Source organism: Spodoptera frugiperda, chromosome 24 (genome assembly GCF_023101765.2).
Source record: "Spodoptera frugiperda isolate SF20-4 chromosome 24, AGI-APGP_CSIRO_Sfru_2.0, whole genome shotgun sequence".
NCBI classification, from domain to species: domain Eukaryota; kingdom Metazoa; phylum Arthropoda; class Insecta; order Lepidoptera; family Noctuidae; genus Spodoptera; species Spodoptera frugiperda.
The window spans coordinates 3,914,461-5,002,297 of NC_064235.1; the positions used below are offsets into that span (position 1 = coordinate 3,914,461).

At 38.7% G+C, this 1,087,837-nt stretch overlaps 72 protein-coding genes, 4 long non-coding RNA genes and 1 pseudogene across 165 annotated transcripts; 37 read left to right on the top strand and 40 right to left on the bottom strand.

The window, feature by feature from the left end:
* The first annotated feature begins 2,335 nt into the window (after positions 1-2,335).
* LOC118278953 (hemolin) lies at positions 2,336-8,930 on the top strand. The gene is made up of 6 exons (XM_035598428.2): positions 2,336-2,447; positions 2,889-2,937; positions 3,503-3,641; positions 5,542-6,144; positions 7,960-8,162; positions 8,569-8,930. The coding sequence occupies exons 2-6, from the start codon at positions 2,892-2,894 to the stop codon at positions 8,832-8,834; spliced, it is 1,257 nt and encodes a 418-aa protein (XP_035454321.2). The 5' UTR covers positions 2,336-2,447; positions 2,889-2,891; the 3' UTR covers positions 8,835-8,930.
* A 128-nt stretch (positions 8,931-9,058) lies between these two features.
* On the top strand, positions 9,059-14,554 carry LOC118278976 (protein TEX261). The gene is made up of 5 exons (XM_050703842.1): positions 9,059-9,218; positions 10,620-10,703; positions 11,817-12,034; positions 12,792-12,906; positions 14,171-14,554. The coding sequence occupies exons 1-5, from the start codon at positions 9,149-9,151 to the stop codon at positions 14,287-14,289; spliced, it is 606 nt and encodes a 201-aa protein (XP_050559799.1). The 5' UTR covers positions 9,059-9,148; the 3' UTR covers positions 14,290-14,554.
* A 5,275-nt stretch (positions 14,555-19,829) lies between these two features.
* LOC118278408 (gastrula zinc finger protein XlCGF57.1-like) lies at positions 19,830-28,950 on the bottom strand. The gene is given in 4 exon segments (XM_050703372.1): positions 19,830-21,710; positions 27,573-27,732; positions 28,000-28,053; positions 28,903-28,950. Coding segments are annotated over 4 exon segments (1,362 nt in total). The 3' UTR covers positions 19,830-20,610.
* On the bottom strand, positions 28,753-52,571 carry LOC118278466 (zinc finger protein 62 homolog). Of its 5 annotated transcripts, none has more exons than XM_050703481.1 (5): positions 52,278-52,567; positions 51,270-51,426; positions 50,648-50,749; positions 49,997-50,176; positions 28,753-30,395 (listed from the first exon to the last, which is right to left on the bottom strand). In XM_050703481.1, the coding sequence occupies exons 1-5, from the start codon at positions 52,428-52,430 to the stop codon at positions 29,287-29,289; spliced, it is 1,701 nt and encodes a 566-aa protein (XP_050559438.1). In that variant the 5' UTR covers positions 52,431-52,567; the 3' UTR covers positions 28,753-29,286. The 5 variants fall into 5 exon arrangements, with proteins under 5 accessions (XP_050559438.1, XP_050559439.1, XP_035453545.2 ...); XM_050703482.1 differs by lacking the exon at positions 28,753-30,395 and adding an exon at positions 31,394-32,543; XM_035597652.2 differs by lacking the exon at positions 28,753-30,395 and adding an exon at positions 33,289-35,837 and having other exon boundaries at positions 52,278-52,565.
* A 195-nt stretch (positions 52,572-52,766) lies between these two features.
* LOC118278937 (zinc finger imprinted 3-like) lies at positions 52,767-56,893 on the top strand. Its single transcript, XM_050703554.1, has 5 exons — positions 52,767-53,052; positions 53,950-54,103; positions 54,406-54,486; positions 54,911-55,087; positions 55,651-56,893. Exons 1-5 carry the CDS (start codon positions 52,924-52,926, stop codon positions 56,844-56,846), a joined length of 1,737 nt encoding a protein of 578 aa, XP_050559511.1. The 5' UTR covers positions 52,767-52,923; the 3' UTR covers positions 56,847-56,893.
* An 8,569-nt stretch (positions 56,894-65,462) lies between these two features.
* LOC118278827 (zinc finger imprinted 3-like) lies at positions 65,463-71,233 on the bottom strand. Its single transcript, XM_050703567.1, has 6 exons — positions 70,981-71,233; positions 70,162-70,303; positions 69,012-69,080; positions 68,388-68,546; positions 67,296-67,475; positions 65,463-66,522 (listed from the first exon to the last, which is right to left on the bottom strand). Exons 1-6 carry the CDS (start codon positions 71,107-71,109, stop codon positions 65,516-65,518), a joined length of 1,686 nt encoding a protein of 561 aa, XP_050559524.1. The 5' UTR covers positions 71,110-71,233; the 3' UTR covers positions 65,463-65,515.
* Positions 71,234-71,454: 221 nt separating this feature from the next.
* Positions 71,455-105,067, top strand: LOC118278826 (zinc finger protein 723). 8 transcript variants are annotated; one of them, XM_050703559.1, is made up of 6 exons: positions 71,628-71,896; positions 73,220-73,364; positions 73,887-73,976; positions 74,558-74,680; positions 88,476-88,950; positions 91,309-92,244. In XM_050703559.1, the coding sequence occupies exons 1-6, from the start codon at positions 71,759-71,761 to the stop codon at positions 91,982-91,984; spliced, it is 1,647 nt and encodes a 548-aa protein (XP_050559516.1). In that variant the 5' UTR covers positions 71,628-71,758; the 3' UTR covers positions 91,985-92,244. The 8 variants fall into 8 exon arrangements, with proteins under 8 accessions (XP_050559517.1, XP_050559515.1, XP_050559513.1 ...); XM_050703560.1 differs by lacking the exons at positions 88,476-88,950; positions 91,309-92,244 and adding an exon at positions 100,880-103,382 and having other exon boundaries at positions 71,455-71,896; XM_050703558.1 differs by lacking the exons at positions 88,476-88,950; positions 91,309-92,244 and adding an exon at positions 103,859-105,067 and having other exon boundaries at positions 71,621-71,896.
* A 1,617-nt stretch (positions 105,068-106,684) lies between these two features.
* On the top strand, positions 106,685-107,781 carry LOC126912251 (zinc finger protein 564-like). The gene has a single exon (XM_050703759.1). The coding sequence runs from the start codon at positions 106,859-106,861 to the stop codon at positions 107,720-107,722; it is 864 nt and encodes a 287-aa protein (XP_050559716.1). The 5' UTR covers positions 106,685-106,858; the 3' UTR covers positions 107,723-107,781.
* A 2,031-nt stretch (positions 107,782-109,812) lies between these two features.
* Positions 109,813-111,111, top strand: LOC126912233 (zinc finger protein 366-like). Its single transcript, XM_050703374.1, has 2 exons — positions 109,813-109,837; positions 110,408-111,111. The coding sequence occupies exons 1-2, from the start codon at positions 109,813-109,815 to the stop codon at positions 111,109-111,111; spliced, it is 729 nt and encodes a 242-aa protein (XP_050559331.1).
* A 6,878-nt stretch (positions 111,112-117,989) lies between these two features.
* On the bottom strand, positions 117,990-129,965 carry LOC118278824 (zinc finger protein 595-like). 2 transcript variants are annotated; one of them, XM_050703685.1, is made up of 6 exons: positions 129,647-129,965; positions 128,875-129,025; positions 128,448-128,507; positions 128,028-128,120; positions 127,279-127,425; positions 117,990-118,659 (listed from the first exon to the last, which is right to left on the bottom strand). In XM_050703685.1, the coding sequence occupies exons 1-6, from the start codon at positions 129,791-129,793 to the stop codon at positions 118,070-118,072; spliced, it is 1,188 nt and encodes a 395-aa protein (XP_050559642.1). In that variant the 5' UTR covers positions 129,794-129,965; the 3' UTR covers positions 117,990-118,069. The 2 variants fall into 2 exon arrangements, with proteins under 2 accessions (XP_050559642.1, XP_050559643.1); XM_050703686.1 differs by lacking the exon at positions 117,990-118,659 and adding an exon at positions 125,307-125,933.
* A 1,905-nt stretch (positions 129,966-131,870) lies between these two features.
* On the bottom strand, positions 131,871-136,525 carry LOC118278949 (zinc finger protein OZF-like). Its single transcript, XM_050703617.1, has 6 exons — positions 136,339-136,525; positions 135,650-135,776; positions 134,894-135,017; positions 134,463-134,528; positions 133,881-133,967; positions 131,871-133,037 (listed from the first exon to the last, which is right to left on the bottom strand). Coding segments are annotated over exons 1-6 (1,566 nt in total). The 5' UTR covers positions 136,341-136,525; the 3' UTR covers positions 131,871-131,877.
* A 2,390-nt stretch (positions 136,526-138,915) lies between these two features.
* On the bottom strand, positions 138,916-150,230 carry LOC118278823 (uncharacterized). Of its 2 annotated transcripts, XM_050703678.1 has the most exons (9): positions 148,727-149,450; positions 148,431-148,625; positions 148,137-148,233; positions 143,887-144,119; positions 142,739-142,977; positions 142,182-142,277; positions 140,573-140,668; positions 139,712-139,777; positions 138,916-139,095 (listed from the first exon to the last, which is right to left on the bottom strand). In XM_050703678.1, the coding sequence occupies exons 1-9, from the start codon at positions 148,841-148,843 to the stop codon at positions 139,038-139,040; spliced, it is 1,197 nt and encodes a 398-aa protein (XP_050559635.1). In that variant the 5' UTR covers positions 148,844-149,450; the 3' UTR covers positions 138,916-139,037. The 2 variants fall into 2 exon arrangements, with proteins under 2 accessions (XP_050559635.1, XP_050559634.1); XM_050703677.1 differs by lacking the exons at positions 148,137-148,233; positions 148,431-148,625; positions 148,727-149,450 and adding exons at positions 149,541-149,781; positions 149,907-150,230.
* Positions 150,231-150,827: 597 nt separating this feature from the next.
* On the bottom strand, positions 150,828-173,165 carry LOC118278959 (trichohyalin). 12 transcript variants are annotated; one of them, XM_050703702.1, is made up of 11 exons: positions 173,008-173,165; positions 168,975-169,097; positions 168,210-168,272; positions 167,994-168,089; positions 167,329-167,508; positions 167,079-167,235; positions 155,699-155,785; positions 154,650-154,855; positions 154,126-154,200; positions 152,775-152,852; positions 150,828-151,530 (listed from the first exon to the last, which is right to left on the bottom strand). In XM_050703702.1, exons 2-11 carry the CDS (start codon positions 169,052-169,054, stop codon positions 151,464-151,466), a joined length of 1,089 nt encoding a protein of 362 aa, XP_050559659.1. In that variant the 5' UTR covers positions 169,055-169,097; positions 173,008-173,165; the 3' UTR covers positions 150,828-151,463. The 12 variants fall into 12 exon arrangements, with proteins under 12 accessions (XP_050559659.1, XP_050559655.1, XP_050559657.1 ...); XM_050703698.1 differs by lacking the exons at positions 167,079-167,235; positions 167,329-167,508; positions 167,994-168,089; ... (1 more) ...; positions 168,975-169,097; positions 173,008-173,165 and adding exons at positions 159,551-159,922; positions 162,629-162,718; positions 163,152-163,248; ... (1 more) ...; positions 163,748-163,935; positions 171,999-172,624; XM_050703700.1 differs by lacking the exon at positions 173,008-173,165 and adding an exon at positions 171,999-172,144.
* On the top strand, positions 172,777-185,749 carry LOC118278965 (uncharacterized). 3 transcript variants are annotated; one of them, XM_050703745.1, is made up of 5 exons: positions 172,777-172,925; positions 182,483-182,618; positions 182,890-182,967; positions 183,845-184,029; positions 184,791-185,749. In XM_050703745.1, the coding sequence occupies exons 2-5, from the start codon at positions 182,509-182,511 to the stop codon at positions 185,363-185,365; spliced, it is 948 nt and encodes a 315-aa protein (XP_050559702.1). In that variant the 5' UTR covers positions 172,777-172,925; positions 182,483-182,508; the 3' UTR covers positions 185,366-185,749. The 3 variants fall into 3 exon arrangements, with proteins under 3 accessions (XP_050559702.1, XP_050559701.1, XP_050559703.1); XM_050703744.1 differs by lacking the exon at positions 172,777-172,925 and adding an exon at positions 181,898-182,033; XM_050703746.1 differs by lacking the exon at positions 172,777-172,925 and adding an exon at positions 181,931-182,089.
* Positions 176,441-177,469, bottom strand: LOC118278983 (uncharacterized). Its single transcript, XR_007706915.1, has 2 exons — positions 177,323-177,469; positions 176,441-176,579 (listed from the first exon to the last, which is right to left on the bottom strand). It is a non-coding gene; the product is annotated as an uncharacterized LOC118278983 (long non-coding RNA).
* A 2,569-nt stretch (positions 185,750-188,318) lies between the features above and the next one.
* On the bottom strand, positions 188,319-203,191 carry LOC118278963 (uncharacterized). Of its 6 annotated transcripts, none has more exons than XM_050703737.1 (7): positions 202,921-203,191; positions 198,726-199,006; positions 191,349-191,569; positions 190,540-190,710; positions 189,884-189,952; positions 188,934-189,014; positions 188,319-188,674 (listed from the first exon to the last, which is right to left on the bottom strand). In XM_050703737.1, exons 1-7 carry the CDS (start codon positions 203,045-203,047, stop codon positions 188,602-188,604), a joined length of 1,023 nt encoding a protein of 340 aa, XP_050559694.1. In that variant the 5' UTR covers positions 203,048-203,191; the 3' UTR covers positions 188,319-188,601. The 6 variants fall into 6 exon arrangements, with proteins under 6 accessions (XP_050559694.1, XP_050559693.1, XP_050559690.1 ...); XM_050703736.1 differs by lacking the exon at positions 202,921-203,191 and adding an exon at positions 201,131-201,548 and having other exon boundaries at positions 188,320-188,674; XM_050703733.1 differs by lacking the exon at positions 202,921-203,191 and adding an exon at positions 200,937-201,548 and having other exon boundaries at positions 188,321-188,674; positions 198,726-198,815.
* LOC118278943 (uncharacterized) lies at positions 201,728-273,625 on the top strand. Of its 18 annotated transcripts, none has more exons than XM_050703571.1 (12): positions 201,728-202,030; positions 204,775-204,958; positions 206,248-206,334; positions 233,337-233,423; positions 252,667-252,894; positions 254,552-254,635; positions 262,648-262,845; positions 263,046-263,201; positions 271,594-271,823; positions 272,253-272,324; positions 272,979-273,041; positions 273,514-273,625. In XM_050703571.1, exons 1-12 carry the CDS (start codon positions 201,954-201,956, stop codon positions 273,608-273,610), a joined length of 1,563 nt encoding a protein of 520 aa, XP_050559528.1. In that variant the 5' UTR covers positions 201,728-201,953; the 3' UTR covers positions 273,611-273,625. The 18 variants fall into 18 exon arrangements, with proteins under 18 accessions (XP_050559528.1, XP_050559538.1, XP_050559529.1 ...); XM_050703572.1 differs by lacking the exons at positions 201,728-202,030; positions 204,775-204,958; positions 206,248-206,334 and adding exons at positions 213,926-214,074; positions 214,361-214,541; positions 214,660-214,734; XM_050703568.1 differs by lacking the exons at positions 201,728-202,030; positions 204,775-204,958; positions 206,248-206,334 and adding exons at positions 224,384-225,011; positions 225,098-225,292; positions 225,490-225,645.
* Positions 207,321-239,196, bottom strand: LOC118278970 (uncharacterized). Of its 3 annotated transcripts, XM_035598474.2 has the most exons (8): positions 238,972-239,196; positions 237,265-237,435; positions 236,453-236,518; positions 236,140-236,229; positions 235,489-235,745; positions 234,790-234,867; positions 234,311-234,359; positions 207,321-207,484 (listed from the first exon to the last, which is right to left on the bottom strand). In XM_035598474.2, exons 1-8 carry the CDS (start codon positions 239,068-239,070, stop codon positions 207,467-207,469), a joined length of 828 nt encoding a protein of 275 aa, XP_035454367.1. In that variant the 5' UTR covers positions 239,071-239,196; the 3' UTR covers positions 207,321-207,466. The 3 variants fall into 3 exon arrangements, with proteins under 3 accessions (XP_035454367.1, XP_050559728.1, XP_050559727.1); XM_050703771.1 differs by lacking the exons at positions 234,311-234,359; positions 234,790-234,867; positions 235,489-235,745; ... (1 more) ...; positions 236,453-236,518; positions 237,265-237,435 and adding exons at positions 208,379-208,456; positions 209,976-210,232; positions 210,520-210,609; positions 211,297-211,362; positions 212,102-212,272 and having other exon boundaries at positions 207,321-207,533; positions 238,972-239,192; XM_050703770.1 differs by lacking the exons at positions 234,311-234,359; positions 234,790-234,867; positions 235,489-235,745; ... (2 more) ...; positions 237,265-237,435; positions 238,972-239,196 and adding exons at positions 208,379-208,456; positions 209,976-210,232; positions 210,520-210,609; ... (1 more) ...; positions 212,102-212,272; positions 213,484-213,703 and having other exon boundaries at positions 207,321-207,533.
* Positions 219,145-425,593, bottom strand: LOC118278870 (gastrula zinc finger protein XlCGF26.1-like). 9 transcript variants are annotated; one of them, XM_050703592.1, is made up of 9 exons: positions 425,270-425,592; positions 422,498-422,645; positions 421,986-422,105; positions 421,349-421,525; positions 420,403-420,897; positions 419,811-420,019; positions 416,776-416,885; positions 414,916-415,212; positions 219,145-219,385 (listed from the first exon to the last, which is right to left on the bottom strand). In XM_050703592.1, the coding sequence occupies exons 1-8, from the start codon at positions 425,423-425,425 to the stop codon at positions 414,951-414,953; spliced, it is 1,677 nt and encodes a 558-aa protein (XP_050559549.1). In that variant the 5' UTR covers positions 425,426-425,592; the 3' UTR covers positions 219,145-219,385; positions 414,916-414,950. The 9 variants fall into 9 exon arrangements, with proteins under 9 accessions (XP_050559549.1, XP_050559548.1, XP_050559550.1 ...); XM_050703591.1 differs by lacking the exon at positions 219,145-219,385 and adding an exon at positions 414,371-414,443 and having other exon boundaries at positions 414,937-415,212; XM_050703593.1 differs by lacking the exon at positions 219,145-219,385 and adding an exon at positions 414,379-414,457 and having other exon boundaries at positions 414,951-415,212.
* Positions 243,265-245,476, top strand: LOC118278968 (uncharacterized). The gene is made up of 4 exons (XM_035598471.2): positions 243,265-243,455; positions 243,763-244,130; positions 244,432-244,653; positions 245,024-245,476. The coding sequence occupies exons 1-4, from the start codon at positions 243,415-243,417 to the stop codon at positions 245,248-245,250; spliced, it is 858 nt and encodes a 285-aa protein (XP_035454364.2). The 5' UTR covers positions 243,265-243,414; the 3' UTR covers positions 245,251-245,476.
* On the bottom strand, positions 276,557-281,649 carry LOC118278948 (zinc finger protein 627-like). The gene is made up of 5 exons (XM_050703742.1): positions 281,486-281,649; positions 280,735-280,873; positions 280,250-280,339; positions 279,335-279,571; positions 276,557-277,707 (listed from the first exon to the last, which is right to left on the bottom strand). The coding sequence occupies exons 1-5, from the start codon at positions 281,642-281,644 to the stop codon at positions 276,728-276,730; spliced, it is 1,605 nt and encodes a 534-aa protein (XP_050559699.1). The 5' UTR covers positions 281,645-281,649; the 3' UTR covers positions 276,557-276,727.
* On the top strand, positions 282,270-283,676 carry LOC118278980 (uncharacterized). Its single transcript, XM_035598484.2, has 2 exons — positions 282,270-282,718; positions 283,226-283,676. Exons 1-2 carry the CDS (start codon positions 282,399-282,401, stop codon positions 283,428-283,430), a joined length of 525 nt encoding a protein of 174 aa, XP_035454377.2. The 5' UTR covers positions 282,270-282,398; the 3' UTR covers positions 283,431-283,676.
* Positions 285,039-290,460, top strand: LOC118278936 (zinc finger protein 557-like). The gene is made up of 5 exons (XM_050703551.1): positions 285,039-285,285; positions 286,516-286,669; positions 287,034-287,177; positions 288,113-288,283; positions 289,120-290,460. The coding sequence occupies exons 1-5, from the start codon at positions 285,139-285,141 to the stop codon at positions 290,256-290,258; spliced, it is 1,755 nt and encodes a 584-aa protein (XP_050559508.1). The 5' UTR covers positions 285,039-285,138; the 3' UTR covers positions 290,259-290,460.
* On the bottom strand, positions 292,019-307,920 carry LOC118278924 (zinc finger protein 69 homolog). Of its 4 annotated transcripts, none has more exons than XM_035598350.2 (5): positions 307,684-307,916; positions 306,622-306,754; positions 305,875-306,138; positions 305,179-305,460; positions 292,019-294,944 (listed from the first exon to the last, which is right to left on the bottom strand). In XM_035598350.2, the coding sequence occupies exons 1-5, from the start codon at positions 307,834-307,836 to the stop codon at positions 293,935-293,937; spliced, it is 1,842 nt and encodes a 613-aa protein (XP_035454243.2). In that variant the 5' UTR covers positions 307,837-307,916; the 3' UTR covers positions 292,019-293,934. The 4 variants fall into 4 exon arrangements, with proteins under 4 accessions (XP_035454243.2, XP_035454242.2, XP_035454240.2 ...); XM_035598349.2 differs by lacking the exon at positions 292,019-294,944 and adding an exon at positions 295,541-298,639 and having other exon boundaries at positions 307,684-307,917; XM_035598347.2 differs by lacking the exon at positions 292,019-294,944 and adding an exon at positions 299,350-301,514 and having other exon boundaries at positions 307,684-307,919.
* On the top strand, positions 308,169-316,798 carry LOC118278933 (zinc finger protein 37 homolog). Its single transcript, XM_050703547.1, has 5 exons — positions 308,169-308,503; positions 309,720-309,879; positions 312,575-312,703; positions 313,242-313,457; positions 314,637-316,798. Exons 1-5 carry the CDS (start codon positions 308,348-308,350, stop codon positions 315,749-315,751), a joined length of 1,776 nt encoding a protein of 591 aa, XP_050559504.1. The 5' UTR covers positions 308,169-308,347; the 3' UTR covers positions 315,752-316,798.
* LOC118278941 (transcription factor Ouib) lies at positions 321,290-326,453 on the top strand. The gene is made up of 5 exons (XM_050703565.1): positions 321,290-321,550; positions 322,676-322,817; positions 323,600-323,710; positions 324,551-324,721; positions 325,125-326,453. The coding sequence occupies exons 1-5, from the start codon at positions 321,383-321,385 to the stop codon at positions 326,228-326,230; spliced, it is 1,698 nt and encodes a 565-aa protein (XP_050559522.1). The 5' UTR covers positions 321,290-321,382; the 3' UTR covers positions 326,231-326,453.
* Positions 329,559-335,149, bottom strand: LOC118278922 (zinc finger protein 543-like). Its single transcript, XM_050703566.1, has 5 exons — positions 334,903-335,149; positions 333,807-333,948; positions 333,188-333,340; positions 331,964-332,119; positions 329,559-331,023 (listed from the first exon to the last, which is right to left on the bottom strand). Exons 1-5 carry the CDS (start codon positions 335,056-335,058, stop codon positions 329,939-329,941), a joined length of 1,692 nt encoding a protein of 563 aa, XP_050559523.1. The 5' UTR covers positions 335,059-335,149; the 3' UTR covers positions 329,559-329,938.
* LOC118278956 (venom protease-like) lies at positions 340,076-351,589 on the top strand (annotated as a pseudogene).
* Positions 353,023-401,562, bottom strand: LOC118278916 (zinc finger protein ZFP2). 16 transcript variants are annotated; one of them, XM_050703496.1, is made up of 5 exons: positions 401,245-401,560; positions 399,066-399,237; positions 398,037-398,168; positions 397,158-397,370; positions 353,023-354,294 (listed from the first exon to the last, which is right to left on the bottom strand). In XM_050703496.1, the coding sequence occupies exons 1-5, from the start codon at positions 401,395-401,397 to the stop codon at positions 353,192-353,194; spliced, it is 1,773 nt and encodes a 590-aa protein (XP_050559453.1). In that variant the 5' UTR covers positions 401,398-401,560; the 3' UTR covers positions 353,023-353,191. The 16 variants fall into 16 exon arrangements, with proteins under 16 accessions (XP_050559453.1, XP_050559451.1, XP_050559450.1 ...); XM_050703494.1 differs by lacking the exon at positions 353,023-354,294 and adding an exon at positions 354,827-356,973; XM_050703493.1 differs by lacking the exon at positions 353,023-354,294 and adding an exon at positions 358,692-359,859.
* LOC118278934 (zinc finger protein 77-like) lies at positions 405,647-410,092 on the top strand. The gene is made up of 5 exons (XM_050703550.1): positions 405,647-405,916; positions 406,615-406,756; positions 407,477-407,701; positions 408,294-408,455; positions 408,971-410,092. Exons 1-5 carry the CDS (start codon positions 405,761-405,763, stop codon positions 410,053-410,055), a joined length of 1,770 nt encoding a protein of 589 aa, XP_050559507.1. The 5' UTR covers positions 405,647-405,760; the 3' UTR covers positions 410,056-410,092.
* A 975-nt stretch (positions 425,594-426,568) lies between the features above and the next one.
* Positions 426,569-429,157, bottom strand: LOC118278931 (zinc finger protein 93-like; the record flags this gene model as incomplete). Its single annotated transcript, XM_050703375.1, has 1 exon — positions 426,569-429,157. A coding segment is annotated over one exon (1,038 nt), but the record flags the coding sequence as incomplete, so codon positions are not given.
* A 4,329-nt stretch (positions 429,158-433,486) lies between these two features.
* On the bottom strand, positions 433,487-435,667 carry LOC118278793 (uncharacterized). Its single transcript, XM_035598148.2, has 3 exons — positions 435,421-435,667; positions 434,574-434,760; positions 433,487-433,844 (listed from the first exon to the last, which is right to left on the bottom strand). The coding sequence occupies exons 1-3, from the start codon at positions 435,500-435,502 to the stop codon at positions 433,631-433,633; spliced, it is 483 nt and encodes a 160-aa protein (XP_035454041.2). The 5' UTR covers positions 435,503-435,667; the 3' UTR covers positions 433,487-433,630.
* Positions 435,668-437,657: 1,990 nt separating this feature from the next.
* Positions 437,658-439,512, top strand: LOC118278711 (uncharacterized). Its single transcript, XM_035598036.2, has 3 exons — positions 437,658-437,801; positions 438,082-438,265; positions 439,203-439,512. Exons 1-3 carry the CDS (start codon positions 437,732-437,734, stop codon positions 439,435-439,437), a joined length of 489 nt encoding a protein of 162 aa, XP_035453929.2. The 5' UTR covers positions 437,658-437,731; the 3' UTR covers positions 439,438-439,512.
* Positions 439,513-440,450: 938 nt separating this feature from the next.
* LOC118278729 (zinc finger protein 846-like) lies at positions 440,451-449,601 on the top strand. 2 transcript variants are annotated; one of them, XM_035598057.2, is made up of 4 exons: positions 440,451-440,794; positions 442,216-442,351; positions 443,396-443,500; positions 445,313-449,601. In XM_035598057.2, exons 1-4 carry the CDS (start codon positions 440,639-440,641, stop codon positions 446,473-446,475), a joined length of 1,560 nt encoding a protein of 519 aa, XP_035453950.2. In that variant the 5' UTR covers positions 440,451-440,638; the 3' UTR covers positions 446,476-449,601. The 2 variants fall into 2 exon arrangements, with proteins under 2 accessions (XP_035453950.2, XP_035453949.2); XM_035598056.2 differs by having other exon boundaries at positions 440,452-440,794; positions 443,393-443,500.
* An 847-nt stretch (positions 449,602-450,448) lies between these two features.
* Positions 450,449-455,622, bottom strand: LOC118278402 (zinc finger protein 468-like). The gene is made up of 5 exons (XM_035597588.2): positions 455,343-455,622; positions 454,464-454,614; positions 453,737-453,826; positions 451,941-452,045; positions 450,449-451,452 (listed from the first exon to the last, which is right to left on the bottom strand). The coding sequence occupies exons 1-5, from the start codon at positions 455,502-455,504 to the stop codon at positions 450,464-450,466; spliced, it is 1,497 nt and encodes a 498-aa protein (XP_035453481.2). The 5' UTR covers positions 455,505-455,622; the 3' UTR covers positions 450,449-450,463.
* Positions 455,623-456,455: 833 nt separating this feature from the next.
* LOC118278736 (uncharacterized) lies at positions 456,456-458,648 on the top strand. The gene is made up of 3 exons (XM_035598068.2): positions 456,456-456,578; positions 457,252-457,435; positions 458,388-458,648. Exons 1-3 carry the CDS (start codon positions 456,509-456,511, stop codon positions 458,620-458,622), a joined length of 489 nt encoding a protein of 162 aa, XP_035453961.2. The 5' UTR covers positions 456,456-456,508; the 3' UTR covers positions 458,623-458,648.
* A 1,470-nt stretch (positions 458,649-460,118) lies between these two features.
* On the bottom strand, positions 460,119-476,365 carry LOC118278734 (ferritin subunit). Its single transcript, XM_035598065.2, has 5 exons — positions 476,035-476,365; positions 463,056-463,198; positions 462,094-462,228; positions 461,368-461,502; positions 460,119-460,826 (listed from the first exon to the last, which is right to left on the bottom strand). Exons 1-5 carry the CDS (start codon positions 476,099-476,101, stop codon positions 460,671-460,673), a joined length of 636 nt encoding a protein of 211 aa, XP_035453958.1. The 5' UTR covers positions 476,102-476,365; the 3' UTR covers positions 460,119-460,670.
* A 596-nt stretch (positions 476,366-476,961) lies between these two features.
* Positions 476,962-492,229, top strand: LOC118278733 (ferritin, lower subunit). Of its 2 annotated transcripts, XM_035598061.2 has the most exons (6): positions 476,964-477,161; positions 483,354-483,472; positions 484,082-484,096; positions 489,907-490,140; positions 490,589-490,770; positions 491,544-492,229. In XM_035598061.2, exons 2-6 carry the CDS (start codon positions 483,358-483,360, stop codon positions 491,706-491,708), a joined length of 711 nt encoding a protein of 236 aa, XP_035453954.1. In that variant the 5' UTR covers positions 476,964-477,161; positions 483,354-483,357; the 3' UTR covers positions 491,709-492,229. The 2 variants fall into 2 exon arrangements, with proteins under 2 accessions (XP_035453956.1, XP_035453954.1); XM_035598063.2 differs by lacking the exon at positions 484,082-484,096 and having other exon boundaries at positions 476,962-477,161.
* Positions 492,230-502,787: 10,558 nt separating this feature from the next.
* On the bottom strand, positions 502,788-514,836 carry LOC118278730 (phospholipid phosphatase 5). Of its 2 annotated transcripts, none has more exons than XM_035598058.2 (6): positions 511,543-511,730; positions 508,412-508,598; positions 507,735-507,804; positions 505,702-505,830; positions 503,888-504,055; positions 502,788-503,324 (listed from the first exon to the last, which is right to left on the bottom strand). In XM_035598058.2, exons 1-6 carry the CDS (start codon positions 511,617-511,619, stop codon positions 503,107-503,109), a joined length of 849 nt encoding a protein of 282 aa, XP_035453951.1. In that variant the 5' UTR covers positions 511,620-511,730; the 3' UTR covers positions 502,788-503,106. The 2 variants fall into 2 exon arrangements, with proteins under 2 accessions (XP_035453951.1, XP_035453952.1); XM_035598059.2 differs by lacking the exon at positions 511,543-511,730 and adding an exon at positions 514,556-514,836 and having other exon boundaries at positions 502,995-503,324.
* A 2,690-nt stretch (positions 514,837-517,526) lies between these two features.
* Positions 517,527-531,286, bottom strand: LOC118278732 (pyrimidodiazepine synthase-like). The gene is made up of 6 exons (XM_035598060.2): positions 531,120-531,286; positions 523,545-523,715; positions 522,895-523,061; positions 521,944-522,046; positions 520,191-520,324; positions 517,527-518,959 (listed from the first exon to the last, which is right to left on the bottom strand). Exons 1-6 carry the CDS (start codon positions 531,145-531,147, stop codon positions 518,840-518,842), a joined length of 723 nt encoding a protein of 240 aa, XP_035453953.1. The 5' UTR covers positions 531,148-531,286; the 3' UTR covers positions 517,527-518,839.
* A 1,543-nt stretch (positions 531,287-532,829) lies between these two features.
* On the top strand, positions 532,830-570,813 carry LOC118278735 (zinc finger protein 248-like). Of its 2 annotated transcripts, XM_035598066.2 has the most exons (4): positions 532,830-533,068; positions 534,286-534,379; positions 536,224-537,838; positions 570,701-570,813. In XM_035598066.2, exons 1-3 carry the CDS (start codon positions 533,056-533,058, stop codon positions 536,717-536,719), a joined length of 603 nt encoding a protein of 200 aa, XP_035453959.2. In that variant the 5' UTR covers positions 532,830-533,055; the 3' UTR covers positions 536,720-537,838; positions 570,701-570,813. The 2 variants fall into 2 exon arrangements, with proteins under 2 accessions (XP_035453959.2, XP_035453960.2); XM_035598067.2 differs by lacking the exon at positions 570,701-570,813 and having other exon boundaries at positions 532,856-533,068; positions 534,289-534,379; positions 536,224-536,742.
* Positions 543,773-548,530, top strand: LOC118278782 (uncharacterized). Of its 2 annotated transcripts, XM_035598131.2 has the most exons (4): positions 543,842-543,914; positions 544,895-544,963; positions 546,902-547,035; positions 547,549-548,415. In XM_035598131.2, the coding sequence occupies exons 1-4, from the start codon at positions 543,875-543,877 to the stop codon at positions 547,720-547,722; spliced, it is 417 nt and encodes a 138-aa protein (XP_035454024.1). In that variant the 5' UTR covers positions 543,842-543,874; the 3' UTR covers positions 547,723-548,415. The 2 variants fall into 2 exon arrangements, with proteins under 2 accessions (XP_035454025.1, XP_035454024.1); XM_035598132.2 differs by lacking the exon at positions 544,895-544,963 and having other exon boundaries at positions 543,773-543,914; positions 547,549-548,530.
* LOC118278852 (uncharacterized) lies at positions 551,855-553,745 on the bottom strand. Its single transcript, XM_035598245.2, has 3 exons — positions 553,675-553,745; positions 552,607-552,731; positions 551,855-552,143 (listed from the first exon to the last, which is right to left on the bottom strand). The coding sequence occupies exons 1-3, from the start codon at positions 553,712-553,714 to the stop codon at positions 551,982-551,984; spliced, it is 327 nt and encodes a 108-aa protein (XP_035454138.2). The 5' UTR covers positions 553,715-553,745; the 3' UTR covers positions 551,855-551,981.
* On the top strand, positions 556,630-559,379 carry LOC118278848 (uncharacterized). The gene is made up of 3 exons (XM_035598239.2): positions 556,630-556,705; positions 558,581-558,705; positions 559,124-559,379. Exons 1-3 carry the CDS (start codon positions 556,666-556,668, stop codon positions 559,286-559,288), a joined length of 330 nt encoding a protein of 109 aa, XP_035454132.2. The 5' UTR covers positions 556,630-556,665; the 3' UTR covers positions 559,289-559,379.
* On the bottom strand, positions 560,483-573,066 carry LOC118278699 (cardioactive peptide). Its single transcript, XM_035598019.2, has 6 exons — positions 573,016-573,066; positions 572,444-572,552; positions 564,787-564,894; positions 563,868-563,949; positions 563,148-563,215; positions 560,483-561,616 (listed from the first exon to the last, which is right to left on the bottom strand). The coding sequence occupies exons 3-6, from the start codon at positions 564,856-564,858 to the stop codon at positions 561,464-561,466; spliced, it is 375 nt and encodes a 124-aa protein (XP_035453912.2). The 5' UTR covers positions 564,859-564,894; positions 572,444-572,552; positions 573,016-573,066; the 3' UTR covers positions 560,483-561,463.
* On the bottom strand, positions 560,483-624,037 carry LOC118278737 (insulin-degrading enzyme). Its single transcript, XM_050703839.1, has 27 exons — positions 623,850-624,037; positions 622,167-622,358; positions 620,793-620,881; positions 620,160-620,245; positions 618,957-619,078; positions 617,520-617,689; positions 616,256-616,378; positions 615,716-615,918; positions 614,327-614,412; positions 613,634-613,748; positions 612,682-612,819; positions 611,413-611,534; positions 610,822-610,906; positions 609,717-609,845; positions 604,986-605,063; positions 604,115-604,258; positions 601,179-601,334; positions 600,736-600,811; positions 600,333-600,459; positions 599,693-599,763; positions 598,743-598,900; positions 597,873-598,007; positions 597,404-597,532; positions 596,746-596,826; positions 594,870-595,025; positions 593,542-594,084; positions 560,483-560,941 (listed from the first exon to the last, which is right to left on the bottom strand). Exons 2-26 carry the CDS (start codon positions 622,325-622,327, stop codon positions 593,977-593,979), a joined length of 3,048 nt encoding a protein of 1,015 aa, XP_050559796.1. The 5' UTR covers positions 622,328-622,358; positions 623,850-624,037; the 3' UTR covers positions 560,483-560,941; positions 593,542-593,976.
* LOC118278725 (uncharacterized) lies at positions 584,102-588,239 on the bottom strand. Its single transcript, XM_035598049.2, has 5 exons — positions 588,086-588,239; positions 587,429-587,540; positions 586,688-586,955; positions 585,755-585,934; positions 584,102-585,055 (listed from the first exon to the last, which is right to left on the bottom strand). Exons 3-5 carry the CDS (start codon positions 586,923-586,925, stop codon positions 584,853-584,855), a joined length of 621 nt encoding a protein of 206 aa, XP_035453942.2. The 5' UTR covers positions 586,926-586,955; positions 587,429-587,540; positions 588,086-588,239; the 3' UTR covers positions 584,102-584,852.
* A 4,027-nt stretch (positions 624,038-628,064) lies between the features above and the next one.
* LOC118279006 (uncharacterized) lies at positions 628,065-671,790 on the top strand. Its single transcript, XM_050703376.1, has 38 exons — positions 628,065-628,254; positions 630,004-630,134; positions 630,969-631,147; positions 634,179-634,344; positions 635,685-635,773; positions 636,512-636,671; positions 637,311-637,477; positions 638,755-638,940; positions 639,540-639,683; positions 640,278-640,460; positions 641,454-641,627; positions 642,275-642,382; positions 642,988-643,101; positions 644,464-644,554; positions 645,122-645,237; positions 645,864-645,951; positions 646,430-646,584; positions 647,944-648,094; positions 649,088-649,665; positions 650,376-651,008; positions 651,432-651,628; positions 652,783-652,937; positions 654,350-654,503; positions 654,903-655,068; positions 656,192-656,358; positions 657,842-658,004; positions 659,258-659,401; positions 660,295-660,480; positions 662,363-662,500; positions 663,111-663,318; positions 663,715-664,027; positions 664,566-664,864; positions 667,271-667,487; positions 668,279-668,443; positions 669,527-669,621; positions 670,315-670,388; positions 670,799-670,989; positions 671,664-671,790. The coding sequence occupies exons 1-38, from the start codon at positions 628,157-628,159 to the stop codon at positions 671,788-671,790; spliced, it is 6,870 nt and encodes a 2,289-aa protein (XP_050559333.1). The 5' UTR covers positions 628,065-628,156.
* A 1,234-nt stretch (positions 671,791-673,024) lies between these two features.
* LOC118278910 (histone H3) lies at positions 673,025-675,145 on the top strand. The gene is made up of 2 exons (XM_050703841.1): positions 673,025-673,451; positions 674,688-675,145. The coding sequence occupies exons 1-2, from the start codon at positions 673,114-673,116 to the stop codon at positions 675,004-675,006; spliced, it is 657 nt and encodes a 218-aa protein (XP_050559798.1). The 5' UTR covers positions 673,025-673,113; the 3' UTR covers positions 675,007-675,145.
* An 886-nt stretch (positions 675,146-676,031) lies between these two features.
* Positions 676,032-681,937, bottom strand: LOC118278914 (uncharacterized). The gene is made up of 2 exons (XR_007706927.1): positions 681,848-681,937; positions 676,032-676,524 (listed from the first exon to the last, which is right to left on the bottom strand). It is a non-coding gene; the product is annotated as an uncharacterized LOC118278914 (long non-coding RNA).
* Positions 676,856-677,921, top strand: LOC118278896 (late histone H1-like). Its single transcript, XM_035598303.2, has one exon. The coding sequence runs from the start codon at positions 676,948-676,950 to the stop codon at positions 677,701-677,703; it is 756 nt and encodes a 251-aa protein (XP_035454196.1). The 5' UTR covers positions 676,856-676,947; the 3' UTR covers positions 677,704-677,921.
* On the top strand, positions 679,266-679,856 carry LOC118278901 (histone H2A). Its single transcript, XM_035598308.2, has one exon. The coding sequence runs from the start codon at positions 679,364-679,366 to the stop codon at positions 679,736-679,738; it is 375 nt and encodes a 124-aa protein (XP_035454201.1). The 5' UTR covers positions 679,266-679,363; the 3' UTR covers positions 679,739-679,856.
* On the top strand, positions 680,781-681,466 carry LOC126912260 (histone H2B). The gene has a single exon (XM_050703819.1). It carries the CDS (start codon positions 680,858-680,860, stop codon positions 681,230-681,232), a length of 375 nt encoding a protein of 124 aa, XP_050559776.1. The 5' UTR covers positions 680,781-680,857; the 3' UTR covers positions 681,233-681,466.
* Positions 681,938-713,686: 31,749 nt separating the features above from the next.
* LOC126912254 (uncharacterized) lies at positions 713,687-735,550 on the bottom strand. 2 transcript variants are annotated; one of them, XM_050703786.1, is made up of 2 exons: positions 734,350-735,550; positions 713,687-714,521 (listed from the first exon to the last, which is right to left on the bottom strand). In XM_050703786.1, exon 1 carries the CDS (start codon positions 735,424-735,426, stop codon positions 734,821-734,823), a length of 606 nt encoding a protein of 201 aa, XP_050559743.1. In that variant the 5' UTR covers positions 735,427-735,550; the 3' UTR covers positions 713,687-714,521; positions 734,350-734,820. The 2 variants fall into 2 exon arrangements, with proteins under 2 accessions (XP_050559743.1, XP_050559744.1); XM_050703787.1 differs by lacking the exon at positions 713,687-714,521 and adding an exon at positions 727,131-727,314.
* LOC126912255 (histone H1.3-like) lies at positions 714,979-717,460 on the bottom strand. The gene is made up of 2 exons (XM_050703788.1): positions 717,158-717,460; positions 714,979-715,342 (listed from the first exon to the last, which is right to left on the bottom strand). The coding sequence occupies exons 1-2, from the start codon at positions 717,415-717,417 to the stop codon at positions 714,997-714,999; spliced, it is 606 nt and encodes a 201-aa protein (XP_050559745.1). The 5' UTR covers positions 717,418-717,460; the 3' UTR covers positions 714,979-714,996.
* On the bottom strand, positions 731,335-732,282 carry LOC126912234 (histone H2B-like). Its single transcript, XM_050703377.1, has one exon. It carries the CDS (start codon positions 731,896-731,898, stop codon positions 731,335-731,337), a length of 564 nt encoding a protein of 187 aa, XP_050559334.1. The 5' UTR covers positions 731,899-732,282.
* Positions 733,000-733,605, bottom strand: LOC118278434 (uncharacterized). The gene has a single exon (XM_035597618.2). The coding sequence runs from the start codon at positions 733,603-733,605 to the stop codon at positions 733,000-733,002; it is 606 nt and encodes a 201-aa protein (XP_035453511.2).
* Positions 735,551-738,512: 2,962 nt separating the features above from the next.
* Positions 738,513-745,315, top strand: LOC126912256 (histone H2B, gonadal-like). Its single transcript, XM_050703798.1, has 2 exons — positions 738,513-739,911; positions 744,853-745,315. Exons 1-2 carry the CDS (start codon positions 739,648-739,650, stop codon positions 745,111-745,113), a joined length of 525 nt encoding a protein of 174 aa, XP_050559755.1. The 5' UTR covers positions 738,513-739,647; the 3' UTR covers positions 745,114-745,315.
* Positions 745,316-751,836: 6,521 nt separating this feature from the next.
* LOC118278579 (protein mahjong) lies at positions 751,837-797,658 on the bottom strand. The gene is made up of 33 exons (XM_050703831.1): positions 797,317-797,658; positions 793,857-794,007; positions 792,953-793,090; positions 791,895-792,019; positions 790,325-790,388; positions 789,249-789,360; positions 788,264-788,362; positions 787,716-787,844; positions 786,642-786,727; positions 785,671-785,838; positions 784,663-784,796; positions 782,968-783,079; positions 781,323-781,459; positions 780,902-780,986; positions 779,579-779,739; positions 778,696-778,826; positions 777,384-777,487; positions 776,169-776,291; positions 774,424-774,577; positions 773,067-773,212; positions 771,731-771,928; positions 771,037-771,161; positions 766,827-767,036; positions 764,869-765,076; positions 764,156-764,275; positions 762,396-762,699; positions 761,201-761,298; positions 760,485-760,562; positions 759,816-759,936; positions 758,850-759,007; positions 757,476-757,557; positions 755,203-755,339; positions 751,837-751,942 (listed from the first exon to the last, which is right to left on the bottom strand). The coding sequence occupies exons 1-33, from the start codon at positions 797,412-797,414 to the stop codon at positions 751,862-751,864; spliced, it is 4,377 nt and encodes a 1,458-aa protein (XP_050559788.1). The 5' UTR covers positions 797,415-797,658; the 3' UTR covers positions 751,837-751,861.
* Positions 756,480-886,047, top strand: LOC126912285 (uncharacterized). Its single transcript, XR_007706912.1, has 2 exons — positions 756,480-756,662; positions 885,847-886,047. It is a non-coding gene; the product is annotated as an uncharacterized LOC126912285 (long non-coding RNA).
* LOC118278580 (non-structural maintenance of chromosomes element 4 homolog A) lies at positions 798,517-804,846 on the top strand. The gene is made up of 7 exons (XM_035597853.2): positions 798,517-798,742; positions 799,290-799,400; positions 800,512-800,630; positions 801,252-801,421; positions 802,177-802,370; positions 803,475-803,584; positions 804,596-804,846. Exons 1-7 carry the CDS (start codon positions 798,652-798,654, stop codon positions 804,647-804,649), a joined length of 849 nt encoding a protein of 282 aa, XP_035453746.2. The 5' UTR covers positions 798,517-798,651; the 3' UTR covers positions 804,650-804,846.
* LOC118278485 (coiled-coil domain-containing protein 186) lies at positions 812,170-843,583 on the bottom strand. Of its 2 annotated transcripts, XM_050703457.1 has the most exons (15): positions 842,253-843,583; positions 838,586-838,798; positions 837,843-837,962; positions 834,453-834,561; positions 833,133-833,287; positions 831,545-831,654; positions 830,764-830,923; positions 821,654-821,791; positions 820,685-820,786; positions 819,859-819,949; positions 819,254-819,342; positions 817,109-817,315; positions 816,108-816,128; positions 814,068-814,214; positions 812,170-813,520 (listed from the first exon to the last, which is right to left on the bottom strand). In XM_050703457.1, the coding sequence occupies exons 1-15, from the start codon at positions 843,429-843,431 to the stop codon at positions 813,449-813,451; spliced, it is 2,913 nt and encodes a 970-aa protein (XP_050559414.1). In that variant the 5' UTR covers positions 843,432-843,583; the 3' UTR covers positions 812,170-813,448. The 2 variants fall into 2 exon arrangements, with proteins under 2 accessions (XP_050559414.1, XP_050559415.1); XM_050703458.1 differs by lacking the exon at positions 816,108-816,128.
* LOC118278486 (kinesin-like protein KIF3A) lies at positions 844,337-886,047 on the top strand. Of its 2 annotated transcripts, none has more exons than XM_050703529.1 (14): positions 844,337-844,516; positions 849,481-849,693; positions 871,289-871,494; positions 874,035-874,165; positions 875,193-875,392; positions 876,020-876,217; positions 877,611-877,741; positions 878,308-878,360; positions 879,200-879,339; positions 879,884-879,960; positions 880,525-880,705; positions 881,924-882,160; positions 883,321-883,446; positions 884,932-886,047. In XM_050703529.1, exons 1-14 carry the CDS (start codon positions 844,511-844,513, stop codon positions 885,061-885,063), a joined length of 2,031 nt encoding a protein of 676 aa, XP_050559486.1. In that variant the 5' UTR covers positions 844,337-844,510; the 3' UTR covers positions 885,064-886,047. The 2 variants fall into 2 exon arrangements, with proteins under 2 accessions (XP_050559486.1, XP_050559487.1); XM_050703530.1 differs by having other exon boundaries at positions 879,203-879,339.
* A 2,745-nt stretch (positions 886,048-888,792) lies between these two features.
* LOC118278437 (uncharacterized) lies at positions 888,793-897,819 on the top strand. 2 transcript variants are annotated; one of them, XM_050703693.1, is made up of 8 exons: positions 888,793-889,002; positions 889,578-889,733; positions 890,125-890,250; positions 891,019-891,182; positions 892,094-892,249; positions 895,259-895,386; positions 896,478-896,584; positions 897,609-897,819. In XM_050703693.1, exons 1-8 carry the CDS (start codon positions 888,865-888,867, stop codon positions 897,789-897,791), a joined length of 1,158 nt encoding a protein of 385 aa, XP_050559650.1. In that variant the 5' UTR covers positions 888,793-888,864; the 3' UTR covers positions 897,792-897,819. The 2 variants fall into 2 exon arrangements, with proteins under 2 accessions (XP_050559650.1, XP_050559651.1); XM_050703694.1 differs by lacking the exons at positions 888,793-889,002; positions 889,578-889,733; positions 890,125-890,250; positions 891,019-891,182; positions 892,094-892,249 and adding an exon at positions 893,033-894,371 and having other exon boundaries at positions 897,609-897,806.
* Positions 897,820-898,726: 907 nt separating this feature from the next.
* LOC126912288 (uncharacterized) lies at positions 898,727-961,550 on the bottom strand. Its single transcript, XR_007706917.1, has 2 exons — positions 961,196-961,550; positions 898,727-900,020 (listed from the first exon to the last, which is right to left on the bottom strand). It is a non-coding gene; the product is annotated as an uncharacterized LOC126912288 (long non-coding RNA).
* On the bottom strand, positions 902,740-914,843 carry LOC118278488 (uncharacterized). Of its 4 annotated transcripts, none has more exons than XM_050703397.1 (8): positions 914,640-914,843; positions 912,736-912,873; positions 908,932-912,175; positions 906,200-908,826; positions 905,381-905,553; positions 904,665-904,894; positions 903,257-903,462; positions 902,740-902,890 (listed from the first exon to the last, which is right to left on the bottom strand). In XM_050703397.1, the coding sequence occupies exons 1-8, from the start codon at positions 914,747-914,749 to the stop codon at positions 902,833-902,835; spliced, it is 6,786 nt and encodes a 2,261-aa protein (XP_050559354.1). In that variant the 5' UTR covers positions 914,750-914,843; the 3' UTR covers positions 902,740-902,832. The 4 variants fall into 4 exon arrangements, with proteins under 4 accessions (XP_050559354.1, XP_050559353.1, XP_050559351.1 ...); XM_050703396.1 differs by having other exon boundaries at positions 908,911-912,175; XM_050703394.1 differs by having other exon boundaries at positions 906,200-912,175.
* LOC118278767 (septin and tuftelin-interacting protein 1 homolog) lies at positions 916,891-918,049 on the bottom strand. Its single transcript, XM_035598110.2, has 3 exons — positions 917,813-918,049; positions 917,424-917,668; positions 916,891-917,029 (listed from the first exon to the last, which is right to left on the bottom strand). Exons 1-3 carry the CDS (start codon positions 917,972-917,974, stop codon positions 916,927-916,929), a joined length of 510 nt encoding a protein of 169 aa, XP_035454003.2. The 5' UTR covers positions 917,975-918,049; the 3' UTR covers positions 916,891-916,926.
* Positions 918,422-926,069, top strand: LOC118279038 (V-type proton ATPase subunit e 2). The gene is made up of 4 exons (XM_035598563.2): positions 918,422-918,623; positions 918,703-918,750; positions 919,889-919,976; positions 925,682-926,069. The coding sequence occupies exons 1-4, from the start codon at positions 918,526-918,528 to the stop codon at positions 925,700-925,702; spliced, it is 255 nt and encodes an 84-aa protein (XP_035454456.1). The 5' UTR covers positions 918,422-918,525; the 3' UTR covers positions 925,703-926,069.
* Positions 951,959-953,967, bottom strand: LOC118279039 (ADP,ATP carrier protein). The gene has a single exon (XM_035598564.2). The coding sequence runs from the start codon at positions 953,714-953,716 to the stop codon at positions 952,814-952,816; it is 903 nt and encodes a 300-aa protein (XP_035454457.1). The 5' UTR covers positions 953,717-953,967; the 3' UTR covers positions 951,959-952,813.
* Positions 954,555-960,945, top strand: LOC118279040 (transcription initiation factor TFIID subunit 10). The gene is made up of 3 exons (XM_035598566.2): positions 954,555-954,651; positions 954,737-954,910; positions 956,357-960,945. Exons 2-3 carry the CDS (start codon positions 954,741-954,743, stop codon positions 956,574-956,576), a joined length of 390 nt encoding a protein of 129 aa, XP_035454459.1. The 5' UTR covers positions 954,555-954,651; positions 954,737-954,740; the 3' UTR covers positions 956,577-960,945.
* An 866-nt stretch (positions 961,551-962,416) lies between the features above and the next one.
* On the bottom strand, positions 962,417-965,315 carry LOC118279041 (peroxynitrite isomerase THAP4-like). The gene is made up of 2 exons (XM_035598567.2): positions 965,104-965,315; positions 962,417-963,817 (listed from the first exon to the last, which is right to left on the bottom strand). The coding sequence occupies exons 1-2, from the start codon at positions 965,234-965,236 to the stop codon at positions 963,456-963,458; spliced, it is 495 nt and encodes a 164-aa protein (XP_035454460.2). The 5' UTR covers positions 965,237-965,315; the 3' UTR covers positions 962,417-963,455.
* An 856-nt stretch (positions 965,316-966,171) lies between these two features.
* LOC118279042 (peroxynitrite isomerase THAP4-like) lies at positions 966,172-968,540 on the bottom strand. The gene is made up of 2 exons (XM_035598568.2): positions 968,245-968,540; positions 966,172-967,524 (listed from the first exon to the last, which is right to left on the bottom strand). Exons 1-2 carry the CDS (start codon positions 968,396-968,398, stop codon positions 967,172-967,174), a joined length of 507 nt encoding a protein of 168 aa, XP_035454461.2. The 5' UTR covers positions 968,399-968,540; the 3' UTR covers positions 966,172-967,171.
* Positions 968,541-969,226: 686 nt separating this feature from the next.
* Positions 969,227-971,265, top strand: LOC118279043 (uncharacterized). 2 transcript variants are annotated; one of them, XM_050703822.1, is made up of 3 exons: positions 969,227-969,483; positions 970,547-970,624; positions 971,061-971,265. In XM_050703822.1, the coding sequence occupies exons 1-3, from the start codon at positions 969,330-969,332 to the stop codon at positions 971,186-971,188; spliced, it is 360 nt and encodes a 119-aa protein (XP_050559779.1). In that variant the 5' UTR covers positions 969,227-969,329; the 3' UTR covers positions 971,189-971,265. The 2 variants fall into 2 exon arrangements, with proteins under 2 accessions (XP_050559779.1, XP_050559780.1); XM_050703823.1 differs by lacking the exon at positions 969,227-969,483 and adding an exon at positions 969,803-969,888.
* A 2,017-nt stretch (positions 971,266-973,282) lies between these two features.
* LOC118278439 (uncharacterized) lies at positions 973,283-975,766 on the bottom strand. The gene is made up of 2 exons (XM_035597623.2): positions 975,634-975,766; positions 973,283-974,814 (listed from the first exon to the last, which is right to left on the bottom strand). Exons 1-2 carry the CDS (start codon positions 975,764-975,766, stop codon positions 973,283-973,285), a joined length of 1,665 nt encoding a protein of 554 aa, XP_035453516.2.
* A 761-nt stretch (positions 975,767-976,527) lies between these two features.
* Positions 976,528-996,460, top strand: LOC118278624 (phosphate carrier protein, mitochondrial-like). The gene is made up of 9 exons (XM_050703724.1): positions 976,528-976,692; positions 979,849-979,954; positions 983,856-983,958; positions 990,727-990,896; positions 991,692-991,853; positions 993,542-993,721; positions 994,269-994,406; positions 994,901-995,032; positions 995,632-996,460. Exons 2-9 carry the CDS (start codon positions 979,853-979,855, stop codon positions 995,722-995,724), a joined length of 1,080 nt encoding a protein of 359 aa, XP_050559681.1. The 5' UTR covers positions 976,528-976,692; positions 979,849-979,852; the 3' UTR covers positions 995,725-996,460.
* A 22,449-nt stretch (positions 996,461-1,018,909) lies between these two features.
* LOC118278635 (single-minded homolog 1) lies at positions 1,018,910-1,053,696 on the top strand. The gene is given in 10 exon segments (XM_050703588.1): positions 1,018,910-1,019,197; positions 1,039,357-1,039,575; positions 1,040,266-1,040,441; positions 1,040,942-1,041,063; positions 1,041,695-1,041,815; positions 1,043,296-1,043,474; positions 1,051,081-1,051,187; positions 1,051,993-1,052,140; positions 1,052,690-1,053,121; positions 1,053,123-1,053,696. Coding segments are annotated over 10 exon segments (1,680 nt in total). The 5' UTR covers positions 1,018,910-1,019,190; the 3' UTR covers positions 1,053,292-1,053,696.
* An 11,297-nt stretch (positions 1,053,697-1,064,993) lies between these two features.
* LOC118278440 (modular serine protease-like) lies at positions 1,064,994-1,085,866 on the bottom strand. Its single transcript, XM_050703527.1, has 15 exons — positions 1,085,684-1,085,866; positions 1,080,197-1,080,254; positions 1,079,251-1,079,367; positions 1,078,191-1,078,244; positions 1,077,300-1,077,416; positions 1,075,120-1,075,254; positions 1,074,515-1,074,695; positions 1,073,264-1,073,379; positions 1,072,593-1,072,768; positions 1,071,423-1,071,629; positions 1,069,593-1,069,760; positions 1,068,964-1,069,088; positions 1,067,846-1,068,022; positions 1,066,745-1,066,904; positions 1,064,994-1,066,114 (listed from the first exon to the last, which is right to left on the bottom strand). The coding sequence occupies exons 1-15, from the start codon at positions 1,085,715-1,085,717 to the stop codon at positions 1,065,894-1,065,896; spliced, it is 2,046 nt and encodes a 681-aa protein (XP_050559484.1). The 5' UTR covers positions 1,085,718-1,085,866; the 3' UTR covers positions 1,064,994-1,065,893.
* Between the last annotated feature and the right edge of the window lie 1,971 nt (positions 1,085,867-1,087,837).

Below are 1,087,837 nucleotides of genomic sequence, written 5' to 3' on the forward strand. Positions count from 1 at the left end.
ATTAAATCATTTGTTACTAGCGACCCGCCCCAGCTTCACACGGGTGCAATGATGATATATTACGCATGTATTATACATATAAACCTTCCTCTTGAATCACTCTTATCTAACAATAAAAAAACCGCATCAAAATCCGTTGCGTAGTTTTAAAGATTTAAGCATACAAAGGGACATAGGGACTGAGAAAGCGACTTTGTTTTATACTATGTAGTGATTTCACTAGCATTTGCCCGCGACTTCCTTCGCGGGGAATAATGGTATCTGGCAGAATTTGGAGATGCCACTTATTGCTTTGTCCAAGATCCAAGATCCAGCTCTTTATCAAATTTCATAAGGATAGTACCCATCCTCGGTCAAAAATAAATTATTACAACTTTTCAATACAATTAAATATAAAAAAAAATCACACACTCATTCATCAATTTGATGGACTATTTAATTTTCGATTTTTTCTAGCTAAATTTCTAGAAATAAGTCTGCTATTTGACGTCAAAAACTTATGACGTCATAACGCACTATTTCATACAAAGTTCATAGATAATATCGTTTTTGACGTTTCGAAAAAAGTATTGAATTTGACTAGTAGGAAAATAGCCTATTGATCCAGCCTTGGGCGATCCTATTTTGAGTGTCAGACTCTTTCTGACTAAAAACTAACCCGTTCCTACTCCTGCTTTTCGGGCTGGAGTCCCGGTAACCCGCTAGGCAGTCCGCAGCTATGGATTCAGTAGTTACTGCGGGACGCGTGACGGAACGAACCTCCTCAAATCACGTGGATGATTTTCCCACTTTAAAAAAAAAGTCTATAACGGTTTTTTTATGAGACAAGCCGGTAATCGAGCAGACGTGTTACCTGATGGTAAGCAATCGCCGCCGCCCATAGACACTTGAAACACCAGAGGTGTTACAAGTGCGTTGCCGGCTTTTTGGGAGTTAGGAATTTAAGGGTTGTTGTTCGGGAATCGGGGATGGGGAAGATTGGGAAGGGGGTAATTGGGCCTCCGGTAACCTCACTCACACAACGAAACACAACGCAAGCGTTGTTTCACGTCGGTTTTCTGTGAGGCCGTGGTATCACTCCGGTCGAGCCGGCCAATTCGTGCCGAAGCATGGCTCTTCCACACTTAAGACTTGCATTGCACTTAAGGTTTGAATTGACTCGAGCGAAGCGATTGCAAAATTATGCAGAACAAAACCCTCAAGCCGAACCATGCCAAAGATGATATTTTTGTAAAGCGTTTTTATTTATAAGAAGTTTATTAAGTCCCAGGCAAATTACTTTCCGGAGCTGCGAACTACCTAGCGGGCTTACCGTGGCTCCGGCTTGAAAAGCAGGAGTAGGAACGGGGTGGTGTTTAGTCAGTAAGAGTCTGATACCTCTCGCCTCGCCCAAGGCGGGAGAAGTCATTGAAAAGCAGGAGTAGGAACGGGGTGGTGTTTAGTCAGTAAGAGTCTGACACTTCCTCTCGGCTCGCCCAAGGCGGGAGAAGTCATTGGATGATTTTACCCTCTCAAAAAGGTACATACTAGTTTAGACTGTTGCGACCTTAATAAATAAATATGTTTGCCTCGTAGTAACAATTCTGCCGGTACCTCTGTAAAGTCCCTGCGGTGTAGGTATTTATGACAGGTTACCTACGTGCACTGCACTTTGTTGTAAACAGTCACAACGTGGGTTAGATCGGAAGGTTCACTCTTTTTTACTTATTTTTATTCTTAATTATTATGCTATCGGCTTACTCACGTAACTGTTTGATGAGGAACTCGACTAGTTTCTAGCCATGCTAGAGGCTCGTATTCATGAGCAGCATTCCGCGACACATGACGCGGCGATTGTCGCGCTGCTACTGTTTTATTACTGCTATTTCATTCTTACAAGACATCGATTTATTTTAATTATTCCTAAATTAGGCATTTTTGAAACGTCAAATTGAATTGTCCGACAGCGAAGCTAGTTGCTCTTTCCAAAGTGTAGCTACGAATGGAAATGGAATAGGGGTATCTAAAATAGATAGTAGCCGATTCTCAGACCTCAGTAGGTCTTTTCAGGACCAATGACTTTCTCAGGACCGTTTTACAGATTTTTACCAAATTTTATATGCGTATTCAGTGAATACGCATAAAATCTGTAAAGCGGTAACTAACATTGTGATATGGAAATTTAATACATTATAAAGCGTAGTAAGCGGAAAAAAAATGATAATTAACGACATCACATTAGAAACCTAACATCTCACCACATATCACCAAGGGGGAGGGGGGGTGGATCAAAAAATCGTTAAAAAGTCTTCACACGATTAATGGGCGGCCCATAACGTTATCGATCCAAGTGGGCCTTCTGCCATCAACACTTTTCCTTAAAAAACTGAATCATTTCTCAGATCGTATATAAGCTGTGGCAGCAGGCGCCATTGTCGTAGTGTTCCCGCCATCTCACAGCGACAGAGGTCGGTACCAAAAAGTTTTATTTATTTTAATATTTCTTTACAATTAGTTTATTTACAAAATATTATATTTCTCAAATAAAATGTCTTAATATCAGAAATATATAAAAATTCCAAAAATAAAATAAGAATCTGATAGTTATTTACACCTATCAGATTTTTCTTATTATAATTCAGTCAATTTCATTTATTCATATTTGAATCCTTTTTCATGAACTTCGTTTAATTTTTTTTTTAAATAAATGGTAGGTATTTTTTATTTTTCTTATGAATTTAAGTTTCGCTTCGGTAAAAATTGTATTGAAATTCATTCTGTAGATATAATATGTATACGTAATTATTACCTGCAGAACATTGCATAAACTAGAAATGATAAACAAAACTTAGGTATCTAACTTCACCTATATTAATATTTCGTGAACAAGAATTTTCTTAATTTTTCAGAACATGTCAGCAATGAAGAGCGTAATTTTGGCCGCGTGCATAGTTTTATGTAAGTACACATCACACCTTTTAATTCTCGAAGAGGTAGGTGGCCCGACTTAAACCTCCGGGCCACCACATTATCAAAAAAACTAGCTGACCCGGCAAACTTCGTACCGCCTCAAAATTTGTTTCTCACCTTTAAACCTTCCCTAGACTTCTACAAATAATTTAAGAGCAAAATTTGCCAAATCGGTCCAGCCGTTCTCTAGTTTTAGCGAGAATAACGAACAGCAATTTACTTACTTATAGATAATATGTTTTCCTTCTAACCTTACCTACCTAAAATAAAAAAACGGTATAACAATTTTTGCCCCATCTATAGGCACGGCCCAACCCATACGTTTGTCAGAGTCTAAATAATCTTGGAAAGTACATATAACTCGAAAAAAGTCACATTGGTACTTGCCATTGGTAGGTTTCGAACCCCCTTATGTATTAAACCTCTGGGCCACCACGACATTAAAAAACTATAAGAGTTCCGTTTTTTGGTCATTTGGCTACGGACCCTAAAAATATGGTTTCCTTCTAACCTTTCCTACCTAAAATTGTAACAATTCTTGCCCCATTTATAGGCACGGCTCAACCCATAGAGAAATCGGAGGCGAAGCTCCCTGTCTTGAAGGCGCAACCTGCTGAAGTGCTGTTCAAAGCCGACAATTACTCCACCGTACTCCTGGAGTGCACCACTGAAGGAAAGGAGAAAGATGTCAAGTTAGTAAACACAAAGAATATATATTTTTAATAGTATAAGCTGGTAAACGAGCAGACGGATCACCTGATGGTAAGCAATCGCCACTGCCCATGGGCACTTGAAACACCGGAGGCGTTACAAGTACGATGCCAGCGTTTTAGGGTGTTAGGAATTTAAGAGTTGTTGGGGAATCGGGGATTGGGAAGATTGGGAACGGGGGTATTTGGGCCTCCGGTAATGTCACTCACACAACGCAAGCGTTGTTTCACACCGGTTTTCGGTGAGGCCGTGGTATAACACCGGTAAATCCGGCCCATTCGTGCCGAAGCATGGCTCTCCTACACTCAAACATTTTTTTCTATCGTTATACATAATCAACAGCTCGTGGAAGTTCACTGTTGGACTGTGGCCTTTCTCTACACTACATAGGTACTACAGAACGTCCACAACTCCGAGTTGTTCTTGTTTCTATTCCCTATGTTCATCATCGAAATCAGCATAAAAATCGCTACGGTACTTATCATAATAGTTTTTATCCTTGTCATAAACTAGTATGACGACGATTACAGTGTATTAATAAAAAAAACTACCTACGAATAAAATATAGGTACCTACGGTCAAGCGAAAGAGATAGGTAAATGGTAGGTAAAAAAAAGATATAAACCCATTCATACAAGGAAATTGCATAAGTTATCCTTATTAATAAATAAATAAAATGTCTTATATACATATAAAAAACCGCAATTACTTAAGTTCACTTAACAATCATTCATTTTAAGGAAAACCGACAACTTACTCACTTGTTTACAAAACAATAAAATATGTACCTATTTAATATTCATTCATAAACTGCAGCATACATTTTTTTATGGTAATAAGCTGGTAAACAATCGCCGCCGTCCATAGATACCTGAATCACCAGAGGCGTTACAAGTGCGTTGCCGGCCATTTGGGGGTTAGGAATTTAAGGGTTGTTGGGGAATCGGGGATAGGGAAGGGAGTAATTGGATTTCCGGTAATCTCACTCACACAACGCAAGCGTTGTTTCACGTCGGTTTTCTGTGGGGCCGTGGTATCACTCCGGTCGAGCCGGCCCATTCGTGCCAAAGCATGGCTTTCCCACACTTACATATATGTATAGTTTGTCAATCTGCGTCAGTAGTGACAGAAATGTCCTTGAAATTACGTTTATGATATAACTAGCGTTTGCCAGCGGCTTCATCCGCGTTCTCGTGGGATAAAAAGTGGCATAATATGTATTAGTATAGGTAGACCTTTAATATACCCCTGTTCCAAATATTATCTGGATTTCTTCAGCTGTTTTGACGTGAAGGTGTAACAAACAAACAAACATTGTTTAGAAGCATACAAACTTTCGCATTTATAAAATTAGTAGGATACAATCGTAGAGCAACGCGGGCCTCCTCCGTACGAGGCCCGCGTTGCTCTATGGAAACAATACATCATCATCACTAGCCTAGGTACATTGTTTACCAAGACGCGGTCTCCAGTCTCCACTCCCGAAAACGTCTACGCATTCCATCTATAATATTATAGTACTCTATGGCTTAATGTTCGTCGGTCCCTCAACAAATATTAGTGGCCCACTGTCACTTTAGCTTGCTAATTCAAAGTAGACTAATAAATAAAATTGGAGTGTCTGTTTGTAATACTGACATAACCGTCCGTAATTAACGCGAGCGAAGCAAGTAATCAGCAAGTAATTTGTATTATTGGTCCCATTTTAAAAAGAAGGCAAGACAAAATTAGGATCAATTGAACACATAATGAGTCAATTATTATGACTTCTCTGATAACATAATAATTAATTTAGTATGTCTCACAAAAGTTATAATAAAACATAATGAGTCTTTTATAATTAAATCTACATCACAATTCACAACTAACACGACATTCCAGATACACCTGGCTGAAGAACGGCAAACCTTTCGACTGGGAGAAGGCTGGACACATCGCCCAACGGCCAGGAGAAGGCAGCATCATGTTCTTCAACCCTAAACCAGAAGACGAAGGGAAATACCAATGCCTGGTCGAAACACCAGCCGGAACTGCCAGTACACGCCAGATCCAACTAAAGCGCGCTTTCATCAACACCCCACAAATAAAAACCCAGGAACACACTCCAGTTGAAGGAAAACCGTTCAAATTGGACTGCCCTATTCCAGAATCTTACCCAAAACCGAAAATAGTCTGGAAGACCCAACTTCGCTCGGATCCAAGTATCGTCGAAGAGTTTTTGAGCCGCAGAATCACTTTATCTCCTGATGGCACGCTTTGGTTTTCGAATGTAACCGAATCTGACATCAGTCCCAGCTTCAAATATGTCTGCTTCGCCCAAACTCCTGCTTCTGGTGAGGATGTGGTATTGGCTGAACATTTCTTGAAGGCTTTGGTGCAAGATAAGGGTCCTAAGGATGGCGAGCTGACTCCTCAGTATGTTAGCAACGATATGGTAGCTAAGACTGGTGACGTCACTATGTTCTACTGCATCTATGGTGGAACGTGAGTATTTTGTTTCATTTTTATTCCTTTTGAGTCTTGAATTTTATGGCCCCATTAAGTAAAATACATACAAGTGCATATTACGGCACGTAATGGCGCTATACAATGTACACCCATTTTTCACCATTTGTGTTATAAGTCCCAAGTAATAGGGGGTGAGCCTATTGCCATATACTGAGTACAATTCCAGACTTCGCGCTACTACTGAAAAATCTTCGAAAAACCGAAAAAAGCCCGGTTATACTTAGGTCAACCCGGGAATCGAACCCGAGACCTCTTGTCCAGGAGTCGCACTTATGACGACTCAACCAACGAGACAATCGAGTTCTTTTTTATTTTTTTTAACGTTGGTAAATCTGCGTTTTGCTACCAACCCGCTTACTGCCAGGACGGCGAAGCGAAGATGTTGCACACAGACTTAGTACCTGTTCACTCTGACCTTGAAAAGACCCGGGTTGTATTAGAGTGTAGGAGGTATTGTTGGAGTAAATAAAACACAATTATTTAAGTATTACGATGATATGCCTTCAACGTCTTCGTTAAGTAAACTTACTATAATGTTTAGAATAACAATCAGAAGTACTGTTAAAGTAATTGTTACACAGACGTGTAGAACATTTGCAACTACCCAGTGAATACAGAAAGAGAAAAATGATCCGATAGAGTCTATGATAAAAACCATTGTTGGCTGTATGCAGTATCGTCTTCGTCTATTCAGGAATCTGACAGTTGTTTATGGTAATGTTGAAATGGCTTTTGGCGCGAATATTGACATTTTGCAGTCCATAGATGTGGTGGATTGTAGTTATTTTAAAGCTAAAAATAAGGAGAGACAAAATATTAATTTCAAATATATCTTTATTAAATAACTAGCGACCCGCCCCAGCTTCGCATGGGTGCAATGGTTATATATTACGCATGTATTACACATATAAACCTTCCCCTTAAATCACTATATCTATTGAAAAACCGCATTAAAATCCGTTGCGTAGGTTTACAGATTTAAGCAAACAAAGGGACTTAGGGACAGAGAAAGCGACTTTGTTTTATACTATGTAGTGATATGGCATGTAGATTGAGCGCTGCTGAGCCTAAATTACTCACTTATTTTTGAAGAATTCTCATAATACTTTTCTGTGAATGATCTTGGATTCGAGTTCGCTACCACTTGCTCGGTAGTCGTGCTTATGATGACCAGTTAAGCAATTACTTTTATTACGTCATTTTATTCCAAGTATATGGCAATAAAGTTCCATGTCAATCAGTATTCCGGCACTTAAGTATTTATAGCTAAATTAATGCTTTGTTTCTACATATTGAGTGTTTATTATCTTTTTAATAGAAAAAACACATAAAAATGCTCAATATTTCTATGTAAATAACTCGAGTTTTCAATGATAAAAACGTTATTTTTTACGTTGACATCTGTTAATTTTGAATGCCATTGCGGTTTTTTGTAGATTAAATAGAAAATGTTTAAAAAAAAGGTATGATTTTCTCTTTGACTATTGGGTGTAAAATCTGCTTTCTTACATAGTAAATTCGCGTTTCAGATTTTAAATCATTTTAGATTAAGTTTTACAAAAAAATGTTTATAATGCTCAAATGTCATCATTCTTTATTAGTTCAGACTGCATTTTGATCCAGTGTCATTCATTTCACTACAGGAAATTTCTATCCGTGATTTATCGTACATGCATTATTAATAGAGAAAAGCTACTAGTTTCGAGTCACAGAGAGACTCTTCATCATCCCGCAGCCTTTTTCCTTATGGGTGACGACAAACAGTCATAACTTTTGTATTCTCTATTCCAGTCCTCTAGGCTTCGTAACCTGGTACAAGGATGGAAAGGAAATTGATGCCAAGCCAGGAGACAGAGTAACAGACCACAACCGCACCAGTGGCAAGAGGCTGCTCATCAAGGAGACTCTACTGGAAGACCAGGGAGAGTACAAGTGCGTGGTTGGCAATGGAGTTGGCAAGAAACAAACTCACACCATGAAGTTGACTGTTGTCAGTAAGTATTTATTTTTTGTATGGAATAGGAGGCAAATGAGCAGATGGGGCATCTGATGGTAAGCGATCAGCGCCGCCCATGGACACTTGCAACACCAGATGAGTCACAGGTGTGTTGTCGACCATTTAAAAGGGTTCGTAAATACCGGTTTAAAAAAAATATCTTGGACAGTACTAGTGCAACCTGGAATCCAGGTAATGATGTGAATATTAGTAGATTTTCAACTTTACCTTTTTGTAATAAAAGTGTTTTGGCCTTTTTACTTCAACTGCTTCAGCTTGAAAGAAAACGGGATTTCTGTCCAAAATGCCGAAAAATATTATATTACGCCAGTTTGGCAAATTACAGCAGAGCATTTAATAAAGGTCTTTAATTTATAATTCACAAAATATTTAATAATTTACAGGTGCTCCAAAACTCTCAAAGTCAGCGGAAAAGCAGATCAACGTGAAAGAAGGTCAAGATGTCGCCATTCCCTGCCAAGTTACCGGTTTGCCGGAGCCTAAGGTGTCTTGGACATACAACGCCAAGTCTCTAGGCGAGAGGGCAATTTACAAAGATGGTGTTTTGACCATCAAGAACGCCAAAAAAGGCGATACTGGCTATTACGGATGCAAAGCCGAAAATGAACACGGAGATTTGTACTCCGAAACTTTAGTCCATGTCGCTTAGACTGTTATAAAGACTAAAAGTACTAATACCTAGTTATAAGACCAAAGTTATGTGATTCAATTTACTTAATTCATAAAATAAAAGTTGTAAGCATAATTTCATGTATTTTATTTCCATCTATACTCGTTTAAATTAAAATCATCGCAGAAAATAATAATTCCATAAAGACTTAGTGTCAAAACCTAAATATTTGACATTGACTTTGACAATGAATCGAATCTGACATGACTGACAATGACATTCAAATGACAACGCGTATAACCTCAGTTTTTGAATAGAAAATTTCAAAACAATAGGAAAATATAATTAAAAACATGTTTTTCTTCTATTTATTAAGTTTGTTGTCGCTAGCCGTGCAGGCTACATTCATTACTTTATCAATTGGTAAGTCCCGCCTTTATTTTTAATTGGAAAACCCAATTTAATTTATAATTTGCGAAAAATCTAATTTTGTGCGATAATTTTCAGAATGCACAGGATTAATTGATTATTTTCTCTATAATATTAACTTTTGCACTACAACCGACAATTCTTTTAACAAATCCTTTGAAAATTGGACTTAAATCGATAATGAAAGAAATTAAAAAATATATATTTAAAAAAAACGCAGAATCATTGGTCATTATGTATTCTGAATTTAAATAGAGGTAAAGACCCAATTTAAATTTGTTTATCAATGTGCCGTATGTATTAAAAGAAACAATTGCTTAGAATTTTTTTACTAAAAAATTATTTAGCCAAACAATCTTTGGCAAGATTCCAATAAAATATTGGCATTAAATATAATTAAATATGTTAATTGCACATTCATATTATCGTATGTTTATGCATTCTAATTATAAGTATGTAAACAAAAGAGCATGCATGAAAAGATTGATGATTGTTGATGAAGCGAAAGATGTATGTAAGATTCATAGCAATTGACTCATTCTTCTCCATAGGAATCTACACTATGAAACAAGCAAATAGCTTCACTAGAAGACTTATTGTTATATTTGCTTTGAAGTTCAAACATGCCTTCCCGGTCTATTTGAAATAAATATTTGACTACCTAGTCTCTGCCTACCCCCATGTGAGACAACTCTGATGTTCGAGCTGTTTGCCCATACACTGAGATGTGTTTATTATATGTAGTAAGTTGTTAACGAAGATGGAATGTTCACAGAAATTAAAATACTGTTTTAATATTCATTCTTGAAGAGATTATTTATTGTACAAAATTTAATAATAAATGTTGCTGATTGGCTGCTCGAAGTCAAAGTCAAAGTCAAATCATTTATTCCAATTAATCCATATACTTAGGTACTTTTGAAATGTCAACAAAGAAAGAAATAAACAATAGTCTGTCAGTCTGTCTGTCAGTGAAGCTAGGTGCTCGTTCCAAAGTGTAGCTTCGAATGGAGAAGAATGAGCAAGAAACTCCATTTGATTAAACCAACCAAGCAGAGCGCTAAATACTCTCCTACTAAGAGCAAACTCGTACTAAGAGTTCTGGAGGGCTATTCTAATTCAACGAAAAACGAAGTTTCGTCCGAAACTTCGTAGATTTCATACTACAATTCCATTTATTGCGAACTTTCGGGACCAAAAGTTAACGAATGAAATGAAAATAAATAAATAGGTTTTGATTTGAAATTAAAAATAATACATTATTTTAAGTAATTCGATTAGTAAATCAATAAAACTTACGGCCAAAGATAAAACGAAACTTTGCATTCGAGAACCGGAGTAGCCCTACTGTTTTAAAGAAACCTTTCAGGAAAAACGAATGTGTTTTGTTTTCAGCGGCGGGCCTGTACTATTTAGCTGAATTAGTAGAGGAGTACACTGTGATGGCTAAATATATAATCACATGGACTGTTATAGTGAGTATCATACATTATGAAAACCTTTCTATTTTTAAGGTTTTCCCACCTTTATTTAAGTAGAAGTACCTACAGTGTGGTAGAGCCATGTTTCGGTACAAATGAGCTAACCGGAATGAAACCACGGCCTTACAGAAAACTGACGTGAAATAACAACTTTCAACGCGTTGTATTGCGTCGAGTGAGACCCATCCTTTTTTTTAAATAGCTTAGCTTACTCCGTTTCTACCAGGGCTATGCTATGTGTACCAATGAATATGATTGGTGCAAGGCAACCGCATCCACAGCAACATAAATATCATAGCACATCTCTGGTGGAAAAGCACCCTAACTAAGTGTGTGCGATAAAAATAACTTATTTCTTACTTTCCACGTTTTTAATGGTCCAACTAAACCTAATATTATATATTACATACATACATATCGTCACGCCTTTAATCCCCGAAAGGAAAGGCAGAGGTGCACATTTGTGCTCATTACACCCATTTTTTACAATTTATGTTGTAAGTTCCATGTAATAGGTGGTGAGCCTATTGCCACATACCGGGCACATTTCCAAACTCCGTGCTACTACTAAGAAATTTTCGAAAATCCGAAAATAGCCCAGCAATAATTTGCCCGACCCGGGAATCGAACCGGAGACCCCTTGTCCGGCAGTCGCACTTGCGACCACTCGACCAAAGAGGCAGTGTTATATAGTATGTATTATGTAATGAAATCTTTATATAATAATTCTTCTGTAAGTGTGTATGTCACTGAACTTCTCTTAAACGAGTGGACCGATTTTGATGAAATTTTTTGTACCTGTTCAAGGGGATCTGAGAATGGTTTAGATTCACAATTTTTCAGCTGGACATGATTTTTTGATTAATTTTTAATTTATCAGTACCGTAGTTGTTGATTTTGGAAGTTTTACATTGGATCGACAGACGGCGCTACCATCGCAGTGTCAAATATTAATGACGTTAGATATTGTCATAACATTTGAATAACAATTTTTATCAAACTTTTCCAGAAAGTTTTAGCTTATTAAAAAAATTAAAAATTCAAATTAAAGACGTGTAGACAGGACAACGTCTGTCGGGTCCGCTAGTTAATAATAAACCATTTACTCCAGGGCACAGGATCCATATAGGGCTGCTGATCTTCGAGGATATCCCTCTATACCTGAACGCCCTAGGTCTCGTCCAGCAAGTGTTCCACATGCTGCTACTGAAAGACTTCCCAGTGGTCCGGATAACCAGTGTCACGTTTGTCGCCGCCGTCCTCACGCTGGTATTGCATCATTATCTGGCGTTCAAGTTCTTTGGTACCGTGTTTTACACTTTTTCAGAGGTACGTATATTTTTACTAGCTTCTGCCCGCGACTCCGTCAGCGGAAAATTAAAAAAATAGAGTTGTACTACCCCTAACATCTAGGAGGATGAAAAATAGATGTTGGCCGATTCTCATAGATACCGGATAAGCACAAAAAATTTCATCAAAATCAGTCAAGCCGTTTCGGAGGAGTATGGCAACGAAAACTGTGACACGAGAATTTTATATATTAGATAATATTGATTAAGTATTCCATGTTTAAGTTCACGACTACGACTGCATGGTTGGTGCGGTGGCGGGGCAACTGACTGCCGCGTAACGTGTCGCGGTTTCGATTCCCGCACGGAGCAACTGTTTGTGTGCTCCACAAATTGTTGTTTCGGGTCTGGGTGTAAAGTGTATATGAATTTGTATGTTTGTAGACGCATCCACGACACATGAGAAAATCCTAACGTGGGCAACATAAAAAGATTAGATTTAGATTTGGATTTCAGCCATGATCGTCCCACTGCAGGGAAAAGGCCTCCCTACCTTCCTTCCACTCCTCTCTGTTTAAAGCTTCTTCTTTCCTTTTAACGTGGGCAACGTAAAAAAAATAAACAAAAACCAAATTAGATAATGACTTAATGAAAGAGGTTGATTAATGTAGATTTTTTTTGTGGTATAAGCCGGTAAACGATCGGTCGGATCACGTGCCATAAATTGCACCTCTACCTCTTCGGGGATTAAAGGCGTGATGATTTGAATGTATGTATGTATTATTGATACATTGCAGGTGCTATCATACTTCACGCTGTGTCTGTGGGTGGTGCCGTTCGCGCTGTTTGTCTCGCTGTCCGCCAACGACTACGTGCTACCCACCACCGGGGAGAAACAACCTTTATTGTTGGGTAAGTTATATACGATACTAGCCACTTCAGCGTGCGTCATAGCGTGATGTTTTATAGCCTATACCCTTCCTCGATAAATGCACTATTCAACACAAAAAGAATTATTCAAATCGGACCAGTAGTTCCGGAGATTAGCTCGTTCAAACAAACAAACTCTTCAGCTTTATAATATTATTCAGCTTTATAATATTATATTACTAGATACTTCCGCGCGGTTTCACCCGCTCTGCTTGGCTCCTATTGGCTACAGCGTGATGTTTTATAGCCTATAGCCTTCCTCGATAAATGCACTATTCAACGCAAAAATAATTATTCAAATCGGACCAGTAGTTCCGGAGATTAGCGCGTTCAAACAAACAATCAAACAAACTCTTCAGCTTTATAATATTAAGTATAGTAAATATTAAGTATAGTATAGATACTTACATATATACCGTATGGGGAAACCTCTTATGACTTAATTTAAACCACATATTTGTTATCATCTTGGCTGAAAATATACGAAAAATTAGCGAAATAGGCCCAGTAGTTAAGCCAAAAAGTGCATTATTCTCTTTGAGCTAATTTGAACACTCTTTACAAATACGGCATTGCAACAGCCGCGCCACATGTCCGTAACATTCCTAGACAACCTATAACATTACAGCTCTTCTGTGATCAAGGAACATGGAGCTGTTCATACAGAATTTAATACTTGATTTTTTTTGCCAAAAATGCTGTTATTTATTTGAAGTAAATTATTACGAAAAGAAAAAAAATCTATACTATCTATACTATACTAATATTATAAAGCTGAAGAGTTTGTTTGTTTGATTGTTTGTTTGAACACGCTAATCTCCAGAACTACTGGTCCGATTTAAATAATTCTTTTTGTGTTGAATAGTGCATTTATCGAGCAAGGCTATAAAACATCACGCTATAACCAATAGGAGCCCAGCAGAGCGGGTGAAACCGCGCGGAAGTAGCTATCACTACATAGTATAAAACAAAGTCGCTTTTTCTGTCATGTTGTATGTCCCTATGAACGCTTAAATCTTTAAAACTACGCAACGGATTTTGATGCGGTTTTTTTTAATAGATAGAGTAACTCATGAGGAAGGTTTTTATGTATAATACAGGTATGTATAATATATCACCATTGCACCCATGCGAAGCTGGGGCGGGTCGCTAGTAATATATAAAATACTTAATTAATTTAATTATTTATTCCATTCGTGCCGAAGCATGGCCTTATTAAAATTAAATTTGTATTTTTTGTTCACAGGTGACAATAACGTTTTGACAGATTATTTGGCGCGAAAGTCGAAGAAGTATAGTCTGCTGTCATTCTTCAGTTTCGCTAAGGACTCCATATTGCCGCAGCGTAGTAAGAAGGCATTTTAATACAAATAGTAATTATTTATTCAATATCTATACATATTTAGCTAAAATTAATGTCCTATATGCCGTTTTCAACAACCTAAACTATCTCTTAACTTAAGAGTTACTTAATGTGACGTAGCACCTAAACTAACACCTTACTTATAGTGTTACGTGTCACTTATAGGTTGATGAAAAATGTCGGTAAATGTCACTTATAGGGTGACTGGTAATTAGTGAACGATATTTAAACACGTGATTGTACTCATGATTACAAACAACTTTCCCATAGACATACTTTTTTGTATACTCATATTAGTTTTATTTTTGTTAAAATAACAAAATTTCATTAGTATGCGCGCAGCTGATCATGCGTAAGCACGCGCGCGCGAATATTTGTTGTTTTGTTATTGTGATAAAAATAAAACCAATGAGTATACAAAAATAGTTTCTATGGGAAAGTTGTTTGTAATCATGAGAACAATCACGTGTTTAAATATCGTTCACTAATTACCTATCATTCTATATAACGCGACGTCTTGTGTGAGCGAACTAGACGTGAAGGCGATGCGGTGCAGCGTGGCGCGATCAATTGGCTTAAAGTTTTCTAGCGAACTATACGTTGTGCCGTCACGTTTTTGTTTATAATGTCGAAAACAGAAACAAAACGAAACGATTCACATGCACGTAGGACATAGCCGCCGCGTCACACCGCACCGCTTCGCGTTCGCTTCTAGATCGCTCACGCAAGACGTCGCGTTAGCTTAGGGGTTACTTAAAATTTAGGAGAGGTTGGTGGGAACGGACATCGTCATGTTTGAAATTCTCTGTTCTTAATAAGAGGGATGATGACGCCGTTGTTTTTAACTGACTTCCCGAAAGGAGGTTCCCAATTCGGTCGTTCTATCGGTCAGTTCTCTAGTTGTTCTATTTGCTCGTTCCAAACTGTAGATTCCTATGGAGAAGAACGAGCAAGAAACTCCTATAGTAATGTATGAAACTAGAGTTTGCAACATGCATATGTTGCTAACTCTAGTTTCATAGGAGTTTATACGATACTTAGACCAAAATCGATGTGAAATGTATATATAGGGTGACTGGTAATTAGTGAACGATATTTAAACACGTAATTGTACTCATGATTACAAACGACTTTCCCAAAATTTTATTAGCATTTCACATCGGTCTTGTTGAAAATGTAGTATATCTACGTACATCTTTGTCTACCCCTTCTAGATACTAGATAGCGTGATGTTATGTCAAAGTAAAATACGTAATTTATTTTTAATTAAGTTATATTATTTATTTTAATTTTATTTAAGTCGATTCTACATTTTGACGCGCGTGCGGCTTTCGCATGATCAGTTGTTAGCAGCGACACGTCCCCCCAATTATTGTAAGACTAGTAGGTATTTTAGAACTTTACGCGTGCGTGCTTTCTTCGGGAAAGTTGTTTGTAATCATGAGTACAATCACGTGTTTAAATATCGTTCACTAATTACCTGTCACCCTATAGAGTTGCCATTTTCGGACACCTTTCGTTGGCCAGACTCTATACACAGATCATGCATTGGACTCGCCTTCTATTACATGGGACTCATAACATAACTGGTGAGAAGTGGGTGTTACATTGTATATGTGCGGCTCTGTACACCTTTTCTGAATAAAAGGCGTGATGTTTTTATAACTCATACTAATATTGTAAATGTGAAAGTTTGTGAGGACGTCAGAGGTGGATTAAATCTAGAGAGCGCCCTAAGCAAGCAACACAGGCGTCACCAATAGGTATGATGACGAGGTATGATAATTAAAAATCTATTCAGTCCGTCAGTTACGTAATGAACAAATATTAGACATGTGTCTTTTTATTTTGTCTTATAAAATAACAATACTTATGAAAGTTTAAGAGTAAGAGCAAATACGTCATTTCTAATTATAAAATGTACCTAGAAGTAACGTCACGCGATATTTCAAATCGATATATCTTCGATAATTTGTTTTACAAATAAAATAAAAAATACGTGTGTAATATTTTTAAATAATCTACTAGGCGGACATTTAAATTTAAATTAGTCATCTACCCTATTTTATTTGACAGCCATCTCTCTCTGTTCACAAGCGCGTCTCGCAGCGCCCCTCTGTAACCTGGCGCCCCAGGCATTTGTCTAGTTTGTATTAGGTATAATACGGCTCTGGACAATGTATGGATATTACTGTTTCACTCAAATACTGCAGAATGAATCTGGAATACTCGTAAACCTGTTTAATATCTGTCACAATTCACAACTATACGAGATTATTACCTATTATCAATTTTAATTACCTACATCTACATAATATAAAATAACATAGCAAAAGAACTTAGTTTCTTTCTCCCAATCATATTATTGATTTTTTTTACATATGACAGTTTTACCAGCTGCCCTTAAACCATCTCTTAAACTAAGAGTTACTTAATGTGAAGAAGAACTAAACGATAGTTGGGCCATTACAAACGTGTGAGAAATCGGATCTCATCTCATCAGGTGCAACTGAACATTAACTTAGAAGTGGTTAGGCGCATGCGACCACCACTGTACTTAGAGAAACGAGGCTAAATGGAGATGGAGAATGAAAGGCGTGATTGTATATATTATAATGTTTTTTATACTGTTTTTTAAAATAGTTGAAGTTATTTAAAATGCACATTCAGTCAAGTTATCTGGGGGCACGGTAGTGGCCCCGCCAAGTCGAGTAAAAGCGGCACGGCCGTACCATTTAGTATACCGTTCAGCTGTATACTGAATAAATTGACTGATTGGATACATGTTTTGACTCAATTATACCAAAACGCATGGACAGATTTGAATGTAACTTTACACAGAGATGAATTATAGTCTGGAATATTACATGGACTTACCTTTATTATCGAGCAAGCCAAGCCACTGGCTAAAGCCAGTATTGTGTCATGTACTTTTGAAAGATCTTCAGATTTTAAGTAACTTTTTTTACTATTAGGATAAATTCTCTTTTATAAAATTTTTAAATTGTGACTTAAATTGAATATCAAAATTTTTTGTTAGTGAAATTTTAAATTATAATAAGTACTTTGGTCAAATAGTCTTAAATAAATGTTACTGCCAAACTTTAAGACTCATGGCCGCACTCAGAGACATTTAATGATTACTTAAACTATTCCTTAGTAACGATTTTGTTCCGAAAACAATTGCTGAGGACTGGGTTAAGTAACCATTAAATGACTCTGAGTACGGCAGTCAGATTCACTTCTCAAGTGAGTCGAAGGTATAATTAAGGTTTCCTATATTTTAATGGTGAGAAATTGTCGTTTCTTTTAATATATGGTCCTCTGGGGCCCAGTAGGGCTGATGCCTGATCCGGAGCTGCGGACTACCTAGCGGGTTTACCGAGGCTCCGGCTCGAAAAACAGGAGTAGGAACGGGGTGGTTTTTAGTCAGTAACGCCCGAATACTCAAACGCAACTCAATTTTAAGTTGTACTTAAATATCGTGCTATCTCTGTCATTTTATAAAGAATTGATAGTGACAGAACTACATTTGAGAGCGTCTTAAAATTGAGTAGCGTTTGAGTATTCGGGCATAAGAGTCTGATATTCCCTCTCGCCTCGCCCAAGGCGGGAGAAGTCATTGTATGATTTTGTCCTCTTAAAAAATATGGTCTTCTGCCTTTTGAGGTTATGTATTGCAATTGTAATTCAGGTTAATAGAAAAAGACGTAATTAGCATTAATAAACTTATAAACTAATTTAATTTAAATGTTTTTTAATAGTTTGTGTAGCTGAATCGACCTCTGTGAAATAACTATTGTCAGAAATAGTAAAATATACGTCTTATTGCCGTAACTGATCGAGGTTGCTCGACTAATTTCAACTTCGCTTCCGAAAGTCGGTTTTATAAGCCCCAGTCACAGTTCGAAAGTAATCGAGCACTCTCGAACAGTTACGTGAGTCATATTTTTATTTAGTTAACTCTATTTTAATGTTATGTTGTACAAAATATAATAATTTGTATATAATTGGTGTAAATAGCAATGTATAAAGATTTGTGTTCGTGTTGAGTGATAATAAATGTACCCAATGTGAGTGTGAAACTTGTTTTATTTTAATAGACTGCTTTCTTACTTACTCTTTAGTCTCGGGTTCGATTCCCAGGTCGGGCAAAGTATTGCTGGGCTTTTTTCGGTGTTTCGAAAATTCCTCAGTAGTAGCACGGAGTCTGGAATTGTGTCCAGTATATGGCAAAAGGCTCATCCCCTATTACATGGGACTTATAACACAAATGGTGAAAAGTGGGTGTACATTGTATAGCGGCATTACGTGTCGTAATGTGCACATCTGCATATCACGTCGGGGGTAAAAAAGGCGTGATGTTGAGATCAAATGAAACAAACAAACAAACTCAGCAATAACTATATTTACATAATAATAATTGTATAAGGCAAATCTAATTCAACAGGAAACATTTTTTCTAGTATTATAATTATATCAATATTTTATAATAACTTTCGTGAGACATACTAAATTAATTATTATGTTATCGGCTTACTCAGCAGTACAGGCTCACCAGTAGCAGCGCGACATTCGCTGCGTCGTGTGTCGCGAATATGAGCCTCTAGTATGGCTTGAAACTAGTCGAGTTCCTCGTCAAACAGTTACGTAAGTAAGCTGATAACATAATAATTAATATCAATATTCATCTGAAATGTTAAAAACTTAACACGTTAAGACAAAAATGAGCATAAATCTAGACGATTTCGGAACTAAAGTAGCTATACTTATAGCGCATAAAATATTATAGTCCAGAGTTTCAAAAGACCTAGCGAATTACCGGGGCTCCGACTCAAAGCAGGAGTAGGAACGGGGTGGTTTTTAGTCAGTAAGAGTTCACACTTCCTCTCTCCTCACTCAGAGGGCTTGATACGAGTTTGATTTACGTTTATCGAGATCGAAACGAGAGTTTATTCAGTGCTCTGATTGGTTAGTTCATTCAGGTCGACCAATCTGCTTTCATCCATCCTTTCTACATGCCCAAACCATCGTCCATATTCGCTTTTCAATGCTTGTGACTGGGTAATTATTCAATAAAAACACAAAAGGTTACCGGTGTCATTATCCTCAATCAAAAGTTAACAAATTCTGCTGAATAAAACACAAATTTTGGTTTCAATGTATTAAACTGTGACACTGCTCTCAAATAATCCAATAAAAATAAGGATGATAATAAGCTACCACGATGCTGCGACACGGGAGGATAATGATTTGTAAAATAAAGTCATTCGAAGAAACACCCCACTGCATCGTCTTTCAAGCCACACCTTTCTCTAATAACACTATTTTTCACTCGATCACATGAAAATTTTCCTAGCTTATTAATGTGTAACTACCACAGTAAAAAGCAGGATGCAAATCCTGGTCCCACCTTCAATAGCTATGTGTGTTACATCATTGGATAGGTAATTTTGAGCTGAATAAAAGTTACTATGGCGCCAAGTTCCAAATCTTAGTCAGTTCAGAGTTATTCTTTATAAAAAAATTGTAATTTTATCAATAGCCAAGCAATGCTATTTTTACGTCCTAATTGTATGTGTAGGTGCAAGGAAAACGCTTTATTAACACATTGAACGCCGTGGTGGTCACCGGTGACCGACGTTAGCGGAGGATTTGCCTTCAATAGTTTCCTATTGGCAGCAAGAAATATTGCGCTAGACACAAAATAGAGAGACTACAGAAGTAAAGTGTAATAGTAGCGCACTCGAGCAACTCAAGATTAAAAAATAGATAAAAGAGACGCAAGATTTTCGTTTCCTAGTTTAAGTTTTAGTGTATTAGGTTAGTTTTAGGTTAGTATCAACACTACCTGTGAAAGCACAAATGCAATTATGACGCAAAAATAGCATTACTTGGCTACTAATAAAACTACCATGTTTAATAAAGAATAACTCTGAACGGACTAAGATTTGGAACTTGGCGCCATAGTAACTTTTATTCAGCTTAAAATTACCTATCCAATGATGTAACACATATAGCTATTGGAAGGTGGGACCAGATTTCATAGAAACTCTCGCATCCTTTTTTGTAATATTCCTAGATTTCTTTTCTATATCCGGAGCTGCGGACTACCTAGCGGGTTTACCGGGGCTCCGACTCGTAAAGCAGGAGTAGGAACGGGGTGGTTTTTAGTCAGTAAGAGTCTGACACTACCTCCCGCCTCGCCCAAGGCGGGAGAAGCCATTGGATGATTTTCCCCCATCAAAGGAAAAACTTAAACTGTTCTATAGGAACATGAGCTAAAAGCAGTCTTATACCCTTTACTTATCATAAAATTAACGTCAATGCCAAGAGGCCCCTTCGATCCCTCCATGATGCACTCTCATGTGTAGTTTCCAACTAGTCACCTGCACAAACGCCCTCCCGCACTCCTTACACATATACCTCCGATCATTAGTATGTATCCTCTTATGTACCTCCAAAGTCTTTTTCCTCTGAAAAGTCTTTTTACAAAACTCGCACTCAAAAGGCCTTGTGTCATTATGACGGACCATATGTCGTCTCAAAAGATCATTATTAAAAACTTTAAAACCACAGATCTCACAAGCAACAGTTTTCTGTTTCAAATGCGTTCGTAATTTGTGTTGGACTAACCGACTTTTCATTGTGAACACTCTATTACACTCATCACACTTAAATTGGAGTTTCTTATCATCATGTTCTAAAGCTAAATGCCTTTTCTTTAAGTATTTGGAGGCTAATATCTCTGGACATTTTGGGCATTTTAACATCTCAGTTTTATGTGTTTTCTCGAAATGTATTTGCAAAGCGTAATTATTACGGAATACCTTATCACATTTTGTACATTGCCCGCTAGAAAACGAGTGTACATTTCTTATGTGACTATCTACATTTGCCTTAGCTACGAATCCTTGTCCGCAGATCTCACATAGGTAAGTTTTATACCTATTATGATATTTATGAGCATGCTTTAAAAGAGGGCCAAAGAACCTGAATTCTTGCCCGCAATCATGACAGGACATACCATCATCAGAGAGGTTGAAAGTAAATAAACAATCAGTTAATTCTCTTTTAAATTTCAGCTCGTGTAACAGGGATAGATGGTCAAGGAACTCGTCAAAAGAAAGAAACTGTCGATTGCATCGCTTGCAGATTATTTCTGATGTGTCCAATTTGACGCGACTTCTACTGACTAAAGTTCTTAAAAGGTTGCGTAATTTTGCGTCTCTGTGTTCTTCGATCGTGTGTTGTTTTAGTTTAGAGCTGTCGATGAAGGAACAACAGCAGTAGTAGCACATGTATTTGTTCGCTGACCACCTGAAGGGTAGAATGGTAGAGTTTTCTAGTATCACTGTAATCAGTCGCGTGAGGTCGTCCTTGCGTTGTTTTTCTACTAGTTTCTCTTCGCTGTCTTGATTTTCTGTAACAATCGGTTTTTTGTTATTTAGGTATGATTACTTTTTAATCTATTTAATTTTAAAGACTTTTACGGTAAGCGTCCATAGGCTCTCGGTGGACGCAGTTGTATGAGTTTCTACACAAGACAAACTAAAATCCGTTGCGTGGCATGCGTACAATGCGGGCCTGTGGACGATTACCTTTAACTATAACATCATCCAAATTAACTAAAAATCACATAAATTAATGGAGAAAAGCTCTGCTAGTTTCGGTTTGCACACGCTGCTCATGATAAAGACTCTGTGACTCAAAACTAGTAGAGCTTTTCTCCATTAATAATACGTGAGTAAATCGTGATTTTTTAGTTAATTATTATCCAACTTACTACACCCAGGTAGACTTTTATTGAGCTGTTTAGTAAGTTTCAAGCGATTATTGGTTTTTAATTTCGGGATAGGCTAAAATACTTACGTTTTAAGTAAACTTACCTATTTGATTTTGCTAATGTGACCAGTCCCAGACTGGAACCTACGATAGGGACTTATGATTGCCTATTATGTATGGTGTCTAGTAATTAGTGAACGATATTTAAATACGTGATTGTACTCCTGATAACAAATTTCCAAAATGAACTATTTTTGTATACTCATTAGTTTTATTTTTATCACACAATTTAGCAATTTATTTATTTAAAACAATATTTTGCGCGCGCGTGCTTTCCCATGATTTTCAGCGAGGCGCTCGCGACCGCGTTATCGGCAGACTAGTAGAACTTTACACGCGCGTGTTAATGAAATTTTGTTGTTTTGTTATTGTAATAAAAATAAAACTAATGAGTAAAGTGAAAAGTTTCTTCGGGAAAGTTGTTTGTAATCATGAGTACAATCACGAGTTTAGGTATCGTTTAAGTACTAATTACAAGTCACCCTACATCATTGAACGTTTTAACTCAAAATAAAACCTTCAGAAATACATAATATTTAATGACTTCAATGTTTTGTTTACTAAGAAATAATAAAACCAATATCAATTGTGACGTTTCTTTATTTCGATCCTTATTCTATATTCCTTAAGATCTAAATTACAATACTGAGATAAATATGATACATCGAATGAAAACACATATCATTTTGACATCATTTCTACAATTTTTAAAATTGTTTAATTGTACTTAAATAATGTGATATGATATTTGTTATGTATACATAATAACTTTCGTGAGACATACTAAATTAATTAATATGTTATCGGCTTACTCACGTAACTGTTTGACGAGGAACTCGACTAGTTTCAGCAGCGCGACAATCGCCGCGTCGTGGGTCGCGGAATGCTGCTCATGAATATCAGCCTCTAGCATGGCTTGAAACTAGTCGAGTTCCTCGTCAAACAGTTACGTGAGTAAATCGATAACATAAAAATTATGAACTGTTATTTTACAAAGAATTTGAGAGACAGTAATATTTTTGAGATCGTCTTAATATTGAGTGTCATTGGAAAAGCGGGTCATCGCAGGGGCGGCAGTGTCCACCAGAGATGTGCTATGCTACGTTGCTGTAGATGCCTGTGAATTCCACTAATCATATTCATGGGTACTAGTGGAAACGGTCACATAGTTTCATAAGCTTTGAAAAAGCTACATAACACATCTCTGGTGGAAAAACACCCTTAGTATTGACAGTGAAACCACAGGGTAACCAGGAGTAGTGGATTTTCGGATAGGTACCTAAGTTCAAAAATCTAAGATCTTTGTACGGAATGCACTGGTAATCTTAAACACTAAATCCAGAATTTATAATTATGTGAATACCTATGACATTGAAGTATGACAACACTTATAACTTTTTTTAAACTGACAACATTGATATTGAGATTCTTAATTAAGTAGGTATCTACTTCTGATATTGCTGTACCTACAGAAAGATTGTGTTATACAAGTCACTATTTTAAAATATTATAATGAGTTTTTATAATAACTATTGTGAGACATACTAAATTAACTAAAAAATCACGGTTTACTCACGTAGGTACATTAATGGAGATAAGCGAGCCTACTGAGAGAGAGTAGGCTGCGCGATGTCGCCGCGTCTACACACGCTGCTCATGATGAAGAGTCCCTCTGTGACTCGAAACTAGAAGAGCTTTTCTCTATTAATGTACGTGAGTAAACCGTGATTTTTTAGTTAATTTAAATGAGTTAAAATAATTGATTTTCCAAAAGATTTTTTCTCTACTCCAACCATTGGGTTGCCAATATATTTTACACTTGTATCTTAGGCATTTAGTGCCTGTATCGCAAATATACTCTATGAACATATATTTCTCCTATTATTTCTCATGGGTGGGGGTTTGTCCACTATCTCGTCTGGTGGTATTTTTTTATGGGACAAGCCCACAACGACCTCCCAAACCGCTGCAACTCCTGTGCACCAGGATCTACAGTAGATATAACCATGAGAACACCGGAACATTGAAGTCCGGCAGACATGCATAACTATCTTGGATCCCGCAGCGAAATAAATCAGAAGATATTATTAGAGGAAAAGAAGATGAATTCGTCTGGTGGTAAGTATGCGGCCTACAATGAAGCACGCCTACTCATAAGCAAGTTGAGCGTCCACAGGCCCGCATCGTACGCATTCCGTATGACGTGCGATGCGTACCATCGTATGTAGGCATTGCTGATGATGCGACCCGTACGATGGAGATCAATGGACGCAGTTGTATGAGTTTCTATACAAGACTAACTAAAATCCGTTGCGTGCGGTGCGTGCGATGCGGGCCTGTGGACGCTTAGGTACCTTTATTCAGTCGCAACTTAATTCCTAACCGCCTTTTGTTTATCCCAAGGAATAACATTGATTTTGCCCTTACTATGTTTATCCATATGAGCTTCATAATTCTTATTTTTATGAAACTTTCGATAGCAAATATTACATTGATATATTTCACGATCATGCGTAGCAAGATGACGTCTTAAAGCATTCAAATCATAACCTTTGAATCCACAAATGTGGCATGTTGTAAATTTTTCCTTCAAATGTGTTCCTGAAACGTGTTTCATCAAAATACTTCTAGTTGTGAAGATTTTTGAGCATATATGGCAAGGATACTGCATACTTTTGACATTGTGCACGATAGCTATATGAGTCTTCCTAGCATACCTACTTTCGAAGGTCTCCGAGCAAAAATCACAAGCGAATTTCCCAGTCCTATGCTCCTGCCTAACGTGAACAGTCAAATTGATCTTCGTTTCAAAATTTTCGCCACAAATCTTGCAAGAAGTAGGCAAAGAAGAATGTTTATTTCTCAAATGATGTTTGATCGTCCCTTTTAACGCGAAAGCTAGCCCGCAATGATCACAAATGTACTTTTTAGACTTATTATGATATTTGTTCACATGCCTTAGTAATGGGGCAAAAAACTTGAACTTTTCGTCGCATTCCAAACAAGACATGGTATCGTCGGATAGATTGAAAAAGTAACTGATTTTGTAGAATATTTCTGTGTCCACATCGACATCGTGGCACCTATTTATATGTTTAATGTAATCATTATGATTAGATATCTCTTTTGGGCACAATTTGCACGATATTTCGGAAACGTCCCATTTTATACGAGTTGTTGTACCTATTTTTAGGAGATTTAATTTAATATCGATATGATTTTTACTGTGTTGTTTTAATTCTGAGCTGTGAATGAACGTGTGGTCACAATAGAAACAGCGGTAGCGGTTTAGATACCACTTGAAGGGCATAATAGTGGAATATTCCAGAATATAGGAGATTAATCTTCGAAGGTTTGATAGCGGGGATGGCCCGAAAGCGTCTGAAACGAAAAGAGAAAAAATTCAATTCAGACTTTGCTTTCGCATTAAATTGGCTTTTATCTATACTAATATTATAAAGCTGAAAAGTTTGTTTTTTTGTTTGAGCGCGTTAATCTACGGAATTACTGGGGGGTTTAATTCAACGAAAAATGAAGTTTTGTACGAAACTTCGCAGATTGCATATTACATTTATTATATTTATTGCGAACTTTCGTGAACATAAATGAACGAATTAAATGAAGATAAATAAATAAATAAATAGGTTTTGATATAAAAATAAAACGTTATTTCAAGTAATTCTATTCTAGTAAGTAATTAGTAAATCAATAAAACCTACGGCCCAAGATTAAACGTAACTTCGGATTCGAGAACCGGAGTAGGCCCCCTGGTTCGATTTGAATAATTCTTATTGTGTTGGATAGCTCATTTATCGAGAAACTTTATAGGCTATAAAACATCACGCTACAATCAATAGGAACCGAGCAGAGCTAGTAAAACCGCACGGAAGCAGCTAGTATTTTACTATTTCTGAAAATGTTTATATTGCCTTTACAAAATCATGTCCTTGTTAAAAAAAATACAGTTTTTAAATATCCATCATGTAAATAAAGAGTCATTACACGTTCTATTTGCGGATTTGTAGAACTTACGCGACGTCCTGCGTGAGCGATCTAGAAGCGAACGCGAAGCGGTGCGGTGACTAGCTAATTAAACACAAAGCGGCTATGTCCTACGTGCGTGTGAATCGTTTCGTTTTGTTTCTGTTTCCGACATTATAAACAAAAACGTGACGACACCGCGTCCAGTTCGCGCGACAATATCAAACCAATAGACATGTTTCCTACTAAGTAGTCAAATTCAATACTTTTTTCGAAACGTCAAAAACGATATATTCTATGAACTTTGTATGAAATACTCTATTATGACGCCATAAGTTTTTTACGACAATAGCAGACATCAAATTTATGAATGAAAGTGTGATTATTTTTGAATATTTTATTTTATTGAAAAGTTGCAATAATTTATTTTTGACCCAGTCATCATCCCTATTGATTGCGTTTGCACCGCGCCTCACCGCAACCCATGTAGGCCACGTCAATAAATTTTCACAGTCTGTTGTTTTCGCGCCGCGGCGTACTGCTTCGCGTTAGCTTCTAGATCGCTCACACAAGACGTTGTGTTAGCAAGCGTCTGTCTTTTCTATGGTATCTAATCCTACTACAGACGACATATAATAATACAGAATACATACAGACGAGATAAAATAATACATTTATTCAGACATTTCCGCATTTACAGAATCATCATCAACATTATCAGCTTTATGCGACCGCTTATGACTCAAAAGGTTCTTTTTCCTTCGAAAACTCTTCTCACAAACATCACAGGTGAACGGGCGAGCGTCGTCATGGCGTACCATGTGTCGCTTCAACATGTCAAGGTTAAACGCCTCGTATCCACACACTTCACAAGTGCAGTTCTTTTCTTTGAAATGGACCCTTTGTTTGTGCTGAAGAAACTTACTATTTCGCGTGAAAATCTTCGAACAATACTCACAGATGAACTGTTCGTCCTTGCAGTCATGTTCGAGGGCCATGTGCCGTTTCTTTAGATGTGTATTAACAAATATTTGCGGGCACAAATCACATTTTAACTTATCTATCTGGTGTAAATTTTCTACGTGTTTCTTTAACGCGTATTGCGTTTTAAACATTTCGTTGCATATACAGCAACACTTGATACCGTGTACTTTTTTAACGTGGTCCTGAATGTTAAGTTTTCCTACGAATCCTAGTCCGCAGATGTCGCATAAGAAATGTTCAATATGGTTTTTATAAGTGTGTAAAAGAAGAGACCCGAATAATTGGAAATGTCGTCCGCATTCAAGACAAAACATTCCTTTATCATCAAGTTGGAAACAGCTGAAGGAATGGGCAGCCTCTTTATCGAACTCTAGCCCATGAACCTCAGAGATATGGCTTAAATATTGTTGGAAATTGCGGAAATTACATTCGCACGGAACGCACCACAGATCCGTGACATCCAACTTTGTCCTACCGCCTCTACAAATGGTCCTAGTGATGATTTCATTTATTCTAATTTCTGTGTGAACGTTGTTACTATGGTCTTTTAATTTGGAGCTCTCTCCGAAGAGGGCGCGGCAGTAGAAGCACATGTATTGGCCGTTGTGCCACCTAAAAGGTACTATGGTAGAGTTCTGAATGATGCTCGTTAGAATAGTTGTGAGCTGATCTTTGCGTCTCTCCTCCACAGACAATTCTGAAACCAAAGAATAATCCCGTTAGATCGTCTTTGGTTAAGTTTCTGATAACTATTTTAGTATCTAGTTTTTGTTTTTCCTTAGATTATTTGCCCTTATTTAACTATTTGCTTTATTGCTGACTTTGCGTGTATAATACAAATGCAAGTATGACGTAAAAATAGCATTACTTGGCTACTGATAAAACTACCATGTTTAATAAAGAATAACTCTGAACTAACTTGGCGCCATAGTAACTTTGATTCAGCTCAAAATGACCTATCCAATGATGTAACACACATAGCTATTGGAAGGTGGGACCAGATTTCATAGAAACGCTGGTATCATCCTTTTTCGAGTTTCTTAAGCGTTAACTGCCGAAAAAAAAACTGTTGAAGGCAAATCATTCGCTAAGTGTCTGTCAGCAGTGTCCTTCGTGGCGGTTAACGTGGGAATAGGAATAAGTCCTAAGATGGCTACCTATTAGTAATTAGTACCTACACAAAGTTTTCATTGGTTCTGAGTATCCGATCTATCAGAAATAGTTGCCAAACATGTAAATATCTATTTATTTGCACTATCAAAATAACGTGTCTTCATAGGGAAATAAGTATGAAAAATAAAATCCAGTTTTGTTGTTTCATAGCCTGTTTAACTAATGTTTATAATAATAATACTTGAGTATTTAAGGGTTTTTTACAATAATAATAAGCTTGACAATATGGTGAATATGACAAGTTATAATAAATCAGTGACTAATTTAGGTATCAGTAATCTTAGTATTGCTGAGTTTGCTTTACGATTAAAGTAATCGAAACGAGAGCGCGTTTGGAACTCTGATTGGCCGGCTCGAATAAACCAACAAACGCGCTTTGATTACTTTTAGTGTAAAGTAACTCATTACTAAGGGTACTGATGGCAAAACAGCCTATTTCTCATTTACCGTACACAGTTATAGCAAATTATTAGGTTAAATACTAATCTAAAAGGCGCTGTCTCCACAAGCGTGAGAATCGCGACGAGTCTACGCTTTTATCGTCGGGTAATCACCACGAACAAGCGTATCGTCACTACTCGTGACGGAATCGCAGCGTGTTCGCGACGACTCGTGTGGGAAACGCAACTTGCCGTACTTTGCTTTAATTTCTCTGATCTGATACTCGGGCAACTAAACATTGTGCCCCTTACAATTTCTCTCTCATTTTAAATACCTATAAACTTTTCAATGTTAAACATGCTACTTAAATTGTTTAAAAAGCGAGAAACCACACTGAAATGAACTGCGTTTTCCAGTACGCTCGTCACGTGATCGCTGCGAAAGCGCCACGTTCACGACGTTACGCGCACTTTGCCACTTATCGCATCATCATGCGTAGTGCTCATCAATAGTGAGTATTTAGAAATACGTGGCACGACAATAATATAGCCACGATTCTCTCGCTCATGGAGTCAGCACTTAAATGCCACAACCGAAATCTACCGTGTCATTTAAACACACACTTAAATTATAAACTAAACTTGTCCATAAGGATTCTCATACTGCAACATAGGCTGAGGATTTTTATGCATCCTTGCGAAATGAGCTCTCATAATCTTCTTCGTAGTAAACGCTTTATCACAAGCGTCGCATTTGAAATTCTTCTCCCCACTATGTTTGTACATATGATTCTTCAGTCGATTGCTGTTAAAGGCTTTCCATCCGCAGACTCCACAAACATGGTTCCTGAACTTCAAATGAGAGTCTCTCAGATGTGTCATCATCATACTCCGAAACACGAAAGTTTTAGGGCAATGTGGGCATTTGATCTGCGGCCGATTTTTGTGTTCAGATGCCATATGCTGAGACCTCTTATACATGCTATGAAACACTTCGGAACAGTCAGCGCATTTATATTTCTTCTCCACATCATGACTGTTTTTCTGATGTGTCCTAAGTTTCGATTTTGAGTCAAACTTTTCTCCGCACTCCGTGCATAGGTAGATCGCATTCTCGTGTACAGATTTCACGTGCAAACGGAGTAACGACGCATCTTTGAAATTCTGCCCGCAAATGTCACATAAAATGGCAGATGTCCCTTTATGATCCTTGTTTGTGTGATGTAATAGAGGCCCAAAAGTGTAGAAATTTGCTCCACAAGCGAGACAACTGACGTTAAAATTATCTAGCTTAAACGCCACCATGCAAACACCAGAGTCTTTGTTATAATCCACATTATGCCTAGTTATTAAATGGTCAATCAAATTGTTGAGGTCCGTCACGATTTCGGGACATAATGCGCAAGATAGATTAGACACATCGACATAAACGACCGATTCCCAATAATTTTTCATCGCCTGTATTTTTATTTCATCACCAACGTGAGTTTCCTGGTGACGTTTCAACTCTGAAGGCTCTTGGAATATGTCGTAGCAATAAAAGCATCTATAGGAACTTTTGAGCCATCGGAATGGCATCACTGTGGATTTTGTAAGGACCTGAATGACGTTATTTCTCATTATGTTTCTTTTATCCTTAGCTGTCGGCTGCTTTGTGTCGACAGATGATGTGGTGATTGCTTGGTCGTAGTCCTCGCTACTTAGGTCGTTTGCAGTCGTACCCTGGCGACCTTTCTTTTGTTCTCCTGCAAGGAAAACATCAGTTTAGAGGTAGCCAGAATACGACATGCAATATTTTTATAAGAATTTATGTCACACAAGGTTAGGTAGCTTGTGCAGAAATATAAAAGGATGTTTGGGAAGAAAAAGAACAAGATTTTTTTGTGTGGTGTACTTTATTTATTGTAATAATAGTGAACAGTAACAATCTACCCAAAATTGTATAGTGTAATGATACTGGTTTAGAGCGTGAGTCAATTGCAAAACACCTGTACCCTTAGTATGAGTTTGCTTTACGTTGAACGAAATCGAAACGAGAGCGCGTTCGGCGCTCTGTACCTTTAGTACAAGTTTGCTTTACGTTGAACGAAAACGAAACGAGAGCGCGTTCGGCGGTTTGATTAGCCGGCGCGAATAAACCAACTAATCAGAGTGCCGAACGTGCTCACGTTAAACGTAAAACAAACTCGTACTAAGCCTTCTGAATGGCCGACACGAACGAACTAACCGATCAGATTGCCAAACATGCTCGCGTTTCGATTTCATTCAACGTAAAGCAAACTTATACTAAAGATACAAGTTATTACTGAACATTTTAAAATGAACAAGCCTAGCTGTGCAACTTGAAGAGGTTCAACCTCCCGAGTGCAGTTATATACATTTGCAAAAGAAATGCATACAAATTGTATGAAATAACATATCTAAGCTATACAATATCGGTCTTTTCTATGCATAGATTTAAAGTAGAAATATTAACAAAATAAACCTTTGTTTAAAATAAAAACACAAAATAATCAGCACCCTTAGTATGAGTTTGCTTTACGTTTAAAGTAATCGAAACGAGAGCCAGTTCGGCGCTCTGATTGGTTGGTTTATTCGAGCCGGCAAACTCATACTAAGTTTACTGACTACAGTCAATAACTGAGCAATAAGGTGTGACCTTGAACAAAATTACGTACTACGAATATTTTATATCTATTATTGCTTTCTTAAGCCTGACTGCCGACAGAAAACTGTTGAAGGCAAATCCTCCGCTGATGTCGGTCACCGGTGATCTCCGTGGCAGTAAGCTTTTTAAACTACATATACGTAGTTTTCTCAGCACTAAGCATCTTCTAGGTAATGACATTCACTTTTATGTGCATTTAAAGTGTCCAAATCAACGAAGCCTCTTCTACAGAGCCTGCAAACACGGCCAGAAGTTCCAGAATGCACTTTCATATGACTCCGTAGATTACTCGATCTTCTAAACATCTTTTCGCAAATGCTACAGGCATAATCTCTATCGCCAAAATGCTTCTTCTTATGCAAGGTAATCAGCCATTTTATGCCTGTCTTATAATTGCACAAATCACACTCAAATTTCGACTCTGAATGCTGGGACTGAACGTGTAAAATCATTGCCCCTTTCGTCGAACACACTTTGGGACAGTATTCGCACTTAATCCTATACTTTTCTACATTGTGCATCTTTCCTAAATGGACTTTTAGGAGATATTGGCTCTCAAATGTAGCGCTGCAGAGGTTACACTCCCTAGTATTCGCTTGTCCGTGAATTTTTTCTTTATGCTTTATCAATCTATGAGCCGCGTTAAACATTTTGCCGCAAACTGAACATCGGAAACCGACATGACTGTTGTTAATGTGTCTCTTAAGACGGATTTTAGTTATGAAGCTGTATCCGCAAATTTGGCAGATGAAAGAGTGATTGATATGGTCCTTGTACATATGTCCAACCATGCAGGTGAAGTTATCATACATGTTTTTGCAGAGCACACATTGCATAATATCCTTGGTTAAGACGAAAGGGAATGCGCATACTCCTAAAGTCCTATCATACTCTTCTTCATGAACTTCTACGATATGAGTGATGAGTTCTTCTAGATTTTGTATAGATGTCCCAATACATAGTTTGCAGCTTAAATTACTGACATCAAGTTTTACGGGAATGTCTTTGGATATAATGCTCTTTGCTATGAATGAGGGGAGATCTACAATGTGTTTGGTGGTATGTTCTTTGAGTGTTTCACAATCCCTCATTGGTTTTGAGCAGTAGAAACACCGGAACCCTTTGGTATGCCAGTTGAATGGTATCACGTTTCCGTAGTGTAGAATTTGGAGCACATTCCTTCGCTTTCTGCAAAGTCTATCGATATAGTTGTCTTGTGTCCGTTCTGAAAAAGAAGTTAATATGTTATGGTTGGAGTTTCTTGCTCGTTCTTCTCCATAGGAATCTACACTTTGGAACTAGCAAATAGCTTCACTAGATATAGGACCGACAGACAGACATTAGTTTTTTTTATATTGTAATATTTGCTTTGACGTTCAAAAGTGTCTTCCCGGTCTATTTGAAATAAATAATTTTGACTTTGACTTTGATCCTTTTTGCGTTTGTCTCGAATGTGTGCGTTTACGTACTATTATAATATGTTTATTTTTTTAATAATAATTATTATTATTTATTGACAGAAAGTTTACACAGATAATATAGGAATCCCCTGACCCATGAACTAGTTTACACTGTATTACAGGGGCCAGTGTCTTCACTCCAAAGTTAGACATGTCAATAAGATTTTGAAACTGACGATGACGTAGTCACTAACATTAGAACGTTTGATGATATTTACCATGTTTATTTATGTCGATGAGTTTCCGATATTTCGGCACTATTGCAAGCGCCATGATCACGGATGAAAGTGCCGAAATATAGTAAATATCCCGTATATAAACATGGTAAATATTCCGTCGTAAGTTCAAAAATTTAAATAATTTGGTCAAATTAAACAGATTAAAGTTATTTCAATTAGAAGCACTTTCAAATATGATAAACGTGAAAGTTTGAGAGAATGGCTAATGTATTTTTTTACTGGTTTGTGTATACGAGTAAGTTGGGCTAAATAAAGAAAAAATAATCTGTTATATGAGTACATAATTACTTTATTTACAAATATTTATTACATACAATTTTAAGGAATTAATCAATATTTTTATATAGCATACAGTCTGCATTAAGATACATATTAAATATTTTAGGTACGTAATGTACCAGTAGATAGGTAGATAGGTTATAAAAGTGCTCATAACTATATGTTACAATTTTGACTATTTATGATCAGGGAGCTTATTCTTGAAACCAATCTCAATTTCAATCCAATAAAATCTCAATAATTATTCAATGTCAAAACTATACAACCAAAATAGTAGCTGTTAAAACAGCATTCAGAGTACGGAATATAAAGCCAAACTCAATACCATTTAGTTCATTCAATATCCACGCAATACGGATGCAATTGGCGTTAGTGTTGCAACTCAAGAGTAAGAAATTTCACAATATCAATGTCGATCGATCGGAATTGTATTCAAGAGTAAGCGTCCAGGCCTTGTTGGTCGATTATTGAAACCAATGAAACTATACAACCCCAATCGTAGCTGTTACAATTGTACGACTATTGGGCACGGGGTTTTATTATATTTCCGTGTCGGGCAAAGTATGATTGAGTTTCAGTGGTAGCATTTTTTTAGGTGGAAAATGATCGAATGACTTCTCCCGTCTTGGGCGAGAGGGAGTGTCAGACTCTTACTGGTGCCGTGAACACGTCGGTGACGCATAAGAGCTCTGTTTTACGAATAATATCATACGTTTATAAGTATGTTATACACAGACATAATAATATTCTACATTCATATTATACAGGGTGACCGGTAATTAGTGAACGAAATTTAAACACGTGATTATACTCATGATTACAAACAACGTTCCCAAAGAAAAAACTTTTGTATACTTAATGAGTACACAAAAAATGTTTAATATTTATAGTTTCAATCATGAGTACAATCACGTTTTTAAATATTGTTTACTAATTAATATGTCACCCTATATAGGCAATAACAGTCCTATTTACTTTTCATTTATGTACAAAATCAGTCAATTTACCATCAAACTTTTATATAAAAACTGCCTACCCATATTCTTTCATTTATATCAAAGGCTACATTCCAGCGCAGTCTTTCTTCGTCTTTATATCACTTGGTATAAGACTCAAAGTCGCATAGCACTTAAAGTTTAGACAAAGTCCAGCTGTCCATTCCATCAATGTAATATGCAATGAAAAACGCACCATAATTCTATTATTTACAGTCCAATTTAGTTTGAATCACATCACAATTCACTCTCACATTCCTATCATTGCAAAACGCGCCCAAACTCCTTCAAAACAGAGTCTACAATTAGTTTTAATTGTGGATTCACTCCACAATATAGTAATATCATTGAATATATTGTTCGGGCACGTCCCCCTCAAACTCTTCTTGTATCACTTCCATTTGGACCATATCCGAGTCATCAATGACTTCAGATTGCTCATACTGGCTATGCCTATTCCTGATATGCATCCGCAAATTCGTCTGATGAGCGAACGCCTTATTGCAGACCATGCAAATATGATCCTTTTCCCTTGTGTGAAGAACTGCATGAGAGTTCAAATTGCTGCGTTTGGAAAATTTCTTTCCACAAACCGAACAGACGAATCTCTTTTCGCCATTGTGCTTTACCATGTGAAGTTTAACATCGTATGGACCGAAGAACTTATCGCCACATACTTCGCATTCCACATTCTTCTCTCTTAAATGCACTCTTCGCATATGACGGGACATAATAGACTCTTGCGGGTAAACTTTGGGGCAATACGGACACTTAATTTTTAACTCTTCCACCCCATGGACATTAGCCAAATGCAGTTTCTTTAGATACGGGCTTTTAAACGTCTCTGGGCAATGCGGACAGGTGGACAAATTGACTAGATGCACGTTCTTCTCATGCAAAATCTTCTTTGAAAGCGTTGCTAAACTGATACCGCAGTATTCACACGTATACCCCCCTTCTCGATGATAGTATCTATAGTGCATTTTTAGGTGATTCTCCCCTTGGAAACTTGTGCCGCACACGTCACAAATATAGTGATGAGATAAATGATTTTTGTTTGCATGCCGAAGTAAATACTCGAAGAAGACAAACTTCATATCACAGGTAGGACATGTAGGTTGATCTTTGTCTAATTTGAAAGGCAAAAGGCAGTTTGGCACGCTAACATCGTACTCAGCGTCATGAGCAATGATCAAATGGTGGATTAACTCTTCCAAGCTAGTTACAGCTTGAGGGCAAAGCTTACAAGAGATCCCAGTCACATCAATTTTGACCGCAGCATCCTTATTCCTATTATTTTTTGTTCGATCAAAGACAACGAGTTCTAAATTCGCGAATTGGTGTACTTCTGCTGTGTGTTGTCTGAGAATTTCTGGATCTTTCGTAGTTTCGTTGCAGTAGAAGCACTTGTATTTGCCCTTATGCCACATGAAGGGGGTAACGTTACTGTACTGTAAAACGTATTCTACGTTACGTCTTTTTATTAACAGTTTACGGGCGGCTTCCATTTTCTTATATTTGTCCTCCACAGTATTGAATTTTGTACCTGGAAACAAATTCAGCCGTTACTTTGCTGGCTTTCTTACATTGCTGTGGTTATGTTCAGGTTTCTTTATTTTGCGGTTAGAGGGGTCCTTTGGCTGTGTATTGTCGCCACAGTTGTGAATATATCGGTCTTTTAGAACAATTAATGTTAGGTTTTTTTTTCTAATCGGTCAATAGATTCGTATCACTTATAGTCAAACCGATAAATGAGTTTTGTAATAAATATTTTTTTAAGATATATTTCATTTGATTGAAATAGATAGTTAGGATTTGACTGTGAAAATGTTCAATTGGTTGAAGTTCTTTTGAAATTTTATGAAGAGTATTAACGATAGGATAGGAGTGTTGTCTATTTCAGTATCCTGAAAATTATAATTTTGTCTCACGACTTCCAAACCTAGTTTAAAGATGAGATGTGCTAGTGCACCAGCGATGTGCTATGTAGCTATGCTGCAAAAATATAATAGCTAAGCTGTGAGACTATGTGACCGTTTCCACTGATACTAAGCTATGTAGCTGTGCGAGGAAGATACGCATCTTTCCATATAAAAAAAAAACATATCTTAGTTGAATCCGTTTCCACCAGTGCTAAGCTATGTGTACCAATGAATATGATTGGTGGAAGCCAAACGCAACCACAGCAACGTAGCATAGCATATTTCTGGTGGAAAAGCATCTTAAAGGCGATCAGTTTTTTAAAGGTTGGGCAAAGTAGTATAGAACACATCGTTCATACTTAACCACTCACTTTTCTTTCATCTTATAAAGTCTATTTTTACTTAAATGTCTCTTCAAATAATATACAAGGCCGATACGAATGGGCCCGTCGGTAGAGGACGCCCTAGACAGACATATAGAGACCAGATTGGCGATATATTAAACAAGGGCCAAATTAAAAGTTACCTTTAACCGATAAGTATGCATAAAAATACTGAAGATTGTTAATGAATCGAAAGAGGTATGTAAGATTCGTGGCAACTGGCGTTCCATTGTGTCTGTAACCCCATGGGAGATAGGCGTGAGGTTATGTATGTACGTGCTCTCCTATTAACTCATTAACACATTGAACGCCGTGGTGGTCACCGGTGACCGACGTTAGCGGAGGATTTACCTTCAACAGTTTTCTATTGGCAGTCAAAGACTTAAGGACGGAATAATCGGGTGTTTAACAAAAACACAATAAATATGTCTTAAAGATTATAATTTGGAAATAAAATATCGCACATTTTTACACAGCTCATGCACGTGAATATCACATATCCGAAAGTCTTACGATACAATAGCTAAAATTGATATTTTGGTGACAATTCTTTTTTATAATAACTATTAACTTTTTGATAATAACTATAACTTTTTTTTCTGTTCTCAATCTATAAACAAACCTTCATTCTGAACGAACTATTTTTTATGGAACAAGCCAGTAAGCGAGCAGACGGATCTCCTGATAGTAAGCAATCGCCGTCGCCCATGACCAACGGAAACACCAGAAGCGTTACAAGTGCGTTTCCGACCTTTTGGGGGTTAGGAATTCAATGGTTATTGATAAAGCGGGGATTAGGCAGATTGGGAAGGGGGAATTGGGCCTCAAACCTCTTGAAACGAAACACAACGCAAGCACGTTGTTTCACGTCGATTTTCTATAAGGCCGTGGTATCACTCCGATCGAGCCGACCCGTTCGTGCCGAAGCATAGCTCTCCCATACTTGAACTTCATACTACTTGACTATGAATCCCGGTGAGACTCAGAACTAGTAGAGCTTTTCTCCATTAATGTACGTGAGTAAACCGTGATTTTTATTTAATTTAGTATGTCTCACGATAGTAATTATAAAAATAATAGTTAATATATAAAAGAATTGTCACCATTAGGTACTATTCATACCTATTACATAATTATTCATTTCATTTAAGTTGACGTATTATTATATTACTAAAAGAACATTACATTTTTCAAATATTTACATACAAAAATGTCCTAATTTGATTCTAGTGTTACATTTTGACTTAGATTTAAAATAATGATACTATATTCTGTACAACTGGATTTAAAATGAAGGTATTTTTTAAAACATTTATAGTTTATTGAGTATTAGATTAAGAGTGATTAATTACCTTTAAATGCTACTATTAATCAGAAATGGATTGGAAAGAGCTTATTTTGCATTGCGTAAAAAGAGTATTTGATCAATATTTGACTTTAAAACCTTAAATAAAAGATTCAAATATTATCTAAAGTAATAAAAACATGATTTATTTTATGATATATTTTATTTTATATATGTAGCTGCTATTTTGTTTTATACAACAACACAATAATAATATAACTAGCTTTAAATGTATGTGTCACGACTTTAATGGGAGGTGGTGTTGTGTTGGAAGATTACAACAGTAAATATAAATTGTTGATTATGAGTAAGTAATTTTTTCCCCGTAAAATATAAAATGTGAATGAGTTGCATAAATGACAATAAAATTTCGTATATCTCGCTACAATAAATAGGAATTATAAAAAAACTATAAGATAATATTATCTTAGGTGTATTATCCGATTAAATAATCGAAAATTGGCGTATACGTAATTTTGGCTTTATTTATTTCAAAATTGAATAAGGTTTAAACGTATTTAGTAGTTACTTATTATTTAAGAGCAGCCTCTACAAGTCTATCTGCCGTACTTAGTCATTTAATGGTTACTTAACCCAGTCCTTAGCAACAGGGTAGATGACTATTTTTATTTTAATGTCCGTCTTGTTGATTATTTTAAAACATTAGACTTTTTTTTAATTTTCTTACGGTAACAAATACTTTCAAAAATATATCGATTTTAAATATCGCGTAACATCACTTTTGGGTGCGTTTTATACGCAGAAATGATGGAATAAATATTTTTTAATTTCATCATACTCTGTCATCATCCCTATTGTTTTCGGAGCAAAATCGTTACTAAGGAATACTTTAAGTAATCATTAAATGTCACTAAGTACGCCAATACGTATTGCATTTTTTTATAGCGAGATCATAATATAAATGCTAGGGTTTAAGAGCCAGTACAACTATTTGCAGTAATATTAATTTGAGTATAGGTTAGTGAACGTTTTTTACAATTAATTCAGATATGAGAGCTTTAAAATAGTACAAACTATACCTTAAAACGTGTAGAATAAAATCTAATTTACAATGCTTTTAGGATTCATTGATTTACCAAAGAAAAATATTCTTATTGTATTTTAAAATCTGTACCTTTACAATGTCACCTATCATCCTATTTCTCGGTAAATGTACTATCCAACCAGTAGTTCCGGAGATTAGACATACCAACAAACTCATCAACATTAGTGTAGATGGGTAAAAGAAGATTTTTACGAAACAAAAGTTCGTAAATTAGTATCAATATGATATTTACGAGAAAAAAATATGAGAACAAGCACTATATCTGCAGCGGTATATGTCCATACTTCTTATGCATTTCGAGATGGGAGCTCAAATTACTTTTCCTTAAGAAGGCTTTACCGCAAACTGTACAATTGAACTTTCTCTCGCCTTCATGCTTCACCATATGCATCCTTAAAAGATAATTATCAAAAAACTTCTCATTACAAATGGAACATGGAATATTTTTCTCTTTCAAATGCGTCCGTCTCACATGATCCTTCATAAACGAGTTTCTAGTGAACATCTTTTCACAATAACTGCATTTATGACCCACATTGTGGATTTTTATCAAATGTTTCTGCTTATGGTATTCAGATTGAAACTTTTCCGGACATTTTGGGCATTTATAGTCTTTCGCGTCGTGCGTCTTAGCTCTGTGGCGACTCAAACACCATTGGTTTCTGTATTTGATCCCGCAAATATCGCATTCGCAGGATCCTGTGTGCGCATACGTTATATGGACCTTTAAATTCGCGGCGTTTCGGAAACTGCGACCGCAGAAGTCGCATATCCGATTATTATTGCTATGTTCTGAATTCATATGTCTTAGGAGTATGCCGAAATATCGGAATACCGTGTTCGGGCATATTGGGCAAGGCATATTATCCTTTATAACTCTGAAAGGTTCTAAACACCCCTTTATGGAAGTGTCATAATTCGCTTTGTGTTCTTCTATTAAATGGGTGATTAGGTCATCCAAATTGGGTATTGAAACACAACATAGCTTGCAAGCTAAAGCCGAAATGTCAATCTTGACCGTGGTCCGTTCACCTTTAAAGTTTTTCATGCTCTTGGACTTCAAATCGCACACAGGATGTTCCAAATTGGTATGAGTCTTTAAATCGTCAAACTCCACAAACTTTTTCGAACAGTAAAAGCAGAAATACTTGGCGAAGAATTTAAAAGGCACCGCTGTCGACATGTTTAGTACACAGTGTATGTTTTGTCTGATTTGTAGAACGTTTTGCTTTTTAGTCGGTTCCGCTTGCTGTGTTTCGTTCAAAGACACTTGAGGCTCAACTTTAGACAAGATTTTCACTTTGCACTTGCTCAAATGTTGTTTCAAGCCTAGAGTAGTGTGAAATTCTTTGGAACAGTAGGAGCATTTTAGGTTACTTTGAGAATGATCGAGTTGTATATGTTTTTGCAAGAGAGAAAGGGACGCAAAAGATGATCCACAGCTCTTGCACTGTCTAAAATGGGTATTATTCTTATGTTTTCTCAATTGGATGCAATTTTCAAAGTTTTTCAGGCACAAATCGCATGGGTAACCTCCTTGCCGATGATAATTTCTGATATGAAAATCTAAATCCCTCTTTTTGTTGAAATTGGCTCTACAATGATCACAGATGAAGCAGTTTTGTGGATGAACTGTATTCACGTGCTTAACCAAGTATCCGAAATAGGAGAATTGTTCTTCACAATGTAAGCACCGAAAATCGACTAATCGATACTCTTGGAACGGTATATCGATCTTTTTGTTGTAATCGAATTCATGTTTAACGATTAAATGATCGATTATGTCATCGAGTCGATTGAACGGTTCATTGCATATCTCGCAACCGATTTCCGAGACGTCAATCTTAATTTCTACATGATTCCCTTTGATAATTTTCAGGGAATAATCTTTTGTGGTACAAAGCCCATGAGATTTTGTATGTTTACGGAATTCTGGGTATTCTGTATAGTTTTGACCGCAGTAAAAGCAAAGATATTTGCCTCTCCATTTGAATGGCATTATACTTGTGTGGTTGAAGAGTATTTTCAAGTTTTGTCGTCGACGCTCAGAGGTACAGCCTTCGTACCGTCCTGGGAGGCAATCTGAAAAGAAATGTTTCTTCTCTATAAATCTGCTGTTAAATTCAATCTCCCATTTCGGACACTTGGTTAGTTGACGTCGACAAGCACATGCCATTTGTTATGTTATCTCGAACGTATAAACGTCTGTATCATTCATCTTTTCTATATAGTTATTGTCATTTAAAGGTATAGAAGGGAAGAAACGTATAGGAGAAACAAGAGAAAGAGTTTTGAATAAGTTAAAATCGTAACGATTGATAAACTGTCCAAACATAACGAGGAAAATGTAACAAAAAATCATCAGGAAATGCTAGGTGATGCTGCGGGCGTTAACTGTGCGAATGTGGGAGGTCATGTGTCCTCTTAGGTTGCGTTTCCAGAGGAACTTTTTGCCGCAAATATCACAATGAAAGTTCCTTTCCCCGACATGCTTGACCATGTGCATTTTCAGCCTCGCGCCGTCGAAGAACTTCTCAAAGCAAACAGAACATTCAACGTTCTTCTCTTTCAAATGCGATCTTCTTACATGGTTGACCATAAAAGAATTCTTAGTGAAGAGTTTATCACAGTAAGTGCACTTGTGTCCTGTGCTATGACTATTTATCAAATGTCGTTGCATAGCGTATTGGGAAATGAATTTCTCTGAGCATTTAATGCATTTAATATCTTTAGTTCCGTGTACAGTGGCTTGGTGTTTCTTTAGAGCAGGTTTACTATTGAAAAGGAGTTCACAATTATCACAATCGAATTTTTCGGACTTATTATGGCGCCGAGTAATATGTCCGCGGAGATTAGGATCAGTACGGAAAGATTTGCCGCAGTACATGCAGATGTGCTTATTATTATTATGATTGGCGCTCACATGCTTGAGTAAAACGCCGAAATATCGGAAACTTTCTTCGCAAATCGGACAGGAATAGTCATCTTTTATTAGTTTAAAGGGCTGCATGTTGTTCTCTACGGAAGCATGGCAGTTAGCCTTATGTTCTCTGCTTAAATGCGCGATCAGTTCAGGCAAATCTTTTAGAGGGACAAGGCAGAGCTTACAGGTCAGCTTAGATATATCAATTTTGATCAAAACCCCATCGTATTTATTCTTCAATTTCATAGCTTTGAAGTTGATATCGCAAACAGGATGTTCCATTATTGTGTGGTGTTTCAAATCGTCGCTAAAAGTGAAGTCTTTTGGGCAATAGAAGCATCTGAACCTATTCATGTAGTATTTAAACGGTAAAGCCGTAGTCATGTTAAAGATGCAAGCTAAACTAATCCTTATTACTTTGACAGAGATCTTATTGTCCTCATCTTCGACTACTATTGATTCTTCGCTTGGATTCAGCTTGCATTTAGACGCATGTCTGAAAAACGCTTGTTTGGTAGTTAGGACTTTATCGCAAAATCCGCATTTGTTCTGATCCATATCATGCTCCGATTTGAGGTGAGCCAACCTCTTGCTTTCAGACGAAAATGTTTTAAAACATATATTACAAGTGCATGAGTGGGAATTAGATAAATGGTTCTTCAGGGCCGCACTTGAAGGGAACTTGTCATCGCATTTATGACAGTCGTAAGACTCCTTATGGTAAGATCGCATATGGGAGCCCAAATCCCTCTTTTTATTAAATTTTTGATCACACCGCGGACAAGGAAAGCAATTATCAGGATGTTGGTTGTTCATATGAATGATCAATTTGCGGAAATAGTTGAAACTCTTATCGCAAACAAGGCATTGAAGATTGACCAATCTATAGGCGGATATGAATATTTCAACATCTTTGTTATAAGGCAGATCATGTTTTTTGATCAAATGGTTAATAATTTCCTCCAAAACGGGGAAGGTTTCGTTGCAAATCTCGCACGTGATGTCGGATACATCGATTTTTATTTCTATATCTGAGGATTTGACTAGACGTATAGCTCTGTCCTTGTCGTTACAAGGTCCGTGATCTTTCGTGTGTTTCCGTAAGCTGTCGTGCGAGTACATATCGTCGCCGCAATAAAAGCAGAGGTATTTGCCCCGCCATTTAAACGGTACCAACGTGGTATGGTTGAGCAATATTACCAGATTTCTCCTCCTTAGAAAATTATCACTGTGCTTTTTCTCCGTATGTTTTGAATCTGAAAAGAAATTATTATTGTTTGTATTTTTTTTTTATACAGCAATTGTTTATGACGACGAGATGCGTGAAAATGAGAATTCTTTTTATACCACTGAATTTGTTATATGAGTTTACGGTCCGCCTGATGGAAAGCAGTTACCGTATCCTATGAATGCAACACCAGATGTGTCGTGTCGATAGAGCGACGCCGATTAGATATATTTCAAATGAATAAGTATTTGGTGATGAGACGCATGCCCAGAACTTTAAAGGTTTCATTTTGTGTGAATACCATCGTTCAAAAACGAACAAATTCTATTTAAGTTAAGCAAATGATCAATATCCATTCCAATTGTGTATCTTATAAAGAAAAAGTAGTAAAATAAGAACCTCCTTTTTGGGAAGTCGGTTAAAACTGTGTATGTTTAAAATACTATAATTATTACTACTAAAGTAAATCTTAACTAATCCTAATATTAATTTAATAAATATGGCACTTAAAAATAAGATCTTTATACAAAGATTTTGTCAGTCAAATATAACTTTAATTGGCTATCAAAGCCATAAAAGAAAACGCATTCCTTCCTAAAATAATATGAAAGAAAATCATTCAAATCTTTGCAAATTCGGATAATCAAGTATTGCATTACATTTGAGTAGGATTCAAATGCTTAGTATGCCTAGCCATGTGAGTCCTAAGACTTTTCCTCCAGAAAAATCTCTCGCCGCAAACATCACAATGAAAATTCTTCTCCCCACTATGTTTCACCATATGCCGCCTCAAGAGAATATTGTTAAAGAACTTCATATTACAGATGGAACACTCCACATTTTTCTCCTTCAAATGTGTCCTTCTCACATGATCCCTCATAAAAGAGTTACGTGTGAAAAGCTTTCCGCAGTAAGAGCATTTATGCCCCGAATTATGGGCTTCTATCAAATGTTTCTGCCTTAAATATTGAGTTGTAAAAGTTTCGGAGCATTTCGGACATTTAGCCGCCTTTACGCCATGTGCACGAGCCATATGCATGTATAACCGCGATGGTATATTGCACTCAGCGCCACAAATATTACACTTGAACCTCCCATCCCTATGGTGCCTCCAGATATGGACGCGCAAATTCTGATCCCTACGGAAAGTCTGACCGCAGTAAACGCAGATTATATTATTGTTTGTGTGTTTATTATTCATGTGTTTCAGAAGAGTACCGAAGAACCGGAACACTTCCGATGGACAGTTAGGGCATGCCATGTGGTCTTTGATCAGCCTGTAAGGTTGCAAACACGTAGTAATCGATTTATCGTAATTCGCTTCGTGTTTAGCTATCAAATGATCGATTAAGTGATCTAAATCCGTCATAGATTCGAAGCAAACTTTACAAGCGAGTGACGAAATGTCTATTTTGACGCACGCGACCGATTCTCGACATTTTCGGATGCATTTTTGTTTGACATCGCAAACAGGGTGCTCCAAAACTGTGTGTTCCCTCATCAGATCTGAATCAGGAAAATCTTTAGAGCAGTAGAAACAATTAAACTTATTTTTGTAAAAATTAAAAGGTATAGCCGTAGACATATTAAGTATTATAACTATATTTTCCCTAATTTGTTTCACGCTAGGTCTTTTGACCTGATCTTCATAGTTCTGGTCGAGATCCATAGCAACGTATTCTTCTTTCTTGATAGCGATTTCGAAGATATCTTCTCCTTTGCATTTTCTGTTGTGCATTCTTAAACCTTGCTTTGTATGAAATTCTTTGAGACAATTATCGCATTGTAAAGAGCCGTCGTCTGGGTGTTCTAAGTCCATATGTTTTTGTTTTAAAGCAGCGGATGGTAGCTTTAAATGGCAGATATTACATCGAGTCAAATGTCTGTTATTTCTGTGTTTACGTAAAATGTTTAAGGAGCTAAAAGTCTGAGGGCAGAGTTCGCACTGGTATCCACCTTCACGATGATAATTCTTCATGTGGGAGAACAAATCCCTCTTTTTATTGAATTTCTGGTTGCACTTATCACAGATGAGGCAGTTTTTCGGATGATTGGTGTTAACGTGAGACACCAAATAACCGAAGTATGTGAATTTCTCTTCACACCCAATACAACTGAGATCAACCAACTTATATTCCTCAATAGCCATTTCGACATTTTTATCGTATTCTAACTTGTGTTTAACAAACAAATGAGTTACAACTTCGTCAAAAGAAGGGAACGGTTCGGAACAAACTTCGCATGAAATGTTTGAGATGTCGACTTTAATCTCCATATTTTGCCCACCTTTCAAGACCTTTAAAGAATGGTCTTTTATGGAGCATTCACCATGTTCCTTAGTATGTTTTCTTAGCTCTGTATATTCAGCTATATCTTTACTACAATAAAAGCACAAGTACTTCCCTCTCCACTTAAAAGGTATAATAGACGTATTGTTGAAAATTATCTGAAGGTTCCGTCGTCTCCTCATGGACGAGGATTCGGTGCCAAATTTCTTCGTCTTAATACCTGGAAAGAAATGTTTCTACTATAAATGTACCCTTGATACGAATACAATTAGGTCAATACAAATTACATTTGTTATAAAAAAATCAATGGAAATTTTGAGCAGGGTACATTTAAAGTGTGGGTAGTTTCATCTTGATGTGAGCTTGGTATAGATTAAACACGTTTTTTGAACTTATCTCACTTTCATCACACTGTTTGGAGGTAAAAAAATATAACCCTCAATTCTGGTTTGCCGTTGTCACGTCAAAAGAAGCAGTTTATCCGAAAACATACGTTATAAACAATGGGTGAGTCAATTTGGTAGAACTTGGGTTAGGGAGAATCACGACCATTGTAATGGCACCCAACGTGGGACCACTATGCTAGTCGGGATTCCGTCGACGGTCTGGATCAACTCATTGATCATTATAAATGTCACCATCAGACCGAAGTACTTAATACCGAATGCACGTTACCACAAAAAACTTACAGCCGGCGCTGTAGCAATGCATTTAAAAATTCAATATTCGAATTACTAACAACAAATGCGAACTTATCACTAAAGTAAATTAAATCAGACTAGTAGATTAAACCACCAATTGATTAAATTTACTTTAATTTAAACTGATAATGTTTCCGGCACTAAGTACAACTAGTGAGCAACTATGTATGTGCATGAAGCTTTAATGAATGAATTCATTAAATATCTAATACCTCATCAGGTACTACCATCTACCATCGTAGAGAAATCTAATCCTATATTTTGGTAATTGAAAAATACAGAAATTTTGGTTAGTTGGTTTTTCGTTATAGGCTCAGTTACCCTTGATCTGTTTTGTATAAGTTTATATATTACGCATTACATTTTTTTGGTTGTTACCGCAAGTCAAAGTGCAGTATTAATAACTGATGTATGAGTTTCCCAATGAAATAAAACTTATGAAAATACATAAATCGAATGAGTACATTCAATTTTAATGTCCGTCTTTAAAAAAATCACAACATACGACGATAAATTAAGCAAGAACACTTACGATTTAGATAATTTTAATTCAATTTCTAATCAGTATAGCCTAATACATATAAAATTATAATATATCACATAATTTAGTAATACTTAAGCATTAATTTATCTTAAAACAAATAAAAAGTAAAAATTGTCGTCTGGACTCAAAAATAAACATAACATAAATAAAGCCTCGTATTATTTGAATTTGTTTTAATATAAAAAATAATATATGCAAATTACGTATAGGATGACTGGTACTTAGTGAACGATATTTAAACACGTGATTCGTTGTCTGCCAATAGAGCCACTGTTTTTTCGCTACTTATGTTAATTTTATAATAGCATTGTGTTAAAGAAATATATCGTGTTTAATAAGAATTCTAACAAGCGTTTTTATTGAAATAGTACCTAATCCCTATAATTATCTTACACCAAATTACTTTTCAATTCAACAGCATCAGTGTGTTGCATCTTCATATGCAACTTCAAACTGCAATTATGAGCAAAACTTTTACTGCAAATACTGCAAACAATCTTCTTATTAGAGCTATGAATCCTCATATGTTCCTTTAGAGTCCGCTGTCGAGCGTAAGACTTCTGGCAAACCTCACACTGGTAGACTCTATCCCCGAAATGTTTGATCATATGATTGCGAACATGACTTTTCGAAAAGAACTTCTGTTCGCAAATAGAGCAAGAGTAATTCTTCTCCCGTATATGTACTTCTTTCAAATGGACTTGCATTTTGCTTTGTATGTGGAATATTTTCCCGCACACTGGGCACGGAAACTCTGGTGCTTTGACATCGTGTTTGACCATATGATGCTTCTTCCGTTGAACGTAATTTTGAAAGTTTCTTCGCAATAGAAGCATTTTAGAAGCTTATCCTTATTATGGACTTTCGATTCGTGGTTATTTCTCTGCGTTATCGAATCGAAAGTCTCTGGACAGATATTACAGCGAAATTTCTGGCCATGCGTCAAAGAATGGCATCGCAACCGATCTTGACTCAAGAAAGACTTGCCGCAGGCTTCGCAAATATAGTTCCCGTAATGCTCATTCATGTGCTGGTTCAATTTGGAGAAATACTGAAACTCCTCCTTACAAACAGCGCAATTATAGACCTCATTGTGTAGAAAATAAGGTATAAGACCGTATCCATACTCCTCGTTGAAATGCACACTATGTTTATCCTTCAAATGTCCTATAAGAAGATCTAAATTGTCAAATTTTTCGTTACAAAGTCGACATTCGACTGAAGAGACGTCGATTTTGACCTTTTCATCTCTCCTTAGGTATGACACAGCAGATTTGATGTTAGATTTCGTGTGAGCGGCTATGGTATGACCCTTGAGTAAACCGGTGTCGTTAAAAGAGAGATGGCAGAAGAAACAGAGATAGCTATGCCTCTGCCATTTAAAAGGGATTACTGTGGAAGATTCTAGAATAGAAATGGCGTTTCTCTTCATTAGTTTGTTGCGCAGTGTTGATGAGATCGAGGACTTAATCGGTGCCTCTGTCGTGCACCGTTTGCCACCTAAAAAGTGAAATTTTTCGTATGAGATCTCCTTGTTCTTCCCTCTCTCTCTATTTGCGCTCTTGGGGAGGCTTCGTCGGATTTCTGACTAATGTTTTTGGGATTTCTTTATATTTAATTTCTTTAGCAGTTTGACTCTTCAATTCGATTTTTTTTTTCTTGTTTTATGAGCACTTTCATGATTTATGCTTCTTCAGAAAACAAAGCGAGTAAGCGACCAAACGTCGAACCATGAAATGTCAACCAAAGTCATGTCGCGAAAAACAAAGATTAAATATGGATTGCACGTTTATTACAACCAAACCTGGAGGTTAGCTGACCACTTCCTAATCAGTACTTATTCGGAGGCAAGGCGAGGCAAAACAATGTTAACAATTCACCAGACGCAATTATAGAAATGAGTAGTCAAATCACTCCACATTTGTGCAAAGATTATGGTTTTAATTTAAGCAAAGTTAAAGTAGTCTAATTGATCGCGATCGCGCCGTGCCGCGTCGCACCTCACCGCATCACACGTGCGGTTGGTGACGTAGGCCACGTCAATACATTTTCACATTTTGTGTTTCGCGCCGCACCGCATCGCCTTGGCGTCTTATCATTCAGGTAATGAACCATATTACTTAGACGCGCATAACACCCGAACGACTGTACCAGATACCGGATAAGTTATTGTATAGCATTTGAAAATTAAATCAACGTAAAATAGCCAATAGGAAACCAATTTAGCTAGTGCTGAAAATCAGCGCCGATGCTCGACCCGTTTCGCGTCGCCGCTGCTCGGGCTACGGCATTTTAGCTGAGCATTGGCCTTTTTGCGCCGTGTGGATTATTATATATTTTTTTAAATTAAATATTATGTTTTGCCTGAAATATCTTTCAACGGTGTAAATAAACTGTTTTTCTTTCTTTTTCGAGCAAAAGATATCGGAAACAATAGCTCGCCTTTTTGAAAAAAAATCTGGTATCGATATACCTTAAAACGCGGTTAACCGTTGACGCAAGTAGAGTCGTATTTACATAATTTAAATTGTTTAGAGAACGTCACGTTTTGATTAGAAGAAAAAATAATTTGGTTTTAATGTCATCAAGTTATTTTCAAATAAGCACAAATAAATTCAAATGTTCAAGGAAATAATTACATTATAATATTAGATATGGGACAATATTTCCGATACAAATCTTATGTCACATGATACGAAACCAAGTCTTATTAGGTCTACTACTTCTCGCGAATGGCTTGACCAATCTTCGTAAAAATAATACTGATGTGTACGATGCGATTTATATTAGAAATATTGTCAGATTGAAGTAGTGATATGCTGTGATTTTCTAAATTAAAACTGTTAACGACTATTGGGCACGGGCTTTTATTATATTCCCGGATTGAGCAAAGTCTTTTTGAGCGTTTCGATAGTAACTATAGATTTTTTTAGTAAGGAAATGATCTATTGTATTCTCTCGCCTTGGGTGAGACCAGAGGGAATGTCAGACTCTCAGACTCTTACTGGCTAAACACCACCCCGTTTCTACAAAAGTTAGCCCCAGATCGGTTCCAAATTCAAAATTATGCAATGTCACGCCTTTTATGTACATTATGGCATGTAATGCTGCTTTACAATGTACACCCACTTTTCACTATTTGTATTATAAATCCCATGTAATAGGGGGTGAGCCCATACATACATCGGAATTGATTCAAAATTACTCCAAAAAGACTAGAAAACCATTACATATCATAGTTATCCAACAAAAAATTTAAAAAACCACAGCACTCCTCTATCTATTTACACAAAACAGCGACCTACCTTTAGCAACGGCTTTTGAAGTCTTCGGTTTGTCCTCAATCTTGGCAACTTTGGCCCGTTTCTCCGGTTTGACTGGTGTGGCCTTACGAGGCCGGCCTCGCTTGCCTTTGATGGGGAGGGCGGATACTGTGATATCCGACACTGAAGCCTCCACTGAGTCAGAGTCTTTTAGAAGGTCATCTGGAAGAGGATTACAATTGAATTACTGTGGGGGAGAGTCATACTTCGGCACGAATGCCGGCTCGACCGGAGTGATACTACGGCCTCACAGAAAACTGACGTGAAACAAGACTTGCGCTGTGTTTATATCATCGCAAACTCGAGCTGCGCATCTTACTCGCACAGCTACATAGCTTAATAGCAGTGGAAGCGGTCCCATAGTTTCACAGCTTAGCTATTAGGTACATCTTCGTAGCATGGCTACATAGCACATCTTTGGTGGAAAAGCACCCTTATGTACCCTTATGTATGTGATACTTTAGGTGCAGGTGTTGCTTTGCTTACTATCGCTTGTCAAAAGACTTGCAATCTATTATAACGAGACATTTGAACCCCTCTACCTATCTACAAGGTGTTCTAAAATTATCTAACTACCACAGCCAAAACTAGAGCTCCTATATATAGGAAATACAAACAAAACATGCAACTCACCGTCGCCAAACTCGATCTCATCCTCCAGATACTCCACATTAGCATTCTCAATCTGTTCTACAGCAGCATCCTCACACTTCATCTGAGTTTGGTAGATCAACACTGGAATTTAGAATAATGTTTTAATTTAACTTCTGTAAATAAAAACTTATTTACAGTGATGCTCGACCGGAGTGATACCACGTCTTCACAGTATACCGACGTCAAACAAAGCTTGCGTTGTGTGAGTCAGATTACCGGAGTTTCAATTACCACCCTTCCCAATCCCGGATTCCCCAACAACCATTAAATTCATAACCCCAAAAGGCTGGCATCCCACTTGTAACGCCTTTGGTATATTATGTGATCCGCTTGCTTATAACATATATCTATAATAAAATTAATTTACATAGGATTGATGTTTATTTTAACCAATCAAAATTGCGACCAACTGTATCCTTGGCGCTCTGATTTGTTGGTCTATTCGACCTGGCCAATCAGAACGCCGAATGCGCTCTTGTTTTGATTACTTTAAACGTAAAGCAAACTCGTACTAAGAGTATTGAATACAGGAAGCTAGCTTCTCCCTGGCATTTCCGAAAAACACATTCATTATATCAGTATCCTATACTAAAATACTCACTTTTAGGCCTAAACTCCCCTCTGCCCATCATATCAATGAACTTCTTCTCCGAATCCATGACCTGTTTCTTGAAGTTACATGCATCCCGCAGCCGAGTGATGCAGACTTCGCAGATGAGGCGATTCGGACCATTGGGGCCTTCATTGTGTTGCGTGATCTGAATAAGTCAGTTATTTATTTATTTAAAACTTTTATACAGTTATTTTTAGGGGAATAGTTATCCAATCACTTCTTGCCGCCTTGGGTGAGGTAAGAGTGTTACTCTTTTTGACTAAATTCTACTCTGTTTCTTGTACTTTGAGCTGAAGTCCCGAAGGTGAGATTATACACACATTAATAACCTATTCCATGGGGTAGGCAGAGATGATGGAATGCCAATTGCCAAGAATCTTATGATGTGATTATAGTTATATTAACAATTTTAGAAAACAGGGTGAATAGAAATCAATGGGTGGAAAGATACAGAAAGAGGATGAATAAATGTTGGGAAAATTTCCCACTTCCATTTAACCTAGTACTTTTAACTAAACATTTTTCCTGTGTAGTGAGTGTTTATAAACACATCATTTTTAAGTAATTTATGTGTTTGTGTTTTAGCATGAAATAGAAACTATTTATTTTCTAATAAGTCAGGTGTTTTCATACAAACATTGGTGCATACAACAATCTGTTATAAAAAGTTTTAGTAATCTGCTGTTCACCATGTAGGTTTTATAAATTATTATACATTTTTAGATCGGTATGTTTTTTTAAGATTTCCAATTTGGTAACTATTGTATTGATTGAATTAATACAGTATCAATACCGTGAATTTAGGCTCGCATTGCCTTATAAGCTCTATAATTCAAATAATATTCCATATAACATGAAATCAATAGTTTATAAGACAAAACATTACAAAAAAGAAATCAATGAATTTTCCAATACTTTTTGATTACAGAAGAAATGTCAATGACAGGGTTTGAACGTAAGTTATACATATTTCTTCTTATTATATTATTAACTTACACTGATATCGAAGCATTCAAGAAGCATATCAGCGTAGACCTCAGTTTCGTTCATCCAAGTGTATTCAGTGCCCAAGTCTTTGTAGCATCCTTCGGAGAGACAGCACCGGCATAGCCCGGGGCTCTCCTTCACCACAATCTCGTTAAACTCCATCTTAACCACACTATATTAGCATTTCCACAAGAAAAATCACTGAATTCTCACGTTTTCAGTGAAAAATTACATAGCGTCAATAGCGGTAACAAAAATCGATAAAGACCAGCCGGCAGCCATTTTGATTTTAGTAGTTTTTTAATTTTCTTTTCTTTTCCATATTTTCTTTTTTGTATGGGTTCGTTTTATTAGTTGTTCTGTAATATTTCAGTAATATTGTTTAGTGTAATCGAATATATTATTCATTAAATAAAAAGACAAATAAAACGTTTACCAAGAAAACTTTCTACCAAAATCGTAATTTCCATTCAAAACAACATCAAACCTGGTAACCCCAATTGATAAAAAAAGAAAAGATAATAAAAAAAACAAGAATTTTTCCCGTCCGTCAGGCCGTCAGTCAAGAAATTCTAATTTACGATACATTTTCTAATAATTTCCTAAACAAATATTAATAGAAACTGTTTATGCGGATGTAAGATACACAAACACAATGGAAGTGGTCGGTGTTTGCCGCTGCTGCCTTGCCCAGGGCTCGAATAAAGACTTGCATTCCATTTACCATTGGCTCGACAAAAAAGAAATCTACGCAGAAATGTTGATGGAATGCTTTAATATAGTTGTAAGTTAATAATTTAAGTTCTCTATATAGCGTAGACTTTATTTAACCTCACGTTAGCGTGTTAAAAAACAGATAACATGACAAAAATCGTGATGAAACCGGGTCACTAGTGTTATTGATAAGGAGTAAGTGGAGCAAGCAATCTGCTTGACCTGTTATGCGACCGGCCGTAGTCGTAATGATATTCTGTACTTATTATCTTGAAGAATATTAAATTTGTAATAGATTTTATTTAATATAATATTCATATAAGTTTCTTATTAGCAAAAATCTTGATGTTAAAAAACTAGTTAGAATCGATTCAGATAATGTAAACATTTTATGAGTTCAAGGTTATTTTGAGTGTAGTAGCTTTTCGGCCGCGGCTTTACTCGCGTTTTCAAAGAAAAATCTTAGCTTATAGCTCTTCAGCTTCATTTCTGTATTCTGATACAAAAATATTGCAAATAGATTCTTATAAGATGTTGTTTATTCAAAAAATAAGTGAGACTGTGCTACTATGTAGCTATGCTATGAAGATGTGTTAGTTGTGAGACTATGCAACCGTTTCCACTGATACTAAGCTATGTAGCTGAGCGAGGAGATGTGCAGCTTGAGTATGTGATGTATCAATAGTAGGGAAGTCATCTATAGCACGCATCCCTAACATACATCTATATCATGCATCTTTCCATATAAGAAAACATAGTTTAGCTGAATCTGTTTTCACCAGTGCTAAGCTATGTGTACCAATGAATATGATTGGTGGAAGCCGAACACATCCACAGCAACATAGCACAACACACATTAATACTTTACCTGAACTGTAAATATTTTATAATACTTCCTATAATGCAGTTTTGCATAGTTATAACAAATTACTGTCAGTAAATAATTTCCATAATCTTGATTTTACAGCTAACACCTTCTAATATAAAGCCGGCTGGTATTTGTGACGAGTGCATCAAAAGTCTCCGCAGCTGTGTGGACTTCAAGCAGCAGGTCCTGCAAGCTGATGAGGAGTTCTCCAAGAAGTTGCAATCTATGGAAATTGAGGAGGAGGATAAAACAAGTGAGTGTGTATTTCCTATCTATGAACTTGGTAACATTCTTCTGGTAATAATATTTTGAGTATGCGAGAGCCATGCATCGGTACAAATGGCTCAGAGAGGATTTAACAGTTAGAACAAAATTTTAAGATTTATTTTGTTTAAACCAAACTTTTCAAGCAAGCGTGGTGATTATCCTTCCGTGCACCTTCCGTGAACCTTCTCCGTGTAAGAAGAGATCTTTGGTCAGCAGTAACCACTAATAGGCTGTTGATGTGTGAGTGCTTATTATTATTATAATACAATATTGTGTTTCTTATTTCAGGAGCAAAAATAATTGAAGTAAAAGTTGAGCCGAAGGTGGAGAGTGACGTTGATTCTGATGATTACTATCTGGCAGATGCTGGTGAGTTATATTTTTCATTTATCATCATGCCTTTTATCCCACTACCTCAATGTACACCCACTTTTCACCATTTGAGTTATAATTCCCATGTAATAGGGGATGACCATATTGCCACATACCGGTCACAATTTCAGACTCCTTGCTACTACTGAGAAATGTTTGCCCGACCCCGAGACCTGCCTCTTGCCTGGCAGTCGCACTTGCGACCATTCAACCAACGAGGCAGTTAGATTTCCATGCTTCTTTAAATTGTCTGTTCCATATGCCATGTCGTGATAGCAACAATTTTGTCACTGTATCTGTTCCGTGGGTATCACAAGAGTCAACTAAAGTTACTACACATATGTGCGATGTAGGATTTATGACGTCATTCCTTGATGTGTCGCCATAACAGTGTATTAAGTAAATTGTAATATCTTTTCAGTACGAAATTCACCACCGAACAAGATAAAAAGTGAGAGTGCACCTGTGAAAAAGAAGGCGGAGACTAAACGGGCTAAACCCAAGTCCGGCACCGCCAAGAAGACACCAGCACCACCTGACAGCCCGTGGAAGAATGAGAAGATTAAATCGCTCGTGTCCAGGCTTGCTACTTCTATCAGTAAGTTTTGTGTCTTTTAAATCTTTTGTGGATGGATGATGGTAAGCGATTAATTTCTCTCATGGACATTTTTTGATGACGGGGGAAACATTCAAATGGTGGGATTTCTACCTCAGTAAAACCACCTTCAGCACCGATAAGGGGCTACGAGACCTCTAACTAGACCTGCTCTGAAGCCCCTATGGTGCAACGCCTGTTACTAGGCCTACTACGCCTAGGGAGACGTGTACCTCCCATAAGCCTCGCTGTGCAAGTTACACGGCAGCACGTGACCACTGTGCTACCGTCTTCTTCACCGTGCTAGAGTTCCCACTCTACGCACTCGCTTTCATGGACTCCTGCAACACCAGAGGAGTTACAGTTGCGTTAGTCTGGAACTCTGTACAATAAATAGTTATATAGGATAACATAACAGCACAAATGTAGCAAGCAGAGGGACCTAATATGTCAGCTGGGAACCAAACCTGATTATGATTGCTTAACATTCACTCTAGCGACTCAACTAATAACTCAGTATTTACCGTTTCAAGCACAGAAGTTTGAATTTTTACGTACTTTTCCAGAATCCTGCGAAATGCCAGACATAAAACCGAGAAAGAAGTTAGAAATCAAAACCAAACAGCGACTAGAACTCACCATACCAAGGGAAAGTAAAATCAATCTACTATGGACCGGACAGCCGCACCACGACAAGCATAAACATAGGCAGAACCTTCAAACTATACTGAAGTACTCTAACGCTACACCGTTTACCAACAAAACCCTTTTGGGATACTCCTGTGGGTATTGTGAGCTCTCCTTTCCAGACCCAGCTGACTTAAGACTACATACAGATACAGCTCATTCAAAAGAACGCCTAGACTTCAAGTCCAACTTCGATATGAGAGAATACAACGTCAAAATCGACGTCACAAACTTAACTTGCACCGTATGCCATGAAAAAATGGACAACCTCACCGTTTTTAAGGACCATCTCACTAAGGAACACGGTATCATCATACATACGGATATCAAAGACCATATATTGCAGTTTAAATTGAAGAAAGGGGAAGTCTATGATTGTGTGTTGTGTTCCTCTACTTATGAGACATTTAAAATGCTAAAACAACACATGAATAAGCATTACAGTAATTATAATTGCTCACTTTGTGATGCTACGTTTGCTACGAAGAGGTCCTTGAACGCTCACCGGACTACCCATCAAGAAGGCAGCTTTAAATGCGATCACTGTGAAAAGGTATTCGCTAGCCGCACTAAGAAGCATTATCATGAGAAAATGAAGCATCTAGGTGCAAGGAATATTTCAAACTGTCCATATTGCAACGTGCCCTTCCGAAGTTACTATCAACGGAATCAACATTTAGTGAAAGTGCATAACAACGAAGCTCAGTACAAGTGTAATGTGTGTAGTAAATCGTATATTTTAAAGAGTTTGTTAATGTATCATATTAAAAAGAGTCATTTGATGGAACGGAACTGTCAGTGTACGGAATGTGGTTATCGGTTCTTCAGTAAAAAGGCTTTGAAGGCTCATATGGTGAAGCATACCGGTGAACGGATATACTCTTGTGAAGTCTGCCACAAGTCCTACGCTAGAAAGTATACGTTAAGAGAGCATATGAGGATACACAATAATGATAGGAGATTCAAATGTGAGGTATGTAGCATGACTTTTGTACAGAAATGTAGTTTGAAAAGCCATTTGTTGTCTAACCATGGCATCAGTTTGGCTGCTAGCGAGATTGTCCAGAAGAGTTAGTTCGTTATTGCTATTGTAAAGTGACTTTAATAGAGTAGATTACTAATTTTTATTTTAATGTCCGTCTTGTAGATTATTTTAAAATATTAGACACGTTTTTTTTTTAATATGTTACGGAAACAAATACTTTCGATGATAATATGTCGCGTGACGTCACTTGTATGTACATTTATACGTAGAAATGACGCATATACTCCCATTCCTAAGCTTTGATTCGTTTTATCTAAGTATTGTTATCTTATAACTATGGCAAAATAAAAAAATACGTGACTAATATTTTTTTATTAGATAACGGACGGACTAAATAGATTTTTAATTTTCGTACCCCGTCATTATCCCTATTTCTATGTCTCCAAGATGGGACAGAAAGCGTCAAAAGAGGTAGACTTAGTACTAGTTTACTGTACGTTTAAAGTAATCGAAAAGAGAACGCGTTCGGGTTTCTGATTGGCCGGCTTGAATGAACCAACCAATCAGAGCGCCGAACGCATTCTCATTTTGATTACTTTAAACGTAAAGCAAACTCGTACTAAGGGTACTGATTGGCTGGCGCGAATGAACCAACCAATCAGAGCGCCGAACGCGCTCTCGTTTCGTTTGATTTGTCAATGGTTTCTCCAATAATACGTATAAATTACTGTGTCAATTATATTATTTCATCGAAGTACGTTTGTATATGTCTCTTTAAGCCAGCAATATGTAGGTTAATAGATTATGTTATTTATTTAGTTAACTGTCTCGATATATAGGCAAGCTTCCTATATTTTTAACTGTTTATTGTATGTTTTAAAGCCGAAAATATACTATGTATTTTGTCAAGGGTTCAGCTAAATTATGTAGGTTGTTATCATAAGCCAAGTGTGCAAGAGCTATGCGGCCAGCTATTCATCATCTAGTTATTTAAGAGATTGACAAGTAAAAGAGAGAGTTACACTGTAACCTATTTGCAAAAATAAATATCATTTATCATGCTTCACATGCCTCACAGTAGGTACACCGACCTGAAACAACGCTTGCGTTGTGTGAGTTTAGTTATGTTTTCTGCTCGGCCGTGGTATCACTCCGGTCGAGCCGGCTCATTCGTGCCGAAGCATGGCTCTCCCACATTTACTTGCGGCAGTTTTCGCCACGTTAGCAGCCCTTGGAGGCTGTTTCCCTGCTTCTAGTGATGCAGAACACTCGACTAATCAACATATGTATTGCATTTTAATAGTATATTTTTGGCTTCAAACCTATTTTTTATTATTAAGTCTGTGATAATTATATACTTACTTTTCTTATATACACATATTATATTGGTTATGTTAAGCTATGTTCCTCGTATTAGCGTAGATTATTAAATAACAGCTGAACTAATTATTATGTTATGCGCTTACACCCGAATACTGAAACGCTATCATATCAATTTTAAGTTGTACTTAATTAAATATCGTACTATCTCTATCATTTTATAAAGAATTGATAGTGACAGAACTACATTTGAGAACGTCTTAAAATTGAGTAGCGTTTGAGTAACTATTCGGGCATTACACACGTAATTGTATACTGCTACTGAGTAGCAGCGCGACAATCGCCGCGTCGTGTGTCGCGGAATGCTGCTCATGTATATGAGTCTCTAGCATGGCTTGAAACTAGTCGAGTTCCTCGTCAAACAGTTACGTGAGTAAGCCGATAATATAATTATTAATTTAGTATGTCTCACGAAAGTTGTAATATAACTGATGAACTAATTTTATATGTTGTCTTTTAATCTTATGTAAGTAAATTGCTTTTATTGTTATATTTAGTAAAAATATAAGAGAATATTTTGTACATATGTAGTTGTAAAAATGATGCTCGACTAGTTTCGGGCTAAACTGGGACTCATAATCTTGTCTCTGAATCTGATCGAGCGTCCTCGAACAGTACTCTTAGTACGAATTTACTTTACGTTGAACAAGAGCGCATTTGGCGGTCTGATTGGCCGGCGTGATAGAACCAACCAATCAGAGCGCCGAACGCGCTCTCGTTTCGATCTCGTTAAACATAAAACAAACTCGTACTAAGCCCTCAGTTTGGGAGTAAATATTATTTATATTAGAGTAGGTATGTCTTATAATAATAACTGTACAAAACTTAAATAATAATTTATATAAGTTGTAACTAAACTAAACATTGTATACCTCTGTCTACCCCTAATTGAGGTGTAATCTAAATGTCAAAACCATTGCAATGAAGTCTTCCGTCTTACCTATATTTTGATTCTTACCGCCATACTTAGGGTAATTTAATGGTTACTTAACCCAGTCCTTAACAATTGTGTCTATACATATACATATAATAAATCTGTAGAAGGGTCAATTCTGTACATTGAAAATATTGAAAAAATAAATAGCAGAGGGTGTTACTGGAGTGAAACCAAACACAAATATGTGATTTTTTTTTTTGTCTGTCTGTCTGTCGGTATGAACCGCGAACACACGTTGCGTTACCCGCAGTGGATTCAGCGCCGTAATGGCGAAATAAAACATCCACACGAAGACCGACATCCGCGCGGATGGAGTCGGGGGCGGAAGCTAGTTCAGAATAAAATCGTTAGTAAGGAATAGTTAGTTTAAGTAATCGTTAAATGTCTCTGAGTACGGCAGTATAGACAGTTTCTTTTTATCTTTAAAATAAGTGCCAATAGCAAAATGAAATGTGTAAGTTTCTGTGTCTTATTATATTAGGGGCTACTGAAGTTTTACTCGCCAGGTGGCGCTAGTATGCACCTCTCGTTTTTGTCCAATAGGGAATTAGCTAGTGTTACACGTTCAATATTTGGACGAAATTTTGCTGTTTTGTTATTGTGATAAAAATAAAACTAATGAGTATACAAAAGAAGTTTCTTTGGAAAAGTTGTTTGTAATCATGAGTACAATCACGTGTTTAAATATCGTTCACTAATTATCAGTCACCCTATTATACAGTCAGAGTCTTCCTATTTGCGCCACCTGGTGAACAAATAAACGTTAGCCCCATTGTAATAAGACTCATTACCCTATTACATGGGACTCAAAATATAACTGGAAAAGAGTTACATGGTATAATGTACACCTCTGTTTAGAAGGCATGGTGGTATCCAAATAAAGTAACATGAACTCTAAACGAACGGAAATAAGATTCAAAATAACTTGGTTAGTAATAAAATCCTTTATCATGCCGTGTTGGCAGTGACCGCCAGCTCTAAGTCGTGACATACGTTATACCACTAATATTATAAATGTGAAATTTTTAAACTGACATGGTCACTAACATTATCATTAGAACTCGAGACGGGATATTTACCATGTTTATTTATGTCTATGAGTTCATCCGTGATCATGGCGCTTGCAACAGTGCCGAAATATCGGAAACTCGTCGACATAAATAAACATGGTAAATATCCCGTCTCAAGTTCTAAAGTTAATGTGAAAGTTTGTTTGTTTGTTTGTTACTCCACATCAAAACGGCTGAAGGGATCGGGATAAAATTTGGAACAGGGGTAGATTATGGTCTGAATAAACACATGGGTCTGTTAATACCACGGGAACGCGAACGAAACAGCTGGCAGAAGCTAGATTTACTGCAATTGTTAATATTTAAGTTGAAATATTGTACATACATACATAAATAGGTTTTAAATTGATGTTTATACGAGATTTTGTAAGTATTTATTGTTTTTATACAAAGCGGCCGCAGCTTCATAGTTGTGTATATTCTATATGTAATATGTTGTAAATGTATTAAATAAATGTTTTATGTATTTATTCTTGACTTTTATTATGTGGTATATAAGGTAATAGGCGCCCTTCCATACATGGTACCTATTTTTGAAGGGGGAAATCATCCAATGACTTGTCCCGCCTTGGGCGAGGCGAGAGGGAGTTTCAAGACTCTTTCTCTCCGGCTCGTCCCAGGGACATGAATGACTGTCTTGGATCCCACAAAGAAATAAATCAAACGCTGGACCGCTTGCCTGGCAAATTACGCCGGCATGGGTGAAAGATTAAATATCGTAAGTGACCCGGTTGTGGCCACTTTAAGAATTTTGTCGACTTTGAGGCTTTCTTAACTTATAGTGTTTGTTATCACGAACATATTTCTTGTAAAAAGTCATTTAACATGTATTAATCTTGCCTAAGAAAACCCTTTTTTTAAAGAACGTCCAATAGAAAAATAACTGTATAAAAAAGAAAAAAAAAGGGAGTTTGTGCCATTTTTGGCCAGATTCGTGCCATTTCTGGCCACGGTCGTGTGCCAGTTCTGGCCATCAAAAAATACAATAAAAGTAATCAAAATTTATGAATTAAATTTAACATTTTAGAAACAATGGTTTTCATTTAGTATGGAAAATATTAAATATTATTACTTCACTTGAATTTAACTTACAAATAAAGAGATCAACATTTATATGAAGTTGGTAAAAGCTGCAAAGTAAACTAACCTCCCTTTGTGTGAAGGCAATTTATTGCATCTCTGAAAATGAAAAATATGTATTTGTTGATATGTAAAGCCAAGGAAAAATAATAAATAAATTACGATAAATGACTAGAAGTGGGACGTTTATGTTACAAAAGTTTTGGCCAGCCGTGTGGCCAAAGATGGAGAAATTCATAATTTTGTCTCCATTAGTGGCCACCTTCTAATAATCTCACTTCAGAAACATATGGCGTCAAAATAACTTTAGTTCCACTTAGACAATATATTCTTCATGTAGTACTAACATAAACATCCAAACAATAAGCAAAGATTAAAAAAATAAAAACCAAATCCTCACCCGCTCGCCTTAGCCTTTTTGTTAAGATCTTAACAATTTCACCCTCAACTAAAAAGAATGACTTGTTGCATCGAAGTGAAGTTTGACACATCAAAGCTGCCAACGGTATCAGTGTCTCCAATATTCAATATTTTAAATACTGTACACCACAGAGTAATTTATTCATGGTCCACGCCTTAGGTATAACTAGCAGAAGGCCCACGTGGCCACAAAGGGGTCGATGGTAAGCAACCGGGTCACTTGCCCTACATAACGATACACTGCGTCTACCGGCTACTAGTACGTCTGAAAAGACCCTTCTTGTAGCATAAACTGTTAACGACATGACTCCTTTTTAGGGGAATCGGGGATTGTGAAGGGAATTGGGCCTCCGGTAACCTCACTCACACAACGCAAGCGTTGTTTCACGTCGGTTTTTGGTGAGGCCGTGGTATCACTCCGGTGGAGCCGGTGCCTTCGTGCTGAAGCATGGCTCTCCCACACTAAAGTATGAGAAATAAAACTAAAAATAAATAAATGTAGGTAAATAAAACGTTTTTAATTTAACTAACAAAATAAATTATGCAACCTGTACAAATATAAGCTAACAAGCTATAGCTGGAAGAACGAATACTTACAATAATATCGCTTATTAACTAAAATTTAACTATATATTATATAATATAATAATAACTAACATTTTATTCATAACATAACTTGTGACAATTGGTGTTTTTACATTTTAAGGAAATTATTATGTTATCGGCTTACTCACATAACTGTTTGACGAGGAACTCGACTAGTTTCAAGCCATGCTAGAGGCTCATATTTATGAGCAGCATTCCGCGACACACGACGCGGCTATTGTCGCGCTGCTATCGAGTAGTCAATATGAATATGAGCCTCTAGCACGGCTTGAAACTAGTCAAGTTCCTTGTCAAACAGTTACGTGATTAAGCCGATAACATAATAATATAAGGAAATTATATTTTTTTCTAAGCTTTTGGAAGACTAATATTAACATTGGTGTTTAATATTTAGGGAACAGAGAGGAAGGATCTATTCATACAGACCGGCCCGGAGAGCTCGGTTCTTGATAATGAAAAAAAAAAATTTTTTTTACATTTGATGGGTCGACGTTTGTCCGCTATCTCGCCTGATGGTAAGTGATGATGCGGCCTACGATGGAGCACGTCTGCCCATAAGCAACCTATTCACTCGGGCTTTGAAGACACCTAGGTTATACCCATCAGGAAACACAGACTCCGGCAAGGAGTTCCACTCCCTAGCAGTTCGCACATAGTGGTTCCGTATCTTTACACCGAAATGTAATTTGCTACATATTATAATTAGCTGCTTAAAATATTCACAGAATATTTATATTTAGCTATATATTCACTATTAAACTAAAATATACAACATGACTTAAATATAAAACTATGAAACATGAAACTATAATAACACTAAAAAATAACAGATAAAATATTAGCCAATCAACAAAACATATTTGTGACAAAAATAATATACATATTTTTAAATTATAACAGCATAAGGTCAAAAACACATTAAAGATAAGCGTCCACAGGCCCGCGGCCCGCATCGCACGCATCGTATGCATTCCGTATGACGTCATCAGTACGCATCGCATGTAGGCATTGCCGATCTCCGGAGCAGGTCTATTAAGAGGACACGGTGCCCCTTACAGGTGCTGAGGGTGGCCACCGGGGTGGTTTTAGTGAGGTAAAAATCCCACACTCCCTAGTCTTTTATCCCCCAAAAAGCTAGGCGCCTTTTGAAGGTTTCCCGTCAGCAAAAAAAAAGGTATTGCTGAAGACGTCATACGGAATGCGTACGATGCGGCGATGCGATAGTTCAGATAAGGCATAGTATCGAATTGTGGCTACTGCTAGCTGCCAGCGTGCTTACAGCGCGCCGACTGCGAGCTGCAAGCGCGCGATGCGACTATGTTTCACTTGCGCCTGGCGGCTCGCTGTCGGCTATGTAGCAATAGTAGGGAAGCCATTCATAGTACATATTCTTAGCACGCATCTTTCCATATAAAAAATCTTAAGCTCTTAAGCTCAAAAAATCTTAGTTGAATCCGTTTCCACCAGTGGTAAGCTATGTGTACCAATGATTATGATTGGTGGAAGCCAAACGCGTCCACAGCAACGTAGCATAGTACATCTCTGGTGGAAAAGCACCGTAATACATTAACATATACCATAAATAAATGTTATATAATAGTCAATATATCCAATCACAGTATTGCAAATAGCATATTTCAATAAAAAAAAAACATTTAAATAATTATTAACATTTGTAGATAAAATTATAATATAATTGTAATGATAATTAGGACTAAGATTGATTTAAAAATTCTAACTATGATTATTGAATGCAATCAGACTAATTATTCAGTATATAGGTAAAAAAATAAAGATAGATTCAGTACAGAGACAGTAGCTATAGTTATACTAAATTGTACGCTTTGTAACGAAGCCATATCTTTTGTAACCATTGGTCGGCGCTAGACAACCAATGGTTGCTGTCTCTGTACTTTTTTTTTTGAGGGGGAAAATCATCTAATGACTTCTCCCGCCTTGGGTGAGGCGAGAGGGAGTGTCAGACTCTTACTCTGACTAAATACCACCCGTTCCTTCTCCTGTTTTGAGGCGGAGCCCCGGTAACCTGTTACGTTACGTTGTCTGTAGCTCCGGTTCGGAACTGTCTTCGTACTGTATCTATACGGGGCGTAGAGCCGTATCTGCGTATCAATTATACGAGGCCCCCATTTTTTCCGTGTAAAGCAGGCATTCAAAAGTTGACATAAAAAATGACATTTAGGAAAAATAACGTTAACATAAGGGCCCCCAAACATGGGCTCGTTGTTATAGCATCGGTTATAGCTTTGAGGCTTGATCAACAGCGCGGGAAAAGTCATTAGATGATTCCCCCTCCCCCAAAGAAAAATGGGAGCAAACAAATTTTTATACAGGGCCAAGGCACGGTATGCCACTGATTGGTCGGCTCTAGACAACCAATGATTGCTGTCTCAGTACTGAATCTATCTTTGTTTTCTTATCTATACACTGAACAAATTGGTTGACTGTACTTTGTGACCTGAATGTCAAACGCATTGATATTATCGCTTCATTACATTATAATTTAAATATTATTTTAATGATAACTAACGTTTTTGTGCTTACCAGATATAGCTAAGTAATATTATTCAGTTTGTTTAACACATTAAACGCCGTGGTGGTCACCGGTGACCGACGTTAGTGGAGGATTTGCCTTCAACAGTTTTCTATTGGCAGTCAAAGACTTAATAGAGAATTTTCTAGTATTCAACTATTGAATAGTGGAATATTTGCAGCTATAAATATTTGGTCAAAAATAAGACTACACAAAGTGAAGGGTGCTTTTCCACCAGAGATGTGCTATGTAGATATTCTACGAAGATGTAATAGCTAAGTTTCGAAACTGTGTGACTGTTTTCATTGATACTAAGCTATGTAGCTGTGTGAGGAAGATGCGCAGCTCGAATATGCGATGTATCGATAGTAGGGAAGCCATCCATAGCATACATCCATAGCACGCATCCACAACACGCATCTTTCCATACAAAAAGCATATCTTAACTGAGCCCGCCCGTTTCCAGCAGTGCTAAACTATGTGTACCAATGAATATGATTCGTGGAAACCAAATGCATCTACAGCAACGTAGCATAGCACATCTTTGTTTGAAAAGCACCCTTTAGTTCGACGGGTCGTTATTTGGCAGTCACCTCTCAATTCTGGCAGTATAGGCAGTATCAAAAAGAAGAAAATAAATAAGGTACATTTATAAGGTCTCATCTGATGAGCCAAAAAACGTTAACACAAAGTTTCTAGCTTAAAATAAGCTAAGCTAAGGACTTAAAGCATCATTCTTATTACTCTCATACACAGCTAAAGTAATCCCATGGTTTGATAGCATATGGCTTTTCAAACTACACTTTTGTACGAAGGCCAAATTACAAATACCACATTTGAACCTTCTATCATTATTATGAATCCTCATATGTTCTCTTAAGGTCTTTTTTCGAGCGTACGCTTTCGTGCAAACTAAGCATTTGAAGACCCTTTCCCCATTATGTTTGATCATATGTTCATCTAACGACTGTTTTATAAAGAACCCTTGGCCGCATTCCGAGCAAATGTGGTTGCGTTCCATCAAATGCACTTTTTTAATATGAGACGTTAATTTAGATTTTAAAATGAACGATTTCTCGCATATATTGCATTTATATGTAGCTGCCGATATGTTATGTTCATCTGCCATATGTCTGTTTCTCCTATAATAACTAGTAAACTGCTGATTGCAATGTGGACAGTTGGTAGTGTACCTAGCACTAGCATTATGAGTATATTTCTCATGGCAAAGCTTTCTGACTTTAGTGCTGAAAACTTTCTCACAAAAACTGCAATTAAATGTCCCAATTTCATGTGTACGCTGATGATTTCTCAACTTATGCTTGTTTATAAACCCTAAATCACATATTTCACATATATAGTTCCTGTAGTGCCCATTCATATGTTGAAGTAGCATTTTAAACGTCTCATATGTAGAGTTACATAAAGCGCAGTTGAGAATATCCCCGTCTGATAGTTTGAATTCAAGTATATAATCTTTAACTTCTTGATAGAAGTTGATGTCGTGATCCTTAGTCAGATGTTTCTTCAAATTGCTTATTGTGTCCATGTTTGTCTGACAAATGTTACATTTTAAGTCTGTAATGTCCATTTTAATGGACATATTGTTCTTGTCCATTCGTTTGGTTTCAATTAAGTTGTCATGTTTATGTTCCTCGTGTATGTGTGTCCGTAAGTGCGGTAGGTCTCTGTATGTTGTCTTGCAGTAGGCGCAGAGGATTCCTGGAATTGAAATATTTATTTTTAGGTTAGGGACGAACTCGACTGTAATAAGGATTGGCCGCAGAAAGATCTGCACAGAGAGAAGTGGAAGGAGGGTAGGGAGGCCTTTGCCCTGCAGTGGGAAAACCACGGTTCTAAATTGAGTGCTTTGAAGGACGTGTGCTTAGTATGAGTTTTGTTTACATGTTAAAAATAAAACTAACGAGTATACATATGCAGTTTCTTTGCGAAACTTATTTGTAATCATGAGCACAATCACGTGTTTAAATATCGTTCACTAATTACCTGTCACCCTATACACGGTGTAACAAAAGGGGGTATACATATCAAGTGCACGGTTTTTAGATAACGTAACAAACGATACGGGAATGGAATTTTAGTGTGTTTAGCGCTTCTTGATATATACATATGGGTATTTTGTTACACGTTGTATATTATACATACCTGCAATAGTTTTGTTAGCAAACGGGGTGCAGTTGGAGTATTTGAGTAGCGTGTCGATATTCGTTATCATGAATACAATCACGTGTTTAAATATCGTTCACTAATTACCAGTCACCCTACACATCTATACTAATATTATAAAGCTGAAGAGTTTGTTTGTTTGAACGCGCTAATCTCGGGAACTACTGGTCCGATTTAAATAATTCTTTTTGTGTTGGATAGTGCATTTATCGAGGAAGGCTATAGGCTGTAAAACATCACGCTATGACCAATAGGAGCCGAGCAGAGCGGGTGAAACCGCGCGGAAGTAGCTAGTATATTATACATACCTGCAATAGTTTTGTTAGCAAACGGGGTGCAGTTGGAGTATTTGAGTAGTGTGTCGATGTTCGTTCTATGCTTGGTGCTGTCCGTGACGATCTGCGCGGAGGACACCTTCATCTTCATCACCACTTCCTGCTGAAACGCGCGGAGTGAGAGCTTCATCGCACGGGCCTTTGTTTTCATTTCTGTGGAGGTAAATATCCAGCGTGTAACAAATTACCCATATACATCAAGAAGCACTAAAGAATAAAGATTGAATATAACCTCTACAGAAAGCTTCAGCTTAAAATATGTATAAAAAATTGGTACCAAATACTTGGTGTTGCATGCCTCTTGCTTTTATAAATCATACAAACGTGTCACAACACTACAGGGGTCACTCGCTAATTACGAAACGTTTCTTCTGTAAATCTAATCTGCCTACTAGGCGATCAGATTTGCCTAATTTTAATTCGCATTAAATAAAAAAAAAATTGGAAAAATTCATAACTTCGTTCTATGAAAACATGAGTTTAAAAAAAACTTCCCGTATCGTTTGTTATGTTATCTAGAAACCGTGCACTTGATATGTATACCACCTTTTTGTTACACCGTGTATAATAAGTATTTTAGTGTAATAGATATATGTATATGCAACGTCAGCTTTTATCCTCAAAGGGGTAACCAGAGATGCACATTACGGCACGTAATGAGATGTGTTAAATTAATAAGGATACTAAGTTTACCCATGTTACGAGGATGCTCGACTAATTTCAAGCTCTAGCCGGGGCTCATAATTATGAAAAACACGCGCGGTGACGGACGCTTTTTGCTTGTAATTAATGGAGCACCTCAGTAAAATTTTATGAGTAATGGTCGAAATAATTAACTGACATTCGTTTTTAATAATTAACCAACATTAATTTTTTGACAGGAACTCTATAGAACTCTCCTCTTAAGGATTAAGATCATAGGGCGTTGTGATTGGCCGGCTCGAATCAACCAATCAATCAGAGCGCCGATCGCGCTATCGTTTCGATCTCGACAAACGTAAAGCAAACTCGTACTAAGCCCTCAGTTATTACTTTCAGCTGTACAGTAAAAAATCCCTTACTAACCATCTCTAGAGCTATCAAGAAGCAATCTCTTCTTACTCCTTCTCTTGTCGGATCTCTTCTTAATAGTGACATCGTTGAACCCCAGCATCTCTACTAGCTTCTTGTTGTCATCCGCATCTTTGAAGTCATCGAAATCATCTGACATTTCTTCTTTTAATTCTGAAAGTAATTATTATTATTTAATATATGATTAGTACAGTGTGGGAGATCCATGCTTCGGCACGAATGGGCCGGCTCGACCTCGACCGGAGTGATACCGCGGCCAAGCAGAAAACCGGCTTTACTTTGAACAACTGTGTGAGGCGAAAGAGAGTGTCAGACTATAACTAACTTTTTTCTTTGAGACCTTGCCCTACACTAGGATTATCTCCTGTGTCAATTTCACATGTATATCACACCCAAACCCGAAACAACAATAGCTCCGGCGGGGAATCGAACCCGCTACACAGTGCCCGTTACACCCTATCCCTTCTCCTGCTTTGAACTGGGTCTGCAATATATGGTTAAAAAGCCCGTGCGACGGCACGACATTAGATAGGTCTGAAGTTTCTTTGAGACGCGCGCGGAACTCGACGTGCCGACGGACATCAACAGAATAAATGACCAGGATGTTACGTTACTTACCTAGAAAATATATCCCGTTCTCATCATCCAAGTCTAGTAATTCCTCTTTCACTTTAGGACTTGTTTCATCTGAAATGATAGGAGACAAAATAAATATTTTTTTTTTATACTGAAAAGAAGCAATTATTTGTTAAAATTTTTATAAAAAAAAATTCGATGTTCAAATTGGGTAGAAGTTTTGTAGGTTTCAAAAAATTTTCGTTAATTCAGGCTGAGTCGCTGTTTATTGGTGTTGAGTTCGATTCCTGGGTAGTTATGTAGGGGTTCTATTGGTTTTAAGTTCGATTCTTGGGTAAGTAAGGGTTACATTTTTATTTATATCTCAGCATGTCATGGCATGATCTAGAAACTCTAGAAGAGTAATCCAGTCTCATTAGTGTCGCTAAAGCTCTAGAACAGCTGGACTGATTCGACATATTTTGGTCTTGAATTACAGTAGAAGCTCCTTATTCGCGGGGTATGCGTTCCGTAAATATGTCGCGAATACAGAAACCGTGCATATGGAATGGTAATTTGTATGGGGTTATAGGGGATACGTTCCTAGATGACGAAATTAAGAAGCAAATAGTAGATAAAAAAAATGTTTAATTGAACTTTCTGATCATACAGATTGCCTGATGATAATATTATTATCATCAGGTTTAGGTCACACTAGGTTTAGGCAGAAGTCACAATCTAGACGTAGCTGTAATAAGGTCTATTTTATTTTTTTATCCTTCTACTGACGCGTTGACAAAGGATAGCGAATGTATTTTTTTAGGTTACGCACCGATATTTCGATTCGATCCGCGAATAAAGAAATTTAGACCGCGAATATGGGAATTGGGTCGCAATTTTTCAATCCGCGAATAGTGAAACCGCGAATGAAGGAAGCGCGAATAAGGAGCTTCTACTGTATTGGAGAAAGTCCAGGGAAGGTTTAAAAGGTGAGAATAATATGTTTGAGGCGATACAAAGTTTGCCGGGTCAGCTAGTTTTATCATTACGCCTTTTATCCCCAGAGGGCTAGGCAGAGGAGCACATTATGACATGTAATGCCACTGTACAATGTACACCCATTTTTCACAATTTATGTTGTAAGTCCCATATAATAGCCAGGTCAGCTAGTTATAAATATTAATGATATTCAGACAGATATTTAAGTTCATACCTTTAACAGTAAGAGCATTGTATTTAGCCAGTATCTCCTTCTGGCACTCCTGTACTTGGAGCTTGAAGTCGCTGGCATCTCGCAGCCTTGTGATGCAGACCTCACATATACCACAGTTCTCATCTTCCGGATTGAGTTGGACCTGAAACATTAAGTGTGTAGATTGTGAGTAGGTAGGTAGTAGACATTAAGTCCATTATTTGCTGTTATTTGGGTGAAGAGAAATTAATAAATAACATAACAAATATTAAAAGAATATGGTATAAGCCAGTAATTGTGTAGTCACTATCCATAATTGATTAATAAAATTATAACATGCTGAGTCTACATTTAGCATGAAATAAATTATAAGCACTTTGCATAAAATGAATAATATGCACTATTCATAAAATAAATATTTTATTATATTATTCAATTATGGACAGTGGCTACCCATTTCATATTTTTAATGACACTGTTAGACTCCAAATAGAAACTTAATGATAACAAAATAATCCCTGTTACTTATGACTGGATCCAGTATGAACTAGTATTTTTAATTTGATTATAAACAAACTAATTTCTTCTAAATTACTTTATTATATTGACGATATTTTATTGGGTACTAGACAAGCCTTCTAGATACATCGTTAAACAATTAAATATGCATTATAAAAACGATTTGCCTCCCTAATTTGGGTCAAAAATACTGATAAAAATAACAACAGATTAGATTGCTTATAAAACTTGAATTTTACAGAAAATTAAGCGAAGATCAATAGGAACTTGTATGCTACAGTCTTCTCTACTAAAAGGAGGTTTTATATGTTGTATATTTACCTGAATTTCGAAGCATTCTTTTAACATATCCGCGTAAATTTCCGATTTGCCCAATATAGTGTATTGGGTTTTTAAATCCTTATCGGGAGTCCGCACAAGGCAGCAGCGGCAAACTATGCCGTAGGACATTGTTTTAATTACACTGCACACGACTTTTGCACAAATTAATTCTGTAATTTCCACAATAATTCTATTTAGATATATTAGGTATAAACCCCAGGGCTATTATTTTTGATGACATTCATTGAGTCCGACTGAAAGACCTTTTTACTTTACATTTTAAAGCATTTCTTCTAATGCTATCTCTTTTACTCAAATAATATTACTGCTTTGATCTCTTTCTAATGCAGAAATAACGATAACAGCAAAAATAAATTATGTTCTGGAACTCACACAGCTAATGACAGTAGCTGTCACTTCGCGCCACTCATTTTCGGGAAACGGAATGGTTTTTGGTTTTTGATACTACCAATCTTTATTTATTTACTTTTGTTTCACAAAATACGGTTGCTTATTTTAAATAAAACTGTAAATATTAATTAATTTAATTTTATTATAATGACTCAATCATAATAACTTTTTGTTTTGTAAACAATATGTGTTACTTTGGCTGTCTAATAAGTCACCTTTGCCTTCACCAAATTTCTACTAAAAATGAAACAACCAAAAAAAAAGTTACAGAAAATGGCGTAGCTTCGAAGTTGTAGCGTCCTATGACTTTTTCAATTAGATTTTAAGATTTTTATGTGCGAGTGATATAAAATTGTGATTAAACACGATGGAGACTGCAGGGCACAGCAATATGTGTCGGTGTTGTGCTTCCGAAGGTGCGTTCAAAGACATTAAAAGCACATATCATTGGATGGGAGAAGAGGAGATTTACGCCGACATGTTGAAGGATTGTTTCGACATAAACGTAAGTATTTATCCCATACAAACACTTAATACTATGACAAAGCTATCTCAAAAAACGCAGAACATCCATCATTACTTATTTATCATATAAAAAGTGCATTAGAGCAAGTTAACTGGTTTTTTCTTACTAATTTTCGGTCGGCTATTATACCTATCTTTATGTGGTTTATACAGCCAATTCGATTAGCAACTCAAGCGTGTCTCGTTAAATTTGCCGTTTACAATAGCTCTATATCTTTCAACGGCTGTTAAAACAACAATTTTATTCAGTAAATAAGTAAAATCCTTTTGCCCTACGATTGAAACGGTTGCCCTTCCGCGCCCTATCGATTTTCTTCTCAAAGGAGTTTCACTAAAAAGAACGCATGTTGACTTATTAGCTAATTGTTTTATACTCTGTTTAGGAATTACTAAAATAGTACCTAGAAAAAAATAAATAGAATCTAATACAAAAATGTCATACATGTTATGTTTTGTCTTGTATGAGAATTTTGTTTGTAAACATAGTTGTGTATGGGAAACTATTTATGCAAGGTTGCAATATTTTAACATCTATTTTCTTATGACAAAAATATTTAAAGATATTTTCATGTGGCTATCTCATAAGTAATTTCCTAAATTTCTTTGTGTTCAAATGAAATATTATTCTTGACATATAAGTCTATTCATCGATCTCTTTGTATGTCTTTTTACTTGTTCCAAAGTAAAAGTTCCAATGCACAAGAAAGGAACTCCTTGGTTATTCAATTTTAAATAGATTTACACAACACTAATTCGGCCAACAGAGATAAAGAATAAGAATTTTCTTATATGCTAAGGAATAGACACAGAGATGATGACGGAATATGAAAATTAAAAATCTATTTAGTCCGTCAGTTAGCTAATGGAAAATATAACACACATATTTTTTTATCATAATATATAAGAGATAAAACAAATCAAAGTTTAGTTTCTCTGGTAGTCTTTAGTTCCCTAAAAAAGTTAAAAATATGTGCCTAATGTTTTAAAATATATAATCTACAAGATGGACATTAAAATAAAAATTAGTCATCTATCCTATTCTTCCAATACCAAAACAATATATTCAAACATACAACACTGTACCCAGTTATTGTAACCAATTATTGGTTTATTCAAGCTGACCAATCAGAGCACCGAACACACTCTTTTAACCCATTCTTGGTCAAACGTTGATTTCTATAGTATAACGTTTCGACCCTATATTATTAGGTGCTCCCAAACCGGCACAGCGACCAAGAATGGGTTAATCACTTTAAACGTAAAGCAAATTCACACTAAGGCTACTGATAATATTTGTCAACAGCTAAATGTATCGGAGCACGGAGAAGATGGCGGCATATGCGAGGTCTGCATCACGCAGCTGCGCAACGCGATCAACTTCAAGAAGCAAGTGCAACACACGGAGGAACAGTTTAAGAAACATTTGCAGAATAAGACATTGTTTAGACGTGAGTTCTTTAATAAAGCATTTATTTACAACTAAACTATACCAAAAAAGCTTTAAACAGAGAGGAGTGGAAGGAGCGTATGGAAGCCTGTACCCTACAATGGGACGATCATAGCTGAAATCTAAATATAAATCACCTAACAACAAATTATTAGGCAAATAGGGACATGCTACATTAACGCAAAAACTTTGACGCTTTAATATTGAGTTATTTGACCTAAGATATTTGTTATAAAGTATAAGTCGGTAAATGATCAGACGGATCACCTGATGGTAAGCAATCGCCGCCGCCCATGGACACCCGAAACACTAAAGGCGTTACAAGTGCATTGCCGGCTTTTGGGGGTTAGGAATTTAAGGGTTGTTGGGAAATCGGGGATTGGGAAGGGGGGTAATTGGGCCTCCAGTAACCTGAAGCACACACGTTGTTTCACGTCGGTTTTCTGTGATGCTGTGGTATTATTCCGGTCAAGCATGAAGCATGGCTCTCCCAATCTTAATATTGTGTTTTCTATTTGTGCAGCGCATATAGTGAAGGTGGAAGTTGCAGCTGAAGAAGACTCAGAAGAGGGTGACATCATGGGCTCCGGGGATGATGCATTCTCTGGTGCTGGTGAGTTCAAATCACTTATTTACTCATTGTACTGTTATACTTTGTTCACGGTTTTACCAGCGTCAAAAAGGGTCAATTTATCTGAACCAAGAATTAAAATAACTTCGGACGTGCGGAGTAACTAGTGGGTTTACCGGGCCTCCGGCTCGAAGAGAAGGTGTAGGAATGGGGTCGTTTTTAGTCCCGCCAATGAGCACACGTCTTTTTAAATCACATACATTTTTGACAGATACGAATTATAATTAAAAAAATCTCGCTAAATTCTCCCTATGTTTAATCACAAAAAAAAATAGGACCTTATGCATTGCTTGTGCTGAACGCTAAGTTCTCAATAGAGACGATTAGGATATTAGGATACTGCTAGGGAGTGGAATTCTTGGCCCGAGTCTGTTTCCTGATGGGTATAACCTGGCTGTCTTTGAAGCCCGAGTGAATATGTTGCTTATGGACAGACATGCTCCATCGTATGCCGCATCATCACTTACCACCAGGCGAAATAGCGGTCAAACTTGGACCCATTAAACGTAAAAAATATTTTACCTGTTTCTTATTTAACTTATCTTCAATAATATTCCTTCTAGAATTCGAAGTACCAATAAAAACGGAGGACGATGAGCCCAAACCCAAGAAGCGGTCTAAGGCGCCAGCTACATCGACCCGATCTAAGAAGTCCAAATCGGATGATGGCGAACCGTCGACCAAACGTAAGTTTTTATTTATAAGTTTCATTCGTGACTTTGGTCGAGTGTGCACACGCCTTTAGGGATATTTTGATGTTTATATTTATGTTGTTACTTGTGTGTATTTTTTTCGTGTTTCTCATTCATACAGGTTCGGTTTTTTAAGGTTTGAAGATGTGTTCAGTGTTAATGGTTTATATTAAAAAAAGAAACGAAATACTGGGATTTCCTCCTGTATCGTGGGTGCGTTTACAAACATACAAGTTGGTATATACATGATACCCAGACCTGGAACAACACTTTATGGATCACACAAAGAGTGTATATGCAGCCACCTGCTCTATCTACGACATCAACCGTGCATTTAAAATAATGGGTTTAACTTAGTTCTGCAATTTTAAGGCTTTAATAATATTGAAAGAAAGAAATAAAAATAATAAGCCTTAATGTGCATCTCTGCCTACCCCTTCTGGGATAAAAGGCGTGACGATACGATACGAGAAGAAAAATAATTTATTCGTTACCGGCCACGATGCACCAAAATACATACAAACAAAAGTAATAATTATTACCTACAGTATAAATAAACATGAAATAAATTATATTATGCTAAGGTTGAATAACAGAAGCTCAAGATTAAAATTGATTACTACTTGGCATGCTCCTTGCACCCGCTGCTTATTTTCTCTGCACCACCCACAAAGTAAGGAGATGGCGGGACAAACTCGACATCAAAATACAAAGAAAAACATCGATACGACCTTCAAACCTTCAAGAAAAGAGCATACTCCTTTTTAAAAGGACCGGCAACGCTGTGACTCCTCTGGTGTTACGGGTGTCCATGGGCGGCCTGATCGCTTACCATCAGGTGACCCGCCAGCTCGTTTGCCCTCCTATTCCATAAAAAAATCTATGACAAGTATTGGCCGCAAAAAGCTTTAAATAGAGAGAAGTGGAAGGAGGGAGGCCTTTGCCCTGCAGTGGGACGATCATGGCTGAAATCTAAATCTAAATCACCCAATAAGGGTCAGGCAGGCAGAAAACGCCAACGGCATTATGTCCGCCCATGTATTTATGTGCATAAAGCTTTAAATAAATAAAATTAAAGAATTTCAAATGGAAGACTTAAATTCAGATTGACGAAGAATTAAACTAACTACTATTACATTTGATGACGCTAAGAAGGATTATGAAATCTTTTAGAATATTGTTATCAGTGAATTGAGAGTTATATTTGAAGAACAACAGAGAAGGGAAGAAAGAAAGTACATAATATTTATTATGACTACATAGTATAAAACAAAGTCGCCTTCTCTGTCCCTTTGTATGCTTAAATCTTTAAAACTACGCAACGGTTTTTTTTAATAGATAGAATGATTCAAGAGGAAGATTTATATGTATAATACATGCATAATATATCACCATTGCACCCATGTAAAGCTGGGGCGGGTCGCTAGTGGAAATATAAAATAGTTCGTCTGAGCAGATGGCGGTAGTGTCGTTTTAGGACACGTTCAATATGAAATTAATGCTATTTTGCTTTTGAGATATACATATTGTATTTGAAATCTTTATAATGTTGTTTGCACATTCGACCAAATGTTTCACTATTTTAATATGTGTTTAAATAGCTGTTTATACATGAAGCTCTCTCTCTCTGTTTTCTGTCTGAAAATCAAAGCGAGAGAGAGCTACTTAACTTAAATACTAGCGTAGTGCGAACAGGGTATAAGTTCGGTTGTGCGTCGTCTGTCAGTCAGTAACAGAAGAGTTATTATTATTATACTTTAAAAATCATAAGTACTTACTGATACTACAACTGTGCACTTCTCGCACAACTTTCTGCCTCGCACAGCAAAACTGTGGAATGAGCTGTCGTCGGCGGTATTTCCGAACCGATACGACTTTCAAACCTTCAAGAAAAGAGCGTATTCCTTTTTAAAAGGCCGGCAACGCACCTGTGCCTCCTCTGGTGTTGCGGGTGTCCATGGGCGGCGCTGATCGCTTACCATCAGGTGACACGACTGCTCGTTTGAATCCTATTCCATAAAAAAATACTGATTAGGGTATAGTCACTTAGTCACTAGCTCCACTAAATGGACTGACGAATGATTTTTTGATGATATAAAAGTAATAAGTGAATTTAAATTATCATTGTATATTCCTTAATATTATCGGTGTTAAAGATACATTGTTCTTTTTTTATAATAAACAGCTATTTAAACGACATTATTGTCTATTTACTTTTTTAGTATATTATGTAGCGGTATTGCAAAGTTGAGAAGTGTTATAAATCGTATCCAAGGTTGCTAGTAGGGTTTTTATATTTCAGCTTATTGTTTTGTGGGTTCGATTCTCACTTGTTGCTTCTTTAGTGAAGGAAAACACCGTGACGAAAACCTGGACTTATAATTACAAATATATTAGCTTCAAATCGCCAACCCGTCTTGTGCAAGCGTGGTGATTATTGCTCATTTACTCTCCGTGTGAGAGGTATTGGTTTCAAAAGTGCGTGCGTGTGATCCAGCAATTTTTTTTTCAATTAGTTCGAACTGTTTAAAAAATTAGCAGTTTTTCTCAAACAATGATCGACATCAAATTCAAAATTTATTTATTCAATGTTGCATTGTACATCACAAGTAGATACATATTCGGTTGTTATCATAATTTAGTTGACTTCAGTACCCTTAATGCGAGTTTGTTTTATTTTCAATCAAAATTTTAAACGTAAAGCAAACTCATAGTCTGCCTGCAGGGCTGCCGCAGGGCAGGGCCAAATACGTTATTATATTTTAATTACAAGTATCTTAAATACTGTCCAACCCTGTCTGCAAATTTCAACGTTAGGCGTACAATATTTGTGGAATCACTCGAAAGTGGAAGAAAGAAAGGGGTACCTAATTAGGAAGTATTAAGCGATGCAATTTTTAGAAGTGAAATGGTACAAATAAGGTAAGTAACATACATCAACGATAGCAAAATATTGTTTTTTAAACGAATAATCTACTTGGATATCGATGTCAGCGAGTTTTATGCAATTGTCGACCTTCTCAACTATGCAATACTGTATATGTTCGCATGTGTGTTAGTTGTAAGACATTTTGACTACCTACCACTTCTAAACTAAACCTTACGCGATATAAGTTTTTAAACTGACATGATCACTAGTAATATCCTTAAAACTTAAAACCGGATATTTACCATGTTTAATAGTTTTTGTGAGTGTCCGATATTTCGGCACTGTTGCACTCAGTTCATTCATGATCATGGCGCTTGCAACACTGCCGAAATATCGGAAACTCACAAAAACTAATGAACATAGTAAATATCCGGTTTTAAGTTCTAATGATAAAACTTTCGCGAAATATATTTTCTAAACCCTATGCAGATTACTTGAGGATTTAATGTGAATTTTGTCTTATTTTGTATAGAGGGCCTAGTCTTAGTTCCTTTTTACTTGCTCTCTAATTGGTTTGTTAATTTGGAGCAGCCAATCAGTACTTCTACCATCAGTTTGAACCAATAGTATTTGTCCATACTCCGACGACGAGCGACGACGTAAATTTGGCAGTTAGTTAACATTAAATTTGTGTGTCAAATTTTACAACGCCTCTGCCGGTCACGTGTGGAGCTAAAATTATCCACACAAAAAATAAACGTCGTCGCCAGTGACTATCGACAAATATTATTGCCTATGGTAGGGGTAGGGGGTTCAGAGCGCCGAACGTCATATAACTGTCGGTCGGGTTAACGCGAAACAAACTCGCACTTAGGCCCTTAGTCGTCCAGCATAACAACTGACAAACATCTTTAATAGATTTTCGACGTTATTGTTTTTGGAATAAGGTTGAAACACTTTATTAAAGATATTTGCTAGTTCAGTCAACTAGACTACAAAATTTGAACTATTCATGTTAATTCTCTAGTATCTGTGCACTTTAAATTGCCTTCATGGACTAAATTATGATTGCCACCAGTACCCTTAGTTTGAGTTTGCTTTAAGTTTAAAGTAATTGACACGAGAGCGTGTTCGGCGCTCTGATTGGTTGGTCTATTCGAGGCGGCCAATCAGAACGCCGAACGCGGTCACGATTTGATTACTTTAAACGTAAAGCAAACTCGTTAACTAACTAAAATTTATGACTTAAATATATACTTCGACGATTAAAAGGAAATAGGGTATAAATGCCAAAAATGACATCGTAGAGCCATGAGAGTAAGCGCATTCGAAAGAGCGGAAAATTTTACGTAGGATAGCATAATAAACTAATTTTTGACCAAAATGTCGCTTATACCCTATTTCCTTTTAACCGTCGAAATGTACTACATCATCATTGTGATTTCTACTGATATATTTAGGATTCTTTTATATTTTTATAATAATTATCGTGAGACATACTAAATTAACTAAAAACAACGGTTTCCTCACGTCCACGTTTAAAAACGACGTTACGTACGTTGCCGCGTCCGCGCACGCTGCTCATGATGATGAGTCCCTCTGTGACTCGAAACTAGTAGAGCTTTTTTCAATATTTTTAGTTAAGATTATTCTATTCTTAAGGTTATACTTACTGGAGCTCAAAAAGCCGCCCATTTGTACCATGCCCGTTTAAAATACACAATTTTTCTTTTAATAATTACGATAAATATCGTCTTGTTTCGATTTTTCGTTCGATTATTTTAGCCTATAACGAATAATAATTTTACTTTAGCTAATTCGATTCTCTGACTCTTCCTCTGTCATTTAGGTATTTTTATTTTGTATTTAGTGCTCATTTAAATGTGCTTCAGTAGAATTTATGTAAAATACGTATTCTTTAAACATGTTGTGTGACATCATAATTCGTCATTATAATGCAAACGTTAAAGAGATAGGCAATTAATCCACTCGTACTCCGTCATTACGTCTATTACTGTCTTTCTTAAAAATATTATTTGTGCAGATAAATCATGTATAAACTATCACATAAACCCTTCTTTTCTCTCGATCTACGTAGTCACCAAAATAAAACTACTCCGAAAATAAACCAATATAAAATAACTTAAAACAGAACACTTCTAAAAACCACTGACATAACAGAAAACGAGACGAATACTTTTCGTCAAGTGACCCAATCTCGTGAGCAATGCACGCCCGTACCGTCCAGAAGATTTACCTATTGTAAGAAGACATAGAATGGCCGAAGATAATTAGATGTGCTCGTTTGTTGTAGGAATGGACGAGGACGGGCCCAAACGCAGGAAAAGGAAAAAGAATTCCGACGAAAGTGCTACCCCAGAGCGCGTAGAACACAGAGTCAACCTAACCGCCATTCTACAATACTCCAACGCTAGCCCCTTCCGCGACAAAACCATTCGCGGCTTCTCCTGCCTTTACTGCGCCAAAGCATTCCCCGACATCCAATCACTCCGCGAACACACCGCCCAACAATCCGAGAAAGACAAAATCAACACCATTATCGACTATAAACTCAGTTACAACCCCATCAAGGTCGATATTACAAACCTCCACTGCACAGTCTGCAATCTAGAAATGAGAGACCTCAACGATCTGAAGGATCATCTGGTAGCTGTACATAATAAGACTATTTACAAACACATTAAGGATATTATACTCCCGTTCCGATTAGAAGATGGACATAATTTTACCTGTGTTATTTGTTCTGTGGTCCACATATCGTTTAAAAACCTCTACCATCACATGAGTAGCCATTATAGGAATTACTGCTGTAAGAAATGCGGGGCTGGCTACATTACGATAGCAGCGTTAAGGAAACACGGAAAGACTCACGCACAGGGCATATTTCCCTGCGATTTCTGCGATAAGTCCTATACGTCGATGACGAAGAAACGAAACCACGAGAAGGGTGTTCACACGGGCGGCTGGCTCCGGAACAAATGTCCGCATTGTCCAGAAGTTTTCGTCAGTTACTACGACAGAAGTGAACATTTGGTCAAAGTTCACAATCAAACGCCTATAATATACCCCTGTAACGCATGCAATAAGACTTATAAGAAGAAATTTGAATTGAACAGGCATATAAAGCATCACCATTTGCAGCAGAGGAGTTACCTATGCGACAAGTGTAATGCCAAGTTCTTTTCTAAGAGAGGCCTTTCGGATCACCTGTCTAGGCATTCGGGAGGTGTGGTCTGCTCATGTGACGTGTGTGGCAAAACGTTTTCGAGGACCCGTACTCTAAAAGAACATCTGAAAATACACGAAGACGACAAACGGTTTCAATGTGAGATTTGTCATAAGACCTTCATGCAGAAGTGTAGTTTGAAGAGTCATGTGAGACTGCATCAGGATGACTTGGATATATTTAAGGAGTTTGATGATGTTAAGCATCTGATAGACAATAGGGAGCTGACGCTGAAGCAGATAGCCGCTGAGAGTAAGATTAAGGCTCAAGCGGAGAAGGCGAAAGAAGAAAGAGAGTTTGAATAGTGTTTAGCTAACGTTGGCCCTATGACCGCTACGTCACTCAGACTTGTCTTTAGCCCCAAATTCCGAATTTATATGAAGGTTATATATAATTTCTTTAAAGAAAATGTGAGGAAAGCAGTTTACTTCATATAATTTAGTATCTATAGTCACAAAATTCACAATGATGACTATCGTTTTTGCGCCCACTAGATGGCGTTGATGTAGCTTTTGATCCTCTTTGTCCAATCACCTGAATGTTCAATAGTTTAATACTAGCAAATTCTCTATTGGGCTAGAGACCTTATTACGCAATAGGTGATGCACGTCGAGAATTCATACTCATTAAAACAAAATAATGCAACTTTGTGCAAATGCAGCATTGATCGTATACCCCTATGGTAGACAGATGACCTGACATATATCGCAGACAGACGCTGAATGCAGGTCGCTTCTACCGACCGATCTGGAAGGGGGAATCATTAGGGGAGGCCTATGTGAGGCAATGGACATTTTGTATCTGAAAACTATAATTAAATTAAACTTAAAATCATAATCTCGAAAAGGCCGGCAACGCACTCGTAACGCCTCTGGCGTTTCGGGTGTCCATTGCCGGCGCCAACTGCTTACCATCAGGTGATCCGTCTGCTCGTTTACCGGCTTATACCATAAAAAACTGCAACATTGTTCTCCTGGGTACATTTTAATCTCGTTTATAAGTGACTGTGGCGGTCATAAGGCAAAGGACTTTCTAGAAATAAAGACATTACCGACGTTACTGTTCTAACATCGTATTGTATATAAACAAATTGTGAGTGCATATTTTATAGAACAATTCTCTTGGTGGAATTGTGTTTGAGAATGGTTATAATAACTATACATGTGTACTGGGTTATTGAAGATTTTAAATACGTCTTCTGGGTGTGAAAGTTTTGGGTGATTGTAGACTTTTTGTTAGACTTTGATTGAGTGCTCTTCTGTGTTACTGTAAAGCAAGAGCTTCTGGCCTCAATTCCTAGGTCAGTTACATTAGTATGAGTTTGCTTTACGTTTAAAGTGATCAAGACGAGCGCGCGTTCGCTCTGATTGGTTTGTTTATTCGATCAGGCCAGGCAATCAGAGCGCCGAACGCGCTCTCGTTTAGTTTTCGTTCAAAGTAAAGCAAACTCGTACTAAGAGTACTGATTGGTTGGTTTATTCCAGCCGGCCAATCAGAGCGCCGAACGCACTCTCGTTTTGATTGCTTTAAACGTAAAGAAAACTCATACAAGGCTTGTGATACTTAATGTTTTTATTGGATTGAATAAATATTCTGTTTCGAAATCTTTACTAAATCCCCAATCTCATGTATAAACTCGAAACTTTTAGAGCGAAATTTTAGAATTAAATAAGTGAATTAAATGATTTTTGAACTTATAAAGCTTTGAGTACTGGTTGGAAACCAAGATAAATAAATGCTTTTAAGCTTATCCTGTAATAAATTGTCGACTCTACAGCATACTTTCACACCCTGAAAGCTACTTAAATTTTTCAATAACCCTGTATGTGGTCCGAACATTTATATCCTAAAGACCTGTTTCACGATATCTAATAGAGTTGCTCTTAGCGTAACTGACTCATTTAGTATGGGAAATACGTCAAAATATTCGTCAATTAGAATACTAGAGACTGCCTCACTCAAAGACATTTAATGATTACTTAAACTATTCCTTAGTAACTATTTTGTTCCGAAAACAATAGGGATGATGACGGGGTATGAACATTTAAAAATCTATAAAATATTGGACACGTATTTTTTTATTTTGTCATATAAGATAACAATACTTAGATAAAACGAATCGAAACTTTCAAAGTGGGAGCAAATACGTAATTTCTACGTATAAAACGTACCTAAAAGTGACGTCGCACAATATTTCAAATTAATATGTCTTCGAAAGTATTTGTTTCCGTAGGAAAATAAGAAATAATTGTCTAACATTTTAAAATAATAAATTTAAAATACATAAAGAAGGACATTAAAATGAAAATTAGTCATCTACCCTATTGCTAAGGACTTGGTTAAGTAATCATTAAATGTCTCTGAGTACGGCGGTTAAACAGATATTGTGAAACGGGTCCTAAAGCGAAACCATGTATCATGTGAACTAATGAAAGGCATATAAAGACAAATGCATTATATTTTTAGTTGTTAATAAATATTATATTATGTATACCTAATGATATTTCTGTCGTTTTATTTTACACTATACCTACGTATAAATAAGGTCTCTTTTTGAGTACCTGTGAGGTTCTGAACCTGTAGAAATAACTCTTATATCAGATACCTTACCAAATTAAGTATTTATTTTGAACTAACTAAATTAATCGATGGTATTCTGAATGAACGGGATAATCTAGTGCCCCTGCCAAGTCAAGCTAAAAAATGGCACGGCCGTACGCCATCCTTTTCTCGAAGCCTCTATTATAACAGATCTTTTTACGTAACATAGCGTAGTTACGTATTTAGCTAGACAAATATAAAATAATCAAAGCACCTGTATCGTTTGGAGCTGCAGACGAATTAATTAACGAGTTGTCTAGCTTCCAAGCAGAAGTAGGAACGCAGTTGTTAGTCAGTACGAGTCTGACACTCCCTCTCACCTCGCCCAATGCGGGAAAAGTCATTAGGATCATTTTCTATAGTAAGTGAATGCATGTCGCTGCCAACCGACCCAATTGGTTAATTAATATGATGAAATTGATTATCTCAAATTATATTGTAAACGGAATCTCTTCTCTTGAATCCAATATAATCTTATTGCCTACCCTCGTACGCTGTGCCTCTATCTTACAGCTGTTTGAACTAGATTTAATCAAAACGCGTGTAAAAGAATTATTTTTCTTTTATAGGCGTTACCGGAGCAACAAAAAATCTACGAAAACGTGCTGTTAAGGAAGAGGCAGACGATGAGGCATTAAGTCGTTTACTGTACCGCGAAAAACACGTGCCGGAAATGAAGAAACAGTGGCATAACCTCACTACCTTACTCATGTACTCGAATGCAACGCCTTTCAAAGATAGGAACGATGCAGGTTTCGTCTGCGCGTACTGCTTCAAAACTTACCCCACTTGCGAGATACTCAGAGCTCACACACACGCTGAACATGACAAAGAAAAGGTATCCTACAAAGCAGGCTCCTGCAAAGCCAGTTTTGTCGCCTTCCTAGACATTGTCGACCTCAAATGCACGCTATGCAACCAACAAATGGACTCGCTACAAACTCTAACCGAACATCTAGTCACAATACACGAGAAAAAGTACTACTTAGGCATCACAGACTACTTCCAACCGTTCAAATTGACGAATGAACAGCAAATCAACTGTTGTCTCTGCGATGAAGTCTTCCACAACATGAAACTGCTGATGCAACACATGAATGTTCACTACAGAAACTTTATCTGCACCACCTGTGGCGCTGGCTTCGTCAACTCGTTCCGTTTGAACCGACACGAGACTACGCATTTAAAGAAAAAAGCCAGTTTCCCATGCCGACATTGTGACCAAGTATTTGCAGCTGAATCCAAAAAGAAAGCTCATGTGAACACTGAACATAAAGGCATAGCTGGAGACAGTGTCTGCCAAATTTGTAAAGCTCGGTTCAAAAACTATTACCAAAAAACTAGGCATATGATGCAGGTTCATAACGTAGAAGGAATCAAATGCGATCAGTGTGAGAAGAAGTTTAACCTAAAATCTAATTTGATGCTTCATATGAGGAGTGTGCATCTCAAAGAAAGACCTTATGAATGCTCTGTTTGTAGTATGGGCTTCTTTATCAAAAGACATATGTTAGGCCATTATATGGCGACGCATACTAATGAGAGGAAATTCAAATGCGAGGTTTGCGGTAAAGCGTATGCCACGCAGAATAGTAAGCGGAAACATATGAAGAGGAACCATGGGATTTCTAAGAATATGATGGTAGCTAATATTGAGAAGTAATGCCATGGAAATGTAGACGGTTGTAATAGACGTTGTGTTTTTTTTTTACGAAAAAGAGGGTTCAGGATAACCGAACTGATATACCAGTCGCAGATTTGAAGAAACAGTCCGCAAATACGAAGACGAATAGGTGGTCAAAATAGGATTATCAGTTTAGAAGCTAGATTCTCGTTCCAATGTCTCGCGCGCGCCTCAAACCACCACAGATAAGGCCCAGTAGGGCTGATGCCTGATCCGGAGCTGTTAACTACCTAGCGGGTCTACCGGGGCTCTGGCTCCGTTAGGAACGGGGTGATTTTAGTCAGTAAGGGTCTGCACTCCCTCTCGTCTTACCCAAGGTGGGAGAAGGCATTGATAATTTACCCCGTCATCAAAAAAAAACAACGTACGTAAAACGTTATTGGAAACGTTATGAAATATCCTATAACTTTGCTCAAAGGATCATTGAGGATGTCATCTTTTAATTACACGCATCATCACAGCCGCATTATCCCTAAGGAGATGGTTCAGGGATTATTGGTGAAAATAGCCATCAGGCCCTTTATTTAAATGTAAATGTTACTTGTGTAAAAAGTAATGCTTTCAGTATTGTATTTAATAGCATTTTAACAGTGATACATGTATGTACTTGTGATCTATGTATATTAGGTTTAATTTATTAAGTATATTTATTTCAATCGTACCTGGTATTTTTTATTTTACCTTTAATTTTAGTCCTTTAACTTGAAAGTAGACATTAATCGTTTTGATAGGTTTTGTCGCAAAACTCAAACGTGTTGACGACATTAACACGCGACGTACGTCGTCGGAAATACTGTTTATGATTATGGGCCCCGTTTATAACTCGAAACTAGACGAACCACCTATATCAATGACTTTTTTAAAGACTACCATTGTCTTACAGTGTAAAATAATGTCTTTTTAATTTCCCTTAAAGTGGAAATGCAACAAATTGGACGCTTTTAAACTTGATGTGAAAAACAAAAGATCATTGAAATACAAATTGATATAAACTGGAAGATTTCTCTTGTAACTCAAGAAAAATACAACGCAATATTTTATTTTTAGGTAAAAGGAGGATCGAAACCGAATTAGCCATCAAATTGCTTTCCAAAGCGAAGAAACAGCAGGACACTGAGGAAACAGATAAGGAAGAAACCGAAGAAGGAGACGAGACAGTCTCTGAGAAGACGAACCTAAAGATATACCAAGTAGAACTGTTCAAACAACGATTTAACGTACATGAAATACTTTTGAGTAGCAATGCGACGCCCATTCGCAAGTACGACATCGGGTTCGTCTGCTGTTTCTGTGACGAACAATTCATAGAAGCACAAGAACTAAAGACCCACACTATCAGTAGCCACGGTGACAAAGAAATACTGGATTACACAAAGGGTTTTGGACTCAGGGGCTTTTTGGTCAAACTGGATGTTACCGGTCTCCAATGCAACCTATGCAACACAGAAATGGACTCAGTAGAAGATTTAATGCACCATTTAAAAGATGACCACGAAAAACCAATGTTCACTGACATTAAAAGCTACATTATACCTTTCATATTCGAAGATTCTTCTTTCAAATGCACATTTTGCGAGCTCCAATTCAACAAATTCAAAGTTTTACAGGAACATATGTATACGCACTACGACAATTTCGTTTGCGATATTTGCGGTTCTGGATTCGTTAACGAGAAAATGTTTAATTCACACAGCGATAGTCATAAAGTGGGTATCTTCAAATGTGGCCATTGTCCAGAAGAATTCGAAACTCCTTTAAAGAAGAAATATCACGAGAAGACCGCGCATTTCGTGTCGATGAACAAGTGTAATTATTGTGGGGAGAAGTTTATGTGGTACAGCCAGAAATGTCTGCATATTAAAAAAGTACATGGTATTAAAGTTAATGAGCCGAAAGAATGCAAAGCCTGTGATAAAGTCTTTTCGTCAGATTGGCGGTTGCAAATCCATATCCGAAGAGACCATCTCCTTGAGCGGAGTTTCAAATGTACGGAATGTGATATGGCATTTTTCGCCAAAGACACTTTAACTCAACATATGGTGAGGCATTCTGGGGTTAAAAGTTTCTCTTGCAACGTCTGCTCAAAAGCGTATACGTTGAAGAAAGGGTTAAGGGAACATATGAGGATACATGACAATGATAGGCGGTTTAAATGTGAGATTTGTGATCAGGCGTTCGTTCAAAAGGTTAGCTGGAAAGGGCATTTGAAGTCTAAGCATGGAATTAGTGTTTAAAATATACAGTAAGAGAAAATACGTTCAAATCTTGATCATTCAGAAGTTGACCTAACCAATAGATTTATTTTTTCATTGATGTCTATAGCCTCACTATCCTCATGTGCATTTTCTTCCATTACATTCCTTATTATTTTATTTTATACCAAAGTAATAGGGTAGATGACTAACTAATTTTAATTTAATGTTCGTCTTTTAATTATTTCAAAATATTACCAAAGTATTTTTATTTTCTCACGGTAACAAATACTTTCACTCGTCACTTTTAGGTACATTATATACGTAGAAATGACGTATTTGCTCCTACTCCCAAACTTTGATTCGTTTTATCTTGGTATTGTCGTATACGAGAAAATAAAAAATACGTGTCTAATATTTTTTCATTACCTATCTTACGGACTAAATAGATTTTTAATGGTCATACCGCGTCATCATCCCTATTAAACACATTATCTAAAAACCGTCAATAATTCTTAAATGCCGCATTAATGATGATTTATTTCTTATTTTATAATGTGTAAGTTAAAACAAGAAACTTTTAACCAAAAACTGTACAACGTACGTACTACTTTTAACGGTGTACGTATTTTAAATATTGTTCCTATTAATCAATGCTTTCAAGAGTCTTGTGATTATGTTAATTAAAGCTGTGTGCTTATTTAAACCTCTTTCATTTGACCAGCTACTATAATTAACTTACTGATAAACCCATATTATATAAACAAATTATGTTACATAAACATATAGAGAGCACCCTAAGCAAGCACCTTAAAGGCGGCCCTAATTTCTCGCGGCGTGGCGGTGCCCCTCTGTAACCTGGCGCCCTAGGCACTTGCCTTTGCCCTAATACGCCTCTGCTTATTCATGATTGTTTGACATTGAAATAATCTACACAATTACCTTATTAATAAAGTTGTATTTAAACCTGTTCTGAATTATTGCTTCATGCAGTTCTTTAAATAATAATTATACGCGTACAAGTACATATTTACATTCCGACAATATGCTCTTAATTAACTAACGCTCAATAATGGACGAGAAGAAAATGCAAAGCTTTGACCACAAAATTGGCTGTCGAGACAGAACTGATAATAGAAATAAAGAAGAGCAAAATAAAAAGGAAACTATAAATAATCCATTCCTTTTCTTTGTAGGGGTTCCACGTAACGTGAACGCCAAGATTGAAAAGGATTGTGACCAAAAACCGAAACGAAATACCAGAAATAAAAGCGAACAGCTCGAGGATTCAAAGCCCAATGAGCTAATTAAACATAGGAACAATATAAGACTTATCTTGCAATGTTCCAACGCGACCCCCATTCGATGCAGAGGGGGCATTGGGTACGCCTGCTGCTTCTGTGGAGACCAATACCCCGACCCGGCAGACCTAAAAAAACACACACTCGAAGGCCACGATGTTAAAACTAAACTCAAATTCGCGGAAGGCAAAATGATGGCCACTTTTGTCGTGAAACTAGACATTACCAATCTCAAATGCAATATTTGTGAAGGTAAATTCGATAAACTAGAACCATTTGTGGATCATTTAATCAAAGAACATGATAAAAAGATTTTTACAGACATCAAAAGCCATGTGCTGCCGTTCAAATTCGATGACGATGTACTCAGGTGCCTGTATTGCGAGAATGTCTTTAATAATTTTAAGAATTTGCTCCAGCACATGAATGTGCACTGTAGGAATTTTATTTGCGATTGTTGTGATGCTGGGTTTGTTAACAAAAGCATGTTAAATGTCCACAGAAAAGGTCATGAGAAAGGGACGTTTAAGTGCAATCTATGCTCCAAAGTCTTTGATACCCTTCAAAAGAAATATAGCCATGAGAAAAATGTCCATAAACACGCTCATCTGGTGTACAAATGCGGCTTCTGTAATCAGAAATTTTCCAATTATGATGTGAGGAAAAAACATTTGATCAAAGTTCATGGTGTGCAGTCCAAAATAAAATGCCAAGCTTGTGATAAAAGTTATGACACTGTGAATGCTTTGGCTATCCATACGAGAAGAGATCACTTGATGGAAAGACCTCACAAATGTATGCAGTGTGATATGAAGTTTTTTAGCTCAAGAGAGTTGAGTCACCATATGGTAAAGCATACCGGTGTTAAAGAATTCCAATGTGCAATCTGCTGCAAGTCTTATGGGAGAAAGAAGACTCTAGCGGAACATATGAAGATTCATAACGATGATAGGCGTTTCAAATGTGAACATTGTGGACAAGCATTTGTCCAGAAATGCAGCTGGAAAGGCCACATGAGAAACCGACATGGGGAACTGGTTTAAGTTCTATTTTCGTTTCACCATCGTACTACCAAATGAACGGCAAGGCACCACCCTTATGTGGTAGATATTCCACCCATTCGCACGAAGTGGTTCGCTTCGAGTTGCTTTGTGCAAACCGCTAAGAATTTCCATCCGTTGCCGGAGTCGTGTCTTCAGGGGTCTCGGTTGGTTGCTCATAGGTAGGCGTGCTCCATCGTCGGCCAAATCATCGCTTACCACTAGGCGAAATCGTAGCGTCGGAGAAGAATTTCGTTTTCCACACTCTCGTACCCACGTGTGAGACAGGATACCGGGGTGGGTTTCAGTCAGTAAAGCCGGGTCCAGACGAGTGTAACGTGTAATGTAAGATTACGTGTAATTTAGCATCAACAGTGTGGACGGCACACGAACTCAAAGCGAATTGTGAACGCGAAAATATTTCAAAAGCTGTTTCCACTCAGTTGCTACGAACATGCCGAATAGGAAGGTCGTGATAACTGGTGCGGCTTTTATTTTCATGTATTTACTAACTGAAGAGAGTCTGACGCTCCCTTTCGTCTTTCCTAGACGACGGGGCTGGAGTGGCAAGACATATATCTATTTGAAATAGTTTTACCAATCATGTTTAAATGAAATATCTGAATTTTTAAATAAATTGTGTGTTCTTATAAAACCTCTTTTATTTGACCAGCTACTTTCATAAACATTTTGATTAACCCATATTGATGACTAAATAATTTTTCTAAACTACATCAGACAGTATTTATACATTGTTACAATAGGAGCAAATCGTTGTTTGAGTGAGGTTACCGGAGGCCCAATTACCACCTTCACAATCTTCCTGATACCCGATTCCTCAACAACCCTTAAATTCCTAACTCCCAAAAGGGCGAAAACGCATTTGTAACGCCTCTGGTGTCCATGGGCGGCGGCGATTGCTTACCAATCCAATTTGATGCAGTCCTTCAAATACTTATTCGTGTACAAAAACATACCTATATTCTGTCAATATTCTCTTAATTAATTAACTAATTAATAATATAATTTAATATTTGGTTATGGTGGACCATGTTCGAACCAGAGCGATGTTTTAATGACAAATGAAAACGATGAATTTGACTAATTACACCCCAGTCACCTCTCTGTGTGAACCGCAATTTGCTTGTCAAAACGGAGCTAATAATAGAAATGAAGAAGAACGAGAAAACAATAAATAATCCATTCCTTTTCTTTGTAGGGGTTCCACGTAACGTGAACGCCAAGATTGAAAAGGATTGTGACAAGGAACAAATTACCAAAGCCCAAAGCGAACAGCTCGAGGATACAATACCCAATGAGCTATTTAAACATAGGAGCAATATAAGGCTTATCTTGCAATGTTCCAACGCGACCCCCATTCGATGCAGAGGGGGCATTGGGTACGCCTGCTGCTTCTGCGGAGACCAGTACCCCGACCCGGCAGACCTAAAAAAACATACGCTCGAAGGCCACAATAATAAAACTAAACTCCGATTCATGGAAGGCAAAATGATGTTCTCGTTCCTCGTGAAACTAGACATTACTGATCTCAAATGCAAAATTTGTGGAGGTAAATTCGAAAAACTAGAACCATTTGTGGAACATTTAATCAAAGAACATGATAAAAAGATTTTCACAGACATCAAAAGCCATGTGCTGCCGTTCAAATTCGATGACGATGTACTCAGGTGCCTGTATTGCGAAAACGTCTTCAATAGATTCAAGAATTTGCAACAGCATATGAATGTGCATTGTAGGAATTTTATTTGCAAATACTGCGATGCTGGGTTTGTGAACAAACACGTTTTAGCTTGCCACACAGAGGGTCACAAGATAGGAACGTTTAAATGCGATCTTTGCTCAAAAGTATTTGATACAATGCGAAAGAAAAAGAGCCATGAGAAATCTGTTCATATACACGCGAATTTGCTAAGCAAATGCGGGTACTGCTTTCAAAAATTTACGACTTATAGGCAGAGAGACGTTCACCTAGCAAAAGTTCACGGCGTGCAGTTAAAAGAGGTTAAATGCCATGCTTGTGATAAAACGTTTGATAATAAGAGTTCTTTGACCATCCACACTAAAAGAGATCACTTAATGGAAAGGCCTTACAAATGTACCCAATGCGAAATGAAATTTTTTGGCTCAAATGAGTTGAAACTCCACATGGTTAAGCATACTGGTGTTAGAGAATTCAAATGTGCAATCTGCTTCAAGTCCTATGGTAGAAAGAAGACCCTAACGGAACATATGAGGATTCATAACGATGATAGGCGGTTTAAATGTGAACATTGTGGACAAGCATTTGTCCAAAAATGTAGCTGGAAAGGCCACATGAGGAACAGACATGGGGAACTGGTTTAACCCTTTTACTGGTGCAGGCAATAGTCATGCTACAGACTTTTAAACTTTTTCTCTCATACGTCATTTTATATATTTCTCATTTTATTTCTTTGACATAAAAAATGCACCAGTAAAAGGGTTAAGTTCTATTTTCGTGCAATACAATTTCAAATAGAGTAATATACATTATTATATTTATGTTAACGTTGATATTAGTTGAAGAATTTGTCCTTTAGTTTATGAATTTATTTGTTGTTAATATAGAAAGTTTTGTATTGAAATGTTTGTTTTTATCTTTCCCTGTATTGTAGAAGATAAACGTTTTAACCGACTTCAGTCTTCAATAGCTTTCTTGTCGACAGAAGCCTTCAAAATGAATTCCTCAGAAAACTTTTTCTATTAGGAGCATGCAGGATTTAATTTGCATGTCTGCATCCCGTTTTGATTTATGATTAACCAGTACCTCGTCATCGTCAACAGCCCTTGACAATCCGCTTCTATACCCTTTTTGTATAAGCCGGTAAACGAGCAGACGGATCACCTGATGCTAAGCAATCGGACACTCGAAACACCTGAGGCATTGCAAATACTATGCCGGTTTTCGGCAGCTATTGGCGGTTAGGTATTTAAGGGTTGTTGGGGAATCGAGGATTGATGGTGGAGTGACGGATGGGAGGTAATTGAACCTCCGGTAACCTCACTGACACATTGTTTCGTACACTTCATAATCGTTGTTTCACGTCGGTTTTCTACTCGGCCGTGGTATCATTCCGGTCGAGCCGGTTCGTTCGTGCCGAAGCATGGCTCTCCAACACTTAGCTGTACTGTCAACTATGGCTTTCTACAAGATAGAGAGAGAGGGAGAGGATTTGCCGTAATCTCCACATTTGGTCCGCCTACCTACCGGTTGAGATCACAGTATAAAGGGTCAGGTTTATTTGTCAGAATTAATTTATCATTTAATACTTTGTAATAAATCAACTAACAGTCAGTTGCAGGAACGATCATTAAATTTTTAAAGTGACTTTAAATATTAATGAAGCTTTAAAGTGTTGCACAAAGAAGTATTTCTATCTCATTTTAATGCCGGATTAACTTTAATTAAAGAAACGTCAAATCGGGACTTTAGCCTATTTTTTACGTTGCACAAAACGTCATTAGCGCTAAAGGAGCATTAAATTGACAGTTTGGGGTTATAATTTTTAATGCCTAGTCAAACATCCATTAAACTTGTTATTAAACTCTGAATTCTTTTGTAAATAGTGCTAGTAATATTTTTTTACTTTATTACAGTATTATTTTGTCCCTTTCATCTTTATCCGCTCCTTCCACGACGACGTCGTGTAATTCCAGATAGGATAAATTTATTTGAAAAACATGACGGAGAAGAGTTTCGTGTGAGATACAGGATTTCTAAAGCTTTACACATTTGCGAGATACTCAATTTACAAACAAACTCGAAGAAATAGAGCCATTGATGGCCTCACATAGTTATTGATATGTTTGAGATTCTTCGCTACTGGATCTGCCGAAGATCAGCTTCCTGCCAAACATAGGCCTTCCTTAGTGTTAACAACCACTAGCAACACCAGACAGATATAATGTAGGATGTAATTATAATATTATTATAATTAGGAATAAATATATTAAACCTTTTTCGTCATTTCATATTAAACCTTTTTCGTCATTTCATAGACTACATAAACTGTTTAAAATAAATGTTAGCTGAAATGGAACGTCAAATGATATATTTAAAAACCGGCCAAGTGCGAGTCGGACTCGCCCATGAAGGGTTCCGTAACAGCAAGTAGATGACATATTATAAAAGTTACAAAATAACTTGGTTTTACATAGTGTTTGTATGAATGACAAAGTTATATTTACGGTTTTTGATATCTCGTTCAAACCAATTTTCGTTGTTAGTTTCTATTGAAATCTACACCATATATATATTTTTTTGTTTTTTCACTCTCTTATTTTAAAAGTTAGAGGGGGGGGGGCACTCATTTTTCCTCTTTGGAAGCGTCTAACTTTCAAACGGTTGATTTTGACGAAAAATGGTTTTGGGAACCTTTGTCTTTTTTAAAGACATATCCATAGACACCCAACGGGTATGTTCCTGAAAAAAAATTTTTTTGAATAGTTCATGTTAGTAAAAACCCTTTAATTTTTAAATTTAACATTTTATTCAAAATTCGAATAGCGGTTTCGAAATACATCAACCTACAGAGTTTCAACTATGTAGGCCCAAAGTTTCGGAAGATAAATGGCTGTGATTACGGACGGACAGACAGACAGACAAACATGACGAATCTATAAGGGTTCCGTTTTTGCCCTTGGCTACGGAACCTTAAAAATGGCGGAAAATAATTAATTCGAATATTGGTCGATGAGAGGGATTGTTGGTTTATAATAGTTCTGTAAAAATAAATTGTAATTCCTGAAATGTTATGAATTTCATTTAATCTTCTCGCATCTTGAAATAACATTCGGTATTTCCATATCATGCTAGGGGAATAGGTGTATTAATAGATGTATTCTTGTATATTTTTAAGAATAAATAAAACGACATCTTGTTTTAAATTAAATTTTATTAGATATCTATTTTACTAAAAGGCATACCGTCATTACATGGGGGCAATTCGTACTTCCTCTGTGGGTTTTATACCATTCTTTGGTTAATTCTTTGCAGTTGTACAAGGGCGATGCATACTGCCTGAACCAGCCTGTATTGCACCAGATACCATGGTTAATGACTTGCTGAAAATTCTTTCTACAAAATTAACTCGAGACGAGTCCATTCTCAATTAATCACAACAATAACTTCACCTGGAAGCTACGTTAAATCTTCTCTCTTACGCTGTTGATACCAATGAAAGTTCCAATTGATAATATTTTTATCGTAAAAAATTGGATTTTTCTAAATACAGAGATGACAGAAATTTCAATGTTTGAGGGCTGGCGATCTGAATTTCTTCCCGCGAACCAAAAAGGTTGTACCTATTTTAAATCGGAACACATAATTGAATCGGTCAGTGAATTAGAATAAGTGATATTTATATGTATTCCACTATTAAGACACTACAAAATACATTTAATAGTAGCTAATTAAATTAACACATATGCTTAATCTGTCAAATATAGAGATATTTAATCAAATACAAAATATAGATATAGGTATTACGTAAATAATGTAATTAGCTCTGAAAAAACTCATAACTGAGTCTTAATTTACAAGTAACTAAGTAGTAACAAATGGTATTGTATTGATTTTTATAGTGTCCTTTAACTACATGAAATAAATCCAACACAATCGATAAATCGTCATTTTAAAAAATCGGTTTCTTTCGAAGCGGGATTCGCTTCCTTCCATCCTTAATGACAATTTACATTCAATCAGTTCCAGAGAGTATACAAATACTACGTAATCAGTTCATTCAAAATATGTGTTTTAACTTGCAACACTTTTTAATGTCGTCTTTAGTTAAAGTCCCATTAAAGGGACCCGCAACAGTTTTGTGCAACGTCTTTAAATTTAATGGAATATTAGCGATAATGACGGATTAACTAATGTCGAATTTAAAGACAGTTTTCTGCAACTGACTGTAAGCATGCTATTATGAAAAAGTGTACAGAATTTCAATAACGACTTCAGTATTATTTTCTGTAGTTAAATGTCATTAAAATATCTAAATAGTAGATTTTTCTTTCAATTTTAACTGTTGATATTGAATAAATTAATAACATTTATGAAATATTTTCTTTTAGGTACGAACGAAAGAGTCGACCAAAGAGAAAGTACCATATACCAAGTTAGTGAAGTCAAATCAGAAATAATCATGATAGAGGGCGCGGAAGATATTGGGCAAATACAAATAGACCAGAGAAAATACAATGTTACAACACTTCTAAGAAACTCGAATGCAACTCCAATTATCTTAGGAAAGACCCATAGCTTCTGTCCGTACTGTAATTCAGAATTTTCGCTAATCAAGGACCTAAAAATCCACATTTTGACTGAGCATAAACCGTTACAAACAATCCCAGATTGCTGGATGCTTCTGGACGTCACAGATTTAACTTGCATGCAATGCTTTTTCGAAATCACTTGTCTTGGTAACCTACTTGTTCATCTCAATAAGGAGCATAATATATTCCTGTATACAGATGTTCCGAATCGGATTCTTCCGTTCAAATTTGACCCGGATGGTCTTAAATGTGGCGTGTGTCTGTATCCTGATAGATATTTCTCTAGTCTCTTTAGGCATGTTCAAAGTCATTTTACTCGGGTTAATTTACCAGAATAAGTGCAAAGAATATTTTGGGCTAAAGTTTCCCAAGAAAAGGAGGATTCTCCGACCAGGCGAGGTGATCGTGCCTGGTGATTCTGCCCAACTATTGTTCGTTGGAATTTTCTATCCATATTTATTTGCATGTAAACTTCATAGTTCTATGTAGGATTTATGACGTCATCCGTTGATCGTCGATCATCTACGTGCGACTTCTGTCATCTGTAGACAAGACAAAGACAATAAGACGAATAGTATTCCCTTATTTCGCGTATGTTTGATCTAATCTGCGACTAAATCGGACAATATTAACTAATATAATCTTGTGTGCGCAAAATGACAATCGAATATAAAATAGGTTTAGTAAAAATGTTCTTTCCCATAGCCGTTTATGATTATACTATGACATAAGTGAATTATACCTAGAGGGCGCCCTAGGCAAGTACCTCACAGGCGCCCCTATTTTTTTTACACCGCTGTCACTTTATGGGCAGTTGGGCACGCGCGTCTCGCGGCACCTATAACCTGGCGCCCCAGGGACTTACCTAGTTTGCCTTAATACGGTTCTGCCTACCGATGCGTATTAGCCTCTAATAACATCCTATTTATATCGTTGCTGGATTCAATACAGTCATTCATGTCCCTGGTACGCTCCGAACTTCAGTGTCACGGTGTTTTCATGGTTGTATCTGCTGTAGATCCTGGCTTATAGGAATTGCAGGGATATAGGAGGTTGTGGCGGGCTTGTCCTCTTAAAAAAAGAATGCTTATTAGCATCCCCCTTTGTGCCATTTTTCTCTAGTCATGTAGAGTAAGCCTGAAAAATCCAAATCATGTATAGTTCTTATGCTAAGTGTCTATGTAGTTTAGTAGACTGAATTATCTCTAAAATGTGATTAAAGTTATTTCTAGTCTTTGCGTTTGTCAAGACTGATATTGTTATTTAGATTACCTAACCTATGATATGTGTTATAATCTTATATATTTCTTGTCTAGTCAATATTTAAGTTCAATAAGACTTTCTGATTGTTGAAGACTGTCTTTATGTATTACCATTATTACATATATGTATGTATTAAATCTCTTTTTGTGATATTAAATGTAAGTAGTTGTTAAGGTAACCTTAAGTGTGCTTTTCCACAAGAGATGTGCTGTGCTACATTGCTGTGGATGCGTTTTGCTTCCACCAATCATATATTTACTTATACACGTTGCTTAGCACTGGTTGAAACGGACTCAGCTACACATCTCTGGTGGAAAAGCACCCCTATAAGTATAAACATTCTGAAATAAATGTATTCAATATTCAATTCCTTTTATCTTTTATTTCTGCGCCATTTTTGATGAACTTCATCACCCTTCTGGACCCGATAGAAGTAAAAAAGCCTTCGATTTTATATCATCCGACAGCAATGCTGCCCAATGCATTCGCTTAACAAATTCTCATAACGAAGAAATTTAGAAAAAACAAGTTATTTTAAGGTAATACTGAATGTGACACAAACGAGTGTACGTACATACTGTTAGACGACGAAAATCAACTAAATGAACGTCATTAGTGTAATCTGTGTTACCGACAGCCCTAGCTGTCATGTGTCACGCTGTCAGCTGTCAAATGTGACGGATGAATACATTTTCCCGCGCTAAGAGTTGTAACGGCATACCTTTTTCATAGTTCTGTCTTGAATAAAGTTGTAAAACTGTTTAAGTGTTGAGTTTTTACTTAAAAATACTTAAGTGTTAAGTGTAAGAGTTCGTGAGTACAGTAAATACGTAAATAACTTAATGATTTTCTTTATAGATACAATAAAGAAGGAACAAGACAATCAACAAACCACAACGGATTACGAAAAGAAGGTTGAAATTGAAATTGTGGCACCAAAAGCAGAAGTTTCGGAAGTTATTGTTAAGAAAACTCCTAAACAACGCATTAAACGCCTTCTGCAAAAGTATTTGGACAATCTCAAGATTATTCTGGAATGTTCCAACGCCACAATGATCCTGCGGCATGGAGACAAAGGGTACTTCTGCTGTTATTGTCCAGAAACATTCGAAAAGCCAAGCGTCTTAAAAGAACACACTTTAACACAGCATAGAAATGCAGAAACATTCTATGGGAATATTACAGCAAACGGACCATCAAGATTCTTAGTCAAACTTGACATCACGGACCTCAAATGTTTGCTATGCCACGCAAGCATAGATTCCCTTGAAAATCTCTTCAGCCACCTCAAAGACACACATCAGAAAATCTTCCACACGGACATTAAAGATCAAATATTCCCTTTCAAGTTTAATTCTGATCAACTAACATGTTGTATGTGTACCAACAACGTGGTTTTTGTCACATTCAGAGCGTTGCACGAGCATATGCATAAGCACTACAGGAATTTTATTTGCCAAGTGTGTGATGCGGGCTTCATCAATAACATCACGCTTTCCCGACATAGCGTCACTCACACGAAAGGCTCCTACAAATGCCGACACTGCGACTCAATATTCAACAACGTCTTTAAAAGACGGAACCACGAAATGAGAACACATACAAATTCTGGAAACGTTTGCCATTTCTGTAACCAAAGCTTCAAAGAGTATATAGCAAAAGAAATGCATTTGTCCAAAGTTCATAATGTGACTAGGAAGTACAACTGCACCGCGTGTGATAGGTCATTTGTTACACACAGTCTTCTTAAAGTCCATGTAAGGAGATTCCATCTCATGGAGAAGAGTTGTAAGTGTACTCAGTGTGATCTCGCGTTCTTTAGAGAAGGAGATCTCAAGAACCATATGCTCACACACACAGGAGTCAAGAATTTTAAATGCGAAGTCTGTTTCAAGTTTTACGCTAAAAGGTCCACTTTAAATGAACATATGCGGATTCATAATAATGATAGGAGATTTAAATGTAACTTGTGTGGGCAGGCGTTTGTCCAGAAATCTAGTTTGACGTGGCATATGAAGTCTAAACATTCTAAAGCTTCTTCGGAATAAGGATTAAAATTCAATTGTTTTAGGTAAGAATCCACTAGCAGTTTTACTGTTCAGCGGACTTCTTTTTAAGTATTGAGATAATACATAATGCGCGATATTACTCATTATCCATCATCATTATCATCTACTACAACAGCCTATAAAGTCGCCATTGCTGACCAAAGGTGGTCTCTTTTTGCACGGAGAAGGTTTGAGCATTAATCACCACCACGCTTGCTCAATGCGAGTGATTCATGCATTTACTCCCATTCAAACAAAATATTGGCATGATTTGTGCTGGGTATTGCACAATGAATATAATTAAGACAAACGTATATTCTGTTCATTTTTCCTTTACCAGACTACTATTTTACATTACATGAGTTAGTTATAGTTACGTTATGAAGTTTCTTGCTCGTTCTTCTCCATTCGAAGCTACATTTTGGAACGAGCACCTAGTTTCACTGACAGATGATTATTATTTATTTCTTTATTTGTTGATATTTCAAAAGTATCTATTTATGGTTTAATTGGAAAAGATGATTTGACTTTGATTGATTATGTTTTTGTTAGTTTAACTAACAGATAATGTGACCATTTTTCATATAATGTTGTGGTAAAATATATGCCTAAATTCTAAACATGGAATTATTAGTTCTCAATAACTTTATCTTATTTAATATTTTGTTATAGTTCTATAGTGATTGATTAACTGCCGATTTCAATAACCGATCTCAATCCAAAATCTTAAGTTTTTTAAGAGCTCTCACCATGGGCGAGGCGAGAAGGAGTGTCAGACTCTTACTGACTTAAAACCATCCCGTTCCTACTCCTACTTTTTGAGCCGGAGCCCCGGTAAACCCGCTAGGTAGTCCGAAGCTCCGGATCAGGCATCAGCCCTACTGGGCCCAAAATCCTTAGATTAAGATCGATTTTTGACATTAGTTCTACAGAGTTCCTGTCAAAATTAAGATCGATCCTAAGATTTTGAATATATATCGGTTATTGAAATTGGCAGCAATACTATTGATGATTGTTGTAAAATCTAAATTATTATTACTAAGTTAATTATAATTGAACAATTTATTTGTATACGTTATTATTTGGAAAATATAATGATTATTATCTTAAAGTGGCAAATATTTTTATTTACTAACCCTGAATTAACATGGCTCTGCAAATTATTGTTATCGCGATATTTTCGGTAAACTAACCTGTTTTTGCTGAACTATAAGCCTCCTCTCTCCTCTACATAAGATGCTGTAATATCCATGCTTGGCAGGTGGGTTGTTGTAAATAAATATTGTCGAATAAATGCTTTTTCTTTCTTTATTCAAATAGCAGTTAGTTCAGTACCATTAGTACGAGTTTGCTTTACGTTTAACGAAATCGAAACGAGAGCGCGTTCAGCGCTGTGATTGGATAGTTCATTCGAGCCGGCCAATCAGAGAATCACGGAACGCGCTCTTTCGTTAAACGTAAAGCAAACTCGTACTAAGGGTACAGAGCGCCACTGCCAAGTCGATCAGCTCTTGCTACACCCACAGAAACACAGACAATTGTATTATATTTTGACGCTACTGTAACCTGTAGTTATCGATGTTTAGTAAAACTATACCAAATGTACCATTTGAATGACCATTCCTTTTCTTTATAGGTGGGCGACTATATACGCTACTGGAACTGGAAAGTAAAAAAAATACTGATGAAACAGATTTGAAATCAAACGTTAAAGAACGCAAGAAAAAGCCAAGCGTAGAATTAGTTGAACACAGAAAGGCTATAAGAGAGATACTCCTAAACTGTAATGCTACGCCTATCAGAACGCATGTAGGTATCGGGTACACCTGCTCTTACTGCAGAGCTCAATTTCCGAAACCAGCGGAACTTAAAGCACATACTCTAGACAACCACAAAGACATTGATAAAGCCGACTTTATGACCACCATGATCATGGCTAATTACGTCGTCAAATTGGACATTACAGGGCTCAAATGTAACGTTTGCAATGAGGACATCAATACACTGGAGGACTTTGTGGATCATTGCCAAAAAGTACACCACAGTTACATCTCCAAAACCCATTTAAGCCACATTCTTCCATTCAAATTCGACGATGAAGGACTCAGATGCATGGTCTGCCTAGGCCCTTTCGATAGTTTTCGGACTCTCATCAAACACATGCATGTCCACTACAGAAATTTTATTTGTCCCATATGCGACGCTGGGTTCGTGAACAAATATGCGCTCTTTTATCACACAGAAACTCACGAAGGCGCATCGTTTGTTTGTGATTATTGCCCCAAAGTTTTACCTACACATCTGAAAAAACGTATGCACGAGAAAACGGAACATAGTGATGAGGATAAAATAAACAAATGTTCCATGTGTGAGGAAACATTCTCTGATTATGTCAAGAAGAGAGTTCACCTTGCTTCTGTCCATGGCATCGTGGCATCAGCGACAGCTTGCCAAGCTTGCGACAAAGTTGTTGCTTCGAAGAAGGCTTTGTTGGCCCACATGAAGAGGGTTCACTTGATGGAGAAGCCCCATAAATGTGACATCTGCGATAAAAAGTTCCATTCGACGACTTGTCTCAAAAATCATATGGTGAAACATACCGGGGCCAAAAAGTTCCAATGTAATATTTGCCAGAAGGCGTATGGGAGGAAAAAGACGTTGAATTCACATATGAAGACTCACGATGAAGACAACCATGTGAAATGCGAATATTGTGGCCAGAAGTTTACTCAGAGATATTCTTTGAAATGTCATATTAAGTCAAAACATGCGAACTTCGTTTAGACATGAGGATTTCAGTTTTTATTGATGCTGATCCTAGACATGATTTGCTTAAATGGTGTAAGGTTAGGAGTAGGTTAGAGTACGGCCCTTCTACAGTTAGACGTTTCTAATTATCCGTGACCAAGTTTATTTTGACTTAAAATAATTATTGACGCGCGTGCTTTCGCATGATCAGCTGTTAGCAGCGAGGCGCCCGCGCTCGCGTTATCAGAAGACTAGTAGGTATTTTGGAACTTAACGCGCGCGTGCTAATGAAATTTTGTTGTTTTGTTATTGTGATAAAAATAAAACTAATGAGTATACAAAAATAGTTTCTTTGGGAAAGTTGTTTGTAATCATGAGTACAATCACGTGTTTAAATATCGTTCACTAATTACCAATCACCCTATATAGAAATAGTCACGGTAATTAGAATCGTCAAATTGAAGAATGGCGGAGTAGTACGAGTAGGTACTTTTAAAATAGTAAAGTTGTATGAGAATACATCCATTAATTCATTAATATATTTATACTAATACAATGTTAAATAATAATAAGGTATTGTATAATGGTGGCCGTACACGTTAGGTTTTGTATAACGAGTTTACCCTTACATGTGAAACTGTATAGTTGTAACACCTTTTTTTGAGAGTAAATCATTCAATAACTTTTCTCGCCTTGGGCGAGGCGAGAAGGAGTGTCAGACTCTTACTGACTAAAAACCACCCCGTTCCTACTCCTGTTTTTCGAAACGGAGCCCCGGTAACCCGCTAGGTAGTCCGCAGCTCCGGATAGTTGTAACACCTAGCGTGTACGGGGGAAAACCGTACAATATAAGTCAGTTATGCCTGTAGCCTTAGTATGAGTTTGCTTTACGTTTAAAGTATTCAAAACGAGAGCGCGTTCGGCGCTCTGATTGGCCGGCTCGAATAAACAAACCAATCCGAGCGCCGAATGCGTTCTCGTTTCGTTTTCTTTCAGGGTAAAGCCAACTCATACTAAGGGCACTGTACAGTTTTGCATGTAGGAGCAAAACTGTCATGCAAAACCTAACGTGTATGGCCACCACTAAAGATTAGCATTAGGGCTAGAATTTTTATAGGTTAGGATCGCATACTCTTACTGCCACACTCAGAGACATTTAATGATAACTTAAACTATTCCTTAGTAACGATTTTATACCGAAAACAATTGCTAAGGACTGGGTTAAGTAACCATTAAATGACTCTGATTATGGCGGTTATAAAATAAGATTAAATGTATACATTTCAGTATATAATGTAGCTATTTATTTCTTAATCGATGTCTACGTAAAACTTAAACATATCTAATTATAATCTGATTCTTTTATGGTAATAAAGTATCTGTTAACTGAATCATTTCATTGTTTATTTATTAAAACTATATTAAGTATCAGTGGCGTAGCGTGCCTCCTTTTTTGAGGGATGATATTCATCTAATGACTTTTCCACTCCTGTCTTTCAAGCCTCAAAGACGGGACTTACCGATACCGATGCTATAACAGCGAGCCCATGTTTGGGGGCCCTTTTTTTTAAGAGTGGAAAATCATCCAATGACTTCTCCCGCCTTGAGCGAGGCGAGAGAGAGTGTCAGACTCTTATTGACTAAAAACCACCCCGTTCCTTCTCCTGCTTTTTGAGCCGGAGCCCCGGTAAACCCGCTAGGTAGTCCGCAGCTCCGGATGTTTGGGCCCTTATGACGTTAATTGTCCTAAAGATTTTAAATATTTTTTACCGTACCGTTACTGTAATTTAATGAAACTTTTGCTGCCAACTATACCTAACAGTGAATGAGTAATTAACCTACAATATAATCATCCTTCTCTTTATAGGTGAACCCAAACAACTGCAACAAGCAACAATCAGAATAATCAATGTTAAATCAGAAAAAAAGAACGAGGACTTACCTAGGAAAATTGCTACCATGATCACATTACCAAAGAAAATTACTAAAACGATCATCGGAACTCCTGAAATCGATAAACATAAGACTAATGCCATTGAAGTAATGCGCTGTTCTAACGCCACGCCAATAAGAACCCATGGCGATACGGGATACACGTGTTGTTTTTGCTCAAAACCGTATCCAGAACCGTCCGATCTCAAGAAACATACTTTGGAAACACACAAAGATGTCACAGAAGCCTACTTCATACGAGACTTAAGCATGTATCGATACATCGTCAAAATGGACATCACAGACCTAAAATGCACGATATGCGAACTCCAAATAGAGACAACAGAAGAATTACTACAGCACTTAAAAGACAAACACGACAAAACTGTTTACTTCGACATCAAAAACCATATAATCCCGTTCAAATTCAACCCTAAAGCCCTTGACTGTTTCATTTGCAAAAACGTCTTTTATAAGTTCAAACAGTTACTGATACACATGAATATTCATTACAGGAATTTCATTTGTAAAGTATGTGATGCCGGTTTTGTGAACCATGTGAGTCACAAGTTTCACATTCGGACTCATGAAAAAGGAAAATTTCAATGTAAACTTTGTCAGACGGAATTTGAAACGGTTACGAAGCTAAGGATACATGATCAACGGAAACATGGCACCAAGATAGTCCATAAATGTGGTTATTGTTCGAAGACTTTTTCGGATTATAGGCAAAAGGAAGCACATTTAGTTACGCATGGAAAGACTCAGAAGCTTAAATGTTCGGCCTGTGATAAGGTTTTCAAAGCGAGCAAGCATTTAAATACACACGTGAGAAGGGACCATCTGTTGGAGAGGCGACACCCCTGCAAAATGTGTGATATGAAGTTCTTTTCTAACTCGGAATTAAAGATGCACGTGGTGAAACATTCTACCGAGAAGACCCATAAATGTGAAGTATGCTCCAAGTCTTTTACGAGAGCGAGAGTTTTGAAGGAACATATGAGGATACATAACAACGATAGGCGATTCAAATGTGAGATTTGTAGTCAGGGATTTGTGCAAAAATGCAGTTGGAGATATCACATGAAGGCTAAACATGGGGAAATTGTTTGAAGTTAAGTCTTTGACTGCCAATAGAAAACTGTTGAAGGCAAATCCTCCGCTAACGTTGGTCACCGGTGACCACCACGGCGTTCAATGTGTTAATTATATGATTGTTTTTAACAAATACTAAGGTCTTGTTGTATTATTTTTATAATAACTTTCGTGAGAGATACTAAATTAACGAAAAATCACGGTTTACTCTAATAAAAAGTTCCTCTGTGACTCAAAACTGGTTGAGCTTTTCTCTATTAATGTACGTGGGTGATTTTTAGTTAATTATGTTGATTTCTATAATTCTAATGTAACTTAATTTGTAATTACTCCTTGACTACTTATAGAGCCCTATTCGATGAGTGATTAAGGATACCATATTGACCAAGTTACAGAACTAAAAACATGGCACACTTGCATGAACATAACATAAACTAGACAAATAACATTAATTTAATCGCTATGTGCTAACCGAACGAATGAATGCAATGAGCTTGATATAAGCACTAAGCAGTGCTACTCTGAAAATGGTAAATTCATCTCGAAAGTTTTCTTGCGAATCACCTGGCAAGTCACATAAAATAAAAAGAAGCATTAAAAATGTCATAGTACTAATTCGCAAGTAACTTATTTAGATTTAATGCTGGTGCCACCTGGTGGAGTGTCAAACTAGCTTGTTTTCAGTACCCTTAGTACGAGTTTGCTTTACGTTTAAAATAATCGAAACGAGAGCGCGTCTGGCGCTCTGATTGGCCGGCTCGAATAAACCAACCAATCAGAGCGCCGAACGCGCTCTCGTTTCGTTTTCGTTCAACGTAATTCAAACTCGTACTAAGGACACTGCTACCTAGCTCTAGGCCAAATGAACATTAATTTACTTAGTATTAAGATCCAAATTGTTTTACTACGAAATAAAACGATTTATGTTTAATTTTGGATTTTTATTTACTAACAGCCTTACTTATAAAAATCCACTAATCAACAGCTAAGCAACTAATTAACTAATAACTCATTAACTCCTTAATTATCAATTAACTATTTCTTACTTATAAACACTGCTTACACGTCACTTAACTAAGCAATGGTTAATTAACGTTTCAGTCTCTTCTCTTAAATTTGAAGGCATTTTAATATAAATGGAACTTTTCGAAGCCAATGCAATAGCAACTCTTTTAGCAGTTCTTGATAAAGTCTGTTGGCTCATGCCATGAATTTCCGCACAGTCTTCTTGAATCTCATGGCGGCCCCAGTATCTTATAGCTGCCATTACTTGCAACTCCACAGGTATACTGCCGCCCCGGCTATCCATGGACAAGTCGTTTCTTAAGATATTTATAATTTTTACCATATTTCCTTTACTGAATCTGTAGCGATGCTTGAAGTCGCTTTCACTCAATTCCTCCATTGGGTTTGATTTTGAATTATATATTTTCACTCTCCTTCTTGAACCAATATTCCAGAAATTTCTTATTTCTTCTATCTCGTCACGGTATGTGCGTAATTCATTATCGTCGTAAAACATATCTCATTTGTTGCAATATTTATCTACTAGACTTTCCTAAGTAGCGGAACAAAGCCCACAAACCAACGGTTGAACTCAATTCAATGCGAAGTTAGAATTGGTGTTATTGTTGAGATATTGAGATATTATACCACAGCTGAAACGTTGAAGAACAAAGTCAATGTGGAAAATATACTGCTCAATTCTAACGCTAACCCGATCCGATGTAAAGATAGCCACGGGTACGGATGTGCCTTTTGCCCAAAACAGTTTCAAGACACGACTGTACTAAAGAGACATTTCCTACAAGAACATAACAATGACAAACTCATAAAATACATGAGTGCCAAACTCTTTAAACAAGTTATAAAGCTTGACATCACCTACTTAAACTGCGCTCTTTGTGACAAGGACATCACACATCTCGATGATCTTATAACACACTTGAAGAATGTACATAATAAGCCTATGTACCTCGATGTCAAAAGCCAAATCCTTCCCTTTAGATTCGACAGCCCACAACTCAAGTGCGCGATTTGCTCAACAGAATTCGTTGCGTTCAAACTCTTACAAGAACACATGAATATGCATTTCGGTAATTATATCTGTGAAATATGTGGCGCTGGATTTGTTACTGATAGACTAAGGATGAACCATGTTAGAAGGCATGCTAGTGGAGAATACAAATGCAAACAATGCGACAAAACGTTCACAAACGACACGAGAAGGCGAGAACATGAGAAAAGAACTCATTTAGGCATTAGCAAAAGGAACAAATGTAACTATTGCACGGAAAAATTCGTAGATTATTGGAAGAAAGTCAATCATATGGTGAAGGAACACGGGATGCCGCCTGTCGTGTTGAAATGTTCGGCTTGTGACAGGACGTTTAGTAACCAGAGGGCGCTGTCGACGCATACGAGGAAGGACCATTTAATGGAGAGGAGGCACAAATGTACCGATTGCGATATGAGGTTCTTTTCAAAGAGCAGTTTGCAAAAGCATATGGCAAAACATACGGGGCTTAGGCAGTTCAAATGCGATGTCTGTTTAAAGGCTTATGGAAGGAAGAATACTTTGAGAGAACATATGAGGATTCACGCCAATGATAGGAGGTTTGCGTGTACCCATTGTGGGCAGGCGTTCGTACAGAAGTGTAGCTGGAGAAACCATATGCGCGCTGTTCATAAAGAACATGCTTAACAAAACATTTAAGGGTGCTTTTCCGACAGAGATGTGCTATGCTACGTTGCTGTGGATGCGTTTGGACAAGGACATCACCAATCATGATTCATTATAACATAGCTTGAAGAATGTACATAATAGCGGACCCATGCTAACCTATGTTTGTTAAAAGCCAAGATCCGTCCCTTTAGATTCGACTTACCCCACTATCAAGTGCGCGATATTGCATACTCGATCTGCGCACTTTCGCACAGCTACAGTCCGGTCAATATACGATATTGAAATATCAAAAATGGCGCGACAGACTGAATTGGTACAGACCACTATAAAGATTAAAATATTAAAAGTCCCCATCGACATATGTGCTTCAAAAGTTATTCGAGAAGTCGAGAACATGAGAAAAGAACTCATTTAGGTTTTTTGAGTTTTTCTCAAAAGGAACAAATGTAAGTTTTTCAAAAAAATACCTCAGTCCAAATTTTAGATCTCAATCATATGGTGAAGGAAACGGGATGCCGTCCTTATCGTGTTGAAATGTTCGGCTTGTGACAGGACGTTAGTAACCGAGTGTCGCTCTCGACGCATACGAGGAAGGACCATCTATTGGAGAGGCGGCACAAATTACCGATTGCGAATGAGGTTCTTGACGAAAGAGCAGTTTGCAAAAGCCATGTCGAAACACCTGGGCTTAGGCAGTTCAAACGCGATGTATGTAAGCTTATGGAAGGAAGAAACTTTGAGAGAACATATGAGGATTCACGTTCCATGATATGGAGGTTTACGTGTACACATTGTAGGCGTTTTTACAGAATTCGAATAGCTGGTTACCGAAATCACCATGCGTGCTGTTCAACTAAAGCCCAACATGCTTCGGAATACAACATAGTCTGTAAGTCCGTCCGATTTTCCGTCCAGAGATGTCACAGCCTGTTGGGCTACGAAACTGTTGGATGCCTTTGGTTTTCACCAATCATTTTGATAAATGATATACATTTCTGTAGGTTAGTTATAAAATAACACTTTTACACGTCAATACTCAAATATTCATTGGTACACATAGCTTAGCACTGGTGTAAACGGACTCAGCTAAGCTATGTTTTTTATATAGAAAGATGCGTGTTATGGATGGCTTCCCTACTATCGATACATTGCATATTTGAGCTGCGCATCTTCCTCGCACAGCTACATAACTTAGTATCAGTGGAAACGGTCACATAGTTTTACAGCATAGCTATTACATCTACATAGCACATCTCTTGTGGAAAAGCACCCATAGAGCCGTCCTTTAGAGTTCTAATTCTTTATTTGTTGAAGATATCTTTATTATAAAAAGGTATCAAAAACTCTTTGTCGTTTGTAATTGCCTAAAGACTTGTCTTGATGGTGCTGGTGTGTGTCATCAGTCCCAGACTATTACTTCTTTTTACTGTTCTTAAGGTTATTGTGTTTTTCGATCTCTTTGACTGAATATTGGTGTTACATTGTTCTCACATAATTGAACCAACGAAACAATGTAACCAAGACTTGTATTGCGAATCTGATGAAAAAGAGTAACCTATAGAGTTTCTTCTCCATACGAATCTACTTTGAAACGAGCAAATAGCTTCTAACTAGAGGACTGGACAGATATTTTTTTTTTAATATTATAATATTTGTTTGACGTTTAAAAGCACCATCCTGGTTATCTGAGACATTGATATTTAACCGCTCGTTTATGTAATACTGAACATTAATTAATTTAGAGTACCCAGTCAATATTTAGGTAGCTATTTTAATTATTTCATCTCTTCTTATTCCATTAAAGTACATTATTTAGGAAATTATTATATCTACCTACCTAGTTACCTACATGTTTATATTTATTAACTGTAGAAAAATAAATTACCTACTTATAATAGGTAAGTACTTTTGTTTTGTAATTATTAAAATAATATTAAACGATTATGTTATGGAACTTTGTGTTTTTTTTTACATTGTTTAACTTACCTAATGCTTAAAAGCGATATTACGGGTACTGTGTTCACGAAACACTGAAGCCCTATTAATATTCAATACTGTATTGCATTCCATATAATATATATGAGATGAAAATAATACAAAAGATTAATATGGGTCCTGTCGGGCCCAGCAAAAGTTAGGAGCGAGGAGTTATAATATTGTTGTCAACAATTTATGTAATATATTTTTATTGCAACTATTACTAAACTATTTAAATCTATTAATTAAAGAAAAGACAACAATAACACAGATTTATAAGCTAATGGCATTAAAAACCATTTGTTTGAAGAATTTTCTAAAAATAACCTTAAAAAATATGTTTTGTGCCATGAAGACAAATGCATGAGAATAAATATTAGGACAAGACAAAACTGTGGAATGAGCTATCGTCGGCGGTATTTCCGAACCGATACGACGTTCAAACCTTCAAGAAAAGAGCATACTCCTTTTTAAAAGGCCGGCAACGCACCTGTGACTCCTCTGGTGTTGCGGGTGTCCATGGGCAACGCTGATCGCTTGCCATCAGGTGACTCGTTTGCTCGTTTGCCACCTATTCCATAAAAATATATAAAAAAACACACATTCTGTTTATTTCAAAATAACGATGACAATATCAAAAAAAAAAAAAAATAGCATGAAATGGACATAAAAAATAACATTAAAATTTTATTTTCTTTTATTTTAAAAACAAAATTACTCTTGCAGGTCTACGTTCAAGAACAATCCGTGATTCATCACCAATTATATGCGAAGACGAAGATAAAACGATATCTTTGGACAGGAAACTGAACTTCGCATCATTCGTCTCAATAAGACCAGTTGGGAAGAAGGCGATCCCTTGGGTCAGGCAACAGCAACAGAAAATAGCTGAAGAGCGCCGCTTAACCGAACTCGACTGGCAATTCGACAATATAAAAACTATTTTGAGATGTTCCAACGCAACTCCTGTTCGCTGTCGTGTCGGCACCCGATTCGCTTGCAGTTACTGCCTTGACCAGTTCCAAAACCCAACGGAATTGAGAAACCATTCAACGCAGGATCACATCAACGATAAACCAGAGTTCTTCAACGCTAGATCTCTCTCTAGACACATTGTGTACCTAGATATAACCGGTTTGCAGTGCAAAATTTGTGACCAATCCATTGAAAGTTTGGAGCAACTCATGGATCATTTGAAAGCAGTACATGATGAATTGGTTTACAAACAGATTAAGAATCAAATTGTTCCGTTTAAGTATGATGGGAGGAAGGTCCTGTGTGGTGTCTGTGGGATTGATATTGGGGAGTACAATGACTTTCAGGATCACATGTCGGACCATTATAGGAACTATGTTTGTGGATTCTGTGATTCCGGGTTCGTTATTCGCAGTAAAATGCTGGAACATAAGAAAACTGTGCATTTAGTTTAGTGCATTTTTCTTTAAGGGGGGAATCTATCGCTGTCATCGGCGGTATTTCCGAACCGATACGACTTTCAAACCTTTTTGTTGAAGGTTTGAAAGTCGTATCGGAGCGTACTTTTTAAAAGGTCGGCAACGCGCCTATGACTCCTCTGGTGTTGCGGGTGTCCATGGGCGGCGATGATCGCTTACCATCAGGCGACCCGTCTACTCGTTTGCCACCTATTCCATAAACATCCAATGACTTCCCCGAGGGTGAGGCCAGAGGGAGTTTCAGACACTTACTGACTAATGAACCCGTTCCTACTCCTGCTCTTCGAGCATGAGCCCCGGTAACCCGCTAGGTAGTCCGCAGCTCCGGGTCAACATCAGCCCTACTGGGTCCCATCTGTGGTGGTCTTATGGCTCTTTGAGGCCTGCCTTTCGAGCCCCGGTAATCCGCAGCTCCGAGAATGTATGAATGATATTTCCTAGTTGGTTAGGTAGAAACTTAAGTTGTAATGGCAGTCTCGAATTATAATTATTATTTTTTATTATATTAAGTACTCATGTAGTTGGTCTCTAAATAGAAATGTACGTCTAGTAAGATAATTTTATTGTCAAGTAAATGTAAGTAAGCTAAAACTAATAAGAATATATAAGCTACATGCAAACTATAGATAAACAGCCGTACTCAGAGTCGTTAATAGTTACTTAACCCAGTCCTTAGCAATTTTTACAAAATCCTTACTAACTATTCAGGGCATAGCTAGATGTAGCTATTACATTGATTGGTCATTTCGGAGTCACTAAGATGCCATAGAGCTGCATTTTAGTGCCAAATTGGTAGTGTTTAGTCTAAAAGATAGACTCTCGATACTGATAAACTCCATGACGCTGTATATTGTAAGATTTTATGCAGCTTAGTTTAAGAAATAGTTTAACTAATCATTAAATATCTCTGAGTGAGGCAGTATAGTAAGATAGTTATTGATTAATTATAAGTACACTGTAATTTGTAATAAAATATTACAAAGTAAATCCGCTTTTAATTTGTAGATATTTAAGAACTAGTTGATTACCAGGTTTTTTATCGTCATAAACGACCTATGTTTTTTTTATAATCAGTTCGGCAGTTTTGGCGTGAATGGCAAATGGTAGGTAGGTATACAGTTTCGCAATCGAAGTCTATTATTCGGGTTTGAGTTGCTATAATAAGCCTCAACCCAGTAAATCATTTGATATACTTTTATTGTTACGAGTGGGCTATGCTATTACCTACTACTTCATACTACCTTTTTTTGTTGACGGGAGAAAATCTTCAAAAGACGCCTAGCTTTTTGGGGAAAAAACTAGGGACTGTGGGTTTTTACCGCATACTACCTAAGATTTAATGTAGCAGTTTAGATAAGTAAGTAAGGAACAATCATCTTTTAAGTTTAAATTACAATAACATTACTATTTTTAAGTAGCAACACTAACAATTTTTTCAATTAGCAACTCTTAAAAAACCGTTACGATTTGAAACTTTAAAAACAAAAACGAATTAACGATCACCTTTTTTTGTAGGTACTGACCCGGAGTCCGTACTGATTGAGATCGAAGTCGATACATCGGCGTTTATAACTGAAGATCAAGATCAGAATACTACCCCGCTGACTGAAGTCGACAAACATAGAGAAAACATACGTACAATTCTTCTTGCTACAAACGCCACACCTATAGGCCGATACGGAAGCCTCGGATACAGCTGTTGTTACTGCCCAGAAGTTTACTCAACCCCACATGTGCTTAAAAAACACACGATCGACGAACACGGAGAAGAACACATATCTTTATACATGAATAACCACACAATGTTGAATTATATAGTCAAATTGGACATCACTGGTTTACGCTGTGAAATGTGCATGGTACCATTCGAAGAACTACACACAATTATGGAACATTTAGTGTTAGCACACCAGAAATTTTTCCACAGGGACATAAGGAACCATATCGTGCCATTCCGTTTTGATTCGGACATGCTACGCTGTGTAGAATGCTCATTCGCGTATAATAATTTCAAAATCTTACTCGAACACATGAATACGCATTACAGTAATCATATTTGTGAGGTCTGTAAAGCTGGGTTCGTCAATAGGAGGATGCTACAAGCCCACATGTATCGTCACAAAACTGGCGTATTTACGTGTGGTGTCTGCGCTAAAATTTTTGACACAAGAATCAAAATGAAAGTACATGAGAGAATGGTGCATATGTATTTGAAAAAACGGCCAAAATGCACTATTTGTGAGCAGAAATTCAATGATTTTGAAACTATGATACAGCATGAAGCTGATTTGCATGGATTTCAGAGAGACTTCCGATGTGAAACGTGTAAACAAGCTTTCGGTTCGCAAAAGTCTTTTATGATGCATAAAAAGTTGTATTGTGTGAATTAATCTGTTGACTACCAGCAGCCCTAATTGCGGTTCTGTGGAAGATGTCCATCACTTATTGGTGGAATGTAGTCGATACGAGAGAGAGTGTTAGACTCTTAGAGTTCCTTCACCTGCTTTTCGAAGCCCCGGGAAACATTAATAGCTGAACTGAATATTAATGTTTGTAAATTAGGAGTATTCTAAACTATATTATCTAGGCCACTCACATCAGGGCCCACGATAGGAAATAGCTTATGTAAGGTCGTTGATTTCAGTTCTTTTAAACCTAGTTTAAACAGTTACATACCATTTAGTATACGAATTTCTTAACTTGCTGTGTTAAATGGCACGGCCCCGTTTATCCGCACAAATACAAGTATACTGTAAAGATATCTTTAACTAGGGAGAGTAGTTAACTAAAAATCACGGTATACTCACGTACATTAATGGAGAAAAGCTCTACTAGTTTCGAGTCACAGAGGGACTCTTCGTCATGAGCAGCGTGCGCAGACGCAGCGACGTCGCGCAGCCTACTGATGCCTACCATTAATGTACGTGAGTAAATCGTGTTGTTTTAGTGAATTTAATATGTCTCACGATAACTATAATATAAAAATAAGTCGGGTTTTTCTTCCTGACGCTATAACTCCAGAACGCACGAACCGATTTCCACGGTTTTACATTCGTTGGAAAGGTCTCGGGCTCCGTGAGGTTTATAGCAAATTTAGGAAAAATTCAAGGGAATAGCAGGAAAACAGGGAAAATCATTGGTCGTGAAATGGAGTTCGTCGGGTTTGCTAGTTTATTATGAAAATAGAATAGCTAAGACTTGAAACAACGGTATTACGCAAAAAACTAAAGCACAATACTACCCACATTTTTATAAAATATATATCTTTAGTACATTCTGTACTAATGATATTTTTCTACTCTTCTGAGTAGAAAAACATTTTTGTACCTTTTTGGAAGCTGTAGCTATTATACATATATAAGTAAATTAGATGCTACTTGGAGCTAAGAATCAATAGCGACGATATAATTAAGAATCTCCCTAGTAATATATACAAATATTTTAAAGTAAATAAGTAGGTACCTACATAGTAAATTATATCATTCCAAATCATATCAATACTTAATAATATAATTATGCGAAATGAGAAACAAAACGAGAGCGCTTTCGGCGCTCTTATTGGTTGGTTCATTTGCGCCCGCCAATCGTTTTCTTTCAACGTAAAGCAAACTCTTACTAAGGGTACAGTAGGTAATAATAACTCTTTTGTAACTTATGACTGGGTGATAAACAAACGATGCACAGCCGAAATTACTGCTCGTAGTAGGCAGTGTGACATGTAGCGCGTTTAGTAAGTGTAGTGTGGGAGTACTAAGATAGCACTTTTATATGTATAGAGAAAGTGAAATGTAAAAATACGTAGTTGCACTATCTATTTGGAGATTCCAATTTAGATTTTGTGATTTAAAAAAATCCTAGTATTATTTTTCTAGAAATTAGGTAAGTTTAGACGTAAACTATTTTTATTACTAAGTAAGTAATTTTCCTTTATAAAATAGTATTGAATAACCGGGTTTGTATGATCCTACGGGGTAATTTTGACCAATAAATAACTAATACCGTATACATTTCCTTCTAGATTCAAATTGCTTATACATAATTTGGATCAAAATTACCCCAACTTACCCAATATTTCTGCTTAGGTAGGTTACTCCTTTGGCATACGACATTTTTTCTAATGTTATATTATGATAACAAGTAACAAGTGATATGAACTGAAATTGATTTATTGATCTCATAATGCGGTGATATTTTATTTAATATTATTTTTGTATAAAAAAAAGATAAATGGTTGAACAGTGTTACTAGTTGTTTTTTGCGAAAAGTCATAGACGAAAGCTACGTATTATTATAGTAATGTTACAAAAAATGTATTTGAAATTAGTAAATTGGCGGTAAATATATTTTTTTAATATAAAATTTATGTTGGTTGTTGAAAGGTTAATTTGTTATTTTTTATTACATATAGAAACTCTGGCATCCTCCTTTGCAATGCACTTTCCCGTCAGTATCAATCATGTCACCTAGACGTCACCACGTGTCATGTACGCTACAAAATACCTAATACGTAAATAAAAAAGTACAATGTAAAAATGGTATTTTATTTCTGCATTGACCAAACCTTCCGTCTTATATTATCGGTGGTGCCATTTTATTTCAATTTATAGGTTAGGTTAGGTTACAGGTTATTCGCGAACATACTTTTTGGAAAGTGTCGTAGGTTATACATTCGTAAACAATATATTTATTCAATCATATTCATTGGTACACATAGCTTAGTACTGGTTGAAACGGACTCAGCTTAGCTGTGCTTTTCATATGGATGAATTTCTATCGATACATTGCATACTCGAGCTGCGCATCTTCCTCGCACAGCTACATAGCTTAGTATCAGTGGAAATGGTCACATAGTTCCACAGCTTTGCTATTACATCCTCGCAGCATAGCTACATAGCACATCTCTTGTGGAAAACTCCCTAATACTGTTTTTCAGTTTCGACATTTTGACAGAGCTATTTTCTGCGTTTAATGTGGTTTACTAACGATGGGGCCTACCGTATTTTATCGTCACCAGATGTCGCTAGTGTGAAACCTTCGTTATTCGTCCAATAGGGAATCAGCTAGTGTCACACCATTGGACGTTCAGTTTTTGACAGCTACAGTGATTGGATAAAACACCTCTTCCTACAAAAAACGATAGCCCCCATTAATAGATTTCTCTTTTTTTAATCAAAGATATCTACTAACATTTTTATTTTATGTTTATAGAGGCGACGCGGTCAAGAAAGCAAATAATTACAATAACTACGGAGAGCAAAGAAAGGAGAGTCAACAAGAAACGCATCATCGAAATAAAATCCAACAAGTCCAAGGTGCCAATACATTTAAAAAGGAAGAAAGAAGTTGACAAACACAAACACAATATACGAACTATTCTGAGTAATACCAACGCTACGCCAATCGGGAAATACGCAGGCATCGGCTTCGTTTGCAGCTTCTGTACTCAAGAATACGAAACTCCGGCGGAGCTAAAAACCCATACAACATCCAACCATAAGGACGCTAGCTCCACTTTCATGGAAAATAAACTCCTGTACAATTACATGGTGAAACTGGACATCACTAACCTCAAATGTGACATCTGTCAAAGTGACATTGACAGTTTAGAACAGATAATGCACCATTTACAGACTGCTCACGACAAATTCTTCTATTTAGGCTTGAAAAGTTACGTCCTACCGTTCCGGTTTGATAATGACACAACAGAATCATTATTATCATGCGTAATTTGCAATAATAGTTATAATAATTTCAAAGTTTTACTTGAACATATGAATTGTCATTTTAGGAATTATATTTGTGAGGTCTGTGATAACGGGTTTGTGAATAGGAAAACCCTGGTATGTCATTCCTACAGACACAAGACCGGGGTTTTTACTTGTTCTTACTGTCAAAAAGTGTTTAATACTAGTGTTAAGTTAAAGCAACATGAGAAGGCGGTACATGTTTATATGAATAAAAGGAACAAATGCGGTTACTGCGGGGAAAAATTCACGGATTATGTGAAGAAGAATTTGCACGAAGTACAGATGCATGGCGCGAAACCGCTCGTGTTGAAATGTCAGGCGTGTGACAAAACGTTTGACAACCAGAGGGCGTTGACGTTTCACACTAAAACTTACCATCTGTTGGAAAAAAGTACTAAATAACTAGATTACAGACGTACGCGAAGACACTTAATGATTACTCAAACTATTCCTTAGTAACGATTTTGTTCCAAAAACAATTGCTAAGGACTGGGTTAGGTAACCATTAAATGACTCTGAGTAGGTCTGTTAGATTAATTTGAACATGTCCAGATAAGTAGGTACGTATAATAAAATCAATACAGCAGTGGAAATGCCCTTAAACCTCTTAATTCGTCTTTAAAAGCTCTATTTTATTAGAAATCCGTTAAGTTCAACTTCTGAAGATAAAAATAAAACAAACAAATTCAAAAATGTCTTTTATTTGTTTGTAGATGAAACAATCTTACTTTTCTAAGATCGTCTTAATCGCTCCATCTCGTTGGGGAACGTCCGCGCGATCTCGGTGTTCCCATCCACAATTAGTTTTTCTAAATTCTCACCGCCTCTGAGGCCTTGATAGACAAAATGTTATAATTTCAAACCAGCAGACTTGGTAAGTAATCAGCACTTCATCCACATGGTCACACGCATCACCAGAGGAGTTACAAGTGCGTTGTCGATCTTAGGGGATAAGACTTCACGGAGCTGCGGACAATGCAACAGGGTACCGGGGATCCGGCTCAAAACAGGAGAAGGAACGGGGTGGTGTTTAGTCAGTAAGAGTCTGACACTCCCGCCCGCCTCACCCTAGGCAGGAGAAGTCATTGGATGATATCCCTCAAAAAAAGGGGGATTAGACCTCCGGTAACGTCAACACAGCGAAACGCAACATAATCGTAGTTTCACGTCAGTTTCTTTTCTTTATTTTACTCCTTCATTTTTCTAACGTCTGTTAAGCTTGAAATATCAACACCAGGATGATTCCGCATCGCATGTTGTTTTAACGTAGATTTCTGAACAAAATCCTTCCCACACACGGGACAGGCAAACCTCTTCTCTCCAGTGTGTATCCGAACATGATCTTTCAAATTGTTTTCCCACCGAAATAGTTTACCACACAAATCACATTTAAACTTCCTAACATCAGAATGCGTTTTCAAATGCAATTTCAAACTGTGATTATCAAAAAAGCTCTTTCCACACAAATTGCAAACACAAGTTTTCTCGCCCATATGAACTTTTTTCTGATGTTCCAAAACTCCGGAGGGATATCGGAACTTTTTGCCGCAAACGCCGCAAGATGGCGCCGGGACACCGTGTTCCAAATCCAAATGTGACGTTCGCAAATAGGCGGGAATTTTGACATTACAATCTTTGTATGGACATTTTCGTAATCTCGGTCGTCTTTTTAAATGGACAAAGCGATAATGTTGGGAGATCAGGGGCTGAGAGGAAAATGTGTTGCCGCATTCCTTGCACCGATATTTTTCATCGACGATGTCGTAGTAGGCTTCTCCTGGAAAGAAAAATTGATGGTTACATTTCTTATATAGTGTTTGTAATCACTAAATTATTTCTTTTACTTGTTTGTTACATTTTTAAATATTAAATTAAAAAGAAAAAAAAATAAAACATTTAAAAATATAAAAAGCAGTAGCCCACCAGTAACGGGATAAATCCAAGCTACCGGTGGTCAGGGCTCAAGAGAGAGGAATTTCCGGACAATACGCGCCGTGTCCAGAAGTACTGCATCAGGCTCTCGATCCAACCGTCTAACGTTAGCCTACTCAGATGTTGGTCGAGGCTTTTGGCTATAAGGCCATTGGCAGATACGACTATCGGCACAATGATTGCTGAATCTACATCCCACATGTCGACAACCTCATGAGCTAAATCAAGATATTTACTGGCTTTATCTTTTTCAGCTTTCACAAGATTCTCGTCATGTGGGATTGTTATATCAATTATCATTGTGCGACGGCTTGGTCGATCTATCACCACAATGTCAGGTTTGTTAGCAACAATTGTCCTGTCTGTGATGATAGTTCGATCCCAATACAGTGTGACATCTCCATTTTCAAGAACTGGGTCAGGCAGATACTTATAATACGGTACTTCAGATTCAACAAGTTTGTATTTTAAAGCAAGTTGTTGATGAATAATCCTGGCTACAAGATTATCATTAAATTAATTATTATGTTATCACTAAATTAATTATTATGTTATCGGCTTACTTACACGACACGTCGTGTGTCGCGGAATGCTGCTCATGAATATGAGCCTCTGGCATGGCTTGAAACTAGTCGAGTTCCTCGTCAAAACATTACGTGAGTAAGCCGATAACATAATAATTAATTTAGTATGTCTCACGAAAGTTACAATAAAATTATAGTGTAATCACTAATCAGTAACGATAAAACGGGGTGAATAGCGATCGAGAGGTGAACAGCAGAAGGGTAAATAGATACTATGAAGAATCCCTGTACCTATTCAGCTCTCGATCCCTATTCACCCCGTTTATTTGGTAGCTACTAAGCTTTCGGGTGCACGCGACGGTTCCTAATTGTTTTTTGTTAATGGGACAAGCCGCCACTTTCTCCCAAACCGCTGCAATTCCTGTGTACCAGTATCTACAGTAGATACAACCATGAAAACACCGGAACACTGAAGTCCGGCGCGTCCCAGGGACATGAATGACTGTCTTGGATCCCGCAATGCAATAGATCAGAAGATATTATTAGACTAGAAGAAAATGATAGTTTCCACTTTTGCGCCGGTTCCTAAGTACACTTGCAACACCAGAGGCGTCACGAGTACGTACTTGACAGGGGCACAATCATTTGAAGAGCCGGGTGTTTTTTTCAAAAACCTTTAACTTTTATTTAACAAATCATTATCCTCCCGCGTTATTAAGCATCGTGGTAGCTTATTATCATCCTCATTTATATTGGATTGGGTGAGAGCATCACGGCTCAATTTATTGAAATCAATATTTGTGTTTCAATCAGCAGAATTGTTAACTTTTGGTTGAGGATAATGACGCCGTTAACTTTTTGTGATTTTTTTGAAGAATCACCAGCCCCTTTATCTATGTCGATACCAATTGGTCCATGAAGATAGGTGAACACAACAGAGCACCATCTATTGCGACTCACACATACATATTTGAATTTCTTTAGCATCAAGTACGAGACTTGTAGTCAAATACTCAAACATCACTCAATTTTAAAACACTCTCAAATATAGTACTATTCCTACAAATTCTTCTTAAATGACAGAGATTTTTTCTTTTTTGAGGGGGAAAATCATCCAATGACTTCTCCCGCCTTGGGTGAGGCGGGAGGGAGTGTCAGACTCTTACTGACTAAAAACCACCCCGTTCCTTCTCCTGCTTTGAGCCGGAGCCCCGGTAACCTTTTACGTTGTCCGCAGCCCCGGATCAGGCATCAGCCCTACTGGGCCCCATCTGTGGTGGTCTGGCTCTTTGAGGCGCGCGCGGAACGCGACGCGCCGTACGCACGGGTCTGGTTCTGGTCGGGCGGCGAGCTACCCTTGCTCGCCATCCGCAGACCCGCACTTACGATCCCCGACGCCCGGAGTGTCTTCTGCGGCGGCTGGGGCGTGAGGAGGATCGTTCCCTCACGCGCTCCGCCTCCTCCTTAGCTAGCATAACTGCTTCGCAGAAGGAGGAGACGGCGTCCCATTCCCCCTCGCTCCGCACCATGGCCTGAACCAAAGCCGGACGCGAGAGGTCATCGTCGCCGATCACATCCCTAAGCTCAGCCCATGCAGGGCACACCGCTACTGTATGCTCCACCGTGTCCTCCGGGTGGTCCACGCAATGCCGACACCCGGGCGTTTCCTCCCGCCGAAATGACAGAGATAGCACGAGATTTAAGCACAACTTAAATTTGAGTAGCATTTCGTATTCGGGCGTTAGGGATTCGAGCCCAAGACCCCTTGCATAGCAGTCGCTCTTGCGGCCGCAACACCGACCAGACAATCTTAACACATTTGTTTTTATGATTTAGGCTAGCAAACGAGCAGATGATTCACCTGATGGTAAGTAATTGGCGCCACTCATGGACACCCGCAACACCAGAGGAGTTACAAGTGCGTTGCTGGTTTTTGAGGGTTAGGGATTAAGGATTTGAGCATTGAGGAGTCAATTGAGTGCACTGTAAAGACAAGCGTCCACAGGCCCGCATCGCACGCAACATATTTTAGTTTGTCTTGTATAGTGACTCATACAACTGCGTCCACTGATCCGCATCATTTCATCGACAATGCCTACATGCGATGCGTATCGATGACGTCATACACAATGCTGATCAGTGGACGCGCCTCGACTTTTTCTAGATTGCTGATACTCGCGTAGGCAATCCGATCGCTGTCGATACAGTGGACGCAGTCTGAAAAAATAATCCGTCCGATGCGTACGATGCGGGTCTGTGGACACTCCTACCTTTAAGCCACTCCGGTCGAGCCGAGAATTCTCAACCAATTACACACACACAACGTCACGCCTATTATCCCCGAAGGGGTAGGCAGAGGTGCACATTACGGCACGTAATGCCGCTATACAATGTACAATGTACACCCACTTTTCACCATTTGTGTTATAAGTCCCATATAATAGGGGGTGAGCCTATTGCCATATACCGGGCACATTTCCAGACTCCGTGCTACTACTGAGACATTTTTGGAAATCCGAAAAAAGGCTCAACCAATTAATGATCAATTAAAACAAAATGCTTGTATATAAAAATTGTCTTTATTTATAAAATATATAATACATTATAATTAGAATAATGTGTGATGCACCATGATATACACTATGTAGCTACCTATAGCAATACTATACAAACATAAAATCATAATAAAATTATACAATATTTCACCGTGTGAATGGTGACTGCTCGATGGTAAGCAATCGCCGCCGCCCATGGACACTTGAAACACCAGAGGCGTTACAAGTGCGTTGCCGGCTTTTTGGGGGTTAGGAATTTAAGGGTTGTTTGGGAATCGGGGATTGGGAAGGGGGTAATTGAGTCTCCGGTAACCTCACTCACACAACGAAACACAACGCAAGCGTTGTTTCACGTCGGTTTACTGCGAGGCCGTGGTATCACTCCGGTCGAGCCGGCACAGCAGTGCCGAAACAAGTTTATACATAAAAACTAAACATTTAATAATTTGACAATTCGTTGTATACATTATAATAAAAATAACTTAAATAATATACTATAGCCTATTTATTTAAAATATTGCATTGTCAAAGGCATACCTATTCGCGTAATATTTACAATAACAGAAAATACGGAGAGCTTAGTACGAGTTTGTATTACGTTGAACGAGACCACATTCAGGGCTCTGATTGGCCGGTTCCAATGAAACAACCAATCAGTACCGGTAATACGAATTTGCTTTACATTAAATGAAAACGAAACGATCTCTGGTTGAATAAACTAGACGAATAAGAAGTTGACCGGTTCGAATAAACCAACCAATTAGAGCACCGACAGCGCTTTCGTTTCGATTACTTTGAACGTAAGAGCGCATAACGCGCTCCCATTTCGATTACTTTAAACGTAAATCAAACATACTAAGGGTTCTGATTGGCCGGTTCCAATGAAACAACCAATCAAAACGCCAAACGTAGTCTCGTTAAACGTAAATACAAACTCGTACTAAGCTCTCAACATACAAATTGATTATATCAAATTCAAAATCATACAATTTCAACACCGTATTACGCGATTCCAATAAAAAAAATATTTTATATCATATTCAGTCTATAAAAATAATTTGACAAACGATATTTCTATGTACTAGCAACCAATTTATTCAGTATATAGGTAAGAAAACAAAGATAGATTCAGTACAGAGACAGTTCCGAACCGGAACTGCGGACAACGTAATATCTATACTAATCTATACTAATATTATAAAGCTGAAGAGTTTGTTTGTTAGATTGTTTGTTTGTTTGAACGCGCTAATCTCCGAAACTACTGGTCCGATTTGAATAATTCTTTTTGTGTTGAATAGTGCATTTATCAAGGAAGGCTATAGGTTATAAAACATCACGCTATGACCAATAGGAGCCAAGCAGAGCGGGTGAAACCGCGCGGAATTAGCTAGTAAGTATATATACGTAATATACGCCTACTCTAATTCAACGAAAAACGAAGTTTCGTTCGAAACTTCGCAGATTTCATACTACAATTCCATTTATTGCGAACTTTCTTGAACAAAAATGAACGAATGAAATGAAGATAATAAATAGGTTTTGATATGAAATTAAAAATAAAACGTTATTTTAAGTAATTTCATTAGTAAATCACTAATCACATACGGTCGAATATTAAACGAAACTTCACATTTGAGAACCGGAGTAGCCCTATTGGTTACCGGGGAATCTGTTCAAAGCAGGAGAAGGAACGGGGTGGTTCTTAGTCAGTAAGAGTCTGATACTCCCTACTGCCTCACCCAAGGCAGGAGAAGTCATTGGATGACTTTTAAACCTCAAAAAAGTAGATACAGAGACAGTAATCATTGGTTGTCTAGAACCGACCAATGTTTACAAAAGATATGGCTTCGTTACAAAGCGTACAATTTAGTATAACTATAGCTACTGTTTCTGTACTTAATCTATCTTTGTTTTCTTACCTGTATATTGAATGATTTGGCTGACTGTCCGTTTATGTACAATATTGAATCTTATTTTCAGAATCATAAAGTAAAAATTGCATTATATTGCTATTATTTATCATAATTATATGTATAACTAGCTGTTCTATACATAGCTCGTTCCTAAATGATGTAGCGTAACGTCATATACGCATTTTAATCATACATAGGGTGACCGGTAATTAGTGAACGATATTTATACACGTGATTGTACTCATGATTACAAATAACTTCCCAAAGAAAATTTTTTTGTATACTCATTAGTTTTATTTTATCACAATAACAAAATAACAAAATTTCGCACGTGCGTGCTTTCGCATGATCAGCTGTTAGCAGCGAGGCACCCGCGCCCGCGTTATCGGAAGACTTGACATGGGTAAAAAAATACCATTTTTTTCTCTCATTTATAAATCTTTAAAATTATTGAAAAACATAACGCTACAGCATTAAGGAACAGAGCAGACATCATTATAAAAGTACTACACAACTGACTGCCTTACTCAGAGTCATTTAATGGTTACTTAACCCAGTCCTTAGCAATAGGGATGATGACGGGGTATGGAAATTAAAAATCGATTTAGTCCGTCAGTTAGGTAATGAAAAAATATTAGACACGTATTTTTTTATTTTGTCATATAAGATAACAATACTTAGATAAAACGAATCAAAGTTTATGAAGAAGAAAATAAGAAAAAAATTTAAATGTACCTAGATGTGATGTCTCGCGATATTTCAAATTGAATATATCTTCGAAAGTATTGGAGGTAAAACGGTGCTCGCCGGGTTTGCTAGGATAAGATAAAAAATACTTAAGTAAAACTAATCACAGTTTACGAGCGGGAGCATATACGTAAATTCTGCCTTTAAAACGTCCCTAGAAATGACGTCACGCAATATTGCAAATCATTATGGCATCGTAATGCCATTTGTTTCCGTACACCCACTTTGTCTACATATTTTAAAATAATCTGTAAGTCAGACATGTAAAATAGAAATTGGTGATCTACCATAATGATGTAAAATCGTTACTGGGCACAGTTTAAATAATTATTAAAAGTCTACTAAATGACGACACTTATGTCCGAATACTCAAACGTTACTCAATTTTAAGACGCCTCAAATGCAATACTGTCGCTATCGATTCTTTATAAAATCGAACCCGAGATAGCACGATATTTAAGTAAAGTCAAAGTCAAAGTCAAAATTATTTATTTCAATTAGACCAGGAAGGCACTTTTGAACGTCAAAGCAAATATAATAATATTAATAACGTCAGTCTGTCGGTCAGTCCTCTAGTGAAGCTATTTGCTCGTTCCAAAGTGTAGATTCCTATGGAGAAGAACGAGCAAGAAACTCCATAGGTTACTCTTTTTCAATTAGATTCACAATACAATTCTTTATTACATTGTTTCGTTGGTTCAATTATGTGAGAACAATGTAAAACTAATATTTAGTCAAAGTGATAGAAAGTACAACTAAAAATTGAGTAGCGTTTGAGTATTCGGGCGTTAATCATTTAAAAATTGACTTCAGGATGGTATTTAGTCATGTGATAATTTAAACTAGCTTTTTGAACGAACGCCTGACCGCAAACACTACAAACCTTTCTCCTATCACCCGTATGTATCCGCTCATGCAAATCCAATGTAGTCTTTCTTAAAAACGACTTTCTGCAAAACCTACAGTGATAATCTTTTACAGTTTTATGCTTAAACTTATGTTTATACATACCTTCGAAGCTGAACGACTCATATTCACAAAACTCACACTTATACCTTTCACCAAGCATATGAAAATTATTTATATGTTTCCTCAACTGAATCTTCGTGTTGAAAATTCCTTTGCAAGCTTTACATTTGAACCTATCATCAATGTTATGTTCCTCTAGTTTGTGCACAGTAAGCGGGGCTGGCGTCATGAATTCTTTAAGGCATATGTTGCATGAAAACCGCGGTATCTTGTAATGTTTCGTCTTGACATGGAATCGTAAAGAGTAGAACTTATCGTATTTTTTGTCGCACCGCGCACACTGGTAGGCGTCACCATCCATTTTGTAGTCTTCATCGTTGAGTCGGAACTTTGACGCCGAGCTATTCTTTCCTGGAGACAGAAAATTACACTTGTATTGTTTTAGGAGCTTCCTTTTTTTATAAATGTGATTTGAGGGGTAAAATCATCCAATAACTTCTCCCGCCTTGGAAGAGGCGAGAGGGAGTGTCAGACTCTTACTGACTAAAAACCACCCCGTTCCTACTCCTGCTTGTCGAGCCGGAGCCCCGGTAAACCCGCTAGGTAGTCCGCAGCTCCGGTTTATATATGTGATGGGTCGACGTTTGGCCGCTATCTCGCCTGATGGTAAGTGATGATGCGGCCTACGATGGAGCACGTCTGCCCATAAGCAACCTATTCACTCGGGCCTTGAAGACACCCAGGTTATACCCATCAGGAAACACAGACATCCTTCACTATGTCTTGATGTTTTTCTTGCTGATTCACACACTAATTGTTTCGCGTGTTGAAATGTAATTGCGGTTTTAAATTGTATCGTAAATGTACCTATTTTGCTTGTTTTGTTAAGTATAGTAATTTAAATTAACTAAAAATCACGGTTTACTCACGTACATTAATGGAGAAACGCTCTACTAGTTTCGAGTCACAGAGGACCATTCATCAAACGCGACGACGCCGCGCAGCTTACTTTGTACGAGTCCCTCTGTGACTCGAAACTAGTAAAACTTTTCTCTATTAATGTACGTGAGTAAACCGTGATTTTTAGTTAATTGAGTATGGTAGTTATTATAAAAAAAAGGATAGTAATGTTAAAAGTCATATTAGGGTCTAAAATGAAATTAAAATAATTTTCAAACACCGTTTTCAAAATGGTATAAATAAATAGACAAACTCAAAACCAAGCTTCTATGTGTCTAGTGGTCACAAGTGCGACTACCGAGCAAGGGATCCAAGGTTCCTAATTCTACTGCCTTGAATGAAATATGGCACAAAGATAGAATTATATTAAAATGGGCTAGTTTTTATCACAATATCAAAGGTAAAGCAGCTGGCAAAAGCTGGTATCTTTTATAATGAAATTATATAGGATGACTGGTAATTAGTGAACGATATTTAAACACGTGATTGTACTCATGATTACAAACAACTTTCCCAAAGAAACTTTTTTTGTATAAAGTAAAATTCCAAAATACTTAACTAGTTATTAGTCTTCCAATAACACGGATACGGGCGCCTTGCTACTAACAGCTGATTATACGACACGCGCCGCGAAATTTTGTTGTTTAGTTATTGTGATAAAAATAAAACTAATGAATATACAAAAAAGTTTCTTCGGGAAAGTTGTTTGTAATCATGAGTACAATCACGTGTTTAAATATCGTTCACTAATTACCAGTCACCCTATATACTTATAAAAATGTAATGTAACTCTTACCTATCTTTTTATTATGACTCCCGCTGTTATCTTCCGTCTCTACCTTTACATTCTTCCTCTCTGTTCTACAACTCTTGTTCTTCTGTGATTTCTTACTGCTTCTTAATTTTCTCTTCTTGCTTTTTACATCAACTTCTGAAGGGTCATCTGTGAATATAGGTACATTTTAATAATGATATCAATTTATTTTTAATAATACGACACGGTTGTTCAGTAACTGGGTGATCGTCTACTTGTAATAGGTTTGATGTGCTCACGAAACAATTTCTTGTGTAATCTACAAATTATTGTTCCGAGTCCGGGTGTCATGTGTATGTGAAATTGTAACGCGACATCTGGCGTGAGCGATCTAGAAGCGAACGCGAAGCGGTGCGGTGACACGCGAATACAACGCGATGCGGTGTGACCACGCCAATTTTGATAGCTCACCGCATCCCACATACGGTTGGTGACGTAGACCACGTCAATACATTTTGACAGTTTGTTGTTTTCATGTCGCATCGCTTCGAATTCGCGTCTAGATCGCTTACGCAAGATGTCGCGTATGTTTGTAAACGCACCCACGACACGGGAGACAATCCCTAGCATGGTAACATGGTATTTAACAAAAGAATATAAACAAAAAGACTGATGACTGTTGATGAAGCGAAAGAAGTGTGTAAAAACCGTGGCAATTGGCGTTCCATTGTCTCTGCCTACCCCCATGGGAGACAGGCGTGAGGTTATGTATGTATGTAATATAAACGTACCCTGCTCATCCACTTTCAGCTCCATTTCGTCTTCGCTGTCCACACACACGTAGTCATTGCCACTGTCCAGCGGACACGCATCTTTGAACACATCTGTAATAACATATAAAACATGTTATATTATTTAAACATATTTTTAGTAACGCAAATAAATTATTAGAGACACTAGGTGTGAAACAAATTTTGTTTTTTTATAGTGTAAGCTGGTAAATGAACAGACGGATCTCCTGATGGTAAGTAATCGCCGCCGCCCATGGACACTTGAAACACAAGAGGCGTTAAAAGTGCGTTGCCAGCACAGGTATTTTAGGGGATAGGGATTTAAGGGTTGTTGAAGAATCGTAGATTCGGAAAGAGGGTTATTGAACCTCTGGTAACTTCACTGGATTCAAGACTGGCATTATTCATGATTTGACTTACCGTCTAGAGTAGCATCAGGTATTTCTTGTTTCACTTCTACTTGAACTATTGGTTCTGCTTCTGAAATATCAAATATCAAAGTAGAATCCATTAGAAGAAAAAATAAATCTTTTGATAAACATTCTCACAAGATTTTAGGAATCAATTTCAGTTATAAGGTAATGGCAAATTATAATTATTATACTTTGGAAAATGGAAAGAATGGCAAGAATTTTTTGTCCAAGGTAGGTACTAAGAGACAGTTTTAAAATATTTTTATCACAGTAGATAAACATTGGATGCAGGTTGCTTCCAACCGGCCCATCTGGAAGTCATTGGGGGAGGCCTATGTTCAGCAGTGGATGTCTTGTGGCTGATATGATGATGATGATGATCACATAAATATAGCAATATCAATATTGGAACCATAAAAAAATGAATTAAATACCTTTTATAAAATTCCTATTGTATAGATCTCTAAATGCTTCCTCACAAGTTAAAACCTGTTTCTTAAAGTCTGTAGCATCTCGTAACCGTGTGACGCAGGACTCACATATTGTGTATGTTGATGCGCACAGCATGCCTGGTACTGGAGACAACTGGAAGCAGGAAATAAATAAATAAATATGTGAGCTTTTTCTAAGATAACTATATCTTTTAGGAAATTATAAAAGAAATATTAAATAGTAACGAATGGAGTTTCTTGCTCATTCTTCTCCATTTGAAGCTACACTTTGAAATCAGCTAGCTTCACTGACTGACAGACTATTATTTATTTCTTTATTTGTTGACATTTCAAAAGCACCTATTTATGGTATAATTGGAATAAATTATTTGACTTTGACTTTGGCTTTGAATAGATTTTACTTTATTGATATTGTGTAATGTGTCCAAAATTATCAATTTATTATGTTTTTTAAGAATAAAAAAATACTAACTGACTGACAGTTATTGACTACATTATAGAGAAAAAAGTTGTTAAGTTAAATTTTTTAGTGGAAATATGTATGGATGTTTATGAGTACATATTATATAAAAATAGGACTAAATATTATTCATTAGTAGAATCACTATCTCAGTAATCTTACAATCAATCTTTATAAACGTTTTCCAATAAGAAATAGAAAGTAAACAATGATTTATTTTGTTTATTTATACTTTTTTGGAGACAAGTTTTAAAAGTTTTTGGGGATAGTATAATTGTTGTATATAATACTTACATCAATATCGAAACATTCTTTCAGCATATCTGTGTATGTTTCAGTAATACCGACTGTAGTAAATGGATCAGCCAAATTAATAAACGTTCCTTCGTTATGACAACAGCGACACAAATCTTTCTCTAATTTCCAGTTTTCTAAAGACATTTTTGTATATTATTCGTTGTTTCCATTCAGTTTTAATTATCCTTAATCTATATTAGACCACAAAGCGGTAATTATACATCGTTTTTATTCTAATTAAACAATATAAACAATGTTTTCGTAAAATTGTGTACAAATTAGGACGGTCAAGTCGCCATCTTGTTTCCGTGTTTGACAGATGACAGTGACATTGACAGTAGTCGCGTTCCAGTTCAAACTGCAGATTCTTTAGCATGACATGTAGTTCGGCTACTGAAAACTAGAGGCGCTACAGTCGTTTTTAAATTATGATGGGCGCACTGTCTGTTTTGTTTTGCTATTAGACACCAGAGGCGCTGAATTTTTACCAATTTGTATGGGACTTTGGCTATTTTTGAACAAGCACTTCAGCTAATAATATATGTTTGATTTATTAGTTCATATCAGTAAGAATGAAGATACAAACTTAGTTTTGTATCCAGATTTATATTTAGATATTTTTTTACATTTTATTGAAACTGGTTATGCATGAAATAAAACATTTTTTTCTATTAAAATGCATTATTAATCCGATTCATATGTAATTAAAATATGGTCAAGGAACTCGGCAGGTGGATTCATAATTTTCTGGTACCTTGCCCAGCTTAAAAACCAAATAATAGTTATTATATGTGCACATCAACCTACTGTTCTATGACCCACCATGCAGTTGCAGCAATAATGTTTTATGGCTGTCCTGCCTTTAGTGTTATTTTCATATACAAAAATATGTTTTCCTACTAATGTGTCTACTTTGTATTTTCCCACGCAATAAATTGGAGTTTCAACACTCACAATGCAAAAGAACAAAGCGAATAATATCTGTCATTTTGACGAAAAACACAACAGATTGACAGCAGATTGGCAGCACTAAAGTCAAATTCAAAGCCAACTACTACAAATACTTGGTCTTATCATAACAAATACCAATAAGAAATCGATTTTTTTAAAGTACAAATTGATACAAAGTTATTAGCGTCAGACATTTACTAAAATATAAATAAAATTATTGGTAAATTACATTTTTGTTGAGCAGCCTGTTCAAAAATAGCCAGATTTGGACAATCTCCTTCCCGTTTAATTTTATACTGACTGTACCACGTTGACTAATCGGAACTGTGACTATATTGAGTTCGATTCCTAGGTAAGCTTTTACAGATTACCACCTACTATTAACGCTAAGTAGGTGAGACATAAACTGTTCTGCAACCCATTGTGGCCAGAGTGGGTAAATTTTGAGGATTCAACTTGGATTAAAAATGCATTCATATTATGTAGACGGTATAACGTGCTATATTATTATACATCTTTGTATTTTGCTTGTCTCGTTTAGTAATATGAGCTATTTATGTGTACAAACAGCCCAGGCTTGAGAACAAAATAAGTGGCTCACATAAAATTTATTCAGAATTTAACACAGCCAAGACCATTATTACGTCATCAGTTGTCGCAGTAAGAAAATTTTGGAAGTAAGCAACTAATGCGTTCGTTCGTTAACGCTGTAAAATAATAAAGGTACATACATATAAGTCTTTCAAAAACCAGAGAACTTATTGCTCTGGGACAACTGGTTGCTGATTGTATGACATGATTAACTGAATTGAATTGAGTGGGGGAGAGCCATGCTTCGGCACGAATAGACCGACTCGACTGGAGTGATACCACGACCTCACAGAAAACCGACGTGATACAACGTTTGCGATGTTTCGTTGTGTGAGTGTGGTTACTGGAGGCCCAATTACCCCCCCCCCTCCTCCCCTTACCAGTCCCTGATTCCCGAACAGCCCTTAAATTCCAAAAAGCCGGCAACGCACTTGTAACGCCTCTAGTGTTTCAAGTGTCCATGAGCGGCGGCCATTGCTTACCATCAAAATTTTGCAATTTTCTCATTAAAAAGAAAAAACTAATTATTCGTTTATATTTAGTACCTGACAAAACTCAGCATTTTTGTTTCTACTGATATTTTTTATTTATTTATCTTTTGAGGTGTAGTGAAGACCCACAGCCAACTATTTTTGTTTCTGTTGCATAGGGACAGCGCACAAAAATAAAAATCAAAGAATCTTAATTCAACTTTTATTTGCATTAAACTTTTTATCAATAATCAACTGTTCATAGTCCATATTACTATGATGAACACGGATATGGTTCTTCAAACTACACTTTTGTACGAACGCCTGCGCGCACGCACCACACGCGAACCTCCTATCATTCATGTGAATCCTCAAATGTTGTGTCAAAGTTTTCCGCCGCGCGTATTTCTTGTGGCAGATCTCACATTCGTAGTTTTTCTCGCCGGAATGAACCACCATGTGATTTGTGAGACCGTCTTTGGTCCTAAACATGGTTCCACAAACCGCGCACGCGTACCGAGGCTCTCTATTCACGTGCAAATGCTCCGATCTCATATGGGAATACAAAGTATGATAGTCGAATTTCTTCAAACAAATCTTACAAGTTAGGTTCAAAGGCTTCCTTTTATGCACTTCTTCCAAATGCTCGACGCGTTTCCGACTACTTGGGAACGTTTTGTTGCATATAGAACACATGAAGAGTAGTTTTTTATGTTTAGACCTAATGTGGCTTCGTAAAAGCATTTTGGAGTTGCATATTTTGCCGCAGTAGTCGCATTTGACCGCGCTTTCCTTGTGTATTCGTACGTGGGCTCTTAAGCGGTCGGCTAGAAGGAAGCATCGGCCGCAAACATCACATACATGGTCCGTGCTGTGTTCATTCATGTGATTAGTTAGAGTTTTGAAAAAGAAAAACTCCGCCTTGCATTGATTACATCGATACTTGCCGTCACTCAGATCGTAGCCGAGAATACAATCCGCGGGCTTGACGCTGTCACTGTCAAAATTGAATTTGACATTATGCGTATCTGTCAGATGTCGTATTAAGTTGTCTATGGTGTCTATGTTTTTTTTACAGAGTCTACAGTTTATGTCGCTGACGTCGGCTCGGATGCGGTCGCGAGGCCTGTATATACTTTTCAAGATAGATTTGAAGCTGATATTGTCGTGTAGCTCGTTGACGTGGGACTTGAGTTGATCGAAGCTCGCGTACTGCTTCTTGCAGTAGAAGCAGTTGAAGTATCCCTTGCAGGACTTGAACGGAAGGATGGTAGAGTGTTCGAGTATGAGGCCGACATTCCGCCTGTGGTTAATGTAGTTTGATGCCTTCGCGTCACTGTTGTCTCTGGTCTTCTTTAACTTTTTTCTTTTGATGCCTGTAAAAATAAACAATTTTTAAGCTATTGCATAGCTTCTATCGCGGGCCTTGAGCGTGGAGACCGAATCCAGAAATTCCGTAACGAAAAAAACCTAACAGCCCTCCACACTTAGAACAATTTGACAGTTAATAACTGAAGTGGCGCCGTCTGACAGCTTGACAAAAAAGTTCAACCAAAACTTAACAGGTCTCCGAGTGCCACACGAATCTTTTGTTTTTTTACATTAAATGGGCCGACGTTTGGCCACTATCTCGCCTGATGGTAAGTGATGATGCGGCCTACGGTGGAGCTCGTCTGCCCATAGATCATGTCGGTTAGTTACTCCATAGATGTGATACAATTGAATATAACCAACAATTACTTTTCACTAGACATAGCAGACAGCCAGACACGCCACCAACTGTGCAATAATAGGGACTAGGGACCACTATTGCATAACATAGTGTAGTACTAATGACTTTTTTAAAAAAAAAACGTTGCCCCACATTAGGATTTTCTCCTGTGTCGTGGCCGTCAACCGTGCAGTCAGACTGCACGGTTGACGCGGCGACTGGATAACCGGCTGCCGCGCCATGTGTAGCGGGTTCGATTCCCGCACGGAGCAACTCTTTGTGTGATCCACAAATTGTTGTTTCGGGTCTAGGTGTCATGTGAACTTGTATGTTTGTAAACGCACCCACGACACAGGAGAAAATCCTAGTATGGGGCAACGTTTAAAAAAAAAATAACAAGAATTATAAAAGTGATTCTTGGCCAGTAAAAGGTTTTTAACCCCTGGCCTAAATGATCTAAAACGTTACTTATGGTTTTTATTTGTTGAACTAACAATATGTAACTCACCATTACTGCTCGTATCGCCACCACCATTCCATATATCACCACACTGGTCATTGTGATCCCCAACATTGTCCTCTGGTGCATCTAAATCTGGAAATTAAAAAAAACTATTTTATTGCAAAACTTGCTTCTGCCAGCAGCTTCGCCCGTGAACCCGAGGGATATAAAGTATTTTTATTTGTAGGGGTGAAAATCTTCCAATGACTTCTCCCTTGGTTGAGTGAGGCGAGATAGAGTATCAGACTCTTATTAAAGTTTGGGAAGTTTTTATTTTTTACCTATGCCCGTTGGGAGCCCTCGTGAACCCCCTATAATTTAATTCTGACTGCACAATTGGTGCGGTGACTGGGCAACCAGCTACCGCGCAACGTGTTGACTCGATTCTCGCACAAAACAACTCTTTGTGTAATGCACAAATTCTTGTTTCGGGTCTGGGTGTAAAGTAAGTAAGTATGTGTATGTGAACTTGTATGTTTGTAAACGCACCTACGACACAGGAGAAAATCCTAATGTGGGGCAACGTTTTTTAAATTAATTAAGAATTGATACTGCGGTAGCTACGTCTCTGATTTATTGTTAACTCACCTGGTGCCTCTGTTATACTTTGTACTTCAATCTCTATCTTCTCTACCTTCAATGGCTGCGCAACATCTGTAAATATAAAGAATACTTGTGTTATTTACACTAAATATAACTCTAGAACGGAAGCAAGGATTTCCCGAAAATGCTAAGAACGGGAGAAACAGGATGACGCGTACAAAAGCAGAAGCTAGTATTGCAGATCTGTAGATAAAAGAATTCAAGATCTAGGCTACAAAATATCGTGCCATGACCAGTAGGTAATTGACTATATAAATATGAAAGTAACTCACATATCTGTCTCTTCGTTATGCCTAAACCACTGTACCTTTTTCATGATTTGAATAATTCTGTTTCAGAATCAGAGCAGAACGGTTAAAAACCGCACGGAAGTAGTAAGTAGACAGCAAAATAACTGTAATACATGTAAACAATACCTAAGAGCTGCATCCTCAGTCGTGTTTGACTGTCCAACACCTTCTGCTTGAAGTTGGCTGCATTCCTGAGTTGTGTGATGCAAATCTCACAGATCTGATAGTTGCTGGTATTGGTCTGTGCCCACTGCAACACAGAGTAATTAATTATTATGTTATCTGCTTACTCACGTAACTGTGTGTGACAATCGCCGCGTCGTGTGTCGCGGAATGCTGCTCATGAATATGAGCCTCTAGCATGGCTTGTAACTAGTCGAGTTCCTCGTCAAACAGCTACGTGAGTAAGCCGAAAACATAATAATTAATTTAGTATGTCTCACAGAGTAATTATGTACATTTATTAAGGAAATGCTGCAAAACGTTTTAAACAGAGAGGAGTGGAAGAAGGGTAGAGAGGCCTTTGCCCTGCAGTGGGACGATCATGGCTGAAATCTAAATCTAATAAAGGAGATAGTTAATCATCAGGTAACCTGAAGAGTATAATATATTTATTAAAAAATGAATAAATGGACATATAGCCGTAGACATTCTCTCCTAGTTGAACTTTAGTGGACGAAATTAGCCAGTTTTATGAGAAAGGAAATCATTCAAAGACTTCTCCTGGACTCCTGCCTTTGGCGAAGCGAAATGGAGTGTCAGATTCTTACTGACTAAAAACTACCCACCAATAATAAACGAAGTACACAGTTCTTGCTGAATAAACCAAGGATTGAATTAGGATATCATTGCCTTTCTAATAAGATTACAATAAGAACTCACGCTGATATTGAAGCAGTCTCTCAACATGTCTCCGTAGACCTCAGGCCTGCCCATCCACAGGTACTCACACCACAGACTCTTGGCACAAACGTGTTCGTAACAACAACAGCACATTGGCAATTCATTCCTGTAATATTCAATAGAATAGTTATAAATCATAAAGTAGTATAAATAATAAAATACATACTACTATAAAATAAAATATATATTGTCTACTGCTTCGTTAGTCGCGTAGTCGCGAATGCGATTGCGATTGCCGAACAAGGGATCTTAGGTTAGATTCCCGCGTCGGGCAAAGTATTTCTGGGCTATTTTCGGATTTTCGAAAATTTATCTGTAGTAGCACGGAGTCTGGAATTATGCCCAGTGTATGGCAATAGGCTCAGCCTCTATTGCAAAGGAATTATAACGCACAAGGTGAAAAGTGCGTGTATATTGTACAGGGGCATTAAGAGCCGTAATGTGCAAATCCAGTATCCACTGTAGTATTTAAAAATGTAAATTTAGAGAATTTTACTCTGCTTACCTCTTCGGGAATAAAAGGCGTGACGTTGCGTATTTAATAAAAAAATAGTTCAATTTCAGTAAGGAGATATGTATAGGTTATATTAACTTTAATTCTATGAGCATCAGAATATAATTTTAGTGTAAATCTTATACGAAAAATAATAGATTTTGGTATAACTTACATTTTTACTTCTGAGTAACGAAATCTCAGTTTTTAACTAACACATCACCCATAATTCACTCAGTTCTAGATCTTAACATTAATAAATTATCCTTTAATTAAGTTTAATAACTACAGATAGAAACATAACATTAAATTCAATGAAAATAAATAATAATCACGAAATCACAACACAAATCAACAAACAATACTCGGAATGTCAATATTGTCAATGTCAAAGTTGTCAAAATGAACTGACAGATGACAGATATGAATATTAGATGAGATGACAGATAGATTATAAACAAAAACCACCGTTCAGTTTTCCATACTCCATTGAAATGGCTTTCTGAAACATTAATAATTGACCTTCTACTGTGCTTCTATCTTCAAACCTGTTAATTGTTTTATGATATAGTGCTTTCCAACCGGGATATGCTAAGCTACATTGCTGTGGATGCGTTTAACTTCCTCCAATCAAATTCATTGGTACACATACCATAGCACTAGAGGCAACCAACTCAGCTAAGCTAAGGTTTTTTATATCGAAAGATGCATGCAGTAGGAAAGCCATCTTTAGATGGCTTTAGATGCCATCTTTGGATGGCTTTCCTACTATCAATACATCGTATACTCGAGCTGCGCATCTTCCTCGCACAACTACATAGCTTAGTATCTGTGAAAACGGTCACATAGTTTCACAGCTTCGCTATTACATCTTCGCATACATAGCACATCTCTGGTAGAAAAGCACCCATAGGCCGGCAAATGAACAGATGGATGGATAAGAGGTGCACATTACGGCACGTAATGTGTGTTATAAGTCCCACGTAATAGAGGGTGAGCCTATTGCCATAGACTGGGCACAATTCCTGACTCCGTGCTACCTGTGAGAAATTTTCTAAATAACGAAAATTACCCAGTAATACTTTTGGGTTTAGGTCAGGGTTAGGAATTTAAGGGTTGCTGGGAAGATTGTGAAGAGACCTTGGGCCTCCGGTAACCCCACTCACAGAACGCAAGCGTTGTTTCAAGTCGGTGTACTGCTCGGCCGTGCTATCTTTAGTAGCTGCAGTCGTATGTTTGCGTTTCAATAAACGTTTGAACGTTAAACGTTTCAATATTTTACTTGTATTTCGTTCTCGAGTAACGTACTTAACAGTGTACAATATGTCTATTTGATTGTGTATAATAAAGTGGCAAACCCGGCGAACTCTGTTTCGCCATCAATTATTTTCCCTATTTTTTCCTGAATTCTCTTTGCTTTAAACCTCATGGAGCCCGAGATCTTTCCAATAATTCCAACGAATGCAAAACCGTGGAAATCCGTTCGTGCATTCACTAGTTATAACGTCAGGAAGGAAGACCCGACTTATCCTACACATCACACGCGTCTCGGAGTCAACTAAAAATTTCTCCCCAAACTCTGCAATGCACTTGTAATGCCTCTAGTGTTTCGGGTGACCAAGGACGGCGGCGATTGCTTACCATCAGGTGATCTGTCTGCACGTTTGCCTTCTATGCCATAGGGCCATCATCCCTTATTTTATTGTTGATGTGGGAAACCCTCAAAAGTCGTCTAGCTTTTAAGGGAAAAGGGTAGGGAGTGTGGGATTTTTACCTCACTAAAACCTCTGGTGGCCACCATCTACACCTGAAGGAGGCACCGGGTTCTCTTAATAGCCCAACCTCAGAGCCCCCATTTCTTTATGAATTTTGGAACAGGTATTAATCACACATAGGTTACTTTTTATACCACGGAAAATGCGGGCAGAAGCTACTTATTTATAAAAGAAAATTGTACAATTGTATGTATTAATATATTTATTTATTAGTTTATGTACATAGTTAACACAAAGGGCAACAGTTAATATACAGTACGTTAACTAACAGAGGGCGTTCCTTTAAACTCGTTAATCTATATCAGTAATAGATTAAAATAAAAATATCAGCGTAGAAAAATAAGCAACAAATTGCAACGTTGCCTCCCTTCAACTACGCGTGCACAGAGTGTTTCTTTTACGTATCGATTTAAAATTTTGGTGAATATTTTAATATTTAAAAAAATTAAATTGTTTTGTTTTTGAATGGTAATATTTTTTTAGCATGTATGGATGCTATACTATTGCGGGTTAACAGGAACGCCCTCTGTTAGTTAACATACTGTATAGGGTGACTGGTAATTAGTGAACGATATTTAAACACGTGATTGTACTCATGATTACAAACAACTTTACCAAAGAAACTTTTTTTGTATACTCATTAGTTTTGTTTTTATCACAATAACAAAACAACAAAATATCGCTCACGTTCGCTTTTGCATGATCAACTGTTAGCAGCGAGGCGCCCGCGCTCGTATTATATGAAGACTAGTAACTAGGTAGGTATTTTGGAAATTTACGCGCGTGCTAATGAAGTTTTGTTATTGCAATAAAAATAAAACTAATGAGTATACAAAAAATGTTTCTTTGGGAAAGTTGTTTGTAATCATGAGTACAATCACGTGTTTAAATATCGTTCACTAATTACCAGTCACCCTATCTATACATATAATAAAATCGTAGAAAAGTGCTGTCTGTACATTGAAAATAAAATATAAAATAGAAGTACATAGGTATCACATATTCATGTAGACTGGAATTTCTTCCTGTAGACCTGTCTGTCATTTCTTCCTGTAGAATGTATGTATGACTGTTTGTTGTATTAAAATACAAATGGTACTCACATATCGACATCGTCAATAAGTGGTTCGACCTTAACATATATCACTGGTTCCTCCCTGAAATTAAAACAATTAAATATTAATACATACATACATAACCTCACGCCTGTCTCCCATGGGGGTAGGCAGAGACAATGGAACGCCAATTGCTACGAATCTTACAAATTTCTTTCGCTTCATCAACAGTCATCAGTATTTTCATGCATGCTCGCAATATTCTTATTATAAAATTATAAATGTGAAAGTTTGTATGTATGTTTGTTACTCAATCACGTCAAAACAACTGAAACGATCAATATGAACAGGAGTGGATTATGGTCTGGTATAACAACGTTGTATCATAATTCTACATCCCATTGCAGAATCTATACTAATATTATAAAGCTGAAGAGTTTGTTTGTTTGATTGTTTGTTTGTTTGAACGCGTTAATCTCCAGAACTACTGGTCCGATTTGAATAATTCTTTTTGTGTTGAATAGTGCATTTATCAAGGAAGGCTATAAAACATCACGCTATGACCAATAGGAGCCGAGCAGAGCGGGTGAAATCGCGCGGAAGTAGCTAGTGAAATATATATTAGACTTAGTTTTATCGCAATGGGTTCTCCATTGCGATAGAAAGGCCTGTAATGGTAGTTTCTAGGTGAGATTTAATAAATAAATAAGTGACTCACGCGATTGCTTCGTCCGTACTCTCATCGTGGCTATGTACTTCTTCCTTTATAGATATTACCTTCAATCTGAAACAATTACCAATTATTCAGTACCTATACAGGTTAGCAAACAAGATAGATTCAGTACAGAGACAGTATCTATAGTTATACTAAATTGTTTTTTTTTTATAGAACACGAAACGAGAAGACGTGTCACCTGATGGTAATCAATCGCCGCCGCCCATGGACACTTGAAACACCAGAGGCGTTACAAGTGCGTTGCCGGTTTTTGGGGGTTAGGAATTTAAGGGTTGTTGGGGAATCGGGGATTGGGAAGATTGGGAAGAGGGGAATTGGGCCTCCGGTAACCTCACTCACACAAACGAAACACAACGCAAGCGTTGTTTCACGTCGGTTTTCTGTGAGGCCGAGGTATCACTCCGGTCGAGCCGGCCCTGGAGTGCCGAAGCATGGCTCTCCCACACTTAAATGCTGTACGCTTTGTAACGAAGCCATATCTTTTGTAACTCAGTCGGCGCTAGACAACCAATGGTCGCTGTCTCTGTACTGAATCAATATTTATTTTCGTACTTAATAATTGTGCTTACTGTATCTTTCCATCTATCTTCACAGAAAACCAACGTGAAACAACGCTTGCGTTGTGTGAGTGAGGTTACTGGAGGCCCAATTAACCCCCTTCCCAATCTTCCCTATCCCCGATTCCCCAACAACCCTTAAATTCCTAACCCCCAAAAGGCCGGCAACGCACTTGTAACGCCTCTGGTGTTTCGAGCGTCCATTGGCGGCGGCGATTGCTTACCATCAGGTGATACGTCTGCTCGTTTACCGGCTTATACCATAAATAAAGCTCATATGACTCACAGTGTCCCCTCTTCCATAGATTTTCCTCTGTTGCAGTCCATTTGTTGTTGCCTTGATCCATTAGTTGTCGTGCAGTCCATTTCTACATCCGGTAGTCTACAACAAAATATAGAACTATAATAAACTAGCTACTTCCGCGCGGTTTCACCCGTTCTGCTCGGTTCCTATTGATCATAGCGTGATGATTTATAGCCTATAACCTTCCTCGGTAAATGCGCTATACAACACAAAAATATTTATTCAATTCGGATCAGTAGTTCCTGAGATTAGCGTGTTCAAACAAACAAACAAACAAACAAACAAACTCTTCAGCTTTATAATATTAGTATAGATTATTATTATTTATTTAGTGGACTGCCTCGTTGGTCGAGTGGTCGCAAGTGCGACTGCCGAACAAGAGGTCTCGGGTTCAATTCCCGGGTCGGGCAAAGTATTACTGGGGTATTTTCGGTTTTTCGAAAAAAATCTCAGTAGTAGCACGGAGTCTGGAGTACAGTATATGGCAATAGGCTCACCCCCTATTACATGGGACTTATAACATAAATGGTGAAAAGTGGGTGTACATTGTATAGCGGCATTTACGTATCGTAATGAACACGTCTGCCTACCCCTTCGGGGATAAAAGGCGTGACGTTATCTTTTTTTTTATTTTATTTAGTTATCTTACTTGTTTAGTATATTTTTAATTAGAAAAAAAGAAAACATTTATCACCCGTGATCATGGCGCTTGCAACAGTGCCGAATTATCGGAAACTCATACACAGAAATAAACGTAGTAAATATCCCGTCTCAAGTCGTCTCTAATACTAGTGTTATACCTAATGCGCTCTAAGAAGGTGCGGCTGACAGATTCAGTAACGTTTCGTATCACTCTTGAAAGTTGCTGCGATTTAAAAATTATGCCTTAATATTTTAGCTGTATCACATTCGTATTATGTTAAATCATTCGGATGGGTAGTTATATAATTATAATATTCAATTAAAATCTAATTAAAATGAAAAATAAAGTAAAGTGTTATGCGTATAACGTAAAGCCATAGTCGTGTTTAGTGATGGGATGTACGGCTACGATGGATAGGTAGTCGATGTTTTTTTAGAATAAAAAACGAAAATCGTGCGTCGTTCAATTATCATTCTTAAAAAACCTTTAATTATGTGGGTACATCTACTGTAGACGTGGCTCTCTCTGCCCAAACCACAGTGACATTATCTGAGCAGAAATATGTAATAGGCATTTTTCTAGACATTTCCGGCGCCATTGATAATGCGTGGTGGTACTTAATCTAACATATACAAACTAATATATCCTTGTTTTCTTCACGGTTCTGTAAAACTGTAACTCTGAAACACCTCAGGGCTCGGTCATAAAATATTTATTTTGACAAGTATATACACGTAGTTAGACTGCACAACTAAATAACACACACATTTAATAAAAAAATTCAAGAGAATTAAATGTATGCTGCGAGTATCGATAGCGATAAAAAAAGATTTTTCTAATGTCCATCCCTAAAGAGAGACGTCAACGTCATACTGGCATCTGTCAGCCGCACCTTCTTAGAGTGCATTAGGTATAGTGACCATGTCAGTTTAAAAAGCGTCAACTTACTCTGTACCCCTTTGTGCTGAGACTTTGAGACTAGTACTGCTGTCGGTCTCCGGCTCCCGCACTAAAGGGGGTTGCTCGTCGTCTGTCGAATCGGTGCTGAAACAATTATTCATATTAATATTAAAAGTGTCTTTTCGAAAATTTCTCAGTAGTAGCACGGAGTTTAGAAACGTGCCTCATGGTATATGAATGCTCGACTGCACAGTTGGTGCGGTGGCTGGGCAACCGGCTGCCGCGCAACGTGTCGCGGGTTCGATTCCCGCACGGAGCAACTCTTTGTGTGATCCACAAATTGTTGTTTCGGGTCTGAGTGTCATGTGTATGTGAACTTGTATGTTTGTAAAACGCACCCACGATACAGGAGAAAATCCTAAAGTGGCGCAACGATTTTTATTAAAGAAAAAAAGAAAAAACCATAGGCTCACCTCCTATTACATGGGACTTATAACACAAATAGTGAAAAGTGGGTGTACATTGTACAGTGGCATTATTGCCGTAATGTGCACATCTGCCTACCCCTTCGGGGATAAAAATGCGTGACGGTTACGTTAATATACCTGTGACTATAAGTGCGTGCGCGCGTCTTATGTTTCCGTTTCTTCTTACGCTTGTGTTTGTCCAAAGCACTCTGCATGGCGCGCTCCGAGACGCCAGTGGCTAGCGCGGCGCGGCGCGACACCTGCGCGAGCGCCGCCAACACCTGCTCCGCAGACATCAGCCTCAGCATCTCCAACTCCTCACACAGATACTCGTACACGCTCAGCATCATCTTTTCTGTCTCTTTCTTGACTAGTTTCTGGAAAATAAATAGAGGAAATTTTATAAAGGCCTGTTATGATTTTGTAGCCTCAAAGACACCCTTGTTTTTTGCACTTTTTTTATGGAACAAATGAAAATTTAAACGAGCGTATGTATCACCTATTTTTAAAGTGTGGGAGAGCCATGCTTCGACACTGCTGGGCCGGCTGGACCAGATTGACACCACGACCTCACAGAAAACCGACGTGAAACAACGCTTGCGTTGTATTTCCATGTGTGAGAGAGGTTACCGAAGGCCCCAATTACTCCCTTTCCCAATCTTCTCAATTCCCGATTCCCCAACAACCCTTAAATTCCTAACCCCTAAAAAGCACTTGTAACCCCTTCGATGTTTCGGGTGTCCATGGGCGGCGGCGATTGCTTAACATCAGGTGATACGTATGCTCGTTTATCGGCTTATATCATAAAAAACTATAAGTAGTTTAATTCATGAATACTTATAAACAAATTTTGTGTATTCGACAGAAATACAGCCTTGTTTATTTTGTTTATTTAAAACTAAAGACTAAATGTGTATGCAAAGCACTTATACCATAAAAAACAAGGCCTTCTTTGAGGTTGACAAATCATCCAATGACAACTCCCGCCTCGGGTGAGGCGAGAGGAAGTGTTAGACCGTTTTTACTGACTAAAAACCACTCCATTCCTACTCCTGCTTCGAGCCAGACCTCAGATAACCCGTTAAGTTATCAGTACCCTTAGTAAGCTTAATGTTGAACGAAAACGAAACGAGAGCGCGTTCGGCGCTCTGATTGGACGCAAGCGTTGTTCTACGTCGGTTTTCTACTCGGCCGTAGTATCACTCCGGTCGAGCCGGCCCATTCGTGCCGAAGCATGGCTCTCCTACACTTTTCCCAAGCTATAGTCTGAATGAGACTGCACTCACCAAGATAGTGATCTTTGGCGGCGTATCAGTGTTGTACTGCACTGCCTTGCTCCTGTACCGGATCGGGTTGGCCTGCACTCCCCTGTGGTCCACGTCAGGCTTGGTCTGAACCTCTTTATCATGGTACCTCAAGTCTGCTACTCCCTGAACTCTTACATCTGGGTAACTCTCCTCCGTTTCTATTAGTAACTCGTCAGCGTTTTCAGTCTTCACCACTATTTCTTCTTGTTGGTCTGTGGACAATAAATTGATAAATGATATTTATTTCTGTAAATCTATAATATAAAAATAAGTCGGGTTTTCCTTCCTGACGTTATAACTCCAGAACGCACGAACCGATTTCCATTCGTTGGAAAGGTCTCGGGCTCCGTGAGGTTTATAGCAAATAAAATTTAGGAAAAATAATCAAGAGAAAAGCAGGAAATTAGGGAAAATCATTGGTGGCGAAACGGAGTTCGCCGGGTTTGCTAGTAGGTTATAAAATAACACTTTTACACGTCAATATTTCAAATAGCTAGATGAGGCCGGCATTTCCTATCCGACTACTCTGAGAAGAAATGCCGAAACAAACTCAGAGGTCATAGTCTCTTTTAAAGTCCAGACAATGAAATAGAGGATAATGTGAGAGAACCGTCCAGGCAATTGAATCTTTATACTAAGGGACCATACATTAGTTAAGGGGGGAGGGGCTGAAGTGTGACTTTATGTGACAAGGCGCGCCCTTGTGAGGGAGTGGAGGGATCTTAAATTTCGTGACGTCGCATTTCATTATTATAATCTAACTGTTTTGCACCTAGTTCGAAATCAGTTGATATGCTTTTAATATTATTAGGAAACTCCGGCTCTTAACCTGCATGTTACAGAATTACTTCAACGAAATTGTTATTATTCAGTACAAGAATTCTTAGATGATAAGTATTATCAAATTCTTTCATAAATGTAAAGGACATGGCCAATTTCTGTATGGGCGTTGGCATTGTTATCAAATACAATGTACATCAATGATTTTTGGTGATTAATATTCGTGAATATTGGCATATTAAATTGCAATAAATAAAACACTCGAGGAACTTGTCATTACAACAGACTAAGCGTAAACAGATTCACAAGACCTTTATTCAAATTGCTGGCAATAAGTGCATAGGATAGTATTTGCTATTGAAAACTATAAGGCGCATTAAAATAGTTACAGCTGTTGTGAATTAGGTACATATAACAGAGCGGCTAGGTGCTGAAGTGATACGTTTTACAAATTATTAAGCATTCAATACAAAGTAGGTACCTGATTACTTGAATTAAGATTGTTTTCCTACCTACTTGAAGAATTATTAACTTCATATTAATTTCGAATTATGATTAAACTAAACTAGGTAATATTCTAATAAATGTGACAAAAATAACATTTGGAAGTTAATGAACTTAAAGTATATTTTTATAGAAGATTTATTTTGTTCAATGACATAAAGGAAAACACAAAATAAAAAAAGAGTATAAATAATTATTTATTTATTTCAGAAAATAAATTAAAACATTTTTATAGATTATTATACATATATCTATCTGAAATGCTTACCTAGATAACTCAATATACATTACAGCAATGAGCGAGTGTTAATCAAGTTTCAGGTCAACCAGTCAGCTTTAATAAAACAGAACATTAATATTTCATACCTACACTAACCAGCATAAAGTATAAGATATTGTAGATTTGTTGTGCTTCAGACATTGTGGAAATAACCACTTTAACATAACCAGACAACTTACAAAACAACAAGCATTTTTGGTTATGGGTTGTGCCGTTATACATGTACTTATATTATTTTAGTTTAATGTTCTTGAATTGTTAATAATATGTTATCTAAAAATCCTGCTGGAGCTTGAATATTGTTTTGGTGTCTTCCCCAACCAAGGTACCAAATTATTGTCATAACATGGCAACAACAACCAACGGTCCTGTTCCCTACCAGGCAATTACAATAATATCCTAAAATAGCATCTAAAACTGAATCACTATTGTGTTCAGTGTCAAATAACACATAAGAAAAGTAAACTCTCTGGGAAACATGACGAGACTTAATACGACTTCTTAATAGACGAGGATTATTGCCACCAACCCGTATTATCATTGCATGAGAATGTTCCAGTTCGGGACACACTTCAACAATATATGTACCATTCTCCCTAACATGTTCACCGAAGTAAGAACGCGCTTGTTTCACTTGATATGGGCCAAGTGCAAACAATATCAAATCATTGTATGTAAAAACTGGGAAATTATTAAGTTGAGGTAAATTACCATCAATACGAGTAAACATAACTCGTCTCCTATTTAAATTAAATTCATTAATGAATTGGCCAAGATGATTAGGCTCTTCCATATAACGAAATGCTCTTTGAATAATGTGTTCAGTGTTAGAACTGTCCCTTATAACAGGGTGGAATTTATTTAATAGCGCCCCAGCAATTCTGAAATCAACCATTAAATGTGTTGAAGCATTGTTAAAATATCTTTGTCTGAACAGTTTAAAATCTCTCTTAAACCTTCCGTTCACGACTTCCACAACCCACCTGCATAGTGTCACTTTACGGCTTTTATTAGCTTGTGAAAATGTGAGTTGACTTGCTCCTTCATCTACTGATTCAGGTTTAAATACTCTATAATTACAATTTTCCAGTAAAGGGATGGCATCTCTAAACCCCCTATCCAAAACAAAAATATCATTTTCCTTAAAAAGTCTCCGGAACTGTCCATTTTCATTTGCAAACAAACTAGTCATTATGTCAGCATCAGTTTGGGTGGCAGCATAGGGCCCTACAGCATCAATGATGTGACCATCACAAGACACTATCATAAATGGTTTTATCAAATTGTCATATTTGTGCAAACTATATGTCGGTTGGTTTTTGCCGCGCAACGGGTAAACATATAGTTTGTACTTTTCTGCAAGTATATGCAAGTATATATAAGTCCCATCAAAAATTGCAATTGCAGGCCTATCTCCAGTTATAGGCTCTTCAGGACCACCCAATAATGCTCGCGGAACTCTCGAGTTTCTGTTGGCTATTTCATTATGATTTATATGGTTTACACCAATATTATTGGGTACAAAATCCTCATTTAGACACAACCTAACTTTTTTCATAATTAGTTCCAATGTGGTCCTGGGTATATTAAAAAGAGTTGACAAGCGTCTATTACTATCACCTGTTCTAAGTTTTATCAAATAAATTGCTAAAGCACGTTTAGGTTGTTTAACATTTAGACGAGGTAAAAGGTTAAATAAGATTAAAAACTGTGGTACTGTAAGACCAGTCCAATAATGGCACGAATGATTCGGCATTTCTGACACATTTTCAAAATTCAAAAAATTCTCTTTTGATTTCAAAAGATTATAGTCCAGTCAATTTAGGAAACCTCGGAATTCGAGATACCCAGCTGTAATTTTGTCTATACTTGTATGTTGACCCCCTAAAACTTGTCTCAAAACCTACATATGGTAGGGTGTAAGCAACCCTTAAAATTCAGGGTCAAAGGGCCCAAAAATCGTTTTTTTGCGGTTTTTCGAAATATCTCATTTCCTATGGGTTTTTGTAGTTGTATTCAATTGCAATAATGTGAAATACAAAATTTTCTACAACTTTTGTCTAAACTTTTTTTAACTACCAAAAACCCATAGGAAATGAGATATTTCGAAAAAACCGCAAAAAAAAACGATTTTTGGGCCCTTTGACCCTGAATTTTAAGGGTTGCTTACACCCTACCATATGTAGGTTTTGAGACAAGTTTTAGGGGTCAATATACAAGTATATACAAAATTACAGCTGGGTATCTCGCAAGATTCTTACCTAATTTTGCCTTATTTGACTGGACTATTCATTATGTCTTCTATATGAAGAGCACTAAATGCATTATTTGTCCTATTTATTTGAGGCAATAAATGCCACTGATCACTATACAAATGTGTTTCACACACTACAGCTGCGAGGAACATAGAAATTATGCTCCTGCAATAATATCCTTTTAAGGAATCGTGGGACCAAATGTAATAATCTGTTTCTGCATTGTTGAAATAAGCAGTGTGTAGATGATATAACAGCTCGCTTGTAATTACGTAATAATACAGTATTACTTTCCCTTTGAAGTGGCCCACTTTGAAAAGGTGGTAATGGTGGCGGCTGAGGTGGGCTAACCTCTTGAACATCAGGTGGAGCTGCTGCATTGTTATTTGAAGCCAAATCCTGCATGTTACCTGAAGCCAATTCCTGCATATCACGTGTTGAGTCAACAACTGCCTGTCTATTCGCTCGCATCCAACACACACGACAAATATAATTGTTTCTTGTGGGCTGAAAAAAAATGTACAGTTAGAACAAAAGCTTACGTTTTCATGTTTTAATTTATTGCATAATCAGGGTTATATTACAACACACCTACTTTAAAGAAGTATATGTGTTAAAAACAGAAAATATAATTATAAAGATAGATATTATAATCACACATGCCTACTGTTTAATAAAACTAGATAAACTAATAAAATCCTTACCACGTAATCAGTGTTTTGTGATATTAAAACAGCCAGCAATGGACACTCCATATTGACATTATGATGTCTTATTCTTCTGACAGATTTTCCACAACCAACGCAAACCATTGTATGTCCCAGTAGTCTCTCGTGTTCACCAGCTTCAGTATCCAATAATAAGAAGCATGGTTGACAAATTAATGCATCCAGAGGCAACTGAAAAAAAATACACTTGTTAAAAATGCATATCATAAAAATGCAAATCATAAAAAATACAAAATAGAAACACATAAGATTTTTCTATTTCGATTTCATACCTGGGTTTGAGCATTAGATAACCAACACGAAAGTCTTGATTGGTGGCGTGCAGAAAGCGAGGAAACGAGATGCCTCTGCAGCCTTTGTATGGCTAATCCGCAGTTGACGCACTTCATATTGATTCCAAAACGCAAAGCAAATCCGAGTCCAGTATTAATAGCAAAGTAATCGAGTGGTAGAAGTTATCAGTCCGTGGTAATGAGCGGTGGTCAAAAATATAAGAAAACAATCATAGAAACACAAACACAGTTTGTAAATAACGATTAACGTCAGAGAGCTAGACATAGATAAAAACTCTGTCAAAATGTCAAACTAGTCAACGCGTTCCATTTTACATATTTTTATTGCATGAATAAATATAAAAGCATCAATATATTATTTACTTTATTTATGTGTACTCTATTAAAATGCAACAAAAACTAATAAGTACAGTTTCTTTTAAATAAAATGTGTCTAATAAGAGCATTTCTCGACCAAATAAAATATTTTGTACAAGTTGTAAACGTAGTGTGGAACATTGTTTATTATTTTTTACTTTATCTATGGACCCATAAGGAAAGTTAAAAACGCGGCAAAACGTCAATGTCAAATTTACATCAAGTCGCGGGCGTTGCGTGATTGGGCATTCGTGTTACATGACAGAAAATGGTGGAATATTTAGTTTTTTTTTTTAATTTAATAATATTATGTATTTAATCATTAATAAAAATATTAACAGTCTTGTACGAATATGTTTTTCGTTGTTTTATTTCTGTCTTCAAATCGTCCTCTTACATAATAATTATAGAAAAATGCGTAGGTAGTACTTAGTACCTGAAATACGAGATGATGTGCTTCCAAACGCTGAGTGTTGTGTACTCATAGAGTTTTCTTCTAGATCTTTTTCAATTTTTATCTGTCTTTCTATTTTTATAACAAATTCAGCGGCATCAGCTCGTTGCTGTCTATCAGGCTGGCATTCAAATTTCGTTGGTACGCACCCTGGTTTCATGCGAACTTTCGACACGTAACCCATTAAATGATACTCCATATAATTATCCATATCATTTGGTAACTAGAATAAAAAAAAATATCTAACCTCCAAATATCAAGCCTTATCTATGTCTGATTGTCTGATATTATAATATACAAAGAATGTGTAGAAACTTACGTAGAAAAATAAATCAATACTTTACTTACATCAAAATGATCTTCACAAAAATATATGGGTGATTTTAAGTCATACGCGTTTGGATCCCGCCGTGCTAAATGTAACCAGTGATGTCTGATTTTCTTGCTATGTGGCACATAAATGAACAGCTTTTCAGGGCATGTTTTGGACGTATTAGCGCACTGGGGGACAACACACCACTTATACACTTTCGCATTCATTTCTAAATAGAATAATAACTGATTATTGGTTTTTTATTTTGGTTCCGAAATGTTTACGATCAAATGTCATTGATATGACGTCAAGCCGACGCCATGACACTAGCTGTCATGTCGTTTTGAAACTTATTGCAAAAACTGAAGATAAAATTGTATTATCTTGTAGAAAGTTTACGTTTTATAGAAATAACTTAGATAGCCAAATTAAAATAAATACTTTTAACAAAAATATACATTTTGGCTAAGTTAAATAAATAAAAGTATTTAGTACTTATATAATATTATTTTGTTGTCCTCAAGGTTATTTTCGTATTTTATCGCTTTGACTGAATATTGGTTTTGGCGATTGCTTGCCATCAGGTGATCCGTCAGTTCGTTTACCGGCTTATACCATGTGTGTGTCAGGTTTGAAAAGTTGTCATTGATGACATTTTTTTAATTTAATGCCCTTCTTGTAGATGTTTTTTTAAATATTAGATACGTATTTTTTTTTTCTTACGCAAACAAATAAGTACTTTCGAAAATAACTACATCGATTAGAAATATCGCGTGACGTCACTTTTAGGTACATTTTATACTCAAAACGTGACGTAGTTAGCTCCCACTCCTAAACTTTGATTCATTTTATCTAAGTATTGTTATCTTATATGACAAAATAAAAAAATACGTGTCTAATATTTTTTCATTACCTAACTGACGGACTAAATAGATTTTTATTGGAATGATACAACATTGATTTTAAAATTGCATTACATTTATTCATATAAAACTTACATTAGTGAATTTAATCATAACAACTAATATTACGACAAAAATTATACAATACGTAACATAACGCCGCGTTTTATAATCCCTCCGGGGACAAGCAGAGACATGATTTCATTACAACTTTCGTGAGACATACTAAATTAATTAATATGTTATCGGCTTACTCACGTAACTGTTTGACGAGGAACTAGATTAGTTGTAGCAACGCGACAATCGCCGCGTCGTGTGTCGCGGAACGCTGCTCATGAATGAGTCTCTAAAATGGCTTGAAACTAGTCGAGTTCCTCGTCAAACAGTTACGTGAGTAAGCCGATAACATAATAATTAATCAGAGACATGTACAATGTAAATGCAGGGGCGTAGCTGACGCCGTATTTGCCGTGTCAATACGGTAGTTTCCAATTAGTCAAATTCAATACTTTTATCGAAATGTCAAAAACGTCATCAGATTTTTACATCAAATAGCAGTTAGATACATTATGTTTCGACCATTGTCTCTACTTATCCTCGTGGGAGACAGGCGTGAAGTTCAGTATGTATGTTAAGTATCCCCCTAAGTCATATGATAGGGGGTGAGTCTATATTGAGGGAGACAACGTGTTAACTGACTCCATCTTCAAATTCTGTAGTTTCCTTTTTGATATCTTCTACCGGTATATAACTACTCCTGTAACAAACGGAACAATTAAAATATACCTATTATGTATGTCCAAATCACGAGGCAGACAGACCAGGGGGCCTACTCTAATTCAACGAACGAACGAAAAATCTTCGAAAATTGCATACTACAATTCTATTTATTGTGAACTTTCGTGAACAAGAATTAACGAATGAAATGAAGATAAATAAATTGATTTTTATATGATATTAAAAATAAAAGGTTTTAAAAGTAATTCTATTAGTAAATCAATAAAACCTACGGCCGAAGATAAAACGAAACTAGGGGTCGCTTAGTGGTCGAAATTCGACCAAATACGATTTAATTTACAATACCACTTAGCATACGTTCAAGAATATTTTTTATTTAACTCAAACTCAAACAAACTCTTTTATAAAACTCTATTTATATGAGACGTCAGAATATCATCGCAATGTCTATTGATTTTGACGTTTTGTCAATTACGATCAGATACTATGCATGTGTGTGTAATGTTTTATTTATTGATTTAATGTACTTTATAAGCATTATTTTTGAAAAATATTAGCGTTTCGCACTTCTCCTACACATAAACTATAAGTGTACCAAATTTTATGCTCCTACGTCCGCGCAATTTTCGTAAAAAGCAGTCCAAAGTTTTTGCATCACGTATTAATATATAGATTTCGGATTTTAGAACTGGAGTAGACACCCAGAGCGCTTACTCTTGAAACCAATCTTAATGTCAATGCAATTTCAATCCGTATAGTATTATGGTAAATATAAATTATTGATTACTAGCGTCCCGCCCCAGCTTCGCAAGGGTGCAATGGCGATATATTATGCATGTATTATACATATAAACCTTCCTCTTGAATCACTCTATCTATTAAAAAAACTGCCCTACAATCCGTTCCGTTGCGTAGTTTTAAAGATTAAAGCGTACAAAAGGAAACAGGAACAGGAAAAGCGACTTTGTTTTATACTATGTAGTGATTTTTTTTTTCACATAAAAATATCTGCTTATATGTTTGTTATGAAAGAGCTATCTCTGTCACTCTCTTTGTCGTGCGTATTTGTGAACCACTTTTTTAGTCAATGTTTATTTAACTTCTTTATGTTCTCAAATAGAATTAACTGGTCCGGGGTACGAAATTTCTTCACTATTGTAATCTTCAAACACAATACTACCTCCCATTAAAGATGTGGCAGATACTTTTAGAACAACTTATGTTTAGAAATCTAATAAATAATATAGAGGTACAATGACTTACTGGCTCACTGGCTGTATGCAGGTCTCCGTTATGTCAGGTTTGATGTCTTCCTCCTCCGAGGTGAGGGGATCCTCCTCACTAGAAACATATAAATAATATACATACCATACATACACCGAAATCACCTTTTTTAATGTCTGTCTGTTTGTTCCAGCTAAGGGGACGTCCATTAAACACGTGATACTAAATTAGGGGAGGGGGCGTTCGAAAAGAAATCGCGAAACATCAAGAGGGGGAACGGGGGTTTCATAAAATATCACGTGTATTTATTTTTTCGCCAAACGCGGGATTTTTATACCTTAGATACAACCCGTTCCTAGCGGCAGTCCGCAGCTCCGGTTCATAAAAGAGTATAAATTATAATAATGCATTTCTAAACTTAAACCAATTTAGATGATATTTTTTAGGTACTTGTATTTCCTAGAAAATGTTAACCCGTGATGTTGGGTGAGGGTTAATCTAAAATCTCACCACATAAAACCAAGGGGGAAGGGGGGTAAAAATCTTAAAAAAAAAAGCTCACGTGATTAATGGACTACCCCTAATCATGGAAATGGCTGGACCGATTTTTATTGGAAGGTAGCTATTGGAATATACTAGAAAAAAAAGTTGTTGCTAACGGCTCTGTGATTTTACGCGACGTCCTGCGTGAGCGATCTAGAAGCGAACGCGAAGCGGTGCGGTGACACGCGAATTCAACGCGATGCGGTGTGACGCGGCGGCTATGTCCTACGTGCATGTGAATCGTTTCGTTTTGTTTCTGTTTCCGACATTATAAACAAAAACGTGACGACACCGCGTCCAGTTCGCGCGACAATATCAAGCCAATTGATCGCTCACCGCATCCCACGTGCGGTTGGCCACGTCAATACACTGGAGTTTTCGCGCTGCGCCGCACCGCATCACCTTCGCGTCTTTTTTCTTAAGGGGGAAAATCATCCAATCACTTCTCCCGCCTGGGCGAAGCGAGGGGGAGTGTCAGACTCTTACTGGCTAAAAACCACCCCGTTCCTACTCCTGCTTTTGGAGCCGGAGCCCCGGTAAACCCGCTAGGTAGTCTGCTCCGGGTCGCCTTCGCGTCTAGATCGCTCACGCAGGACGTCGCGTTACTCTTTCAGTAAGGTACAGTACTCTCAACGGATCTTGGCACTACGAACTACGTGCAGAAGGCTGCGCAATAAGTCTTTTTTAGAACCAAATGGTGGCATGAGGCGAGGTGCGGGGGCGGCGATCTAGGCTAGAGATTGACCATTTCTAAATACAATTGACCCTTTACACTTATTGCGCAGCCTTCTGCACGTAGTTCAGACCTGCCAAGATCCGTTGGGAGTACTGTAGGTAACTAACTCACCCGTTTTCTTCATCTTCAGCCGCCTCTACTTCGACTTCCACATACAGAGGGTGAGATTCGTCGCCAGGTTGCTCTCTGGAATAAACAAGTATATTGATATGTGTGTAATACATTTTGTAAAACATCTTAATAAATTATCATAAACTAACAAAGTTTCTACTGCCTTAAACATTTACTGAACCTTCCCCCGTGGACTTCCACAAACAATTCAAGGCCAAAATTTGCAAAATCCGTCCAGCCGTTTCCGAGTTTTGGCAAGACTAACGAGCAGCATTTGATTTTTATATACTTAATGCGAAGATGATTTGCATCTTGTTTTAGTATAATTATGTTTGTTAGTCAACCACGTCAAAACTGACAGCTCGAATAAACCAACCTATCAGAGAGCCGGACGCGCTCTCGTTTCGATTACTTTAAATGTAAAGCAAACTCATACTAAGGGTACTGAAGGTGGCTTCCGCAGCTCGAAAATAATTGTTCTACGCGGACAAAGTCGCGGGCGACATCTAGTCAATAATACGTACTCAACTCTCCGTCGTTTGCGAGACGGTGCCTCTTGTGAGTCGGAGTCTCCGGTTTGCGACCAGTACAGTCCCAGTGCGTGCTCCACGTCTTCCTCGCTGGCGCCGGTGCACAGGGCCGTGCGCTCGCGCAGCTGCGAGGGGGACAACTTCGTGCCCTCAGTAGCAAAGTACTGATACACGTTTACCAGCATCGCGGTTGCTTTATCCTAGAAAACAAGGTTTTTGTGTAGTACCAATCATATCGACGGTTAAAAGGAAATAGGGTATAAGCGACATTTTGGTCAAAAATTAGTTTATTATGCTATCCTACGTAAAATTTTCCGCTTACTCTCATGGCTCTACGAGGACATTTTTGGCGTTTATACCCTAGCAAAAAAAAATACATTTTCCTAGTATCCTTTCGATGACCGAAGAGTTTAAACGGCTCTCCTGAACATTTCATTTTTTGTCGCTTATACCCTATTTCCTTTTAACCGTCGATGTTATACTAAGTGTGGGAGAGTCATGCTTCGGCACGAATAAGCTGAGCCGGAGTGATACAGCCTCACAGAAAACCGACGTGAAACAACGCTTGCGTTGTGTTTCTTTGTGTGAGTGAGGTTGACGGATGCCCAATTACCCCCTTCCCAATCCCCGATTACCCAACAACCCTTAAATTCCTAACCGTTAAAGTTAAAGCTAAAGTTTTATTTTATACTGTGTCTGGAATTGTGCCCAATATATGGCATTACGCTCACCTCCTATTACATGGGACTTACAGCATACATTGTGAAAAGTGGTGTATATTGTATAGCGGCATTACGTGCTGTAATGTGCCTTCCCCTACCCCTTCGGAGATTAAAGGCGTTTCGATATATATTTTATCATCCACCTTTTAAATCATCGCACAGACATACAATGCAAGTAAAACGAAAGCAATTATTGTGTAGTATTTTATTTTTTTATAAAAAATGTTTTAATTTTCGATTTGTTTTTTGGTGCATCGTGCCCGGTGCAAAATAAATATTTTTTCTTTCTTTCTTTCTTTAAAAAAGCTTGTAATATCTTACCCCTTGTCTACCCTCTACATCTACATCCGTGTTGCATTCCGGACAGACAACCTTGCCATTTTTCCTTCTTGCCGCCGCCGCACGAGTCTGAAACAATGAAATATACATTTTATTATTCAACTAGCTGACCCGCGCAACTTCGTTTGCGTGTATCCCGCTACTTCGACAAATACAGTCAACGCACCAACACATATTGGATACTAATTTTCAATTCACAATAACTTCTCTTTCCCTTAACCGCGTTTAAAATATTAAAATGTTTTTTGGTTTCTGTGACTCTTCTTTGATCGCCCCCCCTATCAGTTTTTGGAAAAAATATTTAAGTAATGTACAGATTTTTTTTTGTCTTATATGTATAGATCAAAGTCGTAGTACCTACTTTTTATCGAAGGATCGTAATTCATAGCAGAATTTTCTTTATTTACCCATGAATTAGTAACTCGTGCTGATTCTCTGTCCCTCTGAACCCTATGCCAATCTCGATCTTGGGTAAGGCGAACCTCACGCTCTGCTGAAGATTCTCTCTCTCTCGCAGCTCTTACACCATCTCGAAGCTGACTGAGTCGCGCCTCACGCTCTATTGACGATTCTCTGTCCCTCTGAACCCTACGCCTATCTCGATCTCGGCTGCGGCGGACCTCACGTTCTGCTGAAGACTCTCTCTCTCTCGCAGCTCTATATCTATCCCGAGCCTGACTGAGGCTTTCCTCACGTTCCGTTAACGATTCTTCATCTCTTGCTGAACGTGTTCTTCTGGCATTCACTGTACTACGACCTATGTTAGAACGTCCACGTCTTCTAGGCATGACTATATTTAATTATTACACACACATTATGACACTAACTGAAATTAACTGAATTATGAAACAAAAGAAAGATACCTATTCTATTAAGTTCTTTTTCTGAACTTATCTTACCTTAAATTACGATTTTTTTTTAATTATTTCCCTAATATTAAATTGACCTAACTTTAAATTTTAACCAAAATCTTAATAGAAAATATCAAAAATAAATGCGATTTAATACTAACCTTAGAATACAATACCTATTATTATCATACAATTATTGTTGTCGCGCTGAAAAGCACGTTTTATTTTTCTCAAAGAGCTGCGATAAATAAACGCGTCCGATCGCTTCCAATTTCAAAGTGCTAATGGGGAGCCGCTGCCGCCGACGCGCTATTTATAGGGACGCTGCCCCTGCCGCCGCGGCCGGCCCGTACCGTGCCGCAATACTAATATCGTGATATCTCCTAAACTATATGTCTAAATAACACACTGTAAACTGCAAAAATAATCTAAATTAAATGCTCGTGATGATGAACTTACTTATTATGATAAGGATATATGTATTATTGGTTATATCACCAGTTAAACATCACCCAACGAATTAAATGTTTTTTTAATACAGAAAAGTAGTTTTTGTGACTTAAATAAAAAAGCTGGATATATGTCATCGCGGACTTTTTTGTAGAACTAATAAAGACCAATGTTTTTGCTATACATTGTTCTTACTTGTATCCAACGGTATAAGCGGCGCACGCACAAATGCAATCTTCAATTAGATTTTTTTCTGACTTCTTGGACATAAATCGCTATAACTCAGCTAACATAGTTTCAATGTATTTCAATTATATATAAAAACCTGTCGGAGAAAATACTCTTTCTATTAGTGAAAACCGCATCAAAATCCGTTGCGTAGTTTTAAAGTTTTATGCATACGAAGGGACTACAGACAAAATGGGCGACTTTGTTTTATACTATGTATAGAAGAGATATAGAAGTCAAAGCATTTATTTCAATTAACCTCTCGTATGCCGTATATAAGACAACAATAGAAAACTCATTGTGTCTCGCGAGGATCCACGTTCCAAACATACGAAGGGTTAATCCTAAATAAGGCACTTTTGAAACGTCAAATTGAATAGTCCGTCAGTCTGTCTGTCAGTGAAGCTAGGCGCTCGTTCCAAAGTGTAGCTTCGAATGGAGAAGAACGAGCAAGAAACTCCATCCTCCTATCCTAGCGACCCGCCCCAGCTTCGCATGCGTGCAATGGTGATATATTACGCATTTATTATACATATAAACCTTCCTCTTGAATCACTCTACCTATTACAAAAAACCGCATCGAAATCCGATGCGTAATTTTAAAGATTTAAATATACAGACAAACAGACAAAAATTGCGACTTTGTCTTATACTATGTAGTGATGTGACTAGCACGCCACTCCCATACCGCTGCAACTCCTGTAAGCCAGGATCTGCAGTAGATACAACCATGAAAACACCGGAACACTGAAGTCCGGCGCGTCCCAGGGACATGAATGACTGTCTTGGATCCCGCAACGAAATAAATCAGAAGATATATTATTAGAGGAGAAGAAAAAGCTTGCATTTTATTAAAAACGTAAACATTCAACATTTTTTTATCTTTATTAATTTAGGTTCTTTTGGTCAGCGGCCATCCATAAATTACGTCACACGAATTTCATGATTTTTGACCCCCTCCCCCGTCCTTATCACAATTGGTCACATTTGTGAGACCTCCCCCTCCCTAGTGTGACGTCACATTTCATAATTGTACTCTAGAAATAATTATTTAATTAAAACAGCAGTTCCAAAACTTGTTTTATTTCGATTAAACATGTTTTTATTTTAGTAAATTTTATTAACACAACAGATAGATTATATTATTTAAAATGTAGTAGAAATATATAATTGGTTACTGCTTACTTATTATTTTACGAGTGAGTTCAGTAAGTTTATCAATTTACGAAAATGTGGACGTAAAATATTACAATTTACCTCCCGTTTAGAATCATACAAAAGTTTATAAACTTCCTAGTAAATTGATAAACTTACGGATCTTGTTATTTTTCGGTGACATATATAAATACAGGCGACCCGCTCAGGCTCCGCACGGGTACAACATACAGCCAGGGGCCTTAGTCTGCTATTACAATTGTGTCAGAATGGTCGATAATTGAGCAGTGCAAGAGGGACGGAGCTATGTAGGTTGTATAGCTCCGTCCCTGTTGCACTGCACAATGATCGACTATTCTGACACAATTGTAATAGCAGACTAAGGTCCCTGATTTTTTATCACCAGCGAAAGTTTTTCTTAGTTAGGTACCATTCAAACATTCCATTTTTAAATAAAAATCATTTTATAAAAATAATAACCAACTTCACTGAAGTAAATCGGTTAAAATCAACACTAGATCAAATGGTCAAAATAACTTTTATTTCGGAGGTCGGTGTTAAATAACAAACAAACAATAATGAGAAACACCGACTTTCGAAATCAAAGTCAATTTGACCATTTTATTGATCTTTTTAACCGATTTTCATTGAACACATTGAAGTCGGTTATTTTTTTATATTATTTTTTTTTCTTTTGTTTAAAAATGTAATGTTTGAATGACACATAACTCTCAGAAAAAAACGTCTAATGATAAACAAATCAGATAAATCAATCACTGAAAAAATGGTCGACTGCCTCGTTGGTCGAGTGGTCGCAAGTGCGACTGCCGAACAAGGGGTTTCGGGTTCGATTCCCGGGTCGGGCAAAGTATTACTGGGCTTCTTTCGGATTTACGAAAATTTCTCGGTAGTAGCATCCGTACTACTACGCCAGACTCCGGTCTGGAATTGTGTCCAGGATATGGCAATAGGCTCACCCCCTATTACATGGGACTTTAACACAAAATGGTGAAAAGTGGGTGTACATTGAAAAGCGGCATTACGTGCCGTAATGAGCACCTCTGCCTACCCCTTCGGGGATAAAAGGCGTGAAGTTGTGTGTGTGTGTGTGAAAAAATTGGTAATAGATGACAGAATTTTCTTTATTTACCCATAGCTTCGGCTTGCGACTTCGTCTGCGGAAAACTTCTTTTAACATAAGATAACACTCAGTGACTGTTGCTCGCTGTCTTTCTGTTGCTAGACGCTGCGAGCGCTGAGCGCTAGTCTCCCTAAACCTCGTTTCGGAGTCATGCTGCCTTTTTAAATCAGCGAGACGTTGCGCACGTTCAGCGCTAATTTCTCGAGCACGGGCTCGCGATGCTCTCATGACATTTTGTCTAGCGAGCCGCTGTGAGCGCTCGGAGCTTGTTTCTCGGGCGCGTGCTTGCGAATTATGTTTTCTATTTCTCGAGCGGCGCTGCTTATTTTCTGGGGCAGATTCTTCCGTACGGCGAACTTGAGCTGCTTTTGCATAGGATGCCTGCCGGGATAATTGCGATTTCCTTTTAGGCATGCTCGTTTCTTTATTAGAAAACACACTACACAGACTTGAAAAAAAAAAATATGAAGAATAAACAGCGACTCGACCACCGCTTTATTTATACTAAACAATCGTAAAGAAATTACAATATTTACCGATTATTTCGAAGTACGAACATACTAAACGTACACCGAAATAAACGTAATTGAATTTCCGTTATTTAATCTTATCTGTATGATGTGCTTGTGACACTGAAATAATTTATTTTGATAATAATTATTATTTTGTTGCTTAAATAATCCACCAAAAGTAAGTCAGCCGATTTTTTTTTAAACATAATACGTAGGTATAAAATATAAAAATATGGTGTCGCCGACTTTTTTGTAGAAATCATTAAGAAAAACCAGATTGCCATACATTGTTTTCAATTTTAAGCAACAGTTGCTTATTATGTTTAAAAAAAAAAAAACCGCTTTATTTAGTTTAGTATAAATAAAGCGGTGGTCGAGTCGCTGTTTGTTCATTTTTTTTTCTGTCTTAAGTCTGTGTAGTGGCTTAAAATTTGCCTTGTTTTCTAAAAGGGCGCAGGTAGACGTCCGTGTTGACCGGAGCGAGTGGTGGTCACCGCGGGGCGGGGCGGAACTTAATGACGTGCCACGCAATGTGATCAGGGGCCTTAGTCTGCTATTACAATTGTGTCAGAATGGTCGATCATTGAGCAGTGATCGACCATTCTGACACAATTGTAATAGCAGACTAAGGCCCCTGTATTAAAAAATATAGCCAAATAAGTGAGATATTTGATTTGTACGCACCCCTGCGCCGATCTTACCCCAACGCACCTTTTTGGCTCTCCGTACCCGACGTGTATATTCTCTTTGCCGGCGGAGGCGAATCTCCCGCTCTAATGAAGATTCTCTCTCTCTTTTAACTCTATGACTCTCCCGATCCCGAGCGAGTCGTTGCTCACGCTCCGTTGACGATTCTCGAGCTCTTGCTAACCGTCTTCTTTTGGCACCCACTGTCATAAAACTAAGGTTCGATCGCGGACGAGGCATGACTTTACAATTCCTGTACAACATTTACTCAGCTATACAGGGTTATTTGTAAAACACTGCTAAGCACAGGATTGTGTTACTAACATCATAAACAACAACTTTTGTTCTATGACTTTTTACAAAACATAATACACTAGTTACTTCCGCGCGGTTTCACCCGTTCTGCTTGGCCCCTGTTGGTCATAGGGTGTGTTTTATAGCCTATAGCCTTCCTCGATAAATGCACTATACAACACAAAAAGAATTATTCAAATCGGACCAGTAGTTCCGGAGATTAGCGCGTTCAAACAAACAAACCAACTCTTCAGCTTTATAATTATCGTAAAATAAAATAGTAAATAGTAAACATAGTAAATATAGTAATAGTATATAAAAGAAAACAAACGTTCAAGATTTCGTTGTCCAATCTAGCACATTTCAATTCTGTATTTTGCTGTGGCTACCACCAGGGGCCTTAGTTATACAACCTACTATGTAGGTTGTATAGCTCCGTCCCTCTTGCACTGCTCAGTGATCGACCATTCTGACACAATTGTAATAGCAGACTAAGGCCCCAGTAATAACGCGATGCAAGCGCATCGAAGCGAGCGACCGACTGAGGCTCCCTAGAGTATATTACGTTCTGTGGACTGAGAGGACTCGTAAATAGGTCAAGTTTTTTTTTATGTAACACCTGATGATTACCTGATGGTAAGCAATCGCCGCCGCCCATGGACACTTGAAACACCAGAGGCGTTACAAGTGCGTTGCCGGCTTTTTTGGAGTTGGGAATTTAAGGGTTGTTGGAGAATTGGGGATTGGGAAGATTGAGAAGGGGGGAATTGGGCAACAAGTTCAAACGAACACGCCCGAACCCCGCTCCCCACCGCTATTGTATGTACTATTGCTTAACATAGACTTGGAAACATTTAGAGTGTTTAATTTAAGTATTTTAAGCATATATTGCATAGCTTCTATCGCGGGTCTTAAGCGTGAAGACCGAATCCAGAAATTTCGTAACGAAAAAAACCTAACACCCCCCACTCTTAGAACAATTTGACAGTTCATAATTGAAGTGGCGCCGTCTTTGTGTAGCTAAACTTGACAAAAAAGTTCAACCAAAACTTAACAGGTGGCGTTACTATCGCATATAATAATATTTCATTGTAATTGCATAATTTGATAAAAAAAAATGCTATGCAATAGCGTTACAAAATGAAAATGCACCCAAATTTTCAATCGAAAATTCACGCGTCAAACTATCAGCTTTTTTTAAAAAGGTCGGTGGGCTTTTTGGTCATTAAAATCTCTATTTTTTGTTAACAGGGAATAAAAAAAGCAAGCAAATGCAAATGATTAAAAAGTTACATTTTATTTTATCAGCAAATAAGTCCTTAAAACAACTTAAAACCTAGTGTTACCCTCCCTAGCCCTGATGACTGCTTCTATGCTTTCTTTCGAATTAATGTGACAACAGTCTCTTGAGGAATGTTATCCCATTCTGAATACATTGACAACATTTTTGTAAACGTTACGTGCTGATGAGATCTGTTGTGTTTAGGAATTCTAACTGTTGTTAATTTAAAGGTCGTTAAACGTACTTTCAATTGATACCAATATTAATAAGGTGTAATGTATTCGTTACTGGCGGGACATGTTTTAAACTTACAATTTTGTGCGATTTTTGTGACGCCGAGTGTATTTCTATGACCCTTCTTCCTGAAACTTGGAACGGTTTTATTTCTTCATTGTTTGTATCCTAAAACAATGCAAGCATACACATTTGTAAATTGTTAGTATAAGTGTATTCTAACACAATAAAATATAATAGTCCTCCTGACCGTTTCTGGTCACAGCGACTAATCTAAGCGGAGATTAGCTAACTGCGCGGGACATTTATAGTGCACAAGTGTGTGCGCAGACGCAGGCATAGGCGTACTCTCATAGTCAGATGGGATGGAAATCAGAAACGATCAGAGAGAGAGAGCAGGCGCGGGACCAACGGCTTAACGTGCTTTCAGAGGCACGGGGGTATCATACTTCCAACTTCCAAACTCCGGGCAACTGCTGAGAAATTTCATATGGAGTTTTCATCCGACCCGGGAATTGAACCTGAGATCTCATGCTCATTTAGTCGCCCTTGTGACCACGAGACTACAACAACTACAAGAATAAAATATATTAAAACTTACATTAGAGGTTTCGAAATTATTATCGTAAGAAGAAGTACTACAACCGGGTTGGTCATCATATCCTTCCAAACGCTCTTTGATTGTATTGCTCTGAATCCTGTGTAAAAAGGATAAGATGATAATAAATGGTCACGATAAAAAAACATATTTACAATAATCAAAATACTTACTGGCTTTTCTGTGATGCAAATCTATTGGCACGAAGTTTTTTACGAGATATTGCTCCAAAAAGCTTAGGCCTTGGCATCTAAAACAATAAATGAAATTGTAAAGGTGTACACTTTACTGATTTTACTCGTTCCGTTACAGTAATAGGTAAAGTAGATGACTTTTGACTTCATCATTAATAAAACAAAAAGAAAAAACATGCGGACCCGAAAACCATAAAAAACTGTCAAAAAAACTTTCTTGGCGCTATCTAGGAATTTAATTTTCACTCCGTATTCGATATTAGCGACCCCAAAAACCACAACAATGACACTCATGTCGAAAAATTAATATATTTATGTCGGCGCCATCTTGAACTTAGATTTAACCTCATGTTCAAAATAATATAACGAAACATTCTATATTCAGTAAAATAAAAAATATCTTACCTTGTCAAGTTGCTCGTACAGAATGTGTAAAATATCAAGATTGGTTTGTGAAGTATAATATCAAATATTTTGTACTCATATAGCAATCTTTTTCAAGGCGATTTTCTGTAACAGGCGACGCAGCGTCCACTCACGACAGCGCCCGAGCGCAGACTAAAATTTCATTAGACATTTTCTATCTAATAAATCTAAATAGTAAACAAATAAAATAACCCTTTATTGCTACGCTTTAAAGTTGATGTCTTACAGCAAAATAGGAACAAAAAATTAAACGGGAACTTTTATTTTTTTCCGAGACAATTTGTAATATTTTCGTAATTTTTTCCAATATTATAATTTTTGATTATGGCTGCTTCCCCGGGATATTTTTTGAGATTCAGAATTATGCGTGTAATAGCAGTAAAATGTTCCTAAACTCAATCCTTTTTTGTCAATTTTGTGTGAAGAGGTAAAGAAAAATCGTATTTGCAATAATAAAATATAACTTTTTTCACATTACAAATCAATATTTTTGGAGATAAAGAAGTGATCTATCTATTGTAATTGTTAGTTATGTTCAGTTAAGTTTCTTTTGGTCGTAATATGTACCAAAAAATAGCTAATTTACGTCAGATTTGAGAACGCGTCCTTAATGTGGCAATGGTTAAAATCTCTTCGAAAATTATCCATTATTTGTCATAAAAAGACAACAACATCACGCCTTTTATCCAGGAAGGAGTAAGCAGAGGCGCACATTACGGCACGTCACGTCACTATACAATGTACATCCACTTTCCACCATTTGTGTTACACGTCCCATGTAATAGGGGGTGAGCGTATTGCACGGAGTTTCCATACATAGATACGTAGGTGTATAGATATTTATCATCTATGTACAACTAGGGAATCCAATCCGGACTATCCGTAATCCGAAAAATCCGGATATCCGTACATTTTTACTCGAGTTGTCAATCTGGATTCGAAAATCAAATCCGCGGATTTTCTGAATAATAAGAAATCGTAATTCGCAATGACATTATCACGCGTATGTTCGGCTCGCGTCCTCCAGAGGTAGTGTTGGTTATTCCGCTTAATATAATTCGGCTAATAAATCGATTAAAAACAGTTAATAGTCATTAATAGCCAACTATGGATGATACTGTTAATGTTATTTTAGTGATTGGAAACTTCCCTTCATGGTTTTCAGGCTTAGTAATGTCAGATTAGACTTAATTTTCATCATCTTTCTTTATCTTTTTTTTTGAGGGGGAAAATCATCCAATGACTTCTCCCGCCCTAGGTGAGGCGAGAGGGAGTGTCTTCTTCTGCTTTGAGCCGGAGCCCCGGTAACCTTTTACGTTGTCCGCAGCTCCGGGTCGGGCATCAGCCCTGCTGGGCCCCATCTGTGGTGGTCTGGCTCTTTGAGGCGCGCGCGGAACGCGACGCGCCGCACGCGCGGGGCTGGTTCTGGTCGGGCGGCGAGCTACCCTTGCTCGCCGTCCGCAGACCCGCACTTACGGTGGCCGGAGATCGTCACGCGATCCCCGACGCCCGGAGTGTCTACTGCGGCGGCTAGGACGTGAGGAGGATCGTTCTCTCACGCGCTCCGTCTCCTCCTTAGCTTGCATGACTGCTTCGCAAAAGGAGGAGACGGCGTCCCATCCCCCTCGCTCCGCACCATGGCCTGAACCAGAGCCGGACGTGAGAGGTCACCGTCGCCGATCACATCCCTAAGGACACGGCGGTGCTCAGCCCATGCAGGGCACACCACTACTGTATGCTCCACCGTGTCCTCTGGGTGGTCCTCGCAATGCCGACACCCGGGCGTTTCCTCCCGCCGAATCCGAAACAGGTACCTACCGAAACTTCCGTGTCCGGTAAGCACCTGCGTCAGGCGGTAGGTGAGGACGCCATGACGCCTCTCTAGCCACTCCTCAAAGAGGGGACTTACCGCTGCTATAACAGCGAGCCCAATCATCTTTCTTTATCTATACTAATATTATAAAGCTGAATGAAGAGTTTGTTTGTTTGTTTGAACGCGCTAATCTCCAGAACTACTGGTCCGATTTGAATAATTCTTTTTTTGTTGAATAGTGCATTTATTGAGGAAGGCTATAGACTATAAAACATCACGCTATGACCAATAGGAGCCAAGCAGAGCGGGTGAAACCGCGCGGAAGTAGCTAGTAGTAAATAAATGGGCACTTTAAAACTAATCTGTAGGTCTACTCTAATTCAAAGAAAACGAAGTTTTGTCCAAAACTTCGCAGATTTCGTACTACAATTTTATTCTATTTATTGCGAACTTTCGGGAACCAAAATAAACGAATGAAATGAAGATAAATAAATAGGTTTTGATATGAAATTAAAAATAACGTTATTTCAAGTAATTCTATTAGTAAGTCAAGAAAACCTACGGCCGAAGATTAAACGAAATTTCGGATTCGAGAACCGGAGTAGGCCCCCTCTGGTCTATTTAAAAATTTTCAATCAGCTATTTACATAAATTTTTGGTAATTAATTTTTTTATGCTTAGTTATTTTTTTAATTTCTAATCAGTCATTTAGTTTTTTATTTGGCTCAAAAATAATTTTCGTCTAATTATGCCACTGGATTCTGTCAAAAAAGTTTGGTACATCGATTGGATCACGCTAACTTTTATTCCTGGTGTATTAAGAAGTACAGGTTCATTACAGGCACGTCATCGATTTCCGATGTAAAATGTACATCCACTTTCCACCATTTGTGTTACACGTCCCATGTAATAGGGGGTGAGCGTATTGCACGGAGTTTCCATACATAGATACGTAGGTGTATAGATATTTATCATCTATGTACAACAATGAATACCTGTACTCGTATAATTTGTGTACAAAGTGTTTAAATATGAAAAAATAATTGCATAAGTTGAAAAATGTTGATAAATAATAGCTTTACCGCGGCAGTCTCAAAGTGCCGCACGTATTTTTTTTTCTTTATTTTTTTTTTGACATTAATTCAAGTTACACATTGGATGTATAACACGTAAAGCAGCCTTGAACAATTTCACCAGGTATGTATGTAATTCTAAAAAAAATCAAATTCGTATTATCAAGATGTAAAAAAAGAGCAACGTTTTATCCGCGAAGGGGTAGGCAGAGGCACATTACGACACGTAATGCCACTGTACAATGTACACCCACTTTTCACCAATTGTTTTATAAGTCCCATGTAATAGGGGGTGAGCCTATTGTCATATACCGGACACAATTCCAGACTCCGTACTATTGAGAAATTTTCGAAAAACCGAATAAAACCCAGCAGCAATTTGCCTGACTAGGGAATAAAGTGAATAAATAAAAAAAATAATTACCTTCGGTATTGTTTTCAAACTACTTTCACGTTTACTGGTCGACGATTTCTTCTTCAAGTCTCTTTTGTCGCGAATAGGGTAATTTAAATAGTGTAAATCGCGTTTATTTTCAACAACCCTACCTTGCACGACATTATCTTCATTGCTGCGTCTTTTTCTGTGAAAAATGAGGAAATCGTAAAGTTAAAATAATATCGAGGCATATATTACAATTTGTTTTTATTAAATATGTATTATTAAATCAAATTACATATCCACGTTGGATTTTTCAGCTTTACGTCGACGATATTCCTTTTGACGTTCAGAATTTGTTTTTGGTACTTTTTTCTTTTTCTTTTCTTCATTTTTCTTCAATATTTTCTGACGTTGATTATATGTCCTTTGAGGTACGCGATTTCTTTTTCTTAATAGCTCTTCACGCTTTTCTTCTCTATAAAAAAAGGAAAATATCTAGGTATAAATAATTAAGTATTAATGGTGTAATTACACACCAAAATAATTATTCATTCAAAATTTTTTAACAAAATTAACGATATTAAAGCGCGATGAATAGACGACTTTTATGTATTTGAGGGGGTGAAGTGGGTACGAGGATTTTTTTCTGAGGGGGGAAAATGATCCAATGATTTCTCCCGCTTTGGGTGAGGCGGGAGGTAGTGTCAGACTCCTACTGACTAAAAACCACCCCGTTCCTTCTTCCCGATGCCCGATCCGGAGCTGCGGACAACGTAAAAAGTTACCGGGGCTCCGGCTCAAAGCAGGAGAAGGAACGGGGTGGTTTTTAGTCAGTAAGAGACTGACACTCCCTCCCGCCACATCCAAGGCGGGAGAAGTAATTGGATGATAGTCACCCCTCAAAAAAAAAACCATCGGCTTTTATTGTGTGACTATCTTCACCCATCGTTTGATACTTACTCATCATAATCTGATTTCGAATTGGCTCCGGGAGTAACAACTGTTGCAATTGAGAGTGATGTCCCTGGGCTTTCGAGCTCAGAAGCCTTTTCTAATCTAAAATTGAAACAACATGATTATTTTGATATCGTATTGTGATTTTTTGAGAAAATTTCAATAAAATGCACATTTCGAAAAATCGTACAGCAAGCCGAAGCTGCAATGTCATAAACTTACTCGTTAAAAGTTTTCTCCGATGGTTCATCTGCTGACGAAATGCTCGCCAACTGTTTCTTTTTACTATAAAGAAAAAATAATACAATTGCATTATAGCTGTTACAACAATAATTAAAAATCAACAAAATTAATAATAACTGAAAAAAAACTGAAAAGTAGAAAATCCGCAATAGCTGAAACAATAATTAAAAAAAACATTTATTTGAAATAAATGATAACAAAATCAACAAAAATGATATCCTATCCAATCGTGTTTTGACAGCTAAATTATTGCCATATCAATAGTTTAGAAATTGACCTGTGGACAGCTTTCGTTGCAGACTCTAGGGACCACATTCTGGTCATGGGCGCATAGAGTGGGGAATCTAGGCGCCCACTCAATGACCTCAAGGAAGACGGCGGCACAGTGGTCACGTGTCGTCGTGCACTATATTGCACAGAGAGGGATAAGGATGACAAATAGGTCTCCATAGAGAAGTGCCATAACGGGCGTTGCACCACGGGGGCTCCGGGGTTGGTCTACTAAGAGGGCCCGGTGCCTCCTTTAGGTGCAGATGGTGGCCACCGGGGAGGTTTTAGTGCGGTAAAAATCCCACACTCCCTAGTTTTTTCCCCAAAAAGCTAGGCGCCTTTTGAAGGTTTCCCCCGTCAACAAAAAAAAAAAAAAAAAACACATTCTATACACATGAGGCCACTAGACCAACTAAGTTATGTCAATGGAGTCCAAATTACGCATTTATAAATACAAACAAAATAGGTACTTACTTTACAACTTCCATCATGTGTTTATGTTTGATCCAATAAGATCTTTTTATTGCCCTTCGTTTATTTTTCTTGTTACCCATTTTATATACGCTGATTGTTTATTTACACAACTTAAGACTTAAACTGAAATCGAACAAAAATTTACACAAGCTTTTAATTGTATTTACACAACTTATAATTAAAATCGATTCCGAACAAAAATTTAAGCCTTGTATTCATGGTAAACATTTTGTTTAGCAACATGGTTGCATAAACATGTTGCGGGCAACACTTGTGTTGCGGAGTTGATCGCGCCATGCTGCAGAGTTGACGCCCGGCGGGCGAAAACATCAGTTTATATCCGTTTAAACAAAATTTCCAGCAGCATTCTCGCTATTCATCAACAACGTTTATCAACTGTTGCTAAGCAAAATGTTTACCATGAATACGAGGCTTTATACTAACAACCCAACTTAGAAAAGGCTAATCACAAAATAAAATATTACAAAAGCAAAAAGATAGGTTAGTCAATGATTATTTTCTGAGCCGGCGAGTGATACAAACTGACATAGGTCCACCAAGCAGCGCGCCTCAGCGGTCACTGCCGGTCCACGTAGGAATGAAAGAGAAACGAATAGATGTCGTGATCGGACGACATTTTGTTCGATTCGTTCTGAGTTATTTATCATGAATTATATTAATCCTTACAAATATCTCATTTCAATCGACATCATATTAATTTTATTAGGATATGTTCATAAATAATACAGTTACAATTGCTAGAATTTCAATTTTTAGTGGTTAGTTTATGTTTTTTTTCTATAACTAGAGAAAATTTACAGAAAACGTGTTTTGAACACTATTTTGACTATGCATAGCGCCTAAATATCATATATGTATTATACTTTCGTTAAATAAATGATATTTATTTTGCAAATAGGTTATAAAATAACACTTTTACACGTCAATCTCTTAAATAACTAGATGAGGCCGGCATTTCCTATCGGACTACTCTGAGAAGAAATGCCGAAACAAACTCAGAGGTCATAGTCTCTTTTAGAGTCCAGACAAAATCAATTAAAGATGTCGGAGAACCGTCCAAGTTTATTCAGTAGTGGTCTTTTGAGGAAAGAACCACAGCAGTTTGAGCGGACCTGTTCAGATGGCAGCATGCATGTGTCAGTTTACAATCAGCTCAGCTGACGGCTGTTGCTGAATGATCCGACGAACAATACCAACCAAAAGAACATTTGGGTAGGCCACACAAATGCTCAAACTGTCAGAACATAATTTACTAAAAATAAAATGACTAGCAAAAATCTCACACGGTCCTCAAACTAACAATTTTAAAAGGAAATATAAAAATATAAAACTAGGTCAAGTTATGTTAATGTCAAATTTACTTTCTTACATATAAAAAAGGGTTACTTTTAATAACACTCATTTTAATATAAAAAATTTTAGTTATCTTTATAGCAGTATTATATATAAATTAACAAAAAAGTAATAATACTACATTACATTGTATGTGAACTTGTATGTTTGTAAACGCACCCACGACACAGGAGACAATCCTAGAGTGAAGCAACATTTTTAAAAAAAGAAAAGAAAAAGAAAAAATAATACTGCTTTTGTGATAATAACAATAAAATGCATGTATATAGAGTACTTACTGATTTTCTTTCACTATATTTTTCGTGGCTTTCTTCATTAATAAATGCACTTTATTTATTCATATTTGAAACACATTGTACACAAATTATACGACTACAGATATTTACTGTTGTACATAGATGATAAATACCTATACACCTATGTATCTATGTATAGAGACTCCGTGCAATAGGCTCACCCCCTATTACATGGGATGTGTAACACAAATGGTGAAAAGTGGGTGTACATTGTACAGCGGCATGACATGCCGTAATGTGCACCTCTGCCTACTCCTTCCTGGATAAAAGGTGTGACGTTATTGACCTATACACCTATATACTTGACTTGACTGCCTTGTTGGCCGAGTGGTTGCAAGTGCGACTGCCAGGCAAGAGGTGTCGGGTTCGATTCCCGGGTCGAGCGAATTATTACTGAGCTTTTTTCGGTTTTTCAAAAATTTCTCAGTAGTAGCATGGAGTCTAGATGAATGTGCCTGGTATATGGCAATAGACTCACCACCTACTGGGGCTTACAACATAAATTGTGAAATGTGGGTGTACATTGGCATTATGTGCCATAATGCACACCTTTGCCTACTCCTTCGGGGAATAAAGGCGTGACATTAAAAAAAACCTAAATACTTTCTCACAAACAATTGTTATTAATTTAGTTCTTAAGATAAAAGAAGTATGTGATTACTCTTAAATTAATTATAAGTGTATAATTGTTATATTAAAATAATTATTCTGTATTCATTTATAGAACATTGAACAGCCAGTAGCCTAGTCACTGCATCTACTATGAAGTTAGGAGAAGGCAGTGAGCTACGGTAGTTCTTTTTGTTTTATGAGACTACTAATGACCCACCTCAGCTTTGTATGGGTGCAATGATGATATATCATGCATGTATTATACATATAAAGCTTCCTCTTGAATCACTCTATCTATTAAAAAAAACGCATCAAAATCTGTTGCGTAGTTTTAAAGATTTGAGCACACAAAGGAACATAGGGACAGAGAAAGCGACTTTGTTTTATACTATGTAGTGATAATAGTTATAGAATTTGTTTTTGGCTGTAAATGGATTACCTTTACATGCGAAGTTGTATATCTGTATGTATTATTACACTTATATTCGATCTATAATTTATACTAATAAATAAAGCTAAAGAGTTTGTTTACTTGTTTCTTTGTTTGAACACACTATTCTCTGAGATTACTGGTTCCAATTTAATAATAACCTTTTTTATGTCGGATAATCCATTTATCGAGGAAGGCTAAAGGCTATTCAATATCACGCTACGATTAATACGAGACGAGGAAAGCGAGTGTAGTTTTGATTTCAATGTTTCAATCACAGCACATTGATACTTTTTATCACTTATTACATACTTCTAGTTTGTTGCAAAGCACTTTATATTTGTTACTAAAGAAATATAACTTATTTTACACAGCGAAAAACTTAAATTTCAAATAATTTTTAACCACTTTTTACTATGTCAAGTCGGCACACGCAAAGCAAAACTAACTTACTAACTAGGCGTGGGACGTATTTATTATGACAGGTATAACTATTAGTATTACATCGATAACAGTTGTTATAACAGGTAACAGTATATAATATGTACTGTTCTTGAAATTGACAGTCACGGACTCGATTTATTATACGATAAATTCGAAATAACAGGTACCACTAAATTAACTAAAAATCACCGTTTACTCAAGTAAAAAAATTGAGAAAAGGGCTACTAGTTTCGAGTCACAAAGGTACTCTTCGTCATGAGCAGCGTTGGCAGATGCGATGACGTCGCGCAGCTTACGATTACGACTCAAAACAACTAGCTTTTCTCCAATAACGTACGTGAGTAAACCGTGATTTTTAGTTTCTTTAGTTTGTCTCACGATAGTTTTTACAAAATAACAGGTATCACTGCTTAGATAAAAATGAAAAGGCAGAAAAGTTAAATAAATTATTATCTGCTGTTCAAATATTAACCGTAGAAATGAAAGATTTTAGAAATTATAAAAAAAATGGCCTCAGGTAATAACCCAAAAGCGAATAATAAAAAGACATACATTATAATACAACAACAGGATAGTATTAAAATATTATAACGGACTAGTAACATAAATAACAGGTATCATGTTTGGCCTGTTATAACAACAATAGGGACACAGCACTGTGTAAGCTGTCAAGTGTCAATGTCATGTCACACACACGAGTAACTACTAAATTCTTTGACAAAATCGGTTATAAATATTGTTGCTTATAAATTAGTTTATGAATTGCAAGATAACATTAATGGGATCTACATAAAAGTGAGTCATTTCACAATAATTGTAAAACTTATGTGAAACAGTGAAAATAACATTAAGGGTTAATAAATACAAATAAACTTACCCGCTTCTGTGCAAGAGAACACGCGTATATCAGTAATAAATCGTCTATATCTGAATCACTGGAGTCACTGAACATGTTTAATAATAATAATTGATAATACTTAATTTATTTTAACAATAATGTCTGACAACGAATAAAGTTGTGGAGGAAAATAACAACAAAGACCACAGACTAAAAAGTTACCGCCATAATGTAGACTGACTTTTTTTTTTTAAACGTTGCCCCACATTAGGGTATTCTCCTGTGTCAAGTGCGTTTACAAACATACGCACATACACATAACAATTTGTGGATCACTTAGAGAATCGAACTGCGGGAATCGAACTCGCTACCCGTTGCGCGGCAGCCAGTTGCCCAGCCACCGCACCAACCGTAGTCAAGGTGTCCTATCCGAGACTAAACTGTGAAAATAGGAATTAAGGCTAGGTATTCCTTCAAAAGTAGGCATTTTGCGCTGTCGACAGCGCGCGAAATAGTTCGTGTACACAGCGCCTCACGGAACTCGCATGACTCGCTCAACGACACAGTATAGAAATATGCAGAAGGATAAGTCGGTACTTGACTTATAAGGTATATATTTTTTTATGATCAAAAGTTACTAGGTCTAATATTTGGTAACTGGTAATAATTGACTATAAAATAATTATATTATAAGTTTAGTCATAATTTGGTCTTTGGAGTAATTAATTGATAATAAACAGCTCATTCGCTATTAGTAAGTTTCAGAACTGTAAAGATAAAATTCTGATTTGTTTAGGATATGTTTTTGTCTAAGTTGTATAAAAGGTATACTTATACAAAATTTATTTTATTTATAAATGACCAATGGATCAACTCTCGTTTTCTAATGTACGCAGATGACATTTCTTTAGTTTGCAAAACGATAGAGGATTGTTTACTACTTCAAGAATAACAGATCACACTTATTGTACTTAATAAGCTCTTTCTTAGTCTTCCAAAATGTCATGGAATAAAAATAAAATCAACCATATTTATTCCATTAGCGACGTACCCCTAAAGACTGTGCTATCTGTACGTGATTTGGGTGTAATACTTGATTCCTGTCTACACTTTGATGTTCACCATAATGCAATAATAAATAAAGCATTTCAAATGTTCGGTTTCGTCATGAGATCCTCTCGTGACTTTGTGCGTCCCTCTACGTTCTTACTGCTTTACAAAACATTAATCAGATCTCAGTTAGAGTACGCTTCTCCCATCTGGAATCCTTTGTACGAAAAGTATATTTCTGGTTTAGAAATGGTGCAGAAAAAGTTTCTGCGTTCTATGAACTATAAGTGTTATCACTCAAAAACTCCATACACACAATTGTTAAAGAAATATAATATATTGAGCCTACAGCACAGACGAATGCTAGAAACTTATCGGTTATGATGCTACATGGTTTGTGTAACAATAGATTTGACTGTACTGACTTAACCAATAAATTATGTTATACGGTACCCAGAACTGTCATCCGGTAGAGGTGCGCGCCTCTCAAGTTTTATATTGAGTCCTGCAAAACGAATGCTGGAGTGCGTGTGCCTCTTCGCCGTATTGCGGACTACTATAACTCGCATTTCACACAACTCGACATTAAATATGTCGAGTTGTGTGAATCAGGCTAATAATCAGTTTTAGCTGTTAAACTTTTGCTGAAATTGATAGACTAATCAGCCGCGATCTATTACCATACTTTATTTATTTTCTGTAGTGTGTTTTCATACTTTCTTTGTCATTTCTTTTGTCAACTTGTACAAATGGGTTGCATGATTGTTAGTTTTAATACGTACTTTATTTGTTATGTTTAATTATGTAACTGTTTTTTGTCCCTTAATAAATAAAATAAAATAAAAACTACACTTCTAATAAGGTCAGGGTGGCATATTCCGTCTATGGGGCGTAACCGTCTACTTGAAATAACGCTCCTTACAGTCGAGTTACAGCGTTTGTAATACGGTCGGTAAAACAACATTACTTTTAACTATAAATAAAATTCATCAGATTGGCGTTAGGCGCTATAAAAACGGGTAAAACAGTCTACAAAGTTTACTTACGTTTTTAAAGTGAAATGCAAGTGCCCTACGCTCCTGTAATTTTGAAGATAAGTTTAAAATTATGTTATTTACAGTGTCGAATGAATTCAATATATATAGTGTAGGGTCGTTTTTTATCTTCAGTGTATTTCTTTGCAAGATAACGCTACCAATGATCAGATTATTTAACGTAACAAATTTGTAACCTCGAAATGATTAAGTGCATAATTCCGTCTATTTTGAATGGGGCAAAATCATCATACGACGAATTTGCCCCATTACAGAGATCGTAAATCTTTTTTGTGTGTAACATTTACAGAATAATTGCCACCACAATATTGTTTTAAAATACCATTTGATTTTGATAGGTTTTAAGTTTTTGATTGAATTAAAACGATTTGTGAATTAAAACGACCTTAACAAGACAATTACATATTTTTCTGTGTACGTTTATATTAAGTTTAGTTTATTTCATCCGCGCCGTCTTCAGCATTAATATAATTATCTCACAAGAATATAATTTTGTTACTTTGGGATGTTTTTAAAAATGTGAGTAAGTGTGTACTCATAAATCGAATCACCCAATGTTTTGTACTGTTGTATAAGGAGTAAAATCATAATTTTCGTAAATAGCGGTACTTATTTAACAAGTACCTATTTAACAAATGAGATGATAACGCTCCACTAAAATATGTTGACCACCCCTGTTGGCTTAAACATGCCGAAATAGCCCCTAAAAATGATTTTTACGTATTTAACCAGAACGAGACGTTATTTTAAAGATTGTGAAACACAGAATTCATTGTCACTTACAGAAGTATATTACAAATACGTATTTTATTAAAACAATTAAAGATTTCAATAAATTCTTCGATTATGACGGATTTTTCCGATTTTAGAAGGGAAAATCCGTCTACTGCTCAAATTTTAAAAAACAGTTAATATCCTGGCACTGGCGACAATTTAATTAAAAAAGGTCCCGGCATTTCAAAGCTTAATAGATTCTCATTTCGATGAGACCATATCATTGATCATACATCAACACGTTCATCCGATACGGAGACTCAAATGTGAGTAAAAAAAAAACTATGCCGGCATTAGCCCCCCTGACCTTAATAATTTTTCTTGAGGAAAGTATTTCAATTTCATGCATTTCTTAAAAACCTTTACGTTATACGCATAACATTTTACTTTGTTTTTCATTCCATTCGATTTTATTTGAAGTATTCGAACCGGTCAATCCGAGAAACGCGCTCTCGTTTCGATTACTTAAACGTAAAGCAAACTAATACTAAGGGTAGCTAACCACCACCACAAGCCAACCCACCACCAATACTAAGGGTACTGAATTGGTTGGTACATTCGAGCTGGTTTGGATAGACAAACTAATACATACATTTAGAAAGAGACACAAATATTTTTATTAGATCAATATTAAGTATATTTATACTACAAGTATTGTGACAAAAATTATATTATTATGTTAATTAAGTCTTCTAGTCAGTCTCCATATCTTCACCACCATTCTGATTATTTCTGTAACAAATGCAAAAATACTATTTAATATAAGTTTTTAAACTGACATGGTCACTAACACTAATATAAGAACTTCAAATATTAAACATGATAAATATCCCGTCTCAAGTTCTAATAATAATCATAATTCATTATTGGTTGATACTTCTATTTTTTTTTTTTTTTATAATAACACATATTTAATAATGTCCAAAACAAGTATGATTATTAAAAATAATTATTTTAATATTATCATTGACCCTTTTTTCATAAGAGAGGATTACATAATGACAATCTCCATACTTGGCAAATGAATTGGAGATCACAGATTAAAAAGTTCAGGAATAATACAATAAGCAGTTGCTCGATCAGTTAAAAGTGTATTCTTATGCCTCCCACAGAAAGAGTAGGGGTAGTTTTACACAGCAAATCAGATATTATAATTATTATTGTTACATATATAGAGATACTAGCTACTTCCGCGCGGTTTCACCCGCTCTGCTTGGCTCCTATTGGTCATAGCGTGATGTTTTATAGCCTATAACCTTCCTCGATAAAAGCACTACCCAACAAAAAAAGAATTATTCAAATCGGACCAGTAGTTCCGGAGATTAGCGCGTTCAAACAAACAAACAAACTCTTCAGCTTTATAATATCAAGTATAGATAAGTATAGATTAATTTTACTGGATAATCTCTGGCCTCTCATCTGCCTCACATGAATTCTTACACAGATTAAGTTTGCAGAATAAATTATTCAGTTACCGTTGTGGTGCGCCATCTCTCCGCCTTTTGTTAGGTGTCCCCTGTGGCAGAGCGGGACGCTTCATTCTCATAATGGAATTCCTATAATCCAATTCCTGATACATCTGTTCACTGTAACAAGTACAATATTAAATTATTTATTTATTTAATACTAGCGGACCCGACAGACGTTGTCCTGTCTACAGGTTAATTTGAAAATTTGTCCGATCCAATGTAAACATTCTAAAATCAACAACTACTAATAAATTTAAAAAAAAAACATTGTCGACATTGACAAAATTGTGAATCTAAACCATTCTCAGATCCCCTTAAACATACACAAAAAAATTCATCAAAATCGGTCCAGTCGTTTAAGAGAAGTTCAGTGACATACACAACTTACAGAAGAATTAAAGACTTTATTGCACATATACATAAAACATATTACATTGTAATAGTAATTAGACTTTTGTTGACTGCCTCGTTGGTCGAGTGGTCGCAAGTGCGACGACAAGGGGTCTCGGGTTCGATTCCCGGGTCGGGCAAGGTATTACTGGGCTTTTTTCGGTTTTTCGAAAATTTCTCAGTGGTAGCACGGAGTCTGGAATGGTGTCCAGTATATGGCAATAGGCTCACCCCCTATTACATGGGACTTATTTATAACACAAATGGTGAAAAGTGGGTGTATAGCGGCATTATGTGTCGTAATGAGCACCTCTGCCTACCCCTTTGGGGATAAAAGGCGTGACTTTGCATAGTAATTGGAGTACAATGGGCAGTCTTATAAGACATGGTGATTTCTTCCAGACAAACTTTGGATGGAATTTTTAAAATGGGCATGCACAATAATTCAAAAGAGGGAAAAAATTAAGTAAGACTTTTCTGAGTCTATTTCATGCAATAGTGACTTCAAATGTAACTGTAACTTCTTCAAATCATAAAGAGCTTATCTAAAAAGAGTAGAAAGTTGTGGCCCTCTGTAAATTCTTATGTGCTCCACAAAAGATTTTAATTTATGTTTTTAACTGTTTTTAATTTATGTATGAATGAACTCAAACAATATTATTAAAACAACATAACACCTTTTTCTGCAAAATGGTAAGCAGAGGTTGACAATGTTTTAGTCAGTAAGAGTTTAACTCTTTCTCTCGCCTCAACCAAGGCGGGAGAAGTCAATGAATGACTTTCTGTCTCATAAAAAAAGTTTTTGTTTTAAGGACACTAGATTTCACATCTTGAGCTCTACGCATCCAACCACTACCAGCCACCTTGCGGATATCGTCACTCCACCTAGCTGGAGGGCGCCCTACACTACGCTTGCCTAGACGCGGTCTCCACTCTAGAACACGTTTACCCCAACGGTCATCGGTTTTTCGACAAATGTGACCGGACCATTGCCACTTTACCTAAATATATTTTACAGCTAAACATATGGCGCATTTACATTAGGTCGGTCGTAGGTCGGTCGTAGGTCGGTCACCGAAGGCGGCGGCCGCATTCGGTTTAACAGAAACCGAATTAATACGGCCAAACCGAATACGGCCAAACGAATACCTGTTTATATTAGTTGGTGAGTGAATACGGCCTGCAGCCGAATGCGGTCTAACCGACTAATGTAATTGCGCCAATATATAAATTAGTTAAAGTAATTAAAAGGATTATCCTATTTTATTTTAGACCGACTTTAAAAAAAGGAGGAGGTTCTCAATTCGACCGTATTTTTTTTTTTTTTATGTATGTTAATCGATATCTCCGGCAGTTATAGACCGATTTGAGAAATTCTTTTTGTGTTTGAAAGAGTACGATGTCAGTGTGGTCCCATATAATTTTTTTTAAAGTCTGACCATAAATATGGAAGATAATCCAGGGAACTCCTCAAAAATGGACAGAATGTGCTCTGCGTTTGAGTTTAAGTGATGTATATTAGCTTATCTTTCTGAGTAACCATAAAATTCAGGACAGATAGTAGCATATCTGATGTAGAATGAGGGGTAGCTTGATGTGCTGTCTGATTTACATGTGTATGTAGGCATAATCTGTTTTGTGTTTGACAAATGCATATCTTTGGCAGTTATAGTCCGATTTGAGAAATTCTTTTTGTGTTTGAAAGAGTACAATGGCAGTGTAGTTCCATATGATTGTTTTTAAAGTCTGACCATAAATGTGGAAGATAATCCAGGGAACTCCTTAAAAATGAGCAGAATGAGCTCTGCGTTTACGTTGAAGTGATGCATACTAGCTTATCTTTCTGAGTAACCATAAAATTCAGGACAGATAGTAGCATATCTGGTATAGAATGAGGGGTAGCTTGATGTGCTGTCTGATTTACATGTGTATGTAGGCATAATCTGTTTTGTGTTTGACAAATGCATATCTTTGGCAGTTATAGTCCGATTTGAGAAATTCTTTTTGTGTTTGAAAGAGTACAATGGCAGTGTAGTTCCATATGATTGTTTTTAAAGTCTGACCATAAATGTGGAAGATAATCCAGGGAACTCCTTAAAAATGAGCAGAATGAGCTCTGCGTTTACGTTGAAGTGATGCATACTAGCTTATCTTTCTCAGTAGCCATAAAATTCAGGACAGATAGTAGCATATCTGGTATAGAATGATGGGTAGCTTGATGTGCTGTCTGAGTTACATGACTGTATACCTATGTGGGTATCTAATCTGTTAGTGTGTTTGACAACTGACTATGTATGTAGCTTATGAACAGGTTACTGTTAGCTGTCGGCTCAGCAGATCATAAGTAAGGGTATCAGGTTAATATACATTTGAAAATAATGTAATTATGCGTCAATATGGATAGATATTAATATTATTCATTTAAACGGCGCTGTCTCATATGAGCAGCGCGTTTAATAGGTCGACCCATACTCAAATAAGTTATTCACTAAAAATCAAGAAATAAAAACAATTTTAACAAAAAAAAAACCGACTTCAAAAAATAAATATTCCAAAACAAATTAATATGCACTAAAAAGTAAAAGAAATAATTGCGTATTTTTCAACACCTTAATAGATCAACTAACTTTACTAACTCATCACACACATTATAATGTAAGTAGGTACAATTATTGTTATTTTTGGAGTCGGTGTCAGCCAATGTCATTTTTAACTGAGGTCTGTGTATGGAACTTGGTACTTATTTAGATCTCACTTCTTTTATAGGCGAAGCATTCCAATATTATCGAACTTGGCATCCTTTCACATTTATGTTTTGGGTGGGATTTTTTTAAATGAACTGGGAAAGGGACTAGGGCGGTGTGTGCACAATAATGTACAAAGGGAAAAAAAACAAAACACAATATAAAAAGAAATTCAATGTATGTATTTCTTTCCAATTTAATAAGATTATTGCAAAGTATTGTAGTAAGTATATATTATGTTGCTTATAAGTAATTTTATTTTAAAAGAAAAATATCTTCCAACTAATAAATATTAGCAAGTCAGCGCGTGAGTTTAGCTGGCTATTACAAACTAAAATCCTCATAGTAGAAATCATCGATCGATATTATATTGTTTTCTTAGATTAGTAATACAAATAGTTTTATTTGTCACATTATATTGCGTTTCATACATGAATTTATGGAATGCACCGCGCGTTCCGATACAGTTACATCGTTGAACGGACGGTAAAACAAGTTTCTTTAAATTTCTAATCTTATAGTATAATAATTATGTAATATGATCTTTTATGGTTGTTCTTAAAAATTAGAAAATTAAAAAAATTAAAAAACCCAAGGCCTATTTCCTGTATTTATCGCGACCATCTGCGTTTCTTAGTACGCTTGCACAATGAACAAAACTAGTCATTCAATAAAAAAAAGATTTATTAATGTAATGTGTACGGGTTTTAATATCAATTTGGTATAAAGACATACTGTTAGTTAATAGATTTTTTTATAGTATATATTATAATGAATGCATATTATAATTATTATTTCGTGTTTGAACGTTAGTGATTAGATTTAACGAAACGTCATTGGCGTGCGTGTGTTAGTCTTGTGCCTGCTCGGTCATTTTAAAGATCGCTCCGTACTAGTTCAGTTCGGTCAGTGAACTAGTTCACTCTATTAGTTCTATTAGCTCTATTCGGTCAGTACATTCGAACGAATAATCTACCAATTCAGTTACTCTTTTGAAAGACATCATAGTTCGATATTTTACCTCAGAAAGAGCACAATTTTTAATAGCTGTGTGGTAGTATTATTTGCGATTGAAAATGGCGCGAAACAATGTTCAATCGCCAGTGTCATACACACCATTCAAACTTCACCGCGACACTCACGAGTCTAGGTGATTTTATAGAGAATAAGGTAAAATAGGCCTTATGGCATTGGCATAACATTCATTACAATAACGAATTCGTCGGTCGGTAACATTATCATTCACGAACTGCTTACTCCCTAACAGATCTGATTCCTATTCCCTCTCTTTCTTTCAGTTATAAAATAGTACCCTTTGTCTCTTTCTTTCGCTCCCGGTCGTTCGTATGCGTACGGAGCGGAACGCTACGCGAACTAATAGACCGACTGACCGATTAGCAATCTGTGGTCGGACACATTTCTTTTCGTACAGTTAAAAGATACGTTTCCTAATCATTCATCGTTCGCGAACTACACAAGACTAGCGTGTGTCAGTTATGTCCAAAAAGTCATTATTTGATGTTGATTTCGCTCTGGCTGTTCTGTTTACATTGTTGTTTCAATTAAAAGTAGGATTACTAAAGGTTATATTGGTGATGACATTCCTTTCTTTCAGAGCTAAACACCCTATGATAGCATTGTAATAATATACACTTAATTCAATTATTTCTACCATTATAACTGCAATTAATCTAAATTGTTACTTAACCTAAATGTATAATATTTTATTCTTAGATTTATATAGAAACCGCAAGGTTTTAAGGCGTTTAATTATGTTTTTAGTTATTATTAATAGAGCAGCAAAAGAATGCTACATTTGGCATGCCTGTACACTATATTTTTTGGTGGGGATTCGAACGAATTCGGAACGTCATTTTTTTTATAAATTCTGTTTTATCTATTGATATTCACTTTGCAATAATTTGCATGACATGAGACTGCATATTGCTGCAATTACAAGCGATTTGATCTGGTTTTGTTAAATATAATTTCATTTGCTTTGTCTTGTATATAATTTGTTTTTGTGTTTCAGATTCCGTTTACATCTAGCTACTAGGTATGTCGGGTCCTGCGAGGAAGATTGCGTATCAACGCCACGAATATTCAGGCGCCCGTAAATCGTCTAAACGTGTGAAAAGCGCTTTCAGACGAATGTATGGGGAGGACAAGTTAGTAAACCTGTAAATTATAACTCAAGTTGTGGCCAGCTCCATTGTAAACAAATTCTCAAACTTTAGTTTTCAAGTACATACGTATAGTACCTACGCGGGAAATCCGTTGAGCCATCTACATGTAAACTTAGAATTCTTTTAGAAACATGCGTTTCATCCCTCCTCTTCACATGACAATACCAAGACCAACGATTTCCTTTCAATTTTCCTGTCACTGGCGCCATTTTATTATTCACAAAAATTTATAGTTATCCGTATTGTGTTACAGCCGCGTGAAAATTTGGCGTGCTGAAGAACTTAAGAAGAAATTAATGAAAGACCAAATCATCCCTGATGATTCTATAGTGTATGTACCTATCAAATAATAATAATATTTTTAAACTGACATGGTCACTAACACTTATGACGGGATATTTACCAACAGTGCTGAAATATCGGAAATTAACATGATAAATATCCCATCATCAAGTTCTAATAATAGTAATAATTACCTTTTACCATATCTCACAATAGTCCTGCATCAACCGGGGATTGTCCATTGACAGGGATAATCGCCGGCTGATGCCCCATTACATTTATATAAAAATTGTTCAACGGGCCTCTGCGAGTTGGCTTCGGCCCCTCGTACGCCTTCCAAAGGTCCGGGACCCTGTGGTCCCGTGATTATGTAAAGAACATACATAGTAATAATTATTTATTTTGATCGCCGAAAAGTACATAACTGTTATGTTATTACATACAGTGAAACTTGGTGGGATATGGATAAGTGAGAAACCTCCACAACTGGAACTCATACTGAGGTCCCAACACATTGGCACTGAATTACCTCTATTAGTGGGAAAAACAAACCTCTTTATCTGGGATTCGTTCTTTCAATTTATCATCTTAGTTACCTCTATAACTGAGACAGCAAGTGAATATTTAATACATAAACCTCAGTAACTGAGATACATCCTTTTGTTTGCCCACTTACTTATTATTATTCAATTACAATGTGCACATAACACATAGTCTTATTCAAGAATCACACCTCTTTATCTGAAATAACCAGTATGTTCACCTCCATTAATGGAACCCTCTGTAAATGAGACAAACATTTATTTATACCTGGTTATCTGAGACACTGGGTTAGTGGAATACCTATATAAGTGATACGAATTTAAAGACCCCTTGATGTCTCACTTAACAAGGTTTCACTGTAATTATTGATTTATTTCTTACAGTATTCCTAGTACTAGCACAGTACGTCAATACAGTAATACTAGCACAAGGGACGTTGATAGCCAAGCTTTGATAGCGTTAGTATTCGAACGAAAGCCTTTATGGGACAAACAAAATATGTTTCATAACAATCGCAGTGTCAGCGATAAATACTGGAAGGAAATATGTACGGAACTGAAACAGGATGGTACGTATTTTATAGTTAGTTACTTAGGTACTTATTTTGCTAATATTATCTCTCTATGTTTAAAAATCAATTGCTGTTTGTTAGTCTCGCTAAAACTCGAGAAGGGCTGGACCGATTTGACTAAGTTTGGTCTTGAATTATCCAGTAAGTCCAGGTAAGGTCTAAAAGGCGAGAAAAATATTTGAGGCGGTACGAAGTTTGCCGGGTCAACTAGTTATCAATAAAGGCGAAACTTTGTATGTCTGTTTGTTACTCCTTCACACCAAAACGGCTAAAGGGATCGAGATGAAATGTGAAAAAGGGGTAGATTATAGTCTGGAATAACACTTACGCTACTTTTAATTCCACGGGACCTTGGAATAATCCGCTCGCAGAAGCTAGTTCAGAGTAACATTACACGAAGTGTGATAGTGAATATTGATGTCTATTTCTATACGAGTATAAGCGTTTTGCTTCAAGCTTCCTTGTGCGAACTGCTAGGGAGTGGAACTCCTTGCCGGAGTCTGTGTTTCCTGATGGGTATAACCTGGGTGTCTTCAAAGCCCGAGTGAATAGGTTGCTTATGGGCAGACGTGCTCCATCGTAGGCCGCATCATCACTTACCATCAGGCGAGATAGTAGCCAAACGTAGACCTATCAAATGTAAAAAAAAGACGAGGCAGCGACACCGCTCTTGCGCCGCACCGCTGCCGCAACGCATTGTGTACCCCCGCTATTAGTGACCATATCAGTTTAAAAACTTATACTTATTAATATTTCAGAACATAAAGTAAAAAAACGATGGCGATACCTACGTGATTACTTTACGAGCGAACTAGGAAAAGTTGAAAGCGCCCTCTCCGGTGACCAAGGAATAGAAATAATTCCAAAATGGCCACATTACACATCATTACTCTTTCTAAAGGACCATGTGACGCCCCGCAGCCGTTTAAAGCCAAACGGATCATCGCCGTCAGAGAGTATGGATCAGGAAACTGAAATAATTGAGTCAGAAAGTCTTGATCATGATTACTGCCCATCACCTGTGCCAAGAATCTTCGAAGATAGCAGTTGTGTTGAGCAATGTACTCCAGAAGTGTCTAAAGTCCCCGAAATAGATGTTGAACATAGAATATTAAGTTATTTACAAGATAAAGAGAGATCCCGTCAAAATAGGACGGATGCACAGAAAGAACATGTGTTGTTTTTCAAAAGCTTGCTACCACATGTTGATAAAATACCTAGGCATAGGTTATTGGCGTTTAGAAACCGCATCCAAAGCGTTGTCGAAGAATTTGCTTATGAATCTTTACAAAATAATGGGGACATTGAAATAAAAATTAGTCGTCTAGACTAATTTTTATTTCAATGTCTCTTGTAGATTATTTTAAAACATTCGACACGTATTTTTTAATTTTCTTACGAAAACAAATACTTTCGAATATAATTATATCGATTTGAAATATCGCGTGACGTAACTTCTAGGTACCTTTTATACGTAGAAATTAAGCGTATTTGCTCCCACTCGTTAACTTTGATTGGTTTTATCTAAGTATTGTTATCTTATATGACAAAATAAAGAAATACGTGTCTAATATTTTTTCATTACCTAACTGACGGACTAAATAGATTTTTAATTTTCATATCCCGTCATCATTCCTATTGCTATTATTACTATAAAGAAGAAATAAAACACAGATTATAATCAAGTGGAGATTTATTAAAAATATAATTATGGAAACTGTAGTTTCATTATCTTATAATGGCCATCCATTAATTACGTCACACGTTAAGGGGGGGGGGAGGGGGTCGACGAAGTGTGACTTTATGTGACAAGGTAGAGGTAGGGGGTCTTAAATTTCGTGACGTCACATTTCAATTATTATAATCTAACTACATATTATCTTATGTAAATTTTACTTCTTTTAATTGTAATAAAACAAATTCCGGAACTGCTGTTTTAATCAAATAATTATTTTTAGATGTAAAATTATAAAATAAAATGTGACGTCACACTAGGGAGGGGGAGGTCTCACAGATGTGACCAATTGTGACAAGGAAGGGGGAGGGGGTCAAAAGTCATGAAATTTGTGTGACGTAATTTATGGATGGACCTGAAGTAACCTTAACTTAAACTAAATCAGTCATTTCAATAACTGTAAAAGTATTCTTAATGTAAATTATATAATAATATCACTGATTTGTTCACGCCTTTGTCCTAGGAAGCCAGGTAGATACAATACTAAGGCCACTTTTCCACCAGAGATGTGCTATGTAGCTATGCTACGAAGATGTAATAGCAAAGCTGTGAAACTATTGCTTCATGCTGCTTTATTGATTTCGGGCGGCGGTGCTGCACGCCGCATGTTAAAAAATACATGTATAAGCGGAATTAAAACTAAAAATCTTATTGTATTGTAAGTTCAGCAGTTTTCTTATTTTTTTTTATAACGTCACGCCTTTAATCCCCAATGGCTAGGCAGAGGTGCACTTTATGGCACATAATGCCAATGTACACCCACATTCCACAATTTATGTTGTAAGTCCCATGTTAGGTGGTGAGCCTATTGCTATATACCAGGCATATTTCCAGACTCCGTGCTACCACTGAGAAATTTTCGAAAAACCGTAAAAAGCGCCAGTAGTACTTCGCCCGACCCAGGAATCGAACCCGAGACCCCTTGCCCGGCAGTCACACTTGTAACTATTCGGCCAACGGGCAGTCAGTTTTCAGACAGACAGTTTTCTTTGCTTTAAAAAACAAAACGTGTATTGTTAGTGTAGCATGGATTTCCGCAAAGTACCGCCTGATTCTATTCTATAATATATTAAAACTGTTGAAGGCAAATCCTTAGTTAAGCGTGGCGGTTAACATATTAATTAACAATGATTTTTGATTGAATCAGATAACAAAATCAGATATTATAATCAAAATAACAACTTTACAAAATCACAACTGTAATTGGTTTATTCGAGCCGACCGTACTAAGGGTCTACACATTAATTACGATCACCGTTAACAAATATCAAATAACTGTGATTGTACGTGAGACAATAGGGCGAGAGGGGGTCTTAAATTTCGTGAAGTCGGCATTTCAATTATTGTAATCTAACTCGTTTAAAGCACTTGGAGGCTCATCGAAAATCTCATGGGCAGCATCCGTGAAATTATAAAATGTGACCTAAACTGGCCCTAGCTCCCTAGTGTGACAGTATTAGTCGAGTCTCACAAATGTCAAACCAATAGTGACAAGCGGGAGAGGGGGTAACAAAAATCATGTAAAATTTGTTAATGACAGTACATTTATGGATGAACACCCTTAAAGGGTATATTACGTCAGTTACACAGTCCCATGTTATGGAGAAATACACACTTAATCCATTCTCACTAATATTATAAAGCAGAAGAGTTTGTTTGTTTGACTGCGCTATAAGCCGAACTACTACGATTTGCATAGTTCACCTTGTGTTGAATAGAGCAATATCGAGGAAGGCAACATGCTTAAAACCAGCTATGACCAACAGAGGTGTTACAAGCAGAGCGGCTGAAACCGCGCGGAAAAAATATGTAATATGTCCTAACTTAAGTCCTTCTTGTGGAACTTCTGTAACTTCTAATTTAACCTTCTACACTCCCGTTCTTATGATTCAGAGTCGCCCACAAATATGAGAAGCTATTTTATTGTAACTTTCGCGAGACATAAAATCCGAATTATCATGTTATCGGCCAAGTAACAAGTTTGACAGAACTCACTAGTCTCAAGATATGCTAGAGGCTCATATTCATGAGCAGCATTCCGCGACACACGTCGCGGCGATTGTCGCGCTGCTACTGGCTCTAGCATGGCTTGTAACTAGTCGAGTTCCTCGTCAAAACATTACGTGAGTAAGCCGATAACATAATAGTACATACATACATAGTACATAACCTCACGCCTGTCACCCATGGGGCTTGTCGGCAGAGGACAATGGAACGCCTTTGCCAAAAAGTGGAAGCATGAAAAGACTGATGACTGTTGATGAACCGGTTTATTCGACGAGGGGCATGTCGGTACACGCGTTGAAATATTATTATTGAAATAATTGAACAGCGCGCGGCGTTTCTTTGATGTGCGTCGTATTAACCGGTTTTTATTGCTCAAAACCGGTTAATCCGAAAAAACCTTTATGAAAATACTGTTCCAAATACCGGTTTAAAAAGCCGGTTTCGCGAACGAAACCCAATGTAAAGGTTTTGCGTACAAGTACATAATAACGGTTTGAAAATTTAACCGGTATCCGAGGCGTTACAAGTGCGTTGCCGGATTTTTAGGGATTAGGAATTTAAGGGTTATTGCGGAATCAGGGATTGGGAAGATTGGGAAAGGGGGTATTGGGCCTCCGGTAACCTCACTCACACAACGCAAGCGTTGTTTCACGTCGGTTTTCTACTCGGCCGTGGTATCACTCCGGTCGAGCCGGCCCATTCGTGCCGAAGCGTGGCTCTCCCACACTTTTTAGAACTTTTTCCATACTTTTTTCTTAGGGAAAGTTGTTTGTAATCATGAGTACAATCACGTGTTTAAATATCGTTCACTAATTTACTAGTCACACTTACGTGCATTCCTCAAACTCGCGCGGTTCAATCTTCACAAATAACGTGTCAGCTACTTCCTCCGTCTCCTCTCTGCAACATAACAAACACAATATTATATCGTCACGCCCTTTACCTCGGAAGGGGTAGGCAGAGGTACACATTATGGCACGTAATGTCACTTTACAATTTACACCCACTTTTCACAATTTACGCAACGGATTTTGATGCGGTTTTTTTTAATAGGTAGAGTGATTCAAGAGGAAGGTTTATATGTATAATACAGGCGTAATATATCACCGTTGCACCCATGCGAAGCTGGGGCGGGTCGCTAGTTAAAAATAAAACTTACTGTTGCAAACCGTTGTCTACAGTTGTGTCCGTCACTTCGGGGTTGGGCTCCTTGTCGGCCGAAGTAAGGGGATCCATTTCACTGCAATCATAAATAAACGATTTATGGTATAAGCCGGTAAACGAGCAGACGGATCACCTGATGGTAAGCAATCGCCGCCGCCCATGGACACTTGAAACACCAGAGGCGTTACAAGTGTCTTGGCAGCTTTTTGGGAGTTGGGAATTTAAGGGTTGTTAAGGGTTGTTGGGGAATCGGGGATGCGAGACAACGAAACACAACGCAAGCGTTGTTTCACGTCAGTATTCTGTGAGGCCGTGGTATCACTCCGGTCGAGCCGGCCCAGTAGTGCCGAAGCATGGCTCTCCCACACCTAGCGATACTAATAAGCTATAATAAGCTGAGTCCATTAAATCATTAGTGAAATTTGAATTTTAAAGCAAAATTATAAGGTGGAAAATACATTGCAGAAATTAACAATGTATCTACTCAGCGATTGAACTAAAATATTATAATATTAATGTGTTAGTATGATATGCATACCAAATAACTTGGTTGATAGTATACAGTCTACAGGTAAGAATACAAAGATAGATTCAGTACAGAGACAGCAACCATTGGTTGTCTAGCGCCGACTGAGTTACAAAAGCGTACAATTTAGTTTAACTATAGCTACTGTCTCTGTACTTTTTTTGAATGGGGGAAAATTATCCAATGATTTCTCCCGCCTTGGGCGAGGCGAGAGGGAGTAACCAGTCCCGCCTTGCGCGAAGCGACTCTAACTTACTAAAAACCCCCCTTTCCTACTCCTGTTTTTCGAACCGGAGCCCCGGTAAACCGGTAAAATCGCAAGGTAGTCTGCAGCACCGGAACAGTCTCTGTACTGAATCTCTATTTTCTTACCTGTATACTGAATGAATTGGTTGACAGTAAAAAATAAAATTACTTACATGCAGTCTTCATCACTATTTGTGTTCGATTTGAGAATTACTTCTGGTTCATCCGAGTCGGACTCCTCTCTGCAACAAACAAAATACATAGTTAATCACTATATAGTATAAAACAAAGTCGCTTTCTCTGTCCCTATGTCCCTTTGTATGCTTAAATGTTTAAAACTACGCAACGGATTTTGATTTCGGATTTTACTGGGGCTCCGGCTTGAAAAGCAGGGGGTAAGAACTGGGTGGTTTTTAGTCAGTGAGAGTGTGACACTCCCTCTCGCCTCGCCCAAGGCGAGAGAAGTCATTGGATGATTTTCCACCCTAAAAAAAAGCTACGTCCCATATTTTAAGTAATTTTTTCTATTTTCTTTTTTTTTAAATATGTTACCCCACATTAGAATTTTCTCCTGTGTCGTGGGTGCATTTACAAACATACAAAATCACATGCACATGACACACACAAAGAGTTGTTCCGTGCGGGAATCGAACCCGCTACACGTTGAGCGGTAGCCAATTTCCCAGCCTCCTCTAGTCAAGTATAGTAACATTCAAAGTCAAAGTCAAAGCATTTATTTCAATTAATCCTAAATAAGGCACTTTTGAAACGTCAAATTGAATTGTCCGTCAGTCTGTCTGTCGGTGAAGCTAGGCGCATATGAACATACTGTTCCGGTGGTGGTGCGCTTGCTTTCCTCTTGCGTCCCCTCTTGCGGCTGGGTTCCCGTGTCTTGGCTGGTTCCGCTCCATTCTGCGACAGCTTCCGCTGCTGCAGCTGAGCCAGCGTCAGCTCCGACTCCTCGCCGTCCTTATCATCTTCAGAGTCACTCCGCTGCTCACTGCAACATACAAAACATCCAAGTTCACTCAACACAAGTGTTCTTTCTTTCTTTCTTTTTTTTTTAAAAAAGTTGCCCCACTTTTGTATTTTCTCCTGTGTCGTGGGTGTGTTTACAAACATATAAGTTCACATGTACATGACACCCAGACCCGAAACAACAATTTGTGGATCACACAAAGAGTTGCTCCGTGCGGGAATCGAACCCGCTACCCGTTGCGCGGCAGCCACCGCACCAACCGTGCAGTCAGATCAGTGTTATAAAGCTGCAAAAATTTGCATCAACGCACTTGATCCGATTTTTAATCGGATACATGTGTGCGTGTGTGCCTGTGTATGCGTGTGCCTGTGCGTGTGTGTGTGTTACATCAATTTTGAGGTTAGAAAGTCATCCAATGACTTCTCCCGCTTTGGGTGAGGCGAGAGGGAGTATCAGACTCTTACTGACTACAAACCACCCCGTTCCTACTTCTGCCCTTCAAACCGGATCCCCGGTAAACCCGCTAGGTAGTCCGCAGCTCCAGATCAGGCATCAGCCCTACTGGGCCCCATCTGTGGTGGTCTGATGGCTCTTTGAGGCGCACGCGGAAACAGTGTGTGCATGCGTGTGTATGTGTATATGGGGGGGGAATAGGGCACCTGTGTTTGCTTCGTTTTCTAGGGCGTCCAATGCGGGGTTTAGAATCGGGGTGTTCCTTATCGCGCTCGTTTTTGAGGACGCGACGCACGGTGCCTTCGCCGACTCCGCAGGCGAGCGCCGCGCGTTGCCGGAGCTCCCTTGTCGACACCGTCTTGTCCCCCCGCTCGTCGCGCTCTTTTTTTAAATAATGGTACACGCTGGCTATGATTGCGTCCTTCTCCTGCAATTTAAATAGTACATACCCTAAGGATGTTAACCTTTTGACCGCCAGAGCATAAACGCTTCGCTGTGCCCTCCACGCCAAGCCACAAATTCAACGAAATAACCTTGAAAATATTAGGGATTCCAAAATGTTATCGATAAACCAAAGTGAGTAATAATTTTCGTCTGAATTTTTTTGAATAAACTGCTTATAACATAAAAAGAATATTTATTTAACCTAATCTCCCACTGTAATAAACTTAAGACCACATTAATAGCAACTATCAATAAAATATCAGCCTTTTGAGACACAAAAATACATATAAAATTGCAGCAAGTTACAGCACTATTATCTATCAGTTACGCGCCATTGGCATGTATACATGCCAATGGCGCGGGCAACTATCCATTTTTTTTAAATCTCTCGTTTATGATTAGGGATGTAGCTGAATAATGTAACTTATCGAGTTCATTTATGTATTAGGTAATCAAATTTGAAAACTGCTAAATAGGTACAGATTTTAGTGATATTATTTATACACTTTCATATTCTTAAAATAGTTGCCTTGTATTTGTAAAATGTTACATGAAACTTAAAAATATAAAAAATCAACAATCGTATTTATTTATTATGCTCATTAACAGCCTTGTAATTGAAACCGTCACGTGAAACTTAAAAATATATAAAAAATCAACAATTGTGTATAATTATTATGCTCAATATCAGCCTTGTATTTGTAAAATGTCACATGAAACTTAAAAATATAAAAAATCAACAATCGTATTTATTTATTATGCTCATTAACAGCCTTGTAATTGAAAAAGGTTACGTGAAACTTAAAAATATATAAAAATCAACAATTGTACCTATAAAACATTATGCTCACTAACAGTCTTGGAATTGTAAAATTTAAAACTAAATTGTATATTATCTATAATTATTATCAATAACAAAAATTTAATAAATAAATAGCAATTATAATGTAGGTACTCGATAAAATATTTTTTGCAACTTCCCCGCATTTAAAAACACGGCACGCGCTTACGACGTCACGAGTCCGACATCTATACATGTCAATGGCGCAGAAGGGATTGCATATCGGTAGTATTGTTGAAATAATTTTAAATTTTGGCATTCCATATATTTTTTGTTTTTTGACAACGTCAACTATGTAATAGAATAAAAGCTGTCTACGATTCTGTGGCACAAATGTGTAGTGTGGTTTTATTCAAATTCCTTTAAATAATATTAAAGTCATCAGGTTATGGGCCCAGTATAGCCAAAGTCAACCAAGATAAGTACAAATTCGTTAAGTTGTAGAAAATACCAACAATCATGGCTAGTAGCAGTTCTCTGGCACTAATAGAGAAACTAACAGGCCGAGAAAACTACAGTACCTGGCGGTTTGCTGTTAAAACCTACCTTCAACATGAAGAACTTTGGGAATGCATTGAAAATCCCAATAACGAACCATTCGACGTGAAAAAGGACACAAAAGCCAAATCTAAAATAATATTACTTGTCGATAGTATAAACTATGTACATATCCAAGAGGCAGAAACGGCGAAAGAAGTATGGGAAAACTTATCTCGTGCTTTCGACGACTCGGGGCTTACACGCAGAGTTGGCCTATTGCGTGACCTCTGTACTACTACACTTTCTGGTTGCCAAAATATAGACGAATATGTAAGTAAGATAATGTCTACAGCACATAAACTCCGAAATATAGGATTCCAAGTTGATGATGAGTGGCTCGGGACGCTTTTACTCTCCGGGTTACCTGAACATTATAAACCAATGATCCTTGCCATTGAGAGCTCTGGGATGAAAATAAGTGCGGACTCTGTTAAATCTAAACTACTTCAAGAAGTAAAATCTGAAAACAATGCTGCTTTTACATCTGGTCTCGGTTATCAAACTAAGAATATGAAAAAGAAGAACAAAGGTCCTAGATGTTTTCAATGCAATAAATATGGACATAAGAGCTCAGATTGCAGGACGAAATCAAAAGAAAAGTTTCCCAAATCAAACAGTTCATATGCTGCTGCATTCATCATTCCAATTAACAATGGTGCAGTGGAAGCATGGTTCATTGATTCCGGGGCAACTATACATATGACTAAACATCAAAATCTTCTTCAAAATATACACACACCACCTGTAAAACAAATTAAAGTTGCCAACAATAAAACACTTACAGTGAACAGCTCTGGTGATGTGACACTGAATACATTGAACGGAGAAAATCAGTCAAATGCAATTTTATTTACAAATGTCTTATATGTACCAGAACTTGCAGTGAATCTAATATCTGTACATCAAATAACAGAAAAGGGTGGTCAAGTTAAATTTGATTCCAAAGGCTGTACTATACTGAACAGACAAAATGTTATTGTAGCAACAGCAACAAAATAAAACAACATGTACCGGCTTAACATGAATACTGATTATGCATACATGTCTGACGTTAAACAAGATGATATATTTTTATGGCACCAAAGGATGGGCCATCTGAACTTAGACACCTTGAAGAAATTAAAAGATAATTCTGAAGGATTCACACTGTCTGATAAACAAGTAAATAATATAACTTGTATAACATGTAAAGAGGGCAAGCAAACAAGAATGCCCTTCAAGAGTCAAGGATCACATTCCTCGAAGTTATTGGAACTAGTGCATTCTGACTTATGTGGTCCAATGGAAACACAATCACTAGGAGGTGGTAAATACTTCTTAACATTTTTGGACGATTATTCCAAAAAGGTATTTGTTTATATTTTGAACAATAAAACTGAGGTATTGTCAAAATTCAAAGAGTTTAAAACAGAAGTTGAAAATCAAACTGAATGTAAACTCAAATGTATTCGGACTGACAATGGCCTGGAATATGTCAACAAACCATTCTCTGACTTCCTTAAAACTGCTGGAATAATACATCAAACATCAACTCCTTATACTCCTGAGCAAAATGGAGCTGCAGAGTGGTTAAATAGGACTCTAGTGGAGAGAGCAAAGTGTATGATTCTGAATGCTGGCTTGTCAAAGTTTTTCTGGGCTGAGGCTATAAAAACTGCTGCATATATCATAAATAGATCTCCAACTAGATCCTTATTGTTCAAAACACCTGAAGAAGTTTGGACTGGACGTAAACCTAATATAAGTAACATGAAAGTGTTTGGATGTGAAGCTATGGTCCATTTACCTAAAGAGAGGCGCAAGAAATGGGATCCAAAAGCACAGAAAATGATTTTTATTGGATATTGTGAAAATACAAAAGGATATAGGTTCATATTACCAAATACTAAAACTATAATAAAGAGCAGGGATGCTGTATTTCTGGAATGTACTGTGAAGAGGAACTATGTCGCTCTGGAATTATCTGAAACAGAAAACAAACCATTAGATACACATTGTAAAAGTAATGAAGAAACCTTAATGTCAAATAAGTCAATTGAAGAAAGTAGGGAAGAATCTTATAACTCTGAAAGCTCAGATGAGTACTTACCAGAAAATAATATTTGTACTCCTCCCCGAAGCAACATAAAATTGAGACCTAGAAATAGAAACAAAGAACAAACTTACCTTTGCTATAATGAATGCTCAGTGCCTGAGCAAGTCCCTGAAACATACAAAGAAGCTATTAAATGTGTAAACTCTGAAAAATGGAAAAAGTCTATTGAAGAGGAATTTGAAGCCCATGAAAGAAATGGTACATGGATATTGGTAAACAAGCCTGAAAATACAAACATTATCGGCTGTAAATGGGTCTTTAGAATAAAAGATTAACCAACGGGTCCTCGCTTCAAATCAAGGCTTTGTGCAAAGGGCTATGCACAGGCAGAAGGTATTGACTATAAGGAAACATACTCACCCACTGTCAGGTATGATTCAATACGTTTATTATTATCTCTAGCTGCTCAAAATGGTTATGAAATTCTTCAACTTGACGTTAAGACTGCTTTTCTGTATGGGGAACTAGAAGAAAACATATACATGTATCCCCCTGAAGGTCTAATACATGAACCAAATAAAGTATGTAAATTGATAAAGTCACTGTATGGTCTTAAACAAGCACCACGGTGCTGGAATACTACATTCAATTCTGTACTTCAGAAATTTGGCTCCATAAACAGTAAAGCAGATCAATGTGTATATGTAGCAAATATTAAAGGTACAATGTGTTATCTCTGTATTTATGTGGATGATGGGCTTTTATTTTCTAAATCAAAGTCTGTTCTGCAATCTGTAACAAATGATTTGAAAACAGCATTTGATATGACAATATGCTCACCTGGAAATTTTGTTGGAATGGATATTCAAGTTTCTAACAAGTACATCTTCATACATCAATCCAAGTATATCAAACAGTTGCTAAATAAATTTGATATGAATAATGCTAACCCTAACAGTGTTCCAGCTGATCCTCATTCAAAGCTAGAGAAAAGTGAGCACCCACCTGAGAAGAATCTTCCTTATAGAGAAGCTGTTGGTTCTCTGATGCATCTAGCCATTGTAAGCAGACCAGACATAATGTTTGCTGTGAGTCTGGTAAGTAGATTTTTGAATTGCTACAATGAAACTCACTGGACAGCTGTTAAGAAGATTTTAAAGTATCTCAAAGACACCACCAACTATGGCCTGTGCTATCGATCAGCAAAATCTCCTGATTTAGTAGGCTATAGTGATGCTGACTATGCTAATGACATCACAACTAGAAGGTCAACAACTGGATACATTTTTATCAAATGTGGAGCTGCTGTAACATGGTGCAGTCAAAGGCAACACACTGTTGCTCTGTCGACTACAGAAGCAGAATTTATGGCGGCCTGTGCAGCCACCAAAGAAGCCATTTGGATTAAACAGTTATTATGTGATCTTGGTGAATTTAAGCAACAAGTAGTAATGATAAATATAGACAATCAAAGTGCAATAAGTGTTATTAAAAATGTAAATTTTCATAAGAGGTGCAAACATATAGACACTAAATATCACTTCATAAAAGAAAAGTATTATGCTAAAGTTATTGATTTAAAATATGTTTCAACATGTAATCAACTTGCTGATTTTCTAACTAAGGCTTTACCTAGAGATAAATTTCATTATATGAGAGAGCAAATTGGAATGTTATCCCTAGATATGTTGTGTAATCTCTAATTTTGTTAAGAAAATTTACTTTGTCTATTTTGTATGTAATTATTTAGTTGAAGGATGTTTAAGTTAAAAAAATGTTAATTTATTTAGTAAAAATGTTAACATGGAAGGCTTAAATTTGGCAGGAGTGTTGAAATAATTTTAAATTTTGGCATTCCATATATTTTTTTGTTTTTTTGACAACGTCAACTATGTAATAGAATAAAAGCTGTCTACGATTCTGTGGTACAAATGTGTAGTGTGGTTTTATTCAAATTCCTTTAAATAATATTAAAGTCATCAAGTATGCTAGGGATGCGCATGATTGGCGAAAAGGGAATGTCGATAATATTGAAAATATAGTAAGTATGCTATTATACCCAAGAATTTTTCAGTTTAAAATATAGTATATTTACCTTTTTTCTCAGAGACTAAAGTTATATATATACTTTTTAATAGTTATTACAAAAAATAAGCGAGTCATTTAGCTCAAGTTTTAATATTACTTGAATTACACTACATCACTAGTAGGCATGTATACATGACATTGGCGCGAGAGAACATTCTTTTTTAGCCGATATTTAAGTTGTTTTTATCAATCAAATATTAGAATAACTATATTGCAATTTTGTTCACTGTGTACAATTATGTAATAACTGGGTATTCAGTTCTTAAGATACATCAATAAAACACGTGAAAGTAATGATTTAATGTGTTTATTTTGTTTTTCTCTGTGATCTGTTTCTTGGCATCTATAGATGTCGGTGGCGCACAGGGCACGCTTGCGCATGACATCTATACATGCCATTGGCGTTCAAAAGGTTAAGGATATCCACATCCGTAACCGAAACTATCGGATATCCGAAATAAAAAAATATCCATTTTCGTAACCCAAACTGAAATAAATGATAAATGATAATAAATGATATTTATTTCTGTAAATAGATTATAAAATAACACTTTTTCACGTCAATATTTCAAATAGCTAGATGAGGCCGGCATTTCCTATCCGACTACTCTGAGAAGAAATGCCGAAACAAACTCAGAGGTCATAGTCTCTTTTATAATAAATGTTCCGGATAATTTCGGATAGGGGCGGAGTCTAAATGAGACATGAGACAAGTTACGAAAAGTTACTTATAAGCAGATTGAAGTACCTGCCAAATGATGGGCAATTTATAAATAAAACCATTTGATTATCAATTTGTATGTTACTTTTGAAATTCCATAGAAATCCAATATACGTAACCGAAACTACCAGATAATTATCTGGTAGTTTCGGATAAGAAATTATTCCAAATTATAATTTGGAATAATTTCTTATCCGTATCAGAAACCGGAACCGATATAAAAAATTCCACTATCCATATCCATATCCGAAATTCCATATCCATAACATCCCTGCATTACCCTTACACTGACTGCCTCGTTGGTCGAGTGGTCGCAAGTGCAACTGCCGGGCAAGGGATCTCAAAGAATTGTTGAGCTATTTTCGGCTTTTCAAGAAATTCTCTGTAGTAGCATGGAGTCTGTAATTGTGCCCAGTATATGGCAATAGGCTCACCCCCTATTACTTGGGACTTATAACACAAATGATGAAAAGTGGGTGTACATTGTATAGTGGCATTACATGTCGTAATGTGCACCTCTGCCTATGAGGATAAAAGGCGTGATGTTGAGTTATTTACATTATTTGATGGCATGTATAAGCGCTGTGTGTGCAAGCCTAGACAGGCTTTTTTTAATGGAATAAGTCGGTAAACAAGCTGAAGTATCACCTGATGGTAAGCAATAGCCGCTGCCCATAGACACTTGAAACACCAGAGGCGTTACAAGTGTGTTGCCTTTTGGGGCTTAGGAATTTAAGAGTTGTAGGGAATCAGTGATTGGGAAGGGGGGTAATTGGACCTCCGGTAACCTTACTCACACAACAAAGTACAATGCTAGTGTTGTTTCACATGACTGAACTATGAGGCCGTGGTATCGCTCCGGTCGAGCCGGCCCATTCGTGCCGAAGCATGGCTCTCCCACACTTGGTACTTACCTTATCTGCATCGGGTGCACCTTCGTCGTCACTCTGGTTTTTCAAAAGCTTAGAAACATAATCTATGCTGACATTAAAAGTCCGGGCTGCCTTCCGCATACTAGTTTTCGGGTTAGTTTTTAAGTAATCTAGAATTCGATCGCCTAGTTTATCTTTGAAGTTAGATGATTTTTCACTTCCATATCCTACGTATTTCGGTGTACGAAACTGTCCGTAGTCCATTAGACGCCCCCAAACGTGGTTAAATGTTTTCCCGGTCGGAATACGCGGGTTGTTTATACCTTTCCGTTTTAAACTATTTAAATGATCCGGATCACTGTAGAGGCGACGAGCCTCAGCAGTATTGAAGTCCGCAAGCACATAGAACTTTACTATATCAAGGTACTCGAAGTTTGTAAAACTGTTCATTGTTTTGTAACAATGTAACTGTATAGTTAACAATTCAAGCTATCACATAATATCGCATTTATATTTATATAAATTTAATTCACACTTTGTTTACGAGCGAAACAGTATTATTGAAATCCAAATATTCGAATCGAAACTCACATTGACACTCTAGTGATTTGACAGGTGACAGTTCGTCAGGACAAAATTTCAGTTCGAAAACTTTTTTAATCCATTAGATTTTATTTAAAAGAGTAGTACATTCCGGTTGGTTTTAATTTAATTAACTACACTTCCGAATAATTTAACATAATACGAATGTGGTACAGCTAAAATACTAAGGCATAATTTTTAAATCGCAGCAACTTTCAAGAGTGATAAGAAACGTTTCTGAATCTGTCACCCGCGCTATGCGGGCAATAGCAATATATGGTGCCCCTGTAATGCAGAACAGTAGTACAAATCAGCATAGTTTTACCAGATGATTTGTACGAACGTGGTTACCATCGTGAATGTTACAAATGTGCTACTGCTTTGCCGAAAAGATATTTCTCTCCAATCTCACATATATTGCTATTACAATTTTATAAGGCGCACTATTTTTTAGAGCTTTAAAGCGTCTGTTAAAAGTTTTGGTCCATGGAAAGTGTCTGATTTTTTTAATATGATTTCAGAGTAATATTCTACAAAACATATATAAAAATCAGACATAAAAATTTACGTTAAGTGAGTCTAATTTTTAGTTACCTTTCTCACCTGGTACCTGCGCAGGTGTCACTCGGCAAGCTTTACAAACATTCAGACATTAAAAAGTATATACAAGACTACTGTAAGACGAAGGTTATATGCTTGTAAAAATATTATATGTCAGACGGCTCTGGGATCTCGCTCTAATACATTCATTATAGAAAACTTTTCGGCGAGAACAGTCATGAACCAGAGCACTCCCCGTGGTATGGGCGACAGAAAATGCACAACGAAGCTACATCTCTACGCATTGCCAAAGTGTCAAGTCGGTTTGAAACTTCCTGACACTCAACAATTCGAACAGCACTCCGTTGAACGCGGTCCAGAGGATGAAGCTGGGGATTCCACTTGGGGCCGAACCTTACACTGACTGCCTCGTTGGTCGAGTGGTCGCAAGTGCGACTGCCGGGCAAGGGATCTCAAAGAATTGTTGAGCTATTTTTGGCTTTTCAAAAATTTCTCAGTAGTAGCATGGAGTCTGTAACTGTGTCCAGTATATGGCAATAGGCTCACCCCCTATTACATGGGACTTATAACACAAATGGTGAAAAATGGGTGTACATTGTATAGTGGCATTACATGCCGTAATGTGCACCTCTGACTAAGAGAATAAAAGGCGTGATGTTGAGTTATTTACATTATTTGATGGCATGTATAAGCGCTGTGTGTACAAGCCTAGACAGGCTTTTTTTAATGGAATAAGTCGGTAAACAAGCTGCAAAACCTGATAGTAAGCAATAGCCGCTGCCCATAGACACTTGAAACACCAGAGGTGTTACAAGTGTGTTGCCTTTTGGGGCTTAGGAATTTAAGAGTTGTAGGGAATCAGTGATTGGGAAGGGGGGTAATTGGACCTCCGGTAACCTTACTCACACAAAGTACAATGCTAGTGTTGTTTCACATGACTGAACTATGAGGCCGTGGTATCGCTCCGGTCGAGCCGGCCCATTCGCGCCGAAGCATGGCTCTCCCACACTTGGTACTTACCTTATCTGCATCGGGTGCACCTTCGTCGTCACTCTGGTTTTTCAAAAGCTTAGAAATATAATCTACGCTGACATTAAAAGTCCGAGCTGCCTTCCGCATACTAGTTTTCGGGTTAGTTTTTAAGTAATCTAGAATTCGATCGGCTTTCAATCGATCTTTGAAGTTAAATGATTTTACAATTCCATGTCCTACGTATGTCGGTGTACGAAACTGTCCGTACTCCGTTAGACGCCCCCAAACGTGGTTAAATGTTTTCCCGGTCGGAATACGCGGGTTGTTTATACCTTTCCGTTTTAAACTATTTAAATGATCCGGATCACTGTAGAGGCGACGAGCCTCATTAGTATTGAAGTCCGCAAGCACATAGAACTTTACTATATCAAGGTACTCGAAGTTTGTAAAACTGTTCATTGTTACAACTGTATAGTTAACAATTCAAGCTATCACATAATAGTCTCGCATTTATATTTATATAAATTTAATTCACACTTTGTTTACGAGCGAAACAGTATTATTGAAATCCAAATATTCGAATCGAAACTCACATTGACACTCTAGTGATTTGACAGTGCGACAGTGACAGTTGGACAGGACAAAATTTCAGTTCGAAAATGTTTCATTCCATTAGATTTTATTTAAAGACTAGAACATTCCGGTTGGTTTTAATTTAATTAACTACACTTCCGAATAATTTAACATAATACGAATGTGGTACAGCTAAAATACTAAGGCATAATTTTTAAATCGCAGCAACTTTCAAGAGTGATAAGAAACGTTTCTGAATTTGTCAGCCGCACCGTGCTACAGCGCACTAGGTATAAGTAGGTTAGATTTAGATTTCAGGCATGATCGTCCCACTGCAGAGTAAAGTAAAGGCCTCCCTAACTTCCTTCCTTCCACTCCTCTCTGTTTAAAGCTATGTATACCTAAACAAAAAGGTATATAGATAGGTTACAAACGCTCAGCCAGCGACACCCTAAAAATATAGCTAAGTAGCCACATTTAGCGCCAGTGTCGGGTCGCGCTGCGCCGTCAACGGACGCATGTCGCTCAGTACCTAGTGCATGTACCTGTTTAAAAATAAAAGGTGCCCCAAAGCCTTATAAAATGCCGTCATGTGTTATAAGATATTGCAATAATTATACGGGAAAAACTTCAAAAAGTCGAGGCATTACATACCATTCGTAAGTTAAATATTTACGCTAATATTTCATTTATACACACACTACCATGCATAGTACTGATCGTATTTGACGAAACGTCAAAATCGACAGGCATTGCGATGATATTCTCACGTCTCATATGAATAGAGTTTTCCTGTTTATGATGCGCCGGAATATATTAATTTGTATTTTACAAAACTAATAGCAATTCGTTAGTGTCGGCTGCCCGGGGCGGAAGACAATTTTACCGCCCTCTTATTTAATAAAATTTATCCTTAAACATATGTTAAGTGGTAATGTCAGTGGCGTAGCGTGAGTGTCGGCTGCCCGGGGCGGAAGACAATTTTGCCGCCCTCTTATTTAGGTATTTTAATTTAATGAATACTATACATTACATACATTCATTATAGAGAACTTTTCGGCGAGAACAGTCATGAACCAGAGCACTCCCCGTGGTATGGGCGATAGATAGTGATTGGGAAGGGGGGTAATTGGACCTCCGGTAACCTTACTCACACAAAGTACAATGCTAGTGTTGTTTCACATGACTGAACTATGAGGCCGTGGTATCGCTCCGGTCGAGCCGGCCCATCCGTGCCGAAGCATGGCTCTCCCACACTTGGTACTTACCTTATCTGCATCGGGTGCACCTTCGTCGTCACTCTGGTTTTTCAAAAGCTTAGAAATATAGAATCTGTTGACATTAAAAGTCCGAGCTGCCTTCCGCACACTAGTTTTCGGGTTAGTTTTTAAGTAATCTAGAATTCGATCGCCTAGTTTATCTTTGAAGTTAGATGATTTTTCACTTCCATATCCTACGTATTTCGGTGTACGAAACTGTCCGTAGTCCATTAGACGCCCCCAAACGTGGTTAAATGTTCTCACGTTCGGAATACGCGGGTTGTTTATACCTTTCCGTTTTAAACTATTTATATGATCCGGATCACTGTAGAGGCGACGAGCCTCAGCAGTATTGAAGTCCGCAAGCACATAGAACTTTACTATATCAAGGTACTCGAAGTTTGTAAAACTGTTCATTGTTACAACTGTATGGTTAACAATTCAAGCTATCACATAATAGTCTCGCATTTATATTTATTTAATTTAATTCACACTTTGTTTACTACCGAAACAGTATTATTGAAATCCAAATATTCGAATCGAAACTCACATTGACACTACACTTGTGATTTGACACTTGACAGTGCGACAGTGACAGGTCGACAGGACAAAATTTCAGTTCGGAAATTTGATTTTATTTAAAGAGTAGAACATTCCGATTGGTTTTAATTAAATTAATATTATTTTCCGAATAATTTAACATAATACGAATGTGGTACAGCTAAAATACTAAGGCATAATTTTTAAATCGCAGCAACTTTCAAGAGTGATAAGAAACGTTTCTGAATCTGTCACCCGCGCTATGCTACAGCGCACTAGGTATAAGTAGTTTAGATTTAGATTTCAGGCATGATCGTCCTACTGCAGAGTAAAGCAAAGGCCTCCCTAACTTCCTTCCTTCCACTCCTCTCTGTTTAAAGCTATGTATACCTAAACAAAAAGGTATATAGATAGGTTACAAACGCTTAGCCAGCGACACCCTAAAAAATATAGCTAAGTAGCCACATTTAGCGCCAGTGTCGCGTCGCGCTGCGCCGTCAACGGACGCACGTCGCTCGGTACCTAGTGCATGTACCTGTTTAAAAATAAAAGGTGCCCCAAAGCCTTATAAAATGCCGTCATGTGTTATTAGATATTGCAATAATTATACGGGAAAAACTTCAAAAAGTCGAGGCATTACATACCATTCGTAAGTTAAATATTTACGCTAATATTTCATTTATACACACACTACCATGCATAGTAAGGAACGGGGTAGTTTTTCGTCAGTAAGAGTCTGACACTCCCTCTCGCCTCGCTCAGGGCGGAATAGCCATTGGATGTTTTCCCCCCCTTAAAAAATAATAATAATAAAAGAGTAGAAGCTCTTTATTAAATATGCCGCGAATACAGAAACCGTGAATATGGAATGGTAATTTGTATGGGGTTATAGGGGATACGTTCCTAGATGACGAAATCAAGAAGCAAATAGTAGATAAAAAAATGTTTATTGAACTTTCTGATCATACAGATTGCCTGATGATAATATTATTATCATCAGGTTTAGGTCACACTAGGTTTAGGCAGAAGTCAAAATCTAGACGTAGTTGTAATAAGGTCTATTTTATATTTTTATCCTTCTACTGACGCGCTGACAAAGGATAGCGAATGTATTTTTTTAGGTTACGCACCGATATTTCGATTCGATCCGCGAATAAAGAAATCTTAGACCGCGAATATAGGAATTGGATCGCATTTTTTCAATCCGCGAATAGTGAAAACGCGAATGAAGGAAGCGCGAATAAAGAGCTTTTACTGTACTTAAAAATTTATGAGACTGCCTCGTTGGTCGAGTGGTCGCAAGTGCGACTGCCGAACAAGGGGTCTCGGGTTCGATTCCTGGGTCGGGCAAAGGATTACTGGGCTTTTTTCGGATTTTCGAAAATTTCTCGGTAGTAGCACGGAGCCTGGAATTGTGTCCAGTATATGGCAATAGGCTTACCCCCTATTACATGGGACTTATAACACAAATGGTGAAAGTGGGTGCGCATTGTATAGCGGCATTACGTGCCGTAATGTTACCTCTGCCTACCCCTTCGGGGATAAAAGGCGTGACGTTGTGTGTGTGTGTACTTTAATATTATGAATTAATTGTTTGTTTGTAGGTTTCCAACAAACGAACAAAAGTGCACCCAGTGGGTGGACATTGTCAGAAAACAGAGGAATGAGGAGTTCTGGCAGCCAAGCAAAGCGAGTAAAATATGCTCCATCCATTTTAAAGTCGAAGACAAATACATGTCCGGCAAAGGATACGCTTTGTTGAAGAAATCTGCGATTCCTGTCTTGGAGGTATTTCTTTATCTATCTATACGATACTGATATTATAAACGGAGTCTGTGTTTCCTGATGGGTATAACCTGGGTGTCTTCAAGGCCCGAGTGAATAGGTTGCTTATGGGCAGACGTGCTCCATCGTAGGCCGCATCATCACTTACCATCAGGCAGGTGAGATAGCGGACAAACGTCGACCCATTAAATGTACGAAAAAAACCTGAGGAGTTTGTTTGAACGCGCTAATCTCCAGAACTACTGGTTCGATTTGAATAATTATTTTTGTGTTGGATAGTGCATTTATCGAGGAAGGTTATAGGCTATAAAACATCACGCTATGACCACCAGGAGCCAAGCAGAGCGGGTGAAACCGCGCGGAAGTAGCTAGTAACTTATAACTTTCGTGAGACATACTAAATTAATTATTATGTTATCAGCTTACTCACGCATGAGTAGCAGCGCGACAATCGCCGCGTCGTGTGTCGCGGGATGCTGCTCATGAATATGAGCCTCTAGCATGGCTTGAAACTAGTCGAGTTCTTCGTCAAACAGTTACGCGAGTAAGCCGATAACATAATAATTAATTTGGAGCTATTTATTTACTTACGTTTTTGTTTGGTTTTTTATGGTATAAGTTGGTTAACAAGCAGACGGATCACCTGATGGTAAGCAATCGCCGCCGCCCATGGACACGCGAAATACCTGAGGCGTTACAAGTGCGTTGCCGGCCTTTTGGGGGTTAGGAATTTAAGGGTTGTGGGGAATCCGGGATTGGGAAAATTGGGAAGGGGGTAATTGGGCCTCCGGTAACCTCACTCACACAACGCAAGCGTTGTTTCACGTCGGTGTACTGTGAGGCCGTGGTATCACTCCGGTCGAGCCGATCCATTTGTGCCGAAGCATGGCCGTCCCACACTTAATTTATTTTAATCCACCTCTGCTCTACATCCATTGAAAACCGCATCAAAATCTGGTCAGCAGTTTTCAAGTACTGCTTATTAATGTTGCAAATACTATGTGGGTCGTGGAAAGTGGGTGTACATTGTACAGTGGCATTACGTGCCGTAATGTGCACCTCTGCCTACCCTTTTTTTTGAGGGGGGAAAATCATCCAATGACTTCTCCCGCCTTGGGTAAGGTGGGAGGGAGTGTCAGACTCTTACTGACTAAAAACCACCCCGTTCCTTCTCCTGCTTTGAGCCGGAGCCCCGGTAACATGTTACGTTGTCCGCAGCTCCGGGACATTTGTCTACCCTTCGAGGTTAAAAGGCGTGACGTTGCATATACGAATGTCTATTTCATTTGCAGATGTTTGGGTCATCACCGAGCGCATACATTCCCACACAACTCTTCTATGACCAAGATTCTTCGTCAAACTCTCTGATTGATGAGCCTGTAAGTACCTATTGAAGAGTAGAGACGTATGATGCCTTAGGCAAACTAGGCTTGTGCCTACGGCGCCAGGTTCCAGAGGGGCGCTACGAGACGCGTGTGCCCATTTACAACTAGTTATGTACCTATTTTTTTTATTTGTGGGGGGAAAATCATCCATTGACTTCTCCCGCCTTGGTTGAGACGGGAGGGGGTGTCAGACTCTTACTGACTAAAAACCACCCCGTTCCTTCTACTGCTTTGAGCCGGAGCCCCGGTAACCTTTTACGTTGTCCGCAGCTCCGGATCGGGCATCAGCCCTACTGGGCCCCATCTGTGGTGGTCTGGCTCTTTAAACAACTACCTCTACAGTACTACCTATATAGGATGACTGGTAATTAGTGACCGATATTTAAAATTAGTTTTATTTTTATCACAATAACAAAACAATAAAATTACGTATCTGGATGCTTTCTCATGATCAGCTGTTAGCAGCGAGGCGCCCGCGTTATAGGAAGACTAGTAGGTACTTCGTAACTTTACGCGCGCGTGCTAATGAAATGTTGTCTAATTATTGTGATAAAAATAAAACTAATGAGTATACAAAAAAAGTTTCTTCGGGAAAGTTGTTTGTAATCATGAGTACAATCACGTGTTTAAATATCGTTCACTAATTACCAGTCACGCTATACAGTGGCGACGGCATTTAGAGAAATAATGGGCTCCTTTGATGTACTTGCCTAGGGCGCTCTGAAGGTTTAATTTTTTCAGCTAACCTTTTATTAGTTCATCGCAAGTTGAGCTAACAAGAACCTTATAAATAAATAGGGTCTGTACCCTTAGTACGAGTTTGCTTTACGTTTAAAGTAATCGAAACGAGAGCGCGTTCGGGGCTCTGATTGGCCGGCTCGAATAAACCAACCAATCAGAACGCCATCACATTTCAATTACTTTAAACTTAAAACAAACTCATACTAAGGGTACTGTATTAAAAATAAAACACACAAATTGATTGAAATAATGATAGAATCATCTCCGAACGTATTCGGATCACGTTGCTAGTGGCTACTTGTATTTTAATATATTTAATGTTAAAATATGAAATAAATCTTACAGTAAACATAATCTTATATAAATCTATACATATAGTAACAAATTAACGCGAGTAGTTCACCTCTGGTGCTGAGAATTTGTTCATTCCGATGTCTGCTAGCATGTAGGTACTGAAACAAATAAAAATTCAAATATAATAATGTCTTTCTTCGATAAAAATATAATAGGGATGACGACTGGGTCAAAAATAGATTATTAGGTTTGTACCTAATGTTATCTGATGTTCAATTCAATTCTACTGATGTAACTTACGGACGTTAAGAGCTAAGTGTGCCGAATATGGATGATGACTGGGTCAAAAATAAATTATTACAACTTTTCAATACAATAAAATACTCAAAAATAATCACACTCTCATTCATAAATTTGATGAACTACTTAATTTACGATTTCTTCTAGCTAAATATCTAGAAATAAGTCTGCTATTTGACGTAAAAATCTGATGACGCCATATTAGAGTATTTCATACAAAGTTCATAGAAAATTATATTTTTTGACGTTTCGGAAAAAGTATTAATGACTAGTTATACGTATGTATACCTATACATAGATAAGAGCATTAAAAAATATAACCAGCCAGGTTTACTATGTTTTAAGAACCATAGGCGTAGCCCAGTGTCCGGGGTTCAAATCCGGCCCCTCCCCCGTTAAATGCGTACCTAGACATTACAGAGCGTTATTTTTCTAGTTAGCATAGTCATCCCCTGTTTGGCAAAGGTCTCTATATATGACTACCTATGAATCTGTTAATTACATATTATATATAAAGTAAATAAATATATAGTGTTTTTTTATTGTCACACATTTCATGTGTCGACTTTCTTGAATCCCTGCCGAAACTAAAACCTGGCTACGCCTATGTTAAGTACACTAGTACTAATCAAATCAAATCAAATCACTTTAATGCATCCATAGTGTATAATTTGGTTGACAGTTTTACAAGTGACCAACTTACTTGTTGAGGGGTTGTGGCTGAGAAGTAGGAATATTGCCGGCGAGATTGGCTGCTGTTGTCGGGTCGATCTTTAGTTGCCTGTATCAAAAAAAGAAACATATTTACAAGTATTGCAAGGGCGTATCTGTCGTATCAATTATATACCGGGCCCCCAAGCCACGGTAGACCCCACCAGCTTTAGCATAAAATAAAACCTTCCCAAACGTCAGTAAAAGTCTGATATTCTATCTCGCCTCACCCAAGGACGGGAGAAATTATTGGAATAACTTTGACCCCCAAAAAAGGCCCCAAACTATCTATACTAATATTTAGCTGAAGAGTTTGTTTGTTTGTTTGAATGCGCTAATCTCCTGAACTACAGGTCCGATTTGAATAATTCTTTTTGTGTTAAGTAGTGCCTGCGTCGAGGAAAATAGGCTATAAAACATCACACTATGGCCAATAGGAGCCAAGCAGAGCGGGTGAAACCGCGCGGAAGTAGCTAGTTTATTATAAGGGGCCCCGCAAAGCCACACTTCGCCACTGAAGTATGAGTAGTTTTTCAGGCAGGGTTCCTTTTCTCATCATGCCTAAGGCAAACTAGGCAAGTAGTCTAGGGCGCCAAATTACAATTTTAATTTTGTCATTTTATCTTTATCTTTAAACTCCTCTTTCTTTATAAATATATTATGCTCATAGGTCATGTTTACACAACAATACTCTCATTATTTGTTACACGTACTGCTATTAATGTTCCTAGCGATTAGATTTCTTCATTTCTAAATATTTATGTTTACCTGTGGACAGCGTTGTGGGTTACATTATGACCACAACAAGTCATTGTTACAGTGCCGTCGTTAGGGGGGGGGCGACATGGGCCGATGGCCCAGGGCAACAAAGTCTGGGGGCGCCAATAAAATGAAAAACTACTACTAACACTTGATATTGCTTCCCTCAAGTGGGCGCCACAATATTTTCGCCCGGGGTGTCCCTTAAGCCGGCACTGCATTGTTATATTAGTTGTAAGATTTTATAATGTAACTGTTTGCTGTTCCTTAAAATGAAAAATAAAATAGGGGCGCCGCGAGACGCGCGTGCCCAACTGCCCATTGAGCAGCAGCGCTTGTCTAGGGCGCTCACTAAGGGGACTCCGGAGCAGGTCTATTAAGAGGTCTCGGTGTCCCTTACAGGTGTTGAGGGTGGCCACCGGGGTTCTAATGAGGTAAAAATCCCACACTCCCTAAAAATCCCAAAAAAGCTAGGCGCCTTTTGAAGGTTCCCCCTGTCATCAAAAAAAAAAAGGGGCGCTCACTAAGTTAAATCCGGCCCTGGTTTCATCTCTCGTTTGGCGGCCTTTTGCCATATCAAACATATTATATCCTCACTCTTCACCAAATTACAGTACTCTCAACGGATCTTGGCAGGTCTGAACTACGTGCAGAAGGCTGCGCAATAAGTCTTTTTAGAACCAAATGGTGGCATGAGGCGAGGTGCGGGGGGCGGCGATCTAGGCTAGAGATTGACCATTTCTAAATACAATTGACCCTTTACACTTATTGCGCAGCCTTCTGCACGTAGTTCAGACCTGCCAAGATCCGTTGAGAGTACTTGTACTTACTTGTCAGTCTTTCGAAGAGGCTTTTTCCGTGGCGTAATGGCCACTCTTCTCTTGGCTTCCTTACGCGCTTCTTTCTTCTGCGCTTCCTCCTTCAGGGCCTGTTCCACAGCCGCTTCCTTGACACCAGTAGCTGCAGCAGCTCGCTTGTGAAGCTGCGCCATTGCATCCATTTGTTGAGGACCTGACATCTTCTTTAATTCTTCCAATTCTTGTGCCAAATAGTGAAACACTCGAGCTATCATGATTTTCCTTTGATTCTGAAAATTTAATGTATTTTATTTTCAGTCTTAATAACTCTGTAAAAAATGTGAAAATGTACCGTTTGTCGCGCAATGCTGTTCATGACTACGGGCCCTAGCGTGGGTTGAAACTAGTCGAGTTACGATTATTTTGTTATTGTTATAAAAATAAAACTAATGAGTATACAAAAAAGTTTCTCCGGGAAAGTTGTTTGTAATCATGAGTACAATCACGTGTTTAAATATCGTTCACTAATTACCGGTCACCCTATATTGGTATATAGCTAGACAAAATATAAAATTACCTCTTGCCTCTTAGCAGCCGGAGTTTCCACTTCAGTATTGCAATTTGGACAAAATAGTTTTCTGTCATTTTCCTTTTTCGGGTCTGATTTCTGAAATTAAAAATTATTACATTACATTAGGTATTGCGTAACTAACCAACTACGATAACTAGCTATTCCCGCGCGGTCTCCTGCCAAGCTCCCATGGGTCTTTCTCTTTAATTCTTTTAAAGAGTGGGTTGTATGTAGAAGAAATAGGCATGTTTCCTACTAGTCAAACTCAATACTATTTTCGAAACGTCAAAAACTATATTTTTTATATGAATTTTGTATGAAATACTCTATTATGACGTCATAAGTTTTAGGCGTCAAATAGCAGACTTATTTCTAGTTAGCTAGAAACAATCGAAATTTAAGTACCTAGTTCATCAAATTTATGAATGAGAGTGTGATTATTTTTGAATATTTTATTGAATTGAACAGTTGTAATCATTTATCTTTGACCCAGTCATCATCCCTATTGAATTATGTATATGTACAGTATTGATATTGTGGTGGCCTGCCAACCTGGTTTAAGACACCCGCTTCTCTTGCACCCCATGCATGAGAAGAGAGTGTCCGGGTGCGGGTTGGAAACCTATCCAATGCAAGTAGCAATGTGACACGTTGAGCAAGCATGTTGATTAATGCTCAAACCTTCTCAGAGCGAGAGGCCATTGGTCAGCAGTGGCCTCTTATAGGCCGTTGATGATAACTGAATAAGAAGTAATAATACTAATGTACGTATTGTATACTCACTCCTGCTTCTTCATCCTTCTTTTTCATGGCTTCCCTCAAGCGTCGCCGTACTGTGTCCATTGATATCTAGAAGAGACAAAATATTTTTTTATATATTATAGATTCTGCAGTCAATAGTTAGTTCCGTAATGACTTTAACAAAATATATGAAGCATGCAAACTATTAGAAAAACCTCCTTGATTTATTAGCTACCCAGAAACCTTAAATTACTTATAACATTCTCAAAAAAGTAGGGTGTAAAGAGAAAAGGGCAATTTCAAAATATCTTTATTTGCAAAATCTTGTTCAAAGTAACTTCCTCTACGACAAATACAGGAACACGTGTTTTAATCTCTGTGACAGTCACTCTTGAACTGAATATGCGTCCCAAATCTGTTGGTTTATTCAAGCCGGCCAATCAGTGCCGAATGCGCGCTCGTTGCAATTACTTTAAACGTAAAGCAAACTCGTAATATTTTTAATTTGAGCCGATAGAATAGAATCAGGCGTTACTTTGCGAAAATCTAAGCTACACTAACAATACAATAAGATTTTTAGTTTTGTAAGGTGTTCTCTAATTTGAGCTGCGGGAGCCGCCGAATCAACACCTCCTGAGGATGCTCCGTGGAGGAGCGAAACATATGTCGAGTGGTATATTGCATGTTATGTGTGTGTTTATGTTGCACCCCTGCTGCATGAGCATTTATTTGCGGGCGTGAGGGCGGTGCTACACAACACATGTTAAAAAATACATGTATAAGCGGAATTAAAACTAAAAATCTTATTGTATTGTTAGTGTAATTTGAATAGAGTATCACAACTCACATTGTAACTAGTAGAAGAGACTCGTGTGCTCATCAGTGGGTCTGACGCGTGGGCAGCGACTATGGCGGCGTCCTGCTCCGCAGTGGTAGCCCGCTTGTACACCTTGCGGTGGTGAGCCTGCAGGCTACCGTCCTTCTCCCAGCGTCTGATCCACAGGTAGATTGTTCTTTTCTGAAAATAAATATTAATCTTACTACTTACAATGCTATGCAAGAACTACCTTAATTTACTAGATTCTGTCCACTTTAGATTTGTTTTTAGCATCATTTTAGGTAATTACTGTCATTGATATATATTGTCTATTGTTTTTTACTATTTGTGAAAGCTTGTGATGGGCCATCATTAAGTTTTTATTTTTAATTATATTAAGTTGTTAGCTGTAAGCTCAAACATGTAAAATAATATTATAAAGGAAGAACTCTTGTGAGACATACATGAGAATACTGTTCATGAATATAAGCTTATAGCATAGTTTGAAACTAGTCGAGTTCCTCATCAAACAGAATGTGATAATTAAGAAACAATATAATTATTTTGTGGCCTTATCTGAAACAGCTAACGTAAAAAAGTGATATGTAACAATGGAACTAGCCATTTGAAACAATATTGGGTGTACATTGTACTATCCCTTCAATATCTAATATATATAAAATTCTCGTGTCACAGGTTTCGTTGCTTTTGATGAATTTTTTTGTGCTTATCCAGTAGTTATCTATGAGAATCGGCCAACATCTATTTATCATCCCCCTAAATGTTAGGGGTAGTACAAACCTAATTTTTTTTATTTTCCACGGATGAAGTTGCGGGCAGAAGCTAGTGTATGTATAATAGTCATTTTAGAGGATTTTAAATAAATATGTGGAATTATAATATCAATCAACAATAACACAAAGCTCCCAATCCACAATATATAATATACTAATTATATGTAAAGTATATATTTAATATACTAATTATATGTAAAGTATATATTTAAGTGATAAATCTTTAAAACTAGAAAATTAAAGTGTACAATTTTAATTCTAAAGTTAGTATAATGTCAATTATTTTAGATTAAGTTGAATTGTTATAAGTTATTTAAATGTAAAGTCCTCTCCACATATGTTTGTAATATCTTTTGCTGTGCCCGACAGGGTCCACTATTGTTACCTACCAAATATTTACCACCTAAGCCTACATTGTGGAATGCAATAAAGAATTGAGTTTTGAGTATAATATTAACTATTACAAAATTAACGATTCATTACAGTTGCTATTAAAAAAAAAATAGAAAGAAGAAAAGAAAGACTCTTATTAGATTATCTACGTTATAAATAACAATCCCTATACTGACAGAAGTTTCTTAATACTATAGGATCGAAAGATTAAGTTTATATATTCACCGTAATTCCTGTGAGTCGACTTATGTCTACTATACGGCACCCACTCTGCCGCAGAGCAATGATGTGCTCCCTTTCTAAGGCTGTAAGCCGAGGCGCCATTTATTTACGACGGCCCACCGTTAATACGGTTTATATTATTAAATAAACAAGAAACAACACAATAATATTCCAAATACAACTCTACATTTCACTGCGGATTGACATTAAACAAAATTGACAGATTTGAGCGTTTCTATAGTCTATGCTCTGTAATAGACTATAATAAAATCGTAGACTGACGACGATAAGCTTTAAATACACGCCCTGTGAAGGCAACCCTAATTCAACGAACGAACGAAAAATTTTCGCAGATTTCGTACTACAATTGCATAGTACAATTCTATTTATTGCGCACTTTCGTGTGCTTTCGTCTTATAACGGGTCGGCGCAAAAAATAAATAACAGCTCACATGAGACGTGAGCTCTTATTTTGTTTAGTTCGGTTGTAACACTGCCAATGTAAACACGTTTCACAATGCCCCAATGTGTATTCAAGAGTTGCAAAAATAATGCCCGAAAAAGCAATTCATCGGCTGGAGTGTCTTACTTTCGGTAAGTACATGTAAATTAAGTTATATTATAATTTTTAAACTAACAAATAATATCCAATTTTGAACAAAATTACCGATTTTACATCACCGCTACAAACGTTTGGCCAAGGTCGGCCAATACGTGCCCAAACTTTTGTGTAACAGAACAGTAGACGCATGGAGTAGATTTATGTTGTAGGTAATAATTTAAAATAATTTGTTACTAGAACTTTCAAATAGGTTAATGCTACTTTTGTGTCTGTTTTTTGGACTCTCATTAGATAGTTACTTATTTCTTTTTTTTTTAGTTTTCCTAGCGATCCGTTTACGTGTGCAGAATGGGTCTCGATTGTCGCCAGAGAAAGAGAAGATAACTTTTATAAGCCAGCTACAAATTCGGTCATATGTTCAGATCACTTTGATAAATCGGATATATCCGGAAATACTAACCGACGACGATTGGTTAAAACAGCGGTGCCTAAATTACAGGTACATTAATTAATTATATACAATCGAAATGTACTCTTTTATTGGTTGTTTTTTGTTAAATGAAGTTGTGTTGGAATTAATATTTACTTATTAAAAAAGAGTATTTTTAAAAACATAGGTTCAACCCCCGTCGAATGACCCACAATTGGCAGCAACCGATACTACACTCCCCGTATCTGTTATTGATGTGCAGGTAAGCCATTTTTAATTTAGCAGTAGGTATCGTCAATGTGTGTGAAGTGATATATAATAATTTTATTCAAGTTATGCATTATAATTATATTTTAAGAAAAACACATTAAAAAAACACTGATTAAGAAAAAAAAACATATTATACACAAAACAACCCTATTAAAATAATAAGTACTAGCTTTTGCCCGCATTTCATCGCTCCCGCTCTTCCCTTCTCCAACATACTTTACTCTACAATACAATTTATTATAGGATTAAAACAATTAAAATTAAAACGGTGTAAGTATACATAAGTATGTATATTAACAAACGTAATACCCAAAACATACATAATTTTAACTAAACTTTTACGTTCATATTATAAATTATTTTAGTGTTGAACGCGACTCCATACCTCCTGTAGTAATATTCGACAAAGCAAACTGACACGAAACAAAACGCTGTAGCTCACAAGGCTGTGACAGGAAATAGTACTTTATTTATTGCTACTTAAAGTTGATTTTACACTTAATGTTATTTGACTTATGTCTTTTCATTTCTAAGTGACAGAATAGGTTTATTGCTTTTCTCTTTTGTTACGAGAGATAGTAAGTGTAAGATAATACTTATTTATTTATTTATATTTATATGTAGGTTGTATTTGTATAGCTCCGTCCCTCTCGCACTGCTCAGTGATCGACCATTCTGACACAATAGGGTATTATCCTACTAGTCAAATTCAATACTTTTATCGAAATGTCAAAAACGTTACTTTTCTATGAATTTTGTATGACATTGCAAATTATGACGTCATAATTTTTTTGCGTCAAATAGCATACTTATTACGCAAAAAATAGCAAGAAAAATTAAATAAATAAGTACCTATATCGTCAAATGAATGAATGAAATTACGATTATTTTGGGATATTTTATTATATTGAAATATCAAAATAATATATTTTTGACCTAGGAAACTACCCAATTGTAATAGCAGACTAAGGCCCTTGTTCCCCTCTGCCAAAGTACAAGTCCAAATGGTCCTATGCGTACAATAAAAATAGTTGCGGGCCACACTGATCACTAGACTGAATCGAGTAGCGCGTAGAAAGGACGTCCGTCAAAAATGCCTAATTGTTCAGTGGCCTGCTGCAAAAAGCGATCTGCCACATCAAATTTGATAAAAGATGGGGTTACCTTCCATATGTAAGTAATTTTTAGTCTCACTATTATTATTTTATTCTTTTAAAACGTAAATATTACAAAAAATTACAGTCGTGTCGATTCGGATTGGTTGAGCAACACAGACCGCGCGCTCTCATACAATAAGTAGATTGGTCGAGCGACTAATCGGTGTTGATATCGGAGCTCTCACTACAACCGGCCAAAAGTGATGTTACTGTGTTGTAGAGATATATTTTATCGATAAAATTACATTATTTGATTTGAAATATACTCATACGGCGTATATAGATACGATAATTTTTAAATATCAAAATTATACCTACATAATTATCTAATACTTAAAATTATTTCAATATAATATTAAAGTGACTAGGTTTGAACACGGAATATTAAATTTATCTTTTAAATTAATTTCAGGTTCCCTAAAGATCCGCGTTTAAGGAATATATGGAAGGTATTTTGTCATAACAAAGTTACCTGGATTCCTACAAGGAACAGTGTAATTTGCTCCGTTCATTTTAAGTCTACAGACTTTCAAGTATTGCCGAACAAAAGAAGAAAATTGGTCGAGGGCGCTAAACCAACTTTAATACCACATTGTACTTGTGCGGTAAGTATTATTTTGACGTGACAATGTTTTAAATTAGGTATTAAATTTGGTGGCATAACCCAAACTTAACCCAAACCTAACCCAAACCCAAACCTAACCCAAACCTAACTCAAACCTAACCCAAACCAAACCTAACCCAAACCTAACCCTTCCTTGAACATTATTCTTACATAGTTGAAGCAATCGAAACAATGTAACCAAGAATTGTATTGTAAATCTGATTGAAAAAGAGTAACCTATGGAGTTTCTTGCTCATTCTTCTCCATAGGTATCTACACTTTGGAACGAGCAAATAGCTTCACTAGAGGACTGACCGACAGACAAACGTTATTAATATTGCTTTGACGTTCAAAAGTGCCTTTGATTTATTTTTTTACTTCTTATTGAGTGATAAAAATGGTTTTTTTATTACTTGGTTTCCATTCCACAATATTCAACAATACTTGTAAAACAAAAACAAGATTACATTTTATCAATATCAACAATGGACCTTTCTCTCGCCCTAGCACACTACACGCATAAAAACTCATGTAGTTTTTATGCGTGTAGTGTACATACACGTCAAATGCAGTCATTGCGTTTGTGTGACAACCAATAGTACGAAATTAAAATGCATTTTAGGCTATTTGACAGGTTTTTAAAATCCATTTTATATTATCTAGCAGAGGTTAAGGAACCCTGTAAAAGTTGTTTTTTTAATTTTGGTACATATTTGCTGAAAAATTACAAATAAAAAATTCAAATAGCAAAAACGCTACTTTGACAATATCACAACAATATGGCGTCACTTGCCTGTATTGTCATCTGTGGCTCATTATTAGAAGATTATTTTTGTCGGAATGTTTGAAGTTTTGCGAAAGAGATGGATGATTTAATAATTAATATTTAAGTATATAAATTTTCTGAATTTTATATATTTTTTTTTAATTTTTGTAAGGTGTTGAATAGTATCATTGGCTTGTACCGTTCTATTCAAATAAATAAATAAAATATCATCCACATAATATGTACTTTTGTTTGTAAACATAAAACGAAAGTGCGATTGGGTCTAAATTTTATGAGAAAAAATGAATTACAAATGGTGTGCAGTGCCAAAATGTGTAAATACGACAAAAAAGGTTTTGACGTCAAATAGCAGACTTATTTCTAGAAATTTAGCTAGAAAAAATCGAAAATTAAGTAGTTCATCAAATTTATGAATGAGAGTGTGATTATTTTTGAATATTTTATTGTATTGAAAAGTTGTAATAATTTATTTTTGACCCAGTCATCATCCCTATTCGGCACACTTAGCTCTTAACGTCCGTAAGTTACATCAGTAGAATTGAATTGAACATCAGATAACACAAAACATTTGAGTCTACGCACGCACTAAACAAAATAAAAATATTAAAACTTTCAAAGCATCAAATTCATTTTGTCATTATTCCTGGTTACAATACAGAACTTTGCGGCCTATCCTTAGACAAATGTCAAAAATCATTGGCAGCGAGGCGCCCGCGCGTGTGTTATCGAAGACGGCGGCGCGGGGGCGGAGAGCGATCCCCGCCCGCACCTCCCGCGCCCCGTACCATGTGCTAATAACGTATTAAACAAAAACAGTAGCCGCGGAAAGCGCGTGGAACGCACTTCGTTCCGTTTATTAATTTATTTTTGACGTAAAATGCCGTACACATATTCCGCGAGTGAATATAAAGATATGGTGACGTGCTATTACTCAGTAGGGGGTAATAATGAAGCTGCAAGAAGGAAGTATCAAGTTTTGTACCCATCTAGAACTCTCCCATCTCACAGAACATTTTTTCGCGCCGCACAGCGATTGAGAGATTGGGACATGCTCATTGTGCCAAATGTGAATGCTGGAAGACCCCGACGTTATGAGGTAGACATTCTTGCATTATTTTAACACGAAGCCAATTTTTTTTGAGTCGTAAAATCATCCAATGACTTTCTACCGCCTTGTGTGACGCGGGAGACTACTGATTAAAACCACTCCGTTCCTTCTGCTTTGAGCCGGAGCCCCGGTAACCTGTTACGTTGTCCGCAGCTCCGGATTTTACACGAAGCCTAAGGCAAGCACTCGTCAAGCTACTAGAATGTTTCAGATTTTAACAGACTGTTAATCCAAAGCCTATAATGTGTTTATTGTAGAGCGTGAGCTGTTGAGCTCGTAAAGTTCCAAAATTATATCTACTAGTCTTGCGATAACGCGGGCGTCTCGCCGCTAACAGCTGATTATGCGAAAGCACGCGTCATTTGATATTTACACGCGCTCGTTGTTTTGTTATTGTGATAAAAATAACACTAATGAGTATACAAAAAATGTTTCTTTGGCAAAGTTGTTTGTTATCATGAGCACAATCGCGTGTTTGAATATCGTTCACTAATTACCAGTCACCCTATTATAATTTTAAATCGAACTTGAAAATATTTTGCTGGTTCCGAGAATTTGGTATAACTGTGTCTAAAAAAAGCTATTATCGTTTAAGTCATATACTATAACATACATAAATATATGTTACGGTAAGAGTGAATAATTGAAAATTATTAATAATTATCTATTATTATTAATAATTACCGAAGCTCAAGGTAAAAGTGATTAATTAATCACATTTGTCGGTTACTATTAATAATTTTACACTATTAAGCAGTTGTCCCACCGGCAACGATGAACGAGTAACGAGTAGAGCTAGAACTAGAAACGAGTGAAAACAAAAACAAACAAGTGAAGCGAGCACTCGCCGGCAGTGTGAACAGTCAGCGATCAACTATTTGTATATGCATCTCTTTTGTTTACACGGAAAGTATATCTATTGTACGTTTCTTGAGCGAGAAAATAGCCGATAGTTAGTCGTCCACTCGCCGTTGGTGGGACAACTGCCTTAGTGATAAATGTAATAAGAGGTCAAGATGTTATTTTTATTTCAATTTAAACGGTACTTGCACAACAAATATTTGTTGAATTCTATGATAATATATTTAAAATTTACAGAAGATTTACAGGCAAACTAAATATTATTATTGTTGATAATTGCTTTTAGGATTCGTGTTGATTTTGTTAATGAAACAATTATTGTTTAATTTTATTTTTATTACAATTTTACTAAAAACAACTGACTAAAACAAGTGTGATAATTTACCAAAAAATCGTCTTAAAGCTCAACAAGAAAAAATATTTTATTAAAAACATTAACATATTTTAGAAAAAAGAAACTGTTTATTTTCTTTATTCTGCCTTCTATGCACCTATTTTTCCCCAGTTCACCCTAGCTGGTAGTCGATGCAATGTCATTGACAATTGGGCAGTATCATGGATAAAAGAAAGAGACTGGATTGGCCTTGTGGGCGGGCCACGCGCGCCGAGGGTGCGAGCCGGCGTACTGCGCCCTGTCATAACGCTCAAATGTCCATACTTACCGGCTAGCAATCGCTGTCATGTTTTGACAGCGTACGTATCTCTGCAAAAATATTATATTATGCCGGCGTGCGCTATTATAACGTGTCGAAAAAGAAGCCAGGTGTGTAGCAAAGCAGGAAATGGAATTTCTTTTCACCGGTAAGTCCAAAAACATTAAAATACTTGTGATATTTGTAATTATAACATTAGCATTATGAATTTTATAGACAAAAACGATATAATCGCAAAGCAGACTAATAGTAATACATTGCTTGCAATAGATGAGTACAATCTTGCACTACGTGAGCAATCGCACAATGTATTACGTCCATTGCGAGAGTCCCGAGTACCGAAACAAAAGTTCATTTCCACAAAATCTATGACATCGATAGTGTTGGGTAAATTTGTAATCAATGTCGATTGTTACTATGATACAGTCGATTATAATCAATAGCACACTTGATAACTAAAATAATATTATTATATTACGACTAATTAGTAATATAGATTTTGAGCGAGTTTTTTTTTTATGGAATGTGACATATGATTTATTTTAATATGTTTTAGGTTTCCAACAGATCCAGGTGTAAGAAAATTGTGGATTGAGGCAACTGGTAGAATCAATTGGATCCCTACTAAATCTAGCACAATTTGTTCGCAACATTTCGATGATGATAATTACATTATAACAAATTCAGGGATAAGAAACTTAAAATTAGGCGTTTATCCGCACAAATATATCGTAATGTGTTATTCAGTAAGTAAACTAATTTTATTTTAGAAAATTTTATATTAGTCTCTTCAAATCAGGTTTTTTGTCTAAAACTGGCGATATTTAAATCGTCTTTCGTAAAGGAGACGTTCAAGAAATGTATGGGGCTTGGGCTTAAAATAATTTTAAATTGAACAGCATGCTGACCTGTATAGGTTGAAAGAGCGTAATTATTTTGATTTTTTGAGGTTTTAAATAAGATTTTACAGCCCTCCGTTTATTTTTAAAGCGAAGTTGAAATAATATAAGCTTGTATCCCTGCAAACATTATTTTTAAGGGCTAGCAACCCTGTGGCAATTGATATGACGGTATATTTGTGTATATCTGTGGTACTTTTACATCTGTGGCTCATCAGTGACATCATCCGTCGTTATAACCATGTTATTTCAATGTGTTCTGTACTTTATGCATTGGCTACTTAACAGTTTTCGAAAAAGTTTTGTATTATATTCAGATGTTTCTTTTTTACGTCTTACAATAATTTCTTTTCTCGAAATATAATTATTTAATAGAAAAATAACATGTTTTATTCATTAATTTGAATTGTCGCGCGAAAACAGCGTGTCACGCAGTGTTGCCACATCTACCAACTTTTAGGTAGATCTACCAACATTGCCCTCAGTCTACCTGTCTACCAACTTAAGCCTCCAATCTACCTATTTGTACATTTTTTTTTATCTTTGAATCTTCTACTAATTTTCTAAAATTAGGGTTGACAACACTGGTGTCACGTGACATTCCATAACGTGACGTCACATTTCACAAAACAGTGGTGGAGTTCTTTACTGGAGTTCTTTTCTTTTAAGAAAAAGGCCATAAAATTATTTTCCGCACTTGAACTTCGTGAAAATGACAACATATAGGACGTGTGCAGTGCCAATGTGTAGAAGTACTTCAATCAAATATCCCGACAAATTATTTATACATGTTCCTAAATGTCCAAAGCGTCGAAAACAGTGGTTACAGTTAGCACGCCGAAATCCGATGCTTACATCTGATAAATCAACGATTTTCTTTTGTGAAGACCATTTCAATGTAAGTACCTATCTAGTTAAAATGAATCAACTTATCCTCTGATTTCTCAGATGAAACTTAACCAACAATTTTGTAGGTTATAAATGGATACCTAGACATAAATAAATGTACTTAATATATCTGTATCACTTTACAGCTACCTGATGACATGGAAAATTACACCGAATACAATATAATGGGTTCGGTCGGCAAAATAAGAATGAAACCAGATTGTTTGCCATCGAAATTTGAATGTCAACCAGACAGAATTAAACGTACCAGGCCTTTACAGTCTTCATCAGCCGTAAGCAAAAGGCAACGTATGGACGTAATACAAGTATATTGGAATCCCTGTTGACTGCTATTTTTTACTTTATTTGATACATAAAACCACCCACATACCACATGAACATATATTATATAATGTGTTTGAAAATGAATAAATTAAATAGTACTTTTTCTGAGCTTGAAGATAATTTTGGAGTGTCATTATTTATTTATTTAATTTAATTCAAAAGTTACAACGGTAGACAACCAATTAAAGCAACTTACATACATAACTAAACATAATTAAACAGGAATTAACAGCATTCATAAGTTCGCCTCGCAGTACTTCAGGCACTCCGACAAAATCTCCTTCCATCCATCCACGAACAGATCATTTGTTGGATTTGCATCCAAGAGACCATTGAGCGCGGCCAGAGTGCGAGGAATCGGTGACTTAGCACGTGCGACGGTACGACATGAAGGCACGGCAAATAGTCGTAAAATAGTAATAGTCGTCTAAATTATCATATAACAGTAAATTATGAACAAAATTTAAATGCGAGTTATTTAACCCCCCCCCCCCAAAATGCGTACCTAGACATTACAGAGCGTTATTTTTCTAGTTAGCATAGTACATCCCCTGTTTGGCAAAGGTCTCTATGACTTTCTACGAATCTGTTTATTACATACATATTACATTTTTTTTTTCTCATGAATGAACTTTTGTTCGTTTTACTTTCCTGAACCAAGTATCGGGAGGCGATACTAAAACCTGGCTACGCCTATGCTCTTGCTTGTAGTGAAATTAAAGGGTGGGAGAACAGTGCCGGCGTTAGGGGGGCGACATGGGCCGATGGCCCAGGGCGACAAAGTCTGGGGGCGCTAATAAAATGAAAAACTACTACTGACACTTGGTATTGCTTCCCTCGAGTGGGCGCCACAATATTTTCGCCCGGGGTGTCGGGGTTCTGAAACTTTGATTCGTTTCATCTAAGTATTGTTATCTTATAAGCGCGGAAAATTAAAAAAATTAGGGTTGTACTACCCCTAACATTTAGGGGGATGAAAAATAGATGTTGGCTTATTCTCATAGATACCGGATAAGCACAAAAAATTCATCAAAATCGGTCAAGCCGTTTCGAAGGAGTATGGCAACGAAAACTGTGACACGAGAATTTTATATATTAGATATTACAAAATACAAAAAATACGTTTTTAAAATGTTTTCATAACCTTAATAAAGGACATGGACAAAAAAGTAGGGTGCGTTGGGGTAACATCGGACGGATTTTCGAATAGTTGCAAGGATGTTGCAAAAACTTTATTATCTCAATTTTGGTACACAGTAGATTAATGAAAAATAGTGGAAACGAATAATGATTAAACACAGTATTATTTAAAATTTAATTTATTTATAAATACTCAATACTTTTTGCTTTGCAAGCCTATAAAATCAGGACAATTTTTTTTTTGATGTGATGACGATTTGGCCATCATGGGGTAAGTTCGGACAACAATTTAAAATAATTTCTAGTGCTAGGAGCACAAGGTGTATGAAAGGAACGTAGCCGATCTTTCCTGTACTTTAACATGAAATCACAAAAATTTACCTAATACAACAAATATAGATGTTCCAAATGATTCTATTTTTTTTCGTTTAATTTGTCCGATCTTACCCCGCATACCAAATTTCAAAGAAATTGAGTTTCTCAAAGTTTAGATTTATCCACCAGCATTTTTGAAGTGGCTGCATACGTGAGTTCTTTATTATTTATTTGCTGCATGGCTAATTCCAGCGCTTCTTTTGTATAAGAAGTGGCCCGCGAAGAGGTTCGGGAGTATTTACGTGGCAACTGAAGATTGGAAAATCAGCCCTAAGTAATTATTTAAAATTAAATTAAAATCATTTGTAACAAAAGTTTGACAATCACTGCCCATTTTCGAATAGGGATATTTTTGTCTGATCTTTACCCGACATGGGTAACACCGGATTTCAGCCTACAGAGGTAGTAGACAAATCTGGATTAGTTTTATCATATTATCATTGCTCAAAACTTAGTATTTAGGCAAAAACATGTCAAAATAAGCTATACTTTTGCTAAAATATGCAAATAAAAATGTAGGTGAAAGACCGGATAAACAAATATTTTATAAAATTTGCCTTTTTTCTAAAACGGCGCGGGTACACGTCTGTGTTGACCGGAGCGAGTGGTGGTCACCGCGGGGTGGGGCGGGACTTAATGACGTGCCACGCAATGTGATCAGCATTAAAAAATATAGCCAAATAAGTGAGATATTTGATTTGTACGTTCTTACCCCTCCGCCGATCTTACCCCAACGCACCTTACATTCCATATACACGGACATAGTAAATATATTGTAAAATAGAAATAGAAAACAAAATTAATACTTAGTTTTCAGCCTCTCTGGACTTGTCAGTTCTTATTTGAAAATAATAGGTAATGCAAGTGAATTCAATGGTACCGTTTCTTAAGTTCCGCCATAATGGTCCATAGATAAAGTAAAAAATTATAAACCACGTTCCTCACTACGTTTACAACTTGTACAAAATATTTGATTTGGTCGAGAAATGCTCTTATTAGACACATTTTATTCAAAAGAAACTGTCTTTATTAGTTTTTGTTGCATTTTAATAGAGTACACATAAATAAAGTAAATAATATATTGATGCTTTTATATTTGTTCATGCAATAAAAATACGTAAAATGGAATGCGCTGACTAGTTTGACATTTTGACAGAGTTTTTGTCTATGTCTAGTAGGCAGTCGTGCACTGTGCTTTCTGACGTTATTTACAAACTGTGTTTGTGTTTCTATGATTGTTTTCTTATATTTTTGACCACCGCTCATTACCACGGACTGATCGATTACTTTGCTATTAATACTGGACTCTGATTTGCTTTGCGTTTTGGAATCAATATGAAGTGCGTCAACTGCGGATTAGCCATACAAAGGCTGCAGAGGCATCTCGTTTCCTCGCTTTCTGCACGCCACCAATCAAGACTTTCGTGTTGGTTATCTAATGCTCAAACCCAGGTATGAAATCGAAATAGAAAAATCTTATGTGTTTCTATTTTGTATTTTTTATGATATGCATTTTTAACAAGTGTATTTTTTTTCAGTTGCCTCTGGATGCATTAATTTGTCAACCATGCTTCTTATTATTGGATACTGAAGCTGGTGAACACGAGAGACTACTGGGACATACAATGGTTTGCGTTGGTTGCGGAAAATCTGTCAGAAAAATAAGACATCATAATGTCAATATGGAGTGTCCATTGCTGGCTGTTCTAATATCACAAAACACTTATTACGTGGTAAGGATTTTATTAGTTTATCTAGTTTTATTAAACAGTAGGCATGTGTGATTATAGTATCTATCTTTATAATTATATTTTCTGTTTTTAACACATATACTTCTTTAAAGTAGGTGTGTTGTAATATAACCCTGATTATGCAATAAATTAAAACATGAAAATGTAAGCTTTTGTTCTAACTGTACATTTTTTTTCAGCCCTCAAGAAACAATTATGTTTGTCATATGTGTTGGATGCGAGCGAATAGACTGGCAGTTGTTGACTCAACATGTGATATGCAGGAATTGGCTTCAGATAACATGCAGGATTTGGCTTCAAATAACAATGCAGCAGCTCCACCTGATGTTCAAGAGGTTAGCCCACCTCAGCCGCCACCATTACCACCTTTTCAAAGTGGGAAAGTAATACTGTATTATTACGTAATTACAAGCGAGCTGTTATATCATCTACACACTGTTTATTTCAACAATGCAGAAACAGATTATTACATTTGGTCCCACGATTCCTTAAAAGGATATTATTGCAGGAGCATAATTTCTATGTTCCTCGCAGCTGTAGTGTGTGAAACACATTTGTATAGTGATCAGTGGCATTTATTGCCTCAAATAAATAGGACAAATAATACATTTAGTGCTCTTCATATAGAAGACATAATTAATCTTTTGAAATCAAAAGAGAATTTTTTGAATTTTGAAAATGTGTCAGAAATGCCGAATCATTCATGCCATTATTGGACTGGTCTTACAGTACCACAGTTTTTATTTAACCTTTTACCTCGTCTAAATGTTAAACAACCTAAACGTGCTTTAGCAATTTATTTGATAAAACTTAGAACAGGTGATAGTAATAGAAGCTTGTCAACTCTTTTTAATATACCCAGGACCACATTGGAACTAATTATGAAAAAAGTTAGGTTGTGTCTAAATGAGGATTTTGTTCCCAATAATATTGGTGTAAACCATATAAATCATAATGAAATAGCCAACAGAAACTTGAGAGTTCCGCAAGCATTATTGGGTGGTACTGAAGAGCCTATAAGGATATGAAGACGGGACGTTTGACGTGCCGTGCGGTTTTGTTCGTTTTGAGGTTATCTTCCCGTGAATCCAATTATTCCCTTGTGTTTTTGTGTGGTGGTAGTTAATTTTAAGTTCGCTTAGGTGAGTGAACCTTGCCCTATTGTGGGCCACTGCGGCCATGGATGGAGACGAGCGCTTGAAGCCCCCTGATAAGGGGGGTGGTGAGTATGAATGTGTGATGGAGACTGAAGGTTCTCAGGCTTGTGCAGCTGCACAAACATCTTCCCGGAAAAGGACTGCTGACAATGTGAATGCCGAGCCATTGTCCAAGCGTACTATTACTGACCCAGAGAGTGGTCTTGGTTCAGTATCCAACATCTACAAACACCCATCTCTCGACACTAGTAATCGTAGATACAATGTCGAAGATTCTGGCCCGTTTATTGTACATGTATTGTGTCCCGCGTTGCTGACTCCCCAAATTCTGGTGTTAGTTTAAAACCTATAAGGTTAGGAGCGTTTCTGGTGGAGGGTGGTGTAGAAAGCGTTAAAAAAGATGGTATCAGAGCTGTTGGCCGTAATAGATTATCGGTTGAATTTAACTCCGCTAAGGCAGCTAACGAGTTTTTAGACCATAAATTATTGGATAGACACAGACTTAAAGCGGAGATACCTTCCTACAACGTTTCCCGACTGGGTTTGGTTCGTGGCGTCCCAACAGAATGGACAATGGAGGAATTCGTAGGTGCCACAGACTATAAAGAAGGCTATGGTAAAATAGTCAAAGCGCGCAGACTCAATAGGAAAATTAAAAAAGACGATGGGTCATCTTCTTGGCTGCCCACACAGTCTGTGGTGCTGACATTTGAGGGCCAATCCCTCCCCAAAAAAGTCTTTGCATTTTACACCTCTTTGGTTGTGGAGGTATACCAACTCCCGACCATCCAATGCAGAAAATGCCTTAGATTCGGCCATGTACAGAGTGTTTGCCGATCAAATGCCCGTTGTTTCAAGTGTGGACAGTCACATTCAGGAGACAACTGCGATATTTCCCCTGACCGTGTCAGATGCCTCCTGTGTACAGGGAGACATCTAGCCACTGACCCATCCTGCCCTGAATTCGACAGACAAAAGCGCATTAAAAAAATAATGTCAGAACAGAGTATCTCGTACATGGAAGCCTCTGCACAGGAACCGTCTATAAGACGGGCCTACTCTGACGTTGCTAAAACCCTGTCTGCCCCATCTCCACCCCAACCTATACAGATCCCATCATCTCCCTACACAACTCCTAGTTCCACCCCTCAAAAGATGTCTTACCGCAAAACAGTCCAAATTCCCCGCCGTGAGAGGACTCCCCTTCCGGAGGGTTATGACCGTCGTGCTCATTACGACCTAATTAGGGAACCGACACCATCTCTCCCTAATGGTTGTGGACTAAATAAAGCTCACACATTGCCCAACGAAAACTTACCAGAACTACTGGTAATGCTGATCACAAATATCATCGCTAAATTTAGTGATGTGTTACCGTACGACGTTGCTCCTTTACTCGTAAGACTCTCTGAAATTGTCTCAAATGGCCCCTCCGGGTTCAACCCGAATTCTACAATGGAACGCTAGAAGTATGTATTGTCCCTAAAAAAACCCGACTTATTTAATTTGATTAATGCTCATTCTGTATCTGTTGCGGCTATCTCGGAGACTTGGTTGAGGCCTGGGACTCATTTTAGAGTCCCGGGGTTTGCCTGTCTGCGGGATGATCGTGACGATGGCAGGGCAGGATGTGCATTGTTAATTAGAAGATCTCTCCCGTTTTCCGTTATCCCACTCCCTCCTCTTTCCCAAGAAATCAATGCTGTAGCAGCTCGCATAGCCAATATCAATTATATTTCTGTTTATATCCCCGACCCTAAACTCACTTTAATCCCTGACCTTTCTACACTCTTGTTTTCAGTCCCTCCTCCACTTATTGTGTTAGGAGACTTCAACTCGCACCATAGTTCCTGGGGTTCATATTATACAGATTCTTTTTCCCCCTGGTTGATGGATCTCTTTAATGATATTAATGTCTGTGTCATAAATGATGGCTCTCCTACTCGTCGTGTATACCCTGGCCAAAACCCTAAATCTGCTGTCGATATTTCTGCTTGCTCTCCAGAACTTTCTTGTTTACTCAACTGGAATGTGTTACCCCACTCCTTTGGCAGCGATCACTTCCCTATTTTAATATCAAAGCCCTCTTCAGTAATCCCAATCCCTGCTCCTGATCCTGAAACATAAAATACAACAGGCTGATTGGGAAAAATTTTCTTTACATGTTAAATATAATTTAAATAATTCTAACCAAAACCCTTCTTCTCAAAATTACTTACATTTTCGCGATACATTAATTGAAGCTGCCAACCTATTCATCCCCAGGAAAAAACCTTATCCTTCTAAACTTTCTTCTCCTCCTTGGTGGGATTCTGAATGCACTTCCGCAGTAAAAGAAAGAGAACGTGCTGAGGACACCTTTAATGTGTCTCTGAACCTCGATGATTTTCAAAATCTTCAAAAAATTTCTGCCCGTACCAAAAGGTTACTCTCCAAAAGAAGAGGAGAGGATGGAAGGGATTTTGTGAGAGTTTATCCCCCAGAACTCCCCCATCACTTGTATGGAGAAATTTGAAACGGTTCAGAGGTTCGTTGAAGCCTGACTCTCTTCACTCTTATGATTCCTCGGTTTGGCTGGAGGACTTCGCAGATAGCCTAGCTATCCCTTATGTCCCTTGTGATTTCCCTCTTTCTATACCCCCTTCTAATCTATCTTCCTTTGATGAAAGGTTTACTTTTGACGAGCTAAATACGGCACTCATGGGCTTGAGAGATACCTCTCCGGGTGAAGATGGTATCCCATATAGTTTTATTACCAAATTAGATACTTCCAGTCTCCATTACCTTTTGGAAATAATAAACGACATTTTTATAACGGGAGAAATACCTGAAGACTGGAAATGCCAAATCATTATCCCGATTTTGAAACCAAATAAAGACCCAGAGAAAGCTAGCTCATACAGGCCGATCGCTCTTTCATCAACCTTGGGCAAAATTCTTCAACATCTCATTAAAAATCGCTTAGAATGGTTTTTGGAAAGTAATGGGTCTCTAGCGAAGAGTCAGTTTGGTTTTCGTAAAGGCAAAGGCACTATGGATAGTCTGAATATTCTTACCACTGATATCCGCCTTGCTCTTTCCAAAAAGAACACCTTGTGGGATGCTTTCTAGATGTTTCGGCTGCATATGGCAGTGTCAATATTCCGGTGCTCAGAGCAAAAATGCTAGAGCTGAGTGTTCCAGTGAGAATCGTACACTATATATGTAATCTTCTTATGGGCAGAATTATTAAAATAAGAAACGGTGGCTTTCTCCTTCCGCCTAGAACTCTATGGCGAGGCATTCCGCAGGGGTCAGTATTGAGCCCTTTGCTAAACAGCATTTACACCTATGATCTTGAACAGGCGGTCCTTCCTTTTTGTAATATCCTACAATACGCAGATGATATTGCCTTATATACTTCCGCTAGTTGTATTGATACAGCAACATCCCATATAAATGAAGCGCTGAGTTACTTGAGTGTCTGGTTGGATGAACATGGCCTCTCATTGTCCCCATCTAAAAGTACAGTTGTTGTGTTCTCCCGCTCAAGGGTCACTCCATTTGCCAACATTACATATGAAGGACATACCATCAGCAACGAACCCTCCGCAAAGTTCCTTGGAGTTTTCCTAGATTCCAAAATGACTGGTGTTCCTCACTTAAATTACATATGTAGTCAATAAATGTGAAAAAGGCATTAATGTCCTCCGTGCTCTCTCTGGTGTTTGGTGGGGTTCCCATCCATATAATCAAAAATTGCAGTACAATGCACTTATTCGCAGCCGCATGGACTATGGCTCATTCATTTTGGAACCATGCAATAAAACAGCCTTAAAAAAATTGATAACATACAGGCTAAGTGCATGCGTATTATCATCCTTGGTGCAATGAAATCCTCACCAAAAAACGCGTTGCAAGTGGAATGCTTAGACCCTCCATTATCCCTTCGCAGACAATATCTGTCTGACAGATTCATCTTTAAGGTCATGTCATGCTCATCACATCCACTTATTCCTCGTCTGGAGGGTCTATCTGAAGAGGTCTCAAATAATCAATATTGGCATCATAAGGAAACCCCCAAAGTTATTAAGAGCTTTATAAAGGTTAGAGATCTTTCTGCACCTGTCTATAGTTGTAATGGCAATCCTTTATTTCAAACTGATTATTCTGCATTAGTGTTTACCCCTAAGGTCATTTTGAGTTTTGGAGTTGGAAAAGATGACCCTGCAGCTAACCAAAATTTTATGAGACTCCTGTCTGATTGGCAAGACTGGATACCAATTTTCACTGATGCTTCCAAAGTATCCCCCAACGGTAACGTTGGAGCTGCCGTTTGGATTCCAAAATTCAACGTCACTTTATGCTTTAAATGCCCTTCTCAGACATCCGTTTTCACCGGTGAAGCTATTGCCCTTTATGAAGCACTTCTATTCGCTGACACACATAATTTTTCCAAAACTATTATTTTTACAGACTGTAGAAGTTGCTTACAAAAAATTTGTAGTAACCAATTCAGAATGAAAATTAAGCTTCCTATTATTTTTAAAATTAAAGAAGTATTATTTAAATGTAGTCAAAAAGGTCTAGACATAACCCTTGCTTGGATCCCTGGTCACTCCGGTGGGTTCCCTCTATCTGGCAGAATTTTAATGCTCCGAAATTTGTTTGGCATAACACACGTGGCAGAATCTTCTTTAATCGAATATACATATGGCATAAAAATCATTTAATATAATTATTGTTTTGCCGAATGTTTATATGTCCGAATTTACAAAAGCATACTTTTAAGATGGTAGAATTTTATTTGGCATAATTACGTTTGGCAAAGCTTAATTTTGCATAATTTCGTTTTACATAACGTTTATTTAGAGCGACGATTGTTTGGCATAATTTCACTTGGCATACTAAGAAGATGGTAGAATAAAAGTTAGTGAAGTGACAAAACCGAATCGCTGCAAAACCGACTGCACGCAGTCTTGTTTGCCCTACCCCTAGAGTGCAATTTAAAATCGCGTAGGCGCGGAGGGGCGAGGCGGCCCGCGGGCTGAGGAGCTGGCGGCTTAGAGCGAGCCGCCGCGGCTGAGGCTGGCCGGCGAAGCCGGCCAACAAGCCGAAGCTGTGGTGGTGAGCGAAATTGCTGGGGCGCTATTAAATAAATTCCACCCTGTTATAAGGGACAGTTCTAACACTGAACACATTATTCAAAGAGCATTTCGTTATATGGAAGAGCCTAATCATCTTGGCCAATTCATTAATGAATTTAATTTAAATAGGAGACGAGTTATGTTTACTCGTATTGATGGTAATTTACCTCAACTTAATAATTTTCCAGTTTTTACATACAATGATTTGATATTGTTTGCACTTGGCCCATATCAAGTGAAACAAGCGCGTTCTTACTTCGGTGAACATGTTAGGGAGAATGGTACATATGTTGTTGAAGTGTGTCCTGAACTGGAACATTCTCATGAAATGATAATACGGGTTGGTGGCAATAATCCTCGTCTATTAAGAAGTCGTATTAAGTCTCGTCATGTTTCCCAGAGAGTTTACTTTTCTTATGTGTTATATGACACTGAACACAATAGTGATTCAGTTTTAGATGCTATTTTAGGATATTATTGTAATTGCCTGGTAGGGAACAGGACCGTTGGTTGTTGTTGCCATGTTATGACAATAATTTGGTACCTTGGTTGGGGAAGACACCAAAACAATATTCAAGCTCCAGCAGGATTTTTAGATAACATATTATTAACAATTCAAGAACATTAAACTAAAATAATATAAGTACATGTATAACGGCACAACCCATAACAGGTTATGTTAAAGTGGTTATTTCCACAATGTCTGAAGCACAACAAATCTACAATATCTTATACTTTATGCTGGTTAGTGTAGGTATGAAATATTAATGTTCTGTTTTATTAAAGCTGACTGGTTGACCTGAAACTTGATTAACACTCGCTCATTGCTGTAATGTATATTGAGTTATCTAGGTAAGCATTTTAGATAGATATATGTATAATAATCTATAAAAATGTATTAATTTATTTTCTGAAATAAATAAATATACTCTTTTTTTATTTTGTGTTTTCCTTTATGTCATTGAACAAAATAAATCTTCTATAAAAACATACTTTAAGTTCATTAAGTTCCAAATGTTATTTTTGTCACATTTATTAGAATATACTAGCTACTTTCGCGCGGTTTCACCCGCTCTGCTCGGCTCCTATTGGTCATAGCGTGATGTTTTATAGCCTAAAGCCTTTCTCGATAAATGGTCTAGTCAATACAAAAAGAATTTTTCAAATCGAACCAGTAGTTCCTGAGATTAGCGCGTTCAAACAAACTCTTCAGCTTTATAATATTAGTATAGATTACCTAGTTTAGTTTAATCATAATTCGAAATTAATATGACGTTAATAATTCTTCAAGTAGGTAGGAAAACAATCTTAATTCAAGTAATCAGGTACCTACTTTGTTTTGAATGCTTAATAATTTGTAAAACGTATCACTTCAGCACCTAGCCGCTCTGTTATATGTACCTAATTCACAACAGCTGTTACTATTTTAATGCGCCTTATAGTTTTCAATAGCAAATACTATCCTATGCACTTATTGCCAGCAATTTGAATAAAGGTCTTGTGAATCTGTTTACGCTTAGTCTGTTGTAATGACAAGTTCCTCGAGTGTTTTATTTATTGCAATTTAATATGCCAATATTCACGAATATTAATCACCAAAAATCATTGATGTACATTGTATTTGATAACAATGCCAACGCCCATACAGAAATTGGCCATGTCCTTTACGTTACCTAATTACATTTTTAATTTTCGTACCATCAACATAATATAATCTTATTATATTATTTTTTTTATTTTCAGACGTCCAGACATGAACGACGCGTATCCTCTCCCGAAGAATACTTCCATACACAAGATTCCTCGTCAGACTCTCTGATTGATGATCCTGTAAGTACCTACCTGAGTATAATCTGTTTATTTGGCCCTCCGGCCTTCCCTCCTCAAATTCGGTACCACCACGATCTACGGTTTTGCTTTCGTTGGAAAGGTATCGGACTCCGTGAGGTTTATAGCAAAAAAAAAATGTCCGTAACATTCCTAGACAACCTACAAGTCTTCTGTGATCAAGGAACATGGAGATGTTCATACAGAATTTAATACTTGATTAATTTCAGTATTAATTTTATTTGTTTTTTATTTGTTTTTTTTTTATATATAAAATTTTGGGTTTTCGTTGAAATATTTAGTTGTATAATGCTTGTGGACGAGTACTACTTGTGGTTTCATTTAAGTCATACGAGTGATCTCCATACTGTTGTACGTTTGACAATTTGCTGTACCGACTCACGCAGGGCGGGTTAATTGATGATGTACCATCAACAAAACAGAGGCCTTCTCTAATTCAACGAAAAACTAAGTTTCGTCCGAAACTTCGCAGATTTCGTACTACAATTCCATTTATTACGAACTTTCGTGAACAAAAATGAACGAATTAAACGAAGATAAATAAATAAGTTTTGATATGAAATTAAAAATAAAACGTTATATTAAGTAATTTCATTAGTAAATCAATAAAACCTACGGCCGAAAATTAAACGAAACTTCGCATTCGAGAACCGGAGTAGCCCTACAGGTTTTCTATATTAGTATTAGAAAGAAAACACACAAATAGATTGAAATAATGATAGAATCATCTCCGAACGTATTCGGATCACGTTGCTAGTGGCTACTTGTATTTTAATATATTTAATGTTAAAATATGAAATAAATCTTACAGTAAACATAATCTTATATAAATCTATACATATAATAACAAATTAACGCGAGTAGTTCACTTGCGGTGGTGGGAACATGTTCATTCCCATGTTGGCCAGCATGTAGGGACTGAAATAGAGAAAAAAAAAATTGAGTTAGTCATAAAAAAAATAAATAAAATGTTATTAGTAGCTAATCACGCGCGGTATAATTCGCTGCTCGGTTCCTATTGGTCGTAGTATTGGTGGAAACGGACTCAGCCAAACTATGTTTTTTATATAGAAAGATGAGTGCTATGTATGGCTTCCCTACTATCGATACATCGCATACTCGAGCTGTGCATCTTCCTCGCACAACTACATAGCTTAGTATCAATGGAAACGGTCATATAGTTTCACAGTTTAGCTATTACATGTTCGTAGCATAGTTACATAGCACATCTCTGGTGGAAAAGCACGCTTCAATGTGTAAGATAATATATATTTTGTTGTTACCCAAAGCGAAAGAAGCCCTCAAACAAAAAAGTGGTGTAGCTTATGAAATGTTTGATAAAACTTACTTGTTAATGTTTTGAGGCTGGAAATTAGGAATATTGCTCGCGAGGCTAGCTGCTGTCGAAGGATCAATCTTCAGTTGCCTGCGACAAAAATAAAAACAATCATATATTTAACATCAGAACATACAATATAAACAATATTTTTAGTGTGGGAGAACCATGCTTCGGCACGAATGGGCCGGCTCGACCGGAGTGATACCACAACCTCACAGAAAACCGACGTGAAACAACGCTTACGTTGTGTTACCAGATGCCTAATTACCCCCGTTCCCGATCTTCCCAATAACCCTTAAATTCCTAACCCTCAAATGGTCAGCAACGCACTTGTAACGCCTTTAATGAGGATGCAAAATTATCCAATGATTTTTCCTTCCTTGGATGAGGCGAGAGGGAGTATCAGACTCTTACTGACTAAAAACCACCCCGTCCCTACTCCTGCTCTTCGAGCCGGAGCCCCGGTAACCTGCTAGGTAGTCCGCAGCTCCAGGTGATATTATATGCTACTTAATTGGATTACTTACCTTACAGTAAGTAATCCAATCCCCGATTTCCCTAACAACCCATAAATTCCTAACCCCCAAAAGGCCGGCAACACACTTGTAACGCCTCTGGTGTTTCAAGTGTCCATGGACGGCGGCGATTGCTTACCATCAGGTGATACGTCTGCTCGTTTACCGGCTTATACCATAAAATAAAACTTACTTGTCAGTCTTTCGAAGTGGTTTTTTCCGTGGTGTGAGAGAAGCTTTTCTCTTGGCTTCCTTACGCGCTTCTTTCTTCTGCGCTTCTTCCTTCAGGGCCTGTTCCACAGCCGCTTCCTTGACACCGGTAGCTGCAGCTGTTCTCTTGTGAAGCTGTGCCATAGCATGCATTTGCTGTGGACCCGACATCTTCTTCAAGTCTTCCAATTCTTGAGATAAATAGTGGAACACTCGAGCTATCATGATTTTTCTTTGATTCTGAAAATTTAATACGTTTTTATGCTTTTATGGGTAGTCTTGATAACCCTGTCTGAAGATTTTGACAAAAATAACCATATGAATAGTGTAAAAAATATGTAAATTGTTTGTGGTGCAATGCTGTTCATGATTACGGGCCCTACCGTGGCTTGAAACTAGTCGAGTTATCTCGTATCTTGTCAAAAAGTAAGTTAAGTAATATACAATTTAATCTCTTTTTGTATTGTTATTGTGATAAAAAGAAAACTAATGAGTATACAAAAAAAAAAATTATTTTGGGAAAGTTGTTTGTAATCATGAGTACAATCACGTGTTTAAATATCGTTCACTAATTACCAGTCACCCTATATACCACCGCTAGACAAAAGAGTGTGAGTTTAAAATATAAAATTACCTCTTGCCTCTTAGCAGCCGGGGTTTCCACTTCAGTATTGCAATTTCGACATATTAGTTTTTTCTCAGTTTCTTTCTTAGTTTCACCATTCTGAAATAAAAAATATATAAACTAAGACTTCAAATTAAGTTTATCTAGACACCACAGACATATTATGCTCTATGTTCATGTTTTTTTTTATTATTTTTATTAAACTAGGATTTCCTCCTGTGTCGAGGCAGCGTTTACAAACATACAAGTTCACATACATGTCGTGCGCGGTACATTTGTCTCCTAATGTTTCCTTGGCTTAGAGCTATAATAACATACTTACTCCTGATTTTTCATCCTTTTTCTTCGTAGCTTCCTTTAAACGTCGCCGTACCGTGGCCATTGATATCTATAAACGAAGAAATACGTTGAAACGTCAACAAATAAAGAAATAAATAATATATTTTTATTATAACTTTCGTGGGACAAAGTAAATTAATTATTATGTGACCGGCTTTACCGGCACTTTTCGTTTCTCCTTTTTCTTCTTTATAATACTGTGAATAATTATAAAAGCTGCTGCTGCTCGTACACGACTGGCTTCCATGATGAAGGGCCAAACACTGGAACAGTTGCCACGCGCGCCAGGCGTGCTTAGTTGATATACTTCAAATGTTTGGAACGCGTTCCGCGGAGCGCTCTCTCGGCGCGGTCATTCATGGCGCGCGCTCCAGGAGCGCTTAATCGTTACGAACCTTTACTCACGTAACTGTTTGACGAGGAACTCGACTAGTTTTAAACTTTGAATATGAGCCTCTCGCATGGCTTGAAACTAGTCGCGTTCCTCATCAAACAGTTACGTGAGTAAGCTGATAACATAACAATTAAAGAAATAAATAATAGTCTGTTAGTCGGTCTTTCAGTGATGGTAGGCGCACGTCGATTCGTCCTATTTTTTTTTATGGCAAACGAGCAAACGAGTCCGCTGATGGTAAGCGATCAGCGCCGCCCATGGATACCCGCAACACCAGAGGAGTCTCTCGTTTTAAAGGTTTGAAGGTCGTATCGGTACGGAAATGGGGAATCAATATTAAATCGAGGAGGCTTATAGCCCAGCAGTGGCCTACCCACTGGTTGTAGACGATTATAACTCACATTGTAACTAGTGGAAGAGACTCGCGTGCTGAGATGTTTGTCGGAAGCATGAGCCGCGACTATGGCGGCGTCCTGCTCCGCAGTGGTAGCCCGCTTGTACACCTTGCGGTGGTGGACCTGCAAGCTGCCATCCTCCTCCCACCGTCTTATCCATTGGTAGATTGTATTTCTCTGAAAAAACAACAATAATTTTTATTAAAAAAATGTTGCCCCACACTAGGATTTTCTCCTGTTGTGGGTGCGTTTATAATCATACAATTTTACATACACACATCACGCAGACCTGGAACAAGGCTGTGGTCCAAACAAAGAGGTGCGGAAACCCACAACATGTTGCACAGCAGCCAGTTACTCAGCGATCTGTATGCTTGTTTGCTAGCCTATCCCATAAAAAAGTTATATATTTGTCACTATCTCTATGCTCTGTGTGTGTTGTATGTGACTAAAAGTGGCAAAAGTAGCTGACTAAAAGTGATAATGTTTCATTGACAAATTAATACAATCATTATGTGAATGTTATAAACATAATTTTGCTAACAAAATGGAGATATTTCCAGCTTGGCATTTATTTACTTGGATTCCCAACAAAAGATAGAAGAATACTCTCATATATGCTCATATAATACAATTTAATAGAAAAATTGTCCACATGTCCTTTCCATTACAAAGAATCACATAGTTTCAGGGTATTAGAAGAAGCTTGCCTTCTAATAGTCCAAAACAAAATTCCAATAGATGTTTACTAGATACCTATTGGAATAGGCATGTTTCCTACTAGTCAAATTCAATACTGTTTTCGAAACATCAAAAACGATATTTTCTATGAACTTTGTATAAAATACTCTATTATGACGTCATAAGTTTTTGACGTCAAATAGCAGACTTATTTCTAGACATTTGGCTAGAAAAAATTGTTATTATTTTTTAATGTTTTATTGTATTGAAAAGTTATAATTTAGTATACGTAATAATTAATTTTTGGCCCAGTCATCATCCCTATTTAACAGAAAAATTGTCCACATGTCCTTTCCAGTACAAAGAATCTCATTTCTCATTTCTCATTTTTTTTTTTTTTTAAAAACGTTGCCCCACACTAGGATTTTCTCCTGTGTCGTGGGTGCGTTTACAAACATACAAGTTCACATACACATCAGAATCATTCAATAGGCTCACTAAAACTTGAGACGGCTAGACCGATTTGGTTAATATTAGTTTTGAATTATTTGTGGAAGTCCAGGGAAGGTTTAAAAAGTGAGATAGAAATATTTGTGGCAATACATTGTTTGCCGGGTCAGCTAGTGTGATAATATGAAGATTCCCAAACTGTGAGAATAGATATTAGACAAGATATACTACTATTCTTATTCATGTTGCATTGAGCATATAGTTAAATATTATAACTAATTGATTTGTACCTTTATTACATTGGAATATTAAGATAACTGGTGAAAACTGGATGTACACTATGTATGTGCCATCTTGTGGCATTGGGCGCCCCTGCCTACTCCTCCAGTGATAAAACGCGATTTAAAACAACTTTATACATACTTATATTGTAACAATGTAAATATGCCAATTAAACAGTAAATATTAAAGAAAGTGTCAGTATTTCACGTACAAAACTGTTTATTTATCTTTTTGTGATAGGTTAGCAACTGTTTACTATATTTTTTAATTAAAAAATATAAGAATTATTAAGTTATTCACCGTAATTCCTGTGAGTCGACATATGTCTGTAACACGGCATCCACTTTGCCGCAGAGCAATGATGTGCTCCCGTTGTAAGGCTGCAAGCCGAGGCGCCATTTATTTACGGCGGGCCGCCGTTCACGAAATTTTATTAAATAAACAAGAAACAACAAAATAATACACCCAGTGAAATACTTTACGCTTCACTGCGGAATGACATTAAATTAAAACTGTCAGTATACAGAAAATAGCGTATCTATAGTCTATGTAGATCGTAGTAGATTATAAATACCTTACCATAGACAAAGTGTACAACATGCACGAAGATTGAAGGTATTTAATTATTTATTATTTAATTAGGACTTATTTAAGACTTTCAATAGGGGCTTAAATATGTCCTACAGTCAGTTGCAGGAACGATCATTAAATTTTTAAAGTGACTTTAAATATTAATGAAGCTTTAAAGTGTTGCACAAAGAAGTATTTCTATCTCATTTTAATGCCGGATTAACTTTAATTAAAGAAACGTCAAATCGGGACTTTAGCCTATTTTTTACGTTGCACAAAACGTCATTAGCGCTAAAGGAGCATTAAATTGACAGTTTGGGGTTATAATTTTTAATGCCTAGTCAAACATCCATTAAACTTGTTATTAAACTCTGAATTCTTTTGTAAATAGTGCTAGTAATATTTTTTTACTTTATTACAGTATTATTTTGTCCCTTTCATCTTTATCCGCTCCTTCCACGACGACGTCGTGTAATTCCAGATAGGATAAATTTATTTGAAAAACATGACGGAGAAGAGTTTCGTGTGAGATACAGGATTTCTAAAGCTTTACACATTTGCGAGATACTCAATTTACAAACAAACTCGAAGAAATAGAGCCATCGATGGCCTCACATAGTTATTGATATGTTTGAGATTCTTCGCTACTGGATCTGCCGAAGATCAGCTTCCTGCCAAACATAGGCCTTTCTTAGTGTTAACAACCACTAGCAACACCAGACAGATATAATGTAGGATGTAATTATAATATAATAGTATTTAATTACTGAGTACTATTCATAGGAATAAATATATTAAACCTTTTTCGTCATTTCATATTAAACCTTTTTCGTCATTTCATAGACTACATAAACTGTTTAAAATAAATGTTAGCTGACATGGAACGTCAAATGATATATTTAAAAACCGGCCAAGTGCGAGTCGGACTCGCCCATGAAGGGTTCCGTAACAGCAAGTATCGTGAGTGACCCGGTTGTGGCCACTTTAAGAATTTTGACGACTTTGAGGCTTTCTTAACTTATAGTTTTTGTTATCACGAACATATTTCTTGTAAAAAGTAATTTAACATGTATTAATCTTGCCTAAGAAAACCCTTTTTTTAAAGAACCTCCAGTAAAAAAATAACTGTATAAAAAAGAAAAAAAAAAGGGAGTTTGTGCCATTTTTGGCCAGATTCGTGCCATTTCTGGCCACGGTCGTGTGCCAGTTCTGGCCATCAAAAAATACAATAAAAGTAATCAAAATTTATTAATTAGATTTGACATTTTAGAAACAATGGTTTTCATTTAGTCTGGAAAATATAAAATATTATTACTTCACTTGAATTTAACTTACAAATAAAGAGATCAACATTTATATGACGTTGGTAAAAGATGCAAAGTAAACTGACCTCCCTTTGTGTGAAGGCAATTTATTGCATCTCTGAAAATGAAAAATATGTGTTTGTTGATATGTAAAGCCAAGGAAAAATAATAAATAAATCACGATAAATGACTAGAAGTGGGGCGTTTATGTACAAAAGTTTTGGCCAGCCGTGTGGCCAAAGATGGAGAAATTCATAATTTTGTCTCCATTAGTGGCCACCTTCTAATAATCCCACTTATGAAACATATGGCGACAAAATAACTTTAGTTCCACTTAGACAATATATTCTTCATGTAGTATTAACATAAACATCCAAACAATAAGCAAAGATTAAAAAAATAAAAACCAAATCCTCACCCGCTCGCCTTAGCCTTTTTGTTAAGATCTTAACAATTACACTCTCAACTAAAAAGAATGACTTGTTGCATCGAAGTGAAGTTTGACACATCAAAGCTGCCAACGATATCAGTGTCTCCAATATTCAATATTTTAAATACTGTACATAGCAGAGTAATTTATTTGTCCATGCCTTAGTTATAAATATTTGAAGGCCCAAGTGGCCACAAAGGGGTCGATGGCCACAACCGGGTCACTTGCCCTAGATGACATATTATAAAAGTTACAAAATAACTTGGTTTTACATAGTGTTTGTATGAACGACAAAATTATATTTACGGTTTTTGATATCTCGTTCAAACCAATTTTCGTTGTTAGTTTCTATTGAAATCTACACCATATATTTTTTTTTGTTTTTTCACTCTCTTATTTTAAAAGTTAGAGGGGGGGGGGGCACTCATTTTTCCTCTTTGGAAGCGTCTAACTTTCAAACGGTTGATTTTGACGAAAAATGGTTTTGGGAACCTTTTGGTTGGGTGTCTATGGATATGTCTTTTTTAAAGTAATGTCTTTAAAATCCATATGGATATGTCTTTTTTGAAGACATTACTTTAAAAAAGACATATCCATAGACACCCATCACGGGTATGTTAGCTGAAAAAAAATTTTTTTGAATCAGTTCCATGTATGGATGTAAAAACCCTTTAATTTTTAAATTTAATAATTTTTATTCAAAATTCGAATAGCGGTTATCGAAATACATCAACCTACAGAGTTTCAACTATGTAGGCCCAACAGTTTCGGAAATAAATGGCTGTGACATACGGACGGACAGACAGACAGACAAACATGACGAATCTATAAGGGTTCCGTTTTTTGCCATTGGCTACGGAACCCTAAAAATGGCGGAAAATAATTAATTCGAATATTGGTCGATGAGACGGATTGTTGGTTTATAATAGTTCTGTAAAAATAAATTGTAATTCCTGAAATGTTATGAATTTCATTTAATCTTCTCGCATCTTGAAATAACATTCGGTATTTCCATATCATGCTAGGGGAATAGGTGTATTAATAGATGTATATACCTTGTATATTTTTAAGAATAAATAAAACGACTAATCTTGTTTTAAATTAATTTATTTTATTAGATATTTATTTTACTAAAATACCATACCGTCATTACATGGGGGCAATTCGTACTTCCTCTGTGGGTGCAATATTATACCATTCTTTGGTTAATTCTTTGCTTAAAAAGTTAGTACAAGGGCGATGCATACTGCCTGAACCAGCCTGTATTGCACCAGATACCATGGTTAATGAATAATGCTGAAAATTCTTTCTACAAAAGGAAAACTCGAGACGAGTCCAATTCTCAATTAATCACAACAATAACAAACACCTGGAAGCTACGTTAAATCTTCTCTCTTACAAACGCTGTTACGATACCAATGAAAGATAATTCAACACCACATTAAAGCAATTGATAATATTTTTATCGTAAAAAATTGGATTTTTCCTAAATACAGAGATGACAGAAACGCTCATGATGTCAATATTGACAACTAGGGCTGGCGATCTAGGAATTTCTTCCCGCGAACCAAAAAGGTTGATACCTATTTTAAATCGGAACACATAATTGAATCGGTCAGTGAATTAGAATAAGATTTGATATTTATATGTATTCCACTATTAAGATACTACAAAAAACATTTAATAGTAGCTAATTAAATTAACACATATGCTTAATCTGTCAAATATAGAGATATTTAATCAAATACAAAATATAGATATAGCTATTACGTAAATAATGTAATTAGCTCTGAAAAAACTCATAACTGAGTCTTAATTTACAAGTAACTAAGTAGTAACAAATGGTATTGTATTGATTTTTATAGTGTCCTTTAACTACATGAAATAAATCCAAACACAATCGATAAATCGTCATTTTAAAAAATCGGTTTCTTTCGAAGCGGGATTCGCTTCCTTCCATCCTTAATGACAATTTACATTCAATCAGTTCCAGAGAGTATACAAATACTACGTAATCAGTTCATTCAAAATATGTGTTTTAACTTGCAACACTTTTTAATGTCGTCTTTAGTTAAAGTCCCATTAAAGGGACCCGCAACAGTTTTGTGCAACGTCTTTAAATTTAATGGAATATTAGCGATAATGACGGATTAACTAATGTCGAATTTAAAGACAGTTTTCTGCAACTGACTGTAAATAAATTATTTTTATTAATGTTTATAATTACGGAGAGCGACTCGAAAATGATACATTTACACCCGTATTCATAAACAATACTTTTCTCAGTGAAGTAGCAACGCTATGCGAAGTAAGACATTTCTCACTGCGTAGCATTTGTTGTCATAAAACAACGTCAAAACATAAACAGTGACCGGTGTTCAAGAAAAATATCGTTAATATTTGTGTTGATTTTGCTGTGTATTTGTGGATTTATTAAATATGGATAAAACGACAGATTTAGGTTCCAACAGAACTGTCAGGTTAGTAAAAGTGCATATTATTTTCATGGTTTTAATTTTATAATAAAGCGCGGTTTAGTGTGATCACGTATTAGTTTTTTTTTGTAATGTTTTATAAAATGAATTTGGGATTTTTATCGCAATGGATATGTCAACCTCATCATGCCTTACACTTACTAATACATAAGAATGGTTTAAACCTAAATTAACTTAAATTAACTTAAATGAAGGAACAACCTAATTAGCAAGATGATTCTAATTTTGGTTGAGATAAAATTGACAAAATTAAACCTACTACAGATATATTTACGTATTACTTATTTTGCAGTTCTAAAAAGTTCCCATTTACTTCGGTTGAAAGAGAGCTGATTGTAAAACTGGTACGGGAGCGGCCTGTGATTGAGGACAAGCGTACAAACGCGAGGAACATTGAATTGAAGAAGCAAGCATGGGAGGATTTAACAGTGGTGTACAATTCTCAACCTTACGTCTCACGAAGGCACACTCATCAGTTAAAAAGATGCTGGGAGAATATAAAGACCCTAAGAAAGAGAGAACTGAGGCAGAAGTCAAGTTTGAAACGCACTGGTACACACCCTGATGATAGTTCCGCAGTGTCTGATAACTTCGTAGACACAATCTGTCCATTTAGTAATGTAGGAGTCCCAGGAGTAATTGATTCAAATACAATTGAAAGTTAGTAGATATGTTTAAATATCTATAGAATATTGTTTCTTAATTATTTTATGGCATTTTACTGGGCTTTTATCAGTAGTCAGTAGAAGCACGGTGTCTGAAATTGTGCCCAGTATATGGTAATAGGCTCACCCCTTATTACATTGGACTTATAACACAAATGGTGACAAGTGGGTATATGTTGTATAGCGGCATTACATAAAGTAATGTGCACCTCTGCCTACCCCTTCGGGGATAAAAAGCGTGACGTATTGCAACAGTCTTATAATGTTCCCACTGTTAGCAGTCATCTTTCTTTCAGTGATAGTCGATACTCATGAACCAGAGTGTACGACGAAGCTGGAACCAGATAATCGAAGTCCATCTATAACAGACATTGTACTGGAGAGTGAAAGTATATTAAATGAAAACACTAACGACTCGAGGAAAATAACATCAGTGGTGACTGAAAATGGACTAGATGAGAGTGTTTCTTCCGAGCCAAATATGATTTACAATAACGAAATCTTCTCCACACCCACAAGTAAGTAATAAGTCATACTTTATTATTATTATTATACAATAAATCTATTTTCTATTATATAATAAAATACATTAATAAATTAAAGTGTGGGAAAGCCATGCTTCAGCACGAATGGGCCGACTCGACCGGAGTAATACATACCAGTCCGACAACTCACTTGTAACACCTCTGGTGTTTCAAGTGATCATGAGCGGCGGCGATTGCTTACCATCAGGTGATCCGTCAGCTTGTTTACCGGCTTATACTTACCATAAAAAAATAATTTATTGAACTATACATTTTTACAAAATAAAATTGAATAAGTACCTAACTTATCCAATTATATTTTGTAAAAATGTATGGACTACTTATGGAAGAATTTGTTTTTCAGGTAAAAAGAAACTTGAAAGTGAAATTGAAGCTAGAATCAAACGCACTACAATCAATATGCAACATGACCAGGAGTTACATGAGTTGCGGATGAAAAGGGAGAAGATTTTGCTAGCCAGAGAAAGCAATCTATTACAATTTGAAAAAAAAATACAAGAATTGCAAATTCTAAAGGCTAAATTAGAAATTCAATTGTTAAATAAACAGTTTAGAAATAAAACTTCTTGATATTGCGAAATGTTTTATTTTTTGGAAACTAGCAAACCCGGCGAAATCTGTTTTGCCACCGCGGCTTCGCATATTTTTGTATCAGAGATGTCCGTTTTTCTCTTGGATTTTTTTATGAATTTTCTTTGCTATAAACCTCACGGAGCCCGAGACCTTTCTAACGAATGCAAAACCGTAGAAATCGGTTCGTGCGTTCTGGAGTTATAGCGTCAGGACGGAAAACCCGACTTTTTTTTATATGTATAATAGACTAGCGACCCGCCCCAGCTTCGCATGGGTGCATTGGTGATATATTATGCCTGTATTATACATATAAACCTTCCTCTTGAATCACTCTACCTATTAAAAAAAACCGCATCAAAATCTGTTGCGTAATTTTAAAGATTTAAGCATACAGACAAACAGACAAAAATAGCGACTTTGTTTTATACATACTATGTAGTGATGACTGAATATTTTGTTTTATCTTTTATTTTAGGCGCATTTATTCTTAGAACATGCCAACCACATTGAGACATAAGTAAGCGATACAACCACACAATATATTCTAGGGCATAAGTAACAGGATATCACTGACGCATGAACACCTTAAATAAGTTGACGGCAGGCGAAGAAATAGGATTTGCTAAGGGTAAATTTATACCTACTAGCGCAGAGTCGAAGCGCATCGAAGCGTCTTTCCAAAACTGAACATAACAAATTCAACCGTAACTCCACAGCGTAAGATACCTGCACATTATTTCTGAGATTTTAAAAAGCACAATCGCGCGCAGACGCGCGAATTCCGAAAAAATCTCAGAAGTAAGTAATGTGTGCGTTACGCTGTGGAGTTAAGGTTGAATTTGTTATGTTTAGTTTTGGAAAGACGCGTCGATGCGCTTCGACTCTGCCCTAGTATAAATCGATCCTAAAATAGTATTTTTTTTTAATCACATTAAATTTTCTCTTATTCAAATTAAATTTGCTTAACAGTCCGGTTCTCGAATGCGAAGTTTCGTTTAATCTTCGGCCGTAGGTTTTATTGATTTACTAATCAAATTACTTAAAATAACGTTTTATTGACGTGACAACGTCTTAAATTAGGTTGCGGCTCGGAGTCACTCATGAAAAAGTGTAACGCCCGGAAACGTAACGATGAGTCACCGAACGAGAGAGAGGCCCGCCAGACCGGCAAATACCTTGCGTCTCTGTCCCACACAAACACGGTGCGTGCTTGTGTCTCTGTCTTTCTTGAGCGTTCTTGGCTTTGGAAAAACAAGAAAGCGTCATAATACAAGTTCACACGTAGGCTTGTTGCCTTAATTTCAATTGTTAGTTACTAATAAACCTCGATGCCTATTTTATACAAAGGAACGATTATTTTTGAAAAATAATGCTCATTTACATGAATTATTTTGAAATTAAATAAATGTTTGACATTAGCCTTCAAAAACGCTCATGACTGTCATGGCGTCTTGCGTGACGTCACGCCGTGCAAAACACAGCTGTTTTAGTATGAAAATTGTGGAGTTATTTTAATTAAAGATGGATCCATCGTATTACAAGTCCTGTATAGTGCCTCAATGTACAAGTACAAGTATAAAAACGCCAGAAAAATTATTTATATATGTGCCACACAATCAGCAGTTACGAAAAAAGTGGCTAACACTCGCGAGAAGAAAAGATGCCCATTGTTTATCATCAAAATCAAGGATGTATTTTTGTGAAGATCATTTCGATGTAAGTACAAGTGTTTCACACAACATAAACTAATATAATACAGCATGTATGATGTATTTATTGAACTTTGGTTATGAATAATGATAAAATGATAAAACAAATGAGGTTAGGAATTATGATTTTGAGTTCAATAATAAAATCTTGTATCGCATTCAGTTTAATGTCATATTCAAGAGAGTTAAATAATGGTTTTTATTTTTCCAGCTACCAAATGATATGCTTAATTACACTGAATATCATATTATGGGAAAAGTTTCACAAGTTCGTATGAGACCTAACTGCATTCCATGTAAATTTGCATGTCAAGAAGATAGACGAAAGCGAACATGCAACAGCACAGTACGATCATATGTGTTAAAAAAGCAAAGAAAAACTATTATAGAAGAGTGTCTGAAAGAACAAGCAACACAAAGTTCTTCTCACAATAATTCTCCTCACACAGATTCAGGTAGGAATAACTAAACTATATATATACATACTATATACATATGTGCATACAGGGATAATCGCCGGCTGATGTCCCATTACATTTAGATTAAAATTGTTCAACGGGCCGTGCTAGTTGACTTCGGCTCCTCGTAAGATTTCCAAAGGTCCGAGACCCTGTGGTCCCGCGATAGGAAAAGAAAAGACTAAACTATATAAATATTATAGGGACAAATCACACAGATTGAGCTAGCCTCACTGTAAGTTGTGAACTTGTGTCGTGGGATACTAGCTCAGCGATACTATATTTTATATAAAAAATAGTTAAATCCATATATAAATAACAGCCAAGATCCAGGTCTTATTCAAATTAAAAAAAAAAACATTTTTCAAAGCCAGCAATAAAATGAATGACTTGTATTTATATTGCAGAGTTTCAAACAATGGGATTTGAAGAGCCAAAAAATTCATGTCTGCTGAAAGTGGATGAATCTGTTCAATCAGAAATTTCATGTGCAGCGAAGGAAGATAAATCTGTTCAAGTATTTATGACCCATAAACCAACCCATTTCGTTATTGTTTTTTTCTTCTAAATTCCTTTCAAATAATTACTATGTTATCGGCTTACTCACGTAATTGTTTGACGAGGAACTCGACTAGTTTCATATAATGAATACAAGTCCACTTGTAAATGCGTAGTTTTACCCATCTAAGAAACGACATGTGCAGGTTGAATTTATCTGCCCACAGATTTCTATTTTATTTATATTGAGAGTAACCTCAAAATAAGTTAAAACAGCAGGTTGATCAGGTTTTTTACAAACAAAACTGAATTATTAACTAAGCAAGCTTAAAACAGTATTGTGCAGTGGAGTTAACTTACAAGCTGGTTTTCACATTGCGGAATTTCGATGAGCAAAAATCACTGTTTGATGCGAAAAACACGCTAAGCGTAACTGCGTCAATTCTAGGCAAATTATTGCTGTTTGCTTTGACATATCTAGGTCCCATGGTTGCTCAGATGGTTCTTAATAATTTTCCTATATAAAATAGCGGGGAAATACAGGGAGTCAGGGAATGTTGAGAATACCTCGGTACTAAATTTACGCACAAAAACTAACCTCTTCGCACTACGTTGCAAATGACATTTTGACTTTGACCACCAGAATTTTTATTTCAATTTTATAACACCGGGAAGGACCTTAAAAACAACCTTTAATTTATCATTTTTCAATTTACGCGCGGAAACGCTAGCCGCCATGCTGTTTCGGCTCGTGACGTCACTCGGTTAGCAAACAAAACTTTGTTTACATACAAATACAAAACTGCGAAGTGTCAAGTAAACGATCGAAGCGCGAAAGACCACAAGAGATATTTTATGAAAATGAGTTCTATTGTTTATCATTGGTGTCTCGTGCCCGAATGCAAAAACCGGCCAAGTGTGAGTCGGACGGAAACCCATGAAGGGTTCCGTAACAGCAAGTAGATGACATAATATAAAAGTTATAAAATAACTTGGTTTTACATAGTGTTTGTATGAACGACAAAGTTGTATTTGCGGTTTTTGAAAATGTTTTATTTCTTAACAACTAATACCTAATGTACGAACGCTTGTCGATGACGGCAGACTAGCCCAGGCAGAAGCAGTGATGCTTAGTTACAATCTGCAGATACTCGGACTGAGTGAAGTTAGAAGAAATGGTTTCGGGGACCTGAGAACATCCGGAGGTTTGACCTTGCTGTATTCAGGTAAAGAGAGTGAGGAAGAGGTGCGTGAACATGGAGTAGGGTTCCTACTTTCAAATGCAGCTAGGAAAAGCCTTTTGGATTGGAAACCGATCTCGGACCGGATCATATACGCTCGATTTAACTCAAACGTCCGCAAAATTTCAATTATCCAGTGCTATGCCCCAACTAATGCAGCAACAGAGGATACCAAAGATGACTTCTACAATGCTCTGAATGCTACCATCAAGAAAATAAAGAAGCAGGACATTGTCGTCGTCATGGGGGACCTAAACGCTAAGGTTGGCAGCGACAACACTAACCGCACGAGGCATATGGGTACACACGGACTTGGGGTGTGTAATGAGAATGGTGAGCGATTTGTTGAGTTTTGCCAGAACCATGATCTGACCATCGGAGGGACATTATTTATTCATGGCGACCACCACAAATACACGTGGAATTCACCCGATGGCACCACGAAGAACCAAATCGACCACCTAGCCATCAGCTCCAAATGGCGCTCCTCATTGCTAGATGTCCGCAACCGTAGGGGAGCCGATATTGACAGCGATCACCACCTGGTTGTTGCTGAAGTTCGGCTTAAGGTCGCGGTGGCCCGCGCAGCTGGAGGACCTGGCAGGGTTGGGAAGAGGTTTGAGGTGGGCAAATTAAACGATCCAGAAACGCGCAAATCATTCCAACTTGAATTGCGCAATCGTTTTGCCACACTCGACACGGCTACTAACTCATTGGACGAGGAGTGGAATCGGATCAAAGTGGCCTATACAGAGACCAGCTCCATCGTTTTAGGGCGTAAGAGCACTCACTCAAAGGAGGACTGGATGTCGCAACGTACATGGGACCTGATAGAAGACAGACGGAGACTTCACTTGAGACGCCTCGAAGCCCATGATGACGCTGTTCGAGCCAAACTTAACGTGCAATACCGTCAAAAGCGCAAAGAAATCTATCGCAGTACCCGCAAGGATAGAAGGCAGTGGGCTGACGGTATTGCAGATCGTGCTCAACATGCTGCAAACACAGGCAACTTAAAGGAGCTATATAAAGCTACAAAATCCTTGGCGGGTGGCAGTAAGTCCAGGAGAAAAAAGCCGCTGAAAGCTAAAGATGGGCAACTCATTGTGACACCAGAGGGGCAGCTGGCACGCTGGCATCAACACTTTGTAGAGGTCTTCCGGTTACCTACGACATCGACACCTGGCGAACTTCAGTTTAATTCCCCACCACCACAGCTGCTCGATATTAATGTGGACCCACCTTCAGCCTTGGAAGTAGCTAAAGCAATCCATTCTCTGAAGGCAGGCAAAGCACCAGGACTCGACCTCATCACTGCGGAGATGCTACAAGCAGACTTATCTTCCGCTGTCGATGTTCTGACGCCTCTAATCGAGAAAATTTGGACTTCGGAGGAGCTACCGGATGACTGGAACAAAGGCCTTGTTATCACTGTACCTAAGAAAGGAGACCTTAGTATGTGTGACAACTGGAGAGGCATCACATTGCTCTCGATTCCTGCTAAGGTTTTCTGCAAGATCATCCTGGACAGACTGGCAACGGCCGTGGACCCTCTCCTCCGCAGGGAACAGGCTGGTTTCCGATCGAGCCGCTCGTGTACGGACCAGATCAACACTCTTCGTATCATACTGGAACAGGCATCAGAATGGCAGAGAGAGATTTACCTCACATTTGTTGACTTCGAAAAAGCCTTTGATACGTTGAAGTGGCCAAGCATCTGGTCTCGTCTACTAGAAATTGGAGTGCCACCGAAGATTGTCCGCCTGTTGGAGAGTATCTACAAAAAGTACTCCTGTAGAGTAACTCACAACGGTCTCATTTCGGAAGACATAGCAGTGCACGCAGGTGTCCGCCAAGGCTGCCTTCTGTCACCTCTGCTTTTTCTGGTCGTCCTGGACGGAATTATGCTTCGCATCACAGATAAACGGCGCCGCGGGATAGAATGGGGACTGTCCAACACATTAGAAGACCTGGACTATGCCGACGATCTTTGCCTGCTGAGTCACACCCATGCCGACATGCAAGCTAAGTTGGACGATTTGCGACAGGAGGCAGCAAAAACAGGGCTTAAAATTAATACCCGGAAGACCAAAGAAATAAGATCTGGCGTGAAGAATAATTCACCGTTGCTGATTGGCACAGAGGCAGTGGAGCGCGTCCACAAATTGACATACCTCGGGAGCGTCGTGTCGGAAACTGGAGGAAGTGAGGAGGACATCGCCTCACGGATCGCCAAAGCTCGAGCAACTTTCGCGCAGTTGAGACCGGTCTGGCAGTCCCGAAAACTGACCCGAAGGATCAAGCTCAAGATCTTCGGGTCCAATGTCAAATCGGTGCTGCTATACGGGTGCGAGACGTGGAAGGTAACGAAGGACATCTCCCGCCAAATCCAGGTCTTCGTTAACCGATGTTTGCGTCGCATTCTCGGTATTTACTGGCCCGAGACCATCTCCAACCTTGACCTGTTGGAGAAATGCCACGAAAGTCCTATTGATCGCCAAATAAAACGCCGCAAGTGGGGATGGATTGGCCATACTCTCCGAAGAGGCCCCGACCACATTCCTAAACAAGCATTAGAGTGGAATCCCCAGGGGAAAAGGAAGCGTGGCCGTCCTCGGCAAACCTGGCGACGTACTGTAGTGGCGGAAGCGGCGGGCATCGGCATGACGTGGAGCGAAGTTAAGCGGGAAGCTCAAGACCGATCGAAATGGAGGACCTCTGTCGACGCCCTCTGCCCCATCTAGGGGTCATAGGACCTTAAGTCAAGTAAGTCAATACTTAATGATATCTGGTTCAAACCAATTTTCGTTGTTAGTTTCTATTGGAATCTAAAGCATAAGTATATTTTTTTTAGTTTTTTCTCACACTCTTATTTTAAAAGTTAGAGGGGGGGGGCGTCAACTTTCAAACGGTTGATTTGTGTGTGGCTTCAATGGGCATTGTTCATAATTTATAAAATATCGTAATTGAAAAACCATTTCGAGGAATAGACTTGCTAATCATTATGGACTAATTAATAATTTAAATTATTTATTATTTATTGATATTTTCGTTAAAATACGGTTGACCTTGCTTGTCCTTCAAATGACGTCATAATAGGACGTATACATTAGGATCGTTGCCTCATGTTTCAAAAATTAAAAAGTTTTGAATCAAGCCTACAACTGTCAACTGTCAGTTTGTTGCGGTTTTGTTTACAAAAAATACAAAGTTTCAAATTCTAAGTTTCTTCTGCATAAAGTGAAAATGGAATACAGAAAGTGCTTTGTTCCAAGTTGCGGCAATAATAGTAAAAATTGTCCAAATAAAATCTTCGTTCGCATTAGGGAAGACTTACGAGAGAAGTGGTGTCGAGAAGCTGGTGCGGAATATTACAAAATTTATACAATGTATTGTTGCGAAGATCATTTTAATGTAAGTAGCACAGAAGTAATAGACTCCTATGATATTGTCAGTACCATTATTGTCCATATCATATGTTAAATTACCACGTGTTATTGTTTACAGCCTATAGAGGATTTGAAAAATTATCATCAACATAAGTTAATAAATCAAGAGCCACGACTAAAGCCCACCGCTTCCTTCCGTAGAGTTACACCCAATAAAAGTGTCAATTCACCAGCATTACTTAAGCTTCTACTGCAAGATACTAGTACTACTAATAAACAGCTTAAAAGTAAATATGAGGATACAATAATGCCCAGTACATCTTCATATTCCACATTACCAATGACGGTAGGTTTAAACTTTCAATAACATCACAAATTACAATTTAAATGTACATATTAAGTAGCAAAAAAGAAACATTATATTTATTTGCTCTCCTTTTAAATTGATGTTTCAACAAACAACAAGAGCACTAATTATAAAGCAAGAAAAACTGCTAGTGTTGTGACACTGGAAGTACAATCTTTACAAGAAACTAACTTATAGTTTGTGGCCTTATTTACTTACATTTATTTACAGGGAGAAATAATTAAAAGTTAGATTCTATTACAATTTTTAGGTACTTACTCTGTAAAAAAAAAAATGTATAGAATCAAGTGGTTTTGAAGGATTATGAGTACCTGCACAGGCGACATTAGTTTATTATTATATTATAATAAAAAATTTAACTAATAATGAGTAGTTTTATTATTTCCACGGTGTGCTGTATAAAGATGATGTTGGTCAACACATTGCCAGAAATCACACAGAAATCGGGATTGGATGCAAAAAATTTACTAATTTATGGATGAATAAAGAATAAAAGTCCACAAACGTAATATTATTTATTTAAAATTTCAAAATAACACTGGTAGGTCAGTCATTTGGTACATAAAAAGGGGGTTACCTGGAAAGCTTTCTGGGAGTTTTGAGATAAAAGGAGGGCTACTGATGTAATGATAGTACAAGATAGTGGTTACTTACAGGCTTTACCTCCTAATAAAGCAGTGATGGCTGATATCTTATTATCCTGGGCATAAAATAGGTTACTTTTTATCCTGGAAAAAGACGTAGTAAAAAAATCTTTAATTTTCAGTTTTATTCTGCTCAACAGCAGTAGCTCAATAGAGGTATCTCCTTAATTATTATGGGCAACGCCATATTTGGGTCCAATAGATATTTATAAGATGTCATTGACAGAGTTACTCAAAATGGAGAAATAAACTTCCACGCGAAGACCGACACCGCGCGGACGGGGTCGCGGGCGGAAGCTAGTAAATGAATAAATATCGAAATCTATCAGAAGCATGCATATTTATATTTTGTCTTACATGGTGTAAGATATGTCCCCCCCCTAATACCTCCCTTTTCACTCTTCCCAATCCCCGATTCCCCAACAACCCTTGAATTCCTAACCCCCAAAAGGGTAACGCCACTGGTGTCTCAAGTGTCCATGAAGGGCGGCGATTGCTTTTTTTTTTATGAAACACGCCGGGTAAACGAGCAGACGTATCACCTGATGGTAAGCAATCGTCGCCGCCCATGGACACTAGAAACACCAGAGGCGTTACAAGTGCGTTGCCGGCCTTTTGGGAGTTAGGAATTTAAGGGTTGTTGCTAACCATAAAAATGCGTACCTAGACATTACAGAGCGTTATTTTTCTAGTTAGCATAGTACATCTCCTGTTTGGCAAAGGTCTCTATATATGACTACCTATGAATCTGTTAATTACATATTATATATAAAGTAAATAAATATATAAAGTGTTTTTTTTGTAACTCATTTCATGGGTCGACTTTCTTGAACCCTTCCCGAAACTAAAACCTGGCTACGCCTATGTTGCTTACCATCAGGTGATCCGTTCTGTGCTCTCGCGCGCACTGTGAGACCGCAGAGTAACGTTTGTGAATACGCGTGCAAGTCGCAATGCATCCAAGATTTAATAATTTTATTTATTTGTTCCAGTCTGAAGAAAAACATGAGGCGAGTGCGGATAAAATACGATGTCCGAAGTGCAGTACTGAAATTGAAACGAAACAATATGTCCAGGTAAGAATTAAATACCTACATATCGTGTATAATTATTATGTTATCGGCTTACTCACGTACTGTTTTGACGAGGAACTCGACTAGTTTCAAGCCATGCTAGAGGCTCATATTCATGAGCAGCATTCCGCAACACACGACGCGGCGATTGTCGCGCTGCTACTGGCGATTCGAGAATCGCGCCCATCGCGCCCTCTGTCTGGAATCGCACGCACTATCCGGCGCGCGCGACGATGTTGGCTCGTTAGACTCGTTCGCCGGCGGCTGCGCAGGTGTTAGATTCGATTCTCGGGTCGGCGCAAAAACGGTGCTACATACACAAACCGTGTAGATGTGTGGGAGAGCCATGCTTCGGCACTGCTGTGTCGGCTCGACCGGAGTAAATTAAGTAATACTACTGACTCACAGTACACCGGCGTGAAACAACGCTTGCGTCGCCAGGGGCCTTAGTCTGCTATTACAATTGTGTCAGAATGGTCGATCACTGAGCAGTGCGAGAGGGACAGAGCTATACAACCTACATAGCTCCGTCCCTCTTGCACTGATCTAGACTAAGGCCCCAGGTTTCCGGGCGTCCAATGCTCGGTATGCTTAAGAATTGGGTAGTATCCTTGGTCAAAAAATAATTATTACTACTTTTCAATACAATAAAATATGTATTCAAAAATAATCACACTCTCATTCATCAATTTGATGATCTACTTAATTTTCGATATTTTCTAGCTAAATTTCTAAAAATAAGTCTGCTATTTGACGTCAAAAACTTATGACGTCATAATAGAGTATTTCATACAAAGTTCATAGAAAATATCGTTTTTGACGTTTCGAAAAAAGTATTGAATTTGACTAGTAGGAAACTTTTTTTATGTTAAATGGGCCGACGTTTGGCCGCTATCTCGCCTGATGGTAAGTGATGATGCGGCCTACGATGGAGCACGTCTGCCCATAAGCAACCTATTCACTCGGGCTTTGAAGACACCCAGGTTATACCCATCAGGAAACACAGATGACAAACATATGCCTATCCAATTTGATATAAGTTTTTAAACAGACATGGTCACTAATACTAATATTAGAACTTAAGACGGGATAGACAGTTCATCCGTGTCCGTGATCATGGCGCTTGCAACAGTGCCGAAATATCGAAAACTCATAGACATAAATAAACATGGTAAATATCCCATCTTAAGTTCCAATGTTAATTCAATTTGACGTTTCAAAAGTGCCTAATTTAGGATTAATTGAAATAAATGCTTTGATTTTGACTTTGATCCCAATCGAGCCAGTTCTATTTCGTCAACCGAAGTTTAATACGGCTCTCCCACGTTGAAATAGGCATGATGACATATTTTGAAAAACTATTTTATTATATCCGAAAATATATAGTACCTAATTGTAAAGAAAATCATATTTCGGAAAAAGAACAAGATTTTTAGTGAAAAAATACATTTAAAATTCCCACCAAAACGCTCCAAAGTGTATAAGTGTATAATCTATGCTCCAAAGCGTCATGGCGTCGATCGTGACGTCACGTTAGAGTAAACAAAGTGTAAACATTAGATGCTCTTCAAATTTTCAATAATTTGGTTGATTTACGTGTTGAAAATATGAATACGAAATCGTATAGGTGTTGCGCAGTTCCTATGTGTACTAACACATCAATTAAAACTCCTGACAAGTTATTTGTGTTCATGCCGTATAAAAAAGAAATACGAGATAAATGGCTTAAACTTGCAAGGCGTGATTTAACGGGAATTTTGCCCACAACTCAGCTTTACTTCTGTGAAGATCACTTTGATGTAAGTATTTACTTAATTTTATAAACTGTTGACTAACTAATAAAGTCCTTGTGCGAAGATTCAAATGAATAAATAACTAATGTTTTGAGGTTAGGTTTTGTCTATCAACAAATCTTCAATTTGCCAACTTTTATACATATAGATTAACAGCATTAATTTAAGGTAATAGTGGCCCAGGGCGACAAATTCTGGGGGGCGCCAAGGTCTGAAGTTGGAGTCTCTTGCCTCTCCTGGTGCAAACCCTCAGAACTGTGCTCTACGCTCTGTGCATAAGGAAAGATGAAATTCTTAATATAATTTTACTTGGGATCAGCAAAAAACTAACACTTGATATTGCTTCCCTCAAGTGGGCGTCACAATATTTTCGCCCGGGCCGGGGTATCAGTGGCCCTTACTCTATGAAAGTAAAATTCCGTGTAACATTTTTATATCTTAATAAAACCACACTTATCATGGTTGAACTAAGGATAGAAATAATCTTCATTTTAGGTATAATAACAAGTTTCTTTTTACTCCAGTTGCCAAATGTTATGGAAAATTACATGGAGTATCATATAATGGGATCTGTGTCACAAATTCGCATGAAACCAGGGTGCCTTCCTACAAAATTTACATGTCAAACTGATAGAGGAAAGCGAACATTTGATATAACAACTAAACGAAAATTTGCCTTCAAAAAGGAAAGAAAATTGTTAATTGAAGAATGTGAAAAGGAAATAAATGAGAGAAAAAATGTTGATTTAAAACACTTGGAACTTGGAGAGGCTTCATGTGGAAGTTCAGGTATATGATTATGTATACTAGTGGTCGCCTAGTGGTCGAAATTCGACCATATACGATTTAATTTACAATACCACTTAACATACGTTTTAGTAACATATACAAACTAATATATACTTATATTCTTCACGGTTCTGTAAAACTGAAACTCTGAAACACCTCAGGGCTCGGTCATAAAATATTTATTTTGACAAGTATATACACGTAGTTACACTGCACAACTAAATAACACACACATTTAATTAAAAAATTAAAGAGAATTAAATGTATGCTGCGAGTATCGATAGCGATAAAAAAAGATTTTTCTAATGTCCATCCCTAAAGAGAGACGTCAACGTCATACAGGCATCTGTCAGCCGCACCATGTTTATTACAGCGCACAAGGTATAGACAAATTGGTTTCGTTAGGTTAGGTTAGCTTAAGTTTGTCGTTAAAGTTCTTTGGTTGCTTGGAAAATTATTATGGTTTCGTTTAGTAATTGGTTTGAAGTAAGAAGTAAATATTGAATTTTATTTAGTTCGTAGTTGGCATGGCTTAGTATATGTGTTCTGTGGTAGTTGGTATCCAATAGTGCCAATCGTTTTACAGTAAGTTAGTGTTGTCAATTCGTTGAATCACAACCACCAACAGACGATACGTTGTCGTAATAGACTTTTCGACGCACCGTTCTTTTAAGTTTGTAGGCTATTCAGTCATAAGTGTTGTTGGTTTTGTTTATTGCTTTAATTTTCCTTGAAAATGCCTCAAAGAAAAAAAACTAACCTTTCGCTGTGTAGCCGAAATGCGAAAAGGATGAGACTTAGTAGGTCTCAGGAATCGGATGAAGATCGTGAAGCACGGTTATCTGCTAACCGAGAGTACATCGCTCTTTTACGTGAATCTGAAACGTTCACCGAAAGGGAGTCACGTTTAAGTTCACAAAGAACACGGACCGCGACTTTGCGGTCTCAAAAGAGCATCGAGGAACGCCAAGTACGGCTGTCAGCTGTTCACTCTTATCTAAATCATCAAAAAGGTGATATACTCCTAACTAAACGACGTTTTTTTGTTCTCGACAATCACGCGAACGAAGTCGCGGGCACAGCTAGTAATGCAATAAAATACATTAAATCAGATAATAATAAAACATTATACTAACCAGCATGTATATGACACAGGCATACATACTCTGTGGTCAAATTGTTTCATTTGTTTATTATAGACATAGTTGAAAAGTTTGTTTCCTGTGGTTTTATTGAATGGTTAAAGTTAATTAAAGTTTTATTTGACGAATACTATGTGAAATACTGAGCGCTTAATTTATGTGAGTTGTGTAGCACTAAGATACATTTATCAACTTTCAAGGACTATCATTATATGCATACTGAAAGTTCTGTAGCAGCAATCTGCATTATCAACATTCAGGTACATTTTATTTTGCTATTACTGGTTTAAAGCAATTATTGTAGTTTACGATTTCAGTGATTGCATATGAAAATTAAACATAGATTTTGGATTGAACTCGCTTTACTATATTAACGTTACAATTATATAAAATAATTATGTTTTTGTAACGCTCCAAATTTGGCGCCACACCACAGTGCTACCAACACAATAATCATTAAAAAAAAAGTATAAATAAACATAAACCATAGACAATTATTAGTAACTATTTAAATCTTATTTTTAGAAAAGTATTAATTTATTAAAAATTGTCAGAATGAGTAATAACTAAAATTATGTGAACATTTTATATGTTTCCATAAATATGATTAGCTTACACATATACTTTAGGATAAATAAGTGATTTTGTGTATGAATTATCAGAATTAAGAAATCTTCATACAGGTATAAACTTTTTCTCTTCTTGATTTTAGTAATATAATCAAACAACTTTAATTATGCCTCGACATAGAACATTAACGGGTCGGACTGAGAGACAAATAAGAAGGAATATTTATCTAAGAGGTAGGAATAATTCCACATCAGTAGTATTAGATGGTAATATAATTTTGAGAGATTTATATATTTATTGTTATGACACTCCAATGACTCGTTCACAAATACAATTACATATTTTTTAAAACATTGTAACAGGTCTTATTTACAGAAAAATTATGATAATAACAAAAGAAATGATAGTTGCACAGTAATTATGATAGTTGCAAAAGAGATGCATTTAACCTTTTGAACGCCAATGGCATGTATAGATGTCATGCGCAAGCGTGCCCTGTGCGCCACCGACATCTATAGATGCCAAGAAACAGATCACAGAGAAAAACAAAATAAACACATTAAATCATTACTTTCACGTGTTTTATTGATGTATCTTAAGAACTGAATACCCAGTTATTACATAATTGTACACAGTGAACAAAATTGCAATATAGTTATTCTAATATTTGATTGATAAAAACAACTTAAATATCGGCTAAAAAAGCATGTTCTCTCGCGCCAATGGCATGTATACATGCCTACTAGTGATGTAGTGTAATTCAAGTAATATTAAAACTTGAGCTAAATGACTCGCTTATTTTTTGTAATAACTATTAAAAAGTATATATATAACCTTAGTCTCTGAGAAAAAAGGTAAACTCGTGACGTCGTAAGCGCGTGCCGTGTTTTTAAATGCGGGGAAGTTGCAAAAAATATTTTATCTAGTACCTACATTTTAATTGCAAAAATGGCGAGTGAAGAGGTTTATAGTACAGAAGAACTATTGCGCATTCTAGATAATTATAAAATATTTTTGTAGGTTACTATCAACATCAGAAATTTTTGTTATTGATAATAATTATAGATAATATACAATTTAGTTTTAAATTTTACAATTCCAAGACTGTTAGTGAGCATAATGTTTTATAGGTACAATTGTTGATTTTTATATATTTTTAAGTTTCACGTAACCTTTTTCAATTACAAGGCTGTTAATGAGCATAATAAATAAATACGATTGTTGATTTTTTATATTTTTAAGTTTCATGTGACATTTTACAAATACAAGGCAACTATTTTAAGAATATGAAAGTGTATAAATAATATCACTAAAATCTACAGATTTTTTATATACCTATATAGATATTATAGATACCTATTTAGCAGTTTTCAAATTTGATTACCTAATACATAAATGAACTCGATAAGTTACATTATTCAGCTAACTACATCCCTAATCATAAACGAGAGATTAAAAAAAAATGGATAGTTGCCCGCGCCATTGGCATGTATACATGCCAATGGCGCGTAACTGATAGATAATAGTGCTGTAACTTGCTGCAATTTTATATGTATTTTTGTGTCTCAAAAGGTTGATATTTCATTGATAGTTGCTATTAATGTGGTCTTAAGTTTATTACAGTGGGAGATTAGGTTAAATAAATATTCTTTTTATGTTATAAGCAGTTTATTAAAAAAAAATTCAGACGAAAATTATTACTCACTTTGGTTTATCGATAACATTTTGGAATCCCTAATATTTTCAAGGTTATTTCGTTGAATTTGTGTCTTGGCGTGGAGGGCACGGCGAAGCGTTTATGCTCTGGCGGTCAAAAGGTTAAATGTGCTCTAAATGTCATTACAAATGTTTTTTTAAGTTATGATTATTTGAATGAATTTAAAGTGCAGGATTTGCAATGCGAAACATTTTGAATCTGAGGTGACTTTAGGCGACCGAACTGCATTCACTTCACGTTGTCACAAGGGTAAAGCAATATTACCACCCTTAAGTCAAAATGAATATTTTAAATCACTAGCCTAGTGGTCGAAATTCGACCATATACGATTTAATTTACAATACCACTTAACATACGTTCAAGGATAATTTTTATTTAACGAATTGCTATTAGTTTTGTAAAATTCAAATTAATATTATTATTCCGGCGCATCATGAACAGAAAAACTCTATTCATATGAGACGTGAGAATATCATCGCAATGCCTGTCGATTTTGACGTTTTGTCAAATACGATCAGATACTATGCAGTGTGTGTAATGTTTTATTTATTGATTTAATGTTCTGCACTTCTCCTACACATAAACTAAAAGTGTACCAAATTTTATGCTCCTACGTCCGCGCAAATTTCGTAAAAAGAGGTCCAAAGTTTTTGCATCACGTATTAATATATAGATTATTAATTATTATTAGTAGTTTATAAAATGTCTTATTAAGTACAATATTTATCTTTTTTTTAGTTTTGCAAGAAAATATTTCACAAGATACACAGAAGACGAAAAATAAAAGTATTCAAGTACATATAAGTAATAAGTTCAGGAGTAAAGCCGTTCAAACTAATATCAATTTAGTTAAGCAGTCGACATCCGCTTCTTCATCGCCGTTTAAAGTAAGAGTAACGATGGTTTCTTGCTCGTTCTTCTCCATTCGAAGCAACACTTTGGAACGAGCGCCTAGCTTCACTGACGGACAATTCAATTTGACGTTTCAAAAGTGCCTAATTTAGGATTAATAGGCATGTTTCCTACTAGTCAAATTCAATACTTTTTTCGAAACGTCAAAAACTATATTTTCTATGAACTTTGTATGAAACACTCTATTATGACGTCATAAGTTTTTGATGTCAAATAGCAGACTTATTTCTAGAAAGGACATGGACAAAAAAGTACATTCCATATACACGGACATAGTAAATATATTGTAAAATAGAAATAGAAAACAAAATTAATACTTAGTTTTCAGCCTCTCTGGACTTGTCAGTTCTTATTTGAAAATAATAGGTAATGCAAGTGAATTCAATGGTACCGTTTCTTAAGTTCCGCCATAATGGTCCATAGAGAAAGTAAAAAATAATAAACAACGTTCCTCACTACGTTTACAACTTGTACAAAATATTTGATTTGGTCGAGAAATGCTCTTATTAGACACATTTTATTCAAAAGAAACTGTCTTTATTAGTTTTTGTTGCATTTTAATAGAGTACACATAAATAAAGTAAATAATATATTGGTGCTTTTATATTTATTCATGCAATAAAAATACGTAAAATGGAACGCGCTGACTAGTTTGACATTTTGACAGAGTTTTTGTCTATGTCTAGTAGGCAGTCGTGCACTGTGCTTTCTGACGTTATTTACAAACTGTGTTTGTGTTTCTATGATTGTTTTCTTATATTTTTGACCACCGCTCATTACCACGGACTGATACCTTCTACCACTCGATTACTTTGCTATTAATACTGGACTCGGATTTGCTTTGCGTTTTGGAATCAATATGAAGTGCGTCAACTGCGGAATAGCCATACAAAGGCTGCAGAGGCATCTCGTTTCCTCGCTTTCTGCACGCCACCAATCAAGACTTTCGTGTTGGTTATCTAATGCTCAAACCCAGGTATGAAATCGAAATAGAAAAATCTTATGTGTTTCTATTTTGTATTTTTTATGATTTGCATTTTTATGATTTGCATTTTTATGATATGCATTTTTAACAAGTGTATTTTTTTTCAGTTGCCTCTGGATGCATTAATTTGTCAACCATGCTTCTTATTATTGGATACTGAAGCTGGTGAACACGAGAGACTACTGGGACATACAATGGTTTGCGTTGGTTGTGGAAAATCTGTCAGAAGAATAAAACAATATCATAATGTCAATATGGAGTGTCCATTGCTGGCTGTTCTAATATCACAAAACACTTATTACGTGGTAAGGATTTTATTAGTTTATCTAGTTTTATTAAACAGTAGGCATGTGTGATTATAGTATCTATCTTTATAATTATATTTTCTGTTTTTAACACATAATATACTTCTTTAAAGTAGGTGTGTTGTAATATAACCCTGATTATGCAATAAATTAAAATATGAAAATGTAAGCTTTTGTTCTAACTGTACATTTTTTTTCAGCCCTCAAGAAACAATTATGTTTGTCATATGTGTTGGATACGAGCGAATAGACAGGCAGTTGTTGACTCAACACATGATATGCAGGAATTGGCTTCAGATAACATGCAGGATTTGGCTTCAAATAACAATGCAGCAGCTCCACCTGATGTTCAAGAGGTTAGCCCACCTCAGCCGCCATTACCACCTTTTCAAAGTGGGCCACTTCAAAGAAACTAATACTGTATTATTACGTAATTACAAGCGAGCTGTTATATCATCTACACACTGTTTATTTCAACAATGCAGAAACAGATTATTACATTTGGTCCCACGATTCCTTAACCACTCTAACGTCCAGCATCCGAACCGCGCGCGACTCGCAAGTTCGTCGTAACAAAAAACCTATATAGCTACTGAACCGTAATGCCTAGAATAAAGAAAAGAATACCAAAAAAAGATTGAAGAATACTGATCAATCTTAACGATATTTTAAAATCTTTAGTTAATCTTTAAAATACAATAAAACGGGTTAAACATGAAACACAGGAAAAAAACAGAATTATTTCTACCTTTTTAGAATATACGGCACAACTATTGCATATTTTATCAATAAAATATTTTTACAACAAACTAGACTCATTACCCTTTCTTTTGATGTATATATGATTATATTCGGTTAACTCTAAGTATTGTAATTAAATCGAAAGAAAACACTACTCGTAATTTTACACATCAAAAAACCTGAGGAACACATTGACATTATTATGGAATCTTCAATGAATTTAGTATATTTCTCTTTGAAAAATGTATTATTTTGCTTATTACGAAATGTATTTCGATATTTTATATACTATTGTAATGCAAAGTATGTAAAATATGTATAAACAAAACTAAAATGGCCAACACCAGACCGGCCATTTTTTTCGAAACAACAATCGTTTGAAGTTAAAATTAGACTAGATTTATCAGCTAAAACTGTGATATTTGTACATCATCGTAAAGCACAAATCTTCTAGTTTATTTTGATGTATAACACTTGCAAGATAAATTAAACAAAACTGTAGTATTTACGACATAATTGTTGGAACTAACAAAAACACTTCAAAAACGAGTCAACTAACTTTAAAAATTTATATTTTGTTTGTCAAAGCATATTACAACGCCATGTCTTATTTTTTCGTCGAACAATTTATTCAGCTGTATAGATAATCAGTCAAAACTCACCAAACAAGACCGTATTTTAAACTAGAGGGAGTTAAACAGAACTCGTCACTTTGGATACTATAGTATCCATGGACGTTAGAGTGGTTATAAGGATATTATTGCAGGATCATAATTTCTATGTTCCTTCAGCTGTAGTGTGTGAAACACATTTGTATAGTGATCAGTGGCATTTATTGCCTCAAATAAATAGGACAAATAATGCATTTAGTGCTCTTCATATAGAAGACATAATTAATCTTTTGAAATCAAAAGAGAATTTTTTGAATTTTGAAAATGTGTCAGAAATGCCGAATCATTCGTGCCATTATTGGACTGGTCTTACAGTACCACAGTTTTTAATCTTATTTAACCTTTTACCTCGTCTAAATGTTAAACAACCTAAACGTGCTTTAGCAATTTATTTGATAAAACTTAGAACAGGTGATAGTAATAGAAGCTTGTCAACTCTTTTTAATATACCCAGGACCACATTGGAACTAATTATGAAAAAAGTTAGGTTGTGTCTAAATGAGGATTTTGTACCCAATAATATTGGTGTAAACCATATAAATCATAATGAAATAGCCAACAGAAACTTGAGAGTTCCGCAAGCATTATTGGGTGGTCCTGAAGAGCCTATAACTGGAGATAGGCCTGCAATTGCAATTTTTGATGGGACTTATATATACTTGCAGAAAAGTACAAACTATATGTTTCAAAAAAAGACATATAGTTTGCACAAATATGACAATTTGATAAAACCATTTATGATAGTGTCTTGTGATGGTCACATCATTGATGCTGTAGGGCCCTATGCTGCCACCCAAACTGATGCTGACATAATGACTAGTTTGTTTGCAAATGAAAATGGACAGTTCCGGAGACTTTTTAAGGAAAATGATATTTTTGTTTTGGATAGGGGGTTTAGAGATGCCATCCCTTTACTGGAAAATTGTAATTACAGAGTATTTAAACCTGAATCAGTAGATGAAGGAGCAAGTCAACTCACATTTTCACAAGCTAATAAAAGCCGTAAAGTGACACTATGCAGGTGGTGGACTCGCCCATGAAGGGTTCCGTAACAGCAAGTAGATGACATAATATCAAAGTTATTTTATAACTTGGTTTTACATAGTGTTTGTATGAAGAACAAAGTTATATTTGCGGTTTTTGAAAATGTTTTATTTCCTAAAAACTAATAATGACATCTGGTTCGTTGTTTTCGTTGTTAGTTTCTATTGAAATCTACAGCATATATTTTTTTTAGTTTTCTCACTCTCTTATTTTAAAAGTTAGAGGGGGGGGACACTCATTTTTCCACTTTGGAAGCGTCTAACTTTCAAACGGTTGATTTTGACGAAAAATAGTTTTAGGAACCTTAATGTCTTTTTTAAAGACCTATCCATAGACACCCATCACGGATATGTTAGATGAAAAAATTTTTTTTTGAATCAGTTCCATGTATTGAGTGCCCCCCTTTAATTTTTAAATTTATTAATTTTTATTCAAAATTCAAAGGCGTTGTCCTAATAGAACGCGAATGCGCGATGCGAGCGATGCGACCATCGCGTGTCCGCGCGACGTCAAAAACTGGGTGTCCTAATAGAACGCGAATAAGCGATTACGCGAATCTTGCTCGCGCGATTTGACGACGGATGGCTGGGGCGAGAGGGGCGCGGGCGCGGTACCACTCCGATGTTTTCGCACGAATTTCAATTAGGACACCTATTCAAATTCAATATGTTTGATCGCGCGTTCGTACGAACTAAGTTCGCGCGAATAGTTTCAAACATTTGAGTCGCGCGACCGCGTCGTGCGATTGTCATTTAGGACACCTATTATAGAGTTCAATATGTTTGATCGCGCGTTCGTACGAGTAAAATTCGCGCGAACTTACGATGATCGCGCATTCGCGTTCTATTAGGACAACGCCTAATAGCGGTTACCAAAATACATCAACCTACAGAGTTCCAACTATGTAGGCCCAACATTTTCGGAAATAAATGGCTGTGACATACGGACGGACGGACGGACGGACAGACAGACATGACGAATCTATAAGGGTTCCGTTTTTTGCCATTTGACTACGGAACCCTAAAAAGGGTTCCAAAGTTTTTGCATCGCGTATTAATATATAGATTATTAATTAGTAGTTTATAAAATGTCTTAATAGATTGTTCTTATTAAGTACAATACTTCTCTTTTTTTTAGTTTTGCAAGAAAATATTTCACAAGATGCACAGAAGACGAAAAATAAAAGTATTCAAGTACATATAAGTAATAAGTTCAGGAGTAAAGCCGTTCAAACTAATATCAATTTACTTAAGCAGTCGACATCCGTTTCTTCGTCGCCTTTTAAAGTAAGAGTAACGATGGTTTCTTGCTCGTTCTTCTCCATTCGAAGCAACACTTTGGAACGAGCGCCTAGCTTCACTGACGGACAATTCAATTTGACGTTTCAAAAGTGCCTAATTTAGGATTAATAGGCATGTTTCCTACTAGTCAAATTCAATACTTTTTTCGAAACGTCAAAAACTATATTTTCTATGAACTTTGTATATAATTTGTAGCATTTGAGCTATTTGTTAGCATTACATCATAATATTGAGTGGAATTTGGTGTAGTAATCATTCAAAACTTTTTAATACCTAAGGATATGCTTAAGCTTAAACAATAATCATCATATTAACCCTATACTTGACCATGTGCACTGTAATGCACACATTTAAAAAAAATATAGCGACCAGACACAGCAGTATTTATGTTTTATTTTACTACCACTGTATAGATAAATGTCCTAAAATGTCATAAAAAAGAGTGTCAGTGTTATTTGACAACACTGGTTGTCAGTCGGCCTCAAAATAGCGGCGCGTGCGCACACGTCGATGACTAACATGGTAAAAATCGATTATAATACTTATTTATAATCGCTTAAACTTACGTTTTATAATGTTAATCTACTCTTGAATGTGTTTGCTTGGATGATTGCTAATATTTCGTAACGATGGGCGTAATTTGATATCGTAATATTTGTTTATTTCTTGATGTGTCTGCAAATGCACATTGCCAGCTTGCTTGCATTTCTACCTTCCCTATTCTGTGTGCATTCAAATGCACATTGCCAGATCACTTAGTAGGTACTTATAATTGTAAATGGAGGAGGCTTACGTTCAGTAGCGGGCTGCAATAGGCTTATTGTATGTAATTCATAATAATGAAAGTCCATAGTAAAATTTTTATTTTCCGTACAAGATCAGAGGACAAAAAATACTAGCGTTAGTCCCCAAAGCAAGAGCAGGATCTGGCGCAGAGAACATTGATTCCTCAGGAGACGAACTAACGTTTCATCGTAGTATTTCTAATCATGGCCGCAGACGTGACTCCGACACAAGCTCAGGGACTCCATCCTTACCATCTTCATTAGAAAATCTGCATTGTTGTGGAGATGGGATGGCTGGTTGATGAACATGGGTGGTTTTCTGATTCAAAGTTATTGGTCTAGACGGAGACTCTAACGTTGTAAAAACTTCACAGAATTCATTCTCTTCATCTGACAATAAATGCAGATTTTCTATTGAAGATGGTAAGGATGGAGACCCTGAGCTTATGTCGGAGTCACGTCTGCGGCCATGATTAGAAATACTACGCTGAAACGTTAGTTAGTATCCTGAGGAATCAATGTTTAGTTGAAGATCGTAACTGTTTCTTAGATTCTTTTTGCTACACATCAACGACCTGCTTAAGACCGGTATCTTTGGGTATGCAGATAACAGCACAGTTGTTGAAAGGTATGTGTCTCTCTCCCCATCTCTAAGAGAATCAATGGTCGAACGGTTGAACTCGTCCTTGAAGGCGGTCTCCGATTGGGGTGACACCAACTTGGTCAAGTTCAACGCTACCAAAACCCAGGCGTGTCTATTCTCCGCCCAACGGAGTCAATTTCCACTGGCTCCTACTTTCCGAAATGTACCCGTTCCAATATCGGATCATCTTGAGCTTCTGGGTGTAACTCTCTCGCCAACGCTAAATTTCGGCTCTTATATAGAGTCGAAGGCGCATCTGGCTGGTAGGAAGCTGGGTATCCTCTCAAGGGTGAGACGGTACTTCACACCGAAACAACTACTGAGCCTGTACCAAGCGCAGGTTCGGTCATGTATGGAGTACTGTTCTCACCTTTGGGACGGCTCGGCTAAATACCAGCTGGATGCGCTCGAACACATTGAAAGGCGTGCCAAGAAGCTCATCAATGATGATACGCTTGTGGAGGCCCGGCTTCAAAGTCTTGAACACAGGCGCAAGGTCGCAAGCTTTTCCGTTTTTTACCGGATACATTTCTGCACAACTTGATTCCTCCTAGTCCTTTATATCATCGAACCACAAGATAATCGGCGAGGCGTCACCGTTTCATGGTGGATATCCCACCCACTCGCACGAAGCGCCTCGCTTCAAGCTTCCTTGTGCGTACTGCTAGGGAGTGGAACTCCTTGCCGGAGTCTGTGTTTCCTGATGGGTATAACCTGGGTGTCTTCAAAGCCCGAGTGAATAGGTTGCTTATGGGCAGACGGTTTCATCGTAGGCCGCGTCATCACTTACCATCAGGCAAGATAGCGGCCAAACGTCGGCCCATTTAACATAAAAAAAAAGATTATCACACTAAGTAAAATTATATTTACTTTGTGTGATAATCTCAACAGTTACTATCAGATTTAGTAGTAATTATGCGATTGCGACTCAAATTGTGATCTCAAATATAACTTATGTGATTCTTAAAGACTTGTTAAAATAATTAGTGTTAAGAATATTATTCCTCAAACATTTATTTTTATTATGAACTTGGATTTTTATTTTTCATGTACTACAGCAATGTGCATTCTGGGACACACACGCTTTTTTCCATTGTTAATCAGACCCCTTGGCAATGTGCATTTTAAGACACATGCAATATTACAATAACTATAGACGTAGGATTTTTTTATTATTTTTTACAAGTTACTTGCCCATGTCAAAAACAGGGTAAGAAAAAAAAATTAAAAAAAAGCACCTAAAATTCTTTGCCAAGTATAGGGTTAATCTTTGAATCTACTAACTTCTACCGATTTTCGTCTCACATTCTACTAATTTTCTAAAATTAGGGTTGACAACACTGGGCGTGACGTCATAGGGCACGTCCTGTCATTTTATTGTTTACATTGAGAGTTTGATAGTTAACAACACGCGTAATAATCATGGAAGAAGAAAAAAAGCCATTTTATAGATATTGCATGGTACCAATGTGTCCTAACAATATAAAAAGTACACCAGATAAAGTTTTTTTTGCTGTTCCAAGAGATCGGAAGATACGTAAACAATGGTGTGAGGTTATGCGAAGAGAATATAATGTATCTTCAATATCGCGCTTACATTGTTGTGAAGATCATTTTAATGTAAGTATTATATTTGGACAAATAACAGCTTGTAGTCTAGAAATCCCTAGGTTACACAACTTTATTTAAGTTCGTAACCTTATTTACGAATGTCATAACATGTTAGAAGATTCTTCATCTGAGCTATTTCTACTTATCCTTGTATTGTTGTTATATATTAAATCAAACGACTTTAAATAAGATGACTTGTATTTTACAACTGTTAATTATCTTTATATATATAATTCTTCTGTACGTGTGTATGTCACTGAACTCCTCTTAAACGACTAGACGGATTTTGATGAAACTTTTTGTGTGTGTTCAAGAGGATCTGAGAATGGTTTAGATTCACAATTTTGTCCGCTGGACAATATTTTTTTAATTAATTTTTAATTTATTAGTAGTTGTTGATTTTGGAATGTTTTACGTCGGATCCGACGGACGGCGCTACCATCGCAGTGTCAAATATTACTGACGTTAGATATTGTCATAACATTTGAATAATAATTTTCATCAAAAAGGTCCAGAATGTTTTAGCTTATTAAAAAAGTTTAAAATTTTCAAATTAACGTGTAGACAGGACAACGTCTGTCGGGTCCGCTAGTTTATTATATTATATTAATAGTTGCGATTGCACTCGACACTCACAAGAACGACAGAGGTCATTGACCTCGGACATTAGTGACGGGGCGCAAACTAATGTTACTAAATAGTGATGTAACCATCCTAAGATGCTACACCAAGTGTTGTGTTTATTTCAGATCAAAGAAGATACAGTAAATTATATTAAATACAAGCTCATGAAGGAACAAGGCGAAAAAGTTAAATTATTCTTAAATAAAGGAGTTATGCCTCATAAATTTCAATGCCAAAAACGAAATGCTCCACGACCACAGGAGAGAATGTATGATTCTAAGAAAAGATTATCACTAATAAATGAATCACTCTCCGAACCTGAAGTCAAGAGTGAAAATGTTTTAGAAAGTGAAAGTTCACAAACATATTGTGATGCCGGACCAAGTACTTCCTATATTGAAGGCTGTGAAAATGATCCAGTGAGGCCTAGTACCTCTGTTATGGATGTGTTTGTAATAGAGTCCAGTACATTCCATGTTGAAGTCTCTACTAATACAGAAAACTTCCTTAGTGACAAGTGTGTGCAAATAAATAGGAGACCAAACTTTAGAAGTAAAAGTGTTCAAGTTAATTTAACAACAAAGACATCACAAAATATTGGAACTTCACCAATAAAACTTGCAACGGCTGCGGTAAAAAGATAATTTTTTCCTACTAAGTCTGATACAACATCTATTTCTTCCATTTCTTCACAGATATCCCATGATTATGAACCCTGTAGCTCATCTGACTTGAGTTATTACACTACATAGACTAAGTGAAATCATTTGTTTACTCTAACGTGACGTCATTCGCTCTGATTGGCATTCAGCACATCCATTAATTAATCTCGCTTAGAATAATAAAATAAATACTTGTTATGTAATCTTTTATTCACGTTTCATACAGTGCCGGCGTAGGGGCCATTGACACCCCGGGCGAAAATATTGTGGCGCCCACTTGAGGGAAGCAATACTAAGTGTTAGTAGTAGTTTTTAATGATTTTGGCTCCCCCCAGAATTTGTCGCCCTGGGCCATCGCCCCATCACGCCCCCCCCTAACGCCGGCACTGGTTTCATAGGCATGTTTCCTACTAGTCAAATTCAATACTTTTTTCGAAACGTCAAAAACTATATTTTCTATGAACCTTGTATGAAATACTCTATTATGACATCATAATTTTCTGACGTCAAACAGCAGACTTATTTCTAGAAATTTAGCGAAAATTATGTACTTAGTTCATCAAATTTATGAAAGAGAGTGTGATTTGTTTTTGAATATTTTATTGTATTGAAAAGTTGTACCTACCTAATAATTTATTTTTGACCCAGTCATCATCTCTATTGCAGGATAGAGTAAACGCGATACTGGTAAACGTGTACAAGTACTTTGCTACGGAGGGCACGGAGTTGTCCCCCTCGCAGCTGCGCGAGCGCACGGCCCTGTGCACCGGCGCCAGCGAGGCAGACGTGGAGTGTGCACTGGTCTTGCATCAGGAAGTGTCTGCCACGCAGAAACCGCTGCGGAAGCCGCCTCGCAAACGGCGAAAGAAAGAAAGCAAATCTCCGCCGCCGATACAGTAAGTGTTATTAACTTATTAAAAAGGTGCTCCCACACAGCAGTTATATAACGTTAGAGACAGACTGTTATAACTTAACATTTGTGTTTAAACAAATTATAACAGTGGTTGTAGAATATGTTACATACAATAAATGTTACACAATGTTGTTAACGTTATATATAACTGCTTTGTGGACCGCCCGGAAGACACGGTAGAACATACGGTGGCGGTGTGCCCTGCGTGGGCTGAGCACGCCAAGTCCTCAGGGATTGGTCGGCGATGGCGACCTCTCGCGTCCGGCACTACGCGGGCGAAAAAAAGGGATGTCGCTACTCCGACTGTAGATTATATTGTGGAATAACACATAGGCTAAAACTTTCCATCATAAGGAGACGCAGGCGAAGCCCCAGGCAGAAGCTATTATGACAATATTCTTGTTTGTTACAGAGAGGAAGAGCCTTATATAGAACGTGAAACACTGATCGTGACCGTCGATCCGAAGGCAGGCGATGCTAATAGGTAAGTTATATTTTATTACTGCTGATTTATGGAGTTTCTTGCTCGTTCTTCTCCATAGGAATCTACACTTTGGAACGAGCAAATAGAGCAACTAGAGGACTGACTGACAGACAGACGTTATTAATATTATTATATTTGCTTTGACGTTCAAAAGTGCCTTCCTGGTCTAATTGAAATAAATCATTTTGACTTTGACTTTGCTTAACACATTGAATGCCGTGGTGGTCACCGGTGACCGACGTTAGCGGAGGATTTGCCTTCAACAGTTTTCTATTGGCAGTCAAAGATTTATACATGCGTATTTTCAAACTCTTTTTCTACAATGAGTATGTTTGTTTACATTGAATAGGCTTCGAAACTAATAGACCAGGGTTTCTTTTTTTTTTAGAATATAAGCCGGTAAACAGGTCAACGGTTCACTTGATGGTAAGCAATCGCCGCCACCGATGGACACTTGAAACACCAGAGGCGTTACAAGTACGTTTCCGGCCTTTTTGATGTTAGGAATTTAAGGGTTGTTGGAAATGGGGGATTGGAAAGGATTAGGGGTAACCTCATGCGTTGTTTCACGTCGGTTTTCTGTGAGACCGTGTAAGAATGTTTGCATTGAATAAGCTCCGAAACTAATGGATTATTATTTATTTCTATTTGCAGTGAGATAAATCCTCTCGCCATTAAAGAAGAGCAGCCCTCATCACCTATAACCTGTGAACAAGAGTAAGTTGTTTAATATATACACAACGTCACACCTTTTATCCCCAAAGGGGTAGGCAGAGATACACCCGCAGAGATTTTTTTTCTCCTCTAATAATATCACCTGATTCCAATTTCGTTGCGGGATCCAAGACAGTCGTTCCTGTCCCAGAGACGCGCCGGACTTCTAGTGTTCCGGTGTTGTCATGGACAGTATCTACTGTAGATTCTGTCTAGAAGCAGTTTTCGATTGTGGCGGGCTTGCCCCGATAAAAAATGGATCTCGCACGTAAAACTTCCGAACCGATACTACCTTCAAACCTTTAAGAAAAGAGCTTACTCTTTTCTAAAAGGCCGACAACGTGTGACTCCTCTGGTCTTGCATGGAAGGTGCTGATCGCTTACCATCAGGTGACTCGTATGCCTTCTATTCCATAAAGAAAAAAAAAACTATTACTGAATTCGGATTCAAATCGTGAATTTGTTTCTTATCCAGCGCCAGTTTGTGCGAACCACAGCAGAGTGGACTGAAACCGGAAGACATGGCGAAGGTATTTGTAAAGACGGAACCAACAGAAGAACCAAATTCGTGAGTATTATTTAAATCACAGTTGTTTTTTTATTTTAAAAAGCTGAAGAGCAACTCACGTGTCTGTCTCTTCTTGAATGTTATGAACATTATTAACAATAAACAATAATTATTTTTTTTATAAACGTTGCCCCACATTATGATTTTCTTCTGTGTCGTGGGTGCGTTTACAAACATACAAGTTCACATACACATGACACCCAGACCCGGAACAACAATTTCTGGATCACACAAAGAGTTGCTCCGTGCGGGAATCGAACCCGCTACACGTTGCGCGGCAGCCAGTTGACTAGCCACCGCGCCAACCGTGCAGTCATTATTATAATTATAATAATTTGTTCTTTACAGAGGTCCATCACAGAGTTCGCGACCGGAGCAGTCGTCCGCTGGCGGACCCACGCCAGAGATACCACCAGACACGTGAGTACATCAACTCGTTTCTAATGTTATAAGTTTTTAAACCGACATGGTCACTAACACTATTATTAGAACTTTACTAGAAATATCGGAAACTCATCGACATAAATAAACATGGTAAATACCCCGTCTCAAGTTCTAATAATAACATCATCTCATTTCTAATGGGCCCTATTTTTGTTGGGGAAAGCTTCTAAAGGCGCCTAGCTTTTTGAGGATAAAAGACTAGGGAGTGTGGGATTTTTACCTCACTAGAACCACCCCGGTGGCCACCCTCAATACCTGTAAGGAGCACCAAGACCTCTTGGTAGACCTGGGAGTCCACTCTAATTCAACGAAAAACTAAGTTTCGTCCAAAACTTCGCAAATTTCGTACTACAATTCCATTTATTGCGAACTTTCGTGAACAAAAATGAACGAATGAAATGAAGATAAATAAATAGGTTTTGATTTGAAATTAAAAATAAAACGTTATTTTAAGTAATTTCATTAGTAAATCAATAAAACCTACGGCCGTAGTAATGTATATTTCTTTTTGTTCCAGATATTTTATGATAAAGAATGAAGAAATTGACATTGAAGACAGTTGCGGTTCTGACGCGGAGTCTAAAGAAGGATACAGTTGATTTTGTTAATATTATTATTAAGTTGAGAGTGCTCTCCGCCAGAGATGTGCTATGTAACTATGCTGCGAAGATGTAATAGCTAAGCTGTGAAACTATGTGACTGTTTCCACTGATACTAAGCTATGTAGCTGTGCGAGGAAGATGCTCAGCTCGATTATGCGATGTATCGATAGTAGGGAAGCTATCCATAGCACACATCTTTCTTTATCAAAAACAGCGAAACTGACGCTATTTCCACCAGTGCTAAGCTATGTGTATCAATGAATATGATTGGTGGAAGCCAAATGCCAAATGCATCCACAATATTCATTGGTACACATAACTTAAACTATTCCTTAGTAACGATTTTGTTCGGAAAACAATTGCTAAAGACTGGGTTAAGTAACCATTAAATGATTCTGAGTGCGGCGGTTAGACTCATAAAATGTGTTTGAGATCTCATTTAGTGCTTAAGATTATTTTTTATGTTTAATGGATAATACTTTTTCCGAGTCAAAAATTTTAATTTTGTTTAAACTTTCGTGAGACGTAATGAATTAATTATTATGTTATCGGCTCACTCACGTAACTGATACTGCTACTACTACTGCTATTGACTACAGTAGCAGTGCGACAATCGCCGCGTCGTGTGTCGCGGAATGCCAAGCCAAGCTTGAGGCTCATATTCATGATATGAGCCTCAAGCTTGGCTTGAAATATCATGAATATGAGCCTCAAGCTTGGCTTGAAACTAGTCGAGTTCCTCGTCAAAAATTGTGTTTAAAATGTCATGAATGTGAGGAATTATTTGTTTAAGTTTAATGTCCAATGGAATTTCAGTTTTTTTTTCTATTTTGATTTAATAAATGAATAATTATTGACAATTTAATGATGCATTTTTTGTTAACCTTACCTGTTTCTCCGGAAATCTGTACTCTGTCTGTTTGTTAATGAAAATAATGTTTGGAGACTAACAATAATCAAAACTTTGGCAAATATACATTAAAGTACTTTCAATATCATCAGTATAAAAAAATTAGGATATCATCCCTAACAACCCTTAAATTCTTAACCCTTATTGATTACTTACCATCAGGTGATTCGTCTGCTCGTTTACCGGCTTATAAACCTCATTTAAGACAGTCAACCAAGCCAGTTAGAAGGTAAGATAATTTAAAAAAAAGGGAACCGCCTCCAATTTTGTAAGCCAGTGGTTTTTAGTCAGTAAGAGTTTGACACTCCCTCTGCCCTCTCCCAAGGCGGGATATAACTGGATGATTCCCTCCCTCAAAAGGGATTGATCCCAGCGCTTACCCCTCGCAGTAAGTCCATTGACAGTTACTGGACATCCCGTATGCGGTCAAGCTGCTTCCTATCGTCATATTAATAGGCTAGTTTCCTACTAGTCAAATTCAATACTTTTTGCGAAACATCAAAAACGATATCTTCTAAGAACTTTATGAAATACTCTATTATGACGTCGTCAGATTTTTACGTCAAAGAGCAGACTTTTTAAGAAAATTAAGTAGTTCATCAAATTTATGAATGAGAGTGTGATTATTTTTGAATATTTTATTGTTTTTAAAAGTTGTAATCATTTATTTTTGACCCAGCCATCATCCCTATTGCATCCAAACGTTAGACTAATGAATTCAAATAAAACATATTTCTTGGGATAAGTACATTGTGTTTATTTTTTTACAAAAGAGATCAGATTTTATTATTGAACAATATTATAAAAACATTCGAATACATTTTTGCGTTCCTTAGATGGCGTTAGTGTAGCTTTAAGTCGCCGTACATCAAATAATTGAACCTAACTGAACTGAACTTAAAAGCCTAGATCTTTTATTGTATGAAACAAGACATAATTCTACACTAGCGCCACTTTTAGCACATTGAAACATGATAAAAGTGCCTTTTAAGCGTCCAAAGGCCCGCGTCGTACGCATCGCACGCATTCCGTATGACGTCATCACCACGCATCGCATGTAGGCATTGCCGATGATGCGGTCCGTACGATGCGGATCAGTGGACGCAGTTGTATGAGTTTCTATACAAGACAAACTAAAATCCGTTGCGTGCGATGCCCTTACGCACTAACACACTTTCTCACTCTCATGAGCTCTCATATGTTCCCTAAGGGTATAACTCCTTGCGTAAGACTTGCAACACACGGTACAACTGTATGGCTTCACCCCGCTATGTTTCAACATATGTTTTTTCAAACCATGATTGGTTATAAACGCCATACCACATTCAGAACAACTTTTGTCCTTCTGTCCGTGCGTTTGGCGTATATGTGTAGCTAAATAATGCTTTATATTGTACTCCCGACTGCAAATATGACATTTAAACTTATGAGTAATATTATGAGCCTCCGACATGTGTTTTATCCTGTCATTATAGTGTTTCATTGGTTTAAAACATATTTGACACTTAATTATGCGGTTAGAATGTGCGCTTTCCATATGATTCGCTTTAGACGTTTTAGTTTTAAGCACTTTACCGCATTCCGAGCAAGGAAAGTCGCCGTTTTCATGCGTACGTTTGTGAACTTTTAACCGTTTCGAGTTTAAAAATGATTTGCCGCAAACATCGCATATACAGTTCGCGTAATGCTCATTTAAATGTGTCGTTAAAGTTCTAAAAACGTGAAACTGTTGTCCACACAAATGACAAGTATAAGGACTACCATTAACTTTATAATCAGCTATACACTCATTGTAAATCACCTTTTCATGCACATCGACAAAATGGCGGCACATCGAAATGACATCTGTCAAACTCAACTGACATTGGCGGCATTCGAGATTTGAAATTTCGATTTGCAAAGAGCGCGGGTAACGTTTTATTTTTTTTATTTCCACGTCTATGTCCGTATGGGTTGCCAGCATGTGGTCTCTAAGGAGGTTGATCTCCATGAAGTCTTGTTGGCAGAAGAAGCATTGGAACCAGCTCTTGTGGTGTCTAAAGGGGCATGCGTTCGTGCCTCTAAGTACGATGTCACATGTAAGCATCACTCGTTTCCTTTCCGATATTTGTTTGGCTTCGTTTCGGGTTTTCGTTTGAAGTGAACCTAAAAACAATAAAATAGTTCAATAAAGTTATGAATGAATGCCCAATGCGAGTACTATGCTAATCGATCATCAAGAGTTCGCGACAGTCCACTACTAAAACTCTGATAGCTATAAATAAATAAATAAATAAATAAACTTTATTGTACACCTTTTACAATTCGGACAAATAAATATAAGTAGCGCTAAGTGTAAGGGTACAAAGGCGGCCTTATCGCTTACAGCGATCTCTTCCAGGCAACCTTTGGGTGGACGGAGATGGTGAATGTTAATGGAGGTGGTTCTGGGTGTACTTACAACTTAAATATATGAATATACAATTACATACATACACAAATACATACATATACATACATTCATACATACCTACCTACATACATACATACATACATACATACATACATACATACATACATACATACAAACATATATACACAAGAAATAATAATTATGTTACAAATGACAAGAAGACTGCGACTGAAGGAAATAATGACGCTGTGTTACAGCTTTGAAAGATAGTGATCCTTCACGAGCATCTTAAACGAAGCGAGCGACTGTGCCTGCCTCACCAAAAGCGGTAGCGCATTCCACAGCCGCACGGCTCGAACCGTAAAAGATTGATCAAAGGCTCTGCTTTCATGTTGAGGCATCTCAAGCTTGAGTCTCTCCGATGACCGTACTGGTCTAGAATGTGTGTCATGACAGAACCTGAAACGTTCCTTGAGGTAATGGGGGTAGCAGGATTGAACAGTATATTGTATAGAAGAGATAAGATATGAGCATTCCGGCGAAGGCGAATCGGCAGCCACTTGAGTTTCGTGCGATATTCGGAAATGTGGTCATATTTGCGTAATCCAAATATGAACCTTATACTAAAATTTTGGAGTCGCTCAAGTTTATCTAACTGCGCTTCGGTAAGATCCGGATAGCTGACATCGGCATAATCGAGAATGGGAAGAAGAAGTGATTGAGCTAGCGCAATTTTAGTAGCAGTTGGAAGAAAGTTACGAAGTCTGCACATAGACTTCGCAGATGCAAACATTTTATATAAACAGCTATATCTGTAATATAAAAATAAGTTGGGTTTTCCTTCCTGACGCTATAACTCCAGAACACACGAATCGATTTCTATGGTTTTGAATTCGTTGTAAAGGTCCGTAAGGTTTATAGAAAAAATTTCAAGAGAATAACAGGTAAACAACGAAAACCATAGGTGCCGAAGAGAGGTTCAGATTCGTAGGTTCCGTAAAAGAATTGCGCCCACGGAAGTGTGGAAGAGCCACGATTTGGCACGAATGGGCCGGCTCGACCGGAGTGATACCACGGCCTCACAGAAAACCGACGTGAAACAACGCTTGCGTTGAGTTTCGTTGTGTGAATGAGGTTAAAGGAGGCCCAATTACCCCCCTTCGCTATCTTCCGAATCCCCGATTTCCCCAGCAACTCTTAACCCCCAAAAGACCGGCAACGCACTTGTAACACCTCTGGTGTTTCGGGTGTCCTTGGGCGGCGGCGATTGCTTACCGTCAGGTGATCCGTCTGCTCGTTTACCGGCTTATATCATAAAAAAAAACTCGCGGGAAGAGTAAGGGTGGTCAGATTATACAATAATTAGTTATATATACATACCAACATTAATAGCACAATTTTCATTATCTCCCATCTCGCTCACTCTAGAACATCCATTTACTTCAATTTCAACCTTATCGTCTTCAACTTTAGGCACATTTTTCTTCGACAACTCAGCTATGGGAGTGTCAGAATCTGTTTCTTCTTTGCTTATCACCTTTCTCTTTCGTTTACCTTTCAATGACATTTTTTGTCTCTTTCTTTTCGGTCGAAGTTCGTTCTCATGTGAGTTGATTTCTAAAAGTGTTGAATTTAGTTTGAAAATGTCTTTATCGTTAAAAAATAAATTAACATAATAAGGGTGCTTTTCCACCAGAGATGTATTAGCAAAGGTATGAAACTATGTGACCGTTTCCATTGATACTAAGCTATATAGATGTGGGAGGAAGATGTGCAGCTCGAGTATGCGATGTATTGATAATAGGGATATTATCAATACATTGCATAGTTTAGCTGAGTTCATTTCCACTAATGCTAAGCTATGTGTAACAATGTACATAAAATTGGTGAAAGCCAAATGCAGCAACGTCGCATAGCACATCCCTGGTGGCATAGCAATTTATACTTCGTAAGGTAAACCCTAGTTTAGGGTGCCTTATGGCTATAAAAAGCGTGATCAATTATCATTAAAACTATGTCTAACTCGGAAATCGATCCAGTAATATTTTCAGTGAGGGCTAACATTTGTTCACCAGATGGCGGTAATGTAGCTTGAGACCTGTTTGTTTGATATTAGTACCTATTACCTATATACCCTTAGTACGAGTTTTCTTTACGTTTAAAGTAATCGAAACGAGGGCGCATTCAACGGTCTGATTGGCCGGCTCCAATAAACCAACTAATCAGAGTGCCACTCTCGTTTTTAGGATGTAAGTGTATCAGATGTCGGGAATTAAAAAAAAAAATTACTCCTACCTTGACTGATTTCCTCAAAACTGTCATTGCAATGTGGACTTGTCGCGTCATCTTCTGATTCAGTCTTTATTGTAACCGGGTTGAACATATCTGCAATTTAAATGTAAAAAAATTCTGAAAATATTTCTTGCTTGGATATTTTCTAAAGAAGATAATTTTTTTTAGACCTTTCCTGAAAGTACTGGCCAATGAAAAAAAGTGGTATGTATCGATAGAACTAGACATTTGGTAGCAATAGTTAATATGGCACTAAAGTTCTAAGATCCAAGATGTTGAACCTATACAAGTTTAAAGTTTATTCATTTTCATACATTTATTACTTTCTAAAGGTGCTGGGAAACATAGGTAGCAACTGTTTGTGTAATTCACAAATTGTTGTTTCAAGTCTGGGTGTCATGTGTATATGAACTTGTATGTTTGTAAACGCACCCACGACACAGGAGAAAATGCTAGTGTGGGGCAACATATTAAAAATATATACATACCTTTTCTACTGCTACAATAAGCCACAAAGTGCCGCTCTGCCTCCTCCACCTGCCTGCGGAAGATGCAAGCATCTCTCAAGTGCCCCACACAGAGGTCACACACCATCCTACTCGGGCCCCACTCTGTTAGGTATGACATCTGGAAAAATATAAGGAAAACATAATTTTATTATAACTTACGTGAGACATAATAAATTAATTATGATGTTATCGGCTTACTCATGGCTAAAAATACAATAAATAATTAAAATTGGCAGCAGAGCAGTGAGTGATATATTCTGGGAATATAATGGCTTGTAAACTATTTTTCTCAGTCAACTATAGTTTCTTTTCCTTACTTTCCGTATTTGCTCTTTTTATTTCAATAAATATTATAAAGAACAAACATTTGCTTGTTTTTCTTCATAGAAAAACAAATGTCTAAAAATCACAAAGGATAAAAAAACATCTTATTGCCACACTCAGAGACATTTCACAATTACTTAAACCATTCCTTGGTAAAACGGGCCTCTGTTAAATAATTATTTTCTCTGAGTACAGCGATAAGTCACTCATACACGCAGCGAAGTCGGCAGCAAAACAAAATCATCCAATGACTTCTACCGCCTTGGGCGAGGCGAGAGGGAGTGTCAGACTTTTACTGACTAAAAACCACCCCGTTCCTTCTCCTGCTTTTCGAGCCGGAGCCCCGGCAAACCCGCTAGATAGTCCGCAGCTGAGCGAAACAGGCTGGTGTTTTAAAAATGCTTACCGATATCCCGAAGCATTCTTGTAACATATCATGATAAACCTCTTTGCTTCCGGCCTCCGTGATGTAAGACGCGGTGATGTCCCACGTCCCATTTGCAGACAGGCAGCACCGACACACGTCGGGCTGCGAGCTCCAACTCTCAATATTATTTAAATCCATTGTTTTTATTTATAAACATAACATAAAATAGCGATAATAATCATCCGATTACTATTTTTACGATTTGTTTTGTTTGTCAATTTTGACATTTGACATATACCTATAGAGAAATGTGATTGTTTCAGAACGTGTAAGTCGAAATAATTTGAACAACAGTGATTGGATATGTTTAGATATGTACACTTCCTTTTTATAACACAAGAAATATGTCTAGCGGTCGCAAGTGGGATTGCCGGACAAGACGTCTCGGGTTATTTTCCCGGGTCGGGCAAAGTACTAATGGGATTTCAACAGGGGGTGATTCCCTAGTTCCCCTATTACATGGGACTTATAACACAAATGGTGAAAAGTGTGTGTACATTGTACAGTGGCAATACGTGCCGTAATATGCACCTCTGCCTATCCCTTCGGGGATAGTTGCTTCTTCTTCTTTTGGTTAGAGATGATGTCGTTTCAGTCTCCAATTTTCTTAATGTAAGCTTTCTCTTGATGGATAGAATACCGAAATTGATTGGACATAATTTAGACACAATAATAAATGATAAATGTAGAATCTCGTATTCTATTCTTATTATTTTCGAACGTAGCGAACAGCTGATATTGCCAAATTAAATTGACAGATTTTCGGTCATTTTTACGCGGTAACCGGCTATTTACTTGTAAAATTAAATTTTGTTACATTAAAATCGCTAAAAGTACATTAAACAAAGTAACATTATATTCAAAATCCGCTTTTTAAACACACAAAGAAGCCATGCGTAACGTAGAAATTAAAGCAAAGATAACTGATTATGAAAACATTTGCAAAGTTGCAAATGAGTTGAGCGGCGGACCGCCTACAATTATAAAGCAGGATGATACGTTTTATAATGTGCAAGAAGGTCGCTTAAAGATGAGGACTTATGCTGACTCCTCTGCCACTCTAGTCAGATATGATCGCGATGATGTAGAAGGCCCAAAGCTTAGTAATTACGAGTTATTAGACTTTAATGTAAATGAGAGCGAAAAGGCTAAACTATTGGATGAAATGCTGAAGAAATGTTTGGGTGTACGTGGTAGAGTTGTTAAAGAACGGTAAGATGGATCAAATTTATGCTTTTTATCTTTATTTATAGTATAAGTCGGTAGACGAGCAGACGGGTTACTTGATGGTAAGCAATTGCTGCAGCTCGTGGACTCTCGATACACCAGAGGCGTTGCAAATGCGTTGCCGGCCTTTTGGGGCCAATATTTTGTAGGTTGATGGTAAATCAGGGATTGCGAAGGTAATTGGGCCTCTGGTAACATCAATCACACAACATAGTTACAATGTAAGCATTGTTTCACATCAGTTTTCTGTGAGGCTGTGGCATCACTCCTGTCCAGCAAAAGCATGGCTCTCCTACACTTGAGTGAGACACACACTACATTACATGAGGCTCATAATATACTTAAGTGATGTAATGTGGGTTTTACATTGTGTATATACCATTATGCACTCAATTACTCTTTAGGATGTGATATTATTTTTTGTACCTATCACAGAGTCTATGAATATCTACATGTCATCTAAAAGCTAATAAAATTCCTATTCAATTTCAGTAAACTGTACATGGTTGGCCAAACTCGGGTACATATCGACACAGTAGAAGACCTAGGTCACTTCATGGAGCTGGAAGTGGTACTCCGGCCAGAACAAACCTTGGAAGATGGTCAGGCCATCGCACAGGACCTTAGGACTAAATTAGGAGTAAAGGAAGACGATCTTATTGACTGTGCCTACGTTGATATGTTGCTTAAAAAGTAATTGTTGATTGTCTTTGTAATGTAATGTTCTTTATTTGAATTTTTTTACTTTTTTTTCTTTGTTTTTTTTAAAGGTAGCTTTGAGAAAGTGGCCACTTTTTTTTCTTTCTTTGTTAGTTTGTAAGATTAAAATTAAATATGTATAGAAGTGATATTTTTGTAAGGTCTAGGTTTTACTGGAAATTGTTTTGTTATGTATGTAAAGTAAGATTTGAAATCATCACAATAAAATTGTTTTTTTGTTGAACTTGAGAATCTTGAGATATTTTTTGTATTAATGCTATTTTATTCATTTAAAAATCAATTGATTGTGGTTATGTGAATATGATGGACATCTATGGTATACCAGCTACCCTGGTGCAGTTTCACCCGCTCTGCTCGGCTCTTGTGAGTTGTAGCGTGATGTTATAATAGCCTATAAACTTCGTCGGTAAATGAACTACTTAACCAATATTATTATTCTTAATCAAGCCAGTAGTTTCATAGATTAGCGTATCAATTTTGAATCAAGTTATTATTCGATTCGAATAAGAATTCGTAATTCGTTATTAGATACAATATAAGCAGTAAGGCCGGCTCCACATGTTGGTCCCAACGCTCGTACCAACGTTGGACTGCAAACTCGGTGAGGCGTACACACGTTGGCTAATAAACTAGTTCTATCCCGTCAACGCCAATGTGAAGATGTCCGATACAGAAATCGAAACTGCTCTGAGCGCGTTTATAGTAATGATGAGTGCACATTTATATTTGTTACTGAGAAAAAATAAAAAGACAATCTCTCTGTGTTAATAGTAATTGTATTCGATTTATCATAAATCGGAGCAAGAAAGCTATCCATGAGCTCATAAGCGAACCAATTTGGTTTAAAAATATCATCTGTTGATGATCCAGATCGAGTAGAGTCACTAATTTTCTTTCTGTAAAGGCGATATGTGCTCATTAACGATTCTCGCTTTTTTTAAAAATCTTCGATTGAGAAATTCATTCCCATATTTTGTTGAATGGTGCGTCATGCATCAGCTAATAATTTTTTATTTTTGTGGTCCTTTCGAGTTGCGTCCCATATTATTGGATGTGCTTGATAAATTCTATTACTTTTTCATTTGTCCAAGCCGGTGACGATTTTGTGGATGAGAAAGCCATTCTCGCTCGACGTATGCACTCGCTGCGTGTTGTAACAGAACTGAGCAAAGCGCCAACGTGTGGACAGATCGCGAGCGTTGGCGCAGATTCCTTTGATGAAACCGACACGAGCCGGCCAACTACCAACGCTCGCCCTAACGTTGGGACCAATGCCATTTTCTAGATCCACACGTTGGATGAATAGCGTTGAGGCCAATATTGGGGCCAACGTGTGGAGCCGGCGTAAAGCTCAAGTACTTACTACATTTTTCAAATAGGACTAATTTTATAAAACCGTAATTCTCTCATGTCATAACAAAACAACATCACTAGTTTCAAACAAACATGAAACGGAACGGATACGTCAACAATTTTATGTAGACGCCCGCACGTTAAGCTAACCCTAGCTGTCAAATGACTGTAATAGACTTTCAACCTTATTTCAATGTCATAAGGTTAAAAACCTAATAACAAAATTGACAGAACATAGAAGCTTGATGTGCTAGCGTCAGAAATTACGACAACGGAGTTTTTATTCCCAATTTTAATCATGTTTCTATAAGAAATAAATAAAATAGTGTACAATGGAGACTAAAAAGGGTAATATTACGTATGGGGAATGCCGCTGTTGCTTAGCAAAGGGCAACCACAGAGATATAATGAAAGAATATTATTTTAACGGCATACGAGAGGTTTACTTCGATATTTTCCTGGAGTGCTTCAATTTATTCGTGAGTTTTCTGTATTTTTATGTTAAGAAGGATGTTTTTAAGATTTTTTATGTTTATTTTAATTAGGGACTTTTATACGAAGTATATGCCAGTGCTATAGGACCTTATACACTTATTAACCATTTAACTAATAAACTTACTATTCGAAACGTAACAATGTAAACTTAATTAAACTATAAGCAGCACTGGGTTTTTAAGACTTGTGATAAAGTTTTGTCGTCATATTTCATCTTTTACACAGTTAAAAGAGCACTTGTATTGATCTTGTTGTGTTGTTCTAATCATTTTGTTTATTGTTGTTTGTTCACCTGAATTTTCTGTATGTTAGTCTTTAATAAAGAGAGGAGAGATGAAGAAGATTACGAAATGTTAGGACGAGGACTTTTGAAAATCATTTATAATTCAATGCCTAGCTATGATTTACACCGATCCAGAGCTGCAGACAACATAAAAGGTTACCGGGCTCCGGCTCAAAGCAGGAGAAGGAACGGGGTGTTTTTTAGTCAGTAAGAGTCTGACACTCCCTCTCGCCTCACCGAAGGTGGGAGAAGTCATTGGATGAATTTCCCCCTCAAAAAAAAAAAAGCTATGATTTACAACTCATAGACGGGTAGGGCTTGTGAAGTTTCTTGCTTGGTCGTTCTTTTCCATAGGAATGTACATACAGTTTAGAATGAGCTAATAGTTTCAATACTGACTGGCACACAAGTCAAAGTCAAAGTGAAAGTTATTTATTTTAAATAGACCGGAAAGGCACTTTTGAATGTCAAAGCAAATATTACAATAAAAAAAATGTCTGTCTGTCAGTCAGTACTCTAGTGAAGCTATTTGCTTGTTCCAAAGTGTAGATTCCTTGACTTAACACATTGATGGACAGTAACAACCACAGGCGTCTAGTTAACCCAAAGTGATACAACAGTACGCCTGACGATGTATCAGTTTTTAGTTCCATAAAATCAATATGACTCACGAAAACAGATTTTTCATAATATTGTAAAGAACGGCATGTTGTAATGTCACCACAGGTATAATTACGATTTTTGTACTATCACTACATTATTTTACATTTTTACATTTTGTGAGTCTACGCCTGTGGGCAATGTACCTACCTATGAAAAAAGTAGTGTCTCAGTAGATGCAACCTGTGAGATAGTACACGAATATGTTAATTATACTATCTCCATAAAGAAACTTCCATTCAACCCCTAACAAAGTCTCTCTACATTCCAGCTCTCAACGAACGGGCTCCTATCTACACTAATATGCACAACTTGTGTGCAGCGTCTCCGGGACGCGACCAGCTTCCGAATGATGGTGCTCAGCACCGAGAGGCAGCTGCTGCAGGTTGTCGAGGGAGAGGATAAGGACACGGTCTTTGTTAATGGTATGTAAGGTATAAGCTGGTAAACAAGCAGACGGATCACCTGATGGTAAGCAATCGCCACCGTCCATGGACACTCGAAATGCCAGAGGTGTTACAAGCGCATTGCCAGCTTTTTTGTAGTTTAGGAATTTGACGATTGTTGGGAATTACGGGGATTGGGGATACTGGGAAGTGGGGTAACTTTTTTTTCTGCTTTTCTCTTGAATTTTTTCTTGTATTTTCTTAGCTATAAACCTCACAGAGCCTAAGACCTTTCCAACGAATGCAAAACCGTGGAAATCGTTTCGTGCGTTCTGGAGTTATATCTTTAGGAAGGAAAACCCGTCTTATATTTATATTATAGATTATTTTATATAAATTCCAGTTCACGTAGACGTTAATGAACCGCCAACGAGTATTAAAGTGGAGATGGAACCGCAGGCTGAAGCTGGTGTGAAAGAGGAGCTGGCTTCTGATGATGAGGGGGACGCGGACGTGGGTGACTCTGATTACGTGCCCGAACCTGATGGTAAGTTGTTCTGATAGCTTCTGTTTTTACGTATGTTCATGACTAGCTACTTCCGCGCGGTTTCACCCGCTCTGCTTAGCTGCTATTGGTCATAGCGTGATGTTTTATAGCCTATAGCCTTCCTCGATAAATGCACTATTCAACACAAAAAGAATTATTTAAATCGGACCAGTAGTTCCGGAGATTAGCGCGTTCAAACAAACAAACAAACAAACAAACTCTTCAGCTTTATAATATTAGTATAGATTAGTATAGATGTCCCTATGCACTAAACTGACTGACCAAGTCAAATCAGCTAAACAAATACTTTCAAAGATATATCGATTTGAAATATCGCGTGCCGTCGCTTCTAGACACATTTTATTCATAGAAATGACGTATTTGCTTTCATTTTGTCTAGATAACTTTGATTCCTTTTATCTAGGTAAGTATTGTTGTCTTATATGACAAAATAAAAAAATACGTGTCTAGTATGTATATAGTATTTTCATTACCTAACTGACGGACTGAATAGATTTTTAATTTTCATACCCCGTCAAAGTCAAAGTATTTATTTCAATTAATCCTAAATTAGACACTTTTGAAACGTCAAATTGAATTGTCCGTCAGTGAAGCTAGGCACTCGTTCCATAGTGTAGCTTCGAATGGAGAAGAACGAGCAAGAAACTCCATCTCCATCGTTAATTAGATAAAACGAATCAAAGTTTTTGAGTACCTACCTAAATACGTCATGTCTACGTGTAAAATGTACCTACGTAGAAGTGACGTCACGCGAAAGTATTTGTTTCGTAAGAAAATAAAAAATGCGTGTCTAATGTTGTAAAATAATCTTTTCGAGAAAAAGATGGTACTTCCGTTTCGCTTTTTTTGCCCGACTTGGCAGGGATACAGACATTAAAATAAAAATTACTCATCTACCCTATTCCCTCTTGCAGATAATACCTCAGACGCCCAAGATAAGCCTTCGGTAGACTTCGAAGCCCTACTAGACCGCGAGGCAGCCCTGCTGGGCAGGTTCGCTCGCGTCAAGCTGCCGCCGCTGCCCACGCGACAAACGTTGCCGGAGATCTGCCCTGAATACTGCCGGCAACTTGATTTGTTGCAGAGTAAGTTAAAATACACTAATTCATGGATTATACTTGTATCAATCACACTATCTATGCTGTGGTGAGGATCTGTAGATTAGAGTCAGAGAACACTAAGAACAAATAAACAAATGTTGAGTTTGGCTGGTTAGGTATTTTAATTCTTTAAACTTACTAAGTGTGGGAGAACCATGCTTTGACACGAATGGGCCGGTTCGATCGCAGTGATACTACGGCCTCACAGAAAACCGACTATGAGTGAGGTTACCGGAGGCCAAATTACCCCTTTCTGATCTTTCCAATTCCCGATTCCACAACAACCCTTAAATTCCTAACCCCCCAACAAGACAGCGACGCACTTGTAACGTCTCTGGTATTTCGTGTGTCCATGGGCGGCGGTGATTGCTTACTATCAAGTGATCCTAGTGCTCGTTTACTGACTTATACCATAAAAAAAATAAAAACACAAATGAAGCTTCTATATGTTTTTAGTCTAGACTCGGAATCGAACCGTAGACATTCTCGACTACAATACGCTTCTCTAGCCATTAGCCAGATAATCAAATATATAGAATCAAATATTTATCATTGATTATAATCAAATAATAATAATTATTATTAGAACTTATGACGGGATATTTACCATGTTTATTCACTTCGATGTTCATCCGTGATCATGGAACATACATTGCAACAGTAAGAAATATTGCAAACTCATCAAAGTGAATAAACATGGTAAATATCCCGTCCTAAGTTCTAATAATAGTGTTAGTGACCATGTCACTTTAAAAAAAAGTCCTTTCATTTCTCTTTAAGTTATAATATAATAATATTTTTGTATTTATTTCCCATTACAGATTTAAAAATCGTGCCAAAGAATCTGATGAATTTACTGGAAGAACAAGACAGTAGGCGCACTCCTTCTAGAAAAGTCTTTATATCAGAGAAACTAGCTCACATCACGAACGCGGGCACCATTCTCGAATGCTCCAACGTAACGCCTTTTAAAAGCAAAAGTCGACTCGGCTTCCCATGTTTCTACTGCAGAAATGTATTCGAAAACCAAGAAAAACTTCGGGAACATACATCTCAGCATAAAAAGTCAGAAATAAGACATATACTTAAAACTTATGGCGCAGAATGCCTTGTCGTATATGTAGATACAACAGACCTAAAATGCACATTATGCGACAAAAGTATGCAGAATTTAAACAGTTTGAAGTCCCACCTAATTAATGTACATAAGAAAAAAATGTACCCAGAATTTACGGATCGTGTTATACCGTATAAGCTCTCTGATTCAGGTGTACATGAGTGTCAAGTTTGTGGGTTTAATTTCGAGACTTTTGGCTCCATAGAAAGACATATGAATGTCCATTACAGAAATTATGTTTGCAAAGAATGCGGTACAGGTTTCGTAACAAAATATAGATTAAAAGTTCATACAAAAAGCATGCATGCCGGTGGTAACTACCCATGTGAGATTTGCGGTAAAGTATTCTCGACGTCGCAAAAATATAAGAACCATGTTAATACTGTTCATAAGCTATTAAAAAGGTTTAAATGTACTAAATGTCCGGAGCGCTTCGCTGAATATTTTAGGAGACAGAAGCATTTGGTCCAAGTACATGGTGTAGCTCCTTTGCAATACAAATGTAATGTTTGTGATAAGAGTTTTGACCGAAGATATACTCTATCTAGGCATATGAAGAGAGATCACCTTGAAGAAAGGGATTATCAATGTGAAATTTGTACTTATAGGTGTTTTACTAAGAATGAGTTGAGAGTTCATATGGTTAAACATAATGGGGAAAGGATATTTGAATGTTCTGTGTGTAAGAAGTCGTATGCTAGGAAGAAAACGCTCAAAGAACATATGAGGATACATAACAATGACCGTAGGTTTGCCTGCGCGGTCTGCGGGCAGGCGTTTGTTCAGAAATGTAGCTTGAAAGGCCATTTGAAAACTCATCATTTGGATTTTAATTTGCAGTGATTTGAATGTAAATTGCTGTCGTCGGCAGTATCTTCAAACTTTTAAGAAAAGAGCGTCCTTTTTAAAAGGCCGGCAACGCACCTGTGACTCCTCTGGTGTTGCGGGTGTCCATGGGCGGCGCTGATCGCTTACCATCAGGTGACTCGTCTGCTAGTTTGCCGTCTATTTCATAAAAAATGATGCGAATAAATTATATTTTTTAAAGAAATGTTGGTTGTTTTATTTTCTTACTAACTTAGATCTTGATCCTGTGGGATAAAAAGAAGCCTATAGATGTGATATTCCAGACCATTATTACCCTTGTTCCAAATTTCTCCAGCCAATCCCTTTAGCAGTTAAGACGTGATTGAGTAACAAACATACACAAACCCACAAACTTTCGCATTTATAATACATAATAGTAGGATTTCTTGGTCCGGTGGTAAGCAAATTCCGAAGTTTTTTTTTTGGGCAAAAATCATCCAATTACTTCTCCCGTTTTGGGCGAGGCGAGAGGGAGTGTCAGACTCTTACTGATTAACAACCACCCCGTTCCTACTCCTGCATTTATAATACACTTCGAGCCAGAGCCCCGTTAACCCGCTAGGTAGTCCGCAGCTCTGGGTAAATTGCTAAGTATAAGGGATTGATTTGAAACTATGGTTGGTATTGGGGCTTAAGTTCGCGTAAAGTTATTGCTTTGAATTAATCTAAAAGCTTAGAAAAATTTACGTATGCTGTAATGCAAAATCATTGTGGTGAAATAAGTTGCTCGATATTTTCTCAAAATTGTAAACACTGCCATCTAGCGTCGAGTAGAAGTACCAATCGACGTTTAGTTTCTGCTGCAATAAGTTACGGTTTATTTTACCGGTAAAGCACATCCCTACAAAATTAATCGGTAAAGTAAGAAACTATTGATATCACGCTTGTGGCCAGTTGAGCAACAACTTTTGACCATGTTGCCAAACAAGGCTTATGTATTGTATTTTTTGGTTCAATGAAACCTTAGCGCTATCAAAATTCAAAATAAATGTAAAATGTTCACTAGTCTTCTCAATAGATGGCGTTATGGTTTCGTTACCGGCATTTATATAGGGTACGGGATATTCTTTTTTTGGTATGAGCAGCAAGCAATGTATTTGTTTGATTATTATAAGCGACTAGCTAACCCGGCGAACTCCGTTTCACCACCAATGATTCCTCCTGTTTTCCTGTTTTTCTATTTGCTATAAACCTCACGGAGCCCGAGACCTTTCCAACGACTGCAAAACCGTGGAAATCGGTTCGTGCGTTCTGGAGTTATAGCGTCAGGAAGGAAAACCATAAATAATATATACTATTCAGTACAGTGTTTCAAGTATCCACCCTCTCCCAAGTCGATCTCCGTTCAGCATCCTTTTTCACAAGTTTTCACTTTTACAAAAGTACCGTAAAACGACCGGACTATCAATTTAAAGGGTGCATAGATACAGGAATGGGATGAGCAGGTTTAAGTGAATTTTTCCAATATTTATTCACCCTTCTGGTATTCTATTCAACCCTTAAATTCCATTCACCCCGTTTTATATAAAATGTATAATATAAATATTACTGGGTTTTTTTCAGTTGTTCGAAAATTAGTATATGGCAATAGGCTCACCCCCTATTACATGGGACTTATAACACAAATTATGAAAACTGGGTATACATTGTATAGCGGTATTACGTGCCGTAATGTGCACCACTTCGGGGATAAAAAGGCGTGACGTTGTGTTGTTATAAAATAAAACAAAGAAAATATATTATAACAAAGTTTATTAACCTATTTTATACAATGTGTACAATAAAAACGACTTACATCATAATTTAATATTAAAACCTACTTTGGTATAACATGTTTACAAAATTCATTTAGCTAAACGCCAACAATGGCTAGCTCTTATTCAATAAGAATAAATCGTTTTGTGCTCAACAGATGGCGTTAAGCTAAAATAGCGTTGTTTTATTTTTGAGGGGGATCAAAACATCTTTAAATAACTCCTCCCGCCTTGGGTGAGGTGAGAGGGAGTGTCAGATTCTTACTGCGACGCGTCTTGGGTCTGCGATTAGTGGAAAAAAACATATTTCGGGTCTGAACGGGGGCCGCAAGTAGGGTTACCAGATCCAGACAGATCATTTCCTGGACATTTCTAGGACCACGAACGGCATCTGAGTTTTGGTGTCCCATCCGAGACTAAACTGTAAAAGTAGGTACCTAGAACTATCGGTTGATGAAACTCAAACTTTTGCAAGTAACTTTCTAAGGACTAATTTTAAACTTTAGCTTTTAAATCTTCCCGCCCCACAACACACGCAGCGCAACTTGCGAGCACGTTACAACGCTTGGTTTGAGTTTTGCAGCCATAGTATTGTATTTTTATAACAAAAAACTATTATTTTTTCATTCCGGGACAGCAAAGTAAAAATTACTGGACTGCAACCCTAGCCGCAAGACATGTTTTTCCTGCCCATCGCAGACGCAAGACACGTCGCGCCAGCATTTATAACCGCGTGCACCTATATTACTATTTACAAATACATAAATACAATATGTATATTCTAGCAATAAGTACCTAGTACCAATTTATTTCGTTTTATTACATACTAGATGCAGCAAACACCGTACCGCCTCAAAAATCTTTTTCTGACCGTTTAAACCTTCCCTGGACTTCCACAAACAATTCAAGATCAAAATTTGCCAAACCGGTCCGAGTCGTTCTCGAGTTTAAAGTAGTGAGACTAATGAATAGCTATTGATTAAATAAGTAGTAATCAGCATCAATTTGTACATTATTATTTATTTATTATTGCTTTATTTTCTTAATAATGGCAAAAATGTGTAAAAATCAGCCTAAAATTTTAATCTACTAAGTTGTACATTACAATTTGCGATACATTATCCAAATAACTAAATTAAATCATGAAATGTTTTTTTCGAAATCATTAGTTTTTAATGAATTTTGTAAAAGATGTGTGTGTGTGTGTGTTTGTACTGTAACCATATAGTCATATTAGAAAAGTGTCTACTGCACGTGCAAAATCTAGCTATGTTTACAAATACAAAATCATTCAATTTATGATATAAAGTTGTACAACCAACAAAACGTTACATAGGTATTTATTACATAAAAACTAATGCTAAAAGGCCATGTTTCGTTTCCGAACGAAACTATTTACAGTTCTTGTCAATCGATCGACTTTTATTGTTATCAGTACAAGATATATCATTACTTAGCGGTTAAAAATGTGGACAATTGGCAACATGTTTCTAGTATGGGACTGCATATAGGAAAATAGAGAGGTGTTTGGCTTGTATCATCCCGCGCTCCTCGTAAAATGTCACACATTATGTTAAAGGGAAATCCAGTTATGACATCTTCTCTTTGTATTTGCTTCATGAGACAGACTATAAAACAGCACCCTTTTTTGAGGGGGGAAATCATCCAACGACTTCTCCCGCTTTGGGCGAGACGAGAGTGAGTGTCAGATTCTGACTGACTAAAACATCACCCTTTTTTTAGGATGAAAAATTATAATGACTTCTCCCGCCTTGGGCGATACGAGGGAGTATCAGACTCTTACTGACTAAAACATCACCCCGTTCTAACTCCTGCTTTTCGAGAAGCTCCTACGCTCAATACGAGCCAAGCAGTGTTTAAAAACCTCGCTGAAGTATCTAGTTATCAATTAAAACGAACTCATGCGTTTTGACATGCTGTTTAAAAGATTTCAGAGTGACATATTGCTTCTGACAAACATTGCATTCAAACGCTTTAGCCTTGTCACCTTGCGTTTTATGTACGGGCAAATGTTCTTTGAGTTCAGCTTTACTCAAGAACGTTTTATCACATTCCCTGCAATCTAGAGTTTGCTTTTGCCGTTCATGTTTTTTTCTCATATGATTAGTGTAATACTGTTTCCAAGTGAAAGATTCACCGCATAGCTCGCAGGTGATAATTTTGATTTTTTCGCGATGTTTTTCCAAACAATGGAGGTGTCTTAAGTATTCGCCGGCAAATCTTTCGTCACAGTATAAACATTTGAATTTTAAGGCTTGCTCGTGAACAAGCTCTTCATGTTTCCTTCTATATTTTTCTAAAGCGAAAACTTTATCACAAACTTTACAAGGGAATTTGCCTACGTTATGAATTTTAACGTGTTGTTTAAGTCGATTTTCGGCTAAAAACGTATCGCCACAGTCATCGCAGACATAGTTATTGTAATGGGCGTTCATATGAGCGTCTAAATGCAAGTAGTTAGTGAAGTGTTCTTTACAGAGGGCGCAGTTGAGTTCCTGCCTTAGAACGTACGGTATGACTCTAGTGTAGGCTTGGTCTAATAGGACCCTATGTTTGACGCGTAAATGTTTAAACATGTCGTTCCAATTATTGATGACTACGCAGCAGACTGTGCATAGGAGATTATCTATGTCTAATTTGATTACCTCGTTCATCCAGTACGGCCGCATGGTGTATTCGATTTTCTCTATCCTGTGACTCACGTGTTCTGTCCTAGTGTGTGTGCGTAAGTCGTCTGGGTCTTCAAAATGAGGCCCGTCCGTAGAGCAGTACGCGCAGTAGTAGCGAATGTTTTTGGATTTGTAGGGGGTCGCGTTCGTGAATGTTAGGATCGCTTTAATCTCTTTTATTAGTTGGTATGTCTGTTCCTTCTTCGGGTCTCGATGTTCTGTAAAACAAAGTTAGATTTTAGATCTTTTTGAAAAAAATTGGGTGGTTAACATTGAAAAGGGAAATTATACCACCTGTGTTGGAAACCTCCTCCTTTTGTGAAGACGGTTAAAATACTGGATACGTACTAAATGAAGACCTATCTGAACATCTAATAATGGGTTAGTCAATACTATTAGTACCTTGCCTTGCTTTAAATTTCTTTTAAAAACCAGCAATTACAAACGTGTGATAAAAACCCAGAAGGAAATCCAAGAAAGGCTCTGCATCGGTTTTTTTACTTCTTTCGCCCTGGGCGAGGCGAGAGGGAGTATCAGACTCTTACTGACTAAAAACCTTCCCATTCCTACTCCTGCTTTTCCACGTTTGGCATCAGCCCTACTGGACCACATCTGTGGTGGTCTGATGGCTCTTTGCATATGTACTGCATACATTCATGACCAACAACTTTTTAAGTGTGGTAGTGTCGACTGTATTTTATCACCAGAAACAATCCTCAAAGCTATATGCTTATTTAGAATAGCTGCCTATTTTCATCTCTAGGCGGCGCCACATTCGTTTTATATCCGAAGAAGGAAGAAAAAATACAAATAATTATGCAAAAACACATTTATTTGATATCACACATAATAATAAGAGTTACTGTTTCTTTTTTTAGCAGATAGCGCTAGTGTAGCGTGAGGTCCAATAGAGAATTATCTTTTTGAGGGGAAAAAATCATCCAATGACCTCTTCCACCTTGGGCGAGGCGAGAGGGAGTGGCAGACTCTTACTGACTAAAAACCACCCCGTTCCTACTCCTGCTTTTTGAGCCGGAGCCCCGGTAACCCGCTTGGTATTCATTAGCTCCAGAATAGAGAATTGGTTTGTATCAAACCACTGCACATTAAATTTTTGATAGCTACAGTGATTGGATAAACAAGACTTCCCGATTCATTTACACCTCTGATTGGCTACTCCAATTTAGCCAACCAATTAAGAGGGCTAAACGCGGAAACATTTCCATCGCGTTACCCGTAAAAGATACTCGCACTAGGTCCCTGGTCCACTAGTGAACACAAAAGCAGTAGGTCTCAACGAATGGGGGGATGTGAGCAATCATGTTTTTTCACCAGATGGTGCAAATTTAGTAACAGGTCTGTTTGTCCAATCACTGCGGCTGTCAAATATTGAACTTCTAATGGTGTGTCCCATCTGGCGAGCAAAAATACAGTAGTCCCCATTAAAGAAGACATATCGCGCGCTGACCTAAAGTAACATGAGAAAAGAGTAGGAAAAAGTAAGAAAAATGGTTTGATTTCTACACAAATTAAGCAAAAATGCTATCCTGGCTACAATTATCATTACAATTAGCTTCCAAATCGCCTTTAGCCTCCTCAGCATGCTTAGTAACATGCTGTATCCACGCTTTCTTTTGTATGACCAGAAAAGAGTAGGAAAAACTAAAAAAGTAACGTCACGTCACGCCCTTTATCCCCAAAGGGGTAGTTAGAGATGCCTTGCACATTATGGCACTTAATGCCACTGTACAATATAAGTCCCATGTAATAGGGGGTGAGCTTATTGCCATATTATACCGGGCAGAATTCCAGACTCCGTGATACTACTGAGAAATTTTGGAAAAACCGAAATGAAAACCAGTAATACTTTGCCCGACCCGGGAATTGAACTCGAATGAACTGCGGGCATAGGGGATGCCGGCAGTCGCACATGCAACCATTCGACCAACCATTTATGCTTAATTTCATTTGAAATCTGAGAGAAAGTATCTCAGTAGTAGCACGGACGCTGGAATTGTGTCCAGTATAAGGCAATCGGCTCACCTCCTATTACATGGGACTGATAACACATATAGTGAAAAGTGGAGTGTACATTGTATAGCGGCATTACGTGCCGTAATGCGCACTCTGCCTATCCATTCGGGGATAAAAGGCGTGACGTTATTTGTTTTTTTTTAAGCAAAAATGCTATTCTGGCTACAATTATCATTACAATTAGCTTCCAAATCGCCTTTAGCCTCTTCAGCATGCTTAGTAACATGCTGTATCCACGCTTTCTTTTGTATGACCAGAAAACAGTAGGAAAAAGTAGAGAGAGGTGCCTTGCACATTATGACACTTAATGCCACTGTACAATATAAGTCCCACGTAATAGGGAGTGAGCCTATTGCCATTATACTGGGCATAATTCCAGACACCGTGATACTACTGAGAAATTTTGGCAAAACCGAAAAGAAAACCAGTAATACTTTGCCCGACCCGGGAATCGAACTCGAGACCCATTGCCCGACAGTCGCATTTGCGACCACTCGACCAACCATTTTTGCCTAATTTTATTTGAAATCTGAGGGAAAGTATCTCAGTAGTAGCACGGATTCTGGAATTGTATCCAGCATATGGCAATCGGCTCACCTCCTATTACATGGGACTGATAACACATATAGTGAAAAGTGGAGTGTACATTGTATAGCGGCATTACGTGCCGTAATATGCACCTCTGCCTACCCCTTCGGAGATAAAAGGGGTGACGTTGTTTGTTTTTTTTAAGCAAAAATGCTATCCTGGCTACAATTATCATTACAATTAGCTTCCAAATCGCCTTTAGCCTCTTCAGCATGCTTAGTAACATGCTGTATCCACGCTTTCTTCTGTATGAACGTATCGCCACAGCGTTCACAAGTATACGTAGGCTGACTAGCATGAATTTTCATATGGGACCTTAAAGACGTCCTCGTCACGTAGTACTTTGAACATATTTGGCACTGGTACTCCTTCAATTTTGTATGTTTAACTATATGTCTCTTCATTTCGTTTTTATTGTAGAACCCTTTACCGCATTCCGGGCATTGATGTGGTCTTAGTAAGAGATGGAAGTGGTTCGTATGGGATTTCAAAGAGCGTTGGCTGTCAAAGGTTTTGCCGCACGCTTTGCAAGAAAATTGGGGTATTGGAGCCCCATGGACTTTGACTTCATGATCATTTTTCCTAACTGTATCCATGAATTTCTCATCGCAGTATCCACATTTCCTTGTTTTAGAGCCTTTCATGTGTAAAACTCGTTCATGTTCTTTCATTTTGATTCGTGTATCGAAGATTTTCGGACAAAATGCGCAAACAAAGACGCCTTTCTGATGTCTTATCGCGTGTGTTCTTAAAGCCCTTTTATTAATAAAGTGTTTGCCGCAATCACCGCATTCATAGTTAGAGTAATGCTCAGTCATATGCTCAGATAGGTGCTTAAAAAAATCAAATTGCTTCGAACAGAGGGCGCATTTCAAAAATTCATTATTAAACTTGAACGGGATTATATGATTGGGTATATCCAAATGCATCGGTTGATGGTGATTGGTCTTCAAATGCTCCATTACGTCTTTCAAGCTTTCTATTGGCAGATCACAGATTTCGCATTTGAGATCGGTTATGTCGATTCTAAGGACCATGTCGGCGACATATTTTACGGTTTCTATGGGTTCTGAATTTGAGAAATGTGTGGTTAATGTGTGTTTTTTGAGTTGGATCGGATCTGGGGTCTGATATCGGCAGTGGAGACAAGCGTATCCGATGCCCCAGTGTCCCTTGATGGGCGTCGCGTTGGTACACTTTATAATCGTGCGTACGTTTTCTTTGAATTTTTCTACTACGATCTTACTTTTCTGTTTGGTCTCTTCCATCGCAGTGTCATTCCACTGGACATCTACAAACAAGAGTTTCTTCTTTAGTTTCTTGAACATGTAATTCATTAAAGTCATTAAGAATAGAAGCGCAAAGTTCTTTTTCGTATGCCCCTTTTTCATTTTCGCTTCCCAAAATTTCCAAATATTCCTCGTTTTCTTTTTGTCCCCATTTAAGATTCGGATAAAAATATATTTTGGTAAAAAAACGACATCATATTAGAAAATATTTATTAAGTATCGACATAAGTAATGTACTTGTTTGGTACAATAATAATTAAATATTTACAAAACAATATCTAATTTAGATAAATCAACAAAGAACATGTCATTGTAAAAATATATTCTCTAATACTTATTTCTATATATTTTTTAAATACGTTTGAATATGGTCCTAACCAATGCAACTTTTTTGGACCAAATACAATGGAGATGGACTATCGGCCTCAATTACTAACGCGAAGTCCTGCGTGCGTGAGCGATCTAGAAGCGAAGGCGATGCGGCGCGAAATCAATAAACTATTAAAATATATTGACGTGGCTTACGTCACCAATCGCACATGGAAAACGGTGTGGCGCGGCGTGAACGTGATCAACTAGCTTGTTATTTTCACGCGAACTGGACGCGGTGCCAACACGTTTTTCTTTTGATTCACATGCACTTATTACATGCATAGCCGCCGCGTCACACCGCATCGCGTTCAAATCGCGTGAGACCGCACCGCTTCGCGTCCGCTTTTAAATCGCTCACGCAGGACGTTGCGTAACGGACCCAATCCAAAATCTTTGGATAAGATAAATATAGATAGATTTTCTACATTAGTTGTGTTGTATGGTATGGTTTCTCTCAAAAACTTAGAACGATCCAGAGATTTTGAATTAGGAACGGTTATTAATTTCGGCTGTAAACAAGCCATAACACTCAGTGTTTCACAAAGCAATTTAGCCGGAAGATATTGAAATGTTTTTGAAACGGAAACTTGTACATACGTCATTTAATGAAGGGATTTTTTGTTCACCAAATTACGCTAATGTAACTTGAAGTGTAGATGTAAAAAATTAAATGGCCAATGGTTTGAAATTAGCTAATTGACATCTAACGGACCTCGGACGGACCAACGGACTATCTAATGAACTTCATTAGATCTCTGAATAAAAAAAATACGTCTTTTTTATTGGTAATGGGACGGCGTTTGGCCACAAACTCTTGGTGGTAAACGATGATGCGGCCTTTGATGTGATGATATAAGCCGGTAAACGAGCAAACGGATCACCTGATGGTAAGCAATCGCACGTCCATTAATGCCCGAAACACCAAAAGCGTTACAAGTGCGGTGCCTTTAGGGGGTTAGCAATTGTGGCTTCTGTAACCTAACTAGCGAAACACAACCCAAGCGTTGTTTCACGTCGGTTTTCTGTGAGGCCGTGGTATCACTCCGGTCGAGCCGGCCTTACAGTGCCGAAGCATGGCTCTCCTTGGCAAAGAAGCTCAAGGTGGTCAGTTCTTGGGCCGATTGATCTAAACAATAGTACTATGTATAGTCCTCATATGTCCCTTCCAAGCAGTTCTATGGACAAACGTCCGTTCACACCGATCACATTTAAACCTCCGATCATCTAAATGCCCCCTTACATGCTGATTCAAACTACATTTCGTACCAAATGACTTCGTACACATATCGCATTGAAATTCCCTTGTCTTCGTATGAGTTACCGTATGCGATCGTAACTCAATTTTAGAGAAAAATGCCATTTCGCAATACGAACATTTATGGGGCCTCAGCATCAGATGGTAGCGTTTTCTGTGTGTTAGTAAGGAACTTTGACTATTATAAGATTTGTTGCAAGCTTGGCAAGAGAAAACTAAGGGTTTAACCCCATGTTTTTTTACTTCGTGAGCTTGTACTAAGTCTAATGTGCCAAAGCGCTCGCTACAGAAAGAACATTTGCGAGTTTTACTCGACAAAGCGTGCACTACTCTCTCGTGAACACTCTTTTTTGGACGAGAATCGAAGACTTTAGGGCAATGAGAGCATTTAAAAACTCCCTTTCTATGTCTATAAATATGTGTTTGCATACATTGTTTGTTAATAAACGCTCTATCGCAATGAGAACATTCAAAATTCCTGTAATGTTCACTCATATGTTCGGATAGTAGCTTAAAATGTTTAAAATCTTTTTGACAAAACACGCATTTCATCGTATCCGTATGAAAAACGAAAGGAATGAAATAATTTTTGGTATCCGTATGATATTTTTTATCGTGTATTTCGGCTAGATGTGCGGTCAATAATTCTAATTTATCTACGTTTAGATTGCAAATTGTGCATTTTAAATCTGTTATATCGAGTCTAATGAATAGATCCGACACGTATTTCGCTTTTATAACATCATCGATCAAGCTATGTGCCTCTAGATTATGCTTTTTCAAATCAGAAGGTAATTCTCTATGTTCTTTGCAATAGTTACAATAAAAACCGCGCCCCGTATACCCTTTTATAACAGTGGCATTAGAATTATGTAGTATAGTTTTAAGGTTATCTTTATGTTTATTCATTTCATTAACTTCTTGTTTTACTGATTCCTTTGTCCCTTTCTTGAATTTATCGTTTACTATCGCTTTGTAACGCGTTCTAACTTGTTCTGCGTCGACTTGATCACATTTTTTGATAGGCTCAAACGAAATTTCTATTTTAGCCGCAAAATCTTTAACTTCATTCGATTTATCAATTGGAACATCCTTTGCTACTATCTTTTCTTTCATTTTTAATTTATTACATTCTATTTGTTTTATTGTTTTCTCGTCCAATGCGGTAGTTTTAAACATTGTAGGTTTTTTCCTTAGCCGTTTTGTGCGTCTTTCCAATTTTGTTTTCGTTGTATTGTCAATCGGGACATCTACAACAAGAAATTCATTTATTGATTTCGACATTTTCATCATTTATATTGTTTAAAATAGGTTTTATGCTAATAGCCTTGTGCTCACATAGATATTGTAATTTCTTTATTTAAAATCACCTTCTTTGTGCTTACGTGTGCAACGCATGTTTATTTATGGCCAAACCTTTTAAAAGGCAGGAAAATAATGACTTCTCCCGCCTTGGGCGAGGCGAGAGGGAGTGACAGATTCTTACTAAAAACCACTCTGTTCCTACACCAGCTTTTCGAGCCGGAGCCGTGGTAAACTCGCTAGGTATTCTGCAGCCTGAGATCGGATATCGTCAGCCTAACCTTTCTTCGGATGAACAGTAACGCATATCTAAGAATTAATCCCGTGTAAGCAATAGAAGACCGCGCACAGCACGCTGTGTGGCGTCTGCCTAGATGAAGCCTAAGCCATCTGATTTATTTAGAAACACATTAGAGGCCATGTCGGATAACGCTGCCCGACGCTAGTGGAGGAGTATAGCCTTTAACTGTTTGTTGTTGCCAGTGAAAGGCTTAATGAAAACCAGCCTATCCTCTATTGCACAAACATGGCTCACGTTACATTAGTTTCATTTGGTGAACAAAACACAAATACGCAATATCTACACAGAAGTATTATGTATCCTCATCATATGCCGTTTCCAAGAAGTCATATACAAAAATGTCCGCCCACACACATCACACTTAAACCTCCGATCATCTAGATGAATCCTAACATGTTGAGTCAAACAACACTTCGTCCCAAACGATTTCGGACATATCTTACATTTATAATTCTTTATTTTCGTATGAGTTACAGTATGAGACTCCAAGTCTTTTTTGGAAAAGAACGCCATCTCGCAATACGAACATTTATGGGGCCTTAACATCAAATGAAAGTTTTTTCTATGCCTCAATAAGGAGCCCTGGCTATTATAAATTTTGTTGCAAGCATCACAAGTGAATTCTAAAGGTTTAACCCCATGTTTTTTTACTTCATGAGCTTGTACCAAGTCTGTTGTACCGAAACGTTCGTTGCAAAAAGAACATTTGCGAGACTTACTCGACATAGTATGTACTACTCTTTCGTGAGCGCTCTTGTATGCCCGATTAGGAAAGACTTTAGGACAATGAGAGCATTTAAAAACTCCCTTTTTATGTCTCCGCATATGTGTCCGGCGACATTGTCTGTTAATAAACGGTCGATCGCAGACAGAGCATTCAAAATTCCTATAGTGTTCACACATATGCTCAACAAGTAACTTGAAATGTTTAAACTCTTTCTTACAAATCATGCATTTCATTGTATCTGTGTCCAAAACGAATGGAATGAAGTAATTCTTGATATCCGGGTGAAACTTTTTATCGTGTACTTTGTTTAGATGTGCAGTCAAATCTTCTAATTTATCTACGTTTAGATTGCAAATTGTGCATTTTAAATCAGTTATATCGAGTCTAATGAATAGATCCGACACGTATTTCGCTTTAATAACATCGTCGACTAAGCTGTGTGCCTCTAGATTATGTTTTTTCAAATCTGTAGCTAACCGTCTATGCTCTTTACAGTAATTGCAGTAAAATCCGCGGCCCGTATACCCTTTTATTACAGTAGCATTAGAATAATGTAGTATAGTTTTAAGGTTATCTTTATGTTTATTCATTTCTATGACTTCTTGCTTTACTGATTCCTTAGTCCCTTTTCTGAATACTAAAGCTTTATTACTGGTTTTGAATTGTTCTTTCTTGATATTTTCTAGTGTAATCTTAACTTTAGCACCAGAATCTTTAACTTCAGTCTTTTTATCAATTGTACTGTCCTCAGGAAACGTTCTCATTTCTTTTACTTTTAATTTCTTTAGTTCTATTTGTTTTATTGTTTTCTCATCCAATGCGGTTGTCTTAAATATTGTAGGCGTTTTCATTAGCCGTTTTGTGCGTCTTTCCAATTTTGTTTTCGTTGTATTGTCAATCGGGACATCTACAACAAGAAATTCATTTATTGATTTCGGTATTTTTATGACAATTCTATTAAAAAGTAGCTTTTTTTTACGCTTCTCTTATCCCCATAGGCATATTAAGTTCTTTATTTTAATCCACCTGTTTACCTATTTATTTATAAAACCTTTTGTATTTGATTGTCAACCGCGTAGATGAATATTTTGTAGTCCATCCCTTGATCAGATAACAGTTTCTAATATTGAAGTACTTTATTGTACAACTACGTAATTTCTCTCCCCCCCTTCAAATTACGGAATGAAGAAGTTTTTGAAATCCTTGTGGATAAGTACGTTTTGTCAATTCACACGGAGACGCGTCACGACGCTACTGGAAGAGGCTAGTAATATGGGGCTCCACTATGTATCGACATGAGACGCATCTCTTTAATTTTTACACTTGGAAAACAAAAATTGTGTATTGAGCCACTGTTTTATAAAATGGCCGAGCAGCGTTGCGTCTCAGTGTAAGCTGAGCTAAAGTTATTCCGTCACAGTAGTCACATTTAGGGTGAAAATTGCGTAAAGCGGTCGCCCGCACGGACCTATGTAAAAGTGTCACGTGACTGGCATCAATCGTGTGACCACGCGCGGAGCTTTCCGAACGGGTTTGCTGGCTTTTTTGAGGGGGTAAATCATCGAATGACGTCTCTCTCCTTCGGGTCCGAGAGTATCAGACTTACTGACTAAAAACCAGCCTGTTCGTACGCCGCCTACGAGCCCGAGCTACGGTAACCCGTTCATCTTCCTTCACTTCATAACGCTTATAAATACATTAAATGAGTTGTTTTTAGTTTCAACCCAAGCTTTCGATAATGTAGCACACTTTATTTAGCATAAAATATTACCAAACTGTTGGTTACTGTTACAGGTACTCACGCAAAATATAGTTACTAAAAATATAATTGAAAAAGGTAAACAAATTGAAGAATATAGTAATAGATTCACTATATTTCCTATGGGAGTATCCCAAGGCAATGTTTTGGGACCATTCTTTTTTTAACATTAGCAGTTCGATAAGAAGTGTTTATGTTAAAAGCAATATTATATACTTATAGTAAGCAAGGTACTAAACTTTGACTACCCAGATATATCAGTTAAACATGTAAATGTAGAATCGCCTAAAAATTGCTTGACGAGTAACGCATATTTAAGAAATATTCCTGGTATAACTTAAATAACATGACTAGTACTTTACTTAAGAAAAATAACACTTACTGCCGCACCCAGTCATTTAATGGTTACTTAACCCATTCTTAGCAATTGTTTTCGGAGGAAAATTGTTACTAAGGAAGAGTTTAAGTAATCATTAACTGACTCTGAGTGTGACAGTTATATTGTTAGAAAACTGATCAATGAAAAGTTTATCATACATTTAGCTCATAGTAGAAAAAATAAAATAGTTAATAAAGAGGTAATAAACTCTATAGTTTTATACTACAGATAAAAATCATGATCAGTTTCCTACAAATTAAAAAAGGGCAGTCAATATAGAAAATATTTTATCATACATCAATATTAATATTTTTATGTTTTATGAATAAACAAATAACCAAAACCATAAATTCAATTTTAATATCAATTAGACTTCGTTCATGAACAAAATACAATCCATATTGACCGCACATTAGAAAAAAAACACAATAAAATATAGCACTAACCTGTAGAAGTCATTTTGAGTTTAGCGCAGATAGTCTTTTTCGGTATATTGTATTGGAGTGACGCATCAGCAGGTGTTAGGGATCCACTGCGGACCTCTTCCAAGCATTTCCTTAGATCCGTCTCCGAGTACTGTTTATAAGTTTTATGTCTTTCAGATTTAGGGAGCTTTGGTGGCCATTTTCTTTTTGGTTTACTCTCATCGTCATCATCTTCAGGTTCAGAAACCCTTGCTCTTTTCTTTCTTGGAGTCGGCCGTTTGTATGATTGGGACGAGTCTGAAACTGTTGATGGTTAGGTTAATGAATTAGATCCTGAACTAAAGTGAAAATATTTCGAGATAAAATATTACATTAAAAATGGAAATAAAAGTTTACAATAGCAGATGGAAGTCGAGGATCTTTTTTTTTTATGGTATAAGCCAGTAAACGAGCATACGGATCACCTGATGGTAAGCAATCGCCGCCGCCTTTAGGGGTTAGGGGAATTTAAGGGTTGTAGGGGGATAGATTGGAAATATTCTGAATCTGGATTGGGGGGTAAATGGGTCTCCGGTAACCTCATTCACACAACGCAAGTGTTGTTTCACATCTGTTTTCTGTGAGGCCATTGTATCACTTCGGTGAAGCCAGCCCATTCGTGCCGAAGCATGGCTCTCCCACACTTAAAACTTATATCATTAAACATGGAAATCTCACCAGAATCACCGCTATCCTTAGCCACATCTTCAGCCACGCTATTATCTTCTGCCTTAGCTATATTGGCTACTTCATCCTCCAAGTATTCAATATCTGTATACTCCGTCTCCGGAGCCTCTTCCTTAATGCTCTCCATCGTATCATTATTGAACGTTATGTATTCTGTCTCCGTATTACTTATGTTATCATCATAGTCATCATCATCTCCATGTTCAGCTAAGAGCTGTTCATCAAGTCTTTCTTCTTTGATTGTGGCTTGGTTTTCTGTAGGAAAACTTGGTTTGTTAGTTGGTTCAATCAAGAATAAATTTGATTTTTAATCCACTTCTGCTTTATATTATCAACCAGTTATCGTTTTTGAGAGGGGAAAATCATTCAATCCTATAGCCTAGGGCAAGGTGAAAGGGTGTCTCAGTCTCTTAGTGACTAAAAACCACCTCATTCCTACTCCTGTTTTTAAACCGAAGCCCTGGTAAACTCACTAGGTAGTCCACAGCGCCAGATTTCTCCTGTTAGCTTGGGCACATGTATAAAATATGACAGAACCCATATTTAGTTACCTAAACACAATAATGGAACCCATATGCAGTCATGCAACTCACCCAAAAACACTAGTTATATTAAAACTACACCATTAACACATCTCCTTGCTTTTAATATTTTTACTATTGCAAACGAGTCTCACATCATACACTACATAATATGAAACATACAATTTCAGACATAATAACATAAAAAACACCATACCATCTTCCAAAATCCTTGTGAGTTCCTCCTGTGAGTCCAAGACCACTTTTTTGAAGTCATATGCATCTCGCAGTCGAATGATGCAGTCCTCGCATATCTGGTCCTGGTCTACTGAATCCTCAGAGTGATCCCACTGTTGAAAAATAAAAATTATTTTATTTTTGAGTCTTGCCAAACACTGCAGTTTTTTTTAATTATGTTATAGGTACATTTACAAGGCAACCTCAGCGTCAAACATGCAGTCAGGTTTTATTTTACACTTTAAGTTAATTTTTATTAATTTTTTTCATATTTTTAAGTAGTAAATATTGTACTCATAGTTATTATCATTTAGATGGTTTAATTTTATTTATTTTATAAAAACTTTGTTAGTTTTTAATTATTCTATATAAAAATCAATTGCTGTTTGTGAGTTAACAACGGCTGGACCGATTTGGCAAATATAATAAGAATCATGAATTATTTGTGGAAGTCCAGGTAAGGTAAAAATAAGGAAAAATTTTTTGAGGCCGTACAAAGTTTGTCGGGTTAGCTGGTATTTAATATTTTTCAGGATAATGAGGACGATTTTCTTAAGCTATGTTGTTTATCTATAAAATTATTATTTGGGCAATTTTTAATAATTATAATTTAATACTGCATTAACAACTCTTTTTAAAGTATGGTGAAATTCTAATAAGATATACAAATGTAAAAAATACCATGCCTGATACATGGTATTTTTTCTTTGAAGTACTAAAAAATTAGTTAAAAAATACTTAAAAAGTACTTAAAAAATTAAATAGGTTTTAGTTTTGTTCTATTTTCAACAAAATCAATATTCGTAGTGTAATCGGGTCACACGTTATATTATGACGTTGCATTCATAAATTATGCGCAGTAGCGTAAAGCCTTATCAATTTCGTAATTTTATTTTAACAAAATTAAATAATCCAAATTCGCAACTAACTATGGCGGGAATATTAATTCCCAATATTTTAAGATTAAGATTTGGAACAAAGGTAGAACTCAAGGATGTTGAGCAAATAGCCTCTTAACTAAAGTAAGAAGAAAAATACTCACAGTCAATGCAAAACATTTGGCAAGCATTTCGCCGTATATTTCCGGATTTCCATTGTATTTATGTTCTAACCACATGTTTTTTAGATAGCCATACGTGAGGCAACATCTACACCTTCCGAAAAACGTCTCCACTTCAGTTTTTTCCTCCGACATGATTGCGATTTAGCAAAATATAAGCTCAAATATTCTCTCAACGAAACACCGCCATATTACACCATAGACAATGAACGCCAAAAGCCGCGTCCTACGTCTTGTTATCAATCAATCTATGGTGTCTATGGCTCTTGGCGCTCCAATTTAACAGTAATATTAGTGAATTTTTGTGCGCTTACATTGAAGTTTGGCCCAAATTAGTCATTAATTTTGATATTTTATTATTTATTGAGTTTAATAGCATATAATAATGTTATTTTATATTTTTCCCATTACTAAATATTTCACTGCGGTTAGAGCTAACCAAACGCGAGCACCAAACAGTTATTGACATTTTTTTACTCTATAATGTTGACAAGAGCCAAGACGACTGACGATTTGTCGTGAAATTATTTTGCGAAAGCTTTCTTCAATAAAAATTACATAAAATAACAAAAATATGATAAATGCCGAATACAAATAATGCTGAAGTTGTGAACTTTTTCATTCGCAAAGATTAAATCGTACTAAAATGGCTACAGTAAAGAATAATGGGCCAATAATAGACCCAGCGTTATGTCGCTGTTGTAGGGCTATAAAAAAATGTCGTATTCTCACGGCCGAATATACTTGGATGGAGCAGAAGGAAGTGTATGCCGACATGATCATGGACTGCTTTGGAATCTTGGTCAGTGAAAAATATAACTTTTTACACTATGGAATATGTATTCCAATTTTGAATGCTAATTCATTATTATGATTTTTTTATTGTTTACTTTTATATTTTTTTAATTATATTTAACTTATTTTAAACTTTGTGTAGTAAATTACAGTTAAGATGAAGCATATTTAGAAACAAGAATTTAGAATAACATTTTAAGTCACATGAAGTGCTTGGAACAATGAGTAATTTAAAACTGCATAATAAAAACATTTTTTTTTTAACTATATTAATTATCGTTTTAATTATTTTTTTGCCTGTTACTTGACACACAGGTACATATATATTTTTGTCACAGTACACTAATTAGGTATTATAGTAGAAAGATCTAAGAGCTATGTTATGAGTCTGACATAATAAAGGAAATTATTTACTCAATAAAGTTTGTCTAACTGTTAGATAGACTAATTTTACTAATATAAATATGTTATCATTAACTAAAAATCACAATGGTGCATCTGCACCTACTGATCATGATGAAGAATCCCTCTGTGACTCAAAACTAGTAAAGGTTTTCTCCATTGATTTCTCCTCTCTCATAATAATATGTCACAGTAAATCGTGATTTTTATTTGCCTATATGTTATTTTGGACCATAATCAACTCCTGTTCCTGGTCACTTCAGCCGGTACACAAACACACAAACTTTCCTTTAATTATTTCTTTATTTTATTTAAACAGTTGGAAAACCAACAGCTGTACAGTTTGAATAAATAATGTGGTATAATGTGACAAAAAGCCAATTATATGTTTTCAAAAATCGCAATACCAAAAACATGCCAACAGAACTATACAATATTAAATTTACTTATTTATAATAGTATTCTTATTTTTTTATATAACATCACACCTTTAATCCCCAACAGCTGTAGGCAGAGGTGCAATAAATACATGATGCCAACGTACACCCATATTTTACAATTTATCATGTAAGTCCCATGTAATAGGTGGTGAGGCTATTGCCATATACCGGGCACATTTCCAGACTCCGTATTACCACTGAGAAATTTTCGAAAAACCGAAAAAGCCCAGTAATACTTCACCCGACCCGGGAATCGAACCCGAGACCCCTTGCCCTGCAGTCGCACTTGCAACCACTCGGCCAACGAGGCAGTCAATAGTATTTTATAGTATTCTTATCTCTTTCGCATTTACAATAGTAATATGATAATTCATATTCCAGCTATCACACGTAGATGACAATGAGAAGGACAGTGGTGTGTGTGCGACGTGTGTGGTGCGTCTCCGAGATGCTTGTGCCTTCAGGCAGCAGGTGCTGCAGTGCGAGGAGCTGTTCCTCAGCGCTAAACTTGAGGATAAGGAGGAGAAGGATGCTTTGGAAGGTAAGGTTAACTATTTTCAGTTTACAAATATGTTTAATAGGCTAGTTTGCTACTAGTCAAATACAATACTAACATTAGAACTTAAGACGGGATATTTATTTATGAGTTTCCGATATTTCGGCACTGTTGCAAGCACCATGATCACGGATGAACTGGAGAAAAAACTGCAATACTGTTTTCGAAACTTAATAAAAACTATATTTTCTATGAATTTTGTATGAAATAGTGTTATGACGTTAGGGATTGCAATCCGTTCCGGCGGATCCGGTAATCCGGCGGATCCGGCGTGTTTTTGGACCTACCGGATCCGGTGGGTAGGCGCCGGATCCGGTGGCGCATCCGGTAAAGCAAAAAATACGTAGAACAAATTAATAAAATAACTAGAAAATCAAATCCTGCAAGAAAAAAAAAGGGTATAGGGGGAAAGTTAATGCTAAATAAAAAATTAAATTAAAAATTTAAAAAACCCCGACATAAAAACTTAATTTCCCTTTAAAAAGTAAAAAATAATAAAAGAAACTTAATCTTAAAGTACCTAAGAATGTACTAATAATTCTAAAAAAAATACGTCGCGTTGGGGGACCACTCCTAATTATTTTTTACTTATCTACGATTTGATCATAAGTATCACATGCTTGGTGTTAACATTAAAGTAAATTGATGTTTAAGTACTTAACTATAACGCAGAAAATAGAAACATAGCGGCGCGGGCGGCGGTTTACAGTCCGTATGAATGCGGTCCCCCAACGAGACGTTTTTTTTTTAGAATTATTAGTACATTCTTAGGTACTTTAAGATTAAGTTTCTTTTATTATTTTTTACTTTTTAAAGGGAAATTAAGTTTTTATGTCGGGGGTTTTTTAAATTTTTAATTTAATTTTTTATTTTATACTTTTTATAGGTAGGTTAGGTTAAGTTAGGCTTAGTATATTATTACATATACTTAGTATAATTTCGATTCTTGTTAAGGTAAAGATTAAGATTTTTTTTGACTTATTAATTACTAGTTTTTGTTTCTATAAGTAGGCTAAAGATTACATTGGTGCTAAATTTTTTGTTTATAATAAAACGTTAAATTAAAATTTTATATTTTTTTATAAAATTTTTAATTTAATTTTTATTTATTTATTTTTATTTTTTTATTTATTATTTTATTTTTGTTAATACGAGAAAATAATATCTTTCAATATGCGGTTTAATTTGAGACCCCATCCCAGTATATTTGCAGACCTTCGGCTAATCTCCCCACTTTCACCGCCCATAACTTTAAAACGGCTCAACCGATTTTCATCAAACATGTCTAAGAACACTCGCACATAAGTCCCCTTTCATACGAAAAAAACTAAATTGAAATCACTGCATCCGTTCGGGAGTTATGATGCCACAGACAGACAGACAGACAGACAGACACGTCAAACTTATAACACCCCTCTTTTTGCGTCGGGGGTTAAAAAGAAACAGATTGTGAGAAAATACTTAAAAAAGAAATGACTGCGTATGAAGTAGAAGGAGTAAAAGAAAAACACATTTCGCTGATCTACAGTTACTTGATGGCGATTTGGCCAACCAGTGTTGAGGCAGAAAGGGCCTTTTCTGCCGCAGGTTATATTTGTAGTGCCATCAGAAGCAGACTAGGAGACAGTACAATAAACATTATTTGTTTTCTTAGATCGTTTTTTCAGGCACAGAAATAATTTTCATTTGAATTTTGCATTGCCAAAAATAAATGCTTCTTGTTTTGTTTCTTAGGATTATGAACTGAAGTTGTTGATTTTATAAGTACAAATTTAAAAGACTGTTTTGTTATATAACTGTGTAGATTATTAATAAGAGTTTAATAGTATTATTATTACTTAAGTACTTTCAGATACGTACATAAATAGGTACAGCAATAAGTGAGAGTCAGACTGATTACTTTATTATTAAAAATAGTTTCATAATTTTAAATTTGATTTAGTACAAATAGTACCAAAATTTACAATGAATACCAAAAAATATAATTAAAAGTGATTTTATTTTCTTTTTAAACATTATTATCAAAAGTAAAAACCACTAAATACTAGGCCCTAAGTAACTTTAAAATCCGGCCGGATCCGTCTGGATCCGGCCGGATTAGCATCAATCCGGTGAAGTCCGGCCGGATTGAAAATGGTACCGGATTGCAATCCCTATGACGTCATAGTCATACAGTGGCGTACGTAGCATGATTTGTTCCCCCCCCCCTTTTCGTATTTTTTTTGGTACTTTTCCCGTTGTCTTTCACAAGCCTTAAAGTCACTAACTTACCTATACTATAAGATTGAGCCCATGTTTGTGGGTTTTACGATGACGTTAATTTTCCTGCCAAAGCTACGCCTATCTGCCAAGTTGCTACCAACTTTTGAAAGCATACTTTACGCGATAAAAAAGGGTTGTTGGGCAATCGGGGATTGGGAAGATTGGGCAGGGGGGAATCGGGCCTCCGGTAACTTCACTCACACAACGAAACACAACGCAAGCGTTGTTTTACGTCTGTTTTCGGTGAGGCCGTGGTATCACTCCAGTCGAGCCTGCCCATTCGTGCCGAAGCATGGCTCTCCCACACTTGGCTCTTAGCTACGCTTCTGGGTTCTAAGAAAACATTCATAATAATATTTGATTAACATATAATTTACAAATCCAATATTTCTACATAAACTAATACCTTTATTCACAGAACCAAAGACAGACAAGCCGCAAATGGACATAGAACTCAAGATCGAACCGAAGGATGACGTCAGCGAGCACTCCGGAGGGCTGGACCACGAGGACAACATGTCCATTGGATACCCTGAGGAGTTGGAAGGTAGGTACCAGTACCAGCCTTACCACTTGTATACAAAATTAGACTCAAATGCTTTTAGTTTAGAGTCAGTTTTGGAACAGGATTTTTTTGGTATAATAACGTAAGGCAACGTCACGTCTTTTATGGACTGCCGGACAAGGGGTCTTGGGTTCGATTCCCGGGTCGGGCATAGTATTACTGGGCTTTTTTCGGGTTTTCGAAAACTTCTTAGTAGTAGCATGGAGTTTAGAATAGTGCTCAGTTTATATGGCAATAGGCTCACCCCCTATTACATGGGACTTATAACACAAAAGTGGGTGTACATTGTATAGCGGCATTACGTGCCGTAATGTGCACCTCTGCCTACCCCTTCGGTGATAAAAAGGCGTGACGTTGTATGTTTTATAAATGCGTTTATAAACACTAATTTTATTTAAACATCTGTACTTGTATGTATGTAAAAATATTAGTTTATTTCCTTTGATATCGGTTAAAATAGAAGGAAATTCAAATGATTTCACTAAACAATTAGAAAAATGAACAAATTTTTCTATTACAGAACCGAAACCGCCCAAAAAAGAAGAGTCATTGGACAAACCAGAATTACCTGACGAAGATTTGAAGTTAGGAGAAGATGATGATGATGTTGACGACAGCGACTGGTCAGGGTCCTCGTCGGACTCCGACAAACCTATCAAGAAGAAAGCCAAGAAGAAAGGCAAGAGTAATGGGGCGCAGAAGAAGAAGAAAGGTGCTGTTAAGAAGAGTAAGGCTGGTAGGTTATATAGAATACTCTTTAACTTAATATTTTATAGTTGCTTATATACAACTGCGGCGGTTAACTTTTAAACAAGAATATACTTTTTACAATATACTAGCAAAGCTTTAAACAGAGAGGAGTGGAAGGAAGGTAGGGAGGCCTTTGCCCTGCAGTGGGACGATCATGGCTGAAATCTAAATTTATACTAATATTATAAAGCTGAAGAGTTTGTTTGTTTGTTTGTTTGTCTGAACGCGCTAATCTCCAGAACTCCTGGTCCGATTTGAATAATTCTTTTTGTGTTTGATAGTGCATTTATTGAGGAATGCTATAGACTATAAAAGATCACGCTATGACTAAGAGGAGCCGAGCAGAGCTGGTGAAACCGCGCGGAAGTGGCTAGTATAAAATAATCTTTGAAGGTGTTTTTATACAAGAATATGCTTTTTACAATATACAAGCAAACCCGGCGAATACCGTTTCGCCACCAATGATTTTCCCCGATTTCCTGCTTTTACCTTGAATTTTTCCTGAATTTTCTTTGCTATAACCCTCACGGAGCCCGAGACCTTTCTAACGAATGCAAGACCGAAATTGGTTCGTGCGTTCTGGAGTTATAGCGTCATCAGGAAGGAAAATCCGACTTATTTTTATATTATAGACTAGCTGATCCGGTAAACTTCGTACCGCCTCAAACATTTTCTTTCTCACCTTTTATACCTGCCCTGGACTTGCACAAATAATTCAAGACCAAACTTAGCCAAATCGGTCCACCCGTTCTCGAGTTTTAGTGAGACTAACGAACAGGAATTGATTTTTATATAAAGAGATGATCAGACGGATCACCTGTAACCTTAGTATGAGTTTGCTTTACGTTTAAAGTAGGTAATCGAAACTAGAGCACCGGACGCACTCTTTGTTACGAAATTTTGCGCGCGCGTGCTTTCGCATAATCAGCTGTTAGCAGTGAGGCACCCGCGCCCGCGTTATAGGAAGACTAGTAGTTATTTTGGATTTTTCCGTGCGCGTGCTAATGAAATTTTGTTGTTTTATGATAAAAATAAAACTAATAAGTATACCATAAAAGTTTCTTTGGGAAAGTTGTTTGTAATCATGACTACAATCACGTGTTTAAATATCGTTCACTAATTACCAGTCACCCTAAAGTCTAATATTACACCTTATTCTCAACAGGTACATCGAAGAAATCACCGAAAGCAATAAAGAAACCGCCCGTCGAAAAGAAGAACAATTACGACCGAGATCTAGATTGTATGTCCGAAGAAAACTTGCTTACCATCATACAATACTCATACGTCTGCCCCTTCAAGAATAGAAGGAACAACTACTACTGCTTTTACTGCAAAGACTACTACCCGAAACCAGAAGATTTGAGGGAACATACAGTGTCACATGACACTAAGCCGTTCCAACTCCTCATGGGATACAAGAAAATGATCAAAATTGACATCACGAGGATAGACTGCCGCCTATGTCCAACAAAAATAGATGATCTAAACGTCTTTAAACAACATGTAGACCAAGTTCATGGAAAGAAGATTTATTTCGAAGCTCCAGACAAAATGCTTCTATACAAGTTGACGTGGAACGATCTAGTGTGTGTGATGTGCAACGATGTGTTCGAAGACTTTAATACTTTAAACACTCATATGGTGGAACATTTTAGCAATTATACATGTGATATATGTGGTGTGTGCTTTTTAGAGAAACCGAGGCTCGATGCCCATTTGAAAAGGCATAAAGATGATGAGAGACATACGTGTGAAGTTTGCGGTAAAGTGTTCAAATCAAACCATTATAAAGACATGCATGTTGACATTGTACATAAGAAGAAAGCAATAATCCGTTGTCCGAGATGCGATGAATGTTTCATGTCATACGCTTTAAAGAATAAACATTTGACAGAAGCCCACGGACAAAAGAGGACGTACCCATGCAACCTTTGTGATAAAGTCTATAATAGACAAAAGACTTTAACGGAGCATCAAAGGAGGAATCACCAAAAAGTTTTGAAGCATCAGTGTGAATATTGTGATCAGAGGTTTTATCTGCCATCGCGGTTGAAAGAGCACATGGCAACTCATACAGGTGAGAGGAATTTCCGTTGTGAGTATTGTGAAAAGAGTTATCCTAGGTTGAAATCTTTGCAGTATCATATTAGGACTCATACGAATGATAGGCGGTACAGATGTCATATATGCGGGCAGGCGTTCATACAGAATGCTAGCTTAAAGTCTCATATAAAGAGTCATCATCCCGAATGTGATATTGAAGGATGCTACTTCTAATTTTTGTATTAGATTCTGTGATTTGGTGGTGTTCAGATATTTTGGTAATATGTGTTTCAAATGTATGCACTTCAAGGCCTGGTTGCTTTATTTTCGACTTTATTTACTGTACACTAAGTACGAGTTTGCTTTACGCTTAAATCGAATCGAAACAAGAGCACGTTCGGCGCTGTGATTGGCCGGCTCGTATAAATTAACCAATCAGTACCTTTGGTACCAGTTTATTTTAAGTTTAAAGTAGTCGAAACGAGAGCGCGTTTGCTCTTATTGGTTAGTCTATTCAAGCCGGCCAATCAGAGCGCCGAACGCGCTGTCGTTTCGATTACTTTAAACGTAAAGCAAACTCGTACTAAGGGTACTGAACAATGGAGCAATGTATTAAATTGTTTAGTAACCAAAATTGTGTCACACAAAAGTAGTTTCTATACATCGGTAATTAGATCTATAATTGACTGGGTGAGAGAAGACACTGGTGTCCACTCAGGGATTTAGATTCCAAGGAAGATTAATTCAATTCGATATTGAAATTGCGGTATAGAAAGGATTTTAGTTTGTCTTGAATAGAAACTCATACAACTGCGTCCACTGATCCGCTGCGTACGGACCGCATCATCAGCAATGCCTACATGCGATGCGTACTGATGACGTCATACAAAATGTGTACGATGCGTACGATGCGGGTCTGTGGAAGCTTACTTTTAAACCACCACGATTCAATACATCACCTGTACCCACCAAATCACAAATAAAAAAAAAACAAAATAATGAGATTAATTTCACGCAAATAGTCTGAACGTATTTTTTTAATTAGAAATTAATTAAATAATAATAATAACAGCAATACATCACTCTTTTATATAGTATTAATGTTAATTTAATTTAATACATAGCTATTTTAATTATTTATGTATATAAGTATATTTATGTGTAAGACAGTACATAGTTGTAGTGTTCAGTATAATAATTATGTGTTATATATATTTATAACTTTTGTTATGAATATACAAATTAAATGCTTTTATGGATTAGATAGCGAATGGAGCGCGTATTTCTTATTGTTTTTTAAACACAATAGTATTTTCTCCTGTGTCGGGTTTTTTCTGAGGGGGAAAATCATCCAATGACTTCTGCCGCCTTAGGTGAGGCGCGTAAGGAGTTTTTTCGATTTTTCGAAGAATTTTCAGAGTAGCATGGAGTCTGGAATTATGCCCAGTATATGGCAATAGGCTCACCATCTATTACATGGGACTTATAACATAAATTGTGAAAAGTGGGTGTACATTGTACAGTGGCATTACGTGCCGTTATGTGCACCTCTGTCTACTCCTTCGGGGATAAAAAAGGCGTGAAGTTGCGATAGTACATTTATTAAGGAAGGCTATAGGCTATAAAATATTACACTCCGACTAATAGGTCCCGAGCAGCGTGTGTGTGTAGCTAAAGAAATACAAAATGAAAGCTCCCAGTTATTACTTCATTTGCTATCTACTCCGTATCTAGATCCTATAACCGTGCCTACATATAGTAGAGTGCCCGACATACCTATTAAAATAGTGTATATCATATTTTTATAAGTAGCTACAGACTCCTAAAGTAAACACGGCTATACCCGGTGTAAACAGACCGCTCCCGAAAACGAATACAGGTAACTAGTAATGCTTTTGGTAACGAATACCATAAAAAGCTAGTTTTGTTATTAATTTTTTTCGATTTTGTCATGTAATATCTGCCTTGGACAGTTAATTTTTTTTTTCAAATAAGCAATGTAATAAATACATAAATCAGCTGTCGCTAGAGGTGGACGGACGCGTAGCTGACAGAGACTCGGGCCGTCCGCCGATAGTAATTAAACTCATTATTTTTGTGGTATTCGATTCATTATCATCTGTATTCCTTTTCGAGAGCGATTTTTTTTACACCGGGTATAATCAAGCTTTGCAATAACAACATAAACTGACCGCCGAATGTGTGGAAAGATCTTACAAAGATAGACTATGATAAACTGGTTTTATATAGTTCGACTTGTACCTCAGCCTTATAATGTTCGGGGATAGAAAGCGTATTTTTATGTAACAACTATCATGAGATATACTAAATTAATTTAAATATACTGTTTACTCTCGTACACTATTTGAGAAACGCTCGACTAGTTTCAAGTCACAACGGGACTCTTATTTATGAGTAACGTGTAAAATCGGGCAATTGTAAAAACGTTATATTTCAATTAATTTATAAGTTGTAATGTTATATACATATTATTATGTAACAAAATAAGGATTTGATAGTATAACTGTAGAGCAATAATAGTTTATGAGACTCGATAACTTAACTGGCGAAAAATTACCGATATTATGTGGTTTGCAGTTAATTGGTATACAGGTAAAAAAATAAAGACAGATTCAGTATAAAGGTTGGCAGATAACTTGGCAAGATTTTGTAATCATTTTTTTCAAAAAAATTACTTTATTAACTAAAAATACGCGGACGCGGACGTTCAATAGTCAGCGCAACGTCGCCGCGTCTGCGCACGATGCTTGTGAGGATCAAACCCTGTGCGATTGGCGAAACTTTCTTAATATTAAAAAAAAATGCCAAGTTACGTGCCGAAGTCTATACAGAGGCAGTAACCATTGGTTGTCTAGCCGACTGAGTTACAAAAGATATGGCTTCGTTACAAAGCGTACAATTTACTATAACAATAACTACTGTCTCTGTACTGGATCTATCTTTATTTTTTTACCTATTTGACGAGTTCCATTTTATTACAGTGCCCTAATGAAATAAATAGGGCTTATATATACAGTGACTGGTAATTAGTGATGATATCTAAAAACGTGATTGTACTCATGATTACAAACAACTTTCCCAAAGAAACTTTTTTTTTATGCTTATTAGTTTTATTTTTATCACAATAACAAGGTAAAGTAAAAGCCCAAAGTACATACCTAGTTACTAGTATTTCGAAAACGCGGGCGCTGGCGCCTCAGCTGATCATGCGAAAGCACGCGCGTGAAATTTTGTTGTTTTGTTATTGTGATATAAATAAAACTAATGAGTATACAAAAAAAGTTTCTTCGGGAAAGTTGTTTGTAATCATGAGTACAATCACGTGTTTAAATATCGTTCACTAATTACCAGTCACCCTAAATAAGTTTGAAGCAAAAATACGGCAACCCTAATTTACTCAGTAAATAGATTTGATTAAAACTGGCCGTAAAACATATTGAAAGTATATTTTGATCTCATTTTTTTATAATTTGACTACAAACATAAGGAATCTCTGTGACAGTATTTATTTTTTAATATACAGTGTGTATATTTTGTATTCATTGGCATTAATATTTTATTATTTTTTTTGTTTAAGACATATTTTTAAAGAGAATTTGTTAGTCGAGTAGTCTATAAGTGCGACTGCTGATCTAGTGCCCGAATACTCAAACGCTACTCAATTTTAAGATGCTCTCAAAACTAGTTCTGTCCCTGTCAATTCTTTATAAAATGACAGAGATAGCACGATATTTAAGTACAACTTAAAATTGAGTAGCTTTTGAGTATTCGGGCCTAGGAGTCTTGTGTTAAATTTCCGAATCAGGAAAATTGGTTTTCGGTTTTCCGAAAATTTCTCAGTAATAGCACAGAGTTTGGAATTGTGTCCAGTATATGGCAATAGGCTCACCCCCTATTACATGGGACTTATAACACAAATAGTGAAAAGTGGGTGTTACATTGTAATTTGCGCACCTCTGCCTACCCCATCGGGAATTAAAACATGTACGGTAACGTTGTGCTTAACATCACAAATAATAATTAAAATATTCTAAATAAATATTAATTGATTATACATTATATACCCCAATATGAAATACATAGTAAATTAGAATTATTTATTTTATTGTAATTAGCGAGAATAATAATATTAATGTAGATAATAAGCATTATACATAGATGCATAATATTAATGATCACAATTTATATTTAAGAATATTATTTATTAAGTTTTGTAATTAAAATATTGACAATGATTTTTTTTTTTGTTTTATTTTATTACTCTTTTTGGCTATTATTTATGGGACAAGCCCGCCACAACCTCCTAAACTGCTGCAACTTCTGTAAGCCATGATCTACAGTAGATACAACCATGAAAACACCGGAACACTGAAGTCCGGTGCGTCTATTAGAGCGGCCGTACACGGACTGCTCGAGCGGTCGGCGTCGACTGCTTGAAGCTGTTGACGGCTTGAAGTGTTCGCGACTGCTCGAGCAGTCGTGTGTACGGCAGCGAATGAATGGCTATAGTTCATCGTGCCGTCGCGGCTCGTGCTCGCGCAAGCAGTCGGTTATAACTGCTTGAAGCCGTCCGTGTACGGCCGCCCTTAGTCCTCTGGTAACCTTACTCACACAACGCAAGCGTTGTTTCATGTCAGTTTTCTGTGATGCCGTGGTATCATTCGAGCCGGCCCATTCTTGCCGAAGTATGGCTGTCATTTACTTAACTTGACTCGTGCATTGGTAAATTGGACCATTGAGTACAGTTTTAATTTTATCCGTCCATTGCATCAGTGACCTGCTCGCGCTCTTGTTCCCTCAACCTAGGTTGAATATAAAAAATATTGGCATCAGACATGGGTAAAAGCAACATTAACAGCCCATGACAGTCTACTACTGGACGATGGGCGTCCTTTAGGCCGGCTCCACATGTTGGTCCCAACGCTCGTACCAACGTTGGACTGCAAACTCGGTGAGGCGTACACACGTTGGCTAATAAACTAGTTCTATCCCGTCAACGCCAATGTGAAGATGTCCGATACAGAAATCGAAACTGCTCTGAGCGCGTTTATAGTAATGATGAGTGCACATTTATATTTGTTTGAGACGATTGGTGACGATTTTGTGGATGAGAAAGCCATTCTCGCTCGACGTATGCACTCGCTGCGTGTTGTAACAGAACTGAGCAAAGCGCCAACGTGTGGACAGATCGCGAGCGTTGGCGCAGATTCCTTTGATGAAACCGACACGAGCCGGCCAACTACCAACGCTCGCCCTAACGTTGGGACCAATGCCATTTTCTAGATCCACACGTTGGATGAATAGCGTTGGGGCCAATATTGGGGCCAACGTGTGGAGCCGGCGTTACATGAGAGGACTTGTTTGGCATAATTTCCATGTTTAGCAGGCGGGACGGCGCCCTAGCACAGGATACCCCCTAATGTCTTGGCACCTGGGTGCGTCGCATACTTCGCACACAGCAGTAGTTCGTCCCTGGGACCCTAGGACTTGCCAACATTTTCTACACTTAGTAGACGGGTTCGAAATCGTATCATATAATAAAGTAACACTAGCTTTAAAATATTTTTTTATAAATAAGCATTACAAATAGAAATAAACACAGTCGATCGATTTAAACCATTTTAAGTCGAATCTCTATCTCTTTCTATATCATCTTACTAGAACGAGACAAAAACTTCAAAATCTGACAAGCTTAAAATGCTTAACATTTGACATTTGTAAGTTATTAAACTGGAACGCCTATAACGCAAACGTCAAACAATACGGGAATAGTGTTTCGATTTTTCCGAGTTCTTGAAGAAAAAATATATAATTTTTAAATGAAAACAACATAATTGATTTGAAATGGAGGCTTCTGCGGCTCCAGCTAAAGGCAAGGGTCCGATTATAGACCCGGCCTTGTGTAGGTGCTGCAGGTCTATAAAGAAATGTCGTCTTTTAACAGTAGAGTACGAATGGATGGGAACGAAGGAGGTTTATTCCGATATGTTCATGGATTGTTTTGGTCTTCTTGTGAGTATAATACAGATTTATTTAGATAGCTTCTATATTCTATTATGTATTCGCTAGTTCCGTAACTTTGTAAAACTAAAATCACGGTAGGAAAAGTGGGATTTCAAACATCGAGTTGGGAGAGGTCTTTTTATAATAATTTTATGTCTATTTGCGTGAAATTTAGTTTTAAAATGGTCTAGCTATTTAATAGGATAGTATGTTAGCAATATTATTGCACAAAATCTGTGTTTTTCGTAAATTAAAATGGTCAGTTAGCCCAAATATTTAAGCTAGAACAAAATACTTGAAGTCAATATTTCTACTTAACATAGATTATTATGAGCTATTAATGATGGCAAGCAACTATTGTATACCATATATAGATGTCATTACTTAGGTCATGTAATGTTTTATCTGTGTAAGGCTCAACATCACACCAATGATTTAAAAATAAAACATTTGTATCTAGCCAAAAGGATTGTTTAAAATTTTTATTACTATTCAATGGATGATTGTGCTTTAAAAAGGCAGAGGGGCAATGTCCCCTCAGTCTTCTATTTTCTATTAGCCATAATAACCCAACTTATCATCTTATAGTTTTGTCAGTAATCATCAAATAATATTAAAAAAATATATAAAAAAAAGCTGTTCTATCTTATTATAATATAGAGAGAAAACTAATTATCATAGTTAATAATATTATTTATATTAGTGTTTATTAATCTGGTCCACCCAGCCCAAATTTCTTCAGTTAAAGTTAGTTTTATGGGTTTACCTGCTGCTTGGTTCATATTAATAGTAGTTAATAGGATGTTTTATAGCCTACTAACAAACCCAGCAAACTCTGTTTCGCCACCAATAATTTTCCCTGATTCCTGCTTTTCTCTTGAAATTTTTCTTTGCTATAAACCTCACAGAGCCCGAGACCTTTCCAACAAATGCAAAACTTTGGAAATTGGTTCATGCGTGCTGGAGTTATAGCGTCAGGAAAGAAAACCTGATTTATTTTTTTGTATAGTTCCTCCTCAATGCATTAACTATTACAAAAACAATGATTCATTTATTCCGAATCAGTAGGTCTGGACATTCTTCAGTTTCATATAGGTATTAAGCATTAGTTAAGATTTATTTTCCACATTCCAGCTATCAAATCTAGATGGAGAGACCAAGGAGTGTTGCATATGTGCGACCTGCGTGGTGAGGTTGCGGGATGCATGTGCGTTCAGGCAACAAGTGCTGCAGTCTGAGGAGGTGTTCCTTAGCACCAGGCTGCATTTGAAAGAAGGTAACAACAACATTTTAGTATTAGCCACTGCCATACTAATGTCCGAATACTCGAACGCTACTCAATTCCCCCCTTTCCAATCTTCCCAATCCCCGATTCCCGTACAACAACCCTTAAATTCCTAACTCCCAAAAAGCCGGCAACGCACATGTAACGCCTCTGGTGTTTCAATTGTTTATGGGCGGCGGAGATTGCTTACCATCAGGTGATACGTTTGCTCATTTTAACGTGTTTCATAAAAAAAAACGAGACGCTCTCAAAACTAGTTCTGTCCCTATCAATTCTTTATAAAATGCCAGAGATAGCACAATATTTAAGTACAACTTAAAATTGAGTAACATTTCAGTATTCAGGCATCAGAGATGTTAAGTCAAATGGTTACTTAACCCAGTCCTCGGTAATTGTTTTCGGAACAAAATCTTTACTAAGGAATTGTTTAAGTCAGCATTTAATTTCTCTGAGTATGGCAATTACTGGTTTAAAATTATAGAATTCATGCAAGACAATTTTAATTTCCAAAAGCCCTATTTTACGTATTAATCGGAATTAAAGTCTATACATATAATGCTATAATGGTATGCGTCCACAGACCCGCATGGTACACACCGCACGCAACGGATTTTAGTTTGTCTTGTATAGAAACTCATACAACTGCGTCCACTGATCCGTATCGTACGGACCGTATCATCAGCAATGCCTACATGCGATGCGTATTAATGACGGATACCGGTGCCAAAGCATGGCTCACTCACACTTACTTAAATTAATATTATTTATTCCAGATTGCTCAGACAAGGTGGAGGTGCTTATAAAGGCGGAACCATTGTGTGAGGAGTCTGATGCCTCAAATGGAATGGAAGATAGGGACGACCTTCCGGATCAGGATATGACAGGTTGTTACAGTTTTTTTAGTGTGATAATACATTATAGACTTCTCCCGCCTTGGGCGAGGCGAGAGAGAGTGTCAGACTCTTACTGACTAAAAACCCTCGTTCCTAATCCTGCATTTCGAGCCGGAGCACCGGTAACCCGCAGCTCCGGTTTCCAAGCCCCTACTGGAAACAGAGAGAGCCGCTAATTTGTGGGTCCAAGCACGGCACAAAATAATGACAGCGCGCGTTCCCCGCGCCCACCTTGCCTCCCTTAGTAACCTGGCCAATAGGCACTTGCTTGCAACACTAAGGCCCGAATACTGAAATGCTACTCAATTTTAAGTTGGACCCAAATATCGTGCTATCTCTTTCATTTTATAAAGAATTGATCGTGACAGAACTAGTTTTGAGAGCGTCTCAAAATTGAGTAACGTTTGAGTATTCGGGCATAAGTCCCATTAAAGCCGAGGTAGATACTTTTAGAACACCTTATATGTAAGTGTAGGAGAGCCATGCTTCGGCACGAATGGGCCGGCTCGACCGGAGTGATACCACGGCCGAGCAGAAAACCGACGTGAAACAACGCTTGCGTTGTGTTTCGTTGTGTGAGTGAGGTTACCGGAGGCCCAATTCCCTTCCCAATCTTCCCCATCCCCGATTCCCGAACAACAACCCTTAAATTCCTAACTACCAAAATGCCGGCAACGCACAAGTAACGCCTCTGGTGTTACAGGTTTCCATCGGCGGCGGCGACAGCTTACCATCAAGTAATACGTCAGGACGATTACCGGCGTGTTTCATAAGAAAAAAATGTGAGGTTTAATAACTAAATTCTTATCATCATTATGTTTACAATTTCAGACACGATAGACACAAAGACGGACGTAGCATTAAAGGACGAGGGGGAGGAAGCCCCCGTGGCGGGGCGCACGCGCGCCAAGCGGGAGAGGGGGGAGCATGCCGTCAAGAAGGAGATCTCCATCAAGATGAAGAAGCTGCGAGCTAAACTGGACGAGATGCTGGATAAACCTGGTGAGATTTTTATTTAAATAAATCGGAGCGAATTACTGCAACGTCACGCCTTTTAACCCGTCGTGTGTACTCTAATTCCACGAACAAACGAAAAAATTTCGCAGATTGCATACTACAATTCTATTTATTACGAACTTTCGTGAACAAAAATGAACGAATGAAATGAAGGTAAATAGGTTTTGTTTTGAAATTAACAATAAAACGTTATTTCAAGTAATTCTATTAGTAAATCAATAAAACCGACGGCCGAAGATTTGTTTAAACTTCGGATTCGAGAACCGGAGTAGACCCTCTCTATCTATTCACCTCTCGAATTCTATTCACCCCGCTTTACAGACACCTATCCCTTTCCTTTTACCAAATAATCACAATACACACACTAAAAAACAAAATCCAATTTCAGTTGCAGAAGTACCAGTAAAGAAGGAAACAGGCAAAAAGAAGAAACAAGAGTTAGACCATGATTTCATGGTGTACACCAACGCTTTGACAATCGTCCACAACTCCTATGTGTGTCCGTTCCAAAACCGGATCAGCATATATTACTGTTTCTACTGCCGGGACCAGTTCACTAACCCAAACGAACTGAGAGAACACACCCTAACACATGACCCAGTAGAACTATTCCAAAACACGATGGAAAACCGAAAAATCCCAAAAATCGACATCACAAGAATCGATTGCCGATTGTGCAACGAAAAAATCGATGATCTAGAAGTTTTTAAGAAGCACCTCACTAGTGTTCATGGAAAAATGCTTTATCCGGTCACGAATGAGTTTCTCAAATTCAAATTGAGTTTGGATAATTTGATTTGTACGGAATGTAATGGTACTTTTCCGTATTTTGATGTTTTGAAAAAACATATGATTGATCATTTCGGTACTTATATATGCGATGTGTGTGGGGCCTGTTTTCTGGAGCGCAATTCTTTAAGGACACATATAAAATCTCATACGAAAGTCGAAGAGAGTTTCCCGTGTGAGATTTGCGGGAAAAATCTTAAAAGTAAATACAGCAGGTATCTACACGTTGCTACGGTACATGAGAAGAAACCAACAGTGAACTGCTATAAATGCGAAGCAAGTTTCCTCTCCTATGCTCTAAGAAACCGACATTTAATAGAAGTGCACGGTGATAAAAGGACTTTTGCGTGTAAATTGTGTGATAAAGTGTATAATAGGAGGAAAACTTTAATGGAACATAACCGTAGGAATCATTTGAAAGTGTATAGACATCAGTGTGATTTGTGTGATCAGAGGTTTTACCTCCCTTCAAGGTTAAAAGAACATATGGCGACTCATACAGGTGAGAGGAATTTTAGATGTGAGTTTTGCGATAAAAGTTATCCCAGGCTTCAGTCCTTGCAAGAACATATAAGGTCTCATAGTAACGATAGGCGGTACAAATGTGATATCTGCAATTCGACATTTACACAAAATGGCAGTTTGAAAAATCATATGAAGTCCCATCATCATCAGAATTATGATTTAGATGCTAATTATAGTTGAATTTGCATGTAGGAATGATGATGGGGTTTTAAAAATTAATATTCTATATACGCCCGAATACTCAAACGCTACTCAATTTTAAGTTGTACTTTAATATCGTGCTATCTCTGTCATTTTATAAAGAATTGATAGTGACAGAACTACATTTGAGAGCGTCTTAAAATTGAGTAGCGTTTGAGTATTCGGGCATTAGTCCGTCAGTAAGGTAATGATAAAATATTCTACACGTATTTTTTTATTTTGTTATTTAAGATAACAATACTTAGATAAAACTAGCAAACCAGGCGAACTCCGTTTCGCAATGATTTTTCCTGTTTTCCTGATAAATTTTTTCCAGAATTTCTGCTATAAACCTCACGAAGCCCGAGACCTTTCTAACGAAACCAAAACCGTGAAAATCGGTTCGTGCGTTCTGGAGTTATAGTGTCAAGAAAACCCGACTTATTTTTAATAATACATAGGTGAATCAAAGTTTAGAAGTGGGAGCGAATGCGTCATTTCTACGTGTAAAATGTACTTAGAAGTGACGTCACGCGATGTTTCAAATCGATGTATCGTCGAAAGTATTTGTTTCCGTAAGAAAAAAAAAAATACGTGTCTAATGTTTTAAAATAATCTACAAGACAGACATTAATTCTTACATGTATACTAAATAACTTGGCTGATTACATAAAGACGTATATAATTATATATTTTTTTAGTTTACTAATCGTTGGCACAAGGGTCTTGGGTTCGATTCCCAGATCGGGCAAAGTATTTACTGAGCTTTTTTCGGTTTTTCAAAAATTTCTCAGTAGTAGCACGGAGTCTAGAATTGTGGCCAGTATATGGCAATAAGCCCTATTACATGGAACTTATAACACAAATGGTGAAAAGTGGGTGTACATTGGCATTACGTGCCGTAATGTTCACTTCTGCCTACCCTTTCGGCGATAAAAGGCGAGAAGTTTTTAATTTATTACTCAATAAAATAAGTATAGTTTATGTAAATATGAGATCTGTATAATAATATCAAATAATATAATATAATAATAATTGTCAATTGTGTACTGAATATTTTAATTTAATTTATTATTTGTAAATAAGTTTGTCAGTATTAAATAAATAAATGTGTATGAAATGTAATTTATATTGTAAACTGTAGTTTTATTTTCCTACTAGCTATTTTCCCGCGGTTTTAAGCTCTGCTCAGTTCCTATTGATCATAGCGTGATGATCTTTAGCCTGTAGCCTTTCTTGACAACATAGGTCCCAGTCGCAGTGCACAATCACATTATAGCATCTCCTTTTTGTACTTTTTAAGTGTGGGAGAGCCATGCTTCGGCACTGCTGGGCCGGCTCGACCGGAGTGATACCACGGCCTCACAGAAAATCGACGTGAAACAACGTTTGCGTTGTGTGAGTGAGGTTACTGGAGGCCCAATTACCCCCCTTCCTAATCTTACCATTCCCCGATTCTCCAACAATCCTTAAATTCCTAACCTCTAAAAGGTTGGAAACGCAACTGGTGTTTCGGGTGTCCATGGGTGGCGGCGATTGCTTACCATCAGGTGATCTTTCCATAAAAAAATGACCACATTTTACCGTGTCAGTGCCACTGTCTGAACGCTTATAACCTATCACCTTTTTACTTATAATATGTGCTCCATCGTAGGCCGCATCATCACTTACCATCAGGCGAGATAGGGGCCAAACGTCGACCCATTTAACATAAAAAAATCATTGGGCAGGGCCCATTTGTTTTGGCATAGTGCAAAATCACATTATTGCATCCCCTCTTTGTACTTGCTTCATGGTAAAAGCGAGTAGTGTATGTGAATCACTGGGGAACTGCTCGACAAGGCCATGTATGGCGGTTATAAGGTGAATGAAAAAAAACTCAGGCAATTAGGTACAATTATAATTTAATTCAATTACAAAATCATTACATGTATTCTATTTAAATGATAATAAGTATTACACATAGTAATATCCAGAACCGTAGAGTCGCACCCTCTATGCAATTCTTTAGATTAGGGTATCTTTAGTCTTCAGTATTTTTTAAAGCAGAAAATACACCATGCATTTTGGAAAGAAAGAGCAAAACATTGAACACGCTGGGTGAGTCGACGGCACTGGAATAAAATTTACATGGACACTCCGGGCGAGTCAGTGGCACTGACTGAGATGTGTTAATAAGTATTATAAATTACACATACTATACATAACCTCACGCCTGTCTCTTATGGTAGTAGGTAGAGATTATGGAACGCCAATCGCTACGAATCTTACACACCTCTTTCGCTCAAAAACGAAACGAACGAAACGGACTCAGCTAAGCTATGTTTTTTATATGGAAAGATATGTGCTATGGATGGTTTCCCTATTATTGATACATCGCATACTCGAGCTGCGCATCTTCCTCGCACAGCTACATAGCTTAGTATCAGTGGAAACGGTCACATAGTTTCACAGCTTAGCTATTACATCTTCGTAGCATGGTTACATAGCACATCTTTGATAGAAAAGCACCCTTAATGTTACAACGTGTATTATATGTACAGTAATACAAAATTAATATACAATCTTTACTGAGACCTCAAAATATACATATACATCGAAATTTGCTCAGCAATTTCCAAGTTAACACACTAAATATAATACCTATAGATAAGTACTGCTAAAATAATAATTTATAACTATATTTGGGCTGTTACAAACGTAAAATGTCATAAGTCATGTTTATCAGATCTCTCGCTCACACTTATGCCAGTTGAGCGGGATAGTCATATTCTTTTGACGTGATAGTTTGCATGTTTGTAACCGCTCAAATATAAAGGGTGACTGGTAATTAGTGAACGATATTTAAACACGTGATTGTACTCATGATTACAAACAACTTTCCCGAAGAAACTTTTCTTGTATACTCATTAGTTTTATTTTTATCACAATAACAAAACAACAAAATTTCAGCCATCCCAAACAAATACATAATTACATTATGGAAATAACGAGGAAGATCGCATTTTAAAGCATTTTCGACTCTATACCAACAGCAGTAAGGTTAAAAATTCTCTGTACAAATATATCTAGTACATTTTACTAACGAACTACTATTTACAATATACCAAATATGTGTAGTATTATGAATCAAATTGACATAAGATTATAGTATATAAGATAATAGTTTACATGATTTACAACTTTAAAATCAAAGTGATACAGTTCAAATTGCATTGCATATCACAATAAAATTATTATTTAATTAAGACATTTTAATTTTTTTAATACTCAATAACAATAATTATGTAATGTTTAGATTTGATTCCCGGGTCGGATATTCAAATTATTCTTAAGTTTTGGCACCATACAAATACACATTTCATTTCATCAGTTATTTTATTATATACAAAATACAATAGTTTTAATAAACAATTTATTAACAATTCTTTGTCACACTTGGGTATCGAACCCGAAACCTTAAGCGACTTATCAACAAACGAGACACCAAAATACTTTAAACAATCATATACAGGCTATTAATTATTTTTATAAATAAAAACCGTTGCACCACACTAGGATTGTCTCCGGTGTCGTGGGTGCGTTTACAAACATACAAGTTCACATACACATGACACCCAGACCCGAAACAACAATTTGTGGATCACACAAAGAGTTGCTCCGTGCGGGAATCGAACCCAGCCACCGCACCAACCGTGCAATCTAAATTCAATCATAATCATTCCCAGGATGCTTCGTCCTCATATGATTCCTATAATTAGTCACCTGCGTATACGCAGACGGGCATAAACAACACTTATATTTCTTCTCAGCGCTATGAGATTGCAAATGCACCTTTAAAGCTTTAGACCTAGGGTAGTTTTTGCCACAAAACTCGCATCTAAAGTTCCTTTCACCAGTGTGTGACGTCATATGGTCCCTTAAAGCCGATGGTAGATAAAACTTTTTATCACAAAAAGTACATTGATGTCTTAGTAACTGCAAATGGGTCCTTTGGTTATGTTCCCTCAAAGTTTTGCGGCTATCAAAGACTTTATCACAGCCATCGCAAGGAAATTGCCTTTTTTCACCATGTACATTCATTTTATGTCGATATCGCATATGGTATGAAATGAAGACCTCTTCACATTTGTTACAAGGGTACGCCGGCTCATTTTTATGTATCCTAGCTACGTGGAAATTTCTAGAATATTTCGAGCGAAAAGTTTTATCACATTCATTACAATGGAACATTTTAACGTCTTTTTTGTTATGGGAATTTTTATGAAATATCAAATGTCTTTCCTCGAAGTAATGTGCGCCGCAAACGTCGCAAATATACGTGCCAAAATGTACAGCCATATGTTTTCTTAAGGCGTGAAAGAAGCCGAATTTCTTTCCACATTCTACACAAGTTAACGTACCAATTTTGAGCTTAAATTGCAGGAATTCATTCGAAACATCTGTGTAAAACTTTTTGTTATGAACACTAGTGATGTGGTCTTTCAAACTATCGATAGTATCGATCTTTTCATCGCATAATCTGCAGTCAATTTTACCGATATCGAGTTGAATTAACTTCTTATTGTCCACTACATCCCTATAGGTCTTAGGGTCATGTGAGAGCGTGTGTTTCCTCAACTCTATAGGGTCTACGAACATTTCCTTGCAATAGACGCAATGATAGTCGCTAAAAACAGTTAGGAAAGGACATACGTATGAGTTTTCTACGATTTTGACAATGTTCCGCAGTATATGGAGGTCTTTGTCCACTGTGTTTGGCTGTCTGTATGCTTGGTACGTTGGGCGGGGCTCTGGAAATATAGAATAGATTAGTAATTTATTTCTGAGTATAATTATGTTATACTAGCTACTTCCGCGCGGTTTCACCCGCTCTGCTTAGCTCCTATTGGTCATAGCGTGATGTTTTATAGCCTATAGCCTTCCTCGATAAATGCACTATTCAACACAAAAAGAATTATTCAAATCGGACCAGTAGTTTCGGAGATTAGCGCGTTCAAACAAACAAACAAACTCTTCAGCTTTATAATATTAGTATAGATATAGTATAGATATCGAGATCTTAATATAATATAAAGAGTTTCACATACACTACCGTTGTCGGTGTAGAAATTTTGAATAATTAGATGGTATTTGGCATTGTGGGAGAGCTATGCTTCGGCACGAATGGGCCGGCTCAACAGGAGTGATACCACGGCCGAGCAGAAAGCCGACGTGGAAGAACGCTTGCGTTGTGTGAGTGAAGTTACTAGCGGCCCATCAACCCACCGAGTCCCTGATTCCCCAACAATCCTTAAATTCTTAACCCCCAAAAGGCCGGCAACGCACTTGTAATGCCTCTGGTGTTTCGGGTGTCCATGGGCGGTGGCGATTGCTTACCATCAGGTGACCTGTCTGCTCGTTACCATATGGTGCTTTTCCACCAGAGATATGCTATGCTACGTTGCTGTGGATGCGTTTGGCTTCCACCAATCATATTCATTGGTACACATAGTTTAGTACTGGTGGAAACGGACTCAGCTAAGCTATGTTTTTTATATGGAAAGATGCATGCTATGGATGGCTTCCCTACTATCGATACATTGCATACATCGCATCTTTCTCGCACAGCTACATACCTTAGTATCAGTGGAAACGGTCACATAGTTTCACAGCTTAACTATTACATCCTCATATCACATCTCTGCTGAAAAAGCACTCTTATGCTAATAAAAATAAAATATATTAACTTACCACTTTGTTGCAATTCATCAAGCTTTTTCTTCATATGATTAAGTTTGTCCAACATATCGGTCTTGGCCTGTTCGTCAGAGGCGCCCTCTAGCGGCACCGGCGACAGCGGCATCACTGTCTCTTCATGCATGTCCTCTATTTTAACTTGTATGGAAACTGGAAATTAAAATAAATATGAGTTTATTTATTCAACAGGCACATCAACAATATGCATATAATACATTTTTCAATCATCTGACTAATACAACTCCCATATGCATATCTTTTACAGATGCACACAACATTCCCTGCATGCGAATTTAAACATAAAAGTAGTAGATAGTAACAAAAAACTTACAATGGAGACAAAAATTAAGGAGTTAAGTTACTATATTAATTAACAATTATCTACAATATACTAGGTTTAAATAAATTTCATTTGTATAAATTATGAGCCCCGGTTGTGGTTTGAAACTAGTTGAGCGTCGTCTAAACAAGTAACTCATAACATAACTAGTGAAAAATAAAAAGAAGCCAGTTGTATTGCCGGCTTTTAAAAAAGGATTATGTTCTTTTCTTAAAGGTTTGAAGGTTCTATATTAACATATCGTCACGAATTTAATCCCCGAATGGGTGGGCAGAGGTCTACATTATGGCATGTAATGCCGCTGTACAATGTACACACACTTTTAACCATCTGTGTTATAAGTCTCATGTAATAAGGGGTTAGCCTATTGCCATATACTGGACACAATCCCAGACTCCGTGCTACTACTGAGAAATTATCGAAACTTCGAAAAAAGCCCAGCAATACTTTGCCCAGGAATCGAACCAGAGACCTCTTGCATGGTAGTTGCAATAGCAAATTGTTTCCTGCCAGATGACTGTCCCGTCTTCTCGTTTGAAATCACATAAAAATAATAGTTGTAATTTTATTGTAACTTTCGTGAGACATACTAAATTAATTATTATGTTATCGACTTACTCACGTAATAGAAAGAAACTAGTCGAGTTCCTCGTCAAACAATTATGTGAGTAAGCTGATAACATAATAATTAAAATAATACATACATACATATCGTCACGCCTTTAATCCCCGAAGGGGTAGGCAGAGGTGCACATTATGACACGTAATGCCACTGTGTACACCCACTTTTCACAATTTATGTTGTAAGTCCCATGTGGTGAGCCTATTAATTAAAATAATAGTTGTGTCGAAAGTCAGATAAACATTAAATAACTCACGGGCAGTGGCGGTAGCCTCTCTATCCTTGTTCTGTGGCACAGTGCTGTCATCTATCGGGTCGTGGTGATCATCGTTGGTGACGGAGACATCGTCGTGGGACATATCCAACTCCTGCTTCACTTCCACATCCATTTTCATCCTGTCTTCATCATCTGTAATGTAATAATGAACAAATTAAGTACAGTGGGCCTCTACAGTCATTACATAGGACAATATGTACATTGTACAATATGGGCTCACCACCTATTACATGGGACTATAATGGAATCATATGTGAATTGACTCAAAGGAGAAAGAAAGAAAGACAATGCTTATTTAAATTGGAAAAGTGTTTCATTCCATTCTGGCCTTTTGGCGACTCTACCCCAAGTTATTGCAGTGACTTCTGTGAAAGTTTCACAGGTACTTAGTTGGGAAAGAGAGGCAGACCACAAAAAATAGGGTTAATTTATGATTTTCCTCCTTGGAAAAAAAGAGATAACAGCATTGAACCAAAGAACAAAAAAAATCTCTTCAGATTTATAATTTAAAGTTTTATTTCCAACTATGATTCTTTTCTCAATTTACAAATGTTAAAAAGAAGAGTCATAGCATCCATCATCATAAAAACTTGCTTACCATCATGTATCTGCACATTGGCGCTGAGGAGTTTCTCCTCACACAGCAGCACCTGTTGTCGGAAGGCGCGCGCGTCCCGCAGCCGCACCACGCACGTCGCGCAGATCAGGCGCTCCGCCTCCTCGCCCTCCAAGTGGGATAGCTGGGAATAAACATAATGTCACTCTTTTTAACCTCTAAAGTAGTTAGTTGTCATCATTAACACATTGAACGTTTCGAAACCGCACCCTCATGCATAAAAAGCGGTGCCTTAAACCTACTGCTTTAGGTTACCACATTATTAAGTCTTTGACAGCCAATAGAGAACTGTTGAAGGCAAATCCTCCGCTAACGTCGGTCACCGGTGACCACCACGGCATTCAATGAGTTAATGATTCATGAGAGTCCACTATAGGGCTCTAGACCTTCGCTACAAGAGAGGTATTGACACAGGTTGGTGGTAGATTCTAAAGATTAGAGTCTGGTACCAGCTTTACCTGCATTCCCATGGGTTAAAAGGTATCTTATCACCTAAGTCAGCTCATTTCCTATTTCATCAAAATCGATGCAGTAGTTTCAGCATAATTGACAGACAAACAACTCAGCATGATTGACAGACAAACAACTGAAGTGAAGCTATTGATCAGTGGGTTAGTTTCAATGTGTAGATTTGCATGGCGGAGAACGAGCAAGAAACCCCATATCTTTCTTCTGAAGCAGTCCTCATCTTCAGCTTCATGACAGTCCAATCCTGGACTATGGACCTCCTCTACATAAGAGAGGTTTTCATTTTATATAGCAAAAGCAAGAAATAAATGGAACTTCTTGTATATCTTTCGCCTCTTTGAAGAACAGTAAATTGTAGTTTATAACAGATTCGGCTGAATTATAAGATTAAATTTTATACTATTATATATTTTTAATCGAAAATTAATTGAAGAAAGATAAATAAATGGTTCCATTATCTATTCAACGTAAAACAAAAATTATAAATCGCTCATATTTCAACACTTTATTTATATCTTAAAGAAAATCAATTATACGAGGTTTTTATGAATAGGAAAGCTCGCTAATTTATTCTAGAACATATTTAAGATATAAAATGCTTAAAACTGACCACTAAACCGAAGCAATCGACGAACATATCGGCATAAACTTCGCGTTGTCCCGACCATTCGTACTCCACGTTCAATAATCGACACTTTCTGATTGCACCACAGCATCTACACACACCCGGGTCCACGATAGGACCTTTGCGGTTATTCGCGCTCATTTTGCAGCAATTTCCATACACCTTTATTGTTAATTATTTGCTTTAAAATCGAAAATCAACACCCATTCGTATCTAATATTTTGACAGTAATCGGAAAAGTTTGTTTGACAACTTTGAGATACAGATTATGTAAGGTATTGCGTTTCGTTATTCTGTTTCTGAACGAGTCATTATAGTAAAACTAAAAAATTGCAGTTTATTAAATATAATTTAGTGTATAAAACAATTTATTAATTGAGTAGATGCGAGACGGATTACCCGGTAGTAAGCAATCAGGATCGCCCATGGATCTTTCAATACCATTTAGATATTATTTAATTATTTCAGTCGTCTTTCATGACTGCCTCACTTCACTGTCTCATTGGTCGACTGGTCTCAAGAGCGGCTACCTACCGAGCAAGAAGGTTTGTTTTGAGTAATGACAGTTTTTTGAAACACGGTTTCTGAAATTGCATTGTATATGGCTATGGCAAAAGGGTTAGCCCCAAATTATATAGCACGTAGCACTACTTTCCCTTCTACGTAGTCTTTTAGGCATTAAAAAACGAGACGTTACATACGCTGAGTACATTGATGTACATACTTATAAAAATCAATGACTGAGTATGTTTGATTCGTTGTGTGAGTGAGGTTACCGGAGGCCCAATTACAGCCCTTCCCAATCTTCCCAAACCCCGACAACCCTTAAATTCCTAACCACCAAAAGGCCGGCAACGCGGTTGTCTCGCGGGTGATCAGGTGATCCGTCTGCTAGTCTACCAGATTATATCATAAAAAAAGTTTTATTAACTATAATTTGATTTCTAACGTGCTAAAAAACTTAACAACACAGCATGGGGTAACAAAACAAAACGCGGGTTTGTCCCAAAAACCGCCATAAAAAATATTTACCAATAAACATATTATGAGGATAATATGTATATGTAATAATATACGATTAGAAACAAATACGCGTTGGCAAGTTCAAGGTTTAAATAATGTGAATACCTAATTGGTTTTTTTTACCGAAATGTCAGTCGCCCGACCGGGTCGTCACGAGATTAGACAAATTATTTAATCTTATAACCTGTTGGAGTTAGGGTTGCGTTGATACCGTGTTTAAGGAAAAATATGACAAGAATTTGTTTAGGTAGATGTTCAATTGTGTTACATAATTACTTCCGCGTTTTTATCCTATTTAGGCAAGATTCTTTTGTTGCAAGAAGCCATGAATGGTATTTTAAATAAGATTGCCTATTTAAGTAACAGCTTTTTTTTTAAGGGGGGAAAATCATCCTGCTATATGCGAGGCGAGAGGGAGTGTCAGACTCTTACTGACTAAAACTACCCCGTTCCTACTTTTGCTTTTCGAGCCGGAGCCCCGGTAATCCCGTTAGATAGTCCACATCAGGCATCAGCCCTACTGGGCCCCATCTGTGGTGGTCTGATGGCTCTTTTCCGATTTCCGCACGGAGCAACTCTTTGTATGATCCATAAATTATTGTTTCGGGTCTGGGTGTGATGTGTATGTGAACTTGTATTTTTGTAAATGCACCTACGATACAAGTGGAAATCCTAGTGTGGGCCAAAAAAAGAAATACCTACTATAATTGTACGGATCCCTTCATTCCTTAGCCAGTCGCGTCTCCAACTAGTTTTTTTATTACGCAAACAGGTACAACTTAATTTAAATAATAGTGAATCAATGCTTTCCATAATTATTCAAATTTTCACGTGCATATTAAATACCTTCCTTCGTCAGATAGATAGGTAAGTACGTCTGTGATATCCAGATGAACGACTGTTAGTAGGTAAACATATTCTTGTATACCTACGCGTAACAACATCGGTTATGTAACTCGTTGACTGCCTCGTTTGCCGAGTGGTTGCAAGTGCGATTGCCGGGCAAGGGGTCTCGGGTCGAACGAAGTATTACTGAGTTTTTTCGGTTTTTCGAAAAATTTCACAGTAGTAGCACGGAGTCTGGAAATGTGCCCGGTATATGGCAATAGGCTTACCACCTATTACATGGGACTTATAACACAAATGGTGAAATGTGGGTGTACATTGGCTTTATGTGCCACGATGTGCACCTCTGCCTACCCCTTCGGGGCTTAAGGGCGTAACGTTATGGACATTTAGTTTCAAATGTGTTTTAATACAGCAGATAGGTACCGTGCGACTAACTAACTTTTAAGTGTGGGAGTCATGCTTCGGCACGAATAATGGGCCGACTCGACCGGAGTGATACCAAAACGTAACAGAACACCGACGTGGGTGGCGGCGATTGCTTATCATCAGGTGATCCGTCAGCTCGTTTACCGGCTTATAGCATAAAAAATTCGCGCCCGCGCGTGAACGTACTAAGTAGAACGTCTTTAATGGTATAGGTAGCTAACGAGCAGACGCTTTACCCAATGGTAAGTAATTGGTGCCTCCTGTGGAGATGCAGACGCCACACACGTGTCACGCGTGATGCAATGAAGAGGTGACTTAAAGTCACTTTTGAAGATCCGGACGGATCCGGACATTGCAAGGCTGCTTTTCCACCAGAGATGTGCTATGCTACGTTGCTGTGGATGCGTTTAGCTTACACCAATCATATTCATTGGTAGAAACGGATACAACTAAGCTATGTTTTTTTATATGGAAAGATGCGTGATGTGTGCTATGGATGGCTTTCATACTATCGATACATTGCATACTCGACCTGCGTATCTTCCTCGCACAGCTACATAGCACATCTCTGGTGGAAAAGCACCTTAGGTAGGTACTTGTTATTTGATCATCGTACGTCGTTTGTCTACGTGCGAATGTCTCGTCTGTGTCAAAATGTCAACAAACATGCTTTTTATTAAATTAGGTATACAATATTGTTGTTATCACAAAATAAGAACTAGATTTTGACGTCAAGATTCCATTGTATCTAATCGTAGAATCTGCATAACCACTTATGGTTTGACAAGAGCAGTGGCGAAGCGTGGTTTGGCGGGGCTCCGTATAAATAATTGTATGGGCTCCCCTATTTTTCTTCTGTGGGAGATCACTGAATGACTTTTCCCACCTTTGCTCTCAAGTCTCAAAGAGGGGACTTGCCTAGGTATGCTATAAAAGCGAGCCCATGTTTGGGCTCTTTTGAACGTATGCTTTACGCAAAAAAAAATGGAATTGATTATTTGGACTTTTATAGTATCTGAAATGAAATTATAAATAGGGAAGTTTTTTGTGTTCTGCACGCGCCTTAAAGAGCCATCAGACCACCGCAGATGGGGCCCAGTAGGTCTGATGCCTAGCTGCGGATTTACCGGGGCTCTAGCTCGAAAAGCAGGAGTAGGAACGGGGTGGTTTCTAGTCAGTAAGAGTTTGACACTCCCTTTCGCATTGCCCAAGACGAGAGAAGTCATTGGATGTATTTTCCCCTTAAAAAAGACTATAGGGCGCTAGCTCCGCCCTTGGAAACGAGTAAAGCCTGCCAAGCGTGTATGGCATCTTACGTAGAGAGGAGTCCTAAAATTCAGCATTGTTGTCAGACTGACGTAATTTTGTTTTCGCCATAAATTCTCCTCTCATTATCATCAGGAAGTGGGAATGAATACATATGTGATGATCATGCTTAGCAGTCAACTTATGAATCGCAGTTAGGTATATCAACGAATGCTGTAGGACGTGTGACAAAACGCAATTTCAGGACATAGGTATCCGGAGCTGCGGACTACCGGGCGGGGCTCGAAAAGCAGGAGTAGGAACGGGGTGGTTTTTAGTCAGTAAGAGTCTGACACTCCCTCTAAGCTCACACAAGGCAGGAGAAGTCATTGGATGATATTCCTCCTTAAAAAAAGTCAATAATATTCTAGGATTCTCCTGTAAATTTACAAATCGAAAGGACTGTTGCCTTCAAATGACCGCATATGATATAAGTTGTTAATTAAAAAGGATTAAGTATTGTGTGACGTCACATTGTTGTAGATTACAAGTCCTAACCAGTTCTGTGTCATCTCCACACTGGTAGAGGTCAAGTTTTGGGCTGCTGTGCGATATCTCATAACAAACGTGCGTTATAAGGAAAACTCGATGGTGTTCGGTAGAGGGTCATGCCAAGTCTGGTTTAGAAAATTTTGAGTAAAATTTAATATTTTATTTTTATATGGTATAAGCTGGTAAACGAGCTGATGAATCTCCTGATGGTATGATGAACTGAAATGAATGAACCTGATGGTAATCAGCGCCGTCCATGGACACCTGCAACACCAGAGGAGTTAGAAATGTGTTGCTGGCCTTTTAAATAAACAGATTTTTTTGTTATAAAACACGCCGGTAAACGAGCAGACGTTTCACTTGATGGTGAGGAATCGCCGCCGCCCATGGACACTTGAAACACCAGAGGCGTTAAAAGTGCGTTGCCGGCTTTTGGGCGTTACAAGTGCGTTGCCGGCCTTTTGGGGGTTAGGAATTTAAGGGTTGTTGTTCGAGAATCGGGGATTGGGAAGATTGGGAATGGGGGAATTGGGCCTCCGGTAACTTCACTCACACAACGCAAGCGTTGTTTCACGTCGGTTTTCTGTGAGATCGTGGTATCACTCCGGTCGAGCCGGCCCATTCGTGCCAAAGCATGGCTCTCTCAAACTTAATATTGATTGATTTGAGAAACAAAAATAGAATATTATTTTAACATTTGTGTTAAAAATACCAGCTTCAATTACCCAAATGTTCTCTTAAAACTAGTTTCGATGTAGCAAAGACGTCCTCAATTACACCTATGATAAATACAATGCACTTTGCACAAAAACTACAACAATCTTGAATTAAGCATTCATACGTAAGTGCTTAGGTGTTAAATAATGACATGACACAACGACTCTCATTAACCGCAGATTGCAAATAAATGCTAAGAAAAAACAAACTAAACAGACTTGGTGAATGTTTTTTATTTTATGTTTTTTGCCAATCCTGATTGAAATGGTAATTTCGGCTAGTATTTTGTTAAAAAAAAAAGGATATTAAGAATCAGTTTGATTTGATATTCTTATGTGGGTGAACGCTTGTTACATAAAACTATTTATTTATTAAAATTGGAAGTTTTTCGTAAATTACCTAATTTAAAATGTACTATAACAAATATTTTATTGTTATAATGAACGTGTTGATATTTAATTTTTATTCATCGAAATGTGATTTCGATATAGAAGAAGGTACGTTTCTTTTTAATATTTTTTTCCAAAATCCGTGGGAATAAGGGGTCTCGGGCAATTTTTCGATAATTTCTCAGTAGTAGCACGGAGTATGGACTCGTGAGCCTCTTGCCTAGTATATAGGAATTGGCAATATGCTCACCCTCTATTACATGGGACTTATAATGCAAACGGTGTAAAGTGAGTGTACATAGTGCAGCGGCATTACGTGCTGTTACTAATGTGCAACTCTGCCTACGCTTTCGGGAATAAAAGGCGTGACGATATGAATGAATAGTTTTTCTCCATATATTTACTTGAGTAAACCGTGTTTTTTTTAAATTAATTTAGTACCTATATCTCACGATAGTTATAACAAAAATATAAAAGCGAAGCGCCTTGCATTCAAGCTTCCTTGTACGAACTGCTAGGGAGTGGCACTCCTTGCCGGAGTCTGTGTTTCCTGATGGGTATAACCTGGGTGTCTTCAAAGCCCGAGTGAATAGGTTGCTTATGGGCAGACGTGCTCCATCGTAGGCCGCATCATCACTTACCATCAGGCGAGATAGCGGCCAAACGTCGACCCGTCAAATGTAAAAAAAAAATAAAAAATAAGCGTTTGCTCAAAGTAATGTTTCCACTCGAATGAAGATTTAGACAAAAACTAGTGGTAGGTAGGTAATGTAATTAATTACATAATCTACAAGTATGTTGGGATTCCCCAGTGTCGTCCTTCTCGTCAGTTATTAAGTAGTATCATAAAAATACATTTAATCTAATAAATTATGACATGTGTACTATTAATTCGATCCGTACACCGAAACCTCAGACTTTTTTTTTGTAATAAAAAAAGTGTGTTTTTGAGGGCGAAAATCATCCAATGACTTCTCTTGCCCTGGAAAAGAGTTGTTCTATGCGGGAACCGGATCCACGATAGGACTTTTTTCCTCAAAAGAATCCTCGCGCGTCTCAAAGAGCCATCAGATTACAACAGATGGGGCCTAATAGGGCTGATACCTTATCCGCAAGTTGGTTTACCGGGCTCTGACTCGAAAAGGCCGGCAATGCATTTGTAACGGGGTCTGTTGTTAGTCAGTAAGAGTCTGTCCATTTCGTATCACCCAAGGCGGGAGAATTAATTACGTAGATGATTATACCCACAAAAAAAATTGTCGATATATCCTAGAAATACGATTATCAGTAGTAGATGCTTCATATTGTCATTGTTCTCGTTTAAAACGCCCTATACAATAAAAAAATATTTGGTATTTTACGCAGGGTCCCAGTGTTCAGACGGGCGCGGTAAGAACGGGACGTGTGTGAACGCCTGCCAGTGCCTATCCATGATACAAGATGTCAAGCAGAAGAGCTATCCGCAGGTTAGTACGATGATATAGGGTGACTGGTAATTAGTGAACGATATTTAAACACGTGATTGTATTCATGATTACAAACAACTTTCCCGAAGAAACCTATTTTGTATACTCATTAGTTTAATTTTTGCCACAATAATAAAACAACAGTACTCGCTTGCTTTCGCATGATCAGCTGTTAACAGTGAGGCGCCCGCGCTTGCGTTATCGGGAGATTAGTAACTAGGCAGGTATTTTAGCACTTCACTTTGTTAAAAGTTAGAAAAGCTCTACTAGTTTTGTGTCACAGAGGGGCTATTTATCATGAGCCGCCGGCGCGATAACGCCGCGCGGATACGCTGCATGAAGAGTCCTTCTGTGACTCGAAACTAGTAGAGCTTTTCTCCATTAATGTACGTGAGTAAACCGTTATTTTTAGTAAAAGTATTTCTCACGATATTTATTACAAAAACCAGAGAATTAATTAACACATTGAACGCCGTGGTGGTCACCGGTGACCGACGTTAGCGGAGGATTTGCCTTCAACAGTTTTCTATTGGCAGTCAAAGACCTAACTAATACCTACAAATATGTATAAAGCTGAAGAGTTTGTTTGTTTGTTTAAACACACTAATCGCCAGAGCCACTGGTTTGCGCTAATTGAATCATAGTTTTTGTGTTGAATAGTCTATTTATTGAGAAAGGTTATTATAGGCTATATTATATAAAAATAAGCCAGTAATCAGTGATTTAACACGATACATGTAATGTGTTCCAGATCTGCTCGTTCCAAGGCAACGTGCCCATCGTGTGCTGTACAGACTGCGAGAAAGTCAGGCATATAAAGTAAGTGAGTATGTATACCTACTTATTATTATGTATTTTATTTTATGAAACACGAGCAGACGTATCACCTGATAGTAAGCAATCGCCGCCGCCCATGGACACTTAAAACACCAGAGGCATTACAAATGCGTTGCCGGTTTTTTGGGGGTTAGGAATGTAAGGGTTGTTGTTCGGTAATGGGAATGGGGGATTGGGAAGGGGGAATTGGGCCTCCGGTAACCTCGCTCACACAACGAAACACAACGCAAGCGTTGTTTCACGTCGGTTTTCTGTGAGGCCGTGGTATCACTCCGATCGAGCCGGCCCATTCGTGCCGAAGCATGGCTCTCCCACACTTATTAATATGTGTTAATAACACCTAGGTCTTCCCCAAAAGGTAAGTATCAAATAGAACATAACAACCCACTTTTCATCAGTTATGTAAATTAACAACCTCCAACGGCAAGTACCAATGTGACTTTTTCCGAGTTATATGTGCTTTCTAATATTATTTAGACACCTCTGACAAACGGTGAAGTAAAACATCGTAAGTAAACTTGCGGTTATAATTTCTAATTATAAGTTTGAAATCGCCAACCGACATTGAGCAAGCGTGGTGGTGATTAATTCTCAAATCTTCTCCGAGTGAGAATAGGTCTTTGGTATGCAGTGGCCACTTCTGTTGATGTGATATGAAAAGAAAGAGAGCCATTTGCCATTTGTTGACATAAAATTATTTATTTGAGCAAATTCATCGAAATCTGTTCAGTCGTTGTTGAGAAAATTCGAATTTATTATTTTGTTTTGATCTCAATAATTAACCACTCTTATTTTGTTTGGTTCCAGTCATGCCATCGTCGACAAATTGGGAGGAATACATTTCAGGACCGGACGAAAAGCTCACGACGGTAAGGAAATTCATTCATTGGATAGGGCACATACTGAAGGGATAGGGATCAACGCGTGTAGGTGGATCACTTGATGGTAAGCAATAGGCGCCACCTATGGACATGGCAACAACATGGCCAGAGAGTTAGGGTGATTTTCTACTAGAGATGTGTTACGCTTTTTTTAAGTGAGGAAAATCACCTAATGACTTCTCTCGCCCTGGGCGAGGCGAGAGGGACAGGCTGATAGTGTGAGACTCTTACTGATTAAAAACCACCACGTTCCTACTCCTGCTTTTCGAGCCGGAGCCCCGGTATACCCGCTAGGTAGTCCACAACTCCAGATCAAGATGTGCTATACTTAGTTGCTGTGCATGCGTTTGGCTTCCACCAATCATATTAATTGGTACACATAACTTAGCAGTGGTGAAAACGGACTCAGTTACATTTTGTGTTTTATATGGAAAGATGCGTGCTTTGGATGTGTGCTATTGATAGCTGCGCATATCGTTCGCACGGCTACAGATCTTAGTATCGGTGGAAACGGTCACGTTGCTGTGGATGCGTTTGGCTTCCACCAATCATATTCATTGGTACACATAGCTTAGCAATGAGTGGAAATGGACTAAGCTAAAATGTTTTTTATATTGAAATATGCGTGCAAAAATGGATGTAACAGTGATTATGTAGATGGTTCTCTACATACATTTTTTTTGCGGCTTTCGCTTACCAAAGACTTAGTAGAACTTTTAATCCAATTGCAGTATGTCTGGAACACCTGGCCAACCTGCCTTACGAAGGCTGCGGCCCTACTTCAGGGCTGGTGAAACTCTGGCACGAGCAGGAGCAATGCTACAAGTACTCCCACAGATACGGCGTGTACGCAGCTCATATCGGGCAGGACGCTAGGAGGGGGCAGTTTCCACATATGGTGCGTAGGAGTTATTTATGGTATAAGCTGGTAAACGAGCAGACGGATCACCTGATGGTAAGCAATCGCCGCCGCCCATGGACACTTGAAACACCAGAGGCGTTATAAGTGCGTTGCCGGCCTTTTTGGGGGTTACCAATAGCAGTGGGTGAAACTGCGCTGGAGTGGCTAGTTAAATAAGACATATTTTTATATATATGTATATATTTTTTTATATCTTCACACCTTTATTCCCCGAACGGGTAGACAGAGGTGCACATTACGGCACGTAATGCCACTGTACAAGTGTACAATGTACACCCACTTTTCACCATTTAAGTTGTAAGTTTCATGTTATTGTATGGTGAGCCTATTGCCATATACTGCGCACATTTCCAGACTCCGTACTACTATTGAAAAATTTTCGAAAAACCGACACAAGCCCAGTTTTACATCGTCCGACCCGGGAATCGAACCCGATTCCCGATATTTTCGAAAAAAAAACACAGTATTAGCACAGTGTCTGGAATTGTGTCCAGCATATATCAATAGGCTCACCTCCTGTTACTAACACTTATAACACAAATGGTGAAAAGTGGGTTGTACATTGGCATTACGTGCCGTAATGTGCACCTCTGCCTATTTTTTTTTTTGATGGGTGAAAATCATCCAATTACTTCTTCCGCCTTGGGCGAGGCGAGAGGGAGTGTCAGACTCTTGCTGACTAAAAGCCACCCCGTTCCTACTCTTGTTTTTCGAGTCGGAGCCCCGGTAAACCCGCTAGGTAGTCCGCAGCTCGCACCTCTGCCTACCCCGGGATAAAAGGCGTGACTTTGCCTTGTTATATGTTTAGGTTCCTTACAACAAATACGACCATTGAAATAGCCTTTAACCATGTGTTCCAACATTTCCAGGCGCTGCTGGGCTACGGCGGGTCGATGGACACAGCGGACTGGTTGTGTGGCGGCTCGCTCATCAGCGACCGGTTCATCCTCACCGCCGGACACTGCATCTCTAGCGCTGTGCTGTAAGATATAGCTGACGTACTAATTACAGTGAAACTTAGTTAAGTGGGACCTGGATAATTGAGAAACCTCCACAACTGGAACTCATGCTGATGTCCCAACACATTCTTTTGTTTCTTTGTTTCTTTTTATAAAACATTGCCCCATACTAGGATTGTCTCCTGTGTCGTGGGTGCGTTTACAAACATACAAGTTCACATGCACATGACACCCAGACCCGGAACAACAATTTGTGGATCACACAAAGAGTTGCTCCGTGCGGGAATCGAACCCGCTACATGTTGCACGGCAGCCAGTTGCCCAGCCACCGCACCAACCGTGCAGTCAAAATACTAATTATATACTAATTATTTACTTATTCCTTACTTTTGTGGTTGGATGATGTGGGAGAGCCATGCTTTAGCACGAATAGGCCGGCTCGACCGGAGTGATACCACGGCTTCACAGAAAACCGACGTGAAACTACGCTTGCGTTGTGTGAGTGAGGTTACCGGAGGCCTAATTACCCCCTTTCCTAATCTTCCCAATCGCTGATTACCCAATAATCTTTAAATTTCTTAACCCCAATAGGCCGGCAACGCACTTGTAACGCCTCTGAATTTTCGGTACCCATAAGCGGCGGCTATTGTTTACCATCAGGTGATCCGTCTGCTAGTTTACCGTCTTATACCATAAAAATCATCCAATGATTTACCCACCCTGGGTGAGGTGTGACTGTGTGAGAATCTGCTCTTACTGACTTTGCCGGCGCGTCCTGCGCGCATCCCTGGCAGGCTTTAATGTAATTTTATCTTGAGCTACTCGGATAAATAAAATGCAGGTTTTGTGCCGTTTCATTATCATAATCATCATCATATCAGCCAAAAGATGTTCACTGCTGAATATAGGCCCCCCCCCCAATAATTTCCAGATAGGCCAGTGGAAGCGACCTGCATCCAGCGGCTCTCTGTGACCTGTTAAAGACTATTATATCTATATGTGTCAATTCAGATCTATTTATTACTTTCCGCGTAGCTACTAACAAACCTTCTAGCGCCCGAATACTAAAATGCTACTCAATTTTAAGTTGTACTTAAATATCGTGCTATCTCTGTCATTTTATAAAGAATTGATAGGGACAGAACTAGTTTTGAGAGCGTCTTAAAATTGAGTAGCGTTTGACTATTCGGGCATAGGTCTCCCACATCAGTCACTCAAAATTAAACTCTAAAATTTCAGCGGTAAAGTCCGTTTCGTGGCGATGGGTATCCTGCGTCGCACGGACCCGCCGGAGCGCTGGCACCGGTACCACGTGTCCCGTATAGTGCCACACCCGGACTACCACGCGCCGTCCAAGTACCATGACATAGCACTGCTGGAAACTAATAAAAGGTGAGTCACTCTTTAGCTAAAATAGTTTTATATTTTCTATTTTCTTTAGTTGTGTGACTGCAAAGTCAAACTCAAAGTCAAAATTACCGCGACACATGACGCGGCGATTGTCGCGTTGCTACTGCCAGTAGTAATAACAGTAGCAGTAATCGGAATGCTGCTAATAAATATGAGTCTCTAGCATGGCTTGAAACTAGTCGAGTTCCTCGTCAAACAGTTACGTGAGTAAGCTGATAACATAATAATTAAGTCACATTGGTAATTGCTGTTGGTAGATTTCGACCCCGCACCCTCATGCATGCATGTTAAACTGCCAGGCCACCACGACATTATCACTTACGACCATAATACTACCAATAAACTTAAGCTTTTAAGTGTGGGGGAATGGGTCGGCTCGACCAGAGTGATCTCACCGCAAACCGACGTGAAACAATGCTTGCGTTGTGTTTCGTTGTATGAGTGAGGTTACCGGAGACCCAAAACCTGAACTTCCCAATCACCGATTCCTCAACAACCCTTAAATTCCTAACCGCCGAAAACGCACTTGTAACGCCTCAGGTGTTTCAAGTGTCCATAGGCGGCGGCGTATGCTTACCATCAGATGACCGCTGTGTTCCATAAAAAAGCCTTAACTAAATACCTCCTAATATTCCAGGGTGACGTTCAACCTGCACGTGTACCCGGCGTGCCTGAACATCGACGACCACTTCCTGGGAGTGGTGACTGCCACCGGCTGGGGGGCGCTCGGACATAATATGGAGCTAGCCGATACCTTGCAAGCTGTAAGTTTTTGCAAAACCATCTGCGATATGCTTTTCTATGGGTCGTGGTTTTTTAAAACGATTTACTAAAGTATTTTCTCCTGGATTGTGGGTACCCGGATGTCTAAGTAGGCGGCTCACTAGACAAAGATGTCCACGACTGTTTTTTTTTTCATGGTAACTATAATCCGGTAAACGAGCAGAGAAATCACCTGATGGTAAGCAGTCACCGCCACCTACGAGCACCCGAAACTCTAGAGACATTACAAGTGTGTTGCTGGCATTTGGGGGGCGAGGGGGTAAACATTTAAGGGTTGTTGGAGAATCAGGGATTGGGAAGATTAGGTAGGAAGGAATTGGGCCTCAAAGCAAACCTCACTTACACAACGCAAGCAAGGCGAACCCTCTAATCCCCTCAATCTCTTAATCTGAGGGGCTGGCAGACTGATATGTATGAGACACGAGTTTTGTTATTGTGATAAAAATAAAACTAATGAGTATACAAATAAAGTTTCTTTGGGAAAGTTGTTTGTAATCATGAGTACAATCACGTGTTTAAATATCGTTCACTAATTTACCAGTCACCCTATATAATATGTTGGCGTATAATTGCAGGCTGATCCCTCCAGTCGTACTACGAGGAAGTGTGTGCGGTCCACTACCCCCCACATCGACACCTGTTGACGGGCTTCAACGGCACGATACAGATGTGCTACGGAGACGAGTTGGGCGCTAGAGATACTTGCGAAGTATGTAATATTGTTTTTTCTATTAACAGAAAACGTTGCCCCACATTAGGATTTTCTCCTGTATCGTTTACGAACACACATTGCGCATGCACATAAAGACCTACAACAACAATTTGTGAATCCTGTGAATAGGAATAGGGTGCCGGTAAACGAGCAGACGGATCACCTGATGGTAAGCAATCGCCCCCGCCCATGGACACTTGAAACACCAGAGGTGTTACAAGTGCGTTGCCGGCCTTTTGGGGGTTAGGAATTTAAGGGTTGTTGGGGAATCGAGGATTGGGAACATTAGGAAAGGGGATAATTGGGCCTCCGGTAACCTCACTCACACAACGAACCATGCAAGAGTTGTTTCACGTCGCCCGTTTTCACTCCAGTCGAGCAGGCCCATTCGTGCCGAAGCATGGCTTTACCTGTGATCGACCAGTAATAATAGAATTTTCTATGAACTTTGTATGAAATACTCTTTAATATTTTCATTACAGCAATGCCCAAGAATCTGTGAAAAGCAGCCTCTCCCATTCTTTCGTATTAATGCCGCATGCTACCCCCCAGATGCCTCTTGAGCACACGATACAGATGTGCTACGGAGACGAGTTGGGCGCTAGAGATACTTGCGAAGTATGTAATATTGTTTTTTTTAACACCTTCGCTGCGGTAATAAAATGTATTACTTTCACCTGGTGCGGTGGCGGTCCAAACAAGCCTGCCATAAACTTTCAGACAGTGCGTGGCGGGCCTTTTGAGCCTGCCAATACTATAATTGGGCCTTTTGATGGTTAGGAATTTAAGGGTTGTTGGGGAAGGGGGTAATTGTTCCTTCGATAACCTCACTTACACAACGAAACCCAACGCAAGCGTTGTTTCACGTCGGTTTTATCAGATCATGCCAATTTGTAATGCCGCCCAACGTGGGACTTGTAGTCTCTGTTGGGCGCCAAAAGTTAACATTTTATTGGATTGGGAAGATTGAGAAGGATGGTAGTTGGGCCTTTCGGAAACCTCACTCACTCAACGCAAGCGTTGTTTCACGTCGGTTTTCTGCTCGGCCGTGGTATCACTCCGGTCAATCAGGCCCATTCGTGCCGAAGTATGGCTCTCACACAATTGTTATCGACCAGTAATAATAGACTAGTTTCCTACTAGTCAAATTCAATACTTTATTTGAAACGTCAAAAATGATATTTATAAACTTTGTACTTTAGATTTTTACGTCAAATAGCAGACTTATTTCTAGAAATTTAGCTAGAAAAAATCGAAAATTAAGTAGTTCATCTATGAATGAGAGTGTGATTATTTTTGAATATTTTATTGTATTGAAAAGTTGTAATAATTTATTTTTGACCGAGGATACTACCCAATTCTCACATAAACAATCTCTTTTCCAGGGCGACAGTGGAGGCCCCTTACAAGCGAAACCGGTACTTTCAAGATGCCTGCACACCGTGATAGGAGTGACGTCATACGGACGAAACTGTGGCTACTCCGGTCAGCCGGGTATCTACACCCGGGTGCGGTTCTATGTGCCCTGGATCGAGAGTATAGTGTGGCCGGATTAGAGAGGGAAATAATTGGCGCTAGTGTTCAATTTCAGACTCGTTTCATGTGAGGTCTTTGAAGAAGGTGTAAAAAAATTGGGGGATGTTTTGATTCTGCGAATATTGACTAGTAGTTACTACTGCTAATTTATGCATTTTTGCGGGAGTTAACCCTTTAAGCGCCCAGTTAAATATCAATTACCGTGAGTCTTGCACGCGGCTACAAATCGGAAAAATTATAATTAAAAAAAATATATAAAATTATACCTAATATTGGACCTAAGGAGGTGCAATCGTGTGAATAGACCGATAATCAAGCATGTTCTCTGTCGCAGCAATATGATATGAGCGGCAGGGACACGGAAATACGTATCTAGGCGGTTAAAGGGTTAAAATGCATGACGTCATGTTATGTTATGAATATCGTCACGCCTTTTATCCCCAAAGAAGTGCACATTACGGCACGTAATGGCGCTATACAATGTACACCCACTTTTCACCATTTGTGTTATAAGTCCCATGTAATAGGGGGTGAGCCTATTGCCACATATCAGGCAAACTAGACAAGTACCTAGGGCGCCAGGTTACAGAGGGGCGCTGCGAGACGCGCGTGTCCAACTGCCCATAGAGTGACGGCGGGGACAAAATAAATTAGGACCGCCTATGAGGTGCTTGCCTAGGGCGCTCTCTAGGCTTATTCCGCCCTGGTAGAGTTGTAGAATAAAGAATAAGAATGGCTTCTATTATTGTCGCGCCATCTTGCCGTTCTTAACGTTTAAAGGTGCTCCCACACAGCAGTTATACAACGTTAGAGACTGATTTAACATTTGTGTTTAAACAAATTATAACAGTAATTGTAGAGTATGTTACACGCTATTGCAAATGTTATATTGTTACACATTGTTGTATAACGTTATATAACTGCTGTATGGGAGCACCTTTACTCGTCTAAACCTTTTTAGAAGCATTTTGTTTTAAAAATGTGACTTTAAGTAAAACAACTTTATAATTTATGTGAGTATTTTATTAGTTCAATAAATAAAGTGGTTTAATTTAGTTATAACCACGGCTGACTAGATTGTTATATAATAAAAATTGTTATCATAGGGTTTACCGTTTTTGCTCACTAGATGGCGCAAACCTATCAATAAATCTTCAAAGTCAAAGTCAAAGAATTTATTTAAATTAATCCTTAAATTAGTCACTTTTGAAACGTCAAATTGAATTGTCCGTCAGTGAAGCTAGGTGCTCGTTCCAAAGTGTAGCTTCGAATGGAGAAGAACGAGCAAGAATCTCCATTAGTTACTAGTTATTTAAAAAAAAAATCCAATTATTGTTGCTGTCTAAAATTTTACGGTCAATGTCACAGTGTCGCCATCTAGTGAGCAAGAACAGTAGCCCTCATTATGTATGTAGGTACTTAATCTACATAGAATCAACTACTTGATAAGTGAGGATGGGATCCTGAATTCGACTCTACTCTTGGCCATAGAATGTTTTATTATTTCTCTGAATTTCACCTTAAAGCCACTGTTATAGTTTACCTACTCATGTTTTACCATTTTTTGAGTAAGGGAAATCCTCCAATGCTTTCTCCCACCTTTGGCAAGACGAGAGGGAGTGTCAGACTCTTACTGACAATAACCACCCCGTTCCTACTAAGCCCCGGTAAACCCGCTAGGTAGTCATCAGCCCTACTGGGCCCCATCTGTGGTGGTCTGATGGCTCTTTGAAGCGTGCGCGTAACGCTCGGCACCGTACGCACGCGTCTGGTTCTGGTCGGGCGGCGAGCTACCCTTGCTCGCCGTCCTCATGTTTTACCTAGAGTTAGGTATCGAATTCAGGATTCCTAATACAGAGATAAAACAGTTTTGTTATAAATGAACAATTCAATAATGTTATTCTGTTACTACATTATACATAGTTGAAAGTACCTACTACTATTTAAGTTAGATAAATAATTATTATTGTAAGCCTAACTGTTCACGTTGCGTCATTCGAATGCATGCACCACAGGTCCGCATCGTACGCATCGCACGCAACGGAATTTAGTTTGTCTTGTATAGAAACTTATACAACTGCGTTCACTGATCCGCACAGTACGGACCGCATCATCGGCAATGCCTACATGTGATGCGTACTGACGATGTCATACGGAGTGCGTACGATGCGGGCTTGTGGACGCTTATCTACGCATTCGTCAAATAACGGGTAGTGAATAGCTTTTAGTCAATTACTGTGATCTTTAATGTAAATTATGTTGAATATACTAGACTAGTTAGATTATACAATATCACATAATATATGTATATAAGGTATTAAAATGTTGAATAAATAATTACTTGAATGAGTACAATTAATAAAAATGTAGTTTTATTACTTACAACGAATGAGATCTTGAAAACCTATCATTATTCTCAATCAATAACCCTTAGTATGAGTTTGCTTTATAGGATCTAAGAACCGACTAATCATAGCGCCAATCGCGCTCTCGTTTAATTTTCGTTCAACGCAAAGCAAACTCGTACTAATCCCTCTGATTGGTTAGTCTGATCAAATCAACTCGTACTAATCCCTCTGATTGGTTAGTCTGATCAAATCAAAACATATCGTCACACCTTTAATCCCCGAAGGGGTAGGCAGAGGTGCACATTATGGCACGTAATGCCACTGTTTACACCCACTTTTCACAATTCATGTTATAAGTCCCATGTGGTGAGCCTATTGCCATATACCGGCCCAAAATCAAAATCCCAGTATTACTTCGCCCGACCCAGGAATCGAACCCAAGACCCCTTGCCCGGCAGTCGCACTTGCAACCACTCGGCCAACGAGGCAGTCTATATATCAAATCAAAACTGCCATCAAATCTCACAATAGGCAAGCTGGGAGGATGGTGGCGATTGCCACTACTGCTTGATGTGATGATTACGAGCACCTTGCTTTGCAACTATGTTGCTCAAAATGTGATTGAAGAATATCTATAACTAGCTACTTCCGCGCGGTTTCACCCGCTCTGCTTGGCTGCAATTGGTCATAGCATGATGTTTTATAGCCTATAGCCTTCCTAGATAAATGCACTATTCAACACAAAAATAATTATTCAAATCGGACCAGTAGTTATGGAGATTAGCGCGTTCAAACAAACAATCAAACAAACTCTTCAGCTTTATAATATTAGTATAGATATAAAGATCCATAAACCTTAGGGTCTTTAATAGTCATACTCATATTTACAATTATGAGATCTTTTAATCTTAAGGAATGTAATGAAAAATTCTTTTACTTTTCTTTCGCTTCATCTACCTAGGTACAATGCGGGTCACATCCGCCTGACCACCACTATGTTAATTTTTACTTACACCTGATGAGAGCCGCTCTCTAGCTCCGCCCCATATAGGATGGCGAACAATATTAAATTTCATCACTGACCCCATCGGACCATTGACTTAGGAATTACACGTTTTACGTCACTAAGTTGCGACGTTATGGCTTTTCTATAACATGAAACATCTATAGCGTTATGGCTTGATTTACAGCAGGTTCAAGCTAAAAAAAGAAAATATGATTAGGCGGAAATGTCCACCACTGTACATTCATCTTCGTCATGCGATTGCATTGTATATTCGTCAATATCTTCATGCATGCTCGTCGATTGCATTGTAAATTCGTCAACCTCTTCATGCATGCTCGTCGACATATGACATTTCATGTGTATAACCAAATTCCGTTTGTGCATGTACGCGTTCTTGCAGATGAAGCAGATGAAACTCTTTTCTCCTGTGTGGGCTCGCATGTGGTCTTTCAATTTGGACTCCATGCTGAAGCACTTAAAGCACATTTCGCATTTGTACTTCTCAGTGTGATATTTCGTTTGGTGTTCGGTCAACGCCCTACGAGACGGCAGATTACATTTGCAGACATAACAAGGAAAGTTTTTAGCAATTCCGTGGACACGTCGTAAATGCGATATCAAACTGGAATATTCGCGGAAAGCTTCCGCACATTTGGGGCATGGTTTCAACTTCCTCTCCCTTCCTAGATGCACGATTTGTACATGGTACTTCAGCTGACTGTTTTTGAAGAAACTCTTGTCACATTGCTTGCAGTTGTAGAGCTTCAGTAGATGGGTTTCTTTGTGCGTCGCTAAGGAGTGCTGGTTTACGAATCCAGCGCCGCAATTCTCGCAAACGACCTTCCCAATATGAGTGTTCACGTGGAAATTCAACAGATTGAAATTGTGAAACTGTTCTCCACACAAATGGCACACGAACATGTGGTTTACCATCTCCATTTTGTATTCAGTCATCCCATTGCTAGCTGAACAGAATTCTATTTGATGCAAATGTGTTAGATGTTCCCTTATAACAGTCAAATTTGGGAAACTTAGATCGCAGATCCGACATTTTAACTTGGAAATGTCGACTTGCAAATTGCGTTTGCCGTATACGACATATTTGTTGAAGATTTCGTCTGCGTTCCCCATTTTATGTGTAGCACTGTGTTCGAATAGTACTGAGATATCGGACTCGTGTTGGTTGCAGTAAAAGCATTTGAAACTTGAGCCTATGAATATGAAAGGTCTGACTGTAGTGTTTTGGATAAAAATTGCAGCGTTTTTCCGTTCAGGCACTGTAAGTTGCCATACGCTTGTTTCTCTGCCGTTGTCGTCTGTGAAACAAAAACATTGTATCAGAATATAAGTGTTTAAACTGATATGGTCACTGGTAATATCATTAGAACTTAAACCGGGATATTTAATAGGTTTATTTGCTTTTGATTAAAGTTAAATATCGGAAATTCGCAAAAACTAATAAATATTGTAAATATGTATCCCGTTTTAAGTTCTAATGATATTATTGTATCAGAATGTAAGAAAGAAAGAAATGTAATATGATAATCATCTAGGATTTCTACACATTCCAAGTTTACTGTCCTACTCAAAGTCATTTAATGATTACAGAACCCAGTCCTTAGCAATTGTTTCCGGAATAAAATCGTTACTAAGGAATAGTTTAAATAATTATTAAATGTCTCTGAGTTGGCAGTAAATAATATAAAAAATACTACTTACATATAAAAAAATGCAACTACATTTCCATTCTAATCGATCAACAACAATGAAAGCAATCTATACAACATCCAACATAAATGCATAAAATAAACGAGTATTGGATGGTAAAGAACGAAATAAAAACAACAGTTTATTTATGAACTAATTTTATTCTAAATTAAACTTAAATACTACTGGAGATCTATTTAATCAGTCGCACAATTAAGTTTAATAATAATACTGGCATAAATTAATCAGTAAGTTGTTATAATGTTAACTTTTGGCGCCCAACAGAGACTACAAGTCCCACGTTGGGCGGCATTACAAATTGGCATGATCTGATAAAGATGAAGCCATGACTTCGACACGAATGGGCCGCTCGCTTTGTGATACGTTACGGCCGAACAGAAAACCGACGTGAAACCACGGTTGAGTTGTGTAAGGCCTATTATCGAAGGCCTAATTACTCTCCACCCCAATACCCCGATTCCCTATAAAGCCCTTAAATTCCTAACCCCAAAAGGCCGGCAACGCACTTATAACCCCTCTGGTGTTTCAAATGTCAATGGGCGGCGATGCTTACCATCAGGTGATCGGTCAGCACGTTTACCGGCTTATATTACAACAACCAGTGTTACCAAGGAACTGTGATAATAATACTGGTATAATAATTTAATATTCGTTGATTCGATTATAGTCTAAATGTTAGTACTTTTAATTGGCGCCCAACAGGGACTACGAGGTCCCACGGTGGGCGCCATCACGATCGACATTGAGCTTGTGTTACGTAAGTTAAATTTTAAGTTACTGGAAGTATTTTTACATTATATTACTTCTTGTTGATTGGCTAGCTTCACTTACAGAAAGACTGACGGACAATTCAATTTAACGTTTCAAAAGTGCCTTATTAAGGAGTAATTGAAATAAAAGCTTTGCCTTTGACTTTGGTTTGAATGTGCGTTCGGCTAGTATGAGCTTATGGCTTAGATTCTTGAGTAAGTAAGTTAGACAAGATAGTATTGAAGTCATGCGAAATTTTCACTAATAGTACCGATTGTTGTGACACGTGGCGATACAGATAAATAGAGTCTAAATACATTGGACTCAAATTAGTTTTAGATTTCACAATTGGCACCAATGATGTCAACCACTTTCAATCACTTCATAAAACTTCAAAAATCAATGAACAGAATAATCAAAATAAGTCCTTGGATGCCACTCCTTAACGTGTCTATTAAAATCATTCCTATTTGGAAACCCGTTCCCACACTCCGAGCAATTAAACTTAACAAATTGTTCGCTTGGAACATGGCTTCTCATATGTTGCTTTAAGCTCTTCTGGTGTCTATAAGCCTTCTGACACAAGCTACAGACGTAATTCCTCTCTCCCGTATGCGAAACCATATGCTTCTTTAGTGTCGTGACACAGCTAAAACTCTTTTTGCAAACTTCACATTGAGTCTTCTCCGTATGAAACTTATTTGTGTGCATTGTTAATGCTCTACGACTCGGAAAGACAGACTGACAGACATCACAGTTAAAAGTAAATGTTATACCGTGTATTTCTTTCAAATGCTTCAGCTTTCTAAAGTGTTCCGCGAATCTTTCAGGGCAGTGTGGACATCGAAGCATTCTCATTTTAGTTGTGCCTTCGTGGGCTTTCTCTATATGGTATTTGAGGTTAGAATTCGTTGTGTATACCTTATTACATTTGTTGCAAGGATAGCCTCCTGGTAAATGAATTTCTTTGTGCTGTATCAACCTTTGATGCGTCATAAACCCAGCACCACAAGTTTCGCAAACCGCGTTGCTAAAATGGACATTCATGTGTCTATTTAACAAGATAAAAGTTTGAAATATTTTAGCGCAAATATGGCACGCAAACTGACCGTTTTTGGACGTCAAATCGTAAGCTACAAGACCGTTTCCAGATTCTGTGAATGATTTACAGTGGTCGGCGGTCAAATGCTTACGGATTTCGTCTAATTCTTTGAATGTTTTGTCACAAATTCTGCATTTTAATTTGGAAATGTCAACTTTGACAGTTCTTTTGCCTTTTGGCAAATAGTCTTTGAGTATGATGGTATTTTCTGGAACGGAGTGTGTCAATGTGTGTGCTAGGAGTGTGTTTATTTCTGAATACTGTTCTCTACAGTAGAAACATTTGAAATAATAACGGCAATAGACGAAAGGTGTAGCTGTTGTGTTTTCAAGAAGCGTCGATGCGTTTTGTCGTTCGGAAAGCGTTAGTTCCCAAATACTGGTCAGTGCTCCGTGGCGTGGCTTCACTTCTGTTCCTGAGAAGATAAAAATGTTCCTGTTTTAGTTTTTGCTTTTGATCTTGTTAGTCCACTTGTGTTTTTGCTACAAAAGTAACAAATGCTGTTAGAAGTTTAGTTTATTAAAATATATCATGTCAGTTACTTCAATTGGTTTTCTATCGTTGTGTCTTTATTATTTAAAAAAAATGTATTATATTTTATTACATTTTGGGTGTCATTATGATGGTGTAGTTTTGTTAAAAAAAAAACATTTGTGTGTACAAACAATATACCTATTTTTTTATTTGAATCTGTGTTACTGCCACACTCAAAGGCATTTAATGAATATTTATCTATTCCTTAGTAACGATTTTTTATCGAAAACAATTGCTAAGAACTGGGTTATGTAACCATTAATTGACTCTGAATACGGCTGATTTCACCGTACTCAAAAACTTTTAATGGTTACTTATCCAGTCAATGCAACTGTTTTCGGAACAAACTCGTTATTATGGAATAGTTAAAATAATCATTCACGGCAGTTAATCTTATATTTAGGAATTAACTGATGGTACCTATAACTATAGAAAATATAAAGCAACAATGTAATTTGTTCCATGAAATTGGTGTAGTTGGATATACATATTTTCATAATATAGGTAAATATAAATGACGGTGTTGGGTATTAAAATAAAAGACCAATATTTCGATACGAAAATAATTTTAATGTACATTTCCACACGTCTTACTTTTTCTAATAAGCTACAACTATGCACACAAATCAATTTGAGCATTGTATTATTGCTATCGACGATAGATGGCGTGATCCTACATTTAAGTACAAAATTATTATGTATTGCCTTAGACAATAATTATATTAATACTGTTTTTATCGCATCCTAACTAAAAATTAAACATGAAAATAAGTTGGTTTGTTTGTAAGATCTTTGACTTATATCTACTCAACCAGTCATATTGACATTTTCAATTGTATTTTTTGTGATAAGATAAAATTAATATTTTGCGAAGTCTACATAAATATAAAAGCTTCAATCTACGACAACTATCAGCTACTTGACGTTAAACTAAAACGAAACAAGAGAGCTTTCGGTGTTTTTATTGGTTGGTTAATTCGGGCCGGCCGTTCAACGTAAAGCAAACTCGTACTAAGGGTATAGATATGTAGGTATCTTATTTTCAATTGGTATATAGCGTCAAAGTATCTACACAAACGGTTTTTTAACTAAGTAGCTAAGTATAATAACACAATACAAAGTGCCTATAAGGTACTGACTAGATATTAATACTTTTAATGGCAACACTGGTTCTATTTCCATTAGAACACATTAAGTCTTTGTATAATGCGTATATCTGCTTTGTGATATTAATAAAATGCTTATCACGCATAAAAACACTTGCATAACTAAAATAAAGATTAATTCTTTTGTAAAAATGTTGTATGTAAATCTATTAACACATTGAACGCCGCAGTGGACACCGGTGACCAACGTTAACGGAGGATTTGCCTTCAACAGTTTTTTATTGGTAGTCAAAGATTTGAAATACTAGCTGATCCGGCAAAACATTATTTTTCTCACTTTTTAAACCTTCGCAGGAATTCCACAAATAATTCAAAACCAAAATTAGCCACATCAGTTCAGCCGTTTTCTAGTTTTTGCGAGACTAACGAAAACCAATGGATTTTTATCTATTAAAAATATGCCATGATTCTTTGATTTCAAACACAATTTTTGACATTCAAAACTATCTGTCAAAATGACAGCACTCAATTCATGATTTCATTCCCAAAATTCTTGACAATCGTCTTGAATTGCCATTGGGGATGCCACTGCTTCATATGTTTATTATAATCATTTCTATTATGAAAGCCATTGCCACATTCTGAGCAGGTAAACTTCCAAACTGGACCGTGAACCCTCATATGTTGCCTTAAAGTCCGTTCATGCATGTAGGCCTTTTGGCAGATCGCGCAAAAGAAGTTCCTCTCCCCAGTGTGGCCTCTCATATGCATCTTTAACAAAGATTTCGTCCCAAAACATTTCCCACACACTTTACATTGTATTTTCTGCGTATGAAGTCTTGTCGTGTGTTCAGTTAGAGCGCGTCTCGTTGCCAAAACAGCTTTGCAAGCCGTACATTCAAAACTAAACGAGATTCCATGAACTTCTTTCAGATGCGTCATTTTTCTGTAGTGTTCCGCGAATCTTTCTAAACAGTGAGGACATTTTAAAGGTTTGATTTTCTTCGTATTCGTAGATTCATGTTTTTTAAACATATGGTAACGTAATTTTAATTTCGTTGGCAAAATTTCTTGGCATTTGTCGCATTTGTGAGCCCCTGTTTGATGGACGATTCTGTGGTTGATTAGTCTTTGGTGTGAAATGAATCCTAAGCCACACGTTTCGCACACAACGTTGAAATGTACGTTCATGTGCCTGTTTAGAAGAAAGAATGAGTTGAATGTTTTTGAACATATATGACAGGTTAGTTGACCGTTGATCATGTTCAAATTGTACGCCATGAGCCCATTGCCGGCCGAATTAAATTCTTTTTTATGTATCGCCGTCAAATGTTTGCGCAAATCGTCGAGATCTGAGTACTTTTGATCACAAATCCTACATTTGAGGCCTGATATGTCGACTTTGATTACTCTTTTTCCTTTCCTTAGATACTGCTTTAAAAGGCAGCATCTTTCAGGAGGTATATGTACTGAAGTGTGTTGTAATACTGCGTTTATTTCAGGAAAAACTTCATTGCAATAGAAGCATTTGAAATTAGCTTGTTGGTAAAAGAAGGGCTTGACAGTCGAGAATTCTAAGAAGGTGGCGGCGTTTTGTCTCTCTGCCACAGTCATTTGCCAGATACTTGTGCGCGGTCCGGATCGCTGTATTGTCATCAGTCCTGAGGAAAACAAGAAAATGGGTCTTCTTTAAATTGATTCCTTTACAAAATTAATTTGATGTTTAATAGAAATCTAAATACCAACCTATTTCAACAACTTTTTAGGTTATTTGTGACTGAACAGAGTATAATCTGCATAAAAAATAAGATTAATGATCAACAAATCCAATTTATTTATTAATTTCTGCATTAAACATGTAATTTTATATACAAGGAGTCTTAATTACTATCGTATTCTAACATTTCTTATAAAAAATTAATCTTAAACACAACAATTCTGCTTGTTTGCTAAAAAACAACAATTTTAAGCTTAAGGACGACATTGTTGAAACTGTTCCTTGTCGCACGGTCAACAATGTCGCGACGATGTTGTCTGACGTCGCCCGATGTCTCCGGGGACACATGTCGCTCGACAAATGTTCCTAGTGGAGACGAAGCTTTAAGTTACAGCGAAATTATAGGTCCTAAGATAAAGCCTTGTGGAACTCCCAACAGTAGTTACCCACTGTCAAAATTAAGAGAAATCACAGTACCCCATGCACACTACTAACATGAGCGATCAAACTGCTTTGATCCCCACAATTTTGTCCACAAATCGAACACAAACCAACGTCATGAGTCCTAGAATGTTCCCTTAAATTCTTCTTCCTTGCATAAGCCTTCCCACACACTTCGCACTTATAATTCTTCTCTCCAGTATGAATAACCATGTGTCTAGAAAGACAGTACTTGGAAAAGAATCTTGAATTGCATATGGGACACTCCTGATTCCTCTCCTGAAGATGAACAGATCTTATGTGGATTAGGAGATGGTATTTTAAATCGTATTCTCTTCCGCACGTATCACATCTGTACAGACCGGTAGTCTGATTATGGACTATACGCAAATGCTTCGTCCTCTGGTAATTTGAATTAAACCGCTCCGGACATATGGGACATCTTCGTGGAAACTCCTTCAGATGCACGCCTTTATAATGCAATCTTTTCTTAGCTGAATTGCTAAATACCTTATCACACTTATCACAAGGAAAGCTTCCAGTTTCATGCGTTTTTAAATGACGCTGTAGCATATTTATAGAGATAAAAACAGAACCGCAGATTTCGCAGCTAAAGTTATTGAAATGCTTATTCATGTGAATGATAAGGAGTCTTAATTTGAGATATTTTTCCCCACAGACTTGGCATTCGAAATTGTCACCGCTCAACTTGAACGGTATCAAATAATCTTCAGATTCCATGTCTATATTCTTGCCGTGCTCCTTCAAATGTAGTTTTAAATCGTTTATATTTGGTAGCGTCTGCAGACATATTTTACACTGTAGATATGTGACATCAACTTTCACATTTTTGTCTCTAGTTTTATTATTTAATTGCCTTTTAAAATCTTTTAAGGAATGATCATTTGTCGTATGATTTTTTAAAGAAACTGCGTCCAAAAACGTTTTCGGACAAGCAAAGCATTTGTATTTATTATTCGCATGTATAAAAGGATAGACGAACGAATTTTCAAATATGATTAACGCATTTTCCTTCCATGGTTGATCTTTTACAACTGTCTTCCTCGTTCTAGATGCTCCATAGAGTATTCCTGGCACCGTTTTTACGTTAAACGTAATTGAGTTCTTTACTTCTTGATTATCCTTCCATTCAATAGCATCTAAGGGCACAGGTTCCTTTAAAAAAGACACATTCGTGTATTTAGCTTTTGCATTCTTCAATTTTCTATCTTTATTTTTATTATCTTTGTTTTTATCATGACTAGCATCAAAATCTTGTGACTCACAGACAAGACTGTCAAGTGGTATCGGATATTTTAAGACTGTCAGTTGTATATCTGTCCCATCTTCATCTTTAATTGTGATCGTTGAATTCGATTTCTGGATAATTCCTAGAAGAAAAAGCATATATCAACTGTTTGTAACTTTTCTCTTAAAGGATTATTTATTACTAGCGACTTTGGCGCGATTTTATCCGCCATGTTGATCATAACGTGATGTTTTATAGCCTAAAAATAATTATTCAAATCGGAGTAGTAGTTTTCGAGACAAGCTATAGTGTTCATTCAATTAAAAACAAACTACGCAACGTCCCGGCTTTTATACACGAAAGAGTAGGCAGAGGTGCACATTACGACACGTAAAGCCGATATACAATGTACAATGTACACTCATTTTTCACCGTTTGTGTTATATATAAGTCCCATGTAATAGGGGATGACAATTTCAGTCTCCATGCTACTACTGAGAATTTTTTATTTTCTCATCCGCAAAACCAAACTCTTCAGTATATGTATATTAGTATAGATTTGTTTCATACAATAGTATTTACTTTATATCGCAAAGCAGGCACTCCCAACCTCTCCCAAGGTAAAAAGGACAGGGATCATGATTGTGAAGATTTCGCATAGTAATGGGTTAAATCGATGGATTGTCAATGATGGATTCAGTATTGAGTACGAGTTTTCTTTACGTTTAAAGTAAAACGAGAGCGGGTTCGGAGTTCTGACTGATTGGTTTATTTGCGCCGGCCAATCAGAGCGCCAAACGCCCTCTAATTTTGATCACTTTTAATTTAAAACAAACTCGTACTAAGGGTACAGATAAAAAAATTGTAAATTTGTATATGTAGGCCATTTAATTAATAGTTATTTGTTTTACAAGTATTTAGGCATTTTACATAATATGTATTACTTATGTTATTTTGTGCATAATGAGGTAAAAAAAACTACATAAATATAATTATTTACAATAATGTCTAACCAATGCTACGAGTTGAATATCATTTATGCGATAGTCGATTGAAAAAAAAAAATAGAAAACACAATTTCATGGCCTTTTTAAAAATTTTACTTTTTGTGTCAAATTGTATCATATCTTTAATTAAGTTTTCTATTCTCTCAGTATACAATTGCTATCAAATGACATTAAGCTCATAGATTCATAGTACAGATAGGTACATTTCAAAATAAGTACCGTATGTTTCGTAGTTGCTCCATTTATGCATTTAACGTTATGTTTTGTTGCAACATGCAACATTATACTTTAAATCACATTGTTGCACGTAATACCACTGTACAATGTACACTAACTTTTCACCATTTGTGTTATAAGTCCCATATAATAAGGGGTGAGCCTATTGCCTTATACTGGACACAATTCCAGACTCCGTGCTACTACTGGCCGAACCGAAAAAAGCCCAGCAATACTTTGCCCGACCCGGGAATCAATTCAGGGACCCCTTTTCCGGCAGTCGCACTTGCAACCACTCGACCATCGACGCAATCTTTGTTTTACCGAAAAATAATGACTTTAATAACCAGTGATCTCGTAAAGAGCATACAATTGTTGCAATCGTCGCGTGGCGGAATGCTGCTCATGAATATGAGCGTCTAGCATGGCTTGAAACTAGTCGAGTTCCTCGTCAAACAGTTACGTGAGTAACATAATATTTAATTCATGAAAGTTACAGTAAAAAGGTAGAGATATTTATAATAAGGTATAAGATGGTCTTATTACTAAAATGCGCACTTCTGATCATTTCAATGTCAAAATAATACCTTGTCAGAGTCCAATATAGAGCCGAAGATTTCATAGTCTATTGTAGTCTAATCTAATGATTGTATCATTTATAAATCCACTAGTAAAACAGTCTCGAACTTGTGATCGTAAGTCCAAAAGGAGACAGTTTCAAACCTAACTAATATCATGTAACCGCAAATGATCTTTCAAATTCTTCCGTCTCAAGAACGCCATACCACACACATCACACTTATGATTCTTCTCACCAGTGTGTATCACCATGTGACGTTTTAAAGACTCCTTGTTACAAAACCTTTGATGGCACACATCACATTGATGATTCCTTTCCTGCAGATGAACAGAACGGACATGACAAACCAGATGATACTTTAAATTGAAAGCCCTGCCACAAGTCTTGCATTTATGAACTTTTGTCTCCTGATTATGAACATCTTGCAAATGTATCGCCCTTTTATAATTCGAATTGAACTTTTCTGGACACATTGGGCATCTACGCGGGCACTGCTTCAAATGCACTCCTCTTATATGCAAAGTCCTTTTGTAAGGAGTGCTAAAAACCTTGTTACATCTATCACAGGGATAATTTCCTGAATCGTGGACTTCCAAATGCTTTTTTAGAAGACGTAAAGTCATGAAGACTGAACCGCAAATCTCACAGCTGTAGTTGTTAAAATGCTCGCTCATATGGATGACTAAAACTCTTACTTTGATAAAATTGCGTTCGCAAATCACGCATTTGTAACCGTCTTCGTCCAATTCTAGTTTAAACGGTATCATATTGTCTTGTATGTCTAAATTCAGTGGTTTATTATGAACTTCCTTTAGATGTCTCTTCAATTCGACCAGGTTAGCTGGTCTTTCTAAACAAATCTTGCAAAGTAAGTCGCTAACATCGACTTTAAGTATGTTCTCTCTACGATTATTCACTAGTCTTTTCAGTGGGGCGTAGTTATGAGTGGCAGACATGTGAACTTTTAAATCTTTTAGTTCCAAAAACGGTTGGGAGCAAACGAAACATTTGAATTTGTTACTACTATACACGAAGGGGTATACGGTTGAAAATTCGAAGACTGCTAAAGCGTTTTGTCTAACATCTGGGTTCTTTTTGGCTACAGTTTTCTCTTGGACAGGTATAGATTGCGCGTTAGGTATGAAAGGAGAAGGTTCGTTAGCTAAGGAAACCGGCGATGGACTGCGTTCAGGCGAAAAGTCCCGTGGTGGCGACAAGGATCGAACAGTGTTCTTCCTAATTCTATTGAAGTCTATCAGTGTCCCAAGAGGTCTACATAAACTCCTGTCGTAAGCTACTTGAAACAGCGGGACAATTCTTCGTCTCATTTCAGGAAATGCTGTTTCTGAACCTAAAAACAAAAAGAAATAAAAATTGTATTTTTTGCGTCTGATTTTTGGTGACTTTTTCTTAAGATATAAAGCTGGGTACTCATTTGGCCGTGTAGCATGTAACGTATCAGATACAGTATCGAGTGCAAGAGGGAAGGAGCTATACAACCTACATAGCTCCGTCCCTCTTGTACTGCTCAATGAACGACCATTCTGACACAATTGTGATAGCAGACTAAGGCCCCTGTAAGTGGGTAGGGCCGGTTCGCGGTCCACAGCGTATCTAGCCACGAGCCGGCTTTATGTTCGCAGTGATACTGCCACTCGGCAGGTCACTGCGCTCCTTCCGCGAGCCTCGTGACTACGTACACACAGGGGCCTTAGTCTGCTATTACAATTGTATCAGAATGGTCAATCGTTGAGCATTGCAAGAGGGAAGGAGCTATGCAGTGCAAGAAGGAAGGAGCTATGCAGTGCAAGAAGGACGGAGCTATGTAGATTGTATAGCTTCGTCCCTCTCGCACTGCTCAATGATCGACCATTCTGACATAATTGTAATAGCAGACTAAGGGCCCTGGATAATGTATCTGACACGTTACATGCTATTCGGTTAAGTTAGTACCCAGCTTAACATTTGAGTAAGATCTTTGTGCACTTGTTAGCTTAGTTGGTTAAGGTTTTTAGTAAAATGAATGACTAAACTTGAGTGTCTCCACCACCATAAGACTATTCATGTTCCCCGTATAACATATATTGGTAAAACTTAAACTAAACGAAGTTGCACAATATACTTTGAAAAAACTTAAGAATTGCGGTATAAATATGTGAGCGCGTGCGGCGCGGGACTCATTATGACGCCACGCAAGCGTCGAGCAGTCAGTGTCGGGGAAATAGGTATAGGAAAGTGGCGATGCCACTAGTGTTGCTCGCGTGCGTCCGACACAAAACCAGAATCGAGATGCCGCTTTATAGTTATTATTAGAAGAAAGTGTTTGTTAGTTTAGTTGAATTTTTATAATGTATACAGGAAGCAACTATCTCTCCTGGTGGTGAGCGATGCGGTTAACCATAAAGTATACCTGCCCATAGCAATAAATTCAATTTGAACTTTGAAGACACCAAAATAAAAGACATCAATTTAATATCACTATTTATTCAGTCCAATTCCTTCATTGTTTAAAAGTACATTTTACTCAATTCATCTTAAGATAATACATTAATTTCAGATACAAATTAAAATATAGTTTTGTCTTAAATAAGTCCTTAAAAATAAAATACTGCAAAGCGCAGAGTAGGTATATAAATGGAATATTCGAAGCCAATTCATTAAAGGTCAAAACGATTAAAGCCTCGTCGCCACAAGGAACATTTATCCCCACTTGTCCCCAAAAACATCGGGCAACATCGACGCGACATTGTTTACAACAATGTCGTCCGACTTCACGCGATGTCTCCGGGGACGATGTCGTTCGACAAATGTTCCTATTGGGGACGACGCTTAAATATAATACAAGCACTTCATAATTATAAATACAACGCTCGGTTTGATTATTTCGTAGATCCGGAGCTCGAAAAGCAGGAGTAGCAACGGGACGGGGTGGTTTTTACTCAGTAAAAGTTTGACACTCCCTCTCGCCTCGCTCAAGGTGGGAGAAACCACTGGATGAGTTTGCCCCCTCAAAAAAAGGCTGCTTATTGACTTATCTATTCGACTACCGTTTATGTTTATGCCATTTGTTTATGGAAGTCAGTAATAAAAGTAAATTATCTGAATTGTGAACTACGCCCGTAAATTACCAGAAAATTGTAAACCATCAGTGGTATTTAAAGAGCTACCATAAGCCTCACAAAAAACCAAGAAAGAACCATAAATCATGAGACAAAAGGTTCAATTTTATCCGAATTCAAATTAGGATGATGAATTTTCATATGATGTTTCAAACTACAGTTCTGTATGAAAGATCTCCCACAAAGCGAACATACGAACCGTCTATCATTCGCGTGTATCCTCATATGCTCGCTTAGAGTATATTTCCTAGCATACGCTTTCTTACAAATGCCGCATTGATACTTCCTTTCACCACCATGTTTTACCATATGATCCTTTAACTCAGATTTCGAGTAGAATTTCCATTCACAAACATCACAGGAGTACCTTTTTAGCTTCAAATGTACAGCCCTTATATGAACACCGAGTTTCCCACTGATGGTAAAAACTTTTGGGCACATTGTACATTTAAACTCTTTCAGTTTCAATCCGTGGACAGCTGCAATGTGTTTGTTCCTCTGAAAGTAGTTTCTGAAGGCTTCAGAGCAGTGAGGACATCTATGTCTCTTGACTTTCATATGCACATTCGCTTGATGTTCATTCCTAGCGTTTGATGAGCGAAAAACTTTGTCACAATTCTCGCAAGGAAACGACCCAGTTTCGTGTGAAAACGCGTGCGTCCTCAATCTTTCTGGGGTTATGAAACCAGTGCCACATTGTTCGCAGATGAAATTTTGAAAATGAACGTTCATGTGTTGGTTTAAGGACTTAAATTCCGTGTATTTCTCCAAGCATAGGGCACAAGAGAAATTATCCAACGTTACTTTGAATGGCAGAACGCCGTCTGCTGATTTTGGGTCTAAATGCTTTTTATGTTTTTCTAGTAAATGCCATTTTAAGGTGGGATAATCTGGTATGTAATCATCGCATAGCTTGCAGCCTACGTCAGTGATATCTGCCTTAACTAGCTCGTATTTCTTGAGCTTGGACAAGGCGTATTTAATTTGGGAGGTGGTTAGAAAGCCGTGTTCTTCATTGTGGGCTCTTAAGGCGGTTGGGTCGGAGTACTGCTGATTGCAGTAAAAGCACATGTAGAAGTTTTTCATCCATTTAAAGGGGCATATTCTCGAGAACTCCAATAGTATGGTCGCATGCCTCGTTCTAGCTTTAATGTCGTCGGTAAAATTTCTCTTTGATTCAGCTATTTTCGACCGGATTTCAGCTCTAGTCTCTACAAGGCGTACATTGCCTGATTGTGCTTCACCTAAAAATGAAAAATTAACGAGTTATGCGTCTGTTAAAATGTTTTTGTGGCAATATGTGTATGTTGTATGGTTTCCATCACGTCTTCAGCATCGTAAAACATGCTTTACATTAGCGAATTATTTATTGGAGAAGAATTCAATCATATAATATTTAAGGATCAATATTTATATAGACATATAAGGTGTCCCTGCATTCGACGTCAAAGTGGCACCAGGTGATCGGCAAGATTTCCAAGTATTATTAGAAAAATGTAAGTCTTACAGTTTTTAAATCAAATCAAATCACTTAAATGCATCTATAGTGTACAACACAGTAATATGTTCCAACTATGGGCCCTATTAGGCACTGCAAAAGTATTACAGTGACTTATGTGTTATCCACGTAAAAGTACACCTTGTGCCAATTTTTTCACACTTGTTGCTTCAAATGTTAATTTTTCGTCTGTATTTTTGCTTACGTTATCCTAAATAGTCAACAGCTTTAGTTTGGAAAAGGATGTCATTTTTAAAGTAACCAAGTACCAGAGTAGGTACTTTGTAAAATTTTCACCTATAAATTTTAAACAGTATAAAAAAGTATAGCCGTGTTAAACGTAGTGTAAATTAAATCCTAATTTCATCCTAACATTAGCCTATGTGTTATTCCAGATTTCATTTCCACCAATTCCAGATTCCACCATTTAAGGTGGGGGAAGGTAAATCATAGAATTTCTTATCCTGCCTTGGGTGAGGCGAGAGAGATTGTCAGACTTACTAAAACATAAACCACCCTGTTCCTACTCCTTCTTTTTCTGATCTCCGGTAACGCGTTGGGTAAACCGCAGATCCCGATCCTTACCATCCCGTTTTGACGTGATTGAGCAAACTCATAAACTTTCGCATTTATAATACTACTAAGAAGTAAGATCCAATATACAAAGCTGAGCAACTAATTAAACATGTCCTTAAAATGTTCAGGATGCAATGCACGCATATGATTCTTCATAGTAGCTTTCTGTATGAACGTCTGACCACAAGCTGGACACACGAAGCGCCTATCATTATTGTGTATCTTCATATGTTCTCTCAAAGTCTTCATCCGAGCGTAGGCCTTCTTACAAATATCACATTGGTATATCCTTTCCCCTCCATGCTTCACCGAATGTTCTTTTAACTCATAGCCAGAGTAAAACGCCATCCCACAAACCGCACAAACATGGCTTTTAACTCGCACGGCGTGATATATGCGCAAATGATTAGTTCGTCTGCTGCATAGATCAAAAACTTTATGACAGACTGGGCACGGATACATCGCTGATTTCTCACCGTGAACTTTAGCCAAATGGTTCAACCGTAGCTTGTAATAAGAGAATTTCTCATCGCAGATCGGACATTTATAGCGTTTATTATTTCTATGAACTTTTGCGTCGTGGGAGTAAAAGGCGCTGTATGAGGGGAATGTTTTTGAGCATGCTTTGCAACTGTAATCTCCTGTTGCATGGTAATTCTTTATATGGTTCACCAAGCGTTGGTAGGTCACGTATACATTGCCACAACTCTCGCAGATATAATGCTCGTAATGGCTATTCATATGTTTGTGGACACCGAGAAACGTTTCATAAGTTTTCCCACACACTAGACAGGTATGCTCATCTTTATTGAGTTTGTACGGCATCACACAGTCTTCGAAGGTACAGTCTATAATCTTTCCATGATGTACAGCTAAATGCTCTTTCAATGCAGCATAATCATTAATATGATAGCCGCAAATTTTGCAAACTGTATTAGAGAAATCCATTTTTAGAGGCTCGTATTTTTTCACTGTTAATCTAGTTTTTGCGGCCGAATGATTTGATTGGCTGTGTCTTCTTAGTTCTTCTGGTGCTAGGAAGGTTCTGCTGCAAAAGAAGCAGAGGTACGTTCCTTTCTTATATTTGAAGGGATAAGCTGTACATGATGACATGATGATTGCTATATTACTTCTGAAGATAGCTCGCCTTTGTTTCCCTCTCATTTTTGCAATATTCTCTTCTGGTGTGTTATTCTCTGAATCGGAGTCCAGTTTTCTCTTTGATTTTCTCCCTAAAAATAGAAAAAATCTTTTAAAGGCTCTCCGAGTGTGTATTCCGTTGTAGCATGCATTCAGTATAGTACCTACAGACGAAAACTTTTGGACATTTCACTCGAGTATGTTTAAAATAACTGCTGTTTTGCAACTCTTGGAATTGAATTTACTACTTAAACAAAAGCTATAGGGAACGAACGAATTGTACCTATATGTACAGATACACACGAAACACTTTAGCACACTCCATTTTGTTTTCTACACAAATACATTTTAATCTAAAGCTACCTCTGGTATCCGAAAGGTTAAGAGTGACGTCAAATAAGTAAGTGTGGGAGAGCCATGCTCCAGCACTAATGGGCCGGTTCGGACGGAGTAATACCACACCCTGGCCCAGGAAGCAAAGACAAAGAGGAGATTATGGCATCTCCTCTTCGTACTTGCGGTGTTGTGTTTCCTTGTATTAGTGAGCCAGTGAAACGAAGCTTCGAGCTATAATCAGAGAGGGTAATATTTTTAAACCCATCCACGAGAGATAAAAATATTAGATTTTTTTAAGAGTGAAAATCATCCTGTGTTCTCTAAGAGGGAGTGTCAAACTCTTACTAACTAAAAAACCACCCCGTCCCTACTACTGCGTTTCAAGCCGGAACTCCGGTAAACCCACTAGGTAATCCGCTGCTCAGACATCAGCCTTTCTGGGCCCCATATGTGGTGGTCTCATGGCTCTTTGAGTTAGGTACTGCTTTGGACATTCCTTGTTATAGGTACTAATATACGTTCAATAGAATAAAATAAAAGATAATTATAAATGATTAAAAAACAGTTTATATTCTTTATATTCATTACAATTACTTAATAATTAAATTGACATAACTATATATTTACAATCAGGTAGATAAGTACATACATTACTTATAAAATAAACATATTTCATTAATCAGATGACATAATTTTAAATATTTCGAGTCCTTTATTTCATTAGTAATAAAATTGTAAATGGCATGTACGGCTAGTTACAGTATAAAGTACCTAGCTATATTACACATTTTGTATGCAAAAACAATACTATGTTATTATTATAACTTTTGTGAAACATGCTAAATTAATTATTATGTTTTTCGGCTTACATTACGCTTTAAGATTTGAGTGCAAGGCTTCCTTCAAAATAATAATAAGTCAGCACGATTACAAGTATGTACCAAATATCAGATCAATCGGTAGGAAGGGTGTAAAATTCCAATAACTAAAGACCCAAACAAAAAAACGGGGCAACTTAATAACAAATCTTTCTAGATGGATGGAAGTCACGGGTAGAAACAAGTCCTTTAATACAAATTAGGCAGCTTAATCTTTTTCACCGGCTCCGCGTTCGGATGATGTGTCCTCAAATGACTTTGCAAACTACATTTCTGCACATACGCATTACTACAATACTGACAGACAAATCTTTTATCATTATTATGAATCCTCATATGTTCCCTTAAAGTTTTAGTTCGAGCATACGCTTTTTTGCACACTTGACACTGGTATTTTCTCTCCCCAACGTGTTTAATCATATGATTCCTCAACTGAGCGGCTGTAACGAATTTGTACGAACAATATTCGCACGCAAACTCCTTAATTTTCATATGCACCTGTTTTATATGCTTTGTCCTTTGGTTACACATCGCAAAAACAGCTGAACACAAGTTACACGGATACTCTATCGTTTTATCATGAGCCTTTTTCAAATGCTTCCCTCTATCCGCGTAGCTTTTAAACGAGTCTTTGCAGTAAGGACACCTGTATCTATTTTCTGGTCCATGTGTTAAAGTTATATGACTATTCCTTAACACACGGGTAGGAAAAACTTGATCGCATTTCGTACATTTGTATTGAGTGGTCGCTTCCGGATCGTGGATGATTAAATGGGATTTTAGCCGGCTTATAGAAGAAAACGCTTTGCCGCATTGAAAACATATGCTGTTAGGATAATGCTTGTTTAAATGAGTATTCAGTTTGGAAAATAATTCAAAGGATTCGTCGCAATGTGTGCAATTATAGTCTTTTCCTGATAAGTAAAAGGGTGTTACTCCTAAACCATGTTTAGTTATAATAGGCTTATTGTGTACTGAGATTAGGTGTTCACTAAGGGCATTTAGATCTGTCATACGCGTTTGACAAAGCACGCATTGTAGATTAGAGACCTCTGCCTTTACATTGGCGAAAGTTCGCGCTAGGCGTAGAGCCTCTACTTTATTCGGATGCTCCGTAGAATGAGTTTTAACTTCACTAAACTCGCCAAAAGAGAGGGGGCAAAAGGCACAAGTGAATGCCCCCCTTTTCCACCTAAACGGGCAAGCGTTAGAACATTCTAAAATGATCGCAGCATTATCTCTGTAATCGTTATACTTGCGTTTCGGCCGCCATTTTACTTGGACATCGACGCGTCCTAAAAACAAAAAGAATATTGTCACTTTGGAGCGCTGTGTAATGGTATAATGAGTGTTTGATAGAACAATGATGAAACTGTTTATGCTTGTGACGAAATAAGTCCACGATGGTTAGATCAATATTCTTTAGAATATACAGTTAATAATGATGTAAAAATAATTTACGCGTTCTTGTGTTAAAGGAGCTTGCTACACCATAAATGAATAAGAATTTGGATTACAAAAGCCATTGTAGGATTTGTTGGACAATTTATGAACTACTATCTTCTGCTACTTCGTCTGCGTCCCCGTGAGATAAAGAGTGACCTATGTATTTTTCCAGACTATAATCTACCCGTGTTCCACATCCCGATCCAAACAACGTCACGCCTTTTATCCCCGAAGGGGTAACAGAGGTGCACATTACTGCACGTAATGCCGCTACGCAATCGACACTGCACTACATGTAATAGGGGATAAGACATTCCGATCTCTTCAGTTGTTTTGATATGATTGCGTAACAAACATACACATAAACTTTCCCATTTCTAATAGTAGTAAGATTCGTCTAGCATGATGATGGTAAGCAATCGCCGCCGCGCATGGATACCCGAAACATCAGAGGCGTTTTTGCGGTTTAGGAAGTTTAAAACAATTAGTTACGATACATACATAACCAAACACACTTAATCCTAATCAGTCAAACTTAATTCTATGCGTTCTCAGATGCCTCACCAATTTAGATTTACTAACAAACACAGAAGGACAATTGGGGCAATAATGTCGCTTCTCAATATTGGCGTGCGTCAGTCGTATATGCCCGGCCCTTTTAGAACTGGACTCAAAACTTTTATCGCAAGCATTGCAGAAGTACTCCTGTTTCTGTTGAGCATGTGTGTCTACTAAATGTTTCGCCCTGGCGTGATATGTAGTAAAGACTTCTGGACATCTTGGGCAGGCGTAACGTATGCCTTTTCGATGGACTTTCATTCTATGGCACATCCTAGATGCTCTAGTTTCTAATACTTCGTCACATTCCCCACAAGGAAAGCTGCCTTTTTCATGTGACTGTACATGTTTCCTAAACCGAGATTTTGAAACAAAGGCCTTGCCACAAGAGTCGCAGATATAATTTTGAAAATGAGTGTTCATATGCTCATTCATTTTCGCGAATGTTTGGAATGGTTCAAAGCACATTTGGCAAGTGAATCCTTCTTCATCTAACTTGAATGGGAGAACGCCATCACTGTATTCCACGTTTAGAGTTTTGCCATGTATCAGTAAGTGGTCTTTCAAAGCGTCTATACTGTTTACAATCCTACTACACAGCCTGCAAGCAAGTTCAGCAACGTCAACTTTAACCATATTATTCTCAGTGAGCTTCGAGAAAACTCTATCAGTAGGAGATTCATTTAGGTGGTTTATTTTCACATGTGTGCGAAGGAGGGGAACGTCGACAAACTTAGCATCGCAATAGGAGCAAAAGAAAGCGCTGTGGAACCATCTGAAGGCCCAAGCAGTGGAACATTCTAGAAGGATCATAGCATTGCGACGCATCATAGTTTTAGATATTCTCTTTTCAGATTCCTCGGGTAGCTGGTTGTTTGCGCGACGTCGCCTGCGCATCTGACGCGCGCTTACGATCTCCTTCACCTTCCTAACTCGTCTAACGCCTAGTTTCCCATCCGCATCGATAGCGGAACCTAGAAACCAAGAAAAACTAAGTTATTTTGTTTAATTGTTTGTTTTATTGCACCAGTTCCCCGAGACATGCATAGTAAGTAAGTGTGTTATAGGAATTTTCATCATTTCTAAAGTTCTAAGTACCTATAAGTCGTTTTCCAGAGCCGCGGGCTACCTGGCGGGTTTACCGGGGCTCCGGCTCGAAAAGCAGGAGTAGGAACGGGGTGGTTTTTAGTCCGTAAGAGTTTGACACTCCCTCTCACCTCGCCCAAGGCAGGACAAGTCATGGGATGATTTACCTATAAGTTGTTTTTATTTATAACACCTATCTTGACAGTATTTTTTTTCACGATCAGATTGTTCCGATGAGACTACTACTGGAATAAGTATAAATTCATAAAACAATAAACGTTCGACTTGCAATACGTTTAATTTATAAAAATCGACACATCATTTGTATAACCTTTATAATATAAAAAACGTGTACCAATTTAAAATTTTAAAATTAGATCTTAATACATTGATAGTTAAAAAAATACTGTTGGTTACCGTTACATTTAAAAATTTAAATCTTAACATCAGTAGGAACTAAATCAGTCAATTCGTGTGGGTTTATAGAGGGCAGTCTTTGGGTCCGTTGCTTGAACATTGGAGCCCGCCATTTGCTGTTCATATCTTGGTGAGTCTTCAAATGGGTGGTCAACGCTCTATTCCTCGGAAACGACTTTCCACACACCGTACAATGGAAATTCTTCTCCCCAGTATGCCTCACCATGTGTCTTTTAAGCTCATAATTAGTCCTGAACTGCCACTCACAAAAATTACACCCATAATTAAGCTGAGGTGGAAAATGTACCGTCCTTACGTGAATCGCGCGCTTCCCACTAGTCTTAAACGACAATTCACAATGAGAACATCTGTAGGACACTTCTCGTTCGCTGTGAGCGTTTTTCATATGGTCTACTCTATCGTAATAGTTATCAAATCTAATGTTACAATGGGGGCATTCATATCTAGGCGCCTTTGGATGGACAGAAGCCTTATGAGAGTCCCTTGCAGCTCTCATTATGAAAATCCTTCCACACTTATTGCAGGGAAAAGAACCAGATATATGAACTTCTAAATGCTTCCTGAGTCGAGGTGCCGTCATGAATCCTTTACCACACGTAGCGCAGATATAATGCTGATAGTGAACGTTCATATGCTCGTACAGTTTAAGAAAATTATTGAACTTCTCCGCACATATGATACATTGCCAGGATTGTTTATCCAGAGAAAATGGGAGGACTCCATCGGGGTGGTAAGGATTGAACTGTAGACCATGTTGCATTACATGTTCCCTTATTTGGGCGACATCTGTTAAAGGGAGCGAGCATAGAGTGCAGATGGCATCAGTGATATCTACATTGATTAGTGGCATTTCTTTGAATTTGCTATATATGTCTTTAATGCTATGGTTTCTTGCGCAAAGTCGGACATGGCTGCGAAGGTCTGTGCATTCTGTGAAGTTTTCCTCACAGTAGGCACACTTGAATCTGTTTTTTTTCCATCTGAATGGTAATAGGGACCAGCATTCGAGGATGGTGGTAGCGTTACTCTTGGTTATAATCCTGGCTTCAGCTCTCGCACTCCTGGTATATTTCGGCTTGGGTATCTTTTCTATTTCGTAATTATTATCTTCAGTGTCAACGAGGCTTTCGTCTTCCTCGTTCTTTTGACGGCGTTGTCCTAAAAATAGAAAATTTTCGTCAGATTCCGATTCCCACAGTCGCCACTTCTCTCTTCTTCGTGATTTTCGGTTTGTTTTATTATAAATATGAAATCTCTTTTTAAGTTCCACCGGATACTGGTTTAATATATTTTTGTTTTACTATATCAGATATCTTATATAAATATAAAAATCAATTGCTGTTCGTTAGTCTCGCTGAAATACAAGAACGGCTGGACCGATTTGGCAAATTTTATCTTGAATTATTTGTGAATTATCTTCGAAAGTATTTGTTTCAGTAAGAAAATAAAAAATACGTGTCAAATATTTTAAAATAATCCATAAGATGGACATTAAAATAAAAATTAGTAATCTACTCTATTTTTAAGAGGTTTTTTTTAGGTTAAAGTTGATTGAAATAAAAACGAGTGTAAACTATAATCTCTTTATTACACTTATTGCTTATTTATGTCTTAATATAATTGATAATTTCAATACAATATTATATCTAAATAATAAATTACATACGTACTCACTGGCTAATTACTAAATTAGGTATATTTTGAGAAATATGCTGAGAAATAACTTTAAAACAATTCATTTTATTGATCACAATTTCTTCACGTAAATAATTCGTGTTTTATATTGTGGTTTCGTTGTGATGTGTATGTTTGTAAACGCACCCAGAAAGTTTTTTTTAACTTTAAAGCAACCGGGCAGCAACGCTCTGATAAACTTGAGTCTTTTATAAATTGAAATCAAACTATAAAATTTCGTGTATCGTAAAAAAAGTTTTTCTTTAGGTGGAAATATAAATATCGTGTATCGTAAAGTAGGTATAATTTTAGGGCTTTTAGACGATTAAACTGCGGCCGTCAACCCTATCCAGCGTGCAGATTATGGCAAATACTCTTATGTAGACAGAATATAAACCAAATATGGACTGTTGATAATATTGAACACAATCTTTAAACTTTTAATTAAGTTATTCCCCAGCATACTTCTCACACACCAATTCTTGAGCTACCATCATGAGTAGAGAGCATTATTAGCGCAATACAAGTTGAATACAACCGTCAACAACGCTTGAGATCCTAATTTACTTATACAACCAACAGATGGCGTTAAATACAATCTAACGTATCTACATTTTATTATTATTGACAACATGAACGCCATCTATCATTTCAATATTAAATGCAGGATATATGAAGCTTGGTATACAAAAAAATAAGTAAAAATATCATTTCATTTGTGTGTATCAAGTACAACTAATAATTTTTAAATCACTTTAAAACAATTCTGTAGACAAAGATATGGGTTTTTAAATTAATAAAAATATAGACTTGACTATGCCATTTTAAAGTAATTGATAGTTTTATGAGTAAACATATTAAATCAATATTGATTTATAAATAGAATTAAAAAAAATGCACTGTTAATGGCAGTATAAAGACTTTATTCGATAATTGTTTTTAAAATATAAGCATATTGGTGTACGATCAGTCCAATTGAACGACTTTGCTTTACATTTAAAGTAATCGAAACGAGAGCTCGTTCTGCGCTCAGGTTGGCCGGCTCGAATAAACCAACCAATAAGAGTACTGTTACTTCACTCATAGGTAACCTAGTCAGATCATTTGACTTAAAATTTACTTTACTTTTACTTTTATATGTTACGTAAAATGAGCATTTCTTAATAGCATCCATTACAATAAAAAAAAAAAACAATTAAAATAATTCATGTGATGTTTCAATTAAAAAAACTTGTGAGTTTGTTTTCACTAACTTCTCTTCACTTTAAGGAATTTTGTTTTCACGAGTGATAGGTAATGGGTTGGTTTAGGTACTACCTTCTGGCAGAACAGTCGACAACACTGTATTGGAGACCGGTAGTCCTGCTAAGTAACTCTTAGTAAAGTGATGTTTTGAATGGATGGTTAGCGAAAACGTCTATAAAAGTCATAGCCTACTAAAGACATCATACATGGAAGTGCTTTTTCGCGATATGTTTATCGAGAGACAACTTCGAAGCGAAGGCTCTCGGGCAATTAGCGCACGGATAACTATATTCAGTCTCTTTCTTCGTTCTATGAGCTTTAACATTGTGATGATACTTCTGCGAACGAGTCTTAAAAGTCATATGGCAAGTCGTACATTCATACATTTCTGCCCCGGGCTTGTAATTGTGAAACTCCATTAGATGTCTCTTTCTCAGCTCCCAAGTCGCGAATCTCGGTTTCTCTTTACAGTAAACGCACATGTAGGGTAAAGTCGTATGCTGTGTTTTGATGTGAATGTTCCGTTCTTCTAAGGTTGTGAATGTAGCTACGCAGCGGCTACAGTTGTATTTGTTATCGTGAGGTATTTTTGTGTGGGCTTTCAAAGCTGATTCGGTTATGAAACCTTCTCCACAAGTGTCGCATACGTAATTTTGGTAATGCTCTGCAGTGTGCTTTTTTAAGGAAATAAAGTCGGAAAATTGTATTTTACATATCGCACATTTCCAGTTGGAACCATCGTTTAGTTTGAATGGCAGAACCCCTGGCTGTACGTCCGCATTCAACGGTTGTTTGTGATCGTTCTTAAGATGGGCCATTAGGTCATCCAAAGTATCTATAGGTATAAAGCAAAGTTTACATTGCAAGTCTGTGATGTCTACTTTTAAGAATTCCTTTCTTATTTTTCTGCTAAAGACTAGTTGGATATCAAAGTTCGCGTGTCGAGAAGCCATGTGAGCTCTCAAGCCTATAGGGTCATTTGATTGGACTCGACAAAAGACACAGTTGAAATTCTGTCCCCATGTCCGGAACGGACAGGCAGTGGAACATTCGAGAATGATTTCAGTATTACTTTTGTATTTTAAGGCTTTCCCGAAACGCGGATTGTAGGAAGACTTGTAGCATTTGAAATTACGCTCATGCTGCCGCAAACCATGATCAGACAGGAAAGTAGCACCGCATTTATCACAAGTGAAAATTTTCATATGAGTCCTTAAATGAACATTTATTTGCGAGAATTTAGGGAATGTTTTATCGCATTCTAGACAAGTCCAGCGCCCAGAAGGCGCCTGTCTATACGGCAGAACTCCGAAAGGTACGTCAAAGTTGACTTTGATTTTGTGATCACGCGAAATATGGGCCATAAACTTATCAATATCAGGAATGTCTTGTGAACACATGTTACACTTTAAGTCTGTTATTTCTACTTTTAGGGCATCGTAGACTTTATAGAAAGCGCTGTTGTAGTCAGCAGTGGAATGTTCGGTTTTCATATGTTCCCTCAACGCGGCCATTGGTTCAAACTCATCATGGCAGTAGGAACAGACGATTCTATTGAAACGGGTCTTAAAAGGGAAAGCTGTCGAGTGCTTTAGAACTAGAACAGCGTTCTGCCTTTGAGGATTCTGGCCCACGGACCGTTCGAACAATCTTTGTTTTGGTTTACTTTCGAGTCCGTCAATATCCTTTGTGGACCCTAAAAAAGAAAAGAATTTTCATCATTATTATATTCTAGTACAGCTTCTGACTTGAGGGAATGGCATCTTGAGTTATTAATGTTCTACTTGCAGTTTTTAAGAAGCGGAAATTATTGTTCACATCACATCACACAGCATATCGTATTTAAACACGCATGTAGGTTTAGACTCCTTTAAGACATACATTAGTAAGCTAGGTTGCAAGTTCAACCACCACAGATGGGGCCCAGTAGGGCTGCTGCCCGATCTGGAGTTGCGGACAACGTAAAAGGTTGTTGTATTGAAGATTTGGAATATATGTATTAACCTTTTGAACGCCACGGACGTTTATAGACGTCTAACGAAATCGTGCCAAACACGCCACCGACGTCTATAGACGTCAAGAAAACGACATTTTTTAAATACAAAATAAATATACTAAATTAAGTTTTCTGTGTTTCTTTTTCCTATTATTTCAAACTACTTTAGTGAAATATTGTAAATTGACACAAAGATATATTCATTATTTGAATTCACAAGAAAAAACAATCGTCAAATATTGCTAATCGAAATCCGTAAAATTGTGTATTTCCCCACGCCACAGACGTCAAGACACGTCAGCTAGTGATGGGTAGGTAAGGTAACTTATATTCCAAATTTATGAAATATTTTATTGAAAGTAGCTTACTATTACTTTGACAATTACTTTTTACTGACAAATATTCGTATTTGAATATTCCTAATGTATAATATTTAAAAAAATGTGGAAAAGAACTTATAATTGATATCCTTAAATCGATAGTTTACGCATCCCTATGTAAGAGCTCATAGACAGTTACCTGTACGCCACAGACGGGAATGGACGTCAAGCGGTGACGTCATTAGCGCTACGGGAGTCTGCTAGTGCTTTACTACGCGAATATTATCCTTATAGGAATTAATTATAGGTACTATTTTTGTGTCCATTTTTATTTGAGTATTAAGCGGTGCATTTCTTAAAATGTAAATAAATCTTTACGCTTCTAGACCCAACCGTATACAGTGTATATATTAACAAATAAAATAAATAAAACAACAAAATTTCTGTACAAAATAAATTATGAAACAACAAAATCAGACATCCAAATGTTTATTCGCAACATGTTTATCGAGGAACAGTTTAGTTGTAAAAGCTTTCGGGCAACTCGCACAAGGGTAGCTAAGTTCAGTATCCTTTTTTATCCGATGCACTCTAGCCATATGATTGTATTTCCCCGATCTAGTTTTGAAAGATTTCTGGCAAGTCGTGCAGTCATACTTATCAGCCCCAGTTTTATAATTATGAACGGCCATTAGGTGCTTTTTTCGCACCTCCCAATTTGCAAACCGAGGCCTATCTTCGCAATAAATGCAGACGTATGGTAGCGATGTATGCTGAGTTTTAACGTGCATATTCCGTTCGTCCAGAGTAGAAAATGTTGCTATACATCTACTGCAATTATATTTGTTTTCATGCGGGATTTTCGTGTGAGCTATCATCGCTGATTCCGTTATGAATCCTTCCCCGCACGTGTCACATACGTAATTCTGAAAATGTTCCGAGGTATGTTTCTTTAGAGACACGAAGTCTTTGAATTCGTTTGGACATATCGTGCATTTCCATATAGACCCATCGTTTAGACGAAATGGCAGCACTCCTAATTGGGCATCAGAGTTGATCGGTTGCTGGTGATCAGTTTTAAGATGGTAGATCAAATTGTCAAAAGACTCTATTGGCATGAAGCAAAGTTTGCATTGTAAATCAGTTATATCGATATTGAGAAAATCTTTTCCTAACTTTTTATAAAAAGCAGCTTTGACGTCATAATTCGCATGGATGGTGACGACATGCATTCTCAGACCGCTCGGATCGCTACTTTGAACCCTACAGAAGACGCAATTGAAGTTACTTTTCCATGTCCGAAATGGACTGGCTGTGGAGCATTGAAGAATGATTTCAGCATTGGTTCTAGGTTTCAGTACCCTTCCGTTGCGAGCCTTGTAGGCCGTACGGAAACATTTCACCTGCCTGTGATGATCTTTCAAAGCATAATCGGAGATGAACATAGTACCACATTTATCACAGCTATAGTTCATGAAATGAGTAACGATATGGCGATTGAAGGAAATAAAGGCAGAAAAAACCTTATTACAATAGACACAGAGCCATTTATCCTCTGAACTTTCTTTATAAGGCAAAACTCCGTACCGAGCGTTGAATTTCACCGGCTTATTGTGTTCTCTAAACAAATGATTCATTAAACTATCGACGTCTTGGATTTCTTCCCTACAAATCTTACATTTCAAGTTGGTTATATCGATTTTGATTAAATTATCTCTTGCTCTATAGAAAACGTTTTTGAAACCAGACTTTATATGTTCCGATTTCATGTGATATCTAAGATCAGCTAACGTGTTGAAATCTTCATGGCAATATGAACAGAGTATTTGACTGAACCGAGTTTTAAAGGGGTAAGCAGTGGAATAGGTTAGAATGAGTTCAGCGTTACGCCTTTGTGGGGTCTGGTAAACAAGGACTATTTTCTTTTTTGATTGTTCAGGGTCACTACGTCCGTGTATTTCCAATGGACGACCTAAAAACAAAAAAGAAAATGGTCAGTGTTGTACCGGGCGGACAAAAGCTATTATCTAAAAATCGCACTAACATGACCAAACAGACTATTTCATAAACACCTAAAGGGGAAGTTTGGAAATGACTAGACAGAGATACAATTCATAGCTTTATTATTAAAATGGAAAAGAAAACATTTGAACAAGTAACAACTAATCAGAACACAATGGTGACTTCTGGGTGGTTAGTCTTCATATGGGATTTAAGGCTGACTTTCTGATTAAATTGCTTTTCACAGAGAAGGCAGACAAATCGCTTAGTATCACTGTGTGTCCACATATGTTGGGTCAGACTCTTCTGTCTGACGAAGGTTTTAGAGCAAACATTACACACAAACTGTTTCTCTCCAGTATGTCCAAGGGTGTGGTCATCCAACTGCTTTTGCGTATTAAACTTCATGCCGCAACAAGCGCATTGGAAGCCCTCATCCGTGTGCGTCAGTTTATAATGGGTATAAAAGTACTTTCTGGTCGAAAAGTCCATGTCACAATCGGGACATTTATACATAATCTTCTCCTGTCCATGTTCTAACTCCAAATGCTTTTGTTTCTGCTCCCAAGATTGGAACCTCTCGCCGCAAACTATGCAACAGAATGTCCAACATTTCTTATTGGTTTTTATATGATCCCTCTTTTCTTCCATCGTAGAAAACTCCATCCAGCACTTGCGACAAACGTGATTCTCTGAATGGTTGACCTTGATATGGTATTTTAAGGCTTCGTGCGATAGATAGTTTCTGCCACATGTATCGCAGGTAAACCGTTTGTAATGTAGGATAGTATGACGACACAAGGTGGTTAAAGAGGGCATTTTCTTATCGCAGTGGTAGCAAGAGTAGTTATTGCTATTTAGCCTGTATGGCTGGACACCTATATCGTAAACGAGGTTCAATCTCTTAACGGACTCCTCGTGGAATTCTTTTAGATGTTCTGCGATCTCATCGACCCTTTGAAACGGTTGTAAGCATAGTCTGCACTTCATGTTAAAGATGTCGACTTTAATGTACTCTTTTGCACTGGTCATGTGGTAGAATGCTGTGCTTATGTTGAAGTGCTGGTGGTGTTCATCGACGTGGCGTCTAAAGAGGGCAGGGTCTTCATATCCTTCGCAGCAGTAGACGCACATGATAGATTTCCCACGCAATCTGAACGGATACATGGTGGAACATCTCAATAATATCTCCGCGTTTTCTTTCGCCATTAAATGTGGTTCTAGAAACAAAAAGAAAATATCGCTGTGACTGATCGGATCACTTCCTTTTTCGGTGTTTTGTGTTAATTTGGAAGTTTGGGGGAAAGTTTTAATCACGAAACGATTGGAAGTTAGTCTCTTAGAATAGTTATTCACATTATCATTTGTGAAATTAAGGACGTTTAAAAAGGGGTCATTGTCATATAGCCCTAAGATCAAATATTTGGTATCGGCTTAATAAATCAAATCAATTTTTTTAAAGCAATCTTTGCAGGAAACTTCTTATATTTCTATTTTGGGGTGGGGTTTATAGGCTTTACAGTGGGCGAACGCGTTTTGTATTTCGAAGAGTGAATGTTCATTTAACCCGTTCTACGTCGGAACGCGTAAACATCCATGCCCCGAGATGATTATGAGCCAAATTGTTAGTCAAACAAAATAGGTCACACACAATGTATAAAAAGTGCGGATTTTAAACGGAAAACCATAATTTCAAATATATCCTATACTAAATGATCTTTTATTATTAATTATATATGACAGCATTTAAGGGAGATTCTATTAGGTTACTTTTAGAACCAAATAAAAAAGACAATAATCAAGAAATCGTAATCAATTTATTAAATACTATAAGGCTAACTATAATAATTTTCTATACAAAACAATTAACGAAATATCAACGCAAGTATATTATTTTACTTATAAATAAACTATGAAAAATATAACAGATATATTTTTTATATTAATACTAGCTGACCTGGCAAACATTTTTTTTTATTCTCACATTTTAAACCTTCCCTAGACTACCACAAATAATTCAAGACCAAAATTTGCCAAATCGGTCCAGCCGTTCTCAAGTTTTAGCGAGACTAACGAACAGCAATTGATTTTTACATGTATGTATGTATGTTCAGAACGCATTTGGAGACTAATACAGAAAAAGTAACTTAATTTGTTGATTTTAATTGTTCTTGAATTCTTAGCATATTGCTAAAATAGTATGTTTCTGTTTTTCGGCTTAATCAGGTAGGTATTTGACGAGGAAATCGACTGTTTTTCTCTCTGGAGCCTCTAGCATGGCTTGAAGCTAGTCGAGTTCTTCGTTAAACAGTTGTGTGAGTAAGCCGAAAATAATTTATTTTTAACTTCATTCTATTTTAGCAATTTTCTAAGGATACAATATTTTAAAACCGAAAAGCAATAGAAATGAAAGGGGAGTGTAAGAAAAAATGTTCTGCAAACTCCAAACACGAACTAACACCACTATTTACATAATAATAATAATAACATAACCGTACTTTAATATAATATCTACATTTCATTATCATTACAACAAGGTAAACACAGTGTATAATAATATGTATTTAAAACTAAAAACAGCCCCCTTTACAAAATCAAAGAAAAGAAAAACAGTTAAATATTGCTTTTGTTAGTAAAATTATCTCTATCTGTCCAGCCGTTCTCGAGTTACACGCGATAAAACGACAAACAAAATACGTAGGTATTCTATAAACAGGATTGAAGTACAAAATGTGTAATATGTCGTAAGATTTGGCTACCAAAGACCATAATATACATCGCACCCTTAGGACGAAAGCGACCGAATGAAAAAACTGCAAGTTGTGGGAAATGAGCCAGAAAATTATAGTATTGAATACATTTTAGTATATCTCTTCCGTATTCCATGACATACGATTGATTTTTACTAGATTTATGGATTAGTTCTTCGGTTGTAGGGTATATTTTATAACGCCAGTTTATGATGAAATCGAATGTTACAGAAATTGAAGTCACTTTCATTCCAAGGGTGCAACATATTTACGGGACATCTTGCGTGAGCGATCTAGAAACGAACGCGAAGCGGTGCGGTGACACGCGAATTCAACGCGATGCGGTGTGACCAAGCCAATTGATCGCTCACCGCATCCCACGTGCGGTTGGTCACGTAGGCCACGTCAATAGATTTTGACAGTTTGTTGTTTTCGCGTGTCACCGCACCGCTGTGCGTTCGCTCACGCAGGACATCGCGTTAGTATGAGACACTATCGGTAAAATTTTGCGATAGGACACTTTAAAAAAAAGTCCCGTGGTTTTAGCTTGCCACGACACACTAGTCACTAATATGTTTTGATGTATACTAACACAGAGAATAGAAATAATACTATGGATAGAAGTACTAAAAGACAGATACGGACGTTTCTTTACGTTCAAAAATGTAATTTTGAAAGAGCGTGTGATCAGGAGTAATTTTGTAAAATTTAATACTATCGATTGCTCTATAAAGAATACTAATCGTTATAGCTGCAAAAGGCGCTTTTTCCTTTCAGATCCTGTATTTTTTGAATGATGAATAGAGGGGTGAATAATTGTTGGGAAAAAGGTTTGAACATCTCTTCATCCCATTCTAGTGTCTATTTACCTCGTTTTACTGTAGCTGCCTTTCATCAGTCGCATCATCGCTTACCACCAGACGAAATAGTGATCGAACGCAACGTATGAAACACCATGGAACTAACTTCTATTCTAGAACTAACTGAAACCACCCAAATCCGGGTGATAAGACTTCATATGCGTCTTCCAACTAACTTTCTGGTTAAACTGCTTATCACACATCTTACACTCGAAGCGTTTCACCTCGCTATGAATCCACATATGCTGCCGAAGCGTCGACTTCCTCGGAAACGACTTTGAACACGTATCACAGGAGAAGAGCCTCTCATTTGAATGTACTACCATATGCCTGTCCAGAACATACTTGGTGTCAAACTTCCTATCACAGCTAGGACACTCGAAATGCTCATCTGTATGGGCGATTTTAAAATGGGCTCTAAACAAATTTGGTTTTTTGAACACAGTCCTGCATTCCGGACAGTGATATACCTTCTTAGGTATACCGTGAGCTTGTTCCATGTGGTTCTGCTTTATTTTCCAAGTGCTAAACCTATCGCCGCAGACGGAACACAAGTGCTGGCGACACTGCCTCGAATTTTCATAATGTTTCTTTTGATCCTCCGTCGAATATAGAACTACCTTACACTTCCTACATTTACGCTGTTTAGCTACATGAGGGCAGGAGAATTCTAAATGTTTCTGCAAGGATGTGGAAGTCGCGAAACATTTGCCACAAAGCTCACAGGTGCATTGAAAGAAATGTTTTTGGACATGACGACTCAAGCTACGCATGTTCGAGGCTTTGGCGTTGCAGACGGCGCATGACAGTTTATCATTTTGCAAGTTAAAGGGTTGGACACCAACGTCGTGGCTTAGGTCAACGCTCTCATTATGAACCATGTTTAAATGAGCAGCCGCTTCTCCTATCTTGTCGAAGGTTTGCAGACAAATTCTGCAGCGAAGATTCGTACAATCGACTTTGATATAACCTTCATGGATATGTGAGAATGCTATTTTGACGTTTACAATTTCATGTTCGTCGTCCATATGTTTCCTGAATTGCGAAGCGTCGTCAAAGCCTTCACAGCAGTAAACGCAAACGATGGAACTTTCCGGCAGTCTAAATGGGTAAGCTGTCACATATTGTATTACGATCTGCGCGTTCCTTTTTGCAATGTGCAGCGGATTTTGTTCTAGAACAAAAGAGACATTTTGGTCACTTTCTGTTTAAAGTTAATTAACTTGTCTATTAAGTAATCCCATTTACTGTATTCTATTAGAGACTAGTGCAGAAAAACGTAAAGATATCGTAGAAAAATTACATTTATGTTAGTTTTTTTAAGATATTTGCCGATTATCGTTTAAAACACGCAAAGTTCAGGGTGTCTGGACTTCATATGCGTCCTCCAGCTCACGCGTTGGTTAAAAGTCTTATCACACATTTTGCACTCGTGTTTTTTCACCGCACTATGTATCCACATGTGCTGTCCTAACGTAGACTTCCGCGGAAAGGCCTTAGAACAGACAGGACAGATGAAGTTTCTCTCCCCAGTGTGCACAACGATATGCTTTTTCAAGTTCCTATCATTGTCGAATTTCTTTTCACAGTACGAGCATTCTACATAGTCATTAGTATGCATGGTTTTGAAATGCAAGCGTAGTTTATCGCGTTTCGTAAACACTATATGACATTCGGGACAATTGTAAGACTTCTCTGGGACATTATGAGACTCTTTCAGATGAGTTTGTTTCATATTCCACGTAAGGAATCTGTCTCCGCATATATTACAAACGTGCTGTCGACATCGAACAGATTTCTCTAGATGTTTCGTCCTCTCTGATACTGAGGTGAACATCTTTCTACATTTCCTACACCTATTCTTGCCGGATCCACTGCCACAGTTGTATCTCAAATGGCATTGTAGCGACGTTAGTGAGGCGTAAGATTTGCCACATGCATCGCAGGTATACTGGACAAAATGTGAGTGTGTATGTTTACTGAGCAACGCTAGGGTAGAAAATTTCTCCGAGCATATCGCGCACGCGTACTTCCCGTAGAAAATATTAAACGGATGTAAGCCTAAATCGTGTTTCGGATTAACACTTTTATTGTGACTAGTCATCAAATGATCGGCTGCTTGTTCCAAATTGGCTAAAGTTTCTAAACATATCCTACATTTAAGGTCTGTACAGTCGACTTTAACGGATCCTTCAGCGATGTGAGCGAAGGCCATGCGTACATTGAAATCCTGGTGTTCTACTGTCATGTGGTCCCTAAACTTTGCCGGGTCTTGGAAACTATCGCAGCAATACACGCACACCATTGACGATTCAGGCAGCTTGAAGGGGTAAGCTGTTGTATATTCTATCATCATTTTGGCGTTCTGTCGCGCGACGAACATCGGATTTAGTTCTAGAACAAAAAGAAACGTCCGATCACTTATTCTGTACTGTGATATGTCCATAGCGGGTGAAACGGGTTAGAAGGAAAATACGAAAAGTGATTAAAGTAATTTCTAATGATTATTTATTGCATTGGTCCTAAGAAAAGTCCTAGAGAAACACCCATTTGATCAGATAAGGCTATACTCTAACGAAACGAATAATGAACTAAAAACTGTAAAGAGTAAATATTTTGTTCATAATTACATCAAATATTCTCTTAAAATAACGTTTGGAAGACGTTTAAAGACTTAAAGAATAATAATATTAATAATTTATAAACGCGTAAACGTGATGTAGATTATATAAAAAGTATTATAAAATACGAAACACAAAACTGGCCCTAGATTTCGAGACTAACAACCAAAAACTAACTATTCATTCATAACGGAAAACATGAGCTTAATATTATTATTTTTCCCTTCAAATTCAACTAACTCAGGATGGTAGGATTTCATATGAGTTTTCCAACTAACTTTTTGATTGAACTTTTTGTTACACATTTTGCATTCAAACCTCTTATTCTCCATATGAATCCACATATGTTGAACTAAATTCTTTTTTCTAGGGAATGATTTGGAACAGACTGTGCAAGGGAAGAGTTTTTCCATCGTGTGGGAGACCCTATGTTCCTCTAAGGTCTTCTTTGTCACGAATTTCATGCCACAACAGGAACACACGTAGTTATCGTCAGTATGAGATAGTTTGAAATGGGTCCTATATTTCTTTCGTTCATCAAATACGTCCCCGCATTCGGGACACGCGTACGCTTTCTTTTCAACGCCATGGCACTCAGCTAAATGATGCTGTTTAGCGTTCCAGGAAACGAATCGTTCGAAACAAACGCAGCAGACATGAGCCCAACACCTTTGTGATTCCAACATGTGCTTTCTTTTCTCTTCAATAGAGCTGAAAGTTCCTTTGCACTTACGGCAAACCTTTTTGTTCCCTGTATGCGAAAATCTTATATGACTGCGCAACGCTGTGTTGGTTGCATAAGACTTGCCACACGCTTCGCAGGTGAACCTCCAGAAATGGCTTTGCGTATGTCTGGAGAGTTCTCGCATAGTCAAGGCTTTAGCGTTACAAATGGCGCAGAGGAGTTTATTATTCGCCAATAGGAAAGGTTGTAAGCCTAAGGCAACGTCTACATTCACGGGTTTCTTGTGTTCGGAGTAGAGATGGTTGGCTATTTCGTCTAGGTTTGGAAAGTTTTTGAAGCAGAGTCTGCAGTTAAGGTTTGTGCAGTCAACTTTGATGTATCCTTCGGAGCAGTGAAGGAACGCCATTTTGGGGTTAAAGGTCTCATGTTCCTCGTCCATGTGGGCCCTAAACACGGCCGGGTCGGGGAAGCTCTCGCAACAGTACACACAGACCATGTTCTCTTCCGGCAGCTTGAACGGGTATGCGGTTGAATATTTCACAATAACTTCGGCGTTCCGTTTAGAGATGTAATTCGGGTCATTTTGTTTCTCTAGAACAAAAAAGAAATGCCCAGTCATTCAACTGATCTTCTCCGGCCCGCCTGCTACGTCTCGTGATTCGTTCTTATATTATTTTAAGGTTATTTGTATGGTAATGCAGAGAGAGAACTGTTATGTCCATAAAATGAACCACTGGAAGAGACACGGAAATATATGGTTGTTTTGATAAAAATCTCATAAAGATGGACGTAGGAAGAAAGAAAGAGAATTGTATAAAATAATTGTGACTCACAGTCAGGGGGATAAAATTAAAACCATTCGTTTCATACACGTACGAAATCAGAATTATTTGAAACATTAATAGATAAAACGTTATTCTTTAGAAGGCCAAAATGTTGGAAAAAACATAGTAAACGCTGTCTCATCACGTCTTTCCAAACAGAAAACATTTTTACCCTTTACAAAGATCGGATATAAAGGGCAACATTTCTGAGGTAATAAAGTAGCTTAGGGTATGTTGGGCAATAGGATATTTGCTAATGTTAAGTCAAAACTTGCGACAGGTAAACTGATTAATTAAATTAGTCCTATATTTCACAGGGATACCATGACGTCGCTACCAGAAGCGCTACCGTGATATCAGTAAGCTACCTAACCAGACACTAGAGTCCCTACACAACACTGCGACAGTATCAAGGTAGACCTCTTAGTACTGGCCTCCGAGCTGGTCATTCCGCCAGTTTGGTTGCTCAACCAAGCGGACACCAGGTGGGTAACTCTGTATGGAGCTGTTTTTTATGGAATAAGGGGCAAACAAGCCGGCGCTTCACCTGATGGTAAGCGATCAGCGCCGCCCATGGACATCCACAATACCAGCGGAGTCACAGGTGTATAGCCGGCCTTTTAATAAGGAGTACGCTCTTTTTGTTGGTAGCGGCCACCAGTCGCGCCACCGTGGTGTCCCAGTGAGAAATATAGCCTTACTTAAAACATGGTGTCCATGTGGAAAGTTTTGTATGATAAAGTATACACATTTTAGTTCTTCACAATTTTATTTATACTCTTTAAAAATACGATACATACATAATATATTATATCGCTATTTTGTGTGATTATTCATAAACAATATTGTATTAAATAAGTATAATGTATATGAAATAACTATAAAAGGTTCTTACTAACCGACTTCAATAAAAATGATTTGCTTATTCAAAGAGCCTAGATAAAGGTGTACATAATTTTATTTCCAATGATTTTATAAATAATACATAAAAAAAAGTTTAATAATAGCAAAAACAATCTGAGAGTAAAACGTGATACCTCAAGTTCGGCGTTCACTGTCATAAAATACTCAACTAACGAATAACTTTTAGAGAACAGTAGTAAAGTTCCCTAAGTAAAGGAGGATCCTCCGGTCAGGCAGACAAAGATTTTCTATCCATGTTTATTCGCATGTAAACTTTACAAAGAATTATTTATAAAATTAAAAGTCTTTTATTCCCTGAAAGGGTAGGCAGAGGTGCACGTGTCACATACCCCACTTTTCACCAATTATAATATCTCCCTTATAAGAATGGGTGAGTCTTGCCAATAATATACAAAGTGACAATAAATTCGCTTCAGTATTCACACATTATGTTTCGATATATGCCTTTTCAAGCGATACAGAGAAAGAAACTTCATCCCACAGTGCTTACAAACAGCACAATCTTCCGAATGATGCAATTTAAAATGCTCATAGTAAGAATTTTCCGTGACAAAATCGATATTGCAATCTGCACATCGATATGTGCGCTTCGACTGTCCGTGGGCTACCTCCATATGCTTTTTTCTAGTCTTGTAGTCAAGGAATCGCTCTTGGCACTTAGAACAACAGTAAGGCATGCAGGATTTCTGCGTTCTTCTATGTTTCTCTTTCGCCTCCATAGTAGGGAAGACTTTCTTGCATTTTTTGCAGGAGACTTCATAATTCTGGTGCTTTGATCGCACGTGTCTTAGAAGGCCTGTAGTAGCGACGTAACTACTCCCACAAACATGGCATACGTAGCTCAAAAAATGCGTTATCGTGTGTCTATTTAGGTGGAAGAGTGACGGGAAATTTTTGTCGCAAACCGCACAATTATATACGTCTTTCTGGAGAAAATAGGGCATCACCCCGAACTTGCCCGCTTTGTCTACTTTCTTTCCATGCTCAGTTTCCACGTGTACCATAATTTCTTCAAGATTTGGGAAGCTGTTCTTGCATACGCGGCACCGTAAGTTGGTGAGATCGACTTTGATGAATTCGTTTTTCGGGAGGTGGTGGAAGGCGACTTTTATGCTAAAGTAGTCGTGTTCAGCGTCCATGTGATGTCTGAATACTTCTGGATCCTCGAATAGTTCTTGGCAGTAGACACAGAGTATGGATTTGTCGTTCACTCTGAAGGGATAAGCTGTGGTGCTACTGATTATCGTCTCGGCGTTAGAGCGCGTCGCATCGTAACTTTCCGCTAAAAAAGAAAAAGTTTTCTTGTAGACGAGGTGTTATATTTCTTCTATTTCTTATTGTATACTGGAGGGTCCTTGGCAACGCTTGAAATATGTACAAGTCTTGGTAGGTTCTTGAATACCAACACATATGTCATACTGAAGCGATATCTATATATTAATACGTGATGCAAAAACTTTGGACCACATTTTACGAAAATTGCGCGGACGTAGGAGCATAAAATTCGGTATACTTATAGTTTATGTGTAGGAGAAGTGCATAGCGCTAATATTTTTCAAAAATAATGCTTATAAAGTACATTAAATCAATAAATAAAACATTACACACACATGCATATTATCTGATCGTATTTGACAAAACGTCAAAATCGATAGACATTGCGATGATATTCTCACGCCTCATATGAAAAGAGTTTTATAAAAGAGTTTGAATTAAATAAAAATTATCCTTCAACGTACGTTAAGTAGTATTGTAAATTAAATCATATATGGTCGAATTTCGGCCACTAGGCGACCACTAGTTATTGTTACAGCTCAAAAATATAAACAGGATGTAGACGTCTAACTCTCTTAAGATGATCTTAAATCCACTTTTAAATCCAATTAAAAACTTCACAGGTAACAGAAAATAAGAATTTCGTAAATGGGTTTTGTAATAAGAGAAGAATATTCCTTCAAACGAGACGAAAAACGATACGAAAGTTCGAAAAAATAGAGCTAACTGAATAATTTGAAAAAAGTTAATTTTGATAATAACTGTAGTGAGACATACAAAATTAACTACAAAACACGGCAGCGTTTGCCGACGGGAAGAGTCCTTCTGTGACTCGAAACTTGTAAAGCTTTTTCTGCAAATATTTGCGTGAGTAAACCGTGTTTTGTAGTTAATTAAGTTAATTTTGCTTTAACTAAAAATCATAGTTTACTTGCGCATATAGTAGGCTGCGCATGCTAGTCATAATGAAGAAACCCTCTATGACTTAATTTTTTATTAATGTAGTATATCTCGCATTAGTTATTATAAAAATAATTTTGCTTTGTCTCATCGTTGAGACAGAGTTTAATAAAGGTTAAAAGGTTATAAAAGATTTAGTTTAAGGTACAGAGTCAGAGGTTCCCAAACTATTCCTCTCGTTATCAAATTACTTTTTTTATTTGCAATTAAATTATCAAATGTCTCTGAGTATGGCAATAAGTCACTGGTAGGCCGCACCATTTTAAATGTATCTACGTAAGAGACCAACGTTTTTATTTTTATTTTAGCGATTAATCGAGTAATACCAATCACTAAATGTTCACCTACCACACAATCGAGTCAATACGAGTATTTCTGTTAGCTGTGCTCGATCGTAGTAATCTATGAAGGTAATTTGTATAGAAAATTACCTACCAATGGAAAACTGACTAGAATTTAGCTTACACTGCACATCGTTTCAAATTAAAACCCTATTTTACAATGCCTGGGGCCTTAGTCTGCCATTACAATTGTGTCAGAATGGTCGACCACTTCTTGGTGCGGGAGGGACGGAGCTATGTAGGTTGTATAGCTCCTTCCCTCTTGCACTGCTCAATGATCGACCATTCTGATACAATTGTAATAGCAGACTAAGGCCCCTGGACCTGCACTAGGCTTGTTTCACAATGTCTGGATAGCCGCTATGTATCAGATTACTTTGAAATAAAAACGTAATTTGTATGAACTATCTGTCACATTAGTTTATCGGGCACTTACATGAAGGTTGTAAAACCGGCGCTAACATAATTTATTTTTAAAACTGGAAACTTTGGGAACCTCTAAAGACGTTAAAAGTTGTAGAGAAATCAGTAAAATTATGATAATTTTGAGGGATAAATCACCCCTATTTTCATAAAAAAACAGGGTATCATAGGAAAAATGTTTCATGTCAAATAATCACATATAATTTTAGACACGGTAAGATAAGTTTACGGGCTTAAAGTGCAAACATGTTTGGGGGGTCCAAAATTCAATAGTAATTTATTTATATCGTTATTCATTGAAAAACCAAAGTCATAAATTACTATTGATCTTTGAATAATCAAATAAATAGTTAAATACACATTGCAGATTGTGTGAATGAATATTATATGGCACTTATACTAACATATTACTAGTTTATACATTTCATAGTAATATGTAATAGTGCCAAACAATGTCGGTATACTGTGTTCATCAATTTCAAAATAACATACTAAAATCTCGGTTTACTCACGTAAATCAATGGAAGAAAGCTCTACTAGTTTCTTCGCCGCGTCTACACACGCTGCGTAGAGTCCCTCTGTGACTCGAAACTAGTAGAGCGTTTCTCCATTAATTTACATGAGTAAAATGAGATTTTTATTTAATTTAAAATAACAGTTATACGAGTTGAAAATACTCATTCACTCAAATTTGAAATGCTGCAGGCAAAAAGCGCCCACATATGGATATGTCTCTAATATCTTACACATAATAATATGATATGGGATAAAGTAAATAATACTTGCTTTTAAATAACCAGAGCTTACTCACATAATTTATCTAAATCAGACCTTAACATAATGAACATTGAAGTGTTTAATATCTATCAACACGATCAGAGAGCTTAGTATGAGTTTGTTTTATGTTTAACGAGATTAAAACGATACCACGTTGAACGCTCTGTACCCTCAGTACGAGTTTGCTTTACGTTCAACGAAAACGAAATGAGAGCGCATTCGGCACTCTGATTGGCTGGCGCGATAGAACCAACCAATCGAAGCGCCGAATGCGCTCTCGTTTTAATTTTATAAAACGTAAAGCAAACTCATACTAAGGGTACAGAGGACAAGCGCGGTAACGTTTTAAGCTCGTAAAACAAAAAACAAACTCATAGTTACTAAGGCCTCTGAAGTTTCTACCTGTCATGGGACAAAGGCATAAGTTTATTTATATCATCGCGCAAAGCCTGGGGGCAAATCTAGTACAGATAATAAACTTCAACGTTCATAGTCAAGGGTGTAAGCAGACTTACCTGCACACACGACGCGTAGAGTAGAACTTGGTAATAAGTAATGGGATTCGAACCCAAGTTGTGTTTTACTTCGGAGCACGTTGCACTGCGGCAGTGTCGCTATATATTTTATTTTTATATAATTATTTTATAAAATGTCCTGTCATTGAGATATAAACAATCTTTTAATTTCTCTCACGGGACTAACGATCTAAAAATTCTTCAACATTTATGATATGACAACAAATTTTATCCCGAACCCATATAAGGAATAGAATGCATAATTATGCTTAGTATGTACATATTTCGTGAAAATAAGTAAAAACGTTGATTCGAATTTTGAGGAAAAACTTAGGTTCTTGTAATAATTTCTCTAACGAGGTTATTCTTCAGAATTCAACATTTTGGGACTAAGCTCATGAAATACTTAAAATAAATCTAGAGTTAAAGACAGCTATTCCTAATCCTATTAAATTTCTACATTCTGTTGCCCTATCAAACCTAATCTAAATTGTAGAAGTAACATATAATCAATCATTTCATTAAAAAATATCAAAAGTCTATGTTTTTTATTTATTATCAAAGTATATCTGGAGCTGCACCTAAAATGCTGTAAGGACACAAAGAAACAACACACACAACAAAGCAAATCTTACAAACTAATAAACATTTTATATACTAAACGCTCTGTAACGTCCGTTTCGCAAAATAGATGACAGCTCAACCAATATGGCGCGTCTTGGTAATACGTGTACAATACGATAGATGGCGTTGTTACCAATATTTAAAGTGATGATTAAAGTTTGAGAACCACTGACATTAAGTGAAGGAGTAAAATATACCTTATTTCAGTTGAATACATGTGATTTTCAATTGCTAAGCACAGTTTATAGTATAAAAATTAAGATTTTACTACCGAACTCAGAGACATTTATCTAATGATTACTTAAACTGTTCCTTAGTAACGATTTTGGTCGGAAAATAATTACTATGGATTGGGTTAAGTAACCATTAAATGACTACGGGTACGGCGGTAAGTCTTATGTATTTTGAAAAAAATATTAACCCATTTTTTACTAGAATGTAAAAAAGCCTATCTTAATAAAGGAACCATAAAATCGATACTATGATTTCTCAAACCCAATTAATTATGTTTATTTAAACAAGATATTAGTATATAAAACATACAATAAAAATAATACATAATACATACACCCCATATTTATCAATCCATCATCTATTTATTGGCAAAACGAACTTAATTCCGAGACATATCCATATGTTAAACTTATACTAAAACCATGCAAATAACATATATAAGTTGTATTGACAAGATTTGTACTGGAATTTACTACATTTTTATTTATTATTACGAGTCAGATTATTGATTTTTGGACGATTTATGAAACAAAATAAACTGTATGGCAAACGATATCAGCGCCGCCCATTGACACCAGAGGAGTCATAAGTGCATTGCGAAGTGTAATTCAATTGGATTTTGATAAGAACGACAGTAGTTTTTAAAGCAAAAGTACTACAGAATTATGAAAAATCCAGTCTATTGCGGTCTATAAGAATAAGTAAACAAAATGTGAACTTTTCAATTCAGCTGTACCCAAGTATTTATTCCAGTACGATTCCTGTCAATCTGTAAGCTGGTGAGCAGAGTTGCCAATGATAATAATATTTTATAATGCCTGCTTAGTATTTTTTTATTTTTTTATTACATTTGATGGGTCGACGTTTAGCCACCTGATGGTAAGTGATAATGCGGCCTACGATGGAGCACGTCTGCCCATAAGCAACCTATTCACTCGGGCCTTGAAGACACCCAGGTTATACCCATCAGGAAACACAGACTCCGACAAGGAGTTCCACTTCCTAGCAGTTCGCACAAGGAAGCTTGAAGCGAAGCGCTTCGTGCGAGTGGGTGGGATATCTACCATGAAGCGGTGACGCCTCGCCGATTGTCTTGTGGTTCGATGATGGAAAGGACTAGGGGGAATCAAGTTGTGCAATTCATTCAAATCAAGTATCTGAAAATTCAGGCTTCTTGTTTTATCCACAACCAAGTTATAGGCGGTCGAAATTGGCCTGAATGGCTTCGAGAAAAGGATGGTAACAGCCGTGGCGCTTTTATGGTATTATCCGGTAAACGAGCAGACAAATCACCTGATGGTAAGCAATCGCCGCCGCCTATGGACACTTGAAACACCAGAGGCGTTACAAGTGCGTTGCCGGCCTTTTGGGGGTTAGGAATTTAGGGGTTGTTGAGGAATCGGGGATTGGATTGATTAGGAAGGGGAGAATTGGGTCTCCGGTAACCTCATTCAAACAACGCAAGCGTTATTTCACGTCGGTTTTCTGCTCAACCGCGGTATCACTCCAGTCTAACCGGCCCATTCGTGCCGAAGCATGGCTCCCACACTTATTAAATAAAATTAAGCGATCATCATCAGCACCTTGACTCACCAACGAATAATATAACAAAATGCGATGCCTACCTTTTTTCTTTTTCTCAGTTTTAACCGGTGTCTTGCTAGATGTCGCTTTGACATCCTTCTTGATAGTTTTAGCCTTTTTGGTGGGCACTGATTTAGCCTTCGATGAAGATTTCCTCTTTTCCGTTGCCTTAGTGTTATCGAGTAGGTCCAGTAAGTCTACTGACTCCTTTTTAGGTATCCTGCTAGCTAATCTTGTTAGGGGTTGATCGTCAACTGGAAATAGAGATGGTATAGGTGAGATTTTGATTTAGTTTATGCTAGAGTGAGTTTAAAAGAATTTGTGTTAGATGAATAAGTATGTAAGAACGTGTTATTGCTCGCAACTACAATTGGAGAGCAAGAAGTTTCGGGTTCAATCGCAAATGTGGCTGTAGTCAGCTACGGGAAGCATGGAGTCTGGACTACAAGGTACTCATAACATAACTTGTGAAAAGTAAATGGCACGTACAAAATGCACCTCTGTCTACCCGTTATGGGAAGTTATATTACGAAAAAGCTGCCCGCGGCTTCGCGACAATGTGTTATTCCAGAACACAATCAATCCTGGTTCCAAATTTCATCCCGATCACTTTCAGCCGTTTTGTCGTCATTGAGTAACAAACATACACACAAACACAATCATACAAACTTTCGTATTTATTGCCGCACTGAGAGACATTTAATGATTACCTAAGTCTTTGACTGCCAATAGAAAACTGTTGAAGGCAAATCCTCCGCTAACGTCGACCGGTGACCACCACGGCGTTCAATGTGTTAAACTATTCCTTAGTTTATATAATATTATATCAAAAACAATGACTAAGAACTGGGTTAATTAACCATTAAATGACTCTGAGTACGACAGTGATAATATTAGCAAGACAATTAGCATCAACTCACGATCGTCATCATCGTCATCGTCATCGAATCCGCATCGCTCGTCAAACTCGTCATCATCGTCGCTGACCGGCTTCTCTTGTTTCACGCGCTCCAGCTTCACGTCCGGGTCTACTTCTGTCGGCTCCAGGGTTACTGCGGAATGGAAGGGTGGATTAACATTTATTTTATAGCTAGCTACTTCCGCGCGGTTTCACCCGCTCTGCTCGGTTCCTATTGATCGTGGCGTGATGTTTTATAGCCTATAGCCTTCCTTGATAAATTCACTATTCAATAAAAAAAGAATTATTCAAATCGGACCAGTAGTTCCTGAGATTAGCGCGTTCAAACAAACAAACAAACAAACAAACAAACTCTTCAGCTTTATAATATTAGTAAGTATAGTATAGATGCAAAGCAAGGCATAAACAAATAGATAGTAAATAGCATGTTGGTTTGTTTGCTTGTTTGTTTGAACGCGCTAATTTCTGAAACTGTGGCCTAGGAGAGCCATGCTTCGGCACGAATGGGCCGGCTCGACCGGAGTGATGCCACGGCCGAGCAGAAAACCGACGTGAAACAACGCTTGCGTTGTGTGAGTGAGGTTACCGGAGGCCCAATTGCCCCCTTCCCAATTCCCGATTCCCCAACAACCCTTAAATTCTTAACTCCTTAAAGGCCGGCAACGCTCTGGTATTTTGGGTGTCCATGAGCGGCGACGATTGCTTACCATCAGGTGATCCGTCTGCTCTTGCTCCGTGCCCTTGTCATTTTTTTTTTACAATAAGTCTAATCAATATTAAATTTATAGTACCTATGTTACACACCGTAATTAACCACAACTATAATTATTACTACAGTTAACTGAAAACCGTGGTTTACTCACATAAATCAATGGAGAAAAGCTCTACTAGTTTCGAGTCACAGAGGGACTCTTCATCATGCGCATTGACACATGCTTTTCTCCATTAATTTACATGAGCAACCCGCAATTTGTAGTTAATTTAATATCTTACGATAATTATTATAAAAATTACTACAGTTTACTCATACCTTCAACATCACCGGCCATGGAAGAGCTGCCAGGATCTAGATGCCGTAGGAACGTCCGCTCACACTCCTGCACCTGGCGCTTGAAGTCCGAGGCGTCCCGCAGCCGCGATATACACAGTTCACATATCAACCGACTGTTGCTGTTCGGCCCGCCGGAATTTGAATAGGCAATCTGTTGGAAAAATAATAACATTGATTTTTTATAGCATAAGAGATCACCTGAGACTGCACGGTTGGTGCGGTGGCTGGGCAACCGGCTGCCACGCAAGGTGTAGCGGGTTCGATTCCCGCACGGAGCAATTCTTTGTGTGATCCACAAATTGTTGTTTCGGGTCTGGGTGTCATGTGTATGTGAACATGTATGTTTGTAAACGCACCCACGACACAGGAGAACATCCTAGTGTGGGGCAACGTTTTATTAAAAAACAAAAAAATGGTATTTAATCTTCCCAATCTCCGATTCCCCAACAACCCTTTAATTCCAAATTTCCCAACGCCTCTGGTGTTTCGCCGCTCATGGACACCCAACACTAGAGGAGTTACTTTTAACTGCATGGTCAGTGCAGTGGCTGGGCAACCGGCTCTTTGTGTGAACTACAAATTGTTGTTCCGGGTCTGGGCGTCATGTGAAATTGAATGTTTGTAAATGTACTGCACAGGAGAAAATTCAAGTGTGAGGCAACTTTCTAATTAAAAATAAAATAAATAAAAATTACCAGCCTAAGGCTAATATTTTAGAGTTTTTCAATCGATTTATGAAATAGAAAAAGGGTTTATTTTTTTAAGGGGGATGTCATCTAATGACTTCTCCCGCCTTGGGTGATAATGCCAGAGAGTGTGTCACACTCTTACTCGCTAAAAAGCACGGAGCCCTGGTAAGCGGTTATTACCAGGTAATTCCACACCTAATAGAAGAAGGGTTGCTTTATAGTTTTATTGATGTCTCAGTAATAACAAGTATTTGCCACTATATGGAAGACATAACATAGCTGGTATTAATTTGGAAGTGTTCATCAAAAGCCTAAATGGTGTGACACTGTGGAGACACATGACAAGTGACAGAAGTTGCACATTCTTGAGGATTAACAAACCAATCAGCAGATGACACAAGTCCGACATCGCACATGTGAAGTTGAAATGCTAATAAACATGGAAAGAAAATGCCAAGAAACAACAGTTGGGCAGTATACCCATGAGGCTCTATCCCCCAATTCTTAAGGAACTTTATTCTCTGTTCCCAAAAATACATGAAAATAATATATATGAATAAGCTATTCTGTCAGTATTTTTATTTACCAATGTTTTTTGAGCTGCTCAAATTATATTTAGACATCTTACTAATCAATTCCTTTAGGCTTTGTATCAATTATAAGATTTTCTTAATGATAAGAACATTGTTATAGTATAGTGCATAATATTTATAAGTAGAAAATAAGTCTAATATTTGTACACCGATTCGGTAGAATGTATGAGACATTAATTAACATAAAACACCCATTGTAACTACATTCTATATGACTACACGTTTGGTGCAGTGGCTGAGTAACCGGCTTCCGAGCAACGTGTAGCAGGTTCGATTCCCACACAGCACAACTCTTTGTGTGATCCACAAATGTTGTTTCTTGTCTGGGTGTCATGTGCATGTGAATTTGTATGTTTGTAAATGTACCCACGACAGGAGAAAATCCTAATATTTTATTTCAAAATAAATATTAATATAAATAAATAAAAATTCTGATAAATTTTACTTTCTTTCTTTCAATCTATAAAACACCTGTATTCTGTAGGCTAGATGAGGAAGTATTCTGAAGTATGATGTTGAGATTCCCATAACAATAAAATATGATGCCTATGCAGTCTATGGGTAAATTATACCACCACATACACCAATACTACATCAACTAAATTCTAATATACAACTCAGATTCTGTTTTAATATACAAAAGACGAAAAATCTTCTCATTCCCAAACTCCTTTTAAAAAAAAAACAACATTCCTTCCCAATAGATATTATTACCCGACCAAACGAAAGAGGTTTCAAGTAAAGAGTCTATCAACACAACGAACTGAACTCTACAAAATTGTCGGGTTATAAAAAAAAGTAGTTTCTTCACTAAGAAAATGGATGCCGTGGCGTCTTCGCGATTATGGATCGATAAACTATAAATTAGTTACTTACACTTAGATTAAGGGTTTCAGAAAGCATTTCAGCGTATACTTCGCGCTTTCCCATCCAAAAATACTCCGTAGAAATGTCTTTATAGCACCCTTCTGCTAAACAACAACGACAAACATTGGGACCGGCCCGCCAATCCGTAGTTTTCGGATCCATTTTTACGTTTCACTAACTTATTTTCACAGGAAATACGATAATCATAATAATTACTAATAACTAACTAATTTGTGTAGACAAACACACATTCCAATTATTTATTTTCACGAAACAAACGCAAAGCGACGCCATCGATCGCTTGACGGCGCGGCGGTGCGCTAGTGTTGTTCGATGTAGAAAACGATACGAGTGCGCAACGTGCGCGCGCATCCGCGCACCGGTTATGTCAGATTATCGATTCTTCATTTCCAATGATGGACAACCAGAAGGTGTCCTGAGTGGATTGAGAACTTTATTGCTCTTAAATATATTTGCATAATCTTTACGAATAAAGTATTTTTAACAAAATGCCGAAAAACTGTTCCGTGACTTGTTTAATAAATAAGCGAGATCCACAGTGAAATTATTAGTGCTCAAACCAATCAGTGATCATTAACACCGTTCGGGAAGAAGATTCAAGGTGGGGCATTTTAGTTCCTGGTACAATTATTGATTGAAATCACACGAGTGCAATTTATTTTATTTCTTCAACAAGAACTTAATCAAAATGAGGGGATTACTTGAACTGACTATGGAAGAACTTATTGCCACCCAACGTTTAATCGGTCAAACGTTGAATAGATCGAATAGATATATGGTGTGCCTACATGCAGAAATGCCCCTTGTAAGAAAGGATTTTACACAAGAATCTGTCGATGCTCTAAAAACTTTGTGGAGGCTTTTTGATGACAATAACCAATTGTTAAACGAAGCTCAATTAAAAGATGACAGATATTTCACTGAAAAATACTTTGCACGATGTAAAAAATACTACATCAATGTAGTGGGCGTCTTGCGAGAATTCGTGAAAAGTCACGGAGATGAGCAGTATGAGCCAGAACCCGAAACTCAAGATAGGAAAATGAGAAACATACTCATCTCTCACCAGCGTGAACGTCTTCTTCTGTTGAAAACCAGAATCGCTGCAATCAACATTGATCGTATCCATACCCTCTCGGAGATGGAAGCTTGCCAGGCCACACTTCTAGACCTTTGGAAAACAATAGAAAAAAATCACTATGTGATCTGGAGTCACTACCGCATTAGCTGGCCTGACGTAATTTACGAACTTGCCTTCGTGCTGCACAAAAACATGTACGAAACCACAATATCGCTGTTTAATTACAAAATCGACTCGTACATGTATCCTTCTGTTCGTGTGATCCCACACATTGGGATCCCAACTTGGAGAATGTTCGACAGAACAACTGAACCACACGCGTTTACTGTGAAGTCAGTCGCTTGGGCCAACTTTAGCGGATTGAGTGAAGTAATCCGTACTAATACAATTTCCGAAGGTGAGAGGCGACAACTTCTTATAAGAACGTTTTTGACATATCAGGTTTACGAGCCCCTAACGCCGGAATCTTCTGACAACGAAGGAGATGCCGATGCAATAGTTCAACAGTTCGAACCGTCTGACCCAGAGGATGCAGTGGTGGGCAGTGATGAGTCTGTTCTTGACTCGGCCGAAGAAGACGATGAAGAACCTGGAGAGGCTGCGGCGGACCAAGTTGTAATTAAGCCTGTGCAACCACCGGTTCCAGAGGAACAACCCGAGCAAGCAGTAGCGCCCGCACCAATTGATGATTCTGAACAAATGCCCCCACCAGCACAGGTGCCACGAGCTGCACCGAGGAAGCGTACTGGTCCCGTCCAGATTGCTGTCGTTTCGCAAGAGTCTGCTCCGGCCAAACGTTCTGCCTCCGGAAGCCAAGCTGCGCCTATACCAGGTGTATCGGGTGTACAACGAATTCAACTGCTAGTTTCAAACCCAAACTCGAGTCTTGTCAACCCGCCAAACCCGGAAAGCACGCAAACAAAAGTAGTTGCACAGATGAAGAGACTTGCCGAGCTGAATATGTCGGAGTCAAAGGTAATGTCTATTCCCCTGGTAATGACCGCACCGGCGGGTGTACCCGTACCGACAGCTGCACCCAAAGTGCTTCCACCTACAGTAGGGGCGGCATCAATGAAAATGGTAATCCCTATGAAGATGGTGGCATCAACAAACACGAATGTGCCAATGTTTATGGCTGTCCCGATGACCATGCGCATGCCAATGAAAATGTTGGTGACAGCTGATGTGGCTTCTGCCATGGAATCTGCCGCGTTACTCACACTGGTCCAGCCGAGGCAGAGGGTTCCAGCAAACGAGGTAATCCAGCATGATCTCCCAATGGAACTGGTTCTGCAAGCACCCACAGAGGAATCAGCTCCACCTAACCAGCCAACTGGGCAAAACCAAGACCAAGCTGCAGCAAACGATCAATCTGGTCCACCAAAACGAAACGTGTTCGTGTATCCGTCTGGCTCTACTAAATCTTTTGGATTAGTACCAATGGAACTGACTTTGCCGCAAGGACATCTCTCCCCAATGATTAATCCAAATATTGCAATGTCAGTAACTGAAAACAAGGACCCAGCAGCTCCAAATGATCCAAATGCTGAGCAAGAATACGATGTTGACTAAATTCATCTCCTGGAGTCGTGAATTATTATTCTTTTATACTAACCTTCCTCTAAGTATTTCCAAAAAGTCGCCACTAACTAATTTTTGTCGTGATTTTACAATTGGCACTAACAATTCTAAATTAAAACAATGTACTTGTTATCTAGAGAAACTTGAGTATAAACACTCTTAAAGAGTGAAACTGATTGTAGCAAAGCAAGCAAATGAATTCGTAATCATTAAAATTTTAACCTTAACTGTATCGACTGAAATATTTTTGATGATAATTGAAATTTTCGGGTTTGAGAGTGATATGCTTAATGTCACAGGGTATTGTCATATATTAAGATTGATTGTTAAAAGGCTGAGATGTTGAGATGGTTAAATGAATGCCTACTTTTGTAGGATGATATTGTGATGGTGTGTAACACAGTGTATGGTTTTAATAGAGCGAAATTTAACGCAACTATTGCGATCATTGAGGTATGTATGAAATGTTTGAAAATTGAATGATAATGCCATAACTAACGTGTGATGACTGATACTGAGTTTTTTAACCCTTTATAATTGTATTTAAAACCTTACTCATCAGTATTATCGAAGCAAAAGCTTCTCTTCTCTTTTTCTTGTGTAAATTTTACAATAATTTTGTAATGTGTATTTAGGAATGTTATTTTTGTAACATTTTATTCACGACTGACTTGATGAAGACTCAAACGATCCCAAATATATAGGGACATTCTTTATAGATTCAGTATAACATGTGTAACTTCGATGTATTAGAAATAGTTCCATATCAATTCATTATATCAAGTTGTAACAGTAGTGGATTTTATTGATCTATGTGTCATGTATTACAATTTCAAAATACCTTCATATAATGGACTTTAGTGTATACGATGTTATAATCATTAAATGTTTAGTAAGTAGAATAGAACTTAGTTCAAATATACAAGTTTATTGTGAATGTCTTGGCGATTTTATCAAAATTTTAACGATTGATATGTAACTCAAAATATTCAGTGTTTTCTCTGTGTCTTTAGAGATCAATAGTAGCATACTATCCCTGATTGCGATTACGATTAGCGTAAAATCCGAAATTTCCCATAATTGGATCTCATGTATCAATTACAATATTATAAAATGATTAATAAAGGCAATTGGTGTTTTATTTACCTTTCCTAGAATAATCCTCTCCACTTTGGAAAAGTTTCTATGAGAAACATATTGTAGATGTCACATAAACATTTACATACATGATAAGTATAATAGGTGTAAATTCTTTTTTTATAAAATAAGAACTAGTGACCCTGTAATTCTTCCAAGTGTAGCAACTTCTAGACGTTCTATTTAATCATGTTTTCATTTCAATAACTTGAGTCGTATTCCCAGCAGAACAAACTAAAGAACCCCAATAAGTTCAAAATTCTAATAATGTTCTGTTTTATGACAGACAGCTTGTTGCATTTGAAACACTGCTCATAGCTGATACTTCTTGAAGTCTCAATGATCATTGAGATACTTATTACGATTTTATCGCATTTTAAAAATCATCTTATCCCAGCCTTTCTTTCTTGAACTAGTTGAATCTTTCAATGAGTTTTTAATCAAAACTAATTCCTATTTACTATTAACAGCGCCATCTTTTATCGGGTAGGTAGTAGGCTTAAAAAAAACCGAACTTGACTTATCGATGCACAACTTACCGTAAAACAACACTGCCCATCACTAAAAATAGCTGTCAAATGCGAAAGTCGATAGATTTGACATCTCTGGGTATACTTCGATCTGTCTATTTTTCTGTCAAAAAATATCAAAATAATATTATTTTGATTCGCTGTTAATGGAGATTTATAAGTGTTTTCAGTTAAAATGACAACGAATACACGTAAAGGTCCTATTGTGGACCCTGGTTTGTGTAGATGTTGTGGTGCTATGAAGAAATGCCGACTTCTGAATGTGGAATATGAGTGGCTCGGTACAAGAGAAGTTTATTCCGATATGTTTGTTGACTGTTTCGGTTTACTTGTAAGTACATAAGTAATATTACAATTTCTACCTTCTAGAGGGGTAGGCAGAGGTGCACATACAGTAACAGAGTCACGCCTTTAATTTCCGAAACGATAGGCAGAGGTGCATCTGCACATTACGGCACGTAATGCCGCTGTACAATGTACACCCACTTTTCCCCATTTGTGTTATAAGTTTAATGTAAAAGGGTTGAGCCTATTGCCATTTATACTGGGCACAATTCCATTTAAAAAAGCCCAGTGATACTTTTGACAGCGGGAATCAAACCCGAAACCCCTTTTCCGGCAGTCGCTCTCGCGAACACTGGACCAACGAGGCAGTCAAAGAGTAAATTGAGAATAACACATATTGATAGCATTTACCATTCACTGGTTCTTGTTATTTATTGGTACCTCTCGCCATTCTATTCATCATCATCTATCACTTGTCTATTAAAAGTATCTCTTTAATTAATAAGTAACATATAATTTTAAGATTAATCTGTTTGCTTGAGAATAAGTCTCCTTTCACAATAAGACACATATATGTAGGTATAAAAAATCTCCTGGTCCATTTTAATCATGGTGGCTTGTCTATCTAACTAGACTAGCCCACTATGCAGGTGATGTTAAAGTGCACAAGTGTGTGTGCAAACACAGGTGCATTCTTCAGACTTAGAATTAACAGCTATAAACTTTCTTTATATCTATCTCCAGCTATCCCACTTGGAGGGCGAGGAGGCGGAGCGCCTGATCTGCGCGACGTGCGTGGTGCGGCTGCGGGACGCGCGCGCCTTCCGACAGCAGGTGCTGCAGCGCGAGGAAATACTGCTCAATGCTAATATCAAAGTTCATGATGGTAAGTATTCAAGTATTTATTGCAGCCATAATGTACACAGGTGTTAAAAAATACAGTATTAAGTCACAATTATGGACCCTGTCGGGCACAGTAGTAAGTACCATCTCTCTCTAGAGCTGCGGACTGCTTAACAAGTTACTGGGGGAATGGCTCGAAAAGCAGGAGTAGGAACGGGGTGGTTTTTAGTCAGTAACAGTCTGACACTCCCTCTCTCCTCAACTAATATGGGCGATGACATAGGATGATTTTTCACCCACAAAAAAAAGAAAGTACCTTTTCTTTCCTTCTGAATACATACAGAAACTGGTGTTACTGAGATAAGCTATGGTAACTGCTTTCCATTAAATGGATTTGTAAGCTTTGGCAGCATGTCAGTAAAGTTTCCAAATATTTAGATATATTGTGCATTGTGACTAACTTGATAAATATGTTTGACTAGCTGCTTCCGCGCGGTTTCTCCCGCTCTGCTCGGCTCCTATTAATCGTTCCGTTTTTTATAGTCATCCTCAAGACAAAAAGCATACCCGAAAAAGTGTTCCCGTGGGATCAAGGGTATCCTAACACCCAATTCAGATCATACCCTTTCTTTATACCAATTCAACTCGATTGATGGACAAATATCCCAACAAACAAACTTTCACAAATAATAGTGTATTATGTTTTAATGATGAAAGTTATTACTATAGTATACTTTCTATCAATTGCCATTCCCCATTTTAGAAGAAGACTGCTGCACCAACACCCACATATTCAAGAGTGAGTTGGAAGTCAAAGTGGAACCAGAAGACATGTGTACTCCAATTGAAGAACCTGTTCAGACGGATGACCAGAACCTGACCATAGGTGATGGAAACCAATCACTGGATGTTAATGTGGATGATGGGAATGAAGCCCAGGATCTGGATGGTGACATGGACGATACATATCAACCGGATGAGGAGACTGGTAAGTTAAAAATAAGTTTTAATAATATTATTTTTTTTAAATGTTCTTTAATTAATTATTATGTTATCGGCTTACTCATGTAACTGTTTGACGAGGTACTCGACTAGTTTCAAACCATGCTGGAGGCTCATGTTTATGAGCAGCGTTCTGCGACACGCATCCATAGCACGCATCTTTCTGTATAAAAAACATAGCTTAATTGAATCCGTTTCCACTAGTGCTATATATGCTATATATATGCCATAAGAGCTATGGATGCGTGCTATAGATGTGAGCTATGGATGGCTTCCCTACTATCGATACATCACACACTCAAGCTGCGCATCTTCCTCGCACAGCTACAAATAGCTTAGTATCAATCGACACGGTCACATAGTTTCACAGCTTAGCTATTACATCTGCGTAACAAAACTACATAGCACATCTCTGGTGAAAAATCATGCTAAGAGTCAAACACTCTCTCGCCTCACCCAATGCGGAGAAGTCATTGAATGATTTTCTCCCTAAAAAAAAAAGGTGGTGATTATACCAAACTCTCCTTTTGAAGTCTCCAGACTCCGGACTAATGATCATAATGATGTGTACATTACAGAAGCAGACAACGCGAGCGATACATCAATTAAAATTAAAATAAAAAAATCTCCAAAAAAGAAGAAATTAAAAACTAAAACGAAGACTGCTAAACGAAAGAAGACGGAAACTGAATGTAGACAGGTCAAGTTGAGGAGTAGGAATGTTGATGTACAGGATACAGGTAAATATTACTAGCTACCCGCCCCAGCTTCGCATGGGTGCAATGGTGATATATTATGCATGTATATGATTCAAGGAAGGAAGGAAGGTTTATATATACATATAACCTTCCTATATCTATTAAAAAAAAACTTCAAAATCAGTTGCGTAGTTTTTTTTATGAACACTTTTTTAAACGAACATATGGATCGCCTGATGGTAAGCAATCGCCGTCGCCCATGGGGACTCGAAACATCAGTGTCGTTACAAGTGCGTTGCCGGCCTTTTGGGTATTACGAATTTAAGGGTTATTTGGGGCATCAGGGATTGGGAAGATTGGAAAAGGGCCAATTGAGCCTCCGGTAAATTCATTCACACAACGAGCAAGACTCGTACCTCATCAGTTTTTCTACCGTAATATTTAAGTTTTAATTTCCAATTAAAATAATTCCTAATTAATATATTTAAATCCTAATTCCCAAACCAATTATCCAAAATTATAACATCTTTCTAACACTCCCCTCTTTTTATTTCCAGGCCCAAAACCGCTATCTCCGCCAGCAAAGAGGAATATAGATAACGAACAAAAAATCCTTTTTAACACAATTACTATAGTAGAGAATTCGTACGTTTGTCCGTTCAACTCATCATTTAGTGATTATTTCTGTATCTACTGCCGACAAGGACATACAGACCCCAACCGACTGAGAGAGCACACTCTCACACACGATCCAAAAACATTCAAAGACATAGTTTCAATAAAAAAACAAATCCAAATCGATATATTCCGAATCGATTGTCGACTCTGCTCCATCACAATCGATGATCTACAATCGTTTAAAACGCACATCCTTAGCGCTCACGGCATAACCCTATTTGACGTTTCGAATGAATTCTTGAAATTTCGTTTGACTATCAACAATTTGACTTGTATAGAATGCGATAGTAATTTCGGTTTTTTTCACGCATTAAAAAAACATATGGCCGAACATTTTGGTACGTGTATATGTGATATATGTGGCGCGCATTATTTCGAAGAACGCATGTTGATTTTGCATCAGAAAACTCATAAAAAGGTGGACTTATGTTTCCCTTGTAAGGATTGCGGTAAAGTCTTTAAGTCTAAACACAGTCGCTATTTACACGAAGCTAAAATGCATAGGAAGGAACCTGCGTATCAGTGTTACAAATGTGATTCTGTTTTCTTCACCTATTCCCTTAGATACCGACATATGATAGATTCGCATGGTGAGGAGAGAATGTTCCCATGTGATCACTGTGATCGGGCTTACGATAGCCGGAAATCTTTGAGGGAACATAATAGGCGACATCATTTAAAAGTCTTAAAACATCAATGTGATTTGTGTGACAAGAGGTTTTACCTCCCTTCAAGGTTAAAAGAACATATGGCCACTCATACAGGGGAAAGGAATTTTCGATGTGAATTCTGCGGTAAGTCCTATCCTAGACTAAGGGGGTTAAATGTACACATACAATCGCATGTTAGCTTCAAAAAGTTCAACTGTTTGATATGTAATGCTACTTTTACGCAGAATTTTAATTTGAGAAATCATATGAAGCGGCAGCATCAGAGTTTAAGCTTGGAAGAGGGGAATGAGTAGGTTTTGTTGGCTCTGTCTAAAATTTGGTGTGTGAGTGAGACAGGTAGATCGTTGGTTTTTTTAAGGCGCGAAAATCATCAGTGACTTCTCTCGCCCTAGGCGAGGCCACCCCGTTCCTACTTCTGCTTTTCAAGCCGGAGTAAACCCGCTAGGTAGTCCGCGTTTTAGAAAGAACGGAACAGAAAGAACGAACTGACACTCCCTCTCAACCAACCTCGCCCAAGGCGGGAGAAGGCATAGGATGAGTTTCCTCCCTCAAAAAAAATGTGTGAGTGAGACAGTAGTATAGGGCGTCAACATTGAGGTTAAAAAAATGGTCTTCTTGTCGATATTCGAATCTAAGCAATAATTTATTATGGCCTAAATAGTCACTGCTAAAATTATATTGAAATTTAGTAAAGTAAACTACAAAGATACAATATTTTTGCGTTGTCTAGAGTGCGGCGTGCCTCTTGCGATTATAGTCATGTCAGAATAATCGCATTTCTGTAATTCCTAATGGGTTTCCTTTTCTAAAAGGCATTGATTATAATATAATTTGTTCATGTAAAATTCTTACAAAATATTTTTGTTAACTGGCTACACTTAAGTTTTAGTGATGGGACATTTTGTAGCTGAATCGATTTCTTTTCGATTTAACTTATTAAATTGTACAATAATTTTAAGAATATATTTAAGTTTGTAAATATAAAATATAAGTTACGTAATAAGTAATTTAATCCTATAAATATGTACTTATCGATTAATAATAATAGAAAATTACATCAATTTTCAAGAAAATTTTACATTGTTTTAATTCCTAAATCCACCATATACTACTCCATCTGGTTGGAGGGCATCCTACACTACGTTCGAGTAGATGCGGTCTGTGGGTCTACACTCCAGAACGTCTACTCCAACGGTATTTTATTATGACATTGACCATAAGCCACAATGTCGTTTGTCATTTTTCATATTATAACATGCCACATGTCCGTGGCGTGTGGGCCGGGAGCCATGGGTCGGCAAACGAGGAGACTGATCACCTGTTGGTAATCAATCAGTGCCGCCCTTGGACACCTGTACCTCTAGAGAAGTTACTAGATATTTTAGGATTGAGGATGGGAAAGCAAAATTGAGGTTCTGGTAAATCTCTGATTATCCGATAAGTTACCGAAGTACCGAACCGTGCTACTTCAGTTTTTTATGGTATAAGTCGGTAAACGAACAGACTGACCAGGTGGTCAGTCTGTTTGCGGCGACGATTGCTTACCATCAGGTGATGGTAAGCAATCGTCGCCGCCCATGGACACCCGAAACACCAGAGGCGTTACAAATGCAAAGGCGTTGCGGGCCTTGACAGTTTGCTAATCTGATTGACCACACAATTGGCGCAGTGGCTGCGCAAATGGCTGTAGTGCAACGTGTTCGCGGGTTCGATTACCACACGGAACATCTCTTTGTGTGATCCAGAAATTGTTGTTGTGGGTCTGGGTGTGATGTGTATGTGAAAATAGTAGAGTAGGGCAACGTTTAAAAAAAAATCGTTTGGGCTATGTCGATAACTTTGTTATTCCTATATAATGTAAAAGGTAAACAAGGTTTGATTAAAAAAAAACGACACAATTATCTGAAATTCAGTTTATTTTATACCTACTTATATAAAAAATTCTATAACAAAGTTCGTACCTATTATTAAATATTTATTACTTAATATTAACAATTTAATAATAAATAATTCTATATACATTAAACATGTACAATTTCACTGAGGAATAAATTATAAAATAATCAGTTCATTATTTAAACGTAATTTAAATAATTTTACTACTTCTCTTTATCTCTTCAAGAAATAAGAAAGGTGGTACTATATAACATAGGTATAAGCGTCGGTTCATATCTGACGGAACATGCGTCGCGTAACGCCAAAACAGACAAATGTATAGAAAAACATTTCACAGTTTAGGGTCAATTTATACTAGCACAGAGTCGAAGCGCATCGAAGCGTCAAATTCTTTACAACCAAAGTGAATTCCAGCGATATATTTCGCGCGCAGACGCGCGAATTCGGACGAATACGCGCGCCTTTTTAAAATCTCAGAAGTAATGTGTGTGTTACGCTGTAGAGTTAAGGTTGAATTTGTTATGTTCAGTTTTAGAAATACGCGTCGATGCGCTTCGCCTCTGCACTAGTATAAATCGACCCTTACACTCAACGGATGATACGTTTGTGCGACCGATGATACGCTCCACGTATTTTACGTCCGATATGAACAGATTTGTGATTGGCCGGCTCGAATAAACCAACCAATCATAGCGTAAAACGATTATTATAAAATAATGCTTAAAAACTAACAAATAAATAATTCCTTAACTAATTATAATTAAACAAATTAAGTACTCAGGTATATACAATGTATATAAACATTATGTACAGGTAGTAATTAGGCATTAAAAGTGCTCCTAAATGGGCAATATATAGAGTGACTGATAATTAGTGAACGATATTTAATACGTTGATTGTACATAGGGATTGCAATCCGGTATGATTTTCAATCCGGCCGGAATTCACCGGATTGATGCTAATCCGGCCGGATCCGGACGGATCCGGCCGGATTTTAAAGTTACTTAGGGCCTAGTATTTAGTGGTTTATAGTTTTGATAATAATGTATAAAAAGAAAATAAAATACGTATTTATGGAAAATAAAATCACTTTTAATTATATTTTTTGGTATTAATTGTAATTTTTGGTACTATTTGTACTAAATCAAATTATGAAACTATTTTTAATAATAAAGTAATCAGTCTGACTCTCACTTATTGCTGTACCTATTTATGTAAGTATCTGAAAGTACTTAAGTAATAATAATACTATTAAACTCTTATTAATAATCTACACAGTTATATAACAAAACAGTCTTTTAAATTTGTACTTATAAAATCAAGAACTTCAGTTCATAATCTTAAGAAACACAACAAGAAGCATTTATTTTTTGCAATGCAAAATTCAAATTAAAATTATTTCTGTGCCTGAAAAAACGATCTTAGAAAACAAATAGTGTTTATTGTACTGTCTCCTAGTCTGCTTCTGATGGCACTACAAATATAACCTGCGGCAGAAAAGGCCCTTGCTGCCTCAACACTGGTTGGCCTAATCGCCATCAAGTAACTGTAGATCAGCGAAATGTGTTTTCCATTTTACTCCTTCTACTTCATACACAGTCATTTCTTTTTTAAGTATTTTCTCATAATCTGTTTCTGTTTGAGCATTAACTTTCCCTCTATACCCTAGATACATAAACATTTCCGTTCTGAATTTAACAAAAAAAAGCAGGTAAATATTCTGACTGAACAAGTAATAAATTAATAATACACGACTACACAATCGCATTGTGAACTTATATTGAGCTCAGAATTTTATTTCTCTTTCGGTTAGGTATTGAAATCGTGTATTTTTTGCTTTACCGGATCCGCCACCGGATCCGGCGCCGACTCACCGGATCCGGTAGGTCCAAAAACACGCCGGATCCGCCGGATTACCGGATCCGGCGGACCGGATTGCAATCCCTAATTGTACAGTATACAAAAAAGTTTCTTTGGGAAAGTTGTTTGTAATCAAGAGTACAATCATGTGATTAAATATCGTTCACTAATTACCAGTCACCCTATATTTGCTTAACACTTGAACTAATTGACATATTAACTAAAAAAATCACGGTTTATTCACGTACATTAATGGAGAAAAGCTCTAATAGTCTACACACGCTGCTCATGATGAAGACTTCCTCTGTGACTCGAAACTAGTAGAGTTTTTCTCCATTAATGTACGTGAGTAAACATTGATTTTTAGTTAATTTAGTATGTCTCACTCACGATAGTTATTACAAAACATTGGCATATTTATGCCAATTTGTTTTACACATAATATTAATATATTAAAAAACTTGTAAAATAACAGTATTTATTGCCAGAAGTCTTGATAACTATTTATCCATCAAATCAATTAAGATGGCAGTGTATCTGTACCCCTAGGGTCAATTTATACTAGCGCAGAGTCGAAGCGCATCGAAGCGTTTATCCAAAACTGAACATAACAAATTCAACCTTAACTCCACAGCGTAACGCACACATTACTTCTTAGATTTTAAAAAGGGGCGCGCGCATTCGTCCTTTTTCGCGCGTCTGTGCGCGAACAACGCTTCAACGCTAGTATAAATTGGCCCTTACACAGACTATCGACAACCAACTCAACGGATGACGTCATAAACCCTACATAGCACATGTGAAGTTAACATGCGAATTAACATGGATAGAAAATCCCAACGAACAACAGTTGGGCAGAATGATCACCTCGCCTGGTCGGAGGATCCTCCTTTTCTTAGGGAACTTTACTCTCTGTTCCCTAAACCTACTTTACAACACCTACCTCATCTCATACTCCGGATGTTGACTCGAATTAACACGGATAGAAAACCCCAACGAACAACAGTTGGGCAGAAAGCCCGCCAGGCTGAACACCTCGCCTGGTCGAAGGATCCTCCTTTTCTTAGGGAACTTTACTCTCTGTTCCCTAAACCTACTGTACAATACCTACCTCATCTCATACTCCGGATGTTGACTCGAATTAACACGGATAGAAAATCCCAACGAACAATAGTTGGGCAGAAAGCCCGCCAGGCGCGAACACCTCGCCTGGTCGAAGGATCCTCCTTTTCTTAGGGAACTTTACTCTCTGTTCCCTAAACCTACTGTACAATACCTACCTCATCTCATACTCCGGATGTTGACTCGAATTAACATGGATAGAAAATCCCAACGAACAACAGTTGGGCAGAATGATCACCTCGCCTGGTCGGAGGATCCTCCTTTTCTTAGGGAACCTTACTCTCTGTTCCCTAAACCTACTTTACAACACCTACCTCATCTCATACTCCGGATGTTGACTCTTCATATGCCCTTTCAAACTACAATTCTGGATAAAAGCCTGCCCACAAACATGACATCGGTACCGTCGATCGTTCGTGTGTATCCTCATATGGTCCTTCAGGGTCTTGAGACGAGGGTAGCATTTCTCACAGACTTTACATTTGAAGTTCCTCTCGCCCGTGTGTGTCGGCATGTGATTGTTTAAAGCGAAACGGGTGAAGAACTTCTGGCCGCAGCATTGGCATTCGTATCTGGAAATGATAAATGATAAATGATATTTATTTCTGTAAATAGATTATAAGATAACACTTTTACACGTCAATATTTCAAATAGCTAGATGAGGCCGGCATTTCCTATCCGACTACTCTGAGAAGAAATGCCGAAACAAACTCAGAGGTCATAGTCTCTTTTAAAGTCCAGACAATATCAATTAGAGATGTCGGAGAACCGTGCAAGTTTATTCTGTAGTGGTCTTTTGAGGAAAGAACCACAACAGTTTGAGCGGACCTGTTCAGATGGCAGCACGCATGTGTCAGTTTACAATCAGCTCAGCTGACGGCGACGACGGAAGAAATATATATCTTTATATATATAATTCTTCTGTAAGTGTGTATGTCACTGACCTTCTCTTAAACGACTGGACCGATTTTGATGATTTTTTTTGTGTGTGTTCAAGGGGATCTGAGAATGGTTTAGATTCAAAATTTTGCGCTGGACAATGTTTTTTTAATTAAGTCTTAATTTATTAGCTTTGTTTGGAATTTTGGAATTGGAATGTTTTACATTGGATCCGACAAATTTTCAAATTAAGGACGTGTAGACAGGACAATGTCTGTCGGGTCCGCTAGTTTCAGTATAAATTCATGACCCTTTTGAAGCAACTTAAGTTTAAGTGTGGGAGAGCCATGCTTCGGCACGATTTGGCTGGCTTGATAATGATACCACGGCCTCACAGAAAACCGACGTGAAACAACGCTTGCGTTGTGTGAGTGAGGTTACCGGAGGCCCAATTACCCCGCTTCACAATCTTTCCAATCCCCGATTCCCCAACAACCCTTTAATTCCTAACCTCCAAAAGGCCGGCAACGCACTTGTAACGCCTCTGGTGATTCGAGTGTCCATGGGCGGCGGCGATTGCTTAGCATCATACCATTAGGTGATAGAACCTTGAAGAAATTGGCACTTCATCAGTTTTTCTACCGTAAAAAGTTGTGAGATCCATGTAATACCAAGTCGGTTATTTTATTTAGTCCCTACTTAAGGGACCTTCTGTCTTAAGTTATTATGTAAACTGTTATCATATAAATATTACATTTATTTTACGTTATAAATAAAATAAATTGACTTGGTCATCGGTCGAAATTGGCCTGAGTGGCTTCGAGGAAAGGATGGTACGGCCGTGCCGCTCTTTTTTGCTCGACTTGGCGGAGGCACTGCCATGCCCCTAGATAAATACCGCCTCAAACATTTTAGTCCCACCTTTTAAACCTTCCCTGGACTTCCACAACTAATTCAAGACCAAAATTTGTCAAATCGGTCCAGCCGTTCTCGAGTTTTAGCGAGACTAACGAACAGCAATTATTTTTATACTAGCCACTTCCGCGCGGTTTCACCCGCTCTACTCGGCTCCTATTGGTCATAGCGTGATGTTTTATAGCCTATAGCCTTCCTTGATAAATGGACTATCCAACACAAAAAGAATTATTCAAATCAGACCAGTAGTTTCGGAGATTAGCGCGTTCAAACAAACAAACAAACAAACAAACTCTTCAGCTTTATAATATTAGTAAGTATAGATATAGAGATGTAGTACCTGTAATCTTTAAGATGTTCCTTCCTCCTGTGTATGGTGAGCGTGCGCCTCGTCTCGAAGATCCGCTCGCACATCGTGCACGGGAAGCTGAGCGGCTCCTCTCCGTGTACCTGCCAATTAATCAATAAATACATATTATAGTCATTTAATATTTAAGCGAAAACAAATAATAATTGGTGCTATAACATAATTGTCGGGTAAATACAGGTAAAGTAGTGTATCCAGTGATTGATCAACACAACATGCATACATCTCTCACTCTCTTTTACACTCTCCTTCTCTTTCTTACTCTCATTCTCTCTCTCTCTCTCTCTCCTTCACACCCTCGCTATCTTTCTCACTCTCACTCTCTTTCCAACTCTCTCTCTTTCTCGCTCTCACTCTCATTCCCACTCTCACTCTCACACCCTTTCTCACTCTTACTCTTTTTCTCACCCTCTTGCTCATTCTCTTTCTCACTTTCACTCTCTTCCTGATAAAAAAACAATAAAACGAGGGTAGTAGTACAAACCTTGACCAGATGCTTCAACTTCTGGTAGTAGGACATCAGATTGACGTCGCACTTCGGGCAGTAGACGCTCTATGTGTCTCACTCTCTCTCTCTCTCTCTCACTCTCACTCTCTCATGAGGGTAGTTAGTAGTACAAACCTCGACCAGATGCTTCAACTTCTGGTAGTAGGACATCAGTTTGACGTCGCACTTCGGGCAGTAGACGCTCTATGTGTCTCACTCTCTCTCTCTCTCTCTCTCTCTCTCTCATGAGGGTAGTTAGTAGTACAAACCTCGACCAGATGCTTCAACTTCTGGTAGTAGGACATCAGTTTGACGTCGCACTTCGGGCAGTAGACGCTCTATGTGTCTCACTCTCTCTCTCTCTCTCTCTCTCTCTCTCTCTCTCTCTCTCTCTCTCTCTCATGAGGGTAGTTAGCAGTACAAACCTCGACCAGATGCTTCAACTTCTGGTAGTAGGACATCAGTTTGACGTCGCACTTCGGGCAGTAGACGCTCTATGTGTCTCACTCTCTCTCTCTCTCTCTCTCTCTCTCTCTCATGAGGGTAGTTAGTAGTACAAACCTCGACCAGATGCTTCAACTTCTGGTAGTAGGACATCAGTTTGACGTCGCACTTCGGGCAGTAGACGCTCTATGTGTCTCACTCTCTCTCTCTCTCTCTCTCTCTCTCTCTCTCTCTCTCTCTCTCTCTCTCTCTCTCTCTCTCTCTCTCTCTCTCTCTCTCTCTCTCTCTCTCTCTCTCTCTCTCTCTCTCTCTCTCTCTCTCTCTCTCTCTCTCTCTCTCTCTCTCTCTCTCTCTCTCTCTCTCTCTCTCTCTCTCTCTCTCTCTCTCTCTCTCTCTCTCTCTCTCTCTCTCTCTCTCTCTCTCTCTCTCTCTCTCTCTCTCTCTCTCTCTCTCTCTCTCTCTCTCTCTCTCTCTCTCTCTCTCTCTCTCTCTCTCTCTCTCTCTCTCTCTCTCTCTCTCTCTCTCTCTCTCTCTCTCTCTCTCTCTCTCTCTCTCTCTCTCTCTCTCTCTCTCTCTCTCTCTCTCTCTCTCTCTCTCTCTCTCTCTCTCTCTCTCTCTCTCTCTCATGAGGGTAGTTAGTAGTACAAACCTCGACCAGATGCTTCAACTTCTGGTAGTAGGACATCAGTTTGACGTCGCACTTCGGGCAGTAGACGCTCTATGTGTCTCTCTCTCTCTCTCTCTCTCTCTCATGAGGGTAGTTAGTAGTACAAACCTCGACCAGATGCTTCAACTTCTGGTAGTAGGACATCAGTTTGACGTCGCACTTCGGGCAGTAGACGCTCTATGTGTCTCACTCTCTCTCTCTCTCTCTCTCTCTCACTCTCTCATGAGGGTAGTTAGCAGTACAAACCTCGACCAGATGCTTCAACTTCTGGTAGTAGGACATCAGTTTGACGTCGCACTTCGGGCAGTAGACGCTCTATGTGTCTCACTCTCTCTCTCTCTCTCTCTCTCTCTCATGAGGGTAGTTAGCAGTACAAACCTCGACCAGATGCTTCAACTTCTGGTAGTAGGACATCAGTTTGACGTCGCACTTCGGGCAGTAGACGCTCTATGTGTCTCACTCTCTCTCTCTCTCTCTCTCTCTCTCATGAGGGTAGTTAGTAGTACAAACCTCGACCAGATGCTTCAACTTCTGGTAGTAGGACATCAGTTTGACGTCGCACTTCGGGCAGTAGACGCTCTATGTGTCTCACTCTCTCTCTCTCTCTCTCTCTCTCTCTCTCTCTCTCTCTCTCATGAGGGTAGTTAGCAGTACAAACCTCGACCAGATGCTTCAACTTCTGGTAGTAGGACATCAGTTTGACGTCGCACTTCGGGCAGTAGACGCTCTATGTGTCTCACTCTCTCTCTCTCTCTCTCTCTCTCTCTCTCATGAGGGTAGTTAGCAGTACAAACCTCGACCAGATGCTTCAACTTCTGGTAGTAGGACATCAGTTTGACGTCGCACTTCGGGCAGTAGACGCTCTATGTGTCTCACTCTCTCTCTCTCTCTCTCTCTCTCTCTCTCTCTCTCTCTCTCATGAGGGTAGTTAGCAGTACAAACCTCGACCAGATGCTTCAACTTCTGGTAGTAGGACATCAGTTTGACGTCGCACTTCGGGCAGTAGACGCTCTATGTGTCTCACTCTCTCTCTCTCTCTCTCTCTCTCTCTCTCTCTCTCATGAGGGTAGTTAGCAGTACAAACCTCGACCAGATGCTTCAACTTCTGGTAGTAGGACATCAGTTTGACGTCGCACTTCGGGCAGTAGACGCTCTATGTGTCTCACTCTCTCTCTCTCTCTCTCTCTCTCTCTCTCTCTCTCTCTCTCTCTCTCTCTCTCTCTCTCATGAGGGTAGTTAGTAGTACAAACCTCGACCAGATGCTTCAACTTCTGGTAGTAGGACAACAGATTGACGTCGCACTTCGGGCAGTAGACGCTCTATGTGTCTCACTCTCTCTCTCTCTCTCTCTCTCTCTCTCTCTCTCTCTCTCTCTCTCACTCTCTCATGAGGGTAGTTAGTAGTACAAACCTCGACCAGATGCTTCAACTTCTGGTAGTAGGACATCAGTTTGACGTCGCACTTCGGGCAGTAGACGCGTCCCTTCTTGCGGTGCACGCGATCTATATGCAGGTCCCGGTTGTATAGCGCCTTGAATCCCTTGCCGCAGTCTGGGCACGGGAAGTCGCCTTCCTCGTGTCTCTGTTGGTGCATCACGAAGCGGCCTTTGTCCACGAAACCTTTGGGAATGAGGGGTAGGTAGAGTTGTTGCCTTATAGACGTCTTTTTATGTGGTAGACTTTATTTTTTAGCTATGTTTCAGGGCACAATACAAACTGCAGATAGTACTTCAAAAAGTCTCCAAAATATTACTGAGAATAATAATATTATTATTACCGACCATCACTCCTTAAGCCTTTAACTGCTATCAGAAAACTGTTGAAGGCAAATCCTCCACTAACGTCGGTCACCGGTGACCTACGTGGCAGCTAACGTGTTAAATGATAAATGATATTTATTTTCTGTAAGTAAGTTATAAAATAACACTTTTACACGTCAATATTTCAAATAGCTAGATGAGGCCGATGAGGGTTAATTATAAACAAAAAAACCATCAACTTACCCAATCCACAAGTCTCACAAACATAATTACTGTAATGTTCATTCATATGTTTATTCAACGCATGGAAATACGGAAACAAGACATTACAGATAGCACACTTCATTTCATCCCGGTTTAACTTGAACGGTAACACAGAATCTTTATAATTAAAATAATATTTCTTCTTATGTATCTCAGATATATGCTTCTTGAAACTTTCTAGATCATTAATTTTAATGCCACATAGTCTACAGTCTATTCTTGTAAGGTCTATTTTGACCATTTTCTTATGTTCTGTGACTTTAAATCTTTTAGGGTTATGTGTATTTATTGTATGCTGCCTTAATAGCTCCGGGTCTGAGTATAGCTCTCCGCAGTAGTAGCATAGTAAGTGGTTGTGTCTACATTTAAATGGGCAGACGTAGGAATATTCTACTATGGTCAATATGTTTGTCTCTGTCATGTATGATGAGTCTCTTTCTCGCATGATTTGTTGTACTTTCTCCATTGGCAGTTCTGTGGATAAAGATTTTTTTAGTTATTGGTTGCAATGGTGAACTGGGAAATCGGGTTTTTTGAGCCTAGGACGTAAGTGACCAGTGTAAAACTAATACATTAATTTTACAGTTTAGTTAGCTTTGTTCTGGATTACTATTGGTTATAGAATTCGGATCAATGTTACCCCATAGGGTCAAAGAAACCCGATCATACCGATACTAAATATTTTTATGAGAAATTTTGAAAGAATTGTTTCAAAATTCATTAACTACTCAACACCGTTTATTCGATAATTACTTGAAAACACTCGTAAAAGAAAGCAATGAAGACCAGCTTCTATTCATTGCGTCTTTCGAAAAATCTAACACTTATTCATCCAACTGAAGACTATAACACCATACTGCTTAAAATTCTACTACAAAAACTACCACCTCGATTTTGAAAAACCATAAAATCAAAGTTCACTCACTCTGCTTCTGCATCAAAGCGAGAGGTGGCGCCACTGTCGAATCAGGCAACTTCGCCTGAGCTTTAACAGAGTCCAACGGAGGGACATGTATTTCCACAAATTTATCAGTCTTCTCTATGTGCTGCGTGGCGAGACTTTTTAGAGGCTGGTCATCGTCATCGCTTGTTGGTCGGGGTTCTGGAAATTTTAAGAACATGATTTATTATGAATACTCTATTATTGGACTGTGGGCCTTTGGTAAGAGGGCTTGTCATAATCTAGTCTAGTCCAATGACTGCTCCCGCCTTAAGCGAGGCGAGAGGGAATGTCAGACTCTTACTGACTAAAATCTACCCCGTTCCTACTCCTGATTTTCGAGCTGGAGCCCCGGTAAACCCGCTAGGTAGTCCGCAGCTCCGTATCAGGCATCAGCCCTACTGGGCCTCATCTGTGGTGGTCTGACGGCTTTTTCGAATGGAACGCTCAGGTTTGGTTCTGGTCGGGCTACCCTTGCTCGCCGTTCGCAGACCCACACGGTTACGGTGGACGCAGATCGTCACGCGATCCCCGACGCCCAGACAAGTATCAATACTTGCCATCAGGTAAGATAGCGGCTAAACGTCGACCCATCAAATGTAAAAAAATAATATTATTATACCTGGAGTATCAGCGAGAGTATCTGTGCAGTGATCATCATCGCTCTGCGCTTGCATCGGTACTGGCTCAGCCTTTACTACCACCTCGATTCTTGGGTGCCACTGGCTTTCTATCTTCGGTTCTGGAATGAATAAAAACTAAGTTTGAAATAGGTTTCAGGAGGACTACTTTACTAATTCAACGAAAAACTAAGTTTCGAAAACTTCGCAGATTTCGTACTACAATTTCATTAGTTGCGAATGAAATGAAGACCAATAAATAGGTTTTGATTTGAATTTAAAATAAAACGTTACTATAAGTAAATCAATTAAACATTAGTTTATTAGTAAATCAATAAAACCTATGGCCGAAGATTAAACGAAACTTCGCATTCGAGAACTAGAGTGGACCTAAAAGTTCATTTGTAAGCTGTGCGCTGACTTGTATTGGTTTGGTGGCTGGGTAAAGTGTTGCAGATTCAATGGGGATGATGACGTATGGAAATTAAAAATCTTTTAAGTCCGTAATACACACCTTCACTGGATGCATCATATATCTTCATCTGTAGGAATGCCTCCTCACACCGGAGTACCTGTCTCCGGAAGCTCAGAGCCTCACGTATACGGGACACACAGGTCGCACAGATCAGACGTTCTGATGGCACTCCGTCTAGGTGTGACAGCTGAGGATAAATAAAAAACAATTATTATTATTATTTCTCAAAACTTTCATGTTTCTCCCATCTTAGTGGGGTTTAAAGAAGTATGGGCCGTACCTTAACTACTAAAATAGCTATTTAAAAAAAATATCAATTCAGGTGTCATATATTTAAAAAAAATGCTATTTGCAGTAGAAGGTAATTAGATAGACTAATATTTAATGTAGTTATTGACATTATAATTTTATTATAGCTTTTGTAAGACAAACTAAATTAATTATTATGCTATGTTACAAGTAGCAGTGCGACAATCCAGTCACGGAATACTGCTCATAAATATGAGCTTCTAGAATGGTTTGAAACTAGTCGAGTTCCTCGTCAAACAGTTACATGGGTAAGGCGATAACATAATAATTAATTGTTGAGACTATTGAATAGGGTATGTGGAATAACTCCAGTAGCAAATAATATGTTGAGGATAGTTTCAGTATGAGAACATGCCAGTGTGTTCAGTTTATTATTATTATTTTTATTTGGTAATGTGTAAGACAGAATTTACGGTATGCAACTCGAAGTTAAAATTAGCCCTAGCCAGGGCGGTTGAATCGAACTTCTGCCGCCCCTCACTTCCGCCTCTCCTGGGGCCTGACGGGACGCTGGCTCACACCGCAGTAGAGAAAGCGAACTTGTTTGCTTCCCTATTTGCGGAGTCTTCACGTCTTGATACTGGTGGCGCTATGCCTCCTTCTCTACATAACGTTTGCGAGACAAAAATGTCGAAAATTCGCATCCGACAGAAGGAGGTATATAAGACGTTGCGTAATCTCGACGTGAATAAGGCCAGTGGACCCGATGGAATCCCAGCCGTGGTTTTAAAAACCTGTGCGCCTGAGTTGTCTCCAATCCTGACACGTCTGTTCCGCCTTTCCTTAGAGACGGGTCAAGTGCCGGTTGCATGGAAGCTGGCCAACGTGCAGCCTGTGCCCAAAAAGGTAGTCGTGCCGACCCCAATAATTACCGACCTATCTCGGTCACGTCCATACTCTGCAAGAGTATGGAACGTGTGCTTATCAACAGGCTCATGGCATACCTTGAAGGTAACGACCTCCTCAGCGATCGGCAGTATGGGTTTCGCCGCAACCGATCTACTGGGGACCTTCTTGCGTATGCCACTCACATTTGGAGCGAGGCCATCGAGAAGCACGGGGAAGCATTAGCTGTCTCGCTCGATATATCTAAGGCCTTTGACAGGGTATGGCACGACAGTCTTGTCGGCAAGCTTCCTGCGTATGGACTTCCCGCTGATCTGTGCAGATGGATTGCAGACTTCCTGACGGATCGGTCAATTCGAGTAGTCATCGATGGCTGCTCGTCTGACCAATTTGGCATTAACGCCGGAGTCCCTCAGGGGTCAGTACTTTCAGCAACGCTCTTTTTGCTGCACATCAACGACCTGCTTAAGCCCGGTATCTTTGGGTATGCGGATGACAGCACAGTTGTTGAAAGGTATGTGTCCGATGCGCGGACTAGCGGAACACAGATCCAGTCTCTAAGAGAATCAATGGTCGAACGGTTGAACTCGTCCTTGAAGGCGGTCTCCGATTGGGGTGACGCCAACTTGGTCAAGTTCAACGCTACCAAAACCCAGGCGTGTCTCTTCTCTGCCAAACGGAGTCAATTTCCGCTGACTCCTACTTTCCGAAATGTATCCGTTCCAATATCGGATCATCTTGAGCTTCTGGGCGTAACTCTATCGCCAACGCTAAACTTCGGTTCTTATATAGAGTCGAAGGCGCATCTGGCTGGTAGGAAGTTGGGTATCCTCTCGAAGGTGAGACGGTACTTCACACCGAAACAACTACTGAGCCTGTACCAGGCGCAGGTTCGGTCATGTATGGAGTACTGTTCTCACCTTTGGGATGGCTCGGCTAGACACCAGTTGGATGCGCTCGAGCGCATTGAAAGGCGTGCCAAGAAGCTCATCAATGATGATGCGCTTGTGGAGGCCCGGCTTCAAAGCCTTGAACACAGGCGCAAGGTCGCAAGCCTTTCCGTTTTTTACCGGATACATTTCGGAGAGTGTGCAGGGGAACTGCACAACTTGATTCCCCCTAGTCCTTTCCATCAACGAACCACAAGACAATCGGCGAGGCGTCACCGTTTCATGGTGGATATCCCACCCACTCGCACGAAGCGCTTCGCTTCAAGCTTCCTTGTGCGAACTGCTAGGGAGTGGAACTCCTTGCCGGAGTCTGTGTTTCCTGATGGGTACAACCTGGGTGTCTTCAAAGCCCGAGTGAATAGGTTGCTTATGGGCAGACGTGCTCCACCGTAGGCCGCATCATCACTTACCATCAGGCGAGATAGCGGCCAAACGTCGGCCCATTCAATATAAAAAAAAAAAAAAAAAAACACAGATAAATCATGATGATGCCCTTAGGCACTTTGATTATACATATATTTTTGTTAAATTGTTGACCAATATATAATAAATAAGACTGTGTGTTCAGATTAGCACTATTGTGTACGAAATAACAATTAAAGTTCATTAAAAGTGGCATAAAAATAAGAAATATGAACCAGAAAAGAAACCTTATAAGGTCGAACTAGAAACTCGCTTCACAGGCTGAATATAGATGTAATCTCACCAGCAAACCGAAGCAATCCATTATCATATCCGAATAAACCTCCTTTTGGCCTAAACTCTCGTATTCAATGTTCAAAACACGACATTTTTTCATATTTCCGCAACATCGACATAAACCACCGTCAAACAACGGTCCTTTTCCCTTTTTCGTAGCCATTTTGTTATTAAATATAGCTCTGTTCTGTTACATATAATATATTGATGCTATTCAATTCATTTACTGCATTAATTTTACTGTTTTGCATACAAAAATCAACAAAATTATAAAAAATTACAACTTTCGTCAATACAACAGGATGACAGTTCTATTTACTGGGTTGCCAACCAAAACAAGAAATAGTTTTTTGAAGTTTTGAGAGAATGTTGCCAAGAACTTTCTTAGGATATCTTTAGCTGTTGTTTTAGAAGTTAAATTATGTGAATAATTCATAGAATTAAATAAGAAGAAGGCAATTCTCATAGAAACCGTAATTTTCGGTGTGATACCGAGTTACTGAACTCCCGCCAACAAGGAAAAACTACACGTTGCAAATACTGTCATTTTGCTGTCAAATGTCATTTTGTGCTTTTGTAGTTTTGTCTCATTTTCACAAACGACTATTTGTATAAGTGTCTCTTAGTCATGCTGCATGCTATTGTTGATATAAAATATTTTAGCCGATGGTGGCAAATTTAAAAAACCAATAAAAATAAAGAATGAGAAGGCCTCAACATTTAGGTATAATTTATTACGTTAAAATAGTACTTTAAATCTTTGCTACTTCGAAAATAAAACAATTATATTTGCTCTATATAAAACCTTTATTTATTAAATGCAAACAACGCAAGCGTTGTTTCACACATATACAGGGTTAAAGGGTAAGTCGACCTAAATCCTTTAAGACGTGATAGTTTACATCATTCCTGACTGATTTGACCATGGGACCCCATATCCCAAACTTAACCGTTTTCAAATTATCGGCATTTTAACTTTTTTGATAAAATTTCCCATTTTTTTGGCTATTTCTCCCTTGTTTTGTCCTTGGTGGCTAAATTTTGTTTTGTTTTTGCTTTTTTGTGTAGTAGATTAGTTGCTTTATTATTTAGAAAACTAAAACTGTAAATAACTGTACCAACTGAGTCGTAGCAGACGATCGAATGTTAAAAAAGTAAATAAATTTGTGATAAGTTGTTTTTCTTTGTAAGATATTTAAAAAAAAGTCTATGACAACTGTTCTGCAAATGTGCGTTAAAATATCTACAATTCTTCAGCTTTCTGATAAGGTATAACATGATAGGGAATAATTTGAATTCTTTGCCAAAACATCGATGAAGTACTACAAGGTAGTAATAAGAATATCGATATTTAAGCTTCAAATTTAACTTGAGTCAGATAACAAAATAAAACAAACTGGTTCACTTCACTTCAGAAGGAGTGTCAGGGAGTGGCTTTTTTTTTGAGTGGAGAAAATCATCCAATGTCTTCTCCCACCTTGGGCGAGGCGAGAGGGAGTGTCAGACTCTTACTGACTAAAAACCACCCTGTTCCTTCTCCTGCTTTTCGAGCCGGAGCCCCGGTAAACCCGCTAGGTAGTCCGCAGCTCCGGATCAGGCATCAGCCCTACTGGGCCCCATCTATGGTGGTCTGATGGCTCTTTGAGGCGCACACATAAAAATCCATAGGGGTCAGGTCTGAACTTCTAGCTGGCCACGGTACAGGTCCGCCTCTCCCGATCCACTTATTGGGATAATTAGTGTCCAGTGCGGGCCTGCGGACGGCGAGCAAGGGTAGCTCACCGCCCGAACAGAACCAGACCCGTGCGTGCGACGCGTAGCGTTCCGCGCGCGCCTCAAAGAGCCATCAGACCACCACAGATGGAGCCCAGTAGGGCTGATGCCTGATCCGGAGCTGCGGACTACCTAGCGGGTTTACCGGGGCTCCGGCTCGAAAAGCAGGAGAAGGAACAGGGTGGTTTTTAGTCAGTAAGAGTCTGACACTTCCTCTCGCCTCGCCCAAGGTGGGAGAAGTCATTGGATGATTTTCTCCACTCAAAAAAAAAAGCCACTCCCTGACACTCCTTCTGAAGTGAAGTGAACCAGTTTGTTTTATTTTGTTATCTGACTCAAGTTAAATTTGAAGCCTAAATATCGATATTCTTATTACTACTACCTTGTAGTACTTCATCGATGTTTTGGCAAAGAATTCAAATTATTCCCTATCATGTTATACCTTATCAGAAAGCTGAAGAATTGTAGATATTTTAACGCACATTTGCAGAACAGTTGTCATAGACTTTTTTTTAAATATCTTATAAAGAAAAACAACTTATCACAAATTTATTTACTTTTTTAACATTCGATCGTCTGCTACGACTCAGTTGGTACAGTTATTTACAGTTTTAGTTTTCTAAATAATAAAGCAACTAATCTACTACACAAAAAAGCAAAAACAAAACAAAATTTAGCCACCAAAGACAAAACAAGGGAGAAATAGCCAAAAAAATGGGAAATTTTATCAAAAAAGTTAAAATGCCGATAATTTGAAAACGGTTAAGTTTGGGATATGGGGTCCCATGGTCAAATCAGTCAGGAATGATGTAAACTATTACGTCTTAAAGGATTTAGGTCGACTTACCCTTTAACCCTGTATATTTACTCAAGCCTTGGTAGATATTATTTCTATCGACCAAAACGTTGACGAATCTCATTCAATGCTTTTTTTTATGAGGGGAAAATCATCCAATGTCTTCTCGCGTCTTGGGCGAGGCGAGAGGGAGTGTCAGACTCTTACTGACTGAAAACCACCCCGTTCCTACTCCTGCTTTTCTAGCCGGAGCTCTGATAAACCCGCTAGGTAGTCCGCAGTTCCGACTCATTCAATACAGTCACTTTTACTCAATGTTAAGCCGCTGAACACATGCCCATGTTGTCTCCTCAAATGCCTTCTCCACGAATCTTTACTCTTAAACTTACTAACACAATAAGTACAGCAAAACGATCTTAACTCTTCATGAGTTTTTTCATGGCGTTTCTTATCGCAACTCGTAAAGAACCGCAATTCGCACTTCGGACACGGATAATTCCGTTCCTTCCTATGCACGCTACGAATATGAGTTTTCAAATTCAACGGCTTACTAAACGTTTTGCCGCATTCCGGGCAATTACAAATAGGTCTTTTGAAGCCATGTTCCTTTATCTTATGTTCGTCAACCATGTAAGCGTAAGGAAAATGCTTATTGCATAAATTGCAGTAACGTTTAGAGTTTCTTATCCCGTGAGCTTGTCTCATATGCTTGATACGGGATCCATTTGTCAAAAAAACGGCAGGACATTTCGTGCATTTCTTTTCTTTGTGCTGACATTGAACGTGCATGCTTAGACTCCGGCGGTTCATAAAAGACTGCCCGCAAATCTCACAAACATTATTCGGAAAATGGCTATTCATATGAATAGTTAATTTCATGTAAGATTTTAATTTTTCATCGCACAGCTGACATTGGTAAGGGCCGCCATCTTGCAATTTGTATGGCACTAAATAATGCTCTGTTCCACGTAATGAAATTTCGTGTTTACTTTTTAAATGTTCAATTAATTCTGTCAGATTGTTGCAGTTTTCTGAACACTTGTTGCATTTTAGATTTGTTACTTCTGCATTTTTACAATTTATTCCGCGTAGTTTGCGGACGATTGACGAGAGCCATTTAGTGTTTCTATGCGTGCTGTAGTGTTCCCTCAAATCACTGAAGACTGGGTATTTCAACGGACAGAGCATGCACCCAAATTTATTTCGAAACGACCTAAAGACGCAAAGATTTGAGTTTTGTATCAATTTCAATGTATTTTCGGCTTTATTTTTCAAATGTTTCAAGTGTCTTAACTCGGTTTTGCAGGGAGGGAAAGCGTCGTACAAACGAAGTTTTTAATGGGGGCTTATTCTTGAATCCAATTCAGAACGATTGACATTGATCGTACACTTGAGTAGCAACACTAGCGCATATTGCGTATGTATTGTGTGGATATTAAATAAACCAAATGGAATATAAAGTCAATGCTATAGTTTTGACTTTGAATAATTTATTGGTATGAAATTGCATTGACATTGAGATTGGTTTCAAAAATAAGGTCCCTGGTGTAAATTTCAAGTGTAAAAACTTAATAACACTACCCAAACTCTGGAATCAGGCTATGACCCCCATCTTAAAATGACAACTAGTAGAGGAAACACGTCACATATGTATATTTAAAGAGTTGTAAATTCCACGTCGTGTGTCGCGGAATGCTGCTCATGAATATGAGCCTCTAACATGACTTGAAACTAGTCGAGTTCCTCGTCTAACAGTTACGTGAGTAAGCCGATAACATAATAATAAATTGAGTTGTTAATTACCTGCACCACGTTTCTTCTGATTAATACTACTCCCAGCTTCTTTAATATCTTCAAAATCACTATCAACATCATCACCATCGTCTCCTGAACCGATTATTGCAGTACAACAATCATGACTGTCTTCATCAATGGTCTTTGCAACAGAAAGATCAGTTTTTAAGTCAAGCCTTTCTGTGGGTAGTTGTTTATTCTGTTTCGAAACCGTTACATTTGAATTTTTAACGGCTTTCCTTAATTTAGATTTGTAAGTGTTAATGCAGTTGATATCTTTGGTGTCGGTAAAGTTAATGTCGGTATTTCGTTTGGAGAAATTATTATTTTCTTTATTACGAAATACTTGTTTTTTATTTGCTTTAGAATCTAATGTTACTTGGTTTAAATATATCGCGTAGGTTTGTTCTGAAACAAAATTGAAATTGAATTGAGTCGAAGTCATATAATACGGTGAAGGAAAACATCGTAAGGAAACCTGGGCTTATAATTTGTGATTATAAGTTTGAAATCGCCAATACGAATTGAGCAAGCGTGGTGATTAATGCTCAAATCATTTCCGTGTGTGAAGAGGCCTTTGAGGCCCGCGTCCATAGGCCCACATCGTACGCATCACACGCAGCAGATTTTAGTTTGTCTTGTATAGAAACTTATACAACTGCGTTCATTGATCCGCATCGTACGCACCGCATAATCAGCAATGCCAACATGCGATGCGTACTGATGAAATCATACGGAATGCGTACGATGCGGGCCCGTGGACCTTTGGTCGGCAGTGGCCACTTATAGGATGTGGATGTGATGTGCGTGTGATATAACTCGTTATAACGTCCATATTTTCGTTATACCATAGCCTTAGTGCAACTCATTACTGAAAAAAAACCTCCTTTTTTTGAGGGGATAATTATCCAATGGTGTCTATCGCAAGGCAAGGCGAGAGGGAGTGTCAGACTCTTAACACATTAACTGCCACGTAGATCACCGGTGACCTAAGTTAGTGGAGGATTTACCTTCAACAGTTTTCTGATGGCAGTTAACTAAAAACCACTCCATTCCTACGCCTGCTAGGCGGTTCCTCAACTCCGGAATAATAAATAGTTTGACCTTATATTTGATTTCCACCTGGTTATGTCTGTGGTACTGTGGCACTGTGGTATAGTCGCTAATGCGAAGTTGTGACAAAAGCCGGCAACGCACCTGTGACTCCTCTGGTGTTGCGGGTGTCTATGGGCGGCGCTGATTGTTTACCATCAGGTGACGCGTTTGCACGTTTGCCACCTATTCCATAAAAAACTCAACCAACTTGGCTGTCTCTTTGATCTTTAATGGTAAAAAAATGGAGGTTTCTCTTTAGTAACTCGATAACTTACCTTTCTCAGCATCAGTAAAATTATGCCAATGGAAGTCACTGTCTTCAATGGTGTCACTCAGTTCTAGATTGAAATCATAAATCGAATCAGTATCATGAATATTTGTACCTGTAATTAAATATTGTAATTTATTTACTACATTGCATACTTATAAATTCATCTCGTTTTTCGGTTTAAAAAAAAATCTTAGTAGTAGCACGGAGTCTGGAATTGTGCCCAGTATATGGCAAACGCCTCATCCCCTATTATATGGGACTTATAACACTATGATAAAAAGTCTGTGGACAGTGGTATTACGAGCCAGACTGTGCACCTCTGCCTACTCCTTCGGGGATAAAAAGGTGTGACGTTATGACTATTTACAAAGCAGACCATTTTGTTTGTACATGCTAATTTCCAGACTATCAGTTCAAATTGAATAATTTTTATGTTAATGGATAGTCATTTATCATATACGTTTTTAAACTGACATGGTCACTAACACTAGAATTGGAACTTAAAACGGGATATTTATCATGTTTTTCATTATTTATGTTTATCCGTGATCATGGCGCTTGCAAAAGTGCCGAAATATCGGAAATTCATAGAAATAGAAAAACATGGTAAATATCTCGTTTTAAGTTTCAATTCTACATTTATCATTTAAGACTATTGGCTATAAAATATAATAAGGATTTGAGTCATTATTAATTTAATTTAGTATATTTACTACTTGCCTAGTTCCATAGAAACTTGTTCCCGACAAATGCTGCTCCTCATAGCCTCCTGTATATCTAACACCTTCCTCTTAAATGCTGCAGCATCCCGGAGCATGGAGACACACTCCTCACAGATTAGACTTCGTTTATCATTGTTGGTTGGAATCTGAAGCATAAATTATTTTATTTTTATAATAACTATTGTGAGACTTTCTACATTAAACAAAAAATCATGATTTACTCACATGCATTAATGGAGAAAAGCTCTACTAGTTTCGAGTCACATAGGGACTCTTCATCATGAGCAGCGTGCGTAGACGCGGCGACGTCGCGCAGCCTACTGTGACTCGAAACTAGTAGAGCTTTTCTCCATTAATTTACGTGAATTAACCGTGAGTTTTGGTTAATTAATTATTTTATTAAGTATTATGAGGTATGTAAGATTAGTAGCAATTGGCGTTCTATCTTCTCTGCTTACCCCATACCCCTATGGAAGACAGGCGTCGAGTTATGTACCTACCTATAATTGCATAAATTAATAATTATGCAAGTTAGAATAATAATTTACTATTTATTTTATCATGGTCCCACTGCAGGGCAAAGCCCTCTTTCATCTCCTCTCTGTTTAAAGCGTTTAATAATAACTTATACTTACATCGATATTAAAAACATTCACCAACATTTCGCAATAATTTTCAGTTCTATTTTCGAAATAGTAGTCGTTAGCCATGTCTTTGTAGCACTCCTCTGATAAACAACATTTGCAGAAATGTTTTTCTTTCATAATTTCAAGATTTTAACGTAAATTACGAAAAATATTAAAGATTCTCACTCTTTATTTATTTATTTTGATTTTATGAAGCGTTCTACCATCGGCTGCGATATTTTATCAAAACAATAGCATGACAAAGAGACACACTTATTCTATTACACATTAGTAAGAATGAGACAAAAAATCTTGTCACTGATAAACATGTCAATTAGACGTGTCAGTGGCTGTCAATCTCTTATCACGTTTAGTTTTTGCTTGTTAGCAAAGGTCCAGTAACATGAAGAAGGACCATGTATCACAGGAATAATCAAAAACATAACCCTTCCTTGGCAGTCGGGTAAAAACAAAAATGTGAATAAAAAAATATTTAAACAGTAATTGTGAGCTAAGTCATCCTATATTAACGAAAGTTGTAATTTGACGAATTTCGTTATTGTTATTCTGTAATATAAAAATAAGTCGGGTTTTCCTTCCTGACGCTATAACTCCAGAACGCACGAACCGATTTCCACGGTTTGCATTAGAAAATTCTGGATAAAATTATAGTAACGAAAATTCTGGATATTTCAAGAGAAATGCAGCAAATCATTGGTGACGATACGAAGTTTGCCGGGTTTACTAGTTTTTTTTTTTTTTATATATATAAAATAGAAAGCATTTTTTAATCCACCGTTACAAAATACTGTTTTCTTATAAAATTCGGTAAGTGTGGGTCATAGAGCCATGCTTCGGCACGAATGGGCCAGCTCGACCGGAGTGATACCACGACCTCACGAGAAACCGACATGTATCAACTTGCGTTGTGTTTTTTATTTCAGTGAGGATACCGGAGCCCCAATTACCCCCCGCTTCCCAAACTTCCCAACCCGATTCCCCAACATTCCTTAAATTGCTAACTCCCATATGGTAACGCACTTGTAACGCCTCTGATGTTTTGGGTGTCGATAGGCGGCGGCGATTGCTTACCATCAAGGGATCCGTCTGCTCGTTTACCGGTTTATAACATAAAAAAACTGTCAAGTGTAGGTATGCACGTTTTATTTGTAAGCATTCCAATCAATTTGATTATACATCTATGGATCTAGCGTAGATTCAAAACTCATGAAATATAAAAAACTAGTTTCTGTATTCCGTGACAAAACTGCGTTTAGTAACGGCATAACTTTTATTTTTTGGCAGTAGGTTTCTTTGCAACTTTTTTCCCATGTTTAGCTTTACTCGCAGTTGTCGGAATATTATCAGGTATATAATGCGGAATCGGAATTTGGCCAAACTTGTCCACTCCTGGACCCTCGCCCATTTGAAATCGATATGATGGTCGATTGGTTATTGTTTCATTCGGCCTGTATTGCAAACTATTGTTTACGAAGTGAAAATCTCTGTAATCAAAAGAATATAAAATATAAGGGGATGTTATAAAATAAGAATATGAATGTTTAAAAAATCTATTGAATAAGAGTCATCAAATAGCTAAGAGTATGAAAGGCTATAACCTTATATTCTATTAACGTCAATATAAAATAGTCTACGGCGAGTGACCAGCGCGTGGTCTTCTCGAGTTTTAGTTGCTTACTGCTCGCTAGGCGTCGTAACAATGTCGGATGGCGCACTTGCACCGCACGGAGGACGCACCCTACGCATAGGTCTGGGTGTCTACTCCGGTTCTCGAATCCGAAGTTTCGTTTAATCTTCGGCCGTAGGTTTTACTGATTTACTAATAGAATTACTTGAAATAACGTTTTATTTTTAATTTTTTATCAAATCCTACTTATCTTCATTTCATTCGTTTCTTTTATGTTCACCAAAGTTCGTAATAAATAGAATTGTAGATCTGCGAAGTTTCGGACGAAACTTCGTTTTTCGTTGAATTAGAGTAGGCCCCCTGGTTCTGGTCTAGCGGCAAGCTACCCTTGCTCGCCGTCCGCAGATCTGAATATACGGTGGCCGAAGATCTGACTGGGGCGTGACGAGGTTTGTTCCCTCACGCCCCCTACCTCCTCCTTAGCTAAGCATGGCTACTTCGCAAAAGGAGGAGACGGCGTTCTCGTCCCTCTCGCACCGCACCATGTCCTGAACTAACGCCGGATGCGAGAGGTTCATTTACATACCTTAGATTGGGAAATATAAAAGGTTCATGCTTTCTCTTTTCAATATTTCTGACGAAACTTTTCCACCGACATCGCAGCAATTCGTTCGTTTGTAACGAATTATTTTTCATTCGTTCGTAGTCACTCAACTTCTTCTCGTAGATCGGATACACTGCGTTGTCTTCTGCCGCTAATTGTCTAGCCAAATCTATAATTAACACATTTACTGTAACCGCGGCCAATGCTAACCGATACTAGTGGAGGATTTGCTTTCAACAATTTTCAGTTTCCTTTTTTTTAAACGAAGGCCCACTTTCTTATTTTCTCCTGTTTCGTGGTTGCGTTTACACTTTACAAACATACAATTTGACATACACATGACACCCAGACCCTAAACAACAATTTGTGGAACACAAAGAGTTGTTCCGTGCGGGAATCTGAACCCGCTACACGTTGCGTGGCAGCCAGTTGCCCAGCCATCGTGCCAATCGTGCTGTCGTGCAGTTGGTAGTTAAAGATTTAAAATGGAGGAAGTAACACAGGACTGCCTCGTTGGCCGCATCGGTCGTACCTAAGTGGTCGCGTCTGCCCACGCTGCTCACGATGAAGAGGCCCTCTGTGACTCGAGACTAGTAGAGCTTTTCTCTATGTATATGAGTAAACTGTGATTTTAGTTAATTCAGTATGTCTCACGATAGTTATTATATAAATCTGGGTATGTCTGTACCTATTCCTAATATAATAGACCACTACGGCCTATTCTGATTCTCACCAATTTTAGTTGCTGTCTACTTTGTCTGGGATTAAAATATATGACGTTATTAGTTTTTTTCTTAAGGTAATTTTAATTATTTATGTAATAACATACCATCGCTAATTTCCACTTTCACATACTTGCGTGCGATATGATTACAGTCGGGATATTGAGGCGAGAAATGTTTTCCTTCCATCGTTAGCAATAAAGTAATTATGAATTAAATTACTTATCAAAATAAATACAACGAAAGAATAATTTGCTACAAAGTCAATACGATTATTAAATTAAAGAATTAAAAAAATACGCAAAGAGCGTAAAACCACTTCGGAGAAAGAAAATTGACAGTTACATTTTTTTAATAGTTTCTTCGACGACGTTCGACGGCATCGATCATACAACCTAGTCGACAGCAAAGACGTTGAACAATTTCATGGACTGCCTCGTTGGTCGAGTGGTCGCAAGTACGACTGCCGGACAAGTGGTCTTGGGTTCGAATTCTAGGTGGCGCAAAGTATTGCTGGGCATTTTTCGGATTTTCGAAACATTTCTAACTAGAAGTAGCACGGAGTCTGGAATTGTGTCCAGTATATTAGAGCGAGATCCCAGAGCTGTCAGACATATCTTATTTTTACAAGCATTTAACCTTTGGCTTACAGTAGTCTTGTATATACTTTTTAATGCCTGAATGTTTGTAAAGCTTGCCGAGTGACACCTGCGCAGGTACCAGGTGAGAAAGGTAACTAAAAATTAGACTCACTTAACTTAAATTTTTATGTCTGATTTTTATATATGTTTTGTAGAATATTACTCTGAAATCATATTAAAAAAGTCAGACATTTTCCATGGACCAAAACTTTTATCAGACGCTTTAAAGCTCTAAAAAATAGTGCGCCTTACAAAATTGTAATAGCAATATATGTGAGGTTGGAGAGAAATATCTTTTCGGCAAAGCAGTAGCACATTTGTAACATTCACGATGGTAATCACGTTCGTGCAAATTATCTGGTAAAACTATGATGATTTGTACTACTGTTTTGCATTACAGGGGCACCATATATTGCTATTACAATTTTGTAAGGCGCACTATTTTTTAGAGCTTTAAGCCGTCTGATAAAAGTTTTGGTCCATGGAAAGTGTCTGATTTTTTTAATATGAATTCAAAGTAATATTCTACAAAACATATATAAAAATCAGACATAAAAATTTACGTTAAGTGAGTCTAATTTTTAGTTACCTTTCTCACCTGGTACCTGCGCTGGTGTCACTCGGCAAGCTTTACAAACATTAAGGCATTAAAAAGTATATACAAGACTACCGTAAGCCGAAGGTTAAATGCTTGTAAAAATAAGATATGTCTGACAGCTCTGGGATCTCGGACCATATGCAATAGGCTCTCCCCTATTACATGGGACTTATAATGGTGAAAAGTAGGTGTACATTGAGCCCCGGTAAACTCGCTAGGTAATCCGCTGTTCAAAACTGTACAGGTATAACCGAGTTATATTGTTCTGAAAACTGTACAGTTTTCTCCAATACACGTTAGGGTTTGCATACACAGTTGTACATGTAAGAGCAAGCCGGTCATGCAAAACTTAACGTAGATGGCCATCATTACAGGCTATTTATGACACTCGCATGGCTCTTTTATACACGGTGTAACAAAAGGGGGTATACATATAAATTATCAAGTGCACGGTTTCTAGACAACATAACAAACGATACGGGAAGGGTTTTTCATGGAACGTAGTTATGAATTTTTCCAGTACATAAAATTCCAGAAACCGACCATAAAACTTAGGTAGATCTGTATCTACCTAAGTATTAGGCGATCAGATTTACAGAATAAACGTTTCGTAATATTAGCGAGTGACCCCTGTAGTGTTGTGACACGTTTGTATGATTAGAAATCAAGAACCATGCGACACCAAGTATTTGGTACCAATTTTTTTAACGTATTTTGAGCTGAAACTTTGTGTAGAGATTCTATTCAACCTGTATTCTTCAGTGCTTCTTGATGTATATGGGTATTTTGTTACACGCTGTATTTATCGCGCCTAGTGCTTCTTTAAAGTCACGTGAGAGAACCATACTTTAGCACTGGCGGGTCGACTCGTTTGGAGTGATATAACGGTCTCACAGAAAACCGACGTGAAACAACACTTGCGTTGTTTCACCGTGTAAACGAGGATGATGAGGATGAGCTTACCGCAGCGCAAGCCCACTTCTATAGGCTGGCAACCATAAAGTATACCGGCAAAGCATTTGTAACTCCTTTGTAAATTGATATGCATATTTTTTTACTTTATCTTTGCCTACACTTATTATTATCTTTGGTGCAAACAGACACACCAAACAGCTGTCGGTGTTTCATGATTTTATTATTATTATATAATTTTTTAATTGAATTTATTTTGGTGCTACAATGGCGAGAATGATATACAAACCATGCAGTGATAAACCTAAACCCCACTTAATTATTAAGCCAACTGCAGGTAGGTTTCAACATAGTCGTTCTATAACTATAATAATATAACTTATAACTTTACTTAACCTACAAGAAATTCATAATTTTATTCCATTATAAATAAAGTGGAAATAGTTTCGTGCCATAATGTGCACGTCTGCCTACCCCTTCGGGGATTAAAGGCGTGACGTTATAAAAAAGATATTAATTTTAAAACTGCACAGTTACCTCAACTCGTGTCCTCCTAGTTTTGGGTTGTCAAGCTATTTAAACAATTGTTTAAATATAATTATTTGGTCAATAAACAGAGGACCTAAAGGATATGGAAACAAATTTCCGTGTGCTGCCGCTCTTCGAGAAGAGTAGTTATGAGAAGGCAAGAATTAAAACCTTATCCATGGATTTAAATGAAAAATTGAAATGTTGTTGGACTAAGTACAAGCAAAATTTGGAGATGCGGGATCATGAGCCCTTCCGTTTTCCGGATGTAAGGTACCTATATTATACAACTAGCTACTTCCGCGCGGTTTCACCCGCTCTGCTTGGCTTCTATTGGTTATAGCGTGATGTTTTATAGCCTAAAGCCTTGCTCGATAAATGCACTATACAACACAAAAAGAATTATTCAAATCGGACCAGTAGTTCTGGAGATTAGCGCGTTCAAACAAACAAACAAACAAACAAACAATCAAACAAACAAACTCTTCAGCTTTATAATATAAGTATAGATTAGTATAGATAGTTGAATCTTTTCACTGTTTGATCGTATTTGATATTATCGATAATATATGTATAATATTTTCATGTGGAAACTGTTTTGGACTATGTATTATTTAATTTGCAGGTCAGTTTCGCACATAATTCTGTTTGTTTCCCGAAAAACATTAAATAAAATAGTAGTGACGAAACTTTCGCCAACGCGGTCGTTTAGTTTTGTTTTTGTAGGTGTAGTTAAGTTTCCGGAGCTGCGGGCTATCTAGCGGGTTTACCGGGGCTCCGGTTCGAAATCAGGAGTGGGAACGGGGTGGTCTTTAGTTTTTATGAGCATCTATTATCCAATAGACGTTCTGTGTGCTTTGCCATGTATACCTCGTAAGACTCATAAAATAAAAGACGTAATACTGATACTACGGAACGCCATCACCTAAGATACTTAGTCGTTACATACTTCTTTAGCTACTATAACAATTTGCATACTGTGATATTTTTTTTTTTTTTTTTTTTGAGGGGGAAAATCATCCAATGACTTTTCTCGTCTTGGGCGAGGCGAGAGGGAGTGTCAGACTCTTACTGACTAAAAACCACCCCGTTCCTACTCCTGCTTTTCGAACCGGAGCCCCGGTAAACCCGCTAGGTAGTCCGCAGCTCCGGATACTGTGATATTTGGCTTTCCTTTAATTAAATATTTTACTTCGTATACTCTTTTCAGAGATTTTCACTACAGAAAATACCTAGTTGAATACTTTCCAAGCGAAAGAAAGTTTAAGTTCGACAATAGAATGAAGATGAAGGCGGGACCGGGCGTAGACTATAGAGGACAAATGCCCATTCCTCATGAGCTACTAATGGTACGAGGAGATACCAAGAGTAAGCAGGATCGCATTAAACAGAGACGAGAGAAAAATGAGAAAAGGAAAGTTGTTGAAAAAAAGAAAGTAAAGTAGTTTTAAACGATATGAAACGTTTTATGTTTGAATGTGACGGTTTTTGCGTTTAGTTGTGCCTATTTTTAAATTGTTAACGGTCTGTTGTTCTAAAAGACTCATTTTAAGATAAACTATGTTTAGCTTATGGGTACTGTTCATATCAGACATAAAATGCGTTGAGCGTATCATCGATCGCACTATCGTATCATCGGTTGAGTGTGAACGGTCAACTATTTTTCTATACATTTAACTGTTGTGGCGTTACTCGACCGATAATACGCGACGTATATTCCGTCAGATATGAACCGACTCTATTCTATACCATCAATTATAGATAAGATATTATATTTTTTACCATAACTGTGTGTGACTTTCAGACACAGAAATGCTGCAGTTCCTATAAGATTCTTTGGCATTGAATAATAATAATGCAAAGATGTTTGTCATCGTGTGGTTTTGTCTCCAATGCATATAATCATGATACCTATTTTAATTGATTGTAATTATTTGCTAAATTTTAATTATTTGCTACCTTTTAATTGCTAATTCGCTTTATTTGCTTAAGACCTTTTATTTTTTAAGTGTATATTTTTTAATAGTTATAATTGTTAGTTAATTTTATTTAGATTTGTTATTTCTATTCTAGTTGGTGAAATACTTTTAAATAAAATAATTATGGATTGATATTGATTATTTTGTTATATTTTAGGTCAGTTTTTCTTGAATGCGTTCTGATGATTAGCAATGAAGAGAAAAATGATGATATTCTTATAAAATTCTTTATCCTTTATAAAGCAAAAAGTATTATAGTAAGAGTTAGTAACATAAGAGTAAGGAGCAAGTTGTACTTATAATGCAACTAAACGTAAATATAAGCTGTCAATGTCAAACTATTGTATTTTATTCTGATTACTGATTAGAAATAGCAAAACAAACATATTTTTAGATCTAAAAGTAGAAAAACACTATATTGTTTAAGTGTAAAATACACTAGTAGATTTATTAAGATAAAAAGAAAAGTTTCACTTAAAAAACTTAGTGAAATAATTACGATAATTACAAAATGTACCTGGAACGCAACTCCGTCTCAATACTCTCAATGTCAAATTGCTGTCAATTCTAATAAGATCGAGACCATCACAAAATCATAGATGTTTAATTAAAAATACAATGAGAAACGAAATAATTTATACGTAAAAGCAAACTAAAATCATCAAAGATGGATACAGAAATAATGGTGGAGACGTTGCCTCTGCTGGGAATGTGCAATTTGTGTTTAAACGAAGGTGCTGTTAAGAGTATGCTGATCGGTCATAAGCACAATGGAAAATCTGAAGTCTACTCCGAAATGCTGATCAAATGCTTCTCCATAGACGTAAGTATATTATTAAATAGTTTTTTTTTTGAAGCAACAACGAAACGTAATTTCCGGTCTAGAAAAAAATAATATTTAAAAAAAAATCTTATAAGAAAAGTATTTTGTCGAGATTCTTCGCGCTTATTTGATTGATATTGGAATTTTAATTTGAAAAAAGGCATTTAATTCTCCTAATGTACCACTATTTAATTGTATTATGTACATAAAAGATTAAATAAATAAAAATATATATTTTTATGCCTTCAATTCCTTGTGCAGTTTGAAGATTAACTTTTTATATCTATTCATTCATAGCCAGTTATGTTAATTCTAATCTCTATTTTAAATCTGTCTATTGTCTTTACTTCCTGATATTAAAACTATTTATTTATTTTATTGGCCTTGTAAATTAATTGTTTTATTGTTGACAATAAACTGATATAGATATTTATTCCAGTTCGAATATTATATCAAACTTGATATAATTATATTGTAAAGATCTGATATTTTGATGTTTATAATAAATATCTGATATTTTCGAACTCTGATTTATTCATCCAATATCCTCAAAGTTTAATAGTTCAAGGAAAATTTTCTGTTAGTAACTAATTTCCAAAATTGTACTGTACGAATTTGCTATACAGTCAGAGTATGAGCTGACTTGGGTGATCAATAATAAAAGCTAAACTAATATTATCTTTATTTTAAAATAATGACTAATTATTTTTTTATTTTCCGCCCTGTATACACATATTTTTATTTCCTTATGGAAACAAATACAATAAAAAATACATTGATTTGAAACATCAGATGATAATATGATTTCTTGGCACATTTTGTACATAGGTATTATGTACTTGTTCCCACTCTTAAATGATGATATCTAAGGAGATATTGTTATCTTACATGACAAAATAAAAAGAAAATATGTGTCCAATATTTTTTCGTTACCTAACTGATGGTCTAAATAGATTTTCAATTTAAGTGTGGGAAAGTCATGCTTCGGCACGAATAGGCCGGTTCGACTGGAGTGATACCATGACCTCACAGAAATGCGACGTGAAACAACACTTGCGTTGTATGAGTGAGGATACCGGAGGCCCAATTACCCCCTTCCCAATCCCCGATTCCTCAACAACTCTTAAATTCCTAAACCTCAAAAGGCCGGCAACGCACTTGTAACGCCTCTGGTGTTTCAAGCGACTATGGGCGGCGGCGATTGCTTACCCCAACAAGTCCCGTCAAAAAAAACCCATCATCATCCCTATTGTGAAAAAGTTGCAAACTAAATTTACTTAATTTCACCACCACAAGGGACTTATAACATAAATTGTGAAATGTGGGTGTACATTGCCATTATGTGCACCTCTGCCTACCCCTTCGAGGATTAAAGGCGTGACGTTGTAAATTTACTTACACTATTTTCTTGTATATTCCAGGTATCGATCCTGCAACTGGGCGATACGAAGCGTCTAATCTGTGAGTTCTGCATCACGAGACTGCGGGACTGCCTGCTGTTCAGAGACCTCGTGGAAGTCTCACTCAGTACATTGGAAAATACGTACAAATTACAAAGTAAGTGGTAGGGGAATAAGGTTGTGTTTACATATGATACGACTGCCTCGTCGGCCGAGTGGTCGCATGTGCGACTGCTGAGCAAGTGGTCTCAGGTTCGATTCCCGGGTCGGGCAAAATATTACTGGGTTTTTTTCGGTTTTTCGAAAATGTCTCAGTAGTAGCACGGAGTCTGGAATTGTGCCCGGTATATGGCAATAGGCTCACCACCACATGGGACTTATAACACAAATGGTGAAAAGTGGGTGTACATTGTATAGCGGCATTACGTGCCGTAATGTGCACCTCTGCCTATCCTTTCGGGGTTAAAAGGCGTGACGTTATAGTTAAGTTACAGTGTAAGTTGGTAAACCTGCAGATGGATCACCTGATGGTAAGCATCGCCACCGTCATCCACACCCGAAACACCTGAGGTATTATAACTAAATGCGTTGCCGTTTGGCTTCCACCAATCATATTCATTGGTACACATAGCTTAGCACTGGTGGAAACGGACTCAGCTAAGCTATGTTTTTTATATGGAAAAATATGTGCTATGGATGGTTTCCCTACTATCGATACATCGCATACTCGAGCTGCGCATCTTCCTCACACAGCTTAGTGTCAGTGGAAATGGTAATATAGTTTCACAGCTTAACTATTACATCTTCATAGCATAGCTTTTTTTAGTCATCCAATAACTTCTCCCGCCTTGGGCGAGGCGAGAGGGAGTGTCAGACTCTTACTGACTAAAACCCACCCCGTTCCTACTCCTGCTTTTCGAGCCGGAGCCCCGGTAAACCCGCTAGGTAGTCCGCAGCTCCGAATCTTCATAGCAAAGCTTCGTAGCAGATCTCTGTTACCATAAAAGTAGGACAATCTGACTAATGGTCAAATATTCAAACGTCACTCAATTTTAAGACGCTCTCAGATATAGTTCTGTCCCTACAAATTCTTTGTAAATGACAGAGATAGCACGATATTTAAGTACAACTTAAATTTGAGTAGCGTTTCAGTATTCGGGCGTAAGTGTATTTTCTTATTACTTTTACTTTGTTCCAGAAGAAGAGAACCATTCGACTGACGATGGAGTCAAAACGGAGCTGAGTATAAACGCGAACTTTGATGATGACTTCCACAATGTTGATGATGATGATGAAGAGGATCCAGGTACGTCATTTAAATCACAGTCAAAGTCAAAATTATTTGAACGCAAATATAATGATATTAATAACGTCTGTCTGACCGTCAGTCCCCTAGTTGCTCTATTTGCTCGTTCCAAAGTGTAGATTCCTACGGAGAAGAACGAGCAAGAAACTCCTTAGGATACTCTTTTTCAATCAGATTCACAATACAATACTTGGTTACATTGTTTCGTTGGTTCAATTATGTGAGAACAACACTAAAACATAACTAAAATTAAAAAAAGAACTAAAAGAATGAGGGCGGCTTGCGCATCGTCGCTAAATACAGTTTAAGAGTGACGTAAACGCATTTAGTCTGCTAATTATATTTAGCGTCTTGCACAACAAAAATTTAGGCACTAATCACGTTTAACGAACTGTCAAAGTTAAATACCCAAAGATGGCTATTTAGCTTCGCTAAATACGTTTAGTACCAATCACACGTCATCATATTTATGTAGGTTATAGACATTTTACTATTATTTTATAAAAGATTGTAAAGAGGTCGGTAGGAAGTTTGTAAGATGGATTTGTGGGAATTGTATTCTGACGACGATGAGAAGATTATAGAATATATTAATAGACCGAGGGAATTGTTTGAGAGAGCAGACTTATTTGGAATGTATTCGGACTACAAATTCTTCAGGTTTCGTCTAACGAAAGAAACCACTATATTTTTGTTACAGCAAATAGCCCCATAACATTTAAAAACCAGCAACAAGTAAGGATGTACTTTTATTAATGGATATGGACTGCCTCGTTGGCAGAGTGGTTGCAAGTGCAACTCCCGGGTCGAGCAAAGTATTACTGGGCTTTTTCGGTTTTTCGAAAGTTTCTCAGTAGTAGCACGGAGTCTGGACATGTGCCCGGTATAAGGCAATAGGCTCACCACACATTATATGGGACTTACAACATAAATTGTGAAAATTGGGTGTAAACATAATGTGTGGCTTAAAGGCGTGACGATATGTATGTATTAATGGATATTCAATAAATAGTAATAAATAAAAACTAGCAACAAGTAAGGAAATGTACTTTTATTAATGGATATTCAATAAATAATAGCTATTTTGACCTAGTCATTTTGCTTTTCACTCTGTTTTATTTGGTCAGTCTTTTTGCACTCAATAATATGGGTGTATGGTTCCATCGCTGCAAGCAGTATTATCAGTTCTTCTTTTGTAAAATTAGGTCCCCGGGCCCTAGAAGAAACACTTTTTTTGCCATGGTAATTATGACTCAACTAAAATAATTATTAATCAATAAAAAATACCACGAGAACAATTCACAAATCACAATAGCACAATGTGTGACAGCTCGGTTGACTTGATGTGTCAGTTGAAAGTTCGTCGGTCCATATTACGCATTTTTGTTTTAAGAAATGCAACAATTTTGCTCTAAATCAAATCTACAACGCATGAAAGTGTAAAAAGGAACGTAAGAAACTGCATTACCGACTCTCTAACTATGATTAGTTAAATTACCATCTATACGGACATGAGCAAGAGATTTTTAATTGTATTTAGGTTAAACATATTTAGCAAGATAAACACTTTTAACTAAATTCTGTTTAGACCAAATGTTGCGCAAGCCGCCCTGAAAATTTTAAAATTCATAAAACACATTTATGGATCAGAGAGTAAAGTTCCTTAAGAAAAGGAGGATCCTCCGACCAGGCGAGGTGATCATACCTGGTGGTCAACTAAAGACACTTTTTCGGTAGTTTTGCTTGTAATTTCTTAACCAATGACCCAGTCTTCGAATGAATAACTCATAATAATTATTTATTTCATTACAGAAATAAAATCGGAAATAAAAAGCGAGCCCGAAGAATGCACAAGGAAAACCCGCAGCAGATCTGTAAAGAAAATAACAAAATGCACCGGCAAGAAACACCACGATTTTACAGAAACCGAGTCTATGCTAAAAACCGGTCTCTTTCCATTCAAAATACGGAAAAACCGCACCTTTTCCTGTTCTATATGTCCGGAGAAATCGACCAATTTAGATGATATAAAAGTCCATGTTACTGATCATAATAAAACGAATCTACATATGGCATTTAAAAAGATGATTTTTTCAAGTTCACAGCGATTTTACAAAAGCGGTACGAAGTTGAGATGTAAAATATGCACTACAGATGTCGCCACGTATGAAGAATTGCGGCAACATGTTGACAACTGTACGAGATTAAAATTCTCAAATCGACGATGGAATAACCTGCCGTTTAAGTTAGAAAAAGACCAATTGGACTGTCCGGTTTGCAAGAAAACGTTTCTGAATTACGTGAGTTTGAACACACATATGAATGTGCACTATCCTAATTATATTTGTGAGAATTGTGGCAAAGCGTTCGCTTCCAAAGCGAGATTACGTGGGCATATGAGGACTCACGAAGTAGGCAACTTTCCCTGTAAGTATTGCAACGCTACCTTTGATAGAGTTACTAAAAGAGAGAATCATGTATCAAAAGAACACAAGTCCGGTATCAGGTACGCTTGCAAACGGTGTAATATATCTCTAACTTCATTCTACGCTAGGCAGAAACATTTGGCTGAAGTTCATAATGAGGAACTGAAAAGGTATAAGTGTAAAGCTTGTCCTCAGAGCTATATAACCCCAGGACATTTATCCAGTCATGTCCGAAGAGACCATTTGAATGAACGGAATCATAAGTGTGATAAATGTGATTTAGCCTTTTATACGAAGAATGCTTTAAAAATGCATATGATTAAACATGATGGTGAACGGATTCACACTTGTCCTGTGTGTCAGAAGTCTTATCAAAGGAAAAAGACACTTAGGGAACATCTACGGATTCATAATAATGATAAAAGGTTTGTTTGTCCAGTCTGCGGTAGGGCTTTCACTCAAAAATGTACTCTAAAAGGTCATCTTAAGGTCCATGAGAGAAAACCAGACCTGGATGACCGTGTTCTTCCACCCTTGCATTCTATTTAAATGAATTTAGTTATTATTTGTGATTTTCGTTGAAATTTCTACTTTGTTTCTACGTAGTTAGAGTATATTTTGCAGTGTAGATATGTTGTTTGTTTAGATTTGGACTTTAAATGTCATGTGATAAAGGTTATATTAGGTTAAGGGATTATCGAGAGTTTTATGTGTTAAAGTCTTCCGTTAATGGTTTATGTTAGTTAAAACCATCCATTACGCGACGTCCTGTGTGAGCGATCTAGATGCGAAGGCGGTGTGGTGCAGTGCGAAAACAACGAAATGTCAAAATCGTTTGCGTTGTGTGAGTGAGGTTACTGCAGGCTCAAAATTACCCCCATTCCCAATCTTCTCAATCCCCAACAACCCTTAAATTCCGAACTCCCAAAAGGCCGGCAACGCACTTGTAACGCCTCTGGTGTTTCAAGTGTCCATGGGCGGCGGCGATTGCTTACCATCAGGTGATACGTCTGCTCGTTTACCGGATTATTCCATTGACGTGGCCTACGCGGTGCCGTCACGTTTTTGTTTATTTATAATGTCGGAAACAGAAACAAAACGAAACGATTCACATGTACGTAGGACATAGCCGCCGTCACACCGCATCGCGTTGAATTCGCGTGTCACCGCACCGTGTCGCGTTCGCTTCTAGGTGGCTTACGCAGGACATCGCGTTAGTCTATTCTTCCGACCAAAGGGGGATTTAAACCTATAGAGCGCCCTAGGCAAGTACCTCATAGGCGCTCCTAAGTTATTTTGTCCCCGCCGTCACTCTATGGCATAGGCGTAGCCAGGTTTTAGTTTCGGGAGGGGTTCAAGAAAGTCGACCCATTAAATGTGAGACTGGGTTTGAACCCCCAAAACCCCCCTGGCTACGCCTATGCTCTATGGACAGTGACGCGGAGCGGGGCGGAGAGGGCTTAGCGGTGCACGAATAAACCAATCACTATGCTCCAAATCTCCACTCCCCTTCAATGGAAAAGATTTCGAGCATAGTGATATTTTTTTTTTTAAATGTTGCCCCACATTAGGATTTTCTCCTGTGTCGTGGGTGCGTTTACAAACATACAAGTTCACATACACAAGACACCCAGACCCGAAACAACCATTTGTGGATCACACAAAGAGTTGCTTCGTGCAGGAATCGAACCCGCTACCCGTTGCGCGGCAGCCAGTTGCCCAGCCACCGCACTAACCGTGCAGTCAGATTGGTCAATTCGTGCACCGCTAAGCTAAGTCAGTGAAACCGCAACCTAACCGGGCGTCCTAGGCACTTGCTAAGTTTACCCCTGTTTACAATACCCGCAGGAAGAGTTAGGTTAAACACTAATATATTCCACTTCCACAAATAAAAAGCAATATTTTTTCATGTTCGTTGTTATACAAAAGAATAAAATAATTCATGAATTAGTTTTCCGAAATATTGCACGTATGACGTGCTGTGATTTTTTTATTAGTAAAATAGAATATTTGTAGTTAAATATATAGTTATTATTATTTAATATAAGATACCTATAAATATTTAGGTAAATTTTAGTTAATTTATAAGTAAGTTATTCATTATATAGGGTGACTGGTAATTAGTGAACGATATTTAAACACGTGATTGTACTCATTATTACAAACAACTTTTCCAAAGAAACCTTTTTTGTATACTCATTAGTTTTATTTTTATCACAATAACAAAACAATAAAAATTCGCGCGCGCGTGGTTTCGCATGATCAGCTGTTAGCAGCGAGGCGCCCGCGTCCGCGTTATAGGAAGACTAGTATTTTGAAAAAATTGTTTGTAATCATGAGTACAATCGCGTGTTTAAATATCGTTTACTAATTACCAGTCACCACATATACATAATTTTATTATACATATAATTAAATATGTATTTAATGGCCTCTAGGTACATAAGAGGGTTTGCCATAAGGTAAGCGTCCACAGGCCCGCATCGTACGCATTCCGTATGACGTCATCAGTACGCATCGCATGTAGGCATTGCCGATGATGCGGTCCGTACGATGCGGATCAGTGGACGCAGTTGTATGAGTTTCTATACAAGACAAACTAGAATCCGTTGCGTGCGATGCGGGCCTGTGGACGCGTACCTTAAATCTCAGCTGTCAGTTTACGACAGAAATCTTTATATTCCTATATTCCATGTTTTATATTTTAGTTAATTGTTTAAAAAATTGTTAAGGTTGTAAAATATTGTGCAATATATAAAATCGTCCTACAGTTGTAGTCTAGTATGTAATAAGATATTTTAAATAGTAAATAAATTATATGTTACGAGTGATTTGTGTAATCGAAAAAAATTGAAGTTATATTTTGTAGCTAACTTTCGAAAGTGTTTCGAATACATGTGTTCGTAATTAGTTTTTTTTAAGTCTTTGACTGCAATAGAAAACTGTTGAAGGCAAATCCTCCGCTAACGTCGGTCACCGGTGACCGCCGCGGCGTTCAATGGATGACCGAGTGGTCGCAAGTGCGACTGCCAAACAATGGGTCTCTGGTTCCCGGGTCGGGCAAAGTATTACTGGGCTTTATTCGGTTTTTCGAAAATTTCTCAGTAGTAGCACAGAGTCTGGAATTGTGCCCAGTATATTATGGCAATAGGCTCACCCCCTATTACATGGGACTTATAACACAAATGGTGAAAAGTGGGTGTACATTGTATAGTGGCATTACGTGTCGTAATGTGCATCTCTGCCTACCCCTTTGGGGATAAAAGGCGTGACGTTGCGTATTGGAATGGACATGGAAGTTGGTTGTTTGTTTAGTATAGATGGAATTTACATATATTTAATTACTAGCTACTTCCGCGCGGTTTCACCCGCTCTGCTTGGCTCCTATTGGTCATAGCGTGATGTTTTATAGCCTATAGCCTTCCTCGATAAATGCACTATTCAACACAAAGAGAATTATTCAAATCGGACCAGTAGTTCTGGAGATTAGCGCTCTCAAACAAACTAACTCTTCAGCTTTATAATATTAGTATCAAATATTTCGTTAAAAGGAAACAATTTGTTTTTGATTACATAATCACTCTGTTATAAGTTGAATCTTATATTAATGTTTTAAGTTAAGTTATATACTGATATTATTATATTATAATAGAATAAAATAACAGTTTTATTTAATTTTGTTGTTTTTTCTAGTATGCAAACGCGACTTCTTTCTGGACTAGGGTCTTAGGTTCAGATTCTCGTGGTCATTAATTACGCCAGTGGCATAGAGTGCCTTGGCGGGGCTTCGTATAAAAATTAATTCAATCGCTTTCCCGCCCTGTCTTTCAAGCCTCAAAGAGAGGACTTACCGATGCTATAACAGCGAGCCCATGTTTGGGGGCCCTTACGATGACGTTAATTTTCATAAAGTTGCTGCCAATTTTTGAACGCATGCTTTACGCGAAAAAAAAGGAATAAATTAATGGAATTTTGTAGGTAATTTCTGAAATGAAATAATAAATTCCGAAAATTTTATTTTTTTGCTTATGCACATTAGGGGGCCCCTAATTGAAACGGCGCTAGCTACGCGCTCTGAATTATACAGAACTGCTCAGCGCAGAAGCGAATAAACTTAGAGAGCATCCTAGACAAGCAAATCAATGGCGCTCCTAATTTTTTGACGCCGTAGTCACTCTGTCTAGTTGCACGCGCGTCTCGTGGCGCCCCTCTATAACCTAGCGCTCAGCACTTGTCTAGTTTACCTTAAGGATGATACGACTCTAAGTAGTAAAACGGGGTGAATAGATGGTGGTTGGTGATTTGAATATTTTCCCAACATTTATTCAGCCCTCATTTGTATCTATTCATCCTTCGAATTCCATTCACCCCGTTTTACCGTACGCCTATTCCATCGGGAAATTAACATTATTTATGCTTATTTATAGCTTATTATTTATTTTTACGCTGCAATATTGCTAATCTTACATTATCTTATTGCCAGAAGAGAAAATGTAGGTAGGTAATTAATAAAACAATAAAAGATTTTTTATAAACTTTATTTCATATTACGACAATCATACGCCCTCTTCATGTGACGCCGCAAAGAGTCTTTACTAGCAAAACAATTATTGCACTCCGTACAAGAGAAGTTTTTCTCGCCAGTGTGTTTCACTTTATGTCGAATTACATCGCATTGCCTAAAGAACATGCCATGACATACATCGCACTCATATTTTCTCTCCCTTAAATGCACTATCTTCGTATGATTCGTGCATAAACTCTTGGTAATAAAGCATTTCGAACAAAACTTACATCGAAACTCCGGTGTTTTATAACCATGTTCCCTTATTAGGTGTTCCACACGTAAATTCTCCTGAAAAAACCTTTCAGAACAATACGGACAGGGAAACCTTAATTTCCGTTCATACTTCGCATTGTGAACTTGAATTTCGTGTTGTCGCTTTTCCGGCCGCTTTTTAAACGTCACATCACAGAATCTACACTTAATAGCTTTATGACATCGAGATTTGTGAATAGTTAAGGATAAAGCCGTTGAAAATCCCGCCCCGCATACGTGACAAACCTGATTTTGATAATGTTTATTCATATGAATGTTTAAAAGTCGGAAAACGTGAAACTTCTCCGCGCATATCTGACAAGACAATTCCGCGCCAATTTTAAACGGAATCAAAAGATGGTCGTTCAACTCAAACGTCAAATCGTGTACAACTGTCAAATGAGTTTGTAAACTTTTTAAATTCTGCAACGTTTCGTTGCACAGTTTGCATTTTAGAATCGATATATCGACTTTGACGAAACGATTTTGTTTATCGATTATTTTTTTCTCGATTTCTTTGAGAGTGTGTGTTGTTGTGCTGTGTTCTCTTAATAGATTCATGTCTGAAAATGGTTCTTTGCAGCAAAAGCATCTGTAGCGACTTTTGTCCCATTGAAATATTAAAATAGTGGAATTCGCGAGGAGTTTTAACGAATTATCTCGTAGAATGGGTCCGTTGCCGCGCCGTTCTGCTATTTTCGTCCAATCTGAAATTAAAATTAGGAATAACATTTAAATTCGAACATGACGTAACCGAACTAGGGATGTTGGTCAGTTCCGGCGTAACGGCCACTGATACCCCGGGCGAAAATATTGTAGCGCCCACTTGAGGGAAGCAATATCAAGTGTGCTTTTTGCTGATCCCAAGTAAAATTATTTATTTATTAAGTAGTAAAATTACCCAGAGCTAACGACGCGGACGTAGAAAGTTTTGTTCTCAATAAAAAATATGCATATGCACAGAGCGTAGAGCACAGTTCCGAGGGTTTGCACCGGGAGAGGCAAGAGACTCCAACTTCTGACACTAGCGCCCCCAGAATTTGTCGCCCTGGGCCATTGCCCCATCACGCCCCCCCCCCCCCCCCCTTTAACGCCGGCACTGGTCTTGGATTCGATTTCTGAGTCAGACAAAATATTATTGCGTTTTCCATTTAGCGCAACTTCATAACATGGCTAGCGAAAACTTGTTACTCACCTTTATCTATTTGCTTTTTAGTATTTCTCAATCTTGTTATATTTATTTCAGTTTCCAATATAGTTTTCTTGGGTGCTATCTCGTTTTTTACTTCATCTAATAATTCTGCAATAAAAAATTGAAATTATTTGAAACATAATTTAAAAAAAAACCTTTTACTTGGAACTTGAACTAAGAAAACTAGCTTCATTAACTAAAAAATCATAGTTTACTCACGTAAGTACATTAATGGAGAAAAGCTCTACTAGTTTCGAGTCACAGAGGGACTCTTCATCATGAGCAGCGTGCGCAGACGCGGCGACTTCGCGCAGCTTACTGCTTTTCTCCATTAAGGTTCGTGAGCAAACCGTGATTTTTTTAGTTAATTTCCTATGTCTCACGATAATTATTATAAAACTAGCTTTTGCCCGCGACTTCGTTCGCGTGGAATAGTGACTTCCGGCAAATTTTTGGTTTTAACCACATAGTTCCCGATCTCGCGGGATCTCTTCAAAAATGAGATGTGGAAGATATTCCAGGGAACTCTTCAAAAATCAATATAATGAGCTCTGCGTTTGAATTTAATAGATGTATACTCACTTAGGGAATTGAAAAAATAGTTTAAAAACGGACTTAAACTAAAGAAATATTATAATCTTTCCGAACTTAAGATGAAAACTAACTTAAAACTAAAGAAAGCTACGAATTACGAATTTATAACAATTAAAAAAGAAATTATATTACAACCTATCCTCTATGCTATAATAACCAAACTTAAACTAAATAATTTAAAAGAAACGACGAAATCTAATCTAATTAATTTATAAATTAGACTTACAATTTTATTAAACAAACTAACTACAGTAACTACTAATAATCGATATCAAACTAAACCTACGTTAAATAGTTTAACCAGAAAACCAGGAAAACCCAACTAATAAAATTATTAATTGACAAATACAACGAAACCAATTTAGAATATACGAAACAGCAGGACCACTATTGTTCAATTTCGTACTTATAGTACGGAATTGAACATGCGCTGTATGTCCGGAATAAATTTATTTTTTATTTTTTGATTTTTGAAATAAAAACCTATGTCCTTTCTAAGGTTCTAAACTATATCTGTACCAAATTTCAACCAAATCCGTCAAATAGTTGCGGAGATTAATGGTATAAGCATAGAATAGTGTTCGACGTGATTCTTTAATTTGACATAACTTTTTTATTTACTAACCGATTGACATGAAACAAACACTAAATGTAAATTGAACCATACCACAATATATTCGTGAAAACCGCATCCAACTCGGATTAGCCGTTTCTGAGATTAGCGCGCATAGACAAACAGACAAACAGACAAACAGATAAACAGACAAACAGACAAAAAAAAAGTTAATTACATTTTTGGGTTCGACATCGACATAACAATAACCCCGGCTATTTTTTTTATTTTTATTTTCAATGTACAGACAGCACTTTTCTACGATTTTATTATATGTATAGAATAAATTAGCTACATATTTTGGACGCAATGTTTTTGTCTGTTATAATATTAGTAAGATTTAGAATTGTAGTTTAACACTTGGTTTTAAACTGCGGCTTCTTCAGACTAAATACTTAAATCATCCGATGACTTCTCCCGCATTAGGCGAGGCGAGAGAGCTTCAGACTCTTACTGACTAAAAACCACCCTGTTCCTACTCCTGCTTTTCGAACCGGAGTCCCGGTAACCCGCTAGGTAGTCCGCAGCTCCGGATATTCACTTCAGCCTATCCTATAAATAAATATAAAGGCGTAATATTGCGTCACCTTACCGTCATTTTCCTCTTCATAACTGTCGTCATTAAACTCCACATCAGGCGGCTCATATTTAATGCTATCTGATTTCACATCATCTATTGATTCTGTAAAAATGTAAAACATACATTTTTAATAAGGGTTTTGGAAGTAACTAGCCACCTCCGTGTGGTTTCACCCGCTCTGCTCCGCTCTCATAGGTCGTAGTGTGATGTTTTATAGCCTATAACCTTCCTCGATAAATGCACTATCCATCACAAAAATAATTATTCAAATCGGACTAGTAGTTCTGGAGATTAGCGAGTTGAAGCTAACAAACCTACAGCCCTACAGCTACCTCAGTTAATATATAGTAGCCTAGATATAGATGAGTGCCAAGTGAAAAATCTATTTCTTTTTATATTGTCACCACTTTTATCCCCAAAGGGATAGGCAGAGCTGCACATTACGGCATATAATGCCGCTACACAATATGGGTGTATATTGTACATTAATAGAGAAAAGCTCTACTAGTTTTGAGTTCCAGAGGGACTCTTCCATTATGAGCAAAGAAAGGCTTTACTTCATAGTTTCGAGTCTACTATTACTTTTGCATAATGAGCAGCGTGTGTAGACGCGGCGACGTTGCACTCTCTATTGAGTTAGAGTAGAAAAGAGTCTCTTTTCTCCATTAATGTATGTGAGTAAACCGTGATTTTTAGTTAATTTAGTATGTCTCATGATTATGATGTATAGTGATAATACCTATTTCCGGTTCCCATTTCATACTTCTAGTCATGTGTTGATAATGTTCCTCATTCTGTAGTACCATCTGTTTGAATGTTGTTGCATCTCGTAAGCGTATGATACATGGGTCACATATATAGTGGTTGGTGGTCTGTGGTTCATTGAATACCTGAAAGATAAGATATAAATTTTTCTTCCAACATTTCTTTTAGCTATTTAGGTGGCATTTGATTATTTAACCTATTTGATTTCTATTTCCATATATTTATTTAATATTTATTCCATATATTTATTTATTTAAAATCCTCTAAAATTATATTTTTAAATATTACTTATAAAATACAAAAAATAATAACATTAAAAAATATTAAAATAGGAGCTGACTAGAATTAAAAATAGGAGTTTATTTATTATTATTACAAGATGGGTTTATACCAATTACATTAACACATAATTATGATCTGTAGTTGAGTGGTCGCAAGTGTGACTTAGGTTAAGGGATCTCAGGTTCAATTCCCAGGTTGGGTAGTCCTACTGGGTTTTTTTCAGTTATTCAATAATTTCTCAGTAGTAATATGGAGGCTGGAATTGTGTCCGGTATATAGCATTAGGATCACCCCCTATTACATGGGATTTATAACACAAATGGTGAAAAGTAACAAGTAAGCACATTGTACAGTGGCATTAAATGCAATGTACACCAATACTGCAACAGAAATGTGCTATAAAAGACGCAAAAAATACAGTATGTCGGGAAAAGGATTTTTTTAAAGATCTCTAGGTAATTAAAATTTTGTAGAGCCGGAAATATTGCGAACCTAATTATATCGGTTAATGCGTACGCAATAAATATTGTTTTTTAAAAAAGATTATCAATGAAACTATTTCGAATCTTACTTCAATATCAAATGTAGACTTTAACATATCTCCATATACTTCTTTATGTCCAGAATTATAATATTCCGTTGAAATATTTTTAAAACAACCAGAATCCAAACAACATCGGCAAATAACACTTGATTGTATGTCATCTACTACGTTTTTCATCTCTATATCCATTTCGGAAGGAGTATGTGACTATTTAACACGACTTGTTGCTAAAAGACAGTAACTTTTAATTTATAAATTCAATTTTTTATTATTGTTTTCATTAATCGATCACTCAACATCAACAACTTTTTTTATTTACGTCGATTTTGACAGTTTTTTGACATAAGCGTTCCATCCTCTGAGCCAGAATTGTATAACATTTTTAGCATAATATTTTAGAGACGCATCTTTTCTGACTTTGAGGCCCAGAATCCAAGGTCCAGAATTATAATGAAATAATAATTTTAAAAGAATATAATGATAATTAAAATACAAAAAAATCATATTTGCAATAAATTAGTTTGTGCAACCCATAAGGTGCATAGACGACGGTGATTAAGATCACAGGGAACTACCGTCTCCTCCTCCTGCGAAGCAGTCATGTTAGCTAAGGAGGAGATGGAGCGTATGAGGTAACGATACTCTTCATACCTCAGCTGCCGCAGGAGACACTCTGGGCGTCGAGGATCACGTGATGATCTGCGGACGGCAAGCAAGGGTAGAATTAGACTACCCGACTAGAACCAGACCCGTACGGTGCGTCGCGTTGCGCGCGCGCCTCAAAGAGCCATATCATCACAGATGGGACCCAGTGGGCTGATGCCTGATCCGGGGCTTCGGCTCAAAGCGAGAGAAGAAACGGGGTGGTTTTTTGTTAGTAAGAGTGCGACACTCGGAGAAGTCATTGGATTATTTTCCAGATAAAAAAGGTGCTGGATGCAGGTCACTTCCGAAGGCATAGCACCTATAAATCGTTAGGGCATGACTATGTTCAGCAGTTATGGATCTCTTTACAATCTTCTTTACCGAGACTTAGAAAGGTTGAAAAGCAAAAAAAAATACTCTTTGGTAAACTTGACACTGAAATAATAATTGAAAAGAAAAATCAAACATATTTTTATTATCATTGCTGTCGTACAAAATAATTTCAATATTTGCATTGCTATTAATAAATTAATTAAACAAACAACAAAATGAGAGGAATTTCTTATGCAGATTGTACTATGAAAAGAAATCTAGCTCCGCCGATGACAGTGGATCCAGGTAAAAAGTTAACCATCACGCCTTAAAAATGTATTAGCATGTTTTGTTCGAAATTCAACACTTGTGTGTGGGAGAGCCATGCTTCGGCACGAATGGGCCGGCTCGACCGGAGTGATACCACGGCTATACAGAAAACCGACGTGAAACAATGCTTGCGTTGTGTTTCGTTGTGTGAGTGAGGTTACCGGAGGCCCAATTACCCCTTTCCCAATCCCCAATTCCCCAGCAACCCTTAAATTCTTAACCCCCAAAAGGGCAACGCACTTGTAACGCCTCTGGTGTTTCAAGTGTCCATGGGCGGCAGCGATTGCTTACCATCAGGTGATACGTCTGCTCGTTTACGCGCGTGCTCCATAAAAAATAATTTGTCTGTGATCCTGTCCTTTATTGCAATGTAGGCTACTCCAGGGGAACTTCCGATCTGGAGCTGCGGATAACGTAACAGGTTACCGGGGCCCCGGCTCAAAGCAGGAGTAGGAACGGGGTGGTGTTTAGTCAGTAAGAGTCTGACACTCCCTCTCGCCTCACCCAAGGTGGGAGAAGTTATTGGATGATTTTCCTCAAAAAAAGCGGTACCTACTAAGTAATGCTTGCTAACTACGCCTGCTTTCTGCACCAACTGTAATATGATGATTTTTATCGTTAAACCGAAGTAATCTTATTTTTTTTTCAGAATTCGCAGAATCAGTCGGCAAGAATTTCCGCGTCCTGCCGATGTTCGAAAAAGAACTGTACGCCTATAAGTATAAGAAACATTATTCTTTGAATTCCAACGAGTTTCTTCAATGTAGGTGGCGCTCCTATGTCCAACATTTTGACAAACGGCAATTTGAGCCGTTTTCTTTCATTAGTGTGAGGTAATTAACTACTTTAATATTTGTACAATAATCCCCCATCGCTAACGGTGCTTTTTCACCAGAGATGTGCTATGCTACGTTGCTGTGGATGCGTTTGGCTTCCACCAATCATATTCATTGGTACACATTGCTTATCACTGGTAGAAACGGGCTCAGCTAAGCTTTGTTTTTTATATGAAAAGGTGTGTGCTATGGATGGTTTCCCTATTATTGATACATCGCATACTCGACCTGCGCATCTTTCTCGCACCGCTATTCGCACATCTTTAAAGCTGATTTTACTCGCACAGCTACATAGATTAGTATCAGGAGAAATGGTCACATAATTACACATATTCGTGGCATAGGTAGTAGCTATGCTATAGCACATCTCTGGTGAAAAAGCACCCTAATGGCTTATGTTTATTTCCTAAAAAAGGATGGCAACGCACTTGTAACTCTGATGATGTATCTATAAGTAAAGACTACACGGTTGGTGCGGTCGCTGGGCAACTGGCTGCCACGCAACGAGTAGCGGGTTCGATTCCCGCACGGAGCTACTCTTTGTGTGATCCACAAATTGTTGTTTCGGGTTTGGGTGGCATGTGTATGTGAACTTGTATGTTTGTAAACGCACCCACGATACAGGAGAAAATCCTAGTGTGGGGCAAAGTTTTTTTAAAAATTGTGGTGATCAGTACAGTTACTGCCGCAATCCGAGACATTTAAAGATTACTTCTACTATCTTTAGTAACGATTTTGTATCGAAAACAATTGCTAAATACTAGTTTAAAATAACCATTAAATGACTCTGAGTAGGTACTAGTTTTATTCTATAATACTAGTTTCATCCTATCCAATCATGTTTTGACAGTGCTAAATTATTGCCATATCAAAAGTTTAGAAATTAGCTTGTAGAGCTTTCGTTGGCCAGACTCTAGCACTGTTTTTTTTTAAATATTACCTATTCCAGAGACTACCACTTCTACAATCAAGAGGTTCGGCTCATTCCGTCAGAAACTGTACATAGACACACAGATTTCCGTTTCAAACTGAGAGAGGGCCCCGGTGTCGATTGGCGGGGACAAATGCCGATTCCTCAAGAGTTACTCATGAAACGAGGTTACAAAAAAACCGAAATGAAACCTGAAAAACATGCAGAAGTGAAAATAGAAGAGAAAATACAGGAAAAGGTTAAAATAGATTAATTTTGAGTCATTTTCAATTAATCTGTTTGGTAGATGGGTGTGGGAGGGCCATGCTTCGGCTTGAATGGGCCGGCTCGACCGGAGTGATACCGCGGCCTCACAGAAAACCGACGTGAAACAACGCTTGCGTTGTGTGAGTGAGGTTACAGGAGACCCAATTACCCCTCTTCCCAATCCCCGATTCCCCAACAACCCTTTAATTCCTAACCCCCAAAAGGCCGGTTACGCACTTGTAACGCCTCTGGTGTTTCAAGTGTCCATGGGCGGCGGCGATTGCTTACCATCAGGTGATCCGTCTGCTCGTTTACCGGCTTATAACATAAAAAAACATCTGTCACTTTGACATTGACGTTTAAAAGGAAATAAAGTAATTTTAATTAAAGGGAAATAATGTAATTTATTGAATAGATATTTTTTAGTATAGAATATTTTTTTAAGTTTTATTTTTATGTTTAATGGATTTCAGTAGGTCTCTTTAAAATGTATTGTATTCTAAGTTTTTTTCTAGTTAGATGTTTAGTTTGGTTTTTAAATGACACAATTATAATTAGTTTATATACTAATAAATATTACCTATGTACTTATTAAAATTATTGTTTTGTTTTATTTAAACAATTAAGTACAGTAGAAGCTCCTTATTCGTGGGGTATGCGTTCCGTAAATATGCCGCGAATACAGAAACCGTGAATATGGAATGGTAATTTGTATGGGGTTATAGGGGATACGTTCCTAGATGACGAAATTAAGAAGCAAATAGTAGATAAAAAAATGTATAATTGAACTTTCTGATCATACAGAAAGTTTAGGTCACACTAGGTTTAGGCAGAAGTCACAAATCTAGACGTAGCTGTAATAAGGTCTATTTTATTTTTTTATCCTTCTACTGACGCGTTGACAAAGGATAGCGAATGTATTTTTTTAGGTTACGCACCGATATTTCGATTCGATCCGCGAATAAAGAAATTTTAGACCGCGAATATGGGAATTGGGTCGCAATTTTTCAATCCGCGAATAGTGAAACCGCGAATGAAGGAAGCGCGAATAAGGAGCTTCTACTGTACTTAATTGACTGGTTAGTCAATTGATTGACCTGTTGATCGTGCAGACGCAAGCGAGACTGCTGAGCGAGGAGTCTTGGCTTGCATTCCCCTTTTGGGACTATTTGCTTCCCAAATGACTGTGTTGACTGTACCTAATATGTGATTACTAATAATTGGCCACCTCTCAAATGTACTAAAAGATGTAACGGACCCAATGATAGTAAATAATTCCAACAATTAACGAAAATCATTTTTGAAGAGATGACAGTATCATAATCACTCAAAAACTCATAATACCATAAAAGGATTGAGGTTGTCTCAATGGTAGAGTGGTTACAAAAACGACTGCCGAGCAAGCAGTAACAGGTTTACGGTATACTATTGGGTCGAACAAAGTACCGTGATGTTTTTGCCTGGTAGAACCACGTCATAATCATAGGACGAAAATTAAAACACTTATTTTTCTATACGGATCAACTTTATTTTACGAAATAATTAAACAAAATAGGTAATAATGAACAGCCATATTTTTGTAGATAAACCCTTTGTTACCAAAGAGTTATTGAAGATTACGTTTACAATAATTAAATTAAAGAATTACATAGTTACAAGGCGCCATGTTGAAATTTGTAGTGATTATTATAAACGTCAGAAAAAGGCGCGAATAATTGACTGGATACAAAGTAATAGTGGAGTATACGTTTTGTAATCTAAATATAAACAAGATATTACGCTTAAATCACTAATATTTTTGTACAATAACCTACGGGAGTAGCTAAATAATATAATTTGTGAACTTTATTATCGAATTTAATTCCAATTTAATAGCAAAAAAGGAACATGATTACATTACAATATTTGAAAATTTTAATAGATACGCCATATTTATTTTTTGATATTTTTTTTTACTTATGTCAAAAAGGTGTTATAGACAATATTGTGTTTCTTTTTTTAATAATAATACATGGCAAATGAAAGAGGTTATATAAAGGAGTTTTATTGATTGGCTTAGATGTCGATGCCAATGAGTTTCTTGTCGAAGATGAATTCTCCGAGGGCTCCGTGGCGGTCCAGGAGTTTCTTGAGGGTGGAGGCTTTGCCCGCGATGTCGCGCTGTCCCTTGTATTGTTCATCCAAGAAGTCTCCAGTCAGGTAGTCGACCAGCTGTGAACAACATTTTAAGTTAGTATCGAGCTAAATCACTACATAGTATAAAACAAAGTCGCTTTCTCTGTCCCTATGTCCCTTTGTATGCTTAAATCTTTAAAAATACGCAACGGATTTTGATGCGGTTTTTTAAATAGATAGTGATTCAAGAGGAAGGTTTATATGTATAATGTTAAATTTTCCCTGAATTTTCTTTGCTATGAACCTCACGCAGCCCGACATCTTTCCAACGAATGCAAAACCGTGGAAATCGATTCGTGCGTTCTGGAGTTGGGGAGCGTATTATATTACATACTCCTTCTTTTTTGGCGTGGCGTAAAATCATCCAATGACTTCTCCTGCCTTTGGCGACGCTAGGGAGTATCAGACTCTTACTGACTAAAAACCACCCCGTTCCTACTCCTGCTTTTCGAGCCGGAGCCCCGGTAAACCCGCTAGGTAGTCCGCAAGCTCCGGAACACTTGTGTTTGGGTTGTCCAGCCATTGCATTAACCGTGGAAACAAAAAAATATAAAAAAAAAACTTCATAATAACTTACATGGTAGTCGTTGAACTCGCTGTCGTCCTCGCAGGCCTTGATGACATTCCGGATGCTCTTGGTGACGGCGCTCTCCATCAGCAGCGCGTGCTCCAGGGCCTCCACACCACCTTCCCAGGTCTTACGTTCAGGGGCCTGGGGATATATGAGGTACTGTTAGGTTTTGTTATAAGAGGAACTACCAGATTAATAGCCAAATACTCGTTTGAGTATTTCACTCAATTGTCACTCAATTTTAAGACGCTCTCAAGAATAGTTCTGTCACACACACAACGCATTCTTTATAAAAGACAGAAATAGAGAGGTAGGTACTTTTGAAATGTCAATAAATAATAGTCTGTCGTACTTGTTACTTTAAAAAAAAAATTGTTTACAATTTCTCTGATACATTTTTCCAATCAGTAATTGTACATATATGTGAGAACAATACAGAGACATTGCAACGCGCAACACAGATGGTAGAACTTACTATGTTAATATACTGAGGGACCCTTTGATCTAACATGGTCGTCACAGATACATACTTAGATCCTAAAACTAAAATTAGAACTTGAGACGGGATATTTACTATGTTTATTTATGGCTATGAGTTTCCGATATTTCGGCACTGTTGCAAGCGCCATGATCACGGATGAGTTCTAATCTTAGTGACCATGCCAGTTTAAATCCAAAAACTAATTGCTCATTCTACTACCATCTACTCCAAACAGAAGCCTGTCTACTCACCCTGACTTGCAGCAAAGTGGTGACATCAGTGGTCAGCTCTCCTCTCATGAGCAGGTACTCGATCAACTTCATGGCGTGTTCGCGTTCCTCGGACGCAGCGTCAAAGAACATCTTCGCGAAACCTGGACGGTTTACCTGGAGACAAAGTAAAGGTTTTTTTAGTGGAATAGTCTAGGCTTTTATCCCCAAAAAGCTAGGCGATATTTGAATGTTTCCGCCCGTCATCGAAAAAGGGGGGTAAAGGAGTAACCGTGGGGACTGTGGAGCAGGTCTACTTAGAGGACTCGGAGCTCCCTACAGGTGTTACTGGGGTGGTTTTAGTCAGGAAAATCCCACACGCCCAGTCTTATATCCCGCCGTATATCAAAGTTTGGCGCCTTTTGAAGGTTCCCCCCGCCATCAAACAAAGAAGGGGCAAAGGAGCAGAGAAGTCTGATGCAATACTTGAGAATTATGTAAGTGTGTTCTGGTCTTTTTAGGGGTTTTACAGTTTAGTCTCAGATGGAACACCAAAACTCAGATTCCGTTCGTGGCCCTAGAAATGTCCAGGAAATGATTAGTCTGGATCTGGCAATCCTAGTTATAGACCCCAAGACTGGCAAAGAAACTTAGTTGAGTCTACCACAAAATAAAACAGCGCTACTAAATAAAAGTATTTTTTGCATGGCACCTCGGATCTATAACCATCTGCCAAGATCATTTCTCGAAACCCCACAGATCAACATGTTTAAGAGGAAAGTTAAAACATTGTTATTATCAAAGGCGTAAGAGACATAATACCGTGGTTTCTATCCAAAATTGCTTTGTATATTAGCCTCTATCTATTTCTTCTGTATCTAATTTCGCAAGCCTTATGGTAGGATATGGTCAATGCTCCTTTTGTTAAATAATATAAGATCTACAAGCATACATCACCCATATTCCCAGAAATAAATGAATTTGAATTTGATGATTGTACTTACAATATCCTTAGAGAAGTGTGCGCCCATGGCCAGATACTGCAGCGACGCGGCCACCTCCATCTGAATCTGTTGCCTCATGGACATGCGGCAGTTGCGGTGCATCGTCACCCATTCCTTGGGAATCGTTACCGGGTTCACGTGGCCTAAGGACAAATGATAATGAATAAGTTAATTGTAGTTGTTTAGGAAATACGATGGGATGAGAAGGGATTTTGTAAGTCAAAGTCCAGGAAGGCACTTTTTTTTAATGTAATATAGTTTAATCTCCACGGACTCGAGTCCGTGCCCTTGTTATTCAATTTGCTATAATTATACTAAAACTAGAACTTATGACAATAATATTACATGCTACAACAACACTCGGAAGGCACTTTTGAACGTCAAAGCAAATATAATAATATTAATAACGTCTGTCTGTCGGTCAGTCCTCTAGTTGTTCTATTTGCTCGTTCCAAAGTGTAGATTCCTATGGAGAAGAACGAGCAAGAAAATCCATAGGTTACTCTTTTTCAATTAGATTTACAATACAATTTTTGGTAACTTTATTTTGATTGCTTCAACTATGTGAGAACAATGTAAAACAAATATACAGTCAAAGTGATAGAAAAAGAAAATAACCTTGAGGACAACAAAATAATAATAATATTAATAGCAAAAATATATATACTTTGCATGACCATAAATGCGTAGCGGTATGTTTACTGTTCAGCTGATGGTAAGCAATCGCCGCCGCCCATGGACACTTGAAACACCAGAGGCGTTACAAGTGCGTTACCGGCCTTTTGGGGTTAAAGATTTGAGCCTTAGAGCAGGCAGGAATTTACATACCTAAATACCTATCCCGTATTTTTCTAATGGAAAAAGAGTTTGAAATCAACAACGGTCTCGTCTAAACCAGAGATTACCACGAACAGATAAATATATTTTAAAGTGCTACTCTTGTGCACAGGTCTTCTCAGAAACATGACATAATTCAAAGAATCATTGTACTTTTTGTTAATTCTTCGTATTTGTTATCTGTTCATAATTAATTATTTTCAACAGTACCATTAGTCAAATATATCTTGATATTTTAGAGTTAATACTACAGTATATCAAAACCCCTATGGATTTCATGGAAATCGTTAAAACATATTAGTGTTAGGTATTTTTCGTTGAATGAATTAAAAAAACAAAGATTTTAATGCATAATAATGTAGCATAAAAACATCTAACAAACAACATTGTTCGAAAACATGATTTCATTCGCCATTTTTTTATGTTACAAATAAACAAAACGTACTTCCAAGGCTTAGCTTAGTGCTTGAAAACATTTATATTATTTCCCTTCAGGAAATAAAAAGACATTCAGGAAGCTAGTCAATACATTTTGCCTTTTATTTATAAAGAAAGAACTGCGACATAAAATTGTAACAAAGAGGCACAACAATGAGTTTCCTTTGTCATCAATTTATTCAGAGTACAAAGGTCAATGCCCAATGACACGTCAAACTGACAGTTTGAAAATGGCGGCAATTTTACATTAAGTACCTAGTTATATTTCGTAATTTATTTTTATTTTCGTATTGCAATATTTGCAAGTTTGAGTTTATTTATGTATTAGCATTGCAAATTCTATATTTATGCTTCGACCGGAGTGATACCACGGCCTCACAGAAAACCGAAACAACGCTTGCGTTGTGTTTCGTTGTGTGAGTGAGGTTACAGGAGGCCCAATTCCCCCTTCCCAGTCTTTCTAATCCCCGATTCCCCAACAACCCTTAAATTCCTATCCCCCAAAAGACCGGCAACGAACTTGTAAGGCCTCTGGTGTTTCGAGTGTCCATTGGCGGCGGCGATTGCTTACCATCAGGTGATCAGTCTGCTCATTTACCGGCTTATACCATAAAAAAACATCATTAGATCCTCTTTTGCATCAATCTAACTTCATAGCATACTCAAACAAATGAAGTTTTCTATCTTTGTGTTTCCTATTTTCAAACAGAAGTTGATTTTCTACACCAGGAAACGGATTTCCATGCCGGAATAAACAGTGGTCATAGGACTATGTATGAATGAATAGAATCGCAGTGTGGGAATCTGTCAATTAGTTTACATTGATTTTATAAACATTTTCAACCAATTATCACGATTTGTAACTACATATCTTTATTTGATTATATTATACTAGCGACCCGTCCCAGCTTCGCATGAGTGCAATAGTGATATATTATGCATCGTGTGGGTCCAATAGTGATACATGTATTATATTCTACCTCTTGAATCACTGTATCCATTAAAAAAACCGCATCAAAATCCGTTGCGTAGTTTTAAAGATTTAAGCGTACAAAGGGACATAGGGACAGAGAAAGCGACTTTGTTTCATACTATGTAATGATTTGATTCTCTTTTCCTTATATTATCTGTTTGACCAAAATAAAGTATTTAGTATTCAAATATTAGTTTACATTGTTGATTAGCCTGTAGTTATTTATAAGTAAACAGTACCTACAGTATGTTATTTTAACATTTGAAAATGTGCCAGAAATACTTCAATGACTTTCGAATCTTCGAGTAACTTCGGTCCTACGTTTTGTTCCTCTATGGTCTATAGTTAACTATATTTGTAGATTGGGGAACCTCACTCACATGGCGAAACACAATCCAAGGGAGCAGCATATCACCAATTCACCATTGCACCCATGCGAAGTTGGGACGGGTCGCGAGTAAATAAATACAGGCTAATTAACAATGTAGACTAATATTTGAATAGTAAATACTTTATTTAGTCAAACAGATAATATAAGGAAAATAGAATAACAAATAAACATTGCCTAAATAATCTGTTTTAGTTGTTTTTGTTCCTAAATGTTGTTATTTATTTATTTAGTATCCTTAAAATTGGGTAGATGACTAATTTTTATTTAAATGTCCGTCTTGTAGATTATTTGAAAACATCAGACACGTATTTTTAATTTTGTTACGGAAACAAATACTTTCGAAGATATATCGATTTGAAATATCGCGTGACATCACTTCTAGGTACATTTTATATGCAGAAATGACGTTTTTTCTCCTAAACATAGTGAAACAAGTCCTTACGATATTAATGTTCTTTCAACTGCATACTGCGCAATAAACCATAGATGCGCAATTTTGTGTCATTATTTTGCGTATAGCACGGATAGATGGCGCTAATACTAATTTTTCTTTTATAAACAGCATTATCAACAGCCCGTGCCTCTACTTTCGATAACTAATAGTTTAAATCCCTTTTACTACAATTCATGTTTACTCATTAAAAAAAAACTTGATAACTTCATCCATTCATAAATATAATTTGTTCCTAATTACCTAAATGATTCATTTATACGATAAAACAATGAAATACTAAATACAGTAGACATGTAATCACAATTTTATCTGTTTGACAATCACAAACACATTGACACGATGCATTATCTATGTTTGATGACAACAAAACTAAAGTGTGTTGTCAAATCAGGTGGAGGTTTTGTGTTGCAATTAGGTTTTGTGTTCCAAAAGGACTTAGGAAGGGAAGGTTTGTGACGTCATTAGATTAGGTTTTGTGTTCCAAAGGACATAGGAAGGGAAGGTTTGTGACGTCATCAGATTAGGTTTTGTGTTCCAAAGGACTTAGGAAGGGAAGGTTTGTGACGTCATCAGATTAGGTTTTGTGTTCCAAAGGACTTAGAGAGGGAAGGTTTGTGACGTCATGAGATTAGGTTTTGTGTTCCAAAGGACTTGGGAAGGGAAGGTTTGTGACGTCATCAGATTAGGTTTTGTGTTCCAAAGGACATAGGAATCATATTTTTACGTCAAATAAGCAGATTTATTTCTAGAAAAAATGGATAATTAAGTAGATCGTCAAAACTATGAATGAAAGTGTTATTATTTTTTTGGTATTGAAAAGAAGATACGATTTGCGTGGGACTTAACGAGATTCCGGGGCTCCGATTCGAAAAGCAGGAGTAGGAACGGGGTGGTTTTTAGTCAGTAAGAGTCTGACACTCACTCTCGCCTCGCCCAAGACGGGAGAAGTCATTGGATGAATATGTGTGTGTTGTTAAATTAGATGGAGGTTTTGTGTTCCAAACTTTTTATTAAAGGTTTTGTGTTTCAAATGAAAATTAAAACTAAAAGAGTTCAAATAGAATTGATTTACGAGTTCTATTGACCGTGGCAGTTGTTTTATAGCCTTCCTCGATAAATAGGCTATGCAACAACAAAATATTTCTTCAATTTGAAAAAAATTTTTGAGAGTGTAAAATCATCTGTAGCCTCTCTCGCCTTGGGCGACGCGAGAGGGAGTGTCAGACTCTTACTAAGTAAAAACCACCCCGTTCCTACTCGTACTTTTCGAGCCGGAGCCCCGGTTACCCACGGCTATACTTAATGTGCACCTCTGCCTACCCCTTTGGGGATAAAAGGCGTGTCGTTGCATTACATTATTCCTATTTTTGACTAATCTAAGACAAAACACTAATATCTACTGTTGCTTAGTTGTTTAACTATAATAAAGGGTATTTAAAGTCAGTATATTAGTTATAAGTCTCTAATTCTCCGACATCTTTAATTGATTTTGTCTGTACTTTAAAAGAGACTATGACCTCTGAGTTTGTTTCGGCATTTCTTCTCAGAGTAGTCGGATACGAAATGCCGGTCTCATCTAGTTATTTAAGAGATTGACGTGTAAAAGATTTCATTTATCGTTTAATAAAATATAATCTTTGTGTTACATTTAAATGGGCACACATAACAGATTCTAATTAATTAATGACGTAGGTATTGACATTATGTATGAGTCAATTATGTCAAAGTCCAATAGCCAATTCAGATTTAAATCAATCAAAATTATTACTTCATTGTTCGGTGACATTTGAAAGAAATATCAAATTGATTGATTTCTTAGTTCATTATCAATCACTACATAGTATAAAACAAAGTCGCTTTCTCTGTCCCTATGTCCCTTTGTATTCTTAAATCTTTAAAACTACGCAACGGATTTTGATGAGGTTTTTTTAATAGATAGAGTGATTCAAGAGGAAGGTTTATATGTATAATACCTGCATAATATAATTATCAATATTGCACCCACGCGAAGTTGCTAGATTTTGAATTATTTATGTTCGTAGTAGTTTGACTGTTCGGTTAAAACTACAAAGTTAAATCAGTTACAGTGCATAAAAGACAAATTAGATAAATCTTTGACTGAGTTAGTTATAAACGGATTTAAACGGATAGTCGTCTTGTTTCAAGTGCCGAGATCCTGGTCCGGCCGTTAACCTATAAAATGACCCTAAATTGCATAGGGGGTCTCAAGTCTCAATTTGTTAAAGCTACCATTTATGACATATAACGATTTTTGACATCCTAGCCCAAATCGGTTGGCGGGGCGCGTGAGGGAACGAACAACCTCACGCTCTAGCCGTCGCGAAAGACACTCCGGGAATCGGGGATCGCGTGACGATCTCCGGCCACCGTAAGTGCGGGTCTGCGGACGGCGAGCAAGGGTAGGTCGCCGCCTGAACAGAACCAAACCCGTGCGTGCGGCGCGTCGCGTTCTGCGCGCGCCTCAAAGAGCTATCAGTACATTACAGTTGGGGCCCAGTAGAGCTGATGCCTGATCCGGAGCTGCGGACTACCTAGCGGGCTTACTGGGGCTCCGGCTCAAAAAACAGAAGAAGGAACGGGATGGTGTTTAGTCAGTAAGAGTCTGACACTCCCTCTCGCCTCGCCCAAGGCGGGAGAAGTCATTGGATGATTTTCCCCCCAGAAAAAACCCATATCGGTTAATTTCGCGCTCTGTCCACGAGTCTGTTGCGTGAAAAAATCACACAGATTTCTTACGTCGGTTTATAAATAAATAATCAATTTTGTGTGACAATCTATAATCTTAAAATCAATCTTAATCAATAGATAATAATATGTATAACAGTTTACGTACGTTTTACAATTGAGTATTAGTAATTTAGTACGTGTATTCAGTTATAGAATTTATTTGAGAAAATAGAAATAGTGACGTAAAACAAATTGGCCATAAACAATCTAATAACGTTTCTTTTTAAACATGGTAATGACGTGGTTCTTAGTTTCTTACGTCAATTTCTATTTAATTAGCTATGTTCTATTTAATTTAATGAAGCCTAAGTGTGGGAGAGCCATGCTTCGGCACGGATGGGCCAGCTCGACCGGAGTGACACCTGAAAACTATACAGGCTGTACAGAAAACTGACTCTCTCCATTTAATTTACGTCAGTAAACCGTGATTTTAAGTTAGTTAAAATTTTCCAATAAACCTTAAGGTCTTTTAAACGACTCATTTACTTAATTTTCGTTTAATATAAACATAAGTCGGGTTTTCTTTCCTGACGCTATAACTCCAGAATGCATGACCCGATTCCACGGTTTTGCATTCGTTGGAAAGGTCTCGGGCTCTGTGAGGTTTATAGCAAAGTAAAAACAGGAAAAAAAAAACAAAACTAGTTGCTCTAGTTTCATCAGCTCTCAGGGAAAATCATTGATGTCAAAACGGAATTCGCCGGGTTTGCTAGTAGTTACAGTTATAAAAAAATAAAACTCAAGTCACTCGCAAATCCCTTTAAATTTGTCAGCATATAACAGCCTCAATAAAATCATTAATTTTATCAACGCCACGCTGCATCTCACGTACTGAAGTAATCTTTTATAATCTGTGGCAAGTGTCAATTGACTTTCGTAGTCTCGTACGCGAGATAACAGTTTACGTGTCTAAAGTCATGACTAGTTATCAAAATGATTAGATATCTTAGACATAAACTGTATATGTTGATTTTAAATTGTTTTAATAGGTGTTACAATGTAAAGTTTATGATTTGTTTTATGTGTTAAGTGTTTAAGAGCTTCTTTTTTTATAGATAGGTAGTTTCAGACTACCTCGTTGGTCGAGTGAGTCGGGCAAAGTATTACTGGACTTTTTTCGGGATTTGGAAAATTTCTCATTAATAGCACGGAGTTTAGACCATAATTTATCCTTGTTTCAAATATTCAGATGGGCCCAATAGGGCTGATGCCTGATCCGCAGCTGCGGACTATCTAACGGGTTTACCGTAGCTCCGGCACGAAAAGCAGGAGTAGGAACCGGGTGGTTTTTAGTCAGTAAGAATCTTCGCCCAAGGCGGGAGTCATTGGATGATTTTACCTTCATCAATCTTTTTGATGTGAAGGACTAACAAATAAACAATCATACAAACTTTCGCCTTTAATTATAATATTAGTAGGATAACAGATTTCCTAAACTATACAATACATCAACAATTTTATAGGCTTCAATAAATTGTATCAATGTCAGCAATAAAAAAAAATCCTTTGTCTATGCACGTCAATTTCTATCATGGCGTTGCATCAATCATAGTTTACTCATAGTAACAACATATTTTTAAATTACCTATTCTTCTGTTTCTAGGTAAATCTACATAGTAATAGTATCTAAATAACAAAAATACCACCGACACAATAAGATGGAGTATTGACACTTGACATTATCGCAAGATTGACAGCTGGATAATCCGTGTCTATGCGAGATATCGCATGTTTCAACGATTTTAGATAAAAAGATGGACGTATGAGATGAAATACTTATAATAATTTCTCTTTGTTGACTGAGAGCAATGACTTAGGTACTTGAAGGGTAGTGTAGAATACATTGTTTAGTCATCACTTGAAATAGGTGGGAGATAAAGCAATCTAAAGTTGCAATCTAGGTATTGAGTTTGTATATGGCGAGAAAAAATTCCGTTTTAGATTGACAGCGGCAGTAGTTTTTTTTTTTTTGTTCAAATACTTCACATAATTTCTTACTATTTTAACTCCTAGTTACTTCATGTCTGAATTAACCCATTACAGGGTAAAGTTTATTATGATTTTAATTGATTTATTATTTAATTAATTATTTACAATACATATAATTTTTCAAAGCCTTTTTAAGATTTTAGTGCATTAAATTCGGCAGTGAGTAAAGTATTTACAGTAAATTATTTAATTAAGATTAAAAATCAGAATTTACTTTTGATTTTTAAATAATTTGGTTTCAAATTTTTTTGTTACCATCCAAGACAAAAAATATGTCTTTTCTATCTTGGAAAAAATATGTAAATACGATTTTTGCCTCTTAGCGAAGATCTTTTATCTAAATTCTTTGTTTAGTAAAACGTATCGTCATGTTACGTATTCAATAAAAAAAAAAACTAACTAACCTTGAACCTAATGCTACCAATTTTATTTGAATCACCAATAAAGTTATAATAATAAACATTTACTTATATCTAAATTACAACACAATTAGCAATTACACTAATTACTTTATTGTATTTTTACAAGTTAAATTATTGCTAAATCGATAAGAAAGATCATTCATTCATTTATTGATCGTAAAAATATCGAGATAGCTGGAATTTTCGATGAAAGTTTGTGAAAATATATGACAAAAGTTAATATAAGACTAACTTCAAAGTTAGTAGTTTTAAGGTAGTAGGTAGTAATTTTACTAGCTGACGCAGCAAACTTCGTACCGCCTCAAATATTTTGTTCTCACCTTTTAAGCGTTCCTTGGACTTCTACTACGTAAAAACAGAACTTCATAGGAATCATAGGTAGTGTTATTTTACGCAAAAAAAAATCCTTTTCAACTAGAAAAATAATAAAATGGTTTTGAATTTTTCAGCTAATTTCTATATCAGTAATTTATTGCTTAAAAAAATAAAAGTTATTATACTTAAAATCTTTATGATTTTGTAACTAAAGTCAAAGACAAAGGTGATAGATAATTTTCGAAACAAACCTACCTACGCGATTGAATTAAATTTAAAACATACAATTTTGACTTTAGTTCACTAGTAATTAAGGTTCACTTTCGCAAAACTAGATATACAATGAGTAGTTTGGACATTGTAGTACCCACTCATCTGTTTTTTAAATAAATTTAAACTTTCGACACTAACAAATAGGGTTACTTTTTGCAAAACAAGAACTTATACCTAATGCGCTCTAAGAAGGTGCGGCTGACAGATGCCAGTATGACGTTGACGTCTCTCTTTAGGGATGGACATTAGAAAAATCTTTTTTTATCGCTATCGATACTCGCAGCATACATTTAATTCTCTTGAATTTTTTTATTAAATGTGTGTGTTATTTAGTTGTGCAGTCTAACTACGTGTATATACTTGTCAAAATAAATATTTTATGACCGAGCCCTGAGGTGTTTCAGAGTTACAGTTTTACAGAACCGTGAAGAAAACAAGGATATATTAGTTTGTATATGTTAGATTAAGTACCACCACGCATTATCAATGGCGCCGGAAATGTCTAGAAAATGCCTACTACATATTTCTGCTTAGATAATGTCACTGTGGTTTGGGCAGAGAGAGCCGCGTCTACAGTGGATTTACCCACATAATTAAAGGTTTTTTAAGAATGATAATTGAACGACGCATGATTTTCGTTTTTTATTCTAAAAAAACATCGACTACCTATCCATCGTAGCCGTACATCCCATCACTAAACACGACTATGGCTTTACGTTATACGTATAACACTTTACTTTATTTTTCATTTCATTAGATTTTAATTGAATACTAGAACATTCCGGTTGGTTTTAATTTAATTAACTACGCATCCGAATGATTTAACATAATACGAATGTGATACAGCTAAAATATTAAGGCATAATTTTTAAATCGCAGCAACTTTCAAGAGTGATACGAAACGTTACTGAATCTGTCAGCCGCACCTTCTTAGAGCGCATTAGGAATAATTGACATAAGACCTTTGCCGTAGTTTGAACTATGTACTAGCATAACCACATACAATTATACACTTTAACTTCATAAAAATAAGGTTGACTTTAGCAAAACATGAAACATTGTCATACGGTTTTATATTATGTAGGTACATAGATGCTAATCAATACATAGTACATACATAATGTATGTTAAGTACATAAGTAATTGAAGCTTGAAATCAATACTTCAATATTATGGCGTAATATTTCATGCTTACTAACAGCTATTTCATAGATATCCGAAAATTTCTCAGTCAGTAGCACGGAGTCTGGAATTGTGCCCAGTATATGGCAATAGGCTCACTCTCTATAACATGGGACTTATAACACAAATGTTGAAAAGTGTGTGTACATTGTATAGCGGCATTACGTGCCGTAATGTGCAACTCTGCCTACCGCTTCGGGGATAAAAGGCGGGATGTTGCGTTCAGGCTTTAGTTCTCAGTTTATTCATGAAAATCGTGTGAAATAAAATTATAAACAACCTCTTTGGTTTAAAAGCTATGCTTCGGCACTGCTGGGTCAGCTCGACCGGAGTGATACCACAGCCTCACAGAAAACCGACGTGAAACAATGCTTGCGTTGTGTGAGTGAGGTTACCGGAGACCTAATTACCTACATATTCCTTGTAGGAAGGTAAATACTACTAATATTATTGTTATGCTACTTATTTTAAAGTATAAAGTGTGCGCATAAGAATGCAGACTAAACTACACTGACCACAATTAATTACATAGTATAAATAAAACTATACCTAAGCAATATGTACTTCCTAATACCTACACATAAATGAATGATCCACTTTTAGTTATTATTTCATAGAATGTATGTTAATGTTCATATTATTATTTGTATTTATTTATTTTTCATTTTAAATAGTTTTGTCTCTTAGGTAGGGTACTACTTCATTATAGTATGATGTAAGTATAAATTATTTAAATAATTGCAAAATCATAGATAATTAACAAGTGTGTTAATTTGTTGCCACAACTTGACATTGGCAGTATAGTCAACAACACTGTATTGGAGGTTTGGTTGCCAACAAGAAGAAAATAACTTTTTCCTAGCATTTTTATAAAAATGTTCCTAATTTTGAGCTTAATATTAATTTTCAATTTTGAGATGTATTGTATGTTTGTTCAATGTGTACTATGTCTGTTTAATACTTCTCTTTCTCTTAATCTTTTTAAAAAAAGTTCAAATTCAGCAATGTTAAACATAATCCGAGTATTAATTATGGATTTAGGTAATTACTAGATATTGCTTTGAATGACTAAGCTTACTATAAGGAATTAAATGGATTCTTTTTTAATTTGCAAGTAGATAAGGCACACACAACTTATCAATTAAAGAATTCATCATTTGTTTATATTTATATTTACTAATATGGAATATGGATAGTATGTAACCTTTTTAGGTGCATTACTGTCTATGGAATATCAGAAACAATGGTAGATAGCCTTTTTTTGCATATGGCTAAGTTTGTGATACAAAATTGTATTGTTATTATAGCATCAGATTACAAATGTGAAAGTGTGCAGAGTTGCTTATGCACAATTAGGTAGTTTCCTCAGTCAAAAATAAATTATTTCGATCTTTCAATGCAATAAATTATTAAAAAATAATCACGCATTCATTCATAGATTTGATGATCTACTTAATTTTAGAATATTTCTAGCTAATTTTCTGTAAATAAGTCTACTATTTGACATAAAAATCTGTTGATGTCAATGAGTTGTTTCATACAAAATTCATAGAAAATATTGTTTTTTGATGTTTCAATAAAAAGTATTGAATTTGACTAGTAGGAAACTAGCTTATTTTGGTAGAATTTATTTTGACTAACACATTGATTTAGTTGAAAGTATGAGGATGCATGACAAAAACAACTAAATAGATGTGAGTGAAAATTAGCACAGAGATAGATTATACTATGAAATTAACATAACATAAATTAAATTAACATAATTAGTTTTAAGTTATTAAAAATATTGTATTTCTTTTTTTTCTTTGTTGTAAATTTTCAACATTTTAACTGTATAATGTATTGGCTTAAGCTGTAAAATTATGCATGTTTTTCTAAATAAATATGTTTAAATAAGTAAATAAGGGTACTTTTTATTTTCGGGAACATAAGCAATGCCGCAGGCAGAAGTTATCATACTAATATCATAAATGTGATTGTTTATTTGTATGTTTTTCTGTCAATTAGGCTGAAAGTACTCAACAGATTTTGATGAAACTTGGTATACAGACAGGGTATGAACTGATTTAGGTGTTAGTATACTTTTTATTCCGTGGGAATGCGTGCAAAGCCGCTGGCAGAACCTAGTTGAACCATTAGCCCTTATCACACGGTAAATAGGTTAAAATATGTCTAGCATTCATTTGAACAGTAATTATGTTGATTTTACAACGTTCTGTCCTTAATTTGAAGACTATTTGACCTTAATCAAGTAATCTAATACTAAAATTGTTTACAGAATTTGTGTAAACAAAAAATTGTTAGGTACTTAACAAATAGGTTACTTGTCTTTTATTTACTACCAAAATATTTGTTGTTATAATTTAAAAATCCACTATTTAATTCTTTTTTGAAAAAGGGAACAAGATTAATCAAAAATCAACTAGTAAATATATAAAGAAACCTAATATTGACACAGGAAATGTTTTAAAGTCGGCCATAACAAAAAACAATATGTATGAGGCAAAGATATCATCATCATACAGCCTCAATGTTTTGAAAAATAATTGACCTTAGGATAAAATGTTTATTTATATTGATGACCTTAACTTTTATCATTACATTACACGACTATTTAATTTTATCCAGTTACACGGTAGGTGGCGTTATTTAATCCCGTCAAGAGCTAAACAAAGTATCGAAGTCGTGCAAAAGATATGTAAGTTTGAACAAAAGAAATTACGATTCATTTAGTGTAGTTTATTTTTAAAAGTTGTATGCGGAAAGTTTCGACAAAACAAAGGTTATGTTGTGCGTCAATATATTGATATAATTTTTGACTAAATTGCCCCTTTTAGGTAAAATTTTAATAACAAAGAAAATGTTCAATCGCGAACTTTAGTGGGTAGTGTTGTGAATAAATACAAAAATTCAAAATTAGAATTACAAACAAAGAAAAAAACAAAAGTTATACTCACATTGTGTGGCAGAAGCAGGAAGGCATACAGCCAGGAGTCCAGCGAGAGCGAAGAGGATGGCCTTCATCTTTATTTTTTTATTTAATTAAATCACAGATACTTTGACAAAATAATAAAATAATGACAAGCAGTTCCGTAACAAACGAGTACTCGCGTAAGTCTAGCCTTTACACACACTGGTGCAGAAGGCGACTTATCAGAACGCAACAGAATTGGAATACAAGTACTATTCACGTTGATGCCTCTGATTAATATATGAAAATAATGAACTACGCAGCGATAACAGAACCATCTCGTGTTGACAAGTGCTTGGAGAATGACATGTTAGAGCGAGACGCAAGATATCATTGGTCGTTGCACAACAAAAAAATCCCTACCGAGGTTTCGTGTTCCGAACTTACTCATGGAATATTTTCCGACCTAATTTTGAATTTTAGCTACAAAGGGCCAACTTTTTTGGTCTTAATAGTGAGGAAATAATATAATATCATAATTCATAGCATCTTGTCATGCCTAAATAGTCATATTAGGGAGAAAAGTTGAAAAAGGAAGAAGTCTCTAGAAACTCAAAACCTCAACATTCTTAGTATGACAGCCATGACAGGGTTTTACTACGTCATTATTGGGCATTAGTGCGGGGGGATAGCGTAGAGGGGGGCGCGGTAATAATGATACCAGCCTAAAACATTTACCGCTCATACCGGAAAATTTTACGTGATACTAAATTTGAATAGACCACAATTATAGATTTAAGATACGCCTAAAAATAATTAAATAAATTAAATAACAGATTAAGTGAAATAAACAAATTTTGACTTGCTTGTATTTCATGTTATGTCAAAAATAAAGGTAATTTACATAATTAACATGGCCACCCAGCAGCAAAGTGCTGCCAACTTCACGTGACAGATGAGATTTAACATTTTATTATCATTTTGTCGTTTGCTATCAGTCGAACTGCGTTTTATATAAATTTTAATTACGTGTGCTCTCCGTCCAACGGAGCTTTATCAATCCAATACTCATTGTTGGAAGCCGCCTTCTGCACCAGTGTGTGTAAAGGCACTTTCGACGAAACAATCGTAATTTGTTGCAAGAATTATTTTCTATTCTCACAATATTATTTGGTGAGTACTCAGTCTATATTTTCTAATTATGTGATTTCTTTGTTTGTGTTTATAAGTTTTTCCGTTTTATTTTGTTTCTATTTACTAATTATTTATTGTTTTTTGTTTTTCTATATTTTTCAATCTCAATTTCGAAATTCGAATGTTATGACAGCGACTTTGGTTTTGATTTTTTTTTTCTTTTGTCTTACTGATTGACGTTTTAGTTTTATTATGCCACTATTGTTTTTATTCACGTTTTAGTTATTATTAGAAATAATTTAATTAGATATGAATACAAAGTAATAAATAGGGGCAAATACTTAAGTTTCTACCTACATTAGAATTAATAATATAAACATGAGCAGACTCTTTGTCACTTCTTGTTTATCAAAATATCGCGATCAAGTACCGACGTGACGGGCTCAATGACAAGTTACCTTCAACAATAACCAATAAAAAAAAATCGCATAATTGACTCTTCCGGTTTTTTTTCTTCTATCATCTGTGAGTATTGTTTACAAATAAATAAATCAGTGTTAATACTTTTTTATCTAATATTTTAATACTTAGTTATCAAATCAATTAAAAATAATCTTGTGATATGACATTATTAGAAGTTTTTAATCAGTTTTATCAATTAGTTGTTGATTCTGGTTTATTCGTGTAAAATTAATGATAGGAATCTATTTATGTAATTACTATCTGTGTCTGCTTAATAGACAAGGTAACATAGATTATCTAGGTATTGATGAAGTAACTGGCTGGAATGTTTTATTTTAATGCCATTATGATTATTTGCGGGTTTAAAAAGTTACAAAGTAATATGGAGGGAATGTTTGAATTAGCATGTGGCATAGTTAACATTAATTTATTAAAATAATTGTGATTTATTTATTAATTAAATTAAATATTGAGCAGTTTATTTAACAAAAACATTAATGAATAATTTGATTATCCCCATATAGTCTTAATGTCTAAACAACAGCTTGTATTTGAACATTTTATTTTAGTTTTCATAAATTCTCCTTCCAATAATAACATTGCTGAATTAAATAAGCATTAGTCATCAATAATCATTGTGTGCATAACATATTTACTTAACTTGAATCTAACATAAAACATTAGTTGCATCATCATGTTATAATATTTTACAATTATTTACTTAATACAAAATGAAAACTTTAGAATCATTAAAATGGTTTATTAATAATTTTACTCTAATCATAATTTTAAGATGAAATGGGAAAGTTTTTATTTTTACATAAATATATCAGTACCAATGTACCTACTTAAGTACATACTCTATCACAACTTTTTTATTGATTGACTTGCTATAGATAAGTTGTGTTAACTCCAGATAGATACATATTACAGATAGAAGGATGATAAATCTTTATACAGTATGGGTATCGCTCTTATACAATAATTTATACTATAAAATAGTACTATTACATAGAAGTACAATCCAACAAAAATGTAAAAAAAACCTTAAATTAAAAAAGTAAAATTTTCAAACAAAACAAATAATAAAATAAATTCAAAGAAGTGTAACACTCCGTGTATCAACGTACCTTGACCCCAGAAGAGCGGCAACGTGGCGTCTGCGTTCGGGCGACACACACACACACACGATGACATGCCGGCTCATTCACTCTGCTTATTGAGTTGTTGTGATGAATGATCATGGATTATCTTTGGAGGCTACCCTTGCGAATGCGATTTCTCGCCACTTTCTTTGCACACACCACAATTAAGCAATGGCCCAGTTAAATTTTTAAATGTTCAATGTGTCCACCACGGTTTTGGACACATAAGCTATATCGCCGTACGATATTGTGTCGAACCCTGCGCAATAAATTTCGGTCAGGATCCAAGGCCATTGTTTTTAATTTATCGAAAGCGTCGACAATCCGTGTTCGGAGCTCAGCTTCGCTTTCTGATACCCTCGCGTATACTTCATTTTTAATGAATCCCCATAAAAATAAGTCCAGGGGTGTTAGGTCGGGTGATCGTGCCGGCCATCTTTGGGGACCAAAGCGCCCAATCCATTGGTCACCAAACATTATGTTCAGCCGCTCTCTTGCAAGGAGTACGGAGTGTGGAGGAGCTCCGTCCAACTGGAACCATACCCTTGAGTTTGCTGCCACAGACAATCCATCTAAATACTCAGAAATTGGACCGTCACAGAGTTCTAAGAACTTCTGAGCATTCAGATTTCCGTCAATGAAGAACGGACCCACTATGTTTTCTCCGTGAATGCCGGCCCAAACATTTACGGAAAACCGGTACTGATGCGCTGATTCCCTTATTAAGTGGGGATAGGTATGGCTCCAGTGTCGCATGGTCTGTCGGTTCCACATGCCGTTTCGAGTAAATGTGCTTTCGTCTGTCCAAAACACATTTCTCACGAAATGTTGGTCTTGAGCAATCCGGTCTAACACCCAGCGACAATACATTTCTCTCACGGGCTTGTCACGTGGCAGCAGCGCCTGCATCTTACAGTACTTGTACGGACGTACTTTGTCCTTTTTGAGGATTCGGTGTATCGTCCGATGGTGCACGTGAAACGTACGCCCTGCTTGCCTAAGACTGCAGGTTGGGTTATTACGAAAATGGGTTAAAACCCTTTGTTCCAAGTTCGATGAAGTTTGCTGTCCAGCAACTCCATCATGGGTATTAGGCATCAGCGGCTGATTGTCTCTGAGTCTTTGTACAGCATTAATAATTGTACGAACATCAGTCGGGCAGTGACGAGATGCTCCGTATCTCTCTCGATAAGTCCGCAGAGTCAACGCTGCATTCTGATGACATTCACCGTACATCAAAATCATGTCCGTGTACTCTGCAGCACTGTAATAATGTCGCGGCATTTCGGCACAACACACACACACACACTAAAAAGTAAAATAAACGAAAATTTCCTAAATTACACAATTAACTAAAATACTAATGTTAGTGTCTATTTCACAGTAAAAAAACTAAATAATAATAAAACTAAGAACTAAACGAAAAACTAATAACAACAGTTGAACACAACGCGCGCGTAATCCACCGAAGGTTGCGAAAAGCACACACACTATCCCGGAAGGCTAGCAGTGAACTGATGAATCGGCGCGTGCCAAAAGCTCACGGCGCCGGCGTGGCGGCTTTACTCAAAACAAACGCGGCGTACCGAAAGGGTACATACCCCTTTTACGATGCCGCCGCGCGCGCCGCTTGTCTTCCGCGAAAAGCCGTCAAAAGAAACCGACCGCACAGCGCTTCTACTAATCCTTTTCTCTGTTACATTTTCAACTTTATTGTATTGACATAAAGTCGAAAATCCATTTGACATATTGGAGTAGGTTGATCTGCTGGCCAATGTATCTACTACCTATCAGTTTTGTTTCTCTGATGTTAATACTTCTATTTATTTACGTAAAATTATTACTAATTTATTAAAGATCTTTGAAAAATAAATATTCGCAATTTTTTATGGGATAGGTCGGAAAACGAACGTTCGTTTCATCAATTGGCGCCGGCGCGGCGGCGTCGCCAAGGAACAACCGCCGCAACTAGGGTTGCCTACCATACTTTCTAATAACGTAACGTATCTTACTTTGTTTTTGGTAATTATACTTTATGCGTTTACATTTAAATAAAGTTTGCAAAAATACTTTATTTTCAACCTTTACTGTGATGCATAAACAAAATACACATTATGTTTACTTAAAATTTTCTTTTCTTCTTTAGCATTAATAGTTTATAATCATTAAACGAAATATTAGAATGACTGAGAATGATATTAGACTGTGACATTTATACAAATATCACTCAATTCACTTGCTATAAATGAAATAAAACAAAACCCACGTCATTTCATTTCTGTACAATTTTGTCGATAGCGAGTGAATAGTCAGCTTTCACTAAAAAAGTTGTGCAGACATAATTCTAAAGTAGGCAGCAGGTAGACAAAAGTTTAATTAAAAACGATTTGTTTATTTTTTTCAATTTAAATGTTGATTATCAAACAAGTTTTATTTATTTATTAACATCAAAATGAAAGTTTACAGCGGGAGCCAAAACACTTACATTCTAGGATACAAAAAAAAAATAAACGTAAACCTATCACAATTCATTTACTGTGATAAAGATAACAAAAAATTGTTAACACACAAAAAAGTTTTTAAGCACTAAAAACATCAAATTTGAAAAATCCCTTTTTTTCTCATACATTTTTTTCCTAAGTTAAGAAGTTGGCAACCCTAGCCTCAACGCCGAATGAGTTACAAGTAGGTAGACATGGGTGTTATTTGCCGTTGTGGCTACTCTTGATAACTATTATCTACCCGATATTTGGTTGCAATAATATTTTGAATTACCGATGATGAATAAGGGTATTAAAACTGACTACTTCGCTTCATTATTTACTGACAACGAGTGCGAGTCAACTAGACGATATTCGCACTATCGCTATCTTCTCTTTCTTACATGTGTCATATTCAGCTTAGTTAGAAACGTAAATAAATACGTACATTGACTCATTAATTCGATACGAATGTCAAACATCATACAGAAATTCATAATTTAGTTAATTTTGATTAATAATTTGGAGAATTGATAAAAGTGCCATCTATGGAAAAAATGCCAAACTAGTAAGTACATCATCGATATTCGTGTGCTGCCGTGAGGTTGGTGTAAGAACTACTTCGTAGTTTGTTTGAAAACAAAACAGTTTATACTATAAAAGCTTAGTTAGAAACGTAAATAAATACGTACTTTGACTCATTAATTCGATACGAATGTCAAACATCATACAGAAATTCATAATTTAGTTAATTTTGATTAATAATTTGGAGAATTGATAAAAGTGCCATCTATGGAAAAAATGCCAAACTAGTAAGTACATCATCGATATTCGTGGGCTGCCGTGAGGTTGGTGTAGGAACTACTTCGTAGTTTGTTTGAAAACAAAACAGTTTATACTATAAAAGCTTAGTTAGAAACGTAAATAAATACGTACTTTGACTCATTAATTCGTTACGAATGTCAAACATACAGAAATTCATAATTTAGTTAATTTTGATTAATAATTTGGAGAATTGGTAAAAGTGCCATCTATGGAAAAATGCCGAACTAGTAAGTACATCATCGATATTCGTGTGCTGCCGTGTGGTTGGTGTAGGAACTACTTCGTAGTTTGTTTGAAAACAAAACAGTTTAAACTTGAGCTTTACGCGGAATTTTGTTATGATTTGTTTTCTGAGTGCAAGTAAATACTTAAATTGTGATTGTAACTGTAAATTAATTATTATTATGAAAATTTGTGGCAGTAAACTCTGTGCTTGTGGTATTTAATGAATTAAATACGTGAGAAATCCACGTTGTCGTTTAAAGAAAACATTTTAAAGACGGATGTGTGTGTGTGTGTTTGCCCGGATTAGGCGTAACCCAAAAAGGTAATTTTATTCGTTCTTGTCATAATAAAAGTATTGTAACTAGTTGTAGTTGCAGGTTGTGTGCACACAGGTTATGAAATGCGTTTTCTTATTTTCAAATTAAATGGAGTAAAGAACTTAATTTGGTACCTACAATGTTAATTAAAGATTTATTGCGATTATTTCGTATAAAATACGGATTGGTGGACGATGATGCACGTATAATCTTATTTTGGGTCTAGTTAGGTTATAAGAATTGGTATAATAGCTACCAATTCTTTTCCCATTTTGCGAACCAAAACAGAAGAGCGGCAACGTCGCGTCGTAGTGCAGTCATTGACCCGTGTCGTGTTTACAAAGAGTGGTTACATTTGCTCAAAAAGAAAAATGCAATTTTTGGCTTAACTACTGGGCCATTTTGGCTCATTTTTTTGCACATTGTCAGTATAGACGATAATAAATATGGTAGAAAAAAATTGTATAAGAGTCTTATCCATACGGTATAGAATAGGTATAACAAAAAAAAAATACGGAAAATCTGACCTAATACCCAATAGGTATTACCCAATAAGCCTTTAATAAATTAATTAAAACTAACAAAGTGAACATAACATATTAAGTAGATGAGATGTGAGCCAAGCGCCATTGTAGTATTCCAAACTGGCAATAAAATCTAATTAACTTTTGCTGTTATGTGGTATAAGGCCTAATAAATACCTTTTGATAAATTAAACTCATAAAAAAACTTACTATGACATATTCACTTCTTAATTTCGCCATTTTCCCCACCCAGAACCATGAAGGTTATAATCCTCGCTGTCTCCTGCCTGCTGGCTGTCTCCGGCGCCCTTGCAGCCGACACTTGCTATCAAGATGTCTCCCTGGACTGCGGACAGGCCTCGAACAGCCTCGGTAAGTCACTAAAGCACTTAATATTACTAAAATGTTACTAATTCTGATTACTTATAAAAAAATGTTGTTTTATAGTAAAATGTACTGGCTAGTGTGTAATTTCTAGTCTTTTTATACAATGTGATAGGGGTGAGACTTCTAACCCGTTAAGGCTGAGTACTACATCTAATTTTATCGACAAAATAATAATATGTGGGGCTGGACCCCCCTAAAAATTATGGATATATTTTTTTTTTTACTTTATGTAATAACAAAGTTTGTATGCGTCGTAGAAACAAAAAAAACGACAAACGGTAGCTAATAACCTTGGCTACTAATTCATTACTTTTTGTTTATTATTGTATAGCGGCATTACGTGTCATAATGTGCACCTTTCCCTACTCCTTCGGGGATTAAAGGCGTGTCTTTAAATATATATCTATCCTTATATATTTGGGGTGTAAAATGTTTAAAAATACAACATTATACATAGCATAACCATCCATTTATGTGGAAATATCTAAACACGAACATTAGAATGTTAATTTTTCTCATATATTCCCTATATGTATAATATTTGTATGTTTGTATGTATGTATATATTTCTTATCCGCATTCTCCTTCTTTCAGCCTTTAGACGTCGTTGTAAGTAAAAAAAGTATATAAAAATCATATCTTATGTATGTTCTGGGTCTAACTTTGGTCTCCATTTAAGTAAATAATTGGGTCACATTAAAATATCATTGTTTACCCTTATCCCTGCGTTACGTGGAAATCGTGCTATATGTCTCCCTACATTTAATTATTAAATGTCATTGTAAATTCACATTATACATATATCAAAACACATTATTTATTACATGGGGCTCATAATGTAACTGGGTATTATATTACATTGTAATAAAATATCTCATTTTAATCTACTTGTCTAGTTGCATAATTAACTATGAGATATTCAATTTAAATAAACTTACACATATAACCTCACGCCTGTCTCCCATGGGGGTAGGCAGAGACAATGGAACGTCAATTGCTACGAATCTTACATACTTCTTTCGCTTCATCAACAGTCATCAGTGTTTTCATGCATGCACGTCGGTTAAGGGTACTTTTAATTTGGCCCTTCTTTAATATATCGCCAATCTGGTGGTCGTTATATGACCGTCTAGGGCGCCCAATTTAAAATTCAACATTATAAAAAAATAAAACATTGCCCTATACTAGCATTGTCTCTTGTGTCGTGGGTACGTTTACAAACATACAAGTTCACATACACATTACACTAAAACCCGGAACAACAATTTGTGGATAAAAAAAATATGAAGTCATTTTCCATATTACTTTTACTCTCTCATGTTTAATGGGTATCTAAAATAACACTAAGCCAGTATATTTTAACATAAAAAAGACATACAATCGCAACATTTTACATTTTATGAACTAACAAAGCAAATTAATTGTTTTTGCTTCAATTTTGCAGAATCAACATGTAAGTACTAGATTTTAATTGAGAAATTACTAGGTTTAGAACTTGAAACGGGATTTTTTTCAGTTCATCCGTGATCATGGCGCTTGCAACAGTGCCGAAATATCGGAAACTCATAGACATAAATAAACATGGTAAATATCCCGTCTCAAGTTCTAATACTAGTGTTAGTGACCATGTCAGTTTAAAAACTTATATCGAGAAATTACTAGTTTTTGCTAATCTCGGTCTAGATTTGAAACCTGAACAGAAAGGATTGATTAATTCTATAGTTACGAATTGATACTAGATAGGAAATTAATAAACTAGACTAACCGCTTTTGGCAATTAATTTTGGAAACTTGCTCCGTATCAAATCAAAATATTCACTGATTTCGAAAAAGAACATCCTATTATTTTAGATTAATTTAATTTCAGTCACATTTAGACCGCAGATTGGTAAAATAATGGTAAATTTCTATGTGCATAGTATTTTTTTTATTATTTATCTTATCTCCCTATATGCTATGTCTTTATTTAGTGAATATGGCACTGATGATTAATTTACGTATATTTTTTCTAAATATTGCTATCTCTTTCACTCTCACATATAAAAATAAAATATCATCTATTTATCTCTCTTTGACTAACAAAAAAAAAAAAAAAAAATAGAGATAGCAATAGTTTCATCAGACTTACGCCCGAATACTGAAATCCTGCTCAATTTTAAGTTACACTTAAATATCGTGCTATCTCTGTCATTTTATAAAGAATTGATAGTGACAGAACTATACTTAAGAGCATCTTAAAATTGAGTAGCGTTTGAGTATTCGGGCATTAGAGTACGAGTTTGTTTTACGTTTAACGATATTAAAACGATACCGCGTTCAGCTATCTGATTGGTTGGTTCATTGGAGCCGACCAATCAGAGCGCGGAACGCAATATCTAAAACACATTCGTACTAAGCCCGCAGTACCGCCCATCCGTTTGCTATCTCTGTTTAGCACTACTTGTGAGGAAAAGAGAGAGAATATTGCATCAATGCCGTATTGTTGCATCGTGTTCTATTAATTTAGTTTTCATGATTATTAGTTGGATAGGCTAATTTTATTATTATTTATTAATCTGTTACATTAAATACATCGATCTTATTAATGCATTCTTAATCCGATCTAAAATAAACTAGTTTCTGCTAGCGGTCTAGCTATTTAATCAGAATAGCGCAGTGGCGGGCAACAACCGATACCATAATGAGTCGCGGGTTCGATTCCAGCATGGAACAACTCTGTATAATCCACAAATTGTTGTATCGGGTCTGGGTGAGACGTAGTTATGTGAATTCAGTAGTTATGTAAAAATTGATATTTAGAGAGCCAAAACTACTAATGTAATTTGAAAGTTTGATGCATTACAGACCTTAATTTTTGCCTACATGTTCTAAAATTCGAAAACGAAAAGTTATTGACAATATTGGCATGTTTGTTAGTGTAATAACATTTCGTCAATTGTAATTTAGATTGATGTATTTAAAATTGTTATGAATGAATATTATCTAAATCAAAGCAGACTGGGTGCGTCGATTTTTTTGCAGGCAGGTGTAGGTTTATTCTTACAAAGTTTTTGTTAGGTAGTAAGATTCGAAAGATAGTCTTATAGTGGATTTATGTATTGAACTACATAAGCTCATTACATCTTACCTACTCTAATTAAGTAGGTATGTGATAGTTAGACGTATCTGTTCTTTACACATTCATAACAAAGTAGGCATTTACAACAAATAAATAAATGACGTACCTAAGTTAAGTGGAGATACTGTTCGAAGTTTCCACCTTCGCAATCTATGCAAAGTTGTGCACGACGTCGCTGGTTCTCCTTCAACTTACGCAACACTAACACATTTGTTCTCACTGTATCGAAGGCACTGATCACTTTCACGCGTAATTGGTCAACATCATCGATCTCGTCCGTGTACACCAATCTTTTGATGTCTCCCCACAAGTAAAAGTCCAGAGGTGTCAAGTCCGGCGACCGCGGAGGCCACGCCACAGGTCCACCACGGCCGATCCACTGGTTGCCAAATCTTTCTTGTAGGTACTCACGTACTTGTCGACCATAGTGTGGGGGAGCACCGTCCTGCTGATAGAACAGGTTGCGATGGAGTGCTAGAGGAATGTCATCCAACATATCCTCGACTACGTGTCGCAACAGTTCTAAATAGGTGACGCTATTAAGGTGCCCATTTATAAAATAAGGTCCAAGTACGTGGTTGCCTATTATGCCAGCCCACACATTGAGACCAAATCGTACTTGAAATGCATGCGGTTTTGTGACATGCGGGTTATGGTCGCGATGTGCCCACCAGTGTTCGTTGTGAACATTGTACATCCCGACTCGAGTGAACAAACACTCGTCTGTCCACAAAATGTTGGCCTCTTGATTATCGAGCAACCAGCGGCAGAATGCAACCCGTACGGCGTTGTCACTCGCGTGTAGGTCTTGCACCTTTTGAAAATGGAAGGGATGTTGTTCTTCCCGTTTCAATAGGCGCCACACCGTAGAGTGGTGTACTCCAAACCGTCGACCTGCCTCCCGCGTACTTGCCCGTGGCTCTCGCTGGAAGAACTCCAGGATATCTTCCTGCAAGGCAACAGGCAGGCCTTGGCTGCCGCGACCTTCCGCATGCCAAGGAACGTCGAACTGCCGAAAATCCCGTAGCCTCTGGGTTGCAGCTAGCATGACGGCCGGTGTCGGGGGTTGGCGGTTCGGAAACATTTCGCGGAACATTTGGATGGCACGACGCACGTTGTTTCCACTGATGGCGTAAAGACGGACCATCTCAACTAATTCAACATTCGTAAAATAGTCTGTCATAGTGAAAGCACTGATTTTAGGTACTTATTAGCAACTGAATTTCAAGGTCACGCGGAACTAATTCGCAACTACACCCTCTCACGGCAGTGACAAGCACATACTGAACTGAATGCGTGTGCATTATGTGCGTGTGCGTATGCGCTATAGGGATGAAGCGCTAGGGGGCGGGGCCAGTGGCGAGTTCGCGGTTTCTTATTGGTAATTTGGAAATTGGTAATAATATCGAAATACGTGTTAGCATTTGTGTGTGTAATGCCGCGTTTTAAGCTAGTTACATAACGTTCGAAATGTGATAGGCGGAGTTCTCACTTACGGATTTCCGTATTTTACAAAAAAAATAAAAAAAAAATCTTTTCATTTTTTTTATTGATTTGGACTCAGAATCGATAGCCGAGTCACCTCCTTGAATGCGTTTCGTTTTCAGAAATACACCCTGTATACAATGTGATAGGGGTGAGACTTCTAACCCGTTAAGGCTGAGTACTACATCTAATTTTATCGACAAAAACAATAATATGGGGGGTTGAAACCCCAATTGAAAATATTGGTAACAATAATTCAGAAATGTTTTTTTTTCTCACCAAAACATTATCAAATATATGAAAAGAGTATTGAATTAGATAGCCAAGGTTATTAGCTACCTTTTGTTTCTACGACGCATACAACCTTTGATATCACATAAAGTAAAAAAAATATTAAAATAGCCATAATTTTTAGGGGCAGGGGGTTCAACAACCCATATTATTTTTTTGTTGATAAAATTATATGTAGTACTCAGCCTTAACGGGTTAGAAGTCTCACCCCTATCACATTGTATATTTATAGCTCATTTCGCCTAAAATTTCAACAGCGCTTGTAATAGGAATGCCGTCAGTTTTAGTAGATATCTTGCATTACATTTTATTGCTTTCCTATTTAAATAAAAAAAAATTCGCCTGCAATATTATTAAATATTGATTGAATGCACGAATAGTTTGGGATTACAGAGTAACCTATGGAGTTTCTTGCTCGTTCTTCTCCATAGGAATCTACACTTTGAAACGAGCAAATAGAGCAACTAGAGGACTGACCGACAGACAGACGTTATTAATATTATTATATTTACTTTGACGTTCAAAAGTGCCTTCCTAGTCTAATTGAAATAAATAATTTTGACTTTGACTTTGACTTCACATGATAAAATCTAATAGTCCCTAACATAACAAGAATTATAAAAGTGGTTCTTGATCAGACAAAGTTGGAAACGCCTGCTTTAATTTAAGGCATTTTTGAATTAATACTTTTCTTTTCAATACGGCACGATGCATGTTCTTTATAGCATAATATACAGGGTTGAATGAACACGCTTTTATAGAAGAAAACAAATATAGGAAAGTTGTGTCCATTCCTCCTAAAAAATGTTCTAAGTTCATTTACGAATCTCCATTACAAGATTTCAATAAAATATCTAAACTCAGATGTGGATTAAATATTAAAAGCAATATGTATTGTAACTTTCGTGAGACATACTAATTTAATTATTATGTTATCAGCTTACTAAGCCTCTTAATATGAGCATCTATCTAGCATGGCTTGTAACTAGTCGAGTTCCTCGTCAAACAATTATAATTACGTGAGTAAGCCGATAACATAATTATTAAGCATTATGTAGTTATTATAGCAATTGAACATTTGCTTTTGTCATACTTTTTATTAACTTTTTTTTTAATCCACAACTGCAATTTGGAGGTCGTTGCATTACTAGAGGCGTTGGTGAAACTTAAGCTCTGTCGCAATAGAATATATTATGCTAATTTGTCATGTCATTATTCAATCAATTTGTGACAATACCTAACAGAACAGAGATCAATAACCGATTTTTAATTATTATGTTATCGGCTTACGTAACTGTTGGACGAGGAACTCGACTAGTTTCAAGCCATGCTAGAGGCTCATATGGCTTGAAACTAGTCGAGTTCCTCGTCAAACAGTTACGTGAATAAGCCGATAGCATAATAATTAATTTAGTATGTCTCACGAAAGTTATAATAAGACTTTAAGTTTCACTAGCGCCACCTCACAAATCCACAACTCATGCATTGTACACATGAATACCCATTTCAATAATTTTGGCAACAGCGCTTCCGAGGTGTAACGCGGTCTACGGCGAATACGGGAGGCATGGCAACGTCGCGACGGAGCTTCAAGCTTATGCTAATTTGCATCTAGAGAGGTCTTATGAATACCTCCTCTCTGCTGCCTATTTCAACAACTATCAGACCAACAGGCTTGGGTTCAGCAAGCTCTTCAAGAAACTGTCTGATGAAGCTTGGGAGAAGACCATTGATATCATCAAGCATGTTACTATGAGAGGTAAGTTGATCTTTTTATGGTAGCTTATGATATAAGCCGGTAAATGTGCAGTCGGATCAACTGGTGGTAAGCAATCGCCGTCACCTATAGATACTTGAAACATTAGACGCGTTATAAGTGCGTTACAGGCCTTTTGGGGGTTAGGAATTTTGGGGTTGTTTTTTTTTATGGAATTGGTGGCAAACGAGCAAACGAGTCACCTGATGGTAAGCGATCAGCGCTGCCCATGGATACCCGCAACACCAGAAAATGTTTGGGAATCGGGGATTGGGAAGGGGGTAATTGAGCCTTCGGTAACCTCACTCACACACTACAAGCGTTGTTTCACGTCGGGTTTTCTGCTCGGCCGTGGTATCACTCCAGCCAAGCCGGCCCATTCATACCGAAGCATGGCTCTCCCACACATAAAATTTTAAACGCCTTCTAATAACCCTTCTTCCTAAACCAGGTGACGAAATGAACTTCGACCAGCGCAGCACATTGAAGGTGGAACGCAAGAACTACACTGTGGAGCTTCATGAGTTGGAGGCCCTGGCGAAGGCTCTGGACACCCAGAAGGAAATCGCTGAACGCGCCTTCTACATCCACCGTGAGGCTACCAGGAACAGCCAGCATTTGCATGACCCTGAGGTACGTATTCTTTACATAGGTCGGCAATTCAAAGTCAAAGTCAAAATCATTTATTTCAAATAGACCAGGAAGGCACTTTTGAACGTCAAAGCAAATATAATAATATTAATAACGTCTGTCTGTCGGTCAATCCCCTAGTGAAGCTATTTGCTCGTTCCAAAGTGTAGATTCCTATAGAGAAGAACGAGCAAGAAACTCCATAGGTTACTCTTTTTCAATCAGATTTACAATACAATTCATGGTTACATTGTTTCGATTACTTCAACTATGTGAGAACATATACAGCCAAAGTAACAGAAAAAGAAAAAGAAATTCATAATAAATAAATGATATTTATTTTGCAAATAGGTTACAGTAACTCTTTTACACGTCAATCTCTTAAATAACTAGATGAGGACGGCATTTCCTATCGCACTACTCTAAGAAGAAATGCCGACACAAACTCATAGGTCTCTTTTAAAGTCGAGACAATATTTGATAGAAGTTCATAATCATTGATTCTGACACTAGTATCCACAAAATGACTGCACGGTTGGTGCGGTGGCTGGGCAACTGGCTGCCGTGCAACGTGTAGCGGGTCCGATTCCCGCACGGAGCAACTCTTTGTGTGATCCACAAATTGTTGTTTCGGGTCTGGGTGTCATGTGTATGTGAACTTGTATGTTTGTAAACGCACCTACGACACAGGAGAAAATCCTAGTGTGGGGCAAAGTTTTTTTTAAAAGAAGAATAAAATAGCGAACTATTAAAAAAAAATAACTTTTTACCAACAGATCGCCCAGTACCTGGAAGAGGAATTCATTGAAGACCAATCCAAGAAGATCAGGGAGCTCGCAGGTCACACCACCGACCTTAAGAAGTTCATCACATCCAACAACGGACAAGACCTGTCCCTCGGCCTCTATCTCTTCGACGAATACCTGCAGAAGGTCGTCTAAACAGGCCAAAATATAATAAACATAATTATAACCTTTAGTTTCACTCTTAAAAATACGTATTTTTATTGTAAACAGTCACAAATTTTCATTAAAAAATTGGTAAAAGTTCCATTACAGGAATAACGCTTGAACACCTTTGCGTAATAAAAAAAAAATTGGTAAAGGTTCCATTATAGGCATAACGCGTGAACACCTTTGCGTTGGTTAAGAGAAAAAAATCAATCTGTCAAAGTGACAGGCCGCCATCTTGGATGAAAAATAAAGGGTGAAACATACATACTCCACTAACGTAAAATTAAATAAAAGTAAATATTGTAACTGTATGTCTTTTTTTTATTATGATTATTTTAAAAACTATCCTTTGTACAAACATTAGGCTGTTATAATAATGTGATTATATCTTTCAATTAAGTTTACCCCATTTATGTTGTAAGCGATATATGTATAGTTGTATCCGCAACGAATGTAGATTATATGCAATATTCAGTTATTTTCAAATAAAAACATCAATTTAAAAAGTAGTTTCAAGGTTTTTTTTATTATTATTGCACCTAATCCCTGTATAACTGATCTGACTGCACAATAGGGATGATGACTGAGTCAAAATAAATTATTACAACTTTTCAATACAATAAAATATTCAAAAATAATCACACTCTCATTCATAAATTTGATGAACTACTTAATTTTCGATTTTTTCTAGCTAAATTTCTAGAAATAAGTCTGTTATTTGACGTCAAAAACTTATGACGTCATAATAGAGTATTTCATACAAAGTTCATAGAAAATATCGTTTTTGACGTTTCGAAAAAAGTATTGAATTTGACTAGTAGGAAAGTAGCCTATTGGCGCGGTGGTTGGGCAACTGGCTGCCGTGCAATGTGTGGCGGGTCCGATTCCCGCACGAAACAACTATTTGAGCGATCTACAAATTGTTGTTTCGGGTCTGTGTGTCATGTGTATGTGAACTTGTATGTTTGTAAACGCACGCACGACACAGGAGACAATCCCATGGAGGTAGACAGAAACAATGGAACGCCAATTGCTAGGTACCTTTCCTTTTCATCATCGAACCACAAGACAATCGGCGAATATTAATTTAACTGCTAAAACATATTACCAGTCCACAGCTGGAGTGTGAGTATAAGGCGTCCTCTAGGTAAGAAGAGGGCGTGCCTTAGTGTGCTTTTCCCCAAGAGATGTGCTATGCTACGTTGCTGTGGATGCGTTAGGCTTCCACCAATCATATTCATTAGTACACATAGCTTAGCACTGGTGGAAACGGACTCAGCTAAGCTATGTTTTTTTATATGGAAAGATGCGTGCTATGGATGGGTTCCTTACTATCGATACATCACATACTCGAGCTGCGCATCTTTCTCGCACAGCTACATAGCTTAGTATCAGTGGAAACGGTCACATAGTTTCACAGTTTAGCTATCACATCTTCGTAGCATAGCTACATATCACACCTCTGGTGAAAAAGCCACCTAATTATAAGGGTTCTAACCGAACGAAGTAGCGAGTAGAACCTAGTTAGTTACTCATACTTCAATAAAACATACATACATACATATCGTCACGTCTTTAATCCCCGAAGGGGTAGGCAGAGGTGCACATTGTGACACGTAATGCCACTGAACAATGTACACCCACTTTTCACAATTTATGTTTTAAGTCCCATGTAATAGGTGGTGAGCCTATTGCCATATACCGGGCACATTTCTTGCATCCGTGCTACTATTGAGAAATTTTCGAAAAATGCTTAGCAATAATTTACCCGACCCGGGAATCGAACCCGAGACACCTTGTACGGTAGTCGCACCTGCAAACGATATGCAGCTCGAGTATGTCTAGTCGTTTAAATAAAACAATTTCATAAATTCAGGGAATGTTTATTTTCATGACATTTTTTCTACAGATATTACAGAAAAATATTTACTTATAATAAACCTACTGATATTACCATGGAAAATCTTCATCAGTTTTGCAAAGATACACATAATATTATATATGCCAACTTATTTACACCCGAATACTCAAACGCTACTCAATTTTAAGTTGTACTTAAATATCGTGCTATCTCTGTCATTTTATAAAGAGTTGATAGTGACAGAACTACATTTGAGAGCGTCTTAAAATTGAGTAGCGTTTGAGTATTCGGACATTAGAACAAGAAGGTAGAGGCTCTTATTTATTACCACTACCATATAGCAGCGCGACATCGACAATCGCCGCGTCGTGTGTCGCGGAATGCTGCTCATGAATATGAGCCTCTAGCATGGCTTGAAACTAGTCGAGTTCCTCGTCAAACAGTTACGTGAGTAAGCCGATAACATAATAAATTAATTTGTATGTGTCACGAAAGTTATAATAAAATTAGATCATATCATCATTATTTACAAATACATGTTTTATGTCATTCATATAAAAAAAATAACAAAACAGCAGTTATTATTGCAACAAAAAAATAACATATTTACTTAAAAAAATATGCAAAAAGAAACAATTAATTATATGTTCTTCATTTATACATAATTTTAGATACTTAAGTACCGTAAAATATTAATATTTTATCATTATATGATATTTTTATATCTTATATTTAGTTAAATAATTATATCACAATATATATGTATATTAAATCATTATTTTATATATATCACATATTTAAGCTAAGCCAGTATATAAAAACAAATAAGTACATGGATATTACATGTTGCCTTTTAATTGCTGAAGTGGTACACAGATGGCGCATACATATAAAGGTGTTCTAAAAGTATCTGCTACGGCTTTAATGGGAGGTAGTGTTGTGTTTGAAGATTACAATAGTGAAGAAATTTCCTACCCCGGACCAGTTAATTCAATTTGAGAACATAAAGAAGTTAAATAAACATTGACTCTACTCTGCATAAAGTGGTTCACAAATACGCATTATGCGTAATTGCTATCAATTGGTTTCATTGACGAAGCGACAGCGATAGTTTTTATTTAATTAACTTATTTCATCAACAATTTATATTTACTTCATATTGTAATCTTCAAACACAACACTACCTCACATTAAAGCCGTGACAGATACTTTTAGAACACCATATATGAGGAAAAAATATTTTGAAAATAATAACATCTCACTCATAAGGCCCGGCCTACGATAAAAACCACAACATTTTTTTAAACAATTAAATTACAACTAACACATATCACCATTATAACAAAAAAACCCATAAATGCACATTTAAAGTATCAAAACTATAAAAAACCTAAGCTAAACACAAAATATACAAAAAACATATTAAAATAAAAAAATAACAATTTCAAAATTATACAAAAACTCAAATAGTTACATCTATCATTTTTGCTCTCAGTAGAGGGCGCCACATACGCGTTTGGTCTTGTCAGTCTTTTGAGACTTTGTGGAATAAGACTGCACGCGTGATTAACGGCAACTCATGAGAAAAATTTTTACGAAACAACAGTCAACAAACAATAAGGTAACAAATATATAAGTTGTTCTAAAAGTATCTGCCACGGCTTTAATGGGAGGTAGTGTTGTTTGAAGATTACAATAGTGAAGAAATTTCATAACCCTGGACCAGTTAATTCAATTTGAGAACATAGAGAAGTTAAATACAATTTGACTCTACTCGTAATCAATAATAATTTAAATTAATTTTTTTTTCACTATTGTAATCTTCAAACACAACATTACCTCCCATTAAAGCCGTGGCAGATACTTTTAGAAATTAGTGAATTTACATTACAAAAATAATTTAAAACGAATATTCTAATACACCTTGAGACCAGAGTTTATCATAAAACAAAAAAAAAAATCACTAAATTAAACTATTAAAATAAAAAAAGGGAAAGTTTTAACTTTTTAACCGACACGTCACAATACAAAAAATCAACTAAGTATTTTTTTATAGGCAATAGTCAGCCAAGTTATTTAGTATACAGGTTAGAAAACAAAGCTAGATTCAGTACAGAGACAGCAACCATTGGTTGTCTAGCGCCGACCAATGAATGAAAGTGACTTAATTCAAAATTTCTGTAAGTAACATTCGATTTTATCATAAACTGGCGTTATGAAATATACTCTACAACCAAAGAACTAATCCATTTTAGTAAAAATCAATCGTATGTCATGGAATACGGAAGATATACTAAAATGTATCTATATATTAATACGTGATGCAAAAACTTTGGACCGCTATTTACGAAAATTGCGCGGACGTAGGAGCATAAAATTTGGTATACTTATAGTTTATGTGTAGGAGAAGTGAAGAACGCTAATATTTTTCAAAAATAATGCTTATAAAGTACATTAAATCAATAAATAAAACATTACACACACATGCATAGTATCTGATCGTATTTGACAAAACGTCAAAATCGATAGACATTGCGATGATATTGACGTCTCATATGAATAGAGTTTTATAAAAGAGTTTGTTTGAGTTTGAGTTAAATAAAAATTATCCTTGAACGTATGTTAAGTGGTATTGTAAATTAAATCGTATATGGTTGAATTTCAACCACTAGGCGACCACTAGTATACTATAAATATATTACAATACTATAAATTTCTGAGAATTTCCGACTCATTCCCCACAACTTGCAGTTTTTGGATTCGGTCACTTTCATTCTAAGGGTGCGAATTATGGCTTCGTTACAAAGCGTACAATTTACTATGACAATAGCTACTGTCTCTGTACTGAATCTAACTTTATTTTCTATCCTGTATAACGGAGCAAACTGTAAATTTTGATCTGTTATCTGACTGTTGGTGGTTAAAAAGTAAAAAAATATAATAAATTTGCACTAGTACAACTATATTATTATTTAAAAAATATGGTAACTAAACGACTAAATTAATAAAAGCAATATCACAATCGATTTGTTTATTAATCACATTCAATTAACTCAAAAAATCACGGTTTACTCACGTACATTAATGGAGCAAAGCTCTACTAGTTTCGAGTCACAGAGGGACTCTTCATCATGAGCAGCGTGCGCTGTTTTCTCCGTTAATTTACGTGTGTAAGGCTGCGGTTCCACTGACGCGGAGCGGGGCGGAGAGGAGCTTAGCGGTGCACGAATTGACCAATCACTATGCTCCAAATCTTTTCCATTGAAGCGGAGCGGAGATAAACTCCTTTCCGCCTGATCCGGAGCTGCGGACTACCTAGCGGGTTTACCAGGGCTCCGGCTCGAAAAGCAGGAGAAGGAACGGGGTGGTTTTTAGTCAGTAAGAGTCTGACACTCCCTCTCGCCTCGCCCAAGGCGGGAGAAGTCATTGGATGATTTTCCCCCCTCAAAAAAAAAGCTCCTCTCCGCCCCGCTCCGCGTCAGAGGAAACGCGGCTTAAACCGTGATTTTTAGTTAATGTAGTATGTCTCAAGATAGTTATTATAGAAATCACATTGAATTGATTAGTTTATTTTATCAATGTCTTATACGTCTACCTCAGTTATAATCAATCAAGCTTACGTCTTGTTTGACTTGGCTTGTAAAAGGTATAAAAACTCTTTTTAATAGGAATGATGACGGGGTATGAATATTAAAAATCTATTTAGTCCGTCAGTTAGTAATGAAAAAATATTAGACACGTATTTTTTTATTTTGTCATATAAGATAACAATGCTTAGATAAAACGTGTCAAAGTTTACGAGTGGAAGCTAACTACGTCACTACTGAGTATGAAACGCACTCTAAAGCAACGTCACACGATATTTCAAATCGATATATCTTCGAAAGTATTTGTTTCCGTAAGAAAATAAAAAATACGTGTCTAATATTTTAAAATAATCTATAAGACGGACATTAAAATAAAAAATTGTCATCTACCCTAATGCCATTTTTTGCTTACTAAAAGCATAAAAACTTAGTAAAAAAAACAGCCGTACTTTGCTAACATAATATAGCAAAAATACATACACATATACTTACAAATACATTTAACAATGTACTTTAGAAATACTAGGGCGGCTGAAAACTATTTATCCTAAGTTATTTCTAAATATGACTCGGACATATTGACATAGTGTTACCATAGCCCCGATAGGAGAAAGAACGGTGTGGTGTTTAGTCAGTAAGAGCAATCTTCAGCTCTACGCATCCAACCACTACCAGCCACCTTGCGGATATCGTCACTCCACCTAGCTGGAGGGCGCCCTACACTACGCTTGCCTAGACGCGGTCTCCACTCTAGAACACGTTTATCCCAACGGTCATCGGTTCTTCGACAAATGTGACTGGCCCACTGCCACTTTCAGCTCGCTAATGCTTTGAGCCTCCCATACCGCTGCAACTCCTGTGCACCAGGATCTACAGTAGATACAACCATGAAAACACCGGAACATTGAAGTCCGGCGCGTCCCAGGGACATGAATGACTGTCTTGGATCCCGCAACGAAATAAATCAGAAGATATTATTAGAGGAGAAGAAAAGAAAACGATAGTTTCCACTTCCCTCGGTGAATTTAATGCAGGAGACAGAATGACTTAAGCCTTAAGGCACAAAAGAGACTGCACAACTGGGAGAAGCCCAGTCGCCAAGCACCACGGGAATATTACTTAAAACTAAGTGGGTCCTATGTGTGAGCTGTTATACTTGCTTCCAATGCTTTGAGCTATGTCGGTCACTTTAGTTGTCTTTAAGAGAGTGTCAGACTCTTACTGACTAAACACCACCCCGTTCCTACTCCTGGAAAGAACCAGAGCCTCGGCATCTCACTATGTCATCCGCTACTCCGTTCATACTCCAGTCAACTTAGGATCAACATCTTTTAGTCGCCCTAACTAAATACCGAAATGGTACGTACTTACACCTAATATAAAGTTACTTTTAAACACCACAATCGTCCGACAAGTCGCGCCACCATGTTGTCTACAGAGAGACACTAGAACGAAAACTACGGTTGATATGGTCGCCGGCAACTAGTTGCGCCACCATGTTGTCTACAGAGAGACACTAGAATGAAAACTACGGTTGATACGGTCGCCGGCAACTAGTTGCGCCACCATGTTGTCTACAGAGAGACACTAGAACGAAAACTACGGTTGATACGGTCGCCGGCAACTATGTAGTTGCGCCTCCATGTTGTCTACAGAGAGACACTAGAACGAAAACTCCGATTGACATGGTCGCCGGCAACAAGTTGCACCACCATGTTGATATTACCGTCCCTAGAACTGTATACATTTTGTTGGTAGCGCGACCTGCTCGTATGATGTAGTAGTGTTCTATTAAAATAGGGCTTTTAATAGTAGGGGAGCCCATGATGATAAATTTAGATTTACTCGAGCGTCGTAGGGACCTACTGGATTTGAAATATATGGTGAAAGAAAGAAAAAATGGTTTAATGAAATTTCAAAAATTCCACCGGTGGAGGAAGGGGAATGCACAGATCTTTAAAATTGTTACGCGCAACTTTTGTTCAGATATTTATAGTGTACATGCTACAAGTGTTATAAAAAAACCCCTTAATCTGCCAGTTTGCATGGTGGGTCTGAATATTCGGGACGGTTCAAAACCCTCATACACTCGGAAATCACGCTCAAATGGGCCGATTTTTTAAATGCACTTCTTATAGCATGCTATCTACATCTCTTCTCTCAAAAAGAAACTGACTGGAGTAAGTTAGTTTTTTTTTATTTATATTCAACATGACACTAGGTAATAGGTATTCCCCATTTACTAATCTGACACGCTCGAGTAACTACCGAAATCTCTTTATGGGCTCCCTTACTATAAATTAGTCAAATACTAGCCAGCATAGAAAAATATACTAATACCGCACAATTTCTTCAAAGCAATACCGACTTATCTACTCAAAGAGAAGGTTGCAAATCGGTTGGAGAAAATTCTACAATTTAGTATACTTCCATTTACTGTTATGTCTACATATTAGATACAAATTTTTAGATAGACTGATATGGTTTTGGCTATATTTATGTCTAGAAAAATGTTATTAAAAATGTTTACAGTGACTGTTATTATTATTTATAATAATGGAAGAAATTATTAGATTAAACGAGGTATTACATATAAGTAATAAAATTAAATAAAAATTACCGTAATATTGAGTTATTTTGACCCAGTCTTTAGAACGATGAAAAACTAATATACGCTTTGCTCTAGATTTTTGATGGTACAAGCCGGTAAGCAAGCAGACGGATCACCTGATGGTAAGCAATAGCCGCCGCCCATGGGCAACCGAAACACCAGACGCATTAAAAGTGTGTTGTTGGCCTTTTGGGGGTTAGGAATTTAATGGTTGTTGGATAATCGGGGATTCGGAAGATTGGTGATTGGGTCTCCGTTAACCTCACTCATACAATGAAACACAACACAAGCATTGTTTCACGTCGGTTTTCTGCTCGGCAGTGGTATCACTCCGGTCGAACCGGCCCTGCAGTGCCGAAGCATGTTGCTCTCCCACTCTTAAAATTGCTATTGGACATAGGACTTGGGTCAAAAATACCCTAACGGGTCACAATAACCCGAACCTACCCGATACTCACAATATAAAACTAGCAAACAGCTAGAAATCATTAAAAAGTTACTTATAAGAAAATAACTTTAGTACCAAATAGAAATAAATTAAATTAATTTTGAATATAAATACCAAATTTTCAAGCCTCTGATAGCACTATCTGGTAGATAAAACCCTTACTGCCGTACTCATAGACAATTAACGAACACTAACTATTCTTTAGTAACGAGTCATTACTAACAGTCGTTAACTTAATCCAGTCGGATTAAGTAACCAATAAATGAGTTAGTACGGCAGTTAATTTGGTTACATTTTCAAATGCCAAGATCGATGAATGGAATTTTTCTAAACAATTAATTTTTGAACGAGTTTCAGTCGAAAAGCTACTTATTTATTTATTTATTCGTTTTATCCGATAGATAGTGAGTTATTTACTAGAAACTTTAATTCATACGCGACGTCCTGCGTGAGCGATCTAGAAACGAAAGCGAAGCGGTGCGGTGACACGCGAATACAACGCGATGCGGTGTGACGGCGGCTATGTCCTACGTGCGAGTGAATCGTTTCATTTTCTTTCTGTTTCAAAAACTAATTAATCAGCTGAGCTTATTGTAGACTGACACATGCGTGCTGCCATCTGAACAGGTCCGCTCAAACTGCTGTGTTTCTTTCCTCAAAAGACCACTACAGAATAAACTTGCACGGTTCTCCGACATCTTTAATTGATTTTGTCTGGACTTTAAAAGAGACTATGACTTCTGAGTTTGTTTCGGCATTTCTTCTCAGAGTAGTCCGATAGGAAATGCCGGCCTCATCTAGTTATTTAAGAGATTGACGTGTAAAAGTGTTATTTTATAACCTATTTGCAAAATAAATATCATTTATCATTTAAACGTGACGGCACCGGGTCCAGTTCGCGAGAAAATATCGCACACCTAGTAATATATTGGCACATTTACGGTTTTCATAGTTTGCTTAACTTGTTTAGTTTTTAGTTTTTTTTGACCAATGAACCGTTGTTTTACGTGTGTGAGGGGGGAAACTACAATAATGGTATAATGACACTTACGACCTCTCTCGATGAATATGGAAATAAATAGATTGAAATGCACTTTTAAACACGTAAACCGTATAAAGTCAATTTCGCATTTTTCGCAGTAATGCCAATATATTACTAGGTGAGCGATATCAAGCCAATGGATTGCCTCACCGCATCCCACGTGCGGTTGGTGACGTAGGCCACGTCAATACATTTTGACAGTTTGTAGTTTTCGCGTCTAAATCGCTCACTTCAAAGTTGTAACTCATAGTTTTACAATTTTTATAGTCTTTTTTAAATAATAAAATAACACAAAATGCGTACAGTAGTTGTACCTTTTCAACAACTTATAATAGGGATGATGACGGGGTATGAAAATAAAAAATCTATTTAGTCCGTCAATTAGATAATGAAAAATATTAGACATATTTTTTATTTTGTCATATAAGATAACAATACTTAGATAAAACGAATCAAAGTTAAATAAAACGTACCTAGAAGTGACGTCATGCGATATTTCAAATCAATATATCTTCGAAAGTATTTGTTTCCGTAAGAAAATAAAAAATACGTGTCTAATGTTTCAAAATAATCTACAAGACGGACATTAAAATAAAAATGTGTCATCTACCCTATTATATGAAATAAAATTTACTATAATATGGAATGAATAGCCAACAAAATATAAAATAACTATAGTCTTAAAAAAAAAATAACAACGAAAATGTAATTTGACTTTATAACGATGGGCTTTATTTCATTAAGACACCACAATCGTGCGACTAATCGCGCCACCATGTTGTCTACAGAGAGACATTAGAACAAAAACTACTGCGAACTGCTAGGGAGTGGAACTCCTTGCCGGAGTTGCCGGCGACCGAGTCGATCATAGTTTTTGCGTTCTCTGTTCGTTTTCGTTCAACGTAAAGCACACTCGTACTAAGGATACTTGGTCGAAGACGTTTCACCTGAAGACAACGTGGTTGCGCAACTAGTTGCCGGCGACCGAGTCAACCCTGGTTTTTTTTTACATTTGATGGGTCGACGTTTGGCCGCTATCTCGCCTGATGGTAAGTGATGATGCGGCCTACGATGGAGCACGTCTGCCCATAAGCAACCTATTCACTCGGGCCTTGAAGACACCCAGATTATACCCATCAGGAAACACAGACTCCGGCAAGGAGTTCCACTCCCTAGCAGTTCGCACAAAGAAGCTTGAAGCGAAGCGCTTCGTGCGAGTGGGTGGGATATCTACCATGAAACGGTGACGCCTCGCCGATTGTCTTGTGGTTCGGTGATGGAAAGGACTAGGGGGAATCAAGTTGTGCAATCCCCCCCCCCCCTCCATAAAGTGTCTTTATGAAATAAAGTAATTTAGAAATATATCTATTTATTAGAATATTATTAAAATTACTACTACTTTATTATTACATAAGTTAATATATTATGTATATGTAATTAGAAGTACATACATTTTGAAGAAGAAAGAGATAGGTGTATGTTTTGTGTAGCGTTGTCTCTTTCTCACTGTACCTGAAGGAGTAGGCAGAGATTAATAAATAAGAAGTATTTTGAGTATCTAATACCTTAATTTTAAGGAACCCTAAGTAAAAATAGGCGTACATTAAAACTCATTCCGGTTATCACGTTTTAAGTGACACCTAACAAAGTACGAGTTTGTTTTACGCATAATACCACCAATTTTAAAACCAAAATAATAAATATACAAACATAACATAAAATAAATTAACCTTCATTCAACGTGCGAAAGAGACAACACTACACTCTTTCTCACTCTCTCTCTCTCTTTCCACTCCAAAAGCTTGAAAACTCCTTAAATACCAGACTCACCCCCTACTTAGATCCACTTATCATCCTTCTTAGCCCCCAGAAGGGGGGTGGCTTCTTCTTTTATCTCTTTCACGGGACTGTCAGGCTTCCCGTTGAAATATTTCGCTGAATTCACGCAAGAGACGATGTAAGGAACCCCGGCTAGGTCCGATGATAGCGGGTTGTAGTATTGACGGTAGCAGAATGTCGCCACGCTGAACCCTAACACCGAGCCGACTAGGATATCTGCGAAAAATATAAAAAAAAAGATTTAAAAAATAATAGGAAATGCTTTCAAAATTTAAAATATGTGAACCTCAATTTTTTTAAGTATGATATATATATTTTTTTTAATGGGACAAACCCGCCACAACCTTCCATACCGCTGCAACTCCTGTAAGCCAGGATCTACAGTAGATACAACCATGAAAACACCGGAACACTGAAGTCCGGCGTGTCCCTAATAAACTTAAAACTTTTTCTTAAGTCTGAAAAATACTGCGGTGTGCCTAGCGGGTAATCGAGGCTCCCGCTCGAAAAGCAGGACTACTCCTGCTTTTCGAGCCGGGAACGGGGTGGTTTTTAGTCAGTAAGAGTCTGACACTCCCTCTTGCCTCGCCCAAGGCAGGAGAAGTCATTGGATGACTTTCCCCCTCAAAAAAAAAAGGGTACTGGTAAGCAAAAATACAGTAGCGAACCCATAATGTCAATTTTATACTCCTTAATCCGTTGTCTGTCGGAACGCAGATCTACGCGAGACACAATGTGTTTTCTATACCGACATACAAGTGGTTAATCCATTAACTGACCTTCCCAATGATGATGGTAGTCGCAGCTCCTGGACAGCGCGATGCAGGTGGCCACCATCAGCGGCAGCAGACACGCCATCACGCGCACGGCACTGCCACGCCGGCGTGAGAGCACGCCCAGGCGGCCGCAGATCCACAGCGACGCCGTGCCCAGCGAGCAGAAGGACACTGGAAGAAGAATTTGCGTTATTAACAGACGAAAAGTGTGGGAGAGCCATGCTTCGGCACGAATGGGCCGGCTCGACCGGAGATACCAGAGTGAGGTTATCGGACGTCCAACGTCCAATTATCCCCCTCTCTCCCCCAATCTCCGATTCCCCAACAATCCTTAAATTCCTAACCCCCAAGAGGCCGGCAATGCACTTGTATTTCGGGTGTCCATTGCCGGCTGTGATTGCTTACCATTAGGTGATCAGTCAATGATAAATGATATTTATTTCTGTAAATAGGTCATAAAATAACACTTTTACACGTCAATATTTCAAATAGCTAGATGAGGCCGTCATTTCCTATCCGACTACTCTGAGAAGAAATGCCGAAACAAACTCAGAGGTCATAGTCTCTTTTAAAGTCCAGACAATGAAATAGAGGATAATGTGAGAGAATAGGCATGTTTCCTACTAGTCAAATTAAATACTTTTTCGGATAACAGATCAAAATTTACAGTTTGCTCCGTTATACAGGATAGAAAATAAAGTTAGATTCAGTACAGAGACAGTAGCTATTGTCATACTAAGTACGCTAGTTTCCTACTAGTCAAATTCAATATTTTTTTCGAAACGCCACAACGATATTTTCTATGAACTTTGTATGAAATACTCTAATATGACGTCATCAAAATTTTACGTCAAATGGACACTGGGAAGAAGAATAGGCATGTTTCCTACAAGTCAAATTCAATACTTTTTTCGAAACGTCAAAAACGATAATATTTTCTATGAACTTGATGCAAGTATGCATGAACAGTAATGAGAGACAGAGATAGATATACGTCTGTGGCTAATTTCACATTAGTCAGTCATTTACTATCCTGTTATACAAAACTAGCTTTTATTTACTGGACGATAAAGTTTATTATTGTGCAAACATATATATCAATATGAAAAAAGTGCCTATTACAATAAACGCCGTACTCAGAGTCATTTAATGATTACTTAACCCAGTCCTTAGCAATACGCTAGTTTCCTACTAGTCAAATTCAATACTTTTTTCGAAACGTCAAAAACTATATTTTCTATGAACTTTGTATGAAATACTCTATTATGACGTCATCAGATTTTGACGTCAAATAGCGGACTTAGAAATTTAGCTAGAAAATTAAGTAGTTCATCAAACTTATGAATGAGAGTGTCATTATTTTTGAAAAGTTGTAATAATTTATTTTTGACCCAGTCTTTATCCCTATTAATATTATTAACAGACGAAAAAAGTGGAAAAGTCATGCTTCGGCATGAATGGGCCGGCTGATCGGAGTGACACCACACGGCCTCACAGAAAACCGACTTCAAACAAAGCTTGCGTTGTGTAAGTGAGGTTACCGGAGGCCCAATTCCCCCCTTTCCAATCCCCGATTCCCGAACAACAACCCTTAAATTCCTAACCCCCAAAAGGCCGGCAACGCACTTGCAACGCCTCTGGTGTTTCAAGTGTCCATGGGCGGCGGCGATTGCTTACCATCAGGTGATACGTATGCTCGTTTACGGTTTACGGCGTGTTTCATAAAAAATAGTCAATAATAGTGTCGACGCTCCCTCTAGTCTGACCCAAGGCGAGAGAAGTCATTGGATGATTTTCCTCCCTCAAAAAATACTCACGGCTGCTATGTCCACTGGGGAAAGACTTGCGTCCCTCCAGTATGTCAGCGAGGTCTCCGGTGCAGCCCAGCACCTTGGGCTCCACGCCGTCAGGGAAGCAGCGGTAGTAGAAGTCCGGACGCGGTCGGCCTGACGACAAATATACGATATAAGTGTTTAAACTGACATGGTCACTAACACTATTATTAGAACTTATGACGGGATATTTACTATGTTTATTCACTTTGATGAGTTGAGTGAAACATCCACCCGCATTTACTCCAGTTAATCCGTGATCATGGCGCTTGCAACAGTGCCGAAATATCGGAAACTCACCAAAGTGAATAAACATGGTAAATATCCCGTCATAAGTTCTAATAATAGTGACAAATATACGATCATGGTTTATAGGAGTTTGAGGGGAAGAACAAGAGATATTGGGTGACTGGTAATTAGTGAACGATATTTAAACACGTGATTGTACTCATGATTACAAACAACTTTCCCGAAAAAACCTTTTTACCCGACTGCGCCAGAAGGAGGGTTATGTTTTTCGAGAGTATGTATGTATGTATGTATAATTGTTTGGCACGCTCTTCAGCCTAAACCGCTTGATGGATTTAAATATGAAGACTTAATGAGGGCACATACGACTGGCTTTCTAGAATGGGTCCCGACTGCTTCAATTTTACGATGACTTTCTTGTTTTAGGGTTTTTTCATTTTCATAATATAAAGAAACGCAGTCGGGTTCTTTAGTTTTTTAAATTACCTGTTTTTATTTGTATATTATCACAATAACTAAACAACAAAATTTCGCGCGCGCGTTCTATCGCATGATCAGCTGTTAGCAGCGAGGCGTCCGCGCCCGCGTTGTTAGAAGACTAGTAGGTATGTTGGAACTTTACACGTGCGTGCTAATGGAAAAGCACACATCTTTCTACATAATAAACATAACTTAGTTCAGTCCGCTTCCACCAATATCAAGCTATGTACAGTACTCTCAGCGGATCTTGGCAGGTCTGAACTACGTGCAGAAGGCTGCGCAATAAGTATTTTTTAGAACCAAATGGTGGCATGAGGCGAGGTGCGGGGGCGGCGATCTGGGCTAGAGATCGACCATTTCTAAATACAATTGACCCTTTGCACTTATTGCGCAGCCTTCTGCACGTAGTTCAGACCTGCCAAGATGAGAGTACTGTACTCATGATTACAAATAACTTTCCCAAAGAAACCGACTGCGCCAGAAGGAGGGTTATACTTTTCGAGAGTATGTATGTATGTATAATTGTTTGGAACGCTCTTCAACCTAAACCGCTTGATGGATTTAAATATGAAGACTTAATGAGGGCACATACGACTGGCTTTCTAGAAAGGGTCCCGACTGTTTTAATTTTACGATGACTTTCTTGTTTTACGATGACTTTCATGTTTTTCATTTTCATAATATATATAAAGAAACGCAGTCGGGTTTTTTAGTTTTTTAAATTACCTGTTTTCATTTGTATATTATCACAATAGCAAAACTCTCGTTAACGGAAGACTAGTTAGTATTTTGGAACTTTAGGCGCGCGTGTTAATGAAAAAGCACACATCCATAGCACGCATCTTTCTATATAATAAACATAACTTAGCTCAGTCTGCGTCATGTGACCGTTTCCACTGCTACCAAGCTATGTAGCTGTGCGAGTAGGATGCGCAGCTCGAGTATGCGACGTATCGATAGTAGGGAACCCATCCATAGCACGCATCTTTCCTTATAAAAAACATAACTTAGCTGAGTCCGCTTCCACCAGTGCTAAGCTATGTACCAATGAATATGATTGGTGGAAGCCAAACGCATCCACAGCGACGTAGCATAGCACATCTCTGGTGGAAAAGCTCCCAAGGGGCGGTAAAGCTAGGGGGAAACTGATCTCCTTCATTTTTGTGTGACCAAAAAACAGTTCGGGTCTGGGTGTCATGTGCATGTGAACTTATATGTTTGTAAACGCACCCACGACACAGGAGACAATCCTAGAATATGGAGTCACATTAAAAAGAGTGGTTCCTTACCGACAATGAGTTTGACCATATCAGTCAGCACGCCATTGATGCCAAGAGCCAAAGACCATGATAGCAGAATCTGTAAACAATTAATAATAGGGTAGATGACTAATTTTTAATTTAATGTCCGTCTTGTAGATTATTTTAAAACATTAGACACGTATTTTTTATTTTCTTAAAAAAAAATTATACTTTCGAAGATATATCGATTTGAAATATCGCGTGACGTCACTTCTAGGTACATTTTATACGTAGAAATGACATATTTGCTCCCACTCCTAAACTTTGATTCGTTTTATCTAAGTATTGTTATCTTATATGACAAAATAAAAAAATACGTGTCTAATATTTTTTCATTACCAAACTGACGGACTAAATAGATTTTTGATTTTCATACCCGGTCCCACTTATATTCGCCTTGTATATTTCTTTCGTAAATCTGCTTTCTTGGAAATGAGAGCCTTGAGAAGTATGTGTGGAGTAAAACTGAGTGATCGAGTGAAAAATAGTGTTGTTAGACAAAAGTGTGGTTTGAAAGACGATGTAGTGACAAGGATTGAAAAGGGAAGGAATTACGATGATTTGGACATGTATGATATGTATGTATGTATGACTTAAAATACGTCATAAAGGTTTCGGCTTACATTATTAAATATTTGTAAAACTACATGGATAAGTGTCCTCACCTCAAAAGCATCATTGCAATCGTTATACCAGGCCCACGCCATGAGAGATATGAGACACGGCACAGCGAGCACTATGGTCCACAGGACACTGCCCGGCACGTAGGAGTCCACACGAGGGTACATGTAGTACGTCTCCAGCTCAGCCTTCTGCACCACACGGACGAACGGTATCATTGTCTCCATGTAACTGTGGACAGCAGGAATGATAGGTTTCATTTTGATAAAATATATATTAGCCGTCTTTTTTTTTACATTTTATGGGTCGACGTTTGGCCGCTATCTCAAACTCAAACTCAAACTCAAAATATTTATTTGCACATTAAGGTAGGTATTACAGATCTTAATTTAAATGTTAAGTACATCTCACCTGATGGTAAGTGATGATGCAGCCTACAATGGAGCACGTCTGCCCATAAGCAACTTCCGTGAGACATACTAAATTATTATTAGAACTGTTGCAAGCGCCATGATCACGGATTAACTGAAGTTAATAGTTAATTAGTTAATCCATGATCATGGCGCTATTGGCGCTTGCAACAGTGCCGAAATATCGGAAACTCCCCAAATTGAATAAGCATGGTAAATATACCGTCATAAGTTCTAATAATAGTGTTAGTGACCAAGTCAGTTTAAAATCTAACATACTAAATTAACACATTCAGTGCCACTGTCTCGCCCGGAGAGTTCATGACACTTTTATTATATTCCAGTGCCGTAGACTCGCCTAGCGAGTTCAATGTTTTTGCTCTTTCTTTCCAAAATGCATGGTGTATTTTCTGCTTAAAATAATACTGAAGACTAAAGATACCCTAATCTAAAGAATTGCATAGAGGGTGCGACTCAACGGTTCTAGAATTAAATTTACATGGACTCTCTGGGTGTGTTGGTGGCACTGAATGTGTTAATTATTATGTTATCGGTTTACTCACGTAACTGTTTGACGAGGAACTCGACTAGTTTCATTGATGAACATGAGCCTCTAGCATGGCTTGAAACTAGTCGAGTTCCTCGTCAACAATTGCGTGAGTAAGCCGATAACATAATAATTAATAAGAATGTTAGGTTTCATTTTCAGTGCCGGCGTTAGGGGGGGGGCGTGATGGGGCGATGGCCCAGGGCGACAAATTCTGGGGGGCGCCAAGGTCTGAAGTTGGAGTCTCTCGCCTCTCCTGGTGCAAACCCTCAGAACTGTGCTCTACGCTCTGTGCATAAGGAAAGATGAAATTCTTAATATAATTTCACTTGGGATCAGCAAAAAACTAACACTTGATATTGCTTCCCTCAAGTGGGCGCCACAATATTTTCGCCCGGGGTATCAGTGGCCCTTACGGCGGCACTGTTCATTTTGATACAATATACAGGATGTAGGTTTGAAACCACAACAAAACTCGGGGGTATGTCACAGTAGTAATAAATGTTCGATTTAAAACAAGGTTTCTGGTCAATAGGTAAAAACACGGCTATAATAAATTATTTCAGTTCGGCAGGCGAAACAACAATTTGTGGATCACACAAAGAGTTGCTCCGTGCGGAAATCGAACCCGCTACACGTTAGCGGCAGCTAGTTGCCCGGCCATCACACCAACCGTACAGTCATAATATAACTACATTGGAAGCTTGGCAGTGGGTGTTTATTTGCTTTATATAAATAGAATACCTCATTATCAATGAGAATACATGCAAATATATATGAAATACTAGCTTCTGCCTGCGACTTCGTCCGCGTAAAATTAAAAAAATTAAGGTTGTACTACCCCTAACATTTAGGGGAATAGATGTTGGCCGATTCTCATAGATACCGGATAAGCACAAAAAATTTCATCAAAATCGGTCAAGCCGTTTTGGAGGAATATGGCAACAAAACTGTGACATGAGAATTTTATAAATAGAGATTGGTACTTTGGCTGTCTGGTGAGATGTACTAAGCGTTGCCAGGCGTTCAGAAAAAGCCAGACATGGTCAGGCTTTTTGATTGTGTGTCTGGCCAAAATTAATAGTATTCGGATGGTGTCCGGCTTTTGTTGGGTATATGGTAAACATAAAAACGCTTGGTATTTACATTCCTTTTTCTGTCCTATCTATACTAATATTATAAAGCTGAAGAGTTTGTTTGTTTGTTTGAATGCGCTAATCTCCAGAACTACTGGTCCGATTTGAATAATTCTTTTTGTGTTGAATAATGCATTTATCGAGGAAGGCTATAGGCTATAAAACATCACGCTATGACCAATAGGAGCCAAGCAGAGCGGGTGAAACCGTGCGGAAGTAGCTAGTTAATAATAAGTCGCGAAATCCTCAATCTTGTAGGGTTTCCAGCCTTTTTAATCACATGTCCGGCCAAGCTGGCTGGCCTGTCCGGCTTTTATGTTTGGGGACTTGGAACCTAGATGTACCTATGGTGTTAAAAGAGCCAACTTAAGGGCTAGACAATTGAGATTGAACAGTTTTTTTTTTAATGAGACAAGCCTGCCACAACCTCCCATACCGCTGCAACTCCTGTAAGCCAGGATCTACAGTAGATACAACCATGAAAACACCGGAACACTGAAGTCTGGCACGACCCAGGGATATGAATGATATGAATGTCTTGGATCCCGTAACGAAATAATAAGAAAATATTATTAAAGGAGAAGAAAAAGAAATAATAACAATTTACACATTTTTATGTGTTTGCATGGAGTGCACCTCTACCTACCCCTTCGTGGATTTAAAGACCGTGATGTGTGATTATGTTTATTTCTTTTTATCAGAAAAATTAAAGTGCGATAGTAAATAGTTAAATCGTTATTTAATATTTAAAAGACAGCACAACACATCAAAATGAGTAATTTAATGACTCAGTAATAATTATAGCCATAAACTGATACGGTTTTGATGACATCACACAGTCAACATCATATTTGTAAATCTAAAACGGTATATTTGATTCCGCCGAAAAAATAAAAATGGAAATTTTGCGTTCAATTTTATCACTTAAAAATGTTATTTTAGGAAAAGTTAGATAGATATATGCTAGATTGATAATTGTAAAGTTAATTTAAATAAGATTTAGATACAATCAAAAGATATTTCATTGATAAAATCGACAAATGTGTTTGTAAATAGTAAGTGAACATATGGATGCGACTTACCAAAAAGTGGTGACTAGCATTATCCGAACCACAATTTCAATAAATAAATTAAAGTTTGCCGACCTTATTAAAGCCATGTTTATTATGTTTTTTACACAAATAAATAAATAACTTCGTTAAAACCTTTTTGCAACACAGAAAATTTTGATAATGGACTTGACGTTTTGTTGTTTCGTTCGGAAATTATGTTTTTTTTTTCAACACAGTTTTGTTATCAGTTAGCGGATATACGTTTTGTTTTTGCAAATGTAATTTAGTTTTATTAGAATATGTCTGTAAAATATTGATATTTGTAAATAAAAATTTTGGTCTGGATTTTAAAAGAGACGATGCCCTCTGAGTTTGTTTCGGCATTACTTCTCAGAGTAGTCCGTTAGAAAATACCGACCTCATCTAGATGTTAATAATTTTGACGTGTAAAAGTGCTCTTTTGTAGCCTATTTGCATGTTCTTAGCAGGTGGCGGCTTGTCGTTCTATGTGGAGGACTAAGGGGGAGGCCCTTGTTCAGCAGTGGACGTCTTTCGGCTGATGATGATGATGATTGTATACGTTCTTTTATTTTATATAAGAAAAGATTCATCAAATAAATCCAAAGACGTAGTCAACCAATAAAAACAAATGACTTAATTTAACATCTTCTCACTCCCAACACAATAAAATCAAATTTTTTTCTACATATTCCTCTTTTATAAACAGAATATACGTCTGTGTGTGATTTTAGGTTTCTGAATTTCCGAACGCTGCAATCAAGGCTAGGTCATAAGTTATTGATCCAGCCTGCAAGGTTAACAGTTAGGTCTTGTTGATATAGTTAGGTATGAGGCTGTACTTACCTATGCTTAAGTTGCGATTTTTTATAGTTTGATTGCTAAAGTAAATAGTAACAATACCCTAGAAAGGATAGTTATAATATAATTTGAAATAAGAAAGACCCAATTATTGGTTTTGTCATCTTAAATAGATCCGTAATCACAAATTTCGAAAGTTAAGAATTGCTAAAAAGAAATATTTCTTGGGCTTTATTTAACCTTAACTTTTTTGTGAACAAAACTTATGTTTCTACAACATATTATCAATTCACACAAAGGGCGTGAATTTATTAAATGTCTCGACAGGACTCTAATTTCATATTCTATTTAAAAGTAGAATTAGATTTATTGATTAGGTTCCATTTTTACTTATTTTAATTCATTTACATTCACATTCCGATTAGATATCGGCGTGTGAGTGTGGTTATCGAAGGTTTAATGTCCAACTGCCGTACTCAGAGTAATTTAATGGTTACTTAATCCAATGCTTAGCAATTGTTTTCGATACAAAATCGTTACTAAGGAATAATTTAAGTTATCATTAAATATCTCTGAGTGCGGCAGTTTCGCATACAACGTGCTTCTAACTGTGTTACTACCGGGGCAGTCTGATTGGCCGGCTTGGAGTATCCAACCAATTAGAGTGCCGTACGCGCTCTTTTCGATGTCTTCGTAAGTAAAGCATACTCGTACTAAGGGTAACAGGTGTCCGGAGTTGCGGACTACCTAGCGGGTTTACCGGGGCTCCGGCTCGAAAAGCAGCAGTAGGAACGGGGTGGTTTTTAGTCAGTAAGTGTCTGACACTCCCTCCCGCTTCATTCAAGCCGGGAGAAGACATTAGATGACTTTCCCCCTCAAAAAAAAAGGGTAACAGGTGTCCATTGCGCTGACTACTTACCACCATTTAAAGATCTGCTTGAATTACCTTTTAAAACATATCCCAACATTTTTGATGTGTTGCGATTGAGCTCTAATTATACCTAAATACACAGATTTACAGATTTACAGATTTCCTTCCGTTTTTTAAATAACTTGGGCGGCTGCATACTTTATTGAGATTAGCTGTCAGTACAGTCTGCTACCAAGTAAGATTAAACAAAGATTTACTCTTGAAAGTGTGATGGTAAATCTTTACTAACATCCATAATTAATTTAGGTATTATCAAATTCATTTACTTAATAATAATTTTACAGACTATAAAAATGAAAAAAAAAGTTTAAATAGTAAGTACCATTTATTTAATTAAAAAATACAAAATATTTTCCGTAATTTATTGAGAGCCTTGTCCGTGATTTGTACCAACGTTGCGACTCCAGTGACTTCCAACCAGTGATCTCCTAATTTTTGGTGACCTACGTAGGCTTCCATGACAACAATGAAGATTTTGACAAAACTCCTGTTAAGAAGAAGCCTTTTGTTCAGCACTGAATATACCAGTTGATGATGAAAATAAATACTTTAAAACATGGGTTGACGTTTGGCCGGTATCTCGCCTGTTGGTAAGTGATGATGCGGCCTACGATGGAGCACGTCTGCCCATAAGCAACCTATTCACTCGGGCTTTGAAGACACCCAGGTTATACCCATCAGGAAACACGAACTCCTACTTCTACTACCTACCAATAAAACGTATATATAGGTATATACGTATACATATACTATGTACTTTTGTTCTTTAGAAAAATTCAATGCTCTCACTCACATCACTTTAGGATTTTGTCCTGTTTCGTGGGCTCGGTTACAAACATATAAGATCACATGCACACGACACCCAGACCCACAATTTGTATATCACACAAAGAGTTGTTCTATGCGGGAATCGAACCCGCGACACGTTGCACTGCTGCCAGTTGCCCAGCTTTCGCGCCAACTATAATATATAAAGCTGAAGAGGTATTTTTCTTAGAACGCGCTAATCTCTGAAACTACTGGTTTGATTTTAAACATAATTTTTGTGTTGGGTAAAACATAAAAAAATATCGAGGAAGGCTATAGGCTATAAAACATCACCCTACGATCAGTAGGAGCCGAGCAGAGCGCGTGACCAAACTTATTTCACAGTGTCCACACACTGTGAAATAAGTTTATAATACAGTTTAAACACAAGATTTAAAGGAAATAAAAATACAGTTTTCATTGTTTCATTGATAAAATAATCATTTTTATTTGTAAACAAATAACACCAATATGACTATGACTTACCAAAAAGCGATGAATACTAAAACTCGCACGTATATATTCATAAATAAATTAAAATTTGCGGGGCGTATAAGCCCCATTTCGGCAAGTTTTTGAGAAATCTTATGGATGAGTCTAATATGCAAATTCTGCGTAGCAGCCAATACCACAGATCACTGTATACTAGTCAGGCGAATACTGAAAAGCGAGTTATTTTGTTATTGAAATTGACATTACAATGTTTCGTTCAGAAATCGGAATTATTTTGCAGAGAGACGTTTCGTTTTTGCATTTGTATTTTTACAGATATCTTAACTTTTTTGAAGACGAAATGGCTATTGAATAACTTATTAAATATTTAAGCATTTATTCGATTATTTGTAGTAAGATAAGAATGTTTAATATTACATCCGAGTTTAAATTAAATCATTGTAAAACTAATTATTAATATATAACTGAATTTAGAAAACTTTCTAAGAGCTTGAGATGCGTTTTTATCTTTAAAAATATTTTATAAGCTATTTTTCGTAGCTATTTAGTACTTGATATGAAATATTATATAGTTTTTCAAATTCTGAACGATACATCGGACCTCATTGAATGTATTTTATTGATCTAATCTGCAAAGCCATCTATTTAATAGGTAATAACTAACGTCCCCGTTTTAATTCTTGATGGGGTAAACAGAGGTGTGTTTATAATGGAAATGTCGCTTTTTATCAGTAACTAGCTACTTCCGCGCGGTTTCACCCACTCTGCTTGGCTCCTATTAATCGTAGCGTGATGTTTTATAGCCTATAGTCTTTAATTACTTATATTTATTAAATTTATAAATTATAAACTTCCGCGCGATTTCACCCGCTCTGCTTGGCTTCTATCGGTTATAGCGTGATGTTTTATAGCCTATAGCCTTCCTCGATAAATGGGCTATCCAACAAAAAAATAATTATTCAAACTGGAGTAGTAGTTTCGGAGATTAGAGCGTTCAAACAAAGAAACAAACAAATTCTTCAGCTTTATAATATTAGTATAGATGTTATACGCGTTCACAGGCTCGCATCGTACGCATCGCACGCAACAGATTTTAGTTTGTCTTGTATAGGAACTCATACAACTGCGTCCACTGATCCGCATCGTACGGACCGCATCATCGGCAATGCCTACATGCGATGCGTACCGATGACGTCATATGGACTGCGTACATTACGTGCGATGCGGGCCTGCGGACGCTTACTTTAATAGAGTATAGATACCAGAGTCTGTGCTGTAATCAATAAAAAAAATATCTATACTATTATACTATTTTTAATAATATAAAGCTGAAGAGTTTGTTTGTTTGTTTGAACGCGCTAATCTCCGGAACTACTGGTCCGATTTGAATAATTCTTTTTGTGTTGAATAGTGCATTTATCGAGGAAGGCTATAGGCTATAAAACATCACGCTATGACCTATAGCAGCCAAGCAGATCGGGTGAAACCGCGCGGTAGTAGCTAGTGAATGATAAAATTAAATGAATGTTTTTAAAATAAGTAAGTACGTTTATTTTGCTTAACCACAATAAAACTTAAGACTAGATATTTATTTATTATATAAAAATAATATATTATTGTAATGTTGTAATAACGACAGAACACAATATAAATTTCATTTTAAATGCGAAAAAAATGCCAAACATTGTTTTAAGTTTCATATTATATTATATTTTTAAACTAGACGACAATAATTTTTGAGATTTCGAACGATAAATAAAAAAAAAATTACACATACTATACATAAAAATACCTAAATCTTTAATAATTATTATGAAATCGATCGCTAAGTCAGAAACAATTGACTGACATCGAATGGTTTAATTGAATATCCATTAAAAAAGAAAAAAAAACATAAAAAAATTCTACCTACCTACCATTTTCTATAAAAATTCTGTTGTCGAAAACAAAATACATTGTTTTTTATTTCTATAAGCACCTGAAATATGGATTAGAAAACAAACTTAATAAGCCTTATAATAACTATCGTGAGACATACTAAATTAACTAAAAATCACGGTTTACTCACGAACATTAATGGATAAAAGCTCTACTAGTTTCGAGTCACAGAGGGACTCTTCATCATGAGCAGCGTGCGCAGACGCGGCGACGTCGCGCAGCCTACTCTGTAGGCTAACTCGAAACTAGTAGAGCCTTTCTCCATTAATTTACGTGAGTAAACCGTGATTTTTAGTTATAAGAATTTAAGTTGCTTAGCAAGTCACACTAGGGGCATAATCTTGTATTACAATTGTGTCAGAATAGTCGATCACTGAGCAGTGCAAGAGGGACGGAGCTATGTAGGTTGTATAGTTCCTTCCCTCTTGCACTGCTCAATGATCGACCATTGTGACACAATTGTAATAGCAGACTAAGGCCCCAGGCGCCCAGTTGTGGGTTGTCGCGCAATACTGTCCATGAATATGAGCCCCTGGCGTGGCTTGAAACTAATTGAGTTACCTCGTCAAATAGTTACGTGAATAAAACGTATATACAAAAACAGTAAGTACTCTATGTACTTCTCTATTTTATTTTTTAGTTTTTATTAACAACAATTGATTAACTGCCGCACTCAGAGACATTTAATGATTACTTAAACTATTCCTTAGTAATGATTTTGTTCCGAAAACAATTGACTAGTTTCCTACTAGTCAAATTCAATACTTTTTTCGAAACGTCAAAAACGATATTTTCTGTGAACTTTGTATGAAATACTCTATTATGACGTCATAAGTTTTTGACGTCAAATAGCAGACTTATTTCTAGAAATATAGCTAGAAAAAATCGAAAATTAAGTAGTTCATCAAATTTATCAATGAGAGTGTGATTATTTTTAAATATTTTATTGTATTGAAAAGTTGTAATAATTTATTTTTGACCCAGTCATCATCCCTTTTGCTAAGGACTGGGTTAAGTAACCATTAAATGACTCTGAGTACGGCGGTTATATGTAGTATTATTGTTGTATAGGCACTTTTTTCATATTGATAGATTTTTTTGCACAATAAAAAACTTTACCGTCAAGTAAATAAAAGCTAGTTTTGTATAACAGGATAGTAAATGACTGACTAATGTGAAGTTAGCCACAGACGTATATCTATCTCTGTCTCTCATTACTGTTCTGCATACTTGCATCTCTTTCACTCGGTGTCATGCATGCAACTTCAGAATTTTGTGATGTTTAGATTTTGTAGACCACGACTAGGCTTATTTATGTAAAAATACCTACTTTTTTATTTATATTTATATATTATATAACATAAATAATGAAATTAAACCCATTATTTTTTCACTAAATTGGTAAACTCAGTATTTACCTAATTTGGTAGATGACAAAATTTTATTTGAATGTCCATCTTGTAGATTATTTATTTTAAAACATTAGATACTTATTTTTTATATTCTTACGGAAACAAATACTTTTGAAGATATATCGATTTGAAATATCGCGGGACGTCACTACTAGGTGCGTTTTATACGTAGAAATGCCGTATTTGATCCCACTAATAAACTTTGATTCGTTTTGTCTAAGTATCGTTATCTTATATGACAAAATAAAAAAAATACGTGTCTAATATTTTTTCATTACCTAACTGACGGACTAAATAGATTTTTAATTTTCATACCCCGTCATCATCCGTATTACAGGGTATCAATATCCATTTTTGAAACTAAATAACTTTGTGACCTACCTATGTGACCAAATGTCAAAAATAAAACATAACCTATTTTATAATTCTCCCGCCAATAGACTATTGCCCAAATACTCAAACGCTACTCAATTTTAAGACGCTCTCAAATGTAGTTCAGTCTCTACAAATTCTTTATAAAATGACAGAGATAGCACGATATTTTTTTTATGAAACGAGCAGACGTATCACCTAATGGTAAGCAATCGCTGCCGCCCATGGACACTTGAAACACGTTGGAGGCGTTACAAGAGGCGTTACAAGTGCGTTGCCGGCTTTTTGGGGATTAGGAATTTAAGGGTTGTTGGGGAATCTGGGATTGAGAAGATTGGGAAGGGTGGGAATTGGGCCTCCGGTAACCTCACTCACACAACGAAACACAACGCAAGCGTTGTTTCACGTCGGTATTCTGTGAGGCCGTGGTATCACTCCGGTCGAGCCGGCTCATTCGTGCCGAAGCATGGCTCTCCCACGCTTAATTTAATATTTAAGTTTATATAAATATTTAAGTACAACTTAAAATTGAGTAGCGTTCCAGTATTCAAGCATATGATACATAGATGATATGAAACGGTTAGATACGCACAGATTATAAATAGTATCCCATGGAATGCGTCCGGGCATTCTTGTAATAATCGAAATACTCTTGAGGTGAGTTCGCATGTTTTTTCACCACATCGTCTAGCTGCATTTGGTCGCTCCAATCGGCCTGAAAATATAAAAAGAGCTATTAGATTCTTGCTATGTTTCAGTTTTGCAAACTGACACATGCGTACTGCCATCTGAACAGGTCCGCTTAAACTGTTGTGGTTCTTTCCTCAAAATACAGAATATAAATATAAATATACTACAGAATCAACTTGCACGGTTCTCCGACATCTTTAATTAATTTTGTCTGGACTTTAAAAGAGACTATGACCTCTGAGTTTGTTTCGGGATTTCTTCTCAGAGTAGTCGGATAGGAAATGCCGGCCTCATCTAGTTATTTAAGAGATTGACGTGTAAAAGAGTTACATTGTAACCTATTTGTAAAAATAAATATCATTTATCATTTATTTATAATAGGTTTTTGTTGGTGCTTTTTATGGTATAAGCTGGTAAACGAGTAGACGGATCACTTGATGGTAAGCAATCGCCGCCGCCCATGGACACACAAGTGCGTAGCCGGCCTTTTGGGGGTTAGGAATTTGAGTATTGTTAAGGTATCGGGGATGGGGAAGATTGGGAAGGAGGGAATTGGGCCTACGGTAACCTCACGTCGGTATCAAACTGATAAAAGTTAAGTTAGTTAAATGTGGGAGAGCCATGCTTCGGTATTGCTGGACCGGCTCAACCGGAGTGATACCACGGCCGAGCAGAAAACCGACATAAAACAAGGCATTGTGTTTCGTTGTCCGACTGAGGTTACCGGAGGCCCAATTACCCCCATCCTCAATCTTCCCAATCCCCAATTTCCCAACAACCCTTATATTCCTAACCCCAAAAAGACCGGCAACGCACTTGTAACGCCTCTGGTGTTTCGAGTATCCATGGGCGGCGGCGATTGCTTACCATCAGGTGATTCGTCTGCCTATTTACCGGCTTATACCATAAAAAAATATCGTCTCCGGTCACCGGTGACCGACGTTAGCGGAGGATTTGCATTTTTAGGGAACAGAGAGTAAAGTTCCCTAAGAAAAGGAGGATCCTCCGACCAGGCGAGGTATTCAGCCTGGCGGGCTTTCTGCCCAACTGTTGTTCGTTGGGATTTTCTATCCGTGTTAATTCGCATGTAAACTTCATATGTGCGATGCAGAATATTTATGACGTCATCCTTTGATTTGCTCGTCGATAGTCTATGTGCGACTTCTGTCATCTGTCACTTGTCAGAGTGTCGCCACACCTTCAAGAGTTTTCTATTGGCAGTCAAATACTTAATTAGAATAAGCAGTTACACTTACAAAATTAGGGAATAATCCTCTCTTCTCATCGAATTTCCTCTCGTTCACGCATCTGAGGAGGTACAGCCTCTCTACCCACGGCCAGATCATGTAATCCAGCATCCCTGGACGGTGGCCTCCGAAGTAATTGGTGCCTGCGAAGAAAACCACATTATTTTGACAAAATCTCAATGTCCGTAATTAAATACTAGCTACTTCCGCGCGGTTTCACCCGCCCTGCTTGGCTCCTATTGGTTATAGCGTGATGTTTTATAGCCTATAGCCTTCCTCGATAAATGCACTATTCAACACAAAAAGAATTATTCAAATCGGACCAGCAGTTCTGGAGATTAGCGCGTTCAAACAAACAAACAAACAATCAAACAAATATTAGTATAGAAGTATAGATTGAACGTTAGCTCTTGGTAATTGCCGGAGCTGCGGACAACGTAAAAGGTTACCGGGGCTCCAGCTCAAATCAGGAGTAGGAAAGGGGTGGTTTTTAGTCAGTAAGAGTCTGACACTCCCTCTCGCCTCGCTCAAGGTAGGAGAAGTCAGTGGATGATTTTCGCCACTCAGAAAAAAAAAATTCTTTGGTAATCTAGCCCGGAACGCACAGTGGTATCTAACACGATTTTTTCTTGTCTCGTGGGTGCATTTACAAGCATACGAGTTCACATACACATGACACCCAGACCTGAAACCACAATATGTGGACCACACAAAGTGCTCCGTGCGGGAATCGAACCCGCTACACGTTGCACGGCAGCCAGTTACCCAGCTACCGCGCCAACCGTGCAGTCTAAATCCTATTGTGTCTTGTACATCAGCAGAAAAGAGGTTATAGTACTACAGTTTAGGTTCTACTTAGATTAATTATTCCAGTTGTTAAGAGTGCTGAGAAGTAAAAAATCTAATAGATCTAACGCTTGAGTCTTGACTATGAAATAAGAGTTAACGACTAATTGTCAAATACTCAAACGTCACTCAATTTTAAGACGCGCTCAAGAATCGTTCTGTCCCTACAAATTCTTTGTAAATGACAGAGATAGCACGATATTTAAGTACAACTTAAAATTGAGTAGCATTTCAGTATTCGGGCCTAAGTTTAGCCGTTGCTAAAGTCGAGAATGCACGGGTAGGAATTCTAACGCTTATCATGAACTTGCTCTATTTGGAATGTCACGCCTTTTATCCGCGCAGAGGTACACATTACGGCACGTAATGCCACTGTACAATGTACACTTTTCACCATTTGTATTTTAATTTCTAAGTAATAGGGGGTGAGCCTATTGCCATATATCGGGTACTAGCTACTTCCGCGCAGTTTTACCCGCTCTGCTTTGCTCCTATTGGTCATAGCGTGATGTTTTGTAGCCTATAGCCTTCCTCGATAAATGCACTACCCAACACAAAAAGAATTATTCAAATCGGACCAGTAGTTTCGGAGATTAGCGCGTTCAAACAAACAAACAATCAAACAAACTCTTCAGCTTTATAATATTAGTATAGATATAAGTATAGATAATTCCAGACTCTGTGCTATTACTGAGGAATTTTCGAAAACCCGGAAAAAGCCCCGTAAGTATAATACATTGCCCGACACGGGAATCGAAACCCGAGAGTAATTGCCTTCTTTTCTTTTCTTCCTTATTCTATTTTCCCACTGTTCTGAGTGCTTGTAATAGGATGGACGTAGAAACAAGTTCAATAGTTCCTTGGTCTTAGTAGGTATACGTAGATGAAAGTTAAGTATAAGAAACAAATAGTTTACCTCTTAAAGTCAATTCCTTTTCAAAAATATCTAGTGTTTGAATAATCTGTTCACTTCCGAATGCAAAGTTTGTGTCGAAACATTCTAAACTGCCTTTGATTAGCTGAAAAATAAAATAGAACATGTTTCATAAGTGTTTTATTTCCGATGCAACAAAACTTCATTACTACCTAGTTACTAGTCTTCCTATAACGCGGGCGCGGACGCCTCGCTGCTAACAGCTGATCATGCGAAAGCACACGCGCGCGAAATTTTGTTGTTTTGTTATTGTGATAAAAATAAAACTAATGAGTATACAAAAAAGTTTCTTTGGGAAAGTTGTTTGTAATCATGAGTACAATCAAGTGTTTAAATATCGTTCACTAATTACCAGTCACCCTATATAAGAAGTAAATAAAATACCTGATGGTAAGCGATCATGGATACCTGCAACACCATGGGAGTTACCCATGCGTTACCGACTTTATTAATGTGGGATTTTCAAGCTAAATCTATTGCAAAAATAAAAAGATGAAGATGAAGAGCCATGCTTCGGCATTGCAGGGCCGGCTCGACCGGAGTGATACCACGGCCTCACCGAAAACCGACGTGAAACAATGCTCACGTAGTGTTTCGTTGTGTGAGTGAGGTTACCGGAGGCCCAATTTTCCAATGCCCGATTCCCCAACAACCCTTAAATTCCTAACCCCCAAAAGGCCGGCAACGCACTTGTAACGCCTCTGGTGTTTCAAGTGTCCATTGGCGGCGGCGATTGCTTACCATCAGGTGATGCATCTGCTCGATTACCAGCGTGTTCCATAAAATAAAATTTAGATTTCAGCCATGATCGTCCCACTGCAGGGCAAAGGCCTCCCTATCTTCCTTCCACTCCTCTCTGTTTAAAGATTTTTGCGGCCAATCCTTGTAAAATAAAATAAAAAGCAAAAATATATAACGTTGTTTGTATCTCACCTCATTAAATCTCTCAATGAGTAGTCTATCTTGAGCCTTGACATACGGGTCCCTAGAATGCAATTGGTTTCTCGTGTATTTCTCATCCAAGTAATCGCAAATCACCACGCTCTCAAATAGATATTTATCACCATACTCCGTTGGGATCTCCAACACTGGTATTTTTACTGAAACATAGAAAAAAAGAGGTATTATTGTAAAGTTGACTGCCTGTTTTAATTATCAAAGGAGTAAAGTACGGCTTAATTATTATGTTATCGGCTTACTCACTTAGAGGCTCATATGAATATGAGCAGCATTCTGCGACACACGATGCGGCGATTGTCGCGCTGAAACTGGACGAGCTATGAGCCTCTAGCATGGCTTGAAACTAGTCGAGTTCCTCGTCAAACAGTTACGTGAGTAAGCCGACAACATAATAATTAATTAAGTATGTCACACGAAAGTCATAATAAAAAAGTACGGCTTAATTGTTATTGAAAAGCAGCTAGATTTTTTTGGCTAATCTTTTATCTATATATATAAAAATCAATTGCTGTTCGTTGGTCTCGCTAAAACTTCAGGGATTAAATGCGTGACGATAAATAAAAAAAGTTATCAGCAATATTGCTTGAGCGCAACTACAACTCGAAATAGACTTTAATACTCACATCTAGGGTTCTTATTCCGGAACCATTCAGGTAACCTAAGGGGGTCTAGTTTGTAGACCTCATATTTAGCTTTCTTCGCCTCCAAAATGAGTAGCACCCTGTGACCATAGGGGTTCATATCCACGTGGTATAGCCGCATCTTGTCTGTTAGCGCCGGTGGGGGCAGCGGGCCTGGAAATAAAATAAGAGGGGGGATTTATAAGTGGAATATTGTATAATATTGTATTTGTTTTCATTAGGATCTTAGAATAGAATAGAATAGAAATTTTATTTGCTCAAACATATGTATGCATACAGAATTAAAAAATAATTGACTGCACGGTTAGTGCGGTGGCTGGACAACTGCACCCCCGCACAGATTGTTGTTTCGGGTCTGGGTGTCATGTGCATGTGAACTTGTATGTTTGTAAACACACCCACGATACAGGAGAAAATCCTAGTGTGGGGCAACGTTTCAAAAAAAAAATTAAAAAAATTTACATGCATGCGCGATCTTAAATAATGGTAGCTCACGACATGTCTGCCATTTGTCATGACGTGCAAATATATTTGGTTTATTATTATGTAATTATTATCAATGATTACATTATTTCTAAATTAAATCTCACAATTTCTTATTAACAAATAGTTATGATTTTAAAAGTTTTATATTAAGTACTTCATAGTCAAATAAATAACACAATTAGTTATTAAATTCAATTAAAAATGTCCAAATTAAAAATCATATAATTATAGAACGCTTTGCGCGAACTAATATAATCGGACTGCCAAGCAAGAGTCGAGAGCAGTTTCGACATTCATAACGACAAAAATCGATCGTTAAGTCGTGATTTTTTTAAATAGATTTCTACCTTATTTCTTTGTAATAGACTTGAAAATTTACAAGGCTTTCAGTCTGCATTAATGATAGGATCGTTTTTAACTTAACACGAAAATTAGATAAAAAGAAAATTATCTCAATAAAAAAATCTAAATTAATTATTATGTTATCGGCTAATTCACAACTCGACTAGTTTCAAACCATGCTAGGGGATCATATTCATGAGCAGCATTCCACGGCACACGACGCGACGATCGCGCTGCTACTCTTGAGTGAAACTAGTCGAGTTCCTCGTCAAACAGTTACGTGAGTAAGCCGGTAACATAATAATTAATTTAGTATGTCACACGAAGGTTATAATAAAATTGAAAAACAGTGTTAATAGATATCTCTAGATCTAGAATAGTAGACTGTATTCACTATCTCTTCCTACATATATAGTTACTGATAATATTTGCATTTCCACACATTACTGGGTACTGGGTAGGTTAGGTACTTTCAGTAGATAAGCATCCAAAAATAAAATGATAAAGGTATATAAATTAATCCCCTGAAATGAATGTATGCGCGTAACTAGGAAATGGGTGTACCGAATTTGTTAATGAAGGGTTTTTTCGGTTTTCATTACTAGGACTAGTTTTTTTTTTAACATTGCCCCACATTAGAATTTTCTCCTGTGTCGTGGGTGTGCTTACAAACATACAAGTTCACATACACATGACACTCAGACCCGAAACAACAATTTGTGGATCACACAAAGAGTTAGGGTAGGTTCCGATGACAAGCGCTCAGCGCGCGTTGAACACGCGCTGAATTTTTGTATAGTGTTCACATGGTGCGCGCTTGTCAGGCGTTAAACGCGCGTTGTTGCGGCCAGTTTGAGTTCTACATTTGTCGAAGATGGACGTAGAAACAGTTTTATTGGTGATTTTATACAGACGGCAGAAACGACACAACAGAAGACGGAGATATTGGGTTCACCCAATTTTGTCAACCAGGCTGACTGCAAATCAGTACATTATTTTATATCCTAAGTTAAAGCAATTTGAGCCCAAATTCTTTAACTACTTCAGAATGTCCATCAAGTTTCCATTTCGGACGATTTTCGGACGAACTTGACGAACCCTAAAATACATCTATCGAAAGCGCGCGCTCAACTGAACGGAAACATAGAAAACCAATGATCTCAAAGCGGCGTTGACGCGCGCTGACAACAGTCGAGCGCTAGCGCAGCGTTGAACGCGCGCGTTACTAAAACGCGCGTTAGCATGTGTACGGCCTGAATAAAATGTGTGTAGTTGTTAACACGCGTTATCAAAACGCGCGTTGAGCGCTTGTCATCTGAACCTACCCTTACACCGTGCGGCAATCGAACCCGCTACCCGTAGCGCGGCAGCCAGTTGCCCAGCCACCGCACTAACCGTCAAATAATTGTTTAGTTAGGGATCTTGGCAAGGTTGGGCAAGGAAATACCCGTAGGTACGGCGTATCGCGTTCCGCGTGCGCCTCAAAGGGCCATCAGACCACCACAGATGGGGCCCAGAGGAGCTGATGCTTGAACTGGAGCTGCGGACTACCTAGCGGTTTTACCGGGGCTTGGAAAGCAGGAGTTGGAACGGGGTGGATTTTAGTCAGTAAGAGTCTGCCACTCCCTCTTGCCTCGCTCAAGGCTTGAGAAGTCATTAGATGATTTTATAAAGAGGCTACTTTTTCGTACGGCAACGCGAGCGACAGCTAGCAGAAGCGAGTATTTTTTTTATGAAACACGCCGTTAAACGAGCAGACGTATCACCTGACGGTAAGCAATCGCCGCCGCCCATGGACACTTGAAACACCAGAGGCGTTACAAGTGCGTTGCCGGCTTTTTGGTAATTAAGAATTTAAGGGTTGTTGTTCGGGAATCGGGGATTAGTAAAATTGGGAAGGGGGAATTGGGCCTCCGGTAACCTTACTCACACAACACAAGCGTTATTTCACGTCGGTTTTCTGTAAAGCCGTGGTATCACTCCGGTCGAGCCGGCCCATTCATGCCGAAGCGTGGCTCTCCCACACTTGTATATCATAAAATTAAATGTCGAGACTACCATTCTGTATGAACAACTCGAAATGAAAGTGAATTAAAGATCCTTCGGCGTGTGTTATCGATGCAACAAAGTAGTGACCTCGCGAGGAAATAGGTTAATAGCTATTCAGCCAATGTTGCGTGTGGGTGTTACCTGGCTGTTTGTTTACGATGCAATAAGTGTAGGCTAGACGGGCGATGATAGACAGGTATGGGCACAGAAAGGTGTATTTTTTTTAAGAAAGCAAAAAGGGTTTTTTAAAAGAGGTTTAATAATAATTTCTAACACATCCGCGGGTATCTGAACAGCTAATTAAAGGGTCCTACATTTGACAGAGACTAGCAGCAATGTTTGCACTCTAAACATAAAACTTTTCTTCGGCCACCGTAAGTTTTTTTTTTTTAATGGGACAAGCCCGCCACAGCCTCCCATACCGCTGCAACTCCTGTAAGTCAGGATCTACAGTAGATACAACCAAGAAAACACCGGAACATTGAAGTCCGGCGCGTCGCAGGGACATGAATGACTGTCTTGGATCCCGCAACGAAATAAATCAGAAGATATTATTAGAGGAGAAGAAAAAAAAACGATAGTTTCCACTTCCCTCGTTGAATTTAATGCAGGAGACAGAATTTAAGCCTTAAGGCACAAAAGAGACTGCACAACTGGGAGAAGCCCAGTCGCCAAGCACCACGGACGCTTGCGTATTTATTATTAAAAGTCAGATAAACAGACGGCGGGGCTTGCACAATCATAAGTTATTATACTCCAGACACACTGCTGCCAAAGTTACGAAACAAAACACTCGATAGTATCTTGTTTGTTTAATCGATCCCAGTACTGTGTAGCTTGGCGTAACCCAGTCTCGCGTGTTGAAGCAAAGCAATGGTATAAATCTTATTTATTTAATACTAGCGACCCGCCCCAGCTTCGCATGGGTGCAATGGTGATATATTATGCATGTAACTATTATACATATCGACGGTTAAAAGGAAATAGGGTATAAGCGACATTTTGGTCAAAAATGAGTTTATTATTCTACCGTACGTAAAATTTTCCGCTCTTTCGAATGCGCTTACTCTCATGGCTCTACGATGACATTTTTGGCGTTTATACCCTAGCAAAAAAAAAAAACATTTTCCTAGTATTCTTTCGATGACCGACGAGTTTAAACGGCTCTCCTGAACATTTCATTTTTTGTCGCTTATACCCTATTTCCTTTTAACCGTCGATCTTGAATCACTCTATCTATTAAAAAAACCGCATCAAAATCCGTTGCGTAGTTTTAAAGATTTAAGCGTACAAAGGGACATAGGGACAGCGACTTTGTTTTATACTATGTAGTGATAACGTAATTTTGTAAGAGTGGGATAATTGTATGTTTTCAAACGGCTACGGAACTATCTTTGTTAGACTAGAGCATTTAGGATTTGAGACAGAAAATATTTTTCAATGCTTATATAGCGTAGGGATATTGTCATACTTAATGAAAATTGACCCGCAAATAAAACCTTTTTTTAAGGGCGCAAAAATCATCCAATGACTTCTCCCGCTTCGGGCAAGGCAGAAGGCAGTGTCAGACTCTTACTGACTAAACTACTGACTACCACCCCGTTCCTACTCCTGTTTTTCGAGCCGGAGCCCCGGTAAACTCGCTAGGTAGTCCGCAGCTCCGGAAAATCAAAAAGAAACCTAGTGTGTCAATAAATAAGGAGTAGGAACGGGGTGGTTTTTAGTCAGTAAGAGTCTGACACTCCCTCTCGCCTCGGCCAAGGCGGGTGTACTCATTGGTTGACTTTCTCCCCTCAAAAAAAAGTGTGACAATAAATAGGCCTATTTTAATGCTTCAGTGGCTCCGGCCTCTTAATGACTGATAAGCGGTTATTTACCTCAATCGGCTAAATGAAAATGTTTACTTAACAAACGCAAATTACCGCAGTACTCAATCATTCAGTGGTTACTTAACCCAGTCCTTAGTAATTGTTTTCAATACAAAATCGTTACTAAGGAATAGTTTAAGTAATCATTAAATGTTTCTGAGTGCGGCAGTTAGGGGTACCTAAAACAAAAATTGGTAGGTATAGACAGATATAAACAAATCACCAGACTAGTGTGTAGATTATGGTAAACACTCTCTTATAAAGGACAGGCCAGACTCTTATCTGATAGAGATGTTTTTCTACCAGAGATGTGCTATGTAGGTATACTACGAAGATGGTATAGTTAAGCCGTGAAACTATGGGATACTAAGCTATGTGGCTGTACGAGAAAGATGCGCAGCTCAGCATTGCACGCATCTTTCCATATAAAAATATAGCTTAGCTGAGTCCATTTCCACCAGTGCTAAGCTATGTGTATCAATGATTATGATTGGTGGAAGCCAAACGCATTCACAGCAACGTAGCATAGCACATCTCTGATGGAAAAGCATCTTTAGAGATTGAATAGAAGGAAAATTAATTATTATTAATTCTTTGCTCGACCTAGAAAGGCCAATCTAGAATCGTGCCTTTGTAAGCCTTTTTCCCATGCAATCTTACTTAAAAATACACGCTGTGAATGACAGCCATAACTACTAAAAAAAGAATGATGTCATAAATTTTCTGTTAAGCCATAATATAAGTACGCCCTATAAAATGACGTAATAGGTACGTTAGTTTCCAACTAGTCAAATTCAATACTTTTATCGAAATGTCAACAACGATACTTTTCTATGAATTTTGTATGAAATACTCTATTATGACGTCATCAGATTTTTACGTCAAATAGCAGACTTATTTCTCTAAAATTTGCTAGAAAAATTAAATAAATAACTATTTTCGTCAAATTAATGAATGAAAGTACGATTACTTTGGGATATTCATCATTCATATCACATTGAAATATCAAAATAATTTATTTTTGACCTAGGATACTACCCAATTCGGTTGTTTCCAACTAGTCAAATTCAATACTTTTAAAAACAAATAACATACCTACCTACTGTTTTCTACTTGTTTCTAAAATTAAGTTTTTATACGTCAAATTAATGAATAAAGGTGCGTTTTTTTGGGATATTTATTATACTTATATTGTATTGTGACGTCAAAATAATTTTATTTGACCTAAGAAACTACCCAATAGCTTAAAATATTAATCACTTTTTATAAATTTTAACAGAACGCATGCTTTCGTTCTCAAATATACAAAATTATAAATGGGAAATGCTGGCCCAGTTGCAGTTTATTAAGTAATCACATAATTAGGTCACTTATTTACGGCAAATACAAGAATAGTGTTTTATTATCCCGTAGAGCTAAACTTTTACTATGACAGATGTTCAGATAGTCAAATTAAATACTTTTTATCGTCAAATATTGTGTCGAAAGGGCTGTAACGTCATTATTTTGAATAAATAAATTATGAAAATACGCTAGTTTCCTACTAGTCAAATTCAATACTTTTTTCGAAACGTCAAAAACTATATTTTCTATGAATTTTGTATGAAATAGTGCGTTATGACGTCATCAGATTTTTACGTCAAATAGCAGACTTATTTCTAGAAAATTAGCTAGAAAAATTGGAAAATTAAATAGATCATCAAATCTATGAATGAAAGTGTGATTATTTTTGAATATTTTATTGTATTGAAAAGTCGAAATAATTTATTTTTGACTGAGGAAACTACCCAATTGTATTGAAGAAAATAAACAAAACTAACATACTTAATTAAATACATCATATTTAATCAGCGGATGTCCGTATTAAGTCGTTATCATTATTAGTCAAGGACGATGCATTAAAAATTAACAGGAAACGTCTCTACTATCAGCAATAACAATAAAAATAACTGCAAACTGCACAAAAACAGCTTAGAATCTTCATTAAATCATTCTGAATAAATTAGCCGACTACAAAGCCACACTGCATAAAATTACGAAACGGAAAATGGTATGAATACCCAAAAATGCGCGGCTGTAATGAATATATGATGTCATTTTTCTATGCTGCACTATTTTTTATGTCAACAGACAGACAGACGAGACGAGGTCATTATAATTAACACGACAGGTACACATCAATGCAATCTTGACACAAATATCAAAATATGGTAGCCCGAAAACAGCTGTTGTTCATTGCACAGCTGTTTTAAAACAACTGCACTTCTTTTTAATAAAGCAAAACCAAATTATGAATTAAATCATGTGATTTGGATACGAAAAATTATCTCTCATTTTTTTAGAATCGATTTTTAGGTAAATAGATTTAAATATTATGATTTAAGAATAAAATTAAAATAATAAAAACAGAATTGGTATCCATCTTATTTTTTTACACTGTATTTTTTTATCCGTTTAGTTATCAAAAGGCTTGTTCAAAAAATATTCAAGGATAATTAAGCAAATCAAAATTATGAATTAAATCATGTGATTTGGATACGAAAAATTATCTCTCATTTTTTTAGAATCGATTTTTAGGTAAATAGATTTAAATATTATGATTTAAGAATAAAATTAAAATAATAAAAACAGAATTGGTATCCATCTTATTTTTTTACACTGTATTTTTTTATCCGTTTAGTTATCAAAAGGCTTGTTCAAATATTCAAGGATTACGTCAACTAAATAACTGTTTACCTAAAACAATCGATCGATACAAATTACAAACACAACACAGTCTTGAAAGATAAAAAAATATACAAATAACACTCACCGACACCGCGTTGTTGATAAAACGACATGTTTTGATTCGTTTTCACAATTATTTTACGGAGAAATTACTGTAATAGGGCCACTGGTAATCCGGCCGGCGCACAGTGAACTAAAACCTGTGTCTGTGTAGAAATAATAACGTCATTCTTAAAATTAAAGTTGCCGGCGGTCGGAGTAGACTGAGGTTACGTTACTAGACGGTGACGTCATGGTTAATAAGGTGATCGATGGAATTTAGAAGGTAAATTCTTGATAGAAAAGAGTTTGAAATTGAAGATTTTGTCGTATGATGCTTGATAACGTTTCTAGGTGTATAATATCAACACATAATCCTTTAAAGTCTGTGATACACGTATGAAACGCAGTATCTCAGAGCGAGACAATTGCTGTCAAACCTAACACCCTAATATTTTGCTGTGCTGGTACCTAACGAAACCATACCGTCATTTATTTCGATCCCATCGAGCCCATCTATCGAGCTACAAGGTAGTTTTTTGGTATAAATATTATTTTCGAAGCGATGAATCATGGAAAATAGGATAGGAGTTTTGCGTAGAATAGAGTTAAATAGTAATAATTATATACCTACAATATTCTGGGTCATTATAACTAATTATACAGAAAACTCGGTGTCAAATAGTTGAACAAATTCAATATTCTTCTCAAACAATATTCAATATAGATGGGATTATTTTTCAAAGCAAAATAGGGCTTCTGTAGTTAGTAAGAGCGTAACCTAAATATGCAAATGTCCCACCAATATGACATCATCGGTGACCCGTTTATCTACAACCCGACCAAAACAAAAAGCCCAAAACATGACATTGCCCATCTGCATTTCTATAGTATTCTCAATTTAGCCGGTTAACTTTTAGAAGGCCAATTCATAGGTGTATGTGTTTCCACTCATACCTACTTTTTATTTAAATAAAAATGTGTTTAAGGTGATTAATGACTGGAACGCTAGTTTTTTCTTTATTTTTGAATATGAGTCATTTTGAGAATACCTCGAGTGTGGTAGAATTTTAATTGATTACGGTAACTTGATTACCTAACTTTAATAATTAAGGAAATAATCCCGAATAAGTTGATGACTCATCCTTGAATAGTTAGTATTTTGGGTGTGATGTTAAGTATAGGTTTAGGTAATTGTTTTATGATTCTCTCTCAAGTGCTTAATGACTCTGTAGTCTTTCGTCAATAAGTTTTATTCATTTATTATTTTGTCTATTTAATTAATAACGCGTTTGGTTAAATTAAATCTTAGGTCATCCCAAAATATATTTTTTTTCATTTCAATGCAATAATAGAACGTTTAATTAAATGTTGCAATATAGAAAACTTGGTGGGATATGGTAATTATTAAGATACAATTTTTAAGAGTTCCTGGCGAAACTACACTCCATTCTTTATTAAAAGTTTACAAAATATTGTATTATAAAACTACAATTAAATATTACGATGTCATGTAACAAAAAATTCCTAGTATAAATCCGGAATATTTCAAAACGTTTCCAACAATTGGTAGTTTTCTTTGTGGTATAAGTGGTAACATAAAAAAATGCTGTCAAATTCGCAATTGTCAATGTCATATTTTTTTCAAACTCGTTCCATTCATTTTTAATTTGAAGCATTTTTCTGTATCATGCTTTCTCTTTCACACTTTACAAACATTGTATCTTTTGTCCTTCTCATAATTAAAACCAATTTTTTGTTTGACATAAATAAAATAAATCGAAGTATATTCATTTCTGAAATATACATATTCCACAGAAAAACCTTTAAAAATAAAGGAAATAGGGCTAAAAATAGCCGAAATAACAAAAATATCAGTATAATTTACAATGTTGTTGTATAAGTACTGAAGAATTTTTTGATTAATCGATGTATTTGTTTGAAATATTCAATAACTGGAGTTCCCTTGTCTCCTGTAAATAATGAATACTTCAGGTACTTTATTGGAGTTTAATCTTCTATTTTTAATCATTCCTCAATGCTTTCATACATTATTCTTCAACATACACATAGTTTTGTTAAAATTCAATTCCATTGTTCACAACACATAAACAATGTTTCCAAACTATAATATCACATAGTTTGACATAATTAGAACACGTAAATCATTACTTAGAAGCATTATTAACTTTAAATGGAGTTTTATTATCTATTTTAACAAAGAATAATCATTTATTCCATTTAAATTATCTGTAGGTTTAATAATTTAACTTGGCTAATATCTGTCATACAAATATACAGTAAATTATATTAATGTAGGAATACATACATACATAACGTCTTGTATTTACATATACAATGTACACCCACTTAGCACCAGTTATGAGTCCCAAGTAATAGGGAGTGAGTTGATTCCTATTTAGGTACCGTACATATATACTTGATGTTTATTAACTACTGCCTGCCTCGTTGGCCGAGTGGTTGCAAGTACAGCCGGGCAAGAGGTCTCGGGTTTGATTCTCGGGTCGGGCAAAGTATTACTGGGATTTTTTCTTTTTTAAAAAAATCTCAGTGGTAGCACAAAGTCTGGAATTGTGTCCTATTATATTATTACATGGGACTTACAACATAAATTGTGAAATGCCTACCTCTTCGGAGATTTAAGGCGTGACATTATATTAGTTATTATTATTTATTTATTAACTAAAAATCCCAGAACTTTTCTGTATTAAAGTATGTGAGTAAACCGTGATTTTTAGTTTATTTGGTATGTCCCATGATATTCATTATAAAAATTAAGATCAACTCATATTATTGTGGGAACTAGCCTGCAAACCGAAAATCAGAATAAAAATTAAAAAGATTTGTGATCTAATAACTATGTATATATAAGCCTTTTGCCATATACTGGACACAATTCTAGACTCCATGATACTACTGAGAATATTCTGATTAATCTATAATAAAATTATAAAACTGAAGATTTTGTTTGTTTGAACATGCTAATCTCCTGAATCGATTTGAATAATTCTTAGGCTATAAAACATCATGCTATGGCCAATAGGAGCCAAGCAGAGCCGCTCGGAAGTGGCTAGTATTTAAAATTAATGGTTACATAGAGAAATTAAATTAGTATTTAAAGAAAGTAATTTAGTATTTATCTACCGCAGGCCAAAGTTATGAGCTAATGTAACTTTACTCTCTGATTACAGTAGTTCCTGAGACTGAGGTGGAGGAGGTTGTGATAAAATGTGAAGTGATTGAGATATCTGATGATGAGACGGACGACGGAGACAAGAAGAAGAAGTAAGATCTTCATAAAATCATAATTCAATTATTATTTTGTTATACCATACACAGAGGTGCATGTACTTATTAAATGTAACACCCTTGTTTTACCAGTAATGCTATGTTAGTTTTGTGGACATAATATAAAATGAACCTAATGCTAAATACATATTATTATACAAGGCACAAATTCTGGGTTGCATACAATTTACAATATAATCACATATAAATACTATTATAAATAGTTGCTACTGGTATGCACTAAATCTACCATTCTACTAGTTATACCTATTTAGGGAACAGAGAGTAAAGTTCCCTAAGAAAAGGAGGATCCTCCGACCAGGCGAGGTGATCAGCCTGGCGGGCTTTCTGCCCAACTGTTGTTCGTTGGGATTTTCTATCCGTGTTAATTCGCATGCAAACTTAATATGTGCGATGCAGGATATTTGTGACGTCATCCATTGATTTGCTCGTCGATAGTCTATGTGCGACTTCTGTCATCTGTCACTTGTCAATGTGTCGCCACATCACTCCCCCCCAAGACCGGAGGTCGATCCTGTTGAGACGGCTGTCGATGCTTGAGATAAGCGGTGCCAGAGCCAGTGTAGAATGTCCCTAGTTCCAGTGAGTCGGAACTGTGCCGCTGAATGCCCAGTGAGTCGGGTGAGCGGTGCAGGGTGATACTCCAGTGAGTCGGAGTAGTGAAGCTCGCAGTGTCCCACGGTGAGTCGGGGAATAGATGCTGCGAGGGTAGGTGCGTAGTGGCTGGCGTCTGCGTTGACGGGAGGAAGACGTCCTCAGACCGTGTGCAGAGTGCTGTGCCTAGACGCTGATGGGGCCGTAGGGAAGAACCAGGCTGCATATCTTCGATGTAGCGTGTGGTGGTCCCTGATGAGGCCGAGGATGCTGGTTGGCTGCGACTTGATTACCGCTCAGCGGAGAAGTGATGGGTGAGGGAGATGGCGATAAGGATGACGGTGCTGATCTGCTCCGTGAAGGTTGCTTTCAATCACGTCGGGGGTCACCACTTTAGGGAACAGCGAGTAAAGTTCCCTAAGAAAAGGAGGATCCTCCGACCAGGCGAGGTGATCAGCCTGGCGGGCTTTCTGCCCAACTGTTGTTCGTTGGGATTTTCTATCCGTGTTAATTCGCATGCAAACTTAATATGTGCGATGCAGGATATTTGTGACGTCATCCATTGATTTGCTCGTCGATAGTCTATGTGCGACTTCTGTCATCTGTCACTTGTCAATGTGTCGCCACACCTACTATGTGTCTCATATTGGAAGTTATAGTGGGAAATTTTCGGAAACTCAAAATTATTTCCAACTAACTTCTGCCAGCGGCTTCGCCCGCCATCCCGTGGAATAAAAAGTAGCCTATGTGTTATTTCAGACCATAATCTACCCCTGTTTCAAATATCATTCCGACCCACGAACTTTCGCATTTATAATATTCGTAAAATTATAGTTTACCCAACTTTGGAATAGTACAATTAACGAGTAACTACAATATATACCTACGCACTTCTCACTATTTATGTTATAAGTCCCATGTAATAAGGGGTGAGCCTATTGCCATATATTGGGCACAATTCCAGTCTCCGTGCTACTACTGAAAATTTTTCGAAAATCCAAAGAAAGCTTTGCTACTTTGCCGGACTCGGGAATTGGACCCGAAACCCCTTATCCAGCAGTTGCACTTGCGTCCACTCGACCAACGAGCCAATCATTCAACAACAACTAACTATTTATCGGCCTCATCTAGTTATTTAAGAGATTGACGTTTAAAAGAGTTACATTGTAACCTATTTGCAAAAATAAATATCATTTATCATTAACACACCATCTATTTCTTTTCAGGCGACAAAGAAAGCGCTCAGTACCAAAAGAAAGATCGAAATGCGAGCATTGCCCAAAGACATTTGCCACTCGGTACGAATTAAAAAAGCACGTCCGAACCCACACAGGTGAACGCCCATATATGTGCCCCATTTGTGGAAAGACATACACACAACTAGGACATCTAAGTATACACCAATTATCCCATGAAGGTATAAAAAACTTTAATTGTAACGACTGTGGCGCTTCGTTCTATAGAAAAGCGGATTTAGACCGCCATGAGAAGATTCATTTAGGTATTAAACCGCATGTTTGTGAGATATGTTCAAAAAGCTTTACTCAAAAGAATAATTTGGTTATGCATGTTAAAATGCATATAGGGGATCGCGCCCATCTGTGTACGGTTTGTAATAAGCGTTTTATGACCCGAAGTAAATTGGTTTTACATTCGAAAAGACATGAGAAGACTAAAAAGATAAGGAGTGATATGGATTTAATTGAGAATGAAATTGATTGAGGGGGAGAGTGGTAATTTAATATATGTTTAGGTATAATTATGCGAAATTCATTATAGTTGTTATGTTTTTTTGCTTATTCACGTAACTGTTTGATGAAGAACTCGATGAGTTTTTACCCGACTGCGCCAGAAAGAGGGTTATGTTTTCTCGAGAGTATGTACCTATTACGTATGTATAATTGTTTGGCACGCTCTGCAGCCTAAACGGCTTGATGGATTTTGGCTTGAGAGGTGTCGTTGGATTCGTGTTTACTGTGAGAGTGACCTAGTGTCACTGGCATTATAACAGCCGCGCTGGATGTCCGTAACATTCCTAGACAATCTACAACATTACAGCTCTTCTGTGATTAGTCAAACAGTTACGTGAGTAAGCTGAATAACGTAATAATTTAAATATAATAGAGTAAAAACTACTTAAAAAACGTTTTCTTGAGAGGAAAACTAGGTATATGTAAGTACATTGTTAGTGTAGTAATATGGATGATGACTATCTAACGAAAAATCTATTTAGTCCGTCAGTTAGGTAATGAAAAAATATTAGACACGTATCTTTTTATTTTGTCATAAGATAACAATACTTAGATTAAACGAATCAATTTCTACGTATAAAACGTACCTAGATTGTATTTGTTTCTTTATTGTTGTTTTTATATTTTTTTTAAAACCCTTGCCACTCTTTAGCATTTTCTCCTGTGTCGTGGGTGCGTTTACAAACATACAAGTTCACATACACATGACACACAGACCAGAAAGAGTTGCTCCGTGCGGGAATCGAACCCGCTACACATTGCATGGCAGCCAGTTGCCCAGCCACCGGGCCAACCGTGCAGTCGACCGAGTCGAAATAAAAAATACGTGTCTAATATTTTAAATCTACAAGACGGACATTGAAATAATAATAAGTCATCCACCCTATTATTTATGTATGTGGTTTAAAGTACATAGTATTTGTACTATAATTTTATTACTAAGAAAATAAATATCTTTTGTTATAAAGTAAACCAAGTTGTTGGTAATGAGGTTGTTTTAGATATGTATTATAATTAATATTAGGTAAATATTAATTATAAATAAATATGTAAGGTGTTCTAAAAGTATCTGCCACGGCTTTAATGGGAGGTAGTGTTGTGTTTGAAGATTACAATAGTGAAAAAATTTCGTACCCCGGACTAGTTAATTCAATTTGAGAACATAAAGAAGTTAAATAAACATTGACTCTACTCTGCATAAAGTGGTTCACAAATACGCACGATGCGGCGAAAACAATTGCCATCAATTATTTTCATTGATGAAGCGACAGAGACAGTGAAAGAGATCTTTTATAACAAGCAAATACGTAGATTTTGTTGTATGAAAGAGAAATTATTCATAATCAATCATATATACAGTATGTTAACTAACAGAGGGCGTTCTTTTAAACTCGTTAATCTATATCATTAATAGACGAAAATAAAAATATCAGCAAAGAAAAGAAAAATAAGCAACAAATTGCAACGTTGCCTTCCTTCAACTACGCGTGCACAGAGTGTTTCTTTTACGTATCGATTTAAAATTTTTGGTGAATATTTTAATATTTAAAAATAAAATTGTTTTGTTTTTTAATGGTAATATATTTTTTAGCATGTATGGATGCTATACTATTGCGGGTTAACAGGAACGCCCTCTGTTAGTTAACATATTGTATATACTATTGTAATATTCAAACACAACACTACCTCCCATTAAAGCCGTGGCAGATACTTTTAGAACACCTTATATAGTTATATGATAAGTGTGTACATTACAATACTGTTTCATTTAATGAAAAGTACATGAACACTATTATTTATTATTGTATACTAGCTTAAAACCGCGACTTTGCCCACGGTTTAAAGGTATTTGCTTTCCATAGTGCCAACCTATACTTCCATGATTTGTTAATAAACGAAGCTTAAAAGAATTTTAGGGAACAGAGAGTAAAGTTCCCTAAGAAAAGCAGTATCCTCCGACCAGGCGAGGTGATCATGCCTGGCGGGCTTTCTGCCCAACTGTTGTTCGTTGGGATTTTCTATCCGTGTTAATTCGCATGTAAACTTTATATGCTTCCCTTTGATAATTGGGCCTCCGGTAACCTCACTCACACAACGAAACACAACGCAAGCGTTTTTTCACGTCGGTTTTCTATGAGGCCGTGGTATCACTCCGGTCGAGCTGGCCCATTCGTGCCGAAGCATGGCTCTCCGACACTTAAATATCGACCGAAGTGATACCATAAGTAAGTGAAGTTACCGGAGGCCCAATTATTCCTTCCCAGTCTTCCCAATCCCCGATTCCCCAACAACCCTTAAATTCCTAACACCAAAAGGCTGGCAACGCACTTGTAACGCCTCTGGTGTTTCAAGTGTCCATTGGCGGCGGCGATTGCTTATCATCAGGTGATCCGTCTGCTCGTTTACCGGCTTATACCATAAAAAATCTGTTTATAAATTTTGCCTAATTTAGTTCCTTTATTTAGCCATTGATTGGCGCCAATGTGATCTTATTATTTTTAGTTTAAAAATATGTTTAAGTGATATATTCGAATTATGTTCCTTACCGCCATACTCAGTCATTTAATGGTTACTTAACCTAGTATTTAGCAATTGGGTAGTATCCTCGGTCAAAAATAAATTATTACAACTTTTCAATACAATAAAATATTCAAAAATAATCACACTCTCATTCATAGATTTGATGAACTACTTAATTTTCGATTTTTTCTAGCAAAATTTCTAGAAATAAGTCTGCTATTTGACGTAAAAATCTGATGACGTCATAATAGAGTATTTCATACAAAGTTCATAGAAAATATCGTTTTAGACGTTAAAAGTATTGAATTTGACTAGTAGGAAACTACCGTATTGTTTTTGGAACAAAATCGTTATTAAAGGTAAAGTCCACAGGCCCGCATCGCACGCATCGTATGACGTCATCAGTACGCATCGCATGTAGACATTGCTGATGATGCGGTCCGTACGATGCGGATCAGTGGACGCAGTTGTATGAGTTTCTATACAAGACAAACTAAAATCCGTTGCGTGCGATGCGGGCCTGTGGATGCTTACCTTAAGGAATAGTTTAAGTAATCATTAAATGTCTTTGAGTGCGGCGGTTAGGTTTTTAGTTTAAATGTTAATATTAATTATTATGTTATCGGCTTACTCACGTAACTGTTACAAGCCATGCTAGAGGCTCATATTCATGAGCAGCATTCCGCGACACACGACGCGGCTATTGTCGCGCTGCTTGAAACTAGTCGAGTTCCTCGTCAAACAGTTACGTGAGTAAGCCGATACCATAATAATTAATTTAGTATGTCTCACGAAAGTTATAATAAAATTAAATGTAAATAGTTTAAAATTTTATTTTTGTATAATTTTAAATGAAGGAATTGAATGGTTTCTAGTTTATTTTGATGTAAAGTACGTTATCGAGTTTTTGCAGAATTAATAAAATGTGAAAACATTCCTGTATTTGTGGTTTTATTTTAATAGAACAGACTCTAATGTCAGTCATCATAATTTATAACTTTTTCTCAATATATTTAGATTTTATAAATACATACTAGGTTCTGGCAGGGGCTTCGTCCGCGTCGCCGTGATTGTATGTAATGTTTGTTTGTTTGTTTGGATGTTTGTCCGTCAATCACGCTGAAACTACCGAACGGATTTTGGTGAAACTCGGTATACAGACAGGGTATGAGCTTACTTTTAATCCTGTTATTAGAACTTATGACGGGATATTTACCATGTTTATTAATTTTGATGAGTTTCAGTTAATCCGTGATCATGGCGCTTGCAACAGTGCCGAAATATCGGAAACTCATCAAAATGAATAAACAAGGTAAATATCCCGTCATAAGTTCTAATAATAGTGTTAGTGACCATGTCAGTTTAAAAACTTATACTTTTAATCCAACAGAAACGCGGCCAAAGTCGCTGGCAGAAGCTATCTAACAATAAACCAATAAGAAATTACTTCAGTTACATAAATACTGCTATTTTTAGACATATAAACATTACGAGACTGCCTCGTTGGTCGAGTGGTCGCAAGTGCGACTGCCGAACAAGGGGTATCGGGTTCGATTCCCGGGTCGGGCAAAGTATTACTGGGCTTTTGTCGGATTATCGAAAAATATTTCACTCCCTATTACATGGGACTAAAAACACAAATGGTGAAAAGTGGGTGTACATTGTATAGCGGCATTATGTGCCGTAACGTGCACCTCTGCCTACCCCTTCGGGGATAAAAGGCGTGACGTTGTGTGTGTGTGTGTGTATAAACATTACGAAATACCGAAACAGTATAAACCATCTTCCCTACACTACGATTCCTGCCTACCCACTTTACACTCAAGTATATGCAAATAGTCTGAAAGCATGTCACTCGCTCGCCAGGATTATCTCAACGATACACACATTTCCTTTCATTGCTAACAAATATTGAAGAACACCATTACAGACTATATTTGTAATGGCAGGGTAGGTACATTTTCCAGAGCTGCGGACAACGTAAAAGGTTACCAGGGTTCCGGTTCAAAGCAGGAGTAGGAACGGTGTGGTGTCTAGTCAATAAGAGTCTGACACTCCCTCCCGCCTCATCCAAGGCTTGAGAAGTTATTGGATGATTATCCCTACTAAAAAAAGAACATAAAACTTTTAAACTGCGATATCAACTGAATGGAGGAAGCGTATTTCATGTAGTCACCATGTAGTATTTTAATATTTACCTGATACGATTATGCTACGTCGCTACGCCGTAGTAGTTTTCGTAGCATTTCATGGATTTTAGTACCTATGTATGTGAGTAGTTATAGTCAAAGTCAAATATTTTTTTCCAATTAAACCATTAAATAGGTAATTTTGAAATGTCGATAAATAAAGAAATAAATAATAGTCTGTCAGTCTGTCCGTCACTGAAGCTAGGTGCTCGTTTCAAAGTGCAGCTTCGAATGGAGAAGAACAAGCCTAAAACGCCATGGATCCTACTTTCTATATGTATATACCTCAACATATTATAAATGTGAAAGTTTGTAAGAATGTATACAGCGTGTAACAAAAGGACCATATAGGTACATCAAGAAGTGCTAAAGAATACAGGTTGAATAGAACCTCTGCACGAAGTTTCACCTTAAAATACGTTTAAAAAAAATGGTACCAAATGCTTGGTGTCGCATGGTTCTTTATTTTAAATCATACAAACGTGTCACAACACTACAGGGGCCACTCGCTAATTACGAAACATTTCTTCTGTAAATCTGATCGCCTAGTACCTACCTACCTTATTTTAATTCGCATGCAAAATAAAAAGTAAAATATATTGGAAGAATTCATAACTTCGTTCCATGAAAACATGAGTTTAAAAAACCCTTCCCGTATCGTTTGTTATGTCTAGAAACCGTGCACTTGATATGTATACCCCCTTTTTGTTACACCGTGTATAAGTAACTCATTCACACGAAAATTACTGAACATTTCTAGAAAAACATTGACTACTTTTTATCCTATTATAAACACGAAAAAAACCATTGGAAAAAGCTAGTAAAACATCAATCGGTTAACAGTAAACAGCATCCATCTTGAATAAATAATAATCTGTGGTAAAAAGGCGGCCATTTGCAAATTGAATTTTCAAAGTGTAAAAGTTTAATTGAAAGTTGTCCTATAAAAATGCTAAGTAATAGCGAGACGTGGTTTCCAATCAGTTGTTTTTGTAACGAGCTGCGAAAGAGGTGTTTATTTTTAACTTTTAAGTTTAAAGAAATATGATTATTATAAAACATCGACTGTTTTGGGAATAGAATTCACAGAAATGATTTTTTATTTATTTATTTATCTTAACATTAATACTTATCTATTTTTATAGGCACACCTAATACAATAAATGCAGTATAAAACTTAAAAATACAATAAACCAAAACAAGTACTGTAAGAACATAAAATAAACTTAACATTAACATTATTCCAATACATAAATAACTTTTCCAAATTATAGGTACCTATAATGTACCACAACCTCATATGTTACCCTTGTGAACTCGTTGATCATAGAATGGTACGGAGTGATACGGCCTCACAGAAAACCGACGTGAAACACAGCACTTGTAACGCCTCTGGTATTTCAAGTGTCCATGGGCGGCGGCGATTGCTTACCATCGGGTGATCCGTCTGCTCGTTTATCGGCTTATACTATAAAAAAAGAAACCAAAGAATAAATAGTTTCACTTAGACTAATTTAAACTTTTATTAACTTAGAATATGGTATCCATCTAACATAAGCCAGGCAGGCTGAAAGCTTATCCGGAGCTATGGACTACCTAGCGGGTTTACCAGGGTTCCGGCTCGAAAAGCAGGAGTAGGAATGGGGTGGTGTTTAGTCAGTAAGAGTCTGACACTCCTTCTCGCCTCGCTTAATGCGAGAGAAGTCATTGGATGATTTTCCCCCCTAAAAAAAATGTCCGTAACCTGTGTTACTACAGTACCTATAAAAACGAATTCCAAAACTTCGTTTTAGATCTTCTTTTATGAGACAAGCCTGCCACCACTGCAACTCCTGTAAGCTACGATCTACAGTAGATAAAACCATGCAAACACCGGAACACTGAAGTCCGGCCCGACCCAGGGACATGAATGACTGTCTTGGATCCCGCAACGAAACAAATCAGAAGATGTTATTAGAGGAGAAGAAAAAGAAAACAATAGTATCCACTTCCCTCGGTGAAATTAATGCGGGAGACAGCTGAGAGAAGCCCAGTCGCGAAGCACCACGGAAATTTTACCTAAAACTAAACACTAAATGGGTCAAATGCGTGAACTGTTATATTTGCTTCCAATAATAGGTATCGTTTTAGATCTATTACATTTAAAAACTTATAAGCTTTATCCGCCTCGCATCGAACAGAAATCTTCACACCAAACATACACGCTCTCAACCACTCGTCCTACGCAAAAACATGCCGTATTTTTGTCACGCAACGCCGACGCATTCAAACTAGGCAAACTTTAGTCAATATAAAAAGGGTTCCATGACAGATATCCGCCATTCTGCTAGTGACACCGCTACCAACGCCATCTCTCGACGCCTTGAGGAAATAGTCGATATTATAATTTGTTTCAACGTATTTTTTTTGTTGTAAAAATGTTCAAGATTACTGCTATCGTTTCATTATTGCTTATTGGTAAGTATTATTCTTTTATTAGATTGGTATCTGTTTACAAATCTATTTTTTGTTTCTTTTATATAATTATATATTTTTTTGTTATAGTTATAATAGGGATGATGACTGGGTCAAAAATAAATTATTACAACTTTTCAATACAATAAAATATTCAAAAATAATCACACTCTCATTCATAAATTTGATGAACTGCTTAATTTTCGATTTTTTCTAGCTAAATTTCTAGAAATAAGTCTGTTATTTGACGTAAAAATCTGATGACGTCATAATAGAGTATTTCATACTAAGTTTATAGAAAAGATCGTTTTAAACGTTTCGAAAAAGGTATTGAATTTGACTAGTAGGAAACTAGCCTATTTTACTTATGAATCTTTATAGTTTTTTTTTTCATTTTCTAAGAGATGCTCATAAGATTATCGACTCTACACGTGACTAGACAGTTAGTACGAGTTTGTTTTACGTTAAGTGAGATCGAAACTAGAGTGCGTTCGACGTTCTGATTGGTTGGTTCATACGCAACGGCCAATCAGAGTGCCAAACACGCTCTCGTTTCATTTTCTTTCAACGTAAAGCAACCCGCTCGAATATACCAACCAATCAGAACGCAGAACGCGCTCTCGTTTTTATTACTTTGAACGTAAAGCAAACTCATACTAAGGGTCCGAAAGACTGGCTATTTCTTCGGTCAGAAGATAAGCTTGTCATTCAACGTGGCAATGCATGCAGTTTTCTGGGAACGTTCCCCAGTGACAGCGATGCGGACGAGTACTTCGACGCCTAAAGGAGAGAATTTTTATTTTACTTTATTTTCTCTGTTTTAGTTTTAAATTATAGTAAGTTATATATATTTATTTATTACATATTTCATGTATATTTCTATAGTAAGTCTTATGTTTTAATTCATGTTTCTTGTCATACATGCTACTAAAACTTAGATATTTTTTTTATCGTATAGCTAATATATAATTTTAATTTGCTAGCGACTTGGTCGCAGGCTGACTCTAAGCGTCATAAGAAAGAGGCCACGGCATCATCCGATTTCCCCTCAGGTCAGTCGACAGCATGGATCGAACAGGGAATGTCTGTGTTATAAATAGTCACTCGTATACTCGATTTGTCATAATCTCTATATATAAAAATCAATTGCTGTTCGTTAGTCTCGCTAAAACTAAAACTCGAGAACGGCTGGACCGATTTGGTCAATGTTGGTGTTGACTGCACGGTTGGTGCGGTGGCTGGGCAACTGGCTGCCACGCAAGGTGTAGCGGGTTCGATTCCCGCACGTAGCATTTTTTTGTGTGATCCCCAAATTGTTGTTTTGGGTCTGGGTGTCATGTCTACCTATGTGAACTTGTACAGCTACGTGTTTGAAAACGCACCTACGATACAGAAAAAAATCCTAGTGTGGGGCAACGTTTAAATAAATAAAAATAAAAAAAGAAATTATTTGTGAAAATCCAAGGAAGGTTTTGTAAGCTTAAATCTTTAAAACTACACAACGGATTTTGATGCAGTTTTTTTAATAGATAGAGTGATTCAAGAGGAAGGTTTATATGTATAATACAGGCATCATATATCAACGACCCGCCCCAGCTTCGCATGGTGCATCCAAGCGAAGCTGGGGCAGCTCGCTAGTTAAGTAACAAAACTTTGTTTTATCATTATGACAAGTCAAGGGTATGAGTAAAACTTCAATGCTTAGGATAGTAGGTATAATAATTATGTTACTTAGGATACTGATGTTATGTGTCATGTTAGATGAAACTTAGAGTTGCTGTTAATGTTTAGAAGTAGGTGTAGTATCGGGAAATGTGTGTCTAATTGTGTAGATGACGTAATAAAATTATTTGTTTTTTTGTATTTTATGTAAGCAGATGTATCACCTGATGGTAAGCAATCGCCGCTGCCCGTGGCCATTTGAAAGAGGCGTTACAAGTGCGTTGCCGGCTTTTTGGGGGTTAGGAATTTAAGGGTTGTTGTTCGGGAATCGGGGATGGGGAAGATTGGGAAGGGGGGAATTGGGCCTCCGGTAACCTCACTCACACAACGTAACACAACGCAAGCGTTGTTTCACGTCGGTTTTCTATGAGGCCGTGGTATCACTCCGGTCGAGCCGGCCCTGCAGTGCCGAAGCATGGCTCTCCCACACTTAATGTAAATAGTGTACATAAACTAGTTGTTTCGGTGGTGTATATAAAATTAATAATTGAATGTTCGTTACCGTGCATCCACACCATAGTTACTAAATTAATTATTATATGTTATCGGCTTACTCACGTAACTGTTTGACGAGGAACTCGACTAGTTTCAAGCCATGCTAGAGGCTCATATTCATGAGCAGCATTCCGCGACACACGACGCGGCGATTGTCGCTCTGCTACTGCTTGAAACTAGTCGAGTTCCTCGTCAAACAGTTACGTGAGTAAGCCGATAACATAATAATTAATTTAGTATGTCTCACGAAAGTTATAATAAAACTATAGTTACTGTTTGTAGATCAACGTTTCATAGTTGTAAATGCGACTACTGGTGTCTTGGGTTCGATTCCCTGATCGGCCAAAGCATTGCTGGGCTATTTTCCATTTTATGAAAATCTTCCAGTAGTAGCACGGATTCTGGAATTCTGTCCAGTATATGACAAAAGGCTCACCCCGTGTTACATGGGACTTATAACACAAATAGTGGTACATTGTATAGCGGCATTACAGTACTCTCAACGGATCTTGGCAGGTCTGAACTACGTGCAGAAGGCTGCGCAATAAGTATTTTTTAGAACCAAATGGTGGCGTGAGGCGAGGTGCGGGGGCGGCGATCTAGGCTAGAGATCGACCATTTCTAAATACAATTGACCCTTTACACTTATTGCGCAGCCTTCTGCACGTAGTTCAGACCTGCCAAGATCCGTTGAGAGTACTGTACGTGCCGTAATGTGCACCTCTGCCTACCCCTTCGGGGATAGAAGCCGTGACGTTGCGTTAACCTTGCAGGCAGCACACTCTGGGCAGCCAGTCTATCATGTGACTCGTGCGGCAGTGAGTGTGCATCTGCGTGCGGCACCAGACACTTCAGGTCCTGCTGCTTCAACTATCTTCGGAAGAAACGGGGACCTGACACCGTGAAGGTAAGGGGGGGAGTAGTAGCAGAAGAAGAGAGTAGTAGAAGGCAGGTTATAGGTACTTGTCTTACCGGCATCGATTAACGAGTAACGAGTAGAACTAGAAACGAGTTAGCGAGTCGCGGGGAGCGAGTGCGATATTTGTGTTGCTCGGCTCGGCCCGGGAGTGTGCGAGTGTTTTTTATGAAACAATCTTACTTGCCGGTAACCGAGCAGACGGATCACCTGATGGTAAGCAATCACCGCTGCCCATGGACACTTGAAACACCAAAGGCGTTGCCGGCCTTTTGGGGGTTAGGAATTTAAGGGTTGTTGGGAAAATTGGGAAGGGAGGTAATTGAGCCTCTGGTAACCTCACTCACACAACGAAACACAACGCAAGCGTTGTTTCACGTCGGTTTTCTGTGAGGCCGTGGTATCACTCCGGTCTAGCCAGCCCATTCGTGCTGAAGCATGACTCTCCCACACATCTGATACAAATGACTACCGCTTCATATTATTTTATTTCATTTTTCCCAGTTTTTGGCACCAAATCAAGAAAATATGAAGGAAACGCAGCCTCGATCCAAACTACCAATGTTTGTGGTTGAAAACATCCCAGTACCAGAACAATGGATCTCCAACCTGCTCTCTAACGAGAACCATCCTTACTCAATAGAAGATATGGTCGAAAATCGAATGTACGACGCTTAAATATTTAATTCTCTAAAAACTGCAATACCGTTTGAAAATACTTTTTTTATATATTTTTCTTGTTGGATTCTGGCTGTTTTGTGCAAATATCTACTTTATTTCATGAGCTATTTGATTTATTTTTGAATGACACTGATTTATTTGACAGATATTTGAATTAGTTTTCTCGTTGCCCCAATAGATGGCGTAATGTTATCGTGTTTTTATTCATTTATTATAATCTTTTAATCGAAATAAAATACTCTAATATTTAAAAAATATAATCCCATTAATAAATCTAATTGGAAACGCGTTCCCTTATTATTAGATGTTGGTTAACCTATAATTGGCGACTGTACAAGTCCAAATCTGATATGTATTTACTGCACTTAATATTCTTTATACAGAAGCTTTTGGTAAACCTTTATTAATAAATAAATAAAAGAAATAAGTAAGCCATGTCACTAAAGAAATTACGACACTAAACTTCATATTTTGCTTTAAATTGTCAATAGTACGATATTAAAAAAAAGATATTTTAAAACCTCTTTTTTGGGCCCCCTTTCTCATAACTTTGATGAGGACAATTTCTTCAACGTTTTAAGTTAGTTTTTATATAATTTCCTAATTTTTTTGTGTCTTTATATAACATTAAAATTTTTGAGCAGTCAATATTTTAGCCTTACGTATTATTATAATTTTTTTTCTGGTATTTTTTATAATATTATTCTTTATTTGTTGAAAAATATATTCAAATGTATTTTCAAACTCCTGTCAATTTATAAAAAAAAATATGATTTACTTAAAACAAACGTATCATAAATAAAATTGTTACTTTAAGTTTTAAATTAGTTATAAATATTATAGTTTAAAAAACAATGTATCTTTAAAAAACATAAATTTTATGTCTACAACGGCTGGATAAATAGACATAAAATTTAATGGAAATTTATGTAAAATGGGGATATATTAATATAAAATATTACTATCCAGATTTTGATCGTTTCATTTTCAACAAACACCGAAATATTTTTGGTATTTCTGTTCAGAATATAATGAAGTTATAGATTAATTATTAATTATGTGTGAAGTCCTGCATAATAATAAAAACGAAAATAAAAAAAAAAACGATGAAAAAGTATTTATAATAATTTATAGTATCTTTCACGAAAAAAATCGACTAGTTTCAAGATAACTAGCACATATTCATGAGCAGTATTCTGCGACACACAACGCGGCGACTGTTGCGTTGGTACTGGATATATGAGTCTCTAGTATAGCTTGCAACTAGTCGAGTTCCTCGTCAAATATTTACGTGAGTAAGGCGATAACATAATAATTATTAATCTCACGAATGATATAATTAGTATTTGTAATAGTTAAGAAAAGAATAGCTTTTTCGCTCTTAATAATAACACATCAGAATGTATTTTCGATATTAATCCATATATCCTATAGGTATTTCTAGAGCCTGATCTGGTTTTCTAGAGCCGACTGATTTCAAAAGATATGGCTTTGTTACAAAGCGTACAATTTAGTATAACAATAGCTACTGTCTCTGTACTAAATCTATCTCTGTTTTCTTACCTGTATACTGAATATCTTAGCTGACTGAACATGTGTACTTCTACCTTTCCCTTGAACTTTAACAGGAATAAATATGTTAAGTATTGTAAAACGTAACGCGTTTTACAATACTTAACATAAAGCTTAAAATTCCTAACATACAATATGTTTAAATTTTGATTAAACTAAATTATACAAGGACAACACTATTACTACGTAGTTGCTACGCCATCGCTACACCGTTGCTACGGCGTAGCCTCGTAGCAGAATCGTAGTAACTACTATGCTAATGGGGCCTACTGTATTTTTGCCCACCGAAACACATGAAAATATTTTGATTTTTTGTATTGAACCGCAAATGTTAACTGCTCGGCCAAACAGATATATATGTGCTGGGTATATCATATAGATAAATGTGATGGTATACTCCATAAATGTGATGGTATACCCATCACATTTAAGGAGGAAGCGTCAGACTCTTACTGACTAAAAACCACCCCGTTCCTACTCCTGCTTTTCGAGCCGGAGCCCCAGTAAACCCGTCACATAGAGCCTACGATAATATCTTAGCATACTTGTAATTATAAAAAAAGAAATTCTTATTCGTGAATAACAAATGATGTCCCCTGATAACATAAAGGTTAACAAAGGTATTTCATTAGGCAGAGCTTAAACCTCTTAGAAAAGCATAAATAAAATAAATGTGATGGTATACCCATCACATTTATCTATATAAAAAAGTAATATATTTAGTCATTTAGCGCCATCTATACTTATTCAAGTGTTTCACTTCGTACCAGGTTTTCATTATGAAATGGGTCTATACAATGTGATTAGGGGTGGGACTTCTAACCCGTTAAGGCTGAGTACTACATCTTATTTTATCGACAAAAAATAATAATATGGGGGGTTGAACGTCCAGTTGCAATATTGAAAAATAGCTATAATTTTTTGGTAAAAATATTTCAGAAATGATTTTTTTTTCTCACCAAAACATTATCAAACATATGAAAAAAGTAATGAATTAGTTAGCCAAGGTTATTAGCTACCATTTGTCGTTTTTTTTTGTTTCTACGACGCATACAACCTTTGATATCCAAAAAAGTCAAAAAAATATTAAAAAAGCCATAATTTTTAGGGGGAGGGGATTCGACCCCTTCGACCCCCGACTTTTGTCGATAAAATTAGATGTAGAACTCAGCCTTAACGGGTTAGAAGTCTCGCCCCTATCACATTGTATAATTAGATCTATGTAAGCCATTACTGCATATACCGAGAATTCGAAAAAACTTGGGTAAACATTCACCAATAGCTAGACTTACTTTGCAATATAACAGAATGTCAGAATCGTGTGATGATATCGATATCTTCCACAACTCTCTCCGAAAGTTTAGAAAAATAATTGCATGTAGTTTGGATTCCTGAATGTTGACGCATCGAAAATTATTACAAATATGTAACCGTTAATGTGCATCGGGTGTGATTGTTTTTAATTATTGATTATTTTTAATTGATTATTTGCTTATTATGTATTAGATTATTCTATTATTATTATATAATTTGATTTCAGACATTGTGATGTGTTTGAGTTGATTATTTTTTTTTGTTTCATTGTGCTTGAATTTGTCCGATTATGTTTTATTTGATGTTTGCCATATTTTACATTTTTTTTTTGTTCTATGTATGTTGTATATTTTAGTTTATGACATTGTGTATTATTTTATATTTTTTTTACATGATGTGGCCTCCTATAATTGAGGAAGCACATAGTTTTAATATTGATTGTATTGTTATTCGTGTTTTCAATGTGTATTCCTTGTTGGAGACCCTTATTAAGTAAATAAATAAATAAATGTTTAGTACTGTAGTGGTTGGCTGGGATACTCACTGCTAATCTTACAACAAAATTTTGAATCTTCAGCTGATTGAGCTTATATTTTGTGTAGTTTGGCCACCAGAAATTAATGTGCTATGTAGCTATACTACTAAAATGTAATAGCTAAGCTGTGAAACTATGTGATCGGTTTCACTGATACTAAGCTATGTAGCTGTGCGAGGAAGATGTATCGATAGTAGGGAAGCCATCCATCCATAGCACGCATCTTTCCAGATAAAAAGCGTAGCTGAGTCCGTTTCCGCCAGCACTAAGCTATGTGTACCAATGAATATGATTGTGTGGAAGCCAAACGCATCCACAGCAACGTAGCGTCACATATATCTGGTGGAAAAGCGCCCTATTAAGGTAATTTCGTTTCACCAGACATTCTTGGCCAAAAACTGGGAGAGCCATGCTTCGGCACGAATGGGCCGGCTCGACCGAAGTGATACCACGGCCGAGCAGAAAACCGACGTGAAACAACGCTTGCGTTGTGTTTCGTTGTGTGAGTGAGGTTACCGGAGGCCCAATTCTCCCCTTTCCAATCTTCCCAATCTCCGATTCCCCAACAACCCTTAAATTCCTAACCCCCAAAAAGCCGGCAACGCACTTGTAACGCCTCTGGTGTTTCAAGTGTCCATGGGCGGCGGCGATTGCTTACCATCAGGTGATGCTCGTTTACTGCGGCGTGTTTCATTAAAAAAAAAACAATTGTTTATACGAGTTTAAACTTTATTTCTTTGAAAATAAATATCAGAATTACAAAACGTTAAACTATGATACATAATAAGTATACATTAAATAAATCAGTCATTGAAGTTTTCCAGTTTACATAAATCTAATCTAATTGATTTTCGACTAAATTATCAGTGGTATAGGGTTGGTATTCGCTTGGCAAGACGTTGCTGATCAGCCGTTCTGATAAGGGAGCATCTTCGATGAGGAAAACTGGGAAATCTGAATTTTCTTGGCTCTTCACATTTTCTATGAGTTGGTGAACCTAGAAATTAAAAAGGAAACATTAATTCTTTGACAAACCCTCGATGAGTAAATGTGGGAGAGCCATGCTTCGGCACGAATGGGCCGGCTCGACCGGAGTGATACCACGGCCTCACAGGAAACCGACGTGAGGCAACGCTTGCGTTTTGTTTCGTTGTGTGATTGAGGTTACCAGTGGCCCAATTATCTATTCCTCTTCCCAATCCTCGATTTCCCAACAAACCTAAAATTCCTAACCCCCAAAAGACAGCAATGTACTTGTAACGCCTCTGGCGATTCGGGTGTCCATGGGCGGCGGTGATTGCTTACTATCAGGTGATACGTCTACTCATTTACCGGCTTATATAGTAAAAAAACAGTAGTCATTTAAGAACCATGCAAAATGCAAATAATTATCATTGTAAACATCCCAATATCCAATAAAAAAAAATAAGCTTGTGGTATCTACACAGGGACATAGTTACCTGTACGGCATGTGGCGCCCTCTTGCGGCGCAGATAGTTGAAGCAGCACGCGCGGAAGCGGCGCGTGCCGCACGACGCGCTGCACTCGCGCCCGCACGAATCGCACGACGACCACACGCCGCTCACTGGGACAGAAACACAATAACTTATTTATTGTATTGTATTAATAACACAAGATAATCATCCTATGGCGAGGCGAGAGAGATTGTCAGACTGTTACTGAGTAAACACCACCCCTACTCCCGCATAGAACCAGCGTTCCGACAACCCGTTAAGTTGTCCACAGCTGGATACACAATATGCTGATATTCATACATTGTAATAGTAGTATAATAGGCATGTTTCCTACTAGTCAAATTCAATACATTTTTTCGTAACGTCAAAAGCGATATTTTCTATGAACTTTGTATGAAATACTCTATTATGACGTTATCAGATTTTTACAAGTAGCAGACTTATTTCTAGAAATTTAGCTACAAAAAATCGAAAATTAAGTAGTTCATATAATTTATGAATGAGAGTGTGATTATTTTTGGATATTTTATTGTATTGAAAAGTTGTAATAATTTATTTTTGACCCAGTCATCATTCCTATTATCTGTCTGCCTCGTTGGCCGAGCGGTTGCAAGTGCGTCTGGCTTTAATGCTCGTCGGGCGAAGGGGCATTTTTCGGGTTTTCGAAAATTTCTCAGTAGTAGCACAGAGTCTGGAAATGTGCCCGGTATATGGTAAGAGGCTCACCACCTATTACACGGGACTTACAACATAAATTGTGAAATGTGGGTGTAAATTGGCATTATGTGCCATAATGGGCACCTCTGCCTACCCCTTCGAGCTTCGGGGGACTTCCAGCTAGTGCGGACGCGAAATGTGAGAACTTTTCGCCGGTGCGGGACATGACAGGACATTATAGTATTGGCAGGCTCAATAAGTAAGGCCTCTGGTGTTTCAAGTGTACATGAGCGGCGGCGATTGCTTACCATCAGCTGATACATCTGATCGATTACGGCGTGCGGCGTGTTTCATAAAAAAAGCGAAGGGAAAGATTAATCTATGATTTAAACTTACCAACGAACATTAAACACAAAACGACAAACATTTTAAACATGTTTTTTTTCACGGAACACACGACTGAAGCCGAGGCTAAGAATCGAATGAGTCCCAATACATTGCCTCCTCATTTTATATGATATATTCTATTTACTTAACACAGTGTAGGCGAGTAAAGACAAACCTTTTTAGATCATACTGTACTTATTTGTGTTCCAATATTTGCTCGTGTACTTCGGTAGGTACTTTTGTAAGTGAAATAAATGCCAATCGTATTTTAGAGTAATGAATAGTGTCTGTCAATAAGTATTGAATATGTCTAGATTTTCAGTTTTTTGTTTTTTGTCTGGCCATGGCATAATAGAAAAGTCAAAATCAAATCAAATATTTATTTTTACTAGTGGTCGCCTAGTGGTCGAAATTCGACCATTTACGATTTAATTGACAATACCACTTAACATACATTCAAGGATAATTTTTATTTAACTCAAACAAATTCTGTTATAAAACTCTATTCATATAAGACGTGAGAATATAATCGCAATGTCTGTTAATTTTGACGTTTTGTCAAATACGATCAGATACTAGGCATGGTAGTGTGTGTAATGCTGTATTTATTGATTTAATGTACTTTATAAGCATTATTTTTGATAAATATTAGCGTTCTGCACTTCTCCTACACAAACTATAAGTGTACCAAATTTTATGCTCCTAGGTTCGCGCAATTTTCGTAAAAAGGGGTATAAAGTTTTTGCATCACGTATTAATATATAGATTAATCCTAAATTAGGCACTTTTGTCAGCTTGTCTGCCAGTGAAGCTAGGCGCTAGCGTGAGCCTACTCAGCACACCACTTTCACAGGCCGCCACTCGACCAACGAGGCAGTCGGCGTTTAAATTGGTCATCATTCTTAATTTACAATAAGAATAAGAAATTAACGAACTTCACAATCATTATGGTCTTATACTACAATGTGATAGGGGCGAGACTTCTAACCCGTTAAGGCTGAGATCTACATCTAATTTTATCGACAAAAAAAATAATATGGGGGTTGAACCCCTAATTGAAAATATTGAAAAATAGTGATTTTTTCGGTAAAAATAATTCACAAATGATTTTTTTTTCTCACCAAAACATTATCAAACATATGAAAAAAGTAATGAATTAGTTAGCCAAGGTTATTAGCTACCGTTTGTTGTTTTTTTTTTGTTTCTACGACGCATACAACCTTTGATATCAAAAAAAGTAAAAAAAATATTAAAATAGCCATAACTTTTAGGGGGAGGGGATTCGACCACTTCGACCCCCGACTTTTGTCGATAAAATTAGGTGTAGAACTCAGCCTTAACGGGTTAGAAGTCTCGCCCCTATCACATTGTATATCACAATAATTTGTTTAATTTTGGTGTTGTCATCAAGTGTATCGGTAGCCCCCAAACTAGGATAATCCTGTATCTTGGGGACTTGAGTTGAGACATCTTGAGTACATTATTAGGTAGGACTATTGAGTGAATCTAAATAATAGCAAAATTGATAGATATTAAAAGATAAACTAAGTTGAGTTGTACAGCAATATGTAGCATACTAAGTAAGAGCCTGAAAATTAAATAGTACATGGTGCAAAGTTCTTGAATCACAAAATAAAAATGTTAAAATTTTCCAAATCTTAAAGTAAGACAAAATCACAAAATAAGGTATGGCAAGGACTATATGTATAAGTGATTGAATCACATATTTGACTGCACGGTTGGTGCGGTGGCTGGGCAACTGGCTGCCGAGCAACGGGTAGCGGGTTCGATTCCCGCACGGAGCAACACTTTGTGTGATCCACAAATTGTTGTTTATAGAAAATAGGTGCATAGAATTCTTTAGAAACCACTGGCAGATAAATATTTTTTATATGAAATGAGCAGACGTATTACCCGATGGTAAGCAATCGCCGTCACCCATGGACATTTGAAACACCAGAGGCGTTGCAAGTGCGTTGCCGTTTTACATGTCTACCAATACCCATTAAACTCGTGCGTGATCCTGCGTTCTGTGTACATTATGAATGACTCAGTAGCAGCGGTGGCTCCGAGGATGTCCAGTGAGGGCAGCGAGTCTGACGTCAGCTGGCGTCGAGTCATGTTTGAAAACATCTTATTGTAGACATCTTGGCGACAGACCGACAGTCATGTTATTCATTAGCTTCTGTCAGTGGCTTCGCTCGCGTTCCCGTGGAATAATTTATGAATATACTATATTTTTATAATAACTATCTTGAGACCTAGGTACTAAATTAACTGAAAATCACGGTTTTCTCCCGTACATTAACGGAGACAAGCTCTGAAGAGAGGGACTCTTTATCATGAGTAGCGTGCGCAGACGCGGCGACGTCGCTGTGTTTTTTTATGTAATTTATTATCACGATATTTATTATAAAAAGATAGTCATATTATTCATAACTAGTTTTTGCCAGCGACTTCGCCCGGATAAAAAGTATCCCATATCACTCAAGTCAGCTCATACATTGTTTTTGTACCAAATTTCATTAAAATCTGTTCAGTAGTTGCAACGTGATTGTCGGACAAACATCCAAACTTTCACATTTGTAATATTAGTGTGAACATCAAGTTTTTTGGGTCGGGTAGCATGTGTTTTGAAGATTTTTTTTTCATTTGACAATTCAACGCCTCCATTGTTTTTATAATAACTGAAAAAATCACGGTTTACTCACGTACATTAATGGACAAAAGCTCTACTAGTTTCGAGTCACAGAGGGACTCTTCATCATGAGCAGCGTGCGCAGACGTGCAGCAGTCACAGTTGCGACCACTCGATCAACGAGGTTGTCTAGACATAAACTATTCTAGACTTAAAAGCTACATCTATCGCCTACTTACAATAATACTAAGTAAACTATACACTGATATAAAAAGCGGAGACTGTCTCCACAGCGGCAGTGTATCATCGCCTGTAGAAACACCAAGAGTAATAAAATATTCATATTGTTAATAATAAGAAAAATGTTCAAGTTAACTGCAATTCTGGCTTTAGTGTTTATTGGTAAATATTCCTACTCATCATCATCATCATCATCAGCCGAGAGACGTCCACTGCTGAACAAAGGCCTCCCCCTTGGTCCTCCACGTAGAACGACAAGCCGCCACCTGCATCCACTGGCTCCCCGCCACTCTGACGATGTCGTCGGTCCACCTAGTGGGAGGTCTGCCCACGCTGCGTCTTCCGGTCCGCGGTCGCCACTCAGTCACCTTCCTGGCCCAGCGGCCATCAGTCCTCCGAGCGACGTGGCCTGCCCATTGCCACTTCAGCCTGCATATTTTGAGAGCTATGTCTGTAACTCTTGTTCTTTGGCGAATTTCCATATTTCGGATTTTGTCGCGCAAAGATACTCCGAGCATAGCTCTCTCCATCGCGCGCTGGGCGACTCTGAGCCTTTCTAAAAGGCCAGCAGTTAGGGACCATGTCTCGGTACCGTACGTCATCACTGGCAACACACACTGGTTGTACATCCTGGTCTTCAGACACTGCGGGATTTTTGACGAGAAGACTTCATGCAACTTCCCAAATGCTGCCCATCCGAGTTGGATTCTTCGAGCGACCTCTTTCTCGAAGTTGGACCTACCTAGCTGGATGATCTGACCCAGGTATGTGTAGTGGTCTACAACTTCGAGTATATCGTTCCCAACGACAACCGGTATAGGTGCAACATGGACATTTGACATGATTTTCGTCTTGTCCATGTTCATTTTAAGGCCCACCTGTTGGGAAACGGTATTGAGGTCGCTGAGCATGGTGTTCAGCTCTTCCAGCGACTCTGCCATTACGACTATGTCATCGGCGAAACGGAGATGAGTGATGTATTCGCCATTAATGTTGATGCCGCGTCCGCTCCAGTCCAAGAGCTTAAAAACGTCCTCCAGTGCGTTCGTGAACAGTTTCGGAGATATAACGTCTCCCTGTCTCACGCCCTTCCGCAACTGGATTGGCCTCGTAGTCTCTTCCTGGAATCGGATGCGCATGGTGGCGTTGTTATACAAACACTTCAAATAATTAAATTATTATAATTATAATTAAAATTAATAATTAAAAATTCCTACTAATATATTACTTTTAGACTTTTAGACTGCCTCGTTGGTCGAGTGGTCGCAAGTGCGACTGCCGGATAAGGGGTCTCGGGTGCGATTCCCGGGTCGGGTAAAGTATTGCTGGGGTGTTTTCGGTTTTTCGAAAATTTCTCAGTAGTAGCACGGAGTCTGGAATTGTGTCCAGTATAATTGGAAATAGGCTCACCACCTATAACATGGGACTTATAACACAAATGGTGAAAAGTGGGTGTACATTGTATAGCGGCATTACGTGTCGCAATTAGCACCTTTGTCTACCCCTCCGGGGATTAAAGGCGTGACGATATGATAAAACCAAAACTACCATGTTTAATAAAGAATAACTCTGAACGGACTAAGATTTGGAACTTAGCGCCATAGTAACTTTTATTCAGCTCAAAATTACCTATCTAATGATGTAACACACATAGCTATTGGAAGGTGGGACCAAAATATGCATCCTCCTTTACCTGGTAATCTAGTATCTTGCATGGAGATGTGAGAAGAGGCTTTTGCTTAGGCTTATTGATGCCGATTGATTGATTTGTCGGTATTTATTTATGTGATGTATGTGGGTAAACACCTATTATTTGCCTTGCGCAGTATTACGAGCATGTGGGTAGCTGGTAATACTGGACCATTGTATATAAAGGTGTGTCAGTCCTAATATAGCTGTAAACGGTGACTAGCAGTTTTATTTCAATCACTATTAGATACCCTGAGTTCCCAACGATTCCCCAAATATCTCAGTGGCGACGAGGATACACGAATTATTTATATTTATACGTACTTATCCATTGTGTTTATGTCCCAGTGAGCGGCGTGTGGTCGTCGTGCGACTCGTGCGGGCGCGAGTGCAGCGCGTCGTGCGGCACGCGCCGCTTCCGCGCGTGCTGCTTCAACTATCTGCGCCGGAAGAGGGCGCCACATGCCGTACAGGTAACTTTTTTTAATGAAACCAGCGTGAAAAAACGCTCTCAGAAAAAAATCTCCCCAATCCCCTGTTCCCCAACAACCCTTAAATTCCTAACACACGCACTTGTAACGCCTCTGGTATTTCGGGAGTCCATGGGCGGCGGCGATTGCTTACCATCAGGTGATCCATCTTTTGTTTTTTATGTAACACGCCGACGACGTTTTTTGTTTAAACGAGTAGACGCCGGCCGACGACCTTGCCGGCTTTTTGGGAGTTAGGAATTTAAGGGTTGTTGTTCGGGAATCGGGGATTGGGAAGATTGGGAAGGGTGGAATTGGGCCTCCGATAACCTCACTCACACAACGAAACTGCTCGTTTACCGGCTTATACCATAAAAAAGAGAGAGAAATGCACAAATAAACGTATTTTTTTATATTTCAGCTCCATTACCGACCTGAAGACATGAAGGATAGCAGGCCGAAGATAGATCTGCCCCTACTCATTGTACAGGAGGACCCAAATACCGACCTATGGATGAACAACGTGCTGTCAAGTGAATATCCACCCTATACCTTAGAAGACATGTTTGAAAATCGCCTGGATTGAACTCTGACACATGTTTTTTTTAAGAAATTTGGCTGTTTTATTAATTATTATGACTATATTATGTACTAGCGACCCGCCCCAGCTTTGCATGGTGCAATGGTGACATATTATGTATTATACATATAAACCTTCCTCTTGAATCACTCTATCTATTAAAAAATCCGCACCAAAATTCGTTGCATAGTTTTAAAGATTTAAGCATACGACATACAGAAAGCGACTTTGTTTTATACTATGTAATGGTTTTAAAATTTAGTTATTTTTGTACCTAAATATTAATAATGCATTTAAACTTATTATATTTCTGTTTTTGTTTTAATAAAGCTAATAAAGGACTAATCAAGTAAAATATAAATGACAATTTTCATTTTAAATGGTTTTCACAAACAAAACAATAAATTACGTCGTCACGGCTTTGATCCCCGAAGGCAGAGGTGCACATTAAGACACTAATACGTGCTACGAAAATTACTACGGCGTAGCGTTGTAGCAGAATCGTAGTAACTTAATAACTAAATGCTACGTTACATATAATGGTTTTATTTAGTAGACGGGTAGGAAAAGCCAAACAATTTTATTTTTTCAATATTAAAATATTCACCAAAATTTTTAAATCGATACGTAAAAGAAACACTCTGTGCACGCGTAGTTGAAGGAAGGCAACGTTGCAATTTATTGCTTATTTTTCTATGCTGATATTTTTATTTTAATCTATTAATGATATAGATTAACGAGTTTAAAGGAACGCCCTCTGTTAGTTAACATACTGTATGATAAAAAATGGGGGTGGACTGTGGAAGGCAGTGGACAGTTCGGGTCTGATTGCATGATGACGCAATTTTTTTCATTAATTTGACATGAGTGTGGACTGCCTCGTTGGTCGAGTGGTCGCCAGTGCGACTGCCGGACAAGGGGTCTCGGGTTCGATTCCCGGGTCGGGCAAAGTATTACTGGGCTTTTTTCGGATTTTCGAAAATTTCTCAGTAGTAGCACGGAGTCTGGAATTGTGTCCAGTATATGTCAATAGGCTCACCCCCTATTACATGGGACTTATAACACAAATTGTGAAAAGTGGGTTTACATTGTATAGCGGCATTACGTGCCGTAATGTGCACCTCTGCCTACCCCTTAGGGGATAAAAGGCGTGACGTTGTGTGTGTGTGTGTTTGACATGAGGACAAATAAAACACAATATAATTTTCACCACGGATATTTTAATACCCTTCTCTAGTTTATTACAATCAAAAACTAACAATTATTTAATTATTATTGTTAATTATTATTTAATTCATCTAATACTAAGCCACCTCCTAGTTGTAAACTTAACTAAAAACATATTTAAAATTAAATTTTAATACATTTTGTAGCATCAAACATTTTTAAATAGAAATATTAAAGACTTCAAAATAGAATAAGTTCTGCACTGGATTAGAACCTCGCTACCATCAGTTGACTGGACAATCTCTACACTACACGAGTCACTGTTTACATGTCGACATTAGCTCATGACGATACCAGCGTACGTGTGTCACTGGACAGTGAACCTCGCTACCATCAGTTGACTGGACAATCTCTACACTACACGAGTCACTGTTTACATGTCGACATTAGCTCATGACGATACCAGCGTACGTGTGTCACTGGACAGTGAACCTCGCTACCATCAGTTGACTGGACAATCTCTACACTACACGAGTCACTGTTTACTTAAAAAATATTATTTTTTATATTTTTTGAAGTCTTTAATAAATGCATGGTTTATGTGTATATTATACTTTATAGAAAGTATTAAAACTCGACTACGGTAGTCATTTCGATGATTTTGAACTTTAAAACGTTTATACATAAAGTTCATATTTGTTCAACATGGCAAATTCTAAATATTTTTAAACCATTGAGCGAAATGTGAGTAAAATACGATTAAACAAGATGTATCTTCACTGCCGTTAAAATCTCGTAATGAATAGAACAAAAATATTTATTTCATGAACAATTTACACATTCTAAAAACTACCAACAAAAACTACCAAAAACAGAAAAATATTCTCAACTAGTAACACCGAACTCCAAACGTCAAAACCGTAGTCGAGCAACCTGGAAATGTATAACGATTATTTTAAAATTACTAATCGATTTGAAACGCTACGGTATCGATATTTCGTTGTAATCGATTTTTTAATACGATTCTTTTTGTTTTCGTCGTGCGATTTCGGCGCTGGCCTCTTGGATTGCTTCCCAGAGCTTGGCTTCAGATAAAATCTGCCTGGATAGCTCTTCAATGGCTGTTTCTGAGTCTAAAAGTGAGCCGAGAGTCTCATCATCCATGTACTGCAAAAGAAATTGTATATACTTAAGTACTTATTTATCTTAGTGTGGGAGAGTCATGCTCCGGCACTGCAGGGCCGGCTCGACCGGAGTGATACCACGACCTTACAGAAAACCGACGTGAAACAACGCTTGCGTTGTGTGAGTGAGGTTACCGGAGGCCCAATTCCGCCCTTTCCAATCTTCCCAATCCTCGATTCCCTAACAACAACCCTTACAATCCTAATCCCCAAAAAGCCGGTAACGCACTGGTGTTTCAAGTGTCCATGGGCGGCGGCGATAGCTTACCATCAGGTGATTCGTCTGCTCGTTTATAATAATAATTATGTATTTGTTTATGAAGCAGAAGAGTTTGTTTAATGGAACAAGCTAATCTCTGGAACTACTGGTTCAAATTGAAAGATTATAAACGTATTAACTAATTTCAAAAAGAGGAGGTAGGAGTTGTTTTTTTTAAATGTCGTTTTCTAAAGGTTTGACTGCCGTGTCGTTGGCCAAGTGGTTGCAAGTGCGACTGCCGAGCAAGGGGTCTCGGGTTCCATTTCCGGGACGGGCGAAGTATTACTGGGCTTTTTTTGGTTTATCGAAAATTTCTCAGTGGTAGGACGGAGTCTGGAAATGTGCCCAGTATATGGCAATAGGCTCACCACCTATTACATGGGACTTACAACATAAATTGTGAAATGTAGGTGTACATTGGCATTATGTGCCATAATGTGCACCTCTGCCTACCCCCGTCGGGGATTAAAGGCGTGACGTTATAAAAAAAGTTATATATACACCTCTATCTACCCCAATAGGAATTAAAAAGCGTGCCGTAACTAACATTTCAAACTGCAATGCTAAGAGCACATAAAACATCAGCTTTTTAAAACCAACCGTTTTAATTATTTTTAATTATCGTAAAACATAAAGAGAGATCGTAAACTGAATTAAATAAAACTAATCAACGTTAAGATTAAATAAATAAAACTGTTAACAGCTGAAACTACTGCTCTTGTACTATGGAAGGAAAGGGGAAGGAGTTTCGATGTCTCAGTTGAAGAAACTTTCATAGTTATAGGGCATATTTCTTTTGAGGGGGGGGGGAGGAGAATTGTCCAATTACTTCTTCCTCATTAGGTAAGGTGAGAGAGAGTGTCAGACTCTCACTGACTAAACACCACCCCGTTCCTACTGCTGCATAGAGTCGGACACTCGTTAATTCAGTTTGAGAACATAAAGAAGTTAAATAAACATTGACTCTACTCTGCATAAAGTGGTTCACAAATACGCACTATGCGTCGCTTCGTCAATGAAAACGATTGATAGCAATTGTCAAAATAAAGACAATGAAAGCGATAGCTCTTTCATAACAAACACATATACATATATGTAGATATTTTATATAAAAAAATACTCATAATCAATAATTTATATTCACTATTGTAATCTTCAAACAACACCTCCCATTAAAGCCGTGGCAGATACTTTTACAACACCTTATATCTCTACCTCTGTCGGTAATTCATAGGTAATTTTTCATGATGTTTACCTGTTTCTGCCTCATTAGCTCTTGGCCAGGCATGCCAGGAGCTTGTTGGGACCTCTTGCGACCACAGCCTAGAATTAAAGAAGAATTTGTGGGTAAATAAACAGATAAGAGTGGGAGTGGGGAAGCCATGCTTCCACACGAATGGGCTGGCTCGACCGGAGTGATACCACGGCCTCACAGAAAACCGACGTGAAATAACGCTTGCGTTGTGTTTCGTTGTGTGAGTGAGGTCCCCCCTTCCTAATCTTCCCAATCCCCGATTCCCGAACAACAACCCTTAAATTCCTAACCCCCAAAAAGCCGGCAACGCACTTGTAACGCCTTTGGTGTTTCAAGTGTCTATGGGCGGCGGCGATTGCTTGTCATCAGTCTGCTTCATAAAAAATCTTCATGATACGTCTTTTGTTAATAAAACCTTTATTTTTGGCACCTGTTAGTATAGTCCGGTCGCAAGCGCGACTGCCGGACAAGGAGACTCAGGTTCGATTCCCAGGTGGAACAAATTATACTGGGCTTTTTTCGGTTTTTCGAAAATTTCTCAGTAGTAGCACGGAGTCTGGAATTGTACCCAGTATATGGTAATAGGCTCACCACCTATTACATGGGACTTATAACACAAATGGTGAAAAGTGGTTGTACATTGTATAGCGGCATTACGTGTCGTAATGTGCACCTCTGCCTACCCCTTCGGGGATAAAAGGCGTGATGTCGCAAACTTACCAGTGAAAGCATTGCAGAAGGGTCTCTTCTTGGGCGTCATCAGCATTTCTTCTGACAAACGACCTTCGTAGTTCCTGGGGATCTAGAAATATTGGCTAGACTTTAGATTTCAATACCAAATAGGTTTTTTTTGAGGGGTGAAAATCATTCACAGACTTCTCCCTTCTTGGGCGAGGTGAGAGGGAGTGTTAGACTCTTACTGACTAAAAACCACCCCGTTTCGAGCCGGAGCCCCGAGATCCCGCTAGGCAGTATTCAGCTCCAGGTCGGCATCAGCCCTAATGGGCCCAATCTGTGATGGTCTGACGGCTCTTTGAGGCGCGCGCGGTATGTGATGCACCGCACACGGACGCGCTTGGTTCTGGTCGGGCGGCGAGCTACCCTTGCTCGCCGTCCGAAGATCTGTGTTTGCGGTGACTGCAGACCATTTTGCGATGCATGGAGTGTCCTTCGTGATGGCTGAGATGTGAGGAGGTGGTATTTTAAATAGGCTAGGCCTAGCTATTGTGTAGTTGACACTAATAGTCCAGTGGTTTCAAGACCAATCACCGCGTGTGGAGTTTTATTCCGGGACGCTCTTTTATAACTAAAGAAAAGTGCTTTTTGTACTACTAAAAAAAGTAGCATCTATTTAAAAAGTTATTATCAGAGGTATAATTAATTATCAGTACCCTTAGTATGAGTTTGCTTTACGTTAAACGTAATCGAAACGAGAGTGCGTTCGGCGCTTTAATTGGCCGGCTCGAATAAACCAACCAATCAAAGCGCCGAACGCGCTCTCGTTTCGATAACTTTAAACGTAAAGAAAACTCATACTAAGGGTACTGTTTATACTAAGTCTTAACTTTAACCAATTAAATAACAATTCCTTTCGAATTAATTCGCTGCAAAAATAATAATAAGTAGTAAAATAACTCACCGAGGCTGTATGGCAGCACTCCATGTATAGCAGCGCCACCACGACGAACAACGACACACGCGACACTGACATGGCGGGAAAATTTGACAGCTGCACAAAATGGACGACCTGTTGACAAACATAATGAAAGTTAAGACCTCTGAGTTTGTTTCGGCATTTCTTCTCAGAGTAGTCCGATAGGAAATGCCGGCCTCATCTAGTTATTTAAGAGATTTACGTGTAAAAGAGTTACATTGCAAAATAAATATCATTTATCATTTACCTATAAGAAATTGGGTAGTATCCTCGGTCAAAAATAATTGATTACAACTTTTCAATACAATAAAATATTCAATAATAATCACACTCTCATTCATAGATTTAATGATCTAGGTACTTAATTTTCGATTTTTTCTAGCTAATTGAAATAAGTCTGCTATTTGACGTAAACATCTGACGTCATAATAGAGTATTTCATACAAAGTTCATAGAAAATATCGTTTTTGACGTTTCGAAAAAGTATTGAATTTGACTAGTAGGAAACTAGCCTATTATAAGTTCAGTACCTTAAATACGAGTTTGCTTTACGTTGAACGAAAACGAAACAAGAGTGCGCTCTGATTGGTCGGTGCGAATGAACCAACCAATCAGTACCCTTAGTACGAATTTGCTTTACCAATCAGAGGTGAACGTGCTCTCGTTTCGATTACTTTAAACGTAAAACAAACTCATACTAAGAGTTCCGACATGATGTTTTCATTCACCATTTGTCAGTATCAGTACATACCTAATCTTAGAAACTATAATATAGTTATATGACTAACAACTTTAGGTGCAAATAAATAATAAAACAGTTGTAAAATCTTCAAAACATTAATCATACCGACAAAGTTTGATTATTAATGAGTTTAATTAACTGTATTTGTAGTGAAATGAAGAGTAGTTTTTTCATAAAACCTAATATTCGAAAGAGCAAATCTTATTTTTACCCGACTGCGCCAGAATAATACAGAAGGAGTAACTGCAACTCTAATATTTGCTATATCGATAAGCAAGCCGCCGCCCAGACCAGTCTTAAACCTTCGAACAAGCTCTACAACCTACGTAAACTGAACTTAAGACTCCAAAAAACTAAACTGAACTAACAAAAGTTAACAATGTACTAACTTATAATCAATTTCCCTTATTGACAACGGAGTACGAACGAAGTTACAAAGTTAAATAAATATATAATTGACGTAACTCAACGACTGTTAAACTGTTTAGTAAGTTACGTAGTTAAGTTAGTGAGCTCGTTTACAAATTAACTTTTGCTAAAGAATAGATGAAGTTGACTTGACCGTCGCTATTTTTGTTGCCCGTTTTTTTTTTCTTTTTTAAGTTAAAATGGCTGCCTTGTTAGTGCGTTAGCTACAGTTCTTTTTAACGGTTGCCCCATATTAGGATTTTCTCCTGTGTCGTGGTTGCGTTTACAAACATACTATAGGGATGATGACGGGGTATGAAAATTAAAAATCTATTTAGTCCGTCAGTTAGGTAATGAAAACATATTAGACACGTATTTATTTTTTTATTTTGTCATATAAGATAACAATACTTAGATAAAACGAATCAAAGTTTAGGCGTAGGAGCTAACTACGTCACTTTTGAGTATAAAACGTACTTAGAAGAGACGTCACGCGATATTTCAAATCGATATAATTATGTATTTTCGGAAGCATTTGTTTCCGTAAGAAAATAAAAATACCTGTCTAATGTTTTAAAATAAAGGGCAAAAGACCGGCAACGCACTAGTAACGCCTCTGTGTTTCAAGCGTCCATGGGTGGCGGCGATTACCATCAGGTGATCCGTCTACGTTTGTGTTCCATAAAAAAAGAACTAAACAAGCATGTTGTATTATGACTGCCACTTTAGTAAGTAGTTTAAAATAAAAAGTGTTTACAAAGCAATCGTTTTAAGCTTTAAACTTCCCGCTGTGTGATATCGACTGCACGCTGCGACTGAGTGGGTGCTACTTCGATATGTTCAACTTAAGATTTCATATTTTAAAATGTGTTTCTAATATCTTATGTGTTGAAATGTGTTTTTGCCTCAAAAAAAGCCCTCTTCACACTAAGTCAAGTCAAGTCAAATGATTTATTCCAATTAAACCAAAAACAGTTCTTTTTAAATGTCAACAAATAAAGAAATATGTTTGTAAACGCACCCACGACACTGGAGACAATCCTAGTGTGGGGCAACGTTTTTTTTTAAAGGTTCTATCCTATTCTATTCTATTCGATTCGATTCAATATATAAAAAAAGAATAGCAAAAAATGTAATCATTCGTTTCAAAGTGTAGCTTCGAATATGGAATATAAGGAACTATTACACTGTTTATTTCGCACAATAACACTATTACTCCATCAAATAATAATAGCGCAATCACCATTTACGTACTATTACTGATTATTATTATTACACGCCCGAAATAAAGCCATGGGTGTGTGTCATAAGTGTGCTGTTACATTGCCCAGTAATGAGAGTAGGCTCGCTTGCACACACCTTCTTTTATTTTGTTACTAGCTGGACCAACAAACGTTGTTTTGCCTTATAAATTACTAGCGACCCGCCCCAGCTTCGCATGGGTGCAATGTTGATATATTATGCATGTATTATACATATAAACCTTCCTCTTGAATCACTCTATTTATTAAAAATAACCGCAACAAAATCCGTTGCGTAGTTTTAAAGATTTAACTATACAAAGGGACAGAGAAAACTACTTTGTTTTATACTATGTAGTGATTTCTAGAAAATAGATAGTGAAGTCTGTGAAGTACGACCGAGCTTTTTTCGATTTTTTGAAAATTTCTCAGTAGTAGCACGGAGTCTGGAAATGTGTCCCGTATATGGCAATAGGCTAACCACCTATTACATGCGAATTATAACACAAATGTTGAAAAGTGGGTGTACAGTGGTATCAAGTGCCGTAATGTGCACCTCGTGAAAGTTGTTGGGAAGATTGGGTCTCCGGTAACCTCACTCCCACAACGAAACATAACGCAAGCGTTGTTTCACGTCGGTGTTCGGTGAGGCCGTGGTATCACTCCGGCCGAGCTGGCCCATTCACGCTCTCCCATACCTAATCTATGTACCCCTCACAAAATTACAAGAGCTTATACCTATCACGCATTTCAAAATACGTGGTCACATGCATTCGACAAGAGAGGGATTACCGCCCTCAGACCTCTTTAAGAGGGACCTGCGAGCACCTCCGTAAGTAAGCCGCTTATGTAATGATACTACGAAAATTATACATGCATTATTTATTAAGCATGCAGACACAAGGATATTTTAGGTATCCTAAATAATATTTTTTTGGGATAGGTCAGTAAACTGGGGTGATGGGTGAGTGAACGGTAAGCAATCGGCGCCGCAAAATCAACCCTTTTTTTAACTGGGAATAATCATCTAGTGACTTCTCTCGCCTTGAGCATTCTGCAGAAGCTAGTAGCTACATATTTATGCCGTGTAGTGATAGCAGAGTAGAATACACTCACTGTATATAAGTGTGGAAGAATTATGCTTCGGCACTGCAGGGCCGGCTCGACCGGAGTAATACCACGGCCTCACAGTAGACAGGCGTAAAACAACGCCTGCGTTGTGTGAGTGTGGTTACCGGATTACCTCCTTCCCAATCTTTCCGAACCCCGATTGCCCAACAACCCTTCAATTCCTAAGCCTCAAAAAGCCGGCAACGCACTTGTAAAGCCTCTGGTGTTTCAAGTGTCCATGGGCGGCGGTGGGCGGCTCATTTACCGGCTTATACCATTAAAAAAACTTTTTGACTGCACGGTTGGTGCGGTGACTGGGCAACTGGCTGCCGCAACTCTTTGTGTGATCCACAAATTGTTGCTTCGCATCTGAGTGTCATGTGTATGTGAACTTGTATGTTTGTAACCGTTTTTTTAAAAAAAGAAGAAAGAAGATAACATATTATTCATAGCCCTAAGCAAGTTTTACAACAAAACTGCATTTATAAGTTCTATAACTTGTTAAACTTATAACTTTTTCATTATTAAAGCGTGGTTGCGTCAACTTCGATGGCAACGAAGCTCTATTATGGAGTGTCAACAGAAAACAATGGAGAAGGCGGTACAAATTAAAATACACTGAGCTTGGTAGATTGAAAAATAATATTTCAAACTTTACACTGTGTAAAGTATACAGAAAGACGCTTTGAATGAGACATTGTTTAATGTAACTGCGGTAAAAATGAGTAGTGAAAGTATAGGAGTTCTTTTTTTTTCTTTTTCTTTAAAAAACGTTGCCCCACACTAGGATTATCTCCTGTGTCGTGGGTGCGTTTACAAACATACAAGTTCACATACACATGACACTCAGACCCGAAACGACAATTTGTGGATCACACAAAGAGTTGCTCCGTGCGGGAATTAAACCCGCTACACGTTGCACGGCAGCCAGTTGCCCAGCCACCGCGCCAACCGTGCAGTCAAATGTAAAAACTACGCTGAAATATGTTATGTATGAGTATTTCAATTAACGAAGATATTATAACCGAGACAGACTGCCTCGTTGGTCGAGTGGTCGCAAGTGCGACAAATGGTCTTGAGTTCGATTCTCGGGTCGGGAAAAGTATTATGTACTCTGTTTTTTTCGGATTTTTTATTTAAATTTCTACTGAGAAATTTCAGATTCCGTGGTACTACTGAGTAGCACGGAGTCTGGAATTGTGTCCAGTATATGGCAATGAGCTCACGCCCTATTACATGGGACTTATAACACAAATTGCGTAAAGTGGGTGTACATTGTATCGCGACATTACGTGCCGCAATGTGCACCTCTGCCTACCCTTTCGGGGATAAAAGACGTGACGTTGCTTTATTGCTACTTTAGTAATAGAAAACAATCAAACATCTAAATTCATATGTATGTCAAAAATAAATTATATTGACATTTCAACATATTAAAATATTCCAAAATAATCGTAGTACTTTCATTCATTAATTTGACGATATACTTATTAATTATATAATTTTTCTAGCTAATTTTAGAGAAGTTAGTATACTATTTGACACAAAAAAATATGAAGTCATAAGTTGCGATGTCCTACAAACTTCATAAAAAAGTAACGTTTTTGACATTTTGAAAAAAGTATTGAATAGGCATGTTTCCTACTAGTCAAATTCAATACTTTTTTTCGAAACGTCAAAAACTATATTTTCTATGAACTTTGTATGAAATACTCTATTATGACGTCATAAGTTTTTGACGTCAAATAACACAGACTTATTTCTAGAAAATTCGCTAGAAAAAATCGAAAATTAAGTAGTTCATCTTTATAAATGAGAGTGTGATTATTTTTGAATATTTTATTGTATTGAAAAGTTGTAATAATTTATTTTTGACCCAGTCATCATCCCTATTTGACTAGTAGGAAACTAGCGTATTGTATTTGAAATTGGCGGATGAAGTCGCGGGCAAAAGCAAGTAAAATAAAATAATAAAGAAAGACTAAAGACCAAGTTTATATTGAAAAGTTAGTTTATAAATTATAATAGAGTTGGTCTTTGAATCTTGTAGTCGTTTAGTAGTTGGCTATGCACTTTACGCAAGTTGTTTTTTTTGTTACTTTGACTGCCTCGTTGGCCGAGTGGTTGCAAGTGCGACTGCCGGGCAAGGGGTCTCGGTTTCGATTCCTGGATCAGGCAAAGTATTACTGAGATTTTTTAATAGAGCTACAGCATTTAACAAGCCCGCAGTAAAAGATTTTTGAGAAGCTAGAAAACATTATGGACGAGCGTGGCATCAATGATCTGAGATGCATTTTTAACGTTAAACAGGGACAATCTACTTTTCACCATGGGAGCAAAACCGTGTGACTGTATATATAAGGTGTTCTAAAAGTATCTGCCACAGCTTTAATGGGAGGTAGTGTTGTGTTTGAAGATTACAATAGTGAAGAAATTTCGTACCCCGGACCAGTTAATTCAATTTGAGGACATAAAGAAGTTAAATAAACATTGACTCTACTCTGTATAAAGCAGCTGCGGACTACCTAGCTGGTTACCGGAGCTCCGGCTCGAAAAGCAGGAGTAGGAATGAGGTGGTTCTTAGTCAGTAAGAGAAGACCTAGGACTATTTTCGCCCATTTAAAAAAATCTGCATAAAGTGGTTCACAAATACGCATGGTGCGATGAAAACAAAAATTCATCATTGACGAAGTGACAGAGACAGTGAAAGAGATAGCTCTTTCATAACAAACTCATACGTAGATTTTTTTGTATGAAAAAAAAAATTACTCATAATCAACAATTTATATTTACTATTGCAATCTTCAAACACAACACTACCTTCCATTAAAGCCGTGGCAGATACTTTTAGAACAACTTATATAAATGAAAAATTATAAAAGATATTTATTTTTGCAAATAGGTTACAATGTACCTCTTTTACACGTCAATCTCTTAAATAACTAGATGAGGCCGGCATTTCCTATCCGACTACTCTGAGAAGAAATGCCGAAACAAACTCAGAGGTCATAGTCTCTTTTAAAGTCCAGTATATAATATTATCGCTGCCCTAATTCAACAGTTGTTGTTCAACAAAGTATGTTTTGAGTAATTCATACTTTTATGATTTCAGTGTCATTATTTCACTAGTTGTTAATTGAAATGCGGGTGATTTTTTAAAACTATAGCTTAGTTTAATGTGTGTGTGTGTTTAATGTGTTTCTTCCTGACTATATAAATATCTTAAGATGTCAGAATCTTGAAAATATTAGTTTTACATTGTTCTCAATAGTTGAAGCAATCGAAACGATGTAACCAATAATTGCATTATGAATCTGATTGAAAAAAAGTAACCTATGGCGATTCTTGCTCGTTCTTCTCCATAGGAATCTACACTTTGAAACGAGCAAATAGAGCAACTAGAGGACTGACCGACAGACAGACGTTATTAATATTGTATATGCTTTGACGTTCAAAAGTGCCTTCCTGGTCTATTTGAAATAAATAATTTTGACTTTGACTTTGAACCTAAGGTCGGTAAAAACATGCTTAAAAAAGTCATTGAAATTTAGGCACTTTGGATTGCGTTTTACAAAATATCCGATTTTTGAACCGGACAGAAGAGCAAATTTTTCACATGAAACAAAACTTAACTCAATTTTGTTATTTTTTTAAGATATCTTACTGTTGAACTAGGGCAGCGATATGTGTATTGTATGTCTGTGTGTATGTAAGAATTGAAACTTAAAACGGGATATTTACCATGTTTATTTATGTCTATGAGTTTCCGATATTTTGGCACTGTTGCAAGCGCCATGATCACGGATAAACTCTTGCATCAAAGCGCTTTTTTTTTCATTTAAACGGTCGACGTTTGGCCGCTATCTCACCTGATGGTAAGTGATGATGCGGCCTACGGTGGAGCACGTCTGCCTATAAGCAACCTATTCACTCGGGCCTTGAAGACACCCAGGTTATACCCATCAGGAAACACAGACTCCGGCAAGGAGTTCCACTCCCTAGCAGTTCGCACAAGGATGTTTGAATAATAATGAAAAAAATAATGAATAACATGGTAAATATCCCGTTTTAAGTTTCAAATCTAGTGTTAGTGACCATGTCAGTTTAAAAACTTATTTGTGTGTATGTGTTGGTGACTTACCTGAAGACCAGTGGAGTCCTGAATGCAGCGGTCGCCGTGGTCCAACGCTTATATACAGCTGAACTACAGGGGCGGGCGGGAACTCAGCCATGCGTGGAGTCGGTAGCTCCTGGACAAATATCTTTTGTTTATTTTTTGAGTGGGAATTATTTTGATTGGTATGTTTTTTTTTATTTTTTTTTTGTGTAGACTGTTTCTGTTGTGTTTTAAAAATACAGAAAGGGGGTATACATATCAAGTGCACGGTTTCTAGATAACATAACAAACGATACGGGAAGGGATTTTTAAACTCATGTTTTTATGGAACGAAGTTATGAATTTTTCCAATATTTAATTTTTATTTTTCATGCGAATTAAAATTAGATAGATAGGTACTAGGCGATCAGATTTACAGAAGAAATGTTTCGTAATTAGCGAGTGATCCCTGTAGTGTTGTGACACGTTTGTATGATTTGAAATCAAGAACCATGCGACACCAAGTATTTGGTACGAAATTTTACCGAGCCGCCTATTCTCAATTAACTACAGAATTATATAATGTTGATAATTTATGACAATAGTGTTTTACTTACGTTTGCTCCCGACGTCACTCGAGACGTCCGCCCCAATTCAAATACAGCGCTGTACTAAATGTTTTGCTTTTATTTTAAACAAAAGAGTATTCAGATCTTTATACATAGGTATCTCATGGAACTGATGGCAATGTCTCGTAGGTAGTGAGTTCAGTAAGTCATTGGGTGAACATCTCATAGCTGGGATAATATTGTGACGATGAATGCCTAAATATAGTCCACCTCTGCCTACCCTTTTCGGGGATAAAAGGCGTGACGTTGCTTTAGTATGTCTCTCGATAGTTGTTAAAAAAATGACAATAACATAATAATATTGACGGTTAAAAGGAAATAGAGTATAAGCTACAAATAATGAAATGTTCAGGAGACTTGTCGGTCGTTGAAAGAATACTAGGAAATTTTTTTTTGTGCTGGGTATAAACGCCAAAAATGTCATCGTAGAGCCATGAGAGTAAGCGCATTCGAAAGAGCGGAAAATTTTACGTAGGATAGCATAATAAACTATTTTTTTACCAAAATGTCGCTTATACCCTATTTCCTTTTAACCGTCGATATATATTTCTTTAGTACGCACCGTCTCCACTTCATTCCCTATTCCCCGCTGGACCGCCCATTGTCATAACGCAACGCTCACTCCAAAGAAACGCTTAGTTTTCCTATACATAGGTATATATACGTTATATATTTACCAATGTAATCATAAGCCTACAGTTGTATGATAATAAAATGCATATAAACCACGTTTGGTGATAGTCCCGCCCTGTTAAGACAAGTAAGTGTACTTTCTGTATTTTTTTATGTAATAAGCCGGTAAACATGCTGACGGATCACCTGGTAAGCAATCGCAGCCGCCCGTGGACACTTGAAATACTAGAGGAGTTACAGGTGCGTTGCCGGCCTTTTGGCGGTTAGGAATTTTTAGAAATAAAAACATATAAACATGGTAAATATCACGGTTTAAGTTCTAATGATATTTAAAACTAATTCATCATCATCAGCCATCCATATTTTCAGAAAATCTTAAACATTCACGACATACATATATATAATATTATTTAGTTCTATCATCCTTGAGCAGTCGCGTTCATTCGAGAGTCGAGAGAGAGAGAGAGAGTGGTCGGGAGTGCAACTACCGAGGAAAGAGATCTTGGATTCGATTTCCAGGTCGTGCGATGTGTTATGCGGTTTATAGGTTTTGCTCAAGATTTTCAGATTTTCTTGGAGGATCTGTTATTTTTTTATGGAATAGGGTGCAAAAGAGCAGACGCGTCATTTAATGGTAAGCGATCAACGCCGCCCATGGACACCCGCAACACCAGAAAAGTCACAGTAGAGTTGCCGTCTTTTAAATTATGATATCTATAAATTATAAAATAATTATGTTACAGAGAAGTATGAAAATTAGAAATCTATTTAGTCCTTCAGTTAGGTAATGAATTTATTTATTATTTTTATTTATTATTTATTTAATATGTTAACACGGTTTAAAAGACCAATTACATTAACACACACAAAATATGGAATTATAAAAATAAAATTGAAATAAAATGAGGAAAAACATAAACAAACAACACTATAAAATTGGTAAAGCAAAAACAAAAAAAAAAAAACAATCAATAATATATACGGTACCATTGCACAATGCACGTAAGGCAACGAACAGAAAAACAAAACATTTCTACACACTATAGGCTTTCGCAAAAGCTTAGGCAGACCCTTTTAATTGTTTTAAGCTCATCCACGAATAGATCACAGTCAGGGTAGGCTTCCATGAGGCTATTGAGCGCGGACAGGACACGAGGAATAGGGGAGGATGCCCTGGCCACGGTACGACATGCGGGTACAGATAGCAGACGGTGGCTGCGAGCACGTATGTAGTTGTTAGGAGCATAGAGTCGAACCAGTTCATTGCGAAGGTCAGGAGCATCAATTATCCCTCTGTAGATTTTAAGCGCGATGTGGAGTTGGTTAAAGTTTCTTCTAGTATCCAACATATTAAAACCTAGACATCCTACAAGGTACTTTGTCGGATACATGTATGGATAGTACCCCAGAGACCATTTGTAAAGAAATCTCAAAAATTTCTTTTGTACTTTTTCAAGCATGAGTGAATAAGACGCCTCGTATGGACTCCAAACGCATGAGCTGGCCTCCAGCTTGCTTCTGACTAGCGTATTATATAGGAGTCTTATCACCTGTGTATTCTTGAAATCTTTTGAGTTTCTTAATATGGAAAAATATTAGACAGGTTTTTTTTTTATTTTGTCATATAAGATAACAAATACTTAGACAAAACGTAGTAAATCGTGACGTCACACGAAATACAAAGAGATTTTCTAGGGACCTCGTGATAAGTTCGAATTATCGAAAGGTTCGAATTATTGAAAGACGACTGTTACTCATAATTATTTCAATTTATTTGTGTTATTTTAATTCCATCCATTTTTGTTTCCATTGTAATTTTCCTAACTAATTTAATACACTAGTTTATCCTGTTTTTTTTATATTTATGTTTACAGGGTACCACATAATATTCTGCCTATCCCGTAAGCACTTAAACAATCGCGATATCTGACGTCACATTTCGAAATCTGACATTTGACATACAAGTCACTCTCTGTAAAACGTCACGACATTATTCCCATAGGTGCTAGGCAGGGGTGTGTAGTAATATAACTTAATTAGATAATTCATACGTCAGCACATATGTACTGTATAGAGGCGAGCCTATATTTCTATAAATAGATTTAAGTACGCAAGATATATTATTGCAGTGTCTATTTTCGTACTACTTATGTCATAATTGAATAGGTAGCCCATTTCAACATCATTTGTTTTATGGAATAAGCCGGTAAACGAGCAGACGTATCACCTGATGGTAAGCAATCACCGTCGCCCATGGACACTTGAAACAACAGAGGTGTTACAAGTGCGTTGCCGGCATTTAGGGTTTTTTAACGGGGAAAAATCATCCAATGGCTACTCTCGCCTTGGGCTAGGCGAGAGGGGGTGTCAGACTCTTACTGATTATGCAATACACCACTCTGTTCCTACTCCTACTTTTCGAGCCGGAGCCACGGTAAACTCGCTAGGAAGCCAGATTAATAACTAAAATGTTTATTTATTGGCATGTTTGGATATTTGTCCGTCAATCTCGCTGAAACTACTGAACCAATCTTGGTGAAATTGGAATGTATCCAAATAAGTCCACTATAGTTAAAAACGTAACAGTGATTTTTTGCAATTAATGATTTCTTACAATATGCCGACGATTTGGTTTACAGACAAGATAAGCAATGAGCTGACTTGGGTGATAGGTTACTTCTATCGAAGAAGGCGAACGCGGGCGAAGTAACTCGCAAAAGCTAGTAACATAATATATTAAATAGCATTCATAATACAAGAACATAAATTTCAATATAATATTTATTTTCCATTCCATTTCTTTCCTATTGTATGTTTCATCCAATTTCTATCCTATTTGTCACGTATTTGAGAAGCAGCGATACTTACAAAATTGATTGATAGTTACATACATCATCACGCTTACAAATTGTAAGGGGTTAAGGTTAAGCTATGGTTGTCAAGGTTACTTTATAGATGGTTGCGATTATATTATACTAAATTCATAAGTGTGGGAGAGCCATGCTTCGGCACGAATGGGCCGGCTCGACCGGAGTGATACCACGGCCTCGCAGAAAACCGACGTGAAATAACGCTTGCGTTGTGTTTCGTTGTGTGAGTGATGTTACCGGAGGCTCAGCAACAAGTAAGTAATGAGAACAGGCCTTTGGTCAGCAGTAGCCACTTAAAGGCTGATGATGTGATGTGAAATTGTATGAACAGCTCCATGTTCCTTGATCACAGAAGAGCTGTAATTTTGTAGGTTGTCTAGGAATGTTACAAACATGTGGCGCGGAAGTTGCAATGTCGTATTTGTAAAAAGTGTTCAAATTAGCACAAAGAGAAAACTACATATTTCGCTCTTTTTTCGTATATTGTCAGCCAAGATGATAACAATAATAGGTATATTGACTGCACGGTTGGTGCGGTGGCTGGGCAACTGGCTGCCGAGCAACGGGTAGCGGGTTCGATTCCCGCACGGAGCAACACTTTGTGTGATCCACAAATTGTTGTTTCGGGTCTGGGTGTCATGTGTATGTGAACTTGTATGTTTGTAAACGCACCCACGACACAGGAGAAAATCCTAATGTGGGGCAACGTTTTTTTAAAAGAAAGAAAGAAAAGAAAGAAATATGACTAATTTTTATTTTAATGTCCGTCTTGTAGATTATTTCAAAACATTAGACACGTATTTTTTATTTTCGTACGGAAACAAATACTTTCGAAGATATATCGATTTGAAACATCGCGTGACGACACTTCTAGGTACATTTTATACGTAGAAATGACGTATTAGCTCCCACTCCTAAACTTTGATTCGTTTTATCTAACTATTATTATCTTTTATGACGATTTAAAAAAATACGTGTCTAATATTTTTTAATTGCCTAACTGACGGACTAAATAGAGTTTTAATTTTCATACCCCGTCGTGATCCCGTTTCACACAGTATATAAAGATAATCAAATCGTTTGTTTGTCCGTTTGCGTGGCTCTTATCTCAACAACTTGTTACTTTTTAATAGTTTTGTTTGTACCGAAAAGTTTTTCTTTTAAAAAGTTTTGAAAAACAGTTTAAATCGAATCGATTCAGACTGAAATAGTATTTTATTTTATTGAGTCGAGTAATTGGTGCACGTTTATCAGTTTAAGCAGAGTATTATTGTAAATACTAGCTTTAAGCCTGCGGCTTCGCCCGCGTTGTTAAAATTTGGTCACTACTCTGTAGCCTGTTAAGAAAAACATAAAAACAAGCTACGGCAAACGAGCTGATGTTACACCTGATGGTAAGCAATCGCCGCCGCATATGGACACCCGAAATACCAGAGGATTGTTTTTTATAATAATTTGTGTAAAATGTCTATTTACAAACAAAATATTCATTTCTATTAAGTTCGTTTCATATCTAGAGCCGTCTAAGTTGTCTGTCTAGAACCAATGGTAGTAACCATTGGTTGTCTCTGTACTGAATCTATCTTTGTTTTCTTACCTGTATACTAAATCCCACCCAAAACATAAATGTGAAAGGCTGCCAAGTTCGATAATATTGGAATGCTTCGCCTATAAAAGAAGTGAGATCTAAATAAGTACCAAGTTCCATACACAGACCTCAGTTAAAAATGATATAACAAGTTGGCAAGTTTTCACACACTTTGTTATAAACCTACTAAACGCAATGAGTAAAGTATATAATTTTCTATTAAAACTTGCCAAGTTATATCATTTTTAACTGAGGTCTGTGTATGGAACTTGGTACTTATTTAGATCTCACTTCTTTTATAGGCGAAGCATTCCAATATTATCGAACTTGGCAGCCTTTCACATTTATGTTTTGGGTGGGATTTCATTTATTTTTGTAAGGTTTATTTTCTTTTTTTCTTATTTTACTTTACTTTGACTAAATACAAACCTTCGTAACGAATTTTAGGTCGGTACGACCATTGGAAGATATAGATAATTTTTTTGTTTTAGTTCCTTAGGGGTATGAATTTACACCTTCATTATTTTTAAAACCGACTCACACTTGGCCATTTTCAGATTTTTTCCTTTACCTTGACCTAAAGACCTACCTCCATGCCAAATTTCAAGTCAATACGACCATTGGAAGTGGTCTAGGTTTTTGATGAGTGAGTGAGTGAGTCAGTCAGTCAGTCAGTGAGTGTATAGTAAAAATAGCGATTTTCTGACGTCAATATCTCAAGACCTACAATAGGTACATTAATGAAATTTTGTATTTTAGATAAGTAAGTAGATCTCGACAGATACTAGAAATTTCATATGCGTAGATAAAATAGATTTTGAGTTATAGGTGTGTCGAACTTGGCCCGAAATGGTTCGTGTAATATAACCCACGGCCGGTGTGTCGGTTTTTTTGCTCGAACTTGGCGGACACACTACCGTGTGTCTAGATAACTTGTCTAACTGTACTTACGTGTACCTACTACAATTTTTTTTTTCACTTTTCAACATTCGTATTTTTAAACTCATTCACATATGTGAATATATGTATGCATATGTATTGAAAGCAACACGGAAACACAACCGAATCCGTTGGTGAACAACAAAATAAACATCCGCTAAAATAGACATTTTATAATTGTTTTCACCGCGAAAACAATAATAGCTGATTTACAGAAACACGGCATTTCGGTAGTAATTCAACACTCACAGTTTTTGTTAATTTTCAGTTAAAATATCATATTTTATTTGGAGTTTTGTTTGTTTATTTTGTATGGATTCTTTCGACTCTGCAAACCCCTCTTGTATTACAGATTGAAGAAAAATATCAAACGCCCACTTCTCTTGTAAAGTTTGTTTCCAACAATAAAATTATTCTGAGAAATATGTAAAATAGAATTTTAATAGACCAATGAATGGCGCTAGTGTTGTTCGATTTCTGGGTATTTGTAAAATAGCAACGCAACGTCACGCCTTTTATCCCCGAAGGGGTAGGCAGAGGTGCACATTACGGCATGCAATGCCGTTATACAATGTACACCCACTTTTCACCATTTGTGTTATAAGTCCCATGTAATAGGAGTTGAATTTGTAAAATAGTGATTGATAATGTAATGAATTAATTTATTATATAATTTTATACATATTTTTAAGTGTGGGAGAGCCTTGCTTCGGCACGAATGGGCTGGCTCGACCGATGATACCACGGCCGAGCAGAAAACCGACGTGAAACAACGCTTGCGTTGTGTTTCGTTGTGTGAGTGAGGTTACCGGATGTCCTATAACCCTCCTTCCCAATTGCCCAACAAATGTTAAATTCCCTTAATTCCTAACCCCCAAAAGGCCGGCAACACACTTGTAACGCCTCTGTTGTTTCAAGTGTCCATGGGCGGCGGCGATTGCTTACCATCAGGTGATCTGTCTGCTCCTTCCAATCCTCGATCCTAAAAGCGACAACGCACTTGTAACGTCTCAGGTGTTTCGGGTGTCCATTGGCGACGGCGATTGCTTACCATCAGGTGATCCGTCTGCTCGTTTACCGGCTTATACCGTAAGAAGAACTTCTAAACCTATAAACATTATGTAAACTGGGATAGCCTCTAGACACCTGGAGTACTATAAATAGTATTAAATAAATGTTGCTGTAAAGGCCGAACGTTTTAGAACTTTGTGCTTCGAGTACGACCGGGCAGCCTTTTTATAGCATCAATTCCCGAGTGTTTGTTTTTTCCCGCTAAATAACGTTCGGCCTTTACAGCAACATTTATTTAATACTATTTATAGTACTCCAGGTGTCTAGAGGATAGGACAGAAAATACAACAATAGAATTGAATACATCTTGGACAAAAGTGTCCGAAGTGTATGTATTCCATATTGTATTCTGTTTCCAACTGCATGGATTGGAAAATTTGAATAAACACTCTATGTTGCTTGCATTGTGTGAGAGTGTGTGGAATGCAGGTGCATTGGAAATTGTGTGTGTTCGTCATATTATGTATTATACACGGTGTAACAAAAAGGTGGTATACATATCAAGTGCACGGTTTCTAGATAACATAACAAACGATACAGAAAGGGTTTTTTAAACTCATGTTTTCATGGAACGAAGTTATGAATTTTTCCATTTTTTTTTAAATTTTTCATGCTAATTAAAATTAGGTTAGACAGATTAGGCGATCAGATTTACAGAAAAAATGTTTCGTAATATTAGCGAGTGATCCATGTAGTGTTGTGACACGTTTGTATGATTTAAAATCAAGAACCATGCGACACTAAGTATTTGGTACCTACCAATTTTTTTAACCGTATTTTAAGCTGAGACTTCGTGTAGAGATTCTATTCAAGATATATTTATCAGGGCTTCTTGATGTATATGGGTATTTTTTTAGGTATGTGCAAACGCACGGACTTATAGGCACTAATTTCTCTGTTCAACCACGCAACCGAAGCCGCGGGTAACAACTAGTAATACATAATAATAAAAGAAGTATTCCTTTCACAACTTGATTAAAAACGTCTTCAGCACAAACCACAGAGCGTTTTCTCATTATTTTTTTAATTTTAATAGTTTTCACTGTTAGAAGGAAATGTTTAAAGTGAAAAAACTCATTTCGTTGAAGAAAATGAGTTTGGTTCGTAGTTGGTTTAGGACAGACTACCTTGTTTGTTAAGTCGCTGTAAAAAGAACTGTTGAGTGTTGAACGTGATGTGTTTTAAGTGTGGGAGAGCCATGCTTCGGCTCGAATGGGCCGGCTCGACCGGAGTGATACCACGGCCGAGCAGTAAACTGACGGGATACAGCGAGAATCACAACGATACAACGCAAGCGTTGTGTTTCACACATCTACATATAAATTAGTAAGCATTACAAGTGCGTTGCGTTACAAGTGTTACAAGTTGCTGAACTTTTGGGGGTTAGGAATTTAAGGGTTGTTGGGGAATCGGGGATTGGAAAGATTGGGAAGGGAGTAATTGGGCCTGCAGTAACTTCACTCACACAACGAAACACAACGCAAGCGCTGTTTCACGTCGGTTTTCTGCTCGGCCGTGGTACCACTCCGGTCGAGCCGGCCCAGCAGTGCCGAAGCATGGCTCTCCCACACTTGAGTCTGTTTGTTTGTATTGATTAGTACACTTATCCAGAAAGGCTAAAGGTTATAAAACATCACGCTACGATATAAGTTTTTAAACTGACATTGTCACTAACACTATTATTAGAACTTATAACGGGATATTTACCATGTTTAGTTATTTTAGTTGAGAGTTGGAAAATGAGAGGACATTACCATTTCTGGACGTGAAGATTTTAGTTCGTGCTGACGGCTCTCTGGGACACTCGGTTTACAGGAAATCGACTCACACTGACCGATATTTACAAGCTGATTCTCACCACCATCCCAGACAACTAAACTCTGTAGTCACCTCACTCACCAACCGCGCATATGATTTATGCGACGAGGAACATCTACAGGAGGAGCTGACACATGTGATGAAGGTGCTGCGGAGTAACGGATACAGGATTGCAAAGCACAAGAAGAAACCCACTAATAGACATCGGAGGTGCGAGGTTGAGAGGCAACCAGCATTTATGCCATATGTGAAGGGGGTGACAGATAAGGTTGCAAACATTCTCCACAAATATGCCATAAAGACTGTCTTCACTCCTTTCCGGAAAGTTTCCCAAATGCTGCGTTCGCCGAAGGATAGCTTCCCTCTAGAAAGACCTGGTGTCTATAAAGTGGACTGTAGTTGTGGCAAATCATATATCGGTCAGACTAAGCGTACTGTGGCTTGTAGAATTTCTGAGCATATCAGAGCGTTGAAAAACAACGACGCACAAAAATCCGCTATAGCTCAACACATCTTGGAGGCTGGATCAAACCACTGGATTGAGTTACATAACCCACAAGTTATCTCGACAGAACGCCACTATATACCTAGACTGGTAAGAGAAGCGATTGAGATAACCAAGTACAAAAACTTCAACCGGGAGGATGGGTTTCAACTGTCGAGGGCTTGGAATCCAGTGGTCCAACTGTGTAAAACCCGCAAAACCGCCAAGAAAGAAGAAAGTTCGCGAGCGGACACAGTGAGTTTTGTGTGTCGAGAGTTAAGCCGAGTTACAAGTGACAATGGTAGTGGTATTACCGGTGTCAGCAAGAAACGAACGAGAAAGCGGGTAGACCGATTTGTCTGATCGTAAACACCCACCCGCATTTTCTCCAGTTAATCCGTGAACACGGCGCTTGCAACAGTGCCGAAATATAGGAAACTCGATAAAATAAATAAACATGGTAAATATCCCGTTATAAGTTCTAATAATAATCACGCTACGATCAATAGGATTTAAGCAAAGTGAGTGAAGCCGCGTAAACCACAACTACAATATTCGCTACGATTTCGTAGCTGCTTTGTCTAACGCCTACGCTTTCGTAGCACGTCATCGACCCGCTACGCTTCCGTAGCAATCAATAGATTTGCTACGCCTTCGTAGCACCCAACTGATTCGCTATACTTTCGTAGCATGAATTACCTACGTTATAATTTCGTATTGGCGATATACATATTAAAGATCGCCAGTTTGGCGATATATTAAAGAAGGGCAAAATTAAAAGTACCTTTAACCGACGAGCATGCATGAAAAGACTGTACTAAATTTCATTCAGACTGCCTCGTTGGTCGAGTGGTCGCAAGTGCAACTGCCGGACAAGGGGTCTCGGGTTCGATTCCCGGGTCGAGCAAAGTATTACTGGGCTTTTTTCGGTTTTCGAAAATTTCTCAGTAGTAGCACGGAGTCTGGAATTGTGTCCAGTATATAGCAATAGGCTCACCCCCTATTACATGGGACTTATAACACAAATGGGGAAAAGTGGGTGTACATTGTATAGCGGTTCGTGCCGTAATGAGCACCTCTACTACTACGTTGTTACTTTCGTAATGGCAATATATTAAAGATCGCCAGTTTGGCGATATATTAAAGAAGGGCAAAATTAAAAGTACCTTTAACCGACGAGCATGCATGAAAATACTGATGACTGTTGATGAAGCGAAAGAGGTATGTAACAACCGTGGCAATTAGCGTTCCATTGTCTCTGCCTACCCCATGGACAGGCGTGAGGTTATGTTTGTATTATGTATGTAATTTCGTATTGAACCAATGCTTACTATATTTTATGACATGAACCTAACAATTTTGTTTGTAGGTCACCAGTTTCGAGAGCAAGCAAAGTACAAGTAACCCTCTTTTATATTATTTCCTGTGTTGTTTGTATGTATAGCGGTAAGAAACCAACAAAATTCCCTTCCCTTCGAATGATGATTGGATGAATTCCCCCTTTAAAAAAAGAAAAAAATAGTCTATAATTATATCTCTAACCAAACATTAAAATCCGTCCAGTACTTTTTGCATAAAAGAGTAACAAACATACATACATACATCTTCACAAACTTTCGCATTATAATATTACTAGGTCATGATTAGTCGGGATGGAATAAAAACAACAAATATTTAATAAATTACTTTATTCTTGTCTTTGATTAATAACTTGTTATTCATATTATAATTTGTCTGGAGTGAAAGAGACAGAGAGATATTTATCTGCAGAGTCGTGTTATACCTAATGGTGCTCCCACACAGCGGTTATATAACGTTATACAACAATGTGTAACAATAACACTTGTGTTTAAACAAATTATAACAGTGGTTGTAGAGTATGTTACATGCTATGTTGTAAATGTTACACAATGTTGTATAACGTTATATAACTGCTGTGTGGGAGCACCATAAGGCATACTAGGCAGGTGCCTAAGGCGCCAAGTTACAGAGGGCTGCCGCGAGACGCGGGTGTCCAACTGTCCATAGAGTGACGGCGGGGACTAAATAACTTAGGTGCGCCTATGAGGGTTTTTTAATGTTATGAGCTGGTAAACAAGCTGGATCACCTGATGGTAAGCAATCGCCGCCGCCCATGGACACCCGAAACACTAGAGGCGTTACAAGTGCATTACCAGTTTTTTGGGAGTTAGGAACTTAAGGTTTGTTGGGAAATCGGGGATTGGAAAGATTGAGAAGTTTAGGAAAGGGGGAAATTGGGCCTCCGGTAACCTCACTCACACAACGCAAGCGTTGTTTCTCGTCGGTTTTCTGTGAGGCCGTGGTATCACTTCGGTCGAGCCGGCCCATTCGTGCCGAAGCATGGCTCTCCCAAAAAGGAGGTGCTTGCCTAGGGCGCTCTCTAGGTTAAATCCGTCTCTGCTCATCTATCGAAAATACTATCTTCATCTCTCTCATACTGAGCGTCTATAAGACTTGTAACCGACTTCTTCTCCGACATATTGGGCTCTCTGACAGTTCTATGTACTCTATGGTTCTGGAGGCTTGTCTCTGAGTTCTCGCTGTCCGGGTCTATGGTAACTCTGTCTGTAGTCACCTTTATATTGTTTATTGGTTTCGGTTTTTCTGTAAAGGAGAAGATTTCATTAGTTAGCGCCAGTTACACCACCTTTATATAAGTGCCCGATAAACTTATGTGACAGATACAAATAACGTTTTTAATTCAATGTTTTTTTTTTTATGAAACACGCCGGTAGAAGAGCAGACGTATCACCTGATGGTATGCAATCGCCGCCGCCTATGGGCAATTGAAACCCCAGAGTCGTTACAAGTGCGTCGCCGACCTTTTGGGGGTTAGGAATTTAAGGGTTTTTGGGGATTTTGATGCAAATAACTGACAGACTAAATAGATGTTTAATTTTCATACCCCGTCATCATCCCTATTCTATAATTTCATTACAACTTTCGTGAGACATACCAAATTAATTATTATAGGTATATTATCGGCTTACTCACTAACTCACGTAACTCGAGTCGCCAGTAGCAGCGCGACAATCGCCGCGTCGTGTGTCGCGGAACGCTGCTCATGAATACGAGCCTCTAGCATGGCTTGAAACTAGTCGAGTTCCTCGTCAAACAGTTACGTGAGTAAGCCGATAACATAATAATTAATCCCTATTCTAGTTTGCAATAGATCTGCAAGAGCAGTGCAAGAGGGACGGAGCTATGTAGGTTGTATAGCTCTATCCCTCTCGCACTGCTCAATGAACGACCATTCTGACACAATTGTAATAGCAGACTAAGGCCCCTGATTTCTGTACAAACCAACAACGCTATCAGTCGGACGGGCGCAGAGATGGGCGGGCGGGGACAAAGGAGCCAGTTCAGGTGCAGTCAGATGTATATTGGCGTAGGAATACTTCGATATAATCTTCTCCCTATCACTGCAGCCACAGCCACCGCACGAGGACTTGCGTTTTACCACCTCATTTGTGGAGTAGACACCTGGAAATGTGATATGGTTTACAGATGATGATAATATAACGGGAGGAATGGGAGGATGAAAGAAAGGAATGTTATTTATTTCGTACAACACCAGGCACAAACAATACACAAGAAACAAAATAAGAAGTAATAAAAATAAATGTAGACATTTTTTTATAGCGCCACGTCTTTAATTCCTGAAGGGTAAGGCAGATATGCAAATTACGACACGTAATGCCGCTATACAATGTACACCAACTTTTCACCATTTGTGTTATAAGTCCCATGTAATAGAGGGTGAGCCTATTGCCATATACTGGGCCCAATTCTAAACTCAGTGCTACTACTGAGAAATTTTCGAAACACCAAAAAAAGCCCAGTAGCACTTTACCCGACCCGGGAAGCGATCCCGAGACCCCTAGTCCGACAGTCGCACTTGCGACCACTCGACCAACGAAGCAGTCTCAGTGAAAAGTTGAAATCATTTGTGTATATTTGAGTGAGGAAACTACCCAATTTAGAGAATGCTTTTAGCCTCTCTTCTGTTCCGGAGCTGCGGACTACCTAGCGGGTTTACCGGGGCTTCGGCTAGACAGGCAAGAGTAGGAACAGGGTGGGTTTTTGTCAGTAAGAGTCTGACACTCCCTCTCGCCTCGCCCAAGGCGGGAGAAGTCATTGGATGATTACCCCCCTCAAAAAAAGCCTCTCTTCTATGGCTAGGCTTACTTCTACACACATAGATTCACAGATTATTATAACATTCATAAAACATACCTTGCTCTCCCTTGGCGAAAACCAAAGGAATATCAATCCCTCTTCTCCCTCCAACGTTCCTCCTTTTCTTTCCAGGGTTATAAGAAGAAAAACTCTTTTTGAAAGAAGTTCCTAGGTTCCTTCTCTCGTCTTCTGGAGTCGGGATGAGGTGACAGAAGCATGTGTCGCAAGAAGCTGATGAGGCTTGCATACGTTCCAACGATAGATCGTCGATTTTTTTAATCTGATTGTAACTCATTGTAGTGTATTTCTGTTGTAGAGTTTAAAGCTTGCAAGGGAAAAGTTTTCTTATTAATATGTGTTATAATGTCTAGTTTTGCTTGTCTATCTAAGGAGGAGTTTTACTGTTTTATTATTTAAGTGTAAGCGGAATTAAAACTAAAAATCTAATGTATTGTTAGTGTAACAAACAAATATACAAACTTTCTCGTTTATAATATTTGTAGGACTTAGGATACTAAATTAACTAAACAAATTACGGTTTAAAGGACCGGGTTTTTTCTTTAAAAGGCCGGCAACGCACCTGTGACTCCTCTGGTGTTGCGGGTGTCCATGGGCGGCGCTGATCGCTTACCATCAGGGGCCTTAGTCTGCTATTACAATTGTGTCAGAATGGTCGATCATTGAGCAGTGCAAGAGGGACGGAGCTATGTAGGTTGTATAGCTCCTTCTCTCTCTCAGGTTTTCGTTTGCTCGTTTGCCACTTATTCCATAAAAAAAAACTGTTTACCTTGTACTTACAGTTACCATATTATGGTGTAATCTATTTGCGAAGGATCTTATGGATGGAAGTGTCCGCGATTAGTGTCCTGTGGTGCTTCGCTGCCTTGGACACCTTTATCATGTTTGGGGACTGGAAAATATCAACATCAACATCACTTAAGTGTGTGAGAGCCATGCTTCGGCACTGCTGGGCCGGCTCGACCGGAGTGATACCACGGCCTCACAGAAAACCGACGTGAAACAACGCTTGCGTTGTGTTTCGTTGTGTGAGTGAGGTTACCGGAGGTCCAATTCCCCCTTCCCAATCTTCCCAATCCCCGATTCCCGAACAACAACCTTTAAATTCCTAACCTCCAAAAAGCCGGCAACGCACTTGTAACGCCTCTGGTATTTCAAGTGTCCATGGGCGGTGGCGATTGCTTACCAGCAGGTGATACGTGTGCTCGTTTATCGGCGTGTTTCATAAAAAAAAATCAACAGCCTATAAGTGGCCACTGCTGACCAAAGGCCTCTTCTCACACGGAGAAGGCTTGAGCATTAATCACCACGCTTGCTAAATGCGGGTTGGCGATTTAACCCTGACATGATCACCTCTCCTGGTCGGAGGATTCTTCTTTTCCTAACTTAGGAAACATCTTACCATGTACCTCTTAATTGACTAAATAAGATACAAACCTTGCCTTATAGTAATTGATTTACAAATCTAAATTGCCTGAAAAATGATTCTTCCTATTTTTTTGGTATTTTTGTAAAGGTTGATGGTTAAATTCCGGTTTATTTAATTGGACTTGACATTTTTTTTCTGTCAATCGTTTATTTATAGAAAAATAATTTGGACAGACGAAAGAGTATTTATTTATTTTAATGTCGAAGAAGAGTTACTTTTTAGAAACCTTTCTGGATGAGTTTATTTTAATGTATTTTTTATTACATTTAATGGGTCGACGTTTGGCCGCTATCTCGCCTGATGGTAAGTGATGATGCTGCCTACGTTGGAGCACGTCTGCCCATAAGCAACCTATTCACTCGGGCCTTGAAGACACCCAGGTTATACCCATCAGGAAACACAGACACCGGCAAGGAGTTCCACTCCCTAGCAGTTCGCACAAGGAAGCTTGAAGCGAAGCGCTTCGTGCGAGTGAGTGGGATATCTACCATGAAACGGTATTTTTAGGATTCCGTAGCCAAATGACAAAAAATGGATAGATTATAGATTCGTCATGTCTGTCTGTCTGTTTTTAGAAACCTGATGGGAGTGCTTTTCCACCAGAGATATGCTATGTAGCCATGCTACGAAGATGTAATAGTTAAGCTGTGTAACTATGTGACCGTTTCCACTGATACTAAACTATGTAGCTGTACGAGGAAGATGCGCAGCTCGAGTATGCGATGTATCGATAGTAGAGAAGCCATCCATAGGCCGATTTCCATACAAAAACATGGCTTAAGTGAGTCCGTTTTCATCAGTACTATACTATCTCAATTCCCGGGTCGGGCAAAGTAATACTGGGTTTTTTTTCAGTTTTTCGAAAATTTCTCAGTGGTAAAACGGAGTCTGGAAATGTTCCCGGAATATGGCAATAGGCTCACCACCTATTGGACTTACACACTTAGAAAATAAATGGTGAAATGTGCGTGTACATTGGCATTACGTGCCATAATGTGCACCTCTGCCTACCCCTTCGGGGATTAAAGGCGTGACGTTATAAAAAAACATATGAATCGATTGCTACTAAGCTCTTTGTCATACCTACTCGCTAAACCTTAAGTGGGTAGGCAGTTAAACTTGATTGCTGCGGTAATAGTGCATCAAGTAAGTGGCCGGGTCTATTTAGCGAACACTAACTTAATGCAAAACTGATGTCGCTCGCTCGCTACTTAGGGTAACGATGTATTCATTAGGTATTTCAATGTATCGTTAAATTATATGGTATGTGGTTGGCGTAGTAGTATATGTAGGTACTTATATAATATGTATCTATACTTATACATTTCATAATATGTATAGGTATAGATTTTTTTTAAAAAAAACGTTGCCCCACATTTGGATTTTCTCCTGTGTCGTGGGTGCGTTTACAAACATACAATTTCACATGCACATGACATCCAGACCCGAAACAACAATTTGTGGAAGGAATCGAACCCGCGACACGTTGCACGGCAGCCAGTTGCCCAGCTACCGCGCCAACCGTGCAGTCATCATAGATGTAACTAATTTAAGTGTGAGAGAACCATGCTTCGGCACTGCAGGGCCGGCTCGAGCAGAGTGATACCACGGCCTCACTGAAAACCGCCGTGAAACAACGCTTGCGTTGTGTGAGTGAGGTTAACGGAGGCCCAATTCCTCCCTTTCCAATCTTCCTAATTCCCCAATAACCTTTTAATTCCTAACCCCAAAAAGCCCGGCAAGGCACTTGTAACGCTTCTATTGTTTTGAGTGTCCATGGGCGGCGGCGATTGCTTACCATCAGGTGATCCGTTTACTCGTTTACCGGCTTATAACATAAAAAAATTAAAGATTCATGTCTGGCACGCCGGATTTCAGTATTTCGGCGTTTGTAGGCTCCAGATAACCTAGTAATTTAGTATGGAGGTAAGAATATAAAGATTGACTCAGTAGGTACAGAGATAGAAGCTATTGTTGTACAATGTACAAGGCGCTAATCTATACTATACTAATATTATAAAGCTAATTTATACTAATATTATAAAGCTGAAGAGTTTGTTTGTTTGTTTGAACATGCTAATCTCTGGAACTACTGGTCCAATTTGAATAATTATTTTTGTGTTGAATAGTGCATTTATTGAGAAAGGTTATAGGATATAAACCATCCCGCTATGCTAAATAGGAGCCGAGCAAAGCGGGTGAAACCGCGTGGAAGTAACTAGTTTTTCAATAAATAGTCAATTTTTAACTGTAGAATAAAATTGACAAGAGTTTTTAGTATGGAAGAATTGACAAATATTAATAAATTTATAATTATTACTCCGATTTCATTTGGCGAAAAAACATCACCCGTAAATTATATAATTTACGCCGCCGGCGAATCGGAGCGGAGTGGGCAGACGTGCTCCATCGTAGGCCGCATCATCACTTACCATCAGGCGAGATAGCGGCCAAACGTCGGCCCATTTAATATAAAAAAAGAACGCGCTTTCGTATCGTTTGCATTAAACGTAAAGCAAACTTGTACAAAGGCCAAGCTTTTTCTTGTTTTTCTAAACCCCACACTAGTATTGTCTCCTGTGTCGTGTGTGCGTTGACAAACATACAAGTTCATATACACATTACAACCAGACCCAAAACATCAATTTGTGGATCACACAAAGTGTTGCTCCGTGCGGGAATCGAACCTGCTACACGTTAAACGGCAGCCGACCGCACTTACCGTGACTTTGCGTTGCGCCGTGACTCAGGACTCAACCTAGGAGTCTGACACTCTCGCCTCACCTCACCACACTTTCAAATGTTCTTTTGGTTGATATTGTTCGTCGGATCATCTAGCAACAACCATCAGGTGAGCTGATTGTAAACTGACACATGCGTACTGCCATCTGAACAGGTCCGCTCATACTGTTGTGGTTCTTTCCTCTAAAGACCACTACAGAATCAACTTGCACGGTTCTCTCACATTATCCTCTATTTCATTGTCTGGACTTTAAAAGAGACTATGACCTCTGAGTTTGTTTCGGCATTTCTTCTCAGAGTAGTCCGATAGGAAATGCCGGCCTCATCTAGTTATTTGAAATATTGACGTGTAAAAGTGTTATTTTATAACCTACTTACAGAAATAAATATCATTTATCACCCAAGGCGGGAAAAATCAGCGGATAATCCCCCCCCCTTAAAATGATGGTAGGTACAAGAAAAAAAACAACATTATAAAAATTAATTAAATATTTTAATGATCCTTAAACAATAACAAGAAACAGTACCCTACCTAGAATCGATGAATAATAAAAAAAACATATACAAAAAAACAGATCGGCCGTTTGTTTTTTTTTATTTTTATTTTTTTGAAAGGCTTGCAACAGTGCCGATATATCGGAAACTCATAGACATAAATAAACATGGTAAATATCCCGTCATAAGTTCTAATAATAGAGCTGTCAAATAACATTTATATTAAACTAGAAAGTCAAATAACTTGGCTGGTTGTACCACGTCTATATATACTAATATATAAAGCTGAAGAGTTTGTTTGTTTGAACACGATAATCTCCGGAACTACTGGTCCGAATTGAATAATTCTTTTTGTGTTGTATAGTCCATTTATCGAGGCAAGCTTTAGGCTAGAAAACATCACGCTACGTTTAATAAGGGCCCAGCAGAGAGGGTAAAACCGCGTCGAGGTAGCTAGTTAAAAATATTGTCAAACTATTTTTCAATACTTACTAAAATTAATTGAAAATAATAGCTAGCTTTGAAATTACTGAAAAAAACTCGACTAGTTTCAAGTCACAATGGGACTCTTAAGGACATAAAACCTTTAACAAGCACGACTTTGAAACAATACAAAAAGGCTGCAAGCGAGCTGGCACCGCGCTTACCACCTTTCTGTAGTGGCGTTATGAAATATATCATACGACATACGATTTAAAGTTCAGATTTAAATAGCAAATTAACAAGATTCCACAGAATATCCATAGTTTATGTCGACTAAGCCATTATTTTCAATTAATTTCTGTTTTATTTAATTTTTTCTATAACAAAATAATAATTAAAACTGTCCACCTACTGTGACTTTGTTTCTAAATAGATTTTGACAATTCCATTCTGAACTGTCTAGACAAATCATTTTAATCCCTATTGCTATATTAATAAGATATGTTTTAGCTGCATAACAAAACCTATTATTACTATGTCATTCTTATTACTATAGGAATAGGGTTCCAAATTGACTAATTTGACAAAATATATTAGCACAAAATTGTTTTTTAACTCCCTAAAGAAGTAGATTTGATGAACGAATTTAATACAAAACATTTGGGCAATGTCTTTTTAAAAAAAAAAAAAAATTTGACTAAATGTGCGTTGCTTTGAGCTTACAATGTCATAAAACATCAAATTCTTTAAGGAATCTAATTAAAATTGAGAACTAACATTTTGTGCCCACCAGGTGGCGTTCAAGTAGAGTTAGAGGCTGTTTGTCCAAAAGTGAAAATTTCGGAAAAATTTCAAGAGAAAAGCAGGAAAACACGGAAAATCGTTGGCGAAACGGAGTTCGTCGAGTTTGCTAGTGTGTTGATAGAGATGAACTTTATAGTACCTCACACTTACTTAAGCGCCGTCTGGTGAGCACAGAATGAGCACAGAATGAGCACAGAACTCAAAGTCAAAGCCTTAATTTTGACTCAATAGGATAGCATGACATGCTAATGTCTTATTTGTACACAAGTACGCTGTCTTTAACAAACACAAATTGTATGCGCATTAATAATTTGGTAGCAGTGTATTACACTGTTGCTATGCGACCCATTACTGATAATAGAAAAGTAAATTAGATAATACTTTATTATTTAAAAACTAAACATTTACATCACCGAACCACAAAACAATAGGCGAAACGCCACCGCTTCATGGTAGATATCCCACCCACCCCTCGCCTGAAGCGGTTCGTTCCAGGCTTCCTTGTGCAAACTGCTAAGAAGTTGAATTCTTTGCAGGAATCTGTGTTTCCTGATGGGTATAACCTGGGTGTCTTCAAGGCCCGAGTAAAAAGGTTACTTATGGGCAGACGTGCCCCATCGTAAGTGGGTCTTTATACGTGAGTAAATCGTGATTTTTAGTTAATTTTGTATGTCTCACGATGGTAATAAGAAATAAAATTAGATTTATTGTAAAGCTATAGACATAATATGTAGTTTTTTATTTCAGTAAAGATCGCATAGTAAAAGTTATATATATTATAACAAATATGACATATTTTAATACAACAACAGGTTCATATTTAACATTCAATAATAACTGTCTTTTATTTTATTACTGTTTAATTAATTAGGCTTACCACTGGATAAGAACCTCGCTACCATCAGTCGACTGGACAATCTCTACACTACACGAGTCACTGTTTACATGTCGACATTAGCTCATGATGATACCAGCGTACGTGTGTCACTGGACAGTGAACCTCGCTACCATCAGTTGACTGGACAATCTCTACACTACACGAGTCACTGTTTACATTTTTACATATTAATTATTATGTTATCGGCTTACTCACGTATTTGTTTGACGAGGAACTCGACTAGTTTCAAGCCATGCTAGAGGCTCATATTCATGAGCAACATTCCGCGACGATTGTCGCGCTTCTTACAACTTTTTATTAAACATTACCCCACACTAGGATTGTCTCCTGTATCGTGGGTGCGTTTACAAACATACAAGTTCACATACACATGACACACAGACCCGAAACAACAATTTGTGGATCACACAAAGAGTTGCTGCGTGCTTTCACTGAAACTAGTCGAGTTCCTCGTCAAACAGTTACGTGAGTAAGCCGATAACATAATAATTAATTTAGTATGTCTCACGAAAGTTACAATAAATATTGTTATGTTTATTATAGTTTACACTGCGACCCTTTCCGAGGTATCTTGATGAACGGCGAAGGATGAGGATACAGCTTTCTACGGCATTTGAAGTCTACCAAATCTACTATTTTCGTCGGCTGAAACAAAGAGAGAAAACGGTTAATTGATTGACATAAAGTAATAGGGTAGATGTAGTAATACGATTAATGTACAAACGTATTAGACACGTATTTTTGTCATAATTATAACATAAAAATACTTAGATGAAACGAATCAAAGTTTAAGAGTGGGAGCAAATAATTTATTTCTACGCATAAAACATACCTACCTAGAAGTGACGTCACGCGATATTTGAAATCGATATATCTTAGAAAGTATTTGTTTCCGTAAGAAAATAAAAAATACGTGTCTAATGTTTTAAAATAATCTGCAAAATCTCCCCTTCCCTATCTTCTCAATCTCCCGATTCCCGAATAACAACCCTTAAATTCCTAACCCCCATAAACGGCAACGCACTTGTAACGCCTCTGGTGTTTCAAGTGTCCATGGGCGGCGGCGATTGCTTACCATCAGCTCCGTTCCTCTTGCACTGCTCAATGATCGACCATTCTGACACAATTGTTATAGCAGACTAACATCTGCTCGTTTACGACGTGTTTCATAAAAAATTATGTCGGATTTTCCTTCCTGACGCTATAACTCCAGAACGCACGAACCGATTTCCACGGTTTTACATTCGTTGGAAAGGTCTCGGGCTCCGTGAGGTTTATAGCGAAGAAAATTCAGGAAAAAATCAAGAGAAAAGTAGGAAAACAGGGAAAATCATTGGTGGCGAAACGGAGTTCGCCGGGTTTGCTAGTTGTATATATAATTTTAGAGAATTTTGAATACGTGTAAATGGGAGTGTGAATAAGAACGTTACCTTCTTGGGCTTGTCGTCATCGCTGCCGCAGGCGGGGGGATTATCGTTATCTTCCCCCTCTTTATACTCGCGGCCGTGGCCCGCGCCCCCCTCGGCCGTGGACACCACGTACACCGACAGCTTCTGTCTGTCGGGGGACTCCGCCCCTATGTGGCGCTGTGGGCAAACATATAAGTACAGTAGAAGCTCCTTATTCGCGCTTCCTTCATACGCGTTTTCACTATTCGCGGATTGAAAAATTGCGACCCAATTCCCATATTCGCGGTCTAAGATTTCTTTATTCGCGGATCGAATCGAAATATCGGTGCGTAACCTAAAAAAATACATTCGCTATCCTTTGTCAACGCGTCAGTAGAAGGATAAAAAAATAAAATAGACCTTATTACAGTTACGTCTAGATTGTGACTTCTGCCTAAATCTAGTGTGACCTAAACCTGATGATAATAATATTATCATCAGGCAATCTGTATGATCAGTAAGTTCAATTAAATTTCATTAAAACATTTTTTTCTACTATTTGCTTCTTGATTTCGTCATCTAGGAACGTATCCCCTATAACCCCATACAATTTACCATTCCATATTCACGGTTTCTGTATTCGCGGCATATTTACGAAAAGCATACCCCGTGTATAAAGAGCTTCTAATGTACAAAAAACTGATAAAACTACCAAAACTACCATATTTAATGAAGAATAACTCTGAACGGACTAAGATTTGGAACTTGGCGCCATAGAAACTTATTCAGCTCCAAATTACCTATCTACCTAATGATGTAATACACATAGCTATTGGAAAGTGGGACCAGGATATGCATCCTCCTTTGCCATTATCTAAAGCCAAACTGCAATACAGAATAACTTATCAATAATTTGGAAACCATAATTCAAGATTATACGATGAACGACTTCAGTGTAGTTTTAATTGGCGAAGATTTTAAAAGCACTCATAACTAGGTACTTTTATCTTATACTCTATACAGCGTGTAACAAAACACCCATATACATCAAGAAGCACTGAAGAATACAGGTTGAATAGAATCTCTACACAAAGTTTCAGATTAAAATATGTTTAAAAAAATTGGTACCAAATACTTAGTGTCGTGTGGTTCTTGATTTTATGAATCATACAAACGTATCACAACTCTACAGGTCACTCGCTAATTACGAAACATTTCTTCTGTAAATCTGATCGCCTAGTACCTATCTACCTGATTTTGATTCGCATTAAAATATATATATATTGGAAAAATATCATAACTTGGTACCATGAAAACATGAATTTAAAAACCCTTCCCGTATCGTTTGTTATGTTATCTAGAAACCGTGCACTTGATATGTATACCACCTTTTAGTTACACCGTGTATATCACTACATAGTGTAAAACAAAGTCGCTTTCTCTGTCCCTATGTCCCTTTGTATGCTTAAATCTTTAAAACTACGCAACGGATTTTGATGCGATTTGTTTAATAGATAGAGTGATTCAAGAGGAATGTTTATATGTGTAATATATCACCATTGCACCCATGCGAAGCTGGGGCGGGTCGCTAATAGTATTTCATAAATAAATACTTCAATTCTGAGGGCTAAGTACAGGTTTGTTTTACGTTTACCGAAATCGAAACGATAACGCGTTCGGCGCTTTTACTTCGAACTAAGCAAGAAAAAGATAAGAGAAGCGTTTTGCATAACGTGTAGCGGGTTCGATACCCGCACGGAGAAACTCTTTGTGTGATCCACAAATTGTTGTTTCGGGTCTGGGTGTCATGTGTATGTGAACTTGTATGTTTGTAAACGCACCCACGACACAGGAGACAATCCTAGTGTGGGGCACCGTTTTTTCTGAAAAAATAAATAAATAATCATGTTCTACTTACTTTATAAAACTGTATGAGCTCTTCTTTCGTGATGGTGTTCAACTGTTCCACCTCGACCCTCGGCCGGTCGAAGTTGTATACCTGCGGAGGAGGTATCTATCGTAACTTCTACACTATACACACACGCTTGTTGCGGACTGCCTTGTTAAATGACGGGGAAACCTTCATAAGCTAGCTAGCTAAGCCTAGCCTTTCTGGGGGTAAAAGACATTTTTTTTATGCAACACGCCAGACTTATCCCCTGATTGTAAGCAATCGCGCCGCCCATGGACACTTGAAACACCAGAGACATTACAAGTGCGTTGCCGGCCTTTTGGAGGTTAGGCATTTAAGGGTTGTTGTTCAGGAATCAGGGATTGGTCAAAAATGCAATTACAATTTCTCAATACAGTAAAATATTCAAAAATAATCACACTCTCATTCATAAATTTGACGAACTACTTAATTTTCGAATTTTTCCAGCTAAGTTTCTAGAAATAAGTCTGCTATTTGATGTAAAAATCTGATGACGTCATAACGCACTATTTCATACAAAGTTCATAGAAAATATAGTTTTTGACGTTTCGAAAAAAGTATTGAATTTGACTAGTAGGAAACATGCCTATTGTCAAGTTTTATGATGATACTTCTATTTCATTTCATTTCTAGGGTACCTTACCTGGGCCGTGATCTCGCTCCACATCAGCGAAGCCCTGCTGGACATCCGCTTCGGTTTCTCCAGCTTCTGAGCCGCTAGCGCAGCCCTATGCTTGGAGAACTCTACGTCCGACATATTTTGTAGGTATTCCTGTAGAAAAATGGAAAAAGCTATTAGATTATTCATATATTTATTTGAAATTCTCTAAAATTACATTTTTAAATATAACTTTTTTTATGGTAAACGAGCAGACGTATCACCTGATGGTAAGCAATCGCCGCCGCTCATAGATACTTGAAACACCAGAAGTCTAGATAGTATGGTAACAGGTTTGACTCCAAGCTATACATTTTTTTCAAAGGATAATAAATCCATGATTTATAAGCCCTAGACTACCTCGAAATTAGTCGAGCATCCTCAAAAAAACTTCGTGAGACCTAAAAATATCTTTTAACGACAATTATTATACAAAAATGTTGGTATAACTCACCAGCGATCCCTGCAGGAAGTTCTCGATCCTCTCCTCCAGGTACTCCGGATGCCTGTCACTCTGCACGATGACCCTGAAGCCCTGCACGCCGTTGGAGCGCCGCAGTCCACTGAACACTATGTAGCCTAGTTGCTCCTGAAGAAATACACATAGAATTGGGTAGTATCCTCGGTCAAAAATAAATTATTACAACTTTTCAATACAATAAAATATTCAAAAATAATCACACATTCATAAATTTGATGAACTACTTAATTTTCGATTTTTCTAGCTAAATTTCTAGAAATAAGTCTGCTATTTGACGTAAAAATTTGATGATGTCATAACGCACTATTTCATACAAAATTCATAGAAAATATCGTTTTTGACGTTTCGAAAAAGGATTGAATTTGACTAGTAGGAAACTAGTCTATTAGGAGGAAAGGTAAAGAGTTCTTTTTTTATCGTTGCCCCAACACTAGGATTGTCTCCTGTGTCGTGTGTGCGTTTACAAACATACAAGTTCACATACACATCACACCCAGAACAAAAATAGTTGATCCGCTACCTGTTATGCGGCAGTCAGTTTTGCAGTCACCGCGCCAACGGCGCAGACAATTATTTTTTTAAATGTAGAATAAATATAAAGCCCCAATTCCAGCCATTTTAAAATAACTGCGGGCAGAATATCTCTGGCCAAATTACAAAAATAGCTGATATATCTATTTTCATAAGAATTCCTTATCTTGGTTAGATCCTAACTGCACCCAGGACCTACTTTTGATAATACAATAATAATGTTTGCTAATAATAATAATGTCTGCTCGTTTACCGGCGTGTTTCATAAAAAAAGACATACTAAGCGTACTGTCCCACCCCCCCCCCCCGTACCTTGGTCCTCAGCATGCTGAAGCAGGGCTCGGCGAGCGTGTGGGCGAGTAGTTCTAGCGTGACATTAGCGCGGCAGTGTCGCACCCCGCACGAGTAGTACAGCGACGCGCACGACGACCGGTGCACGCTGTTCGTCGTCTCGCGGACGTGCCACGCGCCTGTATCATTGTTAATGAGATCAAAATACGACCAATTCGGTTTAAAGAAATTTATTTCTTATAAAAACTGTACAGTTACAGTAACAAACTCAATTGGAATATAGTATAGTATCTCCAGCGCTTATTACTATTTATTATACATTCATTATATTAAAATTTTGTTTTTTCATGTTAAATTATAATTTTACTATAGTAATATTATATGTTATTTACTTTTAATTATATATTTATATATTTTTGAATTAAAATTATTTGTCCAATTCTATTGTAAAAATCATATTAGTTACATAGGTATATCATATTTATACTTAATCCAATTAAAGAAGAAGAAAGAAAGTAAAACAGTTTATTTGCACCATTTAAATAAAACAATAAACATTATTATATTGTAACTTTCGTTAGAGATATACTAAATTAATTATTATGTTATCGGCTTACTCACGTAAATGTTTGACAAGGAACTCGACTAGTTTCAAGCCATGCTAGAGGCTCATATACATGAGCAGCATTCCGCGACACACGACGCGGCGATTGTCGCGGAATGCTATATAATATGAGTCTCTAGCATGGCTTGAAACTAGTCGAGTTCCTCGTCAAACAGTTACGTGAGTAAGCCGATAACATAATAATTCATTTACATAATAACTTAATACAGAAGGTCTTTTAAGTAGGGACTAAATAAAATAACCGACTTGGTATTACATGGATCTCACAAGATTTTACGGTAGGAAAACTGATGAGGTGCGAGACTTGGGCTTTTTTACATGATATTTTTGATGGTATCATATTTACCTTTTTCGATTTCTATTTCTCTATGTAACAATAACTGCTGGGCACATAGCGGCGTCCCGTCCTTCGGTAATCTGCAATATCAAAGTCAAAGTCAAAATTATTTATTTCAAATAGACCGGGAAGGCAGTTTTGAACGTCAAAGCAAATATTACAATATTAAAACAAAATGTCTGTCTGTCGGTCAGTCCTCTAGTTGCTCTATTTGCTCGTTCCAAAGTGTAGATTCCTATGGAGAAGAACGAGCAAGAATCTCCATAGGTTACTCTTTTTCAATCAGATTCACAATACAATACTTGGTTACATTGTTTCGTTGGTTCAATTATGTGAGAACAATGTAAAACTAATATTCAGTCATAGAGATCGAAAACAACAAAAGGCACGAAGCGCTTCGCTTCAAGCTTCCTTGTGCGAACTGTTAAGGAGTGGAATTCTTTGCCGGAGTCTGTGTTTCCTGATGGGTATAACCTGGGTGTCTTCAAGGCCCGAGTGAATAGATTGCTTATGGACAGACGTGCTCCATCGTAGGCCGCATCATCACTTACCATCAGGCGAGATAGCGGCCAAACGTCGACACATTAAATGTAAAAAAGACAATAATCATAAGGGCAGTAAGTTCAGCTAGTACAGAAATATAACTTACTTTTTCTCCATACACTCTGCTATATGCAGCGCCCTGTCCCGGCTGAGGTTGCCATACATGAACCCTTCTATATGTACCTTGCGGATCAACCGAGACGCGAAGTCCGTCAACATCTCAGCAGTCATGTCTGTAAAAAAAACGAAACATAGATTTACAAGTGTGACATTTACATTAACATTTAACGTATTTTCCTTAACATAAAATGTTCATAAAAATCATTAGAAGTAATATCTGAACTTATTTTCCCCTAATTTTCCAAAAATGAAATTCAGCCCACCGTGAGGGCGGCGATTGCTTACCATCAGTGATCATCGTCTCATCATTGTTACGTTGAGTAAAGTAGATTGGAAACGACTGTCCTGTGATAAAATCCGTGGTAAAATATAAAAAATAAATTACATACCGTCAGCAGCTTCCAGGAGTTGACATCTTGTCCAAACCACGTCTGCTAAGCAAAGAGCTTGTTGGTATACAGCGTGCTGTAACAAATACATTAGATTCAGCCATGATAAGTGTGGGAGAGTCATGCTTCGGCACTGCTGGGCCGGCTCGACCGGAGTGATAGCACGGCCGTGCAGAAAACCGACTTGAAACAACGTCTGCATTGTTTTTCGTTGTGTGAGTGAGGTTACCGGCGGCCCAATTCCCCCTTCCCTATCTTCCCCATCCCCGATTACCCAACAACCCTTAAATTCCTAACCCCCAAAAAGTCGGCAACGCACTTGTAACGCTTCTGGTGTTTCAAGTGTCCATGGGCGGCGGCGATTGCTTACCATCAGGTGATACGTCTGCTCGATTACTGGCTTAAAAAAATAAGTTTATATAATATAATAAAAAAAAACATACCTGATAGGGTTGTTCAGCTTCGAAATTCCTTATGGCTCTGATATGATTTTCCTTCATTATATGAAACCGTTTCGGATCAGCTGTGAAGTTGATCATATGGTCCACGATTTTCTCCAGAAGAACGTTTTGTTTATCGTCGTATCCGTCGATCGTGATCTACGGGAATATAGCTTGAAATGAAAGTCAAAGTCAAAGTCAAAATATATAAAAAAAAAAATAGGGTACCTAGATGACTAATTTCCATTTTAACGTCCGTCTTGTAGATTATTTTAAAACATTAGACACGTATTTTTTACTTTCTTACGGAAACAAATACTTTCGAAGATATATTGATTTGAAATATCGCGTGACGTCACTTCTAGGTAGGTACGTTTTATAAGTAGTCCCACTCCCAAACTTTAGGTCGTTTCATCTGACTATTATAAAAAAAAAATACGTGTCTAATATGTTTTCATTAAACTAAATAGATTTTTTCATACCCCATCATCATTCCTATTTAATACATTCCTTAGTCAAAAATAATTATTTTGACTCTTCAAATCAACACAATATCACAAAATAATCGTACTTTTATTCAGTAATTTGATCATCACTACATAGTATAAAACAAAGTCGCTTTCTCTGTCCCTAAGTCCCTTTGTATGCATAAATCTTTAAAACTACGCAACGGATTTTGATGTGGTTTTTTTTTTAATAGATAGAGTGATTCAAGAGGAAGGTTTATAGCGCTAATATACTTGTGTTTCTCTAGCTAACACAATTCCTTATCATTTAAAGTGAATTTTACTACAAAAAGATATATTTATTTAACGTCACGCCTTTAATCCCCGAAGGGGTAGGCAGAGGTGCACATTATGGCACATAATGCCAATGTACATACACCCACATTTCACAATTTATGTTGTAAGTCCCATGTAATAGGGGGTGAGCCTATTGCCATATACTAGAGGCAACTACAAAAAGAATTAAAATAAAATTGAAACTAACCCGTATTTTCTTCAATCTCATTCCCAACTACGACAAAACAAAAGGGATAGCTTAAAATATAGCCGTTGATCCCTGAAGGGGTAGGCAGAGGTGCACAATGCACTTGCACCATTTAACACTCTGTTCGTGCTACTATTGTAGGTCAATAAACTATTTCAAACTACAAGCTAATACTGCTAAACCTAATTAGATATAACATTTGCTAAATACTAAATTAATTAATGGTAAAATGGGGTGAATAGACATCGATGGGTGAATAGGTACAGGGGGCCTACTCCGGTTCTCGAATCCGAAGTTTCGTTTAATCTTCGGCCGTAGGTTTTATTGATTTACTAATAGAATTACTTGAAATAACATTTTATTTTTAATTTCATATCAAAACCTATTTATTTATCTTCATTTAATTCGTTCATTTTTGTTCACGAAAGTTCGCAATAAATAGAATTGTAGTATGCAATCTGCAAAGTTTCGTCCGAACTTTTTTTCGTTGAATTAGAGTAGGCTCCCTGGTGCGAGGTACGAAATTTCTTCACTATTGTAATCTTCAAACACAACTCTGCCTCCCATTGAAGCCGTGGCAGATACTTTTAGAACAACTTGTATACAAGTTACGTAAACTATTTAAAGAAGCTCGACTAGTTTCAAGTCTATCGGGGACTCATACATATTCATGCCCCAACAGAGGTTTTGTTTAGTTCGCGTATGTGAGTCATATACCGTATGACTGGTGAGATACCTTCAATACTTATGGAGAGTACTCGGTACTCGATTCTCGATAACTTGATATAAAAAATAGGTGCTTAATTTTTTATAGAAATGTCTCTAAAAATAAGTGAAATTTGGATAGATCTCGATGTAGGTAGGCAACAGCTGTACAGTGTAGTGTACCTATGTATTCTGTGTTGATAGCGCGCTGTCCAAGTATTCCGCAGTTAAATAAATAAATACTGGACTCTCGGAGTACTGTGTACGAAGTTTACTAAGAAGTTATTTAATATTTTATTTTTATGTTATTTTATTTCATAATATATGTTCGCATACTATCACGTCCTCAAATATTAAAGGTATCTCACCAGTCAGTCTGTATTTAATATCGACGGTTAAAAGGAAATAGGGTATAAACGACAAAAAATGAAATGTTCAGGAGAGCCGTTTAAACTCGTCGGTCGTCGAAAGAATACTAGGAAAATGATTTTTTTTTTTTTGCTAGGGCATAAACGCCAAAAATGTCATCGTCGTAGAGCCATGAGAGTAAGCGCATTCGAAAGAGCGGAAAAATTTACGTAGGGTAGCATAATAATCTCATTTTGATCAAAATCTATACTAATATTATAAAGCTAAAGTAATATTGTTTGTTTGTTTGTTTGTTTGAACGCGCTAATCTCAGGAACTACTGGTCTGATTTGAATAATTATTTTTGTGTTAGATAGCGCATTTATCAAGGAAGGTTATAGGCTATAAAACATTACGTTACGATCAATAGGAGCCGAGTAGAGCGGGTGAAACCGCGTGGAAGTAGCTAGTAGTGTATATGCGACATAGTTATTTGTCATAGCGTGATGTTTTATAGCCTATAGCCTTCCTCGATAAATGCACTATCCAACACAAAAAGAATGATTCAAATCGGACCCGTAGTTGCGCGTTCAAACAATCAAACAAACAAACTCTTCAGCTTTATAATATTAGTTATATTATTAAAAATAAATCGGGTTTTCCTTCTTGACGCTATAACTCCCGAACGCACGCACCGATTTCCACGGTTTTGCATTCGTTGGAAAGGTCTCGGGCTCCGTGAGGTTTATAAAATTCGGGAAAACTTCAAGAAAAAAGCAGGAAAACGGGAAAACCATTGGTGGCGAAACGGAGTTCGCCGGGTTCGCTAGTATTAGTATAGATTTCCTTTTAACCGTCGATATGTTACACTTCAGTTATTGAATAAAATAACTCACACTGATTCCGTATTTAGCGTTCCCGATGCTCCACCGTAGGCCGGCTAGTTCCGCGGCGTAGGCAAACTGTTGTAGGCTGTCTCTCAGTAGCAGCACCCATACTGATGTCAGGTTGCAACTTAACGGATCTGCGTATGCTAGGGGCTGGAAAAGAAACATAATTTTTTTTATTTAAACATTGCCCCACATTAGGATTTTCTCCTGTGTCGTGGGTGCGTTTACAAACATACAAGTTCACATACACATGACACCCTGACCCGAAACATCAATTTGTGGATCACACAAAGAGTTGCTCCGTGCGGGAATCGAACCCGCTACCCGTTGCGCGAATATAATGCAAAGTCCCCTATTACTAGCGTAAGCGCCCCCCCCTCCCGTGACCGTAACAACTTGTGTATTTTGGTCCGCGCAAATAAATGCGGTTCACGTATAGTGTGCTTAACTCATGTGACCTTGGTCTACGTATCATCTGATGGTAAGCAATCGCCGCCGCCCATGGATACTTGAGATACTAGAGGCGTTACAAGTGCGTTGCCGGCCTTTTGACGGTTAAGAATTTAAGGGTTGTTGGGAAATTTGTGATTGGGAAGGGGGATAATTGGGTCTCCAGCTTCCCCCACAATAACAAAACAACAAAATTTCGCGCGTGCCTTTGCATGATCAGCTGTTAGCAGCGAGGCGCCCGCGTTATAGGACTAGTAACTAGGTAGGTATATGGAACTTTACTTTGTTATTGTGATAAAAATAAAACTAATGAGTATACAAAAAAAGTTTCTTCGGGAAAGTTGTTTGTAATCATGAGTACAATCACGTGTTTAAATATCGTTCACTAATTACCAGTCACCCTATATGTACATTATGCTTACCTGACTAAATCGAAGGTCATCACAGCTTTGGGTAGGTGGAACTCGTTGTCTTTTTTAAACCATAACCTCATGAGTGGGGTGTCCTGGAAGAAAAAGTTAAATCAGACATTAAATAGAAAGAAATATATATATATACAATTCCAGACTTCGTGCTACTACTGAGATTTTTTATCGAAAAACCGGAAAAGCCCAGCAATACTTTGCTTGACTCGGAAATCAAACCCGAGACGCCTTGCCCGGCAGTCGCACTTGCGGCCACTCGGCCAACGAAACAGTTATGGTTTATTTGGAATAATTTGACTTTGACTTTGACTTCGCCCGTGTTAGATTACGGAGTATTTCTTAATGAACAACAGTATTTATATCCAAAAAGAACGTTTTATTATAATAAAGATATACATAGCAAGAATGACACAGTTACAATGACAACCAAAAACAATCATGCCAGCTAGTTAAATTTTCAGGAACAAATATTAAAACTAAACTCATTTGTGTTACTCAACACTCCCCCTAAAATTTAACTACAATAAAAAATAAATCTCCCACTGAAACTCACATATCAAACAGTGGGAAAAGAAAACAAAATCTGATCTCTTAAATAGATAAAAGATTGAGTTGGTAATGCTTTAGTCAATATATCAGCTAATTGACTGTTACTAGGAATATAATTTATCTTAATTACACCAACCTCAACCTTTTCTCTTATAAAATTAAACTTTATATCTATGTGCTTAGTTTTCTTGTGATAAACAGGATTATTGATCAGCTTGATCGCACTCTGGTTATCAACATACAACGGCACAGATATAATATTTTCACCTAAGTCTAACAATAATTGTTTTAACCACAATATCTCCTTTGCAGCCTCACATGCAGCTACAAATTCTGCTTCTGTCGTGGAGAGAGCAGTAGTCTTTTGTTTCTGGCTACACCATGTTATTGGTCCCCCATTCAAAAAGAAAATGTAACCCGTAGTAGACTTACGCGTATCAATATCGCCTGCAAAATCTGAATCTGAATAGCCAGTAAGATCACTACTTCCTCCATAAGTTATACATAAGTCCTTAGTATTTATTAGGTATCTAATAACACGTTTAAGTGCATTTACATGTTGCTGACTTGGATTGTTTACATATCTGCTCAAAACATTTACAGCAAAAGAAATGTCAGGCCTTGAAACAGAACTTAAAAACAATAAGGAGCCTATAGCTTCCCTGTATGGAAAATTAACAATATCTTCATCAACTTTCTTTGAAATAACAACATTTACATCTGCCGGGGTATTGACAGGATTTGAATTACTCATACAAAACTTCTCTATTATTTGTTCTATGTAATCCCTTTTACAAATATAGATACTATTATTTACTCTCTCTATTTCCATTCCCACAAAATATTTCAATTTTAGTTCCCTTATTTTAAATTCTTGTTTCAAATCTTCCATAATTATTTTAATCATTGAGGAACTGGAAGAAACTAAAAGTACATCATCAACATAAATTATTAGAATTACTTTTACCCCATTGCAAATACCTACATAAACACAACAGTCAGCCTGAGATTGCACAAAACCATACTTAACTAAAAATTCAGTGAATCTTCTATTCCAACAACGCGATGCCTGTTTCAGACCATACAATGATTTATTAAGTTTTAAGATACAATCATTTTTAAATGTAATTCCTTCTGGTACTTCTATAAAAATATCCTCATCTAAGTACCCATTCAAAAAAGCAGTTTTTACATCAAATTGTTGAATTTCTAATTTATACTTAGCTGCAATTGAAAGAACAATTCTTATAGAGTCGTATCTCGTTGTTGGAGAGAATATTTCTTGATAATCTACGTCTTTAATTTGACTAAAACCTCGTGCGCATAAACGAGCTTTGAAACGTCTTACCTGACCATTTTCTCCTTTTTAATTGCAAAAACCCACTTAGTAGTAAGTGTATGTTGACCAGACCTCTCGACTGGAGTCCAAGTATTATTTTCTTCATGCGCAAGCAGTTCTTCATCAATAGCTTTCAACCATTCATTTCTTTGTGGACTCTTCATTGCTTCAGCGTATGTCTGAGGCAGTGACAGTTCAACAAGATTTGCTTCAAATCTTCTATTAATTCTAGGTCTTAAATTTATATTCCTTGCAATTAATTCATCATCTAATTCTTGAGACGGTTCATATGTAGGGTCACTACTACTACTACAACTCAACATGCTATTGTCATTCTCTGATGATGATATTTCTAAATGAGTATTCTCTAGATTGTTTTCTTGCATTTGATTTTCTTGTTCTAATGTCTTCTCTTCATCATCAATAAATATTTGTGCAATATTTTTCCTTCTCTCTGGAACATTATGTTCTTCAAAAATAACATTTCTAGATATTTTAATCTTCTTGGTTTCTGGATTGAACATCCTATAATTGAAGTTATCATACCCAACTAGTATCATTTTCTCACTCTTCTTATCGAGTTTTGTTCTTAGCTGATCAGGAATATGGACATAACCAATGCTTCCAAATACCTTCACATGGCCTACATGAGGTTTGATGCCATTCCATAGTTCATATGGAGTTTTCTTAGGAGTCTGGCTAGAAGAAGTTCTGTTTAATAAATAAACTGCACAATTCACAGCCTCTGCCCATAATTCCAGTGACACATCTCTTGCATACAACATGGAACGTGCACTCTCTACAATGGTACGGTTCTCTCTTTCAGCACGCCCATTTTGCTCTGGTGTATAAGGTGCAGTGCACTCATGAACTATACCTTCTTTGCTTAGATACTCTTTGAAGGATTTATTTACATACTCTCTTCCGTTATCAGTATGCAATATTTTGATACTATGCATGTATTTATTTTTGATAATAGCATTGTAATTCTTGAATATATCAATCACATCACTTTTATGCTTTACAAAATATACATGCCTGAAGCTTGTTGCAGCATCCTTGAACAATACAAAGTATCTTGCACCTTGAACAGATGTATGACTCATTGGACCACAGACATCACTATATATAAGGTCACCTGGCTGTAGTTCTCCTCTTACAGATTTGTGAAATCTAAATCTGCACTGCTTTCCATAGGCACATGCTCCACAGACAAAATCAGCTTTATCATTGTTGTCAAAATTCAAGCCTTCTACTGTATTTTCAGCACTCATATTCCTGATATTTTGTATGTTAATATGTCCCAATCTTTCGTGCCAAATTTTAATGTTACTTTTGTCATTTTGTACCAAGTTACATGTATCTGAGATTACAGCTTTTATTTTCAATTCATATAGATTATTTTCAGTCATTGTTGCATACAATACTAACTTATTATCTTTGTAAATGAATGCATTGGAGTCTTTCTTAACAATGGTGAATGATTTTCGCATAATCACACCCTCTGAGAATAGATTTCGTCGCAAATTCGGAACATACAATACATCATGTAGTTCACTGGTCTCCCACTGTCCATTGACATATCTCTTTATTAATACCCGTCCTATGCCAGCTACTTCCACTGACTGCTTGTTTCCTAATGTCAATGATTTCTGATTGCATTCAAATAGTTCTGCAAAGAACTCCTTTCTGTAGGTCATATGTGCGGAGGCACCACTATCTAAAATCCAAACATTCTGTTCAGCTTCATGTAAACTTGCTTCTACATTGAACGCTAACATATTTGCACCTTCTTGTTGAGGTTTTCTGTTCTTGGATTTCTTTGGATAACGACATTCTCGAGAAAAATGTCCTCGTTTTCCACAATTATAACATTCAAATCTATGTTTAGTGTTATTATTCTGATTCGAACTACAAGCATTTTTATTTGGCTCACTTTGCTTAGAGCTCTTCTTCCAACTTTTGTTGGCCACAAGGAGAGCAGTTTCTTGCTCTTCTTCACATTGCAAACTAGCTTCTTCATCTAACAATCGTGCAGTGAGATTAATAAGAGTCTGTTGTTTTGGATCCAATGACATCCATGCTTGACGAAGTGATCTGTACTTTTGTGGCAGTGTTCCAAGTATTTTTGTAATCACAGCCATTTCACTGACATTTTCACCACTTTCTTTCAACTGCTTGGCTAACGATTCTACTTTCGAAATATGTTGAGCTACGCTGTCAGTCGGTGACATTTTGTACTGATAAAATTTTTCATGGATTATCATTTTACATAACTCACTCTTTTGTTCATATATAGATTCTAGTTTCGTCATAATTTCCTGAGCTGTTTCACAATTTTCCACTAGAGTAATTTGCTTGAGTTCCATCGAAGATGTAATGATGAACATCGCCATGCCATCGTTCTTTGTCCATTCAACACTATTTTCAGACGGTTTAGGCACTGAAATATCAATCCCTTTTGCTTTCAGGGCACATTTTATCTGAAACTTCCATTGTCTGAAGTTATTTCCGTCAAATTTATCCATGTTCATAGATCGCGTGGACTCCATTTTGAGATTATTTCTCAAAATACGATTGTAACTTTTTCTTTGCTATTTTCTTTTAGATATCAATTACAGAACCTCCTGGGCCCATAACCTGTTAGATTACGGAGTATTTCTTAATGAACAACAGTATTTATATCCAAAAAGAACGTTTTATTATAATAAAGATATACATAGCAAGAATGACACAGTTACAATGACAACCAAAAACAATCATGCCAGCTAGTTAAATTTTCAGGAACAAATATTAAAACTAAACTCATTTGTGTTACTCAACAGCCCCATCTCCACGAGCTTACCTTTATAACAGCGGGCGCTATGGAGTCGGCAGTACTGTCCTCCCCCTTTTCCAAACTGAGTTTGGTGGGTATGAACTCGTTCGGAGGCGGCAGGTGTAACTCTTTCGTAGGCTGTACCGACTTCCATTCCTGGACGAGACAAAATTGGTTATGTATTTTTTTTATGTTAAATGGGTCGACGTTTGGCCGCTATCTCGCCTGATGGTAAGTGATGATGCGGCCTACGATGGAGCACGTCTGCCCATAAGCAACCTATTCACTCGGGCTTTGAAGACACCCAGGTTATACCCATCAGGAAACACAGACTCCGGCAAGGAGTTCCACTCCCTAGCAGTTCGCACAAGGAAGCTTGAAGCGAAGCGCTTCGTGCGAGTGGGTGGGATATCTACCATGAAGCGGTGACACCTCGCCGATTGATTGTATTGATGCTATGTTAAGCTTAAATGTGGGAGAGCCATGCTTCGGCACTGCTGGGCCGGCTCGACCGGAGTGATACCACGGCCTCACAGAAAACCGACGTGAAACAACGCTTGTGTTGTGTAAGTGAGGTTACCGGAGGCCCAATTACCCCCTTCCCAATCCCCGATTCCCCAAAAACCCCTAAATTCCTAACCCCCAAAAGGCCAGCAACGTATTTGTAAAGCCTCTGGTGTTTCAGGTGTTCATGGGCGGCGGCGATTGCTTACCATCAGGTGATCCGTCTGCTCGTTTACTAGCTTATTCCATAAAAAAAATATTCTGACTAAAATATATTTGTGAGAGGAGTTACAAGTGCGTTGCCGACCTTTTGAGGGGTTAGGAATTTAAGGGATATTGGAGAATCGGGGATTGTGGAGGGGGTAAGTGGACAAATCAGATGATATGTAATCGTATAAAATAATGTATTCGCTTCGCTTCAAGCTTCCTTGTGCGAACTGCTAGGGAGTGGAACTCCTTGCCGGAGTCTGTGTTTCCTGATGGGTATAACCTGGGTGTCTTCAAAGCCCGAGTGAATAGGTTGCTTATGGGCAGACGTGCTCCATCGTAGGCCGCATCATCACTTACCATCAGGCGAGATAGCGGCCAAACGTCGACCCATTAAATGTAAAAAAATATATGTGTTTACCTGTATCTTAGCGTCTTCGATGTCTTCCTGTAAGTATTTGGTACCATACCAGGGTTCCGTCATCGTACATTTGTCACCGAATACCCTGAAACATGGGTTTTTATAAATAAAAAACTATACATACATACATAACCTCACGCTTGTCACTGATGATGACTGGGTCAAAAATAAATGATTACAACTTTTCAATACATTAAAATATTCAAAAATAATCACACTCTCATTCATAAATTTGATGAACTACATAATTTTCGATTTTTCTAGCTAAATTTCTATAAATAAGTCTGCTATTTGACGTCAAAAACTTATTTTTCTTCTTTTTTCGGGTTTTCGAAAATTTCGCAGCAGTAGAACGGAGTCTGGAAATGTGTCCAGTATATGGCAATAGGCTCACCACCTATTACATGGGACTTACAACATAAATTGTGAAATGTGGGTGTACAGTAGCATTATGTGCCATAATATTGTGCACTTCTGGGGTAGGCAGAAGGGCTAAAAGAGGCTAGAGGCTAGAGCTTTGGGGGATTAAAGGCGTCAAGATATAAAAAAAACTTTTGTGTTTTTTTTTTGAAAATCACCCCTAATACTAACTTGGCAACGATCCCGACGCGTACGTTTTCGGGGGTGAGCAGAGACAGTAGGTTCTCTATCAACTCCGGTTTCCATTCGGTCATCACGTAGTAGGCACATAGAACATCTTCCATTGGAAACTCCTGAAATCATCATTTCATTATTATGTACTGAAAACACACTGAAAATGTTTTATTTTGAAAATTTGCCCCACATTAGAATTTTTCTCTTTCTTTCTTAAAAGGTGAGAAAAATTATGTTTGAGGCCGTACAAAGTTCGCTGGGTTAGCTAGTCAATCATAAAAAAAATATCTAATCAACTACTTATCTCGAAAATTTTATGGGACCCGATATACCTCGAAATCAATCGATCATCCTCAAAAAGTTACGTAACCCATATCTAAGCTAATATTATAAAGCTGAAGAGTTTGTTTGAACGCGCTAATCTCAGGAACTACTGGTCCGAATTGAATAATTCTTTTTGTGTTGGATAGTGTATTTATGGAGGAAAGCTATAGGCTATTAAACATCACGATATAACCAATAAGAACCGAGCAGAACGGGTGAAACCGCGCGAAAGTAATGAGCGAGCGCCTAGCTTCACTGACGGACGGACTGACGGACAATTCAATTTGACGTTTCAAAAGTGCCTAATTTAGGATTAATTGAAATAAATGCTGTGAGGTATAGGCACTATACTATGTACTTGTATGTAATCATAATCCTATATAATCCAATGTCTTTAGATTAATAAACCAGTGTATTCTCAGCATTCATCGTGTTTGATTTCTAACACTCAACCCGTACCGTACAATGCTTTGACTTTCACTTTGTAGCTAAAGTCCCCGTCACGAGAAGCTATAAATTTTGTAAACAAGTGTTCAGGAGTTCACAACGTAAAAGTAAAAAGTGATAACGAAACAATAACAAAATTAACAATAACAACCAGATCCGCGATATATGCAAAGCAATGAAACAAACTCGTAAGCATTCGAAACTCGAATGACTGTTTATTTCAAAATGGCGTCCCGATAGTTTACAATCCCTGCGACGGACGCGTTCCGGTACCAAGAAACACAAACGATAGCGCTTTGCGTTGTTAAAATATAATTCGAATAAATTGAATAGGTTGTTACTTTCATATAACCCGTCTATATTTCATGTCGATTGAATATGTTCAAGTTATTATTATCTCGCAGTATAAAATGTTTACTTAGTAAAAGATGTTTGTTTACATAATTTATAGCTTCTCGTGACGGTTACTTTAGTTTTTATATATAAAAAACAAACCTGCAACAGATGGACATGTCCAGTAACAACTCCTCGCGGTTCCATGGCGTCCTTGAAACGGAACTCCAGCGCCATCAGGTCTCTCTGCTCCTCCCACACCCAGCGCTTCGGACCCTCAGCCTTCAACATCGATATGTACTGTGGAACAAATATTTCATCATCATCATCAGAGCAAATAGGTCTGTTTCTTTTTTTTTTTTTGAGGGGTTAAATCATCCTATAGCTTCTTCTGCCTTGGGCAAAGCGAGAGGGAGTGTCAGACTCTTACTGACTAAAACCCACCCTGTTCCTTCTCCTGCTTTTCGAGCCGGAGCCCCGGTAAACCCGCTAGGTAGTCCGCAGCTCCGGATCAGGCATCAGCCCTACTGGGCCCCATCTGTGGTGGTCTGATGGCTCTTTGAGGCCTTACGGAACGCGACGCGCCACACGAGAGCAAATAGGTCTTAGGTGTGTGAGTGTGACAGGTAGATCGTTGGTACTTTTAAGGGTGGAAAATCATCCAATAACTTCTTTCAGATTGAGCGAGGCGAGAGGGAGTGTCAGACTCTTACTGACGAAAAACCACTCCGTTCCTACTCCTGCTTTTCGAGCCGGAGCCCCGATAAACCTGCTAGGTAGTCCGCAGCTCCGGTCTGTTTATGGGTAGGACAAAGTATTACTGGGCTTGGTTCGGCTTTTCGAAAATATCTCAGTAGTATCACAGAGTCTGTGTTAGACACGTATTGTGAACCTGATTGAAAAAGAGTAACCTATGGAGTTTCTTGCTCGTTCTTATCCATAGGAATCTACACTTTGGAACGAGCAAATAGCTTCACTAGAGGACTGACCGACAGACATACGTTATTAATATTATTATTATATTTGCTTTGACGTTCAAAAGTGTCTTCCTGGTCTATTTGAAATAAATAATTTTGACTTTGACTTTGACTTCAATTATCTACAATCCATATACCTGAAACACCAATTTGATGATGTCATCAATGTGAGTGACTCCGTCCTCCGTGAGGTCCACTTGCACTCCGAAGAAGCCGAACCCTCTCGCGCCGATACGAGTACCTCCTACTAAACTGTGGACAATATTATTATTAAAAGGTAAAATAATAAGAATATGGATGATGACTGGGTCAAAAATAAATTATTACAACTTTTACAATACAATAAAATATTCAAAAATAATCACATTCTCATTCATAAACTTTGATGAACTACTTAATTTTCGATTTTTTCTAGCTAAATTTCTAGAAATAAGTCTGCTATTTGACGTCAAAATCTGATGACGTCATAATAGAGTATTTCATACAAAGTTCATAGAAAATATCGTTTTTGACGTTTCGAAAAAAGTATTGAATTTGACTAGTAGGAAACTAGCCTATTTAAGGAATTTAGGTACACCCGAAACTCTATATTTTTTTTTTTTTGATTTGGGAAAATCATCCATTGACTTCTCCCGCCTTGGGCGAAGCGAGAGGGAGTGTCAGACTCTTACTGACTAAAAACCACCCCGTTCCTACTCCTGCTTTTCGAGCCGGACGCCCGGTAAACCCGCTAGGTAGTCCGCAGCTCCGGATCACACCCGGAACACTAGAGGAGTTACTAGTCCGTTGCTGACCTTTAGAAAAGGGACGTTTCTTTGAACGTTACATACCTATTGCACCATCCCCGTTCCTTTAGAGCTGACAGTAGACTGCCTGGACCCTCATGTCCTAGCAGGTGGGATAAATAGTGCCCGGGCTGCAAAAGATATATAACAGTTTTTAAACTGACATGGTCACTAAACTTTTGGAAATTCATTCGGAAACCCATCAAAATTAATAAACATGGTAAATATCCCGTCATAAGTTCTAATAATAAGATATATAACATTTTACTTTTTCTTTTTTATAAACGATATAAATACTAATGTTATAAATGGGCAAGTTAGTGAGATTGTGAGTGTTTTTTATGGTATACACCGGTAAACGACCAGACGTATCACCTGATGGTAAGCAATAACCGCCGCCCATGGACACTTGAAACGCCAGAGACGTTACAAGTGCGTTGCCGGCCTTTTGGGGTTAGGAATTTAAGGGTTGTTGGGGAATCGGGGATTGGGAAGATTGGGAAGGCGAGTAATTGGGTCTCCAGTAACCTCAACTCAAGAGTTGTTCAAATTCCTAACTTCCAAAAGGCCGGCAACGCACTTGTACGTGGTGGTGTTTCAAGTGTCCATGGGCGGCGACGATTGCTTACCATCAGGTGATCTGTCTGCTCGTTTACCGGATTATACCATAAAAAAACACACAATCTCACAAACTTGCTTATTTATAACATTAGTATTTTACACATTAGACTGCCTCGTTGGCAGAGTGGTTGCAAATGCAACTGTTGGGCAAGTAATCTCGGGTTCGATTCCCGAGTCGGACAAAGTATTACTGGGCTTTTTTCGGTTTTTCGATTTTTTTTCAGTAGTAGCACGCAGTCTGAAAACGTGCCCGGTATATGGCAATAGGCTCACCACCTATTACATGGGACTTATAACATAAATTGTGAACATTGGGTGTACATTGGCATTATGTGCCATAATGTGCACCTCTGCCTATCCGTTCGGGGGTTAAAGGCGTGGCGTTATCTAATATATAAAATTCTCGTGTCACAGTTTTCGTTGCCATACTCCTCCAAAACGGCTTAACCGATTTTGAATACATTTTTTGTGCTTATCCGGTATCTATGAGAATAGGCCAACATCTATTTTTCATCCCCTAAATGTTAGGGGTAGTACAACCCTAATTTTTTTAATTTCCCGCTGACGAAGTCGCGGGCAGAAGCTAGTATGTATATCTATACTAATATAATAAAGCTGAAGAGTTTGTTTGTTTGTTTGAACGCGCTAATCTCAGGAACTACTGGTCCGATTTGAATAATTCTTTTTGTGTTGGATAGCGCATTTATCGAGGAAGGTTATAGGCTATAAATTATCACGCTACGATCAATAGGAACCGAGCAGAGCGGGTGAAACCGCGCGGAAGTAGCTAGTATAATATATAATTACACTTACCCCACTTTTATAATGTTTCCTGGTATCCGGTATGGGGAAGTCTATAGACAACGACCGGAGATCTTTGACCGGAAGACAGTACGCTCGTTTCCTTCTCAATTCCGGCGGAAACGGATGTTCCGGCCAGGAGGGGGGAGTGACTGACGTGTCTTGGACTTCGGAGAATAGTGGCACCACTATCGCTTCTAAATCATCTAGTGATTCTGTAAAAGGAATAAATTAATGTTTTAAGTGTGGGAGAGCCATGCTTCGGCACTGCTGGGCCGGCTCGACCGGAGTGATACCACGACCGAGCAGAAAACCGACGTGAAACAACGCTTGCATTGTGTTTCGTTGTGTGAGTGAGGTTACCGGAGGCCCAATTCCCCCCTTCCCAATCTTCCCAATCTCCGATTCCCGAACAACAACCCTTAAATTCCTAACCCCCAAAAAGCCGGCAACGCACTTGTAACGCCTCTGGTGTTTCAAGTGTCCATGGGCGGCGGTGATGGCTTACCATCAGGTGATACGTCTGCTCGAATACAATAATCAATAAATTACCTTTGCCCAAAACGACGAGCGTCATAATGTTAGCTGAATACCACTTCTCATGAAACTTCAGCAATTCCTTCCTGACGTCTATGCCTTTTGATTTCGGGATCGTCTCTAGGGTCTCCCTGTTACCTGTCAATAGATCGATAGATTGATTAATGCTTGATTGATAGATTGATTAATGCTTGATTGACAGATTGATTGATTAATGCTTGCTTGATAGATTGATTATTGCTTGGTTGACAGATTGATTGTTGCTTGATTTATAGAATGATTATTGCTTGGTTGACAGATTGATTGTTGCCTGATTTATAGATTGATTATTGCTTGATTGATAGCTTGATTGATAGCTTAATTAATGCTTGATTGATAGATTGCTTGTTGCTTGATTTATAGGTTGATTATTGCTTGATTGATAGATCGATTAATGCTTGATTGATATATTGATTAATGCTTGATTGATAAATTCATTAATTATTATGTTATCGGCTAACAGTACTAACATTAGCAGTTACTGCTAACAGTAGCAGCGCAACAATCGCCGCGTTGTGTCGCAGAATGCTACTCATGAATATGAGCCTTTAGCATGGCTTGAAACTAGTCGAGTTCCTCGTCAAACAGTTACGTGAGTAAACCGATAACATAATAATTAATTTAGTATGTCTCACGAAAGTTATGATGAATTCATGATTGATGATTATTGATTGACAAACAAAAACTGTATTTGTATACAATCACTAGAAAGATCGGAAACTCATCGAGGAAGGCTATAGGCTATAAAACATCACGCTATGACCAATAGGAGCCGAGCAGAGCGGGGGAAACCGCGCAGAAATGGCTAGTCAATTATTTATGCCTAGCTTCACTTACAGACAGACTGACTGACGGGCAAATCAATTTGACGTTACAAAAGTGCCTAATTTAGTATTCATTGAAATAAATGCTTTGACTTTTATGTCAAACACTGTTGTAATTGATGCAAATAAACTATTTTTCTTTCAAAGTCAAAGTCAAAATCATTTATTTCAAATAGACCGGGAAGGCACTTTTGAACGTCAAAGCAAATATAATAATATTAATAACGTCTGTCTGTCAGTCAGTCCTCTAGTGAAGCTATTTGCTCGTTCCAAAGTGTAGATTCCTATGTAGAAGAACGAGCAAGAAACTCCATAGGTTACTCTTTTTCAATCAGATTCACAATACAATACTTGGTTACATTGTTTCGATTACTTCAACTATGTGAGAACAATTTCTTTCTTTCTTTCAGACTCACCTGTACCGAACTTATGGAAGGGATGTGTAGGGGAAGCAGTACTCTTGTTGAGCTGGTCCAATCTCCAAGTATCTGAGGATGTGTTCTTCTCATGTTCCAAGTGCACAGCGCTCAGTTCGCGACCCGTCGCCGACTCCGTGAATAACGGGGATATGAAGAATTGGGCGAAACTGGAGACAAATTATGACACGTCTTTTATCCCCGAAGGGGTAGGCAGAGGTGCACGTTCAGTGCCGGCGTAAGGGCCACTGATACCCCGGGCGAAAATATTGTGGCGCCCACTTGAGGGCAGCAATATCAAGTGTTAGTTTTTTGCAGATCCCATCGGCGTCCCCCAGAATTTGTCGCCCTGGACCATCGCCCCACCACGCCCTAGGGGGACCCTAACGCCGGCACTGTGCACGTTATGACACGTAATGCCACTCACTGTACAATGTACACGCACTTTTCACCATTTGTGTTATAAGTCCCATGTAATAGGGGGTGAGCCTATTGCAATATAATAGGTACAATTCCAAACGCCGTGGTACTACTGAAAAATTTTCGACATACAGAAAAAATGGACACTTGAAACACCAGAGGCGTTACAAGTGCGTTGCGGGCCTTTTGGGGGTTAGGAATTTAAGGGTTGTTGGGGAATCGGGGATTGGGAAGATTGGGAAGGGGATTAATTGGGCCTCCGGTAGCCTCACACAACGGAGGCGTTGTTTCACGTCGGTTTTCTGCTCGGCCGTGGTATCACTCCGGTCGAGCCGGCCCATTCGAGCCGAACCATGGCTCTCCCTCACTTATACTATCTTACCAATAAATGGGGCCGTCGGTTGAGGGCGTCCTAGTTCTTGTAACGCCTTTAGTGTTTCAAGTGTCCATGGGCGGCGGGCGATTGCTTACCATCAGGGGCCTTAGTCTGCTATTACAATTGTGTCAGAATGGTCGATTACTGAGCAGTGCGAGGGGGACGGAGCTATACAACCTACATAGCTTCGTCCCTCTCGCACTGCACACTAGCAGACTAAGGCCCCAGGAGCTACGTCTGCTCGTTTATAAAAAAAATATACTCACACTAGCGGACCCGACAAACGTTGTCCTGTCTACACGTCTTTAATTTGAAAATTTTAAACTTTTTTTAATACTCGTAAGCTAAAACATTCTGGACCATTTTGATGAAAATTATTATTCAAATGTTATGACAATATCTAACGTCATTAATATTTGACACTGCGATGGTAGCGCCGTCTGTCGTATCCAATGTAAAACATTCCAAAATCAACAACTACTAATTAATTAAAAATGAATTAAAAAAACATTGTCCAGCGGAATCTAAACCATTTTCAGATCCCCTTGAACACACACAAAAAAATTCATCAAAATCGGTCCAGTCGTTTAAGAGAAGTTCAGTGACATACACACGTACAGAAGAATTATATATATACTTACATATCCAAAGCCTTGTGCAGATGTTCGGGCAGTACGTCGAAGTAGTACGTGGTGTGGTCGGACGAGGTGGACGCGTTGGACGAGCCCCCGTGCTCGGCCAAAAACTTGTTGTATTCATTCTCCTAGTAGACGACATTAGAACTTGAGACGGGATATTTACCATGTTTATTTATGTCGATGAGATTCCATAAAAATACAGGTTTTTTAACTGACATGGTCACTAACACTAACATTAGAACTTGAGACGGGATATTTACCATGTTTATTTATGTCGATGAGATTCCATAGTAAAAAAAAGTTATAATAAAAGTACTTAGTTTCCGCAACAACTTATAGTAAAAGTTACTTAATTAATATTAGACTGCACGGTTGGCGCGGTGGCTGGGCAACTGGCTGCCGTGCAACGTGTAGCGGGTTTACAGAGCAAGTCTTTGTGTGATCCACAAATTGTTGTTCCGGGTCTGGGTGTCATGTGTATGTGAACTTGTATGTTTGTAAACGCACCCACGACACAGGAGAAAATCCTAGTGTGGGGCAACGTTTAAAAAAATTAAGTATCTTCAGCAACTTGGCAAGCAGGGTAGGTAGAAGTGCACATTGCGACACATAATGGCGCTATACAATGTACACCCACTTTTCACTATTTGTATTATAAGTCCCATGTAATAAAAGGTGAGCCTAGTTATTACCAAATACTGGGCACAATTAGAGACATCGTGCTACCACTGCGAAATTTTCAAATTTCGAAAAACCGAAAGAAGCCCACCCCAGTAATACTTTGCCCGACCCGGGAATCTAACCCGAGACCCCTTGTCCGGCAGCCGCACTTGCGACCACTCGACCAACGAGGCAGTTATATCCAAATCATGTCTTTTTTACATTTGATGGGTCGATGGCCGCTATCTCACCTGATGGTAAGTGATGATGCGGCCTACGATGGAGCACGTCTGCCCATAAGCAACCTATTCACTCGGGCTTTGAAGACACCCAGGTTATACCCATCAAGAAACACAGACTCCGGCAAGGAGTTCCACTCCCTAGCAGTTCGCACAAGGAAGCTTGAAGCGAAGCGCTTCGTGCGAGTGGGTGGGATATCTACCATGAAGCGGTGACGTCTCGCCGATTGTCTTGTGGTTCGATAATGGAAAGGATTCCCAATTACCCCGCACACTCTCTGTCTAGTCTACTCCAAAAAGACATTACCTCCGGATATTTCTTGGTCCCCAGAAACAGCATGTGTTCGCAGAAATGCGCTAGACCGGGCAACTCGTCAGGGTCGCTTAGGTATCCTGAAAGAAAAATGTATAATACGGTATAAGTTTTCAAACTAACATGGTTACTAACACTATTATTAGAACTTGAGACGGGATGCGTCATGGCGCTTGCAACAGTGCCGAAATATCGGAAACTCATAGACATAAATAAACATGGTAAATATCCCGTCTCAAGTTATAATTGCTAGTATAATACGGTAGTTTCCAACTAGTCAAATTCAATACGTTTATAGAATTTTATTATAACTTTCGTGAGACATACTAAATCAATTATTATGTTATCGGCTTACACGACTGTGTAGCAGCGCAACAATCGCCGCGTCGTGTCTCGCGGCTACTCATGAATATGAGCCTCTAGCATGGCTTGAAACTAGTCGAGTTCCTCGTCAAACAGTTACGTGGGTAAGCCGATAACATAATAATTAACCGAGATTTATTGCAAAAAATATGTTTTAAGAAGCCGCTTCCATAACTTTCTAACCAAAAATAAACTTTAGGCAAATATGCATCCGAATATCTGATCACTGGTATTTCTGCCTACCCCATATGACAATATACTCACCGACATTAACATCTAAGGCTGCTGCTGATTTGTCTGTACTCAAGTCGCTCACCAACATCACTCGTAAACGGTTCGACAACACTAGACCTCTGAAAATAAACTTTATTTGTTAGTAAGTAAGGCGCAATTTCGTTCGTAAAAGAAGCTGTGGGGTGACGCAGAAAAAAAACAGTAACTGAACTACTAGACCTCTGAAAATTAACTTTATTTGTTAGTAAGTAAGGCGCAATTTCGTTCGTAAAAGAAGCTGTGGGGTGACGCAGAAAAAAATCAGTAACTGAACTACTAGACCTCTGAAAATTAACTTTATTTGTTAGTAAATAAGGCGCAATTTCGTTCGTAAAAGAAGCTGTGGGGTGACGCAGAAAAAAATCAGTAACTGAACTACTAGACCTCTGAAAATTAACTTTATTTGTTAGTAAGTAAGGCGCAATTTCGTTCGTAAAAGAAGCTGTGGGGTGGCAGAAAAAAGCCCAGCAATACTTGTCCAACCCGGCAATCGAACCCGAGACCGCTTGTCCAGCAGTCGCAAAATGTCTTATTTAGGATTAATTGATATAAATGCTTTGACTTTGACTTTGATCACCTGATGGTAAGCAATCGCTGACGCCCACGGACGCTCAAAATACCAGAGGCGTCACAAGCGCGTTGCTGGCCTTTTGGAGGTAAGTAATCTAAGGGTTGTTGGATAATAGGAGATTGCCAATTGCCAGGGCCAACACTTCTTTCGCTTCATCAACAGTCATCAGTCTTTTCATGCATGCTCGTCGGTTAAAGGTACTCTTAATTTGGCCGTTTTTTAATATATCGCCAATCTGGTCGCTCTATGTCCGTCTGGGGCGCCCTCTACCGACGGCACCATACATATTCGCCTTGTACACTTCTTTCGTAAATCTGCTTTCATACATCCTTTCTTTTTAGAAACTGATAAAGGGACAAACCCGCCACAACATCCCATACCGCTGCAACTCCTGTTAGCCAGGATCTACAGTAGATACAACCATGAAAACACCGGAACACTGAAGTCCGGCGCGTCCCAGGGAAATAAATGACTGTCTTGGATCCCGTAACGAAATAAATCAGAAGATGTTATTAGAGGAGAAAAAAAAGAAAACGATAGTTTCCACTTCCCTCGGTGAATTTAATGCAGGAGACAGATTAAGCCTTAAGGTACAAAAGAGACTGCACAACTGGGAGAAGCCCAGTCGCCAAGCACTACGGAAATTTTACTTAAAACTAAAATACATACTAAATGGGTCCTATGCGTGAGCTGTCTACTTGCTTCCAATAATAGGTATAGCAAAAACGCCTAAACGCACGGAAATGTTTTTTTTTTAGATACATACATACAATTTTTTAGATAATCATATTTACCTATAGTTCCTCTTGTCCTCTGGCGATTTGACGATGTTGTCATAACGTTTGACTACACCGGAGCCGGTGGGCCCCCCGCCGGGGCCCGCGGACTGTAGGCCCGGGGACCCGGGCGGCGTCCCGGGCACCGTACCCTCTTTGGGAGAATACTGCGACGACATATTTGAGAAATTCTTTTTACTACCACTGGATCTGCAATATAAAATCTTACGTGAGACATCCAATAGGGATGATGACTGGGTCAAAAATAAATTATTACAATTTTTCAATACAATAAAATATTCAAAAATAATCACACTCTCATTCATAAATTTGATGAACTACTTAATTTTCGATTTTTTCTAGCTAAATTTCTAGCAATTTGACGTCAAAAACTTATGACGTGTTAATAGAGTATTTCATACAAAGTTCATAGAAAATATTCTTTTTGACATTTCGAAAAAAGTATTGAATTTGACTAGTAGGAAACTAGCCTATTTAAACTATAATGTTGACAAAAGTTTTTCTTTAAAAACGTCGCCCCACATTAGGGTTTTCTCCTGTGTCGTGGGTGCGTTTACAAACATAGAATTTCACATACACATGGCATCCAAACAGAACAACAATCTATGTATAACACAAAGAGTTGGGTCGTGCAGGAATCGAACCTACAAAGCGTCGCACGGCAGTCAGTTGCCCAGCCACCGCTCCAACTGTGCAAGCGTTGTTTACTAATGGCCATGGCTAACCACAAATGACGTCACGCACTGTGATTGGCGTTAGGGTTCTTACCCTGCACAGATAAAAAAAAATTTAACTTCATTTATTGACTTAAAATTATAAATAATTGTTATTTCTTTAACACATTGAACGCCGTGGTGGTCACCAGTGACTGACGTTAGCGGAGGATTCGCCAAAGATTTCAAATCTTGATTGAGTGAGATTGTTGTATAACACACTTTATTTTAAAACACATCTTAGTTTTTTTTCGATTACTCTCTGGTACTCTATTCTATTTTTGTTCCAATAAGATGGTAACATTTTTATTGAAAAAAGAAAGCCTATTAGAATCAAATTGGTCTAAAAAATGATTAAGTATAGATTATAAACAAAAAAAAAGCAACGACAGGCCTTTTATCCCCGAAGGAGTAGGCAGAGGTAATGCCGCTATACAATGTACAACCACTTTTCACCGTTTGTGTTATAAGTCCCATGTAATAGGGGGTGAGCCTATAGCCTTTTCTCTGTTCTCTGATCAAAGTTTAGCCTAATAAGCACTATTATTCCTATCATTGCTTAAGAGTTAATAATATCCAAATGACTAACACACATAATAACAAATTAAAATAAAGCAAAGAAGTTTTTAAGCAAACTACTTACTAAATCACTTTCAAAGAGAAAATAAACAGGAAAGATATTCTCTGTTGTCAAAGATGAAGTATTTATTAGAGGAAAACGTCCTTAAACATAATAAAATATGTTTTAACTAAACATTTCTGTAAAATTTCTTATTGACACCAGTCCTTGAAAGCTTGTGGTCAATAAAAAAGCGTTTGTTAACTTTTCTACAAATGTAACTGTGCAATATTGTCACAAATAAATTGAAAACATCTTAATACGCAATATTTCTAGCATTTTCAAGCACTCTTCACATCAATATTTACAAATTACGCAAAAAAAATACAAGTAACACAGAATTCTAACCTATTATATGTCGCACGGTGTAACAATGGTGAAAAATATTGTATTCCCAACCAAATAACTCTTCGTGGTGCCAGCTTGAATATCTTAAAGTTAATTTATATTTATATAAAATTAATTTGAATAATTTCAAGACTGTAAATCATTGAAAATATCGACCGATCTGATGAATTGTCAGATTGTAATACGCACAAATTACGTAGTACACTTACATTTGTGCTTCATAACGGATTTTGTATACTTTTTATTTTAGTTGGATTATAATCATAATCTTTTACGTTTAGTTACACGCAAATAAAAGATGAAATATTATTAATAATACTTACAAAAACAGTTTCTATAACACACAAGAATGCTTTAGACCAGTAATGTTAACTTATATCTTTAAATTATGCTTATTTATTACAAAATAAACGAGAAATCTAACAGAGGAAACTCTGAGTGATCAATAATGAACAGTCGTAATTTGTTTTTATCTGTATACGTGTCAGCTGAGCTCCAAACGTTTTTCTGTTCTGTGTTGCTACTTACTGAAAAAATGGTAGAAAGTAGGAAAACAATATCAGCACATAGGTACCTACGTCACAGAACTAAAATATCTTTTTTTTATAACGTCACGCCTTGACGCCCGAAGAGGTAGGCAGAGGTGCACATTACGGCACATAATGCCAATGCACACCCACATTTCACAATCTATGTTGTAAGTCCCATGTAATGAGTGGTGAGCCTATTGTCATATACCGGGCACATTTCCAGACTTCGCGCTACCACTGAGAAATTTTTGAAAAACCGAAAAAAGCCCAGTAATCATTCGTTCGACCCAGGAATCGAATCCAAGACCCTTTGCCTGGCAGTCGCACTTGCAACCACTCGGCCAATGAGGCAGTCTATTAAATCTACCTAGCAATATTATCTTCATTACATTCGTTCATTTTTGTTCACGAAAGTTCGCAATACATGGAATTGTAGTGTGCAATCTGCGAAGTTTCGGACGAAACTTCGTTTTTTGTTGAATAATTAGAGTAGCCTTCCAGTTTTGGTACAAATTCCTAATCCACCCTAGCAACATTGCTCTGCTGTCAATATCATGCCGCTTTGACATTTCAGCATATTCATTTCAGCACCCTCCGTCCTTTGACATTGACAAGTGACATTTAACGGCCGGCGTCGATATACTTGTCGTAACATGTTTTGTTTACATTTTTTTAAAAGCGGAAAGTGAAAAGTGTTTTGTGAAAAATCCAATAAGAAACATCAGATTTTGGTAAGAAGTTCTTTTAAAAGTACTTGTAATGCTCATGAAGTTTAGATAGGCAATATTTATGGTGGGTTTAACGGTATTTATTTACCTATTTACCTTGTTAATTACATATTTAAAAATGTAATTAGAAAAAATAGAAAACATTTAAAAATATAAAAGTAGTAGCCCAACAGTAACGGGATAAATCCAAGCTACCGGTGGTCAGGGTTCAAGAGAGAGGAATTTCCGGACAATATGCGCTGTGTCCAGAAGTACTGCCTTCTGCATCAGGCTCTTGATCCAACCGTCTAACGTTAGCCTACTCAGGTGTTGGTCGAGGCTTTTGGCTATGAGGGCATTGGCAGAAACAACTGGCACAATGATCTAGACACACGGCAGTGTGTCCGCCAAGTTCGAGCAAAAAAACCGACACACCGGCCGTGGGTTATATTACACGAACCATTTCGGGCCAAGTTCGACCCACCTATAACTCAAAATCTATTTTATCTACGCATATGAAATTTCTAGTATCTGTCGAGATCTACTTACTTATCTAAAATACAAAATTTCATTAATGTACCTATTGTAGATCTTGAGATATTGACGTCAGAAAATCGCTATTTTTACTATACACTCACTGACTGACTGACTCACTCACTCACTCACTCACTCATCAAAAACCTAGACCACTTCCAATGGTCGTATTGACTTGAAATTTGGCATGGAGGTAGGTCTTTAGGTCAAGGTAAAGGAAAAAATCTGAAAATGGCCAAGTGTGAGTCGGTTTTAAAAATAATGAAGGTGTAAATTCATACCCCTAAGGAACTAAAACAAAAAAAATATCTATATCTTCCAATGGTCGTACCGACCTAAAATTCGTTAGAAAGGTTTGTATTTAGTCAAAGTAAAGTAAAATAAGAAAAAAAGAAAATAAACCTTACAAAAATAAATGAAATCCCACCCAAAACATAAATGTGAAAGGCTGCCAAGTTCGATAATATTGGAATGCTTCGCCTATAAAAGAAGTGAGATCTAAATAAGTACCAAGTTCCATACACAGACCCCAGTTAAAAATGATATAACTTGGCAAGTTTTAATAGAAAATTATATACTTGACTCATTGCGTTTAATAGGTTTATAACAAAGTGTGTGAAAACTTGCCAACTTGTTATATCATTTTTAACTGGGGTCTGTGTATGGAACTTGGTACTTATTTAGATCTCACTTCTTTTATAGGCGAAGCATTCCAATATTATCGAACTTGGCAGCCTTTCACATTTATGTTTTGGGTGGGATTGCTGAATCTACATCCCACATGTCGACAACCTTATATTTATTTATTTATTATAAGGCACATTAACAGAATTTATAATTTATTTAAGTAAGTATTGATTTTAAGTTGCAGTAAACCAAGTAACTCACCACCTATTACATGGGACTTAAAAAATAAATTGTAAAATGTGGGTGTATGTTGTACAGTGGCATTACGTGCCATAATGTGCACCTCTGCCTACCCCTTCAGGGTATGAAGCAGGATGATGACCTGATTCAAGAGGTCTTTAGCTAGCTTCTATCTATAAACCTTACATTCCAAACTTCACTATTAGTTACAAGTTTCTTTTTATTCAAATGATAAATATATGTATATAATATCTAAAACTTTTTCTTTAACTCTAACTTTTTTGTTTTCAAGTGTAGCGGATCAAATCCGCCCCTAAGGCTACCCACTGACCCAAAATAGATTTTGCTGTAGTCAAAGTCAAAGACAAAGTCAAAAACAATTTGTAAATCACACAATAAATTGCGTCATGCGGGAATTGAACCCGCTACACAGTGCACTGCAGCTAGCTACCGCACCAACCATGTAGTCATATCATTTATTTCATAATTAGTCTATTATGACATACTTGTTCATCATCATGTCACGCACGGGTTTATTTTCTACTAACTACATACATATCATCACACCTTTAATCCCCGAAGGGGTAGGCAGAGGTGCAAATTATGGCACATACTGCCACTGTGTACACCCACTTTTCAAAATTTATGTTGTAAACCCCATGTAATAGGGGGTTAGCCTATTGCCTGGGCTCGCTGTTATAGCAGCGGTAAGTCCCTTCTTTGAGGAGTGGCTAGAGAGGCGTCACGGCGTCCTCACCTACCGCCTGACGCAGGTGCTTACTGGACACGGAAGTTTCGGTAGGTTCCTGTTTCGGATTCGGCGGGAGGAAACGCCCGGGTGTCGGCATTGCGAGGACCACGGAGGACATGGTGGAGCATACAGTTGCAATGTGCCCTGCATGGGCTGAGCACCGCCGTGTCCTTAGGGATGTGATCGGCGACGGAGACCTCTCGCGTCCGGCTCTGGTTCAGGCCATGGTGCGGAGCGAGGTGGGATGGGACGCCGTCTCCTCCTTTTGCGAAGCAGTCATGCTAGCTAAGGAGGAGGCGGAGCGCGTGAGGGAACGATCCTCCTCACGGCCCAGCCGCCGCAGTAGACACTCCGGGCGTCGGGGATCACGTGACGATCTCCGGCCACCGTAAATGTGCCTCAAAGAGCCTGAGTACTACAGATGGGGCCCGAGAAGGGCTGATGGCTGATCCGGAGCTGCGGACAACGTAAAAGGTTACCGGGACTCCGGCTCAAAGCAGGAGAAGGAACGGGGTGGTTTTTAGTCAGAAAGAGTCTGACATTCCTTCCCGCCTCACCCAAGGCGGGAGAAGTCATTGGATGATTTTCCCCATCAAAAAAAGTGATCCGTCTGTTTGTTTATCTTTACGAGATCATTTGGGCTACAATGTGTGAGCGTGAACTCTCTGACGATGGAAAATGGCCGTGGGCATCATATCAAACAATAAGGTCTAAAATCAAACGCAGGCATTAGCAACTATTGTGTGCATAACGCATATCGATTATTTTATCTCAAGCATCGACCGATAACGACGGAGAATTTTACAATAATCTAGACAATAATTTTATTATAACTTTCGCGAGACATACTGAATTAATTATTATGTTATCGGCTTTCTCACGTAACGGTTTGACGAGGAACTCGATTAGTTTCAAGCCATGCTAGAGGCTCATTTGCATGCTACTGGCGACAACGACGACGCTAGTAGCAGCGCGACAATAGCTGCGTCGTGTGTCGCGGAATGCTGCTCGTTCCTGTGAGTTAAAAATTGGGCTGTGTATTATTCCAAACCATAATCTACCCCTGTCCCTAATTTCATTCCGATCCCTTCAGCCATTTTGAGGTGATAGAGTAACAAACATACGCACAAATTCATAAACTTTTGCATTAATTATGATATTAGTAGCAGTCTTAAACGTCCAATGATGTGACACCACTGAACCGGAGCTGCGGACTACCTAGCGGGTTTACCGGGGCTCCGGCTCGAAAAGCAGGAGTAGGAACGGGGTGGTTTTTAGTCAGTAAGAGTCTGACACTCCTTCTCGCCTCCCCCAAGGCGGGAGAAGTCATTGGATGATTTTCGCCCCTCAAAAAAAAAAAGACCATAATCTACCTCTGTTCCTAATTTCATTCCGATCCCTTCAGCCATTTTGAGGTGATAAATTTGCATTAAATATAATATTAGTAGAGGTTTTAAACGTCCAATGGTGTGACAACAGCTAAGGGCGAATCCACAACACTGCGTTGCGGCGACGCATCGCAAAAATCTACGACGCCGCAGAACGTATCGTGGAAATTTCCGATGCGACGGCGCGTCGTAAGGTGGGAGAGCCATGCTTCGACATGAATGGGCCGGCTCGACCGGAGTGATACCACGGCCGAGCAGAAAACCGACGTGAAACAACGCTTGCGTTGTGTTTCGTTGTGTGAGTGAGTTTACTGGTGGCCTCTATTACTCCCAATCTTCCCAATCCCCAGCAACCCTTAAATTCCTAACCCCCAAAAGGCCGGCAACGCACTTATAACGCCTTTGGTGTTTCGGGTTTCCATGGACGGCGGCGATTGCTTACCATCAGGTGATCCGTCTACTCGTTTGTCGGCTTATATCATAAAAAAAAATGCATGAGAGCATGTCATTATTCATAATGGTCAGAAATGGGTGCACCCAGTACTTTCTTTTCTGTTTCTTTTTCTTAATACGTCTAAACGCAAGCAGAAGTAAAACACGCGTAGTGCGGTCCATGTCTCGCTAGAAACTGAACCGATGGTTAGCGTCTTGTCGTACGATGTCGTATCCGATGAAATTTTTGTGTTGCGACATCGCATCGCATTGCGGTTCGTTTTTGCGATGCGACGCCGCAACGCAGTGTTGTGGATTCGCCCTAATTCCCTATTGGACGAATAATGAGTTTCACACTAAGGCCTGTGCTAAGGCTTCCTAGTGTACGGTTATCATAATAATACAAGTATTTGACTGCCTCGTTGTCGAATAGTCAAAGTCAAAGCATTTATTTCAATTAATCCTAAATTAGGCACTTTTGAAACGTCAATTGAATTGTCCGTCAGTCTGTCCGTCAGTGAAGCGAGGCGCTCGTTCCAAAGTGTTGCTTCGAATGGAAAAGAACGAGCAAGAAACTCCATCGTTACTCTTTTTAAAACTTGATTTTCACAATATCTCTGATACATTATTTGATCAGTTAGTCGCAAGTGTGACTGCCGGACAAAGGGTCTCCGGTTCGATTCGGGTCGGGTCGGGAAAGTAAAGTAATACTGGTTGATTTTCGGTTTCTCAAAAAATTCTCAGTAGTAGCACGGAGTCTGGAATTGTGCCCGGTATATGGCAATAGGCTTACCCTCTATTACATGGGACTTATAACACAAATTTATTGTGAAAAGTGGATGTACAATGTACATTGTATAGCGGCATTACGTGCCGTTATGTGCACATCTGCTTACTCCTTTTTGGATAAAAAGGTGTGACGTCGTGTGTGTATTCAATTTTCAGAAACGGAATCATGGAGAGTTGGGATGCGGTGGTGACGTCCTACCCTGAACATCCAGCGCCCATCCATTACGCGAAGGCCGTCCGGACAGCTAGCATCATCATCGCTGACGATCTAGCGCCGTTTGAGACAGGTCAGTATATAGAATAGAATCAGGCGTTACTTTGTGGAAATCATGCTACACTAACAATACAGTCGGGTATTTTCAGTTTTAATTCCGATTATACATGTATTTTTTAACATGCGCCCTCCCGCCCGCAATTAATTGCTCATTCTAGCAGGGGTGCAACGTAAAACACACACATAACATTGGCAGTATACCACTCGATCATATGTTTCGCTCCTCCACGGAGCATCCTCAGGAGGTGTTGACTCGGCGGCTCCCGCAGCTCGAATGAGCAAAGGTCAAAGTATAAAGCATTTATTTCAATTAATCCTAAATAAGGCACTTTTGAAACGTCAAATTGAATTGTCAGTCAGAAAACTGACTGTCATTCAACGCTTCCAAAGTGTAGCTTCGTATTGAGAAGAACCAGCAAGCAACTCCATCGTTACTCGATTCCCGAAAAAAGTTTTTACAATATCTCTTATGGATTATTTGTTCATTTACCTATTGTATATAGCCTCTTTTAGTTTTAATATGCGCTTATACATGCGGCTATGTATAAGCGCATATTAAAACTAAAAAATCATTACTGTATTGTTAGTGTAGATCAGTATCATCAACTGTCTACCAAGAATCCTCAAAGAGCCATTAGACCACTCAAGATGGTGTCCAGTAGGACTGATGCCTACCCAGAGCTGCGGATTGCCTAGTGGGTTACCGGGGCTACCGCCAGAAAAGCAGGAGACGTAACGGGGTGGTTTTTAGTCAGTAAGAGTCTGACACTCCCTCTCGCCTCGTCCAAGGCTGGAGAAGTCATTGGATGATTTTCCCCAAGGTTTAAAAACTATGATAAAATTTCAGAATGGCTGACAAAGACGTTGCTTTTTAAACCGGTACATCTATTTGAGACAATCAAATCGAAGGAGAAACGAAAGAACGAGGAATGGGTGAAATACATTGCGGATTCATTTAAATTATTGTCGAAATTGGTCGAATGTTACTGGGATGCCCTTGAAAATTATAGTCAAGAGCTCGTCGAGGTAAGTTTTTATTAATTTGTTGGTCATTTTTCGTAATTATAGGTACTCTAGTAGCGTTACAAATTCCGTACCCATACTATACAGGGTGTAGTTTTGAGGCCGACAAACATTCAAAGAGGTAACTCGGCTATCGATTCTGAGTCCAAATCAATAAAAAAATGGAGGGCATTTTTTTTTGTAAAATTCACAACTCCGTATGTGAGAACAACGCCTATCACATTTCTAACGTTATATAAATTGCTTAAAACGCGTAATTACACACACAAATTCAAACACGTATTTGATATTATTACCAATTCCCTAAAAACCTTTTTTGACGGATTATTCTGAAACACTGCCAAACTTAAATTATTTATTATAGCCGTGTTTTTACATATTGACCAGAAACCTTATTTTAAATCGAATATTTATGACTACTGCGAAATGCCCCCGAGTTTTGTTGTGATTTCTAAACTACACCCTGTATAGTGTGACTAGTAATTAGTGAACGATATTTAAACACGTGATTGTACTCATGATTACAAACAACTTTCCCGAAGAAACTGTTATTGTATACTCCTTAGTTTTATTTTTATCACAATAACAAAACTATTAAATTTTGCGCGCGCGTGCTTTCATGTTTTATAGTTTCAGCTTTTAGCAACGAGGCGCCCGCGCCCGCGAGTACCTACAACTCTTCCCCATCGGACAGTTGGCGCGGTGACTGGGCAACTCGCTACCGTGCAACGTGTAGCGGGTTCGATTCCCGCACGGAGTATCTCGTACCGCACTCTATGTGATCCACAAATTGTTGTTTCGGGTCTGGGTGCCTTGTGTATGTGAAATTGTATGTTTGTAAACGCACCCACGACACAGTAGAAAACCATAGTGTCAAAGTCAAAGTCAAAGTCAAAGTATTTATTTGTGAAACATAGGGTACATTATAGGTTGTAGGGTATGCTGCTATACATGAAGAGATCCTGCTATGTTTTGCTTTGGAAAGCATACAGAATTTTACAATATTATGTCAAAAAAAACTGTGTAAGCTAAAAGTTCACAAATTGGTTATGAATTAGGAAGCAATGTGGGTAATATTTCCACATTCCTTTCCTTATTTACTCAAGTTTTGGCTATAACTTTTAAATTGAATCTATACTATAATAATATATTAATATATTATATATTATATATTTATATATATATATATATATTATATATTAATATTATATATATTATATATTAATATTATAAAGCTGAAGAGTTTGTTTGTTTGTTTGTTTGTTTGAACGCGCTAATCTCAGGAACTACGGGTCCGATTTGAATAATTCTTTTTGTGTTGGATAGCGCATTTATCGAGGAAGGCTATAGGCTATAAATCATTACGCTACGATCAATAGGAACCGAGCAGAGCGGGTGAAACCGCGCGGAAGTAGCTAATGTTCACATAATTCCATTTGATACACCCACTAAATTTCTGAAAGTGAAATAATTTATTTCTATCGAAAATATGACGGGCAGTCCGTAAAGTACTATGTGTTTTATTAAAATACGACAACAATACACATATTAGCCTCTTGTGTTTTCCCGTGCGTGCGGCGCGTTGCGTTCCACGCGCGCCTCAAAGAGCCATCAGACCACCACAGATGGGGCCCAGTAAGGCTGATGCCTGATCCGGAGCTGCGGACTACCTAGCGGGTTTACCGGGGCTCCGGCTCGAAAGGCAGGAGAAGGAACGGGGTGGTTTTTAGTCAGTAAGAGTCTGACACTCCCTCTCGCCTCGCCCAAGGCGAGAAAAGTCATTGGATGATTTTCCCCCCTGAAAAAAAAAAAAGCCTCTTGTGTTTTTGTTTTGGGATGTAATGTTATGGTAGTGTCAAAACCGCCATCAATACCTACCTCACAGATTATCATGGTTACATAATACACTGAGACTAGCGGACCCAACAGACGTTGTCCTGTCTACACGTCTTTAATTAGAAAATTTTAAACTTTTTTTAATACTCGTAAGCTAAAACATTCTGGACCATTTTGATGAAAATTATTATTCAAATGTTATGACAATATCTAACGTAATTAATATTTGACACTGCGATGGTAGCGCCGTCTGTCCGATCTAATGTAAAACATTCCAAAATCAACAACTACTAAGAAATTAAAAAATTAATTAAAAAAACATTGTCCAGCGGACAAAATTGTGAATCTAAACCATTCTCAGATCCCCTTGAACACACACAAAAAAATTCATCATAATCGGTCCAGTCGTTTAAAAGAAGTTCAGTGACATACACACTTACAGAAGAATTATATATATAAAGATATATAATTCTTCTGTAAAGTTCAAAAAAAGTTTAATGATCTTGACCGTCAATATTGACATTCAAGACATACTTTATTACCTTATTTTTTACCACACTTGGAATTTTGAAAACTATTCACTCATCGTTAGTCGTACATAATGACTAACTTTGTATAAAATCACAATCACTTACGCATTGTGTAATAATACATATTACCTCGGTTAGTCATTAATTTATCAGTGAATGTATATTTATTCGCACGGTTGAATGACCGCGGTACTTTTTTTTTTTTTTTTTTTTTTTAAACGTTGCCCCAACTTTATGATTTTCTCCTGTGTCGTGGGTGCGTTTACAAACATACAAGTTCACATACACCAGACCCGAAACAACAATTTGTGGATCACACAAAGAGTTGCTCCGTGCGGGAATCGAACCCGCTACCCGTTGCGCGGCAGCCAGTTGCCCAGCCACCGCACCAACCGTGCAGTCAAAGGTACTGATTTCACTGAGTGTGGGGCAACGTTTTTTTTAACGTCACGCCTTTAATCCCCGAGGGGGTAGGCAGAGGTGCACATTATGGCACGTAATGCCGCTATACAATGTAAATATTTTGTGGCTATTTTCGAAAAACCGAAAAAAGTCCAGTAATACTTCGCCGGACCCGGGAATCGAACCCGAGACCCCTTGCCCGGCAGTCGCACTTGCAAGCAAACGGCCAACGAAGTAGTCAGTTTAAAACCAATTTTTTTTTTCAGCTGTGTTCTCTCTCATTTGACGCACAAACGCGTAAAGAGGCTATCCTGTGTCTACTGAAAGTTCTGAAACGGCCTTCAGTGGTTCTCACTGACGAATTCGTTGAAAACGTCATCAGTGCCTTTACATCTGCCAAGGACTGTAAGGCTCCACTCGCTGAATTGATTGGTAAGTTTTTACCCGACTACAAAAAAGAAAAAAATAACAATATTTTACCCGACTTTCTCTCGCCTCGCCCAAGGCGAGAAAAGTCATTGGATGATTATCGCCCTCAAAAAAAAAAAATAATAAAAAAATTACCCGACTGCGCCAGAAGGAGGGTTATGTTTTTCGAGAGTATGTATGTATGTATGTAAGTATGTATGTATCTATAATTGTTTGGCACGCTCTGCAGCCTAAACGGCTTGATGGATTGTGGCTTGAGAGGTGTCGTTTGATTCGTATTTACTGTGTAAGTGACACTAGATATATCAAAAAATAATAAAACTAAAAGAAAATAAAATAAAAAAAGGTAATTAAAAAACTAGAAAACCCGCCTTGAAGGGATTAAAAAACTCGACTGCATAGTCATCGTAAAATTTATGCAGTCGGGACCCATTCTAAAAAGCCAGCCGTATGTGCCCTCACTGAGTCTTCATATTTAGAATGGGTCCCGACTGCTTCAATTTTACGATGACTATACAGTCGGGTTTTTTAGTTTTCTAATTACCTTTTTTATTAAACTGACATGGTCACTAACACTAGCATTAGACGACAGCATTTCCATCCCCATCATATAGATAGTTGGCAGGCCACAACTGTGCGCTTCTCGCGCAACTTTCTGCCTCGCACAGCAAAACTGTGGAATGAGCTGTCGTCGGCGGTATTTCCGAACCGATACGACCTTCAAACCTTCAAGATAATAAACACCGTGGAATGAGCTGATGTCGGCGGTATTTACCATCCGAACTTGTGTGTATATGTATGTATGTATGTATGTATGTATGTATGTTTGTATGTATGTATGTATGAATGTATGTATATCGATACGACCTTCAAACCTTCAAGAAAAGAGCATACTCCTTTTTAAAAGGCCGGCAACGTACCTGTGACTCCTCTGGTGTTGCGGGTGTCCATAGCAACGCTGATCGCTTACCATCAGGTGCCTCGTTAGCTCGTTTGCCACCTATTCCATTAAAAAAACTTAAGACGGGATATTTACCATGTTTTTTTATGTCTATGAGTTTTCGATATTTCGGCACTGTTGCAAGCGCCATGATCACGGATGAACTCATAGACGTAAATAAACATGGTAAATATCCCGTCTTAAGTTCTAATGATAGTGGTTGGTAAGTTCATAAGGGAAAGACGTGAGAAATTTTCGAAAAACCGAAAAAAGCCCAGTAATACTTCGCCCGACCCGGGAATCGAACCCGAGACCTCTTGCCCGGCAGTCGCACTTGCAACCATTCGGCCAACGAGGCAGTCTGTTTTGTTTTTGTTAACTAAATAACACCTATATATTTCAGGTGCTCTTTGCAAGTACTTTCCTGAAATGGTCACCACTGAAAACCGCTACGAGGTAATTTGGAAGAAATACCTTGGAACATTAAAAACAGTGAGCATCTTACTTACATGTGTAATAAATGTGTTATCTTATTTGTTAAAATTTGTGTGTATGTTTTGTTACTCAAACACGTCAAAACGGCTGAAGGGATCGGGATAATATTTGGAACAGAAGTAGATAATTGTCTGGAATAACATATTGACAACTTTTTACCCGACTGCGCCAGAAGGTGGGTTATGTTTTTCGAGAGTGTGTATGTATGTATAATTGTTTGGCACGCTCTGCAGCCGAAACGGCTTGGTGGATTTTGGCTTGAGAGGTGTCGTTAGATTCGTATTTACTGTGAGAGTGACACTATATATATCAATATATAAAAATTAAAAAAACTAAAAGAATATAAAATAAAAAAGGTAATTTAAATAACCCTCCTTCTGGCGCAGTCGGGTAAAAACCAAAAAACCCGACTGCGTTGCTTTATTTATAAAATATGAAAATGAAAAAACCCTAAAACAAGAAAGTCATCGTAAAATTGAAGCAGTCGGGACCCATTCTAGAAAGCTAGCCGTATGTGCCCTCACTTAAGTCTTCATATTTAGAATGCATCCCGACTGCTTCAATTTTACGATGACTTTCTTGTTTTAGGGTTTTTTCATCTTCATTTTATATGGACCGCAGTCAGTGTTTTTAGTTTTTTAAATTACCTTTTTTATTTATTATGTTTTTTTTTTATTTGTTCACCGATTACTCTGCCATCAGTGGACCGATTATCAAAATTCTCTTTGTGTTTAGGATAAAGGTTTAACAAACGCACTCCTGGTTTCTCTACTGAGAGGTGTCGATGATTTGCTCACGACCTTCGGTGAACATTTGGACATTGAGGAACTGGAGAGTTTTTATAGAGATGCGAGTGTGAGTGCGCAAAAGAAATATACACTCAAGGCCTTTGAAGGTAAGGTCGGTTTTGGGTTACTAGCCAAGTAGCTACTGCTATGTATTCTCATACGCTTTCGGCTAATTTGGATCGCGAATCGCGCTGATCTCCAAAACGGCTGGTTCGTACTAGGTAATTAAATGGAGTTTCTTGCTCGTTCTTCTCCATAGGAATCTACACTTTGGAACGAGCAAATAGAGCAACTAGAGGACTGACCGACAGACAGACGTTATTAATATTATTATATTTGCTTTGACGTTCAAAAGTTCCTGGTCTATTTGAAATAAATGATTTTGACTTTAACTTTGAAATGTTTCTAGAGAATATTAAAAAAAAACAAATTACTGCCTCGTTGTCGAGTGGTCGCAAGTGCGACTGTCGTACAAGGGGTCTCGGGTTCGATTCCCGGGTTCGGACAAAGTATTACTGGGATCTTATCGGTTTTTCGAAATTTTCCCAGTGGTAGCACGGAGTCTGGAAATGTGTCCAGTATATGGCAATAGGCTCACCATCTATTATATGGGACTTATAAGATAAATGGTAAAAAGTGGCTGTACATTGTACAGTGGCATTGCGTGTCGTAATGTGCACCTCTGCCTACCCCTTCGGGGATAAAAGGCGTGACGTTACATACACATAATTTAATATTATTTTCAGTGTTAATATCGATTTTGAAACATCACGCTGGCCTGTTTCAAAGGGTATTGGTAGGAGATACGGCGATACGCAACTATTTGTGGACAGTTGACAAAATGTATGCGATGGAAGCTTTGATTAAAATTTATCAAGTTATTCTTCCTCTCATGGATGATAACAACGCCAGGGTAGGTATTTATGTTATTTTAATTTATAGGACTCACGCTTCACATGCATAAAGGTACCATTCCGAGAGGGGCCGCAGACTGCAACCGCACTTGACACTGTGGCTGCGGCTGCACAATGCACAGAACTGTGCCAGTTATTCCAGTAGCTTCATGCGAGGCAGATTGACTGACAGACTGGCGCTGCAGTCCGCGGTCGCTGCGCGTGGAAACGTGGAAAAGTGGAAACTATCGTTTTCTTATTATTTTCCTCTAATAATATCTTCTGATTAATTTCGTTGCGGGATCCAAGACAGTCATTCATGTCCCTGGGACGTTGGACTTCAGTGTTCCGGTGTTTTCATGGTTGTATCTACTGTAGATCCTGGTGCACAGGAGTTGCAGCGGTATGGGAGGTTGTGGCGGGCTTGTCCCATATTTACTTCTTTACTTTTATTTTTTTTTTAACTTATAAAGCTGAAGAGTTTCTTTGTTTGTTTGTTTGAACGCGCTAATCTCCGGAACTACTGGTCCGATTTGAATAATTATTTTTGTGTTGGATAGTACATATATCGAGCAAGGCTATAAGCTATGAAACATTACACTTATGCCCAATAGGAGCCAAGCAGACTGACGCTGTAGTCCGCGGTCGCTGCGCGTCGCGGCCGTTTGCGTTGCGTCTGCAGGCAGCAGTGTTCCCGCGCTTGGCATCAATTTCATAGATGTTTATAGAAACAAGTGTTGTCGCTTGCAGTTTGCGGTTGCAGTTTGCAGTCTACTGCCCGTCTCGGAATTGTACCTTAAGGCTGCGGGCACGAAACCTCAAGTAGTAATGTGAGATTTTCCGATTTACATGTACTTTTTAAGATTATTTAGACACCACATTAAATGTGGGAGAGCCATGCTTCGGCACTGCAAGGCCGGCTCGACCAGAGTGATACCACGGCCGAGCAGAAAACCGACGTGAAACAACGCTTGCGTTGTGTTTCGTTGTGTGAGTGAGGTTACCGGACTTCTACTTCCCCCCTTCTCAATCTTCCCAATCCCCGATTCCCCAACAACCCTTAAATTCCTAACCCCCAAAATGCCGGTAACGCACTTTTAATGCCTCTGGTGTTTCAAGTGTCCATGGGCGGCGGCGATTATTACATGGCACTTATTACAAAAATTGTGAAAAGTGTACATTGTATAGCGGCATTACGTGTCGTAATGAGCACCTCTGCCTACCCCCTTCCCCCTTCGGGGGATAAAAGGCGTGACGTTTCGTAGAGTTGGTTTTAAATCTGTTTCCTTGTTTCCAGGATGTAATATCATCTGAAATAAAGCCCAGGATTGCTACAGGGTCTGTTTTGGTGAAACATACGGCTTTGAAGGTTATGATGCAGGCCACAGCTGGGCAGCCTGGTGAGGAGATGGTGCTGAGCAGTGGCATAGACTTGGAATACCAGCTCAGGACCAAAAGAGTGGACTATGATGAGGCTGCCACTGTAAGTATATTTTTTTTTCTATGAAACAAGTAAACGAGCAGACGTGTCACCTGATGGTAAGCAATCGCCGCCGCCCATGGACACTTGATACACCAGAGGCGTTACAAGTGCGTTGCCGGTTTTTGGGGGTTAGGAATTTAAGGATTGTTGTTCGGGAATCGGGGATTGGGAAGATTACTCCGGTAACCTCACTCACACAACGAAACACATTGTGTTTCGCAAGCGTTGTTTCACGTCGGTTTTCTGTGAGTTCTCACCCACATTTAATGTGGTGTCTAAATAATCTTAAAAAGTACATGTAAATCGGAAAACACTGTGTGTGTGTGGGTGTGTGCGAGTGCGAGTGGAGTGTGTGAGCGCGTGCGAGTGCGAGTGTCAAGAAAAGAGCGTACTCCTTTTTAAAAGGCCGGCAACGCACCTGTCACTCTTCTGCTGTTGCTTACGAGGGAGAGCTATGTAGAGAGGGACGGAGCTATGTAGGTTGTATAGCTCCGTCCCTCTCGCACTGCTCAGTGATCGACCATTCTGACACAATTGTAATAGCAGACTAAGGCCCCTGGTGACTCGTTTGCTCATTTATATGTTTTTATGAATTTCAGATAGCGTGGTGCATAGAATCGAATTTGGCAAACAGTGGGAACATGTTGCTGACTGCTATAATGTTTTACGACAATTTACCGACTAACAGGAAGAGGGATATTGTGGTTAACGGTATCTTCAAGGCCAGTGATGATGTTAGAAAGGTAATAGTTGAAGCAATCGAAACAATGTAACCAAGAATTGTACTGTGATAAAGTCACAGGAAGGCACCTTTGAACGTCAAAGCAAATATTATAATAATATTAATAACGTCTGTCTGTCGGTCAGTCCTCTAGTTGCTCTATTTGCTCGTTCCAAAGTGTAGATTCCTATGGAGAAGAACGAGCAAGAAACTCCATAGGTTACTCTTTTTCAATCAGATTTACAATACAATACATGGTTACATTGTTTCGTTGGTTCAATCTAATATATAAAATTCTCGTGTCACAGTTTTCGTTGCCATACTCCTCCGAAACGGCTTGACCGATTTTAATGAAATTTTTTGTGCTTATTCGGTATCTATGAGAATCTGCCAACATTTATTTTTCATCGCCCTAAATGTTAGGGGTAGTGCAACCCCAAGTCGCGGGCAGAAGCTAGTATTTTTAATTTTCCTGAGTTCTACATCTAATTTTATCGACAAAAAAAAAATATGGAGGGTTGAACGCAGTAAAAATAATTCACAAATGATTTTTTTTCGAAGTCGCGGGCAGATGCTAGTATATATATGTATATAGATTACTTTGTTTTTATTTCAGGCGGCACTAGTACTGCTCCTAAACCTCAGTGTTCAGGAAGGCCTGGATAAGTACATCGATGTCTGGAGGCGTATCCTGGACAACAGCACAGGCCCTGACCTGGGTAAAGCCGTGATGATATTTAAGGAGATCGTCCATCACATACTGCGAGACCTGGCCACTACAATCGGTAATGAAGAAAAGGTAAAACATATTTTCTTTTTTTTTTATGGGACATGCTGGTAATCGATCAGACGTATTACCTGATGGTAAGCAATCGCCGACGCCCATGGACACTTGAAACACCAGAGGCTTTACAAGTGCGTTACCGGCTTTTTGGGAGTTAGGAATTTAAGGGTTGTTGTTCGGGAATGGGGATGGGGAAGATTGGGAAAGGGGGAATTGGGCCTCCGGTAACCTCACTCATACAACGAAACACAACGCAAGCGTTGTTTCACAGAAAAAAAAAAAATATTTTTTCTGTTATTTGGGTAGTATCCTCGGTGAAAAATAAATTATTACAACTTTTCAATAGAATAAAATATTCAAAAATAATCACACTCTCGTTCATAGATTTGATGAACTACTTAATTTTCGATTTTTTCTAGCTAAATTTCTAGAAATAAGTCTGCTGTTTGACGTCAAAATCTGATGACGTCATAATAGAGTATTTCATACAAAGTTCATAGGAAATATAGTTTTTGACGTTTCGAAAAAAGTAATGAATTTGACTAGTAGGAAACTAGCGTATTGATCCCGCCTTCATTGTTTTTAACTCAACGTCACTACTTTTATCCTCTAAAGGGGTAGGCAAAAGTGTACATTACGGCACGTAATGCCGCTATACAATGTACACCCACCTTTCACCGTTTATGTAATAAGTCCCATGTAATAGGTGGTGAGCCTCGATAGGCAAAAGGAGTTTGGAATTGTGCCCAGTATACATATAGATTGCTATATGTGCGGTATATACTGGGCTTTCCAAAAATTTCTCAGCAGTAGCACGGAGTCTGGAAATGTGCCCAGTATATGGCAATAAGCTCACCCTCTATTACATGGGACTTATAACACAATTATGAAAAGTGGGTGTACATTGTATAGCGGCATTACGTGTCGTAATGTGCACCTCTGCCTACCCCCTTCCCCCTTCGGGGATTAAAGGCGTGACGTTGCGATGTATTTATGATTTGTTAACAGTCTTACACGGATGTGAAACCAATCCTGTCGGTCCTGGGAGTGATACTGAGCTTACAGCAGACTGAGCATAGTACTCCGAAGTGGTGCCACTCCATCATACCTTCGCTCGTTCATCTCGCCATGTTCTACAGGCAGGAGCCTGTGGAGATGATCCAGCATACTGCTGATGATGAGGTAACATATCACTACATAGTATAAAACAAAGTCGCTATTTTTGTCTGTTTGTCTGTACGCTTAAATCTTTAAAATTACGCAACGGATTTTGATGCGGTTTTTTGTAATAGGTAGAGTGATTCAAGAGGAAGGTTTATATGTATAATACATGCGTAATATATCACCATTGCACCCATGCGAAGATGGGGCGGGTCGCTAGTAGATGATATGGCGTTCCGCGCGCGCCTCAAAGAGCCAGACCACCACAGATGGGGCTCAGTAGGGCTGATGCCTGATCCGGAGCTGCGGACTAGCGGGTTTACCGGGGCTCCGGCTCGAAAAGCAGGAGAAGGAACGGGGTGGTTTTTAGTCAGTAAGAGTCTGACACTCCCTCTCGCGTCGCCTTCTGTCTCCTGCATTAAATTCACCGAGGGAAGTGGAAACTATCGTTTTCTTTCTTTTTCTCCTTTAATAATATCTTTTGATTTATTTCGTTACGGAATCCAAGACAGTCATTCATGTCCCTGGTACGCGCCGGACTTTAATGTTCCGGTGTTTTCATCGTTGTATCTACTCTAGGTTTCATGGTTGTGTCCCATTAAAAGAAGCCCCTAACGAACTATACTAGCGGTCTATTTGTTAAATAATGGTAAGCCATTATGTCACAGATGCCGTATGAAGAAGTATTTAAAGACGGCACAGTGTACAAGACACTGCTCACAATAATGACTACAGACAGACAAGCAGTTTGTGATGGTACTCTCTCCTCGTTTCATGTAAGTTATCTCCGAATCATCATCATCATCATCATCAGCCGAGAGACGTCCACAGCTGAACAAAGGCCTCCCCCTTGGTCCTCCACGTAGAACGAATACTCAAACGCTACTCAATTTTAAGACGCTCTCAAAACTAGTTCTGTCTCTATCGATTCTTTATAAAATGACAAGGATAGCACGATATTTAAGTACAACTTAAAATTGAGTAGCGTTTCAGTATTTGGGCGTAATTTTTTTTTTTATGGTATGGGAGCGTGGCGGGCATCGCAGACCCGTACTTGAAAAAGCTACGTCACGCCTTTGATCCCCGAAGGGGTAGGCAGAGGTGCACATTACGGCATGTAATGCCGCTATACAATGTACACCCACTTTTCACCGTTTGTGTTATAAGTCCCATGTAATAGGGGGTGAACCTATTGCCATATACTGGGCACAATTCCCGACTCCGTGCTACAACTGAGAAATTTTCGAAAAATCTAAAAAAGCAGAGTAATACTTTGCCCGACCCGGAAATCGAACCCGAGACTCGGCCAACGAGGCAGTTATAGTTATCAGTACAGTGTGTATATAGTGGCATAAAGTATATTGTTTATTGAATATTTCAGGGAATATTTTCTCAAGAAGGCGTTGATTATAAAGTACTGACCAAAATATTAGCGAACCTAACAGCGGTTATTGAAGAAAATTCTAGCAGTTTGGATCGACGACAACTTTCATTGGTAAGTGCTTGTTTTTACTACTTTTTTTTCAGAATAAATGCTAGATTAAATAACTTCTCTCGCATTGGGTGAGGCGAGAGAAATGAGAACGCACTGCGCACGTAAAACAATTGCACGCGGTACGTTTAAACACGAGCGAGAGAATCGCGACGAGTCCACCCTTATATCGTCGGATAATCTCCACGAACGAGCGATAATTCCGCCGCGTAAGTCAAAGTCAAAATCAAAATCATTTATTTCAAATAGACCAGGAAGGCACTTTTGAACGTCAAAGCAAATGTAATAATATTAATAACGTCTGTCTGTCGGTCAGTCCTCTAGTATTTGCGTATCGTCGCGAGTCGTAACGGAATCGCAGCGTTTCCGCGGCGACTCGTAACGGTATCGCCGCGTTTCCTTGACGACGCGTTTAAACTTCTCGAAACGTCCTTGCTTAACGCTGCGTTAAGCCGGGTCCAGACGAGTGTAACGTGTAATGTAATCCACCGTGTAATGTAACACGAATTCTACGTGTGGACGGCAGTACGAGCATTACATGTAACACTCGCGCTGAAGAATTCGTGTTACATTACACGTTACACTCGTCTGGACCCGGCTTTAGACAGCGCGCCCGCTGCCAGTTGCGGCGGGCTAGCGACGATGTAATGACGTTTCGCGTGCTCATTGCCACTCGTCGCATCGGAGACGGTTCCATAGAGAGTGTATAGAAATACGTGGCACGACGATAATATCGCCGCGATTCTCTCGCTCGTGGACCCAGCGCCTGAGTGAACGAAGCGAGAGAGCCGATGCGCGCGGCGATCAAAATGAAAAACCGCGTATCTCCGGATTCGCGTAAAAAAGGGTATTACTGTATACAAGGTGTCCCTGAAGTCAACGTCCAACAGGCACCAGATGATCAGTAAGGTTCCAACTGTTATCAGAAAAATATAAAAAAAAATTCTAAGTCCTACAGTTTTTAAATTACAGTGACTTATGTGTTATCCACAAAAAGTACACCCTGTGCCAGTCTTTTGACTCTTGTTGCTACAAATCTATATTTTTTCGTCTGTAGTCTTCCTTACATTATCCTGAATAGTCCTTCAGTAATGTGGAATAATATCTTTATTCATTATTATGTTATCGGCTTACTCACGTAATTGTTTGACGAGGAACCTGACTAGTTTCAAGCCATGCTAGAGGATGAGCCTCCTCTTCAGTTGCTCATGAATATGAGATTCATGAGCAACATTCCGCGACACACGACGCGGCGATTGTCGCGCTGCTACCGAGTTCCTCGTCAAACAGTTACGTGAGTAAGCCGATAACATAATAATTAATTTAGTATGTCTCACGAAAGTTACATATCTGTTTTATTTTCAGGTAATAAATCAAATCGAGCGACTGAAGTATAAGATAGTACTAGATAGTAAAGACGCGAGAACATTTCAGAAAGATGTCATCATATTCTTGGGTAAGGCATATAAGCATAAGATTTTATCGTATAAGCCGGTAAACGAATCATCTGATGGTAAGCAATCGCCGCCGCCCATGGACTCTTGAAACACCAGAGGCGTTACAAGTGCGTTACCGGCCTTTTGGGGGTTAGGAATTTTAGGGTTGATGGGGAATCGGGGATTGGGATGATTGGGAAGGGGGGTAATTGGGCATCCGGTCCACGCTTGCGTGCTTTCGTATGATCAGCTGTTAGCAGCGAGGCACCCGCGTTATCGGAATACTAGTAATACAATATATTAAAAAAATGTTTCTTCGGGAAAGTTGTTTGTAACCATGAGTACAATCACGTGTTTAAATATCGGTCACTAATTACCAGTCACCCTATACATAGCTAAGCATACATACCCAATCGCCCGAATACTGAAACGCTACTCAATTTTAAGTTATACTTAAATATCGTGCTATCTCTGTCATTTACAAAGGATTTGTAGGGACATAACTATTCTTGAGGGGGACTTAAAATAGAGTGACGTTTGAGTATTTGACCATATGTATAGCTAACGATATTTTGTTTTGTTTTTAGCAAAATACGGCCAAATGTGTCTGCAAGGAAGTTTCTCCGAAGATATTTACACTTTAAAACTAAAGGATAAGGTCTATTTTGACATACCAAACATTTTGCAAGGTTTTACTTTGAAGGTAAGTAGCTTATTATCAGAAACTAGCTACTTCCGCGCGGTTTCACCCGCTTTGCTCGGCTCCTATTGGTCATAGCTTGATGTTTAATAGCCTATAGCCTTCCTCGATAAATGCACTATTCAACACAAAAAGAATTATTCAATTCGGACCAGTAGTTCCGGAGATTAGCGCGTTCAAACAAACAAACAAACTCTTCAGCTTTATAATATTAGTATAGATGTTAGTCTCAACCGAATATTATAAACGAGAATGATGCTTTGCTAGGGACAACGTAACATGTAACCGGGGTTCCGGCTCAAAGCAGGAGTAGGTACGGGGTGGTTTTTAGTCAGTAAGAGTCTGACACTCCCTCCCGCCTCACCTGCAGGCGGGAGAAGTCATTAGATGATTTTCCTCCCTCAAAAAAGGGGGGAGGCCTTTGTTCAGCAGTGGACGTCTTTTTTTTATGTTAAATAGGTCGACATTTGGCCGCTATCTCGCCTGATGGTAAGTGATGATGCGGCCTACGATGGAGCACGTCTGCCCATAAGCAACCTATTCACTCGGGCTTTGAAGACACCCAGGTTATACCCATCAGGAAACACAGACTCTCGGTTGGTAATGATGATACATGTTTTGTGTTTCAGATTGATCTTCAAAGGATTCTGCAGCTGTGCCTGTCGCGCGGCGAGACCGATGCGTTATACTGCTTGCTTCTTATACTAACCGCTAGTTGTAAGTACTTAAACTTATTTCTTTTCTTCCTCGTTGGTCGAGTCGCCGCCAGTGCGACTGCATGACATGACATGTTGTTAGGGAATCGGGGATTGGGAAGGGGGTTAATTAGGTCTCCGATAACCTCACTCACACAACGCAAGCGTTGTTTCACGTCGGTTTTCTGCTCGGCCGTGGTATCACTCCGATCGAGCCGGCCCAGCAGTGCCGAAGCATGGCTCTCCCACACTCGCTAGTGCACCACATGTCAATGTTTAAGTGTGGGAGAGCCCAATTCCCCCCTTCCCAATTTTCCCAATCCCCGATTCCCGAACAACAACCCTTAAATTCCTAACCCCCAAAAAGCCGATAACGCACTTGTAACGCCTCTGGTGTTTCAAGTGTCCATGGGCGGCGGCGATTGTTTACCATCAGGTGATACGTCTGCTCGTTTCCCGACGTGTTACATAAAAAAAAATACGTTAATTTATCTTTTCAGTACGCGACCGCCCCGACCCTGGTTTACAAGAAGCCACTATACGAGTGATACATGAAATCTTCAGGACCACTTCGGGGAAGAGCGAGACGGATATAGATGTGTATCCCGCTCTATTTATGTGTAACACTACCGCCTGTGTTCAGAGTATTATAAAGGTAAGTAAAAGTAACCTTAAAGAAAAGAGCATACTCCTTTTTAAAAAGGCAACGCACCTGTGACTGTCTGGTGTTGCGGGTGTCCATCGGCGGCGCTGATCGCTTACCATCAGGTGACTCGTTTGCTCGTTTGCCTCCTATTCCATAAAAAAAAAACTGCTAATTCGTGTGACTTTCCACCATTTGGAAACCAAACCCTGTCCCCCGTCACCTGCACTCTGTCTCCTGTCATCTATCCCCCGTCATCAGTCCCCTAACCCCAGTCCCCTATGCCAGTCCCCTATGCCAGTCCCCTATCCCTGTCCCCTCTCCACTAGTTCCATATCCCCTGTACCCCATCCCCAACTGCCTTGCTCTTTTTCTCCTCTAATAATATTTTAGGGTTGATTGCCACGAGGTTGGTGGTGTGTGATTTAAGGTGTAGACCAAATGAAAGACTCCTTACCAAGACGGATACACAGTGCGCGTGTACACATAATTAACAATGAATGAATGAACAATACATACCTATAATTTATTACATCCGAAATATAAACTGTAACTTAGCTTACGTTGCAACTTGACACACCTTAAGTACTTATATACTATGCCGCTACAATATCTTCTGATTTATTTCGTTGCGGGATCCAAGACAGTCATTCATGTCCCTGGGACGCGCCGGACTTCAGTGTTCCGGTGTTTTCAAGGTTGTCTCAAGTGCGACTGCCGTACAAGGGGTCTTGAGGTTCGTTTCCCGGGTCGGGCAAAGTATAACTGGGTTCTTTTTCGGTTTTCCGAAAATTTCTCAGTAGTAGCACGGAGTCTGGAATTGTGTCCAATATATGTCAATAGACTCACCCCCTATTACATGGGACTTATAACACAAATGGTGAAAAGTGGGTGTATATTGTATAGCGGCATTCGTGTCGTAATGAGCAACTCTGCCTACCCCTTCGGGGATAAAAGGCGTGACGTTGCTTTTTTTGTTGCTTTATCTACTGTAGATCCTGGAATACATCACGTTGCAGCAGTTTTAAGAGGTTGTGGCAGGCTTGTCCTAACTTCATTTTTTTAATGGGACAAACCCGCCACAACCTCCCATACCGCTGCAACTCCTGTGCACCAGGATCTACAGTAGATACAAACATCAACTGACTGCACGGTTGGTACGGTGGCTGGGCAACTGGCTGCCGTGCAACGTGTAGCGGGTTCGATTCCCGTTTGTGTGATCCACAAATTGTTGTTTCGGGTCTGGGTGTGATGTGTATGTGAACTTGTGTGTTTGTAAACGCACCCACGACACAGGAGAAAATCCTAGTGTGTCTAAATGGAAACATCGGAACACTAACGTCCTAACTTCATGCCTTACTCTTGTTCCAGGGCATCACTGAAGAACTAAATCCACAGGTACGTAGGAAGCTGTCAGAGCACCTCCAGGTCGTGATCACCCAAGATCCTGGCTCCGAGGCCGCGGGGGAACTCCTCAACGTTGTGGCTGAACATACTTCCTTCATCATCGCCAGAGATAAAGGTTTGTTATTGTCAATGTAAATTATACTAGCTGTTGCCGCGCGGATTCAATTCGGTTCCACTGCCCGACTCTTTTTTGAGAAAATCATCCAGTGACTTCTCTCGCCTTAGGCAACGTGATAGGGAGTGTCAGACTCTTACTAACTAAAAACCACCCCATTCCTAATCCTACTTTCTGAGCCGGAGCCCCGGTAAATCCGCTAGGTAGTCCGCAGCTCCGGATCAGGCATCAGTCCTACTGGGCACCATGCGCGCGGAACTGCTCGACTCCTAGCTTGATGTTTTATAGTCTACCCGTCCCAGCTTCGTATGGGTGCAATAGTGATAATTATATTCCCAGTAGGGCTGATGCCTGATCCGGAGCTGCGGACTACCTAGCGGGTTTGCCGGGCCTCCGGCTCAGCAGTAGTAGGAACAGCAGGAGTAGGGACGGGGTGATTTTTAGTCAGTAAAGTCTGAGTCTGCGGGTTTACCGGGGTTCCGCCTCGCCCAAAGCGAAAGTCATTGGACTCTACCCAGATAAACAAAAAAGGCAAGTTAATTATTACGTTTAACTAAAACGGGCAAGCCGTGGGTAAAAGCTAGTACATAAGTAACTGCCGTACTCAGAGACATTTAACGATAAAACAATTTCTTAGTAACGATTGTTTTCCGAAAACCATTCTTTGGATTAAGTAACCATTAAATGACTCTGAGTGCGGCCGTAAGTTTTTAATACTCCAAATTTTATCATAACTTTCGTGAGACATACTCGTACTAAATTAATTATTATGTTATCGGCTTACTCACGTAACTGTTTGACGAGGAACTCGACTAGTTTAAAGCCATGCAGAGGCTCATATTCATGTGCAGCATACTGCAACACACGACGCGGCATTGGCCTCTAGCATGGCTTGAAACTAGTCGAGTTCCTCGTCAAACAGTTACGTGAGTAAGCCGATAACATAATAATTTACTCTTAATTTTGTATTTACAGTTTATTAATTTTTTTCAGAACCAATTTCTCTGCCCGATTTGGACATATTAAGAGCATTCTTACAATCGATTCTAGACAATAACGCCTTAATAACCGAATATCTACCAAAAATTATAATTTACACGTCAACTAAACGGGATGCGACGGACATGTTTGAAAAGGCATCAGATTTAATCGTAGAAAAAATCGACCTATTTACCGAAGATCAAATTTTGGAACTAATCAAAAAACTTATAGAGAGTTATTCATTAAATCTTTTAAATACAGAATTGATAATAAAAAATGTAGTGAACTTCATAAAAAGGGTATTTGAAATTAAAGAAATCGTTTCGAAAAACATTATTGACATTTCCTTGTCAATGTTGCCAGCGTTGACGGTTATTTCGCCGCAGTTTTCGCATCTGGTAACATTGTTAGTGTATTTGAATCGGACGTTTGAATTCGATAACGGTCTTCGGAGGATGCTAGTTGAGTTTGAAAATTGGAAGATTTTAGAACAATTATCTATGATGGAGATTTTTGAAGAGAACAATGTGAATGCTGGGTTCCTGTTTTTGTGTGAATTCGCTGATCAGTTGTTGGAATTCAGTACTGAGGTGAGTGACTTAATCATTTTCGTGCCATAAGTCGAAATCTATTTCTATTAGATGAAGTCTATTACTAGAAGTCTAGAAGTCTCTATCTAGAAGTCTATTTCAAATAGATAGGGAAGGCAGTTTTGAATGTCAAAACAAATATTATGATATTAAAAAAGATGTCTGTCTGTCGGTCACTCCTCGAGTTGCTCTATTTGCTCGTTTCAAAGTGTAGATTCCTATGGAGAAGAACGAGCAAGAAACTTACTCTTTTTTGATCAGGTTTACAATACGTGTCTAACACAGACTCCGTGCTACTACTGAGATATTTGCGAAAAGCCGAACAAAGCCCAGTAATACTTTGCCCTACCCAGGAACGGAAACAGAGGGCGAATCCACAACACTGCGTTGCGGCGTCGCGTCGCAAAAACGACGTCGAATCGTAATGAAATGAAAATGCGATGTCGCAACGCAAAAATTTCATCGGATACGACCTACCCACGATACCCACTGAACGCTAGCGCGTCGCCGCGTCGCATACTCTTACGACGCGCCGTCGCATCGGAAATTTCCACGATACGCGGCGTCGTAGATTTTTGCGATGCGTCGCCGCAACGCAGTGTTGTGGATTCGCCCAGAGAACTCTTGCCCTTCCGTCGCACTTGCGACCACTCGACCAACGACGCAGTCTGCGAGATACCGTATGTGTAAATACAATTTGTCTTTTTCAGAAAACATACAAGTGCCTGGGCCTTTTGATCCAAAATGTATCGCCACAGTTTACAATTACACTGAAAAACAACATAACAAAATGCCTTTCTGTATACCAAAGAAAACAAGCTTTGATCCCAATAAAAGAGAATATCCAAAATTGGTTCACAAAAAATTATAACATCGATGAATTGACAAGCTTAATCAAAAAATGGTTTAAAGGCGTCAACCCAGAAGAATTGATTGACGATATAGAAAAAAGAGAATCGTTCGCAAACTTCACAAAAGATGTTTCGGTAAAAATACACGCTTTAAAAATTTTTACTGAATATTTTGAGTTCGAATTCGATTCGAAAAAATTAACTTTAATTTCTATCGAAAACATACACGCTAAGGATGAATTGTCGAAAATCTTTTTGACCGATTTGCTGTCGGTTTGCGAGAAGAAATTGTCTGCCGAAGATTTTTCGTTATTGTTAGGAATGGAAAATGATTTTTTGAAAGAATATGTTGGGGTTTACTTCAAGAGGGTAGTTAGCAAGCCATATGTGGTTAGAGAGGACCAATGCCACATATTAATTGATGCCATGAACTATTTCGCTACCGCCTTCGACAAAAATTGCTACCAAGATGTACTAGATTTTATTAATTATGTAAGTATACCCCCTTCGCACGCCTCTGGTGTTTGAAATTTTTAACAGATCCACTCCCTCATTCATTCGCTCACTCACTCGCTCACTCCCTCATTCATTCATTCACTCACTCGCACACTCCCTCATTCAATCATTCCTTAATCACTCATTCATTCACTCACTCGCTCACTCAATCACTCACTTTGAAACGTCAAAAAATATATTTTTCTATGAACCTTGTATAAAATACTCTATTATGACGTCATCAGATTGTTACGTCAAACAAATAGCAGACTTATTTCTAGAAATTTAGCTAGAAAAAATCGAAAAATAAGTAGCTCATTAAATTTATGAATGAAACTGTGATTATTTTTGAATATTTTATTGTATTGAAAAGTTGTAATCATTTTTTTTGATCCAGTCATCATCCCTATTACCTTTCAGTTATGGCCCGCATTACAAAACTCAAGTAACTTTGAAGGCAAACTGTCAGTATTAACGAATGTCCTAAGTTTGCCCGAAACAGTGGACTTGGCTTGTCCACCGGTGGCCTGGGCTGAAACGCTGCTGAGTGCTGAAGAGTCAAGCCTTGAAGATAAGATCAAAATACTCAGCGCTTTACCAGCGGGACAACAGTTCAGGTGAATAGTTGAAAACTATTACTGCGCGGTTTCACCCTCTCTGTTCAGCTCCTATTGGTCATAGCGTGATGTTTTATAGCCTATAGCCTTCCTCCATAAATGTACTATACAACACAAAAAGAATTATTCAAATCGGAATAGTAGTTCCGGAGATTAGCGCGTTCAAACAAACAAACTTTTCAGCTTTATAATATTAGTATTAGTATAGATTTGACAACTAGAGACCCACCCCAGCTTCGCATGGGTGCAATGGTGATATATTACGCATGTATTATACATATAAACCTTCCTCTTGAATCACTCTATCTATTAAAAAACCGCTAAAAATCCGTTGCGTAGTTTTAAAGATTTAAAAAGTGACATAAGGACAGAGAAAGCAACTTTATTTTGTACTATGTACTAACTATGCAAGATTAAAAATATTATCGTCGCCTTTTATCCCCAAAGGGGTAGGCAGAGGTGCACATTACGGCACGTAATGCCGCTATACAATGAACACCCACTTTTCACCATTTGTGTTACAAGTCCCATGTAATAGGGGATGAGCCTATTGCCATTTATACTGGGCGCAATTTCAGACTCCATTTCATATCAAAACCTATTTATTTATCTTCATTTCATTCGTTCATTTTTGTTCACGAAAGTTCGCAATAAATAGAATTGTAGTATGCAAGCTGCGAAATGTTTTCGTTCGTTCGTTGAATTAGAGTAGACCAAGGCTCGGAACCGGTTTAAAAAATACCGGTTAATACCGGTTTATATCGGTTTTCCTCCGAACTTTTCTTAAGAACGTGAACATTAAAGAACTTTATTTTAACCTAAATTAACCGGTTTATTCGACGAGGGGCATGTCGGTACACGCGTTGAAATATTATTATTGAAATAAGCTGAACAGCGCGCGGCGTTTCTTTGATGTGCGTCGTATTAACCGGTTTTTATTGCTCTAAACCGGTTAATCCGAAAAAACCTTTATGAAAATACTGTTCCAAATACCGGTTTAAAAAAACCGGTTTCGCGAACGAAACCCAATGTAAAGGTTTTGCGTACAAGTACATAATAACGGTTTGAAAATTTAACCGGTATCCGAGCCTTGGAGTAGACCACAAGGAAATGATTAGTTCGTATCCTCCTTATTATGTTCTTTTAACTTCTAGCTCCTTATATCGTTCGTTCGCGTCGAACCTACCGGTCCGGGTGTCTGAGATGCAAGCCAATGAGAAATTCGTACCAGCATTCAGAGCCCTGCTCGACTCCCTAGCGATAAACGGGGACAAGACACTACTTGACATCGTCCTCACTCTAGCTAAAGGTAAGGAATTCTGCACTATTTAGTGTCCTTTTTACCCGACTGCGCCAGAAGGAGGGTTATGTTTTTCGAGTGTATGTATGTATGTATAATTGTTTGGCACGCTCTGCAGCCTAAACGGCTTGATGGATTTTGACTTGAGAGGTGTCGTTGGATTCGTATTTACTGTGAGAGTGACACTGGATATATCAAAATAAAAAAAAACATAAAACTAAAAAAAATAAAATAAAAAAGGTAATTTAAAAAACTAAAAAACCCGACTGCGTTTCTTTATAATATTAAAATGAAAAAACCTAAAACAAGAAAGTCATCGTAAAATTTAAGCAGTCGGGACCCATTCTAGAAAGCCAGCCGTATGTGCCCTCACAAAGTCTATATTAAGAATGGGTCCCGACTGCTTACATTTTACGATGACTTTCTTGTTTTAGGGTTTTTTCATTTTAATATTATAATATTATAACTTTCTTGAGTCTAGAATTGGAACTTGAAACGGGACATTTACCATGTTTTTCTATTTCGATGAGTTTCCGATATTTCGGCACTGTTGCAAGCGCCATGATCACGGATGACCTAATCCCGTTTCAAGTTCTAATTCTAGTGTTACTGACCATGTCAGTTTAAAAACTTTCTTGAGACATACTAAATTAATTATTATGTTATCGGCTTACTCAGGTAACTATTAGTAACGTAAAAATTGGGTCTTTAATTTTGATTTAACTAATTTTAGATACACTGACAATACATTATATTTTTAATTTTAATTCCGCCTATACCTACATGTATTTCACATCATTCTCTCACATTATCCTCTATTTCATTGTCTGGACTTTAAAAGAGACTATGACCTCTGTGTTTGTTTCGGCATTTCTTCTCAGAGTAGTCGTCGGCCTAACCTAGCTATTTGAAATAATTGTAAAAGTGTTATTTTATAACCTACTTACAGAAATAAATATCATTTATCATTGATTTTTTAACATGCGGTGTGCAGTACCGCTAAAACTAAAAATCTTACTGTATCGTTAGTGTAGCATGGATTTCCGCAAAGTGACGCCTGATTCTATTCTATAAGTATACTAGCGGACCCGACAGACGTTGTTCTGTCTACACGTCTGATTAATTAAAAAAACATTGTCCAGCGGACAAAATTGTAAATCTAAACCATTCTCAGATCCCCTTGAACACACACAAAAAATTTCATCAAAATCGGTCCAGTCGTTTAAGAGAAGTTCAGTGACATACACACTTACAGAAGAATTATATATATAAAGATTTACAGAAATAAATATCATTTATATTTTAACATGCGGTGTGCAGCACCGCTAAAACAAAAAATCTTAATGTATTGTTAGTGTAGCATTTATGTCCGCAAAGTGACGCCTGATTCTATTCTATAAGTATAAAGATATTATTTTTAGGTGACGAAACAAAGGGCTGGTGGGACCATGCATTCGCTGCTTGTATGAAATCTTTAGCTGCCAAGGAAGACATAGAAATATTTAACATGGTTTATAAAACAGCTGTTGGGCGAACTATGAATTTTTCTAATAGAATTCTATTACCGTTGCTCAGGTAATTAAAGTTGATAATAAGTGTAGGAGAGCCATGTTTCGGCACTGCTGGGCCGGCTCGACCGGAGTGATACCACGGCCTCACAGTACACCGACGTGAAACAACGCTTGCGTTGTGTGAGTGAGGTTACTAGAGGCCTATCAACCCCCCATTCTGAATCCCCGATTCCCCAACAACCCTTAAATTTCTAACTCCCAAAATCCCGGCAACGTACTTGTAACGCCTCTGGTGTTTCGAACAAACGAGTCACCTGATGGTAAGCGATCTGCGCCGCCCATAGACACCCGCAACACCAGAGGAGTCACAGGTGCGTTGCCGGCCTTTAAAAAAGGAGTACGCTCTGTTCTTGAAGGATTGAAGGCATTTAAATAGTGATATGTTTCCACTGTTATTTCTCAGGCATACATCTCGAAAATTCTTAGAAAACTTTCTTTGTACGATAATCAATGATTTACTATCCACACTGAAAACTGTCGTGAAGGGGTCCAGTCAATCAGAAGACTATAAAAGGCGTCTCATCCAATATGCGATCACTTTTAACATATTGAAAATCGCCTTTGATAAGGTAAGTTCAAAATCAAAATGATTTATATCAAATAGACCAAGAAGACACTTTCAAACGTCAAAGCAAATATAATAATATTAATAACGTCTGTTTGTCAGTCCTCTAGTTGCTCTATTTGCTCGTTCCAAAGTATAGATTCCTATGGAGAAGAACGAGCAAGAAACTCCATAGGTTACTCTTTTTCAATCAGATTCATAATACAATTCTTGGTTACATTGTTTCGTTGCTTCAACTATGTGAGAACAATGTAAAACTAATATTCAGTCAAAGTGATAGGAAAAGAAAATAACCTCGAGGACAACAAAATCATATATATAGTATGGAAATCATTCTCATATGACTTAAATTAAACTACAAGTGTGGGAGAGCCATGCTTCGGCACTGCTGGGCCGGCTCGACCGGAGTGATACCACTGCTATACAGTAATCTGACGTGAAACAACGCTTGCCTTGTGTTTCGTTGTGTGAGTGAAGTTACCGGAGGCCCAATTCCCCCCTTCCCAATCTTCCCAATCCCCGATTCCCGATTCCCCAACAACCCTTAAATTCCTAACCTCCAAAATGCTGGCAACGCACTTGTAACGCCTCTTGTGTTTCAAGTGTCTGTGGGTGGCGGCGATTGCTTACCACCAGGTGATACGTCTGCTCGTTTACCATACGGCGTTTACCATATACCTGATGGTAAGCAATCGCCGCCGCTCATGAACGCTTGATACCAGAAGCATTACAACTCCGTTACCGGCATTTTGGGGTTTAGGAATTTAAGGGTTGTTGTTCGGGAATCGGGGATTGGGAAGAGGGCAATTGGGCCTCCGGTAACCTAACTCACACAACGCAAGCGTTGTTTCACGTCGGTTTTCTGCTTGGCCGTGGTATCACTCCGGTCGAGCCGGCCCAGCAGTGCCGAAGCATGGCTCACCCGTACCTCATGTCATACCCTGCCATCAAGATTCCTGGGACCTTAGTCTGCTATTACAATTGTGTCAGAATGGTCGATCACTGAGCAGTGCGAGAGGGACGGAGCTATACAACCTACATAGCTCCGTCCCTCTCGCACTGCTCAGTGATCGACCATTCTGACACAATTGTAATAGCAGACTAAGGCCCCTGATCCGTTTCCACAGTTATCATCAGCCCAATTAGAAAAGGGTGTGTTGAACGAGCGAGCCGGTTCTCCAAAGCCGTGGCATTTCCTTCAAACAGTATGCTGTTATTGCATGGCTGTTCGTGATGCGGTTAAGCAAAGCGAGAATCCGAGCGAAGCTAGCGACGAACTCAAGAGTACATATCTGTGAGTATTTTTTTTACATACATGTGGGACTGCCTCGGTGGCCTAGTGGTTGCAAGTGCGACTGCTGGGCAAGGGGTCTCGGGTTCGATTCCCGGGTCGGGCGAAGTATTATTGGGCTTTTTTCGGTTTTTCGAAAATTTCTCAGTAGTAGCACGGAGTCTGGAAATGTGCCCGGTATATGGCAATAGGCTCACCACCTATTACATGGGACTTACTACATAAATTGTGAAAAGTGGGTGTACACAGTGGCATTACGTGTCATAATGTGCACCTCTGCCTACCCCTTCGGGGATTAAAGGCGTGACGATATGCATGTGGGAATAGGATTTTTAAATAAAAAATAATAACTCTTCTATATTTTATTTTCTGAGCTTTCTTTCGTCTTAATGCCAAATCTTATTATATCAAAGTGACGTTTTCTACCTTCTTCCATTCGCTTCCTTTCATCGTCTATATCCCTCTCTTTCACACATAACACTCTCTCTTACACTCCTCATGCGGTCCATTCCCCACATACATAAATCTATATATTAATACGTGATGCAAAAACTTTGGACCGCTATTTACGAAAATTGCGCGGACGTAGGAGCATAAAATTTGGTACACTTATAGTTTATGTGTAGGAGAAGTGAAGAACGCTAATATTTTTCAAAAATAATGCTTTTAAAGTACATTAAATCAATAAATAAAACATTACACACACATGCTCACATCTGATCGTATTTGACAAAACGTCAAAATCGATAGACATTGCGATGATATTGACGTCTCATATGAATAGAGTTTTATAAAAGAGTTTGTTTGAGTTTGAGTTAAATAAAAATTATCCTTGAACGTATGTTAAGTGGTATTGTAAAGTAAATCGTATATGGTTGAATTTCAACCACTAGGCGACCACTAGTACATAATAATAGGGTATTATACTACTAGTCAAATTCAATACTTTTATCGAAATGTCAAAAACGTTACTTTTCTATGAATTTTGTATGACATTGCAAATTATGACGTCATATTTTTTTTGCGTCAAATAGCATACTTATTACGCAAAAAATAGCAAGAAAAATTAAATAAATAAGTTTATCGTCAAATGAATGAATGAAAATACGATTATTTTGGGATATTTTATTATATTGAAATATCAAAATAATTTATTTTTGACCTAGGAAAGTACCCAATTATACACGTTTAGTTTTCTCGACCATAAGGGTCCGTTCACACAGACCGGCTGCGCGAGCGAGAAAGAGCACGCGATCGATTTATTATTTCACAACAAGCGCCGTCAAGCATTTTAAATGACAAAAACAGTGCTCATTTAAAAATAAACCTTAATACAGATATTTAAAACTGTGTTTTCAACGTGATAAAAATTTGCTCTCCTCTTCGAGCCGGTCTGTGTGAACGGACCCTAAACGCTGAGCTGCACATATTTTATAAAAACTTGTCCTTTTTAATAACTTGTTTTTTTTTCTATTATTCTCGACAGTTGGTTCCATACATCTTACTACAACTGTCTCAGTGCAGCCCTCTGCCGGCGACAGCTTACCAAAAAGTTTTCTGCTAAACTATTCGATGTCCACGCGTGGGATGATTTGGTGGACAAACAAGCTGTTTATCCTTTCCATTTGAAGTCTTATGTGAGGTCTAGAGTGAGTACTTAATCTTACTAATGTTATATATGGGAATGTTTCTGTGTTTGTATGTTTGTTACTCAAGTTAAAGCAATCGAAAGGCCGGCAACGCACCTGTGACTCCTCTGGTGTTGCGGGTGTCCATGGGTGGCGCTGATCACTTACCATCAGGTTACACTTTTGCTCGTTTACCTCCTATTCCATAAAAAAATCGAAACAATGTAACCAAGTATTGTATTGTGAATCTAATTGAAAAAGAGTAACCTATGAAGTTTCTTGCTCGTTCTTCTCCATAGGAATCTACACTTTGGAACGAGCAAATATAGCAACTAGAGGACTGACCGACAGACAGACGTTATTAATATTATTATATTTGCTTTGACGTTCAAAAGTGTTTTCCTGGTCTATTTGAAATAAATAATTTTGACTTCGACTTTCAAATCTATAAAAAGGCTAAAGGGCCAATTTGCCACAAGAGTAGATTATAGTGTGGAATAACATATCGACTTCTTTTTAACGCCGGTAAACGAGCAGACGGATCACCTGATGGTAAGCAATCGCCGCCGTCCATGGACACTTGAAACACCAGAGGCGTTACAAGTGCGTTGCCGGCTTTTTGAGGGTTAGGAATTTAAGGGTTGTTGGGGAATCAATTGGGAATGGGGAAATCGGGCCTCCGGAATGCGAGTGGGTGGGATATCTACCATGAAGCGGTAACGCCTTGCCGATTGTCTTGTGGTTCGGTGATGGAAAGGACTAGGGGGAATCAAGTTGTGCAATTCCCCCGCACATATTATATGCATTTTAATTGTGTAGTATAGAATGAGTGTGACTGCACGGTTGGTGCGGTGGCTGGGCAACGGGTAGCGGGTTCGATTCCCGCGGTGGCTAAAACGTGATAATGGAATCTTTTGTGTAAAATTACCATTATTAGCCCAGAATCTGGGTGGGGTCTGGGTGTGATGTGTATGTGAACTTGTATGTTTGTAAACGCACACACGACACGGGAGAAAATCCTAATGTGGGGCAACGTTTAAAAAAAAATCATTTAAGCCTCCGGGTCACAACGACATGTCATATTGTGTTTTTTTTTTTTTTGAGGGGGGAAAATTATCTAATGACTTCTCTCGCCTTAGGCAAGGCGAGAGGGAGTATCAGACTCTTACTGACTAAAAACCACCCCGTTCCTACTCCTGCTTTGAGCCGGAGCCCCGGTAACCTTTTACGTTGTCCGCAGCTCCGGAATATTATGTGCTTTCTCCAATTTCCAGGACAGTGTTAGACCAGCGAGACGTGCCCTGGACTCGCTGGCCACAACATCGTCATTCACGGGAACGCTCCGCAGTGCAATATTCCTGAACACACTCTCCGACAACCCCTTGTACTACGACCTGATACCCAACGAGGAAGAACAGGTATTTACTGTGCACTAGTGGTCGCCTAGTGGTCGAAATTCGACCATATATGATTTAATTTACAATACCACTTAACATACGTTCAAGGATAATTTTTATTTAACGAATTGCTATTAGTTTTGTAAAATTCAAATTAATATATTCCGGCGCATCATGAACAACATGAAACCTCTTTTCATATGAGACGTGAGAATATCATCGCAATGTCTGTCGATTTTGACGTTTTGTCAAATACGATACTATGCATGGTAGTGTGTGTAATGTTTTATTTATTGATTTAATGTACTTGATAAGCATTATTTTTGAAAAATATTAGTGATCTGAACTTCTCCTACACATAAACTATAAGTGTACCAAATTTTATGAAAATAAAACTAAAATAATTTTACGTCCGCGCAATTTTCGTAAAATGGGGTCGAAAGTTTTTGCATCACGTATTAATACATAGATTCTTTTTTATACATTAAATAAATTTAACAAAATAATATGTACTACCACTAGCGTCATCTGATGTTTTAGTTGCGAACTAATAATGTATATAGACTCCATATCTATGTCAAAGGAGGTAAAGATAAAATTAACAAAAACTAAACAACGTCACCCCTTTTATCCCCGAAGGGGTACGGGGTGCACATTACGGCACGTAATGCCGCTATACAATGTACACCCACTTTTCACCATTTATGTTGTAAGTCCCATTACAACACTAATGGTGTTTCAGTTAATTTAATCTTTACCTCCCTTGACATACATATGGAGTCTATATACATTATTAGTTCGCAACTAAAACACCAGATGACGCTAGTGGTAGTACATATTATTTTGTTACATTTATTTAACAATAATTTTATCTTTACCTCCCTTGACTTAAAGCACACTTTCCTTTGACACAGGACGAAGAAGATGATGCGCCATTAGAATTTGAGGACAGTATACTGAACGCACACGGCTGCCTATCCACCATGACATATCTGCTTGAACATGTCAGCAGATTGGAGTATCACGAATGGAGGGAGTCTGTAGTCTCTGCGCTCTCTGATGGTGATGTTCACATTAATGTAAAATGGATGATTGCACAGGTTAGTTCACACATCAGTAGCCTATAAGGGCCTATGCACACCACGTTTTTTAAACGCGCCGTCGACGCGCGTTTGTAGCGATACAGACGCGATACGCACGCAAGTTAGACGCAGCCTGTAGACCTTTGCACACCTGACGCGCTTGTGTAGCGATACAGACGCGAGGCAAACGTACGTGTGTAGCGATACAATCGATCGTGAATTCCACAATATTGGCCGGGTTTAAATTTCAGTTAATGATAAATGATATTTATTTTGCAAATAGGTTATAAAATAACACTTTTACACGTCAATCTCTTAAATAACTAGATGAGGCCGGCATTTCCCATCCGACTACTCTGAGAAGAAATGCCGAAACAAACTCAGAGGTCATAGTCTCTTTTAAAGTCCAGACAAAATCAATTAAAGATGTCGGAGAACCGTGCAAGTTGATTCTGTAGTGGTCTTTTGAGGAAAGAACCACAACAGTATGAGCGGACCTGTTCAGATGGCAGCACGCATGTGTCAGTTTACAATTAGCTCAGCTGACGGCTGTTGCTGAATGATCCGACGAACAACACCAACCAAAAGAACATTTGGGTAGGCCACACAAGTGCTCAAACTGTCAGAATATAATTTACTAAAAATAAAATGACTAGCAAAAGTCTCACACGGTCCTCAAACTAACAATTTTAAAAGGAAATATAAAAATATAAAAGGAAAAAAATATATAAAACAATGTCAAATTATGTTAATGTCAAATTGTATAAAAAATGTAACTATATGTTACAAACATGTCAGCAAGTTATGAAGTATTCTGTGTCGAAAGGCTTAATTTTTTTGTTCCAAAGATGTGCGGTGCACCAAATAGATTAGTACTAGCCCCGTCGGTATGGAAGGCGCGCGCTAACGCTCGTATCGGTGTCGCGCGTTTGATTCGATACAGGCGCGTCGGTGCCGCGCGTTTGTATCGATACAAACGACAACAAACTGCTCTGCAGAATAAAAACGCGCCGGCGACACGCGATCCTAAAACGCGCGTTGACGGCGCGTTTAAAAAACGTGGTACGCATAGGCCCTAAGAGGCCATCCATAAATTACGTCACACGATTTTCATGATTTGTGACCCCCTCCCCCGTCCCTGTCACAGTGTGACGTCACATTTTATAATTTTATATGTGGATTTTTTTCGTGATTTTCCATAATAGTTCAGTTCATAATAGATTTCATTCTTTTCATGCATGCTCGTCGGTTAAAGGTACTTTTAATTTGGCCCTTTTTTAATATACCGCCAATATTATGTTCGCTATATGTCGTCTAGGGCGCCCTCTACCGGAGCTGCGGCCTACCTAGCGGGTTACCGGGGCTCCGGCCCAAAAAGAAGGAGTAAGAACGGGGTCTACCGACGCGACGGCCCCATTTTAATCCGCCTTGCATATTTCTTTCTTTCTTTTGTGTATAAATCTGTTGCCGAACTATCACGGAAAAGCACATGTTATGTTTCTTTAACTGAAATAGTCACAGCTTTAAGACTTCGTTCAGGTAACATTCCGGCCAATGGTTTTGCATATAAGTTTTGCATATACTATGGGTAAAGTCGGGTGATATGGGTGAAGATGTGCACCATATTCTATCGAAGTGTGTTCGGGGCGAAGTTGAAAGAAAACAAATATTTCCTACATCTAATTATGATGTTGGCAAATTTAACAGTGTTTTGTCTCTACCATTATCGGATAAAACTAGAAAATTATATCTACTAGTTAAAAACACTTGTGTTAATAGATATTAAGTCCATTTATGTTAATATGTATATTTGGTTAAGGGTCCTATAAGGGTGACATAATCACTGTGTGATTAAACCATCCAATTTATTTACAAAGATTTAAAAACAAAACTGTTTCAGGCAATATGTAATGCGTCTGAGGAACTCAAGCCGCACGCTACCGCCCTCTGCCCAGCGCTGTTTGAACTAATAGCTTACACGGCACGATCTACCAACGACAGTGAACATCGCGTGTTAAACAACCTACACATTGACATAGTAAGTGGTTTTTTTATGAAACACGCCGTAAACGAGCAGACGGATCACCTGATGGTAAGCAATCGCCGCCGCCCATGGACACCTGAAACACCAGAGGCGTTACAAGTGCGTTGCCGGCTTTTTGGGAGTTAGGAATTTAAGGGATGTTGTTCGGGAATTGGGGATGGAGAAGATTGGGAAGGGGGAATTGTGCCTCCGGTAACCTCACCCACACAACGAAAAACAACGCCAGCGTTGTTTCACGTCGGTTTTCTGTGAGGTTTTCCGTGTCGTGCTGAAGCATGGCTCTCCCAAAAAAAAATCTTTTCTATTTTATACTCCCAGAAGTGTGGGAGAGCCATACTTCAGCACTGCAGGGCCGGCTCGACCGGAGTGATACCACGGCCGAGCAGAAAACCGACGTGAAACAACGCTTGCGTTGTGTGAGTGAGGTTACCGGAGACCCAATTACCCCTTCCTAATCTTCCCAATTCCCGATTCCCCAACAACCCTTAAATTCCTAACCCCCAAAAGGCCGGCAATGCACTTGTAACGCCTCTGGTGTTTCACCAACCGTGCAACGTTTTGTTTAAAAGAAAAGAAAGTATTAATACTATTTTCTTTTTCACAGCTAACAACTATAATAAAATGGGACTTGAAAGACCTAGTCCCCCCTCCAAACGTGACCAAATGTGCCCACTACCTAATATATACTTGTTTAGAAAACCAAAGTCAGTACTACATACATAAGCGATTGTTAGACACGTTAAATGGGCTATTGAAACTATATGGCCAACATATTCGTGTGGATTGGAACTTATTTCAAGACTGTTCACAGGGTAAGTCTTGCTTTTTTTTATAAAGACGCCTTTAATCCCCGAAGGGGTAGGCAGAGGTGCACATTATGGCATGTAATGCCGCTATACAATGTACACACACATTTCACAATTTATGTTGTAAGTCCCATGTAATAGGTGGTGAGTCTATTGCCATATACCGGGCACAGATTTTTTTTCGATAATCCGAAAAAAACCCAGCAATACTTCGTCCGACCCGGGAATTGAACCCGAGACCTCTTGCCTGGCAGTCGCACTTGCAACCACTAGGCCTTACAACATAAAATTGTGAAATGTGGGTGTATTGGCATTATGTGCCATAATGGGCACCTCTGCCTACCCCTTCAGGGATTAATGGCATGACGTTATAATAATAATAAAAAATACTTAAACTTCCAGATCTACAAAAATCTCCGATACTACCAATTTTGGAAAGACTACTCAAAAATGGAGTGTTATACGGTGTATCGGACCTGCTTAGTGCCATATTCGCGTTAGACGCAAAAGATTGGTTAAACAATGGTACCAAATTATACGAAGTGGTTGGTCTAGCACTTTCTAGAGAAAGAAATTCAGCGTTCACTGAGAATCTGGATAAATTTTGGAGAATTCTGGCTTCTGTGAGACGTAACGGCAATGTCGGGAGCTATGTCAAGATGTTGTATTATGCACAGAAATCTTGCCCGCAGTGCTGTGATGCTGATAATTTGAGGTATGTATGTTTATATACTAATCAAATCACTTTTCAAATCAAATTACTTTAACACATTCAGTGCCACCAACACGCCCAGAGAGTCCACGTAAATTTAATTCCAGAACCGTAGAGTCGCACCCTCTATGCAATTCTTTAGATTAGGGTATGTTTAGTCTTCAGTATTATTTTAAGCAGAAAATACACCATGCATTTTTGAAACATTGAACTCGCTGAGCGAGTCGACGGCACTGGAATAAAATTTACATGGACTCTCCGGGCGAGTCAGTGGCACTGAATGTGTTAATGCATCCATAGTGTACAGTGTGGTCTACAATTTTACACTAACACGTTCCAACTATGGGCCCTATTGGGCACCGCAAAAGTACTTAATCTACTTACATATTAAGCATATAGGAAGCCGGGATAATTGGGCCTCCTGTAACCTAACTCACACAACTCAAGCGTTGTTTCACGTCGGTTTTCTGCGAGACCGTGGTATCACTCCGATCGAGCGAAGCATGGCTCTCCCACACTTAATTCACATCTTTAATTTCAGAATAATAACAGGCATTGCGGCGTCAAAGATTGAGAAGGCGAAATGTCTTGCCATCATATCTACGTACTTGGAACACTTGTCCGTCGATAATTTCGCACATATAACGGACTTGATTGGTTTAAAAGAACTCTTTGACAGTGAATTTAGAGTTGAAGCGATGAAAATAGCCAGAAATGGCCTCAAATGCGCGGATTCGCGTTTGAAAAGTGAAATTTTGAATGGTTTGGAGCATAATTGCCAAAGTTCGTCGGTCCCTGTGCGAAAAGAGGCTTTCAATGTGTTTTTGAAAGCTTTCCAGGGTATGTATTATTGATTTTGTAATGAATACGAATAATAGATAAATAAAATAATTTAGTAAGAAAAATTATTTATTTAGCATTAGGGGCGATGCACTGAAAAACATAACACAAAAAAAAACAGTACAAACATATTACATAACTAGCTACTTCCGCGCGGTTTCACCCGCTCTGCTCGGTACTTATTGATCGTAGCGTGATGATTTATAGCCTATAACCTTCCTCGATAAATGCGCTATCCAACACAAAAAGAATTATTCAAATCGGACCAGTAGTTCCGGAGATTAGCGCGTTCAATCAAACAAACAAACAAACTCTTCAGCTTTATAATATTAGTATAGATATAACAATTTTGTTTTTTACAAAAATCAGAGGAATCAGAAAATACTGCACAATATAAATAAAATAATATAAAAGTTTAAATAAAATAAAACAAGGTGGCAACGTGCCCAAGCCAAAAGGGTTTTACTGTTTACTGCAACCTCGGTGGCCGAGTGGTTGCAAGTGCGACTGCCGGGCAAGGGGTCTTAGGTCCGGAGCTGCGGACTACCTAGCGGGTTTACCGGGCGTCCGGCTCGAAAAGCAGGAGAAGGAACGGGGTGGTTTTAGTCAGTAAGAGTCTGACACTCCCTCTCGCCTCGTCTAAGGCGGGAGAAGTCATTGGATGATTTTCCCCCTCAAAAAAAAAAGGAGTCTTGGGTCCGATTTCCGGGTCGGGTAAAGTACTGCTGGCGTTTTTTCGGTTTTTCGAAAATTTCTGAGTCTGGAAATGTGCCCGCTATATAGCAATAGGCTCACCCCCTATTACATGGGACTTATAACACAAATGAGATAAGCTCGATGATGTTTATGTTTTTGGAACTGGAACACGCCGGAAAACGAGCATACGTCGTCATCACCTGATGGTAAGCAATCGCCGCCGTCCATGGACACTTGAAACACCAGAGGCGTTACAAGTACGTTGCTGGCCTTTTGGGGGTTGGGAATTTGGGGATTAAGAAGATTGGGGAGGAGGGTAATTGGGCCTCCGGTAACCTCACACATACAACGCAAGCGTTGTTTCACGTCGGTTTTCTGCTCGGCCGTGGTATCACTTCGGTCGAGCCGGCCCAGCAGTGCCGAAGCATGGCTCTCCCACATTTATTGAATCATTGACTGCACGGTTGGTGCGGTGGTAGGCTAACTGGCTGCCGCGCTACCGGTAGCGGATACACTCTTTGTGTGATCCACAAATTGTTGTTTCGGGTCTGGGTGGGGATGTGTATGTGAAATTGTATGTTTGTAAACGCACCCACGACACAGGAAAAAATCCTAGTGTGGGGCAACATTTTTTTAACCTAATGGTGCTCCCACACAGCAGTTATATTATAACGTTATAAAGGGTGTCCCAACAAGAACGCAAGATTTAAATTTTAAATAAAACGCAGATGTTTAAAAAAATCATGAAAACTTTATAATATCGTAAAGTAGAGAGGATGAGGTTATCTATGGAACAATACATCGGGCAGATGGCCGCCGCGGCTTTGCGGTACATACGCGATCTTTTGACGAAATTTTCATTGACCGTTTTGCATAAATGCTGCGGTATTTCATTAATACAGCGTCCAATTTCCTTTTTAAGGCTTGAGTCGTCGTCGGCTTATTCGCATAAACCATCAACTTTAAGAAACCCAAAAGAAAAAAGTGTAATGTTGATAAATCACATGATCTAGGCGGCCAATTCTGGTCTCCAAAACGTGAAATAACACGACCGGGACATGACTGATGCAGCAATTCAATTGTTTCTCTGGCTGTATGACATGTGGCGCTATCTTGTTGAAACCACATGCCCTCCAAATCCATTTCTTCAATTCGAGGTACGAAAAAACTGGTTATCATTTTACGATACCGAACACCATGATTGACTGTTTGCGCTTGACCTGCTCATTTTCAATCGTGTAGCGCTCCATTTTTAGTAACCTCGTACCTTATACTAACAAACAATAACACTTGTTCAAATGTCAAACAACGACACTTCGAATGCCGCCAAATTTAAATCTTGCGTTCTTGTTGGGACACCCGTTACAACATTGTGTAACATTTATAACAGCATGTAACATACTGTACAACCACTGTTATAATTTGTTTAAACACAAATGTTATTGTTACACATTGTTGTATCTTTATATATATAATTCTTCTGTAAGTGTGTATGTCACTGAACTTCTCTTAAACGACTTGACCGATTTTGATGAAATTTTTTGTGTGTGTTCAAGGGGATCTGAGAATGGTTTAGATTCACAATTTTGTCCGCTGGACAATGTTTTTTTAATTAATTTTGACAGGACAACGTCTGTCGGGTCCGCTAGTAACGTTATATAACCGCTGTGTGGGAGCACCATAACCTTAACCTAACCCATTCCCTTTCAGACCTGGTCAAACCTGAAGCTACGGAGGCCGAAGCGCCCGCAGCTAAGCGCATAGCACTAGACAATAGTCCTATACTAAGCATCATAGACTCTGCTAACTCCCTGGATAGAGAGGTCGTGAAGATGGTGTCCGATGGAATGTTTGACCGCGACCTGGTGGTGGCCAGGGAGGTCTGTGATGGGGTCCAGGAGTGCTTGTCTGAAGATTTGGAAATGAGGTAAACAATTTTAATTTTTTTTTTATATGTATGGGTAGATTGTTGTCTGGAATAGGGATGATGACGGGGTATGAAAATTAAAAATCTATTTAGTCCGTCAGTTAGGTAATGGAAAAGTATTAGACACGTATTTTTTTATTTTGTCATATAAGATTACAATGCTTACATAAAACGTGTCAAAGTTTAGGCGTAGGAGCTAACTACTACGTCACTGTTGAGTATAAAACGTACTCTAAAGTGACGTCACGCTATATTTCCAATCGATATATCTTCGAAAGTATTTGTTTCTGGAAGAAAATAAAAAATATGTCTAGAATGTCTTAAAATAATCTAGTATATGGCAATAGACTCACCCCCTAATACATGGGACTTATAATACAAATGTGGAAAAGTGGATGTGGATGGAGGATGACCTCTGCCTACCCATACACACATACATACATAACCTTACGCCTAACTTCAATGGAGGTAGGCAGAGACAATAGAACGTCAATTGCCGCTGGTTCTTACACACTTCTTTCGCGTCATCAACAGTCATCAATCTTTTCATGCATACTCGTTGGTTAAAGGTACTTTTAATTTGGCCCTTTTTTTAATATATCGCCAATCTGGTCGCTATATGTCCGTCTGGGGCGCCCTCTACCGACGGCCCCATTCATATTCGCCTTGTATATTTCTTTCGTAAATCTGCTTTCATCCATCCTTTCTACGTCTCCAAATAAACCTGCCTACCCCTTCGGCGATAAAAGGCGTGATGTTTCATTGATTTTGTTTTATTTTTTCCTTCACAGATTTGCAGAACTATTCTACATTATAGTCTACCAGCGTAGTTTAACTGAGAATAATTCGCATTTCTCTACGTACGGGTCTAAACTGATCGAGATTTTATTCAGTGGCCTAAGACAAAAGGACACGTTCAAACAACTCAAGTTGAGCAATAAAGGATTGTCACCAAGGTATTTTTTTTATGGTATAAGCCGGTAAACGAGCAGACGTATCACCTGATGGTAAGCAATCGCCGCCGCCCATGGACACTTGAAACACCAGAGGCGTAACAAGTGCGTTGCTGGCTTTTTGGGGGTTAGGAATTTAAGGGTCGTTGTTCGGCAATCGGGATGGGGAAGATTGGGAAGGGGGGAATTGGGCCTCCGGTAACCTCACTCACACAACGAAACATAACGTAAGCGTTGTTTCACGTCGGTTTTCTGTGAGGCCGTGGTATCACTCCGGTCGAGCCGGCCCAGCACTGTCGAAGAATCAGGCCCTTGATTCATCCGCCCAACGCCAGCCTCCTAAGGTGGTTGTATAGATTAATTATTATTACTGTGGTTCTTTCCTCTAAAGACCACTACAGAATCAACTTGCACGGTTCTCCGACATCTTTAATTGATTTTGTCTGGACTTTAAAAGAGACTATGACCTCTGAGTTTGTTTCGGCATTTCTTCTCAGAGTAGTCGGATAGGAAATGCCGGCCTCATCTAGCTATTTAAGAGATTGACGTGTAAAAAAGTTACATTGTAACCTATTTGCAATCATTTATCATTTACTAGCTACTTCCGCGCGGTTTCACTCGCTCTGCTCAGCTCCTATTGGTCATAGCGTGATGTTTTATAGCCTATAGCCTTCCTCGATAAATGCACTACCCAACACAAAAAGAATTATTCAAATCGGACCAGTAGTTCCGGAGATTAGCGCGTTCAAACAAACAAACAAACAAACAAACTCTTCAGCTTTATAATATTAAGTATAGATTTTTTGGTCAAAATCCACGAGATGGTAAAATAAGAAGAGGCAGACAAAAGATGGATGGACGATATAAGAGAAATCGGAGAGGCTACGTGGTCACGGAAAGCTAGAAACACAGACGAGTGGAAAAGGCTGGAAAAGCCTATGTGTCACAGGACACGCTGATCACTAATTAGGATAACTGATGTATTCGTTTATAAGTTAGATAAATGTAATTTAATGTATAGTTTTCAGCAATAAAGGCTTAATAATAAGATCATTTATTTATCATTTACTTAATATTAAATTGCAGCATCCACACTGGGTTTGGAAACAGTGCTGTCCCACAAACTATGAGTATAGGAACGGTACTGAGGTCCGGTCTGACATACAGAAGCAGGCATAAAGGTAAGACTTCACTCTTTTTTATGCTAAACGTAGCTCTTTAGGGAACAGACAGTAGAGTTCCCTAACGCCCGCATACTAAATTGCTACTCAATTTTAAGTTGTACTTAAATATCGTGCTATCTCTGTCATTTTATAAAGAATTGATAGGGACAGAACTAGTTTTGAGAGCGTCTTAAAATTGTGTAGCGTTTGAGTATTCGGACATAAGAAAAGGAGGACCCTCCGACCAGGCGAGGTGATCATGCCTGGCGGGCTTTCTGCCCAACTGTTGTTCGTTGGGATTTTCTATCCATGTTTATTCGCATGTAAACTTTATATGTGCAATGCAGGTGCATGTGCGGGCAAAGTATTACTTGGCTATTCTCAGTTTTTTCAAAAAATTCTCTGTAACAGCACGGAGTCTGGAATTGTGCCCGGTATATGGCAATAGGTTCACCCCCTATTACATGGGACTTACAACATAAATGGTGAAAATTAGGTGTACATTGTATAGCGGTATTACGTGCCATAATGTGCACCTCTACCTACCCCTTCGGGGATAAAAGGCGTGACGTTGCGAAAACAAAGAACAATCGACTAGGTGTCGCCGCAGTATAATACATATATACACAACCTCACGCCTGTCTCCCATGGGGGTAGGCAGAGACAATGGAACGCCAAAGAGTATAATAAGACCTTGTATATTTATTTCAGCCCCTGAAAAGCGACAGATTGACTTAGAAATGCCTATTACGGATATTATAGAAGTCTTCATAAAAGTATCCAAGGTAAGCATTGGTTGTTGCTGAATAGTTTTTGAGCAGTGTTTCCAGTATTGTATTTAGGTGTGGGAGAGTATGCTTCAGCACTGCAGGGCCGGCTCAAAAGGAGTGATACCACGGCCTCACAGAACACCGACGTGAAACAACGCTTATCTCACTCATACATCAGTATGAGTGAGGTCACCGGAGGCCACTCCGGTCGAGCCAGCCCATTCGTGCCGAAGCATAGCTCTCCCACATCTAGACTGACAAGCTATACTTATTTTATTAAAGATGGTTCTTATGCATTCTTCTTCTGGTTAAAATATTTTTTTACCCGACTACGCCAGAAGGAGGGTTATGTTTTTTGTATAATTGTTTCACACGCTCTGCGGCCTAATTTTGTCAATTTTTATTTGTATTTTTTCTCTTTTCAGATAAATTCACAAATATGTCAAGAGCTATGTGTACAAATAATGAAGTGTTTGGCACAAACGGGTGGCAGTAGGTTCGATTTAGGGTCGGTCATGGCGAAGTATTTGTCTGACATCATTAAGAAACCTTTCTGCCTTACTCCCCTAGTATTGGAGGCTTGCAGAATATTTATAAACGATATCAGCATTGGAAGGTATGTGTTTTAATTTGTTTTTCTTTTTTTATGAAACACGATAATCGAGCAGACGTATTATCTGATGGTAAGCAATCGCCGCCGCCCATGGACACTTGAAACACCAGAGGCGTTACAAGTGCGTTGCTGGCTTTTTGGGAGTTAGGAATTTAAGGGTTGTTGTTCGGGAATCGGGGATTGGGAAGATTGGGAAGAGGGGAATTGGGTCTCCGGTAACCTCACTCACACAACGAAACACAACGCAAGCATTGTTTCACGTCGGTTTTCTGCTCGACCGTGGTATCACTCCGGTCGAGCCGGCCCTGCAGTGCCGAAGCATGGCTCTCCCACACAAATATTATAAACTAGCAAAATTTAAAACTAACTGCCTCGTTGGTCGAGTGGTTGCAAGTGCGAATCCCGGGCAAGGAGTCTCTCGTTCGATTCCCGGGTCGGGCGAAGTATTACTGGGGTGTTTTCGGTTTTTCGAAAATTTCTCAGTGGTAGCACGGAGTCTGGAAATGTGCCCGGTATACGGCAATAGGCTCACCTCCTATTTCATGGGACTTATAACATGAGTTGTGAAATGTGGGTGTACATTGGCATTATGTGCCATAATGTGCACCTCTGCCTACCCCTTCGGGGATTAAAGGCGTGACGATATGTATGTATGGATATGTTATGTATTTTTTCAGGTTTTTAGATTCGGTTAAGTGTTTGAAACAATCTGTACATAATAGTGAAGGATACTTATATACGAATGTACTGTTCGAAGATCTACTCACAAGGTGTGGTGATGAAAGTTTGATCACATTTGGGTAAGTAGCATTTTACTTTTCCTTTTCTTATAAGAAACGTTACCCCACACTAGGGCTTTTTTATATTAAATGAGTGAAGGCACCAAGGCCGTCACCAAATACACCAGCTCCAAGTGAGCGCGGCAACTTGAACGTCCAGCCTCGTGTGTGTGAAGAACGCCTACTCGCGCGCTCTAATCACGCACGCAGGATGGCGGGACAAAAGACAAAAGGCCCTTTTCAGGGCCACAAATCAATTCATGTGATATCGTTACGATTCACGTTTCTATCTAACATTGAGAGTCAAAAACAAAAACGCAATCTTCTCGTTCAATCAATGAACGTAAATTAAATAAATATTACACGCACACACCTACCTACCTACCTACCTACCTACCTACCTACCTATCCACCTATCTACCTATATACTCACTGCTTATTTAGTATTATAAGTAAAGAATATAATATATTCATACAGCAAAGAGACATGCATGCAAAGATCAAAAAATCAAATAAGAACACCTCAATGAGAATGATTATTTTAAACGCGACGAGTACAGCAGTATAAGTAAGTATAATATTATTGATATTAGGTAAACGAAACCGCAATGTAAACCTAGTAAAATAATAGATACGTCGTACGTACGTACAATATTATACCTTTATGAGCACAATGATCAATATTCGATAGTACATACAATACATAGATACGCAAGTGTACCTACTACGTGTACACCAATTCAACGAAGAGATGAAACACATACATAGGTAGATACTAAAACCACCCTTAAAACCGTAAAAATCATTATGAAATTATTAGTATGTTGACCGTGGAATTAATAATCAGTTATAGGTGTTGGTCGTTTTAAACAACTTCACTTGATTAATTAGTGCACAAACATTACACATATATTATTATAGGGTAGCTAGATCTATACTTATAATATTATTCACGTACGTTCACGTAAACTTACCATGAAAATTAGGTACCTACAATGGAATTATTGCAAGAGTAGTATATTACAATAATTATGTTCCGTTTAAAACATGATAATCACGAGAAAGAAAAATAAAGAAAATATAAAAGAAAAACAAATCAAATTTGGAAATTTTTATTTTTCGCGTATGTTTACTAGTCCCAGAAACGCGACGTCTAGAGGGAGCCACGAGCGAGCCGGCCGGCTCTCAAGCCCCGCCCCGTTCGCCGGCGCGGCGACGTCGTCTATATAAATAGGACCGAATATAGCGTGGCGATTTTTATTCTCTCTCCAACGTTCGTCCGGAGCGGTGTAGTAGATCCTCTTTCGTTCGTCTCTTAACTTTGCGATTTTAACTCGTACCTACCGAGATGGCCCGTACTAAGCAGACCGCTCGTAAATCCACCGGTGGCAAAGCCCCGAGGAAGCAGCTCGCCACCAAGGCTGCGCGTAAGAGCGCACCGGCCACCGGCGGTGTCAAGAAGCCCCATCGCTACAGGCCCGGAACCGTCGCTCTTCGTGAGATCCGTCGTTACCAGAAGAGTACCGAGCTGTTGATCCGCAAGCTCCCGTTCCAGCGTCTCGTCCGTGAGATCGCTCAGGACTTCAAGACCGATCTCCGTTTCCAGAGCTCCGCCGTGATGGCACTGCAGGAGGCCAGCGAAGCTTACCTGGTCGGTCTGTTCGAAGACACCAACCTGTGCGCCATCCACGCCAAGCGTGTCACCATCATGCCCAAGGACATCCAGCTGGCGCGTAGGATCCGTGGTGAACGCGCTTAAACAACAACAACAACGCGCAACGGCAACGACGACGACGGTGCAAGGCACGCACGGTGCGACACACACACGCACCGCCTGCATTGCCCGCGTTCTCGTCCGTTCACTAATAACAAAAGGCCCTTTTCAGGGCCACATATGCATCTGATTTTGTGAAGGTTTCTCAAAAACAGAAGTCAAAAACGTTACATATTATTTATACACACACACATACACCTAGATCCCCACTGTCTTCCTATCCACGTACCTATCTATGAATGAATGAATGAAAGAAATAATCGAAAATTGTTAGTTAGTATTCATCTGGCATGACTATACGATAGCGATAATAAACATGGATAGGCAGTCACCTAAATACTTATGACTATAACGCTATTATAAACAAAGCACACCAATAAATAATACGTAGTAATTATTAATATATTATAATATTGGATTGGATATAACATAAGTACTACTACAGTAGGGTGCGTTTGTTGACATTATTGATACCGATCATTACGTATAGTAAGTAACCTATGTATTGTAGTACGTACACAACAGTAGACAAGTATGTTATGTGTACACCTAGTTAGTGACTGACCGTCTTAGATTAATAAATTAACAGATTTAAAACGCTTTAGATATAATCATTCAGTCAGTCAGGCAGGCAGGCAGGGGGTTGCGACTACTGATCTATTTACATATGTTTAATTTAACTCATATTATAATACATAATTATGCAAGTACTAAGTTTACTTTAGTTAGGCTTATGCTTGTTGGACAACGAAGAGAGAGAGACAGGGAGAGAGAGAGAGAGAGACAGAGCGAGTGTTTGTGTGAGCTTTGTTAGTTAGTTTATTGACTAAGTAATCGTCCGACTAAGCTCTAATACCTAAACCTTTGCTATCCTCATTACATATTTCAGTCTGCTATTGAAAATTCTTAATCGTTTTTCTTAGTTAATCGACTGACAATCAAGCAAGTGCGCGAACGAATCGTCACCGACCAACCAGCGTTCTCCGCTCTCGCAACGTCCCCTCTCCCCGCGCACCTCTCGTAGCGAGTTCGTGTCGCGTACCCGGCTCGTGTATAAATACAGGCCCGCCGGACAGCGCCAGAGCCATTCTCGCCTGCGTTGTTCGTTAGCGTGCATCGCTCGTTTCGTTCGTTACACATCTTCTATCAATCAACATGACCGGTCGCGGTAAAGGAGGAAAGGGTCTGGGAAAAGGAGGAGCCAAGCGTCACAGGAAGGTACTTCGTGATAACATCCAGGGTATCACGAAGCCCGCCATCCGTCGTCTCGCTCGCAGAGGTGGAGTGAAGCGTATCTCCGGTTTGATCTACGAAGAGACCAGAGGCGTGCTGAAAGTGTTCCTCGAGAACGTGATCCGTGACGCCGTCACCTACACCGAGCACGCCAAGAGGAAGACCGTCACCGCCATGGACGTTGTATACGCCCTGAAGCGTCAAGGCCGCACCCTGTACGGTTTCGGCGGTTAAGCAGCACAGCGCTCCTCCGGACGCCGGCGGCGGCGAGCGCCGCCACCTCGCGGACTATCGCGGGTGGCGGCGGCCCACTCGTCGCGTGCGTGCGTTCGCGCGCTACGCATACAAAAAAAAGGCCCTTTTCAGGGCCGCATATGATTCGAAACTGATGTAAACGTTTCTCGATAACAGAATAGTCAAACAAAAACGTACACACACACATACCTACCTATCTACCTACCTATCTTTCCATCCAATAATCCACCCAATCACCTATACTTACCTACCCTATAAGATGATGACGATGATGAGTAAATAAAGTATAAGTAATGCCTAATATGCCCCCGGTATATCACAGTTACAAATACATATAAGTAGACACGTAAAAACTTGACTTACTTACCGTCTACGTACCTACATAACTTGCTTGATCCTCCTACATTTTCATAACGTTAACTAATAACTATAAATAAATGAATATACCCGTCGCTTGCTCGATTTCTTTCACTCACCGCTCGAGCCGGCGGCGGCGCCTCTGCTCCTGCTGCTGTGTCGGTGTCCGCCTGTAAATATGAGATTCAATTCAATATAATAATTTTATTGTAACTAATAATGTACATATATGTACGTATGTTTTCATCAAGTAAGTACGTTAAGTATTATGCGTATGTAGTTAGTTAGTTAGTAAGTAAGTAAGTAAGTTAATGAGCAAAAGCAGGCTAATAATACGCATAATACATACGCAAACGCACGCAGTAACTGTGAAACGAACACGCATCTAACGCATAGAACTGTCGCAGCTCATAGTTTGCGATCGCACAGCGTCCGTCGAGTCTATCTATCCAAGTACAACGCAGTCGATCCGTAGCGCAACTGCGTATGCTGTATTAATGATTGATCACAATATTATATCCAAGTTATTACCGATCTATCTGAGATGTTATAGTCAGTAGAAGTACTACTACTAAGGCTTACGACGTCTGATTACAATAGAGGTCAAGTGATTACTTACTTTGAATGAAAAAATTAAACAACATTCATGTATCTAAGTATGTATATTGTGGTATTTTATTATTCTACATGATGGTATATTATAAAATAATACATTATCGTATAGTAAATCAGTAAGTAAGTATGTACTTAATTATTAGGTTATTACGATTCGTTTATTAACAGGTACGTATAGGTACGTTTTAATGTTAGAGAGTGCAATCCGAGAGATCTGAGAGTCCGTCGCGTATCGTCGCCTGCGGGTGCGTGCAGCGTGCAGCGTGCGGCTCGCGAGGAGAGCACCCGGGACACCATCGACGACGACGAGGAACCTTCTTCGTCTCCTCCGGCGGCGGTCCAGCCGTGCCGTCTGGCAGGCAGGCGGTACGCGGCCGCCGGGCGGCCGCGGTGTTTTACGACGGTTCACTTTCAGCTCGATAATTGGGCCGCGAGACCGTCGAATATCGACGAATTGCTGTCGCGGCGGAAGCTCGATATCCTCCCCGTTGATACGTCGACCTCGACGCCCGCTACACGTCGATCCTATAGAGAAAATAACATTTTGAACCGGACCCGACCGACGCTCGGTACGCAGTCTCCGAAATAAAACACCGGCACGCGCCGATCTCGCCCACCACCCGCCGAACCGAGCCGCCCGGCGCCGCTCAGCTTCATGACCGACACCTCGACACCGTCCTCGTCCTCGAACCACCTAATTTTCCATTATTAAAACCGATTTTATTAGACGCGTGTTAGTGAAAACTTTCGACAGTTCCGACGAGAAAACGTTCCGCGACATCACTGCGCTCGTTACGGTAAAGTTCCGTGGTACCTTAGCGCGCGCGTTCCGACCGAGGGGATACTATAAGTGGCGACATCTAAGTCTCTATCGCACTTTACACTCTATCGTCGTACGTGACGCACGCAAGTCGTTGTTCGTAGTAAACATCATCATTATCATCTGAAATGGCAGACACAGCAGTCGCAACCGAAGCTCCGGCACCAGCCACCCCGGCGAAGAAGCAGACCGGCAGACAGGCGGGAGCCGCGAAGAAACCGAAGGCGAAGCCCACCCATCCCAAGACCTCCGAGATGGTGAACAACGCGATCAAGGAGATGAAGGAACGCAGCGGCTCCTCCCTGCAGGCCATCAAGAAGTACATCGCCGCCCAGTACAAGGTCGACGCCGAGAAACTGGCTCCGTTCATCAGAAAGTACCTGAAGAGCGCCGTCGAATCCGGCACTCTGATCCAGACCAAGGGCAAGGGCGCTTCGGGATCTTTCAAGCTCGAGTCGAAATCGGCCGCGGCGAAGAAGCCCGCCGGTGCCGCGGGTAAGGCCGCCGCCGGCAAGTCCGGCGCGTCCGCGTCCGCCGCATCGAAGGCCGGCGCCGCCGGCAAGAAGGCGACCGCCTCAGCGGCCGGCGCCAAGAGCAAGAAGGCAGCAGCCGCGGCCGCGTCTGCGTCGGCGGCTTCCGGTTCACCCGCGAAGTCCGCTAAATCGTCGGCAGCCAAGGACAAGAAGGCCGCCGCCGCTAAGAAGAAGCCCGCGCCCAAGAAGGCCGCCGCTCCCGCTAAAGCGAAGGGAGCCGCCGCACCGAAAGCTAAGAAGACAGCCAAGCCCCCGACCAAGAAACCTAAGGCGCCCAAACCCAAGAAGGCAGCCGCCGCTACGCCCAAATCGAAGCCGGCAGCGAAGAAAGCAGCCGCCGCCAAGAAGTAAACCGCTTGCTGCTGTTGCTGCTCTTAAGTCGCGGCGGCACGGTACCGACGCGGTGCGGACGGACGGACGGACGGAGGAACGACCGGACGACCGGAACGTGGCGGAGCCGATCGAACGCGATCACGCGCGTATGGCGGTGCGTGCATATTCACACATGCATTGCGCTCTCATTCGCGTTTACCGCGCTTAACAAGCGCACACCAAAAAGCCCTTTTCAGGGCTAACAATGTTTTCATGAATATTTGAGAAAATATTCGTTTCTTATATACAGAGAGTCAAAACAAAACAAAACAAACAAATCACCAATAAGAATGATTAGTTTGAAACAGTATTATAACAACCTTTAGTCGCCTATATGGATGGTGTACAATTGGATCGAGTACGTACGTAGTACGTAGGTATTACGAGTATAATGAATGAATGAATGAATGAAATGGGTATGTTTACGTTTAAGTAGGTACGTACGTACGTACCACATGTACACTAGACTAGACTAGACTAGTTTAGTTAGAACTTAGACAAGACACTAGTCACTAGGCAAGGCACTAAGTAATAGTGAGGTAAGTAAGTAAGTAACTGCTAAGTGCTAGGTACTAGGTAGTTACGTGCGTGCGTGAGGCGTTGCGTTTGCGTTGCGTTGGTTTGGTTAATGTAATGTAATGTAAATAGATAGATAATAACGTTATGGTATAGGTAGAATTTATGAATTGACCGAATATGAAATGATATGATATTATGATAGGTAAGTAGTACATAGTAATATTGAATTAAGTAAGTACGTAATTAATGAATAGGTATGATTGAGAGAGCAATGAGTAGGTAAGGTAGGTGTAGTGTAGTGTAGATGTATGTTGTAAATAAGAAGTACAAGTAGTAAGAGTAAGTAAGTAGTAAGTACGTTTAATACGTTCCAAGGTTTAAGGTGTACTAGACTAGACTAGACTAGTACCTAGGTATTGATAAGTATTGTTGTTGTGTCTGCGTGTGCGTGTGCGTGTGCGTGTGCGTTTTGTGATTTAGTGGTTCACGCGCGGAGGTCGATTGATGTTTAGGTGGCGATGGCTGGCAGAAGCGACCAGGTCCCCGTTGCGGCGGCGGCGTCAGCCGCCGCCGCGCTCGATTTACCCCCCCCCCCCCCCCCCCGCTTCCCAGCAAATGAAAGAATTGTAAAAAAAAAAAAAAAACAAAAAGCAACAACAACAAACAAAAACATAACATTGGCGAGGAAACCTTCCCTTCAGCGGCGTAGGGTGTTCGTATTTTCCGTCATTCCCGATCGATTCAATCGAATTGTTGTGTATTCAACTTCATCGCGTACCTACGTAGCTTTGTAACCTTACCTAGTACCTTAGTTTGCTAATGATAAATAGTTATCACAGGTTTTCAGAAGGCTCGCAGATCGCAGTCACGAACGAGCGAGCGAGAGTGCGAGAGATCGAGCGGGACGGGAATACAGAGAACGATCGCGCTTGCGCGTTTCGATAGCTCACTTCGCTAGTGGCGCCGCCCCACCGACGAATATCGTAACGGAGGGCGAGTATAAAAACAGCTGAACAAAGCTCGATCGCGCACACTCTGCTCACGATTCTCACAGTACGCGCATCGACAGCGTGTGATCTTTTCTCGTTTTGTACGTGTAAACAATCTAAAACTCTTCAATATGTCTGGTCGCGGTAAAGGTGGCAAAGTTAAGGGAAAGGCAAAGTCCCGCTCCAACCGTGCCGGGCTCCAGTTCCCCGTCGGACGTATCCACAGGCTGCTCCGCAACGGCAACTACGCCGAGCGCGTCGGTGCCGGTGCACCCGTGTACCTGGCCGCCGTGATGGAGTACCTCGCCGCTGAGGTCCTCGAGTTGGCCGGTAACGCCGCGAGGGACAACAAGAAGACCAGGATCATTCCTCGTCATCTCCAATTGGCCATCCGCAACGACGAGGAGTTGAACAAGCTGCTCTCCGGCGTGACAATCGCTCAGGGTGGTGTACTGCCTAACATCCAGGCCGTACTCTTGCCCAAGAAGACCGAGAAGAAGGCTTAAACATGGTGCGCTGAACGCAGCCGCAGCCGCAGCCGCCGCCGCGGTCGCAACAGAGCATCATGCGTGCACGTATCGCACCGCATTGCTCACAAACAAAAGGCCCTTTTCAGGGCCACAATATGATTCGTCGATACGCACACACTTACATGTGTGTGTGTTACATGACAGTTTCTATTTAACAGATCTATAGTCAAAAACGAACAAACAAAATATGAAAACTTTACCCTTCACACCCACTGCCGCTATCCTTTGACCTGTATCCCTATATTATTATATACTATAGGTACTAACTGCGGATAGGTACACCTATCTGCGGATAACTAAACACAACCACAATGAATGAATGAAAAAGGGGCAAATGTAACTCCTGTAATACGGTATGATAAAGTATGATCGATCCGACAGTAAGTATTAAAAAGAAAAAAGGATATTAACGATAGGTGAATAGTAATATAGTCGATCGCTATGTTATTTATTCATTTTATACATAATTGCACGCATGCGTAAGAAAAATAAATAATATTACATTATGATAGTAATCTGAGTGCAATGATTTTACTGCGATTATAGTACTAGTACTAGGATAAATTATGTAGAGGAACAGAACGAAAGTATTACAATATTATTATAATAATATTATGTGTATTGAGCGTAGATCTAGGTACAGACTTATGTACAGTCGTTCAGACTGTTCTGCGTTTGCGTTTCTGCGTCAAACTATCAAACTGATTGATTAATTAGAGCGAATTGTTTAATCGTCTCGTCGTTGTTTATTATGGTGTTTTTAGATTTCATTTTACCGGTATACCACACGGTGCAGACCACAAGTTTAGTACAAGCATCGTCAAGTTAAAACCCCCCCCCCCTCCCGCGTCGCAAACGACGGGCCGGCCCCGCCTCCTCGCCCCGCTCGCGATCGTAGCCGAGGGGACCGGGAAGCGCTGCGATTGGGCCGCGGCGCGCGTCGTAACGCTTCGTCGTCCAACGCTAACATCGTGCGCGGCCGGCCGTATAAATACGAGTGTTGTCGCGTCCCGGTTTTTACTCTGCTCCTGAACTCCGCTTCGGAAGCACGCATTCTCTCTTAATTTTTATCGATAAATCCTATTACTCACTACAATGCCGCCCAAGACCAGTGGTAAGGCCGCCAAGAAATCTGGCAAGGCCCAGAAGAACATCTCTAAGACCGACAAGAAGAAGAAGAAGCATAAGAGGAAGGAGAGCTACGCCATCTACATCTACAAGGTGTTGAAGCAGGTCCACCCCGACACCGGTATCTCCAGCAAGGCCATGTCGATCATGAACTCGTTCGTGAACGACATCTTCGAACGCATCGCCGCCGAAGCCTCTCGTCTCGCCCACTACAACAAGAGATCGACCATCACCTCCAGGGAGGTCCAGACCTCGGTCAGGCTCCTGCTGCCCGGTGAGCTCGCCAAGCACGCCGTCAGTGAAGGCACCAAGGCCGTCACCAAATACACCAGCTCCAAGTGAGCGCGGCAACTTGAACGTCCAGCCTCGTGTGTGTGAAGAACGCCTACTCGCGCGCTCTAATCACGCACGCAGGATGGCGGGACAAAAGACAAAAGGCCCTTTTCAGGGCCACAAATCAATTCATGTGATATCGTTACGATTCACGTTTCTATCTAACATTGAGAGTCAAAAACAAAAACGCAATCTTCTCGTTCAATCAATGAACGTAAATTAAATAAATATTACACGCACACACCTACCTACCTACCTACCTATCCACCTATCTACCTATATACTCACTGCTTATTTAGTATTATAAGTAAAGAATATAATAATATTCATACAGCAAAGAGACATGCATGCAAAGATCAAAAAATCAAATAAGAACACCTCAATGAGAATGATTATTTTAAACGCGACGAGTACAGCAATATAAGTAAGTATAATAATATTATTGATATTAGGAAAACGAAACCGCAATCAAACGATAATTAAAAGAAAACAAAAATCAACTAAGTTTTATAATTAAATACCGATTTATATGATTAACAATAAATTCACAGTGATAAAGCCGTATTTATTACGTTTATAATAAAATTACAAACGCCCAAATGGAAGTTATTAAAGACTGCCTACCTCAGATGCTGTAACTCATCACTGATCGCAGCTTAGTCTTCGATTGGAACCTGGAAACCAGGACATCCAGGATAGATTGCTCCATTTCCCCGAAGACGCGATTTCAACCTGAAATATTATATTAAAAAAGCATTAATACTTACTAAAAAATATACACACACAACGTCATCGCTTTTTATCCCCGAAAAGGTAGACAGAGGTGCACATTACGGCACGTAATACCGCTATACAAGGCACACCCACTTTTCACCATTTGTGTTATAAGTCCCATGTAATAGGGAGTGAGCCTATTGCCATATACCGGGCACAATTCCAGACTCCGTGCTACTATTGATAAATTTTCGAAAAACCGAAAAAAGCCCAATAATTCTTTATCCGACCCGGACCCCTTATCCACTCGACCAAGGAGGCATATGTTACAAAAAAATAATATATATTTGAACATAATATTGCGATAGATGCTACACCCCCAACAACTTGTGACACGTATGGTATAAGTACATACTAGGTGTATGTACTACGGTATATAAAAGCGCGCGCTTTCGCCCCGAACGCTCATTTATCCGTCAGTAACGCGACAGAACACATCTAAGCCGTGAATTTTTTTACATACGAAAATTTATTTTCATTGTCTATTAAGAATATAATCTTTCTCAATCCGGGAATACCAATATTAATATAGTGAAATAAATAATTGGAAAGGTCAAAATAGAAGCTAGATTAGTTTAAAATCTATTGCGCGTGTGTGTGTGTGTGATATTATTACCATCTAACTAGCTAGGGCTATCGTCATTGGGACTCGAGGTGGTCTTCCACAAGTCCGAGGCCATGTGCTTTCATGGCCGCGGGAACGCGCCACCTCCGGATGGGTCCCAAATACCGGCAGGAGAGTTACCATCGGCGTCGAGACGACGATGAAGTACCTAGGACTCGCTGTCATTGCAGCGGCAAATCCCCTCTTTGAGGAGTGGCTAGAGAAGCGCCACGGCGTCCTCACCTACCGCCTGACGCAGCTTACCGAACATGGGAGTTTCGGTAGGTTCCCGTTTCTGATTGGGCGAGAGGAAACGCCCGGGTGTCAACACTGCGAAGACCGCCCCTAGGACACGGTGGAGCATACGGTGGCGCTGTGCCCTGCGTGGGTTGAGCACCGCCGTGTCCTCAGGGATGTGGTCGGCGACGGCGACCCTTCGCGTTTGGCATTGGTTCAAGCCATGGTGCGGAGGGAACTGGAATGCCATCTCCTTCTGCGAAGGAGGTGACGAAGCGCGTGAGGAAACGAACCGCCTCACGCCCCAGCTGACGCAAGAGACACTCCGGGTGTCGACGATTGCGTGAAGAACCAGGCCCCAACGTACGGTGCATCGCGATCCGCGCGCGCCTGCGCGCCTCAAAGAGCCAACAGACAACCACAGATGGGGCCCAGTAGGGCTGATGCCTGATCCGGAGCTGCGGACTACCTAGCGGATTTACCGGGGCTCCGACTCGAAAAGCAGGAGTAGGAACGGGGTGGTTTTTAGTCAGTAAGAGTCTGACAGTCCCTCTCGCCCTGCCCAAGGCGGGAGAAGTAATTGGGTGATTTTCCCGCCTTCAAAAAAATTGTGAGTATGATAATGGCTGTTTTTCCACCAGAGATGTGTTATGCTGCGTTGCTTTCTATGCGTTTGGCTTCCACCAATCGTACTCATTGGGACACATAGCCTACTGTCGATACATAGCATACTCGAGCTGCGCATCTTCCTCGCATAGCGACATAGCTTAGTATCAGTGGAAACGGTCACATAGTTTCACAGCTTAGTTATTACATCTTCGCAGCATAGCTACATAGCACATTTCTGGTGGAAAAGTTCGTTACTGCTAGTTCAAATATTCGTCAAAGCGTCGGCAGTTCCAAATTGGTAAGTTAACATAAATATTAATTATTTATTAGGTATTTATATGATTTTATTATAACTTTCGTGAGACATACTAAATTGATTATTATGTTATCGGCTTACTCACGTAACTGTTTGACGAGGAACTCGACTCGATAACATAATAGTTAATTTAGTATTTATATGTATCACGTTAATGAAATATTGTTTGTTTATGTTCTATAATAATATTCACAGTCTTTGCAGTGTTATTGAAAATTCAGTTTGGCTACCTACCACCAGATGGCGCGAGAAATAGGTACTGGTAATCAGGAAATAATATCTTGAAGATTTGTACAGGTATGTAACTAATATAGCTTATATTTTTTGGATATAGTAATAAATATAGAATTAATTTTCTGTTTTACTATTTAAAAGGTGCGGCTGTGAAAATTAGGGAGTATGGGGGTTCAAAAATATCTAATATTTATTATAAATATCAAAATAGCAGATATTTTTTATATATATCAAGTTTAATACATATTATCTATCTTGTATGAACATCATATTTATAATATTATTATGATATTAATAGTTAATAGTATCAGGTGCATAAAATCAGATAAGTGAATCCATAACATGAAATCTTCTAGAATCTCAATTTTGTATGATATAGAATCTAGATCATACAAAATTGATATATTATATCACAAAAAGTCGTTAATTATATATGATGATATACATCTTTGATATTATTTAAATTAACTTATTTCTATTGCTTACAGGTCACTACACCGTCCATTGGTAAGTCATGATGTGGCCTATGATGCAGAATGCTTGCTCATAGCAGCCTCTACCCTCAGGACTTGAAGACACCCAAGTTATGCACTACTGGACAATAATATAAGACTCAGGCAAGGAATTCCATATTTTTTAAAAAACGTTACCTATGATTTTCTCCTGTATCGTGGGTGCGTTTACAAACATACAATTTCATATACACATGACACCCAAACCTGATACAACAATTTGTGAATCGCACAGAGTTGCTCAGTGCAGGAATTGAACCAGTTACATGTGGCTTGGCCGCCGATTACCCAGCCACCGCGCCAACCATGCAGTCATTCCATTCCTTCAATATCATATGACTTTGAACATCATCCAATGACTTCTCCCGCCTTGGGCGAGGCGAGAGCGAGTGTCAGACTTTTACTGACTCAAAACAACCCCGTTCCTACTCCTGCTTTTCGAGCTGGAGCCCCGGTATGCTAAGCAGTCCGCAGCTCTGGATAATATGTATGGTTGGTTTTTAAGTATTTATTTAGGACACTTGGCTACAATCTCGTCTGGTGGTAAGCTATGATGTGGCCTACCTACCTAAAAGCATAATTCACTTGGGACTTGAAGATATCCAGGTAGCTTTCAGGAAACATAGGCTCTGGCAAGGATTCCACACTAACAATTCACATCAAGTAACTCAATGTGAAAATATATAGAATAGAATCAGGTGTTACTTTGCGGAAATCCATGCTACACTAACAATACAGTAAGATTTTTAGTTTTAATTCCGCTTATACATGTATTTTTAACATGCGGCGTGCAGCACCGCCCTCCCGCCCGCAATTAAATGCTCATGCAGCAGGGGTGCAACATAAAACACACACATAACATGCAATATACCACTCGACTTATTATGTGGATGTTAAAAAATACATGTATAAGTGGAATTAAAACTAAAAATCTTACTGTATTGTTAGTGCCGAAGTGAAAAGCTTTATTTATTTGAATAACTAGCTACTCTCGCGCGGTTTCACCCGCACTGCTCAGATCATAAAGTAATATTTTATAGCCTATAGCTTTCCTCGATAAATGCCCTATCTAACACAAGAATTATTCAAATTGGGCCAGTAGTTCTACGGGGAGGCCTTTGTTCAACTGTCTTCTGATGGTTATAATGATGGCCGGTGGCAAAGAAATAATCAGTTTTATATAATACTAGTAAACCGGGTGAACTCTGTTTCTTCACTTCTTCACTTCTTCACTTCGGTATTTCTTATTTTCCTGTTGTCCTCAAGGTTGCTTATCTCCTAAATTTTTTTCATTTCTATCACTTTGACTGAATTTTAGTTTTACATTGTTCTCACATAGTTGAAGCAATCGAAACAATGTAAGAGAGAATTGTATTGTGAATCTGATTGAAAAAGAGTAACCTATGGAGTTTCTTGCTTGTTCTTCTCCATAGGAATCTACACTTTGGAACGAGCAAATAGAGCAACTAGAGGACTGACCAACAGACAGAATTTATCAATATTATTATATTTGATTTGTCGTTCAAAATTGCATTCCCGGTCTATTTGAAATAAATAATTTTGACTTTGACTTCCTACTTTTCTCCTAAATTTTCTTTGCTATAAACCTCATGGAGCCTTTCCACAAACCTTTCCAACGAATACAAAACCGTGGAAATCGCTTCATGCGTTCTAGAGTTATACCATCAGGAAACCTGACTTATCTTTATATTATAAAAATATTATAAATCTAAATTTTAATTATTCATTTAATCTTTAATGAACACAATACAATATAATATATTAATTCATGTACATGAAATACAAAATGTTTTTTAAAAGAAAAAATAATTACCTACTTGACTGTCTTATATTGTCTAGTTGTCGCGGTGAGTCTGCAGAAGTCCTTCATCACGGTCTGTCTTCAGCTCCACGGGTCCTCACGCTGCTCTTTCCGAAGCTCGTCGCGTGCTGCCAACTCGAGGCACCAGGCTGAAGCCGACAGCCACAGCTACTGAAACATGGTAGTAGAATGTTATTATATTTCTATATCAAAGTCAAAATCATTTATTTCAAGTAGACCAGGACGGCACTTTTGAACGTCAAAGCAAATATAATAATATTAATAACGTCTCTCTGTCGGTCAGTCCTCTAGTTGCTCTAGTTGCTCGTTCCAAAGTGTAGATTCCTATGGAGAAGAACGAGCAAGAAACTCCATAGGTTACTCTTTTTCAATCAAATTCACATTACAATTCTTGCATTACTATGACCAAATCGGGAAGTTTAGTGTGAGTTTGCTTTACGTTTAAAGTAATAATTATCATATCAAAATGAACGCTGTAATAAAAATTTGAGCTTGTATGTAGGACAACATTGTAAAACTTTAAAGATGTAGTTTAACTACTCGCCCCTAGGTGGCGGTAGTGGCGGTGACGCTAACAGCTATTCACTCGGCACAATGTAGGGATTGAATAAATTATATAAATAAGATTCATATCTTAATCATTTAGTTATAAATTAGTAAAATGACTGACAGTTTCTTAAAAATTGCGATTAACCGTCAACGACGGACGGAGCTTTTCCTCAAATCTGTGAACTTTGATCTCCATGCGGCTATCGTATCGAAGCTTGAGAATTATTGACGGGAAATTCCATAAGAAATAATTCAGTAATCGTCATAATTATGTCGACTGTTGATAGTCAAATTCATAAAAAAAAACAACGATATACCTATGGTCGAATTGAGAAACCTCCTGTATTTAAAATTGTTTAAAACTGCTTGGTAGAGGCCACGTCTCATAGATATCAAACAAGTAGGTACATAAATTGTAAAGGGTTAGGAAATTATATTTGTAAGGAATATGGTAAAACACTAAGGATAACACACAGAGAACACTAGGATAAAACACCGACCCAACAAATCTATGAGAACAAAAAAAAATAACCTGATAAATTCGCCTTTGCTGAACAAAGGAAAAGTAGTATTAATATCTTTTTGCTATTTTCGTATAGGTACCTAATTAAGTGTGGTGTATGATAAAAGGTATTATGCTACTATATGGGATTCGTAACGTAGGTAAGTGAGAAGCAATTATAATAAAAGTATTAGTTATTTCTACCGGTCTTCGAGCTAGCAAGATTCAAGAAGCATTTTACTAGATGTGTCTAAACTAATACCAATAAATATAAGTTCCGAAATGAAAGAATTGTAGGTCTTATTTATCGAGAATCTCAGTGTTATTATCTAATATATAAAATAAATATTACAATGTTAGTTACCGTACCTACTCCTCCGAAATGGCTTTACCGATTTTTACCAAATTTTATATGATCGTATTCAGTATGTCTGAGAATCTATTACTATCTATTCCCTAGAAATAATTTATAAGGCAAAATAACGTTTGCCGGGTCAGCTAGTTACATTACATAATATGTAAAAGTAATTCTAAAGTTCTAGTTTTATATCATAAAACTAAAAAGTACTTACCAAAATAAAATTAGGCTTCGAACTTCGATGTGTTTCGACCAACGCTGAAGCGTAGGTATCTTGGGCACGCCGTAGGTAAAAACCATTTTCTTCACCACACACGAACCAAAACCGCGCTAAATAACACACAAAAACGTAGTACTACACGTTAACACTGTATAAACAATATTTAAAACTTAAACAATTATAATAAACTTAATTTTAAGTCGACTCTACATAGATACGTACTTTCTTCACGAAACGATATCTCACTTCTGTACGAACAAAAAACACTTTTTTTCCACTCCAAGGTATAAAAACACGTAATTAATTAATAGTTTCTTTAATATAATTAACTTTTGCTATGCGAAAAGAGATCGTTTGGTATACCAACTCGTAATTTGAACTCGGGTAGCGCGGAGATACGTCGACAACCGCTTTTGACGCCGGCGAGCGGGCGACTGAGGTGGCGGGCGGGAGGGACGCACGCAAAGCACACTGCCGCACACACACATACACCGCTCTTTGTAATGCTGGGGCCACACTAATGTAATATGCCATTGATTTTGAAAACAAATGAACGATTATGAACTTTAAATGTTCGTACAAACATCAATTATCGCCATAATCAAATGGCATATTCCATTAGTGTGGCCCCAGCATGAGCTGAAATTACAACTTATTTACAGTCGAAATAGACAAACAAAGACAAAATAACTAAATTCTAAATAGTTAATTAATCTATACTAATATTATATCTATACTTAATATTATAAAGCTGAAGAGTTTGTTTGTTTGTTTGACTACTGGTCCGATTTGAATAATTCTTTTAGTGTTGGGTAGTGCATTTATCGAGGAAGGCTATAGGCTATAAAACATCACGCTATGACCAATAGGAGCCGAGCAGAGCGGGTGAAACCGCGCGGAAGTAGCTAGTATAAAAATAAGTCGGATTTTCCTTCCTGACGCTATAACTCCAGAACGCACGAACTGATACCCATGGTTTTGCATTCGTTAGAAAGGTCTCTAACTCTGTGATGTGAGGTTTATAAAATAAGAGAAAAGCAGGAAAAACTGGGAAAATAATTGATGGCGAAACGGAGACGGTTTGCTAGTAAAAGGATAAAGTTAAATAACTCTCACGTAGTCTTCATTTTTTCTGTTAAAATACCTTAATTTCCCTTTAAAAAGTAAAAAATAATAAAAGAAACTTAATCTTAAAGTACCTAAGAATGTACTAATAATTCTAAAAAAAATACGTCGCGTTGGGGGACCGCTCCTAATTATTTCTTACTTATCTACGATTTGTTCATAAGTATCACATGCTTGGTGTTAACATTAAAGTAAATTGATGTTTAAGTACTTAACTATAACGCAGAAATTAGAAATATAACGGTGCGGGCGGCGGTGTGCAGTCCGTATTCATGCGGTCCCCCAACGTGACGTATTTTTTTTTTAGAATTATTAGTACATTCTTAGGTACTTTAAGATTAAGTTTCTTTTATTATTTTTTACTTTTTAAAGGGAAATTAAGTTATTTTTTGTCGGGGGTTTTTTAAATTTTTAATTTAATTTTTTATTTAATACTTTTTATAGGTAGGTTAGGTTAAGTTAGGCTTAGTATATTACATATACTTACTATAATTTCGATTCTTGTTAAGGTAAAGATTACATCTAAGGTCAAGCTTGTTCGCTTAAATATTTTTTTTTTACCTATTAATTACTAGTTTTTTTTCTATAAGTAGGCTAAAGATTACATTGGTGTCAGATTTTTGTTTATAATAAAACGTTAAATTAATTTTTTTTGAATTTTTGTTATTAAATTTTTAATTTAATTTTTATTTTTTTTAATTTTTTATTATTTTTTTTATTTTTGTTAATACGAAAAAATAATATTTTTCAATATATTCTTTCAGTGCGGTTTAATTTGAGACCCCATCACAGTATATTTGCAGACCTTTGGCTAACCTCCCCACTTTCACCGCCCATAACTTTAAAACGGCTTAACCGATTTTCATCAAACATGTCTAAAAACACTCGCACATAAGTCCCCTTTCATACGAAAAAAACTAAATTGAAATCACTGCATCCGTTCGGGAGTTATGATGCCACAGACAGACAGACAGACAGACAGACAGACAGACAGACAGACAGACAGACAGACAGACAGACAGACAGACAGACAGACAGACAGACACGTCAAACTTATAACACCCCTCTTTTTGCGTCGGGGGTTAAAAATACATAGTTTTTAAGTTCATAAGATTGAAAATCCTTTGAAGTATGATGACATCGACACGATAAAGCGACTGATTTTTTAGAGAGTTACCTATAGCTTATTTACTTATCTATGTATCTAAGTAAGTGTGGGAGAGCCATGCTTCGGCACGAATGGGCCGGCTCGACCGGAGTGATCACCAAAACCCGACGTGAGGCAACGCTTGCGTTGTGTTTCGTTGTATGAGTGAGGTTACCGGAGGCCCAATTCCCCCTTTCCCAATCCCTGATTCCCGAACAAAAACCCTTAAATTCCTAATCCCCAAAAGGCCGGCAACGCACTTGTAACGCCTCTGGTGTTTCAAGTGTCCATGGTCGGCGGCGATTGCTTACCATCAGGTGATACGTATGCTCGTTTGCCTTGTGCCGTGTTTTATTAAAAAAAGAAGTACTTAGTGCCTCACAAGTAAGTGTAAGTAAAATATGCTGGGGGTAAACGTGATGACGTCACACATTTGGTTCCTTTTGTACTACTTCCTGTCCGCCATCTTAGGGGGGCGGGGCCTTCTATACCAGTAGCTAATCTATTACTGATCTATACTAATATTATTATATACTTAATATTATAAAGCTGAAGAGTTTGTTTGTTTGATTGTTTGTTTGTTTGTTTGAACGCGCTAATCTCAGGAACTACTGGTCCGATTTGAATAATTATTTTTGTGTTAGATAGCGCATTTATCAAGGAAGGTTATAGGCTATAAATCATCACGCTACGATCAATAGGAACCGAGCAGTGCGGGTGAAACCGCGCGGAAGTAGCTAGTCTATACTATACTAATATTATAAAGCTGAAGAGTTTGTTTGTCTGTTTGAACGCGCTAATCTCCGGAACATCTGGTCCGATTTGAATAATTCTTTTAGTGTTGGGTAGTGCATTTATCGAGGAAGGCTATAGGCTATAAAACATCACGATATGACCAATAGGAGCCAAGAAGAGCGGGTGAAACCGCGCTGAAGTAGCTATAATTTGTGTTCTTTTATTTTGTATTAAAGATTAAAGATAATTTTATTGTTTTAGTTGTTTATTTTAATAGCATTTAATTTAAGTAACAAACCTGACGAAATATAATAATATAACAAGACTTACCCTGTGTTTTAATTTACTTCTCATAATTACGTGTTTAATTATTGGTTTTAAGCTGGGAATCGTAAAATATAGAGTTTGAGGCAATGCAAACAAGTAATATTTCATTATTATGTTATCGGCTTAATCACGTAACTGTTTGACGAGGAACTCGACTAGTTTCAAGCCATGCTAGAGGCTCATATTCATAAGCAGCTTTACTTAACCCAGACCTTAGCAATAGTTTTAAATACATAATCATCAAGAAATAGTTTAAGTAATCATTAAATGTCTCTGAGGCCTTGTGATAATGACTTTAGAAATTAAGTAAAAAGTAAAGTAAATAAGCACTTACTATCCATAAATCTTTAGGGAACAGAGAGTAAAGTTCCCTAAGAAAAGGAGGATCTTCCGACCAGGCGAGGTGATCATGCCTGGCGGGCTTTCTGCCCTACTGTTGTTCGTTGGGATTTTCTATTCGTGTTATTCTAACCGCACTCAAGTTCACTCAACACAAAACGATACAATAAAATGTTACACAGTAACGAAAAGTAAGTCTGTTTGCTTTGTTAGTTTCATAATGACTTTAATAACAATGAATTAAAGAAATTCTACTCGCAAAGACTTAAAGAGTTATAAAGGTTGGCAGATAACTTGGCAAGATTTTGTTATCATTTTTTTCAAGAAAATTACTTTATTAACTAAAAATACGCGGACGCGGACGTTTTATAGTCAGCGCAACGTTGCCGCGTCTGCGCACGATACTTGTGAGGATCAATCCCTGTGCGATTGGCGGATATTTCTTATTACGCCGGCTCCACACGTTGGCCCCAATATTGGCCCCAACGCTATTCATCCAACGTGTGGATCTAGAAAATGGCATTGGTCCCAACGTTAGGGCGAGCGTTGGTAGTTGGCCGGCTCGTGTCGGTTTCATCAAAGGAATCTGCGCCAACGCTCGCGATCTGTCCACACGTTGGCGCTTTGCTCAGTTCTGTTACAACACGCAGCGAGTGCATACGTCGAGCGAGAATGGCTTTCTCATCCACAAAATCGTCACCGGCTTGGACATAACAAATATAAATGTGCACTCATCATTACTATAAACGCGCTCAGAGCAGTTTCGATTTCTGTATCGGACATCTTCACATTGGCGTTGACGGGATAGAACTAGTTTATTAGCCAACGTGTGTACGCCTCACCGAGTTTGCAGTCCAACGTTGGTACGAGCGTTGGGACCAACATGTGGAGCCGGCCTTACGGTATATTTATATATTATATTTTTTATGACCTCTGAGTTTGTTTCGGCATTTCTTCTCAGAGTAGTCGGATAGGAAATGCCGGCCTCATCTAGCTATTTGAAATATTGACGTGTAAAAGTGTTATTTTATAACCTATTTACAGAAATAAATATCATTTATCATTTATTTAAAAAAATAATTACCAAGTTACGTACCGAAGACTACCTATAACTGCTTGAAATTAGCACTCGCGCAACAAGAAAACACATTCATCACGTTACCACCGCCAACGACACCAACCGCTTCCCACGTGGGCGAGCGGGCGACTGAGGGGAGATGAGGCAGCGAGCGGGGAGAGGGAGCCCCTCACTCCCCTCGGTTTTTGATCCCTTCAAGCCCTTGGGGCGGGGCCAAAAGGCGTGCCGCCACAACTGAGGGACTGTCGGCTGTGAAAGCTTTTTTTATGTTAAACTAGCTTTTGCCCGCGACTTCGTTCGCGTGGAATAGTGACTTCCGGCAAATTTTTGGTTTTAACCACATAGATCCCGATCTCGCGGGATCTCTTCAAAAATGAGATGTGGAAGATATTCCAGGGAACTCTTCAAAAATCAACATAATGAGCTCTGCGTTTGAATTTAATAGATGTATACTCACTTAGGGCATTGAAAAAATAGTTTAAAAACGGACTTAAACTAACTTAAAACTAAAGAAAGCTACGAATTACGAATTAATAACAATTAAAAAAGAAACTATATTACAACCTATCCTCTATGCTATAATAACCAAGCTTAAACTAAATAATTTAAAAGAAACGACTTAAATCTAATCTAATTAATTTATAAATTAGACTTACAATTTTATTAAAAAAACTAACTACAGTAACTACTAATAATCGATATCAAACTAAACACCTACGTTAAATAGTTTAACCAAAAAACCAGGAAAACCCAACAAATAAACTTATTAATTGACAAATACAACGAAACCAATTTAGAATATACGAAACAGCAGGACCACTACAGACAAATAATCATACGACTGATAATACACTTTTTCTACGATAGTACCGAAACGCTCGGCCGATACCCAACCAAATGAATGTAACGAAACCATAGCGCGATCTATTTCGATCCCAACGCCATCTATCGAGGATAAAGACAACTTGGATTATTTATTTATACTCCGTTCGGGCATTTTCTTTGTACTAAAAGTTTAATTATATTGATATTATTTTTTTCATACCTTTTTACTATTTATTTACTTTTTTCGATGAATTAAAACAATAACATGAACCGAAGTCGTGTAACGATCGACATAGAATTATCTATACTCCGTTAGAGCATTTTCTTTGTACTAAATGTTTTATTATATTGATATTATTTTTTTCATACCTTTTTACTATTTATTTACTTTTTTCGATGAATTAAAACAATAACATGAACCGAAGTCGTGTAACGATCGACATAGAATTATTTATAAATAATTTATTTCTTATTTTTATTTTTTGATTTTTGCAATAAAAATATATCTATGTCCTTTCTAAGGTTCTAAACTATATCTGTACCAAATTTCAACCAAATCCGTCAAATAGTTGCGGAGATTAATGGTATAAGCATAGAATGTTCGACGTGATACTTTAATTTGACATAACTTTTTTATTTATGAACCGATTGACATGAAACAAACACTAAATGTAAATTTAAGCATCCCACAATACAATGTGATAGGGGTGAAACTTCTAAACCGTTAAGGCTGAGTACTACATCTAATTTTATCGACAAAAGTCGAGGGTCGGGGGGTCCTCCTAAAAATTATGGCTATTTTAATTATTTTTTTTACTTTTTTGATGTCAAAGGTTGTATGCGTCGTAGAAACAAAAAAAACGACAAACGGTAACTAATAACCTTGGCTGACTAATGCATTACTTTATTCATATGTTTGATAATGTTTTGGTGAGAAAAAAATTATTTGTGAATTATTTTTACCGAAAAAATCACTATTTTCCAATATTTTCAATTAGGGGTGCAACCCCTCATATTATTATTTTTGTAGATAAAATTAGATGTAGTACTCAGCCTTAACGGGTTAGAAGTCCCAAGCCTATCACATTGTATATTCGTGAAAACCGCATCCAACTCGGATCAGCCGTTTCTGAGATTAGCGCGCACAGACGAACAGACACACAGACAAACAGACAAACAGACAAACAGACAAACAGACAAACAGACAAACAGACAAACAGACAAACAGACAAACAGACAAAAAAAGTTAATTACATTTTTGGGTTCGACATCGACATAACAATAACCCCTGCTATTTTTTTTATTTTTATTTTCAATGTACAGACAGCACTTTTCTACGATTTTATTATATGTATAGATTATTTTTTGATTTTTGAAATAAAAATATATCTATGTCCTTTCTAAGGTTCTAAACTATATCTGTACCAAATTTCAACCAAATCCGTCAAATAGTTGCGGAGATTAATGGTATAAGCATAGAATGTTCGACGTGATACTTTAATTTGACATAACTTTTTTATTTATGAACCGATTGACATGAAACAAACACTAAATGTAAATTTAAGCATCCCACAATATATTCGTGAAAACCGCATCCAACTCGGATCAGCCGTTTCTGAGATTAGCGCGCACAGACGAACAGACAAACAGACAAACAGACAAACAGACAAACAGACAAACAGACAAACAGACAAACAGACAAAAAAAAAGTTAATTACATTTTTGGGTTCGACATCGACATAACAATAACCCCTGCTATTTTTTTTATTTTTATTTTCAATGTACAGACAGCACTTTTCTACGATTTTATTATATGTATAGATGGGCCGACGTTTGGCCGCTATCTCGCCTGATGGTAAGTGATGATGCGGCCTACGATGGAGCACGTCTGCCCATAAGCAACCATTCACTCGGCTTTTATTCTAGTCTAGTCATACGCCCAAATACTAAATTGCTTTTCAATTTTAAGTTGTACTTAAATATCGTGCTATCTCTGTCATTTTATAAAGAATTGATAGGGACAGAACTAGTTTTGAGAGCGTCTTAAAATTGAGTAAGTAGCGTTTGAGTATTCAGACATTACTGCCACAGAGTCATTTAATGGTTACCTAAACCATCCCTTAGCAATCGTTTTCGATACAAAATCGTAACTAAAGACTAGTTTAAGTTATCATTAAATGTCTCTGAGTGCGGCAGTTTGACTTAGAAAGTTAAATGTATGTATTACCACAGGTATTACTTCAAACATAGAGCATAGTTTTATTTGCATACCTTATATACTTACCTTACCATAATTGCCAATCTTATACTTATTTTACCACAGTTACCAACCACATACATTACCAGTTACCACATACCTCAAGCAATACCAATTATCAAGCGATATTTGACTCTCTGTTAGCAAGAAACGTTGTATAAAGCATTGTCTTGAAAAAGACAGTTTTACGTTTTTGACCACTCCCAGAAACAGGATAAAGAGAAACGAGAAACATCGCAGCGGCACCAGCATTGTTTTCACAACACCGCGCCGTGTGTGGTTGCTTCGAAAGAAGCGGTTTGTTGTCGCTTCGAAAAAAGCGGTTGGTTTATGCATTCTTCACTATACCTTCCAACGAAAGTCAAAGTCAAAGCATTTATTTCAATTAATCCTAAATAAGGCACTTTTGAAACGTCAAATTGAATTGTCCGTCAGTCTGTCCGTCAGTGAAGCTAGGCGCTCGTTCCAAAGTGTAGCTTCGAATGGAGAAGAACGAGCAAGAAACTCCATCGTTATTCTTTTTAAAAGAAGTTTTACTAAGAAGAAACCCTAACTAATAGGACACCATGCTCTCCTACCTAGCTCCTAAAATTGTTTAATGAACCAACATGCTTTCATGTGCGCCTAAACTTCATGATCGAATTACGAAGTGTTAGCAAGCAGGTATATTAAAAATATGTACTCGTATGTAGTTTCTATTCATCTTACGTTATGGTAAAAGTAATGATCACGATGTTATATCGTATCTTCAACTATAAATAAAATAAATTATATAAGTAAGTCAAAACAACGCCTCTGCCGGCGAATAGCGTGAACTAATAATAAATGAAACTCTTTTGACGTATGGCTCGCATGCGTAGATGGCGCTGCGAGCGTCACCAGAGCGACATTATTATGATTGAATGGATAAAATATTTAAGTTAAGCTGTGGTACATTTCTACATCTTAGCACCGTTTAGTCCGCCTCTGACTACAGTCCAAGGATTGTAATAGGTATTTGTAGTGAGAACTTGTGTTTCTTTTATTGGAAAAATTAATATTTATGGTTGAAAGTTTTGTAGGTTGGCTAATAAATAGAAAAAATAATTTACTTTATATACTTTTATTGTATTTAAATCCAAAAGCAAAAATCATATCACATGAATAAGTAACAGGATTAGCCAAATACCAAATAAACAGAAAAGCGCCTGCTAAAAACTAATAAGCAATAATTTACGTTTACACAGTGTATCTGTTAACAAATGAATAGGCATAAGTGCCTATTCATTTGTTTTTTGTATTTTTTTATAATAATCAAATTATATTAAGATATAATTTGATTATTATAAAAAAAATGGGTCAAATACTTAAGGGATTATAAAAAAATAATATTTAAATACTTTGCTATGTAAAACACACATTATTCAATAAAATTATTTATTGAAAATAAAGCTATTTCCTAAATAGTAGTCGGTTTCCATTCTATACTAATATTATAAAGGCGAGGCGTCACCGCTTCATGGTAGATATCCCACCCACTCGCACGAAGCGCTTCGCTTCAAGCTTCCTTGTGCGAACTGCTAGGGAGTGGAACTCCTTGCCGGAGTCTGTGTTTCCTGATGGGTATAACCTGGGTGTCTTCAAGGCCCGAGTGAATAGGTTGCTTATGGGCAGACGTGCTCCACCGTAGGCCGTATCATCACTTACCATCAGGTGAGATAGCGGCCAAACGTCGACCCATTAAATGTAAAAAAAAAAAAAAATAATTATGAAGAGTTTGTTTGTTTGTTTGTTTGAACGCGCTAATCTCAGGAACTACTGGTCTGATTTGAATAATTCTTTTTGTGTTGGATAGCGCATTTATCAAGGAAGGTTATAGGCTATAAATCATCACGCCACGATCAATAGGAACCGAGCAGTGCGGGTGAAACCGCGCGGAAGTAGCTAGTGGATTAAAAAATGCTACGGAATTTCTGTGATCGCATATTTTTCAATTTCTATTATATTCCACAATGCTACGAATTTACATACAATTATTTTAAGGTATATTATATGTACAATTTCTTTATGGAATTCTATTGCGTGATTGAAAGTTTCAATTTACAAAGACGCCTTGACATTTTCTGTTTCATAACCGTGGTAGTCAGAGTATTTGTTACTTGTTGCTATAATTATTATGCTAGGCACTTACAATTTATTACAATATTCTTTTCAATCGTATTTAAGGTAAGTAATTTGCATAGTAGTTATTCGGATACAGTTATAAGTAGATTTTAAAACTTTTGAGGATAAAAGAAATGTAATTATGAGTGAATTGAAAAATTCTGTGGAACTTTTTTATTCATTAAAAACCTTGGAGAATTTTTGAATTGTTCTAGTTTTCAAAAGAAAATTTGACTTTATAATGTGTATTTTATAATGAAAAGTTGATAGATGATACGATTTTTATAATTCAATACGAATTTGAGCAACATAATAAAGAAAATATCAAGTGCCTGACATTTTGTTTAAGCATAAAATATTGCTATGTAGTATTTGACAGGCGCTTCATTTATATATCTATACATATAATAAAATCGTAGAAAAGTGCTGTCTGTACGTTGAAAATAAAAATAAAAAAAATAGCAGGGGTTATTGTTATGTCGATGTCGAACCCAAAAATGTAATTAACTTTTTTTTTGTCTGTTTGTCTGTTTGTCTGTTTGTCTGTTTGTCTGTTTGTCTGTTCGTCTGTGCGCGCTAATCTCAGAAACGGCTGATCCGAGTTGGATGCGGTTTTCACGAATATATTGTGGGATGCTTAAATTTACATTTAGTGTTTGTTTCATGTCAATCGGTTCATAAATAAAAAAGTTATGTCAAATTAAAGAATCACGTCGAACATTCTATGCTTATACCATTAATCTCCGCAACTATTTGACGGATTTGGTTGAAATTTGGTACAGATATAGTTTAGAACCTTAGAAAGGACATAGATATATTTTAAAAATAAAATAAAAATAAAATAAAATAAAATAAAATAAAATAAAATAAAATAAAATAAAATAAAATAAAATAAAATAAAATAAAATAAAATAAAATAAAATAAAATAAAATAAAATAAAATAAAATAAAATAAAATAAAATAAAATAAAATAAAATAAAATAAAATAAAATAAAATAAAATAAAATAAAATAAAATAAAATAAAATAAAATAAAATAAAATAAAATAAAATAAAATAAAATAAAATAAAATAAAATAAAATAAAATAAAATAAAATAAAATAAAATAAAATAAAATAAAAATAAAAATAAAAATAAAAATAAAATAAAAATAAAATAAAAATAAAATAAAATAAAATAAAAATAAAATAAAAATAAAATAAAAATAAAATAAAAATAAAATAAAAATAAAATAAAAATAAAATAAAAATAAAATAAAAATAAAATAAAAATAAAATAAAAATAAAATAAAAATAAAATAAAAATAAAATAAAAATAAAATAAAAATAAAATAAAAATAAAATAAAAATAAAATAAAAATAAAATAAAAATAAAATAAAAAATAAATTTATTCCGGACATACAGCGCCATCTATTGTTCAATTTCGTACTTATAGTACGGAATTGAACAATGTCGGGCTGTTCCTATACTCCGTAGATAGATGGCGTTGATCGCGCAATGGTGTAATTACAATTGTTCAGTTCATGTTATTGTTTTAATTCATTGGAAATTTGTTTTTACAAAATAGTAAAAAGCAATGAAAAATATAACATAATACAACTTTTAGTACAAAGAAAACGCTCTAACGGAGTATAGATAATTCTATGTCGATCGTTACACGACTTCGGTTCATGTTATTGTTTTAATTCATCGAAAAAAGTTAACAAATAGTAAAAAGGTATGAAAAAAATTATATCAATATAATTAAACTTTTAGTACTAAGAAAATGCCCGTACGGAGTATAAATAAATAATCCAAGTTGTCTTTATCCTCGATATTAATTCGTAGCTTTCTTTAGTTTTAAGTTAGTTTAAGTCCGTTTTTAAACTATTTTTTCAATGCCCTAAGTGAGTATACATCTATTAAAATCAAACGCAGAGCTCATTATGTTGATTTTTGAAGAGTTCCCTGGAATATCTTCCACATCTCATTTTTGAAGACATCCCGCGAGATCGGGAACTGATCATCATCATCATCAGCCTATAGCTATGGGAACTATGTGGTTAAAACCAAAAATTTGCCGGAAGTCACTATTCCACGCGAACGAAGTCGCGGGCAAAAGCTAGTTGAAATATAAGTTTTCACACTGAAATGTCATTTCTTTTTTGAGTGGATTATTATCATTTTCTTAATATTCATAGCAAGTTTATTACCTTAAGTAGGTATATAATTATCAAATTACTAACCAATCCTGTAAAAAAAAGTGTTTTAAATAGCATTCTGATAATATTATATTGGGTATTTTTATTATCATGTTATTATAACTTTCGTGAGACATACTTTTATGTATGTTCTTTACATATCACGGGACCACAGGGTCCCGGACCTATGGAAGGCGTACGAGGGGCCGAAGCCAACTCGCAGAGGCCCGTTGAACAAGTTTAATTTAAATGTAATGGGACATCAGCCGGCTAATTAATTATTATTATGTTATCGGCTACTCAACGACACGCGGATTACTGCAGCGCGACAATCGTCGAGCCGCTGAAACTACTCCTGTTCCTCGTCAAACAGTTACGTGTCAGTGTGTAAAATTAATATTTAGTATAGTATCTACTTATCTTCTTCCTTTAATATTATCAGCAATATGAGTATAGTAATAATAGCACCGCCCAGTCAGTCTATGGTTTGATTTTGTGACACAAGATTTTTATACTTTTTGGCGGTTAATTGTAACGAACAAGCATTATAAGTAAAATCCACTGAAACACGAGTTTTATTTGGAAGTTCGTCTCAAGATTAACTTGGCAATACATGCCAAAGATTGAAAATTGCAACGGAATTTCTATGATCGCATATTTTTCCATTTCTTTATACGCCAAAATTATATGAATTTATATATTTTAAGGTATGTTATATGTAAAATTTCTTAATGGAATTCTATTGCGTGATTGAAAGTTTAAATTACAAAGACGCCTTGTCATTTTCTGTTTCATACTTGTTGCTATGACTTTTATGCTAGGCATTATTTTAATTATACCTTTCAATCGTATTATAGGTAAGTAATTTGCATAGTAGTTAATCGGATACATATATAAGTTGATTTTAAAACTTTGGAGTATAAAAGAAATGTATAAATAAGTGAATTCACAAATTCTGTGGAACTTTTTTATCCATTGGAAACCTTACATATTTTTTGAAATGTTCCAGTTTTCAATTGAAAATTTTATTTTATAGTGTGTATTTTTAAATGAAAAGTTTATAAACAATATGGTTTTTATTTATAATTACGTTCTTGAACGACATTATTGTAATAAGGAATAAATATCAAGTGCCTAAACATCTGTTCGCTGACAATTTGTATAAGCATAAAATATTGCTATGCAGGTTTTGACAGGCGCTTTATTGGTCACTTAAAAATAATTTGTGGATCACACAAAGAGTTGCTCCGTGCGGGAATCGAACCCGCTACACGTTGCGTTGCAGCCAGTTGCCCAGCCACCGCACCAACCGTGCAGACAAATTACATGGGACTCATTCATAACTGGTGAAAAAACTGTGTTACATTGTGTTGGTTGCAAGAAAAAGTATATTTTAGGATGTTATTACCTAGATTTTAATAGAAGATGACACTGTATATACTATACCTAGTAAATAAGACGTTTTATAAATAAACTATTTTCTGCTACTACCCGCTAGATGTCAGCACTTGAACTTTTTTTCTAGCGACCCTAAAATAATAATAGATTAGTATTTTTATTTCATTTTAGTTACTTTAATTCCTCCTAATTTTATATGATCTAAAAAGTTATTTTAATAACTTGTGTATTTTATTTATTTAATATTTTTATTTTTTACGTATTTTTTCAGATTTGTAGTTTAGGTGTCCGCCACTAGATGGCGAAACTATAACTATAAAAATTGATAATATAACTATTTAATTGTATTGTGTACATTAAAGATTAAATAAATAATTTAAGATAAATAAAAACTCAAAAGAACTTGTACGTAATCGTTATTTTTTTTCAAGTTTATATTTATATTTGCAGAACTGGCTTTTGCCCGCGACTTCGTTCGCGTGGAATAGTGACTTCCGGCAAATTTTTGGTTTTAACCACATAGTTCCCGATCTCGCGGGATCTCTTCAAAAATGAGATGTGGAAGATATTCCAGGGAACTCTTCAAAAATCAACATAATGAGCTTTGCGTTTGAATTTAATAGATGTATACTCACTTAGGGCATTGAAAAAATAGTTTAAAAACGGACTTAAACTAACTTAAAACTAAAGAAAGCTACGAATTACGAATTTATAACAATTAAAAAAGAAACTATATTACAACCTATCCTCTATGCTATAATAACCAAGCTTAAACCAAATAATTTAAAAACAATTTTATTAAAAAAACTAACTACAGTAACTACTAATAATCGATATCAAACTAAACCTACGTTAAATAGTTTAACCAGAAAACCAGGAAAACCCAACAAATAAACTTATTAATTGACAAATACAACGAAACCAATTTAGAATATACGAAACAGCAGGACCACTACAGACAAATAATCATACGACTGATAATACACTTTTTCTACGATAGTACCGAAGCGCTCGGCCGATACCCAACCAAATGAATGTAACGAAACCATAGCGCGATCTATTTCGATCCCAACGCCATCTATCGAGGATAAAGACAACTTGGATTATTTATTTATACTCCGTTCGGGCATTTTCTTTGTACTAAAAGTTTAATTATATTGATATTATTTTTTTCATACCTTTTTACTATTTATTTATTTACTTTTTTTCGATGAATTAAAACAATAACATGAACCGAAGTCGTGTAACGATCGACATAGAACTATCTATACTCCGTTAGAGCATTTTCTTTGTACTAAATGTTTTATTATATTGATATTATTTTTTTCATACCTTTTTACTATTTATTTACTTTTTTTCGATAAATTAAAACAATAACATGAACCGAAGTCGTGTAACGATCGACATAGAATTATTTATAAATAATTTATTTCTTATTTTTATTTTTTGATTTTTGAAATAAAAATATATCTATGTCCTTTCTAAGGTTCTAAACTATATCTGTACCAAATTTCAACCAAATCCGTCAAATAGTTGCGGAGATTAATGGTATAAGCATAGAATGTTCGACGTGATTCTTTAATTTGACATAACTTTTTTATTTATGAACCGATTGACATGAAACAAACACTAAATGTAAATTTAAGCATCCCACAATATATTCGTGAAAACCGCATCCAACTCGGATCAGCCGTTTCTGAGATTAGCGCGCACAGACGAACAGACAAACAGACAAACAGACAAACAGACAAACAGACAAACAGACAAAAAAAAGTTAATTACATTTTTGGGTTCGACATCGACATAACAATAACCCCTGCTATTTTTTTTATTTTTATTTTCAATGTACAGACAGCACTTTTCTACGATTTTATTATATGTATAGAAAAAGTTAATTACATTTTTGAGTTCGACATCGACATAACAATAACCCCTGCTATTTTTTTTATTTTTATTTTCAATGTACAGACAGCACTTTTCTACGATTTTATTATATGTATAGATGATTATTTATAAATATAAGCTTTATAGATACTTAATTTCGCTATTGGACGACAGATGTCGCTAAATGTGGTCATATACATTTTCATTATTTATTCGCATTATTAATTGCAAAAAACAGAATTAATTTATTTTGGATTATGGGATTCGTAGTACCTAAATTGTATTTAGGTAACTTTGGATATATGAACTAAATTGAACTTAGTCGTGTTGGGTATCAATTTATCAAATTCAAAATAGAGTTCATGAGATTCTGTGTTCGTTCATGGGATTCTGTGTTAAATGTCATAACAAAATTCCACAGGAAATAAAACACCTCAATGAAAGACAATTTAAATTATGTATTAAAAAAACGATGTGTAGACTAGCATACTACAAATTGAATGATTATATAGAGGATAAAAATGCTTGGAGGCAGGCTGGTCCGGCTCCACAGGGTAACGAAAAAATAAAGTAACTCCAATAATGTAATAATATAACCATGTTATTTCAATGTGTTCTGTTAAACTTGATACAATCATTGTAAATGTGAGAGCCCTGTAATTAGCTAAAACTGTATTAGACTAGTAGAATGCATTTGTGTCAGCTTTTTTTTTTTTTTTTTGAGGGGGAAAATCATCCAGTGTCTTCTCCCGCCTTGGGTGAGGCGGGAGGGAATGTACCACCCCGTTCCTTCTCCTGCTTTGAGCCGGGCATCAGCCCTACTGGGCCCCATCTGTGGTGATCTGGCTCTTTGAGGCGCGCGCGGAACGCGACGCGTACGCACGGGTCTGGTCCTGGTCGGGCGGCGAGGTACCCTTGCTCGCCGTCCGCAGACCCGCACTTACGGTGGCCGGAGATCGTCATGCGATCCCCGATGCCCGGAGTGTCTTCTGCGGCGGGATGGGGCGTGAGGAGGATCGTTCCCTCACGCGCCCCGCCTCCTCCTTAGCTAGCATGACTGCTTCGCAGAAGGAGGAGACGGCGTCCCATTCCCCCTCGCTCCGCACCATGGCCTGAACCAAAGCCGGACGCGAGAGCATTTGTGTCAGCTTGGAGTTGTCATGCTCACTCAAAGGTCTCATTGGCGGTGGCACGGGCATTGGATCGCTCGATTCCCTGCAACATGGTTGAGTTGGGCGGTGCTGGTGTACGTGTCATGTTCGTGAACGGGCGCTGTCAACTGGGACTGGTCAGCTCCAGACTGCATTGATTTTGTTGTCCTTAAGGTTATTTTCTTTTTCTATCATTTTGACTGAATATTAGTTTTACATTGTTCTCACATAGTTGAAGCGAAATCGAAACAATGTAACCATTAACCAAGAATTGTATTATGAATCTGATTGAAAACTTATGGAGTTTCTCGCTTGTTCTTCTCTATAGGAATCTACACTTTGGAAAGAGCAAATAGGTACACTAGAGGACTGACCGACAGACAGACGTTATTAATATTATTATATTTGCTTTGACGTTCAAAGGTGCCTTCCTGGTCTATTTGAAATAAATAATTTTGACTTTGACTTTGCCCACATCACACTTCCACTAGTTTTCTGTATTCCGTGGGTATCATTAATTTAAAGGCTATATTGTCAATTTACGTTTTGTGATTACAATTAAATGTTGTTTAGTACGGAAATATTTTTTAAAATGTTATTATTTACAACAGATAATATTTCTTAATATTTTAGTTTTCAGTGAAATTTTATCGAAATTATTTAACAAAAAGTATTTAAATTGAAAATGACGGTTGACATAAATTCACTATAAATACTGACGCTTATTCAAATATTGGGTTATTCAGTAGTCAGCTGCAGAACTGGAAGGATCTAACCACCACTAGGTTGAGTAAGCTATTTTAATAATTATTGTCTTATGTGCCCTTTTATTTTACGTCGTGTTGTGTGTATTGGAACCTGTATTATTTTTTTATGTGGGTTAATACTAAATAGTATACCTATGTGCTATATTTATACTTGATTATTGCAGTATCAGGCATTGAGATGTTTTACCAGGACCCACACCAAGACCTATCGAACAAGAAACGCCCCCGCGCGCAGCAGTCGCCGTTTCTCACGCTGCGCGCCATAGTCAAGGCCCCGCGCTTCGTACGGAACGCGACAATATCGAGAGACCTCGGCGTAGAGAGCGTCGACGACTTCGTGCAGCGCCTGAGCACCAACATGTTCGAGCGCGCCGGCAAGTCGCGGCACGACCACCTTCGGGCGCTGGCGCCATACCATCGGCGCCCCCCCGACGGATACGGTCTGCCGCGAGACCTGGTCGCCCCGACCGACCCACCTGACGCAGCCACATGAGCCTCCCGCCCGCCCTAGCTAGGGCGGGGCGGTAGAGGCTCCCCCACCGGACACGACCACGCGCCGCTACCCGCCTGCTGCTCGCCGGGCCAGCCCGGCTTGAGCGCGGCCGCTAGCGGCGCTACAACACGGACATGACATCGCATCGGGCCTCGCGAGAGGCAACAGCAAGATACCGCCGAGACGGGCATCGGCCTGGATCGTGCGACCTCGCACCCCCAGAGAAGACCTCCGTCGCCTCGTCCTCGGATTCGCCGGCAGCCGAGGAGGACGGACGTCTGAGAAGAAATACTGCACTCACCGCTCGGATCGCAAATCTTTTCACAAATACCCGCTGCTCGGTCGCGGTCGGCTTGACCACCCAGCGCGCCCAGTTCGTTGCCCCGATCACGCGAGGCTCTCCGTCGTGTCCGGTGCCCGGTCTGCCACCAGCGGCAAGCCCCGGGTACCGGTTCGGCGGGTCCCCGCGCGGGTCAGCGACTGACGTGTCGCCACCCAGCCGCCCGGAGTATTATTTCACTTCTACTAGACAAATTTTATATTTTTTAATCAACATCTACCCGCGGCAAGAAGATGCCGCACGGAGGCCGCGAGCAGTCGCCGCGCTCCTCCAAGCTCGGCCCGGCGGGGCGGGGGAGGATCTTCAAAAACTCCCGCCTGCGCCCCACCGAGTCGCGTAACCTGACGGTGGCGGTACAGCAGTTCGCCACCTTCACCGCTACCACGCCGACCCCATCGGCCACCGGAGGTGCGGGGGAGGAATTCTTCCCCCCGCCCCCCTCCATCCCCGACACCCCGGCGTCGCCCTCGCCTCCGCTGCGCACGGCCCCACCTGCGTGGCCGACCGCGACGCCGGAACCTATGGACGTGGTGCCGACCACCGCCACTCCGGACGCGGGTGCCTCACACCCGACCACCGCCGAACGTGGCGCCGGTCCAGTACACCCGCCGTCCGCAGCCGCCGCTCCATGCGCCACCGCTCCTCGCGCCCCCGCCCCCGCACCAGCCGCGGGACAGAGGCAGAGGAAGCCGCAGCCCGCCGCGGCCCCGCCGCGCCCCCAACGGCCTCCGAAGAAGCCGACCGCAATGGCGCCAGTGCTCTGCATGCCCAGGATCAAAATAGAAGCCTGGCGCGGGAAGAAGGTCCCCGCGCAGTGTCACCGCTGCCAGCAATTCAGGCACTCATCCCACAATTGTCACCGGCCAATGGCCTGTGTGCGGTGCGGCGAAGAGCACCCGGCCAGCGAGTGCCCCCGCCCTAAGGAGGAGCCGCCCACCTGCGCGAATTGCGGCGGCGCACACACGGCGAACAACACGTCGTGTCCCGTGTTCCGCCGCGAGACGCGCAACCCGAGGGCAGGCACTGTGGCGCGCACAGCCGCCGCCCCCACCGCCAAACCAGCAGCCGCACAGCCAAGGGGCGAACACAACGCCCCTGGCTCTCTAATGGCCGCGGCAAACGAGCCGGGAGGCGAGCGACGCAAGAGGCGCAGGCGCAAGCTGTTTAACGGGATCCTCCGCACCGGACACTTCCCGGCCAAATGGAAGCTCGGCAGAGTCATCATGCTGCCCAAACAGGGGAAGAACACGCTGCTGCCGGGGAGCTATCGCCCCATCACGCTCCTCGATACCGTCTCGAAGCTCTTCGAGAAGCTGCTGCTGTTGCACCTGCGCCCACACCTCCAGCCACGCGGCGAACAGTTCGGCTTTAGGGCCGAACACTCCACGACCCAGCAAGTCGCGAGGGTACTGCACGACCTGGCCGCCGCGCGTAACAAGCGCGAGCGGGCCGCTGCAGTATTCCTCGACATGGAGAAGGCGTTCGACCGCGTCTGGCACGCCGGCCTGCTCAGCAAGCTGGCCACATCTACTACTCCTCGTCGACTAGTTAAGATCGTGGCCACCTTCCTGCACGGCAGAACCTTCCAAGTGGCAGTGGAAGGCGCTCTGTCGACTGAGCGCGGCATCCAAGCCGGCGTGCCCCAGGGAAGCTGCATCTCACCCGTGTGCTACTGCGTGTACACGGACGACATCCCCGTCGTGGACGGCGCCAAGCTCGCCCTCTACGCGGACGACGCGGCGCTCTACACGACGTCGCTGAACGCCCGGCACGCAGTAGTCAAACTACAGCGCGCCCTAGATGCACTCCCTGACTGGCTGGAGAAGTGGAGACTGGCTGTGAACGTGGCCAAGACTCAAGCGCTCGCCGTGGGGATCATGAAGCCGGAACCTATGACTCTGATGGGTGAGCCAATACGGTGGGCGCCGAGAGTTAAATACCTCGGCGTGACCATCGACCGCTCCCTGTCCATGACGCCCCACGTGCAGCAGGCTGTTGCTCAGGCGCGCGCCGCCCGTCACCTCCTGCGCCCGGTCCTCGACTCGTCGCTGCCGCTCCGTGCGAAGCTCGGCATCTACAAGGCCTACATTCGGACACGGCTTACCTACGCCGCCCCGGCCTGGTACGCGCTCGTGTCCGAATCAAACAAGAAACGCCTCCGTGCGCAGCAATCACTAACGCTGCGCACTATAGTCAAGGCCCCGCGCTTCGTACGGAACGCGACCATATCGAGAGACCTCGGCGTAGAGAGCGTCGACGACTTCGTGCAGCGCCTGAGCACTAATATGTTCGAGCGCGCCAGCAAGTCGCGGCACGACCACCTTCGGGCGCTGGCGCCATACCATCGGCGCCCCCCCGACGGATACGGTCTGCCGCGAGACCTGGTCGCCCCGGCCGACCCACCCGACGCAGCCACATGAGCCTCCCGCCCGCCCTAGCTAGGGCGGGGCGGTAGAGGCTCCCCCACCGGACTTGACCACGCGCCGCTACCCGCCTGCTGCTCGCCGGGCCAGCCCGGCGAGCGCGGCCGCTAGCGGCGCGACAACACTGACACGACATCGCATCGGGCCCCGCGTGAGGCCCGACTACTCAAACACTTAGCCCGCAGTCGCGGGCAGCGACAAGATACCGCCGAGACGGGCATCGGCCTGGATCGTGCGACCTCGCGCCCCCAGAGAAGACCTCCGTCGCCTCGTCCTAGGATTCGCCGGCAGCCGAGGAGGACGGACGTCTTGAATACACCGCACTCACCGCTCGGACCGCAAATCTTGGAAAAAACCCGCTGCTCGGTCGCGGTCGGCTTGACTCCTCAGCGCGCCCAGCCGTTGCCCCGATCACGCGAGGCCCTCCGTCGTGTCCGGTGCCCGGTCTGCCACCAGCGGCAAGCCCCGGGTTCGGCGGGTCCCCCGCGCGGGTCAGCGGCTGACGTGTCGCCACCAGCCGTCCTGAGCCAGGATAAACTTATTTTTAACTACCCACTACACACTTCCCTCCGCGCGCGCGCACGGTGCCGTTGTGTTCTTATCGCTCTTAATTATTATTTTTTGTGTTCTGTCATCTACGTGATCTATTCCGGTTTGTGTTGCTTTTGCACGGAGGCCGCGAGCAGTCGCCGCGCTCCTCCAAGCTCGGCCCGGCGGGGCGGGGGAGGGTGTTCAAGAACTCTCGCCTGCGCCCCACCGAAACCAGGACACTGCACGTGGCAATTCAGCAGTTCGTGTCTAGTGCCACGCCGACCCCATCGGCCACCGGAGGTGCGGGGGAGGAATTCTTCCCCCGCCCCCTCCATCCCCGACACCCCGGCGTCGCCCTCGCCTCCGCTGCGCACGGCCCCACCTGCGTGGCCGACCGCGACGCCGGAACCTATGGACGTGGTGCCGACCACCGTCAGTCGTGACGCCGGTCTGACACACCCGCCGTCCGCAATACCGCGGCCGACCCCACGGCCGCAACCCGATGCGGCGCAACCTGCCGCCACCGCAGCTGCCGCTCCACGCGCGGACAGAAGCTGACAAGGAGACTGCAACCCGCCGCACCCCCAACGGCGCCCCAAGAAGCCGACTGCAGCGGCGCCAGCTGCGCCCATGCACACAGCTCCCAAGCGCCACGCTCCATCGCGCCGCGCCTATTTATCGCGCGCCCCCGGACAACATCGCGCCGGGGCGCTTCCCCTCGCCGCCGAAGATGCCAGCGGACAAGAGGAAGGCGGTTTTTATTACGCCGCCCTTCCGCCCACCGCCCATCCTGCCGCCCTTCGCTCCACCGCTACACGGCGCTGCGCCCGTACCCACGTACGCAGCCGCCGCCGCCGCTACCACCACCGGAACACCCGCCCCAGCCGCGCCCCCGACGCCGAAGCCGCGCTCGCCCACGGCGCCATGCGCCCCCCCGCCCAAGAAGACACGCTACCCGCCGCTCATCGTCGAGAAGCTCCCCAACTGGGTCGAGCACTTCACGGCGCTGAAGCGGCGGCTCGGACACGCGCCCAACGCGCGCCCCTTTGGGAAGGGGGTGCGCTTCACGCCCCGCTCCGACGAGGAGTACCGGGCAATCCAGGCATACCTGGCGGACCTGGAGAAGAGCCAGGGAGTCGCCTGGTTCTCCTACTCCCTCCCCGCGGAGCGAAGCGTCAAGGTGGCCATCAGAGGGCTACCGGTGGACACCCCGTCAGAGGCAATCCTGGAGGCGCTGCAGGACGCCGGCTACGGCGCGGAGTACGTCCGCCCCATCCGCGCGCGCCAGGGACGACCTGGGTGTTTATATTACGCCCAGGTAGCGCGCGCGGACAACACCATCCCGGGCATATACGGGGTAACAGAGCTACTCTGTATGCCCGGGATCAAAATAGAAGCTTGGCGCGGGAAGAAGGGCCCCGCGCAATGCCGCCACCGATGTAACTGCCACCGGCCAATGGCCTGTGTGTGGTGCGGCGAGGTATACCCAGAGACTTCGAGCCTCGTCCTATTCGGTAACCATCCGTCGAGCGTAAAGGATATAGTTTGGATTGTAATTTCTATAGCGAAGGTTGGTTGTATTGATTGATTTGATTTTGTGTTGATTTGTATTTGTATTATTTATTTTTGATTGTAGTGATCCACTACATATTTTTTGTTTGCTATTACCTAGTTTACTTAGTTTCTAAGAACTATACTTGTGTTGTGTCGAACTCTTATGACTTCTGTGTAAGACATTAAACTTTATATTAATCCTACCGTGTGGGATTTTTACTGTCTATCTACCCCGGTAACCTGCAAGTCATTCTCCACAACCTACATAATTGTTTAAATCTTTGTAATTTTAGTTTTAAGGTAATAAAGGGTTTTTTTTTTTAAATAAACCTGCTTCTCATTTCAATAAACCTGATATAGTGGTGATAAACCAACAAGCGCGCCGCTAGATGACGTCCTCACTATTTGGTCGTCTCCTATTATTATATTTTTAAATATTATTTTATTTTGTGTGATGATAGGGCCTACTAAAATGAAATGTGTAGACGTAACCGCCTACAAGACTTGTGAAGATAAATTCACGTGTGAATGTTTGCTGTTATTAATAACTTACTTAAGTCAATATTGTACCTACCTACATTTTCTATATTATTTCAAACACCATTATAAAGTTTAATGAGGTTTTGTTTACATCCAAAAACCGAATGCTCAAAGTCCAAGCGTGCTCCATCGAAGGCCGCAACATCATTTACCATCAGGGGCCTTAGGGGCTTTGCACATGGAGCAACTATTGGAGCAACTGGCAACTGGCAACTAGCTGTTTACATATATTTCAATTGAACCGCGCACACATAGCAACTCGAGTTTCGAGTTCCGGTAATCGTCAACAGTTTTCAGTTGCTGTAATCGATGACTAAGATAGTTCCTAATTGCCGCAACTAGCAACTGTTAAATATTATACCGGTTTTTAAAGTTGCCGTTGACGGCGACGACGTAATAAAATGAGAGCAAGTGCATGCTTCTTCGATATCCATTGTCACACTGAACGCTGATCGCTGCGTAGATTTAGCAACTCGGTTATGAAAGTTGCTCACAGATTGCCATAAAATTGCGGCAAACGTAAACGTTATAGCAACTATCAACTTTTTACAAGAAACTTTTAAAATGTTGATGAGTTTCGTTTACATCAAAAAACTTCAAAGTCCAAGCGTGCTCCATCGTAGGCCGCAACATCACCATCAGCGCCTTAGTCTGCTATTACAATTGTCAGAATGGTCGATCACTGAGCAGTGCAAGAGGGATGGAGCTATGTAGGTTGTGTAGCTCCATCCCTCTTGCACTGCTCAATGATCGACCATTCTGACACAATTGTAATAGCAGACTAAAGGTACAATGTTGTTTATTGCATGTATCGTGTGTGTTTTTATGTTGCACTGCTGCATGTGCAATTAATTGCGGGCGGGAGGGCGGCGCTGCATCAGTATGCAGCGGTATTTGCCAGTGCAAGCACTTCAGCCAAGATCTTGGGGTAGGACAGGATCTGGCACTCCACGCCTGGCTTAGTCGGCTCCACAACGGGTCTGGTTCGGTCGGGCAAGTTGCGACTACCCTTGCTCGACCGTCCGCTGACACACTTAGGCCGGGACTCCAATAGCAGAGATGTGTGCGGTGTGCTGTGTGCTTTGCGAGAAGAGATGTTTTTCAGCTGCTTTCCACCAAAGCATGTGTGCATGTCTGTGTGCTAGTAAGAGTTTGTTTTTTTTCAGACGTTGAATTATACAAACTGCTCGCGCGCACGGTACTAGCAATCGTGGCCGGCCGGCGTGCGGCAGGGTTCTGCGGGTTGCTAGCGGGCGAGAGGGGGACCGGGTGACATCGCTCACTGCACGCCGCTCACAGAAAACCTCGTCTCCACTGCGCGTCGTCCGCGCACAGCTCACCTCTCCGCTTCCATCGCGACATACAAATATTACACATCTTTGACAGCGGCTCCACTGAAGCTGAGCGGAGAGGAGACGTGTCAATAACTCAATTCTATTGGTTGAAAAAACATCTCCTCTCCGCTCGTCTCGTCTCCGCTTTGGTGGAGTCCCGGCCTTACGGTGGCCGGCACGCGATCCCCGACGCCAGGACTGTCTTCTGCGGCGGCTGGGGATCGTGAGGAAACCTGGACTTATAAATTCCAATTATAAGTTTGGAATCGCCAACCCGCATTGAGCAATTTAATGTGAGTTTTAAGCACAGGAGTAATCACCACGCCTGATGCATTAATCACAGGATTAATCACCACGCGAGAACCTTCTCCGTGTGAGAAGAGTCCTTTGGTTAGCATTGGGCACTTATGGGCTGTTAATATGATGTGGCACTTAGTAGAGCAAAATCTAACTGGTCTCCATAATATTAAAGACAGGGAAAACACCATGCAATACACACGCAGAGAGCTAGTTGCGTAGTTCAGAGTACGAAAATCATAGTGCGTAGTCAGTAGTGCGTTGATCGTAGTGTGTATTGCGTAGTTTATATTGCGTAGTTCAGAATACGAAGTTCATAGCGCGTAGTCAGTAGTGCATAGCTCGTATGTATTGTGTATTGCGTAGTTCGTAGTTCAGAAAGCGTAGTCTGTAGTTTAAGTGCGTAGCCCCGGTTAACGTAGTTCGGGTTGCGTAGTCCGGGTCGTAGTCCGGGTTGCGTAGTCCGGGTTGCGTAGTCCGGGTTGCGTAGTCCGGGTTCGTAGTCCGGGTTGCGTAGTCCGGGTTGCGTAGTCCGGGTTGCGTAGTCCGGGTTGCGTAGTCCGGGTTGCGTAGTCGGCCTTGTTGATCGCCTCGGCTTAGCGACGGCTCTGGCGCGCTTCCTGGCGACGTGCTTGGTGGGCTCGTCGGCGGCCATCAGCGACCTGACGGAAGACTGCGCTGCCTTCGAGGCCGAAGCGACGGTGGGCCTCTTCTTGCTGTGACCTGGACCAGAAGACGCTCCGGCGGCGATGCGCTGGTAGCAGTCGTTGATGAACGACGTTACCGCGGACATGGCCTCGCTGGAGATACCAGAGTCCGCTTCGCCTTGCTTGTACAGCTCAACGTCGATCAGGTGCTGAGCGAGAAGAAGGTTGACGCCGTCCATGGCGTACTTCTTCTTGGTGGCACCACAATCGGTCGGCATGTCTGTGTAGTTATTATGACGAGATAAGAAACTAGAGAATGCGTGCTACCGAAGCGGAGTGCAGGTGCAGAGTAAGCGGTCAGCAGCGATAACACGCGTATTTATGCGATCGCACGCGAGCGACGTTAACGTTGGACGGCGCAAGATGCGCTACGCGCCCCGGACCAATCACAGCGCGTCACAGCGAGCGCTACGATCGTGCGGGATTGGGGGGCGGGGCGTTCGTCGCCAATGAGGGGTCGCGTCGAGCGGGCGAAACTTTTATCGCCACTGGCACAAACAACAACAAATAACTAAAACTCGACTGAAAGCTGTGTAGTTTTATTCATTCTTGACGTACCGTAACTATATACATAAAAAAAGGCGAAATCCCACCAAAATAATCATCGTGATAATTAAACTCGAAAGCGACCACGAACCTATGGTAAAGCCCTTATAAAGAAACGATTATTTTAAAAATATTTGTTTTTCGCGAGGAGCAAAGCTGATCTCTCCATTAGTGAAAGCAATAAGATTTAAGAATAGTCAGCCCATTCGGTGTTAGCCATTGATTTAGCTGAACAACGGGTTGGTTAGAGCTTCACAATTTCAGCGATGGAACATCGACAGAAGGAGCGGTGAGAGAATCCTTCGTAGCAAGCAGCTGTGACGGGGGTGAGGCTCACTTTTTGGCAGCGGCTTCATGCGTTACGTGAGCTAAGGTACGTACGTCACGTACGCGGCATCACCGTATACCGCCTGCGTGACCTGTCGCACGTACGCACGACGACGTTTCGTGAATAGTAGACCTAACCATCGCGAATAATTGACTCGAAAGCGACCACGAACCAATAGTAAACTATTAGGTACACTGTTGCGTGCAAACTTTGAAAATAAAAAAACTCAGTCGTTAAAGTCCTGAGTGATAGATTTGATATCTTTAGCAGAAGACGAAATTCGAATTCGGTCTGAAATTCACAACAGCTCGAATGTTGTCGAACTGGCTGTCCTGTTCATGTGCCGCCGAATGACACCACAATAAAATTCGTGCTTAAGAAACTTTTAAGATCCCATGCAAATTGAAGTAGTAATCGTCAACGTGATCGAGTAGGTGATCAAATTAACGTTTTGGTTTTTGACTCGGTGTTATAAAGAAACGAATATTTGTAAAATATTCATGACAAAATTGTTAGCCCTGAAAAGGGCTTTTTTGTGTGCGTCGTCAGACGACGATGCAAGGGACTTACTGGTCGGCAGCGGTGGCCTTCTTGCCCTTGGCGATTGACGGTTTCGCCATCTTCGCAGGTGGTCCCGGAGCTGCCGCGGACGACGCCTTTCTCTTGGCACCGGCCGCAGAGGCGTCAGGCTTGGCGCCCGACGAAGTCGTCAAAGGAGCCAGCATCTCAGCGTCGACCTTGTACTGCGCGCCGATGTACGTCTCTATCGCATCGAGAGAGGAGCCTTTACCCGTGCCATACTTCATCTCCCTGATGGCTTTGTTGATCGCCTCAGGGTGACTCGGCTTGGCGACGGCTCTGGCGCGCTTCCTGGCGACGTGCTTGGTGGGCTCGTCGGCGGCCATCAGCGACCTGACCGAAGACTGCGCTGCCTTCGAGGCCGAAGCGACGGTGGGCCTCTTCTTGTTGTGAGCTGGACCAGACACTCCGGCGGCGATGCGCTGGTAGCAGTCGTTGATAAACGACGTTACCGCGGACATGGCCTCGCTGGAGATACCAGAGTCCGCTTCGCCTTGCTTGTAGAGCTCCACGTCGATCAGGTGCTGAGCGAGAAGCAGGTTGACGCCGTCCATGGCGTACTTCTTCTTGGTGGCACTACAATCGGTCGGCATGTCTGTGCAGTGATATGACGAGATAAGAAACTAGAGAATGCGTGCTACCGAAGCGGAGTGCAGGTGCAGAGTAAGCGATCAGCAGCGATAACACGCGTATTTATGCGATCGCACGCGAGCGACGTTAACGTTGGACGGCGCAAGATGCGCTACGCGCCCCGGACCAATCACAGCGCGTCACAGCGAGCGCTACGATCGTGCGGGATAGGGGGGCGGGGCGTTCGTCGCCAATGAGGGGTCGCGTCGAGCGGGCGAAACTTTTATCGCCACTGGCACGAACAACAACAAATAACTGAAACTCAACTGAAAGCTGTGTAGTTTTATTAATTCTTGACGTACCGTAACTACATACATAAAAAAAGGCGAAAACCCACCAAAATAATCATCGTGATAATTAAACTCGAAAGCGACCACGAACCTATGGTAAAACCCTTATAAAGAAACGATTATTTTAAAAATATTCGTTTTTCGTGAGAAGCAAAGCTGATCTCTCCATTAGTGAAAGCAATAAGACAGCCCATTCGGTGTTAGCCATTGATTTAGCTGAACAACGGGTTGGTTAGAGCTTCACAATTTCAGCGATGGAACATCGACAGAAGGAGCGGTGAGAGAATCCTTCGTAGCAAGCAGCTGTGAATGGGGTGAGGCTCACTTTTTGGCAGCGGCTTCATGCGTTACGTGAGCTAAGGTACGTACGTCACGTACGCGGCATCACCGTACACAGCCTGCGTGACCTGTCGCACGTACGCACGACGACGTTTCGTGAATAGTAGACCTAACCATCGCAAATAATTGACTCGAAAGCGACCACGAACCAATAGTAATCTATTAGGTACACTGTTGCGTGCAAACTTTGAAAATAAAAAAACTCAGTCGTTAAAGTCCTGAGTGATAGATTTGATATCTTTAGCAGAAGACGAAATTCGAATTCGGTCTGAAATTCACAACAGCTTGTATGTTGTCGAATTGGCTGTCCTGTCCATGTGCCGCTGAATGACACCACAATAAAATTCGTGCTTAAGAAACTTTTAAGATCCCATGCAAATTGAAGTAGTAATCGTCAACGTGATCGAGTAGGTGATCAAATTAACGTTTTGGTTTTTGACTCGGTGTTATAAAGAAACGAATATTTGTAAAATATTCATGACAAAATTGTTAGCCCTGAAAAGGGCTTTTTTGTGTGCGTCGTCAGACGACGATGCAAGGGACTTACTGGTCGGCAGCGGTGGCCTTCTTGCCCTTGGCGATTGACGGTTTCGCCATCTTCGCAGGTGGTCCCGGAGCTGCTGCGGACGATGCCTTTCTCTTGGCACCGGCCGCAGAGGCGTCAGGCTTGGCGTCCGATGGAGTTGTCAACGGAGCCAGCATCTCAGCGTCGACCTTGTACTGCGCGCCGATGTACGTCTCGATCGCTTCCAGAGAGGAGCCTTTACCCGTGCCATACTTCATCTCCCTGACGGCTTTGTTGATCGCCTCAGGGTGACTCGGCTTGGCGACGGCTCTGGCGCGCTTCCTGGCGACGTGCTTGGTGGGCTCGTCGGCGGCCATCAGCGACCTGACGGAAGACTGCGCTGCCTTCGAGGCCGAGGCGACGGTGGGCCTCTTCTTGTTGGAAGCTGGGCCGGACGCTCCGGCGGCGATGCGCTGGTAGCAGTCGTTGATAAACGACGTTACCGCGGACATCGCCTCGCTGGAGATACCAGAGTCCGCTTCGCCTTGCTTGTACAGCTCAACGTCGATCAGGTGCTGAGCGAGAAGAAGGTTGACGCCGTCCATGGCGTACTTCTTCTTGGTGGCACTACAATCGGTCGGCATGTCTGTGCAGTTGTAATGACGAGATAAGAAACTAGAGAATGCGTGCTACCGAAGCGGAGTGCAGGTGCAGAGTAAGCGATCAGCGGCGATAACACGCGTATTTATGCGATCGCACGCGAGCGACGTTAACGTTGGACGGCGCAAGGTGCGCTACGCGCCCCGGACCAATCACAGCGCGTCACAGCGAGCGCTACGATCGTGCTGGACAGGGGGCGGGGCGTTCGTCGCCAATGAGGGGTTGCGTCGAGCGGGCGAAACTTTTATCGCCACTGGCACAAACAACAACAAATAACTGAAACTCAACTGAAAGTTGTGTAGTTTTATGAATTCTTGACGTACCGTAACTACATACATAAAAAAGGCGAAAACCCACCAAAATAATCATCGTGAAAATTAAACTCGAAAGCGACCACGAACCTATGGTAAAGCCCTTATAAAGGAACGATTATTTTAAAAATATTCGTTTTTCGTGAGGAGCAAAGCTGACCTCTCCATTAGTGAAAGCAATAAGATTTAAGAATAGTCAGCCCATTCGGTGTTAGCCATTGATTTACCTGAACAACGGGTTGGTTAGAGCTTCACAATTTCAACGATGGAACATCGACAGAAGGAGCGGTGAGAGAATCCTTCGTAGCAAGCAGCTGTGATGGGGATGGGGGTGAGGCTCACTTTTTGGCAGCGGCTTCATGCGTTACGTGAGCTAAGGTACGTACGTCACGTACGCGGCATCACCGTATACCGCCTGCGTGACCTGTCGCACGTACGCACGACGACGTTTCGCGAATAGTAGACCTAACCATCGCGAATAATTGACTCGAAAGCGACCACGAACCAATAGTAATCTATTAGGTACGCTGTTGCGTGCAAACTTTGAAAATAAAAAAACTCAGTTGTTAAAGTCCTGATAGATTTGATATCTTTAGCAGAAGACGAAATTCGAATTCGGTCTGAAATTCACAACAGCTTGAATGTTGTCGAACTGGCTGTCCTGTCCATGTGCCGCCGAATGACACCACAATAAAATTCGTGCTTAAGAAACTTTTAAGATCCCATGCAAATTGAAGTAGTAATCGTCAACGTGATCGAGTAGGTGATCAAATTAACGTTTTGGTTTTTGACTCGGTGTTATAAAGAAACGAATATTTGTAAAATATTCATGACAAAATTGTTAGCCCTGAAAAGGGCTTTTTTGTGTGCGTCGTCAGACGACGATGCAAGGGACTTACTGGTCGGCAGCGGACGTGGCCTTCTTGCCCTTGGCGATTGACGGTTTCGCCATCTTCGCAGGTGGTCCCGGAGCTGCCGCGGACGACGCCTTTCTCTTAGCGCCGGCCGCAGAGGCGTTAGGCTTGGCGTCCGATGGAGTGGTCAACGGAGCCAGCATCTCAGCGTCGACCTTGCACTGCGCGCCGATGTACGTCTCGATCGCTTCCAGAGAGGAGCCTTTACCCGTGCCATACTTCATCTCCCTGACGGCCTTGTTGATCGCCTCAGGGTGACTCGGCTTGGCGACGGCTCTGGCGCGCTTCCTGGCGACGTGCTTGGTGGGCTCGTCGGCGGCCATCAGCGACCTGACCGAAGACTGAGCTGCCTTCGAAGCCGAGGCGACGGTGGGCCTCTTCTTGTTGGAAGCTGGGCCGGACGCTCCGGCGGCGATGCGCTGGTAGCAGTCGTTGATGAACGACGTTACCGCGGACATCGCCTCGCTGGAGATACCAGAGTCCGCTTCGCCTTGCTTGTACAGCTCAACGTCGATCAGGTGCTGAGCGAGAAGAAGGTTGACGCCGTCCATGGCGTACTTCTTCTTGGTGGCACTACAATCGGTCGGCATGTCTGTGCAGTTGTAATGACGAGATAAGAAACTAGAGAATGCGTGCTACCGAAGCGGAGTGCAGGTGCAGAGTAAGCGATCAGCGGCGATAACACGCGTATTTATGCGATCGCACGCGAGCGACGTTAACGTTGGACGGCGCAAGATGCGCTACGCGCCCCGGACCAATCACAGCGCGTCACAGCGAGCGCTACGATCGTGCTGGACAGGGGGGCGGGGCGTTCGTCGCTAATGAGGGGTCGCGTCGAGCGGGCGAAACTTTTATCGCCACTGGCACAAACAACAACAAATAACTGAAACTCAACTGAAAGTTGTGTAGTTTTATGAATTCTTGACGTACCGTAACTACATACATAAAAAAGGCGAAAACCCACCAAAATAATCATCGTGAAAATTAAACTCGAAAGCGACCACGAACCTATGGTAAAGCCCTTATAAAGGAACGATTATTTTAAAAATATTCGTTTTTCGTGAGGAGCAAAGCTGACCTCTCCATTAGTGAAAGCAATAAGATTTAAGAATAGTCAGCCCATTCGGTGTTAGCCATTGATTTACCTGAACAACGGGTTGGTTAGAGCTTCACAATTTCAACGATGGAACATCGACAGAAGGAGCGGTGAGAGAATCCTTCGTAGCAAGCAGCTGTGATGGGGATGGGGGTGAGGCTCACTTTTTGGCAGCGGCTTCATGCGTTACGTGAGCTAAGGTACGTACGTCACGTACGCGGCATCACCGTATACCGCCTGCGTGACCTGTCGCACGTACGCACGACGACGTTTCGCGAATAGTAGACCTAACCATCGCGAATAATTGACTCGAAAGCGACCACGAACCAATAGTAATCTATTAGGTACGCTGTTGCGTGCAAACTTTGAAAATAAAAAAACTCAGTTGTTAAAGTCCTGATAGATTTGATATCTTTAGCAGAAGACGAAATTCGAATTCGGTCTGAAATTCACAACAGCTTGAATGTTGTCGAACTGGCTGTCCTGTCCATGTGCCGCCGAATGACACCACAATAAAATTCGTGCTTAAGAAACTTTTAAGATCCCATGCAAATTGAAGTAGTAATCGTCAACGTGATCGAGTAGGTGATCAAATTAACGTTTTGGTTTTTGACTCGGTGTTATAAAGAAACGAATATTTGTAAAATATTCATGACAAAATTGTTAGCCCTGAAAAGGGCTTTTTTGTGTGCGTCGTCAGACGACGATGCAAGGGACTTACTGGTCGGCAGCGGACGTGGCCTTCTTGCCCTTGGCGATTGACGGTTTCGCCATCTTCGCAGGTGGTCCCGGAGCTGCCGCGGACGACGCCTTTCTCTTAGCGCCGGCCGCAGAGGCGTTAGGCTTGGCGTCCGATGGAGTTGTCAACGGAGCCAGCATCTCAGCGTCGACCTTGCACTGCGCGCCGATGTACGTCTCGATCGCTTCCAGAGAGGAGCCTTTACCCGTGCCATACTTCATCTCCCTGACGGCCTTGTTGATCGCCTCAGGGTGACTCGGCTTGGCGACGGCTCTGGCGCGCTTCCTGGCGACGTGCTTGGTGGGCTCGTCGGCGGCCATCAGCGACCTGACCGAAGACTGAGCTGCCTTCGAAGCCGAGGCGACGGTGGGCCTCTTCTTGTTGGAAGCTGGGCCGGACGCTCCGGCGGCGATGCGCTGGTAGCAGTCGTTGATGAACGACGTTACCGCGGACATCGCCTCGCTGGAGATACCAGAGTCCGCTTCGCCTTGCTTGTACAGCTCAACGTCGATCAGGTGCTGAGCGAGAAGAAGGTTGACGCCGTCCATGGCGTACTTCTTCTTGGTGGCACTACAATCGGTCGGCATGTCTGTGCAGTTGTAATGACGAGATAAGAAACTAGAGAATGCGTGCTACCGAAGCGGAGTGCAGGTGCAGAGTAAGCGATCAGCGGCGATAACACGCGTATTTATGCGATCGCACGCGAGCGACGTTAACGTTGGACGGCGCAAGGTGCGCTACGCGCCCCGGACCAATCACAGCGCGTCACAGCGAGCGCTACGATCGTGCTGGACAGGGGGCGGGGCGTTCGTCGCCAATGAGGGGTTGCGTCGAGCGGGCGAAACTTTTATCGCCACTGGCACAAACAACAACAAATAACTGAAACTCAACTGAAAGTTGTGTAGTTTTATGAATTCTTGACGTACCGTAACTACATACATAAAAAAAGGCGAAAACCCACCAAAATAATCATCGTGAAAATTAAACTCGAAAGCGACCACGAACCTATGGTAAAGCCCTTATAAAGGAACGATTATTTTAAAAATATTCGTTTTTCGTGAGGAGCAAAGCTGACCTCTCCATTAGTGAAAGCAATAAGATTTAAGAATAGTCAGCCCATTCGGTGTTAGCCATTGATTTACCTGAACAACGGGTTGGTTAGAGCTTCACAATTTCAACGATGGAACATCGACAGAAGGAGCGGTGAGAGAATCCTTCGTAGCAAGCAGCTGTGATGGGGATGGGGGTGAGGCTCACTTTTTGGCAGCGGCTTCATGCGTTACGTGAGCTAAGGTACGTACGTCACGTACGCGGCATCACCGTATACCGCCTGCGTGACCTGTCGCACGTACGCACGACGACGTTTCGCGAATAGTAGACCTAACCATCGCGAATAATTGACTCGAAAGCGACCACGAACCAATAGTAATCTATTAGGTACGCTGTTGCGTGCAAACTTTGAAAATAAAAAAAACTCAGTCGTTAAAGTCCTGATGGATTTGATATGTTTAGCAGAAGACGAAATTCGAATTCGGTCTGAAATTCACAACAGCTTGAATGTTGTCGAACTGGCTGTCCTGTCCATGTGCCGCCGAATGACACCACAATAAAATTCGTGCTTAAGAAACTTTTAAGATCCCATGCAAATTGAAGTAGTAATCGTCAACGTGATCGAGTAGGTGATCAAATTAACGTTTTGGTTTTTGACTCGGTGTTATAAAGAAACGAATATTTGTAAAATATTCATGACAAAATTGTTAGCCCTGAAAAGGGCTTTTTTGTGTGCGTCGTCAGACGACGATGCAAGGGACTTACTGGTCGGCAGCGGACGTGGCCTTCTTGCCCTTGGCGATTGACGGTTTCGCCATCTTCGCAGGTGGTCCCGGAGCTGCCGCGGACGACGCCTTTCTCTTAGCGCCGGCCGCAGAGGCGTTAGGCTTGGCGTCCGATGGAGTTGTCAACGGAGCCAGCATCTCAGCGTCGACCTTGCACTGCGCGCCGATGTACGTCTCGATCGCTTCCAGAGAGGAGCCTTTACCCGTGCCATACTTCATCTCCCTGACGGCCTTGTTGATCGCCTCAGGGTGACTCGGCTTGGCGACGGCTCTGGCGCGCTTCCTGGCGACGTGCTTGGTGGGCTCGTCGGCGGCCATCAGCGACCTGACCGAAGACTGAGCTGCCTTCGAAGCCGAGGCGACGGTGGGCCTCTTCTTGTTGGAAGCTGGGCCGGACGCTCCGGCGGCGATGCGCTGGTAGCAGTCGTTGATGAACGACGTTACCGCGGACATCGCCTCGCTGGAGATACCAGAGTCCGCTTCGCCTTGCTTGTACAGCTCAACGTCGATCAGGTGCTGAGCGAGAAGAAGGTTGACGCCGTCCATGGCGTACTTCTTCTTGGTGGCACTACAATCGGTCGGCATGTCTGTGCAGTTGTAATGACGAGATAAGAAACTAGAGAATGCGTGCTACCGAAGCGGAGTGCAGGTGCAGAGTAAGCGATCAGCGGCGATAACACGCGTATTTATGCGATCGCACGCGAGCGACGTTAACGTTGGACGGCGCAAGGTGCGCTACGCGCCCCGGACCAATCACAGCGCGTCACAGCGAGCGCTACGATCGTGCGGGACAGGGGGGCGGGGCTTTCGTCGCCAATGAGGGGTTGCGTCGAGCGGGCGAAACTTTTATCGCCACTGGCACAAACAACAACAAATAACTGAAACTCAACTGAAAGTTGTGTAGTTTTATGAATTCTTGACGTACCGTAACTACATACATAAAAAAGGCGAAAACCCACCAAAATAATCATCGTGAAAATTAAACTCGAAAGCGACCACGAACCTATGGTAAAGCCCTTATAAAGGAACGATTATTTTAAAAATATTCGTTTTTCGTGAGGAGCAAAGCTGACCTCTCCATTAGTGAAAGCAATAAGATTTAAGAATAGTCAGCCCATTCGGTGTTAGCCATTGATTTACCTGAACAACGGGTTGGTTAGAGCTTCACAATTTCAACGATGGAACATCGACAGAAGGAGCGGTGAGAGAATCCTTCGTAGCAAGCAGCTGTGATGGGGATGGGGGTGAGGCTCACTTTTTGGCAGCGGCTTCATGCGTTACGTGAGCTAAGGTACGTACGTCACGTACGCGGCATCACCGTATACCGCCTGCGTGACCTGTCGCACGTACACACGACGACGTTTCGTGAATAGTAGACCTAACCATCGCGAATAATTGACTCGAAAGCGACCACGAACCAATAGTAATCCATTAGGTACACTGTTGCGTGCAAACTTTGAAAAAAAAAAAAAAAACTCAGTCGTTAAAGTCCTGATGGATTTGACATGTTTAGCAGAAGACGAAATTCGAATTCGGTCTGAAATTCACAACAGCTTGAATGTTGTCGAACTGGCTGTCCTGTCCATGTGCCGCCGAATGACACCACAATAAAATTCGTGCTTAAGAAACTTTTAAGATCCCATGCAAATTGAAGTAGTAATCGTCAACGTGATCGAGTAGGTGATCAAATTAACGTTTTGGTTTTTGACTCGGTGTTATAAAGAAACGAATATTTGTAAAATATTCATGACAAAATTGTTAGCCCTGAAAAGGGCTTTTTTGTGTGCGTCGTCAGACGACGATGCAAGGGACTTACTGGTCGGCAGCGGTGGCCTTCTTGCCCTTGGCGATTGACGGTTTCGCCATCTTCGCAGGTGGTCCCGGAGCTGCCGCGGACGACGCCTTTCTCTTAGCGCCGGCCGCAGAGGCGTTAGGCTTGGCGTCCGATGGAGTTGTCAACGGAGCCAGCATCTCAGCGTCGACCTTGTACTGCGCGCCGATGTACGTCTCGATCGCTTCCAGAGAGGAGCCTTTACCCGTGCCATACTTCATCTCCCTGACGGCCTTGTTGATCGCCTCAGGGTGACTCGGCTTGGCGACGGCTCTGGCGCGCTTCCTGGCGACGTGCTTGGTGGGCTCGTCGGCGGCCATCAGCGACCTGACCGAAGACTGAGCTGCCTTCGAAGCCGAGGCGACGGTGGGCCTCTTCTTGTTGGAAGCTGGGCCGGACGCTCCGGCGGCGATGCGCTGGTAGCAGTCGTTGATGAACGACGTTACCGCGGACATCGCCTCGCTGGAGATACCAGAGTCCGCTTCGCCTTGCTTGTACAGCTCAACGTCGATCAGGTGCTGAGCGAGAAGAAGGTTGACGCCGTCCATGGCGTACTTCTTCTTGGTGGCACTACAATCGGTCGGCATGTCTGTGCAGTTGTAATGACGAGATAAGAAACTAGAGAATGCGTGCTACCGAAGCGGAGTGCAGGTGCAGAGTAAGCGATCAGCAGCGATAACACGCGTATTTATGCGATCGCACGCGAGCGACGTTAACGTTGGACGGCGCAAGATGCGCTACGCGCCCCGGACCAATCACAGCGCGTCACAGCGAGCGCTACGATCGTGCGGGACAGGGGGGCGGGGCTTTCGTCGCCAATGAGGGGTTGCGTCGAGCGGGCGAAACTTTTATCGCCACTGGCACAAACAACAACAAATAACTGAAACTCAACTGAAAGCTGTGTAGTTTTATTAATTCTTGACGTACCGTAACTACATACATAAAAAAGGCGAAAACCCACCAAAATAATCATCGTGAAAATTAAACTCGAAAGCGACCACGAACCTATGGTAAAGCCCTTATAAAGGAACGATTATTTTAAAAATATTCGTTTTTCGTGAGGAGCAAAGCTGACCTCTCCATTAGTGAAAGCAATAAGATTTAAGAATAGTCAGCCCATTCGGTGTTAGCCATTGATTTACCTGAACAACGGGTTGGTTAGAGCTTCACAATTTCAACGATGGAACATCGACAGAAGGAGCGGTGAGAGAATCCTTCGTAGCAAGCAGCTGTGACGGGGGTGAGGCCCACTTTTTGGCAGCGGCTTCATGCGTTACGTGAGCTAAGGTACGTACGTCACGTACGCGGCATCACCGTATACCGCCTGCGTGACCTGTCGCATGTACGCACGACGACGTTTCGTGAATAGTAGACCTAACCATCGCGAATAATTGACTCGAAAGCGACCACGAACCAATAGTAATCTATTAGGTACACTGTTGCGTGCAAACTTTGAAAATAAAAAAAACTCAGTCGTTAAAGTCCTGATAGATTTGATATCTTTAGCAGAAGACGAAATTCGAATTCGGTCTGAAATTCACAACAGCTTGAATGTTGTCGAACTGGCTGTCCTGTCCATGTGCCGCCGAATGACACCACAATAAAATTCGTGCTTAAGAAACTTTTAAGATCCCATGCAAATTGAAGTAGTAATCGTCAACGTGATCGAGTAGGTGATCAAATTAACGTTTTGGTTTTTGACTCGGTGTTATAAAGAAACGAATATTTGTAAAATATTCATGACAAAATTGTTAGCCCTGAAAAGGGCTTTTTTGTGTGCGTCGTCAGACGACGATGCAAGGGACTTACTGGTCGGCAGCGGTGGCCTTCTTGCCCTTGGCGATTGACGGTTTCGCCATCTTCGCAGGTGGTCCCGGAGCTGCCGCGGACGACGCCTTTCTCTTAGCGCCGGCCGCAGAGGCGTTAGGCTTGGCGTCCGATGGAGTTGTCAACGGAGCCAGCATCTCAGCGTCGACCTTGTACTGCGCGCCGATGTACGTCTCGATCGCTTCCAGAGAGGAGCCTTTACCCGTGCCATACTTCATCTCCCTGACGGCCTTGTTGATCGCCTCAGGGTGACTCGGCTTGGCGACGGCTCTGGCGCGCTTCCTGGCGACGTGCTTGGTGGGCTCGTCGGCGGCCATCAGCGACCTGACCGAAGACTGAGCTGCCTTCGAAGCCGAGGCGACGGTGGGCCTCTTCTTGTTTTGAGCTGGGCCGGACGCTCCGGCGGCGATGCGCTGGTAGCAGTCGTTGATAAACGACGTTACCGCGGACATGGCTTCGCTGGAGATACCAGAGTCCGCTTCGCCTTGCTTGTACAGCTCAACGTCGATCAGGTGCTGAGCGAGAAGAAGGTTGACGCCGTCCATGGCGTACTTCTTCTTGGTGGCACTACAATCGGTCGGCATGTCTGTGCAGTTGTAATGACGAGATAAGAAACTAGAGAATGCGTGCTACCGAAGCGGAGTGCAGGTGCAGAGTAAGCGATCAGCAGCGATAACACGCGTATTTATGCGATCGCACGCGAGCGACGTTAACGTTGGACGGCGCAAGATGCGCTACGCGCCCCGGACCAATCACAGCGCGTCACAGCGAGCGCTACGATCGTGCGGGATTGGGGGCGGGGCGTTCGTCGCCAATGAGGGGTCGCGTCGAGCGGGCGAAACTTTTATCGCCACTGGCACAAACAACAACAAATAACTAAAACTCGACTGAAAGCTGTGTAGTTTTATGAATTCTTGACGTACCGTAACTATATACATAAAAAAAGGCGAAAACCCACCAAAATAATCATCGTGAAAATTAAACTCGAAAGCGACCACGAACCTATGGTAAAGCCCTTATAAAGAAACGATTATTTTAAAAATACGTTTTTCGTGAGGAGCAAAGCTGACCTCTCCATTAGTGAAAGCAATAAGATTTAAGAATAGTCAGCCCATTCGGTGTTAGCCATTGATTTACCTGAACAACGGGTTGGTTAGAGCTTCACAATTTCAACGATGGAACATCGACAGAAGGAGCGGTGAGAGAATCCTTCGTAGCAAGCAGCTGTGACGGGGGTGAGGCTCACTTTTTGGCAGCGGCTTCATGCGTTACGTGAGCTAAGGTACGTACGTCACGTACGCGGCATCACCGTATACCGCCTGCGTGACCTGTCGCACGTACGCACGACGACGTTTCGTGAATAGTAGACCTAACCATCGCGAATAATTGACTCGAAAGCGACCACGAACCAATAGTAATCTATTAGGTACACTGTTGCGTGCAAACTTTGAAAATAAAAAAACTCAGTCGTTAAAGTCCTGATAGATTTGACATGTTTAGCAGAAGACGAAATTCGAATTCGGTCTGAAATTCACAACAGCTCGAATGTTGTCGAACTGGCTGTCCTGTCCGTGTGCCGCTGAATGACACCACAATAAAATTCGTGCTTAAGAAACTTTTAAGATCCCATGCAAATTGAAGTAATAATCGTCAACGTGATCGAGTAGGTGATCAAATTAACGTTTTGGTTTTTGACTCGGTGTTATAAAGAAACGAATATTTGTAAAATATTCATGACAAAATTGTTAGCCCTGAAAAGGGCTTTTTTGTGTGCGTCGTCAGACGACGATGCAAGGGACTTACTTGTCGGCAGCGGCGGCCTTCTTGCCCTTGGCGATTGGATTTCGCCATGGTCGCAGATCGTCCCGGAGCTGCCGCGGACGACGCCTTTCTCTTGGCACCGGCCGCAACGTCAGGCTTGGCACCGACGAAGTCTTGTCAAAGGAGCCAGCATCTCAGCGTCGACCTACTGCGCGCCGATGTACGGATCGCATCGAGAGACCGACTTTACCCGTGCCATACTTCATCTCCCTGATGGCGCTTGTTGATCGCCTCAGGGTGACTCGGCTTGGCACGGCTCTGGCGAGCTTCCTGGCGACGTGCTTGGTGGGCTCGTCGGCGGCCATCAGCGACCTGACGGAAATGCGCTGCCTTCGAGAGCGATGGGCCTCTTCTTGTTGTGAGCTGGACCAGATCCGGCGGCGATGCGCTGGTACAGTCGTTGATATACGACGTTATGCAGACATGGCCTCGCTGGAGATACCAGAGTCCGCTTCACCTTGCTTGTGAGCTCCACGTCGATCAGGTGCTGAACGAGAAGAAGGTTGAAGCCGTCCATTACTTCTTCTTGGTGGACCAGAATCGGTCGGCATGTCTTAGATGATATGACGATTTAAGAAACTAGACTGTGCGTGCTGCGAAGCGGAGTGCAGGTGCAGAGTAAGCGATCAGCAGCGATAACACGCGTATTTATGCGATCGCACGCGAGCGGCGTTAACGTTGGACGGCGCAAGGTGCGACTACGCGCCCCGGACCAATCACAGCGCGTCACAGCGAGCGCTACGATCGTGCGGGATAGGGGGGCGGGGCGTTCGTCGCCAATGAGGGGTCGCGTCGAGCGGGCGAAACTTTTATCGCCACTGGCACGAACAACAACAAATGAGGAAAGATTTTTAATATTTCTTGCACTTTAACTACATACGTATACCTAAAAAAATATGCAAAAGCCTGCCAGTCCAATCATCGTGAAAAATAAACTATTAGCGACCACGAACCAATAGTAAAGTACCTTTTGAAACGTATTCACGTTCTGCCGATACCATGCAAATTTTGAGAACAAACGACAACGTGACTCGATTAGGTGACTAGCAATTAATGATCGTTCATGTGTTTTAGTCATGCTGATGTTGAGTATGTAACTTATACTCTCACAATAAAGTATTTTACAAAGTCATATGAAAATTCCGATTTGGTGGACACGAGTACACGACCTCACCATATCCAACGCAGCAACTACTCCAACATTCGCCGTACAGGATATATTTTGTAGAGTGTGCATCTGATCTATTCGACCTTATCTTACCGCCATCCTTTTAACATAGGACTAGTATTGATTCAGCATTTCGCTGGCTTCGTCAAGGTAAAGTTTCGAGGTACCTTACCGACACGCGGCATCACCGTATACCGCCTGCGTGACCTGTCGCACGTACGCACGACGACGTTTCGTGAAGAATTAACTCGAAAGCGACCACGAACCAATAGTAGCCCCTTAGGCTTTTTGTGTGCATCGTCAAAATACAACAAATAACTGAAGCTGAACTGAAAGCTGTGTAGTTTTATTTATTCTTGCATATGATGTACTTTAACTTCACATAGGTAATACCTAAGAAAAGATACACAAAAACCCATCAGACTAATCATCGTGAAAAATAAACTCGAAAGCGACCACGAACCAATAGTAAGCCCATTATAATTATTATATTATGATAAAAAAAAAATACGTGTCTTATATTTTCTCTTATCTAACTGAGGGACTAAATACATTTCTAATTTTTATATCCCGTCATCCCTAAACTTGTATTGATGTGTCCGACAGGGTCCATAGGTCGTAATTATGTTTACCACCTAAGCCTTACATGTAAAAGTATTGAATATCACTATTCAGAGTCATCTATTCAAACTTAAATAGGTACTTGCAGTTGAAAGCATGATAAACTTTTTTTTAAGGGAGAAAATCATCCAATGAGATCTCTCGCCTTGGGCGAGGCGAGGAGTGTCGAACTAAAAATCACCCCGTTCTTACTCCTGTTTTTCGAGCCAGAGCCCCGGTAAACCCGTTGGGTACTCCGCAGCTCTGGGAAACTTTTACACCTACTGTTGTCTCTCTGTATTACTCCGGGTGATCCGGCTCCGGCTCGAATAGCAGGAGTAGTTTTTTGAGTAGGAGTAGAGTTTTTAGAGTCAGTAAGAGTCTGACACTCCCTCTCGCCTCGCCCAAGGCGAGAGAAGGCGACGATACGACTCCCTCAAAAGAAAAAAAAAACTAAAAAGTTGTACCCCGTTTGAGCTTTCCTTGAAATTACTTACGCTACACAAAGATGTTGTAATATTGTTTTTCGACTTTCTGTATCCCAGAAACGAATATTTTGTGAAATATTCATGATAACAATGTTAGCCCTGAAAAGGGCTCTTTGATTGTGTGGGTGTAATTCCCACCGCCAGCATACAGTCAGAAGTAACTGATTACTTCTTAGTTGCTTTCTTGGGTGCTGACTTCGACTTGGATTGCTTCTTGTGTTTGGGCGCTTTTAGTTTCTTGGCTATGATCTTCGCGATTTTCTTCACCTCCTTGAAAAACCTGAATGGTCCCGACTTGGTCTTTTCCGAAGCACCTTTGCCCTTGGTGAGCGTATCGGGTTCGATGGCGCTGTTCAGACACGTTCTAATGTATGAAGCCAATTTCTTCTTAACCTGCGCGGCTACGTAGTCCTTAACAGCCTGCAGGGATGACACGCAGATATCCTTCGCCTCTTTGATGAATCCGTCGTACCCAGTGACGGCTTCATGTCCTTCGCTCACGCAGCTGTCGTTCACGGACGAGTTAATGATAGAAATGGCCAAAGCCATAAACAGGATGACGTGCTTCAACATCTTCCAAATGTTCTTCATGTCGGTCTTTGAGATGACGATAGCGTTGAGCGGCGATCGGTTGATGGCGAAGCGGAGTGCAGGTGCAGAGTAAGCGATCAGCAGCGATAACACGCGTATTTATGCGATCGCACGCGAGCGACGTTAACGTTGGACGGCGCAAGATGCGATACGCGCCCCGGACCAATCACAGCGCGTCACAGCGAGCGCTACGATCGTGCGGGATAGGGGGGCGGGGCGTTCGTCGCCAATGAGGGGTCGCGTCGAGCGGGCGAAACTTTTATCGCCACTGGCACAAACAACAACAAATGAGGGAAGTTTTTTATACAAAAGCCCGCCAGTATAAACTCGAAAGCGACCACGAACCAATAGTAAGCCCATTACACTGTAGCGTGCGAGCTGATTTATCCCGTAGCATCACGTGCGTGAGTTTAAATATTTGTTAATAAGGTTAGTTGACATACAAATAAAATTAAAGTAAGTTAAAACCATTTTTCCTAATTAAGGTTACTTTCGTTGTCTGCCTATTGCAAGGTTTACGTGATCGAGTAGGTGATTAAATTAACGTTTTGGTTTTTGACTCGCTGTTATAAAGAAACGAATATATTATAATATTCATGATTAAATTGTTAGCCCTGAAAAGGGCTTTTTGGTGTGCATCGTCAGCCATTGAAGTGTGTGGATGGTTCCCGACGTCAGTTTCACTTTTTGCGAAGCTTACGTTTGACGAAAGGTGATGGCCTTGACGTCGGGATGAGCGTACCTTCTTCGACAGCGCCCTTCAGATCGTTTCTAAGGAACGGAGCCAGTCTCTCGGCATCGACTTTGTACTGCGCGCCGATATACTCCTTGATATCGCGCAGAGAACAACCGTCGAGTTCATTCGTCGTCGAAAATGTGTCGTCGACGAGATGTGAACTGGTGTACTTGGCCAGGGCCTCGACACCCTCTCTTTCGGCTTGCTTGGCGAGATCACCGGACAACAGGAACCTGACCGAGGTTTGGATATCCTTGGCGGTGATGGTCGATCTCTTGCTGTACTGGGTGAGACGAGACGCTTCTCCGGCAATACGCTCGAAGCTATCGTTCAGGAACGAGTTCATGATCGACATTGCCTTGCCGGAGATACCGATGTCCGGGTGGAACTGCTTCAGCACCTTGGCGACGTAGGCGGCGTAATTAGTTTCCGTCGTCGCCTTGATGATGGTCTTCTGGGCCTTGCTTCTTGTCTTCTTGGCAGCCTTACCACTCGTCTTGGGCGGCATTCTTGAAGGACGATATAAAGAGAAATTCGAATTAAAACGAGAAATACGTGCTACCGAAGCTAAGTTCAGTCGCAGAATAAAGAACTGACAGCGATATCGTGTGTATTTATACGATAACACGCGAGCGACGTTAGCGTTGAACGATGAACCGTTCGATGCGCTTCTAGGACCAATCACAGCGCATCAGAGTGAACATTGTGATAGTGAACGGGGTGAGTGGGCGGGGCTATCGACCGCCGTCCGTGAGAAGCAAAGCTGATCTCTCCATTAGTGAAAGCAATAAGATTTAAGAATAGTCAGCCCATTCGGTGTTAGCCATTGCTAAAGAACCGTACCAACACCTGGTAACATCTGTCGTTTCCAACACGGTTCATACCTCCGAGGAGGAACAGTCCCTACCATGCAGCGATACCGGTAGCACATAGGTTACCGATCTATATAGGATCTTTAGCAGAAGACGAAATTCGAATTTGAAAATTTGTTTTGACCCATACTTTTTTTTTTTCGATGGGTCAAAATTATCCTAATGACTTTTCCCGTCATGTCTCTCAAGCCTCAAAGAGGGGACTCTATAACAGGGGATGCTATAACAGTGAGCCCATATTTAGGGACCCTGACAATGACATTAATTTTCCTAAAGCTGGTGCCAACTTTTGAACGTACGCTTTACGCGAAAAAAGCAGGAACTGATTATTTCGACTTTTGTTATTTCTGAAATGATAAAAAATCGGGATGTTTTATTTTTTGCTTACGCACGTTGGGGCCCCCGTAGGCCGGGGCCCCCTATAATTGATACGGCAGATACGCGCTAGCTACGCCCCTGGGTCTGAAATTCACAACAGCTCGAATGTTGTCGAACTGGCTGTCCTGTCCGTGTGCCGCTGAATGACACCACAATAAAATTCGTGCTTAAGAAACTTTTAAGATCCCATGCAAATTGAAGTAATAATCGTCAACGTGATCGAGTAGGTGATCAAATTAACGTTTTGGTTTTTGACTCGGTGTTATAAAGAAACGAATATTTGTAAAATATTCATGACAAAATTGTTAGCCCTGAAAAGGGCTTTTTTGTGTGCATCGTCAGACGACGATGCAAGGGACTTACTTGTCGGCAGCGGCGGCCTTCTTGCCCTTGGCGATTGATGATTTCGCCATCTTCGCAGGTGGTCCCGGAGCTGCCGCGGACGACGCCTTTCTCTTAGCGCCGGCCGCAGAGGCGTCAGGCTTGGCGCCCGACGAAGTCGTCAAAGGAGCCAGCATCTCAGCGTCGACCTTGTACTGCGCGCCGATGTACGTCTCTATCGCATCGAGAGAGGAGCCTTTACCCGTGCCATACTTCATCTCCCTGACGGCCTTGTTGATCGCCTCAGGGTGACTCGGCTTGGCGACGGCTCTGGCGCGCTTCCTGGCGACGTGCTTGGTGGGCTCGTCGGCGGCCATCAGCGACCTGACGGAAGACTGAGCTGCCTTCGAGGCCGAAGCGACGGTGGGCCTCTTCTTGTTGGGAGCTGGACCAGACGCTCCGGCGGCGATGCGCTGGTAGCAGTCGTTGATGAACGACGTTACCGCAGACATGGCCTCGCTGGAGATACCAGAGTCCGCTTCACCTTGCTTGTAGAGCTCCACGTCGATGAGGTGCTGAGCGAGAAGAAGGTTGACGCCGTCCATGGCGTACTTCTTCTTGGTGGCACCACAATCGGTCGGCATGTCTGTAGATGATATGACGAGATAAGAAACTAGAGAATGCGTGCTACCGAAGCGGAGTGCAGGTGCAGAGTAAGCGGTCAGCAGCGATAACACGCGTATTTATGCGATCGCACGCGAGCGACGTTAACGTTGGACGGCGCAAGATGCGCTACGCGCCCCGGACCAATCACAGCGCGTCACAGCGAGCGCTACGATCGTGCGGGATTGGGGGCGGGGCGTTCGTCGCCAATGAGGGGTCGCGTCGAGCGGGCGAAACTTTTATCGCCACTGGCACAAACAACAACAAATAACTAAAACTCGACTGAAAGCTGTGTAGTTTTATTCATTCTTGACGTACCGTAACTATATACATAAAAAAAGGCGAAATCCCACCAAAATAATCATCGTGATAATTAAACTCGAAAGCGACCACGAACCTATGGTAAAGCCCTTATAAAGAAACGATTATTTTAAAAATATTTGTTTTTCGCGAGGAGCAAAGCTGATCTCTCCATTAGTGAAAGCAATAAGATTTAAGAATAGTCAGCCCATTCGGTGTTAGCCATTGATTTAGCTGAACAACGGGTTAGTTAGAGCTTCACAATTTCAGCGATGGAACATCGACAGAAGGAGCGGTGAGAGAATCCTTCGTAGCAAGCAGCTGTGACGGGGGTGAGGCTCACTTTTTGGCAGCGGCTTCATGCGTTACGTGAGCTAAGGTACGTACGTCACGTACGCGGCATCACCGTACACAGCCTGCGTGACCTGTCGCACGTACGCACGGCGACGTTTCGTGAATAGTACACCTAACCATCGCGAATAATTGACTCGAAAGCGACCACGAACCAATAGTAATCCGTTAGGTACACTGTTGCGTGCAAACTTTGAAAATAAAAAAACTCAGTCGTTAAAGTCCTGATAGATTTGACATGTTTAGCAGAAGACGAAATTCGAATTCGGTCTGAAATTCACAACAGCTCGAATGTTGTCGAACTGGCTGTCCTGTCCATGTGCCGCTGAATGACACCACAATAAAATTCGTGCTTAAGAAACTTTTAAGATCCCATGCAAATTGAAGTAATAATCGTCAACGTGATCGAGTAGGTGATCAAATTAACGTTTTGGTTTTTGACTCGGTGTTATAAAGAAACGAATATTTGTAAAATATTCATGACAAAATTGTTAGCCCTGAAAAGGGCTTTTTTGTGTGCATCGTCAGACGACGATGCAAGGGACTTACTTGTCGGCAGCGGCGGCCTTCTTGCCCTTGGCGATTGATGATTTCGCCATCTTCGCAGGTGGTCCCGGAGCTGCCGCGGACGACGCCTTTCTCTTGGCACCGGCCGCAGAGGCGTCAGGCTTGGCGCCCGACGAAGTCGTCAAAGGAGCCAGCATCTCAGCGTCGACCTTGTACTGCGCGCCGATGTACGTCTCTATCGCATCGAGAGAGGAGCCTTTACCCGTGCCATACTTCATCTCCCTGATGGCTTTGTTGATCGCCTCAGGGTGACTCGGCTTGGCGACGGCTCTGGCGCGCTTCCTGGCGACGTGCTTGGCGGGCTCGTCGGCGGCCATCAGCGACCTGACGGAAGACTGCGCTGCCTTCGAGGCCGAAGCGACGGTGGGCCTCTTCTTGTTGTGAGCTGGACCAGACGCTCCGGCGGCGATGCGCTGGTAGCAGTCGTTGATATACGACGTTACCGCAGACATGGCCTCGCTGGAGATACCAGAGTCCGCTTCACCTTGCTTGTAGAGCTCCACGTCGATGAGGTGCTGAGCGAGAAGAAGGTTGACGCCGTCCATGGCGTACTTCTTCTTGGTGGCACCACAATCGGTCGGCATGTCTGTAGATGATATGACGAGATAAGAAACTAGAGAATGCGTGCTACCGAAGCGGAGTGCAGGTGCAGAGTAAGCGGTCGGCAGCGATAACACGCGTATTTATGCGATCGCACGCGAGCGACGTTAACGTCGGACGGCGCAAGATGCGCTACGCGCCCCGGACCAATCACAGCGCGTCACAGCGAGCGCTACGATCGTGCGGGATTGGGGGCGGGGCGTTCGTCGCCAATGAGGGGTCGCGTCGAGCGGGCGAAACTTTTATCGCCACTGGCACAAACAACAACAAATAACTAAAACTCGACTGAAAGCTGTGTAGTTTTATTCATTCTTGACGTACCGTAACTATATACATAAAAAAGGCGAAAACCCACCAAAATAATCATCGTGAAAATTAAACTCGAAAGCGACCACGAACCTATGGTAAAGCCCTTATAAAGAAACGATTATTTTAAAAATATTAGTTTTTCGTGAGATGCAAAGCTGATCTCTCCATTAGTGAAAGCAATAAGATTTAAGAATAGTCAGCCCATTCGGTGTTAGCCATTGATTTAGCTGAACAACGGGTTGGTTAGAGCTTCACAATTTCAGCGATGAAACATCGACAGAAGGAGCGGTGAGAGAATCCTTCGTAGCAAGCAGCTGTGACGGGGGTGAGGCTCAATTTTTGGCAGCGGCTTCATGCGTTACGTGAGCTAAGGTACGTACGTCACGTACGCGGCATCACCGTATACCGCCTGCGTGACCTGTCGCACGTACGCACGACGACGTTTCGTGAATAGTAGACCTAACCATCGCGAATAATTGACTCGAAAGCGACCACGAACCAATAGTAATCCATTAGGTACACTGTTGCGTGCAAACTTTGAAAATAAAAAAAACTCAGTCGTTAAAGTCCTGATGGATTTGATATGTTTAGCAGAAGACGAAATTCGAATTCGGTCTGAAATTCACAACAGCTTGAATGTTGTCGAACTGGCTGTCCTGTCCATGTGCCGCCGAATGACACCATAATAAAATTCTTCGATGTCCGAAGTTAATAACTTTGATGTTTTTAAAATAAAACACGGTATATCATACAAATGGATATATTTAATATACATTTAAGTCCGCTACATTAGGAAACAGATGATAAACTGTAAAATCATAATGAAAATGTTATAGAAATAAAGTTTGATGGAGCATTTCTCTGGCTTCGTCAAGGTAAAGTTTCGAGATACATTATCGACATTCTTGAAGAAGCTGCTATTGTTGCACCTGCGCCCACACCTCCAGTCACGCGGCGAACCGCTGCCAATTCGCTGAAGAGACTGTTATTCAGACTGGCCGTGATGTTGTGGTTAATAATTTCAAGGTGGCTAATTTGACTATTGGCCTCATGTAGCTGATGTTCTATAAGAGCTTTGTCATGTAAAGTCTGTTCGTACTCTCTGCTACATTGACTGAATCCGTCCACAACAAATTGGAGCCTATCCCGAGCCTCAATGGCTTCAGTGTGTTGAGTATGTAACTGAGCCATTTAACATTTCAGTTTCTTAATATTATTTAAAACGTCTAAGAATTCCCTCTCATTGTCATCTCTTTCCTTCAGCAGTTGATCACACAACTCCTTTGAAGCCTTTAGTTCGCTCAAAGCCAGGTTGAGTTTGGCTCCTCTTGGCGAGCATGGGCTTTGCGAGTGAGAATCATGTGTTAGTGGTAGCGGTGTCAGCAAAAAACGAACTAGAAAGAGGGTAGACCGATTTGTCTGTTCATAAACATCCACCCGCATATACTCCAGTTCATCCGTGATCATGGCGCTTGCGACAGTGCCGAAATATCGGAAACTCATAGACATAAATAAACATGGTAAATATACCGTCTTAAGTGATATACATACATACACTTGCGTGTTCAATTTCTATGTTTTAAGTTGTTCTAGTTGTATTTTTAATGATACCCATATTGTTAATTATGAAATTATAAAACTTTAGTGTACCGCCCGGCCCGCTATATGGTATTTCACGTTTCAATAGAAATTATATGGAAAATACCACACAACGCTATCGTCATCTCAAAGACCGACATGCAGAACATTTGGAAAATGTTGAAGCACGTCATCCTGTTTATGGCTTTGGCCATTTCTATCATTAACTCGTCCATGAACGACAGCTGCGTGAGCGAAGGACATGAAGCCGTCACTGGGTACGACGGATTCATCAAAGAGGCGAAGGATATCTGCGTGTCATCCCTGCAGGCTGTTAAGGACTACGTAGCCGCGCAGGTTAAGAAGAAATTGGCTTCTTACATTAGAACGTGTCTGAACAGCGCCATCGAACCCGATACGCTCACCAAGGGCAAGAGTGCTTCGGAATATTGTAAGTCCAAATCCAAAACTGCGACGGAAAAGAACAAGTCGGGGCCATTCAGGTCTTCGGCTATATCAGCATATGCCAAGAAGGTGAAGAAAATCGCCAAGATCTTAGCAAAGAAACTAAAAGCGCCCAAACACAAGTAGCCTTCCAAGAAGACCGCACCCAAGAATGCTTACACTACTAAGAAGTAATCAGACCCCACGATCACCCACCCACAATATTATGTTATTCTTTTTAATTGTTATCATTTAATTTTGTTAACTCGTGATTGATATTCAATTATTTATTTATAAATCTATTTTAAAATAGCTGTATGTATGTTTATTTTAATTTTTTTTTTATATTTATTTATTCTTTTAATTTTTATTTTACTATGTTACTTTTGTGTCGCCTCATTGTGCGTTGTCTCCGTCCGTGGGTAACTGCAAAGGGTGCCAACTGAAAATCAGTGCTGGGTACTTTCGGTGCCCAGCTCATACTGAGGTGGCAACCCTTTTGGCTTGGGCACGTTGCCACCTTGTTTTTACCGGTTATGTTTTTACTTTTATATTATTTAAATTGTGAATTACTCTTTTATTTTTATTTTTTTTGTGTTGTTTATGTTTGTACTTGAATGTTTTAATTAATTTTCTTTTTTTTTCTTTTCTTTATTGTGTTTTGTTTTTGGTGCATCGTGCCCGGTGCCGAATAAATGATTTTTCATTCTTTCTTTTTCTTTCAGTTATAAGTATCTGACTGTATACTACAGGTTAAGAAGAAATTGGCTTCATACATTAGAACGTGTCTGAACAGCGCCATCGAACCTGATACGCTCACCTCTGGGAGCTGGTGCCATACCATCTGCGCCCCTCAAGAGACCTGGTCGCCCCGACCGACCCACCGAACACCACATGAGCCTCCCACTCCTCTCTAGGACGGTATGGCAGAGGCTTCCCACACCGGACACGACCACGCGCCGCTGCCCGCCTGCTGCTCGCCGGGCCAGCACCGGCTTGAGCGCGACCACTAGCGGCGTAAAACCCCAAACTAGACACCAGTTTACTACTCCAACTACTACTGACTACTCCAACCCCTCGCCTGCAATCACAGGCAGCGACAAGACAGGCATCGGCCTGGACAGCATCACCTCGCGTTCCCAGTCGGGGGCGGTAAGACGACTAGGAGTTCAGTTTTTTATTCTGCAACTGAACTTATCTTCGGTAGCACATATTTCTCGTTTCAATTCGAACTTCTTGTACTATCGTCGTTCAAGAATGCCGCCCAAGACGCTCGTCTTATGCGCCACCTATACACCACTCGGTAAGTCTACCAAGAAATCAAGCAAGGCCTAATAAAAGACCATTATCAAGGCGACGACGGAAAAGAGAGGGTGTCGAGGCCCTGGCCAAGTACACCAGTTCACATCTCGTCGACGACACATTTTCGACGATGAATGAACTCGGCGGTTGTTCTCTGCGCGATATCAAGGAGTATATCGGCGCGCAGTACAAAGTGGTGCCGAGAGACTGGCTCCGTTCCTCAGAAGCGATCTGAAGGGCGCTGTGGAAGCCGGAACGCTCATCCTGACGTGAAGACCTTTTGTCAAACGTAAGCTTCGGAATACCACAATTATAAAATCCAATACGACCGCGACGGAAAACATCAATGCATCTGCGTCTGGTGCATCCATTAAAAGGTGCAAATCACAAGAAGACCGTGCCCAATGGAACCAGCGCTGCCGTTAAAGCAATAGCTGGTGCCGCAACTCTCAACGAAGAAGAGTGGACCCGCGACCAAAGAGTGATAACGACGTCGAGAATCATCCACACACATCAATGACTGACTATACATACCAGTTTCCTATAACTCTCACGTCATAACAACTACAGACATGCCAACAGAGGCTAGTGATAAGACCGTCAAGAAATCTTTTGACACCAAGAAGAAGTACGCCATGGACGGCGTCAACCTTCTTCTCGCTCAGCACCTGATCGACGTTGAGCTCTACAAGCAAGGCGAAGCGGACTCTGGTATCTCCAGCGAGGCGATGTCCGCGGTAACGTCGTTTATCAACGACTGCTACCAGCGCATCGCCGCCGGAGCGTCCGGCCCAGCTCCCAACAAGAAGAGGCCCACCGTCGCTTCGGCCTCGAAGGTAGCTCAGTCTTCCGTCAGGTCGCTGATGGCCGCCGACGAGCCCACCAAGCACGTCGCCAGGAAGCGCGCCAGAGCCGTCGCCAAGCCGAGTCACTCTGAGGCGATCAACAAAGCCGTCAGAGAGATGAAGTATGGCACGGGTAAAGGCTCCTCTCTCGATGCGATAGAGACGTACATCGGCGCGCAGTACAAGGTCGACACTCATAAAAAGTCTATCTATTCAAGGCCCATTACTTCGAGATCCGATTTCAGCGTATGACCACAAGCGTCTACTTTATAGATAAAAATGTTAACGGTATACATAAATATATAAGGCCCAGAAGGAGATGGAGACGAATTTGATAGCTACGATAAGGATTGGCTGCAGAAAGCTCTGTTCGGTCAGTCCTTTCTTGGCTTCTCAATCACCGCCCCACTGCACTGCGAGTATAGCTAACGAATGAACACGCCATGTGCCAGTCGCAATATCAGTCCGAGTCTTTTTTTTTAATGTTACATGGGCCGACGTTTGACCGATACCTCGCCTGATGGTAAGTGATGATGCGGCCTACGATGAAGCACGTCTGCCCATAAGCAACCTATTCACTCGGGCTTTGAAGACACCCATCAGGAAACACAGACTCCGGCAAGGAGTTCCACTCCACACCACCACCACACTCCGGACTAGGAGGAATCAAGTTGTACAATTCCCCCGTCTAACTCGAATTCAAGTCGAAACAATCGAGAACCATCGAGATATTTGAGCAATCGAAACAACCGAATTAAACAATCACGCATATCACTAGTTGACTTATGTATAAACTATGGTATCAGTATTATTTAGCTCTTAGTAACCAAATTTTTATATTCATAAACATTTATTTCATGCAGTTCAACTATCTGGCCCGGCAAACTTCGTACCGCCTCAAACATTTTTTCTCACATTTTAAACCTTTCCTGGACTTCCACAAATATATTTAAGACCAATATTTACAAATTTACACCATGAGGCAAGGTAGTATCACATGCTGGCAAAGTACAAGCAGGCAGTACATTGCTAGAATCACATTTCTCAGATTGGTTCTCTTGTGATTGTGACCGCACTAACTCATCCATAGCCAACATGTATTCTCTCATTTGTTTTTCAGATGCACTATTTGTTGGTCATGGAGTGCAACTTTGTTGTTAAGTGGTCTAATTGTAATTGTAGGTTGTGGGTGTCAGTTTCATACTTCCTGTTATTTTTATTTAATCTTGAAGAGTAAATATTTAGTTGGTTTAGAAGCCGGAATCGCTCTTTATTTAGTTTTAAATTTTTTTTGATCAATCTGTTAGTTTTTGTTATAAATTTATTGATCTTAATATATTTCTTTAGTTTATTATTACTAAAACAAGGATTTTTTTTTTAGAATGACATGAATCACTTTCGCCTGTTAAATCTATAGTCAATGGATTCAAATCTATTTGTTGTGATTGAGAGGCACGGGCTGACACCAATTCGCTGAAGAGACTGTTATTCAGACTGGCCGTGATGTTGTGGTTAATCATTTCAAGGTGGCTAATTTGACTATTGGCCTCATGTAGCTTTCTTTCAGTTTTTTATTATTATTTAAAACGTCTAAGAATTCCTTCTCACTGTCATCTCTTTCCTTCAGCAGTTGATCACACAAAGCCTTTAGTTCGCTCAAAGCCAGGTTGAGTTTTGACTCCTCTTGGCGAGCATGGGCTTTGCGAGTGAGAATCATGTGTTAGTGGTAGCGGTGTCAGCAAAAAACGAACTGGAAAGAGGGTAAACCGATTTGTCTGTTTATAAACATCCACCCGCATATACTCCAGTTCATCCGTGATTATGGCGCTTGCAACAGTGCCGAAATATCGGAAACTCATAGACATAAATAAACATGGTAAATATCCCGTCTTAAGTGTTATACACATGCGTGTTCAATTTCTATGTTTTAAGTTGTTCTAGTTGTATTTTTAATGATACCCATATTGTTAATTATGAAATTATAAAACTTTTGTGTACCGCCGTACCGTACCGTATTGAAATTTTCAATACAAATTATATCTGATAATACCACACAACGCTATCGTCATCTCAAAGACCGACATGAAGAACATTTGGAAGATGTTGAAGCACGTCATCCTGTTTATGGCTTTGGCCATTTCTATCATTAACTCGTCCGTGAACGACAGCTGCGTGAGCGAAGGACATGAAGCCGTCACTGGGTACGACGGATTCATCAAAGAGGCGAAGGATATCTGCGTGTCATCCCTGCAGGCTGTTAAGGACTACGTAGCCGCGCAGGTTAAGAAGAAATTGGCTTCATACATTAGAACGTGTCTGAACAGCGCCATCGAACCCGATACGCTCACTAAGGGCAAGAGCGCTTCGGAATATTGTACGCCCAAATTCAAAACTGCGACGGAAAAGAACAATCGTCTGAGGCAACCGCGAACAACGCGGAGGCGTGGAGAAAATGGTGGCAACGACTGGAACTATATCTGCTGGCATCAGGTCTGGATAGGTCGGAGGAGAAGCGGAAGGTGGCGATTCTGCTTCACAGCATTGGTCCTAAAGGTCTTGAAATTTTCAACACCTTCAACATCAGCCTGGATGAAGCCAAAATAAAGGACGTCAAGGCCAAATTCGACCTGTACTTTGAGCCACGTAAGAACTTGACCATGTGCAGGTATGTTTTTCACAAGAACGGCAGTGGTCGTTGACCTCGGACATTAGTGACGGGGTAACACAAACTAATGTTACTAAACTAGTGATGTAACAGACTATATCAGCAAATGCCAAGAAGGTGAAGAAAATCGCCAAGATCATAGCAAAGAAACTAAAAGCGCCCAAACACAACCAGCAATCTAAGAAGACCGCCTCGCTCAAGTCGAAGTCAGCACCCAAGAACGCTTACACTACTAAGAAGTAATCAGTTACATCTGACTGTATACTACAGGTTAAGAAGAAATTGGCTTCATACATTAGAACGTTTCTGAACAGCGCCATCGAACCTGATACGCTCACCTCTGGGAGTTGGCGCAATACAATCAGCAATTCGGCCTCCCCCGAGACCTGAGGCCTTAGTCTGCAGTGCGAGAGGGACGGAGCTATACAACCTACATAGCTCCGTCCCTCTTGCACTGCTCAGTGATCGACCATTCTGACACAATTGTAATAGCAGACTAAGGCCCCTGGTCGCCCCGACCGACCCATCGAACACCACATGAGCTTCCCACTCCTCTCTAGGACGGTATGGCAGAGGCTTCCCACACCGGACACGACCACGCGCCGCTAACCGCCTGCTGCTCGCCGGGCCAGCACCGGCTTGAGCGCGGCCACTAGCGGCGTAAAACCTCATCATCATCATCAGTTAACTACTCCAACTACTACTGACTACTCCAAACCCTCACCTGCAATCACAGGCAGCGACAAGACAGGCATTGGCCTGGGGCCTTAGTCTGCTTTTACAATTGTGTCAGAATGGTTGATCATTGAGCAGTGCGAGAAGGCTGGAGCTATACAGCCTACATAGCTCCGTCCCTCTCGCACTGCTCAGTGATCGACCATTCTGACACAATTGTAATAGCAGACTAAGGCCCCTGGATAGCATCACCTCGCGTTCCCAGTCGGGGGCGGTAAGACGACTAGGAGTTCAGTTTTTTATTCTGCAACTGAACTTATCTTCGGTAGCACTGTATACTCTCGTTTCAATTCGAACTTCTTGTACTATCGTCGTTCAAGAATGCCGCCCAAGACGCTCGTCTTATGCGCCACCTATACACCACTCAGTAAGTCTACCAAGAAATCAAGCAAGGCCTTATAAAAGACCATTATCAAGGCGACGACGGAAAAGAGAGGGTGTCGAGGCCTTGGCCAAGTACACCAGTTCACATCTCGTCGACGACACATTTTCGACGACGAATGAACTCGACGGTTGTTCTCTGCGCGATATCAAGGAGTATATCGGCGCGCAGTACAAAGTGGTGCCGAGAGACTGGCTCCGTTCCTCAGAAACGATCTGAAGGGCGCTGTGGAAGCCGGAACGCTCATCCCGACAACAAGGCCACCACCAGGGGCGTAGCTAGCGCCGTATCAATTATACGGGACCCCCGGGCTACAAGGGCCCCAACGTGCGTAAGCAAAAAATAAAAACTTCCCATTTTTTTTTAAAAAATGCCATATTTTCTTCTTTGCGTAAAACATGCGTTCAAAAGTTGGCAGCAACTTTAGGAAAAGAGCTCAACGTCGTAAAGACCCTCTTTGAGGCTTGGGAGACAGGGCGCAAAAAGTCATTGGATGATTTCCCTCCTCAAAAAAAAAAGAAAAGAAAAAGGGGGCCCAAACAATTTTTTATACGGGGCCCCGTCAAGGCACGCTACGCCACTGGGCCCACCACCCTCGTCAAACGTAAGCTTCTTGATACCATAATTATAAAATCCAATACGACCGCGACGAAGAACATCAATGCATCTGCGTCTGGTGCATCCATTAAAAGGTGCAAATCACAAGAAGACCGTGCCCAATGGAACCAGCGCTGCCGTTATACTGACGGCTGGTGCCGCACTCTCAACGAAGAAGAGTGGACCTGGGACCAAAGAGTGATACCGATGTCGAGAATCATCCACACACATCAATGACTGACTATACATACCAGTTTCCTATAACTCTCACGTCATAACAACTACAGACATGCCCACAGAGGCTAGTGATAAGACCGTCAAGAAATCTTTTGCCACCAAGAAGAAGTACGCCATGGACGGCGTCAACCTTCTTCTCGCTCAGCACCTGATCGACGTTGAGCTGTACAAGCAAGGCGAAGCGAACTCCGGTATCTCCAGCGAGGCCATGTCCGCGGTTACCTCGTTTATCAACGACTGCTACCAGCGCATCGCCGCCGGAGCGTCTGGTCCAGCTCACAACAAGAAGAGGCCCACCGTCGCTTCGGCCTCGAAGGCAGCTCAGTCTTCCGTCAGGTCGCTGATGGCCGCCGACGAGCCCACCAAGCACGTCGCCAGGAAGCGCGCCAGAGCCGTCGCCAAGCCGAGTCACCCTGAGGCGATCAACAAAGCCATCAGGGAGATGAAGTATGGCACGGGTAAAGGCTCCTCTCTCGATGCGATAGAGACGTACATCGGCGCGCAGTACAAGGTCGACACTCATAAAAAATCTACCTATTCAAGACCCATTACTCCGAGATCCGATTTTAGCGTATGACCACAAGCGTCTACTTTATAGATAAAAATGTTAACGGTATACATAAGTATATAAGACCCAGAAGGAGATGGAGACGAAACGATTGGCCGCAGAAAGCTCTGTTCGGTCAGCCCTTTCACAGGGCTTCTCAATCACCGCCCCACTGCACTGCGACTATAGCTAACGAATGAACACGCCATGTGCCAGTCGCAATATCAGTCAGAGTCTGTTTTTTTTATGTTAAATGGGCCGACGTTTGGCCGCTATCTCGCCTGATGGTAAGTGATGATGCGGTCTACGATGGAGCACGTCTGCCCATAAGCAACCTATTCACTCGGGCTTTGAAGACACCCATCAGGAAACAGACTCCGGCAAGGAGTTCCACTCCACACCACCACCACACTGCGGACTAGGAGGAATCAAGTTGTACAATTCCCCCGTCTAACTCGAATTCAAGTCGAAACAATCGAGAACCATCGAGATGCTAGAGCAATCGAAACAATCGAATTAAACCTCACGCGCATCACTAGTTGAATTATGTATAAACTATGGTATCAGTATTATTTAGCTTTTAGTAACAATTTTTATATTCATAAACATTTAGTTCATGCAGTTCAACTACCGCTTCAAACATATTTTCTCACCTTTTAAACCTTCCCTGGACTTCCACAAATAGGTAATTTAAGACCAATATTTACAAAATTTTAGCGAGACTAACGATAAGCAATTGACTTTTATATATGTGACCATTATTTCAGAATAACTTTAGACTATGAACAATATAAGACATACTTACATACATACATAAATAAATAGATATATTGGAAATAAAATGCTATACAAACTCATTTGAGCACAAGAATGCATGTTAGTTTATCTTATATACATTATACATATTATTTTTTTATTACAAATAAATATTATTGAGTACCTAACTCTGACAATGACATCTTATAAATATCAATTGGACCCAAATACGGCTAGGCCCATAATAATAAAGGAGATCCCTCTATTGAGCTACTGCTGTGAACAACGTCTACGTCTATGGATAAAAAATTTAGTTTTTTTTCTGCGTATTTTTTCAGGATAAAAAGGATACAGAATAGTAAGGTATACTTATACCAAGTTTCATCGAAATCAGATACATACAGACAGACAAAAAAAATCACATATTTGGATTTGGTATCGATCCAGTAACACCCCGTGCTACCTATTTATTTTTTCAATGTACAGAATTGACCCTTCTACAGATTTTTTATATGTATACTTAAGTAGATATAAATATTAATAAATTAGTTCGACTTTCAAAGATACCTTTTGAAACAAATAATTCGATTGGACTTGAAGTAGCTAGATACTATTAATGAGCTGCATTAACCGTTGTGAGCTCTGATTAGTTGGTTTATTGGAGCCGGCAAATCAGAAAGCCTTCTCGTTTGGCAAACTTAAAGCAAACTCGTAATAAGGGTGCTGGAGTGGAGGCCGTATCTAACCAAGCGTAGTGTAGAGCGCCCTCCAGCTAGGTGGAGTCGAGCTGCGGACTACCTAGCGGGTTTGCCGGGGCTCCGGCTATACAAGCAGGAGTAAGAACAGTGTAGTTTTTAGTCAGTAAGAGTCTCTGACACTCTCTCTCGCCTCGTCCAATACGGGAGACGTCATTGGATGATTTATCCCCCTTTAAAAAAAGCTAGTGGAGTGACGATGTCAGCTGCGTGGCTGGTAGTGGTTGGATGCGAAAAACTGAAGATCGAGCTCAGAATTTTGATGGCGACTTTGCCTTTAATAACAACAGATCTGTCTTCCAGACTACTTTCATGTTGGTTCGAATTTCAATTCAATGATCTTCCGCACAAGCTCCATATTTCTGTAACAAAATAATGGCTAATATTAGGCTAGTATTATTAAGCTGAAGCCTGCCTCGTTGGTCGAGTGGTTGCAAGTGCGACTGCCAGGCAAGGGGTCTCGGGTTCGATTCCCGGGTCGGGCAAAGTGTTACTGGGCTTTTTACGGATTTTCGAAAATTTCTCAGTAGTAGTACGGAATCTGGGATTGTGTCCAGTAAATGGCAATAGGCTCACCCCCTATTACGTGGGACTTATAACGCAGATAAAAAGTGGGTGTACATTTTATAGCAGCATTAAAAAAATGTGCCTAATATTTTTTCATTATAAACTGACGGACTAAATGATTTCAAACTCAAACTCAAAATATTTATTTGCACGTTAAGGTAGGTATTACATACCGTACAGGTCTTAATTTAAATGTTAAGTACATTTCATGTTTCAATTTTTTCTGTCCATGGGCGACGGCGATTGCTTACCATCGGATGATCCGTCTTGAGGTCTGCTTTTACTTACGTGATTATTCCAGGTTGCTCAACCAGTTTCAAGCTGCAACGGGGGCTCATGATGATAATGTTCAGCTTAATCGGTGCAATGGCGAAGCCAACTGGTATCTGAAAATAGAAATAAGGTAGTAGGTTAAAGCCGTGCCTAGCAAGGTAATAAGCAAGTTTAAAAATAGTGTTCTATTGCCAATTCCAAATGTCACGCCTTTTATCCCCGAAGGGGTAGGCAGAGGTGCACATTGCGGCACGTAATGCCGCTATACAATGTACACCCACTTTTCACCATTTGTGTTATAAGTCCCATGTAATAGGGGGTGAGCCTATTGCCATATACTGGGTACATTTCCAGACTCCGTGAGAAATTTTCGAAAAATCAAAAAAAGCCTAGTAATACTTCGCCCGACCCGGTAATGGAACCCGAGACCTCTTGCCCGGTAGTCGCACTTGCAACCACTCGTCCAAAGAGGTAGTCAAGGTATTAAAAAAGTTTAAAAATAGTGTTCTATTGCTAAATCCAAACGTCAAGTCTTTTATCCCCGAAGGGGTAGGCAGAGGTGCACATTACGGCACGTAATGTCACTATACAATGTACAACCACTGTTCACCATTTGTGTTATAAGTCCCATGGAATTGTACCTACCTACCTAATGGTATATAAAAAAAAATATTTTTGATTACTACGAAAATAACAAACACGGTTAGTTTATATTAAAATCACGATTTAAACGATTATAATAAACAACTGATCCTGTTAGACGCAACAAACATTAAAAAACAAATATTCAACTAACTATAACTTTTTTACGTAACTACCTGCAAGTGAAAAAGTTTGCATGTCATTACAGCAAAATATATTAATTATAATGGGAAGAAATACCGTCAAAATTAGTTAATAAACAATGGTTTGCCTACGTAATAAGTACAATGGATATTTTATTTCATTTATTTATCTAGCTACATTTTTGATATTTAATTGTATCTCTTTTGTTGAAAATTGTATTAAGTAGTTTTTTACCATCTAATATCTTTTATAGTTAAACAAGATTGGCTGTATAACGTAATTGCGTAAGCTGTACGTAATGTTTTTTACGTGAATTTGTAAATAAATGTAATAAAATTACTTACTTGCCGGTAAAACTGTATACGGGACACAATAACTGACACCCACTCTGGCTAACGTTGGAAATGAAAAAGATTAGAAATTGAAGGTTGATATAACTTTTAAAATTGAACGAACGTCAAGATCGAATGAACTGTATCTCGAGAAGAATGTGTGTTGCCATGTTCTAGCTGGAATATATACAAAATTTAATTATTCTACTAATTTACGTAGGTTAATATTACTTTATTCTTCTTAAAATTAATATCACCGCGTTAAATGTGAGTTTGAAAAGGAAAATACTGATGTTAATATGAATTTTTAATAATATCAGCTGCAAAAACAGCAGTTTGCAGAAACAAGCAAAACAAAAATAAATAATAATAAAAGAGATATTACTTTTTTTATGAAACACGGTAAACGAGCAGACGTATCACCTGATGGTAAGCAATCGCCGCCGCCCATGGACACTTAAAACACTAGAGGCGTTACAAGTGCGTTGCCAGCTTTTTGGGGGTTAGGAATTTAAGGGTTGTAGGGAAATTGTTAACCTCACTCACACAACGCAAGCGTTGTTTCACGTCGGTTTTCTGTGAGCCTGACTCCGGTCGACCCGGCCCATTCGTGCCGAAGCATGGCTCTCACACGCTTACTTACTATTCATTAACTTATTTACTAGAATAACAAACTTATATATCAGTAGCATTAGGATAAAATGTCTATGATAGTGTAAAAGATAATTAGTAGAAATATGTTTGCAAAAATTCATTACAATGGCAACATTAACTGATTGAGATTGAAATCATTCACTCCCGTTTTCCTTCGCTTTATAATTTTTCGGACAGCACCATCTAGTATCGAATAATTGAACTATTCGACCGTTACTTTCAGATATAAGTAATAATCTTCATTCTACAATGTTGAAAACTGTATGTAATACAAGTTGTTTACTGTAATTATTGTTTTTTTTTTAAACTTTGCTCCTCTCTAAGTTTTTCTGTGTCGTATGTGAGTTTACAAATATACAAGTTCACATACACATGACACCCAGACCCGAAACAACAATTAGTGGATCACACACAGAGTTGCTGCGTGCGGGAATCGAACCCGCTACACGGCAGCCAGTTGCCCAGCCACCACGCCAACCGTACAGTCTATTACTTACCTACTTCTTACTTACCTACTATTAACCGTAAAAATATCGCCAAGTTATTATTTTAGGTCGTAACATTTAAGGCTTGGGTAGGTAGTAGTATAAAAAAAAAGATTTCTAGTTAGATAGGTAGTAATTTATTTTAGGTGTCTTGTCGGTTGAGCAGGGAGTGAGTTTCAAATATCGAGATTATGCTTCAAAATTTACGTTTATTCTTCCAATTTGTCCATTTTTTTAAGTTTCCATAGCAAAACGATACGATTACTATACGATAGTAAAGTTATCAAAACCATTCGTGCTTGCGACATTTAGTTCCTTTTACGCACGATAGGGGCACACCGTTGTTTTTCTACCTAGACCACCCTAGACGCTGCTCTAGCGCAGTCAACGGCTCGAGCAGTCCGTGTATGCCACGCAACTGCTCGCGAGCGGTCGACGGCACGATGGAATTTCATCGTGCAGTTGACGGCTTGAAGCGGTCGCGACTGCTCGAGCAGTCGTGTGTACGGCAGCGAATGAATGGCTATAGTTCATCGCGCAGTCGCGGCTTCAAGCAGTCGGTTATAACTGCTTTAAGCAGTCCGTGTACGGCTGGCCTAACGGTGTTCATGTAATATTCGTATCGATGTAGACATTTTTCTACGTGCGTGCGTCCCGTATCGCATAGCGGCATTAACTAAACAAGCCCGTTTTTTTGAGGGGGGAAAGTCATCCAATTTCTTCTCTCGCCCTGTGCGAGGCGAGAGACTCTTACTGATAAAAAACAACCCTGTTCCTACTCCTGCCTGTCGAGCCCCGGTAAACCCGCTAGGTAGTCCGCAGCTCCGGAAAATTTGATATCTTTAGCAGAAGACGAAATTCGAATTCGGTCTGAAATTCACAACAGCTTGAATGTTGTCGAACTGGCTGTCCTGTCCGTGTGCCGCCGAATGACACCACAATAAAATTCATGCTTAAGAAACTTTTTTAGTGGGGTGGCAAATCATACAATAACTTTCCTTGCCTTAAGTGAGGCGAGAGGGAGTTAGGGCGCTTTCAATTTAGACGATTGGTGCCGGACTGCTGCCGCACGGTAGTTACGACCACGAGCCGTACTGCTGGCAGTACGACGTACATCGTCTTATTTGAAGAGATACGCGGGTGCAGTCCAATCGAATTTTACTGATTTCCATCGAAACCCAAACCGCGGGCTGCAACTCTATATCTATACTAATATTATAAAGCTGAATACAAATATTATAAAGCTGAAGAGTTTGTTTGATTGTTTGTTTGTTTGTTTGAACGCGCTAATCTCAGGAACTACTGGTCTGATTTGAATAATTCTTTTTGTGTTGGATAGCGCATTTATCAAGGAAGGTTATAGGCTATAAATCATCACGCCACGATCAATAGGAACCGAGCAGTGCGGGTGAAACCGCACGGAAGTAGCTAGTCATCAATAATTAGGTAGATTTTTTTAGGTATGCACGAAAACGTCTAAGAAACACAATGCGTTTACAGCACTAGCGAACAACGACTGAGACAGGTTGTTGCCGTTCCGCCAAAAGACGTGCGCCGCACTGCTGTCGCACGACTTTACGTCGAGACATTTTGTATGAAAATTCATAACCACCCGTGCGCAGTACGATACCCGGTGCCTTAGTCTGCTATTACAATTGTGTCAGAATGGTCGATCACTGAGCAGAGCAAGAGGGACGGAGCTATACAACCTACATAGCTCCGTCCCTCTCGCACTGCGGGGGAGGGGTATTCCTTACAACACGTTACGTAATATTGTTTTTCTTAAACACAAAATTAGGGTTTAAGGTCTTAAATACAAAGTTTATAAAAAATAAACAAAATAAGCAGGTGTTGCGGATTAAAAATCTCTTGTTTTATTTAGTATTATTACCGCAAAGCCAATTAAAAGTATACCAAGGATAAAAACTATAACATAACTTTTTGCAACTTTAGGGTAAAAATGGTCACTTGAGTGTTACGTAACGTTTAGAGAGGGGGGGAGGGGTACGGAAAAAACGTTATGGTGCGTTACAGAGGGGAGAGGGGAGTCAGAAATCTTCAAAAATTGCGTTACGTAATACTTGAACGCCCCTTTACGGGGGGACCTACTAGACTACAGGGGGGTTACAAATAAAAAGCCGTTGCAACTGGTCAACATATATTTATTGCATCAATCCAGCTCGAACTCGATGATGTCGCCGAGCTCCAGGTCGCCGTCGCCGTCGCTGTCGCTGCTGTTGTTGTCTGCCGCCTGCGACACGCGACATAGAACATAGCATTATTCATTTATTAACTAGCTATACACCGTGTAACAAAAAGGGGGTATACATATGAAGTACACAGCTTCTAGATAACAAACGATACGGAATGGGTTTTTTAAACCCATGTTTTGAAGGAACGAAGTTATGAATTTTTCCAATACATAAAATTCCAGAAACTGAACATCACAATTAGGTAGATACAGGTACTATGCGATCAGATTTACAGAAGAAATGTTTCGTAATATTAGCGGGTGTCCCCTGTAGTGTGATATGTTTGTATGATTTATAAAATCAAGAACCATGCGACACCAAATATTTGGTACCAAATATTTTTTAAACGTATTTTGAGCTGAAACTCCCTGTAGAGATTCTATTCAACTGTATTCTTCAGTGCTTCTTGATGTATATGGGTATTTTGTTACACGCTGTATAGAATAGAATCAGGCGTTACTTTGCGGAAATCCATGCTACACTAACAATACAGTAAGATTTTTAGTTTTAATTCCGCTTATACATGTATTTTTTAACATGCGGTGTGCAGCACCGCCCTCCCGCCCGCAATTAAATGCGAAACAAAAGCCTTTAAAAAAACTTTCACCCCACACTAGGATTTTCTCCTGTGTCGTGGGTGCGTTTACGAATATACAAGTTCACATACACATGACACCCAGACCCGAAACAACAATTTGTGGATCACACAAAGAGTTGCTCCGTGCGGAAATCGAACCCGCTACACGTTAGCTGGTTGCCCAACCACCACCAGTTATAGTCAAGTCTAAATTGAAAGAACCCTTGTAACGAAGCCATGCAGGATAAATACAGATTAAAATAAGGATGATGACGGGGTATGAAAATTAGCAATCTATTTAGTCCGTCAGTTACGTAATGAAAATATATTAGACACGTATTTTTTTTATTGCTTTGTCATAATATAAGATAACAATACTTAGATAAAACGAATCAAAGTTTAGAGGTGGTACGTGTGTAATGTTTTAAAATAATTTACCAGACGGGCATTAAAATAAATATTAATCATCTACCCTATTTCTGAGGAGGCTGACAAATTCATAGGTCGGAATTAGGTAGAGTTATTCATGTGATTTTTTGATACTGATTTCATACAGCGAAAGAATAAAGTGGATATGCCTCAAATCCCGAGATTAATTTTGAAGAGCAGAAAAAATCCCGTGATTTTTAAATAAAAAGTTATTTACTTTTACACAATTTAAACTACTTTTACACGACGTTGCCAAACTTACATCAATGACATCGGACGTCCAAAGATGTTGCCACATTTGTAGTTATGTCTATCTCTGACGTTTTTATTATTATTTAGTTGTATCATTGTTGGCCACACGATATTGTTCATTAGAAATCTCAGGAAGGTCCACATTAATATCAACATTTTGATGGAAGTACATAAATAAGTCTACCTAATTCCGACTTATGCTGATAATGAATATGATATTATTATGCAAGTGTGGGAGAGCCATGCTTCGGCACGAATGGGCCGGCTCGACCGGAGTGATACCACGGCCGAGCAGAAAACCGACGTGAAACAACGCTTGCGTTGTGTTTCGTTGTGTGAGTGAGGTTACCGGAGGCCCAATTCCCCCCTTCCCAATCTTCCCCATCCCCATTCCCGAACAACAACCCTTAAATTCCTAACTCCCAAAAAGCCGGTAACGCACTTGTAAAGCCTCTGGTGTTTCAAGTATCCATGGGCGGCGGCGATTGCTTACCATCAGGTAATACGTCTGCTCGATTACAGGCATGTTTCATAAAAAAAAATATTCTACTGGCCCCTCACATGCAATTTACTGCACTAGCCGTAAGCAGAGCCGGTTTATACCTAGAGAGCGCCATAGGCAACCACCATATAAGCCCCTTACTATGGGCTGGATTCTGATTGGCCTGCTCCAATGAACCAACCAATCAACACCCGTAGTACGAGTTTCCTTCACGTTGGATGAAAACGCATCGAGAGCGCGTTCGGCACTCTGATTGGTTGGTTTAAGTCTTGTTCGGTTGACACTCTGAGAGCCGAACGCGCTTTCGTTTCGATTACTTTAAACGTGAAACAAACTCCGTTGCGAATGGACCAACCAACCAATCAGAGTGCAGAAGGCGTTCTCGTTGTGTTTCGATCTCGTTCAACGTAAAACTAACTCGGAGCTACGAATGAAAGCTGGTAAACCAACTAATGGTCAAATACGTCGAACGCGCGCTCTTTAAGACGCGCTCAAGAATAGTTTTGTCACTACAAATTCTTTGTAAACGACAGAGATGGTAGGATATTTAAGTACAACTGCCTCGTTAGCCGAGTGGTTGCCGGGCTCGGGTTCAGAGCGCCGATCGCGCTCTCGTTGCGTTTCAATCTCGTTCAACGTAAAACAAACTCGTAGTAGGCCCTCTGAAAGCTCATGGTAAGCGAACTAATGGTCAAATACTCAAACGTCACTCAATTTTAAGACGCGCTCAAGAATAGTTTTGTAACTACAAATTCTTTGTAAATAACAGAGATAGTAGAAAATTTAAGTACCACTTAAATCACACACACACAACGTCACGCCTTTTTCTCCCCGAAGGGGTAGGCCGAGGTGCACATTAATAATCAAGTAATGCCGCTATACAATGTACACCCACTTTTCACCATTAGTGTTATAAGTCCAATGTCGGGGGTGAGCCTATTGCCATATACTGGACACCAATTCCAGACTCTGTGCTACTACTGAGAAATTTTCGAAAAACCAAAAAGAGCCCAGTAATACTTTGCCCGACCCGGGAATCGAACCCGAGACTCCTTGTTCGGCAGTCGCACTTGCGACCACTCGACCAACGAACCGGACCCAGTCATCATCCCTATTCTTTGTAAATGACAGAGATAGCACGATATTTAAGTATAACATAAAATTGAGCAGCATTTCAGTATTCGGGTGTAAGTAGGGTTGCCAGATCGATTCTTGCTGTTATCGGGATCAAACAGATTTTTCGGGATTTTAGGTTTTTAGTCGGGAGAAATATGAAATTGAAAATATAAAACATACCAACAATTTTGGTTAAATTTTTAACTTCAACGCAGTTTCTTATAAAATATGCCTATACGTTTTTTAGTAATAAGTTTTTTCGCTGTGCGCCCAAGTAGTTTGCAAGTGTCGAAATGACGAAAAATTGGGGAAATCCCGCCAATTACCGACTGTCTGGCAACCCTAGGTACATAAGCCATGTAAGCGAAGCATGTAGAAATTACCGAGTCATCGTCGTGTCGACTCACCCGTCGGCGGCGCGTCCTGCGGCGCGGGGGCCCGTCCCCCTCCTCGTGCGACGACGAGCCCGAGCTGTTCCCGTCCAGGCCCATCACTGCGTTGCGCAATAGAGATGAGGCCACTGTGCCATTGGGTCCATAAGAAATATATTTCTTTGTATAGCGTGTGTCATAAATGTGGGAATATTTAGCTTTTAGCAGCGGCTCAAAAGTCAAAACATTTAACCCGTTAAATGATACGCAATGATGGAACGCAGATCTACGCGAGACACAATGTGTTTTCTATTGTGTCTTATATACCGACATACAAGTGGTTAATCCAATTAAATCATATACTTAGATACTTTTGTAACGTCAACAAAGAAATAAGATGTCAGTGAAGCTAGGTGTTCGTTCCAAAGAGAAGCTTCGAATGGAGAAGAATGAATACTAATATTATAAAGCTGAAGAGTTGGTTTGTTTGAACTCGGTAATCTTCAGAACTACTGGTCCGATTTGAATAATTCTTTTTGTGTTGGGTAGTGCATTTATCGAGGAAGGCTATAGGCTATAAAACATCACGCTATGACCAATAGGAGCTAAGCAGAGCGGGTGAAACCGCGCGGAAGTAGCTAGTTTTATATAAAACCGCTACACATATGTAATTCATTACCGAAGCTATATATTTATACCATTATATACTAAACGTTTTATTCCATTTATGACACACGCTGTAGTAGATAGGAGACATATGTCCGAATACTCAAACGCTACTCAATTTTAAGACGCTCTCAAAACTAGTTCTGTCCCTATCAATTCTTTATAAAATGACAGAGATAGCACGATATTTAAGTACCACTTAAAATTGAGTAGCGTTTGAGTATTCGGGCGATAGTACCGCAGATACAATGTAGTACTGAGGGTGTTTTCCACCAGAGATGTGCTATGCTACGTTGCTGTGGATGCGTTTGGCTTCCACCAATCATATTCATTGGTACACAGAGTTTAGCACTGGTGGAAATGGACTTGGCTATGTATATATTTTATATAGACGGTTAAAAGGAAATAGGGTATAACCGACAAAAAACGAAATGTTCAGGAGAGCCATTTAAACTCGTCGGTCGTCGAAAGAATACTAGTATTCTTTTGAAAATATTTTTTTGCTAGGGTATAAACGCCAATGTCATCGTAGATCCATGAGAGTAAGCGCATTCGAAAGAGCGAGAAGAAGAAAATTTTATGTAGGATAGCATAATAAACTCATTTTTGGCCAAAATGTCGCTTATACCCTATTTCCTTTTAACCGCAGATATGGAAAGATGATTGCTATGGACGGCTTTCTACTATCTAATCGAGCTGCTCATCTTCCTCGCACAGCTACATAGCTTAGTATCAGTGGAAACGGTCACATAGTTTCACAGCTTAGCTGTTACATCTTCGTAGCATAGTTACATAGCACATCTCTGGTGGAAAAGCACCCTAAGGGCCCGTTCACACAGACCGACTCGGAGAGGAGAGCAAATTATTATCACATTGAAAACAGAGCTTTAATTATTTATATTAGGGTTTATATTTTAATGTGCACGGTTTTTGTCATTAATTTCATATCAACAAATTTACTCATTCATTAATTTTTGGTAACGAAAGTTTGCAATAAATAGAATTCTAGTATGCAATCTGCGAAGTTTTTTCGTTCGTTCTTTGAATTAGAGTGGTCTGTGTGAAAAGAAAAATGCGCACCGATGATCTCCGAGCCAGTCTGTGTGAACAAACCCTTAAGGATACGATAAAACAACGATCTTCACCGATCAGTACCCTTAGTACGAGTTTGCTTTACGTTTAAAGTAATCGATACAAGAGCGCGTTCGGCGCTCTGATTGGCCGGCTCGCAAAAACCAGCCAATCAGAGCGCCGAACGCGCTCTCGTTCCGATTACTTTAAACGTAAAACAAACTTGTACTAAGGGTACAGTATGGTTGTTAATTATAAATCGTCGGGGATAGTGCAAATCCGCGTAACTAGCATTGGATAATTCCGCGTATCTGACAAATGTAGCCAATTTTTATTTCGCGTTCATTTCACGTAAGATAAGCACCCTTCTCGTTGACGTGACTGGTAAAAATACAAAGAATGAAAATTGAGGCCATTTGCTCTTAAAATAACGATATTAAAGAGTTTTAACCTGCCCCTGTAAAATTAGATCAAATGCAGATACGCGGCCTTTACCTATGGTAGATCCACGGTTTTGCAGTATCCCCGACGAAATACGTAATACTTACAATCATCATCGTTGTCAGACCCTGAGTCAGATCCATCATCGTTCTCCGACCCTCCCGCCAATTCCTCTTCATCGTCCTCCTCCTAAAAATTAAATAGTTAACATTTAGAACGTCGTCTCACTCCTGACAAGTTGGTGGATTGAATTTGAACCTTAGGAGGTGGCTTTACGGTTGCTTTTTGCTGTGTGGTTATTTTATTTTTTTATTTTATTTATTTAGGGACAATTAACAGCCACAATATACAATCCATACTAATAAATTGACAATAAGTGTGAGTGATAACAATATTGTGGCCCACTGCATTATCCACATTTTAACAAAAATATTAGGTAATAAGTGCCACCAAATGAGCATTATTAATTCATTAAATACGATACATAACAATGGTATTAAAACATTAAAAATAAATAATTAATTAAAATACTGTAGAACGAAACAAAATCAAATCACCATCATACTCACAATAAACAATAAAATTATACATAAATCAGGTTATCATAGAGTTAAGTCGTTTAAATTTTGGCTCTTGTATCTTATCTTAGGAAAGGTATTTAGTAGTACGAAAACTAACCAATCAGAGCGCCAGACGCACTCGTTTCGATTACTTTAAACGTAAAGCAATCTTACTAAGGGTACTTTATTTTAATTTTTATTGAACACGCCGGAAAACGAGCAGCCGTATCACTTGATAGTAAGCAATCGCCACCTTCCATGGGCACTTGAAACCAAGTGCGTTGCCGGCCTTTTGGGAGTTAGGAATTTAAGGGTTGTTGGTGAATCGGGGATTGGGAAGGGGGGAATTGGGCCTCCGGTAACCTCACTCACACAACGCAAGCGTTGTTTCACGTCGGTTTTCTGCTCAGCCGTGGTATCACTCCGGTCGAGCCGACCCATTCGTGCCGAAGCATGGCTCTCCCACACTTAAACTGTACAGTACTCTCAACGGATCTTGGCAGGTCTGAACTACGTGCAGAAGGCTGCGCAATAGGTGTAAAGGGTCAATGGTATTTAGAAATGGTCAATCTCTAGCCTAGATCGCCGCCCCCGCGCCTCGCCTCATGCCACCATTTGGTTCTAAAAAATATTTATTGCGCAGCCTTCTGCACGTAGTTCAGACCTGCCAAGATCCGTTGAGAGTACTGTACTGAAGGTAGACTACTCACAGCATCATCGTCGTGGTCCCTCTTGCGTCCGACGTCGTATATCTTGACGCAGGACTCCTGCATCTGCTCGAAGTAGCTAGTTCCATAATAAATAGACTACTCACAGCATCATCGTCGTGGTCCCTCTTGCGTCCGACGTCGTATATCTTGACGCAGGACTCCTGCATCTGCTCGAAGTAGCTAGTTCCATAATAAAAGAAAGACTACTCACAGCATCATCGTCGTGGTCCCTCTTGCGTCCGACGTCGTATATCTTGACGCAGGACTCCTGCATCTGCTCGAAGTCGCCCATGTTTTCGACCAGCGATATCTGCGTGCCGTACCGGGATATGCCCAGCGCGTATATGTTTCTTTTCACGTCTATCGTTGCTGCAAATTCATATTAAATATGTATGTAAATACATTTTAATTAATAAAATATATTTTTTTTTTTTTTTTGAGAGAGGACTGGAAGGATATTAGGGAGGCCTTTGCCCTGCAGTGGGACGATTATGGCTGAAATCTAAAATGTAAATCTTTTTTTTTTTTATATTGTTACGCCTTTTATCCCCGAAGGGGTAGGCAGAGGTGCAGATTATGGCACTGTACAATGTACACCCACTGTTCACAATTTATGCTGTAAGCCCCTTGTAATAGATGGTGATCCTATTGCCATGTACCGTCCGTTCGAATTAAAAGACACATACCTTTAACCGATATAAAAAATAGCTCTCTGTAACCGGGAATCAAACCGGAGATTTTATCTCATATATGCAACGTCACGCCTTTTATCCCCGAAGAGGTAGGCAGAGGTGCACGTTACGGCACGTAATGCCACTGTACAATGTACACCCACTTACCACCAAATGTTTTATAAGTCCCGTGTAATAGGGGGTAAGCCTATTGCTATATACCGGACACATTTCCAGTCTCAATGCTACTAATACTGAGAAATTTTCGAAAACCCGAAAAAGGCCTAGTAATACTTTGCGCGACACGGGAATCGATCCCGAAACCTCTTGCCCGGTAGTCGCACTAACGACTACTTGTAACGCCTCTGATGTTTCAAGTGTCCATGGGCGGCGGCGATTGCTTACCAACAGGTGAATGAAAAACTATCTTTGAGCCAGGGATCAAACCGGAGATTTTATACCTATACAGATACATATAAAGTTGTAATACGGCAATAAAAACTCACCTATACTAGAATAGTCGTACGGGTCTAATGTCTTGAAACTGGTATCGAACTGACTCCTCTCCTCGGCGTCCTGGTCGGAGCAGACCGCGTACAGCGCTGAGCATGTAGGGTTAAATAATACCTGCAAATATAACAAACATAGTATATGTAAACTATATATAAGAAAACCGCCATCAAGCTGCCTATATTTTTTTGAAATTTTTAGCTAAAACCTACTCTAAAGTGTAACAAATACTTATCTGAAAACCGCATCAAAAGCGGTTCCGCGGACGAAACCTCTTTCTTTTTTTAGAAGATTATATGGAGTAGGGAATTAAATAAAAATAAACAATATTTAAAAAAACAAACAGAACCAATTTTCGTTACCAATTCCAGTTTATCTACGCCAGGCAATATCCCTAAAACCTTTTCCTAAGTCTGAACACCGCATCAAGATCGGTTCAACCAAACGCGAGATAATCGCGCACAAACATACTACTACATTTTTTTTAATTTGGTTAATAAATAAAAAAACAGAATTTCTCTCACGTACACCCTAAAAACCCCCAAAAAGGTTGGCGATGCACTTGTTACACCTTTAGTGTTTCAGGTGTCCATAGGCGGCGGCGATTGCTTACCATCAGGTGATCCGTCTGCTCGTTTGCCGACCTATAGAAAAAAGTATCTTACCTCTGATTTGTCTAACGTAGGCACCGTCCTCAGCAGGTGAAATGTTCTAAGATCCCAAACTTCTGTATTTGATATAACCTGGAACATACAACAATAGGGATGATGACGGGGTATGAAAATTAAAAATCTATTTAGTCCGTCAGTTAGGTAATGAAAACATATTAGACACGTATTTTTTTATTTTGTCATATAAGGTAACAATACTAAGATAAAACGAATCAAAGTTTAGGAGTGGGAGCAAATACTTCATTTCTCCGTATAAAACGTAACTAGAAGAGACGACGCGCGATATTTCATTCAAATCTATATATTATCTTAAAAAGTATTTTGTTTCCGTAAGAAAATAACAAATACGTGTGTAATGTTTTAAAATATTCTACAAGATGGACATTGAAATAAAAATTTGCCATCTTCCCTATTTACACGGAAAGGAGGATGCCAGAGTTTCTATAAAATCTGGTCGCAATTCCAATAGCTATATGTGTTACAAACTACTAAAACTACCATGTTTAATAAAGAATACCTCAGAACGGACTAAGATTTGGAACTTGGCGCCATAGTAACTTTTATTCAGCTCAAAATTGCCTATGCAATGATGTAACACACATAGCTATTGGAAGGTGGGACCAAGATTTGCATCCCCTTTAATCCCGATCCCCTCACCCGTTCTGACGTTATAGAGTGACAAACATACACACAAACGTTCGCGTTTATACCTCTAGTCCGTTCGGATGGAAGACGCCGCTATGTGTTTGATTCAATTTGTCGAACTTGTGTATCTCCTTGCCGGTGTTCACGTCCCAGAGCACACCGTCTGCAAACAAACATACACTACATAGTATAAAACAAGTTTATATCCCTATGTATGCTTAAATATTAAAAACTACCGTAAAACGGGGTGAATAGAAACAAATCAGGGGTGAATAGGAACAACATTTTATTGTGTTTTCACGTAATTTAGAACTGTTTACACCATTTTAATATTTTTTATTAATTCATTATTAAAACCAAAAATGCTCTATTAAAACCAAAAACATGAAAACAAACTAATAATCCTAATAGTGTTTTTTCTATTCACCCCTGAGTTTCTATTCACTCCATTTTACCGTACGCACCGGATTTTGATGCGTTTTTTTAAATATACACGGTGTAACAAAAAGAACCCCTTTTTGTTACATATCATATCGTATACATATCAAGTTCACGGTTTCTAGACAACATAACAAACGATACGGGAAGGGTTTTTATTTTTCATGCGAATTAAAATTAGGTAGACAGGTACTAGGCGATCAGATTTACAAAAGAAATGTTTCGTAATTAGCGAGTGACCCCTGTAGTGTTGTGACACGTTTGTATGATTTATAAAATCAAGAACCATGCGACACCAAGTGTTTGGTACCAATTCCTTTTTTTAAACATATTTTCAGCTGAAACTTTGTGTAGAGAAACCGCTTACTGTCAGGACGGCAAAGCAAAGATGTGGCCGAAGACTTAAAAAGTATCTATTTACTAAGGTTTCGAACCCGCACCCTCATGCATGAGTAGCGAGCGTCTTAAACCTCCGGGCCACCATGATAGGTCACAGATTACTTAAGTGTGGGAGAGCCATGCTTCAGCAAGCAATGGGCCGGCTCGACCGGAGTGATACCACGGCCTCACCGAAAACCGACGTGAAACAACGCTTGCGTTGTGTTTCGTTGAAATGAGTGAAGTTACCAGAAGAGGACAATATTTACCCCCTTCCCCCTATCCCAATCTTCCCAATCCCCGATTTCACAAGAACCCTTAAATTTCTAATCACCACGTAGGCCAGCAACGCACTTGTAACGCCTCTGGTGTTTCAAGTGTTCATGGGCGGCGACGATAGCTTACCATCAGCTTTCAAATCATTCCAAAATGACCAATACACACCTGAAAGCACTAGTTCATCAGTCGGATTGAAGGTGGCCCTGTTCTTGGCGTACTGGTTACTGATGGCCGGGGTGAGCGTCATCAGCTCGCGGCCCGTGCGCGTGTCGAATATCGTCGCCGTCTCGCCCTTGGTGCCGATTATACGCTCGTCCGACATCTTCGAGAACTCAACGTACTCTTCATTGTCTAATTGAAATCTGAAAGATGAAAAAAAAATTTTATTTATAACGTATTCATATTTTTTATTTAATAGTGGTCGCCTAGTGGTCGAAATAAGACCATTACGACCTAATTTACAATACCACTTAACATACGTTCAAGGATAATTTTTATTTAACGAATTGCTATTGTTGTGTAGATTATTATTGGGAAAATTCAAATTAATTATTCCGGCGCTCATGAACAGGAAAACTCTATGACATATGAGACGTGTTTGAATATCATCGCAATGTCATGTTGATTTTGACGTTCCAATTGTCAGAATACGATCTAGATACTATGCATGGTTAGTGTGTACAATAATGTTTTATTTCATTGATTTAATGTAGTTTAGCATTATTTTTGAAAAATATTAGCGTTCTGCACTTCGCCTACACAAAACTATAAGTGTACCAAATTTTATGCTCCTACTTTCCGCGCAATTTTCGTAAAAAGGGGTCTAAAGTGTTTTGGGTCACGTATTCATATATATTACATATTTCAGTCCTACGTATATACCCAGACCGAAATGTTACAATTACTCATCAGAAAATAAATAGACTATAGCAGTTTTTTTTCTATGGAATAACCCGGTAAACGAGCAGACGGATCACCTGATGGTAAGCAATATCCGCCGCCTATGGACACTTGAAACACGTCAGGCGTTACAAATGCGTTGCCGGTCTTTCTGGTTAGAGCTTTTGGGTGTTAGGAATTTAATGGTTGTTGGGGAATCGGGGATTGGGAAGACTGGGTAAAATCATCCAATAACTTAATTTTCCAGTACCCTCTCTCACACAACGAAGCGTTGTTTCACGTCGGTTTTCTGCTCGGCCGTGGTATCACTCCGGTCGAGCCGGCCCTTACGGACTAGAAACCACCCCGTTCCTACTGCTGTAGGTCTACTCCGGTTTTCGAATGCGAAGTTTCGTTTAATCTTCGGCCGTAGATTTTATTGATTTACTAATGAAATTACTTAAAATAACGTTTTATTTTTAATTTCAAATCAAAACCTATTTATTTATCTTCATTTCATTCGTTTATTTTGTTCCCAAAAGTTCGCAATAAATGGAATTGTAGTATGCAATCGGCGAAGTTTCGGACGAAACTTATGTCCGAATACTCAAACGCTATTCAATTTTAAGACGCTCTCAAAACTAGTTCTGTCTCTATCAATTCTTTATAAAATGACAGAGATAGCACGATATTTAAGTACAACTTAAAATTGAGTATCGATTCTGTATTTGGGCGTTAGTTTCGTTAAATTAGAGTAGAGTAGATCCCCTGCTTTTCGGACTGGAGCCCCAGTAAAGTAGGTAGTTAGTCTGCAGCATATTATGTACTAGCTACTTCCGCGCGGTTTCACCCGCTCTGCCCGGCTTCTATTGGTCATAGCGTAATGTTTTATAGCCTATAGCCTTCCTCGATAAATGGACTATTCAACACAAAAAGAATTATTCAAATCGGACCAGTAGTTCCGGAGATTAGCGCGTTCAAACAAACAAACAAACAATCAAACAAACAAACTCTTCAGCTTTATAATATTAGTATAGATGTGTTACCTGCATATGGTATATGTAAGACTCGTGAACTTGGTATGAGTTCTCCTCGATCCCGCTGAAGAGGTTGAACACCCGGATGTCGCCCGACGACGTCGCCGCCAACAGCTGTTGTTGCGTCGGCTGCAACGCAAACATATTATGTACTTTTTTATATACATTTCTAAAGGAATTACAGTACTTTAAACAAAAATATACGTAGGTAGGTATTACCTAAAAATTACAGTTTAATCACGTAAATTAATGGAGAAAAGGTCTATTAGTACGCTACGTGACGTCGCCGCGTCTGCGCACGCTGCTCATGATAAAGAGTCCCTCTGTGACTCGAAACTAGTAGAACTTTTCTCGTGATTTATAGTTAATTTAGTATGTCTCACGATAGTTGTTAGGGGCCATCCATTAATTACGTCACGCATTAAGGGGGGATGTCGACTAAGTGTTTCTTTATGTAACAAAGGGGCGGGAGGAGTCTTAAATTTCATGACGTCACGTTTCAATTATTATAATCTAACTGTTAAAACACAAACTTGGAACTATTATCAAAAAATCTAGATGTTAAATTATAAAATGTGACTTCATAATAGAGAGGGGGGGGTCTCACAAATGTGACTAATTGTGACAAGGAAGGGTGAGGGGGTCAAAAATCATGAAATTAGTGACGTAATTTATGGATGGCCCCTTAAAAAAAATTTTAGGTATTGTAGTCTTGTACATACATGGAACAGCGTATGCGTGAAATACGCGTCGTCATCTTGAAGGCGTAACGTCCGCACGGGCGCGAAGTGCGCGTGCACGAGGCGGGCGTGCGCGCGGCGCGCCCCGCCCAGCCCGAGCTCGCGGCGAGCCACGCGGGCTAGCAGCGAGTGCTCCGCTCCACCGCCTAGTAGGCCGCCGCCGCCGCGGGGCTCCGGGCATTTGTGGGGTCTGTAACAGAGTACAATGTTACATACACGTACAAATTGCAACGCTAACTAGTATACACCAACACATCGACACAACAATCGCTTTTTTTTTATGAAACATGCCGGTAATCGAGCGTACGTATTACCTGACGGTAAGCAATCGCCGCCGCCCATAGACACTTGAAACACCAGAGGCGTTACAAGTGCGTTGCTGACTTTTTGGGAGTTAGGAATTTAAGGGTTGTTGTTCGGGAATCGGGGATTGGGAAGATTGGGAACGGGGGAATTGGGCCTCCGGTAACCTCACTCACACAATGAAACACAACGCAAGCGTTGTTTCACGTCGGTTGTCTGTGAGGCCGTGGTATCACTCCGGTCGAGCCGGCCCATTCCTGCCGAAGCATGGCTCTCCCACACTTAACTTTGCTACACAATATACCTGTGTGGGTATCCCATAGTAATGTGCATAAAAACGTTCGTCTATTACGCACACATTGGTATACATATACTACAAATTTTGTGTCATACATACATCACATCATCAACAACCTATAAATGGCCACATGGCCAAAACCTTCTCACACTGAGAACGTTTGTGCATTAATCACCACGCTTGCTCAATGCAGGTTGGCGATTTCAAACTATCCCCAAGAAGCTGCTAGGGAGTGGAACTCCTTGCCGGAGTCTGTGTTTCCTGATGGGTATAACCTGGATGTCTTCAAAGCCCGAGTGAATAGGTTGCTTATGGGCAGACGTGCTCCATCGTAGGCCGCAACATCACTTACCATCAGGCGAGATAGCGGCCAAACGTTATTTAACATAAAAAAAACATACACGTACATCACATCATCAACAGCCTATAAAGGTAAGCGTCCACAGGCCTGCATCGCACGCATCGGACGAATCGCATCAAACGGATTAGTTATTCACTCTGCGTCCACTGTATCGACAGTGTTCGGATTGCCGACGCAAGTATTAGCAATTGGATTCCCGATGCCAGTTTCACTCGGATTTTTGGCATCGCATGCAACAGATTTTAGTTTGTCTTGTATAGAAACTCATACAACTGCGTCCACTGATCCGCATCGTACGGACCGCATCATCGGCAATGCCTACATGCGATGCGTACTGATGACGTCATATGGAATGCGATCAATACATACGATGCAGGTCTGTGGACGCACCTTTAGTTGGTATTAGGGTATGTACGCACTATGCGGATAGCCGGAATGCGGACAATCGTCCGGTTAACCGTAGTCAAAAAAATGTATGAAAAATTAGTATTTATACGGACTGTCATGCGGCTGCCGCTCAACCGTTGCGGTCGTTTGCAGCACTGCGGCCCGACTGATGATCATACGGACGGTTGCTATACACGCGCTAAAAACGGACGCAATGAATTTCGATACAGCAAAGTTTATAATTGAAATAAGGATTTTTTTTTACATTTAATGGGTCGACGTTTGGCCGCTATCTCACCTGATGGCAAGTGATGATGCGGCCTACGATGGAGCACGTACTGGATGAACCCAGTACCTTTTTCTTTGTTTCTTTTTCTTTATATAGCGCAAGTAAATATAATAAATAGCTGCGACTTCTTCAGCGTCCATCTTCGAAATGGTTCGATGAAACCGCAACGTTATCCTATCCGCACTTTCCGGTTGCGGTTGCGGCTAGCCGCCGCCCGGTTAACCGCAGTTGCAACCGCGTCCTGCGGCTAACCGGACGGTTCAGCATTCCGGCTATCCGCATAGTGCGTTCATAATACTCACTCAAACAAATTGAATTGTGGACACGTAGCGACGGGATTCTTGCAAAGCGAATGTTGGTTATAGAGGTATTCCGTGATGATGGTGTGTAAAGTGACGCGGTGCTGGCTGGGGGCCGGCTCCCCTGGGGGGACGCTCAGCTGCTTCTGCAGGGACCGCTTGTGCTCAGACGTGGGGGTCGACACTGTGTTCAAAGGCGGATTTTGTACTTTTCTGTAACAAAATAACAAATAATTATCTTATATTCTTATCTATACTAATATTATAAAGCTGAAGAGTTTGTTTGTTTCTTTGTTTGTTTGAACGCGCTAATCTCCAGAACTACTGGTCCGATTTGAATAATTCTTTTTGCGTTGGATAGTGCATTTATCGAGGAAGGCTATAGGCTATCAAACATCACGCTATGACCAATAGGAGCCAAGCAGAGCGGGTGAAACCGCGCAGAAGTAGCTAGTTATCTCATATACTTATTACAACATGTCGCGGGCAGAAGCTAGTATATTTTAAAGCTCAAGAGCTAATCTCTAAAACTACTGGTTACAATTGAATAAATATTTTGTAATAACGGATTGCTCGGTTGGCTGAAGAAGCTTTTCGAACCCAGTAGTCCGGAGCCCCGGTAAACCCGCTATGTAGTCCGCAGTTCGGTATTGGCTGGAATGGCTAGTACTAAGATCCAATTCTTTTCTTTTTTATTTTAATACACTTCACTAAATTTTTCTTCTGTATCATGGGTGGGTTTACAAACGTACAATTTCATATACACATACCACCTAGACCCTAAAAAATATTTTTTTATGGAACACGGTAAACGAGCAGACGTATCACCTGATGGTAAGCAATCGCCGCCGCCCATGGACACTTGAAACACCAGAGGCGTTACAAGTGCGTTGCCGGCCTTTTGGGGGTTAGGAATTTAAGGGTTGTTGGGGAATCGAGAAGATTGGGAAGGGGGAATTGGGCCTCCGGTAACCTCACTCACACAACGCAAGCGTTGTTTCACGCCGGTTTTCGGTGAGGCCGTGGTATCACTCCGGTCGAGCCGGCCCATTCGTGCCGAAGCATGGCTCTCCCACACTTCAAATAATATCTAAATAAAAGTGTTCCGTGCGGGAATCGAACTCGCTTGTATAATCGCAGTGCTTATATTATTATTATATTTAAAAATACCTTTTGACAACTAAATTGACATCCGTACGAAGCCAGGGAGGATCGCTTGTATAGAAAAAAAACATATCAATTGTTTTAACTTAATCTAAATACACGATTTTATTATAAACATAGCGTCATGCAACATATAAAATTATACGGGGGATGCTCGACTAGTTTCAAGTGAGATGGGGAATCATCGTAATCTATACTATAATAATGTGTAAAGCTGAGCAGCTTTTTTAATTTGTTGGTTTGTTTGAACACGCTAATATCCGGAACTACTGGTCCGATTTTAATAATTGTTTTTGTGTTGGATAGTCCGTTTATTGAGGAAGGCTAAAGGAATGCGTAGCGTGATGAAACATCACGCTAATGACCTATAGGAGCTGACAGTTGGCGATTTAACCGTGCGAAAGAATGGCTATGAGTAGAGAGTAATAGGAATTGCACTAGTTTCCTACAGAGTCAGTGAAATTATTTCGACTTTACAATACAATAAAATATTCTAAACTAATCACACTTTCATTCATAGATTCTCTAGCTAATTTACTAGAAATAAATCTGCTATTTGACGTAAATATCGTCATAACGCACTATTTCATACAAAATTCATAGAAAATATCTTTTCTATAATAAAATAAAAAAAATGCGTGGCAGCATGTTGGTCCGGCTCCACTGGACACTCGCTCACACTAGACAATGCTCAAATACGATCACTAGTTACACGTTAACTTACACCCGTATTCACAAACGATACTATGCGGTTCTTAGTGCGCGCGAGCGCACAGGGCCCTAAATCTAATTCATAAACAATACTTGAGTGACAGCTGGTACTATGCGTCCTTCAAAATGAACGCACAGCTAAAGTAGCCTGCCAGCTGTTTTAAGCAACGCATAGCCATTGTCAATGGCAATAGATGTCACAAGGTTTATTTCTTGTTAGAGAAATATAAGTATTTTTCGGACAGACAGACAGTTGTGTTTAGGGATCCCGATTCTGTTATTGTATCCATATTTGTGAATATAAAACCAACACAAATATTAACAAAATTGTTCTTGGATACCGGTAACTGTTTATGTTTTGACGTTGTTGTATGACAGGCTCAAAATTGTTCTTGGATACCGGTAACTATTTATATTTTGACGTTGTTGTATGACAACTCAAAATTGTTCTTGGTTACCGGTAACTGTTTATGTTTTGACGTAAGTTGTATGACAACTGATATGAACGTCAAGCAGCGACGTGAAATACGCAACATACGAGAACCAATCACAGAGCTCTATTCAACGCTACGGGTTTGCTTAGACAAGGATCGCTTAAGTATCGTTTATGAATTGAAAGGCTTGCCAGATGTTACGCAGTGAGAAATGCCTTACTTCGTAGAGCGTTGCTACTTCACTGAGGAAAGTATCGTTTGTGAATACGGGTGTTAAAGTATTAATTTATTCCAATGCAGTCTAGGGATCCTGTGGCATCAAGCAGATATTTTTTTTTATGTGAAAGATTAAATTATATATTATTATTATTTGTATAGAAGCATTATTTCAAAATTGTAAGTGTACATATGTGGGCACTATGTTTGAAATAACCCGCTATTTTATTTTCTTTACAAATTGGTTTTATTGTCCCGTTAGTTTTGACGTATTGTAGTTACATTGTTCCTACATATATATACAATAGATAAATAGTGTATCAGACAAATTGTAAAAAACTTCTTTTTTAAAAGAGTAACGATGGAGTTTCTTGCTCGTTCTTCTCCATTCGAAGCTACACTTTGGAACGAGCGCCTAGCTTCACTGACAGACAGACTGACGGACAATTCAATTTGACGTTTCAAAAGTGCCTTATTTAGGATTAATTGAAATAAATGCTTTGACTTTTTGAATATTGAATTCGACTAGTGAGAAACTAGCCTATTCTATTCTATTCTATTCTAGTCTAACTTGGTCTGTGAAATCGTATGTTTGTAAACGAACCAACGTCATAGGACGAAATACTTGTAATAAGTGTGGGAGAGCCATGCTTCGGCACGAATGGGCCAGCTCGACCGGAGTGATACCACGGCCGAGCAGAAAACCGACGTGAAACAACGCTTGCGTTGTGTGAGTGAGGTTACCGGAGCCCCAATTACCTAATCTTCCCAACCTCCTATTCCCTAATAACACTTAAATCCCTAACCCCTAAAAGGCCGGCAACGCACTTGTAACGCCTCTGATGTTTCAAGTGTCATGCATTTTATAATTACAAGTCTTTTTGCGCCGTATATACTTTTATTTTTATTTTATCAATTATATATGTTTATTATTTTTGTAATCAGTGCAAATAAACTATTTTTCTTTCTTTAAGTGTGTGTAATTCAGATTGTTAGATGTTGTTCTAAGCAAAGCGTGTAGAAGCCCTCAGATCTCATAATTGTTGGTCACCGGGACCTCCGTGCACGCCCGGCCACGCTGCAGTCGCAGGGCGCCGCAACGACACGGCGCCGACACGGACACGCTACGGTCTCCCTCAAGCGCAGTTCTTTCGTCATCGGGCTTATTACTCCGTTTGCATAAAATCTATGCTCGTAAGGCTCACAGTTTAAAAGGTCTAAGGGCGTGTCCACATCTCGTCACGAATCGTCAATGTGGAACGGTGCGGTAACGTGCCACGTTAGGGCCGGCGCCCAGTGCCGGCGCGGCACGGCATGGCACGGCCAAAGATTTTAATACAAATTAAGTTATTTTGAACCTTATTTCAATGAATTCATGTTACTTTATTTTGATACCACGATACCGCGCGGCATGACGCAGGATGCCACGGCACGCCGCGGGATGTCACGGCGCGCCACGGGATACCCGGCTGCTGCAGATGCCGTACCGTGCCATGCCGGCAGTTGGGCGACGCCTTTTGACGACGTCGTGACGTGGAGATGTGGACAGGCTCTAAGCGTATCAGGGTACATCAGCACGCGCGTGTAGAGTAACCGTTGTAAAGTGAATAACCTCAAATCGTCTCCTTGATAATTATCAAGGAAACGATTATGTATGAGTCTGATATGATGATGATGATGATGCTCACCTGAGCTTGATGACGGGCGGCAGCGGGCTGGCGTCGTCCACATGCATGGTATGCGAGGAGTTGAGGTCCACGCTGTCGCGGTGCAGCGAGCCACTGCTGTTGGCGCGGGACACCGACAGCCGGGGCTGGACGAGAATGGAAACAAATAAATAATATTATGACATATTTTTATAAATCGTCACGCCTTTTTTATTTCCGAATCGTAGGCATATCGGTACACATTAATACACGTAATGCAACTGTGAAATATGCTTTTTTGTAATAGGTTAAAGCCTATTGCCATATAACCAAAGGCACGATGCTAGACTTTGCTATAAATCTGGCTGATAACTTCCATAGATGTTTGTTACATTTTTTGAAGAAAATTACTTAATTAACTAAAAGTTACGCGGAGCGCGGACTCCCTCAATCAATCCCTGTGCGATTGGCGGAACTTGCTTATGAACCCGAAAATAAGTTCAGTATTACATTGCCCGACTAGGGAATCGAACTTGACATCCCTTGCTTGTTATTTATATGACATTTAAAATGCGTTTACCATCCGAATGTAATATGAAATAAGAAAAGATTTTGACATGGTCATTTTTCCGTACTAGTCTTATTCTTAGTCCTAAATAATTGATATCATGATGTAACACACATTTGAACATTGGTCAGGGTTTTCTATCCTCCTTTAAAAAGAGTATGAACCCACCCTGGTGGGGGTAGAGGGCGTGTAGACGGGGGGCGGCGGCGGCGGCGGGGGCGCGGGCGCGGTGGGGGCGGGCAGGCGCGCCTCGCGCTGCAGCGTGGCGGCGCTGGCCGCCAGCCCGCGCTCCAGCAGGTGCGCCGCCACCAGCTGCAGTAGTTGACGCTCGTTGTAGTTGATGCGCGTCTGCGCTACTACGTTCGCCTGCGATAAGAGAAAAAAAGCTTACTTTTTTACTGAAAACTGGATCACAATCGGTTGAGTCGATCGTGAGATAATCGCGGACAAACATACTTAATACACGGTATAAACAAATCGTATTGAGTCTGTAAATCTGGTCCCGCCTAAGGCTTGACACAGTTCACACAGTTGATAACCGCTAGAGTTATAGTTTAGGAATCTACACTACGTGTACAAAGCACAAATGCAATTATGACATAAAAATAACATTACTTGGCTACCCTATCATGTTTAATAAAACAATACCTCTGAACGCAATATGATTTGGAACTTGGCGTCATAGTAACTTTTATTCAGTCAAAATTACCTATACAATGATGTAACACACATAGTATTGGAAAGGGGGACCAGGATTTGCACCCTCCTTTAGTCAAAGATGGCTTTTTTTTGGGACAAACCCGCTAGAACCTCCCATACCACTGCAACATGTCCTGTAAGACAGGATCTACGGTAGATACATTAACATGAAAACACCGGAACACTGAAGTCCGCGCGTCCCAGGGCTGAATGACTGTCTTGGATCCCGCAACGAAACCCGCTGAAGATGTTATTAGAGGAGAAGAAAAAGAAAACGATAGTTTCCACATACCTCGGTGAATATTATGCAGCGAGACAGAATCGGACTTAAGCCTTGCTACAAAAGAGACTCCACAGTTACTGGAAGAAGCCCAGTCGCCAAGCATACCACGGAAATATTACTTGAAACTAAAATACTAAATGGGTCCTATGCGCTCTTGAGCTGCTATTAAGTTAGTTAGGAATAGAACATGTGCTACATGACATACCCGGTGTATATTAGCGAGCGAGGTCTCGAACTCGGCGCCCATGTGCTTGCTCTTGCCCGAGACCCGCTCGAGTTAGTTAGGAATAGAACATGTCCTGTATGACATACCCGGTGTATATTAGCGAGCGAGGTCTCGAACTCGGCGCCCATGTGCTTGCTCTTGCCCGAGACCCGCTCGAGTTAGTTAGGAATAGAACATGTCCCATGACATACCCGGTGTATATTAGCGAGCGAGGTCTCGAACTCGGCGCCCATGTGCTTGCTCTTGCCCGAGACCCGCTCGAGTTAGTTAGGAATAGAACATGTCCCATGACATACCCGGTGTATATTAGCGAGCGAGGTCTCGAACTCGGCGCCCATGTGCTTGCTCTTGCCCGAGACCCGCTCGAGTAGCTCGAGCGCGTATTTCTGGAACATCACGTGCTCTTGTCGCTTCTCCTGCAGGATCGGGTCGCGCATCAACACTGGAACAAAGGAAAACATCAATAAATACAATTTTACGTGAGAATTATAAAGTCAAAATCATTTATTTCGAAATAGACCAGGAAGGCACTTTTGAACGTCAAAGCAAATATAAGTAATATGCGGCCTAACGTCTGTCTGTCGATCTGTCCTCTAGTGACTCTATTTGCTCGACACCAAGGTGTATATTCCTAGAGAGAACGAGCAAGAAACTCGGCATAGGTTACTCCTTTTTCAATCAGATTCACAATACAATTCGTTACATTGTTTCGATTACTTCAACTAATAAATGTGAGAGAGCCATGCTTCGGCACGAATGGGCCGGCTCGACGGAGTGATACCACGGCCTTAGCAGAAAACCGACGTGAAACAACGCTTGCGTTGTTTCGTTGTGTGAGGTTACCGGAGGCCCTAATTCCCCCTTCCCAATCTTCCCATCCCCGACCCGAACAACAACCCTTAAATTCCTAACTCCCAAAAAGCCGGCAACGCACTTGTAACGCCTCTGGTGTATTTAAGTGTATATGTCCATAGGCGGCGGCGACTGCTTACCATCAGGTGATACGTCAGCTAGTTTACTGGCGTGTTACAAAAAAAAGGATTAATATCATACTGGGATTATTACTGGCGTGTTACAAAAAAAAAGGATTATTCATGAGGCCCTAGTACAAGTTTAATTTACGTTTATCAAGACCGAGACGTTACAGCGTTTTGTAAGGACATAAGAACATATTTTGTAACTCAAGGTTGATTGAGCAACAATAAGGTACCGTTGCGCTTAATCAGCGAATAGTTTTAAGTACTTTAGTGTTATGGTTGTATTATTTTTTTTTTTATGGCAATATGCCGGTAATCGAGCAGACGTTTACCTGATGGTAAGTAATCGCCGTCCGCCCATGGACACTTGAAACATTAGAGGCTTTACAAGTGCGTTACCGGCTTTTTGGGAGTTAGGAAATTAAGGGTGTTGTTTTATCGGGCCTGGGGAAGATTGGGAAGGGGGAATTGGGCCTCCGGTAACCTGCACTCACACAACGAAACACAACGCAAGCGTTGTTTCACGTCGGTTTTCTGTGAGGCCAGTGGTATTACTTCGGCGAGCCGGCCCATTCGTGCCAAGCATGGCTCTCCCACACTTATGGAACATTAGGCAATAATAAATCAGACTTATTGAAAGCAACACGCCTTTGAATACACCACGTCCATCTTGTACCTTGTATCTGCGAGGTGGTGAAGAGCGGCAGCTTGGAGATGATCTGCCGGACGGTGGGGCAGCGCGCCAGCCCGGCCAGCGCGCGGCACGCCAGCCCGCGCAGACGGTCCGCGTCCGTTATCGGGGACTTCACCATCATTAGAGACAGCAGCACCTGCCGGACATACATATAGTAATGTTAAATTCTGCATATACCTAATAACATACATACATACATATCGTCACGCCATAGGCGTAGCCAGGGAGGCCCCGAAATATGCGTAGCTAGACCAGAGCGTTATTTTTCTAGGTATAGTACATATCCCCGCTCAAATGTATGAATCTGTTTAACATTGTTTTAGAGTGAAGGAAGGTTTTTTTTTGGTCGCACATTTAAGACTCTTTAGAAACTAAAACCTGGCTACGCCTATGCGTCACGCCTTTAATCCCCGAGGGGTGAAGAGGTGCACATTATGCTCATTATGCCAGATACACCTACTTTTTCCGACGCACAAAAAAAAAGGCGTGTTATAAGTTTGACGTGCTGTCTGTCTGTCTGTGGCACCATAGCCCCCGAACGGATGCAGTGATTTCAATTTAGTTTTTATCGTATGAAAGGGGACTTATGTGCAGTGTTCCATCGATTAGCCGTTTTAAAGTTACGGTGAAAGTGGGGAGCTTAGCCGAAGGACTGCACATATACTGGGAGGGTATAATATTAACCGCACTGAAAGAAGATATGAAAGATATTATTTTTTCGTAGTAACAAAAATAATATTTAAATAAAAAATAAATGTAAAATTTAAAATTGAATAACAAATTATAAAATTTTTAATTTAACTTATTATAAACAAAAAATCTTGCCACCAATGTAATCTGGAGCCTACGGAAACAAATGCTAGTAACCTTAATAAGTGTGAAAAGCGAAGGGCTTTTTAGATGTAATCTTTACCTTACAAGAATCGAAATTATTGTATATGTGATGTGAAAGCCTAACTTAACCTAATCTACCTATAAGGGGTATAAAATAAAAAATTAAATTAAAACGCTTGCTCAAGGCCGACATAAAAACTTAATTTACCTTTAAAAAGTAAAAAATAATAAAAGAAACTTAATCTTAAAGTACCTAAGAATGTACTAATAATTCGTAAAAAAAAAATACGTCTCGTTGGGGGACCGCATGAATACGGACTGCACTGCCCGCGCCGCTATATTTCTATTTTCTGTGTTATAGTTAAGTACTTAAACATCAATTTACTTTAATACCAAGCATGTGATACTTATGAACAAATAACAACGAGACGTATTATTTTTTAGAATTATTAGTACAATCTTAGGTACTTTAAGATTAAGTTTCTTTTATTATTTTTTACTTTTTAAAGGTAAATTAAGTTTTTATGTCGTGGGTTTTTTAAAATTTTAATTTATCACAATTTATATTGTAAGTCCCATGTAATAGGTGTTGAGCCTATTGTACATATAATTAAATATTTAAAAAGTATGCAACGTTGCAACGTCACGCCTTTTATCCGCGAAGGGGTAGGCAGAGGTGCACATTACGGTACGTAATTCCAGACTCTGTGCTACAACTAAGAAATTTTTCGAACACTATAAATGCACACAACAACGCACTTGTAACACTTTTTGGCTTACTTACTGGGCCTATTACGCAAATTTTTCGTATATCGTCAGCCAAGATGATAGCAAATATGAGATTAAAATTTAGTCTTAAGAGGTTTCCCCATACGGTATTCATGGTGACTCACCATAATTCCATTATTAGTCCGCACACTCTCCCAGACCTTCTGTATGAGGTCCTCGTACGACTTGAGCGCGGTCTTCTTCTTGCTCGAGCCGGTTATTGAAAACCGCGTCGTCGACGTACCCGCCTGGAAACATATTATTCATAAATAACCATTTTATTATGCTACAGGATGATTATAAGCCCCGGTATGTCTTGAAAGTAGTCGAGCATCCTCATAAATGATTATACGTAGTTAATTCGTAAAATATGTTTTATATAACAAACCGTTGTGTGGGAGCACCATAAATAACATTTTATTATGTCTGTCACGCATAATGATCCTAGTTATGACTGCTCCTTCGATGGATGAAAAAAGTACTCGGGCTATCATCGTCCATAGCCAGTAAAACGCCAGTAAGTGGTTATACATAGTCCCATGTAATAGGGCAATCACTTAAAAGTATATACCCACTACTAGAATGACGTTACAATCTAATGGCAGCCACACACGATCCAATATACTTGCGCAAGTATACAAGTATACAATATACTTGCGCAAGGCCAGACTTGCGCAAGTATACTGGATCGTGTGTGGCTGCCATAAAATATAATACTTCCATGTCACAATGTTAGTTACCGTACTTCTGAAACGGCTTTACCGATTTGTAACAAATTTTATATAATATGCGTATTCAGTAGGTCTGAGACTCGGCTACTATCAATTGTCCATACTCCTAAATGATAAGGGTTGTTAACACTTCAATTTTTTTTACGAAATTATTTATATTTTATATTTACTTATCTAATATTATAAAGCTGAAGAGTTTGTTTGTTTGGTTGAACGCGCTAATCTCCGGAACTACTGGTCCGATTTAAATAATTCTTTTTGTGTTGGATAGCGCATTTATCGAGGAAGGTTATAGGCTATAAAACATCACGCTATGACCAATAGGAGCCGAGCAGAGCTGGTGAAACCGCGCGGAAGTAGCTAGTCTATACTAATATTATAAAGCTAAAGAGTTTGTTTGTTTGAACGCGCTAATCTACGGAACTACTGGTCCGAATTGAATAATTATTTTTGTGTTGGATAGTCCATTTATCGAGGAAGGCCATAGGCTATATAAAATATCCCGCTATGACCAATACGAGCTAAGTGGAGCGGGTGGAACCGCGCCGAAGTAGCTCATTTTTTTTTTTTTTTTTTTTCAGTGTCAGCTAGTATTATTACAATACTCACTCTGTGCACAGGTGCGCAGACGCAGTTGACGAGTACGTTGAGCGCTGCCTTCTGCACGTCCGGCTCGGGAACTATCTCGCCGTCCGCCGCGCCTGCCAAAACGTCTGCGTTAGAATCAGAATCACATTCTTATATAAAAACATATCTATACTAATATTATAAAGCTAAAGAGTTTGTTTGTTTGAACGCGCTAATCTCCGGAACTACTGGTCCGAATTGAATAATTCTTTTTGTGTTGGATAGTGCATTTATCGAGGAAGGCTATAGGCTATAAAACATCACGCTATGACCAATAGGAGCCGAGCAGAGCGGGTGAAACCGCGCGGAAGTAACTATGTTAAATAAATGTAGATGAACGATAATCCCTAAACCCTATATCGCTCACCTAGTAATATATTTTAAGTGTGGGAGAGCCATGTTTCGGCACGAATGGGCCGGCTCGACCGGAGTGATACCATGGCCTCACAGAAAACCGACGTGAAACAACGCTTGCGTTGTGTGAGTGAGGTTACCGGAGGCCCAATTCTCCCCTTCCCAATCCCCGATTCCCCAACAACCCTTAAATTCCTAACCCCCAAAAGGCCAGCAACGCACTTGTAACGCCTCTGGTGTTTCAAGTGTTCCATAAAAGAAGGCCTCCCTACTCCACTCCTCTCTGTTTAAAGCTTTTTGCGCCCAATCCCTGACATAATAAATATATACATACTAGTGGTCGCCTAGTGGTTGAAATTCAACCATATACGATTTAATTTACAATACCACTTAACATACGTTCAAGGATAATTTTTATTTAACTCAAACTCAAACAAACTCTTTTATAAAACTCTATTCATATGAGACGTCAATATCATCGCAATGTCTATCGATTTTGACGTTTTGTCAAATACGATCAGATACTATGCATGTGTGTGTAATGTTTTATTTATTAATTTAATGTACTTTATAAGCATTATTTTTGAAAAATATTAGCGTCCTGCACTTCTCCTACACATAAACTATAAGTGTACCAAATTTTATGCTCCTACGTCCGCGCAATTTTTGTAAAAAGCGGTCCAAAGTTTTTGCTTGCGTTGTGTTTCGTTGTGTGAGTGAGGTTACCGGAGGCCCAATTCCCCCCCCCCCTTCCCAATCTTCCCCATCCCCGATTCCCGAACAACAACCCTTAAATTCCTAACTCCCAAAAGGCCGGCAACGCACTTGTAACGCTTTTGGTGTTTCAAGTGTCCATGGGCGGCGGCGATTGCTTACCATCAGGTAATACGGCTGCTCGATTACGTGTTTCATAAAAGAATAAAAAAGAAATACAACTTACCTAGTACTATGTTGACTCCGGTAGTCATCTCCGCGTCTCGCATGTCAATCTTTTCAGTCAACAGGAGTTGGACCCGGGGCGCCACGCAGCACACTGAGATCACGTCCAACGCTGACCGCACCGTTTCCGATCTGAGAATAATGTGAAAATATGTAATAAATTTAAAAAAGCCAATTTTTTCGGAGTCTATTAATCTATACTAATATTATAAAGCTGAAGAGTTTGTTTGTTTGTTTGAACGCGCCAATCTCCAAAACTACTGGTCCGATTTGAATAATTCTTTTGTATTGAATAGGGCATTTATCGAGGAAGGCTATAGGCTATAAAACATCACGCTATGACCAATAGGAGCCAAGCAGAGCGGGTGAAACCGCGCGGAAGTAACTAGTATATTATAAACTGTACCCTTAGTATGAGTTTGCTTTACGTTTAAAGTAATCGTAACGGTAGCGCGTTCGGCTCTCTGATTGGCCGGATTGAATAAACCAACTCAATAAAAAAAACTTCTACTAAGGGTACAGCTCTTTTAGTGTAACAAACACTTCTGAAAACCGCATTATCATAAAAATCGGTTCAGCCCATCGCGAGATAATCGCGGACAAACATACATACAAGCAGGGCAAACACAACCATATATTAGATTTAGATTTCAAGCCTGATCGTCCCACTGCAGGGCAAACGCCTCCCTACCCTCCTTCCACTCCTCTCTGTTTAAAGCTTTTTTTAATCTTTATTAGATTAATTAGACGGTTTAATATGTCACCCTCACCCTCATAGGAACATTAAGATAACACACAGACACACACATTAAAGCTTATTGCGGCCAAAACTTGTTATAGACGCCAAGTTTAAAAAAGAATTATTATGTATGTTAAACATATACCTGCCGTTAAAGTTCCATTCGTAAGCGTAGCCCACGACCTGTAGCAGCAGCGAGACGCCGCCCAGCTCGAGTAGCTCGTCCACCGCCGGCCAGCGCGACCACGCCACGCTCTGCAGCAACTCTATCTGCTCTTGTATCTCTTCCGGGGATGATTTTGATGCCTGAAATAATAATTACAATTTATATCTATATATTAATACGGGATGCAAAAACTTTGGACCCCTTTTTACGAAAATTGCGCGGACGCGGACGTAGGAGCATAAAATTTGGTACACTTATAGTTTATGTACGTATGTTAAGTGGTATTGTAAATTAAATCGTATATGGTCGAATTTCGACCACTAGGCGACCACTAGTTTAATTTAATTTGCCTAACTATGTCGTGGGTGCGTTTACAAACATACAAGTTCACATACACATGACACCCAGACCCGAAACAACAATTTGTGGATCACACAAAAGAGTTGCTCCGTGCGGGAATCGAACCCGCTACACGTTGCACGGCAGCTGGTTGCCCAGCTACCGCACCAACCGTACAGACAAGTAAATAACGGTAAGTAAGATTTTTTAGTGACATGGTCCCTAACTGCTGGCCTTTTAGAAAGGCTCAGAGTCGCCCAGCGCGCGATGGAGAGAGCTATGCTCGGAGTATCTTTGCGCGACAAAATCCGAAATATGGAAATTCGCCAAAGAACAAGAGTTACAGACATAGCTCTCAAAATATGCAGGCTGAAGTGGCAATGGGCAGGCCACGTCGCTCGGAGGACTGATGGCCGCTGGGCCAGGAAGGTGACTGAGTGGCGACCGCGGACCGGAAGACGCAGCGTGGGCAGACCTCCCACTAGGTGGACCGACGACATCGTCAGGGTAGCGGGGAGCCAGTGGATGCAGGTGGCGGCTTGTCGTTCTACGTGGAGGACCAAGGGGGAGGCCTTTGTTCAGCAGTGGACGTCTCTCGGCTGATGATGATGATGATGATGATGAAGATTTTTTGTGGAACACGCCGGTAAACGACCAGACGTATCACCTGATGGTAAGCAATCGCCGCCGCCCATGGACATTAGAAACACCAAAGGCGTTACAATTGCGTTGCCGGCATTTTGGGGGTTAGGAATTTAAGGAATGTTGGGGAATCGGGGATTGGGAAGATTGGGAAGGGGGAATCGGGCCTCCGGTAACCTCACTCACACAACAAAACACAACGCATGCATTGTTTCACGTAAGTTTTCTGTGAGACCGTGGTATCACTCCGGTCGAGCCGGTCCATTCGTGCCGAAGCATGGCTCTCCCACAATTAGTAAGTAAAAGTAAGTAAGTGTTTACCTTGTAAGGGGGTGGCTCGGGAACGTTGTCGCCGTGTTGCCGCGCGACCTGCGCCGCTCTCAGTCGCAGGTGGGCTTCTAAATACCTATACACAAACACAATATTGTCATATTACTTATTGATACATTCATTTTATTAGAATAATATGACTTTTTGTATCACTATTGGCGCCACACAAAACAACAAAATATCATTAGCACTCGCGAAATACCTACTAGTTTTCCGATAACGCGGGCGCCTCACTCCTAACAGCTGATCATGCGAAAGCACGCGCGTGTTAATTTTTGTTTTGTTATTGTGATAAAAATAAAACAATAAACAAAAAAGTTTCTTCAGGAAAGTTGTTTGTAATCATGAGTACAATCACGTGTTTAAATATCGTTCACTAATTACCAGTCACCCTATGCGACTTGCGACATACCTTCTAAGTGCGACACAGACGTGTCGTACGATTTGTCGGGCGGCGCAGGTCTCGTCCTCGGACACGCGCGACTCGTCCTCGTCCGCGCTCAGTATCGGCAGGGTTGATATCACGTTGTATAGTTTGCGGAGCCCGTCCTTAAAGTATATGGGGAAAATGTTCAGTAATAAACTCATAATAGGGATGATGACGGAGTATGAAAATTTATAATAGAAAGAAAGAGAGAAAGAAAAAATACAATACTTCCAATATAAGTTTTTAAACTGATATGGTCACTAACACTATTATTAGAACTTGAGACGGGATATTTACCATGTTTATCTATGTCGATGGGGTGATACGGATGAACTGTCGGAACCCCATCGACATAGATAAACATGGTAAATATACCGTCTCAAGTTCTAATAACAATACTTCCAATAATCTATTTAGTCCGTCAGTTAGGTAATGAAAAAATATTAGACATGTGTTTTTTTTTTTTATTTTGTCCTATAAGATAACAATACTTTTGTTTTAATTTGGTGGGTCGACGTTTGGCCGCTATCTCGCCTGGTGGTAAGTGATGATGCGGCCTACGGTGGAGCACGTCTGCCCATAAGCAACCTATTCACTCGGGCTTTGAAGACACCCAGGTTGTACCCATCAGGAAACACAGACTCCGGCAAGGAGTTCCACTCCCTAGCAGTTCGTACAAGGAAGCTTGAAGCGAAGCGCTTCGTGCGAGTGGGTGGGATATCTACTATGAAGCGGTAGCGCTTCGCCGATCGTTTTGTGGTTCGAAGATGGAAATATAATTAGATAAAACGAATCAAAGTTTCTATAGGAGTGGGAGCAAATACGTCATTTCTACGTATAAAATTTACCTAGAAGTGACATCACGCGATATTTCAAATCGATATATCTTCGAAAGTATTTGTTTCCGTAAGAAAATGAAAAGTACGTGTCTAATATTTTTAAAATAATCTACAAGACGGGCATTGAAATAAAAATTAGTCATCCACGCTATTGAGATTGTTAGATTTTGTTCTAAGCAAAGCGTGTACTAATAGAAGCCCTCAGATCTCATAATCAGTTGGTCACCGGGACCTCCGTGCGCGGCCGGCCACGCTGCAGTCGCAGGGCGCCGCAACGACACGGCGCCGACACGGACGCGCTACGGTCTCCCTCAAGCGCAGTTTTTTCGTCATCGGGCATATTTATATCTAACTGTATAAACTGTTCTATAAAAGCATAAACAGTACTATTGCTAAGTAATTGGAAGAGAGGAAATAATAATTTTATTATAACTTTCGTGAGACATACTAAATTAATTATTATGTTATCATTTTTGAAAAATATTATTATTACACTTCTGGCTTACTCACGTATTTGTTTGACGAGGAACTCGACTAGTTCAGGCCATGCTAGAGACTTATATTATATTCCGCGACACACGACGCGGCGATTGTCGCGCTGCTACTGGCGACTCGAGTTTCGCGCCCAACTAGTCGAGTTCCTCGTCAAACAATTACGTGAGTAAGCCGATAACACAGTAATTAATAACTCCTCTAGTGTTGCCGGTGTCCATGGACGGCGTCGATTGCTTACCATCAGGTGATCTGTCTGCTAATAGCCTCCTGGACTATAAAAAGAAGTAGGAACTGACCTGATGATCGAACTCCTCGAGTATGACGCGGAACTGGAAGGAGAGACCGAAGAACATGGTGGCGTGACAGCGGCCCGAGTCGTGAGAGCATTCCAGTAGCCACAGCGCGTACCTGGGAACACACACATTACAATATTAATATAATTATGTACTAGGTACATCAGTACATTACGAATTTCATGATTTTTGACCCTCCCGTCCTTGTCACAATTGGTCACATTTGTGACCTCCTCCCCTCCTTAGTGTGACTTTTTGAGTTTTTCGATAATACATAGTTCATTTCAAGTTCGTGTTTTAACAGTTAAATTATAATAATTGAAATGTGACGTCACGAAATTTAAGACCCCTCCCTCCCCCTTGTCACATAAAGTCACACTTCGTCGACCCCCCCCCCCCCCCCTTAACGTGTGACGTAATTAATGGATGGCCCCTTATACAAACATACATACATCTTTATATATATAATTCTTCTGTAAGTGTGTATGTCACTGAACTTCTCTTAAACAACTGGACCGATATTGATGAATTTTTTTGTGTGTGTTCAAGGGGATCTGAGAATGGTTTAGATTCACAATTTTGTCCGCTGGACAATGTTTTTTTTTTTATTAATTTTTAATTTATTAGTAGTTGTTGATTTTGGAATGTTTTACATTGGATCCGACAAATTTTCAAATTAAAGACGTGTAGACAGGACGTCTGTCGGGTCCGCTAGTATTATTATATTATGCATATATCGCATCGAAGGCAGAGGCGCACATTACGGCACGTAATGCCACTGTACAATGTACACTCACTTTTCATAATTTGTGTTATAAGTCCCATGTAATAGGGGCCTATTGTCATATACTGGGAACAATTCCTACAACTGAGAAATTTTCGAAGAACCGAAAAATCCCCAGCAATACTTCTCGCGACCCGAGAATCGAACTCGTGACCCCTTTCCGCAGTTTCGACCACTCGACCAACGAGGCAGTCAAAAATCATTTATTATCATTATATACATATACTACATTATTTATATCGAAATACAGTGCGAGAATAGACAGGGGTAAATTATAGTCTGGAATAACACATTAGATAATTTTTATTCCACGGGACCATGGGAAAAGCCGCTGGCAGAATCTAGTAAGTAAATATCGTGAAACAAGTACAAAGAGGGGATGCCATAATGTGATTAAACTGCCCAGCCCAATGATATATGTATAAGTAAAAACGTGTAAATAGGTGATAAGCGATCAGAAAGTGGCACATTAAAATGTGGTCAATTTTATAGTACGGGACTTCATGTTATAACGTACCGCGCTCCCTGTAAAGTGTCACTTTATGTTAAAGGGAAATCCAGTTATGACATCTCTTGTATTTGCTTCTTCTAAAGGTCCACAGATCCGCATCGTACGCAACGAATTTTAGTTTGTCTTGTATAGAAACACATACAACTTCGTCCACTGATCCGCTTCGTACGTCGACCGCTCATCGGCAATGTTACATGCGAAGCGTACCGATGACGTCATAGAGGAATGCCGATGCCAAAAATCCGAATGGAAGTGGTATCGGCAATCACATTGCTAAAACTCGCGTCGGCAACTTAACGCTGCCGATACGGCTGGACGCAGTCTGAAAAATTTACCCGTTTGATCGATTCAATTGACAATGCGTGCATGCGGGTCATGTGGATGTTTACCATAATCAACATACCTGACGAGATCAGCCAGGGTCTTCCTGGGCAGCAGACAGACTCGCTCCATGGCATCCTCGCAGTACGCGAGGTAGTACAGACAGATCGACACTCCCGTCGCGGCCACCGACGGTCTAGGCACTTCCAGGAATTTCTGCAAACACCAAATAGAAGATATATTAAAGAAGTGCCAAATTAAACGTACCCTTAACGAATGAGCATTTTTTTAAGTTGACAAGCCCGAGGTCTCCCATTAAGCTCAAGCAATTGGCCCCTGTGCACCAGGACGTGGACATAGTAGATACTAACCATGAAAACACCGGAACACTGAAGTCTGACGCGTCGCAAACGCATGAATAACTGTCTTGGATCCCGCAACGAAATAAATAGAAGATATTTTAGAGGAGAAGAAAAAGACCGACGAGCATGCATGAAAAGACTGATGACTGTTGATGAAGCGAAAGACGTGTGTAAGAATCGTAGCAATTGGCGTTCCATTGTCTCTGCCTACCCCCATGGTATCAGACAGGTTCTTGATTTTGTTTCGTTGTTAATTGCTAGGATATTTCCGCTTTTCAACATTTCTCAATAGGGCACTGATATTGAAATTGTGTCCAGTATATGGCAATAGGCTCACCCCGGTTACATGGGACTTATAACACAAATGGTGAAAAGTGGGTTTCATTGTATAGCGGCATTACGTTCTTTCGTCTGCCTATCCCTCGGGGATAAAAGGCGTGATGATAGATATAAATCTATTAATATTATAAAACTGAAGAGTTTGTTTGTTTGAAAGCGGCCAATCTCCGGAACTACTGTCCGATTCGAATAATTCTTTTTATGTTGGATAGCGCATTTAACAGGAAGGCTTAGCTATACAAGATACGTTATGATTATAGGACCTTGCAGAACGATTGAAACTCCTTCTCAGTGAAATATTTATTTATGGATTTGTGCACATCATTTCATAGATGTTAACCTAAGCTTCATTTATTTGAAGGTGTACAATAAAGGTTATTGATATTTACCTGCAACCCTCCCATATTAATGAAATCGATGGAAAACTTCTTGTGGCAGAGCAGAGCGGCGAGGTACTTGAGCGCTTCGAACGCGAGCCGAGAGTCCCGGGACTCGCGCACGTTCAGGTACCCGAGGATCAAACCCAGCGCGTTCTGCTCGAACACGTGCGATAGGAACTGGAAACAAAATACGTTTGTCTGTTAGGTAAATACGTTAGAAAGGCTGAATCTTTGTGAAAGGTGCTTGTAATTCATTGCTCCTTTTACGAATGAACGTTGTCCCACACTAGGAGTCGTGTCGTGATGGTTTACAAACATACAAGTTCACATAACGTGACATCTAAACCCAGAACAACAATTTGTGGATCACACAGAGTTGCTCCGTGCGAGAATCGAACCCGCTACACATTGCACGGCAGCCAATGAAACGAGCATTCAGTGAAACCGCGGGGAGTGGCCATTAACTAACATTATACAATCTATATATTAATACGTGATGCAAAAACTTTGAACCACATTTTACGAAAATTGCGCGGACGTACTAACATAAAATTTGGTATACTTATAGTTTATGTGTAGGTAAGTGCATAGCGCTAATATTTTTCAAAAATAATGCTTATAAAGTACATTAAATTGGCTAAAACATTACGCCACATGCATAGTATCTGATCGTATTTGACAAAACGTCAAAATCGATAGACATTGCGATGATATTCTCACGTCTCATATGAAAAGAGTTTTATAAAAGAGTTTGAATTAAATAAAAATTATCCTTCAATGTACGTTAAGTAGTATTGTAAATTAAATCATATATGGTCAAATTTCGGCCACTAGGCGACCACTAGTATAAATGAATTGTTGTTTGTTTGTCTTGTTAACGGCTGGATCAAGGGTCTTGAAATATTTTTTGATGCGTCTGCTGGTATTTAATAGAATAATTGGCTTATTTACGCCACTATTTACTTGACACAATAGCTTACCTCTTGATACTCCCCCATGGGTGTGAGGTACCGTAGTATGAGCATCTGTTTGGTGGCGTCCGTCGGAGGGTGAATTTGTATATTACCTGGAAACGTACAGACATAGTTATAATATATGTATTATCATTTTTTTTTATGGGACATGACGGTAATCGAGCTGACGTATTACCTGATGGTAAGCAATCGCAAGAAGCTTTACAAGTGCGTTACCGGCTTTTTAAGAGTTAGGAATTTAAGGGTTGTTGTTCGGGATTGGGGATGGGGAAGACTGGGAAGGGGGAATTGGGCCTCCGGTAACCTCACTCACACAAAGCAAGCGTTGTATCACGTCCATTTTCTGTGAGGCCTATATCTTAATTTCTCTCATGAGATTTAAGTTTTACGTAATCTGACATGGTCACTAACACTAGAATTGAAACTAAAAAATGGATATTTACCATGTCTTTCTGTTGTTAACATCAGTTTATCCGTGATCATGGCGCTTGTCAACAGTGCCGAAATGCCAGTATCGGAAACTCATAAATAAAGAAAAACATGTTAAATATCCCGTTTTAAGTTTAAATTCTAGTCTCATGACATTGTCGAGATGTGTGAGAGCCATGTGAAATGGTAAAAAGTGGGACCTGACAATGTAGAATGGCATTACGTGCCGTAATGATTGCACCTCTAATACCCCTTCGAGTTTAAAATGAGATTGACGTTGCATTACAGTGTGTGAGAGCCATGTTTCGCCACGAATGGGTCGGTTCGACCGGAGTGATACCATGACCGAGCAGAAAACCGACGTGAAACAAGGCTTGCGTTGTTTGAGTGAGGTTACCGGAGGCCCAATTACTTCCCTTCCCAATCTCCGATTCCTCAACAACTGTAAAATTCCTAACCCCCAAAAGTCCGGCAATGCATTTGTAACACCTCCATGTTTCAAATGTCTATGGGCGGCGGCGATTGCTTACCATCAGGTGATCCGTCTGCTTGTTTACCGGTTCATAACATAAAAACATCCGTACATAGTACATATATACAGGTCAAACTGAGAACCTCCCTTTTTTTTAAGTCGGTTAAAAATGGTGTTACCTATAACATATGTTTCCATTTCCGCCCAGCTGGAGTTGGAGGACGTTTCGTGTTGGTGTAGGGGCGGCGGCCGAGGGGGGGGAGACATCATCCCCCACTGAGAGGGGGGAGAACATGCGTTCGCTGGGCCTGAAAGGGAAGAAAAGAGGGATTTATAATAATTTTAAACATAACCTACCCGGAACAAATATCCTATGCCCCGCGCGGGAATCGAACCCGCTACAAGTTGCACAGCAACCGATTGTCCATACCGTCTGCAATTGTACAGTCAGATTACACGCACATACAACAAGGAAGAACTATTAGTGGATAACACAAAGAGTTGTTTCCGTGGGAATCGAACCCGTGAGTAACCGGGCAATTAAATCTTGTTCCAAATTTCATCCCGATCCTTTCAGCCGTTTAGACGTGGTTCAACAAAATAAGTGTTGAATTGCACGTATGCGTGAGCCTGCACACTTTTACTTACAAATAATATTAAACGTCAGTGATCTCAAGCAAGCACGTATCACTAGTGTCCTCATATTTATAATTAGGATTATACTTACTACTATAATTTTTGACTGGGGTCTCGGGGTCTCTGCTGGCCTGCGGGGGAGTCTCGTCCACCAACATGTCTCCCCCACCGCCCTCGTCTTTGGCACGATCTGAAACCATTATTATTAATTATTATAGGGTAGACTAAATCTCCTCTTTACAACCTCCCATAGGAGCAACTCCGGTATTGCAAGGACTACAGTAGTCTTTGAAAAAAACAATTAACCGCGATCCCAGGGAAATGAATGACTTTTGGATACTGCCACTGAAACTAACCAGTAATTACTGACGATAGTTTTTTTGAATTTAATGCGACAAAAACTAATGCTTGACTACAGATGCACACCTGATGGTAAGTAGTCGCCAATTGTAATCGTTAGATGGTGAGGCGCACATTGCTTAAGAGCGTTTTACTCTAGACTGGGACTGGAGACCCACATTGTAGTCCGATGCAAAAACCGGATTCCAAGCAAACAAACTCATCAGCTTTATAAATTAAGATAATTTGATAAAGGTTCTCTTATTATCTAGCTTCAGCCTGACTTGATATTGGGTTTAAGCAGAATTTAGGTTTTAAATTCGCCGCCGCATCATTCTCTTGAAAAATCCAGATCGATCGACATTGCGTTACCGGCTTTTTGGGAGTTCGAATTTACTCACACTAGTTCGCCCGTTGCATCGATTGCGTGGATATTGAATCACTCACAAACGAGTATTGAGTTTGTCTTTACATTCCGTATTCTGAATGTATCACTATTGGTCGAGCTATGATTGGTGCCGAGCATGGCTCTCCCACATTATTATAATATTATATAGATTTATTGAATCAGGAAATGGACATACCTTTCTTATCTTTACTAGGTCCGTTGCACTTGATGTCGCTGTTTCGCTTCTTGTCGAAGCGCGCGAAGTGTCGCGTCTGGTTCGGTGGTTCATGGCTCTCCCACACGTATTATAATATTAGCATAGATTGATTGAATCATCTAATGCACATACCTTTCTTATCTTTACTAGGTCCGTTGCACTTGATGTCACTGTTTCGCTTCTTGTCGAAGCGCGCGAAGTGTCGCGTCTGGTTCGGTGGCGTCACCACGTTCTGGTTGTTCTGCTGGAACGGGGTAAGCAGGAATATATTAATATTCATTTCGGTTTCCGTGTCTGTAGATTGAAGTATAGATATTTTAATTTGAGCGTCAAGGTTAATTTATATTAATAGATTGATTAAAGTCATCCAATGGACATACCTGCTTATCCATGGTCCGTTGCACTTGACTGCCGTTTCGCTTACTTGTCGATGCTTGCGCGAAGTGATCCACTGGTTGGTGGTTCAAGTTCTCCCAGCAACGTATCTAATGAATTAGAATAGATTGATTGTAAGTCATCCTATGGCATTTACCTTCTAATGTGATCTTTACGAGGTCCGGTGCGCTTCTATGTCACTCCCCCGCTTCTTGTCGAACCAGCGCGAAGTGTCGCGTCTGGTTCGGTGGCGTCACCACGTTCTGGTTGTTCTGCTGGAACGGGGTAAGCAGAAATATATTAATATTCATCATCAGTTCCCCTTTGGAAAAAACACTTCTTTTCGTGTGGACAGACGTGAATAAATCAACGAAAGATGTCTAAAAGTGGTAATCAATATTGGAACTCAGCGGGCGTGCTAATGAAAATTAGTTGTTTTGTAATTGACGATTAACAATCGTCCCAAATCTCCATTGTGTGAAGTGGGCTCAAACTCTAGATTTAATATTCTAACTTCTGCATTTTCTTTCAAAATTTGCATGCGTGCTAATAATCAGTAAGTTGCGCGAGGCGCCCGCACTACCGTGTATATGTATTTAACACCTAGTATTACGTACCACATTTGAGTACCTAAACGCGCGTGCTAAAGAATTTTCGTTTATTTGTTATTGTGATAAAACCAAAACTAATGAGTATGTAAAAAAAGTTTCTTTGGAAAAGTTGTTTGTAATCATGAGTACAATCACGTGTTTAAATATCGTTCACTAATTACCCAGTCACCCTATACAATAATAATATGTATATTCAAATATATAAATTAAATTATGACTTACTTTGTCTTCTCTTAAAGCGTGTAGCCTCCTTAGCATTAGCGGTACTAGCATAGCGTTTAAATCCCTGAAACATATAAAAAACATTTTAATACACAAACTAACAAACTCACAGAATAATTAATACTGGATTACATGAATAGTAGTTTTGAGTGGAAATCAAACCCGATTCACTATGCAAACTAAATGCTTGATAACTTATATTTCAGCAGGGACTACTAACATTTTTAGTGTGCTTTTCCACCAGAGATGTGCTACGTTACATTGCTGTGGATGCGTTTTGCATCCACCAATCATATTCATTGGTAAGTTAATTTATATGGAAAGATGAATGCTGGCTTCCCTACTATCAATACATCGCATATTTCAGCTGCGCATCTTTCTCGCACAGCTATATAGCTTAGTATCAATGGAGTCATGATTGTAGCATAGCTACATAGCACATCTCTGCTGGAAAATCACCGTGCGGGAATCAAACCCGCTACACATTGTAGCCAGTTACAATAACGTTGCCAGCCTTTTGAAGATTGAGGGGACACAAAAACTTAGCGCAACATTCTGTAAGGTGATAAGTAGTGTTGCCCAGCAAGAGTCTTGCAAGTCTCGCATTTACCAATTATCCAACTTTAGTTTTTTATACGATTATAATTTAACTGTATTAACTGTAGTATTAACTAAGATTTAACTTGCAGATTTAACTATACAGTTATATTGTAAGGTGTGGCCGCTATTAAACAACCTCAAAATATAGTATACTAGCTACTCTGTTTCGTCATTGTAAGATCAAAAGCACCTAACATATAAAAAATAGCATTAGGCTAATAGGAATTTATTTGTGAGACTTGCAAGACTCTTGCCGGGTAGTTAAGACAGTTAAATCATAATCGTATAAAAAAATAAAGTTGGCTAATTGGTAAATGCGAGACTTGCAAGACTCTTGCTGGGCAACACTAGTGATAAGTAAAGGAACAACAACAACAACAGCAACACCCACAGTCAAACCGCTAAACCGGTTTTGTGGGAGATTGTCTTAAATATAATGCTGTATTTCTTTTATTATAATAAATAAATAATAATAATAAAGTAGCCGTAGTAGCCGTGGGATGCCCCCCTTCCTCAAGCAGCTCAACGGATGTTGCTTCCCTTGTCGTTACATGCTAGCGGCCGTTTCCGGGGGCCCACTATTGAGTTTGCGAGTCAGGCCCCTGCCGTTGCCTGCCCCTGCCTGTTTATCCGTATTTTTCAATATTGGTCAGGGGCAGGGGCCATAGTCCCCATAGTTAACCGGTTAACTATTCCACAGCCACCCACACCCATATCCCTATCATTTCCTTTTACCATATCTCGCAATAGTCCTGCATCAACCGGGGATTGTCCTTTGTGTACTTCCATAGTGCATACAGGGATAATCGCCGGCTGATAGTCCCCTTACATTCAGATTAAAATTGTTCAACGGGCCTCTGCGAGTTGGCTTCGGCCCCTCGTACGCCTTCCAAAGGTCCGGGACCCTGTGGTCCCGTGATTATGTAAAGAACATAAATAATAATAATAAAGTAGAATAGTGTTGACTGACCTAAAGTTAGTGGCGATCTCCTGCACCTCCATGGCGGCGGCGAGCAGGCCGGTGGCGTAGCACTGCAGCGGTTCCACCGAGTTGGTCGCCCAGTTCACCAGCCGGTGGATCAGGGCCTCGTTGTCCTGGAGACGAAGTCACAGTCAAATCATTTATTCAAATCTATACTAATATTATAAAGCTGAAGAGTTTGTTTGTTTGATTGTTTGTTTGAACGCGCTAATCTCCGGAACTACTGGTCCAATTCGAATAATTCCTTTTAAGTTGGATAGCGCATTTATCGAGGAAGGCTATAGGCTATAAAACATCACACTATGATTAATAGGAGTCAAGCAAATCAGGTGAACCCGCGCGGAAGTAGCTAGTTAAACCATAAATAGGTAACCTGTCAGAAAATATAACATATACTTTTTTTTATCTCTGAAGCTACCGTTTGTAACGAACACCTAGCTTCAAGGACAGATCCGCCCGAGCAGATCCAGATTCGTGCGTACGGCACCTCAAAGAGCCATCAGACCACCACAGACTGGGCACAGTAGGGCTGATGCCTGATCGCTGCGGACTACCTAGTGGGTTTACCGGGCTCCGTCTCGACAAGCAGGAGTAGGAACGGGGTGGTTTAGTCAGTAAGAGTCTGACACTCCCACTTGCCTCGGTCAGGGGCCTTAGTCTGCTATTACAATTGTCACAATGGTCGATCACTGATCAGTGCAAGAGGGACGGAGCTATACAACCTACATAGCTCCGTCCCTCTTGCACTGATGAATGATCGACCATTCTGACAACCTTGTAATATTCCTAGGCCTGGAAGAAGTCATTGGATGATTTTCCCATACCTTTTCAAAGTCAAAGTCAAAATCATTTATTTCAAATAGACCAGGAAGGCACTTTTGAACGTCAAAGCAAATATAATAATATTAATAACGTCTGTCTGTCGGTCAGTCATATAGTTGCTCTATTTGCTCGTTTCAAAGTGTAGATTCCTATGCAGAAGGGCGGGAGCAGCCATTGGATAATATTCCAGATTTAAAAAAAAGACCAAACAAACTAAGAATTACCTGAAAGACGACGCTCATCTCGAGGCCGGGCATGAGGTCGAGCGTGAGCCTGCAGGCGGCCACGTTCAGCTTGTGCACGTCGCGGCCGGTGATGTTCTGTCGCGAGTAGTACGTGTCGCGTACGTAGTCGTTCACCAGCTGTTGGCAAACAATAACACGTTAGATCTGCTGCTCATGAACATGAGTCCTACTCAATACGGTAGTTTCCTACTAGTCAAATTCAATACTTTTATTCGAAATGTCAAAAACGTTACTTTTCTATGATATACTTTATTATGACGTCATCAGATTTTTACGTCAATAGCATACTTATTACTCTAAAATTTGCTTGAAAAATTAAATAAATAAGTATATCGTCAAATGAATGAATGAAAATACGATTATTTTGGGATATTTTATTATATTGAAATATCAAAATAATTTATTTTTGACCTAGGAAACTACCCAATTAACACATTAGATGAGCTGCTCATGAATATAAGTCCTTAGCGTGGCTTAAAACTAGTCGAGATACCTCGTTAAGCAGTTACGTGAGTTTTTTATGGTATAAGCCGGTAAACGAGCAGACGGGTGATCCGTCTGCCAGCAGACGTCTGCTCGTTTACTTTTTGCGTTTCATCAGGCGGTTCTAGAACCGACTGATGAAAAGCAATTGCCTGCGCTAAAACCCATAACACAAGAGGAGGCCTTACACGTCGGCCTTTGGGGGTTAGGAATTTAATGGTTGTTGGGGAATCCGGAATTTGGAAGATTGGGGATGTAATAAGCCTCCGGTAACCCAACATCACACAACGCAAGCGTTGTTTCACGTCGGTTTACTGGTTTCACTCCGGTCGAGCCGGCCCATTCATACCAAATCATGGCTCTACCACACAAAAATCTGTTCAAAAACAACCCTTATTACCTTAGTCATAAAGTTGTCCTTCTTGAACATGACCTTGAGGGCGTGGCCGAGCGCGCATTCTGGGTCGGTGCGGGACGGGTGCCTCTCATCGAACGGGTCCGGATCCTTCTTCATAAAGTTCTCTGTCTCCGCTTCTATTATTTCTGCTATCCTGTAAATGGCAATGGAAATTAATATTTTGACTGTATGGTTGGCGCACTGTCGCGCTACGTGTAGCGGGTTCGATTCCCACACGGAACCATTCTTTGTGTGATCAACAAATTATTGTTTCGGCTCTGGATGTCATGCGTATGTGAACTTGTATGTTTGTAAACGCACCCACGACACAAAAGAAAATCCTATCGTGGGGCAACATTTTAAAAATATATGTATATTTATTTTTTTTGTAAAGTGTGTGTGTGTGTGTACAACTTTACGCCTTTTATACCCGAAGGGGTAGGCAGAGGCATTACGGCACGTAATGTCGCTATACAATCTACACCCACTTTTTCACCATTTATGTTAAAAGTCCCCATGTATATGTATTTTTCAGAAAGCATTTTTGAATATGTGTAATATTTGCCTGCCATACGGAATTAATCATAACTCAATAACTTGATCTGCATATTGTTTTGTATTCATATTGAATGTGTAAATGAATTTTTATGTTTTACTGCACCCACGAAACAGGAAGAAAATACAATTATGGGAAATTGTTTCTTAAAAAACTATTACAGCCTGGAGTACCAAGTAGGTTATGCATTTTTAATAGGATAAAACAGACAAAGCCACTGACAGAACTTAGTACAATAAAATAACTTGAAAAAATTTAATTTAACTGCCTTGCTCTCTCAACTATTTCAACTGGAAACTCTTTTATTTTTATCTATCTATTATATAAAAATAAGTCGGGTTTTCCTTCCTGATGCTATAACTCCAGAATGCACGAACCGATTTCCACGGTTTTGCAAAGGTCTCGGGTTCTGTGAGGTTTATAGCTAAGAAAATTCTATGGTGGCGAAACGGAGTTCGCCAGGTTTGCTAGTGTGATATGAAAAACAAAAACAAAAATATAGATAGCACCACTCATGACATGATTAAAGAATATTTGAAGATATTATTTGTCTTTTATGCAGTGATGGCATAAATATTACAAGCCAATCTTTTATTGTGTTTATTGTGTTCGGTCTAGTGTTCGAAGGTACAACATAATGTATCATGATATATATCCCATGGGTCTACCTTTATTAGTAGAATTTTTTTGGTCATAATTTTATTTTGCATAACAACGCATGGCAGAAACTTCATTTCGCAGAAAATCATTTGGTATACCATCATTTACAATACATTAAATACGCAGCAAATTTTGTAAGTCAGAATCATCTTTAGGCATAAATTGATACGCATAATAATTGAAAGGTAGAACCATCATATTGCAGAATGTTCACTGTCAGAATCGTCTTTTGGCATAAATTTCATAACCATAATAATTAAAAAGTAGAACCATCATATTTCAGAATGTTCACAGTTAGAATCGTCTTTTGGCATACTTTTAATATCCATAATAATTGAAAGACTCATCTATCACGCAAGCATGCAGCATGCAAGCAAGCTTGCAACAAGCAAGCAAACAAGCATGCAGCTTGCAAGCAAGCAAGTAAGCAAGCAGCATGCAAGCAAGCATGCAGCATGCAAGCAAGCAAGCATGCAGCATGCAAGCAAGCATGCAGCAAGCAAGCATAGTTTCCGTCACGGCTCCGGCGCTGCGGGGCTCCGGCGGCCCCACGCGCGCTAATCTAATCTCCGCGCCTACGCGATTTTAAAATGCACTCTTGGGGTAGGGCAGACGATTCGGTTCTGTCACTTCACTAACTTTTATTCTACCATCTTCTTAATATGCCAAGTGAAATTATGCCAAACAATCGTCGCTCTAAATAAACGTTATGTGAAACAAAATTATGCAAAATTAAGCTTTGCCAAACGTAATTATGCCAAATAAAATTCTACCATTTTAAAAGTATGCCTTTGTAAATTCGGACATATAAACATTCGGCAAAACAATAATTATATTAAACAATTTTTATGCCATATGCATATTTGTTTAAAGAAGATTCTGCCAGGTGTGTTATGCCAAACAAATTTCGGAGCATTAAAATTCTGCCAGATAGAGGGAACCCATATCCCATATTTACAGCCTTGTTGGTCAAGTGCTCGCAAATGCGACTGCCAGACAAGGGGTCTCGTCAAGCATGTATTACTGGGGGTTTTTCTGTTTATCGAAAATATCTCAGTAGTACTACCGAGTCAGGAATTGTGCGCAGTATATGACAATGGGCTCACCCCTAATTACATGGGACTTTATAACACAAATGGTTAAATGGGTGTACATTGTATAGCAGCATTACATGCCATTATTTCACAATATTATGAAATAATCTTAAAAAACATGTAGCAACATGTTGGTTATTGCTTGAGCCATCGCGTTATATAGAACCAGTTTATAATGGTCTTGCTTTATATGATCTTTCCGCATGTTCATATGACGGTCAGTTTATGCTGGTTAAGCATAGCTTGAGATGTAGCTCTGTGTACATTAAATACACAACAGCTGGTGGCAATCTTAACATGGTACATGTTTCAAATGTTAGAATTTATTCAAAAATAACCAGAACATTTTGTATTAATCTCTTGTCTGTGTGATATGAGACACAATAGTAAACACACTGTGTGTAAAGTAGGTCTATGTTTCGGCACACCAAGGGTTAAAAATAATAAGATTGTGATACATGAATAATTAAAAAAAAGCATGATATTGGAGTTTAAAATTCTGTTAAGTAAAACATATCATGGAATAAGAGAAAATGTGTGTTTTACATTTTCTGCTTGTCATTTTTCCAATGATGACAATAGTAATTTGGATTGACAAATAAAAATATTGCGTAAAAATAAATTCAGTATATACTGATAGTAAATAAATTGTGCAATATTCCAAATAGAATTGCATTAACATCCTATAATGCCCTGATTAGCAACAATTTCCATCAAATTACATCAAAACTGCTCCAAGTCTCATAAAAAAGTTCACAGCTTGGCTGACAGCTAATGATCAATGCCAAAGTGAGGTAACAAAAAAAAAGTTACAATGTCAACAAAGTTTCATTTTTTCTTTACAATGAAATTGATCAAAAACTAACAATTTACGTTATTAAAATGATAATTAATGACCTTTATTAACGATATTTATCAAATTCCTTTACTAAGAACCTAATTACGTACAAATTTCCAACTTCCTGTTTACATTATACGAAACTTTTTAAAAGTTAAAATTGACTTTATCGCTTTAATTAGACAAAACAGCATGGTCGGGACTTCTATTTTTAAATTTGTACCTCATAACCACATGTGTAGACATACGGGAGGATATCAATGTGCTAATTATTATTTTTTTTTCTCGCAAAACTTATCAAAACAAAGTACGTACCTCGTCAAAGTTGGTATCGGGTCGAAATTGGGTGTATTGTGTTGCTCCTCCCATTGTCTCAGCAGCTCCGTTACCTCTTGTGCTGGCGCTGAATCCATTTATTTCATTAAATGTTTGCAATTTATAACCTCACTGATTTTCAACTTTGTCACAAACGTTCCGTAACGACACGACAATACTTATTGTATATACTGAAATTTCATTAATATTATAGATACTATAGATTATTGTACATTTTATTATAAAAAATATTAAATATATTACAATTAAATTCGTTAAAATGCAACGTTTTGTCTTTAAACCGCGCACTCCTACAACAAATTTTATGCTAGTGAGTGATACCACAGCAATTATGAATTAACTACTAATTCTACCATTTTTTAATTGAAAGATATTGTTCTTTTATAGACACAGCGTGAATATTTTGAGTAAATGAAAACTAACCAATCAATGTTGGAAGAATGCATTAGCAATATCGTCAAAATGATAAGAATGGAAACAAATGCACAAAACAGAGCAGATTACGACTGCAGAAAAGCCTATTATCTAGAATTTCCTAGCATTCCTAGCAACAAGTAAAAAATAACTAATAAGATTGATGATGGTAATATTAAATAAAAATCAAATACCCAATTTATAGTTAGAAAAATTAAATTAAATATTAATTCGATATTTAATTTCAGACAGTTACAATAAAATAATTAACAAGATTTAGTTAAAAATCTGAAATTGAAAACAAATTAGACAGTTATAGTAATATAATGAATAAGATTTATGTTCGTCATCAGAACTCTATACAATTTAAAATCTACCAAATTCTATGAGCTAAAATCTGACAACACTGTATTTTTTTTATTCGTTCAAAAATGATGTAATAATAACATTTATTATTTCAAAATAATTTAAACAATAAAATAAGCTAGAATAGGTTTGATTTGTCAAAAAATCTTTTATAAGTTGAAGAAGATAGAAAAATAAAATGTCATAGTTTTCAATTAATACTAAAAATAACGGTTAAATGGTGGAACGTGCACTACTGCACATTTATATAACATCTTACAATGCATCTAAATATGTGAAAAACATAGAACGTGTTCCGCAACAAAGATGTAATATGATTTGATTTAATTTAATTTGATAACTTTTCATTACCTTCCAGATTCTACTAGATTTCCGAACGTACTTCATTCATCAGATAATGGCGCGCTACTCTATCTCATTCTGTCACATTTCAAACTTGTCAAAATACATTGTTAAGAATTTACGATTGTTGTTTTGCTTGTAAACTTGAATTTTATACTTATTAAATCAAAATTGTGATAAAAAGAATAAACAATGGCTTCTCAAGTATCAAGGACGAGTACTGGTGAAAGTTTTGAAAGGAAACTTCGTTACAGACAGATTCTGGAGTATCTATCCACTTTAGGTATGTATGACGAATTTATTATAGCATTTTATCACTGATTATCCGGTTATTTCTAATTCTATAAGTACTTTGACAAGTATTAATAATATTAATAAACCAATCATATTGATATTGCTATTGCTTAGTTTTTTAGTTAAACATGGTTGTAGGCGTGTTATTTTTATTTTGTTTGCAATATTATATTATATTCACGCCCAATCAAACTTAAAAGACATCCTACTTATAACTCCAATAGGTTGGGCGGCACCGATTGTTTACCATCTATTGCTCTATCTTCTCATTTGCTGCCCTATACATAGAGGGTGTAAACAAAACACTCTTGAAAAACACCAATTTTCTTTTTTAATAATTTTAATCGTTTTTGTTTTCATGTTATTCATGCAACATCAGCCTTAAGCAGTTGATTACATGTAGTATTATACATATAAAATAAACATTCTATTCAATTCTTTAATATTTTTTAAATAAAACTATTTTTTTACCATCATTTATTTGTGGAGTTTCCGTTTACAGCCTGTATGAAAAACCATATTATATTATGTTACAGAAAATGAAGCTGATGACAATGTGGACTGTATGGATAAGACCAGAGAGATGGTCAAGGAGGCGAAGGCTCTATTTGCAGAGTCTACTCTTGAGGAGAAAATTAAGGATCCAGGTTTGTTCGCTGTTACCGTTGTACTTATTTCCATGCTGCACAAACATTTCTTAGTATAGCAATTGGTCATGAATATGAGCCTCTAGCATGGCTTGAAACTAAACTAGTATGGTGTTGCATAGTGCATTGAGAACTTCTGTTAGTCATGAGGGATCCCAAAGTCAAGATGCCAGATATATCAATAGTACGGAAGCCAGCCATAACTTGCATCTTTCCATATGAAAAACATAGCTTAGCTGAGTCTATTGCCACTCGTGCTAAGCTATATGTACCAATGAATATGATTGGTGGAAGCCAAACGCATCCACAGCAACATTACATGACACATCTCTGGTGGAAAATAACCCTAAAGAGTGGTGGAGGTGCCATAAATAATTAAGCAAGAAAGAAAAAAATACTTCTTTTTTTATTTATTTAATCATGAACAACTGACATTGTATTTGATACTCAAATCAAATTATTTATTGCGTTCATGTGTACTCGTACATTTAGATATTACAATTAAGCACATTTGTTTCAACATAAAAATATGCACCAATGTAAAATATTGCAGGCAATACAAATAATTTAAAAATAGACAAATAAGCAACATGGCGCAAAACGGCTAGTGCTCAGCTAAAAAGCCGTACCTCGAGCCTTAGCGCTAAGGGCGCCTATGAGTTGATGCCTAGAGTCCTCTAGGTTTAAGTTACCGCTGCCCTAAGTTTAGTACCCTTAGTACAAGTTTGCTTTACGTTGAACGATAACAGAACGAGAGCGCGTTCAGTAGTCTGTAACAAGGTATATTTTATTTTTTTTATCCTTCTACTGACGCGTTGACAAAGGATAGCGAATGTATTTTTTAGGTTACGCACCGATATTTCGATTCGATCCGCGAATAAAGAAATCTTAGACCGCGAATATAGGAATTGGATTGCAATTTTTCAATCCGCGAATAGTGAAAACGCGAATGAAGGAAGCGCGAATAAGGAGCTTCTACTGTAATTTATTTCATATCCTCTTTTTCTGTACTCTTTATTAGCCTATTCTTCTAAAAAAATTGGTAATCATAGCCCTAAGTCCAGTAGTGCAGTCTCATGGCGGCTGTGATCATGATGATGTATGTGTCCAGGCGAGGAGTACCTGGACTCGCGCGTGATGCGCGCCGCCAGTGACATCACGGTGCGGTGCTCCGTGGCAGTCAGCTGCAACGTCAACACGTACGACCGACACGAGCTAGCTAAGCATATTGTGAGTACATCATTTATTTTATTATTGATGTCGTGTCGGCCCAGAGTGCTTGTTTAAAACCTACCAATGGCAAGTTCAAATGTGACTTTATCCGAGTTATATGTAGTATGTACTCTCTAAGATATATCTAAATGATACCACGTCGACTCAAACCTTCTCCTTGTGAGAAGAGGCCTTTGGTCAGCAGCACAGATTTATTGACACCCTACCCCATACCACCCCGGGTCTGTGGGTGTCGCAAGAAGTGCTTGGGTGACTATAAAGAGACAGGCAACAGCACTCTGATAAGCCTCAATCCTAAACTGCGGTCTCCAACCTGCTTCAATGTAAACTAACATAAAAGCAAACCCGGCGAACTCCGTTTCGCCACCAATGATTTTTCCTGTATTTCGGCTTTTCTCTTAAATTTTTCCTGAATTTTCTTTGCTATAAACCTCACAGAGCTCGAGGCCTTTTCAACGAAGGCAACACCGTGAGAAATCGGTTTGTCCGTTCTAGAGTTATAGCGTCAAGAAGGAAAACCCGACTTATTTTTAACCGACTTCCCAAAAAGGAGGAGGTTCTCAATTCGGCCGGTATTTTTTTTTTTTATTAATCCTTAAATAACCATTTAAATTGCAGCAAGAGAACCCCCAGTTCTGGCAGTTCACGTTTCCCCTGGAGGTGCCGGTGGTGGGGCACCTGTTCGGCACGTTCGCCCCCACGCCGCCCGAGCAGAGGCCGCGCGTCCCTCGCAGGCAGGTTGAGAAGCAGCAGGCTGCGCAGCTTAAAGAACCTGAGAAGGTGGACAGGTGAGATCCAATGATAATTTCTGTGGTGTCAAGGTAAAAGGGGATGAGTCAAAAATTTTGAAAAATGAGTTAATGACACAGTTGGATAAAATAAATTGAATTAGTTTTACGGTAAAAAGGAGATAAGTCAATTTAATGTATTTTTATTTCGTGAATCTCAAATAACAAAGAGATAGAAAATACATTAAATTGACTTATCTCCTTTTTACCGTAAAACTAATTCATTTATTTTAGTCGTGGTCATCATTTATTTACTTAATATGCTGCGGCTTCACCCCTGTTTCCGTGTGATAAAAAGTAAAACCACCTTAAACCTCATTCTCTTTAGCCGTTTTGACGTGAGTAGGTAATTCAGTCACACGCATACTTTCGCGTGTATTATATAAGTAAGATAATAAACTGCCTCGTTAGTCGAGTGGTCGCAAGTGCGACTGCCGATCAGGGGTCTCGGGTTCAATTCCTGGGTCGGACAAAGTTTTACTGGGCTTTTTTCCGTTTTTCCGTAGTAGCACGTAGTCTAGAATTGCGCCCGATATATAGCAATAAACTCACACCCTATTACATGGGAATTACAATATAAATTGTGAAGAGTAGGTGTACATTGTACAGTGCCGTAATGTGCACCTCTGCCTACCCCTTCAGGGATAAAGGGGTGATGGTATAAAAAAATATCCACCGGAAACGCAGGTGAAACCGCAAGCAGAACCTTATACATAATATTAATAGGATTTATATCGTGTTACTAAAATCCTCAGGCTAGAGAAACAAGAAGAAGGCTCGGCGATGGTGACCAAAGTGCACCGCTTCATAAACAAGTGGTACAAGCAGCGCCGCGCCCCGCTGAGCTACTTCCACGCCGTGCTGGACCCCACCAGCTTCAGTCGCAGCGTCGAGAACATCTACCATGTCTCCTTCCTCGTTAGGGATGGGAAGGTCTCTATTACATTAGGTGAGTCAGAGTCAAAGCTAAAGATGCTGTAAAAGTGTATCAATTTGTCCGTAAAGATAATTTTTTTTTGTCGTGGGAAACCTTCGAAATGCGCCTAGCTTTTTGGAGAAAATACTAGGGAGTGTGGGATTTTTGCCTCACTAAAACCTCCCTGCCTCGGTGGACACCACCTGCACCTAAAGGAGGCTCCGGGTCCTCTTAATAGACCAACCCGTAAAGAGAAGCTAATGTTTCCTTTCCTGCTCTGTTCTCTCTGGGTACGATGAGACTGGCATGATCATGTTTGATTAAAAGCCTAGAAATTTAATCAATAAAGATTTTAAAAAAAAGTCAGACCTATACCTGATTTTTTAAGGGGGAAAATCGTCCAATGATTTCTCCCGCCGTGGCGAGAGGGAGTGTCAGACTCTAACTGACTTAAAACCATCCCGTTCCTACTCCTGCTTTTCGAGCCGGAGCCTCGGTAAGCCCGCTAGGTGATCCGCAGCTCCGGATCAGGCATCAGCCCTACTGGGCCCCATCTGTGGTGGTCTGATGGCTGGCGCCGCTTGCACGGGATTTACCTATGCCTAGTTGTCGAATCGTGGTGGCCAAGCATAAGGGGTTCGAAACCTACCAACCAAGTGTGGGAGCCATGCTTCGGCACGAATGGGCCTGCTCGACCGGAGTGATACCACGGCCGAGCAGAAAACCGACGTGAAACAACGCTTGCGTTGTGTGAGTGTGGTTACCGGATGCCCAATTACCCCCCTTCCCAATCCCCGATTCCCCAACCCCCAAAAGGCTGGCAACGCACTCTGGTGTTTCAAGTGTCCATGGGCGGCGGCGATTGCTTACCATCAGGTGATACGTCTGCTCGTTTACCGGCTTATACCATAAAAAATGCCTAGTTGCCAAGTCGTGGTGGCCTGGCAGTTAAAGACGCCCGCTTCTCATGCATGGGTGTACCAATGTGACATTTTCCAAGTGATATGTATTTTCTAAGCCTATTTAGACACCACTGACAAACAGTGAAAGAAAACATCGTGTTTATCTAATGTAGCTCTTGATTTACCTTTAAACAAACAATTAAATAAATAAATAAATTATGTAAAATGTTTACAGATGAACAAAACGGCCTGCCGTTCATAACTCCGCTATCGACAGAGCAGCAGGAGTCGAACAGGACAGAGGAGAAACAATTCATAGTCTCCATAGACATGCGGAGGTGGCAGGTATATACATAATATATAATAACTAGGTTTTAGTGCGGTAAAAATCCCACACTACCTAGTTTTTTCCCAAAAAGCTAGGCGACTTTTGAAGGTATACGCCCGTCAACAAAAAAAAAGGTATATAAATAATATTTATTACTGAAAATATATTAAGATGAATTATACTGCCTCGATGGTCGAGTGGTCGCAAATGTGACGGCCAGACAACGGGTCTCTCGCTTGTTTACCGGGTCGGGCAAAGGATTACTGGCCTTTTTTTCGAAATTTCCTCAGGAATAGCACGGGGTCTGGAACTGTGCCCAGTATATGGCAATAGGCTCACACCCTATTACATGGGACTTATAACACAAATGGTGAAAAGTGGGTGTACATTGTATGACGGCATTACGTGTCGTGTGCACCTTTGCCTACCCCTTCGGGGATAAAAGGCGTGACGTTGTTTTATGAAAATGAATTAATCTTAAAATGTTGAAGAGTCCCTCTGTGACTCGAAACTAGAGCTTTGTAGTGAATAAACCGTACCTACGTCATAGTAGCTTTATGCATGTAAAGTCTCAGCCCGATCGGTTTCAAATTGACAAAGTTTCATCCCCTATTTTATGCCCTTGGGAGTAGAATTGATCAAATTCCTTTATTAGCGGATATCTACACGGTATAGCATCTACCTGCATGCTAAATTTCAGCCCGATCCTTCTAGTGGTTTAGGCTATGCGTTGATTGAGTTTTATTTTCATTGCAACATCAAGCCTTTTATCCCCGAAGGGGTAGGCAGAGGCATTACGGCCCGTAAATAATGCTGCTATACAGTGTATACCTAATTTTCACCATTTGTGTTATATGTACCATGTAATAGGCGGTGAGCCTCGAAAAACCGAAAATTCTTTGACCGACCCGGGAATCGAACCCGAGACGTGTATGTAACTGTTATTTTCACTGTGCAATATTTCTGTATTTATGTTGGTGATACTTAATAAATAAATATATTTAGATATATTTTCTTCTTTGTTGCAGGAACTAGTCTCAGCATTCGACATAAGTGAACCTATGATGGTGTTGAAGAAATAATCAGTTTTATACGTTAAATTATTGTGATTTTATACCAAAATGTTGATTATGTATGTGTGTACGTCACAAAGCGTTATTATTATGTACTAGCTACTTCCGCGCGGTTTCACCCGCTCTGCTTAGCTCCTATTGGTCATAGCGTGATGTTTTATAGCCTATAGCCTTCCTCGATAAATGCACTATTCAACACAAAAATAATTATTCAAATCGGACCTGTAGTTCCGGAGATTAGCGCGTTCAAAATTCAAACAAACAAACAAACTCTTCAGCTTTATTATAATATTAGTATAGATTAGTAGGGACTCATGTCTCTCAGTAAAGAGCGTATTCCTTTTTAAAAGGCCGGCAACGCACCTGTGTCTCCTCTGGTGTTGCGGGTGTCCATGGGCGGCGCTGATCGCTTACCATTAGCTGTGTTAGCTCGTTTGCCCCCTATACCATAAAATAAGGATACTGTTGATATTTAAGCCCGTTTTCACCAACCTATACCTTGCGCGAGCGATCTAGAAGCGAACAAAACGGTGCGGTGACAAGCGAATTCAACGCGATACGGCGGCTATGTCCTACGTGCATATAAATAGTTTTGTATTGTTTCTGTTTCCGACATTATAAACAAAAACGTGACGGCACCGCGTCCAGTTCGCGCGAAAATATCGTGCTGTTATTTTAATTTTCACCAGCCTGTAAGTGACACCTAAAAGTAAGGCGTTATTTAGCTAAGTAACTCTTAGTTAAGAGATAGGGGTGTCACTTTGTTACCCAAGCGCTTCTATCGGCGAGAGGCGATATTATGTTTGTATGTAAAAATGTAAGATACTGTGATTATCTCTAAGTGAGAATAAAAAATGTTGTATTTTCATAAATGTGTGGTTTCATTTCTTAAGAATATTTTTGTAGGTGCTTAGTAACATGGCCGTTGGGGGTTGAACCCCCCCCCCGAAATATGCGTACCTAGACATTACAGAGCGTTATTTTTCTAGTTAGCATAGTACATCCCCGTTTGGCAAAGGTCTCTATGACTACCTATGAATCTGTTTATTACATATTACGTTTTTGTGTGAAGGAAGTTTTTTTTTATCACACATTTAATGGGTCGACTTTCTTGAACCCCTCCCGAAACTAAAACCTGGCTACGCCTATGGTAGCTTTATAGCTACATTTAGCTTCATTATATGAAACACGACGCTATAACACGCTAACCGACATGAACCAACATTGTGTGAGTGAGGTTACCGGAGCCCCAATTACCCTCCTTTCCAATCTTCCAATCCCCGATTCCCCAACAACCCACAAACAGAGGTAAGCGTCCGCAGACGTACGCATCGGACGGATCACATTAAACGGATTAATTTTTCAGACTGCGTTCACTGTATCGACAGCGATCGGATTTTTTTCAACCACTTTCACTCGGATTTTTGGCATCAGCATTCTGTATATCGTCATCGGTACGCATCGCATGTAGGCATTGCCGATGATGCGGTCCGTACGATGCGGATCAGTGGACGCAGTTGTATGAGTTTCTATACAAGACAAATTAAAATTCGTTGCGTGCGATGCGGGCCTGTGGACGCTTACTTTAAATTCCTGACCCCCAAAAGGCCGACAACGCACTTGTAATGCCTCTGGTGTTTCGGGTATCCATGTGCGGCGGCGATTGCTTACCATCAGGTGATCCGTCTCGTTAAAAAAGGAAAAGCTAGTAGAAAATAAAACAAAGAAAGAATGCTGAAAATATATTTCATAGAACACAACAACCGCGCCTCGCGTAGACTTCGCACTTTACAACAACATTAGTGTTACATTTACACAATAATACAATCATATAACATTTGTTTATATTACAAGTACATTACAAACGCTACGTTATTTATATGTACTGAATTACATTGAAATGACCCAAACATATAAATATACCAATATTATAGAGCTAAAGAATCTCTGGTACTAAACATCAAATCAGTAAATTAATTATTATGTTATCGGCTTACTCACGTAACTGTTTGAAGAGGAACTTGACTAGTTTCAAACCATGCTAGAGGATCACATTCATTAGCACGGGGCTTGAAACTAGTCGAGTTCCTCGTCAAACAGTTACGTGAGTAAACCGATAACATAATAATTAATTTAGTATGTCTCACGAAAGTTATAATAAAATCAAATCAGTAATTAACCTTTTGAACGCCAATGGCATGTATAGATGTCATGCGCAAGCGTGCCCTGTGCGCCACCGACATCTATAGATGCCAAGAAACAGATCACAGAGAAAAACAAAATAAACACATTAAATCATTACTTTCACGTGTTTTATTGATGTATCTTAAGAACTGAATACCCAGTTATTACATAATTGTACACAGTGAACAAAATTGCAATATAGTTATTCTAATATTTGATTGATAAAAACAACTTAAATATCGGCTAAAAAAGCATGTTCTCTCGCGCCAATGGCATGTATACATGCCTACTAGTGATGTAGTGTAATTCAAGTAATATTAAAACTTCAGCTAAATGACTCGCTTATTTTTTGTAATAACTATTAAAAAGTATATATATAACCTTAGTCTCTGAGAAAAAAGGTAAACTCGTGACGTCGTAAGCGCGTGCCGTGTTTTTAAATGCGGGGAAGTTGCAAAAAATATTTTATCTAGTACCTACATTTTAATTGCAAAAATGGCGAGTGAAGAGGTTTATAGTACAGAAGAACTATTGCGCATTCTAGATAATTATAAAATATTTTTGTAGGTTACTATCAACATCAGAAATTTTTGTTATTGATAATAATTATAGATAATATACAATTTAGTTTTAAATTTTACAATTCCAAGACTGTTAGTGAGCACAAAGTTTTATAGGTACAATTGTTGATTTTTATATATTTTTAAGTTTCACGTAACCTTTTTCAATTACAAGGCTGTTAATGAGCATAATAAATAAATACGATTGTTGATTTTTTATATTTTTAAGTTTCATGTGACATTTTACAAATACAAGGCAACTATTTTAAGAATATGAAAGTGTATAAATAATATCACTAAAATCTACAGATTTTTTATATACCTATATAGATATTATAGATACCTATTTAGCAGTTTTCAAATTTGATTACCTAATACATAAATGAACTCGATAAGTTACATTATTCAGCTAACTACATCCCTAATCATAAACGAGAGATTAAAAAAAAATGGATAGTTGCCCGCGCCATTGGCATGTATACATGCCAATGGCGCGTAACTGATAGATAATAGTGCTGTAACTTGCTGCAATTTTATATGTATTTTTGTGTCTCAAAAGGTTGATATTTCATTGATAGTTGCTATTAATGTGGTCTTAAGTTTATTACAGTGGGAGATTAGGTTAAATAAATATTCTTTTTATGTTATAAGCAGTTTATTCAAAAAAAAATTCAGACGAAAATTATTACTCACTTTGGTTTATCGATAACATTTTGGAATCCCTAATATTTTCAAGGTTATTTCGTTGAATTTGTGTCTCGGCGTGGAGGGCACGGCGAAGCGTTTATGCTCTGGCGGTCAAAAGGTTAAAAAAATAATAATTAAAAACACGTTTTTAATCCTATGCCCACGATATCAGTCACATGTGCTTTTTTTTAAAAGGGGAGAATCTTCCAATGCCTTCTATTCTCTTGAGAGGGAGAGGGAGTGTCAGACTCTTACTGATCAGTCAACGTGTTCTCTTGGATTCTCATCCAACAAATGATCTGTTTGCGAATAGACACTATAAAACATTACGCTACGATCAATAGGAGCAGGAGCAGCGGATAAAATAATATACAAACTTGCGTCTTTATCCCATATAGGTGGGTAAATTTTGCTAAAACATTCAGTACATATAAATAACATAGTTCTAATACTAAAATAATACATGATATTTGATCGAGAGCTATGTATCAACTAGAGTAGAGGATAGACACCAGACAAGAGGTACTACGATGTAGCGTTCCAAAATATTGTAATGTGATATACTGTGACCTGGGATAGGGAGAGGGATGGAGCTATACAACCTACATAGCTCCGTCCCTCTTGCACTGCTCAGTGATCGACCATTCTGACACAATTGTAATAGCAGACTAATACCTGAATACTGAAATGCTACTCAATTTTAAGTTGTACTTAAATATTGTGCTATCTCTCTCATTTTATAAAGAATTGATAGTGACAACTACACTTGAGAGCGTCTTAAAATTGAGTAGCGTTTGAGTATTCGGGCATAAGGCCCCTGTTTGGAGTAATAACGGAATCAATTATGATAAAAATATCGGACTTCATTATGTGGATTCGGCTGTAATAGGCTAATTTCCTACTAGTCAAATTCAATATTTTTTTCGAAACGTTAAATATGATATTCTCTATTAATTTTGTATGAAATAGTACGTTATGACGTCATCAGATAAGTCAATAGCAGACTTATTTCTAGAAAATTAGCTAGAAAAATTATAAAACTATTTTTGGATATTTTATTGCATTGAAAAGTCGAAATCATTTATTTTTGACTGATGAAACTACGTAATTATAATAAAAATATTATTATTCAGTTGACGCGACGCTCGATAGATGGCGTTGGTATCGAGATAGATCGCGCTATGATTTCATTACCTCAATTTTTCCCTGAGTTTTGTTCAACACCAAAGTACAATATATTGGAAGCCATTTGTAAATATATGATAAGAGGTAGATACATGAAAAACACATCAAGTTATACAATTTAAAACTCGAAAACAGCTGTTTAGGTATAGTAGCTTCAAATAATCAGAAACTTACATGTCACAAATACAAACACAATTTCAATTTACATAAAAATAAATGACTTTGAAAAAGCAATACCCTTTCTACAGTAAGGTAATAATTATTTACAAATATAGTCAAGCCCAGATTTTTTGGCCAAAACTGGAATCTAACTCAAAACCAACGAGGCTTACCCCTGAATACTGAAATGCTACTCAATATTAAGTAGTACTTAAATATCTCTGTCATTTTACAAAGATTTTATGGTATAAGCCGGTAAACAAGCAGACGTATTACCTGATAGTAAGCAATCGCCGCCGCCTATGGACACTTGAAACACCAGAGGCGTTACAAGTGCGTTGCCGGCCTTTTGGGGGTTAGGAATTTAAGGGTTGTTGAGGAATTGAGAATTGGGAAGCGGAGCAATTAGGCCTTTGGTAATTCACACAACGCAAGCGTTGTTTCACGTCGATTTTCTGTGAAGCCGTGGTATCACTCCGGTTGAGCCGGCCCATTCGTGCCGAAGCATGGCTCTCCCACACTTAAATGATATATAGTGACAGAACTATTTTTAGAACTTAAAATTGAGTGGCGAATGAGTATTTAACACATTGAACGCCGTGGTGGTCACCGGTGACCGACGTTAGCGGAGGATTTGCCTTCAACAGTTTTCTATTGGCAGTCAAAGACTTAAACGTAAGCAACTACAATTTAACATTTTTTAATGCAAAATACATTTTTATTAAAGTATTTCTTCCAAAGTCATTTCAAATATTTACACACAAACAAAGTATGACACAGCATTTGAACTATAAGTAAAATAAAGTAAGGTCCATAGACAATATAGAGTGAATGCCGTAGACAATATAATAGGCGGTTATAATAGTACATGATTGACCGAAATATAGTACTAGGTGAGCGATATTATAATGAAAAACCTTGGTCAACCAAAAAGAACTTAAACAAACAAACAGCATTTCAAGAATACTAATTTATACAATACATTAGGTACATTTTGGAAATAATTTATTATTAAAATATAATACAGTTATGGCCGTTTTCACCAATCACCCCTAAAGAGTAATTTAACACATTCAGTGCCACCAACACGCCCAGAGAGTCCACGTAAATTTAATTCCAGAACCGTAGAGTCGCACCCTCTATGCAATTCTTTAGATTAGGGTATCTTTAGTCTTCAGTATTATTTTAAGCAGAAAATACACCATGCATTTTGGAAAGAAAGAGCAAAAACATTGAACTCGCTAAGCGAGTCGACGGCACTGGAATAAAATTTACATGGACTCTCCGGGCGAGTCGGTGGCACTGAATGTGTTAAACGCCATGGGGGGCAAAAGTGACCAGTATTAGTGAAGGATTTGCCTTCAACAGATTTTTGTTGGCAGTCAAAGTCTTAATTGAAAAAGGGTAGATGACTAATTTTTATTTTAAAGTCCGTCTTGTAGATTATTTTAAAATATTACACACGTATTTTTTATTTTCTTACAGAAACAAATACTTTCGAAGATATATCGATTTGAAATATCGCATGACGTCACTTTTAGGTACATTTTATACGTAGAAATAACGTATTTGCTCCCACTCCTAAACTTTGATTCGTTTTATCTAAGTATTGTTATCTTATATGACGAAATAAAAAAATACGTGTCTAATATTTTTTCATTACGTAACTGACGGACTAAATAGATTTTTAATTTTCATACCCCGTCATCATCCCTAGTTTGGCGAAAACTACAATGACGTGATATGTCACCTATCTTACTTTAAGCGTACCTTAAAATTTAGGAGAGCTTGATGAAAACGCATTAGTTTTTTTCAACTAATATTATACATAGTTGGGTTATTAACATAAACCTATGTACAAGGTATATAAGAGTCGTTATGTATTCTATCGAAGGTAAATAACATACAGTATGGAGATCACTCATATGACTTAAATGAAACTACAAGTAGTACTCGTCCACAGAAGCATAATACAACTAAATATTTCAAAGAAATTTTCAATCAAAATACATAATTAAATAAATCAAGTATTAAATTCTGTATGAACAGCTCCATGTTCCTTGACCACAGAAGAGCTGTAATGTAGTAGGTTGTCTAGGAATGTTACGGACATGTGACGCGGCTGTTATAATGCCGTATTTGTAAATAGTGTTCAAATTAGCTCAAAGAGAATAATGCACTTTTTGGCTTACCTACTGGGCCTATTTCGCTCATTTTTCGTATATCGTCAGCCAAGATGATAACAAATATGTGGTTTAAATTAAGTCATAAGAGGTTTCTCCATACGATATACAACGTAGCACGCGCTTTTTACCAGTTATTTTATGAGTCATTTGTAGGCCGACTATTGTTTATGACGGATGCATGCATTCGTCAAATGCCGCAACATAATAGACCCTTAAGGTAAGCGTCCACAGGCCCGCATCGCACGCATCGTACGCATTCCGTATGACGTCATCAGTACGCATCGCATGTAAGCATTGCCGATGATGCGGTCCGTACGATGCGGATCAGTGGACGCAGTTGTATGAGTTTCTATACAAGACAAACTAAAATCCGTTGCGTACGATGCGGGCCTGTGGACGCTTACCTTTAGTAGCACTAAGCTATAAGAAAGTGCGTCAACATAATTTCAAAGCGTTTTATTTTAAAATTTAAACGTCAATTTTAATAATACAATAAATAATTTTAATACCGAATAATTTAATTTTTAAATTTTACCATGGAGAGTAGCTAACTTACTTCCATTAAAAAAAATATTAGGTCACTTTTTTGAAAATATTATATCTTCATTTTTATATTATAAATGCGAAAGTATGTTTTAAATACTTAAGAAATCTTTTTTTTATGGAATAGGGGGCAAACGAGCAGACGGGTCACCTGATGGTAAGCGATCAGCGCCGCCCATGAACACCCGCAACACCAGAGGAGTCACAGGCGCGTTGCCGGCCTTTTAAAAAGGAATACGCTTTAAATCTTTTGGAAATAGTGAGTACTTTCTAAGATTATTTAGACACCATTAACAAACGGTGAAGGAAAACATCGTGAGGAAACCTGGGCTTATAATTTCTAATTATAAGTTTGAAATCGCCAACCCGCATTGAGCAAGCGCGGTGATTAATGCTCAAACCTTCTCCGTGTGAGAAGAGGGCTTTGGTCAGCAGTGGCCGATAAATATTAAAATTTCAAAACACAGAATATCATTTTGACCAACAAGGTGGGAATGTGACAAGTTTATTCAAAAAGCGACCTTAACGAAATGGAATTATGTCTTAATTTTTATTCATTGGCATTTCTCTGGAATGTTCCATACGCATACAATATTATAAAATATTGCTAAATGGATATATTTTTTTAGTTTTTGGAATTGTTATGCGAAAACTTTATATTAAAAAATAAAATTTAACTTGTTTTAATACTCAAAATCTGAGATAGTAATTTTAATACAGCCTGATTTTTTTTATCACTAGCTCAATTTTACCTGAGAGTTAGGTTTCATTTAAACATTACATTTTTAAATAAAAATAAAAAAGACTAAAAATATAATCGACTTCACTGAAGAAAATCGGTTAAAAAGAACACTAAAATGGTCAAAATAACTTTTATTTCGGAGGTCGGTGTTAAATAAGAAACAAACAATAATGAGAAACACCGACTTTCGAAATCAAAGTCAATTTGATCCTTTTAATGTTTTTTTAACCGTCTTTCTTCAGTGAAGTCGGTTATTTTATTTTTTCATTAAAAATATAATGTTTGAATGATAATTTAGTCACAGAAAAAAGGGCTGGTGATAAAATATTAGGCTGTATAACTTTCATAAGACACATTAAATTAATTAATGTATGTCATTCAATACTGATAATTAGTATGAGCCCCTAGCGTAGCTTGAAACTAGTCGAGTTTCATGAAACAGTTACGTGAGTAAAATATATATATATTTTTAATACATTTTGAAAGCTTTCGCACAACACCCACGTATAAGATTAAAACTTAAATTTTATACATTTACAAGTAAATATTAATTTAGTTTAATTTATTTATTTTCGTAGGATTTCAATTGTTCTTTTAGTCGAGATATTTCAGCGCCGAGCGTGTCCATGTTCTCCTGAAAATTAAATTATTTCATGTTAAAATAACTCACAATTTAAATGAATAAAAACTAATTTAAAACTAAAATAAAGAAAAAATTAAATTAAATTACTTCGACGCCTAACGAGAATTTTTGTTTTATTTTTTTTTAAAGTTTTAAATTAATTTTTATTCCATTTATTATTATTTCTCAACTGTTCACTGTTAAAGTATTAACTATATCTACTTTTTTTCTTAAATCGTTGCTCTATAATAGGATTTTCTTCTGTGTCGTGGGTGCGTTACAAACATACAAGTTCACATGCACATGACACCCAGACCCGAAACAACAATTTGTGGGTCATACAAAGAGTTGCTCCGTGCGGGAATCGAACTCGCGACACGTTGCACAGCAGCCACTTGCCCAGCCACCGCGCCAACCGTGCAGTCAATTTATTTCTTTGTTGACGTTTCAAAAGTACCTAAGTACATATATGGTTTAATTGGAATAAATGATTTGACTTTGACTTTGAATATATCGACTATTGACAACAGTCACTACACCCTTACTGACTATAATATACCTTAAGCGTGATATTCTTCAGCAGTGTATCCTCGAGCACGGCCTGCAGACGTCTGTTCATCTCTAGCGACAGCTCGGCAGTGATACCGCCCGGGTCGCCGCCCCACACCGCCGCCATCGCGCCGCCGCCCAGTCGCGCTATCTCTTTCTGTTGTATACAATGTTATATGTGTTAGAAAGAGACTACAATATTGATGTAAAACGTATGAGATATTTAGTTATAGGTAAGCTAATTTCACTATAAATATTTATATTATTTGAATTGTAGCAAGAGGTTTTTTTGGCTAATCACAGCAGGTTAGGTATTTGAGAATAGGGATGATGACGGGATATGATAACTAAAAATCTAAATGTATTTAGTCCGTCAGTTAGACAATGAAAAAATATTAAACACGTATTCATCCTTTTATTTTGTCATATACAATACCAATACTTAAATAAATCGAATCAAAGTTTAGGAGTACCTAGAAGTAATTTCATGCAATATTTCAAATCGATATATCCTCGAAAATGTTTGTTTCAGTAAGATAATAATATACGTGTCTAATGTTTTAAAATAATCTGTTGTATTATGGTATAAGCCGGTAAACGAGCAGACGGATCACCTGATAATAAGCAATTGACACCCGAAACATCAGAGGCGTTACAAATGCATTGCCGGCCTTTTGGGGGTTAGGAATTTAAGGGTTGTTGGGGAATCCGGAATTGGAAGATTGGGGGTATAGGATCTACAAGACGGACATTAAAATTAAAATGTGTCATCTACCCTATTGAGGATGTTTACAATAAATAGCAATTTACACTAACAATATAGTAAGATTTTTAGTTTTAATGCATTTAATTGCGGGCGGGAGGGCGGTGCTGCACGCCGCATGTTAAAAATACATGTATAAGCGGAATTATTAAATCTAAATAATCTTACTGTATTGTTATACCCTATGCGCTGTAACAAGGTGCGGCTGACAGATTCAGTAACGTTTCGTATCACTCTTGAAAGTTGCTGCGATTTAAAAATTATGCCTTAGTATTTTAACTGTATCACATTCGTATTATGTTATATCATTCGGAAGTGTAGTTAATTAAATTAAATCCAACCGGAATGTTCTAGTCTTTAAATAAAATCTAATGAAATCAAAAATAAAGTAAAGTGTTATGCGTATAACGTAAATCCATAGTCGTGTTTAGTGATGGGATGTACTGCTACGATGTATAGGTAGTCGATGTTTTTTTAGAATATAAAAAGAAAATCATGCGTCGTTCAATTATCACTCTTAAAAAACCTTTAATTATGTGGGTAAATCTACTGTAGACGCGCCTTTGATAATGCGTGGTGGTACTTAATCTGAAAGATCGTGGTTGCTTTAGTAACATATACAAACTAATATACACTTATATTCTTCACGGTTCTGTAGAAACTGGAAACTCTGAAACACCTACAGGGCTCGGACACAAAATATTTATTTTGACAAGTATATACACGTAGTTACACTGTTTACAACTAAATAACACACACATTTAATAAAATAAATTAAAGAGAATTAAATGTATGCTGCGAGTATCGATAGCGATAAAAAAAGATTTTTCTAATGTCCATCCTTAAAGAGAGACATGTCAACGTCATACTGGCATCTGTCAGCCGCACCTTGTTATAGCGCAAAGGGTATAGTGTAGCATGGATTTCCGCAAAGTAACAACTTTTTTTATGAGACATGCCGGTAATCGAGCTGACGTATTACCTGATGGTAAGCAATCGCCGCGCGCCATGGACACTTGAAACACCAGAGGCTTTACAAGTGCTTTACCGGCTTTGGGAGTTAGGAATTTAAGGGTTGTTGTTCGGGAATGGGGATGGAGAAGATTGGGAAGGGGGAATTGGGCGTCCGGTAACCTCACTCACACAACGAAACACAACGCAAGCGATGTTTCACGTCCGTTTTCTGCGAGGCCGTGGTATCACTCCGGTCAAGTCGGCCCATTCGTGCCGAAGTATGACTCTCCCACATTTAAACCTGATTCTATTCTATATAAAGTAGCAATTTACCTTGGTCAGCTTCCGTTTAGCCTACGATAGCAGCATGGACAAGAAAACAATATTACATAAGAACACGCATTAGGTAAGGAGAGGGTTACTTACCATACCTCTTTTTATATATAGGGTGACTGGTAATTAGTGAACGATATTTAAACACGTGATTGTACTCATGATTACAAACAACTTTCTCAAAGAAACTTTGTTGTATACTCATTAGTTTTAGACTGCCTCGTTGGTCGAGAGGTCGCAAATGCAGACTGCGGTACAATGGGTCTCGGAGTTCGATTCCCGGCATTTCGGCCGGAAAGTTTTATTGACCAGACTTTGCTTTCGGTTACTTTTGAAAATTTCTCAGTAGTAGCAGGCGGGAGTCTGGCAATACGCTCACCCCCTATTACATGGGACTTACACCACAAATGGTAAAAAGTGGATGTGTAACAAAAGGGGGTATACATATCAATTGCACGGTTTCTAGATAACAAACGATACGGTAGGGTTTTATTTAAATTCATGTTTTCATGGAACGAAGTTATGAATTTTTTCAATCGCGCCGGCCGCGGCTAATCAATATTAGGTAGACAGGTACTAGGCGATCTTTTCGATTGACAAAAGAGCGCGTTTCGTAATATAACCACTAGTGAGTGATCTCTGTAGCCGCGCGCGGCATCCGAACCGCGCCCGACTCGCAAGTTCGTCGTAACAAAAAACCTATATAGCTACTGAACCGTAAACCGTAACCTTATTTTTTCGTCGAACAATTTATTCAGCTGAATCGATAATCAGTCATAACTCCCCAAACAAGACCGTATTTTAAACTAGAGGGAGTTAAACACAACTCGTCGCTTTGGATACTATAGTATCCATGGGCGTATGACGCTCGTTTTTGGATACCGTGCTATCCATGAACGTTAGAGTGGTTAAAAGATAGTCCAGAGGCTGTAGAGAAGAGAGTGAGAGGGAGTATCAGACTCTTACTGACTAAAAACCACCCCGTTCCATCTCCTGCTTACCTTATTATCATCACGGCGACTAGACCCGACGGCGCCGGCAGGTAGCTCACAGAGTAGATGCCGCAACAGCCTCGCCTTAGTCCTTAGCTCAGCAGTCAGCTGTTTGGAGTGCTCCTCTAGGAAGTCGCAGCGCTCGGCGCGGCGGGCGGCGGCGCGTTGTAGCGAGACTATACGCTCGATTAATGTCTGGCGGTCTGGTTCTCGGACCTGTGTTGAAATTTGATATATTTTTTAATAAGGTCAAAGTCAAAGCATTTATTTCAATGAATCCTAAATAAGGCACTTTTGAAACGTCAAATTGAATTGTCCGTCAGTCTGTCTGTCAGTGAAGCTAGGCGCTCGTTCCAAAGTGTTGCTTCGAATGGAGAAGAACGAGCAAGAAACTCCATCGTTACTCTTTTAAAAAATAATGTTTTTTACAATATCTCTGATACATTATTTGATCATTTACCTATTGTATATATATGTAGGAACAATGTAACGACAATACAGCGTCAAAACTATGGGACAAGGGTACTAAGGGTATTCGAGATAGACTTATGGCTGGAATAAACATTAAAGTGTGGGAGAGCCATGCTTCGGCATGAATGGGCGGGTTTGATAGGAGTGATACCACGGCCGAGCAGAAAACCGACGTGAAATAACGCTTGCGTTGTGTGAGTGAGGTTACCGGAGGCCCAATCCCCCCTTCCTAATCTACCCAATCCCCGATTCTCCAACAACCTTAAAATTCCTAACTCCCAAAAGGCTGGCAACGCACTTGTAACATCTCTGGTGTTGGGCGGCGGCGATTGCTTACCATCAGGTGATACGTATGCTCGATTACCAGCGTGTTCCATAAAAAAACATCAAAATCCTCTGGATTGAAGTCGATTTTTATAATAATAAATCAAATACATTCTAGGATACTTCTATGAAATTACACAAAATACACAACATACCTAAAAATACTATGCTGAACACCGCATCAAAATCGGTTCAACCAAATACAAGTAAAACTTCGAACCTCCTTTTTTTGAAGTCGGTTAAAAACTATAAGTTACAGTTAAACTGTTTGGTCTGCTGTACCTACGATTTAACTGTACGGTTAAATCTGCACAGTTCAATCGTAAGGTCAGTAGCGTGCATAATAGTATGACTGCCGATAGTAGATATAATCGAGTATTACTCTAAAACTAAAATACTTTTTTATTGTACCAAATATGACAGTAACTACACAAAATCTATTGAAATACAATAAATTAAAGAAAAATAGACCCAACCCCTCTAACCTTAAGGAATAATTTATTGAAGAGACTTGGGTATTTTATCTGTGAAAATAAAAACTTATTTTAACTCTAATACTAGTAAGAAGCGCGCGGTGCTATTGGTTTCCTATTAAACATAGCGTGATTTTATAGCTTAAAACTTTCATTGATAAATGGACGGTTAACTCAAAAATTAACTATTCAAATTCGGACCAGTGGTTTCGGAGGATAACGCGTTTAAACAATTAAAGAAACTCTTCAGCTTTTAATATTAGCTAGATAATAGTAAAAGAAATATACATTACAATGATTAATTTGTTTGTTTGTAACTTTGTACCACATAAACTCTGAAACTACTGGACCGTTTTCTTTTCTAAACTTTGCCACACACTAGGACCTTTTTTATGTATCTTATGCTTACCGTATTCGTTTGTTCCTATATTTAGCGTGAAAATAAAATACAAATCTTATTATTATTGATTATCGGGGAATTTCAGAGATGCATTTGTTACCAACACGGGAATTGAACCCGAAACTACGAAGCCTCGAGATAATTCTGAAGTAAAAATGAGGAAACGACACGATATTATTCTCAAGTTTTTTTATCGAACCGGGAATCGAACCCGAATACCATTGCTAGAGAGTCCAATTAAGTGATTTTTGTAGTATATTTACTGTATAAAATATTATTATAGGGAACTAGCAAATCCGGCGAACTCCGTTTCGCCACCAATGATTTTCCCCATTTTCCTGTAATTTTTCCTGAATTTTTAACCTCACGGAGCCCGAGACCTTTCCAACGAATGCAAAACCGTGGAAATCAGTTCGTGCGTTCTGGAGTTATAGCGTCAGGAAGGAAAACCGACTTATTTTTATATTATTACAGGGAATTATTTACCTGTATATCAGGCAATGCCTCGCTGTGTCCGTTCTGCAGTCTGTCCTCATGGGGGGCGCTCTCCCCACTACTCAGCGATGATATCGAACCTGTATACAACAATAAAAGTCAAGAATCACATCACACTAATATTATTACTTGTGGGAGAGCCATGCTTCGGCACGAATGGGCCGGCTCGACCGGAGTGATACCACGGCCGAGCAGAAAACCGACGTGAAACAACACTTACGTTGTGTGAGTGAGGTTACCAGAGGCCCAATTCCCCCTTCCCAATCCCTGATTCCCCAACAACCCTTAAATTCATAACCCCCAAAAGGCCGGCAACGCACTTGTTTCGGCGGCGGCGATTGCTTACCTTCAGGTGATTCGTCTGCTCGATTACCGGCTTCACTACATAGTATAAAGTCCCTTTGTATGCTTAAATCTTTAAAACTACGCAAGGGATTTTGATGCGGTTTCCTTTAATAGATAGTGATTCAAGAGGAAGGTTTATATGTATAATACGTGCATAATATATCACCATTGCATCCATGCGAAGCTGGGGCGGGTCGCTAATATACCATCAAAAAAGATCTAATGACCATTAATAGTAACATTAATATTACCTGTCCTTGTGTTAGGTGCTAACTGTTGAGGCAGTTTGGCTTCCAACTGCTCGCATCGCTTCACAGCGCGCTGTAGTTCGCGGTTCAGTTCCTGAAATTGTAACATAATATTATTATCACGCTTTTTATCGTAAGAATGGTAGACAGACATGTTACACAGAGTGGCCAAAAAGTCGTGGATCAATGATGAAACAGGGCGATAAACGAGGTAATTTCTAACATAAATCTTTAGGGAACAAAGAGTAAAGTTCCTTAAGAAAAGGAGGAACCTCCGACCAGGCGAGATGATCATGCCTGGCGGGCTTTCTGCCCTACTGTTGTTCGTTGGGATTTTCTATCCGTGTTAATTCGCATGTAAACTTCACATGTGTGATGCAGGATATTTATGACGTCATCCGTAGATTTGCTCGTCGATAGTCTATATGCGACTTCTGTCATCTGTCACTTGTTAGGTATCGTCACAAATTTTTCTACAGCATGTCCATTACTTTTTTGCCCCAAAATATTATATTAATGATATTTGTTTCATCAATGAAACTGTTCGTAGCGTAATGTTTTATAACCTATGGTCTTCCTTGATAAATGGACTATTAAAATAATTAATCAATACGGGCAAGTAACTGCGGACAGTCAGACAAACTGAGTCAAACTCAAATTTTTATTAATTCAAAATTAAATTCAGTCAAACTCAAAATTATATTTTAAAAAAAATTTAGTCCAATATTCAATACATAGATTTGAAAATAAATGTCTACAAATAAATAATTAAATAATAGTCTGTCAGTCTGTCAATCAGCGAAGCTAGGTGCTCGTTAAAAAAACTTACTTTTATGGCACTAGCATGTTTCTTCTTGAGAACATTATTCTCTCCCTTCTCCCACTCTAGCTTCTTATTCGCTTCTGACACCTCTTCTGTTAACTCCGCCACCTGTAAAAGAGTGTGTTATTAGTAGCAGATCTATCCGCTAGACAAATCTTATCAAAATTTGTATAGTAACAGAGCTGTTAGCTTATATGTATAATAGCTTAGTCAAGTCAAACAACGGTTTAGTCTTTTCATTTGTAATTAGAAATAAACAAAGATAAATATTAATTTAGATAAACGAGTGACATGTATGTGACACATGAGTTGTGGCCGTGCGAGGAAGATGCGCAGTTCGAGTTTGCGATTAATCGATACTAGGGAAATCATCAATAACACACATCCATAGCACGCATTCGTAGCTCGCAGCTACAGGACGCATCCATTTCTTTTTTTATTTATTATAGCACGCATGCATCTTTCCACATTAGGGAAAACACAGGTAACGGCGCATTCCAATAACCTACCGATTCGTATTCGCATCTACCAGCGGTAGAATTTTGACACATTTTGTATGGAACTTATGTCAAAATTCTACCTCTGGTAGGCAAATCTACCGATCGGTAGGACTTTTCCTGAATGCGCCGGAGCTGAATATGATTGGTGGAAGCCAAACGCATCCGCAACGTAGCATAGCACATCTCTGTTGAGAAAGCACTTATAGGCTGTAGATGAGTGATGTGAATAAACAGATGAGAAGAAGATGAATATTATGAATGATTATGATGAAAAGTGGGTGTACATTGTACAGTAGCATTACATGCCATAATGTGCACCTCTGCCTACCTCTTCGGGGATTAAAGGCGTGACGATATGTATGTATGTATGTAAATTAAGACAATGGTGTGTTTCCAAGCATTAGCTGTTTAATTGTTTCATTTGGTCAGCAGTGGCCACTTATAGGCTGTTGATGTGTGATGTGGAGTACCATACCTTTCTAGCAAGCACCCTGTTCTCCTTGTTCCTCCGGTCAGTCTCCTCGGAGAGTGCAGTCTGTAGTTTGGCGCACTCCGCCTCCAGAGAGGTCACTTGTTCCCGGAGTGACGCGTTGTCTACCGTGAGGGCGCGCGCCTGGAATTATGTATGGAGATTTTTAATTTTATTTTATGTCTAAAGTGAAATTATTTTATTTCAATTAGAATCATATTATGTTTACTTTTATTTTATCAGGCATATTTTAATATTTTGACTGCCTCGTTGGTCGAATGGTCGCAAGTGCGACTGCCGAACAAGGGGTCTCGGGTTCGATTCCCGGGTCGGGCAAAGTATTACTGGGCTTTTTTAGAAAGCACTGATAGTAAGTTATTACTACTGGGAAAACTTCAGTAGGGAGCTCATCGGGGGCTGAAATTTATCTGAAACCGGATACAGGCATTCACTATTCTCTTACATCTTTATTTGTTTTATCTGGACTATGACCTCTGAGTTTGTTTCGGCATTTCTTCTCAGAGTAGTCCGATATGAAATGCCGGCCTGATCTAGTTATTTAAAAGATTGACGTGTAAAAGAGTTACATTGTAATGGATTGGCAAAAATAATATCGACGGTTGAGCTAAGCGTAATTTTTTTGCGATATTGAATTAATTACATATTCGGAATCAGTGACTTTTCTCCAGCGAATGATATACAATGTGCATAGGGGCGAGACTTCTAACCTGTTAGGCTGAGCTACATCCAATTTTATCGACCGTAATATGGGGGTTTGAACACCCTAATTGAAAATATTGAAAAATAGTGATTTTTTCGGTAAAAATAATTCACAAATGATTTTTTTTCTCACCAAAACATTATCAAACATATGAAAAAAGTAATGAATTACTTAGCCAAGGTTATTAGCTACCGTTTGTCGTTTTTTTTTGTTTCTACGACGCATACAACCTCGGCGCCTACCTTGGTAGGATAGAGCTCATTATAAACCCTTTGATATCAAAAAAAGTAAGAAAAATATTAAAATAGCCATAATTTCTAGGGGGAGGGGATTCGACCCCTTCGACCCCGACTTTTGTCGATAAAATTAGATGTAGTACTCAGCCTTAACGGGTTAGAAGTCTGAACCCTATCACATTGTATATTAACTCAATATTGCAAAACTGTCGCTTGGATCAATTAGCCTTTCAACCGTCGATATCATTATAATATAATCAGTACGAGCAGAGCGCGACGTGCGCGGCGGTGAGCGTGGCGGCGTGGTATATAAATATATAAATATACAGTAGCAGTACCTCGGCGTCCCTGCGACTGTGCGCGGCGGAGAGCGCGACGTGCGCGGCGGTGAGCGTGGCGGCGTGGTATATAAATATATAAATATACAGTAGCAGTACCTCGGCGTCCCTGCGACTGTGCGCGGCGGAGAGCGCGACGTGCGCGGCGGTGAGCGTGGCGGCGTGGTATATAAATATATAAATATACAGTAGCAGTACCTCGGCGTCCCTGCGACTGTGCGCGGCGGAGAGCGCGACGTGCGCGGCGGTGAGCGTGGCGGCGTGGTATATAAATATATAAATATACAGTAGCAGTACCTCGGCGTCCCTGCGACTGTGCGCGGCGGAGAGCGCGACGTGCGCGGCGGTGAGCGTGGCGGCGTGGTATATAAATATATAAATATACAGTAGCAGTACCTCGGCGTCCCTGCGACTGTGCGCGGCGGAGAGCGCGACGTGCGCGGCGGTGAGCGTGGCGGCGTGGTATATAAATATATAAATATACAGTAGCAGTACCTCGGCGTCCCTGCGACTGTGCGCGGCGGAGAGCGCGACGTGCGCGGCGGTGAGCGTGGCGGCGTGGTATATAAATATATAAATATACAGTAGCAGTACCTCGGCGTCCCTGCGACTGTGCGCGGCGGAGAGCGCGACGTGCGCGGCGGTGAGCGTGGCGGCGTGGTATATAAATATATAAATATACAGTAGCAGTACCTCGGCGTCCCTGCGACTGTGCGCGGCGGAGAGCGCGACGTGCGCGGCGGTGAGCGTGGCGGCGTGGTATATAAATATATAAATATACAGTAGCAGTACCTCGGCGTCCCTGCGACTGTGCGCGGCGGAGAGCGCGACGTGCGCGGCGGTGAGCGTGGCGGCGTGGTATATAAATATATAAATATACAGTAGCAGTACCTCGGCGTCCCTGCGACTGTGCGCGGCGGAGAGCGCGACGTGCGCGGCGGTGAGCGTGGCGGCGTGGTATATAAATATATAAATATACAGTAGCAGTACCTCGGCGTCCCTGCGACTGTGCGCGGCGGAGAGCGCGACGTGCGCGGCGGTGAGCGTGGCGGCGTGGTATATAAATATATAAATATACAGTAGCAGTACCTCGGCGTCCCTGCGACTGTGCGCGGCGGAGAGCGCGACGTGCGCGGCGGTGAGCGTGGCGGCGTGGTATATAAATATATAAATATACAGTAGCAGTACCTCGGCGTCCCTGCGACTGTGCGCGGCGGAGAGCGCGACGTGCGCGGCGGTGAGCGTGGCGGCGTGGTATATAAATATATAAATATACAGTAGCAGTACCTCGGCGTCCCTGCGACTGTGCGCGGCGGAGAGCGCGACGTGCGCGGCGGTGAGCGTGGCGGCGTGGTATATAAATATATAAATATACAGTAGCAGTACCTCGGCGTCCCTGCGACTGTGCGCGGCGGAGAGCGCGACGTGCGCGGCGGTGAGCGTGGCGGCGTGGTATATAAATATATAAATATACAGTAGCAGTACCTCGGCGTCCCTGCGACTGTGCGCGGCGGAGAGCGCGACGTGCGCGGCGGTGAGCGTGGCGGCGTGGTATATAAATATATAAATATACAGTAGCAGTACCTCGGCGTCCCTGCGACTGTGCGCGGCGGAGAGCGCGACGTGCGCGGCGGTGAGCGTGGCGGCGTGGTATATAAATATATAAATATACAGTAGCAGTACCTCGGCGTCCCTGCGACTGTGCGCGGCGGAGAGCGCGACGTGCGCGGCGGTGAGCGTGGCGGCGTGGTATATAAATATATAAATATACAGTAGCAGTACCTCGGCGTCCCTGCGACTGTGCGCGGCGGAGAGCGCGACGTGCGCGGCGGTGAGCGTGGCGGCGTGGTATATAAATATATAAATATACAGTAGCAGTACCTCGGCGTCCCTGCGACTGTGCGCGGCGGAGAGCGCGACGTGCGCGGCGGTGAGCGTGGCGGCGTGGTATATAAATATATAAATATACAGTAGCAGTACCTCGGCGTCCCTGCGACTGTGCGCGGCGGAGAGCGCGACGTGCGCGGCGGTGAGCGTGGCGGCGTGGTATATAAATATATAAATATACAGTAGCAGTACCTCGGCGTCCCTGCGACTGTGCGCGGCGGAGAGCGCGACGTGCGCGGCGGTGAGCGTGGCGGCGTGGTATATAAATATATAAATATACAGTAGCAGTACCTCGGCGTCCCTGCGACTGTGCGCGGCGGAGAGCGCGACGTGCGCGGCGGTGAGCGTGGCGGCGTGGTATATAAATATATAAATATACAGTAGCAGTACCTCGGCGTCCCTGCGACTGTGCGCGGCGGAGAGCGCGACGTGCGCGGCGGTGAGCGTGGCGGCGTGGTATATAAATATATAAATATACAGTAGCAGTACCTCGGCGTCCCTGCGACTGTGCGCGGCGGAGAGCGCGACGTGCGCGGCGGTGAGCGTGGCGGCGTGGTATATAAATATATAAATATACAGTAGCAGTACCTCGGCGTCCCTGCGACTGTGCGCGGCGGAGAGCGCGACGTGCGCGGCGGTGAGCGTGGCGGCGTGGTATATAAATATATAAATATACAGTAGCAGTACCTCGGCGTCCCTGCGACTGTGCGCGGCGGAGAGCGCGACGTGCGCGGCGGTGAGCGTGGCGGCGTGGTATATAAATATATAAATATACAGTAGCAGTACCTCGGCGTCCCTGCGACTGTGCGCGGCGGAGAGCGCGACGTGCGCGGCGGTGAGCGTGGCGGCGTGGTATATAAATATATAAATATACAGTAGCAGTACCTCGGCGTCCCTGCGACTGTGCGCGGCGGAGAGCGCGACGTGCGCGGCGGTGAGCGTGGCGGCGTGGTATATAAATATATAAATATACAGTAGCAGTACCTCGGCGTCCCTGCGACTGTGCGCGGCGGAGAGCGCGACGTGCGCGGCGGTGAGCGTGGCGGCGTGGTATATAAATATATAAATATACAGTAGCAGTACCTCGGCGTCCCTGCGACTGTGCGCGGCGGAGAGCGCGACGTGCGCGGCGGTGAGCGTGGCGGCGTGGTATATAAATATATAAATATACAGTAGCAGTACCTCGGCGTCCCTGCGACTGTGCGCGGCGGAGAGCGCGACGTGCGCGGCGGTGAGCGTGGCGGCGTGGTATATAAATATATAAATATACAGTAGCAGTACCTCGGCGTCCCTGCGACTGTGCGCGGCGGAGAGCGCGACGTGCGCGGCGGTGAGCGTGGCGGCGTGGTATATAAATATATAAATATACAGTAGCAGTACCTCGGCGTCCCTGCGACTGTGCGCGGCGGAGAGCGCGACGTGCGCGGCGGTGAGCGTGGCGGCGTGGTATATAAATATATAAATATACAGTAGCAGTACCTCGGCGTCCCTGCGACTGTGCGCGGCGGAGAGCGCGACGTGCGCGGCGGTGAGCGTGGCGGCGTGGTATATAAATATATAAATATACAGTAGCAGTACCTCGGCGTCCCTGCGACTGTGCGCGGCGGAGAGCGCGACGTGCGCGGCGGTGAGCGTGGCGGCGTGGTATATAAATATATAAATATACAGTAGCAGTACCTCGGCGTCCCTGCGACTGTGCGCGGCGGAGAGCGCGACGTGCGCGGCGGTGAGCGTGGCGGCGTGGTATATAAATATATAAATATACAGTAGCAGTACCTCGGCGTCCCTGCGACTGTGCGCGGCGGAGAGCGCGACGTGCGCGGCGGTGAGCGTGGCGGCGTGGTATATAAATATATAAATATACAGTAGCAGTACCTCGGCGTCCCTGCGACTGTGCGCGGCGGAGAGCGCGACGTGCGCGGCGGTGAGCGTGGCGGCGTGGTATATAAATATATAAATATACAGTAGCAGTACCTCGGCGTCCCTGCGACTGTGCGCGGCGGAGAGCGCGACGTGCGCGGCGGTGAGCGTGGCGGCGTGGTATATAAATATATAAATATACAGTAGCAGTACCTCGGCGTCCCTGCGACTGTGCGCGGCGGAGAGCGCGACGTGCGCGGCGGTGAGCGTGGCGGCGTGGTATATAAATATATAAATATACAGTAGCAGTACCTCGGCGTCCCTGCGACTGTGCGCGGCGGAGAGCGCGACGTGCGCGGCGGTGAGCGTGGCGGCGTGGTATATAAATATATAAATATACAGTAGCAGTACCTCGGCGTCCCTGCGACTGTGCGCGGCGGAGAGCGCGACGTGCGCGGCGGTGAGCGTGGCGGCGTGGTATATAAATATATAAATATACAGTAGCAGTACCTCGGCGTCCCTGCGACTGTGCGCGGCGGAGAGCGCGACGTGCGCGGCGGTGAGCGTGGCGGCGTGGTATATAAATATATAAATATACAGTAGCAGTACCTCGGCGTCCCTGCGACTGTGCGCGGCGGAGAGCGCGACGTGCGCGGCGGTGAGCGTGGCGGCGTGGTATATAAATATATAAATATACAGTAGCAGTACCTCGGCGTCCCTGCGACTGTGCGCGGCGGAGAGCGCGACGTGCGCGGCGGTGAGCGTGGCGGCGTGGTATATAAATATATAAATATACAGTAGCAGTACCTCGGCGTCCCTGCGACTGTGCGCGGCGGAGAGCGCGACGTGCGCGGCGGTGAGCGTGGCGGCGTGGTATATAAATATATAAATATACAGTAGCAGTACCTCGGCGTCCCTGCGACTGTGCGCGGCGGAGAGCGCGACGTGCGCGGCGGTGAGCGTGGCGGCGTGGTATATAAATATATAAATATACAGTAGCAGTACCTCGGCGTCCCTGCGACTGTGCGCGGCGGAGAGCGCGACGTGCGCGGCGGTGAGCGTGGCGGCGTGGTATATAAATATATAAATATACAGTAGCAGTACCTCGGCGTCCCTGCGACTGTGCGCGGCGGAGAGCGCGACGTGCGCGGCGGTGAGCGTGGCGGCGTGGTATATAAATATATAAATATACAGTAGCAGTACCTCGGCGTCCCTGCGACTGTGCGCGGCGGAGAGCGCGACGTGCGCGGCGGTGAGCGTGGCGGCGTGGTATATAAATATATAAATATACAGTAGCAGTACCTCGGCGTCCCTGCGACTGTGCGCGGCGGAGAGCGCGACGTGCGCGGCGGTGAGCGTGGCGGCGTGGTATATAAATATATAAATATACAGTAGCAGTACCTCGGCGTCCCTGCGACTGTGCGCGGCGGAGAGCGCGACGTGCGCGGCGGTGAGCGTGGCGGCGTGGTATATAAATATATAAATATACAGTAGCAGTACCTCGGCGTCCCTGCGACTGTGCGCGGCGGAGAGCGCGACGTGCGCGGCGGTGAGCGTGGCGGCGTGGTATATAAATATATAAATATACAGTAGCAGTACCTCGGCGTCCCTGCGACTGTGCGCGGCGGAGAGCGCGACGTGCGCGGCGGTGAGCGTGGCGGCGTGGTATATAAATATATAAATATACAGTAGCAGTACCTCGGCGTCCCTGCGACTGTGCGCGGCGGAGAGCGCGACGTGCGCGGCGGTGAGCGTGGCGGCGTGGTATATAAATATATAAATATACAGTAGCAGTACCTCGGCGTCCCTGCGACTGTGCGCGGCGGAGAGCGCGACGTGCGCGGCGGTGAGCGTGGCGGCGTGGTATATAAATATATAAATATACAGTAGCAGTACCTCGGCGTCCCTGCGACTGTGCGCGGCGGAGAGCGCGACGTGCGCGGCGGTGAGCGTGGCGGCGTGGTATATAAATATATAAATATACAGTAGCAGTACCTCGGCGTCCCTGCGACTGTGCGCGGCGGAGAGCGCGACGTGCGCGGCGGTGAGCGTGGCGGCGTGGTATATAAATATATAAATATACAGTAGCAGTACCTCGGCGTCCCTGCGACTGTGCGCGGCGGAGAGCGCGACGTGCGCGGCGGTGAGCGTGGCGGCGTGGTATATAAATATATAAATATACAGTAGCAGTACCTCGGCGTCCCTGCGACTGTGCGCGGCGGAGAGCGCGACGTGCGCGGCGGTGAGCGTGGCGGCGTGGTATATAAATATATAAATATACAGTAGCAGTACCTCGGCGTCCCTGCGACTGTGCGCGGCGGAGAGCGCGACGTGCGCGGCGGTGAGCGTGGCGGCGTGGTATATAAATATATAAATATACAGTAGCAGTACCTCGGCGTCCCTGCGACTGTGCGCGGCGGAGAGCGCGACGTGCGCGGCGGTGAGCGTGGCGGCGTGGTATATAAATATATAAATATACAGTAGCAGTACCTCGGCGTCCCTGCGACTGTGCGCGGCGGAGAGCGCGACGTGCGCGGCGGTGAGCGTGGCGGCGTGGTATATAAATATATAAATATACAGTAGCAGTACCTCGGCGTCCCTGCGACTGTGCGCGGCGGAGAGCGCGACGTGCGCGGCGGTGAGCGTGGCGGCGTGGTATATAAATATATAAATATACAGTAGCAGTACCTCGGCGTCCCTGCGACTGTGCGCGGCGGAGAGCGCGACGTGCGCGGCGGTGAGCGTGGCGGCGTGGTATATAAATATATAAATATACAGTAGCAGTACCTCGGCGTCCCTGCGACTGTGCGCGGCGGAGAGCGCGACGTGCGCGGCGGTGAGCGTGGCGGCGTGGTATATAAATATATAAATATACAGTAGCAGTACCTCGGCGTCCCTGCGACTGTGCGCGGCGGAGAGCGCGACGTGCGCGGCGGTGAGCGTGGCGGCGTGGTATATAAATATATAAATATACAGTAGCAGTACCTCGGCGTCCCTGCGACTGTGCGCGGCGGAGAGCGCGACGTGCGCGGCGGTGAGCGTGGCGGCGTGGTATATAAATATATAAATATACAGTAGCAGTACCTCGGCGTCCCTGCGACTGTGCGCGGCGGAGAGCGCGACGTGCGCGGCGGTGAGCGTGGCGGCGTGGTATATAAATATATAAATATACAGTAGCAGTACCTCGGCGTCCCTGCGACTGTGCGCGGCGGAGAGCGCGACGTGCGCGGCGGTGAGCGTGGCGGCGTGGTATATAAATATATAAATATACAGTAGCAGTACCTCGGCGTCCCTGCGACTGTGCGCGGCGGAGAGCGCGACGTGCGCGGCGGTGAGCGTGGCGGCGTGGTATATAAATATATAAATATACAGTAGCAGTACCTCGGCGTCCCTGCGACTGTGCGCGGCGGAGAGCGCGACGTGCGCGGCGGTGAGCGTGGCGGCGTGGTATATAAATATATAAATATACAGTAGCAGTACCTCGGCGTCCCTGCGACTGTGCGCGGCGGAGAGCGCGACGTGCGCGGCGGTGAGCGTGGCGGCGTGGTATATAAATATATAAATATACAGTAGCAGTACCTCGGCGTCCCTGCGACTGTGCGCGGCGGAGAGCGCGACGTGCGCGGCGGTGAGCGTGGCGGCGTGGTATATAAATATATAAATATACAGTAGCAGTACCTCGGCGTCCCTGCGACTGTGCGCGGCGGAGAGCGCGACGTGCGCGGCGGTGAGCGTGGCGGCGTGGTATATAAATATATAAATATACAGTAGCAGTACCTCGGCGTCCCTGCGACTGTGCGCGGCGGAGAGCGCGACGTGCGCGGCGGTGAGCGTGGCGGCGTGGTATATAAATATATAAATATACAGTAGCAGTACCTCGGCGTCCCTGCGACTGTGCGCGGCGGAGAGCGCGACGTGCGCGGCGGTGAGCGTGGCGGCGTGGTATATAAATATATAAATATACAGTAGCAGTACCTCGGCGTCCCTGCGACTGTGCGCGGCGGAGAGCGCGACGTGCGCGGCGGTGAGCGTGGCGGCGTGGTATATAAATATATAAATATACAGTAGCAGTACCTCGGCGTCCCTGCGACTGTGCGCGGCGGAGAGCGCGACGTGCGCGGCGGTGAGCGTGGCGGCGTGTTCCAGTGCGGCGGCCTCGCGCCGTCCGCATGTCTCGGCGACGCCGCGCTCCACTGCTAGGGCTTCCTCCGCCTGGGACGCGCGCTCCGACTCCCTGCAACAAGCAGAAGATAGTAAAATATTACACTTTTTTATAATAACTATCGAGAAACATACTAAACTAAGCAAAAGCCACGCGGGGACATGGAGATGCACGACGTCGCCGCGTCTGCGTCACGGTGCTCATGATGAAGAGTCCCTCTGTGACTCTAAACTAGTAGAGCTTTTCTCCACATTAATTTACGTGATTTTTAATCAAAATCTTACAGTGAAGTGTAAGAAACACTTTTTCTGAAATCCACATCATAATCGGTTCAGCCAATCGCGAGATAATCGCTGACAAACATACGTACATACAGGTCAAACTGAGGACCTCCTTTTTGGAAGTCAATAATTTAATATTGTACACATTAGTTACTAGCTACTCGGCTCCTATTGGTCATAGCGTGATATGTATGTAATATATATTATACTATACTAGCTTCTGCCAGCGGCTTTGAATGCGTTTAGACAAACAGGTTTTAGTATTGTTGTTTGTTATCCAAAATAGTACATCTCAGTTGCTTGCCTTCATACAATGAAAACATTGTTTCATTTTAAGTATAATAAAAAATATTAACTGAGAAGGATGTTAAAATAGTTTTTGTTTAACGTTGTCAATTGAACATAATTTTACCTCTGTAGCTGTGCGCTGAGTGTATCAGCGAGCGCTGCCTTAGCTCGTAGCGCCGCTAGCTCCGCCGCCTCCTCCTCCAAGCGAAGATTACTCTCTTTCAGTTCTTCTACCTGTAATTTTAGTGGTAACCGTTAAATGATAAATGATATTTATTTTGCAAATAGGTTATAAAATAACACTTTTACACGTCAATCTCTTTAATAACTAGATGAGGCCAGCATTTCCTATCGGACTACTCTGAGAAGAAATGTCGAAACAAACTCAGAGGTCATAGTCTCTTTTAAAGTCCAGACAAAAATCAATTAAAGATGTCGGAGAACCGTTAGATGGCGTACATGTAGCGTGAGATCTATTCACTGTAGCTGTCAAAAACTAAAACTGGGAAATTTGTCTTGAATCGATAACCATTTTAGTTTTCTTTTCCTCTAATAACATCTTCTGATTTATTTCGTTGCGGGATCTAAGACAGTCATTCATGTCCGTGAGACGCGCCGGACTTCAGTGTTCCGGTGTTTTCATAGTTGTATCTACTGTAGATCCTGGTGCACAGGAGTTGCAGCGGTATGGGAGGTTATGGCGGGCTTGTCCAAAATAAAAACATTTTATACGGGATGTCACAGAGTAGCTATAAAGTCTGGAATTATGCTCAGTATAGGACAATAGACTCACCCCATTACATGGGACGTATAATACAAATGGTGAAAAGTGTAAATTGTATTGCGGCATTACAAGCCGTAATGTGCTCCTCTGTCTACCCTTTCGGGGACAAAAGGCGTGACGTTGCGTTGCATCATCGCAGAGTAAATAAGTAGAGCACTAATATTTGTTTGGATGTTTATACGTCAACCACGCTGAAACTATTGAACGGATTTTGATAAAATTTGATATACAGACAGGGTATGAGCTGACTTGGGTGATAGGATATTATTTATCTCACGGGATTTATACAGTTAAAACCGATAGATTAATATTAAGTGATAAATTCGTCAGTCCGTCAGTCAGTCCCTCTGTCAATGAAGCTAGGTACTCGTTCCAAAGTGTAGCTAAACCATCTCCTATACCTACCTTAACTAATCTATTACTTGAATTTGTTTTCACAATTAAAATGTACTAGTAAACGGCTCCAATAATAATATAGGCAACTAGTAAATCCGGCGAACTCCGCCGCGCCACCAATGATTTTCCCAATTTCCCTTCTTTTCTCTTAAATTGTTCCTGAATTTTCTTTGCTATAAACCTCACGGAACCCGAGACCTTTCCAACGAATGCAAGATCGTGGAAATCGGTTCGTGCGTTTTGGAGTTATAGCGTCAGGGGGCCTACTCCGGTTCTCGAATCCGAAGTTTCGTTTAATCTTCGGCCGTAGGTTTTATTGAGTTACTAATAGAATTACTTGAAATAACGTTTTATTTTTAATTTACTATTTATTTATCTTCATTTAATTCGTTCATTTTTGGTCACGAAAGTTCGTAATAAATAGAATTGTAGTATGCAATCTGCGAAGTTTTTTCGTTCGTTCGTTGAATTAGAGTAGGCCCCCAGGAAGGAAAAGCCGACTTATTTTTATATAATAGATGACGTCACTTACCTCAGCGGTGGTGCGAGCGAGAGCGGCGGTAGCGCTGTCCCTTTCCTTCACACAAGCCTCCAACTGCTGCGTCATAGCTGTCAGCTTGCGATCGAGTTCATCTCTCTCGTGGCGACAGAGGATCAACGCTGCCTGACTCTCTTTTAATTCCGACTCTGGAAAATAAAGTTTAATTATTATTACCCGACTGCGCCAGAATTATGACTTATGACGCCGGACAAGAGGTCTCGATTCCCGGGAAGGAAAATAAAGCCCAGAAATACTTTGCCCGAAGTATTTCTGGGCTTTATTCTGATTTTCTCAGTAGCAGCACGGAGTCTGGAATTGTGCCCAGTATATGACACCATGGGCTTCCCCTATTACATAGGACTTATAAAACAAATGGTGAAAAGTGGGTGTAATGTGCACCTCTACACGTACACATGACACCAGACCCGAAACAACAATTTGTCGATTACACAATGAGCTGCTCCGATCGGTATCGTACCCGCTACACGTTGCAGCACCGCACCAATCGTGCAGTCTCTAATATATACTTACTCGTATTATTTATAAGTTTTCTATATCGTGAGATGAAAACAGACATAGCTACTACTACACACACTCACAACGTCACGCCTTTTTATCCCCGAAGGGGTAGGCAGAGGTGCACATTAAGGCACGTACTTGCACTATACAATATACACCCACTTTTCACCTGTGTGGTGTGGTGAGCCTATAGAGCATATACCACCGGGCACAATTCCAGACTCCGTGCTACTACTTACTGAGAAAATTTTCAAAAACTGATCGGTAATACTTTGGTCGAATCCAACCCCAGACCACTTGTCCGGCAGTCGCACTTGCGACCACTCAACCAACGAAGCAATGCTAACATCTTACTAATATTATAAATGCAAAAGTTTGTAAGTGAGTTTGTGTGTATATTTGTTAATCAATCACGTCATAACGGCTAGATTATGATTTAAATACAGGCTACTTTTATCCTACAGGAAATGCGGGTGAAGCCGCTGGCAGTTTTAGCTGGTACGGTATAATATTCGGTGGCTGGGCAACTGGCCGCCGAGTGCAACACCTCGCTGAGGATCGATTCCGTGGACGGAGCGAAACACATGTCGAGTGGTGTCCAAACCAGTACCAAACACCAACGCAATGCATCGTTCATGTCTTACACACACATATAAACATCTGGGCGTGATGTGTATGTGAACTTGTATGTTTGTAAACGCACCCACGACACAGGAGAAAATCCTAATGTGGGGCAACGTTTTTAATAGAACATTTAAAAAAAAAAAAAAAAGTTGCTGGTATAATAATTACCTAATTGTTTAGCCCTGGCGGAGTCGGTAGCGTTGGCGGCGGCCGTCTCCCGCGCGGCCTCCAGCTCCGTCACCTGCTGAGTCAGCTTCTCCGACTTTTCCAATGCCTCCTGCAAATATACAACATTGTTATCCTAATCATCTTTATATCACTAACATTAGAGCTTGAGATGGGATGTTTACCATGTTTATTTATGTCTATGATATTTCCGATTGTTTCGGCACCGTATTGCAAACGCAAGACGCAGCACCGCCCGACAAGAACCAGACCTGAGCGTCAATTTTTCGTGGTCTGCCTACCTGCAAATCATATAGCGTTGTTACATGATAGTAATGACGTCAATCGGATGTTTTTGCTCAAAGGGCATGGACATAAATTGGGAAACATGGGTAAATAGTAATGGTTAGTGACCATGTCAGTTTAAAAAGCGTATATCTTTATATCAGTTTTTTTTTTCATAGAGACAAACATTCGTGCCGCTACAACCTCTCATACCGCTGAACTCCTGTAAGCCAAGATCTATTAAGGTAGATACAACCAGTTTTTGTTGACAGTGAAGTCCGGCGCGTCCTAGGGCCATGAATGACTGTCTTGGATCCCGCAACGAAATACCTAAATCAGTTACAAGACATCCACTACTGACACGGGTCTGCGGACGACGAGGAAGTTCTATCTAGGAATAGTAGATCGCCGGCAAGGGTAGCCCACCAGAACCGGAGCTCAGTATACTCAAAGAACCATCAGACCACCACAGATGGGGTCTAATAGGGCAAATGCCCTTACGGTAAAACGGGGTGAATAGGGATCGAGAGGTGAATAGGGACAGAAGAAGGGTGAATAGATACTATGAAGAATTTCCCTGTACCTATTCACCTCTCTTCTGTCCCTATTCACCCCGTTTTACCGTTATATAAATGGGCAATGAATATACAAGTTCTTGATTAAGGTGTAGCAGCTGTCTTAGTTTTTCTTGTATCTAGTATCGGTAGGAAAATCGCGACCTAGGAATTGCAGATCGCATCTAAATCGGAAGTCGACGCTGTGCCCATTCAACCAGCGAGGCCGAACTTGCCAAGCAATATCAGTAAGTATCATTTGTAAATGTTCATCATAATGAGGGTGCTTTTCCATCAAAGATGTAGCTATGCTCCGAAGATGTAATACCCGTAGCTAAGCTGTGAAACTATGTGACCGTTTTCACTGATATTACGCTATGTAGCTGTGCGAGATTATACGATACTTTAGATGGTCAAATCAGATCAAAATAGTACGCATCTTTCCTCGGTCTTTTCATTGCGTTGCCACTACTACTACTACTGAGATTTTTTTCGAAAATCGGAAAATGCCCAGTAATACTTTTGCCCGACACGGGAATCGCACCCGAATCCTTGGTCGGCAGTCGCACTTGCGACCACTGGACCAAAGACGCAATCTAGAAAAAGTCACTTCTAGAAAAAAGCCCTCTTATGTAGACGAGGTCCAGTATAGGCCCTTTCTCCAGTTGTCCACAGTCCAACAGTGGACTGTTATTGTCAAAACAAACTATTGATAGAGTCAAAGTCAAAGTCAAAGTCAAAATCATTTATTTCAAATAGACCAGGAAGGCACTTTTGAACGTCAAAGCAAATATAATAATATTAATAACGTCTGTCTGTCGGTCAGTCCTCTAGTGAAGCTATTTGCTCGTTCCAAAGTGTAGATTCCCATGGAGAAGAACGAGCAAGAAACTCCATAGGTTAGTACTCATTTCAATCAGGTTTACAAAACCATTCTTGGTTACATTGTTTCGATTACTACAACTATGTGAGAACAATGTAAAACTAATATTCAGTCAAAGCGACAGAAAAAGAAAATAACCTAGAGGACAATAAAAATGAATGCAGTCCGGAGCTGACCAGTCCCAGTTGACAGCGCCCGTTCACGAACATGACACGTACACCAGCACAGTCCAACTCAACCATGTTGCAGGGGATCGAGCGAGTTCCAGAGTTCCACGTACCTTGTAAGCATCCATCTCGACCCTCAGCTTGCTCTGCGTCCACTTGAGTCTGCCGTCCAGCTCGCTGTGTATATACTGTGTATACTAGATTCCGTTGCCTCGTGTACCTTGTAAGCATCCATCTCGACCCTCAGCTTGCTCTGCGTCCACTTGAGCCTGCCGTCCAGCTCGCTGTGTATATACTGTGTATACTAGATTCCGTTGCTTTGCGTACCTTGTAAGCATCCATCTCGACCCTCAGCTTGCTCTGCGTCCACTTGAGTCTGCCGTCCAGCTCGCTGTGTATATACTGTGTATACTAGATTCCGTTGCCTCGTGTACCTTGTAAGCATCCATCTCGACCCTCAGCTTGCTCTGCGTCCACTTGAGTCTGCCGTCCAGCTCGCTGTGTATATACTGTGTATACTAGATTCCGTTGCTTTGTGTACCTTGTAAGCATCCATCTCGACCCTCAGCTTGCTCTGCGTCCACTTGAGTCTGCCGTCCAGCTCGCTGTGTATATACTGTGTATACTAGATTCCGTTGCTTTGCGTACCTTGTAAGCATCCATCTCGACCCTCAGCTTGCTCTGCGTCCACTTGAGTCTGCCGTCCAGCTCGCTGTGTATATACTGTGTATACTAGATTCCGTTGCTTTGCGTACCTTGTAAGCATCCATCTCGACCCTGAGCTTGCTCTGCGTCCACTTGAGTCTGCCGTCCAGCTCGCTGTGTATATACTGTGTATACTAGATTCCGTTGCTTTGCGTACCTTGTAAGCATCCATCTCGACCCTCAGCTTGCTCTGCGTCCACTTGAGTCTGCCGTCCAGCTCGCTGTGTATATACTGTGTATACTAGATTCCGTTGCTTTGCGTACCTTGTAAGCATCCATCTCGACCCTCAGCTTGCTCTGCGTCCACTTGAGTCTGCCGTCCAGCTCGCTGTGTATATACTGTGTATACTAGATTCCGTTGCTTTGCGTACCTTGTAAGCATCCATCTCGACCCTCAGCTTGCTCTGCGTCCACTTGAGTCTGCCGTCCAGCTCGCTGTGTATATACTGTGTATACTAGATTCCGTTGCCTTGCGTACCTTGTAAGCATCCATCTCGACCCTCAGCTTGCTCTGCGTCCACTTGAGTCTGCCGTCCAGCTCGCTGTGTATATACTGTGTATACTAGATTCCGTTGCTTTGCGTACCTTGTAAGCATCCATCTCGACCCTCAGCTTGCTCTGCGTCCACTTGAGTCTGCCGTCCAGCTCGCTGTGTATATACTGTGTATACTAGATTCCGTTGCCTTGCGTACCTTGTAAGCATCCATCTCGACCCTCAGCTTGCTCTGCGTCCACTTGAGTCTGCCGTCCAGCTCGCTGTGTATATACTGTGTATACTAGATTCCGTTGCTTTGCGTACCTTGTAAGCATCCATCTCGACCCTCAGCTTGCTCTGCGTCCACTTGAGTCTGCCGTCCAGCTCGCGCATGTCCTCCCGCACCTTGGCCAGCTCTCGCTCGCTCGTCAGCAGCTCGTGGCACTGCAAGTGTAGAACGTGGTTTGTGACTTAGTATGACTATATTATACTTTAATTTCGTTACGAAAGTAACTCGTCTATCTATCTGTCTCTCTCTATCTATCTCTGTCGTGACGCCTAATCCACTAAACCGATTTAAATGAAATTTGGTACATTATGTTTGGAATCAGAGAAAATACATAAGTACTTAATACTAATTAATCCTAGTCGAGGTCCTCGTCAAACAGGTACGTGAGTAAGTCGATAACATGATCATTAATTTAGTATTATAGTAGTTAGTTAGTAGTACAATGATACAGTGAGATCGATTGCACGGTTGGTGCGGTGGCTGGGCAACTGGCTGCCGCGCTACGGGTAGCGGGTTCGATTCCCGCACGGAGCAACTCTTTGTGTCATCCACAAATTGTTGTTTCGGTTCTGGGTGTCATGTGTATGCGAACTTGTATGTTTGTAAACGCACCCACGATACAGGAGAAAATCCTAGTGTGGAACAACGTTTTTTTTTAAAGAAAAAAAAACAACAACGAAAAATCCGAAAAAGGACTGAAGATCCCAGAAATCCCACAGGAATGGGAACGAAACCGTTTCATAGTTAGGATATTCCATAGCTTTCTTAAAAACCATACCTTATCATCATACAGTTGACAGATCCTATGTTTCTCAGCGGCAGCGGACTTGAGCTTGCCGTTCAGCAGTTCCACTTCAGCCTGGGCAGCCTTCTCAGCCTTGGCAGCGTTCTCAGCAGCCCTCTTAGCCTCAATGGCTGCGCACTCGACGCTAGCGTACCTCATCACGGCTGCATCCTTCTCTCTTTCTGCGTGGTCCACGCGTTTACCCATCTGGAGAAAAGAAAAGAGAAATTAATCTATAGTACTAATATTATAAAGTTGAAGTTTCTGTAGAAAAGAAAATAGAAATTAATCTAAAGTGCTTACATTATAAAGTTGAAGTTTCTTTGTTTTTTTGAACGCGCTAATCTCCTGAACTAGTGGTGATTTAAATAAATCTTTTTGTGTTTAATAGTGCATTAATCTAGAAAGGCTATAGGCTATAAAACATCACGCTATGACCAATAAGAGACGAGCAGAGCCGGTGAAACCGCGCGGAAGTAGCTAGTATACTAATATACAGCTGAAGAGTTTGTCTCTTTATTTGATCGCGCTAATCTCCTGAACTACTGGTCCGATTTGAATAATTCTTTTTGTGTTGAATAGTGCATTAATCGAGGAAGGCTATCGACTATAAAACATCACGCTATGGTTAATAGGAGCCAAGCAGAGCTGGTGAAACCGCGCGAAAGTAGCTGGTATACTAATATACATCTGTAGAGTTTGTATGAACGCGCAAATCTCCTGAACTACTGGTCCGATTTGAATAAATCTTTTTGTGTTGGATAGAACATTTTTTAAGGAAGGCTATGAAACATCAAGGTACGATCAATAGGAGCTGAGTAGTACGCGCGGAATTAGTTGGCGAACAATGGTACCTACTGCCTACTGCTTGCAATGCATCTGAGATGTGACAAGAGACAAACTATTTTTAACACGCTTTTATTTTTATAGTTTTACGCGCGCTGCTTACTTATACCGCGCGCATTATAGTAAATTAGTATGTGCAGATTAGCTACTACTTTATTCTGTAAAATGTACATTTTAATTTCATTATAAAACTACACATTTTTCTACAATTACAAGGTTATATAGTTTAAAAGCCTTTACTATCACTCTCCTAACCATCTCAACATAAAAACGGTCCATGACAAACACTAATGTGAAAGAATGCTAAACAAACGCTTTCGCATTTATTAATATTAGTAGTTATTGGTAAAGATTAGTAAACATACACTCAATAGTACAATAGTATTGTGAACTAGCGATTCCTGCTCGGTTCTTATTGATCGCAGCGTTATCTATACTAATATTATAAAGCTGAAGAGTTTGTTTATTTGAACGCGCTAATCTCCGGAACTACTGGTCCGATTTGAATAATTAATTATTTTTGTGTTGGATAGTGCATTTATGAAGGAAGGCTACAAAACATCACGCTATGATTAATAGGAGCCAAGCAGAGCGGGTATTTGAACGCACTAATCTCGCGGAACTACTGGTCCAATTTTAATAATTATTTTTGTGTTGCATACATCACGCTATGACCAATAAGAGCCAAGCAGCGTAAATGAAACCGCGCGGAAGTAGCTAGTGTTTAATAATGGCCTATCCAACACAAAAATAATTGTTAACCGCGGGAGACGGCTAGCCGCTCGGTTAGCGGCTAGAGCGAAAGGCTCTTTTTTATGGTATAAGTATCACTTGATGGTAAGCAATCGCCGCCGACTATGGACACTCGAAACACCAGAGGCGTTACAAGTGCATTGCCGGCCTTTTAGGGGTTAGGAATTTAAGGGTTGTTGAGGAATCGGGGATTGGGAAGGGTGGTATTTGGGCCTCCGCTAACCTCACTCACACAACGCAAGCGTTGTTTCACGTCGGTTTTCTGTGAGGCCGTGGTGTCACTCCGGTCGAGCCGGCCCATTCGTGCCGAAGCATGACTCTCCCACACTTAAAAACGCAGCGCCGCGTTACGGGGCCACAAGCAGTGCTGGGGCCTATGGGGGCTTAGGGCTATGCATAGTAGCCATAACACCAGATCTGCGCTTTTGAAATTCTTAGGCAAAAGGTGTGTATTCGCCGTATTCAAAAGCTGCGACGGACACATATATGTGTATATGCGACGTCGTGTGCTGATCAAGCAAAAATCAATGTATTTGTGTATCATATGACTTAGTGGCGGCTGCGCCCGCCGAGTAAGTTGAGTCGTTAATAAATGAAGTAACTGGTAACTCGTGTATTATTCCTCTCCGATACTAAACCTTTCTGATATAGGACTCATAGTACATATGACATCCATTCCCATTATTGCATAGGATAAATAAAACGCCTAAAACGGAGATGCAGATGTTACATTTAACATATTAATATAATATATCGCTGCCAATGCCACAGCCAATGCTAATCCCTACCCTACAAGAAATAAAAGGATGTATTTAACTTTAATTAATTAATTAATTTTACATACAAGCATGACCTTGTACCAAAGTGTAGCTTATATTTAAATTCAGTAGCACAATGCATGCTACACATACTATCATTGTGTTATCAGTATTGTAATACCACTTAGATAAATGTATACTACAGTGAATTGACAAAAATATATTTATTCTTTTGAATTATTCCTGAATTTTCTTTGCTATAATTTATTTATTTATACAGTAGAAGCTCCTTATTCGCGCTTCCTTATTGTATAGGACAAATAAAACGCCTATAAAACGGAGATGAAGATGTTGCATTTAACATATTAACATAATATACCTCTACCTACGCTAATCTCTACCCTACAAGAAATAAAAGGATGTACTTAAACTTTAATTAATTTTACATACAAGTATGACCTTGTACCGAAATGTGGCTTATATTTAAATTCAGTAGCACAATGCATGCTACACATACTATCATTGTTATCAGTAATGTAATACCACTTAGATAAATAAATGCCTATACAGTGAATTTATTTATTGTATTTTTGCCCAAAAATACATACTAGCAAACCCGGCGAACTCCGTTTCGCCACCAACTATTTTCCCTGTTTTCCTGCACTTCTCTTAAATTTTCTTTGCTATAAACCTTACGGAGACCTTTCCAAAGAGTTGCTCCGTGCGGGAATCGAACCCGCTACCCGTTGCGCGGCAGCCAGTTGCCCAGCCACCGCTCCAACCGTGCAGTCATGTTTTATAGCTGTTGATGTTGTTTTATAGCCTATAGCCTTCTTCGATAAATGCACTATTCAATACAAAAAGAATTATTCAAATCGGACTAGTAGTTCTGCAGATTAGCACATAAACCCTAAGGTTGACTGGTAGAGATTGCCATACGGCATTAAGTTCGCCTTATGTACCACTATTTAATTGTATTATGTACATTAAAGATTAAATAAATAAATTGCTAGGCTAACAAACTGACATATAACAAGTACTTTTAGAATGAAAGTGACTTAACTGAAAATTTCTGTAACATTCGATTTTATCATAAACTAGTGTTATAAAATATACTCTACAACTTAAGAACTAATCCAAAAAATAATTTTATGTCATGGAATATGGAAGAGATACTAAAATGTATTCAATACTATGATTTTTTGAGACTTTCTGGCTCATTTCCCACAACTTGCAGTATTAGTTTCGGTCACTTTCATTCTAAGGGTGCAAACATTTTAAGTTAAAGAATAGCTTTCACTCACCATATCCAATTTCACCTCCAACTCCTTAAACGTCATATCTTTTTGCTGTAGTTCATCGCACTGCTGTTTCACTCTCTCTCTTAAAGACGCATTCTCCTTCCTCTGTTCAGCTAGGACTCTTTCTAAAGACTCCACTTGTAACCGTAGAACATCTTTCTTAGTATCGGTAGAATCTGAACTATCCGAATCCATCGGTTTTAGCACCGAATCTGTATTAGAATTAGAATACGGTATATTTTCCTTGCATTCTATTGTTTCCGGTTTTTCTACGATGTCAGTTTTCGTGTCCGTATTCTCGTCTTCGAATATATCGTTCATTAGTTTACCGTTTGGTAAGTTTTTGGTGGGTTTTGTAGGTTTCTGTGCGTATGCTGTTCGGTGTGTGTACGCACTCTTTAAGCTGCCGCTTACCGATGAGAATATTCCGTGCACATTCTTGACTATACTACCGATGTCCTGTGATAGTAGTTCCTTCGGTATTCTCGTATACTTTGGGTCTACGTTAGTTACGGTTTCCGGAATTTTCTGCACAGCACTAGCTTTAGTCTTTTGGCTAGAGAATTGTGAAAGGATTTTGTCGGCATTTAATTCCTTATCACTACTATTAAGACTAGTAGTTTCGTTCTGTTTGTCAAAAGTTACATTAGTGATGTTTTCAGCACTCTTGCTAAAGGGAGATTTGCAAATCACATTGTCAGTACACTGATTATCGTTCAAACTTACTGTCGAAGTGGTCAGGTTCTTATTACTACTGTCGTAACATTCATTTTGTTTTAAATCGTTTATTTCAAGGTGTTCTTTACATTGTTCTTGTTTTTCACCAATGGCCATGTTGTCTATGCAGTTTATTATCAACTCTTTGGCGAAATCCGCGTCTGTTTGTTGGGGGAACTCGAAGTTTAAGTTATCTGTGCCCCCGTCCTCCGAACCTGGGCTTGAAAGACTGCTCTCATTCGAAAGACTACCAGTCGAAGACCCATGACCCAAATCATCACTCGTTATGTTTTTAATCGGAGAAATATCGGAATCAGAAGCTGGGAATGCAGCAGAACTCGTATCTAAAGTATCTATACCGGAATCACAAATATTTTCTCCCACTAATATAGCATTTTCTTTCACTGTTTCACTGACGTCGACAGACCCAATATGGACCCCGTTTTCTTCTGATTCCGTCGACATTTTTGCTTATAACACTCGCTATTTAACATCTAATTTATTTAATTTTATAATCATGAACGAATTAGCCATGAAGAAATTAAATTATTGATAATTTTATAATAAAAATAAACATCAGCAGTGTTTGACGTTACTTGTTATTTGTGGCCAGTCATATTTTTTTATTTTGTTAATGTTGCAAGGTAATAAAAAAATATATAATAATAGTGTCATTACCAAAATTGCAATACGTTTGTATATTAATGTATTTGTCAATGATTGAGAATTTTATGAATAAAAGTAAAGATTTTTCTTGCAGTTAGACAAGCTATGTATATATTTTATATAAATTTTAAAAAAGTAAAAGAAGATTTAATCTGTGGTAATGTAATTATTACCCAATACAAAAAATATTTCGTTTTAGTAGTATTTGTTTGTATTTCTAGACTATATTTATTTATTTATTTTGTTATTTCACAATATAAAGAAATTATTTATAATTCTGTTACAATTATTACTGGGTTTATATGGAGTAAAAATTAAAAACGTTTGAAAAGGTAGGTTTTTAATTGTGAAATTAACCTATTATAACAATTACTGTCTTCTATTTGCATGATAATAATTGTATTGTATTTATTTGGATATATACATAATAATAATTTACGTTTTAGATGACTTAATCTAAATAAAATCGTAAACGAACATCTAGAGATTAAAATCAAAACATAGTATCTTTAAATTTTTGTTACTAGCACTTAAGTAAATACTATATATTTTGTTATATAAAAACATATAACAATTTTTAGTACAGTTTTAGTTTTTCAAAACTGAGTAAAAGCTTATATTCAAAAATATAAAAACTAAAACTTCCGGAAGTTCAGTATTGATTTTAGGAAATGGTAGTTTTGTAATACTGATGCAATGGCAACTCTCATAGAAGACGTCATGTCATTTCTATTCCGTTCGTCGAAGGAAATTGAAACGGGAAACTAGGTCGTCAGTATTGATTTTTGCAATATCCTTCAAACAAAAGGCGCAGCTCCGCATCACACAACGCTACAAGCTTCATGAATTCCTGAAACCAGACAAACCAACGAAGAAACATGCCTGTAAGTACCACGTTTATCATGTGATTCGTTGATTTCCGGTATACAAGATTCCTATTGGAATTATCGATTTTACTTATTTTTAAGTTTTTATTAAGTTTTCTTTGTTCTATGATGTTAATTTGGTCTAAATTAGGCTAATTTTGGTGCAATCGTGCTTGTTAAAATGGTGAGTCATGATTTAATTTGTGTCAGGGTCATTGTGGCTCGCATCGTGCTCTGGTAGGTACTTAGGAAATTACGCATTAGGTTTTTAGCTATGAATTCGGCCATCTGCTTCCATATTTTAAGCTTTAAACGTTATATTATTGGCTTTTGCGTTGAAATATGTAAAATTTCGTGTGAACTTAGGTTGTTAAATTTGAAATTTTTGGACGCGTAACCGAACGTGCCGCCCGCGTTATCGATATTTTTAGACGCTTTCCTCTACGATACGAAATATTTGCTCGTTCCTACTTATTTCATAACCTATGACGCTGAGTTTTTAGTTTTTACAACATTCCAATAAGATTCTCATTGTCACATTGGTTTTGGATGAATAAAGAATTTCTAAGCATCGAATTATAACTAGATATATGTATTCTCGTTTATAAATATAGAATTACACTATAAATGGGCGTGTCATATAATTCTTCTTCTTAAAGTACTTATATCTTCAACCTTGATAAATATAACCTACCAATTTCTATTCCTAAACCCTCTATTCCAGTCTTAAGCCCCCACCCCCTATTAGACCTTTCACAGCTTAATTTTTTCTAGAAGATTCCTCAAAGAATCTTTTTCTCCTTTCATCATCATCATCAGCCACAAGACGTCCTCTGCTGAATATAAGCCTCCCCAATTACTTAAATCTCCTTTACCTATCACCAAATCAATAAATAGGTACTTGCAATATCTATACTGAATCACAAAGTAGTAGATACCTACACAATTTTATAGTACAACTAGCAAACCAGGCGAACTCCATTTCGCCACCAATTTCCCTGTCTTCTGGCTTATTTCTTAAATTATTCCTGTTTTTTGTTTGCTATAAACCTCACGTAGTCCGAGACCTTCCAACGAATGCAAAACCGTGGAAATCGGTTCGTGCATTCTGGAGTTATAGCGTCAGGAAGGAAAACCCGACTTATTTTTATATAATAGATAGCTATTCCTGCGCGATTTTACCCTCTCTGCTCGGCTCTTATTGATTGTAGATTGCAGGGTGATGTTTTATAAGTCTATATATATCCTTACTCAATAAATGGACTATCAAACACAAATAGAATGATTCAATTCAGAGCAGTCGTTCTGGAGTTTCCCCATTCAAACAAACAAATTCTTGTATCTTTCATAATAGTTTAATAAGGTAACTCGGTGTTACCTATCATGGCCACTCATCCAAAAGAGGTATCACTTGGCAAGTGACCTGAAAGCTTGTTTGCTGCCCAAAACAAAAAAACTTTGTTTCTTTCTTTTATTTTTATTATATGATTTTCTAGAACAAAAAAGTAAAATATGTTGTTACCATTCACAAGAATAATTTCTGATGCAGTATAAATATATTCACAAATAAAAAAAAACATGTCTTTACGCTTTCTGTAACATAACACAGTCAAACCTTTCTCTTGAATTAGATTATTAAAATAAAACCAAAAAGGTTACATTACACACTCCATGCAGGCTTAAAACCACAGTTTTTTTATTGATTGCAACACTACAGTTACAGCTACTGTTTGCGTTGCCATGACAACATAGGTGTGCTAACATTGTGATGTAAGCCCACGATTTGCGCCAAAATGTAAACATTTTCTCTTTATGTTTCTAATCTTTGGCTTATTACAGTTAGGAGTTGTTTTTTTTATTCAATTTTTGCTGAAGTTGATATTCAGCAAGACTTCTTTCAAATTAGCCATTTGAAATCTTATCATTCTTATACCAAAAGGGAGCATTTAAATAATTAATTTTGGAAATTGACTTCAAAATCTCTTTGGAAGATGTCTAATGGATTCTACCTCTAACCTAACCTCTGATCTGTAGCTGCAGACTCTGAGAAGGCATTGGATGACTTGCCCCCCCTAAAAAATCAATATTGCATCTAGATATGTTGCATCTACCAAAGGTCTGGTAGCAATCTTTAGTTTAATGCATGAAAAAAAGATAAAACCTACTACATATTGAAATTATTCACGTTTGTTTACTATTGTTGAAAATTACTAATGTGATAATTTCTAACATTGAATCGTCCAACTTACGTGGTATTTGGGACAAACGCCCAAACATATAGAGTAGGTAGGTAGGTAGGTAGGTAGGTAGGTAGGTATTGTACTTGAAAAATGTAAAAGCAAAAAACTTACCTTGAATATTAACACAGAATCTTGTTTGTGTGCATAATTTTTTATCTATGCGTTCATCAATGGCGCAGTTTTGGCTTTGATTCCGTAAAATATACCTTATTCTCTGTGTTTAAAGTCATATTTCTGTTGAAGCCAGCTCTTTTCCTTAACTCTATTAGAAATTCGACCCTAATACGGAGTTTTAGAGTTGATATTTGTGTGTAGAATGTCCAAGATGCATTTGCACGTGTATTCTTAGTGAAGTACGTAGGTATATTGTGTAGAATCAAAGGTCACTTCTAATTCTATTATAAAGGAAATACTCAACATAGGAAAAAAAAGGAACTACTGGTCTTTTGTTATATTAATTTTATGAATTAATTTGCGTCTTCCTTGCTACAAGACCCTCATCTCTTTAAAAAGTCAACAACGCATTTGAAATATCTCTCGTAATTGCACATAAGTCATCTTTAATACAAAAAAAAAAAAACTAAATAGAAGTCACTGCCAAGGCTCGGATACCGGTTAAATTTTCAAACCGTTATTATGTACTTGTACGCAAAACCTTTACATTGGGTTTCGTTCGCGAAACCGGTTTTTTGAAACCGGTATTTGGAACAGTATTTTCATAAAGGTTTTTTCGGATTAAACGTTTTAGAGCAATAAAAAACGGTTAATACGACGCACATCAAAGAAACGCCGCGCGCTGTTCAGATTATAATCAATAATAATATTTCAACGCGTGTACCGACATGCCCCTCGTCGAATAAACCGGTTAATTTAGGTTAAATAAAGTTCTTTAAATGTTCACGTTCTTAAGAAAAGTTCGGAGGAAAACCGATATAAACCGGTATTAACCGGTATTTTTTAAACCGGTTCCGAGCCTTGGTCACTGCATGTGTTCGGGAGTTATGATGCCACAGACAGACAGACACATCAAACTTATAACACCCTTTCATTTTGCGTCGGGGGTTAATAATCCATAAAAAAAAAATCGGGATACAATGCAGCACATTCTTTTTGGATTTTCAGATAAATTAAAACTGTATACATAACTATTAATAGTCTATCGCATTCTCATAGATATTTCAAAGAATATTCCCCAAGACAAAAGCGGTTCACGTTTCTTGCAGACGGCGCATGGCGCTAACGTCGCTTTACGTCTTCCATCTTATTAGATTTATTAGGGACACAAAAACAGTTACATGTTTAAATTTAAAATATAATCTATTACATGATTATCTTGGTAAACATATTATAACCCACACCATTGTCCACGGATTAATAAAAGAATACTATAAAAAATCAGCTAACGAAATAATTCTCGCTACTAGAGGCTCTCTAGTTTACCTTAATTTCTGTCAGCTTGGCCGGACATGTGGTTGAGGATTTCGTGACTTATTATTAATAGGACAGAAAAATGAATGTAAAAACCAAGTGTTTTTATGTTTACCATAAACCGGACACCATCCGAAACTATTAATTTTGGCCGGACACGCAATTAAAAAGCCTGACCATGTCCTGCTTTATCCAGACGCCTGGCAACGCTATTTGCTAACATCAAATCATTCAACAATCAGTCATATTGTGTCAACAACGCTGATTGAAGTAATAGCTCCCGTAAACCTCACTAGCGCCATCTCGTCAGCGCAAAAACGGTCATTGAATTAACAGGATGTGACGCTTCCTTGGCGCCACTTAGTTGTCATATAGCAAATCAAATGACGCATTGCGGATATGACGTGAATCTGCATAGAGTTTAGGTATGCGTACATTGATCTTGCTTATAGTAGCTTCGGGTACAACTATTATACAATAGTTTATGTGGGTCTTTGTGTTTATGTCTTTGGCAAATGGAAATGCAGTTTCTTTATCTTTCTTTCTGTCTAATGGGTTTAAAAAAATCTTTACAATCTTGTTTCTACCGACAGTAAAGATTAGATAGACATTATTTTTGTTTTAAAGTATCCTAAACTTTAGAAAGTAAGCGCTCAAAACCCTCCGTAATGAGAAAGCTATGCTTCCTGAGGGCTTAATAAATAATTTTTCTTACGTTAAGTGAGAGTGCGATCAGCGCTCTGATTTGTTGTTTCATCTGCACCGACAAATCAAAGCCGGAACGTGCTCTCGTTTCGTTTTCGTTTAACGTAAAACGAACTCGTACTAAGCTCGCACTGAACTTGAGCTCTTGCTAGCTGGTCTACTTAATAGAACTGTCAAGATGAACTGATATCAAAGATAGAACTAATATTCATTCGTCTACACTATTACTAACGTATTCCAGTGACGAAACTTTAGACAGAAGTCTTAGTGTTGTACACAGAGACATTTAATGATTCCTTAACAAATTGAACGCCGTGGTGGTCACCGGTGATCGACGTTAGCGGAGGATTTGACTTCAACAGTTTTCTATTGGAAGTCAAAGAATATTGGAAGTTAATAACGACTTTGTTCCGAAAACAATTGCTAAGGACTGACCGCCGCAGTCCTTAGCAATTGTTTTCTATATAAAATCTTTGCTAAGGAATAGTTAAAGTAATCATTAAATGTCTCTGAGTGCGGCAGTTAGTTAAACCATTAAATTACTCTGAGTACGGCAGGTAATTACTCCCATCTTTGAGTCTCATAATGACAATTTTCTTTTGTCAATAGGACGCGGAGCTAACAGCGCCGACCGTCGAGAATGTTCGCGTGGTCGTCAGAGTCCGTCCGATGGACCAGCGCGAGAAACTGGACGGGTCATACAACTGCGTCTCCGTGGACGCCCTGAACAACACCGTCGCTGTCACCCGCAACAATGTGACGCCGCCTGAACCGCCGAGGGTCTACGCGTATGATGCGGTCTTCGACAGCAATACTAGTCAGGTTAGTGGCCATTTTTTTTTTATAGGGGAAACGGATCGTCGGATCGTAAGCAATCGCCGCCCTTGGACTGCATCATCAGAGTTGAAAAGTGCTGTTGTCCTTTGGATGAGGAGCTGGTGGGGCCTCTGGACAGTGTCCAGTGTCTTGTGAGTATCCAGTGGATACTCACAAGACGAAATACATATAAGGCTGCTGCTGATCTTTATAGGTTTTACAGGAGTTATTTTTTTTGTCCTTATGCGTAGTTGTGTGCATAGGTAGCCATAGAAACCTAAATTGTCCAGTAAAAAACTTGAAGAAAATCCACGGTTTTGTCAGATTCAATGATTTTTACGTATAAAATAGCAAAATGACGTCATAGTTTCGTTTATTTAAATCAATTGACTTGGATATCGTATTGTTTTACTGTTATTATAATAATAGTCCATTGTTATTCTATAGATATATACTACCTTCCCATTTTTCATAGAAAATTTATATTGATTCGATTTCCACAATTTGCTTTAGCCTTGAAGCGTACTGCAATTTGCATTTGCAAGTCAGTATCACCGTCTCGCTCTCACGTTCCTATTTCCACGTCTTTCGTCTCACTTACTCAACGCAGCTAACTTCAGAGCGATAGGATCACTTTATTATGCAGCGAATTCGATTTCGAATTTCATGAAAAGTCTACTACTGTTGTTAATATTTCTGTTACTACTACTACTACTAAGTATGGAAACTTAAGCTAAATTTGGAGTTGGCAAAAGTATTATTTAAAGCAACTGTTCAATACATGCTCAATATTATTACACGGAGTTTGCATTGACACTCGATATACCTATTATGGCAATAGGCTCACTCCTCAATGCCCCTTATCGGTACTGAAGGTGGCCACCGGGGTCTAGTGAGGTAAAAATCACACACTCCCTAGTCCTTCTCCCCAAAAAGCTAGGCGAATTTTGTAGATTTCCGCCCTTATTAAAAAAGGCCTATTTTATACATTGCAAAAGTCGGTTTTTATATAAAACCTGATCTACACATTTTATTTTATTATTGAAAAGCCTATAAAAGTAACAAAGGTAGTCATAAGGCGCATCAGTCGCATTATATTTTCATGTACCGCGGCAGTAGACGGCTGCCTTTTAATAATAAATGAGCTTCGCTTGTGGTCGATTGATCGATAGTCATACACTTCCATGTTATAAGACGTTCTAGTTCTGAAAACTTCTATTTTGAAGTGGTAAAATCATCCAACTTATAACACAAATGGTGAAAAAGTGGGTGTAAATTGTATAGCGTCATTACGTGTCGTAATGAGCACCTCTGCCTACCCCTTCGGGGATAAAAGGCATGACGTTGCTTTTAAAATCATCCAATTTAGTTCCTGCCTTAGGTGAGGCGAGTGTCAGACTCTTACTGACTAAAAACTACTCCCTTCCTATTCTTACTTCGAGCCAAAGTCACGGTAACTGAGTTTTTCCGCAGGCAGTCCTAAATGGCAATAGGCTCATCCCCTATTACATGGTAATGAAAAGTAACAAAATGTATAGCGGCATTACGAGCCGTAATCTGCACCTCTGCCAACCCCTTCGGGATACAAGGCGCGACGTGTATTGCGCTTTTGGAAAAGTTAGGCAGAAGTGGCATATAAGTAGGTACAGGGTGATTTGCTAATAGCACAGAGATAATTTTTAACATTTTTGTCCAACAAAAGGAAAGACTGAAATAGACCGTCTAATCTACAGACTAGTTGCTAGCCTAGTAAGTTCAGTTAACTATGAAAAGGTAGGTAGTTTTTGATCGAATTCTATAGGTAGTATAGGTAGACCAAAAAACCTGAAAAATACTTTTTATTACAGTTTTTACTGAAATCACCCATCTTCCCTCCCTCTCTTTACAGTCAAACAAAAATCTACGCTCTCTTTCTAGTGTCTTCAGTAAAAAAATATCACGATTAAAACAAAAAAATAAAAACGTTAAGGTAGGTACACGATTTCACAAAGCTATGACGTCATTGGCTAGTAATAAAAAGTATAGTCTCTTATTTCGTCTGTAAACGGGAATCTTTACAATGAAATTACATTCACGAATTTTTTTTTCTTTGTCTATATTTTTTGAGAGGGAATATGTACCTTAAGGGATTGTTACTACGCGTTAAAATTGAATGTGTCATTTATCGTAGCTTATGCAGTCATAGTAAGTTAGTTTCCTACTAGTCAAATTCATTACTTTTATCTGAAATGTCAAAAACGTTACTTTTCTATGAATTTTGTAGGAGATTGCAACTTATGACGTCATTTTTTTTTGCGTCAAATATCATACTTACTTCTCTAAAATTAGGTAGAAAAATTAATAATAAATAGGTATATTGTTTAATTAATGAATAAGAGTCCGATTATTTTGGGATAGTACCTGAATATTGTGCTATCTTTTTCATTTTATAAGAGCGTCTTAAAATTGAGTGACGTATAAGTTTGAGTAGTTGACCATAAATAATTTATTTTTGTACTAGGAAACTAAACAATTCTCTGAACAAATTAGCTCAAAGGGCGGTAGTAAGAAATGTATGAAAGTAACAGAATGTTTACTGTCAATTCAATTTTACTGTCAGCTTACGGGAACAAGATTATTTGTATAACACCGTTGTAATGTAATGTAATTACTATTTTTATCGCACACAACAGCTGTTATACACAACAAAAGTAACGATTTTCACGCTTACACACACATACACAGTAGGAACGTGAATATTATTCATGCAATGGGGTTGCTGCCTTGCTGGTGGACTGGTGTGAAGCATTGCGCGCACTCCCGGGGCGTAGTGACTGGCGTAAACTGGGTCACGACCCGAGCGCCGCATAAAAATCCGAGTGGTACGATCGACTTGCAACCAACCTGTTAGCAGTGTTGTACCGATCTCGCCAAGAGACGCACCGTGGGCTCCGCGCTACCCGTTCCGACTCCGGCATAATATCAAATATATTCCTGTGTCTCTAACTACTAACTATTTTTAAAATATTGTGCTTTAAATATTATTCTCTTTATTTCTATTCTAAATATTATTTTTAGTGGCGTTTTTTAGTGTATTTTGTGGGAATTACTGAAGAAAGAAGATTGAAGATTTTGATTTTTTGGAAAACGCCCGTCTCGTCCATCCTTCGTCTCGACTGGCGCTGCTTAACGCTTCAGTCTTGTCGAATGGTGGGTGAGATTTGCGTTCTATCAACTGTGGAAGATGAGAAAACTGCTGGATGGAAGAATTTTCCGAAGATTTTCCCTTTGTTCTGATTTTTTTTTGTGCTAACGTTTCCTTTGTTTGTGTCGTTTATTTTTTTTTTATTCTTTGTCGATGGTTAACTGTTCCTTTTTTTTAATTTGGATTAGCATTACGCGGGATTTTTTTATTTGTGGTTAAATCATTTTTGTGCTATTTTTTTTTTGTATAAAACGGTTTTTTTTTGTGAATTTAATTTTTTGTATAAAACGGATTTTCTTTGTGAATTTGATTCGTCATTGAAGAAAGAATTTCGTAATCCTCTTTGTGTCGCAACATCCGCGGCACGTGGCGTCGTCCTATTTTTTTAATGAGGTGACCTAGTTTCTCGTACGATTTATTGATTTTCAATATACCACCCGCGCCGCGTAACAATTCTTTCTTGAATGACGACATTTATAACAATAGACGAAAAAGAACAAAGCCGTGCAATTGGGGTTACATTTTCAACACTATTGCGTGTTCACGCTTATTTTCTATTCAATGGTTTACGTTACTGTCAAGAAGGACTGAAATAGATTGAGAAAATGTAGCTCCGATGTCGTAACAACGTTTTACAGTTCTGGAAAATCAGAGCTGTTTCTGACGTAAGATTCTTAGCGCATCTTGTAGTACATTGCGCGTAGACGAAAGTCTGTTTACACCGCGCTAACTGTACTAGAAGACGGTAAGAAAATATAATGGTATGCATCAAGCAGTTGATATCATCGGGAAGAAGATTTGAAGAATTATTTTTTTATTATTTTGTTAATGTGTTGTTATAGAAAATAGACCTTTGTGCTGTTGTATTTAGGTCACAATTTCCTGTGTATATTTTTAGCTATGCTTCGACTATGTATGTGGAGATTGGAGCTGGTTGCCGATGTATGGGATGCAATTTTTTTTCTTTTCAGCGATTTTCTTATTTTAATTTCTGTTGGTTGCAAGTCGATCGGAATAACTCAATCAATAATGGAATTTAACATTATTACGATAGAGGTGGAAATCCTTTGGGTGCTGTTGTAAACACAATTTCACAGACATATCATGACATTACACTCAGACTAGAAACAACAATTTGTGGATCACACAAAGAATTAGGTAGTTTTTTAGGTCAAAAATACATTAATTACTTAGACAATACAATACAATATTTCATAGGTTTTACCTTGTCTTAACTTATCCAGTTAATTAAAATAAATAACATTCATACATACATAACCTCACGCCTGTCTCTCATGGGATAGGCAGAGACAATGGAAAAACATACATAAAAAAATATAATTTAACGTAAAAAATATGATGACATATTAGTTGCAATCTCATACAAAATTCATAGCAAGATATCGTTTTTGACATTTCGATAAAAGAAGAATTTGACTTATAGTTCTCAAATTATCGTCTACCTACCGTATTTTTTCGCACTGGTAACAAAATTTATAAAATTCGGACCCCAGTCTGCGTTGTCTCAAAACCGCAATAACATCTGGACTCACGACAGATGCAGCGAAACTATACAAAAGAATAACTTAATATACATAAAAGGGGTAGAATCAAAGAACAGGATATTCAGATCGGTTTTCATGACAAAGAAAGCACGTTTTCATGAAATAGGGATGATGACTGGGTCAAAAATAAATTATTACAACTTTTCAATACAATAAAATATTCAAAAATAATCACACTCTCATTCATAAATTTGATGAACTACTTAATTTTCTAGCTAATTTTCTAGAAATAAGTCTGCTATTTGACGTCAAAAACTTATGACGTCATAATAGAGTATTTCATACAAAGTTCATAGAAAATATCGTTTTTGTCGTTTCGAAAAAGTATTGAATTTGACTAATAGGAAACATGCCTATTGTAGTCTTTATTTATACATATGTAAGTATGCTAATCGTTTGCAGTTTACTAGAAAAAGAAATAGGTATAGGCTGTCTTTGTTTTTTATTGAACTCTGCATAAATATGATAAAACTAGCTAACAATCGCGGCATAAGTTTTTAAACTGACATGGTCACTAACACTATCATTAGAACTTGACACTTGAAACACCAGAGGCGTTACAAGTGTGTTGCCGGAATTTAGAGAGAATTTAGGGGTTATTGGGGAATCGGAGATTGGGAAGGAATTGTGAAATATTTATTACTATGTACTCGTATGAAAAAAAAAACTGAAAAGTAGGTGGTCCGTTATGGTCTCATATAGCGAAAGATAGGATAGAGTGGAAATCTTTAGAGATGAGAGAGAAGAGGAGGCTTATGTCGGAAGACAAGTTGCAGCGTAGAAACGATCGTTTATTGATGAGTCCCTAATTTATATAAATGCCAAGAAACTATTTAAGGTTAGTAAACGTATTTCAAGTTCAGCAATAAAGGCTATTATATTTATTTTGTCACTTGTATCTACAACGTGTATTTTTTAAAGATTTCCCATAACTTTAGGGTTATATTATGTAGGTAAAAATACCTAATACTAAAGCTCTAAGAAAAAGTGGTCCAAAAATTTATAGTTTCGGAGATATCATCAATCATAACTAAATTATTAACTTATCTATACCTTATGCGCTGTAACAAGGTGCGGCTGACAGATGCCAGTATGACGTTGATGTCTCTCTTTAGGGATGGACATTAGAAAAATCTTTTTTTATCGCTATCGATACTCGCAGCATACATTTAATTCTCTTTAATTTTTTTATTAAATGTGTGTGTTATTTAGTTGTGCAGTCTAACTACGTGCATATACTTGTCAAAATAAATATTTTATGACCGAGCCCTGAGGTGTTTCAGAGTTCCAGTTTTACAGAACCGTGAAGAAAACAAGGGTATATTAGTTTGTCTATGTTAGATTAAGTACCACCACGCATTATCAATGGCGCCGGAAATGTCTAGAAAAATGTCTACTACATATTTCTGCTCAGATAATGTCACTGTGGTTTGGGCAGAGAGAGCCGCGTCTACAGTGGATTTACCCACATAATTAAAGGTTTTTTAAGAATGATAATTGAACGACGCACGATTTTCGTTTTTATTCTAAAAAAACATCGACTACCTATCCATCGTAGCCGTACATCCCATCACTAAACACGACTATGGCTTTACGTTATACGCATAACACTTTACTTTATTTTTCATTTCATTAGATTTTAATTGAATACTAGAACATTCCGGTTGGTTTTAATTTAATTAACTACGCATCCGAATGATTTAACATAATACGAATGTGATACAGCTAAAATATTAAGGCATAATTTTTAAATCGCAGCAACTTTCAAGAGTGATACGAAACGTTACTGAATCTGTCAGCCGCACCTTGTTACGGCGCATAAGGTATAGTTTTGTTTTTCTAACCATACAAAATAGACTCTATGAGTTTAAGTATCTAACTTTCATTGAAAACGACGTTGCCAAATTTCATGTAAGGGTGTTTTACATTAATAATCGTGAATTTGCCAAATTATTTTTTAAGAATAATGAAAAAAAAAGGATGACTGAAACATAATTCACATATCAGTCGATTCTTTTACATGGTCTCAATCCTAGCCTAGTATTATGGGAAATCAAAAAAACACGGTGTTATTCTACGTGGTATATTAAGTATAGGTGTAGTATACATACATTCATGTACTCATGAATGTATGTATACATATTTATTTATATAAAACAAAGTGAATAGGTATCATGTTGCTCTATAACAGTGCGAATGCGGCACTTCCAACGACTGACATGTGACACTGCTGACTTTACGTTTCGATGTGAAGTACACACATTATTTGTATCACATTGTATGTAGTTATAATTTTATAATACACGTGTAATTTAGATATCATACTTGTATGATAAACTGGGTTTCCGCCATTACGGTCAAAACTATAAATAGTATAACTGAAAGCTAAAATTTGCTCAAGAATCATGGGTGAAAACGATGTAAAAATTCGCCTTTTTTGAGGGGAGAAAATCATCCAATGACTTCTTCCGTCTTGGGCGAGGCGAAAGGAAGTGTCAGACTCTTAGCGTCTAAAAACCACCCAGTTCCAATCCTGCTTTTTGAGCCGGTAACCCAGTAGCCGCTAGGCAGTTCGCAGCACCGGACAAAAAATCGCCAAATAGGCAGGGACGCAAAATTTAAAATGTTATTGTTCAAATACGCGAGAGTCTGAGTTTGTATCTTTGTTACATAAAAATTGCTGAAGGGATCTGAATAAAAGGCATAGAGATAGATTATAATGCTCCAGAATATCAAGATAAGTATAGTATAGTCTGAAATAAACATAGGTTTCTTAATACTAGTGGTCGCCTAGTGGCCGAAATTCGACCATATATGATTTAATTTACAATACCACTTAACGTACGTTGAAGGATAATTTTTATTTAATTCAAACTATTTTATAAAACTCTTTTCATATGAGACGTGAGAATATCATCGCAATGTCTATCGATTTTGACGTTTTGTCAAATACGATCAGTTACTATGCATGTGTGTGTAATGTTTTATTTATTGATTTAATGTACTTTATAAGCATTATTTTTGAAAAATATTAGCGCTATGCACTTCTCCTACACATAAACTATAAGTGTACCAAATTTTATACTCCTACGTCCGCGCAATTATCGTAAAAACATTTACGAAGTTTTTGCTTCACGTATTAATATATAGATAAAGCCTATAGCAGCATTGTATAAAATCATTGTTATAGAGAGACAGACAAAAACACGTGTGAAATTTCTGGTCATTAAAATCAAAAAAATCCCATATAGCTTCATTATATGCCAGATATTGTAGAAGAATACAGAACGGATTTCTCAAAATTAACTAAAAATCACGGTTTACACACGTAAATTAATGGAGAAAAGGTCTACTAGTTTCGAGTCACAGAGGGACTCTTCATCATGAGCATATAATTTAGTACTCGGATGTCTCAGGTGGAGGACTAAGGGGGAGGCCTTTGTTCAGCAGTGGACGTCTCTCGGCTGATGATGATGATGTCTCACGATAGTTATTATAAAAGTATTTTCCAAAATGCATACAGATGTTTTATTACGCAGTTAATACCTTGTTCAGTATTTCCTTAATGAAGAATCATTTGTTATTAAATAGTCTCTATTTTAACAACGGACAATACAGTAATTAGATTTAACTACACTAAAATTAATAAAGATATTACACGTAGTTTTATATCGCAATTAATTTAACGTCATAATAGGATAGATGACTAATTTTTATTTCAATGTCCGTCTTGTAGATTGTTTTAAAATATTAGATACTTTTTTTTTATTTTCTTACGGAAACTAATACTTTCGAAGATATATCGATTTGAATTACTTCTAGGTACATTTTATATGTAAAAATTACGTATTTGCTCCCACTCCTAAACTTTGATTAGTTTTATCTTAGTATTCTATGAGAAAATAAAAAAATACGTGTCTAATATTTTTTCATTACCTAAGTGACGGACTAAATAGATTTTTAATTTTTATACCCCGTCATCCTCAGTATTTCATAAATAATAAATTAATTTAAAAAACACGTCAATGAACAAAGAAATTCAAACTACAACTGAGCCTAATTCCTTTTTTAAAACCAAGTACCTACTCTACGTCTAATGTTTTTACAACTACCCTCGTTTGAAATCGTCGACTGGATATATTCCGTATTCAATTTACGAAGCTAGATGGTAGGCAGAGGTACTTGTAACGCGGCGCTTTGCAATGGATCAATAGCGCAGCGCGTTGTACGCATGCGCGCGGCCCCACTGCCCTATTTTAACCCACCGCCCTTGCTACCACACCCAGCCGTGGCTTCGAGTAATATCCAATTAGTTTGCCGCTGTTTTATGTATTTATATTTCATGCTTACATGCTATTTTTGGATAGGAAAGGAATTAGGAACTATTAGGTTTGATTAGCAAGTGGAAAATGTCGTTTAGTCGATCTTTTGTGTAAAAAAAAACATTGCAACGATGAAATGTTGGTGTGTAAGCAAAATAGCTTCAACTTCACATCTTTTGATCTTTGAAGGATTAGACAGAGATGCATTACGGCACGTAATGCCGCTATACAATGTACATTTTGTTGATATTTTTAAAATTACCTATTTATGGTTTAATTGGAATATATGATTTGATTTTGAATTTATCTTTGTTTGTTACTCCGTCACGTCAAAACGGCTGAAGGGATTGGGATAAAATTTGGAACAGGGATAGATTATGGTCTGAAATAACATATAGGCTACTTTTTATCTCACGGGAACGCGGGCGAAGCCGCTGACAGAAGCCAGTAATTAATAAGACGAAATAATTTCATCATTGGGCAAGGGGTTCGATTTCCGGGTCGGGCGAAGTATATCTGGGCTTTTTTCGGGTATTTGAAAATTTCTCAGTAGTAGCCCGGAGTCTGAAAATATGCCCGGTATATGGCAATAGGCTCACCACCTATTCCATGGGACTTACAACATAAATTGTAAAAAGTGGGTGTACATTGTACAGTGGCATTACGTGCCATAATGTGCACCCTGCCTACCCCTTCGGGGATAAAAGGCGTGAATATAAATAAAAAAAATATCTTTCTGACATACGATGAAAGCAGTTACCTATGATATAAAATACGAAACTGTCATGGCGTCTATTTAATTTTAATACTGTAGCCGGTTCTACCATGTACGGCGCGCGCCTCAAAGAGCCAGACCAACACAGATGGGGCCCAGTAGGGCTGATGCCCGATCCGGAGCTGCGGACAACGTAAAATGTTACCGGGGCTCCGGCTCAAAGCAGGAGAAGGAACTCACCCTGTTCCTTCTCCTTCCTTTTTAGTCAGTAAGAGTCTGACACTCCCTCCCGCGTCACCCAAGGCGGGAGAAGTCATTGGATGATATTCCCACCTCAAAAAAACCGGTTCTGCCATCCTTTGTTTGGACCCTCTGTCTCGGCAGGCGGCAGTTCAGCTCGCCTTTACAAAGCCAATGTAGCAATGTTCATGTATTCAAATAATTGTAAAGGTAATAAGTACATCGGATCCAATAATTATTAACATTCAAGGGTTGTTTGTCATGACTGTAGGCAGTGAATACACTGCAAAAATAAAAAAACTATTTGATCAAATTGAACCAAATAGCAATGAATAGGGATGATGACAGTATGAAAATTAAAAATTTATTTAGCCCGTCAGTTAGGTAATGAAAAAATATTAGACAAATATTTTTTTTTATTTTGTCATATAAGATAATACTTAGATAAAATGAATCAAAGTTTAGAAGTGGGAAAAATATGACGTTCCTACGTATAAAGTGTATCTAGAAGTGACGTCCCACGACATTTCTCGAATCAATATATATCTTCGAAAGTATTTGTTTCCGTAAGAAAATAAAAAATGCGTGTCTAATGTTTTAAAATAATCTACAAGACGGACATTGAAATGAAAATTAGCATTGAAATTATCATCTACCTATTACAAACAAAAAGCACCAGACAAATAGTGTGATAAACCACTGCACTTTAAGAACAGTTTTTTTGGAAAATCAGTAATACCTAATACCAGTAAAACACATCAGCTATGGTCTTTATAAAGCCAAAGCCAGTACCGCACTTGTAAATCCTGTAGTGTTTCGGGCGTCCACTGGCGGCGCCGATTGCACTCACTATCGGTTGATTTTATCCTGTCAATAATTGGCTACGTAAGTCACCTGAAAGTACACTAGCTATGGTCAAGCCAAGAATCTTAAACCTCCATCTGCTAGGACCGCACTTGTAAATCCTGTAGTGTTTCGGGCGTCCACTGGCGGCGCCGATTACTTACCATCAGGTGATCCGTCTACGATTTCCTACTCATAAAAAATAGCGAGTCAAGTCGGTCGGTTGTTGTTATTATTCATTGTAATTTTGTAAGGGGTGCAGGGTGAGGTCGTTGAAGCGTGCAGCGTTTGCTACCCCTGTTTGACCTTGAAATGAGCTATAATGCTGCAAATGAGTGGAAATTATAGATAGACCATTTTCTGTATAAACGCTTGATTAATATAAGTTATGTCTGTATTAGGGGTAGTGTGTTTTTCAGTACCTCTTTTTATTTATTTATTATTAGCCGTGGTCGCCCCACTGCAAGGCAAAGATCTCCCTACCTTCCTCCAACTCCTCTCTGTGCAGAGATTTCCAATCCTTATCGTTGGCGTCAAGTTCGTGCCGTCATCTTTCTTCTGGACCTACCGCGAAATCTGCTGACGTTGAGAGGGCTCCACTCAGTTGTAAGCTTTGCCTACTGCTCATCCGACTTAAACATCAGGACTCTCACAACTCTCTCATAGCATGCATCTTTCCATATAAAAAAAACAGCTTAGCAGAGTCCGTTGCCACCAGTGCTAAGTTATGTTTACCAATGAATATGATTGGTGGAAGCCAAACGCACATCTCTGGTGGAAAAACATCAACTGAAATCTATTGAATTGGTGCTTTTCCACCAGATCAATTTGATTGTGGGTAAAGGCATTTGTTCATATCCCTGTAATATTAAGCAACTGTGTTAGTACTTTTCTGGTTGCAACCATGGTGTCTATACGATATGTTTCTATAGTCAGGATTGTACGGCGGGCTTCAACCAAACAAAACAGAATTGAGGGTGGCGGTAACTGTAACAGATTTTAGACCTAACACTGATGTGTCTTAAGTTGAATTTTGCATGGTGGTCCGGGTGGTTCCAAGGTTCTTTGTTTTTTAATCCGAGGGTGACGTCTGGTAGGGTGAATTTGTCTTGTAAATGGAGACAGTCATATGACTTAATAATTAGTGTCTACCGATATTTTAATCTAAAATCTGACTAAGTCTGACATGAGGCGTTATAATTTTATCATTATTATTATCATTTATCATTTAGTTGAAACTTTCTGTAGAGATTCAACCTGTGTTCTTCAGCGCTTCTTGATATACATATATGGTCATTTTGTGGCACGCTGTATAGTATACACACATAGGACCCCACTTAATTTTAAGTCAAATTTCAGTGGTGCTTTGCGACTAGGCTTCTCCCAGTTGTGCAGTCTCGTTTGTGCCTTTAGGCTTAAGTCATTCTGTCTTCTGCATTAAATTCATCGAGGAAAGTGGAAACGGTCGTTTCCTTTTTCTTTTCCTCTAATAATATCTTCTGATTTATTTCGTTGTGGGATCCAAGACAGTCATTCATTTCCCTGGGACGCGCCGGACTTCAGTGTTCCGGTTTTTTCATGGTTATATCTACTGTAGATCCTGGCTTACAAGAGTTGCAGCGGTTTTGGAAGGTACTGGCGGGCTTGTACCAATTAAAAAATAATTAAATAAAAATGTTTTCAAGCACACCAATCTGCTGCTCTAAAGTCTAAACAATGGAAATTCCGAATGGTCAACCTTAATTTCCAGACTAACAATCTAAAACAGCTCTTAACGCTGCAGTTATAAAACATAAAATTGTACGTGCATTCATCTGCGGCATTATAGTACTATAGATGCATAGTTATGGCCAGTCGCAGCTCGCAGCTGTGATTGGCTGACCGGGAAGGGGTGAGTCCCCCTTTTGATGCCGCAGACAGGGGGAAAGTTCTCCCCAATCTGAATCCTAGGATACTACCTACCTTCCTTCTTTTGTCGTTTTTCTTGATTTTACGTTGAAAATGCAGAATTTTATTTGTTTCTAACTGAATATATGAGAAGTATGTAACATCGAAATGAATTACACTACTTTTAGATAAAGCAGACCACACAACTTGTAATAAATATTATTTACTATTTGTCTTAAAAATATCCTTTTTTATGGAATAAGCCAGTAAACGAGCAGACGGATCACCTGATAGTAAGCAATCGCCGCCGCCCATGGACACTTGAAACACCAGAGAATTTAAGGGTTGTTGGGGAATCGAGAATCGGAAAGATTAGAAAATGCGGAATTAGGCCTCCGGTAACCTCACTCACACAACGCAAGCGTCGTTTCACGTCGGTTTTCTGCTCGGCCGTGGTATCACTCCGGTCAAACCGGCTCATTCGTGCCGAAGCATGGCTCTCCCACACTTAAAACAATATAAAACAAGACAACATACTAATCATACACTCAAAAGGGCTCATAATAAAATCAATACTGCTAGAACCACGACGCCTCTATTGAATCAAACCTGCATTGATGTAATATTAAAGTACGCTTACACATTAAACTATGCAAAACCAGTATAATTTGACCGTCGATTGTGCAACAAGACCATACAAAGCATAGACCATGTTAAACTGGTTCTGGTTGATACGTAGCCGTGTCTACCTCAGGTTTCCCCCTTCGAAGATCGATACCAATGCATCAAGAGTCGGTAGCTACTTAGCTAGTAGCTATGTCTGAATGTTAGTCGCAAGGAAAGGCTGATTTATGTTTGACAGATAGATTCCCAAGTCGGGCAAAGTATTACTGGGCTTTTTCAGTTTTTCGAAAATATCTCAGTAGTAGCACGGAGTCTAGAAATATGCCCGGTATATGGCAATAGGCTCGCCCCCTATTACATGGGACTTATAAAACAAATGGCGAAAAGTGGGTGTACATTGTACATGTACAGTGGCGTTACGTGCCGTAATGTGCACCTCTGCCTACCCCTTCGGGGATAAAAGGCGTGACGTCGTTGTATGTATGTATGTAAAAGGAAATAGGGTATAACTATAAGCGACAAAAATTGAAATGTTCAGGAGAGCCGTTTAAAGTCGTCGGTCGTCGAAAGTATACTAGGAAAATGTTTTTTTTTGTTTGTTTATACCCAAACGCCAAAAATGTCATCGTAGAGCCATGAGAGTAAGCGCATTCGAAAGAGCGGAAAATTTTACGTAGGATAGCATAATAAACTTATTTTTGACCAAAATGTCGCTTATACCCTATTTCCTTTTAACCGTCGATATGTGATATACCTAACCTTTCTCAGGAACCACACTAGTTATTAGTTTATCTCTTCTATAATATAAAAATAAGTCGGGTTTTCCTTCCTGACGCTATAACTTTAGAACGCATGAACCGATTTCCACGGTTTTGTATTCGTTGGAAAAGTCTCGGACTCCGTGAGGATTGTAGCAAGTACAGGAAAAAATCAAGAAAATGCAGGAAAACAGGGAAAATCATTGGTGGCGAAACGGAGTTCGCCGGGTTTGCTAGTATTGTATGAAAATCGGTTTAGTTGTTTTTTAGTTTATCCTATTTTTCGAGAAAGACGTGACAAGGTACATTTTTGGTTTCAAAGATAGATGCGAAAACTTTACATATACATATGTGTTTTATAATATTATTTTAAGGATTATTCGAAAGTATACCAAGAACAGCACCCTTAGTATGAGTTTGATTTACATTGAACAAAGAGGAAACAAGCGCGTCAGTTCTTTGATTGGTCGGCGTTAATTAACCAACCAATCAGAGTTGTTTTGATCTCTCCAACACTCTTGTTTTGATCTCGTTAAACATAAAACCAACTCGTATCAAGCAGTGGCGTTCTGTGACTGATATGATGATAAAATGATTACCTATCAGTTTCTCAGTCACTAGTAACTCAACGAGTATTGATTTTATAAACGTTCTGTGAAGAATTGGAATCGAGGCCGAGCGAAGACGGGCCAAGTCACAAGTACTCTCAATACTTAGTTTCAAGACCTTTCAGGCAGTGTTTCAATGAAATCTAACCCTGTACCAGTTTATAATCTCAAGGGTGTTTCGTTTCCTGCAAAAATAACCCGTATTGCTGTAAAATAGGTTGTATTTTACTATGTTGTGTGTTGAAGTATAGCGACTGAAAATCAATATGCTGACCCGGTGACCCAGTTGCCTGCCACAGCAAATTGCTCTCTATGTGGTAATTTTAAATGATAAAATACATCAGCATTTATATATGGACTCTTTTATAGAACAAGCAAGTATGACTGCTGCACATTAGCAATAGATTTTATTATAACTTTCGTGAGACATACTAAATTGATTATTAAGCTATCGGCTTACTCACGTAACTGTTTGACGAGGAACTTGACTAGTTTTAAGCCATGTGACGGGAAAATCATCCAATGGTTTCTTTCGCCTTGGGCGAGACGAGAGGAAGTGTCACACTCTTACTGACCAAATACCACCCTATTACTACTCCTGCTTTTCGAACCGCAACCCCGGTAAACCAGCAGTCCGCAACTCCGGATGAGGTATCAGCCCATTTTAGTGGGTTTGGGCTCTCTACCTAAACTCGCCATGAGCAGATAAAAGTATTTGAGCATGCAAGTCTAGTTACTCTTATCGAAATTCTCAGTAATAGAACAAAGCAGGATATGTGCCTAAAGTCATAACATAACTGGCACAAAAGTAATTCCCCGTCTCTTGTACTTACCTGGAAATCCGTCTGAAATAGCCAATTTATTGTATTAGTTTTTAATTTCTTCTTTTGGCTGTATAACGTATTGGCGTAAGCTGTAATGTTGTATATGCTGTAAATAAATAAATAATAGCCGTAAAATAAATCGACTCGAATAAACAAACCAATCAAAGAGCCGAACGCGCTCTCGTTTCGATTACTTTAAACTCAAAACAAACTCGTACTAAGAGTACAGGTTGTCTGGAAGGTCGCTTCAAGCGATAAGGCCAATTTTTGTTATGGAATAGAGACAAACGATCGGACGCGTCACCTGATAGTAAGCGATCAACGCCGCCCATGGACAACCGCAACACCAGAGGACTGTAACTCCTCTGGTGTGCGTTGCCGGCCTCTTGTACAATATTTGCCTAAACGTTTAATTTTCCAATTTATAATATGTATATATGGTGTATAATAAAGCATTTATACGTCTATCTGTCATTTAAGATTGCATCTAAACTAAATCCGCATCTACCCCGCAGTGTTGCAGTCATAAGCCGTGATTTTCCACCTAATCCCATTGCAATAAAGGTGAAAATCTAACAGCTCATGGTACTTTGATGTGCTGGTACTGTACAGGGATGACCTGATGACCTAATTGCCTCCCAAATGAATTTACTGCATTCCCCCTCACTTACCTCCCCCCTGGCACACCGTTGGGAAGCCATCTGATGTAGCATAGTTCGCGACACCGTAAATGAATTCATTACAAAGCTTTCTCGAATGTTTTTACCGAAGAGATAGAGTACCTAGGCTAGATGACCAATTTTTATTTTAAAGTCCGTCTAAAGGTAAGTAAGCGTCTACAGGCCCGCATCGTACGCATCGCACGCAACGGATTTTAGTTTGTCTTGTATAGAAACTCATACAACTGCGTCCACTGATCCGCATCGTACGGACCGCATCATCGACAATGCCTACATGCGATGCGTACTGATGACGTCATACGGAATGCGTACGATGCGGGCCCTTAGGGTCGGTTCATATCTGACGTAGTATACGTCGACCGTATCATCGGCATCGGTCGTACTGATGTATCATCGGTTAAGTGTGAACGGTCAATTGTTTTTGTATACATTTGTCTGTTCTGGTGTTACGCGAGGCATGTTCCGTCAGATATGAACCAACCCTTACTCAGTAGATAGATTCTTTATTGTATACCATTTATACAAATTACACAAAATAAATCTTATATTTAGATTTAATCAAATGACTCACGCCTTGGGCGAAGCGAAAGGGAGTGTCATAGTATAATTTTTTAAACTGACATGGTCATTAACACTATCATTAAACATGAGACGGGATATGTACCATGTTTGTTTCGAGTTCATCCGTGACCATGGCGCTTGCAACAGTGCCGAAATATCGGAAACTCATAGACATAAATAAACATGGAAAATATCCCGTCTCAAGTTCTAATGAGAGTGTTAGATTCTTACTGACTAAAAACCACCCCGTTCCTATTCCTGCTTTTCGAGCCGGAGCCCCGGTAACCCACTAGGCAGTCCGCAGATACGGGTCGGAAACATGCATAAGGATGATTTTATGAGTATCAGTCCATTTTTCTATAGGGCTGGAAAATATTTAGACCTACGTTGTAATATGGGCGGTCTTATCGCATTAAACGATCTATTCCAGGTAACCTTACGATAAGTTATAATACGTTTCAGCAGTTGCTAACCACAACCAAAATAGACGAGGTTTCATTTGAAAAACCTCTCATCCGACAATAATCTCGTCCCTGAGATTCAGACAAAGACTCCAATGCACCAGTATCTCCCCCCTCCCCCCATCCAGGTCGGCCCAGTTACCTATTTAGGTCAGCCGTAGCTGTAGGAAATGGGAATATAGTGGTTCCTTTGTTCATGAAAAATGTTTAGTTTTTTTTTATAATAGTTGAGATACGTATAGTTTTTTAAGTTTTAAGATAAATAATATCTCTTGTGATATATCTATAAGCCTTAATTTATTTTATGGTATAAGTCTGTAAACGAGCAGACGGATCACCTGATGGTAAGGAATCGCCGCCGCCTATGGACACTCGAAACACTAGAGACAAGTGAGTTACCGGCCTTTAGGGAGATTAGGAATTAAAGGCCGATGTTGACGAATTGGGGATTCGGAAAGGGAGTAATTGGGCCTCCGGTAACCTGACTCACACAAAGAAACACAACGCAAGCGTTGTTTCACGTCGGTTTTCTGTGAGGCCGTGGTATTACTCCGGTATTTGTTGATCAATCTCTTCATGTGGATATGCTCGTTTATTGAGGGCGTTTGTGCCTATTTGGAACATTACGATGGAATAATTTACGTAGTTTGACCCTGGTTTCAGGGTTTTACAAAATTTCAAAACCGCAAATCCTAATCACATCATACATCAACAGCCTATTAGTGGCCACTACTGACCAAAGCCTCTTCTCACATAGAGAAGGTTTGAGCATTAATCACCACGCTTGCTCAATGCGGATTGGCGATTTCAAACTTGTAATTAGAAATTATAAGCCCAGGTTTTCTCACGATGTTTTCTTTTACCGTTTGTGAGTTGTGTCTGAATAATCTTAGAAAGTATATATAACTTGGAAAAAGTCACATTGGTACTTGCCGTTGGTAGGTTTCGAACCTGCGCATGAGAAGCGGGCGCCTTCTATCTATAAAAACCAATACCATTAGCCATTTATATGTACCAATTTCAAATTCAAAACACAGAACTGAAAAATGGAAGAAAACATGCGATAATGTGAACGTTTGGTTGGATGTTGCCGTTCCGTGCTACTCTACAACGTAATAGTAAGAGCGGCAACGTTGCTCTCTGTCATAGTTTCGTCACTCGCCAATGGTGAGACATCAAGGCCGTATGTTACTAACGATTGTAATGGACATTTAAAAACGTAAATACTTCGTAATTGGGATGCTTCCTCTGGCGTAAAATGCTTGGTAGGTTCTGACAGTGACTTTCCCTTGGTCTAAAAGTACCATACAATACATCATTCTCATTATACACAAAAATACTCTGTAAAAAAAACTAATATAGGTACGTACAATGAACGGTCCAATAGCTATCACCAGTTTCTTCCAGGCAACCTCATGATGGACAGTGGCACCGATTTCTTTAGGGTTTTTTCTTTTAGGGGGAAAATCATCCAACGTCTTCTCTCGCCTTGGGCGAGGCTAGAGGGAGTTTCAGACTCTTATTGACTAAAAACCACCCCGTTCCTACTCCTGCTTTTCTAAACCCGCTAGGTAGTCCGCAGTTCATGTCTTTAAGACTTGCGAACTGCTAGGGAGTGGAATTCTTTGCCGGAGTCTGTATTTCCTAATGGGTATAACCTGGGTGTCTTCAAAGCCCGAGTGAATAGGTTGCTTATAGGCAGACGTGCTCCATCGTAGGCCGCATCATCACTTACCATCAGGCGAGATAGCGGCCAAACGTCGACCCATCAAATGTAAAAAAAGACGTTGATGGGCAGTCGTTTCGTTACGAAAAAGTAGTATTTGACGAGTTTCTATCAAAAACAGATTGATTCACACCAGATATTACTTATCAAGATCGGATATTTATTTCGGCAGTTAATCGAGCTTAATTTTTGTCAGAAACTATAGAAAAAAAGACAAATGAAACTGGAAAATCGATTATTGATTTCGTCTATTATTCTGTCGTTATGACAACCACAAGAAGTGTACCTATAGACAGTGACTGAGTGCCTCCGCATCAGCACACTGCTGCCAGCCATTACATTAAATATGTTTTTAATTGTACATGGTATCTATTCGGACGGGCGGCGACACGCTGCTATCGAGGTCACTGGGTCGCTACCTACTATAGGGAACCAACGCCCTACGGCTGCTACGGCGACACTGCGACATCATAGTGTTATTTATGTTACGTATTAGCTTCTACCAGCGGCTTCGGTCGTGTTTCCGCGGATGAAAAGTAGCCTATGTGTTACTTTAGACCATAATCTACACCTGTTTTTATTTTTGTTAAGAGAAACGTTGCCGCACACTAGGATTTTTCCTGTGTCGTGGGTGCGTTTACAAACATATAAGTTCACATGCACATGACACCCAGACACGAAACAACAATTTGTGGATCACACAAAGAGTTGCTCAGTGGGGGAACCGCTACACGTTGCATAGCAGCCAGTTGCCCAGCCACCGCACCAACCGTGCTGCATTTTAGATTGTTGACATGTCTTAGATTTTATCTCGATCCTTTCAGGCGTTTTAACGTGATTGAATAACAAACACATAATTTCACAAACTTTCGCATTTATAATACTAGTAAGACTTTAATAGCTTCAGCCAGCAGCTTTGCCAAAGTGACTGCACATTTAACATAGGCAAGGTAGTAGGGCTCTCTGATAAACCTGAACCTTTTAAACAGCGATCCTTAATCCACAAATCCTATCGCCTCGCGTGGATAAGTTTTTTAAACTGAGTCAAGCCCGCCTCAGCCTCCTATCTTTTGCAACTCCTGTAAGCCAGGATCTACAGTAGACACAACTATAAACCATAGGAACATTGAAGTGCAGTACGTCTCAGGGACATGAATCCCGCAACGAAATAAATCAGTAGACTTCCTTCCACGCGTCGATATTATGCGAAAGGCCTCTTATTTATATTACTGCTAGACTCTGGGTCTGCTTGATCCGAAGCTGCGGACTGTCTAGCGGGTTTACTCGAAAAGCAGGAGTAGGAACGGTGTGGTTTTTAGTCAGTAAGATTCTAACATTCCCTCTCGCCCAAGGTGGGAGAAGTAATCGGATAATTTTCCCCCCTCAAAAAAAAAAAAAGACTCTGGGCCTTCTCTACCCCAGAGTCCAGCAGTGGACTAAGTTGTTAAAAATGACGATGATGCTATAAGGTCCCGATCCTGAAGGAATATTGGGCTAGAAAGTAGCCTAAATAAATTACTCACTGAGAACTATTCCCAATGGTAAGAGATTTTTTAAACCAGTCAAATAGTTTCGAAATCTATTCGATGCAATCTACCAATCAAATCTATTTCAATTAAGGCCTGCCCAAATTAATATCGGGCCTATGTAGGGCACGCGCCTATTGCCAAACATCGTTACATAGTGGACACTGGACATAGTATCGTAACGGGAAGTTTACATATCGCATAGTCATATAGATAACCCATATACAGTGTGGAGATCATACATATGACTTCAATGAAACTACAAGTAGTTTCGTGAACGGGCGCTGTCAACTGGGAGCGGTGGTCAGCTCCAGACTGCATTAATTTTGTTGTGATGAAGATTATTTTCTTTTTCTATCCCATTGACTGACATAGTTTGTTCTCACATAGTTGAAGCAATCGAAACAATGTAATCAAGAATTGTATTGTGAATCTGATTGAAAAAGAGTAACCTATGGAGTTTCTTGCTCGTTCTCCATAGGAATCTACACTTTAGAACGAGCAAATAGCTTCACTAGAGGACTGACCGACAGACAGACGTTATTAATATTGTAATATTTGCTTTGCCACCAGGATATGGCAATAGGCTCACCCCCTATTACATGGGACTTATAACACAAATGGTGAAAAGTGGGTGTACATTGTATAGCGGCATTACGTGCCGTAATGTGCACCTCTGCCTACCCCTTCGGGGATAAAAGGCATGAAGTTGTGTGTGTATATTTGCTTTGCCTTCCTAGACTATTTGAAATAAATAAATGATTTTGACTTCGTTCACAGAAACATAAGATAACTAAATGTTTCAACGAAAACCGAACATTTCAAACCATTAATTAATTAAATTATTAAATTCTGTGTGAATAGCTCCATATTCCTTGGTCACCAGAAGAACTGTAATGTTGTAGCTTCTAGGACTGTTACGAACATGTGGCGCGGTTGTTATAATGACGTATTTGTAGAGTTCAAATTAGCTCAGAGAGGAAAATGCTTCCATGTACAATGCATTCATAATATTCTTTCTCCCACACATGGACAAATGATGATGTACCTATATCTATGATCTTCTTTCTTCCACAGATGGACATATACGTCCAAACAGCGAGCCCCATAGTGGAACAGGTGTTGAAGGGGTACAATGGGACCATCTTCGCGTACGGGCAGACGGGTACAGGCAAGACGTACACCATGGCTGGTAGCAACACCGCGCCGGAGTTGCGGGGCATCATCCCCAACTCCTTCGCGCATATCTTCAGCCATATCGCCAAAGCTAATGAGGATGAGAAGTAAGTATCAGGGATATTATTTTCTATGGTATAGTCCGCTCACCGGCTCGAAAAGCAGGGGCCTTATTCTGCTATTACAATTGTGTCAGAATGGTTGGAGCTATACAACCTACATAGCTCCATCCCTCTTGCACTGCTCAATGATCGACCATTCTGACACAATTGTAATAGCAGACTAAGGCCCCTGGTGATGAAATAATAAAAGATTAAGAGAGATTAAGATTAAGATTACTCTACACTATAGAAAATTGTTTATTTAAAGAATTAATTAACATTGACATTGCACTGTCTAGCAAATCAAAATGTAGAAGAATAGAACTACAATTGTCAAAGCACAAATATTTGTCTGCGCGTAATGCTATTTATTTCTATTAGGCAACTGAAGCCGATAAACGAGCAGATGGATCACCTGATGGTAAGCAATCGCCGCCGCCCATGGATACTGGAAACGCTAGAGGCGTTACAAGTAAGTAGTCGGCCTATTGGTGGTGAATTTAAGGGTTGCTGGGGAATTAAAAATGGATTGGGAATTGGACCTCCGGTAACGGTCAAGTCGTCCCAATCGTGTCGAACGCTAGAGGCGTTACCACAGCCTTTGGTGGTAATATTTTGGGGTCATTGACCTAACTGGGGGGACATTGACTAACCTCAATCAATCAATGCAACATCACGTCTTTTGTCCCCGAAGGGGTAGGCAAAGGTGCACATATACATGACGGACTAAACAGATTTTAAATTTTCATGCCCCGTCATCATCCCTATTACATAGGACTTATAACACAAATGCTGAAAAGTGGGTGTACAATGGCATTACGTGCCTCTACCTCTACCTACCTCTTCGGGGATAAAAGCCGTGACGACACGAGAGTGATCAAAAAGACATTCAATTCAATAAAATATAAAACTGAATTTAACGCAGACATAAATCCACGGAAACAAAGGAAGTTACATTTCAACGTACCACGGCACATCAACGTATACCAATCCTTGCTCAAGACATTTTCAACTCTATCCCTTCATTTATAAGGTCGTTAATACTCTGTGACTTGTCACGTGCCACAGCACAACAACCTGCATCAATACATTTTCAACCCTATACCTTGACGTTAAGGTTGAAAGTTCCGTGCAAGTCACCCCCAACCCCCTCCCCATACATAAGGGATCGATTGACAATCGTATCGCCGCCATCTTGCCGCCGCCGACCCGACGCTGACCTAGTTAAGAGATGCACGGTCGGAAACGAAACGAAATATTGAAATATTTTTTGCATGCTTTCCGGAAAATCGGGAGGAATGTTCTAGATAGATTTTCTAGGATCAAATTATAGTACTACTTAGGAATCTGTCGTAAAAGTATTGCAATAAAAACCTTAATCGCCGTACTTAAAGTCATTTAATGGTTGCTTAACCCAGTCCTAATCCTAGTCCTTGGGTGTCTTCAAAGCCCGAGTAAATAGGTTGCTTATGGGCAGACGTGCTCCATCGTAGGCCACATCATCGCTTACCACCAGGTTAGATAGTGGCCAAACGTCGACCCATCAAATTTCAAAAAAAGTCCTTAACAATCGTTTTCGATACAAAATCGTTACTGAGGAATAGTTTGAGTAATCATTAAATGTCTCTGAGTGCGGCCGTAAGAACTCATAACAATCCTTTGCTGGATTAAGAGTTTCCTCTACATAAGAGGCTTTGCCATAATATCTACACTCGACAGGTGAAAGAAAGAAAGAAAGAAGAGAACATTGATTTCACAAAAAAAATACAATTGACAAATAGGTAGATGTTTCTTCATTAGTCCTGTTTTAAAGTAACATTGAGATTGTTTGAGCAGAAAAAAATTGATTGTCGTCAGTTCTCAGTCCCGTAACCTTAGTACGAGTTGGGTTTACGTTTAAAGTAATAAAACAAGAAGCCTGAATTTTCAGGTACTAAGCAGGCATTGTACAAACATGGTATATTTATAACCAGTAGTTTAAGAATTATAACTTGTCAAAGTTTCGAAATTACCTCAAAGAGCCATTTAACCACCAGAGATGGGGCCCAGTAGGGCTGATGCCTGATCCGGAGCTGCGGACTACCTAGCTGGTTTACCGGGGGGGGGGGGGCTCCGGCTCAAAAAGCACGAGAAGGAACGGGGTGGTTTTTAGTCAGTAAGAGTCTGACACTCCCTCTCGCCTCGCCCAAGGCAGGATGAATTTCCCCTCTCAAAAAAAAAGTAGGCCTGATGCCTAATCCGGAGCTGCGGACTACCTAACGGGTTTACTGAGGCTCCGGCTCGAAAAGCAGGAGTAGGAACGGGGTGGTTTCTAGTCAGTAGTTTTTAGCCACACTAATAAGACATTTGTTAATTAGGACATTCATGTGTCACAAGTGGTAACTTGTAACGAATATCCTTACCAAGGCTTGAATATTAACAAGTGATCTTAGATGTAACTCGGAAAAAGTCACTTTGTACTCAGCAGGTTTCAAACACGCATGAAAATCAGAGGCCATTTTATTTTTAGTATTAAATTCAAAATAAATTATTAAATTACATTCCAGATTCCTAGTATGCGTGACGTACTTGGAGATTTACAACGAGGAGGTGCGCGACCTCCTCGGCAACAATCCTCACCAGAGCCTGGAGGTCAAGGAGAGGCCTGACATCGGAGTCTTCGTTAAAGACCTGACAGGTATGGTATAGCGACAGACAATCAGACGGATCACCTGATGGTAAGCAATCAGCGCCGCCCATGGACAGTCGCTACATTTTGCCATTTGAGGGTTAAAGATTTGAAGATTAGAGTCCTCATCTTAAATCCATATTTATATTGAAAATATTTTCTTCAGAGATTTATGAAAAATCTTCAAAAGCAAGAAGCTAGAAAGTAAAAGCTCACACGGATAAGGTTTGAGCATTAATCACCACGCTTGCTCAATGCGGTTTCAAAGTTAGACTCAAAAATTATAAGCCTAGGTTTCCTTACGATGTTTTCCTGCACATATTCTGTCTAAATAATTTTAGAAAGTACATATAACTGTGAAAACGTCACATTGGAACTACCGTTGGCAAGTTTCAGACCCACACCCTCGTGCGATGAGAAGCGGGCGTTTGGTCTTTGTCCATACCGTCCATATGGTTTTTGGACGGTGTATATGTAAACAAACCTTTTATGTTGGTGAAAATAGCTTTTTTTTTTACAACCCGCCACTACCTCCCATACGCCGCTACAACTCATGTGGTGGATCTACAGTAGATACGCCACATGGCGCCACCGGAACACTGAAGTCCGGCGCGTCACAGCCATAATGAATGACTGTCTTGGATCCCGCAACGAAACAAATCAAGATGCATGTTATTAGATGGGGAAGCTACAAAAGAATGACTGCCTAAGTTGGCCGATTTTTTAAAGCAGTTTAGTTCGACTGCCGGTAAGCAATCGCCGGTCTCATGGTTCGATTCCCAGACGGACGAAGTATTACTGGGCTTTTTTCGGTTTTTCGAAAATTTCTCAGTAGTAGCACGGAGTCTGGAAATGTGCCCGGTATATGGCAATAGGCTCACCACCTATTACATGGGACTTACAACATACATTGTGAAAAGTGGGTGTAAGCAGTGGCATTACGGCCTACCCCTTCGGGGATTAAAGGCGTGACGATATGAATGAATGAAAGAAAAAGAATGTGGTATATGTAAACAATTACCTTTTTAATCCCCAGGCTACGTAGTCCACAACGCGGACGAGCTAGAAAAAATTATGGTGGTGGGTAACAAGAACCGCCACATCGGCGCCACGGCGATGAACACGGAGAGTTCCCGCTCACACGCCATATTCTCCATCACGGTAGAGAGCAGCAAGCGAGGCAGCGACAATAAGATGCATGTCAAGATGGGGAAGCTACACCTTGTTGATTTGGCTGTGAGTTGGCTTTTTTTTTAAAGGGGATAAATGTACAAACCAGTGTAAGACCGCGTTTCTACTGACGCGGAGCGGGACGGAGAAGAGCTTAGCGGTGCACGAATTTACCTCGATCACTATGCTAGAAATCTTTTCCATTGAAGCGGAGCAGAGATTTCGAGCATAGTGATTGGTCAATTCGTGCACCGCTAAGCTCCTCTCCGCCCCGCTCCGCGTCAGTGGAAACGCGGCCTAAGTATCACCTGATGGTAAGCAATTAACGCCGCCCAAGGACATCCGCAATACTAAAAGCGTTACTAGATTACGCCGTTTTATCCCTAAGGCAAACTAGATAAGTGCCTAGGGCATCAGTACCCTTAGTATGAGTTTGCTTTACTTGAAAATGAGAGCGCGTTCAGCGCTCTGATTGGTTGGTTTAATCGACCAGCCAATCAGACTGCCGAACGTGCTCTCGTTTCCATTACTTTAAACGTACATACATACGTAATTAAAATGTAAAGCAAAGTCATATTAAGGGTGTTGACGCCCTATTCACTTGTCTAAACTCAAACTAAGGGCCTAGTTCCAATGATATATTAATCAAAATTGTAAAACTAATCAAAATGCACTCTACATCCCACCCCACAGGGTTCAGAACGGCAAAGCAAGACGCAAGCCACGGGGACCCGGTTGAAGGAAGCGACGAAGATCAACCAGTCCCTCTCAGTGCTGGGCAATGTGATCTCAGCGCTGGTCGACGGGAAGTCCACGCACATACCGTACAGGAACTCCAAGCTGACGAGGCTGCTGCAGGACTCGCTCGGAGGCAACTCCAAGACTGTCATGGTGAGTGGTCAATCCATTATGATCCACGGCCTATAAGTGGCCACTACTGATCTCAGCGCTGGTCGACGGCAAGTCCACGCACATACCGTACAGGAACTCCAAGCTGACGAGGCTGCTGCAGGACTCGCTCGGAGGCAACTCCAAGACTGTCATGGTGAGTGGTCAATCCATTATGATCCACGGCCTATAAGTGGCCACTACTGATCTCAGCGCTGGTCGACGGCAAGTCCACGCACATACCGTACAGGAACTCCAAGCTGACGAGGCTGCTGCAGGACTCGCTCGGAGGCAACTCCAAGACTGTCATGGTGAGTGGTCAATCCATTATGATCCACGGCCTATAAGTGGCCACTACTGACCAAAAGCCTCTTCTCACACGAAGAAGGTGGCCACTGCTGAACAAAGGCCTCTTCACTTCACATGGTTTGAACACAAAAATATTTATTGAATTCGAACCAGTAGTTCCGGAGTTTAGCGCATTCTAAGAAACAAACTTTTAAGATATAAGTTTTTAAACTGACATGGTCACTAACACTATAATTGTAACTTATAACGGGATATTTACCATGTTTTTCAATTATTATGAGTTTCCGATATTTCGGCACTCTTAAGATTTTTAATTTTAATAATAAGTACCGTAAACGAGCAGACCGATCACCTGATGGTAAGCAATCGGCGCCGCCCATAGACACCAGCAGACCGATCACCTGATGGTAAGCAATCGGCGCCGCCCATGGACACCTAACACTAGAGAAGTTATAAATGTGTTGCCGGCCTTTGAGTAGACTCCGATCCTGAAAACTATTGAACACGACTTCGTAAAAGAAAAACAGTTTTTTTTTTACTTTAAAATAAGGGCACTCCACTCAAAAGCAAAAGGTTTTCTGACAGACAGACTGCAGGACAATGCAATTTGACAGAGATTTTCAATTTTAAGAGACCTCTGAGTTTGTTTCGGCATTTCTTCTCAGAGTGGTCCGATAGGAAATGCCGACCTCATCTAATTTTTTTTATAATATGTTCGAATGGTAGAATTGTTCTTTTGTAGCCAATTTACAAACACAAATTCATTGTTTCATTGTTACTTGTTAAAAGTGCTTAATTAATTGCTTAATTTAAATAAATGCTTTATTTTTGCTTACTACTATTGAATTGTAACAAAATCTAAATCTAAATCAAAAGCTTCCTTGTGCGAACTGCTAGGGAGTGGAACTCCTTGCCAGAGTCTGTGTTTCCTGATGGGTATAACCTGGGTGTCTTCAAAGCCCGAGTGAATAGGTTGCTTATGGACAGACGTGCTCCATCGTAGGCCGCATCATCACTTACCATCAGGCGAGATAGCGGCCAAACGTCGGCCCATTAAACATAAATAAAAAAAAATGTTTAATTACAGATAGCAACCATAGGCCCAGCCGACACGAACTATGTGGAGACTATCAGCACGCTGCGCTACGCCAACCGCGCGAAGAACATCGAGAATAAGACGCACGTCAACAGCGAGCCCGGAGACGCACTGCTTACTAGGCAAGTCATTTATTAAGTCAATACTTGCAATGATAGATTTTCTAAATATAAACAGCATTTACCACCCCAATAAAATTAATAACCGATAAATCAAAAATATCTGGATCTATCTAGGTTTTTTTAACCTAACTAATTTAGAAGAAATGTCAAAGATCAAAAAAATGTATGGCGACTGCCGGCCATGGGGTCTCGGGTTCGATTCCTGGGTCGGGCAAAGTACTGTTGAGCTTCCTTCGGCTTTTCGTAAATTTCTCAGTAGTAGCACGGAGTCTGAAATTGTGTCCAGTATATGGCGATAGGCTCACTCCCTATTACATAGGACTTAAAACACAAATGGTGAAAAGTGGATGCATATTGTGCAATGGCATTGCGTACCGTAATGTGCACTTCTATCTACCCCTTCAGAGATAAAGAGGCATGACGTTACGTTATTATATATGGTTTTAAAGTCCCTTTTTTGAAATACCAAAAACAACAGTATTATCTCCAGTCTTCAGGTTTAAAATTTCATAATTATTAGCGGAACGTTGAAAGTAAATAATAATGAATGTATTTTTATTTTACAGGTTCCAACAAGAGATCGATCAGCTCAAGAAGCAACTGGATGAATGCACCAATGGTAAGTTTATCTAATACTGTTTCGAAATTAAAAAAAAATATTTTCTATAACAAAATTAGTCGGTTTGTGCGTTAAACAAAATTAAATACCAAATCTTAGACGAGATCGTAATTATTAGAGACCGGATAATATGCATTTGCATATTTGCATATGCATTTGCATATTTAGGCGATTTTCAAGGTTAATAGCATATTTTTACTAATATCTAGTGATGATGCATATTATTGCTATAATTTACAGTAGGTAGGTATTTTTCGAGCGTAGGGCACTCGGCAGCCGCGCGTATTTTGTTTTGGTAGGTACACAAAAAATGAAAGAGACAAATGATCGATGATGAATTGATGAATGATGAATGAAAATATAAGCGCTAACATAGCACCCAAGCTCAAATTCTGCCCAGTTACCTCAGTAGATGTGGAGCGATCATTTTCGACCTATAAAAACTTACCACTGAACATTTGGAACAATACTTGATTGTTAATGTTTACAAAAATATTAAATAATGTTACATGTTACTGTATCAATTAACATCTATCAATGGATAGTTTTCTATAAATGTATGCTGATTTTTTAATAAAAAATATAAAACTTAATATTTTTTATTTTATATAAAATATAAGACAAGTATTTACTAACAAAATACTTAAATCTAAAGGAATAATATTTACAAAACAAAAAAAACTCATTTTTAATGTTGCATATTCTGTCAGTTTTCGTGCATATTTTAGGCATTTTTCATGCATATTTGCATGCATATTTCAAGCTTTTTATGTTGCATATTATCCGGTCTCTAGTAATTATTGTTAGAATAAAACAATGAAATTCTTATTCTTCTCTAGAAGAAGAAGAAGTGGAGGAAGAGGGTGAGGGCGAGTTATCGGAGGAGGACTTGTCAGACGACACACTCACTGACCCGGAGGCCGACGTGCTCGACCCTACTGAGAAGAAGATTAGACGCAAGCTTAGGAGGGAGGAGAAGGTACATATACTTATTTACTTGCTTCTGTTTTTTCACTGCTAGACTCTTATAGGTCCATAAATTAAGTGACACGAATTGCATGATTTTTGACCCCTTCCTTGTCACAATTGGTCACATTTGTGAAACCTCAATATTAATATAATGACAAAATAACAGAACTAAGAAAACCTAAGAAATCGTAGCGGCATTTATCAAAGAATATCGGTGGTCGGCGTGTAACACTAGTGGAGGGAGTGGGTGACAGAACAAATTGAAACCTAATAATAATTGTGTAATATTAAAAAATAATTGCATCTCTACATGTAAATACCTAATCTACATGAGGAAATGCAATTTTTTTTAGATTTTCGATTAACAGTTAGATTATAATAACTGAAATGTGACGTCACGAAATTTAAGACCCCTGCCGCGCCCTTGTCACATAAAGTCACACTTCATCGATTCCCTCCCTCCCCCTAAAGGTACTATCGGTCCCTAAATGCACTATCCAACACAAAAATAATGATTAAATTTGAAATTATTAACAAAAACATGATGTTTCCAGGAGAAGTTGAACCGAGAGAAAGCCCACCTCGCACGCAAGGTGCTTGAAGAGAAGAAAGCAGAATTGCAGAGAACCAAGTAAGTTGTTTATTTACCTTTTTTGAGGGGGGAAAATCGTCTCATGCTTCGTCTGCGTGTAGCGAGAGAGAGGGTCAGACTCTTACTAACTAAACACACACATAAAAGTTATAATAAAATTCACAAAAGTTGTAATAAAATTACGAAAATATATTTTCAAACCGGAGATTAGCGCGTTCAAAGAATATAACTTTTCAGCTTCATAGATAGATTCTGTGTATTAACAAACATAATATAACAAAATACTATAAAAATATACAATAATAAGGGAGATAAGTAATTTTTATTTTAATGTCCGTCTTGTTGATTTTTTTAAACATTCGACACGTATTTTTTATTTTCTTACTGAAACAATCACTCTCGAAGATATATCGGTTTGAAATATAGCGTGACGTCACTTCTAGGTACATTTTATACGTAGAAATGACGTATTTGCTCCCACTTCTAAACTTTGATTCGTTTTATCTAAGTATTTTTATCTTAAATTACAAAATAAAAATACGTGTCTAATATATATATCTTTTAATTTTTGTACCCCTTTCATCATCCATATTATCTTTCCAGGAAACAACAAGAAGAGCTCAAAGACAAGCTGCAACGTTTAGAGTCGAAGGTGCTGGTGGGCGGCGAGAACTTGCTGGACAAGGCGGACGCGCAACGCCGACTGCTGGAGCAGGCCGCCCGGGAGTTGGAGCAGAGGAGGCTCAACGAGCTGCGGTTACAGGAGGATCTGCAGAAGAAAGAGGTAATGTATCCTCCTGATATTATGAAGATGTTTGTGTTGCGACGATAGCTCAGAAGGTGGTATAAATAATAAAGGTGGACTGTATAATATGCTATAATGTAAATAAGAACTGTTACAATACGGAACGATATAAGAATACGAAAAGTATATAAGATTGTAAGCGCGAGCGCGGGGTCGTTGTCGCGGCTCACAGCGGACTGTCGAAGCGCGGGGCGCGCGGGGCGGGCGGCACTCGCCGCGCGCGTCGTCGCCGGTGGCGCCCTCCCGCACGCCGCACGTAGTTGAGTGTGTGCGTCCACAGTTTGTTTGTTAGTCTTCAATGAAAAAAGCTGTCGTCGGCCGTATTTTCGAACCGATACGACCTTCAAACCTTCAAGAAAAGAGCATACTCCTTTTTCAAAAAAAGGCCGGCAACGCACCTGTATCGCCTCTGGTGTTTCAAGTGTCCATGGGCGGCGCTGATCGCTTACCATCAGATGACTCGTTTGCTCGTTTGCCTCCTATTCCATAAAAAAAAACTGCTGGATCGATTTGCATGAAATTTGGTACAAAGATGGATTATAAGTCTGGAATGATAATACGTTGGGAAATTTTTACCCTGGGGCGAAGCTGCGGGCTAGTTTCCTAGATTCCACATGTACTTTTACGGGTTAGGGTGACATGAGCAGACGGATCAACTGATGGTAAGCAATCGACGCCTAACTAAAGACTAGAGGCGTTACAAGTGTATACTGGCTTTAAGGGTAAGGTTAGGGCTTTCGGTAGTAGCGATGTTTTACGCCGGTTTCCTGCGAGGCCGTGGTGTCTATCACTCCAGTGAAACCACGCATCATCACCAGTCTAGAAGCGACCAGTCTATATACTACTGAATAAACAGATAGAAAAGGTTTAAGCATATCTGTCGGTATATGAGACACATTGTGCCATTGCTACTGTACAAAGTACACCCACATTTGTGCTACACGTCCCATGTAACAGGGAGTGAGCCTATTGCCATATACTGGACACAATTTCAGACTCCGTGCTACCACTGAGAAATTTTCGAAAAACCTAAAAATGCCCAATAGTTCACACTCGACCGACAAGGCTGACATACGACGGGTTAATCACCAAGCTTGTTCAAGGCGGATTGGATTAATCTTATAATAAGAAATTTTAAATCCAGTTTTCTTTGAAGCAAAACGTAAAGAATCTAATAATTATTTTTATTTACCCTAGGCCGAACGACTGGACCTAGAAGAAAGATACTCGAGTCTCCAAGAAGAGAATGCAGCGAAGACTCGCAAGCTGAAGCGAGCGGTGCAACTCCTCAACTCCGCCAAGGCCGAGCTGGCCGACCAACAGAGGGAGCAGCAGAGGGAGATGGAGGGCATCCTCGACAGCGTGAGGGCATTAAAGAGGGAGATACAACTCGCTGATCTTGTATTGGACTCGTATATTCCTAAGGAGTATCAGGTATGATTTTATTGTAACTTTCGTGAGACATACTAAATTAATTATTATGTTATCGGCTTACTCACGTATTGTTTTGACGAGGAACTCGACTAGTTTCAAGCCATGCTAGAGGCTCATATTCATGAGTATTGCTTAAAACTAGTTCCTCGTCAAAACATTACGTGAGTAAGCCGATAACATAATAATTAATTTAGTATCAGGTATGTTTCTCTGTTTGGTTTATTTTGACTGGTCGTTTAAGATAAGCGTCCGCAGGCCCGCATCGCAGGCAACGGATTTTAGTTTGTCTTGTATAGAAACTCATACAACTGCGTCCACTGATCATCGTATGGACATTCGATTCCCGCACGGAGCAACTGTTTTTGTGACCCACAAATTGTTTTTCCGGGTCTGGGTGTCATGTGTATGTGAACTTGTATGTTTGTAAACGCACCCACGATACAGGAGACAATCCTAGTGTGGGGCAACGTTTTTTTTTGAAGAAGGTAGACTTACTGCCACACTCAGTGTCATTTACTGATTACTTAAACTATTCCTTAGTAACGATTTTCTTCCGAAAACAATTGCAAAGGACTGGGTTAAGTAACCATTAAATGACTGAGCCGGTAACTGCCGTATTCAGAGTCATTTACTGATTATTTAAACTATTCCTTAGTAACGATTTTGTATCGAAAACAATTGTTAAGGACTGGGTTAAGTAACCATTAAATGACTCTGAGTGCGGCGGTTAGTATACATGGTGTAACAAAAAGGCGGTATATACATATCAAGTGCACGGTTTCTTGACAACATAACAAACTATACGGGAAGGGTTTTTTGAACTCATGTTTTCATGGAACGAAGTTATAAATTTTTCCGATACATAAAATTCTAGAAACCGAACATCAAAATTAGGTTGATACAGGTACTAGGCGATCAGATTTACAGAAGAAATGTTTCGTAATATTAGCGAGCGAACCCTGTACCTAGTGTTGTGATACGTTTGTATGATTTAAATCCAAGAACCATGCGACACCAAGTATTTGGTCCTAATTTTTTTTTTAAACGTATTTTAAGCTGAAACTTTTTGTAGAGATTCTATTCAACCTGTATTCTTCAGTGCTTCTTGATGTATATGGGTATTTTGTTACACGTTGTATATTTTGTGTTGTTGTCCACAGGCCCTGATAGAGCAGTACGTGCACTGGAACGAGCAGCTGGGCGAGTGGCAGGTGAAGTGCGTCGCCTACACCGGGAACAACATGAGCGCGCCGCACCACGCCAACACGCACGCGCACTCCAAACACGTACGTATTTCGTAACACACAGGGTTGATTTTTGAGTACCAGGTTTCCGTGCGTTTAGGCGTTTTTGCCATACCTATTATTGGAAGCAAGTATAACAGCTCACGCATAGGACCCACTTAGTTTTAAGTCAAATTTCCGTGGTGCTTGGCGACTGGACTTCTGACGGACAGTTTGGAGTCGCTTTGTGCCTTAAGGATTAATTGTCATTCTGTCTTGCTTTAAATTGAAGTGGCCTATCGTTTTCTTTTCTATCTCCTCTAATAATATCTGTGATTTATTTCGCTGGCTGGGATCCAAGACACCATTAAATGTCCCTGGGACGCGCCGGACTTCAATGGTCCGGTGTTTACATGTTTGTATCTACTGTAGATCCTGGTGCACAGGAGTTGCAGCGGTATGGGAGGATGTGGCGGGCTTGTCCCATAAAAAAAAAGTACCAGGATTTTGTATACTACACAAAATGAGCAGACGAATCACCTGACGGTAAGCAATGAGCGTCCGCGCCGCCCTTAGACATTCACAACATGAGCGCGCCGCACCACGCCAACACGCACGCGCACTCCGAAACATGTACGTACATATTTCGTAATATACAGGGTATCGTATTTCCTACGCTTTTTTCTGAGGGGGGAAAATCAACCAATGACTTCTCCCGCCTTGGGCGAGGCGAGAGTGAGTGTCAGACTCTTACTGACTAAAAACCACCCCGTTCCTACTCCTGCTTTTCGGAGCCGGAACCCCGGTAAACCTGCTAGGTAGTCCGCAACTCCGGATCAGGCATCAGCCCTACTGGGCCCCATCTGTGGTGGTCTGATGGCTCTATGAGCCGCGTGCGGAACGCGACGCGCCACACGCACGGGGTCAGACTCTTGCTGGATCCGGATTTGTCTGCAGCTCCGGATTGTATTTCGTACGCTGCCCTTAGACCACAACACTCGTCGCGTCGCGTTCCGCGCGCGCCTCAAAGAGCCATCAGACCACCGCTTAATCCGGAGCTGCGGACTACCTAGCGGGTTTACCGGGGCTCCGGCTCGAAAAGCAGGAGTAGGAACGGGCTGGTTTTTAGTCAGTAAGAGTCTGACACTTCCTCTCGCCTCGCCCTGGCGAGAGAAGTCATTGGACAACACTAGAGGAGTTACAAAGTGCGTAATTATCAAATAACAGAATGATGTTTGAAATACATATTAATCCATTAATGTACGTGAGTAAACCGTGAATTTAAGTCTCATGATAGTTATTATAAAAATACAATTATTTATCCTAAAGTTATAATAACTTATATATACCTTCGACCATATAAAAAGTACATACATACACATACATATCATCACGCCTTTAATCCCCGAAGGGGTAGGCAGAGGTGCACATTATGGCACGTAATGCCACTGTGTACACCCACTTTTCACCATTTGTGTTATATAAGTCCCATGTAATAGGTGGTGAGCCTTCCATATAAGAAGTAATGAATACTAAAACCTCTTTCAGATCGAGCCCCCGGATCTATCGGACCGCTACCTGTCGTACGGCGCCGTGAGCAGTCGGCCCGGGACCCGCCTGGCGAGACCTCACACCTCCGCCGTGCCGCGCCCTCACACCGCGCTGCGGCAGAGGCAGTAGATGTACCAACATACACTTTATACAGTTATTGGTCAAACTTTAACATCATCCATACATACATACATACATACAGTAGAAACTCGATTAACCGGACTAATTATTGTCGTTAGGCATTCGGATTATCGAATTTACGAAGAAAAGCGAATTTTGTGCATACCATATTATGTTGTACATATGATGTTATGTATTTATTAAAAACAACAAACACAAATGAATGAAAATCAATGTTTATTAATAATTATTATGAGATACTCTTCTTAGATTACATGTACGTTACGTTGCATAAATTCGACTTGTAGGTAATTTTAATATAATGAGTCGGTAGTCCGGATAATCGCGAATCCGTATAACCGGGAGCTGGATAATCGAGTTCCTACTGTACATACATACATACATAACCTCACGCCTGTCTCCCATGGGGGTAGGCAGAGACAATGGAACGCCAATTGCCACGGTTCTTACACACTTCTTTCGCTTCATTAACAGTCATCAGTCTTTTCATGCATGCTCGTCGGTTAAAGGTCGCTTTAACATCCTATCATTATTAACAACAACTTTTGTTTTACCATTCCACCAATCATATTCATTGGTACACATAGCTTAGCACTGGTGGAAACGAACTCAGCTAAGCTATGTTTTTTATATGGAAAAATGTGTGCTATGGATGGCTTCCCTACTATCGATACATCGCATACTCGAGCTGCGCATTTTTCTCGCACAGCTACATAGCTTAGTATCAGTGGAAACGGTCACATAGTTTCATAGCTACATAGCACATCTCAGGTGGAAAAACACTCTAAGAGTCCCGATGTGACTTGAAACTACTACAGCTTTCCTTTAAATGAGTAAGCCGCATGTTTGTTTTAATTTAGTGTGTCTCACGGTAGTTGCTAATGATCTCTAATAATAATATATTTACGGGCTAGTAGTCACAAATACGACTTATCTCTAGAACATTAGTTCGATTGGAAGACGCTCTTTATTTTATCGGTATTATAAAAGAAGTATTGTAATAATCACTAATCGACGGTGAAATACCAATACCACCTAACTGACAAAAGGCAAATTTTACATACATTGAAAATCCTTCCATTTGGGGAATGGATCGGCTTACTCACGTAACTGTTTGATGAGGAATCGACTAGTTTGCCATGCTAGAGGCTCATATTCATGAGCAGCATTCTGCGACACACGACGCGGCGATTGTCGCGCTGCTACTAGTCTAGCATGGCTTGAAACTAGTCGAGTTTCTCGTTTTACGTGGTAGCCGATAACATAATAATTAATTTAGTATGTCTCACGAAAGTTATAATAAAAATCCTTTCATTTCTTGGGTTTATATACATACATACTATTTCGAAAAAATGTCGAAAATATGTTTAAGGTAAGCGTCCACAGGCCCGCATCGCACGCATCAGACGGATCGCATCAAACGGATTAATTTTTCAGACTGCGTCCACTGTATCGACAGCGTTCGGATTGCCGACGCGAGTATCAGCAATCGGATTGCCGATGTCACTTTCACTCAGATTTTTGGCATCGGCATTCCGTATGACGTCATCGGTACGCATCGCATGTAGGCATTGCTGATGATGCGGTCCATACGATGCGGATCAGTGGACGCAGTTGTATGAGTTTCTATACAAGACAAACTAAAATCCGTTGCGTACGGTGCGCACGATGCGGGCCTGTGGACGCGTACCTTTAGGAGGTATTGGTACTTCGCCGGTGTAATATTTTTTAAATGTTATATTTTTATTGCCAGTAGAAAATATAAAAAGCAAAAAATAAGTATTATAAAAATTTAGAAAAATGTAAATTTAGGCTTTAAGCGCTTCATATTTTCTTATTATTGGCACCTATTAATATTTTCATTTATTTTATTGATTTTAGTGATGTATAATTGCTCTCACAAAAATGAATTTATTTTAAACGAAGTTATTGTATTTTAAAAGTATTAGTGAATTGTTTTTTTTTTGCTATTTTTTTTATCAAGTGATATTACTTTTTTTTTAATTTAACTATATTGGTAGCATAATTTTATTATTTTTTTGTAATACGTACCCTACTCAATTGTGATAAAAACTGTGTTTTTTCAATGAATTTTTCTAAATTAATATCTTTTGTTACTATTTTATTAATTTGGCAGCTAAAATTATGTTTGTATATTTTAACTATTTTATTAATTTAAGATAATGAAATACGGTAGTTTCCGTACAATCAAATTTGTCGAAAAAGGGGTGAATAAATAGATACAATATGAAAATTCAAAATCCATTTAATCCGTCAGTTACGTAATGTAAAAATATTAGACATATATTTTTTTATTTTGTCATATAAGATAACAATACTTAGATAAAACGAATCAAGTTTAGGAGTTAGTTGCAAATACGTCATTTCTACGTATAAAACGTAGCAAGAAGTGACGTCACGCGATATTTCAAATCGATATATCTTCGAAAGTATTTGTTTCCGTAAGAAAATAAAAAATACGTGTCCAATGTTTTAAAATCACTACATAGTATAAAACGAAAGTTGCTTTCTCTGTCCCTATGTCCATTTGTATGCTTAAATCTTAAAAACTACGCAACGGATTTTGATGCGGTTTTTTTAATAGATAGAGTGATTCAAGAGGAAGGTTTATATGTATAATACATGCATAATATATCACCATTGCACCCATGCAAAGCTGGGGTTGGGTCGCTAGCAATCTACAAGAAGGACATTAAAATAAAAATGAGTCATCTACCCTATTATAAAGTCGAAATAATTTGTTTTTGGCAGCGGAAACTACCAAATTCGTGCGAACTGCTAGGGAATGGAACTCCTTGCCGGAATCTGTGTTTCCTGAACACTATAACCTGGGTCACATTCCAGTGATGTTACGAGTAAATAGGTCTAACGCTTATGTACGCAGTACGTGCTCCATGTGTAGGCCACATCATCACTAGACGCATCAGGCGAGATTGCGGCCATAAGGTCGTTTGTGCATTGTGCAATATTTTTAGTTTATTCCCAAGCGGAAACTACCAATATTCTTGTGTACACGATTTTGAATAATGTTTGTAACACTAAACTAGTCACATTCCAGTGATGTTATAGTAAATATCTAACGCTTATGTACGCAGTATTATGTGTAGGCACAAATATAGACGCTATTTGATTGTGATAAGGTCGTTTGTGCATTGTGCAATATTTTTAGTTTGTTCCCAATAAATAAATATTCTTTTTTTACAGGAATGGGGTGGTTTTATAATCAGTCATAGAGTTTTTCGACACCTTTTAATGCCTATTATCTAGGCAGAGATGCACATATGTATATAGTGTAATACCTACTTTTTATCAGTTATGTTATTTTTTATGGTATAAGCCGGTAAACGAGCAGATAGATTACTTGATGGTAAGCAATCGCCGCCACCCATGGACACTCGAAACACCAGAAGCGTTATTAGTGCGTTGCCTGCTTTGCTTTTGGGGGTTAGGAATTTAAGGGTTGTAGGTGAATCGGAGTTTGGAAAGTGGGAAGTAATTGGGACACCTGACACACACAACGTAAGCGTTGTTTCACGTCGGTTTTCTGTGAGGCCGTGGTATCACTCCGGTCGAGCCGGCCCATTCGTGCCGAAGCATGGCTCTCCCACACTTAAAAAATATAAATCTATAACTCGTATAATACGAGGTTTGATCTAAAAACACCGCTTTTGTCACACTGACAACAGACCAAATAGATTTCCATTACACAAGTACGTTTGTAAACAAACAACCAATTCTTAATATTTTTTATACCAAAATTATCCAAGTATGACTCTAATAGATGCTATTATTAAAGCCAATACTAAGAAGACCACCAAAAAGGGGAGGAAGTGCACCTCCCCACCACCAGATTCAGTCAGTTCTGATATGGGTATAAAACCTTTAAAAAAAAAGAGAAATTACAAGGTAAGACATTTTCATTATTTGCCCGTGAGAGAACTTTCTGCCTCGCACAACAAAACTGTGGCATGAGCTGTCGTCTATTTCCGAATAGACACGACCTTCAAACCTTCAAGAAAAGAGCATACTCCTTTTTAAAAGGCCGGCAACGCACCTGTGACTCCATCAGGTGACTCGTCTCGTTTGCCACCTATTCCATAAAAAAGAGAGCGGAGGCACACGATGATTTCATCGTGTCAGTGGGCACAGGAACGGTGCGGCGCCGCAACGTTGTTATGTCGCAGCGCCGCAGTAGCAGCGTTGAACAATCTGTTAATGAAAGTTTCCTTGTGACGCAAAACAACTGAGCGGTGCCGCTCCGACGTCGCAACACATTCCCCCCTCCCACACCTTGTCTTGGTGGTTGCAAGTCCGGTGCGACGCCGAAGCGCATCGTGCTGAGAATTTTTGTAAAACCGAAAACAGATTGTAAGTGTCTGACCTGCCTGACCCAGGAATCGAAACTCCATGAATGGCAACAGTACTACTCATGTCCAGTTTACCAGCAAAGCAGTTTAAACAATATTTATCAAAAATTTCAGTATGCATATGTAAAAGCCCGCGTAGATTCCTCGCCGCCCCATTACAACGCGGTGGCCAAGCTGCGCAGCCTGCAGAACTGGCACCATCGAATCCAGAGGCTACGGATGGAGAACATATACCTTCTCATGCTGATAAAGAAAACTTACTTTATGGGGGTTAGTCTAAACCTATTTTAAACGTTTTGTTTTTATGGTATAAGCCGGTAAGCTAGCAAACGGATCACCTGATGGTAAGCAGTCGCCGCCGCCCATGGACACTCGAAACACCAGAGGCGTTACAAGTGCGTTGGCGGCCTTTTGGGGGTTAGGAATTTAAAGGCTGTTGGAGAATCCTGGATTAGGAAGACTGGGAAGGGGGGTAAATTGGGCCTCCGGTCAACCTCACACAACGAAACACAACGCAAGCGTTGTTTCGGTTTTCTGTGAGGCCGAGGTATCACTTCGATCGAGCCGGCCCATTCGTGCCGAAGCATGGCTCTCCCATACTTAAATACAGCCGTATCTCTACAGCGATAGGGTCTATTTCCCAACGTAGATACGTTTCTAGGGTCGAGTGGACAGCCACTGGGTCTACGAACCACTCCGTCCGATGCAGTACTACCAACACAGAGTCGATTTCTTGAAGAAAATCAGAACGGACAATTTGGTGCTGTACCAGAGAATTATGGCTGCGGTAAGTCACTTCTTCTCACTTCGCCTTCAGACGTAATGTGGGCAGACCTCCCACTAGGTGGACCGACGACATCGTCAGAGTGGCGGGGAGCCAGTGGATGCAGGTGGCGGCTTGTCGTTCTACGTGTAGCACTAAGGGGGAGGCCTTCGTTCAGCAGTGGACGTCTCTCGGCTGATGATGATGATAAACTTTCTGGAATTGATGATGGACTAAGGGGAATGAAGATGTACAATTCCCCCGCACACTCACCGGTCCAGTATAGGTTTACTCATGATGTTTTCCTTCACCGTATCTCAATTTTAAAACGGTTTTAGGCTAGGCCCGTTTTTTGTTCAGATCTAGTAATTTTCTTTATGCGATGCCTTTTATAACATTTGTTCTCCACGGACTCTTGATCCGTTCCCTAGTCATACAATTTGTTTTTTTTTTTTTACAATAAACCTTATCAATATGGTACCTATGTGCATTGCACGCTGCAATTAACCACAACTTAGTTAGGGAAAGTTTATAATAAGTTATAGTTAGAAGTAGTTTATAATAAGTAACTTTGTCGCATTAGATTTAAATATATCTGTAATGGCAAAGGAAACATGTGATAAATAAATAAATAAATAACTATTAAATTATTATTACAAAAATACTTACGCATTATCATATTTGTTTTATTATCCACTAAATTAAGTTTACTGGCGGCTCTGCCAACGCACTGTGAGAGCCGACCTGCCCCAGCAGAAGGCACTCATTCATGAGTATTATGCGATCCCTTAGAACTCAAGAGTAGAAACGACAGCGGAGTTGGACCGCGCTTGGGCGAGGAATCGACGGAAAATAGTGGATCAGGCGCTTTGTACCTTCGTGCTGTTTCCACCGATACCGTGTGAGGAGATCGAGGATTCTGCTTTTGTGGCACCTCCCGATGTGAAGAGACCCAGGTTATATTTACAAAGTATTTTGACTGCACGGTTGGTGCGGTGGCTAGGCAACTGGCTCCCACGCAACGGGTAGCGGGTTCGATTCCCGCACGCAGCAACTCTTTGTGTGATCCACAAATTGTTGTTTCGGGTCTGGGTGTCATGTGCATATGAACTTGTATGTTTGTAAACGCACTCACGACACGGCAGAAAATCCTAATGTGGGGCAAAGTTTTTTAAAAAAGAAAAGAAAAAAAAAGACTTTCTTGCAACATGCGTCAAACATGTTTCCGTGGTGCTTGGCGACTGTGCTCCTCCCAGTTGTGCAGCCCCTTTTGTGCCTTAAGGCTTAAGTCATCCTGTCTCCTGCATTAAATTCACCGAGGGAAGTGGAAACTGTCGTTTTCTTTTTCTTCTCCTTTAATAATATTTTCTGATTTTTTCGTTGCGGGATCCAAGACAGTCTTTCAAGTACCTGAGACGCGCCGGACTTCAGTGTTCTGGTGTTTTCATGGTTGTTGAATGATGTATCATTCTATCGCTTTCATTCTATTCGCTGGCTTTCTGTGATGCTACAGCATCAACTACCAGAAGTTTTCTTTCACCGTGTGATTGAGGTTACCAGAGTTCCAATCTTCTCTAACACCATCTGGGGATGGTTCCTATTCCTCAGATTTTCAATCCTCAAATTCCTAATCCCCTAAAAGCAACCAATGCACTGTGGGTTCGATTCCCGCACGGAGCAACTCTTTGTGTGATCCACAAATTGTTGTTTCGGGTCTGGGTGTCATGTGTATGTGAACTTGTATGTTTGTAAACGCACCTACGACACAGGAGAAAGGGAGAGAGAGAGACAGAAAGAGAAAGAGAGAGATCGTTTTTAAAAAAAAGGCAAGTAAAGTTAGGTCCATATTCATATAATTTATTCGCAGAGTATACATAAAGCTGGGAATGAAAGAGGGCGCTGTGATCGGAGAGATATGTGTGGAGCTCTTCACTGACACGTGTCCCAGGACATGCCAACTCTTCCTGGAGCTACTGGACGGAGACACCCTTGGACATGGGTATATTAAGACCTGCTTCTACAGGTAATCATTTCTTGAACTTGATTGTATCACATTTACACAAGAAATAAATCTGTATACAAAATACCCATATACATCAAGAAGCACTGAAGAATACAGGTTGAATAGAATGTCTACACAAAGTTTCAACTTAAAATACGTTTAAAAAAATTGGAACCAAATACTTGGTGTCGCATGGTTCTTGATTTTAAATCATACAAATGTATCACACCACTAGTTACAGGGGTCACTCGCTAATTACGAAACATTTCTTCTGTAAATACGATCACCTAGTACCTGTATCTACCTAATTTTAATGTTCGGTTTCTGGAATTTTATGTATTGGAAAAATTCCTAACTTCGTTCCATGAAAACATGAGTTTAAAAAACCCTCCCCGTATCGTTTGTTATGATATCTACATTATCTAGAAACCGTGCCCTTGGTATGTATACCCCCATTTTATTACACCGTGTATAAAAATCAATTGCTGTTCGTTAGTCTCGCTAAAACTCGAGAATGGCTGGACCGATTTGGTAAAGGAGGATGCAAATCCTGATAGCTATGTGTGTTATATCATGGGATAGGTAATTTTGAGCTGAATAAAAGTTACTATGGCGCCAAGTTCCAAATCTTAGTCCGTTCTTAGAGTTATTCTTTATTAAACATGGTAATAAAATTTTAGCCAAGTAATGCTATTTTTACGAAACAATTACATTTGTACTTTATACACGTAGTGTGGATAATAGGAACCTATTTAACCTCCTTCCAAAACCCATAAACACATTATTTGAATACGCACAAAAAAATAAAAAACAAATAAACAACTTTCCGACAACGAATGTCAAATCTGCCAAACCTCGGAAAATATGACGAAATTATGCTCAAACTCATTCTATGTCTCGCAACGTTTTTCAGTAGTATAATCCTGTGTCTGCTGTTGATTTCTATGAAGCTGGTAGACTTCTCACAGGTAGTAGAGGAATTCAAAGCCACGCATTAAAGGATGCTAGTCTCCGACACTGGCGTGACGGGGGGCAATGAGATCTTCATCAAAGTCGTCAGTCCTGAGGGGCAGACATTCACGGCCTACTTCTCCGAAGACACTCTCATTGAGGAGGTGAAGAACAGAGCGATAGATTTCTTCTACCCGACCGGGGAGACGGGGGCCGGTCGGTACAAAATCGTCAGAGTATTCGACACATCAACTTTGCACGACTTCCTGACGTTAGCCCAAGAGTCTGTGATGATGCAGGAAGAACTACTCCTCGTTGAGAGACGGCTGCCCGAAGCTGGGACGCTCTGGGACCTCGGCACTGTCAGAGCTCCCCAGCACGGGACCATTGCCGCCGCGACAGCGTCTCTACCGACTCCCACGAACGCCATGCGGCAACCAAACCTCCAATCCTTGTTATCAACCAACGAACTCTCCTATGAACTGCGCAAAATTCTTATATCCTTGATCGAAGCTGGAGCGAGACTGGCAGCGTCCGGCAGGAACTATGAAATGACGCTCGCACAGCTCACTGCGGCTTTAGAAGAACCAAGACGAGCTCAACCAGCCGTCATCCAGGTCATAACTCCTGAGGAGATTGCAGCTCGACTGAACATGAACGCTGACATCCAATCAGTCATTGAGGACCCCCCAAATCCGACCAAAGCAGACGGCAACGAGCTGTATCGTCGCGCGGAACACTTACAACGATTCCTGGAGAAGTTTCGGGAATGGCGCAACAAAATCGCTGAACCACCGAACCCTGAAGCCATCACCGCTCTCAAAGACCTTGGGTTTTCTTACGAGGATTCTGATAAAGCGCTACGATATACAGGATGCAACGTCCCAGCTGCTGCTTCGTACCTAATCGGAGAGCGTGGCTCGAGTATCTTTGAACTTGTAAACGGTCTACCTGATGGGTTAATCCTGCAGACTTTACTAAAACAGCCCCATATTCAACGCGGGCTCCTGAACACGAGGATGCTGATAGCTTTCATAGCAATGGTTGGACAGACTGGGAGTGCTTCCCTCTGGCTCAACTCTCCTCACGGGAGTCCGTTACTCTCTCAGATATCAAGGACGTATCACTCTGAGAAGTATTGTTTGGCTGTCAATCAGTTTTCTGAAGAACGGCGCGAGAATGCGAATGGACCGTCAACATCGAGGCAGAGGAATTGACGAAACGTTTTTTGAATGGTTTAACTGACAGTTTTTCTATTAAATTTTATTTTTATAAATAGATTTTCGTTGTGTTTTCTTCTTTTTCTCCTTATCGATGTATTATTCTTTAGTGCATTGTTAAAGGCAGAGTAGAATACCTACATTTTATATCACTCCTACTCTTCCTACAGGTATCGAAATACCTGTTTAACGGCGCATTCCAATAACCTACCGATCGGTAGATCAGGCATCAGCTCTGCTGGGCCCCATCTGTGGTGGTCTGATGGCTCTTTGAGGCGCGCGCGGAACGCTACGCGCCGTACGCACGGGTCTGGTTCTGTTCGGGCGGTGAGCTACCCTTGCTCGCCGTCCGCAGGCCCGCACGCACCCGTTAGGGTGCTTTTCCTCCAGAGGTGTGCTATGTTACGTTGCTGTGAATGCGTTTGGCTTCCACCAATCATTGGTGCACATAACTTAGCACTGATGGAAACGAATTCAGCTAAGTAGCTATGCGAGGAAGATGCGCAGCTATAGTATGCGATGTACCGATAGTAGGGAAGTCATCCATAGCATGGATCTTTCCATATAAAGAACATAGCTTAACTGAGTTCCTTTCCTCCACCACCACTCATCACATTGTTTATGAGTAAGTATTATTTATTTTATTGTAACTTTCGTGAGACATACTAAATTAATTATTATAATATGTTATCGGCTTACTCACGTAACTGTTTGACGAGGAACTCGACTAGTTTCAAGCCATGCTAGAGGCTCATATTCATGAGCAGCATTCCGCGACACACGACGACGCGGCGATTGTCGCGCTGCTACTGGCGACGCGAGTTTCACGATGACTTCATCACCACCATTTCTCTTGTAGAAAGGTGCCAAAGTTGTACTGGAGCGGCGGCGATGTGATCTACGACAACGGCTTCGGGTGCTACGCGCAACGCGGCCGCGCCATACCCATCGGAGCTGAGAACTATCACTTTCCGCATTCTATGGCTGGTAATATTATACGTTATAATCCAAACTTATACGTACTATACGTTCCAATTACCTTCCCTACTAATTCCCTACTATAATAATACGTTCCTTTCCAAAATTTATTCAAACACCACTGACATAAGGTGAAGGAAAACAAAACATAGTGAGAAGCCTTTTTTATGGGGGGGAAAGTCATCCTATGACTTCTCTCGCCTGGGCGGGGTGAGTGGGAGTGTCAGACTCTTACTGACTAAAAACCCCCGTTCCTACTCCTGCTTTTCGAGCCGGAGCCCCGGTAAACCCGCTAGGTAGTCCGCAGCTCCGGATTAAGCATCAGCCCTACTGGGTCCCATCTGTGGTGATCTGATGGCTCTTTGAGGCGCGCGCGGAACGCAACGCGCCGCACGCACGTATATCAGGGTCTAGGGACGCTTTCTCTCGTTGTAAAGAAAGTATTAAGACCATTACAAAAGAATAAGTAATAAAATCAGTACCCTTAGTACGAGTTTGCTTTACGTTTAAAGTAACCGAAACCACAGGCCGTCCGGCTTGGCTTGGCCGGCTCAAATAAATCAACCAAAAAACGTAAAGCAAATTCGTACTAAGAGTACAGTGCAGCCGTTTTGAGACCACCACTGCTCTTATCTCGTAACAACAGGGACTCCACATTTGACAGAGACCCGGTAGTAAACCTGGACGTTTTAAACTACGATCTCCAACTTACTATATAGTATGTATCGGTAAAACGCGGTGAATAGAAATCGAGGGGTGAATAAATTTTAGGACATTTTCTCAATATTTATTGGCTCCGTTCCTGCTACTTTATTATGTAATTGTCAATTCAAAATATTAGAACCGAGCTCCATCGGATTCTAGCCAGTCATTGGTTGAGATTATTATCACAACCAATGATATGGCAGACCGCGATCCAGTTCACTTTGAATGTTCCAAATTGACAATTACAGAACGGCCTAGCTGTACCTACCCATTCACTCCGTTTTACGATACGTCGTAAAAATATGATTAGAAACCATCTTATGGATACTTAAGAGGGTTTGGAAGTCTATAGTCTAACAGTGGATTGTTTGTTATTGATGTATTTGTTGTGCCAGGTCTGCTGTCCATGCGAGTGACGATGGACGACGAGATGTGCGGCATATTCAACATCACGTTCAAACCGCTGCCGCAGCTCGATCTGCGGAACGTGGTCTTTGGGAGAGTGAGTTTATACATACATAACCTTACGCCTGTCTCCCATGAGGATAGGCAGAGACAATGGAACGCCAATTGCTACGTTTCTTACACATCTCTTTCGCTTCATCAACAGTCATCAGTCTTTTCATGCATGCTCATCGGTTAAAGGTACTTATAAATTTGACCCTTCTTTAATATATCGCCAATATGTCCGATTACCGACGACCCCGTTCAAATCCGCCTTGTATATTTCTTTCGTAAATCTGCTTTCATCCATTCTTTCTACATGTCCAAACCATCCTAACATTCCCTTTTCATTTCGATAATTTTGTTTATAATATATCCCTTTATTCCTTCAAGAGGATTTTAGATGTGGATAATATGACCCATGCATTGGGCACAATTTCAGGCTGTGTGCTATAACTGAGAATAAAAAACGAAACGAAACGAAAAACTAAATATGTATGTATAAGTATGTAACGTAGTTAGTCGGGACGCTACCAAACGCCGAAAACAGAGGATGGTAAGAAACTAGTCTTATTTTCCAAAAATTAAGGAATTCAATGTTTATTTTATGTAGGTAATAATATTTGTAATCAACTCCTTAAGGCTGATGTTGCATGAATACGCGCGGATGTAGCTAGCTAGCTTAAAATCTTTCGTCAAAAATAGCCGATTACAACAAGTCAAAAATAGTCGAAACAATGTAACCAAGAATTGTATTGTGAATCTGATTGAAAAAGAGTAACCTATGGAGTTTCTTACTCGTTCTTCTCCACAGGAATCTACACTTTGGAACGAGCAAATAGAGCAACTAGAGGACTGACCGACAGACAGACGGACTTGACTTTGACTATTTTATGTAATAATAGTTGTAATCAACTGCTTAAGGCTGATGTTGCATGAATACGCGAATGAATCTTTCGTTAAAAATAGGCGATAAAAAGAGCCGGCCATTTAGGGTTAGGGATTTAAGGATTGGCGATTTGAGGTTTAGACATAGAAGAGGGGAAAAATACCTTTATCTACATACTAAAATTCCTTTCTAGGTAATCCGTCCAAGCACAACATACAACATTATAAGCCAGCTGGGCAACGCCCTGAGCTCGCGACCCATCATCGAGGTGATATCATCGCGCCGCAAGCAGGAAGGGCGGTGGATCGTCGGTCAGCCCAATACGCGGCTCGCCAGCAGATCCGCCGGGTTCCTGAGGAAGATGCTCATGTCGTAGCTTTGGTTTTGTAGTGAAATTTAATTATGTGAATGTCATGTCATGTTTTGTGTGTTTGGAAATTAAAGTGTTTTTTAAAGGACTGGTGTTTGTATATTAATATTACTATCACCTCCCCCTAAAACAACTATATAATAACAAAGAAGGATTTGCCATATAGGGCCTATCTCACTTAATACGGGAGGGGCTGTTATTGGTTGATTATCCCCCTGAATGCGAAGAGGCTATTTGGTTTAACCTAAAACGTTCGGTAGCATCAGTTGTATACCTAGGCTGCTGTAGGTCTCTTTAAATCACGACACTACGCGACGGTAAATATGGGTGGTTACTCAGTACTACTCTACAATCCAGTGCTTTTTTTTTTAAGGGGGAAAATCATCCAATCACTTCTCCCGCCTTTGGCGAGGCGAGAGGGAGTGTCAGACTCTTACTGACTAAATACCACCCCGTTCCTACTTCTGCCCTTCGAGCCGGATCCCCGGTAAACCCGCTATTAGTCCGCAGCTCCAGACCCCCCTCCCCTTAAAACAACTAATGAGACATCGTAAGAGAGTTTGCCATATCGGGGTAAGGATTACCAGAGTTGCTAAAGAGTGGCTAGAGGCTCTGCTTCTCATCAACAGCCTATAAGTGGCCACTGCTGACCAATGGCCTCCTCTCACACGGAGAACGTTTGGGCATCAATCACCACGCTTGCTCAATGCGGGTTGGCGATTTTAAACTTATAATCAGAAATTATAAGCCCAGCTTTCCTCACGATGTTTTCCTTCATCGTTTGTCAGTGGTGTCTAAATAATCTTAGAAAATACATATAACTCGGAAAAAATCTCACTGGCACTTGCCGTTGGTAGGTTACGACCCATGACATGAGAAGCGGATACGTCTTAGACCTCCGGGCCACGACAAGGATGATGAGAAACAATAAAACACAGATAAAAATCACAATAACGATATAATTATTCATCAAAAAATAACTAAACAGTTTCATACAATCCATACAAACACATTAAGACACGTACACACTATACTAATTTACTTTATATGAGGGAGTAAGGGTGAGTACACACATTAAACCAACCAGTATTTAGTATGTAGTACCCTTAGTATGAGTTTGCTTTATGTTTAACGAGATTGAAACGAGAGCGCGTTCAGTGTTGATTGGATGGTTTATTTAAGCCGGCCAATCAGATCGCCGAACGCGCTCTCGTTTCGCTTACCTACTTTAAACATAAAACAAACTCATACTAAGGGTATGTAGATAGATAAGAAAATTTCGGGTTCGATTCCCGCACGGAGCAACTCTTTGTGTGATCCACAAATTGTTGTTTCGGGTCTGGGTGTCATGTGTATGTGAACTTGTATGTTTGTAAACGCATCCACGACACAGGAGTAAATACTAAAGTGGGGCAACGTTTAAAAAAAAAATCTATACTAATATTATAAAGCTGAAGAGTTTGTTTGATTGAACGCGCTAATCTCAGGAACTACTGGTCTGAATTGAATAATTCTTTTTGTTTTGGATAATGCATTTATCGAGGTAGGCTATAGGCTATAAAACATCACGCTATGACCAATAGAAGCCGAGCAGAGCGGGTGAAACCGCGCGAAATTAGCTAGCATTATATATTTCTGACATTAGTTATTTAGTTTCTGTCAAAAATAGATATTTTTGGATGAAAATCAGTTATGAATTTCTATAATAACTATCGTGAGACATACTAATGTCCGAATACTCAAACGCTACTCAATTTTAAGACGCTCTCAAATGTAGTTCTGTCCCTATCAATTCTTTATAAAATGACAGAGATAGAACGATATTTAAGTACAACTTAAAATTGAGTAGCATTTCAGTATTTGGGCGTAAATTAACTAAAAAATCATGGTTTACTCACTTCTAGCATTGATGAAGAGTCCCTCTGTGACTCGAAACTAGTAGAGCTTTTCTCCATTAATATACGTGAGTAAACCGTGATTTTTAGTTAAGTTACAAATATCATTTCAGCCGTTAATTTCTAATCTTATTATATATTTGTAAATGCGAAAGTTTGTGAGTGAGTTTGTGTGTATATTTGTTACTCAATCACGTCAAAACGGCTGAAGGGATCGGTATGAAATTTGTAACAGGGGTAGAAATATGGTCTAGAATAACACATACAGTACTTTTTACGACTACTACTCGAAACAATGTAACCAAGAATTGTATTGTGAATCTGATTGAAAAAGAGTAACCTATGGAGTTTCTTGCTCGTTCTTCTCCATACTAATCTACACTTTGGAACGAGCAAATAGAGCAACTAGAGGACTGACCGACAGACAGACGTTATAAATATTATTATATTTGCTTTGACGTTCAAAAGTGCCTTCTTGGTCTATTTGAAATAAATAATGTTGACTTTGACTTTTTATCGCATGGCAACGCAGACTGAAACCGCTGTAGTAAGTTCTAAGGCACATATCATTCGTTCTATGTAAAATACCCCTAGTATGAGTCGACTTTACGTTTAAAGTAATCGAAACGAGAGCGCGTTCAGCGCTCTGATTGGTGGGTTCATTCGAACCGGCCAATCAGAGCGCCAAACGCGCTTTCGTTTTCGTTCAACGTAAAGCAGACTTAATTATTATGTTATCGGCTAACTCACGTAATGTTTTGACGAAGAACTCAATGAACTTGTGTAGCAGTGCAACAAATCGCCGCGTCGTTATCGCGGAATGCTGCTCATGAATATAAGTCTCTAGTGGTTGACGCTATTCTGTCCTCCAAAACATTACGTTAAGATAACATTTAAAATTTAATGTCTCCGAAAGTTACAAAAGTAAAGCAAACTCGTACTAAGATTACTAATTAATACCGTCTATACCCACCCCCCTCGCCCTACAAGATATAAGAACACATACAACAATATAGTGGCTTAAGAATCTACTGACATAGTATAAAACAAAGTCGCTTTCTCTGTCCCTGTGTCCCTTTGTATGCTTAGATCTTTAAAACTACGCAACAGATTTTGATGCGGTTTTTTTAACAAATAGGAAAATCATCCTATTATATGTATTAACAGATTCTTAAGTCACTTAAACATGTTTTAATTTTATTCACTAACAATAGAGATGATGACTGGATACGAAAAATATAATTATTTATACTAATATTATAAGTTTGTTTGTTTCAAAGCGCTAATCTCCGGAATTACTGGTTCGAAATGATTTTTTTAGGATGCTTCTCGCAATAAAATGTTTCTCCTGTGTCGTGGGTACGTTTATAAACATACAAGTTCACATACACATGACACCCAGACCCGAAACAACAGTTTGTGAATCACACAGAGTTGTTCTGCGCAGAAATCGAACCCGCTACACGTTGCGCAGCAGCTGGTTGTCCAGACACCGCGCTTATCGTGCAGTCATTTTCAGTCAGCGGGTGAAACCACGTTGGTACTAATAGTTTTTTATTTATGTGAATATATGAGTCGTTTCATATTTGAAACGGGGGCAAAGCCGTGTAGAAATATTTTAATAAATGATACGTTTTCAGTCATCATCCCTATTATATTCAATTTTTTATTGATATGTTTATTTCGGCTAGCGATTACTCTTACAGTCTTAAAACAAAATAGCCAGATTACAGTCAGTCGGGAATTCTTAGCAAAATGTTGTAGAATTCCACTATAGTACAATGTATTTGGAAAAAGTTTTATCTATCTCTATACATACTAGCTGACTCGGCAAACTTTGTTTTGCCTTTATAAATTACTAGTAAAACCGGCGAACTCCAATGATTTTCCTTATTTTCCTGCTTTTCTCTTGATTTTTCTTTGCTCACGCCTTACGGAGCCCGAGACCTTTCCAACGAATGCAAAACCGTGGAAATCGGTTCGTGCGTTCTGGAGTTATAGCGTCAGGAAGGAAAACCCGACTTATTTTTATATAATAGATAACACATTTCGTCAAAAAATTATAAAATTAATAATTGTTGAACCACCCTTATCACTTAGGGGTATGGAAAATAGATAGTAGCCGATTCTCAGACCTACTGAATACGCATATTATATAAAATTTGGTAAAAAGCCGTTTCGGAGGAGTACGGTAACTAACATTGTAACATGGAAATTTCATATATTAGACTAACGACCCGCCCCGGCTTCGCACGGGTGCAATGCTGATACTAAATACACTACAGAAAAACTGTGAACGTTGTATATAAAACAGATGATAATTAAAATCGATTCAGTAGTTTTGATATAAAAAACAATTGCTGTTCGTTAGTCTCGCTAAAACTCGAGAACGGATGGACCGATTTGGCTTATATAGGTCTTAAATTTTGTGGAAGTCCAGGGAAGGCTTAAAAGGTGAGAAAAAAATATAAGTTTTTAAACTGGCATGGTCACTAACACTAGTATTAGAACTTGAAACGGGATATTTACCATGTTTATTTGTGTCTATGAGTTTCCGATATTTCGGCACTGTTGCAAGCGCCATGATCACGGATGAAACTTATAAACACAAATAAACATGGTAAATATCCCGTTTAAAGTTTAAATACTTGAGAAAACAATGTTTTGAGGCGGTACGAAGTTTGCCGGATCAGTTAGTCTATACTAATATTATAAAGCTGAAGAGTTTGTTTGTTTGTTTGAACGCGCTAATCTCTGGAACTACTGGTCAGATTTGAATAATTCTTTTTGTGTTGGGTAGTGCATTTACCGAGGAAGGCTATAGGCTATAAAACATCACGCTACGATCAATAGGAGCCGAGCAGAGCGGGTAAAACCGCGTGGCCAGTAGCCTTAGTCTTATATATAAAAATGAATTACTCTTCGTTAGTCTCGCTAAAACTCGAGAACAGCTGAACTGATTTGGCTTATATAGGTCTTAAATTATTTGTGGAAGTCCAGGGAAGGTCTCAAAAGGTGATAAAACAATGTTTTGAGGCGGTACGAAGTTTGCCGGGTCAGCTAGTAAAGGATAAATGGTAAATAGTGTTCTATTGCTGTGTTGGTTATGAGGCCAGTATATTGAGAATAATACTGTATACGTGCGGTGTCTGTTACGCTAGCAGGAGTTCGTCGTCTCGCGTCTTGTGCTTCAGGTATCTGAACATGCGCCTGAAATAGAGAGAACATTGTCATTAAATATATTAGAAATGTTTGCAATTATGCAACTACTATTTATGCATTTATTTTTGTTACTATAATTATCGTGAGACATCTAATATATAGTATAAAACAAGTCCAGTTTTTGTCTCTATATCTGCTTATATCTTTAAAATTACGCAACGGATTTTGTTGAAAATTTTATATGTATACATGCATAATATATCATCATTGCACCCAATTTTGCGAAGTTGGGGCGGGCCGCTAGTACCAAATTAACTAAAAACCACAAAAGAATGCGAAGGTTTAGAAATACTTAGGTTTTATCTACCTCAAGAATTGGTTTTTTTAATAAAGTGAATAATAAAAGTGTAATACCAGATAGTCCTGGGCGCGTGTCCCCAGTCGCGCGGCGTGTGTGCGAGCGCGCGGCGCAGCTCGTGCTCGTGCACGGGCACGTCGGACACGACGCGCGCCACGCGCACGGCGCCCGCGCGCGGCCACGGCGCCGCCCGCCCGTCGTCCACAACTAGCTCCACGCGCATCGACACCTCCCACACCGACCGCAGGGGGACGTTCGCCACCTGTTACACGTTAAAGCAATTATTTATTTTAATCCTTAATACATTGACTGCCAACAAAAATCTTTGACGGCATTGTCACGTTAGCACCGGTAATTTTTGCCCCCCATGGCGTTGAATGTGTTAAGCCTTTCACTGTCAACAAAAAACTTTTAAAGGCTTTTCCTCCACTAGTGTCGGACAACGTTGTCCGACATGGCGTCTAATGTGATAATAGGTATGTTTCCTACTAGTCAAATTCAATACTTTTGTCGAAACGTCAAAATACGATATTTTCTATTAACATACATACATACATAACCTCACGCCTGTGTCCCATAGGGGTAGGCAGAGACAATGGAACGCCAATTGCCGCGGTTCTAACACACTTCTTTCGCTTCATCAACAGTCTATCAATTTCCTATGAATCTCATCAATTTTCTATGAACTTTGTATGAAATACCCTATTATGACGTCATCAGGTTTTACGGCAAATAGCAGACTTATTTCTAGAAATTTAGCTAGAAAATATCGAAAATTAAGTAGTTCATCTAATTTATAAATGAGAGTGTGATTATTTTTGAATATTTTATTGTATTGAAAAGTTGTAATAATTTATTTTTGAGGATACTACCCAATTATGCCCAGTATATGGCAAGAGGCTCACTCCCTATTACATGGGACTTATAACACAAATGGTGAAAAAGTGGATGTACATTGTATAGCGGCATTACGTGTAATGTGCGCTTCTGCCTACCCCCTCGGGGATAAAAGGCGTGACGATATGTTAGGCACTTTTGTTACGTCACAATTGAATTTTATTGTCCGTCAGTCTGTCTGTTAGTTAAGTTACGTACTCGTTTCGCTCGATTTATAAAATGTTCTTATTACAATACTGGTTCGTTGACCGAGTGTTTGCAAGTGCGACTGCCGAGCAAGGGGTCTAAGGTTTGATTCCCGGGTCTGGCAAAGAAATGCTGGGTTTTTTTCGGTTTTTTCGAAAATTTCTTAGTTGTAACACGGCTTCTGGAAATGTGCCCGGTATATGGCAATAGGCTCACCACCTGTTAATTACAAGGGACTTACAACACAATTGCTGAAAAGTCGGTGTACCTACATTGCACAGTGGGCATTACGTGCCAAAATGTATAATATCTCTGCCTACCCCATCGGGGATAAAAAAAACGTGACAATGAGTCTTATAACAATAGGAAACTACCACATACCTTCAGCGTCAAGTACCCTTCATTATCCATAGTATAAGCGAGATGTAGCTTGGCGTCATGCATGGCGCGTCCCCAGCGCAACGCGACGCGCGCGACAGCGGCGCAGCGACGCAACAGCGGGGGAATGTCTGACGCCACGCAACACGGCCCGCGACACGCGCGCGACACCATGTAGCGCATTGTTTCACACGCGAAGCGAACGCACATCGATGCTACTGGGTTCTTCTTGTCTGTAAGTTGCAAATTGAAATAATTTTAAGGTTGAAATCACCAATACACTAATATTATAAAAAAATTAACTAGTAACACAAATGTGAAAAGTAAAGTACATAAAATTATAAATATTAAATTATAACTCTTGTGAGGACGAGGAGAGAACGCTGCTCATGAATATGAGACACTAGCATGGCTTGAAACTAGTCGAGTTTCTCGTCAAACATTTACGTGACGTGAGTAAGCCGTTGAACATAATAATTAATATTAAAGTTTGTTTATTTGGGAGTTTGTTCATCAATCACGCTGTAATTACTAAACAGATTTTGATGACATTTGCTACACTGACAGGATTTGACCTGACTTAGGTAATAGGATAACTTTTATTCTTTGGGTAACACATATTGAGCAAGCATGGTGATTAACACTCCCTCTCCGTATAGGAAGAGATCTTAGTCCAGTTGTCACATTTACATGATGGAGTATAAAGAAATCCTGCTCACCCTGCTGCACGGTCTCCACATTGATGTCCAGCACGGGCGTGTCGCCGCGCACCCTGGTCCGGGTGGCGTTGTCGAGCCGGTGCGCCAGGCGGGCCGTCAGCCGCAGCCGCCCGTGCAGGAGACGGAACGACCAGGTGTCCGGCGATGAAGACTCCCATTCGCATTCATGACTCCTGGTAAAATGATGTTAGAAAATGTAGCAAACTATGTACTTTTTTACACGCAATATCGTGGTGGCCAGTAGGTTTAAGCCTGCTTCTTATGTATGAAAATGCATTTTAAACGGAAAGTACCAGGAGGTGACTTTTCCCAAATTATATGTAATGTACTTTCAAAGATAATTTAGACACCACTGACAAACGATAAAGCGTGAGGAAACCTAAGCTTATAATTCAATATCAACCCGCATTGAACAAGCGTGGTGATTCATGCTCAAACCTTCTCCGTGTGAGAAGAGGTCTTAGATCTATGGTACCATACACTGCCTGACAGTGCACACCCACTTTTCACCACTGATATTATTAGTCCAATTTACATGTATTGCATTTGGAAACCGTCCTCGAGGAGACCCATAGTCTAGCTATCACAGGCTTTTCGTGTATCTTGGGAACCCACCTAACTATATAATAATTAAACTATTATAATATCACACTTAATTCATTAAAAAATCACGGCTCTCGAATCACACTAGACGACGTTGCCGCATCTGCGCACGCTGCTAGTAGAGCTTTTTCTCCATTAATGTACGTGAGTAAACCGTGATTTTTTAGTTAATTTAGTATGTCTTACGATAGTTATTATAAAAAATATTACACTTACCCCATAAACGGCAACATATCGATCTTGGCGACAACATTGACTCCAGAATCAATTTCGCTCGGATTCAGACTCATAGCGCTGATCAGCTCCGGATGCCACTCCATCTTGCCACCCTTCATCTCATGGCAAAACTGCGAAGATTGCGTCGTGGAAGAACTATACACGTCTACCGCATTCAAATTCTTACTACTTGTGAATGAACTGACCATTCCTAAACTATTAGTGTCTATCACATCCGATTGGGAAGGTTCTTTCGAACATTCGGACTTGGGTATTAGAGCATCTAGCAGGTGTTTGTCGATCCCAGAATCCACTGTATGATACTCAGTGATCAACTGTTGGACAGTTATATTCGCGGGTGACTTCTTCTCTTTTTTAGGGGACCGTTTCTCAATACCCCTGGAGGTGTTCCCTTGTCTCTCAGGCAGATCTGTAATGTCTTTCTCCGCAGCCAAATGTCTAATGTCCTCATGTATGTGGACTTTACAAGTTTTAGGAGACATTGAAATCTTTTGCATTTTCGTACTCGGTTTAGGCGTGACATCGAGAGAAGATTGCGTATTTTTATATTTCTCTCTGTCGTTCGGGCTGTATATACGCTTTTTGGCTTTAGCACACAGCGGCGAATGCTGCATATAGTCTGTTGGGTCTATTTTCTCTGTCTCTGCTTTAGAGGGAGATTTTTTCTTGCGACAAGCTGTCGGTTCGAGCGAATATATTGTGCTACGGCTGTTTATATCGCCGTAATACCGCGGAGTGAGAGCGTCATCTACTAAAGTGAGAGAGGAACTAGCTTCGAGTAACTCTTTGTTTCCTTTCATAGCGATTAGTGTGTTGGCTTCATTATCTTTGACGTGAAGTCTCAGAGCGTCAATCGACTGGTCGGTTGAGATCGGCCTGCTGTTACTAGACCGCATACTAGAATCTTCCTTACCGCTGTCTCCTTGCATCGCATACTGCCTCGACTGCACGCAATATTGAGTCGTAACTGCTTCGTTCTTACGGTCTTCTTCGAAGTGAATCAACGCGGAACGACTGGGGTCAGAGCCGCATAACGTGTCGTCAGATTTCTTAGGATTATACTTGTGGGCTTCGCAATAATCGATTGAGCTAAGCAGAATGTTGTTTAAGGGATTCAAGTGGTCGAATACAAGCACTTGCGAAGAAATCGGTTGTTCTACAGGCTGACGATGATACCTCTGTCGCGGACTAGGAACCTCAAACTCAGAAGATTTCTCAGAAGAATTAGACGTGAACTTCATCGGACTCCTAAACGAACGAGATCTCGATTTATTCAGAGTATGGCCAGCTAACGAGCTCATTTTATCCGATTCGTAATTCGATTCGGGGTACGAATCTAACTCGGAATCGATATCCACTTGGCTGGATGTGACCAAATTTGCCTGTATCTGCGTGCTTTGAGTAGAAGGATTCTTCTTAACGACTCCGCTGTCAAATGGTACATTATCATAGGCCATAGGCTTCACTAGATCTAGCATGAGTTCCTTTATACCATCAGAAACATCTTTGAGGTAAGTCGGTATGACTTTAGCTTTACTCTCAATCATATACGAAGTTTCACCGAAAGCGGTTTTCTTTAGAGGAGAGTATTTTGTGTCTGACTTGAAATCGTTTTCGCTTAAGGATTCGTCGTCAAAGTGAAGAGTTTTCACGACTTCATTGGCTGTGTGATCAGCTTTTTTAGAGGAGGCGGTTGAGGAGTCTTTAGTATCATCACATTCGCTGTCATCAAGCGCTAACCTGGACTTCTGCAGCGCTGCCTGAGCCATAGATATGTTATTTAACAAATCTTCTCTGCTCAGTACTATGGACTGTCGCTTTGGAGCAAAACTCAGCCTTTTGGGCTTCACCACCTCACTCTTCTCCTCTACAGAAGGCTGACCCTTGACTTTCATGACAACCGGCTGATACTCATCCTCGTCCTTCTCAGTGAAATCAGATATCATATCGAGCAACTCCTTAGTATCATTAGCTTTTTTGAATATCTCACCGCGTTCCCGTAATTTCGACTTCTCCTCTTCTCTGACAGCATATTGGAGATCCGAATTGATGACTCTTTCGTAAAACTGGTTTATCACAGACGATTCTTTCATTTCTGTCACAGACGTTTTTAGTTCTTCTATTTTCTTCTCAAGTGTATTAATTTCTACGTCATCTTCTTTGTCTTTAAGAGAAGAGATAGAGTCACTTCTTTCTCTAACTCTATTCTCTTCTTTGTCCGTCTGTGCGTCATCCTCGCTGTCTTTCGTTACATAAAACATGCTTTCACTAGAAATATTACTGGCCTTATCACTCTTCTTTTCCGAAACTGTATGCGTGGACTCTAAAGGCATTAGTTCCTTGTCCTCTGTTCCAGTTTCATCAACAATGGACATATCGAGTAGAGCATCAAGTACAGTATTCTTGCTCTCGATTTTTACTGTTTCTTTCACCTCTTCACTTGGTTCACTTTCAGGGACATCAACCGGTTTCTCGTCAACATCCATTGCAGACACTATCTCCGTACCCGTTTTGAGAACTAACTGGTCGCTACGTTCGTCCACTCTTGGGTGCACCAGCGAGACATCCTCACTACCCAACTCTTCGACAGACAATTCTGGACAGTCCTTATTATCTGAAGCTTCTACTTTATTATCAGAAGCTTCTATTTTATTATCTGAAGCTTCTACTTTAGTATCTGAAGCTTCTACTTTATTATCTGAAGCTTCTACTTTATTATCTGAAGCTTCTACTTTATTATCAGAAGCTTCTACTTTAATATCTGAAGCTTCTACTTTATTATCTGAAGCTTCTTGAACTTTAATATCAGAAGTTACTACTTTGGCGTCCGTAACACTATTAACAGATTGACTTTTCAAATCCCCTTGTTCAGTTAAAGCCGGCGGCGCGACATTGGCTGTCGCCGTTTGGTACACTATGACATCTGGGCGCTGATTGGTCAAATTCTCTGCTTCCAGAACGTCCGCGCACTTTGATTTGTCAATCATTTCTTTCTCGATATCAACCAATTCTGGTGGTATAGGTTTTGTTGTAGGTATTTTAGAGCTATCATCATGACCTTGTTCAATAGATTCTTTAATTTCTTCCTGTGTTTCTACTGTCGGTTCAACTTTCATTATGGGCATTTCATCTACAGTCTTTTTGCTATCTAAAGTCGTTTCTTCCTTTGCAGGCATTTCTTCGTACGTGTCATAATTAATCACAATTTCGCCCACTTCTTCGACTATCTCAGGTAGTTTGACACTCTGTTCGATTGCCGAATCCAATTTGTCTAGAAGAAAGACATTGGTAGATAGAGCTAGCGTCATATCAGTTTCATCGTCATTTAAGACATCAGATTTCTTCTTGTCTGCCGCATCATCGAGTATATTTGAGGAGACAGTTTCAGTCATCGACACATCATCAAGGTTTGGATTCTCTAGTAACTTGCTTAAAGAAATATCATCGCTACTTGTCTTGCAACTCTCCTCGCTACTCCCCGCAATAATAGGGGTGGGAATCGCTTGCGTTATAGAAATGTTGCCAGTATCATTCTCGTACACTATTGTCCTTCTTCTTTTATCGCCATCCCTAGGTGGGGAATGAGTGTTGCTAAAGAAATTAAATTGATCTGTAATCTCAACTCGTTCTAGAATTACGTTCGAATGTAGTTGTGTAATGGAAATGTTGCCAGTTTCGTTGCCGTAGACGACTGTGCGCCTTCTCTCGGTTACTGGGTTTGCTTGCTCGAGGATTAGATTCGTCGGTAAAGCTTGTGTGACTGAGATATTGCTGACACCGTCTTCATATATGATGGTGCGACGTCGTTCCTGCGACGGCTTTTCAGGCAACATTATATTGGCAGGCAAAGCTTGTGTTATAGATACATTACCAGCATCATCATTGAAAACTATAGTCTTTCTCTTTTCTTTCGTGTTATTATCTAAAATGACGTTGCTGGGCAACGCCTGTGTGACAGATATGTTTGCTTGTTCATCCTCAAAGACTATCGTCTTTCTCTTTTCTTTAGTGTTATTATCTAAAATGACGTTACTAGGCAACGCCTGTGTGACAGATATGTTTGCCTGTTCATCCTCAAAGACTATAGTCTTTCTCTTTTCTTTAGTGTTATTATCTAAAATGACGTTACTTGGCAACGCCTGTGTGACTGATATGTTGGCTTGCTCATCCTCAAAGACTATCGTCTTTCTCTTTTCGCCCGTGTTAATGCCCAAGACGACGTTACTGGGCAAAGCCTGTGTCACCGATATGTTGGCTTGTTCATCCTCAAAGACTATAGTCTTTCTCTTTTCTTTAGTATTTTCGCCCATGATGACGTTATTAGGCAACGCCTGAGTAACAGATATGTTGGCTTGTTCATCCTCAAAAACTATTGTCTTTCTCTTTTCTTTAGTGTTATTATCTAAAATGACGTTACTGGGCAACGCCTGTGTGACCGATATATTAGCTTGTTCATCTTCAAAGACTATCGTCTTTCTCTTTTCGCCCATGTTATTGCCCAAGATGACGTTGTTAGGCAAAGCTTGTGTCATTGATATGTTAGCTTGATCATCCTCAAAAACAATAGTTTTTCTCTTTTCTTTCGTATTTTCAGCAAGAATGACGTTACTAGGCAAAGCTTGTGTCATTGATATGTCTGCTTGTTCATCCTCAAAAACAATTGTTTTTCTTTTTTCTTTATTCGAAGTTTCTCCAACTAGTATGTTAGTAGGAACAGCTTGTGTGATCGATATGTTACCTGTATCATTTTCATAAACCACAGTGCGACGTCTCTCGCTCGGGACAGGGTTGCAAAACAGTTTCCCTGGTAAAGATTGGGTTACAGATATATTGCCCATACTTTCATTAAAAACTATCGTTCTTCGCTTACTTGAATCTTCATTAGTAACAGCAGTATCACTTATAATATTTGTAGGTAGAGCTTGGGTCATAGATATATTACCAGTCGTGTCTAGAACTTTCTTTGGAACATCAACAGCGAACGAAGTAGATCCACCATCCCTACTAACGAACGCAGAGCTCTCACATTTCGAGTTTAGCATATCATCTACAAAATTAGGGAGATCATCGTTTACATTCAACACAATAGTCTTTCTCTGAGGCGTCTCAAAAGAGGTTGACGGCAAAAGAGTCTGTCTATAATTCTTCTCAGTATCTGGTACTGGTTTATCCGGCTGCAAAGTCAACCGTTTACCGTCAAAAACAAGAACTTGATTCGGCTCTTCGTGGACAGCGAAATTGTCCGCTTCGCAAGGCGTTACGTATGGGTTAACCGCTATATTCTCTTTATCAGCCACCCAATCAGGATTCAGACTAACTTTCTTATCTATAGACGTACTTTTGGAAACATCTTGGACGGGACTATGAATAGTATCGGTGATAGACATGTCCTCATCGTTACGAGCTACGTGTGTCATGTTTAAATCGACTTCTATGTACTCTGACAAACTCTGTCGACTGGCAAAAGGCCCGTGACACCCCAAACTACTAGGTCCCCTTTCCAAATCCTTCTCAATCTCATCCAAATCGTCTTTACCACCTATCTCCTGTATATTTGAGAAATTAACATCGATACGACCGGAGTTCTCACCGATGGCGGACGCGATGAATTCATTTCCAAATATTTTACTCTGTTGTTCTGTGAAAGTGCTTAAATCAAATTGGTTTTGTGGAGCTGTAGGCTTCGTGTCAGATGTACAGTCGAGAGAAGCAAATTGTTGGGTGAAATTTATACTGTTTAAGGAGCCATTAGAAATGTGTGAGGGATTCACGTTACTAATGAAATCGACTGCCTCAAACTCTTCGAATTGTTGGTCAAAGATACGTTTCCCTAGATGTCCTACAGGCTGCCTAGACGCGTTGGCTTCAGAGTCGTTACTGGACGACTCTAAAGACTTGTTATGTTCCTCGTAAAAATTCTTCCAAGTTGTCGTCGCTTCGTTTGTTACGAATTCGCTGTGGACAAGCATGATTGGTCATTTTAATTTTAATAACAATGATTTAACTACGTATTTATATAACCTCAAACCTGTCTCCCATGGGGGTAGGCAGAGACACGACATTTAACAGTACAGGCAAAGAATTAGATTACATGCTTCCTCACTTCTCATGTTAAATAAGAGATTGGAGATTGACATAAGGGGTATAGAGTATTACAACTGTTTATGTAACACGTAACGTCACGCCTTTTATCCCCGAAGGGGTAGGCAGAGGTGCACATTACGGCACAAGACGATAAAACAAATACTTTGCTCATACTGGGAATAACTAGTTTAATATCTATTGCTTGTGTTATTGATTGTTAATTTTATTTAAAGAATGCTGTGCTTGCCTGTAATCGACTGTAACATATTACTTAAACATATTGGAAAGGTTTTTTGTAAAATTTAACAATGTATACAATTGTAGGAGGGCCAATAAAGATAAATAAATCAAATTGAACCCAAAACCTTACACTCTGTAGTGACTCTCGCAAACAACTGACACAGTCTCCATAATAGATGAAAAATACTCACGCAACACCAGTTCTTCTAGAAAAACTGACTCTTCGGCTCTTGGCGGTATCAGTCGGAGTGGCAACATTGAACTCAAGCTCCGAGAAGGGTGTGCGGGCAGGACGCTGACTCTTCAGTATCGACGATCTGCGCTTTCTACTGCAAATATGTACAAAAATATTAAATGTACACAAAGTTGACACTTTAAAACATTGGGATGTTTTTAACTATAACTTTTTAAACTGACATGGTCACTAACACTAATATTAGAACTGGGCGGAACTAGATTAGACAGATAAACTGTTTATCCGTGATCATGGCACTTGCAACAGTGCCGAAATATCGGAAACTCATAGACATAAACAAACATGGTATCTACCCAATAATAGTATATCTATCCCGTCTTAAGTTCTATTATTGGGATGCTTTTATTTATAATTTTAGGGGTACCTGGCGAACCGCACATTTCCCCCTCTGAAAGTCAGACTTGTGACACAGTTCAGCGTATGAGCTTTCATAATAGGGCAGAATCAAATAATCATGGTTTTCAAAACCATGTCCTTCTACATTCTAATAGGTATCTGTGTTTATATTGACTGCAAAACACTATGTGTGATCCACAAATTGTTGTTTTGGGTCTAGGTGTCATGTGTATGTGAACTTTTATGTTTGTAAAACACTTCTCTTATTCTGGCAGCCATGAGGTTAAAAAAAAGCAAATAAATTTTAGTTAGAATTCAATAAAGAGTACCATGGGCAGCCTTATCACTAAGACGCAATCCTTTACAGACAACAAAACTCATAGGTACAAGAACAGCAACATAGTTCTACATCTAAGAGGACTCGGTGCCTTTTACATGTGTTGAGGGTGTTTTAGTGTGGTAAATATCCCACAGCCCCAAATCTTTTATCCTAATGCTAAAATCTAGGCGCCTTTTTAAAGCTTCCCCTTCAAGATCAAAAAAAAGGTACAACCTTATACAGAAAATAGTAAGACTGTCTCCGTAAAATAATAAAATTAAAAATAAATTTAAATTCTTTATTCGCAGACAAATTTAAATGCAAATTAGCTAGGTACAGATGGAAAATAAGCAGGGATATAGCATAAGCTTGGATATCCTTCCTTAGACACAATATTGCTCACCTAAGAAATATCATGTTATATTCCAACGTGCTTCGAAACAATAATCATCATATTTAATAAGAATCTAATTTGAGAACTAAAAACCATCATAAACCATATAAAACAGACAATCGCCGCGTCGTGTGTCGGGAAATTCTGCTCATGAATATAAGCCTCTAGCATGGCTTGAAACTAGTCGAGTTCCTCGTCAAACAGTTACGTGAGTAAGCCGGTAACATAATAATTAATAAAACAACCAAAAAAAGTAGTTTAGATATCACCAAGCGACTATAGTTGCGTACTATTTTAAAAATCAACTTACGTCGCAGCCGCATCGGATGCCCTGCTCTGTGCAGTGTCATCCATTGTATCAGTCACTTAATTACTTAATTCTTATAACAAACAACATTTATGTCATCACTTTATTTTCACAAACTAAGAACAAATTAATTAATATTATTTTGTTTATTTCCAAACAAAGTCTTTCAAAACACAACGGCCGCGGTCATTCAAAATTTGACTTTGACAGTTTTTAATTTTAAAACGAATGTTTATTTTTATAAGATGGCTTGTGGTTTTTAGAGAACTAGGCTTTTGAGTCATTGTTGTATTGTTTGTTTTAGTTATAGTTGTAATGGAAATTATATCAGGGTATTCATGAACAGCGCACGTAATTTAAAAACTAATACTTTTGTATGGGTTAATTTACATATCTTAACTGAAACTAATTTTACCAACCACAAACTTATTGACTACCTAATTGAGCTATTGACTAATTTTAAAACTGTGTAAAAGTACTTACAAGACAAACACAACACCGAGCGCAGTGATTGCTAGTAAAGTTGTGTACACAGAACAAATCGCTAGCCAAATGAGAACAATGGCATAGTCTACACTCACTGAATCAGACATTAGAAAGCATAGCAAATATATACTACATTGCTTCTTGTAAATAAACTAAAAATTTCATTTAAATTAACTGTATAATTTTATTGATAGGAATCTGAACATGACATTTTGTCAATAACGTCAATGAGATATTCTTCTTTTTCTCTTCCAAAATAATTGTCAGATTTCCTTACCGGCTTTGATAAAAACTAAGGTTATACTCTAGAGGGCAAGAAACTTTTTTTAGAACATTAACGTTTCATGGCGACATCCATTTGTTTGCTCACTATACAATGTGATAGGGGTGAGGGTGAGACTTCTAACCCGTTAAGGCTGAGTTCTACATCTAATTTTATCGACAAAAGTCGGGAGTCGAAGGGGTCGAATCCCCTCCCCCTAAAAGTTATGGCTATTTTAATATTTTTTTTACTTTTTTTGATATCAAAGGTTGTATGCGTCGTAGAAACAAAAAAAAAACGGCAAACGGTAGCTAATAATCTTGGCTAACTAATTCATTACTTTTTTCATATGTTTGATAATGTTTTGGTGAGAAAAAAAATCATTTGTGAATTATTTTTACCGAAAAAATCACTATTTTTCAATATTTTCAATTAGGGGTTCAACCCCCCATATTATTTTTTTTGTCGATAAAATTAGATGTAGTAGGGCAAATGACCCGGTTGTGGCCATCGACCCCTTTGTGGCCACTTGGGCCTTCAAATATTTATAACTAAGGCATGGACAAATAAATTACTCTGTGATGTACAGTATTTCAAATATTGAATATTGGAGACACTGATACCGTTGGCAGCTTTGATGTGTCAAACTTCACTTCGATGCAACAAGTCATTCTTTTTAGTTGAGGGTGAAATTGTTAAGATCTTAACAAAAAGGCTAAGGCGAGCGGGTGAGGATTTGGTTTTTATTTTTTTAATCTTTGCTTATTGTTTGGATGTTTATGTTAATACTACATGAAGAATATATTGTCTAAGTGGAACTAAAGTTATTTTGTCGCCATATGTTTCTGAAGTGGGATTATTAGAAGGTGGCCACTAATGGAGACAAAATTATGAATTTCTCCATCTTTGGCCACACGGCTGGCCAAAACTTTTGTACATAAACGCCCCACTTCTAGTCATTTATCGTAATTTATTTATTATTTTTCCTTGGCTTTACATATCAACAAATACATATTTTTCATTTTCAGAGATGCAATAAATTGCCTTCACACAAAGGGAGGTCAGTTTACTTTGCAGCTTTTACCAACGTCATATAAATGTTGATCTCTTTATTTGTAAGTTAAATTCAAGTGAAGTAATAATATTTCATATTTTCCAGACTAAATGAAAACCATTGTTTCTAAAATGTCAAATTTAATTAATAAATTTTGATTACTTTTATTGTATTTTTTGATGGCCAGAACTGGCACACGACCGTGGCCAGAAATGGCACGAATCTGGCCAAAAATGGCACAAACTCCCTTTTTTTTTTCTTTTTTATACAGTTTTTTTTCTATTGGACGTTCTTTAAAAAAAGGGTTTTCTTAGGCAACATTAATACATGTTAAATTACTTTTTACAAGAAATATGTTCGTGATAACAAAAACTATAAGTTAAGAAAGCCTCAAAGTCGACAAAATTCTTAAAGTGGCCACAACCGGGTCACTTACGATACTCAGCCTTAACGGGTTAGAAGTCCCAACCCTATCACATTGTATATAGATGGCACAAAAGTAGGAAGTAGTAGTAGTCTGAAGCAGTATTTACTCAAAAAGGCTAGTTGTCTGTAGCGTGGCTTGATACCACAACACTTGATCTTTTTTAATCTCGTTTCAGTAAGTTTCCTTTAACAAAAGACATTAATCTGAGTTGGTAGTACCGACTTTGATAATGATAATAACGCTTACTGTCCTCACATGTCGAGACTTCTCCTGAGACTCTCCCAGACCTAACTCATAAGTTAATGATAATGTACTTTATTTCTACCATATTAGAGACAGGAAAAGTAAAAGCTTTCCTTGTCCATTCTCTATAATAATTTTATGAACTGTTAAGCAAATGAGCTGTTGCGGCGGCGTTTTAAGTCTCAAAATGATGATAGAATAATATAATTCCTGGAACATTATTTAATGAAAAATAAATGGAAGTTAAATAAAACAGAGTTTGGTTTTTATAAAACTCATATATTTACGATTATAACTTTCAATAATCCATATCGGAAACCGTAGTGTACGTGTAAGAAGTACGAGTAAAGGATGAGCTCGTGTCAGACGATTGATGAGTAACGCGTGATTTTGGAGCATTCCTGTAAATAAAATTGTTGTTAATCCTTCTTGAATGAATTTGTTTTTAGAAATGGGATCAAACGAGTACTTGGGTAGCCTGATGGTATGCGAATATATGATAAGTACTGCCAATGGACACCGGCGAGCGCAACACTAAAAATTGACAACGCCAAAATTAAGTCGCAAAGTTGTAATAAGAGAATTTTATTCCTTCTCTTAACAATTAAAATTAACTATTAAAGAATCACCACTCGACAGAAAATAGTCTGCACTGGCAGAATGTCAATCATTGGTATTAGAGACTCGGTTGCCATCAAGAAGAGAAAAAAACTATAAAAGAAGTTAACGACTTAGCGACCAATTCCACTCGATATTAGTGTCGAGACTACCAGGCCAGAATAAAAAATTAAAAACCTTTTCTTATTCTTCCCTCTAGGACCTCTAGGGCGAAAACTTTTAGGCGGTTTTTTAGACGTCTTCTTTCGCTGCTTCTTTCTACCTCTTCTGTCATCGTCATCATCGTCCGACATGTTATCTGTGTCCTCATTGTTGTATTTCCGACGGCTTGATTCCATTCGCTTCTGACGAGCCTTATAAATCTCACACGAGTCTCTTGGCATAACCTTCCAATTTCCTTTGCCTTCACCTCGATGATATTTCTGAAAATATAAAATTATCTATGTAATTTGTTTATTTCGGGGTTTTCTTTCATACTTTTAGACCCTTTATAAATTCCTAAAAATAGTTTTATAATAAATTAAGGGTAAGTGAAACTGGATAACTTATATTTTATTTTTACTAACTTTTTCGCGAAGCACTTCATTTAAATTTTCAAGAAAAGGTCCCGAAGAAATGCCGTCATTCCTACCCCATCCGAATCTTGATTTCTTTTTATATCTTTTTTTATTTATTCGGTGGTAATCGTATGGCTTTTCATTATTTTTTGATCGTCTCGAGGATCTCATTTTTATAATCTAAAATGTAAATGTTTAAAAAAGTTATTGAGAATTTCGGTTCTTATAAAGTGTCAAAAATTTTTAATTGACACTCCAAGTCACACGAAATTCTACTTTTGTTTAGGATAATGCGAGTAAAGAAACGTAGTATTCCATTTAGAAAAACTTAGGGAATTATACACTGAATAGTTTCACTCAAAGTTGTTTAAAGTTTGCGTATATATCCAGCAATGGAAAGCATTTATTGGTGTATATGGAATTGAATCTGATTTGATGTAGATTTAAATACAGAAAACAAAAAATATTGCAAAATATTCATAGTATTATTCGTTTTTTACAGTATTTATATTTTTTTCATATCGTATCTTTTTTTATTTAATTTAATTTTATTGCTATATTTCGCGCATAAAATCATAAACTACTGTAAAACGAAACGTCGTAATGTCATATGACTATTGAAGTCGGAACTACCAACATAATCAGTGCGTCCACCATTTTTACGCAGCTGATGTTTGTTTGAGATAAAATAATTTAGAATTCTTTCTAAATAAAATCTCAAAATGGGTGCTTCTTTCATCCCCATCACTGTATTCACCGTCCTGTGGGGCATTGTGGGTATTGTATGCCCATTCTTCGCCCCTAAAGGCCCCAACAGAGGGTAAGTTTTTGCACCTCCCAGTTGTATGAGATTTTGTCCTATTTTGTGTTATAATTCGTGATTCGTTGCTCTATTCCAGGATTATCCAGGTGGTTTTGATGTTAACTGCCGCCACATGCTGGTTATTGTGAGTATTAATCGTTTAATAAGCTATTTTTTTCTTATATGAGTCAGATAACCAAACCTTGAATTTGGTCAGTTGATTTTCCTTCAAAAATAAGCTGTCTCGTGACCTGGGATGGTATAGGAAGTCATTTTAGACTATTAAATACCTACTAATACTTACAATATTTACTTATTTAATACAATTATAAATCTTAGTATTGAGTAATCTTACTAGCTTCCTATTAGACATAATAAAAACACAAATAGTGGAAAGTGAGTATATATTGCAGTTTGTACACTTACGTCTAACTCTAGCCCTAATAACTGGTGCAATGTTACTTGTGTAAACGAGAAACACAGTATAATTATTATAAAATCTTTTACATACATGTAAAGGCTATACCTGGGCTTTAGCCTTTGTGAATGCAGCCAATCCTCTAAAAATTTCAAGGAGATAGATTAGGTAAATCCTATTAGTATTATAAATGTAAAAGTTTGTATGGTTGTTTGTTTGTTACTCCTTTATGCCAAAACGGCTGAAGGGATCGGGATGAAATTTGGAACAGGGGTATATTATAGTCTGGAATAACACATAGATTACTTTCTATACTGTGGGAATGTGGGAAAAGCTGCTAGTAGAACCTAGTATAGTATAAACCAGTAACTAACATACTTAATTTCACATTTCATATTAGTTTGAATATGACCTACTTAATTTGTTTTATTGTATAAACCAGTAAATGAGTATATAGATCACCTGGTGGTAAGCGATTGCCGCCATAATGGTCACCCAAAACACCAGATTAATGAAATGTAGTATTCCATTTAGAAAAAAATTGCGTGTTGTACCCAGTAATGGTCACCAGACACACCAGATGCATTACAAGTTTGTTCAATTCTAAGAATTTAGGGGTTTTGTTGAATCGGGGATTGAGAAGATGGGTAACGAGTGTAATTGGGTCTCCGCTAACCTCACTCACACAACGAAACATAAAGCGTTGGTTCATGTCGGTTTTCATTGAGGCAGTTTGATCACTCTGATCAAGCGGGCCCATTTATGCCGAAGCATGGCTCTCCCACACTTTATAAGAAGTTCCTCCCAATAAGAACTTTGTATTTGTTCTTACAAGTTAATAACACTATTGCACTGTGTATTCCAGCTGGCTGTGCGCGTACATGGCACAAATGAACCCCCTGATTGGACCCAGACTTAACAACGAAACACTCATCTGGATGGCACATACCTGGGTGAGTTACAGTTTTACAATTATTATAACTCTGACACATTTCTGCAAATGCTGTTTGCTGCAAAATATTAATAATTAGAGATGAAATAGCAATCCAGTAACTATCTAGTATCCTATAGGTATCCTATAGATGGCCAGATACCAGATAGTAGTGCACTGTCGGACCAAATACCGAATAATAAAGTAAATAAATGTATATATAGACTTACTAGATGTTTCCCGCGACACTGTTCGGGCTGAATTCTTTACGCCCTACACTCTTCATCTTTATATTATAGATATTAGTATAGATTAGGGAGTCAGTTGATCTCTTTAGTTTTTCAGACATGTTATAGGAAGAACGACAAATATTTAGTATTAAGAAATGGACGACAAATTGAAAATAACCTTGACTTTATAAATCCGATATCTTATTGATGTTAATTTATCTTTATTATTATTGTAAGGATTCATATTCTTGCATTATTATTTATTTTCTTAAAAATTGGTAAATCTGGTGCTTAAAACCTCATTTGAAAAAGTTTTTCTAGTAGTAGTAGTTCCAATGCTATCTAACAGATGGCGCTGTGTATATAAAGCAATCATCTACCTGTTTGTGTTCTTGTCTTTCAACAATCTTGATTAGAAGTAACGAGTGGTGAATCTACTAAGAGGGCCCGGGCCCTCTTTCAGATGCATCTCACCTGCTACGGGGAGGTTTTAGTGAGGTAAAAATCCCACGCCTCCTAGACTTTTTTTCCGAAAAGCTAGACCCCTTTTGAAGGTTTCCCCCCGTCAACCGGTGAATGAGAGTAATCTAATAATAACAGTATGATGTTATGTAGAGATACAAACATGATATTGTCTCTTATTTTACAGACATCCATAGATAGGTAATGTTAACCAACTTGGAGTTTCTTTTAATTTAGACAGCAATAATTAGATTTTAAGTATAATTTGAATTTAAGTATGGTCAGCATTATTAGAATTGCATTGTACCTAATTGTTTTTTAATGTAATAAAATTATGTAATGAGCGCCTCTCGTCATCAAACGTAACAGTTTGACGACTTTAAATTTAAGGCCACACTACTGTAAATTTTTATACGATAAAACAATAAATTTAAAAACAAACTGCTTTCCATCAGGCAGGCCTTCAACTTAAATGCCGGTTTCGACTACAATGAAACAAAACAATGCAATCACGTATCTTCCTCCTTCCGATTGGAAACAGTCATTGCCAACTTGTGTTTACAATTACAATAGTATCAATCATCAATCTAAATAAAACTTTTCCGTTATCGAGTGAAGAAGAGCACTTTCTGCAGACTACCTAGCGGGTTCACCGGGGCTCCGGCTCGACAAGCAGGAGTAGGAACGTGGAGGTTTTTAGTCAGTAAGAGTCTGACACTCCCTCTCGCCTCGCCCTGGCGAGAGAAGTCATTGTATGATTGTCTCCCCTCAAGGGGGGAGATCTTAAAGAGAGATACTATCTTAAAATTGTAAGTGCGAATACTCATTCTCAAAGTCTAGTATGGGTAAAATCGGTAACGACTGTCGCAACCGAGAACTGGGCTCGCTGTTATTGCAGCTGTAAGTCCTAAGGAGTGGTTTGAGAGGCGGTATGGCGTCCTTACCTACCGCTTGACACATGTGCCTACCGGACATAGGAGTTTCTGGTGGTCTGACCCAGGGCTGCGGACTGCCTAGCGGATTACCAGGGCTCCGGCTCGAAGAGCAAGAGAAAGAATGGGGTGGTTTTGAGTCAGTAAGAGTCTGACACTCCCTCTCGTCTCGCTCAAGGCGGTAGAAACCATTGAATGATTTTTCCCCCTTAAAAAATAATAATAAAGGTATGGACAGAATTCCATAGAGACTTAGGAGACTCACGTCATCACGTCAAAACGACTAACGCCGACAAAAGGGATTGAGATGAAATTTGAATCACGGGTTTGGACCTCTGGAGTAACACACAGACTACTTTTTATTCCACGGGAACTCAGACAAAGCCGCTGACAGAAGCTAGTCAACACATAATTTATAAATTACAAAGTAAACTTGTTTTTCTCGTCTCGTTGCGAACTGGCAACGTCTTATAAAATCGTCTCACGTGAGCGGGCGGCGCGTGCGCATTGACGCAAACACTTTATTGATCTTACTTCACTCGTTTATTGTATTACAGTGCATTGGTTTCTTTGTTTATTTTATTGTTGCGTTGTTATGTTGCATAATCGGAGTGTAATGGAAATCACGTGTTGGATTGATTCCCGTACGGATTTTTTTTGTGATCGACAAATTGTTGTTTTTTGAGTCTGGGTGTGATGTGTACGTCAGAAGGAGGACATTCTTGTGCGGAATATTGTTTTTTTGGAAATCCGCTAACTATGCACAAGACACTAGAAGGGTTGAAAGTGTTCTTTCCAATTAAGAAAGAATCATCATAGTGGGTTAATTTTGAATTACACAATTTTCAATTAAAACAACTACCTTCGGTTGTTTTAATGACGGATTTACCCCAGACACTCTGGCAGAAACCGGGCATCATCACAGGAGCGCTCTGATAAACCTGAACCTAACTGTGATCTTCGACCCTGTCTAGTGAGAATCGTCAGTGGACTGCCGGCGCAAAGTAGCTGTGCGAGGAAGATGCGCAGCTCGAGTATGCGATGTATCGATAGTAGGAACATCATCTATGGCACATAAAATAAAAAAATGCGTGCTACATTTTTTCATATAAAAAACATATCTTAGTTGAACCCGTCGCCGCAAGTGCTAAGCTGAATGAATGCTAATGAATATGATTGGTGGAAGCCAAACGCATCCACAGCAACGTAGCTTAGCACATCACTGGTGGAAAATCACCCTTATTTCCTGTTGATTATATACCAACAATGTCGAAAACAAAAAGAAAGTTATATTGGCGTTCTTAATTTTTATTTTGTGAACTGCCACAGAACCAACCATCAGTATTTTTTTTAGAAATTTGGTTGCTTATCGATCGTTTATAGCTCTCAATGGTATCTTATCACACACATACCTGCGTTACGCAAATTAGAGTCAAGTGCGTGTCAAGTTAACAGATAAAATCAGTGCAAAACATTATGAAGTATAATTACTCCACAATATGATAACCAATGCACAGAGATACGGACAGAAATAGTAGATATTTATAGTAAAGAAAGGGATTTCTGCGTTAGTAAAATAGCTGTCCACAGCAGTCTAAATAAGAGGAATTTTCTATAATGATATTCACGTTTGGCAGTTAGGCAGTATTGTCTGTTTAAGACGCTCTCTTCTCACGCATGAGATTGTGGGTTGGCTACTTACGTTACTGGAGGCCCAGTCCCCAAATTTCAGGGCTCAAAAGCTTCATTGCACATCACACAAACCAATAGCGCACAGCGCGACGTGCAGTGAGTTAGATTATCGGAGGAACTCGTTTGCTGCACTTTACTATAAGCAACACCGTTGCTTAGCATTAATTAACCGTCATAGTTTTAGGAGAAACCCTTTTTTTTAAGTGGGTAAAATCATCCAATGACTTCTCTCGCCTTAGGCGAGGCGTAAGAGAGTGTCAAACTCTTACTGACTAAAAACCACCCCGTTCCTACTCCTGCTTTTCGAATTGGAGCCTCGATAAATACGTTAGGTAATCCGTAGCTCTGGCGGACACACGCCTCACCTGTGGATTCACTATTATCTTCTAATAGAGCCTTCTAATACAGGCAGGTTTGCCTAAATGGAGGTTCCAAACACGAATCCATGTAATGTCTTTTTTTATTGGTATAATAAACTATTTATTTAGTATCTATTTATTATTCTTGTTTCCAATAGAGGAGTGTGTACAGAGAAGGGGCGTGTCGTCGTGTCACTGCGCATTTCAATAAGCATAATATTGCATATTGCATCGCCTTCGCCTTATCTAAGTGACCTATTAATTAGATTATTATTTTACTCGTGTAATCAGCTTCCTGTTTTCTCTTATGCACTTAATATGTCTCTTTATAAGTCAAGATACGATTGGATTTATACCATATGCCATTTTGTTTTGAGAAGGAAAATCATCCAACGATTTCTCCCGCCCAGGACAAAGCAAGGCCTCTCAAAAATCACCCCGTTCCTACTCCTGCTTTGAGCCAGAGCCACGGGTAACCCCGTTAAGTTTTTGTTAGTTTAAGGAGGGGAGATTTTCCAATGTCTTCTCCCGCCTTGGGCGATGCAAGAGGAAGTGTCAGACTCTTACTAACTAAAAACTACCCCGTTTCTACTCGTTCTTTTCGAGCCGCAGCCCCAATAAACCCGCTTGGTAGTACGCAGCTCCGAATCAGGCATCAGCACTACTGGGTCCCATCTATGGTGGTATGATAGCTTTATGAGGCGCGCGAAATGCGACGCGCTGCACGCACGGGTTTGGTACTGGTCGGGCGGCGAGCTACCCTTGCTCACCGTAAGCGTTTTATGGAGTCAGGAAAAAGAATAAACCCACACTTCGTTTTAAGGCATGAAAATCAGGCGTTGAACGAAAAAATAAATACACGTGATATTTTTATTAAGGCTCTCGTTCCCCTTGTGATTTTTTATCCCTTAATTATTAAGCCTCTCGTCATTAATGGACATCCCCAAAGTTTGAGTAAATGTTCTAGTGTCTGACCAATCAACACACCTATACAATTTTCTTTGGAGAATAACAATTCTGATATACAGTAGTGTGTGACATATTTTCTCCCATTTATCGTGCTTTTATCGGAGGTCAAGGTTACGTGCTCACGTTTCCGACTGGTTCATAAATTATCACGTTTTGCATTGTCCGGTATCAGTTGATACTTCTGTGGTTCTTTATTTATTTAGTCTTGAATAGGATATGCTTGCGGTCTCACTGGATATTAAATCTATATACAGGGTCACTTTGAATTCGACGTATTCCTCTCGGGAGGTGATAATACAACTAATTTTGTACAAAAAATAGCCCTGATATTCAACGTTTTTGGTTTTGGTAAAAATGTCAACCGGCGTTAGATTCTGGTCACCGTTTTTTTACCAAAACCAAAAATGTTGAATATCTCAGAAACTAGCCACTTCATCGGACCAGGGACCTCAGGGCTAATTTTGTATACAGTATGGAGATCACTCATATGACGTAATAATATTATGTATTTTGTAAAGATATGTTTATTTTTTGTGTTTATGTTTTTTGTCTATGTTTAATTACTATTTAGGTGTATTTTTTTTTGTTTTGTTTTTTAGTTGTATCTTAACGTTAACTATTCTATTGGCTGTATAACGTATTGGCGTAAGCTGTAATGTTATATATGTAAATTTGTAAATAAATAAATAAATAAAATAAATAAAGACGTAAATGAAACTACAAGTATTACTAGTCCACAGAAGCATAACACAACTAAATATTTCAACAAAAACCGAAAATTGAAAAAATAATTTTCAAACAAAATAAATAATTAAATTAATCAAATATTAAATTCTGTATGAACAGCTCCATGTTCCTTGACCACAGAAGAGCTGTAATGTACAACATTACAGCTTTTTGGTTGTCTAGGAATGTTACGAACATGCAGCGACAAAAGTGTTCAAACTAGCTCAAAGAGAATAATGCACTTTTTGGCTTACCTACTGGGCCTATGTCACTCATTTTTCGTATATTTACAGCCAAGATGTTTACAAGTATTTTATTAATCTTTTATCTTAATACATATGTTTTTTTTTGTTACAGGGTAACAAAATGGGCAAGTAAAGTTGGCTGAGTGCATCCACCTCCCTCTAGCGTTAAGTGTTGAAAGTTCTGTGTCGAATTATATATTAAAACATGCTATTTAACTATTTATTGTAAAATACTATCAATATAATAAATAAGCGTACATTTCTTAAACGACAACACTCAAAAAAGGTTACATATTGACAGTATTACCTCAATTAAAAAAGTTGCTTGTTCTTGTTTGTCTATGGTGGTGATGTCAGATCCTGTTCCCGCAAAAAATTGTTATTATTATCATTCCAATAAAAATGATTGCTGTATTGTATTATATTTAGTAATTCTGTAAACTACGTGTGTATAAAATTTCTTTAATTTTATTGTAGATAAATACATTTATTTCAGGTTATTTGTTGGTTGTTTTTTTTATTTTTTATACTTACTTAACCTTAAAACTTAATTGCTGCATTAATTTTGATTAATTCTCGTAACGCTCGGACTGCCTCGTTGGTCGAGTGGTCGCAAGTCCGACTGCCGGACAAAGGGTCTCGGGTTCGATTCCCGGGTTGGGTACAATATTACTGAAAATTTCTCAGTAGTAGCACGGATACTGGAATTGTGTCCAGTATATGGCAATAGGCTCACCACCTATTACACGGGACTTATAACACAAATGGTAAAATCACACTTTCTAAGCACTTGTTTTGATGGTATAAGCCGGTAAACGAGCAGATGGATCACCTGATGATAAGCCGCCCATGGACACTTGGAACACCTGAGACGTTTTAAGGACTAATCCTTAAATAGTCAAAGTCCAAGTCAAATAATTTATTCCAATTGGAATCCATATACTTAGGTACTTTTGAAACGTCAACAACGAAAGAAATAAATAATAGTCATAGCACCTAGCTTCACTGACAGACGTCAGTGAAGCTAGGTGCTCGTTCCAAAGTGTAGCTTTGAAAGGAGAAGAACGAGCAAGAAACTCCATTCGTTAGGAATTTAAAGATTGGAGAATCGCGGATTAGGAAGAGAGGTAATTGGGCCTCCCGTAACCTCACTTACACAACGCAACCATTAGATAATTCACGTCGGAAGTATTGTTTAAAAATTCCGTGAAATTATTTACAATGAGTCCTTGACCTTTCCATGCGGCCATTACCTATGGAATCTCCGTACTACATACTGACATACCGATCTAATTTAATCCACAGTACGGCCAAATATACATTGGCCGGAGTCTTCAGCTATAAATATAGGAATTAGGAACTTACTTTAAAGCGAAATGCAGAATTACTGACAGCTCTTGAGAGAAAATAGCGCCAATTTAGTACAAACTTGACATTTCAGTTGAAAGTGGCGCTAGTTTCTTTGTGATAAAATGTTTGTATTGAATTTTTGTATGGGATTTTTAGTTCCGATTTTTGTCACCTGCATACGTAATGTTGGTTGACTATTTTTTTTTGTTTTTTGTGCGTCAATGCTGTTCATGTTCAGCCGGTGTAGTGTGTTATTTAACTTTTAACTATTTTATTTTTTAAAGATTCTTATTTTCTATTCTACATACCTGTAGCTAGTTATTTAGACATTTGCAGTGTATAATTAATGGTAATGGTACTCATTATTATTAAATAACTTAACTAGAGGACTGACCGACAATCAGATATTTCATTTTAATATTGTAATTTTTGCTTTAACGTTCAAAAGTGTTTTCCCGGTCTATTTAAAATAAATAACTTTGACTTTAAGGCTGAAAGATCACAACAAAATAAAAAAAAACCAAATTAAGTTTACTTTTAAAACCCTTCTATAGTCTGTAATGCTAATGTCAATTGCAATTTGGCGCCACTTTTGACGTCACAAAATGGCGGACTACAAGTAAGTACACACGAAATTCATTTATTTAAAAATCACGTGCGTTTTATTATTAGCGTGCTAACGTAACGACGTAACTTTACGTAAGCAGTATTTTATTTAATTTTCATGTACGATATTGAGGTGTGTCCTTGCTAGACATTTTAATATCATTTGAAGGTTCTTCGGAAACCGTGACTGATAGTATTATCATTAAGACTTTACGGCGAATGTTTGAAGGGGTGTTTGTTTTTTTAAGGAGTGAAAGTCATCGAATGGCTTCTCTCGCCTTGGGTGAGGCGAGAGAAAGTAGGAAAAGCGCCACGTTCCTACTCCTGCTTTACGAGCCGGAGTCCTGGTAAACCTGCTTGGTAGCTCTGGAATATTGTGATGTAAAGCGAGCAATATGGTAGTAAATGACCGATCCGGATCTGCGGACAACGTAACAGGTTACCGGAGCTCCGGCTCGAAAAGCTAGAGTAGAGACAGGATAGTTTTTAGTAAGTACTATCCTGTACTTATATCTCTCGCCTCACCAAAGTTATTGGATTTCCCCCCCACAAAAATGGGGTAAATAAATAGGCAGAAAACCCACCAGACATGATCACCTCGCCTGGTTTGAAGATCCTCATTTTCTTAGGAAACTAACAATTTCGGCACAAAATCAATGAATTAATTCATAATATAGCATAGCAGATAAATAGTGTAAAAAATATTCTTAGTTTTTAAACAACCCGGTCTCATAAACGTAATCTAGGTGACCATAGGCGGGTTAAGATAATTAAAGTTTACTATCTACTATTTCACTTCCATGTGGCTTTAGTATCACAGTCATCACTCGCTTAATTTTAGTGCTTGTTAATTATATAAGAGACAGATTATTTGCACCAGACAGACAGACGGACAAATAGATTTACCAATTAACCTAGTGTAGCGGGCGGCTCGAGACCTACCTATTCACAAGCTTTGGAAATGTCAAAGTTCTTTGAACTCAGTGTGTCATAGAATTTGTAGATTTCATCCTACGTACGTTAACTTCGAGATACTGTAAAGCCCGCTGGGGTATGTAATTAAATTTGACTCAGGGCTCCGGCTAAAAAATCAGGAGAAGGAACGAGGTCGTTTTTAGTCAGTAAGAATGAGACTCCCTCTTGCCTTACCTAAGGCGGGAGAAGTCACCACTTTGAAAAAAAAAAGTGTGTCATAGAGTCGAGTCGAGTAGAGTAATATTATTTGGAGATTTAATCTTATTACGGGAAGTTCGGGATCGCTTTCTGGGGTAGGTACATTTGATCCAAATTCTAAAACCAATAAAAATCCAGAACAAAGCGTAGGTACATATCGACGGTTAAAAGGCTTCTATCTTAACTAATCGTCATTTTTTTCACACATCATTTATTTATTTTCAGCCATGGTCGCCCACTGTAGGACAAAGGCCTCCCTACCCTCCTTCCACTCGTCTCTTTGTAGAGCTTTCTGTGGCTAATGCTTTTCATAGGCATCGAGTTCTTCCCGCCTTCTCCTTCTGGGTCTGTCGCGACATCATTTGATCAATTAGGCCTTTCAACCGTCGATATATTTGTTTTTCATTGGTTTAAAAGTACAGGTTAAAGTTACCCTATGGGGTTAAAGACACCCAATCTTACGGTAGTCACTTACCTATGAAGTGGCTCAGTCAAGTACCAGCTCTATGCCCTTGAATCGGTGGAAAACCATATGTCAGCGATATCACACGTGAGTGTTAATTCATTGTAAAGTAAGTTGACAGAATTATTCGAATAATTCTTCACAACACGTGTTTAGATATCCTACTTGATATTAAAGACATTCACGTGACTATTATCTCGATCTATGTACCAAATAAAGTAAGTGCGAAGATAAAAATGAATTGCATAAACGGTATAAAGCAAAACTTTCTAGTTATAACTGCCTAAATCTGGTTTGTGGTATTTTCGCTGATTTGGTGTAAGTACGTAGGTTCGTTAAAGGTCAATTTCAATGACTTTTTACTGAAAAGTACGTTACACCACAGGTTACACCGTCTTCGTGTGTTAAAAGAATTGGCATATGTTTTTTTGCATCAGGTGAGATAGCGGTCAAACGTCGACCCATTAAATGTAAAAAAAAAAAAAATGTTTTATAGTTTTAAATCTAATAATTTCAATTATTAGTACAAAATACCTCGGATCGAGAAGGTACGTTTTTTAAGTGGAGACGTATTTGCTCCCACGTGGCTCCCACCCCTTTTGGCTTCGTTTTATCCAAGTATTGTTACCTTATATGAGACAAAATAAAAAAAAATACGTGTCTAACATTTTTTCATTACCTAACTGACGGATTAAATAGATGTTTAATTTTCATACCCCGTCATCATACCTATTCTTACCAATTCGGGCTGGTTACAAAGCTTACAAAGTAACCATCCGATCACAAATTCTCCCAAGGACCTTCAGCACAGACCTGGCAAGCGCACTTGAATCTATTCGAAGTGTCAAGAACAAATCACGCGTCGCAATTACGTAAGAAAGGGCAAGTCGAATACTCCCGCACTAATACTGGCTGCGCGTGCGACGGTTTGGATCGAAGCCAAGTATTCTACGCGAAGAAACAGTTCACAAGTAGCTCAAGGTCACGTGACGGGTCAAATTCGAAATTTGAAATAAAAGGAGTTTTGTTATGTAAGTAATTGTAATTTGGCGATGGGTAGGTGGCAGCACTGTAGTTTATTGTCTCCTTTTGTGGTATTGAAAGAGTTTGTCTGAGAGCGCTGTTGTCTGATTTCTGACGTGGTGTTAAGATACGCAGGAAGAGTAGTTTGAGGTGGTGGGTAGTGACAAATGCATTTTACTGTATATAAATACACCAGCGACCTGCCTCAGCTTCACATGGGTGCAATGGTGACATATTATGCAGGTATTATACATATAAACCTTCCTCTTGAATCACTCTACCTATTACAAAAACCGCATTAAAATCCGTTACTAAATTTAAAGATTTAAGTATACAGAGAAACAGACAAAAACAGTGACTTTGTTTTATACTATGTAATGATTTCCACGCATTAAAACCAAGTATTTTATTTAAACCCGTATAATAGACTACCGTAAAACAATGTCGCCTGCCTTTCTCCTGGCTTTCCCCCAAGTAGGTTGGGTTTAACAATGAATGTCAGCCAGATTTGGCTAGCGACTGCCATCTGACGTCCATAAATACTTTAAAATTGACCGACTATTTTGGTTAATTGACCACGATCAGCATACTAGATATAGTAACCAGGACCATCATTTTTTCTAGCTAGCTGGACTCGGTTGATTATGATCAACTGTCGATATATAGTAACCAACCAGGACTACCAATTTTTCTAGCTAGCTGGACTAGCCATGACAAATTACAGCATACATTTTTTTAAGGGGAGAAAGTCATCCAGTGACTTCTCTCGCCATGGGCGAGGCGGGAAGGAGTCTCACATTCGTGTCTTACTGACTAAAAACCACCCCGTTCCTACTCCTACTTTTCGAGCCGGAGCCCCGGTAAACCCGCTAGGTAGTCCGTAGCTCCGGATTAACCTACAACATACTGGGTCAGCCACCGGCTTATCTGTTAAATACGTTGCTGTAGTGAGATTTCATATTTATTTGGAGCGTAACTAATTTAAGATTAATACATATTAGATAAAAGGACACAGGGAGCTGCTATATTTAGGTCACTTCCAACAGACCGATCTTGAAGACATTAGGAGATACCTCCAATACTCCGTCTTTCTTTTTCTTTCTTTCTTTCTCACTAATTTATGGTATAAGCCGGTAAACGAGCAGACGAATCACGTGATGACAAGCAATCACCACCGCCCTTAATTGGACACCCGAAACACCAAAGGCGTTACAAGCGCGTTGTCGGTCTTTTGTACATTAGGTAAGAATTTAAGGATATGGTGAAATAAATACGCTAATAGGTTTAGGTTTAAAGAAACTTTATTCTCAATAAAACATACAATGTCACTTGAGAACAATACTACGAAAATCAATATAACATATAGTTCGTCATCATCAAACAAGTACAGACCTACATATGTATTTATAAAGATTATAACACCTACTTGTTATTATCTAGCCTATGTGATATTCCAGATCATAATCAAAATTTCATCTCGATCCCTTCAGCCCTTTTAACGTAATTAACTAACAAACATACACACAAACTTTCGCATTTTAGTATAATATCAGTAAGAAGACAGTACCAACACAATAATCAGTTAATAGCCGCAGAAGTATGGCCAACATTGGCTGAACTGGACACCAATAGCCAATAGCCAACCGACACCAGCTGATCGTTATGCAATGCCAGGTAAAACGGCCAAGATCGGACGGAGGACACATGGTTGGCGTTCCGTAGTACTAAATTAGTTGGGGACATTCAATGTATTGGCCGCAGTATTTCGTTGCGTTTGGTTAGCTTCCGCACGGAACAGATTTTGTAAATGCTGTAGATACCTGATAATTGGTAACTGTATGTAGGGGTTTTTAATCACATAATATGTGATATTATGTCACGCCTTTAATCCCCGAAGAGGTTGGTAGAGGTGCACATTATGACATGTAATGCCACTGTACAATGTACACCCACTTTTCACAATATTTGTTGTAAGTCCCATGTAATAGGGGGTGAGGCTATTGCCATATACCGGCCACATTTTCAGACTCCATGCTACCACTGAGAAATTTTCGAAAAACCAAAAAAAGCCTAGTAAAACATCGCCCGACTCGGGAATCGAACCCGAGATCCTTTGCCCGGCAGTCGCACTTGCGGGCATTCGATCAACGAGGCAGACCTGTATGTTTTTGGAGTAAAATCGTTACTTAGGAATAGTTTAAGTAATCTTTAGATGACGCTGAGTACGGCAGTACCTAATTTATCTAAGAATCTAATTAGTCTAAGAAAATAATACTCGTTAAATAATCTTTTAAAACTTCTAATGAACGGTACCCAAGATACTCCAGTAACAAGAGATGCGCAATGAAGGTCGCATAGCCTTAGCAACTCGACTGTCGACGCGACTGAATGACAAACTGCTATATACCTATATGGGTCATTGTCATAACCGCCTAAAATTTTGTTACAAGCAGAAAAAAAGACTTAAATGTAAATAAAATACCATGTTTATTTTTTTATAGTAAAGATAACCATTAAATAATTCAAAATGTATATTCGTTATTTTAAATAAAACTAAAATAAAGTAGTTACTAAACAATTTCAAAAGAAAAGTCCGCTTCGGTGGACTGTTACCGCTCTCCCTATTCATGCAAATTCGATCATATAATGAAAACTGTTATCTAAAGTGAACTTTTGAATATGTTTTCTCAAAATAGATATTCTAATTACTTTAATAACTGAGAACTTAAAATAACCATTAAAAATAAAAACACTTTTTGTACGTTGCAATATTGTTACTAAAATTTACATCTTTTTGGTGGACTTACTTCATTTATAAAAATTATTATGAAAATAATAAAATTCTGTGAACGGAACGTTATTCAAGAACGCGTCCGATACTCAGCTGATCACGCGCAGCGCCATTTTGACGCAGCTCGCATACGAACGAAATTATTGCTCCTTGTTTAAAAATATCTAGTGGTGTCAAAGTTGACGTATCTTTTCGGTTCCTTGTGTATTTTGGTAAATAGAACCTTAATAATTCATAACTTTACGTTATGTGTTAGATTTTTAAAGTATTTATCTAAAAAGACTTGTGATTTCAACCTAACCTCAAAATAATGCTTGGAATTAAATAATTTCTCAAAAAAATCCATTTGATGGACATCTTTTCGGTGGAATTTGTGTCCACCAAAAAGATGAATGTCCATCAAGTGGATGAAATATTTTATTTTTGTTTTGTGCACTCTGGTTTTGCATGTGGTTGTTAACGTGAAAAAGATATTTAACTGCATAATAGAAATATTGCATTTGGGAGGCGGTTTTTGCGAATAATATTATTATTACGTATACTGTTTTTGGCGTTTTACGTTGAATGTGCCATGTTTGCTGTTTATTTATTAATTATTAAAGCAGAATAAAATCAAATAATACACGAATAAAGTCAGCTATTTGACCGATATATTTCCATCGCATTCAAAAATCATCTTCAGGGTGAAGTCAGATTATCTCTAGACAATGACTTAACATGTCGGCTTGAAGTTGACTTATACGTGAAACATTTGTATTCTACTTTAATAATAAATAGTTTTGTTTGTGATTTGTGTTTTGTTTAGGCTCCCTCTTTTCTTTACCCACACACAATGGCTAGAACTAGAAATAAATTGACTGAAGATGAGAAGAAGAAAAGAAGACGCGAACAGAAGAAGTTAAGTATGAGGAGAGCAAGAGAAAAATTAAAAAAAGATCCAGTAGCATTAGAAGAAAAGCGGAAGAAGGATAGAGAGTACTATCATAGGAAAAAATCAAAAGGAGAAATTAAGACAATAAATGATTTATCAGATACGCCCCTTTCGTGGTACTATGCAGGTGCATCAAGTTACATGGGACAAACTCGAACCAAGAACCCTCCACTTCCGAAGACTAAGCTGCATAATTTGCCATCCGAGTGCAAATGTCATCACTATGACTTAGGTTGTATAAGTCTTGACTTACCACTACCCACTTTGCACGCTGAAATACCTGCTCCCACCCCAGTTCAGTCTTCTGTTCCCAGCCCCTTACCAAGTCTACCAAGCCCATTAATGAGTCCTAACTGGACTCCAATAGTCCAACAGTTGCTCAACTCGATAGACAGGAAAAAGTTGAGCCCAACAGTTACTGAGATGCAAACCAATGATTTAAAAACCAACATGCTCCAAGATCCTGCAAGACCTTAAAAGTTGAAAACGCCTTAAGTTTTCTGATGTTTACTCTGACAGTTCATGTTCACCACCTACTTCAAGACCCGGAACTCCACTGAAACTACACAAGAGGCATCATCAACACTTTTGGTCGTCATCCGAGGATGAAGATATTATGTCCACCAAGAAGACATAGTATTTTTGGTGGACAAAGGGATTTATTTTATTTTAATTTACTTTTCAATGATACTGCGTTGGCTTTTTTTTATCGTTTCTTGTGAGACAATTTGATTAATACTTTAGAAAAAAGATTATATTTTCATGTGTAGATTGTTGCTAAATTACACTTTTAGTACATTCGGTAGACATCGGTGTCTTTTCGGTGGACCTATAAAAACGTTTTTTTTAAATAACTATTCTAATTGTTAAGTTTGATCTCAGACAATAATTTATTATTGTTACAATTGATCACTTTCATTAAATAAGGGAAGAATTCTTTAAAAATTATTGATTTTGTTTTATTTTTTTATCTGAACCCTGTTTTGACAATGACCCATATACACAGATACTTAGTACATATTTGGTTATGTATCTACGTCAGATATATCGTTCAAGCGTCATTTTACACCGTAATGGGCAATATGAGGTACATATGTGTCATAACGTACTTTATACTTTAAAATTTCCGGCTATTTTTGAGAAGTATATATATGATCGTTAAATGACTTCTCCCGACCGAAGGCTCAATTACCCCCTTCCCAATCTTTCCTTAGATACTTACATGTAGTTTCTTAAGACCTATATCCCGTTGTGACTTGAAAGTAGTAGACCTTATAATATAATATCACGTTATTGTTAAGATGTAATAAGTACTAACTGACTAGATATGTACTAAATGTGTCAAAATGTATGTTGCCGTAACCTAACTGGGTTTCATGTTGAGACAAATGCCCCTAATTATGTATCATCTTAATGTACACATGAATGCAATAAAAAAATTGAGTTTGAGTTTTGATCTTTTAGGTATTTACTTAGTTACAGACTAACTGCTAACAAGCGTGCGTGGGAGAGCCATGCTTCGGCACGAATGGGCCGGCTCAACCGGAGTGACACCACGGCCTCACAGAAACCCGACGTGAAACAACGCTTGCGTTGTGTTTCGTTGTATAAGTGGGTTAGCGGAGGCCCCTTCTCAATCCCTGACTCCCCAACAACCCTTAAATTCCTAACCACTAAAGGCCGTCAACGCACTTGTAACGTCTTTAGTGTTTCGGGTGTCCATGAGCGGCGGCGATTGCTTACCATCACGTGATTCGTATGCTCGTTTGCCGGCTTATAATCCATCCATAAAAAAGGACTAGATAAAGCGAGTGGGAGTGTCGGACTTTTACTGACTAAACACCACCCCGTTCCTACTCCAGCTTCGAACCGGAGCCCCGGTAACTTATTGGGCTTTCCCGCAGCCCCAGTGTGGTAATATGTAGGTAAGGTTCCCGAGGTTTATCCCTGAAGGGGTAGGCAGAGGTGCACATTACGGCACGTAATGCCGCTATACAATGTACACGCACTTTTCACCATTTGTGTTGTAAGTCCCATGTAATAGAGGGTGAGCCTATATTATTATTCATATAAAACTTTCTTTTAATAACTCAATCTGTTAGAAAACCCGCATCAAAATCCGTTGCGTAGTTTTAAAGATTAAAGCATACAAAGGGACATAGGGTTAGAGAAAGCGACTTTGTTTTATACTATGTAGTGATACACAAAAAATCATATACAACATATCTACAATTGAGATCATCCTACTTAGAGAAATTGGTTACAAATCAATTGCTATACGAGTGTTTTGAGGTCAAACATCGATGTCTATATAAATACTAGGGCTGAACTGAAGCCTGAAGATGGGCACCGCTCATGGGCCACGGCGCAGATCGATCGGCGAGTTACGTAACAAACAACCCACGTTGTACGGTGCCAAGTGCTGCAATGTAGTTACTGTATTATATTCTGTAATTTATAACACCTTATCTAAATCTATAACAGAACTTCCTTATAAGATATTTTGTGTTGTATTAAAGAAATGGTTCATTAAAGAAAATTAGTACTCAGCGCAAGAAAATAAATGTAAATCTTTTGGCTATATAATTAGAAATAAATAATAGTACTAAGTGTATCTTATGTACCAAAAGCATAAACTGTATTGTTAATGATGTCTAAATTTAAGCATTCTTGTACCTACCTAACCCATTTGCATGCAAATATTAGGTAATGGTGAATGTGCTGATCTGATTATATTGTTATGTAACACCTATATCATGTACCACATTTGAGCAAATAAATAACTTCGAATTTGAATTTGAAATTATGGCTATGTAGACCAACGTGTAACAAAATACCCATATACGTCAAGAAGCACTGAAGAATACAGGTTGAATAGAATCTGTACACAAAGTTTCAGCTTAAAATACGTTTAAAAAAATTGGTACCAAATACTTGGTCTCGCATTGTTATTGATTTTAAATCATACAAACGTGTCACAACTCTACAGGGGTCACTCGCTAATATTACGAAACATTTCTTCTGTCAATCTGATCGCCTAGTACCTGTATCTAACTAATTTTGATGTTCGGTTTCTGGAATTATATGTATTGAAAAAATTCATAACTTCGTTCCATGAAAACATGAGTTTAAAAAACCCTTCCCGTATCGTTTGTTATGTTATCTAGAAACCGTGCACTTGATATGTATACCCCCTTTTTGTTACACCGTATATATAAAAGACATAATTTAACCAGGAAAAACAATGAAACAATATTTTTGTAAATAGGCTACAAAAGAGTACCTCGTCATAATTATTACACATAAAAAGATGAGGCCGGTATTTTCCATCAGATTATTTTGAGAAGAAATGCCGAAGCAAACAAAGTCAAGAGCGTATCCTGAATCTTACAGTATACAAATATGTAAGAAAATGGTAAAAACGTTAGATATTTAAGAGAACTTTTCTAAGAATTACAATGCTGACAGAAGGTATAGTCTAAAATAATGCCCTATTCAGAACTATTTTATTATAATTGTCTACCATGACCTACATACACATTGACGAGCAATTAATGAATAATTGCATTGAATGAATTGTTTTATTTCTTCAATCATAGATTAAAACGATAAGCGGTTAGCTGGGTGGTGACGGAGAAATTTATCATCCAATGACTTCTCCCGCCTTGGGTGAAGCTAGAGGGAGTGTCATAGTCTTACTGACTAAAAACTATCCCGTTCCTACTCCTGCCCTTCAAGTTGGAATCCCGACAACCCGGCATGTCTTCCGCGGCTCCGTATCGGACACCAGCCCTACTGAGCCCCATCTGTGGTGGACTGATGGCTCTTTGAGGTTGGTTGTTCTGGTGCTTATGGTTCTGATCGGGTAGCGAAATACTTTTACTCATCTGTCCACAGGCCCATACGGAAGATCGTCTCGCGATCCCCGAGCTGGCTGGAGCGTAAGAAGGTTTGTTCCCTCACGCGCCCCGCCTCCTCCTTAGCTAGCATGACTGCTTCGCAGAAGGAGGAGATGGCATCCCGGTCCTCCTCGCTCCGCACCATGGTCTGAACCAATGCAGGAGGCGAGAGGTGTCTTTATTAGGTAGAAATACATTACCGGAGCAATACATAGATACATTTGATTGCATAATACACATATATTACCTACTTATTACAATTTCTTTACTTATCACCACGGTATAATGTGATAATTATAGGTACTGCGGCACTAGTGCGTACTTCAGCTGTTACCTTGTAGGAAATGTCAACTCAATTTATTTATAACTGTTTACAATATATGCTAAGCACTTATTAAACAGACAAGTAGACCCGTGCGTGCGGCGCATCGCGTTCCGTCCGGGCCTCAAAGAGCCATCAGACCACTACAGATTGGGACCAAAAGAGCTGATGAAGAGTGATATTATAGAATTAAGAAACGGAGTGGTTTGTAGTCAGTAAGAGTCTGACTTTCCCTTTCGCCTCGCCTAAGGCGATTGGATGATTTTCCCCCGTTAAAACATCTATTAAAGACAACAGATCCAGTTTATTATGGACTCGCTTTTTATGAACTTTTCGCACATTCGACGGTTAGTGTATACTGGTTATGCATAGCATTTTTTTTTCAGGGGGAAAAAACATCCAATGACTTCTCTCGCAGTCAGACTCTTACTGACTAAGAACCACCCCGTTTCTACTCCTGCCCTTCGAGCCGGAGCCCCGGTAAGCCGCTAGGTAATCCGCAGTTCCGGATAATTGTATGCTAAGCATATATTAAAGACTAAAATATCCAGTTTATCATGATCTCGCTTTGTATAATCTTTTCGCACATTCGACGGTCAGATTACACTAGTTATTTGTAGCTGGATTTTACTATAAAAATCTACCCTTAGGTACTACAAAATTGGGTTAACATTTCGTTACATAAGTACGTTGACCTCTGACATTCCCAGTCTCTCGCACACGGAGTATAGAGGGAAAGGAGTACTATCATAATTTGAGAAATGAATTGAAATAGTTCGCAATAGAACCGCATTCAGTGTGGCGCTACTGTTATTTAACATATTAGAAGCAAGATTTCTGTATTGTTAGTTCTTACTAAGTATCATTTACTTTTTAAACCTTCTTTTTTTTACTTTTAACGTTGCCCCACGCTAGGATTCTGTGTCGTGGGTGCGTTAACAAACATACAATTTCACATATACAGCACACCCAGACCCGAAACAACATTTTTTTACCAAACAAGGAGTTGCTTCGTGCGGGAATTGAACCCGCTACACGTTGCGCGGCACCCACCGCAATTGTGCCGTGTATAAACTGTATAGATACTATATACTTGTAGATAAGAACCTAAACGTGGTAAAAACTTGATTAAATTGAATAATACAAATGCGTTTCTCACTTCCTAACTCTGACATAGTTACAAATTGTAGTTACTTAATTTTAGTTAAACACTCGCAAATCAGTTGTAGGTCGCACTCCTTATCTCAATACTCCGTGTCCACTCCTGTTACGTCACTAGAGGTTACGTGAGCAGTGTGACGCAATTTTATCGATTCCTCACATTACGTCACATTGTACTAGGCTACAGAGAAAAATTCGCCTTGAAAACAGATGATCAGAGGCGTTAGGGGTGAAAATTGTATATTACCTATTTATTTACTTACTTACTTACTGACTGTCGCAATCAAAGATGTATTATATTTAATGATTCCTTAACACATTTATTTATTTATTTAAAGTAATATACAGAAAGCTCTGTACAGAGAGGAGTGGAAGGAGGGTAGGGAGGCCTTTGCCCTGCAGTGGCCTAGGTAAGGAGGCCACTGCAGGGCAAAGGCCTCCCTACCCACCTTCCATGGTTGGACATTAACACATAAGTCACTATAATTAAAAAACTGTAGGCCTTCGAATTTTTTTATATTTTTCTAACAACAGTTGGAGCCTTGCCGATCATCTGGTGCCTATTGGACGTCGATTTTAGGGACACCCTGTATAAGCCAACCATTACGTAAATCTTGTCGCGAATGCCATCGAATGGCGAACCCATTCGTTGTCATTCGCGTACCCCCCTTTGAGCAACCCTGTACTATAAGTATTGAATAAAATCAGGCGTTACTTTGCGGAAATCCATGTTATACTAACAATTTTATTGTTAGTAAACCCTGCACTATTTAGTCCAAGGCGCGTCTACCATAGTTCCAATTAAGAACTAATGATGTTCTAAATTTAAAAGACGAGTTGGCGCCAATCGCATCTAAAGCATAGACTTCCTCGTGCTTTTTATCTAGGCACGTGCAACGTCCGTACAGCCGATGATCGAAAAGGTGACCATTCACAGTTTTAAGATTTACTTCCTTATGATAAGAATACTTTGAAAAATGTTTTCTTTATCACATTATTTCCCTGAATATTAAGTAACGGTTACGCTACGAATGCCTGCTTGACTGCACGATTGGTGCGGTGGCTGGGCAACTGGCTGCCGTGCAACGGGTAGCGGGTTCGATTCCCGCACCGAGCAACACTTTGTGTGATCCATAAATTGTCTGGGTCTGTGTATGTGAACTTGTATGTTTGTAAACGCTCCCACGACACAGGAGAAAATCCTAGTGTGGGGCAACGATACAAAAATGCGTATAAAAACTATAAGGTGACGTTTTGCGTGTATATCAAGTACAGAAATGTAATAAAGTAAATAGTAGCGTTTATATATCACATAACCTTAACAGAAACTCCATGAGGATTTCTCAGAACTTGACTTAATAGGTTAATAACAAAAGAGCTTTTGAGGTCAGCGACTTGCAAATGGAGGTCCGTTTTCCTGTCACTACAACGCATGTGATGCATAAGTGTAAAATAAATCTGAATCAATAAGGAAAAATAATAATTAATGAGCATAATTTTAAGTCTGTATTTTCCCTAAAGGAGTTTACTTTAATGTTAAATAATTAAAAACCCCTTTTCATTATCATAACAGCATTAAAGTCAAAATCAAGTTACCTATAGGTAAGTACCTGGCACTCTATCAGAGCTTAGGTATGTAGGTATCGGAGCTGCGGACTACCTAGCGGGTTTACTGGGGCTCCGGCTCGAAAAGCAGGAGTAGGAACGAGGTGGTAATTAGTCAGTAAGAGTCACACTCCCTCTCGCCTCGCACAAGACGGGAGAAGTCATATTGTCACTCAAAAGGTATGTAGGTATGTCATTACTAAGAATTTTTGAACCGAAAAAACCCTATAGCACTTTGCCTGATCCAGGAATCTGATCCGAGTCTTACTTACTTACTCTCTTGAGTCTTTAAATAGGTTAATAGTTAATGGTTAGTCTAATAGGTTGCTTATGGACAGACGTGCTCCATCGTAGGCCGCATCATCACTTACCATCAGGCGAGATAGCGGCCAAACGTCGACCTCTATCACATGTAAAAAAAAAACAATAAAAAAAATAAGAATTTATAATAATAAAAAAACAAGTATGTACATAAATCTTTTAGCTAGAAAAATGGCTGATGTTATCATTCAACTTAATATTTTGGCTCCAACTGAACAATAACTGTTGGAAAAGCAATCCACGATGGCAATATAGACAGAGTTCTTGGCAGCTTACATCCTATGCCGCACTAACTTAGTCTAGACATGTGGTACTCAAAGTTATCTAAAGTATAACCTATCTAAATCAATTAATTATTATGTTATCGGCTTACTCGCGTAACTGTTTGACGAGGAACTCGACTAGTTTCAAGCCATGCTAGAGGCTCATGTTCATGAGCAGCATTCCACGAAACACGACGGCGATTGTCGCGCTGCTACTGAGTTACGTGAGAAATCCAATAGCATAATAATTAATTTAGTATGTCTCACGAAAGTTATAATAATATCTAAATCAAGTTCCCTAACGCCCTAACTCAGGACTCACGTTCAGGGAATTAAACTGTTACTAATGTGAAAAATTAAGTACAGAACGGTTGGTTAGTACGTCTTCTATATAGGTACAAGACCCACTAAAAATTCTCTTGCAACCCATCAATGGGGTCGCGTAACCTATAGTTTGAGAAACTCTGGTCTAGACTGTAAAATAAAAAATATGATCGATATTACTTTGTTTTTTTGTATGGTACAAGCCCCCGCCACAACCTCCCAAAACAGCTGCAACTCCTGTAAGCCAAGATCTACAGTAGATCCAAACATGAAAACACCGGAACACTGAAGTCAGGCGTCTCAAGGACATGATAATTATACCTATCTAAAGATTTTTTTTATGATACACGGAATTTTATAGTAGATATGATTTCAATTTATAACTATACTACCTCTTAAAGATATCTACATTACATAATAAAGTCTACAATGAAAAATAAACCGTTCTTTACTCTGCATAAAAATATGAGACATGGGCCCAGACTACCAAATCCCGGTTTCCACTGGTTACTCAACGCGTTGCGTAACTGACTGCGGACATGCTGAACGGACTTTGCCCTCAGTGCCGACTCATAGCAAGCAATTTTGTGATAACGTCCACTCCATTGTAATTTGTAAACGACAACCTATTTGGTACAATATTTTTTTGAGTAGAGGTTGCAACCTTTTTAGTACAACATCACTACATAAGTAGTATAAAACAAAGTCGCTATGTCCCTTTATATGCCTAAATCTTTAAAACTACGCAAAGGATTTTGATGCGGTTTTTTTAATAGATAGAGTGATTCAAGAGGAAGTTTTATATGTTTAATACATGCATAATATTATATCACTATTGCACGGATGCGACGCTGGGACGGTTCGCTAGTTTTTAATAAAGAGGTTAGTATAGCTGATATATTTGTCTATGGGACTTATAAGGCTGTATGGGATATATACCATTGCCTGTTATACGAGTATGTGAACAAAACTGAAAAAAAGAACTTATTGGCGTTATTTATGGTATCCACAGTTACTTAAAAAAATCAGTTTATTTCTTTCATATCAAATCATATCAAAGAGCATTTCAGAGATTTGAGATTGATCGGCCAATCCTTGTCATAGACGTCGAGTTCGTCCCACCATCTCCTTTTGGGCCTGCCTGCCTTTTGCTATGATGGATGATAGTTAAGAAACATAATTTTGGTAGTTAATTAACAATTAAATGTGTCGGAATTTACGCTACGACATTGATAACGTTAGTAAGACGGTAATGATAATGAAAACGTGACAGTCTACAAGTGGAACAATTTATTTATTATCTGTGTGCTAACGTAGAAGTGCGATGTTAGATGTAAAGATAATATTTTACTTTACATCGCCTATTAGATATTTTCTGAAGCGGTGAATAGAAGCAACGCATCGTCACGCCTTTTATCCCTGAAGGGGTAGGCAGAGGTGCTCATTACGACACGTAATGCACCCACTTTTCACCATTTGTGTTATTTTATTTAAGTCCCATGTAATAGGGGGTGAGTGAAAAGAAGCCTTGATTATTTATCGTTATTTATTAAGTAACCCTATACAATCTATAATTATAATATAAAAATAAGTCGAGTTTTCCTTCCTGACGCTATAACTTCAGAACACACGATTCGATTTCACGGTTTTGCATTTGATGGAAAGGTCTCGGGCTCCGAGAGGTTTTATAGTAAAGAAATTTCAGGAAAAATTCAAAAGGAAAACATGCAAAATTATTGGTGGCGAAACGGAGTTCGCCTTAGTTGCTAGTCGGTGCTAAAGGTAAGGTAACCGGGGGCAGTTTTAATGAGGTAAAAATCACACACTCCCTAGTCTTTCTCCCCAAAAAAACTAGTCGCCTTTTTATGGAATAGGTGGCAAACGAGCAGACGAGTCACCTGATAAGTAAAGGTAAGCGGTCAGCTCCGCCCATGGACACCCGCAACATCAAAGGAGTCACAGGTGCGTTGCCGGCCTTTTAAAAAGGAGTATGCTCTACTTGAAGGATTGTGCCTGCTGAAGGTTCCCCCAGACTTGAAAAAAAAAATATATACATATGTAGGTGCCACCACAAGGTTAGAAGCTGTGAAAGTACATAAGCTATAAGCTAAGAACAACTGTCTAGTAACATAAATCTTCATGTACATAATCCTAAGATGGATGATCAAGATTTTCATTGTTATCTTAAAACATAATATCTACAGATAAAGTAGAAAGGACGTCGTTTGTCTCTGTGACACTGACTGCCAGTACCCTTAGTATAAGTTTGTTTTACGTTCAAAGTAATCGAAACGAGAGCGCGTTCGGCACTCTGATTGGTTGATTTATTCTGGCCGGCCAATCAGAGCGCCGAACGCGCGAGAGTTTCGCTTTCGTCAAACTTAAAGCAAACTTATACTAAGGGAACAGTTATTTTTATCAGCATGGCCGACTTTGTATCTAACAGCTGATTGGAGAGCCGACATTGGTTCGAAATAGATGAACAGATTGACATTGTAATTGTGAGAAGGTATTGTAAGTTGTTTTCCAAGCTGTCAGTTAAGAAAAATGTTGAATTTAGTTTCTTGGCAACGGATATTTGTCAAGAAAATCATGTTGTTTGCATTGAAAATGTGTGATTTCATAAGCTTTTGTTATTAATAATGGGGCATGGGGTAAAAAACACATCAATTCAATAATAATAGACATACTTAGTCCGCAAGGCAGCTTGTGGCGAGCTGTTGGGCAGTGGCGACCCCACGGACCTGACTCCCGGGAGAGGCCCTACTTTTTAACTCCGGTTAGTACTCGTGACTATCCGGAGTGGCCTCTCCTACCTCACTCTTGCCTTAATCGGCTGGTTTGAGTGGAGATTCGCAAGAGTGGAGTTGCCTTCAGCTCCACTTGGGGGAAGGACGTATCCCAGTAAGATGCTGGTAGGGGTCTTGACCGTACTTCCGGGATTGCTCTGATAGCCGTGGGATGCCCTCCCTTCCTCAAGCAGCTCAACGGATGTTGCTTCCCTTGTCGCTACATGCTAGCGGCCGTTTCAGGGGGCCCACTATTGAGTTTGCGAGTCACCCCCTGCCTGTTTATCCGTATTTTTCAATATTGGTCAGGGGCAGGGGCCATAGTCCCCATAGTTAACCGGTTAACTATTCCACAGCCACCCACACCCATATCCCTATCATTTCCTTTTACCATATCTCACAATAGTCCTGCATCAACCGGGGATTGTCCTTTGGTGTACTTCCATAGTGCATACAGGGATAATCGCCGGCTGATGTCCCATCACATATAGATTAAAATTGTTCAACGGGCCTCTGCGAGTTGGCTTCGGCCCCTCGTACGCCTTCCAAAGGTCCGGGACCCTGTGGTCCCGTGATTATGTAAAGGACATACTTATATGTACAATTACTGAATGGAAAAATGTATCAGAGGAATCGTAAACCCCTTTTTTTTAAAGGAGTAACGAATGGAGTTTCTTGCTTATTCTTCTCCATTCGAAACTACACTTTGGAACGAGCGCCTAGCTTCACAGCTTCACTGACGGACAGACTATTATTTATTTCTTTATTGACGTTTCAATGGTTGCAATTTATGGATTAATTGGAATAAATAATTGGACTTTGACTTTGAGATAAGATCGCTCCCATTTTGCATAAAATTTTGGATTTCAATTAACTAATCAAACAAAGCGATACATTAAACAAAATGGCTACCAACGCATCTAATTCCCCGCCAAAACTACCACAGACTACATACACACCGAAACATCCTTGACCGAAGAGGATAATACCAGACAAATCCTATTCAAGCCACAGAGGTTAAATAGCTACTTACTGCGCAGAGACAACAGCAAATAGTTTGTATATATCTATCGCCTACTACTCTACTACTATCTGTGATTTCCGCGTGTGCTACTCTTTGACCCTGATAGTGGATCGATTCACCTCGTCGAGTTATAAATATTACATTAGATTATATCTAGATGTTTTTACTCAGGCGGTTAGGTAATAAGAACTACTACAGGTCTTGATTCGCGTAGCTACTACCTACGTTCTAGTACTTCTAGTGGAGTGATAAGAAATGATTTAATAGATAAGTAGGTACACATACTCCAGGAATGTGGTCTCTGGCAAACTGAGCGTAACACTATGTTAGATAATTTAACGGGCTTGTCTCATAAAAAAAAGATAGGTAAAGGTAGGTAGGCACTATGGGGAGAAACTCATCTAATGACTTCTCCCGCCTTGGGCGAGGCGAGAGGGAGTGCTACCGGCCTCACCGAAAACCGACGTGAAACAACGCCTGCGATGTGTTTCGTTGTGCGAGTGGACAGAAATTGCCAGTTTTGCCTTTAAAATTAAGTATTTTTGAGATGTTTTTATTCTTCCATAATTCATGAACAGTTGTTTTGTTATTGTAGCTACTTACATTTAACCTTGGGAATCTGAAAAACAAAATATTATAGAAACCGTTAGATACTTCTGTTTATTTATGTGTATGTATTATTAAGCAAATAAATCATAATATTTAACCTTGTTGTCAAAGACAAAGAGGTTGACGTGGACGCGGCGACTGAACAGCCTGCACTGTTGTTATACCATGAATAGATTCTGTAGGGCTTATTTCAAGAATACAAATTTTTCAAAATTTTCGAAAAAGCGAAAACTACGCAAAAAGCCCTGTCTGTCCACTGTCTGGAGCAAAACGAGTTAGCGAAGCGGAGAAACGGAGATATACTATTTAACCAATAGTATTACATAAAATCTCCGCCCTAGTGGACAGATTTTGTGCAATCCCATTGGTTAATATTTCTCCATTTCTCCGCTCCGCTACATTGCTCTGTTGCGGTAGATAGGCAGCCTTATACCTACTTAAACTTTTCCTATGAGCATCAACGTCACGCCTTTTTATCCCTGAAGGGGTAGGCAGAGGTGCACATTACGGCACGTAATGTTTTCTCGTTGGTCGAGTGGTCGCAAGTGCGACTGCTGGACAAGGGGTCTCGGGTGCGATTACCGGGTCGGGCAAAGTATTACTGAACTTTTTTTGGTTTTTCGAAAATTTCTCAGTAGTAGCACGTAGTCTGGAATTGTGCCCGGTATATGGCAATATTATATCTATACATATCTCGACATCTCAACATATGACAGTGTGACAGAACAGTTTAAAAAAAAAGGATCAATCAAAGAGCGTTGTTGCAGCCAGGTCTCTGTCACTGAAACTACTCTGCCGTAATCATGTGGCGCCTAAACATCGTAATGAACACGTAATGAATGTCAAATTCCAACAAAAGTCAACCGCACGGACGATGTTAAACCATTTCAAGGTCGTGTAGTGATAAGGAATGAACCGCTTCAGATAAAATTGAACTAATCACCGAATGTTACACCGTAGATATGACCTAGATAGCGCACCGCATTGCGACACTTGGTACCTACTTACCTATATTTTGTGGGGGAATGAATCAGCTGTAAATAGGCACTGGTGCCTTAATATATCTGGGGGCACGAGAGTGCCTCCGCCAAGTCGAGCAAAAAAATACGCCGTACCATCCTTTTCTCGAAGCCATTAAGGCCAATTTCGACCGCCTATAACTTCGTTGTGGATAAAACAACAAGCCTGAGTCGATGTATTTTAATTAAAACGAAAAATAAATATAATATTGATATGATAACAAATTACATAATAACTTAATACATAGGGCCCCTTAAGTAGGGACTAAATGAAATAACCGACTTGGTATTACATGGATCTCACAACTTTTTACGGTAGAAAAACTGAGGTGCGAGACTTGGGTTTTTTTTACCGGATGTTTTTGATGGTATGATGTTTACCTACTCCTTGAAAGGCAGTCTCCTCCTGGCCTTTCCCTAAAAAAATATTTTAGCGTCGAAACGCAACTATCTATGTCTAGACACCACTGACTAACAGTGAAAGAAAATATGGTGAGCAAACCCGGGCTTATATGTTCGAACTATATGTAAGTCTATGCTATAAGTTTGACAACGCATCGCATTGACATTGCGATTTCAAAATAATCAGAAGTTATAAGCCCAGGTTTCCTCACGATGTTTTCCTTCACCGTTTGTCAGTGGTGTCTAAATTATCTTAGAAAGTGCATAGGTATAACTCGGGCAAAGTCACATTAGCACTTGCCGTTGATAGGTTTTGAACCAGCACCCTTATGAATGAAGCGGGCGTCTTAAATGATTGCGATAGGTTATATGACTACTTCTGTATACCATAGAACAAAGGCACAAATCCACACAAATTTAAATTTTATGGTTAGAAATGCGACCAAACACGTATTCTACAACGTTTGTATACCTATAAAAAAAACAACGGAACGTTGCCCTTTCTTCCTACTTCAATAAAAAATGTACCCGAAGCTTGGTATAGTATAGGCAGCTGACGAGAGGCGGACATTTTGGAAAAAAAGTTTACCTGCCGATGCCGATCGAACGCGTCGACCGTCGAACAGAATGCATCTTTGTTATATGAATATTTTTGTGCCAAGCGTGGCGTATGATCTAATAAAATATTTTTTCATGGCTTTAATAGTTTTATTAACCGACTTACCAAAAAGGAGAAAGTTCTTTCTAAAAGAAACTTTAGCTTTAGCTAATCTGTTTTTTTTTTGTCATTTTAATTCATGGACATACAGTTTTTTCTATTCCATGTTTAAATTTATACTTCACTAGCGGACCCGACAAACGTAGTCCTGTCTACACATCTTTAATTTGAATTTTTTTCGGATCCAATATAAAACATTCCAAAATAAACAACTACTAATAAATTAAAAATTAATTAAAAAAACATTGTCCAGCGGACAAAATTGTGAATCTAAACCATTTTCAGATCCCCTTGAACACACACAAAAAATTTCATCGAAATCGGTCCAGTCGTTTAAGAGAAGTTCAGTGACATACACACTTACAGAAGAATTATATATATAAAGATTTAGCTTACTAAAAAGTAAAACCTTACTACTGAGAGAAATACCTACTGGGATTAATGACATTACTGAGAATTTTGCAATCAATTCAATACTATCTGATCTACTTATATAAATCTGAATTGATTTACTTTTTCCCTTTTAGTTTACTTTTAAGGGAGTCATATGGGCTAGGTAAGTACTTTCCTACAGGATCGGAATCTAGTTTTTTAAGGTAAGTAAGTATAAGCCGGTAAACGAGCAGACTGATCACCTGATGGTAAGCAATCGCCGCCGCCAAGCAATGGATGCGTGCTATGAATGTGTACAATGGTTAGCCATCCATAGTAGTTAAGCTGTGAAACATCTCTTACTGGAGCTGCGCATCTTCCTCGCACAGCTACTTATTTTAGTATCGGTGGAAACGGTTACATACTCGTAGTTTCACAGCTTAGCTATTACATCTTCGTAGCATAGCTACATAGCACATCCCTAGTGGAAAAGCACCTTGACTGTTTTGCAAGATGGTTTTACTAATAACTGCATGGTGCTTTCTGTTGCGACAATAATTCTGACAGATAAATAAATATTAATCTACACCGGATTCTAATATTTATAATTTCGTGGAACATAAAAAATTGCAAACGGGCCCATTGTAAACTACACAAGCCAAGCGGCCATATTTAATTTTCAAAGTGCACTGAATAGTTGACCTTATTACTAAAGCAATAAGTCTGAATTTCGATCGCAGTGTATGGGTCAGCTGTGCTTGTTCGACGATTTTTGAATAAAGGAACACCAAATTGTAACTGGTTGACACCAGATTGAGGCGAGTGAGCGATTTCTAAAAGGGATGATGACGGGGAATGAAAATTAAAAATCTATTTAGTCCGTCAGTTAGGTAATGGAAAAATATTAGACACGTATTTTTTTTATTTTGCCATATAAGATAACAATACTTTGATAAAACGAATCAAAGTTTAGGAGTGGGAGCAAATACGTTATTAATTTCTACGTACAAAATGTAGATGTTACCTAGAAGTGACGTTTTGCGATATATTTTATCCGCCGCCCATGGACACTTGAAACACCAGAGGCGTTACAAGTGTGTTGCCGGCCTTTTGGGGGTTAGTAATTTAAAGGTTGTTATGGAATCGGAGATTGGGAAGAGGGGAATTGGGCTTCGGGTAACCTCACTCACACAACGAAAGCGTTGTTTCACGTCGGTATTCTGTGAGGCCGTGGTATCATTCCGGTCGAGCCGGCCCATTCGTGCCGGAGCATGGCTGTCCCACACTTGAAACTATGTTAGCATTTTTCAAAATGGCGCTTACCGCTGCAACTGACGCGACGCCCAAATGAATCAAAAGTCTGTCTGACCCAATGTTTTACGGTATCTAGACAACAGCACATCAACGTATACTCCTAAATACAATTAATTTTCAGCCTTAACCATTTTGTAATAAGGTCGACAAATTGCAATCTGTATTTTAAACCACGTGTTATTCATTACACGTGTTTAACTGATCCGATGAATCAGTAAATAGTCTGCCACGACATCGAAACAGCAAAGTTAGTAATTTAGCTCATAATGGCCCCTGCTGCCGGCTACGACGTGCTAATAGAATTTGAACTTGACCTTGTCAAAGATAAGGTTGATTTTAGTTCGTCACTTGCACTACTGACATTTCACGTAAATTATACTTTGAAGACAGAAGTAGTATTGATTTGAGATCTATTTCTGCTATTATGAACTTTATTTTGAAAGTAATTAGATCGATAGTCGCAGTTTTATGTAAAAAAATGCTAGGCTTTCTTTGTCGATCATCGACTTCTTTACTATGGAATTAATTTGGGCTTAGACAATTAATTTTGAATGAAAATAACAATGCAATGAAATAAATACTCATTAGAAAATGGATTTATTACCTAAAACTGTCTAACAGCACACTAGTAAAAGGTTTTTGACCTCATATTTCAAATTTAATTTAACATAACCTACAAATTCAAGAAGGCTATTTGACTAACATTCGCTCACGACATTTTCAACTTAGAAGTTTTTAAAACACAATAATTAATATCTAATACGTATTTTTATTAATTAAAAACCAATCAGGAATATATGAAAATCTTTTCATTCGTCTGTGAGTAATCTGTAGTCAAAATTACACGGCACGGATACTAAAAATACAAGTTGAAAGATAGCGTGGCGTCTATCCTTGAACTTAGTGGCAAGAATAATTTTAAGTTCGTCATTACGTAAGTAGGTATTTTGTCATAGAAATGTATCTTTAGAATTTTCTAGACATTACATAGGTAGTAAGTTAGTAACTAATTTGATTATTTAGCTAGATAATGAGGCCTTTTAGTACATATGGGGCGTAATTAGCCCAGCCTGGTATTGTCAATAAGATGACATTAGGAATTTATTCGATTCAATGGAATCGTAAAGGCTAGTTTAGATGTGCTGAATACACATGTGGCATGTCGATCGCTTACCGGTCGCCCTCGCCGCGGCGTCGAATCCACCCTTCACTATTTCAATGCAGATGGCTACACAAAACGAGGGGTCGTTTCTTTTTATTGATTTTCAAGTCGACATTGTAGTAAACCAAACTATTTATTGACAAAGCGGCCATCTTAATTTTACTATTTATGATTCGGCTATCTAAACCTCATCTTTACAAAGTCACTTCTTCAACTCGTGATTTTACATTACGTAACTATTCACCTATGACATCATTGAATTTTTGACGTTTAATTTTACGTTATATTCGTGACGTAGGTAGTTATTTTAACTAGTAGGTATAGATGTAATTAACTTTTCATGAATGAATAGGTTTTATACTTAGGTATTTCCCGGGAACCACGTTCAGCTGGTGTGTCCATGACCTATACCTACTTTTTGGATGAATGGAAGGCAGCAGGAACACCTATGGTTGCTTTTTCATTTAGAGATCTAGGTACTGACTAGTAATTTTATTGTTTGAGATATAATTGTTTTACCTAATTTTGAAGGTCCATTTTTGTAGTGTCATGCTTATTAGGGTGGCTTTTACAAATGGGAGGAGACATAATTATTATTAACTATGAAAATCAATTATTTACAATTTTATTGAAAGAAATCTAGTATGAACTGTGAAGACATAGAATGTATGCAGTGTTCTAAATTTGAATTTATTAGGTGTAGTATACACAAAGGTTATTTAATAAGGAGGTAATGAAACTCAATAAGTATTTTATTTAACATTTATTTTCTAGATTATAATTTACTCTTAGTGTGAATTTTTCACACCAAAAAATTCACACCGAGCAAGAAAGATGTTACACAGGGTTGATGATCTCGATGAGCCTGCTCGTAGTAACAATTGTTACATTATATCGATATACATGTGGATTTACTACACTGCATAGCACTTTTTAAAAGTGAACTAAAATTAAATTCCTACTAGGTCACCATGCACACATCATAGCACTTACACATACTGCATAGTTACATAACAGCTCTCAATCACATGATTTGGATTCCACAGGTTTTACATGATTTTCACAGCGTCCTGTTTAGATCACTTGATTATAAAGTACAAGGTCTCACTCCCAATGCCACAAAGGTTAAGTATTGATTAAATAACCACATAACAAGTGAAAATCTACCATTTTCACAATAAATATTCACTAATGAAGTTTTCTATTCCAACATTTCAGCTAATTTTAGTGTTAGACATCAATTAGAGGTACCAACAACCTTGGCCTCAAAACATTGAACGAAATGAGGTTGTTACATAACACACACACACTGGCTGGATGGGTGATGATCACAAGCAAATATATTTAGAAGTTCTGAATGACATAAAACCTACTTGTACAGTTATGCAACCTTTTCAGTGAGGTGTAGCCAAGCATTATGTAATACCTAACAATTTAATAAAACAAAATACATGTTGGAATTGGTGTATAACGCTTTTATTAACTAAAAATAAGTTACTAGGTTAATTCCGCGTCTAATAATACAAGATTTAGGGGAGTGGCTATCTGTGGTGATTTGGAATCACAATAAATTGAAATTATGGTAACAATTCTTACATTAGATTTAGAGAAGCTTCTTGATCTCATCGTATAACACCAATACGAAGGCACCTCCGGTTCCTCTGAGGACGTTGGAGAAGGCTCCCTTGAAGAAGGCGCCGGTACCCTCGGTCTTGGCGATGGTGGCCCAGCAGTGGATGGTGTTCTTGTACAGGATGTCAGCCTTGGCACGGCCAGACTGCATCATCATGCGCCTACGGACCGTGTCGAAGGGATACGAGATGATACCGGCCACGGTGGTGACAGTCTGCGCGATGGCCCAGCTGATGACGATTGGTGTGTTCTTGGGGTCGGGCAGCATGCCACGGGCTGTGTCGTAGAATCCGAAGTATGAGGCACGGTAGATGATGATACCTTGCACGGAGACTCCGAAGCCTCTGTAGAGACCGATCAGACCGTCGGACTTGAAGATCTTGCCAATGCAGTCTCCGAGACCCTTGAATTCACGCTGGCCGTCTCCCTTGCCGACGTCGGCGGCGAGACGGGTACGGGCGAAGTCGAGGGGGTACACGAAGCACAGGGAGGTCGCGCCGGCGGCACCACCGGACGCCAGGTTACCCGCGAAGTAGCGCCAGAACTGCGTGTGCTTGTCTACGCCTCCGAGGAACACCTGCTTGTACTTGTCCTTGAAGGCGAAGTTGAGCGCCTGGGTGGGGAAATATCTGATGACGTTGGCGAAGTTACCACGCCAGAAGGAGAGGAGACCCTGCTCCTTGGGAATGCGGACGAAGGCATCGACGATACCCTTGTAGCGCTGGTCAGCGGCGATCTGTTTGCTGACGTGCTGGACTTGGAGCAGCAGCTTGACACGCTCGATGGGAGCGACGGCGGTCTTGGAGACCGCGGCGGAGATACCGCCAGCGAGGAAATCTTTCGCGAACGCGACCGGATCAGCGAGGTTGGACATTTTGAACGGTTAGGTAGGTGCTCACTTGGTAATTACCTCGCGGGTCGAGGTTGGGTACACACACGGAATGGAATAAATCACGAAACACGAACCCCTGAATTTTAAATCAGGAGATTTAGAGTAATTTCGTGATCTCGGGAGCACAGGGGGTAGGTGTGTGCCTTTTTTGAAATTCGATCGATCACGTTCTCTCGCAGTTCTGCCCGGAGGAGCGGCGCAAAAGAAGGAAGGAAGGGGCAGATGTTGCCAACCGCACGGAAAAGCACCACGAGGTCAGGGTGGCCAATGCAAAATTTCAAATCACCACTTAGTTCTATAAATAAATTAGTCGTTTTTAAATGTTTTAATTGAAATCGCGTAAAGGAAAATATCCCTAAAATCGCGTTTCTTCAAAATATAACAAAAACAATAGGAATATAAATCCATAATAATGCTACTTCTCAAATTTAAATTGAAAAAACCTAATAAAATTAAGATATCCATAAAAACTAGACAAACTTTCAATTTTAAGATGTTTGAAACCAAATGTAAACAGTTTTGATTATAATTACATTTTTGGGGTGGTCAAAACTTACCCTTTATTGTATTATCGCTCACACAATTAGGGTAAATCGTGAAAGGTAGGGAACACTGGAATGACGTGCACATTTTGCGTTTAATTATTGCTCCACTCCGTTTGTGTATGACATCATTACAACTGATTTACTAACGTTTTAAACAACATATTTTAGATTTTTCATTATATTTGCAAACTTTGACTTCAAGTACATTATAAATATAACTTTTTAAATTTTATAAATCATTTAAAAATAACAAATACGAAATTTCTTTTTCAGCGTAATAACAAAACGTAATCAGGTTGACCAACCTACTTTTACAATGACAAAAATGACATTGGATTGTTGAAAAAATTCTTCATTATCTGTGCTTGCTTGGTGAGTAAAATGCGTGTGTACGAAGTTTGCATTTTGTTTATTTTCGATAACTTAGTTTAAACAAGTTATTATAAATTGTTGACAGCGCCATGCAGATGAGTCGTATCGGCTCTCCAGCAGTAAATATGGACGAGGATACTGGAGCTGGTCACGCATTAAGTGACTTCCTTTTGCAACTTGAGAACTACAATCCTTCAATTCCTGATTCCGTGGTCGCACATTACCTAAACATGTCTGGTTTCGAGTCTCAGGATCCCAGGTAACTATCCAATCAACTACAAACTACTTCAAACCCCATTAAACATCAATAATCCCACAAAAATGGCACCCAAATATACCCCTCTGAATCATATCATTATTGTAGTATTAACTCAATTTTGAAGTTTAGAAGCGTCTTATTTTATTATATGAAGCAATTACTTCTACATTACTCAATTACAGACATTTATTGCTCATCTCCAGCTATATAATAAGCTCGATTTTACTGTAAACTCTTATTAAGTACTTAATTTTTTTGTGTTATAAAGTAAATTAGATGACTTTTAAGTGCCTGTGTGTATTTTTTTTACTCGAATGCTATTATGATGACCTGATAAAGGTTGTAGAAAGTTATTGGGTGCAGATTACTTCCAACTAACTGCTCTGGAAGTCATTGTGAGAGGCCCATGTTCTGGTGTAGACTTCTTATGACTTATTTTTTGATAATAATCATTTGTATTATTGAAGGTCATCCAATGGATCTCATAGATAGTTTTTACCACCTTAGAGTTAATTGAAACCTCCTTAGTGTTAAGCCATTACAGCATAACAGTTAGCTCAGTTATTAGTTAAATCAGATGCTAGAAAATTCTATATATTGTGAATAATTAATTCAATTAAAATCATAATAACTGCTATAATAAACTTTATGCTGCAATAGGTTAAGCCTTGATTGTACCATTGACAATAATAAACAATAAAGGAAATTGTACATAAACCTCCTTTGTGAAACCTCTTTGGAATGGACTGCCTTTCAGTTTTATTTTTTTATTATATTATTGGACAAATAGCTTTATGTATAGGAATTTAAAGAATTGTAGCGTACCTACTGTAATGTCTCATTATTATTGTGATAATAAGAATGCTAAGTTCATTATGTGATAGACAAAAAGTGTATCATATTTAAATCATTATCACAATCCTTACTAAAAATTAATCACAGCACAATCCTTACTAAAATGAATAAGTTTATTTTTATAAAAAAAAATATATATATATATATGTACTATCTTCAAAGATACATATTTATGGATTATAATACCAGTTAGTCTAATTACTTGTTACCCATAGACCTGTAGAATCATTAACATTCCTATAAATAATTTAGTTTAAATGCATTTTTATAATGAGTTTGTAATTAATTAATTAACTGAACATTATGGTAACACTAAATGTACTAAATTGTGACATCACATTGATGGTTGAAAAGTTAGTTGATCTAAGTGATATTGAGTTAAACATCATATGACAGAGAAAAATTCACTGATTCTGAAAATGTATATAAATTAAAATAGCAAAAAAATATTCGCTTATTTCAACCATCAAAATGATATTTCAAGTCAATATAATATCGTCGATTATTTGATTCTGTAAGCAAAGCAACATATGCCTGTTTTTAAATTAATCTACCAGACAGACATTATAGTCAGCACCCCTCAAATTCCAGGTTGATCCGCCTCATAGCGCTGGCCTCACAGAAATTCCTATCGGACATAGCCAACGATGCTCTCCAGCACTGTAAAATGAGGACTTCAAGCCAGATGACGCAGAGCTCCAAAAACCCTAAAGGACCTAAGGAGAAGAAGTACGTTATGACGATGGAGGACTTAGCACCAGCGCTGCAGGAGTACGGCATCATTGCTCGTAAACCTCATTACTTCGTTTGATGTTACCACATTAGTGGTCGGTGCAGGCTTGAGGTAATGGTTCATGTTTGGATTCTCATCGGATGGTGCTTATGATAGTCATACAACTTATACTGTATGACGGTTTTAACGTTACATGCATAAAAGATATGCAATGCCATATACCTCAATAGCACAAGTCTGGAATTGTGCCCGGTATATGGCAATAGGCTCACCCTCTATTACATGGGACTTATAACATAAATAGTGAAAAGTTACTGTACATTATACAGTGGCATTATGTGCCGTAATGTGCACCTCTGCCTACCCCTTCGGGGATAATACTGTGTGACGTTACGTTACCTAGTTTGAAATCGCCAACCTGCATTGAGCAAGCGTGGTGATTAACGACCTTATCCCATGTGAGAAGAGGCCTTTGGTCAACAGTTATAGGCCTTATAGGCTGTTGGTGATGATGTCGCCTGTTATGCATGTAATGTTATAGCTGTCAAACCTTGATTTCTACCCTTAGTATGAGTTTGCTTTACGTTTAACTTAATTCGATTAAGTGACGTGACGAGATTAAGTGACGAGAGTGCGTTCGGCGCTCTGATTGGTTCGTTTATTCGAGCCGGCCAATCAGAGCGCCGCGCACTTAAAGCAAACTCATACTAAGGGTACTCAAGGGTACTATATGACCATCAATGTAGCTTGAGGTCCTGCTTGTACTATCAAATTCAGTCAAGACAGGCTTTGATGATGGAACAAATAGTACCTCATGCTACACTACCGCCCTCTGTACCCTTAGCATGAGTTTGCTTTACGTTTAAACTTTAAAATAATAGAAACGAGAGTGAGTCCGGCGATCTGATTGGTTGGTTTATTCGAGCCGGCCAATCACCGCCGAATGCGCTCTCGTTTCGATTACTTTAAACGTAAAGCAAAGTCGTACTAAAGGTAAGCGTTCATAAGTCCGCATCGTACGCATCGCACGCAACGGATTTTAGTTTGTCTTGTATAGAAACTCATACAACTGCGTCCACTGATCCGCATCGTACGGACCGCTTATCGACAATGCGTAATGATGACGTCATACCGAATACCGATGCCAAAAAATCCGAGTGAAAGTGGGATCGGCAATCCGATTGCTGATACTTGCGTCGGCAATCCGAACGCTGTCGATACAGTGGACGCAGTCTGAAAAATTAATCCGTCTGATGCGTGCGATGCGTACGATGCGGGCCTGTGGACGCTTACTTTAAGGATACTGGTGAGAAAACGTTAGTCCTCGTCTGTGTAAAGCTCATTTAAATCATGTATTGAGCTATTTTCTAGTATAAATTCATGAATAATGTTGAAGTCAGCACATTGTATGCTTAATTATTGTCATTATAAATAGTTTATTGTTACATTATAAGCAATATTTTTTCATAACGTTTGTATAATGCACGGTAGGAAACGTGGCCAGATATTTCGTGCAATTGGGTAGTTTACTTAGTCAAAAATTAATTATTTGGACTTTTCAATACAATTAAATATTCAAAAATAATCACACTTTCGTTCATAGATTTTATTATCTACTTTATTTGAAATTGTCTAGCTAATTTTCTACAAATAAGAAATACTTATCTTTTTTGAACCGACTTAAAATAAGAAGGTTCTCTGTTTCACCTGTACATTACTGCGATTATCTCGCAATTGGGTGAACCGATTTTGGAACCTTAAACTTTTTAAGTCTGAAAAAGCTATCCCGAAAACCACATTAATACAATCGGTTCAGCTAAACGCGAGATAATCGCGCACAAACATACAAATACTGGTTAAACTAAAAACCTCTTTTTTCAAGTCGGTTTAGAAATATATCTACACAATGCATGAACTTTACACCCGTCACGAAATATCTGGCTATGGTTCGTGCTGTTACTATCTTGATAGGCAATAGGCGTTAGATATTGTAGGCAGTGATCTGAGTATGATTGTAATGGCAATTTATCGCTCACCTAGTAATATACATCTGCAAAAAATGCGAAATTGATTTTATATGGACTTCTTCTCCTCTAATAACATCTTCTGATTTGTTTCGTTGCGGGATCCAAGACAGTCATTCATGTCCCTGGGACGCGCCGGACTTCAGTGTTCCGGTGTTTTCATGGTTGTATCTACTGTAGATCCTGGTGCACAGGAGTTGTTGAGTTGAGTTGTCGCGGGATTGTCCCAAAAAATTACTATATGGTTTAGGTGTTTAAAAGTGCATATTAATCTATTTATTTTCCATATTCATCGTAAGTGTTATAATACCATTATTGTAGTTTCCCCCCTCACGCACGTAAAACAACGATTCATTAGTCAGTAAACTAAAAACTAAACAAGTCAGGTAAACTATGGAAACCGTAAATGTGCCAATATATTACTGGGTGTGCGACATTAACGTAGCGTGTCATGGCGCGACAGAAGCTGTCTATTTTTCGGTTTGATGTTTTTCGCCTTGTTACCGTAACCATATTTATTATTCTACTAGTAGGACTGATGGTACGGAGCTGCGGACTACCTAGCGGGTTTACCGGAGCTCCGGGTCGAAAAGCAGGACTTGGAACGGGGTGGTTTTTAGTCAGTAAGAGTCTGACACTCCTTCTCGTCTCGCCCAGGGCGGGAGGAGGCATTGGATGATTTTCTCCCTTCAAAAAAAGTTACTACTCCGTGCTTTTACTATATCTGCTTGTAATGCTCATGATGTGATGGTAATCCTCATGAACTTCCTTAGTACTATCATTAGAACTTGTGACGGGATATTTACCATGTTTATTTATGTCTATGAGTTTCCGATATTTCGGCACTGTTGCAAGCGCCATGATCACGGATGAACATGGTAAATATCCCGTCTCAAATTCTAATGACAGTGTTAGTGGCCATGTCAGTTTAAAAACTCTCTTATGTAGATAATTTTATTATGTTTCAAGTAAAAATAAAAATGGTTTCGGTAATTATAGTAAGAAATAACCATATGTTATTATAGGGATAATTTTGCATAGTTCCTGTAGTATTCATAACTGTTATGGATGCAATAATTACACCGTATAGCCTTCTACGAATTCTAAATTAGTTATGCTATCCCATAAATATATGACAAATTAAAATATGGAACTGTTTCATAAAATTTGAGAGTTTCTTTTGGATGAGTTGACAGAATATGAAAGCAACCGCGTATTCCGTTGCTTACCATCAGGTGATCCGTCTGCTCGTTTACCGGCTTACCGCCTTACTCAGAGTCATTTAATGGTTACTTAACACAGTCCTTAGCAATTGTTTTAATAAAAAATCATTGCTAAGGAATAGTTTAAGTAATCATTGAATGTCTCTGAGTGCGGCAGTTATACTATAAAAAAGTTAATGTAACTTATAGATTGTGAAACAGGCTCTTCATGTAATAGTTGCTAATGTTAGTTACAGTGAGAACAGCTACTTATTTGGTATGTAGGTAAGAATTCAGTACAGACAGTAACCATTGGTTGGCTACCTACTTCGTTATCACTACATAGTATAAAACAAAGTCGCTTTCTCTGTCCCTATGTCCTTTTGTATGCTTGAATCTTTAAAACCACACAACGGACCATGTTTATTTATGTCGATGAGTTTCCGATATTTTAGCACTGTTGCAAGCGCAAGGCGCATTACCGCCCGACCAGAACCAGACCTGAGCGTACTCAAAGAGCCATAGACATAAATAGACATGGTACATATCCCGTCTTAAGTTCTAATGTGACTATGTCAGTTTAAAACCTTAAAACTTCTGCCTGAACTATTGATTTAGTTTTTATTTTCTTACCTGCATACTAAATAAGTTAGCTGAATATTATAATAATGTGAACAGATTTTTTATATAATATAGTTTCTTAAGAAACAATAACACAGGTTTAGTGGAATGTAGACTATTACATAATATAAGCGTTTGCAATATTTTATAATGGACCCCTTTTTTAACACTTGTTTTTAATTTAATGCTCGATAGGTGGCGTTAGTGAGACTTAAGGGATGTTAATTTTATTCTTACTGAATAACAAGGTTAAAAATCTGCAATAGTAACAGCTTAATTTAATATATTGTGACCTTAATTTTGTAAAGTTAGCTCGAGAATATATTAAACAAATTCGCGATTTACCGACCAAATTTTGTCGTTACCAATGTCGAAACTTTGAAGGCGACTCAAAGCCACGCCAACGCCATCTACCAAGCGAAAATTAGCTAAGAACTATTCAGAGACCACATAATATCACTCTTGTTTATCCAACTAGTGCTGACTCTTGTTTTCATTTAGTTATTATAACAATGTTAAATTATTTTTAAGTTCAAATAAAACATTATAATATTTTGGTATGTTTGGGAGATTCAGAATAAATGATAGACTGACAATCGATTCGTAATGTTTTTATTTTAACGGCATTTTCGAAATTATGTATTACGTTGTATAGATTATTCATGCAACTGTTTGACGCAGTAACTCGACTAGGTTCAAGTAATGTTCGCATGGAACTAGTATTTTAATTATGTGGAGAATGCATAGTAGCTTTGACTGAATATTCGTTTTACATTGTTCTCACATAGTTGATACAATCGAAACAATGTAACCAAGAATTGTATTGTGAATCTGATTGGAAAAGAGTAACCTATGGAGTTTCTTGCTCGTTCTTCTCCATAGAAATCTACACTTTGGAACGAGCAAATAGAGCAACTAGAGGACTGACCGACAGACAGACGTTATTAATCTTATTATATTTGCTTTGACGTTCAAAAGTGCCTTCCTGGTCTATTTGAAATAAATAGCTTTGACTTTGCTCTCTCTCTCTCGCTTCGATTATGAGACAGGAGCGAGATTGAGCTACTATGAACCTACTTAACTAAAATACTAGCGTAGCGCGAATAACCTACTTTTGTATTTCCAAACTGATTTTTAGTACTTCAACGTGAATGTGTTCTCAGTAAAAAATGAATTGTTTCGACTTATTAATTAAATTATTCTAAAATTATTATGTCTCTTTTATTTACTTACCTCTATATTACATAATTATATAAAACTAGAGAACGGTTTTGAATTATTTGTGGAAGTCCAGGGAAGGTTTTAAAAGCCGAGAAAAACATGTTTACGGTAGTACGAAGTCCGCTGGGCCAGCAATTTTATTATTGTTACTTTATTTGGTAGCTGTTTTTTAGATGCTATTCAGTAGAAAATCCTTTTAGTATGTACGTAGTTTTTCATAGCAGTTATGATATACCTACTAGTATTCTACATATTACATATATGGAACTTTTAACATAACTAGTGGCCAGTGGCATTCAATCTAGATCCACGCAAAATTCAGAACAACACACAAACAGTATCAATACTCAAGAAGTCAGCAGAAGAGGAAGGAGGAGAGCTATAAATTAATAATTAGTAGGGGGCAATGAGCACTGTTTTCCTGCGGGTCGCGGGATGCGATGCTCATTTTCCGAGAAGGAGAGACCTCCACACTAAACTAGTGGCCAGTGGTAGAATATTAGTACTGTGATAACAAACTAATTAAAGGGAGCTTGATTTGTACTCTGTTTTTGACAAAATATTTTTTTCCAATAATACCACCCCAAAAGGCTGCCAACGTACTCATCACCTCTGGTGTTGCAGGTGTCTATGGGCGGCACGAAGCGTTTAGTAAGTTAGTTTTACGTTTAACTAGAATGTAACGTTACCGCTTCGGCGCTCTGATAGGCTAGCTTTAATGAACTAACCAATCAGAACACAGTAACGCTTGCATTCTGAATACTTGCGTCAAGGGACACGTCTGCTTATTTAGGTACTTCCTAAAATTCTAAACGTGATTTAAGTTCAGGACAAAATAAAACTACAAATATATCAGAAGAAATAACTTTAATAATAAGAAACAAAATAACAAATGCTTAAAAGCAGAAAAGAACAACAAATATGTATAAACTTAAAAGAAACTAAGGAGCTATACTTTTACACTTATTCGAGTATAGATATTACGTATTTGTAGTTAATTCACATTGACGCCTAGTGGAATAAAGGTACGTGTCCACAGGCCCGCACCGTACGCATCGCACGCAACGGATTTTAGTTTGTCTTGTATAGAAACTCATACAACTGCGTCCACAGATCCGCATCGTACGGACCGCATCATCAGCAATGCCTACATGCGATGCGTACCGATGACGTCATACGGAATGCGTACGATGCGGGCCTGTGGACGCTTACCTTAAAACGCCGTATTCAGAGTAATTTAGTGGTTACTTAACCCAGTCCTTAGCAATTGTCTTCGGAACAAAATCGTAACTTAGGAATAGTTTAAGTAATCATGAAATATCTCGGAATACAGCCATAAATAATTTAGACAAAATAAACAAAGTATTATAAAAAATCTCACTACATTTCACTTAGAATAATAATATTAAAAGATAAACTGCACCATTAAAAAAGGCATATTATGTTGTGGTATAGGACCATCCCAACTTAACATATAAATGCAAAAGTACATACATAACAATTTTTCACTCTTATGTTATTTCGTATAATATTTAGCAATAAATAAGACGAAAAAAGAGACCTGTACCTACCCTTAGTATGAGTTAGCTTTACATTTAAAGAAACGGTAACGAGAGCGAGTTCGGCGCTTTGATTGGCCGGCTCGAATAAACCAACCAATCATACTAAGGGTACCGTATTATAACAAATTACAGCTCAAAAACTTCAGAATCATACAAAAAGTATAGAAAATTATCATTAGCCTTTAGATGTCTTTTGAAAATGGCTTAGTACGAGTTTGTCTGATTTGCCGGCTTCAATGAACCAACCAATCAGAGTTCCGCATGCGATCTCCTTTCGATACAGAACAACCTTAAACAAACTCATACCAAGCTCTCTATTCCCATAACTTATTTTTCCACCTTCTTATAAACCGCTTTCAAATGCTGAGTCATCGGAGTCGTATCCGTCTCCATATACAAAATAACTTCAAGAGTATCCGGGCTCAATAGTGTGAAGGTTCTCTTCATTTTCTTAACAAATGGCGGCTTAGAGAACGACATACGAGTCAATCCGACCGTTTCCATAGTGATTTGTTTTGTTTCGTCAAGATATTTGCCCTCCTCCAACGATGTGAGGCCCATATTGTGGCTGACAATGAAAGCCAGCTCGTTCGTTCCAGGTTTGATGCGCAAGAAACCTCTTTCTTGATGCATTGGTGTCTTCTTTTCTAGGTGTTTTGATGTAGATAGGTAGTTGAACATCGGTTGCCCTGAAATTGTACAAGTTATATTGTTAGCAAGTGTATTTTTATTAGCTTATGTCAGCGGTTAAACCTATATTTCTGTTAGATAAAATGTAGCTTATGCGTTCACTGCCCTGCACATTTTTACAGTGCCCAAGTTACTGTTCCACACGCGTTATTGCGTTCAATGTTTACCCTTCTCATGTACCCAAAACTGCAAGTGTGCAAGCATCTTTGCCTAGCACTTCGGGAATAAAAGGCGTGACATTGCGTAATTAGGAAGTTCGGATGAAAAACTTTGAATGGGGCCCCTTCCCATTGCCCCCAATGGGAAGGGGCCCCATTCAAAGTGCCCCATTGATGACTTGTGACACAGTAGTTATTCCACTGTTAGTCACGCTGCATAGCTAAACACAATAAATTCTTTGACTTGACTTGAATATGCAAACCATGACTCTTGTAAATATTTTATTTATTTGTACCTATTGTTCTTTATGCCTATTGATAATTAGATATGACAATAAGCTCACTTCCTATTATTTAATATATGTATTCAGTACCTTATTGTCATACATAAAATTGTCATAGAGAAATTATGGTACTTAAAAATTCTACATGCCACTTCATCTAGAGAGAAAAATGTATTTGCAGACAACCTAGTGGGTTACCGGGGCTCCAGCTCAAAAAGCAGGAGTAGGTTTGTTCCTTAAACAACCCATTGTTTTTAGTCAATAAGAGTCTGACACTCCCTCTCGCCTCACCTTAACCAGGAGAAGAGAAGGCATTGGATAATCTCCCTCCTTTAAAAACATTTAAGCAATGACAGATTTTCATTAGAATCCTTTTGCTGAACTATGTCGGCCTAATCTACAAAACAGGATTTTGTTATCCATGCTTGATAGGCGGATGGAGATTGCTAATGCTTAATTTCTGTTAAAATATGTATTCCCTTAGTTGGTCCTTACAAAGTCTTGCGTCACTTGTGGACAGCGGATGAATTTATCTGGTAGTGACAAGACAATACTGTATGCTATTCTGCCGTCACCACATTGTTAATTAGTCACAAAATTTATGAACTAAACCAACTGTGCAAATACTACAATGCAAATCTGTGTTTACGTAAGTGTACATTTTTTTGTAACTAACTGAAAACGTAGGTACACGTAACTTTTCATCCGTCTTTAAGAGTTGCAAAAACTTATCAAAAACATAGTATAATGGAAATAAAATACTTCGTAAATGTATGGTAAAGTCATAATCTTTGAAACTTCGACTTTTAAATAAAGTGAAAACATAACATTCCTGATACGCACCGATGCAAACAAATTCCAACTCCTCTTCATATTGGAAACTCGGTATGTTTGGGTATGAGCCCTCTCCTTCTTCAGTAGTCCAGGTTCCCGCCAGCCAAGATATGGGCTTCAACGCTTCGTGTAAATTCGACATTTTAATTATTATAGGAAATCCTTTTTGTGCGGTAAAGTACGATAGCCGGTAACAAGGCAAATAATGGATGACACTTGACAGATGTCATTAACACCTGTGAGCTTGACAATATTCAAGGCCATAGACATTATGGCAGTATTTTTTTTTGTGCGGGATCATGCATGTTTGGACAGCTTGTCTTACTGTGGTTTCAGTTATATTTTGTGATGATTTTTAGTAAATAAAGAGAGTCTGGCGATAGACTATGCAATGTATACTGAGAAGTCTGACCGTCAGTACAACGACAAACGTGCCAGCGAACACACAGTACCAGCGACACATTGCACCACACACCACCAGTATCAGATGAGATATCAGAAATCAACAGATTTTAAGTTGATCGGATGAATTACGGGCTTTAGTAGTAAAAAAAAAACTGCCATTAATAATATCAGAATATCATATTAATTTATTACAAAATATAATACCAGTTTCTTGTATGTAAAAACCATAAAAGTATCTATAAAAATAAAATATAATAATGAGCGATTGCCTCAATACGTATAATCACTATACAATTGACTTATTTCATTATAGTATTATTTGAAACAATACATTATACAAAACAAAGACTTAATATTCTTACAGGTACATGAATAAAGTCATCCCTTTTCATACGTCAAGGAGTCGGCAGAAGCACAAATACAACGTAACACAAAATATTAAAAAAAATATGATTTTTAAAAAAGAAAAATAAGTTGACTTAAATTCATTTAACCATACAAAAAATATGACACCATAACACAAACTCATAAAAAATATACATAAAACTTTGTTTTTTAATAATTTCTACATAATAACTAGGTATTGATATGAATATAAAACTATTATTCTTTAATAATTTCTACATAATAAATAACTATTGAATTTGACTAGGTTTAACAACTTTTTATTATAAACAGTTTTCAAAATAAATTAGTCTCTCTTGGATACGGATGAACATTGTGTTAAAAAATAATTTCAAATATGTACAGTTTAAAATATGTATAAATATTTAAAATTAATTTTTATATGGATATTTTCGTATGGAAAGAGAATGACCAAAGAAAAAATTGGATGGAATGTGTGAGAAAAGAGTGCGTTATAGAATGACGTCTGATAAAGAAGAATGAAAGACATGAAACTTGGGAAAATGGCGGGAAGATGTTTTTTTTAAATCTTGGGCGGGAACTAAAGTACGTTAGATCAACCTGATCTTTTCTGTCAAATCTCTTCATTGAAATTTAGACTTTATTTTACTGTCGTAACAAGGTCGATAATCAATGAAGGAAATGAGAAATTAAAGCAGGTTGATTTTTTCTTTCTTTAAAAAAAAACGCCCTACACTAGGATTGTCTCCTGTGTCGGGGGTGCGTTTACAAACATACAAGTTCACATACGCATGACACCCAGACCCGAAACAACAATTTGTGGATCACACAAAGAGTTGCTACGCGTTGCGCGGCAGCCGGTTGCCCAGCCACTGCGATCATGATCTTGCTTACATTTTTATTTTGACTACATTGTTAAACTTAAGATATGTAATTAATTAAAATATATGGTCAAGTCAGTCTTGTAAATTAATACATTATTATTATTATTATAACTAATAGATTAAATAAACAGCTTTCTTATTTACCTTATAAAGTACTATTTCTATTAACACAGAGATATTTGGTAATTATATTATTTTCTATCAGTCTTTCAGTTTTTACCCGCTCCACAGAATCCCGCTGAGTCAACTTAATACAATGTGCCTATACTTATTTGAGCAATCTATATTTGTACATATATGTATACTCAATACATAAAACCCTAAATATCACAGTTTATAAAAATATAAAACAATCAAAATTAGACTTTAACAGTCTTGAAATATAAGATAGTTTCGAACGCATCTTACAAAACCTATGAAAGTTATTCAACTTTTTTATAAATCCCTCTTACATATAGCGTCATAGGAGTTATTTCTGTCTGTACATAACGCTTATATTCTAAAGTATTTGGTGATAATAGTTTGAAAATTCTTCTAGTCTTTAACACGTATGGTCGAAGGACATCGGGCTTTGCTGTTATTGTAACAGATTTCAATTTTATTTGTTTTATGCTTGCTCTGTACCTGCCAGCTTCGGAGGCTGTGTAGCCGTTGTTATGGGTGCCTATTAGTTGCACTCTTCTTGGGTTGGGCATGTGGAAATAGCCTCTCTCGTAGAGCGAGAGTGATCTATTAGAATGCTTCGCTGTTGCCATAAAGTCAAGTAACGGTTCATCTGGAATTTTTAATAATTATTATAAATGCGAAAGCTTGTATTGTTTGTGAAAAATTAACACAACACCAATCGATTTTCTGTGAGGCTGCGGTAACACTACTGGTTGAGCTGGCCCATTCATGCCAAAGCATGGCTCTCTGACCATCAGATGTGTGTATGATTGTAATTCAATATCAACAAAATGGCTGAAGGGATCAGGATGAAGTTTGAATCAGAGGTAGATTATGGTCTGAATTAACACAGGATACTTTACATCCTACAGGAATATAAGTAAAGCCGTTGGCAGAAGCTAGTTTTGAATAAAGGTTGTTATGATGCAAAGCTGAATTAGATTAGGTACTGAATTTGTTACTTGTTCACCATCTTGGGAGACATTTTTTCATGATTCATACAGTCGTTTAATTTAATTTAATTAGATACCTATTTGATATCTGATTTTATAAGATTGCTTACCATAATAAATGTAGCAGATTAAATAAAAAAATATTAACTATAATTTTAGTCAATGTGTCATCTTAGGGGCGATGTTTTTTAAATAAAAATATTAATTGTAAACTATACAAACACAAGACGCGAATATGTTTATTTTAAGTACCTTCATATTTTTTATTTATCTCTTAACATTAAGAAATCTGTGTTTAAATAAACATCAATACAAACAACACAATATGAATTAATTATATTCTTTTCACGTCGTCCAAAAAATTTTAGCCTACATACCTTCACTATAAATAAATTCTAATTCTTCATGGAAATAAAAGCTTGGCGTGTAAGGGTACGATCCATGACCGTCTTCGGTGACCCACCGGCCGAGCAGCCAGGCTATGGGATCCAAACATTCATGGCAATCCTGCTTAGCCGGCTTAACAGGCATTCTCGTAGAACACAATTTATTTTTAAACTTTTTGAGCGGTAAACTGAATAGCGGGCAAACTTTGAGTTTATGTCAAACAAAACTGTCATAATATTGACGGTAAAAATGTATAAGGGGTGTAATTACATTTTTAGTGAATTTTTGTAACTTTTTCTAGCTACCTACATTATCTACCTACATTTTAAATGTGGGTTGTCGTAAGTTGGTACTAGTAAGTTGTCAACGCCGGTAAGTTCTCGCCGTGGGTGGCTACGCAAACGGTAGCTGCATAATTGCGGGTTCGATTCCCTTCGGAACCTTCACCACATTCATAAATAAAATTGTCGAAACTAAAGTTGCTTAAGTATAGATACATATACTTAGAATAACACATACATACATACATATTATAATTTCTTCTATAACATGAATAGAAGTCAAGTCTATCAATCAATCAAGTCATTCGTGTAAGAAATAAGAAAAGACAACGCGATTACCGAACAAGGCGTATTGGGTTCAATTCCGGGTCGGACAAAAGTCAGACGGCTTTTTCTCTATTTCTTTAGTAGGTACTTATAACGTAGAACAATGAATAATGAGTACAGAAATAGAGTGCCTACTACAAAATCTGAAATTTTGCCTAATGGGAGAGGGACCAGTAACAAAACTGGAAAAAGGGACGTTATTTTAAATCATTCTCTGTTGTGCATCTCTACCAACCCCTTTGGGGAGTATGATCCGTAATTATATTATGTAACGTATTTCTTGTAAGTAATTTCTAAACAATATTAAAAACTTCAAAATGACAAGGCGTGTGATTATAAAAATATAAACCTAAATAAAAATATAAAATGAAATCACACGCGGTATCCGAGGCAGAATGTGAGTTTGCATCGTTAATAAAAAGTCCTGTAAAAAAAAGGATAAAACACAGAGGAAACATTGTGGCGCAATGTCAGCTAAAACTAAGGATTTCATACAAAAGATTTGTTATAAACAAACCGCATCGATTGACATGACACAATACGGGTTTATAAACGATAGTAAAATGGACCCCATTAATTTAATGATGAAGCCTTTAAAAGCTCAATTGGAGAAGATTTGCGGTCAGTTTCACACATATATGAATATTAGAGTAGAAAAGAATTTGTTTGCTTGAACGCGCTTATCAGAAACTACTAGACCGTTGTTGATAAGTTGTTTCGATAATTTTAATGTAATTCTATTTTAATAGTTGCAACTGCTGCGTATTCCTTTTAGTTGTTTCAAAATGTATTTTATGCTGTATTTATTTTATTTATTTTTTTATTGGAGAGATTTTTGTTATTTATTTTAATTTTAAGTTTAAATAAGTTGAACATATTTATTTATTACTTATTAACGTTTTTATTTCTTGTAAGTAATTTATAAACAAAATTGAAAACTTCAAAATGACAATCCGTCTCATTATAAAAATATAAACCTAAATAAAAACTATAAAATGAAATCACACGCGGTTTCCGAGGCAGAATGTGAGTTTGCATCGTTAATAAAAAGTCCTGTAAAAAGAAAGGATAAAACACAGAGGAAACATAATGGCGCAATGTCGGCTAAAACTAAGGATTTCATACAAAAGATTTGTTATAAACAAACCGCATCGATTGACATGACACAATACGGGTTTATAAACGATAGTAAAATGGACCCCATTAATTTAATGATGAAACCTTTAAAGGCTCAATTGCGAGAAGATTTGCGGTCAGTTTCAAACATATATGCATATTCGAGTCAAAAGGCGGGCCCCAAAAGAGTTTAACGCGATTGTAACGCGCTTATCAGTGTTTCTGTCTAGAACGGCGGCGATTTTACCATCAGGTGATCCGTCTGCTCGTTTGTGTTAATAATATGTATAAATGTCATTCAGAATCAACTAGGATAGGCTTTATAAGCTATGAAATATTATGTTTTTTTTTGAGGGAGAAAATCATCCAATGACTTCTCCCGCCTTGTGCGAGGCGAGAGGGAGTGTCAGACACTTACTGACTAAAAACCACCCCGTTCCTACTCCTGCTTTTCGTGCCGGAGCCCCGGTAAACCCGCTAGGTAGTCCGCAGCTCCGGATCGGAGATACTTAGGCAGGGTAGACATTTATATTTTGTTACTATAATTTACTTTATTTTATTTTTTTAGTAAAAGTGGCAAAGAATTCGAATTCGTCGCCGCCTCACAATGTTCCAAGTAAACCTATTTGTAATATGCCCAAATCAGGTACATATTTTAATGATTAAATTTTTTAAATAATTAGTTTAAATTTTTACGATTGTGTAGTACGCTGTTGCGATATCCTGACTGCCTCGTGGTCCGTCGCAAGTGCAACTGTGCGACTGCCGGACATGGGGTCTCGGGTTCGATTCCCAGGTCGGCCAAAGTTGTACTGGGTTTTCTTGGTTGTTCGAAAATTTCTAGTAGCACGGAGTTTGTAAATGTGTCCGGTATATGGCAATAAGCTCACCACTTATTACACGGGACTTATAACATCAATTGTGAAAAGTGGATGTACATTGTACAGCGGCATTATGTGCCATAATGTGCATCTCTGCCTATCCCTTCGGGGATAAAAGGCGTGACGATGATTATTATATGATCAGTTGGCCAATCGCCTCTTCGACTATCACGATTAAGATTCTCTTTTATATTTTTACAGCCCTCAGTAATCCAAAAACTAAATACAAGTCTCGTCATCTAGAAGAATTTCTGAACGACCCAGGACCCACAGTCAAAAAAAAGAAAGTCACATTAATCGTGCCCCCCAAGAAGGCAAAGAAAAAATAGCTACGAAATAATGGAATCCTCGATCTATGAACAAGTCTGAAGTATAAGTATTATTTAATAAAACATTTTATTTAAGATTTATTCGTATTATTTTAACATAATTTTACCGCCAAAATAAAGCGTCTCCAGATTTGACATTAGATAGCAATGTTACCAGTTGAAAAAATTGGTAAATATAGTATATTTTTTATGGAATAGTTCGGTGAACAGACGAATTACCTGGTGGTAAGCAAGCGGCAGCAAAGGACATCTACAGGTTTGCAACACCTGAGGAGTTATAAGTGCGTTCCCAGCCTTTAATGAGTTTTAGAGTTTGGGGATTTGGGGATAGAGGATAGGTGGATTGAGTCCCTTGGATACGGATTAGGTATTCACACGGCTGCTTACAACACAGGCGTTATTTCATGCCGGTCTTTTGTGAGGCCGTGGTATCACTCCGATAGCTCCGACTCCGAAGCATGGCTATTTTTTTTAATGGTGTAAGCCGGTAAACGAGCAGACGAATCACCTGATGGTAAGCAATCGCCACCGCCCATGAACATCCGAATCACCAGAGGCGTTACCGGCCTTTTGTGGGTTAGGAATTTAAGGTTTGTTGGGGAATAGTGGATTGGGAAGATCGGGAAGGAGGGTAATTGGGCCTCACACTTGCTTGCTTTCTTATGTGAAGACATGAACTTATTGTTTTAAAAATACTAGGTTGTCGATACATGTCTCACATTTATGAATAGTTATACAGTTTTATATGGAGATAACCCTATTGTCTTGCATGCACTGTACACAATAAAATTCCATTTAAGAATAATATTTTCCAAGTAATGTAAAGGAAACATCATCAATAACTTTATTTACAGTTTGTATTCAGTTCAATGAAAATGCATTTATATGGGAAATCAGCTATTTACATTTGTTATCCTATACAACTCCTGTGTTAGTTATTTTTGCCACAATAGCAATTTCCGCTTATACGCCCAGTACAACCGAGGTACTGATCATAGGCCGGTGGTAAGTGGCAGATGCAAGCGTTAGCGTCACACAATTCATTTCCGCAATTGCCTTCTTCAGTTCTCACAGTGTTTTTAACCACTTTAGGTTCTTGATCTTCAACAAACTTTGTTTCTGGATCACAAACGCAGTTATCTGCAGATTTTGATCTAGCCAATTTCTGTTTATTTTCGACAAATCTTGTTTCTGATCTGCGTTCTTTTATTTTGTTATCCTCATCGCAAGCACAATCGTTTTTTGATTTTGATTTGTCTTTTTTTGAATCTGTTTTTTTATCATCATCGCAAGCACAATCATTTTTAGATTTTGATTTGTCTTTTTTTGAATCTGATTTTTTATCATCATCGCAAGCACAATCAGTTTTAGATTTTGATTTGTCTTTTTTTGAATCAGATTTTTTATCATCATCGCAAGCACAATCATTTTTAGATTTTGATTTGTCTAATTTCTGGGAAGTTTTTGAATCTGATTTTTGTACCGTCTTCTTATCGGTATCACAAGCACACTGGACTTTACACTTTGATTTATCTTTCTTTGATTCTTTCTTTTCTAACTTTTTCGATTCCTTTTTATTTAATTTTATCACCTCACTGGCGCAAATACATTTGACTGGAGGGCCTCTGTTTAATTTTCCTGAAAGTTTTTGATTTTCTGCGTTAGCTATTGTTCTCGACGGTTTAGCTGTAAGAGCATGTGAGCGCGTAGGTTGTAACTTGGGCGAATGAGGGCACACAGTCCTGAAACTCATATCTCTACACGTTTCTGTTGAGCATCCGGCATTGGTAGGCATGGCTTGTGTCTGGCTCGTTGGTTTTAGTCTGCTGGCACTTATATGTGTTCTAGTTGTCGCTGGGTTTGCAGCAGTGTTCAATTTGTCATTACACCTCCCTTCACAGGGTCGTTTATAATATACTAGAATTTTGTCGGGTGGTTGCCTCATACTTCCCTGCTGCGTATTTTGCGGAGGATATTTGTATGTAAGGATGAGTTTATTCGAAGCTGAGGGCTCCTGTGCTTGCGGTTGTCTTACGAACACCAATTTCGGTGCCTTGTCAGGTTGGCAGTATTGTATATTATTATTCATTGTTGTCATTTCCATTCCATTTGATCCAAATTGTTGACATTGTTGTCGGTCACACGTGTTTCCTTGTTCACTTGCATATGTTGGATCGCATGGCAGCATAGGTTCACATGGTACTGGGCGAGCTCTAGGACTAATTTCTTCTCTTGCATATGCTGGTTCGCATGGGAATCTAGGTTCGCATGGTAGTGGTCGAGCGCTAGGACTTCTTTCTTCTCTAGCATATGATTGATCGCATGGCCGTCTAGGTTCGCATGGTTGTGGTCGATTTCTGGGATTTGTTTCTGGTCTTGCATATGGTGGTTCGCATGGGAATCTAGGTTGACATGGCATTGGGCGAGCACTGGGACTTCTTTCTTCTCTAGCATATGCTGGATCGCATGGCAGTCTAGGTTCGCATGGTTGTGGTCGATTTCTGGGATTTGTTTCTGGTCTTGCATATGGTGGATCACATGGTAATCTTGGTTCGCATGGTTGTGGTCGGTTTCTGGGATTTGTTTCTGGTCTTGCATATGCTGGTTCGCATGGGAATCGAGGTTCGCATGGCTGTGGACGGTTTCTAGGATTTGTTTCAGGTCTTGCATATGGCGGATCGCATGGGAGTCTAGGTTCGCATGGCTGTGGACGGTTTCTAGGATTTGTTTCAGGTCTTGCATATGGTGGGTCGCATGGCAGTCTTGGTTCACATGGTTGTGGTCGATTTCTGGGATTTGTTTCTGGTCTTGCATATGGTGGATCACATGGCAGTCGAGGTTCACAAGGTTGTGGTTGATTTCTGGGATTTGTTTCTGGTCTTGCATATGGTGGATCACATGGTAATCTTGGTTCGCATGGTTGTGGTCGGTTTCTGGGATTTGTTTCTGCTCTAGCATATGGTGGATCGCATGGGAATCGAGGTTCGCATGGCTGTGGTCGGTTTCTGGGATTTGTTTCTGGTCTTGCATATGGTGGATCGCATGGCAGTCTAGGTTCGCATGGTTGTGGTCGATTTCTGGGATTTGTTTCTGGTCTTGCATATGGTGGATCACATGGCAGTCGAGGTTCACAAGGTTGTGGTTGATTTCTGGGATTTGTTTCTGGTCTTGCATATGGCGGATCGCAGGGTAGCCTTGGTTCACAAGGTAATGGTCGAGCACCAGGACTTTTTTCTGCTCTAGCATATGGTGGATCGCATGGCAGTCTAGGTTCACATGGTTGTGGTCGATTTCTGGGATTTGTTTCTGGTCTTGCATATGGTGGATCACATGGTAATCTGGGTTCACATGGGACTGGGCGAGCACTGGGACTTCTCTCTTCTCTGGCAGATGGTCGATCGTATGGCAGTCGAGGTTCATATGGTTGTGGTCGAGCACTGGGACTTCTCTCTTCTCTGGCAGATGGTCGATCGTATGGCAGTCGAGGTTCATATGGTTGTGGTCGAGCACTGGCACTTCTTTCTTCTTTAGCATAGACTGGATCGCACGGCAACCTTGGTTCACAGAGTAATGGTCGAGAACTGGGACTTTTTTCTTTCCTGGCATATGCTGGATCGCAAGGCAGCCTTGGTTCACATTGTAATGGTTGAGTACTACGGTTTATGTCTTCTCTTGCATATGTTTGCTCAAATTGTCGTCTTGGTTGAAATGAGTCTGGTTGAGCATAAGGGTTAACTTGTTCTCTCGTCGGTTGTGGTTTTGTTGGGGCACATGGGTTCATTTGATCTTTTGTATATCGGTCACATGGTTCCGTTGGCTTGCACGGTCGAATTTCGTCTCCTGGGTACGTTCTTTGATACAAAACTCCTGTTTCCTGTCGATTATATTGTCCTTGTTGATATTGTTCGGGTCTGGTTCGTTCGTATGTGTAAGGTACCCCGAGCCCTTGTTGTGGGTATCGATCTATTGCTGCGTTTGCATATGGTCTTTCGTATTGTATTCTTGGCCCGTATGGCTCTGGTCTTTGGGACTGCTCTGTGAGCTGGCATGGTTTAGTTCTGTCGCCTGTGGGTACTTGTTCGCATGGGTATCTTGGTTCGCATGGTTCACGTTGCCACGATTCTGATTGTTCTCTACTCAGACACGGTGCTGGCCGTTCCCATAATATTGTCGGTTCAGACGGTTCAATTAGATCGTATGATTCAGTTTGTTGCCACCCAGTTCGTTCACTTGGCTCTATGTGTTCCCATGGTTTTGTTTGTCTGTATGTTTCTCGTTTGCATGGTTCGGTTCGTGCACATAATTGTGGCTGTTTGCATGGTTCTGCTTGTTGCCATGGGTCTTTTAGTTTGTAAGATTCTGTTCTTTCCCATGGCCTGGTCGTATTGGATGGTTCGGTTCTTCCCCAAGGTTTTGTTAGGTTGGAATGGTCTGTTCGTCCCCACTGTCCTTGTGGTTTGTAGGGTCCACTTCGTCCCCACGGTTCTGTCGGTTGGCACGGCCCACTTTGTTCCCACTGTTCTGTATCTTTGCACGGTGCACTTTGTTCCCATAATTCTTTTGCTTGGCATGTTTCATTTAGTTCCCATGGCTCAGCTACATCCCACTGTTCTATACTATCATCGGGTTCTAAACTGTTTGAGAAGTCTACGTTGCAATGTCCGTGCCCGTGTCTGTGTCCGTGTGAGTTCGGCCGGTGATTAATATGTTCTGAAATGTGTGTTCTTCTATAATGTTGACGTAAAGCGCACTTTCCGTTTGCACTACACCCCTGGCGTCCTCGGCTATAGGAACTTGGCACAGATTCGAGATGATTCCGTGTTCCGTGATGACCGTGTGAATAAATGTTTCTGGTATGTGATATGTCTTTTATCGGAATGCTCCTTAAAATCAATCTTGACTTAGCATGGCATTTTGATGATGAATGCTTTCTGTACCCTGGCATGGAAGAAATATTTCGGAATTAAATTAAACCATGACTTTTATTTTAAGTTTTCTTTTACTCATAATTTTTCACGGTTTAATTTTGTGGTTTAGGCATTTTGGTTGGTTGGTTTATTTATTCTGAAATTTTGACATTTCCAATGTCTATTTACGTTTGATAATTTATCTTTGACAGATTAACAGTCCTGCAGAATCATAGTGCACAAAATAATCTAAGAAGATAAACTATCATGAAGTTGAAGGTTGTATATGTGCTTGTATCTATGTTAATAAATCCTATTAACTGCAGTTTATCGATTTACATAAACTGAAGCATTACATTACATTACAATATAAATAAACGAAGAAATAAAAATTCTCTAGTTCATTATTGGATACTGAACTTTTTGCAAGGAATGACAGTTATGAATCAGTGTTGCCAATACGAAAATACTACACGTGATTATGTAACATCCGTTATGGCGCTGGCATTGTCACATCTGTTTCCTTTAGCACTGTGCGTCAGGCGCGGTGTGGTGTGTTCACGGTGTGTTGAGTAGTTTCGATCGGATTTAAAACATGTAAGTAATGAAAACTATTATTTTACTACTCATTTATAGTTTACCTAGAGTTTCTCTTTCAGAATTTCTTAAAAAAATACCTTTTACAGACAATACTGGATAATAATTCTGTGGTGTTTCCCTTACGTAACGTTAATGAAATTATGTTTGCACGTGACCTTGCCCCATATCTTATTTTGATATTCTAAATTTTCATGGAAATTACCAGCATTGTCAATTCAGTACATCAATTAAGTGTTAATTTACCAAATCTCGTAGGCTGAAACCGACGTTCGCCCGGTTCTAAGCGGTATTGATTCGATTAAAAAAAAAGAGTGACTGCAGTCTATGCTTACGTACGAATTTTGATATTTCGTCGTGATTTTTTTAGTCATTAATTTTTAGAAATTATATGAAATAACTAATTAAGGTGCGTTGGGGTAAGATCGGCGGAGGGGTAAGAACGTACAAATCAAATATCTCACTTATTTGGCAATATTTTTTAATGCTGATCACATTGCGTGGCACGTCATTAAGTCCCGCCCCGCCCCGCGGTGACCACCACTCGCTCCGGTCAACACAGACGTGTACCCGCGCCGTTTTAGAAAAAACGCAAATTTTATAAAATATTTGTTTATCCGGTCTTTCACCTACATTTTTATTTGCATATTTTAGCAAAAGTATAGCTTATTTTGACATGGTTTTGCCTAAATACTAAGTTTTGAGCAATGATAATATGATAAAACTAATCCAGATTTGTCTCCTACCTCTGTAGGCTGAAATCCGGTGTTACCCATGTCGGGTAAAGATAGGACAAAAATATCCCTATTCGAAAATGGGCAGTGATTGTCAAACTTTTGTTACACATGATTTTAATTTAATTTTAAATAATTACTTAGGGCTGATTTTCCAACCTTCAGTTGCCACGTAAATACTCCCAAACCTCTTCGCAGGCCACTTCTTATACAAAAGAAGCGCTGGAATTAGCCATGCAGCAAATAAATAATAAAGAACTCTCATATGCAGATGCAGTCACTTCAAAAATGCTTGTGGATAAATCTAAACTTTGAGAAACTCAATTTCTTTGAAATTTGGTATGCAGGGTAAGATCGGACAAATTAAACGAAAAATAGAAATAATAATTTGGAACATCTATATTTGTTGTATTAGGTAAATTTTTGTGATGTCATGTTAAAGTACAGGAAAGATCGGTTACATTCCTTTCATACACCTTGTGCTCCTAGCACTAGAAATTAGTTTAAATTGTTATCCGAACTTACCCCATGAAGGCCAAATCGTCATCACACTAAAAAAAAAAATGTCCTGATTTTATAGGCTTGCAAAGCAAAAAGTATTGAGTATTTATAAATAAATTAAATTTTTAATTACACTGTGTTTAATCATTATTCGTTTCCACTATTTTTCATTAATCTACTGTGTACCAAAATTGAGATATTAAAGTTTTTGCAACATCCTTGCAACTATTCGAAAATCCGTCCGATGTTACCCCAACGCACCCTATTTCTGTAGTAAAACACAAGAGAATCTTAATTTCGTTACCTAACCTTCATTTGTTCGCTGTCAGTAGTGACAATGGCATTGATTTTCACTGTTTCGTAATTCTACTCATTACGTTGAGAACAGAATTGAAATAAAATTTAAACTTAAATATTTTTTGAAAGTATTTTTAGTGTCTACGTCATGGGTTAGACGTTAGGGTTCTGGCATTTCCTGTCTGCCCTTTTATTAATAAAATTATGCACTTTGCACCATATTTCTATTAATATAAAGAATCAAATCATTCTTATCTACTTACTTATCTGAAATCAAAACCTTAGTTATCTACAAGTGATATTTATATGTAGTTATTGAAAAGTTTTTTATGTATTGGTAAATTCTTTTATTCAGAAACTAAACAAAAAAACTATATCAAAAGACATAATTATTAAGATCTTCAACAAAAAAAAAAAAACTGAAATAATGTCAACATTAATTTATTATCTATGTACAATTAAATTTTTTTAATACAGACTATACACATTATCTATGAAATGATAACTTTAAATAAATAAAATTGCTTAGAAATGTTCTTATTATGCAAATATGAATGATTTTTCAGCTAAAATTTTACCTGGAGGTCAATCCTCTTTGCAGTATGGTAGGTATTGATCGACCTAGTTTCGATACAGCTGTAGCAACTTAGTACATTGATTGTATAACTTGAGACTTAGACTTATATTTTGTCAGCTTTAATAGTTGGTGCTAAAGTCTTGGGTTTTAGTGGTAGGGCAAAGTATTATTGGGGTTTTTTAACTTGATAAGTTTGAGTTTTGGTATGTAGCTGGTGTCTATCATTTACATTAAATTTATTTTAATTTTTTCCACCATATTAATACAGACATTGGTCTCAAGCTATTCTTTTCAGGAATAGTAAACAAAATGATGTAACTTTGCAAGCTTTTACACTAATTATGTGAGCCCTGACCTAAGTGGGGTAAAATTTTCCATCCATAAAAGTACTTAGGTATATTGTAACATAGATGGATGAATGCAAACATGATAAATTATAATTATCTATAGACTATATATAGAGCTTATTAAAGTATTAGTCTTAATTAATCTGTGGTAATACAGGTAATAAAATTTAGAGAAGCCATGTTTATGTTAAACCTTTTTGGACATTTTGGCTTCTCCCATATTCCTTTATTTCTCTCATTTTATCAGGTACAAGGTCTATTTTTAATATTTGAATTTGACTGCAGAGCTGGTGTAATGGCTGGTCAACCAGCTGTCTTTTATGTAATAATAATATAATTTTAAAATCCTTTATTTGTTTTATACAAAATAATACCATACATAAACCCACTGAACTTTTAAGACTGATCATGAGCTACCCCTGTTTTTCTTTTTTAATTTTAAATACATAATAGGATGGCGTTTGGCCACCAGCTCACCTGGTGATCCGACAATGGAGCATGCCTACCTATGAGCAACCTTTTCACTCAGGACTTGAAGACACCCAAGTTGTATTTTGTATGAAACAGACTGTTCCAAATTTCCTCCTGATCCCTTCAGCCGTTTTGACATGATTGAGTAACAGACATACACATGTCTCACATTTATAATTATTAAGTATTTTCTTGTACAGCAACTAACAGCAAAATTACTTTGTTACAGAATAATGTTCTCGTCCTTGGTAGACCTGGCGCGGAACTCGCCATTCCGTGGCCCGATGACACCTGCCCAGTGTCAAGCCACAGACCTCACACCGGCCATCGAACAGGTCAGTTCCTACACACTTTAATTTAGAGAACGGAGAGTTAAACTTCTCTAAAGGCAAGCATCCATCGGACGCATTCTGTACAACGTCATCAGCACGCATCGCATTGTAGACATTGCTGACGATGCGGATCAGTGGACGCAGTTGTAAACTTCACATGTGCGATGTAGGATTTTAATGACGTGCGGCTTCTGTCATCTGTCACTGTCAGTCGTCATGAGTTATGTAAGAGGCTCATATTCATGAGCAGCATTCCGCGACACACTACGCGGCGACTGTCGCGCTGCTACCGTGCTACGTGTTGAAGCCGATAACATAATAATTAATTAAGTCTCACAAAAGTTGTAATAAAACAAAAATCCGTGTCCGTGAGACATCATCATCAACAGCCTATAAGTGGCCACTCCTGACCAAAGCATTTTCTCGCACAGGGAAGGTTTGAGCATTAATCGCTTGCTCAATGCGGGTTGGCGATTTTAAACTTATAATAATTAGGAGTTATAAGCCCAGGTTTCCTCACGATGTTTTCCTTCACCGTTATATAACTCGGAAAAAGTTACATTGGTACTTACCGTTTGTAGGTTTCGAACCCACACTATCATGCATGAGAAGCGGGCGTCTCAAACCTCCGGACCACCACGACATCGTCCTAGAAACCCAACTAGCCGCTTATTATGACTTATTTTCGTTCCCATATCGCGATATAATTATTGTAGCTTTAGCAATTATGCCGCACTTGAACTTGAACCAGAGATAAATAATAAATAGATACTGAGTCTACATGTGCGGGAGTTGGAAAACAGACTAACGGCGCATGCGCTAAACTATATAACTATACCTAACTGATACACGTGTTGTAACTTTCGTGAGACATACTAAATTAATTATTATGTTATCGGCTTACTCACGTAACTGTTTGACGAGGAACTCGACTAGTTTCAAGCCATGCTAGAGGCTCATATTCATGAGCAGCATTCCGCGACTTACGACGCGGCGATTGTCGCGCTGCTACTAATACGGCTGCTATGAATATGAGCCTCTAGCATGGCTTGAAACTAGTCGAGTTCCTCGTCAAACAGTTACGTGAGTAAGCCGATAACATAATAATTGATATACGTGTGTTCATAATCATTCATTTGAAACAAGACACGTAATTCGGGATGGACGTGTTTTTTTTTTTTAATAATTAGGACTCGATGACTTTGCGAAAATTTGCAATGACTCAAACATACCGTTTAAGTAGATAATAATGTTTTTAGGAATGAGAATGGATGCTACTTCAGTGAGCACTGTTCAGTTTTTTTTAACTGTGATAAGTCTGCGTTTGGCCACATTTTTACGTTTTCAGTTAAAATATTACTCACCATGTTTTTAGGTTAAATGTGTTTAAAATTCAAATGCGCTTTCATGAATAAATTCGTCATGATTATTTTACAGTAAAATAATCTATTCTGTTACGGTATTCCATTTGACGTCTCGCTCTCACAAGTAATTCCATAATTAGAAACAAACTCAACAATAAAAGTCAAATTACAAAATAAAATATTGAACTGGCAACATTTTCAAACTAACATTGGCCAGTGTATAAAAAAAAAAAAATTAAAGAAAAATAATAATTTATGACACTGACAGATAACACGTTATGTCAAACGACTAACAATTCTGCATCACACATGTAAAGTTTTCGCGCCAATATTCATACAGAACAACCGATTTGCAATTAGTGATGGGTCAAACCGTAAATTTTTCAAATCGGTTAAACCGAATCATAATTTTGCCCAAACCGAATTACAAACCGATTCAACCAAACCGAATCATCCAGTACTGTATGGCATCATTCATTCGTTCATGAACCCCGTTATAAGTTATAAACCGTATTACGATAATAGGGATGGGAAAAAATATCGATGACTGAAAAACATTGTATTAGGCGTTTATTTATTATTAATCATATGAGTATTTATAAGATATAAGAAAGAAACCAATACCTATTATATAGTAACAGAAATGTATCTAGAACAAAATCAGATGACTTTCCGTAAAACTAATCAAGTAGTTTATTCTGAAAATTATGTTTCAGGATATCACGAAAAATAATCAGCTGCAGTAAATAAAAAATGTAATCGTACAGGTATTGAGACTAAAAATGTGTTAATAATTACAATATTTTTATTCATTCATTCGGTTTCGGGATAACTCGGATCCGTTTGTTATTCATTCGGGCGGAGCGTTCAGCCCGCATCAGCTTATTCGCATTGCATCGCATTCGTTCTCACTCGAACTGGACACGAGTTGATGCGATTGCGGTTTCAAACTTAAACCGGGTTGGATAGACTGTAGCTCGGTTTGATGCGAGTTGCCCTCAACCCGAATTGATTCGGTTTGGCAAACCGGGTTGACACATCGCTATTTGCAATGTCACATCGTAATAGCCATTAACCACCGTTCGCATAATCATTTAATGGTTACTTAACCCAGTCCTTAGCAATTGTTTTCAATACAATATCGATACTAAGGAATAGTTTAAGTAATCATTAAATTACTGAGTGCGGAAGTTAGATAGATATTACTCATCTATTAACAAAATTAGACCTTTAAACTCGCCCAATGATGAAAACTCATGCCAGAGGGGGGTAGTCGTGTTGTTGGCGTCATGTCGGCGATACAACAGTGTCGTCTTGTCGTGGCAACACGGCAACGTGGCTTGGCGCATCTGGCGCGACTACAGGTGCCCAATGACCAATAGATTATGAGAGCTGAGGGCGTTGGAAAAAGGTTTAAAATGGCTTTTTGTGCAATTGAAATCTAGGTTTTTGTATGGTATTTTCCTTATTTTGCCCTTATTTTAAGACTTCAATAACTCTGACTCTTAGATACTTTACAGTTTAGTTGTAAAAACAAAATATTTAACGAATTGCGAGCGATATTGTTTGTATTATAGAACAGCCTCTTGCAACATATTATGTAAATATTACAAGATGCCCGATATGGAGCCGCGGGAGACTTAACGGGATGCCAGGGCTCCGGCGGGTCACCCAAGGCGGGAGAAGTCATTGGATGATTATCACCCCTCAAAAAAACTCCGCTATCTAACTACCGTATAGAGACATTTAATATTCCTTAGTAACGATTTTGTTCCGAAAACAATGACTAAAGACTGGGTTAAATAACCATTAAATGACTGAGTATGGCACCTAACTTCGATATGAATTGCACTAAATAGTGCGAAGTACTGCTACATAGCAACAAACTCGTTATCAATAGTATGCGTCATTTAAAGAAAACAATTCCTACTTATCAATTACATAGTAAGGTATATGTAATATGATGGCCGAGTAAAGTACATTAGGTGACTACTTCTCTACTCTACAATTTCAATTAGAACCTTCAAGTTCAAGAGATAAGCCTGTTCAAACAAGACATCTCAAGCTTTATAATATTCCGGAGCTGCAGACTACCTAGCGGGTTTACCGGGGCTCCGGCTCGAAAAGCAGAAGAAGGAACGGGGTGGTTTTTAGTCAGTATGAGTCTGACACTCCCTCTCGCCTCCCCCAAGACGGGAGAAGTCATTGGATGATTGTCCCCCCTTTTAAAAACGGGTGTTTAATATGACTGCCTAGTAAAGTACATTAGGAGACCACTTCTACTCTTCCTGCGGTTGTCCTAATACCCGGTTAAGACTGCTTTTCCACCAGAGATGTGCTATGCTACGTTGTAGTGGATACGTTTGGCTTCCACCGATCATATTCATTAGTACACTGGTGGAAACGGAGTCAGCTAAGCTATGTTTTTTATACGGAAAGATGCGTGGTATGGAGCGTGTTTAAACAAACGAGACATTAAGCTTTATAATATTGGTGGCTAAGTATTGTATTAATGTGGAAATGTTGCACTTTGCCCACAGCCCAGCGGTATGGCGGCCGCTGCCGTGGTGCAGGGCGACTCCTGCGAGTTCGCCTCCCCCAAGTACTTCGCCCTGTGCGGGCTTGGAGGAATCCTGTCCTGCGGTAAGTTAATATTGTATTTTATATTACAAATTTAAGATAATTTCTCAGTAGTAGCACGGAGTCTGGAAATGTGCCCGGTATATGGCAATAGGCTCACCACCTATTACATGGGACTTCAACAAAAATTGGGAAAAGTGGGTGTACATTGTTCAGTGGCATTACGTGCCATAATGTGCAACTCTGCCTACCCCTTCGGGGATTAAAGGCGTGTCGATATGTATGTATGTGTATATTACTAAACTAGTATACTATATACAGTGCCCTCCAAAAGTTAGTTGAAATGATCAATAATGTAGTAAATGTGAGAAAATTATAATAAAACCAAATAAAATCGTGGCTTCAAGAATTATTTATTAAAATATAATCAATTTAGAATATTTCTGTCAGTACGAGAATCATAACAAACTTTATAATTATAATTTATGTAGATTAACAATGAAATCACGTTACCAAAAGTTAGTTGAAATTGTTGAAAAAATATTTTAAGGCTTGTGTCTTTGCAAATATTTTAACTTTTAATATTTTATATGACCGCCATTATTCTGTAGAACTGCTTTAAGTCGTCTAGGCATTGATTCTACAAGATTCTGTAATGTTTCGACCGGTATAATCGACCATGTTTCAAGAATTTTATTTTTAAACAAATTCCTGTTGCGTCTTATGGAAACAGGGATCCTGCGGTCTAATTCATCCCATAAATGTTCAATGGGGTTAAGGTCGGGTGACATCGAAGGCCATTCCAGTAAATCCACTTCGTTATCTTCAAAATATGGTTTAGTTATCCTTGCTGTATGCTTCGGATCGTTGTCTTGTTGGAACTTGAAAATCCGACCTAACCCCATTGTTTCAGCAGATTGTTTTAAATTGTCACGGAGAATATTACAATAGACCTGTGCTGTCATCTTGCCTTCAATTACTTGCAGTCGGCCCACACCATGCCAAGAAAAACACCCCCAAACCATCACACTCCCACCGCCGTATTTCACAGTGGGCTGCAAGTATTTGTCGTCGTAAGAGTTATCATTGCTTGTGCGCCATACAGTTTGCCGACGGCGATTTCCAAATAGTTCGAACTTCGATTCATCGCTAAAGACTACTCTCTTCCAAAATTCTATTGGTTTATCCGAATACTTGCGGGCGAACTCCAACCTTCGTTTTTTATGGATCGATGTTAAAAGAGGTTTCTTTCTGGCAATGTGACCTCGTAAATTAGCATCATGCAGGCGTCGCCTGATAGTAGTTTCAGAAACCGAGGTCCCTGCTTCCTGTAACTGATCTTTGATCTCTCGTACCACAATCTTGGGAATAATTTTACACTGCCGCACTATTAGTCGATCATCAACAGAAGTAGTAGCCCTAGGACGCCCCGACCGTGGCCTATCTGCAAGACTAGGACATTCTAAACTTTTCTTTATTATTTTTCGGACACCTTCTGGACTAACTTTAAATAATTTTCCCACAGCACTAAAGTTTTTAATTTTTTCGTATTCATACACAATCTTTATTCTTTCTTCGACAGTTAATTTTCGCCTTGGAGCCATTATTATTTCAAAAACAGTCAAATCACCTTACAATATCTTATTATTAAATTTAAACTACGCACACTGCCCTAACAATAATAATAAATGAATTTAAAACCGCGAGAGTATCGGATATCGTTTAAAGTTTGCTATTTCAACTGACTTTTGACGCGCTCAATTCAAGTAGTGCACACATAAACATAGATTTTGAAAGAAATCAAAATGAATTTCGGGGAATTCCCTACTGTACGTATTAGAATAGTGTATCCAAACATAAATAGTAAACAGTTCATTCATGGAAACTGCGTATTTTGGAAAATATATAACATCATTGATAAGGTGAACTAATTTCAACTAACTTTTGGAGGGCACTGTAGTTCATATAACATACATGGATATAAATGCCATACGATAGTTAAAAACTACGTTTTATTTGGTTAAAAAGACTATCTAGCAAGGAGACTTATTTTTTAACGGGTGATAATCGTCTAATTACTTCTCCCGCCTTGGGTGAGGCGAGAGGGTGTGTCAAACTCTTACCGACTAAAGATCTCCCCGTTACTAGTCCTGCTCTTTGAGCAAGAACCCTGGTAAACGAAAATCGGTTCGCATCGAAATCGGTTCAGCCAAACGCGAGATAATCGCGTACAAACATACACAATATACATACATACTTGCATACAGGTCAAAATGAGAACCTCCTTTTTTGGAAGTCGGTTAAAATCTGAGTGTTACAATGTTCACCACTGCCCTGGTTTAGGTTAAATAGTATCTCTTCATCATACCTTCTTGATGTCAAAAGTGGCGCCACAGAAAAGTATGCCACTAGACCAAAGTGGTTACATTTAAAATTCCCATTTAAAAATACCTATAACGTTTTATTTTTTGTTTTGTATCTTTAAATAGGAACAGCTGTCAAGGTGGATGTATGTGGCCGTTAGCCAAGGGTCATTGTAGTATCAATGTCGGGTAGTACACATACAATACAATGTATGTAGACATAGTTAGATTTCTAATTCTATTACAAGAGCAATAAAGTTAAGAATCCATTGAGGAATTTTGACAAAATAGAGTATCAATGTTGAATTGTTGATGAGTGGAGGTTGACACGACTATTAAACCAGTATAAGGTGACCGTTGGATGTACAGAAAGATCATACAAACGAGGTCATGATAAGCTGGTCGATGTATCTCAATGAGTAAGGGACCGTTCACACAGAGCGGCTCGGAGAGAAGAGCAGAGTTTTTAGTATTGGTTATAAGCTCTTTGTATTTGATTCATGCTTTCTACTATGGGTTTCTTGAAATTATTATATTGACACTTACAATAACTGTGCATTCGTACCTCCCTACTGCTTGTAAAAATAATCTTGATATTTCATTATTATTCTAATCAAGTAAAATATAATGGATGAATGGTCGCCCTACCCATAGATAAAGTAGAGCCGTGTTAACAGCTGATTTATTTATAATCTGTGCTTAAGATTGGCGCGAAAATGTTAACTTTTATACAGATTATAAAATGAAATCAGTGATTTTATGATTATAAGATTTGAAATGGATATAATAAAAATGAGATTTTTATAATTTTTTTATCTTTTTTGACTTTCGAAGACATTTTTCCACTCAAAGCTACACTTTGAAACGCTTTGATCCCGTGAGAATGCGGGGGAAGTCACTGGCAGAAGGTTTTTGTTGAGGGGCGAAAATCATCCAATGACTTCTGTCGCCTTAGGCGAGTCGAAAGGGAGTGTCAGACTCTTACTGAGTGAAAACCACCCCGTTCCTACTCCTGCTTTTTGAGCCGGAGCCTCGGTAAACCCGCTAGGTAGTCCGCAGCTCCAGAGCTGGCAAAAGCTAGGCCAATAATGAGACATCGTTTAGCACTTCATAATGTGTGAATGACGTAATACTTATCACATCTCTGTTTATTTATGCTATCTCTGTGTCACTGTGTCGATTGACGACTAGTCTCAATAACTACTGGCTGATTAAAAAAAACTGCCTCACACTAGGATTTTCTCCTGGGTCGTGGGTGCATTAACAAACATACAAGTTCACTTACACATTATGTTCATTGAACCTATAAAGAGTTGCTCCGTGCGGAAATCTAGCTTGCTACACGTTGCACGGCAGCCACGTACCCAGCATGTCCCTGTCGCTTCACCCTGTTCGGGAGAAGGCATTTAATGATTCCCACCCCCCTCTTCAAAAAGGTTTATTAAAGAGCGCTACTTTACTGACCAATCTCTGTCAAATATGTTACTTTTATTCAGGTATTTTATTATATGTATAGATATGACACCCATGGGAAGCGTAGGGGTGGTGACAAAAGTATCCTGTCATGTCTTTGTCATTACCACACAGTTTACTATGATGACTAATAATCGAAAATCTGAATAATACTTTACTCGACCCGGAGATCGCACTATCAGTCAGTCAGTCAGCCAGCCAGTCAAAGGTTATAAACAAACACGTGGGATGTAGTAACTTATCATACAGAATGCAAGCAAACATACCGTATAGGGAGACCTCTTATGACTTAATTTAAACCACATATTTGTTACTAGCTTCTTTCGCGCGGTTTCACCCGCTCTGCTTGGCTCCTATTGGGCATAGCGTGATGTTTTATAGCGTCTAGCCTTCCTCGATAAATGCATTATTCAACACAAAAAGAATTATTCAAATCGGACTAGTAGTTCCGGAGATTAGTGCGTTCAAACAAACAAACTCTTCAGCTTTATAATATTAGTATAGATTTAAACCATATATTTGTTATCATCTTGGCTGAAAATATACGAAAAAATGAGGTAAGCCAAAAAGTGCATTATTTCTTTCTCTTTGAGCTAATTTGAACACTCTTTATAAATACGGCATTATAACAGCCGCGGCACATGTCCGTAACATTCCTTGACAACCTACAACATTACAGCTCTTCTGTGGTCAAAGAACATGGATCTGTTCATATAGAATTTAATACTTGATTAATTTAATAATTTATTTTGATTTTCGATTCAATTGCAATTCAGATTTTCGTTTTCACGTTTCTTAAATCAGATCAAACGCTCTTTGGTTTCTTTAAAAATAATTTGAAACAAGCAGACATAGCTGTCGTTCGTTCGTTAAATATTAAGTTGTATTATGCTTCTGTGGACTAGTAGTACTTGTAGTTTCATTTAAGTCATATGAGTGATCTCCATACTGTATGTATGTTTGGTCCAACATTGGCCCCAAGTCTCGTGACCAAAATGTAGTAGGATTGTTTTGGCGTTAGCCCAACATTGTTGAATGACGTCACACGTTTTTGGAATGTACGGAAATGTTGCTATGTGATATTATGCACTTTGTATATGGACATCATAATTATATATCGTCGGCGATATTTCCGAATCGATACGACCTTAAACCTTCAAAAAAGAGCATACTCATCTTTAAAAGGCCGGCAACGCACCTGTGACTCCTCTGGTGTTGCAGGTGTCCATGGGCGACGCTGATCGTTCACCATCAGGTGACTCGTTTGCTCGTTTGCCACCTATTCCATGAAAAAATATAGATATATATTTATCTATTTAATCTTTAATGTACACAATACTATAAAATAGTGGTACATAAGGCGAACTTAATGTCGTATGGTATTCTCTACTAGTCTAGCTTAGGGATATACCTACATATTGTCTGTTTTATAAGTGGAATATTTCTATATATATTTGGTTGAATCGATTTTGATGCGGTGTTCAGTAAAGCGTTTATTTCATTAAATTAATCAAGTAGGTACTTATGTACTGTCTTTAAATCATGAATTACCAATTTACTTGTAATTATTGATTATCAGATTAAATTATGATAAGTAATGCTTTTGAAATGGATCACCTGATGGTAAGCAATCGCTGTCGCCCATGGACACCCGAAACATCAGAGGCATTACAAGCGTCGACTGGCCTTTTGGGTGTTAGGAATTTAAGGGATATTTTTAGGGAGGAATAATTAAAATCATGTTTTTAGTATTTTTTACAGTAAAATTAGCTTCATTTCATTTGTATGTCTTTCCTAAGTACATAAAGTAATACTGACACATTTTTCTACTCATTACGTAACTGCAGATAGTGATTAAGTTTCGTTATCAAAATGAATGATTGCCGTCACGTGCTCCATTGAAATGATAACCTAAAGATTAACGAAAGTCAAACACAGAAAATTTTATTTTGAAAAATATCTAACTAGGTATACAAAATCTAAAACTATACATGATGTTAAGATGTTTGGAGGACAAAATCATAGCATTTATTTAAGTCTTTGACTGCCAATAGAAAATGTTGAAGGCAAATCTTCCGCTAACGTCGGTCACCGGTGACCACCACGGCGTTCAATGTGTTAAATGAGTTCAAACACTTTTTTTTTGAGGGGGAAAGGTCATCCAGTGACTTCTCCCACCTTGACGGGAGAGTCAGACTTTTACTGACTAAAAACCACCCCGTTCCTACTCCTGGTTTTTTAAACCGGAGCCCTGGTAACCCGCTAGGCAGTCCGCAGCTCCGGAATCAGTCATACTTGAAAAGTTGAAACGTAAACTATAATTAGAACTTATGACGGGATATTTACCATGTTTATTGCAAGCGCCATGATCACGGATTAACTGAATAATCCGTGATCATGGCGCTTGCAACAGTGCCGAAATATCGGAAACTCACCAAATTCAATAAACATGGTAAATATCCCGTCATAAGTTCTAATTATAGTGTTAGTGACCATGTCAGTTTAAAAACTTATGAAACGTAAAAATAAAAAAAAATAACGCATGAAAATCAACCAAAGTTTGTGTAAAGCCGTGTCGTTCACAAACTATAATAGTTAATGTACATCTAGATACATATTATTATCTCAGGTAATCCCGGGAGTCGAACCCAAAACCCCTTGCTCATACTGACCAACAGCAGCTAAAACAAACAACTACTTTAGTTTCAGTGTTGCTAAACCTCAACAAATCATTTAATAATTAATGACATTAAATTCACCCAGGGAAGTGGAAACTATCGTTTTCTTTTTTCTTCTCCTCTAATAACATCTTCTGATTTGTTTCGTTGCGGGATCGAAGACAGTCATTCATGTCCCTGGGACGCGCCGGACTTCAATGTTCCGGTGTTTTCATGGTTGTATCTACTGTAGATCCTGGCTTACAGGAGTTGCAGCGGTATGGGAGGTTGTGGCGGGCTTGTCCCAAATCATATAATAAAATCCTTTTTTCTTGCAGGTATCACCCACACAGCTGTAGTGCCCCTGGATCTGGTGAAGTGCCGTCTCCAGGTAGACCCTGACAAGTACAAGAACGTGGTCAATGGCTTCAAGGTCTCCGTGGCTGAGGAGGGCATGCGAGGACTGGCCAAGGGATGGGCACCTACCTTCATCGGATATTCACTCCAGGTAGGAATCAGACTGAAGATTCTGATAGCTTAGTCTTAGTAAACACTGTTTCATTTTTTTTTTAAATGTTGCCCCACTTTAGGATTTTCTCCTGTGTCGTGGGTGCGTTTACAAACATACAATTTCACATGTACATGACACTCAAACAGGAACAACAATCTGTGGATCACACAAAGAGTTGTTCCGTGCGGGAATCGAACCCGCGACATGTTGGACGGCAGCCAGTTGCCCAGCCACCGCGCCAACCGTGCAGTCAAATTTTTTTCCTCTATACTATCTGCTTATTTAATAAAAAAATGACATTTTTTTTTATAAAAATATTCCATCCAAAGGTTGTCTGGAAAAAATCACATTTGGGTGATAAGACCGCCTATTGTACACATAGGTACTACTTAAAATTAATATAACCTAGGCTACTTAAATGTGTACAATAAAACATATATAAATAGAAAAATAAATAAATAATTATCTTCTGATTTATTTCGTTGCGGGATCCAAGACAGTCATTCATGTCCCTGGGACGCGCCGGACTTCAATGTTTCGGTGTTTTTATTGTTCTATCTACTGTAGATTCTGTTGTATAAAAAGTGTAACTGTTCTACAAGAAGGATTAATAAATAAAACTTATATATTCTAATTATTATAACTCTCTTCACAATGATTAAACCAAATATCCAATTGTTCCTACTGAAAACAACTGAAGACATCATTTTTATGAGCGACAAAGTTTATCTGTCTCTTTCCAACACATGTATAATTATACCTTCTAAATATATCTCTCTCTGTCTCCCACAGGGTCTTTGCAAATTCGGTCTGTATGAAGTCTTCAAAGTGACCTACAGTGGTCTTCTGGACGAGGAGACGGCGTACACCTACCGTACGGGAGTGTACCTCGCCGCTTCAGCCACAGCCGAATTCTTCGCAGATATCGCTCTATCACCCTTGGAAGCCGCTAAGGTAAATTATATATATATATATATATTTTTATATTAACTATAGGTTCACGCTTGACCACTATCTCACCTGATGGGAAGCGACGATGCGGTCGACGATGGAGCGCACTTACCTAGAAGTAACCTATTCACTCTCGACTTAAAGATTCCAGGGTTGTAGCCTTCAGAAAACACAGACTCCGGCAGGGAATTCCATTCCTTAGCTGTACGTATGATGAATGTATTCCCGAAACGTTTTGTGCGTGTAGATGGGATATCCACCATGTATCGATGACGCATTGCCGTACGACAACTATACATTATTTTGATAGAAATAAGAAACATTTAAGAATATAAAAAGCAGTAGCCCACCAGTAACGGGATAAATCCAAGCTACCGGTGGTCAGGACTCAAGAGAGAGGAATTTCCGGACAATACGCGCCGTGTCCAGAAGTACTGCCTTCTGCATCAGGCTCTTGATCCAACCATCTAACGTTAGCCTAATCAGGTGTTGGTCGAGGCTTCTTCTTGAAATTATTGTTATAAAATTCCTATAAGGCAGGTAACACATTGTTGATTACTGTATTTTTGCTTATTAGGACCCTTAGTACGAGTTGGCTTTACATTTAAAATAATCGAAACGAAAGCGCGTTCGGCGCTCTGATTGGCCGGCTCTAATAAACCAACCAATCATAATACTAATACTAAGCGTACATATGGAGCTAGTGTGAACATCTTATTCTTCGTCCAATAGGGAATTAGCTAGTGTCACATCATTGGATATTCAATATAATGATAGCTGTTGTGATTGGATAAAAAATCCTCTCGCTACATTTGCGCTATTTGGTGAGCGAAAAGACGGTAGCCACATTTGTAACTCCTATGGTGTTGCTATGAGCAGTGCCAATTGCTTACCATCAGGCGATCCGTTGTTTATCACCTATCCATCTACGGTCAGTTTATACTGGTTTTAAATATGCCCGATGACGAAAGAACTGCGCTTGAGGGAGACCGTAGCGTGTCCGTGTCGGCGCCGTGTCGTTGCGGCGCCCTGCGACTGCAGCGTGGCCGGCCGCGCACGGAGGTGCCCGGTGACCAAGAGATTATGAGATCTGAGGGCTTTTACACGACCGACATATGAAAATATACTATGAAAATATCTTTAAGGGGCCATCCATTAATTACGTCACACTTTAAGGGGGAGGGGGGGTCGACGAAGAGTGACTTTATGTGACAAGGCGGCGGGAGGGATCTTAAATTTCGTGACGTCACATTTCAATTATTATAATCTAACTGTTGAAACGCGAACTTGAAACTATGTATCTTAAAACTCAAAAAAACTTGATGTGAAATTATAAAATGTGACGTCACACTAGGGAAGGGGATCCAAAGCTGCGGACTACCTAGCGGGTTTACCAGGGCTCCGGCTCGACAATCAGGAGTAGGAATGGGGTATTTTTAGTCAGTAAGACTCTGACACTCCCTCTCGCCTCGCCTAGGGCGGGAGAAGTCATTGGATGATTCCCGCCTCAAAAAAAGTGGGGAAGGGGTGTCTCGGAAATGTTACCAATTGTCAAAAAACATGTGATGTAATTTATGGATGGTCTCTTATGTGTTTTTCGTAGTATGTTTACTGTAAAAAATATTGCTATAATTAAAAATGTGTAGCAGTTACTATAATTTTATTAAAATGTTGTAAAACTTCCTTCGCAGGTGAGGATCCAGACCATGCCTGGTTTTGCCAGCACCCTCCGTGAGGCTTGGCCCAAGATGGTCCAGAATGAGGGGTACGGTACCTTCTACAAGGGGCTGGCCCCCCTGTGGGGTAGGCAGATCCCCTACACCATGATGAAGTTCGCCTGCTTCGAGAAGACCCTGGAATTGTTGTACAAGGTAAAAGAATTTAGTTTTTTTTTTTTTAATGCTTTGACTAGTACAAGAGGTCTTGGATTCAATTATTAAAAAAAAATTAAAGCATTACTTCCTTGACTGCCTCGTTGGTCGAGTTGCAAGTGCGATTTGCCGGACAAAGGGTGTCGGGTTCGATTCCCGGGTCGGCTTTGCCGGACCCTGCTGCTATTGCTGGGCTTTTTTCGGTTTTTCGAAAATTACCCAGTGGTAGCACGGAGTGTGGAATTGTGTCCAGTATATGGCAATAGGCTCAATATTGTATGGGACTTATAACATAAAGGGTCAAAAGTGGGTGTACATTGTATACCCCTTCTATCTCCGAAGGGGTCGGCACCCCTTCGGAGATATAGGGGATGACGGTAAATTAAGTATTAGGTATGAAAAAATTCAATGATTATTATAACTAACCAATTGTTCCTACCGAAATGAAAGTGTGGACAGATAAAATTAATGAGAAAATCTTCGACGACAAAAGGCGTGACATTGTTTTTTTTAACTAATTCTATAATTTTCTTATTCTCGTCCGTAGTACGTGGTGCCCAAGCCCCGCGAGCAGTGCACGAAGGGCGAGCAGTTGGTTGTTACATTCGCGGCCGGTTACATCGCCGGTGTGTTCTGCGCCATCGTCTCCCACCCTGCTGACACCGTCGTATCTAAACTGAACCAGGTAAGCTTTCCTTTTGGACATTTATTTATTTCGGCGAGTGCGGGAGAATTGCACAACTTGATTCCTCCTAGTCCTTTCCATCATCGAACCACAAGACAATCCGCGAGGCGTCACTGTTTCATGGTGGATATCCCACCCACTCGCGCTTCGCTTCAAGCTTCCTTGTGCGAACTGCTAGGGAGTGGAACTCCTTGCCGGAGTCTGTGTTTCCTGATGGGTATAACTTGGGTGTCTTCAAAGCCCGAGTGAATGTGATGTGATGTGAAGTGAAGTGAAAATAAGTCAGGTTTTCCTTCCTGACGCTATAACTCCAGAACGCACGAACCGATTTCCACGGTTTTGTATTCGTTGGAAAGGTCTCGTGAGGTTTATAGCAAAGAAAATTCAGAAAAGATTTATGAGAAAAACAGAATAATTGGGAGAGTCATTGGTGGCGAAACGGTGTTCGCTGGGTTTTTGCTAGTTTCTAATATTATTTTGCTTTTTAATTCCAGGACAAGACTGCCACGGTCGGTGGCATCATGGGCAAGCTCGGCTGGGCCGGAGTATGGAAGGGTCTCGGCCCCAGGATTGTGATGATTGGTACCCTCACCGCCCTGCAATGGTTCATCTACGATGCTGTCAAGGTAAATTGAACCTTATTGCTTAATCCTAGGTGATATAATAACTTAATGGTCATAATGTCTTATACCTAGGTTATGATCTTGATTGTCAAAGGTGCCTCGTTGGTCGAGTGGTTGCAAGTTGAGACAAGGGGTCTCGGGTTTGATTTTCGGGTCGGGCAAAGTTATACTGGGCTTTTTTTTGGTTAAAATTTCGGCTCGTTGGTCGAGTGGTTACAAGTTAAGACAAGGGGTCTCCGGTTCGATTCATGGGTCGGGCAAAGTTATACTGGGTTTTTTTGAGAAAAAAATCTCAGTAGTAGCACTGAGTTTGGAATTGTGCCCAGTATATGGCAATAGGCTCACCCTCTATTACATGGGACTTATAACACAAATTGTGAAAAGTGCGTGTACATTGTATAGCGGCATTACGTGCCGTAATGTGCACCTCTGCCTACCCCTTCGGGGATTAAAATCTTTTTCAATGATTATTAACACAACCAATTGTTCCTACCGAAAATGAAAGTGTGGACAGATAAAAATTTATGAGAAAAATTGCACTCAAATTAAAATCAACCCTTTATCTTTAGACATAAGACTTAAATCTCTTCTCCCCCCCACAGGTATGGCTCCGTATGCCTCGCCCCCCACCAGCTGAGATGCCCGAGTCCATGCGCAAACGACTTGAGGCTGAGGAAGCGGGGAAATCCAAGTGAAGCAACTAGTATATAAGTAGTATATGTACATAGCGCGCCTTACTCACATGTAGACAGCGATTTTAGACCTTATTGTAATGAGAATAGGTAACAATTTGTTTTGGTAAACAGCTGGGAATGGTAAGGAAAGGAATATTCGTTAGAATGGGAAGGAATATTCGTTAGGATGGGAAGAAATATTCGTTAGGAACGTCGAGAAATATGCTTTTTTGATGTTTCAGCAGGTTGTATAGAACAGTTATGGCCGTTTTAATCAACTTACTCCTAAACTACCTCTTAACTAAGTTACTTAGTGTGAGGGGGCACTTAAACTGATCCCTTACTTGTTTAGGTGACACTTATCGATCGGTGTAAACTAAAATGTCGGTAAATGTCACTTAATTTGGTCTAGGGGTTCGTTTAAAATGTAGGATAGGTTGATGTAAACGATTATAAATGTTCTAATGCTTCGGGTATGTGACACCCCACGTGAGGAGCTAGGCAATTTTCTTAAAGCTGTCTTTTAAACTGATATTAAATCGATATTATGGTCGGCGCGCGATGTTAGTTCCAAAAACACCGCCACAGCAGTATGTTGTTTTATTTTTATTTAAAGAAAAAACAAATAAAATAAAATAATTAATGTAGTGACATAATGTTAACCAACTTACATACAGTATAATATATAAGTGAAATAAATGATCATGTTAAATTATTTTTTTTTTTGGAAAATAAAATATTTTTATTTTAAACCTTATAGCTGTTTTGTGTTTATTTTCTTTTGTATACCTAATTGTGACTAATGATTAGTCAAGTTATTTAGTAAGCAGGTAAGAAAATAATGATTTATTAAGTCATCTGGCTGCCGCGCAACGTGTAGCGGGTTCGATTCCCGTACATAGCATTACGGCATTGGTTCAAGCCACGACACTGTACGGCACGTCGCGTTTCGCGAGCGCCTTAAAGAACCAGACCACCACAGATGGGGCCCAGTAGGGCTGATGCCTGATCCGGAGCTGCGGACTACCTAGCGGGTTTACCGGGGCTCCGGCTCGACAAGCAGGAGTAGGAACGGGGTGGTTTTTACTTAGTAAGAGTCTGACACTGTCGCTCGCTAAGTCATTGGATGATTTTGCCACTTCAAAAACAAAAAAACCATGTATCCCTGTTCCAAATTTCATCCCGATTCCTTCAGCCGTTTTGATGTGATTGATTAGCAATTATACACACAAACTCACAATTCGTATTATAATAGGTACTTACTATTACAGCAGTTTAGTCCAACGCTGTATTTTATTAGTACGACTGTAATTTGTAATACGTTGGTAATAGCGCCATCTTGCAGATTTACTCTGAACTATTAAGACAAACAAATGTATCTTATAATATATGTAAGTCTGATATTCAAGTGTAGATGGCGTTAGTAATATCAAATGGCATTACAATCAACTATGCTGTGTGTATGGGAGCCCCCCTTGAATGTTTATTTTATTTTGTTTTTAGTATTTCTTGTTTAGACGGGTATTGATAAGAGGATGATGATGGGGTATGAAAATTAATTATCTATCTAAATATTATTAGACGCGTACCTAGAGGTGACGTCCTGCGATATTACAAATCGATATCTTCGAAAAAAAAAACATGTGTTGTGTGTGAAAAAAACAATGTTTAAAAATTAATATACATTAAAATAGAAATTAGTCATCTAGATTTGACGACTTTACGACGACGTCGGCGTCGCGTCGCGTATCATCGGTCGCGTAACGCCAGAACAGACAAATGTATAGAAAAACAATTGACCGTTCACACTCAACGTAATCGACGAATCATCGGTTGAGTGTGAACGGTCAATCGTCAGATGTGAACCGACGATACACAACGACTTTATAAAACCGTGTTCAAAATCACCAATTTGTCCACGCAATCAGACTTCAGAGACCAAACCCCACAAAACATAGGGGCAGTCAAAAATCAAAGCTCAATACACATGAACCACACAAAGAAATTATTCTAAGCCATTGACTTTCACACTAATGATTAGAAAAAAATATGTTAAAAACAATATACTTACGTACTATGGGCACGCGACCGTCGTTAGTGGCACGCGCGACTCAGCGTGACGTCGAGCGCCGAGCGAGCGTGACGTCACCAACGTCAGTGTATTATGACGTCATAGTGGGAACGCGTGGCGACGCGTAGTGTTGTTTTATTTTAAAGATGTTTTTGTTCTGTTTTTTAAAGACGGTTTTATTTTATTTTAATGGGAGTATGGTTTGGTAATGTTTTGTTGTAAGCAGCTGATAGCTTGGATATCAAGGGTCTTAGGTTGCTTTTCCACCAGATATGTGTTATGTAGTTTGCTACGAAGATGTAAATGTACGATGATCTACTAATACTATACCTCGTTATGTAGCTGTGCGGGAAAGATGTGCTACGAAGATGTACCGCAAAGTAGCTGTGTGAGGAATATGCGCAGCTCGAATATTGTTGCGATTTTTTTTTTTCCATACAAAAAACATATGTAGCTTAGCTGACCCCGTTTCCAGCAGTGCTAAGCTATGAGTACCAACGAATAAGATTGATGGAAGCCAAACGTATCCATATTCCATAGCAACATAGCATAGCACATCTCTGGTAATAAAATAATACGTGTCTAATATTTTAAAACAATCTACAAGACGGCCATTAAAACAAAAAATTGTAATCTATCCTATTAGGTAAAGAACGTATGATTATTCCTCAATATCTATACTTACGTACCTTAATTAAAAAATCGAAACAATTTATTCTTGACTATCGAATAGACACGGGAAAATGTCAAATCATTAACAAACTCATTTACTACGAACCGAGGCGGAACAACAACGCGGCGGATAATTACGCGCGCATCGTTAGCGCCCGCCATTTTGCGACAAATTGAACTAATCAAGCCCCCCTACCCCTCACCCCCTCGACGGGGGGAGCGAGGGGGAGGGGGTGAGACTCTCAGAACTGTGACGTTGTCTCGCTTTGAGGTAGTTCTTTATGAGTTTTGAACAAGATTCTATTTTATTAGGTCGACCTGTAACGAAGTATGTTTTAAAATCTAGCAATCTGATTTTACACACACTTCTAATGATTATTTTATAATAACTTTCGTGAGACATACTAAATTAATTATTATGTTATCGGCTTACTCACGTAACTGTTTGACGAGGACCTCGACTAGTTTCAAGCCATGCTAGAGGCTCATATTCATGAGCAGCATTCCGTGACACACTACTAATTGTTGTTTTGGTAATAGGCTATCTGTCAATAGCCTATAAGTGGCCACTGCTGATATTAAGGCCTCTTCTCACACGGAGAAGGTTTGATCATTAATCACCACGCTTGTTCAATGCGGGTTGGCGATTTCAAAATTATAATTAGAAATTATAAAACAGGTATTTAAAAAAAATAACGTTGCCCCACATTAGGATTTTCTCCTGTGTCGTGGGTGTGTTTACAAACATACAAGTTCACATATACCTACATGACACCCAGACCCGAAATAACAATTTGTGGATCACACAAAGAGTTGCTCCGTGTAAGAATCGAACCTGCGACACGTTGCTCGGCATCCAGTTACCCAGCCACTGCACCAACAGTACCAAAGGGTTTCCTCACGATGATTTCCTTCACCGTTTATCAGTGGAGTCTAAATAATCTTAGAACAGCCACATTGTTATTTGCCGTTGGTACGTTTCGAGCCCGCACTCTCATGCATGAGAAGCGGGACTTAAATCTTCAGACCACAACGACATCCTCTGTTTATAGCTTATTGATTACAAGGCGTTCCGCATTACATCAAACTAATATTATAAATGCGAAAGTTTGTATATTTGTTTCTTTGTGACTCTTTTACGCTAAAACTGCTGAAGGGATCGGGATGAAATGTGGAATAGGGGTAGATTGGTCTGGAATAACATATTATAGGCTCGTGTTATCCTAACAGAATGCGGGCGAGGTTGCTAACAAAAGTTAGTCTTACTATCGTACAAATATTATAAATGCGAAAGTTGTGAGTGAGTTTGTGTGTATATTTGTTACTAAATCACGTCAAAACTGCTGAAGGGATCGGCATGAACTTTGGAATACGGGTAGATTATGGTCTGGAATAACACTTATCCCACGGGAACGTGGAAGAACTTAGTATGTTATAAAATATATCAGTGTAAATGATATAGATTATTTATTTATTTATTACTAGCAAACTCAGCGAACTCCGTTTCGCTGCCAATTATTTTCTCTGTTTTCCCGCCTTTCTTTTGATAATTTTCTTTGCTATAAACCTCACGGAGCCCGAGACCTTTCCAACGAATGTAAAACCGTGGAAATCGGTTCGTGCGTTCTGGAGTTATAGCGTCAGGAAGGAAAACCCGACTTATTTTTATATTATAGATGAATGTATATGATTTTTTTTGAAGACAAAATCGACTGATCACCTGGTACTAGCTAATCAATTGCCATCTATGGACACCCGCAACACGCGAGGAGATACAAGTACGCTGCCGCCTTTATGAAAAGGAATACGTTAATTTCTTAAAGGTTTGAAGATTCTATCGGTTCGGAAATACCGCCGACAGCTCATTCTAGTTTTGTTGTGCAAGACAGTGCGAAAGTTTCGTGGGAAGCGCACAGTTGTGGCCTGCCAACCATCTATGGGTAGTTCTTCGAAATTCGATTCTTCGACTGATTCATATGGCCAAAATTTAATTCCACTTTAAGATCTGTAACACGTGTTCATATGAAAATAGGTATACCAAATAACGTATATTCGAATGAGGGACTCGTTTTTAAAAAATAGTTTTCGAGATATCGACGTTTGAATATTTTCTGCCCAGATGAATCAGAAATTGTTACAGATGAATCTGTTGAACAATTGAAAATTGTATGTAAATGAGCTCTGTATTTATTTTAATTTCACGTTCTTTTAATTTCTTTTTAGTATACCATTTTCGAGTAATTTCGCACAGAGAAATGCTCGTTATTCATCATCACGCTTGCTCAGGGCGGATTAGCAATTTCAGACTCATATTAATAACATTTCTCAAAAAAAAAGTTTTTAAATTATAGCTATAACCTTTATAGCTAAGTTAATTTAAAAATAAGGCTAGTAAAAAAATGTACAGAAGAATCAATCATTTATTTTATGATTTATATGCGGTTTTGACCATACGAATCAGGCACAAATGAATCAGGATTTTGCTTACAATCGTGCATAACTCATCGTATATACAGACTTCATTCTTGTCATTTTTCTACACGAATGTATAATCAAAAAGCTTTACACGAAACATAGATTGAAGTTTTAAAACTGTAAAGTAAATTTTATAAAATAGGCATTGTAATCAGGATGCCATGTAAACCAAACACAGATGAATCAGATATTTACCTTAGTAACACCTGGATCTAAGCCAACCAGCCGAAAGTCCGCCTCCTAGCTTGTCCGTTGCACGCCTGGTTTCCCTCCGCACAGGAAGCCAGACTCTCATTATTAATACCCGACCAAGTATGGTCATTCGCAGCTTACGCCATATTAATCAGTATTATACGCCGGACACTTCTTATTTATTTATTTATAATCATACTAACATAGTTATAACGATTGCATTTTTTTTTTTGAAGAGGACAACTCATCTCCTTTCGATGTAATTATAATTTATATTGAAGTATCAAAGGGAAAATGCGAAATCGACTACTTTGTTCCGGAAAATGGCAAACGGACACGCCATATGAATCAGAAGAACAAGCTTTAAAAAAATATATTTTGTACCTAGGCTGCAATTATTTAAAAAATATTATTTGCCCTAGTAACTGATATAGCTAAACTATACTAAAAAAAATATTACATGCCGTTTTGTTAGTTGGTTTCAAAAATATTCCCATAGACATCGAAAATTTTGTCTCTGAAGAACTACCCCTATATGGTGGGGATGGAAATGCTGTCGTGTGGGTCGATGGCGAAAAGAAGCGGCAGGAATAAGACCAAACAATTCCTCAGAGCACTCCCCGTGGTATAGGCGATAGAAAATGCACAACGAAGTTACATCTCTACGAATTGCCAAAGTGTCAAGTCGGTTTGAAATTTCCTGACACTCAACAATCCGAACCGCACGCCGCTGAACGCGGTCCAGAGGATGAAGCTGGTACTGGGGTGCCCCCGCCCAAAGATGAGAGCAGTATTCCATATGGGGCCGAACTTGCGCCTTACCCTAACCTGAAACACAGAGGAAGAAGCTGGTATTATAAGCTGGTTTAATTGATACAAAACTAAAAGAGTTCATTATTATCAACGGTCAACCTATATTTGTCCCAAAGCTAGGTAAAGGCCAAGGCCTCTTCTCAAACGGAGAAGGAATGCGCATTAATCACCACTCTTGCAATAATAAATTTACATTAGCAATAACAAAATGTCGTATCGCATATTTACATTAAAAAAAAAAAACGACACAAAATAGAACACACGTTACAAAGATGTTCTTAAAAAAAACGAATTAAGTCAATTCAAATTTGAATTGAAGAAAAAAAATATTCGAATATAATAGAACGTGCTTACTGCAAGCTTATTGGGCGGCCGGCGACCAATCAGAGCGCTCGGCGGTCGGAGGCGGGAAGTGGTAAACGTCAAAATGCAAACGACTTGAAAAAAAAATATTGTACTCAGAAACTGGTTTCTCGTGCCCATTGCTTATAGTCTGAGGCAGTAGAGGCTGTATAATGACTTTGTCAGTGACGACGGACATATTTTGTACGCTTTCAATACCAAATTACGATTAATTCGAACGAATTTATGTGATATTGAATGAATTTACGAAGTAAAAAGATTAATCTAATTCAAGTAGGTATTACGTTAGAACTTAAGACGAGATATTTACTCTGTATAGGTCTATGAGTTTCCGATATTTCGGCACTGTTGCAAGCGCCATGATCACGGATGAACTGGATAGACATAAATAAACATGGTAAATATCCCGTCTTAAGTTAATGTTAGTGTTAGTGACCATGTCAGTTTAAAAACTTATAAGTATCAAGTATTACGTTCCATTTGTTTTAAAAGTTAATTCTATTTACATTAAAAAGATTATTCTACGTAAAGTAGGTATAAAAAGCAAGTAAGCATCATCGGTCTTAAAAACTAATTCTATTTGCATCTATAGCCATTTGTAATGGCTAATGCAAATAGTATAGTAGATGCAAAAATCTTATTCAAATAGTCATGATAAACCGACTTTTGACAATTTCGTAAAGAAATAAAGGGGCAATATAAACTTGTATTGTTTTCAGATGATTTTCAATATTTATAGGTTTTCCTATTTATAAGTAGATCACGTCACCGTCACGCCTTTTATCTCCGAAAGGAAAGCAGAGGTACAACATTACGGTACGTAATGCTGTACAATATGCACCCACTTTTCACAATTAATGTTATAAGTCTCATGTAATAGGGGGTAAGTGAATAAGTAGATACAAATAATTTTAATTATATAATGACACTTGTATTATACATGACTAGTATATCTGTCGTTGGGAAACATTCTTCAAATCATTTGTCCCGTTTGTTTTTTTTTTTAAGGGGGAAAATCATTTAAGTTCTTCTCTTGCTAGGCGAGGCGAGAGGGAGTGTCAGACTCGTACTGACTAAAAACCACCCCGTTCCTGCTTTTCGAGCCGGAGCCCCGGTAAACCCGCTAGGTAGTCCGCAGCTCCGGATAGGTCCAAATGTTATTAGAAAAGATTGACTGAAAATAATAATTAATATAAGACTACAATCCTCTTTAGATAGTAAGGCTGTAAGCTAAAATACCTTACTGCCGCACTCAGAGACATTTAATGATTACTTAAACTATTCCTTAGTACCGATTTTGTTCCGAAAACAATTGCTAAGGACTGGTTTAAGTAATCATTAAATTACTCTGAGTACGACGATCTATGTTTTCTATCAAAAAAGTGCAAATATTTGATCTGTCATGTCATTAAAAAAGAATCTATAATAAAAGGAGGCACAGGCATCGTTCACATACAGCCTTATAATAACCTTTTATAAAAATTGGTGTCAAAATGCTGTACGTTGTTATCGCTCACCTCAGCCGGGATTACTCTCCCCTCCCGCCGCCCTCCGCCCCTTATCCCTCTGGAAGAGAGGGAGCGAGACATGGCATCGCTTGTCAGTCAACCAGTGACGATCGCGACGCGATAACGTGTAAAAACTTAACGAAAATCTTCAATAAATTATGATTATTAATTAATTTTTTTCAAAGATGACAGTTTAATTTTTTAATTTTATTGCGTTTAGTTTTTTTGTTGGATGTTTGAAACGGTGCTGTGGTTGTGAACTGAACGTAATGTGACGTGGTGACGTTTAGTTTTTGTTTTGCGTAAAATTTTAAAATATTATAATTAATAATACCTAATAATGGTGGTTTTGTGATTGTATTTGTTTTTGTAATATGGTTGTGTTGTGTGTGTTTAGTAATGGTTTTTAGCTTCAAAACGCTGTTCTTATTGGATTCTTATAAGGTAATTTTAATTGATTAAGTTTTTCTTATTTAAAACTTCACTTGAGTTTAAAGTCTGATTGATTGATGTTATTGGTGCTTTTTTTAAAGAATATCCCTACTTATTACTAGGGTGTTTAATTACTTAGGCATTTGTGAGAAATGTCGTTACATTAATTAAAGACATAAAAGTAAAAAAGGAATAGACAAGGAGCTTCTATCTATTTATTTTTATTTTACGTTTAATTTCTCTTATATATTAATTGATAATTTTAATAAATTATTTTGACATTTAACAAAAGTGTTGAATCACTACATAGTATAAAACAAAATCGCTTTCTCTGTCCCTATGTCCCTTTGTATGCTTAAATCTTTAAAACTACGCAACGGATTTTGATGCGGTTTTTTTAATAGATAGAGTGATTCAAGAGGAAGGTTTATATGTATAATACATGCATAATATATCACTATTGCACCCACGCGAAGCTGGGGCGGGTCGCTAGTTACTAAATAGAAGAAAAACAAAGCTATGCAGTCTTTTTCCTTCTAAATTCAAAGTCTATGCAACTAATGTCATAAAGCAATCTTAAATCACGGATTTTTATTGTGAGCAGTTATTAATTAAGGCTATAAGTCGACATTGTGTACTGACGCAGTCAGTTTGTATGTCTGTCTGTATGTATGTATGTTATTTAAGTTAGGAATATTTGTTAGTTATAGTTAGGCATCCTACCTCACGATTCTGATGAGGACAATTTCTTAGACGCTTTAAGTTAGTTTTTATTTATCTCTTCCTATGTCTTTTATGTTTCTTATTAGTTATATCTTATTTAATAGGACCTAGATGTGTCATGAACAGCGACCAAAGTCATTTAATGTATTTATTTATCAATGAATCCAGTAAAGAACTGATACGGCATTTTCTAAACTTTGAGCAACTTAACTGTGATTTCTTTGAAATTAAATTACCTACCTATTATTCTAGTCTGAACAACAATTATCTTACTTTTCATAAAAATAAAAAAGCTCTTTCATATTACTAAACGAAAAGCTTAATCAAAAAACTAAAGATACGCGCGCGCCATGTTTCCGACGGCAAAGTGATATTGCTATGAAGTCGGTAAAAATAGATTTGTCAGTGAGGTTTGATATAACAATTTGTAAATAGGCTACAAAAGGGCACTAAAAATAAAATTGACGAGGTAAACGTCAATTTTATTTAAAAAAAATCTAGGTAAGGTTTAATTTCCTATCGGACTACTCTGAGAAGAAATGCCGAAAAATGTTTAGAGGTCATATTAGAACGTTCATCATCAAACGAAGGATTGATCAATCATCGTAATTATTTAGACACGGCTATGTTTAAAACGTAGCTTCTTATTTGATGCTCATTCCTTCTTCGTGTGAGAAGAAGCCTTTGCTCAACAGTGGAATAGGTACAGGCTGATGATGACTATAACCAGTCATCGAGGTGTATCATCTAAAATTTTCGCGTCTTAATAGGCTATTTGACAAGATTTAAAAAAGTGTTTCATATTACCTAACTACAGAACCCATAAACAAGAGTTATTTTCACATCTGATAAAATTACTAATTAGGGTTTTTTTTTAATTGAATCATAATAAATATTTAAGTTTTTTTTACTCCGTAATGCTTTTTAAAGGCATAGATTACGTATGCAGCTTATAAAACACTTTATTTTTTATACTGTCAAATAGCCTATTGCGATTTTAAACATTTCCAACATTTATTTTTGGGACAAACCCGCTTCAACTACGCAAAACTGCAGTAACTTTCTATGCACCAGGATGTCCAGTAGATACCTACAACCATGCAAAACACCGAAACACTGAATTCCGGGCGTCACAGGGACAAGACAATAGATAATACAAGATAATAGATTTACCTTTTAGGCATTTTTTTAAGGGAGGAAAATCATTCAATGTGTTCTCCTGCCTTTGGCGAGTTGAGAGGGAGTGTCAGACTCTTAATGCCTAAAAACCACCCCGTTCCTACTCGTGCTTTTCGAGCCGGAGCCACGGTAACCCGCTAGGTTACCGGGGCTCCGGAATTAACAGTGTATCACATCACTTTTTTACTCTACTCCCCTTTACACTCGTATACCAAAACTGTAACCACTGTTTTGTGTTTAAAAATATGATATGTATATGTATCATATATCCAATATTAAGTATGTTTTATTCTTGCTCGTTCTTCTCCATAGGAATCTACACTTTGGAACGAGCAAATAGCTTCACTAGATGACTGACAGACAGACAGACATTTTGTTTTCTTTATATTGTAATATTTGCTTTGACGTTCAAAAGTGCCTTCCTGGTCTATTTGAAATAAATAATTTTGACTTTGTAGTCAATAACTCACATAATAACGATAAGCAGCTGGTATATTTTTTTTTATTTTAAAACATAACCATAAACAACATTCAGTAGTAGGTACCAACCTCCTTACAGATCCCTCATGTAACCATAGAGCACAGAGCACAAACCGGCCAGTAATAATAATAACAATAATTTTTCAAAAATGGAACACTGGGAACGTCAAAACAGTTTCGAATATCGAACTCGAAATAAAAAACAAAAGCTTTGTTTCGTTTGCGAGTGTTCGAAATTCGAATGGCTTTTGTTCTTTGTTTCGTTTTGACCGTTAATATTATGTGACGGGGAATTATGAGCGGTCCAAAGCAGGCTTTGTGAGGTTCAGTCATACGTTATATTTCATATATTGATCAGTATTTTAGGTATAATATCTAAAATTGTGTTCGTTTTTGTGATATATCACCTGATGGTAAGCAATGGCCGCCGCTCATGGACATTTGAAACATGAGCGGCCCAAAGCAGGCTTTGTGAGGTTCAGTCATACGTTATATTTCATATATTGATCAGTATTTTAGGTATAAAATCTAAAATTGTGTTCTTTTTTGTGATATATCACCTGATGGTAAGCAATGGCCGCCGCCCATGGACATCTGAAACATGAGCGGGCTAAAAGCAGGCTTTGTGAGGTTCAGTCATACGTTATATTTCATATATTGATCAGTATTTTAGGTATGAAATCTGAAAGTCAAAGCATTTATTTCAATTAATCCTAAATTAGGCACTTTTGAAACGTCAAATTGAATTGTCTGTCAGTGAAGCTAGGCGCTCGTTCCAAAGTGTTGCTTCGAATGGAGAAGAACGAGCAAGAAACTCCATCTCTACACTGAAATTGTGTCTTTTATGGTATAAGCTGGTAAACGAGCTGACGGATCACCTGATGGTAAGCAATCGCCGCCGTCTATGGGCACTTGAAACACCAGAAGCGTTACAAATGTGTTTAATAAAAGTAGAAAATATTACTGACTGAGTCGTTGGTCGAGTGGACGCAAGTGGTGCGACTGCCAGGCAAGAGGTTTTGGGTTTGATTCACAGGTCGGGAAAAGTAACACTGGGCTTTTTTCGGTTTTCGAAAATTTCTCAGTAGTAGCACGGAGTCTGGAATTGTGTCCAGTATATGGCAATAGGCTCACTCCCTATTACACGGGACTTATAACACAAATGGTGAAAAGTGTGTGTACATTGTATAGCGGTATTACGTGCCGTAATGTGCACCTCTGTCTACAACGCTGATAAAAAGAAGTGACGTTGCTTTAAAAAAAAAACGTTAATCTTCTTTCTTCAGATACAAAATGCTGATTAACATTTTTTAACGAGATACAGCATCGATATAAAAACAAAAAAAATAACAATAAATAGTTTAAAAATGCTAATACGAATTGCTACAAGCGTCACCCGCTTCGGAACAAAGGCCTACTAGCAAGCCACTTCCCAGTCCCCCATTTTAAAAAAGCGAACATCAATTAATTTGACAAACAATATGAAATGCAGCGCAAACACAACCTTACCGCCCCTCAAATCCTGTAGGGCGCTGACGGGAGATAGAGCACGTTCGCAGGAACCTCTCTGATTGGCCCCCTACAACCGCCGCCACCCCCCAGTCGACCAATGGCGTGAGCGCGCCGCCACCCCCGACCAATCACAGCTGAGGCTTGAGGGGGGTTTAAAAAAATATTTTGGATCGTTTTGACAGAGAAATTGTGGAGTTTAGGAAAAGGCAACGATTGATTTCTATTTTTCTATGTATGTGTATCTATTATAGAGGTGTTTTTTGATGATCCGTCTATGTAGAAATGGCCATGTTTTTAAATTCAAATTCAAATTCATTTATTTCTGCGAATATGGGTGCTTACATGTAAATCTTATATTATTTAACAAAAGGAGCATTGATCATAATATCCTGCCATAAGACTTGCAAAATTAGATACACAAGAAATAGATAGAGGCAGATATACAAAGCAATTTTGGATAGAAACTACGGTATTATGTTATAATTTATCTTCTAAAAATTTTCTTTATGCAACGTCACGCCTTTTATCCCCGAAGTGGTAGGCAGAGGTGCACATTACGGCACGTAATGCCGCTATACAATGTACATTGTACACCCACTTTTCACCATTTGTGTTATAATATAAAGTACCTTTAACCGACGAGCATGCATGAAAAGACTAATGATTGTTGATGAAGCGAAAGAGGTGTGTAAGAATCGTAGCAATTGGTGTTCCATTGTCTTTCGCTACCCTCATGGGAGACAGGCGTGAGGCTATGTATGTATGTATGTTATAAGTCCCATGTAATAGGGGGTGAGGCTGTACCCATGTCTTTTCAATAAGTAGTGAGCCTATTGCCATGTATACTGGGCACAATTCCAGATTCCGTGCTACTACTGATATATTTTCGAAAAATCGAAAAAAGCCCAGTAATACTTTGCCCGATCCGGGTATCGGACCCGAGACCCCTTGCCCGGCAGTCACACTAGCGACCATTCGACCAACGAGGCAGGTTTTAGGGTTCCGTAGCCAAATGACAAAAAATGGAACCCTTATAGATTCGTCATGTCTGTCCGACTGTCCGTCTGTCCGTCCGTATGTCACAGCCATCTATTTTTCTATTATTTGTTCATGTATATTTATCGTACAGGACATCCTATGTTTTTTGTGCATTTGTCCAACTTGTAGTAACATCTGTGTTCACTTTCCTGTTACGTTAAAAGGTTATGTTTTTTAGTCCTTTAAACAAATACTGATATGATATGTATTGGACATGAGTTCCCACATTTGTGTGTCGCTGGAATCAGTTGTATTTGTCAGTCGTGTGAAAAGAGACCGGTGCTTTTTTTTAAAGGGGCAAAATCATCTAATGACTTCTCCCGCCTTGGGCGAGATGAGAGGCAGTGTCAGACTTTTATTGACTAAAAATCACCCCCGTTCCTACTCTTGCTTTTCGAACCGGAGCCTCGGTAAACCCGCTTGGTAGTCCGCAGCTCCGGATTAGGCATCAATCCTACTGGGACCCATCTGTGGTAGTCTGTTGGCTCTTAGAGACCGTTGCTTAACAAGTCCGTCAGTGAAGCTAGATGCCATTCCATATTGTAGATCCGACAACCTGGGCTTATAATTTCTTATTATAAGTTTTAAATCGCCAACCCGCATTGAGCAAGCGTGGTGATTAACGCTTAAACCTTCTCCGTGTGAGAATAGGTCTTCAGCAATAGTCACTTGTAAGGTTAGGTATTATATATAATTTGCCCGCTATATCTCCGTCTATGGCACCCTCTACCGACGGCCTCATTTATATTCGTCTTCAAGTCTTTGACTGCCAATAGAAAACTGTTGAAGGCAAATCCTCCGCTAACGTCGGTCACCGGTGACCACCACGGCGTTCAATGTGTTAAAAATATTTTTATGTATTACTTGTTTAAATATTACGTAATAAAACGTATTTTTGTGTCCATAACCCACTGACATTGGTACTGGTAACCTATTTAGTATTTACTAAGCTTTGCTTTAGGTATTCGATGATTCACAAGCGGGTGCTAGACTCATACTAATTGGCAGGTTGTAGGTAAATGTTTAAGTCGGGAGTTTCGTGGTCTACCTAGACAAATTCTTGCGAAGGTGCGAAGAGACTACGACACATTTTTATGGAATAGGGGGCAAATTGTAGGCAATCGCTGTTGCTATGGACGCCGAATTACCAGAGGCGTTACTAGTGTGTTGTCAGCCTTTTGGAGGTTAGGAATATAGGGGTTTTTGTTCGGGAATCGGGAATCTGGATGATTGGGAAGGGGGTAATTGGGCCTCCAGTAACCTCACTCATACAACGTAAGTAAGCTTTGTTTCACGGCGGTTTCCTATGAGGCCGTGGTATACTGGTATTAGTCCGGTCGAGCCGGCCCATTTGTGCCGAAGCATGACTCTCTCACACTTTAAAATACTCACACTAAAATGGCCATTTAAACAGACTGTTGATTCAAGTAATTCTGTAATATCAGCTTTATTTGTATTAAAACAACATAGAAACTGTAAATTTACAATCCAGTTACTTAAATATAAGGTATAATTTTACAAAGCAGAACAAAAATAAAAAGTATTTTAGAAAGACCATGAATATACCTTAATTTATTATAAACTGCAACGGCGTCGCTCATATTTTTACACAGTCGGCGGTTCCTACAGATTGAGGTCATTGTTGTGTTCAAACTACCTGAGGTTTAGGTATTCACTTGTTTCTTACATAAGTGATTTAAATGAGGTCGCATTTTCTACTTGGTTTTTTAATCAAAACACGTGTTTCACATATTTTTATTCTTTCAAACACGTGACTATTTTGCTTATATGTACTTCTTACTTGATAGTAACAAACTGACAATCTTGCAGGGGCTCTGGCTCAAAGCTGTAGAAAGTCTGACACTCACTTTCACCTCAACAAAGGTGGAAAAACGCCAATCCTTCAAGAATAAAGCGTATTTCTTTTTAAAAGGACCTGTGACGCCTCACTACAGCTGTAGTGTTGTAGATCACCTGATGGTAAGCCGCGCATGGACACTTGAGACACCAGAGGCGTTACAAGTGGGTTTGGAATTTAAGGGTTGTTGGGGAATCGGGGATTAGAAAGATTGGGAAGAGGAGTAATTGGGCCTCCGGTAACCTCACTCACACAACGCAAGCGTTGTTTCACGTCAGTTTTCTGCTCGGCCGTGGTATCACTCCGGTCGAACCGGCCCAATCGTGCCGAAGCATGGCTCTCCCACACTTAAATAAAAGCCCAGCTTGCATATTTTTTTCAATACAGAAAGCATAACTGTTAGCGCAGATTCAAAAATGAAATGTTTGTGTTGCGCAGCTAATAAAAACAGAGGGGTGTCAAAATCCGTTGCGCACAGATTGAATAACACTTGGATTTGCTTAATCTATGGTCCGGTCCTTGAGTTAGCGCGTGCGTACAAAGACAAACAGTGTTATAATAATATTAGTAGTTATTTTGGCAAACGTGAATAGTTTTATACACAAGTTCAATTATTTGAAAATAAAAAAGCCGTATTTCATAAAAGATATTAACAGATTCGTTTTAAAAAGTGCAGGTTCGAGTGTAAAACTATGGTAAAAGGCTCTTGGCAAATGGTGTTTAAGGTAATGAACGAATATTAGACATGTATTTTTTATTTTGTCATATAAGATAACAATACTTAGATAAAACGAATCAAAGTTTAGGAGTGGAGCAAATACGTCACTTTTACGTATAAAACGTACCTAGAAGTGATGTCACGCGATATTTCAAATCGATATATGTATCTTCGAAAGTATTGGTTTCCGTAAGAAAATAAAAAATACGTATCTAATGTTTTAAAATAATCTACAAGACGGACATTAAAAATAAAAATTATTCATCTACCCGAGACGTCACTTCTAGGTGCATATTTTACGTAGAAATTGTGTATTTGCTTCCACTCCTAAACTTTGATTCGTTTTATCTAAGTATAGTTAAAAAATTACGTGTCTAATATTTTTCCATTACCTAACTGACGGACTAAATAGATTTTTAATTTTCATACCCCGTCATCATCCCTATTTAACACAATACTTTATTTTAGATATAAACCATCGTTACATCGACTTGTAATAAATTTGAAACGCGGGCGGAGTTACGCGCCACGCCCAGTCACTGATCGACCATAGATATGATAGCTCTATCTATTTATATTCTAATCGCTTCGAGGCAACGACGGCTCACCTTTGAGCCTACAAACTGCCTATAAACAACCAAATGTTTTTTTTTATGTGCAACCTCTTTGGTGAGTTTTGCCGTTTTATGTTAATTTAATGTTAGGACTGCCTCATTGGTTGAGTGGTCGCAAGTGCGACTGCCGGACAAGGAGTCTTGAGTTGGATTCCCGGGTCGGGCAAAGTATTACTGGGCTTTTTTTGGTATTTCGAAAAATTTCTTAGTAGTAGTACGGAGTTAAAATTTCTTAGTATATGGCAATAGGCTCACCCCCTATTACATGGGACTTATAGCACAAACTGTGAAGAATAAGTGTACATTGTATAGCAGTGTAACATACTATAATGTGCACCTCTGCCTACCCATTCGGGGACTGTGTGGAATGGAAAAAATGCTTTGAAAACGACAGAACGGCGGCAGTGCGACAGTAACTGTACAATTAATAATGAAGAAACAAATATCTATCTACAAATTAATATACAATTAAAACCTTTTTTACACAATTACCCAAGCAGCCATTTTAAAATCATACCTACAATATCTTTGGAATCCTTCCAAATTCAAATCTCAGAACGACACCAACTCTTCAAACCAAAATACACCTTACACAAAACAAAATAAGGTACTTTATTCATTGAATCAAAAACCTGGTCCTTTAGTACGTGACACGACAATGTAAACTGCGCAGTAGGTCCTTTGCTACGCACCAACTTACATTTGCAGTTACGCGTGGCGCTAGTTGTCACTAAAAATCAGCCGCGTCTAAAGAAAATGTTCCTGTTTTAATTTAGTTCCAAATTTGGCCACCCGCATATATAACGTTGTTGCTCTTATAATGATGTTTTTCCCACGACCGAGGAGGACATTTTGGGAATATTTTAATGAGACATTTTTCGTGTAGAACTTTGTGAAGCGTAGTGGGAGGCCATCGGTGAATGGGGTGTGAGAAAATGTATGAATGGAGGCGTTATTATTAATTCTCGCCGAGCCTAGACTGCATGTGGGCATGAATATTTATCTTTAAATACCACTTTCTCTGTCTCTCAGAAAGGTTTCCAGGGAGTCTTTGGACGCCATTTGTATTTTATAAAGCTAAAGGTGTCTAAAGTTCGGAACTGCGGACTATCTAGCGGGTTTATCGGGGCTCCGGCTCGAAAAGCAGGATTAGGAACGGGGTGATTTTAGTCAGTAATAGTCTGACACTCCCTCTCGCCTCGCCCAAGGCGAAAGAAGTCATTGGATGATTTTCCCCCCTTAAAAAATGGTGTCTAAAGCTAAAGTAACTTGCTACAGTCGATAGATGTTCATTATAAGCCGGTAAACGAGCTGACGGATGGATGGTAAGCAATCGCCGCCGCCCATGGACATTCGAAACACCAGAGGCGTTACAAGTGCGTTGTCGCTTTTCGGGGTAAAGAATTTAGGAGTTGAAGAGGATTGGGAATATTGGAAAGGGGGGCCAAATTGGGCCTCCGGTAACCTCACTCACATAACGCAAGCGTTGTTTCACGTCGGTTTTCTGCTCGGCCGTGGTATCACTCCGGTCGAGCCGGCCCTTTCGTGCCGAAGCATGGCTCTCCCACACTTAATTGATAGTACTAGTGACCATGTCAGTTTAAAAACTTATGATAAATGATTGTTTGTAAGCTGTTTAATAAATTGGATTACAAACTCATACGTGACTTACACACAAACATAGAGATATAGTATGTAGTGAACATCCATTAATACAGATTATTTGTTATTTAGTCATTAAAAGTATTTAGTTTTTAATCCTATGTTCAATTGGAACAGTGGGTGGGATTATGGTCCTTTATGTAACATAAATGGTCTGTGAAAGTATAAACTAATGGTTTTAGGAACTACTTTTATTTTGAGAGAGAAAATCATCTCAGTTTTTTTTACTGCCCTAGGTGAGGCGAGAGAGAGTGTCAGACTCTTACTGACTAAACACTGCCTTGTTCCTTCTACTGCTTCGAGCCGGAGTAACCCGCGGTAGTCCGCAGCTCTGGAATCTGGATCAGGCAACAGCCCTGTTGGACCCCATCTGTGGTGGTCTGATGGCTCATTGTCGGTCGGGTCTGGTTCTAATCGGGCGGCGAGCTACCCTTGCTCACCGTCCTTAGACCCGCACTTATGGTGTACATATAATATCACTATCTTTACTCTCTCCAAGGGTGTCGAAAAAGTCGTTTGGGGAGTGAAATGGTAATTTATAAAGCCAAAACGGAGAAGTCGAGTGTAAGTTAGCAGTGTAGCTACTCACCGTACATGGAAATGTCATTTTCGAAGAAAAACGTCATTAAAGTCTTTTTCTAATCTCGCCGCTAACAACCAAAAGCAATGCTATAATAAAGCCGCACACAGATATAATAAACTCTTCCACAAAGACAACAATATTACAACTTCAATAACAACAGCTATCAATACGAAAAACAATACGGACCATAAATATTGCGGAACTGTATTGCTCACACAATAAGCACAACACTACTCGACGATAAAAGGCTAAAGTATCGCGCTATACAGCCAAGCGATTAGCATTAAGCCCCCTCCCTAACATCCGCTTATATTAATTTTATTTAAATGTAACACGGTATTATAATAAATAAAGATTTCTATACAAAGGAGGTCGGCGAGTATCGATTGTAATAGGTGCGTGACGGCGAATGCCTTTGCCGAATTACGTTGTGATTCGATGACAATATTTTTCCCCGCGCGTTTTTTTGACAGCAATGACAGCTGATGGTTGATAGTTTGTAGATGTAGATTCGAGTTTGCGTATTTTGTTGTTTAATTTTGTTATTTTAATGTAAATATGAATTTAGGAAGTTTTAAAGGCTTTTTTTATTATGTTTTTAATGAATTAATATAGGGTAGACGACCAAATTTTATGATAATGTCCGTCTTGTAGATTTTTTTAAAACATTAGACACGTATTTTTCGTTTTCTTACGGAAATAAATACTTGCGAAGATATATTCATTTGAAATATCGCATTAGGTCACTTTTAAGTACGTTTGATATGTAAAAATGACTCCTAAACTTAGATTCGTTTCGTTTAACTGACGGATTAAATAGTTTTTTTAAATTTCATACCCCGTCATCTTTCTGTAGTTGGATAATTCGCATCTAATTATGTAATCTTGGTAGTTAATAATTATCAAATAAGTTGAATAATTCCAGACACCAGATTTTTAGAAACATGTTTTTTTATGTATATCTCCCGAAATTTATAAACACTTTTCCCGATCTCATCTCATAATCAGATCATATACAGCCCAACATTCGACTTACATATAAAAACAAAAAGAAATACAGAGGTATAAAATGATAATTTCTTCTCCAACGCAAATTACGATATATTCGCGCCAATAAAAATATCTATGGTCATAATTTGACATATTATCGTCATCGATCGGCGTTCTGACAAAGGCAGCTAGTTATTCAGCCTCACGCAAGGGCTGTTAGGTTCGAGATCCGCCATTGTTCTTTTGTGGCTCGTTCAGCCTTTAATGGCCGCTCCGTAAGTAAACGATTATTTTATTATAATAGTAAATTACATTTATATTTGTCGCCATAATTGCTGTCTGTGACTTAATTCCTTTTGTCGGTTTTATGAATATTTCGTTGCGTATGCTAAATTTTGTTTTGGTGTTTATGGTATTGATGTTTTTTGTTTTTGGTCAAGACTATTTTCATTACAGAAAAGAGTTCATTATTAGTTTGTGAAATTAGAATGAAATAAATTATGATAAACAAAGAGGCTCAATGTCTTCATCACTTAGTAGGGAAAAGGCCAGAAAATATTCGGTCAACGAAGTACGGTATAAGTCGGTAAACGATCAGACGGATCACTTTATCATCAGGTAAGCAATTGCCGCCGGCAATCGACACCCAAAACACCAGAGTCGTTAAAATTGTTAAGGGTGAGGAATTTAAGGGTTTTTAGCGATTTAGTGATAGGGATGTTTGGGAAGCCTTGGTATTACTCCAGTCCAGCTGACGCATTCGTGCCGAAGCATGGTACGCAATCAGCAACACCTGCAACACCAGAGGAGTTACAACTACATGGTATATATCAGGGGTGGCCAACAGGTCGATCGCGATCGACCGGTCGATCCCGAGAGCATTTCTGACCGATTGCGGCCCAGATATTAAGAAAAAACTTCAAAATTTTTGGTACTAAAGTATGTGTACACATAAATATGTTGTATAAAATGTCGATAGCGAGGAACTTTTAGAAAACAAAGTCGATCGCGAGTACATATAAGTTGGCCACCCCTGGTATATATTATATGTAAGTATTTAGTTTACTGGGCCACCGTTCTTACCCCGGTTAGCTAAAATAAGGTTACAAATACTGGCAACGAAAACGCCCAGCAACTGATGTTTCAAAGAAATTGTCACTACAATGGAAAAAACACCGTAACTCTGTTAAATATCAAAATAATTTATTTATTGATATAATAAGTATTATAAGTATGATACCTACACTTGCACTTATATTGGTACGTGCCCTATCTGTTATTACAAGGTGACTTAATTATGTAGTCATCGGAAATTAACTGAGTATGTGTGTAATATATAATAAAATAAGGAATCTAGATTAAATATATTAGTTTTGTTTTTAAGCAAGAAAACATAACGCTTCGTATTTTAATCTCCTTGATTTTGAGGAGAGGAAAAGAGTAACGATGGAGTTTCTTGCTCGTTCTTCTCCGTTCGAAGCTACACTTTGGAACGAGGCCTAGCTTCACTGACAGACAGACTGACGGACAATTCAATTTGACGTTTCAAAAGTGCCTTATTCAGGATTAAATGAAATAAATGCTTTGACTTTGACTTTAACCGACGAGCATGCTTGAAAGGCTGATGACTGTTGATGAAGCGAAAGAGGTATGTAAGAATCGTAGCAGTTGGCGTTCCATTGTCCCTGCCACCCCCATGGGAGACAGGCGTGAGGTTATGTATGTATGTAGTTTAGAGTGAGTAAAGTTCCCTAAGAAAAGGAGGATCCTCCGATCAGGCGAGGTGATCGTGCCTGGCGGGCTTTCTGCCCAACTGTTGTTCGTTGGGATTTTCTATCCATGTTAATTCGCATGTAAGCATTCACAGGTGCGATAGCATAGTCCAAAGATTATTGCTGTGAAATAAAATTACGAGTAAATATTAAATAATATGTATATGAAATACTGACTACTTATAACCTGTACATAATGCGCGGGAAATGTGACAGCTCAGCAAAAGACTACCTACACTTATTTTTTTTTATGTAAGACTAGCATTAGTCATAACCGATACGGCCTTCGTATAAAAATTACACCACACATTGATTTGGTGTAATTTTTGGTGTATTTGGATTTATCCCGTTACTAGTGGGCTACTGTATTTTTTTCTAATGTTTGATTTCTAATTTCTAATTTTTGATTGATTATATTTGAAAATGTTATTAACAAGTAAGATAAATAAATAAATGAGTAGGTATTGTAATTTATAAGTATCATACCTACACTTGCAATTATATTGGTACGTGCCCTATCTGTTATTACAAGGTGACTTAATTATGTAGTCATCGGAAATTAACTGAGTATGTGTGTAACATATAATAAAATAACAAAATAAGGAATCTAGATAAAATGTTATTATGTTAATATTGTTTTTAAACAAGAAAACGTAACGCTTCGTCTTATAATCTCCTTGATTTTGAGGAGAGGAAAAGAGTAACGATGCGAGTTTCTTGCTCGTTCTTCTCCATTCGAAGCTACACTTTGGAACGAACGCCTAGCTTCACTGACAGACAGACTGACGGACAATTCAATTTGACGTTTCAAAAGTGCCATATTTAGGATTAATTGAAATAAATGCTTTGGATATTTGAAACACCAGAGGCGTTACAAGTGCATTGACGGCTGTTTGGGGGTTAGGAATTAAGGGTTTTAGGGAAATCAGAGATACCTACGAAACAAACGCAAGCGTTGTTGCATGTCGGTTTTCCATGAGGCCGTGGTATCACTCCAGTCGAGTCCACCCATTTGTGCCAAAGCATAGCTCTTCCACACTTAATATAATTAATACTAAAGAAGGGCCAAATTAAAAGTACCCTTAACCGACGAGCATGCATAAAAAGACTGATGACTATTGATGAAGCGAAAGAGGTGTGTAAGAATCGTTGCAATTGGCGTAGTTTAGGGAGAGTAAAGTTCCCTAAGAAAAGGAGGATACTCCGACCAGGCGAGTTGATCGTGCCTGGCGGGCTTTCTGCCCAACTGTTGTTCGTTGGGATTTTCTATCCACGTTTATTCACATGTAAACTTCACAGGTGCCATAGCATAGTCCAAAGATTATTGCTGTGAAATAAAATTACGAGCAAATATTCAATAATTTATGAAATACTGACTATAAACCTGTATTGCGCGGGAAATGTGACAGCTCAGCAAAAGCGCTCACTTATTTTTTTTTATGTAAGACTAGCATTAGTCATAATCATAACCGATACGGCCTTCGTATAAAAATTACACCACACATTGATTTGTTATAAAATTAATTGTAAAAATGTGATACTTAACGTAAATACTAAAGGAATTGAGGCCATTGCAGTGTCCGCAAGCTGAGTCGGCATTAGTTTGACATTGATTTTTAAACAAATATAATAAAACAAGGAAGTAAATTCATTATTGTCTTTGTGACAGAAGAAATATGTTCTCCATTCAAATATGGAACTGACACAGAGTTGTGTTCGCGCGCTTTTCTGACATTTAATTTCTTTTTAAATAGTGAAGTGCTGTGGTCTATGGTGTTTTGTGAAACTTTTTGGTTTTTTTAATAAAAGAGGTTTTACTGTTTAGTGTTAAAATGTCGGGTGAGTCTTATATGTTAAGAATTATGTACTAAAAATATTAAACTTTGTCTTTATCACTACATAGTATAAAACAAAGTCGCTTTCTCTGTCCCTATGTCCCTTTGTATGCTTAAATCTTGAAAATTACGCAACGGATTTTGATGCGTTTTTTTTAATAGATAGAATGATTCAAGAGGAAGGTTTATATGTATAATACATGCATAATATATCACCTTTGCGCTCATGCAAAGTTGAGGCGTGTCGCTAGTTGTTAATTATTGCGTAGATAGCATTATTTGAACAAACAGAATAAGATGAGTAAGTTAGTGTAGGTATAAAACGGCCATGACATACTTTATGTGAACTCGTTTGTTTTATTGTCTCATGGAGACACTTCTTAACGCGGTTTTTAGAACATTAAGTAAATATTAGTTTAAAGCATTTATTAAATAATGTGATTATTAAATGTCACCGGTATATGGCAATAGGCTCACTATTACATTTTTACTTTACACACTTTAATTTGATTGTAACTTTCGTGAGACATACTAAATTAATTATTATGTTATCGGCTTACTCATGTTACTGTTTGACGAGGAACTCGACTAGTTTCAAGCCATGCTAGAGGCTCATATTCATGAGCAGCATTCCGCGACAATCGCCGCGTTGTTTGTCATTACAGTCAGGACTTATAACACAAATGGTGAATAGTGGGTGTACATTGTATAGCGACATTACGTGCCGTAATGTGCACCTCTACCAACCCTTTCGAGAATAAAAAAGGCGTGACGTTGCAACATATTTATATGTCGTCTCATGTCGTAGCTAGAGATGGGCGTTTTGGACTCTGTATTAATCACAAATGTGCGCCTCTGCCTTCCCCTTCGGGGATAAAAAGGCGTAACGTTGGTATATAATTATGTGTCGTGTCGTGGCTATTTGGACTCCGTATAAATCTTTAAAAATGCCTATTTAATGTAAATAAATGTGTTAATGTAAATTCGTGGTTAACGCGTTAGTATGTTGCCGCGTTTATACAAACCACGGGCGGAAAACTAGTTTTTTTTTATGAAACACAATCGCCACCGCCCGTGGACACTTGAAACACCAGAGGCGTTACAAGTGCGTTGCCGGTTTTTTGGGAGTTAAGAATTTAAGGGTTGTTGTTCGGGAATCGGGGATTGGGAAGATTGGGAAGGGGGGAATTGGGCCTCCGGTTACCTCACTCACACAACGCAAGCGTTGTTTCACGTCGGTTTTCTGTAAGGCCATGGTATCACTCCGGTCGAGCCGGCCCATTCGTGCCGAAGCATGGCTCTCCCACACTTAAGCTAGCATATTATTTAGCTAGTTAAATAATGTACATGTTCCTATCTACATATTAAAAGCAGTCTGCCCCCTAACCGCTGTGATTGGTCAATGATAACGTTACTCAATTTGAACTGTATGTTATCACGATATTAGTACACTCGCTTTGGTAATGCCGACGTTATATTGTGTGTTACAACTTTGAGAAATCGTTGGGGTAATGTACACGGCATATGGTATATATACCATAGGTCCCATATATGGGACTTGTAATGTATCGGGCGAAATATATACATAATAATATGTCGATGGTTGAAAGGCTAATTTGACTGCCTCGTTGTTCGAGTGGTTACAAGTGCGACTGCCGGACAAGAGATCTCGGGTCGGGTAAAATATTTCTGGGTTTTTTCCAGAAATTTATGTATTTGCTACATGTTGTATCAACCTCGCAGCACGCTGAGTAGTTAGCGTAGCAATCTCGTAGCACACTAGGTAGTCAGCGTAGCAATAGCGTAGCATGCTGAACAATCAGCGTAGCAATCGCGTAGCACGCTGAGTAGTCAGCGTAGTAATCGCGTAGCACCCTGAGTAGTCAGCGTAGTAATCGCGTAGCACGCTACGTAGTCAGCATAGCAGTCGTGTAGCACGCTGCGTAGTCAACATAGCAGGTCCCTACGAGCTATGCATTTCAATATCTCATTTTGCAAACCTTGCAATTATATAGCTAATGTGTTTTTCTTTTCAATTTCGAGAAAAATAAACATATACCCATTTACTGTGTTTAAACAAAAAAGTTTTCTTTGGATTTTATTTTAAAACGACGAAACTATTTCGTAATAACATTTCTTTTACCGTAAAACATCATTGCCAATGCATTTGGGACTTTAGACTAGACATTTCAGAGTCTAATTTAGACATAAGCTCGTGTTACACAGGGCAATTGAAAAAATGTTATTGAACTTTCAACCTTTTGTAGAAAAGGAATAGAAGTCAATATTGATTTGTGTGTGCATTTGACATATAGGGCAATACGGTGTGGGCAATGTGTACAAACCATTTCTCTCAATTAGCACTTGGGTCTCAATAATGACGAACCGTTTTAGGGTACCGTAGGTCATCACTACATAGTATAAAACAAAGTCGCTTTCTCTGTCCCTCTGTCCCTTTGTAAAATATTTAAAATTATTTGCTGAAATCTTTAAAACTACGCAACGGATTTTGATACGATTTTTTAATAAATATAATGATTCGATAGAGGAAGGCTTTTATGTATTATACATGCATAATATGTCACCATTGCACGCAAGCTGAGGCGGGTCGCTAGTATATTATAAATGCGAAAGTATTTGAGTGAGAATGTGTATATGTGTGTTAGTCAATCACGTCAAAACGACTGAAGGGATCAGGATGAATCCGGAGCTGCGGACAACGTAAAAGGTTACCGTGGCTCCGGCTCAAAGCAGGGGTGGAGGAACGGGGTGGTTTTTGGTCAGTAAGAGTCTGACTCTGCCTCTGGTCTCACGCAAGGCGAAAGTAGATATTGGATGATTTTATATGAATAATTTTATGAAATAAGTAGTGCGTTTTGACAGCATCAGATCTTTACGTCAAATAGCAGACTTATTTCTAGAAAATTAGCTAGAAAAATCGATAATTAAGTAAATCATCAAATCTATGAAAGAAACTGTGATTATTTTTTAATATTTTATTGTATTGAAATGTCTAAATAATTTATTTTTGACTGAGGAAACTATCCAGTTATAGATCTTCAATCTAAGTTGCAACTGAACCTGGATCGCGTCAAAGCATATATTTTAAATAATCCTAAATTAGGCACTTTTGAAAAATCAAATTTAATTGTCCCTCAGTCTGTCTGCCAGTGAAGCTAGTCGCTCGTTGCAAAGTGTAGCTTCGAATGGAGAAGAACGAGCAAGAAACTCCAGCGTCCCCTTAGACGACCTAAAAGTCTTTTGAAACAATGAATTTTAACAAAACCCCGCAACACAGAACAGCACTTACTAACAATAAACTTAACAACCATTTATTATCATATTTAGTCGCCATACACATGTCTACGGGCCCTCCAGCTATGTCAATTACCACAGAAACCGGTCCATTACTCTGTTTGAATACCAACGCGACCGGTAGCCATATTGCGTGCAAACAAAACAAAATGGCCGCCGCATCGGACCTCCTTTCTGGGAATGAGGTTTTTTTTTTATTTTTCATTGGTATACGATCTCTTTGCTTGGTTTAATGTCTGTCAACTTGGTATAATGAGGTTTGAATGTTTATGGAATATGGGATATAGTAAGTATTTGGTATGGTTCGAATGTGGGAGAGCTTTCTGTATATTGAAAATCTATCTATGTTGTAGAGATATACCTTAGGCTGACAATTACGGTCTACTAAGGAGGATTTGAAATAAGATAAAATGATCAGAATCACTTTTAACCATTTGTGTGCCCAAAACGTAGACCCATGCGAGACACAATGTATTTTCTATTTCGTCTTATATACCCAGCATAAGTACAAGAGGTTAAAGTGCACGTAAAATATCTATGTTGTAGAGATATATCTTAGGCAATTACGATCTACTTAGGAGTATTTGAAAAAAGCAACTAAGCTATATAGCCGTGCGAGGAAGATGCGCAGCTCGAGTATGCAATGTTTCTAGTAGGGAAGCACGAATTTTTCCATTTAAAAACATAACTTAGCTGAGTCCGTTTCCACGAGTGCTTAGCTATGTATACCAATGAATATGATTGGTGGAAGCCAAACGCATCCACAGCAACTTATAGCACATCTCTGGTGGAAAAGCACCCATTGTATACATGAAAGGAACAAATTATAATCACCTCAATTAATCTTACTTAACTACAACATTTATACACAAAATTCCATTGAACAGCTACCGATTTTAAAACGCATAACTCAAATAGTTTCACGTTCAAATTGATATGTTCCTACCAATTTGTTCTCGCCATAAAAATACAAGCATCTCGCCCCGGATTTGTCTAATGGCAAATTCGTGACTTTCAGAATGCATTCCGGTGCAATAAAAACAAATATAAGTGTCTAAATATAACAAATAAAATGTGAAAAAATAAGGACATTTTATTCTAAAGACGCCGCCATGTTTGATTTCGTAAGGGCACGTTCATGTCGAGTCAAATCTTTATAGATACGTTCCGTGCGTGATGTAACAGCGTTTTCGAGTGATCGGAACTTTTTTTTACTTTTACGTGTCTATGATATGTTTACGAGCGACGCGTTTTTTTTAAAAGTCAACTCGTTCATTCAATTTTTTTTTGTTTCATTTGACATTTATTTTGGCGCGGTTTTGGAAAAAAAATACAGCTGTTACTGTTTGTTGCTGTTGCAGTCTTTGGTTTTATTTTTGATGGTTTTTTTTGGGGATTTATTGGAGTGAAGTGTGGGAGAGCCATGCTTCGGCACGAATGGGAAGGCACAGAAAACCGACGTGAAACAACGCTTGCGTTGTGTTTCTTTGTGTGAGTGAGGTTACTGGAGGCCCAATAATCCTCTTTCTCAATCATCCCAATCCCCGATTCCCCAACAAACCTTAAATTCCTAACCCCCAAAAGGCTGGCAACGCACTGTCCATGGACGGCGCTGATTACTTACCATCAGGTGATCCGTCTGCTCGTTCGTCAATTATTCCATAATTATTATTTTTTACTAGAATTTCGAAATGAGTCTATCATAATACTCATAAGTTTTGGAGTAAACCTCATATATTCACACAGTTGTAATGAGTAGAGTACATATTACGTGTAATTTGTACGTGTTAAGTGTATTTACAAATATGTAGTTATGTAGGTGTAGACGCCATATTGAGTGTCAATGTAGGCTTGTAGCATACTCGAGTGACGAATTAGAAGATTTTTTTTTACGGGACAAACCCGCCACAACCTTCCAAAGCCGCTGCAAATTCTGTGCACCAGGATTTACAGTAGATACAAACATGAAAACACCGGAACACTAAAGTCTTTTTGCAAATTTTGACCCAATGACAATGATCTAATCATTTCGGAGAGTGTGCGGGGGAATTGCACAACTTGATTCCCCCTAGTCCTTTTCATCATCGAACCACAAGACAATCGGCGAGGCGTCACCGCTTCATGGTAGATATCCCACCAACTCGCACGAAGCGCTTCGTTTCAAGCTTCCTTGTGCGAACTGCTAGGGAGTGGAACTCCTTGCCGGAGTCTGTGTTTCCTGATGGGTATAACCGAGGTGAGAGAGAGTGTCAGATTCATACTGACTAAAAACCACCCCGCAGGAGTAGGGCTCCTGCCTTTCGAGCAGGAGCCGGAATGATTCCACGGCCTCACAGAAAACCGACATGCAACAACGCTTGCATTGTGTTGTGTGAGTGAGGTTAGCGGTGGCCCAATTACCTCCCTTCCCAAACCCTGACTCTCCAACAACCCTTAAATTCTTACCACCCAAAAGCCGGCAACACACTTGTAACACCTCTGGTATTTCAAGTGTCCATGGACGGCGGCGATTGCTTACCATTGGGCGACCCATCTACTCGTTTACCGGCTTACACCATGAAAAAAAAAACTCCGAATCTAACCTCCACAAATCCACTTTCAAAAGCTAACTAACATTATATAAATTACTAACCTAAAAAAAGGTTAGAATTCCAAGAAAAACAATAAGGTTTCAACCAGCTATGTCATTGGCGGACCATGAGCAATATGCAACTATGTAGCGTAGTGAAACGTGTTGTTTAACGTAAATATCGTGAGTTGTGACCAAGAGGCACGTTCCAGTTGTTTCGTTGCAATAACTAGTTATTCGTTATAACTTATAACTGTTACTTTGTAAACGTTGTTCGGTAATTGTGGCTACAATGTTGTCGGTTATTAAAATGTTGAGAAATTAATTTTAGGTAGGGTTTATCCATACATACGTAAGCTAAAGGCTTTCTCCTATAGGGGTGTAATAAGTAATTAGTACTAATATGATAAATGTGAAAGTGTGTGTACCTATCTGTCAGTCTGTCGGTTTGTCCATCTTTTACGGCAAGACCAAGCGAGGAATTTACGTGATTTTTTAAGTGAAGATAGTTGAAGGGAAAGAAGGATTTTTTTCTAAGCCCCCACTACTCAAAAAAATTTAAAGCATATTTCTTTATGTAAATCGGCCGCCAAGGCTTTAAAAGTGCGCAAGTGAAGCAGTGGGCAAAAGTTAGTACTTAATATGAGAAACACAAAAGTATATTTGTTGGATGATAGCTATATTACGAGTATTTATGTTTGAAAATGGTTAGGAGACTGAATATTAGTTACATATTTTTTTCATCCGCACATGCGATTCCCGTCAAAAGTTAGTATCGCGCTAATCTCAAGAACTTTTGGTCCGATTTGAATAATTATTTATGTTTTGGATAGTCCATTTATTGAAGAAGACTATAGGCTAAAAAACTTCACGTTACAATCAATAGGAACTGAGCAGAAGTAGCAAAACCGCGCCGAAATCACTAGTAATAAACAAAAATTACCTCAATCACTAATAAATATAAGTAACCACTTACGTAACGAACCCAAACATGAACACTAATAATAAGTTTCCCTTAAAAACTGCCCGTATTAACACAAATCTCCCAGATGTTGCCATACTTACCCCACACAAACTCCACTAATCCCCGTAATCTCGGGAACTGGAGTAAAAAAGCGGCCATATTTAATTTATGCCCCCTTCCTGTGTGATTTACGTTGTGTTTTCTCACCTTTAGACTTCGTTTTGTTTTGTTTTTAAATATTATGTATAGGGACGTCTGATTTAGTAGGTATTTAAAGATTTTTGATTGTTTATTTAATATGTTCTTGTCTTAAAATCAAAATGGGTCGTGGAACCTGACATTTATACCGTCGGCAATCGGCATGCAGACGTATCACCTGATGGTAAGCAATCGCCGCCGCCCATGGACACTTGAAACACTAGAAGCGTTACAAGTGCGTTGCCGGCTTTTTGGGGGTTAGGAATGTAACGGTTGGTGGTGAATCGAGAATAGGAAAGATTGGAAAGGAGGGGAATTGGGCCTCCGGTAACCTCTCTCACACAAAGAAACACAAGGCAAGCGTTGTTTCACGTCGGTTTTCTGCTCGGCCGTGGTATCACTCCGGTCGAACCGGCCCATTCGTGCCGAAGCATGGCTCTCCCACACTTAACTTAAGGTGTTACAATAAATAAGAAATATTTTCGATAAAGGCCAAACAATGAGGCCACGGCTAGCCTGTATGCCCAATTTTAACCAAATTAAATTTTCTCACACAGCACGCTTCCGTCCTAAATACAATTAAAATATCGGAACTAATGTCCGACAAAAAATGCTTTCCGAAAAAAAAAGAATTCCCGCCTATTCCGAACTGTCAAAAGACATGCATAGACAATAGGTGCTTTCTTTCAAATGCTACGGTACGGCAAAGGTAGTCTTGTGGACACATCGTTACGAGTATTAGGCAGATGACCAATTTTTATTTTAATGTCCGTCTTGTAGATTATTTTCAAATATTAGACACGTAGGTATTTATTATTTTCTTACGCAAACAAAATACTTTCGAAGATATATTGAAAATTTAAAATATCGCGGGACGTCACTTTTAGGTACGTTTTACACGTAGAAATTACGTATTTGCTCCCACTTCTAAACTTTGATTTGTTTTATCTAAGTATTTTATTTTTTTCTTATGTGAAAAAATAAAGAAATACATGTCTAATATTCTTTAATTACCTAACTGACGGACTAAATAGAATTTTAATTTTCATACCCAGTCATCATCCATATTATTTTCTCATAATTCTAATTAAAAAAAAGGTATTGAGGTGTGAAATTAAGCTTGTTAGTTAAATGGAGATGCGGAAAGGCCTTTTGAATTTGTATTACACTTTACACAATTGTATTGTTATGTGTCGTGGGAAATAGAAGTCATGAATGAAAGATATTTCTGTATGTAAAACGTCTTGAACTCCGCAGTTTCAGGTTGTATGTTTAAAAGTATGTGCTAACTGATGTGTGGTCTAACAGTAAATTAATGAGCGTTGAATAATATTGAAGTTTATGTATGGTTATGATGTGAGTTTGAATGCTTTGATTTGGCATGAGGGTGCTTTTCCACCTGTGCTAAGTAGGTAGCTATGCTACGAAGATGTAATAGCTAAGCTGTTAAACTATGTGACCGTTTCCATAGATACTAAGCTATCTAGCTGCGTGAGGAAGATGTATCGATAGTAGGGAAGCCATTCATAGCACGCATCTTTCCATATAAAAAAACATAGCTTAGCTGAGTTCATTTCCACCAGTGCTAAGCTATGTGTACCAATAAATATGATTGGTGGAAGCCAAATGCATCTACAGCAACGTAGCATAGAACGCCTCTGGTCAGCCTTTATATTGATGACCATACGATATAAGCCGGTTAAAACCGTTTAAAACATAAAAAAATATATTTCTACATAATATAATATACATAACCTCACGCCAGTCTCCCATGGGGTAGAGACAATGGAATGCCAATTGCTGCGATTCTTACACACTTCTTTCGCTTCATCAACAGTCATCAGTCTTTTCATGCATGTTTGTCGGTGCTGAATAATTTTGAAATTTTAGTTAAATCTCCGTCGGAGGTTCCTATCGGAGGTTCCTATCGGAGGTTTAAGACGTCCGCTTCTCATGCATGAGAGTGCGTGGTCAAAACCTGCCAACGGCAAGTATCAATGTGACGTTTTCCGAGTCATATGTACTTTATAAGATTATTTAGACACCACTGACAAACGGTGAAGGAAAACATCGTAAGGAAATCTGGGCTTATAATCTCTAATTATAAGTTTGAAATCGCCAACCCGAAAATAAAAATTTCAATCTTATCCAATAATTAATACCTAACTAAACATTCATTTTTTATTCCTTTTACACACACACCTACCATAAAAAAAACAACTATCTCCACACACAAATTCCAAAAACAAAAAAAAAAAAATATTCGCATGAAATTGCACAGTTTTTCTATCACCAAAAGACAATTCATTTGTCAAACAAAAGCCTGCTTTACACCTTACGTACTACAGACGGTTCCCACGCAAGTAGAAATGCAAATTACTGAATGATTAGTCCTCATGAATGACACTGCAGGTGTCTTTACTATGCAAGTAAACAAAACACAGTAAAACCTGCCATAGACACGTGCGTCCCTTGCGGCCAAAAACCCAGAAACAATGGCATTATCGATCCTATACCTTTGCCTGCGACAACAAAAAAAAAAAAACACAAAACCATAGATATTATATTGACTTTTGGCGCGTACTTTTATTGACTCGTTACACGTTCCCACGTTTGTGAAATGTTTCATGAAATTTGTATCTTTGTCATAATTAGGAGACAATTGCTTTTATGCCAAAAGAATTATGTTAAATTTTAATACAATCACGCCTTTGGTAGTAGAGGTGTTTAGTAAATTGAACGAAAATGTTCTTGTGTTATGATTTAGGAGATATATTAAATACTTACCTTATGTATTTACTATGCTATGGCTTTTGGGGGGTGGGGAAATCATCCAATGACGTCTGACAACGAAATCTGGAAGAATAATCACATAAACACGCGATATTTCAAATCGATATATCTTCGAAAGTATTTTTAGTATAAAGTAAGAAAATAAAAAATACGTGTCTAATGTTTTAAAATAATCTACAAGACGGACCTTAAAATAAAAATAAAACAGTTTTGCTGTGGAATGAGCTGTCGTCGGCGGTATTTCCGAACCGATACGATCTTCAAACCTTCAAGAAAAGAGCATACTCCTTTTTAAAAGGCCGGCAACGCACCTGTGACTCCTCTGGTGTTGCGGGTGTTCATGGGCGGCGCTGATCGCTTACCATCAGGTGACTCGATTGCTCGTTAGCCACCTATTCCTTAAAAAAAAATATTAGTCATCAACCGTATTAAATCTATGAAGGAAACCGCCTTTATGCGTCACTTTCACTCTCTACTTATCCGATTAACCATAATCCTTTGTCAGGCGTAATGTTATCCAATTTGAAAAGATTACTAGCTACAAAATAATAAAAGGATTTGCCTAAACTAATATTACGTACAACATCTGTATGGACTTATAGGTGTAAAGACTTTTTTTATAGTATAAGTCGGTAAACGAGCAGACGGATCACCTGATGGTAAGCAATCACCGCCGCCCATTGACAATTGAAACACCAGAGGCGTTACAAGTGCTTTGCCGGCCCTTTGGGGGTTAGGAATTAAGGGTTGTTGGGGAATCGGCGATTTGGAAGGGGGCAATTGGGCCTCCGGTAACTTCGCTCACACAATGAAACACAACGCAAGCGTTTTCTGTGAGGCCGTAGTATCACTGGTGTCTCTAGGGTCCATAGGCGGCGGCGATTGTTTACCATCAGGTGATCCGTCTGCTCGTTTACCGGCTTATACCATAAAAAAAAGTTAGACCTAAAATAACTATTAACTAAATAAGCAAAGATTACACACCATCTGGTTGGACTTAAATGGGTTAGGTAATGGATTATTTCAGGAACCATTTTTGCACTTTTTTTGTTTATGGGATAGACCGGCTAACGATCAGACGGATCACCTGATGGTAAGACATCGGCGCCGCCGCCTATTCCATTTGTGTTGTGCATTGTTCTCACAATTATACATACCGGCAATAAAGGCCGGCAACGCACTTGTAACGCCTCTGGTGTTTCAAGTGTCCATGGGCGGCGGCGATTGCTTACCATCAGGTGATACGTCTGAAACTGAGGATATAAACTAGTGTTTTACCTTTCTTTTAAGGGTTAGGTATTTGAGGATGGAGGGTTCGGGGATTGGGTCTCCGGTAACTTCACTTACCACTCCTGCTTCGAATCGTACCCACCATTCTAGTAATTATTCTACAATAAAATAAAAACACAAACTGTTTATCTTGTTCAAACTGGGAACTGAACCCGGAACCTCATTAAACGTAGCACCAGTAAGAAGGGACATCCATAAACAATTATTTATCTTTTCTTCAATCCCATAATCTTATAATCCCATTGCATAAAAACGCTTCCTAAGCAATCAGGCGTGCAATCTGCAATATTCTCGTAGAAATGTTCGAAAAAGAGCTTTATTCCATTGTTTTTAAGTTGCTTCTCCTTTGTCATCACTGCAGTTGTTCAAAATCTTATAGTGTAAGAAATGGCAGTAAGTCAACTTTGTTCTATCTTTAGGAACTTGTCCTAAATAGGGATGATGACGGGGTATGAAAATTAGAAATCTATTTAGTCCGTCAGTTAGGTAATGGAAAAATATTAGACACGTATTTTTTTTTATTCTGTCTTATAAGATAACAATACTTAGATAAAACGAATCAAAGTTTAGGATTGGGAACAAATATGTATGTCATTTCTACGTATAAAATGTTGTATCTAGAAGTGACGTCAAGCGATATTTCAAATCGATATATCTTCGAAAGTACCTATTTGTTTCAGTAAGAAAATAGAAAATATGTGTGTAATGTTTTAAAATAATCTACAAGACGGACATTAAAATAAAAATTAGTCATCTACCCTATTGTATGTATGTATGTCACAGCCAAATCGGCCAACAACGAAAACGAAACGATTGGCCAACTCATCAATCAGAGCTAAACTCGTCTAGTTTCAAGCTATGTTAGAAATTCATATTATTCATGAGCAGTCTAGTCGAGTTCCTCGTCAAACAGTTACGTGATTAAGCTAATAAAGTGATAACATAATAATTACATAATTATACGTATAATTTGTTAATTTTAAGGCTATACGAAATTCACCAAGTCAATTATTTAACATTTTCTTCCTAACAAGGTACTTTTGTACACAACTCTATGGTGATAAGTTTCAATGAAAATAATAACACACTTAGGTTACGCGTCGGGAGTCGACAGTAGGGACCACCGCCGCGGCGCACACACCCGGATCCCGCACGTGTGTGCTCAGTATCATGTTACGTTTTGTCGACTCTATTGTATTGTAGAAGCATTTATTTATGTTTAGCTAAGGTTAGGTTTGGTACTGAGTTGAGTAAAGTGTTATTGGGTTGTTAGGCAGTAGTAATTTCGAAGGAAGATGAGAAATGACTAGGGATTTATTTTGTTTTTTTTTTGTTTGGAGTCTGCAATTATTTTATTTATTATTATTTAGTAGGTACCTGGGTCAGACGATAATGCGTGCTATGGAGGGCTTCCCTACTATCGATACATCGCCTTTTTCTACAATACGGTAGTTTCCCACTATTCAAATTCAATACTATTATCAAAATGTCGCAACTTATGACGTCATATTTTTTTTACGTCAAATACCATACTTAGTTCTTTAAAATTAGCTAGAAAAATTTAATAAATATATCGTCAAATTAATGAATGAAAGTACGAATATTTTGGCATTATTTTACTACATCGAAATAATTTAGTTTTGACCCAGGAAACTACCCAATTTTTCTAATAATTATATCACACTCGTATACACATCCAATCACCAAAAACAAAAAAAAAACATTAAAATAAAATTGCTACTAACAACTCAATAAAACAAACGAGTGCCGACTATTCTAAATTCAAAACAAGTGACAGAAATGACAAGTCATAAACAATGACAGTGTTTCCGATTTTTTTTGCGACTAAGGCGTGGGAAGGTCCGGTGTAGGGTGTAGGATAATAAAAGACAGTAAATAGGTTTTATTTATTTTTAGTGTGACTGACTCATATAGTTTTTATATAATTATGTATCGGTAATTAGGAGTTTAATGTATACTTGTAATTCTTGATTTTCTGTAATTATAGATATGTATTTTGTATTTTTATGGTATAAGCCGGTAAACGTGCAGATGGATCATTTGGTGGTAAGCAATCGCCGCCGCCCGAATTACCAGAGGCGTTACAAGAGCGTTGCCGGCCTTTTGGGGTTAAGAATTAAAGGGTTGTTGGGGAATCGGAGATTGGGAAAGGTAATGCGGCCTTCGGTAACCCACTCACACCACGAAGCACAACGCAAGCGTTGTGTCACGACGGTTTTCTGTGAGGCTGTAGTGGCAAAGCATGGCTCTCCCACACTTTTTATTTTTATAATATTAATGTCGGGACACTTGGGTTATCGTTCAATTTAAACATAAACTTCACTTCATACCCGACAGCCCAGTTTAACATCAACACAATAAAAAAAATCGCAATCAGACGTAACGACCGAAAAAGAAACAAACAAAAAAAAAAAACAAAACAACGGTTAATCTATTCGAAATTCAAAACTGAACATCTCGAGGACACTTGCGGATTCAAATTTCGAATTGTCATTTTTTTTCTTCTCTCCTCTCTTCCTTTTGACGCGACCAGCCAGCATCGTATTGCATCGCCCTTCGACTCAATGAAATGAAGATGGCGACGAGATATGCAAATTTTATTATATTCATAATAATTTTATTGATTTTCATCGTCATAATGGCTACACGTTGTGTGAGGACGCATAATGAGATGTTTTGTTAAATAATAAACAATTTAACGATCATTTTGAATAAATACTGATAGGTAATAATGATGATTTGATTTGTGATCGTGTCCGACTTTATTACTGGGATATTTTTATCGAATCATTCTTTACATAATATACGACTACTACCAAACCCGGCAAACTCCTGTAAGCCAGGATCTACAGTAGATACAACCATGAAAACACCGGAACATTGAAGTCCGGCGCGTCCCAGGGAAATGAATGACTGTCTTGGATCCCGCAACGAAATAAATCAGAAGATATTATTAGAGAAGAAGAAAAAGAAAACGATGGTTTCCACTTCCCTCAGTGAATTTAATGCAGGTGACAGATTGACTTAAGCCTTAAGGTACAAAAGAGACTCCACAACTGGGAGAAGCCCAGTCGCCAAGCACCACGGAAATTTTACTTAAACTAAGTGGGTTCTATGTGTGAGCTGTTATACTTGCTTCCAGTAATAGGTATGGCAAAAACGCCTAAATGTATTTGTTCTAGGTTCAACAAAGTCCGTATAATAAACTAGACCTGATGAAACAATTAAATGTCGTTGCCGTTAGTTCATAAGTTCATCAATCTGACGGTCATTCTATAGTGTTACATGACGCAAAAAAACTGACGACAAGATAACACGCACAATGCGACCCGCAGACGTGTGTAACATCTTTTGCTTCAGATAACATCTACAAGGGATTAGAAAGATATAATAATAACAACAGAACTATCGATAAACAATACTACTGACGGATCAATCGGAGTTGTCAAAACTTCATATTATACGGGCGTGAACGTGTTTGAGAATGGAATATATTTAGCTTGCGCTATGTGATGTGAGATTGGTGTGTCGTTGAGTGATTATAGGTTTTTAATTTATTTAGTTTAGATTAATTATTAGTAGTGTGTGTATGTGGCTGCCTCGTTAGTCGAGTGGTCGCATATGCGACTGCCGGACAGGGGTCTCGGGTGGAGCAAAGTATTACTCGACATTTTCGGTTTTCCGAAAAAAATCTCATGGAATTGTGTCCAGTAAATGGCAATAGGTTCACCCCGTATTATATGGGACATATAACACAAATGTTGAAAAGTGGAGTGTACATTCTATAGAGGCATTACGTGCTGTAATGTGCACCTCTGCCTAAACCTTCGGGGATAAAAGGCGTGACGTTGCAAAAAAAAGAATTGTGTTAAGTGTATAGGTAAATAGTTTCAAATTGGCATTATAATCACAAAATTGACTTAAATTAATAGTTTTTTGGATTTATTCATTGGGATTATTACAACAATTTTTATCAAAAGTCACCTACACCTTTGCCCACCACATTACTAGCAACACGAGTGATGTTTATGTAACAAACAAATGAATAACACCTAAGAATAGATAACGAATAATAAATCTTCAGTTTGCAATATGGCGTTGCATTTTAATTTTAATATTTTCCAAGATGTATTTTTATTGTATGTTAGACTTTTTCAACGACTTTGTTCGCGTGTTTGAACGTAATTACATGTTGAGATGCATTTTTTATGGAATAAGCCGGTAAACGAACTGACGTTCACCTGATGGTAAGCAATCGCCGCCGCCCATGGACACTTGAAACAATAGCCTTTTGGGGATTAGGAATTTAATGGTTGTTGGGGAGTCGGGAATTGTGATTAGACCTCTAGTAACCTTAGTAACACAACGCAAGCGTTGTTTCACGTCGGTTTCCCGTGAGGCCGTGGTATCATTTCGGTCGAGCACACCCATCAGTGCCGAAGTAAGGCTCTTCCACGGTTAAAAATTGCTCCGCATTTAAACATTATTTAACCTTGTTCAATTATAATAGACCAATTACAATTTTTAATTAATTTTAAACATAATAACAAACATACAGACCTAATAAACAACATCCATACTAATACCTAAGCGTAACAATTAACATCTAGCTTTGTTTTATTTTACAATCCGTTGCTAAACACCGCCCCATACATTGACAACTTTACTATGACGTGACGTAACCTAACAGTGTTTCATTGTCAAATGTATTTACCCGCGCTTTTGTTGTACCTGTCAATTGTTTTTTTTTTTATTTCCGAAACGGACTAAGGAAGAAGGTGGATGCAGCCAGTCAGTTTAGATGTGAACCTGTTCGCGTAAAGTGCATATTTTTTTCTTTCTAATTTTATATTTCGTTTCGTTTCGTTTCGTTATTTTCTTACTCTCCTACGTGTTTGAGAGAGGGAGATTGAGATTTTTAATTTTTGTGTTGTTTTTATTTTAATAGTGTTTTTTTTATTATTTAAATTATTATTAAAATGAAGTATCCAAGAAGGAAGTTGTTCACTAAATGCGCCTCTGATTATGATTTTTGTGAGTATTTTTTTTATTCAGTTGAAAAAATATGTGAAACCTGTAAATTAATCGAGAATAAAAAAAAATTGGTCAAAATAGGGGTGAAAAATAATTTTGCTATCTTAAGAATAATTTAATACTGTTTATTTACAACACAAATAGGTATACTTAATTAATTTTCTAAAATAAAAATAATAAACAGCAATAACCTACAAAAAAATCGAAACTACAAACAACTCGATACCTACAAAAATAACAAACTCTTTGATTACAAATCCGCATTACACTGGTTGGTTGTAAAACAAAAATATTCGCGCGCAAAATTCGTAAATGGAACGTGCGGAATCCGATCGCGCTAGTTTATTGCACAGAATATAAATGGCTGCCATATGTCGTTTGGCGGCAATAGGGGCGCGAATATTATTACTGAGAAAAATAAGTCTTGATTAATTTATTTATTAGGTAAGGCTTATTTATTAAATATTTTGAGTTTGACTTTGAGTTTGAGGCTTACTAACTAAGATAGCTCATTCTTAGCTAGCTCTAAACTACTAGAAACAAGAAACAAGAGTTAGTATATGCTCTTAAAATAAAGATAGGCTCAACATTATTTTATTATTAAATTCAACTAAATTCATATTTTACACGTAATATTTTACAGTAAATGTTAAAACCTACACTTAAATTAATTGTATTTTGTTTTTCAACTAAGTATATTTTATTACAATATTTTTTTGTTAAAAACTAGCTGGCTTGACAAACTTCGTACCGCATCAAAAATAGTGTTCTCACCTTTCCCTGGACTTCCCCAAAACTTTCCCTGGACTTCCACAAATGATTTAAGACCAAAATAAGCCAAATCGGTCCAGCTGTTCTCGAGTTTTAGTGAGACTAACGAACAGCAATTGATTTTTATCATATAGAGACAAAAATGCGAAATATGTGATATTGTTCAAGTTCACATATAAAATGTGTGCATAACATAGTATCGATACGTTTGATAAATAAATTGGGTACTAAATGTCCTTGCTCTGCGTTCATTTACAATATTTTAAACTGGGTTTAATTGTTAAAATCATATCGAAAACCTATGAAATTAGACCAAATTTTATTCTGTAGAGAAAAACTTGTAAGTAATTTTCTTCATAAACTCTTGATTATTTCGCAAAAAAACCCAAATATGCAGCCGTGGATAAAGATAAATTGTGTGTTTGGAAAAATCTGGGGCTGCGAACTTTACTTTTACGCGGTTTACCGGGGCTCCAGCTTGAAAAGCAGGAGTAGAAACGGGGTGGCTTTTATTCAGTAAGAGTCCATCACTCCCTTTCGCCTCGCCTTGACGAGAGAAGTCATTGGATGATTTTCCCCCCTTACAAAAAAAAAGGGACCGGAATATCGGCTGTTAGACAACCCTTAGTTTAGTCTAACGGCAACCAAACATAGCACGCTTTATACCATCGACTGAGTTTATACAGCTCAGTTTCAGAGCTCATTACTGGCAACCTATTACCAGTACACTTCAGCATACTAAGAAACCTATTACACTGTAAATAAACAACTTTGCTGTTCATTCGGTGGAACTCTACAGTACCATTAGTATGAGTTTGCTTTACGTTTAAAGTAATCGAAAATGAGAGTGCGTTCGGCGCTCTGATTGGCCCGGCGCGAATGAATTAACCAATCAAAACGCCGTGCGCGGTCTCGTTTCAATTCACATCACATCATCAGCCTATATGTGGCCACTGCTGACCAAAAGCCTCTTCTTACACGGAGAAATGTTTGAGCATTAATCAATTAATTATGACGCTTGCTCTCACTCAATGCGGGTTGGCGATTTCAAATTTATAAACTAGCTAAACTAGCTACTACCGCGCGGTTTTACCCGCACTTTAAAAAACGTAAATCAAACTCGAACTAAAGGCACAGAGTTCCTACTGCGAATTGGTTTTACGTTAACGAAATCGATACGTTTATAATGTTCGACGCTCTGATTGACCTGTTCCAATTAACCGACCAATCACGGCTCTAGGCTACCTCAATGTAGGACGAACGAAAAACAAAAACATTCGAACAAAATTTTCTCTTATTTCCACCCTCAAAATTACACCAGAGAGACACAATACAAAATACAGACAACAATAGGTATTACCTACAAACATCTCTCATTTGTCAAGCCGTCAGATATCATTTGTAAGTATTAGCCTCGGCACTCAGCACTCCGCACTCCGTATCTCTGAATTATTCATTCCGATGCGGTTTTCCCGCCGCGCCGTGAGGGTGCTTTTCCACCATGTGCTATGAAGATGTTATAGCTAAGCTGTGAAACTATGTGAGCGTTTCCAGTGAGACTAATCTGTGTAGCTGTGCGAGTAAGATGCGCAGTTCCAGTATGCAATGGGAAGCCGTCCATAGCACGTATCTTTCTATATAAAAAACGTAGTTTAACTGAGTCCGTTTCCACCAGTACTAAGCTATGTGTACCAATGAACATGATTGATGGAACCCAAACGCATCCACAGGAACGTAGCATAGCACATGGTGGAAAAGCAGCCGTAAAGGTAGGGCCGCACTGATGATTTCGATATCTCCATAGACGATTTTAAACGAAAAAAGTAATAAAATTTTACGCAAAAATTATTAAGAATCGCGATTTTTTATTTGTATCTACATTTCTGTCAAATTCAATATTTTTATCGAAATGCCAAATACAAATACTTTTCTAATTTCATGTGTATTGAAATCGCAACATATATTTTGTCAAATAGCACAATTTATAAACGTAAGTCGAGTTTTCCTTTCTGACGCTATAACTCCAGAACGCACGAACCGATTTCCACGGTCTTGCATTCATTGGAAAGTTCTCGGGCTCCGTGAGGTTTATTGCAAATAAAATTCAGGAAATTTTTAAAAGAAAAGTAGTAAAATAGGAAAAATCATTGGTGGCGAAATGAAGTTCACCGGGTTTGCTAGTTTCCTATGTCATAAAAATACATACGTAGAAAACAAAAAAAAAAATCAGTACCTATGTATATTACAAAAATAATGAATTAAATTGTAATTATTTTTAAATAATTAAGTGTAAGTCGTAATTGTAAGTGGCAATCGAAAAAATAATTCATTTTTGACTAAGGAAACTTACCCAGTTTGCAACCTACCCTTTAGTCTATAGTTTTGTTTTTTTATTTCAACACTGAAGCGAAGGTAGAGAGGCTTGCAGCCTTTATAAATATGCATGTAGCATCGTTAACTCGATGTTAATTTCTGGAATGCATAATGACGTCATAATATACTCTGTTCACCCGCGTGGCGTAGGTCAAGGATTATATTTTTACTTACTTATATAAAGTTTAAAAATGTTTTAAAGGCTTCACCTCACTCTAGGATTTTCTCCTGTGTCGTGGGTGCGTTTACAAACATACAAGTTCACATACACATGACACCCAGACCCGACACAACAATTTGTCGATCACACAAAGAGTTGCTCCGTGCGGGTATCGAACCTAAACGCTAAACGTTGCCCAGTAATCGCGCCAATCGTGTAGTTACTGCAAAATCTTTTAAGCTCTTCGGTGTTGAACCAACTTGAGTTTAATAAACACGTCATACTAGTGTGTTGTGTATACGCATCACGCATACTTCAGTTGTGCATCTTCCTCGCACAGCTACATACCTTAGTGACCTTAGTATCAGTGAAAACGGTCACATAGTTTCACAGCTTAACTATTACATTTTCGGATCCGGAGCTGCGGACTACCTAGCGGGTTTACCGGGGCTCCGGCTCGAAAAGCAGGAGTAGGAACGGGGCGGTTTTTAGTCAGTAAGAGTCTGAGACTCCCTCACGCCTCGTACAAGGCGAGAAAAGACATTGGATAGTTTTCCGCCCTTAAAAAAAACAGCTATTACTTCTTCGTAGCATAATTCCATAGGACATATCTGGGGGAAAAGCACCCTCAATCTGAATTGTACTATAACCTTCTAAAATTAAGCTTTGTTTCAGCTTGTCACAAGGACAGCGCTCGTCCCTTGGACGCGGTTGCCATAATGAAAGAAAAGAGTAAGAATGCTGCTCGCTCCAGAAGAGAGAAAGAGAATGCAGAGTTTCTAGAGCTAGCCAAGCTCCTCCCACTACCATCCGCCATCACATCACAGCTGGATAAGGCATCCGTGATACGGCTGACGACTAGCTATTTGAAAATGCGACAAGTATTCCCTGATGGTAAGTCAAATTTTTTCGTATAGGGTGACCGAAAATTAGTGTACGATATTTTAACACGTGATTGTACTCATGATTACGAACAACTTTTGCGAAGAAACTTTTTTTGTGTAGTCATTAGTTTTTGTTTTATTACAATAACAAAGTAAAGTGAATTAAGAAATGTTCCAATCGCGTTCGGCGCTCTGACTAGCCGGCTGGAATGAACCAACCAATCAGACCGCCGAAAACTCTCTCCTTTTAATTACTTCAAACGCTAAACAAACTCGTACTAAGGGTACTGTTTTTGCGAGCTAAGCTCAATGACATACCGCGGCTCTACTCGAAGCGGGAGTTGGAATGAGTTGGATTTTAGTCAGTCAATGTGACACTGCCTTCCTCCTCACCCAGGGCAGGAGAACCAACCCGAAGATTTTCTCCCCTTAAAGAGGAACCGTGTTTTAATCTGTGTTTGACTGAATATTAGTTTTACATTGTTCTCACATAGTTAAAGCAATTGAAAAAGAGTAGCCTATGGAGTGTCTTGCTCGTTCTTCTCCATAGGAATCTACACTTTGGAACGAGCAAATAGAGCAACTAGAGAACTGACCGACAGACAGACGTTATTAAATTAAAAAAGTGCCTTCCTGGTCTAATTGAAATAAATAATTTTGACTTTGACTTTGAATCATCCTCTTCCCTCTTTTTGTCCAGGTTTAGGAGACGCATGGGGTGCAGCACCACCTCCTCCCCAGCCCAGAGAGCTGTCCATACGAGAGCTGGGCTCCCATCTCCTGCAGACCCTGGATGGGTTCATATTTGTCGTGTCCCCTGATGGGAAGATCATGTATATTAGTGAAACAGCATCTGTGCATCTTGGGTTGAGTCAAGTGAGTAACATTTGAACATCTTTTTGGTATAAACGAGCTAAAGAATTGCTTGATGGTAAGTTGGTAAACGAGTAGACGGATCGCCTGATGGTAAGTAATCGCCGCTGCCCATTGATATTCGAAACACCAGAGGCGTTACTAGTGCGTTGCCAGCCCTTTCATCGTCATCATCAGCCGAGAAACGTCCACTGCTAAACAAAGGCCTCCCCCTTAATCCTCCACGCCAGCCCTTTGGGAGTTAAGAATTTAAGGGTTTGGGATGGATTTGTTTGGGAATCGAGGATTGGGAAAATTGGGAAGGGGGGGGGGGCCTCCCGTAACCTCAATCACACAACGAAACACAACACAAGCGTTGTTTCACGTGTGTTTACCAGTAGGTGATCCGTCTACTCATTGCCATACAAAATGACTTTTGCTACCCTACACTTTAAAAATGATAATTTTTAGACACAGAACATTGTTCCAAAGCTGTTAATAATAATCGTATTGTTTTATCATAGGTAGAGCTGACGGGGAACTCGATATACGAGTATATACACCAGTCAGACCACGAGGAGATGACGGCAGTACTCAGTCTGCAGCACCCTCACTCCTACCAACCTCACCAGTATCCCAGTCTTGGGTAAGTAAAACTTGAATAACATCACACCACGTTAGATGTCAATCTATAAAGGCAAGCGTCCACAGGCCCGCATCGTATGCATCGCACGCAACGGATTTTAGTTTGTCTTGTATAGAAACTCATACAACTGCGTCCACTGATCAGAATCGCATCTCAAAAGGAATACGCTAGCGATAGTTTTGCCTTAACTACTCTAGTGTTAATTACTCTTACTACCAGAGGCCATGGTACGAGTTTGTTTTACGTTTAAAGAAAACGAAACGAGAGCGCGTTCATTGCTCTAATTGATTGGTTCATGCGCATCGGCCAATCAGAGCACCGAATGCGCTCTCGTTTCGTTTTCGTTAAACGTAAAACAAACTCGTACCAAGTGAACAGTCATATTATGAAAACACGGATGTCCGTGTTTCAGAGAGGCAGAGACTAAACCAGTTTTTTTTAATCTTAATTTTTTATATCTTCTTTCCTATTAGATAAATGACAACCCCTTTATATAATACAAAAATAAAATTATTATAACTACAACAATGAAGTATAAACCAGAACATTGTTTTTGAAAATTTTAGTTTTTTCAAAAATACCACTATTTTGCAATATTTTAGGCACAACCTACTAAAGTATGTATTTCTAGGTATCCAGTGGGAGGCACGTGGGGCCCGACAGTGGACATCGAGTGTGAGAGAGCGTTCTTCATCAGAATGAAATGTGTGCTCGCCAAGCGAAACGCTGGACTCACAACATCAGGGTATAAAGTGAGTATTCTTCTTTATTTATTAAAAATTGTTCTTTTTTATGAAATACGCCGATAAACGAGCAGACGTATCACCTGATGGTAAGCAATCGCCGCCCATAGACACTAGAAACACCAGAGACGTTACAAGTGCTTTACCGGCCTTTTGGGGGTTAGGAATTTAAGGGTTATTTGGGAAGAACATTTTTCCTTATTTATTTAGAATTACTGTCTGCCTCGTTGGCCGAGTGGTCGCAAGTGCGACTGCCGGGCAAGTGGTCTCGGGCAAAGAATTACTGGGTTTTTTGGTTTTCGAAAATTTCTCAATAGTAGCACGGAGTTTGGAATTGTGCCCAGTATATGGCAATAGGCTCACCCCCTATTACATGGGACTTATAACACAAATTGCGAAAAGTGGGTGTACATTGTATAACAGCATTACGTGTCGTAATGTGCCTATGCTTTCAGGGGTAAAAAGTATATTTTTATGTATTACTTATTTTTCAAACAAATCTCATACACATCACACTCAAACACGAAAATCGAATTAAAAATCATACAAACATTTCTCCCACATGAGAATAAAACGAAATTAAGAAAAAATCTTTAAAAACAATACTCAAATAGGTACACAAAGCGCTAAAACAATAGTGACACGCGTTACGCGTTAGGGGCAGAGGGCGCGTTTGTCTTTTAACATACGCTAGGGGCTTATAATGGGGTATTGTGCCGCAGGGACAGTTGTTTTCTTAGAGCCCATGGTAATTGGAGGGATTAGGGGACAATTGGGGGTAGTAATGCTCAATGGAGTGTACTGAAGATTAATATAGATGAAGTGAAAAGTGTTTACTAGAATCGTCATAGTTTTGAGTATGTAAAGCTGTCGGGAGATATACTAAATTAATTTATTTATGTATACCGTATAGGGAAACTTCTTATGACTTAGATTAAACCACATATTTATTATCATTTTGGCTGACGATATATGAAAAATGAGCGAAATAGACCAAAAAGTGCATTTTTCTCTTTGAGCTAATTTAAACACTCTTTATTAATACGGCATTGCAACTGCATCATATGAGTGATTTCCTTACTGTATATGTATTGATTAATGGCTTATAGTCACATTAATTTGACTGCACGGTTGGCTCGAGATCCGGATGCTGCGTAACGTGTAGTGGGTTCGATTCCTGTACGGAGCAATTCTTTGTGTGAGCCACAAATTGTTGTTTTGTATCTGGGTGTCATCTGTATGTGAACTTGTATGTTTGTCTGTAATTTTGACTTAAACTTTTAAACTAAAGAAAAACGAATAAACGCTTTATTCTGTATTCCAATAATAATTATAGGATTTGTATCAAAAAAACCCCAACACTTAAAACTAACTTGAACTTATCCGATATCTTATTCATTAATTTATCTGGGTGTGAGGCACCCATAACCAACCAAACCCTTTATCTATAAAAATCTTGACAGAATCTAACCGATGCCATCAATTGCAGGTGATACACTGTTCAGGGTATCTTCGAGCGAGGCGGTTCGGTGAAGGCTGGGCACCACTCGGCCTCATCGCAGTCGGACACTCGCTACCACCATCTGCCGTCACAGAGCTGAAACTACACTCCAATATGTTCATGTTCAGAGCTTCACTGGACATGCGGCTGATATTCTTGGATGCAAGGTTTGATGATTTGCTTATTTATTATATTCACCGTTTCATGGTAGATATCCCACCCACTCGCACGCAGCGCTTCGCTTCAAGCTTCCTTGTGCGAACTGCTAGGGAGTGGAACTCCTTGCCGGAGTCTGTGTTTCCTAATGGGTATAACCTGGGTGTCTTCAAAGCACGAGTGAATAGGTTGCTTATGGGCAGACGTGGTCCATCGTAGGCCGCATCATCACTTACCATCAGGTGAGACAGAGGGCAAACGTCGATCCTTCAAATGTAAAAAAAAAAATTAGAGCCGTCCCTAAGGCAAACTAGACAAGTGTTTAGGGCGTCATGCTTCGGCACTGCTGGGCCGGCTCGACCGGAGTGATACCACGGCCGAGCAGAAAACCGACGTGAAACAACGCTTGTGTTATGTTTTGTTGTGTGAGTGAGGTTACCGGAGGCCCTACTACGGCCATTCCCAATCTTCCTAATCCCCGATTCCCCAACAACACCTTTTTTTTTTTTTTTGAAAGTAAACTTATCAATAATATTATAATTAACTTAAAAAAATCATATTTTACTCATATTTCGGTCTATTATTGAAGTGTCTTATTTAAGAAACACAAAGCAACTATTTCAATAGAAAAAAGTAAAAGCTCTAGTGAAGTGAAACACAATCATAAAAAGCAATATCGACAACTAACAATAATTCTAAAATAAGAAAACAATTTCGAGCTACGATAAACAATTTGATGCGAGTTAATAAAATCAGTGAAGTGCCGTAACACTGCCAACACTGCGACGGCTAACGATTTCACAGGCGACGCGTGGAGCGCTGTGTCGATAGTTTTGTATCGGCATTTCTGTACACAATATTAGTATGTAGTACACCACTATTAATCGACATTTTTCTTTTATAAATATACTAGCTTCTGCCCGCGATGTCGTACGCGGAAAATTAAAAAAATTAGGGTTCTACTACCCTTAACATTTAGGGGGATGAAAAATAGATGTTGGCTGATTCTCATAGATACCGGATAAGCACAACAAAAATGATCAAAATCGGTCAAGCCGTTTCGGAGGAGTATGGCAACGAAAACTGTGACACGAGAATTTTATATATGAGATGTACGTTATATCATTAGAACTTGAGACGGGATATTTACCATGTTTATTTATTAGTTCATCCGTGATCACGACGCTTGCAACAGTGCCGAAATATCCGAAACTCATAGACATAAATAAACATGGTAAATATCCCGTTTTAAGTTCTAATGTTCTACTAGTGACCATGTCAGTTTAAAAACTTATAAAAATATACGTTGATTAGACCACTCGCTACGATTGTCTCCTGTGTCGTGGGTGCGTTTACAAACATACAAGTTCACATGCACATGACACCTAGACCCGAAACAACAATTTGTGGATCACACAAAGAGTTGTTCCGTACAGGATCCGAACCTGCGACAGCCTTTCCTAAGTGTGGGAGAGCCATGCTTCGCCACGAATGGGCCGGCTCGACCGGAGTCATACCACGGCCGAGCAGAAAACCGACGTGGAACAACGCTTCGTTGTGTGAGTGAGGTTACCGGAGGCCCAATTTCCCCTTACCAATCTTCCCAATTCCCAACAACCCTTAAATTCCTAACCCCCAAAATCCCGACAACGCACTTGTAACGCCTCTGGTGTTTCAAGTATTCCATGGGCGGCGGCGATTGCTTACCATCAGTTGATACGTCTGCTCGTTTGCCGGACGGATAAACAGGCAGAATATTATTATTATTGAAAGATTTAAATGCACGGTGATCTGTCAAATCCTTACCGAGGTTGCGACTCGTTTCTGCGAACCGCTAACGCATTGTTAAGAAAACTTTACGCGATACTGATTGCCGTGAACTAATAAATGTTGAACTTGCGACTGGTGTGGTTCTCCACTGCTGTCGACACGGTAACGACACGGGGGACTGTGGAGAGTTGGAGAGCAATCGACACGATACGTGAGATGTGATGAACAAATTGTATTAGTGTTTAGTTTTAATACAAAATAGTTTTATTGTTCGTCGATTTTTTATGTTGTTTTTAATCCAGTTCAAAAAATGTAGGTTCTCAGTTTGATCTGTATGTATGTTTGTTTGCACGATTGTGCACGATTATCTCGCGTTTGGTTGAACCGGATTTGATGCGGTTTTCAGCATAGTATTTTTTAAACTTAGGAGGAGGTTTGGGGATATTACTCGACTTAAATTAAAGGCGGTTATATATTTTTTTTAAAGTGCATTATTCTATTTAAGCTAATTTCAACACTTTTACTCTCTCACACACAAATACGCCGTTATAATAATATGTCCAAGAAAAATCGAGCTGTTCATACAGAATTTAATACTTGATTAATTTCTTTATTTATTTTGTTTGAAAATGTATTTTTTTTAATTTTCGGTTTTCTTTAAAATATTTAGTTATGTTTATAGTTTACTAGTAATACTTGTAGTTTCATTTAAATCATATGTGTCCATACGTCCATACTAAATCCCGTGTCGATTGGCAATACCACCATCGAATCGTGTCGGCATCACTGGAAACCGCGGCAGACCCTGCATTGTTCGTTCATACCGCGCCAAGCATAGTTTCCGAGAACCGCGCGCATTACTGTATCGCTCGCTCGCTTACTTTCAGCTATTAATTATTGCCGGCTTATTTCCATGCCCATCTGGGGCCAGTACGGCTAGAGCTGTACTCCATGTTTATCGATATCGATGAAGTTTTTTGTGAAAAAGACGGATTTAGAAGCTTTTTTTAATATATTAATTAATTACTATTAAGGCACGTCAACAGAATAAACACCATATTAATAAAAAACAAGATGATGCTTTTCTTGAATTTGCAATTGGTGTAAACAGAAGATATATTAGATTCGTAGCTATTGGCGTTTCACAATGGAACGTCTTTTATCCCCAAAGGGGTAGGCAGAGGTCCACAATACGGCACATAATGCCACTATACAATACACACCAATATTCACCATTGGTGTTTTAAGTCCCATGTAATATGGGGTGAGCCTATAGCCATATACTGGGCACAATTCCATACAAAAAACCGAAAAGAGATCAGTAATACTTGATTTTATGCTTATCATATCTTAACTCCAAGCTTTACTCACAATAGTTTCCAAGTATTAAAATATCAAGTACATACCTAATTTATAAATAAAACGAACAAAGTATTGAATATCAAAACAACACCTGGGTTTTAGACCACAGATGTGGTAACCTAACACCACAGATAACATATTAGGAAACAATGACAGATCAATGGTGACATAAGCGAAATCTATCGACTCTTGCCTTGTCTATGGTTACCTTTTATAGTGATGGGACAATGGTTATTGTCTTTGGTTTAGGTTTGTAGTGAAGTGAGTCATTTGGAGTTTTTATTTTATGGTATGAGTCGGTAAACGAGCAGACGGATCACCTGATGGTAAGCCGCCGCCCATGGACACTTGAAACACCAAACGCCTTTTAGGGTATAGGAATTTAAGGGTTGTTGGGGAATCGGGGATAGGGAAGATTGATGTCTCTGCCGACTCGACCGAAGTGATAGCACGGCCTCACAGAAAACCGATGTGAAACAACGCTTGCGTTGTGTTCCGTTAGGTGAGTGAGGTTACCGGAGGCTCAATTACCCCCTTCCAAATCTTTCCAATCCCCGATTCCCCAACAACCATTAAATTCCTAACCCCCAAAAGGCCGGCAACGCACTTGTAACGCCTCTGGTGTTTCGGGTGTCCATGTGCGGCGGCGATTGCTTACCATCAGGTGATCCGTCTGCTCGTTTACCGGCTTATACCATAAAGAAAACACCTTGAACTTATGTAAATATCTCTGAAAATATCGCAAATCGATATACTAAGTAAAATTGCACGACCCGGAAATCAAACCCGCAACACATTGAATGTAAAGCAAAGTCATCAGAATAGGAGTGATTTTGCTTACATTTCTGATTTTATGTGAAATGGTAACTGTAATTCTTTGAAACTAAATCTTTATTTCAATGTAATTAAGGTTCATTTTCCCATACATTCCAATAAAATTACTTAAATATAAATAGGTAAAGGACTTTGGAACACACTGTTTTATAAGTACTTGTAGAAATCTTATATTAGTTCTTATATCCTTGAATTAAGGTTAATTTTTGCATACTCTTTCGATAAATAAACTGCAAATATAAATTGGTATAGAGACTTTGAACATAACGTTATCAATTTGTAAAAATCGTTCCTTTTACATTGACATAAGATTCATTTTTGCATACACATTCGACAAATACTTAGTAACACAGCGTTCTATACTTAACGAAATGGTCTCATAGTTCTTATGCTAAAAGTTTTAAGGTTCATTTTTGCTTACATTTCAATCACTACAACCGCAAAAAATAAATTGGTAATATTTCGACATGACATTCTATTCTTAAGAAAACGCTTTATAAGTTCTTATGTCAACTGTTATAAGGTTCATTTTTGCATACTTTCAACCTACACAACATTCTACACTTGGCAAAATGCTTTCTAAGTTCTTATGCCTCTAGTTTTAAGGTTCAATTTAGCTTGCATTTGACTCAGTTGAGCCGCAATAGTAAGTTTGTATGAGATACGTGCTAAAGTGTTTGACTGTGGGATCACTTCCGTATGTCAGCGGATTTTAAAAAGTTTGCTGTATCGACGAATCTTAGTTGCTATACATAGAGATTGCAAATTTTTTTTTGTTACAGTATGGAGATCACTCATTTGATTTAAATGAAACTACAAGTATTACTCGTCCACAGAAGCATCACACAGGCCAAAGGCCTCTTCTCACACGAAGAAGGTTTGAGCTTTAATCGCCACGCTTGTGTATTAAATTCTGAACAGCTCCATGTTCCTTGACCACAGAAGAGCTGTAAAAGTCAAAGTCAAAGTCAAAATCATTTATTTCAAATAGACCAGGAATGTAATGTTGTAAGTTGTCTAGGAATGTTACGGACATGTGGCGCGGCTGTTATAATGCCGTATTTGTAAAGAGTGTTCATAGTAGCAGCTATGCTACATAGCTCAATATCAGTGGAAACGGTCACTTAGTTTCACAACTTACCAATTACATCTTCGTAGCATAGCTACATAGCACATCTCTGGTGGAAAACCACCATTAAACTTGTCAAATTCAATACTTATTACTAACTAGCTTCATTCAGCGGTTTCGCTCGCATTCCCGTGGGATAAAAAATAGCTTATGTATTATTCCAGACTTTAATCTACTCCTGTTCCAAATTTCATCCAGATCCCTTCAGCCGTTCTGACGTGATTGAGTAACAAACATACATACACACAAACTTTCGCATTTATAATATTTGTAATATAGCTATCGAACCGACGCCCACTAGATCCGCAGCCGCACATACAACCACTAGACCCAAGGGTATATCTTACCCCCTAAACTTTAATTGATAACTGTTTAACGACGGATATCCGATACTTTGTTGACAATTAACCCCCCTAGGGTTGAACTGGGGACGATTATACCCCACTTAGTAAAGCTTTTGTTTTTTGACACCCCCTGTGTAATGCAAGGTTTTTTTTGAACACCCTGTATGTTGAGTGTGTTTTTTATGGTAAACCAATTATTATCGACTGCCTAGTTGGTTGAGTCGTCGCAAGTGCGATGGCCGGGCAAGAGGTTCGATTCTCGGGTCGGGCAAAGTTTTTCTGATCTATTTTCAATAGGTATAGGTAACAAATTCTATATAACTTATAATAAGAATCGTAAAAAGAAACCAAGTCTAAAAAAACGAGAACAACTTAATAAACAACAGTTATTTAAAACTTGTTATTGCATTAAACAAACAACGTTATCGAACAACGGTTTAAAAAAACTAGTTGTCTACTCGTTTAAAAGCTTTACCAAAGTTATGTTAATAAATAATTTCTTTCAAGACGATAATGAAATTGACTTTTCTTAGATAACGGAATGTAAAACGTTAAAATGCGTTGTAAAAACTTAAAACTATTATTAGTAAATAAATAGTGAACTTGCTACCTTTAAGTCTGTATTCCTACCAAAGGCGAGGTGATCATGACTTTGTTTTAAGGGGGGATAATCATTCAATGTCTTCTCCCGCTTTGGATGAGGCGAGAGGGAGTGTCAGACTCCAACTGACTAAACACCACCCCGTTCCTTTGAGTTCCGGACTACCTAGCGGGTTACCGGGGCTCCGGCACGACAAGCAGGAGTAGGAACGGGGTGGTTTTTAGTCAGTAAGAGTCTGACACTGCCTCTCGCCTCGCCCAAGGCGGGAGAAGACACTGAACGATTATCCCCCCTCAAAAAAAAAAATCTTAACTATCACATTCATATTATTATAGCAGAGTTTTTTAACAATACAAAAAGCGTTCCACTTATTCAGCGACACTCGATCAAACAAACGCATTGTATTTCATGCGTAAAAACTGTTGACGCTTAAAAAAATATCCTGCGTCACTTCCGCCAATGAATACCTTTTGCAAAAAACTAAAGGACATAGAGGGCGCCACCCCTGCTTTTGAGTGTTAAGGGTTAACTAATTATAAAGGGCGGAGGGTTCGGTTCGAGTGGTTGTGTCGAACGAACAGAGGGAGATTGGTTTTATTAAAAAAAAATATTTCAGTGACATTTTTCGCCTGATTTTGTTTTTTTTTATCTTATTGTGTTTTGATTACTGACACTCCTGCTTTTCGAGCCGCAGCCACGGTAAACCCGTTAGGTAGTCCGCAGCTCCAGATCAGGTATAGTCCTACTGGGCCTCATCCTAGTCTGATAGCTCTTTGAAGTGGTGATGATATTCTGGTTACGCGGTTCAAAGGCCTCCCTATCCTGGTTCCACTTCTCCATGTGCAGAGTATTCTGCAGCCAATCCTTAAAGTAGGTGTCAAGTTCGTCCCGCCATCTCCACGTTTCTTGACATTGGAACAGTCATTATTTTATTTCCAAAAAATAACGATCACCTGATAATAAGCAATCGCCGTCGTCCATGGACAATTGAAACACCAGAGGCGTTACAAGTGCATTGCCGGCCTTTTGGGATTAGGAATTTAAGGGTTGTTGGCCGATCGAAGAAGATTGGGAAGAGGGGTTATGGAGCCTCCGGTAACCTCACTCACACAACGAAACACAACGTAAGCGTTGTTTCACGTCGGTTTTCAATGAGGTCGTGGTATCATTCCGGTTGAGCCGGCTCATTCGTACCGCATGGCTCTTCCACACTTACTTAATTACTTATGTGTTTTCCCTAACCATAACAATAGATAACTTAATTATTTTGTCATTCTGTCTCCTGCATTAAATTCACCGAGGGAAGTGGAAACTATCGTTTTCTTTTTTTCTCCTCTAATAATATCTTCTGATTTATTTCGTTGCGGGATCCAAGACAATCATTCATGTCCCTGAGACGCGCCGGACTTTAGTATTCCGGTGTTTTCATGGTTGTATCTACTGTAGATCCTGGTGCACAGGAATTGCAGCGGTAAAGGAGGCTGTGGTGGGTTTGTCCCAATAAAAAAAAAACTTAATTATTTTCCATAACAACGTTATAATACCGTTGTCACTAACACTTATTTCGTTGTTCACAGAGTGGCATCGCTGACAGGGTATGAGCCTCAGGACCTGATTGAGAAGACGCTGTATCACTACATACATGGAACCGATGTGTTACATATGAGGCACTCACATTGCACACGTAAGTATTCTCATCATCATATTTAATACTCTTACTGTCGGACTCAGAGACATTTAATGAATAATTTACCCAGTCCTGAACTATTGCTTTTAATACAAAATTGTTACTAAGGAATAGTTAAAGTGTAGCGGTTTTAATTCAAGCACGGAGCAACTCATTGTGTGATCCACAAATTGTTGCTCCGGGTCTGGGTGTCATGTGTATGTGAACTTGTATGTTTGTAAACGCACCCACGACACAGGAGACAATCCTAGTGTGAGGCAACGTTTTTTAAAAACAGAAAGAGAGTAACGGAGCCCACTACCTTTTTTTTCATTTTAAACAACCCTCCTTAAGTTTAAAAGACATTATTCGTTTCATAATAAAATACACTCATTTTAAAGGTAATTAAATTGCCTTTCATAAGACATACGTCATCAATTAATAAAATAAAATACTTGTATCTCACATAACATCCAGACCGGAATCAATAATTAGTGAATCACACAAAGTGTTACTCCATTAATTATTATGTTATCGGCTTACTCACGTAATGTTTTGACGAGGAACTCCGCGACAATCGCCGAGTCGTGTGTCGCAGAATGCTGCTCATGAATATGAGCCTCTAGCATGGCTTGAAACTAGTCGAGTTCCTCGTCAAAACATTACGTGAGTAAGCCGATATCATAATAATTAATTAAGTGTTACTCCGAGCAAAAATCGCTAGTTGCCAAGCCACTGCGCCAATCGTGCAATCAAGTAGCATAGGTTTTAAAGTTTTTTTTTTTATAAAACTTAACATTCCAACTATCTACCTTTCTTCCAGTGCTAACCAAAGGGCAGGTGACGTCCAGGTACTACCGCTTCCTCACGAAGAGCGGAGGATGGGTGTGGATGCAGAGCTACGCCACCATCGTCCACAACTCCAGGTCGTCACGGCCGCACTGCATCGTGTCCGTCAACTACGTTCTCAGGTAAAACATGTTTATTGAAAATCAAAGTCAAAGTTATTTTTGCAATTAGGCCATGAAGGCACTTTTTATCGTAATAAATATCAGTCTGTCCATCAGTAGATCCAGAAAGTCAAATAACAGAACTTCTTTCTGTTCGATCAAACCGTTTTCACTGATACTAAGCAAGTTACTGTGTTAAAATGTTACAGTGTGTTACAGTGTTACAATGTTACTGTGCAAGTAAAGACCGTGCTATTCGCCGATACTAAGCTGTAAGTAGCTGTGCGAGGATGATGCGTTATGCTCGATTGCGTAGTTAATAGGAAAGCCATCCATAGCACACATCCATAGCACGAATCTTTCCATATAAAAAATATAGCTTAGCTGAGTCCGTTTCCACCAAACCGCTAAGCTATATGTATTAATGAATATGATTAGTGTAAGCCAAACGCATCCACAGCAACGTAACATCTCTGGTCGAAAAGCACCCTTTCACTAAAACGAGTTTGACAAATCCCTAAAAGTGATGGTAAAAGAAGTAAAAATCTAAACCATACCTTTCTTTTACAGTGACATAGAAGAGAAGCACCTAATACTAAACATCAGCCAGGGGACACCAAAGCACACGCCGGTAGAATGTCCCACGCCATCACACGTCCCCACCACCACGACATCACCGCAAATGCCTCATGTGAGGCATCCAGAGAAAATACCAGTACCAGTCGCTGAAAGCGAGTATAGCGACTCAAGTGGGGGATACAACTACCCGGAATACATCCCAGTAATACCCCCTTATGAAACACAGGAAGAGTACCAGCAACAAAACGGGTCTTACCAGGAAATATTCTACGAAAACTATACAGATACAGGAGAAATTTTACCAAATTATGTCAGTTTCCCACAAAACCAGCGTCCCTTCTCAGCCAGTTCCTCATCATGCAGCTCAATAGAAGGCTCGGAGATACCAAACCAATACAACTACACCAATCTAATATCGTTTCTACCACAACCAGAATCAGAATGGGCGGCCAGTAGGGGAAAACTTCGGTGGGTCTTTTGGGAAGATCACGCCGTCTCCTACGGTTCAGGAGGGGGGATATACGAGTGTGATAGTGGATAATACGCAGCAGTTTCATCACCATGGTGGGGGGGTGAATGAGTTTGTACATTGACAGCTGTAGTGTGAGACAGAGAGGTACAATTTGTTTGTGATGCTGGTTCAAATTTGTGAACTGTGGCCGTATAGTCCCGATTGCCAGATCCATTGGTTTTGGATGTGTGATTTAATTTATATGTTCATATTATGTTGTAATGTATGTGTTTGGTTCAATAAGAATGATTGGAATTGAAATCGGTTGCGCAGTCAGATAGTGAATTGGATTTTTAACTTTAATTCGAGATTTGTAAGGTTGGAAATCGATTGTAAATACATGACTGATCGATTTCTGTAGGAGGTGATTCTTCAAAAAGTTAACGGCGTCATTATCCTCAACCAAATGTTAACAATTCTGCCGATTGAAACACAAAATTTGGTTTCATTAAATTAAGCTGTGACACTGCTCTCAACCAATCCAATAAAAAAAGGATCAATTCAAAAGAATAATGATTTGATAAATAAAAGTTAATAATAAAAGTTTGAAGAAACACCCTAGAATTGAATCCATGTTTTTGATCGATTTTCAGCTTTATTCATTTCGAAAAAGGGTTGAAAATCAGTTGTGTCTGTGCATTAAAATGTGTTTAATTGTTTCGTAAGACTGCTTTCGCACTACTCAAAAATACAAGTGATAAAAATTCTCGTTTTTTTTGTAATGAAAATAACGCAACAACTTTATAACGGTTAAATAACCGTTATCCGCAACCGTTATTTGTATAGTGTATTTAAGCGAAGTAAAAATTGTAAATAAAATGTAAATAAAACGTAAAATAAATTAATTATAAGCTAAATAATTGTAAGAAAATGTAATATTCTAAAATATAATTCTCGAATTATTAAAGATTGACAAGATTTATTCAGATTTATAAATTCGCTTGGCGGCCATTTGGTTTTTTATTTTACCCGCGTAAAATTACAGTTTTTTTTCATCAGTATCATTAGAACTTGAGACGGGATATTTACCATGTTTATTTATGTCTATGAGTTTGGGCAACGCCCCCAGCCACCCCACGATATGAAGATTTTTAATCTTCATATGAAGATTTTAAATATTTATCCCTATTTTAAATATTATCAATAAGTCGCGTGTACCTAAGATGGTAGCTCCATAGCTCTAAATACGATACGACCTTCAAACCTTCAAGAAAAGAGCATACTCCTTTTTAAAAAGGCGGGCAACGCACCTGTGACTCCTCTGGTGTTGCGGGTGTCAATGGGCGGCGCTGATCGCTTACCATCAGGTGACTCGTTTGCCTCCTACTCCATAAAAAAAACAAAATATTCAATGTTGGGGCTTTAAAATTGAAATCCAAAGACAAATTGATTTCATTAAATTTTTAATCAACAGAAAGAATTCTCGCGAAAAAATATTGAAACACATTTTTTTCTTGTTGGCATTGGCGTGCCAAAGTTTGCCAACTAAATAAATGTCAGTCAATAGGCGTGGTTAATTCAGATCCCTCCTCTCTGGCTACGCCCCAAATGACGTCATCATCCATGACACATGACTGCTTCGTCATAGATAATGACGTACTGAGAAACGGAGATAGCGAACGGATGAACATAATAAATAAATGAATTATTTTGCAAATAGGTTACAAAGCAACTCTTTTACACGTCAATCTCTTAAATAACTAGATGAGGCCGGCATTTCCTATCGGACTACTCTGAGAAGAAATGCCGAAACAAACTCAGAGGTCATAGTCTCTTTTAAAGTCCGGACAAAATCAATAGGGATGATGACTGGATCAAAAATAAATTATTACAACTTTTCAATACAATAAAATATTCAAAAATAATCACACTCTCATTCATAAATTTGATGAACTACTTAATTTCCGACTTTTTCTAGATAAATTTCTAGAAATAAGTCTGCTATTTGACGTAAAAATCTGATGACATCATAATAGAGTATTTCATATAAAGTTCATATATCGTTTTTGACATTTCAAAAAAAGTATTGAATTTGATTAGTAGGAAACAAGCCTATTATTAAATAATGGTAGTTACAACTAGTCAAATTCAATCACATTATTCTTTATTTGGTTGGTTTGTACTTTAAAAGCCCGTGAGTTTGTTTTGGCATTTCTTCTCAACAGCTTTTTTAAAGATATGTGTAAAAGTGTTATCAATTTGCAGAAATAAATATCATATAACAATCCTTTTATCGAAATGTCATAAACTAGGTATAGTTTTGCGGCCAATTCCAAGATCTGTAGATTTTCTGAGGAAACCTACAGATAGATAGGTCATTTAAACTGACCGTTAGTAATGTATCGAGTCCTTAATATAATATGACGGCATCATATTTATGTATCAAATAACATACATTTCATTAAAAATATCTAGAAAAATAAAAAAAATAATATGTATAACATCAAAATAATTTCCATATATTTATTTAAAATACTCTAAAATTATATTTTTAAAATACAAAAAATAAAATAACATTTAAAAATAGTAGCCGACCAGTAGCGGGAGCATGGTCTTAGCTACCGGTGGTTAGGGCTCCAAAGACAGAAACCTCCTCACAATGCGTGCCATTTTGAGGAGTACTGCCTTCTGCATCAGGCCCTCGATCCATCCGCCCAACGCCAGTCTCCTAAGGTGGATGTCGTGGCTTTTAGGGATCAAACACCAAAATAATTAATTATTATGTTTTTACGACACTGGCAGAAACATAAATCAAGAATAATATACTTATACATATTTTATTATTCATTTTGAACCATTTTGGCTGATGTCACCATTCATAAATTGCCGCTTAAAAAGAAAAATTTTGATAAATCTTGCCAATGAAATGTATTATTTTACTTTGAACAAATTATGTAATTATCAGGTAATAGACAATAATAGTCTGTAGTTTGTATATTTATATAATAATTTGTATGTAGTTTTAACTATTCTTTCTTTTGCTATATATTATACTAGTCTCAATCAGCGGCTTTGCCTGCGTTGTCGTGGGATAAAAAGGCCTATGTGTTATTCCAGACTGTAATCTACCCCTGTTCCAAATTTCGTCCCGATCCTTTTAGGGTGTTACTACACCAAGCAATCGATAGCCCATCGATGCTATCGATTGACATCGGTCGACATTAATCGATTGGTTTGGTAGCTTTAACTGATCGACGGATACCGGTCGACTAACCAATCGATCGATTGCAGGTCGATGGCATCGGTCGACGTAGATTTATTATCCGCAAACTATCGATCGACATTGACCAATTCATTCCACAATCGACAGAAAGTATCTATTGGCTATTGGTATAGTAGAAACTATTGATCGACGTCGCCTAATCCCTTCCACCATCGATCAACGATCGCTCTATTAGTGTGGTAACACCCTTAACTGTTTGACGTGAAGGAGTAACAAACAAACAGACATAAAAACTTTCGACATAAAAACAGACATAATATTTTTTAATTTTAGTAACATATATTACTTATTGTCCAAAGGTTACTCTGAATATACTTTTTATGAGGTCACCCGACACACCAGAGGCGTTACAAGTGCGTTGCTGGCCTTTTGGGGTTATTGAGAACTCGGGGATTGGGAAGGGGGGTAATTTGGTCTCCGGTAACCTCAATTTGCATAGAGTATTCGTTGAATAACGCGTTATGAAGTTCTTAAGTCCTTATTTTGCCTTTTTTTTTGAGGGGGGAAAATCATTCAATGACTTCTCTTTCCTTGGGCGAGGCGAGAAGGAGTGTCAGACTCTTACTGACTAAAAACTACCCTGTTCCTACTCCTGCTTTTCGAACCAGAGCCCCGGTAAACCCGCTTATTTTGCCATACGGATTGTCCGACAGTCAGTCAGTCAGATATTTAGCAAAGAAAGAATAGACAATGAGGCTTACTTTGACATTATATTCTAATTACGAATAAAGTGTAAAAAGACTTTGTGAATTGAGTGCCATTTTACTGGAAATAACAATTTTGTAAATATTAAATAGTTATAACATAACAATTCATTTATATAAACATCTTGCCTCTTAACTTTCGTGAGACATACTAAATTAATTATTATGTTATCGGCTTACTTTCGTCTAAAATTTGCGTCAGCCTACAATGTTACACCGTATGTGACACCGTTTTTGCGTCGACCCGGGAATCGAACCCAACACCTACGCAGCCGTCGGCCGAGTTGCCAGTAGCAGCGCGACAATTGCCGCGTCGTGTGTCGCGGAATGCTGCTCATGAATATGAGCCTCTAGCATGGCTTGAAACTAGTCGAGTTCCTCGTCAAACAGTTACGTGAGTAAGCCGATAACATAATAATTAATCTTGCCTCTTATACTGCGATAGCAACTGTTTAGTAACTTTTCATCAGTTATGTTAAAAAATTCAGTCTAAAAACTGAAAAATCAAAAAACTGTAACCAATTTTGCTTCTCTTTATGTGAAAACTTAATTTTATTTTGTGTAATATTTATTGAAAATACAATATGTCCAACGGCAACGGTCAGTCTCATAAATATATTTATCATTAGATTTTGGGTGCTTTTCCACCAGAGATGTGCTATGAAGCTATGCTACGAAGATGTAATAGCTAAGCTGTGAAACTATGTGACCGTTTCCACTGATACTAAGCTATGTAGCTGTGCGAGGAAGATGTGCAGCTCAAGTATGCGATGTATCGATAGTAGGGAAGCCATCCATAGCACGCATCTTCCCATATAAAAAAAAACGTAGGTTAGCTGAGTCCGTTTCCACCAGTGCTTAGCCAAAATCTATCAACAAAAGTTATTGAGACTGGTCGCAATTGGAGAGTTATTTATGAACAAATAATAATTTTATTATAACTTTCGTGAGAGATACTCAATTAATTATTATGTTATCGGCTTACTCACATAACTGTTTGACGAGGAACTCGACTAGTTTTAAGCCATGCTAGAGGCTCATATTCATGAGCAGCAATCAGCATTCCGCGACCCACGACGCGGCGATTGTCGCGCTACTACAAACCTCTAGCATGGCTTGAAACTAGTCGAGTTCCTCGCCAAACAGTTACGTGAGTAAGTCGATAACATAATACCTAATTACTTTAAAGAACAAATAATGTTTAAGTCTTTGACTGCCAATAGAAAACTGTTGAAGGCAAATCCTCCGCTAACGTCGGTAACCGGTGACCACCACGGCGTTCAATGTGTTAACTTAATTTAATTATTTTATATAATAGTGTGGCTTACACTCACCTATTTCTGTAATCTAGTTCATAACTAATTATTTCGGTATTCAACAAAACAAATTGTGATATTCCAAACATATTACTTATTTATGATATATTATGAAATAAAGTGCATTGAATTCCTAATTTTATAGTTTTATTGTATACTAGTTTTTTTTTTGAGGAACGAAATTCGTCCAATGACTTCTCCCGTCTTGGGTGAGGCGAGAGGGAGTGTCAGACTCGTACTGACTAAAAACCACCCCGTTCCTACTCCTGAATTCCTAATATCTTTATAGTTTCGTTTTACTAAAATGTTTCAAACATGTGTTTTTTTTTCACCTTTTATACTTTGCCTTAAAATTATCCAAATTTTATTCAAAACCAAAATTTGCCAAATTGTTCCAGCGGTTCTCGAGTTTTAGCGAGACTAACGATAATCAATCGATTTTTGTATAGATATCTAGTATACTAGCTTTCTACCTATTCACAGTTAAGTTGTGTGAATTTAATGTGAGCAATTTCGATTAAACACTGCTACGAAAATCATAAATGAAATTCTAGTGAAGCTATTAACGCCATCTAGTGTCGAATAGCGAAACCATTAAATCATTGTAGTAAGTATAGTATCTAAGTATTCCATTAGCGTTTGTTTCTATTTATAAAAAATCTTATGATACACGAGTTTCGTCACAAACAATATTTTCAATTTTACTTACAATTACAATCTAGTCGACGCTTTAAACTTAGTTCACAAATATCAATCATAGATGGCGTTAGTCATTTGTCTGTTTGTCGTTTCTCTTAATTTATGTATTATTTTAATAAGAAATAATATTAAACACAACTGAATTATTTAATATTTATTTATGATAAAATTATAGTTGAAATAAAATATAAATGAATCCTAAATATTTCCAAACTACCTTTCTTGTTATAAATAAGTAAAAATTATGAAGGTAGGACTTTCTATACCAATTATAACAATTCAGTTGACCGTGGCGCTAGTTTCTTCATACGTAAAAAAGTCTTCGTATATTTTGTATGGAACAGATTAGTTCTTATTTTTGCCACTAGCATTTATAAGTTGGTAGTAGAATTATTAACAATTTATAAGGTACTTTTACTTTTCTTTGAAACAAAACGTTACATTTTAACACAGCAACTGTAAGAGAGTGGTTTTATATAAAAATATTAAATTATTTATTGTATTTTACAAAGAAGAAGTTACTAAAGTGTCTAAAAACTGAATAAATCGAGAAACGGCAATGAAATTTAATGTAAGTACCTGAGTATTTTTATTTAAATCAATCGTCAATTGGTAAATATGATATCTTTGTAGGTTATTACATTTTTGAATCGTTTGGGATTGAGACTTTAGGTCCGTGGGCCCAAACGCATGTAGTTTATTTAAAAATATCTGTTCCTTGGCCGAAGGATAAGTACAGTAGAAACTCGATTAACCGGACTAATTATTGTCGTTAGGCATTCGGATAATCGAAAATCCGGATAATCGAATTTACGAAGAAAAGCGAAATTTCTGCATACATATTATGTTGTACATACGATGTTATGTATTTATTAAAAACAACAAACACATATGAAAGAAAATCAATGTTTATTAATAATTATTATATTATGAGATACATCTTCTTAGATTACATACATACATGTACGTTACGTAGCATAAATTCGACTTGTAGGTAATTTTAATATAATGAGTCGGTAGTCCGGATAATCGCGAATCCGTATAACCGGGAGCCGGATAATCTAGTTCCTACTGTATTGCCATACCACGTGGCAATGCTATTGACTTTTTTATGGAACACGCCGCGGTAAACGAGCAGACGTATCACCTGATGGTAAGCAATCGCCGCCGCCCAAGGACACTTGAAACACCAGAGGCGTTACAAGTGCGTTGTCGGCCTTTTCGGGGTTAGGAATTTAAGGGTTGTTGGGTAATCGGGGATTGGGAAGATTGATAAGGGGTAATTGGGCCTTCGATAACCTCACTCAAACAACGCAAGCGTTGTTTGACGTCGATTTTCTGCTCGGCCGTGGTATCACTCCGGTCGAGCCGGTCCATTCGTGTCAAAGCATGGCTCTCCCACACATTCAGTTGTAAAAATCTACTTCACATAGAATACATACATTGAAAGTTAAATAAAACCTTATTTTAATGTGCTTAAGGATTATTTTTCTAATTTTTCAGAGCCAGCGAAGAAAATACCTTTACATATTCGCAGCAGAAGCTTATAAACGAAAGAAACTAATGGATATAATAGACAAAACCATTATACATAGCTACATCTCAATCACCAACCCGTTTGCCAAGTGTGGTGATTAAGGAAACTTTACACGACCAACTAGAAGAACAAACCCATTCTCCATAGCTACATCTTAATCACCAACCCGTTTGCCAAGTGTGGTGATTAAGGAAACTTTAATGGCACGACTAATAAAAGGAAGATGGCACTCGGTTCCCAGTCGCTGCGCTGTAACTGACCAAATTGGGGATTAACGGCGAGGCAAGAAGTGCTGAGAATCCCGGGGATTACGGAATGCTAATAACATCATCTGGCTTCAGCCACGTACAATGGAAGCCTGCAACGGATCTAGGAACACCTCACACAGGTTCCAGTTTTACTCAAATGGTACATTTGGCACTTAAAACTATAGAGTAGGACGCTTTTCCACCAGGGATGTGCTATGCTACATTGCTGTAGATGCGTTTGGCTTCCACCAATCATATTCATTGGTACACATAGCATTGGTGGAAACAGACTCAGCTAAGTTATGTTTTTTATATGGAAAGATGCGTGCTAATGATTTCCCTATTATCGATATATCGCAGGCTCGTATGTGAACTTGTATGTTTGTAAACGCACCCACGACACAGGAGAAAATCCTAGTGTGGGGCAATGTTTAAAAAAACGTATTGTGGTATTATTATTATTAATTTCATATCCACTCTTGTTTTAAGACTTTTCAAAATTCATCCAATTTTTATTACAGTAAAAATTAGCTTAAAATAGAATGATTAAATTAGTATTAAAATTGAATTATTAAAATAGTATTAAAATGGAATTATTAAATTAGTATTATAATTGAATTATTAAATTAGTATTAAAATAGAATTATTAAATTAGTATTAAAATAGAAAAGTTTGAAAAAAACTAACGATTTCTTTTGCTTCACATACGTTTTCGTTTAATGTATTTCTATTTATTTATTTAAATATGTGATTAAAAGCATACTATGTAAGTTTCGTAATATTAAAACCAGAGACGGATTAACATAGCAAGAGTATGTTGATAACGAGCCCCTAAGAAAAGTGGGGCCCTCGCGTAGCCAAGCTCAGAAACCTTATATAGCAAGTATATTTGCTACGGGGCCCCTAAGAAAAGTGGGGCCCACGCGTAGCCAAGCTCAGGAACTTAATATAGCAAGGGTATATTTGCTACGGGGCCCCTAAGAAAAGTGGAGCCCCCGCGTAGCCAAACTCAGGAGGGGACTAACTTCATTGGAGAATCCCTCTTTGAGCATAACTAGGTAGAAAGAGGGATGGATTGCATACTCCTACGTTTAAATATTTTCTAGAAGTAACATGTATGTTTATGTTTAAGGTAAGCGTCCACAGGTCCGCATCGTACGCATTCCGTATGACGTCATCAGTACGCATCGCATGTAGGCATTGCCGAGCGGTCCGTACGATGCGGATCAGTGGACGCAGTTGTATGAGTTTCTATACAAGACAAACTAAAGTCCGTTGCGTGCGATGCGTACGATGCGGGCCTGTGGACGCTTACCTTTTATACTTCATTGTCTCTACCGACTACCACAGGAGACAGGCGTGAGGTTATGTATGAAAGCTAGGTTATGGAATAATATAAGGAGTTGATACAGATACAGAGTGAGATCCCCAGAGGAAACAGAGAGGAAATCTGAGTAGTAGGGGCGATGAGAGAGTTTGATATATTATTTTTTGGGCACATTTTGTAATACTAACATGTATGTATAGAAATGAATGCTAGGTTATGGTGGAGTAGAGAGAGATAGAGAGAGGTAGAGGTAGAGATAGAGTAAGAGTAATAGTAAGAGAGAGATAGATAGAGATAGAGTTAGAATTAGAGATAGAGATAGAGATACAGATAGAGATAGAGATAGAGATACAGATAGAGATATAGATAGAATTAGAGTTAGAGTTAGAGTTAGAGTTAGAATTAGAGATAGAGATAGAGAAAGAGACGGAGACGGAGATAGAGATAGAGAGGGAGAGGGACATAGGCTACGGCTTCCCTCTCACATGCACAACGTATAATTTTTACAAAATCAAAATAGTACTTAATCCTGTTTCATAGTAACTAGGTAATGTAGTAGTGAATGATTAATTGAAAATAACAGCTTACATAGAATATTGTATTAATTTAAGTAATGTATCAGTGATATTGTAAAACGAGGGTTTTTGAGTGTGGGAGAGATGCTTCGGCACGAATGGGCCGGCTCGACCGGAGTGATACCACGGCCGAGCAGAAAACCGACGTGAAACAACGTTCACGTTGTGTTTCACCGAGTGAGTGAGGATACCGGAGGTCCACTCCCTCCCCCTTCATAATGGCGCAGTTGAACACAATTCGTTTACCTCAGGAGATGTAGGAGAGGATAGTGTAGGAGACTAGTGAGAGAGAGAGAGAGAGAGAGAGAGAGAGAGAGAGAGAGAGAGAGAGAGAGACAGAGAGAGAGAGAGACAGAGAGAGATAGGGGTGAGTTTTCGAGATTCGATGTTAGCGTATGATCACTGGTGTCTGACCAATAGACATGAAAGACTGTATCTGGCGCGGATCGGGAGATAGGCTACGGCCTCCCTCCGCGCCAGACTCCTTCATAGACAGACTAGTATTTTAATGTATACTTTACCATACTTGTATCTGGGTCCTTAGTCTGCTATTACAATTGTGTCAGAATGGTCGATCACTGAGCAGTGCAAGAGGGATGGAGCTATACAACCTACATAGCTTCGTCCCTCTCGCACTGCTCAGTGATCGACCATTCTGACACAATTGTAATAGCAGACTAAGGCCCCTGGTCTATCTCCAAAACTATGTATTCGTATGATCACTGTACATATACAAAGGTGTTCTAAAAGTATCTGCCACGGCTTTAATGGGAGGTAGTGTTGTGTTTGAACATTACAATAGTGAAGAAATTTCGTACCCCGGACCAGTTAATTCAATTTGAGAACATAAAGAAGTTAAATAAACATTGACTCTACTCTGTATAAAGGGGTTCGGAAATACGCACGATGCGTCGCTTTGTCAATTGATAGCAGTTGTTTTCATTGACGAAGCGACAGAGACAGTGAAAGAGATAGCTCTTTCATAACAAATGCATACGTACCTAGATTTTTTGTATAATAAATATGTTACTCATAATCAATAATGTATATTTACTATTGTAATCTTCAAACAACACTACATGCAATTGATAGCAAATGTTTTCATTGACGAAGCGACGCATCTTGCGTATTTGTGAACCAGATTATGCAGAGTAGAATCAATGTTTATTTAACTTCTTTATGTTCTCAAATTAAATTAACTGGTCCGGAGTACGAAATTTCTTCACTTTTGTAATGTTCAAACACAACACTACCTCCCATTAAAGCCGTGGCAGATACTTTTAGAACATCTTTTATGTTTCGGTAAACTATGATTAGTCTTCTAGCGCTCAACACCCTAATCATTGGTAGACAAATTTGCTAACGCTCAAAGAGAGTTATCCCTTGCGTGTGATCTTCAATTACGTTCCAATTAAGATTTCCAAAGCTGGATTCGAACAGGACACAGGACCTAAAATACCAAGAGTGTTGATCTTTAAAGGTAAGCGTCCACAGGACCGCATCGTACGCATTCCGTATGACGTCATCAGTACGCATCGCATGTAGGCATTGCCGATGATGCGGTCCGTACGATGCGGATCAGTGGACGCAGTTGTAAGATTTTCTCCTGTGTCGTGGGTGCGTTTACAAACAACATCACACCCAGACTTGAAACACACATAGAGAGTCTCTTTAATCACATAAAGGGTTGCTTCGTACGGGAATCGAACCCACTATATATTTATTCGTATACAGTCCTATATGTATTAAATAAAATTAATAAATAATGTTTTTAGGAACGAAAACAAATGGGTGTTGACTATTATACTCTCTCGTTCACGCTCCTAAAGACCATTTCGGTAGTATTTGTAGACGAGGTTCCTAATTTTTCTACCATGCTACACAATGTATGATTTATTTTAATTAGTTTATATTTTGTAGCACTAACACGTATGTATAGAAATGAATGCTAGGTTATGGTGGGAGGTAAATAATTGATGCAGAGAGGGAGATAGGCTACGGCTTCCCTCTCGCTTACACAACTGTCATTCTTAGAATTAAAATTGTAAATGTTGTTATTCACATAATTATTATGTAATTTTCTACTTCATATTTTTGTATTTTTTTTTGTAAAATCATTCAATGCAAATGTACACATTATGTATAAAGAAAAATAATAAACGATTTTTTTTTATTCAAAAAAATGTATTTCATTTCATTACATTACATTACCGCCATCTGTCGTAGAACATTGTAAACAGCGTACTTTAGAATAGCGCCATCTACGTTTTGCATCCGTAACAATTTTTTTGTATGTGAATTATAAATTAACTAGCGACCCGCCCCGGCTTCGCACGGGTGCAATGCTGATATACTAAATACGCTACAGAAAAACTGTGAACGTTGTTTATAAAAAAACATAGCGGCCCGCTCCGGCTTTGCACGGGTTTAAAATATGTAACTCACTGAAAAAATTATAAAATCAATCCAGTATTTATAGGCACGCTGCCGCCGCGCCGCGTCGCCGTAAACGCTACGTTCCGCAATTTTTAAATCTGTACATCTTCAAAAATATTGATTTAAATCAGATGCTGTAAAAGGCCAAATAGATCTATATTAAATCAACAATGTATTTAAGGTATTTGATTGGATAAGGATTAATGCTGTATTGGTTAAAATCGCTTCGAATATTAGTCATTATTTGTCGTAAAAAGTAAATGACAAAAAAATGTTATTGTGGGATATCCATAAGAGATAGACATATACCATCGCGGAGTTTTCTGTAGACCTTTTCATTGTGTACAATACTTAGTACATTATTTTGATAAATCTCATGGGATTCAGCCTGCGTTTGCAATGTAAGCGGAAAAAATGTAATTATTTGCGACATCACATTAGAAACCTCAAAAATAACAGTAGTTGTCCACTATTTAATGGATGATATTATACATAAAAACCTTCCTCATGAGTTACTCTATCTATTAAAAAAAACCGCATCAAAATCCGTTGCGTAGTTTTAAAGATTTAAGCGTTCATAGGGACATACAACACACATGACAGAAAAAGCGATTTTGTTTTATACTATGTAGTGATATTTATTAAGAACGTTTCGGATGAATGGTTTAAAATAATATATATCGGTGAATAGAATTACCGCGCGTGGATTACATAGTGTGTTATTTTCAGAATGAGGTCCATTAGATACAATGCCCTTTAAATAATAGCGTGTTATTCTTTCTTTTTCTACAGGGAACGCCAAGCCGCCGCCGCTGTCACCTTTACAGAGTGTCGCCGTACCTATAAGTTTAAAACACATAGTCTTTTAGTAACAGTGACTGTCTCGTTGGTCGAGGGGTCGCAAGTGCCACTGCCGGACAAGTGGCCATCCACGTTTAATTACGTCACACTTTAAGGGGGGGAGGGGGTCGACTAAGTGTGACTATATGTGACAAGGGCGCGGGAGGGGTCTTAAATTCCGTGACATCACGTTTTAATCATTATAATCTAACTGTTAAAACACGAACTTCGAACTATTATCAAAAAATCTAGATGTAAAATTATAAAATGTGACGTCACACTAGTGAGGGGGAGGTCTCACAAATGTGACCAATTGTGACAAGGACGGGGGAGGAGGTCAAAAATCATGAAATTTGTGTGACGTAATTTATGGATGGGCCCCAAGGGATCTCGGGTTCGATAAGATCGAGCAAGGTATTACTGGGCTTTTTTCGGTTTTTCGATAATTTCTCAGTGGTAGCACGGAGTCTGGAATTGTGTCCAGTATATGGCAATAGATTTACCGTAAGTAAGGTCAGGTATCCATGGGCGGCGGCGATTGCTTACCATCAGGTGATACGTCTGCTCGTTTACAGGCTTTTACCATAAAAAAACCGTTTCATAATGCTGGATGGATAAAGAAAAACCTACCATTATTGTAACCCGCACAAATCTTATCCGTTCCCAAATGTGACCTGAAACTTATGTCAGTCAAATCTGCACACGTCTCAAGGAGATGATACGGTAAGTGAACCAATCGTAGAACTCGTGGTAGATGACCCTCAGGAGACATATAACCCCAACCGGCCACCTAAAATAGGAAAGAAAGAAAGATAAAACATTTATTTCAAAGTCAAAGTCAAAGCATTTATTTCAATTAATCCTATATGAGGCACTTTTGAAACGTCAAATTGAATTGTCACAGTGTGTTTTGTGTGTCGAGAATTAAGTCGAGTTACAAGTGACAATGGTAGCGGTGTCAGCAAAAAACGAACTAGAAAGAGAGTAGATACCGATTTGTCTGTTCATAAACATCCACCCGCATATACTCCAGGGGTTTTAGTCTGCTATTACAATTGTGTCACAATGGTCGATCATTGAGCGACCATTGTGACACAATTGTAATAGCAGACTAAGGCCCCAGTATGTGATCATGGCGCTTGCAACAGTGTCGAAATATCGGAAACTCATTAAAATTGAAAAACATGGTAAATATCCCGTTTTAAGTTCCAATTCTAGTATAAGTTTGGCAGTATTTCGGAATAATCCGTCAAAAAAAGGTTTTTAGGGAATTGGTAATATGCAATATTAAGTACGTGTTTGAGGCGTTTTAAGCTAGTTACATATATTCGAGATGTGATAGGCGTAGTCCACACATACGGATTTCCGTATTAAAAAAAATTGAATATAAGTTTTTAAACTGACATGGTCACTAACACTAGTATTAGAACTCGAAACGGGATATTTACCATGTTTTTCTGTTCTTTGAATAGGGATGATGACTGGGTCAAAAATAAATTATTACAACTTTTCAATACAATAAAATATTCAAAAATAATCACAATCTCATTCATAAATTTGATGAACTACTTAATTTAGCTAAAATTCTAGAAATAAGTCTGCTGTTTGACGTCAAAAACTTATGACGTCATAATAGAGTATTTCACACAAAGTTCATAGAAAGTATCGTTTTTGACGTTTCGAAAAAAGTATTGAATTTGACTAGTAGGAAACGTGCCTATTATTACTTACCCTTCCTATATCGTAGGGCTGCGATTGTTTTAGAGGAAGAACAATGTTAAAATCGAGACAGATTGGCCTCACGAAGTTTGTGTACACTATGGAAGTGTTTAACTTCAGTAACGCAATATCCCGGGCATAACCATTCGAAATATGCTGATACAACTCCGGGATGAAGATTTTATCTACCTGGAATTGAATAAAACACAGAATGGAGTGTGTGAGTAAATGTGGGAGGACCATGCTTCGGCACGAATGGGCTGGCTCGACCGAAGTGATACTACGGCCTCACAGAAAACCGACGTGAAACAACGCTTGCGTTGTGTTTCGTTGTGTGAGTGAGGTTACCGGAGGCCCAATTCCCCCCTTCCCAATCTTGCCAATCCCCGATTCCCCAACAACCCTTAAATTCCTAAACCCCAAAAGGCCGGCAATGCAATTGTAACGCCTCTGGTGTTTCAAGTGTCCATGGGCGGCGGCGATTGCTTATCATCAGGTGATACGACTGGTCGATTACCGGCGTGTTCCATAAAAAAATGGAGATCACTCATATGACTTAAATGAAACTACAAGTATTACTAGTTCACAGAAGCATAATACAACTAAATACTTCAAAGAAAACCGAACCCCCGACCAATATTGAATAAACAGGCAGGGGGTGACTCGCAAACTCAATTAATGGGCCCCCGAGATAGGCCGCTAGCATGTAGCGACAAGGGGGCAATATACGTTGAGCTGTTTTTTTTTTAACGTTGATAAGTCTGCGTTTGGCCACCAACCCGCTTACTGTCATCACGGCGAAGCGAAGATGTGGCCGAAGATGGAGCACACAGACTTAGAAAGTACCTATTCACTCTGACCTTGAAAAGACCCGGGTTGTATTTCTCAGGAAAAATAGAAGCCGTCAGATTGTTCCATTCCCTGGCTGCACGGATTAGGAACGTGGATTCGAACCGTTTCGTTCGCACCCAAGGGAAGTCCACTCTGTAGGGATGATAGTGGTTCGACTTTCTACTAGTCCTATGTTGAAAGGATGGTGGTAGGTGGTTTTGGGAAGGAGAGGCATTCCACGGCTATCAGAGTAATCCCAGAAGTACGGTCAAGAAGACTATTATTATTATTGGACTCACGTCAAATTTCTGCTCATGTATGTCGCTCTTGTTGTTCCAATCTCTGTAATGCTTGCCGACAGCGATCGCAATTGATTGTGCATTTTTAGTTCCGCCTGCTGTTTCATTCCAGAAGCAATGTGCAGCTGAAATAATATTATAATTTATCTAAAAACTATATACCAATTCCCAATTCCTCCCTTCTCAATCTTCCCAATCCCCGATTCCCCAACAACCCTTAAATTGCTAGCAACGCACTTGTAACGCCTCTTGTGTTTTAAGTGTCGTTATGGGCTGTAGCGATTGCTTACCATCAGGTGATCCGTCGGCCCGTCTACCGGCTTGTTCCAAAAAAAAACACGGCCTTATACGACATCGGCGTATTGAGCGTTCGCAAGTGCGACTGCCGGACAAGAGGTCTTGAGTTCGATTCCCAATACCCAGGTCGGGCAAAGATTTACTGGGCTATTTTCGGTTTTTCGAAAATTTCTCAGTAATAGCACGGGATCTGGAATTATGCCCCGTTTATGGTAATAGGCCCTATTACATGAAACTTATAACACAAATGGTGAAAAGTGTGTGTACAATGTTACATTGTCTGCATCTCTGCCTACCCCTTCAGGGATAAAAGGCGTGACGTTATTACATACCAGAGATTATAAAATCGTTGTTAATTATCGACCCTCCACAAATTAACTCGTAATTGTAACTCCTTTGGTCTATCTCATAGACAGCGGCTTGCCATGATACTTCTCCTCTGAAGGCACTCCTCCCTCCTATTGACAATTGCTCTATTTGTGGAGGTATAGTACCACATTCTGAAACAAAAATACAAAACCAGCTAAAAAGTGGGACGACACATGACAAGTAGGGTGGAAAGTCATCTAATGACTTTCTCCGCCTTGGGCGAGGCGAGAGGGAGTGTCAGGCTCTTACTGACTAAAAACCACCCCGTTCCTACTCCTGCCTGTCGAGCCGGGTAAACCCGCTAGGTAGTCCGCAGCTCAGGATCAGGTATCAGCCCTACTGGACCCCATCAGTGGTGGTCTGATGGCTCTTTGAGGCGCGTGCGGAACGCGACGCGCCGCACGCACAGGTCTGGTTCTGGTCGGGCGGCGAGCTACTCTTGCTCGCCGTCCGCAGGCCCGCACTTACAGTGGCCGGAGATCGTCTCGCGATCCCCGACGCCCGGAGTGTTTCTCGCGACGGCTGGGGCGTGAGGAGGTTCGTTCTCTCACGCGCCCCGCCTCCTCCTTAGCTAGCATGACTGCTTCGCAGAAGGAGGAGACGGCATCCTAGTCCCCCTCGCTCCGCACCATGGTCTGAACCAATGCCGGACGCGAGAGGTCGCCGTCGCCGACCACATCCCTGAGGACACGGAGAAAGCCAGCCTGGCATGATCACATGGTCGGAGGAACTTTTTTCGCGACGGACCTCAGTGTTCCGGTGTTTTCATGGTTGTATCTAAGGTTTTGATGACTTGATCCGGAGCTGCGGACTACCTAGTGGGTTTACCGGGGTTCCGGCTCGAAAAGCAGGAGTAGGAACGGAGTGGTTTTTAGTCAGTAAGAGGCCGACACTCCGTCCCGCCTCAAAAAAAAAGAAAGATTTTGATGACTTGAATTTCTCATACAAAATTATTAACGTTGTACTGTGACGTCATAGTTACAACCTCTCATATATTTTATTTTTTAATACTTACAACTAAGTAGTAGGTTATCACTTAATAATGTTTTAAAGCTAATTAAATATAAGAATTTGTAGGTATTTTTATAAATTTACGTAATTTTAACATTCTCCATCCAAAAGTTCCTATATCGGGAGACTGGTAATTAGTGAACGATATTTAAACACGTGATTGTACACATGATTACAAACAACTTTCCAAATCGTACGACACGTCTGTGTCGCACTTAGAAGGTATGTCGCAAGTCGCGAGTCGCATGTAGGGTGACTGGGGCGTTAGTCTGCTATTACCAATCAATGTCAGACATTTTCGATCATTGGGCAGTGCGAGAGGGACGCAGCTATGTAGGTTGTATAGCTCTGTCCCTCTTGCACTGCTCAATGATCGACCATTCTGACACAATTGTAATAGCAGACTAAGGCCCCTGGTAATTAGTGAACGATATTTAAACACGTGATTGTACTCATGATTACAAACAACTTTCCAAATCGTACGACACGTCTGTGTCGCACTTAGAAGGTATGTCGCAAGTCGCGAGTCGCATGTAGGGTGACTGGGGCGTATAGTCTGCTATTACAATTGTGTCAGAATGGTCGATCATTGAGCAGTGCGAGAGGGACGCAGCTATGTAGGTTGTATAGCTCTGTCCCTCTTGCACTGCTCAATGATCGACCATTCTGACACAATTGTAATAGCAGACTAAGGCCCCTGGTAATTAGTGAACGATATTTAATCACGTGATTGTACTCATGATTACAAACAACTTTCCCCATAAAAAAAAAACAAAACATACCTGGTTCACAAGTAATATTGCGACTCCACTCTCCACCTTGACAAATCATGGTCTGCCTATTATTGCTTGAGTTGTAGTGGAAATTGCAAGTCGCCCGGACCATTGTGCCCTCAGGTTCTATGTGATTGCAGTCACGTTCACCTTCCCATTGGCCGCTTTCTAAGCACTTGTAAAATACTGACGGGTGCTTTTTTAACGTACAATACCCTGTGGGAGAGTTATGGATAATATTAGTCGTGGATATGTAGGTCAAAGTCAAAGTCAAAGCATTTATTTCAATTAATCCTAAATAAGGCACTTTTGAAAAGTCAAATTGAATTGTCCGTCAGTCTGTCTGTCAGTGAAGCTAGGCGCTCGTTCCAAATGTAGCTTTGAATGGAGAAGAACATGCTAGTGCTGGGCTGTGAATATGCTAGTGCGACTGCCGGACAGGGAGTCTCGGGTTCGATTCCCGGGTCGGGCGAAGTATTACTGGGCTTTTTCGGTTTTCGAAAATTTCTCAGTAGTAGCAGGGAGTTTGGAAATGTGCCCGGTATATGGCAATAGGCTCACCACCTATTACATGGGACTTATAAAATTGTGAAATGTGAGTGTACATTGGCATTATGTGCCATAATGTGCACCTCTGCCTACCCCTTCGGGGATTAAAGGCGTGACGTTATAAAAAAAACTAACTACTTTTGCGCGGTTTTACCCGCTCTGCTTGGCCATAGCGTGATGTTTTATAGCCTATAGCCTTCCTCGACCAATGCACTACCCAACACAGATTAGTTCGTTCAAACAAACAAATAAACTTTCAGCTTTATAATGTTAGTATAGATTTAAGTGTGGAAGAGCCATGCTTCGGCACAATGGGCCGGCTCGACCGGAGTGATACCACGGCCTTACCGAAAACCAACGTAAAACAACACTTGCGTTGTGTTTCGTAGTGTGAGTTAGGTTACCGGAGGCGAAATTCCCCCCTTTCCAATCTTCCCAATCCCCGATTCCCGAACAACAACCCAGTATATGGCAATAGGCTCACCCCACATGGGACTTACAACATGTCGAAAAGTGGGTATACAAGTGTCAGGTATAGCGGCATTACGTGCCATAATGTGCGCCTCTGCCTACCCTTTCGGGGATTAAAGGCGTGACGATATGTATGTATGTATGTGTAAGATTACTTACGAACACAATGATGTCTGCTCACGTTTTGCGACCAAACACCATTATTACAGAATATTTTATTATTTCCAACGACGGTGTAATCCGGATCACAGTTCACAGTCAGCAGAAAATTATTTAATGCATCAGAAGCAGTCAGCTCGAATTTTCCATGGTCAGGATTTGGAGGCACAAAGCATCTGAAAATGAATGAAAAGGTCAACGCACTATCACTGAAACGCATGCATCGTACACAAACAATAGGCAGCCTACAAATGTCAAATTCTTCTTTTTTATTTAATTTTTTTTTAAATAAACTTGGCCCCCATACTAGAATGGGTAGGGACTCAATGTTCCCAATGCCCGATTCTCCAACATTACTCAAATTCCTAACCCCCAAAAGGCCAGCAACGCAATTGTGTTTGCTTACCATCAGGTGACGTCTATTTACCGGCTTATATCATAAAAAATATCTCTGTTATGCAAACGTAAAACTGTGTATAGACACTTTTTTATGGTATAAGCCGTGATGGTGAGCAATCGCCGCCGCCCATGGACACTTGAAACACCAGAGGCGTTACAAGTGCGTTGCCGGTCTTTTGGGGGTAAGGAATGTAAGGGTTGGAATCAGGGATTGGGAAGGGGGGTAAAATATAAAATTGGGTCAAATTTTAAGAGGGGAAAATTTTACATACTTTCTTTGATTGGTTCGTGGTTTGTCAAATCTGGAACTGATCGAATTAGGGCCTGTGACCTCTTGATTAGCACATAGTTGTTCATTCTCATCCGATCCATCTGCACATTCTACTTTCTGCAATAAAGAAAACAATTTATAATATTTTTCCCGAACCAGCTCGAAAAGGCTACACTTTTCGGTTTTTCAAAAATTTCTCAGTAGTAGCACAGAGTCTGGAATTGTGCCCAGTATATGGCAATAGGCTCACTCTCTATTACATGGGACTTATAACACAAATGGTGAAAAGTTGGTGTACATTGTATAGCGGCATTACGTGCCGTAATGTGCACCTCTGCACCCTTCGCGGATAAAATTCGACTGCACGGTTAGTGTTGTGGCTGGGCAACCGGCTGCGCAACGTGTAGCGGGTTCGATTCCCGCACGGAGCAACTCTTTGTGTGATCCACAAATTGTTGGTTCAGGTCTGGGTGTCATGTGCATGTGAAATTGTATGTCTGTAAACGCACCCACGACACAGGAGAAAATACCAGAGTGGGGCAATGTTTAAAAAAAAAAAATTGGTGGTGAATCTATTGCCATATTATACTGGACACAATTCCAGACTCCGTGCTAACACTGAGAAATTTTCGAAAAACCGAAAAAAGCCCAGTAATACTTCGCCCGACCCGACACGGGAATCGAACCCGAGACCCCTTGTCCGGTAGTCGCACTTGCGACCACTCGACCAACGAGGCAGTCAAAAATAAAATAAAGTATTAACACATTGAACGCCGTGGTGGTCACCGGTGACCGACATTAGCGAAAGATTTGCCTTCAACAGTTTTCTATTGGCAGTCAAACAAGGCTCGGATACCGGTTAAATTTTCAAACTGCTATTATGTACTTGTACGCAAAACCTTTGGGTTTCGTTCGCGAAACCGGTTTTTTAAACCGGTATTTGGAACAGTATTTTCCTAAAGGTTTTTTCGGATTAAACGGTTTAGATCAATAAAATTCGGTCGGTTAATACGACGCACATCAAAGAAACGCCACGCGCTGTTCAAATTATATTCAATAATAATATTTCAACGCGTCTACCGACATGCCGCTCCTCGAATAAACCGGTTAATTTAGGTTAAAATAAAGTTCCTTAAATGTTCACGTTCTTAAGAAAAGTTCGGAGGGAAACCGTAATAAACCGGTATTAACCGGTATTTTTTAAACCGGTTCCGAGCCTTGCAGTCAAAGACTTAAATAAAGCAACACTCACCCCGTTGCAATCAGCATCCTGATCTACGCAGGCACCGTAGGCACACTGGAACCCATACGACGGGCATTTGACGCCAGCACAGGATTGGAGCACCTCGTCTGATCTATCCGGACAGTGGGCCTTCCCATCGCACAGGTTCGTTGAAGAAATCTTGGTTCCGTCGAAACATGTGAAGTATTTACTGCACGAAAATATTAAAGATTATTATCAGATTTTATAAAGTGCTACGGTGCGACGTCACGCCTTTTATCCCCACTTTACACCATTTGTGTTATAAGTCCCGTGTAATAGGGCGGTGAGCTTATTGCCATATACCGGGCACAGTACCAGACTCCGTGCTACTGCCCACCTCTTTGCACCTCTGCCTACCCCTTCGGGGATTAAAGGCGTGAACGTGACGTTTTTGATTTATTCATTACTAGCTGACCCGGCAAACTTCGTACCGCTTCAAACATTTTTTTTCAACTTTTAAACCTTCCTTGGACTTCCATAAACCATTTAAGGCCAAATCGGTCCAGCCGTTCTCGAGTTTTAGCGAGACTAACGAACAGCAATTGATTTTTATATATATAGAGATGAATTAATTTAGTTATTCGTTTACTTACCCATAGTTTTTCGCCTCTTTTCTGCATTTAGGATGCAGTTCGTCTGATCCGTCGACGCAGTCATCGACGCCGTTGCATAGTTGGTCACCATCGATGCAGGCTCCATACATGCAGGTGAACGCATGTGGGGGACATCTACAACAGTAAATAAACATTAAATTACCGGATACATTTCGGAGAGTGTGCGGGGGAACTGCACAACTTGATTCCTCCTAGTCCTTTCCATCATCGAACCATAAGACAATCGGCGAGGCGTCAGGCGTTTCATGGTGGATATCCCAACCACTCGCAAGAAGCGCTTCGCTTCAAGCTTCCGGCTTCCTTGTGCGAACTGCTAGGGAATGGAACTCCTTGCCGGAGTCTGTGTTTCCTGATGGGTATAACCTGGGTGTCTTCAAAGCCCGAGTGAATAGGTTGCTTATGAGCAGACGTGCTCCATCGTAGGCCGCATCATCACTTACCATCAGGCGAGATAGTGGCCAAACGTGGGCCCATTTAACATAAAAAAAAATAGATAAACAATTATCATCATATTACCGTAACGCGTTTTATCCCTGAAAGTATTTTGTTTATGGAACACGCCGTACACACACCACAAGTATCCATGGGTGGCGGCGATTGCTTACCATCAGGTGAAAAAAACTCTTGAAACACCAGAGGCGTTACAAGTGCGTTGCCGGCTTTTTGGGGTTAGGAATTTGAGGGTTGTTGGGGAATTGGGGATTGCGAAGATTGGGAAGGGGGGATTGGGCTCCGGTAACCTCACTCACACAACGAAACGGCAAGGCACATGTAGGCACACATCTGTTGTGCAGCGTTTATAGACCACAGATCTAGACACACGGCAGTGTGTCCGCCAAGTTCGAGAAAAACCGTTATTTTTTTCTTTTAATCGGGGGGAAAATCATCCAATGACTTCTCCCGCTTGTGCGAGGCGAGAGGGAGTGTCAGATTCTTACTGACTAAAATACAAAATTTCATAAATGTTCCTACTCCTAGGCTTGAGATACGACGTCCGAAAATCGCTATTTTTACGGTACACTCACTGACTGAACTCAGTCCGCATCAAAAAGCTAGACCACTTTAATGGTCGTATTGACCTGAAACTGGGCCTGGATTTCGCTCATTTAGGTCGTGAAAAAATCTGAAAATGGCCAAGTGTGAGTCGGTTTTAACAAATAATGAAGGTTTAAATTCAGTGCCGGCGTTAGGAACTAAAACAAAAAAATTATCTATATCTTCCAATGGTCGGCGACCTAAAATTCGTTACGAAGGTTTGTATTTAGTCAAAGTAAAATAAGAAAAAAAGAAAATAAACCTTACAAAAATAAATGAAATTGCACCCAAAACATAAATGTGGGCTGCAAGTTCGATAATATTTTCGCCTATAAAAGAAGTGAGATCTAAATAAGTACCAAGTTCCATACACAGGCCTCAGTTAAAAATGATATAACTTGGCAAGTTTTAATAGAAAATTATATACTTAACTCATTGCGTTTAGTAGGTTTATAACAAAGTGTGTGAAAACTTGCCAACTTGTTATATCATTTTTAACTGAGGTCTGTGTATGGAACTTGGTACTTATTTAGATCTCACTTCTTTTATAGGCGAAGCATTCCAATATTATCGAACTTGGCAGCCTTTCACATTTATGTTTTGGGTGGTTAACAATTTACCATCAGGTAATTTTTTTCTTTTAATGGGGGGAAAATCATCCAACGACTTCTCCCACCTGGAATTGGGATTTACTGAAACGAATATACAGTTTATACTAATGCTGATAGGAGTGGGACTTCTAACCCGTTAAGGTCCGCAGCTCCGGTTTTGGCTTACCTACTGGGCCCATTTCGCTTATTTTTCGTGTATCGTCAGCCAAGATGATAACAAATATGTGGTTTAAATTAAGTCATAAGAGGTTTTTTTACGGTATAAATAAAAGACTGTCTAATGAATGACTGCACGGTTGGTGCGGTGGCTGGACAACTGGTTGCCGCAGAACGGGTAGCGGGTTCGATTCCCGCACGGAGCAACTCTTTGTGTGATCCACAAATTGTTGCTCCGGGTCTGGGTGTCATGTGCATGTGAACTTGTATGTATGTAAACGCACCCATGACACAGGAGAAAATCCTAATGTGGGGCAACGTTTTTCAAAAAAAAAAAAAGAAAGAAAGGACACTCACTTAGTTTTCCTGCATAATGCGTGTGATTCGTCACTTTGGTCCTCACAATGATACCTCCCATCACAACGCTGATGTGAGGGTATGCAGGACCCGTCCAAACACTGGAATTCGGATTTACTGAAACGAATATACATTTTTAAATAGCTATAAATACATCAAAATCAAATAATTTATTGCACGGTTGGTGCGGGGGGGCAACTGTCTTCGACGCCCGATTCCCGACACAACCGATCCACAAATTGTTTTTCGGGTCGATAAAATTAGATGTAGAACACAGCCTTAACGGGTTAGAAGTATCACACCTATCACATTGTATGTTACTATAAATACAAAAAGCTATAAATATAAAAAATCTATTCATTTATTTCCAGACTGTTTTTGGTCACCATATCCAGATGGCGCAAATGTAGCAAAAGTTATTTCTTGGCCAATCATTGCAGTCAAAGTCAAAGTCAAATCAAAGTCAATTGGTACTTTTGAAACGTCAACAAAGAAAGAAATAAACAATAGTCTGTCAGTCAGTCGGTCAGTGAAGCTAGCATTAATAAACTCACAAACTTTCGCATTAACAATAAAGTAACTAAGGAACATTACACCTTTTATCCCTGAAGGGGTAGGCAGAGGTGCACATTGCGGCACGTAATGCCGCTATACAATGTACACCCACTTTTCACCATTTGTGTTATAAGTCCCATGTAATATTGCTATATACTGGGCACAATTCCAGACTCCGTGTTACTACTGAGAAACTTTCGAAAAACCGACAAAAGCCCAGTAATAATTTGCCCGAACCGGGAGTCGAACCCGAGTCCCCTTGTCCGGCAGTCGCACTTACGACCACTCGACCAACGAGGCAGACTAGCATAACAATATTAAGAAAAAGGTACTTACCGACATTTAGTTTGTCTCTTCGATCTGAGTGGAGCTTTCATTGTAATTTCGTATCTGAAACACAAATACACTCCTTTAAATACATACATACATACATATCGTCACGCCTTTAATCCCCGAAGGGGTAGGCAGAGGTGCACATTATGGCACGTAATGCCGCTATACAATATACACCCACTTTTCACAATTTATGTTGTAAGTCCCAATTAATAGGTGGTGAGCCTATTGCCATATACCGGGCACATTTCCAGACTCCGTGCTACCACTGAGAATTTTTTGAAAAACCGAAAAAAGCCAAACGAAACCGGAAAAAAGGGCACTCCTTTAAATCTAATATCAAAATCATCATTTTTTGAAGGCATAAATCATCCAACGACTCCTGTAGCCCCTTGTGAGTCGAGAGGGAGTATCAGACTCTTACTGACTAAAAACCACCCCGTTCCTACTCCTGCTTTGCGAGCCGGAGCCCCGGTAAACTCACTAGGTAGTCTGCAGCTCCCCTAAAATCGTTACTTTAAAAATATATATATGCAAAGTCACGCCTTTTATCCCCGAAGGGGTAGGCAGAGGTGCACATTGCGGCCCTTAATGCCGCTATACAATGTACACCCACTTTTCACCATTTATTTTATAAGTCCCATGTAATAGGTGGTGAGCCTATTGCCATATACCGGACACATTTCCAGACTCCGTACTACTACTGAGATATTTTCGAAAAGCCGAAAAAAGCCCAGTAATACTTTGCCCGACCTGGGAATCGAACCCAAGACCTCTTGCTCGGCAGTAGCACTTGCGACCACTCGACCAACGAGACAGTCAATTGGACTTTAAAAACAATATAATCTATACTAATATTATAAAGCTGAAGAATTTGTTTGTTTGATTGTTTGTTTGAACGCGCTAATCTCCGGAACTACTGGTCCGATTTGAAAAATTCTTTTAGTGTTGGATAGTGCATTTATCGAGGAAGGCTATAGGCTATAAAACATCACGCTATGACCAATAGGAGCCGAGCAGAGCGGCTGAAACCGCGCGGAGGTATCTAGTATGTAATACTTACGATTCCAACTCAGTGTAGCAAGAAGCTTCATCTGCGCCATCTGGGCAGTCTTGCAAGTTATTGCAAACTAAATCTGCTGTGATGCACGTACCGTTTGAGCATCGGAATTCACTTTCTCTGAAACATTTGGAAACAATATTATATTTAATAAAAAAGGTAATTTAAAAAGTACTAAAAAAACCCGACTGCATTTCTTTATAATATGAAAATGAAAAAACTCTAAAACAAGAAAGTCATTGTAAAATTGAAGCAGTCGGGACCCATCTATACTATACTATACTAATATTATAAAGCTGAAGAATTTGTTTGTTTGAACGAGCTGATCTCCGGAACTACTGATCCGATTTGAATAATTCTTTTTGTGTTGGATAGTGCATTTATCGAGGAATATAGTATAGGCTATAAAACATCACGCTGTGACCAATAGGAGCCAAGCAGAGCAGGTGAAATCGCGCAGAAATAGCTAGTTCTAAATTCTAAATATGAAGACTTAAGACTTAGTGAGGGCACATACGGCTGGCTATCAAGCAGCATTACTTTTAGCCCCTTATTTTCCTATTCTATAGTTTGGTATACCGTATGACTGGTGAGATACGTTCAATACTTACGGAGAGTACTCGTTACTCGCTTCTCGTTAACTTGGTAAAAAAATAGGTACTTAATTTTTTATCGAAATGTCTCTAAAAATAAGTGAAATTTGAATAGGTCTCGATGTAGGTAGGCAACAGCTGTACAGTGTAGGTACCTATGTAGGTATTCTATGTTGATAGCGCGCTGCGCGACCCGTGCGTCCGCGCGGTGTCCAAGTATTCCGCAGTTAAATAAATAAATACTGGACTCTCGGTGTACTGTGTACGAAGTTTACTAAGAATATTCATGATATATGTTCGCATACTATCACGTCTTCAAATATTGAAGGTATCTCACCAGTCTGTATATTACTTACTCGCACATCGATGTGATCTCCGTATGCCTGATAATTGATCCCGCTGCCGATGAAACAGCTGAAATTTCCATCAGAATTAATAAATAGGAAAAATTATGAAAAATACAATCTGGTTAATGATATCCTGGCTCGTTGGTCGAGTGGTCTCAAGTACGACAAGGGATCTGGGATTCGATCGGGTAAAGTATTGTGGGCTTTTTTCGGCTTCTCGAAAATTTCTCAGCCATGGAACCGATTTTGGAATTGTGCCCAGTATATGGCAATGGACTCACCTCCTATTACATGGGACTTATAACACAAATGGTGAAAAGTGTGTGTACATTGTATAGTGGCATTACGTGCCATAATGTGCATCTCTGCCTACCCCTTCGGGGGTAAAAGACGTGACGTTGCATCAGTATCAACCTGATTAATATCTCAAGTTTTTTAATGAAATAGATTTCTATCTTTCGTGCCGAAGCATGGCTCTCCCACACTTAAAATGTATGTTAATAATTGATTTCATATAAATGTCCCAATAAGCTAATAAGTTGTTGTTTTAGACCGTATATCTGTTTGTGTCATCAAATCAGGTTCTTGTTATTTTAAAATTCGTATAAAACATAACAAAGTTATTTTAATAAATTGCTCACACTCAAAACATCCAAAATGTTATTAGGTCCGATTAATGTACCTGATGCAGAAACAATATTATGACATTTCCCCTTATGTTTGCAACTCCTAAAATCCCCTATAAGTATACCTACAACATTGATACCTCGGGGTTTGAAGCAAAAAAACTATTTAATGCAGTCCAACTTATGATTTTCCTCCATCGATCTTTATAATTAAAATATTCTAATCAGCCACATTCGGAGCTGCGGACTACCTAACGGGTTTACCGGAGTAGGTTTTTTTTTTTTTGAGGGGGGAGTAGGTAGCGGGACTTTTTCAGTCAGTAAACGTAAACGTAAAGTCACAAAAAATAGCCATCTCAGTCTCTGAGATTGATCTAACGTTTACCGTTTACGTAAGTAAGAGTCTTATGCGTTCTCTCCTCGCCCAAGACACATTAAAAAAATGGGCCTTTTCTTAAGCAAGAAAGTAACAATATCAACAACAAAAATATGTAGGGGTACGACACACGGAAAATTAAAAATAAGATACCAACAATTTTAGCGCCATCTACAAAAAGCTTCCAGTTTGCCTCCATTAGTATTAATTAACGTGAATATATTAGATATACCGAACTATCGTAGCGTGATGTTTGTACCTATATGTTGTCTTCCTCAAAACTGGACTTTTCTAAACAAAAAGATTAATCTAAACCAGTAGAGACAAACAAAGAAATAAAAAAGTAATAATATATTATAATATTAATTTTATCCTGCATCGAAAACAGAAAAAAGTTGGGTTAAAAAAAGGTTTTTTGACATAACATTTCCTCAAAGGATTTTTTTTGACATTTGCTTAGTCGTCGAGACGCGACGTTTGGCCGTTATCTCGCCTGATAGTAAGTGATGATGCGGCCTACGGTGGAGCACGTCTGCCCATAAGCAACCTATTCACTCGGGCTTTGAAGACACCCAGGTTATATCCATCAGGAAACACAGACTCCGGCAAGGAGTTCCACTCCCTAGCAGTTCGCACAAGGAAGCTTGAAGCGAAGCGCTTCGTGTGAGTGGGTGGGATATCTACCATGAAGCGGTGGCGCTTCGCCGATTGTCTTGTGGTTCGATGATGGAAAGGACTAAATATATTTTTTGTATTCGATAACAAAAAGATGATATGACTAATGATTATTATATACCTATTAAATATACCGTTATCATCATCCATATATTTCCTCAAAACTGTGAGAATATTTTTTCAAACGGTTTTTAATGGAAATGTGATTTATAAGGAAGGAAACTTTATGTTAATTCTTAGGATGTGTATGACGCAGCACAATAGGGATGATGACGGGGTATGAACATTTAAAATCTAATTAGTCCGTCAGACTGTTGGTGCGGTGGCTGGGCAACCGGCTGCCGTGCAACGTGTAGCGGGTTTGACCGCACGGAGCAACTCTTTGTGTGATCCACAAATTGTTGTTCTGGGTCTGGGTGTCATGTGTATGTGAACTTGTATGTTTGTAAACGCACCCACGACACAGGAGAAAATCTCAATGCGGGGTAACGAATTGATTTGTTAAAAATAAAGAAAAAAGTTTGGTAATGAAAAAATATTAGACACGCATTTTTTTATTTTGTCATATAAGATAACAATACTGAGATAAAACTAATAAAAGTTTAGGAGTGGAAGCAAATACGTACGTATATTTACGTATAAAACTAATAACTTTGCAGGTATGTAAAATTGTTTTGTTTGTATGTGTTTTACTTTATTTTTACATTTTATGTTATACTAGCGACCCGCCCCAGCTTTGCATGGGTGCATTGATGATATATTACGCATGTATTATACATATAAATCTTTCTCTTGAATCACTCTACCTATTAAAAAAAACCGCATCAAAATCCGTTGCGGTAATTATAAAGATTTAAGCATACAGACAAACAGACAAAAATACCGACTTTGTTTATACTGTGTAGTGATTTTCCTATTATTTGAGAATAGTTTCATCGTTATTTTGTCCTACAGTGCATGTTGCGACATCTTACAATGTTGTGCATTTAAATTAGTTACGTACGCGTTTAGATATAAGTCCTAATGTAACAACTACTGGTTGTCCAAATAAATAAATGAAACGTACCTAGATGTGACATCACATGTCACATTAAGTGTGGGAGAGTCATGATTCGGCACTGCTGGGCCGGCTCGACCGGAGTGATACCACGGCCGAGCAGAAAACCGACGTGAAACAACGCTTGCGTTGTGTGAGTGAGGTTACCGGAGGCCCAATTCCCCCTTCCCAATCTTCCCCATCCCCATTCCCGAACAACAACCCTTAAATTCCTAACTCCCAAAAAGCCGGTAATAAACGCACTTGTAAAGCCTCTGGTGTTTCAAGTGTCCATGGGCGGCGGCGATTGCTTACCATCAGGTAATACGTCTGCTCGATTACCGGCATGTCTCATAAAAAAAAATCACGCGATATTTAAAACCAATATAATATCTTCGAAAGTATTTGTTGCCGTAAATAAAAAATACGTGTCTAATGTTTTAAAATAATCTACCAGACGGACATTAAAATAAAAATTGGTCGTCACGCCTTTTAATTCTCGAAGGGGTAGGCAGAGGTGCATATTATGCCACGTAATGTCACTGTATAATGTTCATCAATTTTTCACAATTTATGTTGTAAGTCCCATGTAATAGGTGATGAGCCTATTGCCATATACCGTTAAAATTAGTCATCTACCATGTTATTAGCTTGAACTTGTTGACATTGAATTAATTTTTTGACACAGATTTAATTTTTTGACACAGATTTAATTTTTTGACATAAACTACTTAACTACTGACATTAACTTGCACTTTTGAATAATTTTGATTTTGGTCGACCTATTAAGTATTGTGATCCTGTTTTTGAATTTATTTGAATTTGAATTTGAATTATGTAATGTAATGTATATTTAATGATTTGCTGTGCTATCGACTCTTGTCTGATAATAAATGATTTTTATTTAATATTATTATATTAGTACGATCAAATTACTTTTATGAGCTCAGTAAGGATAAAATATCTAATCCTACAAATATTAAAAATGCGAGAGTATGTCAGTTGTATGGTGGTCTGGTGGTCTATGTTTGTTACTCAATCATGTCAAAACGGATGAAGGGATTGAGATGAAGTTTTTTTTTTTCTTTGTTTTGAATGTGAAAATCACGGAGGGAGTTAAAAACCACCCCGTTTCTACTCCTGCTTTTCGAACCGGAGCCCCGGTAAACCCGCTAGGTAGTCCGCAGCTCCGGATCACGCGTCTGCTCTACTGGACCCTATTTGTGGTGGTCTGATGGCTCTTTGAGGCGGGACGCGCCATACACACGGATCTGGTTCCAGTCAGGCGGCGAGCTACCCTTGCTCGCCGTCCGCAGACCCGCACTTACGGTGGCCGGAGATCGTCACGCAATCTCCGACGTCCAGACTGTCTCTCACAATGCTTATAATTGGAAAAGGTGGGGTGTGAGGAGCTTTGTTCCCTCACGCGCCCCGCCTCCTTCTTATCTAGCACTAGCTACTTCCGCGCGGTTTCACCCGCTCTGCTCGGCTCCTAATGGTCATAGCGTGATGTTTTATAGCCTATAGCCTTCCTCGATAAATGAACTATCCAACACAAAAAGAATTATTCAAATCGGACCAGTAGTTGCGGAGATTAGCGCGTTCAAACAAACAAACTCTTCAGCTTTATAATATTAGTATAGATAACTGCTTCGCAGAAGGAGGAGACGGCATCCCAACCCCCCTTGCTTCATCACATCGGCCGTGTGTTGTTTTGACAATGTCTTAGCATTTAAAAAAGAGACATATAATATGTAGATTAGCTGACATTTATAATATTATTCGTCTATTGAACTGGTTTGACGATGTTATGTTAGGACGCTGATGGAACCTTGAGTTACCTGCAAAAACATACGTTTTTTTTTGTTTATATAAAACATATTTAAATAGAATGTCCTCATGCAAGGAGGAAAATTGTGTGTCAATTTTTATCTAAGACTTATCAAGTAAGTAAAGATTCGTTTTTTATAATGATGTTCAGATATTGCGTTGCCGGCAGTTAGGGAATCGGTAATTGAGAAGATTGGCAAATTCAGGAGGCCTACTCTAATTCAACGAAAAACGAAGTTTCGTCCGAAACTTCGCAAATTTCGTACTACAATTCCATTTATTGTGAACTTTAGTGAACAAAAATGAACGAATTTAATGAAGATAACCAAATAGATTTTGATTTGAAATTAAAAATAAAACGTTATTTCAAGTAATTCTATTAGTAAATCAATAAAACCTACGACCGAAGATTAAACGAAACTTCGCATTCGAGAACCAGAGTAGGCCTACTGGTCTTGAATTATTTGTGGAAGTCCAGGAAAAGTTTTAAAGGTGAGAAAAAATAACGTTTGAAGCGATACGAAGTTTGCCGGGGCAGCTTGTAGTAAATAAATTAATTGGTGATAAAACTACAAATACATACTTACATATTAAATACACATGTAAAAATAATGTAACGTCACGCCTTTTTATCCCCGAAGGGGTAAGCAGAGGTGTACATCACGGCTCGTAATGCCACTATACAATGTACTCCCATTTTTAACCATTAGTGTTATAAGTCTCATGTAATAGGGGGTGAGCCTATTGCCATATACTGGACACAATGTCAGACTCCGTGCTATTACTGAGAAATTTTCAAAAAACAGAAAAAATCCCAGCTATACTTTACCCGACTCAGGAATCGAACCAACCTGACCAACGAGACAGTCATTATAGTCAATATTTACATAATTTACATAATAATATATAAAAGCGAGTTAACAATAAAACATATTTAACAATCAAACACTCACCAACGAATCCGACAAAAAATTTAAATAAACACATTTTTTCGTTTGATTTTTTACCTGAAAACACGTATTATTATTTTTTAAACACTATTGTGTTTTATTTTGACTAAAATTAACACATTTCGTTTCGACTTTTACACACAAGTGTCGTGTACCGACCGACTCGCAAAGCGCACTGAAGAAGTGTCGCGTCGCCTAATTTTTTTATAAAAACTGGATTAGTATTTTTTTTTATTACCCTTATAACGGTCTTTCGATGTAAATTACACCGTATTACACACGTATATAAAGCACATTTTTAATTGATAGTCTTGCTTAAACTTTTTTAATGAGGAACTTGTTGTTCGAATCTGAATGAAAAATAAAAGAATATCGTTCGACAATTAGATATTTCCTTAATCAAAACTAGATATCACCAAGTTGAGCAAAAAAAAGCGTCACGGCCGAACCATTCTTTCCTCGAAGCCATTCAGGCCAATTTCAACCGCATTTTTTAGGGAGGAAAGTCATCCAATGACTTCTCTCGCCTTAGGCGAGGCCAAAGGGAGTGTCAGACTTTTACTGACTAAAAACCACCCGTTCCTATCCCTGCTTTTCAAACCGGAGCCCCGGGAAACCCGCTAGGTAGTCCGCAGCTGCGGATCAGGCATCAGCCCTACTGGGCCCCATCTGTGGTGGTCTGATGGCTCTTCACGTCGCGTTCCGCGCGCGCCACACGCACGGGTCTGGTTCTGTTCGGGCGGCGAGCTACCCTTGCTCGCCGTTCGCATGCCCGCACTTCCGGTGGCTGGAGATCGTGATTTCAACCGCCTATAACTTAATTGTGGATAAAACAAGAAGTCTGTAAAAAGCCTAAGTCTCCCACCTCAGTGTTTCTACCGTAAAAAGTTGTGAGATCCATGTAATACCAAGTCGGTTATTTTATTTAGTCCCTACTTAAGGGACCTTCTGTCTTAAGTTATTATGTAAATTGTTATCATATCAATATTACATTAATTTTACGTTTTAAATAAAAATAGATTGACTTGGCATCGTATGAAAACACAACTGTATCTACTTGTATTGCATGATTACGTGCGATGACCAAATCTGGGGGCACGGGAGTGCCCCCGCCAAGACGAGCCAAGCGAAGCGCCAGGGGCACTACCTACCTTTTCTCGAAGCGGTTCGTCGTATTTTGGAACCTTCATAACTTGAGTTTGGGTTATACCAGATAAACAAAATTTTCGGGATGTGATGTCAGTGGTAGACTTAATAAACCTCTAAAGTTTCAATTGCATAGCTCTTATACTTTAGATTTTATTAATATCTAAAATACCCCGATTTCGTCACTCACTCACTCACTTACTCACTCACTCACTCACTCACTTACTAACTCACTCACTCACTTACTCACTCACTGATGATCAACAAAATTGTTAAGGTACTTCCTGAAGTTAGCCCCTAGTTAGAAGCTTACATACCAAATTTTAGAAAAGTGAAATTTGGTATGTAAGCTAGTATTAGTACCCAAACAACAAAAAAATCCTAAAACTTGGAACTTTTACCCCCCAACCCCTTAAACTAGGGGGTGAAAGTTTGTTTCAGACTTCCGCAAATTTTGACGGTAGAGGTCTCAATTCGGCGGCGGAGAGGTAAATCTTTTGATAGCGTCGTATAAAAAGTGCTGCAGTGTATATGAAAAAAAACCGAAAGCTCTCCTCTCCCAACTTTCCCTCCCACACCCCTGTATCTTACAAATAACAGCACGTTGAAGAATTCTGTTTATTACGGGATCATGTTGAGTTAAGTAGTATGCAAGTAGAATCTGAAATAGGGAAACTTAATTAAAAACTACAAAAAGAAATGAAATCCCACAAAAACATTTCATGTTAAATATTGCCAAGACGAGACCATATAGCTCGCACTGTCAAAAAGTAATCAGATCTAGTGTGGAGCCAAGTTTGTAGGCGTGCAAACTGTGGACGTAACTAGTGAGTTGGCCGCATTACTTTTTACAAAAACTGATGAGGTGACGGCTTATTTACAGGATAATTTTGATGGTATTTCAACTTTTCTCAAAGGCGAAAATTTTGTGGTGAACCTGAGGTTTAAGACGCGTCTCATACATGCGTACGATTGCTGGCTTGAAACCTACCAACGGCAAGTACCAATTAC

Bases quoted from the DNA above. Each gene is read 5' to 3' on its own strand.
- LOC118278953 (XM_035598428.2), top strand. From the start codon at position 2,892: ATGTCAGCAATGAAGAGCGTAATTTTGGCCGCGTGCATAGTTTTAT. The intron at 2,938-3,502 runs GTAAGTACACAT...CCCCATTTATAG, and splicing joins GGCCGCGTGCATAGTTTTAT to GCACGGCTCAACCCATAGAG. The intron at 6,145-7,959 runs GTGAGTATTTTG...TCTCTATTCCAG, and splicing joins TACTGCATCTATGGTGGAAC to TCCTCTAGGCTTCGTAACCT.
- LOC118278976 (XM_050703842.1), top strand. From the start codon at position 9,149: ATGTTTTTCTTCTATTTATTAAGTTTGTTGTCGCTAGCCGTGCAGGCT. The intron at 9,219-10,619 runs GTAAGTCCCGCC...TTTTGTTTTCAG, and splicing joins ATTCATTACTTTATCAATTG to CGGCGGGCCTGTACTATTTA. The intron at 12,035-12,791 runs GTACGTATATTT...GATACATTGCAG, and splicing joins TGTTTTACACTTTTTCAGAG to GTGCTATCATACTTCACGCT.
- LOC118278466 (XM_050703479.1), bottom strand. From the start codon at position 52,430: ATGGAGTTTAACGAGATTGTGGTGAAGGAGAGCCCCGGGCTATGCCGG. The intron at 51,427-52,277 runs GTAAGTTAATAA...TGACTTATTCAG, and splicing joins TTGAATGCTTCGATATCAGT to ATCACGCAACACAATGAAGG. The intron at 50,750-51,269 runs GTGAGTATTTTA...TCTAAATTCCAG, and splicing joins AGGGGAGTTTAGGCCTAAAA to TGTTGATCTACCAAACTCAG.
- LOC118278937 (XM_050703554.1), top strand. From the start codon at position 52,924: ATGGAAGTGGTCGGTGTTTGCCGCTGCTGCCTTGCCCAGGGCTCGAAT. The intron at 53,053-53,949 runs GTAAGTTAATAA...TTGATTTTACAG, and splicing joins TGGAATGCTTTAATATAGTT to CTAACACCTTCTAATATAAA. The intron at 54,104-54,405 runs GTGAGTGTGTAT...TTCTTATTTCAG, and splicing joins TGAGGAGGAGGATAAAACAA to GAGCAAAAATAATTGAAGTA.
- LOC118278827 (XM_050703567.1), bottom strand. From the start codon at position 71,109: ATGTCCTACGGCATAGTTTGCCGCTGCTGCCTTGTGCGGACTCCCGAT. The intron at 70,304-70,980 runs GTAAATATACAA...TTAATGTTTCAG, and splicing joins AAGAATGCTTCGAAATTCAG to GTCCAACTCAATCCGGAAGA. The intron at 69,081-70,161 runs GTATGAACTTAA...CTATCATTTCAG, and splicing joins CAATGCTCTTACTGTTAAAG to ATGAAACAAGTCCTAAAGTG.
- LOC118278826 (XM_050703555.1), top strand. From the start codon at position 71,759: ATGGAGACTGCAGGGCACAGCAATATGTGTCGGTGTTGTGCTTCCGAA. The intron at 73,977-74,557 runs GTGAGTTCAAAT...TATTCCTTCTAG, and splicing joins TGATGCATTCTCTGGTGCTG to AATTCGAAGTACCAATAAAA. The intron at 74,681-79,869 runs GTAAGTTTTTAT...CGTTTGTTGTAG, and splicing joins TGGCGAACCGTCGACCAAAC to GAATGGACGAGGACGGGCCC.
- LOC126912251 (XM_050703759.1), top strand. From the start codon at position 106,859: ATGAGTGCCAAACTCTTTAAACAAGTTATAAAGCTTGACATCACCTAC.
- LOC126912233 (XM_050703374.1), top strand. From the start codon at position 109,813: ATGGGTCCTGTCGGGCCCAGCAAAA. The intron at 109,838-110,407 runs GTTAGGAGCGAG...TTACTCTTGCAG, and splicing joins TCCTGTCGGGCCCAGCAAAA to GTCTACGTTCAAGAACAATC.
- LOC118278824 (XM_050703685.1), bottom strand. From the start codon at position 129,793: ATGTCTTTAGAAAACTGGAAATTAGAGAAAGATTTGTGTCGCTGTTGT. The intron at 128,121-128,447 runs GTAAGTCAAATC...ATGTTATTACAG, and splicing joins ACCTGATGCTACTCTAGACG to ATGTGTTCAAAGATGCGTGT. The intron at 127,426-128,027 runs GTACGTTTATAT...CTATATTCACAG, and splicing joins GCTGAAAGTGGATGAGCAGG to ATGACCCTTCAGAAGTTGAT.
- LOC118278949 (XM_050703617.1), bottom strand. The intron at 135,018-135,649 runs GTGAGTTCTTAT...TCTGTGTTGCAG, and splicing joins GAGACTGCTTCAATATCAGC to TGGGCACAGACCAATACCAG. The intron at 133,968-134,462 runs GTGAGTTAACAA...TTTAATTTCCAG, and splicing joins AAGTATAACAGAGGCACCAG to ATTTAGATGCACCAGAGGAC.
- LOC118278823 (XM_050703677.1), bottom strand. From the start codon at position 150,098: ATGAATGCGAAAGTGTATAAGTGGTGTGTTGTCCCCCAGTGCGCTAAT. The intron at 149,782-149,906 runs GTAAGTAAAGTA...TTTTTATTCTAG, and splicing joins TTTGTGAAGATCATTTTGAT to TTACCAAATGATATGGATAA. The intron at 142,278-142,738 runs GTATATTAACGT...TAATTGTTTCAG, and splicing joins GCACGCACTTATAGTCACAG to CACCGATTCGACAGACGACG.
- LOC118278959 (XM_050703695.1), bottom strand. From the start codon at position 161,004: ATGTTGTACAGGAATTGTAAAGTCATGCCTCGTCCGCGATCGAACCTT. The intron at 159,923-160,737 runs GTGCGTACAAAT...TTATCCCGGCAG, and splicing joins GGGGTAAGATCGGCGCAGGG to GCATCCTATGCAAAAGCAGC. The intron at 152,853-154,125 runs GTGAGTTAGTTA...ATATGTTTCTAG, and splicing joins GCTGAAGATGAAGAAAACGG to TGAGGAGGATCCCCTCACCT.
- LOC118278965 (XM_050703745.1), top strand. From the start codon at position 182,509: ATGTCGGGTCCTGCGAGGAAGATTGCGTATCAACGCCACGAATATTCA. The intron at 182,968-183,844 runs GTATGTACCTAT...TATTTCTTACAG, and splicing joins ATCCCTGATGATTCTATAGT to TATTCCTAGTACTAGCACAG. The intron at 184,030-184,790 runs GTACGTATTTTA...TTAATATTTCAG, and splicing joins TACGGAACTGAAACAGGATG to AACATAAAGTAAAAAAACGA.
- LOC118278963 (XM_050703733.1), bottom strand. From the start codon at position 201,257: ATGAACAGTTTTACAAACTTCGAGTACCTTGATATAGTAAAGTTCTAT. The intron at 190,711-191,348 runs GTGCCCTATTCC...TGTATGTTGCAG, and splicing joins AGAAAACGAAGCAAACACAG to TGAGCAGCGGAGTGACTCTG. The intron at 189,953-190,539 runs GTATGTTCATAT...TGTTTGTTGCAG, and splicing joins AGCGCACCACCACCGGAACA to AGAGGAGTCCGACTCGGATG.
- LOC118278943 (XM_050703568.1), top strand. From the start codon at position 224,895: ATGAAGTGCGTCAACTGCGGATTAGCCATACAAAGGCTGCAGAGGCAT. The intron at 225,012-225,097 runs GTATGAAATCGA...ATTTTTTTTCAG, and splicing joins TATCTAATGCTCAAACCCAG to TTGCCTCTGGATGCATTAAT. The intron at 272,325-272,978 runs GTAAGTTATATT...TTCTATTTGCAG, and splicing joins AAGGCAGGCGATGCTAATAG to TGAGATAAATCCTCTCGCCA.
- LOC118278970 (XM_035598474.2), bottom strand. From the start codon at position 239,070: ATGGCGCCTCGGCTTGCAGCCTTACAACGGGAGCACATCATTGCTCTG. The intron at 236,519-237,264 runs GTGAGTTATAAT...CTTCGTTTATAG, and splicing joins TCTCTTCCACTAGTTACAAT to ATATCAATGGCCACGGTACG. The intron at 234,868-235,488 runs GTAAGTTTTATT...TTTTTGTCGCAG, and splicing joins CCACTTCGAAAGACTGACAA to GCAACTGAAGATTGATCCTT.
- LOC118278968 (XM_035598471.2), top strand. From the start codon at position 243,415: ATGGATAAAACGACAGATTTAGGTTCCAACAGAACTGTCAG. The intron at 243,456-243,762 runs GTTAGTAAAAGT...CTTATTTTGCAG, and splicing joins GGTTCCAACAGAACTGTCAG to TTCTAAAAAGTTCCCATTTA. The intron at 244,654-245,023 runs GTAAGTAATAAG...TTTGTTTTTCAG, and splicing joins AATCTTCTCCACACCCACAA to GTAAAAAGAAACTTGAAAGT.
- LOC118278948 (XM_050703742.1), bottom strand. From the start codon at position 281,644: ATGGATTTAAATAATATTGAGAGTTGGAGCTCGCAGCCCGACGTGTGT. The intron at 280,874-281,485 runs GTAAGCATTTTT...ATATTTTTCCAG, and splicing joins AAGAATGCTTCGGGATATCG to ATGTCATACCTAACAGAGTG. The intron at 280,340-280,734 runs GTATGTATATAT...TTTAAATTGCAG, and splicing joins TTATTGTAGCAGTAGAAAAG to ATATGTTCAACCCGGTTACA.
- LOC118278980 (XM_035598484.2), top strand. From the start codon at position 282,399: ATGCGTAACGTAGAAATTAAAGCAAAGATAACTGATTATGAAAACATT. The intron at 282,719-283,225 runs GTAAGATGGATC...ATTCAATTTCAG, and splicing joins GGTAGAGTTGTTAAAGAACG to TAAACTGTACATGGTTGGCC.
- LOC118278936 (XM_050703551.1), top strand. From the start codon at position 285,139: ATGGAGACTAAAAAGGGTAATATTACGTATGGGGAATGCCGCTGTTGC. The intron at 286,670-287,033 runs GTATGTAAGGTA...TATAAATTCCAG, and splicing joins GGACACGGTCTTTGTTAATG to TTCACGTAGACGTTAATGAA. The intron at 288,284-289,119 runs GTAAGTTAAAAT...TTCCCATTACAG, and splicing joins GCAACTTGATTTGTTGCAGA to ATTTAAAAATCGTGCCAAAG.
- LOC118278924 (XM_035598347.2), bottom strand. From the start codon at position 307,836: ATGTCGGAGGAAAAAACTGAAGTGGAGACGTTTTTCGGAAGGTGTAGA. The intron at 305,461-305,874 runs GTGAGATTTCCA...AACCATCAACAG, and splicing joins TAAGGATAGCGGTGATTCTG to TTTCAGACTCGTCCCAATCA. The intron at 301,515-305,178 runs GTTAGTGCTATA...TTCTTGTTGTAG, and splicing joins ACTCAAAATGACTTCTACAG to ATGTCCCGATTGACAATACA.
- LOC118278933 (XM_050703547.1), top strand. From the start codon at position 308,348: ATGGCTACAGTAAAGAATAATGGGCCAATAATAGACCCAGCGTTATGT. The intron at 308,504-309,719 runs GTCAGTGAAAAA...TTCATATTCCAG, and splicing joins TGGACTGCTTTGGAATCTTG to CTATCACACGTAGATGACAA. The intron at 309,880-312,574 runs GTAAGGTTAACT...CTTTATTCACAG, and splicing joins GGAGAAGGATGCTTTGGAAG to AACCAAAGACAGACAAGCCG.
- LOC118278941 (XM_050703565.1), top strand. From the start codon at position 321,383: ATGGAGGCTTCTGCGGCTCCAGCTAAAGGCAAGGGTCCGATTATAGAC. The intron at 322,818-323,599 runs GTAACAACAACA...TATTTATTCCAG, and splicing joins CAGGCTGCATTTGAAAGAAG to ATTGCTCAGACAAGGTGGAG. The intron at 324,722-325,124 runs GTGAGATTTTTA...ATCCAATTTCAG, and splicing joins CGAGATGCTGGATAAACCTG to TTGCAGAAGTACCAGTAAAG.
- LOC118278922 (XM_050703566.1), bottom strand. From the start codon at position 335,058: ATGAGCGCGAATAACCGCAAAGGTCCTATCGTGGACCCGGGTGTGTGT. The intron at 333,949-334,902 runs GTCAGTTTTAAG...GTTTATTCCCAG, and splicing joins TCGATTGCTTCGGTTTAGTG to CTATCCCACTTGGAGGGCGA. The intron at 333,341-333,806 runs GTAAGCAAGTTT...ATTACATTACAG, and splicing joins CAATGTGCAGATACATGATG to ATGATGAAGACAGGATGAAA.
- LOC118278916 (XM_050703486.1), bottom strand. From the start codon at position 401,397: ATGGATCCGAAAACTACGGATTGGCGGGCCGGTCCCAATGTTTGTCGT. The intron at 397,371-398,036 runs GTGAGTTGATGC...CTCTATTTCCAG, and splicing joins CGATGACGATGATGACGATC to TTGACGATCAACCCCTAACA. The intron at 381,691-397,157 runs GTAGGCATCGCA...TTTTGTTTTTAG, and splicing joins AACTGAGAAAAAGAAAAAAG to GTCGTCCATTGGAAATACAC.
- LOC118278934 (XM_050703550.1), top strand. From the start codon at position 405,761: ATGACAACGAATACACGTAAAGGTCCTATTGTGGACCCTGGTTTGTGT. The intron at 405,917-406,614 runs GTAAGTACATAA...ATCTATCTCCAG, and splicing joins TTGACTGTTTCGGTTTACTT to CTATCCCACTTGGAGGGCGA. The intron at 407,702-408,293 runs GTAAGTTAAAAA...TGTACATTACAG, and splicing joins TCAACCGGATGAGGAGACTG to AAGCAGACAACGCGAGCGAT.
- LOC118278870 (XM_050703592.1), bottom strand. From the start codon at position 425,425: ATGGCTACGAAAAAGGGAAAAGGACCGTTGTTTGACGGTGGTTTATGT. The intron at 420,020-420,402 runs GTAAGTTGATGG...TCATTCCCAAAG, and splicing joins TTGTGAGACTTGTGGATTGG to GTTTCGTGGACAAAGGCCGC. The intron at 415,213-416,775 runs GTACTACATCTC...TATCATTTCCAG, and splicing joins GAACATCTTAAAGATTACAG to ATACGAATGCCAATGCTGCG.
- LOC118278793 (XM_035598148.2), bottom strand. From the start codon at position 435,502: ATGGAAGGAAAACATTTCTCGCCTCAATATCCCGACTGTAATCATATC. The intron at 434,761-435,420 runs GTATGTTATTAC...TGTTAATTATAG, and splicing joins GAAAGTGGAAATTAGCGATG to ATTTGGCTAGACAATTAGCG. The intron at 433,845-434,573 runs GTATGTAAATGA...TTTTGATTACAG, and splicing joins TTTATATTTCCCAATCTAAG to AGATTTTCACTTCGTAAACA.
- LOC118278711 (XM_035598036.2), top strand. From the start codon at position 437,732: ATGGCGAGAATGATATACAAACCATGCAGTGATAAACCTAAACCCCAC. The intron at 437,802-438,081 runs GTAGGTTTCAAC...GTCAATAAACAG, and splicing joins AATTATTAAGCCAACTGCAG to AGGACCTAAAGGATATGGAA. The intron at 438,266-439,202 runs GTACCTATATTA...TACTCTTTTCAG, and splicing joins TTCCGTTTTCCGGATGTAAG to AGATTTTCACTACAGAAAAT.
- LOC118278729 (XM_035598056.2), top strand. From the start codon at position 440,639: ATGGATACAGAAATAATGGTGGAGACGTTGCCTCTGCTGGGAATGTGC. The intron at 440,795-442,215 runs GTAAGTATATTA...TGTATATTCCAG, and splicing joins TCAAATGCTTCTCCATAGAC to GTATCGATCCTGCAACTGGG. The intron at 442,352-443,392 runs GTAAGTGGTAGG...ACTTTGTTCCAG, and splicing joins AAATACGTACAAATTACAAA to AAGAAGAGAACCATTCGACT.
- LOC118278402 (XM_035597588.2), bottom strand. From the start codon at position 455,504: ATGGATATAGAGATGAAAAACGTAGTAGATGACATACAATCAAGTGTT. The intron at 453,827-454,463 runs GTATTATCACTA...ACATTTTTACAG, and splicing joins GAAATGGGAACCGGAAATAG to AATCAATAGATGATGTGAAA. The intron at 452,046-453,736 runs GTAAGGTGACGC...TTTTTATTGCAG, and splicing joins TTATGAAGAGGAAAATGACG to AATTATTAGATGAAGTAAAA.
- LOC118278736 (XM_035598068.2), top strand. From the start codon at position 456,509: ATGAGAGGAATTTCTTATGCAGATTGTACTATGAAAAGAAATCTAGCT. The intron at 456,579-457,251 runs GTAAAAAGTTAA...TTTTTTTTTCAG, and splicing joins GCCGATGACAGTGGATCCAG to AATTCGCAGAATCAGTCGGC. The intron at 457,436-458,387 runs GTAATTAACTAC...TACCTATTCCAG, and splicing joins TTTTCTTTCATTAGTGTGAG to AGACTACCACTTCTACAATC.
- LOC118278734 (XM_035598065.2), bottom strand. From the start codon at position 476,101: ATGAAGGCCATCCTCTTCGCTCTCGCTGGACTCCTGGCTGTATGCCTT. The intron at 462,229-463,055 runs GTAAGTACAATC...CTTTGTCTCCAG, and splicing joins CACACTTCTCTAAGGATATT to GTAAACCGTCCAGGTTTCGC. The intron at 461,503-462,093 runs GTGAGTAGACAG...ATATATCCCCAG, and splicing joins CCACTTTGCTGCAAGTCAGG to GCCCCTGAACGTAAGACCTG.
- LOC118278733 (XM_035598061.2), top strand. From the start codon at position 483,358: ATGAAGGTTATAATCCTCGCTGTCTCCTGCCTGCTGGCTGTCTCCGGC. The intron at 490,141-490,588 runs GTAAGTTGATCT...TTCCTAAACCAG, and splicing joins CAAGCATGTTACTATGAGAG to GTGACGAAATGAACTTCGAC. The intron at 490,771-491,543 runs GTACGTATTCTT...TTTTACCAACAG, and splicing joins AGCATTTGCATGACCCTGAG to ATCGCCCAGTACCTGGAAGA.
- LOC118278730 (XM_035598058.2), bottom strand. From the start codon at position 511,619: ATGGCTTTAATAAGGTCGGCAAACTTTAATTTATTTATTGAAATTGTG. The intron at 508,599-511,542 runs GTAAGTCGCATC...TGCTGTCCACAG, and splicing joins ATGCTAGTCACCACTTTTTG to TTACATGGAGACAATGATAC. The intron at 504,056-505,701 runs GTGAGTATTTTT...TTCTTCTTCCAG, and splicing joins CCCCAGTGGACATAGCAGCC to TGTCCTTCTGCTCGCTGGGC.
- LOC118278732 (XM_035598060.2), bottom strand. From the start codon at position 531,147: ATGTCGTTTTATCAACAACGCGGTGTCG. The intron at 523,716-531,119 runs GTGAGTGTTATT...TTTTATTTCCAG, and splicing joins TTATCAACAACGCGGTGTCG to GCCCGCTGCCCCCACCGGCG. The intron at 523,062-523,544 runs GTGAGTATTAAA...TCTATGTTTCAG, and splicing joins CCGGAATAAGAACCCTAGAT to TAAAAATACCAGTGTTGGAG.
- LOC118278735 (XM_035598066.2), top strand. The intron at 534,380-536,223 runs GTAAGATCTTCA...ATTTCTTTTCAG, and splicing joins GACGGAGACAAGAAGAAGAA to GCGACAAAGAAAGCGCTCAG.
- LOC118278782 (XM_035598131.2), top strand. From the start codon at position 543,875: ATGTTCAAGATTACTGCTATCGTTTCATTATTGCTTATTG. The intron at 543,915-544,894 runs GTAAGTATTATT...TTAATTTGCTAG, and splicing joins CGTTTCATTATTGCTTATTG to CGACTTGGTCGCAGGCTGAC. The intron at 547,036-547,548 runs GTAAGGGGGGGA...CATTTTTCCCAG, and splicing joins GGGGACCTGACACCGTGAAG to TTTTTGGCACCAAATCAAGA.
- LOC118278852 (XM_035598245.2), bottom strand. From the start codon at position 553,714: ATGTTTAAAATGTTTGTCGTTTTGTGTTTAATGTTCGTTG. The intron at 552,732-553,674 runs GTAAGTTTAAAT...TTTCTGTCCCAG, and splicing joins TTTGTGTTTAATGTTCGTTG to TGAGCGGCGTGTGGTCGTCG. The intron at 552,144-552,606 runs GTAACTATGTCC...TTTAATTTCTAG, and splicing joins GGGCGCCACATGCCGTACAG to GTTCACCAACTCATAGAAAA.
- LOC118278848 (XM_035598239.2), top strand. From the start codon at position 556,666: ATGTTCAAGTTAACTGCAATTCTGGCTTTAGTGTTTATTG. The intron at 556,706-558,580 runs GTAAATATTCCT...TTTATGTCCCAG, and splicing joins TCTGGCTTTAGTGTTTATTG to TGAGCGGCGTGTGGTCGTCG. The intron at 558,706-559,123 runs GTAACTTTTTTT...TTTATATTTCAG, and splicing joins GGGCGCCACATGCCGTACAG to CTCCATTACCGACCTGAAGA.
- LOC118278699 (XM_035598019.2), bottom strand. From the start codon at position 564,858: ATGTCAGTGTCGCGTGTGTCGTTGTTCGTCGTGGTGGCGCTGCTATAC. The intron at 563,950-564,786 runs GTGAGTTATTTT...CAATATTTCTAG, and splicing joins AGTGCTGCCATACAGCCTCG to ATCCCCAGGAACTACGAAGG. The intron at 561,617-563,147 runs GTAAACATCATG...TTTCTTTTGCAG, and splicing joins AGCTAATGAGGCAGAAACAG to TACATGGATGATGAGACTCT.
- LOC118278725 (XM_035598049.2), bottom strand. From the start codon at position 586,925: ATGAGTTACAATCAGATTAAAAAAATCGACGATCTATCGTTGGAACGT. The intron at 585,935-586,687 runs GTATGTTTTATG...TCACATTTCCAG, and splicing joins TTTCGCCAAGGGAGAGCAAG to GTGTCTACTCCACAAATGAG. The intron at 585,056-585,754 runs GTTTGTACAGAA...TCTCCTTTACAG, and splicing joins TCCGACTGATAGCGTTGTTG to AAAAACCGAAACCAATAAAC.
- LOC118278737 (XM_050703839.1), bottom strand. From the start codon at position 622,327: ATGTCGTCGCAGTATTCTCCCAAAGAGGGTACGGTGCCCGGGACGCCG. The intron at 615,919-616,255 runs GTAATTTATTGA...TTCCTTTTACAG, and splicing joins GCTCGTCGTTTTGGGCAAAG to AATCACTAGATGATTTAGAA. The intron at 595,026-596,745 runs GTAAGTAGAACA...GTTTGCCCACAG, and splicing joins AGCTCATACAGTTTTATAAA to CGCCACATAGGGGCGGAGTC.
- LOC118279006 (XM_050703376.1), top strand. From the start codon at position 628,157: ATGCTAGAGGCTCATTTGCATGCTACTGGCGACAACGACGACGCTAGT. The intron at 651,629-652,782 runs GTGAATAGTTGA...TTTAACTTCTAG, and splicing joins CCAGCGGGACAACAGTTCAG to CTCCTTATATCGTTCGTTCG. The intron at 659,402-660,294 runs GTATTTACTGTG...CCTTTGACACAG, and splicing joins TACCCAACGAGGAAGAACAG to GACGAAGAAGATGATGCGCC.
- LOC118278910 (XM_050703841.1), top strand. From the start codon at position 673,114: ATGGCCCGTACTAAGCAGACCGCTCGTAAATCCACCGGTGGCAAAGCC. The intron at 673,452-674,687 runs CCACGCCAAGCG...ACATCTTCTATC, and splicing joins GACACCAACCTGTGCGCCAT to AATCAACATGACCGGTCGCG.
- LOC118278896 (XM_035598303.2), top strand. From the start codon at position 676,948: ATGGCAGACACAGCAGTCGCAACCGAAGCTCCGGCACCAGCCACCCCG.
- LOC118278901 (XM_035598308.2), top strand. From the start codon at position 679,364: ATGTCTGGTCGCGGTAAAGGTGGCAAAGTTAAGGGAAAGGCAAAGTCC.
- LOC126912260 (XM_050703819.1), top strand. From the start codon at position 680,858: ATGCCGCCCAAGACCAGTGGTAAGGCCGCCAAGAAATCTGGCAAGGCC.
- LOC126912255 (XM_050703788.1), bottom strand. From the start codon at position 717,417: ATGCCGACCGATTGTAGTGCCACCAAGAAGAAGTACGCCATGGACGGC. The intron at 715,343-717,157 runs GTCGCTGATGGC...GTCTTCGGTCAG, and splicing joins GCAGCGCAGTCTTCCGTCAG to GTCGCTGATGGCCGCCGACG.
- LOC126912234 (XM_050703377.1), bottom strand. From the start codon at position 731,898: ATGCCGCCCAAGACGAGTGGTAAGGCTGCCAAGAAGACAAGAAGCAAG.
- LOC118278434 (XM_035597618.2), bottom strand. From the start codon at position 733,605: ATGCCGACCGATTGTGGTGCCACCAAGAAGAAGTACGCCATGGACGGC.
- LOC126912254 (XM_050703786.1), bottom strand. From the start codon at position 735,426: ATGCCGACCGATTGTGGTGCCACCAAGAAGAAGTACGCCATGGACGGC.
- LOC126912256 (XM_050703798.1), top strand. From the start codon at position 739,648: ATGCCAACAGAGGCTAGTGATAAGACCGTCAAGAAATCTTTTGACACC. The intron at 739,912-744,852 runs GTAGCTCAGTCT...TCGGCCTCGAAG, and splicing joins CCGTCGCTTCGGCCTCGAAG to GCAGCTCAGTCTTCCGTCAG.
- LOC118278579 (XM_050703831.1), bottom strand. From the start codon at position 797,414: ATGGATTCAGCGCCAGCACAAGAGGTAACGGAGCTGCTGAGACAATGG. The intron at 793,091-793,856 runs GTAATAAGGGTT...GTTTGCCAACAG, and splicing joins AGGACAACTTTATGACTAAG to CTGGTGAACGACTACGTACG. The intron at 773,213-774,423 runs GTACAAGATGGA...CCTTTGTTCCAG, and splicing joins CACCACCTCGCAGATACAAG to TGTTGATGCGCGACCCGATC.
- LOC118278580 (XM_035597853.2), top strand. From the start codon at position 798,652: ATGGCTTCTCAAGTATCAAGGACGAGTACTGGTGAAAGTTTTGAAAGG. The intron at 802,371-803,474 runs GTGAGTCAGAGT...AAATGTTTACAG, and splicing joins GAAGGTCTCTATTACATTAG to ATGAACAAAACGGCCTGCCG. The intron at 803,585-804,595 runs GTATATACATAA...TCTTTGTTGCAG, and splicing joins TAGACATGCGGAGGTGGCAG to GAACTAGTCTCAGCATTCGA.
- LOC118278485 (XM_050703457.1), bottom strand. From the start codon at position 843,431: ATGTCGACGGAATCAGAAGAAAACGGGGTCCATATTGGGTCTGTCGAC. The intron at 833,288-834,452 runs GTAATTATTATA...TTTATTTTCCAG, and splicing joins CGCCAGGGCTAAACAATTAG to AGTCGGAATTAAAAGAGAGT. The intron at 814,215-816,107 runs GTAAATTGCTAC...TGTATACAACAG, and splicing joins CTAAACGGAAGCTGACCAAG to AAAGAGATAGCGCGACTGGG.
- LOC118278486 (XM_050703529.1), top strand. The intron at 879,961-880,524 runs GTAAGTTGTTTA...TTATCTTTCCAG, and splicing joins GCAGAATTGCAGAGAACCAA to GAAACAACAAGAAGAGCTCA. The intron at 882,161-883,320 runs GTATGATTTTAT...TGTTGTCCACAG, and splicing joins ATATTCCTAAGGAGTATCAG to GCCCTGATAGAGCAGTACGT.
- LOC118278437 (XM_050703694.1), top strand. From the start codon at position 893,230: ATGCTAGTCTCCGACACTGGCGTGACGGGGGGCAATGAGATCTTCATC. The intron at 895,387-896,477 runs GTAATATTATAC...TTGTTGTGCCAG, and splicing joins CTTTCCGCATTCTATGGCTG to GTCTGCTGTCCATGCGAGTG. The intron at 896,585-897,608 runs GTGAGTTTATAC...ATTCCTTTCTAG, and splicing joins GGAACGTGGTCTTTGGGAGA to GTAATCCGTCCAAGCACAAC.
- LOC118278488 (XM_050703394.1), bottom strand. From the start codon at position 914,749: ATGTCTGATTCAGTGAGTGTAGACTATGCCATTGTTCTCATTTGGCTA. The intron at 912,874-914,639 runs GTAAGTACTTTT...ACATATTTGCAG, and splicing joins CTCGGTGTTGTGTTTGTCTT to TAGAAAGCGCAGATCGTCGA. The intron at 902,891-903,256 runs GTATTACACTTT...TCTCTATTTCAG, and splicing joins CACGCGCCCAGGACTATCTG to GCGCATGTTCAGATACCTGA.
- LOC118278767 (XM_035598110.2), bottom strand. From the start codon at position 917,974: ATGAGATCCTCGAGACGATCAAAAAATAATGAAAAGCCATACGATTAC. The intron at 917,669-917,812 runs GTTAGTAAAAAT...TTATATTTTCAG, and splicing joins ATGAAGTGCTTCGCGAAAAA to AAATATCATCGAGGTGAAGG. The intron at 917,030-917,423 runs GTTTTTAATTTT...TTTTATTTACAG, and splicing joins AGAGGGAAGAATAAGAAAAG to GAATGCTCCAAAATCACGCG.
- LOC118279038 (XM_035598563.2), top strand. From the start codon at position 918,526: ATGGGTGCTTCTTTCATCCCCATCACTGTATTCACCGTCCTGTGGGGC. The intron at 918,751-919,888 runs GTGAGTATTAAT...TGTGTATTCCAG, and splicing joins GCCGCCACATGCTGGTTATT to CTGGCTGTGCGCGTACATGG. The intron at 919,977-925,681 runs GTGAGTTACAGT...TTTTTGTTACAG, and splicing joins TCTGGATGGCACATACCTGG to GGTAACAAAATGGGCAAGTA.
- LOC118279039 (XM_035598564.2), bottom strand. From the start codon at position 953,716: ATGTCCAACCTCGCTGATCCGGTCGCGTTCGCGAAAGATTTCCTCGCT.
- LOC118279040 (XM_035598566.2), top strand. From the start codon at position 954,741: ATGCAGATGAGTCGTATCGGCTCTCCAGCAGTAAATATGGACGAGGAT. The intron at 954,911-956,356 runs GTAACTATCCAA...CTCAAATTCCAG, and splicing joins TTCGAGTCTCAGGATCCCAG to GTTGATCCGCCTCATAGCGC.
- LOC118279041 (XM_035598567.2), bottom strand. From the start codon at position 965,236: ATGTCGAATTTACACGAAGCGTTGAAGCCCATATCTTGGCTGGCGGGA. The intron at 963,818-965,103 runs GTGCGTATCAGG...GTACAATTTCAG, and splicing joins GTTGGAATTTGTTTGCATCG to GGCAACCGATGTTCAACTAC.
- LOC118279042 (XM_035598568.2), bottom strand. From the start codon at position 968,398: ATGCCTGTTAAGCCGGCTAAGCAGGATTGCCATGAATGTTTGGATCCC. The intron at 967,525-968,244 runs GTATGTAGGCTA...TAAAAATTCCAG, and splicing joins AGAATTTATTTATAGTGAAG to ATGAACCGTTACTTGACTTT.
- LOC118279043 (XM_050703822.1), top strand. From the start codon at position 969,330: ATGTCAGCTAAAACTAAGGATTTCATACAAAAGATTTGTTATAAACAA. The intron at 969,484-970,546 runs GTCAGTTTCACA...TTATTTTTTTAG, and splicing joins TCAATTGGAGAAGATTTGCG to TAAAAGTGGCAAAGAATTCG. The intron at 970,625-971,060 runs GTACATATTTTA...ATATTTTTACAG, and splicing joins TTGTAATATGCCCAAATCAG to CCCTCAGTAATCCAAAAACT.
- LOC118278439 (XM_035597623.2), bottom strand. From the start codon at position 975,766: ATGAAACATGCCAAGCAAAAGAATTATGGGAACAAAGTGCACCGTGCA. The intron at 974,815-975,633 runs GTGGGGACGAAC...ATGTGAACCAAG, and splicing joins CCCTACAAACCACAAGGACA to GCTGCCTTGCGATCCAGCAT.
- LOC118278624 (XM_050703724.1), top strand. From the start codon at position 979,853: ATGTTCTCGTCCTTGGTAGACCTGGCGCGGAACTCGCCATTCCGTGGC. The intron at 983,959-990,726 runs GTAAGTTAATAT...TTTTTCTTGCAG, and splicing joins TGGAGGAATCCTGTCCTGCG to GTATCACCCACACAGCTGTA. The intron at 993,722-994,268 runs GTAAAAGAATTT...TCTCGTCCGTAG, and splicing joins CCCTGGAATTGTTGTACAAG to TACGTGGTGCCCAAGCCCCG.
- LOC118278440 (XM_050703527.1), bottom strand. From the start codon at position 1,085,717: ATGTGTTTATTTAAATTTTTTGTCGGATTCGTTG. The intron at 1,075,255-1,077,299 runs GTGAGTGTCCTT...TTACTGTTGTAG, and splicing joins GCATTATGCAGGAAAACTAA to ATGTCCCCCACATGCGTTCA. The intron at 1,069,761-1,071,422 runs GTATGTTTTGTT...TTTTTGTTTCAG, and splicing joins CAATATTACTTGTGAACCAG to AATGTGGTACTATACCTCCA.